Here is a 1,153,433-nt window from a genome sequence, read left to right as displayed (position 1 = left end):
AGGGAGCCTGCTTCCTCCTCTCTCTCTCTCTCTGCCTCTCTGCCTACTTGTGATCTCTCTCTGTCAAATAAATAAATAAAATCTTTTAAAAAAAAAGCATTTAAAAAAAATACTGTGTATTCTCACTTCTATGTGGAACCAAAAAAACCCCTGCAAAACTGATAGATACAGAGAAGAGACTGGTGGTTGCCTGAGATGAAAGGGGGGCCATGTAAAATGGGTGAAGGAAGGAAAAAAGTACAAATTTCTAGTTATAAATTTATATTTATTTATCTTGATACTTATCAAGAGGATGTAATGTACTATATAATGACTATAGTTAATAATACTGTATTAAACATTTGAAAGTTTCTAAGAGAGTAAATCTTAGAAGTTTTCATCGTAAGAAAGAAAGTTTTGTAACTATGTATGGTGATGAATGGATGTTAATTAGACATACTATAGCAATCATTTCATGATGTGTATGGATACCTAACATAGATATAATGCCACATGCCAATTATGCCTCAATAAAATAAGGTAAGTTGGAAAGTGTTCCTTCCTCTTCTGTTTCTGGAAGAATTTGTGTAGAATTGTATTACTTTTTTTTTCAATAAATGTTTAGTAGAATTCACCACCAAAGTCATCTGGGCTTGGAATTGTTTTTCTAGGAAGGTTTTATTATTTTTTAAAATTTTCTTTTCTAGGAAGGTTTTATTTTAATTTATTTTTAAAGACTTTATTTATTTAAGAGAGAGAGAGAGAACGAGCAGGGAAAGAGGCAGAAGGAGAGGAAGAAGCACACTCCCCACTGGGCAGGGAGCCCAATGTGGGTCTCCATCCCAGGACCCCCCAGGATCATGACCTGAGCTGAAGGCAGACACTTAACCAACAGAGCCACCCAGGCACCCCAATACATGTATATTTGTGTAGTTTATTCAACATCTGAGTATTCTGCTCACATAAGCCTTTTTAGAATATCAAGTCGGGGATGCCTGGGTGGCTCAGTGGGTTAAAGCCTCTGCCTTCAGCTCAGGTCATGATCCCAGGGTCCTGGGATCCAGCCCCACATTGGGCTCTTTGCTCAGTGGGGAGCCTGCTTCCCTCTCTTTCTCTCTCTCTGCCCGCCTAAATGCCTACTTGTGATCTCTGTCAAATAAACAAATACAATCTTAAAAAAAAAAAAGAATATGAAGTCAGGCATAATCTTTTTTTTTTTTTTTAAGATTTTATTTATTTATCAGAGAGAGAGAGGGGAGAGAGAGTGAGCACAGGCACACAGAATGGCAGGCAGAGACAGAGGGAGAAGCAGGCTCCCTGCTGAGCAAGGAGCCCGATGTGGGACTCGATCCCAGGACGCTGGGATCATGACCTGAGCCGAAGGCAGCTGCTCAACCAACTGAGCCACCCAGGCGTCCCAAGTCAGGCATAATCTTAAATGGAAGTCTCATTCTGAATTCCAAACTGTTCCTTTTATTTATTTATTTATTTATTTTTTGCCATTGCTCTGGACTCATGGTCCTAGGTCAGTCCACTGGACAAAGGCTTCATCGACACTTACACCACAGGTCTATCTCTCAACATAGGAAAGAGATTACGTATACAGCACAGTCTTTTTAAAAATTTTATTTTTATTTTTTTATTTATTTGGCAGATCACAAGTAGGCAGAGAGGCAGGCAGAGAGAGAAAGGAGGAAGCAGGTTCCCCACTGAGCAGAGAGCCTGATGCGGGGCTCAATCCCAAGAAGCTGGGATTATGAGCTGAGCCAAAGACAGAGGCTTTAACCCACTGAGCCACCCAGGTGCCCCACAGCACAGTCTTAGTAACAGATGTCTGCTCTATTCATTGTTTTTGGATGTCAGTTACATGTTCCCCGGACAGAGCATCTGACCCGCACAGCCGGGGATCAGGCTGGTAGAACACCAGTGGGATCCGTCAGGGCCCGCCTCTGAGGATTGATGCGGCCGTTTTCAGAGAAAAAGAAAGTAATTATTCGCTAAGAAGATACTTTAGAAGGTGTCTATTTTGTCTTCTCTACCTACCATAGAGCTTCAAAGAGTTAATCATTCCAAATGACATAACTGTTTTAGCCTTAGGAGTAAAAATAATGGGTATAATGGGTGCTGTTTGAATGCTGCCTGAATTCCTATTTTTTTTAAATTTAAAACAATTTATTAAAAAGATTTTATTTATTCATTTGACAGAGAGAGAGGGAAGAGAAGTAGGGGGAGTGGGAGAGGGAGAAGCAGGCTTCCCGCTGACCAGGGAGCCCTGTGTTGGGGCTCGATCTCAGGACCTCAGGATCATGACCTGAGCCGAAGGCAGATGCCTAACGACTGAGCCACCCAGGTAACCCATGAATTCCCATGTTGAATTCAACTCTGGGCCCTGATTTTGGTTTCTTTTCTCAACTCATGGTGTGGTTACCATGGGCCTTTTCACAGAGGAAAAGCTTTCATTTGATGAAGTCTCTTTCTTCCTTCCTTTTTTCCTTCCTTCATTTCTTTCTCCCTTTCTTTTTCTCCCTTTCTTCCTTTCTTTCAAGATTTTATTTATTTAATTATTTGAGAGAGAGAGAGAGAGAGAGAGCGCACCAGCAGTCGGAGAGGCAGAGGAAGAAGTAGGCTCCCTGCCAAGCAGGGAGCCTAATGTGGGCTCGATTAAGGACTCCAGGACTTCAGAATCATGACCTGAGCCAAAGCAGATGCTCAACCGACTAAATCACCCAGGCACCCTCTATGAGGTCTTTCTCTTTTAGACTGATTTTGTCTTTTATGAATTGTGTTTTTGGTATCTTATCTAAGAATTCTTCACTCAGCCTAGATCTTGGATTTTCTCATGTTTTCTTCTGAAAACAGTTTTACTTCTTGCATTTAGATCTATAATCAGGGGCCTCTGGGTGGCTCTGTCAGTTAAGCCTCTGCCTTCAGCTCATGTCATGATCCCAGGGTCCTGAGATTGAGCCCCACATCTGGCTCTCTGCTCCCCAGGAAGCCTGCTTCTCCCTCTGCCTCTGCCTCTCTCTCTCTCAATCTCTGTCTTTCATGAATAAATAAATAAAATCTTTAAAAAAATCTATGATCAGTTTTGAATTAATTTTTTTTCTGAAGCTTTTATTTTTAAATAATTTCTGTACCCAGTGTGAAGCATGGATTTACGACCCTGAGATCAAGAGTCACATACTCTGCCCACGGAGCCAGCCAGGTGCTCCCAGTTTTTAACTAATATTTCTGTAATTATATATGAGTTTCAGGTTCAGCTTAATTTTTTGGTCTATTTTTTGTTCAATTGCTCCAGCACCATCCTTCCTCCAGGAAAGAGGGACGGGTATCCTACCTGTTTTAAATTGCTTTTGCGCCTTTGTGAAAAATTGTTTGGGTGCATGTCCAAAGCTGAGAACTAAAGAGGGAAATGGGGTCCTGAGCATGTTATCTGAGTCCTAGACTGTGCTTTGGCTGAAACTGTAATTGGCCAGATTGTTCAGTTATGTGAGCCAGTACATTTCTTTTAATGGTTAAGGCAGTTTGATTTGTGGTTTCTGCCTTAACTCATGGAAGAAAGATACAGCTCATGTATTGGCAGGACTTAAATATAACCTGATGAAATACGTTATCATATTTAAAGAAAAACCAGAAGTGGAGTTAGGTCAGCCATTTAAGTATAGATAAAGATAAAGCAAGGTGCTCTTGGCAAAACCCAGGATTGCCTCTAATTTGTTATTTTGTGGTCTAACATTCAATGTCCCTTTCAATCTGGGGGTAATCCCTCACCAAGGCATGCCTCCCATTCTGGAGCTCAAGAGAAAAGATCCTCCTTCTTTCCACTTTGCCTATATCCAGGCTATTGGGTATGTGATGTGTGTGAGACATTGGATTCTCCTGCCCAGGATTTTGAATCTTGAGAGACAAATATAAAAATGCAGAAGAGTTTAGAAAGTACTCATAGCAGTACTGCTGTGTTAGTTTTCTGTTGCTGCCATAACAAATCACCACACATTTAATGGGTTAAAACAACATAGATTTATTATCTTATATGTATAATTTTAAAGGTATTCTCATCAAAGCAAGGTCCTGTCCCTGGGCAGGAAGAATTGCCCTTCTAGTTTTATATGTCAGAAGTTGGATTCAAGTTCACTGGAGTAAAATCAAGGTGTTGGCAAGACTGTGTTCCTTCCTGAGTCTGTAGGGGATAATATGTTTCCTTGAGTTTTTCCAGCTTCTAGCTGCTCCCTCCCCCTCCCCCCATCCCTGGTTTCCTTGGCTCTTCGTTCCTTTTCTCCATCTTTAAAGCCAGCAATTTTGACTCTTTCTGTCATCATATCTATCTATGACTATGGCTGAGAAAGACTGTCTGCTCTGTGATTAGATCAGGCCCACTTGCATAATCCAAGAAACTCTTCCCATCTCAAGATCCTTAACTATAGTCACATGGGCAAAGTCCCTTTCACCATGTAGGTAACATATCTACAGTTTCTGGGAACTGGGGTGTGGGATGTCTTTAGGGACCATTATTCTGCTTATCACCCTTGCTCTCATTGAGAGTACAGTAGTGGCAGGACCTTAGAGGGGGCATTGTCTCATTGGAGACAATGCTAATGATGGCATCCTGCCCTCACCTCCCATGGTAAGAGTTTGATTGTGATTTCTGCTAACTTCCTCCCTTGTACTTGACAAGTTTTTGAGCCTGACGGTCCAAACTTCTCAACAAGTCTAAGATACCTAATAGTTTGTCCAATCAGTTAACTTTCTTTTTAAATACAGATTGACTCCTGAGTTCTGTCTTCATGGGTAGCCACATCATTTCAAAGAGAAACATAACTTTAGAATTTAATGATTCTGGTTCCCTGGGCAAAGACCATCTAGGTCTACGTATATTAGTCTTTTACCCTAAATATTCAATTGCTCTGATTAGCTTTTTCTTGTTCTGATTCTATACTCACCAAGTAACCTTATTCTAAAAAATTTTTTTACATATTTGACAGAGAGAGACACAGCAAGAGAGGAAACACCAGCAGGGGAGTAGAGGGAAAGCAGGCTTCCTGCCAAGCAGGTATCCTGATGTGGGGCTCAATCCCAGGACTCTGGGATTGTGACTTGGGCTGAAGGCAGTTACTTAACGACTGAGCCACCCAGGCACTCTGCACCAAGTACCTTTTCAACAGGCTTCTTCATAGGACTATGGTCATGCGAACTATTATTATGGGAACCAGTGTGTTAACTGTTAATTTTGATCATTCCCGTCTAGGTAACAGTAACATTTCATTGTGAACTATTGGATTGGCATCCCCAATCCGGTAAGATTGCTTAGAGAGAGAAAGATCCACTCTAGGTGGGTGATAAAATCAAAACTGTACGTGTAAGCCTGAAGGTTGGATTCTGGGCTCTGGCAAATTTAACAAGGAAATGAATATCATCTCCTAGCACCATTTGGGAAATGGATTTATCTTAATCCATACTGGATACCCAGATGTAGCCACTTAGAAATGTATATTTTAAGGACACTTTATTTTAGGCTCAGTACGGGAAGTATCCAACTCTTGGTTTCTGCTCAGTTCATGATCTCAGAGCCATGAGATAGAGCCCTGCATCAGGCTCTGCACTAAGTAGGGAGTCTGCTTGAGATTTTCTCTCTCCCTCTCCCTCTGCCCCTGTCACCCTCTCTCAAATAATAAATAAATAAATCTTAAAAAAAATAAAAGAAATGTGTGTTTTAGTAGATGAAGACCAATTGTGTGTGTCTGTGTACCTTAGGGACTCCCTTTAAAGGGAAAGTTGAAGGGCACAAGCTTGCAAACCTGTCTTCTACTTGTTTTATTTTCCCGTAGTGGCTAAATATTGTTAAGATCTTTTTCTTCTTCCTCTTCTTCTTTTTTTAATATAATGTCTACCCTCAGTGTAGGACTCAAACTCACAACCTTGAGATCAAGAGTCACATGTTCCACCAAGGGAGCCAGCCAGGGGCCCTTGTTAGTATCTTTGTAATGTTATGTTGAACAGCTTAAGGAAACGATTCTATTAAGTCCAAGGCCTTGGTTTGCTTTACCTTGTAGAATTTACTTTTTTTTTTTTTTTTAAGATTTTATTTATTTTTTTGACACAGAGAGACAGAGCCAGAGAGGGAATACAAGCAGGGGGAGTGGGAGAGGGAGAAACAGACTTCCCACTGAGCAGGGGGCCCAACGTGGCGGGGCTCAATTCCAGGACCCTGGGACCATGACCTGAGCAGAAGGCAGATGCTTAATGACTGAGCCACCCAGGTGCCCCTAGAATTTACTTTTATTTTAACTTTTACTTTACTAACTTTTTTCCTAATCAAAATTTAAAAATTTTATCTTTTACGGAGAAATATAGAAATGGAAGAGTAGGAAAGACATATACATTGTCTAAAGCAAAATTATCAAGTGAGTATTAGCACAACCATCGCGGAGGTTAAGGGTTGAACACTGCCAACTGTCCAGAATCTGAACATGTGCCCTGATCATCAGTTCCTTCTCTGAGCGAACCACTAACTTGATTGTTCCTTTTTTGTTATATGACTCAGTATATGGAAAACAGTTCATCCTGCTGAAAACAACAAAAAGGTTGGTAAGATACTGAAGAGTCAACAAGAAGATATGTAATTATCAGACTAAAATCTAGGTGAAGGCAGGATTTAGAGGGTAAGTGGAGCAATGTTGTCACTTTTATCTTGGGGCATGTTCCCTGATTAGCAACTTACGCTTGGTTTTTCTAGGCCTTATGGGACTGAAGACAAAGCCCTGGGCTTGGAGGGAGTGGAAAGTCTAAAGCTGGGACCGCAAAGGGCTACAGTTTCAGTGTAACGCTAAATTCAGTGTAATTCTGTGTAATTCAGTGTAACGCTAAATTATCAACAAATAGACCATTCGGCAGACTGGAAAGAACATTGTCTTGGAAGAAAGAGGCTGGGGAGAACGGCAGAGGGGGCACTGGACCCGCAAGACAGTCCTCCCAGGGATATGTAACCCAATACACATCTCCTGGTGATTAAAAAAAATCCAGATAGTGAATATACCCTAACGTGGCCCCTTCTGGCAGAAGGAAAAGCAAATTCTCTCTGGAGAAATGAACCTTTATCCAAGGCCTCAAATAATTTTCCAAGTAAGATGTAGCTCATAGTAAAAAATATGCACATGAAGAATGAAAATGAATAAAAACAAGCAACAACAAAAACGGGTCTCATAATTTTAATTATCTATTAAATAAAAAGAAGTTTTTTAATTATTATTGACATAACTGCACTTACATAGTAAAAAACTTCAAGAGTACAAATTTGTTTTGGGGCACCTGGACGGCTCAGTCTATGGAGTGTGTGACTCTTGATCTAGGGGTTGTGGGTTCCAGTCCCACATTGGATATAGAGATTACTTAAAAATAAAATAAAAGAAAAAGTACAGGGGTGCTTGGGTGGTTCAGTTGATTGAACGACTGACTCTTGGTTTTGGCTCAGGTCACAATCTCAGAGTTTTAGGGTCATGGGATCGAGCCCTGCATCAGGTTTCATGATCAGTGTAGAAGTTGGCTAGAGGAGACTCTCTCTCTCCCTCTCCCTATGTCCCTTCTCCTTTCCCCCTGCTCTTTCTCTCTTTCTCAAAAAAATCTTTAAAAAATAAAAAAGTACAGATGAGATGCCTGGGTGGCTCAGTTAGTTAAGCATCTGCCTTTGGCTCAGGTCATGATCCTGGGGTCCCGGGATTGAGCCTCATATCGAGCTCGCTGCTCCATGGGGAGCCTGCTTCTGCCTATCCTTCTGCCCCTCTGCCTGCTTGTGCAGTCTGTCAAATAAATAAATAAAATCTTTAAAAAAGAAGTACAAATGGATTTACTTTTTTTTTTTTTTAAAGATTTTATTTATTTATTCAACAGAGAGAGAGATCACAAGTAGGCAGAGAGGCAGGCAGAGAGGAGGAAGCAGGCTCCCCGCTGTGCAGAGAGCCCGATGCGGGGCTCGATCCCAGGATTCTGAGATCATGACCTGAGCCGAAGGCAGCGGCTTAACCCACTGAGCCACCCAGGCGCCACCATGGATTTACTTTTTTAAAAGATTTTTTTATTTATATATTTAAGAGAGAGAGAGAATGAAGAAGGGAGAGAGAGAGAGCACCAGCCAGCAGGACTTGATCCCAGGACTCCATCCTAGGACTCTGGGATCATGACCTGAGCCAAAGGCAGATGCTTAACCAACTGAGCCACCCAGGCACCCCTTACAAGTGGATTTAAATAAAGTCCCTTTTCTTCCTCACCTTATATTCCTTGGAGATAATAATTTCCCATGGCTTTAGGGTGCTTATTACAACTTTAAAAATTTTATTATATTTTAGAGAGATAATGTGAGCAGGGGGAGGGGCAGAGGGAGAGGGAGAAGGGTCTCAAGTTGACTTTGTGCTGAGCACAGAGCCTTACATGGGGCTCCATCTCAAGACCCCAAGTTCATGACCTGAACTGCTCAACTGAGAGCCACCCAGGCACCCCCTCTAGGGAATTTTTAAAAGATTTTATCTTTTTTTTCTTTTTAAAGATTTTATTTATTTACTTGAGAGAGAGACAGTGAGAGAGAGCATGAATGAGGAGAAGGTCAGAGAGAGAAGCAGACTCCCCATGGAGCTGGGAGTCCGATGCGGGACTCGATCCCGGAACTCCAGGATCATGACCTGAGCCGAAGGCAGTCGTCCAACCAACTGAGCCACCCAGGCATCCCAAAGATTTTATCTTTTAATTTTTTTTTTTTAAGATTTTTTAAAGATGTGGGTCTCGATCCTAGGACCCTGAGACCATCAGCTGAGCCGAATGCAGAGGCTTAACCCACTGAGCCAGCCGGGTGCCTCCTCTAGGGAATTTTTAAGAGCCTAGCTCTAGATCTATTCTCTTGACTTACTAAAAATCCCTTCCTCCCTTTAAAAAAAAAGATTTTATGTTTACTTTTAAATATTTTATTTATTTATTTGACAGAGATACAGTGAGAGAGGGAACTTCACAAGCAGGGGGAGAGGGAGAGGGAAAAGCAGGCTTCCCACCTGAGCTGGGAGCTGGATGCAGGGCTCGATGCTGGGCCCATTGCGGGGCTCCATGCAGGGGTCAATCCCAGAACCCTGGGATCATGACCTGAGCGGAAGGCAGATGCTTAACGACTGAGCCACCCAGGTGCCCCATAAAAAGGATTTTATTTTATTTATTTATTTATTTATTTATTTATTTATTTTTAAAGGATGAATAGATTCTTTTTTTTTTTTTTTAAGATTTTATTTATTTACTTGACAGAGAGAAATCACAAGTAGATGGAGAGGCAGGCAGAGAGAGGGAGAGGGAAGCAGGCTCCCTGCTGAGCAGAGAGCCCGATGTGGGACTCGATCCCAGGACTCTGAGATCATGACCTGAGCCGAAGGCAGCAGCTTAATCCATTGAGCCATCCAGGCGCCCAAGGATTTTATTTTTAAGACGCAGCACAGGGCCCAAGCTCACAACCCTGATATCAAGATTTTTACTCTCTGCTGTCTAAGCCAGCTATGTGCCCCTAAAACTCCTCTAAAAAACTAATGGGGCACCGGGGTGGCTCAGTTGTTAAGCAGCTGCCTTCAGCTCAGGTCAGCATCCCAGGGTTCTGGGATGGAGCCCTGTGGCTGGCTCCCCGCTCAATGCGGAGTCTGTTTCTCCCTCTCCCTCTCCCACTGCCTCTTTCCCCAGCTGTGCTCTCTCTCTCAAATTAATAAATAAAATCTTAAAAAGAAAAGAAAATCTCTTTTCCTTTCCTACTTTGAAACTTTGAATTTTTTTTTTTAAAAGATTTTATTTATTTGACAGACAGAGATCACAAATAGCCAGAGAGGCAGGCAGAGAGAGAGAGGGGAAAGCAGGCTCCCCACTGATCAGAGAGCCCAATATGGGGCTTGATCCCAGGACCCTGAGATCATGCCCCCAGCCGAAGGCAGAGGCTTAACCTACTGAGCCACCCAGGCACCCCAAACTTTGACGTTTTAAAGTGCTATAGAGCTTAGTTTTGAATCATCTTAAAGTTTTGTGATAAGCATAGGAAAAAAGAATTCTGTCATTTGTTTAGTTAGCCCAACTGTAGGCGATCTGCTCAGTCTTGAAAACATAATTTTCAGTAATATAACCCTCACATGTGCTCACTCATTATTACATAGATTTGGTTTTATTATTGGTCTAGTTAAGTACTTTGAAACACAAAAGAGTCTGTGACTAAGTGAGGAGATGGATTCTTGTTCCAGCTTTGTCAATAATTTGCTGTGTGACTTGGCAAGTCCTTTAACCTTAGATTTCTCTACTGGTTAACAATTATCAAGGGCGAATCATAGAACGTTAGAATTGGCAGAGATTTCAGAATTGATAAAGTATAATTCCTTTATTTCATGGAGGGGTTGAGTGACTTCCCCAGGAGCTTTCTAGAATGAGCACTCAGTCTCTGGCATCTCACACTAGTGTTTTGTTTTTCTTTTTTTTTTTTTAATCACAGCAGGCTTTCTTTCAGTGTCGTTCCAAGAAACAAACAAACAAACAAAGCCCAAAACAAATATACGGCTTTTTAGAAAAGCCAGATAACAATGTTAACCATTAGCCTGTACTGTAACCGGCAAGCTTGTCTGAAAATGAACCCTGTCTAACTTAAAGACGATTTAAAATTCAAAAGTTCAAATACTATGTAAGAAAAGGTCGAAAAGTAAAAGGTAAGGAAAAAAAATTTGGCTTGAATACCCATAAAGGGAAAACAAAACTCCAACAGTAGTTCCATTCTTTTATCAGTTCTTTCTAGTCATTTCCTAACTTGGGCAAGGTGAAATCAGGGAAGAGGAGATGGCTCGTTTTTACACATTTTTGAAGGAATGGTGTGCAATATGGGTTCAGAAAATCGAGTTATTTGCGTCAACTATACTACACATTACATCACTCGTCTAATTTAGCGCCATTCCCTTTCCGGCCACTACCCAAAACAACGCGCTGAAACCTCCGACCACCGCAGTAATGCAAAAACTCCAAGTCCCGAAATGCTCCACCGCCTGTCTTTACCGCCTCCTCACAGGAGCAGCCCTTTTCGTCCTGGGAGTTGTAGTCACTTAGAGCCTTGACTTCCGGGATGTGGGGAGGGACCCACATCCAGGGGACTACATTTCCCAGGAAGCTGTGCGCGCCCTTCTCCGCCCTCGCCGGCGTAGGACTCCACCCCTCCCTCTCCTCTCTCCCTGGACTGCACTGCTCACGCCTTCCTGGTAGTCTGAGCTGGGAGAAGTTCACTCCGATCAGCTGATCCCAACTGACAACAGGAGAGGAGGAAGCCCGGAGGCAGAGAAGGAGGAGGGGGGGCGGAGATGGAGATGAGGATGGATCCTCCGGTGCCCTGAGGAACAGCTCCCGCCCCCGCCGGCGCCCTGCGGTCCCCCGACGCCACCTCGCCGCGGCGGAGCTGCTCGGTAGTGGGATCCCCGGGCCGCCGCGGGCGGGGAGGGAAGGGCACGGCCCAGCGCCGGGCGAGCGATAGTCCTGGAGCTCCGGCTGCCCCCGGGGGCGGGGGGGGGGGCGGGTGCGGCTGGGGTGGGGGTGGGGTGGTATAAACAATGGATTCGGCTCTGGCCTCTGCTAGCGTGGGGGTGGATTTTGGGGGTCCTTCTTTGTTTAGACTCTGCTCGTGCCCCTCGGGTTGTGGTGGTGTTGCCCGGGAGAAAGGAAGGGTGAGGAATCCCCGGCTGGAGAGACGTGTCGAGGTGGGAGCCCAAGGGGGCAGATTGTTTGCTTGGCCGGTCGGGCGGTGGGGTGTTCTTTTGGAGGTTGATTTTATATTTTTATAAATTGTGGCTAATTTCGATTTTTGTTTCTGTTGCGGGAGCTGGGTGGGCATGGCTGAGGTTAGGGGGTAAATAAGGTCTCCTAGTCACTCCCTTGCCTTCCTGTTTGTCTAAAAATAAGATTGATAGATTGATTACTAGAGGGAGGAATGAATATTTGTAAGGAGGATTTTGCATTTCGTTAGGGTATTAGAATGGAGGTCAAGGCTAAGAGGGGTGAAGAATACAATTGTGGAAGTGACAAAAGCCTCTTCCCTGCCCCAGTTATCTTTTTCCTCCGTTTATTTTCTTTTTTGAAGTTATTTTTAAGTTAGTTTTTGAGTGACAAAGAGAAAAATCATTTGTTTTAACTCATGCAGGCCTAGCTTTGCCGGGGGCCTTAGAGAAGGGAGGAATTCTGTCTCCTGTTGCCCCCCCCCCCTTTTTTTGCAGTTAGAGAAGGGACAAAAGGAAGTACAGTAATTGTCTTTTATTGTTTTTAAACATGACATGGTGGCTTTTGTTTCCAGGTTTAAGGTCCTTAATAGACATTTGTCTAGAGTTGAAACAACCTAACTAGACCTGCCAAAGACTTTGGTGAAGCTCAAGTCTACATTATTATCATTTCTTCAGGCTTTTTACAGGCCTCTTTATTCACCTAACAAGTGCATGTTGTGGGTTAGGGGAATGCAGAGGGTTGCCCTTCCAAGGACTGTTTGCTTAATGATTTTATTCTGAATTTAATAACTGGATGAAGAGAGAATTTCAGTCTGTGAAATGAATACACAGTTTCTGAGATGCCTTGGGCCTAGAGACAGTGGCAGTGTTCAAAGGGAGGAGTCTTGCCCATGATTTTGAGAAGAAATTTCTGGGATCAGAAGTAGCCTGTGTAAGTTTTACAAGCAAGAATGAGATTTCTCTCAGGAGTTCTGGCGTCTTATTTAATCACAATCTTTTTTTTTTCTTCCTTTCTTTTTAAGGTGTACTTCCGTTTTTAGATTAGTGAAATCCTTTTCCTTCCTCTATTCTAGGTATCCCCTGAAATATTGACTTGAGGTTGGATTAAATTGCAAAGCTCCTGACCACTCTCCTTCCCTACCAAAACCTTGTGGCTGAGGCCCAGCCCACGAGGTGCCCACCGGATCTCTCTCAGATAGCCACAAGAGTCCTTTTCAAGTTAATTTTGACCACAACTTTGGTTGCACTTTATGGAGGAGAAAACCGTCAAACCAAATCAACATTGCTGCTGATCCGGGAATCTTGGAGGCAGAAAATTAAAAATTTGAACATTTGTGAGCAGGTGAAGAATTCTGATAGGACCCCGAAACTTTGTTTTTGTTTTTTTGTTTTTCTGAAGGTGTCCAGAATCCTCTGAAAGTTCTCTGCGGTCCTCAGACTCAAAGCCTCTGTTTTCACCCCTGGGGCAAGCCCAGGGACCATTATATGGTGGGTGATTTCCTTGCCAACCTGAGTATGAGTGCTCAGACTTCCCCAGCAGAGAAGGGCCTGAATCCGGGGCTGATGTGCCAGGAGAGTTATGCCTGCAGCGGGACTGACGAAGCGGTCTTTGAGTGTGATGAGTGCTGCAGTTTGCAGTGTCTCCGCTGCGAGGAGGAGCTTCACCGGCAGGAGCGCCTGAGAAACCATGAGCGGATAAGACTCAAACCTGGCCACGTCCCTTACTGCGATCCCTGCAAGGGCACCAATGGGCACTCGCCGGGTGTTAGGCAGAGGGCAGCCGTGAGGTGCCAGACCTGTAAAATCAACTTGTGCCTGGAGTGCCAGAAGCGGACTCATTCCGGGGGTAACAAAAGGAGACACCCCGTTACTGTGTACCATGTCACTAAGGTCCAGGGCTTACTGGAGGAGGACGAGCTGGATGAAGAGACCAGGAGGAAGAAGATGACTGAGAAGGTTGTGAGTTTCCTCCTAGTAGATGAAAATGAAGAAATTCAGGTGAGCGAGCCTGTGGGTGAAGTGGGAGTCCTGTGGTCGAGCCGCGGAGCTCTGGTTGGAAGGGAGCTCTTGTTGGAAGGGAGCTCTCGAAAGGAAAAGTCCAAGAAGAGCTCACATTTTGATGGTTCGGGGTGAGACCAGGAAAGCTTAAGTTGCATGGAGTCAGATTTCGTCACTTACCAGTCACTTACCGGTTGTGTGTGACCTCCGGCTGAATTACTTTCTCTCCCTGCCTTAGTTTTGTCATCTGTAAATTGGAGGCAGTGCCTACTTCACCAGGCAGTTGTGAGGATGAAGTGGTACTGTGTTTCTAAAGCCTGTTGCATAACAGATGATCACAACACGGTCGCCGTTGTCATTATCGTTATTGGGGTTATTGCGAGGCAGACCTGACTTAGATGAGCTTTTGGAGTGAGCGCTTGGCGAGTGGTAGGTAAATGGGACTGACATGGGCTGTGTGTGCAGGGTGGCAGACACAGTGGGTCCCCTGGGAGTGCCAGGCAGCAAGTCAAAAACCTGCTAGCTTAAATTTAGAGACGGGGGTGGTCCTCAGAAAATGGCTTTAGAGAAGGATAGCATTCTGCCCAGATGGCCTCTTCTTTTCCTGTACAGGCTGATCAGGAAAAGCCAGGGAGGGCACCTGCCATTACAGAAGGAGAATACCTGATCCGCTTCCGAGTTGGGGGCAAGGGTAGCATGTGGTGGGAGCAAACTGGGGAGACGGCGGCATGCGACAGGGGTGACTGTGGAAGGGGTGGTGTGACGCTTATACTTTCCAGTGAAGGGAGGAGTATCATGTGCATGCTTTTGAGTGAAGACCGCTCGAATTCCACACTCACTTCCCCCCCTCCTGACTGTGTAGCCGTGGAGAGTGATGTGAGCTTCATGTGTTCATCTCACTTGTACTTCCCAGTGGTAGTTGAGAAGATTCAGAGAGAGAGAGTAAGGAATGGCAGTGGAAGGGCCCTTATCACAGGGCCTGGCACATAGTGTCCGGTACCAGCGCCTTGTTTCTGTGGGTGTCATGAGGTGTTTGTGGTAAATGGACTTGGTACTTTTCAGCTGTGATGACTCCTCAGGTCTCCAGGTTGGGGAATAACCTTTGTAAATTGCTGTTCCACAACTCTCCAGTTGCCCACTAGGAATTTTTCAGCTCTCTTTCCTCCTTGGTAAGGTTATAGAAATGCATTACATCATGATCCCATTGTCAGCTAAATATTTTGCTAACACAGACTTCTTTATTGGCTGAGTGGGACTAATGGAGTTATGGGAAGAGTGACCCAGATCCCAGTCTGCCTCTCTTGTTAGCAGTAATGTCTTCATCATGGTTATGCTCTAATTGGGTGACAATGTGGAGTGAATATTTTCTAAATGGAACACTTGAGCTTGGGTGTTTCTTGTTGGTTTTGCCATCCGTTCATAGTCTGGAGTCTTAGTTCATAGTTTGGATGGCTGTCACTTTTGTAAAGCGAGAGGGAGATTTGGGACGAACCAGTAATCTCACAGATCAGTTTTAGCACCAAAAATAATATTTTCTGATGGGAGGAGGATGTGTATTTTTTCTTTTTGTGCCACTGATACATGTTCCTTAGTAGAGAATTAGGAAAATTTATGGAAGTGTAATGAAGAAGACAAATCTACTACCCACAGATAGATAACTTGTTCATCTTTTTTCTTGCAGTGTGTAGTAATGTATGTGACTGAGTTGATTGTGAAGATTCCTCCTGCTTTGCTTTCCTTAAACACTGACCACCCTCTAGGAAGTAACTATTTCTGAAGCTTAAGCAGCACTGGTTGGGACTAATGGACTAGACATAGAATGTATTCTTCTTGGGTGGTGACTTGTTCTCCCAGAGTCACAGTGGAAAACTACTTTGCGAGAATGTCTGGTTCTGTTTTCTGATGTGAATGTCCAAGACAATTAGATGATTGTCTAATACAAACGTAGAGTATAAATTCAGCCAGCATGTGAACTCCTGGAGAGCAGGACTGGGTCTTAGGCCCTGTGTCATGTGCAGTGGTAGGCACATTGGGCATAAATACCTTTGATAGGTCGGTGATGTCACATCTCAACTTCAGCTTTTAAAAACTGGGGATCATGCACATTTCTAGTTAAAACCTAAAATAACAGCAAAGGGTATATGATAGCAAGACTTTCCCTTCTACTCCACCCCCCTAGTCTCTTTTAGAAAAGTCTCCATGAACAATGAACTACCTGCCCTTCTAGAATTTTTTGACATGTGCTTATTAACATATGTATGTATCCTTTTTATTTTTAAACAAAAATGAGATTTTTTCAGGCCCTGAGCTTTTTTTCACTAAAGGATACATCTTGTTGATGTATCAGTGCATCTTATCAGTACATTGAGGTCTACCTCATTATTTAAAGGCTGCCTACTGTTTTGTTGAATGCATTTTCTATAATTTGAGCCTGTTAGTGGATATTTGAGTAGTTACAAACAGGATATGTTGAATATCCTGTGAATCTATTTAGAAATGGAATCTCTTTGTCAAATGATACATGTATGCATTTTATTTTATATATTTTATTTTTATTTTTAAAAAGATTTTATGGATTACAGAGAGCACACATGCACTTGAGCAAGGGGGTAGACAGAGGGAGAGGGAGGGGAGAAACAGACTCCCCAGTGAGCAGGGAGCCTAATGATGATACAGGGCTTGATTCCAGGACCTGGAGATGATGACGTGAGCTAAAGGCAGATGCTTAGCTGACTGAGCTACCTCTGATGTGTGCATTTTAAATTTGGACAGGCAGGACGCCTGGGTGGCTCAGTTGGTTGAACGACTGCCTTTGGCCTGGGTCATGATCCCGGGACCAGGATCAAGTCCCACATCGGGCCCCCAGCTCCACGGGGAGTCTGATTTTCTCTCTGACCTTCTCCTCGCTCATGCTGTCTCTCACTGTCTCTCTCTCAAATAAATAAATAAAAAATCTTTAAATTTGGACAGGTATTACCAGATTTCTAAACCTCATTTTCTTACCCTCTGAAGTACTTCAGTGAATCCCCTGGGTTCTGATCTTGACTCATAATAGCTAACATTTAAAGCGCTCTTACTATGGTTGTTAGGAACTGTACTTAGCACTTTGCATGTAGAAGTTCATTTAATCCTGGTGATAACTATGTATTAGTTTCTTATTGCTGCTGTTGCAAATTCCCACACATTTAGTGGCTTAAAACAACACAAATTTATTTTCTTATAGTTTGGAGATCAGAAGTCCTAAAATGGGTCTGAGTGGCTATGTTTCTTGTGGGACTCTAGGGGAGGATTTCTTGGTCTTTTCTAGCTTCAGGAGGCTGCCTACATTCTTTGGCTCGTGGCCCCATCATCCAACTTTAAAGACAGCGATGTAACATCTTCCCATCCCTCTCTATGACTCTCTGCTTCTGTTGTCCTATCTCCTTGGCCCTCCTGCCTCCCCCCTTACAAGGACACTGTGATTCCATTGGACCAACTTGGATAATCCAACACTGTCTCCTCTCAAGGTGTTTAATGCAGTCACATCTATAAAGTTCCTTTTGCTACATAAAGTGAGATATTCACAGGTCTCAGGGATAAGGAGGTGGTGGTAGGGGGTGCAGTTTCAGCCTACCACACCCTGTGAAGTAAGTTGTAGTCAGTTTGGGCTGCTCTGTGTGATAGAATGCTGCGTATGTTGTTATCTTATATACCATTCAGTAGCATATGAACAACAGAAGTTTATTTCTTGCAGTTTTCTGGAGGCTAGGAGGCCCAGGATCAAGGTGCTGGCTGACTCAGTGTCTGGAGATGCCAACTTCCCGACTCATAGACAGCCATCTTATCTTCTCCCTGTGTCCTCAGATGGTGGAAGGGAGTTCTGGAATCTTGTTTTATAAGGGCATTAATCTTATTCATGAAGACCTCACTTCCTGACCTAATCAACCTCCCAACCCCCCCACCCCACCCCTACCATCATATTAGGGATTAGATTTGAACCTGAATTTTGGGGCGACACAAACATTTCATTTCTAACATTGTGTTTTGTAAGTGAGGACACTGAAGAACAGAGATGAAGTAACTTACCAGGGTCAAGTTACAGTAAGTGGCAGAGGATTTGAACACAAGCGTCTGGCTCTGAAATCCTTGCTGTGACCGTGACACTCCAGTTGTCTCTGACCAAGGCAGTTAAGCTTTCTGATTAAGCTTTCTATGGCCCGTAGCTTCAGCCCACCAGTTCTTCCTCAGGGCTGCTGTGCGGAGCAAATAAAGCATGGCTTTGTATAAATGCAAGACAGGGTTATTATTGTTACTAAAAATTATTTTAAATTTTAAAAATGAAAAAACATTTTTAAAATATTCAATTTATTTATTTGTCAGAGAGAGAGTGAGCAAGCGAGCGCACAAGCAGGGGAAGTGGCAGGCAGAGCAGGCAGAAGGAGAAGCAGGCTCCCTGCTGAGCAAGAAGCCTGATGTGGGGGACTTGATCCCAGGACCCTGGGATCATGACCTGAGCTGAAGGCAGACTCTTAACCGACTGAGCCACCCTGGCGTTCCGGAAGGCAGGGTTACTGAAGAACTGTTTACTACAATAGTAAAGATTCTGTGAGGTAGGCCCCATCTTTGTTTTTCCTTTTATGTTTCTAGCATTTGTGGGTTTTGACCATTTTCAGTTTTGTACATAGGAATTATTTTAGAAGCTTGTAGGCTATAACTGGTGTGTGGTTTTTTTCAAATTCTTTGGCCTAGAATCCCCTAAGATTCATTGCTTACGGTTTGAGTATTACTCGGTTTCTTCTGGAAAACCTGAAAGTTCCTTTTAGAAACAAACAAGTTCCTTTTAGAAGTGTGAATTTTATCATTACCTTGTCATTTGCATGTGCACTATAGTGCTAAATTTAAGGAGAGACTGGCTTTTGGTTTCAGAAGCAAGAATTCATTTGTGGCTCTTAAACAGACCTTTAGTCTGTTACCCACAAAAGCATTCACTGATCGATCACAATTATTGAGCTCATATTGTGTGCCGGGCTCTTTCGAGGTTCCAGGGATAGTTGGGTGGTAGGACCGGTCCATGCCATCGTAGACTTACCATCCAAGCAGGGAAAACAGAGTTCACCCATGTAAAACACATAAAAAGATGGTTCAGGTGTAGTATTATGCAGGAATGTCTTGGAAGCTACTTGTGCAGGATGTTGTTATCAGGCAAGGTTTTACTGTAGAGATGACTTTTAAGCAAAGACCTGATGGATACTACTACCTGGGGAAATAGACCTTCAGGCAGAGGGCAGTGGGAACAGATAGAAGGTGGTGGGCATGTTCGGGGTATAGGTAGAATGCCAGTGTTGCCGGAGGGAGCCGGCAAGAGTGTGGGAAGGGCAGAAGGATGGCCGTAAATGGGTTCCAGAGCAGGTGGGGCCTTGCAGGCCATAGAAAAAAATGTGGCTTTTAGGTGTAATGGGAAGCACAGACAGCATTAGGGTAGTAAGTCACGTGATCCAGTAGTTTTCAAGAAATGGCGGCAGTGTGAAGACGAGATTGTAGTGACTGGTAGGGGCGGGGCAAGAAGAAAGGCAGGGAGACCCCCTACGAGGCCATTGTAAAAGATAAGTGAGAGGTGGCTTCGATTTGGGGTTACTACCACTGACATTGGGGAGATGGAAAGACACTGATGGGCGCTTCCGGGTTGGTGAACACATGGCCGCTGGGGAGAGTGGTGTTTCTGGAGAGTGCGCGGAAGCTCCTCACCCTTTCCCCATCCCTCTCTCCCTACGCATCTCTCCATCTGGCCGTTGATTTGTATCCTTTATCATATCCTTTAATAAACTGGTAAGTATTAAAAAGAAATAAAAGAAGGACTGACGAATTTGGGCCAATATTTGGATGTAAAAGAGGAATGCTCTTACAGAGTTGGTGGTGAGGAACGAGAGAACTCGCGGTGGTGACTCCGTGGCATTTCCTTTGTGCAGATCTCACTGGCTTAATACCCCGTATTTTATTGATTTGCTAACACTAAAAGTCTTTTAAGAACCTGATTTGTACACTAAGGAGTTAAATTAATCTCATTTGGTATTATCTAACGCAGTGGTTCTCAACCAGGAGTGATTTCGCTCTCCCAGAGGGCATTTGGCAATGTTGAGAGACATCTTTGGTTGTCAGAACTGGGGGATGTGCTACTGGCTAATGGGTAGAGGCCAGGGTGTTGGTAAATATGTTACAACACATAGGGCAGCCCCCCACAAAAAGAATGATCTGGTACAAAACGTCAGTTGTGCTGTGATTGAGAAATTGATCTAACGGATGAAAGTTTGATCTAATAGGAGATCTGTAATCTGGTGACATGGCAGACATACCAGGGACAAAAATTTAACCTATACACCAGTTTTGCCTCCCTCTCTTGGTTCTGTTTGCTCCCCAGAAGTAATGTAGCTGAAATCAGTATTCTCTTTTTGGCATACTTGCAACCTCTCCAGTGAAATGCTTAGACATCTGTGTAGTTTTCATTGATTTTTCTAGGCCTCAGTGGAACTGTGCTAGGAAAATCAGAGGACTCGAGGGTCCATTGTTTAGAGTCCATAATAAGTAAATGATCCACAGTTATAAGTCATTCATATGCTCTTGAACTTAGAGACAACACCCTTAGCAAATAAGCCAAAGGTTAGAAGAATAAAATTCTGACAGTTGGTTTTCTCAGTGGAGGAAGAGGATAGTATTTTCCTATCTGTTGTGTCTTGTGGGGGATTCAGTCATGTCTTACCTGAATGTTTACTGGTCAGAGAAAAAAGTGAACAATTAAGTCTTTTTTTTATTTGTATGCATATCTTATTTTTAAAAAATATTTTATTTGTTTGAGAGAGAAAATGAGAATGAGAAGGGGTGGTGTCAGAGGGAGAAGCAGACTACCTGCTGAGCAGGGAGCCTGATGTGGGACTCGATCCTGGGTTTCCAGGATCATGACCTGAGCCAAAGACAGTCACCCAGCAGAGCCACCCAGGTGCCCTTGTATGCATATCTTTAAAACCCATGTAAGTTTTTCTCTTTTTCATAACCACCCCATTATCTTCTTTGTCCCTTTTCTACAAACTTCTGTGATTGTCTTCTTCTCCAGAAAGTAGAGCAGCAAATCGATGAGAAATTTCACCTGTTTCCCCTTCACGATCACTGACCCCTGACTCTAGGACATGAGAGCTTAGGAGCTTCTCATGCCAAGTGGAGTCCTCTCGCGCTGAGCCTGCAAGGTGATGAGAAAGCCCAGGGACCCAGGAAGAGTCCATGAGAAGCGAAGAAAGTGTCCACCGGGGCAGGCCTTCCTTGACTCAGAAATCTGCAGTCTTGACGCACTCTGGAATGGGAGGCCAGAGTGAGTCGTCTTCTTTCCCTCTGCGGCACAGTGGTGGACTTCCTCTCACGGAGACCGTTCCTTTAAGAAGACCCATCACGTTGCTTGGCTGCCTCACTTGTTTACAGTCCCAGAATAGTGTGGCTCAAAATACTGGGACTTGGCTTTTTTTTTTTTTTTTTTAAATTGGCTAAAGGAGACATTATTCTTGTGAGATTCTGGAATGGAAACCAGCAGAGCATGTTTTCATACTCTATGGGAACCCTTGACCACAAACTGGCTCTGTTGGTCTGTCCCATTTTTGTGCCCCTTGTGTCATAGACTTAATCTGCCAGTGACCCCTGTGGCCTTATCCTCTGGTTTCTGGTCTAGGGTACCTTGTTGGGGCTTGGTCTTACAGACAGCCTGGCAGAAACCCTTGAGGATTTAATTCTGGCCAGTAGGTCATGAGGCAGGGGAATCCGTCTACATTGTGGAATTTCTCCATTTTTGCCCTGCCCATGACCGAACCATTACAGTGTAAGGACTAGTTTTGGTGGTGTGGCTGGTTAGCCTTTGGCAAGTTCTGGTCAGTACGTGGATATATTTGCTGCAGTATTCTTGGGTGCCATATAAGAAAATAGAACCAGAAAACCAGATCTGTTTAGGAGCTGTCAAAATCATAAGTAATAATGGGCTGAGTAGCAGAGGCTCCCACTCATCGCTGCTTTTTACTCCTAGAAACCCAACGACAAGCCCCTTTTGCTTGGTAATAGTAGCCGGGGGAAGGCATTGAATGGAATTACTGGGAAATGCAAGGTTGAGGATGACTCAGGCAAACACAAGGAGGAAAGGGCCTCTATTATGTGCCTCCTGTTTCCGCTCAGCATCTTCTGAGCTTTCTCAGCGTTGGGCTCATTCAGTTCTAAGAGGCCCCTGGCTTTTAACTTGGGAGGCTATTTAGTTTAATACAGGGCTTTTTAAAACTTGACCCATATAAGCCATCAAAACCACTGTGAGTCAGCTTTTCAGGGAACTTGGCTTTAACTATTTCAGGTTATCTTCTGTGAGTGCGATTCTCTTTTTTTCTGGTCTGTGACTCCCTTGAAGTGATTGATTTCTTTGGAATTGGGCAAATATTTGGCTTTTCGAGCCAGGGTTAATACAACAGGCAGATTTCTTACTAAGTTGACCTTTTATGTTTTTCCTGTGGATGCATTTCCTCTCCCCGCAGCATCCTTGAGTTTATCCTGGAGATGGCGTAGCAGGATGGCAATCTGATGGCTGGTTAAACTTCCCTAGGGGGTGGGATGGTGCCTGCTTGGGGAGGAGCTCCCCAGAGACTGTTCCTGAGGTTCGAACTGCTCAATGTATTGATGTAGAAGAGAAAGAAAACAAAGGTATGGGGGGCGCCTGGGTGGCTCAGTCAGTTGAGCGCCTGACTTTGGCTCTGACCCAGGCCTGACCCAGGCTCAGGGTCCTGGGATTGAGCGCCCCCATTGGGCTCCTGGCTTAGCAGTGAGTCTGCTTGCCTCTTTCCCTCTCTCTCTGCCCCTCCCCTCACTCATGTTCTCTTTATTTTGGATAAATAAATAAAGTCTTTACAAAAAAACCAAAAAACCTCACAAGGATATAGAAAGTTCCAGGCAAGAAAGAATTGGAAGGACCTATGAGAAGGGATACAGAGGGACTTCTGGAGGCAGGAGAGCATGGATGTTTCCTGGGAGGTTGTTTTGTTCATTTCCCCATTTTTTCAGTGGCTTTTGTCGAGCAATTAAGAGACTCTCTTTGACTGGTTTGTGTGGTCAGCTTGGTAGTGACTGGAGTTCTTAGGCAGAGAAGTAGGTATACCAGCCATGCAAAAGCACCTAACCTCTGGCTTGACCTCACTGGAGGATGATTCTACTTTTCTGGTAGCTTCTGGAACTTTTTTTTCGCTTCCCAGTTTCCTTCCATTTGAGACTGAATTATTGCTCTCTTTCCCAGGGAATTTGAGTCTAGATGTTAGAATGCTAGAAAAGAACTGACCGCCTGGTTCCTGCACGTAGTCACAGACATCCTAAATTCTAAAATTAAGAACAGCATAAACCTGAGCAATCCAGCAGTCATAGAGTATTCTAGAAATTCCTCTGCTCTCTAGCCCAGTCCTTTCTGCCTGGTGAGTGTCATCCAGATGGCTAAACTTGTTTTCCGTCATCTCTCATAACCTTTTCTTTCAAAGTGCTCAGTTCATTTCATCTGTATCACTTAGCCACAGTCAAACATTTATCGAACGTCAATTATGTGCCTTATTAGTTTGAGTAATCTCTATGGAAAATGTTTCAAAATGGAAATTCAGAGGTTGAGGGAGTCTGGCGGATGAGGGGAGGAGATGGCAGAGGGCTGCATTCCCACGGAAGCTTAGCTCCCTTGTGTGCTTGTCTGTGAGTAGAGGCTGTTGGAGGATCCCGTAGTTCTTTTCGTACACCCTCTCTGGTCCTGCCTGGTGACCAGGGCTTTAGTTGCAGTCGTAGGTCTAGGTGACTGCATAGGCACTGTTGCTTTTTGCCCTCATCTCTCTCAGTCAACTCTGGTGATCAGTTCTGGACTATGATCGTTGGACAGATGGACAGGCAGACAGCCTGCTTGCCTGCCTTTCTTCTTCTGTCTTCTCTGTCTCCTTTCTCTCCTCTCCTGTCTCCTCCCTAGCTCTCCCTTCCCTCCCTCTCCCTCCCCTTTTCCTCTCCTCCCCCCTTGCCTTTCCTTCCTTCTTCCGTTCCCTCCTCATTCTCTCCCTCTCTCTTCTCCTCCTTCCCTTACTACACCCCTCCTCCCCTGCCCCCTTCATGAATTAAGAAGTTAAGTCTGCCAGTGCCAGGGGAGAAAAGTTTTCTTTCTAGAACTAAATAGAAAACGATTTTAGCTTTATGTTCTGTTTCGGATTGTTCTTGACATTCATGACATCACTTTCAGGACCACAGAAAATGGCATTTGTTACACTTTTTTTTTTTTAAAGATTTTATTTTTTTTATTTGACAGACAGAGACACAGCGAGAAAGAGGGAACACAAGCAGGGGGAGTGGGAGAAGGAGAAGCAGGCTTCCCGCTGAGCAGAGAGCCTGATGCAGGGCTCGATCCCAGGACCCTGGGATCGTGACCTGAGCCGAAGACAGATGCTTAACCACTGAGCCACCCAGGCACCCCATGCTACACTGTTTTTAAAAGAATTGACCTAAAAAGGCTTTGGCTCCATAGTGAAGCCCTCCTTGAGCACCATATTTAAAAGAGCGACCCCTTTCCTGGCCTCCTAGTTCTCATCTTCTCTCCTGATTCTCTTTTCACACCGCTTACAAGCATTGGACATACCATGTCCTTTTATTTATTTATTTTTGAGATTTACGTATTTTAGAGAGAGGCACAGTGCCCACGTGCATGGGAGTGGGAGGAGGGGCAGAGGGAGAGGGAGAGAGTGTGGAGCTGAGTGTGGAGCCCCATATGGGACTCCCATCTCATGACCCTGAGATCCTGACCCCGGCCGAAGCCTTGAGCTGCCTGCCTAGCCGACTGAGCCACCTGGGCTCCCCTGATTGTACTTTTAAAGAGCTCTGTTGTGATATAGTTCATATATGGTATATAATACGGGCATTTTAAGTGTGAGGTTCTATAGGGTTTTCTTTTTTTTTTTTAGATTTTATTTTTTTGAGAGAAAGAATGAGAGAGAGAGAGAGAGTATGAAAGGAGAGGAGTCAGTGGGCGAAGCAGACTCCCCGCCAAGCAGGGAGCCTGATGTGGGACTCCCATCTCGGGACTCCAGGATCATGACTTGGGCTGAAGGCAGTCGCTTAACCCGCTGAGCCCCGCAGGCACCTGGTTCTATGGGTTTCAGAAAGTGTAAATCCACATGTACAACCACCACCACAGTTAAGATAAAGAACATTGCCATCTTCCAGAAAGTTTCCTCAGCCGTGGCTGATCTGTTTTCTATCACTGTGGATTTGGTTTTCCCCATATAAATAGAATCATGGAATGCTGTCTTGGGTGTGGCCGCTTTCACTCACAGTCGTGTTTTGGAGCAGGGGATCCATTCATTTGCATGTCCCAGGCCACCACTTTTTACTGCTGGGTAGTATTCTGTTACATGGATCTACCAGTTTGTTCATCTGTTGTTTGATTTTTGGTGGGTGTGCTATGTAGTTTTTAATTGTTTGAATATGGTCTTTCTTCCCCATAAGAATACAGGCTCCACGAGGGCAGTTACTTATTTTTTTATTGAAGTGTAATTCACATCTCACGAAATGAACCACGGGAAAGCGAACGAGTCGGTGGCATTTAGTATATTCACAGTTTTTTGTGTGCCATCACTCTGTCTAGTTCTCAGACATTTTCATCATCCCGAGTGAAAACCTTCTGTACGTTAAGCAGTTTGTTCCAGGAAGATGACTTTTTTAAATATAACTTTTTAAATTTTCCAGTTATAAAAGTGGTAGGCTGCACAATAAAATACTGAAAATACAGAACTACAGAAAAGTATAGAATTTTACAATAAAAGAAGGTCATTGCTATCTTCTTTTTAATGTTGCATATACCTTTTTAAAAAGTAGTTCTATTAAGGGGTGCCTGGGTGGTTCATTCGGTTAGGCATCCGACTCTTGATCTCAGGGTGTCAGGGTCATGAGTTCAGATCCTGCATTGGGCTCCACGCAGGGCTTGGAACCTACTTAAAAAAACCAAAACAAAACAGTTTTTGTTTTAAGTGTATTTTTAAAAAAGAGTTAATTTAGTTATTTGACAGAGATCACAAGTAGGCAGAGAGGCAGGCAGAGAGATAGAGGGGGAAGCAGGCTCCTTGCTGAGCAGTGAGCTGGGTGCGGGGCTTGATCCCAGGACCCTGAGATCATGACCTGAGCTGAAGGCAGAGGCTTGAACCCACTGAGCCACCCAGGCGCCCCAACAAAACAGTTTCATTGATATGATTCACATATTATACGATTTACCCATTTAAAGTATATAGTTAATTGTCTTTTAGTATATTCATGGTTATGTACAACCACCACCACAGTCACTTCAGAAAATAAAAAAAAACACACATTTTCGTCAGGCAGTGATTTTTGCCTCTTCTGTTCATCAGCATTTAGAACAGTGTTTGGCACATAGTAGGTACTTGATATTTGTGGACGAATGAAAGGAACTCATGAGAATAAATCAGTTTAATCATTAATTCAGTAAACATTTAATAAGTGCCTCCTGTGTGCTAACAACTGAGGCCAGTAGAGAGTGACACTCAGATACTGAGCTTGTCTTGGGAGAGGATAGTCCATTGGTGATAGAAGACAAATATGTGGAAATAAGATGGATGATGTCAGAGTGGTAGAGAGAGGATGTTCTAGAAATTCAGAGAAGGGGGCTACTGCTGGAGGGGTTACTATTACTGACTTTGTTTTTATTTTTAATTTTTTTACATTGTATTTTGTTTTCTAATACATTGCTTCTTTTTAAATTTTTTTATTTTATCATTTTATTTTAATTTGATAGAGAGAGACATAGTGAAAGCAGGAACACAAGCAGGGGGAGTGGGAGAGGGAGAAGCAGGCTTCCTGCTGAGCAGGGGATCCCGATGTGGGGCTCGGTACCAGGACTCCGGGATCATGACCTGAGCAGAAGGCAGCCACACAGGCATGCCTAATACATTGCTTCTAGTGTGAAAAATTAACAGTTATTATTTGTATTTTGACTTTGTATCTTGTGATATTGCTAAACTTACTAAGAACTTTGAGTGATTTTTACTTTTTTAATTTAAATTCAGTTAACATAATGTATTATTATTTCAGAAGTAGAGGTCAGTGATCAGTTTTTTTTTTTTTTTAAAGACTTTATTTATTTGAGAGAGAAGAGCACAGAGGGAGACAGAGAAGCAGACTCCCCACTGATGGGGGCTCCATCCCAGGACCTGGACATCATGACCTGCCTGAGCAGAGGGCAGGCAAGACACTTAGCTGACTGAGCCACCCAGGTGCTCCCTCAGTCTTACATAACAACACCCAGTGCTGGTTCCATGACGTGCCCTCCTTAATGTCTGTCACCAAGTTACCCCATTCCCTCTGCCCCCTCCCCTCCAGCAACTCTCAGTTTGTTTCCTATAATTAAGAATTTCTTATGGTTTGTCTCCCTCTCTGATTTCATCTTGTTTTTTATTTTTTCTCTCTTCCCCTATGATCATGTTTTGTTTGTTTGGTTGTTTTTTTTGGGTGCAAAAAGTGATCTTATTAAAGCCTGGGACAGGACCCATGGGCAGAAAGAGCTGCCAGTCCTGTTTTGTTTCTTAAATTCCACATATGAGTAAAATCGTATGATGATTGTCTTTCTCTGATTGACTTATTTCACTTAGCATAATACTCTCTAGTTCCATCCACCATGTTGTAAATGGCAAGATTTCTTTTTTTTTTTTTTCCTGTAGTGTTCTACTCTATATCTATATAGATGGGCATCTGGTCTTTTTCTATAGTTCAGCTATTGTGGACATTGATATAAACATTGGGGTGCAGGTGCCCCATCGGCTCACAGACTTGTATCTTTGAGGTAAATGCCTAGTAGTGCAATTGCTGGGTCGTAGGGTGGCTCTATTTTTAATTTGAGGAACCTCCATATTGTTTTCCAGAGTGGCTGCACCAGCTTTCATTCTTACCAGTAGTGTAAGAGGGTTCTCTGTCTCTGCATTCTTGCCAACATCTGTCGTGTCCTGACTTGTTAATGTATTGCCATTTTGACTCGTGTGAAATAGTATCTCATTGTGGTTTTGATTTGTATTTCCCTGATGCTGAGTGGTGTTGAGCATTTTTTTCATGTGTCTTTTTTCATTTGTCTGTCTTCTTCAGAGATATGTTGGTTGTGTCTGTGGGTTATTTTGTCTGTCTTCTTCAGAGATATGTTGGTTGTTGTCTTGTGTTTTCTTGATTGGATTATTTGTTGTTTGGTTATAGATTTTGGAAACTAGGCCTTTATCTGATAAGACATTTGCAAGTGTCTTCGGGAGATTTTTATTTATTTATTTGACACAGGGAGAGATCACAATTAGGCAGAGAGGCAGGTAGAGAGACAGAGAGGAGTGGGGAGAGAGCCTGAGGCAGGGCTCCGGGGACCCCGAGACCAGGGCCTGAGCAGAAGGCAGAGGCTTAAGACACTGAGCCACCCAGGCACCCATAGCTTTGCCCTTCTGTCCTTTGGATTTGTCAACTGTTTCCTTTGCTGTGCAAAAGCTTTTGATCTTGATGAAGTCCCAATAGTTCATCTTTGCCCTTCCTTCCCTTGCCATGCGTCTAGCAAGAAGTTACTGTGGCTGAGGTCACAGAGGTTGCTGCCAGTGTTCTCCTTTAGGATTTCACATTGAGGTCTTTTCATCCATTTTGAGTTTACTTTTGTGAATGGTGTAAGGAAATGGTCAAGTATTGTTTTTCTGCAAGTGGCTGTCCAATTTTCCCAACATCATTTGTTGAAGAGATTGTATTTTTCCCATTGGTTAGTCTTTCCTGCTTTGTTGAAGATTAGTTCTGACCATAGGGTTGAGGGTCCATTTGTGGGTCTCTATTCTGTTCCATTGATCTCTGTTCTGTTTTTGTGCTAGTACCATACTATCTTGATGATTACAGCTTTGTAATAGAGTGTGAAGTCCAGAATTGTGATGCCATCAGCTTTGGTTTTCTTTTTTAACATTTATTTGGCTATTTGGGGTCTTTAATGTTTCCGTACAAATTTTAGGATTATTTGTTCCAGCTCTGTGAAAAATGTTGATGGTATTTTGATAGGGATTGCATTGAATGTCTAGATTACTCTAGGTGGCATAGATATTTTAACAATATTTGTTCTTCAGTTCATGAGCATGGAACATTTATCCACTTCTTTGTGTCTTCCTCAGTTTCTATAATGAGCATTCTATAGTTTTCTGAGTACAGATCTTTTTTTTTTTTTTTAAAGATTTTATTTATTTATTTGACAGAGAGAGAGATGACAAGCAGGCAGAGAGTTAGGCAGAGAGAGAACGGGGAAGCAGGCTCCTCGCTGAGCAGAGAGCCCGATGTGGGGCTCGATCCCAGGACACTGAGATCACGACCTGAACCGAAGGCAGTGGCCCAATCCACTGAGCCACCCAGGCGCCCCAAGATCCTTTTTTTTTTTATTTTTAAAGATTTTATTTATTTATTTGACCGACAGAGATCACAAATAGGCAGAGAGTCAGGCAGAGAGAGCGGGGGAAGCAGGCTCCCTGCAGAGCAGAGAGCCCAATGCGGGGCTCGAGGGTCCCAAGACCCTCGAGGTCCCAAGACCCTACGACCATGACCTGAGCCAAAGGCAGAGGCTCAACCCACTGAGCCACCCAGGTGCCCCCTGAATACAGATCCTTTGCTCTTTGGTTAGATTTATTCCTAGGTATCTTGCGGTTTTTGATACAATTGTATATGGTATCCACTCCTTAATTTCTTTTTCTTCTGTCTCATTGTTAGTGTATAGAAATGTAGCAAATTTCTGTGCATTGATTTTATATCTTGTCACTTTGCTGAATTCCTGTATGAGTTCTAGCAATTTTGTTTTTTTCTGAATAGAGTATTACGTCATCTGTGAAGAGTGGGAGTTTGACTTCTTTGCCGTTTCAGATGCCTCTTATTTATTTTTGTTGTCTGATTGCTGGGACTAGGACTTCTAGTACTATGTTAAACAACAGTGGTCAGAGTGGATGGACATCCCTGTTGTGTTCCTGACCTTAGGGGAAGAGCTGTCAGTTTTTTCCCGTTGAGAATGATATTTGGGGCACCTGGGTGGCTCAGCCATTAAGTGTCTGCCTTCAGCTCAGGTGATGGTCGAGCCCCTCACCGGGCTCCCTGCTCAGCGGGAAGCCTGCTTCTCCCTCTCCCACTCCCCTTGTCTGTGTTCCCTCTCTTGCTGTCTTTCTCTCTGTCAAGTAAATTTAAAAAAAAAAAAATGGTATTTGCTGTGGGCTTTTCATATATGGCTTTTATGGTACTGAAGTGTGTTCCCTCTATTCCTTCATTGTGAAGAAGTTTATTTTTATTTTTATTTTTTTAATTTTTTTAAAAGATTTTTATTTATTTATTTGACAGACAGAGAGAGATCACAAGTAGGCAGGGAGGCAGGCAGAGAGAGAGAGAGGGAAGCAGGTTCCCCGCTGAGCAGAGAGCCCGATGTGGGGCTCGATCCCAGGACCCTGAGATCATGACCTGAGCTGAAGGCAGAGGCTTAAACCCCTGAGCCACCCAGGCGCCCCCATTGTGAAGAGTTTTAATCAAGAAAGGATGGTGTATTTTGTCAAATGGCTTTTCCTGCATCTGTTGAGAGGATCCTATGGTTCTTGTCCTTTCTGTCATTAGTATAGTGTGTCACATGGATTGATTTGTGGATTTGAACCACGCTTGCAGCCCAGGAATAAATCCCACTTGGTCGTGGTGAATAATCGTTTTAACATACTGTTGGATCCTGTTGGCTGGTATCTTGGTGGGAGTTTTGGCACCCATGTTCATCATGGATATTGGTCTATAATTCTCCTTTTTGGGGGCCTTTGCCTGGCTTTGGGATCAAGGTAATGCTGGCCTCACTGAAAGAATTTGGAAGTTTTCCCTTCGTTTCTGATTTTTTAAACCATTTCAGAAGAATAGGTATTAATTATTCTATTATTGACTTTAACGAGTTCTAGCTTTGTTGTTAACTTACCAAGGGCTCCACTGTTGTGTTCTGTGTAGCATAGAAAACAGGCCCCGTTCAATCTCCGCCCTAGATGCCAAAGATCTTCTTGTAAGGCTGTGTCAACTGTTAAGATCTTTGAGATAAAGTATGAGAAAAGCATTTTTAGTGAATCTGTGGTAACATAATAATTCTTGGAATCACGTCACCTTCTTTGGAAGGCTGAATGCAATGCCTTCTTATGCATAATGCATGCTTTATGTGATCTCATACAGCTTTTTCTTTAATTGAAAAGGCAGATCCTTCTGAGGGAGGGAACAGTAAGTACTGAGTGAGGATCTTGTTCCAGTATCTCTCATTCTTTAATGAGAGTGCACTGGAAGCCTTCCCTGGGAAGGGTTTTTACTTGGGATAATGGAATGAAAGTCTGTGGTGGCAGTGATGACTCTGGCCTAGAGGCAAACAGTGTAACTACAGGGATGATGTCAGCCAGCTCTTCTAGCATTTACTGCCTGATGGCACTGTGCAGAGTGCTGGAGGTGCAGTGATCTCCTTTAAGCCTCAGAGCAATCCTCTGAAGTAGACCGTGCTATCCCCATTTTACAGGTGAGAAAACTGAGGCCCAGGGAAGTTAAATAACTTCTTAAAGGGTATTCTAAAAACAGCCAGTGGTTTCAAGGCAGCTTGGTTGAACCCTTCATGGTAAATCTCTATGTTCCCTTCCCCAGAGAGAATATAGCATTTAGATATTCATTCATTTATTTAACACATATATATTGAATTCCTGTTATGTCTCAGTCCTTGGGCTAGGAGTACAGTGGTGAACAACACAGAACAGACCTTGGCCAGCAAGGAATATGTTATAATTGGGAAGCTCAGAACCAGGAAGAACACGAAAATGGTTAAAAAAAAAAAAAAAAAAAGATGGTGGGTGGGGAACAGAGACTTTGAGAAGGGTTGAGTAAATTTCCCGTGGTCTCATCCAGGTAGAGGTGGACCCGAGCCTAGTTCTCTTGTCTTCTTTCTGGTGTGGTACTTTTATTGCTGAGTCCCAGAACCTTTACCAGAGTTTATGTCTGTTTTGTAGCTGGCCAAATATAGGTATGCCATGGCACTTAAGAGGGCGCTGGGTCTCCCATCTGGAAGCTCCTCAAAAGAGTCTTTAGGATGATGTGGGTCTTGAGGATGACTCGGTATTTCCAATATGCCCTCAGATTTCAGCTTTGCTTTTGGAAAGCTTTTTGTACATATACAGAAGGAGAGCTGAACAGGTTGAGTTGGGTGAGGTCAAAGAAGCCGATCATGGAGCTAAAAATGATTCTCTTCAGAGAATTCATTTTGTGGATCATTTCTCCCTACAGACACTCTCTTTCTTGCTGGAGTATGAGGGGAGCTACAGGCCGCGTCGGGAGGCTCTGTGTCGGAAGCATGGCTGGTGGTTTTAAGACAAGGGAGGAGAATTCCTGACCTCTCGAGTCATGGAACACTTTGGGGACAGTGGAGTGGAAGAAAGTGATCTTTGCCCTTACCAAATGTGCTCAATGTGTTTGTGAAGCTAATCTCATGACTTCAGTGGTCTTAAGGAAACATCTGATTGAGAAACAGTTGTGTTTTTGTATGAAATTCTGTGGACACATATGTGGATAAACACAAAGTTACACACTCCTTTTAGGATAGAACGAAAGTCGATTTTCTGGACTTGCTGGGTTGGAGAAACAGGTTTACTAGAACTTTCTGACATCAGGGTTTGCTCTTGGAATGGAACCTCCTTATCATTTGGGTTGTAAAAACAGACTGGGTCCTGATCTGTTTTGATATTGTTTTAGTAAAATCTTGTCTGAAAATTAGACCATGGATTTAAATCATTGCCTGGAGGGTACTGGTTGGCTCAGTTGGTTAAGCAACTGCCTTTGGCTCTGGTCATTATCCCAGAGTCCTGGGATGGAGTCCTGCACTGGGCTCCCTGCTCAGTGTGGAGACTGCTTCTCCCTCCCACCCTTTCCCATCTTATGCTCTCTCTCACTCTCTCTTTCACATAAATAAATAAAGTCTTTAATCAAAAAAATAAATCATTGCCTGGAGTTTTTTTCAACATGATGAACGTGGCTCTGGATTTTTTTTTTTATATTTTTAAAATCTAAAAAATTAAAAAATTAAAAATTTAAATTAAAAATTTAAAAAACAAAATTTTTTAAAATTAAATTTAAATTAAAAATTTAAATTAAATTTTAATTTATTAAATTCATCTAATAAATTTAAAATTAATTAATTTTAATTAATTTTAATTACTTTAAAATTTAATTTCTAAATTAGAGTTAGGAGAGTGAGCTCGGAAGCACACATGAGGAGGGCCAGAGAGATGGAGAAGCAGACTCCCTGCTGAGCAGGGGGCCTGACTATCCCAGGACCCCAGAGTCATGACCTGAGCTTAACCATCTGAGCCACACATGTTCCCCTGTTTTTGTTTTTGTTTTTTGTTTGTTTGTTTTTATCAGAGAGAGAGTGGGGAGGGGGCAGAGTGAGAGGGAGAAAGAAAGAATCTTAAATAGGTTCCTTTCCCAGTGCAGAGCCCTACATGAGGCTTGATCTCACTACCTTGAGATCATATAACCTGAACCGAAATCAAGACTTGGGGACTTAACGGACTGAGCCACTAAAGCGCCCCAGCTCTGATTTTTTCTAGGAAGAGTTCTCTCACCTTCCACTTCTCCTTTACCTTCCCAGGAGAAGGAAAAGTCACCTGAGTTCTTTAACTGGCCTGGTCTAACATCATCAGGTCAGTGGCAGACACTGAGTGACGCTCAGTACGTGTCTGTTGATGAGAAGCAGCAATCAAGTTCTAGCTTCCTTTTGGGATGGTGGTCCCAGTTCTGGTGAGAGAGAGAATCTGGTTTGGTATCTTTGGGTTCTGTCGCTTCCTCTGAACCCAGCTAAAAATCGAGTAAAAGTAAGATCAATCAGAGACCAACATGTTAAAGGAATTAGTAGGAACTTCCCTTTGGCAGTAACTATTGAACTAGGTAGGTTTTAGAATCTTGGTGGGGAGGTATAAAATCATCTTTGGTTCATGGCTGGGATCTGTTACAAGAATTGGGTTGTGGTGGGTTGGTAGGAGCAACCAAGCTTTTCTTAGCTCTTTCTATGACTTGAGGGAAGGAGCTGGTTTTTGCCTTCAGCCACAGGGAACATCGTTATAAAGATTTAAAGGACTGTGTGATTTTAGTTGGCACAAATTAGATCCTTTTTGTCTCTAGAGGCCAGAACTGAAAGGACCTCAGTGCTGAGCTGTTTTTCGTCTGTAGTGTTTTCGGGAGCCGTTGGGATTTCGCTTCTGTGGTCTCTCTTGCACTTTCCTCCTTCCAAGGCTCTTTACTTCAGTTCCTTCCTCATCTCAGCCTTTTCCCTTTGCAGGGAACAAAGCTGTTTTCCCTCAGAACAGAGCTTATATGATTATTCTTTCTGGAATGATTCTCTAAGGGCTAAGAAGGAATTTCTTTCTTTCTTTCTTTTCTTTCTTTTTTAAAGATTTTATTTATTTATTTGATAGATAGAGATCACAAGTAGGCAGAGAGCAGGCAGAGTGAGAAAGGGAAACAGGCTTCCTGCCGAGCACAGAGCCTGATGTGGGGCTCGATCGCAGGACCCTGAGATCATGACCTGAGCTGAAGGCAGAGGCTTTAACCCACTGAGCCACCCAGGCGCCCCAAGAAGGAATTTCTTGATGGAGATTGTCATCATTCCCATTGCTTGCTTGGGTCAGAGGTTGGTTGCTGGATGGACCCATTGCACTGCCATAAACTGCTCTGAATTCTGAGTTGGAACAATGAAGATCACAGAAGACTGTCAATATTTCATTTTAGAAACTATGCTTGGAACTCTATACGAGGGGAAAAAGCTTTGTGGGTGAGATAGAGAGGTGTACTGTTTGGTTTCTTAAAAGCTGTAGGTTTAGACGACCTTTACTAAGAGTCAACTTTAAAGCCAGTATTACCATGTTGTGATGAGAGGGAGAGGAAAGGAGATACCAGAGCTGCTCACATTTTCAGGTGGAATCAGTTTAGATCTTAGCACATGGGTGATTTAGTCCCTGCACGAGCAACTTTTGGGCCCCAGGGCGGGGCAAGCCAGGCCCACTGCTGTTTTGCCCCTGGAAGTGTTTGCAGTGGGCTGGTCTTCAGATAAGAAGGGGTACTATTTAGTGAGTGCTTACTGTGTGTCCTGCAGTGTGTTGTGCTCTTTCCCTGCTCTATCCTCCTTGGGATCAGTAGAGCTTGCGGACTCTTACTGTCTGTTTCCCTGACACCTAGGTAGTGATGTCACTTTTTCAAGGCCAGGCAGTGGTCAGCAGTGGAATTTGGGTGTTTCTGCTTGTCTCACGTCCAAGAGGTGGTCTGGTGAGCTCGGGGAGAGCAGAAGGTGGAAGGAAGCTGGGGAGGGGAGGCTTTGCTGTTGTGTAAGGGCCCAGAAGCATTTCAGACGTACGGAGCTGGGCGCAGAGTCAAGGAGCTGATTTTCCTCCAGGAATGGGGCAGAGTGGGGTCGTTGATGGCGAACGGGTAGAGCGGGAGCCTTGTTCCTTTCTGGCTCCTTCCCTCCCTTATCAAAGGGAATCTTCTTTTCTTTTACCTTCTCCTCCCCTGGCCGGAAATCAGTCTCCTTTCTAGGCTGCTCTCTCCTTTCTGGCTCAGGGAAAAGGCCCACAGATGATGATGGGTCGAGTAGTGTTAACAGGGAGCCAAATAATGTGGAAGGTGGAATTAGGAACAGTGAACGACAGTGTCCGGTTAGGAGGCCTTTTCTTTTGTTTATCTCTTTACTTGACTAGCAACCCCCACCCAGTCAGGGGTGGCAAAGGAGGGTCCGTCCTTACTTTACATGTGAACGACAACATAATCAGTGCGTGTTAAATGATGACCGGGGCTTGGGGCTTGTCGTAGATAAAGCAGGCTAGGGCTTTGAGCCCCTCCACCTAAAATTCTTCGCCTGGATTCATAGGTGGATGTCCAGCACGGGAACAGGTATGTTCCACCTACCCCAGGACACTGGGTGCTGGACCGCCCCCCCCCCCCCCATGCCGACAGGGAGTATTTTATTTTTATCCCGAATGAGTTGTTTGTTGATACATGTTACGTATATCGCCTGGTGGGTACTTCATATGGATCCTGACAGAGTTGTGTACCGAAAGGCCTCCATGGGCCCCTGTCCTTTGTGCCCGCCTTTTTTTTTTTTTTTTTTTAAGAGTTTATTTGTTTGATAGAGACACAGCAAGAGAGGGAACACAGCAGGGAGAGTGGGAGAGGGAGAACCAGGCTTCCTGCCGAGCAAAGAGCCTGATGCGGGGCTCGATTCCAGGACCCTGGGATCATGACCTGAACCGAAGGCAGATGCTTAACAACTGAGCCTCCCAGGTGCCCCAGTGGGTGCCCACTTCTGATGTAGCCCGGAGAACAGCTGTAGCTCTGTGTGCCGACAGATTCCCGGCAGAGATTTCCAGGGAAGAAGTCTCTAGGCCTGGTCTTCCCCAGGACTGTGTGAAAAGGGGCTGACTCTCGCTGCCACTCCCACCTTATCTGACTCCTTGCCAGGAGAGCTTTAATGAGCTTTTCTTTCTCTGGTGGTTAACTTAGCTGTTGGGGACCAGTGAGTGACACCTGTCATAAATGAGCTGTTGCATATAACTTCTGGTTCCTCTCAGTGGTTTGGAACAGTGAGCCCATCACCGGTTTTCTTGAATGCTGCTGTATGTGAAGCCCTGTGGAGGATACAGGATGGAGAAAGTGATTAAGGCACCTAGCAACTTGCATGACATTGATTCATTGGTTCATTTATTCATTTGGTAACTAGATACTGAACTTTTCCTGTGTTCGGGTTGTGTCCCAAATGCTAGGAACGAAAAGATAAGATAGGCAAGGTTCTGTCCTCAGCGATCTAGCAAAGGCACTGTTAGGAAATGTTGTGGGCTTTGAGTAAATTATCAGCATTGTCATTAATATTAAGGCCATTAATAATGCAACAGCAGTGATGTTATTAATAGGATCACGAGTAGTCTACTATCTTGATGAGGTTTGGGGAAATGAGGGTTTATGTTATCATACTCATGGTCTGTCTGCATTTCCCTGATTGCTCCCCATCAAACCTGCAGACTCTTGAGAAAATCAGGAAGCTCTGTTTTCTCTTGTGGCTGGAGGATACTAGGTATAAAGGTTCATCACTACTTGCTGGCGTAGTACCACTGCCTGTATATATTAGGAGCTTTGGCTCTGACGTTCTGTATTCTGAGATTAGGGGCCTTGAGCATCTTTCTGGGGGTCCAGTCTGGGATCTCACTGGTACCAGTTCTCTTCCTGCCTGGCCTGACTGTTAAAAGAATTGCAGGATTCTTTAACTGTAAATAGAGGCATTATGAATGGATGAAGTTTGATCAGTGCATTTTTTAGTTATAATCTCCATTTTATTTTTTTTCCAGAGAACAGTCTTTCTTCAGTCCTTAAGGACTTAGCTTCTTACATGGGCTTTGGTAGGAGGAAATGGGACAGCCCCCTCAATCGGGGGGGGGGGGTGTTTTGTCCTACGATGCTTCATGAGGGCGATTCCGGACCACCTTGCTGTGGATGTGTGTTTCACACGCAGCTTGGGAAGCACAAAGGCATCAAAGATACTTGCTTTGGAAATGTCCTGATGGCAGTGGCCTCTACTGTGTTCCAAATAACGAAATTCTTTTTTTTTTAAATTTTTATTTTTAAAAAATATTTTATTTATTTGAGAGAGAGACGTGAGAGAGAATGATTGAGGAGAAGGTCAGAGAGAGAAGCAGACTCCCCGTGGAGCTGGGAGCCCGATGTGGGACTCGATCCCAGGACTCCAGGATCATGACCTGAGCCGAAAGCAGTCCCTTAACCAACTGAGCCACCCAGGCGCCCCCAAATAACGAAAATTCTTAATGGCCCTGTTCTTGGGCACGCAACAGGCACAGTTGGTGCAGCAAGGAGGCTGCCTGTGGCCGTGGCCCTTTTTGGGATGACTGTTACTCCTTGGTCATCTTAGAAGTGAAGACCCAAGAGAGCCATTTTTTAAAAAAAGATTTTATTTATTCACAGAGGGAGTGCATGCAAGCCGGGGAAGGGGTTAGAGGCAGAGGGAGAGGGAGAGAGCCCAGAGCCTGATGCAGGGCTCCGTCTTAGGACCCTGAGATCATGACCTGAGCCCAGACCAAGAGTCAGACGCTTAACTGACACACGCGTTCCTCCCCCTGACCCCCATTTTTTAATAACAGTTTTATTGAGATGTAATTCATACACCATATATCTTATCCTTTAAGAGTGGATAATTCAGTGTTTTTAGTATATTCATAAAGTTGAGCAAGCCATAGCACTAATTCTAGAACATTTTTATCAACCCGGATAGAAACCATATACCCATGAGCAGTCACTCCCTGATTGGTCCTTCCCCCAGCCATTGGCAGCTCCTCATGTACTTTCTGTTGCTGTGAATCTGCCTGTCACAGATATTTCACATAAATGGAATCCTAGAATATGTCGTATTTTGTGTCTGGTTTCTTTCACTACGTGTGATGTTTTCAAGGTTCGTTCGTCTTGTAGCATCCATCCCTCAGTGCTTCATTCTTTTTTATGGTTGAATAATACTCCATTGTATGGACCCACATTTTGTTTATCTGGTCATCGGTTGAAGGACATCTGGGGGGTTTCCACCTTTGGGCTCTTAGGGATCTCCCTGCCATGAACATTTGTGTTCACTTTTGTGTGGACATTTTTTTCATTTGTCTCGGATACACACCTAGGAGGGGAATTACTGAGGTACATGGTAACTCTGTGCTTAACTTTCTGAGAAACTACCATAGTGTTTCCAGACTGGCTGTGCCGTTGTGTATATTCTCAGGAGTGTGTGATCATGGCAGTTTCTCCATACTCTGCTAACATTTGTTATTATCATTTTAAAACAGGTTTTAGTCTTTTTATTATTTATTTATTTTAAAAAATATTTTATTTTATTTTTTAGAGAGAGCCCCAGGGAGTGTGTGTGAGCACAAGCGTGGGGGAGGGTGAAGTGGGAGGGAGAAGCAGAGTCCCCACTGAGCAAGGATCGGCCACAGGCTCAGCCCCAGGGATGACCTGAGCCATAGGCAGATGCTTAACTGACTAAACTTACCCAGGGGCTCCTATTTATTTTTAATTTTTATTTTTTAAGATTCTATTTATTTGACAGAGAGATCACAAGTAGGCAGGGAGGCAAACAGAGAGAGAGGAGGAAGCAGGCTCCCCACCAAGCAGAGAGCCCGATGTGGGGCTCATCCCAGGACCCCGAGACCATGACCTGAGCCAAAGGCAGAGGCTTCACCCAGTGAGCCACCTAGGTGCTCGTATTTTTTTTATTTTTTGGAAGATTTTATTTATTTATTTATTTGGCAGACAGAGATCATAGTAGACAGGCAGGCAGAGAGAGGCCGACGTGGGGTTCGATCCCAGGACCCTGGGATCATGACCTGAGCCGAAGGCAGAGGCTTTAACCCACTGAGCCACCCAGGCGCCCCATCCTATTTATTTTTTAAAAAAGCTTATTTAAGTAATCTCTACATCCAACTCAGGGCTCCAGCCCACAACCCTGAGATCAAGAGTCGCATGCTTCACCGACTGAGCCAGCCAGGCGCCCCCTACAGCTATGTGAAGATTTTTGTTGCTGTGATCCTTTTGGCCTAGCTATTCTAGTGGGTGTGAAGTGAGACCTCATTGTGGTTTTCGTTTACATTTCCTTAATGACTGTGGTGGTGAGTGTTTTTTCTTGTGCTAATTGACCATTTGTAAATCTTTGGGAAAATGTGTATTCAAATTTTTGGCTTAATATTTAATGTTTTTTTTTTTTTTTCTTTTTCTTGTAGAGTTGAAAGAGTTCTTTACATACTCTGGAGTACTAGTCCCTTATCAGATAAATGATTTGCAGATATTTTCTCCCATTCTTTGGGCTTTCTTTTCACTGTTCTCATGGTATCTTTTGCAGGATACAGGTTTTTAATTTTGGTGAAGTCTATTAGTCTATTTCTTTTGTTGTATTGCTTTTGCTGTCATATCTGAGAAGCCATTGCCTAGTCCAAGGTCACATAGATTTGCTCTTTTATTGTTTTTTTCTTTGTTCTTTTTTTATTCTTTTTTTTTTTTTTTAAGATTTTAATTCATTTATTTGAGAGTGAGAGAGTGCACATGATGGGGGGAAGGGCCAGAGGGAGGAAGAGAAGGAGACTCCCTGCAGGGAGTCTTATTGTGGGGCTCAATCCCAGACCCTGAGATCATGACCTGAGCTGAAGGCAGATGCTTAACTGACTGAGCCGCCAAGGTGCCCCATGCCTATGTCAACTTTTTATTTTTTTATTTTTTATTTTTTTTAAAGATTTTATTTATTTATTTGACAGAGAGAAATCACAAGTGGGCCGAGAGGCAGAGAGAGAGAGAGGAGGAAGCAGGCTCCCCGCTGAGCAGAGAGCCCTATGCGGGACTCGATTCCAGGACCCCGAGATCATGACCCGAACCGAAGGCAGTGGCTTAACCCACTGAGCCACCCAGGCGCCCCCTATGTCAACTTTTTCAAAAAAGATTTGTTTATTTGAGATAGAGCAAGAATGCGAGAGAGAGAGAAAGAGAGAGAGAGAGAGAGAGAAAGAACGCGCGCGCACACAGGCATGTGCACAAGTGGTGGGGGAGGGGGGCAGCAGCAGAGGGAGAAGCAGCTTTCCTAACAAGCAGGGAGCCCAGTGTGGGGCTGGATCCCAGGGCTCTGGGATAATGACTGAGCCAAAGGCAGTTGCTTAACCAACTGAGCCACTTAGGCACCCCTCCTATGTCATATTCTAAGAGTTTTATAGTTGTAGCTCTTTCATGAGCACTAAATTGTACTGCCTAAAGCTTTGCAAGTTCCTCTTAGCTGTTTGCTGGGGATAAGGCTGGGTGGGAGCCTACATCCTGGAGCTTCTTTCCTTTGCTGCCTTGACAGTTCCGTCAAGGATCTTGACCTTGGGAAGCTTTCTTGAAAGTTTTCTAACTGTTATGCAGTTTATATTTCTTTCTTTTCTTTTCTTTTTCTTCTTCTTCCTCTTTTTTTTTTTTTTTTGAAGGTAACGAATGAAGAGGACTTTATTAGGAAATTGGACTGTAAACCTGATCAGCATTTGAAGGTGGTTTCCATTTTTGGAAATACTGGTGATGGAAAGTCTCATACTCTCAACCACACTTTCTTTTATGGCCGTGAAGTCTTTAAAACTTCGCCTGCCCAGGAGTCCTGCACCGTGGGGGTGTGGGCGGCCTATGACCCGGTCCACAAAGTAGCGGTGATAGACACAGAAGGGCTCTTGGGGGCGACAGTGAATCTCAGTCAGAGAACACGGCTGCTGCTTAAGGTCCTGGCCATCTCAGACCTCGTCATCTATCGAACTCACGCAGACCGGCTGCATAATGACCTCTTCAAGTTCCTTGGGGACGCCTCAGAAGCTTACCTGAAGCACTTCACCAAGGAGCTCAAGGCTACCACTGCCCGCTGTGGGCTGGATGTCCCCTTGTCCACCCTGGGCCCTGCTGTTATCATTTTCCATGAGACTGTGCACACTCAGCTGCTGGGCTCTGGTGAGTAGACAGGGGACTGTCACGGATTGACCTTTCTGGGTACAAGGAGGCAGCCCTTGGGCTGCAGTAGTAGCTTGGTGGAGAGGGGGATGGCCCAGCAAAGTTTCTGCCTGGGCAAGACCTGAGGGAGTGTTTGAAGAAGGGTGGGGTGAGCAACGGTGTCAAAACCCGGTCAAGATGGGGATTGAAGATTGAGGATTAATGACTGGCTTAGGCAATGTGGAGAGCCTTGGTGATCCGGAGAGGACCTGTTTCCCAGGGGTGATGGGCATGGAAGCCTGATCAGGATAGGTTCAGGAGAGAACAGGGGAAGAATGAAGGTTGTGAGTATATCCCAGTCTTTGAAAGAGTTGTGTTATAAAGGGAAGCAGACAAACGAAATGATAGCTAGAGGCTGATGAGGGATTTCAAGCCCCCCCCCTTCTTTAAATGGAAGCTGTGAGGTATTGTAGATGGTTGTGTGCTGGTGCAAAGGGAAGGGAACAGTGTGGCTAGAGGAGAGCAGAACCGTTGGGGTGAGGCCCATGTGGGTGTGTTGGCCTCAGAAGCATGGACAGTCTCTCCGGAAGCACAGGGGGGAAAGCAGTGTGTGGACACGGTTGCTGGTAATTGTCCTACTGTTTCTATTCCCTGAAAGAAGTAGGAAGCAAAATCGTGACCTAAGGGAGGATGAGGGAGCACTGCACAGTGCAGCAACAGTGATTGGACACTGGTGGGGACAGTAGTGTTAGCCCCTAACACAGTGGTCCCATTTACCTGTTCATTCAATGTAGTTTCTTCCTTTTTTTTTTTTTTTTTTTTTTAAGGATAATGGGGGGAGGACAGAGAGAGAATCTGAAGCAGGCACCACACTCAGTGTGGAGCCCCATGTGAGCCTCGATCTCACAACCCCGAGATCATGACCTGAGCTGAAATCAAGAGTTAGATGCTTAACTGACTGAGCCACCTGGGTGTCCCATCCGTTAACAAAGTTTTTTTCTTTTTTAAGATTTACCTATTTATTTGAGAGAGTGGGCAAGAGAGAGAGCATGAGCAGAGGGAGAAGCAGAGGGAGAGAGAGAAGCCGACTTCCTGCTAAGCTGGGAAGCCTGACAGGGGCCTTGATCCCGGGACTCTGGGATCATTACCTGAGCCGCTTAACAGGTCAGGCCACCCAGGTTCCCAGTCAGCCAGGTTTCTTAAGGGCACAATGCCATGTGCTGAGCTCTGGGACACAGAGCTGAGAAAAGCAGTTCTCACCCTCGGATAGTTCCCTGTCTAGTTGGGGAGACCGCATGGTTTCTCTTCTGGAGCGGATGTGGGTCCAGGAGCTGTGGGGTTGCAGAAGAGGGACTCTCCACACCTCCTGAGGGGGTTTGGGAAAGAGGAGGTGGGGTTTGAACCTAGACATGTGGCTTGATAGGGCCAGAGAGGAAGGATGCTTTGGAAGGAGCAAACCCCTGGAGGCTTGCAGGGGGCAGGTTGTGTCCAGGAACCCACAGGTGGTCCTGCCAGAGCCTCTGGAACTTGCTTCCAGCCCCTCCGTGCGAGCCCCACACAGCAGCCAGGTACTCCTTTCAGAAGCTCGCTTTATGGTTTAGATCACGCTGGATTCCTGCTTGTACGCTGTCCGTGCCTTTTCCCACAAGCTCATTACGATGTCCCCACTCTGAGTCCTGCCTGTCTCTGACCTCCTTCCCTTGTTACCTGCTTCCTCTCCTCCCGTTGCCCCGCGTGCCCCCACCTCGTACCGGCGCCCACCACCTCTGCGTACACTCCGTCCGGTAGCCGCACCAGCCTTTTCTGTATTGCCACCTTGACCTATGCTGCTCTGTCCCCCTTGGAGCCTTGGCTGATCATCCCCTGTAGAGTGGTCCTTCCTGTCCCTGAGTTTACACTCTTTCTGCATGGCTCTGTTCGTTTGCATCAGGACCGCTGTCACTGTCCGTGGTCCTCCTGTGTGTGCTTGCTGGCTTGTGTTTGTTTCTCTTCAGTTACAACCGGAACTCACGAAGGCGGGAACCTTGTCTGTCTTACTTGCTGCTGTGACTAAAGAGCCTGGATGAGTGCTTGATGCCCCGGTTTGTTGGTTCTCACTGTGTCTGAAGCACGCATTGTAAGGGAGGGAATGCTGGAGGTACTTGGGGGTCAGATTGTGGGTTGCCTTGACTCAGTTCTCACATAGGACCGAAGCCCCTGAAGCATTTTAAGCAGGGAGTTACACGAGCGGATCTGTATTTTCCAAAGATTGCATGGCAGCCTGTTGCAGGCTGAGCCACAGAGGCATGCCTGGAGGCAGGGAGAAGACCAGGTGGGACATTCACCATGGCGCTGGACGAGAAGCGATGGGAGCTGAGTTGGGCCATTGACACAGGAGGGAAGTGGACAGACAAGGGCCATATTAAAGAGTTAGAATCAGAAGGACCAGGCTCTTGTGGGAGGATGAGAAATTAAATGTTCCAGCAGAGTCTCCTTAGCAGGTGACTCTGAGGTAAGGGGAGAAGGTTGGAAGCACTGACTTGAGGATGCCTTCCGTGATCTACATTTTTTTTTTCCCAAGATTTTATTTATTTCAGAGTGAGAGAATGGGAGACGGAGAGTGCATGTGAGACCACAGACAGGAGGGGGGCAGAGGGAGAGGGAGAAGCAGATTCCCTCCGGAGCAGGGAGTCTGTTGTGGGACTCAATCCCACAAAATCCCTCAATCCTCAATCCCTGGGATCATGACTTGAGCTGAAGGCAGATGCTTAACCAACTGAGCCACCTAGGTGCTCCCTGTGATCTGCATGTTTATGCCAGCTTGGATTTTTACAACCTTGGTAAGGGGAAGGTTTAATTTCTAGTTCAGAATTTTGAAATAACGAGCCCGTCATAAATAACTTTTTTCTTTTCTTCTTCTTCTTCTTTTTTTTTTTTTTGCACTATATACCATATACTGTGATAGGTGGTTTTTAAAAAAGTAAATGCTAACTTACTGTATCCTTGTTATTCGGCCCAGTTAACAGCAGCCCCATTTTACAGATGAAGAAGGTGCACTCAGAGAGCTTGAGTTATGTAACCAGAAGTTTTCCAGATAGTTGCAAAATTGGGGCTCAAAATAAGGTTTCCTAACTCCTAAATTCAGAGCTCATTCTGGAATACTGTTGCTGCTTCTTGAAACTTGAAGATGGAACCAAGGCAGCCAGTTTATGCAGGGAAGGAGAAGAGGTGCCAGAATTGTGGGCAAGTTGATAATTTGAGTTTTCTGTTTCAGACTTTCTGATTTTATATTGTTTAAATTAATTAATTAATTAATTAAAAATTTATTTATTTATTACTTGACAGAGATCACAAGTAGGCAGAGAGGCAGGCAGAGAGAGTGGAGGAAGCAGGCTCCCTGCTGAGAAGAGATCCCGATGCGGGACTTGATCCCAGGACCCTGGGATCATGACCTGAGCCAAAGGCAGAGGCTTTAACCCACTGAGCCACCCAGGCGCTCCTGTTTAATTTTATTTTAATTTCTTTTTTGGGGGGAGAAGGAGAGTGAGTGAGCAGTGAGGAGGGGCAAAGAGAGGAAGAGAGAGAATCTTAAGCAGGCGGAGCTCCATGTGGGGTTGGATCTCATGACCCTGATGAGATCATGACCTGAGCTGAAATCATGAGTCCGACGTTCAATGGACCTAGTCATCCAGGTGTCCCGCTTTCTGATTTTATCTCATCCTGTTCTTTTTCTGGACAGAGTATTCTAGGTGGGAGTTAGTAGGCAAATGAATTCTCTGTTTTATAAATGAGGAGAACATAGAACCCATAATCACTGGGGAGCAGTGATTGTATGTCCAGAGACCAGCTGTGAGATGATGTTGGGGAGGGATGGAGGGTGGCCAAGCTCGTACCTGGGTGGTGTTGGGAGGAGTCACTTCTTGCTGATTGATCCTGGGATACCCTGGCACCTAAAGTCACTGCCACAGGAAAAGATCAGGAGGAGATGGATTTAGGGATGAACTACAGAATTTGGGGCACTGATGGCTGCACTTTCAAATTTGAGTAGGGCCATATCTTCAGTATTAATTGGAATGATTTTGTGGTTGTTGTTACAGTACTAAAGGAAATGAAAAAGCCCTTCTAACATTTCTCTCCAGGATATTTATTGAATTCATCTGTACTACCACTCCACAAATTTCTGCCTAAAGATTGGTGAAACTACCCTCAGATACATTGGGAGCTTGTATATAGCTTCACCATTGGAAGACCAGCATGTTTGAAGTGGTTGTTTATTCGAAATGTTTCTTAGTGTGGGGGGTGGGGTAGAGAAAATCTTATTTTTTTTAATGCTTTGACCTGTTTGCATTTTTTTACAATGAGCAGATTAAAAAAGACTTTCCCTTGAAGTACAGTGTACATATAGAAGAGTGCACATCATATCACAAGTGTATTAATGTGATGAATTTTATAGTCTGTGAAAGCAGTAGCAGCACATGACATGACATGCCAGCACCCACTTCCTGGGGAAGCCCTGCTCATGCTCCCTTCTAGTTAACGGTAACCTGGATTCTAACAGCATAGATTAGTGGTGCCTGTTTATGTACTTTATTATATAGAGTCAGACTATGTATTACTTTTATAATGCAAGACAGATTTTTTTTTTTAAAGAAAGGTCATTGTTCCTGTACCTGTTTCCTTGTCCAGATCACCCCTCAGAGGTGCCAGAAAAGCTCATCCAGGACCGGTTCCGGAAGCTGGGCCGCTTCCCTGAAGCCTTCAGTTCCATTCACTACAAGGGAACGAGGACTTACAACCCTCCCACCGACTTCTCTGGGCTGCGGCGGGCTTTGGAGCAGCAGCTAGAGAACAACACCACCCGTTCTCCCCGGCACCCGGGGGTCATCTTCAAAGCTCTGAAGGTCAGTGGGTCTCCTGCCCTGAGTGCTTTTCACTGGGGTACCAGTGGGTGTTCTTACCCACTGGTAAGAACCCCTTTTTGTTGGTGCTGGAGATTGGAAACTGGGGTGGAAAGCAAGGTTGTAGAGAAAGGAAGCACCAGAGGGGAGTTCACACCTAATGAGTTAGAGCTCATCCTACTACGAGCACGGGCACAAAGGGATCTTGGGCTATTGTTAAAAAGTGACAGGTCCTCGTGTTGGAGAAAAACCAGGCTTTCAGACAGTAGGAAAAACGTTCATTTCCACGTGGTGTTGCCCAGCCCTGGTGAGTTGATCTTGCATTGAGGCTCAGTTACCTGAACAGGACTCACTTTTTTTTTTTTTTTTTTTTTTTAAATCTGTATTAATTAGGTTGTTCAGGAGGACAACTTTTTGTTATCACTGTAAATGGAGAATCAGTATCACAGGTAGAAATTTCCCAAGACAGAAAATACAGACACATGATAATAGTAATTGGTGTTTATTATATACCATCAGAGGACTCTATGAATTAGTTCATTTAGTCCTTACACCAGCAGTATGTCTGGCTGGCTCAGTCGGTAGAGCATTCAACTCTTGATCTTGGAGTTGTAGGTTTAAGCCCCACGTTGGGTATAGAGATTGCTTAAAAATTTTTTAAAAGATTATTTATTTATTTATTTGACAGAGACACAGTGAGAGAGGGAACATAAGCAGGAGGAGTGGGAGAGAGAGAAGCAGGTTTCCCACCTAGTGGGGAACCTGATGCGGGCCTCGATCCCAGGACCCAGGATCATGACGTAAGCCCAAGGCAGATGCATAACCCACTGAGCCACCCAGGCGCCCCTAAAAATAAAATCTTAAAAAGAAAAAAATCCTCTCTCACCCCCTCCATGTGTTAATTGCTGTTTCCCAGCCTCATTTTGCAGATGAGGACTCGGGGGCAGGTGTCCGAGGAGGTGAAGTGATTGGTTACACACAGTTACTAAGTAGCAGCTGTGGCTGGTAAAGCCTGGCTGGTTTACTCTAGAGCTCCTTCTAACCAGCAAGAATCTTCCTCCTCGCAACAAATGTAATATACTATTTCCTCTCTAGGGACTGTTGTTCATGGAAGGTTCTGAGACTGGAGCTTGTTTTTTCTTTATTTAGAAAGGAGATGAGCAAGTGTTAGGGAGATGATAAAGATAATGCTATTACCCAGTTGGGACTTTCTCTTTAACAGAATCTGAAATTCTGAAAGTGAACTTAAACAGGAGTAATTTCTTCTGTGGAACTTGATGCTCTTCACTTGTACCACCAAAGTCACGTCCCACGCCCCTAAAATTCATGTTGTATACACTAGTGATGCTTCTTTTGGGAAGCATCTCCAAGCATCGTATCTTTGTCTTTTAAAATCAGGCGAATTGTTTTTATTGTGTATCTCAGTAGTACTGTCAATATATTGTTTTGATAATCTAGTAAAATCCTGTTAGAAAGCGTCCTGCTTTTGCACAGATTTCACTTCCCCCATCCTGGTGGTTGGTGCTGGGTTCTGTGTAACAGAGGGCCTGCTATCTGGGTGGGCTGCGAGCCTTCCAACCACAGTAGATGCTGTATAACCCATCTGGGGCCCTCAAGCGGTAAGCCATTGCCCCTTCTTTGTCTGAGGCCTCACAGGTATCTGGGGAGGTGGGATCACTGTGCTAGGGCGTATCACTTCCCTCCCATAGCAGTATGGCTTCTTTACCATTGCTGTGTCATGATAGCCATCAACAGGCAAGAAATCACTAAAACAGTAGCAGTGGGTGGGTGGCACAGAATGGATAATAGAAAAGTGTAATTTAAAAAGTATTACCGATTATTGAAAATTGCCTTTTTTTTTTAAGAAAAAATTTTTTAAAGATTTTATTTATTTATTTGACAGAGAGAGATCACAAGTAGGCAGAGAAGCAGGAAGAGAGAGAGGAAGGGAAGCAGGCTCCCTGCTGCGCAGAGAGCCTGATGTGGGGCTCGATCCCAGGACCCTGACATCATGACCTGAGCTGAAGGCAGAGGCTTTAACCCACTGAGCCACCCAGACGCCCCTGAAAATTGTGTTTTGAGAATTGACTGGGTACTCTCAGTGAAATCTTGATGTCTTCTCACAGTGCATTGGTTAAAGCATTCCCTGGTCCCATTAAAAGCTGGGAAGAGGGTTCCCAAAAGGAATGTCAAAGTTGTTGCTGTCGTTATGGGAACAGGAATTCTAAGTTTAGGGCAGGTTGTTCATTGATCCAGTTTGTCTGAATTCATATCCTCTGGCTTACGTTAGGAGTACAGGTTAAGTGTAGAAAACGTTGGCTACTACAGTAGAGTTACAGTAAATGAAAACAAGAACCAATACAGTCTTTCCACCCAGGAATAGCCATTGTTAACATTTTAGTATGTGCTCTTATAGTGCATGTTCTGAGTGTTAAAAAAACAAAACAAAACAAAACAAAACGTGTTGCTTGTCATCACATCAAAGATGTAAATTTGTAATCCTTTCCCCATGAAACTTCATAAACATTTTACTATATTGTTATTTTTGTTTTTAGTGAGTGAGTGAGCAGGCGAGCGGGGGAGGGGTAGGAGGAGAGGGAGAGGGAGAGAGGAAATCTTAATCTCCACACCCAGTGCAGCCCAGTGCAGGGCTCGAGCTCACGACCCTGAGATCATAATCTGAGCTGAAACCAAGGGTCGGATGCTTAACTGACTGAGCCACCTGGTGGCCCCAGCGTTTTACTCTATTATTATACGATTTTTATAAACCGTTTTGATAGCTGCACAATATTTCATTGTCTAAATATACCCAAATAACAGTTGTCGGACAAGAAATTATAAGTAAAATATCTCTATTAAAAATAATGCCACAAGTAAATATCATGAAAGCTCTTTCTATACCTGGAATTATTTTTCTGGTTTATATTTTCTTGAAGTAGATTGTGTCAGAGGTGTGTGTGTGTGTGCGCGCATGTGTGTGTACACACAGCGAGTATGTATCGCATTTCTGTCATTTCACTAGTTGGACATGGACTGTTTAAGTACTTTGCTTATTTGGTGTCTTTTTTTTTTCTGTTTTGCCTATATTTAGTATTTCAGGGATTTTACTTTGACACAGTCTCTGATCTTTACTATGCATGTATTTATTTTAGCTTTAAAAAAAATTTTTTTTTTTAAGATTTTATTTATTTGACAGAGAGAAATCACAAGTAGATGGAGAGGCAGGCAGAGAGAGAGAGAGAGGGAAGCAGGCTCCTTGCTGAGCAGAGAGCCCGATGTGGGGCTCGATCCCAGGACCCTGAGATCATGACCCGAGCCGAAGGCAGCAGCCTAACCCACTGAGCCACCCAGGCGCCCCTTATTTTAGCATTTAAAAAAAATTTTTTTTAAAGACTTTATTTATCCATTTGGCAGAGTGAGATCACAAGCAGGCAGAGAGGCAGGCAGAGAGAGGAGGAAGCAGGCTTCCTGCTGAGCAGAGAGCCTGACATGGGGCTCGTTCCCAGGACCCTGGGATTATGACCTGAGCTGAAGGCAGAGGCTTTAACCCACTGAGCCACCCAGGTGCCCCTATTTTAGCATTCTTTATAATGAATTCCTCAGAGGGATCCCCTCGAATTCCTTCTTGCAGTCTGCTTTGTGGACAGTGCTTTGTTAGCATGCCTGCAGGCTTAGGACAGAGGAGCAGGACAGCAGCAGGGCCTCTGGGGCAGTGCTGGGCGTGTGGGATCTGGAGACAGCCTGGGAAATGTTGGCAAGATTGGATCTAGGGATATGAGGATGCCGTGAGGCCTGGGGATAGAGACTTGGGGCGTGGAGGGCTAGGAAGGACAGCAGAGGAGAAGGGGATTTGGAATAAGACGGGGCAGGCTCTGGTGCACGCAAGAACAGAGTTTGGGTATATGCTGATTGGCTCAATCCATTGGGGTTTTAGAAGGTTTGTAGTGGGGTACCCTGTCACAGTAAGTGAATTTGGGTAAATTGCATATGAGAGTTCCTTGTACCATTCTTGCAACTCTTCTACAAGTCTGAAATTCTGTCAAAATGAAAAGTTACCCTTTAAACAGAGCTTGTGGGTTTTGCATTGTGGTTGCTTTAGGCTGGATGTTTGTGTCCTCCCAAAATTTCCTATGTTCAAACTGTAATGCCCAGTGTGATGGTATCAGTGGGCCTTGGGAGGTGATGGGTCATGAGGATGGAGACCTTTTGAGTGAGATTAACGCCCTTGGAGAGAAGCCCCAGAGCGCTCCCTTGCCCTGTCCACACAGTGAGCACACAGTGCAGAGGCACCATCTGTAAACCAGGGAGCAGTCCTTCACCAGAACCTGATCTTGTTGGCGTCTAGATCTTGGGCTTCCGGCCTCCAGATGTGTGAGAAACACATTTCTGTTTAGAAGCGATCTGGTCTGCGCTCTTTTGTTTTAGTAGCCTCAAAGGACTGAACACGGTGGTTAAAAGCTTGGGTTCTGGAGTCATGCAGACTTGTGTTGGAATCCCAGTTCCTTGGTCTTGGCAACTTCCTTCATGTGTTCATTCGTTCAACAAATAAAAGAGCACACCCATGTGCCGGGTAGAGTTTGAGGTGCGGGGAAGTACAGTGGAGAACAAGATAGACAATAACCTTTGTCTTCCTCTTAGTCCTTTTTCAAACCTTTCTCCTCATCTGGAGAATAGGAATAATAAGAGAATATTCCTAATGAAGTTGAGCTGAGGTTCAAATAGAACGGCACACTTGAAGGAACAAATATGTGGCATATAGTAAATGTTGCATAAGCATTAAATAGGGTGGAGAATATTAAGAAAAAAATTCGTGAAAAGTGATTGTATTTGAATAATTCATGAAATGCATACTTCTGATTAGATTTGAGGTGAAGGTATACTTAGATGTTCTGGCAGATGTCCTTGAAATGGCTCAAAGATAGTCACAGTAGAAGATCACACTCCGGTATGGCAGACATTGTCAAAAGAGCCCGAGGCCATCCGGTGGTTTACCAAGGGCTGGGAATCTGATTAGTATAAATTTTAACGAAGAGGCCAATGGCTGGGTTCTAGAGTTCCTTAGGTTTTCTCTAAGCTAACGCAGCTTAATGTTTAAATTAGATTGGCAGGGACACGGAGTGCTGTGGGCAGTAATTAGTGCTCAGGGATTTTACCCTCAGGGGACTTGGATGTCCTTCTCCTGGCTAGTTTGTTAGGCAATTTTGAGAAAAATAGTTACACTATGCTAATGAGGTGGTATGAGTCATGAAGTTTTCTGTAAATACACGGAGCCTGGTCAGCTGGAGTTGTGATGATTCTTGGTAACTGGTGTCCCCAGAGTTTCCCCTGGACCCTATATTTAGTTCTGTCCTCTGGGGCGGAGACTGGGGTGCGGGACCTGCTGCTTCTGTCCATGGAGTTACTCATTTCAAAACGCGTGCTTTTGGCTCTCCCCAGGGGATTTTGGGGTTCTCTAACTTACTGACATCTTTAAAAAATTTGTTTTTATCTTTTTGGTTGTCACTTGGCTTTTAATCTCTTCTTTAAATCAGAAGTTTAATTTCCCAGTTATCGTTTTAATAGAAAACTACTTGTAAGGTCTGCATTAGGCAAATTGACCCACTAGAGTTTTTGTAGCTGTTCAGATATACTAACTGAAGTTTTCATAGTTCACAGCAGTGTAGAATAGAATGGCTGTTTTTTTGTTTCAGTGATTTTTTTTTTTTTAATTTGGCTTTCCTTTGTTTTATTTATTTCTATAAGGAATCTTGAATTCTTTTTGGAACAGAAGAATTGGGATGGGCATAAACATAAATTATCAGCGACAAACTGATTTGTTTGGCTTCCTGCTTCTCCCAGTTTTTCCTTTCTCTGCTTGGTATTCTTAGCCTTTTCCAATTACTCACGAACTCACTGAGTAGAAACACTTTGTGAAGGCCAGGGCTATGTTCTAATATGATAAATGAGATTTTTTTTTTCTATATGATTGCCTTTTTTATTTTAGATAATATATACAGGAATACGGTCAGGAAAAAGTATATAAACTTTTGGGAAGACAGAGAGACAAATCACTTAAGAGGCTTGATCAAAACTGTGATGCACAAATGAAGAAATCTCACCTCTCTAGTAATCAAAGAAATGCAGATGACAGCCCCAACAGTATGAGAGCAGACGTTGATAAGTCTGGTGCTAAAATGTCAAAAAGGATGTGAAGCATTGTAAGCTCTTACAGACGGCCAGTTGAAGTTCAGATCAGTACAACCACTTTGAAATGTCATTCAGAAATATCTAGTGAAGGTGAAGATATGCATAATATGTATTCCAGCCGTATCATTTCTGGGAATTAGCCTTAGAGAAACTCTTCCACCAGAACACAGGGGGACCTTTATGAGGATGTGATGACTTTTAAAGTGGGAATTATTGGGGCTCCTGGGTGGCTCAGTGGGTTAAGCCTCTGCCTTTGGCCCAGGTCATGATCTCAGGGTCCTGGGATCAAGCCCCGCATCAGGCTCTCTGCTCCGCAAGGGGGCCTGCTTCCTGCTTCTCCCACCCTCTCTGCCTGCCTCTCTGACTACTTGTGATCTCTCTCTGTCAAATAAATAAATAAAATCTTAAAAAAAAAAAAAGTAGGGATTATTACAAAGCAGTTTTCTTTATAATGGTAAAATAATGCAAATTAAGTATGCAAAAAATGGGTAGATAAATGGTGATGTTAAGTGATTCTTTGCTACTTGCTTTATTTTTATTTTTTTTAAAAGATTTTTATATATTTATTTGACACAGCCAGCGCACAAGCAGGGGGTGTGGGAGAGGGAGAAGCAGGCTCCAGCGGGCTGATGTGGGGCTGGATCCCAGGACCCTGGGATCATGATCTGAGTCGAAGATAGATGCTTGACTGACTGAGCCACCCAGGTGCCCCTGCTGCTTATTTTGTTGTTTTCGCATTTGAGAGACCACCAAGGAGCCAAGCACCGATGCAATCACACAAGGGTTTATTTGACAAGCTTAAGCTTGGGCTCAAGTATACCAGACACAGTGGAGTAGGGATTTGGACCCCGAGGTGACATGCTTAAGCTTGGGCCCAAGTATACCCAATGCAGCGGAGTAGGGACTTGGACCCCGAGCTTAGTTAAGGCAGGGGTATTTATGGGTTCCTGTTACTAAAGCAGGGTGGGGGTCTCCGGAACCAAAGCAGGGTGGAACTTCCTGGAACTAAAGTAAAGTAAGGAAAGTTCAGCCCTTGGGCACAGGGGTCTGAATGGCCGTACTTATGCTAAGGCTAAACCTGAGGTGGGATGGCCATGATTTTTTAAAGAGAGAACTGGGGTCGTAGTGTATGTATGTGCAGTTACGTACTTCGCTTTTCTCATGGAATATTGAAGCCCAGCATTTTTTCTCACACCATTAACTATTTAATGAAAATATGTCTTTAAAGTAGTTATATGCTTTTTGTTTACAACAAATGGATGGATCGTTTTTTACATTTAGTTAATTATGCCCTCATTTTAGTAGTGGTTTTCATTTTTTCCTGCTTATATTTTCCATGTATTTAAAGGAATGGTTCACATTCTGCCTCTTTCCTTAGGATCAGTTACAACTCCTAGTACACTTTTGGACTGATGTGTATGGAGTGCTTACTGTAGGCCATGTACTATGCTCGGCTCTGCACATATCATGAATTCACGTAATCCTCGTGTCTGCTCTACGAGGTCAAGAAGGGGGGGAGAAAAAGATGTGGAGGCACAGAGGAGTTAATAAATTTGTCTACTGTAACTCAGTCAGTGGTGGAGAATTTGAACCAGCTAGTCTGGCTACCAAGTCTGTGCTTTTAACCCAGTGCTATATATTTCTTCTCAGTAGTTACTCTGCTTCTGAGAAGGCCTGAAGGCGTAGCCGTCTTTAAAGTTTCCTCATACATTTTGCCAGTTGCCTCTTGAAAGGATATTCCCATAAATTGTATTTGTTTGGTTATTTTAATGTTTAAAAAGTCATTCTTTAAAATACAGAAGCAGGGGCGCCTGGGTGGCTCAGTGGGTTAAGCCGCTGCCTTCGGCTCAGGTCATGATCTCAGAGTCCTGGGATCGAGTCCCGCATCGGGCTCTCTGCTCAGCAGAGAGCCTGCTTTCCTCTCTCCCTCTCTGCCTGCCTCTCCATCTACTTGTGATTTCTCTCTGTCAAATAAATAAATAAAATCTTTAAAAAAAAAAAAAAAAAAAAAAAAAAATAAAATACAGAAGCAGTATGTGCTCAAGATAAACAATTCAGTAGTACAGAAATGTGTAAGGTTCAAGTTAAAAGATCCTCCCTACCCCAGTCATAGCCATTGCTAATGCTTGTGTAGTAGCTACTTTGCTACATTGCTAATACTTGTGTGTGCTTCTAGGAATTTTTGGGCCTACATAAGTGCATACCTAAGTGTGTGTATGTGATGTATATATTTTTCTCCCTGAATGGGATCATATGATTCCTACAATTCTACAGCTTGCTTTTTTTCACTTAATTATGTATCTTGGTTATATGTTAATAAAAAAAAGTTTTATTCATTTTGGTCATCTTTCTATTGTACATAAAACATACCGCATTCTTGGGGCGCCTTGGTAGCTCATTCAGTTCAGTATCTGCCTTGGGCTCGGGTCATGATCTGAGGGTCCTGGGATCGAGCCCCTCATTGGGCTCCCTGCTCAGTAGGGGTCTGCTTCTCCCTCTCCCTCTACTTCTGTCCTCTCTCTCTCTCAGATAAATAAAATCTTCAGAAAAACACTACATTCTTTTTTTTTTTTTTTAAAGATTTTATTTATTTATTTGACAGACAGGGATCACAAGTAGGCAGAGACACAGGCAGAGAGGAGGAAGCAGGCCCCTGCTGAGCGGAGAGCCCGATGTGGGGCTCGATCCCAGAACCCTGAGATCATGACCTGAGCCGAAGGCAGAGGATTAACCCACTGAGCCACCCAGGCGCCCCAAAACACTACATTCTTAATGCCATTAGTATACATTAAAAAAGTTCTGAGCAGTTATCTTACTTACGAGGTTCCATCTGATTGAGAGAGCATTGTTGGATTCAGAGGGAGCCCAAGTGCTACTTTCCATGTTCATTATTGAATAGGAAATGTGATGACGAGGAGGAGGGCAGAGTTTGCAGAATGTGTGTGAGAGTTTGTTCTGCCGCCCTCTTCTCTGTGGCCTGCTCAGTTGTTTCCTGGTGGATCATGCTGACCTCCTCGTGCTTCCTGCCGGTCAGCCGTGGAATCGGCCATGTTGTGGTTCAGGCTCCAGTCTCTCTGCTAGCAGGATTATCTCCCACTTCTTGACCACTCACTGCTTTGCTTAGGTTCCCGGGGAGCAATAGCTCAGACACCTACCAGTAGAGTATACCCTCCCTGAGCAGGTAAATCTGTTTAAAGAGCTGCTCAGGTTATATATTGATATAATATATATATATATATATATCGACAGACTTATCTGTTGTCTGTATTTATAGTTCTGAATACATGAGAGGAACCATTTTATAGTTGAATTTGTATAGGTTTTATATAATACCTTTTTTAGGCTCTGATCTCTAAATGTAGAAACTCTGACTTTCCAATTCTCTCACATCAGGAAGTATCTATTTATAACGGTATTTTGTGGGGAGAGGTGGCATCAGTGATTACATAAGAGTCTCCATTTTGAATCAGAAAATTCCCTGCTAGCCCTTGGTGACTGGGACTAAACCTTACAGGTAGAAAGGGCCATACTGTTGCCAGGGCAACTGAAGTTCAAGATCATCTGGTCTCCAGGCAACCTTTTCTAGAGTTGCCTCAAATGTTCTCCCTAGCTTTCTCTGGTGGGGTGGAGGGGTGTCCCTGCCTGCCTCTAACAGCTTGGGGACCTCAGGAGGAGGAGAGCCCAAGAAAACCTGGAATGATGTGAGGTTTGGATTTTTTTTTTTCTTGAAGATTTCATTTTTAAGTGATCTCTACACCTAACATTGGCTTGAATCTCTACCCCGAGGTCAAGAGTCCATGCTCTACCTACTGAGCCAACCAGATGCCCCTGAGCTTTGGAATTTTTGAAAAACAAAGACTGTGGATTAGTTGGAAAGGAAGGAAAGGAAGGAGGATAATTTCTCTTTACCCTTGTATCTAAAACACACTAACATCAGAGTCTTTTCACTGTGAAGAGTTGTACTGTTACATTCGCATGCTCTGACTGATGTCAGTCCTCCTGAGGCCTGTTAGGGTCGGCGTCATTACCGGCCACCAGCTCTTTATTGGCTTGTGAGCGAAGTGAGATGCTATGTTCCCCAGCAGAGGAGAGGCTGGGGCGCCCGTGTCCGAGTGATGAGGCCAGTTAGCCTGGGGGTTCCTCTCTCGCTGATGTCATAAGAGGTTATGGCTGCCCTGGCCAGTGTAAGCCAGCAGCTTATGTGTCTAGGGCGGGCGACCCCGGGGGTTCTGTGGGCACGTGTGCCATGGGACTCAGCCTGCAGATTGTTCCGGGCCGAGCTTGGAAATCCTTGCTGCCGTTTTTCTGGAGAACTTTCAGAGAATTGAGTCAGGCCACTTGGAGCAGAAAGAACCTGGAGCTGTCAAGGTACCGGGGCTGTAGTCCTGTATTTGCTGGGGAGTGCCGTCGCCCCTGTCTTCAGCCCACCTGGTGACCTCCTGCCACATGGGCTGGTTTTCGAAGGGAGGCTAGTACTTAGGTTAGCCTTTCAGTTACCTGTTAAAAGAAAAAACCCTGGGGCTAAAAGTACTCTCTTTTTTTTTTGTTTTGTTTCCCTTACACCTTTTTAGTAGTTTCTACGTCCCTTAGTGATTTTTTTTCCTTTCTCTGTTCCCCCATTAGATACATAAACACCTTTTTTTTTTTTTAAAGGTTTATTTATTTATTTATTTTAAAGATTTTATTTATTTATCAGAGAGAGAGGGGGAGAGAGCGAGCACAGGCAGGCAGAATGGCAGGCAGAGGCAGAGGGAGAAGCAGGCTCCCTGCTGAGCAAGGAGCCCGATGTGGGACTCGATCCCAGGACGCTGGGATCATGACCTGAGCCAAAGGCAGCTGCTTAACCAACTGAGCCACCCAGGCGTCCCTATTTTTATTTTTTTTTAATATTTTTTTTGTTTATCAGAGAGAGTGTGTGTGCACCTGTGTGTGAAGGCTGAGTAGCAGGCAGAGGGAGGAGCAGGCTCCCTGGTGAGCAAGTAGCCCTATGTCAGGCTCGATCCCAGGACCCTGGGATCATGACCTGAGCTGAAGGCAGAGGCTTAACTGACTGAGCCACCCAGGTGTCCCAAGATTGATTTACTTTTAGAGAGTGAGCGTACTGGTGCACAGATGGGAGAGGGAGAGAGAATCTTATGCAGACTCTGCTGAGTGTGGAGTCCCACATGGGGCTTGGTCTCATGATCTTGAGATTATGACCTGAGCCAAAACCGAGAGTGGGACGCTTAACCGACTGTGCCACCCAGCCGTCCCGATAGGGGAGCATCTTTTTGCAGTCAAATAGTCAAATATTTGCCCACTGAGTTCAAGCCCCAAGGCAAAGCTTACTAAAAAAAAAAAAAAAGGTTCACCAGCAAATGTAGGAAGCTATGAAGACCAGTGAGCTATTGTGGAAAGGATGGAAAGGAGAGAGGTTCTTGATATCTTATCCCCTGTATTACATTGATTAGGTAGGAGGGTATCTAAGGAAGAAAATAAAATTACCAGGATAAAAATCCAATGAAAATGATGTTAATAATGGCAGTGAATGTTTTCTGAGCTCTTAGTTTATGCCACGTGGTCTTCATATGTAAGTTCCATTGATCTTGGCCGTGTAATCTATGAAGATGCCTCCTGAGGAAGGCACTACTAGCAGCCTCTTGGCACAGATGAGATAGAGACACAGAGGGTGCGGACTCACCAGCGACAAGCTGAAATGACTTGGGTGGGGGTCTTAGGTTTTATTTATGCAAATTGTCCATTCAGTTTTGTACTGGATCCATGTCTGCTCTATCTGTATCTGTCAAACCTAGTCCCGTCTTTCAGTGAATTGATGCATTAGGAAGATAGTTCTCTCTTTGCCCACCAGCCCATGCCAGACAGCTGTGCACCCACCTGTTTGAGAACTACAGCCTTAAGAGTTCTCAGTAATTTGGTCAGTCAGGGAGCAGCTAGCCCGATATTGGAGAGGGTCTGTGGGCATGGGGTGAAGCTTGGCACAGAGGCGAGAGCCAAGGTAAGGAGGGGAGGGCGGGGTTGGTGTGCACATGGGGGCTGGTGCTAGACCACTTATTCCAGGGGTCCTAGTTGAGAACCTTTTAGGACCTTTGCTAGGAGCAGTGGAGGATACAGAGGTAGGAAACTACTTTCACAGCATGTGTGATCCTGTCTGGGAGGTAATACCCGTACAGCTGGGCCGTGACTTCGCATCATTACCCAGTTACTCGATATGTACTTCAGGTACTGAATACAGTTGGTGTTCAGAGAAGGCCGAGTGTGGTATGTCTAGAGTGGTTGGGAAGGCTTCATGGAAGAGGTGAGGCCTAAAAACATCCTGGAAGGATTGGTCATTTAGAAGTAGGACAGGGACACCTGGGTGGCACAGTCCGTTGAAGGTTCCTACTCTTGGTTTTCGCTCAGGTCTGCTGTCAGGGTCATGCAGTCGAGCTCTGTGCCAAGTCTGCTTGAGTCTGTCTCCCCTTCCCTCTGTGCCTCCACACCCATCCTCGCAGGTGTGCCCTGGCTTTCAAATAAATCAATAAATCTTTAAAAAAAAAAAAAATAGGACAGAGGAGGGCAGTGTAGGCTAGTGAGTGATTCTGCTTTTCGTTTTTTTTTTTTTTAAAGATTTTATTTATTTACTTGACACAGAGATCACAAGTAGGCAGAGAGGCAGGGAGAGAGAGGGGAAAAGCAGGCTCCCTGCTGAGCAGAGAGCCCGATGTGGGGCTCGACCCCAGGACCCTGAGATCATGACCTGAGCCAAAGGCAGAGGCTTTAACCCACTGAGCCACCCAGGCGCCCCTTGCTTTTCATTCTTATTTATTATTAATATTCCTGTGTATATTCATGTATGTCCTCAGTGTTTTCCCTAAGCTAGTCCTCACAAAATACCCCCAAGAGGACAGGACTTACATGTATTATTTGTCAGACCTTTTTTGTTGGTCTGAGTCAAGGATTGCGACCTGCCCGGCCACGGCTGATAGATCCTGTGCGTGATCCACACAGAAGCTGAGTTGGAATGTGCCTGGGTGTCACGCACCCTCACTTTGACACACTCCTTGCCATTCCTTCTGTCTTACGCCTGAGCTCAGTCATCATTGAAACCACGTGCCTTTGTCAACACTTGAGTTTGCACCTGGGGTATTAAGATTTCATTGAGAAAAGGAAAAGGAACTTTAACAGGTTCTCGTTAAGTGAAATTCCCTTCAGAGCCTGAGAGCCTAGGTTTAAAACCTAATCTGGGGGAACCTGGATGGCTCAATCAGTTAAGCGTCTGCCTTCAGCTCAGGTCATGATCCCAGGGTCCTGGGATCGAGCCCCGATTCGGGCTCCCTGCTTCTCCCTCTCACACTCCCCTTGCTTGTGTTCCCGCTCTCACTGTCTCTCTTTCTGTCAAATAAATAAAATCTTGAAAAAAAAAAAAACAAAACCCAAAACACAAAAACCCCTAGTCTGCTCTTTTCCCAATCTCCTCTTAAATTTTCTTTTGCCTTTTTACTAAAGGAAGTAACATCTTGTCTTTCTGGTGTAGGCCACTTTACTTTCTCTTACTCCTGGCTGCCTCAGAATGGGAGACTGAAACTTGCATGCCTATGTTGATATTTAAAGCCTGAAAAGGCCATTTCCCTTTAATTTATGTAACTTTCCCCCCACTGCATATGAGTAAGGGCCTGCTGGGAAGAAATCAGCTTGAAGGACACTTTCAGTGTATAAACTAGTGAATGAAAACAGGGGTCTAGAAGTGGAAGCTTTCTTTCAACACAACAAAATTTTCAGTTTGCTTTTGCAAGTACTTTATCTTCCTTCTTGGCATTTATTTTGGCTGTTTGCTGTCTTTTAGGTTACTGTTGTTGATAAAAGACTGCCAAACACTACAATGATTCTTCCTTGTTTTATGGCTGATGACTTTTTTCTACATCAAGTCAGTTCTGTGGCCCTAGTAAACCCCCAAAGAGCGCCTGTGGTTAGAACTGGGATAGAAGCCCAGGGAACTCCCAGCTCACCATTCAGCTCTGCCTCCCTTGGACTTAACGACGAGGCTTCTTCTCCAGTCTCTGATTCTTGGTTCCAGCTTCAAAGGACGAAATGGGCATGAGTCATTATCTGTGGTGGTTTTGCATGAAAGACTGAGTGTGTGAGGTGTTTATAACCTTCGAGGTAATTAAGAGAGCACCGTAGTGTTGCTGGCTTCCCTCTGACCTCCGGGGGAATGGCCTGGTTCTTCCTGAGGTTTCCGGTGGCGAGGATGGGTGCAGGTTGAGCCAAGAAGGTCATGGGTAAGGAGCAGAAGCGTTGGGGTGCCCCTCCCAGTGGTGGAGCCTGTAGGAAAGAAGCCAGCGACGAGGGGACCTTAGGCAATTAGCGGGAGGGACGGAGCCCGGGGCGCTCTGCCAAGCACCTTCATGTGTCGCCTTCCCTCTTGGCAGGCCCTGAGTGACCGCTTCAGCGGTGAGATCCCCGATGACCAGATGGCGCACAGCTCCTTTTTCCCAGATGAATACTTCACCTGCTCCTCCTTGTGCCTCAGCTGTGGGTAAGTGAGGCCTGGCCACCTCGGGCAGAGATGGAGAATTCAGACTTCAGTGTGTGTGCAGATCCCCTAGGGTCTGGCTGAGTTACAGATTCTGAATTACGGAGGGGCTGGGGTCTGAGAAGGTGCATTTCCAGCAAGTTCCCAGGTGATGCCGGTGGTCGGGGGACCCCACTTCGAGGTTGCAAAGGATTCTGGGATACATGGCTATGAAGTGTTTTCTGAAGATCCCGACCTGGTTTAGATATGAAATCGGCTGGCTTCTGGCTTGGGCGGTGTTTACTACAGAAAACCTTAGGTTGCTTTGTTTTTCTGCGTTTCTCCTACAAAGACTTTGAATTGTAGTCATTCCGCTTGCTTAACTCAACATTTTCCAGCCTGGAGTGTACAAAGCTCTGTGGTAGGTGACAGTCCTAGGTGATTCCTTTCACTGTGAGGGTCAGCCTCTTAGAACACCTTTAGAATTCTCTCCAGGAGCTTTCAAAACTCTCAAGGCCGGGACCTCAGTTCCAGGGATGTTCACTTAACAGAGCTGGGGTCGGGCCCTTGTGTTGGTGCCCTTGAAAGGGTCCTCAGATGATTCTCGTGTGTTGAGGACATTGAGTTAGGGCCGAGCTCCTCAAGCCCTCATCTGTGTGTGCATGACCTTGGGGTTTTGGTGAAATGCAGGTTCTGCATCAGTGGGCCTGGCTGTGATTGTGTATTTTTGACAAACCTCCTGGTGACGCTGGTGCTCCATTCGATTCTCACCGTTGAGCACGTGTCAGAAAACCCTGATGAATATGTTAAAACATGGCATTGGGCCTTGCCCCCCCAGTTTCCGATTCAGTGAGTCTGATGGAGGGCCTGTGAGTTTGCGTTTCTGGTATGTTCCCGGGTAATGCTGATGTTGCTGACTGGGGCCACACTTTGAGGATCGCTGGATTCATTCGAGCTGTGGGCAGTATTAAATCACAATCTGGTGGCTTGTCTAATGGAACTCAGGGGACTTAAATGCAGCGTGTCGGTGAGATCGCAGTCTCCGGGTCCTCTAGACACTTCCCCCCACTGCAACCCTCTTCCCCATTGAATTGTCTTTACTCCAATCAGGACCACTGCCCCACATTGTCCACATGTATCCTTCTAGAGCCTTTATTGTGAATGGTCTTTCTGCATGGAACCCTATATGCAGGCTACCTACTGGGCACTGAACCACACCACCACCTTGGCTCTGGATTTCTAAAAAGGATTTGGCTTTTAGATTCCACGGTCTGGGCTGGGGAGAGCTAAGGATTATGTTGGAGAGGAAAGTGGGATATTACTTGCCAGTTTGACTTGTTACCTTCCTTTTTTGTTTACCCCACAGCCCAGCATGAGGGGCTTAGGCTTTGTTGGATCATTACTTTCCCATTCTGACAGCCTCAGCAGCGTTTCCAGAACTTTCCCTCCTATCATAGCGAAATTCTAAAGTCCTGCTCTCTGTTTTTGCATTGTCAGGATGGCAGAGCGCACTGTTTATTTGGAAGGTTTTCTTGTTCAGCTTAAGCCTCCTCTTAATACACTGCCAAATTTTGGAGGCTGGTTTTGTTTTATATCTTGGCAGCCTGTTCTGGTTAAACTTCCCATTTTGTGCTTTTTTGGATTTGGGGGTTTCCTGAGCGCCATTCAGGTTTTCTCTTCTGTCAGGGTGGTGCCTTCTTACTCCTGCATTTCTGCCGTGGGACCACGTGGTTTTTCCCAGGAAGACAGTCCTCGCTGTCTTCTCCTTTCTCCCCACACAAGGGTTAACAGTGGCCACGTCTCTGTAGTGCTGCCAGGTCTCGTAGAGGAGAGGCATGTGGATTTCTGAGCCCCACACGGCACCTGCTGTGCTCAGGATTTGGGGCCCAGTACTATAACCAAGGTCTGGTGTTGGCCCCGTGTCTGGCTCAGGGTCCCGGTCCCCTGTGTCAGTGTCAGGGATTCCTTTAGCCACCTCACTGTCAGCTTTTGGGCTTCACTCAGGGCTGGATGTAAGAACAGCATGAATCATGGGAAAGAAGGAGTCCCTCACGAAGCCAAGAGCCGCTGCCGGTACTCCCACCAGTATGACAACCGCGTTTATACCTGCAAGGTGAGTGCTCTGCTCCGGCAGCTGGCTTGCTGCCCTGCTCTGCTTTTGAGAAAGACTAGGGGTCACCCACTCCCGCTTCCCGAAGTATTTGAAGTTTAGATGGAGTGTGTCTGGGACTTCTCTCCAGCTCTAACCAGAGGAACTCCCATGCCTCCGTTGCTGGGACCCCTTGGTTCATTTGTTAATTTCCCAGCCTATTTTCCCTGTATTCTGTGGAGCCTGTATGCCAGGGGCATGTACACTGACTGTTCGTTCTTCTCCAGAGCAAGAGTGCTCTGCGGGAACCCTGTCTAATGGATTTTTGGTGGCAGGCGTAAATTACAGTTCTGTTTTGGGTCTCAGGATGGGTCCACATTCAATTCATGATCTTTTAGGGCACTGGCTTTTTTAGGGAAATGACCCTTCCTCTAATGTGAACTCAGGGTCTGCAAACCTTGGTATGGTTTGTGGGGAGGGGGCTGGCCAGGGTAATGAAGGGGTCAGGGGGTCTGGTGCACAGAGAAGAAGCTGGCAGAGTGCTCCATGTTTCAGGCCTGCTATGAGAGAGGCAAGGAGGTCAGCGTAGTGCCCAAGACATCCGCTTCCACTGACTCCCCCTGGATGGGTCTCGCAAAATATGCCTGGTCTGGGTGAGTTTCAACGGCGTCGATGTAGCTGAGGGTTGTTGGTGTGTTGGTCTGCCAGGCACCTGGCCGGGTAACATGATCTGTTTACTTTCCTTGTAGGTATGTGATCGAGTGTCCCAACTGTGGCGTGGTCTACCGTAGCCGGCAGTACTGGTTTGGGAACCAGGATCCTGTGGATACAGTGGTCCGGACGGAGATTGTGCACGTGTGGCCTGGAGTAAGAGCTGCTCCATTTTCTTCTTGTATCATTCAGTTATTTGTGTGTGTAGAGGAGTGGAGCTTGTGTAGAATTCAGGTTAACCTTGAATTTTAAAATATCTTGGTGATTTAGGGAGGCAGGATCTAGAGAGCCTTTTCTTGTTCTAGACCCTTAATTAATTCTTCTTGCCTAAATACTAGAAGCACAACTTTATTTATTTTTAATTAAAAAATTTATTTTTTAAAGATTATTTATTTATTTAACAGAGAAATCACAAGTAGGCAGAGAGGCAACCAGAGGGGGAGGGGAAGCAGGCCCCCTGCTGAGCAGAGAGCCCGATGCAGGGCTGGATCCCAGGACCCCTGAGATCATAACCTGAGCTGAAGGCAGACGCTTAACCCACTGAGCCACCCAGGCGCCCCATAGAAGCACAACTTTAAATAAAACTAAAAGTTGACCAATTGTTATACTGCCTTAGCAAATAGGATTTTTTCATATTCTCATTTCCACATGCAGATTTTTCCAGTTTCCACATTGCTTTAGTTTTTATTATCAAAATGCTATAGTGACATTCTTTATGTGAGAAATCCTCTGTTCCAGAAAATTCTCTTGCCGTATATTTAAGAAGTGGGATTTTGTCAACCCTTACAGTTTTTTAATTTGACTTTTGAATTCAAGATACTGGAAAAACAAATCTGTTTGGAGGCACAGTGTGGTGCTCTCATTCTTACTGGTAAATCCCAACACACCCCAAACCTTTTTCTCTTTGTAGAAAAAAGAGGAGTGATTTTCTTGAAGGGACTTATCATATTTGGTGCTGTTCCCCTTGCTGGGTGACTCCTAAAGGTAGCAGTCAGCCCGACTTTTCTGGGGCCACTAATTCCCATAAAACTGAAGAGTTTTGGGCACCTGGGTGGCTCAGTTGGTTGAGCAACTACCTTCTGCTCAGGTCATGATCCCAGAGTCCCGGGATCGAGTACTGCATTGGGCTCCCAGCGCCACGGGGAGTCTGTTTTTCCCTTTTCATGCTTTGTTTTTCTCTCAGCTAAAAATTAAAAAAAAAAAAAATCCAAAACTGAAGATTTCCTTATTGTTTTGTTCTTCTCTCCAGTTTCCAGTCCCACCAAAATGTGTTTCTGTGCTATAGTCTTATTCTGGAGCCCACCCTGTTGGCACAGTGGGCCAGGCCATCCTGTCCCCAGGACTTAATGTGGCCTTGACTAGTATAATTTTCTCTCTACACTTTTTCTGACTATGTCATTTGATTTTGGGTCTGTGTTCTTTCTTGTGAATGCTGTTATCTCTGTGGTTAGATACGTGTAGTCTAAGAAAGCTGTGATATCCTAGACCCCTTTTAGTCCACATTCCTTGTGGTCCTTGGGATTAGGGGATGCAGGCCCCTCCCCTTCTGTTCGTTCACTCAAGTCATTATGTCAACCCAAGTATTGGTTGATCACTATGTGCCCAGAATTGAACCTGATGCTTTAAAAATACAGGGTCAAAAAAGGTAGGTTATTATATTTAGAGAGCTTGGTCTAATAGCAAGTCGAATACATAAATAGGAACTGTCTTTACACATGGAAACAGGATTCCTGACAACGTATAGGTATTAGAGGAACCCACGAGGGAGGGCTCCTAACCCAGCCTGGGGTGGAGGGTGTCTTCCGGAAGGCGCTGCCATTTCACTCGAGTATCTCTTAGATTGTACATCTCATTTATGGGCAGGTAAGGCCTGAATTGAACAGTTGTGCACCCGGTCTTATGGTTGCCTCAAAAGGAATGAGTCAGTAATGTGTGTTTGGGTGTGATTCTGTCTAGAAGCCCAGAGGGATTCTTGGTCTGTACCCCTTCTTCTCTGCCAGGGAGTTTGTGGTTCTGAGTTGGCCATCGACGAGCGTACAACTCACTTGAGACCACCTCCCCCCACCCCTTTACTCCCTTTGCTCAGAGCATGATGGGAGCCTGCATTCTCCTTTCAGACTGATGGATTTCTGAAGGACAACAACAATGCTGCCCAGCGCCTGTTGGATGGGATGAACTTCATGGCCCAGTCGGTGTCTGAGCTTAGCCTTGGGCCCACCAAGGCCGTGACTTCCTGGCTGACAGACCAGATTGCCCCTGCGTACTGGAGGCCCAACTCCCAGATCCTGGTACGGTGCGGCAGGGTGCCGCTGCCTCCCTGGCATGGCCTGTTCTGCTGGTGCCATTTTGCTGTGTCTTCAGCTTGGTCTGTGAGGGAGGCCGGGAGTTCTCTTTCAGTCAGGTTAGCTCCCAGCACGTTAGAAAGGGTGGGGCACAAGAGGCAGCCAGTGTTCTCTTGCCCATTGATGTCTCTGTGTTACTTTGTGGTTAATCTCTTTTTGGTGGGTTATAGTTCCTTTGCCTCCGAGGCTAGTTCTTTATTGGTCAGTTGTCTGCGGTTGTAGATTCACAGAATCTGGAGGAAAAGGAGCATTTAGAGGGCATGTGTCTTGGTACGTGAATCTCTGCAGTACCTACAGCAAGGGAGCCCCCAGCTTAGGCCCACATGCTTTGTGACAGGAAGCTTGCACCTCACCAACTTCCCAAAGGCTCTTTCGAGAAGCTGTGGAAAAAAGTGAATTCTCATTGGTCTTCTGGCTAGACTTAGCGTAGTCTTTTTTGAGAACGCTGTGACTCAGCCAGATAGACTTGAGGGGGCTTTCCAGAGACTTCTCGGAAGAAATGGGTCACAGCTGGGCTTCAGCGGGTGCACTCTTCATGAGGGCAGGCCTCAGGTTCTCTCCGTGACTGCTGTTGGGGTCCTGCCGTTCTCAGTAGCATTGGCCGGGGTTGGGGGTCCTCCCCCTGGGTCTTGCTGGCTTTCTCAGTCCATAGAAATGAATTAACGTCTGCCTTTCTGTTTATTTTGGGCTTGGAACAGAGCTGCAACAAATGCGCTACATCCTTTAAAGATAACGACACCAAGCATCACTGCCGGGCCTGTGGGGAGGGCTTCTGTGACAGCTGCTCGTCCAAGACCCGGCCAGTGCCCGAGCGGGGCTGGGGCCCTGCGCCGGTGCGGGTGTGTGACAACTGCTACGAAGCCAGGAATGTTCAGTTAGGTAACGTGGGGCCCAGGAGCCTGCAGGGGTGGAGGGCGCCGGCTCTCCTTGGCCCGGGGTCCTGGGAAGTGGGACTCCCACATGCCTCACCCTGTTCCTCACCCAGTCACTCTAATGAGGGCAGCTGCTGGTCCTGGTCCTTGGCGTCCTCTAAGCTCTTCGTTAACAGAGTCCTAGGCTGTGCGAGTCGTGGGCAGGGGTTTACCCTGTCCTGTCTTAGCAGACATGGCTTAGACTGGGTCTTTTTTCTGGAGACGGTTCTTGGTCACGCTCCTAGAACCTTTCTGGCTTACCCCGAAAGGAACGTTTTTATTTATAAAACAGCTCCAGAGGGTTGAGGTCAAGGACTGACAGAGCTTACTCGGTGTCAGGGTCTGACCTTACTCCAGCCCAGACCCTTGCCGTCATTGCAGGGCAGCAGGCACCGGGTTATCCTGGGAGAAGAATCCAGAAGCACTCTGCTGTCGGCGCCTCAGTTTTCCATTTGGGAAATGACTAAGAGGTGACGGCTTTTCCTTTCGCACTGTCTACAGATGTGACTGAGGCACAGGCTGATGATGAAGGCGGGACGCTGATCGCCCGGAAGGTGGGCGAGGCCGTGCAGAGCACTCTGGGAGCCGTGGTGACAGCCATTGACATACCGCTAGGTGGGTGTAGCGTATGTGGGATGAGGGGTTTCGGAGTACCCTGGGCTGTCCTTGTGTCAGAGCCTTGCTGACCGGAAATTGATATTTGCTTGCTTTTGCTGGAAACCTTAGCGGTTTCATGTTTAATCCTGGAGGCCATCTGTTACACTATCCATTGCTGCATAAGGAGCTTCCTAAAAATGGAAAGGCTTGACACAGCGCCATTTTATCATGTCTCACAACTTCGAGTCAGGAAGGGCAATTATTCCGGCCTAGGGGGCCTTGCTGGAGTTACCGCCTGATACTCCAGTATGGCAGCCTGACCTGTCTCGAGGAGCCGAGCCAACCTCGCTTACATGCTGGGCACCCTTCCGTGTGTTCTCCAGGCCTCTCTACATGGGTTCTCCAGGGGTCGTTGGACCTGTTACATGGGGCTCAGGGCTCTTAAAAGCTAATATCCCAGGAGACAGGAAGTAGAAGCCACCAGTGTCTTGAAGATCTGGGCCTGGAAATGGCACTAATGCTATAGCCTCCTGGAGACACAAAGCCTGCATTTGGAGTAGGGGCCGGGAGTGTCAGAATCTGTGGCTGTCTTTGATCTGCCACACCAGCCACGCTGCTACTCACTGACCCTTACTCACCTCTAGATGTGAAGGGTGCTTGTAACTAGGAGGGCCCGAGGGAGGGGAGGGGAGACCCACCAGTGTGTGGAAGGCTTGGGCACTGTTGGCTGGGCCTGGGGTGTTTCTGCCTGTTACAAGGGAGCAACCAGAGGCTCCCGGGTGGCTGGTGGTGAAAATCACTCGGATCCGATTTACCATCCTGTGGCTTAAGGGTGAACAGATGATGAACTTTGGACTCAAGGGCACAGGAATAGATTTGCCCAGGCTTGCAGCACAGGTGGCATATGCTCTCGGGGGTGCCTAATTCCTGGGCTCACCAAGGGTTCACCTGCTGCGCGCTCACTTCTGTTGGGTCCCAGGTCAGTGCGTTAGACTTGTCACGCTATTTCTTGTAATCCCCATAACTGCTCTTGAACGTGAGCTGTTGAAGAGGAGGAAGCCAAGACCCAGAGAAGTTAGGTAACCTCTCTCGATCCTGTAGCCACTAATCAGCATGTACTCAGTGGAACTGTGATTTGTGTGAAGAGATGTCCTGACTCCCAGAGTCTGGACTGCTTTATCATTATTCTAGTGTTTTTTTTTTTTTTTTTTTTTTAAGATTTTGTTTATTTGAGAGAGAGAGTGTGAGCACAAGCGGGGGGAGTGGCAGAGGGAGAGGGAGAAGCATATCCTCCGTGGAGCTGGGAGCCCAGGCCCCTGGGATCTCGACCTGAGCCGCAGGCAGCTAGCTGCTTCACCGACTGAGCCAGCCAGGTGGCCCGACTCCAGTGGTATTTATGCAGCTGTGCTGCGGGATCACCTGTGAACTCGATAGACACGTAGACCTCAGCGCGTAGTCCCCGGCCCCAGATCTCCTGACCTGCATGGCGTGGGGTGCAGGCCAGGTGTATGCATGTTTTAAAAGCTCTGTAGGAGGGTTGCCTGGGTGCTGCCGGCTCCTTAAGACTTTCTCCCTCTCCCTTTGCCTCCCTCCCCCGCATGTGCTCTCGAATCTTCACAAACCAACCAGCCCTTTAGGCAGTTGTGTGTGCAGTAGGACCACGAGCCCGTGAAGAGTCTGAGGGCGTCTTTTTGGCCCGAGGAGTGGGGGTTGGGGGCTCAGGGTGCATGGCTCCCCGCGGCGTGCCCACCGGTGTTGTCTCCACCACAGGGCTGGTGAAGGACGCAGCCAGGCCAGCGTACTGGGTGCCCGACCATGAGATTCTGCACTGCCACAGCTGCCGGAAGGAGTTCAGCATCAAGCTTTCCAAGCACCACTGCCGGGCCTGCGGACAGGGCTTCTGTGACGAGTGCTCCCATGACCGCCGGGCTGTCCCTTCTCGAGGCTGGGACCATCCTGTCCGAGTCTGCTTTAACTGCAATAAAAAGCCCGGTGACCTTTAACCCCAGCTCCCTCTCCGCGTCCTTCACAATTCCTTAGGTTCTCAGGGTTAGAAACAGAAGTCTCGTTGATGTTGGCCCTCCTCTCGGGCACCTGTCACGGCGTGTGTCCTCTGCTCTTCCTGGTGTGAGGGGTGGGGCAGGTGGTGAGCAGGGGTGTGAGCCTGGCAGCCGGAGGTGTGAACCCCTCAGGGCAGGGGAACCGAGCAGCTTATAGCAAAGGGAATGAAGCTGAATCCGTTGCATTTACTTCAGTTAGAAATAATAAAGATCTAAATATATGTGTAGATACATCTGAAGGGAACGTGGAGCATATTCAGGCTGCTGCTGGCTCCGACGACTTAGCACAGTCTGTCCCTAGCACAGGGACAAGGTGGCCGTGGCCGCAGGTCTTCCCCACAGAACAGAGCCAGGAACAGAGCCACTGTATTGCTAGTCACCTTTTGCTTCTTCTCTGTGAGCCTTTGAAGCCTCTCTTTTCCTTGCCTTTTCCCAGGTACCTCTTGCTTGGAAGGGCCGGAAAGGAACCTTCGGGGGCCCCCTGGGGCAGGGTCCCTATCCTAGGCCTAGGCCGATGTCAGAGACTACCCAACTTAGCGTGCAGGTCACCAGAGTGGGTGGAGGGTGAGGGGTAGGGTCCTTGGCCCCGAGTACTGGGGAGCGCGCGGGAGGAAACCGGCCTTCCCCAGCTGGGTTTCCTATTTCTTGATGCTTCTGTGTCCACTTGGCTTTCCCGGAGGCCGCCCCCTGCCCCCAAGTAGAGCACCTGCTTCCTTCCTCTCCGCCCTTGCGAGCCCACCATCTGCTTCTGAGTGTTGCACTAGGATTTTTATTGCTTATTTTGAAGTGTCTTAATTCTTTGTTCCCTGATACGCGCCCCCTCTGGCCGTCGGAGGGGCAATATGAGAATCTTCCAGGGAAACAGCGCACCGAACGGACTGTTAGTTGTTTCAGATGCATATAAATATTTCAACGGATCATTAAGAAAAAATTCTCTCTGGTTCTTGCAAGAGAAGTCAAGTGAACTTTGGTTTCTCACCAAGAGCCGGGACATCCATCTCTCGTGACTGGAAAGAGACTGTTGTGCTGAACCTGTCATCGGGGCGGATTTTATCTTCAGTGGCCAAACACGAAGAATTCAATGTGACCTAGGTCTTGGCAGAACTGGGGGGTGGGCTGAGCTTCAGGGAGGGGCGGGGCAGTCAGTCCCGGCATGAGAGTCCGTGCGTCGGGAGCCCTGGCTGGCCTTGGTCCCTCGCAGACTGGCGTCCGTATTGCCTCCTGTGGCCCAGGGACTCAGGCCCTACTCCAGTACTGTGTATTCTCAAATTCGCCATTATAAAGGAATCTTCCTGCTGAATATGGACTGTGCTCTTTCCTTTAACTTCCCCAGTAGACCTTGCCTCTTTCTAGTCAATAGGAAAGTAGCTGATGGCTTTCAGAGCAGAAGCCAAGCGAGAGGGATGTTTCTGGGGTGGTAATATTTGACCTTTAATACCTCAGTCTGTTAGCCTAACAAGAGCTTGGAAAAAAGCAGCTGTGATGGGGTTTTCATCTCACGATGTTGGGCTGTTTCCCCCCAGCTCTTAGATTGCCTATTCCAGCTGTTTGCTAACTGGGAACTTGGAGGCTGTTCCTTTAGAGGGTACTAACAGATGCTCACAGAACTTTCTGGTGGTGAGGGCTCCATGCGTGAGCGGGACCTGGCCATGCTGTGGTCCTGCCCCTGGGCTCGTCATCAGAGCTTTCCCCAGCAGGTGTGGTCACTGGCTGTGGGGCCGGGGAGCCGTGTCAGCCTGGCCCTGAGTAGGGCTGCCTGTGTCAGACGGCCGCTGCCTGGTGACTTGGTGCTCGGGTGTCACTGGGGTAGCTGTGGTGCCTCAGTCCACGGGAAGTCCTCACAGAAGGGTTAAGTGTTGCTACTGACCTAGAGGAACCATTGGAAAAACTGTTCTCTACCTTTTTATCTGTTGGTTCCCTCTTCATTCCCTTGTTCTGCCTTCTCTGTTTGACCCCCATGATCTCTTCATTCCCTTGCTCTGCCTTCTGTTTGACCCCCTTCTCTGTTTGACCGTCCTCCATGGTCTCCTCCTCCTCGTGGGCACAGACACTAGTCTTCGTCCTTTCCCTACCTCTTGGCTCTGTTCTCCCTCTGGCTTTCCCTGTCCCGCTCCCATCCCTTTCATCTTGATCAGCTGCTCTTCGGGTGAGTGAAGCAGGGGGGTGCATGCGTGGTGGTGGCCTATGTCAGACCTGGCCGTCTGTCCCATTGTCGTGTGGCGGCACCCCCCGAGCATGAGTCGGCCGGGCCACGTAGCAATGATGCGGAACAGTCTTCTGCACGCCCTTCCTTGACCCTACACAGACCGAGAGTAAAGGAAGAGAAGCGACCCAGGGTGGAAGTAACAAAGTTCGCTTTTCTTGCCCTACACATCCAATCCCAGCCTCAACTCAAGGGCTAAAAACCAGCTAAACTCAGGATGAGAACAATGGCTTAAGCTATTGAACAGTGATAATACACATTTCCATATGATGGATCTTCTGAAATTGAACGTATAATCAACCAGTGCCCAGATGAAGAAACAGAATATGATTGCAGCCCCAGAAACTGCCCGCCCCGCAGGCCCCCACCTGGAGCGCCCTCTCTCCGGACATCTAATAGTGCAGATTAATTGCCTTCCTGATTAAGGGGGTGGCTGCGTCAAGGCTTTAATAAGTCGCCGGGCTGGCTCAGAAGAGCGTGCAACTCTTGATCTCGGGGCCACGAGTTTGAGCCCCATGTTGGGCACAGAGATTACTTAAAAAAAAAAAAAATTGCAGTTTGAAAGACTTGCACGGAGGTGGAGGAGGTCACTGGTGAAGTGCTCAGGGAGCTAGGACGGAAGGCTTCAGCTGGCTGAGAACCAAGCGGTCTCCTGAGTGATGGGACCCAGGGGGACCCTCCCGTATCTGTTGGATTTCGCTCTGCTGGATTGACTTCCAACACATGGGTGCCAGCTACAGTGCTGGGACTGAATATGTTTGGTATTCTCACAGCCACGCTGGGAGGGAGGGAGTGGTGTCCATGTTTTACAGCTGAAGACCCTGGCTCAGAGAAGTTCTGGAAGCCCAGGGCTGCCTGGCCAGTGAGACTCAAAACTGGGGTTTGACTCCAGGTGAGCCTGAAAGCCGCACTGTCCCCAGCCCAGACAGTGCAAGGTGGCACTTCTCGTAAATTTCTGTGGGTTGTGAATTCTGCATTTCTGGATACGGCACTGACCTTACCCTAAGAGAAAAAGGTACCTGCTCTGTTACCTCAGGAGGGCTTAGCTTTTATATCTGCTCCTCCTTGTAGAGTTCTACTTCCCTTTCACTAAAATGTCACAGACAGACCTGCTTGCAGATGAAGCAAGCTGATCTCCCTTGTACCACTGGAGCTCAGCTTCTGGTTGTTAAAAAACAGTGATGTTTTCCACCATGTTTGCATTTTCAGTTTCAGAACTGCCATCTCGGCGGGGGAGAAGACTGAACCCATATAGCCGCCTGTTAAATTACACCTAGTGCAACTTTTTCCTTTTTTTATACCTGGGAAACTCAGACTTAGGAGCACTGAAGCACAGATGGTGTGGGGGTACATGGGGTTCGAGAAGCTGCAGTTTAGGGATCTGCTCATATGACCAAAGCCATCTTTGAAGCTGCCATTTATAGACCATGAGCATATCTTTTTGGGTCTGGTGGACTTTGATGGAGCCCACCAGTCTGTAGTACCAGTCCTGGGGGACTTCATGCACTGCTGTGGGTTCAGCCACCCGACCTTACCCTTACCTCCAGCCTGAATCTATCTCAAGGCTCTGGCTCCTCTGTCCCTGGACATCTTGTTTCCATTTCCAAGACGCCCTGTCACCTGGGTTCAGGCAGCCCTGGGCTGTTGGCAGTGTTTATATCTGGGTGCCTTTGCTCTGCAGAGAAAGTCCTTTTTGCTATAGCTGCTTTTAATTCAAGTGAAGCCAAGAGTGCAAGTGGGTGGGTGGCAGGAACAAGCTGGAGGTGGAGCAAAGACAGGCCAACCAGTCCAGAGGTCGCTTGCAGAACACAGAGTTGGCTAGTTTTAAGAGGACAGAAGGGAGATTTAACGTCGAACTGAACCCAAGACCTTAAAGTTCAGGGTGAAGTAAGTCCCATTCCGTCAAGCACAAAAGGCCCAACAGATCTCAGAGTTGAACAGGAGAGTCTGCTGGCTTTTCCACTTACTAGCCGACCTGGGCCGGTCCCTTTCCTTTTTTCTTCTTCAGTATATTGGAGTGACCATCACATACTTCACAAGGTAGTAAGAATGAAAAGGCAATGATGCTGGCAAAGCTAAGCTTTTGGGAATGTTCTGAGACTTAATAGTGGCACTTCAAGAGATGGAAAGGAGGGGAGTCTGGCTTGCTTTGAGGCCCAGGTGAGGAAGGCTCTCGAAACATTTGTGTCCTGAGACCAGGCAGGAGGAGGAGATGGTCCAAAAGGGGCATGGCACAGATGACCCAGGCACAATCCACTGAACACAGGGACCCAGGGAGATCACTCTCATGGCAGTGGCCATGCGATGGGTAGCCTCGAGAGGCAGACAAGAATGGGCCCAGACGCATTGGCAGATACAGAAGGAGAGATGGAATTTGGCCTCCAGGTGTTTTCAGAGACGGTTGTGGGAAATTTTGACCAGGACAGATCTAGAGCTCACAGATAAGTGGGGGCTAACTTGGTCGGAGGACACTTCTGGAGGCCTTTGTAGGTCAGGCTGGCTGATTTCTAAGGTGGTTACACAGTGAGATGGTGGGAAGCGGGTGTTTATCTTGTGGGCATCTGTGATAGCCAGTGATAACCAGTGCTGCTGTCCTCTCAGCCGTTTACAAGGCTACAAGCCAGCCAACAACCAGGCCACTTAGGGAGGACTTCGTCATAGGTCAGCGCTGCTTCCCATCGCCTGCTCATTCACATTTGTGGTCACCTATGAACAGGGCGAAATGCCCTAACAGATGTGCAGGTGAAAAAGGCTTCACCCAGACTGTGTAACATACTCATCTTTGGGACACTGTGTTAAAAAGCAAACTTAGCTTCTTAGCTAAGTTTGACTTTTCTTACAACCTAGACCAGATGTTATTAGTGACTGCTAAGCAGAGATAAAAAATTTTGCTGTTTAGAGGTTTTAAAGAACCACTCTCTCCTTTTTAAAAAGCCTAGGGGAAATAAAAAATGATGGACAACTGTATCTGCCTAACAAGGAGCTTGGGTGAGGACAGGGTGTTGAGGTTAGAGGGTGTGTGGGGACAGGGCCATCACAGCGGAACTCAACACTCTTCTCCTGAGTAGTCCTTTTGCCTCCGCTCTTTGGGGAGGGATCAGAATCGCACGAGGAAGCCACTTATGGGCGCTTAGCTCCATAGAAACAATACAGAATCATGAGGGAAACTGCATTAGGTGGTCAAGACTGGCAGTTTAAAATTGCACATCCTGTAATGAACTTGTACATCGTGATCACCTAGAATGTGTGGAGACAAAAGTGAGTGGATATTAGGTTCATGGATCAGCAGTTCTGCTTGTGTCTTGAGCAGGGGCATGCCACCAGAATTGATCCAAAAGACCATGCAGTGACAGTGGCCCCCTTGCCCCTTTGAGTATATGGGCATTTCCTGAGACTTCTGCACAGGCCAGGATGCCGGGGCTGCAGAGAGAACAGGAGCCCAATCCGAAGGACTAAACGCCTACGCCTACGGATCCTGGCTAATTAGCAAGCTTCTTAGCATCACTGAGGACCAGAAAGTGCACTTACCTGGTGATTCACCACCAGGGGCTGTTAGCATTGCGCACTTAATGGCACCACCAAGCCACTTCCTGACTTCTCTATGGCACTTGATGGACTAGTGGGCACTCGCTCGGATAGTGACCAGAGGAGCAGGAGCCCCTGGGAACGTGGTCTCAGGTCTCTATGCTGAACAGGTTTATGATCTGACACAAGTCGATGTGCCCAGCCTTCCCTGTAAGGCGATGCTACTAATTTTTACATTACTCCTGCTGGGCCACCTTTGTGGGTTTTTACAAAGATCCAGTAAGATGGGGGGGGGGAGTTCTTTATAAAATGTGAGGCATTAAAAATATTTGCTAGAATGTGTAGCTCATCTATCAGATGACCAGTCTGATGGGCTCATCATTTTTTTGAATTTGGTTCTCTGTACATCAAGTCACTAGGGTTCTAGCAGGAAAACTATTAACTGCCACCCAAGGGAGTAACTCAAGTAGTTTGACAAAGTTCCTGGGCTGGCAACAGTGAGATGCAGTTACTAGGAGATCTGAAGGGACTAAAGAAGCTGCTGGAACCTAGAGAATGCATGCTGGTCCAGTGGGGGCTGTGGCCTCGGGTGGAGGAGCCAGCAGGAGGGGGGCCGTGGAGTTCACAGGTCAGCTGCTTGGGGTATGCATAGAGCACACTGGATCTGGAGGGTAAGTGAAGCTCTCTAGTAGAGCCATTAAAACTGGTCTGTCTCTGTTACCCCGCACCCAGGATCTGAGTAGACGTCACTGCAGCTGGTTTTGTTGCTGTAGCAGGCAAGGATCAAATCGTGATCTGAATCATTAACAGAAGCAATGCAACACGCATGGTTCTTTCTAGTTTATTGTGTGGTAGAAAGACAGGCTCTTGGACGCTGTATAAACATCTCACAAAGTGCTTCTGGTCGATTACAGAAAGTCAAAGCCAATTTTCTTTGAGATGGGGCCCTTAAATCTGACATTCAGGTCACCGTAATAGCAAACAGGAGCTGTTGTACATAACATTCTGGAAGGCATCTCAACAAAGGCATTCTAGGACCTGTTTAAAACCTACAGCATCTAGGAAGATCCACCTTTCCTCCCAGTGCCTTTGAATGGTGATAAAAGGAGAAAGGAAGTCTGCTACAGATGTTGACTGAGTCTGAGAAGGCCTTTTAATGACTTCAAAAACCAGTCTTCAGTCATTTATCTCTGGAGACTCAGAGAAATGACCCCAAACCCCTTCCCCGTCTCCCCAGCTGGGTTTCTCCAGTCCATGTGCATGGCTTTCTGGGACCTAGGCACTGACTGCATTAACAGCCTCGCCCAGGCTCCTCATTAGGCTTCTTTAAAAGGCTTTTCGTGGAAGCAGCAGCTTTAATTTAGTTACTGCCAATCTTCAGCCCTTAGAATAAGTATTTCTTGTTTAAAAAAAAAAAAAAAAAAAAAAAAAAAAAAAAAAAAAAAAAAAAAGGAGGGGGACCACAGACCAGTCTGAGGAGTTCAATAAGGAAATAAGTACCTTTTATGAAAAGGACTTTTGAGCTCTCTGAGCTCACAACTTAAACTGAAATAACTTTACTGAAGTGTCTCCACATAAAACAGCACCTGCTTCCTGGCAGCTGGTTGGATGGGGTCTGTGTACACAGAGCATCTGATTAAAATGCCCTCAGTGCAAATAGCAGTCGTGGCAGAAGTATGGCTGCTGTGTACTCCTTGTGTCAAATCCACATCCCTCCCGGCTGCACCCTGTGGAATTAATTAGGAGTAGGAGAAACAGTAAAGGTCCTGCTGGACAGCCATGAGCAGCCCTGGGGCTCCCCGGAAACCCCCGAGCCGAGAAGAGAAGGCCACACTGGGGATGTCAGCCTTGGAGGTAGGGTGTGGGGAGGGTATGGTTCTGAGCAGGCAGGCATCGTGGAAGCTCCAGATTCTCGTGTAGCAGTCCTGGCCCACTAAGAAAGAGGGAAAACACGTGCCAGGTTAGGACACGCAGTAGCCCTTGTGCACACGTGCGCGTGGCTTCTTATGATTCCGAAGGGAACCCACTGGAGCCAGAACACAAACTCAATGCAAATTATTTCTGCTGATAACATGTACTTCTGGAAAATCAAAGTCACAGGTCTCCCTGGTGTTCTAGAATCACAACCAGTCGCAGGTGTTCCAAGTGACAAGATGCACTGGCTGGCTGTGACATAGTGGCTGGTCACCAGGCATCCTGGCTAATGGGTGGCCACTCTGCTTCCCTTGTGTCAAGGGCTGCTCAGGGGGCAGCCCAGCACCCCCGGTCTAGAGGACATGCAGCTGATTTCTGTGAAAAGAGTAACCAGGAAGATGTCTTCCCTTCAGTACATCCTGGGACACACTAGTGACAACTCTCACCAGAGCTGGTTCTGGTTTAATGGCTTAGTTCCCAAGACCAGGTGAGTCTTCGGGACTCATAGCTGTGAGGGACGTGGCACTGGCTGCAGCAGCCTAGATGCGCTCCTGGAGCTCATTAGAGGAAAAGGAAGGGCAGACCTCAGGGTCTCACGGCCCGGCTCGCCGAGGACTGCACGAGGCCACCACCGTCTGCCGCGCAGTGGGCTCCTCGCTTTCCTGTTCCCCAGAGCACAGCAGTTCTCCTGAGATGGAGACTAGGCTTAACCAAGAAGCTAACTGCTGCTGGGGGTGGAGAGTAGTAAACAGCCTGAGGAAGTTCTCAGAGATGCTTCTGTGGCACAAAAAAAGATTTCACAGAGAACAAGTACATTCTGTAGGCACATGTGCAAATCTGAGGACATGTCAAGACCAAGAACATATTCCTGAATGTCAAGGGCTTACTATTTCATGTGTCAAACTACTGAACTTTCATGCTATCAGAATATTCTGTTGCCCTAGAAACAGCAAAATCTGTGAGGCTACAGTTTTGTAGCCCTTCTCAAGGGAGTTTAGTGGCTCAACACCCCTGCTCCTGTTCTGCAGATATGGATTCCCAAGAACCAGTTCCTTTACAGTGACCTTAAACTCTTTTTGCAGCATCCTTGGCTGGAAAGTGAGCACAAAGAAAAGGGAGGCCAAGGTTTTAAACAGGATTGGGTGAAGGTCACCCTGAATGCTGACCAGGTGAACACCCAGGTCTCTGTTTCATTGCACGTAACTTGCCTGTTACTGAGGTGATGTTCTCCCACTAACGTGAGGGCACAGGGCTGTCCCAGCTGGCGGCAGCTTTAACTGCGGCTTACCAGTAGGACTGTCCTACTCTACGTCCCACCTTGTGTCTCCTACCAACAAGTCCCACGTACGAGGTTCTGATCTGGAGTAATTTCTCGCTCTGCCATTTTATTTGATGGGACAGAAAGATCTTCCCTTCCCCAGGTACCTGCTACCACAATGCCTTCTTCCTCGTGCACATGTAGGGGCAGGTAGGCGTACTCGTTCACATGACCTTCATACTGCCTTATACACTTAGTGGTCCTCAGGTCCCACAGCTTGATCTGTGGAAAGCACAAGGGGCCGTTAGAGAGGGTCCGGCAGGTATGCTAGTGAACCCAGGCAGGACAAGGTGGTCGCCAAACACCTTTTAGGGTTAGGAAAATCTAAATTTCAAAAGCAACAAAACCAGTTTCATGTCAGTCTAGACCAGGCTGGGCTCCCAGGTGGAGAAAACAACTTGCCTGGTCTCCTTCTGCCCTTTCCCTGCTATTGTCTGGCACAAGGGTCTCTCTCAGAAGAATTTAATCTCTACACCTAACATGGGGCCCAAACATATGATCCGAAGATCAAGAGTCACACATTCATCTGAATAAGCTAGCCAGGCGCCCCAACACAAGGGTCTTTTCTGAAGAGCCCATCACCTGCCAGAGTGCTAGGCCAGTGGCACCAGTGGCCTGAGTCATCAGTGCTACCCCTACCGTTCCCGCCATGTCAGATGCCATCAGGTTTTGCTCTTCTTGGAGGATCTGCACAGAGGTCACTGCTGAGTCATGGAAAAGGCGGGTGGCCTTCCAGCCCTTGCCCTGGTTTCGACAACGCAGATCTATGGCAAAGATCTCCCCAGAACGACAGCCGTTAAATAGCAAAGGAGCCTATGGAAAGAGAGAGAGAATGGTTGTTGGCACCACCTCCTCTAAGGCTGGGAAGGGTGTTCCCTCCAGAACACAACTCTTGCCTCGCCTCCCCTTTCCCAGTCTCTGGGTTAGTGGTGGGGGTGATGGCGTGGTCAGGACTTGAGCCTCAGTGTAGCTGGAAGGGTTCCTTAGGAAAGGATAAAAGAACGGGACCCCAGGGGTCTTCCAGTGTCCCCGCGACTGGCTGCATAATTATTTGTCCTGCTGGCTAATCCAAGTACTCCAGAACTGCTAACAGCTCATTTAAATAGGAAGTTGTTGAAAGTCAGGTTAGCCAGGCCTTTGTCAATCGGCCAGCTTTCATCCAGTGCAGATAGAATCACCAAGTAACCCACTCAACCTTGCTGATGCCCTCCTTTTCTCCCCCGAAAAAGAGAGACGACCAGATGCCACACACAGGAATCCGTTTTCAGTCCAGCAAAATTTCCACCCTTGGGACACTTTACATGGCTCCCCTCCGCCAGTCCAACCAACCATGAGAGCAAACTGTTGGGCCAAGACATCACTGCTGGTCCCAAAGGACTGCCGGTGTCCCGTCACCACGTTGGTCACAAGGACCCGCCGAGACAAGCCTGAGAGACAGAAGGGGCAGAGGGACAAGCATCACTCACAGTCTGGACAGGGGGTTTGGAGCCTGTCAAAGTTTCCTCTGGGGACGTGCGGGGGCAGCTGCAGCTCACCTGTGCTGAAGCAGTTATTTGCCTGAATGTTGAGGGACCACGCACAGGACCAGGCCTCGGGGATCCGGAAACTGCAGAGCATGCCGGGCCGGTCTCCTGCGGATGGCAACAGTGAAAGGTGAAAGGTGGCTGCTGGGGGCGGGGGGGGGGGGGCCCTTCCCTCCATGCTGCCTGGTCAGTGACCACCTGATCTGGGGAACCTCCAGGAATGACTGCTCAGAGATCTGTCTCAGAGATCCTTGGCCCCATTTTGGCCTTTATGGTGACAAAAAAGAGACACTCAGCTGGGGTACCTGGCTCAAAAGGGGTTATTCTGGGAACAAGCACGTGACTCCTGCCTTCCCAGGAGGAGTGCCAGAACTACTGACTGCCGGTCAGAGAGACGGTGTGGTTCTTTATAAGACGGTTTCAATCCCACATCACACTATCTGATGTGGGATCCCAAGCAAAACTTTATTTTTTGAAAGATTTTGTGAGAGAGAGAGAGAGAGAGAGAATGCACGTGCACACACATGCAGGCAGAGTGGCAGGCAGAGGCCGAGAGAGCAGCAGGCTTCTCAGTGAGCAGGGAGCCCAATGTGGGACTTGATCCCCAAACCCTGGGATCATGACCTGAGCCAAAGGCAGCAGCTTAACCGGACTGGGCCACCCAGGTGTCCCCAAAACATTTTTAAAATAAGCCTTTTAATTCACAATACATAAAGGGCACACACCCCAAATAGAGGGCCATGAGTGATCACAAAGGGGATGTAGCCACGTGCCCACCACTCAGGTTAAGAAGCAAAACACTGCAGCAGCCCGATACCCTCCCAATTACCTCCCTGCTCTTCCCGAGAGGGAACCGCGACCCGGGTCAGTTTGTAAGGTAGGTTCTAAACCTCTCTTGGTCTCAGCTTCCTCATCTGTGGCAATGGTGGTAACACACACTCCCGCCACATGGGCCTGCTGCATGAGGACAAGTCAGGCACCGGCTGAGTGGGCGCCCCCCTCACCAACCCTGTAACCGGAAGGGGTCGGGGTTCTCTTCACAGAAGGTAAGCAACCTGTTCACGCTGGTAAGGGGCAGAGCCGGGGTTCATGCCAGAGGTTTGACCCTTGTCTGATGGATCCTAAGTCTCTGATAGACTGAAAACTTAATGCCCAGAATATGCTGCCAGGAAGCCCGACTGCTTCAGGCGCACAGACTGGAAGCATGGCCACAGCGGGCGCCAGGCTGCGGGATCTGTATGGGTGGCCCAAAGAAATATTTTGATCTTTTGTACTCCTAACTGCTCTGGCTGCTGAAATGACCCCAGAGGAGGAGTATGTAAGGCCATACATCACTTCTAGTACCAATCCTGGGTCAGGTTTCGGGAACTCTCCCGCAAGTGCTTCTGCAGGCTGACATGGGCTTGTGCAGCCTGTGGCTCCCACCCCTCCTGTCCAAGCCCTTGCCACAGAGTTGACACCATTGTGGGCTGCAGCTCCTGGAGGCACGGACTGAGACCTCCTTCGGAGCACCTCCTCCTCTGAAGGGAAAGGACCTGGTACCTGGGTGACTACTGACGAACAGGGACGCTGGGAGCAGGGTGGCGCAGCCCGGAGTCTCTGCGATGCCCATGAGGCAGAGCCTGGAGGAGCTGTTAAGGACAGTCAAGTACAAGGGTCTCCTCTGGGAAGAGAATGGGCTGTAGTACCCTTCTAGAAAATACCACCACGAGCCACATTTAACACGTTTACATATTCCATATTTAGTTACAGATTTTCTAAAAGGAAAAAAATGTCACAAACACAGCTGAAGGCCTCTCTGACCTTTCTCCAGTCCAAGTCTTCCCTCTCCCCCACCCAAAATCACACTCTAAAACTGGTCAGACTTCTGGGCCGTGCTCTGTTCTTTCCACAGAGCATCTCCTACCACTGTTCCACCTCCACTCTCTTCTAGATTGATCTGGCTTGATTTTGTAGCTCCCATCTCTTCACATTCACAGTGGAGCATACCTTTGGATGAATGTACAACTCCTCTGTCTCGTCTCTTGCTGATGGGCACTTATGTCGTTTCAGGGGTTTTTTGCTCTGCTGCTGGAAGGAGCATCCCCTTCCGTTCTCCTGTCTTATACGCCACGCGTGGGAGGCTGCTTTAAGGCAGTTTTTTTTTTTTTTTTTTTTTAAAAGATGTTGTTTCTTTGACATGGGGCCAGCAAGAGAAGGAACACAAGCAGGGGGATGGGAGAGGGAGAAGCAGGCTTCCTGGAGAACAAGGAGTCTGACTTGGGGCTCGATCCCAGGACCCTGGGATCATGACCTAAGCTGAAGGCAGACATTTAACGGCTGAGCCACCCAGGCGCCCCTAAGGCAGTGTTTTCTTAGACCCACGGTACGAGTTTAAGTTTGCTACCACTCACTACATACACACAAAGAACTGCAACAGAAGTTTCATAAAACACTTGCTCTTACTAAATAGGATACTCGTTATTTTCTAGTCTACTTCATTAAAAAAAATGCCGCTCACAAATGTACGTAACAGCCCATGGATGGCGGTCATGCTATGCAGTCCAGAAACAGCCTGATCTGTGCTCATCTGAACGCGTATAAACCGACATGTCCACATTTTAGCTTTAGTCTCCCGACTGCAGCTGGATGTGCTGCCGCATCAGACCACAGTCACTTGCGTTTCCTTTCTCTGAACCACCTCTGTCTGTGCCTTCCTTCCCACTGATCCACTTCCGCTCCCTTCACAGCCGAACTTCTCTCAGAGGAGTCTGTTTCTCCCACTCCCTTGCCGCCTTCTCACTCCTCAGCCCACTGCAACCCAGTCATCTCCCAGGCAAGTCTCCCCAAGGTCTCCAGTGGACTCCCGTTTTTCACACCAAGCGACACTTTCCAGTCTTGCCTGTGGCCACGCGGCACTGTTTCCAACGACATGCTCGGTGGTGACCTCCAGCCCACCCTCTGGGAGGCCCCCCTCAGACCTTCTGTCACCTCCATGGCCTGGCCTAGATCCTGAGCCTCTTCCACTTGTGCTTCTCCTCCACCCCTGCTTACCCACCACATCCGCTCCCCTGCGCGCAGTCTTGCAGCAACCCCCAACCCTCCCAATCTAAGGTCTCACCCTTGCCAGTCTCTCCTAAGATATGCCTCCAGGGCCACAGTCCTCCAGAATATCCTAGCACCAGGGGCCCCACCTCGCCAGAGACCTCACAGACACTAGACCCCTTACCACTGCCCCAGGAGCCAGGATCTCTCCTGCTTCTTCCTTCCCATGTGGGAGTCACCTCCAGGAAGGCCACCCGATCCCTCCATCCTGCTAGCATCCCACTGCCCCACCGACGTCACTGCAGAGACTGAGCGCCTGCGGCCCACCACTGCCCTTTCCAGCACTGCACAGGGATGAATCCGCTCAATGGACTTTGTGGAACGAACACACGCACCCTTCACTGAGAACTGTCAGCATCTGCAAAGCAATCAGGCAACGAGTCCAGTTGTCTGAACTGTGTCGTGTGCATATCACGCTGCCTCAGGCAGCAGGCCCCGTGTTACGTATTTCTGGTCAGAGAGATGCCGAAGCTGAAAATGATAACCCCGCGGCTGGGCAGCCCAAGGCCTTCCTGAAGAAACCTCTTTCGCTTCTGGCTTTAGAGGGCGAGCATGTGGGGAGGGAGTCCCTACCTAGATGCACTTTTAGTTCCTAGGATGAAGTTTACTCTTAAACTTCATGTGGTACTCATGGGGCCAGTATCAGGTCCTGTGCTTTCAGAGGCCGCAGGTATCCAAGAGCCCAGGGAGGGCAGTCTCAGTCTAACTGCTCCCCATTTTTGGGGGGGAAATGCAGAGGACCAGGCTCAACAACGTGCCGTTTTGGTAAAGGGAGAAAGTTCCATGGCCTTCAGCAGAGGCAGCAGGTACAAAGAAAAGATTACCTGAAGTGACCACCAGAGGGCAAGCGGCTAACGAAGCTACCACAGACCATGCTCTTTAAACTCAATTATACGGGCTTTTAATCTCTCCTTAGTGTAAGGAGAGAAACCTGGGAAAACGTCTTCCTGTTTTAAGATCAGAAATGAGAGCGAGGTTGTTTTCTCTCCTTTAAGATCTGGTCTCTTCCATCATCTGGTAAGAGCATCAGTGACAGGTGGTCCTATCCCCCACAGAATCCTACCAAATGAAAGCCACATAAAGTTTTCAATTTACAGAACACACAGTTTTGTGTTTATCTTACGTAAAATTTATAACCCGATCTTTTAAAAATAGAATGTCGTGGAACAAATTAAAATAACCCCAACAGGTTCCGATTCAGCCATTATGTAAGGAGGACCAAGATATGCCAAGCACTGTGCTAAGTGCCTTCACTGATGTTAACTGATGTTAGCCCTGTGATGACTCTTGAAGTATGTGTTAGGTACAGTGAGTGGTCAGGGTTTTAAGAACTCACTGGTTATAAAACTGAACCAAGGACAAGACTCATGGCTCAAACCGAATTACTCCCAGAAGCACGGGACAGACAGCTGTTCTGTCCATCATCAACAGCCCCCGGGGACACCAGAGGATGGGTCTAGCCAGCCTGACACTGTGCTCCTGTGCTCTTAGTAAAAGAGCCCTGACTGTTCCCTGAGAGGGCAGACTAGAGTGAAGAGTGCTCTAAAGGCAGCTGTCTCTGGAGGCACCAGGGGGGCCCAGTCAGTTAAGTGTCTCCCTTCAGCTCAGGTTGTGATCCTGGGGTCCTGGGATCAAGCCCTGCATTGGGCTCCCTGCTCAGCTAGGAGTCGCATCTCCTTCTGCCTTTGTCTCTCCATCCCCCGCTCATGGGCCCCCCCACACCCCAAAAATAAATACATAAAATAAAAAAAAAAAAGAAAAAAGGTGGTCTCTGGTAGGAACCCTAGGCACTGAGCCCACACACTTCCGTCCAATGCTGCAGAATTCCCCTTTCCCCTTTACTGATGCCCGCCCTCCCCTTCCCCCAACAAGAGGCCCGGCCCACCCTCAAACTGCTATAGCTCTGAGCTCGTTCTGATTCACCTCAAGAGCATGTGGGGTTCCTGTCCAAGGCTTTACTGTTCCTAACAGTGTCTGGCACACAGTGACATCAGTGTCATCCTGGGAACTCTGCTACTTGTCTGCGCTCCACGCACGGCAAGCCTTGTTCTCTACCGAGCTGCACTATTCTTTCCTAACGGGTGAGATGTGCATACAAAACAGAGTAGACCTCTGGCCACGATGATGCCACCTCACACACCCCACAGATGCCCGGCTCTACATAGCGGCATGGGTTGCCCACCAAACCTCTTCGTCTGCCAAAAGATACAGAATGTGGGAATCCAGGTGATTCAGCGAGGCCCAGCACACAGAGTTCACCTGGGGAGGAAGCACACAGCAAGGCTGGTCTGACTGCCAACTCGTGGAGACAGACAGATGCTTTCCTACTGAGTAACTACTGGGGATACCGACACGGGACTGCTTTCTTCAGGTCTCACTTCTTTTAAGGGGGCTGGAACAGTCACCAGGACAGGCAAGTCCCCTGCTCCACCATATAGGGCCTTGAGGGCAACAGGGAGGAAGTTACCCCCAGACTTTGGTCCTTGGTCATCAGCATAGACCTCACAGTGAGACCTGTGGCATACCCTGTGGTCTGGGGACGGAGTCCCTGCAATAGAAGGGAACCAACCTAACCGAGAGGCGAACTGCATCTTCCCTTCCCCCAGAGACCAGGTTCGACCTGTGTCCATGCTGTGGCTCCGGTCCCAAATGGACAGAATGTCACCGCTTCTTACACATTCACTCATCGCCCCAGTGGAATTTAAAGGTTGCTCCCTCAATGGCAAGCTGTGCTGTATTGTATTTATGTAATCTCTTTTTATTTCCATAACCTCTGTGTAGGCCACAGACTGGCTGAGTGACGGATGCACCCAAGACTGTCCACTCAGGCCCCTTCCGCCCGCAGCCCAGGAACTCCGTGCTGGGCAAGGGCTCCTTCGGGCTACTGCGATCCTCCCAGAGGGAAGGTCTGCACCACCAGTTAAAGAAGCCTTTCCAAGCCTAAAGAATTTTCACACCTTCTCCCAAGTACTGACAGTTACTTCTCTTCCAAGAAAAGAAACTCCTGAGGCCCCTTTCTTCCCCTATGGGTTCTCAAGATCTCTGACTCCCTTTTCCCTTGGGAAAATAGGTACTCAAGCCCCACCTTCTTCATAAAGTTCTCTCCTCTCCTCTGAATTGGGCCAACTAAAGCAGGGCCCTTTGATCCAAAGTGCAAAGGGAGCTGCAAGGCTAATTGATGGGAAAGGCCACGTACCTTCCGGTTGGTGAAGTACAGGTTTTCGTGCATATGCACCTTGAGTGAGGGGGTCTTCAGACCTCGCAGGCTGATGATGCCATACTTGGAGCCTCCGACTTTGACATCATTCACTGTGAAGAGCCGGTCACTGTTGGTATCCGCCTGGAGGGAAAAGAGACTACAGGTCACCTCCCTGGCTGAGCCCAGGCGAGCTGCCCAAGGCGATCTATCTGCCCCTCTTTGTAGGATCCCATGCTCTGTGCATTTTCACCTGGTGAGCGCTCCCACCCACGAGGGGGTATGGAGCATGGGGGTAACCCACCTTGTCCCTACTCAGCCCAGCCGTCCCCAGGCAAGGCGGACAGCGATGCGGTCTCACAGTCAGGAACACGGATAAGGGCAGTGAGGGGGCGGAGTCAGGGAGTCTGAGGTCCGTACAGCAGCTCCACTCAGAACTGCGTTTCGAAGAGTCCCAGTGTCCACCCAGGTAAGCTGTTTAGATGGGCCACATGGTGACACGCAGCCATCGCAAAGGCCACACACAATGTGGAAAATGCTAGTTATACCCCTGTGAAGGGGGTGAAAGGAGAATACAAAATTGGATTCCTAATACACAGGCACTTTTCTCCCCACTGAGTAAAAGAAAAAACAACAACAACAAAAAAGGAAGCAAGCCTACTGCACTGAAAAAAAATTACAATAAAAAACACTACACTGGGATGTAAGTTTTTTTCTCATATAAAAAATGTGGCTGGGTGGCTTAGTAGTTAAAGCCTCTGCCTTTGGCTCAGGTCATGATCTCAGGGTCCTGGAATCGAGCCCCACATCAGGCTCTCTGCTCAGCAGGGAGCCTGCTCCCCCTCCACCTCTGCCTACTTGTGATCTTTGCCAAATAAATAAAAAAAAATCTTAAAAAAAAAATGTGGTTGGGGCGTCTGGTGGCTCAGTTGTTAAGCATCTGCCTTCACCTCAGGTAATGATCCCAGAGTCCTGGGTTTGAGCCCGGCATCAGGATCCCTGCTCAGCAGGAAGCCTGCTTCTCCCTCTCCCACTCCCCCTGCTTGTGCTCCCTCCCTCACTGTGTCCTCTCTCTGTCAAATAAACAAATACAATTTTAAAAAATGTGGTTAATAATTACTTCAAAACAAAAACCTTATATAGTTATGTGTTTTATATATATATTTAAATATAATATACATACATAACATGGGTTTGGATGCTGGTGAAAATGTATTCACTTTGCAAGTTTACTCAGAAACCACATTTCCTGAAGAATCATTACAGTGACTAGAATCAGAATGGAAGAACTGATCTCTGGATGGCAAAGCACCCTTCCCAAAATTCTAGTCCACACAGCCAGCCAACCACCTTTAACTCCGGATGACTGGGGAGATCACGTCCGTGGGAGTCATTGTGAGCCAGAGCATGAGGACTGGGGACGGGGGCCATACTAAGCAGCACGTGCATACCCACCCAGTTTTACCGAAGAGACCCAGGGAAGCGGCTCCCGAGTATGTACCGCAAGCAAGTATTCTACTGATTCAGGTCAAATCGTACCCCTAGATCCTTGGGGGAGTAAAGCCACAGGAGAGAATGGGAGTCCTAGAATACCTCGGATGTATTCTCCTGTTGATGTCTTCTGGGGCAAGACCTCAAGGGTCAGCTCCATGATTTCAGATTCCAGTCCTGTCCAGCAGGCTGAGGCTCTCCATTTTTCCATCCTTCTTTCATTCTCCTCAGTCTTCCCCCGGCCTCCAGCAAGGACAGGGCTTGCTAGGAAGCCATGATCTCCTGTAGCCTCAAGCTTCTAGTCTAACTCCGGGGATCCCGGGGTCTTCTGCCGACATTTTTCTGAACGCTGGGTTCAGGCAGTTGGCTCTGGCTTTATTTAGCTTTGGCTAGATTAGCCCTAGTCTAACCTAATGCAGAGAAGACTCTGCTCCGTGTAAATGATGTGATAAAGGTGTGTCGGACGCGCAGGCCCAGCGGTGCCACCCGGGTAGGAGTCAACAAGCAAGGGAGCGGCGCACGGCTGCTACCGAAGGATGCTGGAGCTTCAGGGTGGCGCGATGATGCCCCAGCACAGGAAGAATTAGAAGCCCCTGGCCCACTGCATACCTTTCTGTCTGTACCCAACACACCCAAGGGAAAACTACTCTGTGATAGTTTTAGATGTGTGCTGGGCCCCGGCTGTCAGACTGAATAACAGAGCTGGAGTCAGGGCGAGCCTGGTCAGCACCTGCCAGCGGGCACACGTCAGAACAGTGACGCCAATGGGACGACCCTGCTCTCGTGGCACTGGCCGTCTCACAACTAGGCCTCATGAAAGCCAAGGTTAGGCCACTCAGGGTCAGCGGATAAAAGCTGTACCCCTGGCACCCACAGGGAGCTCCCTCCCACTCACCAGTATGAGGTTAAATCGGTCGCTTGCCAAAGCGGAGGGATCCGAGCTCTGAATCTGGACCTTTTTCCTCTGCATGCAGCTCACTCGCAGCTCATGAGCTAAACTGCAGAGGGAAAGAGGGGCGGGGAGGGCACGGCCACTGGACCCAGACACCCGTGAAGCCGACTCAGAGGCTCCGCCCTGGCACCCACCCTGGAGACCTCCCCGCACCCCGCCCCCGTCAGCCTCTCCTCCCAAGTAAGTGTCAGCCGCGGAGCTGAGCAGGATCCCAAATCATCTCAGTCACAGAACTCGGAGGAAAACTAAGGCCAAGAAATGGGTGGCTCCTCTACAGGGTCAAAGAAAGAACTAGACTAGGGCGCCCAGCTCTCTCTCTCCACATCAAGGCCGTACCCCACTTGAGAACAAAGCAGGTTTTAAGGTGAAGAGAGATCTAACTAGACCTTAACTCTTTTCCTTCTCAGGAAGGAGCTATGGGAGAGGCCTGCCCCATCTACCCTGGTGGGGCCAGCCTTCCCTGAAGGGGGCCCTGCTCCAACAGAAGTGCTGTGCCCCCCTCCGATGTTCTGTTGCTGGCCCGTGCACAGGAGGCAGCAGAACGCAGGGGCGAGGAGCTCAGGCACCGGATCAGATGGATCCCGTCCTTTCTAGCCTTACCTTGAGCCAGTCGTTCCGCTCTGAGCCTCAGTCTCTTCTGAAAATGGGCAAGTACCAACCCAGCTCACAGGGTTTTAGTCAGAATATCAAACATCATAAGTATATGAGGTTTAGTACGCATACATCCCTTTAATTGCTGTATTTTAGATGACAACTCATGGGAAGGGGAGGAGGCGGAAATCTCATGGGAATGAAGTTCTAGGAGCTTCACTGCACTGAAAATGATTTCAAGTAACACAGAAGAAACGTCTTGAGAAATTTCTGCTGAGTTTCTCTGCCTAGATCCCTCCTCTCTCCTTGGCCTCCTGCAGGAGCTTCTCCCCTTGTTCTATAGGGAAAATGATTTTCTCAGGGCTGGTTTTGGCAGAAGGCAGGCTGTGCTCCTCCCCACCCCCACTTTGCCCCCAACTGTGAGGACTCCGCAGAGTGGTTCTATCCCCATTGGCTTCTTGGACCACGGATATAACAAACAGGAAGAGGTAAAAAGCTTAATGAGGCTTTGTCTTACCGGCAGTAACTGGTGACATTGAGAAAACCCAGCTTGCTTTTCTGTAGCAATGATGATGCATTAAAACCCATCCTGGCTATTTTCTAAAAAACAAAACAAAACAAAACCAGATTCAATGAAGTTTTAGGTTATAGGATAATGGAGAATGCTTTTAGTTTCATAGGATCTAATGAAGAAGCTGGTGTACTAAGTTGGCAGAAATTATATGTACAGAGATCTGACAGACTCCTCTCCTGGGCAAGAGGAAAAGTCCGTCACAAGAAAGCACACGTTGAGCTGGAAAGCTGGCCTGGTGTCCACATCTAAGCTCTCCATCAATTTACCTGCGGAGCCAGGTGAGGACACAAGGCCCCCCCGCTAGGGAGCACAAGAATGGTCCTGCTCGCTCAGGTCTTCACCAAGCTTTCCGTTCGACCTGGTGACCCCAGGGCTCCCATAAACCACAGGAAGTTCTTGGCATCTAATCCCCAGAAGGGATGCAGGAAATCCGCGTATCCAAACCACACACCTGGGTTTTCTATTAAAGATACAGTTACTGGAACTGTGTCATGCCACTTCCCGATTCCTCCGGGGAAGGACAGGATGGGAGGCTCACGGATGGAACTTCGCAGGTAAGAAAAGGAGTAGCGGGAGATTTCCTGCCTGTTCTCACTCTCTTCATCGGATTCCTATGGGGGGAGCTTAATGCCACAAAGTGCCCCATGCTGTGTTATAGGGGCGTCTCACTGGCACCTCCCGTCAGCAGTGGAGGGGACAGGGCGGCCAGCAGGAGTGCGGAGCCCACCTTTTTCTGCTTGTCTTCTTCCTCCAGCAGCTGCAGCCTTTTGCTTTCCATCTCCTTCTGCCGGATGCCCTCCTTTGTGAGGGGGTTGCAGTTGTTATGGCCAGGGAGCAAGCGGAAATAGCGTTTCTTTTCAGGGTCAAAGTAATACCCTGGCAGATCTTAAGTCAAAAGAGAGGAAATCCACTTCAACTTAGAACACGACATGGACCCACCTACGAAAGAACCCAGAGGCCTGTCCACACCACCGCTCACAGATAGATGTCCATCTGTTCTGAGGGGCAGCAGGTAGGCTAATGCAGCCAGTCACCCTCCTGTGCCCATGCAGGGAGCCATCGGCCTCAGCTCCCTTTCTGCCCCGTTCCTGACGCAGCCAGGATGTTTAGTTAGCGTTTCAATGTGCTCCAGAATTTCCCCCGAGCCAGGAAAGGGGCTGGTGACACCCATGGAGTGTCCCCACACGCAAGCAAAGACACACAGGGCTAAGAGGGGCAGCCCAAGCAGACGTGACCAGATGATGGGGCAGGACAAGATTTCATCTTTCCCCACAGGCAGGGCCACAGCAGGTCCACTGTCCAACAGACGGCCTCACCTGGCACGGAAGAACTCCCCGCTGCGCCAGATGAGGTCGATGGGGCCTCGTCATCGCCGACGTGGCCAGAATCCTGTGAGCTTTGCTGTGCCACTAAGCTGCCCCTGTCAACACACAGTCATAGTAACTCGTAGTGAAGGGCTTGAGTCTGTCATTCTCTGACTGGGGGGTCCTGCAGGGGTCAGTTCGGGCTGTTCCATGGCCCTCACTCCAGCCCTCTGACCCTTCTGATTACCTGGAGAGCCCTCACCTCTCCCTTCTCCTTAAAGGAGTTTACCTACCACAAATACACTAAAGTTAGGACAAGCAAAGTTTTGGTTCCTCACCCTTAAGAGGATGTGTGTCACGTTAAAGTCCCTTTCCTTATCTCCTCACTTGAGCATTTTCTGAAGTCTTTCAGAAATTTCCAGATGAAAAGAGGAATAATCTTTGCCAATAAGAATATTATCAGCTGGGCTCATTTGTCAATTCAACAGCAGCTAAAAGGCCAGGTGCAGTTTATTCTTTACTGGATTTAGTAGTACAAAGGGTTCAAATTTTACTTGGCCATATCACCTTATAGATGGAGAAACTGGGGTTCAGGGCACGGAGGTGATTTGCTCAGGTAATACTCGGATACAGCCATGTTTAAGCACTTGATTTGCAAAGCTACAAGCAGTTTCTGTGGCAATTACAGGCTGAAGGATATAAAGACAGAGAAAAGCACCTAATTTTAGAATCCTGACAAAATCTGTTTAAAAATCAAGAACTTCCTCCCCATCCCCCAAAGGAGTACAAATTGAGTATCGAGGCTGAAGGGCTGAAAGAACTTTCTCTTTTGTCTGTAAATACTAACTATGCAGTTTCAGAGAAAATTATTTGTTCTCCCTTTTTTTTTAATGGCTCGGAGCTTTCTGAGGCAGCTCATGTGTGACCAGGCAGCAAGAGGAGGAAGGACTAAGCTTCCTCACGACAAATGTCTACATTTCTAGTCCAAGGACGACTCCTCCATTCTTTCCACACAGAGTCTGGAAGGCGGCTGCCCAGCGTGTTTCCACATGACTCCGCCAAGGCTGAGTTGAGACTCACTTCTTGCCCAGGTCACATTTTGCTACACGTTGTACTCTTGTGGGAAAGCCCAAAAAATATCCATGGTTCTCTTTACAAAACATACAAACACTGGGCACTGTCCTGATTGTTCTACAATATGGGTCAATATTGTGACTCTGGCTTAGAGTAAAAGATTTATCCTGCACCTAATGAGGCCCACCACGTACGAAGGGGCTACTCAGAGCCAAGCAGCCCATCAGAGGTTTTCCATTCAGTATTGCAAACCTCGTAAGTGTTACATCTCTTTTGTACAAAAGTGACTCAAAGTGACTAAGTAACTTGCCCAAATTCACACAGGAGAAGGCAGAATGTGAAATCTGGACCTCCCGATTCCTTGGCCCTGATTCTTTCCATGACATTTGGATGGTTTTTGTTACTGTTCAGGTTCATCTGTTCTAGAGAAGCATCTTGGTCTTTGTCACCATCTGACCCTGTTGCTAGAAATCTGTCGATTTTCGGAGCAGGTCTGAAGTGTGGAAAAGTTTTAAAATTGGCATGCAGGCCTCTTCTGGTGCAGAGACTTCTGCACTAAGGAAATACAATCTAGTCCCAGCACAGGACAACCCGCCCACACCAGGCGAGGACACCTCTCCACAGTTCAGGGCCAGCAGGACTTCTGGCCATAATAACAGTAAATTGAGAATGGAAAATGTTTGCACTGGGGACTTCAACTCAGCATAGACTAGGTTTTACTTTCTAAGCTGGTACTGGGTACGTGATGTTCACTGTACTATTCTGTATATATTTTTGTGTTTATTAAGCTCAATATTATATATATTTAACCTTTCTAAGGATTAGGCTGAATTAATGAAATTAGGTCTCCAGAAAGGTATTTTCATTGGCTGGGAAAAAAGGAAGAGAGAGAGAAAGTATTTCTACTCTGCAAAGTAGAAAAACAGCTCTCCAGTCCTATCTGATACTGTCTGCTTCTAAGCCTCTAGCTAACGCTCTGGCCAGAGGTCGTTGCTCTGAGAAGAAGGAAAAGTGAGGCCCTATCTCCTCACTCCTCCAAGAGCGATAGGCAGGTTGACTTGCAACAGTGCCCCCCCCACCCTCAGACCCTGCATTGCGGTGACAACCCTGGTGACTCCCAAGCATCTGAGGCCACCACAGAGCTCAAGTGGCCCCAAGCAGCAGCACTTGCCTCTCATCAGAACCCTGTTGTCTGAACCAAGGGTTCTGCTGATGACTCCTTCTCCTACGTCTTCTATTCTGCCAGCTGTTTTTATGCATTTCTACTCCTGAAAGAGAAAAACAAGCAAGTCCACATACAAACATGTCAAGTCCGCATACAAACATGTGGGCATGCACACGCGCGTGCACATGACTTCCTGTTTGCTTCTCGACAGCTCCTTCATGCTGGGAGCTAGACAAGGCAATGGCCCAACCTGGCTTCTCACCAGAGCTGCCACACCAAGCCTCGCCTGTAAGGGCTGCCTCCAGGCACAGACAGCGATGAAGAACCAAGCTTCGGGAGCCACTTCTCCAGCTGCGGTTCTTACCTCACAGCTGACACCTGGCCTGCCAATCTGCCGACCTCTGGTTCTTTTGGTCACTGTGTGAGGTGATGACAGGGTCTTGCAATTACTTTAGGTGGCGGTTGAGGCTGGCACGAGCACGCAGGTTATTCTTCTTTCTTTTCTTTACCAGATTACACCAGAGCATATAATTTTTCTTTCAATCCACACACATCCCTATTCACAGAGAACAGTTGACAGTGAACACTTTCTCCTACACAATTCCAGCACTGAGCAAGGAAACTGTGAACACGGTTAAACAAGGGCCAGTGTGTAGGACTTCTCGACATGCTTTATAAAGGTTTTAGCTTCCTGTATGCAAGCTGTCAAAGGGACGGATGTGAACATGCATATATATATTTTTTTTTTTTGAAGAAGGAATGAGGTAAAAACACTTCTTACTGATATTGCCATAAATTTCAGGAGGCTTTTTCAAGTCTTATCTTGTGGAGCCTGAATCTGTCACTTAACTGCCAAGTTTCAACATTGGGGATCACATGAAGAGTTCTGTGGTACCTGGCCCAGCTGCTGTGAGCTCCATGCCTTCCCAACACCTGATCCCCCCCACCCCCAACTCACAGGAGAGAGTTGAGGCCATTTTACTGAATGTGCTTCTATTTATTTTTTACTGAATATACTTTAAAACCACATTCAAATCCCGTAACAGAATCAGAAAAAAAAAAAAGTCTTTAAGGCTGAATGAAACCAAAGAACAGATTAGAAAACGATTTGCTTTTATTTCCCAGCTTCTCCATCTGAGTGTGGAATGCCTGCTCGCAGCAGAGCACGACAGGTCCGGACTGCTGGTCGGTGCTTACCCAAACATTCTGCGAATTCTGTAACGGAGTCCTCAGCGTGCTTGCTTCGGTCAGTCGGCCTCCCCCATGGGGCCGCTCCACAGCCCGGACTGCTGGCCCCTGATGCTCTCCAGTCCTGCGCCAGAAGGAGCCAGCGCTGCTGAAGCAGAGCGTGTAGCCGCGCTCAGGGGGGAGCCACGATAAAGGTCTCATTTTCATCCTCTGAGGTCTTAAACTACTTTAATTATTCCTAGTCTGAGTCACTCCCGACAGCTCAGGCTGTTATCTCTGCCCTAACAACCCTTCCACTTTCTTCCAGTTCTCCTTCCTTGCTAGCCTAGCTCCCGACCTCAAAGAGAACAGAGAGGCTGCCAGGTACGAACACTCCCAGCTTCTCTCCCCTCCCTTCCACAAACATCTGCCTTTAATATTTCCAAGGGGGGCTGCCCTCTTGTCTTGGAGAAACACGTGTCCTTGCCTTTTCCTGGCAAACCCAGCCGACCTCTCATTCCTTCTCAGACCCTGCAGACACTTGTTCAAGTGCGAACACTTGTTCAGACAATCGTTTAACCAATTTCCCCAGCCTTATTATTTGTATGTGTTCCAACTCTGACCCAAAAGGAGGATACCCTGCGCACGTGGTCTGTGTGCACACATCCCACAGCTTGTCTCCCAGTCACTCCTCAACCCACTGCATCACGCCTCCTTCCTTGCCTATCTGCTAAAAGCCTCGTGACATATTTAACCAATGATCCCCCTGCCTGCCAAAGTCAGTGGTCTCTCTTTAGCCCTTATTCCCAAATCACGTGATAGCACCAAGCTTCATTCTTCCTTTGGCTTCTGGAATATCTTTCTCTTGGTTTTCCTCTTACTTGTCAAACTCATCCTTTTCTGGCTTCTCTTGGGTCACCTGCCCGTTGTCTGTTTTCTACTGTTCTATCCTAGATCCTCTTCTTTTCATACTTATTCCGTCTCACCTGCCAACACAAGTTTATCTCCAACCCCTAGAATCTCTCCTGGGTATCGACTTCCACTGCCACCTCTTACTTCCACAGTGACAACAGACTTAGCACATTCAGAGCCCATTTTTCCCTAGTTCCCTGTCTGCTCTTTTACCTATCCATAATTCCCTCCTCTATAAATACCACTGCCGCCCTCACCCCTGTCCAATCGTATAGTAGCTTCATTCATTTTCCTAAGCAACCCATGTTCATAGCTCTTGGACACCACATGCATGGGTCTCCCTAAGGATCAATTACCTTAACCTTTATTTTAAAGAATAAAACTGTACTTACTAACTAGTTAAGTTACAAGCTAAGAGGCACCATGCAGAGGAAGGGAAATAGGCCCAATGTTAAGAAAACTGGTAAGAAGAAGAAGAAGCCATACTGACCTAAAGATTACCATTAGCAACTCTATCAAAAGATAAAAATTCCTCTAGATTGCACATTCTGTACATACGACTGCATTTTGCTTTAACTATGAAATAATGCAGGACTACAGTGAAGAACACATGTAACGGGAAGTCAAAGGCTTCAGGAGAGGAGGCAGGAGCATGGCACGTCTGCACCATTATCCTCCAGAGAGGCGCGCAAAATCAAGGACATAATAAACAATGAAATAAGTGGTGAGCACTGATTGTGGAACATTTCTTTTTTTTTTTTCCAAAGATTTTATTTATTTATTTGTCATAGAGAGAGAAGCGAGAGCAAGCACAGGCAGAAAGAGTGGCAGGCAGAGGCAGAAGGAGAAGGAGAAGCAGGCTCCCTGCCAAGCAAGGAGCCCAATGTGGGACTCGATCCCAGGACGCCGGGATCATGACCTGAGCCGAAGGCAGCCGCTTAACCAACTGAGCCACCCAGGCGTCCCAATTGTGGAACATTTCTAAACCACTAACTCACACAAGCACTGGGTCAGGTACTGTAGCACAAGGAGAGGCTGACAACATTAACTGATTTAATGAGCATGATCAAGCCAAAGTCATTTAAAAAAGTCATGATAAAGAGAAGTTGGCTGAACACAGAAAGGGTTACAGTGGGATGAAATGATATCTTTTCATACTTTCAAGAAGCCTATTTCAGGGGTGCGGAGAGTATCTTCCTCGAACGCAGCATAGTTCACTCTCAGTATCCACTGTATGCATTATGCTTGCCCTTATCACTCTGTACTACACTGTGTACTCCCACCTCATATTAGATGTAATGTGAATTTTCTAAGCTAAGATCTTGCCCTGTTCTTTCTGTTCCTAGCACCCGTGACCTAGTTGGTTCTCAGTAAATGTTCCCTGAACTAAACAAAAAACAAACCAAAACAACCCTGCAGCTGCTTTAAAATCCCAGGCAGGGGCACCTGGGTGGCTCAGTTGTTAAGCGTCTACCTTTGGCTCAGGTCATGATCCCGGGGTCCTGGGTTCAATCCCTGCATCAGGCTCCCTGCTCCGAGGGAAGCCTGCTTCTCCCTCTCCCACTCCCCTGCTTGTGTTCCCTCTCTCTGTCAAATAAATAAATAAAACCTTTAATAAAATAAAATAAAATAAAATCCCAAATAACCCCTTTCTGCTCTAGGCATTTTCATTTGCTATTCAACACAGATTTACAGAGGGCCCACTGGGCCCTAGGGAGCAGGCAGAGATAAATTGTTGTCCCTATTCTCAAGACACTTGCTGATCACCAGGAACACAGACGTGAATGAACCAATTCCTGCAGTGGCTCGTGAGTGAAGACCCAGGTCTCTCCAGGTGTAGCAAAAGAGGAGAGTCATTCTTTGAGTGGAGGGGCTGGAGGAGAGACAGAGTTTGAACAGCAGCTGGAAGAGTGAGGGGCCTGGCAAGCAGTTCTGTGTGGCCAGAGCCTTAAGTACAAGGCGCTGGGGGATGAAGCTGCAAAGGCCAGCCCATGAGGGCTCTGACAGGATCAGACATGCATGTTGGAAAGGGCACTTTACAGGCAGCAGAGAAATTAAGCTAGAAGGATCTCTGAAGTTAAGGAGATGAGCCTGCCCACTGTGGAAGTGAGGATCTTGAATTTAGAAAGAGTCAGGAGGTGAATTTCATGGGAGAGGTGGAGACAACAGAAGTGAAGAACCAGTACATGACTGACTGGTAGGGTCCTGACCTGAAAGACCAAGATTAAGGACGAAGAGCAATTGGGGGAGAGAAGAGAATCAGTCTCGTTTTGAACAAACCAATCTCAAGATGCCTGTAGAACACCAAGGCAGGCAACTGTAAACAAGCTCTGGGAATCCGGAGAGGAAACAGGATATAGATTTGAAAGTCATCAACACACACACACACACACACACACACACACACACACACACACAAGAAAGTCCTCAACACATGGTGACAAAGACTCAGACAAATGTAGATCCAAAGCCAAATATATAATGAGGCTTTGAATCCAGAACTGGAGGTGATTTTCCTGGATAGTAATAGGAAATCCAGTATGTGTCAGTTATTAGATGAGTGTTTCTTATTTTTTTAAAGTTTTTTTTTTAATAAAAGATTTTATTTATTTATTTGACAGACAGAGATCACAAGTAGGCAGAGAGGCAGGCAGACAGAGAGAGGGGGGAGGAAGCAGGCTCCCTGCTGAGCAGAGAGCCCAACACGGGGCTCCATCCCAGGACCCTGGGATCATGGCTAGATCAGTGTTTCTTAATGGGGACAGTTTGGCAATGTCTGGAGACATTTTTGTTTGTCATAACATGGCGGGGGGGGTGAAGCTGGTGGTGGCTGCTATTGCCATTGAGTAAGAAGCCACTGATGTTAACCATCGTACAATACACAGGATAGTCCTGTAAAACAAATTAATCCAGCCCCAAATAGTGGTGAGGTGGATAAACTCTATTCTTTTAATATTTATTTATTTTTTAACTTTTAAAAAAGATTTTATTTATTTATTTGACATACTCAGAGAGAGCATAAGCAGGGGGAGTAGCAGGCAGAGGAGAGGGAGAAGCAGGCGCCCCAAAGAGCGGGGGGAGCTTAATCCCAGGAACCCGAGATCATGACCTGAGCTGAAGGCAGTTGCTTAACCCATGGAACTACCCAGGCGCCTGAGAAACTCTATTCTTAATAGAAGTGCTAACAATTTGCTGGATGATATGCTGAATCCCAGCTCCTTTGGAGCTGCTCTGCCAGGCAGGTATTAAGGGAGGTATTAAGTAAGAGGTGCTGTGAAAGGCTGAGCTTGGCTTTGCCTTTCAGAGAACCTTTTAAGTACTTGAAGGACAAAGAAAAATAAGATACCATTATTCTGAAAAGACAATGTTAATCTCAAACAAATAAACATGATTTAACTTTTTGGAAAATGAATGGGTAGGGCTCCTGGGTGGCTCAGTGGGTTAAGCCGCTGCCTTCGGCTCAGGTCATGATCTCAGGGTCCTGGGATCGAGTCCCGCATCGGGCTCTCTGCTCAGCAGGGAGCCTGCTTCCTCCTATCTCTCTCTGCCTGCCTCTCTGCCTACTTGTAATCTCTCTCTGTCAAATAAATAAATAAAATCTTAAAAAAAAAAAAATGAATGGGTAATACTACTTATCAAGTAACTTAAAAATGTACAAGCCTTCTTTTGGGAATTGATGTTAAAAAAAATAATCCAAAAGATTATAAAAATCACTACAACTTTCCAATCACTTTACGAGGCTAGTATCACCCTGTTACCAAAAGCAAAGACATCACAAGAAAACTATTTTTCAATATACCTATGACACAAACACACAAAGTGCTAGCAAACCAAATCCAGAAGCATATAAAAGGATTATACATGAGGAGCAAGCAGGATTTATCCCAGGAATATAAGGCTGATTCAACATAGGAAGATCAATGTAATACGGCACATGAACAGAATAAATGTAGGTGAAAACCCCATGTGATTATCTCAATAGATACAGAAAAAGCACTGGGTAAAATCCAATGGCCTCTCATGATTAAAAATTAGGAATAGAAGGTAACTTTCTCAACTTGATAAAGGGCATCTACAAGAAACCCAAAGCTAACATCATACTTAATGGTGAAAAAGTATAAGTATGTCCCTCCCTCGCCTCCCCTGCACAAGGCCAGGAACAAGCCAAGGATATCTATTCTCACCACTTCTGTTCAACACTGTACAAGCCAGAGGTGATTAGTCAAGAAAAAGATATAAGAGACAAACAGAAAAAGAAAAAGTAAAACTATTTCTTTTTTTTTAAAACTACTTCTGTTTGTAGATGGCATGATCTTATATACGGAAAATCCTAAAGAATCCACAGTAAAACTATTAGAGTGATATGTGCGTTAAACAAGGTTGCAGGATATAATCTGAAAATGAAATTAAAGAAAAAAATTCTATTTACAGTAACATCAAAAATAATAAATTGCTCAGGAATACATATAATAAGGTAAGTGGGTAACTTATAGATTGAAACTATAAAAGAAATTATAAAACATATGAAAGAAATTAAAGAGGACCTAAATAAAAGAAAAACATGTTAGAAGACTTAAGATGGCCTCTAAATTGATCTACAGATTTAATGCAATCCTTACCAAAATTCTAATTCTCCTCCCCCATTCCAATTCTAACTGCTATTTTTGGAGAAATGGGCAAGGTAATCCTAAAATTCATATGGAAATGGCAAGGAGCCCAGGGGCCCAGAATAGTTAAAAAAAAAAAAAGTACTGGGAAAGAGCAAAGTTGGAGGACTCACACTTTCCAATTTCAAAACGTATTACAAAGCTACAGTAATCAAGACAACATGGTAGTGGCACAAGGACAGAAATACAGCGCACTGGAGTCGAGCTGAGAGCCCTGAAATAAACCAACAGTATCACTGGCCAACTGTTTTAAAAAATTTTACTTTAAGTGGGCTCTATACTAAATATGGGCTTGAACTCGAATCCCTGAGATTAAGAGTTACATGCTCTACTGACTAAGCCAGCCAGGTGCCCCCCAACTGATTTTTGAAAAAGGTGCCAAAACTGTTCAGTGGGGGAAAGAAGAATATTTTCAACTGCTGGAACAACTGGCTATCCACCTGCAAAAGAACGAATTTGGATCCCTACTTTACATCATACATAAAAATGAACTCTAATGGATCTAGTATCTAAAACTATAATCTTAAAAAAAAGATTTATTGCAGAGAGAAAGATCAAGAGTGAGCACAAGCAGGAGGGATAGAGGGAGAGGAAGAGAGTATCTTAGAGACTCCACACTGAGTGCAGAGCTCCACATGGGGCTCGATCCCACAACCCTGAGATCACAACCCGAGCTGAAACCAAGAGCTGGACGCTTAACTGACTGTGCCACCCAGGAGCCCCTAAAACTATAAAACTCTTAGAAGAAAGTAAAGATATAAATCATGATCACAGATTAAGTAATGGTTCCTTAGATAGGACACCTGAAGCACAAGAAAAAAATAAATTGGACTTCATCAAAATTAAAAACTTGTGTGCATCAAAAGGGCTCTAATAAAAAGGAAAAACAAACAAAAAAAAGAAAGACAACTCACAAAATCAAAGAAAATTATTCATATATGTTTTAAAGATTTATTTGAGAGAGAGACAGCATGTGTACAAGTGGGGGGAGAGGTGATGGAGAAAAAGAATCTCCAGAAGACTAATTACTGAGTGCAGAGCCCAAAAGGGTTTGATCTTATGATACCAAGATTATGACCTGAGCCGAAATTAAGAGTCAGGCTCTTCACTGACTGAGCCACCCTGGCACCCCAAGAAAATTATTTTTAAACCATGTATTTGATAAGGATTAAGTATCCAGACTACAGAAAATATTTTAACCCAGTAATAATAATAAAACTTAAAGACATTTTTTCAAAGACCTACAAGTAGCCACTTAGAATGTACAAAGATGCTCAATGCCATTAGTCACTGAGCAGCTGCAAATCAAAACCACAATAAGATACTTCATACCTACTAGGGTGGCTACAATAAAAAAAAAAAAAGGCAGGTAACAACAATATTGGAAAGGATGTGGGGAAACTTCAACTTCTTGCTGGTGAAGGGAAAATGCTAAAGCCACTTTGGAAAACAGGATTATACAAAAAGATCACATATCACAAGAGGTTAAAATGACTGAGTATGTAATATTTTTTAAAGCCTTCATTTTAGGTCAGCACAAACTTCATATTTTCCCCCTATTTTTAGTAGCATTTCATTTTGAGGTTTAACATAGCAAGCCAGTATGAAGTTTTACAGTTCAGTCCAGCAGATCCCTTGACCCACAGTTTCACTTTCCCTGGGTTCAGTTATCCTCCTCCAGGTGTATCCTCAGGAGATGAGTAACAGTCTAACGCTGTGTCATGTCTACAGGTCGTCTCATCACACAGGCATTTTATCATCTCACATTGTTGCAAAAAGGGTGAGTACAGTACAATGATTTTGAGACAGACACATTCACATAACTTTTATCACAGTATATTGTTGTAATTGCCCTATTTTATTACCAGTTACTGTTGTTCATCTCTTACTGTGCCTAACTGATAAATAAAATTTTATCACAGGTATGTCTGTATAGGAAAAAACCCAGAAAATACACGTTTCGGTACTATCTGTGATTTCAGGCATCCAATGGGGGGTTCTGGAATGTGTCCCCCTGAAAAAGGGGTACCACTGTAATCCTGGATTCTGAGTCATTTTTAAAGTCATTTTAAGATGAAAAAGGAAAAAAGTATAAGAAAATTAATTTTCTTTGTAACATCTCAGTCATCTGCTCGTTGACTCTTTTTTAGTGGACAGGTGGCTACCTGTCCTGTTGCAGATACACACTTAGCTGACAGTGATCTCTGGAAAGGAAAACTCTGAATTTGAATTTGTCCTTGTCAGTGAGCCCTCTTGCTTAACTACAGACCCCAACAGTTAAAACCAGAAATAGGAGGACTGCCTAACTCAAGCTCTAACTGAAACCTATTGTTCTTATTTCTTATCATACTTTTTTGAGACACTGATGAAGAGACTTTGCAATGACCAGAACATTGTAACTGCCAGGCCAGAAAAGCCCCAAAAGCAACAGAATGCCTAGAAAGACCACATCCCACACATTCCCTTCCTGCCCATGATCATGTGATGCGCACATATCACCCGCCCCCCAGCCTGTGATCGCACAGTCTGTTCTTTGGCACGCACCCCTCTGAACCTCTCCCTATGAAACTCCAGGTGTCCAACTTGTGGGCTGAGAGATCAGTTAAGGCTTGAGTCTGCCACCTGAAATAAATTTCTCTCTTTTCCAAAGCCTGGGTCTTTTGAGACTGGCTTCTCTTGGGACAAGTTTATCCAAGTTTGTTCAGCAACAGTGTTGGCAAACCTAACCAGGAGTTGTGTTTTGCTTCGTCCAGCTCCCTTGGTATTCCTGAGGATGGAACACTTGGCCTTACGGTGCACGAAAGCTTTCCTGTCAGTTTCCGGAGTTACTGGCTGAGATCGATCATTGGGTATCATTTTTACATTATCTAAATGAGGTGGATAATCTGGTGGATACCTAGAGCTTCTGAAAAACCTATAAATCGTCCTCATCAATCTTTGGTGCATTTTGGTAGGCAAGTGTATACCTCTAATGCTGTGCTGTGAAACAGAATTTCAATAGTGATAAAACTGAAATACAATATTGGTATCTTTTACTTTTTGCATTTCAGAACCGTCAACAGCTTTCTCCAGATAAAAGCTGTTTGGACAGCATCCACTGTAGCTGCCTGTAATTGGGTTCTGCCAGTGAAATAACATGCCCATCAGATGGGTTTGCAGACTTGCCTTTCCTAATTCAGTTTAGCTTCTCCATTCCTTGCTGTTATGGTGGCTGTGAAGTCATTCCGTTTCATTTTTACCTTGGTTGCAAGAGCTTTCAAAGGTTCACTTCCTTTGGCTCTAAGTCTGAACCTCCGCTTATGCATAATCCTGAAGTTTGGCAAATTCCCGTGTTTTTCAGGCCCTGCTTCAAATCTACAGTCTCTGTGAAGGCCCAGTTGTGGGATGTCACCTGGAAGTCGGCATGGCCTCGAAGTTGGGTAGTTGTCCCCATGGGAACAGCCATAATTTGGCACAGTTCTCCCAAAGGCTTGTGGTTAGAACATCCCACAGTTTTTTGAATAACTGGCCCTCCCTCTCCCCCAAGACGCCTCCCCTGGTACCCTAGGTCAGAGGGCTGTGGGGCAGCCTCCACCTGGGCCTCTGCTCAGCAGGTGCGCTGGGAGCCTACAGGCCCTGGGCTCTCTTCCCTTCAGCCCAGGGCTGAAATTCTGGGTGGGAGGAGGCTCCATCTCTCCCACCCAACACCTCAGGTTGGGAGGCCCTGTCAGCTGGGCCTCAATATCTGGCTTGAGCCCAACAAAGCTCCTCTGAGTGGCCTGGACCATAAGGTTTCTTTTTGGGGTAATGAAATGTTTTGGAATAAGATCGTGGTGACTGTCACATAGCCTTATGAATATATTACAAACTCTACCAAACTGTACCCTTTAAAATGGTGGATATTACGGTATGTGAATTATATCTCAAAAACAAAAAAAGATCTATAACGGCAGAACTATAATATTTAAAAGTGAGAACATGGGGCGCCTGGGTGGCCCAATGGGTTAAAGCCTCTGCCTTCAGCTCAGGTCATGGTCTCAGGGGTCCTGGAATCTAGCTGAGCCCCACACCAGACTCTCTGCTCCACGGGGAGCCAGCTCTCCCCCCCGCCCCCACTTGTGATCTTGCTCTCTGTCAAATAAATAAACAAAATCTTAAAAAAAAAAAAGTGAGGACATCCTAAAAAGCCAACAGGGTAATTCCGATTACAGAGACCAGTGGATTGTATTATGGAAAATGCCAACGCTGAATGATCTGTAAAGCCAAATACAAAATGCCTCTACACGGAGCTTCCCATACCCACCTTGAGTTGGTTTTTCTATTTTAACAAATGAGGAAACTGAGGCTTCCAGGACTAAGTATCCTACCCAGCAGGACACACAGAGTGGTGGAAAAGGAATTTCACCCCTGCTGGTCAGGCCCCATGGGGGGTGGGGGGTTGGTTACCCACAGACCACCACCTCCACTGTAATATCCATTGTTATTTAAAACCAGACTTTGGGGTTTGGAAATTTTCATTTGTTTCCTCCAGGAAGTTATCACAGTTTTCTTTCCTCCTTGCTGTTCCAGCCACAAGGCAAGGCCAGCAGACTACCCCATGCCCACTGCGGGAGGGTGGGGGGTGGTATCAGGGTTTCCGAGGTCAGCGGGGGCGGGGCGCGACGAGGCTTCCAGGACTCTCAGCGCGCGAGGCCGGAAAGGGGTTTTCTCGCTAAGGCACACCTCGGTGTGGAGGTCAACCCGAACGCCTGGGTTCAAACCGGGGCTCTGCCACGGCCCAGTTCAGCAGTTACTTGGGCAAGCGAAACCTCACCCCGCCTCCTCCGGCGTCTGACAGAGGTACTCCTCCCACCTCCCTCACGGGGCTGCTGGCGGGGGGGAACCGAGTTAAGGCTCGTAAAGCAGTGAGCACGGCGCGGGGCACTCAGCACGCGCCCAGGGTGCGTTAGCAGTTCCGGGAAACGGCCACCAAGGGTCCGCCGTCCAGCCAGAGGCAGGTGTCGGGTGCCACCTTCTGCAACAGGGCTTAAAAAAAAACACACTCTTTCGGGTCCGACACAGAGCGGCGACACTCGGGGTCCCCCCACGTTCCACCGTTTACGGCCGCACAACCGACCCGACAGGACGAGCCCGGCTGCCCACGCCCACGCAGCCGGCGCGCCCGCAGCTCGCCGGCCCAGCCCCCCACCCACGCCGCGGTCAGGCCGGCGTTCCACGTGCTCCGCCGCTCCCCGCCCCTTTTTCGGGCCTTCCCCCCACGGCCCATCCCACGCCGAGCTCTGAGCGGGGAGCGGCAGCAGTCCCCGGACCGATGCCAACGGCCACCGCCGTCACCAGACACTTACTTAGGAGAGGGTCCTCTCCGGCTCCCCTCAGGGCGGGGACTCGCAGGAGTACGAGCTGAGAGTGGAAGGACCCGGAAAGACCACGGTGTAACATCTGCCAGTTAGTTGCGTCCGTTTTTTGTGTAGTCGCCGCGGATAGGACCAGGCGTCCGCCCGTTCCTTCTCATTGGATGTGGCGTCTGACTGTCTACGCCAATAGGATGGATCTTAGGAGGAGGGCGGAGATTGAAGCGCGGCTCCGCCCAGGCCAGGAGAGGAGGCCGCGAGTCGGCTAGGGAGTCTGGGGCGGGGCCGAGCACGTTTGGGGTGGGGCTAAGAGCGTTGGGGGCGGGGCCCGGCGCATTGGAGGCGGGGCCGGGCTGGGTCGGAGGCTGAGTTCCGATCCCGGAAGCTCCAGGACGTGTGCGGGCTCCTTTGAAGAAGTGGGCACCTCACCCAGCAACGGGTCCCTTTTCAGTCGGCAGCCAACTGATCCACCCCGGTGTCGTCCTCTCGCCGCCCTGGGCTACTATCCTTTTAAACCTGAGACTTAGGAGGAGGAAAGATTGTACTCTGGGAAGGACAAAGGAGTCTCTGAGATAAGAGAGAGAAAACAGGTGGTGACGTCTTGGGCAGTGACCTCAGGTGGCCCGTCTGCTGACCCTAGGTCTGTATAGCTCCAAGGTGCAGAGGAGCGTGGCCTGAAGGGCTGTCACGGAGGGTCTTCTAGGTTTAGTTCTGTTTTCCTGCCTTGCAGTGTGACCTAGGCCGAATCTCTTCTCTCTTTTGTGCTTTCATTTCTTCTGTTGAACAATGAAGTTAATCTGATGTTCTCTCCAGTACGAAGATTGTTTGTACAACTGATATTTCCAGAATGTTCTCTTTGTGCTGTGGCTGTTCCAGATATCAGCTGACAGCTATCAGAACTTCGAGAAGCCTGTGATGGGCACTTGGCCAGAAGTGACAGTTTGGGAGAAGATCTGGGTTCAAATAGACCAGGCTTGGCCGGGGTGGGGGTGGGGTGGAGGGGAGAGGAAAGAAAGAAAGAAAAGAAAATTAAATATGCCAAGCTTGGTTGTTGCCACTAGCAGACCTGGCACACCATGTGCCTTTTGACCCGGGTCCTTGTGAGTGACTGGACCAGTTAGAAAGTAGGTCATATAGTTTATCAGTTGTATCTCGGTGGGAAAGCATTTCAATCAATAATAAGGTAGAATTTCCGCTCTCAAAGAGTTTACACACAAATGCAGGGTGTGCAGCTCGGAGAGGTGGTAAGGGGAATGAGAAGTGAGTAGAATCAGAATAAAGGACAGCTTTGTGAAGCTTGATGGCCCAGAAGAGAAGGCAGAGACAGGCATTCTAAGCTGAACAAACACTGGAAGCCTGGTGGAGGGATAGTGAGGCGTTCATTTTGGCTGCATGGGAGGGGAGTGTTGGAAGCAAAACTGGCAGGGTAGGTTGGGTCAGATGTCAGGGAAAGGAGCAGGCAGAGGGGACCTGGAAAGTTCCAGAGTTGGGGAATGCAGGACTAGAGCTCTTGAAGAGAGATCACCCAGGCGGCACAGTAGGAGAGACTGGAGAGGACAGACTGTGGAAATCTGCAATTTTTTCTTTCTTCCCTCTCCCCTCCACCCCACCCCCACCCCGGCCAAGCCTGGTCTATTTGAACCCAGATCTTCTCGCAAACTGTCACTTCTGGCCAAGTGCCTATCACAGGCTCCTCCTCAGGAGCTTATTGAAGCCACAGCCCCTGTGAAAGGTAGTGAGGGCTGAAGCGGAGTGGTGGTCGCTGGGATGGAAGAGAGGGCAGATGGGGGACACGCTTGAGAGGATGGAGGATCTGCAAGGTTTGGTGAAGCCTGTGGGAGGAGTGAAGGGGATTGCCAAGCTGGAGAGCTTGGGCCGCTGGAGGAAGTCAGGAAGGATGGCCGCCAGCCAGGCAGAGGACTCAGAGGCAGGTTTAGTGGTCTGCAGTAGGCACACCAGAGAAAAAAGATGAAAGAACATTTGCAAATCAAGGCACAAAGGCAGCTTGGTCTCAGGCGAGAGTCATTTGCTGTCTGTGAGCCTGTTTCCTCACAGATAAGATGAGGATGATGAGATGTACTGAAGAGGGTTATTGTGAGGAGTTGATGTGGCGGCTCTAGAGCCCCTCACTACTGGGTCTGCGTGCCTGTGGATTGAGCACCTGCCATTATGGGGAAGACTGGATATCTGGACAGTGTAGTTACCAACAAAAGTAAAAATAGGGTGATGCTTGGGTGGCTCAGTTGGTTAAGCAGCTGCCTTCAGCTCAGGTCATGATCCTAGGGTCCTGGGATCAAGTCCCACATTGGGCTCCCTGCTCAGAGGGGAGCCTACTTCTCCCTCTGCCTGTCACCCCCTCCCCCACTTGTGCTCTTTTTCCTTTCCCTCTGACAAATAAATAAATGAAATCTTAAAAAAAAAAAAAAAGAAAAACTAGGTGGTTCAGTTGGTGGAGGTTCTCTTGATTTCAGCTCAGGTCATGATCTCAAGGTTGTGAGATCAAGTCCCCCCTTGGCTCCACACTTAGCGTGGAGTCTGCTTCAGATTTTCTCTCTTCCTTTCCCTCTGCTCCTCTCCTCACTCATGCTCTCTCTTTAACATAAATAATTCTTTAACAAAAAAGTAATTTCCTTTAAAAAAAAATCTTCAGAATTTGAAGCCAAGGCAAATAAAAGTTTTTCTCTGAAATGGCATCTAAAATGAATAACATTAAATTTCACTACATTAAAAAGAAAAAGATATATGGTTCTTATCATGTGCCACATATTTTCTAACCTCTTTCCATATGTTCATTCTTTCAATTACAACAACTGTGTGAAGTAGGTGCTACTCCTATCACTACTTCACGGGTCAGTTGAGTCATAGGTTAAGTAACTTGTGCAGGGTCACACAGCTGGTGATTGGCAGAGCCAGGATTTAAACTCAGGCAGTCTGGTTCCAGAGTTTGTACTCTCAAGGCAAGAACAATTGAAAGTTAAGACACTCAGTTTGGTATAAAATACCCTTAACTCCTATCACAGAAATTTTCTTAATATATAAAGTACTGCAAGTAAACACAGTAGAAAAATGAAGTGTCTCAGGGCGCCTGGGTGGCTCAGTGGGTTAAGCCTCTGCCTTTGGCTCAGGTCATGATCTCAGGGTCCTGGGATCTAGCCCCCGAATCGGGCTCTCTGCTCAGCAGGGAGCCTGCTTTCCACCCCACCCCCACCCCGTCCCACCTGCCTCTCTGCCCACTTGTGATCTCTGTCTGTCAAATACATAAATAAAAATCTTTAAAAAAAAAAAAAAAGAAGTGTCTCTACCAACTAGACAGAAAAAGAAATAAACATGAAAGGATCCTCACTGTCCCTCAATATAAGGAAAATGTAGTTTAAAACTTCTCTGAGGAGTTGCCTGAGTTGCTCAGTCTTGATTCTGGCTCAGATCAGGGTCTCAGTCAAGAGAGCGAGCCCTACACTGGGCTTCATGCTCAGTGCAGAGTCTGTTTGTCCCTCTCCCTCTGCTTCTCCCCTGTTCTGTTCCTCCACTGTTATTTATTTAATAATAAGTAATAAACAATAATAAAATACGTAAGAAATAAATATATAATATGTATAACATATATACGTTATACATAAAATAACAAACAAGATTTTATTTATTGGGGGGGAGAGCACAAGATGGGGGAGGGTCAGAGGGAGAAGCAGACTCCCCACAGAGCAGGGAACCCAATGTGGGACTCAATCCTGGGATTCCAGGATCATGACCTGAGCAGAAAGTTGCATTACTGACTGAGCCACCCAGGTGCCCCCTCTCTCAAATAAATAAACAAATAAATAATAAATAGATAAAATTTTAAAAACAAAACAAAACAACTCCTCTGATGTATGCTTTTTCTTTTTTTTAAAGATTTATTTATTTGACAGAGAGAGAGAGAGAGAGATCACAAGTAGGCAGAGAGGTAGGCAGAGAGAGATGGGGAAGCAGGCTCCCTGCAGAGCAGAGAGCCCGATGAGGGGCTTAATCCCAGGACCCTGAGGTCATGACCTGAGCCAAAGGCAGAGGCTTAACCCATTGAGCCACTCAGGTGAAGCTGATGTATGCTTTTTCATAACCAGATCGGCAGACTCCAGAAATTTGTTAATGCTCAGTGAGGCTCTCATACAACCTCTACGGGAGACAGTTTGGCGGCAGAATGGTATTACCAAATAAAAAATGCCTATACCTTTGACCCAGCAATTGCACTGCTATGAATTGATCAAAGAAATATGTTTGCAAAATGACTTGGGTAAATGGAACATTGTGTAATAGTGAAGGTTTTGAAGCCATCTTAATGTCCATTAGTAGGAAACTATTAAAAAAAATGATGGTACCTTCATTCAGTGGAATACTGTGCACTAAAAAAGAAGGAAAAAGAGGGAGAACGAGGAGGCTCTTTGTATACTGATACAAAGTTAGATTCTTGCTGAAAAAAGATGAACAGTATGCAAAGTATTACATAGGGTGAAAAGTGTGTGTGTGTGTGTGTGTGTGTATGCATGCGTGTACATGTCCCTGGAACTACACAGGAAACTGATAATATCAGTTACCTCTAGGGAGGGGATCTGGATGATTAGGAGGCAGGGATGATTTTATGTCTTATTGTGCCTTTTGAATTTTGGCCATGTGAATATATTGCTTATAAAATAGAAAGTTTAAGAGTTAAAGCAAATGAACACCATGTACAGCAAGCAACAACCGAAGTTACTCATTTTAAGAGGTGACATAAATGTGTTGCTAAAGGAACTAGAATGCCTGTCAAATCCCATCATGGAGACACTAATGCAAAATATAATCGATACAAAAGAGAAACAGAAATTAACATGTCTATTAAGTGATAACAGTCTGCTCCAAACCCAGAAAAAGTATCCTTTTAATCAGAATTTATCAGTGTTTATTCAGTAGTGTCCAGTGTCTTGGTCACTGGAACTCTGCATCCAGAATAATTCTTCTTTTTTTTTTTTTAAAGATTTTATTTATTTATTTGACAGAGAGAAATCACAAGTAGATGGAGAGGCAGGCAGAGAGAGAGAGAGAAGCAGGTTCCCCGCCGAGCAGAGAGCCCTATGCGGGACTCGATCCCAGGACCCTGAGATCATGACCTGAGCCGAAGGCAGTGGCCTAACCCACTGAGCCACCCAGGCGCCCCAGAATAATTCTTCAATCCTTTTTCATATCATACAAGACTCTCTGACCCTCTTTGTATGATTACATGTTCAGCAAACTCTACTACCCAGGAAACATGAATCTAGAAAGAAGGGAGCTTTGGGTGATGGGCAAGAATATTCTAGATTCTAGGAATTTATATATTCTAGTAATAAATAATTAGTATTCTATGTACTTAGATGGACTGAAGCAGTTTCTTCCTTCCTCCCTCCCTCTCTCCCTCTCTCTTTTTTCCTTTCAAGTAGGCTCCATGCCTAGCATGGACTCCAGTCCAACACGGGTCTTGAAGTGACAACCCTGAGATCAAGACCTCAGCTGAGGTCGAGTCTGACAACCGACTGAGCCACCCAAGTACCCCTGGACTGGAGCACTTTCTAAGGATCTAGTCCAAGTAAATGATAACATTAAATGTTGGAACCCCCAAACTCAAGGACAAGACTTGGGGTACTTCTGAACCTTAGCTAGGGAGCAGCTCGACCAATTCAACAATTAATAATACATGCTTGATGCAAAAATGTATGAAACAGAAAAGCACAAAGTAAAAAAAAAAAAAATCCAAATTACCTATGATAAATCCATGCCTTGAAAAAAAAACCACTGTTCATGTTTGGATGTCTTTATTTCTAAGCACATGTTTGTTGTACTTGTTTATATAGTTCATTAATTTGTTCAGTTATTTATTGAGCAATTGGATTGCCATGCCTGTTCTAGGTGCTGGAGATTAGTTGTATATTTTTTTTAGTAATTAAAAAATTCTTTTTGAAATAATCACAAACTAATAGAAACTTTCAACTGTAATACAGAGGAATTTCCCACTGGAATACTCTGTATTTTCTACAGTATAACTGTCTGTCTATCTATCTATCTATCTATCTATCTCCACGACATAACCATCAGAATCAGGAAATCAGCATTTTTCTACAATCCAATTCTTGGCCCATCTCAAGAATCACCCATTGTCCCAATAATTTTCTTTTATGGCAAAAGAATCAGAGTCACATGCTGTGTTTAGTTATGTCTCAAATCTCCCTCACTATAAAACAATTCCTCAATCTTTTTTAAATTTTCATGACCTTAACACTTCTGAAGATTACTAGCCAGTTAATCTGTAGAATATCCCTCAGTTGGGGCCCTCGTTTTAGATTTGTCTGCCGTTTTCCAGGATTAGATTCAGACTATCTTCAACAAGGAAGTCACAGAGAAGACATTGCCTTCTTCTCATCACATCCTATTAGGCAGCACAGAATTTGGATTTGTCCCATTACAGATGATGTTAACTGTCACTTTTAAAAAAATTTAAGATTTTATTTATTTATTTATTTATTAAAAGATTTTATTTATTAATTTGACAGAGAGAAATCACAAGTAGACAGAGAGGCAGCCAGAGAGAGAGAGAGAGGGAAGCAGGCTCCCTGCTGAGCAGAGAGCCCCATGCGGGACTTGATCCCAGGACCCTGAGATCATGACCTGAACCGAAGGCAGCGGCTTAACCCACTGAGCCACTCAGGCGCCCCAAGATTTTATTTATTTATTTGACAGAGAGAGACACAGCGAGAGAGGGAACACAAGCGGGGGGGTGGGGGGTGGGAGAGGGAGAAACAGGCTTCCTGACTAGCAGGGAGCCCAATGTGGGGCTTGATCCCAGGACCCTGGGATCATGACCTGAGTTGGAGACAGACACTTAACGACTGAGCCACCCAAGCATCCCAACTTTCATTTCTTGATTAAGGTAATGGTCAGACAGCCTTCTCTAATGTAAAGTTACTCTTTTTAAAAAATTAAAATTTATTTTAAATTTTGAAATAATTGTAGACTCACAGGAAGTTGTAAAAATAATATAAAGAAGTCCCTGTACCCTTCATATTATTTCCCCCATGGTAACATCTTACATAACCATAGTACAACATTACTTTTTTTGGTAATTGGTATTTGTGAGTCTATGTAAATATCCTATTCTTTACAAGCTTTCATTTAATCAATTGATTAATATGCTCAGAGTTTCCTACCTTCTTTGGTAGGTTAAATCCAGTCTCATCATTCTTTCTTTTTATGCTAAAATGGTTCCATTTTGGCTAGTAGAAGCTTTTCAAACTGACTTCTGTGTCCTTTTGACATGTCCTCATTATTCTCTGGTCATTCTTTTCTAGCAAAAGATGTTGTAGGCTCATCTTATACTTCCCCAGTCCCAGGTGTGAATGAATTATTTCTCTAAGGAGTCCTAGTATCATTTAGTGGACAGTGGTATTTTGAAACCAAGATCTGAGTGCTAAGCATACTCATTGCTATTAGGGTGTCCCTCTTGCAAGGCCCACTCAGGGTCACAGTTGCGAATATACACCCATACAATTCCACACACAATGTATACACACATACACACATTTACATCTATATTTACTTGTACATCTAAATCTATCTTCACTTGATCTTAGCCAAAAGTCCAAGAAGCGATTTTCTATTATCTTGAAAACTATAATTTTGTACCAATACCTCTAATTCCAGTCCATCACCATAGGGCTCATTCAAGTTTTCTCTCTTTCAATATTTGTATCTTCTCTAACAGTGAATTATACTTAAAAAAAATATTTTATTTATTTATTTGAGAGAGAGAGAGAGAGACAAAGAGAGCATAGGGAGGGGGAGGAGCAGAGGGAGAGAGAGAGGCAGACTCCCCACTAAGTAGGGAGCCCAACATGGGGCTCAATCCCAGGACCCTGAGTTCACGACTTGAGCCAAAGCCAGCCGCCTAATTGACTGAGTCACCCGGCGCCCCAACAGTGAATTATCTTTAATGTATTTACTTATTTGATCACTCCTTCTGGATGTAGCCATACCTATAAGAGTTTCTGCCACCATTGTTTTGTTTAAACAATCTTTGTGAACCATTTTTTTTTTTTTTTCAGGTCAATATATATTCTTACACAATATGAATTTCAAAAACCCAGTCTGATCAGTTAAAAAAGGAAAACATTAGCCAGGTTTGTCTTTCTGGAATTGAGTGCGTAATGGATTGCCTTCTTGTCCTGGCCCTGACCTGAGGTCTGAGTGGTTTACACTGTGCTTTATTGGGGGAGTAATGCATGCTGTCTTGATTCTAGGCATTCAGTTTCTCCAGATAATTCCATTTTGGGCTTCTTTATGCTACAGACTGTAATTCCTTCATGAGGCTTCATCCTCAGCTATGCATTTCTCTACTCTCTGCCCCCTAGAGAGGGGTCTCTGTCATTAGGAGTTAATGGAGGCCTCCTTGGAAACACAGGTCATCGCAGGAGCTTACTTTTCTCACCTTTTTTTATGTTACCCTGTCTACTTGGTGCCAGGAATTGTGCTTCCATTTGGGGAATTCTTCAAATAATTTCCAAAACTTTTCTTCCCCTCTGCTAAGCATTTGCAAGACTGGGGTCTTCCCAGGGTGGCCTGGATTTGAGAATGAGAAGGAAGAGTACTTTTTCATAGCTTCAGGGAGCATCATTCACTTTCTCGGCAAGCTAGAAGAATTTAAAAGGATGTGCTTTGTTCCTGGTGACTGGTTTTATCAGTGACAACAGCCTTATAGACATAAGAAGGTATAGATTGAGAGAAGGGGGAAAAATCCTGCAAATTAAGAGCAGGGGAAAGAAAAAATTGAGGCATATAATTGTTCCAAATCTTACTGCCTCCCTGATTTCTTCTGTACTTGGTTTTGTATTTAACATTGATGGGGGAGGGGATGGTCCTTAGGGAACATGCAGAAGGGAGCAGGGAAGCACTGGCTTCAGCTTAGCCTTAAGAGACAGTGAAAGACTTCAAGCAGAACCTGCTTTATCCAGATAGCAGTGGAAGCACGTGTCTGGGGAGACTTTTAAAAAATCAGATGGGCGTGTTGTTCCTGACCTCAGGAGAGGACATAAGAGACTGGATTAATACGCTTTTCTGTTGTTTTCTGGGACCACATATGTAGAAAATCAGATAACTCAAGAAGGCTAATGTAAGGGACCTCTTTAGCTCTCATTTCTCAGATGAATCCATACTGAAAGCCAGATACTTTCACAAAATTAATTTCTTCCTTGTTCTGTCCCAAATTTCATTACCTAGACCCCACCTTTCCAAATCAGGAAAGTATTTCATTATGGACAACTGTGACGACATATTTGAAGGTGTTTTGTGTATTGGAAGGAAGACACCTAGTATTGCCTATTATTGTTGATTATCACTTGAAATACAGGCTAGAGTTAAGACTGTGTGCTCTAGAACCCATCAGACTCTGTTCCTATACAGTTTAGCTGTGGGCCCCTGGCCATGTTAATTGGCCTCTCTGAGCCTCAGTTTCCCCAATGGAAAAAAATGGGGCTACCAAGGATATCTACTTCGACATAAAGGTTAAATGTGCTTGGATTCTACAAAGCACTTAGAACAGGGCCTGACCCCCTGTGAGCACTCGAGAACTCAGGGAAACTGAATGCAAACCTCTACCCCCCACCCCCTGCCATTCCCGAACCAAAAAACAAACCCTTCTGAATAGTGGGAGCCCCATCTGCTTTGCTGGACCTCCTTGAGGAAGATCTGGGAAGGCACGGGAGAATTGCAGAGGGAGATTTTCCAGGCCTCTTTCTTCTCAATCTGAGGCATGGGTGTGATTTCCTACCTCCCCCTGGAGAGATCGCTCCTTCCTGCAAGGCTCAGTGTTGGCCACAGTGGGCTTTTGCTGCAAGGGCTTTATCTAACAGTGGAGGTTTCCGCAAAATAAGTTTCTGTGTCTATAAATGGCTTCTTCCCACCTCACCTCCATGGGCATTGTCTAATGGTGGGGTCGGCTCATTTTCTGGAGCCAAATAAACATTTGTTCCTTCTAGCCCCACGGTGATAGTGCCACTATTAATGAGCGGCAGTGTTGCCCATTTCTTCCAGAGCCATTAGGGAAGCCCTAATAGAGTTCTGTTTATTGCCAGGGGAAGTGTGCGAGGCAGTCAGAAAGCACAGCTGGGGCTCCCAGTCTCCAGCAGGTCGTGCGGCGCGGGCAGCCAGAGCGATCATTCTTAGACTTGTGAAGTCAGGACATAAATTCCAAGAGGAGTAAAAATGAGTGAGATAAGGGAACTGGGGTCTATGATTTAGAGTCATCTTTCAGGTTTCTGAAATTTTGAGTCAGTTAAGGTAATATGGTAGTGCAAGGGAAAGGACAGTGCCTAAGGGGGTAGCAGTCTGAGCTGTGCCCTATTAAGTACAAGCTCCGAGTTGGTTTCCTTGTCAGAGGCTGCACTTGCCCGTGCTCTGTAAATATGCGTGGTGGGTGATTGGCTGAGCCATCATCAGGGAGGTCTTCGGAATGAATAGGGTCCATCGCACTGCGATATGCACAGAATATATGTTGTGACAAAATCCACTGGCTCCTTCACTAAACCAGCTTCTACAAACATTGAGACTGTGCACGGCTCGTTGGTTGGCAGAGAATACGGAACTTACATGAATGAGAGATCGCGACGGAAATAGGTGCTGCTCAGAATTTGCTGAAAGCAGGCCAGACCATTCAGCACAAAGCATTTGTAGGCACTGGTTTTAGATGACGAAGCATTTGTAGGCGCTGGTTTTAGATGACGAGGTTTTTGGCTGGATGGACTGAGATTTGCACAAGAATGAATGTCCAAGACACACCTCTCCGTGCAAAGCCTCGGAATCCCAATCAGGCTAGCACAAGCCGAAGAAGAGTTTCGTGGAAGGATTCTGGGGGTATGTTGTATCTATGAGGAGGAGGCACTGGAATTAGAAACTAGAATGTCAGGAACCGAGGTGATTTTTTTTCTCCACCCCCCTGAGAGCTATGGCATCTCTTAGCTCTGCTGCTCTCTGTAATCTGATTGTTCTTGTTCTTTTTTCATCTCCTAAGATTGATTTATTTTCTTATTGAGAGAGAGAGAGAGTGTGCAGGGGGAGTAAGCGGGGAGAGCCAGGTGGAGAGAGAGAGAATCTCAAGCAGACTCCCTGCTGAGAGTGGGGCCCCATGCGGGGCTTGATCCCATGACCCCGAGATGACTCCAGCCGAAACGAAAGTTGGTCACCCAAAGCACTGAGCCACCCACACGCCCCTACAATCTCTTTGTTCTTGACACAGATCTCTGCAGCCTCATGCCCACTCTGATGAGCTGTAAGATAAAATAGAAAAGGTGAAATAACGTTTTAGAAATGAATAGATGTCATTTAAAAAAAATCCAAGGAAAAGAGCCCTTTGCCCCAAAATAGTAAATCCCAGAGTTTAAGGAAAATGAAAAAAGGTTCAGATGTCTTCAACACCAGTTGGCATCACCAGCACCTGATAGAGAGGAAACATCCGGCACCACAATGGAGGGGACCAGGACTGTCAGGACCCCGAGTGAGGTACCAGGTAGGAACCTGGGTTGAGTCAGGAGACAGAAAAGGAGAGAGGCTTTTATATAATAAAAGTATCAAACCAGATCTGTGTGCTCGAGAACTTGATTTCTACAGGTCAGTCCTGCTGACTCAGGTCTAAGCAACATGTGTAATAAATGGGACACATCCATGCACCCTCATTGGTTCTTTTAGTTGGCATCGATGCCCAGAGAAAGCTGGTCTGGAAAAGGTGAAAATATGTTAGAAGAATGAAGGTGAGAGTTAGCCCAAAACTCAGTGAGTAAGGCTAACCAAGGCAAACATCCATGCGATGACGTCTGTGGCCTGGCACCAGATGTCAAGGCCTGAGTCGAGCAAGGGGGGCGGTGGCACAGGGGAGGGAGTACATCAAGGGCTGTGGGGGTCTGTTATGGGGAGTCGGAGCAGGGGTTGGGTGAGGTGGGCAAGTACACAGGGGAGTGATGTTAGTGATGTTAGTAGCGGCAGGGTTGGAGCCTAGTGGGGTAAGGAGGGTACCCACTCAGCTAAGGGGTGGGCTGGGAGGATGTGAGGAGCCATGATGGGAGACTGGTTCCATATTGGGTGATGGACGGAGGGAGGGAAGAAGGGAGATTGATTTGTATTAGTTTACTACCACTGCTGAAACAAAATGCTATAGACAGAGTGACTTTATTTTTTTCTTTTTCCTTATTTTTATAAAGATTTTGTTTATCTATTTGACAGAGAGAGATCACAAGTAGGCAGAGAGGCAGGCAGAGAGAAGGAGGAAACAGGCTCCCAGCTGAGCAGAGAGCCCGATGCAGGGCTTGATCCCAGGATGCTGAGATCATGACCCGAGCTGAAGGCAGAGGCTTAACCCACTGAGCCACCCAGGCACCCCATATATTGTGGCTTTAAACAACAGAAATTTATTTCTCACAGTTCCAGAGTCTGGAAGTCCAAGGTCAAGTGTTGGCTAGGTTAATTTCTCCTGAGGCCTCTCTCCTTAGCTTGCAGATTGCTGCCAGCTCACTGGTGTGCTCCCAGGTCTTTCCTCTGTGTGCATGTTCCTGGAGTTTCTCCATGTGTCCAAATCTCCTCTTCTTATGGGGACCCCAGTCAGACTGGATTGGGGCCCAATCTAATGGCCTCATTTTAAATTAATCACCTCTTTAAAGACTCTCTGTCTCCAAATACAGCCACATTCTGAGCTATGGTGGTAGTGGTGGGGACGGAGGTGCTTCGGGCTTTAACATATGGATTCTGGGGAGACAGTTCAATCCATAACATGATTCAGTAAATAAATATATTGAGACTGTCAAAGAAGGGAGCTTAGCAATACAGGAAGAGAGAAAGCTAGATTGGAGGGGCGTCTGGGTGGCTCAGTGGGTTAAGCCTCTGCCTTCGGCTCAGGTCATGGTCTCAGGGTCCTAGGATTGAGACCTACATTGGGTTCTCTGTTCTGTGGGGAGCCTGCTTCCTCCTCTCTCTCTGCCTGCCTCTCTGCCCACTTGTGATCTCTCTCTCTCTGTGTCAAATAAATAAATAAATAAATAAATCTTTAAAAAAAAAAAAAGCCAGATTGGAATTGAGGTACTAAAATGAACCATGATTGGGGCGCCTGGATGGCTCAGTGGGTTAAGCCACTGTCTTCGGCTCAGGTCATGATCCCAGGGTCCTGGGATCGAGTCCCGCATCGGGCTCTCTGCTCAGCGGGGAGCCTGCTTCTCTCTCTCTCTCTGCCTGCCTCTCCATCTACTTGTGACCTTTCTCTCAATCTCTCTCTCTGTTAAATAAATAAATAAATCTTTAAAAAAAATAAAATGAACCATGATTTTCAATAGCAAGAAAACAAATACAGAAATAAATGTGTATATGTCCACCTAATTCTCTCCCTTGGGCCCCTGAGAGGGCCCGGGAGCAGCAACACTGTAATGACAATAAGCTTACCTAATGTTCAAATCTTGGATGCTAAATACTATTTTCTAGTAAAAGGAACCAAAATTTTTTTAATTTAAATTTTTTATTTTATTTTATTTTATTTTTAATTTTTTTTGAGAAATGGCTGACTCTAGGGTAGGACAGAGAAAGTTGGCCCAATCTGGGACTATCTAAGCACCTAAATGAATGACAATATTAATGAATTCTAGCCTGCCGAATAAGTAGGAGTTGTTATGTCCATACTGATGCAACAAACTAAATGAATGAGCAAATGAAGAGAGAAGAAAAGTTTTTCTTCTAGAAGAATGCCAATGAATAGAGATGATGGAGTTAGAAAGTCATGATTTGGCAACCATCACCATCATAGTTAACTCAGTAAAGAAATGCCAATGGATGATGAAACTAGGGGGCAAGTATTTGATGAGGTAAGGACATAGATGCAATTTCAAAAAACTCCTAAAAATGCTTATTAATGACAAGGAGGGAAGGAGTAATTACACAGTGGAGAGGTCTGGAAGACACCAGATTGATCAAGGGACCAAAATTAATATCACCAGTAATGATACGGATCTTGATTGGACACCATCTGATAGATGCAACGAGAAGAACCCACCATCACTTTTGTCGTATTCTTGGCAAAAACACAGAATGTGACTCTAACCATGAGGGAAATCAGGCAAACCCGTATCTCCAAAATAACTGTCCTGTAATCTTCAAAAATTTCAGGGTCATGAAAGACAAGGAAGGTCTGAGGAGCTCTTCCAGATTGAAGAAGTTTAAAGAGACATGATAATTTAATGCAACATGTTATCCGATTGGGATCTTCTAGTTTTCCAGAGGGTATTATTGGAACAATTGGCAAAACTTGAGTGGGTTTCTAGATTTGATAGTGGTAGTGTATAATGTTAATTTTCTGATTTTGATGTTTGTATTTTGGTTATGTAGGAGAATGTCCTTGTTGGTAGGGATTACACATTAAAGTGTTTAAATGTGATGGGGCATCACATTGGCTACTTATTTCCAAATGATTCAGGCAAAAAAGAGGTTATGTTTATAAATCTTTCTTTCTTTTTTTAAAATATTTTATTTATTTATTTGAGAGAGAGCCAGAGAGAGACAGAATATGAGCAGGGGGAGAGGCAGTGGGACAAGCAGACTCCTTGCTGAGTGTAGAGCCAGCTGTGGGACTTGACCCCAGGACCCTGAGATCATGACCTGAGCCAAAGTCAGAGCTCAACTAACTGAGCCACCCACCCGGGGGCCCCTAAAATTATTTCTAAGTTACAGAATTATCTAGACAAAAAATGGGGATAAAATTAAAACATATATATATATATATATATATATATATATATAATATTTGAGAGTCAAAAATGGAGAGAGTTTACTATCAGTAGACTCACTAAAGGAAATTTTAAAGCGCATTTTTTTTCCAGGCAAAATGAAAATGATCTCATATGAAAGGTTAGATATATAGGAAGGAATAAAGAAAGGGGCAAATAAATTGGTCATCTAGAAGAATAGAAACTCTAGAGTCTTACAATAAAATACATGTCTATAATGACATGTAAGTTGGGAGGGGGATATATATAATTTTCTGGGAAGACTGTAGATGTACTGATTGAATTAGATGTACTGATTAAAAAGATGCATGTTGTAATTTTTAATGTGCAACATGCTAAAAGAATAAGATAATATCACTCTAAAGAATGTAAGAAAATAAAATGATAAAAAATGCTCAGTCAATCCAGAAGAAGGCAAAAAGGAGAGAAAAAGGAGCATAAAACACATGGAACAAGAGTAAAGCATGTAACCGTTGGGGAAAGTGCAAACTGGTACAGTCATTGTGGAAATTATAGAGGTTCCTCAACAAATTAAAAATAAAATTATCCTACAATCCAGGAATTGTACTACTGGGGATTTACTAAAAATATACAAAAACACTAATTGAAAGGGATACATGCACTGCTATGTTTATTTACTTATTATTTTTTAAAAGATTTTGTTTGTTTATTGGAGAGCTAGAGTGAGTGAGAGTGAGAGAGTACACGAGTGGGGGAGGGGCAAAAGGAGAGGGAGTCTCCATCCCGGGAATCCAGACGATGACCTGAACTGAAGGCAGACGCTTAACCAACTGAGCCCCCCAGGTGCCCCCACCCCTATGTTTACTGCAGTATTATTTACAATAGCCAAATTATAGAAGGCACCCAAGTGTCCATGGATAGATGAATGGATACAGAAGATGTGGTGTATAGAAATAATGGAATATTATTCAGCCATGATAAAGAATGACCTCTTGTCATTTGCAACACCATGGATGGATCTAGGGACTATAATGCTAAGTGAAATAAGTTAGAGAAGGATACCATATGATTTCACTCATACGTGGAATGTAAGAAACAAAACAAACAAGCAAAGAAAAAAAAGAAAACCCCCAAAACAGACTTTTAATTATAGAGAACCGGTGTTAACAGAGGGGAGGTGGGTAGGGAAATGGGTGAACAGGTGTGGGGGTTAGGAGTACACATATTATGATGAGCACTGACTAAAGTATAGAATTGTTAAATCACTATATTTGACACCTAAAATTAATATAACCCTGTATGTTAATTATACTGGAGTTAAAATAAAAAAGAACAAAGCCCATAATATTAATACAATTGATTTTAATCCAAATATATCAGAATTTACATTAACTGTATCTGGATTAAATGCTTCAGTTAAAGACAATGATTATTAGACTGGATAAAAAAACAAAACAAAACCCAACTATCAGTTACTTATAAGAGACACATCTAAAAACATAAGGATATAAAAATTTTGAGGGTCAAAGGAGAGTAAAACCTCATGTGAGCTAGGAGAGACAGTTGTGTGGCTGTGTTTGTATTAAACAGCATGGATTTTAAGGCAAAACCATAACTAGAAATAAAATAGTCACTTCCTAATGATTACGTGTTCAGTTTCCTGGAGTCATGCGAAGAATCTACCTTTGCTCTTTTTGTTTAAAAGGTTTTATTTATTTATTTGAGACAGAGAGTGTGGATGTGAGCAAGGAGAAGGGCAGAGGGAAAAGGAAAGCATCTCAAGCAGATTCCTTGCTGAGCATGGAGCCCGACACAGGACTTGATCCCACAACCCTGAGATCATGACCTGAGCCGGAATCAGGAGCCGAGCACTTAACCAACTGAGCCACCCAGGCACCTCAAGGATCTACCTTTGAATCATCTGATAATGAAGGCTTACAATGTATAGAACAAAAATTGATGGAACTACAAAGAGAAATGGACAAAATCTTAATAACAAGCTAGTTTAGCCTATGTCTCTCGATGAGTGATAGGATAAGAGGACATACACTGGTAAGCACATGGAAGCTTTGAACAATGTGATGAGCAAACTTGATTTAATGGACATATTAGTAGATAAAAATATATCCAATGACTGCAGAATACGTATTCTTTTTAGGGCCAGATAATATTTGTTAAAACCTGGATATATATTTGGCTATAAAGGAATTCTTGACAAACTTCAAATGATTTGGAATAATAGGGTGTGTGCTTTGTGACCACCATGCAATTATACCAGAAATCAATAACAAATAGATAATATAAAACAAATCCCTTTGCATCTCCAAATTGTGTTAGTCAGCGTTAGTTAGGTTATCGTGCAAACAAACAACCTCCATCCCTCCTCGACTCACGGCACATTTATTTTTCTTTCATGTTCCTGTTGTCTCTTTTGCTGCTCTGCTCCAAGCAGTAGGCTAGTTTCAGGTCTCTTTTCTGTATCTTTTTATTCTGGGGTTCAGGAAGGAGGGAGCAGCCTCCATGTGGAACATGGCTTTCTCATGCCGTAGTCACTGGAGTGCAAACAGCCTAGCCAAACGACACAAGTGAATTTAAAGCTGTGCTGTAATATAGCATACAGATCTCCCTACGCTTATGGTGGGGTTATGTCCCGACAAACCCACCATAAGTTGAAAATATTGTTAAGTTGAAAACACATTTAAGGGATACCTGGGTGGCTCTAGTGGTTAGGCGTCTGCCTTCGGCTGAGGTCATGGTCCCAGGGTCCTGGGTTCAAGTTCTGCATTGGACTTCCTGCTCCTTGGAGAGCCTGCTTCTCACTCTCCCTCTGCCTGCCACTCCCCCTGCTTCTGGGCTCTCTTTCTTTCTCTCTCTCTCTCCCCCTGTATCAAATAAATAAATAAAATCTTTGGGGAAAAAAAAAGAAGACACATTTAACACGCTTAACTTACAGAACATCAGAGCTTAGCCTAGCTTGCCTTAAATGGGCTCAGAACACTTCCGTTAGCTTACTGTTGGGCAAAATCATCCAACACAAAACCAACTTTACAATTAAGTGTTGGATATCTCATGTAGCTTATTGGATGCTGTACTGAAAGTGACAAACAGGATGGTCATATGGGTGCAGAGTGGTTGTCAGCGTGTGGGTTGTTTACCCTCCTGATCTTGTTCGGAAGCTGTGGCTGGCCACCACTGCGCCACACCATGAGAGAGGATTCTACACATATCACTATCCTAGGAAAAGATAAAAATTCAAAATTCAAAGTACAGTTTCTACTGAATGTGTATGACTTTTGCACCATTGTAAAGTAAAAAAATCGTAAAACTAACCATCCTCAGTCAGGGACCATCTGATCTGCTCTATAGTCCATTGGCCTAAGAAAGCCATATGGTCAAATCTGAACTCAGTGGTCATGTAGTAGCCTACGGTAGGCGAAGAGGGAGTAAATAATTGAGAAAAAGAATATAGCTATAACTTAAATGAAGAAATATGTTTCTAGATAACCCATGAGTTGAGGGAGAAATGTTTTTTTTAAAGATTTTTTTTTAAAAGATTTTATTTATTTATTTGACAGAAATCACAAGTAGGCAGAGAGGCAGGCAGAGAGAGAGAGAGAGAGAGAGAGAGGAGGAAGCAGGCTCCCTGCTGAGCAGAGAGCCCGATGCGGGACTCGATCCCAGGACCCCGAGATCATGACCTGAGCCGAAGGCAGCGGCTTAACCACTGAGCCACCCAGGCACCCTTTTTAAAAGATTTTTATATATATTTGTCAGAACAAGAGAGAGAGCACAAGCAGGGGGAGCATCAGGCAAAGGAAGAAACAGGCTCCCTGCTATGCAAGGAGCCCAATGCGGGGCTCAATCCCAGGACCCTGGGATCTTGACTAGAGCCAAATGGGCAGATGCTTAACTGACTGAGCCACCCAGGCGTCCCAAGGAAGAAATTACAGTGAGCACTAGATTAATAATGAAAAAAAAAAAAAACCCAACACATTACAATCCTAGGATGCAGTTAAAGCAGTTTTTAGAGGAAAATTTATACTTAAATGCATATGTTAAAAATGAAGAAAGACGGACAATTAGTGGGATAAGCATTCTTCTCCAGAAGGGAGAGAAGAACCTCCCTGCACTGGTTGTGTCTCAGGAGGGTGCTGAGTGGCTGGGGGACATGAGCAGAAAGTTACTTTCCACTGTTTTTTTTTTTTTTTCCTTTTAAGTTTCATATCATATGCACTCACTTATCTTTAGGGAAATGCAGTATTGAACATGGCTTATAATGCATCCGTTTTTTTGTATACATTTGGTTTGAGGAGTTTGAAAGAAAAAAGAAAAAGAGCAAAAATAGACTGGTTTAGGAATGAGAGGGGAGACATAATCATAGAACAAAACAGAAAAAGATTAGAGGGATTTTGATAGACTGTGACATACGACTCCATGGCAGTGAATTTGAAGTGGGATCTTACCAAAATGGGTGGTATCTTACCAAAATACAAACTATCAAACTTGACCCAAGATGAAATGAAAAAGCAGAATAGGTTACTTACCAGAAAGATGATTCAAAATCTGCCATTAAAAAATCTACCATTAAAAATGAGCGTGGATGTCTCAGTGGGTTAAAGCCTCTGCCTTCCGCTCAGGTCACGATCCCAGGGTCCTGGGATTGAGCCCCACATCGGGCTCTTTGCTCAGCAGGGAGCCTGCTTCCTCCCGCCCCCACCACCTGCCTCTCTGCCTCCTTGTGATCTCTGTCTGTCAAATAAATAAATAAAATCTTTAAAAAGAAATGGGGAACAGATAGATTCAAAGCAGAGTTTTATCTAATCTTTAAAGAATGGATGATTCTGAGGTTATTTAATATATTCCAAGCTACAGGAAAAAATTAACTCCCCCAATTTATTTTACAAAGCCAGCATAATTTTATAACCCAAACTGGGTAAAGGTAGTACCAAAGAGAATTCTAGAACAATCTTACTAATGAATATATATTTGCAGAAACTGAAAATATCAGTAAATCGAATCTAGCAGAAACAGCCTAGAAGTTTATCAAACACACACACAAAACAGAACAAAACAAAACAGTAGAAGTAACCCCCACTCCTGATATATCAGGACCAGAAAGGCTTTCTTGAGATGATTCAGTATCAGAAAACTTTGAATAAAATTCATAATAAGAAAAACTATATGATCATATAATAGAAGCTAAAAGATATTTGATAAAATTCATCTCATTCCTAATAAAAACTCTAAGGAAATAGTAACAGAAAGAAACAAACATGTCAAAAGCTATTTACCAAAAACTAAAAGCAAATAATGTCCTACGTGGTGAAACATGAAAATAATTTCCATTAAAATCTATTATAATTTGAATGGCAAATTGGAAAACAACAGAAAAACTTTTTTTTCCCCTGATGATATGATTATATACCTAGAAAAACTGACAGACTCTGGTTAAAAAAAAAATATATATAAGAATTAATAAGATAATCTGGGGGAATCTGGGGGTGCCTGGGTGGCTCAGTGGGTTAAGCCTCTGCCTTTGGCTCAGGTCAGATCCTAGGGTCCTGGGATGGAGCCCTGCAACAGGCTTTCTGCTCAGCGGGGAGCCTGCTTCCTCTTCTCTCTCTGCCTACTTGTGATCGCTTTCTCTATCAAATAAATAAATAAAATCTTTAAAAAATTAAGATAATCTGGTAATGGGGTTGGAATTTATTTATTTATAAATTTTTATTTATTTATTTGACAGAGATCACAAGTAGGCAGAGAGGCAGGCAGAGAGAGAGAGGGAAAGCAGGCTCGCTGAGCAGAGAGTCTGACGTGGGGTTCGATTCCAGGACTCTGGGATCATAACCTGAGCCGAAGGCAGACGGTTAACCCACTGAGCCACTCAGGTGCCCCAGGGTCGGAATTTAAATACTTGTAAAGAGCAGGGCACCTGGCTGGCCCAGTAGATAGAGTGTGTGACTCTGGATCTCAGGGTCGTGAGTTCAAGCCCCACCTTGGGTGTAGAGTTACTTAAAAAGAAAATCTTAAAAAAAAAAAAAAGTGAAAATGGAAAAAAGTATTACATTTACAACAACAAAAACAATGACATACTTAGATACAAATCTAACAAGACACCAGACTTATAAAGAAAGCTACAGAATACGGTGATAAAAACACAAACGAAGATCTGAATGAATGCAAAGGCCTATCATGTTCTTGGATATGAAGACAATATTTAAAATGTAATTTCTCCCCAAGATAACATAGACACTTAATGCAATTCCATTTAGGACACTCATAGGTTTTTTTCTGAACCAGATAAAATAGTCTCTAACTTTATAAAATAATCTCCAAGCGATACAAAGAATCACTGATTTGTCATGGGAAAAAAGCATATCAGCTATCAGAACTGACTGGTGTAGGCATTGGTGTTGGTCTAGGAATCTTTAGAGCAGTGGAACGGTGAGAATCCAGCCCTGGCACATTAGAGATTAGTATCCACAAAGGAGGTATTTGAATTCAGCAGCTAGGGGATGAATTAGTTTTTTAAAAAAGATTTATTTATTTATTTTAGAGATAGAAAAAGAGAGAGCCCGCCATGAGTGTGAGCCTGGGAGAGGAGGCTGGGGAGAGGGAGAAGGAGAGGGAGAGAATCCGCCAGCCAACATCTCAGTGAGCATGGAGGTGATGCGGGTCTTGATCTCACGACCCTGAGATCATAACTGGAGCCTGAGATTATGACCTGAACCAAAATCAAGAGCTTAACCAACTGAGCCACTCAGGTAGCCCAGGGATTAAACCCTTTTTAAAAAATGTGGGTTCAGGGCTCCTGGCTGACTCCGTTGGTGGAACACGTGACTCTTGGTTCTGAGTTCAAACCCCACCCACACTGGGTGTAGAGCTTATTTTAAAAACCACTTAAGTAAATAAATAAATAGATAAAATCCTGTGAGTTCAGCTGGTATCCTGCTGGAAGAAGAAAGTAAACTTGGACCTCCATCTTACTTCATACGCACAAATAAATTCCAGATGGAAAAAACGATAAATGTAAAAAATGGAATAAATATTTTACAAGATAATTGAAGACATGACATGTGTTTTCTAAGGATCAAAAATGTCTTTTTAACTAAGCCAAGAAGTTATAAAAGAAAAAATAAACATATTTGATTAGAAGATTAGGGGTTACAAAAAGGGGGAAGAGGTTTAAAAAATAGATTTAAAAAATTCATATCATAAATGGTACCATAAGCAAAGGGGCAAGTGATAGCTAACATCTATATATTAGAGATGGTAGTCAAAGAATTACTTTCTATAAACTTAATCTTACAAATTGCAGTTCTTATAAATGGGCAAGAAAAATACTAAATAATTCCATAGGAAAATGGGCAACTGACTATAAAGAGAAAATTCACAGAAGAGCAAGTTCAGATATTCTGCCATATACGAAGATGGTCCAGTTTCTTGAGGTCAGGACAGGGCCATTGGCAGCACAAGGAAAAGGTCCTTCCTCTGCACTGAACACAGCCAGGATGCTTGGTTTTACAAGCCTTTTGTGGTCTGGATTTCAGCCCCTACAAACTATGCACATTGCACAATGCATGCAGTAGTGCAGATTCAGAGAAATGTAAGTTCATAACGAAACACCACTTTCTACCCGTCAAACCGGCAAAAACTAAAAAAAAAAACCCAAAACCCAAAACTGTAAAACTGTAATACCTGTTGCCAACAGGGATGTGGGGAGAAAGTGTGTTCTCGTATGTTGGAAGTTGTAAAACGTTCCAGCCTTTTTGGAAGGCAATCTGGCACTATCTATTAAAATTAAAAATACATCTTCCCCTTGACCCTAGAATCCTACTCCTAGGAATCTATTCCATAAAAATAAAAGTGCTAATTTGTAAGGACATGTGTGCAAGAATGTTTATTGCAGGATTGTTTGTAGCTGCCAAGAACTGGAAACATGGTGAATGGCTGTTAATCAGAGAATGGCTGAAAAATTAAAATATATTACTCCATAGAATATTACATGGCCATTAAATGAAATGAATTATAACCTTACCAGATGTCTGAGAGAGATTTCCATGAGATACCGGTGATTCAGAAAAGCAAGATGCAAAATGAGTGTAATATGATTCCATTATGGCAAAAAGCAAAACAAAAAAAGCCCTCCCTCTATTTGTGGGCGTGTATGAATGGGAGTGTGTGTATGTGTGTATGTGTGTGATAACAAAGGGAAATATGCATGGACACAGTCTAGTTAATGTTAGAGGGAGGGAGGAAGAGTTGCCCACAATAAAAGCAGCAGGTGTGATATAATCCCATTTGTGTAATATTGTGCGAGCATCTGCGCACAGGTGTGTGTGTGTGTGTGTGTGTGTGTGTGTGTGTGACTATGTGGGTCTCTCCTTGACTCACAACACATTTATTTGCACCCCTCCGTGTTACTGGCTGGGAGGGTGACATTTCACCCTGTGAAAATAGTCATTTTCACGACTGTTTCTGGTGTATTGTTCTGATTCTTTATAGGGGACATGTATTACTTTTATATCCAGGAAGAAGACGAACTTATTTTCATTTTGAAAATGAAACAACCACAAAAACCAAATAAACCCCGAATTCCAACTACTAATATGACTCCGTGACACACATATTCTTATTTATAGTTGGCTCAAGGGGACTCAAGTTGGAAAAGCGATGCAAAAGAATGAACAAAGCAAATGTCTGTTGCTCTGAAGTATTACCTTCATCACAAATTATGGGGCAGTTGGGAAAATGTTTTAAAGGTGCACGTATATTTTGTTACGGAACATCTTCTGGATGGTTTCGCTGTGTCAGCAGAATTATTCGCTGCCTTTTGTAAACTTTTAAAAACTTTTAGTAGATGTCTGATAGTTCGGTGTTTGGTTTTTCTTTATGGGAGGGCTTGGAGGGGGTAAGGGGGAATGCGCGGTGTAAGGCTGGCCTGTCCAGCTGTGGGGGGCGCCAGCGCAGTGTTAAAACCATCAAGGTGTATGGTTTTAGCCATTAGGAAGGAGGTTTCCGACTTACTTTTCAGAAAGGGCTAATGAAAATGGCACTATGTGGTATTACAAACCCAGCATTGCAACTTTTTAGATTTAGGAGAGAAATTCATTTTTTTGGCGTTTTGGACCTGAGAGGGTTATTTGCACTGGGGTTTAGAGAGTGGGAAACGTGTTGACCTAGTTTTAAGGCAAGGCCGCTAGTTAGTATGTATTCGCTTTTACCCAGTTACCCCTTTACAAACCGAGAAAACAAGGGAAATCTTTCCCGCCTGGTGAACGAGGATCCTGAGAGTACATACATTTAAACAGGCTAAAATGAAGACGGCGCTTTAGAACGGTGCCTGCACTTAGGAAGAGCTATGTGAGTGTTGCTCTGATTATTATTACTGTTCCTAATCGTGTCTCATTGGTTGGGTTCGACTACTTGCATAGGAAGCACTTATTTTGTTTTAGGAATGACTTACAATATAAAGCGCTGATGTAGTTTAAGATTCTGCCGTGCTGCCCGAATTACTCTGTGTGTGGTATTTTACCCAACGCTGTGAACTTGAGGGCTCTCTCTTCTATTTGACGGCAGAATCAAATCAATAGTTACTTATAGTCATCTCCTAATGACATTTAGCGATTTAATGGGACATTAAAAATACTTTTGATTTTTTAAAAAAGATTTTATTATATTTATTTAACAGAGAGAGAGAGAGATCACAGATAGGCAGAGAGGCAGGCAGAGAGAGAGGAAGGGAAGCAGGCTGCCTGCCCAGCGGAGAGCCCGATGCAGGGCTCGATCCCAGGACCCCGGGACCATGGCCCGAGCCAAAGGCAGAGGCTTTAACCCACTGAGCCATCCAGGCGCCCCATACTTTTGATTTTTTAAAAAAAATATTTATTTATTTGAGCGAGAGAGAGAGAGAGAGCACACGAACAGGCGCAGAGGGAGAGGAAGGAGAAGCAGACTTTCCTGCTGAGTGGGGGGCCCGATGCAGGGAGCCCGATGTAGGGCTCGACCCTGGGACTCTGGGATCACGACCTGAGCCAAAGGCAGGCGCTTAACCGACTGAGCCACCCAGGTGCCCCAATCTTTTGATTTTTAAAGATAAATGTGTTTTTCAATAAAATCAGCTGTTGTCCATGCTCGGTTTGGGATGGGACACAGAAAGTATAGCCTTATTGGGATATCCAGCAGAGTTCACCAAGGATATCTTTTTCCGATAATTAAAAGAAGAATCTTTGAAAACATCCTGCGATGAGGAGGAGTGAAGTTTCGCTTTTGGGTTTGGTGTTTTGTTTCATTCCGTTACAATGTCCCACCACCTCCGTGACCTCTATAGTTCTGAGTGGAGCGTCTTCGGATGCTGTACTCTTTCTACCTCCTTCACCCTCCCCGAGTTCTAGATAAGCTGTTTTGACCCACCCACTGGGAGAGCAGTCCTGGTGTGGGAAGGTCAGGAGCCCAGACAAGAAGCCTGGAGAAGGCCTCATTTCTCTGTTAGCTGTGAGCCAGAAAAAGCAACCCCCTGCAGTTTGCAAAGTACCCCGGTGCCTAATGACGGTCGTGGGAGTGTAGAAGAAATGCAGGAGGACTCTGCCCCTCTCCGACCTCATTCCTTGTAGTCCTTACTTAAAATAGTAACCAATTACATGTGGTGACCAGTGGTAGCCTGAATTTTTACTCCCAATGCTCACCTACCTGCCTTACTTTTGGGAAATGATGAGTATAAGTGCCAGCCTGTTGGGTATCCTCTCCTAAGGGATTTTACCTGGGGAACAGAGTTATACCCCCTTCCCAGTGACACCCTGTGCTCTTGATGCATTTAAGGCATCTGCTTTCCCTTTGTCCTCTTGGTCCTGAAAAGAAGATTGGGAATGATCATTGGAGTTTCCATAGTCTGCTCTCTGGGCACCTCTCATCAGAGTGTCTGAGGCACGGATCTGTCTGTGACTTCTAGGCCATGTAGTTACCGGAAGCATCACCAGTCAGTAAGTATGGCTTTTGGGGATTTTTCCAAAAGGCAGGGCAGACCTGGTCTGTAAGATAACATCTCAGGCGGTTCTGCTTGGATGTTCAATTTCAAGTAATCGACCGTTTTGGGGGACATAGATACAGGCTAGAGATACAATACGATATACAATAGGTATACTAGGCTGCCATTCACATAGGAAGGAATGGGAGGTGTTCCACATTTTATAAGCTAAGAAAGTAGCATGGTGCTTATCATCTTTTGCACTGCAATTGCATGGGGCATGTCTTTCGAAGTTCTCTCCAAGCAGGGATAATGCAGGTCCCAATATACTGCTGGCTTTTCCAGAAATCCAGGCACTCTGATCAAAGTAGATCATTGCATGTCAGGGCTTCTGTCCCCTTCCCTCAACCCCCCCAAGACTTGCGATCCTTCTTGACAAAATTGGAATAGCCAGGAAACAGTTGTTTCATATTATGTCAAATCTACTGAATCTAAATTTCGGACAACAAAAGAAACTGGAATGGCGAGCAATTTGAGGTGATGCTGTGTGGTTGATTTTTTATTCCCCCTCTCCGTGTAGTAACAGATCTGATGCCAAACAGCTTTGGCTATAGAACTGAGCATGTTTTTTCCACCTGACTCAGCATGGGTGATAAATAAATCAAGTATGTTTTACAGCTCTTAACACTATGTAGGATCATGGGTAAACTTTTCTCAGAGGCAAACCATGTTCTCCACTCCCCCCAACTTTGCAGATGGACTCGCCAGAGCTCAGAGAGGAAGAGACGGTTTGCTTTTTATGACATGCACATTTTGGTTGACCTAGTGGGGCTGTTTCCTTAATTTCAACCAGGTGACCCAGCCGTAGTTCTTACTCAAGTGTATCACTCAGGAAGTATCCTAAGGTCCAAACAGTCGAGTGTTCCATTGCTGCATCAGTTTGACAGGTGGTGTATTCCCTGCACGTCAGTGCCCTGATGTGGCATTAATTTAGGACTGTTTGCCACGGACCTAATGCCCTTCACTCATTCGCAAGTATCTTGTGAATCCTATGTTCCAGAACATGGAGAAAAAAAGGACCCAGTTGTGTCATACTGATGCCTTTTCAGGTTTTTTTTTTTTTTTTTTTTTTTTGCCTTTGAGGTCTCCCTGTGAACATTGCTGTGTTTGGCAATTTCTTCCAGAGTTGGAACCCTGCGGGGTTTCCCAATTTTAGGACTTTCGAAGGGTGCCTTCCCCACTATCTGACACTAGAGGGCGCTCAATCGCCAGTAACAAATTTGGACACTTGGATTTTGCTGACTATTTCAAGACTTTGGTTTTACTCTTTTCAGTAAAGAACTGTTGCACAACGCCGGTCTAAAGAGGGGACTACACGTTCGTTTCCATGAAGGCTTTCCCCCTTAAAATCCAGGCTTTGTAATATCCCTGTTAACAGTGGGTAACTTGCTAGGAATTGCGCGTCCTGCGCATAACATTCAATGGCATCCTACTGCCATCCACCACATCCACGTGGGGTTCCATGATACGCCAAAAGGAAATTCTTGACAGGACAGACTCCTTTACGAACTCAAAGAATTTACCGAGAGGCCAATTCGGCTCTCATTTTGCTATTTCCTCCAACGCCCTTTTCCCTTGAGCACAGGGAGTCTGGCCTCCCATTCTGGCCCGGGATTTTTCTGGCTTCAGCTGATTTAAGGGATCACATTCTGTTAACCCTGGACTCCACCTAACTCCCCCATCCCGTAGCTTCTTTTCTTTCCTTCTTTGTACCTTTCAAGCACCAGCCAGTCCTCAGTCCTCTAAGGAGAACATATTTATCGAACGCTCACTATGGGTCAGTCGCTTTTCCTTTATGTCCCTTACACTGTCACATGTGTGCCTCCCAACAGCCCTCAGAAGCGGGTTCAAAGCTCCCCATTTTACAGATGAATAAACCGAGGGCCAGGATTAAGTCACCTGCCAGACTCTGTGTACTTTGTAAGTAAGGAGTCAAGCCAGGTTCCAGTTCTATGATTTTCCGATTCGCTTTGTTCTGCACTGCCCCCCTTCCTCAGACTTTCACGCTGCTTGGCATTGTCATCAGTGGCTTCCCCTTGTATCGTTCCTTGTCATGTGCCTTGGTTTTTACCAGGTGAAAGTTGAACCAAAATTCACAACGCATGATGAAAACTAGCGAAAGACAATGTAAAAATGAAAACAGACCTCAATTTGGATGAAATTGCTGCTCCCACCCCCATGATAGTTCAGAATTAAAAAGAAGCCAGACTTGACATTGGAGTTGCTTTGGTCCTTAGGTAAAACGGGTTCTTGGTTCGGCCCTTCTGTGATGAAGATTTCACCTTAGGAGTCACGTTGGAGTGACTAATATGCAAGTTTAAAACATTTGTATTTGATTGTCTAGGAAGACTTCCTAGAAACCCGAAAGCTGTCAATGAGCTCATACGTTGGTCATAGTGATAGCTTTAATATGTTGAGTTTTTCAGGGCAAGAAGTTTCTGTGTTACTTAGTATGAAATGAGAGGCTAACATGAATATAGAATCACCAGGTTGAAAACTGAATTCCCTCCAATAGCATATGTTTTCTACACATCTAATGCGGTTCTAAAGGAAAAATGACTGTGGAAATATCTGGGTTAGTGAGTGTTTGGCATTTATTACGAGTAGAGATTTTTAAAAGATGGTTTTATTGGGATATCATTTACATACCAAACAGTTCACCCATTTAAAGTGTATGATTGAATGGGCCTTAGGATACTCACAGCTACGTACAGCTATTGCCACATTTGGTTTTGGAATATTTTCATCACCTGCAGGCGAAATCCTATATCCTGTATTGTCACCCTCCTTTTCCCTATACCAACCCCACGTGTAGCCCTAAGTAACTGCTAATTTACTTTCTGTCTGTGGATTTCCCTACTCTGGACTTTTACAGGCATAGAATCTTATAGCATGTAGCCTTTCGTATCTGGCTTCTTTCACTTAGTATACTGTTTTCAAGGTTCACTCACACTGTGGCATGGGTCAGGGCTTCCTCCCTTTTTTGTGGCTGACTAATATTCTGTTGGATGACATGTCACCATTCATGTATCCATTCATCTGTTGACGGGCATTGAGGTGTTTCCACCTTTTGGTGATTAGGAACTTTCGTGTGCACATTTTGGAGTAGACATGTGTTTTCCCTTCTTTCGGATATCCACGTGGGAGTGGAATGGCTGGATCATAGGGCAACTTAGGCTTAATTGTTTGCAGACCTACCGGATTATTTTCCAAAGCAGCTGGACAATTTTACAATCCCGCTGGTAGTGGGTGAGGGTTCTGACTTCTCTCTGTCCTTTTCAACACTTGCTGTCATTTGACTTTTTGATTCTAGCCATCCTAGTGGGTGTGAAGTAGAGTTTTTTTAAAAATAATTAATTTTTTTTTTTTTAAACAGATTCTTTTTTTTTTTTTTTAGATTTTATTTATTTATTTATTTGACAGAGAGAGATCACAAGTAGGCAGAGAGGCAGGCAGAGAGAGAGAGGAGGAAGCAGGCTCCCCGCTGAGCAGAGAGCCCGATGTGGGACTCGATCCCAGGACCCTGAGATCATGACCTGAGCTGAAGGCAGCGGCTTAACCCACTGAGCCACCCAGGCGCCCAAAAATAATTAATTTTTAAAAGAATCCCTTTAAAAATTATATTTATAAAATTGTATTATATTTTATATATATAGTATATATACTATATATTATATTTATAAAATTATATTTATAAAAATTAATAATTAATTTTTAAAATAATCCCTTTAAATAGGGCTTTATGTCCCTACATAGTTATCTGTATTTTTATTTATTCTTTCCACTACCCTTTATGAAGTGTTTGCTAGCCTTGGACCATGCTCAGGAAATTTAAAGGTGCTACAGCTGCCCTCCACATCTCCAGGGACAGGGAGACAGAAAATGGGACACATGGCAATATAAGTGTTTCTCCTTCTTTTATCTGTTTTACTCATCTCCCCAGCCCCCTCCCCTCTGGCAGCCACCAGTGTGTTCTCTGGAGTTATCAGCCTATTTCTGATTGTTCATTTGTTTTGTTTTTTAGATTCTACATATGCGTGAAATCCTATGGTATTTGTCTTTCTCTGTCTGACTTATTTCATTTAGCATAATACCCTCCAGGTCCATCTATGTGTCACAGACAGCAAGATCTCATTCTTTTTTATGGCTTAGTAATATTCCATTGTGCATGTGTATACACCATGTCTTCCTTATCTGCTCATCTCTTGATGGACACTTGGGTTACTTCCATATCTTGGCTATTGTAAATGATGCCACAATAAACAGGGATGCATATATCTTTTCAAACTAGTGTTTTCATTTTATTCGGGTAAATATCCAGTAATGGAATTACTAGATCATATGGCATTACTATTTTTAATTTTTTGAGGAACCAAGTATTTTAAATAGCTATGGATAAAACTCTGTGAAAGCCAAAAGTAGCAAGTGACTAATTTGAGATCCATTTAATCTGCATAGGTTTATAGTCAAGCTATGAAATAGAGAAAAGCATTTAATACCAGCTTTATGAAAAGCCATTCTAGAAACATGTTGGCTTTCAGAGTCATTGTCATTGAACCCACTCATGTCTAGAAAATAGCCCTGGTTTTCAGAATTGTCACTGAGTGCCAACTATTACAATATGGCAACGATACCAATTTTTGCCTGTTGAACGGGGATAAAATAAGTTGGTTGGTGAGAACAGAGGACAAGGACATATGGTGATTTTGGGAATCCAGGTACCATAATAAAATTCATTTCTTGCCTAGACCTTGATAATCCCATTCCATTGGATTGTGCTTTTCTTCTTCACCAGAACCGGTTGCTTCCTTTCTGTCTTCTCTTCCAGAAGTCCCCCTCACTCATTTCCCTGCCCGGTTCCTCCGCCATTAGTTTCTTGGGGGGTTTCAGGCCGCCAAGCCTCTGTCTGGAAGTCCAAAGCCTCATCACAGAAGCAGTCATCAGGGTGTCTGGCGGTTGGCTTAGAGGCATTTAAAACACACTGGGCCCGCTGGGCTTCAGGGATGTTTTCTGACCACCTCCCTCTCCCCTCTTGAATCGAATAAACATGGAGTTGTCCCTTTGTGGCCCTGTAGACAAGAGTCCACCGCCTAGAGCTGTCAGAGAACAGAAAGCACCTGCCGCAATTCAGGAGGGCGGGTCCCCCTCTTGGCCGGAAAGTGGGACATTTTAGGTCCCTTGGCTTATCCCTGCTTGCAGACACCTGTTTTAATAGGGTGGCAGAACAAATAGACTTCACATGTTCTCCTGTGCTTGGCTTTCAGACCTCTCCTGGATGAGCCCTCACGGCAGAGGAGAAGCCCGGGTCCCAGCAATGGTGTGAGTGCGGGAAACGGGTGCCTCAGAAGTGTCTCCATACTTAACGCAATACCCCTCAGAAAGACCATTTTGCAGATGAAAGGAAGTTTCTTTCCCTAGGAAATGGCTAAGAGAGTAAGTTTATTTCTTTATATGTGGACTCAGGCTTAAGAGAAATTGGTTTACACGTGTCTTGGTCCAAACAGGGTTCTAGTCTCTCGTCATGGTGGTAATGGTGGAGTTCTTTTTCCTTTTTCTTTTTTTCCTTTGCTCCATCCTGCCTCTCTCTGGCAGGAGGACCTTGCCAGGTGCTTTGATTTTGGATGCGGGGGCTGCCAGGCGACCAGGCAGCTACAAAGGCAGTCCTGACCTTCCTGTCTGGTCGGTGCCAGCACTTCAGATGTGCTGTCCATGGAGACAGGCCAAGAGGGGACTTGGAAAACGTGGATGGGCAGGTGGTCGGGGGGGATAAGAGAGAGGAATTAGCTCTCTTAGATAAATAGACACAGCAGAAGGTCTATAACCAGTGGCTCTACTGGGAGGAAGAAGTAAGGCCCGCTGTGGTTGTCTAGCATGAGTGCAGGACAGCAGGGCCTGGGCCAGTCCTCAGAGCAGACTGGGATTACTCTGTGTGCTGTGAGTGGAGAAAGCTCCGGTATAAAAATAACCCATTCGCTGGCTTTCCTGGTGCTCGAGATTGTAACCAAGGCGTTGCTTCTACGTGCGTGCGTGCGTGCCGTGTGTCTCATGAAGTCTCGAGCCCCTCCTTGTGAAGGAAGGTTTTGGGGCGTCCTAGAATCCCCTGATAAGATGCAACTATCCAGGAGGGAGAGTCTATTAAGCCGATTCAGAGCACGCCCTGAAAGCAAGGGTGGGGATTAGCAGGAAGGATTTGGAAGAGGCCCTTGACTCAAGGTGGAATCCATACAGCAAGGAAGAGCCGGAGGACAGGGGCGGAAGAGGATCCCAGCCCGGGTCACTGGCCTGCCAGGGGAAGAGACTGACGCTGCTTTCAGGGAGTGATGAGGGGTGGGGGCTCAGGCGTTCCTGTGAGGCAAGCCCCTCTGCCACCGCAGAGGGTCGCAGTGCTTCTATTGGCCTCCAGCCTTTAGGCCTTGGCTCTGACGTCTTGTTTCTCCAGGCAAGTGGAGCTGACTGATGTCCATTCCCAGAAGCGAGAAACCTGGCAGCATCCGGGACCTTCCCGCGTCCCGCAGGCCCACGGCCTGCCTGCCGCCATGGCCTGCAGGTTCCTTAGAAATCCCCGATTCTGCCCCCCCTCTTCTCCCTGATACCAGAGCCTTCCGGCAGGTTCCCAGGCCTTCAGCTTACCCTCTCTCCAATTCATGGTCACGCTGCTGATGGGAAGGACTTTCTGAAAAGGCAACCTCTTCATCGTCACCCCCAGCTTAAAAATCTTCCCGTGTCGACCAGTTGCCTTCCAGGTAAAACTCTTCCTCTCAGCGTTGGCACCCACTCCTAGTCTCTCCAGCTTCTTGGGTCTTGCTCAGACCTCTGCCACTCCCTGCCTACCAGAGGGATCCCAGAAGTCCCAGCACTCTCTCTCTCTCTCACTTCCTGGGGGGGTTTTTTACACGCTGCCAACTTCCGTGGGGGACATTTTTCCTTCTACCATATTCTGGGTCTATGAAGACTGACCCTATGAACCCTGACCTTCCGGTCTGGCTGTAGTGCCTCGTCCAGCCCCACAGTGCCCCCTTTCTTCTGCTGCATGGCTCTGTGTTTGTCACTGCCTGCTTTTCCCTCCCTCCGCTTTAAAAGTGGGAACTGTCTTAGGTCTCTCCACATCCCAAGACCCAGCATGAATGAGGCATGGTGGCACAGAGTAGGGAACCTACAAATATTTGTTGGATGAATGAGTTGTTCTTAGATTATAGTTTGGGTCTGGAAGGTCTGTCCTTCTTTGGCTCATTTCCGAAGTCTACCCAACCAAGGCCCAAATTAAATGTGACCATCTCCATGGGGCCTTTCCCTTCTGCCAACGTTGGAGGTACTTGCTCCCTTCCCAAAGGTTCCTGGACATATATCCCTTCAACCCTGTTGTAGACCGACTTGTGAAAATCTCAATACCATGAAACCTTGAAAACCCAAAGGAGAGAAGGCACTCCATCAACACCCAAGCGTGCATCCATTGGGATTATGGGCACCGTGCCAGGAAAAGGAGAGCCTGGCTGGGCAGGCTGCTTTTCCCTTTTAAGTCGCATCAAGTAATTACTCTGCTTGCTTGTAGGGTTGGGCCTACTATCTTTATTCTCTCTCCAGATGGACGGGAATTGCTTTTTGCGGGTTTTTTTTTTCCCTGTCTGGTTTATTTTTGTATCGCCACCTGTGCCTAGCACAATGCCTCCCTCAAAGAGAGCCTCCAGTGGATGAGTGAATGAATGAACTGAGTTAGTGGGAAGCAGCAGGCATTGGTTTCTGTTCGGCTTTCCCTTGAAATAAGAGGTTTCAGAGATCCGGCCCTAGGAGCGTTTTGCGTGCCCAAAACTTGACTTTTTTTTTTTTTTTTTTTTCTCCTTTTGTGCTCTGAGATATTATGAAAGGAGTAAGACCCTCTCCATCCACATCCCCAAGAGGAGAGAAAATCAGATTATAGTTTTGGTGCCCCCTTTTTGGCTTAGTGTCTAGAACATACCTGAGCTGGTTCTGGATCTCAGGGAACCAGCCTGGCCAATCAGCTGCCAAAGCCATGACTTACTGTTTTGCGGATGAATAGAGGGATTGAGGGTGAGGTTTTTCTTATTTTTTGAACACCTATAGGACTTAAAATTCCTTCAGCTCCCAGAGACTGTTGCATTTATTTTGGATGGCTTTTGTGGCACACTTCCTCTTTCAAATGAACTCTTTGGCTGTTGGTGATTTCTGCATCTCCTTCCGCCCTTTCTCTTATTTTGATGTGCCTCAAAAAAAGTCAGCCACAGAGGCCAACATTTGCTACAGAAATGCCATTCTTCCCTGCTTCTGCAGGGGCATCTCCTTACGGCTTTGACTCATGGTCTGCTGAAACGGCCCTCAAGCTTTTTAAAGGAAAACAGATTTGGAAGTCCCTAGTGGTTTGGGTACTTGGGTCTGTCTGTGGTCACACCCCAAATGTTCCTTTGGTTGGTGGCATTGGTCACATACTTGAGCTGGGCTGGGGAGTTTTGCTAGCTGATGTTAAAGCTGAATTTGTGAAGGGTCCACAAGATGGGTTAACATGACTGAGAAAGGCCTCACCCTCCACACACCGTCTGGAGCAATCCTGTGTAATACAAATACAATACCAGCTGCATGAGTAATTCAAAATTTCCTAGTAGTCACCTTTCAAAAGAAATAGGTGAAATGAGCTTTAATAACATTTTTTACTTAACTTAGTAAGTCCAAAATATTGTCATGTTAACATGTAATCAATATAAAAATCATGAATGAGCTACTTTACATTCTTTTTTTGGTACTAAGTCTATGAAATCTGGTGTGTACTTAATAGTTACAGCTCACCTCCATTTGGACAAGTCACATTTCAAGTGCTTAGCGGCTACATATGACTCCTGGCTCCCATGTTGGATAGCATAGCTCTAGACTTTCCGGGTGGGATGGAGAGTGGTTATTCTGGGCCCCTTCTGACCTCCAAATTAAGCTACCCAACCAGCTAAATCATGATGAGAGAGATGGGCAACTAAACTCAACAACAACAACAACAAAGGAAATTGAAAGAGATGGGGAAGAGATGGAGTATATTTAAATCTCTATCTATATATAGCTATGGAGTATCCAGAGCTTCAGAGATGGGTTTTAAAAGGCTTGATATCACAATCAGCAAGAAGACATTTTTTGGGCTTAAGTAGTTATATGGTTCCTAACTAAAGTAGTCTGATTTATTATTTTGCCCACATGAAAGTTGTTCTTTGTTCATTCTTCTTGATTTCATGAGTTTAAAAAACTAAACTTGATAGACAATTTTAATTTTTGTTGTGCCTTTTTGTTCAGATCCCCTACATTCCTTATGCCATAAGGAAAGAATTAAATATCTCAATAAAAATGAAAACCAACATGTATTGAGAGGTTGCTATGTGCCAGACACTTGATGCAAGTCCTGAAAAAGAGTCCTATGAAATAGGCTCCATCATTACTGCCATTTTTCAGATGAAGAAACTGAAACATTAAAGTTGCTAAGTAAACTTGCCCAAGATACCCCAGCTGGTAATGGTGAACTCGGGCAAGTAGATTTTGAGGTCTACACTTCTAACCATATATACCACTTCTTTGCAAAATTAATGTGAAACTTTGCAGTCTCTGAAACTGTTCAAGATTCAGTCTCCTTTAAACATGTCCACTCTAAACACCCTTGCTTTTGAGTGTCCTGGCAAAAAAAAACATATGGCCGGGGTCAGTACATCTTAAGCCCTATTTGGAAAATCTGGCCTCACTGTTGAGGGGTCAGACCATTTGCAAACTGACAGAATCTGCCTCACCATTGGAAAAAACAAAACAAAACACAAAACTTTGATCAATGGTATAAAAACCAAAGTTAAAGTAATACCTCGTATATGTCTTAGAATTGTGAAAGGTGGATTCACAACAATTCCTGTTTACTCAAAAGTCATACCACTGATAGACTTAAAATGACATTCACTAGATTCTAAAATACAAGAGTAGCCCACTTTAAAGATTATCTTTAATTCATTATTTTTTCCAGTTCAGTCATTATAAAATGCAACTTAAGTGTTTAAGTTCTGGATAAAATTTCTCAAAGTGAAGACAGATCTGATCTGCCATTTTCAAGTGTGCCAGGTAGTGAGGAATTATGCTGGTTTCTGCATCTGGGCCTTAACACATAAATGATTATACATGTTCAGAGTCTATATATCTTTTCAGTTTGTAATATAAATTTGTCTTCCTTCTCCTATTAAACTGTAAGCCTCTTTCAGGGTAGGCTCCACATTTCTTGCTTCCTTTATCAAGCTGTGTATATTAAAATATGCTGTTGTCTTCCAGTCTGAACTGCTGTGGTTTTGATATCTCAAAGAGGTTGGTGGGAGTTCTGGCTGATATTTAAAACTCATCATAGTTCTTGGGTCTGAATACAGTGCTTGCTTTTTAATATTCTCAAACCCCATCCCAGGCTAAGAACTAGCTTCTGAACCATTCCTTTGACAAATTAATAAGAAAGGGATTTTTTTTCAAACTTTCATTTTAGAAAAATGGATATTTTTTTCAAATGGCAAGATGCTGTGCAAGGGGGTGACAAAAAGTACTGGCCTATGCTATTAATTAGGCAGAAAGAAGGAGTTTAGATTTCAAGCCTTACAAACATACCCATTCAGCCTTGTTCTGTTTTTCTGTAACTCTAACAGTGTATGAACTCGAACGCTGAAAGTTCTGGAACTTTGTTGTTGTTGTTGTTGTTATTATTATTATTATTTTAATTCATTGACATGAGAGGAGCCCTGAGAAAGGAAGTGAGAGGGCACAGCTGTGAAGAACTGGCAATTTGGCATCTCCAATCTTCTTAAACCCCTCCCCCGCTATTTTAGCTATTTGACCTGATTAAACAACTTTGGGATGTTAGCCAGATTTCTGTATGCCAACGAGGCCCCTATTCATGATTTAGTGCGATTTCATCTACTGGGGAGCTTCCCCGGCTGCCCAGTGGAAGCCTGGCTTCACAGAAGTCTCCCAGTTTTGTCAGGGGTTCGCCAGTGAGGAGTTCAAGCTGACTTGGAGCCAACACAGACAACGAAAGCCTCGGGTCATAGCGGATTATTCAGTAGCAAGTTTTCCACCTTGTATCTCAATAGTGAAAAGTGACGCCAGAATCCCGTGTGCTACTCCCCGAAAGAGACTCTGGCAATACCTTCGGTCTAGTTACTCTCTTTCCTAGTAGCAGAAAGCGTTTCCAAAAGTTTTCTTAAACCTTCTCTGTCCCTAAGCCTAAAGGTCAGAGCGCCAGGTCCTACTTGGCTCCCCAGTCGGCCAGAATCTGATCGTTTCAGAAGTTTCGGCGGCGGGGGGGCGGGTGTAGATGAGAAGAGGTAGTAGTGGGGAACCGCGCAGAGTGACCACCGCGCATTACGTAACGAAAGCCCTGGCTGCAGGAGGGAGCGAGCCTGACATTGAGACATTCCAGGGGGAGGGGAGTTGCTGTCCTGGAGTCGCCAGGAACGGCGGCTGCAGTTCCAAGAAACGAGAGAGAGAGAGAGAGAGAGAGAGAGAGAGAGATGGCCGAGATAAAGAAAACACTACGGGAATGAGAATGTTAAAAAGCCTTAGGACCCAGAGCATTAGCAAACGGCTGGGCACGTGTAGTAATTTGTTAGACGAAACGGCAGCCTTCCAACTTCTACAAGGGAACAAGGGGATTTGCCCTTTGGGGGATTAGAAACGTTAACAGCAAAGCCAAAAGCTAATGAATGGGGTTCAGTGGTTTGTTGGCAATACTTAAATATTTCTATCCAGGAGCGCAAACTCTCTGCAATTACTCAGAAAGTAGGATCTCAAATCAAACTAGAATACTCTCCCGTGCGTCTCCACTTTCCCCAATCCGAAAAGGAGCTGCTCGCGCGGTACTGCCCCTTTAAGACCTGCTTGCTCTCGGGCTCTACAAAAGGGAGTGACCTCTGGGCTTTGACAGCTCCCCTAATAACTACCACCGTGCAGGCCCCGCCCATCTGGCGACCAGCAGCGCCAATTGGCCAGCAGGCCGGTATCCCGTGCTCTGATTGGCTCGCCGCTTCCCCTGAGCGAACCTTTAGAACTCTGAGACAGACAATATTCTGTTACATTGTAGCAAAATGGCGACTGTCATTCACAACCCCCTGAAAGCGTAAGTAAGACTAAAAAATGTACATATTCCGCCTGGTTTCAATATGAAAAAAAAAAGGCGCCTTCCGCGTGCCGAGCGCTGCCAAAGCACTGCGCTTGCAGGCGCCTGCAGCCGCGGCGGGGCTTCTCTTTTCTTTCAGCTCTTACTTCTTCATCTTCTTTTTTTTTCCCCCCAACGCGCAGAAATGTCAAGAGATGCAATTAACAAGAAGAAAATTGTTACATTTGTGTTCTGCTTAATTGGAGGACGCACCGAGAGGGGTTTTCGGCAGGGGAGCCAGGCGCTCGAGCGCTCTACAGGGGGGTCGTGGGCAGCTCGGGGACAGCACGGTCCCCCGAGTGCCCGGCCTCGCGGGGCGGCGAGCGCGGCGCGGGGGGCGGCCGTGCTGGGGGCGAGCGCCGGGCCGGGGCCGCCTGGGTGCACTTGGCTGAGCCCCGCGCCTCCTGAGTCCGCAGCCCCTGCCGGGCTGCTGGGTCCGCCGGGGCGAGCGGATCGTGGCACCTCCGGAGTTTGCCGGGCGCTTTACGCCTTCCGATCGCTTGCGGGGAGTTTGTGCAAACCTTCCGGAGTTGGGAGGACCGCAGGGGGAGCAGTGGGTCCCGGGAGCCCTGCGGCCCAGGTGGTTGCCCGGGGCTTTCCTGCCGGGGCAGCCCCCCGAGCGTGACGGCGCTCCGGGCGGTCACCGGTGTGTGTGTGTGTGTGTGTGTGTGGTGTGTGTGTGTGTGTGTGTGTGTGTTTATGCGTGTGTGTTTGTGGGTGAGCTGGCTGTAGTATATTAACGACTCGGGTTAACTTGGGGTTGATTTGGAGGCAGGGAACCTGCAGGTCTTATGAATGGTGTTCTCGCCTCCTCTGGGTGAAAAGCCGAAGCGGGCGGAGAGGCAGCTTGGGGCTCCCCGCCTGAGCCGGCAGCTTCTGCTCCCGGCCAGAGCGAGGGGCAGGTGCCTCTGGCCGCCGCCGGGAGACTTTGAGCGGACGCCCAGATCCCGGACGCAGGGGGGCGGGCTGGGCGAGGACATGCGGGGACCAGTTCCCGAGTCCGACAGCCAATTCCTGCCTGCCTTCCTTCCTCCTCCTTTTCATCCTGGCCTCCTTCCTTCCTTCCAGTCGGTGGAACTGTTAAGCCGCCAAGTCCGAACGCGATCGCGGAGCTTCGGAAAACTAGCGTCGCTCTACAAGGGGTGCTATTGGCAATGATGCTGGCAGAGGAGAGCTCCCCTCCGGATCGCCGCGCGATGTGGCTCCGGGGTCCGCGCCTCTGGGACCAGGACTTCCCAGCTGGGCTGGAAGCCGAGGGCGAAGGGAGGGGGAGGTGCCGGTGGGGGGCGTTTCATGCAGAATTCTCCCGGGTGTGTGACCGATGCCCGTGCAGGTTCTTTCAACTCAGCGCACCGCGTTGGCACCCCAGGCTCCTCCTGGAGTTGAAAACCAGGTTCGCACCGGGGGAGGGGGGGGCGCGGTGGTGGGGGGGCTGTTCCCAGCGCTAAGGAACGCGCGACAATAATAGCACGTGTTTGCACCAGCTTATCTCGCATCAGTAATAGGGAAAAAGGTAGTAATGCCCCCCGTATCGGAGTTTTAAATACACATATATATTAAAGCTGCCGTTAAGAGGATACTGGAAGATGCTGTTGATCATAGAGCGGCTCCCGGCTTTAGTTCTCGCTCGCAGGTTCCGATACACTGCACTTGAACGCCACAGCGTTTCACCCAAGAAAGAAAATGTTTTATGGCAGAATAAATGGGCGAACTTCGCCGCATCCTCGCTCCGGGTCGCTCGCCCAGCCACACCGCTGATGATGTGAGTTTCTACCGAACCTACAGCTGGTTTGCAGTTTCCCCATTTCCAGCCGAAATCACATAGGCGGGCCGATGCCACCTGGTAAACTCAAGTTAGAGAAATCAATTTCACATGTGCGCCAGGTTTGTTTCCTACTGGGAAAGCGGTACCATCGTTACCCTGGAGCCTGCTCACGCGCGGGCAGGCGCAGTATCTCTACGCTCCAGGGTTTCCCAGCTCGCTCCAGTTTTTTGTTTGTTTGTGTTTTGAACTGCAGAAGGGTGCGTGTTTGGCGAGGGAGTCTGAGTAGGGCGGCATTAGAGGTGGAGGAAGGGACGGAGAAGCGGGCTGGTTTAGTGGAATTAGTTTTGAATTATTATACTCGTACTCTGTATAATTAGAGACAGTTGCAATGAGATGTTTTGTAATTCTGTGTCGCCACACACACGCACACGCACACACACACCCACGCGCTAGCATATACACAACACCCCTGCCTGCTTTTTCTAGATGGGAGTTGAGTGGTCATTTTTAGTTAGCCTCTCCTTTTTGCATCCCAAACCCTTTCCCTGGAGGTAAGGGGGTGTAAACAATACTCACCTCCCTCTCCCCGCGAGCCAAGCCTCCTGCGCTCCGGATGGTTTTTAACTCCTAATGCAGGAGCACACACGTTGTTATTGGGAAACCTACACCATAAGCCTTAATTTTAGAAAACAACTTGTTTAATAAAACATCTTATACATTTCATTTGTTTTTAAAAGTTGCTGATGGGGAAACAATACACACGTAAATAAATTATGCATAGGATAAATTAGAACAAAGCGCAGAGACACATCCAGCTAAAGGGATGGATGGTGGTGTTGGCAGGAGGGGAGCAGGGAGAATGGTTTGGAGAGCTAGGTTTTTATCCTCTTGTGTCCCTCCTGACAATGAAACGGAGCTGAACGACATTAGCATTTTCTCTGTGTGCGTCGGAGTCTCTCTCTTCCTTTCCTAAAAAAAAAAAAAGCTAACAACACGGACGCCCCCTACAGAAACCATCACACAAAGGTTTCCTCTAGGATTGGGGAATAAAGTGGTGGTAGGTTAATATGCTGGGGAAAAAGTAAGCTCTGGTTTCATGCAACACCTCTGTAGGGCTCTGCCTACCCAGAGTATGGACCATTTTTCATTATAGCTTTTCCATGTGGGACATTTAATAATTTAATAGCTCGGGTGACTGGATGGTACAATTTGAATCTCATTGCTTTGGGGTCTTCCTTAGGGTCCCAAGCTCCTTGGAACCGTATCTCCTCTCTTAGCAGTATGGCTTTCTTCCTGCCTGTCTTTGATGCTCCTCAACTCCCTTTCTTATTCCTCCTCCTCGTACCCTTCACCCCCTTCCTCTCTGAAGCTGACAGTCTGGTTTCTCTCTGTTGGCGCCTTTAACATCTTATTACTGCCCAACAGGGTGTTAGAGGCAGAAACAGGAGCCGCCTGGACTGATCAGATCACAAAGAGGACACGGCGGGTGGCCCCACAACCAAGCAGTCACATCTGGACAAATAGAATTTAACAGCATTGATAGACTTGTATGATGTGTAAATGGGGATTACACATTATTTAATTTAGCAGCTACATGGTCTGAGCTTAGACTGTGAGTAACCCTCACTTCTTACATGGACAAGCAAGCGAAGGGCCATGTAATGAGGTAAAACCCATGCAGGTAACATAGATATGGGTTTGGTAAAGGTCTATGTAGAAGTAAGTCACATTACGTATTCTGGTTGATTTCTGTATACCTAGGAAACATGATGCTTTTAATATAGATTCTAATCTTACTCGATATTCTAGTTCAAGTAAACCACCCTCCCCCAAATCTGCTATCAACACTTTAAACAACTTACTCTTTTATTAAGTCATCAAAACCCTGGTTTGTATGCACTTAACTGGGAATGTCTGCCACCTTCTGCCAGACTTGATTATGCACATACGTATCTATTATTATAACTGCCTGCTTAGAAAAGAATAACTGTTATTATTATTTAATTATTCTATATAAACCAACAGGGCTTTTCCTCAAGTAACTATTTGTTTAAAAAGAATGAGACCAGCGAACTATTTCGTCATGCTTCTAACTGTGAACCTACAGATACATAATTGTACTGAAACTCTTTTGTAAGTAGTTTCCCTTGCTTGGAGGTATGTGTCTCTATCTGTTTTGTTATTAAGGACACAATTCTGGGAGAAGTAAATACACACTTACTTAGCCAAGTTCAAACAACAGGTCATGTGAGTGGATGGACTTCAAATCTTCATCTCTTTATACATCCTAGGATATGGATATACTGTATTGTAATCTAAAGTGGTTTCAGTGCCTGTGAATGTTGTGCAATTGTGGCCATTTGAGAGCCAGACCTCACTCTTGCTGTGGCACTCAGTTTAGATATCAGGGAAGAGAGGGTGGGGGGAGCTGCATTCCTGGTTCTAATCTCCTCTTAGCTCTTTCTGTCTGAGTAGGGGGGACCGTGGGTAGGTACTAAGTGGGGGATATGGCGGTTGGGACTTTGTGAACTTGTTGCCTTTTATGGGCATCATTTTAGCCCCTTATGAAAAAGGACCCTCAGGTATTTTAAGCCAACAGATGCCTAAGAGACACATTCTCCATCTACTTCTGATTGCCACTCAAAAAAACAAAACAAACAAACAAAAAAAACCAAAATCCCTGAATTCCCCAAACTTCATTAGCACACATTATTTTTCAGCAGGAAGAGTGTCTGGTTTTGATGAGATACCCATAAAGGATATTAATTTCTGCCAGAACCCAAGTAGAGGCATTGTCCCAGGGTAAATCTCTGAAAATAGCCTGCCTTGCAGACCACCTGGGAGACCTCTAGAGATGGCTAAGAGAATGGACAATGCCGAGATCCCCAAGGTGGGTTGGCATTCAGAGGACACTTAATTGGACATCTCATCTTTCTCTGTCTTTATGCAATCATGCAGGAAGCTGGAATTTGGATACATCTGAGAAAGACCATAATGTCTAAAGCTGCTTCAGAGCCCTCTGCTCAGATCAAGGCAAAAAATAAAATGCCACGGTCAGCAGGCTTTGTTTTGCACCAGAAACAGAAAGGAAACTGAGGCTGACTTCTCTGTTTTCAAAGCAGAGCCTCCACCGATGGTAGTGGTGGTGGTGGTGGTGGGGGGGGGGGGCGTGGGTCATAAAAGACACCAGAATCCAGGTCTGTTTATTATCCCAATCTCGACAAAATAAATTTTGTGGTTTTTGAACGTTCTGAAAGTCAGTAGAAGACAGAAGCGTAGCCAAATGTGGCAAGCCCAGGGTCAAAGAAAGACCACAACCTGCTGAAGAGTTTTTGGGCAGCCTCGGTTTATCCAGCAGGAGCCACTGTAAGTGTGATTCCCAGCTCGAGATAGTCTTTGACTATGTAGCTCTTTAACAAGGAAAGATAAAGTGTGGCCTGGGGCTGGGATGGGTGGCAAGTAGGTGAGTGGGTAAAACCTCTGTGTGGTCCAGAACTCTGAAAAGATGACCATTTCATGGGCAGAGAACCTGATATTATGATCTATAGCAAGTGCCAAAGTTTTCTTTAGTTGTGTCAGTGACTGGGGCGAGATGAGGTGTTGTGGTGTTTTTCTCATTTGTTTTTCTTATTGGTCCGGTTACTAGTGTTTCACAGTCTGTGAGGCCATATGGATGAATGGGGCTTAGCATCGTAAAACTGTCACCCAAGGAAGGTTTTTGAAGCCTGGGATTTGCATCAGAGTTTTAAAAGCAGTGGTTAGAAGGTGTTGGGTGGGGGTGGGTGGGAAAAGGGGACAGGGCTGTGTCGGGAATTTCTAGGCTGTGTTTGTGAAGGGTAGTGGTGTGGGGGGTGGGAAAGGGGAGAGAGAAGCCTTGAGAAGGCTAAGAGTTAGGGGCTATGTTTGGAAGCAGGGAGGGGCGAGGGGATTAGACTCAGAGTGCCTAATAATGGGGTTCAAATAGCCCACAGTGAGTCCTTCTCCACCCGGGTCTTGGATAGGAGTCTGGGAAACAATGATGACACATGCCTAATCCCCCCTTTCCCTCCTCCCTTCCCCCCACTGAATCCAGAGGCTGTGGTCATCTCAGGTTGCTGTGACTTGAGCGCAGTTGTGTCGTTATTCACTTTGAAAACCTGCTGTGTGTATTAATTGCCATTGGAAGCTCCAACAGAAAAGGTTTTGCATCTCCAGCTTCCCACCTGGCATCAGTGTGGCCCCTCTCTCGAACTGTGTCACTCTCCCATGTTCATTTCTCACCACTTGCCTGTCTCTGTAGCTGTGATGACTTCAGAGTCACGGAGGAGAAAAAGCTCTGAGAGAGAAATCCAGAGCCTTGAGCACCTGCTCCCAGTGGTGCCACGAACCCGCCATTGAATCTTGGACACAGAGCTTCTCTGAGCTGCAGACCCCTTGTCTTTAAGGTGAGGGGGATGCACCCAAATTCCCAATTGGATGCCCAGATTCGTTTCAGGTCAAAAGCTTGGTGGTAGCTCTTACTATGGTTGATTAGGAGAGGGGGGATGGTTAGGGGCCAAAGTTCAAATTCTTTCTCATTTTTAAAGCGTGTTTCTGAGGGGGATTTGTTAAGACTGGGGAGTTTTTTGTTAGTTTCATCTTCTTGGGTCCAGTCTTGCCACATCATGCTACCGGTTGGGGTTCTAACCCTGATGGCACCCCTTTCCCTTCTCAGCACCTAAGGCTGAGGACCAGGTGGTGGGACCTTTAGAACATGGGTTTTTCTTCTGATTCTCCTCCGCGAACACTTTTCTTCTCATTAGTACCCCAACCAGAGGAGGGAGAGAGGAGAGAGAAGACTTATCTGGCCTCTTTTGCTGTTTATTGGCACTCAGATAAAGTTTTTGGTGATAGAAAAGACTGGAATTATTGACAACACCTGTCTCCCCTCCCCCCACCTTCTTTTCTTTAAATGTGTGGAGGGAGAGAGGGAAGCAAGCAGAAGATTGTTCTCTTTTGGATTTCATTTATCCACAGTCTCCCTGGACATGGTCTCTCCTCCCCTATGGCACCCATTCTATTGACATGGAAATAAAAGTGCTTACTTCACTTCCATATGGGCAGCTGCAGAGCCCTGTCTGTTTAGTGAGCTGAAGTAAGTGGACCTGTACTGATGTCTCACTGTGCTTCCTTTAGTGGACCCCGTGTTGCCACTGAGGGAATGGAGGTGGCTAGCAGACTTGCAGGGGCTAGCTGTATCCTGGTGGGTATTAGCAATTATCTAAATTGGAATCCACTGCCTCTCCTCTTCCTCCTCTTGTGATATGCCTCCAGAATATTCCAGATTCCTCGGGGGGGGGGGTGGTTATTATCAGGCTTTCCTTTGGTTGAAAACTCCTTTGGTAATTTTCTACAAGCCTAAAGAGGAAGAGAGGGTTGCAAAACCCATCAGAGAATTCACAGAAGCCCAAATTGTGATTCTCAGGCAAAATAAGAGAGAAACCAAAATGGTTACCCTGACCTCCAGCAGACAGACGCAGCCCCTTAATTTTTTTCTCATTGTGGTAAAATATACATAACATGTATATTTAACATTGGTGACATATAAATGGGCCACTGGAGCCATTCTAAAGTGTACAATTCATTGGCATTAAGTACATTCATAATGTTGTGCAACCATTGATAGAATCCATCTCCAGAATATTTCTATCATCCCAAGCAGAAACTCTGTACCTATTAGACAGTAACTCCCCATCTCTGGTAACAGCCATTCTGCTTTCTGTCTTTATGAATTTGCCTTTTCTAAGCACCTAATCACACAATATTTGTCCTTTTGTGATGGTTTATTTTACTTAACATCATGTCCTCAAGGTTCACCTATGTTGTTAAATGTGCCACAATTTCCTTCCTTTTAAAAAAAAAGATGTATTTATTTATTTTAGAGAGAAAGAGTGAGAGAGAGAGAGCAAGCCTGTGAGAGTGTGACAGGAAGGAGGGGCAGAGGGAGCGGGAGAGAGAAACTTAAGCAGATTCTCCACTTAGTAGGGAGCCTGACTTGGGGTTCCATCTCACAACCCTGAGATCAGGACTGGAGCTGAAACCAGGAGTCAGATGCCTAACCGATTGTATCACCAGGGACTCCAAGAATTTCCTTCCTTTTAATGACTGAATAGTGCTCCATGGTAGGTACATACCACATTTTGTTGATCTACTCCCCTGAAGAGGGACACTTGGCTTCCTTCTGTCTCTTAGCTATTGTGAGTATTGTGGTTATGAAGATGGGTGTGTGCATAGCTGAGTTCCTGCTTTCAATTCTCTTGGGTATATGCCCTTCATTTTTAGACTCTTTAAAATTTAGGGACTACATTTCTAAATAGTAGAGGCAATGCCCACTTTGTAAACTTAGGGAAAAATACTAATACTGTTGTAAAATGCAACCTCCTTATCCCCTCTCCCCTGTAGGAATACTGTTATTTTTTTGGCCAGGTGACTCCTTGGAGAACCCAAAGACTCCCTACTTTTATCCCCAGCCATGCAGATCGCATTCTGCTTGTCTCCACTGCCTCTGGAGGGCACGGGGTGTGTCAGGGTTGGACGTGGGGAGGCTCCAGGACCTGGTGAACCTTGGAGTGAAGGTATGGTTTGTTTCCTGGGCAGGGTGGAAGTTTCGTTTGGCAACAGGGGGCAAGGGAGCACCAGGCAGCATGGGACAGCTTAAAAGGCCAGAGTTAGTAAATCAGACCTATTGCCTTCCTCAGCAAGAAGGGTTTGGGAGGTCTCCTTTCTCCTCCCTTCCCCCTGCACCCGGCCCTGCTTGGCCCCCAAGGTGTCCGAAATAATGGGTGCGAAGACATTTCCACAGGTGTAAAGTGCACATGGGACGTGTAACTAGAAGGGCGGTTTCAGGGAGCTGACTGAGGCCTTCTCAGAGTCAACCATTCCTCATATATTAAACATTATTTTTATATATTAAAACTCAAATAAATGAAATGAGTACGGCCTTACACAGCAAGCCTAATCATTGTTTCTCAGGAAATGCAAAGCCTTACTCATCCAGCTGCGTGTAAATAGCCCCAGATCTCACTGGGACTTTCCCCATTGTCTGGGTAAGAAATAGGTGAGAATATGAGCTTAGGGGAAGCCCTCATTTCTTTTCCCATTGTCAGCTCCGAACTGAGTGGGCCCCACAACATCAGAGGAAACACAAGCTCGGAGAACAGAGGGGAGAGCTTTCCGGGAGCTTGGGCTTCCGTCATCTGGCAATATCTGACTCCTTCTATCAAGTCAACTTTAAGGAAGAGAGGAGGAGAGAAGTGGCGGCGGTGGGGCTCGAGCTTCGGTCTGCTGGTCAACGAGGAAGGTGCGCTTTTAACACAGGAGATCAGGTGTCCGAGTTGATTCTTTATGTCAAAGTAGACCATGGGGCGCATGGTGGCGGAGGTCAAAATTCTAGAGAGTTCCATTTTCATCACCAGCCTTCAGAGTCCAGCTTGCTGCAACACTCCAACATTCCTTTACCTTATAAAAGCAAATTAAGTAAAAAATGTCATCTGGGCTCCCATTATCCTCAACTAACAATTCTTTACATATCTTTGTTTGCTGCCCGGTTAACTCAGGAGAACTGTCTCACCCTCTTCGGGGCTTTCTTCATCCTGTCCTGGCCAACACCGATGGCCAGCTTGCCCCTCAGAACTCGGTCAGCAGGGTAGCCTCCCTCCCTGCATCCAGAAGCTTCCCCTCCAAGGAAGGCCTCCAGTCTGTCAGTGTCTCCTTCCAGACTCTGGTTCTTTGGCAGGGCAAAGTAAGTCCTTGTAAGCCAGAAGGCGGGACTCCCCCCCCCTAGGCTTTTCCTAGGGAAACCACTTGGATTGGGGGGTGGGGAGGGGAGGCAATGTGGTGCTGGGGATGGGGGAGGGCAGGGTGGATGGGGTAGTGGGAGTGGAGAGAATATATTCTCTCCTGCTAATTATTTTCCCTGAGGACTTAGCCAATGCAGAACCATCTATTATCGTGGGAGCGCTCTATGGTGGTTCTGCCTGTGATGAATGCTAAGTGGAAACAAGCAAGAAAAATTAACAGGCGGCTGCTTCTGTCCACCTAATTAAAATGCATATCCAAATGCATAATTCCTTATGTTTCCCCATGCACACACTCCCCTTCCAATCCCAGTTCTATGGAGGAGAAAAAAACACTTTCCCCCAATCATTTCTCTTGATTATATTTCCATCAAGGAAGAGCTGGAGGGTTCCCTTAGAAGAGAGAAGGGCTGTTCTTGTGACACTTTGAAAATCGCTGTTTTGTAACTTAGATTGATTCTGAAAATTCTGAGCTGTTTTTTGTTTAAAACGAAAAACAAAAACTTTATCGGACTGCAGAAAAAAGGGGGAAGGAAAGATGTAGAGAAAGAAAGGGGGGAAAAAGGAGAGAAAGCAAGCAAGCAAGAAAAAAAGTTCCCATCATTTTTGCTGACGTTTTTGTTTTGTGCTAAAAGTCTGTGTTTTCTGTTTTTTTTTTTTTTTTTGAGTTTTTTTTTGGTTTTTGTGTTTTGGTGCTAAAAGTCAGCAATGAGAATTTTTAAGGTCTTTCTTATCTACCCTCCCTCTGTTCCCTTCCCTGACTTGGCCCTACCTCCCTCAACCACCCCCCCCCCGCCCCCCCGGACAAACATCACCCAGGGTTTTGTAGAGAGATCGGAGAAGGTGCAGCTATCTGTGATCAGATAGAGAGAGAGAAGAAAAAAAAAAAGGCGAAAGCTTCTGCATTTGGGGCAAGATCAGAGATACTGACATCACAGTTCCAAGTATGTTTTGAATCCAACAACAATACCTCTTCATCCATATCTTCTCCCCTCTTTGTTTGCTGATCATTTTCTCCCCATCGAAGAACAACTTTATTCAGTGGCCATAAAATATTTAACAGACGCGAAACTTAAGTCACGGGGTTCAATTTGACGTCACGGCTGTTTCTGCAGCAACCCCCCTCCCTGGACGGTAACCCCCCCCACCCCGAAGCCCCTTGACTGCCCTCCACAGCAGCCCCAGCTGTTGATTTATCAGGGCTGGCTGGCTCAGCAGTGCATGGAGATTGCTTTTAATTAACTCTCTTCATTTTTCCCAATCTTCAGGGAGCAGCAGCCCTTTAATGATTTTAATATTTTATCTGGATTTATATCCGCCTTATTTGTTGTTGTTTGACTTCCGCATTTGTTCTTCCTGAATCTCTTTCAGACTGATGTATTTATTGGCCCTTTCCCCCAGCCCCCAAGACCTTTCTGGAGAAGGAATGACGTGTTCTAAGAAGGCCCCGTCTACCCAACTTTTCTAGTACCTGCCCAGGGAGAGGGGCCGGTGTTGGCCTGTGTGATGGTTTGGGTGAGAGCCTTTGTGTTGAGATTCCCAGGCTCACCTGACTCAGCTGCAGGAATTTCTGAGCTTTCCATTAAAAAAAAAAAAAATCGGAATTTTAGAAAGTAAGATCTCTTTGCCTCTTTCGGGCTTGCTGCTTCTGAAAGGGAGGAAGCTGCCTGCAGAGTTGGATAGAGGCTGCTTCCTGGGTCTCCAGTTAGCTGTAGGTGGAGGTCTGGATGGAGGTGCAAGTCAGATCTTTGCCACTTGATGTGGCTTCCGAAATGGCTGGGAAGAGCCTGTGTGGAGGCGCCAGATGCCTTCTCTACTCTGGCTGCCTTCTCCCTCAACCCTCAGTTCTGTGTTCCTGTGCCTGCTTCCCAATGCGGGGGCAGGTGGGTGGGGGGAAACACACCATCACTTGCACACCTTCCCAGCTCTGCCTTCCAGCTGCAAAGTCAACCCCTTCCCCCCACCCCACCCCCGCATCCCAGAGAGACCTGGCAGGCAGACTTGCGTGGGGGGCTCTTTTTCGGCACCAGCTTGTCCACAAAACGCCTTTTTGGCATCTCGGTTTGGTGATGTGTCTTCGGGGTGACCTGTTGCTAGGCAACTGCCAGCTAAAGTTTGAGCCTGATCTGGGGATTGCAGAGAATTGCCCTGGGTGACTCGTATTCACATTTCGGGACCTGGCTTTGCAATTCTAGCTCTGGGAGTAGGAGACCGAAAAGACATATTTCCCCGGGTTTATGGAAAGAGGTATTGGTTTTTAACACCGTGCCCAGCACCTGGCACACAGTCAGTATACCTAGATGTTGGTTTTGGTAATGAGAACGGTGATTTCTTCCCCTCATCCTTTTCGCTCTGCTACTTCTGAAAACCTAGGACAGTTCAGAGACCAAACTCTATGTGGGAGGCAGAGACAGAAAACCATGGTTTCCACCCCACACTGTGGGGTTCAGGCTACTTAATGTCCTGTGGAATGTCTCTTTCTCATCTCTCCTTGGCAACTGTAGACCCTTTAGAGAATCCTATAATTGTGGTGGGTTGTCTTCTCAGAAAAAAAAAATGCATATACATGTGAACATCTACATGTGGGGTTCCTGGACCTTGAGGAGCCCATTTGTGGATGCCGTGGGGGTCCAGAGGCTCCAGGTTAAGAACCCCAGAATGCAGGGCATGGGTGAGCTTGTGATCTTAAAACGATGCTTCCGTATCCCTGCTCAGAGGGACCGTGACCCCATCCTCTCCTATAGTCTTACCAAAGCGCTGTGGCTCCTCCAGCCCCTCCCTGCCCCAGGCACATTCCGCGGGCACCTACCTGCTCAACTTCCAGGCACTTCGGAGGCCCCCCGTTTTTCCAGTGAAGTCCGTGCAGACCCCCAGGTAGAATCGGCCACGCCTGCCTTGGCGCCATCGTCCCAAGATCTTGGCCGCTGAACTACTCAACTCTGGTTAGTCAGAACAAGGCCCTGGAAGGCTGGGATGGTGGTTGCCTGTGCCTGTCCACTCCAGGCTCTAGCACAGCAGGCCTGGAAGAACTACGTGTAGAATAGCTGAGCAAATGAAATCTCAAGCAGACATACTGCCCTTCCTACTTACTTCGCTTCCAGCCCTGTAGGGCAGACACGTTTCTCACTGTCTCCCTTGACTGTAGGAGTCTGGAAAAGGCAGCAGAATTCCTCTCTCTAAATTCTTCAGTTTCAGGAGTTGGGAAACAGGCACCAGCCTGACCTTGCTTGCACGTGGCATGTTTGGCTCTGATGAACGTCGGTGTCAGTTATACCAGCCCTAAGTTTCTTCACCGTTTCATTTTTGTGGAGTTAAGACCTACTTTGGTCTTGGGAAGCCAAGACAAGCCTTCTTACTTTGCTCCTTTCAGGGACGAAGTAAGTAACCTGAGGCTTGTGAACAGCCACTGATAAACTGACCATGTTTTTCTTGAGCATCTACTATGTGCTCAGCTATGTATGTATAGGATTTCCTGTAGTGTTATTTATTTATTTATTTATTTTTAAAAAAGATTTTATTTATTTATTTGACAGACAGAGATCATAAGTAGGCAGAGAGAGAAGCGGGGGTGGGGGAAGCAGGCTCCCCGCTGACCAGAGAGCCCCATGCGGGGCTCAGTTCCAGGACCCTGGGATCATGACCTGAGCCAAAGGCAGCGGCTTTAACCCACTGAGCCACCCAGGTACTCCCTGTAGCATTCTTTATATCTGAGGATTTTTATGAGTTTTTAAGATGGAGGAGGCCAGAAGGTGAGAGTACCATAATGGTTTAGCCCAGTGTTGGGACCTGTCCCATTGAGTTTTGGAGGTAAAGATGGCCCAGTCACTGTTTTCAGATGTATATTCTTGGAGACATGCATTTTGCGTACTTTCATGGAACCAGTGCCTCCATGGATAAAGCTTTCCGAATGACTCGTTGTCCCGACTATGGTCAATGCAGATAAATTTGCTTGACAGTAAAGCAAAAAATGATGTCTTGGAGATCATGTGGGGGCCTCCGTTTTTCATATCAAGAGAGAGAAGAATATCACTGTCACTTTTGTATGTACCCTTACTGCTTTTCCATGCTCCACATCATTTCGCAGTGGGGCTCTTTGGGAGAAGGGACCACCCAGCAGAGAGGCCTGGTTCTGGGTCAGGAGTAAGGTGAAGACCAAAGGTGGTGATGGGCTCCTCGAGTCAAGTTTTATTTCAGATTCTGGTCCACCAGACATCCTGGTGCAGGAAGCCAGAGAAAATGCTGATGGCGCACCAAACTTAGGTTGTAGAAGCAGAACTGTACAAAAGTGTTTGTCAACTCAGAAAGGTCACACCACACCAGCACTTTCTCTCCAAGTGACTGTGCCTTAGTCCCAGCGTGTAGCCCTCGGTGCAGAGGGCTCGCACAGGGCTGGCCAGTTCCTGGTGCTCATTTCCTTTCTGGGCAGTCATCCCAGTATAACACATACTTATACATATTCTGTCCTCATTTTATCTAATTACACACATCTCTGGGGGATGGGAAACAGGTTTGGATCATTCGGTTTTAGGTCAGTGATGCACAAGGTGGCTGAGATGAACGCTCCTCCATAGAGTTCTGTGAAATTCGGAAAGTTCCCGTGGTTCCCCGGTCCAGAGCACACCAGGGGGCATTGTTTGCCATCCCAGGGGCTGGAGTTTCGGGTCAGCATGAGAGGAGGGATGGAGCCTGATTGGTTCGTGAGGCTGAGCCTTCTGAGACCAAGCTAGCCCTTGCTGTCCTTTGAGAGGTAGGATTCTTGTGTTAATATTTGTTGAGCTGCCAAAGTGAGAGGACCCCATAGTATAGGTCCCTCTTCCGGCAATCATTTGTTCCCACCCATGACCTGCCCGGAATGAGACTGGTTTCCTGAGAAGTACAGAACAAAAGATGCCCTGATTGATGGAACGATCTTGGTTATTGCCCCGTGGAGTTCCTGTCTCCTTTTCGACCCAAATGAACTACTTTGGACAATATGAAAGATCTGAAACGTGCCCACCCTTCTCCAAGACCCATGTTGGGCAGCCTTGGGCCACTTCCTGGCCTCTCTCCTTCAGGCTGTATTGTAGCTTTTTGAAATCCCCAGGAAAGAAAAGTTCGCTGGTTACCCTTTTATTTTTCTTTTGCTTTCTGCTTCTTATTTCATTCCTTGACTCAGGCCTAAGCCTCCCCAGCGTTCTCTGAGCCCTAGATAGAGGAATAATCCACTTAATGCCTAATATCAAGGTTTGTGTCTCCAGCCTTGGTTTCTTTCTGACCCCTTGGCCCCTTTGTCCTTGCCCTGTTGACACCTTTCTCCTTTTCCTCGTGCATCTTACCTTGATCAAAAAGCCCTGAAGGGGCACAAAAAGAAGGGAAGAGTATTTGCTTTGTCCCCAGGAGGACACACTCAATCTCGTGCCTGTGGGCGTGGGGAGACGGGAGGAGGAAAAGGTCAGAGCTTGCACACAGCAAACCAGGTGAGAAGAAACACAGTGTGTGAGGTTACTCTGCACTAAATGAGCGGACCAGCCCCTTAGGGGTCTGTGAAATCAGAAAAGAAAAAGCACGTCCTGTGGTTGGGGTGTCAGAGAAGGTTTCAGGGGGGAGGTGGCTTTGAGCTGAGTCTGGAAGGACAATGGGGTCTGGTCAGGCTTAGAGGAGCAGCGGAGGGCTGAGGGTGGGGAAGGGCAGGCATGACAGGGAAGTGAACAGAGATCTGGGAATCATTTGAGTAATTCCTTCTAGAATCCCCTTCCTTTCTGGGGGAGAAAAGGCCAGATGGGAAGGAATGTGTGGAGGGGAGCGAGTGGATCTGTTTGGCTGGATGGGAGTGGAAAGGTGGTCCATGAACAGAAGGTAAAAATGGGAAATAGCCTGGCACCTGGTTGCTCTGAGTGGAGGCCCAGTGTGGCAGCCAGTTCCTGGGAAGTACTTGAACACCTCGGAGGCCAAGAGAGGCTTCAGGGGGAGGCTGAGCAGCCAGCCTCTGTCCTCCAGCAGGGAGGAGGATTGCCTGCCTCTGAAGACTTCCTCACTAAGGTTCCATGGAATCCTCATTCTTGGTTTCCTTCATAATATGTTCTGGGTCCTTTACAGGGTTCCTCCCAGAGGTGTAGGGTGCAGGGGGCACACGGGGGGCCTATGCTGGTGTGAGCCCCCGTCCCATCCACTATAGGACAGTCCTGGCCCACACATGGGTAGATTTGCTTAATAGGGCAGGACTGTGGGGTGCCTGGATGGCTCAGTGGGTTAAAGGCTCTGCCTTCAACTCAGGTCATGATCCTAAGGTCCTGGGATCGAGTTCTTTGCTCAGCAGGGGTCCCCTGCTTCTTCCTCTCTCTCTGCCTACTTGTGGTCTCTGTCTGTCAAATATATAAATAAAATCTTAATAAATAAATAAATAAATAAATAAATAAATAAATAATAGGGAAGGACTGTGGCATAAAGCCTGTTGAAGCAGTCAAACTAAAAATCTTTCCCCCTCTCTATCATTCAGTCACCACATCTTTTCTTTCAAAATAACAGCAATAACCCATAAAGGGTATAAATAAAATATACAAATGTGGTCAAGGGAGGAAAACATAAACGCTGATCCTTGTGGCTCAATCAAAGCCTGGTTCAAATCGGGGGAGCGGGGCTGCCAGTCTCTAGGACTCTACGATGCTGTTTCCTTCTGGGACAACTCAGCTAGTTTATCCTGCAGGTCTTACTCCCTCAAAGCCACCCAGGCACATGGGCCCCCATGGCCCATTCAGCCTGTGCACCTGTGTGTTGCCCTGTCCCTCCTGCAGGAAGGCCTGGGGCGCAGGGAGTTTTCGGGGGGAGGCGGGGCATCACACCGGTGCTCAGCGTTCCTTAGAGCCCTGCGCTCTGGACGCCCCAGCACTGTCCCAGGGAACAGCAGTGTGGCGGGCAGGGTCTCTCTGGCTGGGGCCTGGAGCTCAGATGCAGGCTCTGGGGCTAGAGAGTTTGAGTTCAAATGCAAGATCCCTGACAGTGGGCAGGATTCCTAACCCCTCTGTGCCTCTGTTGCTTCATCTGTAAAATAGGAATGATAGTTTCTGCCTTCTGAGGGTTGTTGGGAGAATTAAATAAGTTAATACATGTTAAGTGCTTGGAAGAGTTGGCTCTCATGACCTTCTTACTAGATGTTCACAGGGACCCTGCTTTTCTGTCTGTAAGATGGAGAGATGAACTAGCTGATTTCCCCCCACATGGTCGTCTTAAGGAAAATGGGATCTTAAGTAAGAGAGCCTCTGATTTCATCAGAAGAAAGAAGCTCTAGAACTCTGGCATTATTATTATTAATTTATTTTTTACTCTGAAGAATGTGTGAGGGAACTTTGGGAAAGATTTCGCTGTGGGATGTTTTGTCCGGGAGTTTCGATTATTGCATGCTACTTAATCGGTGCCCACGGTGGGTCCTTCTGGGAAAGATCGAGAATGTCACCGAAGCAGAAACACAGCACTCGGAGGGGAATAGACTCGGCTGTGATTGAACTTCAGGCTCATGCTTCCATCTACTGCAGCCTCCTCCAAGGGGGAGACAAGCCCTTCCTTCCTGGAGGAGTCCTGCCCCATCACAGCTAGAAGAGGGCTTGGAAGTCCTTCTGAGCGAAGTGGGGGGCCGTGGAGAGTTGGTCCGCGCTCTCGTGCCGGGGCGGGCACCGTGCTGGTCTGTGGCCCTCCCTTCCCGGCGGGCGTGTGTAAGCATGTTCCTAGCACACGCTTGTGGTCGGCAGTGCTCTGGATTTGACAAGCTGGCATTCCACACTCCAGATCTTCCAAACACCAGACCCCTATGTTATTTTTAACCGTCCAAAGTTTTTTCCACGTGGTGTAATTGATGGGACTCAGTAGCCTAGTCAGAGGACCTAAACTTCAGCTCGCCTGGTCTCCCTTGAATGGGCATGTGTCTGATGGCCCAGCAGAAAAACCACCCTGTTTTCTGAATTGACTGGTCTAAATTTCCCCACCCACCCTACCCCCCAGTTCATCGCTGGGGGAGAAGAGCATGCAGATAACCCCAGCTCGCCTGTTTCTGTGGCTCCAGATAGGAGGGAGGAAGATCGGTGCTGTCTGTGACTTTCTCCTCCTTGTTGTCTCTGAGTCCCATTACTGAGGGACAAAGTTCCGGGTCCAGAGAGGTGACAGGAAGGGCACTGAGGAGGTTGGTCCTCAGACTGCTACCTCCTCAGTCTGCTCTGGCCTCTTTTCCAGCCCCTACTTTCCCTGAGGGCTAAGTCACATTCTCATCGCCCTCTGGGGACAGTCCTGGACAGATTTAAAAAAAAAAAATTTTTTTTTAAAGAGCCTGAGATCTTGTCTGGTGACCACTGTTCTTGTGATAATGGAGAAGGTTCTCAGTTACCCACGTTCAGGAGAAAGTGCACTGGCCTGTCATATACATCATGAATTTCTCCAGCTTGTGTCTTGTTTCTCTTTTTCATTCACAATCTCTCCAGACAAGGGTGCACTTGGCATTTATTTTATAGTAGCAGAGCAAATATAATGTACCAGTTATTATGGCAATGGAAGCAAAACCGATTTGGACCTTATCTTTATAGAGCTTACAGTCTAGTTGGGGAGACAGACACTAATCATATAAATATATAAATAAAAGTTGGATCTGTGTTATACTGGAAAAGCCAGGAGGATGTAAGAGAGTATAGCAGGGAACACTGTTCTGGTCTTGTGTGTTGAGGGAAAGTCTCCTTAAAGAGGCAACATTTTATCCCAGGCAGAGGAATGGCACAGGCAAAGGTCCTGTGGCATATTGGAAGAACCAAGGAAGGCTGTTGGGGCTGGAGTGCCATAAAAGAAGGGAAAATGGGGCTCACGGTATGGTGAGAGGTGAGGAGGGACGAGAACACACGGGCCTTGATGGGAATTTTAGAGATGTGTACTTTTCCCAAAGAGCTGGGACCAGTTGTAGAGTTTTCAAGTTAGGAATTGGCTTGATCCAATCCACATTCTAAAAATATCCCCCTGGATATATAGGGAGATTTAGCAGTAGGCCATGGGAAGGGAAGGACAAGTGAGTTCTGATGAGACTTTTCTGGGTAAAATGTAGAAAACAGAAATACGATAGGAGCATGTAAATGATGGACAGGGTATTAACTGGAAGAGGCCATGACAGTAGAGTTCTCCCTGTACTTGCTTTCCTCCTTCCTGTCGTTCTCAGGCCCATCTGGTAGTGGAAAGAAACTGACGCCCTGTCCCCAGCCTGGGAAGCTTTTGATTCTGTGGCTAGATGGATTTTCTTCCCAAGTAGAGTTTGGAGCAGTTTGCCTCCCTCTGCTGTGCTTGCGTCTTGTTCCAAACCGTTCCTTTGGGCTTCTCAAGGTTGGACTAGCTACAGGAGGTGCACCTGTGTGACTGATGGACCGGTAGGCAGCTGGGCCTTCCCTTAGACCTATCGAACCAGAATCTTGGGGGTGAGGCTGTGCAGTCTAATTCTTCTGTCTTCTAAAGCTTGAGAACCACCGTCCCCCAGCCCTGTACCTGCAGCAACAAATGTAATGAAGCTTTAACTGTGGAGTTGGGTACATGTGGACCAAGGAGGCACAGATGGTCTTCTTTGGGCCAGGCAACAGTACACCGGAGCAGACAAGGATCTGGGGACCGTAGTATCCTAGCTGACACCATTACAAAGTGACGGAGCCCATGGGAGGAGGGGGCTCAATGCTTTATGGCTATTCCCAGACACCCCACTGTGCCTTTCTTCACCCCTCTATTCTCTAGTGTGCAAGGTGAAAAAATAGTGAATCCTTACAATTTCCAGATGTAGTTCTTTAAAAAAAAAAAAAGTTCAGTACCTTTTTTTGGGGGGGGGGGCGGGTTTCAGGAGATCCATCCAGAAAGTAAGTATCTAGCACAGAAAAGGGTGGAATGAGGTGGGTTTTTCATTATTTTAACTTTTTTTAGTATGGATGATAGCAAACCCGTATGAAAGTAGACAGACTAGCATAAAGAACCTCCATAAAGCCATCACCCAGGTTCAACAGTGATAACGGGGCCAGGGGCGGGCGTCTTTTCAATGGTTCAGACTTTGCCCTGGGATGCCCTCATTTTTATGTCTGTTGAATGAAACACCTGATAGAATGAGCAGAAGGATCAGACGAGCTTTTAAAGGACCCCATACGAGCTAATGACCAGAGAGGGAGAGAGCTCTTTTGACTCAGTCTGTCCCTTAACAGGACAGCTCATAGGCATAACCAGTGACTGGAACTGCAGATCTAGGGAATATCTTCGAGACCACCGGTGGTCTCTCTTACTGTCTGGACACGGCTGCAGAGGCCTGGTGAGGTCTAGGCCGGTGCCCAGGCCTCCCGCGCCTCATAAACGCACAACACACCACGGAGGGTCTCGGCACTTTTTTTTTCTCATTTGCTTTTTTACTTTTTACTTTTTGAAGTTTAGATTTCTGTAGCATCGGACATTATATAAATTTCAGGTGCACAACATAACGATTCGGTATTTATGTATATTACAAAGTGATCACCACCATAAGTCTAATTAACATCACCAGACATATAATTTTTTTCTTGTGATGAGAAATTTTAATTTTTAAAAAATTTTTTAGAAGATTATTTATTTGAGAGAGAGTGAGTGAGAAAGAGAGAGAAGGAGTTGAGTTGGGGGACAGAAAGGGATAAGCAGACTCACCGCTGAGCAGGAAGTGGGACGCAGGGCTTGATCCCAGGACCCTGGGATCATGACCTGAGCCGAAGGCAGACGCTTAACCACCTGAGACACCCTGGCGCCTTGACAACTTTTTTAAAAATATATTTTTAGAAGTTTTTTATTTATGTAGGTAATCTTTACACCTCATGTGGGCCTGGAGCTCATGACCCCAAGATCTCTAGTCCCTTGCTCTTCCGACTGAGCCAACCAGGGGTCCCTAAAATCTACTCTCTAAGTGATTTTCAAATATACCATTATTTTTAAAAAAGATTTTATTGATTTATTTGACAGACAGAGATCACAAGCAGGCAGAGAGGCAGGCAGAGAGAGAGGAGGAAGCAGGCTCTTCGCTGAGCAGAGAGCCCGATGCGGGGCTTGATCCGAGGACCCTGGGATCATGACCTGAGCTGAAGGCAGAGGCTTTAACCCACTGAGCCACCCAGGCACTCCTCAAATATACCATTATTAACTATAGTCACTATGTTGTACCTTATATCCCCAGGACTTACTTATTTTGTAACTGGAAGTTTGTATCTTTTAAACACCTTCCGCCATTTCACTCCCCCAACCCTCCCTCTGTTCTCTCATTCCACATATAAGTGAGATCATATAGTATTTGTCTCTCTCTGTCTGACTTACTTCGCATAATGCCCTTGAGGTCTATCCATGTTGCAAATGGCAGGATTTCCTTCTTTTTTATGGACAAATAATACTCCATTGTATATATACATATGCCACATTTCTGTTTTTCATTCATCCACTGATAAACACTTAGGTGGTTCCCATGTCTTGGCTATTGTAAATAACGCTGCAATGAACATGGGAGTGCAGATATCTTTCTGAGTTAGTGTTTTCATTTGCTTTGGATAAATACCCAGAAGTGGGATTGCTGGACCATAGGGTAGTTCTATTTTTAATTTTCTGAGGCTTCCTCCATGCTATTTTCCACAGTGGCTGCACCAGTTTACATTCCCACCAGAGGTATCCAGGGGTTCCCTTTTCACCACACCCTGGCCAACACTTGTTCACTCTTGTCTTTTTGGTAATAGCCATTCTAATAGGTGGGAGGTGGTAGCCCATTGTGCTCTAGTGTTTGTTTTCATTCTGGGCTCTGATGGTTGGACTTTGTTGGCATGAAGCCACGGGAGACAGAAGCCCTATGAAAAAGCTGTCCAGGGTCCCAGTGGTTGACATCCCCTCAACCTTTGCTTCCTCCTCATGAAAAAGACCTGTGGTACAGCCTGGTGGTCCCCCGATCTGGTTAGAAAAGCATATAAAACGAGTACTGGTGAAAGCAAGGTGGACTGCATGTGTATTCTCCCTTAGTTCTGCCTGTCCTAAAAGTCTAGAAGTTCTAACGCAATACATGACAAGATATTGGGAGCCATAGACTTTCAGGGAAGAAAGCAATCAATTTCACCGGCCAGCTTCACGGAGGAGGAAGGGCTGAAGGGGGCCCTGAGGGATGGACAGAAGTTAGGGAGCAGAGGAGAGAGAAGCCTTCCCTTTAAGAGGGGGGAGCCATCTCTTAGCCAGGCACATGAGTCAGGAATTATTTAGCACTTCCTGAAGTGGAGGGCTCTGTGCTTCACACTGGCGGGAGGAGAGGGATACCAAGGAGCAGAGGATACAATTTCTGTTCTCCACGAAATTTCTGTCTGGCTGAGGGACAAGACGTATGTTGAATATTAATGTAAGTTGAAGACTTTAAGACTCTAAGCTGCAAGTTGACTTTTAAGATCAGCCCAAAGAAGAAGAGTGCACTGGAAACCAAGAGGCGCATCCCAGAGCAGAACACAGTAGCAATGTTAATGGCCGTGGACCCAGTGTCTTCTGTGTGTGTGTGTGTGTGTGTGTGTGGCCCACGTGCCAGTCGTTCCACAGCAGCCTCTTAAAGTAATGCTTGTTCTCATTCCAGTGACCATCTCTTAAACACCTACACTCTGCTCAGCGGTCCCGTGCCGCGTGCTTCACACATATTAACTCATGCCGTCGTCCTCCTGGGAAGCAGATAACAGTAACTATTTTGTAGAGGAGAGAACTCTCCAGAGTTGAAGCAACTTGCCCAAGATGCTGAGGCACAGACCAGGGTCTGTTCACGCAAACAGGGTTGGGTTCAAAAAGGAATGGCAGCCAGACTGGGTAGTTGGGAGAGGGGAGGCTGGACCAGCAATGAAGCCCCCAGTTATAAGCATCGGTGTGAAAACCTTGGTGCTGATCCTATAGGTGCTGGGGAGATCTTTAAGATGTGGCGGGGTGGACATTGAGGACAATTAATTTGTGGGATGGCTTGAGTGGGGAGGCTGTAGCAGAAACACAGACAGAAGGGACTGGACTCTGTGGGGGAGGGGTGGCGGTGGTGGGAATGTGCCTGATCAAACCAAGTAATGAAAACCCTCACAGTCCATCAAACTTGATTAAAATCAAATAAACACTCCAGCACACCCATCTCGCACCAAGTTGGGATAGAGATTCCAGATCACTCTTAGGGCATTAATGCTGGTTTCAATAAAGCTGCAGGGACATAAAGCTTCACTGATACATAATTTTTGTAAAATCTGTGTATGGTCCTCATCGATAGGCTCCCTTACATATTATGGTTTCAGCCCTCAGCTAGGTCCTCAGTGCCCAACCATAACCTCTTTCCCGAGCCTTTTTCATTTCTCCCCTGCAGCACTTGTTCCAGGATTTTCCATTGACCTGAAAACCCACTCCATCCTCTCACTCTGAGCAGATGATTTCACCAGACTTGTACAGGAAAATCAAAGGCACGAAGCGAGGAACTTCCTTGTCATTCCTGCCCTCCACCTCACTATGGCAAAAGCCACTTCTTCAGAGGGGCCTCCCCTGACCTTCACATTTGAGGCAACAGTTGCCCTGGTATATTACGTTGGTATATTTTTTTTCATAGTGCAGACAACCATTCGAAATGATGTATCTGCTCTTCACCGGTTTTTAGTCTGCCGTTCCCCTTGGAATGTAAGTTCTGTGAGAGCACAGGCCTTGCCTGTCTTGGGCACCGCAATATCCATAGCTCCTAGTACATACTAAGTGCTCGGGACATGGAAAGTGCTGAAAATAGAAATGAATAGGTAAATTCCTATGGCTTTGGCCAGTGCTCACAATTCGATCTTCTCTCCTCCTGACTATCCTATTGCCCACTCCATTTCTCCTTGGCGTTCCCCTCCAAACTTATATCCTAAATGAATTTTTCTTCTTTCATTAAAGCTGCTAATTCCCCTTGGGGCTCACTATTATTTAAGCAAAAATCTCAGGGACATCTTTGGCTCCTGTCTCTCTTCACCCCCGCATACACCTGGTCTCTGGGTTCTGTTGACTTAACCTTGGCAATGTCCCTGGACTCTGTCTCCTCCTCCGTTTACACAGGCAACACTAGGGCTCATAGGGACACTGGCAGAAGCTTCCAAACTGACTTCTCAGCTGCAGTTTCTCCCATGTCAGGCTATCCCTAGTCATAGGGAGTTTTGCATCGTTCAGTTTCTTTATACTGTCAGTGGCTCCTAATGATTATAGAATCTATCCATCTACCTATCCACCCATCTGTGCATCCATCCATCCACCCACTCACCTAGCCACCCCCCATCCACGCATCCATCCACCAACCCACCCAGCCACACCCATCCATCTATCCATCCACGCATCCACCCATCCATCCATCCACCCATCCACCCATCCATCCATCCATCCATCCATCCATCCATCATCCATCCATCCACCCACATAGCCACCCCCATCCATCCGTTTGTCCATCCATCTACCCACCCACCCATCCATCCATCCACCCAGCCACCCATCCATCCATCCACCCACCCACCCATCCATCCATCCACCCATCCATCCCTCCATCATCCGTCCACCCATCCACCCATCTATCCATCCATCCATCCATCCATCCATCCCTCCATCATCCATCCATCCACCCACCTAGCCACCCCCATCCATCCATCCATCCATCCATCCATCATCCATCCATCCACCCACCTAGCCACCCCCATCCATCCATCCATCCATCCATCCATCCATCCATGCACCCATTAGCCACATCCATCCATCCATCCATCCATCCGCTATTTACTGAGTACCAACCTGTGCAGCTCTGTGTGGGTGCTGGGATGGAGAACCGAGAGCACAATCTTTGCTTTCATATCAACTTTCAATCTTGTAGGTGGGGACTGATATAAATAGCCAAAATCATTCAAGTGTTACAGGGGCTTCAATTCATTCATCAGATATTTATTGAGCTCCCACTATGTGCCACACACTGTGGGTGTTGGGGACACAGCAGTCAATAAAACAAAGTCCTTACCTTTATGGAACTCACATTCTACCGGACAAATGCTGTGGAGGGAATGGCGAAGCAAGGGGTATACATGTGTGGATTTGCCCCCTTGCAGGCTTGTTCAGAGACGGCTTCCTGGAGAAGGTGACAGTTGAGCAGAGACCTGCAGAACTGGGGGGACTGGCACTCGCAGATGTCTGGGGTTAAGGAAAGGCATTCTAAGCAGAGGGAGCAGTCCACGCCCTGTGCTGATGCCCTGGGCTGGAAGTGGGCTTTGAGGAGGAGAGCATAGGGGGCGAGGTGGGATACAGAGGAGGGGAGGAATCTGTTCTATGTAGAGGGACTGGGGACACCCCTCACAGGAGGCTGCCACCATCCTAGCCTCACATTCACAGTTCAGCCCCTTCCCATGAGTCCGTGGACTCAGCTCAGATCATGTCGGACTATGGACTTCCCGCCTCCTGGCCTTCACTTCTCTGGCATTCTCTGCGAGGACTTCCCCTCTGACCCCCACGCCCCTGCCTGGTGATTCTCTCCAGGTTCCACTCACCCTTCAGAGTCAGAGCCTCCTTCGGCAGAGCCATTGTGCTTTGTTCCTGCTAGCAGAGCACGCAGTGTGGGCCTCTGGTGGGCTTGTCTGCGCCAGTCCCCTCTGCCTTCCCGAGCTCCTCACAAGGAGGAACCACCTCCAGGGGCACCTGGCTCAGTGGGTTAAGCCTCTGCCTTCGGCTCAGGTCACGATCCCAGGGTCCTGGGATCGAGCCCTATATCGGGCTCTCTTCTCAGCAGGGAGTCTGCTTCCCCCTCTTTCTTTCTGCCTGCTTCTCTGCCTACTTGTGATCTCTGTCTGTCAAATTAAAAAAAAAAAAAAAAAAAGAAGGAACCACCTCCAGCCCTTTGCCCTGTGTGAGGCACACAGTAGGTGGTTTAATGTACATCCCTTGCAAACTTCGTTGGAAAACAACCCATTTTATTACGAGACCATTCTGTATAGACATGTAGGCAGACATACATGCCCTTCTTCTACATATTATTTGCCTTTTTTTTTTTTTTTTTTGAGTCCTGTAGTTCCTAATGAGAGCAACAGGGTCATGAAATTAATTTGTCATTCTGGTGTCAGCTTCACTCAGCTGACTCATGGCCTGGGCTGGGATTTTTAAACATGTGTTTCTCATCTATGTGCTAATTTCTCTTTTCCTTCTTGGTCGTTTCTCTTCCCCTCAGATTTGTGGGTGGTAACTGCCTTTGCGTCTCGTGGCACCTACACCTTCTCCTGCATCTTCCAAACAGATGCTTTCCAGCTTTGGGCTGAGAAGGGGGAGGGGGACCCTGACTTGGGAAGGGTCGGGAGGAGTAAAGACGAAATGAGATTCCCTCCCCTCTTGAAATGCATTAGATCATATTTGTTGGAGAAATGCCTGATTTTTATTTTATTTATTTATTTATTTATTTATTTATTTTTTTGCTATGAACTGAATCATATGTCTTTCAGAGGATTCTGTGATCTTCCCTCCATGATGGAGAAATGAGAATATTTCCAGGTGTCCTGACATTAATTTGTTAATTTAAGTATTTATGGAGCACCCGCCACTATTTTAGGTGTTGGACATAAAGCAGTGAAAAAAATGGGTGAAATCCTTCCTTCCTGGAGCTTATGTTCTAGTGGGGCAGACAGAGGATGACCCAAGTAAATAAATAAATGAGATGGTAATAACATATGAGGAGACAGGGAGTCTCATATGAGGCAGGGAGTTGAGACAGGGAGTGTTGGGGGAGGACAGTTTAAAATAAGGTGGCCATGGATGACCTTCCTGAAAACTGTATTTGAGAGTCACCTGGGAGAAGCAGATTCAAGGCAGAGACAACAGCAAGCGCCAAGGTCCTGAGGTAGAATCATGGCTGCTGTTTTGAAGAGCAGCAAGAACGCCCATGTGTCTGGAGCAGGGTGGAAGAGAGGGAGAATAGGAGAACTTTAGGTTATCTTTGTCACTGGGAACCCACTAGAAGATTTTTTACAGGGTCTCCCTGGCTGCTGAGTTGAGAGTTTATGGAGGAAAGCTGGGGCCAAATAGGGAGACCAGGAAGGAGGCAGTGGTGGAGCAAGGTGGAAATTGTAAAGGTTGTGAGAAGTGGCTGGATTTTGAATACATTTCATACATAGGGATGGCAGCATCTGCAAAGGAATCGAAAGTGGGCTCTAACAAGAGAGGTTTCATGGGTCTCCCCAAGGTTTTTAGCTCAAACAAGCAGACGAATTGGATTGTTCAGATGATAGGACCATGGAGGCAGTGGTTGGTTGTGTGTGGGCTCAGCTTCGCCGTTAGTAGGCTTGAGATGGTGATTTGACATCTAGGTGGAAATGTCCAGTAGGCTGGGGCATTACTGGGCCTGCCTTTGTTGGAGCTCCACCCAGGGAAGAGATTAGGAAACATTCCAGTGGGTCTTACTGGGACTTGGATGGCAAACTGGTTGATCCAAAGGCACAGGGAATTATCGCTAGGCATGTGTCACTGAACTTAAAATTAAAAAAAAAAAATCAGTTAAAAAAGCATAGTGGGATTCAATTCAAGAAATATTTACTAGCATCAACTACAGGCCAGACATTGTGGAAGGTGTTGAGGATATAACACAGGAGTTCATAACACAAGGACTGAAATGAGTTTTGCCTCTTAGAGCCTATAGGCAATGGAGAAAGTTGTGCAAAGCCTGCATTTTTATTAGGACAGTGGCAAATCCACAACTAATATGAGAATAGACCCTATATCTTGATGAGTAAATTAAAACCTTTACTCATGACACTCTTATTTCCATTATTGTGATAAAGCCAGAAAATTTGAAAATGTTTGTGGTTTTCCAAATGGAACTTTTTTTGCTGAGAAATTTGATTTGGGAGTCCTTGTGACTGTGTGCAGGTAGAAGTGAGCGCTGAACAAGCCTAAACGCTTTTCCATGACCAAGCATTTACATAGGAGGCCCGTGGTGATAGAGATTAGAGAAGTCATCCCCGGGTGGGAAGTTTTGTTTTTAAAAACTGCTATAATCATGCATGCCATTAAAGTTTTATTTAGTTGAGCCTCAAAAATGGATGAGAAATTTTTGTCAAAGTGACAGCAAAGGTGATAAAAATTCTGTTAGGAATATGACACCCGTGGGTCTGGAACATTCTGGCCCAGTTGCCCTATTGTCTGCCACCATTTACTTACCCAGGGGTGGTGGTCTTCATCATTTTGGTCTTTGTGTCCCATGAACTGGGAATTGGACTAGGGTAAGGAGTTGGGTGGTATTTTCTCTCTTGGCATCAGTTCATGTCTTTCTTTATTTTGGACCCGATCCCAGCTTGGGGATGTCTTGGGGAAGAGATCCCTGACCCTAAACTAAGTCTTGGAGGGTTGGGGAGATGACATCGGGAGTAGCTCCTTGTCTAGCATGAACTATGTGAAGGTGACAATTTTGTCTTGTTCACTATGGATCCCCAGCAGGTGACTCAGTGCCTGGTGCAAAATAGGTGATTGACAAGTATTTGTTGAATGAATAAATGAGACGTGCCTCCCACCCCCCACCGGTCAAGCTGTTCTGTCTCTAGAGCAAACAGAGTCTGAGACCAGCTGACTTTGAACAGAAGTGCGTGGGAGTATTGCTCAGGCCCATACCCTCTGGTTCCTGGGCAAGGGTAAGTTCAGATAGTGTGGCCTGGGCACCAGAATATACCAACAGACATGATGGATGATTCCAGAAGGTTTGGGGGAATGGTGTGGGGTGGAAGGAAGCCACGGAGGACAAATGAAGTTAAACTGTATAGTCGAAGACAGAGTTAGCCAAAGATGGTAAAACGCTCAGGCGAAAGAGGTTGCCAGCTGGGGGACTTAGTTTAGCTTTTGGGATATACGCTCACCCTCCCATACCAGGGATTATTTTGAAATAAATCCCAGATAGCATTTATTTTATCTGTAAAAACTTTAGTATGTATCTGTAAAAATCAGGATTCTTTTCTGTTCTTTCTTTTTTTAAAATATTTTTTTAAAAGATTACTTATTTATTTATTTGACAGACAGAGATCACAAGTAGGCAGAGAGGCAGGCAGAGAGAAAGGAGGAAGCAGGCTCCTACTGAGCAGAGAGCCTGATGTGGGACTCGATCCCAGGACCCTGGGATCATAACCTGAGCTGAAGGCAGAGGCTTTAACTCACTGAGCCACCCAGGTGCTCCCAGGATTCTTTTCTTTTTTAAAAGATTTTATTTATTTGTCAGAGAGAGAGTGAGCACAAGCAGGGGGAATGGCAGGCTGAGGGAAAAGCAAGCTCCCCAGTGAGTAAGGAGCCCCATGTAGGATTCGATTCCAGAATCCCGGGATCATGACCTGAGCTGAAGGCAGATGCTTAACCGACTGAGCCACCCAGGTGTCCCAAAAGAAGGCTTCTTTTAACAAACATTGTCATCCAAGTTAATAATAATTTCTTAATATTATAAGATACCCAGTTAGTGATGAAATACTTGTCTGTGTACACACCCACTTACATATACACAAACACACAGATATATTATAGTTCTAGCAGTATTTGAAAAATGACTTCATTGCTTTTATGGAAATGTGTACTTGTTACTAAAAATTGAAGTAACACAAAAAAGTAAAAAGTTGAGAGCAAAAGTGGGAGCGAACCCGTTAGACGGACTTCATTTCAGCTATCGCTCCATGGGTATGTTCACTTAGGAGAATAAACAGAAGATGGCTATAGACACTGTCAGAAATACTTTAATATTTATTTAAAAAATGCTAAGTATTATTTTAAAGCTTTTATTTATTTGGGGGAGAAAGAGAACATGTGAGCGGGGGAGGAGCAGAGCCAGAGGGAGAAGGGGGTGGAGAATCTCAAGCAAACTCCGCATTAAGCACAGAGCCCAATGCGGGGCTCGATCTCAGGACCCTGTGTTCACGACCTGAGCTGAAACCAAGAGCCGGTTGCTCAACCCCCGCTGAGCCCCTCAGGTGACCTGCTAAGAGTTATTTTAGAGCTGAAAGGGCTCCTAAGGCTTTTGCATAAGGCAGGGCTGGACTGCAGAGCCCTGGAGGGCCGGGCTGTGCCTCACCTGTATTTAGACACCCACCTCCCCCATCATCGAGCTTGGCACCCAGTGGTCCATTCCAGTGGTTTGAATGGAAGAGGCGCTTGAGAAATCACTAGCCGTCTTGTGGAATTGGAGGGCCCACGAGGTGAAATCACCTGCTGAGATCCAACAGCTGGGGAGGCCACAGGTGGGGCGGGGAGCCCTGGGTCCTCACTCTTCCTTTGGTGTGGGATGGAGCCTTGTGGCCCTGTGGTGGTTACACACCCCTGGGCTTGATTCTCCTCTGAATCTTGCCCCATGACTTAGCAGCAATCTCTCTCTCTTTTTTTTTCCCCCCCCTAAAGATTTAATTTATTTGAGAGAATGAGAGGGGAGAAGGTCAGAGGGAGAAGCAGACTCCCTGCAGAGATGGGAGCCCGATGCGGGACTCGATCCTGGGACTCCAGGTTCATGACCTGAGCCCAAGGCATCCGCTTAACCAACTGAGCCACCCAGGCGCCCCTGGTGTGACGTCTCTTACCGGCACCTCGCTCCTACCTCAGAGGGCTGGTGCGAAGAGTTAATGAGATAATGCTTGGGAAGCTTCGGGCACGATTCCTCGCCTGTAGCAGGGGCCCCATCAACGTTGGCCATGATCGTTACCGTTCTGTGTAGGAACAGCAGCAGCGGTAGTAATAGCCCCATTCTTTTTTTAAGATTTTATTTATTTATCTGAGAGAGGGAACACAAGCAGGAGGAGTGGGACAGGGAGAAGCAGGCTTCCTGTGTAGCAAGGCTGGGATCACGATGTGAGCCCAAGGCAGATGCTTAACAACTGAGCCCCCCAGGCACCCCTCATCATACTGTTCTTATCCCACTGGAAATGTCAGCTGGAACTCAAAGGAAGTGCAACCCTCCCCCCTTCCCTTCCACCTCCACTCAGGTTCAGAGGGAACCCAGTTTATAACTTTGACTTTTGCTTTATTCCTGCCATTGGGAAGAAAAGATTGCTGCGTGTGGGAATCCTTTTCCTGGATTGCGTCAGCTTCTGGCTGGCCGTTTCCGTTTAGGGGTCAAGGTTCACGTGTCTTCTGTCTATCCGTAGTTCAGCCGTGCTACCTTAATGAGAGCTTTGCAAATAATTATTCTAAGCTCTCCAAATAGAAATCCTGGGCAAAGGGCTGGGTGCAAGACGTCTGGCCTCCGGTCTGCTGAGTTAGCAGCTCTTCCAGGGCCCTCCTCCAGGCCCTGGGTCTGTCAGGTCACTAATGGAATCTGCTGGAAGCAAATGAACTCCTGAAAAAAAAGGGCCAACAAATCACTCCGACGGCTGGTGTCTGCCCCAGGATGGCTGGCACTTCCCCGTCCACTCATAAGTCTTCACCCCACATTTCGTACCTCTCTTGGGGAGCCCCCACTTTCTCTTGCGTGGTTCCTGGGAGGCATGGAGGCTGCTCTGAAATTTCAGCCCCTGACAGCAGGGCTGTGGCCTGTGCATGTGCGAGGGCCATCTGTGTAGCCCGGCGTGCCCCCCCATGTGGGAGGCCTGCAAGTGGGTTGCATATGTTATTCACACTTCTGGGTTGGGGTTGGCTTAACCATGTGCTCTAAGTCACTGCTGGAAAAAGCGGGGCAGGCAGGTAGGGGAGAAAACAGCTATGCTTTTAAGCCTAGGCCTGGTCTCTTCTTTCCTGGCCAGATGTGTGCTCTTTTAAGAATATGATCCCCCGGGGCGTAGGATCCAGGCTTCACGTGGGTCTGTCCCAGCCCCCTGCATATCTCAAATGCAGCTTTCCTCCCTAGCCAGAGCTTGGGGGGCCTTCAGAAAACAGGCTGGAAGTGCCAGGCCACCATTGTGACCTCCTTCCTCCTCTTTCTTCAACCCTCTTGGCTCTCCTGAGGTTGCCTCATGGGTTCCTGGGTAAATTGCAGGTGTTCTGGAATGTGTGTGTGCGTGTCTGTGTGTGCGTGTGTTCTGATGGCTATAACAGGAGTGATAAGAGAAGAGGTAAAGATGCTCTCCTTTGGCCTCAGAGAGGGGGAGTCCAGTGGGGAAGGGTTTTGTGGGGCCAGAGAGCTTGGAAGAGAATCTGAGTAGTGGAATGGGGGTGTGGCGGTCACTGGTGATGTGTCGGGGTTGGAGGAAGCGTAGACATCCTCTCCCTACGCCGTAGGTGGAGAATGTTAGGAGAAGTCTTGCCATGCCTGAAGCTATCACGTCGAGACGAGCTATGTGAAGACCCAAACAGGCCAGGCCATAGAAGACACTCATGACACACTTGTTTCTGTCTTTCATTTCAACTCACGCAGCTCTTGGAGAGCAGCGGGTGATCTAGATTCTAGAACATTCCCTGCTAAGAACAGAAATTACACCTGAGTACAGGTATCACGGTTTTCCTGGTGATCACTCATGTCTTAACAACCATTATAGCCTCCTGAGGTATGAAGTCCCTGCCAACAGCACCCAGGGGCTCAGTCCTTGGTGCTCAGTCCTTGGTGCTGTCTTCTCTCTTTGGCCAGGGACTTGGGGTGGCGCATGTGTGCTCTGGACCACGTGGACATTTGGGACACTTGCCTTCCCCACCTATGCCTTGGCCAGCGGGGCTCTGAGAGTATCTTAGATCCAAGGCTCCCTGTGAGCTAAGCTGTGTAGAAGCAGGATGAGCCCGAGGAGAAGGTTCTAGGCTGATCTGGAGGAGGCCTGAGTTTTGTGTCTCCCAGCTGGCCAAGTCCTGCAGGCACCACCTAGAATCATCCTCCTACAGGTCAGTATCCCTGAAATGCATTTCAACATGTTGGACTGACCTATGCTTTTTCTACAGACCACGCTGCCTTGGTCAACTCCCCAGACTGTGCCTCAGTTGCTTTTTCTGTAAAACAGAGCTAATAATAAGGATCTGTTGTTTCACCAGGGGTGATGAGAAGATGATGTGTGGGAAATCTCTTTAGAAAGAAGGCAAGGGATGGGCTCATTTCCTACTTCCGGTATTCGTGCTGTTATTATTATTTTTGGTCATGGCAGATAAACCATTGGAAGTTCACTTCATTCATCTCACAGATAAAAAGGTGGAGAAGTAAGTATACATCGTCTTTGCTTCGTAAGTCAGAGCGACCGTCACTGGCGAGTCGGCACTGGAGCTGGCAGAAGCTGGGCCCGGGGTCTCCCAGTTTGGTGTCCCCGCCCCTCCTGCCTGTTACTTTTTCATATTCCATATCAAAGTCCCAGTCGTCCTTTCAAGTCCTCTGTAGCTTGGGCTCTGATCATCTGGAGACTGCACAACTCTTATTAATATTAAAGGGGAGGGTTTTCTTAGCCTGCTTCCCTCTTTTCTAAGCGAGTCTCCGAAAGGAGAAGGAAAAGTGGAATTGCAAGGACATCACACCCCAGAAGGAACGCATCCTGGTTTGTTGCAAATTCGGGTTCCCGCTGGTGAGTTTAAGGTTTGTGAGGAGTGGAGTGTGAATGGTATCTGATTAGCGGCAGGACTTCTGTGACCATCAGCGAGCTTTGATTTCAGGGTTGGGCTGGAATTGCCAGTTTGATCGTGCAGTCCGAGAGACCCAGAACGTGCATTTTCCTTCATTTCAAATCCCCAGTCACTGATTGGCTGATAACAGCTCTATCTAGCTTTATTCAGGCAAAAAGCAGCTGTAAGCGAACATCCTATAAATGAACTGGATTTTCCTATTGACGTCATCACACCAACACTGTTTTTGTTTTTTGTTTTTTTTTTTTTTGACTTCTTTTTAAATTACTTTGCAACTGGTAAGGGTCCTTTGAGATTAGCTCTCCATTTCTCAAGCTTCCAAAGGAAAAATTCTCTCAATAAACATGAAATCATGGAAGAGGTTGGTGTCACTTGAAAAGTCTGTTCTTTAAGAGAAGAAGATGGTCTTCAGATTTGGAGGGATTCTAGCCTATTGGCTGATTTTGTGAGTGTGTGTGTTCTGACCATTGGTGGTGATAGGGGGGCTGGAGCAGGAGGTGTGTCCCATGAACGCAGAAGGACAGAGCTATTCAGCCCGGTTTCTCAGGTTATCCTTAAGCCAGTCAGGTCAAGAAGCCTGAGTCATGGGGCACCTGGGTGGCTCAGTGGGTTAAAGTCTCTGCCTTCGGCTCAGGTCATGATTCCAGGGTCCTGGGATTGAGCCCTGAGTCGGGCTCTCTGCTCAGTGGGGAGCCTGCTTCCCTTCCTCTCTCTGCCTGCCTCTCTGCCTACTTGTGGTCTCTGTCTCTGTCAAATAAATAAATAAAATCTTAAAAAAAAAAACACAACAAAACAAAACAAAAAAGGAAGCCTGAGTCATTCCCCTGGTCTTGGAACTGTGTTTCTGACTTAATGTCCACGTGAGGCAGCTTCAGACTCCTCTGTGAGGTCGGTTTCAAGTTCTTGTCCTTAGTTTGGTGCATTCTGAATGAAATGAAAGTTTATAACTTTTTTGGGTAAAAGATAGTGAGATATTTCCAAAACCTACTGACTTATTTTGTACAGGCATCAGATCAAAATGCCACTCGGGGGAGAGCTAAAGGATCTTAGAGTGACTTTTTCATTTTATAATTTTAAACATTTAGAAAGTAACATGCTGACTGTAAAAAATGCATAGAAGAAAAGGATGTAAAACAAGACAAAAAGAACAGAAAAAAAAAAAAAAAGAAAGAGAAGGGAAGAAAAAGAAAAAGAAAAACAAAAAGAAAGACTTCTTCCCTGACTCCCCATTTTGTTCCCCACTGTTAAGGACAACTTTTTGGTGTATCTTTCCAGATATTTTCCTATGATTCTGAACACACACACACACACACACACACACACACACACGGCTATGTTAGGATAGTTGTTGGGTATTTGAATTAAAAAAAGAAAAAGTCAGTTGTAGGGTAACTTCCTTTATTTCTTTGACTTATGGTAAATTGAGAGAAAACTCATTCAGACCCTTGAAGAAAATCCTTTCGACAAATACTCAAAATCTCTAATCAGCCTATAATTTACACATTGCCTGGGCTCTCTTTAGGCAAACAGCGTGTCGTGTGTGGCCATGAAAGTTAATCTAAGTTTTTTAACGAAGTGCAGACTGACCGTAGAGATCAGTATATGAGGTAGTAACCCCGCCTGTGTGTGGAGAAGAGATCTTGGGGTGTTTTTTATAACATTTGATCAGTGGCATACAATTTCTCCAGGAATCTCAGAGGAAGATATTAAAGGTCGAATAAATGCGTAATGTGAGAATGTGTGACATTTGTTGCCAACCACAGTGACAGGGGTGCCCCATAGAGTGTGAGCTGTAGGAAGCCGTGGATGGGTTCGCTTAAGATGGAAAGACCCACCAGGCAGGGCGTTCCCTTGGTTTACACATACAAGCCCCTTCTCCCCTTCTCAAGAATGGGGGGCTGGTGGGATTACCAAAACAGGCTCTGTAGGACAAATTGGATCCAGATTTCAGCTTTTCCTTTTCCCATGGACTTAATGGTCATTAGGCTGAAAGGTTCCCATCCTGTGAACTGTGGTTCGCTTCCGGGGCTGGTGCACACATAGGTCTCCCACTGTGTTTTCACCTGGAGCCTGTTCTCGGATGGAGCAGTGGGAGCCTCGAGTAGAACCTTCCCTCCAAAGCAGCAGCATCTCTGTTGCCTCCTTTGCCCCAGTTCTGTGGGTCCATTCTTCTGCTGCAACTTGACTCTCTCCGGAGAACCGGATCTGGGGCTCGGAGCCCAGGGCTGTTTTCTCCCCTGCCCTCCCTTCCACTACCTGGCTCACCTCTTAGCTTCCCCATGCTCAAAAGGGATAATGTTCTCCTTGAAAGCGTCTTTTGAGGATTAATTGATGTTTGCTCTGTGCTTTGAAGAGAGAATCCTATCAAGTCTCTCTACTGTCCTCAAAGCTGGCGGCGGTTCCAGCTGGTGCCAGGCCCGGCCAATCGGGACGCAGCGCGAGCCTGCCTCTCATTGGCCGCCTTTCTGGGACATATCTGTCGCCTGCTCGTGGCCCACAGTAGAAGGGCGACTCTCGGAATAGGAGGCACAGACCCTCCCGTGGACGTTGTACATCGCATGGTTTTCACTTGGAGTATTTGCCTCACTCTGATCGTCCGTGGGGAAGTTAGTTTGTGGCTTTCTGTGACACTTTGCCATTTAGAAATTGTTCTTTCTTTCTCTTTGTAAAAGCTGTATAAGTGTAGTTGGACTCCGCCGTGTCTCAAAGAAGTGCCTTCGCCAGGCCATTTATATGGTAATTGTGTGTGGTTTGGGGAGGAAAAGGATGTTACCTGTTTGATGATAAGCACTTTCATATCAGTGACTTCTTTGTTAGAGTTGTTTAATCAAAGAAATGGAAGCTGCAACCTACTTATTGGGAAGATCTAGATAATAGAGTGTGAGTTAAGGACCTGAGGGTTCCAGGGAGAAGATGGTTGAGAAAAAGGAAAAAAATAAAAATAAGGTTTGTTTTAAGGACAGACCAAGCAGGGAATTAAAACAATGGAAGTCAAAGACATCTTTGTAGTTTTGTCATCAAGGAGGACAAGGCTGGGGGGCAAAGCCAGCCAAGCACACTAGGGTCCCTTTCTGTGTCCTCAGATGGGCGTCAGGACATGGCAGGGGATGGAGGGCCTGCTGCTGACTGCTCCAGTGGGGAATTTCAAGGGGAGCCTTCAGATCCTGCCATTCCTATCAGCCCCCCAGCGTCGGAGCCTCAGGAAGTGTCTCAAGCACCTGGGGGCTTGTTTTTAGCACTGGGCTTATAAATAGACATCAGTGTTTCACTTTTCTAAATGATATTCCTGGTTTCTTGCAAAATTCAGGATCTGGCAACCCCGAGGCTTCATCTCATCAAGGTGAATGTCAGCAGCAGCAGCCCTTTTTGATAGGGGCAGTGAGAAAGACACTGTCTGGTTCACTGACCAGGGCACATGCTGACTTCTCACCTGTCTGTGAGGTTAGTGAAGGGATGGGGAGCACAGACATGTACTCACACATGCACACACCTGTTGCCAGGATTCAGGCCCAGAAGGGATTACCTTATAGAAAGCTCAACTCTTTGCAGGTTTAGGGTGTGTAATCTGGACAACAGATTTGAGAAAATTGAGTCTTAGGGTGAGAGGAGGATAATCAGATGATCAAGGCACACAGGGAAAGAGATGCTGGTGTCGTGTGCATTGCAAAAAGCTAGTGTCTTTCTCTGGTACACCCAGGTGTTTGGAGCAGCAGTGTGCTTCAGTATAGGGACTGGGCAGAAGCAGGGGCAGTGGGCTGTATTTAAACCTCTGTGATGCTCTGGGTAGGGCATGGGGCACCCAGGGGGTTGATCAGTATTGGCTAATGAGAACCAGCCGTGGATTTGTGGATGAATGCAATTTGGAGAACTGGCGGAATAATTCCTCTTCTCCTGTTTGCAGTGTGCTCACCACCATAGCAGGCACTGTGAACTCCGGTGCGTGCTGTGGCCAGGCTTGGCGTGTGAGTGAGTGAAGGGATGTCTGGATGGGAAAAGCAGAATAAGGAGTGGAGAAGATGGTGGTCAGCTGGAAGTTCATGCCCATCCAGTGAGATGTCCAAGTTCAACTCCAGCTTATCACACGGGAAGGCGAGCCCAGCATTGCTCACGCCTGACTTTTCAAGAGAGGCTTGAAATCTGAATTTGTCTGCAAACTCTAACAACTTCTGATGTGATGAATTTACTTTTTGAAAAACATAGTGCAGCCAAACAAAACATACTCGGGGGCCATGTTTGATCTGTAAGTCCTAGATTTGCAAGCTCTGGGGTAAAGCTTGCTTGGTGTCTCCTTACCAGCTCTACTGGGGACCAACTCTACTTTGCTGTGCTTATGGGATGAGGAGGAAGGAACTGTTGGAGATGGAGAATGGTTATGAGGACAAAATTGGGGTGGAGGTGGGAAGGGAAACTTGGACCACACCATTACCAGGCTAGACAGGCAGATCTGGATCCGGGTGTATTGGCCTCAGCACAGTTGCAAGGCCAGGCAAGAACTGTGCAGGGAGGCAGTTGGGAGGGTAAATCCAGGGGAGGCGGGCTGAGGGAAAGGGCAGAGGCCGTGAGTGGCAGTAGTATGGGCAGCAGTGGGGCCCAGGAGAGAGCAAGAGCAAGAAGGAGCTGAGTGGACTGTGAGGCTGAGATAGTTTGCCCTCTACCCTGCTCTAGCCTGGTGGGTGTGTGCAGCTCCCCGCCAACCATGCCCAGCAGAAAAGTGTCCTGGCTACACGGGAAGCTCTGTTCATTGTGCATCTCTTCAGAAAGGCACAAAACTCGGTCCAGCCTCCCAAACTTGTAACCATAGTTGGGAATATAAGTCTGTCTTGCATGAAGAAGCAGTGTAGCCTTTTTCATTTAGTAGCCATGCAGCTGGGGCAAGTTAGCTTCTTTTTGAGCCCACTTCGCTCATGTGGGGATAATAGCAGTTCCTACCTTGTAGGGTTGTTATGAGGACTGAGTGAACACAAATGCCTTAATATTTGTGAAGTGCTTAGTACAGGACCTGGCACAAAGTAAGTGCTCCAACTGCGCTCATTGTCATTGTGAGACAAGCAATAACCTCAGCTACCTTGTGGTTAAGCACAAAATCCTTCGTCTCAGCAGAGAGTTGACAATAGATGCAGTAAAATTTGACTCCTCCCCTACTGCAAATGCTTCCCTAGACATAAACTCTTTGGCCTGAGCTCCTGTTTGCCAGAAAAGCAGGAGACATTGTACTCACCTGGATAAGGGTCACCTCCAGAGCTTAGGTAAGTCTGTTTGACCCCAGTACCACCTGGTTTATATAATAGTGTTTTCATTCATCTAACAAATATTTGCTGAGTAACAACTATGTTCCAAGCATTAAGAAAGGGTTTTGGTGATGCTGACTAGAGGAAGAGAAGCGTTGGACCTGAAGGTACTGAGTCTAACATGTAGGATAAGCTGGTATAACATAGATCTCCAAATAGAACAGCTAAATAAGACAGAAGTTTATTTCTGTCTTGTGTAAGCCCCAGGGAAGGCACACCAAGGTGGCAAAGTAGGTCCATGAACTCATTCATGGACCCAGGTTTCTTACTATTTTGCATCTCTAAGTCTGTGTTTCAGGGCGTGGGATGTAGGTGATGAAATCCAAGACAAGGAGCTAATAATTAAGAAGCATCCACTCCCATCCCAATGGTTGGAACTTGGTCATATGGCCACAGCTAGCTGCAAGGGATGTTGGGAAATGTAGTCTAGAGCAGATGGCCAGGTGCCTATGCAAAACTTGGGAGTGGAGGTTATTATAAGAAGAAAAAAGGGAGAATGAATACTGGAGGGAAGCTGGCAGTTTATGATTCAGGAAGATAGGGAAGTAAAGGAATACTCTAACAGACAAATGCTCAATAGCCCCAGCTGTAATCCTTGAGTCCAGAAATATGTTGTGGCCCTCATGGGAGCTTGGGATTTAGAGTCAGACTTTTGGGTTCAAATCCCAGTTCTATCACTTACCACAGGGTTGGTATAAGAATTAAGTAAGTCAATCCATATGGTGCTTTTAGGATATGTATGGTCTTGTCTAGAGCCAATGCTCAGTAAGTGTAAGCTATTACTGTTAGAGGGTGGGATGTGTCAAGAAAGTCAATGACTCAGGTTCTGGGGAATTGCTCATGGACTGGCCACCTCCTTTGGTTTTATAGCTTCCCATACTCCTTGTCTCTCCGGATGCAAGCACTGGGCCTTGAACCCTTGGCCCATCTCATTGCAGAGAAATGTTAATGAAAACAAGCAAGGCCATCTGATGGGGTCAGTGTTTTGGAAAAATAGAGTCAATTTATGTTTGCCTGGACTGGACCTAGGGGATGAATTTAGAGAGGATATTTCAAGGTCAGCTTTCTATTGCTTGAGTAGGAGCCAGTGAATTTAATACATGGTCTATAAGCCTCTGTGGGAAAAGTAAGAGCCCTTCTTGATTGGGTGTGTCTCTAGGTAAAGAGCTTGAGAAATTACTTTAAAAATTTCCTATGTAGCTAAGTAAAAGGGATAGTGAGGCCTCACAGGAGCTGGGGAAATCTTTGCCCTTGGGGAAGCCCCTGGTGGCCTGTCTAGGCCCCCCCCAGCAAGAGGGGAAAAGTGGAAAAGCCGCCCCTGCTGGATGCTGTACTGGCGAGAGTTGGGGTGTCCTCTTACTGGGAGCTGGTGTTCTATGATATGCAGAAGGTGTCATGTTTTCCATCTCCTGCAGATGTCATATGGAAAGAGAATCTTCCTAGCTTCAGAACAAGGGACTTAACTTTCCTTGGCAACTCACACAGTGGGTAGATCTTAGCAGAAAAATAAACAGACACTGAAAGATGATTTTCTACCAGTTTTCTGCACTGTCTTATTTTCAGAGGCTTGAGGAGGTTTTATACCCTTTTTAACCCCAGATCTGGGAATCAGGCCACACACTACGCTGGAAAAAAGTAGCATTGGATGCTGACTCACAATGGGTACCATTTTTGACACCCTAAAAACATCTAATGGCCTCCCAGGCAATGGGGTGGCCATACAGGAGGGAGCACATGTTGGAAGACTTACATGTGTTTAGGACCGCACCTGTGCCTGTTGGAGAGCCAGCAGAGGTGGGCCAGGGCTGAGAATGGGGCATCTGAAGGATTGGGTAGGAGCTAGCTCACAGGCAAGTAGGCAGGTGGTTGTATCCCTCCTGCCTTCCTCTCGTAACCTTGGCTGACCTCCTGGTCTTGACTTCTTGGTGTCATGAAGATCCTATACCTGGCTAGCCTGGTTCTGTAGGTGGTCATGGGCTTGGGTTTTCACCCACATTTTCTCCAGCTCTGTGAACCTCATATCTTCTCTCTCATCAGTTCCCAACTGGGCCTTCACTCTTCCTTACCACTGGGGTCAATTTTTTATTCTCTTTCCCTTAAGGAAATCTTATCAAGGGAGTGGGGACAATAGTGAGACCTGATTCAACGAGGGTCTCCAGTTGAAACTGGGATGCTGTCTCTGTGTGAGATGACACTTGTAGTTTCAGGAATGTCCCTCCCAGGGCATCAGATGTATACTCTGACCACACCATCCAGAGGTGCTATGATTTAATATTAAGTAGAGTAGATCCTGTAATTCTCTTGAGAACAAAATAATTTTTTAAAGAGATTTATTTATTAATTTTAGAGAGAGAGTGTGAGAGAGTGGGGTGAGGGTCAGAGGCAGACGGGGAGAGATAGAGAGAGAGAATCTCAAGCAGACTCCCCACTGAATGTGGAGCCCAAAGTGGGGCTTGACCTCACGACCCTGAGATCATGACCTGAGCCGAAAGCAACAGTCACAGGCTTAACCGACTGAGCCACCCCGGTTCCTCTTGAGAGTGTAAGAATTTTACATTGTTATTTGGGTTTGTGTGCGTGCATGTGAAAAGTGTGCATTTATTAAGTGTGAGCCTTCCAAACAGGCCATACATGCTATAATCCTGCTTTGAATTTCTTCATTTTTTAATCACCTGGGCACCTGGTTGGGGGGTGCCTCTGCTGCTCTGAGGGACTCTGTTTGCAGGCCCGCTCGAGCAGGGGTAGCAACCCTTGTTACACAAGAGGACAATCCAGGAAAAATCAACAAACATATTTACAGGTCATCTTTGCCCCTTCATCAACCCAAAGAGAGCCTTATGGAGTCTCATGGTGGGTGGGGCGTCAAGGAATGTTGATTCTTACAATTTACTCTACTGATAATAGTATCAGTGAGAAAAGGGGCACTGCTTTTTGAGTCATTGAAAACGTAATATCCGGATGTTTGGAGACAGTTTTCCAGTTTTTCATTCTGAAATTAGACGTGGGGATGCCCACGTGATCCTTGTCGCTGCAAGGATGCACCCCGGCATCCTCGGACTCGTGCTCTCAGTCCATTTCTTGCCCAGCATAGAGCCCAGTGCAGAGTAGGTGTTTAATAAATGACTACTGGGCAGCAATATGGTAGAATGGCTAAGAACACAGACTTCACCAGACCGCCTCCTTCTGTCACTTAGTAGCTGTGTGACTTCGGCAAGCTTCTTAACCTCTCTGGGCCTCTGTAGTAGTCTGTAAAGAGGGGAGGATATCAATCCCTACCTCATAGGTGGGGACTGAATGAGTTAATACATGTGGGTACTTACAACAATGCCTCGCGTATACAAACCTGTGTAAGGGTTACCTGTTGTTATAGATAATGCTGTTGAGCTGAGTGGAAACCCCATGTCTAGATAGTGCTAGAGCCTTACAGAGAATTCTTTCCAACCCTGGCTTCTGCTTAGTTACGGTTGATCAGATTTTCTCTCTAGTGTCTTGTCTGTGAAAATACATTTGATTTCCACATGAAATAACTATATTCCTCACTCCAAACTTCAAAAAAATTGTATTTATGTATTAACACAGAGAGAGAGTGAGAGAGAGAGCAAGAATACAAGCAGGGAGAGGGGTAGAAGGAGCGGGAGAAACAGGCTCCCACTGAGGAGGGAGCCTGATATGGGGCTCGAACCCAGGACCCTGAGATTATGACTTGAACTGAAGGCAGCCACTTAACTGACTAAGCCACCCAGGCACCTCTCCAAACTTTTTATTTAAGGCTAAAAAACCCCAAAAACAGCCCCAAGTATTTTTGAAGCAGACATGGGTCCATGTGTAATAGATAGCGCCTTGGATTAATAACCTGGGTGAAGGCTGCCCAACCAGATTTGGGGAAGCTGCTCTTTTCCAAAGAAAGTGCTGGGCTCTCCCCTTCCATCTCTCCTCACAGAATGCCCTGCCTGTTCCCTCAGCCACTGGATCTGGTCTTTGCATTAACAGGAGAGCTCCTGGGTGTGAAGCGTGCCAGATACAGTCTGGCTCCCGGAGCCTTGTCTACCTAATGATTTTATTCGTAACCACTTTATTTCCATTCACTGACTTTTTCTTTAAAGTTTTAAATATTAAAATACAGCATACACACAGAAAGGAGCTCACGTGTCCGGCTCAGTACATTTTGACAAGCTGAACTTATCTGTGTCCTCAACACCCAGATTCAGAAACAACAGGACAGAAACCCAGCTGTGGCTCTCCCAGTTACTACCTCACTCCTTACCGAACTCTGCCAAGGGAGATCATCCTGGCTCTAACCCCATCGGATGGAATCTTCTAGAATTTTCACTCAGTGTCTGGATTTCCTCCTTCAACACTATGAGAGTCATTTATAGGGTCGACTGTACTCGTAGGTTGTTCATACTTAGTGCTGTATAGTATGCCGTTGTGTGAGTAGACCATGATTTCTTTGCCATCCTACTCTTGATGAGCTTGTGGCAATTTCTGGTTGGAGAGTTCTAGGAATCTCACTACCGGGAACATGGTGGCATGTCTTCTGGGGCTGACGTGCACCTACCCAATGATGGGCTAGCTGGGTCTCAGGGTGGGTGTCAATTCTGTAAGTGCTTGCCAAACGCTCTTCCAGAGTAGGGGTGCCAGTCATCTGCCTGATTTTGATGAAGAAAATTATTCCATATTCAGATTTGATTTGAGTTTTAAAGCAGAATATCACTGAACTGATTCTGTTGATTTCGTCGTTCCCATTTCTCCCCTCTCATGTGCGTGAACCGTATGGTAACCAGGCGAAGTCACTCAAGTTGCTGTAACTGCCTTTTTTCGGGAGGAGGCTCTTGACTTTTAGACCTGCTACCTAAAATGGAAGGTTTAAGATTCGTCTCCCCCACTAAAATGTCTGCTTTATTTTCAAGAATAGAAAATACTGATCACATCCCCTGGGGGGCGGGGAAAATTCTCTCCCACCCTCCCCACCCTCCTTACACCTTTTACTGAATGAAATTTAGAGCTTGGGGAAGTTTTGAGGGAAAATCAAACACCAGTGAGATTATGGATTTTCCGGATCTGTTTGCTGGATCAGTCCACTCACAACTTCAGTTACAGGTGCCCTTCTCTGGTATTTGACAAAGCCGGACAAATGGAGAGTCAAAAGTCCCCTGGTCTAGTCCTGACTTTCAGTTATAGACAACCGTGGTGCAAGGTGCTTTGTGGTGCAGAGAGACAGAAAGGCTTCCTGTCCAGCCCCAGACACCTTATAAATAAGGACCTCTGAGTCCTAGAGTCCTAGAGGGACTTTAATTGAATCTGTTCATTTTGGCTTGCCCTCCCTTCCTTGACCCCCAGACGACAAGCTAGAAGCCACATCCCAGAGAATAACAGCAAAAATATTATTTCACACACTGCTTCCTCATAAAAATCACTCACAAAGCACTCAAATCCTGCAGCACCGGAAAGTTATTCTTTTATTTTATAGATGAGAAAATTAAGACCCACAGAGTTGACTTGACGCTACAGGATCCTGGAAGAATGGGTGGTTGGAAGCCAGGCGCGTGCCTGGGATTTGCCCTTCTAGGAACAGGGGAGTCTTTTCTTAAGAGGAGTTTTAAGGATGCGTGGCTATGTCAGGAGCTCATCCTGAGGTCCTTTTGATGGGTGACCTTCACCTCCCAGAGCTTGGCATTTTATCTGGTTAGAAGTGGTCTTTGGTGAGGACGTATACAAGGAACTGATCGCTGGTTTGTTTGTAGTGGCTAAGAGTGGAAACTCAGCGAGTACCTACGTCAGTAGGGAAATGGCCCCATAGCTACGCTACCTTCATACCTTGGATTGTTACAGAGCTGTTAGAAGGATTTTGGCAATGTGTGGCAGAATAAATAAGAGGGAGAAGAGCGTATATGTGATTCTATTTTTTTAAATGAACAATAACCACCCTCCTCAAAACCACAATTAGTGTGTGTGTGTGTGTGTGTGTGTGTGTGTGTCTGAAATTACATGAGTCTAGGGAAAAGTGTGGATGGACGCAAACTAACATGTTAACATGGGTTTACCTGGGGAAAGAAGGGATGAGGTTGGGAGTGCTGCTGTGGGAGAACAAGGTATAGCAAAATAGCATGCGATAAAATGTCATCTGAATAAATTATATATATGCATATATATGTATCCATATGCATAAGGAAATGCATAAAAAGTACATGCATACATTTGAAAGGCAAACGAGTTGTTCCAGAAAGAACAAGGCTGTGAACCCTATATGGGTCAGTTCGCTTGGCAAGGGCGCGAGCTCAGTTCTGTGGCTGATGGCTTTACCCCCAGGTCGTTATGTTGTAAGCGAAGGACATTGGCCGGAAGTGGAATGGGTGGGTGTCTGAGCACGGGCACACAGCTGCATTCGGCACACCAGTAATTGTAACTACCACCCTGCTGTGTCTACCGTGTCCTGGCATTTTCGTACTTTCTAGAAGTTAGACATTTTTGTCTCTGTTTCACGATGAGGAAAGCTGAGGAGTGAGCACCTCAAGGCCACGTAGTGAGTGGTCCTGAGGTTCAAGCCCAGGTCCGGAACTTCTGCATTTTAGATCTCTTCACAGCTTGGGGTTTAGTGGGGGTACTCGGGGCTGGCCAGTTTTGCTCTACACAGAGATTTCTGTGAGGTCCTCTCTCACAGGATCCTAATGTGTAGGTTTTGCTGTTAAACTGACCACACCACCATCTAGGGAACGTTTTCTGCATGTTCTCGTTGGCCTGGTTTTGGATGGCAGAGCTTCTTACCCGGGTGAGGGAGAGCAGCCTGTTCGGGCCTCTGTCCTCGAGGGAGCAGGGCTTCATAGAGAAGTAGGGCACGTGGACACCCACCTCAGGACAGGTGAAAGACAGACTAGCTTGTTAAAAAAGGAGGACAGTTTGATCACATCTGACTCTTTTGGTCCCTGGCCCATCTCAACAGCCACTTTGGGAGTAAGTGCTTGGGTTTTATGGGGCTCTCTCTCTCACCTCTCTTTGCTCCCTCCCCCCTCCCCCCTTCCCAGCCCTGCTAAACACAAAAGAACAAACAGTCATGGCTTCTTTGGTGGCCTGGGAGTGTGACTCCAATCCAAAGTGCTGAGTACTTGCGCTGTCACCAAGGTTGCCCCAAAGTGAGTATTTAAGATACAAATCTCAGATCTGCAAGTCCATGTCACCTGTGACCCCCTTCTCTCTCCTTGGCTTTGCTTTCCTCATTCACCAAATGGGGGTCGGATTTTTCTCTTGCTAATGATTAAAAGAATAGGCCATCTAGAATCCATTTTGTCAAACGATAAGAAAGAAGCGAGCCATCTGTTTAGAAAGGCAAGGCTGGTTCTGCGAGTTAGGTTGTGGCTACAGACAACAGTGCTGCCGACACCAATGGTCAGCGCCATTTTTACCGAACAAGTCTGGGTGTTTCCAGTGCGGCAGGACCACTGTTTTCTACAGGGAGCTGGGTCTCGTCCACAGCGGCACTGGTGACTTCCAGGAGCCGGGCTGTAGTGGACATGGCTGCAGAGGGTGAGGTGGCCACCAGGGTGCCCTTCCCTGGGCCCTCCTGACCTCTCTCTGAGGCTGCTGATCCCCTGGTGTGGCTGCTGGAGCCCCTGCCTACTGCCTTCATTCACTGTCAGAGAATGCACCGTGGGTCCTGGTGGCGGGGGTGGGGGGGGTTGCATGCAGAATGAGGAGAGAGCATGTGGCAGGCTGTGGTCCACACTTTCACTCCTGCCCACAGACTGCAGACTGAGCTCATTCAAAGGATTTTGCGCCACTGAAAAGAAAGAGGCCTTGAACGACCAGACAATTTGTCCTCAGCCGTGAGGCTCGGTCTGCATTCCTCTATGCATGATAAAGTGTGGGACTTGGACACCTTTTCCTCTATCCTTAATCCTCTTTGCATTTATTTTACTTAAAAAGTGATTTCCGGGATGCTGGGTGGCTCAGTGGGTTGCGTGTCCGACTCTTGATTTTGGCTCAGGTCACGATCTCAGGGTCGTGGGGTTGTGCATTGGTCTCTGTGGTGGGGAGTCTGTTTGGAATTGGGATTCTCTCTCTCCCTCTTCCCCTCCCCCACCTTATAGTTGCTTGCTCTCTCTCTCAAATAAATAAATAAATCTTAAAAAAAGAAAGATCTCTTTCTGACCAATTAAATAAAACAGATAGGACCTAATTATACATCCCTCTTCTGTTTGCAATTTTGAATGGAGAAGGTTAAATCTGTGCCCTGCTTGATTCTGCTTAAACATAGGGATAGACGGAGCAGTTCGGGAGAGCTTTCCTGTATCCTACAAACTGCTCCTAACTCTTCCCTTTTCCCATTGGGACTACAGAGTCTCCTGAGGTCCCCAGACAGAGTGGTTTACCTGGGTCTAGATAGGACGAGGGCTGGAGTTCCCAGTGGGCTTCCAGGCACTGGATCGTAGGGTATCCTTTAGAGAAAAGGGAAAAAAAAATCCACCCAAAAGGGATGATAAAGGAATGACATCACAGTAGGCATAGCAACTGCAGGGTAATCATGGTCTCTGCACGAGGTGGTCAGAACCCCAAGGGAAGGCCTAGTTTCATTGTGTTCCTTTTCCCAACGGAGTAGGCAGGAGCAAGGAGGCCTGGAGGAGGGGCTGCTTATCCCATTGCTAGACGAGGCCGGAGGTTTCTTCGCTTTCTCAACCCGCCTCCCTGCTCGGACAGTCTCTCTGGGGGTGGTGGTGTACCTCCTTGAAGTGTTTGATTCCGTTACTTTATTATTATAAATTCCGAGAGTTGCCTCCAGAATTTGGCTAGAGAGGGGGAACAAAAACAGAGGGAAGCCCATCAACGGAGAGGAAGGTCGAGGAGTGAAATTGTCATCAGGAAGTTTCGTGGAAACCTGGAGCCCGTTCCTCAAGTTCTCTTGCCCAGAGGCAAGGAGCTCCCCTGACACACGCACACACGGTCTGCCTCCCGTCCCTTACTTGCTTCTTTGGGCTTTGGCTTCTGTAGCAGATGGTGCTGAGCTGGGTGTAAACCACTGAAGCTGTGCCAATTTCAAAATCACTTGTGCCTAGAGCCCAGAGTGATTCGGAGCACCTTCATGGGGCACCTTGTAGATAAGGCAGCTGTCTGTATATGGTGAGGGCTGACACTCCGGGACAGCTTCGAATGTGGTCTCAGGAGGTCATCTCAAACACACTGCAAGGCTTGTAGGTATCGAAGAGTTGATTAAAGGACATGAACTGAGGGACTGCTATGCTGGGGCTTTGGTGATATTCCCCACCCAGAAATCATTTCTCCTTTCCTGTCATTGTGGGATGACTACAACGGGTCCTGCCTGGTTGCTGGTTCTTGGAGGTCAAATCATGGTTGTCTCTTTGTCTCCCTGGCATCCTTAGATTTTTGAAATCTTAAAAGTGGGTGCAGAGCCTGACCAACGCAGGTGTAGCTATCATGAGGCTGAACGTACCATCTCTACTCACCAGCAGGGCTGCTCACCCCCAGCCTATGGACTGGTAGTTAAAGCCTTTTGGGAAGTACGCTCTTTGACTTCTTTGGTTAGAGTATCTGGAATTTTGTCTTCTTTACGCAGAACATCTGGACAAGCTGGAGAAATCCCTTACCCAGCAGCTCTCGGCTTTGTAGAGTGAGCTAATTATTTGAATTTTTTTATTGAGATAAGATACACACAACAAAAAATTCACCATCTTAACTGTGCATGATTCCTTGGTTTTTAGGTTAAAAATGTACGATTCAATGGTTTTAGTAAATCTAAATATTGAACAACCATCACTACTATGTAATTCTGGACCTTTTTGTCACCCCAAAAGGAAATCTTGTACCCATTAAGTAGTCACTCCTTATTTCCCCCTGTCCCCAGCCCCTGGAACCCACCAGTCTGCTTTCAGTCTCTCTGGACTGCCCTACTTTGAATTTGTCATATAAATGGAATCAGACAATATTTGTGACCTTCTGTGTCCGGATTCTTCACCTTAGTATGTTTTCAGTGCCTAACATTATTGTAGCATATATATCGATACTGTCTCTTAAAAAATGGCAGAATAATATTCCATGATGTGGTATATACCACATTTTACTTATCCATTTATCAGCTGATGGACATTTGAGTTCTTTTCCACTTTTTGGCTATTACGAGGAAGCAGTGAAATACAAGTCTTTGGGTGGACATACGCTTTTAGTTTTTTTGACTGTACACCTAGGATTGAAGCTGCAGGGTCAGATGATAACTGTACATTCAATTTTTGGAGACACCGCCATCGGTTTCCGCAGTGGCTGCGCTGATTTACATTCTCACCAGCAAAGTGTGAGGGTCCCATCTCCCCACTTCCTTGCTGACACTTGTGACTATCTGCCTTTCTGATTCTAGCCATCCTAGTGGGTGTGAAGTGGTGTCTCGGGGATTTGATTTGCATTTCTCTAATGGTTAATGATGCTGAGCATCTTTTCATGTGATTTTCGACCATTTTCATACTTTCTTTGGAGAAATGTCTATTCAAATCCTTTGCCTGTGTTTTCACTGGGTCATTTGTTTTTTTGCTGTTAAGAAGTGAGTTTGTTTTAATGCATCATTGTTCCTTCCTCTACTCTGACATGGTCTGACCAGTCTGTGGAGATGGAGGGGTATAGTGGGTCACTTAAAAGCAGCCGGAGGTCTCTGCCTCTTAGGCCACTCCCTGGTGTTCTTGGGGGGAATCTCTTTGTTGCCCACACTTAACAGTTTGCTCCCCCAGAGCTTCAGTTCTTGAGCCCATTCTTATTTTGCTCTCGGTTCCTGCCCTGTTGAGCTCCTCTGCACGCATGGTGTCTACTATCATATAAATGTTGATTACTTCCAAATGCATATACCAGCTTGGAGTTCTCTCTGGAGCTCCATATTTACTCATCCACATGGAATGTCAACATGTCCCAAACCTACTACATTCCTCTGCCAAACCTTCTGGGTTCCCCGTCTGGATGACTGGCAGCATCATCTACCAGGTCAGAAAAGCTGGAAGTCATCTTTGACTCCTTTCTCTCTCTCTAGGGCACATCTATGCTCTTCCTGTCATGTAATACGCATTGGCTCTCTTTAGTAGCTCTCTTTCACTTGTCTTCAGTTCTTCACTCCATGCCGACTACCTTAGTTCAGGTCTTTGTCATTCCAACTAGATCTCCTAGTTTTGAGTTACTTCCATCTAACCATCCTCTGCCAGAATGATCCAGTTATATTCCTCCCATCTTAAAGTGGTGCTTTGTTACCTAAGATAAACTTCTTACTCTTTTGTGGAGTGTACAGGCCCTCTTGGATCTGACCTCTACCTATCTCTCCAACTCTATATTCCCCTGCTCACTCTTTCCTCAGCCCTAATTTTAGCCATAAGGAGTGCTTTCAGGTTTCTTGGATGGCTTGTGTTCCCTCAAATCTCCAGTGAGTTTTTCCTCTGTGGTCAAGGATAGATTTTTCAGGGCTGGATTACAGATCCAATATGGCCCCAGTTAAATATGACTGTGGAGAGCCAACATGGTGACTGTAGCTTGGATGTAGATTTTGATTTAGTAATTTATTTACTGAATATAAATTAAACTGAATAGAAATTAAACTTTATTTATGAGCCACCTGTACTGCAAAGGGGATGGACTTTTTGGGAAAAATTCTGACATCTGCCCCATCTATCCGTAGCCTGTTGTTACTTTACTTAACTTTCTGAATCAAAAACACCAAGATACATGATGTGACAAGTATATGCGTATTTTGGGAGCTAAGGGCACAAAATATTTGAAATCAGATTTGGATTCCTAGGTTGCCATAGCTACTGACTAGTATGAACACGAGTGTCAGTGTTTGTTTGCAGCGCTATACCTCTAACCTCTGTGGCATCTTCTTGCTTTGAAGATGTTAGTCCTTAGATAAAGAAACTCAGTGAAACTGAAAGAATGATTCCTGGTCCTTTCCAAATATTTTTATTTAAAAAAATTATTTATTAGATTTATTTATTTTAATTAATTAATTAATTATTTTTTAAATTTTGTTTTTAGATTTATTTATTTTTAGAGAGAGAGAGTGAGCAGGGGGAGAGGCAGAGGGAGAGGGAGAGAGAGAATCCCAAACAAATTCCCCCCCTGAGCACGAGCCTAACTCGAAGCCCAGGCCCAGGACCCTGAGATCATGACCTGAGCTGAAACCAAGAGTCAGATGTCCAACTGACTGAGCCAGTGTGGCAACCCTCTCCAAATATTTTTAAAAACAACTAAATTTAGTTTGGATTACTCTTTAATGCTTTCTTACTCTCCCTCAAATTTTTTACTTAGAAAAATTTCAAGTTTCTGGAAAGCTGCAGGAAGACTACAGTGAGCATCACTGTTCTCTTTGCTCAGATTTGCCATTTCCTAGTAGTTTTCCACCTCACTGTCCCCTTTTTCCTCCCCTGTGTGCACCCCCCTGTTCCACTTCGCCTAAATGGTCTTATCGCCCTCTTTGTATTTTGGTCACAGTATCACATAGTCTGAAGTGGACGGACAATGCTTGATGGGGCAGAGAAGTTAGTTGCCGGATTCCCCTGCGGATAGAACTTGATTCTCTCACAGTTTCCAAACTGAAAGAGAAACTGTGGGACTAGATCAATGACTCCTTCTGAGAATTTATTAATCCTCCCTTCATCTGAAGCTGCAGATGTGATCATCTATTTTTTCAGGAAGAGTGAGATTTAGTTCACAAAACACCATCTCTTCTGGGGATGGGTCTAAGCTCCTGGCAAAGCTGAGTGCTAGAGCTGAAGCTCTGAGCTCTTGGCTCAGCTCTGCCACCGACCGGAACACCCTTGGCCTATTCCAAGCACGTTCCTTTCTCGTGGTGAGCCTCAGTTTCCCCATCTGTAGAATGAGAGTTTGGATTCCCTGCTCTTAAAGTCCCCTTCCTGTGCTCAAGCCCTATGACACTGTGACAGCCAGAAAAATTCTGTCCTTCGGGGGAAATTGCCACAGATACTCCTCGCGCTTGTGAGGCCACCTCCAGAATTGATCGCTGGCTGGGCTTCGGCCGGGACCATTTCTACTTTTTGACAATCTCCCCTTGTAAGAACCACCAGGGCCCTTTCTGCCTGCGGAGGCAGGAGGTGGGCTTGGCAGGGACGGAGGAAGCTGCGGGAACTCTGACCCCTTGGTTGGAGCCTCCCCAGCTCCTTTCCTTTGAGGTTGTCTGCTTATTTAGTTTGTCCTTTGCCTTGCTTCCCACGCCCTTTTATAGCTACTTTTGTTCAAGGCTATTGCCATCTCCTTTTCCTGTCCCTGGCCTACCTCCAGGTTAAATATCTAGGGAGGACAGCAGCCACCTGAAGACGCGGTGAAGTGGGTGACGGTGGTCGTGGGTGGTGGTGGGTGGTGCTGCACACTCATGGGTGGGGTCGGTGTCATTTGAAGTCCAGAGAGTGGGTGGCGCATTGATACTGTGGGCATGACTGGCCTGCAAGGTTCCCACCCACAGGGCCCCCCTGCAGAGGTCCTGGACTGGCCAGTCTTCTTTTATCATTTAATCCCCATGGATTGGGTTTGAGAAGGTTCTCATAAAAGAGAAAAGGACTTAGATGTGGCAGAGTTGAAGAAAGGAGCTGGTGGGAGCTGGGTGATAGGGTTCGTGTGTTCATTCGATAAATGTTTATTGCAGACCTACTATGTTATGTGCAAGGTCCGTTACTCAAAGTCTTCAATCTGGGTAGCCGCTGTTCATGTGCTATGTGTTTAGAAGCATTGGAAATAGTACCAATAATGGTCACACTTCCTCTCCCAAGAATCATGTGCCAGGCATGTGGTTAAGTGGGTTACATCTATTCCATCGAATCCTGTCAACCCCTCTGACAAGGTAGACACTGTTCTCTTTCTCTAGGGGAGGAGAGGGAGGTTTAGAGAAGTCACTTGCTCAGGGTCAGGCAACGGGAAGGAGGAAGAAGTGGGGTTTGAGTTCAAGTCTGATTTTCTTTCCTCCTTTTTTTTTTTTTTTTTGTTTAAAGATTTTATTTACTTATTTGACAGAGAAAGAGAGATCACAAATAGGCAGAGAGGCAGGCAGAAGGAGAGGGGGAAGCAGGCAGGCAGAAGGAGAGGGGTAAGCAGGCTCCCTGCTGAGCAGAGAGCCTGATGTGGGGCTCGATCCCAGGACCCTGAGATCATGACCTGAGCTGAAGGCGGAGGCTTAACCCACTGAGCCGCCCAGCCGCCCCAAGTCTGATTTTCAATCCTACCTTCTTAGCCTCTGTGCCTTTGGTTTATGGATGGATACTAAAGTTTTCACTGGTCTACAAGCTAAGGACAACAGAGCTAGGTTTTTAATAAGGCTTTATTTAATTCAGTGGCTCTCAACTGAGATGATTTTGCCCCATGTTTGGCTATGCCTGGAGACATTTTTTGGTGGTCACAACTTAGGAGGCGCTACTGATGTGTAACGAGTAGTGGCCAGAGCTGCTGCTAGGTCCCCCTCTGTGCACAGGACAGCACCCTTGTCCCCCTTCGTTCCCATAGCAAAGACTTAGCGGCCTCAATTGTCAATAGTGCTAAGGTTGAGGAACTCTGGTTTAATTTGAAGGATTGTTCTTAATCTTATATTATTCTGACTTTCAGGATATGTACTAAATTTTTTTTTTCTTTTAAGAAAGAAAGTAGTAGCTAGATTATCCTTATTTGGCAAAATAAAAAAATTGGCAAGATTTTATTGATCCATCTAATTTTTATTGTTGTTACAAATTTCCTGGATGATAAAATCCAGACCTCTAGGAATTGATGTTTTACAAACATGAGTTTGCAATGTACAATTGTAAATTGTAAATTTATAATCAATTCCTTGATATAGGAATCATGTTTTACAAATACTGTTTGTTGAGGATTGACAAAAGAAAGTGGCTTGAGTTGCCCATAAGGACAATGCCTAGGGTGCCCTTGGGCTCTTGGGGTTTAATAACAAACGTTTGTTGACCACTTAGCGCCTCCTATGTGCCAGGCCAAATGAGATGTCCAAAGAAATTCTGCCTTGATGAGTTTATAATCTTCTAGGACAAAAAGTGTATGTGCATTAAACAAGTAGGGAATGAGGAAGGAGTGTGGCAATCGAGGGCTCAGTTTAGTCACAAGTTGATGGCAAAACCAAGGGGTTTCTACTGAAAAGAATTTTAGGTTTCTGACTTCAGCCTGCCATCCATTAATTTATGGGACCTTAGACAAGACACTTAATTTCTGCACCTCTTGCTTTCTTACTGGTTTCCTGGCTTGGATGAGGGCCCCCCAAGCCCGAGCACCGACACCTCCTTTCCTTCCTATCTCTAGTGGGGCACCCAGTCCTGTGGATTCTATTTTGGAAATGTCTCTGGAGTCTGCCCATTCTCTTCCGATTCTAGTGCATTCTCCACCCAGCAGCCGGAAGAATCTTGCTAAAACATAAATCTGATCATGTCACCTGTCTCTGCTTAAAACCCTTAGTGGTTTCCTCATTGCCCATGGGATAAAGTCCAAACTCCTTGGCAAGGCATTCTTGGCTCTGTGGTCTGGGCCCAGCCAACCTCTTCTGTCTCCTTTCTCTCCTTTGCCCTTCACCGCCACTCACCCCACGGTCTGGATGCGCCAGCCAGCTCATTCTTCTCTGAGCCCAAATCGCTGACCCATCTCCCTGGAATCTCTCTCCCCTCTTTTCCGCCTGGCAAAATCACAGTTACCTTTAAAGGTTCGTCTCCATCCTTTCCTCTGGAAGACGCTCCGGGTCCTGGAGGCGGACCACGTTTCCTCGGCTCTCTCTCACACTGGACTGCGGCCCCCGTTGAAGACAGGGCTTGCCTTTGTCTTGCGTCTAGAATACTTCATACCCAGCATGGTCATGGCAAATGGCTGCTGTCCAACCATGCTTGAGTAGAGAAAAAAGGACAAAGGAGGGAAATTGGAAGTGGAGATGAAAATGTTTTTCCTTTGTTTACCACCCAAGGTGGCTGGTGGCATGAACATAAAGTAGTGATTATTGAGGAACTGAAAAGTGAGAGGCTACACGCTTGCAGCACGTGGTCTTGTCATCGTTTCCAAAGGGAGACGATGCTAACTTTTGAACCACAGATGGAAAAAACCTTCGAATTTCCTCCATTATATCACTGTTAACATGCACGCTTATGCATATGGATGCGGTATTGCTAAGAGTAAAGGCACGTGGTTGTCAGGTACTGGGAATTGGTATATCAGATAGAAAACTCCAGATGGCCAGAATTTTTGTGCAATTCAGCAAAAATGTGCCTTGTTGGTACAGGACCACACATGCCTCAAATCATGACTCAGTGGCCTAGACCTGCCTGGAGATTGCTAGTGACAGTCTGTCCTTTGCTCTCCTGGAACTAGGGCTAAACTCAGAGCAGGGGCAGGAAGGAGGAGCTTGGGTTCCTTTTTCTTTTTGGTCCCATTTTTCTTTCTCCTTTTTCTGATTCCCCTGTTTTTTGTTTTGTTTTAAATATTATCTGCCCCAGTCACCCAGATTGGCCACGGTACATCAAAGAAAAAAGAAGCAAAGAAATGAAAAGAAAGTTCTGAACTTGCATAGTTGTTTGCAAATGACACTGTATTAACTTTTATTATCTATATCTGTGGATATGCACAGATATTTCCAACACCACCTCTCAGACTGTATACAATTCCGATGAAGGGAGGTATTTTCATCGTATACTTTTACACCTTGTTCGGGTGTCTTGCCCTGCGGTAAGAGTACATGAATGTTTGCCAAATGAATGAGTGAATGGGCTCACCAAGTAGGAAGAAATTCCCCTCTTGTGCCAGTTCCTTAGGGCAGCATGTCTGTTGTGTTTCCTATTTTCTGGAAGGCATCTTCTTCCTTTTACCCAGATCAGGTTAGAGGCAGTTTTCTTGGACACTCCTTCTGGAAGCTGTCTGTGTCTCCCACAGGTTTGACTCTCCTCGGCAAACCACCTGAGCTCTCAGAGACTTCGAGTCTCTGGGTTGGATCCGTCCACTTCCGGACCCCTGGAGGTGGCCCGATCTCAGAGCAGGGGCAGCGGGGAGTCAGCAGGCTGCGGGGAGGAAGCCCAAAGGATTAATTGGTTCAACTTTATTACAAAGGCTGGTTCTATTGTTTACAGGCCAGTAAAAACCATGATCATCTTCCCAGGCTGGGCAGACAGCAGCTAGCTGCTTTGATGCATGTCTTAGAAAGATAAGGAAAATTTATCCCTTGTTTTGACTTCAGGATTTCTCTTTGGTTTGTTATTTAACTCACTGTTCAACTTTGTCTCCAAATGTCCCTGGTCTCAGACAACTTTTTCAAGTTGTTGGCAGGGGAGGTTCAGATTAGAATTCTATAATTTAGGACTCGAAAGAGACCTGGGTTCAGTGACTGTCCCTAACCTACCCCCGTCTCTTCCCACACTCCTGGTCTCCCCCTAGAGCAGAGCAGTTCCAGGGCACACCAGCTTCTCGAGTAATCTGCACTTATCGATCCTGGCTAAAGGACAGGCTTTTCTCACAGCCTTCAGCAGATGCTCCCCCATCCAGGACTACATCTGCTCTGCTGAGACGACTTTCTAGAGCTCTCCCCCGACCCCAAGTTCCCAGCTCCTCTTCCTAGCATTCCCCAGAGTCCATAAAGGACAGTGGCTTAACTCTGAACGGGGGTGGGGGGGTGGGGGGGTGGGGGTGTGGGTTCAGGGGAACTCTGGGGAGGGAGAAGGTTTTGAAGGATTTCGATGGACAGGGAAGAGAGAAGGATGAAAGGCAGATCACGTTGGTGAACACCTGGGGCAAAAGTTGTGAGACGTGCCACAGACCAGTCCTGGCAGCCCCAATCCAAAGCCACATCTCTCATCAGCCAGGGTGGCTCCAAATCCATCTTAGACAACACCGAATAATCCCAGGAATTTTTTCCAGGCATCTGACCCTGGGGCAAGGCTTGGGGCAGACATTCCTTTCCTCCAGACTTCGGGAGGGCCCTGTGTTGCTGGATTTTGCTCTTCAGAAGGTGCAGAGGACACACTCAGAGAGGGCCTGGAGTTGGCGAGGGGCAGATCTCTCAGTTTCCTTGAGACTTTTCTTTGCCCCTCCCCCCACGTCATCCTCACTGCCAAGACAAGAGCTACACCCCTCCCGAGGCTTTACTCATGTTCTTCCCTGTCCTCCCATATCTGATGTCCAAGTGTGTCCATCCTTCTCCAGAGATCCAGCCTCCTCCTGGAAGGAAGCCCACCTTTTCTGAGCCCCCAGAGCCTAGCCCCAACCCTCGGCTGAGGGCGGGGCTGGAGATGGGCCCCTCCCAGAGAGCAGAAAGGAGCTTCCTACTCTCCTCATTTTATTGCAAACCAGTATCCAGGGTCAACGTGATTTTAACACATTAAAAACTCATACCCAAGCCCCCGATTTTTCATGTTCTCAAGCTGTTTAGTTCCATTCCAGGGAGAGAGAGGCAGCCAAGAAGGAGAATTCTTAATCTTGGGGAGAGGACTGAGTGCAGAAATGTCTTGGAAATGGAAGAGTCCCTTGGCTCCTTGCTACGGCAGCACTACAGCCCATCTATAACCGTGGCTGAGCTCCCCCTCTCCGCGTCGCTTATCTCTGCCTCACATTCACAGACTCACCAGCCTGGAGTCTCTCTGGATGTTGGCCAAGCCAGTTGGGAATGCATAATAGCTGAGATATGGGATGGGGTGAGCCCGCCATGTCCTTGCGCGCCGCTGTGAAGGTCTTCTTTCTCCCCTTCTTTCCCCTCTTCTGGCCTCTTCTCTGGCACTGGGAGCTAATCTTTGTGGTCCTCCTTCCCTTGTATTTGAAAGAAGGGAGAGCCATATTCCATGTCTGCAGGTGGCTGTGCTAGTAATTATGGACACTCCTTAGCGAGCCGGGTGGGGAGTTTGGGTGAGCAGATTTAGACCAAATGGAGTTTAGCTAGCTGCCATTTTGAAACCTCAGCTAAAGGGGCTTAGGAGCTTAAAACCTTCCCTATAACTCCTCTCCCTCCACCTCTACCCCCTGAGCTGACTTGGATTTTATGACCAAGATTTTGTCCTTCTGTTTTGCTTTTTGGCAGAAATAGGGATGAGGACAAGAAAGGCCTCTGGAGAGGAGTGTAGCCTGATGGGAGCAAGGGCTGCTGGGAACTTCGGTGAGGCCTTGGTGGGAATCCAGAGCCTGCCCTGGAGGTGCGGGGCTCTGCACCCAGGTGGCACAGAGTCCTGCTGTAAGTGCTTCTGCTCTGGGAAAGCCTCACAACAGTCGAGTGCCCCTTGAATCCCTGAGTGCCGATAGGAGGACGGTACAGTTGGGAAAACTAGAGCTTCCTTTTTGAAGAGGTCTTGGGCGCTGACAGAATGGATCATTTCCATTCCATAGACAAACTAGAGTTACCAGGGGGTCTTCTGGTATATTCTTTTCTTCCAGGGTCTTTAATTCAACACTATTCTCTGGGCCATGGTCTCTTTCCCCTAAGTGGGTGGTGCACTATTGATACACAGGACTATAATAAGGTCAGATGCCTCTGTTGTTTTACTTTTTAAAATTGTGTGTGTGTGTGAGAGAGAGAGAGAGAGAGAGAGAAAGAGAGAGAGAGAGAGAGTATGCACAAGAGAGGGAGAAAAATATTTACTCCAGAGCTGTGGGGTGGAAGTGGGGTTATTTGATGGATTAGTTACGGGAAAAGATGCTAGTGATCTTTGTTTCTAGGATGGTTGGTTTGATCTTTGTGAACCTTATCATTTTTTTTGTTTGTTTGTTTGATTTCATGTTGTTTTGTTTGATTTCATATTCATCCCTCTATTAATCTGCTCGGGTCGCTGTGGTACAGTACCACACACTGAGTGTCTTAAGCAACAAAAATTTATTGCCTCACAGTTTTGAAGGCCAGAAGTCTAAGATCAAGGTGTTGACCACTTCTGGCCGTTTGCTGGCAGGCTTTGGGGCCCCTTGGCTATTAGAGACATCACCTCCATTTCTGCCTTCATCTTCACATGGTGTTCTCTCTGTGTGCGTGCCTGTGTCCGAATTTCCTCTTTTTATAAGAACACCAGACATATTGGACTAGAGCCCATCCTAATTACCTCATCCTAACTAATTACATCTGCAGTGACCCTATTTCCAACTAAGATCACATTGTAAGACACGAGATGCTGGGGGTTGGGAAGTCATCAATGTATGCATTTTGGGGGAAACAATTCAATCCATAACACTCCCCTTCCTTTTAAAAAAACTGTGAGTGTGTTTTTTTCTTTTTTGAATAAGACCTCTATATAATAAAAAATTCAAAAATTATAGCAGAGTAAACCAGAAGAGAAAAATAAATCTAAGCCTCCCTCCCATCAGAGCCAACTATTGTTATTGTTGTGTTTTTTCCCATCTTTTTAGAAATGTCTATGAACATAAATTTTTTATCTATCCTTCTTCCCCTGCCTCCAAATAGGTGTGTTCCAAACACCCTGTTCTGCCATTTGCTTTTTAAATTTAATGATACATCTTGAGATTATTCCCTATCAACAGCCCTTTGTCTCTCTTATTTTTAACAGATGCATAGTATTTCATTGGGTGGATTTACCTTGATTTATTTTATTTTAAGATTTGTTTATTTGAGAGAAAGAGAGAGTGAGCGTGTACGGGGGGGGAGGGGCAGAAGGAAATTATCTTCAAGCGGACTCCCCCACTGAGTGCAGAGCCCTACTTGGGGGCTACGCATGCTGCTTGATCCCATGACCTTTGAGATCATGACCTGAGCCGAAACCAGGAGTAGGACATTCAACCTGACTGAGCCACCCAGGTGCCCCACCATGATTTATTGAACTTCACCTCTTTTGAGGGACAGTTAGGTGACTTCCAATCTTTGCCGAATGAAAAAAAATTTATGTGTATTTCTCTGCCCATCAGTGTAGGTCATTTGTACATCCAACTCTTTAAAGTTCTCATATAGTATATTAATTGAATACATTTGAGAAATGTTTGTTAAGGGGTGCCTGGGTGGCTCAGTGGGTTGGGCCTCTGCCTTTGGCTCAGGCCATGATCCCAGGGTCATGGGATCGGGCCTCCATATAGGGCTGTCTGCTCAGCGGGGAACCTGCTTCCCCCTTTCTCTCTCTGCCTGGCTCTCTGCCTACTTGTGATCTCTGTCAAATAAATAAATAAAATCTTAAAAAAAAAAAAAAAGAACTATCTGTTAAGTTCCCATCACCAACAAATATTTGGTATTTCATTATTTTGCTGTATGCATATTTACTTAGCCCAATGGCTTGTTCTAAGTCAGCAATGAAAATTTTTACATGTAGACTTCTAATTTTGATAACTCGTCTTTGATTATTCTTTAGCGTTGGTTTCTAAAAGTGAGTCAAATAATCTGGAAATTGCTAAGGCTCTGAATCCGTATTGCCAAATTGTGTTCCAGAAATGTATCAATTTATATTTTTGCCAGCAGAGTGCCCATCTTGCCCTACTAGCTTTATTACTAAAACAAAAAATTTTGCTAATTTGGTATGTGGAGTATGGTGTTTCATTGATTTAATTTTTTATTTGCTTGTAAGCTCTTTTGTGGCTTATTTGTGTCCTTTGGCCTCTAATCTATTAGCGTCTTAATGCTTTTTATATTTGTTTGTGTGTTCGCTTTATATATTAAGGATATTGATTTGTTATATCTTATATTGTGGCAGAAGTTTTCACCAGATTGTGGTCTTATTTTTAAAAAGCTCTTTTTTAAACCAACTTTATTGTGGCATAATTTACATATATTCATGTGCACTCATTTTTAAGTATATAGTTCTATGAGTTTTAACAGATGTATACACTCATGTAACCACAACCACAGTAGAAGATTTCTCTTGTCCTCTTAAATTTCCCAGTGTCACTCTGTAGCTCATTCTACTTCTGGTTCCAGGCAACCATTGATCTGCCTTTTGTCACTAGAGATTGGTTTTGCTGCTTCTAAAATTTCATGTAAATAGAATCATATCATATGTACTTAAAAAAAACCCCATTTATCCATGTTACCGTATACAGTAGTATTTTTTTCCTTTTTATTGCTGAGCATATGCCATCGTATGAATATACCACAATTTTTATCCATTCACCAGCTGATGGACATTTGGGTTGCTTCCAGTTTTTGGCTATTATGAATGAAACTGCCATGAGCATTTGTGTATACGTTCTTTTGTGGACATATTTTTCCCCTCATTTCTCTTGGGTAGTTGCTTAGAAATGAAACTGCTCAGTCATATGGCAAGCACATTTTGTTTTGTTTTGTTTTTTATAAGCAACTGCCATACTCTTTCCCGAAGTGGTTGGCCACTTTACATTTCCATTGACAATGTATGAACATTTTGGTTGCTACATATTTTTACCGGCATTTGATATTATTAATCTTTTCAATTTTAGCTATTTTAGTGGGTGTGAGTGGTAGATCATTGTAGGTTTTTGTGTTTTTGTTTGTTTGTTTGTTTTTCAAGATTTTATTTATTTATTTGACAGAGAGAGATCACAAGTAGGCAGGTGGAGAGAGAGGGGGAAGCAGGCTCCCTGCTGAGCGGAGAGCCTGATGCGGGGCTCTATCCCAGGACCCTGGGATCATGACCCGAGTCGAAGGCAGAGGCTTTAACCCACTGAGCCACCCAGGCGCCCCTCATTGTAGTTTTAATGTGCAATGTCCTGATGACTAATGATATTGAGCATATTTTCATGTGCTTCTTGACTACTTCTGTGTTTGTGAAAAGTCTGTTCAAATCTTTGCCCAGTTGAAAAGGGGATTGTCTTCTTATTACTGAGTTGCTAGGGTTTTTTTTTTTTTTTAATAGATTCTGGATATAGGTCTTTTGTTATATATATGTACTACTAATATTTTTGGTTGTGGCTTGCCTATTTCTGTTCTTAACAGTGTTTTTTTTTTTTTTTTTAAAGATTTTATTTCTTTATTTGACAGACAGAGATTACAAGTAGGCAGAGAAGCAGGGAGAGAGAGGGGGGGGAAGCAAGCAAGCTCCCTGCTGAACAGAGAGCCTGATGCGGGGCTCGATCCCAGAACCCCGGGTCCATGACCTGAGCTGAAGGCAGAGGCTTTAACCCATTGAGCCACCCAGGCGCCCCTGTTTTGTTTTTAAATGAGAATAAAATAGGGGCGCCTGGGTCATTCAGTTGGTTAGGCCTCTGCCTTCGGCTCAGGTCATGATCCTAGGGTCTTGGGATTGAGCCCTGAGAGGGCTCCCTGTTCAGTGGGGAGCCTGCTTCTCCTTCTCCTGCCTGCTGCTCCCCCTTGCTTGTGCTCTCTCTGTCTGTCAAATAAATAAAAAAATAAATTGTGATAAAATATATATAAAAGTTGTCATTTTAATCACGTTAAGCATACAAGTCAGTGGCATTAATTACATTCACACTGTTGCACAACTGTTAATCCTGTCTTTAGCAGTGTCTTTTGAAGAGTAGAAATTTTTAATTTTGATAAAGTCTAAATTATTTTTTTCTTTTTGTGATTCTTGCTCTTTGTATCTTCAGAGTCTTTGCCTACCCCAATCTCATGAAGACTTTCCCTTATGTTTTCTTTTGGGAGTTTTATAGTTTTAGCTTTTGCTTTAATTCTGTGATCCATTTGGAGTTTTTGCACTTGTGTGTGTGTAATAGATGAGGTCAAGTCTGAGGTTTATTGATTTATTCCTAATACTGCTGTTCAGTTAAAATAGATACAAGTAAACATAAGTAGATATTAACTATTACAGTTGACCTTTGAACAACATTGGGTTTGAACTACGTTGGTCCACTTACAAGTGGATTTTTTATAAATTTATTTTTTTATAAATATACGTATAGTATTACACATGTATTTTGTCTTTTTCTGTGAATTTTTAAAAAAGATTTATTTATTTGACAGACAGATCCCAAGTAGGCAGAGAGGCAGGCAGAGAGAGAGGAAGGGAAGCAGGCTCCTCACCGAGCTGATGCGGGGCTTGATCCCAGGATCCTGGGATCATGACCTGAGCCGAAGGCAGAGGCTTTAACCCACTGAGCCACCCAGGCACCCCTTTTTTTGTGAATTTCTTAATAACATTTTCACTAGCTTACTTTTTGTGAGAATATAGTATGTAATGCATATGACATACCAAATATGTGTTAATTAACTTTTTATGTTATTAGTAAGGCTTCCTTCAGGTCAACAGCAGGCTGATAGTCAGCAGAGCCCTGCATTGCTCAAGGATCAACTGTATTCCTTTTTGTTACCCTCTGATTTATCCCATTGTTACTTAGCTTAGAAATTTCATTCTCCTAATTCAGCTATCCTGTGGATATTCATCTGTGTAATCTGCTGGATTCTTTTTTTTTTTTTTTTCCTCTATTTTTCTCCTCAGTGTTTTGATTCACTTAGAATAGGTTTGGGTTTAAGAGTTGAAGGCCTAATTTAATTTTCTTCTCTCTCCCTTCTCCCAGCTAAGTGAATAGTGGGAAAGGGAGTTCTTAGTGGGGACGTAAGGGGAAGAGACGGTAGAACTTTTGGGAAAAGGGGGCCACTTGAACTTGGAGGGAGCCGTGGAGGAGCATTTGTGGGTGACCAGCCAGAGAGGCTGGCTGGGCCAGCCCATGGGGGACTTGGGAGTCCTGAGTCATGTTAGCATTGTATAGTTTGGTTCTGATAGGGAAGAATCGGGGCATGAGGACTGACAGTAGGTGCTGGCAATTTCTTGTTTGGGGAGGGACTAATGGTGCCAGAGAGGATGGGATAGGCTGGGGGCATGGGGGAGTGGCCAGTTCTTGACTTTACAAAGAGTGAAGCCAGAAGGAGGAATTAAAGATTAAGCTTGAGGTTGATGTTGAGAGGCTGGCTAGAACTTCTGTACTTTGCCAGGACATAAAGAAAGCAGGAGAAGAATCTGGCTTTCAGAAGGATTAAAAGAAACTTTTAGAGAAAAATTGTGACTTTCCTTGAGAGGATAATTAGAATAGTTCCTTATATTTTGTACATGTCAAAGTTTCCAAGGTGCTTTTACATACTATTTCTCCCCCCGCCCCTTATTCCTGGTGTACTAGGTAGGGCAGCTATTACCCCATTTTCCATCTTATAGATGAGGAAGGTGAGGGTCAGCTCACTTAGGAGTCTTGTCTCAGTTCTATTATCTGCATTAACAGGCCCTTGTGGTATGAGGAGGGGGAAGCCTGGAGAGGATTTTGATCTTGGTTTTGCCTCACTTGCTGTGTGAATATGCTGCGCCCACCTTCAGCACCTCAGCTTTCTTATCTGCTAAATGGGCTTGGTAATATCTGTGCCCTTAGCCTCACACAACGGGGAAGGCCAAAGAAAATAATCTAAGCGAAAGAGTGCTGACAAATAGAAAGCAGGATGTAATATCGATCTTCTTAAGGTTGGAATTTCATCAAACTGGGGTGGAATTGGCTGGTTGCAGGGTGGGCAGATGGGGAAGAGACCCGGGGTCATGCCACCTGCAGAGGCTGAGCTGCTGAGGAGGAGTATAAAGTATAGGAGTATAGAGTATAGAGTATAGACTGTCTCCGGCTGGGTGGGGGAGGGGGCGCAGGGCCTCTGAGTCGTGGGAAAGATGCCCATCCAGCCTCTAGGGCTGGAGGTCTTTAAGGTCAAGTTGGCAAAGTCTGAGGGCTCATATATAGTGGGAAGAAGTCTGTATTTAGATTCAGAATGTAGCTTTTACCATGTGCAAAACCTGGGGCGAGACCATCTCTTCGAATCTCAGTTTCCTTATCTTCGCAATGTTACATGATACACCCTGGAAATATGGAACCGCTTAGAAGTTCAAACTCACCATGCCTCTGTGCCTTTGGTCAAACGACTCCTTCAAGCAGACTTGGCTTTGAGGAAGGGACAGGAGCCAAGGAAGGCACGTGGTCTCTAGAAACTGAAAAAGATGGAAACAGGTTTTCTCCTCGAAGCCTCCAAAAGGAACCCGTCCCGCTGACACCTTGACATGAGCCTGGTGAAACTGATCTTCAACTTCTGGGTCTCCAGAACGATAAGCTAAATTTTGTGGCGCCTTAAGCCATTAAGTTTGTGGTAATTTGTTCGAGCAGCGATGGGACACGAAAACAACACACTGAAGATTCACTCCTGTTGTTGCTGTATGGGCGCGTTCCGCTGAATGGATCGATCTCAGCTTGCTTATTCTTTTACCATTTGATGGGCACTTGGGTTGTTTCCAGGTTTTGGCTGTTAAGAATAAAGCTACTCTGAACATTCATGTATACAGATCTTTGTGCGGACCTATGTTTTCATTTCTCTTGGGCAAGTGCCTAGGAGTAGGACTGCTAGGTCGTAAGTGTATGTTTAACTTTGTAAGAAACTGCCAAACGGTTTTCCAAAGTGGGTGTACCATTTTGCATTTCCAACAGCAGTGCGTGAGAGTTTCAGTTGTTCTATAATCTTGCCAGTGCTTGGCATTGTCAGTCTTTTTAATTTTGCCATCATAATAGATGTTTAGTGGTATCTCATTGTGATTTTAATTGCATTTTCCTGATGACTAATGATGTTGAACCTTTTTTCACAGGCATGTTGGCCCATCCGTATTACTTCTTTTGTGAAATGTCTGTTCAGTGCTTTTAGCCATTAAAAAAATTGGGTCATTTGTCTTATTATTGAATTTTAAGAGTTCTTTATATATTTTGACTACATGTCCTTTATCAGATGTATGTTTTGCAAATATTTTCTTCCAGTCTGTGGCTTGTGTTTTTATTTTCATATTAGTGCCTTTCCAAGAGCAGACAGTTTAAATTTTGATCAAGTCCAGTATATCCATTTTTGGTTTTATGGTTTGAGCTCTCTGTGTCCTATCTAGAAAAACTTGGCCTGACCTAAGTTCATAACGATTTTCTTTCAATTGCTCTTATAGAAGTTTTGTAGTTTCAGCTCTTCCATTTAGCTATATGATCTATTGGGAGTAAATTTTTTATAGGGTGTGAGGTAAGGGTTAAGGTTTTTAAAATTAAAAAAAAATTTCTTTTGGTGGGGGTGATGTCTTTGACTGGTTTTGGTATCAGGGTAACGCTGGCCTCACAGAATGAGCTAGCATTGTGTTAGATGCTCTGGGAATAGAAAAGGGAAGATTCAGCCACTGTTGGAATCACACACATACACACCACCCCCCTCCCAGGAGGATAAAGGCAGAGTTTGATGAGCTCCAGAACAGAAGTACAGATGAACTGCCAATGGCATTCAAAGAAAGAAGAGGCAAGGGAACCCTGGGAAAAGGCTTCCTGAAAGCGAGGACACCAAAGAAGGGCTTTAGTAGGGCTGCGGCCTCGCCCGACTCTGGAGGCACCCTTCACATGCTGGTCTGTTGAAGAGGGCTCCCTTCAGGGCACAGGGAATAGAACACAGATGGTGCCCACTTGAGTTGTACAACATAGAGACCCTGTTAAAAGAAGTCTAGCAGCTAAGAGACTATCAGCTGGTGGGGGTGGGGGACGGTGGTGGCGGAGGTGGGGGGCAGGGACCCGTGTTCTGGAGTGGAGGGGCTTCTATTAAACGCATGACTCGTTTTATAGAAACATGCCTTTGTCCCCCCATCTTTTAATTTGAGCTCCCACTGATCTACCTCCTCCTTGCAGTGAAGGTGGGGCTGGAGGGCCCAGAGAGGAAGGTGGGGAGGAAGGGGGCCAGCCCTCAGGGAGCTGCCCTTCCCCCATCCCTGTGCTCGGCACCCTGGATGCAGGATCTTAATCTTCCCCCCAGCTCTCCACCCAAAGCTTCCTTCTTGCCACTTCTGCAGATGGAAAAAGGAGACTCATAAAGGTGAAATGCCTTGCCCAGGGTCAGCCCTGGGTGGGCTGTGGGGCTGAGGGTGCCGGTGGGCCTTCTGGGGCCCCGGCCCCATTCTCCCCTCTGCTCTGGGAAAACCATAATTTCTGAGGAAAGCAGCACCTAGAAAGGAACGGGAACCAGGCAGAGGGCAGGACTAGAGATTTCGGAGTGGGTCTGTTCTGATTTAGCAAAAACACTCTCAGCACCGCGGGCTGGACTGTGGCTGGCGGGCTGCGTGGTCAGGGTTTGCAAAGCTTCCAAAGATCCTTTTGCTAGAAGGGCTTTAAAAGCTGCACGCTCTCAGCAGTTTCCATCAGCCGGGATTCTTTCCCCTCCAGAGTGAATCCTGTCAGGGTTTTGCTGGCTTATATGTTCCCACAATGACCACACCTCTCCCTCACCTGAGCAACATCCGCTTTGTCATTCACACCATTTTCTGTCACCAGATGGCTCTAGAAAGAATTCTTCCCCAGCGCTAAGTTTTGGCTCCTAACCTTCCCCTCTTCACTCTCTCAACACCCCTGGTTTCTCCATCGCGGATGAAGAAACACCAGGACCTCATTTTGATTCCAGATTTGGGGGTTTGTTTCCCTTCCTGGTTTCTCATTTTGAACCATTTTCAAAAGAGCCTCTGCAGAACAGGGGTACCATGGAGAAGCTCGTGCTGTGAGTGTGTCCGGGAAATCAGGGGTACGCTGTAGGAACGTTCTCATTGTCTCTGCCTCCAACCCCAGCCTATTGATTCCAGTCCTCTGGATCATTCCGAATGCCCTTGTCCTCAGACCCCTCTCAGGCACCCTTGCCTGCTTGCCTTTAGGTATTTGGCGTCTTGTCCTTTGTTTGGTCACCATGGGCCTGCCCCTGCCAACTCAGAGGCAAACAGAGATAGGGCCAGGCCCTGGCTGCCCAGCCTTGTGAACAGCATTATACACTGCTCTCGTCGGCAGAAAAAGTAGTCACCATAACTTGCATTCTAGAGGGCCGTGTCCCCCACTGCCCGGGAGTTCCCTTCCTCGGCCTTCAAGGCCTCTGCACCCGGCCAGCCCTGCCCACCTGGCCAGCAGCGTTCCAGGAATCCCAAAGTGCAGCTCGGGCTGGCTCTGGGTGACTTCGTGGGAAGGATTCTGGGTTGGTTCTCCTTGCCTCCACCTCCTTCGGGGACTGACTTGCCCAGGAGGATGACGCCCGCAAGCCCTTCCCTGCTACCACACCACCAGCCCTGCTTCCTGGCCCTGCCAGAAAATGCTTAGCACATTAGCAAGTTGAGCTGCCACAGTTGTAGTCATTTAGAAGGCTGCGGAGAGGCACAGACATTTCATTCTGGAAGTCTTTCCAGCTGCTGGCTATTTTGACAACACAGGGTGGCACCGTTACCAGGAACCTGGCCTGCTTGTGAGATAGCAGTGCTGAGGGGCCTGGGGGTGGGTTGGGGAGGAGGAGGCCAGGAGGCTGGTGGGGACAGCAGCAGCAGCCGTGAGAAAGGAGGGTGGAGGGCGCCAGTCTTTGTTCGCCCTGGCCGGCCTCCCTTCTTGCCTTCCCGAGCTTGCCTGGAGCAGATCTTGGATACTCGCAACTTCTTTCCAGTTGCCTCAGTGCAGGGGCTTCTGCTTGCGAGAGAGGCGAGAGGCAAGAGGCTCCAAGACGGCCAGAGAGGCAGCAAGACAGAGAAAAGCAAGCAAGCCCGCCAAACATTTTCCCAGACTCGGAAGACCTCGCCGCACATGCTTTCCTGCCGCTTAGTGGCCGAGCGCTCCAAGGCAAGTCGCCGCCTCTCCAGAACTCACCATCCTCATCCGCAGAAGGGGGATCCCAGGACTGACCCCCTCTCTCACCGCGAGGTTAGGGGCAGACGAGAGACGAGACACGTGGACGTGTTTTGTAAACTGTTAAGGGACAAGCATCAGCATACCTGTGCGCTAGACTAGACTATGTCTAGTAGATCTTTGAGTTCCTCCCGTGAGGTCTGCTTTGTTGGATAGAAAAGTAAATATAGTGACTTTCTCAAAGTTTCTGATTCTCCTCATTGATGATCCGTATGATGAAGACAAGTAGGGCTGTGAGCGTTTTGGGTTGTTAGGGTTGCCGTAACAAAGTACAGACTGTGGGGTGTTTCTTTTCTTTCTTTTTTGTTTTTTTAAAGATTTTATTTATTCATTTGACAGACAGAGATCACAAGTAGGCAGAGAGGCAGGCAGAGAGAGAGAGGAAGGGAAGCAGGCTCCGTGCTGAGCAGAGGGCCTGATGTGGGGCTCCATCCCAGGACCCTGGGATCATGACCTGAGCTGAAGGCAGAGGCTTTAACCCACGGAGCCACCCAGGTGCCCCTGTGGGGTGTTTCAATAGAGGAAATGTATTGTCTCCGTTCTGGAGGCTGGAGGTCAGGGTCAATTGTTTTTTCCCTTCTGAGTCCCTCCTGTTAAATAGAGTCACTCTGTGTGTGTTTTAGACCCCAGTGCAGTGCCCATTCTCACTCTTCAAACCCCCTTCCTTCTTATGGGCCTCTCTCTCCCTTCAAGCACTAACCCCCCACACGTGTGGCCCCCTCCTTTATAACTCTGAAGCCTGGGGACACAGCTGCCAATACAGGACACCCCTGGGACGAAGATGGCTCACCCTCTTCGTCTTCCTCCTCTGTTGCCATCCTTTTGGTCCTCTGCCACTGTCTCCTCCCAGAGCAGATCCCTGACGGGAGGACCCCCTGCCCCTCCTGCCACATGCGTCCCCCTTCGCCCTGGTTGCTCGCACATCAGCAAGCGTGTTCTGAGTTGGCGGGATCCACACCGAGCGTGTTCTTGAGCCACAGCTTGGGCGCTGGTTGTGCACGGCACCGGTTGACCTTGCGGGCCCTGCCTTCTGTAGTGGCACCGCTCATATCCTCCCTGGGATGCGCTGCAGTTCAGGAAGGGGCTGAGGTGGAAGGAGGCATTTACAAAGCCATCTCCGGAATAACAAGAAGGAACCTACTCAATTCTTACTGCTCGGCAGGCTTGAGGCCGGGCGCCTCCGCTCCCCTGGCTGTTCCTCTCGCCAGTCCGAAGAAGCAGCTACTCATTGGCATCATCCTCATTTTCTAGATGGCCAGCGGAGGTTTTGAAAGGAATAAAAGGAAAGGGCAGTGCTCGAAGTCGCTCAGCTGGCGAGGGACTTCGCACCCCTCTCTGGAACCTCAAATTCTTTGCGTTCCTCGCAGCGTGGCTCTGAGTGTGGGTGGGAGCCGCTTGCTTCAGCCTCCCTGGATGGCAGAGTGTGAAGTCAGGCTCCTGCTCTCCACCCTGATGTACGGAACCCGAAGAGGGCGGGATGGGGCTGGAAATCTACACTCCAAAGGAGCCCCTCACCCCAGGACTCTTGCACACGCCCCACTGCCCCGGTGCCTTCTCCCTGGTTCCCAAGCAGGCTCAGAACCTGCCCGTCCCCCACACGGGGTTCTGAAATGTGGGGCAGCCCAATTTCCCCTTTCCTCCCTGGCATAGTGTGGCCCCAAAGCTCTGGGAGAAGTAATGCGGCTGGGCTGCACGTGGGTTGGGAGAGAGGGCTTGGGAGGACCACGTTGAGCCGTGGCCTCTTACCTTTTCTGTGGCTCCCGTGTTGTTCCCCTGCTGCGCTCTGCCCAAGGTCCTGGTGGGAGGAACCAGGACTGTGTCCTTAGGCAGCAGCCAGGCCAGTGCTGGGCGGGCCCGAGGGCCGTCTGGTGATGGTGTTCAGTTTCCCTGTGATTGAAAGGGAGTCAGTATTTCCGAGTGAAATCTTAGCGTGAGCCCAGCGGGATATGGGGCCTCCGTGTAGTACCATACTTCCTTTCCCTGCTTTGCCTTCCTCTGCACTCATTCTGCCTACCTCACGTTCTTCAGTTTCCTGCACATTCCAGCAACTGAACATAAAAAGTCTGAAGGAAGAAGTTCTGTTGTCCTGTTTACTGATGGGCAGCAATGACTTGCTCACCCACAAGCTTTAATTCAGATCCTGTGGACCACCTGCTGGATCTCCGAGGTGTGGTCTTCACAGACTCTTAGGAGTCATACAGTAATGGGGCTAGAATGTCAGCCCCACGAAGGCAGGAACCTGCCGTAAGCCCACCGTCTAGAAGGGTGTCCAGCATGTAGTAGGTGTTCAGTGAACATTGCTCGACTGAGTAATGTTAGAGCTGAAAGGCTGTGCTAAGTTAAGCTTGTCCAGAAGGACCGGGGGAGCGAACAGAAGCTCAGAGAGGTGAAATCACTTGCTTGAGTTGTCGCAGCATGTAGGTGGTATGGCTGGGGGCTAGAACCCAGATCAACAGGATTATTCCTGCATTGCCGAGAGTATTAAAATCTAAGTCATGGCGTTTGAAATGTACATCCTATAAACCCAGAAATCTCTGGCTGGTTTTTTTTTTTTTTTGGTGGGAGAAGCTGTTCAGACCCCACTCTTTTTCTGGGTCCCAGACCTCAGGGATCTGGACAGAATCAACAAGCTGTTTTTTTTGCCCCCTCTCAGAATAGACAGCATCCCTGAAAATGCTAGTTTGGATTTTCAGGCTGACATTCTAAACACTACCTCATCCTAAAAGTAAATGGTGAACTATTTTCATACACTCTTAAAATTTTAATTTGGAAAACGCCTGTCCTTGGAATGCAAAATTCACCAGACATTTTATATGCTGCAGGCTGAACTAGTTACTAGAACCTTCTTGCCAGTCCTGCTTGTGAGTCCCACTTGTGGAAAAGGACCAGAGGATTTGATCAGAATAGTGACTTACTCTCTGAGTCAAAATGTCTTGTTGGCTTACAAATGTTCACTCAGTTCAGATTTCTTCTTTCTTTTCTTCCGTCTCTCCCCCTTTCACAAAGTGGGGCATTTTGATGCTGTGGTGGGGAGTGGGGGTGAAAAATTAAAACGATGAATGTGAGTATCAATCAGACAGTCCTAAATTTCGCCTCACTTGAGCACCCTCCAACACCGACTCCATTTCCGACCTCCTCGCTCCGAGACCCTTCATCCAACTTTGGTGTTCCCCCTTCCTGGTCTTCTCTGAGCTTATCTTTGCTCACCCCCTCCAAGGTTATGGTGGGGTGGCCTCAGGGAGGGAGGGAGAAAGATCTGTTTCTCACACTACCTCAGATTATTTATTTATTTATTTATATATAAATAAATATATATGTATATTTATATATTTATTTATATATAAATAAATATATATTTATATATTTATATTTATTTTAAAAAAGATTTTAAAAAATCTTTTTAAAAATATTCTATTTATTTATTTGACACAGAAAGAGAGATCACGAGTAGGCAGAGAGGCAGGTGGGGTGGAGGGGGGGAGCAGGCTCCCTGCTGAGCACAGAGCCCGATGTGGGGCTCCATCCCAGGATCCTGAGACCATGACCTGAGCCGAAGGCAAAGGCTTTAACCCACTGAGCCACCCAGGCACCCCTCAGATTTTTTAAAAGCTGAAAGTCTAGTGGTTTGTTTTGTTTTAAAGATTTTATTTATTTATTTGAGAGAGCGAGCATGAGAGGGGGAAGGTCATAAGGAGAAGCAGACTCCCCACCCAGCAGGGAGCCTGATGCGGGACTCGATCCCAGGACTCCAGGCTCATGACCCGAGTGAAGACAGTCGCCCAGCCAGCTGAGCCACCCAGGTGCTCTTGGTGGTTTGTTTCTGAGGCATTGTCAAAAGGCCATTGTGTCAGAACTAGCCAGTTCAGAAGGGCAGCATCCAAGTTAAGTAGGAGTCCATGTCGTGCACCCTTTCTAACCTGTCTAGAACAAAAATAATGATAAAGTTAATGACGTGTTTATCAAGACTCTGCTACGTAGTAAGCACAGCCTAGGCACTTCCCCTAGTGTGTGTTTGTCAAATCCTCCTAACAATCCCAGGAGACCTGTACTTCGATCTTTATTCTATTGATGGGAAAGCAGGGACAAATGTCTGAAAGAGCTTGCCCGAGGGCACACAGTGACTGAGGAAGGCAATCACGGAATTACTAAGTGACACAAACTCATTAAGTTTGCACCCTGAGTAGGTGAAATGCTGGCTTCAGGGTCCTGCTTGGACGTCTTAGTGTGGTGTGATGGCGGCCTTTGGAATGCCCACGGTCAGAGAAAACTCACCCCCTCAACCGTGTCGGTAGGCAAGACTTCCCACAGGCCAAGCCAGAAATGAACCCAAAGGTGCAGACCAGCCTGGGGGAATGGTGTAGAGGTGAGATTTGATGCTGAGTTTCTTCCTGCTCCTGCTGCATCTCAACAAATATTTAAGCACTGAGCAGTTATGCGGATGAAAGAGAGACCAGTCTATCCCACGCCCTCCCGGCCCTCACAGCTTAGAGACGGGCGCCGTTCCCTCTGTGGTAAGGGACACACAGCAAAGCACTCAGGGAGAGGGGCCAGGTTGCTGAGCCCTCGGGGAAGGACTGACACACAAAATCATGTCATGTTTCCAGAGTCACTTAAAGGTACTTCCATCACAGGTTCCCCACACTGCCAGAGTCGGGTCAGTTGCAAGAACAGGCTCCTTTTTTTTTTTTTTTCCCCAGGAGAAAAATTATTACAGTGTGAAATGTTTTTCCAAAGTGTGCAGGACTAGACTCTGTCATCACAACAGGTGGTGAGTTGGGCGCGCTCTGAGTCCCTTAAAACCCTTTGGCTGATGTCAGTAGTAGATGCGGAGAGATGAGCAGAAGGTGAGACCTGGCTCTTGTCGTTGCCTTATCCCACCACCCAGCACAGGATGGTGAATCAAGGTTCTGAGAGTTCCCAAGAACCCATGGCTAATACCGTTGATGTTGGTCAAGCAACATGATGACCGAGAAGTGGCTTTTGGGTTTGGCAAGAAAAGGAGGAAATTAGTTAGTATGAAATAATGGCTTCTGAGGAAGGATGGTTAATGGGTTTCCTTTTTTGTTTGTTTGTTTTTTTAAAGATTTATTTATTTTAGAGAGAGAGAGTGTGAGAGAGCACATGAGTGGGAGAAGGGTCAGAGGGAGAGGGAGAGAGAGAGAATCCTAAGCAGCCTCCATGCTCAGCATGGAGCCCAATGCAGTCCAGGGCGGGGCTTGATCTCACAACCCAGAGATCACGCCCCAAGCTGAGATCAAGAGTCAGATGCTTAACCGGTGAGCCACCCAGGTGCCCCTGGTTAATGGCTTCTACAGGGAATGGACAGATGAGAATATTATGCATTTGAGGACCGCTTGTCCATACGTGGAAGGAGTGAGGTGGGATCCTTGCTAGGAGGGTCCTCAGACAGTTCATGGCATCTCCTGCAGTCCCTAGTTAGCGTGTGAGGTGGAAGAAAGGGAGGCCTTTGAGGGAAGGAGCGCTGGCCAGGTCCAGAAGAGGCAGAGTGCACGGGGCTATGGCTCAGGAGGAGGGCTCGCTTTGAGAGAGAAGACAGACCTTTGCTTAGAAACTAGGGTTGTGTTTGAAAAAGAAAACATTGATTTTCCACACCCTAGCTTTTTACCGGGACATGCAAAGATGACCCCGTGTGCCCCTAGCAGGCGGCTTCTGCTCCTCCGCTCTGAGAGTTCTGGCTTCACCTCTGTTTTAGAAGCGGCAGGCTCTCTCCTTCCTCGGTGACAGCCTGTGGAGATGGCCTTGGTCAGTGTGGCCCACGCCAGGCAGCGTGGGGCCACCCCTCGAGTTTGGAAGTGTGCGTGTGAGCGTGCGTGAGTGTGTGTGAGTGTGTGCCCGAGTGCGCCTCCGTGCATGTGTGTCTCCAGGGCCGGTAGGTCTCTTGGTCTGCATCTAAGGAAACTGAGGCTCGGCGGGGAACGTCACTGTCTTTGTTACTTTCCTCAGTGGCTGGCTCCGTGCCTCGTGTGTGGCATGGATGGAACACACAGTTACTGACTGAACAAGGAGGAAGTGGCAGGGGGTTGGGAACTCACAGAAACGGATTGTTATTTGGTCACCATCTTTCCTGTGCATTCTACACCAACGTCCCCGGACACCGGTTCCACTAGCGTGGCGGGAAGGAATCTCGATGAATGGGACAGATTTACCGAGTGGACTCAGACCTTTGAGGGCGGCCTGCAGGTCAGAGCCTGGCCTTGGCACTGTCTCGTGTCTTCCACTTCCTTTACTCTCTGCCCCCTTATTGAAAAAAAAAAAAGATACAACTGCTCAACCCCTGCCCCCAGTACTCTCCCATTTCCAGTGAAAGAAGGCCTTGTGCTTAAATAATCATGTGAAAAGAAAAAAAAAAATCCCACCCTCATAGAAATGTGAAAGGGTACTGGCTCCGGGCAGCTTTCAGTCTTCATTTAAATTAGGGATTTTGTGGATTGTTGTTGTTTTGTTGTTGTTGTTGTTGTGGGATGGTATCCAGTATCCCAATGTTCATGTAATGCCTTGACTTCACTATCGCTTCTCCTAGGATAATTATAGGTTGGCATAATGTGCCCATTGTTCTCCTCCACAAAGAAGCACTGTTGCAGACGGTGGAGGGTTGGGAGGGGTGCAGTGTGGATCTGGAAGGAGGACCTTTGTGTTTGTGTGAGTGTGTGTGTCCTGGATGGCCACGCTGCATCTTAAATTATTTCTCGGGTTCCTTCTTTGGGTCCCTACCCACCTAGGCGCCATTCCCTTCGCCGTGTGTCCCTCTTGTTCCTCCTCACGTTCCTGGTTTGGGTTTCTCTGCACACTTGCCTCCGGCAGCGTCACCCGGGGCTGGGCACAGTCTGAGGACCTCAGTGATGGCTGCTGAGCTGAGGTGTTGAAGAAAGCATTTTACATTCTTTCAGTGAAATCCTTTTCTTGCCCGAAGAGGACAGGCCCAAGGGCTTGTGGTATGGCAGATGACCTCGGAGGTCATTCGGGCCGGCCCTTATCAACTGGACATGTTTGTGTTTCTCATTTGAGTTGTTCAGGGCCCTTTGGTCTACAAAGCTCATGATACTTTTTGGGACATAGTGGATAACGTAGACATTCATTCATGCATTCGACAGAAGCTCATGGAGGGCCCACTGGGAGGCCGGGCCGTGGACAAGATGGTGGCTGTTTGGTGATGACAGCCGTGTCAGCAGCTCTGGCCTCATGACGCTTCTGCTCCAGCTGCCCATTTCTGTGGCTCTTGTCAGACCCGCTTGACCGTTACAGAATCCAGAGCTGGGGGACGTGCTTGGCTTATCTCTTATAGCCAGAAACTAGAAGTTCATGGCCCATGTGGCAGCCATTGCCAGGTGACACTTTTTTTTGTTTTAAATTAAAAGATTTTGCTTATTTGTTCATGAGAGACAGAGAGACACAGAGGCACAAGGAGAAGCAGGCTCCCCGCTGAGCAAAGAGCCCGATGTGGGACTCGATCCCAGGACCCTGAGATCATGACCTGAGCTGAAGGCAGATGCTTAACCAACTGAGCCACCCATGCATCCCTCTTTTGTTTTTAAAGATTTTATTTATTTGAGAGAGAAAGGGAGAAGCAGCCTTCGCTGAATAGGGCGCCAGCTGTAGGACTCCATCCCAGGACCCTGAGATCATGACCTGAGCCACAGGCAGAAGGTCAACCAACTGAGCCATGCAGGTGCCCAGTTTTTTAAAAAGTGCGATCTCTCAGACGGAGGTGTCCCCCACAGACCTTTATGGCAGGACGGATCTCACATGTCCTTCCCCATGTCCCCTCTCGCCAGCCCCTTTTGTACTGGGCCTGGAAGCTCTGGGTAGAAATGTTTTATACTTTGGCCATTAGCAGTTTTTTGACCAAGCACCACTGACATGGAAACTACCTGTGTTACCGTGAGCCTTGGAAGCCGAGGCCTTCACTCACCCAGAAAGAGGCAAAGGCAGACTTCAGCGAGGCCAGGGGACACAAAGGCCCCTGGGCTAAGTTTCTGTGACCACAGGCCTAGAGGGAGAGAATTTTTCTATCCTTGGAAGGAAACTGCCTCAGTTTTGCTGCCTGGAAAGGCAAATATTACACAAAAATATATGTCTGTAAACTAACGCTCAAAATGAACTGGGATTCCTCAATTTTATCTGGTGATCTTACTGTGTGGGGTGGATGGGAAGGTGGGCGGTGGGCAGGACCCTGCACCTCCATGGGGGTGATGATGGCAGGATGTGGTTATTGGAGCCCCGAGGTCCTGAAAGATGATGTGACAGTAGCCTCTGACCAGGTATCAAACTGAGACAGGTCAGGAAATGAGAGATCTAAGATCCTGGGCATTTGTGGTATTTGGAGAAACGACCATGGAGGCATAGTCCTCACACGAGCCAAGAGAAAGGTCTGTAGCCTTGCTCCTCACCAGTTGTACCTGAAAATACATCCCGCAAAATGAACAGGTGCATTCCCTTTGTATATATTTTACAGGAATCCAAATTCATTCCTCCTGGAAAGTTAAAACAAACACCCAGGGCTAAAAATACATGTATTCAGGGACATTCGAAAGGGTGTCTCAGCCTTGGGGGGCTTGGGGCCACGTCCCTCGAGGTGCGTGCTGTCCTGAGAGGCTGAGGGCTCAGCATCTTTGCTGTCATTCCCAGGAGCAGATTCTGAACGTTCGGACTCTCCCAAGGCATTGCATCTGAACCCTGGGTGGCCCCTGGAAGATCACCTGCTCTGACAACCAGGAACTCACCCAACTTTTGAGCCATGAGGGGTCTCACTTTAACAGACGGGGAATCTGGAAGCCAGAAAACTCCATGGTGGGCTTCAAGTCCAAGGTCATGGAGCAGGATGAGAACCGGGTCTCTTGACTCCAGGTTATCCACGGTTTTCCTCTGCTCTACGCTCCTGGGTCTTGTTGCCTCTGTCAGATAGAAGCATGTTGAGGGTAGAGACAATGTGTCAGTCTTCTGTAGTGTTCAGGAGGCTGGTGACTGTCCCACATACCCAGCTGTTCCTTTTAACAACAGGCAAGGGAACACTTGCTTGTGGGTGGTACTCACATTTGTTGGTCCTTTGGTCCTTGGCGGGAGTCCCTATCCCATGACTCATCCCACACTTGTGTTTCCTCTGCTCTGGGACTGGGTCATCTGGCTAGTGGGTGCCTGGCAGGGATGCTGTCCACCATGAAGGCTGGTTTCCTGAGGAAGCTGGTACTTCTTACCTCTCAGTATCTGCCTTTTTTCTATGCCCGTGGGAGTCCGTGTGTGCAGCTCTGTTTTCTCCCACTGTTCTGTGTACTCATTTCCTGGCTGTAAAGACAGACGAGGGGCAGAGCCCTCACATTTTGTGTTTCGTTCCTCACGTTTGGGGTGACATGGCCAGCACGAACAGGCCTCGTCCTGGAGCCGCTGAGTCTAAGTGTTGCTAAGAGGGATTCTTTGACGCTGAGCTGTGTGAGGACTTCACAGACAGTGGTGGGGGAACACGCTCCACAGTGGAGTGGACGCTATGTAGCGTCTGAGGCGAGCAGTGGCCTGAGCTGTGGGCGTACACAACCACAATGAACAGCTCACAGTGCAGCTCTTTGTGAATCACCAGCTACTTCCCTGACGTCGTGCGGATGCCTCCAACCAGGTGTCCAAGGGATGGGCCTTGTCTTGGCTCTGAGCTCCATTGTCACTTTTGGTTTTTTCCTCAGTTCTCTGAGCCCCCTGGTGCCCCTCCTTGGTCACCCTGGACCCCTTAGATCCTTGTCTCAAGGCAAGAGCCTCATGGATCCATTTGTGGACATGGCCAACGATTACCCCAAGTCCAGGCACCAAAACAGTGCCTGCATTCTCTGTAGTTCCTTCTGTTTCTGTGGCTGGTGTCCGGGTCCGCGTGGGTGCTGGGACGGGTGGGAGGCTACCTCCCCAGGCCAGGGTTTCTTCTGAGGGAGCTGCCAGTGAGTGCAGGAGTGGTTTCCCCTTGTGTCAACCACCTGGGGTTGGGAGGGAGGAGAACACCTGTGGCGCATGCGCACTGCCCAGAGAGAGAGCCGAGCTGCGCAGAAGTCAGTCTGTGGCTACTTCCCCCCGTATTATCAAATGGTCCCCTGATGGCAGCAGCCCGAGGATTAATTGTTTCTGTTGTGCCTGTTTGTAGGCAGGATCAATGTACCAATCTATACCCCCCTGCCCGTCTGCCCATCTACTCCTCCGTCCACGGCTTACCCACTGATAGATCAACGGATCCATCTACCTACCCACCCTTTCCTCCATCCATGTGTAAGGGACGATACATTGACATATACTTCAAGGAACCGGATGAATAAAGTAAATGAGGAGAATGCAGCCGATGAAGACAAGAAGGAGTGGTAGGGACTCGGGACAGTTTACTGAGCTGCCGTCTACAACCTTCCCCAACTGACCGCCTCTTGATAGGTGGCCCCTGATGACCATAGTGACCCATCTTTATATGAAAGGCATTTGGGTAGCATTTGAGTAGCCCAGAGGTGTTGGGGTGGGGCCGGGCCTGGCTTCTTCAGCCTTGTGTGGGAATTTGTTGGTAAAATTAGACTCTGGAATGTGCATCAATTTGGGCTTCTTAAGGTTGCAAATGGCAGGAAACCCAACTCAGACTGCTGGGGCACAAATGTGTGTATGGGCTCAGATAACTGAAAGTTCAGGAGTGCGTACCCTTCCCTTGGGCCTGGGTCTGGGTGTTCAACAAGGTCATCCAAGTTCTCTCCACCTCCCCTTCCTGTTGGTTCTGCTTTCCTTGACACCAGCCTCTTTGCAGACGGGGCTGCTTCTTGGATGTATCCCAACAGCTTCAGGTAAACACTTTTAATCAGCTTTTCCACAGGAAGAGAAAGAAAGCCCCTCTTTCCCACAGAAGCTCGAGGGCTGACCTGAGTTTGCCTGTCTTCTACCATGTGTTCACCCTTGAACCCAATCAGTCAGGCCAGGAGAGGTGGTTTTCTCCTGGGTCATAAGCCTGTCTCTAAAGCTGCAGGTTTCAGTCACCTGGTGGTGGGGGAGAGAGGTTCCCTGGAGGAAAATGGGGGTATTGTGATGGCAGCTCCGTAGGCAGACATACCTGTGACGCCCACAGGGGGACGGGTTGGCGGAAGGACTGGACTCTTGCATTTGCCCTGTAAAGCAAGACCCAGGACGCTGAGCATGACTGGGGCTGCCCCGCTCCCCTTCCTGTCCTAGCTCCCAGCTGGACGTCTGTCCAGCTCCCGTGGTGCACAGGAGGAGGAAAGCACGGGACTAGGTGGGCCAGGTGTGGGCTTGCACTGCCTCTTACGCACGTCCCCGAGATGCTTGCCTCTGTGGAAACCAATGTTTACTCCAGAGCGGAGACTTTCAACGTGTCTGTTATTTGGGGAAAGGACAGTAACCCGAGGGGGTGCCGAAGGGCTCAGAATGCTCCGTGAACTCCCACCCAGCTTCTGCCATTGCGGGAGGAGTTGCCAGGATCCAGGGCCCCCTCTGAGTGGGGTTGACTCGGGCTGGGATTTGGCCGCACAGATTCCAGGACTTGGCCCAAGGCGAGAACTGAGGCCGTGGAAGAGCCATGCTTGCAATTTGGACCCTCTGACTTCCACCCTGGGCAGAAGCCGCTTGGAGGAGAGGGGGGCCCAGCTTCATTCTCTGCAGCTGGCAGCCCCCGGTGCGGCCCGAGTGGGGACCCGGAGTCCTCCTTTGGAACTTTGGTCCCAGAGAGTAAATCAGGCAGATCAGGTCTGACCACAGTCACGTGTAGTGGTCTTAGTGCCAGAAATACCAGCTCTCTCAGGGTTGAGCAATAGTTTTCTCGTCACCATGAAGGATGATCTTAACTGTTTCCTACCTTGGATATTTGTTACTGTTGAAAATAGTTCCCAGAGAGCAGAAAGTTAATAGGAAGATGGAGAAATGGTACATGGAGATCGTAAAAGGGTGTGTTTCTAAAAACACTAGAAGCTATCAATACATAAAACTCTGCTTCTAGGGGGAGTAGAATCACTCACCGTGAAAAGCGTCCAAGAACCTTCATACCCTATCGCACTTGCTGCGACAGCCCAGTGAGGTTGGTAGGGAAGGGCCATTTTCTTTTGGTATGTCTGTATCTCGCAGATGTGGACATGGTAATTAAGAGCATTTTTTAAAAGTTTTATTTTTTTTTTTAAATTTATTTATTTATTTGAGTGTGAGAGAGAGTAGAGTGAGAGAGATCATGAGTGGGGGAGGCAGAGGGAGAGGCAGAAGCAGACTCCCCGCCGAACAGAGAGCCCAACGCAGGGCTCTGTCCCAGGATGACCTGAGCTGAAGGAAAATGCTCAACAGACGGAGCCACCCAGGCGACCCCACGAAGGGGGTTATTTTTAAGAGGCTTAAGTTTTGCTGTCTCCTATCTATGCACCATGTGTAGACCTATCTCCTATGTGCTTTACTTCTCTTGTCACTTTAATATCTCACTTCACCCCGGTGGGGAAGATCTGCCCTCTCTCTGTTGTCCTTTTCTCCAATTCTCCTTACCTTCCAGATTCCACCTTTATAGAACCTTCTGGAATGATTCCAGACTCAACGCATCTCTCCATTCTTTTTCTCAGCAACAGTGCTTGTGGATTGCATTTATTTCACAGTCTATTTGAATTAGCAGCTGAAGACATAAGAAAAAATCCCTGCCCTTCAGAGGCCTACATTCTAGGAAAATGGCAATAATAAGACCTAAAGGAATTAATATACATAGAGTGCTTAGCATAGTGCCTGAGACCTAGTCAGTGCTCCATAGATCAACATGCCAAGGTTTTATGTGATATTTAATTCGTGCAACTGATTTTCCTGATGCTCAGATAAGTTATGCGGTTTTCTGGTAGTCACACAGCTAATTAGCAGGAGAGATGGGCTTCAAATTCTAAAACTCTCCCTTTCAGTGATGAAGGCAAATGATGCACAGTGTTGTTATAAGATAAAATCCTTGTTCCTTTGGTGCCTGCCTCAGTTTGCCCCTCTGCGAAATGGGAGGGTGGAAAGATTCCTGTTGGGAACGTTGACTGCGGCACGTAGCCCCACGTGATCACAATACAATTTAAAATAGCACCATTGTTTGCAGGAGAAAGGCACATAGGGGAATGGAGCATGGGCTTGTGGAAGATTGCTGGGGTCTCCCACTTGTCTTCTTTCTGCAGAAAGTAAACTCAGATCCAGACCATGTCTGATCTAGGAAATTCTGATCACAAATCCAGAACTTTGGGTGCCTCTGGGGGTAGGGGGCTCTGCATTGGGCTGAATAGCCCCTCTGATTCCCAGAACCTGACAGGGCTTTGGTGGTATTTGCAGACTGACAACTAGCTCATGTCAAGCTGGTTTATTTAATCACTGGGCCTGATAGAACCAAAACAATGGGCTAATAGAACTAGTGGGCAGCTCATTAGTTGCTTTTCCTGAGCACTAACTGTGTCCCTGGCATGGAGTGAAGGCTTCCAGGTGCATTTTTTCCCTTTTATTCCTCATGATACAAGGACTCTTCAAAATCAGTACTTCAGTTGGGGGAAACAGACACTCACACAGACATGTCTCTTAGGTACCACACACTTTATACTTTAGGTGGATTTTTTGCTGCAAAGTAGGATGTTTTCAGTATTCTTGAGCTCAGGGCACAACCTTATTTCCTACTACAGTCCCTCACTGTCGCTGTAACAGTTCTCAAGTGCATTTTGTAGCAGAACATACCTTTCTAGACAGAATAGAGGCCCCACAAGGAGGTCTGTGTCCGAATCCCTGGAATCTGTAAAAAGGTTCCCTTATAAGGTACAGGGGACTTTGCAGATGTGATTAAATTAAAGCTTTTGAGAGGGGGAGATTCTCCTGGATTTCGTGGGTGGGTCCAATGTCATCACAGGGGTCCCTATATGAGGGAGGCAGGTGGGGTCTGGGCCAGCGATGTGACAGTGGGAGGAAGGGAGCCACAAAGTGATGACCGCAGGCATCCTCCTGAACCTGGAAAAGGCAAGGAGACACACTCTCCTCAAGAGCTTCCAGAACCAAAGCAGCCTGCCTTGACCTTGATTTTAGCCCTTTGCAACTCATTTCTGACTTCTGACCCATAGAATTGTAAGATAACGATTTTGGGTTGTTTAAAGCCATTATGTTTGTGGGAATTTGTTACAGCGGCAATAGGACACCAACATGCCACCTTTCCACCGGTCCTGCTGGATATTCTAAAGTTGCAGCCAACTAAGCTCCTCTTCCTTTGGGTCCCAGTGCCCTTTAATCAAAGGGGATAGGTGCTCTCCACCCACCACCGGGAGGGTATATACTAGAGTTGGGTTTTTGCGGGTGGGGTTGTTTTTGTACTGAACCATTCATGCACTGTGGTTGTGCTTCTGACCACTGAACCTCCTGTCTAGACAGCTGACTGGTGGTGGGGGGCAAGACGAGCCAATGGCATGGAGCTGTTTTATTTTTTAATACATTCTGCTAATGCTCATCTGTGTGGACAGAGAAGCCAGTGGAACAGATGATACTGTCTGGGAGTTAACTCACGAGCTTTTCCTACTACTGATGATGGCGGCGAGTCGCAGGTGGGACCCCACGTCAGAGTAACAGCAGCTAATATTTACCAATCACTCCTGGTGAGTTTCTATCCTTGGTTCTCAGTGATCCGAGTGATCAGTTCCCCCTTTATAGATGAGGAAAGGGAAGATCAGGAGGTCAGGGGGTCAGACAGCCAGTAAACGAGGAGCCAGGACTCAAACCTGGCACCCTTGCCGCTCACTTGAATGGTGGGCCCCCTCTCACACGTGTGCTAGAGCACGGCCTAGGTGCTGCTTAAGCGCTTACTGGTTGAATGAATGAATGATGGCCACTTAGGCCAGGAGCATTTTTTTTGAACCCCATCCAGAGGCAGCAGGTAGACTGAGGGGCTGTTGGAAAACCCAGATGGACAGCAAGGAATTTATTCCTGCAGGTGCAAAGATAGCGCGGGCCTGGCTATCTTACTTAGCATCTCCCATCAAGACTCATGGGGAGGCCCAGCTAAATTCTTGTTGAATTTGTCGGCGTCTTCTATCCAGCGGAGCCCCAGGCGCCGAGCAGGAGGCAGGGATGGTGATCTCTGGAGATCTCCCTTCCCCCTGGGGCTTCCCACACCCCCCATCTTGGGATGCTCCAAATGGCCCAGCTGGTGATCAAGGGGGATGTTGGGTGTAGGCTTGTTAACTTCCTTTCTTCCTCACTGAATATGGATGAGAGAGATGGGGAGGGGGCAGTGGTGATGGACATAAACTTGGTATGAAGCTGCAGGGGACCCCTACGGCCTTTGCCCATCTAGAAATGACCAATGTCCCTAATATATGACAGCCTGTGTGGCTGCTTCTTCCCTTTTGCTTTCTTTTGTGTCTTGCTTTTGTGAGCGAGATGAGAATTTACCACTGATGAGCCTTGTGTTATATAATGAATAGAAGACAAGTGACCCCAGCTGTCTCCCACTCCTGTCATCCCCAGGAATGTCTTGTCAGCCTTAGTGGTCTTTGCCGGGCTAGTTCAAACGGGCTGCTGCTGCTTCGTTACATGGCCTTGTGGCTGCCGTCTGAGGCTTTTGGTTTCCTTCTTCAAATCTCTCTCAAGTTACTAGTTCATCTGCAGCAGTGGTCAGAGCAAGGAAACCCTATCGATTTTCCTTCTTTGCTCTCAGTTTCTCCATATATTAATTGGGTCTAACTGCGTTCACCGTCCTCCTACTTTAGGGAGATTCAGATTTTGGTGTCTAATGGGAGGGACAGAGCGCAGTTTTGACTGGACCCAGGCTACTCCAAGTCCGCGAGGGCACAGATTTTCAGACGGAGCTCAGTTTTGCATTTCAGTATTGTTTTGTTTTTGTCTTTGTTTTATTTAGAAGAACACTCTCTGTTTTGGATGTTTTCCAGTCTCTCCAGTGCTGTGGGAGCCATTCACCTAGAGACGTCACATCCGTGATGGGAGATTTGGGGGGGCTGGGGGAGAGGACGTTCAGGACAGCTCTGGAGATTTGGGCCCCCTCTCATGCTGGGTCACTGGAAACGGCCTCGGCTAATTGGACCTTGTCCTGTCAGGACGCATCAGACAGGGCCACGGCCCTCCACCTACTGCCCCCTCCCCCCACCCCGCCGAGCTTGTTGGGGGTGGGACCGTCTGCAGAAGCAGGTGTCACTGCTGCTGGGTCCTGGCAGGCTTTGTTCCTCTGGGGCGCGGGAGCCAGCCAGCAGTCCCGTGGCCCGAGGTTGGGAGGTTCTGCAGAGCTGGCTTCTCTGGGAGCCTGGGAGAGCCAGTGCTGAGGTCAGGGCTATGGGCGGGTCTGTGGGGCCAGAACTGGTATGTGTGCCTTCGAGAACAATCCTAACACTAGAAATGTTTTTTTTTTTTTTCCTTTGGCCATTGCCTTCTAAAAAAGACAAAACAAAACCCTTTAGTCCTTGAATTATGTTAAGGTGAACATAAATTTTGGCTGCAGGGAGGACTGGAGGAAGCACAGTTGCGCCCCAGGTCCCGGAGCAGGAAGCCTTCCTCCCTTTTTGTTGCCGCCTGGTCCCTCTGGCCTGCCCTTCAGAGTTTCCTTGTGACTGTCCCCAGTGAGGGCGGGAGGGCCCAGGGCTGCGGGCTTGTCTTGTTGACATGCTGGTGTGTGCCCAAGGACAAGCACACGGCTCCCTGCTGGCTCTGGGGGAAGGAGCTGTGGGGGCAGGTCCCAGTGCCCCTGGCTGGGCCGTGCCTGCCGTGGCCTAGTGGTGCCATGGCCCGTGGACAGAGGGACTCCACGCGGCATGGAGCATGCCACACTCTTCCCCTGAGCCCATTCCCCCCGCCACCTGCCCCCCTCTCGCTGTCACAGGTGGCCAGTGTCTCTGAACCACCTGCGTGGGTGGGAGCGTGTGGCCCTCCTGCGGAAGGACAGGGCTGGCTGTCAGGCAGCGTGGCTGTGGGAAAATACGTCTGCGGGTTTGGGCTGAGCTGTACTCTAATCCCAGCTGCTCTGTGGCTTCAGTTGAATTCCACGTCTTCTGTGAGCTTCAGTTTCCTTATCTATTAATATAATGATGAAGGAACGCCCATGGCGCTTGAGTAGAGGCCTGCCACTGAGCTGTGGCTTGACAGACTGTGCTAAGATGGTCGAAGCTGTGACGCTGGCTTTGCTTGAGCTGATGGTCCATCACCTATAAAGTCCTCCAACACCCTGCAGAGGACAAGCCTGATCCGAGCAAAGCAGACCCCACATTGGGCCTGATTACCTCTGGGTTCATGCTGGTCACAGGCAGACAGCTTGTTGGGTCCTCACGGGGCTGCCAGGCGCACCCCTCTCTCCCCGATGTTTAGTGGTTAGCAAAGAGGCTGGTGGGCCTTGGCAAAGAGCGGAGGCTGCCAGGGCAAACCTTCAAGTCAACATTTATTTATAGGTCTTGGAGGGATTCAACACCCCAGGCAGTGGAGGAGAGCCTGGCAGAGGCAGCTGCAGGGGCCAGGGGACAGGGCAGGGGGCCAGGGGCCGTGATGATGGGGACATGGCTGGAGGAGACAGAGAGGCCAGGTGGCATTTGGAGAGCCAGGGTTCCAGCAGAAAGCAGCACATTCCAACACAATAAACTGAGGTGTGTTTAATAAGATGGCTATTTATAAAAGTGTGGGCAGGGAAACGTCTGACTGAGATAGTGCAGTACCCGGAGGGCTAGGTCAAGGGGAGAGGGTAGTTATATGGAGAGGGCTGGCTGGGAGGAGCCGTGACCTTCAGCTGACCCAGCAAGGAGGTGGCGGGGGGGAGGGGCGGTAAATGCGCCATCTTGCTCTCTTTCCCTCCATCTCACCGGCTGCCGGCATCCGCCCTTGGCCCCGCTGCCAGAGGCAGAGGGAAGACGGCAGATGGCTGACCACGTAGGACATGCTCCCGGAGGCCCGGAGCAGGGAGAGGAACGGGGGAGAGAGAACCTGGAAGGGCCAGTGGAAGAGAGTTGGCACAGAGAAGCAAGGGCGTGGGCAAAAGGAAGGCCGGGGACATTTAGGGATACAAGGGTGAAGAGAGTTGAGCTCCCCAGGGGACCCGGCCAGAGGCCCTGGTGCACAACGATTAGTATCACTGACTCAGAGACGCAGACAGAATGGGGACTGGTTTCACCCTACTTCTGTGTGGAACCGCTCAAAGCCCGTCTCCTCATCCATGAAGTGAGAATAATAAAGATGGTATTTCCTCCTTCCTAGCGGGGCGTAGTGCAATACTAGAGTACCCTGCAAGAAGCCGGAGACGCTGGAACCCGGTGAAGACAGGGTTCCATGAAACCGCTTTCCACGACACAGAGCGCCCCTCCGAGCAGGCCGCAAGGATTGTGTGAGGCCCAGTGGGGATATCATTTATCCAACGCCTGCACACCACGTACCTAGTTTGAATGCTGAGGTGAACAAACTAGGCCAGGCTTTCTCCCGGGGAGCTTACGAGTCTAGTGTGGAAAGACAGATAGTAAGTAAATATGAATAAAATAATTTTTGATAATTTTTGATAGCTGGCAAAGTGCTCAAAAGACCAGAAACCAGGGTTTACCCAACCAGGTTGGGTAGAGAAAGAGTGAGTGCTGTAGAGAAGGAGTTTGGGGAAGGAGGGGAGCATGAGCACAGGGCCCAGGGCCCAGCGGCCGCTGCCCTGTGACGATGAGGGGAGTGAGTGTCCCCTTGACCTGGAGGGGACCTAGCAGGTGCCAAGGCCTGGAAGAGGGGAAGGCTGGTGTTTCCGGGACAGAGAGGTGGCTGGGGGGATGCAGCTCCCCGCTGGTCATAGCTGCGGCCCCTGGGTGGGGGGGGCGTCAGGACTAAGTGGAGAGCACCCATACGTGCTCAAGGACCTTAGCTGTTCGCTGATATTGAGATTACTTTAATAGAAATTACTGTTTTAGAGCAGGAGGGCAAAAGAAGGGCGTAGACACGGTATAAAATGCCCCAGTGGCTCAACAGACATTGACTGCCAGGCAGTGCCGAGTGTCAAAGAGTCCAGACTTGGAGATGGGAACGCCTGGTTCAACTCCTGGCTTGGCTGCTCCTTAGGTGGCCCTTGGGCCCACGACCGCAGCTGTCATAGTGTTCTCACCTGTGTCATGGGGAAGAGGAATAGAGGCTCTCGCATGGGGTTGCTGCAAAGATGAAAGCCCTTATTCTTTGTCATGCACTTAGAACATTCTGGAACCTGGCCTGCAGTAAGGGTGACCTGGTGGTATCGTCCCTGCTGAGGCTCAGGAGTGGAGCTGGTGCCAGAGTGGCGGGCCAAGGGTGCCATCGGCAAGGAGCTCATAGCGGGTTCTGAGACATGTGTTCGTGGGGATACTGGCCATGCAAGGCAGTGTACGCTGATCATTGAATGAGCAGCCCCACTGGTGGGGGGAGGGGGGGCATCATCAAAAGGCTGGAGGAGGGAAGGGAAGGCTTTCAGGGGGTTGTGGAGACAAGAAGATGAAATTACGGACCAGATATGACGGCATCAGGCAAAGCAAATATAATCAAATCAGGGCTTCTGCCCTTCTCAAAGAGCCTTTTGTAGCCAAGTGCCCTTCCCCAGGCTGGGGCTCAACTTACCTCTCCTATGGGTCAGCAAGGCAGATTCCCCACCCCCTGCCTCACCCCCAGGGGCCCCTAAATCTGATGGAAGGTGCTGAGACTCTTCTACCCTCAACTTCCCCCAGGCCAGAGAGAGCAGAGGTGAGAGGTTAGAGCATGGGAGCTGGGGAGCTGGTGGGACAAGGTGGAGGTGGGCGGCGGTGTGGATGGAATTAACCAGAACCCTGTGTGTCTGGCAACCGGCAGATTCTTGTGGTAAGATAAGTGGAACCCTCTGCAAGGTAATTATTAGAGAGCATAAATTCCCCAGATAAGCTGTCCTCAGAAGAGATATTGATGGCTGTGGGCATGTGCGGGAGGCTGCCTCCCTCCGCAAATACTGACTCCCGTCTCCCACCTCCTCTGTCCCCCTCCTCTGCCTTCTTGGTTGCCTTTCCTCTCATCAGCGGCCTGTTCCAGCCCTTCTCCCCTACAGACTTCAGCCTACAGCTCCAGGAGGCTCTTCTGGGCCCTCCTTTCTGCTTGTGTCTAGGCTTTCTTCATGATGGAGGTCCCAGAACACAGCATGCCCACCCGCACCCCTGCAGTTCAGCAGGATTGGTGGACAAGGAGCAGCCCCCTGCGGAGAAGAGTTTCAAAGAGCAGAGGAAGCCCTGAGCTTCCCCTGGGTCCAGGTCCTCCGAAATGTACTTACCGGGGGCTGTTGGGTCAAAGTCAGGATCTGATTAGGGCCAGGGCCCTACCTGGTCTCGGGGCTGAAGAGAAGGCCGAGCAGGTGCTTAGCACAGCAGCAGGCAGTGGGCTCCTGTTGGTACCTGTCCTGCTCCTAGCACTTTCGGAAGCCCCTCTTCTCTCCAAGCCGTAGGCCTCTCGGGGAACTCACACTTTGGCTCACATTCTCTAGGTATTTGTTTCACAACTATAAAAACAAGCAGAAGGCCTGATGAGGGTCAGCTGGAGGAATAGGACCGCTGGAGGCAGTCTTGCCTGTCTCATCCTGAGTTCTGTTCTGGTCCGAGACCTGTACCCCAAGTCTTGACCAAACCGGACGTGACCTCCTTAGAAGCCCATTTATAGCCACCACCGACCACGTTCAGGGCAGAGGGGCCCTTACCTCTCTCTGACCCCAAACAGCTTATCAATGGAATGACCTTATCATGAGAACTGGGACCGTACTGTGCAAGATGGGTCCTATCTGTCAAAGCTCTCTGCCTGAGATAATGCTGTTAAGTAGAAGCCTTTCCAACTTCCACGGTTCTCTGATGTTCTAATCCCGGTCAGACTGGACTCACCGCCTGGCTGGCTCGCTTCCCCTCGCCCCTGTGTTCTGACTCTGTGCGTGTTCCATTGTTTGGAGTAGGCGAGGATGATTCTCTCCACTTGACACTTGGGAGCCTGGGGCTCAGCGGCGTTGAGAGACTTGCCGAAGATCCACAAAAATCCACCAAATTCCAACTTCGACCTGGACCCAAAGTCCAACCTTGATTCCCACTTGGGCCTCTCAGGGGCCAAGCCCCATCCCTCCACTCTGGGGCATGACAGAATGTCCTCACTGCAACAGTCAAGGGCTGGGATGCCTCTGGGAGCCGAGTGCAGCCTCTGATCACATTCTGGAGAGCAGAAAGGGGATGGGGGAGGCAGGGAGGCCCCACAGGCAGGAGAAGCCTGAACATGAGCCTCTCCTGTGCCTGGTGGCTCCTAACAATGATACTGGGAAAGGGGGGCCAAGGAGGGTTTCGGCACCTTCCTGTTGGGCAGGGAGCACCCCAGGGAGGGGACAATGATCTCAATGCCCCATTTTTCACTCCACAGGAGGAGATGAGGCCTCTGCAAGTCATAGGGAGCATGCTTTGCCCATCAGCCAACAGCGCTTTCTAATGAAAAAGAGCTTTGGAGAGAGGCTAGAGAAAAAGGAATTTCCAGCGATGAGTTTTGCATCCTGTAGTTAACTATAATTAATAAATAGGTAGGGTGAGCTAGTGCTTGTTTTCCTTATTATTAGCGGTATTTATGGGTTTTTATTAAGTTGTGCCAAGCTGGGATAATTGTAAAACACTCTGCTTGAACTGTGTGACTCTCAGGCCTCCTGTGCTATTTTCTTTCATTCCAAGGGCAGAGTCTTTTCATCATTCAAGACTTAGGTTATAAACCAGGAGCTGGCAAACTTTTTCTCTAAAGGTCCAGAAGGTTTTGCAGGCCACGCAGTCCCTGTTGGAACCCCTCAGCTGCCGTCGTGGTGGACGACAGTGACTGGACCATATGTCAATGAATGTTCATGGCTGTTTTCCAATAAAACTTTATTTATAGGAAATTTTGGGGGCTCCCTTTGGCCCAGACCCCTGCTGTAAACAGTGGAGAAATCCCGGGAGGAGGAGCGTGGGCACGGAGTATCTGATCTCAGCCCTGCCCTGGTGTGACTAGAGGAAATTACTTCCCCTCTCTAGTGATCGGTTTTCCTTGCAGGACAACAAGCGCTTTGCATTAGACAATCTCTAACACCTGGGATTCTTATGGTAATCTGGCATTTTTCCTTTTTGTCCCCTCAGTCAACGTTCAGGGAGCCCCAGGGCCTCTGAAAGCCCATTACCTCTTGCTCACCTTTGGGATGGATTTAGTTTCTAAACCACATAAAATGTTTTGTATTTCTCTGATGGTATCTTTTCAGGCAGCTCCATAACCAACCTACTTCTCGAGTTGCTAAGAGGTGGCTCTGTGATATGCTCCGTGACTCACAGTATCTCTGGAACTGTTTGGCAGTTTGGGAAACTGAGGCACAAAAAGAGAAATGGCTTAGATTGCCCAGCCAATTGGTGATGCCCTTAGAGAAACCTGGCTCCTGCACATCCCCAAAAAAGAAGCGCTGTTCAGCTTATGCCAGTTTCAGAGGCTCAGCTCTCGGTGAGGGGCAATCGTGCGTCTGTGAGGGGCTGGTACTGTGAGGGGCTGGTACTGGCCAAGAACAAGGTTCTGGACTGACACTGCCTGGGCTGCTCGCTTCACAGCACCACTTGACAATCGAGGCAAATCACTGAGCACTCTGTGTGCCTCAGTTTCTAATCTGTGGAATCAGGGGAAATAATGAGATGGGGCGATGTGAGGAGGAAATGAGATAATCCAGTCGAGCACTTAGAACAGTGCCTGGTACACACAGTAAGTGCTCAGAAAATGGCGTCCAGGCCACAGTTTTTGTGAGCACCATCTTGTCACCTTTCTGTAAGTAGGCTGAGGATGTCTCTTCCTCATTTTTATATCTGACTCATCTTCAACTTTGGGATTGGAGATGTGGGCTGACCTGTCTGTCAAGTGATTCTTGATGAGGTGAAAAGACCGGAGGGAGGAAACTTGGGAAATAGGTCTACAAGAAAAGGAGGGTCAGATTTTAAATACAGTCAAGCCCCCTTATGTTATTGGGCTGTCAAGAAAAATAGACCTCCTTTCAGTGGTTTGGAGGTTCTGGTATCTTTTATTCTTAGACCACGATGTAGAGGTTCTGAAGGAAGACTTAGGTATTTCTAGGGTACACTTAACTTTTGGTTTTGGTCTTCTTAGTTTCCCGGAGTATTTCTATCTTTTCTACCAGAGAGCTTAAGTTTGGTGATATGACCAGCCTCTTGGTCAACCTGGCTTTGTTTTGTCCTTATTAAAAGGTTTACAAGCATGTGCCTCCAAAAAACAGCAGGCCTGAGGCAGTTTTCTCAGAGGGCTGCCAAGAGAAATTGGGGTGACTCTCAACCTTGTGGCAGGTTAAATGAGACTCGGTGCTTCTTTGTTTGGCTTGATGTCCCTTGGAAGGGCAGCCTGGAGATCATTTGGTCTGCAGGGCGTTTGCTTCTCCTGGATGATTTTAACCAACTCTGACAGGAGGGCAGAGGCCCCCAAGCGAGGTCAGGACCACAAATCCCATCCCAGCAGGTGCATGATGGGGAGACAGCGCCCTCCGGATGACCTTCAAGTTCCCATTGATTTCCCGTCAAGCCGTGCTTCCCCACCCCCATCCTGCTCCTGCCCCTGCCTCTACCCATAGTCTCAGTGCTCCGGAAGAGGACATGGATCAGCTCTCTGGGAAAGAACATGCAGAGGAGGTTAATTCAGAGACAGGTCCTTTCAGGAAACCGGAGTAGGCCCACTGGGGACCATCTTTCGACACTGCTAGTTTACAGTGCCAGTAGCAGGCCTGGAATGTTCTTTTTGGGCATAGAAAAGAAGAGCTGATGTCATGAAGGGCATTATTTATCCTCTTGGCCCCACTTCTTTACAGGTTTTGCAGTATGTGGGTGGCATTGTTGGGCCATGGGCCAGATTCATGTATGGACAGTGGAATGGGCTCCTAACCCACTGATGACTGTGTGGGCAAGGATGATCAGAAGGGAGAAGGCGGTGGTGTCATTCTCATTTCCTGTGCTGGGGCCTCCCCCCAGCGATGACTTCCTTGCCCTCTGGAAAGCCAGGCTCCCATACCTTTCAAGCTGTCTCTTGCAGGTAGCCTGGGTCTTTCTCTTCTTTGATCAGTGTTATCTGTTGAGAAATTTCTTCTGTGCCAAATCGTGTGATGGGTTCAGAGAGTGGTAGACAAGAGAAATAAAGACCTGGCTCTCATGGAGTTCATAATTTTATTATATAGAAACAATCAGCAGGCAAAGAAAAAAACAGAAAAAGTTTGGTAGTGGTAAGTATACTGAAAAAGCTAGAGTAGAATGGAACACAGCAAGGACTAGGGCAGGAGTGGAGTAGGGTGGGCTGCCTTAGGGTGGGTCAAAGAAGAATCTTCCAAGAAGAGCCCAGCCATGAGAAGACCTGGGGGATCTGTGTACCAAGAAGAGGGAATATAGCGCATGCAAGGGTCCTGAGGTGGGATGATTTTGGTATATTCGCAGGCCAGAGAGAAGCACGGTAAGGATGGAGTTGAGCAGGCAAGGGCGGGTGCAGGGACAAGCAGAAGTAGAAAAGGGGCGCGGCTGGACAGTGTGGGAGCCCATAGCGACGGGAAGGAGTTTCGATTTTACTTTGATTGCAGTGAAAGCTTTTGGAGGGATTTAAGGAGGAGAATGTCATGATCTGATTTCCATTTTAAAAAGATCACTTGGACTGCTGCGTTGAGAATTGACTAAAGAGGGTGTGTTCTTTGTGGCTGTGTTTTAAATGCCAGGCCAATATTCTCTGTATTGGGGAGGGTAGCCTTGAGGCCCTTGTATTCTAGCCGCAAAGATGGGGGTCTGAGGATATGTTTGTCCAGGAATTGTCTCTAATCAATCGTCCGCTTCTCCTGGAGAAGCACACCCAGGGGACAACATACTGGTGCCTGGCTCTTCTCTGGGGGTATGAGAGAGGACTCAATCTAGGAACGGGGGAAAGTAAAAATCTTCCCTCAATCAATGAAGTTTCTGTGATGGGTATGTGTTTTCTTTCTTTCTAGGTATGTGTTACCCTAAGATAAAGCAGTCTTTTTTTTTTTTTTCCCCCCACTTTTGAAAGTTGGTTGCATTCTACACATTCTTCAGGCTCCAGAAGAGAGATTTATTTTGTCACGTCTGGATGTCATTTAAAAGGCAAACCTTGGCTACCAGAAAAGCTACAGTCTTCTTCCTCCCCAGAGCACCCCCCTTTCCTGACCCCCCCCCCCATTATTTACTGGAAGGAATCATCCTTTTTCCCTCCTGCCTCCAGTCTCTTGTCCTTGGCAGCCCCTTGACTTCAACCCTGAGTTGCGTATGTCATCAGAACGCCCAGTGGCAGCTCAGAAATCACGGCCAGGTTCAACATAAATTCCGTCTTGCTTAGGCAGCTTTGCATAATAAGTCCCTGAAAAGTCTTCACCAGGGGTAGATGCTGGAAAAGGGATTTATTGGGTCTAGCAGGCCTGAACATCAGACTGCATGGCATTTAAGTCATGATGAGAGTTTTAGGTTCAGATGCTTCATCGGACTTCGCTTTTGCAAGGCGATACCCTTCTCCCCAAGGTGCCTTTCCTGTGACGTTATGAAGGTCAGAGTTACTGCCAGAGTGACTCAAAGTCACCATCTCCTCCATAAATTTGCATTCAGCCGGCCTCTTGGATGTTTTGTGAGGGGTGAGGATTTCTGTGGGACTAATCTGCTATAGGTTAGTGTTGCTTTGTCCATGCCAGCTGCCAGGAAAAAAAAAATTTCAGGAACAAACCCAGCTGAGTTAAAGTCAGTTAACTGGGCTGTCCTGCTCTGCCATGAGAACGTGGCCAAAAGAGCATCACAAGGCCCTCTTGTTCTTCCCCTTGCCTTGGAGGTTGGGGAGCCATCCTTAGGTCAGTGAGTCTCCTATGTCTCAGAATCACTGGGGGGTCTGTCAGAAACCCAGATGTCTGGATTACACGCCAGACCAGCGGAAGCAGAATGTCATAGCCTCCCCCGCCCTCACCGATCCTGACACAAACCAAAGTTGGAGAGCTACTCCCTAGACCATTCTCCTGGAGAGTGGGGGTTGGCGTTCTGGATAAGCACCGAAGGCGCATTTCCTGCATCAGCAGAGGAAGAGCTAGTCCCCCCTGCCCCAAAGTGGTCTGATGACAGCACGGTATTCAGGGAGCTTCTCAAAAAGTTCAGAGAAGGGGGAATATGCATTCTGTGTCTTGCAGAGTGCCATGAATTTTGTAGATGGAGAAATGAAAATCTTGAGAGCTGAAGGGATTTCTTTAAGATGCTAGGGAGCATTCAAGGAGGTGGGAGCTTGCAGGACATCCGTTTTCAATCAGCCAAGCTTGCACTCTGGAAAAGCTGGATGACTTCAGGGTTACGTCATCTGCATGTGGGGAGACATCATCCCAAGCATCTCGGCTGGGAAGCTTCCATTAGGATGGCCTGACGTTGCAATCACGTAATCAGTATTTATCACGTGCTTCTATATCCCAGCACTGGGGTTGGTAGGGTAACATGGAAATATAGAGCTCTTAGTTCCTGTCTTCAGGATCCCTCAGTTCTAGTTGGGTGGGGAGAGAGAAGGAGGATGGTAGAGACTGGCCAAACACAACTGAGACAATCAGGGAGCTCTGAGAGGGCAGAGAGAAAACACTTATGGGCAGGGGTAGCTGCAGAGGTGTCCGGGAAGAGGCAGGCTTTCAGCCAGCCCTTAAACAGGTTAAGATTAGCCAGGCCGGGGGCAAGAGGCAAGAGTTTCAGGTGGGAAGAAGAACCTGGATAACATATATGGTTGGGGTCCAGGGGTAGGACTGTCTGATTCATCTATGCAGGAAGGTCAGATGAAGATTCATTCATTCATTCATTCATTCATTCATTGTTCAACCCAACATGGCAAGCTCTGTGTTGGGCGTGGGGATAGAGCCTCAGACAAACCAGGGGCTGGTTCTGTATTCAGGCAGGCTTTGAACTCCTGATCATGCAACAGCTCTTCAGCTCTCCTTGATGCCTTACGCTTGACCTCAGCCACCCTGCCGCCTCAGGTCTTGGGACAGATGTTTGGGCTGACGTCCCCCGGCCTCAAAGACACTGCGTCAGTGAGTGTGGGGTGTGGGGTGTGTGTTGCGCGGAGGGGGTCAACTAGCTGAAGCAGATGGCGTGCCACAGACGGCCAGAAATGCTCCTCTCTGAGGGGAGGAGAAAGGAGCCACTGTTGATGAAAGGGATTTCCTCTGTGAGCCAGAGGTTCCTTGTCATTTAATTCTCTCACAGACCTGAAGTAGAGGTCCCGGGAAGCAGAGCTGAGGCTTGGGGAGGGTAAGTAACTGGCCCCGGGGGGGTTGTGTAACTAGTCAGCCTTGTTGCTGGGCTCAGATCTGCCTGATCCCACGTCTCTGTTCTTTCTGTTCCACCCCGATCCTTTGGCTCTCCAAGGGCGCTGTCAGCCTCCAGAGGAAATTGGGCACCAGTGGGAGCCATCTTGGCTTCCATCCTGAGGCGTGAAAGACTAAAAACTGGGCTCCAGGGAGATTTCTTTTTGTCAGGATGGGTAGAAGAGCTGTCGTGATTACAGTCAGGGGACTGCTGCAGTAACCCAGGAGCCGGGTGTTGAGAACTGAACGGGAGTGGTTGCAGGCATTTTCTCGAAAAAAAATTTTTTTTTTTTGACAAGTTGTGACTAGGCCTCCATGCAGTCTAAATCACCAATCTATAACCTATGCGTGCAACAAACTGAAGACTGTCCATGTGGAAGCACCTACTGTATGTGTAGGAGTTGTTGTTGAATGCAGTTTATCGGTGTGCTGGGCTCTGTGCTGACGGCGGGGGATAAGTCAGGAAAAAGGCCAGGCTTACAGGGTCACTGGAGCACCTGTGTGGTTTTAGTGCAAAGTCTGGTGGCTGTGTGCGGTGGCCCTGCAGATGTGGTCTCTGCCCTCAGGGTTTATAGTCTTGGAAAGAAGACCGACATTAAACATGGCATGGAATTGAAATTGACCTCAGAAAGACTGTTGCCATCTTTGTTGGAAGAAAACAGAATGAGGGAAGAAGGGGACTAGCATCGTGCTCCACCATCCTCTAGAGGCCTTTCCTCTTTTAAATATCAGAAACACCGCTTTAGCTTGGGCTGCTCTGACAGAATACCAGAGATCAAATGGCTTAAACACCAGAGATTCCTTTACTTCCCCAGATATTTATGTCTGGAGGCTGGGAAGCCCGTGATTAGGGTGCCAGCATGGTCTTGTTCTGGTGAGAAACTTCTTGGCTTGTAGATGGCTGCCTTCTTGCTGTGTGCTCACATGGGAGAGAGAGAGACAGAGATGGAGGGGGAGAGAGAGAGAGAGAGAATGAGAGGGGCTGGTCATTTTCTCATCTCTCTCTCTCTCTCTTTTTTTTTAAGATTTTATGTATTTATTCAACAGAGAGACAGCACAAGTAAGCAGAGCAGCAGGCAGAGGGAGAAGGAGAAGCAGGCTCTCCGATGAGCAGGGAACCTGATGCAGGACTCCATCCCAGGACTCCGGAATCATGACCCGAGCTGAAGGCAGATGCTTAACCAACTGAGCCACCCAGGCGCCCCTTTCTTGTCTCTTCTTATAGGGGCACCAATCCCATCATAAGGACTCTATCCTCATGAACTAATTACCTCCCAAAGGCCCATCTCCAAATACAAGAACTTTAGAGGGGGGCGTGAGGGCTTCAATGCATGAATTTCAGGTGAAACAATTCAGTCCACAGCAAATTCCCCAACTGGCTTTCTTTGAAGGGCAGCTCTAGGAACAATGTCATTGTGAGGAAAACGGAAAGCTTCTTCTGCCTGGCCAAATATTGCCCCCCACTAGCTAGGTTATCATAAAGTGCTGCATCAATGGGAGACGGCTTTCCACAGTGCAGTCAGAGTTAAATGTATTTAAATGTATACAGGAGGAAGTTAGCATATTGGGTTCGATGAGACTTAATGTGCGTTTGTGGGCGGTGGTGGAAGGGTGGGCAGCTGGGTGAGACAGCAGGAAATCCAGGTGCCCACAGCGAAGAGGAGGGGCCCATGGTGGGGAAGGAGGGGCCAGAGAGCCTGCCACAGGCTAGGGCTTCTTGTTATCTCTGCTTATCTCTGTTTATGTGCGCAAATAGCAATGATGGGCCAAGGTCCTGTTTTTACAGTCAAAGGGGACTGACTGGTGGCTATGCAGTAGGGATGGAGAGAAATCAAAGACTAAGAAATCAAAGACTCCAATGCCAGATGGGATGAAGAAAAGGGAAGGGTCAAGGACACCTTGCTGGGGAGATACGGGAGCAGTGTTCTCGTGGGTCTCCCCCGCCCCCACCCCAGCAGAAGAATGGAGACTTTGGGGAGGGAGCAGGCTTCTGGCAGGACGTGAGGAATTTGCTTCTGGACACATGTTTGGGCTATGACAGGACACCTGTTTTGGGGTCAGAACACAGGACCAGAGGGAAGGGGAAGAGGGAGGAGCCCCAGATGTCTGGGTGGGAGGGTGGGACCAGAGAACCAGCTCAGGGCCGTGGATATGGAATTGAAGAGAACAGATGAGGTGTTAAGAGAGAGAGGTAGAAGCATGAGGAAGAGAAAGGAGCAGAGGGTCTTGCAGAGCCTGGGATGGGCTCCGAAAAGCACATCGGGAGCCCAGTTGGCAGTCATTTCAGAGAAGTCTTATTTATACCCGTTCAAATCCTCTTTGGTTCCCTTTTTCCACAGATATGCTCAAGGAGGGTCCGTGGAAAACTCTAAGAACTATGGCTTTCTTACTCCAGATTTGATCGCTGAGGGATCTCACCCCTCACGGTGCCCCCAGCACAGGACAGCCAGCACTGCGCCAGGCCACAGGACGTGGGGTGGGGTGGGCTCCTGCTCTGGCAGAGAGCCCCGCAATTTCTTCCCCTGTGCCTTTTCTGCTTCTGATCGCGGCCGTGGGTAGCCTGAGCTAGGCTGTTGATGAGAACATCATTGTACTCTGCCTTGTGCCAGCTTCTTCCAGCCCAAGACATCTATCATCCCGTGGTAATCCAGCCCCGTTGGTTTGATGCAGACAGGTGATGGCTGAGGCTGGGCTGTGCCTGACCCAGCCTGGGGCATGCTGGTCTCTGCTCCACAAAACGAGTCATTCACTGCCAGCCTTTCCCCGCTCTCTCTGCCCCTTGCAACTTGAATGCAAATGTCACCTGTGGGACCCTATCATTGTGGGATTTTTTTTTTTTTTTTTTAAAGATATCCCATACGGAAAAGGACATTTGTCCTCTCTCTTGTTTAAATTGCTTTCCACAGGTTAGGAAGACCTGGCCATCGATTTTCTTCTACAGAACAGAACAAGCCCTGTGAAGATTTTGGCTAATTAACTTTTGGAGAGGTGCTGCTTGAATTTATCAAAAAGGCTGAAGTCTCTTTTCTCCTCTTGTATCTTGAAAAAGGCTTTAAACTTTTGTTTCCGAGTCGCTGCCAACGCCTGGTCTGTTTAAAAGTGACTTCCCTGGAGACAGGGGCAGGGAGGGTGTTGGATGTCACATTTTTGCAGGTTCAATCTTTAATACAGTTGTTCCAGTCTGGAGAAGGGTTTCTCTGTTTATGTAAGAGAGGTATCGTTCACACAAAGATTACGTTTAAAAATACACATTTGCCCCCCAGCACGCCTGTTACTCATAACATTGCATGTTATGGAAAGTGGAAAGTATTTAAGATGAAATTAATTTTCGCCCAGTGTACCACTTTGTTTGACTTTCTCATTCCATTTGGTGTGGGGCACCAACTTGGTCAAACTCACTTTTCATTTTCAGCAGCTTCCCTTTCTTGTTCCTCTCTTTGGGACCATTGGAAGTTAGGAGGGTCTCAGGAAAAGTCCAATTTGAGATCTCGCTGTTGTTTTCCTTGATCCCGGCTTCCAGAGTTTGTTTTGAAGATGGAAACCTTCTTTCCAGTCCCTGAGTTCTAGGATGCCATTTGCTTGGCTTATAGATTCTCCTTCAGCATAATTTCTGGGATTAGAAGAGTTAAATCTATTTTGGCCATCTGCCAAAACATCGTGGGAAACCCGATGACTGTTTCTCACATTGGGCACCTCTCTGTTATGTGTTCTTGTCAGTTCTCATCAACGTGGCGCGGCTGGTCGCTGTTTCGTGAAGGAGCTGGAGCACCCCGGATGGGGCTGTGTGTCATCTTGGCTGGGCTGAAACTGTCTGGGAAAGTTCTGTCGCGCTGAGCTATGTCGCGTTATCAGTGGAGGCATTGAAGCTGGTGGGACCCAGATGTGAATGCTTTGTAGGAAATGGTTCTTTATTTTTGATCAATCTCATGATCCTTGTTACCATCTTTGATTACATCAGCTCATGTTCCGTTTTATAGCATTTTAATGGGCTTCCATCCCCCCAATTCATTTCCAGCTGTGTGGCTATTATAATTTGATTACGGTTTGGTTTTGCAACTGCTAGGACACTTTCTGAGCACGTTATGCCTTCCTCGTGAGGCTGAAGATGTTCAGAGAGGGAAAAGGAGCAAGGGGCACTTTTTTCTCTTTTTTTAAAGAGGTATGTCAATAAGTAATTTCCAAAAGATGCCTCAGTAGCTTTCATGGTTGTATCCTCCCAGAATAAGAAATTTGTTTAAACTCTTAGGTAGACTCTGACCTGATTTTTTTTTTTAAGAGTATAGAAAAATTCCTCTCAAATTTTGCTTTCTTTAGTTCTCTAAATATTTTGTTTAAGAGATAAATTTTTTTATAAAGATTTTATTTATTTATTTGACAGTGAGAGAGATCACTAGTAGGCAGAGAGGCGGGCAGAGAGAGGGAGGGAAGCAAGCTCCCCGCTGAGCAGAGAGCCCGATGCAGAGCTGGATCCCAGGACCCTAAGATCATGACCGGAACCAAAGGCAGAGGCTTAACCCATTGAACCACCCAGGTGCCCCTAGAAATACATTATTTTTAACTTAGAGACTTTCTCACCCTGATTTTGGCTTCTTCAAATCTACATAGAACCAAAACAAAAGGACATTCATAATATCACTTCAAAATGAGCTACTTGATTCTCCTCTCTGGCCCAGCAATCCCTGTGGCTCCTCCCCTTCCTGCCTCCCCCTCCCCCCGCCCCAGCTCCCCACAAAGAAGTGCAAGTCTACTGGCAGAGGTTATGGTATTACATTTGTATTTCTTGGAGACATTTATTAACCTCCAGCATGTGCCTTTCTTTTATTTGTTAGGTATTTGATCTCCCTGATTTTTTTTCTTTACATTCAATCAGTTTTATCAATGTGATATTTTTGGTCTTTGAAAAGGAGCCTATCTTAAAATTAGTAGCATCACCACATGTCCAAGGATACCCAAGTTTCGAGAACCTAAGATTTACTGTGCTTAATCTCATCACCACTCCAACAAACCAGAAAGGTCTTTCTTTTCGTGTTTTAGACCCCAGGGATTAAATTATCTTGAATTCAAAATTCAACTATTATTACAAATGCTCCCTTTGTTTTCAATTAGAAAGTTTTTTTTTTTTGTTGTTTTTTTTTTTTTTTTTTTTTAAGCGTGTGGTTTAGTCACCTCCTTTCACCATAACAGCTCTGCTTTTATGGGATGTTTCCTCAGTCTTTCTTGTCTGTGTTTATATGGTTGTTTCTCTTCTATTGTATTGGAAAGCCATACGTCTATGCTGGTGTTTTGGGTTCATTTTAGAGTGCCTTTGCTGGCAATTACTGAGAACAAAGTGTGGCTAAGGGAGGATGTGAATGAGGGGACTCTAGAAGCCTGAGCTCCCGGTAAACCCAGGTGGAAGACTGTTCCAGAACCTTCTATTCTGGAGCGGCACTTCATACTTCCTGGAACAGGGACTTGTCCCTTGTCCGGGTGGTTTATCTAGGGGCCCTAGGCTCTTTGTTAAAGGGGATTCGAAATTCCCTGGTGGATCTGGTATGGGAAATAGAACCTGGTGGAGACCTGACACCAGCCTGGATTCTGCCCCTTGGCAAGGCTCTCGGTCTGAGTCGTGTGGGTCTTCATAACTCTCTAATGTCCCCAGGGAGGTAGGTGGGTAACATCGGTTTCCCTCTGGGTGTGTTTCCATTTTTTCCTGGCCTCAGTCCTCCTCTCTCCCTCTCCTGGGCAGGCTCGGGGACCAGTTCTACAAGGAAGCCATCGAGCACTGCCGCAGCTACAACTCGCGGCTCTGCGCAGAGCGCAGCGTGCGCCTCCCCTTCCTGGACTCGCAGACCGGGGTGGCCCAGAACAACTGCTACATCTGGATGGAGAAGAGGCACCGCGGCCCAGGTGAGCCACGCCAGCCTGGCACGGGAGCATGTTCTGGCTTCCAGTCTGGATGGAGGAAGACCCGACGTCCCCCGGGAATCGCCGCCGTGTGGCTGGGGATGGGCAGGCTGTTCCGCGGGCCTGGGGTACTCTCTGGAAACGCAGGCACTTTTCTAGCTCTTGGCACGAGGTTCAGGGATGGTGTGGGGGCAGCGAAGCCACTTGGTGGAGGAGGCAGCGGCAGAGTGAAAGAACTCAGGATTTAGCCCCCAGAAGGGAAGACCGAGGACGCGACAGCCGTCTTTGTCTTTTGCCTTTGCTTCGCTGAATGGTTACAAACCGGAAATCCGCGGTCAGATCTGGGTTTGACGATTGGCTCCTTCATCCAACCTCTCTCCTTCAGGTTCCTCACCTGGAAAATGGGAATAATAATAGTATTTATTTCAGGACTTTATCAGAATTTTTGTTTTCTTTATCAGGATTAAATGGAGATATTCCTAAAAGACACGAGTTTGTGCACAGTATGTGTTCCAAAAATGCTGGCTGGAATTGTAGATATTACTATTATTATTATGACACTAGTCTTCTAGGTGCCAGAGAACAGAATAAAGACCAGTGGGTGGAGATTAGGGAGGCAGCTAAAGGGATGCAGTTTTCTGGCTGTTTATGGGTGTATGTAAAAATTTTTTTTTATTATGAAAAATTCCAAACCCATACAAAAGTGGAGAGAATAGTAAAATGAGTGTCCATGTACTAATCTCCTGGTGTCAACAATGATCCACTCATGGCCAGTCTTCTTATACTCACCTTCCATGTCCCTCCTTGACCCTTGGTTATTTTGAGGTAATCCAAAGCAACAAATTATTTCATCTGTAAGTTTTTCAGTATGCATCCACAATAGCTACCAAAGCTCCAAGTTAACAATAAGACATTAATTGAATCAAATATTTGTTCAACATTTATTTCCCCCAGTAGCTGAAATCAGAATCCAAGTAGGATCCCTACATTGTTAAATGGCTGATGTATTTCTGAAGCCATTTTAAGTCTGTAGGTCTTTGTGTGTGTGTGTGTGTGTGTGTGTGTGTGTGTGTGTGTGTGTGTATCTGTGTATCTGTCTCTCACCCCCTTGCCTGTTATTTGTGGAAGAAACTGGGTTGTTTGCACTGTAGGGTTTCCCAGAGTCTGGGTTTTCTGATTGCATCCCTATGGTGTTATTCCTGTGAGCTGGTATTTAGGACTAGAGACCCAAGCAGATTCAAGAGCAATTTTTTTTGGGGGGGGGGCAGGAACAACTCCTAAGTGGTGGTGTTTACTTGCATCATGAGGCTCATGTTGCCTGGTTATCTCTCTGTTACTGATGTTAGCAGCCTTCGTTGATAGTTGCCTAGATCCTTTATTCAATTAAGGGCTGCAAAAAGGTAACATTCAATTCAAGGGCTGTCACTATTTTTTCATTTATTAGCTCTGTAACCTATAAAGAGAAGCATCTCCTCATTAAAATTTTGGTTATTGTGAGGTATAGTTCCCCTATGAAAGGTGGGATAAATAATTTTGCCCCTTTATTTATCAGTCTATTTTATTTTAGTGTTCATCCTGATAAGTGTACTCTTTAACCCCTATTCCCTATTTCATACCCCACCCTACCTCCCCTCTGTTAACCCTCAATTTTTTCTCTGTAGTTAAGAGTCTGTTTCTTGGTTTGTTTCTCTCTCTTTGCTTATTTGTTTCGATTATTAAATTCCACATGTTAATGAGGTCATTATTTGTCTTTCTCTGACTGCCTTATTTTAACTTAGTATTGTACTCTCTAGCTCCATCCATGTTGTTACAAATGCTAAGATATCATTCTTTTTATGGCTGAATAATATTCCATTGTGTATATATACTACTTCCTCTGTACCCATTCATCTATCCATGGACATTTGGGCTGCTTCCATAATTTGACTTTGTAAATACTGTATTTACCAGTTTTCAAAATAATGAGTTGGTTCCCTAGTATTCACCAAAAGTGATCAATAAAGTTATTATTTTGTTGAATACATGCATGGATTTACAGATTAAAGCACACCGGATACATTTTAATCCATTGTAGCTATTACTCATATTGATGCTTCTGTTGTCCCATTTTTGGCCAGTAGGGTTTGGGCCAGGGTTGGTGTTTTGAAAGAATACCAGTCGTTTCAGATAACTACCTTGCTATCCTAATATTAAGATGGAGGTTTTAGGCTCATCTCATACACTTCCTGCCCAGACCTGGAACCCGCTATTTCTCTAAAAAATCCTCTGGCCTTTTTGTAGGAAATGTTATTTAAAGACAATAATCTGGTGGTGCTTACTGTTCCTGGGTTGGTTGCTAATTTCTAGGACTTTTTAGGGAGCAGATCTAAGAAATATGATTTCTTTTCTGAAAAGAGAAAATACACCTCTATTTCCCATTCATTTCAGTTTTACACAGTTTTTACTTAAGTCTCTTAATTGTCTGTCTCCTTTCTCCCACACTGAAAAAATCCTGGCTCTTAATGATGCTAACATAATTACTTATTTGTTTTATCCCACAACATACACACCAGAGTATCAGAAGAAAATGAGACTTCCAACGATAAAATTACTGAAAATGGTTTCTCCTCCTCCTCCTCCTTTTTGTAATTCCTTTTGTCCTTAATATATTGCCCATTAAGGATGTAGAGTCCAATTACTGTGTTTTAAGGTCACTTGAAAGAGTTCCTCTGAGTGGTTGTGCCACTAACTGAATGCACAGTTGGATTTGTTTCATTTTGCTTTTACTTATTAGGTATTCCTTTTTAAAAAAATTTCTTTGTCTTTTTAAAATTAGTTTTTATTTTGAATAATTGTAGATCCACAGGATGTTGCAAACATAGTACATATGTTCTGTGTACTATGGATACATGGCAGATGGATTCCCCCATATCCTCCACCCAGTTTCCCTCAATGGATACATCTTATGTAATCATAACACAATCTGGAAACCAGAAAATTTGATATTGGTAAACGTGTGTGCATTGTTCAATGCCATTTCGTTACACGCAGAGATTTGTGGAGCCACCTTTATAATCAAGATAAAAACTATTCCATCACCGCAAAGATCTCCCTCATACTACCCCTTTATAATCATACTCACCTGCCCCTCTCATCATTTCAATAATTTTACAGTGTCTTAAACATTTCCTCTACACACACTGAAAACCTTGGCAGACAGAATTTTTGCTTTAATTATCAAACTGTTAACTTAGAATACTTAAGAAAATGTCAATTGTATTTACTCACATTTTTACTCTTTCATCATTCGTTCTTCCTTCCTGGTGTTCCAAGGTGCCTTCTCTCATAATTCCTTTCTGATTAAGTACTTTTTTTTAGCCATTCTTTTAAAGTAGATCTATTGGTAACAAGTTATCTTAAATTTTCTCTCTTCTGAGAATGACTTGATTATTTCCCTTTGTTCCAGAAGGATATTTTTGCTGGATATAAAATTCTGGGTTACTAGTCCTTTTATTTTTAGCATTTGAAAAATGTTTTGCATTTCCTTTTGGCATGCGATGAGGTTTGTGTTGAGACATTTGCTGTTATTCAAATTCTTTTGCTTTATAAGTGGGTTGTCATTTCTTTATCACTGCTTTCAAGACTTTGTCTTTAGTTCTCAAAAATTTAATTTTGATGTGTTTTGGTGTGGATTTGTTTGAGTTTACCCTTTTGGGGATTTACTCAGCCTCTGAAATCTGTAGGTTTATATCTTTTGCCAAATTTAGGAACATTTCAGCTATTATTTTTTTGAATATATGTTTAACCCCACTCTCTTTCCCTTATTCTTCTGGGACTCTACTAGCAAATTTTTTTAAATTAATATATAATGTATTATTTCCTTCAGGGGTACAGGTCTGTGAATCATCAGTCTTACACAATTCACAGCACCCACCATACATAGCACATACCCTCCCCAATGTGCATACCCCAGCCACCCTCTCCCTCTCCTCCCACCCCTCAGCAACCCTCCATTTGTTTCCAGAGATTAAGAGTCTCTTATGGTTTGTCTCCCTCCCAATCTCATATTGTTTCATTCTCCCTCCACCCCCCATGACCCCCTGCTCTGCCTCTCAAATTCCTCTTAACAGAGATTATATGATGATTGTTTTCTCTGACTGACTTATTTTGTTTAGCATAATACCCTCTAGTCCCATCCATGTCATTGCAAATGACAAGATTTTGTTTCTTTTGATGGCTGCATAATATTCCATTGTATATATATACCACATCTTCTTTATCCATTCATCTATTGATGGACATCTAGGTTCTTTCCATAGTTTGGCTATTTTGGACATTGCTACTATAAACATTGGAGTGCATGTGCTCCTTTGGATAACTACATTTGTATCTTTATGGTAAATACCCAGTAGTGCGATCGCTGGGTCATAGAATAGCTCTATTGTCAACTCTTGGAGAAACCTCCATACTGTTTTCCATAGTGGCTGTACCAGCTTGCATTCCCACCAACAGTGTAGGAGGGTTCCTCTTTTTCTGCATCCTAGCCAACATCTGTCATTTCCTGACTTGTTAGTTTTAGCCATTCTGACTGGTGTGAGGTGGTATCTCACTGTGGTGTTGATTTGTATTTCCCTGATGCCGAGTGATGTTGAACAGGTTTTCATGTGTCTGTTGGCTATTTGGATGTCTTCTTTGCAGAAATGCCTGTTCATGTCTTCTACCCATTTCTTGATTGGATTATTTGTTCTTTGGGTGTTGAGTTTGAGAAGTTCTTTATAGATTTTGGATACTAGCCCTTTATCTTATATGTAATTTACAAATATATTCTCCTATTCTGCCAGTTGCTTTTGGTTTTGTTGACTGTTTCCTTTGCTGTGCAAAAGGTTTTGATCTTGATGAAGTCCTAATAGTTCATTTTTGCCCTATTCCCTTGCCTTTGGTGATGTTTCTAGGAAGAAGTTGCTGCACCTGAGGTCAAAGAGGTTGCTGTTTGTTCTCCTCAAGGTTTTTGATAAATTCCTGTCTCACAATGAGGTCTTTCATCCATTTTGAGTCTATTTTTGTGTGTGGTGTAAGGAAATGGTCCAGTTTCATTCTTCTGCATGTGGCTGTCCAATTTTCCCAACACCACTTGGTGAAGAGACTTTTTACCATTGGATATTTTTTCCTGCTTTGTCGAAGATTAGTTGAACATACAGTCGAGGGTCCATTTCTGGGCTCTCTATTCTGTTCCATTGATCTATGTGTCTGTTTTTGTGTCAGTACCATACTGTCTTGATGATGACAGTTTTGTAATAGAGCTTGAAGTCTGGACTTGTGATGCTACCAACTTTGTCTTCCTTTTTCAACATTCCTCTGGCTATTTGGGGTCTTTTCTGGTTCCATATAAATTTTAGGATTATTTGTTCCATTTCTTTGAAAAAAAAAAAAAAAGATGGCATTTTGATAGGGGTTGCATTAAATGTGTAGATTCCTTTAGGTAGCATATACATTTTCACAATATTTGTTCTTCCAATCCATGAGCATTGAATGTTTTCCATTTCTTTGTGTCTTCCTCAATTTCTTCCATGAGTACTTTATAGTTTTCTGAGTACAGATTCTTTGTCTCTGGTTAGGTTTATTCCTAGGTATCTTATGGTTTTGGGTGCAGTTGTAAATGGGATCGACTCCTTCATTTCTCTTTCTTCTGTCTTTCTGTTGGTATATAGAAATGCAACTGATTTCTGTGCATTGATTTTATATCCTGACACTTTACTGAATTCCTGTATGAGTTCTAGCAGTTTAGGAGTGGAGTCTTTTGGGTTTTCCACATAAAGTATCATATCATTTGCAAAGCATGAACATTTGACTTCTTCTTTGCTGATTGGGATGCCTTTTATTTGTGTTTGTTGTCTGATTGCTGAGGCTAGGACATCTAATACTATGTTGAATAACAGTGGTGATTGTGGACAGCCCTGCTGTGGTCCCGACCTTAGCAGAAAAGCTTTCAGTTTTTCCCTATGGAGAATGATATGCACTGTGGGTTTTTCATAGATGTCTTTGATGATATTGACATATGTACCCTCTATCCCTACACTGTGAAGAGTTTTGATCAAGAAAAATGCTGTACTTTGTCAAATGCTTTTTCAGCATCTATTGAGAGTATCATATGGCTTTTGTTCTTTCTTTTATTAATGTGTTGTATCACATTGATTGATTTGCGGGTATTGAACCAACTGTGTAGTCCAGGAATAAATCCTACTTGGTCATGGTGAATAATCCTTTTAATGTACTGTTGGATCCTATTGGCTAGTATTTTGTAAGAATTTTTGCATCTGTGTTCATCAGGAATATTGGTCTGTAATTATCCTTTCTGATGGGGTCTTTGTCTGATATTGGGATCAAGGTCATGCTGGCCTCATAAAATGAATTTGGAAGTTTTCCTTCCATTTCTATTTTTTGGAACAGCTTCAGGATAATAGGTATTAATTCTTCTTTAAATGTTTGTTATTTAAAGCCATCTGACCCTAGACTCTTTTGGGGAGTTTTTAAAAAAAATTTTAAAGACTTTATTTATTTATTTGATAGACAGAGATCACAAGTAGGCAGAGAGGCAGGCAGAGAGAGAGGAGGAAGCAGGCTCCCCACTGAGCAGAGAGCCCGATGCAGGGCTCAATCCCAAGACCCTGGGTTAGGTTAAAGAAATTAAAGAAGAATTTTTAAAAATTTTTAACCTGGGTAGGTTAAAGCCTACTGAGCCACCCAGGCGCCGCTTGTTGGGAGATTTTTGATGACTGCTTCAATCTCCTTACTGGTTATGGGTCTGTTCAGGTTTTCTGTTTCTTCCTGTTTCAGTTTTGGTAGTTTATATGTCTCTAGGAATTCATCCATTTCTTCCAGATTGTCAAATTTGCTAGTATATAGTTGCTCATAATATGTTCTTATAATTGTTTGTATTTCTTTGGTGTTGGTTATGAGCTCTCCTCTTTCATTCATGATTTTATTAATTTGGGTCCTTTCTCTTCTTTTTGATAAATCTGGCCAGGGGTTTATCAATCTTATTAATTCTTTCAAAGAACCAGCTCCTAGTTTCATTGATTTGTTCTACTATTCTTTCGGTTTCTATTTCATTGATTTCTGCTCTGATCTTGATTATTTCTCTTCTCCTGCTGGGTTTAGGCTTTCTTTGCTGTTCTTTCTCCAGCTCCTTTAGGTGTAAGGTTAGGTTGTGTACTTGAGACTTTTCTTGTTTCTTGAGAAAGGCTTGTATTGCTATATACTTTCCTCTCGGGACTGCCTTTTCTGTGTCCCAAAGATTTTTGAACAGTTGTGTTTTCATTTTCATTTGTTTCCATGAATTTTTAAAAATTCTTCTTTAATTTCTTGGTTGACCCATTCATTCTTTAGTAGGATGCTTTTTAGCCTCCATGTATTTGAGTTCTTTCCAACTTTCCTCTTGTGGTTGAGTTCTTGTTTCAAAGCATTGTGGTCTGTAAATATGTAAAGGATGATCCTAATCTTTTGGTACCAGTTGAGACCTGATTTGTGACCCAGGATGTGATCTATTCTGGAGAATGTTCCATGTGCACTAGAGAAGAATGTGTATTTTCTGTTGCTTTGGGATGGAACGTTCTGAATATATCTCTGATGTCCTTCTGGTACAGTGTGTCATTTAAAGCCTTTATTTTCTTGTTGATCTTTTGCTTAGATGATCTATTTCAGTGATAGGGGTGTTAAAGTCCCCTACTATTACTGTATTATAGTTGATGTGTTTCTTTGATTTGTTATTAATTGGTTTGTATAATTGGCTGCTCCCATGTTAGGGCATAGATACTTAAAACTGTTAGATCTTCTTGTTGGACAGACCCTTTAAGTATGCTATAGTGTCCTTCTTCATCTCTTATTATAGTCTTTGGCTTCAAATCTAATTTATCTGATATGAGGATTGCCACACCAGCTTTCTTTTGATGTCCATTAGCATGGCACATTGTTTTCCACCCCCTCACTTTAAATCTGGAGGTGACTTTGGGTCTAAAATGAGTTTCTTGCAGACAGCATATTGATGGGTCTTTTTTTTTTTTAATCCATTCTGATAACCTGTGTCTTTTGATTGGGGGCACTTAGCCCATTTACATTCAGGGTAATTATTGAAAGATATGAATTTCAGGGGCGCCTGGGTGGCTCAGTGGGTTAAAGCCTCTGTCTTCAGCTCAGGTCATGATCCCAGGGTCCTGAGATCGAGCCCCACATTGGGCTGTCTGCTCAGCAGGAAGCCTGCTTCCTCCTCTCTCTCTGCCTGCTTCTCTGCCTACTTGTGATCTCCATCTGTCAAATAAATAAATAAAATCTTAAAAAAAAGAAAGATATGAATTTCATGCCATTGTATTGCCTATAAAGTGACTGTTACTATATAATGTCTCTATTCATTTCTGGTCTGTTATTTTTAAGATCTCTCTTTGGTTAGAGGACCCCTTTCAATATTTCCTGTAGGGCTGGTTTGGTGTTTGCAAATTCTTTTAGTTTTTGTTTGTCCTGGAAGCTTTTTATCTCTCCTTCTGTTTTCAATGACAGTCTAGCTGGACATAGTATTTTTGGCTGCATATTTTTCTCGTTTAGTGTGCTAAATATATCATACCCAGTCCTTTCTGGCCTGCCAGGTCTCTGTGAATAGGTCTGCTGCCAATCTAATATTTCTACCATTTTATGTTATAGACCTCTTGTCCCGAGCTGCTTTCAGGATTTTCTCTTTGTCACTGAGACTTGTAAGTTTTGCTATTAGATGACAGGGTGTGGACCTATTTTTATTGATTTTGAAGGGGTTTCTCTGTGCCTCCTGGATTTTGATTCTTGTTCCCTTTGCCAAATTAGGGAAATTCTCTGCTATAATTTGCTCCAGTAAACCTTCTGTCCTCCCCCCTTCTTCTTCTGGAATCCCAGTTATTCTAAAATTATTTTGTCTCTTGGTATCACTTATCTCTTGAATTCTCCCCTTGTGGTCCAGTAGTTGTCTGTCTTTTTCTCAGCTTCTTTATTCTCCCTCATTTGGTCTTCTATATCACTAATTTTCTCTTCCGCCTCATTTATCCTAGCAGTAAGAGCCTCCATTTTTGATGGCACCTCATTAATAGCTTTTTTGATTTCAGCTTGGTTAGATTTTAGCTCTTTTATTTATCCAGAAAGGGATTATCTAGCATCTTCCATGAATGAGAGAACAAAATACTAAAAGGGTAGCAACAATCCCATAAAGGTATACCCTAACCAAATCTGAAGACACCCAAAAATGGAGGGAGAAGAAAGGAGAAAAATGGGGAAGAAAGGAGAAAAAAAATAAATCTAGTATAATATTAAGAAAAAGTATTTATTGAGGACATTTTTATGTTGTTCTTGATCTTAAGGGAAAAATGTTCATTTTTCCATTATTAAATATGATGCTAGCTGTGGGCATTTTATGGTTGCCTTTTATTAGACTGAGGATGTACTTATTTCTAGTTTGAGAATTTTAAATCAGGAACTGATGTTGGATTTTATGAACTGATTTTTCTGAGTCTGTTGAGATGATCATGTGATTTTTCTTTTGTGGTTTGTTAACATGATGGGTTACATTGATTGATATTTGAATGTTTAATGTTGTACTCCTCGGATAAAGCCCACTTTGTCATGATGTATTATCTTTTTTATATATCATCAGATTTACTTTGTTAAATTTTTATTAGAGGTTTTGCATCTATGTTTATGAGAGGTATTTATCTATAGTTTACTTGTTGTAACACAACACTTGTTGTGTCTGGTTTGAGTGTCAAGAAGATGTTGGCCTTATATAATGAGTTGGGAATTTTTGTATTTTCAGTTTTCTGGAAGAGTTTATGTAGAGTTGGTATTTTTTCCTTAAAGTGTTTTGTAGCATTTACCAGTGAATTCATCTGGGCCTGGCAATTTCTTTGTAGGAATGTCTTTAAAACTACAAATTTAATTTCTTTAACAGGTATTTAGGTTATTCATTTTATACTGAGTGAGTTTTGGCAGTTTGTGACTTCAAGGAATTTGGCCATTTCATCCAAGTTGCCAAAATTAGTTGTACAATGCTGTTCATACCTTTGGTGTATTATTCTTTTAATATCTGTAGAACCTTGTGATATATTCTCTCTTATTCCTTATGTTGATAATTTGAATTCTCTTTTTGACCCAATCAGTCTAACTGGAGGTTTATCAATTTTATTGATCTTCTCAAAGAAATAGCTTTTGATGTAATAGATTTTCCCCATTTTTTTCTGTGTTCTCCTTTATGATTTCTGCTCTGATACTTATTTTTCTTTTATTCTACTTACTTTGGATTTAATTTACTCTTCGATTTCTTCCATTTTTTTCTTTAAATGGAAATTGAGGTTATTGATTTGAGACTGTTCTTCTTTTCTACTATAGGTGTTTTCTAGCGTAGTTTATCCCCAAATATAAATATTGCTTTAGTCTTATTTTACAAATGTCAGTATCGTATTTGCATTGTCATTTAATTAAAAATGTTTTCTAATTTGTCTTTCAAGTTCTTTTTACCTATGTATTATTTATAAGTGTGTTACTTAGTTTCCAAACATTTGAGGGATTTTCCAAATATATGCCTGTTACTTATTCCTCATTCCTATATGGTCAGAGAATACTTTGTATGAATTGAATCCTTTAAAATTTAATCAGACTTGTTTTATGGTTCAGAATATGGCACATATTGGATAAATTTTCTCTTTGGTCTGGAAAAAAATGTGTATTTTCTTGTTGGTGGTTGGAATGGTTTATAAATATCAATTAAATCAAGTTGGTTGATAGTATGGCTCAACTCTACATCTTTATTGATTTTTCTGTTGATTTGTTCTATGAATTATCAAGAGTCTTGAAATTTCTATATATATTTGTGACTTGGTCTATTTATCCTTACAATTTTATTAGTTTTTGCTTCATATGTTTTGAAGCTCTGTTATTAAGGGCATACACATTTAGGGTTGTTACATCCTCTTTATAAATTTGTCCATTATCATTATGTAAGAACCTTCTTTATCTCTACTAATATTCTTTATTATTCAGTCTGCTTCCTGTGATACTAATATAGCCACTCCAGCTTTCGTTTGATTAACGTTAGCATGGCATATCATTTTCCATTCATTTACTGTTAATATATTTGGCTCTTTATGTTAAAAATAGATTTTATTTTATTTTATTTTTATTTTTTATTTTTTTGGTAGGCACATTTAGTTGTGTCTTGCTTTTTAAATGCAATCTGACAGGGGCACCTTGGTGACCTAGTCAGTTAAGTGTCTGACTCTTGATTTTGGCTCAGGTCATGATCTCAGGGTTATGGGGTTGAGTCCCATTTTGGGCTCTATGCTGGGCATGGAGCCTGCTGAAGATTCTCTTCCTCTCCCTTTCCCCTCCTCGCCCTCTCATGTGCGCACGCACATGCACTCTCTGTCTAGGAAAAAAAAATGCAAGCCGATAATCTGTGTTTTTTAAATAGGGATATTTAGATTCTTTACATTTAATGTGATTATGACTATAGTTAGGTTTAGAGACATCATTTTTCTATTTGTTTCCTATTTATCAGTCTACTTGTTCCTTTTCCCCTCATTTTTTTCCTTTTTGAAAATTAATTAAGTTTTTGTGATTCCATTTTATTTCCTTTCTTGGTTTGATAACTCTTTGTTTTGTTATTTTAATGATTGCTTAATGTTTGTAATCTCCATCTTTAATTACAGTTTGCATTCAAGTGATACTTTACTATTTCATGAATAGCATAAAAACTCTACATTACTATTTCAGTAAACAGAATAATGCTATCCACAAAGATATCCACACCCGGAACTCATGGAAATGTTACCTGACATGGCAAAAGAAACTTTGCTGATATAATTAAGTTAAGGACCTTATATAGGGAGATAATTATTATTAACCAGATGTTGTCAATATAATCATAAGGGTCTTTTATGGGAGAGGCAGCAGGTCAGAGTCAGAGCAGAAAATGTGACAACAGATGCAGAGGTTGAAGGATGCCATTAAGGAAGAGGCCACAAGCCAAAGATATGGGTGACCTGTTGAGGCCAAGGAATGAAACCCTGCTGAAATCTTGGTTTTAGCTCAGTGATACTGATTTTAGACTTTTAACCTCCAGAATTGTGAGACAACAAATTCATGTGTTAAATTTGTGTTAAGGCTCTGAGTTTGTGGCACTTCATTATGGCAGAAACAGGAAATGAATACAAATGTACTTTTCTTTCTTTAAAGATTTTATTTATTTATTTATGAGAGAGAGCGTGCACGTGTGCGAGAGAGCATGAAAGGGGGAGGATCAGAGGGAGAAGCCAACTTCCTACTGAGCAGGGAACCTGATGTGGGACTCAATCCTGGGACTTCAGGATCATGACCTGAGCTGAAGGCAGTCACTTAACTAACTGAGCCACTTAGGCACCCTACAAGTGTACTTTTATCTTTCCCTTACTGACCTTTGTGCAGTTGCTGCCATATATTTTAGTTTTACATATGGTATAACCTTTTTACTACACTATCATTATCTCTGTTTAGTTACTCATCTTTTAAAGAGTTTTAAAAAAAATAAGAAAAGAAACCTTACATAATTACTCTTGTATTAAACCATTAAACCATTCCTGATGCTTTTCATTTCATTGTGTACATCTATATTTAGATCTGGTATCACTTTCCTTCTGCCTAAAGGACTTCCTTTAGTATTTCTTGTAGCGTGGGTCTGCTGATGGTTAATTTTTTCAACTTCTGTGTGTCTTAAAATATCTTTAGTTTGCTTTAGTTTTTTGAGAGATATTTTTATGGAGTATAGAATTTAGGTTGACAAGTTTTTTCCCCCCCTTTCAATACTATGATGATGTTGAACCACTGTTATCTTGCTTGCATTGTTTCTGATGAAAAATCACCCTTGTCTTTGAGCCTCTCCATATAATATGGCTCCTTTCTCTGGCTGCTTTTAATATTTTTTCCTTATCCCTTTTTTTCTTTTTTTGGTTTGGTTGCCTTTTTTTTTTTTTTTTTTGGCTGAGTGGCTGCAAATACATTATCAAATTATTTATAATGTTAACATTTAAGTATTCATGTCTATACATTAAATAGCTACATAGACTACCACTATTTTGAACAATTTTGTTTATGATGTGCTTTGTTATTGTTTTCTTCTTCTTTTTTTTTAAAGATTTTATTCACTTATTTGACAAACAGAGATCACAGGTAGGCAGAGAGACCGGGAGAGAGAGAGGAAGGGAAGCAGGCTCCCTGCTGAGCAGCAGAGAGCCCGATGTGGGGCTTGATCCCAGGACCTTGGGATCACAACCCGAACCAAAGGCAGAGGCCTCAACCCACTGAGCCACCCAGGTGCCCCTGTTTTCTTCATGTTTCTTGCACTTAATTTTATTGAATTTCTTGGATCTGCATGCTTATAGTTTGCATAAAATTTTGAAAATTTCTAGCCATTATTTCTACAAATGTTTTTTTCTTCCCTTTCTCCTCCTTGGGGACTCCAATTACACAAATATTAGGCTGTTTGAAGTTGTCCCACAGCTCACTATGCTGTTCTTTTAAAACAATTCTTTTTTTCCCACGGTTTTCATTTTGGATGGTTTCTATTGCTTTGTTTTCAAGTGCACCAATTTTTTTTTCTTCTGCAGTGTCTAATCTGACATTAATCCCATTCAGTATTTTTTATCTCACACATTGTGATTTTCATTTCTAGAAGCTAAATTTGAATCCTTTGCTCCAGCTCTTTGAAAAACGTTTGTGGACTTTAGATTGGAATAGCATTGAAAGTATAGATTGCTCTAGGCAATATAGACATTTTAATAATGTTTATTCTTCTGATCCATGACCATGGAATGGTCTTCCAAATTTTTGTGTCTTCTTCAATTTCTTTCATGAGTGTTCTGTAGTTCCTTGAGTACAGATCCTTTACCTCTTTAAAAAAAATAAAAAAATGAGGCAACTATAAAAAATTTTGAATCCTTAAAAAAATCAATTTTTTACCTACCTTTTGGACATATGGAATATAAATGATAACTTTTTTAATGTTCTTGCTGCTAATTTTACTGCCACTATCAGTTCTTGGTTGGTTTTAATAAATTCTTTCCACCCTTATTATAGGTCATATTTTTCTGTTTCTTTATATACGCCCTGTAATTTTTGATTGGATGCCAAACATCATGAATTTTACCTTGTAGGTGCTGTCTATATCATTTATTCTTGTAAATATCCTTGAGCTTTGTTTTGGGACAATTTACTTGGAAACAGTTTGATATGTAGGTGATACTAGAGCAGTGCTTATTCTAGGGCTAAATATTCCCTTTCAGAGAGATAAGCCCCTTCTCTGCCTATATCTAGTACCTTACGAATTATGAGGCCTAACAGCTGGTGGGAACAGAATGTTTCCTGTCCCTTTGCATACCAGGCACTCTTATTTCTATTCTTACTGGGTGGTTCCTTTTTCAACATTGAGTAGATTCCTCATAAGCATGCACTAACTAGTACTGAATTGAATACTCAAAGGGGACTCTCTGTGACCTCCAAAGTTCCTTCTCTGTGCACCTCGCCTCTGTTTAGTATTCTGTTTCTTGAATTATAGTCGCCTTGGTTTCCCCAGACTCTCAGCTCTTTCTTTTCACTCAGTCACAGAGAGTCTCTTGGTTTCTACCTAAGTTCCTCTTCCATGTGCTGCAATCTGGAAGTTCACTTGAGGTAGTGAGGTGGGGCAATCATAGGGCTTGTCTTGTTGATTTCCAGTGTTTCAGGCATCACTGTCCTTCATTTCCTGATGTCCAGGGTCTTGAGAACTTTTCTTTTGTATTTTTGCTCTCTTTGGTTTCATGTAGGAGGGTAAATATGATCCTGATACTCCCATCTAGCCAGAAGCAGATGTTTACCTTTTAAATTTAACTGTATAAAATATTCACCTGGTTCTAAAGTCATATCAATAAAGCATGGTGTAGTCAGAGAAAGTCTTATTCTATTTCTGTCATTTTACTCTTTCCTGTTTCTATGGACAACTTCCTCTTCACCTTGTTACTATTAATTTGCTTTTGTTCTTTCTTTAAGTAACTTTTCCCTAAGCTTTTGGTTTGAAAAAACTATGAGAACACATGACATATATATTTATGTACATATATATATATATGTATATTCCTATTTGTTAGACAAATGATAGTATGTTATACACACTATTCTCCACCTTGCTTTTTTCCCTCCATTGCAGTATATACTTCCCTCCCTCTATGTCTCAACAGCTTCATAATAGTTCATTATGTGTATATCCTATTGTTTATTCAAGCAGTTCCCTATAGATAGGTTATTTCTAGTCTCTTTCTAGTATTAAACATGATATAATGGATACATATTTTTGTATTTTTGCATCTGGATCTGTGATATAGATTCCTGGAAATGGAATTGCAGGGTCAAGGGGAAATACATATGAAGTTTTGCTAGATATGATAAATTTTCCTCCATAGGGTTGTACCACTTTGCATCTTTACCATTCTTACCATCTGATCTTTGGATCAGATTGGTAGGTATATTTCTAACAATATTTCAATAGCACAGTAGACTGCTTCATGAATGGGTGAAATGAAATGAACGAAAGGGTGAGGACTAGAATTATTGAAACAAAGGCCAGGGTGGAGACCCTTGTCAGGGATGTTCGAGAGGTGATTCTTGTATCAGGTAAGAGTCAGACCCAATAACATTTAGGCTCCCTCCTCATGTTATAATGTTATTATTCTTAAAGTTTCTTTTTCTGATGAATTTAGAAGGTATGTAGTGGTTGTTTTTCTGATTCCCCATACATTTTCTCTGCCTCTCAGCAATGCTTTTATATTATCAGGATGCATTTTTCCATGAGTTACTTTAGTTGGTGATGTGGAGGGAAAGGAAAAATAAATTCCATAAGAAGTGGCTTGATGGAGGTGGGTTGGAGGGCTGGGGGATATTTTCCTGATAGTTTTGGTGTGAGGAGCTGCTTTCCCAAGGAAAGGACTCTGGGGTTCAAGCATGCTGTGTGTGGAGCAGGAATGGGATGGCTTGGTGGGGAGTTAGGTTAGTGGAGAAGTTTTGAGCGTTGGCTGTGACCTCTGTTACCCTTTGAGTTGTATGGCCCTGTACCAGTTACTTAATCACAGTTAGCCTTACTGTCCTTGTCCTTTAAATATCTCACAGGACATAGGAAGGATGGTTGAGATACAGGTCAGTATTAACAGTGAGTGTGAGGTACTAGCCTAGGACTGTGTATGAGCTCAGAAAATGTTAGCTGTTGTTACTGTGTCAGTTTTTGAGTGTGATGGGACCAGTGAGGGGCTTAGGAAGCTCTGGGTCAGAAGGAGCAGGCAGCAGACTGGATTTGAGACCTAGCTTGCCAGTGTAGTCTTGGTACATGGGATATTAGAATTGAATGTTAGAAAGAGAAGCTTATGGAGAAGAATGGGAAGGGTGGTTGGAGGGGTTGGTTGGCGAGCCAGATAGAGAGCTGTGCTGAGGACTGAGGTGGGGTGTCTAGTGCCCAGACTTCACGCTTTTAGAGAAAAGAAAAGGCACTGTGGCCAGGGATGGTTGAGGGGGACTTCACTGAACAGGTGGTCCACATAGTCAGGACAGCTTTTAAATAAGCTGAGAGAAGAGAGGAGGGCAGAGAACCAGGAAATATTATGGGTGTAAGTGCTTGTGGAATATATCTTGCCCACACCTCAAGACCTGCCTCTCGAGTTATGGCTCATCTCTCCAGCTCTATAGAGTTGGTCCAAGTTGGTGTTTCAGCCACAAGCATTAATGGAGCACCTGTTATGTCCTGGGCCTTGAGAATATAAATATGAGTAAGAGTTGATCTAGTTGCATCCTCATATGGGAGTTTTCCAAACAACAATGGCCTTGGTTATCTCTGATGTTCTGATTTAGTAGGATTGAGCTGGAGTCCAGGCATCTGTCCTTTCTAATAACTACTTGTGCCATTCTGATGCCCAGCCTTGGTGAAGAACCCCTGGCTTGTGTCATTATCTGTTTATAAATATGGAGGCTGTTGGTGACCCAGTGTAGAGACATTCGGTAGGAGCAACATGCAGAGGAGCTTTTTAATGACAGTGATGTCTGAAGAGAAGCCTGCTGTTCCATCCCTTTCCTGTCCAATGTGGGGTGGGCAAAGGGAAGATGATGAAAGGGAAGCAGTGTTTGGATTCTTAATTTGGAACCTTGAATCCTGTTACCCCAGCTCTGAGCAGGTATGGTCACTGCCTCTCTCCTGTAACTCCCATGCCCTCTAGTTCCTCAGCCTCTCAGTAGGCTGTCCTTCAAACCCAAGTGAGTGGACGGGAAGGATGGTTGAGATACAGGTGATCCCTGTCCACCCTGTGGACAGAGAGTGGACAAATTGGTGTAAGCTACAGGAAGGTAGATTTTGATTCAAAACGAGGGTGAAGCAAAACTGTTTCTCACAATGAGAGTTGACCAGCCACAGGAAGTCTGTCCGGTGAAGCAGTGAGGTTTCCATTACCGGGAGTGTTCGGCGGCGGCCTGCTGGTCCACCTCTCTGAGATGTGGCAGGGCAGGCTTGAACTGCCACTGTGCAACTCTGGCTGGGGAAAGAGGAATTACTCCAGTTCTTCTCTTCTTTTTCAAACCCTGTTCCTGGCTCCTGTCATCCTGCCTTCTCTTTTCTATGCCACTTTTTCTTCTGATTTTTTCATAGCTTATGCTGTGTCTGTCAGAGATAGCCATGACACTGAGGATCCCCCTTGGTGATTTGGTCAATGCTGGTAGCAAGCGACTTGTCTGGAGTCTGCTGACCATCCAGGCATCAAAGCCCACCCTGCTGTTTTTTTCTTTGCAGACAGTTCTCCCTCCAGCAAGTGTGTGAGTTCCTGTGTGGGTATGTGTGTGTGTCTACGTGTGAGAGATGTCTGTGCTGGCACATGAGGATGGGTGGTGTAGCTGGACTTGCAGCTCAAAGTGACAGAAAAGCAGTTTGCTTAGTGAAGGTGGCTGTGGCCTTGGTTACCAGGAAAGACTGGTCCCCCTCTTGTGTCCGGCTGCCTTTCCTCCCTCCCCGATCCTCCCCCTAGCCCCAGGCTCACTCCTTCAGGTTAATTTCCCTGGCTGCAGCTGTGACTCCCTCCTCCTCCTCCCCCTTCCCTCCCTCCTCCATCTACCACACACACACAGGCTGTGAATTATGTGCCTCCTGTTCTAATGAGATAAACAACATAACTCTCACGGGGCTCTGCTCGTCCCTCTGTAAGTGGAACTCCAGGGCTGAATGTATTGGCCCTATAAAGGCACCCTGGTGCTTGTCAGCCTAGGGAGGAGGGCAAAGAAGAGGGGCTGGAGCCCCGAGAGAGTTCTTGGGGCCATTTGCTTGTTGAGATGAGGTGGAGTCAAGACAGACATCAAAGAGAAGCACGCGGGGCGGAGGCCTTGTCATGCCACACGGCCATGGCGTCCATACTCATCTAAGTCAGCTAACTCATGATAATTAGTAACTGACATTTGCACGAGGCTTCATGGTTTCAAAGAGCTTCTTCTTGAATTTAAGCTAATCCCCACAACAGCCCCTGTGAGGTAGGTATTATGAACGTTCTTATCTTACCGGTAAGGAGACAGGCTCAGAAATGCGTGGTGATATTTCCAAGGTTACAGGAGTGGTGGTATGAGGACTCATGTGCTCTTCCTCTGCACCGTGGGCCTTCTGTAATCCATCAGAGAAAGTTAAAGAGTGGTATAAAAATAGTCCCTCTTCTGGCCATTTAGACTACCTACTACTAAGAGAGTGAGTGAGTCTGCAGCTAGAAAGTGAGTGGCCCGAGGCTGCCTTGAGGCCGCTGGCCAACAAGTACAGTGACCAGGGTTTCAGGGAGGGCAGAGGCCATTGGGCAAGTGTTGACAATTCTGACCTCTTGTCATTTAGATCTTTTGAAAGTGCTGTCTGAACTAGTCCCTTCTTCCTCACCTGCCCTTGGTCAGGTTGGAAATGCTATGAAGCAGAGTGTGGGGCAAGAAGGAACTTAAGGCACAGAGACTGCCGTCTTGGGTTGAGTTCTGTACTCACTCCTGAGGCTACCTCTGTGGTTCCTCTTAGATGGTTTAGATGTGGGTGCATGAGTCTCCTGGAACCAGGAATAACAGGTCATTCACTTCCTGCATTTCTGAATCTGATTCAGTTCTGGTTGAATTCATTTGATAAGTACTTCTTGATATGTCTACCAGGGATTGTGCCAAGTGTTAGGGATACTAGAGATGGATATAGTTCCTGTCATCCTGGGTCTTATAAAACTGGTAGGGGAGATAGTCCAGTAAGCTGGAAATTAATGACAGCATGTTGGGGGGAAACACTGGAACCTTGAGATGATTTTGGGAAGGCCATGGAACCAGTCTTGGTACCTCAGAGAGAATATCCAGGCAAGTGACGAGATGATGCTTAGACCTCCAAGGGTTCTTGGCCAGACATTGGAAAAATCTATAAGGTTCTTTAAAAAATAGTTGGCCTACTTACTCCATCCACTTACACTCAGAGTGGGTAGTTCTGGCATGATTTTTTGGCCTTACTATTATTAAGAAGTTCTCCAGGTTCAGTCTAGATTTTTAGGTTCAGTCTGGATGAAGAATCACTAACCCAAAATGAGTGGGGGTATGTGAGGCTGGTTCTGGGTTGTAGAGTACTGGATCAGCCCTTGTACTTGACCTCTGTTGGGATCCTGGGGCATACCAGCCCCAGAGGTGGCTCAAGGGACCAGAATCAATGCAGCCATTCAGGAATTCTAGGGTCAGAGATGACATGGCCCTGGAGTGAATCACATCAGAAACATCAAACTGAGTGATCCAAAGGGGCACATGCACCTAAATGTTTATAGCAGCAATGTCTACAATGGCCAAACTATGGAAAGAACGTAGATGTCCATCAACAGATGAATGGATAAAGAAGATGTGGTATATATACACAATGGAATACTATGCATCCATCAAAAGAAATGAAATCTTGCCATTTGCGAAGACCTGGATGGAACTAGAGGGTATCATGCTTAGCGAAATAAGTCAATTGGAGAATGACAACTATCATATGATCTCCCTGATATGAGGAAGTGGAGATGCAACATGGGGGGTTAAGTGGGTAGGAGAAGAATAAATGAAACAAGGTGGGATTGGGAGGGAGACAAACCATAAGTGACTCTTAATCTCACAAAACAAACTGAGGGTTGCTGGGGGGAGGGGGATTGGGAGAAGGGGAGTGAGGTTATGGACATTGGGGAGGGTATGTGCTATGGTGAATGCTGTGAAGTGTGTAAACCTAGCGATTCACAGACCTATACCCCTGAGGATAAAAATATATGTTTATAAACAAAACAAAACAAAACAAAACAAAACATCAAACTGTTCCTGGTGATGCCTTCCTTCAAAAATAGGTCAAAACTGGGCCTTCCGTGGAAGGGAGAGCAATCTTACTTTGATTCATTTATTCTTCTCCAATCAACCACAAGCCTGCTCCTCAGAGCACAGGGAGTTCAGAACTTTGAGATCTTTCTACTATGCAGAAGCTATGAAGCTAGCAACAAAGTTAAGTATTAGGATGACTCTTGGACATGAAAAGCCATTAACGCATGACATCAGAGATTTTTCTGGAGCTTCTAGGCTCCATGACCCTAATGGTTTCTGAGAGCCCAAACGGGGAGGGGGTAGGGGTCCTCCAGCTTTTTCATTGCCTTGCAACCTGTGGGAACAGCTATGTGGTTAAAAATGAAACTTAGCACAGAAAGAGTATTTGAAAATTTTGCTTCCTATAGTGCTAGAATAGTTGTTTCTGCTTTGGATCCAAACCAATAAGTGGGTAGAGAAGACTAGTAAGAATGAAAAATGAATAAAAGGGTATATAGCAGCGAAGCTTTTGTAGATCGTCTCGGCAGAAGGTCCCCAAATGGCAGACAGCAGATGGAAACAGAGTCGTGATATTTTCTATCTCTGTGGCCCTAGGTCTAGGAAGTGGCCTTCCCACGTGGGTCTGATGGTGGTCGTCACATGCCCCATTTACCTACAGAAGACTGAGTTGTGACTGATCACAGTGAAGCGGGAATGTATTAGTTTACTCGTTCATTCAGCAAATGTTTAGTTTGATTCTTCTAGGTGTCACACAGAGGGTTCTGGGGATTCTGATGAGGATGAGACTAAGTCTCGGTCTTTACTAGGATTTTTACTCTAACAGGAGTGGATTGCTTAGCTTCCGCTTGTTTCTTTTGGGGTGCACCAGGCAAGTCTTTTCAGTCTGCACACCTCCTACCCAGTCTTAAGCCCCTCTCTTTCTCCCCTTAGCCTCCGCCCTCTGCCCCCTTTTTTTTTTGGAATAGCCGTGGTCTGGAGTGAAAAGTCCACCCACATTCCTCCAAGTCCTCTCGCTTCCACACTCAGTGCCCCAGGAGCCGTAAGAATGTTGTCTGATAGGCAAGAAGGCTCCTCCCAGGGTGGTGGTTATGAAGATGACGCTGTTGTGGAACTTTGTTGCCGAAGGCCAAATCGAAATGGGGACTCTGGAGAGACAGTTTGGTTGGTGCATCAGCCCAGCCACTGGACTCTTGCCCATTTCTTTCTGTAAGGCCCAGGCAAGGGGACAGGGATGTAGAAGGATGCTGGCTCTAGAGGCCAAGGATCCTGGTCCCCAGAGTAGGTTTCTATTCCTCTGGAGGTTCTTGGGGCTCCCGCTGACTTCAGTGAGCTGCCAGCAGCTAACAGCGGGTGGAGGAAGTCAGTAGGTAGGAGGTTTGGTTCCTTGATCTGGTTTCCTTAAGATGCTTCCCAATCCCCGCCATCTGTAGGTAGGCAGACTGACTTCTGCTGCTTTGCCTTGAAGAGAACCTTCTTAACCTACACCTGTAGAGAGGGGCAGTTGGTGGGTAGAAGCTGGAGGTCCACTGCCTTGGAAAGACCGTAGTGAGGTTGAATCTGGAAAGGTCCCTCTGATCTCCCCAAACCAGGAGGGGAGAGCTGTTTTGGTCATGGTGATGATGGTCACAGGCTTACAGAGACAGCATGGTGGAGCAGACAGGGCAAAGGTCCTAGGGTCAGATGAACTCGATACTGCCTTGCTTTACTGTTGACCAGCTGCATGACCTTGACAAGTCACATTACCTTTCTGGACTTCAGTTTCCTCTCACTGTGAGTGAGAAGCTTGGACAGAAAGGTTTCCAAGGCCCCTGCTAGCCTGAAGCCTTTAACCTTTATGCTGTCTCTGTCCACAGGCCTCGCCCCGGGCCAGCTATACACATACCCTGCCCGCTGCTGGCGTAAGAAGAGACGATTGCACCCGCCTGAGGATCCAAAGCTTCGACTGCTGGAAATAAAACCTGGTCAGTGCCCTCTGGAGCTGGTGGGAGAGGTGGGGAGGTCTGGGCTGGCCCAGGCAAGGTTGATCTGCTCTTTTGTCTATAGAGCTAAGTTCCGTGGGAGAGTGAACCTGGCCCATGGTGCCCAAAGGTGTGCCTCTGTGCCTGTTCTCTTGTGTAAACATGTCCACGTATTTTCCCAAGCATCTCTTCCCTCTGGTGTCTTGTGCCTCCCCTTTTCTCTCATCTCCCTCTTGCCACCCTGTGGAGTAAAGCAAGCAGGCAAGGGTGGGAACAGGCCCAGGAGGAATGGCTTTGCGGACAGGGCCCCAGGAGCTATAAAAAACAGAACCCATCGGGCCTGGAAATGGAAGAGTCTGAGCTCAAAATTTGCCTCTAGGTGATGCTGAGTGCTTTGTGGCCATGAGGAAGGAACCGGTTACTTTTCCAGACCACTGACCTGTTAGAACACTTCTGACTCGATGGCTACCTTCAGACCTGTGTCTGGGTTGTAGTAAGGCCAAGTGATCACCCTGCGTCTTCATCTTTCAGGGAGCCTCTGGTTTTGGGGGTGCTACTAGGGCTGGGAGGTGACTCAGGGTGGTGGGAACAGTGTTTTTAAGTGGAACAAAGGTAGAGCTGACATGTCCCCTCCCACTGTCACCAAAAAACACAGACCTGACTAAGGAAGGCTGCCTGGCAAGGTTCCCTCACACCTAGCTTTCCATATTGACTTCTTAGGCTGTGTCTTCTCTGCAAAATCTCTGTTCACAATTGTTTGGGATGCTTTCACTCATGGTTCTATGATTAACCTGTTTCAATTGTTTATTTTAACCCAGATTTCATTCGTCATAGAAGTTTTTTTGGGGGCGCCTGGGTGGCTCAGTTGGTTGGGCAACTGCCTTCGGCTCAGGTCATGATCCTGGAGTCCTGGGATCGAGTCCCACATTGGGCTCCCTCCTTGACAAGGAGTCTGCTTCTCCCACTAACATTTCTGCACTTATGCTCTTTCTCTCAAATAAATAAATAAAATTCTTAAAAAAAAAAGTTTTATTTGTTGGAGATGGGTGGGGACTAGGTTTTTCAATGAGCTCCATCCAAGTTCTCAATGGACCTGTAGAATTTTCAGACCCTTGCAAACACTTCTGGGTGGTGACTGAGATTGTTCCAAACTTTCTTCTTAAGATGGGGTTTGAGGGCGCCTGGGTGGCTCAGTGGGTTAAAGCCTCTGCCTTTGACTCGGGTCATGGTCTCAGGGTCCTGGGATTGAGCCCCGCATCAGGCTTTCTGCTCAGTGGGGAGCCTACTTCTTCCTCTCTCTCTGCCGGCCTCTCTGCCTACTTGTGATCTCTGTCAAATAAATAAATAAAATCTTAAAAAAAAAAAAAGATGGAGTTTGATGGAGGGCCAAGTCTCCCTGAGCAGCATAATCTGGTAGAGATATAATGCCAGCCACTAGTATCATTTTATACTTTCTGGTAGTCTCATTAAACAAGGGGAAAAAATCCAGGTGAAATTAATTTTAATTATAGATTCCATTGAACCCAACACAGCAGTAATATTATCATTTTAGCATGTAATCAATATAGAAATGATGAGTGAGATAGTGTACATTCTTTTTTTGTATTGTTTTTTAAATTCCAGTGTGAATTTACACTTTTAGCCCATCTCCTTATAGACTGGCCACATCGCAAACCCAAACGTGGCTAGGGGTGCCCATATCGGTGGGTGTGGTCTTGACCGCACAGGCAGCCCCAGGGAGCTTGGTGGAGATGCAGAATCTTGAACCTCACCCCAGACCTGCTAAGTCAGAGTCTGCATTTTACCATATCCCCGAGGACTGCATTCCCCACAATGCACACTGAAGTTTGGGGAAACACTAGTTTTAAAGACTCCCACGTGGCCAGATCAGAAGTCCGCGTGGCGTGTCACCCCTGTTTCTTTATTAAACATGAGCAATTATCAATAAGAACAGTTTATCTTAGAGGTGGGGACTTCCTCCTTCTTTGTTCCAGAATCATTGATCCTGTTTTTTTGGAAGAGCCATGGATGAGTGCAGAGGTAACCACTGGCTCAATCCTTACTGGGACCAGTTTCATTCTACCCCTCTGGGGCTCTGCAGGAGGGGCTGTAGTGGGAGGCTGACTCCATGCTGGGTCTTCTGTGCGGATTTTGAAGGGAGGGTATTGCTGACGTGTCTACCACTAGCTCGGTATGTCCTTGTGGCGTCGTGTGCGAACCCTCTGGGTATATTTTCCCATCTATACACAGGTGAAGTGGTACTTGGGGTTTCCTAGTTGGGTTTCCACTTAACCATGAAGATCACCTAAATCATATGTAATAGTATTTGCCCCCCACTTTTTTTTACTGCCCTTCCCCCCTTCTTACTCTTTTAATTAAAAATTTGAAAAATTTGAATAACCAACACAGTCACATGTTTTGACATTCCAAGGATAAAAAGCATATATTGTATGTGGAGTGAAAAATGAGATCTAGTCCTCAAAGAGGCAATCAGGCCCATCAGTGGCGCAGTTTTTTCAGATCCTTCAAGAGATTGTCTATGTGCACACCAAGAATTACATCCATCCATATGACCTTTTCCTTGTCTTTTGATATAGCAGGCCACCTTGTGTTTTGCCCGTTCCATTGAAAAATGTGCCTCAGGCATTGGCCCTATCAATATATAAAGAATTTCCTCATTCTTTTTTATAGTTACACAATATTCCATTGTATGAATGTACCACAACTATTTTAACCAGGTTGTTCCCAATTTTTGTCTCCAGTCTTTCCAATTTGCAGTGAATATTTTCATATTCATATATGAATTCATATTAAGTTTCATATGGGAGGACATCTCAATTGCAGCTTGTCAGTTTAAAAGATTGTAAGTACTTGATGCTGATTTAAATTGTTAATCTTTGTTCTTAACATTTATACAGAAAGTCTTTTTTTAAAAAGATTTATTTATTTATTTTAGAGAGAGAGAACAGGAGCAGAGGGACAGAGAGAGAGGGAGAGAGAATCACAAGCAAAACCCACACTGATCTCAGATGGAGCTTGCTTTCATGATCACAGGACCCTGAGATCATAATCTGAGCAGAAAGCAAGCATCAGACACTTAACTGACCATGCCATTTGGGTGCCCCTAGAAAGTCTATTTCTTCTTCTTCTTCTTTTTTTTTTTTTTTAAAAAGATTGTATTTGTTTATTTGACAGAGAGAGAGGAATCACAAGTAGACAGAGAGGCAGGCAGAGAGAGAGGGAAACAGGCTCCTTGCTGAGCAGAGAGCCCGATGTGGGGCTCGATCCCAGGACCCTGAGATTATGACTCGAGCCGAAGGCAGAGGCTTAACCCACTGAGCCACCCAGGCACCCCTAGAAAGTCTTTCTTAAGAACACTTTGTATTAGACTAATTGGATTGTCTTTTATGGAATTGAAGACATTTCATGCTGTTAAACACCTTAAACATCATTAACTCCAATTCCTTATTTTATGAGGTTCAGGCAGGTTAGGACACTTACTCAAAGTCACACAGTAATTCCTGTGGGAACAAGCAGAGAATACATGTTTTTTTCTCTGTTCAGTGCTTTTTCTGCTTCTTTGCATTGTTCATAGTTATACTAACTTAAAAAAAAACTTTAACAAAGCTTTTCTCTTAAAAACTTTATCTTTATGATTAGAAAACTAATATTTAAATGAATCAAATGCACCCAAGAGATACTTGGAATTCCTTTAGTTATAAATGTCAAACACACAATCTAACCAGCCTAAGGTAGAAAGAAGGAAAGTTGGTTCATGTAATGGTAGATCTCAGAGTTGTCCTGGTTTCAGGCATAGCTGCATCCAGGGGTTCAAACATTGTAGTGAGGGCTCTGAGCCTCTTTCCACCTCTAATTCTCTCCTCTTTGTGGGGCAGACAAGGTGGCCATCCGGAGCCCCAATCTCAGCACTCCTTGGACTCAGCAGAAAGCATCAGTCCTCTTCGATAGCTGTGGCAGAAAATTCCTGGGAAGGACTGATTAGCTGGCTTGGGTTTGCATCTGCCCTACCAATCACTGCCACCCAGGGGATGGGGAACTCTGATTGAATCATCATCGTCATCATCATAACCAGTGTCTGAACAGCACACTATAATTTACAAAGCCCTTTACAAAGCATTTTCATTTATAGCATTTCCTTTGGTCCTTACCATAGCCCTGGGAGGTAGAGCAGAAAGGAGGGATCAAAGTGGAATAAGCCCACTTTATATGTTAGGGAAATCAGGCTGCGGACAGCGCCAAGCCAAGCAAGGTTTACTGTGCTACTCACATTTCTGGGAACTGACAGTCTCACTGTTAGTGAGACTGAGGAAGAAGTTACTTTATGAGCGTCTCGCCTTCTTGTCTACAGACACATACATTGAGCACACTGGCCTCCCCGTGGCTGAACGTGGAGCAGCTGTCATCACAGCTGGCTTTGGGTTTGCCCCATCCTTGGACCTGTCATGGCCCGTGGGTGGTAGAAACTCCCCAGGGTTGGGAGTTTGCTGGAGCTAAGTGCCCACCAGCCCATCGTGCCTCTATCTGTGATCCTTTGAAAGGTGTCCTTGGTCTCTGCCCTTGAACGTGGGGCAGAGGCTGAGGTAGATGGTCCAAGTCTCAGGCTAATAAAGACCTCACCCCTGAGATGTCTAGAATTCTGAGGGCGGGCCTTTCTGGGAAAAGTGAGTGCCAGCTTGTTAAGGATGGGCTCTCAGAGGCATATCTGTGTCCCAACGTGGCAAAAGATCTTAAGTTTGAGGGTGTGTGGTTGGCTCAGTCAGCTAAGCAGCTGTCTTTGTCTTAGGTCATGAGCCCCGTGGCGGGTTCCCTGCTCAATGGGGAGCCTGCTTCTCCCTCTCCCTCTGCCTGTCTCTCTGTCTACTTGTGCTCTCTCTCTGTCAAATAAATAAAAGCTTAAAAACAAAACAAAACAAAAGATCCTAAGTTTGTTGGGCTCACCCAAGGCAGGCTTGTTCCTTCATGCCACCATCCAGGCACTGAGAAACAGGAAAAAGCCAGGCCTGAAATAAATAGCTCTTTCTCAGGTGAACTTATTTCTCCTCTTTGGGGAATCAGATCTACGGCTAAGCCTTCGGAAAACAAAAACCCCAAGCCATGAGGCAAATGCGAGTCATTTCCATGTGCGGTTCTGAGTCTGTACTGGGGACCGTGTGCTCAGGCTGCCCCTCACCCCGGCGGCCTCCGCGGAGCGTCAGGGCACATCTAGAGAACGCGAAGGAGCTCCGTCACTCTCTTCCTGGAGGTGCCTCACGTTTGACGTTGACTTTTTCACACAAGACAAAATGTCAGAAAAGGTCCTTCCTCCAGGGCCTCCGCTAGCCCGAGGGGTGCCTTTGTGTGAGAGTGGGAGGCGCCCCCTCTGGCTGCATGTTTGCAGAATGTTATCCCTACTGCTGGCTGAGCAGAGCCCAAGCCTGGCTCTCAGCCACTCTCTGTCCCCTTGGGCATGTCCCCACCTTTCAGCGGCTCTGCCCACTTTTGAGTGTGGCTCAGGGTAGAGTCATGGCAAGGGTCCCTGGAGCATTTGCTATAAACTCCTACGAGGTGGTGACAGGCAGTTGATTGAAGGAAAGCCCGCCTTCCCAGGGATAGAGGAGCAGCTGAAGGAAACGGACGGGGGGAGACACACTGCCGTGGGATTGGGTCTAACCTTTTGGAAGGTCGGCGCTTAGTACCTATCAGTATTTAAAAGACACATCACCTTTGGCCTAGAAATTCTGCTGCTAGGAATTGATCCTACGGATAAATATATACTCCAGATGTGTGCGGTCATCCATTGTGACATTGTTTGTAACAACAACAGCAAGAAGAAAGAATGGGAACACCAGAAGGTCCGTTGATGGGGGACTACTTAAATATATAGTACATTCATCGAATAGAATACTATTTTGGCTTTTAAAGAAATGAGTAGGAAAAAAAATGGAAAGATATCGAAGATATATTGTTAGGTAGAAAAAGAAAAGCAAATTGCACAACATTATGTATAATCCTTTTTGGGCAAACCTTGCTGAAAATCGATAATCAATTTGTCTAACCTGGGCTGAATCTCTTTAAATTTATGGAAACTAGAAGACTAAGTTTATGTTGAAAGAAAACCAATGAATGAACCAATCAATCCTTGGCACGCCTCCACTGCCCAGCGCCGAGGATGCCAGGCTGTCTTCTCTCTTCCCTCCCAGGCTCCCGCCGTGAGTCTCCTGAGGTCCCTTTGACAAGCTCCAGGAATGTAGTTATGTCTGTGATGCTCGGAGCCTCCCCTGGGCTTCACCCTCAGCACCCTCATTTCCTCGGGGGAGAGGGAGAGGAGTTCCCCTGATCCGTGAGAGACGGGGGCACTGGCCCAGAGCAGAATTGCCTCAAGGCATTGGTTTCCTTCCATGTCAGGCCCCTCAACGGATAATACGGAGACGCCACGAGCAAGTTATCACGCCAACACCCAGTTTGTACCTTCTGTCTTTCTTTGAGTCCCTGCCTGGGTCCTGCCAAAGTGGTAGGCAGCTTTTGGCAACAGCAGCCGTCAAGTAAGAATTGTCCTTGACCTCAGGTCTGCAGAGCTGAGGGCTCTGTCAGGAAACCAGGTCAAGGCAAGAGGAAGGGGTGTAGATTAAGGAATCTCGAGGGACCTTAGGGAAGGTCTGAGGACAGGGCTGCAGAACCGTCTACCTCTGGTTCAGCCCCCGAAAGGCACAGAGCAGGGGCGGGGAGAGGGGAGGCGGGATCACGGCTGCTGCTCAGGCATTGTTCAGGGCTAGATCACACACCGATGGATTCCCCCCCCCCCCCCCCCGCTTTCCTCGTCCCATCTCCCTCATTGTGACTAGGACATCCTGCCTGTCTTTCTGTACTACTTGCTGAACATAAAAATATGTCTGTGTGCAGGTGGGATGGGGCTGAGAGCTGGGGAGAGCTCTCTGGGTCCTGAAAACATTCAGTGTCCCCGGACCTATGTGTTTCTCACGCCTAACATCACCCCTCCAATCTGTCTTGAATAAATATCTTGCAACCTCCTACTTGCCTGGGCGTCTGAAGGACAACACATACAACATTATTTCTCTCCGCTGACTGACAATGGACTTCAGTGTTCCCTGTAGCTTGCACTTGGCTGCAGAGGGGAACGCAAGGTGTTTCAAGACGCAGCCATCACAATTCAGGCAACATGAAGACTGAGGCAGAGGCCTGGTGCCAGAGAGGGGGGCCTCCCCTGGACCATTTCCCCAAGAATGGAGCTCTGTCCTCGCGAAGGGGGAGCCGAGCTGGCAGGAGAGAAAGGTGGATAGTAAATATCCACCAGAAGGCCCTGGAGCAGGGCAGATGTTGGGCAAAAGCCAGCTGATTAAAAAAGAGGCCTTTAACTTCACTTTGTGTGTGTTTGTGTGTGTGCGTGTGTGTGTGTGTGTGTCCATGCGCACGCGCGCCCGTGTGTTTGAATGAAGAAAAGAAAAAGGCTGGGAACAAACTTTTCCTTGTGTTTCTTTGGATTAAATGCTTGGATGGTCTGCCTAGATCAGTTTAGCATCTTCCAACCCCAGACCTTTTGGTACCCCTGGTCTAGGGGAGACTTTATCTTTGTTTTAGATAAGGTTGGGGAACTGTGGCACTGAATTAGGAGGTTAATTTCCCCGGGGAGATCAGTGGTGAGGCCAAGGAGAGAACCCTCAGGGAGAGCCTGTTGGAACAGGCGCCATGTTGCTCCAGGACCCAACACACACATTCACGGTGGTGTTCCCACACCAACAGGACCTTTATAACAGATGTTCTTTCTGCTCCTGGAATGTACCTGAGGCCTTGTAAATCCCTTCTGCTCCAGGATACATGGGGAACAACCCGGCTCTTTGCCACCCTTGCCGAATTCCAAGGGTGGTGGGAGGGAAGGCAGCCAGGAATAATAGGGTTCTGGTTCTTTCTCTAGGTTTTGTTTTTTTTTTTTTTCTCTCTCTTTTTTTTCCTTTTTCTCCCCTTTGGCAGTCACTCAATGACTGGGGATGAATGACCCGGATGGTCACCACCCACCTCACGTCGTTGGGGGAACATAAGCAGAAGGGCCGGACCCCTGAGGAGACGGTAGGCCAGGGTGCCTCAAAGCGGAGGGTGCCCCAGCAGACCAGCAAGCAAGTCATGGGGACCCTCCGAAGGGTGCCCATCCCCCAAGGGGCGGTCCAGGCAGAGAGGCTTGAGTTCTCCCTGCTTGGGCAGGGGTGGAGAGGCCCGTTTCGCTGGCCTAGGGTGCTGTCCCCGCCGCACTGAACTGCCAGCACTCCACAGATGGGAGCAGGCTGTGGCCAACTTCCCCAGCTTTTGCAAATCCTGCATCTTAATTAGTTCCCTACTGCTTTTGTACATGGCCCACATTTTAATAGTCTCCAGGCTTCTTCCACCATTTGCTCTCTGATGTTCGGCGTGATTTCTCTTCTCCTCCAGACAGTCCCCTTGACTCCTCCAGCACCCTCCCAGTCCAGGAACAACTTAAGGGACGCCGATGTGCCAAGCGTGTAGCCTGAGATTGATGAGCCTGTCAGCGGGCTCCCTCTGCCCCTCGCCCTCCGCTTCCCCCCCGGGGTGCTCCTCCCGGGTTGAGCCTGCAGGGGGGTGGGGGTGTGTGTGAGAGTGGGCGAGGTGGGAGGCCAAGGGAGGGACCCATGGAGCCCCCAGCCAGGTGCGAGCCAGTGGACACCGTGACCTTCTCCCGGCCTGCGGAGGAGTCTGGCTGTGTCCTTCTGAGGGGGAAGGACACTCCAGCTCCCACCCGCATCTGTCAGGGCTTATCTGGCTCGGCGCGGGGGGCTGCCTGAGCTTGGTACAGCTGGGAGAATGGATGCCGTCAAGTGCATCAGGGGGAAATGACCAGTCATTTATCTCCTGCCCGCAGTGTCACAGCCCGCAGCCATCCATCCTGGAAGCTTGCAACAGCGGCTTCTTCAGCTCTCGTTGGCCTCAGGAGCAGGAGAGCTGGGGAGAGGTGGGCAGCCCCCCGCTTCACGCTGCGACTCTTCGTGCTCCCTTTGCTCTCCTGGCAGTCTGGGGGACCGAGCTGGGGCTGTCTCAGGCCTGCTTGCAGCCTGCGGGGCTCCGGGAGCTGGGGCTGGCGGAGGACACGGGTGGCAGCCGGGAGTGAGCGGGGCAGCGTGCCCAGCTGCTGCCGAATCTCCATGGTCACGTGGGCCGTCCCCCTACCCCCCGGTGACACCACGTTTAGGACACGGGTCATCAGCCCGTGGAGCCGCCCTGTGACTCCCTGCCCGTTCGCTGGTATCTTTTCCCCACTGGGAGGTACAGTCCACACTTTAAGGGCAGGGACCCACCTGTTTCTTCATTTGTCTCCCCAGCACCCGGCAACAGGCTTGGCACATAGCAAGGGGACAGTAAAGATTTATGAAAGGGATGGAGGAAAGGTGCCCGTGTTTGGTCTCAGCCTCGGAGAACGCAGTGTATCAGACCGCATGCCCGTTTCACAGGTGAGGGAGACTGAGCAGAGAGAAGCCCGTGGCAGCTGACCCCTTGGGCTTCCTGTCCAGTTCCGAGCCTGGGCTGTGGGGCCTGTCCCAGCTTTGCCGTCTTGCCTCTCTTCGACTTTAGGTCATAGGGGCCTTTCCTGTGCCTCACTGCTGTGCTCTGCAGGAGAAAGGGCACCAGAGGATCCCAAGGCCTGGGTTCAAGTCCAGACCCCTCCACCCAGGGGCTGTGTGATTTGGGGCAGTTACATAACAACTCTGGCCTTGGTTCTTTGTCGGTGAAAGGCGGACCCTGGCAGCTGCTTTACTCACATTGTAGGGCTGTTCTGAGAGTCCCCAGGGAGGGTAGATCTGAAGGGTTTCCACGGTGATGGTGTCCCCATACTACTGTGCTGCTGGGTGGGCTGCAGGGGTCTCTGCTAACGCTGTGTCTGTCCCCTGCACAGGGACGTGCCCGTTGCTTGAAGAATGGAATGGCACTGCATTCTGCCTTTGAGTCTTTTAAAAACCCCAAGTCTGGAACCTTCTACACTGAGGAAAAAAGACCTGGCACCTGGCTATGGGATCCGTCTCTACCAGGCCCACAGCTTAAAAAAGTCACCCCTTGTGTTCCCAGAACTCTGGCATCCATTGCCCTGGGCACAGAGGTCAACTTGGAAGGCTTCCTTCCCACTCTTACTGACACCTGTCACCCCATGGTGTGGTAGGCCAGGCCTGTCTGATTGGCATGGCAAGGCGGTGTTTGCCCATGGCCTTGGCTGGTCTCCCTTCTTCTGGAAAGCCCTTCCTCTGGGGACTTGCTCTACTGTCCCTACCTCTACCCCTCGGTGCTGGGCACCTGACCTCCGCACCTGCCCTCTGTCCTGGTTCACTGTGTGGGCATGCCTGTGCTCAGGGGCCAGGGGCCTGCTCCAGACCCCTACTGCCCTCTGGATGTTTCTGGAAGCCAGGGTGTGCGTGCCATGAAGACAGGGCTCCGGTGGGTCGTGCCCAGCCCAGTCCTAAAGCACCGGGCCCATCGGGGGTTCCCACCCACATTGCAGTAACTCCTGATCGCTCTCCCTACTCTGCCTTTCCTCCTTCATCTGTTTTCTTAGTGACCCTCTTAAAATACACTCTTTGCTCGAAACTTCCAGTGGCTTCTGATCACACTCACAGTGGCAGTCAACCTCCTCTCAGTGGCCTGCATGGCCTTTCCAAGGCCCCTGTAATAACTCTGGACTGGTCTCCAGGCAGATGGGCCCTGGCTTCAGGCCATTGCATCAATGTCTCCTTGGCCCGGCATGTCCTTTCTAAGATATCAGCATGCCCCTTCCCCTCTCCTCAGGTTTGTGTTTTCCTGGCTGCATTTCAAAATGTAACCCCCCCTCCCACTTCCCCCAATACTCCAGCATCCCCTCCTCTGCTCTGTTTTCTCCCAAAGCACTGATTATCATCTGTTGTGCTCTAGGTCTCACTCATTTGATTTTAGGTATTGTTCCCCCGCCCCCAATAACTTCCCTACTAGAATACAGTTTCTATGAGGGCAGGACTTTTCCTCTCTTGTTCAAAGCTGTGTCTTCAGCATCTAGAATAGAACCTGGTGCATAGTAGGTGTTCAGTAATGGTTTGTCCAACGAAGGAATAAGGCAAGGAAGGCATTTTCCATGCAGTTCTGCTGTGATTTCCAAATCTGCAGGACGGTGCCCACCCTGGACCTGAAGCAGGACTGACCTCTGGCCTTCGAGCTGGGTCTCGCCCGTGGCCCCCTCTGTCCCCAGTACAGCTCTGAACTCAGCCTGTTCACGGCTGCTCTCCCTGGGCCCATGCCCCAGCTGGGGGAAGCTGGGCCCCACTGGTTCCGATGGTTGAGAGGATCCGAGGGTTAAGACCTTGCTGGGAAGTGCCACAACTTTGTGGAGGCAGAAGGGAGGGCGCTCACGTGGCTTGAACTTCATACCCCTTGTGCAAACACTCTGTGTCCCTTGGCTCCGTTGGCCCCACAGCAACACTGGGAAGTGGGGTGTGATCCCTTAGTTTTACATACAGAGAGATTAAGGCCCAGTGTGTGGTGTTGGGAACTAGAGCCGAGCTTCCACTCCAGAACTCTTGCACTTTCTGGTTATCTCTACCCCTTGGACACAAGGGAGATATCACTCCTGCATGAGTGGCCACCATTCCTCCTTTCCCCCACCATCCTGCTAAGCTGCTTTGACCTGGTCTGCCAGCCAGCCCAGGGGTAGGCTTCCTTTGGCCATGTGGGTGTTTTTCTGGGTCTCCGGGGTGGGGAGATGCTTATCTGAGGTGTTCACCTGTAGGTGAGGGGGTGCACGAGGGCCCATCCTTGCATGCGGGCTGCGCTGTGAGTGGATAGGCGCACCAGGAAATGGGGGGCAGAGGCCATACGGGGAGACAGGCAGCCCTCCTGCTGTGTGGCTATGCTGGGATTCTAAAACAGGTGGTAACACGGGCCTGCAGGGTGCAGCCTGGGTGATGGGTCCTCAACGGGAGCCTCATCTATTTTGAGTCTTATGAATCACAAAATAGGGAATCAAGAAACAAGGTGCCAGGAAAACAGGGTGCCAAGAAAATGGCACCCCCTGAGGAAGGAGTAGATGGATTCCCGGGCCTACCACCATCTCAGGGAACCAGGGCTTCGGTCTGTCCCTCACCCCATCTCTTCTCCCCATTCTTTCTCCCCATGAGTCTGAGAGTCTGAAGGAGATAAATGAATTAATGACTCTTAAGCTCCTGGCTTCTTGGTGTAAGTTGATGTATAAATCCAAGGAAATAGGATGAGCTTAACTCCTTACACTAATAAGCGCTCGGAAGCGAAAACTGCACATTTGTATTTTTAAAGAAAAACTAGAGGCAGGTAAAACAACAACAACAAGGACAAAACCCAAAAAAACCAAAACAAAAAACAACCAAAAATCTGAGCACTCCTGATGTAGCAGGAGGATCGTCTGCCATTGTCTGTGGGGTCTCTCCCTCCCTTTTGCTCTGCTGCTCTGTCTCCAGGCCCCTGCGTCACGGAGAACCCGTGATGGATGGACGGATGGATGGGTCTTGTCGGGGTGTTTCACCACTATTTCCCTCGGGGCAGACTGTCTGTTGGCGGAGCACAGCCTCCCGAAAGATGGTATCTCTTGCAAACTCGACAGCTAACAGACAGCTCCTCTCTTTGTATATTTCCCCAAAGAAGAACTGTCTTAATCTGTTTTTTATATGGCATATTTTATTATAATCCATATATGACTTGCAGGTTCCCAGTCCTCCACCCTGAGCCAAAAAACGCATGAGGAGTCAGAGGCTCTGGGAGCCTGTGACATCTAGGCGTTTGCATTTTTAAATGGCCTGGGATTTAATTACTCACTATGCTCCCATGGTGCACTTTCGGGCTCATCTCGCCTGCATCCTGTTAATGAGCTCCAACAACCCAGCAGAAGCTCTGCTTTCAGTGTGTTGGGTGGCAGGCTTGGGGCACCTGTGTCAAAAGCCCGTGGCTTTGATTTCCACCCGAGAGGATGGCTGTCCTGTCCACGGCCCGAGATAGAAGCCACGGCTCTCCTCTGACAGTTTTTCTTCTTTTTGCTTCGATTTGTGCATTTCTTTCTTTCCTTCTTTCTCTTCTTCTTTCTTTTTTAAAAGGCCTTCTGTGCTTCAATCCTTGTTTGTCTAAGAGGTTTTTTCTTATTTGGAAACCGATTTGCTTCGGTTTGCACAGAAGCTGTCTCTGGTGTGATGGATCGTGCTGGAAGTCACCCAAGGAGTATCTCTGTTCCCAATTAGAAGTGGAGGTAGAGCTGCTTACAGGGGCCCAGGGAGGCGGCTGGCTTGGGTGACAGCTGCTGCCGCTCTGGAGAGAGTAACGATCCGTGGGTTTATATCCCTGTGTATAAAATCAGGCTAATTTAAAGATGAATTATGTGTGGGTTTTGGACCATTTTCTTTTAATGTTAAATGTCTGATGGCTCTTGTCAGGTGATGTGGTCCCCAAATTGGTGCGAGGGTCAAAATGAGTACACGTATAAAGAATGACTAAATCCCATGTCTAGATGGAATGTGTTAGAATAAAACAATCAATGAAATCCCTAAGGGCTCGCTAGGGAGCGTGCCTAGGATGCATGTTGTGCAAGAGCTTGGACCTGTTACCTTGTTTTTCCCTTCACTCTGGGACCTCCTGTGGTCAGGGGCCAGGGAATGTACCCTCTGCTGGTTTGCTGGGAGGGCACTGGTTAGCCTGTCATTCTGACCTTGCAAGCCTTACCCAGAATGCTTTGAAACTAGGGTTTGCCAGTGGTCAGCTAGAACGCTGTCCTGGAAGAGTGCTCCTCCGGGGATGAAGAAGGCGAAGTTAAGAACCATATCCTTCCATTTTGGGGGAAACAAAATCATAGTATCTCTTACTTTTAAGGGTAGAAACCTGCACCGATATGGTAGCCACTGGCCACATGTGGCTGTGGAACTCTGGAAGTCTAGCTAAATCCGAATTGAGAGGCGCTGTCATTATAAAAATAAACACCAGATTTTGAAGACTCCGTGCAAATCAAAGAACGCAAAATATTGAATTAATTTTTTCTTATACTCACTACATGTTGAAATGATGATGTTTTGGATAGGCTGGGTTAGAAAAAATATATTAAAATTAATTGCACCTGTTGCTCTTTTCAAACTGTGGCTGTTGGAAAGCTTAAAATTATGTAAGTGGCTTGCATGATGTTTCTATTGGACAATGCTGCTGTACCATTAAAATTAGAATTATTCTAACTTCACACTAATAAGCGGTAGCATTTATAGGGCACTCGGACCATGCCAGGCTCTTTACGTATTCAATCTAATTTCGAATTATGAGTTTTGAAGAGAAGAACCAAAACCCAAACAGAAATTGATATACTTCATTTTCCGCTGTGTTTCCATGCTTCTGTGCTGGTTTTTTTGTGGGTCATCCAGTTTCTTTATGCAGTGTATTTATTACCTTGTTTCATTTTCCCATCAATATTATGAAATATTGGGGCCATCCTCAGTTAATATGTAAGGAAACAGAGACTCGGGGGTCTGAAGAACTAGCCTTTTGGCTAATGGCCAGACTAGAGCTTGACTCCAGGGCCATCTGGAAACAGCACTTCTATGAGCCCATCAGATATTTTGGTAATGAGGCAAGGATAATGCCACGGAGTTCCTCTGTGACCCTGGGAAGGGCTCCTTATCATTCTGTGCTACACTCTCCTCCCAGAGGGGTTGGGCTCTAGATGCTCCTGGAAGTCCCTGGAAGTCCCTTCTGGCCCTTTACCTGTATTAGAATGTATTAGAATAAAACAATCTGTAGAGAGCCCATCTCGCTGTTCCTAATTTGGTTCTTTTGTCTCTCTTGGTGCTTCTACTGTGCCCATCTGGTAAATGACCAGAGGACCCAGGGAGTGGAATGCATTGTGGGAAAACAGGATGGAGGAATATGGAGGAGAGGAGGAAGATGGAGTTGGAGGAGGAGGAGGAATTTCACAGTGGATGGAGAGTTCCATGGGGGGGGGGTCAGTATTGTTGCAGAAGGGGTGAACCCCACATGGGATGTTCGTATATAACAGAGCCCAGAACCACGACACAGACCTGCCTCAGCCTCAGTAAAGGACTGTCTTTTACCTTGAAATATGAAGTCTATGGAGAGAGTTTGGGGTGCAGTGGAAAATGCACAAACATTTGGGAAAGGACTTTTTGAGGAAGAACCAAAGAGAGACAAAGCAATGTCTGTACAAGCTAGAGAGTATGTGAACGGGTTGGTGGGGCAGATTGGGGTCAAGGCTGGGCTTTGCCCCCAAACAGCTGTGTGATATTAAACAAATTTTATACCTCCCTAAGCTGCGGCGTCCTCATCTGTGAAACGGGATAGTAACTGTGCTCGCCTCTTGGCACACAGCCAGGGACAGCTACCGCATATTGAACGGTTCGAGTGTGCGGAGCCGTCCTCGTGGACACAAGCATATCAGTGCCCTCTGGGGCTCAGCCTGGGCCTGCAAACTGCTGATAAGGATGCATCAAGTGGGGCTCCCATCGACCTTAACGGCATCTAGGAAAGACCACTGGGCTGCGTTCTTGTTCTGCTGTGTGGCTTTCTGTGAATTACGCAACTTCTCTGAGCCTCGGATCTCTCTTTTATAAAATGAGGTGATTAAAGCAGATGATCTGTGAGGCTTTTTTTCAGCTCTCAAATGCTGGCGATTCTGGAAATGTGATTTATTTAGTGTTGAGAGGCAACGGGGAATACTAAGATGCGAACTTCAAATATATGTATATGTGATTACCATAAGTTAAGAGGACGGTGACCAGCTGTTCTCTTCTGACTGAGGGCAGGACATGAGGCAACATGCTTTAATTTTTTTTTTTAAGATTTTATTTATTTGACAGACAGAAATCACAAGTAGGCAGAGAGGCAGACAGAGAGAGAGAGAGGAGGAAGCAGGCTCCCTGCTGAGCAGAGAGCCCGACGCGGGACTTGATCCCAGGACCCTGAGATCATGACCTGAGCCGAAGGCAGCAGCTTAACCCACTGAGCCACCCAGGCGCCCAGCTTTAATTGTTTTATGAGAGATGTTTGGAAGCCTTTTTTTTTTTTTTTTGACTTGGGAGAAAGAGTGATGTCATCAGAGCAGGCTCTGGGGTCGCACGCTCTGAACTCGTTAAGGCAGACAGTGCACTATTTTCCCAACACTCAACTTCAGTGTAACTGACTTCAGTTACTGACTTCAGACCTATCACCTGGGTCTTCCCTGACCCCCTGATCTAGAGCAAGCCCCCCACTGTATTCTCCCTTCACATCGCACTCTGTTGTTCTCCTCCGCTGCCCGTAGGACAATTTGTCATTCCATATTAATTTTGTATGCAGTGTTTAGTATCTGTCTCTTTGGACTGTAAACCCCCTAAAGGCCAGGACTGTCTTTATCTGGCACACCTCCTGGGTGCCCAGGGGAAGCACCGCGGTTCTTTGTGGAATGAATATGTGTGTGGATGAGTTCCAGGGCTGGTTGATTTGGTGGTAGTTTTTCTTTTCTTTTCTTTTTTTAAAAAATTTTATTTATTTATCTGACAGACAGAGATCACAAGTAGGCAGACAGGCCGGCAGAGAGAGAGGAAGGGAAGCAGGCTCCCCGCTGAGCAGAGAGCCTGATGTGGGGCTCGATCCCAGGATCCTGAGACCATGATCTGAGCCAAAGGCAGAGGCTTAACCCACTGAGCCACCCAGGCACCCCTGGTGGTAGTATTTCTTGATGGAGATGGATGGAGGGGGTCCTGGGTTTGCCGAAGACCTTGTCTCTCGAGGGACTTTAGTTACTGTTTCTCCTTCCCACTGGCTTTTTCTGGGGGCCAGTAGGTATGGATTTCTTCAGTTTTAATGAGATGTCCTAGTGTCCCTTTCGTGTGGACTGGCCAGCCTGCCTCTGGTTCTGGAAAGATGGAAGGGGTAGGCAGAGTTGCATTTGAGTCGCAATGAAGCCCAGCAGAGCAGGGTCTGATTTTGCTGGTTATTTCCATTTCTGCCCTGTCCCCCTGCCCCCCACCCCACCCACTCTTCATCCTGGGGCCCTAAGCTGGGCCCCAGGAAGCTGACCTTGGTGTGCTGTGTCAATGAGGCTGCCTTGCCCCCTGGTGCTAGTTGAGGTTGGCCAATCAGAAGGCAGAGCAGGAAGACAAGGGTGGAAAGAAAGAGCTTGGGCCATGCGCCTCTTTACCTTGGTTCTCTCTTTCATGAGCTCACTGAGGCTGCAAGCCACAGATCCCTCCGGGTTCTTGCAAATGCTCTCCCTCTGTCCCCTCTGTCTCCCTCTGTCTAGGAAGAGCGGTGGTAATGGCTCCCCATTGCCAACTCCCGGGCGTGCTTCAGCTTTCCGTGTAGTTCCCTCACTCTTGTGCACAACACTGTGAATAGTCCTACACCCCACTTTCAACTCCGCCATGCACATGGACCATTCCCTTCCCTGGGCTGCTTTCTAGGGCACCCATCCCTCATATTCTTGTCTTTATCTTACCTGATAACAGGGCAGGGGCCACACATCTAATTGCGAAGGGGGTATGAGGTACAGGATCAGAGAAGAGATCAGAGGAATGTTTCTTAGCAAATCAAAACAGGATCCCCTGTACCTGAGGCTTCTGCTTTTAGTTTAACAAAAGCAAAAATAATATCCCTGGGGCGCCTGGGTGGCTCAGTCCTTAAGCATCTGACTTCGGTTCAGGTCATGATCCCTGGGTCTTGGGATCGAGCCCCACATCTGGCTCTCTGCTCTGCGGGAAGCCTGCTTCTCCCTCTCTCACTGCTCCTGCTTGTGCTCCCTCTCTTGCTGTGTCTCTTTCTGTCAAATAAATAAATGAAAGCTAAAAAAAAAAAAAAAAAAATCTCCTTTTGGGTTAAGAGCTTGGGGGGTATCTTGAGAAAGGAGTTCAGCTTCTTCCTCTGGTTTCTTTCAGACAGGGCTGACTCTGGCTACCAGAACTTAGCTGGCCCCATGACCTCAAGCCCCAGGTAGCCGACCAGACTCTGACCTTTCCAGAAAAGGTGCCCTGCTGTGCAGGCGCTGCAGCTCCCAGCCACGGAGCTGGGGGTCTGCTAGACATCTGTGCTCCCTATTCTCTTCCCTTGGCTTTGGTGGTCTTTGTATCCCTCGAGGGAAACAGCCTCTCTGAGGTCGAAATAGTTTTTCATGGAGCTACCTGGAGCCGGGCACCCAGCATGGCTGAGGGGAGGTCATGGAGTTGCCAGACGAGACCCGGGGTAGAGGGAGAGAACACTAAGATTTGAGGCTAATGTTGGTGTATTGCTGTAGAATTTTTAAAATACTTTCACGTAAGGGGCATGTTTATGCCCCACAAAATGGCCCGGTGGGGGTACTGGCCATCGTTGTCCTCACCTTGTGGATGCAGAAACGGGCTCCGGGGTCGTTGAGTGGCCTGCTCACGTCACTGTCCGCCCGGTGCCCTTCGCTCTCCTCTGCTCTGAGGCTATGGACAGGGTTGCGTTTGTCTCCGGGGCTGGAAACAGGAGACGGGGAAGCCAGCCCCAGCTCCGGGGCTCCTGTTCCACCCAGAGGTGAGGGCACAGGCTGCCTCTAGCCCTACCCAGAGCGCCAGTTCCTGCGTGCTCTCCGGGGCCACCCCCTGTCCCTCCTGGTCCTCCTGACCCCCTTGCTTCTAACCGCCTGACCCTGCTTCTCTGTCCTTACTTTGCAGAAGTGGAGCTGCCCCTGAAGAAGGATGGCTTCACTTCGGAAAGCACCACCCTGGAAGCCTTGCTGCGGGGTGAGGGTGTGGAGAAGAAGGTGGATGCCAGGGAGGAGGAAAGCATGCAGGAAATACAGGTATTTCTGCGCCCGCTGTGGGGGGGGGGTGTCTAGAGCGCGGGCGCCGGGCTTCCCGGAGGCCCGGGCCGGTGGCGGCTTCTGCTCCCAGACCACCCCGTGCACAGCTGCAGGCAGACTCACCCTGCCTTCCTCCCGTAACCCGGCCTCCTGAACAAGCCCTCACCCTTCTCTTGGTGTCTCCATGTGGCTGTTCAGCATATATCTTTCCAGCCTGCTGTATGCCAGGGGCTGGGCTAGGTCCCGGGGACACGATGGTGAGCAAAACAGACAGGAGTCCTCACCTCGTGGAGCGGGCAGTCCAGAATTCAGGCTTGAAACCTCAGGGTCGTCCACACCAGCTTGTCCCCAGGAGTCCCCGCCTTCCTGAGACCCCGTCCTCACACCCTGTCCTCAGCTCTAGTTCTCAGCACGGCCCTCTCCTCCTTCAAGGCCAGTGTAGGCGTCGCGCTCCAGGCGGGGCTGGTGGATCCTGTCCCTGCTGCTTTCCCGCCCACTCCTCCCAGTCCTGTGGAGGCTCTCACTCCCCAAGATCGCTGTGGTGCACTCTGACCAGTTCTCATTCCTTCGTCTTCAGTCTCTGTTGTCGAATTCGATGGTTGGCATGGAGTATTATAGTAATATTAGTTAATATAAATATTAAACAACAGTATTAATATAAATACAATTCAATTCTTAAAATAAAATTACATTGATATTAAATGTATATTTTATGATACTTTATATTTTGTGTGATACTTACCGCATATTACGTATTTATTAATTGCATATCCAACGTAATGTTTAGTATTTGCATATTCATTTACTGACGTTACAATTAAAGTAATAGCAGTTACACGTCTGGTTTGCCTCTTGAGTGCCACCGGTCAGTGAGTTCCAAGGACTCGGGGACCATGCGGTCGCGCTCACCGTCGTCCCCCTGGGGCCTTGCCCGCTCTCGCAGAGCCGAGTCTCAACAAAGATGCAAGGTGCAGCCGAGAACTGGCCTCCTCCTCTGCCATCCCTGGGTGCAGATGGGCCGTCCGGTCCCGTCCCTGTCACAACACGGCCTCTGTGGGTTGCCTCTGCTCCTCAGAGCTACGGCCCTCCTGAAGGTCCTTAATTGCTATGACCTCCACGTGCCTAATCACCTCGGAGTCATCTGCCGCCCCCGTTGTTCTGTCGCACCTAGCGTCTGGTGCATCAGAATCCAGCCCGCTGTGCCCGCAACCAGAGCACAGGCTCCTCTCACCGTGTGCCCCCATGACTGCCCCTGTCCCTGGTCGCTGTCATCGCCTGTCTGAACGGCTGCAACAACTTTCTAAGCGGTGCCCCTGCTGATGGCTGAGAGGGAGCCCTTTAAACTGAAGTGGGATCCTGATTTTCCTGTGCTCCAAATCAGACACAGGCTCCTGTTCTCCCCGAATAGAAGTCAAGGCCCTCTTACCTCCCTGACTCAGTTTCTGGACTTTCCTTTGCTCATTTCTGTTGCTGGCACATTGACCTCATGTTGCTCCTTCTAGAACACACCAGGCACTCGGTTGCCTCAGGGTTCTGCTCGGCCTATCTCCTCTGCCTGCAGGTTCCTCAGCCCAGGCATCAGCTGGGGCCTCACCCTCACCTTCTTCAATCTGTGTCTCTTCCTCTCTGTGATGCTGACCCTGACCCTGTGGGTACTACCGCATCCTGTGCCCTCCCTGCCCTCCAGATCTCCCGATCCCCTAACTCAGCTTTCCTTTGCTTTTTCTTTTTCCCCATAGCTTTGATCACTATCTACCATACTTTGTAATTTGCTGATTTATAATGTTATTGGGTATTTTCTGTTTTCTTCCAACGGCACGTAAACTCAATGGTGGGATGATTGTTTTGTTCACTAATATACCTGAAGTAGACAAACAGTGCCTAGTGCTTAGTAGGTGCACAGTAAGTATCTGTTGGGGGGATGTACAGGTGAGCAGATTCCTGAGAGTCGCCCCAGGGGGCAATCTGTCCCTTTGCCGACATGTCCTACTTTGCTAGCTGATCTTTCATCCTGAAAGAAAGCTCTGCTTGTGCCCATCCCTTGTATACAAAACTTAGCTGAAATGCCTGTATCTTACTGGGCAAATCCAAAATGTGAGTGTGATCTTCTTGGGCATCCTCTCTCTGCTCCTAAGCTAGTTTTCAGGCTTATGTTCTTCCACTTCTGTGCTCCCCTGTTCTGCATTCTTCCTTCTCTCCTCTGTTCCTGTGGTCATGTCGTGTCCTTTACTTGGGGAATCTTTTCTTCTACTCTATATGTATAAATATGCCCAACGGTCAGGCTCAGCCCCAATGCCACCTTTCTTGATGGTCCCACAGCCAGAGGGATTCTTCTTGTCACTGGCATTTAGGATGACTCATTTTCTTCTTTGTTTTCCCTATTCACATTTCTCCCACCTTTCCCCAGTTTTTGGACTTTTCAGGTCTTTGAAGTTAAAGCATATCACATCTGTGTTGTGTAGTTAGTATAATTTCACTGAATCAGTGGATGGGACAGAACCATTGCCCAGAAACCCCGACACTCTAGTGACAGATGGCCTCTTATGCTTTCAAGCTGGTGGGTTCAAGGTCCTCCCAGGAAGTGTTGGGCTAATCTATGGGACATAGCTATGGAATCATCACCATGGCCATCCTCCCTGATGTGATAAGATGAGGAGAGCATGGGCAGAGCATGGGCCTACCATCTACCATGCTAGAAGTGGAAATCAGGACCATAAGCCAAATGAGTTTATGTGTTATCAACTTTGGTTATAAAAATAAAGTACGTATATAGTAAATGGATTATATTTGTTCATTTGTTCATATTTTTCATTCATTCATTCAACCAAAGTTTATTGAGTGTCTCCTCTGAGAAGGTACTGTGCAAGGTTCTGTGGGGACAGAGAAACCAAGAGAGAGCAGTCCCTACTGTTCATATTTCTATTCTAGTGATGACAGACAGACAGAAGACAAGTATACAAATGAAATAATTGCATTTCACGATAAATGACCATGAAAAGAACAGATTGTGAAGATTCAGTATAAGAGGAGGAACAGATTCTAGGTAGTATCCTAAGTGAGATAAGGGATTTAACCTCATCCTAAGGGATGAGGAGGAGCGGGCAAAGCAAGAATATGGGGAGGAGATTTCTGGGTAGAGGAACAGTATGCTTGAAGGCCTTGAGATAGGTCTGAGTTTATAGTTTTGAAAGAACAGACAGAAGATGCAGAACTCATACAACTCAATAACAAAAACCCAAACAATTCATTCACAAAATGGGCAGAGGACCTGAACAGACATTTTTTTCCAAAGAAGACATGCAGATGGCCAACAGGCACATGAAAAGATGCTCAACATCACTCATCATCAAGGAGAAGCAAATCAAACCATAGTGAAATCAGCCCACACCTGTCAGGATGGCTATTATCAAAAGACAAAAGACAATAAGTGTTGGTGAGCATGTGGAGGAAAGGAAACCCTGATGCACTGGTTGTAGGAATGTAAATTGGTGTAGCAACTATGGAAAAATATGGAAAAGTACGATGGTATAGAACCACCATATGACCCACAATTCCACTTCCAGGTATGTATCTGAAGAAAATGGAAACACTAGTTCAAAAAGATGCATGCACCCTTATGTTTGCTGTAGCATTATTTACAGTAGCTAAGACATGGAAACGATCTAAACGATCTAAACGTCTGCTGATGGATGGATAAAGAAGATACGGTATGTAGACGCAACAGAATACTACTTAGCCATAAAAAAGAATGAAGTCTTACCATTTGTGACAACCTGGGTGGCCCTAAGGACATGATATTAAGTGAAATAGATCAGAGAAAGACTACCACATGACTTCACTTATTTATAGAATCTAAAAAACAAAACCAAACCCAGACTTACAGATCTAGAGAACAGATTGGTCATTGTCAGAGAGGAGGGGGATTGGGAGGGTGTGAAGTGGGTGAAGGGGATTATGCAGAATGTAGTCAGTAACATTATACTAATTTTGTAGGGTGACAGATGGCAACTAGCCTCACTGTAGTGACCATTTCGCAGTGCCTACAAATGTCAAATCACTGTATTGTTCACCTGAAACTGATGCAATATTGCATGTCTATTACACCTTGATAGATAAAAAGAAAAAGAAAAAAAGGAAAAAAAAAAAAAAAAGAAGGTTCATGTGGCCAGAGCAGAGTGCTGGGGTGCCAGGGAGAGAAGGGCCTAGGATGGAGTGGGACGGTTGGGCTGTGTCCGATGACTCTGGCCTCTCAGGACATGGAGGAGGCTCTTGATTTCATGGAAATGAAGAAGGAAGCCATTTTATTTATTTATTTATTTATTTGTTTGTTATTTAAAAAATATTTTATTTTATTATTTATTTGACAGAGAGAGAGATCACAAATAGGCAGAGAGGCAGGCAGAGAGAGAGGGGGAAGCAGGGTACCCGCTGAGTAAAGCGCCCGATGTGGGGCTTGATCCCAGGACCCTGAGATCATGATCTGAATCAAAGGCAGAGGCGTTAACCCAGTGAGCCATCCAGACACCCCTGAAGGAAGCCATTTTGACGTGGGCAGCGAAAAGAGACTGGATGCAGGGCTGTGGAAGAAGGAGGGAAATCAGTTAGGAGGCTTTTGCAGCATTCCAGGCTAGAGATAATGGAGTCTTTTAACGGCATTCCTTCATCTTTTTTAACACAACCACAAACAATTGTTATCATCACTGTAAAGACTGTTTAGAGTAACAGGGAGAAAAGTTATTTTAAAATGTGTTTATTTTCCAGATAATGTCCTTGGACAGGGAATGCAAATGTGTTAATGGGGGTTCAGCGGCATCTTAGTTGGACCTCTGCCCTTGACTCCTCTGCACAGGATGCCCCCTCTGCTTCCTGAGCCCTGAAGGCATGCTTTGTTTGTTAGGAACTCTTGGCTCCTCCCTGGTTATGTAGAGAGGCTTTTGGGTGTCAGGGCCACAGCATCGCAGGAAATGCAAACACACTGGAATGGCCTCTGTCACATCAGAGGTCTGGGGCACAGACTAGGGGTTCTCAAGATGCAGGGAGACCAACAGGAAAGGGAGGGAGAAGTCCATTTACTTCTGGACATTGAGGCCTTGTGGTGGGCAGTGCTGGAGACTAGCTAAGTCACCTTCACCAGGTTTCACTTCCAACCTGGGGTTCAGGTTGCAGGTCAAAAATATCTGCATGACAAAAAATGAGGGTGGAGTCAGATTGTACGGCATGACAGAGGCCATGACCTTTAAATTCGAGGTCCTTGGAACTCACCATGATTAAATGACTTCAAGACCCAGAAGCTGGCAAGACAGCTGTTTGAACAGCCACAACAGTCCTAACAACAACACCTCATATTTATACCACATCTTTTCACCTAAGTCTGCCGAGTGTTCGACTTGTCATCCTCTTGCCTTCCACTTGTGTTCCCACCTATGGTTCAGAAAGCCAAGATGCAGACAGCCTAGGAGGCCTGATGGGAACTTGGACCAACCTTTCCTCGCTGTGGGCCAGAGGCCGTGTCTCATAGACAGCACTACTGTTAGATGGCTGCGGTGGGCCCAGAGACCCCGCGTGCTGTCAGCTGATAGCTTCCCAAGTACGCCTAGTAGAGAAGCCAGAGGAATATTTACAAGACCTGTTTTGAGTTCTGTGTGAGTATTTGTAATCAGCAGTGCCCTGACACCTGTGACTGGGAGAGAACTCTGATGAGAAGGCCGTGGAAGAAGGTCTCTGGAAACTCACCCTTGGGCTTCCTACTTGGAGGACAGCCTGGAGGCATTGTCTGGGAGGAACAGTGCTGGAACAGTGATGATGATTCCATGTGTCAGTAAAGTGTGTGCTGCCTCTAAGCCTTTTCATAGTTTGTGTCATTGTCATGCCATCACAGGGGTGGATGCTGGTGCTGTTATCCTGTATAGTATGTTACCTGCTCTCCTTTCTAGATTCTTCTTATGCCAATCTCTCCTGAATCACTGAGCTCTGGTCACCCTCGCCTCTTTCTGCAACATGGACAAGCCATGTTCCTTTTCCTGCCTCAAGGAGCTTGCTCATGCTGTTCCTTCTGCCTGGAACACTTTTCTTTTCTCCCTGCCCTTGGTCTCCATTCCCAAGGCTAGTCTCTGCTCATCCTATATATCTTAACTCACTTAGGTCACTTCCTCAGGTAAGCCTTTCCTGACCCTCAGATTAGGTAAAATTCCCTCTAATAGCCTCGCTCAGCAGCTTGTACTGGCTTGTCATTGTGTTTATGGCAGTTGTAACTATATGTTGTGGATGTTGTTTAAATCTGTCCTCACTTCACTATACTGTAGAATCCTTTTAGGCCACCGACTATAGTTATTCTGTGGCTTGTCTAGCACAGTGCCCGCCATGTAGTCAGCACTAAACAAGGGTTTGTTGATCAAATGCATAAATGAATTCCTATTTTATAATTGGGGAAACTGAGGCATGAAGAGGCGATGACTCACCCAAGGTTGAACAGTGAGTCCATAAAGAGGTTTCTACAGCTCATGTCATGGAGTCCAGTGAGCTCCATGCCCCTTCCCCTTATCCCACTTTCAGTCTGGGGAGCTGGGTCCTCTGCCATTATTTTTCATTCTGCCCTTAAACCTAAAGACACACAGCTTACCTGCTCTCCCCTCCCTACAAAGGGAATGAAGTATTCAGGTTCCTACAGGAAGGGTCTACATAATATACCTTCAATCTTTAGGCACATGGCTGAGAAACGACCAGGAGACTCTGAGCTGATGAACCTGACTTTGCTTTGGCCATGGCTTCGCTGTATGACCTTGGGCAATTAAAACTGTTTTTAGCCTCAGTTTATTCACCTGTAAAATGGAAATTGGATTCTCTGCTGCTGTGTGAATCATAGATCTGTTGGAGAGAGATAATTAAATTCATGAACTTTAAGCTTCATTACAAGTAATGTACTGTAATGAACATCCATTTTTCATAAAAAAAAAAAACAACGATGGATGAATAAGAACAACACATTAATGTCAAATTCTGGTCAGATGAACAGGAAGTTGTTTGTTTTCATCAAATAGGGCAGGGTCCCAGAATGGCAGAGAAAGGAGGAATGTATTTTCATATTTAGGAACAAAAGGAATGTTACATTAAAAAAGTAAGTAAGCCTGGGTGGCTCAGTGGGTTAAAGCCTCTGCCTTCGGCTCAGGTCGTGATCCCAGGGTCCTGGGATCAAGCCCCGCATCGGGCTCTCTGCTCAAAATAGAGATTTTTTAAAATCTTAAAAAAAAAAAAAAAAAAAAGTAAGTTTTGAAAAACATCTTGGGTTCACGTAGAAAAGTGCCCCTACCAGAGTATACTCTTTTTAGAAAATGCTTTTTGGGTAAAAAGAGTTGAAAAAAGTCAGTGTTCTGGGAGGACCAGGCTGGAAGGGGCCCAGGGGTTTGAGACACTTGTTATGGCCAAGAGCTCGGACTCTGGGCGGCCTTTTGGAGGCCCTGCTTCCACAGCAATGGGAGCATCTTCACCTTGTTGGAGCACAGCAACAAAACAGACCTCCGGGGCGCCTGGGTGGCTCAGTGGGTTAAGCCACTGCCTTCGGCTCAGGTCATGATCTCAGGGTCCTGGGATCGAGTCCTACATCGGGCTCTCTGCTCAGCGGGGGGCCTGCTTCCCTTCCCCTCTTTCTGTGATCTCTTCCCTTCCTCTCTCCTACTGTGATCTCTCTCTGTCAAATAAATTAATAAAATCTTAAAACAAACAAACAAACAAACAAAAAACAGACCTCCTGCCCCTGCCTCAAATTACCCTCTGATGGCTTCCTCCTTTGCATGTATTTCTCAACCCCTCTGCTCATTTTCTTGTCATTTCAGAGGGTGTTGGAAAATGACGAAAATGTAGAAGAAGGAAATGAAGAAGAAGATTTAGAAGAGGATATCCCCAAGCGCAAGAACAGGACCAGAGGACGGGTAAGCTGCGGGCACCATGAGGGAGGGAAGAGTTCAGGGAGGCGGAGGCCCGGAGAACAATTTGTCCCCAGACCCAAAGTCCCAGTGCATATCCTCTCATATCCATGGTCTCCCTTGAAGAAGACACAGAGAGGAGGAACTCCAGAAGAGCTCTGACCCCAGGTGATAGCCTGTAAGAGTTTAGAGCTGGCCAGAGGGAGATAAAGAGAGAGAGGGTGTCCTGAGGGGACAGTGAGGGTCCTGGGAGGGTTGGGGTAAGGGGTCCGGGGAGGGTGGAGGAAGGGGAGAATATGACTGCTGTACCCATGACTTGGTCTTAAAAGAAGGCTGCATTTTCCTGTCCCTGGGGCTGCCCCAGAATCACCTGCTTTGGGGTGTTCTTCACTAGGTGGAGAGTAGGATCACTCTGGGAGAACGTGGCGGCCACAGCTCATGGTTTCCAAGTGGGAGGGGGATGGGCTTTTGGTGTGGGGCCCCGGATGTGGCAAGAGGAGGCCAGAAGCCTGGGGTGTGGCCCAGGGGAAATCCGTGGTGGAAGGTATACAACTTATGGGAGCGGTGCTTGAGGGGAGGGACCCACGGCTGAGCGGTGGAACTCTCAGGCTTGCGAGTTGCTCCTCCAGGGTCCTCATGTTCAAGCCCAAGGGGCTTTTGGTGGTCACCCTCAGGGGTCTGCAAGGGCATTTGACAATGAATAATAATGAGGTGGAGACAGACCTCCAGGGGTAAACTTGCTTGCTGTCTAGAGAATTAGGATTAGGCCTTCTGGCCCCTTTAGGCTGTAGGCAGGACCTCTTATCCATGGGTGCCCTGTGGGTTGGGGTCCAAGGCTAATCACGGTCTGCCTCCCAATTCTTCTGCTTCTTGGGCTTCAGTATCCATCAGAGTCACCAGGAGAGCCTATCAAAATGCAGATTCCCAGGACCCACTCCCAGAAGTACTGATTTAGGAGGTTGAGGTTAGGGTTCAGAAAGCTGTATTATAAGCAGATTCTCAGGTGGCTGGTATAAGCAGCGGTCCAGGGCTGCCCACATTGAGCTTGGCTGCTCTGGCTTATTGGCAGGGGCTGGCATTTCTCAGGCCGGGCAGGGCAGCCCTCTGATGTTGGATGCCTTCTCTAGTGGCCAAGCAGCTTCAGCCATGATCTTGTTTTATTTGTTCTTTACTCCCACTTTTTATTGGTATGTATATTCGATTTTTGGGAGAATATCTGAAAGGAAGTCCTAGACATTTTATCATTTAACCTGCACATACCTTAATGTATTTCTCTAACAAATAGTGCTATTATATCCAATAAAAACAACAACACTTCTAATATCTATGCTCTAGTCCCTGATGATTTCCCTGGATTTTCTCAAAAATGCCTTTTTACAGTTGGCTTATTTGAAACTTAAGCGTTTTTATTTGAGACATACCTCTTCCTTGCTCTACCCCCCCCGCCCCCCCCATGCACACACACATTTTTTTCTCCATGCTATTTATTTGTTGAAGAAGTTGGGTGGTTTTTCTTGCAGAATTCCCCACATTCTAGATTTGGTGGTTGGGTGGAATTTAATGTATCCTCTTCACTTTCTGGAAACTTGATTAGGCTCAGACTGTTTGAATATGGGTGTAAATTCTTTTGGGGGGGGCAGGGACCCTTCCTGTGCCTCTTACTGTATCATGTATCACATCATGAGGTATGCATTGTCCAGCTGTTCTGCTCTCAGGGCTGGGGTGGGGGTGGGGAATGGATCAGTAGATTCAGGTGTTGTCAGCCAGATCTCGCCCTAGAAGGTTCCCCATCAAGTTCTCATCTAGCTGTTTCAGCAACCAATGATAATGCCTAGACTCATGACTTCATTGTGTTGCATTGCAAAGTAGTGAATATCTAATTCCATCATTAGAGGAGGTTTTAGAATCTCTGGACCTTGTGTGAACTCCAAGAGCTGTGTGCCACCAGGCCTGCTTCCATCCCGTCCCTCACCCCAAACCACAGTTACTAGGGTAGATTGTGGACAGTGGTCCTCTTCACATCTTCTCCACTCCCATCCTAGATCTAGATGATTGATCTCAGCAGAGCATGGATGTGAACTGGGTGTCTCACCTGTAAGAACACAGCAGTAGTACTCGTGCAGCGTGCTTCCTGGCCACCAGGCCATGTGCTGGGGCTCTTTACAACAAGAGCTATATATATACATCAAGAGTGACGACTATGTACTTTGTCCCGCACTCTCGATTTCTCCCCTGTTCCTCATAGGGACATGTGGCAACTGAGCACTTAAAATATTGCCAGTTCAAGTTACAATGTGCTGTAAAGGTAAAATACACACCAGATTTCAAACACTTAGTATGAGAAGACTGCAAAGCAGCTCATTAATATTTCTTATATTGATTATATATTGAAATGATAATAGTTTGAATACATTGGGTTGAACGGATGATATTATTAACATCCATTGTACCTGTTTCTCTTTTTACTCTTTAAAAAAAAATATGGCTACTAGAAAATTTAAAATGATGTGTGTGGTTTACATTATGTCTCTATTGAACAGCACTTCTTGTTTCGTTCCCAGATTCTGGGATTATTACTCCCAGACAGATTATGGAACTTGCTCAAGGTCATCTAACCTAGTAAAGAAGAAGTCAGGATTTGAACACAGGTCTGTGCTTTTGTCATGGAGTCATGCGTGGCCCAGTGCCCATCATGGGACTAAAGACCAGCCTGTTGAATGAATGACTGAGTGTTAGGAAAGAAAGAAGAGTTCTGTTTCAACTTTCTGGGAGCAGAGAGAAGACCTGAGGACAGTGAGAGAGCTGGATGGGCTTCGCCTAGCTCAGGGCCCATCTGATGTTGGCCAAGAGCCAGCTAAATGGCTCGATGTTGGGTAGGGACACCGTGGACATGTCACCCATGGTGGGAGCCATGGGATGACCTAGAAGGGCGTGAGCAGGGCTGCCTGGGCTGGAATACAGATATGAGGCTGCTTCACCCATAGCCTCAGTTAAGCTACGCTTTTAAGTGGTATATTCAGGCAGCGGCAGGTTCCCAGAGAGCGTTTCTGTTGTCAGGACTGATAGGTGGAACCTCAATGTGTGGTCCCTGGACTTCGACCTCAGGACCACTTGGGGGTTATCAGACACACCCAAGATGGACTAAATTAGAGCCTGCACTTTGACAAGACCCCTAGGTGCTTTGTGCACTCATTGAGGAAGTTAGGGGTGAGGTAGTGATTCCAAGAACAGCCTCTGCCCTGTTTGAACCATGAGTTCAAATCCCAGCTCCACTATTTACTAGACTTTGGGTGAATTATGTAACCTCATCATCTTGATTAAATTATAGTAATACTCTGGGCCTCAGTTTTTCATCAGGAAAATGGGAGTACTAATACCCAGACAATTCTGAGTGCTTAATAAAGTCTAGACATTGCTCAGAGGGTGCAAAGGGAACAACACTTGGAGTTCTGACGATCAGATCCAACAATTAATAATTGCACCTTTGCTAACTTTAGCCCAAGGAATCCAAACTCTTTAAAATTCATGAAATCCCTGGAAGCCATCCATGTGAGCATTATCAATCAATCAATCAGTCAATCAGGAACTGTTCATTGATGTGCTGTGGTGCAGTCCCATGCTTCTCAAACTAATGTGCATGAGAAGCTCGTGGTGATGTTGTTAAAGAGCAAATTCAGACGCAGTGGGTCTGGGGGTGTGGGGGGCACTGAGAGTTTGTCTGGTTAACAAGCTCCCAGGTGATGCCTGCACTGCTGGTCTGAAGGTCACATTTTAAATAGCAAGGATAGGGGGGGCACCTGGGTGGCTCAGTCTGTTGAGTGTCTGCCTTCTGCTCAGGTCATGATCCCAGGGTCCTGGGATGAAGCCCTCCATCCAGCTCCCTGCTCGGCAGGGAATCTGTTCTCCCTCTCCTCCTCATTCATGCTTTCTCTCTCAAATAAATAAATAAAATATTTTAAAAACCCCACAAATAAATAAATAGCAAGAATAGGGAGCTATGGTTCTCTCTCTTTCTCTCTCTTTTTTTTTTTTTTTTTGTCTCAGGAATTCTTTACTTAAAAATTACTGAGAGCCCTCCTGAAAGCTATTGTCTGGTGGGTTATAACTAGTGATACTTACTGTATTAGAAATTCAAGCAGAAAAAACGTTAATCTTCAGAATACACCAGCACCCAGAGCGAGGACATCATCATGTCAGGGAGCCTCTGGAAAATGCCACACGGTGCACTTGTGAGAGAACGAGAGTGTAAAGTTTCAAGGAACATTCTCGGAATATTCAGTGCTGTGATGCAGACCCCCATGTGAGCCATTACTTGAGAACAGCTCCCGTAGAGGAACTAGCTCCCTGAGCCCGAGTCAAGGGTCTTTTAATTGCAAGAAACTCCACACTTCAGCAAAAACAGGGAGTATTTGAAAAGCGACTGGGTTATTGCCCCAAATATGTACAATTTTTGAAGCTTCAACTCTCAGGAAGGGCAAGAAAATGGCAGGGACTTAGGACAGGGAAAGAACCTAGGCCGTTTGTGGCCCCAGCTGCTTCTTTATTTTTTGGTCAGAAGATTGTGTTTCCTGCTTCTCTGTGTCCTTAACTCCGTATCTCCCGCATTGACGGGCTCCCAGTTCCTGTGCCTGTGTTCACTGCAGTCATTGCCCCAACGCCAGGTGCTTTGGAGGTGGAATCTGATTGGCCCAGCTTAGGTCATGTGATCACTTTTGAGCCAGCCAATCAACTGAGGCCAGTGGGGCCGGGCCACGTGGTACAATCAAGGCTGTCTTAATCAAGGTTTACCAGTGTCTGAATGGGAGGTGGGGTGGGGAGGAGTGGAGTGGGATGGACAATTCTCAGAGAGGGAGGACTGGTTTCTTTTGGACAGTCAGCTTCCCAAAGTTTTACAGAATAGAGTCTAGAACCTAGGCTGTGCTCCTTCTACTGATTCTGTGACTGTGGATGTGTCACAAACCTTAGGAGCTGGTCTCATCATGTGCCGATGGGAATAGTATTACTTTCTGTAACTCATGGTGTACGGTAGGAATGAACTGACCTGATACATGTAAGAGAGCTTGGGATGCTCTGTGCCCAACATCGATCTAAGTGTTGGGTGTTCGTACCAAAGTGTGAAATGCCGTCTTTGCTCCTAAGGACCTTGGGATTAAATTGAGGAGAAAATGCGAATGGCCATGATACAATTAGAAAACAGCAGGCTTCTGCCTGTGCGCTAACCAAATGCAATAAAAGTTCAGAGGAGAGAGAAGAAATCAGCTTGGACAAGAAGGGGACGTAATTTATCAAGCACTTCCTGTGGATGTGGCTCTGTCCCCTGCGGTTTCACACACTCTTAGCGCAAACCCTCTCAGCAACTCTGCACTAAAGGTGTTGCTGTGCCCATTTTACAGCTGAGAAAATGAAAACCTAGAGAAGTAACTTGTTTACAGACACATGCCTGGTGATTAAACCCATGCCTGTCTGACTTTAAAGCTGATGTTCTTTTTACTCCTTGGTCTGGCCGGAGGCAAGTTCTTGGAGGAGTGGGATGTTAGTGGGGCAAAACCGCGGAGCACTGTGGGTGGCAGAGGAGAGGCTGGTCAGTGGCAGGGATCATATATGAGCACGAGAGGAACCTGAGAAGATTGGCACTAGGTTGCTGTTGGGTGTGTCAGTGGGTGTTAGATGGCAATGAATGAATGAATGAGTGACCTGAACTGATCTGGGAGTCCCAGGGTGGACTGGGAAGGGCAGTGCAGAGGTAGAACCCCAGCTGGTGGGTTCTTTGAGCCGCTCAGGGTCAGTGGATGGGCTCCTGGATTAAAATGTGGAACAGAAGGGAAATGCAAAGTCTAAGATGGCCTTTGAAGGAAGAAACAACAGCATTTTGATATAAAGAATGAAGGAGAACCAAAGATGGCCGACTCGGGGACTGACTGACGGACCCACTGATTCAGCCCAGGCTTATTAAATGCGTCTTAAGTGGCAGGCCCCGTATCAGGTTCTGAATATAGTGCGGCCCAAGTTAGGCGTTTTCCAGCTCTTATTCGGGAGAGAGATCAACAGGTACAGCAAAAACATGTATAATATAATGTCAGACCACGCTAAGTGTCGGGACCAAACATATAGCTGGGCAGGGGAAAGAGAATGATGGAGAGGCTATGAATGGATCTAGGTTGGTCAGGGAGGGCTTCTCGGGGGACGTGACATCTGAGCAAACTAGCGGGATTCTGAGTTTCCAAGTTTGAGCGATTCCCTTGCGTGTACCCATTTTGCAGTTGAGGAAACCAAGGCTCAGGGAGAGTGTGGAAGCCACAGTGCTGGTCTGTCCTGCGGGGTGAGATCCAGCCCTGGCTCTCAGCGGAGGCCCTCCCCCTTCCGCTGGCAGCTCCCCCACGAGTGCGCGCTTCCCCTCCTCTTGGCCCAGGCGGTATTTTTAGTCTCAGAGCCCCTTCCCCGCGTCTGCTGTTGGCTCGTCATTCTGCTTGACTTGCTTTCACCTGCTGCAGGCGGCTGTGACAGGGCTGCGGGCTGCGCACGTCAAGCTGTCCCTGGCTTCACCATGGGGGCGTGGGGGGGGGCAGCTGAGTGTGACCTCCCTCCCTGTCGTCGTGGTCGTTGTCGCTGAGGCCTGTCTGTGCCCCCGGGTGACCGCAGCACCTCACAGCTCCCCCTGCCGGTCAACTCTGAGTAATGAGGGCCGGGGTTGGGGGGGCGGGCGGCTACTGGGGGCCGCGGGCTTGGGTGGGGGCTGGGGAGGCAGCGAGGCAAAGCGGTGGGAGGGAGGGAAGCGGGGAGGAGGAATTTCGTAATTTGTTTTGGAGAGAGATGCGCTGAGGAGGCGGCGGAGGTGGTAGCTTGGCAGGTGGTGTTGACTGTGAAGAGTGCGTGTTTTGTGAGAGCGTGTGAACATCGCAGGCCTGGGGTACAGGCCTTTCCGCTGTGAAATCCCCCGCAAGTGAGTGAGTGTGTGTGTGTGTGTGTGTGTGTGTGTGTGTGAGCATCACAGTCCTTTTGGCCCTGAAAGGGCCGCTTGTCCAGGCCCAGCCCCAGGGACTGCCCCGTTTCCCCTGCACCCCAGGTGGCTGCCATGCTTTATTTCTCATCTGCTGCGGCCCCTTCTCTGTCCCCAAAGCCCTCAGCAGGCCCTTTCCCTGGTTGGGAGTTTACTGCTACTCATTACCAGAGAATGACCTGGAGGCGGCCGGGGTGCTACCCACGTGACCGTGTGGGACTTACAAAGGTTTAAAAATAAACCTTGCCACGTTCTTGCAGCTGCTGTCCCGGGGCTGCCGCGCTGCCAGCACCCTCTCTGGCTGCTCTCCTCCACCCCTGGAGGTGGAATGCTTCCCACCCCCGCCCCAGGCTGGGCCGGCTCTTTCTGGAGATGCCCGCAGGGTGGTGGGATCAGGAGTCTGGCCCCAGGAGACTGTGAGGTGTCAAGGCCTTTGTTACTGGCCAGAGGCCTGAGGCAGGTCATACCGGGAGGCCTCAGCAGACGGTCACCCCCCAGGAGGAGCAGGGGAGAGGGCTGAGGAGAGCTCACCGCCATGCCCGGACTGGATTCCAGGCCTGGCTGGCCCCTGAGAGACTTGAAGAGGACTGTGTGAGCCAGGGGCGAGAGCCCGGGGTGATGACTGCAGTCACACTCCCTGCTCCAGGCCTCCATCATCCGGTCGGCTGAAGGGAGCAGGGTGGGCATCTCCGTGTGGGGCCGATGATGCTAGAAGGATAGGCAGCAGGAGGAGGAGGTCCCGGTGGCAACCATAGAGAACAAGGATGGGGAAGATGAAGGCTTTTGCAGTCAGACTGTTGTGAGTTTACGTCCTGGCTCCGCGTTTCATAGCGGAGGGACCCTGGGCGAGCTACTTAACCTGGGGTTGCCTCAGTCTCCCGATCTGTAAAATGGGGAGAAAAGTAGTACCTCTCTTGGAGTTGTGAGCATTTCATGAGATGACGTGGGTGAGTAGCTGAGTGCTCCGGAGCAAGTTCCCTGACCTCTCTGGGCCTCCGTTTCCAGGCTGTAAAATGGGGTTGGTATTGGTTCAAAGGCTGTGAGGAAGACCAGAGGAAGAGATGTGGGTGAAGCGCTTGGGGCCTCACAGAGGATGTGCTCAGGAGCCGTAGCGAGCATCTCCATAACGGGCATCCCGGTTCCTTGTCTCCCCAGGCCCGTGGCTCAGCAGGTGGCCGGAGGAGGCACGATGCCGCCTCTCAGGAAGACCATGACAAACCTTACGTCTGTGACAGTAAGTACGGCCAGGGCTGCCTTCCTGACCCTGCCCCCCGACCCCGCACCCCTTTCCCTGTGCTTCCCTGGCTGTCGCACCCCCAGCCTCAGCCTCGCTGGCTCCCCCTCTTGGGCCTGCCCCCCAGCTCGCATGCCTGCCGCCAAGGCACCATTTCTTGTTGCCTCTGGTCAAGGCTTCGCCCACTCAGGTGTTTGTGCGTGAGGGAGAAGCCAGCCAGGGGTGCCGGCCTCCTGTCTCTGGCCCCTCTCCCACCGTGGCTTTCTTCTGGTGAGCTCTCTCTCTCTCTCTCTCTCTCAGATTCATCCTCTGTTTCTTTCTCTGTTTCAGAGAGTTACAAACAAAAGCATAACTCAAACTCCTCCGACAAAGGTACTTGGCTCCTTTGGCTTTTCATGTTTCGCTTTCATTTCCTTCTCTCTCTCCTGTCCCAGGTAGGGCAAGTTACGAATCTTCCTCGGACGACGACTTAGCTTAATAAATGGCCCCCTGGAGGTCCATCTCCGGCCTTTCTTGCTTGCTTCAGAGGCACCGCTTGGGCAAGGACTGGCTGGTCCTGGTTTAGGGGGTGCAGACGGGGCTGGGGCAGGGAGCAGGGATTGACCCTGCAGCTCCGAGGGATTGCTCTCGGCTGGAACACTGTTGTCTCTCTCACCTACCGGAGCATTGGGTGGTGGGTTTAAAATCCTTGCCCTAGATATCTCTCACTGCTTGGGGCGCCATCTGCTCGTTTCACAGCAGGGACTGCCCTAGAAACCACACTCCCTGACCATCTTCCCTTCATGTCTTTTCTGCTCCAAGGACGCAGAGCTGGGCCACGGGGGAAGGGCAGCGAGGTGGCTCGGGCAGGGCTGTGGCTCGGTGGTTCCTTCCGCCGGCATCTGGCGGTGTCCGCATTCGCTGTGGAAGCAGAGGGTGAATGGGGGAGACGGGGCTCAGGGAGCACATCGGGGCTGGTGCTCCTTTCCTCCCTCTTCACTGGCCTCTTTTGATTTCAAAAAGTTGTTCTGTGCCTGGTGGGGTGACAGCTGGTTGGAGAACATTTTGCTAGAAGAACTCAAACTCCATGACCCCCATTTGGCTGCTTAATACACCGTACCGATGGCACTCACGAGACAACTCTTGCAGGTAACATCTCCGTCCCACAGCGGTTTTGTTCCAGAGCCAAGAGGAGGCAGGGCATGGGGGCTGGTGACTCTGGGCGAAGTCAAGAGGTCCCTGGTTTGGCCTGGGTCTTGCCTCCCGGAAGGGCCTCTGTTTTGTTCGGCTGCACCGAAGCCCTAGCACGTGAGCCCTCTGGGGACTGGTTGCGGGCTGAGAAGGGTCCTTCTGAACCCCGCAGAGCGGACTTTCCAGCTGTGTCTGGCTGGAGCCGCCCAGCCCCCAAGAATGCCAACAGCTGCTTTGGGACTGGGGCACTGCCATTCAATTTCTCTCTTAAATAGCTTCATTTTTGTGATCTGATTTTCTGCTCCCATAGCTAGTGGGATTACTTTTTTGCTCCATCTCTTCAGTTTTCATGAGACTTGCAGCCCATAATCCCATAAATTCCCAGACACCCCTGGCACGCCCTTCCTCACCCACCTCTCCCTTCCTCTCTTCACTCCTTTTTCTACCGTCCTCTTCCTCGCCTGTTACCTCCATGGAGCACCCTCTGTGGGTGTCTGCACCGAGTGCTTATGTCCTGTCCTTCCCCCAACCCTTGTCACTGTGATTAGGAGCTCCCAGGGCCATTCGCTCTTTTTCTGTCCCCTTCCCCGCAGTCTCTTCCTCCTTCTGTTTAGCCCGTGATGCTCCGGAGGACTATACAAAAGCCTGATGTTGGCTTTCTGGAAGTCTCAGTGGCTGATTCCTTGGCTCTGCCCATGCAGCCCTGGCCTCCCTTCTCCTCCCTCGGGGGCCACGGTCTACCATAGATTGCCCTTCTCTCTCCTGGCTCTCGTAGGGAATTGTGTGGCAGCTTGGTGATTAATAGACTTTATTTTTATCTGGTGCCCTTCAGACACATGATCCTTTGGGATAGGGATGACCTTTGGAGAGGTCATGAGGCCCACCCTCCACCCCCGAACAGAGCAAGGAATGCTTTTAATAATCTCTAATGGATCCTAAGTAGAGAGGTGTCCGGTCACCTCCTTGAGTGTCCCCAGGGATGGTGTCACCATAAACTCCCCTTTCTTTCATGATTCCAACTGTGCTCTGAATGATTGTTTTCCCTTAATAGGAGCTAAATTTTCCATTTTAGCAGATTTTGTCTTTTGCCCCCTTATCTTTTACGCATCTTTGTCCCCGAAATAGGCCCATTGAGTATTTTGTCTATTCTGGGGTTGCTTTTCACGTCCCCTTGCATTCTTGGTTTATTATCTAGGGCCACATCCCATAACCTCTGTGATGGCCTGCTCTAAATTCCCTTCCTGGTTTACATTTAAGTTCGGCACTCCCACTGGAAGTAACACCAAGGCCAAGTAGCCTGAGAGTAGCAGACACACTTCCCTGTTTTTTTTACACATCGGCTCTTAATAACAGCCGGTATGTGTAGAGAACTGAAGTACTTGCCCCCCCATTGCCCTGTGCGCTATGCCTACGACCTTCCATGCTGGGCCTGTCCTGACCCCATGCCTCGCCAGGTGCGTGCCCCTTTCTACTTCATGCATTTGATTATTCTTTCTTCCATAAATCACTCTGCATTTAGCCCTATTGAATCTCAATAAAGAGATACAATAATATGTGACTTCAATATACAAGATTCAATAAAGGCAAATTTAAAGACATTGCCCCGTAGTTGAATTTCATCCTCTGCAGATTTGCAATCCCTGCCATTGTTGTGTTGTCTATGGTTTGATTTGCATAATCCCCACTCCATCTCCAGAGTTATTTATGAAAATATTAGGCCACCTTGTACCCCGCCACCTCCTCCTGGGTTTATATGTGGAGTAGTAATAGCTATCTTTCAGGTGTGATTATGTTGAACCCTTCTTGGTTGTATTCCTAAATGTAGTTGTCCTATAATGTTCTTGGTCCAAGCACCCCTCTCAGGATGGGTGGTTGAAATATTATCTTAGCTGCTAACTTCAGGTGATAGATAGTTTGCCTGTTGCCTTTCACTCAGCCATCGAATTTATTCCATCTCAGAGAAGTACTAAATCATCTGAACATAATTTATTTTTTTACCCAGTCTGTGTGGTGTGTGTGTACGTGAATGCTTCATTTTCCAGCAAGTAACCAATCCCTGTAATTATCCTTAATGTTTACCAAGCTTTAGGAGTAAAATTCTGGTTCTTCTGTTTCAATCTCTTGTCAAAGAAAAGTGTTTCTTATCCACAGAGCAACTGATTATGACTTTGTGGGGAAGGCTGTCGGTGTTTGTCGAAATGTGGACCTGGGCCATCTGCACGGAGGGAACCAAGATGCTTATTAAAATGTGATTCCTGGGCCTCATACTGGACTTTCTGCATCAGAACCATGGGGAGCAGGCTCAGGAACCTATATTTTTTGTGAGCTCCTCAGGGGAATTCCTTCTGAATTTTCAGAGTGACTGGTCTACTTCATTCAAATTCGAAGGCTTCTAGCCTTTTTATTGTTCCCTGCTTTTGGCATCCGGAAGTTCTAGAGTCTTCAGGAATTCTCCAAGCCAATGGCCATAGGCTTGCCGCACTGTTTTAGTTGGTCTCTTTAGAAATTTTCCTTTCCCGTTTTTTTCTCAGCATTGATCTAAAACTCAGCAGTCCTATATAAAGCTCAGCAATCCAGCACTTGGCCTTAATTTACTTAATAGCTTTAAATCCTAACAGTATCATTAGCCCCCTTTTAGAGGTGGGATGATAACTGGAGACAGACATACGAGAGCAATCCTTGGGTTGGGCTACTGGGATGTTTTAAAAATCATTCTAAATGTTTATCTCTTCTCTCTCCAACGGCTCCCAGCCCTGAATTTTCTATTAGCATCACTGGGACTGACTCTGGATGAGACCTACTTTGCCATTGTCTTTGTTCAAGTAGCATCATAGGAGAGAGGATGGTGGTGGGGTGGGGGGATGATTTTCAGAGGGGAGAAAGGGAGAACACTGTGTCTCTAAGCAGCAGCCATGTAGAGTGGAGCAAAGCTCCCATTTACCCCTTTCCCTGGGCACAATGAACGTGAGTCATGGAGGTTTTTTTTTTTTTTTTTCTTCTTTCCCAGTTTTTTTCTTTTCTCTTCCTTTTTTTCTTTTTTTAAAAAGATTTTAAAAATTTGATTGAGAGAGTGAGAGAGTGCAAGCAGCGGGGAGGGGCAGAGGGAGAGGGTGAAGCAAGCTCTCCGCGGAGCAGGGCTCCATCCCCGGTCCTCAGGATCATGACCTGAGCCAAAGGCAGATACTTAACTGGCGGAGCCATCCAGCTGCCCATTCCCAGTTTTTTCTTTAAAAATAAAAAAAGAAATTAAGTTCATTTTACTGTAGAAAGAATACTTAACACCTACCTTCTTAATACATTTTTAGTGTATGATAGATATTGCTGAATACAGGCACGGTGCTGGGCAGAAGATGTGTACGGCTTATTCATCTTCCTCGACTGAAACCTTCCGCCCATTGCTTAGTGATTTCCTAACCCCCTTCTCCACCAGCCTCCAGCTACCACCACTGCCCCCTCGGATGCTATGAGGTTGGCTACTTGTGTAAGTGGAGTCATGCAGTATTGGCTTTGCTGGGACTGGCTTCTTTCACCCAGCACAACGTCCTCTTGATCCATTCATGCTGTTGCATATTGAAGGATTCCTTCTTTTTTAAAAGATGGGGAATATTCTGTTGTATGGATCTACCAAATTTTCGTCATCAGTGCATCTGTTAATGGACAATTAGGTTGTTTCCACATCTTGGCTACTGCGAATAGTGCTGCCATGAACCTGGGAGTGCTAATTCTTTGAGATCCTGATTTCCGTTCTTTTGGACAAATACCCAGAAGTGGGATTGCTGGAGCCTGTGGCAATTCTATTTTTAGTTTTTTGAGGCACCTTCGTACTATTTTCCAGAGCAGCTGCACCATTTTGCATTCTCACCAGCAGCATCCAAGTGTTCCAGTTTCTCCACAGCCTTGCCAGCGCTCGTCTTTTGTTTCCAGTTTTTTCGGATCGCGGTGATAACGCCTGCTCACAGCGCTTACAGCGTGCGGAGCGCGGTGCCGAGCCCGTTCCGTGCGTGGTCTCTGTAAGTCCTCACCATAACCTTGAGAGGCAGGGACAGTTGACCTCGCTTTAGTATGAAGAAACCAGGGTGCAGAGAGGTGAAGGGACGTGTCCACACATACTGCTGGGAAAATATGCCCTCCTACCCTGGAGTTTGGCTCTCCTGAGAGTTGAGGAAAAAACATGTTTTAAAAGTGAATTAGGGGTGCCTGGGTGGCACAGCCAGTTAAGCGTCTGACTCTTCGTTTTGGCTTCGGTTGTGATCTCAGGATTATGAGATCAAGCCCCACATTGGGCTCTGCGCTCAGCCCGAGGTCTGCTTAAGATTCTCTCTCTATCTCGCCCCCTTTGCCCCTCCCCTGCCTCAAATAAATAAATAAATAAATAAACCTTTGAAAGTGAATTAATGGAGCGCCTCAGTGGCTCAGTTGGTTGAGTGTCTGACTCTTGATTTTGGCGTAGGTCATGATCTCAGGGTCATGAGACTGGGCCCCGAGTCGGCTCTTCACTGGCCATGGAGACTGCTTAGGATTCTCTCTCCCCTCTCCCTCCCCCCCTCTGCCCACCCTGTCTCCCCATCTCTAAAGAACAACCAGAAGTGAATTAATGATCCCATACATCTCACTTATGAGATGAAGCCATGTCCACTGGTAACAGATGGCTTCTAGGCGTCAGGCTGGCAGGAATGGAATAGATTATACACTTTTAAGCCTTTTACATTTAAATCTATTAAAATCACCCTCTCCCCCAAACTGGGGCATTAGAGTGGATTAGTGACAAAAGGCAAATAGGCATGGTCAGAGTCCTCCTGGGAGCATGACTCAGCTGAGTGCTGTCTGGTACTCACACTCCAGGAGTGGGGGCACCCAACTCAGTCTCCAGATCAGTAAGAACCTTGGTCTCCACCACCTCTCCCCCTACAGGCATGTGTTTTTGATTGTGTGGCCCGTGACTGAAATCATGGCCACTTTGCGGTTTGCCTCCCTTCTAGAAATTCAGTGGGGGTTAACTATGTCCAAATGGGGCAGTTTCAGAATAGGGTTTGGGGTTCCTTCCTGCCATTCTTGGTTGTGGAATCCTGGAGGGAGAAGGGTTTGGGAGGAAAAGCAAAAAGTCTGGGGGTATGGTCCTGGTTCTATCCTTCAGGGGCGAGGACGTCACTTTCCTGATTCGTCAATGAGGGGTCTCCTTTCTTGAGTATCTCGACCTCTCCCATCAGCACCCCTTCCCCACGCCATGGGCTCCTTTCTTTCCAGGCAGTGGCTTAACGATGAGTCTCTTCTCCCTGGAGACAAGATGTCGGACCATCACATTCGCAGGCTGAGGGGGGCTGTGGGCTGGGTGGACTGGCAAATGGGCCAGACGCAGCTTGCACCCAACGTAGTCTCAGAAAATCTGCTTGACCTCAACTTCCTAAAATTACTCTGGATTCCCCCTTACCTGAGTGTACCGGGAGAATCAGATGACTATTGCAGTCTTATTAAAAAAAAAATTTTTTTTTTTTTTCCTTTTGAGGGCATTAAGGCCCCACATTCTCTAAGGCTCATGTGCTTTTAGCTTCGAGCTGCAGTGGAAAAGCCAATAACGCGGCCTTCAGGCTGGCTGCCCCTGTCACTGAAGGGAAGCTGGGCTCATCACTCAGTTGTCCGCGCTATTATCTTGCAGGTCCTTGCATGGGGTGCGGCAGGGGAGGGTGAGGAAGGCTCTGTGCCCCAGAAACTTGATTTGTGGAGCAGGGCCAGTGGCATGGGATTGATCCCTGGAGATTGAGTGCATTTGTTACGGCAAAGCTGGGTCTTTTTAAATATTTAAATGCCATCCTGTCACGGACACAGGTTGCACGGTGTCCCAGCAGGGCGGTCCCCCAGGCAGGGCTGAAGAGAAGCTGCCCGCTTTTCTCTCCGCTCCCCTCACACCTGCCTGTCTCTCCTTCCTTGCTCCTGCGGCCTGCCCTGCCCTCCCCGCCCCTGGCCCGCACCTCCGGGCTCTCAAGGACTTGGTTTGCCTTTTCTGAGCTGTAGCCCACGCCCTCTTGAATTATTTTGTCCTCCAGCCAGAGCCGATGCTCAGCTAGCCGTTCCTGAATGCAAACTTGGTGGCAAATAATTCCTACCAAGATGCAGAGGAACCAGTAACAGGATAGATATGAAAATGGGCAGCAGTTTTTTTTTTAATGATCTTTTCTATGGAAATAATACCTACTCATTGCAGAAAAATCAGAAATCACAGATATGCATAAAGGAGAAATAAAAATCACCCATAAGCTTTCTCCTGAGAGATAGCTTCCGTTTTGGTTTTGTATATCATTTGAGGATTCTATCTCCGTCTCTCTGTACACACACACACACACACACACACACACAGGCACACAGACATACACATGCACACACGTGCGTGCGCATGCGTGCACACCATGGTACAAACCGTTTTCACCCATCCCCCCACTCAACAGTACATGGGAAGCATCGCTTTAGGTCAGTAAAGGCATGTTAATGACATTGGAGGGCTATATGGTGTCCCATCACGTGGGCACGCCCCAGTTTGCTCCAGCCGTGTTCCGCTTGTTGGACATTTAGACAGTTTAAAGTTTGTTCACTATTGCCAACAATATTGAGGCTGTATCTTTGCATAATGCTTTCATGATTTCCTAGGAGTGGAATTGTGAGGTCAAAGGGCCTGGGGCACAGCTTTTGATGTGTCTCACTTCCAGTCGCAGTCGGGGGTAAGGGAAGTGGGCAGCAAGGTCAGGGCCGCCCAGGTGAGAGTGAGAGAGAGAGAGCTCTGTGAAGAGGGACGTGACCTGACTTTGGAGTGAGAAAAAGCCGAGGTCAGATGGGGGTTCTGCTGGTTGTTCGCTTGTTACCTGGGGCCTTTTGAAATAATCGTTTTGCTGCTGGGAGGCTCCAGGTCCAGGTGTGGAGTGGGGATGGTGCATGGTTGGGAAAGGCACGTGCGATGATGGATATAAAAATGTTTGCACCTGGGATATGCTTAATGAATGTTTCTTCCTCCTTCGCTGGTTCCTTCTGTCCTCCATCTCCAGTAGAGTTGGAAAGATAAGGCCGCTATCACAGAGATAACACCCGGCCAGGTATAGTTCACTGAGTAGATAGAGAGCGCTGTCGGGATTCAGGGGAGGGAGTGGTGGGCGGGGGGCAGGAGCTGCTGTGTCAGAGGCTGCTTCCCTAGGAGGCCAAGCAGGGCTTGCGTGAATGTGTGTTGAATTGAATTTATTCTCCCCGGAGGGAGGAGTATGTGTGGGAGTTGGTGGTGGCAGACCAGCGGGGTAATAGCAATAATAGCAGAAGTTCGTGGACTTATATTATGGGCCTGGAACGTTCTGTGGGTTTTATCTATATTAATTCTTGAACCCTCACAGAAGTGCCATGAGACAGATGGTCTGGTCACCTCCATCCTACAGATAAGGGGACTGGGGAGAAGAGGGGTTAATTAGCTTTCCTGAGGTCACCCAGCAAAAAAAATGGTGGAGCCAGGATTGGATCCCAGTCAGCAATGCCTCCCTCCCCCACTCTACAGTGTCTCCCCCCTCTCCTGTCACTCACCTTTTCCTGGGATCTGCCTTACCTTGTGTAGGCCACCACCTGTCACACTGGATGATGGCAGTCTGTCAGTTCTTTGGGCTGGACTGTGAGCCTCTGGAGGGCAGGAGGTATGCGACATTCACCCTGCATCCCAGCCCTAGCACAGTGGTTGCTCCCAAAATGTGCAGGAGTGTGGGATGCACACAGCAGGATGGGGAGAGACCAGCTTGGCCAGAACAGAGCACTGGGGTAGGAAGACTGGGGGGTTCAGCATGGGACAAGGGTACTGGGAATGGCAGGCTGATTTGCTTAGAGGTGGGCCTGCATCGTCACTTGTGAACATAATGATCCCAGAAAGGTGTGTTCTGGAAAGGTGTATTCAGGGCAGAGAGCCTACAGCCTGAGGGCTGAGAAGGAGATAGGAGAAGATGCGAAGTCTGGATGGTGGTGACAGCAAGGACAAAGTAGATGGGGCCAACTGGAGAGACTTTATGAGTGAAAATCCTGCAGAATGGGATGTGGGGTCCAAGCGAGAGGGAGGAGCTATCGAAGTCTTGAGCTTGGGTCATGAAGACATGAGGAGGCTTAACTAGAATATTCTAGAGGAGAAGTTAATTTTGGGGAATGAGGAAACGGACACAGGAGTATGTGGAACTAGTAGGACATCCAGGCAGCAATATTCACCACATGCTAATGGGCATTTGGTTCCCCAAAGGAAGCAAGGCACTTATGTGGATGCTGTAGGTGGATGGGAGTCTACCTCAGGGAAAGGCCAGTGGGACACACCGGGTAGGTCGGGACTCCCAAATAAAACCTCATCTGCATCTGAGGCAGAGTTGATGGCAGATGTTCCTGTGGAGAGCCTGAGGGAGAGCACCCTAGCCACATTTCCAGATCTGGGGGCTGCCATACTTTATGGTAACATGTCTAATTTTTATTTTTTTTTTAACATTTCTTTGTTTATTTTCCCCCAAAATGTTGACATTTACATTTATTATTTAGGTAATTTTAAATGCATGATTAAAAACAGAATTATATTTTGTCCTTTAAGTAGATTAAGGACGTGCCAGGGTAGGACACACCAGAATAAGGGCTGAAGATACGGTCTCTGCAAGGGGACCCCAGGAGGCCGTTCTTGAGTCAGAACTCCAGGATTTGAATCTTTGCTACATCCCTTCCTGGCTGTGACCTTGGGCAAATCCCCAAACCTCTCTGAGCTTTGCTTTCTTTTTTGTGTCAAGTGAGCACAATAAGATTAACCTTAGAGGGTTTCCCAGAGGGTTAAATGAGACTGTGTGCAGAAACAGCTCACTGTCTGGTTCATAGTTGTGCTCAATAAATATTTATTTATTTTTTTAAATGCCAAGTTAGGAAAGTAGAGCTTGGGTCCCCAGTTCTGTTCTGTGCCCTGCCTGCTGGAGGCGTCAGGGACCAGAGAAGCTAGCAAGCACGCCTTACGTTGAGTGGGCGTAAGGCCGTCACTGTGTTGAGTACTTCCCAAGGATGAGCTCTTTCAGTTCTCATAACACCCAGGTGAGATGTGAACTGTCATCAGCCCCATTTTCCAGACCAGGAAACCAAGGTTTGGAGAGATTAAGTAACTTGCCCAAGGTCGCCCAGCCAGGCAGATCCCAGAGTTCACTAGAGTTCTGCTACCCTGCTTCTCAGTGAGGCAGGGAAGAGTCCCACTAACACACTTAATGCTTTGGTTTTGGGAGTTTCTGCATTCTCTGCTGGGGATCTGAAATCGGGTTATATAGTATTTAGAAATGGAAGGCTTGTTGCTTGTCTCCATTCTTCCTGTTTTTTAAAAACCAGAGTCACATTCAGTATACAGCAAATTCCTGAAATAAGCAGAATGCCCTCCCTCATTGAAGACACAGGACTTGCGGATCACTGGCATTTGATAGATCCTGTCTCTGGGCTCATTCCTAATACATGGGTCCGTGCCAGACCCCAAGGAATGTGGCTTTGAAAAATCAGGATGTTACATCCCACCCTTATTCCATCCCCGCTGTGCTTCTATCCGGAAGAACTCCGTTTCAAAGAAGCACCAAGTGTGGCCTGGAAGAAGAAACGAAGCCACAGGAAGGCAGCTGCCGACCTGGGTTAGTTGGGGGATGGGGATAGGGATATAGGCTGCCCTGGGTGGGTCCTAAGGCCGAGAGCTGACACTGGTTTCCTCTCAGGGTCCAGGGACTAGTTGCTGAGGCATACAGGCCTCAGAGAGCCCAGAGAAAACAGAGAATCACCAAGTGCTAGAATCAAAGGACTTTGAGATCATTTGATTCAGCTGTCCTGTTTTACAGTTGGGGAAACCCAAGGCCCAGAGAAGTATGGGGTTTGTCCACAGGTGCATAGCTAGTGGGTAGGAGAGCCAGGACCAGATCCCCGGCCTCCCAGAGGCCACCCAACGTGTCTGGGCCTTGGACATCTGGACCAGGAGGAAGAGCCCCCTGGGACTTGTCCAAGGGGGGCCTCTCGATGCTCAGACACTGCAGGACCCGGGCTCCCCTCCTCATTTGGGTCCGTGGAGCCATCGTTGGCTCTTTAAGGCCTAGGCGTTAAAAATAGTCGTAGGGATTAATTCCCCACCACGAGCAAGTCTGCCCTGGTGGCTTTTTGAAGTAGCCTCCGGGTTTTATCCCACGCTGCGTCCCACAGGGCTTTCCTCACTGGGGCTTCTCCTTCCCCGGGGGACTGGTCGCGGGCGTTCCTCCATCCCCCACATGGTTCTGCGGAGAGAAGTCAGGAAGGCATGGGGAGCCCCCAGTGTCTATGACCCGGTCTGGCAGCGTATGATTCCCTTGTCAGATGGGCCTCCTTGCGTATCCGTCCTGGGCCCAGTGGGACATAGGATTCTACTCAGAAGGGCTGAAGGGACGAGCAGCGGCTGACAGGATGATGAAGGAGATGTGGGCCCGTTAGCAAGTGCCGGCAGGGAGAGGGGGAAGGTGCCAAGGGGCAGGGGGAGGACACACGGTGTGGTGCCCAGGACGAGGGAGGGTGGATGGTGCCCGTGCCAGCACGCTGCCCCAGCAGGGAGGGCAGGGCACAAATCCCCATCTTCCTCTTCTCACCTGCCATTCTTCTGTCCGTGCCTCCCGCCGGCCAAACCAGAGACAGAGGGCGAGGGGCCGTGGAGGTCAGCTCCAGGCAGTGGCAGGGGCGTCCCGATGGAAGATAGCACATTGTTCAGTCACGTGCTTCAAAGCCAGGCAGACCTGAGTTCAAATCCTGCCCTGCCCTTGAGGGAGTTGCTTCAACGCCCTCAGACTCAGTTTCCCCATCTGTAAAGTGGGGCCCGACAATCCTTATCTTGTGGGCCACTTGGAACTCCCGCGCGGGACTGTGTGCCTGCCTCGCAGTCTGTAAGTGTGACGGTCTGGAGGCCTCGGCGGCGGACAGGCACTGCTGGGTCGATTTTACAGACCGAGGAAGTGGAGCTGCAGAGAGAGGGAAGTAGCATCCTCGGGTCGTGTGAAAAGTGCCACGGGGCAGAACTGGGAATGAGATGCGGCCCGGTGACTCCCAGGGCCCAGGCTTTGTCGTTGGACGCTCATCCTGTAATTGCTTTCAGTCTCTCGGAAACCACTGGCTCAGATACCCACTGCGTGCTCCAAGTTGGGCTGATGAAAATGTGCCAGAGTCATTAAGTTATCAGTGGGGAAGGCGGCTGCTTCTCCCCTGCAGGAAGGATTCTGCTGTCTGCGGCAGCCGGCTTTGTTCGCACAAACTGCCCCTGATTCCCCGTCCTCCTCCTCCGCCACCGCCTCCTCCCTGCACCCTGCTCCCCCAGACAGGGTGCCAGCGGGGTGGGCTTGGAGCGGGGAGGGGGGCGCTGTAGGTATTCTGGGGCAACACTGAAGGTATTCATAACTCCAGGCGGGAGGTGCTACCTGGAGAATCCGGCCCCTGGATGGGGTAGTGGGCAAGCACTATTTCTGCAACTTGACAGATGGATGCGCCCCAGGGGAAGGAGAGAGAGGAAGGCAAGCTGGACCTTCCTTACTGTCACAGCCGGTCCCCTCCGAGCGCCGTGCCAGGAACACAAATCCAGGTGCACGCTTGCCAAGGTGAAAAGAAGGGCCTCAGGCTGTGCCTGGACCGGGTTTGACCGGTCCCTGGGGTGATGGCTTCAGAGGGCCAGGACACAAAGGAGCGGGCTCCGGGGAGGGGACAGAGACTGCGGTAGGAAGATGGGGCGCAGCCGTCTCTGAACGCTTCAGCAGTCCTGGGGCTCGGTGGGATTCTGCACGGCGGAGAATTCCAGAGTGAGGCTGCTGACGTGATAAAGGGAGAGCAGATGGTTCTAAGACTTTATTTTCAGTGTACTTTCCCCACCCTCTTTTTCTGGCGACTCCCTCGCCCCCATCTGCAGAGGAGAGATGGCTAGCTACCCCCTCCCCTTTTGGGTTTATTCCCTTTGCTTTGATGGCTGTGAAGCTGATAATAGCGGACAATGGCTGCCCCTCCCGACCAGCCAGGCACTGTTTCATTTTTTAAAATTTATTTTTAAAAAAGATTTATATATTTATTTGACAGAGAGATAGAGAGAAAGCACAAGTAAGCAGAGCAGTGGAGGGAGAGAAGCGGGCACCCTGCTGAGCAGGGAACCCGATGCGGGGCTCAATCCCAGAATCCTGGGATCATGACCTGAGCCGAAGGCAGCCACTTAACCAACTGAACCACCCAGACGCCCCTAGGCACTGTTCTAAATGTGTTTCTTTCACAGAGAGGCGCCTCAGACGAAGTGAGGCAGATGTGCTGTGGTGATCATCCCTGTTATCTCCAGAGGATGCGGAGGCACAGAGAGGTTTAGCAACTCAGCCCAGATCACACAGGTGGTCGGTAGCAGACGTGACAGGGCTTTGAGTCCCAGCAGCTCAGACCCAGCCTACCCCGTTACTCACCAGCCAGAAGCTGCCTCTCTGAAGGGGGGCACAGGCATGCCTGGGCCAGATTTTCAAGGTTACTGCAGACAGCGTTTTACTCCCAGCTCAGGGCTGCTTGGGGTCTGTGTTCCATGAGGCAGCACCTGCCTGTCGGTGCTGTCAGGTTCTTTGTTTTGAGTAACTTATTCCCTGATCTCTGACCCCAGCCCCAGCAGGTTTCCAAGACCAGATACACAATTTATGGAGCCCAGTGCAAAATGACGATGAGGGACCCTTTATTCAATATGTGTTCAGAATTTCAAGATGGTGACAGCAAAGCCTTATGCCAAGCGTGGGGTCCTTCTGAGCATGGACCCGGTCTGAAGGCACGGGTCTCATGCCCGTGAAGCTGGTCGGTCTGTGTTCGGTGTGGCAGGGAGGTATCGTTAAATAGCACTGGGTTTTCCTTTGCTTCCAATCCAGTCAAAGTAGGATTTCTAAGGCATTTCTTTCCATCAAAACGTAGCAGTCTGATCCAGGTACAATTCCACCAAGATAAATCTTAGAAATCTTTTGTCCCTGGGAGGAAGTCATTCAAAGGCCTGGTACTTGGGTTAGAAGCTTTATTTTGGGGTCAGACATCTTGCTGTATTATCTCCAGTTCCTCCTAGCCCTGTCTTTTAAACTCCCTCCCGCCTCCTTCCTGTTAGCCTGTGAGCCTGCTCCAGGGTGTGCCCTGTTAAAGAACGAGGCCCACTCAGCCTCCCCGACCGCCATTCCCATCCGCCACCCAGCCTCACTGGTGGCAGGAGTGGTCTGTCAGCCCTGTCACCACTTCCTCGTTCCCGGGAGCACCCTAGGCCTCTGAAGTCTTATCTTATCCTCCTGGAGGTCGTGGATTCCCTTCTCATGAAGGTGGCCTCCTGTCACCTCCACGGATCTCTTTCTAGTCTCTGTTTATCTTGACCCTTCTCAGGCATCTGGCATTCTCCTGACTCTGCCGGCTTCTCTCCTGTAAAATGGGGACTTGGGTTGCCGTGAGCAAATTGACTGGAAACAAGAGAACAGGTCTCACACTTGGTACACAGTCAATAGCTGTTCGCCATGGCCGTGACGGTTTGTGTCCTCGGTCCTGTCATCTGGAAATCCTACCTCTTTAAAAAAAATTTTTTTTTTTGAAAAATTCCAGTATAATTTACATCCCAGTATAATTTACTACCTTTAATACTAGTTTCAGGTGTACAATGTGGTGATTCAACGATTCTATATATTTTATGTGGTGCTTATCGTGTTAAGTATACTCTTGATCTCCATTCTTAAGATACTGGTGTTTTCTGAGTTCTGTCCTCTGTCCACATTTTTCCTCTCTCTCCATCATCTCCTAACTCCCCCTGCCGCCCTTTCAGCCTCCCACATCCGCGTCTCTTTCCTAAGCTCAGGGTGTGCAGGGGCAACCCCAGACTGAACTCATTCTCTTTCTTCTTTGAATCTGGTTTTCCTCCTCATCCTTAGGCCTATTGCTCTGTAGTGTTTTTGTTGTTTCCCTTAACTGACCTCGCGTGCTGGCTGTGCGCTTCCCCGTGCTGGTCACTGGGGATGCAGCAGTGTGCAAAGACACAGGGGCTGCCATGCTTGCTGCTGGTGGGAGGCACACATAGTGATCCATGATTTGTCCTAGGAAGGTAACAAACTGGGGTCCTAATTTTGATGGGAGAGACTTCCCTGGAGAAGGACATTTGAATTGACATCTGAAGAATGATGAAGTGTTAATTAGGCATACTAGGGCTGGGGACCATTGTGGGCCATGGGAAGAGCTTGTGCAAAGGCTCTGTGGTAGAAAAAAAAGATGTTTATAGAGTAGAAAGACAATGGGGCAGAAGGGCAGAGAAGGTGGTAGAATGTGGTGTCAGGCGAGGCTAGAGAGCTAAGCTGGGGCTGGATGGGGCATGGCCAGGAAGACCAAGTTACTGTCATTCTCCGTTCTTCCTCGCTGCTTGTACCCACCCCTTGCCACCAGACTCCTTCTCTTTAACCCCTCTCCCATCCTGAAATCCTCATTGTTCACACATAGAAAACTAAAATAGCCTCTTGCCACCTTCAAATCCGTCTTCTGTGCTATAGTCTTAAATAGGATTTCTAAAATGTAAATCTGAATAAGTCGGTCCTCAGGCTACAATCCTTCCCTGGCTCCTCATTTTCCGGACAAAGTCTTGCCCGGCTTCCTTGCTCCTTTGCTCCGTCACGTCATGGGGCTGGGCACATATGAGGTGTTAAATACATGTTTTCTTGAAGACCTGATGATGAAGGAATAAGATGGGACAAACAGGTGGTAAAAAAAGGCAGCTCCATCAGGAGAGCTCTGTAGTTCTATGTAGGGGGGTGATGGGTAAGAGGTCTGGTTTCCATGACCTCCCTGTACTGTCTGCTTCTGTTTCCTCTAATGACCGAGCATGAGTCTCACTGTCCCCACCGGCCACTTCCACCATCCCAAAGTGCAAGTGTACCAAGGTGAGCAGAGTCAAGCCCAAATCTATTCATTCTTCTAGCAGAGCGGTTCTTAGACTGTAGTGTGCAGGGGAATCACCTGGAGGGCTTGTTAAAACAGAGATTTCTGACCCCATCCCCGGAGCTTCCGATTCGATAGATGTGAGCAGGAGCCCAAGAACATGCATCTCTAAGCTCTTCGCAGGTGACGCTGATGGTGCTGGTCTGGGGACCACTCTTCAGGAATCTCTTTTCTAGCAAAAGGATTTGCTTTAAAAAATAATTACTCTCTATGGTGTTGGGGAAGGAGATGTGGGAAGCTTTTTGCTTGGGTTTGGTCTTGTAGGTTTAAAGACCTATTACTATGAGATTAATGTGGATAGATGGATCAGATTCTACATGCTTCCCTTTCCCCACCCCCACCATCTCCTGGCTTTCCCACTAAGTATTTCTGTGTTCATTCATCAGTTGGTCAATGGATGTGTTCTGAGGCCGTTATATGTGCATGGTAACACAAGATATGGAGTTGTTATTAAGCCGAAACTGGCACGAAACTGTCCTTAAGAGAAGTCCTCTGGTACAGATGTAACTAGGATTTAAGGACATCAAAGAAGAAATGCCTGTTTGGGTGGATCGGGATTCCCTGATCCGTGGAATTGTCCCAGGCATCGAGCATTAGTGGGAATAAAACAATGTGATGAGTGAGACCACATGACTTTTAAGACCCTGGAATTCTGTGATTAAGGAAGATGGTGGCAATTGACATGACAAAATGGCGCAAACGGAATGCTGTGGAGTTGGTAGTAGGGAGGTCTGCAGACTGGTTTCCGGAGTCAGCGGAGGCGTCCTTATGGAAATACTGAGATGACTGTCCTGATTCTTTTTTTAAAAGCAATTCTCAGCCATTTCTTTTTTTTTTTTTTTTAAGATTTTATTTATTTATTTGACAGAGAGATCACAAGTAGTCAGAGAGGCAGGCAGACAGAGAGGGGGAGAACCAGGCTCCCCGTGGAGCAGAGAGCCAGATGCGGGACTCAATCCCAGGACCCTGAGATCATGACCTGAGCTGAAGGCAGAGGCTCAATCCACTGAGTCACCCAGGTACCCTGATGATGGTCCTGATTCTTTTCTTCTTCTTTTTTTTTTTTTTTAAGATTTTATTTATTTAACAGACAGAGATCACAAGTAGGCAGAGAAGCAGGCAGAGAGAGAGGAGAAAGCAGCAGAGAGCCTGATGTGGGGCTTGATCCCAGGACCCTGAGATCATGACCTGAGCCAAAGGCAGAGGCTTTAACCCACTGAGCCACCCAGGCGCCCCGACGGTCCTGATTCTTAATCAACATTTACGCTTTGTTACTAAGTGGATTTATAGCCGAGGACCCCACGATTTGCTGTTTACTGACCTCAGATGGTTGCAGAGGTTAAATAGAAGAAGCCACAAACAGGCCCAGAGTGTGCCTTGGGGGCCTCTTTACGTCCCATTTCCCCAGTCAAATGGAATTGAGATGTGGAGTGCTGTTTTATTTTTTTGATATATTTACTAGAGAGAGAGAGAGAGGGAAAGAGGAAGAGAATGTAAGTAACCAATTGTAGGACTTGAACTTAGAGCCACTGGGTCACCAACTTGAATTTCAGACTCTGACCTTATTAAGAAAGTCCAACCAATTGTTAAATTCCACTGTTTGAGGCCAGGGTCAAAGTCCCTCTTTCAGGAGGGCCCAACACTTAGCACTTGGCACTTCAGGCTAAGCTGAAGCCCCTCACCCTGGCCCCTCGCCCCTCTTCAACATTAATCAGCATCTGTTATGTGCAGGGTACTGAGTGAGATACAAATATTATCTACAACCCTTCAAGGTAAGTAGTACTATCATCATTTCCAGATACGAAAAAAGGCACAGAGAGGCTACATAGCTTGTCCAGTTTCACACAGCAATTTGCCTCAATTCATTTTTGGAAGTCGATATAACCATAAAATCGAAATGTGGTAGAAGATAGGTCAAAAATTCTAGCTCCATCTCAGATCTGAGTATAGATCCAGAACACAAGATTGGAAAACAGAATGCAGCAGTTTATGAAGTGGATAATGTACTTTCGCGCAACAGAGAGCATTCTAGGAATATAGGAATGGCCCAGGAAGAAGAAACATTAGGAAATCAACATAATTCACCATACCAACAAACAGAAGGAGAGTCATACACTAGTAGATACTGAAAGGCTGATCAGATTTTCCTGTAATAAAACTCAACACAGGGATAAGAGGAAATACTTAAATTTGGTAAAGAATAATAATTAGCCACACATATCGTTCTAAATTGTGAAGCACTAAATCCAACTTCATTGACAGTGGGGGTGGTCTGGTCTTCAGCCGTTTAGCTGGGCTTCTGCTTCTGAGGTACTGGGCAGCCAACCAATGCAACTGCCCCTTTCTTCTTCTGTGCCGCAACAAAGCCGTATTTATGTGGGTGGGTGTCCTTGTCTCATACTGTCCACGCGAGAGGTCGTGTTCGTGAGGACACATTCCTAGATTTTTCGGTACCAGAGGCTTCCTGGGGCACCAAGGGCACAAGCTTTTGGTTGCCACATCTACCAGTGATGGCTTGGCTTCATGGTTTTCATGGTAGAAGAGGGATGTGTTTTTCTAGCACGGATCACCATGTGATACATCAAAAATATTATCTGTATCAGCTTTTGTACTTTATACAGAGTTAACCACCATGTGGTGGGGAAGGAGCAGTGCATGGGGATCCGGGAGACCTGAGTTCTAGTGACTCTGCCTCAAGTAGCTGTGTGTTCCCAGGCAAATCACTTAGGCTTGCTGGGCCTCACTTGGCTCACCTCTGCCATGGGATGTTGGACTGGATGGACTGCCAGTGCCCTTTGCCCTCAAAGTTGTAATCATCATCACCCTTACCACGTGCCACACACTGTTACAAGTGTTCTGCACAGAGATGAACTCAACCCAGCAACACTATGAGTTAAATACTATCATTATTCCCATTTTCCCTCTGCAGAAACTGAGGCCCAGAGAGGGTAAGTGACTTGCCCAGGGACAGGAAAGGAGCTCTTACAGAGTTCAACTTCCATCCTTTACTTCTCTGGTTTTTCTAATCCAGGGCCCGTGCTGGGGTGTTGGCTCTGCCCAAGAGTGGGAGACACTTCCCCGCAAGGGAAGCGCAGCTCTGGGGCAGACGGATCAGAGTCACTTCCTGGGAGATGCGGGCAGTGACTGCAGAGGTTGCTCATCTTTGCTTTTTCCCTCTTCTCTTTCCCTGTCTAGTCTGTGGCAAGCGCTACAAGAACCGGCCAGGACTTAGCTACCACTACGCTCACACTCACCTGGCCAGCGAGGAGGGGGATGAAGCTCAGGACCAGGAGACCCGGTCCCCGCCTAACCACAGAAATGAGAACCACAGACGTGAGTTTCCAGTCGTTGGGTTGGGGCAGTGATGAAGTGGGTGGGCAGCGCGAGAGAGTGTTCTTTTCACCTCTGGCATCTTTGGTGGCCCCCGTGGGTTGGTTTCAATGTCCTGTGGTGACTTGGCTCTTTTAATGTAACCCCAGCTTCCCCGTGGGTCCTCTGAGCCCCAGGCTTAGAGTGAGCTGGGCCAGATGGCGACCCCAGTTCTGTTCCCAGAGGAAGGGAGGTGAGTGTTAAGCAGAGGGGAAGCCAGTTATCTGGCTGTTGTCCAATGCCAGACCTGTTTCTCTCCTTCCCTCAGCTCTAGAAGTTCCATTCACAGGGGCTGACCTGACTTGGGCATAGCCTTTTGGCATGTCAATTCAGATGGACATTTCAAATGTTGCCTTGGCCACCAAGAGCTGTAGAATATTCTGGATCTGTCGCCTTGGCTGTTACAGGGGGTCACAGTTTTGGTTCAGGGCTCTCCTGCCCTAGAAATACGGCCCTTGAGCCTCCATGCTTTTCACTCGAACATTCCCTCAGCAAGCGTGATGAGTGCACTTGTCAAAAACTCAAAATGGGGTGGCATGATGGAGTCTAAAGAGCTTGTTTCGAGGTGTGGGTCATTTTAAGATCATTAGGTGAAGAATAACTGTGGACATGCCCTCTATTTTTTTATTTTGTTCACAAGATTTTGTGGTAGGTATTCTTCAGGCGAACGATGCGGTGTAATGAAAGCGATCAGACTCTAGGGTCTGGGGGGAGCTTCTGCGCATTTTAGTCCATCAGCTGAGTCAAAGGATGTCCATCGGCTACTCATCGGATCTTTGAAATAATTACCATACTCTGGCCAAGACCTTTCTTGGGATTAGTGTCAGTGTTGCCTAACCCCACCCTCCTTTCTCCTTGTGACGTCACCTTCTGAATTAGGGTGCTCAGGCTGCCATAACAAAATACCACAGACTGGGCGGCTTAAAGACCAGAGATTTCTTTTCTTGTTCTTCTGGAGGCTGCAAGACCCAGACCAATGTGTCATTGGGGGCGGTCCCCTCAGAGGCCTCTGTCGCGGAGTGGTAGGTGTCCGCCCTCTCTCTGCCTCTTTGCACGGTGGTCCGTCTGTGATCACACACCCCTGCTGTCTCTCTGTGTGCCCAGGTCTCCTCTTGGAAGGATACCAGTGACTTAGAAGGATACCCACCATAACCCAATCACCTCTTTAAAGGCCCTATCCCAGAAGAGTCATGTCCTGAGGCCTGCGGTTGGGGCTTCAACATACACATTTTTGGGGGGACCCAGTTCAGCCCACATACCTTCTTTAATTCCTACTCACTCACAGGGTTCAAGCCTTTCATGTGACAGACCCTGATTTCCTTGCCTGCTCTTATCATCTGGACAGAAGCTGGGAAGCAGGACAGGGGCGTCTGGCCCACCTCCCCGTGCCAGCTTCTGAGTCGTGCTGAGCTCTCTCTCTCTCTCTCTCGCTCTCTCGCTCTCTTTCTCTCCTCCCTGGGGAGAGGTTCCCGTGGTTGAGCCTTTCAGAAAGGAAGATATACGGGCAGCTGGCATTTGTGTCCCTCTGTTTCTCCTCTTATCCCTTCTCTGATCTAAGTGGCCTAGGTGTACCTATTGTCTCTTCTGGCAAAGGAGGACGAGAATGATCTCTTTTGCTTTGGGTTGCTATCTGGAAAGTATTTAATAGCCACGGTTGCTCTCTCTGAAGTATTTGTTAACCCGGTATTATTTCCCAGTCCCTCCCAGTGCTGGCTTATCTTCTTTACATCTCTTCTCAAATGTCAAGCCATTTGGTCCCTGTGTTGTGCTTTACTCATGCAGTAGGGTCTGGAATGTTTCTCTTTTGTCTGTGTCTCTTTTGTGTGTGTGTGCCCCGCGATGGCCACAGCAGAGGAAGGTTCCTCGTGGTCCCGCAGGTACGCTGCGAGCCTGAAGTGGATCAAGGAAATCTCTTCCTCAGACATCCTCGCTGGCTCCCCCACACCTGCACCCACACCCGCTGGCTCTTGACTTCTGGGGTGTGCGCTGGCCCATTTCCCTCTGTCTACCAGGATCTCCTTGGGGACGCTCGTGACTCAGCGTCTTCTGTCCCCTCATGTCTTCACCGTGAGGCCAGATGGCCTTGCTTAGTCAGGAAATGGTATGTCTTCCTCCTGGATGGAGATGCGTCCTGAGTCAGGCAGCGAGTCCTCTCCCCTCCCCTCTCACCTGCTGGTGACAAACTGAATTCTTCAAAAAGCCTCATCGGACTACCCCAGGGTTTTGAGCTGCATAAAAAGCAATAGCTGTCCCTGGGTTCATCTGGGGCCTCCTTACACGAGGAAAGTTCCAGAACCTTCACAAACATCTTTTTAACAACATCTGCTCACAAGGCCTCTGAGAACTCTGTGATTAACTCCAATTTTGCTAGCAAGGAGGGTGTGGCAGGAAGGCCCCCGGGGCCACAGAAGCCATTCCTTCCCTCTTGCCCAATTTCTCTGAACAAATCTAAGAGACAGAAGCTCTTCCCAGGTTCTCTGCACCGTGCACGCCACCCATCTGTCTGCTGCTCCGAATGTCTGCTCCGTTCCCTCCCACATTCCCCTGGTGAGCGGCCCCCCAACCATTTTCTCGTGAGCGCTAATTGCTGGCATCATTAATACCCAGTCATTAGCTGCTCCCACTGTTTGGGGTGGGGGTGGGCTCCCATCCATCCTGCCCCTAAATGCCACTGGAGCCGTGTGGTGAATGGAACGTGACAGCTCTGCAGCCTCGAAGGTCCCAGCTTTGTGATCCTTCCTTGGCAAGGCTTCTGGGCTGGGGGAGGGAGGCAGGAGAGCTTCATCCAAGAGGCTGATCTGCAGTTTCCCCCAGGAAAAGTTCTGGACGCCGACAATGTGGGAATGCTGACTTCTCCCTCTTTAGCAGAGCCGTAGGGTAGCCCAGCTGCTGGTGAGCCCACGCAGGCCGCCGGGAGAAGCAGCCCTACCGACTCAGGAGTTTTCCGCGGCTCGGGCATCTGTGCTCGCACCACCTGCAGCAGGAGAGACCTTCTGACTTTGGTCTGCCTGCCGTCCCTGGCCGCACCCCCCGACTGTGCCTCCAGCTAAGCCGAAGCTCATGCCTGTGCCTGCTGCTGCTTTCAGGCAGAGCGGACTGCAGGAGCCAGCTCTGACCTCTCTCCCCGCCCAGCGCCAGGCCGCCCCAGGCCGCCCCAGGCCGCCCCAGGCCTCGGGCTCAGCAAGCCATGGCCCCTCCCACCCATGTTCTCTCCTCGCTGCGCATTGTTTCCTGACGACACCCTTCTTGTCCCTTCTGTAGGTTTGTCCCCTTACCTTCATGCCCTTGACTCTCTGCCTCCACTCTAGGCAGCGCTGGGATGCTTGGAGCTCCGACCTTCACCTTGGCGGGGACAGTACTTTTCTGATGGGGTCTTCCCTACCTAAGCCGTCACCCTTCCCCTCTCTCCCTGTGTGAGGTCAGATTCTTCTTCCTTCTTGCAGTTCTCTGAGCACCTGTGTTTGCGTTGTGCAAATGAAATCACTCTGCGTGTGTGTGTGTGTGTGTGTGTGTGTGTGTACCAGTACACATACATAGACTACGTAGTCTACGTGTGTATGGAGGGGGGACTGGGGCAAGTTTGGACTCCGTGTGATGCCACTCAGAAGCATTCTCTCTCTCTCGCTAATGATTTATTTATTTGTAAAAGATTTTATTTATTTGAGAGAGAGAGAGCAAGCAAGCACGAATGGGGGAGGGGCAGAGGGAAGGAGAAGCAGACTCCTGGCTGATCAGGGAGCCCATGGGGCTTGATCCCGGGACCCTGGGATCCTGACTTGAGCCTAAGGCAGACACTTAACCAACTGAGCCATTCAGATGCTCCTATTTATTTATTTTAGAGAGAGAGAGAGAAAGAGAGAGTCCGTGAGTGAGCAGGGGGAGGGGCCGCAGGTGAGGGACAAGAAGAGGGAGAGAATCTCCAGCAGACTTCCCACTGAGCACAGAGCCCAGCGTGGGGCTCAATTGCGTGATCTTGAGATTAGGACCTGAGCCGAAATCAAGAGTCAGACGCTGATTAACCCACTGAGCTACCCAGGCGGCCCACTCAGAACCATCCTCTTGTGACTTCTGAAATGCCACTTTGGTATACAGTCCTGGGGGACCAGTGTAGCAGAGAGAACTGGATCAGAATTCTGAACTCTTTGACGCATGCTCACCGTGCCGCAACTCTTCTTGAACTTCCTTTTATCTTCCACACACAATGGGAATCTACTAAAGTGATAATTTCAAGGTAGTTTTCTGGGGGGTGGGGTGGGTGTGAGCACTGATGAGGTCCTGTACCAATGGAAAAGCTGTGTAAATAAATTCAGTCTAATACATGCATCCGTCTGTCCATCCATCTATCCATCCATCCATCCACTGGCTTCATATCTCTGTACTAGATACTCTCTTAATCTCTGTCTTGAGAAGGAGTGCATAATGGAGTGTGTCTAGAATAGTGAAGGGCCAAGGGCTCAAGGGCACGGTACACTTTGTACCCCTTAGGGCAGCCATGCTCCCAGTGTGACGTCAGAATCCCCGGGGAACTTGTTGGAAATGCAGATTCTTGATTCCACCAGACCTGAAACAGAGACTCTGAGGGTGGGGATGCCCAGTATTTTACTGGGCACTCTGGGGCACGCAGAAGCTTGAGAACCACTGCATTGGGGATTTGCGAAGACTTCACTCAGGAGGGGACATTCAGGTTAGCTCTGGAAGATTCAAGAGGAACTTCCCAGGAGGGAGAGGGCTTCCCAGGTAGGGACAAAGGCAGGGAGGTATGAAATAGCACAATGCCCCAGACAAGGGATTGTAGTTGGGTCTGATGGTAGCATTGGAAGAATGGTGGGAAAGTGAGCAGGAGCCACCATTGGAAGCATCTTCTATGCCAGGCTGTGTAGCTGGCATCCTGTGTGCAAAGGAGAGCCACAGTAGCAATTACTAGAAGGCAAGGACAAATGATTTATAAAGAAAGTTGTTTGATATAGTATTAATTGTCCCATGGCGTATCTCTTTTACCTGATAGTGTAAACGAGTAGAAAATGTCCTGTATAACATACTTGGAGCTCCTAAGAGGGAAGTGATTTTAAAAACATGGATCTATAAAATTTATGTCAAGCCTGTGTCTCAGGTCCCTGGAATGGAAGTTGGGTTGTCCTGGGTCCTGAGAGGTGTCTTGTCTTCTGCCCAGTGATGGTGTGCCTGGCACATAGGTAGACTTTCGGTATCCACCAAGAGAAGAGAAGGCCCCACACTAGCACGCCTTTGGAGGGCATATTGTACTCCGCAGGACTGGGAGAGGAGAGCTGAGTTGATTAAGGGTAATGTCGGCTGATTAGATAATCTGAAAATTAGTCTGATAATGTGCAAATTACCTAAAAGAAGCATATGATGTCATTGCTACACTGATGGGAAAGATCTAACAGACGTTAGTCTCCTGACATCTCTGTCCGCTAGCATATGGCCCGGGGGCAACCAAGAGAGCTTTAGGAGAGAGAGTGAAAATTGCCTTTGACACAAGCTTAAGGATTTTGGATCACTCTGAAGGTGCCTGAGAAACCATAAAGCACACACAATCCACCACTTACCAACCTTGACTCAGGAAATTCAGGCTTTGTTCCAGGGGAAAGAGAAGAAAATTCAGACACAGGGCTCTGTCTGGAGAAGCGAGCTGCTTCTCACTTCCTGAAGAATGAATTTGGAATCTAACCACAGGTGTTCTTCAGGTGAATTATTATTTAACTAAAGAGTTATAGATTATGAAGCAAGCAAAGAGCAACCTGAAGGCTCCCTCTGGCCTTGAGGATAGAGTTGGAGTTAATTTTTCAGGGCTTTTGGCTGGGAGAATGGCCATGGAATTGGCCAGGTCAGAGTCTGAATTCCATCCTTGCCACGCTGCCATCTTGTGCCTGTGTGATGGTGGGTCGGTCAGTCACTCGCACTTCTTTGCTCCTTTGTTGCGTCATCTATAAGATGGAGAGAGTAACCATACTGACCTCCTGAGGTTGTGCTGGTCTTCAGTGAGACGATGTGGGCGTTTGGCACCTTGCCTGCCCACTGCGAATGCTGATATCCCGTCTCTGTGCCGTTCGGACCAACAGAGCATGTCTATGACCACAGATGGCTAATCTGAATCAGGGCTCGGCTGTGGCTGTGTGATGCCTATGGGGGGTCTCGCTGGCATCAGGCGTAACTATCAGAGCCTGGCCCAGCTGTGGCGCATCTTTTGTGAAACCATAGATGGAGGATGGCAGTCCCACACAGGCGAAACATGGGTATTTATTGAGCACTTACTGTACCTGTGGCCACGTGTGGGAGGGACTAGGTATAATTGGGCCTTTAAAAAAACATAGCAGGGCACATGGGTGGCTCAGTGGGTTAAGCTTCTGCCTTGGGCTCAGGTCATGATCTCGGGGTCCCGGGATCGAGTCCCGCATCGGGCTCTCTGCTCGGCAGGGAGCCTGCTTCCTCCTCTCTCTCTCTCTGCCTGCCTCTCTGCCTACTTGTGATTTCTCTCTGTCAAATAAATAAATAAAATCTTTAAAAAAACAACAACAAAAAAAACCATAGCACATGGTCTTAACCCTAGGACAATTTCTGGTTTAATTGGGGAAGTAAGATGGATGCAGGAACCCCAGCAGGAGAAAGTGGGGCTGAGGCGACCCATTGAGGCATCCCCATATTTATTATCCCATTTCCCCATTCCCCTTACCTTCCCAGGATCCTCTTTGATTTCTCTCACATTTTGGCCCAATTACCTAGAAGATTCTGGACTGAAGCGTTTCACGTTCTGAGTAACGACCATGACAGTAATACTTCCTGACATTCCTTGAATGTGTCAGACAGACACTGCGCTAGGCAGACCACATTCCTCTCATTCCCTCTTCGCAGCAGCCCCATAAGGAAGGTGGGTGCTGTGTCCCCTAGAGGACACCAAGGCACACGGGCTCCAGCCGATGTGCGTATAGACGTGAAGCATGAATGTGAATTCTCCCATCATGTGTCACTTCTTGGGAAGTGTCTTTAGGCCTTTGATTCCCCCCACCCCCTGCCTTTATCAGAAATAAAATTATTTCACATAAGAGAAGAAAGAGGAGAAGAAAGGGCAGAAGCTTTACTAGGTGCCGGGCACTCTGCACATATTGTCTCGTATAAAGTTCACAGCCCATGAAGCATGTGCTGGGACTGAGGCTTGGAAAGGTGGCATTGCTTGCCCCAAGTTACATGGTTAGCAGGATGGGAAGCTGAGATGTGAATGTACTTGAGTTGGACACCATTCAGTTAAGTCAGGACATTGGAGCCTTAAGTGATGGCTCCTAATCTTAAAGATGGGATCTTTGTCCTAGTGGTATCTCTTAATTTTCACCTGTAGGCCAACTGTGGAGTGCATCATAGCACACAGTGGCTTTTCAAGAGAAACAAATGTATTAATGGACACTTCTCTTGGATTGCCTAGCAGAATACCAGAGACTAAATGCCTTAAACAATAGGAATTTATTTCTTACAATCTTGAAGACTGGAAGTCCAATATGAAAGTGCTGCTGTGTCTGTGTTCAGTGAGGGCTCTCCTCTTGGGTTGAAGATGACCACCTTCTTGCTGTGTCTTCGCATGGCTTTTCCTTGATACGGGATGATAGAGAGAAGTGAGCTCTCTGGTGTCTTTTCATATAAGGGCACTATTCCTTCCGTCCTCATGACCTCATCTAAACCTAATCACCTCCTAATACCATCACCCGGAGGGGTAGGGTTTCAACGTATGCATTTTGGGGGAGATGCAATCTAGTCCATGGTAAGCATGTTTAATCTTCAAAACTAACTTTAGCTGTTTGTGGTTTATGTGAAACGCCCCCCATTACCAATTCTGCCCAAGATTTTAATTTGTAAATGAATCTCACTCCAGAAAAAAAAAAAAACCGTACATCGCGTAGTTCAGTAATTTTTCTGCGTCTTCCATTTGTGTCTCTCACAGTCTTTCCTGTCTTCGCTCTCGTATATTTCTCTTTCTGACCTTGTTCTTTACAAACAAGAATGCTGTGCCCAAAGTGAAACCTAGGATTCATCCTTGGCTTTATTTTCCTTCACTACCTGTATCAGCTTCCCCTCCAAAATAGACTCCAAGGCCGTCTTCCTATCTTCATCTCCTGGCTTCCACCAGATCCTGCTTGGAATCCCTGCAACTTCTTTATTGGTCTTTTAGCCTGTTTTTACTCCATGGATTGGCCAAAGCGGTCTTTTTATTTATTTTTATTTAAAGGTATATTTATTTAAAGGTATATTTTTTAAGTAGGCTCCACACCCAGCCCAGAGCCCAATGTAGGGCTTGAACTCACAACCGTGAGATCGTGAGCAAGAGTCAGAAGCTCAACTGACCAAGCCCCCGCGCCCCAGGTGCCACAGGTCTTTTTTAAAACATAAAATAGATTATGCTATGCTCCACTTTCAGAACTTATAATGCATTTAAATACGATCCAAACTTTTCACCTTGCGGGTCTGTGTTATTTCTTTTCAAAGTGAGATCAGCAGCTTCAACATCCGCTGGGACCCAGATGGCCAGCTCCTCCAGGTTTGCCCAGGACATTCCCAGTTACAGACTGAAAGTCCTGTGCCCTGGGAACCCCCCAGTGCCAGGCAAACCTTCACGGTTGGCTACCCAGTGGGGGAGCTTATACGAAATGTGGAGTCTTCGGCTCTAAGCCAGACCAATGAATCCTAGTCTGAATTTTAGTGAGAAGCCTACCTGGTTTGTTTGCACAGCACTCACATTTGAGAAGCCCTGAGGCCTGCCATCCACCCTGACTTGACTTCCCTCAGGTGTGTGGCTTCTGAGGCCAGGGCAGGGTAGTAGCTAGTGGGCCTGGGAGCCAGCGTAGCTACTTGCTGACACGTGACCCAAGACTGCCTTGCTTCTTTGTGCCATGAGAGTCATCTATGTAAAATCAGAACATTGATGTGTCTATCTCACGGGGCTACGTGAAGATTCAATAAGTCAATTCATATAAAGCACAGCATGAACAGAACACGTATGGGACATGCGTGTGGTCATAGAGCAGTGATTCTTAAGCTTGAGCCCATCAGAATCACCTGTCCCTTAGCACAGAGACTGCTCGGTCCTCCTACAGGAGTTTGGACTTGGTAGGTCTGCGGAGGGACCTAGAATTTGCATTTTTAACAAGTTCCCAGGTGAACCACTGCCTTAGAGAAATCCAGTTTTTGGAGACTGATGTTCAATTTTTTTTCTTTTTTCTTGTGGATTCACCGAATTAAGATGACTGATCAGGAACAAGGTTGCACTGTGAGAACTAGGGGATAGACTTGGTTTTCACTCTTTTCCTAAAGTTCTGTCCTAGGATGGCAAATGACGTGTCTGTGGCTCTCAGCAGCGGCTTCCTGGCTTGCTTTCTGGGTGTGTCCCCCATCTGGGCCCTCATTCCTGGGCTGGGCTGCCCTTCTGCTCTGTGGTCTCTTGACTCTGTCCTAATCCTCAGACCTGACACTAGTCATATCCTTTTCATTTTCTCGAGGACTGCTTTTCAGTCCGAAGGACCTAGAAAATGCTCACCATTGTGGGGCTGCTGGGGTTGACGTGGCCGAGTCCCCTGGAGGTGGTGGTGAGGAGGGGTGGAGAGAGGCGAGGCTTGCTGAATTCTAATATCACAGTATTAATATCCTGACAACTTATACGGATGAGGCTTATCGTGCTCTAAAACGCGGAGATGTCCTGCAATTCTCTAAGGGGAATGACTCCACTTCATTCAGAGCCCGTTGACATAGTTACTCTCAGATTAAACGGCTGCTCCTTTCCCCCTAACTCATTTGGTGGCAATAACAAGTTGCTACGCCAGGGCATGAACTGACCCACATGACCTTCCACTGGAAAATTGAAATATCTTCTCGTGCTTTCCCTAATCAGCCCTGCAAAAAGTCATCAGCTCTGCTTGTTTTTTGTCCCTCTCTTCTCTGAAGCCTCGGTGACAATCCCAAAGTTGCCAGCGGGGGGGCTGGAGCACAAAGGACATGGCCGATGGGTCACGTGCCCACCTCGGCCCAGAATCGGGGATGTGCTGTCCAAACTCCCGGCAACTCGCAGCTCTAACCGAGTAGAGACATCGATGTGAGCAGACGTGTCTTCTGTTGTCACGGCACAGCGTTTAGGAGTCAGTGTTCTCAAGGTGTGTGTCTAATGGTGTGAGGTTTGGACTCCACAAAAATGGAAAAAAAGAAGTAGATACAAGGATGAGTGGGGTGGCTGGCACCACCTTTCAACTTGTCTGAAGATTCTGCAGCCCCTCAGACACATAGTAAGACAGGCTGTTCTCTCTCCAGCTCTGTGGGGTTCCTGGTGAGAGGCCCTCGGGCATGGGGTTCAAGGGGCTCCGAAGCCAACCCAGTCTGGGAATTCTTAACTCCCTCCATCCTGGTTTTCCAAGAAATGTCTCAGGGAGAGGATTCCTGAGGGAGGGAAGGCGCACTGGCTTTCTCCACCACAGCTTTCTTCCCTCCAGTGGCGACTTCTGCTGCTCCCTCTTTCTGTCCCTGTGATGAACAGGACTGACGCTGTCAGTGCCTTAGAATGGTCATGTGGTCCTCGGGGGACACTGGACACCCACTCGACTCCTAGTCTTTGACTTCCCTTTGCCTCAATGTTTGCTTTGTCCAAAGCGCCTCTGTGAAGATTGTCCAGCCTTTCCTGAAGTGTTTGCTGGCCAGCACGGCGTCGGCCCCGGTGCCGGGTGCTGGGGATTCTGCCATTAAGGACACTGCTCCTGCCCTCAGGGAGCTGGCGGCAGACAGGGAGAGAGACACGGCCACGCACGTGACACAGTGATGAGAGGCTGAGGTCCCTCTGGGTTTGGAAGACGTCACTTTTCTGATTCTTCCTTCGCCCCGTTAGAGTCATCGAATCATAGGCCAGAAAGGGACCTTACAGTGTCCCCTAGCATATTCTTCTGCCTCCGGCCAGGCAGGCACGCCACCCTGGGGCCCGAGGCCTCTTCAGAGAAGCCCGCTCCTCCTCCTGTGTCTTTGTCCGACTGGCTCGGCTCCCAGCTTTTCTGCAGGACTCTCTACCACTTCAGCCCATTCTTTCTCATGTCGTCCTGAACACCACGGACTGTGGCGAATTTAGGCCCATCCGTAAACTTGAAGCCACTGAATCAGCCCTTGGCCTTCCTTTCCGCCGGGGCGACGGACCTCAGGGCCTGGCATCACTCTGCCTTGGCAGCCCCTCTCAACCGCACCTACGTTCGCTTTGTCCCCAGCGCTAGGTGGCACAGCGGCCGGTGAGGGAGAGCGAGTTCTCTGCCGGGGAGGACTCTGGCAGCCCAGCGGGCGGGTGGGGAGTGGCCTCTGGTGTCCGTTTCCCTGCCGGGCTCCGCGGTCCCCTTGCCTTCGCGCATGGGGGGAGGTCGGCCTCGTTTGTCTTCCTTCTGGAGCCCTGGGGTGGGGCCTGAATTAGTGGCCGGGAAAGAACGGGCCTGAACGGAATCCCAACGTTTTTATTCCTTGGATCTGTAGGATTTATTTTTTCATCAGTTCTGGGGAAGCAGTGAAGAAAGGTGTCAGGCCTTGGGGATAATTTATATGAGTAAACACGTAAGGAGTAGGGTGAGCAAGAGCATGAGAATTAAGGCCATTTATCCAGGCTTTGAGGCTCTGTTTGCCCTCTGGTCCAGCCTTCCCCACAGTCTTTATCTTGCTCCTTTAACCCTCTCCTTGCCCTGCTCGGCGTGGGCCCACGCAGAGCTGTGTGCAGCTGCCCCGGCACCCGCCCGCCGCCCGCCCCTCCCACAGCCCTCATTAAAGGCTGGGTACAAGGTAGCGGGATGTGGTGGTGGCCTCCAGCTGAGGCCTGCTCGCTGATTCTGCAGGGAAGGCACGTTGGCGTCCACCCTCCCTCCTCGCCTCCCCTTCCTCTTCTGGCCGGGCCCGGCCCGTGTGCGTGTCCTGGGTGGCCAGCCTGGGGCTGCCTCTCTGCGTTCCCTCTTTCCTCGGCCCTTTTCTTTCCTCCGTTCTCTGAAGACGCGCTCTGCACAGCCAAGTGGCCCTGGCTAGGATGCTTTACACTTGAGAGATGAAGTAATAACAGGTGGCAAGACCAGAGGCTGCCGGAGCCCAGGATTCCGGTTGCCATGGAAACAGGTCAGCCCTGTGGAGGGATGGGAACTGTCAGCCAGGGAGGGTGGGGGGGAGAGCCAGTGAGGAGGGCGCGGAGAAGCAAGGCTTCTCCTGGAGGGCTCTTCTCACTGCCCCCCTGGTCCCCCAAGGGCTACACACCCCAACTCGCAGGCCCGGAAGGGAGAGCTGATGGGCGGCAGGGCTGGGTGGCAGGGCTGGGCGGTAGGCATGGAGCACGGCGGCGTGCTTGTGCGCACCAGGCCCTGGCAGGCGGTCTGAGCGTCTGCTCAGAATGTGAAGTCATGCTTTTGTGGATGGGCTGTGGGGTTGGGAGGGCGGCGCGAAACTTCTGGCTTGCTTCTGATTTCCCTAGGACCCTTGGGATGCAGCTTCTGTCTTGGCAGGACTGGATGGGGGGCTGTTGCTGGTGGCCAGGCTGTCCCGGCCACGCCTCCCATTTCTGGAGTGGCAGGCAGGCCGCCGCAGAGATGGGACCCAGAGATGGGAAAGACAACCTTGTCTGGGTGGTAGTTTTAAGGAAGATTTGGGGCCTCGTTAGCCAGAGACATGTGGCCCTATCAAAGTGGACTATAAATACCTTTCCAGAAGGACTGCTCACCCTTAACTGAGTGTGGTGGTGGGACTCTTTGGGGCTTGGCTTTTCCTTTCTCTTGGTTTGATTGGAAGGCTCCCTCCCACCTCCTACTGATTTATATATGTGTGCGTGCATGTGAGTGTTTCTTCATGAACTTTGTTCTTGATTTCCATCCCTCCCCTCTTGAGCTTTGTAGAGTTAGTTCCCCCAGGTAAATTCCTAAAGCCTCAAGGCTCACTTTATTTTCTTGGCAGCTTCCTTGTATCTCTTACATGATCTCAGCCCATGAACATTAATCAACAGAACGCCAAATCCATCATTATGGACGCTGCCATCGAGAAACCACTCGGGTCTTTGCCCTCCCGTTGTCTTATTCCATGAAGTGGGACTCAATTTCCCATAAGCAGAAGCAGAATCTCTATTTAAATCCCTCTTGCAAGGTCTGTGTGAGCTTCCTATTTATAGTAAAATCCTTTTTATAATGATCTCATACCCAGTACCAGGAAATTGCTCATGGCTGGGTCAGGCTATAGGCCAGTAGAGCTGTGGTGTAAGCCTTACTTAAAAAAAAAATTCCTTCCAGAGCCTCTGGAATTCTCTGGAGAAGTGTTTTCACAGAGAATGGGACAATAAACAGGATCGCCCTGTATGGATTACTGTGGTAGGGACATGGAATTTAAGTTCAAAGGGAATTTCTGCTTTTATGAGGCCAATCTCAATCATTTTTATCCCTTTGGGCTTCCAAAATGACGTATTGGGTGAATCAAGTTGAATCTAAAGAGATTTATGAAATGTTTTATATGCAAGGTGTGGCCAGGGAGTGTTTGCCTCTGGACTTTCCAGGAGACAGAGTCTCTGGGGACATAGACGACCCAGGGGTGAAGTCAAGACCATAATCTCTTTGGGTTTTGGTTACGTCATCTTCAAATAATACCCGCTTTACCATGTTTTTGTGAGAATCAGTGAAACAACGTACGTAAAACCTCCAGTGGAAGATCCGTCATGGTTTTATAGTGTAATAAATGTCTGCTTCTTTTTCTTCTCAAGAAACTGTTTAACAGGAGGGAGGCTACATGGGTAGGAGCAAGCTGGCGTCCCCTTCTCAAGGACAGTGAATTGTAGTCTTATGCTTTCTTACATGTTTGCGTACAAGATGGTGTTTCCCCTCCCATAGTAGGGGTGTGGGGGGTTATTATTCCAGCAACCCAGGGCCCTCAGCCACCCACTCTTGTTTGCTGTGGGAGCTAGACCTGACACTAGGCCAGAGGACTGACCAATCCATCCGGACGTGGACCAGCACTTCTCTCTGGGGACTTGGGAAATAAGCCGTGTCATGAATGATATTCGGAGTGACAGATAACTCTACCACAGGGAAAACAAACACAGTGCTCTGTCCCCACTAGGAGGATGTCCCAGGGGTGTCACTGGGCTGTCTGCTCACATCTCTGCCATCCTTTTCTAAGCCATTTGTCCTCTGCATTGTGGTTAACCATTTCCTGGGTGCAGGGCCTATAGGTGTTTCAGTGATGAGTTAGATATGGTATCTGACCTGAAAGTGGAGATCATTCAGTACAGGGAGTAGAGACAGGTGTACCCATGTAGAAAGAAGAGAAGGGTCAGAAAGTGATGTCAAGAGAATGGCCTCCCCAAGGCCTGACTGGTTTTTCTGGCTGGGGACCTGGGAGAGCTCTATGGGAAAACCCTCACCCTGAAACCAATCCTAAATACCCAAAAGTATGAGAACCAGAACCAGAAGATTTTGCTTTGTCAATCCTATGCCATTTGACCAAGATGAAACAAGGCTCTGAGCTCACTGTTACAAGAAAAGTGTAGGATTTTGCCAAAAATGAAGAATAGGTATTCACTGTCACTTTCTCTACTGGGTCACTGCTAGACTAAAATGGTACCCCTGACATGTCACAGCTCCACACAGCAGAGCCTTCAACTGGGGTCTTAGCACCTTCTGTACGCCCTTGGCCAGAGACTTTGTATGGCCAGCAACCAACACAGATATATGTGGGGATCCTGCTCTGATTCAGCCCTCTTAGAAATTTCTCTTCATTAGATGAATTAAATTCTGTTCCTTTGTTCTTTTTTACACAGGACCAATTTCTCTATCACCATCTGCTTTGCCCTATTAGATCATTTCTGAATTTCTTATTTCTTGCAGTATTGGAGCCCCTGATTCAACGAGGGTATTATGCCCATGGTCTGTTGGTGGGAAAGACTGTGAAGAATCACCCAGGTGTTCCTACTCTATTCTACTTCATCCTCATAAATCACAAGGCATATGCTGTGTCGGAGAAAACCAGATTCTTTGGTTGCTTAAAGATTTTGTGAAAGGAGAGAAAATCTGACATAATAGGAAGTCCCTAAAAGAACAGGAGAGGTAGATGGTGAGGTTGGGGCTCCTGAGATTTTTAGTGGGATGATACACATGGATGTCTTTGATCTTTGATCGCTTTTCATAGAGGAAGCTACCTGAGTTGTGACTGGCATCTCCATATTTTCTTTCTTTCTTTCTTTTTTTTTTTTTTAAAGATTTTATTTATTTATTTGACAGAGAGAGATCACAAGTAGACAGAGAGGCAGGCAGAGAGAGAGAGGGAAGCAGGCTCCCCGCTAAGCAGAGAGAGCCCAATGCGGGGCTCCATCCCAGGACCCTGAGATCATGACCCGTGCGGAAGGCAGCGGCTCAACCCACTGAGCCACCCAGGCGCCCCTCCATATTTTCTTTCTAGATCCTATCACTCATGAAAGTTAGCTCTGGCTTATACTCAGCCCTGGAATTTCATACACCCCACTTCTTCCTGTTCCCCTTTTGATTGATTTCTAGGATAGACTCCTAATGAGAAAATCCGGAGTTTATTTGCTTCATAGACATGCTTGGATTTTCTTGAGAGTTCTAGAAATGTTGAAGATGGCAAATGAGAGAGAGGGATGAAAGGAGCTTTCTTTTGGATTTGGGCAATGAAAATTTTAGAGGACAATTTTTGCAGGGGTACTGATTTGGGAGATTATTTGCAAAACCGGTTTTTAATGACCTATAGTGTCTTTGAGATGCAGTGAGTGATAAAGAAAAAATCCACACCCAAGAGGCCGTAGGGTGTGGCCAGCTCCTCTGTCTGCCCCCAACAACCAACACCTTTTTTTGCAGAGAATTGTCTGCCTCCCTGAAGATGAAAATCAATGACTTAGAAACTGATTAAACAATCCAAATAGCAACTGATAAATGGATTAACTCTCTATAATGTAATTCTGCGAGCTTTTGTCTTCTGCCTTCCCCAGGTAAGTTTTTCTATTCCTGGAGGCAAAGCAGAGGCATGGAGGAAGCGAAGGCCAGAGGGAATCATATTAAAGTGGGTGAATCCGTTTATCACTTACTGTCTGGATGGTATTTCTGCTCACATATCTGCTTCCTTTTACAGATTCGTACCCTACGGGACCCTGATTAATGTTAGCCAGTAAATAATGAAAGATAGCAGCAGACATTGGGTATAGTGAGGAGGAAGATACCCCCGTGGTTTAGGCTGATCCCATAAACAGGCAGACTTTTCTTCTTAGTTGCAAACAGGGAGTGTTCATGTGACAAATGAATCTCCACAATAGGGATCAAAAAACAGGAGAATGGAGGCATTTCTCCCCATGCAAAGAAACCTGTCCAAGCTATTTCAGCCAGCCCCTAGAACTGAGAATGATCTCAGTGCTTGAGAATGTGCCATTCTCACAAGCTTTGTTTTTAAAGATCACATCCCAACATTCTTCTTTGCCTTTGGGTAAGGACCTTGGGCAGGGTGGCTTAGGAAGGTCTTGAGCCTCAAGGCGTGCTCACCAACTCACCATTCAACTTATCTTTGGCAAGAGGCTGAGCTGAGTGCCCAGGTCTGGTTCTAGGCTCTTGAAGTTTGCTGGTTAACTCTGGGTTCTCTCCACACACGTGAGTCTGGACTTCAGGGAGATGAGGCTGAACAAGAGTGGACCTTTGTGTACCTGGCAAGATGTTCATCAGAGTCCCCAGAAGCATCTTCAGTGTCCTTCCTGGAAATGACTACCATCAGTTCTTCTTTGTTTTCATTTTCAGGGACGGAAGGAATACCTCCCAAACAAGAGCATCTTTCCCAAGGGCAAAACCTAGACATTGCCCATTCTCTCTACCACTCATCCCACCACTGTTTATGGTTGCTACCTGCTGTTTGAGGCCTGAGCCCTGAGGGCTGGTTGTTCAAAGATGAGAGAAGTTGACTTGACTAGTAGGCCTTCTGGATGCTTTGTTCATCCAGGAAATGCGATCAGAGGAGCAAGGTAGTTTCTATAAAAAAATATTGCAAATATTGCAGAAGTTAAACTAAACTCTGGATAGCTAGCAAGGGATTAAAACTATTGAGTTGAATGTGTGCCCGGGTGGCTCAGTTGGTTGAGCGACTGCCTTCAATGCAAGTCATGATCCTGGAGTCCCAGGATCAAGTCCCACATCAGGAATCCCTGCTCAGTGGGGGTTCTGCTTCTCCTTCTGACCTTCCCCCTCTCATTACCTCTTTCTCGCAAATAAATAAATAAAATCTTTAAAGAAAAGGAACTATCGAGCTGAAGAGGATCAAAAAGAAAACATAGCGCAAGGGCCAGTAGAAACGCACGTCAGCCTAAAATCAGATTTTTTTCCTTTTAATGTTTCTATAGCCCAGAAAGGACCGGATGGGACAGTCATTCCCAACAACTACTGTGACTTCTGCTTGGGGGGCTCTAACATGAACAAGAAGAGTGGACGGCCTGAAGAGCTGGTGTCCTGTGCAGACTGTGGACGCTCTGGTGAGTGTGGCCCCTTCTTGCATCTGTGCCTGTAGAGCGGGAGCTGTTTCACTTGTATCCCTCCGCCATCTTGTGTTGGGGCTGGAGGGTGGAGTGGAGAAGAGGTGGTGGTGATTCTGAGTGCAGAGGAGTTTTCAGGTCATTTTGATATTTTAATTCTTTGAGTCTTAAGAACCAAAAGTTGTGCCCTGGGATGTAGGAAGAGGGGAAAGGAGATTTTGACTCGTCTGGCCTCTCCACGAGGTGGATATTTCTTTGTGTGTATTGTCGTGGACGACAGTGAGGGAATGTCTGAGAAACACCTAGAGACACAGGCAATATGCTTCCTTGAATCAGATGGTGTATACCTAACACAGAGATGTGTGTGTCCTATGGACGTGCCTGGGGCAGACTGGAAGAGTGTGGAAACAGGAATGTAGGGAAAGCAGCTATGTCTTGAACTGTGGGAGTCTGAAACCCTGGGGCTCAAGGGCAGCTGGGTGAAGACCACCTCCATTGGCCGCGCATCCCATTTTCTCATATAAAACAGACAAAAGAGACCCTGATAGATCAAGGGGGCCAAAGGTCAGGTGTTCTCCGGGCTGATTTGGAGTCGACTTGTTATGTTTTGAAATTTTCATCTTTAAGTTCTCCAAAGACTAAAGTGACGAAAACAGATTTGGGTCTTATTCTCTCATTCTTAAACTGAGTTCAGGCCTTCAAGTTTTGCTTAAGATGTTTCATTTTGCAATTCTAACCAAACCATTATCTTTGGCTGGTTGTGGTTGGTTGGTGTGACCTACTTTTCTTATTGTTTGATGTACTAGTGAAGCCAAAAGCACAAGGTAGGGAGGAGAAATGATCTCAGGTTCATCTTTAGTCTGACCCAGCGCTGACCAGTGGGTGAGATGCTGTTCGGCTGGGGGCTGGTGTAAGCAGTGAGAAGCCACTTCTCCTTCCCTTATTTCTCCCTAAGGTCTTTTCTGCTCCAAGGCCCGGGAGATGGACCGAGGTGACCACACCTGGGTTTACTGTAACAACTCAGTTCTTCCCTTGCAAACCTGAACTTCCGTCCTTTTATATTTGATGTTGAAGTTGTTTAGGGTTCCAGATTGACTTGAGTAGCAAATCTGTAATTGGAAAAGGACTGTGATCTCTATTGCACATACCCTCAACACTGAGCTCTTAAGGACCTGACTGGGTGCCCATCATGTTCATTTGTTTTCCAAACATGATACCTCACGTTGAACTCTTTACTCTGCCGGGGCTAGCTTAGAGGAGAGGGCTCACGTGACAGTGCACTCTGGGTTTTAAATACTTAAAGTGAATAGTTTTAGAAATAATTAAAGAAAACGAAACAAGTGAAATTCAATTCAGTGTTTTTTAAAAGCAAACGATCAGACAAAGTCTCTATCGCCAGAAGCAAAGTCACCTGGCAGAGCGATATTCTAGGCAGAACGTGATGGACTGTTCTGGTTTGGGGTGCATTAGAAAGGGCAGCTTCAGAATGCTCACTGCAAGCTGCTTGAATCTTCTTTTTTTCTTCCCTACGAACAATGGGTACTTGGATCTGATCCATGGGGGACCAGAAGTGGGCAGTTGGTATTGTCTATCCAAAGCCCCTCTCCTCGCAGCCTTTATTCAGCGTTCCTCCACCCAACCCTCCACCCCCCGCCACCCCTCTCAACCCAAGATCATCTGCGATGTGACTCAGGGGCTATTTGATACCAGCCTAGGTATTCTCATTGCATTTGCCGATTTTGGTGGATGATTTAGTCAAGGTCTAACTCCGATGCTCCTGAAATAGTCAGCACCTTGGGAATAAACAGGTGGCATTAGCCCATGAGACATGCTTGTGAAGGCAGGTGGGCGAATACTTCTCTAAGGCCTCCTTGGAGTCCTTCCAAGGAAGAGTGTGAAGTTCAGAAAAACTGTCTTTCCCTTCCCATCTTCCCCGCTACTGCTGTTTCCTGGGGAGAAAATGAGATTCTTGAAATTGACACCATAAGTGAAAGAAACACTGTGACCTCATTCTGGGCTGGTCCTGGGTCCCATTTACAGTGTGAATAAGTTTAAACCTGAGTTCTCTAGATTTCAGGACACTATATTTTATTAGGCTTTTGAAACCCCTAATTCCTGCTTTTTTGGTGCTCTGAGTTAGACTGGACAACTCTGGACTTTGTGGAGTCACAAAGACCTGGGTGTGTTTAGTGGCTGGAGGGTGTGTGTGTGTGTTTGTGTGTGAGTGTGTACGTGTGCACGCGTGTGCACACAGGTGTGTATGTGCACCCGGGTGCACATACGTGAGTGCAGATCCCTGAAGTTTCCTCCAGTCGTTAAAGAAAACGAGAGACTCTTCTATTGCCTACCGCTTGTCAGACTTTGCAACTTCTCGCTTTCAGTGCAAACGAACTACATGCTCTAAGTGCAGAACTGAAAGGGTGCCGTAAGAATGGGATTAGAAACGGGTACAAATAAAAATAAAACGGATGGAGGCTTGACCATCTCGAATGGGTTATCCGACAGTAATACCTTTGTAAAGCTACTGTCAAAGCGAAGGACAAACAGTGTTCCAGGAAACACCAACTGAAAACACCAAAGAAATACCAACCAGGCTTAAAAACCACTAAGGCAACTCCTTATCTGGGGCGGGGCTGAGCGGGCATGCATGCGTATGTGTGCGGACAGAAGAGGAGGACAGACTGCGGTTGAATCTGTCACCGGCAGAGCTGTGGACACATGCATTATCGTAGAGATGGTGCCTTTCTGGGGCGGGAGGAATCCTTTTCCCCCGAAATGTTGGCTTTGTCCCGTGACCCTTGAATCCCAGTCGTCGGGTGATGCCCCCAGCTAATCCCTTTTGGTGTGAAAGGGCTTTTGGTCTTGCTATTAAGAGTAACGTAAGAATGTAATAAGAATATTAATAATGCTGTCTGTTGCTTAACCCATGTGCTGATATATTCATCATACATGTCAGCTCATTTGGGAGGAGAAGGCAGGAAGGAGGAGGCCACGGCCGCAGCACGCACCACGGAGGACTTATTCGGTTCCACGTCAGAAAGTGACACGTCAACTTTCCACGGCTTTGATGAGGACGATTTGGAAGAGCCTCGCTCCTGCCGAGGACGCCGCAGTGGTCGGGGTTCGCCCACAGCAGATAAAAAAGGCAGTTGCTAAACCCACGGGACAGACTCTCTGGGCAACTAGCCGTCGCCCTCTGACTTTGGTCACTATTTTGGGTCTGATATACATTTTTTTTTTTTTAAATGAAAGTCAACTTTAGGTTTTCCCTTCATCCTTGCTTTTTCCCTCTCTCTTTCCACACGCATCCTTCCCGCCCCCTTGCCCCTGTGTCTTGGGTAGGTACAACAGAAGCACAAACTACTGAAACAAAACAGAACAAAAGAGCAGGATAACAGTCCTTCAGAGAGATGCCATCATGACGTGCTGTTCATTTTCCGTAGAAATGGGAAGTTAGGTGGATCGTCTCTCTTTGGGGGAGGTGGGGGTGGGGTGGGGAATCTTTTTGACATGAGCAGAGTCAATTTCCTCACTTTTCCTATTTATTGGCAAAGCGAAGAGAGGAGGAACATTGGGTTTGGAAACAAAGAATGAATAACATTAAAATGATTATTTATGTGTTCTAGCTATTATTAGAAATGGACCTTTTTTTTCTTGAGAGAGAGAGAGAGAAGGGAAATCAAAGCAATGGAAGCGATATCCTGCTTGGGAGAGAGCCGCTGGGGGAGGGATTGATTCAAGGACACCTAGTCGGGAGGATTTCCTCGCTGGGAGATGGTGGCACTTCCGCACCCCACGGAGCCTGCGGCTCCCTGCAGCAGACCCCTCCCCATTTCTGCTCCCTGACCTTTCCACCTTCCTCCCTGCTTGCGAGAGAATGTCAGCAGCTCCTGGGAAGTCTGGGCCTCCGCGTGTGGCCTCCCTCCAGTGCCTGGGCCCCGCCTGCCAGCGCCTCCTGGGCTCCTCCCGGCACCGGCACCGGCATAGCCGCGGTGGTGTCGGCCCTGGGCTTCTCCTCACTTTCCTTCTGGTGAAGAGCAATTTCCAAACACAAGAACGGAATACAAACAGAAAGTCACGGACTTGGCAGTGACAAAGCAACCCGAGGCCGCGCTCACGGACGGAAGGATGATACCTCACAGTATACGTCCCTCTCCCCTGGCCCCTGTTGACAGACATAAATTCCCGTTGGACGATCAAGTCTCCCGTGTTTCTTCTTCTATTTTTTTTTTTTTATAGTGCCCTCCAGGCACTTTGTTTTATGTTTCCAATAGCACCTCCTGAAATAAACCAAAGCAACACTTGTTCAAGGTCCCTGGGGTGATGGAGAAGACCGTTCACCTTGTTGGCAGTCCCAAGAAGGAACAGCTGTGCAGTCCTAGTTCAAAGGTACGTGTCAGCTGGCCTGTCTTACAGGGAGGGCAAAACCATCATAGTTGTTTTCTGTTATTGTTGTTTTTTGTTAGCTAGTTTGTTTTTTTCTTTCCTTCTTTCCTTTTCCTCCCCTGGCTTGTCTTTTGTTTTCCTGGGCTCACACCCCCAGTGTGGGGTGTGGCCACGGGTGTAGAGTGTCTTCCCTCCGGCCCTCTGCTTCCTGTGTGTGCATGCTTCCCCATGTGAGCCTGGGCCTAGTGTGGCAACGGAGGCTTGCTTGGACTGTGGGAGGGGCCCCGTGCGGAGAATGGTGGGCTTCTGGCTTCTGGCTTCAACCATAAGAGAAAAGTGGCTGGGGAAGTGCTTGGCTCCTTCTGCCTTCCTTGGCTGCAGCTGGTGGGTGGAGCCCAGGGATCTGAGGCTGGGGCTGGCTGCTATACTTGGGCGGAATGAAAGAGTGTGGCCACCGGGGTCTGCATGTCTAGGGCGGTGTTCCTTCCTCCATGGACCGACTTAGCTGCCAAAGGGATGAGTCCACATTAAAGAGGACCTCTGATTAGGAAAACACTCAACTGCGCTGATCTGAAGATCCTAAACTTCCACTAAGTGTGGTCAGGGTCTCTGGCTTCCATGAGAGCACAGGTCCAGAGACACGGGTACTGCCATGGGGCGTGGGTTGGGAGAGCCAAGTAGCCGCCACCTAGGCAACAGGCTGCTTCTAAGTGTCTGGGAAGATCTACTTTGACAATCCAGGCTTTGGGAATCTTCATGAATGAGACCTCTCATGAAAATAAACAAACCCACTGAACAAAAGCCAAGACTAAGCAAAGAAACCCGCGAATGGACCCTTTGTGCTTCCCTGGTAGCCTGAGACAGAAAGAACTTCTACTTTTCTCCTGCTTGAAGTGTGTAAGTGCTGGCCTGGGCATTTGCTCTCATTTGTGAGAGAATGAAAGGAATACCCTCATCCATTTGTGGGATGTCCTGCCTGGTCTCTGTGTGGCCTTGCTCCTAGAGAATAGGGGATAAACCCTCCATGGTGTAATATTCCTGTCCTGCATGCTCACCTGTGTGAAAAAGCCCACATAGTTGGTTCCCGTTGACTTCTGCTAAGGGGGTACAACCCGTTCTTGCTGTCCTTCTCCTTGTCATCTGTTCTGTCGCTTTGACTTAGATGTCGGATTCATAGCGTTGCGACTTGCTCTCATTGGTGAAGTGTGAGCTTCTATGTTAATAAAAATATGTCCAACCAATCTATATGATCATTTGAAATCTGTGTAGTTGTTTGTAGTCGTAACATTTTCAATGGCAGCTTGCCTTTGAACTTGAAACTAAATAAAAACCCCAAAACTTAATTTAAATTCTAAAAAGCCACCTAATTTCAGAGTCTAGCTTGGAGTTCTAAAGGAGAACCAAAAGGAAGACCTGTCTAACAAGGCAACGTCCCATTGGAAAGATTTATCTGAGGGTGGCTCTTGCTTCTCTATTTTAATTTTACGAGCAGAGCCTGATCTTCAGTTTATCCTTTTGGGGGTAGTAGACGTTCTCATCTTTCTCAGTTGGTGCGACCAACCAAGCATGGTAAACATATCCTAGCATGGCCTGAGCCCCTTGGTCTCACCTTGCTTATGGTATCTTCCAACAGACTCAGAATTTACATCCTTTCAAAAAAAAAAAAAAAAAAAAAGAAGAAGAAACCAGAGGGGACTTTGAAGATGATCAAGTTCAAATTTTCCACTTTTCAGCTGAGAAAGATCAATCCAGAGAGGTTGAGTGAGGTTTGAGGGAGTAGAGTGAACGTGGCTTTGAAAACAAATGTCTTAAGGTGAAGGAAGGAAACCCAGAGGAGGCACAGGAGGAGGAAGCTGACTGTTGTGGGTTTCCGAACGCCTGCACGGTTGATGTTATGCCTTTGCCCCCCTTTCTCTCTATAACAACCACCGACGTTCATGTACCTACCAGGCATTGTTCTGAGTGCTTTCCCTAGGACAGTTCCTTGAGCCTCATGATTACCCCAGGAGGTAGGTGCTTATATTAGCCCCAGTTTACAGATATGGAATCTGAGGCTTAATGTTAAGGTTCAGGGATGTCCTAAGGCGTCCCAGTTAACAAGGCATCTGATTTTGATCCCTGGCAGCGTGACTCCAGGACCTGTATTCCTTTATTATTGTTCTGTGGTACCACTTTCATGGTCCTATATATGGAATATAGAAATATATGAAATAGACCCATATCTATTTTTTAATTTTTTATTTATAATTTTTAAAAGTTTAGATATCATTAGTTTATTATAAAAGAGAGACGGAAATTCTTTACATGGTGAGAGAGTTCAGAATTCAGTGGAATGGCAGCTTCCTGTGATGCCTTTTCAATAGTGACTTTTTTTTTCCAATCTACATATTTCCCAACAATGTCACGCATCGCCTCTAAATAAAAACTAATCCTTGTCATCTAGAACTATTTTCGTGCCTCTGTATCTTGGGGGAAGAACTTTATTTCCAACTTTCATGCTGACTGGTTGAATCTTTCCACCCCTTCCTTTAGAGCCTGAGCCAACAAGCTAGTACAGTTGTTGACAATACTTTTCCTTGATTTTTTCTGGAATCAGAATGCCTCCTTTGGTTATGGTTTTGGCTGCACTTCTTTCAACTAATGCTCCTTTTCCAACTACTACCTGGTCAAAAAGGGGAAGATATAGAAAGGTAGGTAAGTAGTTAGATAGGCCTTGCTTTTTCTCAGGTCCAATCAAAGAAAGGGGTGTTGTAATGAATATAGCTTTGAAAGATAACCTTATTAAAGACAATTTTAAAATGGAAGAGTAAACAATTAGATCCCCCAAAAGACAATTCCAGTTGAAATTCTGTGCAGAATATTGCAGAGAACTCATCTTCTTTCTAAACTATCAATTCTAGACATTCCCTCCTGACTGAGGTCTATTAGGAACAAAGCCTTTTTTTTTTTTTTTTTTTTTGGTGACCTCAGGATTTGTAAGAGATGTGCCAGCAGTCAACACATCTATCATTTTGTTGTTGCTCTTGTTAAATAAGTGTCACTACTCAAATTCAATATAAAAGAAATTACGATCATCAAGATGAAAAAGATCTGACTAGCATCCTTTGTCCTCAGCTCAGGAAAACACCACCGAAAGTGCTTCAGACGTGTCACCAAAGTTTCCAAGTCTTAGCCCAAAGATAGGAAAACCAAAGATACAGAACTTTCTAAATTTGTTACAACCTTCCAATCCCCTGGGGAGAACTGTTGATGTAAAAGCGATGACTGTTGTTGTCTGTCTGATGTTTTTTTCCCACCTAGAACAATCTAATCCTTTATTTCTGTTACTGAGACTGTGTTGAGAACAGGTCCTGTAACCCTGGGAATGAGAAATACACTTTTAATTTTTTAAAGGTACTTTAAAGTCAGTAAAGCAATTTGCTACTGGTATTTTAGAGAGAAGGATTTAATAAAAATATGATGTTCGCATCCATTGTACCCCTTTAAACCTTCCTGCTTACTTTGCATCTCTCTGCCCACCTAATGGGCTGCAGCCCGATATTGCCTTTAGATAGCACTTGAGGGAACACAAGATCATTACTCGGGGAGAGAACTAAAAGCTGTTTGGAGGTAGTCACTTCATGGTGGAATAAAACTAATTAATATTATCCCAATATGCCTCCTGTTACATCTGATGAATATGATCTTAAACTTGTACTTAAAGTTTGAGCAGCTTCATGTAGTAGGAATTTTTCTGCAGGAGATTTTGTTTAGCATTTGGAAGTGAAGTTAATTGTGTTGTAAATTCTTGGAGTGAGGCATTTTTGATCCCAACGGGTAGAAAACTAGAGTAGAAATAAAAAGTTCTGGGTTCTGGACCCAGTCCCTGTGTGAATTTGTTGCCATGAACCTCTGCCTCAGTTTCTCTATCCTTAGTATGTGGATGTTTCTTACCCTATCATAATATATAACCAAGATTTTCTCATGATGATTCTTAAAACCACCATGTGGGATAGGATAGATGTCATTCGTTGTCGTGTTACTGATGAGGAGACAGACTGACCACATTAGGTAACTGAAGTTCCAGCCTCGGTAAGCGGTGTTTGGATCTTCTGATAATCTTTTCTCATTCTGGACTGACTTCTCCTGTAGATTGCAGTTTTGAGATTTATTGAGTAAAATCAGTGAAGCTTTTGCAGTCTTTCATTCAAGACCTCCTCGGATTGAGAGGAGGTATTTGATGCTGTAAAAATAAAACAAGACAGAGCAGAATCACATTAGAGTCCTGCTGAGACAGAGCAACGTTGAAGTTCTTGTGAACTTCCCCAAGGAACTGAGGTTGAGCTTCTTAAACGGGCAGTGTTTTGGTGGTGACATCAGGGCAGGGGTGAGGGTGGGTGGGGTGAATGGCAGGGAGTGAACACTTCACAAGCCCAGGTGCTTCTAACACTGAAGAATTGAATTATATGATACTGTTTTGGACAATAAAAGTGATTTCTGGCCATTTTCTCAAAATAACAGTACAGGAAAAACCATTCTGCCTGATTGATTTACAGAATACCGAGAATGATGGAAGAACACTGTCAGAACTGAATTATTAGCTAAAAAGCATTGTCAGTTAGGTTTTCAAAGTATCTTCATACTGGCCTTCAACCAATGATGAAGGCCTAAAAATTGTTAATTTTGAAATAACTTCAGATTTACAAGAAACTCATGCAAAAAACACAAAGAATTCTTATGTACTCTTGGATTCTTCAAATAATCTCAATAAATGGATCATGATCAGGAAATTAATATTGATGCAATACTTCCCCATCTATAGACCTTATTCAAATTGTGTCAAGAGTCTCACTAATAATGTCCTTTTTCTGGTCCAGGATTGATGTAGGATCACATGTTGTATTTAGTTGTCATGTCGTCATAAAGTCCTTTAATCTGGAGTAGTTAGTTCCAGAGTCTGTCTTTGTCTTTCATACTGTGAAGCTAGTCAATTCCTAGGAAGCCCTTCTCTTTGGGATTGTGTACTATTTCCTAAGGGCTACAGTCGGGTTATGAATTTGGGTAAGAGTACCATAGAAATGGTGTTGCATCCTTCTCAGGCCTCGTATGAGGGGGCACATGATTGATTTATCCCATGATTGGTGACTCCGACATATGTCCTTTCAGCTCAGGTTCAGGCTGGTATATTTATATACTTTGCACAATAATATTTTCATTTATATATGCCTTTGTTTATTTGGCGACTAGCGTCTGAATAACAGTGGACTGTGTATGACTGTTCAGCTCTGTGAAGGATAGGCTGAAGTTAAACATGGGACCAATGGGTTTGGTGTCCTCCAGAGTTTTGGCAATCCAGGTGGGCAGAGCAGATAGTCACAAGTAGTTGAAAAATGTGTGAGAGCATCATGGCCTGATATGTGATTTTTTTTTTTTTTTGCTGGGGATCACAGTAGCCACGGCGATTTTCTTAGAGTGCTTATTACAACATGACTGTAGTCTTTCCCATCAAACAGATGGTGTGTTCCTTGAGGGCAAAGATGATGTCACTCATGTCCCTTGGACAGTGCCTGACGCCATTGTGCCATAATTATTTGTTGAAATAAACTGAGAACTGAGCAATGTTTCAGAGCTAATTAGTAGAAAGGTTTAGTGTCTCATTCCCTACATGGTGGATGTTCAATAAATACCGTGGACAGACAGGTTAGAGAGGACATATCTGGACACAGTATCTATTGGTCAAGTCAGAGGAGGACTGGTTCTCCAGGAGCCAGTGAGGTAGTGATGGGGGTGGGAGGGCAGGAGGGAGAATGAAGGTGTGAGGAGAGGGGTAAGGGGAATGTTGAACATGTGTGTAGAGATGGAAAGGTAGCTTCCTTGAAGGGGATTGAAAGCAGAAGACTGAGAGGCAGTGAGACATTTTCGATGGCCTGCGTTTTGCCCAGCCAGAGGAAATGAAGGAGGAAATGGATGTTAGGAGGACAAGGCTGAGAACCAACCAGCTGTTTTCTAGGTTGCTTCAGTGGGGGCAAATCAGAATGTGTGTGTGTGTGTGTGTGTGTTGAGGGGTCAAGGATGGAAATTTGAGGAAGTTGAAAGGGCATGAGGGTATGGTATGCGATAGACTCACTAAAAGAGTGGTAGATGGTTTCTGACTGGAGGGGCTGCAGGCACTGAGAGAGGCACAGAAAGACTCCTGCAAGGGAGTGAAAATTTGGGTGCCCAGTAAGGGACCACTTGGCAGGCACCTGTGGGAGGTTTGAACGCCAACTAGTTTTATCAGTGGAGTGAAGGGGCTAGAGGCAGGAGGGATAGCGAAAGGATGAGCACTAGGGCAGGGGACTACAGTCTGGGAGAGGGCACTGGGCAAGCAGACTTGAGAGGCGAGACCATGGGAGGGCATGGGTTGGGATTCAGGGGAAGGAAAGAGGAGCAGATGGAGGGGGGAGGTCTTGGTGGTGGGCAGAGGTGAGGCTCTTCTCAGCCTCCATATGAAACCATTAAGTAGACAGATAGAGTCTCCGTCTTGGAGGCATCTGTAACAGTCCTGTACCCCTGAGCCCTGAGCAATGACTTGGGTATTAGAAAGAAAGATGGATGGCGGCAGAGGGCGGGTGGTGTTCAACTGAGCAGCTCATTTGGTTTTGAACTTTGGTCCTTGGTTGCCTTGGCCATTTTCAAGTTGGGCCCCTCCTTCCTCCCCCTCCCCCAGCCTAACATGTAACATGACCTGTTTAGGGGTGCCCACCTCTGCTCTCTGCTTCTGGGGTGAAATGTGATAGTACTCGGTTGTATTCCTTTGTGTGGAATACTCCATTCCAAAGACTGAAATAACTTAGCAGATTTCATTTCAGCTAGAAGTAAAATCCACTCCTGGTGGGTACTCATCCAGGCTAATAGACCCATCAGGTCTGAACTGCCACCAGGTTCCAAGGCTGACATTTGGGATCACTGGGCTAGTTGAGAACGCGAATGAATCTTTGGGCTTGGGTCCCTTCCTGAGTGATTCTGACAGCCTGGAATCATTTGGGGTGGGGTTGAGGGTATGTGCATGAAGGCTGAGGGCCCAATGGGGGTATCTGTTGGGGCTTTTGTCACTGCCACTGGTCCTACACCCTAGAACTACACATTTCCACTTAGGTGACAGGCAGACCGATTGCACTGGAATGGTCCTTCTGGGGTCTTTTAATAGCAGAAAGATTCAGCAAACCAAGCAGAGGAGAAAGAACAATAGATTTTGCCAGCTCCCAGTTTTACCTACTCCACCACCTAGGGACTGAAAATCCCGCCGTGTTCCTCGCTGTTTCTCGTGTCCTCTGGTTGCCCCAGGCGCAGATGGCCTGCCCCATCGCTGGCTGATCTCGTGCTGCTGGTGCTCGCGGCACAGGAGACGCCAGCCTGGCTCTCCTTGCACAGAGCTGTGGGCTCCTGCGCATGGCCATAGGTAGTAACGTTCTCAACCTTCCTTCTTTTGTTTTTTCTTTTCAACTCATTTCATTGCCATCACCCCCTTAATTTGAATCTTTCCTTTTTTCGATAGTTGTCCTGTACTGTTGTTTTGTTTTATCTTTCATTGCCTTTCCCTCTGCAGTCAACTCTCTGACCTGGGGACTCCCGCATCCTCCAAGCAAGCCATTTCCGAAGAAGGTGACAAGAAGCCACGTCGATTTACGCCTCCTCCTCCTCCTCTTCCTCTTCCCTTGCCTGGCCCCCTCCTGAGCGTGTGTTTCAGCCAACACAGGAGCCTGGATTGTGGAAAAGCCTCTACTGCGACTCAGCTCAGCTCAGAGAAGTCTTGGGAATGGCCTAAGTTTGTGCAATAAGAAGATTTTTTTCCCTTTTTTTAAATTCTTCATTACATTTTCTTTGAGTGTCTGTGAGAAAGTACCCAGGTCAGACTGGAATTGCTCTACAATAGAAATAACTGAACACGAACAAACTGATGAAAAAAAAAAAAAAGAGTTAACTATTTTATTTATTTCAATATTTAAAAGAAAAAGTGCTGACGTGGCACCGTATTTTTGTTTAAAGTACCTTCTACTTCGAAAGTTAAAAGCAATTTTGTGAAGACACGAAATCAAAAGAGTACTTAATGTAAAATAAAGACTGCCTATTAACTCTAAGGAAAAATACCCCACATTTTTAATAAGAAAATAAAGATCAACTCTGCTCTCTCAGGCTTTTAAAAAAGCCATTCATGTATGTGCTTTAGGTATTTTTATTTCTGCGAGTTGGTAAGTGAGGAGTGATTGTTTTTTTTTTTTTTTTCCCCTTCTTCAAAATTCTGTTGAAAGTGTTGGTGATGTTATATGGTTATGTGTTAAGACGTGACAGAAATAAATTAGCCACAAAGGCTATCAGGAGTCTCTCCACTCCTGCCCCTCCCCCCAAAACCCCCCTCTCCCCGCCCCCTCCCCGTTAGCGATCCCCATTTATCTGGATGTCAAGAAGCAGCTCTCCTTCTGGTCGTCCTGTCTGATGAGGCCTAGTTCAGAAAGGAATTCCATCTAGTGATTAACCGTATCTCTGCGAATGCCACATTTTCAAACACAGAGAGCTTTGTTTTAAAATAATGCAGTGAAGAGAGAGAGAGAGAGAGAGAAAGGACGACAAAATATACATCAGCTGAGGTGATACTCACTTGGTCGCCCAACAGCTTCCAGAGGAGACTGGCAGAGGGAGCCTTCTGCTGATCTGGCTTTGGGGGGCCTAATGTTCTAGAGTGTCCCCAGGGGCAAGGAGGGCCAACCTGAGTGACAGAAGCCTCAAGCTCAGTTGCTCTTGGGGGTGAAGGAGAAAGGTGCTAACGTGTTCCCTTGTGGCCATGTGGGTGACAGTGAACGTGATGGCTATGAAATGTCATTCATCTCTGTGTCTGTGGCCTAGCAGAGGAGCTGGGCTGACTGGCTGGGCCGCTCCGTTCTACTGCAGGTCTTCTGTGTGCCCACGTTCTTGACCTTGTCTCACTTGCGAACAGTCATCATCATGAACGCACAGTCTAATGCCGGATACACCCTCATCAGCAAGTCCTTGAGTTTCAGTGTTACTGAAATGGGTCTGAGCTTGCGAATCTCTCTTGCCTTTGAGAGGGGAGATTGGATGGCACAGACGTCCTGCTAGCCCCTTCAGCTTTCTCATTGAAGGCCGGTCCCGAGGGGAGCTCACGGAGAGCGTCTTTGTATACTTCTGAAGCCCTTTTCGGTGACATTTTCTGATAGAAAAGGTCCCTTTTCAAAATGCTAATAATTATAATAATAACCCACTCTCCAACGAACTCCCGGAAGTTATAATGTGTAGAATTGTGATAAAGCTTTGCATAATGTAGGGTTTGTATCAAATTTGTGTAAGTTTCTGTTAAATAAAAGTCTGTTTCCAATGCTCCTATAGCATCTCTGTAAATTTTGCTTTACTGACCTCATCCTACTTGAGTTTGACTTTCATACCGTCTTGAAAGGCTTCTGCCCACTTTCACGCCCAAGGTGTGTTGAACCTTATTGTTTTATTCAGAAGTGGAGTGCAGAACGGTGGTTGCCGCTGGCTCGGCTGACAGGTGGTTGGTTTGGGAAGTGAATGGTGCCCAGAGCTGGTGCCAGTACCTGGTGTCTGTGTCCAGAGTTACTGTCATCGACCCATCGTCACCACGGCCATTGTCACTCTCTCCATGGAGAACCTCTTTACGTGTCCAGACTTGATATACCTGTCGAATGATGCTGATATATCTGGGCCAAGAATAGTTTGGCATAAGAACGCAAGATTTAGTGTGTGCTTGGAAAAATCTGGGAAGTGCTTGAGAAGTGCTCTCGGTATAGTGTCCCCATGCTGCCAATCGGTACAGCTGTCAACCAGACCCTATGACAGGTCTCTTCTTGTGTGTGGAAGTGAATACTTTTCTTGGTTGGGTGCTCTAGGTCAGGTGGAACCAGACCAGCCTTTCAGGCCATGTCTTGTCCTCTGAGCATTGTCACATTGTGACATTTATTATGGGCATATAAGTTTCCCTAGCAGTTAAAAGCTGCCCCCACCCATGTACTCTCCTTAGAGTTTTGTTTTCTTTTCATTGTCATATAATACGCATTATATAATATGTACCATTTTAATGTTCAGTAGCATTAAGTGCATTCACACTGTTGGACAACCATCACCTCTGTCCATCTCCAGAACTTTTTCATCTTCTCCAATGGGAACTCTGTGCCTGTTAAATAGAACTAACTCCTCATTCTCTCCTCTCTTGAGCCCCTGGCTACCCCTATTCTACTTTCTGTCTCTGTGAACAAGGCTGCTCTAGGTATCTCATATAAGTGAAAACATACGGTATTTGTCCTTTAGTGACGGCCTTATTTCTCTTAGCATGATGTCTTCAGGGTTATCTCTGTTGTGGCAGGTGGCAGGATGTCCTTCCTTAAGGCTGAGTGACATTCCATGGTATGCATACACCACATTTTATTTATCCACTCATCTGTTGATAGATACTCAGTGTAAATCGGTTTTTCACATTTATTATGTTATCACCCGGTTCCTATAGTGACTTAAATTTGAGACACTAGATACAATTCAGAGGTCACCAATGGGATTAAATATCTTCTTAGGACGGAAATTGCACCTGAAGCCTTCCTTCTAATTTGTGACCTAGAAAAGGGGACCTTGATTCTGGTGAGCAAACATTTTCTCTGTGTAAAGTAGATCTTACCCCGTGACATAGGCTCTCTTTGTAGGTATTGTCTTTGGGCTGCTTTTAGGGATAAGATGTCTAGCGCGCAGCTGTAGTACCAGTGCAAATAACAAGGATTAGAGGGGACCCAGTAGAGTCATTTGTCTTTAAGGGTGGACCATGAGGTTAGGGAGTGCCTTTTTCAAATGATAGTGAGTTGTTGGCAAAGGGTGCATGCATTTTATTTCTGTAGAGGGTCACTGATCAAGAGAGAGGTGGAAAGTATACACGTGAGCCAAAGAATGAGAAAGAGAAAAATCACTTTCCTCATCCATTTGGAAATATATTAGCTCCTGTCAAAGGTTAGTTCTGGGGTCAAATTCAGATGCCTACAGAGCAGGTATCTTCAGTGAGTGAAGCAGGCCAGGCATGAGAAAATTAGCAGAGCCAGGGAAAGGAGGCAGCCCTTGACACTCAACCTTAGGACATGTGGAGACCCTAGGCAGAGGGAGGGAGTATATGGAGCCAGAGAGCACCTACACTTTGAATGGGACAGCTTCTACCAGCTCAAGGGATACTACCAGCAGGTATGGGGCTTAGAGTTCTCGGGCTCCAGGTTTTTTGAGAGGGACCAAAAATTCAGAAATTTTGGTGAGATCTCCCCAAAATGTTGGTAGTAAATTGAAAACACTGAAAATCAGTTTTGTGTGGACAAAACTATGAGTGTGTATCAGACACCCTTTGATGACTTTGGGACAGCCTTCCCCAAGGGCTCCAGTCTAGGTAAGGTTGAAGTTGAGGATGGAATGCCTTGACCAAACTCCTTCGCTTCACCAATCGATGTGTCTAATGGTAACCTGACTTAGAATTGTTATGTGCTGAGCATGGGCCTCTGGGTTGGTCTCTGGATGGAGCCAGGTCATTATTGAGCACATTAGGAATTCAGAATGAAATTCTAGTAGAAGATATTACCCTATCCAGTCCCCCTCCCTCTGCATGTAAATGAAAGGGTTTCTCTTTAAAACCCTGGGTGGGACTATACAGTTTAAAGATATATATATATATATCTGTATAGTTTATATAAATATATATCATATGATATATATCATATGATATATATTATATATACATATATAAATATATACTTTTCATATCCATTTAAAGATTATATGTATATTTTTAAAGATTTTATTTATTTCAGAGAGAGAAATCTTGCACATGAAAGAACATGCAAACTTGGGGTGGGGGAAGGGGCAGAGGAAGAAGCAGAATCCTGCTGAGCAAGGAGCTCAATGCAGGGTTTGATCCCAGTACCCTGGGATCATGACCTGAGCTGAAGGTAGATGCTTAACTGACTGAGCCACCTAGGCACTTCAAAGATATGGTTTTTATTCCTTATCTTTATTTTACTTTATTCTTATAGCTGACCAGTCATCTGTTAAATCTAACAGTCATCTGTTAGTTCACATTCCTTATACCCTTCTCTTCTTTTCTGAGATTTCCAAATTACTCCATGTGACTAGAACTCAGTTATAGTTTTATTGTATCCCCAAAAGAGCAAATTTAGAACTAACTTTGATTAAAAGAAATATATATTTGAAAAGTATATTAGAAAAGTATATATATATATATAAAAGTATATAAAGTATATATATTTATATACATATCAAAAAGTATATATATATAAATGTGTGTGTGTGTATATATATATATATATATATATTTTTTTTTTTTTTTTAATTAGAGAGAGGGAACTGGGGAGAGGCAAAGGGAGAGGGAAAGAGAGAATCATAAGCAGGCTCAGTGGCCAGTGCCCAGCCTGACATGGGACTTGATCTTATGACCCTGAGATCATGACCTTAAGCCAAAATCAAGAGTCAGATATTTACCTGAATGAGCCCCTCAGGTTCCCCTAAGTAAATATATATTTTACAAAGCGTTCTCTGAAATGAGATGCATAGAAGATACAAAATACTGAAAAGAAATAAAAATTCTGGAGAAATATACATATTTACATTATATATATTATTTATACATAAATATATACATTAAAGATTTTATTTATTTGAGAGAGAGAGAGAAAGAGCATGGGGCAAGCCGAAGGGGAGGGAGAGGGACAAGCAGACCCCACACCGAGCGCAGAGCCCAACGCGGGTGCTTGACCACAGGACCCTGAGATCATGAGCTGAGCAGAAACTAAGAATTGGATGCCCAACCAATGGAGCCACCCAGGTGCCCTGGGGTTAATGTATATTTTGTATAAAAATATATATGTCACCCCAGAGTTTTTGTTACTTAAATTTTTCTTAAGTATTTCACATCTTATATGCATCTTATTTCAGAAGACACTACAACGGAGAAGATATTTCATGTGAAGTAGCATATACAAAAACCAGTCACTTGGGTCAGGGTTGTTTTCTTGCTTTATTTCCTTTGGTCCAGATGAGGAGAAGGCTATTCCGAATAAGCAGTTTGTTTTCCCTTCGCTTTATAACAGGGACTCTGTAAACTTTTCCTGTAAAGGGCCAGGTAGTAAATATTTCGGCTTTGTAGTCCCAATGTCTGTTGCCCCGATTCAGGTCTGGGGTTGTAGCATGAAAGCAGCCACGGACAATATATAAAAGAATGGGCACGGCCGTCTTCCTATAAAACTTGATTTATAGAAATAAGCTGCTCGCTGGTCCAATTTGGCCCGTGGGCCATAGTTTGCTGATCCTGACTCAGAGAGTATTATACTGTTAAATTGGGGGGTAGCAGTGGTGACATTTAAGGCCTTTTCTAAACATCAGGGCTCAGAGAAGAATTTCACATCACCAGGGGAAGGGCAAAAGGTGCATTTCATGATCAGTAGCGTAAGCTGTATTGAGGCCCATAACCAAAAATGTTTTTGAGCCAAAATATTAGATCACAAGATGTTAGAAATCCATTAAGTTTTCTAGTTTTGGTGCCGAGTCCAGACGACAATAGTACGGTGCTTACCACAACTACCTGTGAATAATCCAACCAGTTGACGTCCTCGCCATACATAATGGTGACTCTTGGAGGTGAAATGACTAACATCATTCATCTCTACCGACTTAAGTATGAAAAAGGGCTAAATTTAAAATAGCTGAATTCAGGCAAATGGCTCCTAGGAGCTAAGGTCATGATTTGGGTACAAGGTAAATGATAAAGGACATATTTAGTAGAGCCCAGCTTGGGCGGCGTGGGGTTGCTGCAGTTAAATAAATGGCCTCTTTCCGCTCCCCCAATGGCTGTGGCTCCCTGAAGTCGTTAGTGATGAGGGGTGTTGAGGTTGTCGCTGAGGTGCATGTCTACCTAAGAGCTCCGACGCTTGTGGTCACATTCAGAATCAGAACACTCCTTCCACTCAGTACCTCCCAGCCCAAAAAACTGATGAGTGATCGTCTTTCCTAAATGGTAATGAAGATTCCTGATGCCACACCTACTACAGAATCCAAACCTTCTTGCAAGTGAGTGTGGGATGGTCCTGACGGGCCGGTCATGCTGGGAAGCAGCAACCTTCCAAAATTTAACTAAGAGATGCTCTTCAGCCAGTGTGAGAGGACATTCCCTTGTTCTGAGAGAATGAGTCGCTTTTCAGAAGTCAGGGTGTGTGTTAGGGGTGCTTATTGCTAAGTTCCCTAAATTACTTCCAAGTTTTCTTAATAGGGTTCAGGTTTGCAATCAGTGTGTTGTATGTCTGCTCCATTTCCTCCAAGTTCCACCCTGTGATCATACCCAAGGTCACCCAGATGTTCGCTTTTAGGCATTGACTAGAAGGAGAAAGATTCTAGTGAGAAAACAGTATGTTTTATATTTTGAATAAATATGGCTCAAGGAGCACAACCTCTTGGTTACCTGATCTTTCCTTCCACCAGAATAGGAACTATTTTGGTGAGAGGTGGTAACAGTGGCCACCAATGGTTTAGTACACGCTTGACTGATGTGATTACGGTGACTGTGCTGTTAGGGATCACCTGGCAAGACACCGTCGTCACAGATGGACCTGGAAGTTCTAGCGGAACTGGCTGAAGGAGCAGCATGCTGTTTAGTTTTAAATTAGCGAGATGCCAGGCTGTGTTATACTGGGTACAATGTGCAAGGGCTGGCAAGTGCTTCTCCACATCTCCTTAATATTTGACACCACTGTGTTTGAATGCACTGAAAATAACTGGGAAAACCAAAAAGTACAGAAAAGAACCTTAGCATTAATTAAAGGGATGAACAATAGAGCCCTTTAAGAAAAGGCGAAAGGATTTGGGGTTAACTTGGGGAAGAGGATTGGGGCCACTTAATAACTATCATTATGTGCATCACTGAGACAAAAGACGATGATCTTTTTGGTCTCTAGAGAGGACAAGAGAAGTTGGGGCTGACAAACAGTTCCTTTGACATCAAGAATTTGTGACTATTGAGGCTGATCTGACCTCACTGATAGCCAAACACTTGTGCGTAGGAGTTAGGGGTGTGGGCTAGATGGTCTCTCAGGTCTCGCCAAGTTTGGCAGTGCTCTGAATTGTAGTTGGGGAACCTGCAAGGTTGGTGTCTGACTCACCACCCAGGACTGGGGAGGCATGGGGAGAACTGGTCTTATGAATGCATATTGTGATCATGAACCAAAATTACATTTCCAGGCTTGTTCCTATTCATACGGAAGCAATGTCACAGGGCTGTGTGGGGACTTCCATTGTTTGGGTAATGCGAGACACCAGCTGGAAAGTGAATGCAGTGGCAAGAGACGTTTTCCTCCAGAGAAATGTTAAATATGTGAAAACCGAACAGCGAGAAGCAACTGGAAAGGACAGTAAGGCCGAAAGGCCCCAGGAGAAAATAGTTTTGCTGACAACTCCATCTGAGTTCTGAGTTCCAAGCCAGTTCTCATCTCACTGGGCTCCCCCATACCCAGCATCATCATCAGGGCACAGAGTTCGTCCTTGCTCGTAGGACCCAGATATGATTCTCAACTTGATTTTGGTTGAACAACTTCACCAATATTCATGGTTGTCTGCTCCCCTCTCCCCAACTTTGTAGGTAAGGGAAGAAAGGTCTTATTAAAAGATAATTTTATAATTATATGTATGAAACAAAAACTCTGTTGGGAAAGGCTGTGGTCAGGCTTCTTTCTATATTAACTTAGAAAAGAACTTTTATTGTTTTGCTCTATGTTTGATTTGAAGATGTAGGAGGGATTGTACTGTAATTGTTGGTGTATAAAGTCAACTTTCTGAGGACCTGAAATATAAAACAGGCTGGGAATGGGGAGAGCTTGTGTAAGAATGGGTGAAGGAAGGACGTGACGAGTTTTTGGCTTTAACGCTTAGGCTGAAATTTCTCCTTGGCTGAGTGCTGGGATCAAAGAGACTGGCAGTTTCCAATCCTGAGATGTTCTTTAGTTAAAATAGATTGTTTTCCTTCCATAGACATCAACCTTTTTGTCCGTAATTGAGAAACAGATCAATACATTTTGGCCACATACTGTTACTTTGTATAATGACCCTCCAGTTATTGGTTTGCTTTATTCTCCTGATCAATTAATCAAACACTTATTGAATGTCTTCTATGTTGCAATCCCATGCTTAGTTTTGCAGGGTATGAAAGAGAAGCAAAGGGGAGTTGAAACAAACTTCTCGGGGGTACTTTCTGTGTAATAGTACACAGCCAATAGGCTTCTTATAGATGTTAGCTTGTTAAAGCCATCTATCAGTCTTTTCAGGTTCAGATTCCTATTCTTATTTCACAGATATGGAAGTTGAGGCTCAGGGAGATTGAGTTGACAATGGCAGTTGTCATAGCAGGTAATGTCTGATCTTTCCAATCGAGGATTTTCTGCCTCTGGCCCTCTCCACTGTTTAAGTCATCTTTTCTGTTCATGGAGAGAGGAGACAGGTGGCTACCATATTATTCAAGATGAGGCCATTTATAATTAAGTGCCAAGTTGGTACAAAATGTGAGTGCCATACGGGTTGAGCGAAGGGGGTGGAAGTAGCAGGACCATGAGTACAGTTGGAGTGAGCAAAGAGAAGACAGGCCATTGAACGTGGGATGTACCTGAGCTAAAGCTCAGAGGTGTAAACTGCACGGTGGCGTTGCAGGCAGAGTGAAGTGAGCCTGAGTGGAGTTGGGGAAGGTCCTGGGCTGTGGAGAGAAGTCAGAGGAATGCACAGAGCAGCCATGTCTTGGTGAGGCTGGATCCACAATGCTGGAAACAGGAACGATGAATGGGATGTTTGGGATGGCTATGTGAGGACAGCCAAGCTCCACATCTAGAAATTTGGGTTCATATACTCTTCCCTACCAGACTGTCTTTGACCCTGTTGTGACTGTGGGATCGTACCCCTTGGTGGTGGGGGGGGGGGAGAAGAAGTCAGGATTCCTTCTAAATGACCTGCGATGGAACCCCAGGGTAGCCTTTCTTTTGTGTGATGCTTGGCCAATGGAAGAAACGTTCATCTTGCTGAGTATCAAATGATTCCGTGGGCTCTTTCTACCAAGTATTATTCTGAAACCATTTTCTAGTATCTCCGGGTTTGTAACACATTTGAGGAGGAGTGTGGGCTATCCTGAGAGGTTGGTTGGCCCTAGACAGCTTTGTATCTAAGAGACTAAAATTTGGGATCAAATCGATGCATGTCCTTTTTATCACTTTGGAGTGAGTTGACTTGAAAAAGTGTCCTTTATACCTACTAGTCATTGAATGGAGTTGAGGAAAATCAAGGAGAGGGGGCTCAGATTCTGACCATTGCCCTGGTTTGGGGGAGGGGGGTGCAAGCTCGTTCTGGCCCCACTGCCTGCTTATGCTTAGCCATTTTCCATGTGGAGGAATCAAGAAGTCCCAAGATTACAGTTCCTGAGTCCTCACACCAATTTGGACCTCCTGTGCTCATGTCTCCCTGCTTCTTCTCATTGGTGGGTTCTTCACTGGCTCCCAGGGCTGAAAGAGGTATAGCCCTGCGTGGAGAAGATGCACTGTGAGTCTAAAGAGTAGGGCCATCTTCTCTGGGTGGCCAAGAACGGTTGGCATTTCCACCAGGCTCTCCAGGTTAGTTTCCTAGCAGCCTGGCTGGGTTACTATCCCACTTAGCAGGTGCATGGGCCCAAACTCAGCAGGGTTAGGTGACGCAGTCAGCATCGCAGGGGAGGGGAGAGCAGGGGCGGGCCCGTGCTAGACACTAGATCTCTCGTGCATTTGCCTTTGCTTATCATTTGCCTGAAATGTTCAGTGGCACTTGTGTTGTTGCGGGTATGTCCCAAAGTGGCAGAGCCCTGGATGGAGAGGGTCACCTGCTGGCACCGAATTGAAACCCCTGATAGAGGAATATCCATCTTCTGAGAAAAGCAATACGATGCCAGCTTCTGGATCCACCCCTGCCTCTCTCCCCCACCCCCGCGCTCTGCCCACGCAGACATTTACGCAGCACCCGGGCCTCATGTGGCACCGTCTCACCAAACCCTGTCGAATTCTGTTTCCTTCCTCTACCTTTCAACTGTACCATTGCCGCAGATCCGGTAGGGCCGGTGCTGTGCGGCGCAGTGCTAACTGCGGCGGGTGCAATGTTCTGTGTCTGTTTCATGCTGCCACCTACCTCACCTACGTACTGGCTTGCAATTTCACCGTGTGCCCTGCAGAAAACACCCCAGGCCTGCCTCTAATGGCACATTAGGTCCATCACAGGCAGCTCTCAGAGTTGATTTTGCCCTACAGAGGTTGAGAAGGTTGGCTTTAAAAAAGAAGTCCCTGCCTGGTGATTGGCGCAGAGAGAGATCTTCTGAGACAGCAAGTTGCCCTTCCTGCTCCCTCTCCATTAATTCCAGGAAACTCTGCAGCTCGCTCTCCCCTGCCCCCATCCTCTGGGCTCTGAGCTGTGCTAATCACAGCTCATTTCTGCTGCATGCCTCATTTGGGGGAAGAGCACTCCAGGGCTCCCAAAGTATGAACGGGGAAATTAAGGACGGTTGGCCAAATGAGTCACCCTACCGTCACAGGGACAGCCCTCCTCCTCCCCCAGAAGGTCCCGGTGCCTTGTTCCAGGATTTACTGGGAGAGGGTTTCTCCTGGGGCTTTTCCTCTGGACCAGATGGGGTTTTGTATTGTAAAGGAGAGAAGGGACACCAGGCTCCCTGACCAGTCACACGCCATCATGTGTTCTTCAGTCTTGTCACCTCCTCTAACAACCCTGGCATGTTGGGCCCATTTTATAGCTGAGGGAAAGAGGAGGAGGAATGACAAGCAGTGACGTGCCTGAAACTTGGTAGACGCACATGTCTCTTTGACTTCAAAAGCCGGTGCTCTTTTGTTCCTTTCTAACCATTGACCCGGGAGGGGGCCCTTCTGCATCACGCCCCGTCCACTTATTAAACCAAGAGCTCTGGGCTTCTGTACACTCTTGTTTCCTCTCCCCCAGCCTCCAATGTGAAAGTATACTTTTTTTTTTTTTTTGTAGGAACGAGAGTCTTGCTGGCTCCTGGGAGAATCCATCCTGGCCGGGAGTCCTGTTACCCCCTGGCCGGTGGGCACTGTGGGTTTAGCCAATATGCTAATGAGCCTGCATTTCCCAGCAAGGGCTGACTGGGGCATTGCAAAGCGCCAGCTGCCCTGGCCAGGCTCCCCTCTGCCAGGCAGCTCTGTGGGACCGCACTAGGTGTCTGTGCATCTGTCCGGAGGGGAGAAAGAGCTTCCTCTCAATCCCAGACAGGATACTTGTCTTCTCCTGGGGCTTCTATGCTTCTCATTACCTCATTTGAAGGCTCCAGGCATCATCTGGTTGATCTGCTTCCGAAGAAACTTCTCTGTCTTGGCAAATAACAAAATCCAACCTAGTTTATTAGTCCGATGAACTCCAAGTTCCACGATACCATTTAGGTGAGAATGTGCCATTAACCAAATGAACAAACCTACCTTTTTCTTCCATCCCCCTGTTTGCTTGCCTTTTGTCCAGAGGAATGTTTCTTAGGAGGGTCCTTTTTCTGGGAAAGCCTTTAGAGTTATCCCCGTTGGGACACTTCTCTCACCCAGGAGGCCGTGGAAAGGGAGCTGGGTGCAGAATGGACAGCACCCAGGAATATTTGGGCCCCAGGGTTTTGATGTGCATTCATCCTTCTGGAAGGCAGGGTCAGGGAGGAGTCAGCTGGCGAGGCCCCAGGGCCTGTTTTTGCTGTAGTGGCTGAACAGGAGCAGGGGCGGCCCCAGGAGCAGGACGCCACGATTCCAGACCACCTGACTTACACTCCCAGGAGCCAGTCCACGCCATAGAAAGACCTAGGAGACCCGGGTCAACCTTCCAAGGGGCCTTGCTGCTTCCTTGCCCCATGGCCCTGGGCTGGTCACCTTTGGGGGCTCTGTGTCTTCAGGTATTTGGAGAAGGGTTTGGCCCTGGGTGGTCCTAGGCTCACTGTGGTGCTGACGGTCAGAGGCTCTGAGGAGACAGAGTCAGGAACCCGTGAGGGAGTTAGCTGGTCTGACAGACTAGCTTTGCATTTTAACTGTGGCTTTTTGGACGTCAAGTTTTTAAGCCACGGGGTGGTGGTTCAGTGGTGGAAGTTCCAGGCCCTGTTCCAAGGGTTTGGGAAAGAGAGATGGCAGTTTGTACCTTACCCTGCCCCCCCCCATTACTGGTTATGCTGTGGGAGCCGAGGCCTCCCTTGTCCTCTCTGTCCCCACACCCCTGTGAAACCCCGCCTGCCCAGATCCATCCGTCTCTCCCTGCTTGGAGAGGCAGATGGAGAACTGACTGGGCTTGGTTAGACCAGGCATCTGCCATGTGGCGCCCGGGACCCCTGTGGGGGGTGCACCTGCGGAGAAGCCTTGATATGTCACCCAGCTCTGGACCTGCAGAGATCAGGCTCTGTCATCTCACAGGCTGGGCCCATTCACAGGAGGCTGCATTGGCCCCGACTGCCACTCTGTCCGAGGCTGCTGGGTGCAGAGACCAGGCCTCAGAGGAGGAAACAGACAGTCGCTGCCAAGATTTCAGAGCTTGAGGAGCATGGAGGCCTGAGGCTCTGGACTCCAACTTGAGTGCTCTCCTCTTTGGACCTCCTCCTCGAGCTATCCTCTCTATGCAGGCTCTGTACCTCCCCTTTTGGTTTTAAGGAGCTAATTAGCTTCTTTGCCTTAAAGCTCTTCCAGCTCCTCACCTTTAACTCTGTGAGGGTCAGGTTTGGAGGTGGCCTTGACCTGATTTTGCCCTGGGGTAATTCAGGAGTGCCTTTAATCCAGGACCCTGGATTAGCTGTGGGGGCTGGGATGACACGGTCTCCCAGATCCTCACCCTACTGCTGACTGCTCCGATTCCTCTCGCACTCCCCAGCCTGGAGTGTGAACAGGGGATGGGGTCGTGGAGAGGAAAGCAGGACCTTAGCACAGGAGGGCAGCCCTCTGACTGGAGAAGCCCCCGGATGCTCAGAAGGTCCAGTGCTCCCTCGAGAGTCGCCCATTGGCCCTTCAGCCTCCTCGTATGAGGTGAAGGGTCTCTCCATGGTCTGTCTCCTGTGACTCAGTGGTGTGGTAGCTGTTGGCACGGATGTTGGGATATGAGGCAGCCGTGCATTGTGCTTCCACCCACTGTTCGCTAGGACATCTTGAGTATATTCTCCCCTACTCTGAGCTTCAGCTTCTGTAAAATGGGGACAGTGACACCTGGGTCACAAGTTATTTCAAGCATTAGAGGAGGACGTGTGTTCAAAGCGTCCAGCGAGCTCTCAGGAAGCAGATTGATAAATGGGAACTGTTCGCAGTCATAGTGCTGAATACTCTTCTGGGGAAGACTCAGAGAGAGTTGAGTTTCTACATCTTTTTAAGAATTCAGCCAGAATTCTTGTTGTGTCTCCTGAAAATGTAAGAACCCAGATCTCTTTTCTGGGTTCTTATTTTCGTTCTCTTACCCGTTCCTTCCTGCTCCCTTCTTTGTCTCCCGTCTCCCTCCCCACCCCATGTCCTTCACCCTGGATCTACTCGTTCTTCCTCTTACTTCATCTCTCCTCTCTGTTCTCACGATTTCTAGAACCTGTGATCACCTCTTTACTTATTCATGGTCCCACATGCATCCTGGGAGTTCTGAAAGCTGGTGTCATCAGCTTCCCTGCTTGCTATGAGTTCTACCTCCCAGCTCCATGAAGATACTCTAGCTCCCCCGCAACTGCAGGTTCCACTCCTGTCTTTAGGGTCCCCACCCCTCTTGAGATGGAGATTTTCCCACAGTGATCCTCCGCCATCTTGGATCTTTCTTACTTTTAGTCTTGGAGTTCCCAGCCACCATGGCAGGTGGATACATGAGTGTGGAACTCAGGGCACAGGTCCTGAGAATTTGAGAATGACACGTGTATAGATGATATTTGGGGGCAAATGAGTTTGAGAATGACACGTGTGTAGATGATATTTGGGGGCAAGTGAGTTTAACTTGATAAAGATAAGGGTCTAGAGTTAGAAAGAAGAGGAGATTCCAACAAAGGAGATTGATCAGGGATAGCTGGGATGGTGGAAGGAGGACAGGAGAGTGCAGAAAGGGGGTGGAGGGTGCTGGCCCTTTCGAGGAGTCAGGTTGAAAAGAGGAACAGAAATTGGGTCCTTGGTCAAGGGGATGCTCAGTCAGGAAAGATCTCTTTGAAAGACGGGAGCTCTTCCCACGTGTTTGCATGCCAGCAGAACTGTTGACTAGAGAGAGAAATGGATGCCAGAGGAAAGAGCAGCAGGAACAGAGTTCTCAAGGAGGCATGAGAGTTTGGGATCCAGGCACCACTGGAGGATCAGCCTTGGGTAAAAACTGGGAGAGTTGGTTTCTGATAATAGGAGGGGCGCAGGTGCAAGGGGCTGCTGGGGGGAGGCGCGTGGAGAAGACAAGACCGTTCTATTTTGATGACAAGTGTATTTTTTCAATGAAATAAGGAGAGTGTGAGGAAGTGATACAAGCTCTGGGAGACTGGAGAAAATGGAAAGGTGTGGGAGAGTGGTTTGCCCAGGGAGATATGGGAGTATTGCCAAGATTTGTGGTGGCCATTTCAAAGGAGGCTGGTCAGCACCATGACTGGGATATAGGCACAGAGCGGGCAAGGCTTGGGCTTAAAGAGAGAGGGGGTCTGAAGATATGTGCACAGTTGTGACTTCAGGGACAGACGTGGAGTCTCTGGATACAGGTGTGCAAGAAGCAGCACAGGGAGGGTGGTGCGTGGTAAGGAGTAGCAGTCGGAGCTTCCAAGGAGGGAAGGAAGTTGCCAGGGCACTCAGTAATGGTGACCCAGCCTCTGATGAGCTGTGCCCTTCTGGTGTGGGCTCCCCTGTTCTTTTCTTAAGATGGTTAAATAGACGGTAAAATAGAAAATGGTGGAAAGCAATGCTTGTTCTGGGGCTAATTCATTCATTGTTGCAAGAGTGCGGTTTAGTTAGCCTGCAAGGATGCTCAATGGTTCGTAACAACACAATGGAAATGCCACCTTAACTCTCCTCCTAACACTGGGGTGGGCACTTGGGTTTGCTCTTAATTGACACAAAAGAAATTTTCTGAGCGCTTCGTTGTCTAAGGGGCCTTATCTTGGGGAGACAGTGTATGTTGCCTGTCTGCAGCCCCTGAGAGGAAGCGAGGGCCTCCTGTTTATGCACGGGACCCATGGGTCTCTGGCACACAGAACTGCTATCTGGAAGATGTAGCTTATGCCTGGACACCGGCCAGTATGAATTGATGTCTTTTGCATCCAACAATCACAGGACTGTCTGAAACACTTAAGAGTATGTCAACAGTAGGCTATGAGGTTGAGAGAAATGCAGAATTTCTGGGAATGAGAATAGAGGCTGTTGGTTGGTGCCAAAACAAAGCAGAAGAGTGGTAAAACCTTGCTTTTTCTTTTTTGTTTTTTTAAAAGTGTTTTCTGGTTTAGCAAAGCAGTAGCACATACCCTGTTGCCGTGATCCTCACAATTGAAGGATGAGGGCAGGAAAGGTTCTGGAGCCTCATTCGACCAAGGCGGACTCAGGATCAGAGTAGCTGGTGGACTTGCCTGTGGTCCCATATTCCAGCATCGTGGCATGGTTTGCTGATGTGCGGGAGCCTTGAGGAGAGTCTAGGAGGCAGGGGGTCCCCAAGTGTGGCCCCAGGACTCCCACCCCTGTCAGGATTTGCATCTTCCCTGGTGGTTCTTATGGGCTCTGAGGTGGGAAAGCTGCAGGATCACCACAGTGGCTTTGCTTTGGCGTGGGGACAGGGGGAGACCAGTGACTCTTGCCTCTCTGAAGTCCTTGTGCCCCAAAGGAAAAGAAGAACTTCCACCTCAAGGCAAGGAGCATGAGAGAGGTGGAGCTGCTTGGGAAGGGGGGGTTGGGAGATTAGGCAGTGTACACGGCAGTAGATAGGAACCAGAACAAGGGTACCAGATATGATCAGCCGGCATGGGGCCTTGGCCACAAAGCAACATTAGACTCACCATTCCTCTTCCAGCCTTGGAACTCTGCCTCTGACTGTGGCTGCAAGGGACTTCTATGGGAGATCATGGGCATCCTTCCTAACGTCACTCAGAGTGGCCTAGTGTGGGTGCCGAGAGTATGCGCTGGCTGTGGTCCGGCAATGCCCCCAGCCTCTCGGCACTTGGGTTTCCTTGTCTGCTTTGGTCTTTACAGAAGTGGGGCTGGGCTTGAAGGATGAATACAAATTCCAAAGGCAGGCAAAAGGTGAAGGTGGTTTTTCGTTGATTCTTTTTTTTCTTATACGAATTACCAGTTTCCCTCATTCAGTGAGAGTTGTTTGGGTGGAGAGCCAGGGAGAGAAGTCAGATTAGAGAGAGTGAAGACTGAGTGGGGATCCCAGAAAGAGAAGGGGTGGATTTAGGGCAGGGCATCTCAAAATTCACCGTGCACACGACTCACCTGGGGATCTTGTTAAAATGCAGATTTAGGTTCGTAGGTCAGGAGTGGGTGTTTCTAACAAGCTCCCAGGTGATGCTCAGGCTGCTGGTTCATGGACCCCACTTTATGTAGCTGGAGTGTAGACCATCTGCTTGACAGGTTTGGCTGTGAGTGGGAACTGAGGGATAGGACAGAGAGACCTTTGTGTGCAGAAGTGTGAAGTGTAAGAAGAACAGGTTTTGGGGGTGGGGTGGGGAGAGGGAGGAACTCAGCAAGTGTTTTTCTGTGTGGCTGTTGCATGCACTGCAGTGGTAGTTGGGTCAGTGGTCATGAAAGAAGATGAATCTAAAAAAGGCAGTTGTGACCAGACAGCAAAGAGGCTTGTAATGCTAAGGAGCTTAGTTCTCGCCACAGGCAATGAGACACAGAGGAATTACTTAAGGAGGGGTGGGTTGATACTGCAGGGGTGCTGGAGGAGTTTTAAAAACTATTAACCACTATTTTTTAAAAATCTCTTTAAAAAGGATCTTTCAGATCATTTTCTGTGAAAACAGAAGTATGTGGCTGTGGGAATACAGCCTCTTCATCCAACCACCAAACATGGCCACGGTCGGGTTAGTGGTCCTAGTTGTTTGGATGGGGCTCTGACTCTGAGAAAGGGAAACAGGAGTTAAATATTTGACCGGTGAACTGCTTCAGGCTTGAATCCTTAATTCTCACAGGAGGCTTTTAACCTATTAAGCTTATCAGCTTCTGGCTCAAGGGAAGCCACTCTTTTCCTTTTATATGAAAACTCAGCTTGGTAAAGGTTGCTTGGAGGGCGGGGTAAGAAGGATCCAAAGGTCTCAGCTGTGAGGCTTGGAAGAGAATGTTGAATTGATTAGTGATGTCTGCTGTGAGTATGGGATGGAAAAGTGGCATCTGTGCCACATATTTATCTCTCTCTGAAGGGAAGTTAGGTTTATGGTGACTCTCGTTCCCATCCTTCAGGTGAACCAGAGCCATATCAGAGATGCTCATTTCATTTTCCTGGTTATGGAATGGGAGTTGACCGCCCCTTATTCAGAAGGGACTTGTGAGTCTTCCAACAGTTACGAGGCTCTGGTCCACATTTACAAACTACCAGCAAATGCTCTCCTGCTGCGGTACTCTAACATCGATGGGTGTTATTATCCTGAATAAACTACTTGTCTTAAAGCATCATTTCTATTAAATCTGAAGACAGATGCTGATACCTGGAAATAGCCATTGATTTGCTTTCTCTTGTACTATCTCAACTCCCTAATTTATCCGGAGGAAAAAATAAAGCCCATGTAAAATCAACTCTTCTAGCTTTCTAAGTAAACAGCGAGATCAATCTTATTCATGAATTTGTTGGATAAATGTTTGTTTGATTATAAGGAAAGGCAGATTAATCTTGAATGAGAATTGGGCTGGTGGAAAATGATCTATGAGCTGGACCGAGTGACCAAAGACGCAGGAGGAGTGCAGAGCTGGTAGTGCCTTTGCGCTGGAGGTCGGAAGCAAATGCAGGGACCAGACTGTGCTGGGTTTTAATGGAATCCCATGGAGCCCAGGGATGTTTCTCCTTTGAGCAGTGTTGGTTCAGTGTGATTCTTGTTTCCTTCTTGCTGAGGGTGTTGAAGGGCATTGGGGACCTTGGGGGCTCAAGGGGCTTTGGTAGGAGGCATCAGGGGAGGCTAGCTGTCACCACTACCATCTTCACTTTCCATTCTCCTGACATCTCGATTTGGAGAGGGAGCTAGTGACCCAGAACAATTGGGAGGTGAAGAGGGAAGAGGGTTGGGAGCAGTTGGTGAGTCTCTTTTGGGACTTTAGGGTGGAGGATAAGGGTGATGGGTGTTGTGACTGCAACACAGTCTGGTGAATGTGAGGAGGGGAACTCTGTCTGTCTGCGATTTTGTTCTTCTCCTAAATAAAGTGAAAAAGGAACACTCCTGTCCTTTCTTGACTTGACAGTGTAACGGAGGTGTCTGGGCCTGTTATGAAATTGGCTCTGGTGTCCAGACATCTTTTTGTGCTTCTCTCAGAGGCTTTGCCAGGAGAGCCGATGAAGGGCAGTCCACTCAGGGTAGCTCTAGGGAGGACTTGGACAGCCGGCTCCATGCAGGAATAACTGGCCAGTAGGACTAAGTGGGATGGTGAGGAGGGAAGAGGGGAATGATTTCTTTCCTCTGTAGCCCCTGGCAGAGGAGCTGTAGCTAGTGAGGTCGAGGACCTCTGTTGAGATTCTTAGGAGCCAAAGCCCAGTAATCCCACCAGAGGCTGCTGGCTCACTTCTGGCAACCTCCAGGGTCCCTTTGTATGGGATGGACTGGCTTACTCCTGGGCCATTCTTCCCCAGGGATTTCCAGGATTCGTCCCTGAGAGATGGTGAGGACTTGACACCTTGTGTCATGTGAGGAAGCCCGGCTTTCTGAGAGATTTTGCTTGAGGTATGGAACACTGAAGCCAAAAAGACCTTAGGGGAGAGCTAGTTCAACTTTGGGTGGTACAAATTGAGCAGGCAGAGGTACAGAGAAATTCAGTGACCAACATCATTGTGCCTTAGCCAACTTCTTGTGAATAAAAGGGCGAAATGCTGTTATATTTAACATCTCAAAGTAAGAAGCTGAAATGATGCTGGGCAGCAGCATTTGGGTCACCTTGGATGTCATCTTGGAACATCTTGGAACACCACCATGTAGTGAGAGACCGCAGGGTGAAATAAAGGGTCCAGAGGACTAGCGGGTGAAGACATGGATGCTAACCTATCCTGTCTCCACTGCTTGCTGGCTGCCTTAACCACTCTGAGCGGCAGTTCCCTCGCCTATGAATCAGAAATATTTTTACCTGTCCTGTCTACCTTACAGGGTTGCTGTCCCTGCAACAATGAAATCAATAGTTTCATCAAATGAAACCATGACTAGAAAGCTGCTTACTTGAAAATGCTAGGAGTAATGATCATTTAGCTATGCGAGCACTGCTCCCTTTTGGCCAAAATACTGGCTATAGGTTGTTGCTCTGCTCATATAGTCTAGTGAACTTCCCGGAAGTCCCTGACTTTCTAAAATGGGGGACTCGTTCCAGGGAACCTGATCAGAAAGGTTGTTGGAGGTGAGAAGTGGGCTCAGGAAGGTGGAAGGAGGGTGGAACAGGGTGAGGGTGAGGCAAAGGAGTAGAGGACAAGATGAGAGGCCAAAGGCAGCAGCTTGTACGGTGGAGAAGGGCTCTTTGGTCCACACGTCCAGCAGGAAGCTGTGGATGTGCTCCCATTGTGTTGTGAGTTTTCACACCTACTCATTTCTTTTTGTAGTCATCCCTACATCATCCCTTAAGTTATCTTTGTTCCCGCTCTTAGCTCTTTTAAAGAAGATTTATTTAAAAAACAAGACTCTCCTTGGAGAAGAGGAAATGAGATAAAATCCCAAACCCTACTTCTGCCTTTATTATTCAGCCCTGGGCCTCACTGTGGCTGGGATCCTGCCTAGGCAGTAGTCCTATCAAATGTCTGGCTTTTCTAGAGCCTTCCCCCCTGACCCCTTACTTTTCCTCCTTTGCCAGTTTATTAGTTATCTCTTGCTGTGTAACAAATTGCTCCCAAACTTAGCAGCTTAGAGCAACAAACATTAGCTCATAGTTTCTGAGGGTCAGGAATCTGGGAGTGGCTTAGCTGCATGGTTTTGGCACATGCTCTTCCTCTTTTTTTTTTTAAATTATTTTTTAATTTTTATTTACATATAATGTATTATCAGCCCCAGGGGTACAGGTCTGTGAATCGCCAGGTTTATAGACTTCACAGCATTCACCATAGCACATACCTTCCCCAGTGTCCATAACCACACCACCCTGTCTCTCTCCCCCTCTCCCCCCAACAACCCTCAGTTTTTTTTGTGAGATTAAGAGTCTTTTATGGTTCGTCTCCCTCCCGATCCCATCTTGTTTCATTTATTCTTTTCCTAACCCCCAAGCCCCCCACATTGCCTCTCAACTTCCTCATATCAGGGAGATTATATGATAATTGTCTTTCTCTGATTGACTTATTTCACTAGCATAATACCCTCTAGTTCCATCCACGTCGCAAATGGCAAGATTTCATTTCTTTTGATGGCTGCATAGTATTCCATTGTATATATATACCACTTCTTTTTTGTCCATTCATCTGTTGATGGACATCTAGGTTTTTTCCATAGTTTGGCTATTGTGGATATTGTTGCTATAAACATTTGGGTGCACATGCCCCTTCAGATCACTACATTTGTATCTTTAGGGTAAATACCCAGTAGTGCAATTGCTGGGTCATAAGGTAGCTCTATTTTCAACTTTTTGAGGAACCTCCACACTGTTTTCCAGAGTGGTTGCACCAGCTTGCATTCCCACCAACAGTGTAGGAGGGTTCCCTTTTCCCCGCATCCTCGCCAGCATCTGTCATTCCCTGACTTGTTAATTTTATCCATTCTGACTGGTGTGAGGTCCTATCTCATTGTGGTTTTGATTTGTATTTCTCTGATGCCGAGTGATATGGAGCACTTTTTCATGTGTCTGTTGGCCATCTGGATGTCTTCTTTGCAGAAATGTCTGTTCATGTCCTCTGCCCATTTCTTGATTGGATTATTTGTTCTTGATTGGATTATATGAGTTTGAAAAGTTCTTTATAGATTTTGGATACTAGCTCTTTATCTGATATGTCATTTGCAAATATCTTCTCCCATTCTGTCAGTTGTCTTTTGGTTTTGTTTACTGTTTCCTTTGCTGTGCAAAAGCTTTTGATCTTGATGAAGTCCCATAGTTCATTTTTGCCTTGTTTCCCTTGCCTTTGGTGATGTTCCTAGGAACAAGATGTTGTGGCTGAGGTCAAAGAGGTTGTTGCCTGTGTTCTCCTCAAGGATTTTGATGGATTTCTGTCTCACATTGAGGTCCTTCATCCATTTCAAGTCTATTTTTGTGTGTGGTATAAGGAAATGGTCCCGTTTCATTTTTCTGCATGTGACTGTCCAATTTTTCAAACACCATTTGTTGAAGAGACTGTCTTTTTTCCATTGGACATTCTTTCCTGCTTTGTTGAAGGTTAGTTGACCACAGAGTTGAGGGTCTATTTCTGGGCTCTCTATTCTGTTCCATTGATCTATGAGTCTTTTTTTGGTGCCAGTACCATACTGTCTTGATGATGACAGCTTTGTAATAGAGCTTGAAGTCTGGAATTGTGATGCCAATACAATTTCAATATTTCTTTTTCAACATTCCTCTGGCTATTCGAGGTCTTTCCTGGTTCCATGTAAATTTTGGGATTATTTTTTCTATTTATTTGAAAAAAATTGATGGGATTTTGATAGACCATAGAGTTGAGGGTCTATTTCTGGGCTCTCTATTCTGTTCCATTGATCTATGTGTCTTTTTTTGTGCCAGTACCATACTGTCTTGATGATGACAGCTTTGTAATAGAGCTTGAAGTCTGGAATTGTGATGCCACCACAATTTCAAAATTTCTTTTTCAATATTCTTCTGGCTATTCAAGGTCTTTCCTGGTTCCATGTAAATTTTGGGATTATTTTTTCTATTTATTTGAAAAAAATTGATGGGATTTTGATAGGGGTTGTATTAAATGTGTAGATTGCTTTGGGTAGCATAGACATTTTCATTGGCACATGCTCTTTCCTGAGATGGTGGCTGGACGTTGGATGTTTGAGGCTTGGCTGAGGCTGAAGTCACTTCTAGGCTTGCTCACATGTTGTGGATAGGCCTTCATTCATCTGCATTAATCTCAGGCTGTTAGACTGAGGGCCTCAGTTCTCTGCTGGTTGTTGGCCAGAGGCTGCTCTCAGTTCTTTGCCATGTGGACCTTTCCATGGGGCACCTTGTAATGCAGCTTCTGACTTTATCCAGAGTAAGGTTGGGGGAGGGAAGCAGGGAGAGTTGGGCAGAGGGAGGGAGAGACCAAACAGAAACTTGAGTTGTCTTTTTTTATAACTCCAAAGTTGCATATTGTTACTTCCTCTTTTATGGTTATTTGTTAAAATAAATGAAGTCCAGCCCACATTCAGTGGTTGGGGAATGGCCTCTACCTCTTGAAAAGAGGAGGATCAAAGAATTTGCAGGCATTAAAAAAAAAAAAATACCACAGCCACCAACATTGCTGCCTGCTGATCATTTCCATCCTCCCCTCTCCTCACCATTCTGTCTGACTCACAGGGCTGTTCTCCTGCCTGTGCCACCAACTTCCCTCCTGGATCTGGGCATTTCTAGAGAATATGAAGGTGCACTTGACCAGACTCTGGGCTGTGAAAGAAGCCTCCACCAAGACCTGCCCCAGCCTTGCAGGCAGGGCTCTGAGACCAGGGACTGAAGAGCTTCAATCCAACACCAGAGAGAAAGGATTGGTTTCCAGAGACTTGATGCATCTCCTGGGACAAAGACGGAAACTGATCCTGGTAGGGCCTAGCTTTGGCCCTGGAACCTCCATCAAAAAGTGATCCATGCTATCAGTGAATGGAATCAGATATTCTTAAGACTATTTCATATGGTACTTCCAAGCTTGCAAGTGAGGGACAAAGCCTGTGGAAGGAGAAGCATGTTGTGAGAGAATCTCCTTGTGAATTCTTCCCTCTATAATGCTGAAACCATCCAGTCATCCAGAGAGGTGCCTGGGTCCACCATTCCCAGAGATCACTTTATCTAGTTTCAAAGACCGGTAGATTGCTCGGGGTAACATACTCACTTTGGTTCTTATGTTACTTTATCTCTCACTTGATGCCGTGGCCCACCCTTCCATTTTCTCTCTCTCTCTCTCTTTCTTTCTTTCTTTCCTTCTTTATTATTCTCCTTCCTTCCTTCCTTCCTTCCTTCCTTTTGACATTTTCTTTCTTTTAAGATTTTATTTATTTGTCAGAGAGAGGGAGAAAGAGAGAGAGAGAGAAAGAAAGAGTGAGTGCACAAGCAGGGGGAGAAGCAGGAAGAGGGAGAAGCAGGCTCCTGCTGAGCAAGAAGCCTGATGCAGGGAGCCTGATGCAGGGCTCGATCTCAGGATCCTGGGATCACGACTTGAGCCGAAGGCAGATGCTTAAGAGCCTGAGCCACCAGGCATTTTTTTTTTTTTTTTTTTTTTAAATGTGTTCTCCTCCCTTCCCTTTTCTTGGATGCCATTAAGGGCTCTCTCCAGGCTCTCCTGGCCCTTTTTTGACCACATTATCTATGTCTTTTTCACTGAGTTCTCTTCTTGCTGCCCTGTGATGCCTTCAGTTCCATTGGTTACCCTCCCCCTCCTCCTAAGGAGATCCTTTCGACCTTTCTCTCTGTGATCTTTCCCCAAGTATTTCACCAAGTACCAAGGCTCCACCTACCACCCACACTTGATGATTTCTAAATTGACATCTCCAGTGTGTCCTCTCTCCTGAACATAGACTCGTATTTTCTCCCTGACACCTGAACATGTTCCCAAAATGTCTCATCTGCACAACAGATGTCATGTGCTGAAAGTAACTCTGTATCACTCTCTGCAAGCCCGCCATCCCTATCTCAGCTAATGTGTGGCCCATCCACTCTGTGGCCCAATTTGGGAAACTTGGTGTCATCCTTGACTCCTCCCTTGTGCTCACACCCTTTGTCTAGCAGGCATCATGTCTTGTTGACCAGTTCTACCTCTCAAATATTTCCCACACTTATCCCCACAGTTATAAGACTGCTTCTCTACTAGTGTCCCAACTCTGAAGCCTAAAGCTCCACATTAGTAGGAGCTTTTGTCTGTGTAATTCATTGTTTAGCACTTCCCACAATGCCTGGCACATCATAAGTGCTCAATAAAAATTTGTAGAATAATTTTTACTGGATATTATAACTTGTCTTCCTTCCTGGGATTGATCCTTGCATCGGTCTCCCTGCTTGGTGGGAAGCCTGCTTCTCCCTCTCTCACTCCCCCGCTTGTATTCTCTCTCTTGCTGTCTCTCTCTCTGCCAAATAAATAAATAAAATCTTAAAAAAAGAATCTCTGAGGATTCCTCAGTGCCTACAGAAGCAAATTCAGATCTTCATGCCTGTATAAGGGAAAGACTTTGACAGTCTTTCTCCTTACAGTTTTAGCATCATCTTTTGCCACTTGCCTTTTCTTCTGCTTTCCTTGAGCCACACTGTTTTGCTTAAGTGGATCATGTACTTTAAATTTCCTGATAATTCTTCTCCCTGTAGTGCTCTTTTCTCTCTCTCTCTCTCTCTCTTTTTTCCCACTTAGAAAACTCCTCTTGGGGGCACCTGGGTGGCTCAGTGGGTTAAAGCCTCTGCTTTCTGCTCGGGTCATGATCCCGGGGTCCTGGGATCAAGCCCCGAATCTGGCTCTCTGCTCCGCGGGGAGCCTGCTTCCTACTTTCTCTCTGCCTACCTGCCATCTCTCTCTGTCAAATAAATGAATAAAATCTTAAAAAAAGAAAAAAGAAAACTCCTCTTGGGGTGCCTGGGTGGCTCAGTGGGTTAAAGCCTCTGCCTTCGGCTCAGGTCATGATCCCAAGGTCCTGGGATCGAGCCCCGAATCGGGCTCTCTGCTCAGCGGGGAGCCTGCTTCCTCCTCCTCTCTCTCTATGCCTGCTTCTCTGCCTACTTGTGATCTCTGTCTGTCAAATAAATAAATAAAATCTTTAAAAAAAAGAAAAGAAAAGAAAACTCCTCTCCATCCTCCAAGGCCCAGATCAAATATTATCTGCTCTCTGTGTCTTTCCCCAAGTCCCCCATTATTTATTCCTTTTCCATCTGTAAGCATTTTATTTGTTCTCCTGTTACAGTGCTTAGTATATTGTATTATAGTCATTTAAAAAAATATGACCTTAATAGTTATTTGTTGCTGTATAACAAATTACAGCTTACAACCTAACAGCTTAAAACAATAAACATTTATTATCTCATAGTTTCTGTGGGCAGGAATCCATATGGTTTAGCTGAGTGCCTCTGGATCAAGGCCTCCCATGAAGTGGTGGTCAGCTTGTCATTTAGGGCCATGGTCTCATCTGAAGGCTTGATGGGAGAGGATCCAATTCCAAGCTCACTCACATGGTTGTGACAGGATTCATTTCCCCCCAGGCTATTGGACTGAGGCCTCCCCTTATTTGTCGCCATATGGACTTCTCCATAGAGTATCTCACAACATAGTAGCTGGCTTCCCTTAGAGTAGTTTTTGAGAAAACATAAGAGAGGGTTCCAATGATGCAAGCCACAGTCTTTTTCATTACTCAGTGTTGGGGGGAAATCCCATCACTTCTCATATTCTGCTTGACAGAGGTGAGTCAGTAAGTCTAGCCCACACTTGAGGAGAGAATTACACAAGCTTATAAATACCAGGAGAGGGGAAATTTTGGTGGCCATCTTACAGGCCACCTATCATACTTCCTAAACCTGAGCTCCTCAAGGCAGAATCCATGTCTCATTTTACTTTGAAACTTCATCATTTAGCACAGTTCCTAGCAGTTAATAGGTGCTTAATGAATTTAGTCAAATTAAATAGAATTATCTCTCAATAAGAACTTGGTCACATCAGGTAAACTGCAGCCAGAAGAACCCTCAAAAATAGAATAAAAATGATTTAAAAAATAAAATGTAAAACAAAGTGTCACAAAGGGTCACAGGCATACTCTCAGTCTTCTGCTTCTAGATACTTCTATGATTGTCTCCCTGTTTCACATAGAAAAAGACAAAAAAGCAAGAAAGTATCTTTTTCCTTTTGGCTTAGTACAACTTTGAAATATTTTTGAAAGAAATAAATAATACCATCTCAAGGTCCTCAGAGAATTCAAGAACTTAGACTACTCATGAATCCATCTTCCAATTTATGGAAGATTGGCAGCTGGAGGATACAGGTAATCACGTGTTGATGAATCACTGTTCTTTTCCACCAACTATCCATCAGTTACATCACAAAACCCTCTGGAAGGAAGCACAGGGGTTACACAGGGATTAAACACAATCTGAGCAACAGTTTCTTCATCAGGCTCTCTTTAGCCAAGGCCCATGGCTAGATTCTCCTCTCCAGAGAGGCCCGAGATGCACAACCAATGTCAGGGATTCTTATCTGATATTGATGTTGGGCCCTGGAAAGTGATTCAGTCTGGCCTCCACATACTTGTGGAGCAAACCTCACCAGCAGATGGTTGCCTACAATCTCAATTCCAGCTAAAGGTTTGAAAGACGAGTCAACCTGAGTTGCTTCATTCCAATGATTACATTTCCCCCTCTGCCCAAAGAGGTCCTTTCTATTTTTTACTCTGGGTCTTTCCTGAATATCTCATCAAATGCCACGGCTTCATCTACCACTCACACCTGATGATTTCTGAATCTACATCTCCAGTCTGTCCTGTCTCCTGAATATATGTTGGTGACCCTCTTCTTCCACTGCTTGCCAGGCAGTACCTGTGCCCTGTCCCATGACCTGCTCAACCCAGATCTAATATTCTTCATGGATGAAAACTCTCCCAAGGCCTCTGCCTGCAGATTCATTGACAGCACATCTGATTAGTGCAACTTCTTGCATGGATGTAGGCGGTGAGGTTGATGAGAAGTGCTTTAGGTTTCTAGACTTCTTTTGCTTTCTTTCATAGTATTGAACAAGTACTGGGCTCATCCAGTGAAAAAATAGAAGTGAATTCTAGCAGTACTAACTACTTATTTTAATTTCCTTCCTAGTTTTTTTTTTTTTCTCACTTTTGAGTTTTAGCTGGTGAACTTTAGAAGACTTGTTTATCCCACCAACCAGATGGGCTATTTGGGATTAATGGTATCTCTGAAAATACTGTTCATGAGTGGGATAGGAAGGGCCACAGCTTTGTGGATAGCAGATTTTTATCCTTTCATTTAGTATATTGGAAAACTAACACTCACAGAGGCAAAATGACTTGTCCAACAGACTCAGAGGCTGCAGTAGATCTCAAATTGTGGTATTTATCCCATGAGGATAGGATTTGGTTTTTCTCATTGCTGTATTCCCAATGCCCAGAAAAGTGCCTACCACATTTATCTATTCAACAGATACTATTAAGGGAATGAGCAAATGGATAAATCATCACTGGTCCTCAGGTGTGGTGATGAATTAGGGATGCTGGTATCATTACTGTGGCTCTTGACATTCTAATAGCCCCATCCTAATGGCCCCAACCTGGGCCATCCAAGTAACTTCTATAAATCCAGGTCAAGTCTGCCTCATCCTATTATTTAACTTTGAGGGGATCAACCACATACCCTCAGGTTTATAGCTGAGACTCTATCTTGGACCATTCTTGACCATGAAACTTGGGGGGGTACTTCTAGGGCCCTTTGAGAATGGTGCCATGAGCCTTTAGCTGTTTAGCCCCATTAAATGTGTCCTTAATGCTTTTGTACAAATATGCTTTCTATTGTTATTGATAATAATGACCACTGCACCAATCTCTGTGGCTTGCCTCCCACCTGGTACTTGGGTGCCCTAGAGTTTGGCAGCTTTGTGGGAGGATAAGCAGACCTCTAAGATGAGTTGAATTTGCTGCTGCACAGTGAAGTGTTTGTTTGAACAAAATGCAGCTAGGGCTCACACCATCATTTATTTTTAATGCATTTTTGTTTGTTTGGTCTTTACCCTTTCTACTTAGCTCTTTCTCCTCTTTTCCCTTTGAAGTACACTAAAAATGGTAAGGAAGAAAGGGAGCCACGCAGGTGCCTCTGGAATGCTATTGTGATCATCGATTTGCAGATGTCTTAGCATTAGAAGTAACGTTGGGGAAGGTGAGGGTTGAATCTGCAGACCATTGCTGAAGGTTTACAAAGCAGGGCTTGGGAAAGCATCTATGTGAAGAAGCAGTGCCTGGTTAACATACTTGCCATAGCGTATGTGTGCAGAGGTTGAATTCTTGATTGTTCAGAATTGGTTCGCCCCTTTACAGATGAAGTATAATGACTCAGAGCCTCATTCCCTCCACCTGACAAGCTGGGTCTCAAAGTGAAGGGTGAGGGGGAGAAATAGAGGGAGGGAGAGGCTGAGACAGAGACAGAGAGGAGTGAGGGAGAGAGAATAAATGAGAACCAATGGCTCTGATTGAATGAGAGGCTTCCCAAAGTGAGCTACTAATACTTTTTTCTCCTCAAATTACTCTTTAGCATGAATGATTCCAATTTGACGGCATTTTGCATAATTCTTCAGTTAATTCTTCTTATATAATTTTGCAGTATGTAAATATTAGAAATTTTATGTGTGTATGAATATAGAGAAGTGTTAGAAATTTGAACCAAATTATTTTTTAATGAATGCCCATGGAGACTTGTTTTTGGTGCCATTTCAGCCTGGAATCGATCCTACGTATTTTATATAATGTAATTTCTGTAAACTAAGCATCAGACCAAGGAGCACAGTTTGAGGTTTGTACCTACTTGCCCAGGAATCATGGATACTTAGGTTTTTCTTTCCCGAGAAATTAATTTTTAAGAGATCAACATTGATAAATAAGGTAATAAAACATAATTAGATGTTTATAATTTCACAATGAATAAATAATAGACTATGCTAGTTCCACAGCATATTATTATTTGTATCTGTTTTATTTATATTTTCAGCACATACCTAGCAAGATAATGTTGTGTTTTTTTTTTTTTTTCCTGGAGCTATAATTTGATCAGCAATGTGGCCTAGCCTAGTCCAAATTAAATATTGGTGATGATGAAATAAAAGACTCTTTTAATAAGGACCATAATATAAGAGATGCATGTCACAGCCCCGTGTCCAGTTTTGCCCAGGGTTTGTTGACAATTAACTGTGTTTTTCTTGCGGTGCTGAGTATCTGTAGAGAGACATTGACTGGTTAATGACTTCTTTTAGCTTCTAAGTCACAATTGTAATGTGAGCTTAATCAACAAGGCCTGTTTAGATATTTTTGTCCCTGAAAGGTTGGAAATATCCACGTGTGTGGGCAGTAGTACGTGAGCAAATGTAGGCATAGGCAAGCTCTGAGAGTGAAATTGGTTCTCGACTGGTTATCTCTCCATGCGCCTTCTCAAATACCACGAAATCCCATTTGCTGTTCCTGGCAATTCTCCATCCAGGGGTTCTGAAAAGAAATGGGTTCTTTAGGTGGTGAGGGAGCAGTCCCTGCTTTCAGATGCTGGCCCTTCTCTCTTTCACTGAGCTCAGCAGACTCTAGTCAGCCACCGTAGCCTTGGGGATGGGTTTCTTTCTGAGAAGCTTCTTATACCCTGCTGGTTCCCTCTTTCTTCCCATCTTCTGAAATAGCACCCTGAAGACAAATTGCTATTGTCTGAAAACCTTGTTCGGAAGTTCCGTTTCCTGCCATGGTGGCCATGTGTTAACCCCCCCCCCCAACGTTTTTGGAGGTCAGTTTTGGAAGGGGTTAGCGTTGCATTAGGAAGGCCTCTTTGCACCAAGTCACTATCGGACCAATTAAGCAAGCAGGCAGATTTACTGAACCCTCCTGATAGAACGAATCTGGCGGAATGCTCAGGAAGGACTTGGTTTCTAATGATCTGGCTGGGCTGAATCATGCACACTGCACCACTTTCTAAATTCATTTTGGTAATTGGAATCTTATAAATGTCCTGTTGAATCATCTGGACCAGGGGGACCTGGGATGGGCTAGTTGAATAGCAGTACAGGTATTCCTTGTTTTAAGAAAACTGGAGATGAGAGAAAAAAAAAAAATCTACATTTCCAAGCAAATGCATTAGAGACTGATAGTTAACTTTACAAAAGAGTTAAGAATCTTTAAGTAGTGAGTGACTGTACATAAATTGTTCTACAGCAGCATGTCTCTTTTTTTCTACCCTTGAATTGGGAAGACTGTATCTACTGTCTTACTTTGAAGAGTTTTATGAAGTAGTTGTGGGCAAAAATAGGGAGTTCTAGCAGTCAAACTTAGAAGTGGGCTACTAGCATTTTCCTTAGAAACTTCTCCCTTTGTCCAACAGTGTGCATTATTTCAGTCATTTCCACGGTAGATAAGAATTTGTATTCTTACAGTTTTATCTGGTGAATGACTTTTCCAGTTAGTGGAGTTAGGCAGGAGGCAGCCCATCTGTTATGGCAACACTGAGGACTTAGCTCTGGACATAATTTTTGCACCTACTAATGGCTGCTGGGGGACTTTAGTTCTCGTGCCTTGTCCTCCCCAGCTAAGAAGTTGCATCCTTCACTTTCTTCTTGAACCTCAGTGACACCTGGGTTCTGAGCTGAAGGACCTCTCCAGCCAGCGGTGAGGCTGATCTGACTTCTGCATTTTTCTGGGGGTACTGGGGGAGCTGGGAGAAGGCAGTGTGAACTTTGTCCCCTTCCTTTGGGTTTGAAGGTCCTTACGGGAGGCTGATGACTTTCTCAAGACAGGAACACAGAAAAATCCCCAGGGATTTTTTTTTCAGAGACTTCCAACAGGAGTTTCCAAAACCCATTTGCTACTGTTCACTGGTCTAAAGCTATCCCAAAAAATGTCTTCAGAGCTCGGCACCATGGTCTAGGAGAACGTGAACATAGCATTAGCTCTTAATAAATATTTATAGAATGTTGTTGGAACAAAACACACATACCACCCTCCACCCCTACCCACAGAGGCACTCCACATGCACATTTGACTACTGAATTCCATGTCGTGCTCTGGAATGTGCTGACCTTCCTTCCGAGGGAAGATGACACTGCGCAAGTGTTATTATTAGTAGGGCAGCTTTTGCTCTGATCTGTCAACACTCCCTCACTCCGGCTCTTTATTAAGCAATGACAAACTCAAGAACCTGGGGCAGTCGACACAACTAACCACCCCCCCGCCCCCTTCTTGAAATCTCTTCTTTTGGCTGCTCTGACCCCATTCTTGCACAGTTTGTGTCTACCTCTCTGGCCGTCCTTCCCAGTTTCCTCGCTTGTTTCTTTCTTTTCATTGTTCAGTAGTTGAATCTAGGGCTCCTCTACAAGCAGTCCTAAACCTTTTTCTCTCTTTTCTTCTCTCCTCATCCTTTCTCTTCTCTTTTCCCTTTTCTTGGATAACTTCATTTGTTCTCATGGTTTTGATGACTGCCAATTTAGCAACGGCTCCTAAATTGATATGTCCAGTCTACATTTCTCTTTTGAGTTAGAAATCCATATCTTTGAGTATCCCTGTGACATTTCCACCAGCGGTCTCCCAAACTTTGCAAGTTCAATATGCCCCACACAGAGCCCCCGCCCCCCCCAACATCCCCCACCACATCTGCTTCCTCGCTGCTTGCTATACTCTTTCTTATCTGGGTAAGTTTCTCTGTAACCCACCCAGTTTCTTAGGTCAGAAACTTGAGACTCTGTCTCATTATCCCCACATGCTCAACCTTCAAAGAATGGTCGGGTCCTATCCATTATTTCTTTACCATTCTGAAATTTCCACCTTGGCTTAACGATCCTTGTCTCTCTCCCAGTAGCTGCGTCAGCCTTCTAACTGGCTTTCTGGCAGCAATTCCTACACCTCTCCTTTCCCCTGCCCCCCACAAATTCTTTTCTTAGACAGAAGCTTCTTCCTTCCTTCCTACCTTCCTTTTTGATGATTTAAATCTTTATTTGTGCTTTCCTTATTTAAAAATACCCTTCCAACTTTCTATCCTGAAAGGATGATAGCTTCGTAGAAAGTCACAAAAATATATTATAGGGAGGTCCCATGTGTCAGTTTTCCCCAATGGTCACAGCTTTCGTCACTACGGTACACTCTCAGAACCAGGCAATCGACGTCGATGAATTAGTCCTATTTTACCAGTTTTACATGCAACACAGACGTATGGTGTTTATGTGTCTGTGTGTGTATGGCTCTGTGCAGTCTGACCACATAGGTAACCACCACCACCATCAAGGTACAGACCGCTTCGTTACCCCCACCGGTATCTCATGCTAAAGAATGCTCCTTTAAAGCCCAACGGGCTCCAGTCACCGCCTTGCTTAAAACCCTTTAATGAGGGGCGCCTGGGCGGCTCAGTCGGTTAAGCGTCTGCCTTTGGCTCATGTCCCGATCTCAGGGTCCTGGGATCGAGCCCCGTGTTGGACTCCCTGCTCAGTGGGAAGCCTGCTTCTCCCTCTTCGTCTCCTGCTCCTCCTGCTTGTGCTCTCGCTCTCTCTCTTTCTCAAATAAAGAAAATATTCTTTAAAAAATGCATGAATGGTTTTCAAGCCCCAAATCCTTAAGAAAGTGCTATGGGTGCCTGTGTCTTTTGGCTCCAGCTGCCTCTCCGGCTGCCCTTCCCCTGCCCCCAACCCTCACCAGCCCTGCCAAAGTCCTCTTCATCTGCCAGGTAGCAGCTTTAAAGATCTTTCTTGGAAGGTTTCCTTGACACCTCTGACTAGGTGAGGATCTCATGTGGTTTGTTTTCATTATGATTTGCCTTTATGGAACCCCTCACATGTGTGTACGTAAATAGATAACGCATGTGGCTTATGAATTTGAGTTCTCTCTGGTTGCACTGGAAGGGCCCCGGTGTCTTGCTCACCACCTTGTCTTTTCTGCCCACTGCGATGGCTGGCCTAGCGGGTGCTCAGTGAGTGCCCGTTAAGGTCACGAACAATTATTGCAAGTCCGTTGGCTGTGGCTAAGATGTGGCCTGAGGCCATAGAACTGGACAAAAGCGACTTGTGTGTATGGGTATCTGTTCCATGGATTCATCTTCAACCTTCCCAGGGGTGCCCTATCTGAGAAATCAGACATCATGGCCCAAACCACTCGAAACCTCAAGCTGGTGTTTTCTCTCTTGCTCCCACCCCAGTATTGTCTCTGGGAGATTGGAATAGAGGGCAACCCTGGTCAGTGTTCTTCTGAGACAGATCTTTGAGATGTTTCCAAGAAGATTAGCTGGGTGGTGGTGTTGGGGGGGGGGCACCTGGATGGCTCAGTCTGTTAAATATTTGCCTTCGGCTCAGGTTATGATCCCAGGGTCCTGGGATCGAGCCCTGCATTGGGCTCCCTGCTCATCAGAGAGCCTGCTTCTCATTCTCCCTCTGCCTCCTTCTCTGCCCACTTGTACTGTCTCTCTGTCAAATAAATGAATAAAATCTTTTAAAAAAAGAATATGAGCTGGATTTTTATCTAGGCGTCTTTCTTTCTGGGTCAGTGTCACAGTGTCACTTTGAGAGGGTTATTCGTCTAGAGCTGTGGGAGCTCCTAAGTTGGATGGCACCTGGTGAGTCCTTGAAAGGCTTTTAGATCTTTCCTCTCCCGGTGCTTCCCTGGGTTCCTTGCGAAGCGTCCCCCATGCTCCCCACTGATGAGTCATTTCCATCCCCAGTCTTACTCCCTCAGAGACAAGTCTGTGGGGTTTGCATCTGTGGAGCCTCATAGTTGAAGGGTCTTTATGTTCACTGCATAGATAGTGTGTTCCCAAGTGACCGCAATGTAACCAGCAGCCTCAATACTTGGAAGGGAGGAAATGGGGACCTCTTGCTGGGATGTGGCTTTGCCGAGTGATGGTGGTGTCATGTGGGGTCCTGACCATCTTTGGAGGGTACTAGGTTGGTGGGACTAACGCTAGCTGATGTCCCCTCTCTGTGCTATCCTTCTTCGGAAGCACATTTCCTTATGTGCGAGGAGCAGCACAATGCGCTACATGGCTGGTTTGGCAGAGCTGGGAGCTCCGGAGCAGGGCGAGCCCCCAACAGTAGGCAAAGCCCTCAGTTCTTCTGTGACAGAGTCAGTTATGGGCTTCGCCCTGGGTGCTCTGAGCAGATTCCTGTAAAATCTGGGAACATCACCCAAGTTTCTCTTCCCTGCCAAATAGAAGGTCAAGTGTCTTCACGTTCTGTGGCTCCTAGCTGTCCTCTCAGTGCTGGCACTGACCCTAATGCTGCCATTTCTGCTTCTTGCAGGTCACCCAACATGCCTGCAGTTCACCCTGAACATGACCGAGGCTGTCAAGACCTACAAGTGGCAGTGCATAGAGTGCAAATCTTGCATCCTCTGCGGAACCTCGGAGAATGACGTGAGTTTGGGACTTCGCTTGCAGGAGGGAGCACTCCAAGGGGTGGAGAGGAGGGCTCTTGTCACTGGGCTCCTGGGGAAAATGTCAGTTGGAGCCTCCCCACCCCCCTTGCCTCTAGGACCTTTGGGATCCTTGCACAACAGGGACCCTGGGTACTCTTTGTGCTTGTGGGGAGAGGTGTGGGAGGTGATGGCCCGAGGGTGCCTCACTGACCACTTGCCCTCCAGGGCTCAATGAGAGACAGCGTTGCCTGCTGCTTCTGCTTGGGATATGCTCAACCGTTTGTTTACACCACATTCAAGAGTATGTGATTTCACTGGGTATAAATGTTAGCTATAATAAATGCAGAATTAGAAAAAAAACCCACTTTCATTATAGACAATTTCAGACTTATGCAAAGGAGCAGAAATAATGAAACCGATGTAGCCTTTTACCAGCTTCAGCTCTGATCAATACATGTCCAACCTTGTTTTATAAATACTCCCACCTCCTCCCACATAATTCCAGTCATGATATCACTTTACTTGTCAATATTCCATAGGTTTACAAAAAAGAGAAGGACTTACTTTTTAACAAAAATGATAAATATGTTAAGGCAGCTAAAAAAATCAATAATTTCTTGATATAATCAAACATGCAGTTAAAATCCTAATTGCTGCAATTGTTTTAAATGCTGTCTGGTCTTAAATATTTTTTTATTATAGCTTTTTTATTTGAATTGGGATCCACATAAGGCCCATACATTGTGACTAGTTGATATTTTCTTTTGGGAGGGGGGAAGGAGGGGCAGAGAGAGAATCTGGAGCAGGCTCCATGCCCAGCCTGAAGCAGAGCTCCATCTCACAACTCTGAGCTCATGACCTGAGCCCAAATCAAGAGTCAGATGCCTAACTGACTGAGCCACCCAGGCGCCCCTATTTTTATTTTCATTTTTTTTTTTTAGGTTTTATTTATTTATTTGAGAGAGAGAGAGAGAGAGAGAGAGAGAGCACGAGGTAGGGGGAGGGTCAGAGGGAGAAGCTGAGTGGGGAGCTCCAAGTAAGGCTTGATCTTGGGACTCCAGGATCATGACCTGAGCTGAAGGCAGACGCTTAACCAACTGAGCCATGCAGGTGCCCCTGGGCACCCCTATTTTTAAAGTTTCTTTTAATATGTGGGTTTTCCCTCCATTTTGCTCTTTTATCCCCTTCAAATTTTTATTGAAGAAATCAGTGAGGGGTGCTTGGGTGGCTCATATAAATATATATAATATATATTATATTATATATATAATATTATATAGGATATATAATATAAAATGATATCCTATATAATATATATTATATATCCTATACATTATATAGAATATATATTATATAATTATATATAATATATATTATATATGTACCTTGATTTGATTATACACACATATAAAAATTAATACATATAAACCTATATATATTTATATATATCAAGACTACTTCATAAATAGTGGTGTATTTTTCTTTATCAGAAAGTATGTAATACCTGGTACATCTCTCTTTTGTGAAGGTAGCAGTATCGATGATCTTCAATGAGACTGACTACTGCATTAGAGGCTGCAAAATAGTGATATTCTATATTGCTAAGAAATTTTATAATTCCTTCTTTTTTTATTAGCTGGAGTAATAAGGCAAAAACTTTTGGTTTCTGAGAGTAATTTGGTTACTCTCAGGTTTAGATTATACAGAAAGATAGGAATATACACACATACACACACACATATACACATATATATGTGTATATGTGTGTGTGTATATGTATATGAAGATACATTATATAGAAAAATAGGAAAAATGATTGATTCTTTCCTTTTATTTATCAGTTTTAACAATTATAAGGTAGTTTCAATACCTATCCATGAAAAAAAACACTCAAGAAAATAGGAATTGTGCAATACTTTCTTAATATTATAAACTTTTTATACCTTAGAACTAAAGCCATTATTTTATTTAATGAGGAAACACTAGAGGCATTTCTACTAAGATCAAGAATCAAATAAGGATGCCTGCTATTTTCATTATTATTTGTCATTAGTATAGAGATATTAGCTAATGTGATTAGAAAAGAGAAATCAACTAGAGGTATAAGAATACTAACAAAGTAGCAAAACTCTATTTCACAAACTATAATAGTATATCTGGGAAGCCCTAGAGAATCAGTGATAAAGCTAACTCAAACATTAAAAGTAGCAGGATATAGAATTATCAGACAAAAATTGATAGCCTTCATGTGCACAAATAACAACCAGTTCAAGTTTACAGTAGTAGAGAAATCCCATTCATGACAGCAACAAAAAACAAATACTCAGAAATAAGCCTAACAATAATTTGTAAAACCTATATGAAGAAAAAAAAATTTTAAAGAAAATTTTAAAGCACTGGAAAAAAACACAGAGGTAGACCTGAGCAAATGGAAAGACATTGTGTGATCTTGGATAGAGAGATTCAACATGATCAAGATGTCAGTTCTTCCTGAGTTAATTTACAAATTTAATTCAAACTCAATAAAAACAGCGAACATTTAGACAAATTGATAGTAAAGCTCATCTGGAAAAATAAACATGCAAGAATAGTTAAGAAAACACTGAAAACAACAAATTATGAGGGGAGACTAGATATTAAAACATACTATAAAGCCTCTAATTAAGACAAGATAGACAAACAGACCAATGGAATAGAAAAGAACCCATAAATTGACCCATCTACATATGGACCTTTAGTATTAGGATAAAGGCTGCCTCTAAAATTACATTTTCATGAATGGTGCTGAGATAATAGGGTACCCATTTGGGAAAAGATAAAATTAGACCCATATCTCACAAAATACATAAGAATAGTCTCCAAATGAACTGGGGATCTAAACGGAAACAATAAAACCATATTAGTGTTAGAAGGAAACATGGGTGATTTCTTCTTTAAATATAAGGAAAGAACGGGGCGCTTGGGTGGCACCGTCAGTTAAATGTCCAACTCTTAGTTTCAGCTCAGGTCGTGATTTCAGGGTCATCGGATCGAGCCCTGTGTCAGGCTCTGAACTCAGCGTAGAGTCTGCTTGAGATTCTCTCTCCCTCTCTCTCTGCCCCTCCTGTTCATGCGTGGGCTTGCTCACTCTCTCAAAATAAGTAAATAACTCTTTTAAAGTATATATAAGGAAAAATTTTCTGTGATTCAGAATTCAGAAGAAATAAAAGAAAATATTGACAAATTTGGCCACATAAAAATTTGCATAGTAAAAAACAGGTAAAATAAAAAGACAACTAGCAAACTGGGAAAAAATATTTACAGCATATACCACAGATAAAGAGCTAATATCCCTAATATATAAAGAACTCTTAAAATTTGAGGGACAAGGGATGAGAAACCTGTTAGAAAATGGGAAAAAGACATGAAAGACAATTCACAAAAGATAAAAATAGCCCTTAAACCTTTGGGAAAAAAAGAGTTTGGGGGCACCTGGGTGGTTCAGTGGGTTAAAGTCTCTGCTTTTGGCTCAGTCATGATCCGAGGGTCCTGGGATCGAGCCCACCTGGGGCTCCCTGCTCAGAAGGGAGCCTGCTTCCTCCTCTCCCTCTGCCTGCCTCTCTGCCTACTTAAGATCTCTGTCTGTCAAATAAATAAATAAAATCTTTAAAAAATAGTTTGAATACACTCATAATCAAAGATTTCAAACTAAGGCAAAACTGGGATACTATTTCTTATCCATAAAACTGGGAAAAAAGTATGAGAATACATTCTGTTGATGGCTATGGGAAAATTGACATCCTCATACACTGTCAGTGGGAATACAAAGTGGTACCAGTCTTCTGTAGGGACATTTAGCAATACTTAACACAACTACTATGCCTTTACCTCTTGACTTAGCAATCTCATCTATTAGGAATCCACTATAAAGATATAACACAACGAAAATACATGTGCATAAAGTTATTCATGGGTGCAAATGTTTATCATTATAAAATTTTAGAAATGACCTAAATGTTATACAGAAGAATGGTTGAATAATGATGGCATAGTCACACATTGGAATACTTACAGCTATAAAAAAATGAGGCAGATTCCATACATTGAGATGGAATAATTTCCAGTTTATTTCCAAATTTGCTGTTGTTAAATGAAGAAAGCTAAGTAAAGACAACATCTATATAGTATGCTGTCATTCTTGTAAGAAAAGTGTAAGAAAATATACACGTATCTGTTACTTGTGTTAAAGAAATACAGGAAGGATAACGTAAAGGAACTAAAGAGACTGATTACCTACCAGTGGGTGGGAATGGGGTAGAAAGAATGGGGAAACAGGTGTGGGATAGTAGGGAAAAGGGGAGATGGCACTTCTCGGGGGATGCCTTTTGGTACAGCTCTGACGCTTAGGACCAACGTATTGTTGCACATATCCTGTTACAGGTAAATACCCAAACCAGCTAGGATGTAGGGGGGTGGGGACTAAACTGGGATATGAATAGTAGCAAATGAACCTAACTATAATGTAAATAGAGCAACCATATTGAGGGGTGGGGAAGGAAAGAACTAACTTTTGTAAATTTAGAAAGCTGTATATGACTGTATTTTAAGGCTAAAGGCAGAAATGACTATGTAAACATTATACTTTAGTTGGTAAATGTGGTTCTTTTTTTTTAAAGATTTTATTTTTTTAAATTTATTTGACAGACAGAGGGAGATCACAAGTAGACAGAGAGGCAGGCAGAGAGAAAGGGGGAAGCTGGCTCCCTGCTGAGCAGAGAGCCCAATGCAGGACTTGATTCCAGGACCCTGAGATCATGACCTGAGCTGAGGCAGAGGATTAACCCACTGAGCCACTCAGGCGCCCCTAGTAAATGTATTTCTTACAGGCATGTAAGTTAGTCACTCTGCAACTACTTTATGTGTGTCCAGGTGTGAACTAATAATGATACATTTTACTAATGAGAGCCAGGTTTCTCAATGTCAGAGAAAGAATAACCAAACAGAGGGAAGGCTACACTGAATCCTATCATGTTGGGTGGAATAGGGGGTATCAGGGAATGTTTTGATACAACATGTTGTGTGTATATATGTGTGTGTGTATATATACACACACATATATATCTATATACATGTATGCATACATATAGATAGATACAGAAATAAATATAGATGTGGGCATGTGTCCTACGTATACATTTACTTTCTAATTCTATTGGCTGGGAGGTCCTAGAAGCAATGACAACCCAGAGGCAGTGAGAATCCATGGTACCCAGATATTGGTTTCTAAATACCATTCTCCAATAAAAGGAACTAGGAACCCTTGGATAAATGGCTGATGCTAGGGTTGGAAAATATAAGGGGAGCTTGGAATATCCTGTGGTGCTGGAAAGTAGGGAAATGCTCAAAAATTGATAAGGCACATCTAAAGGACACAGGAACTAATTTTTGAAGGAACTCCTAATGGTAAGTCTAGGACAAGTTGAACAACAAAATAAATAATGATAGTGTTGAATTGTAATTCAAAGAACAAAATTCATGCTGATATTACAAAACTTGAATAAATAAATAGGGAAGAGTTAAACTCTTCCTCAGAACAGAATTACAATTAATAAATGTAGAGGGAAGAAGGAAATCACTGGTAGGCAAGCATCGCCGTTCTGTTTGTTGTGAGCAAGATCTGGCTCACTAATGCCAAAATTAGTGAGAAAAGTATGGTCAGAAACAGAATATTTGCATAATCTCAAAGTATCTCTCTCACCAGATTACTTTTAATACATTACAAAGGGAAAAATTACAACATTATAGTGGAAAAACTGACAGACACTACTTTACACAAATCAGAGTAACATTATTAGTAACAAGACAGATTGGTATCAATGTGCCCCCATACGATACACTGAGAAGGGCACATCATCTCTTTTGTAGTATTCTTGCCAAAAGTGTATAACCTCAATCTCCTCATGAAAAAAGATCAGACAAACTCAAAGTGAGTGACATTCTACAAAATCACTGGCCTACTTTCTTCAAAAGCATCAAGGTTGTGGAAGATAAAGAAACTGAGAAACTGTCATAGATTCAAGGACACTAAGAAAACATGACAACTAAATACAATGTAAGATCCTGGATTGGATACTGTAAAAGAGGGCAGAAGTGCGAAAACTGGTGAATTTCAAATGAGGTCTGCAGCATAGTCAATAGTATAATGTTAATATTATATCTGGCTTTTCATAATTGTACTATCATAACATAAGATGGTAACATTAAGGGAAGCTGAGTAAAGTGTGTACAGAAACTCTCTGTACCATTTTGCAATGTTCTCTGAGACTAAAATTATATCAAGATAATAAATTAAAAAAATAGGATGTTTCCCTAGCATCTTCCAAAGGTGACAACCTTTTTTTTTTCCAGTAGTATCTTTATGAACTCAAGGATTTAAACATATTTGATTGATTTCAATCCATTACAGTAAAAATTGTCTTATATTTGGGCAGTGAGAATTCAATCAGTTTTGTTCTTTAGTCCTTTTGACATGACCCCAATAGTATTTGCTATCTAATATGTGAAAATATTTGCACATTTCATGCCCTGGACCTGGAACCAGCCATTTCTTCAAGACTCCTGGTTCCTTTTAGTGGCCAGTGATCTTTAGAGAACATAATAGGAGTGCTAGGGGTGCTGATTTTTACTGCTTTTGTCATTGTTTTGGGGCATTTTAAATGGACAAAACTAGACCATATGTTTTATTTGTTTTAAAGATAAAATGCTGAATTTGTATGGATATTTGAATTTATACTGATACTTCCAATTCATACGCAGAACTAACGGTAGGGTTTTTACTTAACTCAATCAATCTTACATCTGTATTTTCTTTCAAGTATGTCAAAATTCTTCTTAGTTACAACAAAATCACTCATTTGATACATACAGTTCTCAGAATATTAATTCCGCTATTACCACTAACAATGTGGTTTCTGGAAATACACACACACACACACACATTTTTGTTCTTAAGGTATATTTGACTCAGGATGTATAGTCAAGCTACGTAGTTTTAAAGTCACTTGGAATAGTTACTTTCTATGTGGTTATGCCATCAACTAATACATAATTAGATACACTTGTTTCATTTTTCTTTTTTTAAGGGACAAGAACAGTGTGAATTTTGTTTTATGACAATGAAAAATATTTACTCATTCCAGAATCAAGTCTCTTAAATAGCTTCTGTTCCTACTCTTTCAGAATATTCCCTCACTCTGCTCATAGGTGACCATTAAAAAAATTATGGCTTATCTTTTCCTTCTATTTAAATATAACATATTAAATGTATATGTGTATGAATCCATAAGAATTCATGTGTATGAATAAAAAAAAAAAAAGAACACATTTCCTTACACAATAGTAGCAGACACCCCTGTTTTCCACACCTTGCTTTTTCAGTGGATGTCCTAGATTACTCACTCCACCACAATGTATGGACATAATTTTTTTTCCTACAGCTGCATAGTTCTTCATTAGTTTATTCAACTAGTCTCTTACTGATAGACATTTGGGTTGGTTCTGGTCTTTAGCTTTACAAATAGTATCAATATGGAGAGTTTTCATTGACTTGGCAGAGCTGTAGGGGAGGATTCAAGGGGTGAGGCTGCCAGGGAAGTAGGGTTCTTTGCACATAGTCAGAGATTTACCCTGCACAGACCAGAATGGGGTTCCTGTTCTACTGGAACTGTGGCCATTCTACTGGAACTAGTTCTTGGGGACTTGAGAGTTAGGAGGCATTTAAATTATGTTTTTCATTGGGGTTAGCATGAACTGGCTGATATGGGTGGTTTTGATAGGCAGTTATCTTAAAAAGCACATGAGAAAGAAGAGAATGTGGTGCTAGACAACAATCAGCCCATGAAAAATGTATTTAAATCCACAGACGCCTGGTTTCCCTTTGGGAAAATCTGATCCAGGGTATTCTACCTTCTCATATTTCTTGTATCAGCACTATATCAGGAATTATGTGTCTTTAAGACTTTGGTAGTACTCTCTCTGACAAATCTCTCCCTATTTTCTGTTCCCATCCTAACTTATTCGTCCTTGAATTATTCCTAAATTATACTGTAATATAGCTCACTTCAGCACCAAGACAATGGTGTAAAATTTTTTGGAGTAAACCACACTGTCCTGGTTTTCATCCTACCTCTTGGAGCCTGTGTCTTAGTCTCTTTTTCGTCTGCCTATCCCTCAAGATTGGTGTTCTCAGGGTCTGATTTTGGCCTTTATCTCAATAATGTTTTTTGAGTCCTTGATTTTTCAGAAGTTTCAATGAAAGCTATGGACTTACTCTTTTCTCAGAAAAATGTACTTTTGTACCTATACATTAAGTTGTGCATATGATTTCAAGAAGGTCATGGACATCCCTCCATGACCTCAAGTTCAAGGACATCTGTGACATACTCTGGGCTTCCTCTCTTAGGACCTCCATTATCATCTAATCACCAATGATTCCCAAATCTGTATCTCATGGTCAAGCATCTTTCCTGATGTCCAGCTGCCTCTAGGGCATCTCCATTGCGTGATCTGTGAATGTGCAGAACATGTCTCTAGCTTAGGCTGCATTCTGGCTCCCATGGATCTACTCTTCTGCTCACATCTCAATGGGTAGCTGTATCATCTGGCTTGCTGACCAAGCACAACCTAGGAGACATTCTTGATTTCTTTGCCATCATCTAATCAATAACTTTCAAATGGGAACAAGACCCTTGCTTTTCCCCCATGCCACAATCCTAATTCAGGCCACCATCACCTGGTGGTAGTAGCATTCTAAGTGGTTTTCCAGCCTCTAGAACCAACCTTCCTCCACCCAGGTATCTATTTGTACACAGCAGCTGGGGAGATCTTTCTAAATTCCATGTGTGACCAGTCACTCCTCTGTTGCTAACTCTTCAAAGGCTTCCCATTGCCCTGTTGAAAAGTGTTAGTGTGATTAAAAAAAAAAAGTCTTCATGGTATCTCCTGCCTTATTGCTTGCTTGCCAGGGTTTCCAACTTCAATACCTACTTTTTCCAGGATCATTGTGCTGAGGGGAGCCAAGGTGAGATTTGATGCAAAACTTAGTTTTGCAAACGTCTTATAAGCCATTCAAGAATAGAGTGGAACTGAACCTGGATAATGGGGAGCAGATCACAAACACGTATCTACTATGTACCAGTTCTGAAGGAGATGTGGAGATGAGTTAAGACAGGGTTCTGCTCCAAAGGCCTTACAATCCATAAAGGAGTAGGTGAAGGAGGCATATTCCAAAAGAACTATTCAAGAAAACCTTCGTGCGTAGATGTCTACCACATGCCAGGCTTTGTGCCATGAAGGAAAACGCAATTAAATGTCATAAGAAAGAGGGAGGACTATGGGGATGCAAGAGGGGTGAGAGAACTTTCATTTGAGCTAGATTAGGGACATCTCTGTAGGATGGAGGAGCTGGAAGACTTGAAGGGTGGGTAGGGAATGGTCTAGAAGAGCACGGGTCAGGGCCCGGGAGAGCGTCTAGGCCCAGGGAACTTGGGGAGTGAAGGTGCAGACTGCATCCTTTGAAGTTAAACACCATGCTAGGGGGTCCTGTTCTCACCTGGGCTCCAGCCTCCAGCCCCTGAGGAGGCTCTGGGGATCTGAAGGGTGGCATCGCATTGTGTGCATTCCTCTATATTCTCGTAATGAAACCCTGAATAGGTTCTGAGGTGTTATGGATGTTACCATCAAGGATGGCCGTTGCCCTTTTCACAGACGGAAAGGGTGAGCTTAAGAAGAATTCAGCTAAAATTTGCAAACATTTGAAGTATTTTCTGTGTACTAGACAATCCTTATGGGGAAGGTAGAAGCAAAGAGATGTGGTTTTCCTCCTTTATGGAAACAGAGTTATTGGCTACAGGAGTTCTAAAGAATAAGGAATCTCTTTAAACTCGAATGTAAGGTGGTAGTCAAGGCAGGCTTCTTGGAGGAGGCCTGATTTGAGTAGAACCCTAAAGTGGGAGTATGGTTGGCATAGTTGGGGAGGCAGGGGGATTTCCAGGCCTGGGCAAAGCACCGAGCACATTCAGGGAGCAGTGAAGACCTCAGCTGGTGCCTGGAAAGGGGCACTCAGGGAGATGGGTCTGCACGGACCAGTCTGGAGGAATATTCACTCTCTCTCTCCTCCCCTCTACCTACTCTGTCTTCCACCAGGACCAGCTCCTCTTCTGCGATGACTGTGACCGTGGCTATCACATGTACTGTTTAAATCCCCCTGTGGCTGAGCCCCCAGAAGGTAACGATGATGAGGTGGACAGTAGCAGCAACAGCTACTCCTACCACTTGGGGAGCCCTCACTATGGTGCCAGCCTTGTGCTAAGGCCTTTCCGTGTCTTGTCTCATTCAATCATCACAGTTCTGTGAGGCATGTAGGACCGCTACCAGTTGACAGATGGAAACAGAGGCACGGTTCCACCCCCTGGAACTCCAGCATGGGGCTGAGGAAATGTTCGTGGATGTGTGGCTGAAGTGGTGGTGGTGGAGGGCGGCTGTGAGCTTCTAGGGGAACAGGCTCAGGTCTGGTGCTGTTGCTGGAGACCACGTCCTGGAAGGAGGTTCAGGTTCAGCTGAAGGCCTCTGGGCACCCAAGTGTTCTCTGAGCAGCCCTTACCCTCTGCCGAGTTACAATCTCCAGCCCAGGTTGAGGACCGGGCCTCGGTCTCTGAACTGGGAAAGTGGAAAGAGCAATGGGGCTTGCAGGAGTCAGGGCCAAGGGGCGGGGCCTCAGGGCTGGAGAGGGGCCGCTGGTGACCAGGGCCTCTCGTCTCTTGTAGGAAGCTGGAGCTGCCACCTGTGTTGGGAACTGCTCAAAGAGAAAGCCTCAGCCTTCGGCTGCCAAGCCTAGGGCCCCAGGTCGCAGACCGTGACCTGCTGCTGGAGAGGCGTACGCGGAGCCCACTTCAAACCGGATCAAGCCCCCACTCCCAAATATCCAGAGAGACCAACTGTAAGGAAGACCCGTGGTCACAGAGGGCTTGGACGTGCGGCACCGAGAGGGTGAGGTGTCTGCTTACCTCCTACACACAGGTTCCAGCATTTCGGCCAGCCCCTCCTCGTTTCCACCGGAAGGATGTCGCACTTTTGAAGAACACCCCTAGCCCCGGCCCTGTGGGACCCCCTCACGTTGCCCCCAGCCCTGCAGCCCTCTCACTGGTTCCCATTTTAAGGGAAGCTGTTTTGTGACCACCGATCAGTCACTCATGTGTAGTCTGGTGTTTTCTATCTATTGTGTTCCAAGAAATCTTCACACAGCCTCCCGCCTCCTGCTTCGGCTCTTTATCCTGAACTCAGCAAAGGAACAAAAGGCTGTGGAGAAGTTGTTATTTATTACAAGCCTCCCTGGAAACTTCCAGACTCGGAGTCGGAGGCCATCTTGATGATGAAACTCCCTCTTTGTTCCTTGGTCTCTGTGAAGAAGAAAAGAGGTTTTCTGCCCTCCCCCCACCCCCCTAACCCCCACCCAGATACCTTGTGATGTCTACACCCAGGGTGGTCTCTTGATGGGGCTGGAGAAGGAAGAAGTGCTGAGGGGTGGGTGGAAATGTTGGGAAGAAAATTCAGAGGTCCTGCCGCAGCCCAGTCAGTCTTTGTTATCCATCCGGGGGGGCTTTGTGGTTCCTCGACCTTCAGAGCTGGGGTGTCCTTGAGGTGAGATAAGGCACAGCCTATGGCCAGGGAAGATGCTAGGGCTCTGCCTCCCCACCAGCCTAGGTCTGGAACTTTCCCCGGCGGGACTCAAGAACCAGGAAAGTGGGTGAAGGCTGCCCAGTCCAGAATCTGAATGTTGGCACAAAGGACGCAGCTTTGCGAAACCCGTCAGTATTGATGTGGCACCACAAAGTCTTTTCCCCAAGTAATTTCTTCCTTCTACACGGTGTGTGTTGGCCACTGTCTGCTGACTGTCACCCGACTGCCACTGTCGCCCGACTCTGGGGATTTGAGGATGGGGTCGAGATGATTGTCACCTCAACAAATAACTGGGGTGGGGGGGATTCTTTATGATCACGGCGGCAGTGACGCACACTCCTCAGCCGGAGGGCTGCTCTTGCCCTCTAAGCTCCCCAGTACGTGCTGGACTCTTGTTTTCCAAAAAAAAAGAAAAAAAAAATGTTTTGAGAAGAAAGAGGTGGGAAGCTGAGCTTCTGAGACGCCTGTGTTGGAAGTCAGCCCCGAGGGCCGGAGTGGCTCGGGCTGTCTTTGAATCTCGGAGGCGATGGCCACGGCAGCAGCACACAGTAACTGACACGTTTCTGGAAAAATCATTTGCCCAAAGGGCGGGTCTCGGTGAGCGGGACCCTCGCGCATGCTCAGCTTCCTTGAAATCAGCTCCATCTCCGTGGCCCGGCTGCTCCCAACAAAGGCCAAGGTTATTTTTAGTCCTCCAGCTCCTGAGGAAGCCCCTGGAGACTGGGAGGCTCGTTGGGCCACTTCTGCCCGGCTGTGGGGTTCGCTCCATGACTTGGCAAGAGCCTCCCTCCTGGGCTCACTGCTCTCGGCCAGTGGCCTCAGGGCAGCCTGGCGTGGAGCCGAGCGGGGCTGGTCTCACCCAGGCCCTTGCAGAGTGACCTGTGGGGTCAGTCTCCTGGAGGGGCCCGTGGCCTGCGAGTGAGCTGCGTGCATACATAACAGGCTGGTTTGAAGGGCCCTGTCCAGATGGGATTTTCATCCTGCTCCTATGATACGTCCTTCCCCCTGCTGGCTGGGGAGGCTGTTTTGGATTCTGGAGGGGCAGGGAGGGTTTGGGGAGCTGCCGTGCGGTCTTGTCATCTGCTCCCCAGAAGTGTCACATCAGAGGAGCGGATGTCCTCTCCCGACTGCTCTGGCTCTTTGTCTTCCCACAAAACCCAAAGTGGGGTGTCCTCAAAGGCTGATTGCTGGTTTTGAAAATCACTTTGACTTAATTTTAGAGAAAAAGTGACCAGAATGTTCCCAAATGCCACAATAGCTTAAAGGTTAAAAAAGGAAGTCTGAAACCTCAAACTGGGGCCCTCCTACTTGACAAAACCTCTTTGGAGGGTGTACACATGCGTTCCACGAGGGGGAATTGAGTCTTGCAAGGGAGGGTGCTGTAACCCACAGTGGGGTCAGGGACGGGAGCTCCAGGCCCTAGAATGGGTGTGAAGAGGGTCCAGAGTTCCCTTCCCGGTTGCATTCCCTGTGGGATCAGTGCAGCCTCTTCCTCTTTGAGGTCTCAGTTTCCCCATCTGGAAAGTGGGGATAGCAAGGCCAGCTTATGGGACGACACTTTTGGGGTACAGCAAGCAGACAGAATCTCTAGAGTCACATTTATCCCTTTCTGTATTGAGACCAAGAAAAGGACGGTAAACTTCAGATTGGTCTTTCTCTGACCCCCAGAGAACGAGCTAGAATCATGGCGTGCACGTGGCTGATCAGGGTTTTGGTTTTGCCTTTGCTATTCAGTAACAAAGTGACCTCGGGCAAGTCACCTAGCGTCTCGGAACCTCAGTTCTCCCCACCTATAAAACAGAGATAATAACCCTTGCCCTGTCTGTTCCACAGTGACACTGGGAGACTAAAAAAGCTTAATGTTCTATAAACAACCACCGGAAAGCAGGGCTTTCCAGGGAGGGATCCCTAACGATTTCTATGTCCCCTTCTTGTGTGAATTAGCCAAGGTCATCTAACCTTGAAAAGATAACCTTGAACCTATAACCAGAATCTCCCTTTTGACCCAAATGGGTTTATGTTTTAGGGCTGGGCTGCCTGTGGTCAGAGGCAGTAAGCCAAAGCTGTGACAAGGACCCGTGCTTGGGTTTGCTGTTGGTGGGAGGTGAGGGATTTACCCTGGGGTTGGGGATTTCAGAATGAAGATACTTGGGGGTACTCCTTTCTACAAGATCATCATCACCTAGTCTGAGGAGCCAGCTTCTGGAGAGGACTATGATTCAGTTCAATGTAACATTCACTTAGAAACTTTGGTGTAAAGCCCAGCTCTGCTACATTTCTAGCTGGTTGACCTTGGGCAAATTCTGGGACTCCTTTTCCATGTCTGTGAGGCAGGGAGATGTGGCCTGTCCAGCAGGGTTGTTGCCGGGATGAGCACTAGGGCTGGTGAAGGTCTGGCCCTGGGGCCTGTCCTGATGGAGGCCCCCACACTTGGGTGTCTCTTGTGACTGGGTAGAGAGGCCACCAATGGGAGATAAAGACACTCTTGCCTGCCAGCTAGAATCCCTGGAACAGCCAAGGAGACTTTGCACCCCTATATTGTGGCTCCACCTAGCCAGAGAGGGGGCGAGGCCATGGGATCTGCGCCGGAAATGGAAAACCTTTTTTTCCCGAGACACTTCTTTTTTGCTCCTGCAGCAAATCCAGTGCTGGCAACGTTGTGAGGCTCTCCAGGCAAGGCCTCTGCTAGGAGATTGACATTCTGTTTTCCTTCTCAACCCTGCACAGACGCCTAGCACCTAGAGCAGGAGCCCCAGGGTCCCACGGCGCCCCTGCTGCTGTCAGCGCCCCAGGGCCTGGTGGGAAGTCGAGGCAGGCCACGAGGAGCAGCAGCTTCCTGGGGCTATGCTCAGATGTGAGACTCGGAACTAGGATGGTGAGCCATGGGTGGGTGCAAGGGTGGCCGGAGTCCTCCAGAACTGAAAAGTAACGGGTTGAAAGTTTCGGGTTTAGATTTCACTGTGATGGTTTCATGATACCCCAGAGAGTTCCGCTCGTGATGCATTTTAGGCTTTCTTCGTTGAACACAGAACGATTCCTTTTGGCCCTCCCCTTGAAGAGCTCAGATCATTAAGGAAGAAAAATGAGATGATTATTATTACTTTTCCTATTGGGGCACGTTTAGGAGACAGAGCCGTGTTCTTGAAGAAAGATTACTGGCAACTTCAGGCTTTAGATTCAGAGAAGAGGGGCCCCTGGGTCTGTGGTTGAGGGGAGGTCCGGGAGCCCCACGGACCACATTCCCCGTCCCTAGACTGGTTTTCAAGCTAGGCTACAAGTGGGGGGATAGAAGCCTCCCTTCCTCTCTCACTCCCTGACCATCCCCCAGGGCAGGTCCCTCCTCAGGACATGCGTGTGTCACACCCCAAGGAGATGTTGACTCCTTGGGCCAGAGCTCAGACTCCCAGCGAAGACACCCAGCCTGCCACAGCTGGCTCCTTTTTGGAGCTGTGCGTTGGTGTCACCTGTAGCGGGTTCATTATTTTGCAGGAGGGAGGGAGGAAGGGGGGCCCAGAGGAAGGAGAGGGGGAACGTCAAAGGTCTTTCGTCTTTCCTGTCAGGCAAAGCAAAATGAAGAGAAGGTGGGGAGGCCCCTTGAGGAGGGCCCGGAAGCCTGATGTGCACTTAGAAGTCCCAGAGTTAAATAACTAGAGGGTGTGTGGGGGGAGGCAGAGCGCTGCTGACTGCTCGGTGCCTTGAATGTGGGAGGATGAGCAGAACCCCCAGACAGACGCACTGAGGGCTTTCTTTGAGCAGCTCCGCAGCTGCTCCTAGGAAGGCCTGGCTGCGTGGCCCCCCTCTCCATGCTTCCAGCCCAGGCTGCTGAGAAGAGAGGCCCAAAGGAAGCACCTCCAGGAAATGGTGATGGGGAGAGGTCTGGGCCTTGCCCCGTCTTCCTCCAACTGGCTTCGTAGAATGAACAGGGGGGCTCCCTGTGTGAGGGGAAGGATCTGGAAGTGGGTGGATTCCCAGGGAATGTTCTGTCTGGGCTCTGAGTGAGGCATGGCTGTGTCTCTGCTGATGGCTGAGGCCTGGCGTGACTCCCCAGGATCTTATGCGGCTGTGGGGGATGGGCGTGGATAACAGGGGTCAGAGGGTATAGGAATGCCCCTTAGTCAGTCTCTTTGTTCCCAACTCCCTTCCTTTCTTTGCTCCAGTGCCTTGAAAGAGGGTCATTCCAGGGTTTCCCCCTCTTTGGCCCCACCAAGAGAAGGAAGCATTTGTGCTGATGGTGACATTTCGCAGGGCAGGCCAGAGGAAGGCAGGAACCGGGACTGGCGGGCAGCCAGAACCCTCCTCAACAGAGATATAAATACCAATAATGACCTCTAGCCCAGGCAGCGAGCAAAGTGGCCGTTGAGGGCAGCACCGACCCAATCTGGCACATACGTGCCCCGTGGGGGGAAGAGGGGAAGGGGAAGTGGTCCCTGCAGGACTTGGGGGAGGCCCCCAAGCCCCTGTGTTTCCCCTCCGCCTCCTCTCCAGGTCAGATTCACGCCCACTGCATCCTGTTTGCCTGCCTCTTTGCATCTCTATTATTTCAATGTTACCAATATTGATGATGAAAGTGGGGACACACACACACACACACACACACACACACAGCTTGACAAACTAAAGTGAACCCTCCGCGTTGCTCCAGGATGGGAGGGGAAATGCTTGTCCCAGGGGGGTCTTTCCCTGAGGTCCAGCCGGGCCCACCCCAGGCTCCAGCCCCTGCACACCTCCGGGACTTGTACTGGGAGCTGATCCTCGGAAGAGCCCCGACACACCCTCTCTCCTTCCCTTCTCCCTTCACTTCGGCTTCTTTGGGGGGAAGGTGTTTGGCAATTCCCGCAAACTCGGAGGCACACGTCTCAATTCTGCTGTCAAAGGGACACGCAGATTTTGTGGCTGGAATTGGGATTGTGGTTCTTATTGACTTTGCCCTGTCGCGTTTACCCCCCACCTGAGACCCTGGTTCTCCTCTTGCTTGGCCCGCCCCCTCCTTTCTTGCAGCCGCTGGTCCCTTCCCTCCTGCCACGCTAGATGCTGAAGGGCCGGGCGCGGGCGGGCACGAGAGAAAAAGGAAATATACTCCCTGCACATTTTCAACATGTAGTTGAAGAGGTCTAAATTGGGTACTTGGGAAAAAAGAAGGAAACATTGCTAGATCATATGTGAGTGAGAGAATGAAACTGTAGAAGGGTTAGCTCAGAGCAGAGGAGGTGGGAGCAGGTGGCCGGAGAGGGGGCTAGGGAGGCAGAGAGCCCTGGCTTCCAGATGCATCTGGTCCCTGGGACATTTGGGAAAGCAGGGGAGTCGCGCTGTGGTAGGAAACGGTCAGAGGCTTCGGGAGCGTTTGTGCCTTTGTTTGGGAAAATGAGAGAAATGTCCACCTGAGTTCCTCACTGTTTATCTGCCATGTTTGCCCACAGGGCATTTTTGTTCTGAAGGAAAATGAGCACATTTCTTGCCCACCATGAGCGGTTGCTGGGCAGGCTGGTACTCACTGAAACACTTGGCAGGGCACCCACTATGTGCAGAGCAACACCCTAGGTCCCCTGGGGGCTGGAAAAAGAAACCACATCCTGGCCCAGGCTTCAGCCTGCTTTTCCATTCCCAAATCACAGTCTCCCAGTGTTCTGATCTCCTGTCAGGTAAGACACCCTCCAGGAAGGCCTCCGTGTATCTAGGTCTCTCCTTTCGTGTTCGTGTGCACATGGATAGAAGAGCGGGCTCAAGTATCTGGTTGTCTCCACCCTCTGGAACTTGGGCGGGAAGAACACAGTTGACCCCAGCCCAGTTGCTTGTATCCATCGGCCCAAGCACTGGCTGCCTTTGGAAGGCGACCGTCTTTGCCACGTGTTTCAGCAATGATGAAGGCACCTGGGTTGGAGAGCGCCGAGTGGCCCAAGGAAACAGAGGCTGTGCCTCCAAATGCTGGTTTAGACTCCCGGGGTGGTGGGCAGGGCGGTGCGATTGGCAGGGCCCGACCAGAGCTGGAAAGTGACTCACCTGACAGTCTTGTCCCATCGCCACTCGGAAGAGCAGAGCGGGGAATGACGGAAAGGGGGCGTCATGCTCAGTCCGGACTCCCCGCCTGCCTCGGCGGCCTCCTGTGCGGGTCTGGCAAGGGCAGTAGGAGGTGGGCGTGGGGGGAGAGGCTTAGCATGAGGAGGGGATTCCAGGAACCTTCCCATGCCCACCTTGGGCCAGGTGCTCATGGGATCACGCCTCAGTAGACTCCCTGTTGTCCGAATTGACCGCATCAGGAATAAGCCATTTGTTCCATCTTTTCTCCGCACATGTGACGGCCAGACTGCAGCTTCTCCCTGCTCCCAGAAGCAGTCACACTGAGCTTGCTTTCAAGCGGGGTGCCTGGGCTGGGGTGGGGCAGGTATCTGCCCCGGGGTGGGTGTTAGTGCCCAGTGGGCCTAAAGCAGCCTTCAGTTTCTCTGCTCGGGAGGCTGCAGGAAAGCTCTTTAGGGTCCCTGGACAGGATGTGGCTCTAAGCAAGGCAGAATGTTGCTGATTTCTGTGAGAGACTCGGGGACATAAGGCTTTCGCGATGCTTGGCCGCAGGACTGGTTTTAAAGTGTGTGAGAACCTGAAATGCATTCTGGGCTTTGACCCCTGCCCATGTGAAAGCCTTTGGTTCTTTTGAACTGAGCCTCCTTTGAATGACCCTGATTGACCGGGTCTCTCCTGCTGGTGACAGAGGGGAGAGTCATCTGACCTGGGTCCCATCCAGGCCAGACTGGCAGCACCACTTCCCGGCAGCCGGCTTCAGACTCTGAGCCCACTGGTCCCCTCAGCTCCACGGGAAAGGGACTGGGAGCAGGACAGCTCTGAGCCCCGAGACAGTCTCCCTCCCACCTCCACCCAAATAGACTCTGGGGCTGAGAACACAGCCTGCTCAGCCCCTCCTGGCCTGATGCCGACCCACCGGACTGATGAGGAAATTGACACCAGAAGGACAGACTGGCCTGTTCACATGACACGATGCACTGGGGCACAAGCCAGACCTCAGGTAGGTCGGCTCCCCCCACCCCATGTGTTTAGGCTGAGGGCAATTTTAAAGCCCAGTTTTGAGAACATTCCCTTTTGAGAGCCAAGAAATGGAGCATCTCTGCCCAGAAGCCAAAAGAAATTCCTTTTCTCCTTCTAGTTCCCTGATGCCCCACCGTGTTTCTCCTCAGGAGGAGGCTGGTTCTGGGGGCTCTGGTGGGAGGGTGGCCAGCGCATATGAGGCCTGGGGTTGTGGGCTGGCTAGGGTAGAAAGGATGAAGGGGTCCTTTAGAAGAAACTGCCTGTCCGGGGGCCTCGTGAGGGAGCCCATGCCCGTGTAGGTTCCCAGAAGGGTGCGGCAGCCCTTGGGCTGGGCTCAGAGTTGGAGAAGTCTGGGAAGGACTTAGTCTTCCCTGCTCTGTCTCAGCGGGAGAATAGATCCTGGGGGCCGTGCAGCCTTGAGAATTTACTGCCCCCAGATGGCTTTGGCTGTCTTCAGAAAGGGCAGCCCTGGAAACGTTCCAGCCATCTCCCATTGCTCAGTCTCCATGATATCTCTAGACCCGCAGACGCGATGCCAAGTCAGGGTCACTTGCTTCCAGGTGTGGGCACAAGAGAGGGAAACCCTTCCAACAGTACAGCCCCATCTTTCCAGAGTACTCTCTCAGCCCCCCGCCCCACCCCGCCCCAGCTCTCTCTGAAACTCTCAGTTGTAACAGAATGGCTGAGAGAGCTGGCCTTGGCGATAGACATGCTTGTGACAGGGGGTCTTGCTTTTACGCCCCCTTGGACTCCCTCCCCATCGGACCTTGGGTACCAACACCACGTTACCTCCTGCTGACTGGACAACTTAGGGTTTTTGCCTTGAGCGGCTCGGGCACATTGGACGGTGTCCAGGACGGAGGCCGGCACAGCTTTCATGAGACTAGAGAGAAGGGCTCCAGGCTTACGAGTCTGTACAGAATGGTCCGAAGATGACCCCATTGCTTCCTCTCAAAAGCAACCAGCACAACAGGCAAACAAAGAGTCCCCCCAGCCCTGCCTCCAGCTCCGCCTCGCCCCCCCCCACTCTTCCGGATGTGATGTGACGCACTCTCAGCGTGTAGGGATGTGCCCCGCACTGCCTCTGTCTTCTGGGGTGCTCCTTTCTCCTGTGTCAAGTCTCCCTTCTCCCGTGGCTCCCGAAGTGGAAGGTGCCGTGATGTTTCTGCCCTCTCTGTGGGATGTATCACGAGCTCTCGTATTTCAGTATGGGAGGTGAGGCCGTGCCCCATCTCCCACTGTCTGAAGGGGCCACCCGGGTTCTGTGACTTTCCCGAGAGCTGGTGTGCTGTGCAAGTCTCCAGGAGGATCTCCAGGTTGGAAACAGCCCACATCCCAATTTTTAGGCCCACCTGGAAGCCGAGGCAATTGCTTTGTTCGGGAAGACTGCCTGGAGGGGCTGCCCAGGACCGAGGACCCCTTCCTCTCTGCCTGCCTTTGCCCCTGTCCTGACTGGGTTCTGGCAGGAGGGCCTTGGAGACGTCAAGACCAGGAGCCAACACAATGTGGGCATCAAGCAGTCTTTGTCTTGGGGAGCCCTGGAATCCCAGCCCATCTGCGGAGCCCTTGCACGCTCACAAGGACTGAGTCACAGGCCCCGTCCCTTCTTTGCTGTGGTTAGTATCTTGTTCTGTGGTTGGTTAGCCGTGTTGATGACCTATGTAGCAAATCTCTTTTGTCTGCAATTTAGAGAATGTGTAAACAAATAAAAGGCTTTAAAATGCTTGGGAACTTTGGGTTATTTTCCCCCTCTTACCCATTCCCTACCCCAGTCTTCAAAAGATCAACTGGAAACACACAGATCCTGTGACAGTAGGGCTCTTTCACGCTGGGGTATACAGTGGGACTACATGTGTGCATGCAGTGTGCGTGTGCTTGCGTGTCAGGCTCCAGAGAAACCCTGGTGCTTCCATGTATGTGAGGAGACACCCAGTTCGGGGGTCAGTTGTTGCTGGTGAGGGACTTCTTCCACCCCTCCCCAAGCTCCTGGGAAGCCTCAGTCCCTGCAGCTTTCGTGGGTACAGCAGGCACCTAGAGCTTCCCAGAGGAGGAGACCCCCATGAGAGGCCAGGGCATTCTGGAGAGAACCCCCTGGAATTCTGGGGGAGGGGAGGTGCATGACTGAGATGACTCATGGCCCGCCGAGATGGGGGACCTTGGTGGGGGAAAGAGACCTCAGGCTCAGGACCCATCTAGAAGCCCGCTGAGTCATTGCTCCTCCCCTCTCAGGTCAGAAACCACCTTCCATAAAAGGCAGTGAGATGGCTGCCTTGAGCAAGGAGCAGGAGGCTTTGCAGAAGACACATCTGCGCTTAGAGTCTCCCCAGCCTGCTTAGCAACCGCCTTAAAGGAACAGTGGGACTTCGGGACCGCGCAGCCAGGGGGGTCCTAAGGCCGAGGGCTCGGAGTCAGTCTTCCAAAAACACACTGAAGATAAGTCAGCAAATAAAGCCTCTCCCATGTATTGGGCACTGGGGGTCCAGCAGGGAAGACAAGGCCCTCCCCGTCACTCGGCTAAGGAGCCAGACAGGAAATAACACAACATATGATGACCAGGGTCAAGGGGAATGTGTGGGGGAGGGGCTAGAGCCCCAGCAGAGACTTCGGTCTCAGTCCATCAGTGGGCTTGTAGTTGGAATCTGCTTGGGCTTTCCAGGAAGAGCCGGGTGGACAAGGCAGTGAGGAAGAGCAGGTGTCCCTTAGTGCCTCCGCTGGGGGCGTGCTTAGCTGTTCTGAAGTTGGTGTGCCTTCAGCCTTTTCTTTCCAAGCCAAGTCTGGGCTCGTTTTCTCTAGCCCATGAGCCACTGCTGCTGCTGCAGACACCTGCCATCCAGCAGGTTGCCGGGGACAACTTGTGTGGGGACATCTCTACAAGGGTCGGAACGGAAAGGCAGGCCCTCCACCCAGAGTGATCTCAGGAGCCACAGATGTCGGCTGTGGGGGCGCATTAGCTCAGGACAAAGTCTGGGTACCAAGAGATGGCCCAGGTACTCACGCACAGGTCTTCTGTCTGTAAGGACGGTGGGGAGGTTCCCCCTCGGAACCCAGGGAACTCAGCTTTGCCTCCCAGGCTCATTCTACCGGTTGCTGAGAGAGGCAAGCAGTCAGCTGGGCCTGGGAAAGTTCTCCACCACAGCCCAGACGCTGATGTTGCTCTCGGGAGTCGCGGGGACAGTGGAGGGACGAGGGACCTGGAGGGACCCACCTTATGTTCAAGCAAAGCCCGAGCAGGTGGGTGGGGTAGGGGACTAAGAAGAAGGGACCAAGGGGATAGCACCCTGCGTTAGAGAGAGCCCAAGGCTGTGGACTTGGGACACAGACACAGTGGGGTTTCCCCATCTTGGAGCAGAGGGGACACTGGGACAGGAATCAGAAGCTGCAGTCCTGTTGTCTAGCTGGCTGATGTGTGACTTTTCAGACATGGGCATGAGCTTCTATCAGCTCAGCAGGTTTAGAGAAGGAGCTAAGAGGCCAGGTGGACGTAAGCACAAGCACCATATCCATCCTGCAGCCCCGACGCCCAGGCTCCCAGCCCTCCACAGTGGCTGACGCAGTCTGCCCCATGCAGCCCTGCGTGGTGGACGGGCAGGGGGGGAAGGCCAGACACAACGAAGCCAGAGGTTGAGCTGGCTCTACATCACTGCTCTTCAAGTGAATTCTGCAGAAGCCTGGGCTTCTGGAAGGGACTTTGGGGGTGCCCAGTGTCCTCGGACGGCAGGGGTGGGAAAAACGTTCCTGGGCCCCAACCTTTCACTCAAGCCACTGACCAGCACCAATGGGATGTCATCTAGTTCCTAAGCTGCTGGTTCGCTGCTTTAAAAATCCCACAGTTTGAAATCCCACATCTTTGGGTCTACATGGTGGGGGCCCTAAGGGGTGTCCCCCGAGGCTGCAGGAGGCAGTGGGATGACGGGAGGCCATTTGTCAAGTACAAACAAATTCGGTCTCTGCTCCCAGCTTTCTCCAAAAGGGGCCTGACTTCCACCAGGGGCTTCTCCCTTGGGTTCCTCTTAAGCAGAGCAGAGGAACGTGGGTGTTATGACTGGGAGGCTTCACTTCCTCCTGTCCTGGGGGTCCCTGCAGGACCCGCTGCACTCCCTCCCCCACTCCACTTCCCATGCTGCTCTGTCCTACCTGGGGTCTGCTGTCCCCTCCTGGTCCCCAGCTCCAGCCGCAGTCCCCCAGGGCTCTCCAAGGGCCAGAACAACAACGAGCTCCCAAGGTGGGTGGGTTGAGAATGTTCGGGCTAAACTTGAGGTAATTAGCATTGTTAATGCTCTTTCGGTGATACCACAGCTGTGAGCCTCATTAAAGTGCTCTCCAGGGGGAGGAAGCGGGGATTCAGGTGTCAGCTCTGCTCGTCTGCACAGCGCCCGCCTGCCATCTCCAAGCCATCTCCAAGCCTCTGTTCAGAGGCCCGATTCGCTCCCAGCCCTCCTGGGCTCCCGCTCCCTGTCTGCTGGCATCTGGGCCCCCGCCTCCCTCAGCTGGGCCTGGCTCCTCCTGCTTCCCTCCACCAGAAAGTTCTCAGGGAGCCAGAGGGCGGCTGCTGTCCACCCAGCCCCAACTCAGCTTCTAGAGAAAGGGTTCTTGCCTCCGCAGGATACCGGGTCCATCCTGGGAGCACCGGGGGCTTTTTATCCAGGGCTGTTCCCTCTTTCTCTTCCTGCCCTGCCTCTGCAGAGAAACCCCAGGGCCTGGTGCCCCCACCCCGCCTCCTGGCTGGGCACTCCGCTCGCATCTGCTGCAGAGCCCCCTTCCTCAGAAAGAAACCAGAGTCCCTCCGGTTTTAATTTCTGGGATTCCTGATGCCTGGGAAGGGAGGGAGGGGGACAGACTGTTTGCCAAACAGAGAAATATGAAACGGCTTCAACCCCCTTGAAACCTTGAGGAAAATCATGCCGGCCCCACCAGGGATTACACACAGGCTCAACCCCAAACAGAGGCAAAACACAATTCCAGAGAGGCTCCCTGGGGTCTCCCGGTGCTGAGGAGGGCCTGGTGGTCTCCTTACAGCCCTGGGTCCTCCGTGTCCACAGAGGTGCATGGAAGGGTCATCTTAGACATTGTTCATGACATAACTTGACCATCTTCTATGAGCTACAGACTCGGAGGACACAGAGCTCAGTATCAACCTGAGAGCCTCTCAGGGGGAACAGGGGGTCCACCAGGGGACGGACACGTACAAAAGTGACTTGAATTCAGGATGAGATGACAGAGGTATGGTCCTGAAGGGAAACGGGGGGCAGAGGAGAACGTACTCCAAAGGGCTAGGCACCTTGGAGCCGTGGGACTTCCACAGCCGTGGAATTTGGGAGTGGGCTTTCCAAGTGAAGACAGAAATGAGGGCTTTGCTCTCATTTATCTGGGGGCAATGGGCTAGCCTGGCACCTGTGCCTTAGGCCCCAGGACCCAGGCTGCCTCCCCGATCCGGGGGAAACTCTTCCACCGGCCCTAGTTGCCAACAGCGCTGCACAGAGAGCCTCTTCTGAAGCTAAGAGCTGGTGTTGGAGGCTCTCCAAGCCCTGAACCTGTGCGAGGTAAGCAACTCTACTGCCATTTTGTCTGATGTGTGGGCTTGGATCCTTGCAACCCTTACTCCTTCTCCCCGCCCTCCGAACATCCTCCCCAAGGGTAGGTCCTTAAGCTCGTCTTAGTTCTTGAACCTTCATCTGGATCCTTTTTAGGTAGATCTTTCACAATCCTCCTTTCCCACAACTACTCAGAACTTCTCCAACATTCCATTTGGTCTTTTGTCAATGTGTCCGAGTTGCGAACAAGTCAGAAGAAATGGGGTGGGGCCTGGAGATACACGTCTTTTCCCCTCTGGGGCAAGGTCCTGGCAGAACCAGCAACGGGTCCTGCACCACGGGCCCTGGCTCCTGTGGGGAACGTGGATCTGCTGAGTGGGAAGGCCCAGGGTGGCCGGGCCTTTACCCAACACTCTCTGTTGGGTTACTATGGCCCACTTAGAACATGAACCCTTCAAGTCCCGCTGCATTATTTACAAGATTTACATTAAGTGGACCAGCCTGTGTTGTTCTTAAAGGAAATCCACTCTGCACTTAAAAAAATAATAAATTATGAAAATAATTTCTATGCCTCTCTGAGGCAAAAAGACCAGTGTTTTCCTTAAAGAGCTCAGAAAGGACCCTGAAAAAAGACATTATTAGATTAATTCCAAATAGCCAACTAGAGGCTAAAGCCATTTGTGAAGAGCACCTAAAAGCACGGGGCTTAAAACCGGTGGTTTATAACTATCTTTTGGTTTTAAAGGGCTATGTAAGATCATGACCCATCTTCCTCCAACCAGGCTCAAACAAGGGAGGCGGTGAAATGCAGCTCTTGTAGTGGTCTTTTGTTGTGCCATAAAGTCATTAGCCTTCCTCTGGTTACACCATTCCAAGGATATGCACTGCACCCCTGTATGCTTTTAATTATGTCTTGAGCCCGAAATAATTGCCCCCAGGAATACAGTTCCAATCAGGGAAGGTAAAAAAAAAATTTTTTTTTTCAATTACTAAAGTCACTGGGCTCTCATACTTGGGGACGAATTTGCAGACTGGAAGGAGGCAGCCAGAGAGCTCATCCCTGCCTCAAGGCACACTGAGAAGCTGCTGGTCTGGGGGTGCTTCGGGGCCTGAGAAGTCTGGGAGGGAAGGCCAGCGCTGCTCCTCGAGGTCACTGCCGGTGAGCATTTTACCCGCCCTCCAGGAGCCTCAGCTGCCTCATCTGTAACACGGGGGTAAGGATACCCATTTGTACCCATTTCGTAGAGTAGCAGTGAAGGCGGAGGAAGACAGTCACACATGTATAGTGCCTGGTGCATATCGTTTTCCCTCGCTCTTCTCCACGCATCCTCCCTCCCCCCATTTTTTTAAAAGATTATATTTATTTACTTGACAGAGATCACAAGTGGGCAGAGAGGCAGGCAGAGAGAGAGAGGGAAGCAGGCTCCCTGCTGAGCAGGGAGCCCAACATGGGACTCGATCCCAGGACCCTGGGATCATGATCTGAGCCGAAGGCAGAGGCTTAACCCACCGAGCCACACAGGCGCCCCTCTCCCACCACTTAATCTCGGGTGTGGCAATAGCTTCGATCTAGAAGAAAAGTGGGTAAGATCCTATCCTCAAGATAGGAGGAGTTCCCTCAAGAAATTCAGGCACAAAAGGCAGAGGAAAGTCCATGAGTTGGGAACCAGAGAGAGGTGGCTTTGGCCCTTTGTCTCTGACCAGAGATAATCTCGTCAGCCTTACGTCTTGCATTTGTACGAAGAGGAAATGGGACAACTCAGGTAAAGAGCTCTTGACCCCATACCTGGCACACTAGACATGTCCACTAAGTAATTTTACGGTCTTAGACTGTGGAGTTTATCCTCAGAAATGAGGGGAACATGTCCAAGGTCACAGTAGCTGTCAGATAATGAGAGTCTCATCAGGAGAGGACTTCTAACTAGAGAGAAAGCTAGGAAGGCTTCAGAGAGGAGGTGCCATTTTAGGTAATTTGGACATTAGGTGATGGAAGGAGCAGCGAGAGGGAGACAGAGAACTTGCGGCATGTGTGTGGACATAGTTCAGACAGGTCAGTGTGGACAGAGTGTCAGGAGCTGAGGCAGGAATGCCTAGGGCTGGGGTGTGACCTGGAAAGCCTTCAGCGGGGGAATGGAGTTGGGAGCTTCCGATGGGGACGTCCTGCTGGATGGGAGGAGCAGGGCCTTGTCCCATAGAGCTTGCTGCTCACCACAGGAGAACACACAGGCAGGGCCAAGGTCAGATGCCAAGTGGGATCAGGTGCGCTGTGGACTGTAGTTCCCAGGCCAGGGTTCTGGGGTCTGAGAAGGAGGGACCAGAGGCTGTGCCCCCTCTGCTCTCTGCCCTGTCTGCTGAGTGGCCCACTCGCCTCTCCACCTGTTTCCCAGGGGTCTGGAGGAGTGTTGAAGCGGCAGGGGCAAGCTGTGCAGGGGGCCCTACCCCCCTGTGAGTCCCTCTGGCATTTCCAGACCAGGGCACCAGGAGGTTCAGCCAGCATGGTGTGGAGGGGCTGGGCCCAGGGTCCGAGACTCAGAACTCGAGCACGGACAAGACCCCTGGATAGTCTCCCTCTAGTTCGTGGATGGACTTCCAACCTGTCTGTAAAATTTTATGCGGGGTGTATGTGTATGTGATGTGTATGGATGCATGGTTTTCTTCAGATTCTCAAAGGGATCTGTGACATCCCCCACGTTGAAGCACGCCTTGTCAGCGTGATGCCTATTTCTCTCTAAACTAAGGCCTAGAGAGGGAGACTGACTCCGGATGGCTAGGGAACCGCCATCGGCAAACTATGTCTGTCAGGAGAGTAGGGGTGTCGGGAGCTGGACCAGGAGTGGAAACAGAGGGGAGAGAGGGGCTGGGGTCGGGGGAGGAAAGGAACGCCCAGAACTGCCCAGGGATTAACCATCTGTGTGTTTTGTAGGGGCCAGTCCCCCCCCCCGGGATACCTGATCCCCTTCTCCAGCTATTGTTCAAATGCTTTCCCAGGGATGGACTGGGCCGGGCTGGCAGGTGGGGGGGGGCGGGGGAGGGGAGAGATCGAAGGCCGAGGCAAGCTGGGGGTGGAAAGAGAGAGAGAGAGAGAGGAAGTGAGCGCGCATGCTTGAGGACTTACAAGGTCGGCAAGCCCTCCTCAGCTGCCCTCAGAGGGGAGTTCCCTAGCCTCAGGCCATCCAGGGCCAGGATGGATGTGGAGAGAGAGGCTGAGAGCCTCCCGCAGGATTTTCCGGAAGGCAGTTCCGCAAATCCAAACTTCAGGGCTGAGTGTGTTTCACAGGTTTGCTGGCTGCACTTGAGTCTTGCCATCAGTTTAAAATCCTTTTTCAGGGGCGCCTGGGTGGCTCAGTGGGTTGGGCCTCTGCCTTCGGCTCAGGTCGTGGTCTTGAGGTTCTGGGATGGAGCCCCGCGTCGGGAATCTCTGCTCAGTGGGGAGTCTGCTTCCCCCAACCCCCTGCCTGCCTCTCTGCCTACTTGTGATCTCTGTCTGTCAAATAAATAAATCAAATCTTAAAAAAAAAATTCTTTTTCATTCCCCCTTAGCCTCACTTACCCACTTCTCAGGCTGCCATTACTGGCCTTGAAACCACAGACTCTGGCAGCAGGAAGCGATCTTAGGGACCAGCGAGCCCAGTGGTTTTCACACTGTGCTCTGATGGGCCTCAGGGGCCCCATGAGGTCAGCAGGTGGGGGAGAGCCTGACTGATCTTTTCCTCCCAGAGCTGTGGCAACCAGGCAGCACAGCTCTATGGAATCAGAGGTCCCTCTAAGATTTCATTGGGGGAAGGAGTTCCTTGGCTAAAAACACGATTCTAAGCTCCCTGCCCCACCCTCAAATTTAGAGAAGGGGAAACTGAGGCTGAGACTTGTTAGGGGTGATAGGGAATCTAGGGGCTGAGCTGGGTTTCAGGTCAGGCCTCTCCTTTCCCAGGCCAATTGCCTGGTCTCTTTTTTCTCCCAGGGCTCAGCAAGGGAGGGGAAGGCCTTGCAGAGAGGGACGGGCCTGGGTGGTGTTGAGGCCAGGGAAAGGGGATGTGGGAACCCCAGAAAAGTGCAGCTCTTCTTATGCTAAGGCATGGGGAAATCCTCCCCCCAGCGCCTTGGCTAGAATCCTGGACCTTGGACCTGACCTTCTGTTCCTGCCCAGCAGGGGAAGAGGAGCAGAGTGGGGGTGAGGAGTGGGCCGTGGGACGGCGAGAGAGACCCTAATTTCATACTCCAGAGATTTAAGCTCTTTACGCCTCCAGTGCAGGGGTGTTGGGATGACTCTGTGTCCCTGTCAGCTTGGTGGGAGGCTCTGGCAAGCGCCTCTCTCTCTTTCTTCCAAGGCTCAGTAGACAGATGAAAGCAGGCCCCAGCCGCTGAGCGCTGAGCGGGGGTGCTCCAGCAGAGGTGGCTTCTGGACAGCTGTGGAAGGCCTCGTTTGCATATATGCAAATGAGTGCCTGGTTCCTTTCTTTCCCAGCATCATCTAGGCAGACCCAGGTGCTGTTGGAAGAGTCCCAGATCCTGCATCAAAATTAGCCTCTTGAATGGGCTTTTGGTCTGCCAATGTGAGATTTCCTTTGAACTCCTTCCCAAACTCTGGGAACCTTCCCAGTCCCCAGCTCTGCCTCCCTTCCAGTCACGGTAGCTCCTCAAACCCTAAGAATGAGAGCTGAATGAAGAAAACGATTTGGAGACAGCCAGGGGCAGAGGGCAGGGCAATCAAGAGGTTCTAGACGCTGGTCCTGGCTCTGCCACGGGTTCCGTGTTGCCTGGGGTCAACCGCCTAACCTCTTGGCACCGCAGTGTCCCCAGTGGGTAAACAGAGAGAGGGGCTGGAGGTCCCTTCCAGCTCCAAGAGTCTGCAAATGTTAGTGAACACCTGTGCCTTAGAGCTCCGTGGGGGTCACCAAACTGAAGCAGAGGGAGGGGGACACAAGGCTGTCTCAAGAGGGGCAACACGGCTGGTTCACAGAAGGGAGAGCTGTCCGGCCCTGCCTCTCTTCCCTCAGTTCTTTCTTGGCAACTACTTTAATCCCCTTTCTCTCTCTCTCTCTCTTTCTCTCTCCCTTTTTAGAGAGAGAGAGAGGACAGCAGAGGGGCAGTGGGAGAGGGAGAGAGAGAATGCTAAGCAGGCTTCACGCCAGCACAGAGCCCCACGGGGCCTCAGTCTCACAACCCTGAGATCATGACCTGAGCTGAAATCAAGGGTCCACACCCAACCAACTGAGCCACCAGGCGCGCCTACCCCCCTTCCGCTCTTAAGACCGACCTTTCTCTCTTCTTCAGTGCATGTGGTGAAAAATGAATGCCCTCCAAAGCCAGGTCCAGGGAAAGTGACCCCCAGAGACGGAGTCAGGTGTCTGGCGGGGGTCTGATTCCAGATTCCCTGTAGAGAACGCCTGTTGGCTTGGCTCAGGGGAGCACCAGGGGACCCATCAGCCGGGGCCAGGAGGTCAGGGACAACAGAGGAGAAACAGGACCGCCTGAGGCCCAGAGCCAGATGCTGGGAGAAGGTATCTGGGTGCTGAGCAGACACCGAAGGACTGTCTACTACATCCTGTGTGGTGTGAGGTCCCGAGACTTACGATGAGACAGACATTGGGTTAACTGTATTTCATACAAGATTGAACAGACCAGTGAATGAGATGCTACTCTTATCATATTTAATCCTCACACCTTATCGCTATCCCTTGAGGTGGGTCACTCTACCCACTTTACGGATGGGGAATCTGAGTCTTTCACAGCACCAGATTTCTCTTCTCTAAAATACTAACTTCTATTTAGTAGGACTCTTGTAAGGAATAAGTGATGGGAAGTCGGGCAAGTGGTTAGTAGAGTGCTTGGCACATAGGAACCGCTTCTTTAGGATGAAGTGGCCCTTTGGCCTTTACCTGAAGCCCTGTAGGAATGGGGAATTTGATGGAAGGCAGTTCTACTTCCAGGCACCTCTGACTATTGAAAAGATCTTTGTTTCCTGAACTTTTAGACTGGACTGAAAACAGACACTCAGTAACTTCTATCTGCTGATCTTAACCATCCCAGTTAGGGGCTGCGGCAGACAAAAGCGTGGCCCCTCAAAGATGTCCACGTCCTTGTCCTCAGAATATGTTCCGTTGCACGACAAGGGGGCATTAAGGTTGCAGATGGAATCAAGGTTGTTCATCAGCTGATCTTAAAATAGGGAGAGTCATCTGGATTACACAGATGGGTCCAACATAAAAGGGTCTTTAATTTTATGTATATATATATATATATATATATATATATATATATATATATTTAAAGATTGTATTTATTTATTTGACAGAGAGAGATCACAAATAGGCAGAGAGACAGGACGCAGAGAGAGAGAGGAGGAAGCAGGCTCCCTGCTGAGTAGAGAGCCCGATGCGGGGCTCTATCCCAGGATCCTGGGATTATGACCTGAGCCGAAGGCAAAGGCTTCAAACCCCTGAGCCACCCAGGTGTCCCTAAAAGGGTCTTTAAACATAGAGGAAGGAGACAGAAGAGTCCCCTTCAGGTCAGGTGATGTGAGGATTAGAGCCGCCACTGCTGGCTTCCAGGACAGAGGAAGGGGCCTTGAGTCAAGGCATGTGGGCGGCCTCTAGAAACTGGAAAAGGTGAGACAGCGGATCCTCCCCTAGGGCATCCAGAAAGAATCCAGCCTTGCTGGCACCTTGATTTTAGGACCTCTGAACCAAAAGATAATGAATTTGTGTTATTTTAAGGCACTGGCTTCTGATAGCAATGATAAAACAAAGACAAAAACAAAAAATAAAACCAATAGAGGGGCATTCCAAGCAAACCAGATCCTTGAAACCAGTATCTTCTTCATCTGAGTGTCTTCTCCAGGCTGTAAACCCTGGTCCTTCGAGTGCTCCTCACATGCATATTTCAAAGAGGGCGAACCATGTCAGAACCAAATGGAGAGACATACGGTTAGCAATTACCGGGTTGCTGGTGACTTTCCATGGAGGCGAGCCCCCGGGCGGCATAGACTGGGCAGAGTGTAGACCGCCTGGGTTCACGGTGATGGCCTTGGTGATGGAGAAGAGTAAATGCAGGCATAATTTATCATGTCTCGGCCCCTCTCAACCCCCTGCTAAATATCAGAGTAACCTTTAAAGAAGGCAGAGACCATCAATTAAATAAACAGATGCCTTGATGGAGAATAGAAGTGTAAACACAGGCACCCTTTCATAATTTACTGATGGTAAATCAGCCTTGTTCTCTCAGTGGGCTGTTCTCCATCTGCACGAAAGAAAAAGGAGGCAATCCATCAGGACAGGGCGAGGACCTTCGTGAGACCCGCTAACCAACAGAACAGATTACCGAGAAAGCTTTGATATCTTCCTGGGGTTGAGATTTTTTTTTTTTTTTTAAACAAGACTTTGCATATGAGTTTGTTTGGCATGATTGAGGAGGTGTCTTTGGCAGTGTGGGAGGGTGGTTGAGATGACTTTTGGATGGTTCATACCGCCTTTTAATTCTAGTATCCAAAGGTTGGGATTTGCTCTTGTACGTTCACGCTCATGATTAAACCACATACACAGGTTGCTTAATACCGCTAGAAAAACGCACCGAACCATCGTTCTGGTGGCTTGAGGATGCGTATGACATATTCAGCAAAACTGGGCCAGGAATTAATATTGCTAAGGTCAGTGTGGTCATTTGGGGCACACGAGGGGAAATCTTTCATGAGGGTTCACCACTCCTCGGTATCTTAGTTCATCTGTAATGGACTGGCAGAGAGAGATGGTTATTAGAAAATCAAATGCACTTAGAGTCCCCCCATGAATCATTTATGGAAGATACCATGTTTCCAGAGACCATGAAAACATGGCTGTTAAGGGCAACTCAGTCACTATTTCTGGATGGCTTTCAAGCATGACTGCAGACTTGAGAAATGGGCCCGCAAGAAACTGGGAAGATCTAAACTTTCAGGTGGAAGAACAGAAGCATAGACAGAGGGGAGCTCAGGGGGGCAGCCTTCACCAGCCACCACTTGGTGATACCCATCCTGGGAGGGGTCCCTCGCAGGAGAAAGTGCCCGTGGCCTTCCTCTCCTTCCCGCTCCCACTATAGTCCAGAGGAAGAGAGGTCAGCTGAAGCGGCAATTAATTCAACAGAACCGAGGTTTGGGCAATTAACTTCTAAACATGCAAGCAGTCCAGGAGGGGGAGGAAGTGGTTTCCTCCTAGCACGGCTGGTGAAAGATGGTGCGATGTTATCAAGACTCTTGGGTAACCAGCAGAAGTGTTTTAATCCCCACTCTGCCCACACTCAGAATATCGGAGCCACGAAAGCCGAATGATGGGGGCCTCAGGAGCCGAAGAAGGAAACAATGGGCGCTCTGTGGGTCAACTATAAATAGAGCTTAAGATCTTTCTAGAAGGCTGGGGGAAGCAATCAGCTAACCAAAGAACTGTGCAGGAGTTTGCCCAAGGGTGCTGTTTGACCTAGGCTTTTTGTTTCCTTTACAGTCGGTAGGTGAGCGGAAATGTCTTTGCTTCTTGCAGGTGTGTCTGATCACAGCGGACCTCCTGCTGGAGAGGGAGTGGAGGCTGCACCTTTCTTTGAATACTGGCTCCACCGTGTTTGAGTTGTGGGATCCTCAATAAGTCACTGAACCTGCTCTGGGTCCCCCTGTAAAGCAGGGGTCAGAATACTCATAAAATCTCACCCTGTTATGAGGATTAACAGATGGTTAATAAACATGCACTACTTTCTAGGGCTAGAGGGAGGCAAACTACTGGCCCAGGCGGTTAGATTTTGGTTCTTCTAACTTCCACCACCTGCCCACTCCCTTATCATAGAACAGGGGGGCACACCGGGTGCCTCCACAGTCTCTGGGTGACTCAGCTGCCCCGGCCCCTCTCCTGGAGGTTCTGGTTCAGAAGAGGTAGGTTGGGCCTAGGAATTTGTTTCTTAGCCCTGGAGATGTTTGAGAAACCTGGATGGGATTATTTTCTTCTTCGAACATCTCAGATGGTCAGGGTTATAGCGTACAGAGAAAGCTGCAGAATTCCAGCACCTCTAGCAAGGAGGGCTAGAAAGTTGCATTTTAATTTTTTTAAACATTTCATTTGTTTGTTTGTTTTAGGGAGATTGAGAGAGAAAGAGCGTGCAAGAGTGAGCTCGAGGAGGGGAGGAGGAGCAGAGCGGGAGGGAGGGGAGAAGAACCTCTGGGAGACTCCCTGTGGAGCTTGGAGCCGGACATGGGGCTCGATCTCCTGACCCAAAGATCATGACCAGAGCTGAAACCCAGAGTCAGACACCCAACGGACTGAGCTACACAGGCACCCCTGGAAAGTTGTATTTCTTTTTTTTTAAGATTTATTTTCTTATTTTAGAGAGAGAGAATGCATGAGTTGGGGCAGAAGGAGAGAGAGAATCCCAAAGCCGACTTTGCATTAAGCATGGAGCCCAATGCAGGGCTCGATTCCAGGACCCTAAGATCATGACCTGAGCAGAAACTAAGAGCTGGCCCCTTAACTGACTGCGCTGCCCAGGCACCCCAGAAAGTTACATTTTTAGCCAGCATATCAGGTGACTCATGCGAACAGGAATATTTGGCAAAGCTAATCGAAATGATCTTTAGGGTAGACGTCTATGGTCAGCTAAGGCGCATGGGTCTGGCCATATCGTGTGTCAAAACAGGAGCTCTTCCTTCCAGTTGGTAAGTGGCTGCTGGCCCCATTTCTCTGTAGTGTCTGGACGTAGGACCCTCTTCTCTGAGAACCTTCTTCCACCTCTGCACAACCCAGTCACTAAAGGGTAAACACCGACATGGCGTGGACCAGCATCTCTTCTGACGGATGGGTACCTGGGCTACAACACTGTTAACCATCTCAGCATCACTCCTGCTTACCCTCCTTAAAGCAGTCATCAATCCCGGGCTGATAAACATTTTGGGAGGAGGCAGAAACCAAGAACAACTCATGGATTTCCTAACTTTTCCCAGCTTTGATAAAGCTTTTGTAGCTAACTCTTTTTCTTTCTTTCTTTTTTCTTTTTCTTTTTTTTTTTTTTTTTTTTTTTGATGCTGGTGCCTCTTCTCCCTTCCAGGAAGGTCTATGCTAGACTCTTGATTGCAAGGAGCGGCCCTCCTCAGCTCATCTCAACATGGCAAAAGATTACTTACTGGCATTGATGTTCCTACCAGTGATCACAGCCTCTGAGAAGTCCCCAGGACTGTTGAGTGCCCTCGGTTCAGCTCTGCCCACATCTTGGGGACTGGAGTGTCAGCAAGTCACCCACTGCGGTCACAGCCAGGAGGTCCAGCCCATCGCATGCATGCCACCCCATTGCAAACGCTTCTTGGATGTTATTTTGGGTAAAAATGTGAACAAAAATCCTTTAGGACTACCTTAAAAAAAAAAAATGTCTCGGGCATACAAATGCTTGTGCTCTAACCAGGTGTCGATGGTGAAGGGACATGGAGTACATGGTGGTGGGATGACCGCAGAGCTTCGGAAGTTAAAAACAGACTCCAAAGTCAGGCTGCTGGGTTTGAATTCTCCTTTAGCACTCATGACCTGGAGCAAATTGTTCCTTATCCTTTCTAAGCATCTGTTTCCTCATCTGTAAAATTTGAGTAATGAGAGGACTGGATTCATCTCACAGGGGCTTTGTGAGGGCTAAGTGAGATCTTGCAAGCAAAGCATTAAGAACAGTGTCTGGCATACAGAAGGAGCTCAATAATAAATGTTACCTGAAGGCAATCTTGTCTTGTAAAGAACCAGACAATAAATATTCCAGGCTTTATGAGTTATAAGGCCTCTGTCTGACTATTCAGCATTCTCTCTGTGATATGAAAGCAGCCCTAGATAATATTGTAAGGAATGGGCATGGCTGGGTTGCAATAAAGCTTTATTTACAATAACAAATGGCAGGCCAGATGGACCCACGGGCCATACTTTGTTGATGCCTGTGTTAAAGGAAGGTGGGTATACTACAGGAAGGCTAGAACCACTAAATCACCAGACCACCTGGATATTAGAACAGAGCTTGGGTACAGGGAGGCTCTCCAGTTCCCGTGAGTCCCTCCATAATTGTGTGAGCCAATTTCTTAAGTAAATCTCTCCCTCTCTCCATACGTACATATAAAATCTCCTGCTGGTTCTTTCTGTGGGAACTCTGACTGAGACAAAATGCCTTCCTGAATCTGTGGTCATAGGCTGGAGGCCTTGGGTCAGTCAGCACAGTGGGTGGGGATGAGGTGCGGGGTGTTGAGGATCTGCTTCTCTTAGCGAAGGGCCATGGGAGGGGAGTCCCCTTGGAAGGGCCTGGATTCTGGGGCGTGGCCCACCTAGCACACTGGCTTCCTGTACTGGTTTTGTGCTGTCACTCACAGAGCTGTCCACAAGCCTCCCATAGCTCTTGGTATTACATTGCCCCTTCGAGTCCCAATCTAAGTATGTGTCGTGTAGAGAGGCAGCCTGGTACAGTGGAAGGTGGATGGGCTCTACAGACAACGACTAAAAGCAATTCACTTAACTTCTGTAAGTCCTCATGTCCCCTCTGCAAAATGGGGATAATGATGTGTCCTTGCAGGACAGTCACAAAAATTAAATGAGATGACCTGTGTAAAAGTGAAGAGTGTGTCACTTCTATCCTTCTCCTCCCCATACCTCTGCCCCGAGTCATAATTCTATGACTATATCCATGGTTATTTCCTTTTGGTGCTGCTGGTAGAGCTAGTAGAACCTTCTAGACTTCCTACCTTGATACAGCAGAATATCCAGGTCTGGAGAACAGTAATGGTGGTTTGAGCAGCCTTACCCCTTCCTTTGCAGGGTTTCCTGCATTCACGATGCTCCTCACTTTCCTTAGGATCGCCTCTCCCATCCTTTTGAACATTTTCATGAGCCAAGCTATAGTTCCATCTGAAGGACTGGAACTGAGTTCAGCTGTGCGGAGAGAGCACTCTTTGGTTGCGGACTGCAGTGGATTCCACAGCAGAGGGAATGATATGGACTTTGAACAATCAGAACCCTTGAGAGGTAAGTATAAAGCAATGTTATTTTCTTTCTTTCTTTTTTAAAGATTTATTTATTTATTTTAGAGAGAGAGAGAGAGACAGAGAGAAAGAGAAAGAGCATGCACACGTGAGTAGTGGGGAGATGCAGAGGAAGAGAATCTTTAAGCAGACTCCGCTTGGTGCCTTCAGGCCACTGTGGGGCTCATCTCATGATCCATGAGATCATGAGCTGAGCCAAAACCAAGACTGAGCCACCCAGGTGTCCTAGTAATGCTATTTTCATTTCTACTGTGGTTGGTGAAGGGGCGGGGACAGTTCCACCTCCTGAGCAGTCATTATCCTCTAGCTCATCACAACACTTCCCACACTCAAAGGAACTGGAGACCATTTCAGCTTCTCCTTACAGGAGTGTTAACCCCTCAAGAAGGCCCTTCTTGAACAGTGCCCAGCCTGACCACATCTGCTCTCTCTTGCATCATTGGCTTTCATCCCATTCAGGGGAAACACCCAGTTATCCCTGCCTGGGCATACATCAGGATTTATAGGTCCTTCTTCTAAGCTGCAGAAATAGCTCCTTCCATCCATGTTGGGGGAAGCCAACCAGCCCATCTCTTCCTGCTTTTTAGATGTCCAGCCTGGAATCCATCATGGGTCCACTGTGTCCCTCCAGTCCCATGACACATGTACCAAGCTTTCTGAAGTCCCTTTCATGAGATTTGAGATGGGATATAGGCACCTTCCACTCTCCCTCTTGGAAGGGTTGAAGCTTACAGCACATCAATATGTTTTTTCCCAAAGAAATCTCTACAGATCTCTACAGACCCTCTCCCTTAATCTCTAAAAGCCAGACCATTTCAGGCCCTCAGTGTGAGTGTCAATGAGAAGCTTGAGTTTGGTAACAAATTTTTGGATCTTACCTTGAAAATGTGCATCTTCTCTAGCACCACGTTAGAATGTTACGGCTATCATGATGCCTTAGACAAAACTTAACATCTTGCTATATTTACTTTGGTCTTGATGCAGTTGCAGGTGAAGATGGTGTAGCCAAGGGAGTTCTGATGCTTGAAACAGAGATCACTGCACATCCATGCTCATGCCACGCGTTTCTTGTTGTCTTGTTGTTGACAGTCTCTTGGGAATCAGCAAATTTGGCAGAGAGTCTTGTGGATGCCCTTGGCCAGGAAACACACTGGGTACTTCTTAGCCTTCCCTTGGAGAGCATTTTTAGAGAGAGTTCAGTGAACTTTAGAGAGAGTTCAGTGAATTTTTGCTTCTTTTAGACTTCTTTGCTTCTCCATACGAAGACTGATTAAGCCTAGCTCCCCTGGAGTCAAGTGTGGTTGGGTGGTAAAGAATCCCAGGTGTTTGTTGCTTTCCATTCTTGTCTCAGACATTTGGAGGACTCTTGCCTCTGGGGCTGGGGAAGAGGAGGGAAAGGGAGTCCCAGAGCCTCTCTTGGTTTTAGGTGGCAGAAGGGGAAGTGGGCATTGGGAGGAGAAGAAGGAGGGGAGAGGAGAGCCTGCCTTTGAGGATTCTACCACCAAGGATTTCCAACTGGGGACTGGCCTAGAAAGGATACCCACCCCTTCAGCCTAGATGTACCCATTCACTGTAGCTACGGGCAAATTTTGCATCTGCTTTACATGTGGGTGTTTCTTCTCTTCTGCAGACTAGTCTGCTCCTTGGCAAGATGAGAGTTGGCTGGCATCTCCGGCCAGCACCCACACAGCCTCTCCTGCAGGTCATTGGACACAGTAGGCACCAGGTAAATGCGGAGGTGCTGAGGCCCACTGGCTGAGATAGAAGTAGAAACCAGAGAACCTCCTTTCCACTTAGTTCCCTTAATGCCACAAGTGCTCATTCAGGGCCATCTAGGTGTCAGCACCACACAGAGGCATTGCATAATTGTTTTGGTCTGAAGCCAACGGAAAGATGAAATTTACTTGTCCAGCCAAACCTGGCTTAATATGCTTATTATGAAAAATATATATTGGGGAAAAAAAGGAACGTTAGGATGACAAATTTTACCCATAACGCTACCACCATGATAATTACAGTCAATATTTTCTTAAATCTTTCTATTTCGTGCCTATTGTTTTAAATAACTGAATTCACTTTTATATTCAATTTTGTTTCCTTCATTTCCAGTATCATGTAAAACTGGTTTCTAAACGTTGTTTTGATTTTTCATGTAACTTTTTTTCTCTTTCGAAAAATAATGGATGCTCATTGTACAAAATTTGGGAAAATGGAAAAGTAGGGAGAAGAAGCTAAATAGCATAACACAACTTAGCCCAGATATAGCTACTATATTTCCTCCAAGTCTTTTTTTCTATGAATTTATTTGTGCATATTGTGGAATAGAATATAAAACTGTATGCTGTTTATGGTTCTTTTAAGTGTTTTTTAAAAATCAGTGACGTAATATGTACACATGTAAGAGTGGCAAGTGTAGGAGAGTTTAGGCTGAAGAGCAGTTCTGCTTTTGACCTCCTCCATCCTCAGTCCTGATCCTCAGAGGCAGCTGCTTTGAGCCCTTCTGGTATTTCTGTCTGGTGGTTATGTCAGCCTGTGTCTCCAGTTGACACGGGTCTACCACGATTTCCTGCTTATCAGTGTTAGACATTATCCCCTAGACTTCCTGCTCTCATGATGTGGCTTCACCGGCCCCGTCTCCTCGACGGTGATAATTCCCCCACTACAAGCAACAAACTCACATCTTCTTAACCTTGTTCTGTCAACTCTACAGTTATTTTGACTCTCCGTGTTCTACAGGGAGGATAGCAACTCTCCCCAGGTGCCTGCCCTTTCTCAGGTCCCTTTCCCAGATTCCATGGACCAACCGCACAGTGGGCAATAGGTTAGTTTTTCCATAGTGTTCCACATGCCACCATTAAGTTTTCCGTCTTTCCTAAAGGTTCTTCTGGAAAGCTGAGAATCGGTAAACAATGTTTATGACATGGTGGCTGTGTCATCATGGTTCCTGCAGAGCCGAGCAGTAACCCAACCCTGCCTTTGCCCTTTCAACGGCTCTGGTTTTGCCTAGGTTTTTCTTGTCTATTTACTTTCTCTTCAACAAATTTTCTCTCTTACCCCAACTTTTTCATCCATCCAGGTATGTATGTTACTTTCCAGAGGCTCTTCTCATGGCTTTTCTGACTTGCTCTGACCTATACTGACTGTAGATAATTATCTTCTAGGTTTCTGTTCAGTTACAGTCCATTAAGTAACTTCCAGAAATGTGGTGTGAAGAAGGTAAATTTTTGGAGTCCTCAAATATTCCCTAGAACACCTGATTTGTGCTTTTGTCAGGTGTGGAATTCTAAATTCTAAATTGCTCTCAGAACATCGAAATCATCACCCCCTCACCACTTATGAGAAACCTAAGGCCAGCCTAATTCTGATTCCCTTGCAGATGACTTCTTTTTTACGCCCTGGAAACTTTCAATATTTTAACTTCATCCCTAGGATTCTTAAATTTTCAACCATGTACCAAGGACACGTAGTTTTCCAGTCATTGTGTTAGGCATTTGAGAGTCCCTTTTATTCCGGAGACTCACGTCCTTCAGTTCTGGAAAGTTTTGTTGTATTATTATTATTTTTTATAATTTCTTCTTTGTATTTTCTCTATTGTCCCTTGGAGCCCTGCTATTAGAATACGGAGTTTTTGGATTGAGTCTTGGTTTCCTTATCTTTTCTGTCCTCTATAATTTTGATTTACTTCCTTGAAGGGTTCCTATAATCTGGGACTTCTATATCGATACATCTGTGTGTATATGTGTGTGCGTGTGTGGGTACGTGTTTAAGAGTAGAACACACTGATGTCTTATTGCAGATGAGGTGGGGGGGGGGCACTTGACTGCACCGTGTGCCCAGCACAGCAGAGTACGGGGACAGACCGTCCCATCTACAGATATTCAATGAGTCCTTCTGCAGTCACTCCGTGGTCTCACTCCTGCCCTGATTCACACTAACATTTCTGAGGGCCCAGCCTTCTTCCTTTGGCCGAATCACCCAGAAATGTGTTCTAGCCTGAGGGACTCATCACCCCACTGGGTCAGTTAACCCTCTGTCCATCCAATTTCCAACCTGGTCACATCTTTTGAAGTTGAGTCCCTCTACTTGCTCTTTTTCCCCTTCACTGTCATTTAGTGGGGTCTCAAAGACAGATGCGTGCAGTTAACCTGCTTTTTTTTTTTTTTAAACTGGAAATCTCTGTAACATATTTTTTAACAAAAAAACTTCATTGAGAGAAAATAAAATAAAATGCACCCCTTTTAGGTGTATAATTCGTGGAGTTTGAACAAGCACATTGCAGTCAAGATGTAGTACATTTCCATCTCCAAGACATTCCTTTGTTCCCCTCCTGTCAATTCTTCCATCTCCTTCCTCACCCAGCCCCAAGGAACTACTGGTTTTGCCTGCCCTAGGATTTTACCTACATGGAACATACAGTATGTCCACTTTGTGTCTCGCTTCTTTTTCCTGGAATAATGTTTTTGAGATTCTTCTAGAACGTTGTATAAATCACCAGTTTGTTCTTTTTATGGCCAAGTAATATTCTGTTATTTATAGGACCCACAGTTTGCTTATTCATTCATTCACCTGTTGGTGAGCATTTGGGTTGCTGCCCATTTTGATGAAAGTGATGATGAGTTTTCATACCCAAATATTTTTTGTGGACACACACTTTTGTTTTTCTTGGTTAAATACCTAGGAGTAGGCCTGCTGGATTGTATGGTGACAGTATGTTTAACTTTATGAGAACCTGCCAAACCATTCTCTAAAGTTGTTGAACTATTTTCAACCCTCACCAGCAGTTCCATTTGCTCTGAATCTTTGCAATACTTAGTCTTTATTTCCCCTTTCTGACTGTAGACATTCTGGTAAGTGTGTAGTGCTAGCTAATTGGTTTCCTTCGGATTTCTCTGATGGCTACTGATGTGGACCATCTTTTCATGGGGTTTGGTGACTTGCATGCTACTTTGGGTGAAGTGTCTTTAAATCTTTAGCTCACTTTTTTTTTTTTTTAAAGATTTTTTTTTATTTATTTATTTGACAGAGAGAAATCACAAGTAGGCAGAGAGGCAGGCAGAGAGAGAGAGGAGGAAGCAGGCTCCCTGCCGAGCAGAGAGCCCGACGCGGGACTCGATCCCAGGACCCTGAGATCATGACCTGAGCCGAAGGCAGCGGCTTAACCACTGAGCCACCCAGGCGCCCTTTAGCTCACTTTTTAACCCCTGGTTATCATCTTATTTTGTTGGAGAGTTGTTTTACATTTTAGAGTCAGGTCTTTTGGTCAAATAGTCCCTATGTGTCTTTAAGCCTTGTGCTTCCCCCACTATTACTGTATTATAAGAAGTGCTTCATGTAATTACTTTATTTGAAAACAAGATATTTAACAATTCTTAATATCCTGCCATACGCATGTGCCATTATTTATTTACTAGGTTTTGCCGTTGAACACTTATGTTTCCACTTTTGTTTTGTGGTTGCTCTAATAACAGTACAGTGCACATCCTCTTGCAGAAATCTCATTTGTTCCTTCAGGTAGATTCCTAGAAGCAGAGTAACAAAGTCAAAGGGTAGAACATATGAAGGGCTTTTTGATATGTGCCACCAGATGGCTTCGCAAAAAGTGTGAACCAATTTAAAGCATCACCAGTAGAAGATAACCTCCCCACCCCACCTTTATACACTGTTGCCAGCTTTGGGTACCATTATTTGAAAATTTCTTTTTGCTAATTTAATGGGTGGACATGGTAGCTGGTTTTAAGCAGCATTACTTAAATTATTAGTGTGGTTGGACGCCTTTCCAAGTGTTCAGTCATCATTTGCTTTTCTTCCTCTGTGAACGGTTTATTCATATCTTTTGTTCTCAGATGACTTTCTGAGGCACGTTTCCCAACTCTGCAAAGAAGTTTCAGTGGGCGGAAGTGTTCGGCGTTTGAGGTAGGGGAGTGAAGAATTGGGCTGGCAGCTGACTAGGAAGCAGGGGGCTGGCTTGAAGAGGCACCCCAGGCATTCGGGCACCCTGCACACTCCTTTCTCCTGTTCCTTTCTGTGACTAGCAAGAGGGTAACACGGAGGGGGTCCTGAAGAAGGAGGGGCGAAACTTGCCTTCGGGGAATTGAATGTTAACTTTCTTGCCTCCTGGAGTAGTTGATAAGCAAGGTCACCAGACAGGGGCAAAATGGCTCCCAGGCCTGCAAGTTTTGGTAGTGACCTCGACAAAAGAATTGTCAGACCTAAATAATCAGTTTGTCTCTCAGGAGTGGGAAAGGTTGCAATGCTCAGTAACCAAAATGAATGTGAAGTTGCCCCCAGGCCTGTGGGGAAAAGAAGGTCACATGAGTTGTAATCCTTAAATTTCCCTGGATTTTGACTCAATCTGGTCATGCAGAATGCTCCTGGAATATTTTGAGCCCAGGAGTGCCTCATTCACTCTTCCAGTAAGTGCTCCAGGATAGAGGTGAGAGATATTCATCAACCATGTGTCTCTCAGATATTCATCAACCACGGTCTTTGCCTGGTCCTTCTAGGAGTCCTAAGGACATGTCTCCCATGTGTTCTTGATAGCATTTATGGGGATGCCTGAGAAACACTACACATAAGCCCACCAACAAGTCTTCCCCACATATCTCTGGGAACTCCCAGGGGCTCCCAGATGAGGGTTCCCCCAGTATTGCTGGGGTCCCCAAATAGTGTCTCACACCTGTACTTCCACATGCTCCCCTGCCCAGATATCCTGGGAGAACCCAGGGAGAGATCACAAACAAGACCTCCCCTTTCTAGTGTAACCAGTGTTCCAGCTGGGGGCTCCCCAGGTTCTAGTGCCTCCCACTGGTCATCTAAACAGGCACTGCTAGCTCTTGGGGGTGATGATGTCTTCCTCTCATGGAAGCCTTTGGGATGCCATAGCTGCGGAATAATTTGAAGCCAAGTGGGACAGAATCTATCTTTTTACTCTGTTGGAGAGGGAGTGGCCAAGCAGGGGTGGCCATGACTCAATGTTTTACATAGTGTTAGTTGACAGGTCTTTCTATTTTTACTGACAGTTCTCCTGTTCTTAATGGGATTCTGATTGGAGCCTCTGTGGGCTGGGCCAGGAGATGCATGTGAATGACAGAATTATCCTTCTGATGATGACAGAGGCTCTGCTGCTGGGTTAAGTTCACCACAGATGGCTGCTTGTTCCCCCCAGAACATACCCTTTCCAATCCATAGGCCTTCTTATAAATGGGCATACTGTTCAAATTCTAGTTTAAGGATGAGATAAAGGGATTTATTATAAGATGTTGGGTTGATGTGACCAAAGGTCAGGAGACCAGCCAGGAGATACGCCTGACTGTTGGAGCAGAAGCTCACTGCTGGACCCACCTGCATCTATGTCATGATTTCTGAGGCAAGGCCTGAGCAGTAGAATTTCTACCACAATTCCTACCAAGAACCAAACACCTCTGTCCCCAATTCTGATCTGGTGGCACATGGCTGCCAACTCACATTACTCATTTCCACTTTCTATCTGATGGGTGTGTCTGCTTGGTAGAAAGTAGGTCACAGGAGGTCTGGAAATGGATGTGGTTTTCTGTTCTCTGTCTCTATAGGGCAGGGAGGCCTGTGACAAGGGGTTTAGCATGAATATCAGGTGAGTCATGGTGGGCTTCTTGTGGACACGTTTACCAGCTTACCAGAAATACACCGACATGGCGGACCCTCAGCTTACGTTAGAACCATGATCGGGGATACAGTGTTGTCATGGCTGCACAGTCCTTACATTCTGTGGAGGCTGTTGCTCTGGTATGAGGATTCACTCTCTCCATTCCTTGTGGCTATTGCTCCCTATTGGGTAAATGAGCTACTTAGAGTACCTCATTTTGGTATTAAATAGTCAGACATGGGTGCCTGAGTGGCTTAGCTGGATAAGCATCTGCCTTTGGCTCAGGTCATGATCCCAGGGTCCTGGGATGGAGTCCCATGTTGGGCTCAGTGGGAAGCCTGCTTTTCCCTCTCTTCCCTGCTTATGCTCTCTCTCACTATGTCTGTCTCTGTCTCTGTCTCTCTCAATTAAATAAATAAATAAAATCTTTTAAAAAAACAATGTTACTAACTTCTCTTATTCTCATTGGTTGACTAAATTGATTAATTCATCAAATATTTACTGAGTGCCTATTATGTGTCATGCACTGTGATAGCATTTGGGATATTATAAAGAATATGATATAGTCTCTTTTTTTAGGGATCTTGCTGAATCACAGGCAAGAGGGACAAGGCACCAGGTTATTATGAGAGAACTGTGAATGCTGGGATAGAGGCAAGGCCAAGATGACATGGTGGGGCTGGGGTAGTGGGATGGATGTTTATATTGTTTTAGGATTGAACACTGCCGTAAGTCCCAAAAGTCAGAGAGGATGGAGATTGGAAAGGCTTTCCTGGCCAAAGAGCCACATGTGCAAAGGAGAACTTAGGGAACACAGGACTCACGCAGGAGGCCAAAGCACAGAGTCTGGGGTGGGAGTAGGGACAGACAAGGACAAAGGCATTGACAGGGTCAGGTCATGAAGGATCTGAAATTCTGGGATCTGAAATTTAGATTTCATCCTGAAGAGAATTCAGATTTTATTCTGGAGATAGCTTCCAAAGAGTTTTAAGGAGTAGAGCAGTGGACTTAGATTTATGTCTTAGAAAAATAAGACAGCTATGTGGCAACCATGTGGAGTATGGACTGGAGGGGCCCAGGGAGAGCAGGTTGAAGAGCTAGTACGATGAGCAGTGTTGAGACTTGAACTAGTGCAGGGTGGAAGGGGAGGTCAGGAGAGGTGGAAGATATGTATAAGAGTTAGACTCCCCGCCACCCCAAAACCCAGGACAGGTCTCATCTCCATAGGATGGTGGGAATGAAGCAAAGGGACAAGTAGATGTTTTCAGAAGTAGATGTTTGAGGTGTTACTTGGAATCCCTCAAGACTAAAGGACTTAAACCTCCAGCCCCAGGGAGAATTGTCCTCAGCTAACGACTGTTATCGTGTCCAAGGCCACACCACCCTCATGGATAGCTTACATTCAGTGTTGGGTTGACATCAGGGTACAAAATCTACATCTCAGGCCCCCTGTCCTGCCTTGATACAACTCTGAGTTTGCTTGGGGTGGCTGAAGCCTTGGTTGGCTCTTCACTGCAGCTCAACATCTTCTTTTTCCAATCCTGCTTTCCTCCTTTTCTTTCCACAGGTGGGCATCCCAAGAACCTTTTCTAGCACCTTACGCTACACTTCATCTAAAAGGCTGCTTCATGGGAAATCCAAACCTGGGTGACGTCCAACCTCTTGGTTTGTGAGCAGCATGGATAGTGACATCATTCACAGATCCGTAGACTACAGAAAGAGGAGGTGGCTTGGGAGGGACACCAGGAGTTCACCTGTGGAAAAGTTGAGCTTGAACTTCCTGAGACTTCAGGGATGAGACTACATTTCAAGGTCAGTGTGTAGGCTGCAGGTAGTTCTGAGCATCAGTCTGTCTCACCTCGGGCTTTTGCATTTGTTATTCCCTTGATGCCTGTGTGGTTAGTTGGTTCTTCCTTGTCATTCAGACTGTAGCTTCAGATGTCAGCTTTTCCAGAAGGACCTCTTAGTCACCCAATCTAAAGTGCCACCCACTTCTTTGTTATGTCACTCTACCTTTCTGCATAGCACTTTGTGCTATCTGATGTATTCTTATTTGTATCTCTGTCCTCCCCCAAATGGAATGTAAGTCTCTAAAACAGAGGGTCCTTATGGAAATTGCTCACCCTTCTGCCCCTAGCTAGCATCCAGAAGAGTGCTGGCTCATGATAGGTGTGCAATAAACATTGAACAATCCACTGAATGAATCAGTTCTTTGTCTGCTGTGGGCACTTATTAGATGGTTTGTTAGACTGAGCACCCCCTACATAATACATCAACTGAAATTACATATGAGGTCCCCAAACCCTTTGTCTCCAAGTTTCTGGCATTCTCTGAAACAAAGCCTTCCTGAAATATAGCCATTTATGCTATGCGAGCCCAGACCATCCCTTCCTTGATCACCAGTCATTTCACCTCTTGGGCGATGATTCTTTCTCATTTTGTTTCCTCCTGCACCACTGGCTTGATTGGTGGTGATTAGCAGAGGGTAGTCCATTTATGTGAAACACCTGCTTCCCACCTGTGTCCTCATGAGCAGTCAGCTTTGGACCTAGTGCAGGAAGCTGGTGGGTGTCCTTCATAGCTGAGTGGGCTTCCAGAATTTTCTCCAGGAGTCAGATCCAAACTGGCACCATATGGGTAACCATCTGTATGTCATTGTGCCAGCATTGCATCAAACACATCTGCCGGCTTGTGAAAGAGACCAGGGGAGGGCTGGGGCACCAAGGAGGATTGACAGAAAACCTGGCCCAAGAAGAAGGCTGAGCCAGACAGAGCAGTTTCCACTTTGTGAATCGGGATGTCATTCAATTAGACCCCCTTCACTTGTTCATGAAACCAGCAAACATCGGCCCAGAAGGGTGTGTTCTTTCATTGCTCTTATCAACCCACTCTGAAGAGAGCAGATAAGTGTGTCAAAAGTTACTTTATCTAACCCAGGATGAAAAAGCACCTCCTGGGGCATCAGGGTTCGCAGGGTAGGGGAACTAGACAAGATGGTGGCTGTGCTTATGCCTAGTCCCTGCATTATAGCCCAGTCATTCGTCCAGCATCTAGACAGGCTACGCGATGGGCCAATTACAAACGTTGTTCCTTGGGTCACTGATAAGACGTACAGAACCAAAAGTCAGCACATCTGATTGGATGGGACTGGGCGGATCACACCAGTCCAAAGTGCAGGGAAATCTCTGAGGGGAAGCTGAGGGTACTCTGCTTGAAAACACTCTGTAGCTCTGCGTGTGTGATTTGCACACATGGTTCTGCTATCTCCACCAGTCACTCAACAAGCTATTGTCCCGTGGGGTCATTGGGTGCCTTGTGACCTCCTCCCTTATGTTATTTGTTCTTTCGTGAATCCAACCATGTGATCCTTTTGAAGCTCTTTTTGAACTGTTCTGTGCTGTAGTAGGCACAGGGGATCCAGGGTTGACTGCAACAGCATCCCTGCCTAGAAGGAGCCCAGATGGCCAGAGAAGATAGATGTGCAGATAATATACCATACCAAGCCCCGAAGAAGGGCATCCTTACCCCAGACTTGGGGGAAAGAGGGATCAGAGGAGGCTTCTGGAGAGAGGGAGGACTTGAGCCAAGCTCCGAAGGAGGAATGGGGTTCAGTGAGGAGGGAGGAGAAGGGGAAGCATTGCAGGCAGAGGCAGCCGCCTGTGTGAAGCCGCCGGTGAGAGAAAGCAGAGCTCCCAGACGCCGTGAGCCGGCTCAGTCTGGCCGCGACGCTGGCGCCAAGAAGCCGAGGGGCAGATGTGGCGTTGGGTCACCGCCCGAAGCGCAAGGAAAGCTCTGAAAGGATGGATGGGAGGCGGCGGACGGTCAGACTTGAACTCTGTGGGCCGTGATTCCTGCTGACTTGCACACGGAGGGCCCTGCTAGGCTGTGGCTGTGGGAAACCGGAATGGAGTGGGAGGGAGGAGGGTGGCCCAAGAGATCCGAAGGCAGAATTTGTCACCGATTGGTCGTGGAGGGGCTGAAGGAAAGGGCAAGGGTCCTGCTTTAGGCTTGAGGAAATGGATGGCCGAGGGGGTGCCACGAACAAGGATGAGGCACCTCAGGGAGGAGCAGGTGGGAACACCCTTTCCTCTTCTTCAGCCTCGGAAGGAGGCGTGGGTCCGCTCCATGGCTAAGAAGGAGCTGGGCAAGAGACTTCATCTACAGGGACTCCGAGGGCCCTTCTGTCAGCAAGAAGCTGCTCTTAGAAACAAGACTGCTGTTGTATCCCCTTGGGAAGCCCGAAGGGGCGGGGATGGCCACACGGAGCACTGGCCAGTAGACACTGCCCGCACTGGGGCGCAGAAGGAGGCCACTGCCTGTGAACTAAAGGAAGTATTTATGCTCTGGACGCGGACTGGGAATGTGAGAAGGGGGCGCACGGCCCACACCTGCTCACACGGCGGGGCAGGTGGAGCAGGTAGAGGGCAGGGCTCTGGCTGGCATGCTCTGGAACACCCTGATCCCTTTGGAGGCCAAAGGGGTGGCCAGTTCTGACCGTGGTTAGCCGGAGACCCGAGTCCTAGCTCCTGGGTCATGTAGGCAGCGGAAGAGCCACTTGAAAGAGATCACGTGCATAGATTATACCAACACGGACCCCGCTTTCTCTGGAAAGCAATTTCAAAACCACTTCATCTCCACCTGCATTTGGCTAATGGCCTGATTATAGCCACACTAATAACCTTCCAACACTCTCAGGAGCGGCTTTGGCTCTGAAAGTTCCGCCTCCCTTCCTCCTTGCCCTATTTCATGCTTCTCTAGGACTGCAGTGACAACAGCTGTTTATTTCTCCCAGGGCCCGAGTTCCTCGGAGGAGAGGCAGATGGCTGTGCGCTAATTCCTGAAGTATCCTTCTGGGGACCATTCGCCCCCGCTCCCCGGCCGACATCCCACACAGGACCACAGGTCAGAACGCGAATGGTTGCCATGAATATGCATGCCGTGGATGGAGACTGATTGCTTCTGTCCTGTAGGGCAAAACTGTCGCCCTGGGTGGGGATGACATTTTTGCTGAGATACAGGGTCTGGCTGGGGGAGGAGTGTTGTCTCCTGAGTCCCAGGGCAAAATGTTTTAAGATTTAGGAGACCGGCCTCTCCGAGAAAGGTGTTACAGTTCGGAGAGGGAACGCGGAGGGGGATCGTGTCTGCCGGACCGTCTTTCCATTCGGTTCTTTTCTCTTACCTTGACAGCACCCAACTGGTGACGAGCCTGGATGGTTGGGGCTGCAGGAGGGTTTTTAGGACGGGTGAGAGTCTGGGTGGGTGAGCAGCAAGTTGGTGTTTTCTGGTGATAAGGACCCAGGTGTCCTGGTTCCAGGAGTTGGCAGACAGTGCTCCCTCAGCTCGATCCTTGCCCCCTCTCTTAGAGTCCGGATCCCACCCAAGCTCCATGGTTCAGCTCATGCCCTACCTGTCTGCTCTTTGGATCCATCTCAGATGAGTTCAGTCCCCATGGAGCTGACTTTTACTCTCTGCTCCTGACCATGGCTGGCCACGTCATTGCAGGCTGCTTGCTGGCTCTGCATGGGTCTCACCTGGGCCCTGAGACCGTGAGCACTGTGTGGTCAGAGACAGTGGCCTTGACTGTAGTTGGTCTCAGGTCGCCCTCGGTTAGTGCTGAGCAACCAGCATTCTAAGGGACGAGTCTCTAGGACCTCAGTGGGGCTGGTCACTATCACTGGATATTGTTATCCTGGGGCTGTCAGACAGCTTCCCCAAGAGAGACGCCACTGAAGACGAATCCATCTGCTTCCCTGGGCAGTGTCTCTGGGCATGGGGGCTGGGCATTTCCTCCTCCTCCTGCCCTTCTGTAGCTGCTTAGTGGGTCTGTAGGATGCATTCTGAATTGGGTTTGTTACTAGGATGACTGACTTCCCACCTGGTGCGGCAGCCAGCCAGAGTGCTGCCCTCTGGCCTAATTTCGATGGTCTGCTAGAGATGGTGCATGTAGCACATGACAGTGATGGCCGGGGACAGTGATTACCTGTTCAAGGGCCCTGTCCACTCAGAGACCTCTATAGTCCTGTGCTTTTGCCCATGTCATTCCTTTCCTGAAAGATCCCTCCAGCATCTCTTTCATTAGTGTCCCCCTTGACAAATGCCTACGTACCCCGTAAGCCTCCCTCCAAATATCACCAATCCTCTGTAGTTTCTCCCAACCTCTGGCCTCCAGAATTCCAAAATAGTTTATACTTCCTTTCACTTTAGCGCTTTTCACATGAAGCCATATTCATCCATGCGCCTATGCCCCCCGGCAGACTCCTGGGAACTATTCAAGGGCACAGACCGCACCTTGGACGCCTTTCCATCCTCGACACTAGCCTGATATATCATGAGTGCGTAATACACACCGTGCGATGGGCCGGAGTGAATTCTGATGCAGCAGGGAGACCCTGGGATGTTTTAAGCAGGAAATGAGTGTATGTTGATAGCGCTTTTTGACCGAAGACAGGGGTGTTACTGCAAAAACAGCCAAGGTCAAGGTCTTATCTCAGCTAAGGCAGAGGCAGTACAGATGGAGTGAAGCAGAACTGACAGGATTCGATGTGCAGTGGGACTGGAGGCTGAAGGAGAGGCAGTCAAGGTCGGCTGCAGGCTGGTGGACAGTGGGGCTGTGGAGTATCACCAAGGGAGGCAGTCATTTGGGAAGATGAAGAGAAGGACATGGCTGTGTCCCAGAAGCTCATGAAGGACTTCCCAAACCAAAGAAAAACTCGGAGCATTTTTTTTTTCCCCCAAACAAGTAAAACGAGGATCTCTCCAATGAGCAGAATCAAGTTGTAATGGTCAGCGCAGGTAGATTGGCTATTTGTGTCCTGGGTGGAAGGGAGAAGTATGCAAACCCCAAGTCTGTGTCCAGGCACAAGTTGTAGCTAATTTCAACTGCTCGGTGTGAGGGCCAAGGCAGTGAGGAGGGCAAGAGCTCCAGCCCCTGGAGGGACAGGACAGGTGTACATAAAGCCTCTGTGTGCACCTTGAAGGTGACACACTCGAACTTCTTCCTCTATAGAAAGTGAAATGTGATTTGGGTTTTGAAAGCAATGTCTATCTGTTACCAGGGATGATGGCCTGGGTTAGATAGCCAATCTGAGCTGTTTGCTTGTCCCTCAGATCTGGAAATAGCAGCTGAGTGACACGAGGAAGCAGCTTTCTGTGGTGGGGGCTGTGCTGGGCTTCTTCCAAGGACACTGGGAAACGTAAGTCACCTTTCAGACTTGAGTGGGAGGTGGTATTTCAAGTTGGTATGTATACCCGGGACTCTAGCATCACGGTTCAGACAGGTGTGTGGCATGGAAACGCATCTCCTTGGGTATGTTTTTATTACATTCATGGCCAAATGAACCCAGTTTTCTTCAAAGTGTAATGTTTCCTGGTAACATTTCAATAATTGCTTTGACATGAGGAGAAACGGGGCTGTGCTAAATGTGTGTGCTTTTCAGAGGCAGGATTGAAAAGGGTCCACGATGGAGGTAAGAGAAGTGAGAGAGAGAGGCGAGAGGTGAGTGCTGAGAGCTGGTGAATGCTACAGGAATGTAGAACCCGGGCCATGTTTCCTCATAGGGAACTCTGTTTCTTCTCTAGGAGATTGTGCTCAGATGCCCAGCATCTAGGCACCCTGGACCTCCCTTAACAGATGACGTTGTAAATTTTCAATGAATTTGTTCTGTTCATAGAGGGATGAATTTCATATGGATATGAATTTAGAATTCTGGGCAAGAAAAATTTCTTCATCGCTTAGGTACCACCCCTGAGTTAGAGACAGTGTAGGGGTCTGTCGTTGGTATCAGTAATATCCTTGTCTGTTACAGCCCCCCTTTGGGAACATCAGTGCAGGTATGCCTGACGGTAACTTTAATAAACAAAATGAGGGGTTCAGCCTTGTGAGCTTGGGGACCCTCTGCCAGCAGCCTGACTCTTCTGATGGCACCAACAGTTCCAGAAAGAAGAGGGAAATGATCTCTGCAACAGAGGTCAATACTGTCACAAAGCCCTTGTATTTATTTCACCTGGAAGACCTGCAGAAGGCACCTCAGTCTTGGGCTCTCAAACTGGACCTCAGATGTAGAATTTGGTATAAATTAATATTACTAATGAAACCCGCATGATTTTAGAGCTCCTTTGAAGATCATTTATCCTTCCCAAGGGATAGTGGAGCAGGTTAGGAGCACTGAGGACCTGGAAGAGGGCAGCCTTGGGTCCATCATGCTGAGAACCCCCAACTGACAGATTCCTACATGCCAAGGCTGCACGTGTCTTGGGACCACCGCATGGCTTTCGCGACCTCCCTGTATCACATATCACAAAGCTGTGTCATTAAGAATACTCGTGTTGATGACATTTCTGCAAATAATTCCGTTGCACCTGTTTAAAACCAACAAAAGCATTCAAGGTGCAGGAAACATTCTATGAAATTATGGATCGGTCCTAACCCGTCTGCTTCTTTAATGGTACACTAAAGGAATGACCTTACTGTATTGGGGACCTGGGTCTGTCTGCTATAAATCGTCATCTTTTATTTTATTTCTATTGTAGATTCCAGGATGATCCTGTTTGATGAAGGCTCAGTATGCACTTTTTGGGGAAGAGAACAACAGGATCTCTCTTTGTTCTTGGGAACTCCATAGGTGGCAGGCCAGTGTGTATAGGTGCCCACCGTTCTGCGGCCAAACGGGGACTATCTAAATGGGTTTTATGGGACTTGGAGGATATGTCCTAAATAGAAAAACAGGGAGAATAAAATCTGTATTGCTTTTGTGAAAAGGAAAGCAAAAAGGTGACAGGAGAGCCACAGACAAAGGCAAGCTGTCCTTAGCTGTGTTCAATGGAGACTGGAATTTGGTAAGAGCCCCGTTCACCTTGAGCCCCACAGAGGGGCGTCTGATGACTAAAAAATTAAAGGCATATGTGCACAGACTGCTTCCCAGTGAGGCGGTCCCACCAGATGGCCCTTGAAGACCAGGCGGGGGTGCTTCCAGCCATCTTGGACCCCTTCCCACCGTGGAACAGGGCAGATGAGAAGGAGATGTGAGCAGAAGTCATCCAGCCTAGGGTTCAGGTCTGTGCAGAGCACCACACACACGTCGGCTTTCAAATGGGACTGGCTTTTATTTCTAGAGGTGGTGGAGGTGGTGGAGGATGTTTCATTCCAGCCGTACTTCTGAGGACAATCTGGATGAAGCTGGAGACTGGCATGCCCACTCCCTCTCACTGTTGTCTTTAGGCCACTGAAGAGTGAACTCTGCTCAGGAGCCCTTCTCCATCCCGAGGAATGTTGGCTGGTGGTCTGTCCTCTCCTCATCCTCAGTCCCTCATCTGTGGACCTCCAGGTCACCTCTCCAGAGTCCCCTGGGATAAGGACTTTAGTCCCCACCTCCTATGCTCTTCCTCCATTCTGCCCCCCCCCCCCCAGTCATCCTAAGTGGCCTCAATATCCACTGGGACGACCCTTCCCTCCTCCACTCTGGCCTGCCTCCTCCTCTCCAGTTCCACTACTCCCATGGCCAGATCCCAAACTGCTCCACCTCTGAAATAATAGTCTGAAATGCCCTCTCAAACATCACCTCCTATCGTTCCCCCTCCCACTGCCTTTATTCTCAGGAAGCCTGCTCCTCGCCTGCCAGCTCTGTTCTCATGCCCCTTGGACCAGGTCTTAGGTGTTCTGACCCCACAGCCTTCTTCGATCCTGATTTGATCCCTCTGAAACATCCTTATCTCTTCTCTCCCTGTCCAACCCTCATGTTCGTTGAGTTACAGTGGAGCTTTATCATCTCCCCCAGCATGTTGTGAGTCTGTCCCGTCTCTCGCTCTTTACTGCCAGGCCCTGCCCTGGTTTGAGACATCATGATACCTCTTTGGTCTGTAGCTCTGACCTTTCTTCTTCCTTCACCCTCATTGCAGGCCTCCATATACGGCATGCTCCAGTCCGGGGTCCACTCACGGCTTCCTAAATAGGCCAGAAAATTTCATGCCACCCTCTTCCTCTCTTTTTCCTACATTGAATGAGTTGCATTTTATGTGTAGCTGTGCCCCTCTGCCCTGTGTCCCAGTTGGTTGGTTACATGTCTATATCTTCTACTGGAAGGTGTGGTCTTTGAAGACAAGGACCATTTTTACTCAACTGGATAAGCTTAGCAGCTAGCTCAATGCCTGTCACATGGCCAATGTCAATAAATATTTATAGACTTAAATGTCCCAGGATGTGCCTTCCATTAGAACTGCCCCCTGGGTTATTTATCAGGTCAGCTACCAAATCCTGCCTCATTCCCATCTATCTTCTTTGGGAGGGGGGAATGCTCTCCTGCTGTCTGCCAATTCCTCCTTCCTCTGTGGGGCCAATTGCTGGGTGGTCCTTCCCATTCTGCCATAACATGAGGCTGGGTTGTGGACAGGGTGGGAGGGGCAGCAGGGAACAGGGAACACTGCGTGAGTGAACTGGCAGAAGTTCTGTGGGCTTTGCCAGATGGTACCATGTGGGAGAGCCCAAAGGAAAGTTGGTTTTCTCCAGCCCAAGGCTCAGACTCCTGAGTGCAGTCACAAGCCTTAGTGCTACAGGCTTAGGAGGGAGAAGTATCAAGGTCCCCTCTGCCTTATGCCTGACCAGGAAGGGGCCTGGTGGATGTTGTGTGTGTTCATATATGTGGATATTGCCAACCACTGAGCATGTCCAAAGAGCTCATGACATGATCTACAGTGGGACAAGAGGAGCAGCCATTGATTCAATTTGTAATTTATTGTTTGGTTTGATCTCAGTGTTTTCCCTTTGTTTCTGACCTGATGGATTTGTCTGCGGGCTCGGTGGGTTCAAGCTGGCAACGTTTTGCATACACAGCATTTAATTACTCAATAGATTGGCCCATGGTCATGCGCATGATTGTTTGCAGGCATACATGGAGTCTCCTCGACCCCCAGGTGAGGGGTGACAAGCAGAGAACAGTAGAGGGGGATGGAATTGGTTTAAAGAAATTCTGGGTGTAGCCAGGCTGCAACACATAGGCCTTTACCCTCCATCTTTGGTTGGAGAAGGAGACAGGAATTACATGTCTTTTCTGAACTTCAGTCAAACCCTCTTCCCATACAGTTCTCAGGATGAAAGACCCATAGGAAGCATCCAGTCCAATGGCTCACATCTGAGTGTGTTATCAGGATCATCTAAGATTACATTTTCTCCAGTTTTACTGAGATTTAATTAACATATCACATTGTATTATCTTTAGGTGTTCAACACAATGATTTGATATATGTATATATTGTGAAGTGACTATCACAATAAGTATAGTTCTTTCTTAGCAAATTCCAAATATATAGTATAGTATTGTTAACTGTAGTAGATTCCCCAAAATTTATTTTTCTTATAACTGGAACTTTGTACCTTTTGATCACCTTCATCCATTTCTCCCATCTCCCATTCCTGCCTCTGGCAATCACCCATCTGTTCTCTGTTTTTGTGAGTTTCTTTGTTTTTTTGTTTGTTTGTTTGTTTGTTTTAGATTCCACATATAAGTGAGATAATATAGTCTTTGTCCTTTCTGTTGAATTATTCTACTTAGCATAATATCCTCAAGGTCTATCCGTGTTGTCTCATATGGCAGATTTTCTTCTTTTTTATGCCCTAATAATATTTTATATGTGTTTTCTTTTTATATTATTACTTGCTATATATATTTCCTTTCTTTTCACATTTTCTTTATCTGTTCATCCACTTAATGGCCACATAGGTTGTTTCCTTGTCCTGGGTATTGTCAATAATGCTGTAATGAACATGGTAGTGCAGATGGCTCTTCCAGACAATGATTTCATTTCTTTTGGATATATACTCTGAAGTGGGTATATGTTGCTGGATCATATAGGAGTTCTGTTTTCAATTTCTTGAGGTAGATCTATCCTGTTTTCATAGTGACTGCACCAGTTTACATTCCCACCAACAGTGCTCAAGGGTTCCTTTTTCTCCACACCCTCACTAACTTCCGTTATCTCTTATCTTTTTGATAATAGCAATCCCCTGCTGTGAGTAGCGATCTTGAGCCGTTTTTCATGTGTTTGTTGCCCATTTGTACATCTTCTTTGGAAAAATGCCTATTGAGTTTCTCTGTTCATTTTTAAATTGGATTTTGTTGTTGTTGTTTATTAAGTTGTTTGAGTTCTTTATATATTTTGGATACTAACCACTTATGGTTGGCAAATATTTTCTCCCATTCACTACGTTGCCTTTTCATTTTGTTGATGATTTCCTTTGCAGTGCAGATAGGATACTCACTAAAAATGGAAATTCCTGGGGTTTTGCTCAAACCTCCTGATTTGGAACCTCTGGAGGTGGGGCTTGGCATTCTTTATTTTCAACATTTGCCTCAGGTGGCCTGAGGTACCATGAGCTGCCTAAGGCCACACAGCTATTGGTGGCAAGATCCAAGACCAGAACCAGAGTCTTGTGACTCCATCAAGGGCATTTCTCTTACAGTTTGAATGTCCCTAGGGCTTAATGCTTTGGGAAACAAGGCTTATATTGGATGCAGGAGAGTGGGTTGAGTGGATTTCTTATCCAACAGACTAGTAATCCACCTAATTTAATTAGTTCCTTACAAGGCAGAGCTCAAGGGCTTGAATTATTGACACAGACATAGACCACTTGCTCTGACATAGTTGACGTAGACCACTTGCTCTGGGATGACCTGTTACCTGCTGACCCTGTCTTTGCAACTACGTAGGATTTCAAAGTCCTCTGTGCCTACCTCCACCCACGCTCTCTGGGGACCAGCCCTGCTCTCTTGGTGACTTAGAAAAGCAGGCTTGGATTTCTTTCTGATCTAGAGCTGTCTCATCTCCCAGCCTTCCTTCCTCCCTCCTCTCCCCTCCTCCTCTCCCATTCTCTTTCTCTCTCTTCTTTACTGGAATGTGATCCAGATATCATACAGTTTACTCATTTATTTTATTATTTTTTAAAGATTTTATTTATTTATTTGACAGAGAGAAAGATCATAAGTTGGCAGAGAGACAGGCAGAGAGAGGAGGGGAAGCAGGCTCCCCGCTGAGTGGAGAGCCCGATGCAGGTCTCGATCCCAGGACCCTGAGACCAGGGCCTGAGAAATTTACTCATTTAAAGTGTACAAGTCAATGTTTTTTAATATATTCATAGAGTGGTGCAACATCACCACAATCAATTTTAAAATATTTTCATCACCCCTGAAAGAAATCTCGTAGCTATTAGCAATGACTTTTCTGCCCCCTTTTCTGGCCTACCCTACCTAGCTCTAGGCAATCACTAATCCACTTCCTGTGTCTATAGATTGGTTTCTTTTGCACATTGCAAATAAATGGAATCATATAATATATGGTCCTTTGTGACTAGCTTCTTTCACTTAGTATGTTTTCAAGGCTCATCTATGTTATACTATGGATCAGTACTTCATTCCTCTTTATGGCCAAATAATATTCCATTACATGGATATATCACATTTTGCTTATGCATTTATTAGTTGACAGACATTTGGATATTTCCATTTTTGGTTATTATGAATAATGCTATAAATATTAGTGTCTAATTTTTGTATGGTCAGATGTTTTCATTTTTTCTGGGTGTATACTGAGGAGTGGAATAGCTGGGTCATACAGCAATTCCATGTTTAGCCTTTTGAAGAAATGCCAAAATGTTTTCCCAAGGGGCTGCATGACTTTACATCCCCACCAGCAGTGTATGAGAACTCCAGTTTCTCCACGTCCTCACCAACACTTGTTATTATCTGTCTCTTTCATTATAGCCTACCCAGTGGGTGTGAAGTGGTATCATACTGTGTTTTTGATTTCCATTTCCCTGACGATTTATGGTGTTGAACATCTTTTCATGGGTTTGTTGAACATATTTTCTTTGAAGAACATCTATATCAATCCTTTGCCCATCTTTTAATTGTGCTGTCTTTTTATTACTGAATTTTAAGAGCTATATACTATAGATATAAGCATCTGTCAGTTGTATAATTCTCAAATATTTTCTCCCAATCTAGGGATTGTCTTTTCTCTTACTTGATGGCATCCTTTGAAGCACAAATGTTTTTAATTTTGATGAAGCTCAATTTCCTAATTGTTGTTGTTATTTGCATTTCTGGTGTTACATAAGAAACGATTGCTTATTCCAAGGTCATGAAGATTTGTCTCCATATTTTCTTCTAAGAATTTTACAGTATTAATGTCTTTGATTGATGTTGAATTCATTTTTATATGGTGTGACGCACGGGTCCAACTTCATTCTTCAACTTTATTTAGTTGTTCCAGCACCAGTTTTTGAAAAGTTCTTTCCCCCACTGAATTGTTTTGGTACTCCATATATGGACCTATTTTTAGACTCTTGACTCTATCCCATTGACCTACATGTCTGTCTTTACACCAGTACCACACTGTATTGATTACTGTAGCTTTATAGTTAAGTTTTGAAATTGGGTACATTGACTTTCTGCATCTACTTTTCAGCGCACACAGTAAAGGTTGGGATGTGGTCCAAGTGGAAGGGCCTGAGTAGGTCAGTTGAGGGTGTGTAAGGAGAGGTAGGTCTCTGGGAAGCAGAAGGGATTGAGATTCTGGAGGCCTAGTTTTTTAATCCATAGGTCTGTGTAACCTTATATAAGTTGGTTCATATTTCTGGGCCTCTGTTTCCTGTTCTGTAGAATGAAGACTCCAGGCTAGTTGATTGTTAAGGGAATTTTTAATTCTAATAGTCAGGAGGCACAGGAGACTCAGTTTCCATAGGCAAAGTCTACCACAAGACCCCCTGATGTTATGGCCAAGCATTTGTTAGACATTCACTCACATGGAACTTAGGTATGAGACAGGAATTGTACAAGATGATTCTGGGTTATTTTGCCATATCATATAGTAACAAAGCTATCAAAGACCTTCCAGGTTATATGTAAAGGACTCAGGAGCCAACATGAAGAGGCTCTTACCCCGTATGGGACACTTTGGATATCGATATTAATATCAATAAAGAAAATAAATGAGATTGAAATAATCAAATATATTTAAATTCATGAATTCATAATGATATTTATAAACCTTCAATTATTTGGAACTTTTGGATTTTGAGGTCTCTAACCAAGAGAACCCCAGGTCATCTCTTCCTCGTGGCTTGGGTTTCACGGCTGTACCGTTCTACCCTAGATCCCTATGTCCCTGGGGTCTGTCCCACACTTTGCTTCAGGTATAGTTTATCACTTCATTATTCTGTGTTAATCTATTTGCAAAAAGACTGGGAAAGCTCCAGAGGTATTGGTAGTGGTCTACAAAGCACTACTTGTTAACTGAATAAATAAAGATTCACTCTGATATGCACCATTGCTTCCCTTGGCTTCCGAGTGAGTAGCTTCTGGTAGATGAATAATCGTGCATTCTCTTCAGTGTACATGTTTTCTCATCATGTGCTCTCTCAGACGAGCCCGGGGATTTGGGGGGCTTAAGAATGACTGTTTACTGAAGAAGTTGTGGCCAACAAGCCTGTGGCCGGGCTGGGAATAGGGACCTGGACTCTAGGCCCTTTTCCTCAACCTCCTCTCTGCCTTCTGCCTCAGGACCCGTTTCTTGATGCTTAAAAACAAAACATCAGGAACGTCCTACTGATATATGCAACAGTGTGCTTTGTGCTAAGTGAGGGAAGCTGGACTCAGAAGGGCACGTACTGTATGATTCCCATTCTGTGACTCTCAGAAAAAGGCACAGCTTTGGGGTCAGAAAACAGATACATAGTTGTCAGAAGCAGGTGAATGAAGAGAGGGGATGAGTTACAAAGAATCATAGGGAACTTTTGGGGGTGAGAGAATTACTCCTTATCTTGGTTTTTGATGGTGGTTACATCACTGTGTCAGTTCGCCAAAATTTATAATGCTGTATCTAAAAAGAGTGAATTTTACTGTATGTAAATTATACTTTAATAAACACAAAAATGCAGGGCACCTGGGTGGCTCAGTCAGTTAAACGCCTGCTTTTGGCTCAGGTCTTGATCCCAGAGTCTGGGGATCAAGCCTGAGTGGGGAGCCTGCTTCTCCTTCTCCCTCAGTCTCTTTCCTGTTCCCCACATGCACTCTCTCATGCATACTCTCTTTCTCTCTCAAATAAATCATCTTAAAAAAAAAAAAAAACCCATAGGGGCGCTTGGGTGGCTCAGTGGGTTCAGCCTCTGCCTTCGGCTCAGGTCATGATCTCAGGGTCCTGGGATCGAGCCCCACATCGGGCTTTCTGCTCAGCAGGGAGCTTGCTTCCCCCTCTCTCTCTGCCTGCCTCTCTGCCTACTTGTGATCTCTCTCTCTGTCAAATAAATAAATAAAATATTTTTAAAAAATTCGTGAAAATGTAAGCCATGTGCACACACACCTTCACTATGTAATTTGAAAATCTCTAAGGTCCTCCTCAGGGTCAGGATTCACTGGTTCTCCACTGAAGGTCCACTCACGGACAGGGCCACAGGAAGAGATGCCCAGGCCTCATCTCATTTTAAAACTTCCTTCTTCCCCAACTCAAAAAGATCTTCCTGAGATGTAATGGGCAAAGGAGGAAAAACAGGCTTCTTTCATTCGGTTGGACATTTTAGGAACAAGGCCAGTCCCTCCACGGACATACATGCTGACCGTTCTCAGAGGACAGGCCTCACCCCGCCGTGCGTCCTAGACCTGAGCTCTGAATCACTGGCCTGAAATGGCATATTTCTGAGCAAGAGCTCAGAATCCCCAAACCCTAATGAAACAGCCATGGAGCCCTGTCGGGTGGGTAAGGATCTAGATGGAGAAAGAGGGCTTCTGCTTCCATTTTCCATCCAGGGTCTGAGGGAGGAGCTCCCAGAAGTCTGGGATCACTGAGGCCATCCAAGCGACACATGGCAAGGGAACCCGGTTCTGGCAGGAAAAGGAGAGCCAGGGGCTGGACCCCGGCAGGGTTACACTGCTACCTGCACAGGCTGAGAAACCACAGGCACCCTGCCGGCAAGAAGAGCCAACTGTCTGTCTGTCCGGGGCCTGTCTTCAGGGAAAGCAGCCTCGGAGGGATCTACAAATGTGTCCCCCGCCTCTCAGTGCCTTTCTCAGATGCAGCGATAGCTAACGCCAGCTTCTGTTTCATGGGCACCTACTACGTGCAGGGCACATCTCATTCACGACAGTCATAAGATTTTAAAATTCCCCCTTTTTTTTTTAAGATTTTATTTATGCATTTGTCAGAGGGAGAGCGCATCAGCATAAGCAGGGAGAGTGGCAGGTAGAGGGAGAAGCAGGCTCCCTGCTGAGCAGGGCATCTGATCTGGGCTCGATCCTGGGACCCTGGGATCATGGCCTAAGCTAAAGGCAGATGCTTAACTGATGGAGCCACCCAGTCGTCCCAGGACTTTAAAGTTCTTATCCCTGTTTTACAAATGAGGGAACGGACCCTCAAGCCGAGGATGTGTGGCTCAGCCTTGGCAATCAGGGGCTGTCTCTCTCTTTCGTCTGTTGAAATAATCCAGACCTGACCAGGCTAGCTCAAGGGCCCTGGGGGGATAGAAGCCACGCTTGAAGGGAGCAGGAGCGTAACAGAGAGCTCTGGTCCTGATGGAGCTCATGTCAAGCTACATCCCCCACTCTGAGCCCCTTTAGAACAAGTCACCCCCTGTAGCTTCTCCTTGGCCAGGGAGCCCTGCCCCTCGGTGTATGGGGTCAGGGACAGGCCCGGTAACCCCATGGTGGGTGTCGAAGGGCTGGGTACAGTGATAGGGGTCCAGCTTCATGCACAGGAAGTCCAAGTATGGGAAGCCAGGAGATCAGGTCACGTGGACGCTTCTGCTCAGGAAGGCAGACTGAGGGAAAGCACGCCACGAGAACTCTGAGGCCCAGTGGCAGACATGCCCCTCAGAGGGCCTCCTGGTTGCTTCTCTAAGCCACAGAGTTTGGAGGCTGCCACATCCCAGAAAAGGTCCTAAGAGATGGGTGTTGACCCCCTGGAAGCTGGGACCAATGAGCAAGTGGAGGCTGGCACCAAGGGAAGGGATAGCCTCATGGCCTTTGCATCCGGGTCCCCAAGAGGGAGTGGGGGCGAGAGGATTGCAGGGTGGAGCACAGACATCGCTGGTGGGCACAGCTTTTCGTGTTCTAACTGGCAGCCCCAATCTCCCCGCTGCCCTGTCCCTGAGCAGACAGACCTCTGTTCTTGGTGGCCCGAAGGATACCTAGACGGTGGTCGCTTGTTAAAGGAAGGTTCTGTAAATAAGCCAGATTGCTTTGCTGGGGAGGAGGAGTTCTGGGTTCCCTGGAGGTGGTAGCCTTGATCCAGGAGGACAGGGAAGCAAGGTTTTCTTGTGGTGGGCCAAGACCTGACAGCGGGATACCCTATAGACGACGATGCAGGCGCTGTGGCTGGGTGGACGTGGTCTTGACAGTGTGAGGCAGGAAGTCCCACTCTGGGAGGTGGCCCAGGGGTTTGGAGACGAGTTGGTTCCCTTGCAGGTGTGACTGAGGACCCATTCCTATGCCTTCAGAAGCAAGGTTTCTGCCACTGAAGCAAGCTGCTAGGTACCAGCCTTGTTGTTAATGGAGAGACTGCAGGCGTGTGTGGCTCCTTCTCCCCCTCACTCTCGTCCTCTTGTCAACCTGACTTCCAGGCTCTCAGAACCCTGCTGCTTCAATATCAGGGGGAGAAGGGATTGTCTGTCGCTTAGGAAACCAAGGCTCCCTGTAAGCAGCGCCATCTGTATGCAATCTTGGGACTTTATTTGAGGGCATCAGAGTGTTCGTCAGGCCACTGAGTTTTGTGGCTGAGTACAAACCAGGGGGCACAGAGGCCATGCAGCCAAGGAGAACTTGGCAGAGTGGGAGGCCCCAGCCTCCCGGGGACACCATTGTCCCAACCTGCCAGGACGAGTCCCATACCCCAGAGATCTGGCTTTCCTGAGCTTTCTGCTAGGGAGTGAGGTGGCGGGGGTTGGGGGGGGGGTGGGACAGATGGTGCGTGTGTGTGTGTGTGTGTGTGTGTGTGTGTGTGTGTGTGTGTGTGATTAATGGGGCTGGGTGGGGAGTGGGGAAGGAAGAGAGGTTGTACATTTTTGTTTTCCTAGCAGCAAATCCTGACCAATAAACCTCACACCAAGGAGCCACACAGACTTAGCTGGATTAGAGTGGGTTCAAGTCATTTATTTTTAGACTGTACCAGCATGTTGGGTTCTGGGGTCCAATCCCCAAATTCCAGAAAAATAAACTAATGAGAACCACATGCACTATGAGAAGGCCATTCCAACGTGTCCGTGATCATGCTGTGAGTGGGCATAGTATACAGACCAGGAGCCCTCCCTAGACAGCTGACAGCAGCTGGCTCTGAGCCCTCCTTGGGACTGGGGAGAGGGCCAAGACCGGATCATTTGAACCCTGTCCCTTTAAGGCCCCGAGCCCCTTATTGCTACATTTGCTACTTTGCTACTTGATGGCCCCTGGGTCGTGCCCAGGGGAGGCCTTATCACTGGGTGGTACTAATGAGGAGGCTGCTGGCCTTTGTCCTTGCCATTGTGACCACAGCATAGAACTCTTTTCCGAGGGTCCTGGGCTGAGTGGTTATGGGGGATTCATTTGACTACTATTTAACTGTGCCACCTAGGGTCTTTGCTACATACTCAGCTTGGCCATCCCTGCTGGAGGCCAGTGGCCCATTATCTACCCCCAACGCCAGGGCTTTTCAGCCCAGCAGCCCCGCAGCCCAACGAGGAATACCTCCCTCCAACATATTCTGCAAGGTCCAAACACCAACAGCCTGCTATTCTTTCCAGCGTGGGGCAAGGCTTCTTAGTGGTGGCTTTTGAAGCCCATGCATTTGGAGCACAAGGGCAAGGGTACATTTTAGGAGAAACATCAACTTCCACCCAGAGCCAAAAGGCCGGCTGGGTGGCAGGCTCCTGGTTCAGTGTCCTGTTGGTGAGGTAGTTTGAACACACCAGCCATCCTGCCAGGAAGAGCACGCCTCGAGCATGTCCCCATACGTTCACCGGTCTCAGCAACAACTCGGAGTGGTGAGCGGGGCCCCGGGGGGCTGGCCTGGACCTGACTCCTCGGCCCTCGTGGGCCAGGGGCACCACCCAGATGACTGCCCTGGTGGGCTGGGCCCCACCGTGCTCCTGGGAGATAGCCACACCTGACAGCAGAACGAAGCATCACTTTTTGAAAGAGAAGGAGCCCTCTCCCCAGCGAGAGCATTCCTGCTGCTTGGGCCTGAGCCCTCTGGCTGCTGCTGGGAACTTTGCATATGCCATCCTCCAAGTTTTCTTCTTTCCACGAGGCAAAGGTGATTTCAGTCCGATGTCCGGTGCCTGGCATCCTTACGTCTGACTTGCTGGCTGGGTGGTCGCTTCTGCGGCTGCCCTGTGGGGCTGCTAACATGATTTGTATCCTGGGAGCTGTCAATGGGAAGAGTCCCAGGTCCAGAGACAGTGCCCAGTCGGGGGGGGCTAAGGAAGCTTCCGGAGGCAGGGGAACCTACTTTGCTCTGGAACTGCCTTCAAAAGTCTACTCTGGTTTGACGTTTTGGCTGTGTAGACCAGGCCAATGGGAAACTGGCCAAGAACATATTTTTTGAAGTGTGTTTGCATTCTAAGGTCTGCACAGTAGACGGACCTTGGACTGGCCAACTGGGCAGAGCAATGGCACCCCCACCCCCTGCATTGCTTGGCTTGATCTACTGGGGAGAACGTGGTGGTCACAGGACTGAGCATGCCTGGTTGGGAGACGAGGTGACGATGGGGTTTATTGCTCTGGATCTGAATGCGTCTGGAGCACCCTTACTTCTATTGAGCCTACAGGCCCGTCCTTTCCTCCGGATGTCCCCAGGGGTGTTTGGAAACCTTCAGATTTCGCCATCTCAGAGGTACAGTCCACCTGGCTCTGGGTGGGCCCTCTGGGGGCCTCCAGGGCTGGTCAAGTCAGCCAGCGCTGCTCAGGAGTAGAGGCCAGGAGGATTGGGGAAGCCAACCCTGTCCTGTCCACAGCCCGTGGGGAAGGACAGGAGGCAGCAAGGAATTTGCCCTGGTAACTGAGGGCACAGAGGCACTGGCTGTTCTAGAACTTGCTCTGTCCACACACCCTGTGCCTCGATGTCAACACAGCTCGGGGACCCTTAACAGGGAGGGGCTTCTTTGGGGCAATGTTGGGTGCAGAAAAGCTTAGGTGGCATTTTGGTTCTGAGAAAGAAGCCCTGTGTGAAAAGCAAGGAGATAAAAATGGGTGGAGCCAGGAGAGGAGGTCCAAAGACCCCATTACAACAGGGCTTTCTTTCACTCACTTACCATTCAAGTAGTTACTAAGGATCTACAAGGGCCAGGACCCATGCTGAGGTGGTGTGGAACCAGGGTGTGGGAGTGCCTGACTGGAATCTACGTCTGTACTGCCACCACTGGAGACAACCTCAGGACCCAACCCATGTCATCTCTCTACTGTCTACTGGCAGAGACAGCAACTACAGCCAGAGGGGAAAACTGAGGCATGGTGGTCAAGAACTCACAAGGGCACAACTGTAGCCAAGACTCCTAATGCCCATAGTAGTCCTGCTGTGAGGGATGGAAGCCCTGGGGACAGGGCCCTGCGAACAGGGCCCCATGGAATCAGACATAGGATGGCACGGACTTGGGGGCTACAAAGATGGTCACGGAAGCACTCAGGAGGCAAGGTCTGCAAACAAGCTTATGAACCTTTGGTCACCAGCTGGTGAATTTGCCTACATGAGTAAAGAAATACCAGTGATCACTTTTTTTTTTTTTTTTTTTTTGCTTCTGTGTTTGCCGTTTTTATACTCCCCAGGGAAAATTTTCACCTATGGCCAAAAATAGATTGAGGGAGGCTAGTTCAAGCAGGTGGAGTGAGTGTCTGAATTAAAAAGCATGTTGCTTAATAGCGCTCCATCTGAGGGCTTGCGGGTGTCACAATGGTGACAGTGAAAACGAAGACAGTAATAGCTACCGTTTGCTGAGCACCTACTTTGTGCCAAGCACCTGACTCAGTGCTTTCCATATATTGCCTCCCAGCCCATTGGCAGATAGTCATCTTGACACATACGAAGGGAGTACAAGTGGGTTTTTTGCAGGTTTCTGCAGGTCTGCTTTGTGTCAGCTTTTTCCCTTGAGGACCTACTCTGTTTAGCAGGTGACCCTGCTGGCTGTCAGAGGAGTGTCTGGCCCTGGCCTAGGCCCTCCGTCACAGGCTCAGCCCCAGCTTCAGCCCCAGCTGAGACCTGGCCCAGCAGGGGCCCAGCCATGCCCATTAGGATGCCACAGTGTCGGGCCTGCCAGCTGTGTGACCCAGCCACCTCCCCCCTACCCGGGGCCGGGAACACTCCCAGCTTCCACAGGGGCTGCCGGAGGGGAGGACCCCAGTGGCCCCTGAGTTCACGGCCATGTTTATTTTGAGTCAAACAGGAGGGAACAAGCCAAGGAGAAGGGGCAACACCAGAATAAGTTAGGAAATAATAAATGTTTTAAAAGATGGTCAGAACCTCCACAGCTGTCAAACCACGAGCTCTTTTGTGGACACCGGTGCTTCCTCTGGTGAGGGACCCTTGAGGCGTGTGACAGGACCCGAGGGCAGCCCCACGCCCGTGGGGGCCTCTTGCAGAGCGGGCCTGGGGGGCCGAAAGAACTGGTGGTGGGGCAAGCCGTGAGTTTGCTCACCATTGTAGCCACGGCGGGGACGTGTCGCGCTGGGGAGCCTTACACAGACATGGGGTGAGGCAGGGGGCCATCAGGACACAGTGGCTGTCACTACAGGGGGTGCGGGGCGTAATACTGGATGTGCTCAGGGCCAGCCGGTCCCCCTTGCAGGTGCCGGAAGGCGCGCTCCCCCAGACAGAGGGAAGAGTGACGGTAATAAGATTATAATCTCAAGTGATATGTCATGGCAGGAGCCCCACGAGGTGACGCGCCCCGAACGAGTTAGGGCCCGGGACCTCCTCGAGAACGGGGCGTCGGCGCACAACTGTACAAGGAAGAGAGGGTTGTAAACGGGGGTCTCTGCAGGGCCGAGCCCAGGCTCTGTGGACTCGTTCTCTACGGTGTCCCCAGTCACCCACCGAGTCTCCCCTCTGCTGCCCGTCCTCGCCCTCACTCCTTCTCTTTCACAGTGACCAGGTCCCCTCGGAGGGAGACTCTGTCCGCGGAGGTGGAGCGCCGCCGCCTGCCCGCGGGGTCGTCGGGCCCGGGCCCCGCGGTGGGCACCGTCAGGAGGACTGCATCAGGCCGGTGAGCCGCTTGCCCGCCAGCGACTTTCCCTGCAGAGACAGGCGACAGAGTTGGCACGCACAGGCGCGTAGGTGCACACACACACACACACACACAGACGGGGACAGAGACAGAGAACCAGACAGGTGAATTAATTGCTGCAAGAGCCACAGAGGCCAAAGGACTTCGCTACCTGACCCTGTTGATCTCTGGGTTCAGAGACTGCAGACAGCCCGAACCACAGGCCTCTGGGAGGCAGGTAATGCGTGAAGGTGTGTTGCTGGTACTCTTTTTGGGGTGTGGGAATTTTACGTACCCCAAGAGAAGGCACTTTCACTCATAAGTAGAGTGTTTCCTACTGCTTGTGGGCTGACCCTGCCCTTAATTTGATTCAAGGGAGGAAGGAGCGTGGACTGGGCAGTGAGCTCGGGGAGGGTGGGTTGACCCACACAGGGGATGGTTGGGTTTGGGTGACTAGAAGCTATGAGAGACCCAGTCTTAAGGATGCAGCAGATGTGTGAATGCAGAAGAATACAGACAACCTGGGACCCTGTCTGAAAGGCAGGATGGAGACCTTTTTGGGAGAGACACACAGGCTTGCCCCCTCTTAACGACCGGTTCTGGGACTGAGGAAATACAGGGGCCTGCGCCAAGGCTGGGAGTCGGGGCTGGGGGTCGGGGGTTCCCACAGGCCCCAGGGCAACACACTCCTGCTGTGGCCTGTGTTCCTGGCTCCCTGTGCGGGGAAGGAGTTTGATGACTTCCCACAGGGACCTCTACCAGCCCTTCACTTGCCACCCGCACAGAAGGTCTTGAAAAGGAAAAAAACTAAATGGGACCATAACCTGGCGCCTGAGGCACTGAGATCCTGGCAGGGGCCAGTGACTTGTGTGCCTGGGAGAAAGTGGCCGAGGAGCCTCTGAAGTGGGATTGGGCACCACAAGGATGGATGAGGAGGATGAGCGAGTCTCCATCGTTCTGCTTGTTCCCTTTGACGCGGCCTGTGCCGGTTCCCTGCTCACCCTCTAAAGGAAGCCAGAACATCGGTCAGGGGTCTAGAGGAGAGCCTGGCTGGATCCGAGCAGACGGATCACTGTGTCTGAGAAAATACTCAAAACCCATGCTGTTACTGACAGCCGGTCGGCGACACTGTCGCCATCTGTGAAGGGGAGCACGTGTCCTCATCGGCATGGGCTGCGGTGTTTGGTACTGAGAGGCCGCAAGGGCCAGCGGTCCCTCGTGTTCATTTCCAAGTGGGGTGTGAGGGCTCATCTTGTTTACTGGGCTTGGCTGCGTGCAAGCTGGATGTAATTAAAAGAAATTGATCAGGTTTGAGAAGCCTGGTAGAGTACTCAATAAACTGGCTGATTGATGAATTGATGGATAATGGGTAGATCTAGTAAATGAACAAGGGTTGTGAGTTTGCTGGATGCAAGACAACGTGTCATCTGGCTTAGCTCTCCACAGAGGGACACGCCAGCTTGACTTTGAGAATTCCAGTGGCATGCACGGGAGCTTGTCCAGAAATGGAACTGCCCCCGGGAGCTGTCGGAAGGTCTGTGTCGACGTCCCCTTGCTCTATTTCCTCTAGTATTTCACTCTTCATTTTCACAAATAAGACCAAACTTCCTTTTTTCTCCCCTATTTTAAACACACACACACACACACACACACACACACCACACACACATCTCCCCAATAGCAACCTTATCTGCATCTTCAAATACACTAAACTTAGCCAGCAGCAGTGTACATGTATATCAGGCTAAGGATTTTTTAATCAGATTTTTTTAATCCTAGAGGGTTACAGTGCCAGTCTTTGCAAGTCACTAAAAGCTAGGTGGCTATTCCTCTGTGGAGAGTGGGTTAGATAGGACAAGAGCTTGCAGCTGGCAGAGGCTGACCTTCAAGGACTTTGTCCAGCCCTGGATTCTAAGGCACAGACATGGCTGGTGCTCTCCTTGACTGCCCTTTCTTAGATGGAGCTCGAGGCATTTGTCATCCTGTTGGTTCACCTGCCTCCTTGGTGCAGCCCTGAAGGCAGGAAGCGCCGGGATGTGTGTGTGAGGTCCTCTTGGGGGAAATGTGGAGCTGATGAGTCTAGGGGCCTCCTGGTCCAAGAGTTCTAACAAACCTCCCCTGACCCCCTTCACCCATGTCCATCCCTGCTCATGTGAAAGGCACTGCGGGATTCCGCTCGCCTCTCGGTGCCCCGTATTTCTGCAGTTACCGCGCACCAAATACTGGCTCCTCCCTTTCTCCTTCTGTCTGTTTTCCATCAGGGCAACAAGTGACATCTTGTGTCACTAAATGTATATCTTTTGGCTTGACCACCCATGGTATTCGGGTCTGACTGAGCTGGAGGATGTGGAAAAAAAAAAAAATCACTCCAGCCCCCAGATAGCAGTCTATTGTGAGTGTGTATGTGAAGAGCCCAGAAACAAAGCAGGTGACGTTTACCAGGCATCCAAACCCTCATTGCGGCTTCTTCCTCATTAGTGAGATCATTTTGGCTGGAGAGGGGGCTGTAGGGTAAGCAAGGCTGCAGTTTCTATATCTGGATTATTATGGGACTGCCTATCTGTTTTAGTGCCTTTGGTCCTGAGGTGCCCCACCTTCCACCCCTCCCTGTTCTGTAGAAGGGGCTGTGTTGGGCTTGGGGGCGCTAATTAATGTCCTCCCGCTTGAGTCCTGGAGCTCAGCCTCCCAGCTCTGCAGCTGCTGTCAATGCCTTCCCCTCCCCTCCCCCCCAGCTGCTTCCATCTCTCAGGACTTCAGAGGCCAGCCTAGATCACTTGCCCTGAGATTGTTCCCAGCCTCTCAGCAATCCAGGTGGTGTTCCTTGGCATTTCTGTCTCCCTCCCCCCACCCCTGCACACACACATTTTTCAAATGCCAGTTCTGCTGCTAAAGGAGGTCGTGAGGTTTCAGGTCCGCTCAGGGGGCAGCTCAGTCCAACTGCAATCTGTCTGCTACTCAGTGACCTCCCGCGTGGGGCTGGAAGGTGGTTATTCATGCAGGACGCAGGCATGGCTAGATGCCTGGCCTCGGGCTTTGGGGAAGAAATCCTGCAATCACACTGGCTCAGCAGCTGCCTCTCTTCTGAAGAGCTGAGGCTCCTGGAATTTTCAGGGATCAAAGAGAAATCTGACAGCAGAGGCTACCTGTGTTCGGAGATGAGCTACCCCAGGGTCTGTGCTGCTAGGTCTTGCTGGGAGCCCCTGAGCTCCCTGCTCTGTCCAGAGAGGAGAGCTCCTGCCCTGCACCCTCTTGGGCTCTTTCCTCCCTCTCCTTAACCCCCTCCCCTGCCTCATTGGATGATCCTGTAGGAAACAGGAAGGGCAGGGGAAATTCTACTTCCACCCGGCATCTTGCACAGTTACAGGGGAAGCCATTGTCTCAGGGTCTGAATGTGTGATGTTCCCTAGTGCCAGTCAGTTGGGAACAGATCATGGTACCAGGGAGCTGCAGCCAGCTCCGCCTGAGGCCTTGGCGTAGCTGAGTGAGGCGGCTGAAGGTGGCTGAAAATGCTATTAGCAGGCAGCCTTTGTCCCAGTGAAAAAATACACAGTGATTAAGAACTGAACTGCAGAAGGTACATTCCAGAGACACCAAAGCTTTGCATACAGACAAAGTGCTTTTCACCTTTGAGACGTTTGGGAAAGTTAATCCAAGAGAATCAGGATCCTTCAATTTCATGGCCTGGGTTCACACACACCCACCCTCCACCCTGACTAATCACTTCAGCTCTGTGGCCATCTTGATGGCTGGAAGCCTGGAAAGAAGGTGGTCATGGAATCCTTTGTTTCTAAAAGGAAATGCACAAAAGGAATGGCTCCCTTTTGTGCAGTGCTTTAAGAGAAATCGACATGCTGCTTGACATGCTGTGGCTCTGTGCGTCGCACTTCCAGATATTAATCAACAAAGCATGCACGACCCGGGGTACCAAGAGCTTTCGCCACTTACTTACCTGGGTCACTGATGCTACACTCTTTGGCTGGGAGGAGGGCTGTGGCTCAGAGAGTAACCTTGGGGGTTAGGTGGCATTTTGGGGGCAGCAGAGCCAAGCGCTAGGGACTCAGGCAGGACTCTTTCCAATTCTAAGGGAGTAAAGATATCTGAGCTGCTGATGGGACTCTCAGGCTGATGTGCCCAGGTGATCTAAGACCAAAGGTACAGATCTCAGGTCCACCCAGTCTAAGTCCAAGTTACTATGGGGATAGAGATCAACTGTGGTTGCCTCTGGAGGAGAAGGAGGGAACTGATCAGAAAGCGGCACGAGGCTACTTTCCAGAGTCATGGGGATTAGGTGACACTGGTGCATAGATTTGTTAAATTCACTGAACCACACACTTCAGATCTGTTCCTTCTGCTATCTGGAATTACCATCAAAAGAAAAAGAAAAGATTAGGGGAAAAAAATCCATCATATCTCTCCTTTGAAGTTTCCCACTCCTTACTCTCTGTCAGTGGCCGGTCCCATGAATTTGCCTTTTGGCTCAATCCGATGCTTCCTCCTCCAGCGTAGGGGAAACCCGACTCCCCTGCGAGAGGAACTGGAACTTGCAGTAGGACCAGTTTGGAACCCTGTGCCTAGTGCGTTGATCCAAACGGATCACCTTGTCGTGATACGGGCATTTTTCATCCTTATTAATGAAAATCGGGTTTTGCTGAATGGGGCTCACCAAATGACCTCAGTGGGCAAGAAGTGGAGGCTCCAGAGATGAGCCTTCCTCTCAAGGAGACGGAAGCACACCCATGAGGAGATGATGCTCGGGTTCATAAATGATGGGTGAGCTTGTGACCGCAAGCCCGGGTGACCTCGCTGAGGAGAGCCGCCAGGAGCCTAAGAGCCAGGGGGGAAGGTAAGGGTCCTGGCTTGGGAAAAGTCAAGAACCTGAGTTCATCGGGGGACTTCTCTGGAGGTTGTTGACCCCTGGCGTCCCCTTCTCCACAGAGCAAAACAAAAGGAATGATTTCAAAAGGGCCTATAAGGAATTCTGTGACACCCTCTTTCTCAATGGTGTTTTAAGCTGGGGAGAGGGTGCCTACTTGCTTGGGGTGTAGAGCTTTTCAAAGTTGGCAGAGGATTGGCAGGAAAATCCATCCTGAATACAGAAGAGTTTCAAAAATCTTCTCAACTCTCCATCTCTCATCCACTCGCCCTCTGTTGAGCTTCAGGCAAGGTGGGGCCGATGAAAGGGGGAAAACCTGGTCTTGGGACTAGCCACAGCTCACACACTGCTGATCCACAGCAGAGCTAGGCCAGAGCTGCACAGGGAGGAGGGGAGGGTGCTTCTGGCTTCCTCACTCCTCAGTAGTGGGAGGGCTGGGGCCGGTAGTAAAATCCATTCCTGGGGTCTGTATGACTCCTGGGTCCTTGCAAAGCTTTCTGATCTCTCTCAGGAGCTGAAGGGCATTTTATCTGGCTTTAAAATATTCTATTTGACTTTCAAAAATAAGATGCCACAAACATAAAACAAACACTCAAATAAAAAAAGTCAAGGAACAGGTGAAAATTGAATAATAATAAAAAAAAATCCACTGGCTGAAGAATTAATATTCGTCCCTGTACATGTAAACCTGTTAAAAAATAATGAATATCATCATAATAAAAATAACGGATTCTTTTCACACAGGTTTGCTACCTTAGGTCCAGTGGTATAAACCACTGAATTTTGCCAAGGAAACGGCGGGCCTATGGAATCTACCAGTAGTCGTATCTTCTGAAAACAATTGCCATAAACGGTCACTGGGACTGTTAGCAGAAAACTTACTCTAGCCTATATTGGCAGCTACCAGTGATTTTAATTTTTCCTTAAAAAATGTTTATTTTTTAATTTAGAAATGTGAGTTTCTAGCACTCCTAACTATACTAAATGTGAAAGGACCAACCTATCCTATATCTATCTCCTAGGGACCTTCTCTGTGAATTTCTTATCCCTGCTTGGTGGGCTGGCGTCAGGATCCCAGGTGCACTCCTTTCTCTTCAATTAGCGCAGACCTTGATGGTGACAGGGTAGGGATAGGCCCATTATCAGGGGTGCAGGTTAGCTACTGAGGACTGTTATTAACAGCCACCTGTTGACTGAACATTGAACAACTATTGGATCAAACACACTAGGCATTGCCTAGACACTTGTGTTAATGTCCCCACTCTTCTTGCCAATCTAAAGTCTTGAGACACCTTAGGTTAAAGTCTTAGGATATATTACGTCAGGACAGATGAAGAAACAGGCTCAAACAGAGTTTGAGTCCCTTGCCTGAGAGCATACAGCTAGCCAGTGGCAGAGCGTAGTGGGTCGGCCTTCATGAGCCACACACTTTCTACTTTGTATGCGGCCCTCACTCTCAAGGAAGGAGGCACATGGAAACGCTCAGAGACTAGCGACTCCTCCATGCCCATCTCCACTAGGCAATCTCTTTGGGCAGCCCAGGGAGATTTTCTCAACCTCACTGAGAAAGAAGCTTCCACCCCAGGGCATGCCTGAGACCATCTCAAGCATTTCTGCTCTGCCTGACTTTCTTCCCTTCCTCACATTTGGGACTCCTGAGAGAGAAGGCGCCACCTTCTGGCCGGCAAGCCTGGCAAAGCGAGCCTGGCTGCTGCACCGAGCTGGGGCACCCATCACCACTGCCTGGGGCGCGTGGCTTTAAGGTGCACCTGCTGGACAGGCCAAGTGATGCTACCACTTCTCTTTGTGCTCTCATGTTATTGGTGCTGCTGCCTCTAGGGTCTCCATAGCAACTGTCCCACGGAGGAGAGAAGCAGGTGTAATGTTTACCTTTCTAAGGAGGGGCAGCCAGAGCTGCCTTTCTCCATTTAGAACCAATTCCATTAGAACCAAGTGCCTAAATCAGGGGGCTGGAGAAGTCCTCTGTGGGTGGTGTTCCTAGCCCTCTGACTCCTGCCCTCCATCCGGCTCATCACTTCTGGGGCTCTTTGCAATGGCCAACCTCTGCCTGTTAGTTTTGGTGGGTGGTGGGACAGCTTCCTCCACGTCCCCCAGCTATGCAGGGACAAATCTAGAACCAGGCAGGCATGCCAGAAATGACAAGGGAAGAGCAGCTGTGCCCTATGCTGGTGGCCCACTGCCCAGGTCATGGTCCCCCAGCTTCCTTCCCAAGCCGTGCATTTCCACCGTGCCTGTGTTCTTCCTGTGCTGGGGGAATGCCTCCCACTTTTCATATCAGACCTCCATCCGTCCTTCCTCTGGTTCTGACTGAAAACCACGGTGCTCTCTGTATACTCAGCCTGCAGGGAAGCTTTTTTGGGGGTTCACTCTCCACTTTTTGGAGTGGAGGTGGGCATTTCACATGTGAGATCCCTCAGTAGTATGTCTCCCTTTAGCCCATGCAATGCCTTCCTCTTCCCTGTTCCTCCATCTCCTTCCGGATGCACTTTAGGATCTTAGTTCTGGTTCACTCCAAATTAGGCAATGGTCAAAAGACTGGAGGAAACAGGGACATGGCTGTGTTGCTACTAGCAACGACATGATGCTTTTTTCCAAGTAGGACATTCAAGTGACCCTTGGCCATGGCTCCAGGGGAGAGTGCCACTGAAGTTTAGTGGAAGAGACAGCAGGAAGAATCATTTGCTTGGCAGCATGTGACTCTCCTGCAGAACCATGGACTCTAACTCCACTTCCCAAGGGCACCTCTTCTCTCCTACACACACAGTTACCCAAAACTCATCCATAGGTTGGGGTCCATGGTTAAGCCAGCTGCCAAAGCAGAGCCTAGAAGGCACAGAGAGTCAACTTGATGACCGCCTCCCTCCACCCCAAAGCATAATCTTTCCATGAATGTCCATGTCCATTTGGACACAAAGGCAGGGGAGAACTACTTAGTTCTTTTTCTTCCCTACCACCAGGAACACGCCACAACAGGCATTTATCACACATGTATTTCTGACCTGAAAAAGTGCATCAGGGGATTGGTAAAGCAGCATTTTCAGAGATCTCTTGATAGAAACTTGGATCAATGGATGGGAACCTTCTTCCCTAAGGACCCTTTTTATCTGTTGTTGTAAAACTTTTTGCACCCGTGGAACAGAGGATAGGTGCTCGCCCAGCTTCCTTCTCCCCTGATGGTCTAGTATGTAGAAATGTGAGATTTGCAAGTTTCCTGCAGGACTTGGCCCTGGGCCACAGAGGAAGGGTTATGGGACCACAGAGGAAGGGTTATGGGAACCGTAAGCCTAAGGATGCTGCTGTTGGATTTAAAAGCATCGTGGAAGGTAGTGAGCATTTCTCTCCCATTTTGCTAGGGGCCCAGGAGAAGCGATCAGTACCTAAAGACATTATTTGCACATTGCCTCTGGGACAAGGGGCTTAACATCTTAGCATCATTTTGGAACCCCTGGCTCCTTGCCTCTTATGAAGAAAAAACTATGGATGCAAAAAAAAAAAAAAAAAAAAAAAAAAAAGGCAGAAAATATGGGGACACCAAAAACTAGGTGCTGCTGACTGTTCGTGGAACGAGGGTATGGGAACGGGAGTGATGGGCAGAGACAAGGCCACGGACAAACAGATCATCTCTTCCGGATTTTGGAGCACCTTCTGTGCAGAAGGATCCCCAAAAAGGTTAGAGAGTGCGGACGCCGGGATCACTCACCCACTGCTGGAAGGAAGCCACCTCGGGGGTGAAATGCAGCGGCCATTCTGACTCTGCGCCAGCAGCACTAGGCAATTGTGTTTTTAGGAAGGGAAGTGAAGAATAACTTATCCAGCTGAAACCATGAATACCTGCGGCTTTCGGGGTGGCCCCTGCCCAGACATGCGCACGGCTGCAGCGGGCATGCAACGCATGCGCAGAGGCACATGCAAGGCGGCAGCGTATGTTACTCACGTCCCATACACTGAATGCAGAGGCCCGGGCCAGGCAGGCCGCGCAGGCACCTGTGCGGACAGCGGGGGGCAGGCTCGTGTGCGTGTTTGCGGCACAGGCGCTCACAGAAGCATCTCGTGCAAGCTGCATAAGCAACCATGTGATTGGCTGCAGAGCTTTCTATCAGGCTCCTAAAATGCCAATCTTTGACAAACACTGCAAACTTCGAGCAGTTACTTAAAGATACATATGTAAAACCCGGATTCTCCCCCGAAAGAAGCCATTCGTGTCCGTGGAAATGGCCTCGCTTCGGTGTCTGTCGATACTACAAGCAGGAGAAGCATATACCCCGGGGATCTGGTTTAGGAGGGATTTCAAAGCATCCCCTGCCACTTGCTTCTGACTCCTCCGACAACCCCACTTTGTAGTGTGTGGCTGAAAAAAATCCAAGCCTTTGTTTATCTGGCAGACGGAGCGGCCAGACTCGGTGAGGTTGGGCCGCTCAGGGCGGCTGCAGACGGGCAGACAGCAGAGAGGTGAGGGTTTCTGGGAACGAGGCTTCTGTTGAGTGGAATGCTACATCTGGAGGGCTGCATTTCACGCTCTTATGGGAGGAACCACTCCTGATCTGTGTCTGGAAGCAGGAGGTGTCTCAGGGGTTGTACGCTTCGGTGGGGGGGGGGGGGTGGTAAATGCCAGGTCCTGACAATGGATACAACAATTTCTAGGTTGTACCCCGAACCACACAGCTCCCATGGCCTCCTGGGAAGTGCTGAGGGGGCCCCCAAGAAACTGACTACAGGGCAGAAGCTGGTTTGCCAGTCACCTCGGTCCCTCTGTTCTCAGGGAAAGCAGAGAAACTGGCTCTGGACTTTAAAAACAAGCCAATAATAAGAGCTACCAAATATCAAGTCATTCTATGAGCTGGTCACTGTGGCAACTGGATGCATCCAGCATACACTGTCATATATGAGATACATACGTAGCCGATATGAGATACATACGTAGCCGCCCTTGACTATAAAAGAAATAGAACGATACCTACTCAGAGAATACTCTGGGAAATTAAGTAAAGTAGTAGGAGCTAAGCAGGGGGTGGGGACAAACAAAAATGTAACAATGAAAATAGTAATGGGAAGAGCTCCACTTGAGCACATATGCTGCCAACACTCTGCTAAGCACCAGTGTATTTTTCCCCCACTTAATTATTTACTCTTATCTCCCCTCTACAGATGAGGAAACCGAGCCTTAGAGAAGCTGCCAAGCAGTAGAGCTGACATAGAACCAAAGTCCTTGCTGGCCAAGCTCAGCATGGTGCAGATACCCACAGTAGAGCCCTGTGAGCCCCCGAGAAATGGCAGGGACTACTCTTACGCCCTCATTCAGTGCCAGCATCCACTGTGTGCAGTAGGCTGGGGCTGTGTTACACCCGCCGGCCAAGTGAGCGGCTTCCCTGGGGTCTTATGCCAATCTCAGGCGGACAGACAGGAGTCAGCCAGGACTGTCCATCTCTAACCCAGCCTGCCTTTCTGCATTCCGAGCGGCACCGAAGGGACATTGTTCTCGGGGCAAGGTGAACAGGTGGTCGCAGTTGGAAATGTTGCTGCCAAGTTTTAACAGCATTTGGCTCTGGATGGCTGGCACTGCTCAGGCACAGCCCAGATGTGACTATCTGCTATAGCCAGGGTCAGGAGTGGTCTGGACAGCTCTGGGCAGTAGCCATGAGGAGCCTCTCAGAGCAGGCAGGGACAAGGGACACCTTGCTGTGCTTCCTCATACGGTCCTGGGGAAGGTGGAGAGGAAGAGGACCCTGACACGAAACCTGAGCAAAGCTGCCAAAGGGCAGGCTGGGAGTTCCAGTGGCCACCGACCCACCTGCACTTCTTCCTGGTGATCCTTCCCATAACGTCCTACAAATCTAGAAACAATTTGGGAAAAGCTACCTTTGAGAGCTACCAAATGACGGGCTCTGGAGCTGTGTCATTATCAAGGAAACCACCATCAAGTATAGGATCCCTGCGTGGCTATCACTCACAAATGCCAATGGTTGACTCCTCTACATATTTAGAAAAATGGATGCCCCAGAACCTTCCAGTATCATCCAGGAGAGAAAACCCATCAGGACTTCCTCTCTACTTTTGCTGCAGATGACAAGTTTGGGTTGGGTTTTGTACTGATTGCTCTAGCTCTATGTTCCAACTTAATCTGTTATGATCTAAAGGCCAGGCCTTCTACCCTTGTTTGACGGTCCCATTGGGCATGAGGGTTCAGTTGCATCCTGCTCTTGGTGCAAATGAGAAAGGCCAGGGGCGTGGCATGGAATGTTCTCCAACCCCATGAAAAAGCATGGGTACCTTCCGGATCCCCCTACCTTTCCCTCTCCACCTCTTCTATTTGGGTCCCAATGGTGTCTGACAGAGTTTTAAAGGACTGTCTGAGGGAACATAGTACCAATCAACCCTAAGTGGGTTTTCTTTAGCTTTAAAAGATGTCTTATTAAAACTTTGCTGACTTTACGGGGATCGCCATGTTTAATGAGAGACCTCAAAGAATCTGAAAGCGAGAGATGAAGAGAGGAAAAAAGCCATAAGCTGTAATCACCATAATTATACAATCCCATGATGAGTTGAAAGCAGCCCCGATAAAGCCTGGGAGAAGAGGGAGTGTCATCTGCAATCGTGCTGGTCTTTAGGACAGCTGGAAAGAATGTGACATGAGAGCCCTTCCTTCCCCGGAGTTGGGCTGAAGAGAAGTCCTCCAGGCAGAGCCCAGGAGGAGGGGCCCCAGAAGGGGAGTTTCTCCCTGGTCTGAGGCCTTGGGGAGCGCATTCTGCTCACGGCCACGTGGAGAGGGGGCTGGAACCAGCTCGCCCACCTGAAATCTACTATTAGCATTGGGTGAAAGGTACCTGGCTTTCTCATCTTTGCTGTTTTCAGAAAAGCACCCTTTCTGGGTGGGAAGGAGGACAGGCCAAGCTCTCTCCAACTCAGAGCCAGGCTCCCTCATGCGCAAGCCCACCCCGGCTGTGCTCGGCCTGACTGTACCATTGTCGCTTAGCTGCCCTGGGCCAGCAGGTGCCTGTGTCCTCTGCTCGCTGACCTCCTTTTAGGCATTTAGGGAGAGAGCCCTCTTGCCAGAGCTCAGCTGCAGCAGCCTTGATTGACTTAAAAAAACAAAACAAAACAAAACAAAAACACCCAACAAAACAAAAGGCAAGGATGACGTGTGAAAGGCAGTAATTCCACTCCTTGACAGTTTCCCTTGCTTGGCCTGGGCCATCATCTGGCTTTTTCTCCCTCAAGGCCTCCAGAGGCGAATCTGACTCTTGGATCCTTCTCCTCCAATCTCAGCAAACTCCCTCCATATGATCCACTTTCCTTTTCTAAGGCTTATTTAGAAACTATAGAATAATAGTAGTAGGATCCTTTTAACAAATACTCAAGGCACCAGAGGATTCCAGCTAAAATAGAGGCTCAAGGGGCACCTGGGTGGCTCGGTCAGCTGAGAAGCCGACTCTTGATTTCTGCTTAGGTCTTGATCTCGGGGTTGTGAGCTCTAGCCCAGCACCGGGCTTTGACACTCTGGGCATGGAGGCTGCATAAGATTCTCTCCTTCCAGGCACCTGGGTGGCTCAGTGGGTTAAACCGCTGCCTTCGGCTCAGGTCATGATCTTGGGGTCCCGGGATTGAGTCCCGCATCGGGCTCTCTGCTTGGCAGGGAGCCTGCTTCTTCCTCCTCTCTCTCTCTGCCTGCCTCTCTGCCTACTTGTGATTTCTCTCTGTCAAATAAATAAATAAAATCTTTAAAAAAAAAAAAAAAACCTCACAACCCTCTTCATAGGGAGCTAGCTCACTACTTAAAAAAAAAAAAAATTCTCTCCTTCCCTCTCCTTCTGCTCCTCCCCCACATTTCTTGAAGAAGCCCGCTTTACGATACCTTTGGCTTCTCCATTTTTCCAGGGAGCTTGGTGATCCTCCTGGTGACATACCCCTCTGCTGGGAAGTTGCTACTCTTCTTCTCCAGCAGGGTGGCCCTCCCTGTATCTTCTACTCATTTCTCCTAGCTTTGCCTGAAACTGCCCAGAAAGGCCCACTTACCGTGGAAGACAGACACAAATAGATCTCCTGTTGGGCAGCTAGTCTCCTGAGGGGCTAGGCATCTCTATCCCACCTGACATGGCTTCCCCGGCTACTCTCTTCCCAATTTTCCCTGGATTGTCCAAGTTCCTTGGGGGAGGGGAGCTTAGAACCAAGATTCAACACAGTCCAGAACAACACAAAAGCAGTGCGACACTTTTCTCTTTTGGTCATGCCACTTTGGTTATTATAACTTAAAGCAGCAGCAGCTGCTTCTTCTTCTTCTTCTTTTAAGGCAATTGCGTCTTGCTTTTGCTTCTATGAAACTCGTAGGCAACTATAACCCCAGAATTTCTTTTACTTGAATTACAGCAAAGGCTATGAATGCTATAGTTATGAGGCTGACTTTTTTTAAACATAAATTTTATCTTATGAAATTTTATGTGGTTGTTTTGGACCCACCATCCCACCTGAAGGAGATACTCTTCCAATAGAATTCCACTGTCTACCGAATGAACAACACCTTGCAGGTGCAGATCTGTGAACAGGACCGATATGTTTTCTCTTCATCTGAGTCCTCCAAAGTGATGTTGATAGGGTAGGGCTACGTGACCTACCACCAGAAACTGCCTTTCTGGTTGACACAGATCTATGAATTCACCCTCTTACTTGCTTTACTCAATTCTGGGCAAACACAGAGAGTAGAGGTGGGGGCGGGGAGGGACAGGAATGGCTATTGGTTTCAACCTTAGGGCAGCTCCCGAATAAATATTCTCGACAGCAGGGGGCTGTAGTGATGACTACTATCCTTCCACCATCCTCCACGCTGACAAGGGGGTTGTGGAAAGTTCCTGCCAAATAGAATCCCAATAAGAACCCTTCCTGTTGGGACTGAGGTGCTCAGGTCGAAAGGATTCAGCAGTGATAAGGGAGAGTGGAAGGATCCCTCATTTCAGGGCCCTGCCACTGCTGGGGAGGGTCTCCGCTCCCAGCCCTGCCTCACCTTCCTATCTGCTGGTGAGCCACCGAAGGGTCCTTCTCTCATGGGCCTTCAGGTAACATCAAACTGACAACCCCTCCTTTCAGGGGTTGAGCCTTTCTCAACCCCCTCCCCCGCAGCAGTGTCCAGTGAGAATTTGGCTCCATGGCCACATTTCACAGATTGTTCCTATGGAAGATTTTATATCCTGCTCTCCTTCCAGAATGCTGAGATTCCCAAACTGGACTCGAACCGAAGACATTCACTTGCTGCTGTACAAAAGGGGAGACCCCTGAGTCATTTTTCACTGGGAGCTCATTTGGGGGGAACTCCAAGGTGGTTTTACTTCTTAGCCTTTAAGGTCCTTAGACCTTGAACTCTCTGACTTTTAACTTTCCCGTCTGGACACAGGCAGACTTGGGTCTCTTCTCCTTGACTCTGCCATTGGCAGCTTTGTCCCCTTCTTAGGTTCCTGCTATTCCAAAGCCTGACTAACCCCTCGGGGTTTCTCTCTCCAGCCCCTTTGTCCTCGGCGCAGGATAGAACTGGATTCCCTCCTTTGCAGAAGTGGGTATCCTGCCCTACTGAGCCATCTGTATTTCCTGCTCTGCCTCCCACTGAGGGCCCCACGGTCACCTTCACCCTCTACCTTCTCACTGGACAGATGGGAGCCCGCGGCTGTTCCAATGTGGCTGCCTGGGGACAGGTGCCAAGCGTCTGACTATGTAAGTGACAAGGAACAGGATGAAATCCCACAACCCCACCAGCCGCTATTAAAGTGAGAGCTCCTTCTAGAAGGACGTCTTTCCTGAGTTGGGGGGGTGAGGAAGGCTCTGATGTGGCAAAGGGCTGCAGGTCACTTCCCAAAATAGACTCCTGCCTGGCACATACAGACACAGTTTGCCCCCAGCCTGCCTTGCGGGAGACTGGCAGGGTCTGCGATTTGGATCTGAATCAGTGGCTGTAAACACACAGCTGTGCCTTTCTGCCTCAGAGGAGTTCCATTTGCACTTGACTGCTCCTCACACTGGGGTCTAGGGAAGGCGAAAGAGGGCCTGGGTGGTGGGGAGGGAGGGCTGGCGAGAGGAAGCGGGGGCGGCTTTGCAGAGCCTGGCTCCGTGTGCCCCACATGCCCCCTGTGTGGGGACACCGAGTCACCGCTAGGTTTTCTCTCCGGTGGGTGGGGGTGGGGGGACTCGGTGCGGGAGAGGGGGTTTGGCTGCTTTGGGTTGACAGGTTGAATCCTCAGCTGCAACAGCTGGGGGTTCCTCCTTCTGAAAGGAGCAGCAGGACGTAGGGCTGAGCTTCTCCAAACTGACAACATCTGACCCTTTGTGATACACAAAAATCACACTCTTGCCCAAAGTTTCGGAAGACCCATGCCCGTCCCCTGCCATCAGGAATCCCCGGACCATGTTTGCTTTTCTGCCTCCCAGTAGCCCCGCTGATTTGGTTGTCCGACACGATATAGCGTGTGCATAAAAAATAGACTTTTACATTTGCCTTTTCCAGCTACAACCCTCTACTATTAAGTAAGCTTTGGGGAGCTTTACTTGGAGCCAAGATGGAGAGAGAAGGAGAGAGGAGGCTTCGCTGACCACCAGCTATGACCAGGATAGCACACACTTGGGTAACCTCCTTTTGCCCATCTCTGAGAGAGGACAGTGGCCAGCTGGCCCAGAGTTCTCCAGGGACCCAGAAAGTGTGGGAGCAGGTGAGCCACAGAGTGATGCTGAGGTCCCCAGATGCTCACCTTGTGTTCCTTCCCAAGCCCTACAAGGCACGGGGTGGGTGGGGTGCCGTGGCACCCACTCTGGAGCCTGCCCTTCTGCCCAGTGGACCTCACCCCTTACCCCCCTACACACCCAGCTGGGGGTCCCTCTGGAAGGGCGGGGACTGCAGAACTGGCAGGCATGTTGCTGACTGCGTTTCTGGGGACCTCTCCTCCCTGCCCTTCAAGGGTCACGGGGTGTGTGAGCCTGGGGATCTGAGCAGGCCTATGGCTTAGGGAGCCCGTGGCCCTCTTAGTTCTGTTGCTGCTTTATCCTTACAGCCTTGCCCAGGGCTTTTAAATACAGATCCAACTCAGTGCTATCCATGGTTTCAGTCCTGCCATCCAAGGCTGGCAGCTGCCTTCCTGATGGGAAGGCAGCTAGCTCTTTGTTCATTCTGAGAGATGATTCACACATTTCAGGAATCTTAGCCTAGAAAGAAGCCCAGACCTATGGGCACTCCCAGCTGGAAAAGTCTGTAGAGATTATTTAGTCCAAGCCATTGTATTTAGGAAGAAACCAGGGCTCAGAGAGGGCTAGCGGTTTGCCTGAGGTTGCCCACCTAGCAAGCTGCGGCTAGAAGCAGGAGCCATTCTGCGTGGTCCCAGAAGTCCTCACTGCTTGAGAGAGGCAGGAGTCTACGCTTCCCCTCCCGGATACTACCACGGAAGTCCTCCTCCATCCCTAGGCCACCACAGTTTCACTACTGCTGGGCCTCCGGGCTCTGACGCTCTGACGTGGGAGAGCCTAGAATGACAGTCCGACCCAGTGGCTCCAGAGGGGACCAAAAATTGTCTGCAATCAAGACCAACCCTATATAAAGATTTTTAGCCAAGAGTTCTTTGCTGGAGGCCCAAAAGGATTTTTTTTTTTTTTTTTTTTTTTGGCTGAGGTCAAAGCCCTTTGGGGGCTCTGCTGAGTCTAGGTATTTGAGAACTCATTCCATCCGAGTGGGTGGCTGTCTGCCAGGATGCTGCGGGGGAGGGGAAACAGCCTCCTGGGGGAAGGAGCTGTTCCTGCTGGGCTGGTGGGCCGCCCTGCCTGTCTGCCCGCTGCCCCCCACCTGCCTGCAGCCTCAGACTTCTTCCTGTTCAGCGTCTGGGCCTGGAGCTGGGGTTTCTTCCTGCAGAGCTGCCTGGAAAAAAGGGGAGGTGAGCTGCTGACTTTTCCTCTCTCATTAGCTTCCCTTTTGGCCGGGGGAGGGGAGGAGGGTAGAGAGAGGAGCGAGGGCGGGCGGGTGACAGCTGGCTCCCAGAGCTTCCTGGTCTCTGCCTGGCTTTCCCTCCGCATTCCTTGGCTGGCAGGATGGAAACGCCTGTGGTGGAGAAGCTCCTGGGAACAGGCCAGGCCCCCTCAGCTTCCGGGCCTGTGGTTTCAGTTCCAAGGAGCACCTGGACGAAGCTCCATTGCCGAGTTCTCTCAGGTGGGTGAACCTGGTCCTCAACTCAGCTCCCCTCTGGGGGCCTCTTGTGCTTGCTCAGGCACCTCAGTCCCATTTCCCATCTTTGGAGCCTGAGGCTCTGGCTGATGAAGCTCTCAAGGGGGCCGCTGGGGCTTTAGCCAAACCCCTAGGCCCAGGTGTCAAGGGAGGCTGCTGCCCACTGCCACCTGCCTCAAGAGCATCACCCCCAAGGCTGCTTCCACAGAACGGTTCGCAAGGAGAAGAGGACGTTCCCTGCTTCTCCTCCCTAGGGAGCTTCAGCCACTGCTCGGAAAGGGACAGCCAAATGGCCGCTGCTGAGCCTTGGCAGCAGGAGCTTTGCTTCCTGTCTCCTCCTCCTATGCCTCCTGGGTCCTCTGTGTCAGAGTCAGCCCATGGCGAGTGGGTGGTGGCTCGCAGGAGACCCTGAGGGAAGGAGCATGCATAAGAGAAGGCAAGGTGGCCACAAGCCTTTCTGCTCTGGCCACCCTCACACCTGCCTCGTCGCCAGGAGGGTGGCAGAGAACGAACAGCAGACTGCTGGGCGCTGATGAGCAGGGAGCAGTCTGGCGTTTGAGAAGTCCCCTGCTCCACCAGGTGGTCACAACAGGACCCCCACCAAGCAGTCGGAGGAGGGGGACAGGGAGGCAAAGATGAGCCACAGTGGTGGCCCTCACACTCCCCGCGGTGGCTCTCCCGTTTCACAGCCATGGTGGGAGGAAGCCTCCCAGTGCACAGGACTCAGGGGGGATAGGCTGGGTTCTTATAATCCGAAACCACGTGGGGGTCCATCCTCCCCCTTGTGAGGCTGCTGTAGATTAGAGTTCTTGGACTGGGCCTCCTTGGAGCAGACCCCCACCATGTGCAGTGGTGTGGGTCATTCACTGCCCAAGGGCAGCTGAAGGTCAAGTAGGGGCTGAAATCCAGCCTGCACCATGCTTGGTCAACTGGCCCTCTCTGGGACTTGGGCCCATCGGGGGTGTCCTGTCTCCTGTTCTGAATGAAGGTTGCACCTTCATTCAAGGTGCATGGTTGAACCATGCCATAGACTTTCAGTTACCTTTGGTCTTAGACATAAGCCTTCCTACCAAATTAGCAGGGCTTTGTGCATCCCCTGGGGCTTGAGCGCCCCGCAACTGCAGTTGTTTGGCATAGCATATCCCCCTAAAAAATGCATTGTATACTCAAGTTCTGGGTGACTCAGAATGAAGTTTCCACTGGAAGGAGAATTTCACAGAGCTGCCTCTACTGGGCATTGCAAGGCTTGTTCTGCACCCAAACTACCATGGCCCCAGTAGCTTCCATGAAGCACATGGAATGACTCCTTAGCATCTCCTAGGAAAGAGGCCATCGCTGGTCTTTAACAGATAAGCCCTCCATGTCATGAGACCTCTTAAGACTTGGAAACAACAATTTGCTACCTCCAAAGTTTTCTCTTTTACCAAGAAAAGAAAGGACACTGGCATAGGAGGACAGCTGAGGGAGCTCTCCGACCACCTGGAGCCAGGCCTCTTGCCATCATTTAGTCCTAGCTGGCAGCTGGCCACATCGACGGTGCACAAACTTTGTAGCTTCACTCCTTCGTTTTTTCATTGTTAGTCCATGACATGGGTGGTCTTCGTATCCACCTTTCCCAGTGACATGGGAATGCTATTCAACTAGTCTCCATTGAGTTTTATAGTTTGCAGGAGAGAGCAGATGACTTAGTCATACAGATCTCCCTTTAGAGAGATCTAGCACGTTATGGACAGTATATCCGGAAAATGGCTACCAGATTGCAAAGCATATTGGTTGGTGGGTTAATTCCATTTGGTTAGAACACTGGGATGTTTTGGACCAAGTTCTGGGGTCCCAGCCTCAAATCCTCTGAGAGTTGCCACTGTCCTACAGTCACAGACCATTTCCTCAGACACAGCCACATCTTGTGGGGATGTGGTATTGACCCAGGGCACAGGAAGTGTGGCGGCATCAATGCAAATCCATTTCCACCACTGGAACTGTAAACTTGGAATGCACCGCCCATCAGGGTCATCACAAAAAGAACAGCAGGGAATTTATAACCTTTTTTTTTTTTTTTTTGCAGTTTGGACCTTTTATCATATAGATGCCAAAATTCTCAGAAGCTTGGAAGATTTTTCTCCTCCAGCTAGCCCTGAAAACATCTCTGTAATTTGTCCCACATGCACACTTGAGACGCCTGGAAGGTGTCTGCTATTTTCTCGTTCCAAATGCTTTGTTAACGGACTTCACAAAACCACTGACCCAACACTACTTCTGGGAGGAAGGGACATGATTAAAAGCTCTTCACAGAGCTTCACCGAGATCCTTCTTGCCTTTCCTGATACCCACTTCTTGTGAAAAGCAGCCTGGAGATGTTTGAACCTCTTGTCTGGGGACCAGCCTTTCTCTCTCACACCCTCAGCCTACATGGTCAAGCTGAAGGGTTTCCACGGGGCTCTGGGAGCTCTCCTCTCTTGAAGTTTGCACCCACTGGTCCAGCTGGGCCTCACAGGACAGTCTAGGTTTGTCGACAGTATCCTTAAACTTCCTCTACACACAGCGTGCACCTCAAAAGCAAGAGGGAAGCCTGGGTTCCCACCACTCTGCATAGGGCCGCAGGGGTGGGGAAACTCCATAGGCCTTGCCTCTGACAGCCTCTTGCAGCTTCTATGTGTGGGAAGCCACACAGCCATGGCAAACCAGCCACGAAGACACACCAGGGACCGCAGGCCTTCTATTCGGCAAATTCTGATTTCTCATGAGGAAAGGCCACAGAGAGAGAGAGAGAGAGGACCAAAGAAGCCAAGGGGTAAACACTCATATCTTAAATCGTCTCCTACCACAGCTATTGTGATGTTTACATCTATAACAAATTCAAAATCATGTTTAAATTCCGTAAAAATGCATCTAGCTATGTTAAAAAGATGAACGAGATATACGGATCACACAAGGGTCAGGTTTATAAGGACTCTCCCCTTCAACAGAGGGGGAAGAAAAGGGCAAGTCAGCATCAGTGGGTTGCTGTCTTTTGGGAAGGGAAATGGGACATGGGCGTCCCGTTCTCTGGCTGCCATTTTGCTTCCCCCTAGTCTGACATTAACAGTGCTGGTTGGGCTCCATGGACTCAGCAGCTTGTTTTTGATGAGTGAGGGGCTCGGTGAGCCCAAATCTTTCCTAAACACTGAGGCCTATGCTCGAATCTTGGAGAGAATGTCACAAAGAGGAGAGATGGGTCTGTGATGTTCTACAGGCCCCAGGACAGAAGAACCTGCACCGTGTGCCATGGGGAAGGTCCACGAATTCAGAGGTCTCGCCTCTTAACCATGGGGTCTCCTATCTGCCACCGTGTTGCTCTCCAGCCCCCTCGAAGCTGGATGTGCATGAGAAACAGGCCACTTCCCTACAAGAAGAGTCAACCCGGAGCCCACCTTCACTCCCTTGGTCACAGTCAAGGCCCCAGGGAACTTGATCAGGTCTTGACCCTGGGAGCACAGGGGAGAGCACAGGGACTTCCTCCGCTTCATGCCTGCTGCCCCTCCTCTCCCTGTCCCGCTACGTGGATGAGGCTGACAGGGACTGTAAGGGACGTCCGAACTCATGCAGAGGCCACTAACACACACGGCAGCTAGACGGCATCGCCAGGACCCATGCAGCACGGCACCTTCTGCCCCCGCAAAAGCCGCTACATGGCAGCATCAGCTCGCGACCTGCACCTGTGTGATGGCTAGAGCTCACGGATGGAAATTTGGATTTTTTTTTTTTTTTTTAGATGAGCTATGGTTCTGAGCCAATCTATTTCATGGTACAGTTCGATGGCCTTCTCCCTGGGCTGCCGCAGAAGATGCATTCGCCGTGCAGCCCCAAGGGCAGCAGGATCCTTCCAATTCAAAGCCCTGAATAGAAGATCAAACGCGTGGCCCGAGGCTGGGCGGCGGTGTGCACCTTCTGCAGAGGGAGGTGCTCAGGGTCTGCACCCCCACCCCTAGAAGAGCAGCGGCAGACGCTCGCAAAAGAAAAAGGGTGTATCGAGTCGGGGAAGCCTTGGACTCCCTCCCGCCCCAAAGGAAACGACAACCAACAACAAAAAAATTGAAGAAACAAAGAAAAACCAGAAGAAACGTTGAGGGAAGAAAACCAGCTGAACTTACCACACTGCGAGTGAACTTTTCTAAGGAAGTTCTACGACCTTGCTCACTTTCTGGCTTTAGGGGGGGAAAAAAAAAAGGTAGGGAGAAAAATACAGAAAAAAAAAACTCTTCAGCTTACATGTGGTTTCCAAACAGCAGCAGCGGCAGCTAATGAACAAAAACAACAGCAAAACAGGGGGGGGAAACGGGAGAAGAGAAGCAGCCAGCGCCGTAGGTGAGAGGCAGCGGGAGAGACAGCAAACAGAAGCCTGCCGGAGATGGTGCTGCCTCATTAGGAAAGGGGGTGTTTGCTTCTAAGGGCACCGCCCGTGGCGCTGTGGGGCTCGGAGTCCAAGCCTCTGTGCCTTTGCACGAGACTCCGCCTGCTCCCTGCGTCCCACGGGCTGTGCTCCCGGGCTGGCGCCCCCCATTTGTCCCCATTTGTAGGCAGATGCCTGGGGGCCTCACATGGGGACCCAGAACAGACTACCCCTGAAGGCTGGGGATCCTGATGGGACGTCAGGACGTGGCTGTAGGCAAGGTGAGGTCACCAACGCCTCTGGAAGTCGGGCTTAGGACTCTGGGATTTTTTTTTCCCCACCCAGACGCAGCCAGAAATTTCACTCACTTCAGGGACTTCCTACTGGTCCCCTGTTGAATTTCATTCTGTGTCTTTAGAGCAAGGAGGGTCTGCCCACGCCTACTCTGTTGACAAAATGTTTTGGGCCTCAGAAAAAGTGTTTTGAACAGAAAGTGCCCTCTTGGTATGTAGACAGGTGACCCCTTCTGAGGTTTACGCGGGGCAGGTGACAGGAGGCTCAGGGACCTCTGTGGAGAACTCTTAGCTAAGGAGCCCCTGCCAGGGGCACGAAGAGGCAAAGCCCTTGACACCTCCTCCCAGGCCTAGTCACTCACTACCACACAGTACCACAGGAAGAGAGGAGGGTGTGGCACGCTCCTGGCCCTCTCCCTAAGTTTCCTGCTTTCCAAGAGGTTTGGGAGAGAATGACATGAATTATATTCCAAATACTGGCTAGTTGATCCTAGAGCCGTCCTAGAGCCCTGTTCTAGGCTCTTGAGCCCAAGACTGGGAAATCTGGAGAGTATAGTCACTCGCATGGAAACACACACACACTCTCTCTCTCAGCAAAAATGGAAAGTGGAGAGCTGAAGGAGCAGCCAGGTGCCCGTGGGTCTGCAGGGTGCCGGAAGCAGGGGGTGGGGTGCGTGTGGGGGGCAAGGGCAGCCACCTGACTGTGCGGTCAAGGTCAGAGGGCTTCTTTGGTGGTGGTCATGCCCCTATCCCCTCTGCTGGCTGCCAGGAGACAGGACGTCGCAGAAGGAAAACAACACAACACACACATACACACACGACACACCATGGCAGAGCCAGGCTGGTCCTTTTTCTCCCACAAGAAGCCAAAGGTTACCGTACCAAGTCTTGGCTCTGGGGACGGCAGAACTCAGCTTCCATCCTGTGCGCGGCATAGGCGGCACACACTCGGCTGGGGTCAGGCTGGTCCTGGGCCCTGCAGCTAGCACGATGTGCCTGTCATTCTTGTCCTCTGGCTACTGTGTTGCTGCTCACAGATGGGCACCATTGTCTGACTCATTCGGGTTCCTGCCTTGCGTATCCTGGAGGAGCCCTAGAAACCCAGCTCACCTGCTCCTTGAGAACCTGCTTTGCTAGAGCAGCTAACCTTATCTTTGACAATATTGGGAAACAGGATGACCTAGGGAGGAAGGCTTGGGAGGCTGTGGCTCCAGACTCCATCACAAGATGGAAAGGCAATAAAGTGAGGTCGGATGAGATTCCCTCTTGCAGCTGGAGCGTGGGACCTCTCACGTACCTTTACGACCTGGACATTGATATCACACGGCAAGCCCATCTCTGACATCAGGGTACTTCTAGGCCTACCTGAAAATGCCGAGTTACAACTCCAATCCATACCTGGAAACTCTCAGGGAGAAATGGAAGAAAAAGTAGGTTTTGTCACTGTTTTTGGAAACGATTAACCCCTGGATACTGCAAGGGCATTGGCATCTGCAAGAGCTTTTCTGCCAGAGAACATCCCTTCATTTGGGGGCTGGGACGATAACTCTAATCAGTTTCATATGTAACATTTCACAGGCAAGCTGTGGCGGGTCCCTTCCTCACGTGAGGGATCTCCTCTGAGAAGTTCTCCTCTTACGGGAGGACCTGTGGGCACAGGTGTATCGGTTCCACCTCCTGAGCTGGAGTGTGTTACCCCTTTGTGTTCAGACCTCTAAGAGGACTGCATGGACTCTGGCTTCTCCTGGGTAGGTGGCTGGGCCCAGATGAGCCAGACGGCTAGAAACTCAGAATTTCTCCAAACTGGGATCAGTTCAGGGTCTTGAGACAGGAGAAACTGGAACATTCATTTTGGCCTTCCCCCATGAGATCTGGGCTGGAGATACCAGAAGTGTCCGTAGCTTTTCTTGAGAAAATGGGCATCTGGTGTTCCCCTCTACCTCCACCCTCCTGCAAGGCCAACAGCTTCCCGTTTTCCATTGAAGAGTGACACTTGTTGGAAGGGGTGCAGGCAACCAATAAAGCTGGGTTCCTGACAGCTTGGGCATTCCAGAATTCCCTTTCCCTTCCTCAGACTATCAGGAATGTTTTCAGGGCTCCCTAATGTCAGAAGAACGGGAAACAAAGACTGTTCTAGACCCTGGAGTTCAATGGTACCAACCAGATACGCAGACAGGATCCCGGCACACGAGGGAGACAGACAGTACACAGAGAGGAGGACTGTGTGGCCGGGAGAGGCAGCCTGCCAGAGGGCGCATGGGTGGACAGCCGTAAGCTCAGGGACTGGGGTTGGCTACGAGGGGAGCCGAGGGGATACCATGGTCCTGAGTGGCGTGGCACGGAAGCTGTGGATTTGGGTGCAAGGAGAGCCACACGTAACCACACGTGGGCCTCGGAGCAGAGCTGCAAAGCGCAGAGGGTTTGCAGGCATACCGGAGTCCCCAACCATCTCTCCTGCCTCCCCTTTTCCAGACCCCAGGCCCCTCCCGGCTCTGCCTGCCTTCCTCCCAGAAACCCAGCCGAGTTCTTCCTGTTTCAGCTGCCCCTTGTCCCCTACATGCTGTGGGTCCCTGGGCCCCCCCTCCCAGTCCAGATGCCAAGGGCTACAGGGAACCATGACTTGATTCCAAGGAGAGGAGAATTACGAAGCTAGCGAGCAGTTATTTCGTGGCTGAAAGAAAAGGCAAGCACTGTGGGGCATCGGCGAAGGGACAATTCCAGGAGTTACTTCTGGGGCCAGAGTGGTGTCTGGGGGGAGGACTTGAAATCTGTAAGGTTTCCTACTCAGTGAGGGCGTCGCCCCGATCCTTGCCTCGTCCTCATCACTGAGCAGGTCAGATTTTACCTAAAGTCTGTGGTAAGGGGGTCGGACGTTGCAGTGGAGGGGCTCTTTCCGGTTTCCTAAGGGATTTGCGGATGTCACCGCCAGTCCTGAAATCTTATGTTGAGCCACCGTGGCCTTGATATTTAGTCACCTGCTGTGGGCAGAATGCCCAAGGCCAAGGTAATGGGGCCATGGAGACAGGATGCTATACCCTGGACCTGGGGGGTGGGCTGAGGTGGTGACTGTTCTACTTGTCTTCCCTTAGAGGGGGAGCGGATAGAGAGGGGAAAGAGGAAAAGAGAAAATAAATAAAACCCAAGGGATGATACTCTCTTTTGACGCCAGCAGCAAGCAGCAGGCAAGGGTTAACAGTGCTAAGAAAGGCAGGCCTGCCCTTCCCAAAGATACCTTCTTCTTGGCCAGCAGCAAGTCCTGGTAAGCGTTCGACCGGAGGAAGCGGGCATAGCTGTCACTCTTCATCAGCTTGTAGATGTGTTCCTGGGAAGGAAGGAGGAGGGAAAACACAAGAGAGAGCTGTCAACCACTGCTAAGGAAAGGGGACCATTTGGGTTCCTGTTTGAAGAAAGAGACCAACCGGGGTACGCTGTGCGCATCTAGAAACACTTGCGGTATGTTTGTTTTGTTCTTTTCCCACCCAGAAACACCAAACAACACAAATCTTCTCCCTTAGAATGATATCTCCTTGAGGATCAGGTCCCAAAGGCTTTGTAATTGGGCCTTGGTGCCACGTGGAGATGCAATATTGCTTAATGATTAAAACCACAAGCACAGCCATGAGCAGGAACCAACTAGTGGTACACCCAGCCACTTGGATGAATCTCCAGGGATTTATGGAGGGAAAGAGCCAATCCCCAGAAGGTTACACACTGTATGATTCCATTTGTGTAACATTCTCAAAATGACAAATTACAGACACGGACAACAGATGAGTGGTAGCCAAGGGGTAAGGATGCGAGGGGGTAGGGAAGGGTGTGGTTATAAAAGACAGTATGAAGGATTCTCGGGGTGACGGAGTTGTACAGAACCACACACACACACACACACACACACACACACACACACACACACACACACCAGTACAGGTAAAATTGGGAAACTGGATACACTTGGTGGACATAGCAATGTCAACATCATGGTTGTGATATCATTCTACGGTTTACAGATTTACGATTTCCCATTATGGGAAACTGGTCACTGGTACATTTCTGTATTAGGTCTTGCAGCTGCATGTGAACTGAGAAGTATCTCAAATTAAAAAAAAAAAAAGAAAAAAAAAAAACCAGGGTGCCTGGGTGGCTCAGTGGGTTAAGCCTCTGCCTTCAGCTCAGGTCATGATCTCAGGGTCCTGGAATCGAGTTCTGTATCGGGCTCTCTGCTCAGCAGGGAGCCTGCTTCCTCCTCTTTCTCTCTCTCTGCCTGCCTCTCTGCCTACTTGTGATGTCTCTCTGTCAAATAAGTAGATAAAATCTTAAAACCCCAAAAAACCCAATTCCATAGGCAACAGTGCAACTAGGTCAGTTGTGCCTGTTAGAGCCACTCTCCGGTCCTGGAAGGGTGCCCTTGGAAACCATCTACGGGGCATGTGAGCAAATATGCCAGGCCTAAGGCTTACATCCAGGAGGGGCAGATGCTGTGGCGTGGTGCCCTCTCCTCGCTCGGGCTTCTAGAGGCATTTGCATTCTGGCCTTGTTGCTGAATTTCACCCTTGACTTCCAGCTAATTCCTATAGTCTGTGGGCCCTTCCTCACAGATCTGTCCTCACCAAGGGCAGGGTAAGCTGGGAGTCTTAAAAGAGGGCATTTGTTGATTGGAAAAAGATTATTTATCAGTTGTGATGGAATAGATGTGGCTCAGCTGTCCAGGAAAACCTGGCTGTCCCAAGAGAGGACCTGTTAAGAGGAGTGGTGGGCTTTCCCTAGGGAGGATGGGCTTGCTGGCAGAGGCTGGCCTGGTAGAGGAAGCATCTTCTCTTACATACACGCACTGTTCATCCCATGAATGTGGACGAGGGCTTCGGGGCTCGGGGCAGTGAAGAGCCCGTCCGTGAGGAGATGGTGCTCAGCTGAGAGGAGGGATTGGTCATGAAGGACCTTCTCCCTTGGGACTTGCCTTCCAGGGGAGGGTAGAGGAAGGGAAGTCTCCCCTCAGCAGGGGGGGCACATTTTAGAGATGCTTGGCCAGGAGCCAAGCAAAATTCATGGAGGCAAGCAAAAATTCAACGGTGGCTTGGATCTGAACCGACTTTGATAATCCAGATGTGGTGCATTTCATAAACTCAGTGAGAACACGCTTCCCCTAGTGTTTTCCTGCAATTTTCAGACAGAAATCCAGCCCACTTTAGTGTAAGTTCCGTAAAGGTAGAAACAATATGTCTTTATCTCTTACATGTACAACGTGAAGCACAGGATTCAGTGTTAGTGACATTGTTTCCAGGTTCACGGCTGGGCTGGCCTGAGTAACATTCTGTGAGTTTATAGGCGCCATACTTGTGATTTCTGCTCCCCTCAGCTCCTGCCTTCTGCTTGGAAGGGGAGTGGGGCTCACACGCAGCTTGAGGGAATCCCATGTGTGAACATCTTGGGTCATCTCTAATGGCCTCAGAGCCTAGGCTGAGGCGCTCTATGTGTGGTCTCTTTAAATTGTTCTACCATTTAAATCATAGGTCATGTTAATGACTCACTGTCTCTTTCTTCCTGTCTCCGGCATTGCTTGTGTCTGGCTGACAGAGCCAGGTGGCTCCTGATTTCATCTGGAGAGACCTTCCATTCATACCTGGACCCTCTCCAAACCTTCTCCAAGGTAACAGGCTCCTGCTTCTCATCCCGGCTTCTCGGAGGAATCCAAATCCCAGGTCTAGCTCAAACCCCCCACCCCGCGCCGTACTGCCCCAAGAGAAGTAAGGAGATCCCTCCTAGTCCAGCACTTCCGGCCGTGGCAACAAACTTCGCCCCCGATCTAGCTAATTCCTCCAGCCTCAGTGTAGGACGGAAAAGCCTGGTCCATTAGAAGGATGAACTTGTCAGTTAAAAAAGAACAGGATAAAGCACATGTCTAAACATTTCGTCACAGAAACAGTCAGCAAATATTTAATGAGCATCTACTACGGACGAGCACCCTGTCAAGCACCGAGGTGACAAAGTCCCTGCTGTCATAAAGCTTAGAGACTATGAAGCACGATCGAAACACAAAGTCATAGACTACAACTCCCAGAGCAGTTTCAGGTCCCAGCCACTCGTGAATTTTACGTGGCCCCTTGTGGTGGGCTCACTCCCGTCAGCAACTTCTGTAGACCTTGGGGCATATTGGAGCTAAGGGCTCCAAGGTAGCCATGTAAGCACAGGGTGTTGAGAATGGGTGTGTATGGGATGACCCACTCTGTCAGAGTAGGGTACGGCCTCTCCCCCTCCGGGCCTGTACACAGTGCAGTGTACACAGTGCAGTGGTCCATGGCTGCCCCCTACTCTCCTCTGCTCCCCCAAGCCAAGAAATGGGGCCTTTGATAGACCCAGTTACAGAACTCTGTTCTTTCCTCCTTGCCAGCTTTGTCTAAGAGCACAAAGACAGTAAACAGGAGGTGGGTGAACGGAGCGCCGAGGTTTTTCTGGGAATGAGAATTAAGATGGGACTCAGGGTCTTTGGCCAATTCCCAAATGCAATGAGTTGATCACTGGCAGGGACAGCAAGTGTACAAAGCTCTTGGCAGTGACCTCTACTGATTTATGGGAGGTTCTGGTTTGTTTCCCCTGCTCTGAAGACAACCAGTCTTAAGGGAAATGTACATCCAGAATCTGCAAAGAGCCACTGGCAAAACCAGGAAGCCTCACTGACAGAGTTCCTCCGGGGCAAGAGAAAAAGTAGTTTGGTCTTCTCTTTTCTCCTTCTTCATTTCTTTCCTCCCTTCCTCCCTCTCTTTCTCTCTTCCTCCTCCTCCTTATTCCTTCGCCCCCTCAAGAAGAGATAGCTGAGTTGACTATGAACAAGTAGAACGAGCAGGGTCCCTCTCTGTCTTCCTGACCCATGGGGGAGTGAGGGCGGTCCTCCAGAGCCTGAGCAACGGGCTCTCTAGGGCCCTAAATCCTCCCGAACATCTTCGCCGCAGTGGTCAGCGTGGGGAGGGCATCACACCCCTGTGGGAGCTGACAGCCATAGCACAGGGATGTCACCCGGACGAGACACTCCACCTGCCTGTCCCTCTTTGGGCCCGGGCCTTGGATGGGAGGTTCTGCTCGCCTGGGATGCTAAGGTGAAAGCAACGACGGGAACCCGGAGGACGCGCGATCCATGCGGGCGCTGGAAGGAGCAGGAAGTGCAAGCTGTCTCACAACCACACCTGCTTCAAATCAATGCTTTGCCATGATGGTCCTCATTTGGGAATCTCCTGTATTTTTAGGCAAAACACAGGGATCCTCACAAGCCCTGGGGAGGGTCATCAGACAAATACCTGGAGCCTGGGGCCCCAAGCAGGCTGGAGCAGCTGACTTGCTTAAGAGCACCCTCCTGGTCTCCTCTTTGCGGTGGGTCCCGAAGACAGCGACCATCTCATTTCCCAGCGTTCGCACATCCTCCTGGAGTGGGACACCACTCAGCTGGAGCATTGCGCAGCTGCCGAGAGCCCTTCTTGTGAGTTTTGAGTGCACTGTTTTTCTTTTCGCAGAGACATGGGCCTCATCGCTACTCTCCACCAGACTTTGGGGACTGCTGGGTCCATCGTAAAAGGTGAGGCTGTAGGGTAGAAGGGGGTGTTGCTGAGCAGAGAGGTGGAAGCGAGCCGGGGCTGGGCGCCAAAGGCTTGGATTCAGGTCCTGACTCTTGCCCCTCTCCGGCCCTGCCTATCACACAATTCAATGAGGACACTGAAGTGGGGGCACGATAGAAACTATATACATGTAATGTAGTAATAACAATCAGCCTTCATGCTGTGGCCGTCCTTGCTAGGGAGGGCGTGGGGGTGAGCCCAAAGATGGCAGGATCCCTGGGGGGGGAGGTAGGTCGAAGCAGAGCCATAATTTAGTTGCTGTTGTGTGCTCTGAATCAGTGCTTCAAGTTAAACAACCCCATTTTATAGATGAGGATTCTGAAACTCTGAAAGGTTAAGGGATTGGTCCACATACAGAGCTAGATTTGAACCCAGAACTGTGTGACCCTCCTCCCAAAGCTTGTACTCTTCCCTAGCATGTTGGTTTTCACCGACCTTGAACTGGAGTTTTGGGGGGAGTCAGTGTTGAGTGACTGGGACAAGAGGTTCTCAGTGTGTCCTTGGCAGAAACATTAGGGGTTTCTGCTTGAGTCCTGAACCGAGTCATCCTGGTGGTAGATGAGCTGCCTTTTGGGAACCATTTACTACCTCTGCCATCGGTGATGGGGATGCCTGGGTCACTCAGGGCAACAGGTGCAGGCTTCTTACCTCACAGACTGTGTACAACTTGCCTCCCATGCCAGAAGAGAGGTCCTGACCTGGCAAAACTCTGGGGTCTGACTGGACCCTTGGGAAGCCGTAAGCAGCTGGTCTGTATCAAAGCAAGTCACCCAGGAGATCCCTTTCAAGAGACTCTCAAATATCGTAAACCAGAGGTCTTTAGACCCTAGGCACGGTTAGCTGAGGGTTAGGGGAAATTAGCACTTGTTTCAACCTGGGTCCTGCAGGAGGACGCAAGATGGGACTGCACAGTGTTGAGAACATGATGTGAGGCCTAAATCAGCACCTGCTGAGTAGACGTAGGCGAGGCAACAGAAGCGATGTCATGGCAGTGTGGACACCCACTTGTTGTCCTCGTGGAGCAGCTTTGGATGACCTCCTAGGATCATGCGGATCTTAAATGAGAAGCCCCCATTTGGATTTCTTCGTCCTTCCAAGCAGAGCTCGGGGACCCTTGTTTCTGTGTCATGCAGCATTCCAATCATAAGAGAGCGTAAGAATATGTCCTCAGATGCCTTTACCCTGCAAAGCCTCTGTATCAACACGTTCAATGTAACTGACCAAAGGGTGCAGTCCCTTGAGGCTCTTCAATCCCTATTCTGTGCACAAGAGTAGCTTTCAAGACAGCTCTGTGTATTACCTTTTACCTACCCAAATGCCATGGGCATTAACTCGGACTGGTGTTTTCCTTTTCCTCTTCAAGGTCATGGGGTTTCGTGCAGGCAAGATATTCTCTGAAGCATCAACAAAGAAATTTTGGAATTTAGCTCTCTGGCGCCTTCTCTCTAGGAACTACTAGTCTGCGTGGTAATAAACAGAACCAGATCACAAACAACAGGTCTGTTCTTTTGGAGAACGCATCCCTCCCTCTGCTGTTCATCTCCCTAAAATAAAACCACCCACAGAATAAAATGAGTAACTCCTGGAGCTAGCAATGCTATGGCATTCTTTATTACACTATGTTGGGCATGGGAAGTCTACCAGGAAACGCCCTCCAATAGAGGATTAATATCAGGAAACTTGGGGGCAGTCTTGTGATAAAGACACACAATGCCAGCATGGCCACCACCAGAGCAAAGGTGACCAGCCTTCAGCAGGCTGTGAAGGCTTCTACTTCTGAGTAATCTGGGACAAACATAGATGTGTACTCCATATAAAAGCTTTGCCTTTTAAACAAAGCACATGTTTGACGCCTTGCGTTCCTGAATCAAGTTGCTTTTAAACATCTTAGTTGAGATAATAATAGAAATCCTTGACTAGAGGCTTCTTGTGTATTTAAAGGAGGTGGAGACTTGCTGATATCTTTCTCATCTCTTTCATCACCCATCCCCACTTTGTTGAACTTTGATCATGCCATGCATGGACCATGGCCAAGTAGAGTTTCAGGAACTTAAATGGAGGTCTACTCCTATATATCTGTATATTCCCAGAGTCTAGAACACCTGGCTGTTAGTGGGTATTCCAAGTTTTGCTGAATTGGTATGTTGTAGAAATTTAATCTAACTGGCATTTATTGATCACCTACTATATGTGTTCCCCAAGGTTGCTTGGCAAGATTTTTCAAAGTGGAAAGCCAAGGGACAGATTGTCCTATTTTCTAATGACAGGTGCAGCTGGGAGTGTTAGTGATTTCGGACTGAGTTGTCAAAGAAATTTTTCAAAAAATTTGAACCACAGGCAGAGCATTACTTTAGTGTTGTGGGGACTTATGGAAGGTAAAGAAGACCAAATTCTCATCAAAGAACTTTTAAGTCCAGAGGTGCTAAAAGGCCCAAAGGAGTCTCAATGGGGCATTTTAGCAGCTCAGGTAGGAAAGGAGCCAGGTGTTGGGGGGGCATGGGGGGTTGGGACTCAGACTGCTGGGAAGCCAACATAAGATCCTACAGGAACTGGAGCCAAAGGCTGGGTTGGTCTGCCTAGTTCAAGTGTCAGTCCATTTGATGGACATATTTCCAATCCAATCCAATCCCAATGAAGTGTTTTCTCAGGCCTGCTTTGTTTTGTTTGTGAAGAAGGGTATGCTCTTAGACAAGCTCTGCCTGATGGCCAGGAGTCACGGAGGCCTCCCACTTCCTTTGCAATTTCCCGCACTATAGAATGTCACAGCTCACAGGTCAAGGTCTCCCAACTGGAATGGGAGAACGAGCGTCCATGAAATGGATGGATGGGGAGGTGGCTGAATGACTGAATGGGCCCAGCGATACAATCCTGGCAACACCCGGGACTTTTCAAATTGAAGCCAGGCAGCCACTGTGCATCCAGCTGACTTCCATCTCCCTCCCGCAGACTGCAGAGGCTCTGGGAAGAGGGGACAGTCCTAAGAGGAAGCCTTAGGTTCTCAATAATTCCTGTGGTTTCATTCTCTGCTCCAAAAACCACCAGCAAAGCTTTAGATTACATGCTCTGAGATGCAGATCTCTCTTGCTCCAGCTCACCCTGCCCACCACCCTCTGATACCCTCTCTTAGCTCAAAGCCTTCCATGCCTTGTTACCATCTTCACAGTGAGAAAGTTTGAATTCCTCAGGATGACATGTGAGGCTCCCAGCATTTGGCTCCTACATACTTTTCCTGCATTTTTCTCCTAAGAAAACTCCTTAGAGGAGCAGACAATTGGGAGAATTATTTTTTGGTCTAGCTTGGAATTATAAGACCTTGGGAATACTAGAGCCATTCACTTTTGTGAATTCACACACATAAATATGTAGCACTTTTTACTCAAAAAAACTGTCAGGCCATTAGCTCATCTGGTTTCTCAAAAACCCTTAGAGGGCTCTATGGAAGCCATCACCCTCATTTTCTAGATAAGAAAACCAAGGCATGAAAGGTCAAGGTGCTTTCCCGGGACCACATAACAGGTGAGTGGCAATGCAGGTCGTCCGATGCCCCATGGTTGAGAAATAGAGAATTTAATCCATAGCATAAAGAACTGAGTCCTTAAAACAACAACAACAACAAAATTCATGGCCCATTTTCTTTTTTTCTCCCCTTACAAAGCTAAATCTGTGAAATTGGAACAACACAGCAAACAGCTGAGGGCTATGGTCACAGCCCACAGACCTTTATGGAAGATTTGGTCTTGGCCCAAATTTTCAAAAAAGCCAAATGGATCAGCAAAACACAAGTTGCAAATGCAGGGTCCGTGCTGACGGGGTGTCTCGTGAAATATTTCCACAGGAAGCAAACACTGGTAATTAACTTTGTAACAATGCATGCGGTCAGATAAAAAACAAAATGCTGGGAGAGAGCGGCCACCGCACCCCAGTCCTCATTTCAAAGGAACCCATAAATCTAGCTGACCTTTCTGGCTACTGACCCTAATAGTAGGGCACACAGTCACGGGTCTATGGCACTCTGAGCCCCCCAGTGGGGGCTTCTGAGAAACACTTATGACCATCTGAAGAAGCCACTCACACCTCCTGATCCCATAAAGGAGGATTTCCAAGGGTTTGGGAGTTGTTATTCCCACTTTGCAGATGGGCAGAATGAGGAAAGCAAACTTAAGGCTTAAATGTGCTATCCTAGACAGAGCAGGTAGCAGAAGCAGTTTCAGAGCCTGCTTCCTGGCTGGACCCTTCTGTAGAGAAGGGAGGTTCCCCAGCTCTCAGCACAAAAACCCAGCCCTCAACAGCTAGCTATCCAGGGACAGTGTGATCTGAGGAGCTGACCCTTGGCCCAGGGTCAGGAGATATCAGTGCAAGTCTAGACTGGTCTTGGGCTGCTAAGGAATTGAAGCAGTTTTCCTTACCCGGAAGCTTTGGAATCACACCTGTGTGTCTGGGGCGGGCGACTGTGTGGACCAGAAAGGGAAAGTAGTGGGAGCATTGTGGCACCAGCTGACTTTCTCAGTCTGTTCTGTGAACTCCAGTCCTTACTCAGACTGATTCGCTACCACACCAAGAGAGAGCCCCTCTGACCTTCTCTCCCAAAGAAATGGAAGATTAACCCCTCCCAACCTGCTAACTTCTACCTTTCTGGGTATCTTGAAGCATTTCAGTGATTTTTATGGTTTAGCACAACGGTCTCAAGCAACAGGCCTCAAACTCACATCTGGCCCCTTATTTCTTTATGGGTTGTAAGCTAAGAATGGTTTTTACATTTTTAAATGGCTGAAAAAAATTAAAAAAAAGAATATTTCATGAAAAAGCATATGAAATTGAGCTTTCAGTAACTATAAATAAAGATTTTTTTGGAACACAGCCATATCCCCTCCTTTATGCTGTTTATATTGTAATGTTGTTACAGTGTAGCTGTTTTTACATCACAGAACTGAGTAGTGGTGACACAGACCATACGACCCACAAAGCCTAAAATTTATACTGTCTTGCCCTTTATAGAAAAAGTTTCGTTTTTAAAAATTGAACCCTGGCTTGGTGTAAAAGGCAGGCTACAGAATCACCCTATTTGCATGATCACCCCGTACACATAAATTGAGGAGGAAAATACACTAAAATGGGCATTGTCTCTGGGTGCTAACATTACATGAAATTATTTGAATTTTTTCACCAAACATGTTAAACATAAAGGTATAAAAATATTAATCACATTAGGAAAATACAATAGTAAGCATTTATTCTATTTTAGTATAGGCCCAATCATTTTAGTTGTTGATGTGCTTCATTTCACCTGGTCCCCTTTCCATCCCCATGTGTGGGGACCCTGGTACCTTTGTTACACAAATGAGGAAAGGAAGACCCAGGGAATTCAAGTAACTTGTCCAAGGTTACACTGCTAGTTAGAAACACATTGTATGTGGGCCTTCTTTTCACTACATATGTATCGTGCACCCCAATGTTCATAGCAGCAATGTCCATGATAGCCATATTGTGGGAGGAGCTGAGATGCCCTTCCACAGATGAATGGATAAAGAAGATGTGGTCCATATATACAATGGAGTATTATGCAGCCATCAGAAAGGATGAATACCCAACATTTGCATCAACATGGATGGAACTGGAGGAGATTATGCTAAGTGAAATAAGTCAAGCAGAGAAAGATAATTATCAGATGGTTTCACTTATTTGTGGAACATAAGGAATAGCATAGAGGACATTAAGAGAAGGAAGGGAAAAATGAAGGGATGGGGAAATCAGAGGGGGAGATGAACCATGAGAGACCATGGACTCCAGGAAACAATCCGAGGGTTTTAGAGGGGAGAGGGATGGGGGATGGGTTAGTCTGATGATGGGTATTAAGGAGGGCACGCATTGCATGGAGCACTGGTTGTTATACACAAACAATGAATAATAGAACACTACCTCAAAAACTAATGATGTGGGGCACCTGGGTGGCTCAGTCAGTTAAGAGTCTGCCTTGGGCTCAGGACATGATCCCAGGATCTTGGGATCAAGCCCTGCATTGGACTCTTTGCTCAGTGGGGAGTCTGCTTCTCCCTCTCCCTCTGCCACTCCTCCTTCTTGTGCTCTCTCTTGCTCTCGCTCAAATAAATAAATAAAATCTTTTTTAAAAAAACAAAATAAAACAGAAAAATCCCCAAAACACCAATGATGTACCATATGGTGACTGACATAACATAATAGTAATAAAAAAAGAAGCACATTGTATGTTTACAGTGGAAACACACTTAAGAACAAAAGGGAACAGGTTGAAACAAGTTTGCTTAGAAAGTGTTTTATTTGAAATCCAGGATATTGACCCTAACATAATGAGGAACTTAGAGAGGCTCTGAGTAGCCTCTCTGAGTCTATTCTGCCTCAACAATGAGGTATCCTTTTTGTGGAAGTACCTGAAAAACCACAGAGCACTGTACTAATGTTTATTTAGAAACTTGTCAAGGCACAATCTGCTGACTTCCTAAGATTTCCTATCCCACCTTTCTCAAATGAAAAACAATATAAATGTCAAGAAGCGAGGACTGGTTTACTAAACCATGGCACTTCCACACAATGGATACTATGCAACAATTAAAGAACCAGGCGACAATCATCTTGTTACTGCTAGTGTGGGTGCTGTAGCTCCGAAGCTGCTCTGTGATCAGGCAGGAGAAAGTGAATGAGTAATGACGTGAGGTACTAGGGCCATCATCTGTGGCATCCTTGAGAACCGAGATTCTCAGTATAGAGAAAGGGGGTACAATATAGAAAGAAGAGGTTAAATAAAATCCCCTGTAATTTTCAATTTGAATAGAAAGTATAAGTAAGAACTTATGACATATTTTTAATCACCACCAAAACCCACTAATTTCCTAACTCTGTCCATTGAAAAGGTCTAGAGAGGATGACCAACCCAGGAACAATGAGCACCTCCAAGTGCCTAGATTATTGTCTCTAAGAACCATTTCCCACAAAGAGAAACTAGGGATCCTAGGAGAAATGGCTGATTCCAGGTTTGGGACAAGGTCTGGAAGATCTTAGCTTCCTTGTTATGTGGATGACATCAAAGGTTACCAGGACCATGTAAAAAAGAGCCAATGACTGAGATGGCACAATCCAAGCACCAATAAAAATAATAAGCAAAATGGACTAAAACACACCAAATGTGTTTAAACCTATGAGTTTACAAAGATACTAAAAACAGAACAGGAAACCCTGATTGGTCATTGGAAGATGATAGTAAACTACTCATTATTTTGAAAACTAAAAAATAAAGGGAAAAAGCCAAACACTTATCCTATCTTTCCTATATAAATTGTATTATTGGATGCTCTAATAGGAGCTATATTTGATTATTTGTATTTTGGCTATTAAATGAAGTAATTAACTAATGGATCTAAGCAATAAACATCAACAGCTGCTAAAATCACTAAAAGAGAAAACTATACCTTATGTGCCTTCTGACAAGAGAGTACAACATGGTTTATGAAGCAGTTTTGCCCACAGACATCAAATGTAAATCCAACTAAATATCTAAATCAAACTAATTTGTAGGAAATACGGAGGATAGAAGGACATGTTAAACAGCACCACAGGGCTGCCATAAAAGAAATAAAAATCCAGGCTGTGGGACTCTCTACAGGGACTCTCTTGTTATGAGAGAGAAAGAGAGAGAGAGACCGACCAAACAAGCAGGGCAAGTGGCAGGCAGAGGGAGAAGCAGACTCTTGTTGAGCAGGGAACCCAACATAGAGCTCAACCCCAGGACCCTGGGATCATGACCTGAGCTAAACGCCTACACTTAACTGACTGAGCCACCCAGGCACCCCTGGATTCTGATTTTAAATTAAAGGTTAGGGGCACCTGGGTGGCTCAGTGGGTTAAGCCGCTGCCTTCAGCTCAGGTCATGATCTCAGGGTCCTGGGATCGAGTCCCGCATCGGGCTCTCTGCTCAGCAGGGAGCCTGCTTCCCTCTCTCTCTCTCTGCCTGCCTCTCCGACTACTTGTGATTTCTCTCTGTCAAATAAATAAATAAAATCTTTAAAAAAAATAAATTAAAGGTTAAAAAATGGCATTTATACCACTGCCATAAATTTGAACATTTGCATATAACATATATATGTTATAAAGAAAATGTTGCTAATTTTTAAGGTGTGACGGTGGTGTTAGTAATGCTACATACTAGGTATTCACAGGGAAATGATGTAATGTCACAGAGTTGCTTTAAAATAACCTAATGGAAGCTGAAAAAGTAGGTGGGGATACAGATAAAATGAGATTGGTCCTATACTGGTGATTGCTCAGGTTGGATATTGTTCTGCTCTTTCTACTTTATCACATGTTTACAGGTTCCCATACTAAAAGATTCAAATAAATCCTTCCTTCCAACATCTGGCTCGTCGGCTGGTTCTGACGAGTATCTCAGGTCTTGTATTTCATGAACGATGAAGAACTGAGCTGTGTGTTCCGATCATTCATCTGAGGGGCCTCTCTATGACCCAGGGAGCTCCTACATCACTTTCCTCTCCAGAATACATCAGTATGCGCTTGGGAGCACATACACAGACACATACAAAAAAAGATCTCTCATGATTTAAATATTTTGCTTTGAAGCTGCAAAGAGTTATGAGAGGGTTGAGTTTTCATCAAGTAACAACATGGAACTCTGTAGAACCAAATTTGCCTGGCACCAGCATTCAGTGGAGCTCACGGCCAGAGGAAAGGAAAGACAGTTATAGGGTTGAGCTTGGGCGGTGCTTCCGTTTAGAAGTTCTGAGAAAATAACCAGGCAGATCCGGATGACAAGGGACATTGGTTCTGTTCCCATGCTATTATTTGCATCAGTGCCACTGAGTTTCCTAAATTGGATAATAATGTCTGTAGGAAAGCGATGGAGGCCAATTCTCTATTTGGGGACCCCACAGGTGAGAGAAATGAAGAGGGTTGAAGAGACAAGCCTGAAGCTTGAAGCCCCATCACCCCAGGTGTAGGATGGGTGAGAGGGAATCCCAGTTAGGGCCTGGAAAGTGGACAACAGACTGGATGGTTATCTTTAGAAATGTACCTCTCAGCCCTCAAGGTAAAGCATGTTTAGAGTGGCTTATGTGGCTTCTGCTTCTTTTGCCAGCCTCCCCAGCATCTGCACCCAGTTGTAGCATCCAGGCTTAGGAGTTCCTCCCGTGGCCTTTCTTAAACCTTAAACCTTAAACCTGAGACTGACCCCAGCTCTCCAACTGGTAAAATTCCCCGTTCTTTTGTCTTTCTGCCCAACGAGCCCATAACCTCCTTGAGGGCAGGGGTTCCGTCCTTCTTAGTGGTATCTCATCACATAGCACAAGGCCTGGGATAGAGAGGTGCCCCCCAAAGAGTAACTGCAGAGTTGAACGTCACGATGGAAGTAGAGTAAGGAGTGGTTATGAGCTGGGCTTCACGGTGAGGTGAGACTCACGGCCCTGCCCGCTCCCTATACCCACTCTGCTGATGTGGTGTTAGGGTTTCTGGATTCTACTACTGACTTATTACAGGACCTCAGATTTTGTAAAACACTTTGAGATTCTCCTGGAAAGGATAACACCTATAACTAAATGTCTATCTCTCTGCAACAATGTAACTGATCCAGGAAGACAATACTAGGAAGAATTTCACTTTCCACTTACCTGGAATGGTTTCCCCTGATGGCTTTACAATAATAAAACCTGAAATTCTAGCGACACACAATGACTTGGACCTATATGAAAGGGTGAGGTGGTGAAGTGGACAAATGAACACTAATTGAGTAGATAAGAACTAATCGAGTAGATAAGCAAACCTGGGCATCTTCGAATGTGTATCTCCCTCCATCTTTGACGTTTTGACTGGTTATCTCGTAGCTGTGAGAATCCAGGTTGATTGCGCTTGGGGCCCCTGGAGCCAGGAACTCTTGCCAGATTTCTTCTACCCTCTTGGCCACATCCTGGAGGGGTTGTTTCTTGAGGTCTTGGACCGCCAACCAGAACCTGGGAAGCATAAAGAAAGTCATTTCCACGGCGCTCAGCCTCTGGACTCTGCTGGATGTGGTCCCAGAACACACGGCCCATCAAACTCGTTCTGCTGCATCTCCAGACTCCCCTGCTGCCGCGACCTAAGAGCAAAGATGGTCGGGACTGCTGGAAATTCACAGGGTGCTACAGTATTGTGGAGAATTGAAAGGAAGCGCCCATTAGAGAAATCATTGTACTTCTGGTTACCAAGAGGTTTCTTTCCTTTACATCAAGGTTTCTCAAGCTCTGCACTATTTCCATGTTGGGCTCAACGATTCTCTTTTGTGAGGCTGCCCTGTGCATTGTAAGATGTTGAACAGCATGCCTGGCCTCTACCCACCAGATGCCAGTGGGGACCCCTCCCCAAGTTGTGATAACCAAAAATGTTTCTAGGTACTACTGAATGACCCCTAGGAGGTGAAATCCCCTCTTGGTTGAGAGCCAGTGCTCTCCACAGGGGCCCTGACACAGAGAGTATGAATTCGTTTGTCATATCTGGTTGGGATCAGTTTGCAGCATCAAAATGAAGGAAATCACAGAGGCGGAGAGAAGCTTGGAATCGTAATGAATATCTGAGCTGGAAGGACCCAGCTATTCATGTTGCTGATGGAAAAGCAGTCAATTTGCAAGGTCGGTGTCCAGCATGATGCTTAGCATATAGTAGGTGCTCAATAAATGGCTGTTGGCTTGAAGATGGGCTCCTGAGGAATAAAGCTAGAGAGGCACTCATGGGCAACCTCTATGCCAAAAGATTCTCCAGAGAGCACTGGAGAGAAAACCTCTAGCTCACATCCATATGTGCTTTTCATGAATTCCTCAGCATCAGCATGGCAGCGGCTGTTGGAAGAGCTGGGTGTGAGCTCTTTTCTGCTGAGGGCAGCAGCAAACAGGGCTAAGCTTGGACAACAGTTCCCTGGTCGTGAGGATGATTCCTGAGGCAGCCCTGGGGAGGGCTTGCAGCAAGACCCAGATCTGGGTAGCACACTTTGTGCCTTGTGAACAAGACAGGCCAGTGTCCCCATCAATGAGACATGAGGACAGGCCCCAGGCTATGTGGTTGGCACAGCCATAGCATTCACACGTACGCCAGTCAATGAAAGGGCAGGGACAAGAGAAGCTGGACCACAACACGGTGGAAAGTGTGTTCAATCTGTCATCGAATTGCACCCAAAGTAAGACGTACTTGTTTTTCCCTTTTCCTTTTCCTTTTCTTTCTTTCTTTCTTTCTTTTTTTTTTTTTTTTTTAAAGGTTAAGCATGTTTTTCTGTTGCTGTTCTTAGAACTGTCTTTGGAGCCAAGTGCATGGCCCAAAGGCGCCACTCAGTGGCCAACTGTGGTAATACAGCTCCATTTCCACCAGGAGAGAGGTGTGTGTGCCGGGGCTTCTGGAATCCCAACTCTTGTCATGCTTTGCCATTTGGGATTCTAATAATCCCTTTAAAGAAAATCCTCATGGTTCCCTTGTTGGTCCTGAACAGCCAGAGTCCAGGAAGGAGATTTAATGACCTCACTTGACCAGAAGACCAGGAAACACAGTTCAGTCCTCATCTTGACTATGCTGCTGTCTTGGAATTGTACCTTTCTGGGCATTCCTTCCCCCATCTGTAAAATGGGTATGAAGTGGGTGGCGGGATATGTGACGTGGGTCTCCAGAAGTTCCCATCCAGGTGTAACAGAAATGCTTTCAGTTCCCGGGGGTGAGAGCTGTGGGGAGGTCAAAGGGGACGGCCACATGGTCAGTACCGGGCTTCCTCCTTGGGTGGCTGGGCGTTCTCTCTGTGGGGAGTGGGGTTCTTCCACCTCCCAACCCCATGTCTCAGGGTCCTCAGGCCTCTCCGTCCCACCCTCGACGTCTGCTGTGGAATGAAGGAGGTGACCAGGACACAAAGATGAACATGGTCATCTGGTGATGTCTTTGTCAGAAAGGCAGGGTGTGATGGGCAGGTGAGAATTAGGAAACCCAGCTCTGAAGAAGCAAGCTGCTGTGGGTTTTTCAAAGGACCGGAAGGAGTGCTCGTGGGCAACTCACCAAAGATGGAGTCAGTGAGTCTTTGGCAGCCACGTGCTGGGGCTGACGTGAGAAGGGCCCTCCCTCAGGGAGTTGTCTCTGGGGTGAGTCCCCTGGGGCTGGAAGCAGCGCCTCTGGGCCAGCATCCTTCCCGAGCCTACCCAACCCTGCAGTTTCTCACACACAGGGATGGTTCCTGGGCAATTTCCTGCTCCCTCAATCAATGTCATATGGGGGTCACCTTCTGTCACTTTCTGTCCCTTGTTTCGGGCTGCTCTGAGGAGAAGCTCTCAAGCTCCGGGAAGGCCCAGCAGCTTCTGAGCTCTGCAGACTCCTGCGGTTCCCAAGGCCTCAGAGTCCCTTTGGCAGAATGTCTGGGAGCCGCAGTCATGCCCATCACCTCAGCGGGGTATAAAGAAGGTCTGAAGTGGATGTCCACGGAGATTCCAGAATCCCATGTAACAAACTTGTACATAAAAATTAAAAGGTTCCTTTTGCCACAAACCAAGAATTTTTCAAAATAAAAGTACAAGAAGAAACCACGGGCCTGTTCGAAGACGAGGAGGAGACGACATTCCTCAGACAGCCATCTTTCCTCCCTGCCCTCACAGGGACCCTCTCAGCCTTCTGTCAGCCTTGCAGATGACCTGCCTTATCCTTCTCAGGTGACAGCAAAAATGCTGTCACAACAGCATCCTGACATCCTGTATGTGTTTACCGTCCCCGGCTTCGGTGAACCTCTGTGTCAATTTGAAATTCAGAGCAGGCTCCAGTCTGCCTTTGCCATCTGTGAGCCCACTGGCCTGAGGCAGGAGCGCGGCGCTCGGAGCCCCTGGGCCCCAGTGGCCCAGCCACTCGCCCCTCTCTGGGGCCACGGAGCTCCCCGCCACACACCCCGGGCGGGCTTGAGGCCCGTGGAGGCTGGGGCAGCTTCTGCCTTCTTGAAGCCTGCAGGTACAGGTACCGCTCCTCCCTGAGGACGCCAGCCAGAGCAGGGGGACGATGCCAGCAGCGGCATCAAACCCGCCCGTCCTGCACTAAGCCTCTGTGGCTTGCAGCAGAAGGGCTGTCATGACGGGCAGCCCACAAGGACTCGCTGGTATCAGGGAGACCATCTGTCCCGCTCCGCTGGAGTCGTCAGAGCGTGGGGAGGCAGCCCGCGCCGGCATGGGGTGTGCGGCGATGGCTCAGGAATGCAGGCCTGGCTCCGGCCTGGGTAGGGAGCCCATGGGGGCTCTAGCGCCCCCGGGCCCAGCAGCAGCCGTAGTGGGAGGGCGGTTCCAGGGGTGGGTGGTCCCCGGACTGCCCCGGGTAGCCCCCTCTGTCCCCAGGACCTCAGTGCTGGCAGGGAGTGGGATTTTCTCCTCGAGGCTGGCTGGAAGCAGGAACAGCAACGCAGCCACTGTCCCTCTCTTGCCAGGGCTTCTGGGCAGCCCCTCAGTTCTTATTTCCCCTATTTTTTTTTTTTTCTTCACAAACTAGGATTTTCACGGCTTGGAAAAATCTAGCTTTTCGTTCATTCCCAAAGAAAAAGCAAACTCGATGCTGAAGGAAGGCTTTCTGTGCCCTCTGCTGGTCAGCAGAGACTCAGGAAGGACAGAGGCAACTTGACGGGGTCCCTGGTGGGGCGGGAATCCTCCAGGGGGGCTACTGCAGCCGCCAGCCCCAGCCCCGCGGCCGCTGAGTTCTGTGTCTTCCAGCGGCAGTGGCTGAGCTACCACAGATTGTCACGGCAGCGCGTGAGCCACCTCTGCTCCGATGAATCATGTGTTTGGTTAGTGGTGAGTCCTGCTGGGCCTCATGAACCTTCGCAGGTCCTCCCAGGACCCGGGGCAACTCTCGGAGCCGGGAGCTTTCCAAGCAAACCCGGCAGCTCCCCCGTGCTCTCTTTAATTGCTTCTCCCTTCAGCTGACACTGTGTGGAACTGGGATAATCAATCTGCAGGTTAGAAGAACAACCACGTTCTCTCAGGAGACGTTACAGCTCATAAAAAATGTACGGGCAACGCTCTTTGCTGTGGGTTTTGAGTTTTAACTCGTGCCCTGCCGTGCAGAAGGGGGTGTCGCGCCAGGGAGGGAGCAAGATGGGCATAGGGGTGATGGGGAGGGGACAAAGGTGGACAAGGGACTCCTGTCACCATTCTGGGAAAGCGCACAGGGAAGGGAGGACGAAGTCAGATAATGCACTCGACGTCCCTGCGAGAATTCTCGCCTTCTGGGTGACAGCCCGTGGGCATTGTACAGGCCCCCAGCAAACGGTTACCTTGGGGCCCCAGGCCATCAGAATGGAGCCCTGGGCTCAGATCGGGGTGCCACCGAGAGCGCGGGTTCTCACGCCCTGCAAGGCGCTGGGCCCCCAAAGATGAGGCCCCTCCCTTCTCAGCTCACCATGAAGGGGGACTTGAACTTATGTCTTATTATCACAGACACCTTCCCTTAAAGGATCCAGGGTGATGCTTTGCTGTTGTGAGAGTGACTTCTACGTCTCTTTGGGGCTCCTCTGGGCTGCCCTCTCAAGCTCTGGTACACGTTCAACCACGTGGCTACTTCACCAGGGCCGTGCAAAAATGTTACCATCTAAGTACCCCTTTTGCTCTTCGAGTGATGCAAAGGCATCTGGGGGACGAGATGGAGATGCCCTTTGCAATGGATGAGGCTGAGTTCTGGTTGTTTTTTTTTTCCATCCCCGAATGCCAGTTGCCTGGGCTGCTGATCCGTCCTGGGGAGAAGGGAAAACTCCCAGCGTGCCCAAAGCCAACACGAGCAGGACCCCTGGGTTATGCCACGTTCTTCAGCTCCAGGGGGCACCATTCACAGGGAGCTTGCTGAAGGCCCATCTGCGGGGCGCCCATGGCCGCCCTGCTCAGGGGAGTCCTTGGGCCCTGGGTCACGGTGGCTGCTAAGCCACTCTCTGTGGCTGGAGGACTGACTGCAAAGGGGAGGAGAGGAACCACCTGGTTAGGGATGACCGAAGAGTCCTAAGTAGTTGTGTGATTTCAAACCGAACTTTCCCCCACGTATCCAATTATGCTGAATATCATAAAAGTGGAACTTGGGTCCCCAGAGAGGATTTTATAAGCTCGTGGGCTGTACTTTTCAATCTCTGGCTGTTCTATTGTCTTTATCCTCTCTCCTGTCATAGATCAGAGGGGTCCCTCTCTAAGTGTGGATCTATGCATTCACGCTGGGGGTATAGATGAGTCACTGACACACTCCCGAGTGCCCCTCCCCCACGCCTCTTCCACTCAAGATTGAGTGTAGCCTCCTGCCACAGGAGGAAGGAGCTGGTGGAGGCATGGGGGGCTGGGGGGTGGGTGGCGAGCAGGGGATGGCAGGATGAGGTGCCCAACACCTGCCAGGGACAGACTCCTCCCTGCCCTCCTAACCTTACAAGTAATGCATTTTCGCCGAACACGTGTGGCTCTGGCTGCACTCAGACTGGGCGCGGAGAAGGGGCTGAGCCCGCAGATGTTCCGGCTCAGAATGACCCTCAAAATGACCAGGATCTGGTCTCTGTAATGGTGCAGGAGGCAGGAGGGTCATAAGGCCACGCATAGTCTGAGAAATAACCAGGTGAAGTCGCTTCTAGACGGCTCTCTTAGACCGCTTTCTTTGGGGGGGGGGGTCCCGCAGGGAACAGAGATAAAAAGGAGAATTTGGAAAGACTCCTCATGGGGGTCTTTGGGCTCCGTGTGGGTCCCAGGGCTGAGCCTGTGCACAGAGAGGCCCCGGAATGCAGCACTTGGGACCAGGAGGGCGTGGCTTCCGAAACTCCACCCACCTCCTCTAAGAGCAGCCTGGGGAAGGAGGCTGGTCTGAACACCACCCTGAGGGAGAGTCTGAGAGCCCAGGCCTTCGGTTACAAATGCCTGCCTAGGAATTGAAGCAGAGCTCTCAGGTGTGTTCAGGACAGTGCCGCTGCGTCAGGAAAGAACTCCTGTGTCCCGACTGGGCCTCAGGTGTGCAGCCTTATCTGCTGTACCGTAGCCTCCGGGTTGCCTAGAAAGGCATCGGGTGCATAGGGTTAACCGGGACCCACACATCCTGCTGGAGCCGTGTGATGTGGGAGAGCCCGCGGCCACGCTGTGGCTGGTAGGGTCTTCTCGCTGAGAACATTCTCCCTCCTTCCAGTTTGTCTATCGGTATCCTGTGTATTCTTGCAGGTCCGGCTTAGGACTGGCTACTCCGGCTCACATTCATCCCTCCCTTTTATTAAACGTTTCCAAAACAGTTCCTAAGTTTATACTCATTGATAGTCATTTAACGATGTAATTGTTTCTTGTGTTTTTTTCCTCAAGCGCCTACAAGATCACTGGAGACAAGGATCATGCAGTTTGCCTTTCTTGCATCCCTCAGCCGACTTCTGCGAAACTTGATGCAGCATATGTGTGGGGAAAAACGGCACCTGACCGATGAATGGGACCGATGTGGTTCCTGCTGCCAAAGAAACAACACGGTCTTTGCACGGTAACATCGGAGCGGACAGTCCTTTGCCCACAGTATATGCTCTGACTTTTTAAAGTTAAAAAACGTTTTAAAAAATGGAATAAAACCACCCTTTCTGAGAAAGACACCACTGGATGATGGGAATTAACTTTGCATGCAAAAAAAAAAAGAACCTGATGCCAAGAAAAAGGTCCTGAGCTTTCCATCTGAGAAGTCACCAGTTAGCTTGGATCACTCGGGAGCTCAGACCCATAGGTCTCTGTTGATTCGAATACAATGGAAACCTGAATAAACCACAAGTTCCCTAGCCTTTCCTGACAAAGACCCCTCCCTCTGAATGCTTTCCTTTTCCTCGCTCTCTCTCAATGGGCCTCCTGTTTTGAAGGTTTTGTTTTTTTCTTCAACTGAACAGTGATTATTAATACATCAATGCATTTCCCCCATCTTGATTAGCTGGAGACCAAGAGCGATGATCGGGTGTTCTCATTGGCAGCAGGTGACCAGAGCAACTGTGACACGGTGTTGATTGAATCCCCCCCCAAAAAGGAAAAGCACGTTTTTGTTAGCTTTTACGGCTATGTCTCCAGACATTGGACCATATCTACTCTGGCTTTTTGAAATTCTGAAATGAGTTCCGGGATCCCTCTTTTTTCTAGCGAGCTTGTCAAGTGTTGGGGACCCCTGCCCGAGACGTTTTGAAGGAGAGGGTCTCTGAGCTACCTTCCCACTCCACAGCTCCCTGGTTCTCGGTCATCAGACCCACTGGATCATTTGCTTATCACCGGAGACATGTTCCCAACAACTTGAACAACTGTCATCTGGACTTACGGGACAGAAAATGCGGGTCTGGGGAAGTGGTGATGCGGGGATACTGGAACTGGGCATCAAGTTCATCCTCCACTTCTGTCTTGGCCAGATTAGCGGGGGTGTGAGTTTTATTGAGAAAGGGAGGCGGAAGGGGAGACTGAAGGTGCACATCTCCTCATACACACTCTGCACACGGAGGCAGCCTTGGAGAAGGTTACCTGAGGTTTTCTGAGCTGAACTCGGACTCCAGGAATCTCCGGAACTGGTCCTGCCCCACCTGGTCCTTTAATACCTCGTCGAAAGAGAAGCCCCACCTCTTGACTCGCTGCTGGCTGGGCTCTTTGCTTTTGGGGAGAACAAAGGTTATAAAAAATGATCAGTGCTAAGCAAAAAACACTGTGTCTTATTCCCTCTGCCAACTCGAATCTATTTTGCTGCCGCATGCCGAAGGGCAAGGTCTCAGATCTAAGTGATGGATTCGATAAAACCTGCACAAACTCCAGTTGCCGACTCGGCACAACCTCAGCCAATGGTAAAGTGTCTCTTTAGACAAGGCATTTCGAAGGGTCCACATTTAGGCGAGAGTTCCCCCGGAGACCTGCCAAGTGGCTGCTGTCTACAGGGAGGGAAACAGCCCTGTTCACTTGGCTTCGCTGGACCCTGCCTGTCCACTACCGCCCAACTCTCGACTCTACAGCTTCTCATCTTGCTTAGATCCAAGTGGCATCTGAGCAGTCAGAAACGCATCAGCTCCTCCAGGATGAACCCTACCAATTGCGTAGAGGCAGACTGTTGTGTCCATGGAACAACCGTCTGGTCAGCCTCTCTGATGTTCTGGGTGTTGTTCTGAGCATCTTATTTCTGCTAACTCACTGGGTCCTCACAACTGCTCTGTAAAACAATGTACTAGTATTGGCCTCATTTTACAGATAGGGAAGCTGAGGGCTGTGATCGCCTGCCCAGAGACACACTGGGAAGTGTGGAGTCAAGACGAGTCCAGACAAATGTGGCTCCAGAGTGCAGCCGTTAGCCTGATAGTGCTGTCCCACACCCATGTGACCCTCCTCAGACCAAAGCAGGGGTCGGTCTTATTCTTTCGCTCTGGGAGGATGAGACTAGTTCCTTCAGCTCTGCCTTTCCGTTTGCAGTTCACTCATGTACTTAATCCCCTGACCCTTCAGGTAGCTTTGGGTCTAGGTCACAAGCCGCACTCTATAACCGCCATATGCAAAGAGTGGTCTGGGGACCAGCAGTGGACTCTTAAGCTCAGTCTCAGACATGGGGAATCAGAATTCACAGCCATTGAGATCCCTGGGTGAGTTAAATGCTCACTAAACTTTGAGGAGCATGGGTCTGGCAATACTTATTTTCCTTCTTTTTAAAAAACTGACACATAGTTCTTATTATCTCTAACAGGCATTAAGTGAATAAAATCATGGAGTTGATATATTCTCGTGTTTGTCTTAGACAATGACAGTGAGGAGGGGGAAGAGGGCATAGGTGTTCAAAGGTTTGGAAAAACAAATAGGCTCAGCCAAGTGTGGCCCAATGGAAATTTCTGCTACGATAAGAGTATTCTGTATCTCTTCCCTCTGTCTGGAAGCCCCTAGACCCATGTGGCTCTTGAGCACTTGAAATATGGCTAGTGTGACCGAGGAACTGATTTTTATTCTTATATTTATTTATTTATTATGTTATGTTAGTCACCATACAGTACATCATTAGTTTTTGATGTAGTGTTCCATGATTAATTGTTTGGGTATAACACCCAGTGCTCTGTGCAATCCACGCCCTCCTTAATACCCATCACTGGACTAACCTATCTTCACTTCCCTCCCCTCTGAAACCCTCAGTTTGTTTCTCCAAGTCATAGTCTCTCAAGTTTCCCCCCCCCCCGATTCCCCCCTTCATTTTCCCTTCCTTCTCCCAATGTCCTCCGTGTTATTCCTTGTGCTCCACAAGTAAGTGAAACCATATAGTAATTGGCTCTCTCTGCTTGACTTATTTCACTTAGTATAATCTCCTCCAGTCCCATCCATGTTGATGGAAAAGCTGGGTATTCATCCTTTCTGATGGCTGAGTAATATCCCATTGTATATATGGACCATATCTTCTTTATCCATTCGTCTGTTGAAGGACATCTTGGCTCCTTCCACAGTCTGGTTATCATGGACATTCACTTACACCATACATGATGATTTTTAAATTTTATTTCATTTTAAATTATGAAAGTTTGTCCGTTTGTTTGTCTGACAAACCAAACCCTCACTGCCAGAACTTCTGATTTAATCATCCTAGGGAGGGGACTGGGAATTGTTTTTCTTGTTGTTTGTTTTTTATTTTTTATTTTATTTTTTAAAGATTTTATTTATTTATTTGACAGATGGAGATCACAAGTAGGCAGAGAAGTGGGCAGAGAGAGAGGAGGAAGAAGGCTCCTCGCTGAGCAGAGAATCCTATATAGGGCTCAATCCCAGGACTCTGGGATCGTGACCTGAGCCGAAGGCAGAGGCTTGAACCCACTGAGCCACCCAGGTGCCCCTGTTGTTTGTTTTTTAATAAACTCTCCAGGTGCTACTAATGTATGGCCAGAGTTGTTGGCCAAGAACTTCACTTATGAAAACCAACAGTCCTTCAAATTGCTGGGTATATGAGAAGATGGACGTATCTGCTCTGAACGGTGATTAGTCACAGTGACAGATTATGTGATAAATGGCCCCCAATGAAACCCACTATGTCAGAAATAGAGGGGAAGTACGAAACCCAAACCAAACCAAACCTGTATCACACCCTCAGAGGAATTTGAGAGGGTAAATATCAAAAGAACAGGGCAGGCTGCTAAGAAGAAGGGGTCCAAGAAATATTAAGAATTCCTGGAAGTGAAAAGCATGACTGTCACCCAGCCCTCCCAAAACTCAGTAGGAAAAAGAAAAACTCATAAAGTATAAAATCACAGAATGGACATTACTGAACACCAAGCTGAAGGCTCTGAAGAGGAAGTCAAGGAATTCTATCCTTGAATATAGAATAAAAAGACCAAGAGATGGGAATTATAAAAGAGAAAAGATAAAGAGAGATGGCTGTTCGATCCCAGAGGCTCAGAGTTTCTACAAAAGGATTTCCTGAAAAGAGAGGATAAAACAGAAAAAAGAATATTACTGATTAAAAAAAGGGGTGGGGGGAGAGAGCAAGAGAGAGAAAATCCTTGAGTTAAGGAAAGATTTAAATTCTTGGATCAGATTAGAAGGGATGACATAGGGCCCATCTAAACTATTAGAAAGCACTGGGTGTGATGCATAAACAATGAATCTTGGAACACTAAAAAAATAAAATAAAGTTAAAAAAAAGAAAAAAAGAACTCCTAGAAATAAGATACTCTTCTACCAACTATTTTTCTTTTAACGTTGATGGAGAAGCGTAAGTCCCAAAATGTTGGTTTAAAATGTATCAGTCTTGGGGTGCCTGGGTGGCTAAAAGGGTTAAGCCTCTGCCTTCAGCTCAGGTCATGACCTCAGTGTCCTGGGATCGAGCCCTGCATCAGGCTTTCTGCTCAGCAGGGAACCCGCTCCCCCTACCCCTCCCCGCCCCGCGCGCCTCCCTCTCTGCCTATTTGCGATCGCTCTGTCAAAGCGATAGGTATGATATCAGGCTAACATACCTATCAAGAAGAATGGGACTTGGAGGAAGCAAAGGGAAATTCCTATTTTTTATTTTACATACTTTATTATTATTTGTATGGTTGATGCCATTAATTAAAAATGAAAACATTTATAGCAAATATAAATAGAATAGAAACTAGAGTAAGGAAAGCTAATACAAAACTTGATAAATAAAGCAAAAATCAGGGAAGAGGAAAAGAAACAAAAAGAATGAGATTTGGAAACCATGAAATATCAGGAAAAAGATAAAATACATAATCCAAGTAACTATAACTTTTTTATCTCAATGTCTAAAGCAAAACACGCCGCTAGAAAAGTGGGTGAAGAACACAAAACAGTCTAGTTCACGAGAGAAAAATGAATATCAACCATGAGAAAAGATTCTCAAGTCTTTTAGCAAAGTGAAAAACATGAGATTTTTATTTTAACTTATCACATATGTGAAAATGACAAAGACTGATAATGCTTGAAGATAATACTTGAGTCGGTGAGGAATGTGGAGAAATGGACACTTTTAAACTGTGGGCAGGAAATAAAATGATATTATTTCGCTTAAGAGAATCTAGTCATATGAGCTAAAATAAAAATAAACATGTCAGTCTTAGCAATTCCACTCTTGGAAGTTTATCCTAAAGTAGTAATTGGACTTGTGTACAAGGATGTTCTTTGCATCATTGTTTACACTAGCAAAAAGAAGAAGAAAGAGGAGGAGGAGGGGGAGGAGGAGGAGGAGGAAGAAGATACAACTTTAATATTTATGACCTGCAGACTGGTTAAACACATTATACTATACTCTTGCAAGGGGACACTATGTGTTATTGAAAAAGTTAAGGCAGATTTATATGTGTTTACAGAGAGAGATTCCCATGATAAATTAATTAAAAAATTACGGGACAATGTATATATAATGAATCCCTTTATGCAAAGGGTATGATACTGCATATACATGAGAATCTAAAAGGAGAGACTCTGAATCAAAGTTTCCCAAACTTCCTGAGTTCATGGCACCCTTAGAGTCTCAGTTACTTTTTCATGGGACCCCTGGGCAAAAAACCCCACGTAATAGCTTTGTTTTTTTCAATAGGTCCAAAGGACTTAATATGTATTTATGTCCTAAAACTTAGTAGCTATAAAGTATATATAAATGGAAAGAAAAAACAATGTTTACTTCATTCTTAAATAAGCACAACGTGTCCCTGCTGAGCACTGTACCTCTTCTCAAACTTTGGAATCAGGCTCGACCCCAACATGCTCGTTTTCTGTTCCATTTTGACTTTTGTACAATACTTGCCTTTTATCAGCAACTGCGCTGAAAACCCAGATTTGCAAAAAAGGAATGTCATGTGAAATGCTGAAAATGGTGAAGTACTTCAAGCTAGTAGTTTACACTGTATCAGATGCACGGCAGCCATCACCATGCTTCCCTAGAGGATACAGAATATGCCGGGGTGACCCTGTGAATTCCCTGCAGGGGCCCAGGGTGCACCGGCTCCGTTTGGGAACCATGACATTAGACTGTAAGCAAAGATTCTTTCTGGAAAGTGAGATTAGATGGGAGGGAGAGAAACTTTTCTCTATTATGCACATCTGAATAGTTTGAACTTTTATTATAATAAGCAAAATATAAAAATAATAAAAGACTTTCATTACTTTCTTAAAAGATTTTTAATTGTTTTTAAGACTCAATTTATTTATTTGAAGGAGAGAGAGAAAGCACGCAAAGAAACGAGTAGGGGAGAGGAGCAGAGGAGAGGGAGAAGCAGGCTCCCCAACGAGCAGGGAGCCCAATGTGGGGCTCAACCCCAGGGTCCTGGGATCATGACCTGAGCCAAAGGCAGACGGTTAACTGAGCCATGTAGATGCCCCAGACTTTTATTACTTTTTACAAGTTTTTTTTTTTTTTCATTTCCAGAAAAGAAACCAGAAAAAGAGCAAGAGTGAAGGGGAATGAGGGAGATACAGAGAAATGAAAAATGAAATAAAAAGGCTTCTAGCCGAGGGGCAGAGGGTGCCAAGGCACACCACACCAGGTGTGTCTGTGCACTTCCCTTGGTGACTGTGAGTCTGGTCCCAGTCCCTCTGGGCTTTGGCTCCTGGGCTGGTAAATGAACGCCCTACCTTCCCTCACAGGCGAAGAGCTACTTTTAGTCACTCCCCAAGAGCGGAGTGATGAAAACCACAGCTCTGGAACCTGTTGTCTGGGTTCCGACCCTAACTCTGCTACCCACTCGCTGAGGGACCTCAAGCAAGCTCATTAACTCCTCTGTACCTCAGTTTTCCCATCTGTTCAGTGATGAGAACTCTGTTTACCTATTGTAAACACTCTTATTGTTGCTGCTGATGCTATATACAAGCAAATTGGTCGACAGATTTTTTTTTTGTCCCTCCAGCAATCAGAGCTAGGATGTGTTGGGGGGTGCCTGGGTGGCTGTCAGTTGAGAGCCCGACTCTTGGTTCCAGCTGGGGTTCTGACCTCAGGGTCATGGGATCGAGCCCTGCCTCTGTCGAGCTCTGCGCTCAGCAGGAAATCTGATTCTCTCTCTCTGCCTCTGCCCACCGTCCACTCTCTCTCTCTCTTCTCAAAATAAATAAAATATTAGAAAAAAAAATTTAAGACTATCCCTGTTCTCACGATATCCAATGGTCAGAGAGAGGTCAGAGGAAGGCACTGGGGATCCATGTACACACCAAAGCTACAGAGAGGTAGAACCCTATGTGAGCAGAACTTACTTAGGAGGTAACTAGAGGGGTTTCTGTTCTAGTGATAAAAACAGTCAAACTGAGATAGGAAATAATGTAATCTCACTATCATGTGATTTTTTCCCCACATCTCTTTCCTTCTCAAACATTAAAACTTTTTTTTTTTTTTTTTTTTTTTTTTTTTACCTCATCTCTATGTCCCATAAAGTGATATCATCACTGATCCAGGGATTGGATGGCTCGGCCGGCGTGATCAAAGGATCATATTCCACATACTGTTCTGTGTAAGCAATTAAGCTGCAGGAAGAAAGCAAAGAATGCTGCTGAGTTCCTGTAAAAATGTTTTCTTTTTTACACAAACATTCTAATGGTCTTTATAGAATTCTAAGTTAAAGGGAATCACCTTTACTCCCACTTCTGATGAATCCAATTGTTTCCACTTGTGCTTATTCCCTTTTCATGACGAATGTATCATTTTTGCATTATGCAGTCATAGTACCTGTAGGCATTTTTTATCTTTTTCCCACTTTACTCTGGACCTGGACCCTGGCTGCACTAGCCTGACTGATACACAGGTCCAAACCTGCTTGCGTATCACCTCTCGCAGAGACCACGGCTCTCAGGGCATCTGGGTCATAACGAGGACACTAGAGTCCCTCCAGGCTGTCAGGCAAGTGTTCCCAGCTGGGAGATTTCCTTATTACAAAGACTAAAATCCTGATAGACCAAAAGGAGGTAATGCATTATAAGCATTATTCCACAAAACAACTTAGTTTTTCCAGTTATAATTCAAGCAGCTGCATTATCTTTCTAAAACAATAAAATAGTACTAAATGATTTCACACACACACACACACACACACACACACACACACACACACACACACACAAATAGCAATTTTAGCAAAAAAAAAAAAGGGATTTTTTTCTCCTATCCCTTTACACAGACTTATACTTTCTACCCTTCTGTTTCCTTTAGCAGTTAGCTGTGTATTTCTAAATTTGGTTGTTATAGTTGTTCTTGATTATCAATTTTAGATGAGGATTTAACTTTCCCTTCAGGAGTCCCCAACTCCCCCACCACCTCCCCCCACGATCCTCCTAAGAGACATATAATACTTTGGTAAATCAATATTTATTATTGTCCACATTATTAAACTAGATACAAATTGTATTTTGCTACACTGAGACTCTTCAAGGGTTCTAACAAATCTGTAAAACATCTCTAGCAATAGTTTTTCCATATCTTAAACACATCACAGGATCGTGGTTAGTTCTGTCTCCCCCGCCTCCTAGAGGATTTCTCTTCGAAGTCTCGAGTCCTTTCTCTCCAGTCTGGACCGTTGGCTCTACACGCCTGATGCAAAGTCACCGTCCTGGGAAGTCCTTCATTTTCTCATGGAGCCCTTGCTTTTCCAGACTTCACGTCTGTTTACTGGCTTTCCTTCCTGTTGTGTTGAAATCCTCCTCGAGTAGTTTCCTAAGAAAGGATGCACAAAGGCTAACTATTTCAAGTCCTTGCGGGTCTAAACATATTTTTGTTTTATCTTTATACTTGGCGGATGGTCCTGGGCGCAGAACCCCAGGTTAAAAATCATCTTCCTTCAGGGTTCTGAGGGCGGGCTCTACTGTGCTTTCTGGCGTCCAGTGCTACTGCTGAGAAGTCTGGATCCAGCTGCTTTTGCTACCGTCTTTCTTCGCTGGAAACAGAGCCTTCTCTTCTTGTTGCACTGCCCTGAGATTTCACCCCGGCCCTTGCTGGTTGTTTTTATTTACTGTGCTGGGTATAAGGTACAAGAGATTTAAAAAAAATTTCCCAGAAGTAATATTTCTTGACTAATTTCATTCCATTCATTTCCTTGGTCTTCTCTTGCTGCAATTCTTTCTAGGAGAACATTGGACCTTCTGGATTGGTAATCTAATTTTCTTAAATTTGCCTTACCGTTTTTCATCTTTTTGTCTTTTTTGCTTGAGAGTCCTTTCCATCTTGTTATTTATTTATTTGCTTTGAATCTGGGCTATCACTTTAACTTTCCAGAGTTCACTCTTGTTTATCATAGATCTAGTTCTTGATGTATGGATGAAATATCTTCTGATATCTGATATTAATATTTCTTCTTTTTTTAAAAAAAATATCTGTTTATTTTAGAGACAGAGAGAAAGTGTGAGTGGAGGCGGAGGGGCAGAAGGAGAGGGAGAGAGAGAATTTCAAGCAGACTCCTTGTTGAACACAGAGCCCGTGGTAGGGCTCAATCCCACAACCCTGAGATCATGACCTGAGTCGAAATCAAGAGTTGGACCCTCAACCGACTGAGCCACCCAGGTGCCCCGATATTAATATTTCTGAGGATATGAATTCTATATTTTTATTTTCTGGGTTTTTAAAAATAGTTTTTGGTCCCTCCAAGTCCCATTTGCTCTTTGTTTTTATCATACACTATCACACTGGGGTTTCCCTTGAGTGTCGGGAAAATCTCTGGACATCCACTTGTGTGTAAGAGTAAGATACAAAAACCTGCTTGGAGATTCAGTGTGTATGGTGTGTATGTGGACAAGGGTTTATTGTCAGATCATGGGTAACTCACTAGACTTTTCACTAGAGCTCCAATGAGGGATGTGGGGACTTTCCCTGGAGGACATTGATTTTTCTCTAGAGCAAGTATAAGCAAACATTGTCAGCAAGACTCCGTAAATATTTCAGATTTTACAGGCCAGATGGTGTCTGTTGCAACTACTCAGCTCTTCTATTGCAGCAAAACCCAGTCATAGATAATTCATGAATCAATGTGCGTGACTGGGTTCCAATAAAACTTTATTTGCAGAAACAGTAGGGTGGAGAAGACTTGGCCCATGGTTTGTAGTTTCTTAGTCTCTTGCCTGTGGGCATATACATTGAGTTCCTGGAGGGCTAAGAGCCAGGCAGAGACAGGAGGGAGGGTCCCACTGTTCACTAAGTTGATCCTCAATTAATTTTCTGTTTTCACCTGGCTATTTATGATGTGAGGCGCCTGAATTCTGAACTGATGTTGACTCAATTTCTCTGGAGAATAAACTGTTCATCTTCTATGATGGTAGAAACTAGGGAGAGATAGTTTCCTAGTGGGGCAGTTACCTAGGGATCCAAAGATCCAGAGACAGACTTTGCCCATTCCTCTGGGTTAGCCCCAGGTTTTATTCTTGCTCTCCATGGTACCTTCAAAAGCCAAGACCAAATTTTGTTGGGCAATCTGGCTCACTTTGTTACAATACTGACACTTAACACACAGGTTATAATGTTCTTCGCTCTGTCCTCAACCATCTTGTTTTCCTTTTTTTTTTTAAATTAAATTTTGAAATATTTCAGGAATACAGAAAGGCGTAAGAATTGTAAGGACATCATCCTTGTTCTCGCCACCCTATTAAAAAAATAATACAATAGAGACAGGGGCCCATGGTTATGCCCTAATTCCATAGACTCTCAAACTTGGAAAAATTTGTTGAACTGGTTAATCCATTAATTTGTGGACCATGTCACTCGTATCATTTTTATTCCTTTACTGACACACTGCTTTTGAGGAGGGAGAGAAGAGAAACATAAGTCCACAATATTGTCTTGAGTGAACTTGTTATAATTAATATGATCATTTCCTTTATAGCAGACACAGATTAAAAAAAAATTTTTTTTTTTAGTATACATAATACTGTAGTAGAACACCATTGTTCACATAGGTTTTTCCATCTTCTGGGTTATTTATTTAGAATTAATACCCACAGGTGCAATTATTGGGCCAAAAGGTATGAATATTTTTATGGTTATTGATCCACCATAAAACTTTTCTCCAAGCACTGCCAACTTGAGTGTCATCAATCTCTCCTGAAATGATAAATTCAGAACCACAGTTCTTACTACTGAATTGCAGAGGGTAAGCATGGTCAATTACTGCAGAAAGTGTGAAGAAATTAGCCAACAGCTGTAACTCACTGCCAATCAGAAAGTGTGGTCCACAAACCAGCAGCATAGTGATCACCTGAGAGCTTGTAAGAAATGGAGAATCTCAAGTCCTACCCCAGACCTACAGAGTCAGAAACTGCATTTAAACCAGATTCCCCAGGTGATTCATATGCACAGCAAAGGCTGAGAAGCACCACATCTTATTTGATATTCTGAGGGGTTCCGGTCATTTTATTCATCCAATCAAAATGGAGGAGCCTGGGATACTTTCAGTTTTAAACAGGGCTCCAGATTTTCCCATCATCTCACAGCCTCCTCACTTTTCCAGGTGTGGTCTGTTGCCCAGCAGGGGTGTAGGAGGAGCATTGGTCCAAGCTGGAAAACCTTGGTTCTCATTCTCGGGTGAACCATTTGAGTGATCTTTGTCAAGTTCGCCATGTTACATAATGGCCTTGTGGAGCACTCAGGACCATTTGAGGAAAAAAATGGAAAAGTATTTCAAAAGAATCTTCCAAATCTTCTATACACGTAAAATATGTGATTGCAACCACCATGTGCAGTGGAGGCATGCTGTCCTCATAGGAGCATAAGGTAGGCAGTGTGCCCAGATGAAACTTCATCCCTAAGAACTCTGTGGCCTCTCAAGGCTCTGGGGCAGCACTGTGGCAGGAAGGGTGCTGTGACATCTCCATAGGGAGCCATCCCTTTGCCACTTGGGAGAATTCCATTCTTTTTGAAAGAAATGGATTGTACATTAAGGTACATAATAGTTTCCTAGGGCTGCTCTAACAAATGACCACTTACTTGGTGGCTTAAAATGACAGAAATCTACTCTCTCTTACTTCTGGAGGCTAGAATTTCTGAAATCAAGGTGTCAGGAGGCCTGGGCTCCCTCTGGGACTTGAGGGGAAGAATCTGTCCATCCTCGCCTCTTCCAGCTTCTAGTGGCTCCAGGAAGTCCTTGGCTTGTGGATGTGTAACTCCAATCTCTGCCTTTGTCTTCACATGACTTCTCCTCTGGGCCTTGTCTTCTTCCCTTCTCTCTCTTACTTGTTATTGGATTTGGGGTGCCCCAGAATAATCCAGGATGATTTCATCTCAACATCCCTAATTCACATTCACAGAGAGTCTTCCCAGATAAGGTCACATTCATAGGTCCCAGGGATTAGGACTTGCACATACCCTTTTGGGGGCCACTATTCCACCCATTGTAGGGAACATGAAAGAATCCAGGCATGAAGCTGGAGAGGACGCACTTGACCACCTGACTCCTTCCCTCAGATCGGCACAAAAACTAACCAGCAGATGGGAACCTCAACCCTTTTCCAGGGACAATGGGTCATGTGAGATGTGTCTGAGTCATGATGAGGTGTTGGGGCTTTCCTGATTATTATGTACTTGGGCATCCACAGAATTCTCAGAATTTGAGATAGTGGGTGTAGTCCATGGGGCTCTCCTTAGCCGTGACACTTTTGTCACTCAGAATGTCTGCCCCTAGCCATTCCAATGACCTCAGCCTCCAGTGGCCCCAATCTCCAATCAAAGATGTCTACCCGAGCAGCCCAAGACAAATGGTGTGTGCGCGCGCGTGTGCGCATGTGTGTGTGTGTTATGGTTTTGTTTTTTTTTAAAAACCAGAAATGTATATCCCTCAAGTAATACATAGGGATGGAAAGACACAATTTCCTCCCCTGCCGTCCTTACCTCTCCTCAGATTTCCATGAGACGGGCTGGAGTTTGTACCAGCTGCCTCTCCAGGTTGTTGCATGAGCTCTTCCACGTGGCCACACCTGCACCCAGTGAAGGCAGGTCTGACCGGCCATGCCAAACCTAGGTTCCTGGATGGAACCCAGCAGGAGTGCTTGGGATGAGAAGGGGCAGGGGAGGCTCAGGAGAGGCTGGGTAAGAATACTGAGTACTTGGGTACTTGGGGGACCCTGCCTGTTTGTGGCCTGGTTGCTTGCCAGTGAAGATAGCTGTTGTGTTGACCAGCCCAAGGCACCTGAAACTTAGAGGGCCAAAGAGCAGTGAGGAGAATGTAAGCTGTAATGAAACATGGGCTTACAGCCAGGTCTCCTTTAGAGAAATCTGGGGATACCTCCAAAGGGTAGAGGAGAGGTGGTGAGATGAATGGGGATGTTGGTTCAAGAGAAGTAGTTGAGAACCTAAGGAGGATTTTGTAACCACTGAAGTTAAGGGTGCAGGATTGGACTATGTAACCTGCTTTAAGTGTGACTGAAGCTGCTCCTATGGCCTCACCCCACATCGTGCCTTCTGAGACTGGGGTTTAGATGGGATCCTAGATATGCAGGGAAGAACATGTGAAGAGAGGGGTAAGAACTTCCCACAGAAATGCCCAGCAAGCTATACCAAAGCAACAGAGCTCCAATTAGGATGATCACTATCTGTCCCCCAAAGCCAATGATGGGCAGCATTGGTCAGCAGGGAAGTTTGTTGTATTGGAAGAGGTACAGCTATTTTATTAGAGTTTAGGTACATGAATAAAGTTGGTTAGAGGCTTTGTAAAGGAAACAGTAAAAATTTTATGGACAGGTGCACTTTGAATGTAATATTTTATTGATAGGAGTGGGATGTACTGACTAATCACTGAATTAGACTGAGCTATACCAGGACCTTCTAAGCAAGCAAGAGACTTGAATTTTTTTTTTTTTAAGACAGGAAGGGAGGGGGGATGGGCAGAAGGGAGGGGAGAGAGAGAATCACAAGCAGACTCCCCGCTGAGCCAAGAGTCCAGTGTAGGGCTTGAGCTCATGACCCTGAGCTCATGACCTGAGCTGAAATCAAGAGTTGGATGCTTAGCCAACTGAGCCACCCGGGTGCCCTGAGATCTGGAAATTTTTAAAGGTATTTTAGAAAGGAAGATCTTGAGATTCTAAGAGGATGAGAGAGATTGGATGGTATATTAGTCTCTTACAGCTGCTATACTTAGTGACTTAAAAACACAAATGTATTATCTTATAGTTCTAAGGGTCAAAAGTCTGAAATGAACACTGTGGGACTAAAATCAAGGTATCAGCAGGACTGAGTTCCTTCGGGAGGCTCAAGGGGAGAATCCATTTCATTGCCTTTTCTCCCTGATAGTGGTGTCCTACATTCCTTGGGTCCTGACCCCCTTCCCTCTTCAAATCCAGCAATGCCTGCCCAAGGCTGGATCACATTGTGTCATTCTGACATTGACCCTTCTGCCTCCCTTATCTACAACAAGAACTCTCCTGGTTACACAGGGCCCACCTGGATAATCCAGGTAAACCCCTATGTTAGACTAACTGACTAGTAATCTTAATTCCATCTGCAAATGTAATTCCCCTTTGCCATGTAACCTAACATATTTTACAGATTCTGGGGATTAGGTCCTGGGCATTGCTGAGGGACAATTATTCTGTCTTCCACAGGTGTCATTTGAGAGGCATTTGTGCAGAAGGTAGAGAATGAAGTCACTTAACAGAGGGTGTGGTGGTAGGCAAAAGGTGTACACCAGGCCTGCAGGGACTTTTTGGGAATGGCACCAACATGTTTTATTTCATTGTCGTGGTTACGACCTATGCAAATAAACTCAGCGTTCATGAATCTATGCCCACCCGTGTCCTGTTTGCCATCACTGCATGCGAAACACAGGAGACAGCAAAGTGCCTTCTCTTGGAGGTTCCTGTGAGTGGCTTTGGCTGTCTGGAGTCTGTTGTCTTAACCCCTCTCCTAGCTTTTGCGGGGTTGGTTCTTAGAGAGAGGGGCCGAGAAGGTTAACTCCATAGTCAAGGTGGCAGAGGGCTGAGAGAAGGTGAAAGAATGCCCCACCCCAGAAAGAGATGGAGGAGGATCTCCTCTTCCCTCATCTTCTCAACTCCATGAGACTGGCCAGGAACAGCACAAAGGGTGGAGTGCAAGCAAGCACTGCTCGCCTTGTCCCCGCTCATCTGGGCCGGAGGTGTCTTACTTACGAGCTAACACTTTCAAAGTGGGTTACGGAGGCAAGGAACAAAGGGTTGGTTGCCTAGGATAAGACCTAAGCTTCATGCAGAGAGAGTACAAGGCTTTCGTGTCTGCATTTGGGCTGTGCAATGCCATTTCTTAGGTGTCAAAAGAGGTACAAATGGAGACAGAAATGTCATCTAGGGATATAGTGAGTGTACTTGGTTGGGTTGACCCTTGTGCTGCGTCTCTTGGGGTCCAAGTGAAGCAGTTAGGGATCCTGGGAAGTGAGAAGCCCTCCAGAATGGGTAAACAAGGCAAGAAAATGGGGGTTCCTGCTCAGTCTTCACCATCTCCTGGGAATTGCACCCAACATGTACCTAGGGCTACTTTAGGTGCTGCCAAGTGTTTATAAGCCCTGCTCCCAGCCACAGTAGATCTGTCCAGGAATGGATACCTTACTGACCCAAGCAGGGTTGCTACCCTCTTTCTCTAGCTTCAGGTATAGAAACTGAAGTTACAATGTTCAAGGGTTGGAGGCAGTCCTGTTTCCTAACACCTGTCTGTGATTAAAGAGACTGAGGCCAACAAGGAAAGTGGAGCAGGACAAGAGGTGAAGAAGGAGCCTTGGGAGTGTTTGGGGCCCTGGCTCCAGATTTTTTTTTTTCTTTTAAAGTGTGGAGCCCAGCATGGGGCTCAAACTCATGACCCTGAGATCAAGACCCAAAGCTGAGATCAAGAGTCGCCCACTCAACCAATGGAGCCACCCAGGCATCCCCTGGCTCCAGCTATACCAATACTTAGGGGTGTGGCTGGCCTTCCCCAAGCTCAACTCTGCAACTCCTCCTTGTAGGGTATGGCCAGCACATGCTCCTTTCATTGGAACTGGGTTCAACCTGGGGTTCTATTTCCTGGCAACAAAGCAATAGTATTGAAAGAAGGATGAAGGTGATGGGAATGTGATGGCAAGTTCATGGAGTCACCCTTTGTAGCCAGAGAGGCTTCCTTTCCCCAAGAACATGCACTTCCTTGCAGTGCACAGACAAGTTATCAGAGTCTCCTGGAGACACACTAAGACAATGAAACGGGCCAGCAGGCAATGTGGGAGGCAGCAGCACTGTTGGAGTCCAGAGTCAACATCAATGGCTGCAGGAAGACTTGAGAAAGGACAGGAAAAACAGAGAGAGAGAACAGAGAGGCATGGAAAGAGCTTTGCAGACAGCAGGCACATAACAGCATACAAACAAAAATGTCCACAGACCATTCGGGTGGCACCAAAGCAGAATTGAGAGGTGTTACAGACTGAATTGTGTCCCCCCAAATTTCATATGTTAAAGCTCTAACCCTGCAATGTGACTGTTCTTGAAGATAGGGCCTTTAAGGAGGTCACTAAGGTTAAGTGAGGTATGGGTTGGGGCTCAGATTTGATAAGACTTTGGTCATAAAGAGAGGAAGAGACACCAGATCTCTCTCTCTCTCTCTCTCTCTCTGTACAGAGGAAAGGACATGTGATGACACAGAAGCAGGAGGTCATCTGCAAGCCAGGAAGAGAGGTCCCACCAGAAACCAGCCTGGCAGGCACCTCAATTGTAGAGGTCCTCAACCTTCGGAATATTTGTTGTTTATGTCTCCCAGTCTTGGTATTTTGCTATGGCCACCTGAGCTGACTATTATAGGAGGAAATTGAAAAGATAGACTAAATACAGGAAATCCAGAGGAGGTACATTAAGAGCACGATTTCTCATTGAGAAGTTTTAACATCCTTGTCTCCTTATCTCTGCCTCCTTCTGATTAGTATATGGCGTTGTTATTATCAAAGGTGAAATTCTCACATCATTAGAAGGTGCTGACACAGCAACCATCCACCAAATGTGCCGCCAGCATCAGGGGTTTGAACTGGTTCTTGGGTGAGTCTGCAGCCGGCTGAATTATCCCCATAGTCCCTTCCATTTCATTGTAGAAAGGGGTAGAAGCTCATCTCCTGGCTGCCAGGGGTAGGGCCCATGGTCAGTCATTCAGTCAACATTATTCAGTACCTACTAGTGCCATGAAATAATGAACAGCCTTCTGGACCGCAGGGTGATGCTCATACCGAGCTAATAGCAAGGTCATGGCTTCTAACAACTTTGACAGTAGTCATGGGTTATTACACACACACACACACACACACACACTTTATATGTGGGGCCTCATATATGACATATATAGGTTATATATATTATAGTTGACCCTTGAACAACATGAACAACATGGGGATGGAGCACTGAATCCCAGTGCAGTCAGAAATCCATACAACTTCACTGCCCCAAACTTCACTGCCAATAGCCTGCTGTTGATCAAAGTCTTACTGATAATATGCACAATGCATATTTTGTATGTCGTATATATGATGTGTTGTATTCTTACAATAAAGTAGACAGAGAAAAGAAAATGTTATTAAGAAAATCATGATTATGATTAAGAAATTAAGAAATTATGATTAAGAAAATCATAAGAGAAAATACATTTATAGTACTGTACTATTTTATTGAAAAAAATCTGTGTATAAGTGGCATTCATTATATATATATATATATAATGGGGGGGTCTATATATGTATATATACATATGTACTATGTATATATACATATTAATGGATTATATATACATAGTACATATGTATATATACATGTATATATAATCCATTAATATGGATTGTTAAATCTAATGAGGAGAGAAATAACAAAAGTGAATTTAGAAAACTTTTAGGCCAATCACTTAAAAAATTCTGAGAGAAAAGTTTTAGAATTCATCCTCTTTCCCTTAACAAAAAATTGAGACACAGTTTTATTACAAATTGTAGAGAATATGACAAGAAACGTAAAACAGGTGAGTTGGAGGAAGAAGCGATGGGTTGAGGGGTGTCTGGAGGGACCCCTAGAGCTTTGCACGCATAAGGAGTGTGGTCCACAGAGCAGGTGTGGGTGAAGATGGAGACACAGAGTCCGGGGAGATGGACAGTGAGGAATGGTTCACAGCCGTGGGATGTGGGACGACGAGGCATGGAGTGCAAAGTATTATGGGACAGTGACGATCATTTCTACTTTAGAAATGAAACACAAATACGCTACAGCACTCATTAGAAATCAGGGCCTCTAAACGGGGAGGAAACCTGGGAACTCTATGTGGGAAAGGTGAGTAGGAGAGTGTGTTTGCAGTCCCTTGCACTGTATGTGTGGTTTTCTAGACCTGATGCACTAAAGAGAAACAAGACATGAGGAGGTTCTGGCTAGAGAGGGAAAGGACTACAGTACTACAAAGAGGGAAGAGGAACTTCTGGTTCCCATTCATTCATTCATTCATTCATCCAGCTTTTTCATGTTGGGGAAAGGTGAGGAAAAGAGAGACTATAGTCTCTTATAAAGAACTCCTGAATTGTGGGTCACCAAGAGAAAATACCTTCCACGGAGACATGTGAGATGAGCGAAGGGACATGAGGGTGAATTTAGCCTCTCAGAAGGAGGACTACATGCCAGGCCAGGTATCTCAGCTCTTCCAGGTTTTGGTTTGGACACAGTGGCCCTGGCTATCACGTTACCTCTGAGCTTTCCTTCCCTGTCACCTGAGGTGGGCTGGGAAAAAGAAGACACAAAGATCCCACGGTGTCTGGAATCACATAAAAGCAACGTTGTAATGACCTCTTCGGCCCCATTTCTTCCTTCCCCCAAACTTTCATTAAACATTAAGTTCATGGACTTCCATCACCCTAGCTGGTTTTTTAATAACCCTCAGGGTATTCAGGCCCTTGCTGTCTTATCTCATTTCGTTAATTACATTTCAGGATCATGGAGGGTTGGGAGGCAGAGAAGGAACCAGCATCCAATTTCAGAGAGCAGCGCGATCCCGAGATGGGCAAGCAAGATGATGTAAAAAATCAATTCAGCAGTCGGCTGTGATGCACAAATGGCTCCCAGGGATAGGGTAAGGACAGCCAAGTGCACAGGCGGATAGGGAATGAGACAACTCGATCTCTCTGTGCGGGGCAGTGTGATGTGACTTCTGTAGGGGCGAGGCATGGCTCAGTGCCTAGTGAGTGGGGAGAGATCTCTGCAGATACCCTGCAAAATGCAGGGGCTTTTCGGACCCCTTGGAACTGAAATGTATACTGTTTTGCATTCCCAGATTGGTTTGTTAAGTGCTGTAGGGCTTGGGTGAATAAAAACGGGGCTCCGATGAGGACCCTGGCAAAGGACGGTAAGACCTCCATTGTTTGGCGATCTCACACAGGTGAGCTATACAACCGAAACGGCCTCTGAGCAGAGTCTACAATGACAAAAACCCTAGGCCTCAAGGCTCATCGCCTGAATTCAGAAGAACACGCCCCTCGGAAAAGACTCTTTACTCTTGCTTCAGGACCAAGGCTAAGGGACTTGGTCGTTTGATTTCCTGGTATGGTAGATTGATTTAAAAATGAGTCTATTTCTCCAGCCCTTGAATCTGGTCTGGGCTTGTGACATGCGTTGACCGATAAAAGACAACAGAAGTGCCAGAGTGTCAGTTCCAAGCCTCAAGAGGCTTTGCCTGCTTGTACCCTCTCTCCTGGAATTCTACTATTCCCACGTGAGCAAGGTCAAACTTGCCGGAGGATGAGAGACTATGTGAGGGAGAGCCCAGCATCCCAGCTTAGGTCACGCTAAACCACCTGGAGCCAAGCACATGAGAGAGCCCAGCCAAGAGCACAGAGCTGTCCGTGGCTGCACATGGATACCAGCCCGAGTCCCTGGGAGCCAGCTGGCACATAATCACGCGAACCGTAGCAAATGCCTACTGTTGGAAGCCACTAGGGTTTGAGGTCGCTTATTACTCAGCGATATCTAACAGAAACACCTGGTCTGCCTGCAGACTGTTGACCAGGAATAAGAAAACAAACCAACAATCAAACAGCTAAAAAGCAGAAACACAGACTCGAAGGTTGTAATGGTCTGAGGCTCTTTAGGGAAAGGGAAGAAGTTTGTGGCACTTCGTAAGACGCTGATCATTGGCAGTTGCAAAGCACAGTATAAAAGTCACCAGGGAAATTAACTGAAATATAGTCTCCTTTCTTTAAGAAGGCAAGTGCATAAACCATGCCTAAGAAAGATTTTCGTTTGGGGGCACCTGGGTGGTGCAGTCAGTTGGCCATGCAACCCTTGGTTTGTTTGGTTCAGGTAGTGATCTCAGGGTGGTGAGATGGAGGCCTGTGTCGGGCTCCATGCTCAGCGCAGAGTCTGCTTGGAGCTTCTGTCTCCCTTCCTCTCTGCCCCTCCCCCTTTCTCTCTCTCTCTCTACTAAATAAATCAATCTCAAAAAAAAAAAAAAAAAAGAAAGTAAAGGAAAATATTTTCATTTAAAATACTTAAGGGGCGCCTGGGTGGCTCAGTGGGTTAGGCCTCTGCCTTCGGCTCAGGTCGTGGTCCCAGGGTCCTGGGATCGAGCCCCACATCGGGCTCTCTGCTGAGCGGTAGCCTGCTTCCCCCTCTCTCTCTGCCTGCCTCTCCGCCTACTTGTGATCTCTGTCTGTTAAATAAATAAATAATTAAAAAAAAAAAACAAAAACTTAAGATAACAGGCTTAAGGTGTTAAACACTGTTTATCTGGGAGATTCATTTATGTGTGCAGGGACCATACTACCTGAAGCAAAAATCGGGGGTGCCTGGGTGGCTCAGTTGGTTAGGTGAATGCCTTCGGCTGAGGTCATGATCCCAGAGTCCCAGGATTGAGTCCTGCATTGGGCTCCCTGCTCAGCAGGAAATCTGCTTCTGCCTCTGACCCTCCCCCCACCATGCTCTCTCTTTCTCTCTCAAATAAATAAATAAATAAATAAAATCTTAAAAAAAAATCAGGTAGCATCTTAGATAGAACTTTTTGTTGCTTCCAGGTGCAAAAGGCAGCGTATGCTGGGAAGTGGAGTTTGGTTGTCATGATGTTGGCCCTTAGCCACTCATGGTGACAATGGGACAGTGCGGTTGAAACCAAGATGACCCCAGAAGATCTGCACAGAAGAACCAAGCTCTTCCCATATGGCCTTTCCTTCCTCACAGGTGCCAGAAGAGCGGTGCCATAGGAGACTGCCGGGGCAGAAAAACAGATGTGGGCTGCAGGGCCAGCCTTCCTGGGCAGCCTGTGGGCAGCAGATGGGAAAGAGACAGGGAGGAAGAACTGCATTTGCAGAAAGCTGCTGTCTGCAAGACCAGCTTCACTTCGTGGCTTGCCCTTTATGGCTTCCTCTGAACACCAAACACCCAGTTCTTTCTGTTCCACGTACCTGAAGTCTGCTCCTTTCCAAGACACCATTCAGCACCATAGGGTGCTTAATGATAAATAAATCATTAAAAATGATAAAAATAATGGTTCATATTTATTGCCTGTGTAATACATGCCAAGGACTGGATGAACTCATTAACCCTGTAAGTTAGTGCTACTGTTCTCTCTCCTTTAAAGAAACAGAACGGAGGCACAGAAAGATAAAGCAGCCTACGTAAGGTTGCACAGTTAGAAAATGGGCAGAGGCAGGACCCCAGCCCTGACGCCTGGCTCCATACCCATCCCCTGATTCGTCCTGCTGGGCTCCTTCAGTAGGCAAGTGTCCCTATTCCCTTCCCGGCTGGGTGTGCTCACAACATTTGACCACAGCCCTGACCCAACCCATCACCAGCCCTGGAGCCTCTCCCCAGCATCAGTTCCCAGGGAACTGCATGGCATGCACCTGATCTCTGGGGGACGAGGTCCTTTGCTTGTAGGCTGATTACCACCCATCACCTGCCGGAGGCCCAGGGAGAGCAGCGCCGGCTCGGGGATGTGTGCGCCCACCTGAGACAGCTCAGCTTTCAGCTTCGGTGAGCAGAGCAGTCGCACCCAGGGCCAGCTGCCAGCGCCTCCTCCCCGTCCCCGCCCCCCCCCCCCCCCCCCCCCCCCCCCCCCCCCCCCCCGCCGCTGCAGACAGCCCGAGGCTCCGGACTGCTTTATCTCCTGCTCACACCCGTCTCCTCTCCCTCCTCCTCTCTATCTGGGAGTTTCCTCATGGTTCTAATGAAAAACCCCTGTGTCACATTGAAAAGTTGCCAGTTATTGCTGCTGGGAATAAAATCTGGTCTCTGCTGGGCGGAGACTCCGGAAGCTTCGAGCTGGGAATGAAGACAGGCTGGTTGGAATCATCTCTCCGGTGCCAGTCGAGCAGCCTCAAGCATAATGAGATGCTGCCAGGTGGGGCCCTCCCTGACAGCGCTAAACAAACACACACCAGGCCCTGCCAGGCTCCCGGCCCCACCCAGACCGTCTCCGGGCCCGCCTCAGCCCCACACACCTGCCAGGAGTCAGTGGGCTTCCCTCAGGCTGACTGGTTCAGGCTCTTTCCCCACATCCCCCAGAAATCAAAGCAGGGTGCCCCTTCTTCTGTGAGCTCTCAGGTCACACAGCTCCAGGCTGAGCACAGAGCCTCAGGGCTACACAGTGGCTTCCCCAAGGAGACCTGGTCAGTGCACCTGCAGATTATTCAAAATGCAGGCTCCTCTGGATCTACCTGGAGTCACTGAATCCAAATCCCCACAGCTAGGGTTTGGGAAACCCCATTCTGAACCCCTCCCTGCCTGGACAGTCCTGCTCAAAACCACTGGACCCAAATGAACTGACCCAAGGGAAGATGCTTCACCCCATCCCCCGAAACCGCCGCCACACACACATGCTCTCCTAGGACTGCAAAGTCTCATGTGCCCTTTAAAGGCCAGGTGTGACTCGCGCTGATCCTCGCAGCACATGGGGATAGTCATTCCTGCCCCTCTTTCACAGAGCTGGAAGCCCAGAGCCCCTTACAGGCTACGGCACCAATGCACGCAATGTCACCCCACCACCTCCCTCATGGCCACTCTCTGGGACAAAGGCAACCACAGTGAGATCAGAAAGCAATTTTAGAAGCTGGTACTTGGGGAGACCCCCAACATGACAGCTGGGGGTGGGCAGTGGTTCTGTGGCTAGCAGAGGCAGCAGCAGACCTGACTCCACAGAAATCCACGTCCAAGTGCAAGCTGAGCTCCAGCCTCCGGCCACCTTGCGGAACGCTTTCTTTGGAGAAAACGGGAATCTCAGTGATTCTCACAAGGGGCGATTCTGCCTCCCTCCTGGCTCTGCCCTGGGAACGTTGGATGATGCCTGAAGAGATTTTTGGTTCTCATGATTGTGAGGTGGGTTTTGGCATCTTGTAAGTAGGCAGAAGTCGGGAAGGCTGCTAATTATCCTAAAATGCAGAGGACCGCCCAGGATGTCAATAGCGACATGATCAGTGAGTCCCGGGATAGATGGAGATGCCGGCTCCAAGCCAGGGATGTTCTTGGTCCCCTGAACACAGGGTGCTCACTTAGCGTTTTGGATTTGGGAGAGGAATTTTTCTTAGCCTCAATTTCTTGTTTTTCATCTAGAAAGAGGAGGGAGATCAACCTGGGGGCCAGCAGAGACAGGCTCACAGGTTGAACACACAGCCAGCCCTCTGTGTGAGCTGGATTTAAAGGATCCACTTTACGCCAATATCCAGTAAATGCTAAGACCCAGCTTAAAACCTTGTTCCCTCAGATACTGGTCATCGCTTAAACAGTAGCATATGGAGGGACAATCGTTCGGTGTGAGACTGTCTGATCAGATTTATTCCATCACGGATTCCCCAGGGGGTCTCTCCTCTTCACCGAGGATTCGAAAAACAGACCATTTAGTTGACAAAATTGAGTTTCCCCTGCGTTAACAGAGTGGGAGTGGAACCAGCTCCGGGTGCAGACTGTAGCAAGAACGTTCCTGAGGAAGCCGGGCTGGAGGTGCCAAATATTTTCTTTACGGTTGATTTGATGCGGTTCTGGGATTGATGGTGTGTGGAGGTGGAACGCCTCCTGATGGCTTGGCCCCCTCCGACGAGCGCGGCCAACACCTCAAAGGGCACACATCATTTTCCTCCCCCGTAAAGGAATCTGGGCATTTTATAGCTGAAAAGGGACCAATTCTATTTGAATTAATCAAGAGGCTGAAGGTTAAAGTGCATTACGTAGTTTTTAAGGACATTCTTCCTGGATTGACAATGTCCCGTGGCCACCCCCTGGAAAGCTTCAACAATGGAATTTTTCTTGACATCACTCAAGGGAGGTCTGCTGTCTTAGCGGTACTTGTGTGGGGTCTGTGTTTTTTCACTCATCAGTTTAAGAGATGACTACAGTCTGCCTCTTGGTGTGGTCCATACTTGTTAGCTGTGACCCCGTAACATTTTTCTTTTGTTAAATTAGAGGAAAACAGTAATATTATTGAGGGGGAAACATACCTTTCAGCCACTTTGGACATTTTTAAACAATGTCTGTCAATCTGTGCATTCAAAAATGTTATCTGGGGAAAGATAGAACAAAGGTATTAAGATCAAACTTGATTTTTTCCCCCTTCTCCCTATGAACCCAAACCTTGTATTTCCATCCATAACCAAACAGCTCTTCTGGCCAGCCTTTGCCAATGCACCAGCTTTGCATTCCAACAATCATTGGCCCATCTGGAAGTTCCCACCATACTCGGGAATCACACTCCACAATTTAGCCTATGCTAATATTCTGTACTGTGTTGTAGCCTAAGTCTTGACTCCCAAAAGTGATTGCAAGCTTAAAGGCAGTGGTAGACATCCTAGGAAGCTTAGCAGCACTTAGACGCACTGTAAATATCTGGTTGGACTGATTTCCAGTGATTTCCCTCTGTACACCTTTCACAACTACATTACACCCACCATATGCTTGGTGTACTTGACTAGATCATCAAATAGCGACTTCACATATGTTTCCTCTTGCCCACCCCAAATAAACTTGTCAGGGGTGGGCACCTTTGGGTTTCCCCCTCAGAAGCTAGTAAAACATAACATAAAGATCTTGAAGTCACTTCATTGTCAGTGAACCCTAGAAAGGAGTCATGTAATTAGCCATTGTCTGCTGTCCCTGGTTGACCAGTTAGCTTCTCATCATGAAGGAAGGCAACATTGAACCAAATAAAGCTGAAGTGGCACAGAGAGTGGGGCTTTCTTTATTTGTAAACTTGCCTTTTGAATCACAGCAATAAAGTCTGGTGGTTCTGAGCTGCCTTACTCTGCAAGTTCATTACAATCTTAAGGACTCTGTGACATCTGTCCCCCCCACCCCCATCAGTCTCCACGGCATTCTGTGGGAACCCCAAGAGACTGGGATCACTCCTCTACATCTGTCTCTAATAACTGCTGGGGGAACTCGGTAGAGATTTTGTCCTCTCGAGCTTCGGTGGGTTGTTCGCACACAGCACTCAGAGGTTCAGGTCATCCACAGCTGGGTTCCACTGTGGTTTCCAGGAACTCAAAGCTCACTCAGCCTTCAGAGGTGAACATTCAAAGGGTTTTCAACCTGGCCACGTCTCCTCCTGGGAGTGCAGTAGTCAATTCATTCACCTGTTTCCGGATGTCCTCTTTTGTAGTTTTCCTGATTGGCTGACTGGGTATGTGTACGGGGCTTTGCGACTGGGACTCTTCTGTCACGCCATACACTGACTAGAGAAGAAGCAAGAAGATAGAATCATGCATCCTCAGAGGGGCAGGGCGCCTTAGGGGTGGGCACTGCAAGAGCTCTTTTGATGCTTCCAATCCCCTCTGTAATGTCCTGACAATAAGTGACCAGCCCCTGCCAATTTCTACAGTGAGGGGACCTCTTCCTCTTCAGGCAGCTTGTCCCATCTTTGGGCTACCACTGTTAGATGATCTTTCCTTTCACTAAGCAGCAACCATCTCTTGACTATCAGCGTGTCTCCAAATATGGCCCTAGACCATCTGCAAAGAATCATCTGGGGGTTCTTGGTAAAGGTGCACATTGCTGAGCCCCAACCCCAGACCTACTGAGTCTTTGTGGGCAGGGTGTGGGAGCCTACACTTTTATCAAATGGCCCAGGTGATTTTGAGGCACAAGAAAGTTCAAGAACAACTGTTGAAAGTTATGCATGGAGGAGCTTCTCTAGACTTTCTGTTCCCCGGTAGATGACATGCTCCTCTGGTAGAAACTGGAGAGGGTCGGGTTTCAGACTCTTTCCTTTTCAGCCAAACAGCTTATGGCCTCAGTTTCTCCCTATGCTATGGCTGCTTATTAAGCAGTTTCCTTGTGCTGGAGACAGAGGAAAGATAATCTTTGCTCTGGGTATGAAATGAAACCCCAAAGGCTATGCAATGTATAGCTGAAATTTATAAAATCAAGAAGGGGTCAGATAGAGAGGATGTGAGGTCCGTAAAATTCTGGAAGATTAAAATTAGGGGGCCCTTAACGATTAAATGAGGATGTTTTAAGACTAATATCATAAGGTCTAAAACCTACAAGGGCATAACTCATCTCAGTAAAGAATAAAACATGTAAGTGGATTCAAGAAGTTGAAATATATGTCATGTCTTATGTGTGTGTGTGTGTGTGTGTGTGTGTCTGAGAAAATGAGAGGATTGGCCATTACAAGAAACAGCAATGCCTTGGGGTACAACTCTAGCTTCTTGAAATTAACATCATGGGGGACAGATATGTCCTCCAACAATACGGCCCTTGGTGCCATGGTGAAGTTGGGGTATACCAGTTGTGGGGCAGGTTGAGGGGGGCAGCCTCGAGTATGTCATGGCCACTGCCACTTCCAGGAGAGTGAAACGCGGATAAACGATGGTTGGCCCATTCACAGCTGGGCACGATGGTGATTTGAATTTGGACGATCTAGCTACATAAAAGACTTTCAAAGTACTAAGCTCACCTTCACCTGTGGGACTTGGATAATTTTTGTTCCTTTAGTTTCTTTTCCTTCCCAGAGCCAATTGCTACTCACCTTCCACACCTCAGCACACTTGAGCCTACTTTGGAAGCCCTCAGGGAGCCCCGGGTCTGGTGTCCCCTCCCGGCTCCCTGGCACCATCCAGCATGTCCCTGCCACAGCTCTCTGGACTGCCTGGGGGTTCACCCCCTGCCCCCACACCCTCTCTCCCAGGCTGTGGGTTTTGTGACAACTTGTGTCACCGTATTTCAGCAGCAAGAAGGGCGCCAAGTACACACCAGCCACTCCACAAATATTTGTAGAATGAATGAATGAATGAAATGGTTTCAAAGGACAAAATGGGGTAGAATTAACAAATAGCAAACGACTGTTTGAACAGTACTAGAAACAGAAGGGCTATTTGCATCAAGAATTTTTAATTTAGCTAAACTAGCGAACCTTTTTAACCTTTTGTGGGTTCTTCAGACGTCGGCATTTCCTGATATCCATTTCTGTTGTGTTCACACAGCCTGGCTGAGAAAAAAAAAATCATATAAATTACCAAGTGAAAATCACACCTTCCATTATGACCCTAGCAACACCATGAGACCCAGACTCTGTCTTTCCCATTACAGGTATTACATGATTAACTCCAATTGGCTGTTCACCGTTCCTTTTACAAAGACATTTCGTCTTCAGCATGTGTTCCTGCACAGAGCCCCCATATGAAATATCAAAGCCTACCCCTCACTATCTAGGGGTAACAGTGAAGAGTTTATAAGCATAAAAGTCCTTTTTTTAAAAAGATTTTTATTTTTTTTGCCAGAGAGAGAGAGAGTGAGAGAGGGAGCGCAAGTCGGGGGAAGAGGAGAAAGAGAAGCAGGCTCCCCGATGAGCAAAGAGCCCGATGCAGGACTTGATCCCAGGACTCTGGGATCATGACCTGAGCTGAAGGCAGATGCTTAACCCACTGAGTCACTCAGGTGTCCCCAGAGTAAACTTCTTATTCAGAGTGGCCAGATCGTTTCAACCACAGCCTTTGTTACTAAACATTATCTGACTATCTACAACAATCCAATATCATGATGGGGAAATAGTTTGTGTTTTGCTTTTAGACATAGTTTGAGGACATAGTTTCCTCATTCCAGTTCCATTTCATGAGGAAAATGCAAGATTTGTCTTAATCATAGGAAATTAGAAATACAATCGCACCTCATTATGCATGTCTTTGTGAATTCACCTACGAGCTAAACTTTATTCATAACCCCCGAGTCCCTCTTTGTGCTGCTTCATGATCACTTGTGGACACAGACAGAGCAGCAAAGGCTGTGCGGAGCCCAATGTGTGTGTTCCCGGTGAGGCAAAGGTGAGGTTCTGCTTTTCTGTTTCATCTCTTACTGTGAACAAATGTTCTTTTGACGATCTATTTAGGACCACCTTTTCCACATTTCTGTGCTTTTTGTTGGTGATTTTGCTGTTTAACACAGCCCCGGAGCACAGTGTGATGTGACCTCTTGTGTTCCTACTCGTAAGAGGGCCGTGGGGTGTGTGACAGGGAACACAGGTGTGTCAGTTAGAGAACACTGGTGGTCCCGAATTCACTATTCATGAATCAACAACATACATTAAATAAGACGTCTTTAAACAGAAGCAGGCTGTGGACATGGTTACCTACCGATCAACTGAAGAAAAGATTGGGACCAGAGGAACCGAGCCCTGCATGTCTCCCGGGATAGTGGCTCAGCCCTGACTAATTCAGCGTGCACAGTTACTTTGCAGAATGTAACTACCATGAATACTGACAATGGACCGCATTTGAGGAAGATTATTCTAAGATATAGAGTTGAATGACAGCAGAAATGGAAACTGCTTGTTCAAAGCGAGGGGAGGGAGAAACATCTATCATGCAAATGGATGTCAAAAGAAAGCTGGAGCTAGCTGTGCTTATATCAGACTTAAAAACCAAAGACAAACGAGAGGAGAAGGGCACTGTATCATAATAAGGGGACAATCCAACAAGAAGTTCTAACAACTGTAACTACTGATGCACCCAAATTGGGAGCACCCAAATATACTAAAAAAAAAACCTCCAAAAACAAAAAAACCAAAAAACTCAGAAACTGCTTATTTTGGGGCTGTAAACTTCTGGGGCCCAGAGGTCCCAGGGGAACCCCTACAGTTCTCCTGTTCCAAGTCTGTATTTCATGGATGAATAACTCTTAAAAGCTGAAACTGTCAGACATTCCAGACAACCCACCCACATTATATTGACGGAATGGCAAAACCAGTTTCACAAAGTTCAGCAATGCTCTTTAATTTTAAGAATGAGACACGTGGTGGCTAAAGAGAGTCTTTTCTTTTGAGTGAAGGAAGAGGGAGACAAAACAAAAACACAGAGAAGCAAGGAGAGCTTTCTCACCACTGGCCGGTGCACATCCCAAAAGGCCCGTTCTTGACTATCCAAAATTTTCCTTTCCGTCTTGTCCTTTTTCCGATCTATCCTGGAAGAGCAAAGGAAGGAAATCAGAGGCTCCTGTTTCTAGGGGCTTAGTGCACACGGGGCTCTTGGCATCTGTGCGGTCCCTGCTCTCTGCAGGGCTGTGACATAGGGGCGGACCCTTCCCTCAAAGGAACCTACAGAAGTCCACACGTGGGATGAGTATTTGTCTTAGGCTGGACTGCAAGTCATCACAGATGTGGACTGAATGTGGTGGGCCTAAGGAGAGAACCAGAATCCAACTGTCCAAGTGAATGATTAAGATTGAGATTATTCAGTATTGAATTATTCCCTGGACACACCCCCACCCCCCATCAAAGTGGATACTGCGTATTCAAATTATAGGAAAGAATGTAACAATAGGCCTGCCGTGTTTCATCCTCAAGTTTGAGAATTTGCTTTAGATTCAGAGTCAATAGAAATGTCTTCAAAATACTGCAATTGCATGTTTTAAAAGTCACTTAAAGCCTCTAGCTTTCTAAAAGCAGAGTAATAGCCCTAGCATGTGACAAGAACCAGAAGGCAAATATGGCTAGCTTCAGCTGGGGGAGGCACAAATTGGAGAAGGGAAATTACAGGTGACAAAGACAGATTCATTATGTTCTGATCAGTAAATAGATAAGAGGTTTTTTTTTTTTTCTTTTAAGCCTGTATTACATCATATTACCTCTCTAAGTAAAAAGTAACAGATTAATTGTGTAACTTCTGGTTCTTGGCTCTCTTGGGAGCACTTTAGTTTACAGCCCTGAAATAAACCATAATCACCCTGAGATTTCTGTGATAATTACTGTGTACTTCAACGGCCCACAATTATAATATAATCACAGACTTAATCAAAAAAGTTAATTGAGAAATACTGTATATGTACAAAGTAACAATTTCCCCGCCTTTTTCAACATACGATGCTGGGTGATCCTTAATGTGAAAATTAGCTCTCCTCTTTGCTTCGCAGTGGCTTCTGAGTACACAGGTTGGATTCTGCCTCCCCCTCCCCTCTCAACCCTGCTCCCACTTTCTCTTTCCTCGGGGCCCACAGCTCCTCCAGCTCAGCTCAGCTTCCAGTGCCCACCTCACTCCTGGCTACTGGCAACACCAGGTAGGCTCTGCATGTGGAATTGTGGGCTGAGGGGAAAGTAGAGACTGCAGAGGGAGGAGAGGCCATTGTACTACATCAGCCACTGGACCCGAAGTCCTTGGGTCATTTCCATCAATGACCACACACCTGTGAGAGATGCCCAACCGTATGGCCTGAGACCCAGCCCTGGGTGACGGGCTGCAAAGCTGCTCAAAGAGTGCAAAGGGGCCCTGCTCAGGGACAAGTGGCATCCAGAGAAAAGATGCTTGCCTTTGCCTAGCTCAGCGTCCTTTTCTGACCCCCTCCTCTGCCCCATTTCTTCTGTGAACACTTCTGGTTAAATCAGAGATCGTTGCTGGGGAGGGCGAAAGAGACCCCAACCCGAGCTAGTTCTTTTCCTAGAACTGAAAGGACCTGGTTGACAACTGTGCTTGTGGACAGGGGGCCACAAGCCCCCTGTCCACAGGGAGGTAGGAATTTCCAGTATACCCCCCTGGGGAGGGAAAATTCTGGGGGAAACATTCCAGCTAGTCTTTTATATCTTAGACTCCGGGGGAGAAAAAGGGCCTTTACTTTGTTGGTGGCTCTGAAAGAAGGAATTGAGAAAGCTCAGGTCCATCCTTTCTGGGTCCCGTGCATGGGCCAGCCTATTCCTCTACATGCAGTGAACTTACAGGGCTCACATCTGCCCTGGGCTATGAGCTTCTCAGATATTTAGGTCTGCTCAGCATGGGCAAGTTGAATTCCAGGGTAAAGATCTGTGGTCACAGATCCAAAGTAATGCCCTAGAACCTGGATTTTTTCAGCAATAATCATAACACACTGGACTCCAACGTCCGACTTCTGTGCCTTATTTCTGATGTTCTCAGCCCCTCCTCTGGGGGCAAAGGGAGAGGGACTGGCCTCCCTAAAGCTCCAGCATGTTTTTCTATGCAGAGAGAATCTCCAGAAAAGTGGGTCTGATGTTTTTTTCAGCCCCTGAGCCCAGAAGAATACTTGGAAATCTCTTTAGGAAATAGAAACTTCTTCTAACCAGATTTCTACGTTGGGGAGCAAGCCCATTGCCTGCTAAGACACATGCTTTTGAAGTTATTTCAGAGTGCCATTGATTACAAAGATGAAACTTCTCCATCTTGACCTTGATTTCTACTCTGCTGCTCTCGTGCAAGACGACAGCATTTGACCAGCCGTGGCCGGCCGGCCGTGGAAGGAAACCACTCTCACACCACCTCCACTTTCCCGACAGTCTTTCTCTCTTTTCCAGGGTCTCTGTCAAGTTCACCTACTTCACTTGAGCTTCTGCTTGCATAAAGATGAATTCCCACTTCCTTGCAAAGGCCCTCTGGAGTCTTGCTAAGTTTTCCTAATGAGAAATCAAAATCAACGAGAAGGCATTAATCCTTGTAAGTCTGCACATTGACACCTATGCTTATTACAAGGCGGTCATCTATTTTGGTTACTCCCAGCGGAATAGCGGCGCCCCACTTTAAGTCCACTGGATATGAACCCAGTGTGATTCGGCCCCAGACCCTGCTGTACAGAGCAGAACTATTAATATTCATTTACACGCCCATTAAATCTGAAATCTCTGTGGTTCACCTGATTCCTCTTTTCTCGTGTGTTTTACACGAATGCAACTCACATGGCACTTTTCATCACTACCACGCAAAAAAGGAAGAAGGGTTTGTGGCTATTCATGTGGGATTTGGGGAAGGGACGGGGGCTGGGGCGCTTTTTGCCGCCTATTGGACATCCCCGAGAGCAAAGGCAAGAAGGGATTTCTCAAGATGCATCTTCCAGCAAGCTGGGGCCCGGGAGGGCGGCAGGAAAGAGAAACACAGATGACCTGGCATTCGTGCCTTTGAAAGTTTGGATTCAAAAGCAGGAGAAAAGGGAAAGTCTATATTTGTGATGTTCATGAAAGGAAAACCCAAAAACAGAAAGAAAGAAAGGGCATCCAGGGTTGCCTTTAGAGAAAGAGGTTGCCTTTAGCTTTTCTCTAAGTCTGTAGTCTTACCTGATGGCGCAAGGGGACAGCGAAGGGGGTGTTTGACAGGTCCCCTAATGATCCACCTAATTCTGATGGAATGCAAGGACAGAGCCCACATTATGCTATGTATTTTCATAGAGCTCATGCCAGCACTAATTGATTACCCTCATTAGGGGATTATTAATATAAAAGGAGCTTCAGTTGAAGATCAACCCACATAAACTCAGTTATTATCAAGGCTCAGTGTATGAGTACCTCAAAAAAAAACAAACAAACAAAACCTATTCCTTTCATTCTTCTACTGTTCATGGGAAGCAGAGTTGGTGATGCTTACGTATCAGTCAATTAGGGAGCAGTTACATAAATTATGAACAGACATGCCATGGAATACTAGGCAGCCATCAAAACCAATAATGTGGATTATTATTACTGACATGGAAAGATTCTCAATATGCTTACAGCATATGATCAGGGAAAGAAGCAGCTTACAAAGTAATGTTCAGGCTATGATTCAAGGTTTTTTTGTTTTGTTTTGTTTTGTTTTTATAAAGGAAAAAAATGTATGTACAGAAGAAATGTTAAGGGAGAAGGACTGCAGGCTTTCTCCTTTCTTTGCTGTTTGAATTTTAAAAAATTTATTTTTATTTTTTTATAAACATATAATGTATTATTAGCCCCAGGGGTACAGGTCTGTCAATTGCCAGGTTGAATTTTTTTTTTTTTTTAACAAAGAGATTATGTCATCAGAAAAAAATTAATAAAATCACTGAATTTTGAAAACAAAATACTTTTTAAATTTTCTAACCTACTTTTAGGCAGAGGTCAACTTCAAAGAACATCTTGAAGCCGTATTCTTTACAAATACCAAAGCAGAACAGTATAGGGCAAGAGAGAAGAAAATGGAATAAAATCTATCTGGAGTTGATGCTATCTTTTCTAAAAGACAGGACCTTTTCTAAAACATGGAAAATGTGGGGAAGAGAGACACAGTGGGGACAGGCCACCTGCTTCTGCAGGCTGGGTCTTTCGGATGGGTCACACTAGGGGAGGGATGCAGCACCTTGTACGGGGTACACAGAGGTAGGAGAATGGATTCTGAATGAGGGGCGACGGCTGGTAAGTGAGGGCTGATGGGGACAGGAACTAGGTGTCCAGATACTCAAATTCACAGAACAGCCATGCTAGGGTTTGCTTGGGAAGATCATAGTATTCCAATATATCTATGTGTAATAAGCACACTTTGGCCAGGTCCTGAGGCCCTGGGTCAAAGGTACCATGTCCTCCAGAACTGTTTCTCCACTGGCTTGCGCACAGGTTCCCAAGAGCAAAGAAGTCTGATGCAATGGGCCTCACACTTATTGTGGGAAACTGGGGCAGCATGAGAGGGAGATTTGGAAGGAAGGAGCCGGAAGTCCTATTAATGTTGTTGGTTGACCGGGGAAGGACTCCTCGCTGCCCCCAGGGCTGCCCCTCCCCCTCGCTGCCAGCCTTTCAGTCGTTTCTTGGCTCAGCAGCTTCTGTGCCTTCTGGAGGGTATGTGACAATTTGGTCAGTTTCCCAGATTCTCTTTGACCCATATAAAGTTTGGTTTAGGGGAAAGAATCTGCAACCATAAATCTGAAATATTTCAAAAATTATCTGAGCTTCAAGTCCTCTGTGCCATGGCTCTGTTAAACGGGAATGGGTCTGAGTGTGGTGGGACCTCCGAGTTTTGCAGGAACCCCCTTTTTGAAAGAAGGTGGTGCAGGGGGAGAAGTGGGCATGTCTGTTCATCGGACACATATCTTCTGGATTGAATTTGGTCCTTAGATTCGACTGCCAAGAATGGAGGAGTTGGGTTAAAAAATGCAATTAAAAACTATCATAGAATAAATTTAAAAAATTCTCATATTGTCTCCGTTTTCTCCTTTTGGTGCAGCCATATGCACTGAGACACAGGTATCAATTAGATTCCTGGAATGACCACCACAATCAGGATACAGAATAGTTCCATCATTCCCAAAAAACTCCCTGTGCTGTCTCTTTACAGCCAAATCATGCTCCGACCTGTAACTCCCAGCAGCCAGTGATCTGTTCTCCCTCATGACGGTTTTGTATTTACGAGAGTGTCATGTAAATGGAATCACACAGCGTGTCATCTTTGGAGACTGGCTTCTTTCATTTCATGTAACCTCTGGAGTACTCATCTAAGTGCTTGTGTGGAACAACAGTTTACTCCTTCTCAACCACAGAGGAGAGTTTATTTCCCTGAATGGACATACCAATGTTTATTTCACCCTTCACCTCCTAAAGCACATCAGGGTCGTTTCAGCTTTTGCTTATCACAAGCAGAGCTGTTATACTCAGGTTTTTGTGTGAACAGGAGTTCTGATTTCTTGGGGGTGTGTACACAGGAGCAGGACTGCTCAGTTAGATGGGAAGTATATGCTTAACTTTGTAAGAAACTGCCCGTCCATTTTCCAGAGTGGTTCTGCCATTTCGCATTCCCACTAGGCATTCCCAGGACTCTTTACTTTGGCCACTCTGATAGGTCTGCGGTGGCATCTCACCCTGGATTTAATCTTAATTTCCCTAACGGCTGCTGTTGTTGAACATCTCTTAATGGGTTTATTTGTCATCCGTAATGTCCTCTCCGGTGAAGAGTCTGTTCAAGTCCTTTGCCCATTTTTGAGCGGTTTTTTTTACTGCTGAGTTTGGAGCGCTCTTGTATAAAGATGCAATTTTATTGGGTGTTAAGAAGACTTGAGAACAAAGGAGCCCAGATAAAAGGGACTAGGGAGAGAAAAAAGGAAAAACCGAAGCAGAACCAGAGCCAAAGATACGGTTTTACTCTCCTCCCACACTTAAGCCGAGAAATAACCGCACTTACCGCTTCATAATCTGCCAGTTCCAGTCTTGCTTTGTTCTGCATTGTCCTCTTACAGAGATAGATGGCTGAGGGAAGAAGAGGAATTACATGTGCAAAACCGGCCGTGCGGTGGTGTCACAAATCTGTCCACCCGTCTGTCCGTCTGCTCAATCCAGCCAGCCCTCCCTGTGTCCAGGGCTGCCCGGTGCAGAAGATGCTTCCGCGATTCCTAACCTCCAGGAATCGTCCTGATGCTCAGGATCAGAAGAGGACTCCATTGCCCACGTCTTGACTGCTCCCTTTAGTTCTCTTCACTCTGTTTCACCACAAGCATCCCCAGCCAGGATCATCTTTGACATACATGATCATGTTCCCTTCCTGCCTCCACTCCCTGCCCTGCTTCCTCAGTAACCTCAGAGCACAGTGGGGCTCCTTAGGGTGGCATGCTTGGTTCTTTAAGACCCAGTCTGCTTAGCTTGTCAACCTCTTCCTTCCCTGCCTCACTGGCATGAGAGGTTCCCAAACCCCTTTCAGTTCCACGCTTCTGCCTATGTGTCTCTGCACAGGTCTTTCCACTTCCCTCTTCTTTTCCTCTCTCTGGCAACCTCCTCCTAACCTTGAAAGACCCAGCTCTGTGTTCCAGATAGCATCTCCCTACCCTCACCCATGAAACTTGATTCCAGTGCACCATAATTATGGGTTTATTAGACTGTCCCCAGCTCTAGGCTGAGGGCTCTTCAGGGGCAGAAGTTGCGTCCTACAAATCTTGAATCCCTACACCTAGCACCAGCACCGGCCACCGGTGGAGTGGATGAACAGTGGAAAGGATGGACAGCTTGGGTCTCTCTTCCCAGGCTAAGGAAGGGTTACTGGCCCTCAGTTCCAGAGGATTCTTTCCAAAGCCTGCTTTTATCACTTCTTCTCCCTGCCTCTGCTTCTTCAGTATCTCCCTCCTTCTCCAGGGCCAAGTCAAATGATCCAAGGATGATAGATGAGCGGTACAAATGACCTATAGGATGAACAGGAGAGAAGGTCGGAGAGGACCTGTGGCTGACCTGTGGTTTGGCAACTTAGTTAAACTAGGAGATCTAGTCAGCTCCTTGCTGGATCAACCAACCTCCTCCATGCGATCTGAGAAACGTGCTCATGGCAGCTTACGATACGCTGGGAGATCGTGACTGGCAGCCTACTCTGGTGTGCTCATGCCCGTTGAGCTGTATGTGAGAGTGAGTCAGTTGCGTGTGCTCTCAGATCTGTTGATGTCAGGCATACCTGTTATTTTCATAATGCAAGTTCCCTCAATATGACATTTCACTGATGAAATTAATGTGAAAAGAGAGAGTTGTGGTTTCCAGGAAGACCCAGGTGAATGGTTCAGGACAACTTGGGGAAGAAGAGTTGGCCGACACAATTGTTCATGAGTTTGGTAGAAGTGAAATAACTGAGAAAATGGGGAGAAACAATAAAAATCTGAGAGAAGTCAACATGCAGGTTGTTTCAAAAGTGTGTTTGAATTCTTGATGCACTTTAAAGATGCCCACACTAGATGGTTTATCGTCAGTGTTTAGTTAAGAAAGAAACTCCAATGATTGGGGCTTTTAATCTAAGAGAGTCTTTGGTCCTATCTCAAAATGCTGTCAAATGATTGTTCCTTTGTATAGCTTATGTTGGTACAAAGTGATTATGGTACGAATGTATCTCTTCTGCATAATCCTCCACTTACCAGCTTTTCCAGAGAACCAGGTAGCCATAGCTCTCCATAATGTATGCCAAAGAGGCATCTGCTCTATTACAAGGTACCTTCTTCACTCTTTTGGACCACCATTTAGGCAGCCTATGGAATTGGGGGCCACTAAAGAGAAGCCTGTCACCAGCTCTGCTATGCTGTTCTCATTGACCCAGGGGCAGAGCTGCTCAGTGGAGGTGGAAGCTACTTGGCCAATGCTGTCCCAAGCAGTACTTTGTACTGGATAAATGGAAAATGCAGGAAAGTCCAACCCAAGTTGGGCTCTGGACTTTACTTAAGCAGAATCATCCTGAGAAATTTTTAACCCATCTGGGTCAGAATGGGCTAGCTGGGTTAGAAAGTAAAATATCATGTCCAGAATGCAAAGTGGGCACCATTCCTGGTGGCCATGAGCTACTTGGTCACGTGCTTTCAGCTTGCTTTCCCTGTGACTAATGTCACATGTGAGGGAGCCTGCTCACTACAACCAGCGAGGTAGGGTGTGGCTGTTGAATCGACCTTTTCTTGATATAGATTTTGGGGCTTGTCTCTGCCACTGTAGTACTTTCAATGGTGGTTGCTCTAATACCTAACCAATCAAATGGCCATTGGCAATGGCAGCCAGCCCTATTACAAGGCATCTGGGGGATGTGCTATAAGCTCAGAGGTTGGTTTTTCTTCGATATTTAAGTTCCTATTGTTAAATCTTTGTCTCCTTGCCCTCACACCTGCCCTCTTACCTCCTGGCATCTCACTGGGATGACTTACTACCATCTCAAGCTTACCACATCTCACCACGATAAAATAAGAAAACATTAAAAACCTTATGAAGTGAACTGACTCATATGCTACACGTGCGATTAAAAGATAAGAAACTATTGACCTCGTCCTATTTCGATATACTTGAAGAACAGATTCCCTTCCCCAACTTTGTCTTCATGAGTGACATATTTACCTCAATCTCTTAAATCAGGAACCCTGTATAACATGTATTTCTCTGTGTTCCTCATACCCTCAGATCACTTTGTAGTACAATGGGCTTTTAGCATTGGAAGTAACCTTGGTGACCATCAAACACAGGCCCCTCGTTGCCAGATGGGAAAACCAAAGGCCCAGAGAGGTGACGGGATTTACCCACAAGTCAATTGGTGCTGGAGGGGGAATTAGAACTGATGGCTGCTTCGGAGTTTTTTTCATAATGACATTCGCCGCTCATTCATTTATTCATTCATCCACCCATTTAAATATTTAGCAAGTGCCTCTTGTGTGCCAAGCACTGTTGTTATGGTCTTGAGGCATCACCATAATAACCTCTACCGCCTGTATGAAGCTCACTGATATCAGATGCTGTTCTAGAGACTTTCCAAATGTTCACTTATGTCCCCATAATAGCCTATGAGGTGGGTTCTCTGATTATCTTCATTTTACAGCCGAGGGATGTTTTTCAGGTCATTCCCCATTGTTGACAGTCACTAGAGCTGCTACCTCCATTCTAAATGTCTCTCCTTGACGCTGATGGCTTTTTGATAAACGTGCCCCTCCCAAATGATTTGACCTTCTCAGTCATTCTTCATGGACATGAAACCTCTGAATACTCAGGTTGGCCTCCTCACCACCCTCTTCCTCCCCATCAGGCTGCCTCCCCCAGCCTGGAATGTTTGGATGGTAAGGCTGTGATTTATTCAAATCTGTGCCCTAGCAACTGACACAGAGTAGGTGATCAGTAAAGGTTTGTTGAATGAGCGAAAGTTTTTGGGTTCTTCATCAGTCCGAATCACACCTATTCTGATTTCTCACTTTGCTTTCACCTCCTCTCTGCAAGAGGGCCACCAAGGGACGCACATTGTCGAACACGACCTTAGTCATAAGAATACTGACAACCACCAGGGTTTCCACTGAATCCTTGCTATAGGTCACACACCAAACCTTACAAGCATTGCATTTCATCATAACAAAACAACACTAGAAAACAAGGGCAATTATTATTATTCTGATCTGCACATGAAGTTTTTGAGGCACAGAGAAGTTAAGTAACTTGCCAAGATCACACAGCCAGTGGAGTCAGTTGATCTTGGAGTCACTGCCCTAACTTCTCTTTTGGTAAATACTTTGATTTTTGGACTGAACTGCTTTGGAAGTGCTGGTGAGTACTTTGGATCTGTACCTTGACTTCTCCACCTTATTTGCCCAAGTCAAGGCATAGGAAGTCAAAATAATTTTGTTTTAATGAGAGCCTGATATAAATTGTTATTTCTAGCCTTGTTCATGCTGTGCATAAAATCATGTTGTGGAGAAGCTCTGTAGGGACAGGGGACTAATGGCCTGGTGTATGCAGTACCCAACAGCTGAAGCTTGTGGGTCCATATTTAGGTGGGTATTCTCATCTCACTAGGGTCTAGTTATCTGGTCCTGCCATGTTCTCCCCCGCCCCTTCACTGCCTGTAAGGATATTGGTTTTTAGATTCACCAGGGCACACGGCTGCTGCATGAATCTGAGCTACAATGACTCAAATTTCCAATTGGGCTTTCACGAGCAGTATTCCAGCCCCGGAAGGACTTGTTTTTTGATGAGCCAAATGTAGCTCTGATTTTCAGTTGGAAGCCTTGCCTCTCCACTTATCACATCACTTAGAGCACAGCCCAGTTCCAGAGGGACCCAGAGTGGTGCCTGCAGACAGCTGTGAGGTCCATCAGAAGGCCTCCCCCACCGCCCCACGTAAGGACCATCCTTCAGACCTGAAAACAAAAGAACTGTGCGATTGGTGGGCAATGACGTGTCCGCACCCCACCCTCAAATTTGCTCCCACCTGCTGGCTGGGGCTGGGAGGGAGCCAGTCTAGTGCACTGCCAGGTCTCCTGGACAGGCTTCCCTGAACACCGCCCAGCTGCACAGCTCCCCCTAGTCTCTGCAGCTGCCTCTGCCTTCCCGAGCAAGCCATCCTGCAAAGAACCTAGAGAGAAGCTTTGGGTCTCACCAAGTACTCCAGTCCCAAGGAGAGTCACTGTGGACTGCAGCCAAGTCAGTGACAAGGACGCTGTGTAAAGGGACAGACCATGAAAGAAGCATTGGCCTGGAAGGCTCTCGGATCTGAGTTCCAATTTTGATACTTGTACTGAGTGTCTGTTAATCACCTTTAATAAAGAATCAGGACTATCTGCAACTATTTACTGAGTTCCAACCATGCCTCAACCCTGCACGGGGCACTGGGGAACATGAGAGTGAACAGGTAGGATCAGTCCTTGAGCTTATGACTGAGCATCTAGATAAAGAGAATGCAAGGTGAAAAGTGTGAGGGTGTGGCCTCTCTGAGGCTCAGGTTTTTCATCTGGAGTATGGGGACAATATAGCTTCTTCAGAGGGAGTCTCATAGAGAGGATATGGCCAGAGTCTAACAGATCCCTGCCTACTCCCTTCTTGCCAAGCTCCCAACTTCATCCACTCTTATTTTCCTCGACCAGGGTACCTTCAGTACATTCCTCCCTGGTCTGTCTCCCTTTCCAACTAACGTCTAACTATCAAAACCACCAATGAATTATTAATAAGTCTTGACAAGATGGTGAGAATGGAAAGCACTAGGAGGAGGTGGTCCCTGGAACCAGCCCTCCCTGAAACCCTGCTCCAGAAAGGACTGTTTCCTGCTCCCTCCCTGAAACCCTGCTCCAGAAAGCTGTTGTCTTGGCTCTCCATGACTCCACAGCTTGATAGAACTTTTCTTCCCTTCCCTCATTCTCTTCCAAAGGCTGCACCTTCCAGTGTGCTCTGCCTTTCTTCATTATGTGGAACAGGGAGCTTATTACATGTCAATGGTATGAAAAAGATTAAGCAGGAAAACGACCCCTCCTCCCTGCATGGCTCTCACCCAGACACCAGGCATTTGTCTTCCACACTCCCAAGAGTGACACTTCTTTACTGCTCACCGTAGTCGGTGTTTTCAGGCTCCCAGCAGTTGGAAGGCCAAAAGTACGGGGCCTGCAAAAGAGCACAGGTGTCAGGACTCAGAGGAATGCTGGCACCTGCTCTCCTCTGCCCGGAGGCAGGGTCCACCTTCTCTAGCACCCAGTGACGACCCTCCCGGGGACATGCTCTGCCCTGTCTCTTTTGTGCCGATACCACATCCCCAACTTTCTCCTGTTCTTAATTCAGTTGAGGCTGTCAACATTTTAACCCAGGTATTGAGAAATGAAAGCCAAGGTGAGCAAAATAAATGCAAAAATGAGAAACTTAGTTTAGAGGACAAACATATCTTCTCCCAAGACAAGAGAAGTCAGACCGGCACAGTTTACTGGGCACACAAGCTCCAAGTTCCTTTTATCCCTTTGAATTGTGTGCCCCTAAAACTGGTATGTGGAAGCCCTAGCCTGGAGGGTGGCTGTATTTGGAGTAAGGAAGTAATTAAAGTTAAAAGAGGTCACAAGGGTGGGGCCCTGATCCCATAGGATTAGTGTCCTTATTGGAGGAACTGCCAGGGAGCTTGCTTTCTCTCTGTCTCTGCTATATGAGGAGGATAGTGAGAAGCGGCTGTCGGAAAGCCTGAATGACAGCTCTCACCACAGACTTCACCTGCTGGAAATTTGACCCTGGGCATCTGGCCTGCAGAACGGCGGGAAATAAATTTCTGTTGTTTAAGCCCCCCAGTCTGTGCTATTTTGCTATAGTAGCCAGAGCAGACTGAGATACCCTTTGACTCTGAAAAACTCCACTCCAAACCCCTTGGGGTTGACCTTGAAACAGCCCCTTATCATCTGCCCCGTTTCCCTCTAGGACAGGATCTGAGAAAAGGAGAGGAAAATGGATGGGAGGGGTTAGGCTGTGGATAGAAACTTCACACCAGGAAGGCAGCATGACAGAGCAGAAAGATCAAGGACTTTGCCCTGAGGCTGACCCACGCTCAAATCAAGGCCACCTCCCAGATCTACTAAACCTCAGAGCGCCTCAGTATTCTCATCTGTCAAATGAGTAGTATTTACCTCCCCAAGTTTGTTCTTCAGAATGAATGGGGAAATATGTGGAAACCCCACTCCCTCAACAACAAATGGCCCAAATAAAAGCTTGTTTGGCCTTCCCAGTGCTAGGGGGAGGTCAGGGTTACTCCCTTAAATGACCTTGGTTTTGCAGGTCATTCTAAAGTGAGATCCGATGATAGGAGACAGTTCTTCAGAGCAAGGGGCTGGCAGGCCTACCTGGAAACGGTAAAAGGTGCCATCATCCTTCATGGTGAGAACGTGGTCTGAGATCGGAAAGACGTAGCCCTGGGCAGCTATAAGGCTTCCCAAGTGTATTGCTTCAACTGCTTGGACAGGACGGGAGAGAGAGAGAGAGAGAGAGGAGTATTTAGCAAGCCGTCAGAGTGCAGGGCTCCTTACGTGGAATGTAAGTCAGGAGGGTAGAAGGGCAACTGGAAGTCAACTGTCCTCACCCTCAGATAACTGCATGATTCATTGATTGATAACTTTTGATATCAATGCACTGGTCTGGATGGGGTGGGTGTCAGGGTTGGAAAAGGCCAACATGGGTCTGGGTCTCATCTGGATGCCAGCTCTGAGACACTGACATTGCTTGACTTCCCCCAAGACCTCCAGAAGAAAGTAGCTTCGTGGTGAAGAGCAGGGCTCCGGCACATAGACACCTGTCCTCCATCAAGGGGGATGTTTCAGGTAAGTGCTTAGCAGGGCCTGGAGCTCAGTAGGTGCGGGGAGCCCAGATTCATGCTGCTACTTTCATCATTTTTATCATCCCCAGCAGTGAGCATGCAGCCTCACTGCCCAGAGAGACTCTGGACTCCCGTGGCATTCCCCGATATGACAGTCCCACTGGAGAATAGGAGAGCATTTCCGTTCTCTTGTGGACGCAGAGTAAAACCTCACTTTCTTAAGGGCACTGCAGTGGGGAGTGGCAAAGGGAGGCCGACCTGACAGAAATATGCCCATTTTTGCCACAATCAACCCATTGTTTTGTGACTTAGTGCCAGCCCTAAGTAGATCCACGTAGTTAAGAATTTATATTTATTCTGAGGAGAGCTAAGGAAAAAAATAACAAATCTAAATGGTTCTACCATGCATGATAATCTTCCACAAATATAAAAGCACGCTTACTGGTAGAAACTTAATTTTCGGATGTGGAAATTACGGCTATGCCTAAGGACACTAAGGAATTATTAATTTTGTAAGCGCTGAATTTTTTAAAGCAACTTGTTTTGTCTTTACTCACAAACTTCTCAAGAGGTTGGATATAATCCAAGTGTTTTGCTTATTTAGAATCAACTATCCTTTGGAAATAACTGGTGGAGTCAGAACAAAGTTGTATCTTATTTGCTTAGTGATGCTTAGTGTGCTTTTTAAAGTCTGCATGCTTCAAGAATCATGGGTCCAGCAAAAAAGAAGGATTTCGTCCCTGGCAGCTGCTCCTTCCCCAGGGAAGAGAGAACAACATCCAGTAAGAAGGTGATTTCCATGTTGCCAATGTAGGAGCAAGAACTCACCATCCTCTGCGGTTTTGCTTAGATATATGGCCGATGGGGAGTAAGACGGAGGGAGGGGCAGATATTGGATGAACCTGGCTTCCCAGGGCCTTGATTTGCCTCATTTCCACTCTTCTATTCCCAGCTGGTGAATTATTAACTCCTCCTTATCCGTTTCTCAGAAGCCCAAACAGTTCCCAATACCTTGACGTCCTCCCAAGGCCATTCAAATATAAGAGACCTTCACAGATATGAGCCTTATTATTCACGACCTTTCAGGGAAGCTTCTCAGAAGAGGGCAGGAGGCCTCCTGAAGCCTATTCCCCTGCCCCTAGCTGGCTCCAGGCTCTCGCAATACTGCCACTGATACTAATAATCATAATAAAGTATGTGTCAGAAATACAAGGGTTATTGTGGAAAGGGAAAAGAGACTTGCTGGAAGAGAAGCACCGTGAAGAAAGGTGGTCCTTGGGCTTAGCATTATAAATGCTAAATGCAAAGAAACATTGACTTTAAATACATGGAACTAAACCGGTAGAAATGTATTGCATCCAGTGGACAATGGCAAAGCCAGGCTGCATGAGGGAAACATGGGTCATAGTTAATTTGAGTTCTTTCCTGAAAAGGATTTGAATACAGTTTCCCCCTATGGATTAAGAGCTTGACTAGAATTAAGAATTTTCACTAGTCATGGAAGTGGCCATTAATCCTGATGGTGAAAAAGGCTAGTGTCACTTCCTCAGTGATCTGCTTTTGTGGCATTCAGATTTCTGGCAACTATATTTCATTGAACTCCATGTAAATTGTATTGTTTCATAACCAATAGTATATTAAGGGTATCAGATTAAAATAGAGGAATTCCGAAGGTAACACAGTGACTGCCGGCAAGGAATCACAGACATCTAGAAAGGGCATTAAAAAAAAAATCTTTAGAAAGCTTAGCCATTGGAAGCCATTTAATTTGGGACAGAGAGGTCTAATCCCCAAGAACACAAGAATACATTAATGGATATTTATAAATATGACCTTTGGGCATTGAGGATACTCAGTTAAAACAGGAAGTAGATAATAAATTCTGAAAAGTATTAACTGACACATGGATAGTAAGTTTCACTTATCTGCAATTTTCATTTTTCTGAAACTCCTCATTTTCTAATTATGCTGTGAAAATAAATTTTGCTACTTATTTTCTGGTGGGAGGACAGATTTGGAAACTGTTTTATTGGCCAGAGTTTTGTTGTTGTTTTTCTGGTAAGATTTTCTTAACTGAAATGCACAATTAAGGTTGAAAAAAAGAATCATTCTTTCACTTCTTGAGGAAGCAGAAAACAGAAGGAGTCTCAGCAAATAATTAAACATCTTAATTGTGGATCAGGCAATCTAATTTTAAGAGCTGGTTCTAGAAGGCTGTTTCATGATAGCTCTACAACTTATCTTTAATTGCTGTGGCTAACGAGAATTCATCTCATTTCACACGTTATTGTATTGGGCTCTTTGGCACTCTAAATAATTGCTCATTTCCTCAAAGGGTGATTTAGATTTAAAGATAGATATTCAGTTGAGAAAAGAAATTAATTTTATTTGCAAATAGAGTGATTCCAACTTGGGATTCACATTTATAAACCCAGTTCTCTGGAGGCTAGCAAATCTGGTCTGGAACTTGTTGATGAGATGTTTCTCAGTGCCATGGAGGATAAAGTCAGGGTCAAGTACCTGGGTCCTCGATGGAAAGGTTCTTCATAAGCCACTGTACAATGTCAGTACCTGAAACGATAAAGAAATTTGAACTGAAGACATCATGGATGCTTGCCCTGTGGTGGAGAAACATGTTTATCTAAGGAAGTCCTAATTCCAACTAGCACACACCCAGAGAGCTGGGTAATATTGACAATTTTCCATCCTAACTAAACACTTCTATCCATTAAAACACTTGCATAGTCATAGTCCTATTTGTTTCCAAAAAAAAAAAAAAAATCCTCTTCCAATGACTCAGGATGATCTTGCGTCCACACTTCTGGGGAATATCTACAGGAGACTTCCTGCAAATACAGATATTGATGACTTCCCCGAGACAGGCTTGGTGAAGTTTTACCACACCTGGCTCCCAGGACATTTCCTGAAGGAGGAGGCCTCTTCAGCTCCCTACCCTAACAAGGCCTGACCAACACAGCTGCCCTTACATGCTCCTAAAACAACAACAACAACAACAACAAACAAAACTCTTTTTTTTTTTTTTTCCCCTGGCATGGACCCATTTTAAAAGAAAATGCCCCTGTTTCTGGGGGAGAAACTTCTTTGTGTTCACCAAAACCTATTTCCCCTATTTTTTGGATCACTAGATTCCATTTCGAGACTCGTCTGCCATTGGGTATAGATTGAGTTCTTACAATGGAATATGGCTAGAAGGGATGTATACCACTTCGAGGCTTGGACCATAAAAACTCCCATGTGACTCTACACAGCCTTCATTCCCTATCTGCTGGCTGAATGGAGAGAACCCCAAGAACCCAGAGGAGGGCAGAGCTGCAAGGCGGAAGGAGCCTGGGATCCTGAACAACCAGGAAAATTGATGCCCATTTGGGGCTCTGATTTGATTGAAAAATAAACTCTGTCGTGTTACGCCCCAGAAGTTGGGATTTATCTGTTTTGATATTGAGTACTACCTTAACTAATATAAAATTATAAGAGTTGGAAAGGACTTTTAAAGCTTATCTACTCCAACCCTAGCCCATACTGGAACCACATCTCTAATCCCTGGACAGGAAGTACCATAATCCTACTGGGAAAAACCCTACTACTTGGGAATCACAGATTCTCCCCTAGGCAGCGTGGCCTAGGTAAATCATCTTTGATTTCTCTGAACAGAAATTTGACCCTTTCTGAATTCCTCTCTTTGGACTAAGTTTTGCCCTCTGATGACAGAAAAACAAATCCAGACCTTCCTGCTCTGGAGAAAGTCCATCCTATTACTATCAACATTCTTCCTGAGTTTTCCTCCCTTGAGATGAAACACGCCTGGGTTCCTCAGCTATTTCCTCCCATGACATGACTTAGAGCCCCTCCCATTTTGGTCATAGGTCTCTGAATATGTTTCCTTTTGTTTGCCTCCCTTTGAAGATGTCACACCTGGAGTCAATGGGGGAGTAGAGGAGTTCAAACTTCTGGAAAGTTCTGTACTTCCGGTTAATTCACCTTTGTCTCTCAACAATTGCACTTGGAACGAGTGCAGATCTTCAAATGTGGCTTTGTCACCTCAGGATGGAATGTCTGATGGAAAGCAGCCTGAAAAGGGCAACCTTTCTAGATGTCTGAATCCTGTCATGTGTGGGTCTGAGGGTTGGTATGAGAGACAAGGTCTCCCCATAGCTTTCCCAGAACAGAGTCCTAGCTGAAACCTTTAGTGAGCTTGCCCTTTTTCCCAGAAATAAAGTTTCCCAGACACTTGAATGGTTTCCAGAGGTGAGAGCAGCACAGGCCTGTTTCTCTCCAGCTCTCTGGAGGGGGAATGAGCTTTGTGCAGTAGACAACCAGGGCCCCATCCTGTGTGACCAGCCGCCATTGACACAGCCCTGCAAGATCCCCCCATTTCAACCTCTGAAGCAGAACCTGTAAGCTTTTCCCCACTCTTGCTCCCAGATACCATCTATGAGCTAAACTTTGGATCAAAACCCCTCCTAGTCATTCACATTCTTTGAGCGAAAGGAGAGTATGTCTGTGTGTGCTGGTGTGTGTGTGTGTGTGTGTGTGTGTGTCCATCTCCTCCGAATTATACAAGTTCAACATTTGTCCTAGGAAATGAAGAACAAAGCAGAAATCAAATAAGAACTGTAATCCCAAGTTGGGGGTGGGGGAGAGACTCTAACCTGTTTTTTCCTCAAAAGAAAAATAGTTCTTTTTTGTGGGTTGCCTGGAAACGGATAGGTTTCCAGCATCAGCAACAGCTCTCCCCCGGGCAGGCGGATTATCTTTCTGCTGAGCTTGCTGAACCATTATTTATCACCTGCCAAGATTGATTACTCACCCTGGGACAATGACAGCCCTTCCTTTCCCCTGTTAATTACTGTCATCATTAATATCCATGTCACTAATTAGTATTCATTCACATTGAAACTCCTTCCTTGCTATCATATCCGTTCCCCCTCCACTCCACCCGAGACTTCAGCACCATTGTCTAGATTTCTACCCCCTTTTGGTTTTTTGCACTCCGTGTTTGGCCTAATTGCTCTCCCCAGTCCACTAGGCCCTGGTTTGCATTCACAGAGCTGAAGCATCACATTTAAGACCTCCTCCTGCTACCTCTTTTTTTTTTTTTTGGTCAAGAAGGGAAAGTCACAAAAGCCTCTTGCCTTTTTCCCTAGTGACGTGGGGACCACAGACCTGGATTTCTTGTCCCTGATGCGACCACTGCAACACTCAGGGTTTTTGTCTGGGGACAGGTGCGAGTGCCCTCGAGCCCCAGTGAGGGCCGAGCCAGATGCCCTGGCCGTCCTGGGTCACGGCCCTCCGTCTGCAGCCGTCACCACCTCCCCGCTGTTCCTCACCCACCGTGGGCCTGCAGGGTGGATGTCAGCAAACACAGCAACGCCTCTTGTGGCGGACATTCTTGTTCTCCTGGGTGTGGGCTATTTCAGGCTTAACCCAGGAGCGGCCAGCCTCCAGCCTCGTGGCAGGAAGTCAGTGTTGCATGTTCAACCCCGGGAACAAGTAAGGGAGGGAAATCTGTCATAATATTATGTCCTTTAAAAGACCTACAATTATTACTGCCAAATCAGGAGAGAATAGTGCAACCGATGGCCAGCAGAAAGCATTTTTCTTCTTTTTTCTCTTTCCTTTCTTCCTTTTTCCCCCCTCTGGCCCCCAATCATTCCTTCCCTCCTATTCTAAAAAGAATTTGAAGCAGATTATTTTTCTGTTCTCTCTCAAATGAACTGTTGCCCTTTGTTACCCCTGTTGGATTCCGTTCTTATCTGAGTCAAGCTGCCCTGCTCAGGACTTAAAATCAGTATAGAAGCATTGGGGGCATTATGGACATTGCGGAGAATATGTGCTATGGTGAGCACTGTGAATTGTGCAAAACTGACGATTCACAGACCTGTACCCATATCATATAATATGATACATTATACGTTACTAAAAAATGAAAAGAAAAGAAAAGAAAGAAACACTAGGGACAAATGCAGAATAGCTACCCTTTATCCCCAGAGGTTCTAAAGACACTTGGCTGAAAGTTTTCTTTTTGAGGCTAACACATCCACATATACTCCAGGGATATCCATGAACTATACCAGAGGGCGCCTGAAACTCCTCCCAAGAACACATGGTTTGTTATACATTAAAGGTGCACTTTCTGTTTCCGTATGTGTTGTAAGTACGTATTCCCATTGTGTCTCTTACATGTAAGTGTGTCTCTGGGCAGGTTGTTCAGACACAACTCAGAAGTTCTCAAGTAGGGGACTGAATAATTAATTATGGCTCATCGATACAATATGTGTAAATATTTAAATAAATATATACATATATATAATGCCTACTGTATTAAATGAAAAAGTAGATCAAGCACAGCGTGTATTGTAAAATGACATTTAAAAAATTTTAAGTGACCTTTTTACAGTAGGAAACACGTATTTACTTTTGTATCACATTAAATATGTATGTGTAGGGATGTACAGGTACTGGGAAGAAAAGTTTTGGAAGAATATTTAAACTGTTGAAGTGATCTTGGAGAGGTAGGAGGGTCAAAATATGGGAAGTTTCTATTCTTTCCATGCCCTTATTATTTGGAGCTCAAGAACATTAATAGGTTGTTCTTGAGAACACCTGCTGTATTTGAGAAAAGCACTTTTCACTTTTAAGAACAGAGAGGGGTGCCCAGGCCTCTGAGACTGCTGCGGACGGGCTGTGGGGAGCCGGGTTGCGGACACACAGTGGAGAGAGCGAGAGGAACCCTTGGCTGCTGGTCCGAGGCCCTGGGCGTGTCCCGCTCCCCAGGGAAAGAGCAGAGAAGAATGAAGGCATGACTCCCAAAGCTGCCTTTTCCCTGAGGAGTAAAGAGTGGGAGACTCACTCCTAAGCCTCAAGTTGTCACTCTCTCTGGCCATTGGGCCAGCTCCAGAGCCTTGTGTAGACATTAACGGGGCTGCTCACCGTAGGCCTGGACTAAGGGTGACTATCTGCATCCCTTGGTATAAACTGGATTTGAGTAAGCTGGTAAGATCTTCTCATACTTTAGGGAGTTCTCTTTCTGGTTTGGGGGAGACCCTTACTATCTTGTCCTCGGGTGTTTTAAGTACCCCCCCCTCAAAGATTAAGGGATACCTGGAACTTCCAGGTACAAATAAGTTACAACCTAAGGGCCTCCTCCCCTGAAATACTTTCCCCATTGTCTCCAAAGTATTATATCAACCTGAGCCAAAATCTGATTATGTAAACTTGAGAAAAAACCGGTTGGAGGCCCCTATAAATTTCAAGTCATGTGCAACTTGGTAGCTTATAAATCAGAGTTCTGGTAATTGAAGCAATGGAGAATTTACTTGTCAATCCTCACCACTGGGGAAAGACACCTTCACTTGAGTGAACTCTTTCTGGAGCCCAACAAAACTCAAGATTGTTCCTGCCATGCGTGACTTTCTGGTACTCCTCAGTCAAGGTTATGATCCAGGCCACCCTGGGCTTCTCACATATCTGCCAAGGTCTCTGCTATACCTGTGGGTGAAGAGGGCAGCTCTGTGCCACTTATCGCATGGGTGCCTGTGCAGGCCAGTACTCGTGAAGGAGGGAGTCATTCCCACATGCCCACTCGGTACTAGGCCAGAGTCAGGCACCTGACACCGAAATCGCATATCGTCTCGACAATAATTGTGCGAAATATAATAACTAGCATAGTCATTTTACAGATGGTGCCCAGAAAGGCCTGAGGCCACATACCTGTAAGAGCCAAGTCTGGAATCCAGGAAAAACTCATACCAGATACCATGTCCACTACATGTTTTACCTCCCTTATTCTCAGTAACTTCCAAACAGTACTCAGAACAATAATTAGAAAAGGGATGCTCTGTACTCATTTTCTTTCCTGAAGCAGAGACATTCATTTAGTGGTAATAATAATTACTACTAATATTAGCTATTGAGCTAATGATTCATTAAGCACTTTCTGTATTCCGGGCTTTGAAATGACCCTACTATAGTAATCCCATGATGTAAATACATTATTACCATCTCCACTTTGCAGGTGAAGGGAAGGACATGTTAGAATTTTAAACCTTTACTTTTGTGCCTTAGTTAAAGCACACACACACACACACACACACACAGAGGTGCCTGGGTGGCTCAGTCAGTTAAGTGTCCAACTCTTGATTTCAGCTCAGGTCATGATCTCAGAGTCCTGAAATCGAGCCCTGTGTCAGGTTTCATGCTCAGGTTTCATGTCAGGTCTGCTTGAGGTTCTCTCTTTCCCTCTCCTTCTGTCCCTCCCCCTTCAAATAAATAAATAAATACATAAATAAATACGTAAATCTTTAAAACACACACACATACACACAACGCAACAGCCAGCCAGCAGGGAAAGCTGAACTTACATCAGAGATGTTAAACTGTAGGACTGCGGGCATGGTGTATGGCCGGCACAAAGACAGGAGAGTCACGAGGCAGAACCCTGTGCCATGACAAGTCTAGTGGCATTCTGAAGAGTAGCGTTTGGTCAAGGCGCTTGAGTTTCTCCAAGGGAAAGCGTGATAAACGTCACAGACATGCTTGTTTCCCGAGCATATGAAGCAATAAAGCACGGTATTTATAAAGTCAGACTTGAGTTCAATGCATGCTGCGTCGCTTACGGACTGTGAGACTCTGGGCTGGTCCCTGAACCACGTGCCACCCCAACCTCCATTTCTTCATGGGTTGATGGGGGGGGGGGTTCTGCCTCCTTCAAGGGCACAGTGAGATCATGAATTCAAGGAAGTGCTGTATGGGCCATGCGGGGTAAGCATTAGTACACATCGGCTATGGACAGGGTCTGTGTCTTCGGGACCTTGTCTTGGAGCCAAGTGTCCAATCAAGTCATCGCATGCCCCTGGGAAAGCAGCAGCCGCTGGGAACTTCAGAGGGTGAAGGCAGAGCGCGTGCCCTTACCCCATGGCAATTCAGTCCAAAATAATGAACTGAGCTCATTCTTGTTCTGGGTGCACTGGTCCCGCACACATCCCCCCACTGGCACCCTCTGCCTTCTAGCCTCTTCTGCCGCACCGACCACCTTTCCATTCCCAGAATGCGCCATGACCTGCGGCAGGGCCTTTGCCTCAGTGGTTCCCTGGGCCGGTCACGTGCTCCCCTTTCTCCACTTCTGCCCTTAGCTGACTCCTGCCCTGACTGGCTCAGGAAGCCTTCACCGCTCTTCACACCAGGCCAAGCCCTTAGGCTTTCACTTGCAGACAATGGGATTCCTTCTCCATCTGGAAGTAGACATCCGCACTGTGATTACGTGATCCACACCTGCCTTCCCCTCCCCATGAGCTTTCTGGGGCTTCTGTAAGACAGTACCAGCAACCAAGCGGCCCAAACAGCAGAAATGGCTTGGTTTACCGTTCTGGAGGCCAGACCCTGCTATCGGGGTGTTGACTAGGTTGGCTCCTCTGAGGGTGGAGAGGGAGAATCTGCTCTGTTCCAGGCCTTTCTCCTTGCTTCTCTGTGTTTGCTGGCACTCCTGGTGTCGGCTGGCTGGCCCGCACATCACCCTGATCTCTGTCTTCCTCTTCTCATGGGCCTCTCCCTGCGGTGTGCCTCGGGTCCAACTTTTCCTTTTAGGGGGGCATCAGTCGCAAGGGACCAGGGCCCACCCTCACTAGCTCATGTTAACTCATTTCATCTGAAATAACCCTCTGGCCAAATGAGGTCACGCTCTGAGATAATGGAGGTTAGGACTTCAGGTGAACTTTTGGGACGACACCATTCAACTCCAGCCCTCGCTGAAACTCTCACTCTGAGACAGCAGGACTCGGTCATACTGTCCTCTCTTTGGCGTGGAGCTGGGGTTTCCTCTATGCTCACTGAGCAACAGTTATCTTCCAATAGACATCACATAACCTGTGTTCATTACAAATCAATGCACATATTCATTACATTTGAAAAATTTCTCTCAATTTCCATGACCCCTGAAAACCTCCTCCCAAACCAGCACCAACTGCGGATTGGTGTTTTGTGACCGCTGCTTTCAAGGACAGTTTCGGGGGATTTCCTGTTAAAATTCACCTCTTTCCTCGTATAAAGAAAGCTTCACAAATGAACGCTTGAAAAAATACGAAGCAGCAAGCCCAAGCCTCCTTCTTTTCTTTGTGCAACCCTGGCTGTCACCTGAAGAGGACGGTGAGCACAGGAAAGGCGGTCTTCGACTCTCTCCTTTGGGGCTGACAGCCACCGTCGCCCTCCTGCCTCTTCGCCTGTCCCTCTGCTCACTCCACCGGCTTCTAGACTGCAGAGTTCAAACTGCCTTTGACTGGCTTTGATCCACTGTGTGATTTTCCCTTCTTCACAGGCTTCCGCAGAGTCTGACTTGGTTTTGAACAGGTTGGAGGACTGAAATCCAGACACGCCAAATATAATTTTGAACCCAGTGGGACCCATGCATCACCACGGCATCCACTCCTAAACCGGGGCCTGGCAGGGCCGCTTCCCTGGGGTTTTCTTCCAGGCCCGGAAAACGGGCTTGCCGGCCTTCATGGGCATGTGGCCACTGCGCCCCTCAGCGACCCAGGGCCCACACCCCGGGAAGGAGGGCCGGCTGCCAGGGACCCCCTCGTGGGCCTCTCCCCAAGTCCAGCCTCCCCGGCTCAGATCCTGCGTTTCCCCATTCTCTGAAATTTAAAGCTTCCCTGTGCATTATGAAAAATAATAGGGGGCAGGAGACCAGGCGAGGTTATTACCAACTCATAAATCAACCAGGAGGCTCTGAGGGTTGCAGCGAGGTGTCTGAGACGGGCCCCCCGGTTTGTTATCTCACCCAAGCCCCCACGATTGATTCATAACCTCATAACCCTCCTGCGTCCCAATCCCAGGCCTTCTATCTAATTGTCAGCAACCGAGTACATGATTTGCAAGAGGATGGGGTGGCGGCAGGCGTGGGGGCGGAGCAGAGATTAGTTTTGTCAATCATTAGCTTCTGGGGAGGCTGGGGAGCACTCAGGATTTAGCTTCGCAATCAGCTTATTAGAGAAGGCTGAGCACCGTTATGCTGATTGGGCCTTGGTGCAGGGGGACGGGACCCCCAGGGGGCGTGGCCTCTGTTCCCAGAGGGTGGTGGCCACGGAGGCCCGCCTTCGGCTCAATCGAAAGGCAGGAATGATGGGCTAGCAGACTGGGGGCTCCTGGGGAGAAGGCAGCTAATGCCAGGTCTCCAGCAGCACCCATCAGAGAGCATTAATAATGTTCTGAGGGCGGCTAAGCGATCTGGGGAGGTTCCGGGGAGGCCCGGAGGGGACTCTGTCAGGGGCGGGCATCAGGGCTACATTGCCTCCCAGTATTGTCTAATGGCCATCTCCTTTGTGAAAATTCTGCATCTGAAACGTGGTTCATGAGCACAGGCATGTACACTGAAGTTAATCTGTCGGGCTAAGGCTAAGGCTTTCTTGAGGGGAGCAGGAGGGAAGAGCCTTTATGATGCCCACGTCTGTGGGCTGCGGTCCCTTCTCTGGAACGTGACCCATCCGTCTGCACTAGCACGCGGTTATACTCATCCAGTTCCACCGCACGCTTTAATGCTTCAAGACTGCCAAGTGCGCCGGACCTCTGCCACCAGCATGGGATGGGCGAGGCTTGCTCAGCAGGACGTGTGAGCAAGCCAGGGTTCAAGCAGAGTCTGGCACACCCAGGTTCGTGAGCAAAGATTTGATCGGTTTTGCACTGATTCCAGCTCCAGTCCCCGGGAGCCTGCCTCTGGGCTTTGTCAGGAACAGCTCCAGCGTGATGCCGCGAATGTTGGCCATGAGACGGACCAGGGTTCAAGGCCTGGCTCTGCTCCTTGCCAGAGCATCCCCTTGGATGAGTTCCTCCGCCACACAGAGCCCCAGCTGACCTACCTGCGAAGTGGGGTCCATCACAGAAGCCCCCTCGCATTCTGTGATGATTGCTAGAAATGAGGTGAGAGACATGACCTAAGTCTACTTTCCACCTACACCCCGTGTGGACCCCTGCATCTGTCCGAACTGGAATCTGGAGCTGCTCTCCCCAGGGAAAGGCCCCCCACCTGGAATCCAGCTTCTCTCTCCACTCCTGTCCAGGCCCATGCCACAGGCCCTCCGGGGAGCTCACTGCCATTCTGATGCGGCTCTTCCCAGATTCTCTGTTTCCTTCTGTTCCGATGGATAAGCTCATCATTTTTTTTTAAAAGAGTATTTATTTATTTATAAATAGATATATTGGCAACTTCATAAATGTCTGCATGGTCATCGGACACTGTGTCAGTGAAGTCCTGGAGGGGAGCAGGGAGCCCCCCATAAACACCACAGTTGGGGACCACAGACAGAGCTGTGGTCTGGTTAAGGGATGATGAAGCCATCTAGAGCTGGAGCATCAGCGAGAGACGTTTCTAGCACTAGGTCCAACAGGATCAGATGCTGTGACCTCTCCTTTACACTGACGTCCTGCTGGTGTCATTCGGGCCTGGATCTGCTACAAGTAGCCAGGGAGCGAGGGGACCTGTTAGGGCAGCCCACAGTGGGAACCTCTGAGCATGCAGAGCGGGGTGGGAATGATGGAGGGGGCTCTGGAGGGACACAGGGAGAGGATCCAGCTCAGAAGGGGAGGGGAGAAAGCATTTATTATAAGGCCTATCCTTAAATCGTGGTTCAGGCGTGCTAATTCTGTAGCACGCTTTACTTCAGCAGAACGCAGGGCTGGAGGATTTTGCTCTGATGTCCTGGTTCTCTTGAGAAAGAAACTTTACAGTTCTAAGGGATTGTAGGGCTTAAAGGGGCTGCACACATGCCCTAAGTCATCGTCCTAATAACCCTGAGCCTTTACCAGGTGCTCCCACTTTACAGCTGGGGAAACGGAGGCTCAGAGCCTAATGGCGTCTTCATTCGTTCATTTGGTTGAGCTCCTGCTCTGCCCCCTGCTGTTCCTCATCTGGAGGTGTGATGGCCTCTCCAAGCTCATGACTTCATGGACAAGTCTGGCAATTAGGGAGCAAGCCACACAAAGACAACAACAGCAGCCAGCCAGCGCAACATTGAGAATGGGGTGACAGGAGAGAGGGAGACTGCGGACTGCAGAGGCTGGGAGGTGAGCGGATGGCATTTCCCCGCGGGCCTGAGCAGTAGGAAGGACGGGTTGTGTGATATTTGGAGGAAGAGCAGGGGATGCAAAGATCCCCAGTGGGACTGGGGATGCAGGCCAGGCTGGCTGAGACTGAAGAGGGAGGGGCCACAGCACCCAGGGAAGCGTCTGGAGGGCTCTGAGAAGGGGAGGGGTCTGGGGTGGGCTTTCATTCCTTTTATGGATTTATTTTAAAGTTTTTATCTGAGTGTAGTTGATACACAATGCAAGGTTAGTTTCAGGCATACAACACAGTGATTGCACAAGTCCATATGTGACACTGGGCTCATCCCAAGTGTAGCCATTACTGCCACCATCCAATACCATCGACTGTATTCCTTACACTGTGCCTTACGACCCTGTGTCCTCTTCCTTCCATCACTGTAAGCTGGACCTCCCACAAACCGTATAGCGCTTCCTCAAAAAATTACAAATAGAAATACCCTGTGATCCGATAATTCTACTGTTGGGTACTTACCCAATGAAAATGAAAACGCTAATTTGGAAAGATACACACATGCCATATGTTTATCGCAGTGTTATTTACAACAGCCAAGACATGGGAGTGTCTGTCCATAAACAGATAAGGAAGCTGTAGCATGTACACAAAATGGACTCTTATGCAGTTGAAAAAAGGAATGAGCTCTTGCCATGGGCCATGTTTTTCAAAGATGGCTTTGGCTACTGGGAAAACGGATTGTAAAAGAATGGGAGCAGAAGACGGGAGACCATGCAGCTGTCATTTTCAGTGGGTTGGGGGAATCTGATGCTGATTGAGGTCCATGGTGGCGGTAGATTGAGAGAAGCAAGTGGGGTCCAGGCTACCTAGGAGTCAGGGCTCCTGGTCCTGTCTAATGGATGCAACATGGAGTCTCAGAACAAGAGGAGTCAGGATTAACTCCCAGGTTTCTAGCTTAACTAATCACATGCCTGGGGGAACTTCAACTAACTGAGCAACAGAAGCAGGTTGGAGGGGAAGCCTGGGTTCCTTTCTTGGCCACGCCTTCTCTGAGATTTATACATAGTAGTCATCAGAGTGGAGGTGTCAAGTTGGCCATTGGACAAATGAGTATGGGGTTTTTGGGGGAGAGCAGGTTGGCGATGCTATTTGGGAGTGACTAATGTGTAGGAATGAACACAAGCAGGGGCACTGGTTGAGGTCAACCATGGAGAAAATGTAGATGAGAAGACAACCGTTATGGAAGGAAGGTTTGGCATGGGGACACAAGGTTGTCCTTCCTCAGTCTGAAATGCCTTCCATTATTCTGAATGCCTGGGCTTCTCTCTTCTGTGATTTCTCCCGTGATCATGGTAATCCAGCATGAGAAATGAAGCTTCCACACTGGATCTTGTCTGCCAGACTCCACCAGAACCAGACGTTAGAGCTGTTAGAGCTCTTGCTCCGGTCTCCACTTGGGGAGAAATCCATATTACCACCATTTATGGCCCCTGACAGCGCCGCCCAGTGACCCAGCCAAAGAGACAGTTAGGATTTTGGTGTTTTCTTCTGATTTATGATAAGTTAAAACATGTTTGCTGGCCTTCCTAACGCTAAAAGATAGCCGTGAAAGCATCTTGTGCGACTCTGGAGCCGTCCTGTCACCCGGCACGGCTGTGTGAACGCTGGACACTGTCACGCAGCCTGGGAGGTGACTTCAAGCTCCAGATCCCACCCGTGTTAGAAGACTTTGGGGTGGAAAGGTGTCAGGAGACAGGCATCTTTCTGATGTGCGAGCCTCATTTCATACCAATCAAGACAGAGAGAAGCTGGCTTTTGTCTAGGGAAGATGCTGAGAATATTCTCAAATGAAGAAACCTTGGATAACTAGGAAAGAGTAAGTATAAAACCCAACATGAGTTTATTCTTTCTGGCTTCATTGTCTCATCACCACTCCTGTCCCAAGTGCTAGATACTTCCAAAATGGAATAGGGTTATGGTGGTGAATAATTAAGGATATTGTTAGAATTAATAAAGAGAATACAATAGGATCCAAATGACAGATGAGAAGAGCTATGTGAGGAACCCCAAGTCAAGGCGAGCTGCTATAAGTGATCACATAATTTAGTTTAAGATCCATGGAAATAATAAAATAATAAAGTCAATTGCACTCATTTCTTGGTCTGTCTTCTCCACTGGGTCCCTAAGGGGAGTGACCCCCACCTTCCAAGCTCTACCTCCCTGACTCATTGCACAGAGAGCATCACGGATTTTCAATAAACATCTGATGAATATATTACAGAGTGTGGGCCAAAATCAATGATTTGCATTTTGGAGTAGCTAATAACTATGCCGTCTTTTTCTTCCAGATGCTGGTTTCGATAGGATTGGTTACTCCTTAGGGCCACTACTGAATCTCGATAGAAAGACAGCCCAGGTCTTTGGTATGGAAAGTTACCTTGCTATTAGCCAATGCAGTTTATTTGTGTGTATGTTAAAGGGTGGGGGGCAGCCCAAGGTCTTATTTTAAGTTATTTAGGACTAGCCCATGCTTGCCCACCCTGATTCTCCTGGTGCTATTATAGTAAAATATGGTTGAAGCTCTGAAAGAATTGTTAAAGCCAAAATTAATTTTGAGGTTGCACAGCTCAGCCTACAGGCAGAACTAAAGGCTGGTGTCTGATCAATACGTGATTAAAAACCCTGCCCATTTTTCTAAAGCTTTTTCTCAGTAGTCGTCAGACCCATGCTGGTAGAGGGCAGTGGATCAAGAGAGCCAGGCTTGGAGTTTATTAAGTAGGGACTTGTGTATCATTTTGAGGGATTGAGGTGAGGTTCCGCTGAGACCTTCCACAAAAACAAAACAAACCAAAACACACTAACAAAAACCAACAAAAAACCCAAACGAAATGACAGTGACTTAACCAAGACAGAACTATATTTGGTAAAGGAAGTCTAGAGGTGGTGGTTCCATAGGTCCTCAGGAATCCATGCCTTGATGTTTCTCTTCCACCCTCCTGGTGCTTGGCTTCTACCCCCAAGGTCACTTGTTGGCTCAAAAAGTCTGCCAAAGCATCAGGCACCACCTCCCAGCTTCAGGGAGGAGGAAGAAGGAAAAGCACAAGAGCTAAATGCCTTTCCCCGTTGACATACTTTCCTTCAGATACATGTTCCTGGAGTTCCTGACTCCATTTACACATCGTGAAACACAGAATAATGCTTCCCCAAAGATGCCCATGTTCTAATTCCTGGAACTGTGATGTCTACCCTACATGGCAAGAAGGATTTTGTAGATACGATTAAGGCATTGAAGATGGAGAGATTCCTGGACTATCCAGGTGGATCCAATGTAATGGCAAGGACCTTTATAAGAGAGGTAAGGTGTGTCAGAGAGAAGAGATATGATGACAGAGCAGAAGAGTGTGTGTGGGTGAGAGAGAAAGAGAGAGAAGGAGAGAACGAGAGGGCATAAGAGTAAGTGAGGAGAGAGATGAGGGAGGGAAGGAGAGGCAGAGAGAGAGGGAGCAATGGAAGCTAGCTGCCGACTTTGAGGACAGAGGAAGCTTATGGACAAAGGAATGCAGGCAGCCCCTGGAAACTGGGAAAGACAAGGAAACACACTTTCCCTCAGAGCTTCCAGAAGGGATGCAGTTTTGCCAATAGCTGGGTTTTAGCTCTTGAAGACCCATGTCAGACTCCTACCCTCCAGAACGGTAAGATAACACATCTGTGTTGTATTAAACCACTGAATTTGCAGTGATTTGTTACAGCTGCAATAGGAATCCATACATGTCTTTGGCCAGAACTCAGTCACTGACCACATCTCCCTGCAAGGCAAGCCGGAAAATAGTCTTCTACCATGGGCAACACTGTGCTCAGCCAAAAATGAGGCTTTCTTACTAAAGAGGGAAGGAGAAAGAGGTGCTGGGGTCAGTCCCATCAGACTTCCAGGTGGGGCTTTCACGCAAACAAAAAGGTTTCTATATTTATGAGGGAAGAAAAGCACTTTTCTCGAAATAGAACTGTCAGCACTTTGAATCTACATTGAGGATTGAATCTACATTGAATCTACATTGCTACCTAAGAAGGCAACATAAAAACTTGAGAAGTATTGTGGCAACTGATTAAAAAAGGGGGTTTGGGGAGGGTATGTGCTTTGGTGAGTGCTGTGAAGTGTGTAAACCTGGTGATTCACAGACCTGTACCCCTGGGGATAAAAATATATGTTTATAAAAAATAAAAAATTAAAAAAGGGGGGGGGTTGAGTAGTTCTTTTGGCAGAATATTTTCTATTATGCCTGTTTATTTTTATTTTTTTACTTTACTTTACTTTTATTTTATTTTTTCAGTGTTCCAAGATTCATTGTTTATGTACAACACACAGTGCTCCATGCAATACATGCCCTCCTTAATACCCACCCCCAGGCTCACCCATCCACCACCCTCCACCGCCCTCCCCTCCAAAACCCTCAGTTTGTTTCTCGGGGTCCACAGTCTCTCAAGCTTTGTCTCCCCCTCCAATTTACCCCAATTCACTTTTCCTTTCCTTCTGCTAATGTCCTCCATTTTATTCCTTATGCTTCACAGGTAAGTTAAACCATATGATCATTGACTTGCTCTGCCTGACTTATTTCACTCAGCATAATCTCCTCCAGTCCCATCCATGTTGATACAAAAGTTGGATATTCACCCTTTCTGATGACTGTGTAATATTCCATTGTATATATGGACCATATCTTTCTTATCCATTCACCTGTTGAAGGGCATCTTGGTTCTTTCCATAGTTTGGCAATTGTGGCCATTGCTGCTATGAACATTATGGTACAGATGGACCTTCCTTTCACTACATCTGTATCTCTGGGGTAAATACCCAGTAGTGCAATTGCAGGGTCATAGAGAAGTTCTATTTTTAATTTCTTAAGGAATCTCCACACTGTTTTCCAAAGTTGCTGCACCAACTTGCATTCCCATCAACAATGCAAGAGGGTTCCCCTTTCTCCACATCCTTTCTAACACTTGTTTCTTGTCTTGTTAATTTTGGCCATTCTAACTGGTGTAAGGTGGTGTCTCAGTGTGGTTTTGATTTGAATCACCCTGATGGCTAGTGATGATGAACATTTTTTCATGTGTCTGCTAGCCATTTGTATGTTTTCTTTGGAGAAGTGTCTGTTCATGTCTTCTGCCCTTTTTTGACATGATTATCTGTTTTGGGGGTATTGAGTTTGAGGAGTTCTTTATAGATCTTGGATATCAGCCCTTTGTCTGTAGTGTCATTGGTGAATATCTTCTCACATTCCTTGGGTTGCCTCTCTGTTCCATTGAGTGTTTTAGCTGAAATAATCCAATACACTGTGTCCTGCAGCCTTGTCTGAGCCCAGCTGGGAAGTCTGGAGCTTACAACAGGGCTTTGAATTTGAGAGAAATAACTCACTCACTCTGTAAGACTTCTGGTCTCCAAAATTTCTCTTTTTAAAGTCAGGCTATGAGTAACTATAGCTCAAAATCTACTTCCTCTCTTGTCCCAGCTAGCTGCAAGGGCTGACACAGAAATTATAGGTAGATCATCCAAAAGTACATGGAAAATATAGTTGGTACATCACAGATGCTCAGTAATTTCTTCTTTGAATAGATGAAGGAGTAAGTGAGCAGGTGAACAAACGTATTAACTTAATAGATTTCAGGATGGTTTCATCCTCTCCATCAACAGGAGAATCTCTTATGTCTTAGGATTGCATTAACTGCTGTGTTCAAAGTCTGCTGAGATGCTGTTCCTATGCTCAAGGGGTCACAATCCCAGAGCGATGATGGGCAAGTAAACAAATGATGTTCTTCAACACATTGAGTGCAGTGACAGCTATATTTGCAGGATGCTAAGAACACAAAAAGGACATTTACAGCAGCCCTGGATACCAGGAGTACTTTGCTGGAGGAGGTGATGCTTGAGTTGAATCTTAAAGAATGAATTGGAATTAACTAATAGGGGGATGACATCCCAGCACGAGAAAGCAACATGTGCAAAGCCACAGAATCAGCAAACATTGATAAAGTGCTCACCATATGTCAGGCCCTGTTCCAAACACTTCACACAAATTAACTCATTTACATGCACAGAAACCCAATGAAGCAGGTACTGTCATTATCCCCATTTTACAGGTGGAGAAAGAGAGGGAGAGCAAGGTTAGGTACCTTGCCTGAGGTCACATGGTCTGTGAAGCTGGGATTTGAACCTAGGCATGTTGGCTCCAGGATCCAGGCTCGGAGTCATTCATTTTCATGGCTCCAGGGAAGGGTGGAAGGGTACTGGAGGGTGTGAGTAAGCAAAGCCAGAGCTCAGAAAGCTGTAGACACCATTAAGGATGAGTTCCTTCTAAATCCTACCGCAGAAGCAGGGGTCCTTTAACTGGGGTGAGATCAATTATTCTGTTCTGTCCAGGTGGAGAAGTGGGGGGAAGGGGCAGGAGCAAGGACCAGGTGGGATCCTCAGGGATGTGTGCTAAAGCTATGGTACTGAGGGAGGAATAGTGATTTCTGATATAGACTGAAGAATATAAGTAGATTTGGTTAAGACAATGATGCCAGGTCTCTCCCAGGACCTTTATTCTTGGATGTCTTATCTTCTCCATGAACTTTTCTCTTATGTGTTGCAGTCAGGAAGCTAGCTCACGGGGCCCATTGCTTGTGACATGTCTTTACCCCCCAAAGGGGAGAGACAAAGGCAGAGGCTTCCCCTCTCTCTTTAAACAACACCTCTCACTCCCTCGGACCATATAGTTGCCAGAAGAGAACCTGCCATTGATGAACTAGGAAACCAAACTTGAGACAGGGACAGTGGATAATGTCTACCAGGATTACTAAGGCCAAGTTCAAAGGCAAACCCGAGGCAGGCAGAAGAGATAATCCCAAACCACAGATGATCCACGGTCCACTCTGAGGATTCTGGCTGCTGAAAACTCAGGCACCTTCTCTACGTAAAAGATCCTTGTTTCCACGCTTTCCAACTAGACTGCAAAATCTTAACACATATGGACTTTCCCCTCTAATTCCTATCTATAGTACCCTGGTAGCAATGTATCACATGAGTACTTAAAAATGTTGGCCACATGCATGATCCAGCACTTGCATATACATCATTCAGACTGTCATAGAGCTTCTGAACCCCTTGCCTCTGATCAGATGAAAGAGGACAACCAGCAGGGCAAGAATTAAGTGGAGCAGAACAAAGGAATGTGTCTCTTGATTAACTACTATCTTCTGGGACCTGCAGACCACCGACAGTAGGTGTTGTAGGGGTTTAAAGCCATGGTTCCAACACTCAGAAGGCATAACCATGAGGAACCAGCATGTGAGAGACAAAACAAAGGACGTAGAAGACCACAAAGGAACTTACTGTATATGACATGCCAAACTGTACACTGAGCCCTGGTCAGGGGAGAAGAAGATTCTAGCCTTCAGAGTAATTTGAGAAATTACTCTATAATTTGAGAAATAGTGAGGGAGGTTTTGGAGGTGCCAGATGCAGGCTGGGGCTCTTGGAGGGGACCAGGTGGTTCAGAGAAGATGGCAGTAAGGTTGAAAGCATCTCAGCTGGAGACCTGGTTTGGGGGGGAAAAGCCAAGATCTGTGCAGAAAACCTTTCCCAAACTTCTGCCTCGCCTGCTTGCCCAAAACGATTCTAGTTTGACCCCTCTGTCTCCCTGCCCAACCCCACCCTCTGCCTTGATCCTCAAAGGAGGGTCCTTGTAAACCACTACATTCCTGGGTTTTAGCCACTACGCGGGGGAAGGAAGTGGGAGGGAGACACAAGGAGGCCAAGTTCAGTAATACTGGAAGGCTTTCCTGTTTGGCTCTGTTTAGGGTGGAGGTGATGGAGAAGAAACAGCATGGAAAGGCTCCAGTGGGTGAGAGAAACAGAAAGGAGAAAAGAGAGGGCTCTTTGAAAGAGATGTTATCTGGGTCCATGGAGCCCCTTCCTAAAGTTTGGGAATGACACATACTTTGCATTTCCTTTAGGTTATGTGGACGATTGTCTTTTAACACTGCCCTAATCTGTTTTATTTCGTATTATGTGCTGTGTTATCTGAATATGACAGGCCCTCCCCAGGCTACCTCGGCCTTGTGTTGCAGTGCAAGCCTGGAGGTCTGGAGCCCACTGTCCTACCTTCCCTAAAAACACGTATCCAAGTGCTGCATGATAGGTGATGTTTCCCCTCTGAGTCCCATGCCTCCCCATCCCCAATTTCTCTCTTTCAGGGCCAGCTTCAGCCTGTCTTTCTTTCTTTCTTTGACAGACAGAGATCACAAGGAGGCAGAGAAGCAGACAGAGAGAGAGGAGGAAGCAGGTTCCCTGCTGAGCAGAGAGCCTGATGGGGGGCTTGATCCCAGGACCCTGGGATCATGACCTGAGCCGAAGGCAGAGGCCTCAACCCACTGAGCCACCCAGGTGCCCCTCAGCCTGTCATTCTGTCTTTCTAGTACTCTCCTTCACAGACTTCTCCAAATCCCCCAGCTGGCAATTGGCACCACTCTCAAAAGCCAGACAGCAACCTCAACAGAAGGCAGGAATTGGTTAACCCATCACTGCCTCCCTTTTATTTCTCAAGGACACACCTGGTGCCTTCCACATCTACTTACCTGTCCCACTCAGTGTCATCCTGCACATGTAAGAATCCCCACCTTCAACTAACCATGCAGGACGGTGTTTCTCAACGTGTGGTCCCAGCATGAGTCTCACCTGGGAGCTTGTTAGAAATGCACATTCTCGGGACCATGGCTATCTTCTGGAATCATAATCTCCAGCTATTGGTGTTTAAATAAGCCCTCATCAAGCTGACAACCCCTGATCCTGGAAAAAGTTGGACAAGAGTGGACTCCTTTTTACAAATACCTTTACTATCCTATTTCTAAAGGGTTGAAAGTGGTAGATGTCATGCCCACTGGGTTTTCTGCTTCTGAGTCAGAGACGAGGTCTTGCTGCAGCAAGAGGGGGGCCCTTCAATGGTCACATGCTGTTTAATGAGAGGGTCCAGGACCCATCACAGGTGGGCAATGAGAGGTACCTGGCCAGAGAGAGAGAGAAGATGTGTAGGCCTCAGTAAGAGACTGGTCCTGAGAGAGCCAAGAATGCTCAGGGGACCTCCCCTTCACCATCCATTGCTTCCAATATGAGGGGAGGGCTGGGAGCTAACGAATCCTGCCAGGGTTCTCTCAGAAAGAGCATCATTTCAAGTGAGGCTGACTCTTCCAGAGAGAAATAAAACTTCCTATCTGTCTGTCTGTCTGTCCATCCATCCATCGCAACCACCCACCCATCCATCTACCTATCAATTCATCCATCCATTCATCCATCCATCTATCCATCCATCCACCCATTTACCCTTTTATCCAGATAACCCACAAATATGTATATGATGAGACCTTAACTTGAGCTAGAAATGTTGGGAGCAGGTACTTCTCCTCCATCCTTAGTGAATAAAACCCAAATGCCTCTGATTCCCCATTACTTCTGTCCCATTTTTTGTTGCTTTGAGCTTCTTCCCTTAGTCAGCCTCTTTGCCCTTCGCCATGCACACATCTGGAACCTCTGTTCTCCAGCTCCATTGGTGTAAAAGCCCTCAGCTAAGCACAGAAGGACCCCCAACCTCCTGGTCTTCACTGCTCACTCCCCTAGAGTTGTTTCCAGGGCCTTTTTTGTTTGTTTGTTTGTTTGTTTGTTTTTTAGAGGGAGGGAGGGAGAAGGAGAGAGAGGACAATGGGGAGGCACAGGGAGAGAAGGAGAGACTCTTAAGCGGATTCCTGGATGAGCTCAGAGCCTGATGTGGGTCTTGATCTCACCACCCTGAGATCATGACTTGAGCCAAAACCAGGAGTCAGAGGCTTACTTCTTCACTGACTGAGCCCCTAGGCACCCCTCCCCGACCCCACCACCTCAAATGGGGTGAGGAGGGGAAAGTAGGCATCTTCCTTGCCCTCTGATGCCCTTCAGGACATTTCTTTTTTTTCTTGTGTAAAAATTCCTGAGGACTTGAGGCTTCTGTCAACTCCTCCTGTGGCCTCTCATCTCTACTTTTTTTCATCCTTCCTCATACGTGAAAGACTTGACACGATTTTATTCTCCACCCCAAATCCTGCTGTTGTGCTTGGTGATCACGTTGTCCATGTCGAGGACCCATTGAATACGTTGGCTTGACAGTTCTCTGCTCTTCACTCCAGGGACCGTCAACGGCAAACCGTATCCCTCTTCCTGACTGTAGATCCCATGGAGATTCTGGATTCGGAAGGGAGTAAGAGTGACCAGGGTTCTGGTCCAGGGCACCAGAATTTAGAAAGCACCACAGAATGATTTTCAAAGGTTATGCAAACACTTAAACATTCTGGTTCCCAAACACACTGCAGCTCTCCAGCCGTGTCCTGTTTTGAATGGTAAAGTTCAGGCTTCTCAGCAGGCTGTTGAAAGTAGAAAGGCAGGTTGTAGAAAGCCCATCCCCCAGCCTCTCCCTGCTTACTCCCTGGGTCTTTTGTATGTGCTATTCCTTCGCTCATCACACCTGGCCTATCACCAAGTCTCCTTCAGGGGCCCTTTCCCGTCTCCAGACTCCACGTGCTCCCACAGCCCACACCCCTGCATCTCCATCCAGCTGCTGACTGGACGCCATCTCCTCCTGGGTCCCTCACTGCTCTCCCTGCGGTCACCTTTCCTTCCTGGGGCTGCGTCCCCACGTGGCAGAAAGAGCCGCCACACGTGCCTGTCAGGTCAGATCTGCTCAGAACCCTGAAGTGGCCAACGTCCTTACAAGGCCCCATGAGACTCTCCGTCCTCGGAGCACACTCCCCACTCAGCTCCTTCCCCAGAACCCACGGGCCAAACCCTCCGTCACCCTCTCACCGAGGCTTCTCTGACCACACGAGGAGCGCAGTGTACGTCCCCATGCTGTGCTCCCGACTCCTTCCCCGTTCTACTTGTTCACCTTTTAGAAGCATTTATCCTCTTTCACCTACTAGATGCCTTTTTTTTTTTTTTAAGATTATTTATTTGTCAGAAAGAGAGAGAGAGAGAGAGAGAGTTCGCACAAGCAGGGGGAGCGAGTGGCAGGCAGAAGGAGAGGGTGAAGCAGGCTCCCCACTAAGCAGGGGCTGATGAGCGATGCGGGGCACCATCCCAAGACCCTGGGATCATGACGTGAGCTGAAGGCAGACACTTAACTGACTGAGCCACCCGGGCTTCCCAACTAGATGGTTTACTTACTACCTAGCATCTGTGCCCCTGGCTGAACTACAAGCTTCTTCACGGCAAGGACCTTATCGAATCTGTTTGCAGACACATCCCAAGCCCCTGGGAACATGTCTGGCCCCATAGTAGGTACTTAGCCAAATGAATATGATTTTCATGCAGACTTATTTTTAAAAGAATGATGAGATTCCCAGATGTGTCAGCTACAGTTGCTGCAGAAACAAAACAAAACAAAACAAGAAGCCCCCCAGCTCCACCCCCCAGAAAAAAACCTGCCCCCAAACAACTTTGTTTATCTTGCTCAGCAATCTGCCATCCAGGCAGAGCCAGATGGGCTCACCTCACTTGGACCTGTACAGTCTCAGCTGAGGTGGGTCCCCTGGGGACAGGAGGCTCTCCTTTCCAGATGCTCCCCAGGGCTCGCAAGTTAGCTATGGCTGGTGGTCGGGAGCTCAGCTGGGGTAGGGGCCAGGGCCTCTCTGTGGGCTGCCTGGGCTTCAGCAGGGCTTGGAGGTGGGATTCCGAGAGCAAGCATCCCAAGAGAGCAAGGCAGAAGGGCACGGAATTTTTATGACTTCGCCTCGGCTACCATGAAGTAAACTAAGTTATAAAGCCTTCCTTGGGCAGTACTGCATTGGCACCACCTCTGGGGCGGGAAGAGTGACAGACTTCTAGAAGAGCACGCAGGACAGGAGATAGCATTCCACATGTCTCCTGAAATACAATTTGCCATGCAGGGTTAGCGCCCAAGTCTTGTGAACGGGGTCAGCCATGTCGAAAGGGCACTTAGGACGGACTTCTGCAAATGATAAACCTCTGACAGGGAAAATTAGGAGGTATTGATCAAGTGACTATCATGTCATACTGAAGTAGACCAAGCAGGGAATTCGGACTAAAGGTGTGTTTAAACAAACCCCAATTTTACTTACTGTGCAACCTTGAAAAAGTCACTTAAGGTCTCTGAGCCTTAGCGTCCCTGCTTATAAAATGGGAATAACAAATTTATCTTGACTGCTTGACCCTAATAATCTAATAGGACCCTGCCTGGATAAGTGTTCCCCAAACCATGGAACAGTTTGCTCTGTACCCTTGCAGGCCAATCATGGTCTAACGGTCGTCTGGATTTTTATTCTGAAGCCACAGGCCACAGGGAAAGGAACACCTACTGAGCTGTGGGGCTGATGCCCCCAGACTTTACGACCAGGCTTGCTACTGATTAACTGTGAGATGCTGAACATGTCATCACCTTTCCTGAGCTTCAGTTTTTGTCACAACGTGGAGGGATAATGCCACCTCCCTGCTTAACTCAGAATTACGGTAAGGACTTGATATAGATGAACTCAGGGGCATATAGTAAAGACTTAAGACTATGGGAGAGGCCACTTAGTAATAATTATCTTATTAAGCACCCATGATTTTCTATTCCTGAAGAACGAATTTTTCGTCAATACCAAAGTAAAAGATTTTATTTTAATAAAAATAAAATAAAATTCAGAAAAATACATGAAGCAAAAAGGAGACATTAAAAATCACACCTGGTGCAGCCACTCTGGAAAATACTATGGAAGTTCCTCAAGAAGCTAAAAAGGGAACTATCCTATGACCCAGCAATTGCACTACTAGGTATTTGTCCAAAGGTTATAAAAATAGTGATCTAAAGGGCACGTGCACTCCGATGTTTACTGTCCAGCAATGTCCACAATAGCCAAACTATGGAAGAGGCCCAAACCTTCATCAACAGATGCATGGATAAAGAAGACGTGGTGTGTATATGTATGTATGTACATACACGTATATATATACTTACACGTACCCACATACATGATGCGACAGTACTCAGCCATCAAAGGAACGAAATCTCGCCATTTTCAACGCCATGGATGGAACTAAAGGGTATTATGCTTTCCGTCAAAGAAAGCCAAATATCATATGATTTCACTCATATGTGGAACTTAAGAAACAAAACAGAGGAACATAAGGGAAGGAAAAATAAAATAAGATGAAAACAGAGGGAGGCAAACTATAAGAGATTCTTAAGTCCAGGAAAGAAACCGAGGGTTGCTGGAAGGAAGGTGGGTGGGGGATGGGGTAACCGGTGATGGGCAGTAAGGACAGTCCTTGATCTTATGAGCACTGGGTGTGACATGCGACAGATGAATCACTGACCTCTACCTCTGAAACTAATGATACACTATATGTTAACTAATTTGAATTTAGATTTTTTTTTAAAATCACATAATTTCCCCCCTGAGATTCTCCCTCTTTCTCCTCTTTTTATGAAAACAAATACTTATATTTTTATATGTAGCTCCCTGCAGTCAAAAAACAGTTTTCCACTTTGTTTTTGCAGCGATACTACAGCAATCAACAGGTTTTTTTTTTTTTTTTCCTACCTTCTATAATTTCCTTCAGATAAAACTCTGTCAGTGCGATTTCTGGCTTACTTCCAAGGCTTCTGAACCTGCTACACCGACTTCTCCTTCATTCGCTCATGCTTGTCTCCTCGTGTCTGACACAGCACTAGAAATCGGCATTCTTGGTTATCATTGTCAATCTGACGGGGAGAAAATGGTCCCCCATTTCAGAAAATAACTCTGTTTTTATTTATCTATCTATCTATTTATTTATTTATTTATTTTTAAAGATTTTATTTATTTATCAGAGGGAGAGAGGTGGAGAGAGCAAGCACAGGCAGACAGAGTGGCAGGCAGAGGCCGAGGGAGAAGCAGGCTCCCTGCTGAGCAAGGAGCCCGATGTGGGACTCGATCCCAGGACGCTGGGATCACGACCTGAGCCGAAGGCAGCTGCTTAACCAACTGAGCCACCCAGGCATCCCTAACTCTGCTTTTATCAGTGAGATGCCAGTATTTCTGATACACTTCTTGGCTATTTGTATTTCTACTACTGGGGTACCTATCTTTGTATATTGATTAATAGGGACTAATGAAGTATTAAGGGTAAAGTACTTTATCTGAAATTTGTGCTAATGGCCCCCTTCAATTTGTTATTTATAAGATGCCTTTGGATATAGGGTTTTTAAATATTTTATGTTCCAATCCATCAACTCTTTCTTCTATGGTTTCCGCCTTTGTTGCTGGGCCTACGATATTGTCAAGGCTTTTTAAGGGACAAGCCCCTATGAGTTTTTGTTGAATTCATGTATTCATTCATTCAACAAATACTTCCTGCATGCCTGGTCCTATTCTTAGCACCGGAGTATTATCTAAAGCACAGAACTGAGCTCAGAATGAGAACGTTTATTCCCGAAGGGTTTAGAAACTGAACTGAGCACAGACCCCAAGCACATTCCAGTCTGTTGAAGGACCAGCGGCACAGAAGACTTCAGCCCCTGGCGGGCATTCTAGCGATGCCGTTCAGAACTCAGATTCTGGGATCTTGGGGCATTTGACAATGACTCAGATCTATACGGGCATGACAATACTCCAGAAGGGGCAACAGGAACCACGATGAACGGGAAGGCCTGAAATGTTGCTGAAGAAAGTAGTTAATATTCATTCCATGTTAGCCCAAAGGGAGTCGTCATCAATGACATAATGTTTCATTTCGCTAGTCAGTTAAATGCAGATATTATCTATCCCTCACGACTCCTTCTAGAATCCTTCTGAATCACAGAATTTCAGCAAGGGAAGAACGACCTCTCCTTTAAGGGTTTTACACTGAGAAAAGCCAATGTGCGAGGAAAGAGCGTCTTGGGGTTATTGTCCCTTGGCTGGACCTCATCGACTCGAGGGAAATTGCAGTGTCTTCTGGTTTCCAACCCCAACCTAGACAAACCTCTGCTTATTTCTCTGTTATACTTTTTAATCCCACATTTTTCTTTTGAAGTGAAACAATAAATCCCCAGAAAACTCCCCCGCAAATGAAGTGTTCCACGAGAGGCACAAAAGCCCAGCCCATAACACAGAGGACATTCTAGCAAAGACTGGAACAGGGCAGGATATGTGGCCTGCTCTCCTTACCTTGGAAGAGGAGACACGGGTCCATGCGGAGCACCAGGCCTTACCAAGAAAAGCCCCAAGCAGGTGGCTGCCCCAGGAAACCCTCCCTTCTCCGTTTACTGGAACCAACTTGAGCCTGAAATACCACCTGTATGACTTCACCACCTGAGTAAATGTCCCCAGGAGACTGGAAGCCACACGAGGAGGGGAATACATCTGTTTTTGTTGATCACAACCGTAGCCTAGCACTGAAGGCATGCGTGGGACGGTGGGCGGGCTCCCTGACTTAGGACTTGTATGTGATACATGAGTTTATGATGGGTACCTTGCTAGTAGTTAGTTCCATCTCATCTTACATCTTAGAATTAGATGCCTGCTGTTTGATTTTTGAGGGGAGAAAGCCAGCCTGAGGCTGTCCAGGGTGTGAAGGAGGGACAGATAGAGATACATGGAGGAAATACGGGTGGAGAAAAAAAAAAAAAGGCCCCATCCGTGGGACCCATTTCTGATTATTTCATGATCTTGACTACAGCCAGCTCTGACACAGATGGTTCCTAAATGAATCTGTCCAAAGTTGTGTTCCTGATTCAACACCTTATTAATGGACCATCTTCTGAAGGCCAGAAGTTCAAAATCAACATGTCAGCAGAGCTGGTCAGCAAAGCTGAGGCTCTGAGAAGCTGCCTGGTGCCTCTCTCCTGGCTTCTGGTGACTCCTGCCTCTCCTTGGCTGGGAGACCCATCATTCCAATATTCCAATATCCACCTATTGAATGTTAATTTCCTCCACATGGGACACAACCTTATTTGTCCCTTACTCCTCAAATTTGACCCTGCCCTGCCCTAGATGGGCACCTACTTCCTATCTCTTGGCCCAGCTCATTGAAACTGGATCTGAGTTGTCCTGAAAAAAGGTTCATTTCTCTCTCTGACTCAGCTCTAGCCAGGGTCACCTCTCCATCTCAGACTTCCCATTTCTCTTGGTTTGGTTTCCGCAAGGACGTAGACACTAATAAGAAGGACTAAGCTACCTCAGCCCTTTATTATAATAAATAAGGATGCTGTGCATACCCACGTAGATGATTCTATATTGATTTATGTTCTCTTGCAGAGATAAAGCTGCATGTTATAGTCACGGTGATTCAAGAATTCCATCCGCACATCCAGTGTAACCCCCAGACAAGTCCGTGAGGTCGGCAGGTGGCATTACTGCCACTGGTCAGATGAGGACCCTGGCGTCCCTGCCGCATGCCGCAGGTCAAGGGTGCAGCGGCCGCCAGGAAAGGAGGTGGTGGGAGCTGCAGGCGGGGTGGGGGCACCAGGGGTGTGCCGTCCATAGAGAACTGAAAAACCACCAAAGGCATCGGTGATGAAAACACTCCCCCACTCAACACCCCACGGACAGAGGTCAGGGCCTGGTGGTTCCCAAGGCTCCTGGAGGGGGCGCATCCCAGACACTGAGCTCACAGTTAGGAGAAACTAGATCCTTCTTTCTCAAGAGAGCATGGAGGGTCAGGGAGGCAGCCACTGAAGGCATGATGTCATAGCTAGGAATTCTGAATTTGGGTGATACCAATTTACATCTCTGTTCCGTGTGCAAGACACGTCTATGCAGCATTTGGTTTTGTTGAAAATACAAGCTATTCCATTTCCCATCATTTTTATTTTTATTTTTTTAAAAACATTTAATTTATTTATTTGACCGGGAGAGACAGACAGAGAGGGAACACAAACAGGGGGAGTGGGAGAGGGAGAAGCAGGCTTCCTGCCGAGCAGGGAGCCCGATGTGGGGCTCGATCCCAGGACCCCGGGATCATGACTTGAGCTGAAGGCAGACGCTTAGCAACTGAGCCACCCAGGCACCGCCCCGCCCCGCATCATTTTTATTAACTGACAAATCTTAGCCTACCTCCCTCGACTCCCTGGCTCCCAGCCCTTCCGGCCACTCTTCCTCCCTCCTGATCTTCACTCCGTCTCTCCAGTCCCACGCTTTCCCTTTTCCCTCCGCACACTTTCAAACCCTGGAAATGATTCAACTAACCCATGCTGCTGGCTCTCCTTTTCCTTGTTTCACAGAGAACAAGAGATCCTTGGTAAATTTTAGGACAGAAACCAGTACAATAAAACCGAACTGTGCTCATCTTTTTGGCAGAAACAGCCTGTTAGTTTCAAGCGGAAATTATTTTGGGGTGAATGAATGGATGTCCCAGCCTGAGGCCGGGATTCCTTCCAGGCTGGAGTTTCCAAGCTCTCCTGGAGGGCAATGCACAGGATCACCACACGGGAGCGCTGTTGCACCTGAAAGCCGCAACGCTTTCCGCGAGCAGCATCTCCAGTTAGGAAAAGAATGCCAGGATGCAGGATTGTGATATCGATTGATTTCTTCTAAATGTATAAGCATGGGTACTCTGAAATGATTGCTTAGTTTCTTAGTTCTAGAGGTGGTATCTGAAGTCTGTCTGATGCCACAGCATTTTCCAGAGACAGATAATAAAGGCTAAGGGAACGGTGCTTCCTGCTGAAGTTACTTATGAAAGTTGTTCCCGAGTTTAATAAAAGTGTTCTGGGCTCCCAGATTATACGGATCAGATGAACGTGTGAACTGCAGCGGTCCAGGAGATAGAAAGGGAGCAAATGAGTAGGCGGTCAAGAAGAGGTTTAGATTTCTCTAAGGATGGTCGAGGGGAGGCAGAGCGGGGCCGAGTTAGCCTTGTAAATTGCACAGTGGCGTTCGCTGCTTGTGGCTGCTTGTGACACGACTGTCCTTAAGACCTGCGTCCAGAATTTAGGAGACTATGGATTGGAGCCCTCGCTTCTCCCAGGTGTCTGCAGCCACCTTGGTTCCTCAAATCCCGAGTTTCTCCTGGCTTAGAGAGCGTGCTGAGCCTTGCCTACAGACAGGGGCAGTCTTGAGCTGATGCTCACTCCAAAGGAGGCTCTGTATTTGGAGAACCTCACAGAGAACAGGGGATTAAAAAGTGAACGTTTTCTGGCACTGTGAACCCTTGACACGCACCCGTTTGCACCTGGGGAGGAGTAGAAAGGAAGCTGGGACAAGCCCTAGGTCTGAGACATGGTTCTGTCATGAATTAACGATTGCACGGTGCCGGCTCCTTAATCCAAAGATCTTGGGTCTGTAATCTGTAAAGTGAGGGGCTTGGCCAAGCTGCCTTGTAAGTAAGTCCTTGTGTCCTTGTAAGACACAGACTTTTCCTCCCCCTACCCTGCTCCCTGGTAACAGCTTTCCTGGTCCTTCAGAACATCTCACTCTCTCGCACCCTCTGGCAAATTGAATTATTTACCGCACCCTAAACCAACCTCCCTTTCCTATTTGTCCTTCCTACCTTCCGCTCCATTCTCACGTTTTACTCCTATTTCAAGCCCTAGCACAAAGGCCGTCTCCTCTGAGAAGCCTTCCATGACTCCACAGGTGCAGAGAGTCTCCCTGTCCTTTATGAATTTGCTATGCTTTGTCTATACTTCCCTTCTAGCATCTACCATTTTCCTCTTGTGTTATAGTGATTTTTGGAAACTTTTTGTACCCACTGGGTCTTGAGGGCCAGAGTTTGCATCGGATTCGTTGACCCCACAGGATCCAGCCCAGGGTCTGGCACACACAAGGACCTGGTAGTTGGCCAACGGAATTACTAATCACGTGCCCCCACACACTGTACTTTGTGTAATGGACCCGAGTTTGGCTTAAATACTCTGATGTTCACTGGACAGGATGTGGCCGCTGGTGCCCTCACACCATCTCTCTCCTGCAGCATAGGCAGGCCTGCCGGTGGTCAGGGCTGGGACCCTGGGGCCAGGCTGCCCAAGTTCCTAACCCAACTCTGCCACTGGCAAGATGGGTGAATGCAGGCAAGCTATAAGGTTTCTCTGGGCATCTGTTGCCCCACCTATATGGTGAAGGTCACGAGAGTAGCCACTTCCCACGGGGGCTAGGAGGATAAAAATGCCTTGTGACTTAAACTCAGGTCAGGGAAAATCCACGGCACCACTTCTGGCTTCTAATGCGAGAAGGCATTTCCCTGTGGGAGCCTCATTTCCAGCTTCCCAAACCCACCAGATAACGGAGCCCCTAGTAAGCTCTCATGGGCTGCCCTTCATAACATAACACTGTAATGACTCCCAGCCCTGGCCTCCTGCCCTATCCCTCCCCCAGTAACCCAAACTGATGGATCCCCTGATCCCCACCTGGGTCACCCAACTTCTTGTGTTGATCTCTATGCCTGTTCACGTCTCTGGTTAGTTTCCCTGGCATCCTTTGCGGCGAGCTGGGAAAAGCCACCTAAGACAGCCTGCTCCCTGGGTGGGTTCCAGCCTTGCATCTTCACAGTGCAGCAAAACAGAGTAACTGGCTCTCACCCCAGCCTGCCACTGGCCACTTGCTAAATTGCACAATTTGATAATGGTGAGCATCCCGTGTCCCCCTCCTAGGCCCGCCCAGGCGCCAGTCTCGCTTCTTATCTCCGGGGTGTTATGGCTGTAATTCACCTGACCACTCGGGACTTGCAGCCTCTCAGCGTATTTGAGCTTTTATCTGCTGGGCTTCGAGGGGAGAGGAAGACAGGACAGGGGAGAAAGAGAGCTGAGAAATGACAGTGCAGCAGAATAAATGTGCTTCGAGTCACCTTCGTGAGGGGAGGTCGGGAACATTTTCTTGGGCCTAGAGCTCAGCCCTGGGTGTGCCTCCCTATCCGCAGGTCCACTCTGTCGGCTGCACCATAATTTCAAAAAAAGACAAAAGCAAAATGCAAAAACCAAAAACCCTACAAAAAACAAAAACCCAAACACCTTTTCCTATCTTCATGATCCTGTTCTAATTTTTTTCTACCTACTTCCAATTCCATCGCCTGGCATGGAATTGCCATGGTTATTTGGGACATAGACCCCGGCAATCGATGAGGAGGTCTGGTTGCCATTTTGACTTCTCACACACTGCCTGGATTCAGTGACCTGGCGCCGTGGCTCCTGCGTGGACGGGCAGGCTGTGGTGGGGTGTGGAGGCAGGGAGGAAGAGTAGTGGAAACAGGCATAACCTAACCTGTGCTCCTGCCTCCAAGGTCCCGCACATCCCCTGAGCTACACTATAAACCACTGCCCCGTGAAGCCAAAAGCACAGCCTTGGACCTGCCCATCAAAACCCCGAGTACGGAAGGATGTGATGTCACACGGTCCAATTTCTTCTCGTCTCAGATGCAGAAACTACAGCCCAAAGAGGCAGGCAGCAAGGTTGACCATCCACATAGACCTGAGAAGGTGCCGGGTGCTGTTCCAAGTGTCTTACTTCTGTGCTGTTCTGTTTTATGTCTATTTCTTGTCTGTTTTGTGGGTGAGCCAACGAGACACAGATCTGCTAAGTAATTTATCTGAGATCATCCAGCCAGGGGATGGCAGCAGCAGGATCACCCCCAGAACCAGCCCCGGCGTCTGTGTTGTATCTCCCCTGCACGATCACTGTTATTTATAGCCGCACTGTTAATCTCAAGTGCCACAGGGTCTAGAAGTGCTTCTTGTCTCCAAACACAGGTTCCCCGTTGTCTGGGGCAAACACACACACAGACACACACCCAAGATCTTAAGCCTGGGTTTCTCCCTCTTGCCAGCTTACTGCCAAAACACCTTTTCCACTTAGCGGCCACCTTTTCCCCAATGCACTGGCTCCTGTCAACTGCTGGCCACAGGAAGGCATAGATGCGCGAGAAGACATGAAGCACCGAACCCTCCCCGGATGGCATCACCAATGTCTCAGTAGATCTTTCCAGGTCTTCCCGGGCCTGGTGCTCATCACGCCACTTCACTGGCGGGGAGCATTCCTGAGACCAGAACCCTGGCTGCCCACAATCCACATCTTGTCTGTATGCAGATGTCACGGTCAGGGCGCCACACTGAAGGATCAGGTCCCTGGGCCTTCCCTGGAGGCAGCAGTAGTAACAACAGTATCTGCAGAAGAAAGAACGCTGGCGGCTTGCATTTCTTGGATGCCTAGCAAGGGCCAGGCACGGTTCTGGGCATTTCCTATGTCCCCTTTAAGCTGTCTGACCCTCACACCACCACCACGCGGGTCCTTACACTAGTATCAGACCCATTTTGTGGTGGAAGGACTGAGAAATTAAACATCCACATAGCTGATGTCAGGGGCGGGATTTGAACCTAGGCGGTCTGCTATCGAAGTTCCTACTTACCAGCACACTCTTGCTGGCTCAGAAAGCTCAACGAGAGAAATGCTTGCTTCCTCCTGAGCCTGGGTCTGGAGGATCAGCTTCCTGTGAGCGGCAGGGAGCTACTGACTTGGGTTATGCTGGTGTGGAGCCGAAGGTCAGGTGTCAAATGCTACCTACTTCCAGCATGCACGGAGCTCCACCAAAAGGCCTGAACAGAATGACTCCGCTTGAATTTCTTTTTTGGGGGGAGGGATGGGAGTGTCCCTTTATATATTAGGACTAACTTGAGCTGGAAACACTTTGGGGAATTTAAGTTAAGAGAACTCAGTTACAAATCTTTATGAGTTTAAGGCTTAATATGCAGTTCGGGAATATTTGCAAAATATTCCCATTCAGAGCTGAGAGCAGGTAATCAGAAGAGATGAAAACCAGCCTGCATGTCTGTGGCCAGGGTTTGGGGTTTGTCAGGGATAGGGACATTTAGACCAACATTTCTTGAAAGTGAGGAATGATACAGACCTCTGCTAAAAAACATGTTTTCGTAGTGTTCCAGTATTTACATTCTTTCTGTTTCAATGTTATAAACATAAAGTGAGGAATAAACTCTTCATGCTTTTAGTTCTTACATAAGTCATACAGCCAATGAATGTACAATAAATACAGAGATACAGTAGAGTAAGACTCAAATTCAGAAGCATTAATCCTTGTGATGGGTGTCGCTTTGCTGACCCAGAATTGCCACTCTTCAGTCAAACAATACGCACTCACCATTTTTGTAGGTCAGGAATACCAGTGGCAAAAAAAAAAAAAAAAAAAAAATTTACATGTTGCGTTTTTTGTTAACTTCAGTCTTTGGATGATGAAGAAGGCGGACCCCCTCACTGGAGTCTCTGTTTTTATTCTTGTCATCATTACTATTTTAAAAATAATGTACTTTCTTTTACAGAATCAGCCCAAGAGTACCCTGAGATACATGACTTAAAAACTTGAAAAAAACCCCAAAACTTAGTTCCATCGAAATAAGAGTTATTTTGTATTTTCCACTGAGTTGTTTGAACCAAGAAGGGAACCAAGGAAAAGTCTGCGACCACAGTAAACCAGGGACGATGCGACAGGGCAGGACCCCGTGATGACTCTATTCTACCATCATTTTTTATCTTTCCAAATTACTGTAAAACCTCTATTTGTACAGACTGCCACAACTTTATTTAGCAGAAATCTATCAATTACCTAATATGCCCTCTTCTGTTCTTTATCATTAGACTGTGACACTTCAAGTAATGTGTGACTCTGATGTACTATGCCACTTCTGTGATGCCAAATCGATTTATTAACGACCCCAAGAAACTAAAATCCCGGTCTAGAAAAATGTCATTCCGCTGTGAACCCTCATGACAAAAGAGAAGTTTTGCTTTTGGATCTGATGATAGATTTCAACACAGCACAAAATGAGTACAAGACAGACATTGTCGACCAAATGACAGCCCGTTATGCCTTGCAAACATTTAAAAATTAAATGATGGTATTTACAGGTACTGGTAACAGGCACTGCTATCTCGAGGCAGTTGTCAGTCAAAAGGTGATCGTTTAACATGATATATACGTATAACTATCATCAGCATTGAAAAGGTGACCATAAACATTGAAAGCAGTGCTCATTTAAAAAATCAAATGACAAAATTAGAAACAGTGGGATAATCTGCAAATTCTCAGGTCATCTGAGAACCATTAGTAGTCTACAGATCTTGGTGCAAAGCCAGTCTTGTGTTGGCACAAAGAAAAGGACCCTCAGCCTTTCCTTTAAGGAGTAAGAGTTATTCATGCAGTAATAAACATGAGTCCGCTTGTTACAACTTGATTGAAATCCAGCTTTTTGGGGAGCATGTCTTCTGCAGAAAGCAAGAGCAAAGTATTCCAATACTCTGCTTGGCGTGGAGTAGAGAGGAAGACTGCCTGAGAGCAGAAGGCAAGGCAAACCCTGAGGCTTAATCTCTGGCTGGGCTTTCGAGAGGGTAGGGCTCCTTCTCTTATTACACTGGTCACTTTCCCCATGCCATGCAGATCACAACAAACATGATAAAAGTAGAGCACAGGGGCACCTGGGTGGCTCAGTCGGTGAAGCACCCGACTCTTGGTTTCGGCTCAGGTCCTGCTCTCAGGGTCCTGGGACCCAGCCCTCTCTCATGCTTCTGTGCTCAGTGGGGAGTCCACCTAAGATTCCCCCTCTCCCTCTATCCCTCTCCCTACTTGCTCACTTGTTCACTCTCTAAATAAATAAATGAAATCTTTACACACACACAAAAAAAGAATAAAGGACGACTTAAGAAAACAAGATGGTCATGGTGTTCTTGATCAGTTAGGAGGCCAAGAGATGTTCCCTCCATCGCAGCAATGAGCCATTTCCCCAGAGCCTCGACAACAGGACGACGGCGGGATTTTACTATCATTGCATCAGAAAGGTCATGGGATCTGGGTTTCACCCAAGGTCAGATTCTAAAAGGAAGAAATGTTTCCTGAACAAAGGGGCTGTAAAAAGGGGCTGTTCCCAGCTCACTGCCTGGGCTAGCACTGACCTTGCTGGGGTGAAAGTGGCAGCGAAGGAAGACAGCATGTATCTGAGGGACAGGGAACAGCAGTACCAGAGAGTCCTGGAGGGAAGCAATGCTTTCTGTAGAATCAGCCAATACAGACTCAATACTGCAAGATGGGGCTCTGAACAAGTACACAAGCAAAGGCTCAGGGTTTTGGAGGGGAAAAAACATTGGCACCCTAACACAGGCATCTTGGGGTGATGCTGCATGGGATGTATAGGAGAGAACCCAGAGCCTTCTGGAATGATCTAGGCTCTGCCACAGGAGTTATAGGTGGTTACGGTTTTGTTTTTGATTTTTTTTTTAAGATTTTATTTTTAAATAATCTTTACACCCAAGGTGGGGCTTGAACTCACAATCCAGAGATTGAAAGTCACATGCTCTACCAACTGAGTCAGCCAGGTGCCCCATGAGGGTTATCAGTTTTCAAGAGAGGAGGACCTTGGGGCTTGGCATTAGATTGCACAATAAAATATCACATGATACAGGGATGCCTGGGTGGCTTAGTCAGTTAAGTGGCTGCCTTTGCTCGAGTCATTATCCTAGGGTCCTGGGTTTGAGCCCCGCAAGGGGATCCTTGCCCAGCAGGAAGTCTGCTTCTCCCTCTCCCTCTGCCACTGCCTGTTTGTGCTCTCTCTCTGACAAATAAATAAAATCTTTTAAAAAAATGACATGATACAATACAAATCAATATAATTAATTATGAACAGTAGGTAAAATGTCAAGGTAACTAAAGAAAATTGTGCTGTTGGACCTTGAACAACATAGGTTTGTACTTCTCTGGTCCACTTATATGTAGATTCCTTTCAATAAATACAATTCTGTACTGTAAATATATATTCTCAACATTTTCTTTTCTCTAGCTTACTTTATTCTAAAATACAGTACGTAATACATATGATGTACAAAATAGGCATTGACTCTTAAGATTCTTATTTATTTATTTGTGTGTGTGTGAGAGAGAGAGCACGTAAGCACAAGCGGGGGGAGCAGCAGGGAGAAGGAGAAAACAGCTTCCTCCTGAGCAAGAAGCCTGATGTGGGACTTGATCCCAAGACCCTGGGATCATGACCTGAGCTGAAGGCAGAGGCTTAAACATCTGAGCCACTCAGGCGTCTGTAGGTATTGACTCTATATTCTCAGTGAGGCTTCCAGTCAACAGTAGGCTATTAAGTTTTGGGGGATTCAAGGGTATATGCAGATTTTCAACTGTGCAGGGATGAAGGGTAGGGGGGTTGGTGCCCCCACCCCTGCATGGTTCAAGGGTCAAGTATATGTCATTTTCATCACCAAATGTGGCCTTAGGCATTCTCATGAGTTACATTCATAAAGTCTGAGTTAACGCTACATGCAATACTTTAACAGCGTGTACCAACTCAACTATAAAATCAAGCCTGGATGCCCACAGTGAGCAAAACCAAAAGCCCACAGCAGGCTGAGGCCCTCCCTCCACCCTTCTTACCAAACACAGCCTTCAGGAGGCCGGGTTCCCTGAGTCTATTACCTGTAACCATCCTTGATGGAATGGTTGCCTCATCAGTCTGGGCTCTGAACTCCCCAGGCGGACACACCTGCCTAGGTGCACCGTAACTGCAGACATTGCCAAGCACAAAGACGATACCAGACCAGAGCTTGTCACTACGGATGGGCTTCTCTCATCTCTGGGATAAGTCTGAGAGCCCGTGATGGAAATTAGCACTCCCTTCCGCCGCCCAGCCTGTACTCCCCTCCCGCACACTTGACAGGCTCTGTGACATCCCCTGGGCCGTCACCTCTACCCGCACACGGCTGCCTCTACCTTCCATTCACAGCATTCCTCATGCAGACGGCACGAGTGCTTGGGGGATGTTTTGCTAAGTAGCATTTTCCTTTATAGTTGAGAACCACCTGGCCAGGCTCTTGGGTGACATTTAAACACCCTCTTACATTCCCTCCCATTTATTGTCTACAGTAACTTCAACGTCTGGATTCGGACATCCCCAGCAGCCCGAGGACGCCTTGCAAAGGAGAGGGCCACGTTCCATACAGAAAACAGCAGCCCCGAGAAGCTGAAGCGGCATTCTGATTTTCCAAAGAAGGCAGGGACCACAGTTGCTGATTACAGTTCAGGAAGCGGAAGATGACATCCCGGTCACCAGAGGAAGTCCCCAGCAGTGGCTCCTTCAGCTGAGAGGGGGCAAGCCCAGGGGTGACCCACGGAGACCCAGTCCTAGACTCTGACTTCCGGGCGCCACATGACAGATGTGGTGATAGGAGGCTGCGGGGGTGACAGGTGGCAGCCGCTCGCACACATACACACATTTGTGCGCGTGCCAGTATAAACACCATCTACGCCATCACGTCTAAGCTTCCCACAAGAAGCTTGGGTGGGCAGCAGAGCTTTACTGGGAAGGTAGCTGAGGCTCAGGGGACTCCTCACCTTCTTGCTTGAGGGTCCCCGTCTCAAAATGTGGCCGATTCCGTTTGAAACACCTCTGACTGTCAAGGAATTTCCCCCCAGTTACACCGATCTTTAAATCAGTTTCCTGCAACTTCCTCTCACCCAGTTCTGCCTTCTGTAACTTCTTTGGCATCCCTTTGAGTTTTTTCTCTTCTCCGGGGTCCCTACTCCCTTGCACGGTCCTTGCTGCTGATGAATTTTCCAGCCTCATCCCCCTGTGGGTCACCGTCCGAGTGAGAAACTGAGATTTGTCATCGCTCCCTTAAAATGGGCGCTGCCCCATGGAGCTGGCACTTCTGGGGTTGTCGTGCTATGCCACGCCTCTTAATGCAGACACTCTAATTCCACCGGTGGCAGCAACGGCAGTAGTGGGCCCGTCACTCAGCCTTTGTTTTGGCCCGTCTTCAGTATATGACAAATCCCATTAGAGAACATTTCATTTCATTTGGTCCATCAGTTGAGATCCTTTAAAATACTGTCCTTCAGCCTATTCGTCACGCTGGCTCTGTGGGGTCACACACAAGGCACGCAGATTCTCTGCGTTCCTGGGGACAGCTCACACAGCGTGCTGGTTGGCCGTGGAAGGGCTGGTGACAGGAATTCCCCTGAGGGGCGAGGGAGAAGAGAAAGACAGTGGGGTCAGCTCACCCCTGCGTGATTCCCTGGGTTGGCTGGCGGCGTCCAGGGCTGGGGGCCTTCTGTCCTGTGAGCCTTCCCGAAGCATCACTCTCTTCGTGTCCTGACTGGCTTCATCTCTTGTTACTTTCTGTTCTCTTCCCCCACGTGTCAAAGTCTTATTAGAATATCCGCAAATGCTATCGGAGAGTCATCGGCTTCCTCTGAGACCTTCCCTCATCCTACTTGTGACTCCGAACCTCTCTTTCTGTTGTTGTGGTGGACCTCTGAAAGTTTCACAAGACTGCAACCTTTCTCAGTGTTAGCCTATTTGAATAGGATTCGTTCAGCTTGGGATAATTTATGTTTTTCTCCTCCGCTTTCTTGCTTTGGTACACGTATCCTTTTATAACCTAAGCCCTACAGAAAGCCTCCTATGTTGCTTTTAAAATTTTATTTAGATCCTTCCTTTTCCTCACTCATTCAGAGTCACTGGGAAATCCCAAACTGCCACAGAATTGCAAAGTGGGAAGGGACCCCGGAGGTCCCGCCGTCCGAGCCTCCCCATCGAGCATCCCTCACTTGAGCAACATCTCACAGATCTGAAACCATTTGTGAATTCTGCTCTTTATTTCTAGTAACAAAGCAGTTGTGATGCCTCACAAGTCATGGAATGTGTTGCAACAGTGAATCTTGTGAGCCCAGCCAATTGTCGGAGATTCTCCCATCTGCTTTGAAGCCCTTCAGGGGAATAAGCCAGGGCTGGGAAGGCTTAAAAGAGACAGAGTAGAAATTATTCTTTAGGAACTGATCCAACCTGAGGAGGCAGACGAGGATAATCCAGTTAACATACCTCTCTACCCCTATTCCAGGAAACACATGGTGGTTTGATTTCCTATCAGGGATTCGTGTTCATAATGGTACTTTCAAGTAAAGAAGATGAGATGGCAAAGTCTGATCGTGACCTTTTTCTAACTTAGGGATGCTCAATAAAACGAACGATTATAGCATCGAAATAGTGAAAAACAAATAAAAATGTTATCAGCGGCGACCAAAAAAGGGAAAGAGACCTAATAACCTAACACCACTCACAAGCAAAAACTGTAGTCAAGAAAATTCTGGAGGGAATCAGGGGAGGAAGGCTCAGCGTGTCACTGCCGCTCTTCCCTGGGCCCAGGCTCCCCAAAATCAAACCCAGGAGGAAGCAGAATGGGGAGACTTTGCCTGGGAATCTGGCCAGGAGAGAACTCTTCCTTCTCTTAAAGAGGCGGAGTGGTGAGGGATGTGGGGACAAAATGAAGGGAAGAAGGTAAGTCGAGGCTGGGCTGACTTTCAGTGATGGAGGGCAAGCTCAAACATCCTCCCGTTTTGAATAAGTGTGTCTGGCTCTCTCTCTAGTCTGCCAGACCTCTACTTAGACGTATGCATGGAACAAATTCCATTAAAGAAACAACACTGAAGAGTGGTGAGGCTTAGTCAACAGAACCAGCACAATGGTTATTTATTTATTTATTTATGTATTTATATATTTATTTTTCTGTTAAAATGTGAGAACCCTGACAGGTGAGAATTTCATATGTTCTGCCTACAGCCTTGTAGCATTGGGCCCAGCGTGTTGGAAGTGCCTTGCACAAACTTGACCTTCGGTTAACATTTGTTGAGTGAAAGAAGCAGAATGAACTGCTAAAATGGGGAGGTGGAGGAAAGAGAAATGGGAAGAAGTTTTAATATATATTTTTCACAGCAGGGAGTGGATTGATCTAAAACTGAACCATGTGGTCGATACAAATATTATGACTCCAATCCCTTTTATAGCCTTCTTTTTTTCAGACATCTTTAAGGAAACAATATAGATGCATAATAAACATTTACATGGGGTTCAGAATTCCTCTAGTGTTTCTTCAGTATCTTTTACTTCTGTATATAAGTAAAATTCACTGAAATATATGTTTTTTAGTAAAAAAAAAAAAAAGCCTAGGGTATGATCTTCATTTTACAGTTTATCTAGCCAGACTTTGAAAGAATCTAAAGTGATGTCTACCTGATACTCAACATTGTTATTTTAGGATGGTGCAATCTGGAAGATTATTTTACTTTTTTCCCTTGTATTTGCCCACAACTCTTCAATTCTTTGAAATGAGAGTGTATGATTTTCATAGAAACAATATTGCAATTTTTCCTTCAAGATTTTATAAAAATAGTCACCATCTGTCACCATGCAACATATCGTGGTGAGCACTGAATAACGTATAGACTTGTCAAATCACTGTGTTTTTACACCTGAAACTGATGAAATGATGGCGTGTCAATTATACTTGCACTGAAAAAGAAACTGCAGATGTTTACATCATACATGTGAATGGCATAAATATTCCCCACCACTGGATATTCGGCTATAACATTAACATGTAATTGATATTTAAAATTTTTTAAATAATGTAAGAAGATAGTAACAGTAGATATTGGTATATTACGTGATCGCCACAGATTGAAAATGTCTGATCATTCGATTTTGTTTCTATTAAGAAATAATTCATGATATGGTTTGTCTCCCTGGGGGGAGGGGGGTTGGGAGAAGGGGGTGGGATTATGGACATTGGGGAGGGTATGTGCTTTGGTGAGTGCTGTGAAGTGTGTAAACCTGGTGATTCACAGACCTGTACCCCTGGGGATAAAAATATATGTTTATAAAAAATAAAAAATAAAAAAAAAAGAAATAATTCATGATAATTATGAGTAGAGACTGTAGGTTGGTGTTGCCTTGCTCATTTACAAAAGTCTTCTTAATCCAGCTCACCAGTTCCTTCTCTCTATTGTTTTTCTTTATAAAGCCGACTATCCCAGGGGCTCCTGGCTCTATGACTGAGCATATGACCATAAGCTAGTTAAGAAGGTTCCATTTGTAGGAAGCCTAATTATTGCCTATTAAGCTCTCCAGTCATTTCTAGAATCATTCTAAAGTGCCTTCCATGGAACGATACATTCTTAGACTCACCTACTTTCTTTTCTCTTTCTCGTGCTATGGACAAGATAACCCAAGGCAGACTGCTGGGAAGCATGGAAACTGCAGGGTGGCATGTGTTTGTCTACATGCTTCAGGAGTTTGAGTGAATGACTGAGTTGTCAGCCATGAGGCTGTCTTCTATAAATAACATTTTTCTACTCAGAACACATGAGCTCTAATTCATGTTTCTTCATTTCAGCAGGAGATGTTGTAGGATACACAATGGGAAGTGCCCCAGTTTAAGAGTGAGGACACTGGGATCCCATTCCTTGTAGGCACTGCTGGTCAACACAGTAGTGTTGCTTCATTATGGCTTTGCTTCATCCCCTAGAAACAAGAGGGTTAGACTGGATTTCTGGTTCTCAACCATGGTTCCACATCAGAGTTAATCTTGGGACCTTTATGAACTAGTGATGTCTTATCCTCACCCCAAGCTGTGGGGGGACTTGGAGTTGGACAGACTATAAAGCTCTGCAGGTGATTCTAAGGTATAGCCAATTTGAAGGACCACTGAGCTACTTGATCACCCAACTACCCTTTTTCTCAAATCCTATCTTACATCACAGACTGTCTCATGACAGGCATGGTTCTGGTCCCCCAGCACTGAGAAAAGTGGTGGTCAAACTGTGTCGGACCCTGTTGTGTAAGGCTCAGAGATCCTCAGGTAGGAGGAGACAGAAAAGCACCTTATCTATCTAAGCAGACATACCAAAGATGTGATGACCTCAGACTCTTTGTTCCACGGACATGTCATGCTGGGTTCAGCATTATCTTCAAAAGCTTGCCACTCTTTATTTCATTTGGCCATTAAGAGAGCTTCTTTTTCCTCCAATTGTCTGACTCGTGATGGTGGACATTTGTATCACTGCCAAATGGACTTATAATGTTATTAGCTGCTGCTTCTCTACCTTTGTCTGTTGGTAGCTCATCTGGGAATTCCAAATCTTTCCCCAGTACAACTTCTTGTTCAGTGGAGTGACTATGTCCTTGAAAGGGCACATTGACCCAGGAGACTAATGTGGGAGCATCCAGAGAGGCATATGTACACCCATTGTGTCCAGACTGCCTGGGTATCTTTGTAATGCACCAGGCTAGGCTGAACCACCTTCTCCAGGTTCCCTTTCCCCAGTGTTTCCAGTTACGGTGGGCCACGAGAGACATTCCTGTGGGAGTGGAGAGCAGAAGTGAACACAACTCACACCCTGTCCCTTATCAGGTGGGCTCACCTCCTTGGGGCGGGACAGCACCAGCCTTGCAACTGCCCCACCTTCCCCTGAATTTTCCTTTAGCTTCCTTTAGCATGTGCTGCAGGACAATGACATCATCAAGGGAGGCAATGAGAACTGACATAGCTTTCAGTCAGTCTTTAGGGGTTCCAATGTGAGCCCCAGCTTGTCCTTGTGCTCCCTGCTTTACATCCATCTTCCCTGGCTGACTGCCTGTCCTCTGGACTCTGAGCTCCAACATCAGAGGACCCAAGGTGAAGATAGCAGCCTTACAGAGACTGTACAACAACCACAACTGCATAACATCCAATCCCTGTAACAAATACATACACTCATATCTATACTTGTAATGACATTCAACGCTACCTCTCAGTGGTTCTGCTTCTCTGACTGGACTGAACGACCTTTTCAATCTTCATATCCAGTGCTACCTCTATTTGATAGCTTTAGAGGCTCCCACTCCTCTGGAGACCAAAGTCCCTGTCTGCCCTTCCAGCCTCACAACACTCCATGCTCCTCAGCCTTCTCTCTGCTCCTGCCACCATGATCATTTTCCTGTACTTGATGTGCTCTGACCCATGACAGGGATTTTGCACATGGCTGTTCCCTCTGCCCACTTGTCTCTTTTTAGCCATCTCTACCTGGCTCCCACCAACCTGTCTGTCATACTTGATGTCAGCCTACTCAGATTCTGTGTTCATTTCCTACATCACGCTGTACCTCTCCTCTGAGTGTTCTCACTCACGCTTGTTCATTTATTTGTGGCATGTCTTGCTTAACATTTAAGTCCCCCCTTGAATTCTAAGCCCTGGGAGGGCAAAGAGGACTGTCTATTTTTGCTTTCCATTGTATTTTCTCTATATACCTAGTACCTTGCTTGGCACACAATGAACTTTTCTTCCTGGCACAAAAAATATCAGTGGAATAAATGAATAAATAAAAGATGCTGGACAAGTGAAGGAGACGGAGGAGGAGCAGCATGAAAACACCAAGGGGATGAGGTGTGGGGGCAGCCATGGCTTGGAGCCCCGCCAGGCTTGGGGGTCCGTCGGGACCAGCCACTGGGGCGTGGTGGGGGATGCTGATTCTGGCGGCACACAGTTAGGTGTTGTGTTTCTCTCCAACAAGAGATTAGGAATTACTTAATTGCATAAGATGAATGCTTGTTGCGAACTAGACAGATTTCCCTTTTCCATGGCCAATTTTTGCTAACAATTCTTCAAAGTCATGACAGCTGATATTCTTATCTATTGAAGCAATCACAATACAGTGTTCAACTTTTTTTTTCCCCTTGAAGTTTGAATTTCTTTAAAGTAAAAGTACAATTTGGAAAAGTATCATTCCCTTCAGAATAAATTAGTGAGTGTCTGCAGAAGAAAGAAAACAATTAATACATTCATGGATTATGGGTAAGTTTTTACCGTTCTTTCCAACAGTAATTTATAGAAAAAAGCTTTCTGCCCTGATTTTCATTGATTTATCCCTGTGCTTTCATTTGCCAATGAGTGTGAATTTCATAATTTCTGCTTCCAGCCTAGCACAACACCCTCCTTAACTCTGGACACAACGTTGGAACATGAAGTCTGAATGGAAGGTTCTAGAAGATCAGTACTTATCTGTGGCCCAAAAGAGGAAGTAGCCAGGAACCTGGATGGTCATGTCTCTAGATTTCAGACCCTGAATAAGAGCTAGGAAACGTGATTTTCATTTTGGATTCCACCACTAACTAGCTATGAGAGAGCTCACTTAACCAGCATCTCTCTCTACCTCCTTGCCTGTAAAATGAGTCAGTTGGACCAGCAAATCACAAAGGACCTTTAAACTCTGGAATATTAGGATTCTAAGGTTTACCCTTTCTGACAGAAATTGTGGTAAATGGCTCTTATGAGACAGATACCATGATACAATAACTTTTGGGGAGATTGCATAATTGCAAAATTTATAAAATAGCTTAATTGTGAGCTTTGTTCTGTTTTCCCCTTAAAACATTTTACCTCTGAACGTTTCTCACATAAACATTTAAAATCTAAGTACAGCGTATTTTTGCATGAAACGTACCCCATTATTTTATTTCACGTGAAAATATTGGTTTATGATTAAAATTTTTCACAACTGTCCCAATGTTTTCCTGTTTCTTCCTCTATTAGACCTTCTCTAGCATTAGTTAGGAATTTTCCAGGCTACCACAATAGCTGATGTGAAAGGTTTCACTTTTAACTAAAACTATGGCTCTTTAACACTCTTCTCTTTTATTTGGCTTTCAGCTATTTTAAGGACCCATTTATTTTTTTGAAGATTTTTTTTTTTGCAGTTTTCCTACATTTTGCTGTTCCTACCATCTGTTGTTGAGTCTTTAACTACACGAGTCTGTTTATTTAGCATGTGCTCTCCTTGGACTTTAACTTTAAATTCTAGTTTGACTTTTATTGTTAACTTGAGGATGTGCAATGGAATCAGAAAAATCTATGAAAATTAATTCAATAGTCTCATTTAATTAGTGTGATCCCAAAACTTTTATTCACATGGGATAGACTTCAACTTTACTAATTTACACTAAGTATTCAAACTTGAATATAAGCTATCCAAACAGTTTTATTGTGGGATTCTTTTTCTTCCTCTGAGTCTTCAAAAACAGCTTGTGTCTGAATGATGCGAAAACAAACTAACCAGCCATAGTTATTGGTGGCTCTTGGGAAGTAAACAATTATACCACTGGGGATGTTCTTGCTTATGACAAATTAGTTTCCAAATATTTCCCAGGCCATGCATCAGGCCCTGGGGACTGTGATGGGACAGGTGGGTGACACAGTCTCATTCTCAGATGTTGGAGGGGCCTTTCTAAAGTTTCTCTGGCATTGTTGGGGGATACTTCGGTAAGTTAATTTAAGTGATTTCCCTCCACCACACTTCCATCACCCACTTGTGTCCTGTTTTTGGCCCCAGGCAGCAACCAGGGGGAACTCCCTGTCTTGGGAGGGAGTGATCAGGCAGACCAGGAGTTAGTCCTCTGCACGTGAGTCCAAAAAGCCCATTTAAGCTTTTAGGGCCTTCCAGGAAAAGCAGTGTATGGGATGAATAGTGTTAAAGGAGAAGAGGAAAGGAAGCTGAGGGTCCAGGCACCCCTGAGAGGCATGGGTACTCGGCTGCACAGTTGATACAGCAAAGATTTGGGCATCTGGGATACAGATGATCTGCACCCCTCCACGTCCCAGGGGAAACTGAGGGAGTCTGCAAGGTCCTACACCTTTGCACTTCAGCCCCACAACTGGTATCTGATATTCCCAGCATGATGCAGGAGCAGAAATAATGGGTCTAGCAGGTGGGCCTGAGATGCCCAGCAGAATTTCCCACAGCTAAGAGGGGTAAATTGAGTATTTTATGTGTTTCCCAAAAAAGCACTGATGAAGCACATAAAAGACAAGGACACTACAACTAATACTACTGCTAAGAAACATACCAGCCCTTTCTCTGTAATGTCCTTTGCAAATATCTTCTCCCATTCTGCGGGTTGCCTCTTAGTTTTGTGGACTGTTTCTTTTGCTGTGCAGAAGCTTTTTTTTCTTGATGAAGTCCCAAAAGTTCATTTTTGCTTTTGTTTCCCTTGTCTTTGGAGACGTGTCTTGAAATAAGTTGCTGTGGCCAATATCAAAGAGGTTACTGCCTTTCTTCTAGGTTACTGCCTTTCTTCTAGGATTTTGATGATTCCTGTCTCACATTTAGGTCTTTCATACATTTTGAATTTATTTTTGTGTATGGTGTAAGAGAATGGTTCAGTTTCATTCTTCTGCATGTAGCTGTCCACTATTCCCAGAACCATTTACTCAAGAGATTGTCTCTTTTCCATTGGGTATTTTTTCCTGATTTGTTGAAGATTGGTTGACCATACAGTTGAGGGTCCATTTCTGGGATCTCTATTCTGTTCCATTGATCTATGTGTCTGTTTTGTGCCAGTACCATGCTGTCTTAATTATCACAGCTTTGTAATAGAGCTTGAAATCAGGCAATGTGATGCTCCTAGCTTTGGTTTTCTTTTTTGACATTCCAATCGTGATTCAAGGTCTTTCTGGTTCCATACAGATTTACGATTGTTTGTTCCAGCTCTGTGAAAAATGCCAGTGGTATTTGGGTAGGGATAGCATTGAAAATGTAGATTGTTCTGGGCAGCATAGAGATTTTAACAATGTTTATTCTTCCAGTCTATGAGCATGGAATATTTTTCCATCTCTTTGTGTCTTCCTCAATTTTTTTCATAAGAGTTCTGTAGTTTTTAGAGTATAGATCCTTTACCTCTTTTATTTGGTTTATTACCAAGTACCTTATGGTCTTTGGTGCTATTATAAATGGGATTGACTCTTTAATATCTCTTTCTTCAGTTACATTGTTAGTGTACAGAAATATAGCAGATTACTGTGCATTGGTTTTGTATCCTGCCACATTGCTGAATTGCTGTATGAGTTCTCATAATTTGGGGGTGGAGTCTTTTGGACTTTTGGATCAGTGTTTCACTTCATTGTTTGGAGTATTAAATAAGAAAACATGTATGAAGTACTTGATTAACCAGGAGCAAACAAACTTACAAAAGCACAGCTCCTTACTATGTGACTTAAGGAATGCATCCCCAATTGCCTGAACCTTTCCTTTTAAGAATTCTGAGGAAGCAACACAGGACTCTTGCTGCTGCCTGCTGACCCCCCCCCCCCCCCCTGTGCACCCTGCCTGCTAATACTATTGCACAGCGTAGTCTTCAGACACTTTTCTTCTTCATGTTATCCCCAAAAGAATACTGAAAACCTAGGAACCCTCTTACATATTTTAACATAACATCTAAACATTTAAGAGGATGTTAAAATGGCTGCAAGGATGTAATTTCAAGTGCAATGTCTATGATACCCATGCTTTAAATATATTTTTTACAAAACCTCAGAGACTCGAATCATACAGTTTATGAAAAAGGACTGCCACAGTACCAAAATGGCAGGCAAGGCCTGTTCTCCAACAGACCAAGTTTATGGAAATATGTGGAAGTCGTCCAAAGCATGTCCTCTCCAGTTAAAAGACTCCTTTTCTGCTTGCCCTTAGCTCAGGATTTCCCACTGACCCCCTGGAGGAACTGACAGGAAAAGAGGATTCCAGGGTGTACCTATGTATCTGACACCTGGGACACCCTCTCCTTACTGACAATAACCAACAAGTGAACTTGAATAAAACAGAAATATCTGCAAAAAGCACAATTTAGGTAACTACTAAATCATACTGCTGAGTAACATATCACTTTCTTGATTTTTTCTTACTTTTAAATTCCCAAAATGACCAAAAGAATAAATTTCACTTTTAAAGCAATTTATAAAATTCAGTCAATATTTCATGCTCAGACCAAAACTTATGCTTACCACACAAAAATATTACCCCTTGCATTTTCACTGCTTTCAATTTCAAATACAAAATTTAAATTCAAGTATAAACTCCAAGTGGTTACATAGAATGACAGAATTGAAATAGCTTATGTTTCATTGTGCTATCAATGTTTATTTTAATCTATTGAGACTATTTAAATAGTGCCATAGAGATTTGAGACATGAACTGTACCTAATTCAAACTGTTATGCACTTGGTCTCAAAATGAGTGCATGTCCTGTTAATTGTATTGGGAGTCCTTGGTAACTATTGGTTCTCTGAGTTAGCTTCCATGTAGAACAGGAGATTATTAAGGCTAGGTAATTACAATGTGCTAAGTTGAAACATACATATATAACATTATATCTCAATAGTAACTGTAGCAATTAAGAACCCTTAGGCCAACAAAATAATTTTAGGGGGAGGAATAATTTTTAAAAAGATTTCATTCATTCATTCATTAATATATTCATTCATTTTAGAGATAGAGTGCAAGTGGGGGAGGGGAAGCAGAGAGAGAGGGAGAATCTGAAGCAGACTCCACACTCAATGCAGAGCCCGACATGAGGCTTGATCTCACAACCCTGAGATCACCACCTGAGCAGAAACCAAGAGTTAGATGCTCAACCAACTGAGCTACCCAGGCACCCCAGGGAGTGGAATATGTTAATACCGATATTATTTAGACTTGTATGGTGGTAACATGAAGAATGGCTTTCATTTCCTTTTATTATTATGCTAAAATTTTCTATAGATAAAGTCTCCCCTTAAGGTCTGCATTTGGAGTGGAGGCTCCCATAGCCTTGCTCTGGGGTCTCCCCTGGAGGACAGGTGAGCATCTTCAGGAAAGAGTAAACAGAAGGAATTAGGGTAGAGAACACTGCGCTGAAGATGAAGTTCTCTGCTTTTTCCCTTCACAATTTTGAAAAGAACTGGGCATGTGATCCATCAAGGGAGGGTGTCAGCTCCATGTAGGAATATCGCCTGCTTGGGGCTGTTACTAAGCAGAATGGTGATAACTGGATAATAACCGGGGAGCAGTCGGATGGATCATGTTGCAGATTTGTTTATAGAAACTTGACAGTGTGGGTTAAACACACAACACCCAAAGTAAAACAGCCTGTTTGAAAATACCCAAGCTGAATTGTTTTCAATGGTCTTCTGTCTGCTAAAAGCCTGAAGTCAATTTATGAGGCTGGGTATAATCCAAAAGCACAGCAATGTCAAGTTCATCTTCTAAAAGTAAATGTGTTTGTTTATTTCCACCCTATGATATTGTTTTATTCTATGTTCCTTTAAAATCTCAGCCTCAATCTTTCTTACCCATCCACACATACCAGTATATATGTAGATATGATTTTTGCATGGTGTAATTGTAGTGTATATACATACACAGTTGTAAACTCCTAAAAAGTACATCAACAATATATACATAAAATAAACATCAACTGATGGATGAATGAATAAAGATATGGTAGATATACACAATGGAATATTATTTGGCCATAAAAAAGGAGGAAATAATTTCATTTGCAACAACATGAGTGGACCTAGAGGACATTATATTAAGTCAAATAAGTAAAACAGAGAATGACGAATACCATATGATCTCTCTTACAGGTGGATTCTGAAAAGCAAGAAAGTAAGCAAACAAACAAAATTGAACTCATAGATACAGACAACAGATTGGTAGTTGCCAGAGGTGGTGGGTAGGGGGTTGGTAGGGGGTCAAAAGGTATAAATTTCCAGTTATATATATGTAAGTCATGGGGTATCATGTACAGCAAGGTGACTCTAATTATAATATTGTATTATATATTTGAAAAGTTGTTGAGAGAGTAGATCTTCAAAGTTCTCATCACAAGAAAAAAAGGTTGATAATTTTGTGTGGTAATCGACATTAACTAGACTTATTGTGGTCATCATCATTTCACAATATGTGAAAATTTCACAATATATGAAAATCATTATGTTGTCTCTGAAACTAATATAATGTAAATAATTACATCTCAAAAATACACACACACACACACACACACACACACACACACGGTATAAAGTATAGATAGAGTTATAGATTTTACCCTTCTGGAGAAGATATTCACAAATGACATTACAGACAAAAGGCTGATATACAAGATCTATAAAGAACTCCTCAAACTCAACACCCCCAAAATAGATAATCATATCAAAAAATGGGCAGAAGACATGAACAAGATATTTTTCCAAAGAAGACATACAAATGGCTAACAGACACATGAAAAAATATTCATCATCAATAGCCATCAGGGAGATTCAAATCAAAACCACATGGTGATACCACCTTAGACCAGTTAGAATGGCCAAAATTAACAAGACAAGAAACAAGTGTTGGAAAGGATGTGGAGAAAGGGGAACCCTCTTGCACTGTTGGTGGAAATGCAAATTTGTGCAGCCACTTTGGAAAACAGTGTGGAGATTCCTTAAGAAATTAAAAATAGATCTTACCTATGACCCTATAGTTGCACTACTGGGTATTTACCCCAAAGATAAGATGTAGTGAAAAGAAGGGCCATCTGTACCACAATGTTCATAGCAGCAATGGCCACAATTGCCAAACTGTGGAAAGAGCTGAGATGCTCTTCAACTGACGAATGGATGAAGAAGATATGGTCCATATATACAATGGAATATTACATAGTCATCAGAAAGGATGAATACCCAACTTTTGTATTAACATGGATGGGACTGGAGGAGATTCTGTTGAGTGAATTAAGTCAAGCAGAGAAAGTCAATGATCATATGGTTTAACTTACCTGTGAAGCATAAGGAATAACATGGAGGACATTAGCAGAAGGAAAGGAAAAGTGAATTGGGATAAATTGGAGGGGGTGATGAAGCATGAGAGACTGTGGACTTCGAGTAACGAACTGAGAGTTTTGGAGGGGTGGGGAGTGGGGGGGGGTGAGCCTGGTGGTACGTATTAAGGAGAGCATGTATTGCATGGAGCACTGGGTGTTATACGTAAACAATGACTCTTGGAACACTGAAAAAATAAAATATAAATAAATGTAAGTAAGTAAGTAAGTAAATAAATAAATATTTTAGAAATGCATAATGGGGGGGAAGTATTGAAATGGAGAAACTTTATATTTTTTGCCTGGCGTTTGTTGGTCACATGGAGTTTGGTGAAACCCACTAGCAAAAGGAGACTTAGAACCTGGAATTAAGAATTATCTAGGAAGATATTTTTCTCCTTTTTTTCACTCTAACAATAACCCAGGCTAAAATGATTATTCTCATCATGTCCCTTTCTGAGGCTCTTTTTCCCTTCAAGAATCTGTGAAGAACTTGTCTCCCTATTCAATTTTGCTCCTTGACATCTACATGCATAGCTCTTAAAATCCAGATTCTGGACTACCCAGTATTAACAGATGTCTTCTCAAATAAAAAAAAAAAAAAGGCTAACTAAAAACTCATTAACTTGTCTGGATTCCCACTTTCCAGTTTATGTACTCTAAAGATCTCCTTTACATTCTTATCAGTTCTGTGTTCTGCACCAAAGAGTATTCTTCTGACATAGGTTGAGTGTATGACCAGAGACAGAAGTTTTAGCTTCCTTCTGTTACTCAGTATTACATACAGTTTATTGAACAATATGAACTAAATGAGGTACAAACATCAAATGATTTTGCTTTTCCCTGATTACTGTCCTGAAATATGAAAAGTCAGATTTCCCCTTCTTTTGTTCAATAACTTCTTTGTCAGAGTCTTTAGCTTTCTGGTTACTACAATCAATTCTATTTAAAATTTAAATCCCAATTGACTCTCTTCTTTCTTTTCTATGAGCCTTGTCTGGAGGATCTTCTGGAACAGGGTAAGTTCTGCTTCCCTGTTTCTTCTTTGTTATCTCTTCTTCAGTCGCCATGGAGAGCCTTCCTTGAGTCTCCAAGGGTCACAGGAATCCTGAGGGTGAGAATTCCATATTTTTCTCCTTGGCCACCATACCACATTATGATTCCTCTTTGCTTATTGGTGTGATGGGCTGACCCATACAGTGTCCCATATAGCTTCTTAGCTTCAAGAAGCAGATATTCTTGGTTCACATATAGCCACAAACTCAACAAGGTACCTGCCATGCTTCCCATGAACTTTTTCATATTTTTCTTCTTGGTGGCAGAAGCAGGAAAGAACTAGGGGTTCAACAGCTCAGGAAGAATCTAGCCAGAGAGGGAATCCAATGTGTCCCTTCTTGTGGCACCCCTTATCACCACCAGTGATTTTCTTCCTGCCCTCCTCCCTTGGTTTAGAGGAAGGAAATACTTGGATTTAGGAAGTGTTTTTTAGGAATATCTATAAACAGTGACTCTGTAGAGTCCCCTCTTGGAACTTCCCAACTCATCCTCCACCCCAGCAGTTTGCTCATATGTATCAGGATAAAGGTGGGAGTATTTTAGACAATACTGATAGTCAACAATGTTAGTTAGCTATGGTGAGCTCAATAAATGTTGCGGTCATTATTAATTCCCAGGAAAATAATGCTCTAGCAGCATATTACCTGAAGAATATATAAGGTAGAACTCTGTAGAAGATCCTGAGCGAATGATATTTTTCTTAGATCTAGAAAATAATGTCTTAGAACCATAAATTAGGTAAAGTATTATAATCTAATTTTATGTAAAAACAACTTCAAATTTCCTTTGGCTGCCACTTAGGGAAGAATTAGGCTTTATTTGTGCAGAACATATTAAATGACCATTAAAAAACATTAAAAAACATATTATAATGTTTATATAAAATTATATAAAATTTTCTATAAAATTTATATAATATAATTTATATAAAAATATATAAAATATATTAAAATATATATATAAAATATATATAAAATATATAAAAAACATATTAAATGATCATTAAATTAATGGTCTCCATGTTCACCATCTTTGCATAGACTTCTTACAAGTAACATGATTTTGCTACTCTTCCTACCATCAACACATATGGACATCTCAGTGTCTAGAATTCTGTGCTATGACAGTCGATTCAATGAAATCAACAGTCACTGTTGCTAACCCAACACCCTTCACTACACGACACAGTGTCCATGATTCTTTCTTTGGAAAAGAAACTAGTGACCCTGGATCAGTTACAATAAATCTGGACTTATTCTTTTTTTAAGTTCTATCTCACTCTGATATAGAATTTTTAATATAAGTGTTTAAAACAATTTTTTTAGTGAACAAATTAAAGGGTTGTGTGGTATAGTTTCACTTTTAATAAATGAGCTGTCTTTTTCTGCTTTCATTTCACTTAGCATTTCTTCTCAAAGGAAAAAAAATCAAACAAGGAAAAATGTGAAAAAGATGAATTAATGTGACATTTAGAGTAAGATTTTAATGGCACAAAAGCCAAGAATACCAGAGTTATGCCTTTTGCTTTCACAATTATAACTTGACAGGATTTCAGGATGTTGTTACTAAAATGAACTTCATCAGAAGAAAGTTAAAATGCATGCATTTAAAGAAAATGTGTTAGTAGAGTTATATTTGTTAAGGCAAACACAGTATAGTCAATATTTAATTAAGCATTGTCCTTTTCCGAGTTGGCCTCTCAGAGGCTACCCTCTTATTTCAATCAGTGTTGGCTGCGCTACAGATGTTTTTTGAAATCCTCTTTGGGAAAAACCTCATGAACAAATTTGTAAGGACAACAAGAAAACCAGCTTCATTTATTCAGAGTCATACCTTATTTAAACCAAAATTACATTGGTAATTAGCATTTCCCAGACCTTCCTCACCAAAGTGACTCCAAATTACTTTTTATAATAAAAAAAGGAAAAAAGAAACTATTTTGTATTGTGAAACACTACGCACACAAAACAGTTTACATTTAAAGAAAATGTTTATGTTAACATAACTGAGGCTTAAAAAATTTTTTTAACACTCCAGATGTATTGTCTCAATCACAATACATTTCCTGCCCCTTAGAGGTAAATGGTGGTCACTTCCATACTTTTCTTGTCACTTTTACTACCTATTTTATATCCCTCAATACTATCATTCGATAGTTTGTTTCTTTACATTTTATTTAAGTAAAATTGTATAGCATATATCCTTTGGCATCTGCCATCTTTTGTTCAGTATCTTGCTCATGAGATAAAACTAAGGAAAGCATAGGCAAACTATAGCCTGACATCTATTTTTGTAAACGTAGTTACATAGGAATACAGGCATGCCTACTCATTTGCATATTATCTATGGCTGCTTTTGCATTACAATGGCAGAATGGAATAATTTCAACAGACTGTAGCTCACTAAGCCTAAAGTATTTGCCACCTGCTGTTTACAGAAAAAGTTTGCCAACCCTGACTTAGATATTTTGCTTGATTTAAATTTGCTAAGGGGCGCCTGGGTGGCTCAGTGGGTTAAGCCACTGCCTTCGGCTCAGGTCATGATCTCAGGGTCCTGGGATCGAGGCCCGCATCGGGCTCTCTGCTCAGCAGGGAGCCTGCTTCCTCCTCTCTCTCTGCCTGCCTCTCTGCCTGCTTGTGATCTCAGGGTCCTGGGATCGAGGCCCGCATCGGGCTCTCTGCTCAGCAGGGAGCCTGCTTCCTCCTCTCTCTCTGCCTGCCTCTCTGCCTGCTTGTGATCTCTCTCTGTCAAATAAATAAATAAAAAATCTTAAAAAAAAATAGTTCATAAAAAAAAAATAAATAAAAAAAAATAAATTTGCTAATATTTTGTTTTAAGATCTTGCATTTATTTTCATGAGAAACAATGGACTGTAGTTTTCTTGTAATGTTGTGGTCTATTTTTGGTACCAGAGTAATCTTGGCTTCAGAAAATGATCTGGGAGGTGTTCTCATCTTCTCAATGTAGAACTAGCATACCTTCCTTTAAATCTTTAATTCAATTTCTCTAGGAAGTCAAGCGGCCTGAAGTATTACTTGTGGGACATTTTTAACTATGAATTCAATTCTTTCAAACAGGTAATGGCTGTATAATTTTAAGATTCTCCATTTGTCAGTTTTGGTAATTTGTTTGTTAAGGAATTTTTACCTTTTATCTAAGCTGTTAAATTTGTTGGCATAAGGGTAATTTTGCTATATACAGCATTTTATATTGACAATTATTTGCTTTCAGTTTATTGTTTTCCAGCATCAACTATTTCTCAAGAAAAACTAGCTGTTGTTCTAATTATTGTTTTTGAAGTTTTTTCTTCTTGCGTCTTCAGTTTGTATCGTTGTCTTTGGTTTTCTGTAAAATTTTCCTTAATTTATCTAGGTGTATTTTTTTTTTTTTAATGGTTTATTTGGCTTTCTGAATTTGTGGGCTGGTTTTGATTTTTTTTTTTTTTTTTTTTGCAGTTTTGGAAAGATTCTCAATTTCTCTTCAAATATTGCTTCTGCCTCATTCTCTCTTCTATATATGAGACTCCATTAAACATGTTTCATTTTCTCACATATTGTATACCTTTTACTCTTTCCTCTCAATTTCTTTTTTAAAGATTTTATTTATTTATTTGAAAGAAGGCAGAGAGGCAGCAGAGAGGAGGAAGCAGTCTCCCCCCTGAGCAGAGAGCCCAATGCCTGGCTGCATCCCAGGACCCTGAGATCATGACCTAAGCTGAAGGCAGAGGCTTTCACCCACTGAGCTACCCAGGTGCCCCTTCCTCTCAATTTTTAATCCTGTTCATTTTCTGTCATCATCCTCTTCTTCTTCCTGAACGACTTTCTAGTCCAATGATTCTCTTTACAGCCATATTTAATAGGCTATTAAACCCACACAACATTCTTAATCCTCGTTATGAAGTTTATCTAGTTCTAGAATTACCATTAACAATGTACTATGAATTTTTTTGCTTGTTTCTCATGGTTTGCAGTTTTTTGCTAAAATTTCCCTTTTTGCTCTCCGTCTCCTTGAACACAGTCATGACAATTATTTTAAAGTTAGTGTCTGATAATTTCAGTCTGGAGCTCCTTTGAGTTTATTTCTGTCATCTGCTGTTTCTACTAGCTCTCATTCATGTTAACTTGCCTCCTTATGTGCCTGGTTATCTTTGATTGCATACCAACTTTATATTTGGAAAGTCATTGGTAGAAATAATTGGAGGACTAGAATAAAGTTATCTGCTTCTTCCAAGTGCCAAGGGCCACAACCTGGAACCACTTTTCATCAAGAAGTTTAGATTTTTGTGGTCTGTGTCAATTACTGAGAGCTGGCCTTCAGTCCGTGTGGAGACGGCATATTTTTACTTCACTTTTAACCTTTCAGAGTTTCGATTCAAAGCGATGAATTTACCAGGATGCCCATCTTCCGTGGTCTTTTGACTCCAATTTTAGTTATCTTCATCCCATTATTCTCTTAAAAGCACTATGCAGCTTTGCCATTGCCTCTTTGGATTGTCAAATTTCCCCATGAAAAAAATAGTCCCCCAAGACAGGATTCCATCTATAGATTTTCATATTATCTTGAATCTTGGCTCAGTAATTCTTCATTCTCTCGTTAACTCTCCAGTAACATCAAGTTTATTTTTTTCCCTCAGATTTTAGAGTTGCTCTCAGACAGTTGGTCTGAATAGACCAGTTCCCTATTCCCCAAAGCAGAAAAATGAAACTCTATTTTGAAAATATATATGTACATGTCTTCATATGTATATGGATATGGATTTATGGCTTTGCTTCTGTTGAGGATATTTCAACAAATTCTAGAAGTTTTAAAACCTCTTATAAGAAAGAAATTCTGGAAATAATGCAATGACAGCATTCTTAAAATAAATATGCCACTTCTCAAGGTGACTATATGAAGGAAATAATACATGTATACATATAAATTCTAGCATGCTAATTGAAAATAAGTTATATGTATATACCATTCACTGATTTAATATAATTAATCACAAATGCAGGAATAATAGGACTATTTAGGATATGTAAAAGTTATTTACATTGAGACTTGGACAAACAAAATTTGTATTATAGCACTATGAAGTATTTAAGCTAACTACACGTTGAGTAATCATACAATATAGGTTTATGTCAGTGCAATTTGCTTTCAGGATTAATATTATAATGTGTATTTTCCAATACACTTTGAAAGAAAATTATTTATAAACTTGTGACCTTTTTTCCAATTAATAATATCTCTGTCTTCTAAGACATCCTTACTCTGTCATTTTCTTCATGCTACAATGTGTTTAGTGCAATTTTGGCACTGTGTTAGTTCTTTATGGCTGCTATAGCAAACCACCACAAACTTTGCAGACTAAAACAACAGAGATTTATTCTATTATATATGGAGGCCAAAGGTGTGAAACCAGTTTCACTGGGCCAAAACCAAGGGAGTCACACCACCTCTGGAGGTTCTAGGGAACTTTTGGTGGCTGGCCCAAAAAAGTTTTCACTTTTGGTCACATCACTCCAACCTCTGATTCTGTGGTCATGTGGTCTCCTCTTTTGTCTGTGTCAAATCTTTCTCTGTCTCTCTTCTACAAGGATACCTGTGAATGCATTCAGGGCTCAGCCAAATAAGTGGAGATAATCTCCCCATCTCAAGACCCTTAACTTAATCACTTACTAAGACCCTTTATCATCATAAGATAAAATTTATAGGATTCAATAATTAGGGCCTGATATTCTTCTTCCTCTCAGTGATATAGGAACAGAAGGAGAGTAAAAAGATCAAGAATGTTGATGAATTTGGGAGGAACTCTCAGTTTTCCTAATCATATTCTCTTACTTTCTCATCTGGAAGTATCACGGTCTAAGAGAAAACTGGAGGTCTAGATTAACCCAGGGGTAGATTCAGTCAGAACATCAAAAGCACTAAGTGGAAAGCAGTAACTTCAGACAGACCTTCATACACATCCAGTGAAGAATCCCAGAAGGGTAGAGCCAACATGGACCACAGATGTTGTTTAATCCAAGCTTATCAATTAACAGGTGAGGAAAATGAGGTCCAAGGAGGGTCAAAGTTCATACATTTAGCAGCTCAAGTCACTGAAGCAGTTTATAGCCCTGGACTCTTACAGCTTCCATGCAAACTGTATCACCAAGAAGTCATCAGGAAAACATTTTAAAATGTTTATGTCAACATAAAGCCGTTAAAAATAAATTTGTGGACTACAAAAAGAGACAGAAATGTATACATGAAGAAATGTGTTGAGATAAGCAGAATAAAATTACGTGTATATACCTAGCATATAATCTGAAAATTATTTATAATAAAAATTCATAAGGAAGAGCTAGCATTCCTCCATTCTTTGATTGTGATAAAGAGGTAAAAATTGGGACTAATGGATTAAAGCTATAGGGAGGTAAGTTTCCATCCATTATAAGGAAGAAGTTTCTAAAGGTTGAAGTTGTCCAAAGATGGAATGAGAGATGATGACATTCATCATTGACAGTTATTAAGGCAGAGACTGGAGAGCATTGGGTAGGAGTGTGGTGGTTGTACTGATTCCCAAATCCAGACAGGTTGTATTAGATAATCTGGGAAGATGATAAAAACAGACCCCAGGCCCCTGGGGACCCTGAGATCTGCATTTTTAATAAGTTACCAAAGTGATTCTCATATTCGGGGAGAATGCATCAGTCATCTAACTATTCCAATTCAAGAGTCTATAATTTTTTTGCAGGAAGTAATGGAAACAATATTGCAATGGTAACATGAAATCCCGGTCCTATCTTGGTTCAGTCCCTAACAAGCTGTGTTATTTCTGGGCACATTATATCATGTTTCTGGGACTAAATTTTCCTATCTGCAAGAATAAGTGAGACTAGATGAATCTTACGGCTCTTACATGCTAGGAAATTGTGTTTCTGAGGGTGGACTAGAAGAAACTAACAAAGTCCCTGGAAAATTCCTCATGACATTTAGGTGACAGAGAATTATCCTGGAATGACTGCCTAACGACAGCTGGGGAAGGCCGTGCAATCTGGCTGGTTTCCTGGAGTTGGCTGGCATTCGGCTCAGGATGTGTCTGTCACATGCAGGGCAAGTGAGGAGTAGATAGGACTGGCAGGCTGGAAGTTGGAAACTCAGAAGCCTTACCATATTCGCTCCAACCAGCTTTATTACCTACTTATTATTCAAAAAGGACCCAAGGAGGAGGATCTGCTGTCCTGAAAAGGAAGTGTTTAAGCTCACCATGAGGTGCCCCTTCTGTGTGCACCTTGCTCAGAAATACCAAGCCTCTGGAAGGTGAGATGGGTTGGCATTTATTTTCATTTCTTATGAATAAACCTAGCCCCCCCCCCCCCAAACCAAGAGCCTTGGCTTTTGATCTTGGGTTCTCTTTTCTCCTTTCTTCAATATTTTTCTTTCCTATTCTCTATCTGTGTTCCCTGAGGGTCATTTATTTCTAAGCTTCATCTCTTACAGCTCTTAATTTTTCACTTCTTAGTGGGAGGGGATTGTATTCTAATAGCTATACCCTATGTTTACTATTTTTCTTCTAAACATATTCATTTCTTTTCTCAGGACATTTACCCTCTGGGTTGATCTTCCCAAACTGAAGATTTCTAACCCACAGAGGGGCCTGGTGACTCAGTTGGCTAGGTGTCCAACTTCTGATTTTGGCTCAGGTCATGATCTTGGGGTTGTGAAATCAAACCCTACGTTGGGCATTGTGCACTAAGCATGGAACCTGCTTAAGATTCTCTCTCTCCCTCTGCCCTTCCATTCTCATGCTCTCTTTCTCTTAAAAAAAAAAAAAAAAAAAGATGTATAACCCACAGGTGAACCAATGGTCATCCCTTCACTCTCTTCATCCTAGTAACATCTATGAATGTGCCCATGAGTTTTTATCTGAAAGGTAAAGATAATTTTCTCACATCAGCAGGAAAGTTTCAAACTCAAAATCATAGAATATGATGGTGTGTTATCTCAGGCTAGAGAGGAGATAGACCGATCTATAGCTTATACAAATTTTAGGACCTCATCATGTCCCTGAAATCCCCTGTCACTTAGGATCTGATGATTCTTAAATCCATATCTCTTATAGAAAACATTCCCCAGAACTTTATTTCCTCATTTCCAACTGTCTCCTGGATAACACCACCTAAATATTTTTTCAAAACTTCTAACACAACATGACTAAGACTGATCCTGTGTCTTCTCTTTCAAACCTGAAACTTCCTCAAGTCTTTATACTGGGTAAAGTCTAATAGGGTTAGATCAATAAAAGTCTTTTATTTTTGTTAAGTCTATTTATTTTAGAAAGAGAACATCTCAATGTAATAAAGGTCATAAATGGAAAACCCACAGCTAACATCATACCCAACAGTGAAAAAATGAGATATTTTCCCCTAAGAACAGGAACAAAACAAGGATGTCCACTCTCAATATTTTTATTCAACATAGTACTGGAAGTCCTGGCTACACCAAATGGGCAAGAAAAAGTCATAATAGGCATCCAAATTGATAAGGAAGAAGTAAAGGTTCCACTATTTGCAGATGACATGATACTACAAATAGAGAACTCCACTGAAGAAGTCCAAAGACTCCACTGAAGAACTATTAGAACTGATAAATGAACTTCTATATATTAATAATGAAGCCACAGAAAGAGAACTCAAAAAAAAAATACCACCTACAATTGCACCAAACATAATAAAATACCTAGAAATAAAGTTAATCAAGGAGTTGAAATACCTGTACTCTGAAAACTATAAAACATTGATGAAAGAAGTGAGAACAACACAAACAAATGGAAAGACATTCCATGCCCGTGGATTGGAAGAACAAGTATTGTCAAAATGTCCACACTACCCAAAGCAATTTACAGATTTAATGCAATCCCTATCAAAATACCAATAACATGTTTCATAGAACTAGGACAAACAATCTTAAAAAGGGTATGGAAACACAAGAGACCCCAAAAAGTCAACGCAATCTTGAAAAAGAAAAGGCTGGAGGTAGAACAATTCCAGATTTCAAGTTATACTACAAAGCTGTAGTAATCAAAACAGTAGGGTACTAGCCTAACAATAGGCACATAGATAAATAGAACAGAAGAGAGAACCCAGAAATAAATCCACAATTAGATGGTCAATTTTTGACAAAGGAGGCAGGAATATACAATGGGAAAAAGGCAGTCCCTTCAACAAATGGCGTTGGAAAAACTGTGGACAGCTACATGCAAAAGAATGAAACTGGACCAATTTTTTTTTTAAAGATTTTATTTATTTATTTGACAGAGAGAGATCACAAGTAGACAGAGAGGCAGGCAGAGAGAGAGAGAGGGAAGCAGGCTCCCTGCTGAGCAGAGAGCCCGATGCAGGACTCGATCCCAGGACCCTGAGATCATGACCTGAGCTGAAGGCAGTGGCTTAACCCACTGAGCCACGCAGGCGCCCCTGGACCAATTTTTTTACATCATGCATAAAAATAAACTCAAAATGGATTAAGGATCTAAATGTGAACACAAAACCACAAAAATCCTAGAAGAGAGCACAGGCAGTATTGTCTCTGACATCAGCCATAGCAACATTTTTCTAGGTAGGTCTCCTGAGGTGAGGGAAACAAAAGCAAAAATAAATTATTGGGACTACATCAAAATAAAAATTTCTTCACAGAAGAAAACCCAACAAAACCAAAAGACAACCTACTGAATGGTAGAAGATATTTGCCAATGACATATCCAATAAAGGGTTAATATCAAAAAATATATAAAGAACGGATACAACAAATAATCTAATTAAAACTAGGCAGAGGGGCACCTGGGTGGCTCAGTGGGTTAAAGTCTGTGCCTTCGGCTCTGGCCATGATCCCAGGGTCCTGGGATCGAGCCCCACATCAGGCTCTCTGCTTGGCAGGGAGCCTGCTTCCCCCTTTCTCTCTGCCTGCCTCTCTGCTTTCTTGTGATCTCTGTCTGTCAAATAAATAAATTAAAAAATTCTTAAAAAAAAAATGTAGGCAGAAAACATGAACAGACATTACTCCAAAGAAGACATGACACATGAAAAGATGCTCAACATCATGAATCATCACCGAGATGCAAATTAAAACCACAATGAGATAGAACATCACTCTTGTCAGAATGGTTAAAATAATAAACACAGGAAACAACAAGTGTTGCAAGGATATAGAGAAAAAAGAACCCTCTTGCACTCTTGATGGGAATGAAAACTAGTGCAGTCACTGTGGAAAACAGTCTGGAGGTTGCTCAAAAAATTAAGAATAGAATTAAGATATGATTCAGTAATCACACTCCTGGGTATTTACCCAAAGAATAAAAAAAACACTATTTTTTAAATTATGTTCAATTGTCCAGCATATAGTACATCGTAAGTTTTTGTTGTAGTGCTCAATGACTCAATAGTTGCATATAGCACCCAATGCTCATCACAACATGGGCCCTCCTTGATACCCATTCCTAGTCCCTCCATCCTGCCTTTCTGTAACCCTCAGTTTGTTTCCCAGAATCCAGAGTCTCTCATGATTTGTTTCCTCTGATTTCTTCCCATTCAGTTTTCCCTTCCTTCCCCTATGGTCCTCCACTCTATTCCTTATGTCCTATATATGAATGAAACCATGACAGTTGTGCTTCTCTGACTTATTTCACTTAGCGTAACCTCCTCCAGTTCCACCATGTAGATGCAAATAGTGAGTATTCATCCTTTCTGATGACTATGTAGTATTCCATTGTATATATATATACACCACATCTTCTTTACCCATTCATCTGTTGAGGGGCATCTAGATTCCCTCCACAGCAAAAACACTAATTTAAAAGGATATATGCACTCCCATGTTTATTGCAGCATTATTTACAGTAGCCAAATTGAGGAAGTAGCTCATTGATAGATAAATGAATAAAGAAGATGTGATACACACACACACACACACACACACACATATGAGAATATTACTCAGCCATAAGAAGAGAATGAAATCTTACCACTGGCAAAGATGTGGATGGAAATCTAGAGAGTATAATGTTAAGCAAAATAAGTCAGAGTAAGACAAATACCATATGATTTCACTCATATGTGGAGTTTAAGAAACAATACAAAAGAACAACTTAAAAAAAGAGATAGACAAACCCCTAAACAGACTCTTAACTATACAGAACAAATAGATGATAACCGGGGGAGGAGGGAGAGGTGAGTCAAATAGGTGAACGGGATTAAAATTACACTTATCTTAATGCATAGAGTTGCTGAATTACTATATTGTACACCTGAAATTAATATAATACTTCATGTTAGTGGTATTGGAATTAAAATTTTATTATTATTATATTTATTTTTATTAAATAATTATTATTAATAAAGATTTGACCAATAAAGTTAGATCAGCTATTTAAAGGACTGATATTTTAAGGAAAAAGGACAGTGTAACATGATAGGAAAGGTTTTATTTTCAGCATGAATGATCCAAATGGTACTTTCTGTTGAGGTTCTCTATGGGTCCTGCATGAATCACAAGAGAATTTTAATTTGTAGAATGAGAGGTCAAGAAATGTCTACCACCTCTTGTGTCACTAATTCCAACTGACAGGCACCAAATATGTAAAGTTGTAAACAAATGCACCATAAAGCCTGCTTCAAAGGGACTCATCTGAAAGAAATAATATCCACCCAACTCTGATCTTTTTGTGTCACTGGGCATCATGGATCCTGTTAGTGTCATCTGTGAATTCTAGAAAGCTTTCTTTATTTCAGTGTTTAGCTCTTATATCTTCCTATCAACTATACTCTCATTTCCCACAAATTCTTTTTTTCAGTCTATTTACGAGGTCTGTGAATAAATTCTTTCTATGGGACCTTTTCCTCATACCGTAGAACTTTCAGTTTGGAGTCTCTCACCCAGACTCACTCATCTGATCTATTATAGACACACACATCTGCATATTCCCACGTATTACTTTATTTATTTGGTGTAGGTCACTAACAGTTGTTTCTTCTTTATCTTTGGGGTGATTTGGATAAGTTGGTAAGATTCGCAACTCATGGCCATTGCTCAGGGATAGCACAGAGATGGGCCTTCCAGCAGGGATACATTCAGATTAATGTTATTCCCATCTCTGGATTTTACTCGGCTTCTGAGGAAGTGGTGGTAGCTTTCTAGAGCTTCTCTTAGTGATGGTGTCTTGAATGCTCTGGGATACACCTTCCATGTCCCTCATCAATACAGTTTTTGGGAGGAATCTCATACTTCTCAGCTTTCGCCTCAGGACAGTCATTGTGGTCTTTGTCTCCATTGTCTTGCCTTCTCCATGGAAGTCACTTTCTGTGTTATTCAGGTGGTCGGTCACATGTAGGTATGGGCAGTTTTTTGTCCACCAATAGAAGCAACAGAAACATTGTGTTGGTTACACCAGCCTGGTTTCATCCATAACTTTAAATCTTTACCTTTCAACCTTTACTGAGGAGATGGGGTCCTGATACAGAAGAGAGAAAGCTACTCCTGGCTGTTACCCATAGTGGGGAAACTCCAATGTCGGTGACAAAACTCCCAAAACGTATGAGAGGGTATCTGCTGGTTTGCAATGGGTGGTTGGCTATTTCCCTAAAGGTTAGAAGGATGGATGGAAGTGCTGAGTGGGAGAAAAGGCTGCAATGTGGACTGATTGCCATTTTGTCCACACAGTCTCCACTGGCGCAGTAACAGAACGGCTGTAGATTCATGGATTTCCACCTTGGGTTTAGTACCTGAAGGTCTTTATCCAGATTTTCCCTAGATGTAGCTCTCTAGTCTGGTACCAGCAACTTGAGGACATTGAAGAGGTGTAATGTTTTCCTAAAATATCATCCCAGATTTTTCTCTAGAGGAGGTTGGTGGAGGTAAAAGCTTGGGCTTGCTGTGGTGGTGCTAGCACTCTGGCTATGGGTTTAAACATAATGCTCATGGGATTGGCTACAACTGTGACTCCATCCATCCAACAACTTTACAGCTAGATTCTGTTTCAGTCTGTGGCTGCTGAGTACCCACGGGTGCAGACTTAAGTTCTTCTGTGCTTGTTGGCATTGCCAGATGAGGTTCCTGTATTCCAACTGCTAACTGTTCCCTGTGTCACAGTAGGTGATGGCTGAATGTCATGGTTGCTACCGTGAACAGGTTGAACACGAGATTTATCTTTTGTCCTGGAGTTTGAGAGGTATTAGAGGCAATTTCAACTCCAGCCTGAGCTATGCTGCTGTGCAGGATCTGCTAGCGCTCAACAGTAGACACTGATTTAGTGACCAGCTCAGGCAATGGTGGTTAAGCAGAAGGTGAGTATGTTAGCAAAATGCATTCTAACAAGATAGAGTATCTGAGCCTTTTGAGGACTCTATCATATAAATAGAGTTGTTTTTTTAGCTTTCTGCACTGACTAGTGATGGTTACGTTGTCTCAGAGCTGTACCAGTTACCATGAATCCATTTGCTTTTTAGACCCCTAAGTTTTGTTGTTGCTGTCTGCTGTGTTGTGACATGTGTTAGGACATATTTCTTCATGAGTATCTCACATACCTGCACATCTTTTTTTTTTTTTAATTTTATTTATTCATTTGACACACACAGAGAGAAATCACCAGTAGGCAGAGAGGCAGGCAGAGAGAGAGAGGGGGAAGCAGGCCCTGCTGAGCAGACAGCCCAGTACAGGACTCGATCATGACCTAAGCTGAAGGCAGAGGCTTAACCCACTGAGCCACCCAGGCACCCCACATACCTGCACATCTTGAGAGTGAGGCATTGGTTGTTTTTTGTATGGACTACCTTTAAAGGATATTTCATCCAAGGCTGTTTACTTATCACATTGTATTTTTACATAATGGCATCCAACTCTGGGATTACATCTTTAAAGAATCCTTTATTATCATTTTTGTGGGGTGTCAAAAGAGAAAAAGATGAATGTATCCAATCCATCCTGTTAACTGGGATCCCATTTTGAATGAGTACCCCTTCGCACACTATCTAGTCACCAAGTCCTATCAATCTTTTATTCCATCCTTCCCTCAGAATCTTATAGTCACTATTCTTTCACAGGGGGCACTGGAAGAGGGGGTGGTCCTGGGATTAATAAGCTGTGTGACCTTGGAAAAGTAACTTATGCTCTTGAACTAGTGGGTCCCTCACCTGTACAATGGAGATAACACTTCTTACAGGACTTTTGTGAAGATTAAATGAGGAGCAGCTCTAAAGCTGTGATTCCAGTTGATACTCTGGCCCCTGATTTCCTGCTTAGATTCCCTCATCTAAAAAGACTCACTAACTAGTTTTCATGTTTCCTGTCTCTTCCTGCTTCTTTAAAAAATTTTTTTAAATTCAATTAGCCAACATATGGTACATCGTAAGATTCAGAGGTAGTGTTCAACAATTCATCATTTGTGTATAATACCCAGTGCTCATCATGTCACGTGCCCTCCTTAATGCCCATTGCCAAGTTGTCCCATTCCCCATCCACCTCCCCTTCCACAACCCTCAGCTTGTTTTCCAGAGTCAGGTTTGTCTCCTTTTCTGATTTCTTCCCATTCAGTTTTCCCTCCCTTCTCCTATGATCCTCTGCACTATTTCTTATATTCTACATGTGAGTGAAACCATAGGACAACTCTCTTTCTCTGACTTACTTCACTTAGCATAATACCCTACAGTTCCATCCATATCAATGTAAATAGTAGGTATTCATCCTTTCTGATGGCTGAGTAATATTCCACTGCATATTATTCATTCATCTGCTGAAGGATATCTCAGCTTCTTCCACAAGTTTGGCTATTGCAGACAGTGTTGCTATGAACATTGGGATGCTTCTAACACAAGGATGTGATGTCCTTCCTATTTAAAACCATTACCTTTGGGATAAAGTCGATAAGTCAACTTCCTTTACTTTATCTGTTATCTTTTTAAAGATTTTATTTATTTTATTTTTTTGACAGAGAGAAAGAGAGAGAGAGCACAAGCAGAGGGAGTGGCAAAAGGTGAGGGAGAAGTGGGCTCCCCACTGAGCAGGGAGCCTGATCAGGGCCTTGATCCAAGGACGCTAAGATCATGACCTGAGGCAAAGGCAGACACTTAACCAACTGAGCCACTCAGCCCCCCCACCCCATAGTCTGTTATTAAGGTTACTCTTCTGGATGTTCTGTCAATGTGCTCCTCTCTTCAAATACAGACACACACACATGTTTTAAAATATAACCACATAAATGTGAATGATAGGCTGAAGTCTGCATCAGTAGCATTTTGATTCTTGATGTAAAAATATAACTGGGCTTCTTGAAAAAAAATAAAATAAACGAGCTCATTTCTGCTGCAAACTGTCATACTTTTCATGCATTTGAGTCCATGAAAATTCTATTTTCTCTGCCTGGAATGACCTTCCCCGGTTTTAAACTGAGTTTAAGACCCAGTTCTAAAATTATTTCAGGTGGTAGATCATTATAATAATGGCCTCTAAAGAATCATGTCTCCCTAGGTCAGCATGACATTCTATTCCTATACCAGAAGGTAGAGTTGGTTTCTCTATCCTCTTCAATCTAGGCTGGTTTTGTGATTAGCTTTGAAGAATAGATTGCATGCACTTAACATTGCATGAGTTCTGGAACTTAGGCCTTAAGAAAACTTGTAGTTTTTCCCTTTCCCCCTTAGAACTCTGAGAGAATCAGGCTGTGAAGAAGCCCAGTCTAACTTGCTGGGTGACACAAGGTGACACAGAGGAGAACTGAAACCATCTGAGAGTAAGCACCACTGCTAAACAAATGAGTAAGGCCATCATAGATCTCTAGTCTCCACTGAACCATCAGATGACAAGGGCCTCAGGGGTAAGACCATCAGAAGAACTACCAGGATCACTAATTCGTGGAATCACGATCACGAGAACTAAAAAAACCATTATGATTTGTGGTGGCTGGTTATGCAGTCCAAATAGAAGACAGATATACAACCTCAGAGAACTGTTCTAGAGCTCCTCAAGAAAAACTCATGATTCTTTCTTTTGAGCTTTGTTCATTTTTTCTACCACAACACATAGCTCATATAATTTTTGGTCTACCTGGGTCTGTTTCTTTCATTAGATTAACAGCTTTCGAAAAGCAGAGACTAGGTTTTTACTTGCCTTTTCATCCCTGTGACTACTCTAGTGCCTGGTATATAGCAACCGTGGACATTTATTACCCAGGTTATATGTATACCATTTCCTCAATGGCTTTCACTTGCCTTCTGAAACTCATGGTCAGTCATACATAAAATTGTTCATATCCTCATCATTTTCAGTTAATATTCCCTTCATCTTCTTGTTCTTCCTCAACGGCTCTGGTTTCCTGCAGCCCTCTAAGGTGGTGGCTATTTTCCCTCCCATGCCTTACACATCATAGGTTTGAAGGCAGGTAAGTGACACCCTAGCTTCTCATGTCTTCTTTTAGAATGTATTCATTCCCTGTCTCTTCTCCCAAAAACAATAGGTTTGACTCTCATGACATCAGATTAAACCACCCATACCTCTTGTTGTGAAAGTCACCTACCGATGCCTAGGCCTCTGTCTCTCATTCCACAGAGATTTTATCTTTATTTATTTATTTTATAAGATTTTATTTATTTATCTGACAGACAAAGATACAGCAAGAGAGGGAACAGAAGCAGAAGGAGTGGGAGAGGGAAAAGCAGGCTCCCCACTGAGCAGGAAGCCTGATATGGGACCCTGGAATCATGATCTGAGCCAAAAGCAGATGCTTAACAACTGAGCCACCCTGGCACCCTTCCATGAAGATTTTAACCACAGACTCACAATCACCCTCTTTAACTAACCCCCGATAGTGATTTCAATATCCACATAGCTCAGTCTTCCCAAATCATGGCCTCTTAGTTCCTGGACCTCCTCTCTTCTACCTCCATCCTATCTCAGTCACTTATTTTTTTTTTTTTTTAGCCTATCTCAGTCATTTATTTTTTTGTTTTTATTTTTTAGCTTCAAAGTATTTCTCCATGAAATATTTATTAATTACAAATTAGTTACAAAGTCAGGAAGATAGAGGCCCCCAAGGGCTGGAGGAGGCCAAGCATGCCCACCAAACCCTCATTGTCCAAACTGGCGTGTAGGAAGGTGGAGGCTGGAAGCTAGAGCTGGGGTGGGAACACGGAGATTCTGCCCAAGTTTTACTCCCCAGTAAACTGTCACTCTACTTATTTCACTCTAACCTATTTATCAATAAAAGCTTTTTATCTCAGTCATTTATTGCCATGTTCATACCTCATATCTGTGACCACCAATACATTGCAATTCCTCCATAATTCCAATTTCAAATATTCCACTATCCAATCACCAGTCCCTACATTTCTAGCTCTTACTTTGGCCTCCAATTCCAAAACTCCCTTTTCACCAGACTACAAAGTTTATGGTCATCACTATGCCTCACTGTTCCTCGCCCATCTCATGTTTCACTTCCATCCTACTCAGTTAAAATTTAATGGTCAATCATTTCAGTTATTCTCTTGCCTCTCTCTTGATTTATTATACTCTCATACTTGCTATAGCCTTAATTAAGTCTAGCTTTCTACCTGATACATGTCCAAATCCAGAGGGCTAAATGTGCCTGGAGAAAGAATTGCTCCTCTTTAAATTCATAAATATTAATAATCTCAAGAGGGTCCTTAATGCTACCTCACAGTCAAACTCTTTTTCCTTAGACCAGACAATCTCTTTACATCCCTAGATGACTATTCCCCAGCTTCTAATCTCTTCTCAAACCTAACATTTCCACCTTCTCTCCTTTCCATATTACTAAGAAAATAGAAACAATTAGAAGGAGACTCCTACAAGCTCCTACCACTCCAACTTGGTTATTTGCAACTCTGTGCATCTACTGTGCCTCTACTCCTCTTTCTATGAATAAATTGTACATATTTCTAACTAGAACCACCCAACTAACAAGCACGAGATTCAATCTCTGACCTACTCAATGAGATCACTTCTTAAATTTTTCCTGTTATCTCCTGCAGCATTTCCCCCTCTTTAGTGAGTCATTGCCATCATCATACAAGCATGTCACCTTCATATTACTTAAAAGTCTACATGTCCTGACTCCATTTACCCCTCTAGATTCTACTGCATTTCTTCCTTTTAAGGAAAACTTCAAAGATTAATTAGTCTCACTACCTCCCATTCTGGCTTGAAACCACTCCAGTCAGGCTTTTTGTGGTCCCTTTCCCCAGACGCTTCGTGGAATGTGCATTTATCAAGGTCAGTAGTTGAATTCAATTGTTGCTAAGTTCAAGGTTGATTCTCAGCGCTTCTTTTACTTGATTATCAGAAGCTTTTTACACAGTGGATCACTCCATTCTTCCTTGAAACACTTTCTGGAGTGTCTGGGTTCCAAGAAACCATGTCCTCCTGATTTTCCTCTCTGTCACCAGCTGCTCCTTCTGTTTCTTTTGTGGATTTTTATACGCCAGAACATGCCTGCCTTGGAGACTGAGCACTTGCTTTCTGGAATGCGCTCTCCCTCAATATCCACATGATTCAATCTTTCATCTCCCTTCCATCTTTACTCAAATATTACCTCTTCAGAGAACTTTTTGCCTCCCGTTCCAAAGTTGCAACACTACTATCTCCCTTTCACATTTTATTTTTCTCTTTGGCTTTTATCTCTACCTCAAGTTCTAAAAATCTTTCTTATTTATTTTGTTGTGTCCTCCATTAGAATCTAAAATTTCATGAACAGAAATTTTGATTTTTTTTCATTTATTTCCAAATCCCCACTGCCCAGCAATATTTAGAAAATAGTAAGCACCCAATAAATATGTGTTGAATGAATGACCAAGTATACTGGGGGAAAAAAAACAGATGAAACTTCTAAAGATAAAAAAAAAACAATTGAAATGAAACACCTAAAATCTAGACTAAAGAGAAAAACATTTTTCAGAGAACAACATATTATCAACAAAAGTAATACTCCATGGTTCATCTTAGGAGTCTAGCAAAAATTTGATACCCAAACCAGCAAGAAGAGTAATAAGAACAACAAACTAATCTTCCAAGGGAAATAGATTTAAAGATCCTAAACAACATTTTATCAAACAAAATCCAGAAATGTATGAAAAAATATATCATAGCCAATATTAAAATTCCATTTAAATAAATTTCAAGATTAGAGCAAACTAACAATACAATTACCCTTCATTATCCAGACCTATTTGGTACCTACCTGAGTTCAAACAGTGACAGTCTGAATAATGAGTTAGGATATTTATAGGTACCTCAGTTGAATTTACTTATTTTTTAAGGTGACATATAATATTGATTCTTTTTTTTTTTTTTGTCTGCTGTTCTATGAATTTTAACCTACGTGTAAATTAATGTCACCATCACCACCACAATCAGGATACAGAATAGTTTCACTGTAACCTTATAAAATTCCTTCATGTAATCCCTTTATAGTCATATGCTCCCTCAGCTCTCAATCTTTGGCAACCACTGATCTGTCTCCCTCACTAGAGTTTTGGGCTTGTTTAGAATGTCACAAAATGGAATCATATAGAATACAATCTTTTGAGACTGGCTTCTTTCACTCAGAAAAATAACTTTGAGGTTCATATAAGTTGGTGTCTGTATCAACAGTTGACTCCTTTTTATTGATGAATATGGGTCTACCACAGTTTTTTTATTCATTCACACATTGAAGGGAATTTAGGTTGTGTCCAGGCTTTGGAGATTATAAATAATGTTGTTCTAAAGACTCATGAGTTTTTGTCTACATGCACATTTTCATTTCTCTCAGATAAATACCATGGAATGGGATTTCTTGGTCATATGGTAAGCATTTGTCTAACATTTTCCAGAGTAGCTGCATTTTTACCTGCTACCAGCAGTGTGTGAGAGTTTCAGTTGCTCCATAACCTCAGTAGCACTTGATATTTTCAGTATTTTTTATTTTAATTATTCTATAATTTGGAAAGCAAATAACTATATTTTGATAATGAGGGAAGTACCTAAAATTTTATCTTAACTTATTTGGTTATTTGTTTAGGTATAAGGGATGCATGCCTATGTGGTTAAAATTATGAAGATAAGCAACAAACTGATAAGGATAAGAGTAGATAGTGGTACTTGTGGTAGAAAGGGAGGCAGATGTCTCCATTAGGCTCACAAGGGGGCTCTAAGGTACTGATGAAACATTAGTTAGGAGGCAGGGTGGTGGACATGAGTGGCCTGTTTTAGTATTATATCTGAAACTATATCCATGCATTTGATATACTTCATAATTAATTAAAAAATGTCTGAGCATACAAAACACACAAAATCCTCAAAATAATGCAGAAAAATATACTAAAACCATTTCTTTTCAGAGTTCAAGTACAGTGAGTTAGAAACCTAAAAGCATTTTGTAGAATTTGAACGTAAGACTTTCTTAAGGCTTGTTTATAACTAAAATACTTTCTTTAATATATCTATGCTTGTGTACATCTCATAGGTCAAATTGCTGATGGGCTATCCAGTTCATTAATGAGCTTGTTTCTTTCCAGAAGCCTCAACCTGTACACAAAAGGGCTGGGCATGGCAAAGAGTAGCTTCTGAAAACCATGACCAGAACTTGACTTTGTTTAAGAAGCACATTGAATGTATCATCTTTACTAGTCACAAATTCTTAGACATACCTCAGGGCACAATAAAGACTATACAACCCTTCATCAGACTTTTCCTATTGCCACCAACATTTGTAAGGAGAATGTTTACCTGTGACAACACTGGGAATTTTGGAGAGAAAGCTCTTGACTGTTCTGATGGGCACACCACCTGTTTTGTCATCTTGCATCTTTGTAATGATGTCTTCGATCTGAAAGAGGATAAAGAAGTGTCATTTCCTCCCATAAAGTAATAGTTTATTAATAGCCAAATGAACATGTATGAACAATAGCGATAAAAAAAGGCCTCCACCTAGACAGACAATAAACAGAGTAGCAGGATCTGTAATAAACCAAGCACTGGGGGTGGGAGGGAGGCCATGAGGTTATATATAACAGCATAAAGCGCAGTCTCTAAAAGAACAGACACCTAGATAAAGAAGGTAAGGAGGGAGAAATATTAGGATTCCTAATGAAATCCAACTTGTAATTCAATATGTAATGAAACTCCTCCTTTTCCTAGATTTGGTTTATATATAGGCTGAAAAGTATGAAGCACCTGGCCTGTGGGACCACTGCAGGATCCAGGCAGAGTCACACAGGAGAAAAAGAAATACTATAAATTAAGACATGAAAAGTTCTAATCCAGAGAAATTAGAGGACAGGTTACAGTGGCTGATTGTGGTAGTGTGAGGGTGATCACTTTACACCAAGATTAAAGTGGAACAAGGACAGAATCTTCCCCTTTTGGACTAAAGAAGACCACCACAGCCATGGTGGGCTGTGGCTTCAACCCAGTGAGATTTTGCTAATAAAACAAGATATTATGTATGTATGTTGAACACAGAACTGAGAGAAAAGATAGACTACTAAGGATGTAGGTGCATAAATTGGGAAACCAATTTGTAGTGAAGAATTTATAAGCCAGATGTAATTTCCTGTGCAGAAAGATTTAGAATAGGACACAGAACAATTTATGACAAGAACATAGATCTTATTGTTTGGGGAGTTGGGGGGTAGGGGGTATCGGGAAAGGGGCAAAGATGATGCTTGATTTTACCACAGATCTCACTCCCCTAAGCAACAGAATATCTGTGAAACACAAGGGTGATCCTCTGAGCACTGCCATAAAAGTTGCACATAACTTTAAGTCCAGAAAGCTAAAACTCTAGCCCATCTAGTCTAATAACATACTTGTATTGCAATTTGAGGTTGAATTTCTCGCAACTTGTTTGATAGATATGAATGAGTCATTAGAGACTAGGTTAGGATATAGAATAACTTAATAATAAGATATAATAGCTAAAATATATTAAGAATTTACTGTGTGCTAGGTGTTATTCTAAGTACATGCACATATTATCCTATTTAATCTTCATGATTACTTCACAAGCTAGATTCCACTGTTATACTCATTTTTCAGATATCAAACCAGGGTGGATCGGGTCAAGTTCTTCTAAAAAATAACCTTCAAGGGGCACCTGGGTGGCTCAGTGGATTAAAGCCTCTGCCTTCGGCTCAGGTCATGATCCCAGGATCCTGGGATCGAGCCCCGCATCGAGCCCTGCATCGGGCTCTCTGCTCAGCGGGGAGCCTGCTTCCTCCTTTCTCTGCTTCTCTGCCTGCTTGTGATCTCTGTCTGTCAAATAAAAACAAAACAAAACAAAAAACAAAAAAAAAACCCACAAAAAAACCCTTCAAAATCACAATGGCTGAGTATAACCAATTTCTTTCTTTTTATTTTAATTTTTTATTTTTTATAAACATATATTTTTATCCCCAGGGGTACAGGTCTGTGAATCACCAGGTTTACACACTTCACAGCACTCACCAAAGCACGTACCCTCCCCAATGTCCATAATCCCACCTCCTTCTCCCAAACCCCCTCCCCCCAGCAACCCTCAGTTTGTTTTGTGAGATTAAGAGTCACTTATGGTTTGTCTCCCTCCCAATCCCATCTTGTTTCATTTATTCTTCTCCTACCCATTTAAGCCCCCATGTTGCATCACCACTTCCTCATATCAGGGAGATCATATGGTAGTTGTCTTTCTCTGCTTGACTTATTTCGCTAAGCATGATACGCTCTAGTTCCATCCATGTTGTCGCAAATGGCAAGATTTCATTTCTTTTGATGGCTGCATAGTATTCCATTGTGTATATATACCACATCTTCTTGATCCATTCATCTGTTGATGGACATCTAGGTTCTTTCCATAGTTTGGTAACCAATTTATTTCTTTCTCTTGCTTCAAGTCTATCACAGGTCACCAGGGGGACTCTGCTCATTGTAATTACTCTGGGACCCAGGCTGATGGAACAGCCACCATCTTGAATGCTGCTCATCATTGTTCTAGAGGGACAAGAGATAATTCTGGAGAATCTTGCATTGATTATTAAATGTTATAGCCAAGAAGTTAGATATAACACCTTTGCTCACAATTCTTTAACGAGAACTAGTTACATGGCACCACCCAACCACAAAGGAGCCAGGGGGTCCAGTTTTCTGGGTGCTGGGAGGAAAGGGGAACTAACAATCTGTGAGTAGCACCAATGACCACCACAGAAGTTAAACGACCTTCTTAAAGTCACACAGCTACCCAGCTGAGTTTAAACACAGCCACAGACCTCAGAGCTCAGGTTTCTAACCCCTGGGATGGGCTGCCACTCAGTAAGATTCCCAGAAAACCAGCCAAGCAGAAAGACTGCTTTCCTCTGGTTATTTCTAGGTTTTCCTGAGAAAGCACTGATAATGAGAAATAATCTTAAGCTCCTGGCCCTTTAAGGGGTGGATGGATATATCAGGCTGAGAAGAAAGGTTATTCTCTAAAGACCTGCATTCTGTTAAAGGACAGGATAAGAAGACTTTTCATCCACATTCATGTTAATCGTCTCAGCTTGTGCCCCTACCTTACTGCCCCTAACCTTAACCCAATGATTTAGAGTAGTCTGAGTATTCCTTACTGATAGTCAAGGAGAATTATTCCTAGAAAAAAAAAATGGTCATATTTTCAAAGTAATCTATGCTTTTGATCTGGTGGGCTATCTGAAACCACATATATCAGTTACATTGATGCTTTTTATAGAATGGACTCAAAATCATTGGGAATTGGAGGGAAGCCAATATTTCAATTCACTTAGACTCCTGACTTGCCATTCGATGATAATAATTTTGAGTCTCTGCTGATATGGGCTGGATCTAAGGACTGGCTGTGCAGAGGAATGTTCCACAATTCTTTTCTTCCATGCTCTGTGTAGTCATTTCATTACACCACCGAATCTTAAAAGGGACTATTTATTAAAGAAGATCTATCTTCTCATGGGGGCTCACAATGTGTCAAGAGGTATATTATTTATCAGAGGTTACAGTCAGATCAAAAGGACAACCCCCTTAAGTGACCAGAAAGGCAATTACATTGTAGCAATAGTTTACAACACCAGAGGTGTTGAAGAATGTTCATTGGTCCCAAATTTTTGACTCTTCCATAGTATTAATATTTACCCAATTCCATGCCCTGGCCTCAGAGTGGGCAGAAAGTCTGCCCTTGGACTTTTGGGCTAGGCCACGTGACTTGCCTGGCTAACGGGAAGACACTGAACATGATATGAGCAGAGGCTTTCAGTGTGCCTGCATGGTCACGCACACCTTCTTCTCTTGCCTTCCTGTCTCAGACAGTTGTTCCAAGGTTGGGGGGTGGGTGGTGAGAGACATCTGGAGCAGAAGGGACCCTACCTGCAGCTAGGTAGGTCAAGCCTCAGTTGACCTGCCCACTCAGGAGCTTATGGCTATATACCCCTGAGTTTGGGTGGTTCGCTAGAAAAAATGTGTCTCTAGTTTGCTGATGCAATGGAGCTTTAAAATAAAGGCACCTATCAAAAATTGCTGAAGCCACACAAACCCTTAGCAGTAAGAATCAATGAGTCCTAGAGGTGGGGCATGCTAAAATCCAATGCTATTTAAGGATGCAGAAATTCCAATTATACCATCCACCATTTACTTAAAAATTCTCAGGGCCTCTACTCTTCTGTAGTCCATTCTGTTGTTGTGTTAGGAAAATTTGTGATAGCTGAGTTTGATTCTGGAACATGGTCTTGTGCAACATCAGTTCATAATACTACCTCTGAATTATTATTATTATTATTGGTCCTGGTTTCTGATGAAATGCCAAGAGTACAGACCTACCTACCAAAAAACCCAAAGTGGTCTCCAAGGGGATTATATAAATTACAATGGCAAACATTTCAGAACATGTACATATGATCAACGCTGCCCTTGGTATTGTTTTAAATAAATGATCTAATTTATTTCTCAGTCTTAAAAGTTACTTAGTAAAGATGTTGAAATTAGGCTGAGAAAGGTTAGATTTCTCCATGAACAAAATGGCTAGTAAGTGGCAAAGCCCAAACTCTTGTCCAAGTCTTCCTGACTCTAAGCCCCAAGCTCCAGCAACTCCAAGATTCATCTTATTTTCAACCAGTGTCTGCTGACATGCTCTTCAGATACAAGGAACTTAATACTGTTTGCACTGAAGGGGAAGTTCAGCTCAGTCATAAGGGGGTGGAGAAGGAAACAGAGAAATCAATCCAGATAATCAGATTATCAACCATCTCAGGATTTATTTTGGTCCAACAACGGCTGATGCCTAGCAGCTCTGTGTTTTTCCCTTTTCCTGGAGACTTAATGAGATTTATCTTCTACTGGTAGATCACAGCTCCTGGGACCAGGGAGATGGGAAGGTATCTACTTATATTTTCTTGGCTACTCAGTCGCATCTAACTTTTGACACCTTTTGTTTCTGGAGAAGAACAACAGTAATTCCTGACACCCTTTAATACAGAGCTGTGTGTCATGAGGGAGAATGTTGGACCTAAGTTTCCCTGGGCCAGTCAATATGAGGTGGCCCTGATTTAGCAGCGAGCGATGCAGAAAACCTCGTTGGCCAGCTCATCAGGTTCTGCCAGGATGAGTCCCAAGAACCAGGACAACCTCCTAAAAAGGAGCTCAAAACTCAGCACTGACAGGCAGATAGAACTTTCTTCCAAACAGCAGGACAGATGGAAACCATTGCACCACAGAGTGGGTTTCCTTGGAACTGAGGAATGTCATGAGACAGTAGACGGAATTCTCTGATGGAGCTGTGGAGTATAAGAGAGGGGTGAGGAGCAGCGACCACCTCTCCACAAAGTGAGGCCACAGTAGGGGCGAGGAAGAACACTGGTCGGAGGCCCAGGAGAAATGATAGCCTTAGCTTCACCGATTTTCTGGAGAAGTAAACTCTCTGGTCTTTACTGCCTCATCTCTACAGTGAGGAGCTTGGTCACTAAAATGAGATCTCTAGTTCTAAGACATGAGAGGCTTCTCTGGCTTGACAAATGCAAAGCTGTCTGCGAGGAAAGGAAAGGACAGGACAGGCAGTCGGGCCCCTGGGTCCCCATTCTCCACGCTGCTCACCTGACAGGTGGTTCCGTGCAGAACCCTCTCTTGGGCTGAGGCACAAGGTGGTGTGCTGAGCAGGACTAGGGAGTTTTGATGCTTTCAGAAATCATTTTGGACAAATGACATTAGAAGCCAGACAGAGACATGATCCAAAGAGGCCCTGACACTGCTCTTTATTGATCGGTCCGCACTCGCTCATCTCTGCTGATACAGATGGCCCTCCTAACAGAAATGACTAAGGGCCAATATTAGTTTTGTGTGTGTAAATTAATTATCTGGTGAACTGATTTATTTAGCTTGTCCAATTTTTCCTCAGTGGAAGATTAAAAAACTAAGAATAGCGAAACTATATTGCCATTATTAAACCATAAGAGACTCTTAATCTCACAAAACAAACTAAGGGTTTCTGGCGGGGGAGGTGGGTAGGGAGAAGGTGGTTGGGTTATGGACACTGGGGAGGGTATGTGCTATGATGAGTGTGCTGTGAAGTGTGTAAGCCTGATGATTCACAGACCTGTATCCCTGGGGCTAATAATACATTATATGTTAATAAAAAAAATAAAATAAAAAATAAATTAAAAAAATAAAGATGCAGGAACACTTAAAAATATATATAAATATTATATATGTATGTGTATATATGTGTGTATATATAAATTTAAAAATATATATAAAATACAAAATTAAAAATATATAAATATTATATATATGTATGTGTATGTATTGTATGTGTATATATATATCTATACTATATGTATAGACATCTATATGTATATATACATAGATATACATAGATATAGATATATATGTATCTATAGGTATATGTATATATCTATAAGTATATATAGGTATCTATATACACATATATATATATATATATATATCCACTACAACATTAGCAAAAAAAGTATGCCTTAGGCATGAAGGTCTTTTTTATTGAAGCATTTCATTTTGACTTTGCAATCAATTGCCTATTTCTCACCACTAATGCCTGTCACTCCAGCTCCTGCATTTCATTCAAGACCCTCTCTGTTTTGGTGTCTGTGAATGAGTGAAAAGGACTCCTTGGACACGTCTTTTCAGCCCAGAGGCAGGACTCAGAGTTGGCAGATGATAGTCATATTTCTTAACCCGGAATGTGTATGCTTCACTGAACATGCTCTGTCCCATATGTGCTCCATGAGATCGGGCTATTTTTCATTTCTATTTTCAAAAACATAGCACACGGCTACTCTCACCTTATAAATGTAGTCAGCTTCCCTTACTGGGTTAGTGGACATTTACTGAGTGCCTACAAAGTGGCAGGCAGAGTTTCAGTTTCTCCTGTTACAGAAGTGAGTAGGACAGTCTGTTCCCTTTCACCATGGACTAATACATTTCAGAAAGATTCAGGGCTTGAGGCTCAAAGTTCTCAAAGTTAAGGATGTGGCAGCAGAGCCAAGTATGGGCTCCAAAGATGCTTGACAGTGAAACACAAAGTAGTAAGAAATAGCACTCTCAGAAGTCATCACAAGGGGAACCCCCTCCCTTTTTCATCATCCTGTTCAAAAGACGATGATTTCAAAGGCAGGAGGGGAATTCTGAGAGTCCTTGTGGTGGCCATGACAGTTATTGAAATACTTGTTAATTTGTTTTCCCTTAAACATGCTTTTGAATCATTGTTTCAGTTTGAAATGCTTTTGATAGAAAGTAAAGAAAGAAAGAAAAAGAAAGAAAGAAAGAAAGAAAAAAGAAAAAGAAAAGAAAAAACAAAAAGAAAAGAAATTCAACCTCTAAACATGGGGGATAATTTTTCGTACGTCACAAGCAGTGTGTATGAGAGCATTACTGTAGTTACACGAGTCTACGGTGGCCTTCCCCTCATGCTTCCTGGACAGCTGTCCTAGCTCTAGGCATCACATCCATTTAACAATAAGAAGAAAGACGGGAAGAAGGGTGGAGGGTTGGTACAGCCATACTGTTCCTTTTATCCAGAAAGCATATACCCTCCCAGAAAATGCCAACAGATCTGTGCTCTAGTCTCATTGGCCAGAGCAGGGTCACATGGCAAAAGGAGCTGAGCAAAGGTTATTCAGGTTATCCAGCCTTCACACCACATGGAAGCAGGGGAAGAGGGAAATGGAAATGGGGTTTATTTGGTTAATCAAATAATATTGTCTGGCAAAGATCCTGTGTGAAAGAACATTCAGAAAGGATGGTTGGACGGGCCTGATATCTCTCTACTCTGCAACCTGTGTGATACCCTTGAAGGAAAAAATTCATCATTCAACTCTCCTGCTGAAAAATCTGTCCGTGGTTCTCAGTGCTTATTCTGTTATAAGCTCTAATACGACCCTCTATCTTTTCTCTATATCAATTACCACTCTAACTTGTACTTGCATTTCCCATTAGACTGTTTTTCTCATCATTTAATTCTAATAGTAGGTGACCAGTAAGTATTTATTGAAGAGTAATTGAATGAATGAGTGCTATATTCTTTTTCAATTGAAGGATAACCCACACACAATATTACACTAGTTTCAGGTGTACAACATAGTGATTCAATATTTATGTACATTACAAAATGGTCACCACGGCAAGCCTAGTGGTTATATTCCCTGTGCTGTACACTATATCCTCTTGTTTTATTTATTTTATAACTGGAAGATTGTACCTCTTAATTCCCTTTACCTATTTTGCCCACGCCCCTCCCTCCTCCCCTCTGGTAACCACCAGTTTGTTCTCTGTATCAATGAGCTTGTTCCTCTTTGTCTTGTTCATTCATTTGCTTTGTTTTCCACATATAAGTGAAGTCATGTGTCTTTCTCTATCTTATCTCACTTAGCATGATAGCCTCAAGGTCCATCCATGTTGTTGCGGATGGTAAAATTTTTGGTTTTTATGGGTGAGTAATATTCCACTCTGATGTATATATAGATATATCTCATCTTTATCCATTCCTCTATTGATGGACATTGAAACTGCTTCCACATCAGGAGTGCTGTCTTTTTTTGAGAGAGAGAAAGAGGTGGGGGAGAGGCAGGAGGAGAGGGAGAGATAGAATCTTAAGCAGGCTTCATTGCCCATGCAGAGCCCAGCATGGGGCTTGATCTCAGGACCCTGAGATTATGACTTGAGCTGAAATCAAGAGTTGGGTGTTTAACAACTGAGCGACCCAGGTGCCCCCATGAGGGTTTTATCCTTAAAGGACTTTATCTTGGATTCCAGCATTAAATGAGATGCTTAATATATTAGGGTCTTCGGGATGGTAATATCTGCGCTTTGAAGTGAACTTGGTATTTGCATTTTTAAAGATCATTCTGCTTTGGAAATGGATTATATAAACAGAAATCTCAAGATTCCATGAATCTCAGCAGCAATGTTCAAAGGATTGCTCCACAGGCACTCAAGGATCAGTTGAGTTTAGCAGCTGCCCAGTGTACCCTGACATTATGCAGGGGCAACGTCAGGGTAGAAGGATAAAGGAGTGTTACTTGTTTTGTCTCCTGGAGACTTATGTTTATGGCTTTAATATTACTATATGTAGTGCTACATAAATTGCTTTTATGGAAAATATTTTCCCCCATTAATTGAAGAGAAAAACAGACAAGAATGACGCTCTAGGTCAGTGAAAAATGGCTTGTTGATGATATTGTAAGGCAAATGACTTTCTCTTCCGCATGGCTGGAACAGCAAAGCTTTAGAAGGCAGAGTGTCTCCTATATAAGAATCTATTTTTTCCTTGGAAATATGAGTGGAGCAGGTCCTTTGGGTGAGCCATCGAATAAGGAATCTCTGACTGCAGAAGGCCAGCTACAATGCAAATGAGGAAAATGGACACTGATCCATAAAACATTCTAGCAATGTGGGAGGATCTAAAATCTCTATTATAATCTTCTCAAATTGCCCTAATTCGCATGCCATCTGCTTCTTATTCTCCTCCCTTTATAGAGAAACACACTGATACTTAGGGCAAGCAAATTGTCCAAGGCCAAATGAAGCTGTTGAATAATGGGAATACTGGTAGGAAACCTAGGCAGTCTTGCCCCAGAGCTGGCTCTCTGGACCCCTATACCAGCCGCCAGGACCGTCCCAAGCAGACCTCGTTCACCTAAGTCTTTAGCAGAATGGAAGAAAAGGCAGAAGATGGGGTCACATTCTGTGCTTAAAAGTTTAGTACACAATGTGGAAGGCAGAAGAAATGATCCCCTTAAAAGTTGTCCACATCCTACTTGCTGGCGCCTGTGAAGTAGGTTACCTTTACCTTATGGCAAAAGAGACTTTGCAAGGTGTGATTCAGGTTAAGATCCTTGAGGTGGGTGCATGATTACCCTGGGTTATGCAAGGTGGGCTCAGTCTAATCACATGTGTCTTTGAAAGATGAAGACTCTTCCCAGCTATAGTCACTTGAAGAGAGATGTGATCATAGAAAAAAATGTCAGAGAGATGAGCCCCTGTAGGCTTTAAAGATGAAGGGAGGGACTACAAGGTAAGGAAAATGACCTCTAGAAGCTGGAAAAAGCCAGGAAACAGATTGTCCCTAGAGCCTTCAAAAGATATACCGTCTGGCCCAAATCTTGATTTCAGCCCAAGGACAACTGCTTCAGACTTGTGACAACCAGTATGTGCAATAGTAAATTTATCTTGTGTTAAACCATTAAACTTGAGGCAATTTGTTACAGTAGTAATAGAAAATTAATACATACAGTGACCCCTACTCATGAATAAATGTTTGGAATATCAGTATTCTACGTTAGAATGTTGTCCTCCTGGAGAGGAAGTAGGTGGCTTTCCCCACATTCCACTGCCCTCTGCTCCTTCTGAACGGCTTAATAGCCAAACCAAGGAACTGTAGTAGTCTGCTTGGGGGAAGGTGTCAGGGTTGAAGACAGTGAAAACATCTGTCTATAACCTGAAGTAATTGCTTCCGTGACATTTTAAATGCTTCAGTTTCTGGTCTACCTGGGACCAATTAGATGGGTGGCTCAGAGGTTACTTCCAAGGACTCCTTAAGTGGGTCACAGTAGCCCATTAATTAATGCCAACACCACATTCTATATGTGGAAAAACAAATATCCTTTTTTAATTCCATCTCACATTTTATCTTGCCACATTCTTCAACCTGGCCCATGAAGGGAGATCTGGCCCACAGGGAACACCACAAGACAACACAGCCCAAATGATTAGGGAAGCAGGATAAAATGCTCCAAACTTGAATATCATCTTTTCAAACTAAGTTTCTATAGAAAGATTCTAGTTTTAACATGTATATCACCTATCCCTTACTGCTGGAGAGAGCCTATCGATAGCTTTGTTTCCAAAGACAAACCGGTCCACACCCAGTGTCCTGGAATATGACTACCATTGTTTGCCTCCCAGAGAGGAGCAAGGAATGTAAAACCCATCCCTCTGACCCGTCCCTCTGAAATCACCCATTCTTTCTGGCTCACTTGCTTTCTGACTCTACCTCGCCACCTTGCCCTACTCCGAACTCAACAGTTGAAATGGCAGCTGGAGCGAATTTTAGGTCTTGAAATAATTTACGTAAATTATCCCCTCCTCAAAAACCTGCTGTGATTCCCTCTTGCTGCAGAATAAACCGCCCGGTTTCCTACCAGGGAAATGAGGGTCCCCTATGATTTGATGCCGAATGACCTTTCCAGCATCAGCTCCCAGAATGCGTTGCGTCTGTGGACACACCCATCTGCCCACAACTCCCAGCACTCTCTCCGGGCTCACGCTGTGCTTCACCTACCCACGGTCAGCCCACCTGGGTTTTAGTCATGCTTCCAGGGCCTGCTCTAGGAAATGGCCCTTGATATCGCAGTCCATGCGCACATATGCATTATAAATTGTCTATATTTTTCCAGTCCTAGGATCTGAGGCAAGAACCAGAGCTAACTGCTTGGCTCAGAATTGCCTGTTGCTCATGCTCGGAAGAACCCAAAGTGGTGCCATTTCTTGTGCTAAACATCTCATTGAAGTTGGCCATTGCACCACCACCATTGCCCACCTCGGGGGCCCCTCCTGCCCACCTCTCCTCAGCTCAGTGACTGTGATTTTGTATAGTGTTGTTTCATCTGACCCTCTCCCTGGTCCGTCCCGAGGGGCCCACTCTGTTTTCTCAGATCCCAGCCTCATTGCCCCCAATTGTGTCATTTTGTCTTTCCTGGGCATTTTCTTTGATTGTACCATTCTTCATGTCTGATGCCCTGAACTGCTCCAGTGAACACGAGAGTCACTCCTGAGGGAGCAGACGAAGACAAATCACAGTGTGGGGGCCCTCCCTTCCATAGGGGCAAAATCAGGCAAAGAAGAAGGGGAATCATCCCTTATTCCAAATATATTTGAACACTCACGATGTGCCAGACGCAGGAAACCAGACAGGCACGTCCTTCCTTTGGTGCTCACCTTCTAGGGTGGAGGCCCCTCTGGGATGTTTCACGAGCCTAAGGAAGAAGGGGTACACTCCCGCAGTGGGCTGTGCAGTGACACCACTGACTTCAGGCGACTCTGGCTTCTTCTCCTGAGGAAACCCCTGAGCCACTGTGCATTGCATCCTGGAGTCTTGCTGGACCCCGTGGGGCAGGGCCCTGGACAAGCCTGACTAGAGCTGCCGGTGGGACCCTGGCAAGCCTGCCATCTGGCGTTTCACATCTCAAGCCTCTCTTGATGCTAATGAATGCTCGTTCTGAACATGCAGCCCCGGAGGCTGTTTTCTGAAACACATGCCTAAGCGATGCCGGCCTCCCCTTCCTGGGCTGTAGCTCACCGTGCAGTGGTTGTTGTCCGCCCCCAGCAGGGTGTGGGTCCTTCCCCTCACCATGTTCCCATGCTTCTTCTCACTCCTCACATGAAGGCAGAATGTGGCAGCCCCTGGTCTTTGTGAGCTGGCTGGTCTCTCCCTTTCATTCCAGCCACCAAAGGATTAAACAGACTAGTTGAAGGAACGATGGGTCATTTTATCCCCTTCTTAGGCTGGATAGTTCCCCAGATTTCTTTAAAGGAATTACTTTATTTCAAGGAGCAACAATTTCTTTCTAAAATGTAATGAGTATGGAAGCAACAGCTCTGTGCCCAGCCGATAGATAGCTGCTTCCAAGAAATGTTTATCTCTCCTCCTTCCTAATAGATTTTCCTTTCTTCTTCCATCTGAGGCAAGGGAGTAACCACAGAAGAGCTTGCTGTTCCCTTTGGAGGGCAAGGGATGGGCTCTTCTTTCGTGGTGTTGCCTCTGAGGCCAGCAGCTGCGACCAGGAAGCCATGCTCCCCAAACAAGCGTCTCTGAAGTCACTTCTCGTTGGGTGGGACCCACTGTGCCTCAGTTTCCATCTGCAGAGAAAATGATGATTTCATCACCCAACTCTCCATTAGCCCAAACTCCCCAGAGCAGGGCTTATTTTGGCCTTGGATCCCAAGTCCCACCACAAGGCAGGGTAAGCAGCAGGACATGCCGAAGGGAGGCCCAAGCCTGCCTAAAGGAAGGGCAAGCATTGCCGACCGAAGAGAAGGTGTGCTTTTTAATTTCCAATCCCTTTGCCTATTGCTCCTGAAAGCACAGACTGAATGAAAAACTTTTTCCAACTCCAATAAAATGAGATTGAAGGCAGTATGTATCTCTCCGATTTCATTCTGATTTTACTCTCAGGAGCCAGAGCAACTCTGGGAAGCAGCTGGTGGACCATCAGCTGCCCATTGAAAACCTGGGGATAAATACTGGTAACTGAAAATAAACTGGGCAAGAGAAAGGAGAAAGGCAGGGTCATTTGCCAGTGATTTCTGTTTATCACCCAGATGGTGATTTCTGTTCATCACCCAGATGGGGTGTCTTTTGCAGTTACATTTTTGTTTTGTTTTGTAGTCTCCCTGCATCCCTTCTGCAACAGGAGGGCACGTACGTGTCGGGTCGAGGCCGCGGGCAGAGCAGTGGGTCGGGCCTTGGGAGCGGTGGGTGCCCAGCCTCCACCTATGAGGGAGACAGGTGGGCTGGGGTACCCGTGGCCCTGCTGCCCGCCAGTCATGAAGTCACCCCGTCTTCCCCTCACAGTCATCAGGAGGGATCATAGGTAAAACTACCTGGTGACTCTTCTCCAAAGAAAAGGTACTTCTTCTCTACTCAGTTTACAGAGTCATGGGGATCCAGGAGACAGAGAGGAGGGACACCTATCAAGAAGCTACTGGAGGGGCGCCTGGGTGGCTCAGTGGGTTAAGCCGCTGCCTTCAGCTCGGGTCATGATCTCAGGGTCCTGGGATCAAGTCCCGCATGGGACTCTCTGCTCAGCGGGGAGTCTGCTTCCCTCTCTCTCTGCCTGCCTCTCTATCTACTTGTGATCTCTCTCTCTCTGTCAAATAAATAAATAAATAAATAAAATCTTTAAAAAAAAAAAAAAAAAGAAGCTACTGGATTTGACACACTGACCACAACAATTTGGGGGGGGCAGTGTGTTTTATTCCTCCTCCCCCAGGAGGAGCGCTTTCATGGGGACTAAAACACCTGCGGAGGGGCATCGACAAGATAATGTCAGCGCTGACAGCAGAAAGACCAAGTCGGGGGTGTAATTTCCACAGGATGGCTCTTACTTCTCAGGAGCCTCCTGCTGCGTCCGCGATATTCCTAGTATGCCTCGTTGTGAATCCCCTGGTTATAGCTGAGTGGTGTCTGCCCCAAATTCATAGAGTCTCCCAGGGCCTCAGAAGGGAACCTTGGTTGGAGAAAGGGTCTTTGTAGAGCTAATCACATTAGAATGAGGACATTTAGCTGGGTCCTAATGCAATACGACTTCTAAAAAGGGATATTTGGACCCAGAGGTGTACAAAGGCAAGGTGTGAAGACCCAGTGAGAGGACAGCATCCGCAAGCCTAGGAGACAGGCCTGGGACACATCTGTCCCTCACAGCCCTTGGAAGGAACCAGCCCTATCGGGATACCTTATTCCCCAACTTGAAGACTCCAGAATTTTGAGACAAAACCTTTATGTAGCTTAGGCCACTCGCTCTGTAATATTTAGCTACAGCGGTAAACTGATACACTCTCCTAACTACAGACCACAGACCTTAGTTTTTTCCAGCTATTTCTGTTCAGTGTGCAATGAAAAAGATTTCTGACATGTTCTCTTCCTCTCCCCTCCCAGGTCCTTCTCCCCAAATGGCTCTCCACGCGCACGCGCGCGCGTGCACACACACACACACACACATTCTCCCAGGAGATGATGACTAATTATTTTCAGATTAGACAGTGCTCTATGTGTGAAATGAACTAATTTGATATCTTGTGTATTGTCTGGTCCTCAGGAAGCCACACCGCATACTACTTTGAAGCTCTGGTTTTCTAAAAGCCAAGATTATGTCTAACATTAGGGTTGGGAATGAATGCCAGATTGAGAGACCAGATTCACAACTTGGAGGGTCAAGAAAACACTATTTCCCAGAATCAGGAGTGAGGAATATCATGAGTAGAGTTGGCATTTTATTTGTTCTAAAACGATCCATCATAAGGTATCTATAGGAACTCGTACACTTAGGGCACAGATACATAGATAAAACACCACACACAGTCTGAGAGATAAATGACTTAGCAGCCAAATGTAAGATATTCTGCTAGTGAATCAACTGAAAACTTAAAATAAAATTTGGCAGCAAACAAACAAACAAAAGCTAAAGGTTGATTGGATCTTAGGATGGATGTATTAACAGAAACATACTGCCCTTAATGAAGGAGGTAATAAGATCCTCATCTGCACTGAAGAGTCTGCACTTAAAAACGCCAGGTTCTCTTCTGGCACCAGACTTAAGAGGACAGCCATGAACCGTAGTGAACATAAAAGCCAGTGACCTAGATATTACTGAAAACATCAAATGGCAGGAGTAGAAGTTGGCAGGGCAGTGATTGCTCCCTTATTTCAAGTATCTATCAACTTGAATCCACTGTCCAAGTAAAAAAGCATGCTTGCTCTCAAATGCAGCTTCCACGCAAGAACTAAAGCCCTTTCTACGATCCTTTCTATGTAAATATCCTGGAGCTGCCCCTGCCCAGCTCATGAAACATTTCCCAAGCCAAGGCATGGCCCCTAGGAGTCACTTTTGCAACTTAAAATGCACCTAGTCAGCTCGGAAGAGAAACCTGGTAGCCCATTAGCTTAGTCCTCCCCAGGGTGAGTCATTACATCCAGGGAACTCAGAGAAGAGGACCACATAGAGGACTGGGAACAGCGGGAGGTAGGGAGGCAGGAGGAGGGGGGAGTCTGAGACTAGAATTCTAAGAACAGAAGGCCCAGGTGAGGGGCTGCAGGCAGAAGGGGTGTGGGTGGAGGTGGGACCTGATGGGTGGGGGAGGGGAGGGCAGAGTGTCCTGGAGGGAGGGGAGAATGGGGTGAAGTGTCATCTCCATAAACCCTCAGAATGGCTTTTCTGCCTGTGGGTCTCACCCTTTGTCAACAGGGAATCTCTTCCCCTCTGAGGGTCTCCGTCTGCTCAGGAATGAACCGGACTGGCGGCAACATGGAACACATTTTTGTAGAAAATGTTTAAGACCGGTAAGTCCCTTCGTTTCCCTGAAACCCCAGTGCCGCTGTGGGTGCTCTTTGGGCGTCCGTGTTTCCAGGCCCGTCCAGATCCGCCGGCACCATCCCTCCTGCCGTCATGACGGCTCCACGGGGAGGGGCGGAGAAGTGGGAAAGCAGCAGCTCTCCCTGACTTGTCTTCTCTGTGGCCTCTGAGCCACCTGCTCTGCTTCTTCCCCAGGTCAATGTAGGGTTCAGTGAGATACACATGGAAACTCTTCCAAGAGCTGTGGGAGGGGGCACACTCAGCCCACCCCCAGGTCCCACTGTCCCCAGAGAGAGGTAGGGCTTGGCCATCAGCCTCTGGGGGTGGGTCCTGGCATGGTGGGGGGCTTTCCAGCACTGAGCCCCAGGGGGCCCAGCACCATCCAAAATACAAGGGGGTTCCCTCAAAACGTCCTTTTCGTGTCGAAGGGACCTCCTTTCGAACCACGGACTTGCTGGTTCAGACATTCTCCTTGGTGTCCAGGAGCCTGGGGTGGAGTTGGGAGGCAAAGGTTCAGGAGGGGGACTGGTGAGTTGGAGGGAAGCGGTGCAACTTGCATTTGCCGTAATGGGTGTGTCATGGAGAGAAGAAACTTCCATTGGATAATAACTTCTGACGGATATAAAGCCTTTCCCAACATGTAGGTCATTTTGGGATGCAGATGAGATTTGATGGGAAGTGAAATTTGATGTGTGTGCGTGTGTGTGCGCGTGTGTGTGTGTATCCATGTGTGCGTGCACGTGAGTGTGTGTGTGTGAACTTGGGACCTTGCCATGCTGGAAATAAAACTCAGCCAGTAGGCATCTAGGTTTCAGGGGCTCGGCAGGCAGTGAGGGAAGGAGAGCCCTTGGGGAGTGCAGCGGACATCACTGCAAGCTTTAGAAAGGGCCCTTTCCCAGGATTGGTGCTCCACTGGGGCCCGGGCCAAAGCACTTGGGGTTTGAGCCCCAAACACCAGCTGAGGGAAATACAGCACAAATTTAGCCCCCCAGGGAGTTGCTGGGAGAAGCAGGATTTTGACAGTATAAATGGTTGATGGGGTAAAATACAGCAGTGGGGACTGTGTTCAAAGGACAGAAAGAAGCCAAGGAGTTTTCTAGAGTTCTGAGCCTTTGCAGAAGCAGGCGTTCACTGTGACTGCCGTCTGACTGGGAGGCAACAGCCTTCTCCCAGGGACATACCAGTTAGGACCCCTCTTCTCCCTTGTTGCTCGCCAAGCTGGCTGGACTGCCCTATGGCTGCCCCATGGCTCAGGCAGGAGCCGACCGCATTCCCAAGTGCGCGCTCAGAGTTGACAAAGCTTAGACAAAGCATCAACAAAGAACTTGACTTGACCTGATTTCATAATAGTAGTTTTTTGTCTGAATTACCATTTGCTGCAAATAGCAGCTAGATTACTGTGCATCCTCTAAGCTTGTCCCATTCCCAGGGGAACAGAGGAGGTGGGGGTGGGGCTGCGGCCTGAGACCCCCAGTGGGAGGTGCCCTCCATGGACCAAGAGGCACACAGAACTCAGCCTTGCCTCTAACAAGCCACGTTTCTATGGGTGATTCTCCAACCTCTGTGCCTCAGTTTCCTTTTGCAAATGAAAGGGTTTCAATGGTCCCTAAAATCTGTGCCAGCTCTTCCGAGTTCTATGATTTTGTCCGCCAGAGATACAACTCCTCGTAGCTGCTCAGGACAGGCAGGAAATGCTGCTTTCCCTGAGGAAGGCCCCCAACCCTCTCTCCCTACCCTAACCAACGCCCCCCACCCCTCGCCGCCCCTCTCCCATGTCTCTTGCAGCAGCTTCTCCACTTCCTCCACAGGAGAGACTGGTTTCCAGCACTGGGCAAGGAATCATGCCCCATTCCGGGGTCCCAAATCAGGACATCCCCCCACATTCTCTGTTAAGTCAATCAGTAATAAAGGTGACATTTTGATCTTCTTATGCCTCATTCTTTCCACACTCTCATTGCATCCGAACTCCGATGGGGACAGGACTCCGATGGGGGCGGGGGCTGTTATTAAATGGACTCTCTAAACCCCAGCAATAACCCCCAGGTCCACAGTGTGAGGGCAAACCTACAGCCTGGGTGCAAACACTGCCAACTCTCTCTTTTTTGGCAAAGCTTTTAAGGGTTCTGCAAAACTCTGCTCTAGTTTGGGAGCCATCTGGAGCCTGTAGGAGCTAAGTTCAAGTTGTTCTCAAGGAGACCTGGTGTTGGCAACGGCCCACAGTGTCTGGCAGACGGTTTCCGCAGCCAAGGGGAAGCTCGGGGGCTGCAAACAGCACCTCCAAAGTAACTCGGGGCTGAACCGTGTCTACCCGGACACAGAGCTAAGAGTCCTTTTGGTTAAATAATTCACGAGCCGCCCCTGGGTCTGTAAACACAGCCCTGTCTAATGTGGGCCGACAGGTGATTTCATGCATCATTTAACTCTTTGCTTTGCAGAGGAATGCAACAGATTAGATCATCGGAATAATTTTCACCTTCGTAAACAGCTTTTTTCTCCAAGGGACAGAATAATGCAAACATGAACCATAGAAGAAGAGCCCATGGGGAAAAGTAAAATTGAGTATTTGTTACAAAAATAAATTGGTCAAACCCCTTTCCTCTGTAGGGAGTGGTCTTAATGAGAGGTGTTCAAAGGCAGAGGGAGATACTGCTTGTGCTTGGCTCCAAAGAAATTTCAGTGAAAGAAAAGAGAATGGAAAAGAGAGAAGGAGAGGGTGGGGGAGGGAGGAGGAGAGAGACAGAGAGACAGAGAAAGAATGGAAACAAAAGAAAAAGGCAGTACACCCTTGACCTTGGAGCATCAGTCTGAAAGGAACATTGAAGCCCCAGGACAGGCAGCCCTTGCCTGACACCAAGAGGAAATGCAGCTCTGTAAGCTGTCCTCCCTGGACCATCATCTAGAGCAATATTCCATCCTAGGCAACCCTCTATAATGACAAGTTAACCGGGCAGCCCCATCTTGCAGAGCAGAGGGCGTGAACAAACCCGGCAGGAACACACAGCCTCCTATCGATGTCCAGATTGCAAACGAAGCCTGAATGCCCGGCCCCTTCTCTGACAAACTGCTACCCTTGGGCAGGAAAGTTTTCAGACTCCGTGGGCAAACAGCTCCATCTTCCTGAACAACAGGGCAGGTTTAGGTGTGGGAGTGCTTTACTGCAGCAAGCCAGTGCCGGTGCAATGCCAAAAGCTTCCGGAATCTTGCTGACCACAGCTTCCAGCCCAGGAGCCTCCTGTGCCTCGCGCAATCCCAGGCCTGTCACTTGCCTCAGTCACGTCCCTCTGCAGACCGACCCCTCCAGATGGGCTCTGTTGAAAGCCCTTGCTCGCCTGGGCTGGCAGCCCTGTCTGCATCTTCTCAGATAAATGGATTAATTGGGGGCAGAGGAAGCTGTACTCTGAGGCACCCTGCAGACCGCTGGGCTTTGGAAAGAGGGCGGACTGACAGAAACTCACATCTTGTCTGGGAAGATGGGACACACCAAAAAGTTTTCAGATGTCACCTCCATCTGGCCAGGAGTCCCTGGGTCCCATGCAAGGCTGCTGTGAGAGGGTTTGGAATTCGTTCTGACGAGCGTGCGATATTCAGCTTAGATGTGGGCCCAGTGGATCGGAAAGGAAATAAACATACACTAGCACAGACTTTAAAATCCTGCTTAGGGATGCCTGGGTGGCTCCGCTGGTTAAGTGTCTGCCTTCAGCTCAGGTTATGATCTTGGGGTTCTGGGATCGAGTCCCTCCTCTGGCTCTTTGCTCAGCGGGAAGCCAGCCTCTCCCTCTGCCTGCCGCTCCCCCTGCTTATATGCTCGCTCACTCTCTCTCTGCTAAACAAATAAAATCTTAAAAGTCCTGCTTAGTGGAGATATAGGAGACATTAATGCCCTTGCAGACAGATCAAATTCAGGGAGAGAAGCGGCAAAAGCCTTGATTTTTCAACCTGCCGACGGGCACCCTGGCATGGGTGGGGGAGAACAGGCTCCCCGAGTGCCCTGATTCGCCCATCCGTGGGTGCTCAGGGTGCTGCTGCCCTGCGGCCCTCACGCAGGTTCTTGAGCACTTCTCCCTTGTTTACCGTCTACCCTTCAGAGTGGAGGGGTGCAGCGGGGAGCACCGGATCTCAGACACACCAATGAAAGACAGCAAGAGCTTGCAAAATGCCCTCTGCAGAAGCACTGCTCCTTCCCCGGGGCCTCCCTAACACCCACTGGCTGTGCGTCTCACACACACACAGGGCGGGCGTTCAGTACATGCACTTAACGTATTCGTTGTCATGGACAAAGCCCTCTAAGTGGGGGGAGAAGTGGACTGGGAAGTTTAAAGCCACCATCCTGGGCTGAAGTCCCAATGATCCTAACAGGGCTCCCGATGTCAAGGAAGCATTTTTACCTACAATGTCAGTCCCTCCCTGACATTGTGCATCTGCTGTGTCTGGCACGGTGGAGAACAAAAAAATGTGCATGTTCCCTCAAGGGGTTCATAGCTCATCACGTGGGAGGCTTTTTTTTTTTAATTTTATTTATTTATTTATTTGAGAGAGAGAGAGAGAGGAAAAAAAAAAGAATGAGCGGGGGAGGGGCAGAGGGAGAAGGAGATTTTCTCCTGAGACTCCTGGGGAGCCGGGCGGACTTGGGGCTGGATACCAGGAGCCTGAGCGGAAGGCGGTCGCTTAACGGACTGAGCCACCCAGGCGCCCCTATGTGGGAGTCTTTACTCCACTTAGAAGTTTGATGTGGTGGCATCTGCCCTCAAAATTTGAGGGTTTCTGAGGGGGAGGCGGTGGGGAGATGGGGTAACGGGGTGATGGGTATTAATGAGCCTGGGTGTTAAACGCAATTAAAGAACCACTGAACCCTACATCCCAAACTAACGATATACTATGTGTTGGCTAACTGAACATAATAAAAGAAATAAAATGATAAAATAAAATAAAATAAAATAAAATAGAATAAGATATTCTACCCAGTTAAAAGAAATTCATTACAAGGACAAGGGCAGCCAGTTGTGGTCGGAAGTGGTGAGGAGAATGGCTGCCCCGGGATGTCCTCCCCCAAACAGGCCTTAAGAGTGCATTTTGAGAACAGCCCTGCATGCCCCTTCCTTCTCAGTCTGGCAAGTTCCCTCCTCCTTTGTACTACAGGTGCCCCTCCCCCCCGATGGTGGCCCCTACCTGCCCCACAAGATTCCTCATTTAGATGCCCTACTTGGCCTCCATTTCCCTAAAAAGCACTCGCCACACCCCAGATCTCCCAAACTGCTAGTGACATTTAAGCGAACCCATTCTGGCTCCCTAATTCCAGGACCTCAAATGGAAAAAATTGCGTGTCATTGATTAATTGATACTTGCCTTCTTTATAAGAGGATTCCGACATGGGTTTTGTGGACACGTAACACTCGTGGAAGCCTCGTCAGGGGGGCATCTGCTTGGGGGTTGCTTCTGTGTGTCCACAAACCCTTCCTCAGAGCAGGCAGTGCTGTGTCCCCAGGCATGTGGCCTTGAGTATTTGCAGCCCCGTGGGCTCAAGACACAGGGTGAGGGGGAGGGGCTGGAGGGCCCTTTAGCACTTCTCACCAAATCACCATGAGGGGTAGGAAGCACCTTGGAGCGTGTGTGTGTGTGTGTGTGGGTGTACAGGTGCACACACAACTGTAAGTGTGCATGCATGCCTGTGCCTGTGTGTGTGCATGTAAGAGAGTGGGTGAGAGAATTTCACTGAAGCTTTCCAACACCTAAAATGACAAAGACGTGTTTGTGTGTGAGGGGAGTGCATAGCTCACATTTCCCTCAGTCGAGTCAGATTTTCATGCGTTGTGTGCAAGTCGAAAAGTTTCAAGTGTCTCTGCTTCTTGTGACTTCTCACGTCTCACCCATGTTCTTGTTCCCAGCAGCCTTGTGACCCTCCTGAACACTCTCCTGCCTTGAAGTGTGGAGGACTGGCCCTCCCGAGGCTGCTGCTTCTTGTCCTTGGTACTCCATCTACCATTAGTCAGCATGGCTACCTGTTCACTGGTGATTAGTCTGCAGTAGTCACGCTTAGCTTCCTCTCTTCCCTTTCTGCCATGAAGTGGCTTTTGCTCGAATTACCAGAGTCATTATTTCATCTTCCAGTCTGCAAGGACTTTGAAGGTAGAAACCATCTCTTGCTCCCTGCACGAGTAAATGTTGAATACTCTTCCAGACATACTTGTCGAGTGCCTCTCATGGATTGCATGCTCGTCTAGACTGACTCCATTTCACCCAGACAGCAGCCCTGCAGGGTGTTCTATTTTAAAGCGAAGCTCTGGAAGGGCAGAGAAGTACAACAGAGGACGGCCCCGTGGCAGTCAGGAAGGATGGAGGCCGGGTTTGAACACAGGTATCTGAGATCCAAGGCCAGTACCTAACAGCCCTTTGGCAGCTTTAGTCCTTTTGGTCTTAATCTAGTTGCACCAAGGACTAGTTAACACCTAGGCTTGGCTCTTGAAAGAAAAAGTGTTATTTTCTACCTAGAAAGGAGGTATGCCTGACTGGTGATGTCTACTCTTTCCCCTCTTGCTTAATTATGCCTAAGGAAGCCAGATGTTTAAGTCATTCGTGTATTACAAAGAAAATTAAAAACACAGCAAAGTACAATTATGCATCTTACTAAGTGGTGATAGTTGGATAAAACTTACTTTAATTCTTGGCTAAAAGAGGTGGATGGCATTCACCAAGCAATTACATGCCACTGCTGGGCGCTGGGCAGGGTGATTTTTCACGATTGGCTCATCTAGCCCTAATGCCAGCCTGCAAGGGGCCCTAAGGACTTCCCTGCGTCACAGGGAGGGGGACTGGGGTGCAGTTTGCTCCAGGTCACCAAGATGGAAAGAGCAGATGTAGGATTTGAACAGGGATCTAAATTAATGTAAGACTGATTAATTTTTTGCTTAGGTAACACATACACGTGATAGAAAATTTAACAGATGGTAAAAGGGCTCATTAAAAAGTAAGTCTACTCTCAGTGCCCATCCCAGACTCTTGAGTCCCCACTCAAGACTCATCCACTGTTAAGAGTTCATGAGTATCCTGTCAGTGATATTCTGTTCATAGAAAACATGCCCTTTATATGTAATAGCCATGATTACTATCAGCATTATTTTATAGTGATGAGGGAGCAGGAGGCTGGCTGAGGACAAAGCAAGAGCTGGCGCCTTGCACCCCCCCCTTCATCCGCTCCCCTCCATAGGTGTAGCATTCCTCAGGCACCCCTGACTGCCATAAAATGATAAATAGTTAACTTGCTGAGATCGCAATCCTGCAAAACAGGAGTCTCCCTTGGTTTGCAAAGGTCCTTGAGATTACAACAAAGAAGTTACCTTATCAATAGCCCAATTTCCAAAGACACAGAACTCAGTTCCTCAAGCCTAATGTTACCCTCCCCTCCATAAAAACCGAAGGAGGTGGAAGTAGAAGGAAAAGTAAATAAAGTTAAATTTCTTCTAAACCTAAATCTCATTAACAAGGATGCTTGATAGCAGGAATGTAACATTCCACCAGACTTCCAATTGTCTTTACTTGATAGCAACTAAGCCTTCAATATCCTGATAGTATTCTTTGCCCCAATAGCCCTTCTGAACACCCCTTTGTCCTCACCTACCCAACTCCTGCGTATATAACCAACCACCCCTCACAACCCGGGGCAGCCGCATCTCTGCCTGCCCACGGGTCCTGTCCCCGTGCTTTAATAAATCACCATTTTGCACCAAAGATGTCTTAAGAATTCTTTCTTTAGTCGTCAGCTCCGAACCTCACCCCACCGAACCTGACTTAGGTTCTGGGACTTCATCAATAGTACTCTCAGTGCTCTGTTTTAGTAGGCGTCATATACTTAAAGGACACAGTACTCCTTCAGAAAAATTGACCAGGTCTTTGCAATGATGAGTCTATATGGACCACCATTCAGTTTGTGACCTTTTGTTCTTACAAACGATGTAGCAGTAAATATTCCTGTGCCTACATTATTTCATACAATTGCACATACCCACACTTGCACCAAAATATAATGTAGCATAAATTTCTACAGTATCTCTGAGTCCGAAGACTCAGCAAATTATATTTGGATAAATATTGGCAATTTGTTCTGAATAGATATTGTAATAATGCATAGTCCCACTCAAAATTGATGAGAATACTTGATTTCTCTACAGTGTTGCCAACAGTAAGTCACTAAACATTTTGATCCTCATCCACATGAAGTCTGGGAACTTAGTAACTCTCAGTAGTCTTAGTACAATTCTCATTTTGAGTGAGAATAGGTCTTTTATTTTCATTGTGTGCATCAAGATTATTTCTTTCAGGAACAGCCTACTTATATTCATTGTCTTTAAATTTCCATTATTTTCATTTATTTATTTATTTATTTTTAAAGATTTTATTTATTTATTTGACAGACAGAGATCACAAGTAGGCAGAGAGGCAGGCAGAGAGAGAGGAGGGAAAGCAGGCTCCCTGCTGAGCAGAGAGCCCCCAATGTGGGGCTCGATCCCAGGACCGTGGGATCATGACAGGGGTCGAAGGCAGAGGCTTTAACCCACTGAACCAGCCAGGTGTCCCTCCATTATTTTTAAAAAGCAGTTTTATTGAGGTATAACTGACATACAAAAAGCTAGACATATTTCATGTATATAGTCTGGCGGATTTGGAGATAGGCATATATCTGTGAAATCATCCTCATTATCGTAATCAAGGTAAAACACATTCCAAACTTTCCTCCTGCTCCATTTTGTCTTTCAAGTGTGCGTGGTAAGAACACTTTCATGTGAGATCTCATTTAAAAAAAAATATTTATCTATTTAAGTAATCTCTGCACCCAGTGTGCGGCTCAAACTCGTAAGCCAGAGATCCAGAGTGAAATGCTCTGAGGACTGAGCCATCAGGAGCCCCTAATGTGGGGTCTCCACCCAAGTGTTTAAGTGTTTAACACTGAGCCGTTAACTATCATTTTCAGTATGTTAAGAAGTCCTTTGTCTGCAAATTATTTTAATCAGCATGTTATTTTTCTTTTTACTGTGTTTATGGTGCTTTTTGCAATGCAAATGTGTTATTTATAGTAAATAGGATTTATTAATATTTTAATTTATAGTTTTTGCATTTTGAGTCAAAAATAGAAAGGTCTTCCTCACATCTGACTGGTAAAAAATTTCCATCCCTCCCACCCCCAGTGCCATTGTAGTTTTATTTTTTGCATTTAAATCTTTGAATCATCTGGCAAATTAATTTTGGTGTAAGTTTTGAGGATGAAATACAGGGTTCTTTGGAGTATGGAATCCTTTTTCTCCCCAAAGAGGTGTCCAATTATTTTAATAGCATTTTGAATAGACTTTTTTTCCATTGATATAGAACACTGGATTTATCGTATGTAGTCTAGTCTACTTCTAAACACTTTTCCATTGAACTTCTTGGCTATTCAGTTATGGTACTGTGTATCTCTTTATCTATCTATCAATCTGTTATTTGCATATCTATGTCTGTATATCTATCTATTCCCATTGAATTTGTATTTTACAAAGTGTATTAATATAATCTGCATATCACAAGTTAAACTGATTACTGGTTCTAATATCTGTGCTTATTTCTTTTTCTTTTCTACTTGGGCTGGTTAGGATCTCTGGAGTAATGTTAACATATACGGTTGATTAAGGTGTACTTTCTTGTAGCTGACATTAATGGAATTGTTTCTACTCTTTCTCCAGTAAGTATATCAATAGCTCTGGGGAACAGATGTAATTAAGTATGTGTATGAGTCTGTGTGTGTGTGTGTGTGTGTGTGTGTAGTATTTTATTATGACTTTTTCATCAAGAATGAACCATAAATTTTATCAAATGCCTCTTCAGTTACTGTAGAGATGATAAAAAATGATTCCTAATTTTGACACATTATATGAATTAAATTAACATGGTTCTGGATTTTGAAACATTCTTACACTTTAAAAAAATAAATCCAATTGGTTGTAGTGAATTCTGTCTTTGTGAGTGCTTGGATTTTCTTGGTAATATTTTAATTAGGATTTATTGCATTCATATTAATAAGCAATATTGGTTTTTATTTTGCTTTTTTGTACTCTTTTAATCAGAATGTGGCTGATGTATGCTAGCTTTAGAAAAAGGAATTTGGAAGTCTTCTTTTTAATATGTGTTCCAAAAGAGTTTTAATTTTGGGCCTACTTTTTCCTTAGAGGTTTGGTAGAAGTAATCTGTGAAACATTGTGGGTTTCTTTGGAGAGCTTTTTTGTTTTGTTTTATTTTGTTTTGGTCTGTTTGGTCTGGTTTTTTTCTGTGTTAATTACTTTCTTTCTTTTTTTTTTCCCTGTTGGGGCCATGGTTGGTATTTACATTTTCCTAGTAGATGATTTACTTGCATCCATCTTGGTCAGTTTCAAATGATTTTTTTTCCCCCCACTAAAGAACCCATTTATTTGTTGGTTAATAAACCAACCAGTTTATTCTTTTTTTTTTTTTTTTTACTATGTTACTGTTTTCTGACTTTATTAACATTACTATCTTTCTTATATTCTTCTTAGTTTAATTTTTTATTTTTAGCTTCATGGATGTAAGACAATGCATTCATTTCCCATCCTTTTGTTCCTTAATTTAAGTACTTCTGTCTATAAATTTTTTTTTACGGAGCTGCTTTAGCTAATCCCAGAGGATATGCAATGCGGTTATAACCACTATCTAGTCCTTTTTCTTCAAATAGAGTATGGCTGACACACAATATTACATTAATTTCAGGTATACAGCATTGTGATTTTTTAAAAAAGATTTTATTTATTCATCAGAGAGCGATAGAGAGGGCATGCAGGCAGGGGCAGCTGTAGGCAGAGGGAGAAGCAGGCTCCCCGCTGAGCAAGGGGCCCCCTGTGGGACTCGATGGCAGGTTCCTGGGATCATGACCTGAGTGGAAGGCAGACACTTAACTGACTGAGCCACCCGGGCATCCCCAGCATTGGGATTTGACAAGCCTATCCACTATGCTATGCTTGCTAGAATTGTAGCTACCATCTGTCACCCTACAACGCTATTACAATACCACTATGTTCCCTGTGTTGTAACTTTCATCCATGTGAACTATTCATTCCATAACTGGGAGCCTGTACCTCCCACTCACCATTACTTATTTTATGCATCCCCCCACCCTCTCATCAGTTTGTTCTTTGTATTTATGAGTCTGTTCCTGCTTTTTTTTTTTTAAGTTTTTTTTCCTTTGTTTTGTTTTTTTAGATTTCACATATAAGTACATTCATATGGTATATTTCTTTCTTTTTGACTTATTTCACATAACATAGTCCATCCATCATCCATGCTGTTGCACATAGCAAAAATCTCATTCTTTTTTAATGGCTGAGTAATATTCCACTGAAGCTATATACCATATCTTTACACGTTCATCTATCAATAGACACTTAGGCTGCTTTCATACCGTGGCTACTATAAATAATGTTGCTGTAAATATAGGGCTACATATATATTTTCAAATTAGTGTTTTTATTGTCTTTGGGTAAATACACAATCTACTATTAGTCATTTTAAATATTACGTAATTTCAGAGAGCAGGGGAGGTAGGCTCCCTACTGAGCAGAGAGCCCAATGTGGGGCTTGATTCCAGGACCCTGAATCATGACCTGAGTCAAAGGCAGAAGCTTAACCCACTGAGTCAACCAGTTGCCCCTAAATATCATGTAATTTCAGATTGATTCTTTTTGACTCATAGTGATTAAAGGATAATATCTGTGCCACTTTTTTTTTTTTTAAAGATTTCATTTATTTATTTGACAGAGAGAGAGAGAGAGATCACAAGCAGGCAGAGAGGCAGGCAGACAGAGAGGTAGAAGCAGGCTTCCCGCCGAACAGAGAGCCGGACATGGGGCTCGATCCCAGGACCCAGAGACCAAGACCCTAGCTGAAGGCAGGTGCCCAACCCACTGAGCCACTCGGGTGCCCCTCTGTACCACTTCTTATTTGAAAAGCTTATTTAGGTTTTCTGTGTGGTCCAAAGTACAGTCAGTTTTGGAAATGTGTTAGGGACACCTAAAAAAAAAAAAAAAAAAAAAAAGATCTACTCTTGGTTTTTAGGGAAAGAGTCTGATATATATAACTTCACTAACTATGTTATTTAGGCCATCTATATCATTATATTCTCTGATCCACTTTATCTGTTAATTCTCCTATAACTAAAGTGTTTCTATTTTTCCTTGTATTTTCTGTAGTTCTTACTTAATGGCTTTTCATACTATATTAGTTTGTATAGTACAGAAACACCTATAACTGTTAGATCAGTATCAGGGATCCTGGGTGGCTCAGATGGTTAAGCATCTGCCTTCAGCTCAAGTCATGCTCTCCAGGTCCTGGGATGGAGCCCATGTTGGACTCCCTGCTCAGCAGGGAGGCTGTTTCTCCTCCTGCTCTGCCTTTTTTCCTCTTATGCGCTCTCTCTCAAATGAATAAATAAAATATTAAAAAAAATCTATTAGATCATTGTGGAAGCCATCCTTCATCATACAAAGAATCTTTATTTTCCTTGCTTAATGCTTTTTGCTCTAAATTTGATCTTGTTTTATACTTAAGATAATGGCCTCTGCTTTTCTTTTTGTTGGCATTTGATATTCCTTTGTTAATCCTTCTATTTTCAAGTTTCTGAGTCACTTGGCTTTAGATATATATCTGGCATATAGCATATGGTTAAGTTTTACTTTATTACTCAATTTTAGAATCATTTCCTTCTAATATGTGAGTTTAGAGCACTTATATTTATTGCTATGACAGACATATTCTTAATTCACAATATTTTGTCATGTTTTAAGTTTCTATTGCTTTATTTTTTTAAAATATAATACTCTACAATCTATATTTTCTTTATTTGTTTTTGTGAGTATTCCTCATACTGTTTGGGTAGGTTTGGATTATGAGTAATTCTTTCACTGATCTTTTATTACTAAACTTTAATTATTTAAATCCTCTATTTCTTGAAACACTGACAGCATTCACTATGAAAAATAAAAATTGTTCTGCATTTTCTGTCCTTTCCATCACCTGAATTTCATTTAAACTATATATGTAATACATGAGTAATTATATATACACACCTATATATACATACACACATATATATACAATTATATATACATATAAAACTAACATACACATATACTCTTACAATTTTTACTTTTGTATATTTAACCAATAAATCAAGTCCTTGCTTTATCACATTTAAGTGAGAGCCTTTGATCTTCAGCTAAAAGTGATGAAAAAATAAATATATACCATCTTCTGCTCTCTCTACTCTTAATATTATATTAGTTCTAATATTTATATATATTCAGAGCTTATATTTTTTTCTGTAAATAAAATTTCCATATTTATTTTAGATTGAGTCTAAATGTTAAATGGGCTCAGTGTTCACCAGTTCTTTTGCCAGGAATTTTCCATTCATCTTTTAGTTAAAGTCTTTCCTTTAAGAGTTTCCTTTTCAGAGTTTTTTAAGGGATGACTCAATGGGAGCTATCTACACTGGGTTCTTAAATGTTGAACAAGTTTTATCTATTGCCTTTATTTTTATTATTTATTTACTTGTTTATTTAAAGTTTTTACTTACTTATTTGACAGACAGAGATCACAAGTAGGCAGAGAGGCAGGAAAAGAGAAAGGGGGAAGCAGGCTCCTTGCTGAGCAGAGAGCCCAATGTGGGACTCAATCCCAGGATCCCTGTATCATGACCTGAGCCGAAGGCAGAGGCTTCCCACTGAGCCACCCAGGCACCCTAATTGCCTTTATTTTTAATGACAGTTTGGCTGTACATAAAATTCTTATTAGGCCACACACTATTTTTCCCCTTTCATTGAGGGCTTCAGAGGCATTATCTCTGTTATCTTTTGATGTTTCTGTAAGTAACTCTTGGACTAAACATACTTTTAAAAATCTGTGATTTTATATAGGCTACTTGATATTTCTGCTGGGTTGACTAAATGATTATTTCTTATCTCTAAAGTTTTTAAATACTCCTAAATCTAAAATATAGCAGTGCAGATGGCTCTTTAGCAAATTTCTCTGGAACATGGTAGATCCTTTCAATTTACAAATTCAAGTCATCTTTTATTTTTTGAAAGATGTGTCATATTATAATCTTTAGCTGTTTGTGTTCTATTTGTTTCATTCTTTTCCTCAGAGATATTTCACTATGTATCTATGGAGGCTTCTGTGTCACCCAAATCTACCATTTCATCTCGAATCCCCTTTTAATCTGTTATTTCCATTTTCTTTCTTTCTTTCTTTCTTTCAAAATCCCATCCTTCAGATCCCCTATCCTATTTTCAGCAGTGTCTATTTTACTTTCTGTTGCTTTAAATCCATCTTCACTTCTTGGGTGAGCTGAAGCATTTATGTTTCTTTTCCTCTCATTTCACTGTATCATCCTGGACCACTTCATCTCTGTTTTGAGCTCTTTGGTGGTTTCTTTAAATTTTTATGGTTACCTTATTTTTTCATCTAGCTGTTAGAATCACTACAGAGTGTTCTGTTTCTATTATTTGTTTTCCCCTTCTTTTTCTCTTTTTCTACTGCAGTGTCTTTGTATTAGCATGTAGGGTGTTACAGCATCTTGTGTTGGCTTATTTTTTTATTGTCACTTTTCATTGAATGTAGAGAATTCTTTTTGATCCATATATTTGGAAAAAGTATATGTGGGCTAGGAGGCAGGATGTTGTGAGTTCGTAAAAATTTGCCTTGGTTCACTATTAAATCTTATTACAGATGCTTGTGTTGTTTATGAGTTATTTTTGTCATTGCTTCTTCTTAGCCAACAGGGTGCAGCAATGCCTTACCAACAGGCAGTTTGCTCTATACAGAGCATAACTGTGCATTTCCCTTTTCAGCATCATTGGCTACCACATGGTGTCAGGTAGAGTCCAAAAATGTTTGTGCTTCCAGGTTTGTTAATACTCTTGCCATTTGCCACAGAGTTGCTCATTTTAATTATTTAGGGTATGTCTACTTTGAACTGCCAATTTTGGGGATGTATTTTCTGCTCAGTTTGTCAAAAGCCACAACCTGGTCTCACTCATCTCTTAGCTTTTCCTGAATTTCTGTTCCACTGCATTTGGCCAGCCCTATGTCATATATTGTGTTTCATGGATACAGAACCTCCCAGTTTTTTTGAAAAGCAATTTAAGCTTTTCACTTTTGTCTGTCTTCTTTTTATCTTTTTTTCTTTCAAAGATTTTATTTATTTAAGAGGGAGACACAGAGAGAGAGAGAGAGAGAGAGAGAGAGAGAACATAAATCAGGTGGAGGGGCTGAGGGAGAGGGAGAAGCAGACTCCTTGCTGAGTAGGGAGCCCTTATGGGATTTGATTCCAGGACCCTGAGACATGACCTAAGCTAAAGGCAGATGCTTAATCAACTGAGCCAGCCACCCAGGTGCCCCATCTTGTTTTTCTGTTTTATGATTTTGAATAAGAATATGGGAAGAGCTTTCTTTCTAATAACATCTTAAAATTTAAAGTATTACTACGCTGTTTTGTTACTGCAAAGTTTACAGTAGAAGCATATAGGTCTTCTTTCCAGGTTAGCATTTAGAATAGTTGTTTTACAAATCAACACAGCACCTGTCACTGGAGTCAAAAGAAACCAAATCAAGTATTGAACCTTAAGGCTCTAGATCTGTTGGAAAGCAGTTGGCTGGGATAATTAGGTAAAGTAGCTATGGCCTTTGACAATGGGAATAGAGAGAAGGGGCAAGCATACACATTATCACCATTTGGAAGGTCTCAAAGAAGCTTCTCTAGGATGAGAAATCATTGACCTTTTAGAAATAATTGATTTAATTCTGGAAGGATGGAAGTAATGTTAGATTAATTTAAAAAGGAACCATAACATGAATCTGGATAGAGAGATGGAGAGAATTAGAACAGTTTTACTTTCTTTTTTTTTTTTTTAAACAAATGTTCCCTCAATCTGCAAGACTTGAGTAACTGTAGTAGTACTAAAATAGTAGTAGTAGTAGTTACAGTAATACCACCTACTGTGTGCTTAATTATGTGCCTAACCCAGTGTCAAATGTCCCCCATATCTCTATGAGGTAGAGCTATTATTAGCCCCAATCATTCATGAGGCAACTGAAATGGAGCAAGCCCAACTAACTAGCTCAAGATCACACAATCAATAAGTGCTTTTACATCTTTTGCTCTAATCAACATCAGTCATCAGTCATCTAACTAATACTATCATTTTAATGGGATTGCATTCTAATTCTTCGAGCAACGTTTTGTGTGTGTGTGTGTGTTCTCAATTATCAAGGCCTAGGAAACAACTTGCCTATGCAGAGCTACCAAGTGGCCACTTGGAGGAAGCCAGGTGTACTGATCTTGCCGTGGGGATGAAGGGGGACAGAACACCAATAAATGGCCTCTCGAATACAGTAAGAGATTATTCTTTTTCTTAGCAAGGAACCTTGCATCAGGCAGCGTAGGACTAGTGCAGCTGCTCAATATCATCAAGGAACTGGACGTCCTGCTACATCAACCTTAACTGTGCAACTTTCCTTCTCATAGTCAGGAGTGGCTGAAAGAATCTTTACCTATTCAGGAGAAGAACTGCTTTCTCCCAGGGCACTCTGCTTAGATGGTGTTGGAATTATGTCTACTGCTACCCCCAGCCAAGCCACAGAAAGGCTGAGAGTTTGAGGCTTCTGATCTTGGTAGCAGAAGCAGACAGGAGAGAAGGAGTTGTGCATAAACAATGAATCTTGGAACACTGAAAAAATAAAATTGAATTAAAAAAAAAAAGATAGAAGGAGTTGTAACAAAGGTTAAATGAGCTAATTTTTTTTTTTTTAATAGAAAACTACTACCCATAGTGTCTTCATTTTAAATGAGCCTATCTGTTGGGTCTGCCATACTACCTGGGAAAAACTTACTTTTGTGAATAAGTAGTGGAAGCACTTGACTCCTTCCTAGCTGCTGTCTTGGATTGCAAACATGGCCTCTCAGAGTCTTCATTGTTCATCTGGAAAAACGTGGCTAAGAACTGTACAGGGCTGGGTGAGAATGTAATGATCTAATGCTTGTAAAACTACCTGACCTGGTACCTAGCACATAGATGGTAGTCCTTAAACATTACCCCTAGGTTTAAAACATTCCAATCTGTCAAAACTCTTAATTAACTTAGGAGTTATCAAACATTCTTGCTAAAAGAAAAAGATTCTCTGGAAAATGCAAGGTGATTTATTTCGTCAACATTGAATTACAGTTCTCTCTAGGGCAGCTATTACTCAGTTCACCCTACACAGATTTCATGATTTATTCAATGCTTCAACTACAGCTAAACATTTAGCAGGTGCTGTATTTCCAATTTACTGCTGGGAGCATTTAAAGAAAACACAACAAAAATCCCTCAAACAACATTCTCCAGCTAAAAGGGAAGAAGCTAATGATAATGCTATTCCAAATATCTCCAACAGAAACATATTTACATCTCCAGATTCTGTTATTTCTCTACCTTGGACTGAATCACTCAGCTCAGCTTTTCTGCTGTGGGAACTGCATGTGGTGATGTCAGTGGAGAAATTCCATCTTGGCTCTTGTTTCTCATCTTTCAAGCTGATATTTATGTTTATGACTCTGGTCTTGTTTAGGAAAGTGAGTTTAACAATTTACTAAGGGCATCTAAATATCATCTTCATATGTAAATAGTTCCTACCAAAAAACAAGTTAGTTGTGATTTTAAGCATGGTGAGAGGAAGGGCAGCTGAAGCCTGGAAATTCCAGGGCATAGAGCCTAAAGTAATGTTTCGCACAATTTCTGTTATGTCTTCCAAATATACTACAACTAGTTTTCATGAAACTTCGAATGCTCAGAATTTCTCACGTAAGGAAAAAATTCTCTATACAACATCTATCTCTCACTTTTACATAATTTGGAAGAGGTTCTCTGAGGAGCCCTAAGGCAAGGCATAGTAAATGTATTCCTTGTTTCCAATTTCCATAATGTGGAGGGAGTGACTTCTGTCTGCTTATCTCAGCAGGAAGTGGCCAAGCTGGATGGTGCTGAATACATTTTCAAAGGAAGAGCAATGTGGCAGTGGTAAAATCACAAAACTCAGGAATGGAGGATTTGAGTTCAGTCCCTGTTGGTGACACTTGTTATCTGTGTCACTATGGCCTACGCTGTTGTGTGCTTCACCCAAGAGGTGTCTCAACACCCTTCTCTCTCACCATCAGTGTAAAGGCTGGAAAAGCTAAACACTCTCTCAGTCTTTTTATGTAGCCAAGACTTCCACGGGACATGGTTCTGGCCAATGAGAGGTGAGCAAAGTCTGCAAGCCAGGGGATGCCCAAGAAAGTTTAATGTTTCATGAGAAAAGACACCAGTATGGCTGATATTGCTCCTTCTCACATTTCTTCCTTTGACCATGTCTGTGTCGTGACGCCAGGTGCCAAAGCAGCCATCTTGTGACCTTGAAGGAAAGGTCAAGAGAATAGCAGAGAGGAACCATGATGTCTGTGTGCTGCCCAACACTTGAGTCAATGGTTTGCCTCCCCGCCTCTTTTTAGGAGGACCTCTCCTCCCCAGATACACCATCATTTTTCTGTTCTTTTTTCCTTGCCTTAGTTTCCCTTCTCCATCATTCCTCCCTTCCCCCATCCCAGATACATATAGTTTAGCTCCTTCTTTGTTTCTTGTTGTTGTCATCTGTTTCATTTTTATTTGAACTTTAGTTAACATACAGTGCAATGTATGTTATAGGGCTTGTCACAACAAGAGCGCCCCCCACTTAGTGCCCATCACCCATCTAGCTCCTCCCCCACCCACTGCCCCTCCAGCAACCCACAGTGTGTTCTCTAGAGTTAAGAGCCCCATGTTCTGCATCATGATGCTGTTAGTTCCTCGCTTGCTTGGACTGTCTTTGAAGGAGCTGGGGAAATACAGATACAGAGATGGGAGGGTTCTAGAAATAAACTCTCCTCTCTTGATCTTACCACCTGGCTCCCTGATTTCAGGGCAAAAGGGAAGAAGCAGTTTAATTGTCAGAGGGAAAACTCCTAAGAGACTTGTAAGGGAAACTGCAGTAGATATAAACTAGGGATAGAGGGATATAAACTAAACTATAAAGGAAAGAAGAGAGAAAAAGAAAGAGTTAAAGCAAGAAAAGCAACCAGTCTTTACTGAGTACCTACAAGGTGGCAGGCTGCCACTGTGCCAGGAGCTGTGGTCACCGCTGGCTTCATGGTGTGCCCTGCACATTGGCCCAAGACCTTGACCTTGGAAGGGGCTCATGCTGGTTTTAAGGCTCTGCTGTTGCCATCTTGACATTCTTAATAATGTTTGAATAAGGAACACTGCATTTTCATTTTGTACTTCACCCTGCAAGAAAAGTGGTTTCTCTTGACTGGGACGTCGTGCCATTTTAACATGTAACTTCCCTGGGAGGGAGACAGTATAATGCCATCCCCCAGATTAAGAAAGAGAAGCACAAATCACACCCAGCAAGCCAGAAGCATAGGTAGAATTCTAACTCAAGTTGCTGCAGCTCCAAGGTCATTCCGGCTCCGAGATCATTCCTTGTTGATGCCTCATCCCCTTCCAAAGAGCAGCTAAACTCTGCAAGTGCCTGGGAAGCAGGAATGTGAGCCTCCAGAAGAGCAGAGTCTCCAAAGCCAGAAAACAGTAGCACAGAAGAGACCTCTGAGGCTAGTTAGGTTCCTTTGCTTCATATGGGAGAAGGGTTATCAAAGTGATATGGGGGTAACACCCCCGCCGCTTGGTCCTCTAGCTGTCATCTATAGGGTGCTATTTATGTGCCATGGTCTCTGCTAAGCCCTTGACATTCGATCCTAACTGCCTTTTTGCAGCAGAGGTGTAATTCATTACTCCCTTGACATATGAGGAAACACTATCTAAACATTTTAGAATTTTGCAAACACTTTCCCATCTGCGATTTCACTTTACTCTAACTGCCATAGGATGGCTGAGGCAAGTATTATTAGCAACATTTGACAAATAAAGAAACCAATTCCTGGGAAGACTCAGACCTTTGCATGAAAAAACACATTGTTGGTGGACAGAGGGAATACTGGAACCTGCCCCTCTCATCTCCGATGGATTCTTTTCCCACTAAAACACAGTAAGATGAAAAGGCAGGAATAAAAGATGTCAAACAAAACCCACAAAAACTTCACTGGCCTCTTCGTAGCTTTCTTCCCTAATGGTTCTTGGCAAAATGATAAGTGATAGCAGAACCATATAGAAACTTATTCCCGAGTTTTCGATGGGTGCCTTGCATCTCAAAGCTATCGAACAATTTGCCAGGGAAAATTGAGGTTGGGTAGCAAAACAAACAAATAAACAACAACAACAAAAAAACCCAAAGCCCCCACCAGGCAACTAAACAACTCTACAAGCTTATGCAGAAGCTTAATAATGAACACTAGTGTGGACAACCTCTTCAGAAACTCCTCAGTGGCCATCCTTGAACAGCACAAGTTAACTGAACCCGAAACTTCAGACTACCCCCCCTCCCCTTTGTGGGCATCACTCGGTATCCAAGAACCGTTCCTTCTTTTTTCAATTACCAGAAATCCTAGGGCTGGAGATTTCTGCTGGGGCCTCTTCAGAATACTGCCTAAAGAAAATGAAGAAATTGATCTTGACCCTTATAATCTTTTGATTTAGCAAGGGAACTGGGAGCACAACTCTTTGCAATTTCCTACTGCATTGCTGAAGGTCATTCTTACTTTTCTATCAGAAGTGAAACTTCTATGACAATGGCTCTGAAACCAAACCACAATTCTGTATGCAAATGGGCTGTGTGTATCAATGATTATTATAAAACCCAACAGTGGTCTTTTGGAGGGACAATGACAGAGCACTTGGAAGAACTGGTATATCCCAGAGATGCTTTTTATCATCATCATTAGAAATGAAGAGGAAGAGGAAAGAGACAGACCACATGAACCATACAAGGGGAATTGCCAGATCACCAGGAAATGTCTATGCCAGGTTTGGCTGTAATAAGTTGATGCTAGATTCATTTGGGTGGAAGAAAAAAAAAAAAAACATCTACAATGTTTTCTCTCCTATTTATTTTTTTTAAAAAAGCTTTCTTGACCTTCAGTAGCAGGATTATCCCACTTTGATGTGAGTACATTAAACATTAATGATCTTACCATACTAGTCTTCCAGACCAAATCTTATTAGCATTTAGTTCTGACACTGGTTCTTGGTGGTGAATTATTTAAAAATTGTAAGAGTCTGAGGTTGTGTGATAAAAATCACATAGCCACATAATGGAGATTATTAAAGGCATTTGAAGATGTGAACTAGGCAGGACCAGTAGTACATGAGGCTCTTAATCTCTGTTTGGCTTTCATTAAAATATTTTGTGGAGCAAAGGACCATTCGTTTTGTGACACAATTCTGAGCAAGGCTCAAAAAGCTTTATTTAGGTGCCTTGTCCCTTGTAGGAGTTTAGGACTCAAAAGATGATCTCCCCTTCTCTCCTCACGCCTTAGCTAGAGTGATCACATGAATCACTCCCTTACTTTCTAGAATAATTCTAAGACAGGGTTGCCCAGTGCCTAGGGCATAGCAGAATCCCCCCCCCCCTTTTTTTTCCTTAACTCTCTCAAGAAGAATACTTGGTTTAACTTTCTGGAACTGGCAAATAGACATCTGATTGTCCTTGACATTCCCCTGGTCCCTGTGAATTCTGAAGGCTCAAATACGAAATCTGACCATCATGGAAGAAGGCAAAGTCATATGAGTCCCCAGAAAGGCCTGGCTTGCTAATATTCTCTGAAGCAGTACAGCCTGTGTCATGGGAAGCCTCAGGAGAGGCTGGCTATGGGTGTGTGGATGGATGCAATGTGTGTAAATTATGCATACAAATATGAAGACAGAGAGGTCCCCGTGGGGTGGCTCCAGGCTCCCCTGCAGAAGCCTCAGGCAGAGTATCTTCAGAAAGGGCACTCTGTGGAAATTAGTTACCCAGGTGTATCTTGTCAAATCTTGGTTGAATAAGATGGAGGGGGTTGGGCATGACAGAGAGAATGTTTCCTTTCCTGCAGCGCTTGTCCCTGATAACTAAGCTAATGACCCACACTAGCCTCCTCATTCCTGACCAAATGGGAAGCAAAAGGAAACCACTGTACGGAAGAGGCAGTTGATGTGTTGGAGTAAAGGTCAAGATCCTAGGAATCAGCCCATTCCAGAAGGACAAAGGTCAGTACTTTAAACCCAGGGGGTCTTTTAAAATGAAAGGCTTAACCTTTTACTTCCTTGAGAACAGGGGAGAGAAACAAACCCTCCCTGATACTGGCCGGATCCTGGCCTCTGTCCTACCTTGGGTGCCAAGGCTCCGCTCCGGCGGCCAGGAAGAGAAAGGAGCCCCAGCAGCCTTGGGAGCAGCCGTCCTGGCCCCCCATAAGGCCTTGCACCTGTCTCCACTCAGCGGTGCACAAGGGCTTTGGGGACACTGGGGTGGAGAAGGGGCCAAAGGTCATCAATAATGCATGGAAGAGCCGCGCCAGGAAGGGCTGGCGGAGGGGGAAGGGTGGGAGGCAGAGGCAGGAGAGAAGCTGTCTGCTGGAAGAGCCCACACAGGCAGCGTGCACCCATACAACTCAGTCCCTACCAATGGTGGGAGGGGGAGACAGAACTGATGATAGTCCTTAGAAGAAAGGTTGGGACCAACTACTGGTCACAGGACCCAGAATATGTCTCCAATCACAGAGCCATTCTTTGAATGAAATCCCGGTAATACAGTTTGGTCAGTTGCAGTAGCGATGATGCAGTGGCCCGGAGCTGCGGGCGCTCTCCTCCACAGCCTGTGACTGGAGACTTGGCAGACCAGGCATGTTGTCTCTATGACCCGTGCTTTTCCCAGAGCTTGAAAGAAATAGCCTCTTCAACAGAGTACAGAGCTTCAGAGGATTTGCTGCTGCTTTCCAGGCATGTGTTCTTTCAAATGCATGAATTAATCATAAAATTGCCTTTATCAAGTAAGCAATCTAAGCTTCACAATACCGCATGAGGACCAGTATACAGGAACTTCTCTAAACCAAGTACGAACATACCCGCTGCCGGCTTCAACCATATGAAGAATCGGAAAAGCGTCTAGTGAGTGTCAGTCCACCATCTAACTCCTCATTCACGGAACAGTCATTCACAGTCATTTACGGAACAGACATCGATGAACTAGATGTGTGCCAGCTGTAGATGTGGTTTTAGGGCCTACTCCCAGGTTCTTAGACAAGATACACTTCCTTCCTCTTATGGGTTATAACCTGAAAAGTCAGGAAATTTGGGCTCCCACAGACATTTCCCTGGGCTCACCCTCACTCAGGCCTCTGAGGACGTGGGTAGGGAGGTGCCAGGGGTTGGTGACAGGTCCCCCCAAAACAGCTTCAGCTCTGCATTAAAGGTTTTTATGTAGACTTTCAAAGGGTGTGTGGGCAAATCACTGGTGTGAGGGAAATAGAGACATGAACACAATATATGGAGAAACTAAAAATAGGAATTTAAAATCCAGAGAACGTTCCATACCAGATAAAACCAACTGCACACAGAGTAACCAAGCACTGATGCCACGGTCACTCACTCTGTTATCCTATCGAGAGAGGCCTGTAGAGGAACAGATTCTGAGGATATAAACCTAAAAAACATGAAGTGACTTGGTGATTTGTACCATTCTTTTTAGATTTAAAACTGACCCACATCCAAATGTTCCAAGAGCTCTGGCTGCAAGTGGCTAGCTCCCTTCTGTTCTGTTCCCTCTGTAACAATTGCAAGGGAAATGTTGTACCCCCTGTAGCTTGTGCTGAATATGAAGGTGTGTATGTGTATGTCAGCTGGATGTATATGTCTGACTCATGGTTAAGTGCTCTGGATGAGAATCCCGCATTTGAGCAGATGTCTACCTAAAGTGTATTGGATTAGATCTTCGTACTAATTAGTAACAGCAATGTCCACAATAGCCGAACTATTGAAAGAGCCTAGATGTCCATCAACAGATGAAAGGATAAAGAAGATGTGATATATATATGTATATGTACATATATATACACACACATACTTATATACACACACAATGGAATATTACGTAGCCATCAAAAATCCTGGGATCTTGCCATTTGCAATGACATGGATGGAACTAGAGGCTGTTATGCTAAGTGAAATAAGTTTATCAGAGAAAGAGAATTATCATTTGATGTCACTGATATAAGGAATTTGAGAAACAAGACAGAGGATCATAGGGGTAGGGAGGAAAGAATTAAACGAGAGGAAACCAGAGAGGGAGACAAACCATAAGAGACTCTTAATCTCAGGAAACAAACTAAGGGTTGCTGGAGTGGAGGGGGGGTGGAGGGATGGGGCGGCTGGGTGATGGACATTGGGCAGGGTATATGCTATGGTGAGTGTTGTGAAGTGTGTTAAGACTGATGAATCACAGACCTGTACTCCTGAAACAAATAATATATTATATGTAATTAAAATTTAAAAAAAAAGAACTAAGCAGCACAGTATTGAGCATCTACTGTTTGCAAGACAGAATTCTAAGCATGACTCAATGATTCGTCAAAGACCCTGCCTTCCCTGAGTGTATGGAATTTTAGGGGACTAAAATAACAAAGACAAGTAAGTCTAAAGTAGGATAAAAAGTAGGAATGGACATAGGGGAGGAAAACAGGAAGTTTAGAGGAGACAAAGATAATTTCTGCTTGAGTTGATTAAAAAGGGCTTTGGAAGAAGGTGGATTTGAGTTGAGTCTTGAATGACAGCTAGATTTCCTACATCCTGGTGTTGGAATATAGAGGATGCTTGGTTAATATTTGGTGTGGGAAGATGGCAGAATTTAAAGATAAAAATAGGATAAAGACACCCTTAGCTTTTATGCAGGGTTGTTCTGAAGGCCAAACCAAAACAGATGGGAAAAAGAAATAAGAACTATAAAAATAGCATTAAGAACTAAAATCATTATTATTTAGAGATATGACTATATATCTGGAAAACTATTATAAATATTAAAAAATTCAATTAGACGGCTGGGGGAGGCTCATGTCTAGAAGTCAGTGGCTTTAATATTTATAAATTATAACTAGTTAGAAATTTTCAAAGGAAGTAAAGACTACTTTACAAATACTTAGAAATAAATGTACGAGAAATGTGCAAGATCTGTATAAATTAAACTTTTAAAACACTGTTCAGGGATGTGCAGACCACTAAGGAAATAAAAGGCATACCCCATCTTTTGGCTGGAAAACTCAACATCTTAAAGATTCAATTCTCTTTAATTTAGTATAAAAATTTTTTCAAATAACCCCAACAAAAATAACAACAGAATTTTTCTATGGAGTCATACAAAAGATGATTCTAAAGTTCGTATGGAAAACAGAATTAAGAATAAGAAAAAGAAGGAAAATGCAAATTATAACAGACATTAAAACATATTTTAGATATATAAACACTCTTGTTTTATTATAGGAAGAAATAGAGCCATGGAACAGATCACATACCAAAAGCAATCTCTTATTATCTAATAAAGGTGACATTGCATGTTAGTAGAGAAAAGAAGTTATTCTCAAATACGTAGTCAACTAAAAGAAGACAAGTTTTGGATCTTTATCTTATGCCTTACATCAGTATAGATTCTAGATGAATCAAAGATTTATTTCATTTTTTTAAAGATTTTATGTATTTGACAGAAAGATCACAAGTAGGCAGAGAGGCAGGCAGAGAGATAGGGGGAAGCAGACTCCCTGCTGAGCAAAAAGCCTGATGGGGGGCTCAATCCCAGGACCCTGAGATCATGACCCAAGCCGAAGGCAGAGGCGTTAACCCACTGAGTCACCCCGGCACCCCTGAATCAAAGATTTAAATGTAACCACTAAACCATTACAATCCAGACAAAAATACCCAGAGAATTTCCTTATACAACTACAGAGTCAGAAGAGTTTTATGTGTGTGACCCCAAAACCAGAATCCACAAAAGAAGATAATTTTGACAATGTAAAATGAAATAAAAATCTGGATAGCAAAACCTACTGTAAATTAAGTCAAATGATAAATGACAAGTTTTCACTCCTATTTACTTAAATAGGAAAACTTCCTCAAGACAATAAGAAAAAGACCAGAAATACAAATGATTCTTTAATACATGAAAAGACCCCCTCACTTCTAATATGGAGAAAGTAACTAAAGCACAGAGACTTGACATTTTTCACCCATGATCTTGGTCAAGATCAGCAAGTTTAACCTCCTCAGTTGACAAAGTTGTGTGGACTAGATTCTCAGACATGGCCTATGGGAGTCTAAATCAGTAATATTCTATAGACAGCAGTTTGGCAATGTTTATCAGAAATTTAGATTTCTGCTAAATCGAATAGTCTTTGATCCATACTTCAACTTCTTAGAATTTACTCCTTTAGATGTGAGATGACCTTTGGTCAAGAAAATTCACTATAGTATTGCTGTGAGACCAGAGTGGAAACTTAAGGTCCACCCGTAGAGAACAGCATCAGTAAATTGGTTTTTATCTGTACTGTGAAATTCTTTGCAGCTATCTAAAAGAATAAGTTATTGCTATGCATGCTAATGTAAAACTGTTGTGGGAAACTGTCCTATTCAGCCAGTCAGTGAGGGAGGGATCCCCTGCCCTAAATGGTAGAAGGGCTGAAAGATACAATGCCTGACACCAGACAAATGAGATAGGTGACAATTTATTAGTCATATATACTCACGGCCTGGGGGAGGAGGACACTGCATGTCATGCTGGGCCATGTAAGGGGTTACATTCCAAAGTGGAGTGAACCAGTAGGGGCTATAGGACACAGACTATACAGTAACAAAAGGATGAGGTATCCCCTTCTTTCTAGGGGAAACATGTGATTGGCTTGATGTGATTGGCTTGATAAACTTATTCTAAAATTTATATAGAAAAGGACCCAGAATAGACAAAACATTCTAGAAATGGAGGACTTACTACTTACTACACTTGATTCCAAAATTTACTATGAAAAGTACAGAAATCAAGGGTATGAAACTGGTGTAAGGAGGGACACCTGCGTGGCTCAGCAGGGTAAGTGCCTGCCTTCTGCTCAGGTCATGATCCCGGGATCCTGGGATCGAGTCCCACTTTAGGCTCCCTGATCGGCAGGGACTCTGTTCCTCTCTCTCCCTCTGCCCCTCCCCCCACTTGTGCACACACATGCATGCTCTCTCCGCTCTCTTTCTAACAAAGAAATAAAATCTTAAGAAAAAAGAAAAAGAAACAGGTGGAAGGAAAGCAAAATAGAACAAGAGAATAAAATTGAAAAGCCCAAATATATACCCACACATATTGGTCAAAGCAATTTCAACAAAGGCAACAAAGATTTTTCAATGGAAAAAAGAAAGTCCTTTTTAACAGGTGGTGCTGGAATGACTGGATATCCAAATGGAAAAAGACTTATACCTCATATCATACATAAAAATTAATTCGAGTTGGATTATAGACATAAATGTATAAGTTAAAATGACAAATCTTCTAGAAGAAAATATAAGAGAGAATATCTTTGTGAGTTTGGGAGAGGCAAGATTTCTTAAAACCCAGAAATCAATGACCATAAAAGCAAAAAAAAAAAAATTGTAAACTGAACTTAATAATTTTAAATTGCTCATCAAAAGACACCCTCAATAAAAGAGCACACCACAGATTGGGAGAAAATACTTGCAGATACTTATCTGACAAAGAACTTGTATCCAGGATCCCCACAGTTTAACAATAAAAAGACAACACAATTTTTTTAAAGACCAAGAAATTGGACAGGAATTTCACAAAAGACAGATACATGGCCAATAAATAAACTTGAAAAGGCAATCGACAGCCTTAAGTTACAGGGAAATATAAATTAAAACTATAATGAGCTACTACTCTACTCATTAAAATGGCTAAAATTGAAAAGGCTGATAGTATCAAACATTGACAAGGACATGCAGCAACCCAAGAACCCACACATTGCCACTGAGTGTGTAACACAGACCTCCATTTCAGAAAACTTTTAGGGTTTTATTTTTATTTTTTAACTAATTTTTTGAGTATGGTTGATGCATTAGTTGATGCATTATTAGTTTCAGGGGTAACGCACAGCAATTCAAATTCTCCACACATTTGCTCTGCTCACCACAAGCAGAGCTACCATCTTCTTGGACAGTTTTTTAAAAAAAGAGAACATATATTTCTTTTGTGACTCAGCAATTCTACTCCTAGGTATTATCCAACAGAAATGAAAACATATGCCTGCAAAAGGCCATGAACGAGAAGTTTTACAGTAGCTTTTTCAGACTAACCAAATACCAGAAACATTCCAGGTGTCCATCAACAGAATGGATAAACTCTCGTAGAGTCAACCACAAGCTGGAACACTACTCAGACATAAAAAGGAATGAATATTGACATACTCTGCAACATGGATGACTCTCAAAAATGTTTTCTTTTTGTTTTGTTTTTTTAAGATTTTATCTGTAAATAATCTCTACGCCCAGTGTGGGGCTTGAACTCATGACCCCGAGATCAAGAGTCGTCTGCTCTATTGACTGAGCCAGCCAGGTACCCCAGATCTCAAAACTGTTATGCTAAGAGAAAGCTGCCAGACACAAAAGGGGATGTACAGTGTGATTGCATTTATATGAAGTTCTGGAGTAGAAAAGTGGATTACGGTGATAAGAATCACATTTGTGGTTGCTTCAAAGGTGGAGGGGGGATTTGGAGAGGGGGGAAACCCACGAGAGAACTCTCTTGGGTGATAGACATCTTGTAGCTTTTTTTTTTTTTTTAAAGATTTTAACATCTTGTAGCTTTTGACAGAGCCGTGGGTTACCCAAGTACATGCCTTTGTCAGCACAGATTGAACCGTGCACTTAAGAGCTATGCATTTCACTATATGTAAATATACCTCAATACAAATAACTGAAAAAAGTTCTCTCCCGATGTTTGTAGGCACATCTGATGCACGGTTCCATTCACATGTGAACTAACACTAACAGCAGTTTCTTTCACGTGATTATTTTTACTAATTCCGTCCTCAGTGCCCGCTAAGATCCAACAGTGTGTCAAGTGCCAATATTAAGCCTTACAATGATATATTAATCTCCATAAAATATTCTAAATATATTTTATTATATATTTATATAGAAGTTTATATATAGAAGTATAAATGTATATACTTCTATATACTTCTATATCTATATATTTATTCACATATATATTATATATTTATATATATTATATATATTTACATATATTATATATATTTATATACATATGTATGTATTTATATATATAGAAGTATGTATTTATATAAAAGTAAAAAGAAGTTTACAGAGGGGGAGTTTGAAAGGAAAAGGAGCTTACTACAACTAGAAGCTGGGAGAACATGTTACTGACCCAAATTATTTCATTTCTTTGCGCAGAGTGACATCAGCAGCTTCCACACTGGTTTCCTGGAGGAGGGTTAGCAGCTGCTCTGGGGTGGACAAGAGGCCGGGGAGGGAAATGAACAGAGAGGGGCTGTTAGTCTTCCTTTTCCGATTGTATCAGAGCTCTCGCTCTCTCCCTTCTCAGTTGCGTGTACTGGAGTTCTGTACGAGATAGCTTATTTGAGAAAAGAATTCTGGCATTAAAATTAAAAAAATCCTGCCTTCTTTTCTCCTACTTTAAAAATCTACGATTCTAAGGTAGAGATTGGTGGCCTGGAACACAATTTTTGAATGAGAACAAACTTTTTAGGTGGACTCTGGTTTTGGCAACACCCCCAAATGAGATCCCTGTCTCAGTCTGTTCAGGCTGCTATAACAAAATACCACAAACTGGGCAGCTTATAAACAACAGACATTTCTTTTGCACAATTCTGGAAGCTGGGAAGTCCAGGATTGAGGTGCTGGAAGATTTGGTGTCAGGTAAGAGCTCAGTTCCTGGTTCACTGGTGGCCATCTTTTCACTATGACTTGATGTGGCAGAAGGGGCAAGAGAGCTAGGCTAGTCCTATTGATGAGGGATCCACTCTCCTGACCTAATCATCTCCCAAAGGTCCAACTTCATATGGAGTCAACATATGAATTTGGGGAGCGGGGGGAGAGACAAATATTCAGATCATAGCACTCCCTAACCAAATGAATCACCTTCTTCAGAGTTCCCCTTGTCTGGGGTACCTGCCCAGTCTCCAGCTCCTCCATCATCTCCTTCCGGGCCCGAAGTGGGGGCCACGGAAGCCATGTTTGAGCCATGTGACTCTGTTCATTTCAGTAAGTCCACTGGATCAAAGGTTGACCCTAATCCCAATCCAGGAGAATGAGGTCCCTCTCTCTCCAATCTGGAGTTGGGACAATAGGCAGTAGATCAGTTGGATGGTTGGAGGTGAGATGCAAATGCCTAAAATGAAAGGAACCATGGAGCCAGGGCTGGGGCACAGAAATGGGCGAGAAGAGGCACCTGGGTGGCTCAGTCGGTTAAGCGTCTGCCTTTGGTTCAGGCCATGATCTTAGGATCCAGGGATGGAACCTCCAATCGTGCTCCCTGTGCTCAGCGAGGGGCCTACTTCTTCCTCTGACCCTCTGCCCTGGTCGTTCTGTTTCCCTCACTCTGTTCTCTTTCAAATAAACGGATTAAAAGAAAGAAAGAAAGAAAGAAAGAAAGAAAGAAAGAAAGAAAGAAAGAAATGGGTGAGAAAAGGAAGGAATAGAGAGAGGCAAGGAAAGGGGGACCATGTGTGGTTCTACGAGAGGGACTAATCCCTTCCTCCAATGTGCAGAGCCTGCTGTGCAGAATCTTCTGTTGCTCCATTCTCTGAACACCTTCCATCAAGGTGAGGGAATGAATGGGTTTCCACTCTTTGCAGTCAAATGATTCTAAAAATGGCACCTACTCATTTACTGTTTGGCCAGTATTTGTGTCTAAGAAGAGCGATAGGGATACTAAAACAGATGTAGTAAGCTCCTACTTTTGAAAATAAAGCCACTGAAGAATGCAAAGTACTCAGCACCACGGTTAGCACCTTTGGCATCTTTTTTGCTAATTAGGTATGAGGGTTAATTTTATGGGTCAACTTGACTAGGCCATGAAGGGCCTAGAAATGTGGGGAAACATTATTCTGCGAGGGCTTGGGAGGGTGTTTCTGGTTGAGATTAACACTTGACTCAGTAAACTGAGCAAAGCAGCTTGCCTTCCCCAAGGTAGGTGGGCCTTACCCAATCAGCTGAAGGCCTGATAAACAGAAAGACTGACACCCCTGTGAGCCAGAGGGAATTTTTCCTCCATTCAAACGCAAAACAAAATATTGGCTCCTCCTAGGTCTCAGGCCTTTAGACTGGAATGGAAACATCAGCTTTCCTGGCTTTTGTACTTGAATGGGAACTATACACCAGCCATCCTGGTGCACATCCTGCCCTCACATTGCAGATCCTGGGATTTGCCCACCTCTATAATCGTGTGGGCCAATTCCTTCTAATACATCTCTTTCTGCTTATAGACATTCTATCAGTTCTGTTTCTCCGTAGAGTCCTAGCTAACACATGTGGGAAGGTACTCCTCTGGACGCAGCCTAGAAGCAGATGGTTCCATTGTGTGAATTACAAGTTCCCCTTGTGGAAAGGGGAGGTGGAGAGAAGCAAAGCCTGGGCTGGATTTCAGGTCCTACTGGTTCCCTTGGGCAACGTCCTGAGGAAGCCCAGCCTGCCTATCTGCCAGTGGTGGCCCTGCTGAACAGGAGGTTGGCAAACGAGGGCTTCTGGGTCAAATCCAGGCCACCACCTGTTTTCATCAGGAAGTTTACTGGTGCACAGCCAGGCCCATGTGTTCCCTATTGCCTGTAGCTGCAGCAGAGACTGTGGATGGCTCATAAGCTGGAAGTAGTTCCTTACCTGGCCCTTTACAGAAGAAGTTCACAGACCCTTGGCTAATTAGCCCATGTCTGACCTTCATTTTCTTTAGGTCTGCACTCCTAAATAATGAAATGTACCCCTGGGTACAGAATATACATCTCAACTGTTGGAACCGAATGGTGACTTGGGCCACTTGGCTGACATTGACTTAAACACGCAGTGCAATGCGGGATTCCAGAGGAGTTCATTTACACCCGGTAGGGTGAGCAGAGTGTGCTCTGGCAGGGTAGATCAGGTCTGTTGGTTTTAAGAATCTGTGTGATTCTGTTTCCATGTAAGGGGTGGAGGAAGAGAACAAAAGCCAGACTCTAGCCCATCAGAAGAAACGTACAAAGCCTTCCCCCCAATCCCAATGTGAGGAACGCGTGCACCAGTTCCAGAGTTTCTGTAAATAGGCCTCATCTGTCGCTTGACTGCTTTTCTATGCTGCCTCAGGAATCTTCAACGTGCAGAGGGGTCGGGAATCACAAGAGGCGGTAAAAATCCAATTTTCTCAAACTTGTTTTATGATCGTGGCTTAAAATAAACCAAAATAGGTGAATGGGAGGATGGGGGTTCTGATGAAAATATCGAGTAAGGAAACACCTGTTTAGTGTAACTATATGCAGGTTTTTGTTTAGGGTCTCTTTAAGAGGAATAAAAGAAACTCACACAAGCCCAGAAGATTTTTTTTTTTTTTTTTGCAAAAGATGAGTTTAAATGGGATGAAATTTTGACAGATGCAGAATAACCACAATAAAAATATCTCCAGAGAAAAACCAGTATGCTCTAAGGATACGAGGGAGCATTTCATAGAAGACTGAAAGCTGTCAGCAGAGTAATGTGTTCAGAAAATGCTACACTGTTCTCAGTTCAACAGCCCATGTTCCTGGATCATGTCTTCTAGGACAGGGCTGGGCCTCTCTTCCCAGGTCAGGGTTTGAAGTGAGATCTTTACAAAGATATCTCCTAAGGGGGACAGTCTCTTTGTCCAGTGCAACAAGAGGGTTTACTTATAAGCTTTTAAGAAGGTACAAATCCGTAATATATTGCTTATGGTCAAGAAAGCTTTGTCTCCTGCCCATCCTGTGGAAGAAAGCCTGAACAAGAAGGCAGGCCAGCAGGGCACTGTAGTTTTAAAGATAGCCTGTAGAGGGCACTGTTAAAACGGTCTAATGGGAAAGTGTAAGTAAACCCAACATAGACAGGAAAAGAAAGGTTTGTTTCATGACAGGACCAGATCCTTCCCGTCTGGTCCATAGTTATGGATAACTCTAAGTATATAGGATTCCTCAGTCATTTTTATTCCACTGTCCTACTTGCCCTGAGTCAGCCTTCATTCTGTGGGCCCAGAATCTCAATGTCCCCCCTTTCCCTGGCCACGAAAGATGTGGCTGTCACTCCTCTTCTGTGCCAGTGGTCAGGTAAAATGAGGTGTTGTGACATCTCAGAAGCAGCTTGCAGCCACTGTGCCAGAAGAGGGATAAGCAGAACTGATGACAGTCGGAGGCGGCTGTCCAGAGGTCAAATCTGTGCTTCTGACTCGAATGCAGATTTATTAACTACAATGCTCGAGGCCCTGGTAAGGATTAACTTCATCCCACACAGTCAGGGAAAATCAATAAACTGGGGAAAGCAGGCTCCACATCTGGTGGGAGGATCTCCACCCATAGCTTCTTTTGCCCAAGACAGTCTGACCCCTGCTGCTCAGAAGCGGTGAGTTTAAGCAAGTTCCTGTGCTCACGTCTCGTAGACCCAGCATCTTCTGGAATGTGCTACTTAACACTGGATTTAAAAAAAACACTTTGGCCTATATATACATATATATGTATACATACATATATATATACATATAACACATACACACATGCATATAGGCACATGTACCAACGTGCATGTGTGGGTGTTACACAGCTGGACATTCACAGCAACTAGTTCAGACTTAACAATAGAAGGCCCTTTGGGGCCTTAGATGAAAATCATTGAACAACGACCAGCTCCTAGAGTAAAAACAAAACACAAATATCTACTCTGCAGCTTTCTTTCGTGTGTGTGGTCGGCCCCGAACACGTGGGTACTCCTCAGTACTGCTGACGAACTCAGCAATGACGCCCCTCGGCCCCAAACCTGCCACGGTGAAGGAATGAGTCCCCAAAGGGAATCTTGCTTACAGCAAGGTTTGTGTGTCTCGCCCTTCCCATCTGTGGGCCAGCTGCTCTGCTCCACCTTTCTAGCTCTTTCTAGCTCATCGGGAAGGTTGCTTGGCTGTTCTCGATTCAACAAACGCTTTCCTTGGTGTATACCGGGAACTCTGTCAGTACCGTGAGGTTCCAGAGATGAAGTAAGACACGAAGCAGATCTTAAGAACTTTAAATTGGGCGGGAAGAGAAGCCAGACAGACCACTGTCACACAAAGGCGACCAAATACATGTGTGCTGGTGTTTGAGGAGTGCTGCGGCAGCGTTAGAAGGAACAATGAACTCTTACCCAGGAGTGTTGGAGGTGGATGTGGGCCATGAAGAATTCACGGGAGGAAGGGAGAAGGAAGAGACAGGCTGGACATGACAGGACATCTCCGGCCTGTCAACAGAGTACGTGAGAGACAAGCATCTGGCTGTGGTGGCTTGCCTACCAGCCTTGAGGAAGGACACAGGGCAGAGAGCGACACGGATGGGTCATGAGAGCGCTGTGCAAAGGGCGTGGATTTAGGAACGCAGGGAATGAGGAGTTGAAAATTGGAGCCTGGGAGATCAATGAGAAGGATCTGGCCACAGCCTGGCCCAGGCAGACCAGGACAGGGAGAGTGAGAGTTGGGGCACCCACAGGAGAGCAGAAGGCTAGAGCCAACAGGCAGGGTGGGGGTCATATGGAAAGAGGCACAAATAGGGAGCACAATGCACCCCAACTGCTTTTCTGTGTCTTCTGCTTGGAGGATGCCTGCTCCCCAGAGTCTGCAAATATGAAAGAAACTTCTGCATTTGAAAGAACCCAGATTTATACATTCCTCCCCTTTGCCAGCTGCCAACAGTTCGACCCAGCCCTGAAGGTTTCACTGGTGGGACTAGCTGCTTTCATTAACTAGTGGGAGGATCTGCTGAGATAGGGGCAAACGGAACATTCCCCTGAGACCCCTAGGAGGACCGTTTCTAATAGGCGAATTTTCTCCCATGACCCACCCAGCGTCCCCCTCACCCTCTGCAGCTACGGAAGCGACACTGATGTAGCAATCAGCAAGTCAACCCCCCCCACCCCCAAGCTGCCAGTTAGAAGTGGGGAGCCTGGATCCTGTCAGAACAAGAAGGGTTTGAAGTCTGAGATTCGATAAAGGATCAGTTTAAAGGGGCTTCCCAAACACCTTCCACGGAAGCTGTAGAAAGGAACGGAGCTGGGCAGAGCCAGTCCTTGGAGGGTGGGAAGGAAGCCTGACCACCAGCCACCCTGGCAGGGAAGGAAGGCGCCGGGAGGCACTGGAAGGCGGCCTGAGAGTGGCCTGAACAGCTTGTGGGTGCAGCGGGAGGGGGTGTGGGGATGTCTTTGTGAGAACGAACTCAAAAGCGGACCAGGGTCCCGGAGGTATACTGGGTAGAACTCTCAACTCCAAGGTCGGTCCAAGCAGCCTTCACACAGTGGCCGAATTCTTAGCCAGGAGTCACTGCTCCTTTGTCCTTTTGTTTTACGAGACATTGACCTTTCCCACATTTTCCTATCCCCACTTTCTTATCTGTGGTTCCCACAACAAAATGAAGAGTTCATTCTTTTTTGAATGAAAAGTTCTATCGGGCTGAATGGTGGCGGATGAGCACACTTTAAACGCCAATTTTCTTCATGCTTATTTTTCTCATTTTGTCTCCAAACTGAGGAGTGACAGGCAAAACAACAGTCTGACAAGGAGTAACCAAAAACTTTCAGCAGCTCCATTAATGAGGGTCATGTTTACACTTCTTGTCATCGACTAAACATCTGCCTAAATAGGTTTGCTTAGTATAAAAAGTCGTAACCATCTGTCCGCACCCGATGATGCACTCTCCTTCAGTTGTGTACGTCTGTGACAACTGCAGGCTTAGCTTTTCTGTCAGAAGGGGGCCCTGGCTCTATAAAGGGTGCTGGACGTGAAGTGGGACCACCTGGGCTGAGTCTCACTTTTGACCATTGGTGACCTCTGCTTCAGCAAGTGACCTCTGCTTCAGCATTAGTAGAAGGGAAGCACTAAGTACTTCCCAAGGAGCAAGGAAGGGTATCACTTCTATGATATTGGGCACTGAGCGATTAAACCATAATGTCCTGTGGAGTTTTTGCTATGGGGTGGGCCGTAGGGGTGGGGACTGCTACTTAGCTGAGCTGTCCAGGAAGGAGCACAACATTCATGCTTCTGTGAAAATGGCAGTTCGTCGACAGGCTGGGTCCTAGGCAGGAAAGCACTCCTCCTGACAACAGGCTTTCAATACCGCGGAGACACAAGAGAAAATACTAAGGCCACAGGGAGGACATGGGAGCCAAAGCAAATACAGAGGGAGAGCATATAAGTGAAGAGATCTGGAATCAGGCATCACTTTCCAGATCAAGCTGGTGGAAAGCAATCACCAGACAGGGAAGGAGGTACAAACGTGGACATTCACACTTGACTAAAAGCGATTCCCAGAGCTGCTGATTGAGGGTTAACATCAATTCGCTGGTAGGGAGAGTTTAAAGACTTTTATCAGAAAACTCTGTATAACCCTTCCTAATTTGTTATGTATACATTGGTTATAATCCTCGTGTCAAAATGTGGGTTTAGTGGCTCATCCGAGCCCTTTGCCATCTTCATAGTAATTGCCATTTCAAGGGCTCCCCTAGATACTGGCATTTATAAATACCTAGGCCAAGTGGATCTTGGCTTAGTCTTACAATCAAGACTCAGGTGCCCAGAGTAAGAAAAAACAGGGAAACTGTCTCCATTTAAAATGCTGACTTTACCAGACATTGTTGTCAGAGTAAGACATCAATGACAGAAACACACTGACGTAGCCCCTTGAAGGAGCTGTCCTCCTGCCAAGCCCTCTTGTCCACATTTCTTCAACCCCCAGGGTTCTAGAGTGCCTGGTCTTCTTTCCCCCAAGCCTCACTCCATTCTCGAAATCTCCTTGGCCAGCAACCCTACCGCCATCCACCATTAAATACTAGATTTGTGCCTTCAGCTCAGCACACAAGCCAGTTTCCCTGGATTATGACCCTGGCATCTCCCACCCCACCCACCAGGCTGCAATTCCCTCTTTGTGCGTTGACTTGGCAACTCTGGCGGGTCCCTGGGGTGATTCCACTTCCATGCCAACCAGACCACTATGACCTTCTTCCCTGCTTATCACCCCCAGGGGGCAGCCCCCTCGCCAACCTCTCACTGCTACTCCTGGGTGAATATAAAGTCTATTTTTAGCAGTGGGTTCATTTCATAGTATCATAGAATGATTCTCAGCATTATGACATTATTTAAGAAGCCAGGACATGAGAACAATGGAAGAGTATTACAAGAATAGAGTTTTCTAGTGTCTTCGGAAGGACAGTTTTTGACTTATGAAATTATACATATATAATATATCTGTTATCCTACAACCTAATGGAGAATTTTGGCTCATGTCTTCAACCGAGGGGAGCAGAGGCACATGCAGAGCAAGGGGCCTTCATGGCCCATGTTTATCGTCCTGTCTTCCAGCTCTTCTCCTAGAAACAAGCTACAGACTTAGAAATCTGACATATTAAGGGCTTTTTGAAAATTTGGGCATTTCCAATGGTTTAAAGAACCCTGTTACCTGAAAAGGGTAACACATTGACTATCTGTCACAGTGACCTGAAAAGTAATCAGTGCTAATCTACTGGTACCACATCATCAAGCCATGGAAAAGGTCATATGAAGGTCAAATACAGTTGGCAGAGAGAAGTGACAATCAGGGCACTGTACTGTCCTTATAAACTCCTCTGTGGATGGCGCAACTCAAAGGTCTACCGCATAGCCAGGATCCTAGAAGTTTTTTACTCTTACTGATGTTCCCTTCCTTGTCCATCTCAAGTCTGGAATTACATGAATGAACGAGAGCACGATAATCTTTGAAAAGAGTTCAAGGTCTAGAAGTGCCCTTAAGTCACGATACCTTTGTAGCAGTCACAGTGATTAAAAACAACAACTAACAACAACAACAACAACAAAACCCCACACAAGCAAGATCATTTCAGTCCTGCTAAAAATTTTCCAATGGTCTCCCCCACACTATGTATAAAATTCAAATCCTTCAGTGTGGGCTATGAGGCCCTGCAGGATGAGGCTCTTCCCTACCTTTCTAGATGCATAGGTTACCATGTCCCACTTGCTCATCAACCTCCCCGCATTCTTCATCCTGTTCCTCATGTCCTGCCTCAGGGCCTTTGCCCCTGCCCCTTGCATTCTCTGTCTTACAATGGGCTTCCTCCAGATTTTTGCATATCGACCTCTTCACAGAAGCTCTGCCTGACTGACCTGTATGAAGAGGCCTCCTCCCCCAGTCACTGGATCCTACCTCTCCCTCTTCTTTATTGCATTGATCACTCTAGCAGTGGAAACTCAATCTCTTCCGGAATTCATAAAATAAATGTGACTAGGTCCCAGTGGTTTCTCTTGTCCTAAGAATCCTGTTTAATTTCTCACTTTGAGCTAGCTATGTATGACTTGCTCTCTGCATTAATACACCACTAAACATCTTTGTACTAATAGTAACCAATAACTTCCAGCAAATCCACTAAGGTCATGGTCAAACTTATTGTCATCAACTAAACATCTGCCTAAGTAGATATTCTTAGTGTATAAAGCCATAACCATGTGTCCACATGAGGTAAGGTACCCTGCTTTTGTTTCACAAGTATGTTGAGAACTGCAGGCTTAGGTTTTCTGTTAGAGGAGAGATTTGATTATAGGAGGAGCCCGGGACGTGGCGGCAGAATACCTGGGCTGAGTCTCGCCTTTATTAGCTGGTCCTAGGGAGGTCTCAGGCAAGTGACTTCTGTTAACATCTGTAAGAGGAAAGTAGGAACTACTTCCCAGGATGCAAGTGAATGTTTAACCTGATAATGGGCATTGAGTGATTAAATCAATTATTATTGATTTGCTTTCATCTCTCTCTTGTCACTATGCTGTGAGCTCCATGAGCACAAGGCCAAGGTCTCTCTCTTCATTACTATGTCTGCAGTGTGGGGAATGGTACTTGACCTAAACCTGGAGCTGGCTACATCTGTTGGGTAACTACATTAGCAGCTGGCTTTCACAATGGTCCTGGGAGATAAATACATCATCTTCCCTTCACATGTGGGAAACCTGAGGTTATAAATGGCTGGCCTATATGGCAAAGCTAAGACTTGAATCCCATGTGAGCATTCTTTGAACCATAACATGACAGTTCATTTTATGGATCAAGTTGACACAGGGTACCCAGATGTTTGGTCAAACATTACTTGGATATTTCTGTGAGGGTATTTTTGGGTGAGATTAATATTAAAATTGACAGATCTAGTAGAGCCCTTCACTCTCTCTAATGTGGGTGGGCCTTGTTTAACCAGTTGAAGGCCTGGATAGAACAAAAACACTGACGGTCTCCTAAATAAGAAGTAGTTCCTCCTGCCTGACTGCCTTTGAGATAGGACATTGTTTTTTGTTTCTTTTCTTTTTTCCTTTCTTTCTTTCTTTCTTTCTTTCTTTCTTTCTTTCTTTCTTTCTTTCTTTCTTTCTTTCTTTCTTTCTTTCTTTCTTTCTTTTTTTTCCTGCCTTCAGACTTGAACTGAAACATTGGTTCTTCCTATGTCCTGAGCTTGGCAGTCATTGACCTGGAACGATACCATTGGCTCTCCTGAGTCTTCTGCTTGCTGACTCATACTGCAGATACAGAGACTTGTCAGATTCCAAAACTGCATATGAGCCAATCCCTTATAACCTCTCTCTCTGTCTCTGTCTCTCATTCTCACTCACTCTCTCTCTCTCTCTCTACACACACACACACACACACACACACACACACACACGAGATCTTCATGTGTGGAATTTAGAGGGAAGAATTGAAGCAGGACTTCACGAATATATTCTATATATCCCTCAATGGCAGTAAAATTCCTCCCCATGCTTCAAGGCTGATAAGGCTGATTTCCTCTTTTGCTATTTGCCAGAGAAAACTTTCCACCTTTAAAGGCTCCATGTGCTTAGATCAGGCCCACCAAAGTGACCTCCTGGTCATAAAGTCATGCCATAGTACATACTTAATCAAAGAAGTAAAATCCGTCATATTCATCAACCCAGAGATTATGCAGGGCAGTGCAGGCATACCCTTGGGGGGCCTCTTAGGATTCTGCCTACCACAGCACCCTTATTAAACTCATAAGAGTCTGGACATCTACAGGCTACACTCATTCTTGTGCATTGGGCCTGGTCTCTGAGGTAATTGACTGTTCTCACTTACAGGATTGATCCCCCATCCCTCTTCTACCTTCTGTTTGTGCAAATGACACTGACATTCTCATTCGTGATGAGGTAATGGAGATGAAGGCACTCTAGAAATGATGGATTTCTCTTTTCCTTTAGCATTTTTTAAAATTATTTTTAAAAAATTTTTTAATAAACATATAATGTATTCTTAGCCCCAGGGGTACAGGTCTGTGAATCGCAAGGTTTACAGACTTCTCCTTTAGCATTTCTTAATAACTACATCATTTAATCAGAAAATTAATGTATGTTCACTAAAGATACACTTAGAAAATTAGTATAGGGGGCACCTGGGTGGTTCAGTGAGTTAGGCCTCTGCCTTCGGCTCGGGTCGTGATCCCAAGGTCCTGGGATCGAGCCCCGCGTCGGGCTCTCTGCTCAGCAGGGAGCCTGCTTCCCTTCCTCTCTCTCTGCCTGTCTCTCTGCCTACTTGTGATCTCTGTCTGTCGAATGAATGAATGAAATTTTAAAAAGAAAGAAAGAAAGAAAGAAAGAAAGAAAGAAAATTAGTATAGCAGTAGTAATCTGACTTTCCAAACTTAACCATCACACAAGAGAAACATTTTGTTAATTGTAATAGAAAGCAAAATCCTAGAGCAGACAAGCTAACTGGTCTATGTGCTACAGTTCCCTGTTTGCTGGAACCTGGTGGTGGGTGAGGGTAAGTCTTCTGCTGAAGGAAGTGAATGTGCACCCCTAATTAACCCATAAGATGGTTAATTTGGAGGCAGAGAACAAGGCAAACTGCAGTTCCCTCTTGCTGCCATAACAAACCATTACAAACTCAGTGGCTTCAAGTTACTTAGGTTTATTCTCCTACAGGACTGGAGGTCAGAAGTCTAGCATGGGTGGCAAGGCTGTGTCCATTCTGGAGGTTCTAGACAAAAGTTCATTTCCTTCCTTCTCTCAGCTTTTAAAGGCTTTCTGCATTCCTTGGCTTGCAACTCCTTACTTTTTTCTTCAAAGCTAGCGGTAGCATCACTCTGACCTCTGACCCCCTGTCATCCCCTTATTTTTGACGTGAGGCCCAGACAGATAATCTGGGGTAATTTTCCTAATGAAATAGCTTAACTTACATATGTAAGAGCCTTTTTGCCATGTAAGGCAATACACACACAGGTTCTGGGCATTCAGACATGGACATGGTTGAAGACCATTACTCTGCCTGTCATGTAAGCCTTGGGTCTGAAGAGACCAGATGCTTGTCAGTCCTGAAGGCAGTGGAAGGTCTGGAGTGGTTCCAGCGGTGGGGGCTGAGCTGTCTTAATCACACATGGTCACCAGTGCAGGGAGAAGAACCCCCAAGCTTTGGATGCAGCTCTGAGGAGATCTTGGTTTGAGGGTTCACAGACACGCACCTGAAATCCTTTTAAGGTTCTCCTTAAGCTGAATCAGTGGTAGCTTTCCCAAATAGATGCAGCTCCATGCCCTTGTCCTACGTCATGTTGTCAGGTCTGTCTGCAGCCACCCAAAGCTGCTCAAAGATGGAGCAACCACAAAGGTGACACCCTAGGTATTCTTTAGGGCAGGTCTCGGGGATAAAGTTCACCACGAGGGATTACTTGAAGCCAGTAAGTGAAGCAGACACCCTTGTAAGGCAGGAATGTGGATCCATTGCTGGTAACCATACTTCCTCTCATCTCTTACTACTTTAAAGCCTAATAGGGCCCTCGCACTCTCCGACAGCTTCTCCGTGCTGGCTGTGCAGTGTCCTTGCCTCCCGGTGTCCCCACCCCTCGCTGTCCCTGCTGTCTCTCCTCATGCTGTGTTAGCTGTTGGCCTAATTTAATGCCAGGCTGGAAACTTTCCTCTCTGTTGTGATTAAAGGAAAAAAAAGGAGAGAAGAAGAGGTGATCTGATTACTTGCATATGTATGGTTCTTTGATTAAAGAAGAAAGGTAGCAGGGAGGAGGCTGTCCGAGGGAGGAGGCTATCTAATGACCCACATACATATTATTTCTTCAGGCTCAGGTTTCTTGCCCATAATACAAGCTTTGAAAGGCTGACTCAACCTTCTCAAGTCACTCTAGAATGCTCACTTTCAATTATAGGTGACCTCATACATCTCCGAGTCGATTTTCTTAATGCCGTGTCTCCATTGGAGAGCCATGATTTTATCTCTAATTCACCTAATTTGCTGGCATTGCTCTTTTGGCATAATTTCCAGTTTAGGGAAAAAAGACTGTGGATGGCTACCATGCATTCCAAGTCATCAGGGGCAGGAGGATGGGGCTGGGCCCAGGAGGGATACAGACCCCGAGTTCTATATAGACAACCTTGGCACATGTTCCAGCATTTTGATGCTGGCATGAAGGCAGTGCATTCCCAGCAGGCCAGCCTTTCTCGTGTTCAGTACCTTTCCTAGGGAAGAGCCATGGAGAGTGAGAAACTGAAGGAGGACTTGAGACTATCTGATCTATGACCTTCATTTCATAGAGGACAAAATGGAAGCCCAGAGAAGTCCAGTATCTTGCCTACAGTAAGTAGGCAGTTTGTCTTCAGAAGAGAAACCAAGGTCCAAGTCTTTTGACGATAAGGCAACAACTGCTCCCTTCTAACATGCTGTTCATCCTTTTCGCCTTGAGGAATAACCTCGGATGTATTGGCTATGGTGAGGCCACTCTTGGCAAATGCCAAGTAACTTTCCTCTCTCCTGAGCCAGAGCATATGCCTAGCTTTTATCCCATTGACCACGATTGTTGGTTCTGGAAACTGGATGAGTTTTTTTGTTTTATGTTGGACAGAACAATGCCCCGCCCCTGCCAAACAGGTCCACATCCTAATCTCTAGAACCTGTGGATATGTTAACTCCCATAGCAAAAGGGAATAAAGGTTGTAGATGGAATTAAGATCGCTAACCAGCTGTCTTTAAAAGTTGTTTTTTTTTTAAAGATTTTATCTATTTATTTGACAGGGATCACAAGTAGGCAGAGAGGCAGGCAGAGAGAGACAGAGGGTAAAGCAGGCTCCCTGCTGAGCAGAGAGCCTGATGTGGGGCTCTCAATCCCAGGACCCTAGGATCATGACCTGAGCTGACGGAAGAGGCTTTAGTCCACTGAGCCACCCAGGTGCCCCAAATCAGCTGCTTTTAAATTAGGAAGACAATCCTGGATTATCCAGGTGAGCCCAGGGCAATTACAAGAGTATTTAAAGAGGAAAAAAAAAAAAGTCAGAGTGATACCATGTGATGAGAACTCAACTCACTGCTCCTGGCTTTGAAGAGAGAAGGGGGACATGAACCAAGAAATGTGGGAAGCCTCTAGAATCTGGAAAATGCAAGAAAACAGATTCCCCTCTAAAGCCTCCAGAAAGAACAAACTTTGTCAACAACACCTGGCTCTTAACCCAGTGAGGCCCAGGCCAGACTTCTGACCTACAGAGCCGTAAGATAATACACCTGTGTTGTGTTAAGCCACAAAGCTTGTGGCAACTGGTTATAGCTTCTCTAAAAACCCAGCACAAAGTTGGAAGGACCGCACACAAATCTGTCACCTGTTAAAATGCTGTGCTCTTATGTGGAAGGTGTGACATGTGTCTCCAACCAGCTCCTTGATGTGACCAGGTGTGAACCTGGTGGCGTCTACAACGGAAACAAGGGCACAGGCACACTAGTTTCTCACTCTCAAAAGCACCACCCCTTCGTTCCCTGACCTTCTGAACGCATCGCTGATGCTCCTTCTCCTGTACCCTTAACAACCCAAATGAAAGTCACAGGCTTCCTGGTCACAACTTTTTCATCCTTCTGTTGGCATAATGTGCGGCATACAGGAGAGGGTCTGTAAACTCTTGTAGGGCTGAAATATACACCTAATGGGGATGCCCTGTGTCTTTTTGCCGTTCTCAAAAAAAAAAAAAAAATATATATATATATATATATATACACACACACACACACACACACGCACAGAGCACATGAATAAAAGGATTCTACTTCACCTTAGGTATCCTAATAGTTTCTTGTGGCTAATGAGGGCTGGGGGTCAGGTATGCCTGCAGGCAAGGTGAGCATCATGGCCTTGGCTGTACCCTAAAGTTCTTGAATGTCTCATCTTCCCCAACCACCTGGCAACAAATGAAGATGTATTTTGAGGCCTGGGTGACAGGCAGTGTTGGAAGTCCAAACTATTGTCGCTGCAGTGGAACAGCTTGTCACAGCCGCCTAATTTATTCTCTTTCTCTGAAATCCTGGCACAAGATCTGCCACTGAAACTGCTTTTGTTTAAGACTCAACGGTTGCCGCCAACCCAGCCAAAATGTGTAGTCACTGTGCGCGTCTGGTTGCATGCTAATTGTGGCGGTGTCCTCTGGGGACATCTGAAAGGCTGGCCGGTTGACAACGAGCACCGCGTCATCGTCTTTGCCAGTTGTCCTCTCCCACCCTTTCCCATTGGCAGTTCCTGGGATTTTGCTATTTCATTTCCTCTCTCTGTTTTTGCTTCCTGCCCGAAAGGATTCCATTTGTTCTGGCTGTCACCCAGTCTCATTCTTTTCCACGGACCAACATTGTGGGCACGAACCTGGTTACAGCTGATGGCTGAGTGCAGAAAAGTTGCGCATGAGCTGACAGCTGGCACATATGTGCATTTTGGAGGCAAAGATGAGCATGTAGCAGAAGGGGACCTGATTGATCTAAACCCTCTGTGTTCTCAGTTTCCCCCTTCAAGTCCCCCCTCCAGGAAATCTCTCCCAAATGTTCCCCTTACACAGCACCTCCCTTGCAACACTTTTGGCGTGTGTATCATGCTGCTATAAGTTCTAGCTTTTTGTTTTCTCCTTCCTCCAAAATGTAAACTTCCCGAGGGGAGGACATATATATGTTTTACTTTCTGCCCTCTGGTATCCCTACAGAACTGTTTACTCAGTAGAGACTAAGCCCATATTGATGCATAAAATGAAAGGTATGTAGCACTTCACAGAGATAAAATATTGGAGGAGGTGTGGAGAGAGAAAGAGAAAGTTGGCGCTTGAGCAGGAGCTCTTCTCAATAGTCTATCATATAATGCCATCTATAAAATCACATTAATATAACATACATTGATTTCACATCTCATACGTAAAGGCTGATCAACCAATTCTTACTAAAATGGGCCGACTGTGACATTAAAACACACCTGAGTTTCTTATCATTAAAAATCTTAAGCAGCACAATCACAGTCATCAGAGGTCCATCAGGATTTAAAACACTTTTCAGCATTTCAAATACTTTAATCTCTCTGAGGCTGCAGAACCAAGACCCTGAGAACTGCTTCCTTTCCCATACACACTTTCCTCTGATCTTCTACAATAAACAGTAGCCCACCAATGTTGATCAAGCCATGCTGGTATCTCAGTTGTCACCCCTTCACTTCAGGGGGCTTTTGAACTTAGAACCTCACACAACCCACAGATCCTAAGATTTCTGGCATGAAGATTCCCAGTAGATTTCTGATATTTCTTGATGGCCTGTAATGTTGATCTCCATGTGAAATCAACTCCAAACAGGAGTGTCTATCGGTTATGGTGACTGTGGATGCAGCCATATGTGCACAGGATAGTGACCTCCATTATTGGCAGCAGGGACTAAGCTCTTAGAACTGATTTATTGAACAGAATTAGCTTAGCACTCAATGCAATTTTGTCTTCAGTTGTGTCAATAAAGGATACTGAATGCAACTGAGTACAGAGCACGACATCTAGGAATGTGAGGAAATAAAAAATCGAGAGAAAGAAAATTTAGTTCTGGTTACCAGAGAGCTTGAGCCTTTGGTACACAATCAGAAACAGGCAACACAAACTAAGCACTGGGTTGTTTTATTTAACTCAACAGATCAAAGGATATCGCTTTTGATGTGAAAGAAGAATAATGATTGTCTGTCCAGCTTGCACATTTTGTGGACAGAAAAGCTGAGGACCAAAGAGATGACATCCATAGCCCAGGGACACCCATGTCTGGGAAACCCATCTTCTAGAACTCAGATAAGATTTTGTATCATAAGATCAGCCTTTGTAATCCTAGAATATCCAAATCTAAAAGTATTTCCAAAATCAGGGCCAATTTCCTCTCCTGTACATGCATTCTTCAGCTATTCCCTGAAATGAGGTGTTTTCTATAAACATAATCATATACGAATTAACCAGCAGCATGGTAGACTTCTAGACATGCTTAAATTTCAAGTCCCAAGACTGAATAATCCCTTTATTCACTCACTGAGGCTTATTGAGCATCTACTATGTGGCAGGCAATGGGAAAGGTACTAGGGATCCAGTAGTGAATGACACAGACAGAACTCATACCCTCATGCAGTTTACCTTCTAGTAGGAGACAGACAATAAACAAATTCAAAAGTAAAACATGCAGTATGTCAGATTATGAATAGTGCTACGAAGAAAACTCAAGCAGGTGCCAGAAACCAGGCATCCTGTGTGGAGAGGGCATAGGAAAAGTTTTCACATGGGGTAGGCTTTGAAATGGTATCGTTTCAGCAAGGACATAAAGGTTAGAGAGTCAATCATGCAGTTACCTTGGATAAGAGTGTCCCAGGCAGAGGGCATAGGAAGCGCAAAGACCCTGACCATTCAAGAGACAGCAAGGAAACCAGTGTAACGGCAGCAGAGTGAGCAAGTGGGAGCAACAATGGCAGATAAGGCCAGAGGGACAGTGGAGGCTAGGAGTCGGCTTGTGCATACTTCCGCTTTTATTAGGAATGCAATGGGATTTCCAGGCAAGAGTTCAGTCTGGTTCATCTGCCTCTGTGTTGGGAACTGACTGTAGGGGAGCATGGGCAGATGTGGGGAGACCTGGTAGAAGGGTAGTGCATTGGTCTTGGTGGCTTAGAAGAGGGCAGGACTGGCAGAGATGGTAAGTGCAGGGTCCACGGGGACTCAGTACTATACTAAAGAAGGATGCAAGAGAAACACAGCGAGGTGTTTAACATGAGCAGCTGGAAAGACAGCGCTGCCATTTGCCGAAACAGCCTCGTTTGGCAGGAAGACCAGTCTCCTTACCTGCTGAATATGGCTGGGCAAGTCACTTAACCTCTCTGACCCTCAGTTTCCCTCGCTGTATTCGGTAATGTCCACTTACTTTACAGAAATGGAGAGTCCACCAAGAAACATGCAAAGCGCCATCTTTCTTGGCATAAAGCATGTAACGCCAAAGGTGGTTCCAGTCTGTGGGGAGGGATTTTGCCATAGCTGTTCTGCCTACCTGTCTTCCTTCTCCCTACCAGCCTTCCTCACCCTAAATCTTTCTCTTTCTCAGCCAACGGTACATGAATAAGTGCTGCAAAGTCTATTAGAAGTTGCAAGCAACTTAAAGGAACTGGTGAATGAAATCCTATTTCAGGTGAGGATGACTGAAAAATCATATGTTCCAGAGCCCGTGCTAATAAGCACACGAATGCAGCCTCATTCTCCCTGATTTGTAATGGAGAGTGGGAGGAGGTGAGAACAATATCACGGGGGATGCTATCCTATTTCCCTCAGGTGGAAACCACCCATGAAAGAAAGTTCATTGCCTATCAAGCTGGGGGGGAGGTTGTTAAAAATTGCTATGGAATTTAAAAGAAATAAAATAGCATGTAAGAGGAAAGAGAAGCACAGAAAACTCCCCATTCCATACCTTTGGGAAAAAACCTCACTTTCAGGTACCAGCTTGTCATTCTTAGGTTAGCAAGAGAAGGCCTCCAGAGGGACTGGTAGGGTTCCAGAAAGGTGAGCTCGCCAGGAACTGGGGGTGGGCAATTTCGACTGAGTGTCTCCTGTGATGTCTTGGGTGCAACAATAGCAGTCTACAAGGCAGGCCTAAATGCTAGCAGATCTCAGTATATAAAACGTAAATGGTTTAATAACCATTTGTAAAATAATTAGGGGGAAATTATCACTCTTGTAAGTTAAGTCAGATCCTTCTGATAAATGGTTGCATGTGTGTATGTGAGTGTGTGGATACGTATGTCACTGAGTCATCAGTAGTTCTGGAAACTAACATAATGACAGAAATAATCATATTCTATGCTTCAGGGTAGAAATTAATTGGCTATGGGGAGAAAAACATTTTTTTTTTTTTTTTTGCTTATATTAAGAATCACTAATTTAAGTGGACTGAAAGAAGAGATTCAAGTGTTAGGAATAGTCTAACAACAGAAAGAAGGCTTTCATTCTTCTCCCAGTCCAGATAATTAGTTTCTTCTCTGACTTTCAGTTTGTCATTTGTACCAGGGAGTTAGAATGACAAAAAATAAATTTGTCACCATGGTTTGCATCTTTCTCCCTTGCCACATCATCACCCAGTCAGCTCATGGGTGAGCTATTTCTATTCCTAAAAATAGGAAGCACACTAGATCTGGCCTGTGGGCCAGAGTTTGCTGGCCTCTGATCTAAAGTACTCTGACGAGGGGAGATGGAGGTCATGGTGAAGGTGCTGGTAAATGAGCCTTCATGAGCCAGACAGTGAGAGCTGCTCTCTGGCTCAGCCTGGATGTGGTTAAGTCTTGGGTAGAAAGAGAGATGCCTCCTATCCCCAGTGCACTATACCTGGGAAGAAATCCAGAAATGACTGTCCTCAGCTTTGTTCTGAGCCCTAAGCTTTGAGATTAAAAGAAGTATCCCCAGTTGCCTCCCAAAGCCCTGACATCTCCTTGTGAAAGTGGTTAGAGGCAGAAGTTTTCTCTCCTCTAACTCTTTTCGTTTCAATTAATATTTCTTGAATCCTGCCCTACATACCAAAAAGCTTATGAGTAAATCTGATTTGGAGAAAGCAGCACAGTACTGAAGAAGGTTGGATAATATGGAAGGCAAGTGTGGTAGATTAAAGATGGTGGCCAATTCTGCTATACCACCCAATAAGAGGTGGTTCTAGGTTTTCTTCTCTGAAAAATGGGAGGACATTGTAACTGCTTGACCCTTAGAATATGGCAGTAGCGAATCTGGGCCCAGGTTTAGGAGATGTGTAGCGTCCACTTCCTTTCTCTTGAAATGGTAACTCTTGGGAAAGCCAGTTGCCATGCAAATAGTCAGAGACAATCGAGGGTAGGTGTAGTTGTTCAAATGGATACTCCCCCTGAGCACACCTTCCAGCCATCCCCACCAAGACACCAGGCGTGTGCGTGAAGTTGTTTAGAATCCTTCAGATCACCCATCTGCCAACTGAAACCACTGACTGATCTCAATTGTTGTCACAAGGTATAAAACAATCTCCTAAAGGGGCTCTGCAAGAATTCCTGATCCTCAAGACCATAAGATATGATACGATGAAATGGAAGCTGTTTTAAGCCACTGAATTTGGAGCTAGTTTGTTGCATAGCAGAGAAAAGCAGAAGGGTAAGTATGACGAGATGTACTCCTCCTAGCCACCCCACCCCCCAAAAAAGACTAAAAATTCAGATAAGCAAAAAGGTCAATGTGGGCTTGACTCATTAAGGAAAGCTATAGGAAGGAAAGAGACCGGAGGCTGGATCAAACAGAGGGGAGGGAGACTTTGTATAGGCAGGTAATTCCTAAGAGGTCTTCTCTGCCCACTAGTACCTGACCAACAGCCAGCTGGCAATGCTCCATTTGAGCCATCTGGCCTGTGGCTGAACCAGGGGGCATATTCCCTATTAAGTGGGGACAGACACAGGGTCAGGGTGCTTGGACCAGAGAAACTGCTCTGCTGAGAGTTCCTTGGCTTGCCAGGTTTCTGATGATGCTTTCATATATGCAAAGATGCCAATTCTTATGCCGCCATCCTAACCAAGCAACACCACCAATTTTACCAGTCCCAGTGTTTTCCAGATGAGGATATCTCACATGCGTTTGGCCAGCCGCGAAGTCCTCACATAGAATATTTGAAAAGTAAATCCCCACAATTCTGCTAAGACAGCTACCCCTAATTCCAACCTCCCACATTGACGGCGGCATGTATGTGATCATTACGCGGGTTTATGAGAAGATTCTCTAAGCCCTTCCTCCAGCTCCCTCCTGGCAGGCATTGGGGAGAGGTGTGTCAAATCCATCCATGACAGTTGCCAAGAACCAGAATGCAGTGTTGAGAAGTTCTTAAAAACATGATATGTTGAAATACATCAAAGCCTCTTTGAGCGGACAGATGGGACAACTGAGATACCGTGATGGTAAATGGTTGACACAAGCTGGCAGGAACACCAGTAAAAGTGGAATTGAATCTGCCCTTTGCATCTCCCTGGTAAAGACCAAAGGTTGTAAACTTGAAAATTCTCTTGAACTTCATGGTTCCAAGTGGTAAACTCATTTATTTTGGGATGCTTGAATTGCTTTCACTCCTGATAAGAGGGCTTTCTAATTTCTCTGCTCAAAAACAAAAGGTTTGGAAAATCTTTTTGTGAAAACCCCAGAAGGGTTGAAATAGAGAGTCGGGAACTCATTTCCTGTTGACCGCATTTCACTTGGTAATAACATTTTTGGTGAGAGTGCTTTCCTTTTCCCTGGACAGTAGGATGAACTTTAAAGAAATGAATAAGTAAAAACCTTTAATTTCAGGTTTTGTGGCTTTCTAAAGCTTTGCCCACCAGCAACCTCTCAAAGTGAAGATATTGGCATAAAGTCAGTCCTTCTTTATAGTTATCTACCCACGCGGATAAACTTACATACATTAAACATTGGAAAATGCTGCCTTGAGTGCTTTAAGATAAAATGTTTCATAAGTTTTAAATTTCACAGATACCAGTCGGAGTGAGTGAGACTCCAACAAAGCTTCATGAGCACCTACTATGTACAAGCAAATGTAGACCCAGGATCCCTTGTTTACAAATCTGAAATACAAAGATCCCTGAAAACAAGTCTCTCATAACTTCTTTGGTGGCCACGCCTGACCTGAACTTCTTGATGGAAGGCTACGATAGCCTTCCTCTATTTTCACTTACTGTAAACATTCCCGTATTGCCCTACAGAAGTGTTAATGAGATGGGTTTCTGCTGTTGCCCCAGACCCTACTAGAAGTGTCAGTATACAGTACATGTACAGTGTGACCTTTCTAAAATTAGAAATATATCTCAGCCCAAGAATTTTGGGCAAGGCGTCAGACACCTGAACCCACATGAGACAGGTTACTGGGTGTGAGGAAGGGAGCAGAGGCAGGAAAGGTTAGGGAGCAGGCCAGAGATGAAGGCCATCTGCAGACAGCCCACAGGTAGCAGAGAAGCCACAGCCAAATCTGTCAGCGCTGACGAAGCTAGGCAGCCTGAAGGGTCCGCAGAGAGCGACACGTGCAAAGGTCAACGTGATGCCAATTGGCTTTCCAAAAGAGTCTAGTGACCTTAAAATGGAATCTCTTAGAGTATGATCAGGATGAACGTGAACCTTCTCTGAACTATTAATTATGAAATTACAGAAGTTACAATGTACAAATAAATCTCAGGAACTTAGAAGGGTAAGATTTTAGCATAGCTTACAGTTTAATCTGCCCAGAAGCTTCTCAGGTGAGAGCTGGTCCTCTCCCACCTGCTGAGTCTGGCCAGCTCATAGCTGCAGGGGGCCAGGCTGCCGGCAAGTATCCCCAGCCCATGCAGGGGCAATGAGAGTTGACCCTTGGGAAAAAAGTGTTAAGACTTGTAAGTCTTTACAAGTCCTGTTAAGACTTGTAAACACTAAGGACTGGGCCATCCCAGAGCCGCATGTCATCAATGCCACCAAGGGAGAGGACCCCCCTGAGGAAGCCAGCACTGTGGAAAATAGGGATGGGGGAGCGGATAGAGACCTGATGATGTGAACCCCTGGATCCAGCTGTGGCTAACATATTTGACCCTCTGCCATCTGCTCTGTGAGCCAAAAAATGTCCAGCTTTGCTTCGGCTCATTTGAGCTGGGTTTCAGTCACTTGTGAAGAAAATTCCACAAGCAATTGGCTCCAAAAGTCTTCCAAATTTGGAGATTAAATGTGTTTTTTTTTTTTTTCCCCGAAATGTCAAGTTTAAGAAAACTTTAAAAGAATTTCTTCCTTCCTCCCTGTTAGGGACTGAATTATGTCTTCCCCCAAATTCATATGTTGAAGTCCTAATCCTCAATGTGACTGTATTTGGTAACAGGTCCTTTAGGGAGGTATTGAAGGTTAATTGAGATCATGGGGCAGAGTCTTGATCCAGTGGTACTGGTGTCCTTATAAGAAGAGGAACCCTGGAAGACCAGGGTTCTCGTGCATTCTTACCCTCCTTTCTCCTTGCACAGACAAGAGGTCATGAGGACACAGTGAGAAGGTGGCCATATACAAGCCAAGAAGTGATACTTCACTAGACACCAACCCTAATGGCACCTTGATCTTGGACCTGCAGCCTGCAGAACTGAAGGGAAACAAATGTCTGTTGGTTAAGCCATCTGGTCTGTGGTATTTTGTTATGGCTGCCAGAGTAGGCTCCCTACTTCACATTCTCTGTGAAGTTCCTGAGGGAGGCAACTGACAGCTTCTCCCACTGTGAGGGTCACCCTCCATCCTGCATTCTCCAACACTAACACCCCTCTAAAGGAAAAGCCATGATGAGAATAAGCAGGAAACTAGAGCCTGCCTTCCAAAATTTGGAAATACTAGAAGGTACTAGTGACTCTAACATAATAGAGGAAGAAATCCAAGAGGCTTTAGGTTAATATTTTCATATGTTCTTCAAAAGTCACAGTAATTTAATAACCTCACTTGAAATCACCATGACTGGAGATCAAAATCAAAATATTGTTTTACATTTATTATGTATCATGACTCAAAAAAATCTCTGGAATAAATTCACCTTTGACACTAATTAATAAAGACAATTTGCTCTAATTCAACTATTTTCAAGTAAAGATTATTTTCAAGTGAAGCTGAGAAGAGGATGGTTTTGATTTTTGGGCTAGAAAACTTCAGTTTTAGACAAGAAAACTCCCAAAAGAACTTGTTACAGGATACATAAGATGGTAAAAGAAGAAGTCTCCTTATTTGGAAAGATTCATATTAGAATCTCATCAAGTTTTCTATAGGGTATTCTCGTCAGGATTCCAGGGGGTTGGTAACCGGTTTACTGAATGGTAGGGAGTTAGGGATATGGTTTCGTTTTTCTCTCGTCACTTTCTGTGGCTAATTTTCTTGAATCTCCCTTCCCCATGGCCAGGCATATCTCAGAAACATGTCACAGATTTTCAATCACTTTGACTTGTAAGAAGAGTCTTATTTGTGGAAACTAAGATTCTTTCATTTTCTTAAAGGTCTAGTGGTCTCATATCCAAACTTCAATCTGAGCCAACTCAAAGCTTCTCCTTCCCACCCCATCTTCTGTGACCTGGCAGTGACCTTTCCTTTTGCTCACTGCTCCCCATCATCACCTGACTGCTTGTAGCTCCTCTAGGGTCAACCCAAGGAGAGAATCATCAGTGGAGTAGGGTCTGACTGTCTTGGTGCATCATCAGTTTGTGCTGTTGGAGTAGGCTCTTGGCTCTCAAAGTCAGCTGTGTGAAGCAAGTGGTCACATGTTGGAACTTTCCTGGGAAAGTTTCATTTGTAGGTTCTTCAGGGCCCCATATGGAACTGCCTGTGCCTAGTTCCTTCTTGTGGTTGAGCAACCATTTAACTGGTCTTTTATGACCCACCTCCCCCATCCCTGTTTGTGCACAAGCATACGTGCCCTCGAGTGCATGCGTGCAAACACACATACAAACACACACAATCTCCTGCCTCAGCATGCACATCACAGTTCGGGTCCACTGCCTGGGTTCACTCACCCCAAAAGTTCTACCTCCCAGGCAGGGAACTAGCAGTAATTGCTCGAACTCCCTACCTTTCCAGTGTTGTACATTTTTCTGTGCCAAATAGCAGAAGCGGAGTTTGCCAATATGAACACCTGCCTCTTTATTTTTAAGCCCCCCATGTCCTCACTGTGCTCCACTCTGATGGCTGGAGGCACCTCAGCAGGCAGCTGCTTGGGGAGCAGAGGGATTGTTGTCCTAGTGTTCAGATTAGAGAACTTCCCCTAAGCACTCCACATTTCTCTCCATGGCGTGTGGAAGGAAATGTCCCAGCCCTCTTTATGAAGCCCACGGCTCCTTACAGAGATGACTATCCAATATCCTTAGGAGTCATTAGTCATCTATGATGCAGGCTAGAGGTGTGATGGGCTGGTAGTCACTAGACTGGTTTTGACATCTTTTATTCAACACTCTACAGCCATGTCTAGCACCCTACTTTAGAACATTCGATAATTATCATTCATTTTCAACTTTGTGGTATTAATTCCTTCTGATAATAAACTATGTCCCATTCAACATCCTCACTTGAAATTATGTTGCTGGAAAATTAGCAACTCAGTCCTGAAAACATCTTACCAAACTTAGTGAGCCAGAAGTGCACCTTGACTGAAACATCAGCCTTCCAGGGATTCTGCTTTAATAGTGATGACCATTATGATGATATAATAGAGCACAGTAATTATACTTTATACAGGTAGAGGCCCACATAAAACATGCCTTTGCCATAATACTGTTTTCTGATTAAAATATACAGCTATGTAAATATTTAAATGAAATATTCTTAAATTTTTATTTGTTTGAAAACAAATGGAGCAGATGCCCTGGGTAAGCTATTTGCTATTTGCCCAAAGTACTTTGGGGGATTTATGACTTTGTTGAAGTTCTTTTAACTAGGTATTTCAAATTCTTGTTCATTAAGTGTTTTTCTTTAACCTTCAGTGACCTGATTTCAGAGGACTAATGATGATATTGCACACTTCTATTGTAGTTAGTGTTAGTGTCAGTGTTATATGGTATGCTGACGTCTTCCCATATCTTTTCTTAATCTCAATTTCTTAACTCTCTGAGATAAAACATATTGCTGGGCCTTTAATAAGTTTGTTATAAAATAAGAGTACTAAATCAGATCTAGGTCACCAAACAGGTAATACAAAGCAGAAAGCAGGAGTATGGAAGAGCGGAGAGTGTGACAAACTTGAAATCATATGCTACATAAAAAGAAATAGCTTCCAGGGGCATTTGGGTGCTCAGTTGACTAAGCATCTAATTCTTGATTTCGGCTCAGGTCATGATCTCAGGTTGTGAGATCAAGCCCCACAGAGGGCTCCATGCTCAGTGTGGAGTCTTTTTGAGATTCTGTCTCTCGCTCTGCCTCTGCATCTCACGCTGCTCAATCTCTCTCTCAAAACAAACAAGCAAGCAAGCAAGCAAACAAAATTTTTATAAAAAGAAGTAGCTGCTATTCAGAGCCAGCTAACTTGGATGCAGAGTTCAGATGGTATCTGATTGTTTGATTTTTTTTTTTTTTTTTTAAGAAAATTGAAGGGGCACCTGGGTGGCTCTGTTGTTAATCGTCTGCCTTTGGCTCAGTTCGTGATCCTGGGTTCCTGGGATCTAGCCCCACAAGGGACTCCCTGCTTGGTAGGAAGCACGTTTCTCCCTCTGCCTGCCTCTCCCCCTGCTTGTGTACCCTCTCTCTCTGTCAAATAAATAAATAGAATCTTTAAAAAACAATAAAGAAAATCGACAATTTTGGCTGGGAAAACTACTGATATTTTAAATTTTATTTTATATTTTCAGTGTTCCAAGATTCATTGTTTATGTACCACACCCAGTGCTCCATGCCGTATGTGTCCTCCTTAATAGCCATCCCCCTCCCCTCCAAAGCCCTCAGTTTGTCCCTCAGAGTCCATAGTCGCTCATGACTCATCTCCCCCTCCAATTTCCTCCAATTCACTTCTCCTTTCCTCAAAAAATAAAAAATAGAGCTACCCTATGACTCTGCAGTTGCACTACTGGATATTTATCCCAAAGATACAGATGTAGTGACAAGAAGGGGCACATGCACCCCAATGTTCATAACAGCAATGTCCACAATAGCCAAACTGTAGAAAGATTGAGATGCCCTTCAACAGATGAATGGGTAAAGAAGATATGGCCCATATATACAATGGAATATTACTCAGCCATCAGAAAGGATGAATACCCAACTTTTTGAAATCTACTGATATCTTATTGAATCAAATTGATACTGAATCAAAACTTTTAAACATCAAGCCAAAACAAAATCCCACAAATGTGGACATTTGCAGGCTGCTAGTTTGTGACCTCTCTTTGCAGCCAATATTGTTGGTTCCAGTAAAGAGGATCTTCTCAATGCAGACCCTTTGGAGCAGTCTCCTTCAATTAAGGTATTTGGAGGGGGAATATTTTTTCTAAGTTCCTAGTTTGTTGTTGAACTTGTGGACCCTGTGATGAAAGAAAATGACTAAGCTTCTACGTTCTCCTTGACGCCCAGAGAGCACAGAAGCAAATTTGTGCCCCAATCCTACCAAGCATATAGATCTGGACAGAAGGTCCAACCTTTGGCCCTATTTTACACATTTTCCTCCCCTTTTCTTTCTCATTTACTTTTAATTAGTCATCTGGCTGTATTTCATAAAAAACGCATAGGTCCATTTTAAATTATTCTTGGAACAAAGCAGGGTATAAGTGAACTTCACAACATTAAAAGAGACATTCAATGAAATAGATGTTATTTGTGTGACATAGACATTATGGGTCCTATCGGACAAGTGAAAAAACTGAGCCGGCCCAAGGGTAACTGACTTGATGATCACTGACGCTTGAGTCAGGAAGTGGGAAGTGTGAAAAGTGTGAAGACCCAAACCCATCCATTCTGGCTCCATGCCAAATGACTATTCAAAACAATGCAGTCCCATGGCAGAAGCCACAGACTCAGACGTAACCCACACTTGGATTCTGTGGGATCTGGAGAAGGCCTCACCTGAGCCACTACACGTGAAGGGGAACAGTTCCCTAGAAATACAATGTGATCACAATAAAATGGCGCCCTCTGAAGTTGTTCAGTGTATGGAGCATGCCCCTATGAAAGGCATTAAAATCCACTGTGCTAACAACCACATCCAATTAATGAGCTGATCAGGAACCCCAGTTTGAGAACCAGGCTACAGAATCTGGCCAACTACAATATGTAGCTACCTCATACAATATGAGGTAGCTACATATTGTATGAGGTAGCTACATATTGTACCTATGTGAGCCTGTGGACATAAACTGGCCTGTCCACCAAGAGCCCTCAGGGCAAGGCAGCTTCTAAAATTGGGGCCCTGGGGCAGCTTGACCAGTGAGAGCACTGCAAAGAAGTCCTTTGCACTTCTCTGTAACTGAATCCCCAGAGTGTGTTCCAAAATGAATCAGCTGTGTACCAAACTCTGTTCTTTGCCTAGAATTGAATTATAGTGTGGTTCCAATGTATTTCGATTAAATTATAACTGTATAAGAGCACAGGATGTTCCCAGGTCTTAAGACATTTGTTGTTCAAATTCAGTATTGTTCTTGCTCTTGTTTCTTTCCTCATAAACAATGCTGAAGCGGTGGCTTTTAAACCTTTTAAGCAGCAAACCTCTTTTTCCCAAATAACGCAAGCTCCTCCCGTACTTCGTGGCTGTGTGATTACTGGGAGCGAGTCTTGTGGGCTGGCCCTGGGTGGGCTGCCCTTTATGGACCAGAGCTGCTGTAAAGACAGCCTGACCCCTCCGGTCCCTCCTCCAGGGTGGCCCGCCCTCAGGGCTCCTCAGCTATTGTCTTACTAACGAGACTGCTTTAATGTGATCCAGATGCTTAGAGGAACCTCTCAAGTAATTTCAAAGAATCCTAGGGCTCTGCAGAACATAGTTCGGAAACTACCCCTTTTCAGGACAGGCTGTCGATCTAGCAATTGCCTGGATGATAACTCATGAGGGGCATGACGACATCACCAGAACCAATCCAAAATATAGTGCCAGCTAATTCTGGTTTCCACAGCAACTTCTGACAACACTGGCAAAACTCCCACTGAAGTAGAAAGAATCACGTGAATATTTTTTAAAAAGTCCTCCTCGTCGCTGGTGTCAACTCATCTCTATGACATGTTTTTGGGGGTCCGTGTTTCTATTACAGGGTAGTATTAGAGTCCTTGCCCCAATCCCAGGGCCAGTAAGTTGGCAGCTGCCTGGAGTTGTTAGGGATGTTCAAATGAAATTCTAAACCTGAACAAAATGTAGTACAACATTGTTTACAAAGAACAAGCGGTTTACTATTTAAATTTAAGAATATTTAATATGGGGCGCCTGGGTGGCTCAGTGGTTAAGCCGCTGCCTTCGGCTCAGGTCATGATCTCAGGGTCCTGGGATCGAGTCCCACATCGGGCTCTCTGCTCAGCAGGGAGCCTGCTTCCTCCTCTCTCTCTCTCTGCCTGCCTCTCTGCCTACTTGTGATTTCTCTCTGTCAAATAAATAAATAAAATCTTTAAAAAAAAAAAAAAGAATATTTAATATGGATTAAAAGATGCATGTTTTCGAAATCACAAAGAAATGCTACCCAAAGGGGGGGAAGTATTTTACTGACATAAAAAACAGGAAGAAATATACATGTTTGAGTCAGATGTTCCTTGTAAAGGATTACTTATGTCTATCCCTAGTAAATGGGAGAAACTAATTCTACTTAGTAAGGAATGGTAGAAAATGTGAAATGGGAATGAAAGTTTTACAAATAAGCAAAGATTCTCTTTTATATACAGCAGATATGGTAAATAGTTATTTTGGACATAAAGAAAGAAGAACGGAATTTTTAGTGATAGAGTATCAGCTTCTCCAAGGCTTCCCAAAAACCTGTCAGCTGGCTAAAGAACGTGAGTGCGCCCTTCCTCGCCTAAGGTATCCACATGTCTCGGTCCTTCTCTGGCAACCAGTGAGGAAATAAATTCAGAACCCCCATTTAAACACAGACTTTAGTCAAATAGCCACGAAGGGCACTCCTACTAGACACAACAAAACACAGTTTATGCAGTAACTGTGGCAGGTCCCAGGACCCCAGCATGACGATGTCTCTCCTACTTTTTTATAGTTTTTGTGGGTACTGTCTTGACCCAGTTTTGAGGCCCCAGCTAACAACCAGTCAGTCAAAGACCACTGGCTTTTTGAGCAGCCAATGAAATCCATGTCCCCAGTCACCTCTTGTATGGGGCGTTCACACCGTGGGCCATTGTGCGCCCACCCTAATCACCCTGGACCAGGTACCAGACAACCAGGATTAGCCTCTTTGCCCCAGAGTCTGCTGAAATTATTTAACTGGCGTATCTTAAACCTGTTTGCTCTGCTTCATCCTTTCCTTCCTGTGGCAACAACAACAAACACATTTGCCCACTCTTCCCCACCCCACTCTGCTTGGCAATAGACGCCCAGAGTTTCCCCCGAGTGGCCCTGTGTGGCATGCTGTGTTCTGCCCAGGGAGATAACAAAACTGTCAATCTCCACTTTCTCTCTGTTGATCTGCACCTGGCCTCACCATACCTCAGCCAAGGTAACGTGATGGAAACACTATTACCCTTCATGAAAAACTCTGAGGCTAATGGTAGGTAATGCTATCAGGAATGTCTAAAAAGCATGAGCCGCTTCGTGGTACCCACAAGCCCACACCCACTGTGAGTGATTGCTGTACAGGGACTGAGTGTTCTCTGGGCAACAAAGGGAGTCTACCTTTCATTCTATTCCTCCATCCAGGGCTTGTAGTTTGAGACACAGAGAGATTGGCTGCTTCTGTCTGATGTGTTCTCCCTTGGGCATAATGAAGGGCAGTAAAGAGCCCTTTGTGAATTGGGAATTTTCCAGAAATAACCCTGGAGATCACAGAGTAGGCGCAAAGGGGTTTCTGGCAAGCTCAAATTGGATAGCAATTTAAGGCTGCTAGTTGACACGTTGCACAGAGAAGCAATGAACCAGACCTGGGAGTGGGGCGAGGACTGTGGAAAGGACAGTTCTCCTCTATGCATGGCCAAGTTAGCAGACACAGCTCTACATGGGAAGGCATAACACAGAAGTAGTCCAGGTCTGAGCAGACCATCACACAACTGGCCCAGACTTGACAGTGTTGAAGGAAGGTGCTTCTGGTTATATAATGTGATGACTTCTGCGAAATCACGTTTTTGTCACCAAGCACCAAGTTTGATAATTAACCTTTTCACACCAGAAAGAATATGGCTAATAGGACAGTCTCTACTTTGTGCTTTTCCAAAGACCAGCCTTGTGAATCAAACTGCTAGCAGAATTTATCTACACCAAATTTGACCTAAAAATTATTTCAGATGAATTCATACTTTAAAAAAAAAATTCAAGAGTTCATTAAGGCCACTGGATTATTTGTAAAACATTTGTGGTTGTGTTGGTTCAATAGAACAATCCTTCCCATATAGTGCTACCATGATCAAAATATCATCTAAGTAAATTCTGTCATTAGGATCAACAACCCAAATACTATAAATGTCAGTAATGCAGAGCATCACATAGGATCCACTGGGATGGTATGAGCAGAGAGTCTCTAAAACACAATGTCAGATAGACCTTTATCTATAAATATAGGCTATGTTATGCTGTAGTAACAAACAGCCCGCAAATTTTAGTGGTTTAAAACAATGAGGCTTGTTTCTTAGTCATGCTACAAATCTATCATGGGTTGGCTGGCACTCAGCTTTCTAATATTCTTTCTCAAGATTCAGCTTGACAGGGAAGCTACCACTTGCACTAGTTCTTAAAATGGCTTATATTCTGCTAACCAAAGCAAATGTTACACCCAACTTCACTGGTCATATTCAACTTCAAGGAGGTAGGGAAATTATAGCCTCCCATGTTTGTAAATAAAGTTTTATTAGAACACAGCCACACCCATTTGTTTACATATGTCTGTGGCTACTTTTGCCATAGAGTTGAGTAGCTGTGACAGAAACCATATGTGGTCCACAGCCTAGAACAGTTATTATCTGGTCTTTAAAGAAGAAAGTTGTGGATCTGTAGTCTACTATAGTAGTTGGCTTTCACTAGGTGATGTTAGAGTAACAAATAACCTCCCAATCACAGGGGCTTACCAAAACAAAGATTTATCTGTCGTTCACGTTACATGGCAGTTAAGGGCAGGCTGGGGCTCTGATTTGAGTCTTCCTCACAGGCTGGTAGAGTATTCCCCTTTACAATGTCATTTTCATGCAGAGATAAAATAGCATGGCTTAATCCCACGATCGCTCTCAAAGCTTAAGCACAGATGTGCTTAGTTCTATCAGTCTGGTTCATATTTTATTGGCTAAAGAAAGTCACATGGCACAGCGTGACGTCACTGGATGGAGAAATGTACTCCTCACCACAAGGAGGCACTGTCAGTTACCTGACTTCTTACAGGGGTATGTAACACTCCTACAATGATACAATATATAGGAGTACTAACACAATTGACCATCCCTACATGAGCAAGTTTGGGGAGAAAGCAGCAATGGCTGTCACAAGACAGTAAGAAGTCACCCATGTGTGCTACAGTCTTGGTACTGTGGAAAACCCAGGACCAAGAGTTAATCTGCTGTTTATCTAGAATAAGTCATTGTCTTTTTCTGAACCTCAGAGTCCTCCTTTGTAAAAGGAGGTGATTGGAGGGCATTGGTGTTTTCAAACATTTTCATGTCAATGCATTTTGAGGATCAACCCTGTGTGTGACCCCTCCCCATACCCTGCGTAACTATTGCTCTACTTTGAGTAACTACAGACTGAGAAAATGAATTTGGCCAAAACCATCCTCGTCATCAATTGCAAACCATTCTTACTATATCTAAAGGTGATGTTGAGACAATTGTGAATGACAGCACTTCTCTCCTGGCATGGCAAATTCCACTTGAGCAGATTTCTACAGGCTAACAGGGAGAGGAGAGCAAACATGCTAGCTTTAAAGGCAATTATTCTAGAATTACAGATAGAATCTAGAATGCAGACAGAATCTAGAATATTCTAGCATTACAGACACTTAAATTTATGCCACAGAGAGATACAGTGATACTGGTACTCAGTTCACTAGATGACACTGTGGGTCTCTGTGGCTTGGGCTATCTTATTCAATACTCAGGAGTTAGTACATAGTTGTACTCATTAAATATTTTTTAACTAATTGATAAAAAGAATCATGTGATGCCTATGCTTTTCTAATAATTTTTATCCTTTCTGTCACTCAAGCCCAAGAAGACATTTGTAAAAGAATTCTGATGTATGTGTGAATGAATCATATGCATGTTTGCTTTAGAGATAATGCTTGACATTTATGTAGGTTTGCACGGCTTGCAACACTTCCTTAGCCTTCCAGGGATCTTTGTCCCATGAGTTGGGATCCTTGGACCAAAGAAACAGGTAAATTCATCTTGTAGTATAAAAACTAGCCTCACATCTTCCTTATATTGTAATTCAGAGTCTTCATTCCAATGACACTGCTTATCCAGAAGGTAAACTACAACTGAGTGATTGAGTAAAATTCTCTCTACCTTCAACAAGTTTCCCATTGGTGCTAACAGATGGCCTATGTGGTCGGAGAATACTTATCTGTTAAAAAGGACTTCAGTTCAAATTTCCAGGCATGTTTTAGCCCTGAATAAAAGCTAAACGGGTAAATGATTAAATCCATACACTTGAAAATTATGATCTTTGTTTGGCATCTGCTCACATATTGGGCTGTGTTATTAGTTTTTAAAATTTTTTAAAAAGATTTTATTTATTTTACAGAGAGAGAGATCACAAGCAGGCAGAGAGAGAGAGAGGGAAGCAGGCTCCCCACGGAGCAGGAAGCCTGATACGGGGCCCGATCCCAGGACCCTGAGGTCATGACCTGAGTCGAAGGCAGAGGCTTAACCCACTGAGTCAACCAGGTGCCCCTGTGTTATTAGTTTTTAATCCTCATTATATATCAGAAACACCTCATCAAAATTTTAAAAAATATAGGAGAGGTACAAGACCCCTATGAGATTCTTTTTTTTTTTTAATTTTATTTATTTATTTGACAGAGAGAGATCACAAGTCACAAGACACGTCAGTCCCTCATCGGATTTCATTAGGAGCTAAGTTTTATCAGGATACAATTTCCAAGTTAGAGCTGAAAACCCGGCTAAGGAGGGAAAGAAAAAGAGAGATGATTAGCATGATGGGTAGAAGGTAGAGGAAGGGCCTTCCAAGTTCAGGAAGGCATAGTGGAGCAGAGCTGGCCTAAGACAGCAATTCTCAAACTTTTTGGTCTTCATATTCTTATTGAGGACCCCAAAGAGCTTTTGTTTGTGTGGGTTACCTTTAGTGCTACTTGCTAGATTTAATTCAAAGAATTACAAGTATATGTACTTAAAAGTATACTTAAAAATTAACAACAAACTATTACATGTTAACAAATGGAATACTTTCATGAATAATATTTCCCCCCCCAAAATAGTGAGGAGGTTAACATTGTTTTATATTCTTTGTAAATCTCTTTACTATCTGCCTAAATGGACCACACTAGATTTTCATATCTGCTTCCCCACTGAACCTACTGCATGTCATGTGGCATCCAGAAAACTCCAGTATGTACTTGTGAGCAGGGAATGAAAGAAGCAAATGATGTTCAGGTGATGTTCTGTAAAGCATTTGGCCTCGTGGAAACCCTGAAAAGGTATCTGGGACTCCTGGGGATCCCTGGGTCATACTTTGAGAACTGCTGGCCCAAGACAGGGGAAGCAAATAAGATGGTTTTCATTGATTGACCTAGCTGAGAGTTTGCTAGGATTTCTTCAATCAGTCCTTCTTCAGTGCTGTAAAAGTACCTGATGGGGGTGGGGGGGATAAAGCCAGAAATTAACCCCCACTATTGATTCTCTTTTTTTCACTGTACATGCCTTTAGAATGAATGTCTGAAGGAAGCTCTGTTTCCTTGAAGATAAGCAATTGCATTTGGTCACCCAGATCAAAGTTTCAGAAAAAGATAGCAGATGATGATGATATGAAGTTGTAAGAGCTCTTACAATGATATTCTCAAGGGTGGGAGAGTTACCCTGGAAGGATCTGTTGGGGCTACAGAGCCTATAGCTCCATCAATCAGATACTTCTTGTTAGTGTGCTTGGGGCTCACAAAAGGGTAGACCTGAGGCATAACCCAGGTTTTCAGGCAGCTCACATTCTATTTCAGAAAAGAAAAATTTAGAAAGAAATCTAAGCTAGCATACAGCCACATGTGACATCTTATGGAATACTATAACATGTTAGAGAAATTCAGAGAAGAAAGAAATTAGGTAGACGAATCAGGACAAGTTCTAATGGTAGTTAAGTACTTTTAGGCGTTTACAGAGGCATGGGAATGGGGGAACAAAGAGTGGGGAGGGCGAGGGGTAGGACTGTACCCAGAGCGGGTCATTGAAGACCTCCCTCCTCTGTACTACGAAATTGTCTTCAGAAATGATTCTAAATAAAACAAATAATAATAAAGGCCAGAAAAGAAAATATAAAAAATTGTCTTCTATTAAATTTTGTGTATCTATAATTAAGCCAGTAATTAATGACTATAATACCAAAAAAGAAAAAAACAATAGACTAATAATTTTTAATTATAATGAAGTATTTTTTAAAGGCACATAAAAGAAGCACTTCCAAAGGAGTCTGCTCCATCAGGTTCAGAGAAAGATCTATATGTAACACTGCAGTCAGCCAATCTTCCTTTTTTTATCCTTACAATTCTTGTGCTGTCATTGTTTACTTTGAATTTACTTTTAAATGCAAGAATATGTAGCATCCCAGGGCTTAGAGACACAAAGTATGTTGGAAGCAACTTCAAATAATTCCAGTCCTTATGAATTTATACTATGTATCATTCAGGGTTCTCCAGAGAAACAGAGCCAACTGGAGACATGATAGATGGATGGATGATGGACGGTAGACAGATAGATGGATAATGAGAAATTACAGAGGTGAAGAAGTCCTATGATCTTCCCTCTATAAGCTGGAGGCCCAGAAAAACCAGCGATGTAATTCAGTCCAAGTCTGAAGGCCTGAGAAACAGGAGAGCTAGTGACATAAATGCCAGTCGGAGGGCACGGGATGAGATGAGATGTCCCAGCTAGGGCAGCAAGGCAGGAAGAAAGAGGGAGTTCCTTCTTCCTCTGTCTCTTTTTCTACTCGGTCAATAGATTGGATGATGCCTACCCACATTTTAGAATGGTGAACTCCTTCATTGAGTCTACTGATTCAGATGCTAATCTGATCTGGCAATATACACAGGCATACTCAGAAATAATACTTATTTTATTTTTTTGCAAATAGTGTTTAAACTGGTCAGCCCATGGCCAGTCAAGTTGACTCATAAAGTTAACCACCACATATTCGATTGTATATAACTAAGTCCATGTGTATAGAAATCAAAATGTACATCTGAGAGTTCTCCAAATTAACTTCCAAAAGGAATACAATATTTCTTAAAGAATAAGTCATTAAGATGCTATTTGATTATTTTTTTTCTTTTAACCTTTTATTTAAATTCTAGTTAGTTAGTATATAGTGATACATTATTGTTAAGACTAAATAATCATTGTACCAATTGTTTAGACCTTAGACCCACAAAAGAATTTTCTGGGGAAAATTCTATATCACTGACATAATTTAGAATTGCTAGAACCTAATAATAATAAAAAGCAGATCTACTTTTAGTCCAATTTATTATTGTTTCAGCATTTTCCACAACAATGCATTCCTTATTGCCTGCACCTGGGGCTGATGGCACTCATGGCTTCACGCTGGTTCACCCTGGACATGAGAGGGCAGTTTATCAGTGTGGGATGAAGATATGGGGGGAGGTTGCTTTAAACCCCACACTAACTCTCCCTCCATCTGATAGAGGACTTTATCTACCTCCATATTGACCTCAGCCTGTTCTTCCATACTGATTAAGTTCTTCCCAACTTACCTTTTTTACTAAGGCAAAATATCTTGTGGGCAAAGTATCCTATGATGGGAATCAAAACTACTCCCTCGAGCTATAAGGACTGCCCTGACGCCAGCAAGATCCTGCATACCTGACCCCAATGCAATAACTGACCTGATCGTTACTGCCCATCTGCACTTACCCATCACTCTTTGTCCCCCATTTTCCTTATATGAACCCGGAAGAATTTCCAGCTATTTGGGGACCGTCTTTGAGAAGCTAGTCCACTGACTTCCTTGTGTTGACCTCACTGGAAAAAATCCCTGTCTCGTTTCACCACCAATCATCTCTCTGCCTTTGGATTTTGTCAAGGGCAAGTGGCCAATCCTGGTGTGTTAGGGACCTCAGAGCCATGTCCTCTGGCACCCATGAGCCCAGGGTAGACATCATTTTTTCCCTTCAGAAAGAGTCAATGGCTGGTGGAGGGAGTTTGACTGTTCTTGGAGCAACTTCCTAGTGGAGGTCCAAGGGACGATACTATGAGATCACGAAGAGGCAGTCGGCTTCTCCTTGAGAGAAAGGGAAAAGTGGGAGCACAGGCTAGGGAATAGATAGGATCACCGAGCAATGGGAGCTTTTATCCCCCTGGTAGCAGTTTTCTCAGTGAAGTAGTAGGTGTGGCTTGTTTGCTTGGAAAGAGGTAGGTAGGATTGACACTTGAGGACAGTAAGGAAAGTCTAAAAAGAGAAAATCTCCAAAACTAAGAAAAAAGAAATTAGACAAATAGTAAACAGAAGCATGGAATGAGGACTGAGAATTCTCCTGCAGGTCTTATTGATGACCTTCCCTGCCCAGCATTCTAGCTCTGCTATGCTCCCTGGGCTGTGGCTGTTAATTCAATATCTCTTAGGAAATACACAGGGTCTTCAGAGTCTCAGGTTGGCTCCATATGTTTCACTGCTCCTAGGGTAGGCTGCAGGGATTTTTCCAACTTGCTAAATATATCTGCTATTTCTATCTTCTATATATAATTAGAGTCCCTGATTCAGGCCAACAAAAATATTGAGGAATAAAATTCAAAGTAAAGCTCTAACAAACCTTTGGAGAGCAACATTTCTAGTCCCTGAGCTCCCAGCCTGTTATTTCTCTAACAGAGTGAATTGCATTCCCTTTATAGCTTCCTCATAGCTCTAGAAACTTAAAAGTCTCTTTGTCCCAGACTGGAGAGCTGAATCAGTCACACCAGATGCCAGGGTTATGAAGGTAAAGAGAAAAATGTACATATCCTAGAAGAAATGTTTGAATGTGCCCTCCCCAGATAAAACCAAAGGAAGCAAGGTGGTTCACTGCAAACAACACATTTAACTTTCATATTAAATCTAAAAGAAGGGGAAGGGGGCCTGTCTAGTTGGAATAGAAACATTCTCCAACTCATGTGATTTATGCCTTGTAGGATGTGCCAAAGGATCTGGGAAGAATCGGAAGGCAATGAATATATATGGCAAATATGCAATGGAGAACCCAAAATGAATCACATTATCATGTGTAATGAGCCTTTGTTTTGATGTATATGACCCATTTTGTGACTTGTCATGCCATTCAATTTTGTCCCTCACACCGTATTACCCACAAAGCTACTAGGGGATATTCAAGTCAAGGGTGGCTGCAGAAGTCAAGATTCAAAGAACTGAGATTTGCTTGAATAATATCTGTAGAACCAACTATTTCCTAGGGGTGAGCAACACAAGGAGAAATTACTCTAGTTTTCCATCTCTGATATTTGTGACTATCCCAAAGAGTATAGCTCCGAAGTTTTAAACATATCCCATGCCTATAACCTAAAATAAATGAACTCCAGGTAATACCATATCAAAGGGCATGTTAAAAATTCTTTGAAAGCCACGACTAGTATCTCTTCCCCTCTCCCAACACATGAGAGTCAATTTCTGCCTAATTTTCTTCTGAAAGTAATGGTCAGTTCTAAGCAAATATCATCATATCTGTGATAAAAATTATCCTTAGAACTTGTTTCTCTCTCTCTCTCTCTCTTTAGATTTTATTTATTTATTTGAGAGAGAGAACATGAGAAGACAGAAGGTCAGAGGGAGAAGCAGACCCCAGCAGAGGGTCAAGCTGGAAGCCTGATACAGGACTTGATCCCAGGACACTAGGATCATGACCTTAGCCAAAGGCAGTAGCTCAACCAACTGAGCCACCCAGGGGGCCTTGGAACTTGTTTCTTTTCCACTTTTATTCTCCTGTATCACCCCTCAAGGGCAATTTTTACCAGTTAAAAATGGCAGAAAACACCATTACCTCTAATTCTAAGCATAATTCATGATAGAAAATGTACTTATCACTCAGCACATTTATTTATAATACTGGGGGGAAAAAAGGAAGTGTAGGGACTCACTCAGATGCCTAGTGCTGGTCTAAAGATTATTTGGAAGTGAAAATGATACAGAAAGAAATCTTATCTGAACTTACCTTTATCTAACTAAAGCAGAGCCTCCCAAACATATAACTGCCCTTGACCTTCCTCCAAGGTTTGCTGCAAATTCAACTCTCACAGAGACGGACTGCCCACTGCCATTAGCATCAAAACACCAATAGAGTCTTTCATATTTTCCCACTGAAGCCCTCACACTCCCCTCCCCTGCCTTTTGTTAAATTGATATATGCAACTTTACCTCTGGCTAAGGTAACTAATTACTGAGCAATTCTCACATGCTTGTGGAAACAACCTTTGTGTTTTCTCCTGTCAATCTGTGTATTGTTAATTTGCCGGAGGCCAAGGATTGGATCCAATTTGAAAATGGAGAGATTTTCTCTTTTCCCAACAAAAACAAGATGAAGCTTTGAAAAAAAAAAATAAGTCATTATTTGATATTCCAGCATATTTCCTCCATCAAGTTTCTAAAATAAAAAATTATTAAATATAGCAAGTGAATATTATTATTAGTTTTTTAGATAGAGTAAGTGGTATAGCTACAGAGGGCCAGGCACTCTGAGATGCTTCGAGTGGGCTTGAAATTGGTAGAGTTCCTTGGAAAGGAATTTTTAAATATGTATCATTAGGGGTGCCTGGGTGGCTCAGTTGGTTAAGCGTCTGCCTTCAGCTTAGGTCATGATCCTGGAGTCCCAGGATCAAGCCCTATGTCTGCATCAGGCTCCCTGCTCAGCAGGGAGGTGGCTTCCTTTCGCTCTCTTTCACTCACTCACTCTGTTTCTCAAAAAAATAAATAAAACCTTAAAAAAACATATGTATCATTAATGCTCCTATCTTTAGAAAAAAATTTCATTTCTAGGCATTGAAGGAGATAATTAGAGATTCTCTCATATAGCTATTTAAAGGGCTGCTCAATCTAATATATATATTTATTTTCATAAGAACAAAAATTAGAGGGGTGCCTGAGTGGCTCAGTGGGTTAAGCCTCTGCCTTCAGCTCAGGTCATGATCTCAGGTTCCTGGGATCAAGCCCCACATCGGGCTCTCTGCTCGGCAGGGGCCTGCTTCCCCCCTCCCCCTCTGCCTGCCTCTCTGCTTACTTCTGATCTCTCTCTGCCTCTGTCAAATAAATAAATAAAATCTTAAAAAAAAAAAGAATAAAAATTAGAAACAACTTAAATGCACAGTTAAATAAACTGAACAGTTAAATTAAAAAGAACAGTTAAATAAAAAAGGGGTAAGATAAAGTCATAGAACTGTATGATCTGAATGTATATGCTGAGAAAGGGTATCTTAGAAGGAAATACATCAAAATGCCAATAGTTTTCTACAATCTGGAGAATAACGGGTGATTTTTTTTCTTGAGATAAGGGTCGAAAACAAAAACCCAAACCAAGCTGTAGGTAGAAGAACCAATGTGTACCATGATTACCAAGGGGCCTTGTTAGCAAACATCATCTGGAGAGTTGGATCAAGGAATAGGGATGGATTTAAAGCTTTAAAAAATAAAACAAGAAAGCACACAGTACTGTTAACTAAAGGGAGGAGGGTGGTCCTTGTTAACATATACACAGACTTGTTTCCATCTGCATGTGTCCAACCTGATTTGAATTCCTACAGTCCACAAAATCCCCTGCTAGACCTTTCCTTTTCCTTCCCTTATAAAGGCATGATTTTAATTGTTGGAATTAGCTATGAGTTATCACTGAATGGGTGAACACTGAAATACTAAACCACACAGTTAAATGTTGTAGAAATATCTGTTACAAACCACAAAGATAACATTCATAACAACAAGCCATCCCCCAATCTCTCAAATGTAGAAAGTTCTGGAAATAACAATCCCCACACTCTTAGTATCTTGATAAGGAAATGTACATATTCATTTTTAATTTTAACATACAACTGAAATCCCCTGAGGAAATGCCTTCCACTATAAATTGAGAGTGACATAATTAATAACAATAGCAGAGGCAGCAACTAATAATGAGGCTGTAAACTTAAGTAACAGCAATAGTTACCAAATGTGGGGACTGTAACAGTCTGAAGAGTGACTTGAAAGCAGAACACTGCTGCTCGGTTTCTGTGCTATTTGCCCTGCGTGGAACAGCTCTCTATCCAACTGAAAGTCACTTCTGATAGCCAAGAGCCTTCATCAGAGCTGCATTTAAACATTAGACTTGCATCAAAAAATCCCCCAGGAATGAATTTCAGTAAATCCTTAACTCACATGGGTTTGCCGTCAAGGAGGTGGGAGGTAAGGAGGGAGACAGCATCAGGGCTGGAGCTCTAAAATCATAATAAAGCTAGAGGCAGAACCTCATGCTAATATAAAGGATTCCCTCTGTTTACAAAGAGACAACAGGGCCTAAATGGAGTCACTGGTGCTAAGCCCGTGTCCCCGAATCTGAGACTTACTACCTAACCTAATTGCAGCTTCAGCCTCGTCCAGGGATGTAATCTTAACTAGTCAGTCTGGAATCACCTGGTCAGCACTAGTAAGGTTATTTGCCTGGTAGACCCCCTGCCTTCCCCTTGTCTGAACAATCCACTGTTTACTAATAACTTCCTTGCCCTGTTTCCTTCTGTCCATAAATATCTTCCGTTTTGTATAGCTCCTTGCTATCTGCTAGAGAGAGTGCTGTCCAATTCATGAATCACTGAATAAAGCCAGGAAGATTTTTTTTGAATTGACACAGTTGAATTTTACTTTTCAACACCTCAAATGGAAAAAAAAGATCAAGATCTTACAGAAATGCCAGTATCACAGGGACACTCTGGTGGGGTTGGAGAGAGGGAGGCTGAGGTTTGGGGGCTAGGCATGGACTCTTGTATCTGCCAGCATGATTTGTATTTTACATTGAAATACTTTAACATCAATGTTGAGTTTTGCGTATGTGCATTCATGTGTAAGCCACCCCTGAGAGTAATTAGTTAACATGTGAAGTATCCTAAGAAATATAGAGACAGTGGTGGTAACAAGTGTTGGAAAGATCCCAGTTGGAGTTCATGCTCCTCGAGGTAGCTTTCACAAAAGCTTCAAACACCCCTTTGAATCTGCACCAGAAAGTTCATTGATTGGCATAAAGGGATATTAGAAATCATTTTCCAGTTGTGAAAGGAGAGATATGAGTGATGTGTGAACTGGCTAGAAACGCCAAGTTTTGCCCGAAGCTGGTGTCAAGCCCGGCTTCTCACCACATCCCACTTTCAGAGAAGGGCCAACTAGAACATCTGGTTCTCTGCCTGAATAAGTGATCTTCAGTCAGACCACTGCCTGAGAGAGGTGCTCACAGGGGTGCCTAAAAGGACAGATGGAGGAATCCTTGATGTTACAGAACAGGTTGTATGAGTGCTTTTGAAATTTTCTTGTTAATAAATATTTGTGTGTTTTGTTGAATCAGGTCTGAGGCTGGTTTTCATTTTCACGGACTCATTGGTTGAGAGATGGTAGGGAGAGACTTTGGGTGTTCATGATTGAATTCTCTCACTGGTTGTAACTGACAGCCCCCAGCAAGATCTACCAGATTGGCTTAGGTCACTTCTCCACACCCCTCTCCACAGCAGCCCCCCACCCTCCTCACACAATGAAGGCCTTGCAGTGGGTAAACAAGATGGTGAAGAAGAGAAAAAAGTCCCTAAATTCTGGTAAGCTAGAGCTTACATGACGACAGCCATTAGTTTTCTGTTTTGTCAAAGTATAAACCAGAACTATTTAAGACCATAACCATGGAGCAGCAAGTGCTTCTGAGAAGGAAGGGTAAGATGTGAGGTTTGGTCCCATGATAGTCATCAAAAGAGCACTGGATTAGGAGTCAGGAAATCTTGGTTCTAGGTTATTATGACAGTTAGCAAGTACCTTAACTTCCCAGCTGCCTTTTTGTGGACCTCCTTTCCCTCTTTACCAGGTAGTTGTGAAGCTTATATAAGAACAGAGGAGGAAGAAAGTTTTGGCTACACTGTAAAACCCAATACATCAGGTAAGTTTTGTGCCAGGTCAAAAAATATTAATTAACTATCAACTGTGTATAGACTCTGTGCCACGTTGACATAGTCCAAGGTTTCAGAAGTAAACAAAAGCTTATACTTAACAAAAAGACTTGGATGAGAATGTTCATAGCAACTTTATTCATAATAACTCCCAAACTAGAAACAACCTAGGGGAACCTCAATCTGGAAATGGGTAAACAAATTGTGGCACGTCCATGCGAAGAAATAGCAGTCAGCACTCAACAAGGCACTAATTACTAACATATTGGAAAAAAAAGATGAATTTCGAAAATGCCACATGAAAGGCTCATGCAAAATAGTATAGACCGTATCTATTTACCCCAAACAGTATATATACTATGGAATTCTAGGACTGTATGGAGTTATAGAAGAGGCTAACCTCATTTAGAGGAGAAATACCAAAACAGTGGTTACCTCTGGTGCAGCAGGCATCACATAGGTATATGCACTTGCCAAAACTCATTGAATAGAAATTTAAACTTTGTGAATGTCACCAAATAAATTTTAGAAATTTATGAAATAAAATCTTTAAAAGTTTATCTTTTTAAAAATTTTTTAATTTGTTTGATTATGTTATGTTAGTCACTATACAGTACGTCATTAGGTTTTGGTGTAGTGTTCCATGATTTATTGTTTGGATATAATACCTAGTGTTCCATGCAGTATGTGTCCTCCTTAATACCTATCAGCAGGCCCACCCATCCTCCCATCCCCCTCCCCTCTAAAACTCTTCGTTTCTCAGAGTCCACAGTCTCTCACGGTTCGTCTCCCACTCCGATTTCCCCTCCTTCATTTTTCCCTTTCTTCTCCTAATGTCTTCCATGTTATTCCTTATGTTCCACAAATAAGTGAAACCATATGATAATTGACTTTCTCTGACTTATTTCCCTCAGCATAATCTCCTCCAGTCCTGTCCATGTTGATGCAAAAGTTGTGTATTCATCCTTTCTGATGGCTGAGTAATATTCCATTGTATATATGGACCATATCTTCTTTATCCATTTGTCTCTTGAAGGCCATCCCAGCTTTTCCCACAGTTTGGTTACTGTGGACATTGCTGCTATAAACATTGGGTTGCATGTGGCCCTTCTTTTCACTACAAATGTATCTTTAGGGTAAATACCCAGTTGCACAATTGCTGGGTCATAGGGTAGCTCTGATTTTAACTTTTTGAGGAACCTCCACACTGTTTTCCAAAGTGGTTGCATCAGCTTGCATTCCCACCAACAGTGTAAAAGGGTTCCCCTTTCTCCACAACCTCTCCAATGTTTGTTGATTCTTGCCTTGTTAATTTTTGCCATTCTAACTGGTATAAGGTAATATCTCAATGTGGTTTTGATTTGAATTTTCCTAATGGCTAATGAATACCATTCTCAATGGGGAAAAACTGGGAGCCTTTCCCTTAAGATCAGGAACACGATGAGGATGCCCACTCGCCACTATTGTTCAACTAGCAACAGCAAAAACAACTCAAGACAACAAAAAGAAATAAAAGGCATTCAAGTTGTCAAAGAAGAAGTCAAATTTTCTCTTAGCAGATGGCAAGATACTTTATGTGGAAAATCCAAAAGACTCCACCCCTAAATTACTAGAACTCATACAGCAGTTCAGTAATGTGGCAGTATACAAAATCAATGCAAAGAAATCAGTTCCTTTCCTACACACTAACAATGTAACTGTAGAAAGAGAAATTAGGGAATCGATTCCATTTACAATAGCACCAAAACCCATAAGATAACTTGGAATAAACCTAACCGAAGAGGTGAAAGATCTATACTCTAGAAACTACAGAACACTTATGAAAAAAATGGAAGAAGACACAAAAAAATGGAAAAACATTCCATGCTCATGGATTGGAAGAATAAGTATTGTTAAAATGTCTATGGTGCCCAGAGCAACTTATACTTTCAAAGCCGTCCCCATCAAAATACCAATGGTATTTTTCAAAGTGCTGGAACAAACAATCCTAAAATTTGTATAGAACCAGAAAAGAGCCCAAATCACCAAGGAAATGCTGAAAAAGAAAACCAAAGCTGGGGGCATCACCTTGTCTGATTTCAAGTTATATTACAAAACTGTGCTCACCAAGACAGCATGGTACTGGCACAAAAACAGACACACAGAGCAATGAAACAGAATGGAGAGCCCAGATATGAATCCTCAACTCTATGGTCAACTAACCTTTGACAAAGCAGGAAAAATGATCCAATGGAAAAAAGATAGTCTCTTCAATAAATGGTGCTGGGAAAAGTGGACAGCTATATACTGAAGAATGAAACTCAACCATTCTCTTATACCATACACAAAGATAAACTCTAAATGGATGAAAAACCTCAATATGAGATAGGAATCCACCAAAATCCTAGAGGAAAACACAGGCAGTAACCTCTTCGACATTGGTCACAGCAACTTCTTTCAAGACACCTTTCCAAAGGCAAGGGCAACAAAAGTGAAAATGAACTTTTGGGACTTCGTGAAGATAAAAAGCTTCTGCACAGCAAAGGAAACAGTCAACAAAACAAAGAGTCGATCCACGGAATGGGAGGAGATATTTGCAAATGACACTACAGACAAAGGACTAGTATCCAAGATCTATAAAGAACTTCTCAAACTTGACACCCAAAAAACAAATAATCAAGTTAGAAGATGGGAAGAAGGCATGAACAGACACTTCTCCAAACAAGACACACAAATGGCTAACAGACACATGAAACAATGTTCAGCATCATTAGCCACCAGGGAAATTCAAATTAAAAAATTTTATCTTGAAAAACCCATATGCAGTATTGTATTTAGTATTTAGTGGCATTTATTATTTAGTGGTAAAGTGTACTGATTTCTGCAACTTACTTTTAAAAGCATCAAAAATAGGGGCCCTAGGTTAAGTGTCTGACTCATGGTTTCGTCTCAGGTCACGATCTCAGGAGTGTGCGATCGAGCCCTGCCTCAGGCTCCGCGCTCAGTGTGGAGTTTGCTGGAGATTCTTTCCCCTTACTCTCTACTCTCTCTGCTCCCCCCCCTTGCTTGCACTCTCTCTAAAAAATAAATAAATAACTTCCTTGTTAAAAAAAAAAGGCATCAAAAGTAAGATGGAGAGAGGGATAGACATATAGACGGTCATAAAGTAAATCAGCAAAATGCTAATTGTAAGATACAGGTGGCAGGTTTATGGGGACTCCCTGTATAATTCCTTCAGATTTTCTATTTGTTTGAAAATTATACTAATCAAATGTTAGAAAGGCCTCTGGCCACTCTCCCCTCCCTTTCATTTTGCCATGTAATTTGAAGATATTAAGAAAATGAAAGTGTGTGATAAACACAGTTGTTGTGAGAACACATTTTTCAAAGCATCAGGTAAATTCCATTGTCTATAAATCATGCTTGCTTTCTTGAATTATTGAAGAAGGTACAGAACTCTCTCACAGTAAGTAGCTCCATTTGATTTGGAACAAGATATTTTTTTAATGGCCTTTCAGAAGACTCCAAGAAAATAACTCCACTTTCTCACACAATAAATATAGGATAATTTCTAGAATTCATGTGTCTCTGTACCAAAAGTGCATCTGATATGCAATACCAGACACAGAAATTAAAATTTGTTGGTTATTCACAGATTAAAATACGCCAAATAATATGCATGTCCACCAACCATCTATTAACAACAAGTAAATTAGCAGAAGAGAGTGGGGCCATGTAACCACATTTTGGGTTTGGGATTGCAAAAAGGCAACCCTGAGCCAGTTCATTTGGTCTTAGATATTAATGTCTGACAGGTGGGGGGCTGCTACCAGGTAAATGGTGTCTCCTTTGGCTGTGACACTCTAGATAAAAATATGTGAAATAAAACTGATAAAGGAAAGATTATAAATGATCCTTCTGGATCCAGATATCATTTACAAAAATATTTAAAGCAAGATAAATTGCTTCCTTCTTTTTTTTAATTATTATGTTCAGTTAGCCAGCATATAGGACATCATTAGTTTCTGATGTAGGGTTCAATGATTCATTAGTTGTGTATAACACCCCGTGCTCCACACAACACGTGCCCTCCTTAATACCCATCAAAGGTTATTTCAATTGTCTGGAGAAAGGCCTTCAACATTCTTGTATCACTATGTCACCAGCTCTGGGCCCCGCAAGGCCAGGCTAGTTCTTTAAGAAGGGGGAGGGACACGAGTCCAACCCAAAACATGCCCTGAATCTTCACCTGATTTTCCTTTGGGCTCAGGTAGTGTTAGATTTCTCTTCCTTTGTTTGCTTCACCAAACCGAGTCTGGGGTCTTTAGAGCCAGACAGACCTACAGTCTGATCACGCATCCATCCAACCTATATATCTTCTGCCTACCTGCACCCACATTATGCCAAGTACTGTTCCAGGGACTGGGGATATGGTAGTGAGTAGAGACCCTGCTCTCCCAAAGCTGACATCCTAATGAGAGAAGTCAACAATAAACAAACATTTAAGTGAATACTATGTTGGATGGCAATGGGAGCTGGGAAAAATCAAACAAAACAAAACAACAAAAAACAGCAGTGTAAACTTGTCTATCAACTATAAAATGGGGACAGTAATATCATCTCTCAGTGGGAGATGGGGTTGACAATACAGTGTCTCCCCACTTTTCCCACCTTTTCTTACCCTTCTCCCCAAATTTGGAAATGGAATGATAAGATTTCCCTGAAGAACTTACAGAAATAATGGATTATATTATTATTATGCACAATAATATTAATTATTTATAATAGTTATAATATTTATAAATGTAATATTTTAACATTACTATTATAATATAAATAATATAATATAATATATAATATAATTATAATAATATAAGATAATATATAATATTATAAGATAATTATCATGCTATAAGATATAATATAATTATCATAATATAATAATGTAATATAATATAGTATAATAATAGTATAATAATATAACAATTAATAATATAATTATAATATATGTTATATGTAATATGTATTATACAGAAATATTATATATTATATATTATATATTATACTACAAAGAGGAACTTACTCTCAAAGTAAGTCTACAACTTGACCGAAGGCCTAGCATTAAAATATCTAAAGAAGTAACACAGAGAACACTGGGAGATGGGGAGGAGAGTGAGTTGGGGGAAATCGGAGGAGGAGACAAACCATGAGAGACTGTGAACTCTGGGAAACAAACTGAGGGTTTTGGAGGGAGGCAGGGGGCGTTACGTGAGCCTGGTGGTGGGTATTAAGGAGGGCACGTATTGTGTGGAGCACTGGGTATGGTGCATAAACAATGAATTTTGGAACACAGACAAAAAATTTAATTTAATTTAATTTAATTTAAAAAAAAGGGGGGGGGAACATACCAGCCCAGTCAGAAGACAGTCACTACAAGCAGAGATGGAGAAAGACTGGGACTGATGGTGTCTCTCTGTCCCTGCGGCATCCAGCCTCACAGCAGACAGGAAAATTGGAGCTTAGACGAGCCTGTGACCCGGCCAGTAAGATCTGCTACCACATCCAGCCTGCTCTGTTTCAATGCCTAAGCGACCTGATGACCCTAAATTATGTACTCATATGAACATGCCCTCAAAGAGAGTGCCCTGATCAAAGAACACACGGATCTGGTACACAGGATAGTAACTGCATAATCACGGGCTAGCATTCCTGTTTTTATATGTCAGTTCCTTCTGAGTCAGGATAGGTATGTCTCCTAAGCACACATTCATCCTGATTATACAAATCAGAATGTGAACCTACACGGGGGAGCTCCAGATCTTGGAAAATGGTTACCCCTCTGAGATCCAGTCATTGTGTGGGGTCTTGCCATGGATTAGCCTGTCTTAACTGCTTGCCTTCCTTTAATTGGTAGGACTATAATGGAATGACTGAAAAAATTAAAGGCAATGGGTGCTAATATGGAGCCTAGCAGGTACTCACTCACTCAAAGACATAAGCCCTATAGCGTTATAAGGATTCAGCCCCACCCCTTGGATATATATGCCCTTAGCTTTTGGTCCATCTCAAGCAAGCCTTCTACCTTGTCCCTTCAGCTAACTGAAACCACAGAGGTAGGCATCACGCTGGTCCTCCACTCCCACTGAAGGTTTACATATAACCAGCTCTTCCAAACACACACTGGAAAAAAAAAAGCAACTTACTGAAAATGGTGTTATAAGCATTGTGTTAATTGCAAGTGCACACGAATCAACCGGGATCCTTTGATGTGGATTTAGATTTAAGTGATGTGTCACAGGCAGAAGTTGTGAAAGTTGCCGATCTCAGTTTATTTTAAATAGTTTCCACATTTATAAACAGGTTTTAAAGGCCTACAAGCCCTGTACTCCATAAACAATGTACCCACCTGTGAAATGATTCTACTCTATCCCACTGGAAGAAAATACCAAGGTGGCATTTGAGAGCCAGAAAATCCCATATGCTCAAGGTCAAATGGAAAATGAAGGTTATCCAGCTAAATCCCCAGGAAAGGCTGGAACCTCCATTCTTTACATTTCTTCTGAGTAGTTGTCCAATGCTTAGACATCATCAATGAGAGGGAATGCAACACCTCTAAAAAACCAGGGCAAAGATGCCTAGATTGAAAACAGAGCAGTCTGGCTCCTAAAGAGTGACAGTCTGAAGAATTTGACTGTTGTGAACAGAGATCTCTTTGAGACGATCTCTCTGTCAGTTCTACCTGGTTTGGATTCAGACATTCACACCCTTCCAGGCTACAGCCCATCTGAGAATTAAGCATCCTGTGAGCTACCCAGTTCTTCCTCACACCACCACAGACAATACCCACTCGTGCCTCGTAGACACCTACACTCTGTTCGGTGCCCCAGGAAGTGTCTGACTTTAGGCTTGTCAGGACCTCTAACTTCAACTACCACTGTCTGGTCTCCTCAGCTCTCATTCCAGCACTTGTTCCTTCCAGGTCTCTGAGTACTCCCTCCCCATTGGGTTCTTTGCTCCTCTACTAACCTCCCTCAGACATGATTAATCCCACTGTTGGTGGAACTGGGTTCATGGTCAGTCAAGTCCCTGGCATTCTTACCCATACACAGGATAGTCCCTCCACCTTCAGGGTTCAGCCCAGACCTGCCTCCTTCCTGTGGACACAACTTCCATGTCAGACCTGTCAGGTGGAGCTGCCCATTCTCTCGCATTCTGGGTGATGTAGGGGTAGAGGCAGGAGAGTTATCTTAGTTCTTACTCTCCTACTTCCTGACCAGCAGTCTTCTGTCTATTTAGACTGAAACATGAATGGTGAAAGGAAGAGAATGTTCCTTTCCCAGAGAAAGAATAGCAGTGAGTACTAAGGACCTGAGGAAGGAGACTGACCTCAATCTAAATCCTTTTTATGCCCTTTAACAGCTGTCTCCTACCACCTTCTTAGTCATGCCCCCTCACTCATGAGGGACATCAGAGCCTAGGTCACTGTGCATCTTTCTATCCCTAACCCTACTTATCCTGCCCCATATTGAATCATTTCTATGTCAATGTAGACGATGCCTTCAGAAATACTGTTCTAAGGTCCTGGACCACCAAAAACATCTCAAACAATGCCTGGCTCATAAATGGTTCATCCAACAATTGTTGGAGGAGTAAATAAATAAACTGTAATATACCACATCATACTCTTATTTCCACTAAACCCACTCTTTGACTTTATGGACAGTGTCCATTCCTTGGCTGTTAAATGAAACCCCAACAATGGTAACAAGTGAAAATTAATGTGGTGCTTAGTTCAGTGCCCAAGATAGGTCTTCTTCATGCATTATTTGTTTTAACCTATATGGCTGATATTCTCATTACTTCCACCATACAGTTTGGGAACTAGCTTCTAGTCCAGCCTCCATCCAAGGGACACTTACTCATTCTTTTTTTTTTTTTTTCAAGATTTATTTATTTACTTGTGAGAGAGTACATATGGGAGAGAAAGTGAGGGGACTGGATGGACAGGGAGAGAGAGTCTTTAGGCAGACTCTGAACACAGAACCTGATGTGGGGCTCAATCCCACTACCTTGAGATCACGACCTGAGCCCAAACCAAGAGTCCAATGTTCAACCAACTACACCACCCAGGTGCCCCTACACTTACCTATTCTTTAGCAACAACTTCCTATCGTCTCCCCTCAGCCTCCATTGTCCCCACCCTGAAAATCCCCTCAATCTTTTATCAGTTTAATAGCTCATTTCTCTACTCCTACTGGTTCAAGGCTTAGCTCTGCTGAACTGAAGAGGGAAAAAAAATGCAGATTGGTTCCCAGCATTTATGGTCTCTGTGTGACACAAAATTTTACATGTCAGCTTGGTTAGGCTACAGGTACCTAGGTATATAATTGAATACTAACCTAGGTGTGGCTGTAAAGGTATTTTGCAGATGTGACTAATATCTGTAATCAGTTGACTTTAAGTAAAGATGGTTTTTATCAGTAATGTTGGTAAGTTTCATTCAATCAGTGGGAATGCTTTAAAAGCAAAGCTGAGGTTTCCCTGAAGAAGAAGAAATTCTGCCTCAGGATAACATCTATTCCTGTCTGAGAGTTTTCCTTCTATAGGCATGCCCTACAGATTTCAGACGTGCCAATTTCCACAGCTGCATAAATCAACTCATTGAAATAAATCCGTATGTGTACACACACACATCCATGTCTATCCTACTGGTTCTGGTTCTCTGGAGAACCCTGACAGAGTTTCCAGCCTCAGTTGGGCCTCCAATATCTTTTAACAGTTCTTTTTATCATCCCTGGTCACCTATGCCTCTCATTCCTCAAACCCTCAATTAATTAATTCTTTAAGCTCCTCACTCCGCCCTACTCTCTTTCAGCAGGCCACTTTATTTTTTTACTTCATGAAGACAATGAAGGCTGATAGGTCTGAACTTCAAATTCCAACCTCACACGTATAAAAGTGTCTCTGCTTGCAGTCACCCTGGCCCTTTTCTCTCAGCACTGACCGTAATTCCCAGAAGGGACATCCACAGGTACTGTGTGACATTATTTCTCTCCTCACCACAAGAGGGGATGCCCAATCCTTGTGAAACTAAACTAGACATTAGTTATTTTTCCCAGCACAGTGTTTTTCCCTCCTTTGGAAGAATCATTTCTCCCTTTCCATTTGGATCAGTCAAGGTTGCTACCTTGCTACCTCAATCCCAGGACCATAAGATGAAAAGTAGCTCAGGTTGAGTCCTTCATCATACACTGCATGTCCCTTAACAAGTGACTGGTCTACAAGATTGGCATAGGATGCAAACTGGGCCAAACAGGGCCATTTTCAGTAGTGTTTTTATACTGAACGATGGACGGGAAGTCTTATTCCTCAGGCCCCACTCTGAGCTGTAAGGATGTGAGTTTAGATCTACCAGTGGCCCTATAAACCATACCATGATGAACATAAGTTTAACAGATGGGCAAAGGGGAGGAAGGAAAGAGATTCTTGATCATATTGTTTGAGTCTCGGAAATCCCTTTGGGGAGCTCTATCCTTGGACTTCCCAGTTCAGTGAGCCAATACACATGATTCCTAATTTAATCTGTGCATCTGTCACTTGCATACCAAAGTCTTGAATACTATAGGAATAGATTTTCAAGAAATTTGGAACAAGAACTCTAAAAGACTCTACCAGTCATCTGGGGAGACCTGGGGCCAGAATCAATGACATGTCACATGTTTTAACAATATGGTAAAGAGCACTGCTGAGTCTGCAGTCCCCACAAGCAGACACCAGAGCCTAGCTCTGTAGGACCACCAGCCTGCAGTAAACAACTCTAGTCCTGAGGGGGTCAGATGGACACCAGGCATCTACTAACCACCAGGGCTGTGATTTTCCACACCAAAGTCAAGACCTGTTCTACCAGAGGTGAAAGGGAACAGGGGGATAGGGATGGGAGCGATGGATTGGGGAATTAATTATTTAAAAATCAGCCTTTTGGGGTACCTGGACAGCTCAGTCAGTTAAGCATCTCACTCTTGATTTTAGCTCAGGTCATGATCTCAGGGTAATGGGATCGAGCCCCGAGTCAGGCTCTGTGCTCAGTGTGGAGTCTACTTGAGCCTGTCTCTCTCCTCCCTCTCCCTCTGCCCTTTCCCCAATTCATGTGGGCACGTGTGTGCGAGCACTCTCGAAATAAATAAAATCTTTTCAAAAATAAAAAATAAAAGCCAGCATTAAAACTTGTGGATATTTTAACTCAAAAATTTTCATAGATCATAAAATTGTTATTTTTTTTTTTAAGATTTACTTATTTATTTGAGAGAGAGAGAGACCGACCAGTGAGATCAGGACCTGAGCTGAAATGAAAAATCAGATGCCTAATGGAATGAGTCACCCAGGTGCCCCCAGATCATAACACTTTTAGAAGAGCTTGTTTTACTATAGTTTTCTAAGATGTTACCACAGGGGGAAATCAGATTAGGGGTATAGGGATCTCTGTATTATTTCCTACGAATGTATCTACAACAATCTCCCATAGAAGGGGACATACAAACAAGAACCAGTTGTAATAGAACAAAAGTGGAAAAAGCAGGAAAACATCTTGTATTTCTATTTCATTTAATGGCACCAACTGCTATCACATGAGCCTACTTAGAATCTTCAGTCTGTCTTGTGCTCTTACTCTCCCTATCCTCTTTGCTCTGTCCCTAACCCTGTCAATTTCACTTCTAACATCTCTCTGAGCTGTCCTCCCACTACTATTGCCATACTCACTCCCTTCCTTCAAGCTCATCTTCTACCGCTCACACGGTTGTGACAATGCATTTGTGGATCCCTCCTCCCCCACCTACCCTCTCTTTCCTCTAAATACCAGAATTATCTTTCCCAAACACAATCTTATCAGGTCACACTGATTAAAGTCCCCCAGCAGCTCCCTACTGCCAAGATCACAAACACAGTTACTAATGTGTCCATCTATCTTTGTATATTTATCTACATTCTTACCGGTATTTGATGTGTTCTTTCCTCCTGGGAAAGATTATCCAGCAAGATCCAGTTCGAATGCCCATTCTACTGTTAAGCCTTCCTGGCACCCTCAGGCAAAATTAGATGCTGTCTCTAATCTCTGGACAGTTATGTTTTTATGATTATTGGTGCAGAGATTGCTTTTCCTCCATTCCCAGTGAAGTGCCTGGAACACAGTAGGTGCCATGAATAGTTTGTTGAATGGCTGGTGTCAGGAAGAAGCTCTAAAACATTTAAGAACACCATTGACCAAAATACCAAGGGTTTGCTGAGTACCCTCACTTGCTCTCTCTTGTTCGTTCGCTCTCTCTCTTTTTTTTTTTTTTTTTCATTATAATATTACACACTGGGGTAATATTCTAATCGGCAGGCATCTTACTTCATTACGAAAAAAATGAGAAGTGTCACTCTTTGTAAATTTTCCTTTACGTCAATTTGATTGAACACGTGCATTTTAACATTAAGGCACATGCAACAACTTCGTATTTTAAGTTCCTTTACAAACACTACTGTAAGAATCAATTCCTTTAAAAGAAATACTGCTTATCCTGTGGGGAGCCATAGAGGGAGGGTGTGTATATATTTGGTTGGCCTGATTTATTGGGTGTTTTGTCTAGCAGTGCTTCTCAAACTAATTAAACTGTATACAAATTAACTGGGGAATCTTGCTAATAGGATGATGTTGATTCAGGAGATGTGGGGTGATTTCATGGTTCTACTCATCTAACAAGCTCCTAGGTGAGGCTGACACCAGGGGCCCCTGGGCCATGCTGTGAGTAGCGAGGCTCTACAGGGCCTCCATGATAGAAGTGGCAGCTCCAGGGCCCCCAAACATGAAAGCAAGGCATAGCTAGTAGGACAGTTTCTCTTTTCATCCAGAGACTCACACAGATATCTCCAGTTACATGCCATCATTTAGCTAGTTAGAAGACAGAAGAAATCATATTCTTAGCCTGGTACACTTTGATATGATCTAAATTCTAAAATTTTACCATCTGATATAAAATGCTACACAAGAATATGCCAATTAAAATGGCCCTTTCTTTAAAAATACTGGTGCTGAAGGCCAACTTATAACTTGCTTTAGGAACTGCTAAATGCCTAATTAACAATGATTTAAGTGGCATTTTCAGCTGTTTCCCTTTGAAATTTCAGAGACTGAGGTTGATTGCTTTCTTGAGGTGGGTGGGCATCGGTTATAGATTTGGATTTTTATTTATTCTTAGTTTTCCAGAATGAAGTGAAAATTACATCGAAACACCCTTGGCTCTGAGGAAATTTTCTTTTAAGCTAGAAAACTGAACACTACAAAGCCCATGTTTTTTCAGAGACTTCAAATTAGTCTTAACAGGAACAGGAGTCCCAAATGTTAACAGCTGTAAGCACAGAAAGATAATAGAAATCAAACTTACAGAATGAGCTGAAGTATCCATTCATGACACTTAGTTCAATAAAATACACACATACCAGACACCAGTAAATACGGCAACGTAGATGTATTTACTGGTATAGATATTTAAGTTGTATTAAGTGAAGAAATCAGATTTGATTACATTTAGTATGATCCTATTTCTGGGAAAAAGTATAAAATGTATGCTAGAGTAACACTCTAACTTATGAACATTAGGATTTTTGGTAATGGTATTATAGAATAGGTTATACTGTATATTACATATATAATAGAATAGGTTATATTATATAATATATATTATAAAATAGGTTATATTATGTATTGTGTATCTATCTATCTATATAATAGAATAGGTTTCTTTTTTCCAAAGTCAGCATTTTTAAAAATCTTATCTATAATGGGCCTCAGTTCACATATCCCTAGACTAAACAAGAATGCAAAGTTCAAATGCTAGAAAACAGCATCTTTGTTTATTGTAGAAAAATATAAATATAGGAATATATATATATGTATATCTTTGCATTCTTTGAACTTTGCATATACAAATACATAGAGAGAGAGAGAGAGAGAGAACATGAGAGGACAAGATAGATTGACTATAAATATAAATATAGGTCCTAAAGCTGACCAGGGGTTTAATGTATTAGTGGAGAGTAGTAAATGCTCAATGTATTAGTGGAGAGTAGTAAATGCTCAACACCACTTGACATCAGGGAAATACAAATCAGAACCACAATGAAATAACACTTCACACTGGTCAGAATGGCTGAAATTAACAAGTCAGGAAACTGCAGGCATTGGCAAATGTGTGGAGAAAGGGGAGCCCTCTTGCACTGTACAAAGCTGCTACAGCCACTCTGGAAAACAGTATGGGGTTTCCTCAAAAAATTAAAAATACAAACCACTCTACAACCTAGTGACTACACTATTAATCATTTACCCAAAGGATACAAAACTACAAAAGGATACAAATCACAAAAGTGATTCAGAGGGGCACTTCACCCCAATGTTTATAGCAGCAATGTCCCCAACAGCCCAAATAAGGAAAGAGCCCCAAATGTCTGTTAACAAATGATGAATGGATCATGAAAATGTACATATCTACACATCTATATGTGTACATATAGATGTGTAGATATGTACAGTGAAATATTACTCGGTGATCAAAAAATATACCATTTGCAACAACGTGATGGAACTAGAACGTATTATACTAAGTGAAATAAGTCAATCAGAGAAAGACATCATATTATCTCACTCATATGTGGAATTTAAGAAACAAAACAGAGGATCATAGGGGAAGGGAGGGAAAAAGAAAATAAGATGATATCAGGGAGGGAGACAAACCATAAGAGACTATTAATATAGGAATCAAACTGAGGGTTGCCGGAGGGGAGGTGATGGGGGAATGATAACTGGGTGATGGGCATTAAGGAGGGCATGTGATGTAATGAGCTCTGGGCGTTATATACAACTGATGATTCACTGAAATCTACCTCTGAAATTAAGAATACGCTGTATGTTAATTAATGGAATTTTAATAAAAATTTTAAAAGATTTTATTTATTGGGTGGGGCAGGGCAGAGGGAGTGGGAGAGAGAGAATCCTCAAGCAGACTCCCCAGTGAGCAGGGAGCCAGATGCGGGGCTCAATCCCAGGACCCTGAAATCATGACCTGAGCTGAAATCAAGAGTTGGCTGCTTAACCGACTGAACCACCCAGGAACCCAACATTGAACCTGTCTTTCCTTATGATCCCTGTCAGGTCCTAATGAACAAATAGAAGTTCTGAGACTTGCCACCCAAACTAGGTAAATTTCTAATGTTACAGAAAAGTAAATACTTTTGTGGCAATTCTGACAGATTTGAAGCTCTGGATCAAGGCCTTGAGGGATGTTGAATTCCTCAGGCTTTCTATCATCCATTTGTTCCACACAAACTATGGTCTTTCCCTCCTTACTTGAGTTGTGTGTTAGGTGTGGCAACTGGAGTTCATAGAGGAGCTGGTGGGTGATTTACAGGCCAGAGGCTCTTAATCTGGGCTCCATGGATCAGGTGCAGAGGAGAGGTCTATGAATTGCACCAGAAATTAAATGTAAAATACTATACATCTATGTATACTTATGATTTGTAGAAATCAGAATCCACGTTCTTCATCAGATTCCTGAAGTATAAAGTGCCTTAAAAAGTATCACGAATCACTGATGTGCCACTTTTCACAAGCAGGAAAAAATTTCAGCATATCTATGTTTCTTATTTGTATAATAAGAAATATAAAATTATTTTATGTAGCCAAGTCAAACACACAAAACTAAACAAGACCTCACAGAATAGGAAAGGTAAAATCAAAACCTCTAAAGGACAAAAAATCCATTCTCTTGTTACTTGTTGCAAATCGGACCCCTGCCTTCTCAGTAACTTGCCTTAGTTGTCTAGGGGAAAAAAAATCTCAATAATAAATATAAGTCGAATGGCTCCCCCAAATTTTGTTACAAAGTGCTCTGATGTATTTGCCACATCTAATTTTCTTTTCTCTCTTTTCTTGCAGGCATCTTCTGGGGTGTTTCTCAAACTTCAAGCTTGCCCGGAATAATCCACAAGGCATATTAACCACACAGATTCCTGGGTCCTACCCCCAGAGGTCTGGAGTGTGTCCCAATGAGTGACATTTTTTTTTTTTTTACAAGCTTCCTAAATGATTCTGAGGCAGGTGGTCTTCCCACTATATGTGGCATAGAACAGGGTTAATATAAACCTTGCTTCCATTGCAAAAAGTCCCTTCTGGATGGACTGCAATTACCTTTCCCTCAAGTATAAGCCACCTTCCCTTCTGACTCTGGGAGGTCTGGTCTTCTAAACTGTCCTTTTCCATTACTAGATTGGGTAGTGTCACCTGTCCCAGCCAGTCCAAGCTTCCCAGGCTGTGTCTGCATGAATGGCCTTTACATGGGCTACACCAAAGTGAACCAGAAACAATATGCATCCTCATCAGAGACAGTACTTAACACATTGATTAGACATTGAACATAGACTTCTTCTTACCAGGGACAGGGACTAATGACTCTAATGAATGAGCACTTTAATTCAGTCTAATAAAGGTGACAATCAGAGGTGTGATCAAGTCCCAACTAATGAGTCTTCTAATTGAGCATCACGGCTACATTTGGTTTGGTTTTAAATCATTACCCAGAATCTTCTTAAGAGAGTAAGTTATGTGCAGATGCTAAAACCAGAAGCCCAGGTTTCTATGTTATTCTATTACTGCCTTCCCTAGTAAAAACTGGGAAGAATAGCCCAGAATTTTTCTTTCTATGGTTGATAGTCCGATCATTTGTTTCCCAAGCTCACAGTGAAGACTAATGAGAAAATTTCACCAACAAATTTGAACTCTTGAAGGGAAAGTCTGTATAGAATTCTAAGGAGTTTTAATTAGCATGCAGTTAAACCTCATTAATTTGGATTCCACAAACATAAAATTTGTTATAATTTGTTCAAAAAAAAAAAGACCCGCAGTAAAGTTGGTCTTTGTGGTACAAAGAGAGGCCTTTTTAAGTAAATTAATGAGATAAATAAAACTACTCAGGAAACATTTAATCATCATCATTACTGTTTTGGAGCTGAAAAGAAGCTTGGAGATCATTCAGCTGAGGTGACTGATTCTCAGTTGCATGCACAGTAAACAAAACCAGCCCTTAAGTCTAATCTCTTCCAGTCCAACTCTCTCATTATCCTAGTGATTATGATTGATAATATTTCTATTAGATGTATATCTTATTATACACCATAAATATTAGCTAGCTACCAAGAACCCAGATTTTCTTCTGGAGTACTTAGTGGCATAAGGGTTACCGAATCCATTTGAGTTTTCTTTTTGCAAATTCAGCCTCCCTTTCTATAATACAGGTAATAACCCTGGTTATACTAGTCACATAACCCTTAAACTTAACTGCAGCTCATCAAAGCGGTTCCATTTTATAGTAGGGAAGGTTCTTGAATCATGTTGACTCTATGAAGGTATGAACTATATGTGTTTCACCCTGCATGGTATCTTAGGTTCTTCTGGAGATATGGAAAACATTACTGTTGAAATCTTTCATAAGGAAAATATAACACTCTTGGCACTCATGGCATAACACCCATGGCACTCACAACAGTTTCAAGGGTTCAAGTAGATGCTAAGAAGTGTAGAAGAGGGCATTCCCCAGAAGGCAAGTGGCCTGGATACCAGGATGGCCCATAAGGTGCATTGGTCTGGAGTATTCCCTGGTCTGAGATGTGGTCCTCAGCCTTCCAGACTCAAAACCCGGGTTATTACAGGCAGACCAGATCCCTATCTTGAAGGTGGGGATAAAGAACTCCCATCAGCTAAGTTCAGAGATGCTGAGTCATGAAATCTTGTATGTAAATATATTAACTAAAATGGCAATCAGACTCCAAGGCTCATACCGGTAGAGCCTATCATTCTATTCTAAATTATATGGGAGTCAAAACTAACCAGCAGATTGCTCAGTGATATGAAACCAGAGTAAGAGTAATTCGTAATACATTTCAATGGCATGTCCACAACAGAGATGGAGTGGATATATTACCCGCCTACTTCACATCCAACCTCTCCTCCTCCTTCTTGTCAGCACTTCTACCCTGTGGAGCTGCAAACAAATATGTTTAATGGAATTCACCCCAGTTAAAAGGCAGGGTTCTTACTGGCTTAAGCCAATTAGCACACAGCACTCCTCTTGCTCACATAATTGGACATGAGGTTGGTATGGAATCAAAACTTGCCCAATCTGTGAATCTCAAGAATTTTTACTTTTTTATGGAGAAAATAAATGCTTTCCGTCTACCACATCACCTGTTCATGATGGTGTGTGGCTGAACATAAAAGTAAATTCAACTATACAATAAATTAGGTGTCTTCCTCCTATCTTTGCCCCTCCAATAAGTAATAAAAAGAAAAGTCGTTGTAGGTAACCACTGTCCTTTGTTCAGTCTTAAAAAAGTCAGAACTAACGTTTTATCAGTTGTCCTGGCCTTTCCCTCATGAGCATAAAATGACTTCTACAGATTCAGAAATGATGACCATTCTCAGACAGTAGGATGGAAGAAGGTAAAAGGAAGAAGGGCACTTGGAAAGCCAGAAAACCTTTAAAGAAAGTATCAGTAGACTTACACTTGTGTCTCATTGGCTATGTCACATAGTCATCCCTAGATGCTAGGAAGTTTAGAAAATGTAGTATTTTAGCTGAGTCATTGCAAGAACAGATGTTCATGTTAGTTAGGAAGTAAATTAAAGTGTGTGATGGATAACATCATGTAGATCTTTGTGAATAAAGATTGAGAAATGTTGTAAATTCTTTTGACATGTAAATAATTACAATAGCAACAATAATAGAAGAAACATTTTTCTTCCAAGATATGATGTTGTGATTAGCTTTGTGTGATCTACTGGGCTCTGATTTCAGATAGAAGAATGGAAGCAGTGTGTGTGTGTGGGGGGGGGGTCATAGGAGTGGGTAATGAAGAATCAGCATCCTCTTATAAGGTCTTCAGGTATGAGTGAGCTATGAGTCATCTGAATCTTCCCAAGTGTCTCCATTTCAATTCTCAGGGATCCATTTTCCCTTCACCATGCCCTAGCTTTCACTTAAAGGACTTAGCAAGTCTGTGAATTCAGCCTATATTGTAATTCAATAAGGCATAGTACCAGAACACATGTTTGATGCCCAGTTTCATCAACTCTGTGTCCTGATACTATCTATGGCTTGGGGTGACATTCTTTTAGGACAGCATAGAAAATTCCCTTGTCAGGCACCTGGGTGGCTCAGAGGATTAAGTCTGCCTTTGGCTCAGGACATGATCCCAGGGTCGTGGGATCGAGCCTCTGCATCGGGTTCCCTGCTGAGAGGGGAGTCTGCTGCTCCTTCTTTCTCTGCCCCTCCCCTCTATTCGTGTACATTCTCTCTCTCCAATAAATATATAAAATCTTTTTTAAAAAAAGAAAAAAAGAAAAAAAGAAAGAAAATTCCCCTGTCTTCTGAACCAAGAATTGAAATCCTTGAGCCTATTTTCTTTTTATTTAAGTTCTCTAGCATGAGTTCACATAGCCAGTGCCACCACATTTCTTTGAAATATTATATAGCAGCAGCCACTTGAGCCCACCAGTTAACCATAGCCAATATTTAAGAAAATATTTCACTGCATATTTAAATCCAACTAGATTAAATAACTAATCCCAGATTCCTATTTTCTTGACAGTCTGTTATATGAAAACATTTCAGGCACCAATTATAGACTTAGTTGCAAAAACAGAATCTACTTTAACCAGGCTAAGTAGAAAGAAATTAACAAAAGATATTAGGTAGCTCACAGAATTGCTAGAGGGCCTGGAAACCAGCGTGGATGCTGCAGATCCAGAAACGTCTCAGCTAGGAAAAAAACACTCAACCACATCACACACTGACAATGATCCTCATTACATGACACTAACAATACTTGGTTCTAGATCCTAGAAACTCTGTCAACCACCTCAGAAGAACCACACCCATGTAGAAATATTTCTACCATGTAGAAACATGCATGTGAAAGAACATAGAGCCTCCAATATTGCTGTTGGTAAATACCTTATGAACAAACAGAAAGAAACTGAGTCTTTGAAATAACAGTGAGCTAGTAGATCAAAGCCACTGGAAAACCCATTCTACCTTAGATTTTCCAGGGAGGTGAGTGAATGGATTTGTTATTAGTTATGTCATTTTACATTGGCTGTTTAACATGGGGTCCTAATCCATTTAAGAGAAACACTTACCATGCAAACACAAAGATCATGTCTTTGAGCTAGGGCACTCTTTTCCCTGCATAGTGCTTGAATGGACACTTCTAACTTGTAGCTTACCAGGTTTCTATCTTCTCTTCCATAGGCGGGCTGATCTCAATGATAGATACAATGTTAAATATGAAATGAAAATTTGAAGTCTAGATAATCTTGAAAATATGAGAAGATAAAAGACCTTAAGTCACAAAAGGGACATACTTGGTTATTAAAAAATATGACAAAGAGGGGCACCTGGGTGGCTCAGTGGGTTAAAGCCTCTGCCTTCGGCTCAGGTCATGATCTCGGGGTCCTGGGATCAAGCCCCGAATTGGGCTCCCTGCTCAGCGGGGTGCCTGCTTCTGCCTGCCTCTCTGCCTGCCTCTCTGCCTGCCTGCCTCTCTGCCTGCCTCTCTGCCTACTTGTGATCTCTGTCAGTCAAATAAATAAATAAAATCTTTAAAAAAAAAAAAAGAATATGACAAAGATACTCAAACCAAAAATGAAACAAACAATAGTGAAAAACTATCTGCATAACATACGACAAAGGGTTGACATCCCTAAGATGCAATGTTTCTACAAGTTAATTAAAATAAAATAAATGAATAAATAACCTACTTAATAGTAAAAAAGGCAAAGCACATGAACAGGTAAGCAAAGACTGCACTCAAATGTACATTAAATGTCAGAGAACACTCCCAAACTCACTAGTAGTTAGCAACAAGAAGTCAGTTCTCACCAAAATTTCACGATATTTAAAAAATGAGCACATTCGGGGAAGATGAACAATCATGAACATGACCAACACATTACCGGTAGGAACACAGTCAGTCCTTTTGATTTGTGGATTTTTGTATTTACAAATTCACCTACTCCCTGAAATTTATTTGTAACCTCAAAAATCAATACTTGCAGTGATTTTTTTCAGTCACTTGTGGTCATTCATGGATATGTGCAGAATGGTGAAAAATTTGAGTCATTCACTGGGCACATTTCCAGCTGAGGTTAAATAAGGAAATCTTCCTCTTTCTCATTTCAGCCCTCACACCATAAACAAGTGTCCTTTCTGCCATCTATTTAGTGCGTGTTTTCTGCATTTTTTTAAATTGATTTTGTTGTTTTAAATGGCCTCCAAGCATGGTGCTGAAGTGCCGTCCAATGTTGCTTAGCACAAGAAGGATGTGATGTGCTTTTTTGCTAGATCAGCTTCAACGACGCTTGAATTATAGTGCTGTTGGTTGTGAGTTGAACGTTAATGAATCAATAACATAGAAAAAATATGCTGTCTTTAAACAGAAACACACATAAAACAAGCCTATGCCTTGATTGGTTGATGAAAATGTTGGAACCAGAGGCTCACAGGAACCTAACCTTGCATTTCCTCTAATGATTTAGCATTCACTACTGCAGTGTTCACGATGACTTTATAGGATATAATTAAGTGGAAAGCTAATCAACTCTAATTTGCCTCAAGCTTTTAAGAAATTAATGTTATAATACTCATAATAGTAACAGTGAATATAGTTTTGGACCCAAAAATACCGATTCCACAAATCTATTACCCCAAAATAAAGACAATGTTTAAAATGGCAATAAAACACGTAACAACATTAGGAAGTTCCCTGAATATTCACTGATGGAGAAATGCTTGAATATCTGAACATATCCATACCATGAGAAATTATACAAGTCTAAGGAAAAAATAAAATTTTAAAAATATCTATCAATCTGTGTCTATATCTATCTTCAGAGGGTTTTTTTCAACTTTCCCTTATGGTATTGATTAACTATGATTAGGTGGAGTTTATCATCCCTTGACCTGGATTTCTAAGCAAACTGACACATACGTATTTGTGTGTGTGTGTGTGTGTGTGTGTGTGTGTGTGTGTACTTTTTTTAAACCTGGAGAGTTTTCTATTATGACTTGAGAAATATAAATTTCAAAACAATATGTGTAATAGGACACAGCTGATAAAAATAAACAACAGAAGCAAAAATAAAAACCCTCCAATGACTGTATATACCTTTGAACGGGTAATGCAGAGAATGAAGTGGAAGGGAGCTCACCCAGCTACTAACATTGTTACCTCAGGGTAGAAGAAACAGAAGAGTCAGGTAAGATTTGCTTTTTTCAATCATATATGCATTCTCAGTTACAATGAACACATTTTTTAAAAATATTTATTTATTTACCTGAGAGAGAGAGAGAGAGAGAGCACACATGTGTGTGAGTTGGGGCAGGGGAGGGAAGAGGGGGAGAGAGAATTTCCAAGCAGACTCCCCACTGAGTGCAGAACCTGATGTGAGACTTGATCCCATGACCCTGAGATCATGACCTGAGCTGAAACCAAGAGTCGGATGCTTAACTGAATGAGCCACCCAGGTGTCCCACACATTTTTTTTTTTTAATTTAAGGAGAAAATATAAAAAAAGAATATTCATTGGATGTGACTAAACAATATGCCATTTCTTTGACCCTTCCCCCAAATTTCCAGTGTTTGTGTGATATAGCTCCAGAATCTGTGTTTTCACAGGCACTTCAGGAGATTTCTAGAGGGGCTGGTGATCTTCTCACCACACCGAGAAACCCAGCTCTGGGCTAAATTTGCTCTCCTGTCCAGTATTGCCCAGGAAAGACCACTGATGAGGCTGTTTCAACTAAATGCGACCATCACCCAGTCCCATGAGGTAGTTCCCACACCACCTCACCTTGATGGGAGCTTTGGTTGCTCTCATAGTCTTCAGCCACGCATTGCTGGAAACTCTGTTTCTTTCCCGCCACAGATAGCTAAAGGCATCTGTTGTGTGTCCACTTCCCTCATTTAACCCTCCGAGAGCACCTTGATTTTCCTATCTTCAAGATGTTAGAGGGAGGGGCCTGCTACCAGCCCTTGAACCAGTAACTTTTTCATTTTTTTCACAAGATCCATAGTAGGAGAAGCCATTGCTATACAATGAAACCCGTGTCTCCTAGGTGCCCATTTTCCTATGCTGAAGGAAGGACTTGGCCATCTTTACCACAAAATCAAAATTCTTTCTTTCTTTTCTACATTTGCAAACTGCACATTTCTTCCCTCCAAAAACAAATATATTCTCATTTTTTATAATTACTGAAGGGAATTGTGACCTTGTTGCCCACTGTAAAAATTCAGTGTTTCATGAAAGGCACAGAAAGAGGGAAGCAAAAAGAGGAACGCATGAGATGAGGCATAACCAGAGAGGGAGAGAGAGGTGGGGGCCATGGGGGGCGTTGAAGCCTGATCAGCTCTTCAATATTATTTTTACAAATTCACTATTTCAATTCAACTGTTGCCAGTCAGCAAGTATCATGTTGAACTTACTTTAATTACTGTTTCCTTAGTATAGAATTGTGAGACCTGCAATTTAATGTGTACTTTCCTTTATGTGTTAGTGAAATGATCTTTAAATATCTTATTACATTTCATAGTTAAAGAGCCTGCAAAGAAATTTACCCTATATGGAAGAATTCTGCTCTCCCCCACAATGACCAGATTGATAACTCCTTGCGTTGGAGCCAGGTCTTACATTTGTTTTCTTGTCCCAGCAGTTGCTATTAGGAGGACTTAGAATAAATGGCAGAGCCTGCTTGCTTTGAATACATCTGTGTTCTCTTCGTAATATACATGATATCTTTGCATTTATAGAGAGCATGATCTGACAACCAAAATATTGGACAGGACCCAGTGAGGTTAGCTCAACTAAAGGCTGGCTCTACTCTGTTCGGAGTCAGGTATGTGCCTTACCTAGTGAGGCTCTGAGGTTATCACTCCATCTCTCTGAAATGAAAATGCCACCTCCATGGAACAAACTAGAATTGTAGTTCATGTGATTCTCTAAAGAGAATTTGGCTACAATGCACAAGGTAAAATGTATGCTCATCTGCACTGTTTGTCCTGAGATCTTTTGATGGTAGAATGGACATTGAGGGGAATACAGTACTATTACAATACTGAAGATGCTTTCTGTCCTTCAGAAGCTAAGGAAGATCTGGGAAGTTGACAGAGGATCACAGCATTCCCTTTCTATCTTAAGAAGTCTGCCTAGAGAAGGAAGAAATGATTAGCCACCTCTGATGCTGAAAGCAGCAATGGCGGCGACAAGTTGCAGAGTCTGACAGTGAAATGAGTAACAAAGATTAAAACTGGAACTTCCCCTGGTCATTGTAATCCGGAACTCATTTGAGGGAGGGCTTCATGGTGTACTGGTGAGAGCCCTAAGCTAGATGATAGAATAACTCTGCTCAGTTGGGTCTCTACCTCTTGTAAGTCACGTGACGCCATGCAAATCATTTCTCAAATCTCATTTTTTCTATCTATAAAATGGGAATAATTTTGATATATGCTCTTCATGCCTCAAGGCAGGATGGTTTTCTTCTACCCTTAACTGTTTCCTTCCCTACCTGCTTTCTGAAAAAGGACTGTACCTACATGTTCTTCTGGATACTATAGGTATAATTAAATTATTACACTATCAGTTGCTACTTAATTTCTTATTTTCTGCTAACATTTGCAAGTGTCAGAGGTAATAACAAGATGGCAGCCAGATGCTTGTGTTATTTCTCAGTAACCTTTCAGAAAGTTAGCTCACGGGGCTCCTGGGTGTCTCAGTGGGTTAAAGCCTCTACCTTTGGCTCAGGTCATGATCCCAGGGTCCTCCTGCTTCCTCCTCTCTCTCTGCCTGCTTCTCTGCCTACTTGTGATCTCCATCTGTCAAATAAATAAATAAAATCTTAAAAAAAAAAAGAAAGCTCACATATGATTCTTATGGCTAACTTCTAAATATAATAGTTATATTATGTATGTATATAACTATTATATTATGTATATAACTATTATATATTATATATAATATAATATTAAATATATAAATATATATTAAATATAAATATAAATATAAAATATATGTAATAATATATTTATACATAAATATTTATATATTCCTAAAATATATTTATATATTACTATTTATATATATTTTGATACTAATATGTATAAAATATATATTTCATACACATGTATAAAATATATTTTATATATAAATATAATATATATCTATAATATATAAATATATAATATATATTTATTTATATGTGTGTATGTATAAAATACAAACATATTTAGGAAGTAGCCACAAGATACATAGATATAAATGTATGTATATGTGAACTTTTAAACAGTGTTTTGTTTTGTTTCCAGCTAAGTGAAAGTCTCCATCATACCTTACCCAAAGGAACTCGATGTTAACTCAAAAATACATGAAAGAAAAGTAGCTGCTCCATTCCCCTAAATAAACCAGCTCCAGTGGTAGTGCCAGATGAGCCAATATCCCCCCCAGAATTAGCTTTACCTTTAAGAACCACCTCCTGAGCACCATGACTTACAGTCTCAAGGAGGAAGTCAGGTCACCAGAAAAAAGTCATACATAATATACTCAGTGCTAAATAATAAAATAGTGTCAAATTAAAACAAAGCCACACTTAGACAAGGAAAGACTATTTATTTATTTTTTATAGTTTGTTTCCATTTTTATTTTGATCTGTCTTATCCCTCTTGAGACTCTTGATGCAACAAAAAGATTAAATTAAAAGATGACAGCACTTTGATCTTCTCCCTTTGAAAGCTTAACTGTACTTGGTAGTTTAATATACAGATATGTTAGGGTAGAGTTTTATAGATGCATTGTTGGAGGTATTTTCTGCCTCCCATAACTGCATTTCCATGTGTGCCTAGCTGTGTTTTGGGTGTGTCTTTTGAATAATGAAGAAAGTTGTGGAGGTAGTGCCTACAGTGCACAGTGCAAAGCCAGCCCAACTCCTGGGCAGAAGCCCCCTGCAGAGCCCAGAGCCCCTGTGGTCAGGAAGGCGCCTCTCCCCGCCCCCACCGTAATACTGCTCCAGGGGCCGGTGACCAGGATCCCCACCCAGGTGGCACCTGCCCAGTGTTCTGCCCAAGATGAGTCCCGCTGCTGCCTGGGGGAGACTGTGCCATTGTGACAAGGGTTAGGCATGTGGTTCCCTCACTGCTGGCTGTGAGTCCAGAAGGACTTCCCGGTTGGCCAAGCTCGATCTTGCTTCTCCAGGGTCTTCCCAGCACTCAGCTAGCTTCTGAACCAGAGGCAGCAGCTGTGATGCAACATTGCTCACACGCCCACTCAGTAAGTCATTCCAGTCTGAGACTTTATTTTAAAAGAGTTCAGAAGGGGAGGGGCATTAGTGCAATAGGGGCAATGCTCAGACCGTAAGATCTCTAAGCCTCTGCCTCATCAAAAGTCAGGTAGAAAAGGCTTCCCTTTTAATCGGGAGGAATAAACAGGGCTGGGAGGAGTGGGCGTAGGGAGGTAAGCAGGTGGCATGATCTGACAGTTGGACAGGAAAGGTTTTCTTGGCAGCCAGCAGATTCTCAGGAAACATCATTAAGGAGGGATTATTCCTTATTCCAAAATTTGCAGACCTCAGGGGTGAGCAGAGGCCTCTGGGCTTAACTAAAGTTTGGTCAAGTCAAATTAGCAGGCATTTTATCCAGGCTGATCAGTGGGGCACCTTCACTAATCATTTATGAGACAAAGAATGGGAGTTTGGAGTGTCTGCATCTGGCCTTGTCACAGGTAAACACATAGGTCATTTATGAGTCTTACATGAGTCACATGGGGGAGGTGAGTCTGCAGTAAGCTGTTTCCTAGTACACAAACGGATGGAGGACATTTCTTAATCATCAGGATGAGTATATTTCTTAATCATCACTGCTTTCCAAAAGCATAGGGCTCAGGTGAAATTCAACATTGTCAATAGTCAAAGAGAAATTTCCATTTAACTCCCTACTTGCTGATGTTTATGAATAAGCCCTCACCTACCTGGAACCATTTGCCCTCTATATTCAAGACAATGGCAGCTGCCAATGTATTATGGTTTCGATATTAATCTCAGAGTCTGTCCTCACACACCATTACTCAAGATGTTGTGACAATTTGATGATGATGCAAATGTCTTTGGGAAGAAGAGCCTACTTTCCCATTAGATAGTGTTGTTTCCTGGGGTGTCTCACAGGACTCTCTGGCCAGCTTGGGTGGACAACATAACAGAGTGCAATCTGAGATGGGAAAGAGAAGTGTATGTGACTCAACCTTTAAGGGCACCTTTCTTGACCCACTCCAGAAGCTCCTGGGAGTAACATCAAAGATGGACTCATATGAAGTCTTGAGTAGCCATCCTGCCTATTTCATAGCTTCCAAGGGAACATCTACAGGAATAGTGGTAAGAATCGGGAAAGCAGCCCAAAGATGCTAAGACTATTTCTCTCCCAGGAAGAAGCCTACTTAACTACAGAGCTCACAAGTAAGCCCTTAGGGTTAACTCAAGAAATTAGAGAATAATCCAGGGGAATGCTGGTTTCACTAGCTCTGGCTTCCTGTCCACTCCTACCCACTTCAGTCCTTCATCCAGGTAATGGAGTATAATGAGGCTTTACACCTGATAGTAGGGGATTTAAAAAGGAATATATGGTCAAGTACCTATGCACAAGTACTTTTGCACAAGACAAAAAAGGGGTTATATTGTGGGTTTGTGTCTGAGAAAAGGACTAGAGAATCACTCCTAGATGCCCTGTCCTAATTTGGAGGTCTTCTTGTATTTTCCAAAATTAAGAACAGCGACAAACCCATACTGAGAAATAAACATTGATAAAGCATAGAGGGAGAGATATCACAGAAAGGAAGAACACAGAACTGTAATAATTTATTAAATCTCTGATGTTTCCCTGGAGAATTTCCAAATGTAACATGCCTGCCAATTTTTTAAAAAATCTCCACCGCATAGAGCTACCCACAGCATCTATTCACAGCTCCCACTGACAAAAACACTACCTTCATGGCTCCATATAAATCACAACACAATCTGCTTCCAGTTTCCCCCTTTCCCTCCTCCCTGATGAAATTGTTGGCAGCCAACACAGGCAATCAGTGAGGTCAGCTTGGCTGAACTGAGTCTTTGATTAAGTTATTGATATGAATATAAGACCAGACAGCTAATCATGGGTACTCAGCATAATTACCATCATCATCTCCCCAAAGCAATTGCCCAGTGATTCATGTCTTAGGAGTCTTGGTGGAGAGCCCTCAAAATGGACATAAAAGGAGTGGTGTGCAGTTGAATTGTCTGGGGGTTGCTGTTCATTGGTCCCAGCTACTTTTATTTTATTTTTAAAATTCTGGCCTTTTCCAGGCACAGCAAGATTTATGGCTCTAGGTACTCTTCCCCAGCTAATGTGTTGGTTCCACATTAATTTCTTTGGAGACAGCTTCCAGTATTTCCCAGTCCAACTTGAGGTCAAACCTAGCTGTCTGACCACTCATCCCTCTCAACTTATGGCAAAGCTAGCTAGATTCATCTTTAACAAATTTAATGGCCAGGTCTAGTTTTTCATTTTAATATTAGACATCCTTACCACCTGCCCCTTTCCTTATTTTTCAAGGCTTGATGAAACGTTTACTATAACTTTGAATTCCTCATAGTCAAGAAGAAGCAAATGGAAACTCACCCCTCCCTTCCCTTCCTTCCAAACTTCAGGCTAATTTGGTGAACCTTGGGTTTACTAAATCCAGATGCTGTCTTTAAATAGGGTCTTTTCCAGGTGAACCTGGCATATCAGGTCTATTCCAAGATGATTCTTGGGCTTGGGGTCCTTGTGGATCTCAGGAACTTAACACCATCTATTATATATTATATACTATGAATCATCTCTCTTGGCTATTCAGGCTCTCCCTTCTAGCTGAATTCTTCCCATCAGCTTTTATTCTTTCAAAGAGCTCCCTTCTAAAATAAATACTTTCTCGTTCTCAAAGCCCCATATTCCTCTAGCTACTGTTTTATTACACCCTTCACACAGCTCCTTTGAAGGATGTGTCTATAGTTACATCTCAATTTCCTTCCCCCTCCACTCACCTCTCCACCTTCTGATTTGACCTCAAGACCCAGAACTCCTCTAAAACAATGCTTATAAAGGTCACTGATAACTTTCAGGTCTCTAAATCCGAACTATACTTTTCAGTCCTTTTTATTCTTGGTATTTTAGTAGCACTTGACACTTTTGACCACTTCTTCCTCCTTGAAACACTATCCTTAGCTTCTGTGACACCTCAATCCCAGGGTTTCCTCTTATCTTTCTGGCCCCTGAAAACTTGCAAAATTTGTCTCTTGACATCCTATCCGAATAACTCCAGGCTGTGGCCAAGATTAGCATCAGCGGCCTCCTTGGTTCATGTATATTGGTTTTAATTTCTTGGCTGTGTTAGGCCTTTTCTTAGGAATCTAGGCTCTCCCATGTTCAAAGCCAAAAAATAGAAGAGAGAGCTCTGATCTTGAGCAGGGATGAAAAATGTGACTTTGGTCTTTTTTAATTGGTATTTTGTTATTAAGTATATGGATTGGTAATATAAATACATACACATAAATGTTTATTATTCTTTATCCTTATCACTCACTTAAAGACTTGTTTGGAAGCTATCCCTTTATAAGATGGTGAAAATTATAAAACAAACTGACAAGGAAAGAAAAGTAGGAAAGGAAAGTCAATAGCTTTAGGAGAGTTCTAAGATGGGATACTTGGAGAGGATTCAAGATAGGATGGGGAAAGGAAAAAGACCAAGTAGATCAATCCTAAACATCAGTTGCATTTTCTACACTATAGGATGCAGTGACTTGAAGGTACATTTCCCCTCAAGATCAATCTCACTGAGGAAGAGTTTAAATAATATTAAATCAATATCAAATATTGGCAAGGACTCAAAACTCAAATTCTTCTTTTTTTCTTAATGACATAAAAATTATTTTCCTCAAAGATTTTCCACCTCAAAGTACACATAATATGGTCTAATGTTCTTCTGTGATAAGGCAAAAATAGGTATTAAACTTAGGACAAATTTGAGAATAAAATGAAGATTTGTGAGATCTAAAACTATGCAAGAAAGGTACAGCAACCTGATTCTAGAAACTCACCTTTCTGACAATGAGCAAAAAGGAAGTAGGTACAGTTTGTCTTTTCCCATTCTTTTCTGAATAACTTGCTTCTTTTGGTCTAAGAACAGTGTGCTTGGTCTGACCATGGTTCTCACTAATATAGAAATCTTTTAACTCACATGCAGGCCAACCACATTCTTCAACACTTTCTTAGATGAATTTCTCCATCGACAAAATTCCCATCACAAAGGAAATGAAGCGATTCAAGGACGACTCAGCCTGATTATCAGCTCCTTGTAGATAAGAGACCCACCGTATCCTAGGTATCTTTGTATTCTATGGAATCTGGTCCACAGAAGGATGCTCTGTTTGGTCATTTGCTGAATAAATACAGCAATAATCAGTTTGAATAATTCTTAAGTAGCATTTTGCAGATAACCAGATGATTAATAACTGTATTAACTTCATCAATATACTTCTACAGATTGCTTTATAAAGAGTAATTACACAAGAAAGAGCTGGACCACACTACAGTCTTCATTCTTATACTCTGAAAAATTAACCCAAAACAATATGTAATGTACATCCCAAGGAATAGTTAATAATGTTGTAATAACTTGGATATAACTAGATTTATCATGGGGATCATTTCATAATGTATAAAAATATCGAATCACTGTGAGGTACACCTGAAACCAATAGCATATTTTATACCAACACACACCCGTGGCCTAGAGATGGAGGATGCCATTATGATTTATGTGTTCTTAATACTGCATGCTCCTTGAGCAGAAGACATCAGGGAGAAAGTCAACACAAAAAAGCTTCTGGAGTAAATGCTGTTCAGTATTTCTCTCCTGGTCACCTGTCCCCAAACTGAATGCCATCAAGTAGGAGACAAAAACTAGAAGCCTGGAGAGGGAAGAGGGTTTCCTGTGACTTGCAAATTAGTCACCTGTACATAGGCAACCACATCATGTCCCTCAGCTAATTAAGGAGTTGAGTACAAGCCCCTCATTTTCTGTATCTTTTTAAATTTTATTTTTTTAATTTATTTTTAATTAACATATAATATATTATTTGTTTTAGGGGGATGAATCTGTGATTCATCAGTCTTACACAATTCACAGCACTCACCATAGCACATACTCTCCCCAATGTCCATCACCCAGCTACCCCATCCCTCCTAACGCCCTCCCCTCCAGCAACCCTCAGTTTGTTTCCTGAGATTAAGAGTTATGGTTTGACTCCCTCTCTGGTTTCATCTTGTTTCATTTTCCCCTCCCTTCCCCTATGATCCTCTGTCATTTTCTGCATCTTAAGGGAATTCTGAATTCAAATGTTTCATAATTGAAATAGCATACTTTAATGAAATTACTCCTTTCAAAAACAATGGTAATCATTTACAAAACCTAGGATCTTGAACTCAAAAGACTCAAATGATTGCTTCCTTTTAAAGTACCGAACTTGGGTATTTTTTTAATCTGCTTTTCATTTTTCTTATTAGATGCCTGAAGATAGCTCATATTTTGTTCTTAGAGCATCATTCACTTGCATAGTGATTATTTCATTATTTCATATTATTTCATTGATAGATAAAATTACTCTCCTTTCATGGGAGAGCAGGTAGGGAAGAAAAGCAATTGGGCTCCCTGATTAAGTGATATAATGTAATATAAAGTATTATACAGTATTCTCCCCTTACGTCCAGTTCGACTTGCTGTGGTATCAGTGGTCAATCTGTGATAATCCAGGACCAGTTACCTGTGGTCAGCTGTGATCCAGGAGCAGACGATCCTCCTTTTGATGTATTGTCAGAAGGGACAAGTAGCCTAACGCTGTGTCACGAGGCCTATGTCATCCCCTCACTTCACCTCAGCATGTAGTTACTTTACCTTCTCTCATCATCACAAGAAGAGGAAAGGTACATAAAGTACAGTAAGATATTTTGAGAGAGAGAGAGAGACTATTTCATGTAAGTTGTATTACAGCATATTGTTACAAATCTTCTATTTTATTAGTTATTGTTGCTAATATCTTACTGTGTCTGATTTATACATTAAACTTTATTGTAGGGGGACGCCTGGGTGGCTCAGTTGGTTAAGCAGCTGCCTTCGGCTCAGGTCATGATCCCAGCGTCCTGGGATCGAGTCCCACATCGGGCTCTTTGCTCAGCAGGGAGCCTGCTTCTCCCTCTGCCTCTGCCTGCCATTCTGTCTGCCTGTGATCGCTCTCTCCCCCTCTCTCTCTCTGATATATTTATATTTTATATTTATAAAATCTTTAAAAAAAAACTTTATTGTAAGTATGTATGTATAAGAAAAATCATAGTCTGTGTAGGGTTCAAGGATGTCTGTGGTTTCAGCATCTACTAAGGGTCTTAGAATGTATCCCCCATGGATAAGAGGGCGCCATTTACCTAGCTCCTAACGGCATTCAACAGGGTCAATTCCTTCCCCCATCCTATTATGGGTTCCTAATGAATCAGTGGAATTTTAGGCTTTAGATAAGTCAGCAGCACTGACCAGGCTATGTGGAAACACTCAAATGATATGTTGAAACAGCCTCTGGTGTATTTTATTCACTCAGGAAATAGCATCTAATATGCTCCAGTACTGTCTCGGGAACTGGAAGTACAAAGGTAAATAAACCCAATGAGGAGGAAAGGCCAACAGACAGAGTATTGCACTAAGGGACAGGGTTGGTTAGACATGGGATAAATGTCTTAAAACTCTGGGTCACAGATAATAGAAAACCCAACCCTAAGTGATCTAGCCAAAAAAGGAACATTCTGGCCCAAATGAATGGAGAGTGGAGGGAAGAGCTGGTCAAGCATGGCTTCATGAAAGGGCCCCACACAGGGTCACCAGGACATTCTTTCCTTCTCCTTGGTCTGCTCCATCTTCCTCTGTGTTGGCTCCAAACTCTGAGGCCTCCTGCCTGTAACCTCTTGGCTGTAGCAGCAGTGAGCCTGGCATACATCATGCTCAATCAAGCCTAGAGAAAGAAGAGAGGTTCTCGCCCATGAAATTTAAAGTTCTCATTGTGACTCTCAAACGGGCTCAAGTTGGCTTGCACGTCCTTTCCTGGACCAATCACACAATGTAAAAGGAGATTAATTTATCACTTCCGCTAATCCATAATCTATCTCTAGAGCAGAAGGCAAAATCAATCTCAACCAAACCAAATGAGTAAATTAGCACCGGCAGCCACAAACACAGAGAACACTTAACCCTGCACCAGGCACTTCAAAGCCACTGAGATGCATTCATTCACTTGGTCCAATTAGCAATCTTCCAAGGTAGATACTAGTATTATCCTATTCATAGAGGAGCTTGAAGTAGACACTGCTTAATAACCTTACTCTGGGTGAGGCAGAGGGCCTGATGAGTGTGGAAAACAAGAGCGGCCCAGGACTCCGGATAAGCTCAGGACACAATGGGAATCAGAGAAGTGGTTGAATCTGAAATGGAGGAATGGAAGCAGAAGCATGAAGGAGGAGTGAGAGGGAGCCAGGGTGAGGTGGGCGCTGGACAGGAACTGGATGTAAATGTGCTGACCAAAGACATGCTGGAGGATAAACGTGAGCCAGAAGATGATAGACCTTGTAATCCATATGAGGAACATAGAATTTGACCTTGAGGGTGGTCGGTGGCCATGGAGGACTTTAGTTAAGACACTGACAGAGCTTACATTGGATAATGTGGACGTAGGGATGGACCAGACTGAAGGCAAGGAACCAGGTAACAGGTTTTTACAATAAAAGTTTACCTTGACCCATTTCTAATTCCTAGTTTCCAGCAATCTCATGTACCTAAAAACCACAGTATTATAACCATTAGACATAACTGAATACCTACTGTATTTTTATGTAACTCTTTAGGGAGTAATTATATTTATCATATTTTACATCACATATTTTTAAACTAAAAATAAGTAGCTTAAAAATAGTCTATATGAAATAATTACATTTTTAAAACAAGGCACATGTAGAAAAAGTTACATATAATTAATTAATGGTAATTACATATGAGTGAAGGATTGTAGGGTTTTTTTGCTTTCATTGCTTAAAAGTAAACAGACATTACTTCCATAGTAAGTTTAAAAAGCACTGCATGCAATTATAAAAAATTCAAATGATATGCAAGTATCATACAGTAAAGTGGAAAGCAGCACTCCCATCCCTGAGAAAATTCTATTCTTTTCCCAAGAAGAAGAGTAACCACTATTAACAGTTTGGTGTTATTCTTCCAAATATATCTATGTGAGTGTACACATAATATTATACATATATATATAATATATATGAGATATATATGATTAATATTATATAGATTTCATGTAAATTATATTTTTGTATAAAATGTCTTACAGAAGGGGTCATACTGAAATAATATTCAATAACTTGCCTTCATCCAGGTAACAAAATACCATGTCCATCTTTCCATATCTATCTTTCCATCTTTCATATCAAAGATGGATATGTTATGTTATGCTTCACTATCTTAACTGATTCATGGTGACCCAAAACAGAGGCACACTGTGACTGATTTACGTAGTCTATTATTGACGAATACCTGATTTGTTTCTAATGTTTTCTTACTACAAACAATACTGCTGTGAAACTCCTAGTGCATGTACCTTCTTGTAGGTGAGCAAGGATGATTTAAGTTAATTTCTAAAAGTAGAATTTCTGGGTCTCAGAGTACATATATTTTAATTTCTGATAGAAACTACAAATTGCCTCCCCAGAGATGAATCCAATTTATACCCCCAGCAGCGAACAGTCAATGACAGTCTCACCATATTCTCATCAACCCTAGAGATGATCTATTTCATTTTGGTCAGTGGGCAAACAAATAGCATTTCATTCCACAGAAACACTTTGGGAAACACTGTTCAGTAATTACTTTTGGTTTTTGAGCATTAGCCAGGAAACTGTTTTTATTTCAAATGTCTTCAATAACCTCTCCAAAATACTCATCACTGAAACCGTTGTACAGAATATTAATTCACTTCTTTGACTTAAAATATGAATTAATTTTCAGCTAATTTCAGTTATGGAACAAAATTGATAGTCTCATAAAAGACTATGGAAGGAGAAGTATAACAATATGGCTAGAATCAATGGAGACCCTAGAACACATCTGTATGCTTGGGTTCAGAAAGCAACCCTGACCTGGGTAGCACTGACCTATGAAATGGGACAAGAACAGACACATATATTGTCACTTCGGAAATTTTCAAAGAACAGTTTTAAAAGCAACCTGCTTGTTTATTACATAATCCCATATGCAGAGCTCCAGGGGAACTGCTTCTTATTCACTCCATAGGATAGCTCATCAGGGCAGAGAGGAGATGCATTAAAGAGACATTTGGATATTTACAAGGAAGAACGAGAGTAAGCTATTGTGGAACAAGGATGGCATCTTGGTGGTGAATATGAGCAACTGAGGGAGGGGGTGGACCAATCCTTAGAGGTGGTAATGATGAGACCACAGGAGCTAAGCATCATCTAATATGGGCTTCTTCATTGGGGGAAGCTCTGCTTCCTATAAAGATTACACCGTGACTATTTAGGGATTGTATTCTGGACCTGCATGATTCTGCCTCTTCTTGTGTCCTCTCTGTTCATGCTCTCAGGGAGTCCAGAGATGGGACAGTTACTAAACCATCATGTAGAATCCAAGAGGCTATGCAGGAAGATATGGCCTGGGGTCCAAGGTGCCTGAATCTCACTGCTCAGGGCCACGGACTTTATCTCATGCTGGTGAGCAGAAAGTTGGGTGGTGCTCCCTTTGGATATTAGCATAGCTCTACAGGCAGATACTATCCCTGTTTTACAAAGGGTATAATTGAGGCTCAGTGAGGCAAGTCACCCACCTGAGATCATCTAGCTTCTGCGGTAGTCCACTTCTAGGATTGCCCCAAGGATGCCCACCCTCCTGGTAATCTCACCCTGCGCAATCCTCTTCCCATGAGTGTAGGCTGGATTTAGTGCCTTGCTGCCAAGAAACAGAACAGAATTACCAGAGTGTCACTTTAGAGATTAGGTTGTAAAACCACTGCAGCTTCAAGTTCCGCTTGCGGTGACAAAAAAAGGTTTGGAACCAGTGGTGGTGACAACACAGCACTGTGAATGTACTAAATGCTGCTGAATTGTATGCTTAAAATGACTAAAATAGGAAATTTTATGTCATACATATGTGTATATGTGTGTGTAGCCATAATAAACAATTAAAACAAAACAAAACAGCAAGAGGTAGCTTCTGTCTCGGGACTCCCTCTGAGATTCCTCTCTCTGGGGGGAACTGGCTGCCATGTTGTGAGTAGCCCTTTGGAGAGGCCCAGGTGGTAAGGAAGGCCAGGTCTCTGGTCAACAACCACTAAGGATCTGAGGCCGACAGTCATGTAATTCAAGTTGGTCCTCCTTTGGTCAAGCCTTGAGATGACTGTGGCCTTGGGAACGACTCTGAAGCAGAGGGACCCAGAGAAGCCATAATCAGCTTGCTTGTCCACAGAAACTGAGGGAGGAGCTGAAGCTGCTCAGTTTGAGGTCATTTGTTATGTGGCCACAGAGAACCAATAGCTATGAACTGACAAAGCTGCATTTCCACCCATTTCCACCTGCTTCAGCAGTCTGAGGTCTCAATTAATTCATTAATGTATGCCTTCACTCCCATGTGTTTTTGTGCCTGTGTACCTGGTATCTACCATGCTAGAGACAACACCTGGAGGGAGGTACTAAGAGTCTACTTTTTCTAAACAAACAGGATCCATTCTACATGAGCTCTGACTTTACATCATGGGACCAACTTGCCAGTTAAGTAGAGCTGGGCATTGCAACCATGAGTGCTTCCATCTACCTCCCCTGTTACCTCATGTCAGTTCCCCTTCCTTCCCCCTGTCCTTCCTTCCCTCCTTCCCTCCCTCCCTCCCAGAGTCAGCTTCTACAGTTCCTGTGGAGAAAGGGAATCTCCAGTCCATAATAAAACTAGAGGCAAATTCACTGCACAGGGCCACCTGGGCACTGGTCTTGCTTCAGCTCCCAGGGCAGGAACCTTGATCATCCAGAGTTTGGCTACAGAATCAGAAGAGTCAGTTGTTTTAAAATGTTCTGTGATTTTGGACACTATCCCTTTATCTGATATGTCATTTGCAAACATCTTCTCCCTTTCTGTCAGTTGTCTTTTGGTTTTATTAACTGTTTTCTTTGCTGTGCAAAAGCTTTGGATCTTGATAAAGTCCCAATAGTTCATTTTTGTCCTTGCTTCCCACGTTCCTAGGAAGAAGTTGCTGTGGCTGAGGTCAAAGATGTTGCTGTCTGTGTTCTTCTCAAGGATTTGATGGATTTGATGGATTCCTTTCTCACAATGAGGTCCTTCATCCATTTTGACTCTATTTTCATGTGTGGTGTAAGGAAATGGTCCAATTTCATTTTTCTGAATGTGGCTGTCCAATTTTCCCAATACCATTTGTTGAAGAGGCTGTCTTTGTTCCATTGAACATTCTTTCCTGCTTTGTTGAAGATTAGTTGACCATAGAGTTGAGGGTCTATTCCATATAAATTTTAGGATTATTTCTTCCATTTCTTTGAAAAAAAAAATGGATGGAATTTTGATAGGGATTGCATTAAATGTGTAGATTGCTTTAGGTAGCATAGACATTTTAACAATATTTGTTTATCTAATCCATGAGCATGGAACATTTTTCCATTTCTTTGTGTCTTCCTCAATTTCTTTCATGAGTACTTTATAGTTTTCTGAGTACAGATCCTTTGCCTCTTTGGTTAGGTTTATTCCTAGGTATCTTATGGTTTGGGGTGCAACTGTAAATGGGATGGACTCCTTAATTTCTCTTTCTTCTGTCTTGTTGTTGGTGTAGAGAAATGCAACTGATATCTGTGCATTGATTTTATATTCTGACACTTTACTGAATTCCTGCACAAGTTCTGCAGACTTGGAGTGGAGTCTTTTGGGTTTTCCACATATAGTATCATATCATCTGCGAAGAGTGATAGTTTGACTTCTTCTTTGCCAATTTGGATGCCTTTAATTTCCTTTTGTTGTCTGATTGCTGAGGCTAGGACTTCTAATGCTATGTTGAATAGCAGTGGTGATAATGGACATCCCTGCAGTGTTCATTTCCACTGACCTTAGCAGAAAAGCTCTCAGTTTTTCTCCATTGAGAACGATATTTGTGGTAGGTTTTTCATAGATGGCTTTGATAATATTGAGGTATGTGCCCTCTATCCCTATACTTTGGAGAGTTTTGATCAGGAAGGGATGCTGTACTTTGTCAAATGCTTTTTCAGCATCTATTGAGAGTATCATATGGTTCTTGTTCTTTCTTTTATTAATGTATTGTATCACATTGATTGATTTGCGGATGTTGAACCAAACTTGCAGCCTAGGAATAAATCCCACTTTGTCATGGCAAACTCAACACCCAAAGAACAAATATTCCAATCAAGAAATGGGCAGAGGACATGAACAGACATTTCTGCAAAGAAGGCATCCAGATGGCCAATAGACACATGAAAAAGTGCTCCACATCACTCGGCATCAGGGAAATATAAATCAAAACCACAATGAGATACCACCTCACACCAGTCAGAATGGCTAAAATTAACAAGTCAGGAAATGACAGATGCTGGAGAGGATGTGGAGAAAGGGGAACCCTTCTACACTGTTGGTGGGAATGCAAGCTGGTGCAACCACTCTGGAAAACATCATGGAGTTTCCTCAAAAAGTTGAAAATAGATCTACCTTAATGACTCAGCAATTGCACTACTGGGTATTTACCCAAAAGATACAAACGTAGTGATCCGAAGGGGCACATGCACCCGAATGTTTATAGCAGCAATGTCTACAATAGCCAAACTATGGAAAGATCCTAGATGTCCATCAACAGATGAATGGACAAAGAAGAAGTGGTATATATATACAATGGAATACTATGCAGCCATTAAAAAAAGGAAATCTTGCCATTTCCAACAATGTGGATGGAACTAGAGGGTATTATGCTTAGTGAAATAAGTCAATCAGAGAAAGACAACTATCATATGATCTCCTTGATATGAGGAAGTGGAGATGCAACCTGGGGGGTTTGGGGGGTAGGAAAAGAATAAATGAAACAAGATGGGATCAGGAGGGAGACAAACCATAAGAGACTCTTAATGTCACAAAACAAACAGGGTGGTGGTGGGGAGGGGGTTAGGGAGAGGGTGGTGGGGTTATGGACATTGGGGAGGGTATGTGATATGGTTAGTGCTGTGAAGTGTGTAAACCTGGTGATTCACAGACCTGTACCCCTGGGGTTAATGATACATTATATGTTTATTTAAAAAAATTAAAAAATTAATTTAAAAAATGTTCTGTGAAACACAGGCACAGACTGATTGTGTGAGTTCTTCCAAAAGTCCTTGAGATAAAGGCCCATAGAATGGGTAAGAACTGAACTTCTCTGACCCAGAGAGAGGGCGTTTTGCAGGATGGACTATGTGCAGGCCTGCTGGAAAATCTGAAGGGCAAGGGAAATGTTACTGAAAAATACCACATGGGCTCTTACTCTGTTTAGACACCTCTTTCCCAAAGAGATTTTATACCCACAACTGAGTGATTTGGCTTTTCCTTTAATTGTGTCATGGGGGTGCAGCCTGGTCTCTCTCCTCCCCACCTCAGCACTAGATTTGGTTATTATCCTTCTCCTGCTGGTGAAGATGGCTTGTTTCATAAAGTAGAGAGTAGGCTCTAATTTGTTAAAAGAGACATGCACATGAAAACAACAGAGACCTGAAGTGAGTGTGTGCTGAACAGTCCTTGGAGTTATACATGCTATTGCTTGCCATAGAAGAGGTAGATGCTTGATTTTGATTTAAACCCAAATCTACCTAAATTTGCAACCAATGTTAAAATATTCCATTGTACCAGTTCCTAAGATGTTTACCAGTTAGGGGTGCTCACTAGAGTTCATCTAACACTCAGAAGACAAGCAAAGCCGGTGTGATGGGGAACGACCCAATTTGGTTACGATATCTCTGGTGTCTTACATCACTTTGGTTACTCCCACAAAAATTAAATTTTTTCAGCAATGTAAACTTAACAGTAAGTATCTCCTTTTAGGAACCATCCCTATCTCGCACCATACTCCCCTAATCCTTCGATGATTTCCCTAGCCGTGTCCAAGTGGGATGTCATCCCCAGCCAAGCGTCCCAAACAGCATTCGAGGCTTCTGTTTTTTGTGTTAGCCTTAGGTGGTTCTATATAAAAGCCAACCTCACTGAGAGAATTCTTTTTGAGTCTGCTATCCTCCTGAAGATCTGGGGCTTTTGAGCTAAGAGAGGCACAGACTGTGATCTTCACAGCAAACTCTGGACTAGGTGCACTGAAACATATGGCCACGGAGGGGGACGTATGCTACTTCCAGGGACATCCCTGTCCCGCTCTTTCTCCTTGGGCCACTCCCATCCTGCCAATCTCCCCCAACACCTCTAAGTTGGTCAAATCATTAGGGGAGGCCAATGCTGCTTACTCCCCTGTAGGGGTAAAAGTTTCAGGTGCAAATACCCTGAGGGGACATCAGAGGTGGCCAAAATGAATTTGAATGGAGACGAATTTGGATGGGGTACATGAATGAATTTGAATGAGGCAGCAGAGACTTCAGCGATGTGGCTGAAAGACAAGAAGGGGTGAGAGCCCTGTGTCCCAGAGGTAGTGAGAGTCAGGGTACAGGGGGGAGAGTCAGGGTACAGGGGGGAGAGTCAGGGTACAGGGGGGAGAGTCAGGGTCCAGCCGAGGGATGAAAACACGAGCATCTCCTCCCAGCTCAGCTGAGGTCAGCTCTACCAGGTAAGGGTCAAGGATTACAGCAGCATCATGCCAGCCTCCAACTTCCTATTTTAAGATGACAGACCAGATTCACTCATACAGAAATCAAAGAATATTACACAAAGCAATAATCATCTAGAATTTCCTAATTGCAAAAACATAACAGATTAGATCACTTTAGAGAATCAAATAACTGAAATGTCCCTAATTGGAAAGCACTGTGCCAAAATGACTATTTAGAATGCATACGCCTGGGGTCTCCCAGATAGAAAAGATTTTAGAACTTGGGGGCCACGAATCTCTACCGCAGCTAATCGACTATGCTATTATAGTGGGAAAGCAGCCACAGGCAATCTGTTAACAAATGGCTGTGGCTAGGTTTCAATAAAACTTTATTGACAGAAATAGTCTGTGAGCCAAATTTCATCCACAGACTGTACTGTATGCTGACCTCATGTTAAATTCATTATATCATGTTAAATGGAAGATACACCTTTCCACCACTCATACCTTGTACATCATAACATCTTACAATGGATTAGGTTCTAAAACTAGCAAGACAATAGACAGAATTATCTCGTGGATTGTAGAATTGCCAACGGGAACAGCTACCTACTGAGGGAAGAGTGCATCGTGGCTCGCATACCGAGTTCCTTCTCGGTAATTCACTCTGACAGCAGAAGAGTTCATGCCACTGGAATTATCACTCATGCCAACGGTTTCTCCTGACTTAAATGCAAATGTGACAGGAAATCAGTGTATGCAACAACCTTGAATAATGTATAGGCTCCGTTTAAAGGAAAGGTAGAAACTCCTGCACCTTGAGCATTGTTTTATACTACTTTTAGTGTACCCTTGCTTAAATATGTATAAAACTAAGCCAACCCGATGCAAAAGTGCTTTTGCTTATTGTTCTCATGTAATTCTGAAATGAAAACACATACAAAAATTAAATACAAAGTTAGTAATGGTCAATCGTGTGAAAATAATGTAACGGATGAGGGTGTCCTGCAGCTGTGAAATCTTTGCTTGTAGAACGAAGTGTCCCCCAACTGCCACCACCCTGAACCACAGTGAAGCAGCACCACGCCATCGCTGGGCCTTCACTTCACGCAGGACAGTATTTGCAAATCCGTTTCCCTTCTTTCTGCCCCGCCACGGCCAGGACGGTGTCATACCCTCCTGGAGAAACAAAGTCCCGAAGTTCAGCAGGTGATCCAAAAATACACATACACACTGTTTCCCAAGGGGACCCCAAGTGCCCCAGGAATGCACCTGAACACCCCAGTTTGGAGCCGATGCCATGGACGCTGGATAACTGACGCCTCGTTATGTGTCTGAAGGGAGCTCCACCCTCCTATAAACCTCTCTAGTGTTTCCTATTTTCACCATTTAGGAGACACTAGGCATTTACGATGTTTTTCCTTCTGTATCAGTGATGGGCTGCTTCAGACGACAGCCCAGGCCGGTGGACTGTTCCTTGGAGGCTCAGGTTCTAACCCACCCGAGTTATGACTGCATGACTTCAAGAAAGCCACTTCATCTTCCACATGCCTCAGTTTCCCATCTGTGGAGTAGGGGGCTACCCCCAGTGGTCTTCTCCATCCCTCACTTCCTCTACTGCTAAAAGAGCTAAAAGGAGGGAACTAAGTCCAAGAAGAGCATCTGACTAAGGTGTACGTAGAGACAAACAACATTTTCCTTGTGGAAGGAATCTCAGGAATGCCTATGCTTTGGAAGAAAAACATCACAATTAGGGAATATTACAACTAAGATAGACCATAGAATGGAAACTGGGGACCTGATGTGCTATATCTTCTGATTTTTTTTAAGAGAAACAGGATTATTTGGATTTGTTAAATAAAAAATTACCAATTTTAAAAATTTGGCACTTTAGGACACGTGGGTGGCTCAGTCAGTTGGCTTGGGTCACAATCCTGGGACCTTGGGATGGAGCCCCACGTGGGGCTCCCTGCTCAGCGAGAAGCCTGTTTCTCCCTCTCCCACGCCCCCTGCTTGTGTTCCCTCTCTCACTGTGTCTCTGTCAAATAAATAAATAGAATCTTAAAAAAAAAATGGCACTTAATTTTAAAAAATATTATTAAAGAAAGCACTCACCCAGCCCTTCCATTGTCCCCTTATAGTTTCTGCTCTTTGCCCACCATTCTGCTGGGTTCTTTTTGTATTTGAAGTGCTCTGCACATGTGTCCACTGCAGGACGGGGCACCTTGGAGAGGCAGGACTCTTGCCTGGGTTCCGTATCTTTAATGAGGTCGGAGGTAGGCACTCTAGCCTGGGCTTGCATTCAGTAATCCCAAAATGTTTGGAATTTAGGGGACTAGAGAGCGGCATCTGGAACATTCCTTCCAACTCAACCACCCTTTCCTTGGTTCTCACGTGGCTCCCACAGGAGGTCAGGAGGCACTTAACTTCATAAATTAAAGCAATTTATGGCTCTGGGGGAATTTATGAATTTCAAAAGTATTTACTGAATTCAGCCTCAGGTTTCTCCCCAATACTCAGTGTTGAGCTGCTGCATCAGCCTTAGGGGATTTTCATTTTGTATGAGAATAGGCAGTTTTGAGGAGGACACCATCCAGGGCAAGGGAAGAGCGACCCAGGTGGTAGTACCAAAGTGGAAAAATCAACTTTGATGTGCACTTGACAAAGGCATGAAGGTCAGACCCCAACTATTTGGAAAGGAAAGTTGCTGTGGTGTTTTTGTGAAACATTGCTACTGAGGACAATAATTTTGTGGCATATATATTGTCCCTTTCCCTGTTTTTTCCCCCCTCATTAGGCAAAGAACAACTGAAGAATTATGCGGAGACAGAATCTGACGTCCAGGATGCCCCTTCAGAGCTGGGTTTCCGGGAAAAGAGGAAGAACTGTCATGCAATGGCAGAGACTCTGGGTCCTCCTCCTTCCAGCACCACAGCAGCTCTGGGGGTGGCTCAGAGCCTCTCCTCCTACCCCACAGGGGGGCAGGCGATAGCATTAATCAGCCACTGTCTAATTACCAGCTAACTAATTTATTAGGAGGGGAGCTCCCAGGTCCCTGCTGTGTCTTAATAATTAATCCATAACCTGGGTAATCTGGCAGCCCTTGATCTCCTGATAGAAATCCACAGTGGGCCCTATCCCTGAGTCACAGGAGAGAGAAACCCAAGAGAAGCCAAGAGTTGTCTTTAGTCTTCCCTCTCTCAATACCCATCTTCATCACCTACCAAATGCTGTCAAATCTGCCTTCTCGATGTCTCTTGCCTCTCCGCCACTGCATTCTCTCTGCTTCTCCTCTGGCACAGGACCTCCCATCTCTTGCCTCCACCACTGAAAACAAGTCTCCCTGCCTATCCCCCACCTCTCCCCACTCCACCCCATCCTCCTTTCCGTTCCCAGAAAGGTCCATATGACACAGGTTAAGACACGTCACTTCCCTACCTATAAACCTTACCTAAATTCCCCCACTGCCTATAAAATTAAGTCCATGATCTTGTGCGTGGCATTCAGTCTCCCATGATCTGAACCAGGGGCACTGCCTTGGAGAACAAGCACTTATTCTTAAGTCAACCACATTGACGCTGGCTGACATGAAGGGCTCAGCCCTCGTGGGCGCACAGGGAGAGCACACCCTTCTGTGACTCTGCACACTGCAATAAAATGGTGACCCCGGGGTAACACGATGACTCGCCCTCCAAGAAGGAGCCTGTAAGAAGTATCTTGTTCATTTCCCCAGCCCATCACCATCTTACTGGATGCTTTGGACGCAGTTGATTGCTCTCTCCCTCTTTAATCCAGCTTCCACTTCTCTTCTTGCAGGCTCCTTATCTTTCCCCTGCTTTTCCGACTGCTCCTTCTGGGTTTCCTTTCCTAATTCCTCTTTTCCTTCCTCCTATTGGAGGATCCAGGAGCCCTTGGACCTCTTTTCAGTTTTTATATTCATGCTCTTGGAGATCTTATCTGGTACTGTGGCTTTTTCTTCCTTTTAAAGATTTATTTATTTCAGAGAGAGAGAGAGAGAGAATGAGGACACGGGGGTGGGGTGCGGTGAGGTTAGGGGGAGAGAGAACTTCAAGCAGAGTTTGCATTGAGTATGGAGACGAATGCAGGGCTTGATTTCACAACCCTGAGGTCATGACCTGAGCTGAAACCCAGTCAGATGCTCAACCAAGTCAGATGTGCCACCCAGGCACCCCTGGTGATGTAGCCCTTTAAAAGAACTTCTAGACTCTGATGACCAAAACTCTGTAGTTCTGAATTCTCCTTAAGCCCAGACTTGAATATCCAATGACCTACTTGATATCATCACTAGGAGGAAGCTCAAGGTCACTATTGAAAGTAATAAGTTTATTCACTACCCTTTCAATCTGTTCCTTCCTCCAGTTTTATCTTATTCTTTCTAGACATCTCATTAAATAGCAACATTATCCATTTAACTACTCAGACCAAAAATTTGGGTGACTTCTTAAGCAGATCTGCTCAGACCACCCTAACTAAAACTCTAACTGTCTTTCTCCCAAGGGTCCCTCCTCTGCTCTATTTTCTTTCTGTCTGCCACAACACGTACCATCTTCTGAATATGCTCTACAGTTGACTGTTTTTTACTTGTTTACTGTTTCTGGCTTTGCCCTGCTAGAACATAAGCTCTACAAGGGCAGGAATCTTTGACCATTTTGCTCACAGGTATATCCAAACACACGGAACAATGGCTGGTCCATAATAAGTGTTCAATAAATATTCATAAATGAACTCTGATGTTTGACTCATCTCTTTCCTTCATAGCTCACATATGACCCAACATCAATGGTGAATGAGCACCTTCAAAACACACAAGCATCTGACTTCTTCTCACCACCTCCACTAATACTCCATTCCAAGTCCCTTTCTTCTTTTACTTGGAATGTTCCAGTAGGCTCTCACTGTATTTCTCTGCTCAACTAGAATCCATTCTTTAGTGTCCAAAGCATCCAGAATGTCTTTTTAAAGCCTAAATTAGATATGTGCCTTCCATTACAGATAGTGGTCTACATAAAGTTCCTCCTACTTTGGCCCTGCCCATATCTCTGGTCTCACTTCCTGCCACGCTGCTCCTCGCTCCACACTTTCCAGCTGCAGTGGCGTCTTGCTCATTGTTGGATAATCAACCTTACTCTGAACTCAGCTTTCCATGTGCTCTGTGCCTCACCTGGTAAACATCTCCCAGACCTTCATGGGGCTCCTTCTTCTGATGACTCAGGCTTCTGCTCAAATGTCCCCTCTGTGGGGAGGCCTTTCTTGACCACCCCATATGCTACCTTCCACCATCATCAAACATTATCCCTAATCAAAATTTCTCCATAGCACTTGTACAGGAAATAAGACTTATTTGGTTACTTGTCTATTGACTGTTTCCTTCATGAGAATGTAAACTTTAAGGGGACAGGGGCTTTATGTTGTTCATTGCATATACCCAGAGTCTAGAAATGCCTCACACATAGTGGATGCTCAGTAAATATTTGCTGAATATATGAATAGAAAACCACTGAGGTAGCACCCAGTCCTCTCCAGAGCGTGTACTCTTTATGCGGGAGAGGTCTCACATTAGAGGAGGCAATTCTACTGGTGGAGTATTTCCCAGGCCTGACCTTGCACCTCACTGGGGTTCAGGCCAAAGTGCAAACAGCAGGCAAGGGCTTCCACCATGACCACAAGGGCCATTCAGAACTAGTGTTCTGTCCTTACACTGATGAACAGTTCAGTCTGTGCTTGGCTTCTGTGAAGGTCTGTCAAGGGAGCAAGTCTAATAGGAGACAGCATCTCTCTGGAAGCCAGTTTAACCTGAGGGCTAATAAGAGAGACAGATCTAATTAAGTCCTTGGAGGTGGAGAGGATAAAGCCAACCTGAGAGAGTGGAAAAGAGAAAGAAAATTATCTACTACCAACCAGGAAATGCCTTTCATTACTTTTTATTTATTTGTCTTGTTGCCTTTTATTTACTGTGGAGCTTACACCAAACGCTCAGCCTCTAGGCACAGAGATGTGCAAATTAGATGTTTTAAGGGATTAACAGGAAAAGGAAGTCTAGAAGTTGCTAAAGCAATGACGCTAAGAAAAGGTTCCTAATCTCCTTTGTCCTTTTGCTGGAAAGTGAAAGGAGATTCTCCTTCAGTACCTCCTCTTGACAGAGCCAGCAGAGGACAAGGACGTGCACTCAGAGGCGTTACAGTAAGGTGTGAATTCTTGCCTGGGCTACAGACTCTGGGCAACTCACTTTCGTTCTCTGAGATTTCCCTCTCCTCACATGTAGAGTGATGGTTTCATTTTTCTTCTTACCATTGTACTCCCTTCTCTTGAGGATCTGTCTGAGACAGAGATAAGCAGAGATAATGGTGCAGCCTAACCTACTTGCCATCTGCTGTCAAGATGAGAAAGAACTCCACAGATGGTGGCCAACGTGTGCTGTTACTCCCACCATCAAGAAAACAACCCTTTGAAGTCCCCAGATCCAATATCATGGGGGTATGCCAGATGCACGTTAGACAAACACCCATTCATTGATTATTAATTGTCAGGTGGGAGCTGCTGTGCTAAGAGAGGTCCTCTACATTCAGGGAACTTCTGGTCAGCAGGAGGAGTTAGATGTCAATAAGCAAAATGCCCCAGTGCATGTCTACCTGCTCAACGATCTCAAGGAAGGCCATTCATCTCCTTGAAGACACACAGTAGAGGCTCCTGACCCTGAAAAGGGACACTGAGTGAGTTCTAATGGGTGAGCAGAGGCTTCCCAGGCAGCGATACAGAAAGGGAACAACCCATGCAAGGGCTTAGAGGGGACGAACCATCGTGGGTTGCAGAAAGGAAAGTGACCACAGAGGTCAGTGTGGATGGAGTTGGACACAAGAGGTAGAGAGGTGCGATGAGGCCTCTGGTGGCCTCCTGGAGACAGGGAGAGCATGCGTCAAGACCTCATTCATAAATACAGATGTGAGCCACAGTTTGCTTATTAGGTTTTTAGGAAATAGTGCATTGAACATTTTTTATCTTGATTACTGACTTTTGGCACTGCCTTTTGTTTGCATCCTATCTCCATCCCTTAACCCTAGCATCCTTGGAGAGCCATGATAGGTTTTAAGAAAAGGAGTCAGATGATCAGTTTCCCCTCTTTAAAAGATAATGCAGAATTCACTTAGAATAATAACAATGAGATAATTTCTTAAATAGAGTAGAAGGGGCACCTGCGTGGCTCAGTTGGCTAAGCACTGGGGTAATGGTTTCGGTTCAGGTCATGATCTCAGGGTTGTGGGACTGAGCCTGTGTTGGGCTCCATGCTCAGCAGGGAGTCTGCTCGAGGATTCTCTCCTTCTCTCTCTCTGTCCCTCCCTCTACTGTCATGTTCACGCACATGCACTCTCTCTGTCCAATAAATAAATCTTTTAAAAAAATAAAAAATATAATATAATAAAATAAAGTAGCCAGGGTGTGCCTGGGTAGCGCAGTTGGTTAGGTGTCCAACTTGGTCTCATCTCAGTCTTGATCTCAGGGTCATGAGTTCAAACCCTGTTTAGGCTCCTGGGTGGGTGTGGAGCCTATTAAAAAGAAAAAAAAAAAGTAGAGTAGCAAGGAAGCATTCCCATGGAAAATGAACTAAGGTTATCAAACCCATTATGAAAATAAACATATTGCTAAGGAGGAGAGAGAAATCTCTTTCTTCCTGATACCTAGTAGTGGTTTGGCAAGTTCATTCAATGAGACAACCTACACTTCTTTTTTTTTTTTTTTTTAAAGATTTTATTTATTTATTTGACAGATAGATCATAGGTAGGCAGAGAGGCAGGCAGAGAGAGAGCGGGGGAAACAGGCTCCCTGCTGAGCAGAGAGCCCGATGTGGGGCTCAATCCCAGGACCCTGGGATCATGACCTGAGCTGAAGGCAGAGGTTTTAACCCACTGAGCCACCCAGGCACCCCACAACCTACACTTCTAATCTCAAGGATTTACAGAGATTTCAAAAGGACTAAGGTAAAGATTGAATGGCTAAAAAAGAGGCACCATCAGGAATTTCTGCTCATTAACAATGCCGTCCAGGCTTTGAAATGCTGCATAGCTTGGTGGAAAGCTGGGATCCCATTAACAGTAATAAACTATAACAAAAACTTTAAGGAGTAAAACTATATAACTCAAATTCTCAGCTGACCACACTTCATCCCCTAGAATCTGCTCCTCATACTTCTAGAAGTCTCTGGGCTTTTCCCATGTATGTGCTCCAACACTTCTCATCCCAGGAAGCTCCTTTTGGGTGCCCACCCTGCCCCAGTGCAACCAATGGAGAACTGGGGTGTGGAGCATGAACCCCATGACTCTCCACTGGCCCTGAGGGATGAGTTGCTGGGAAGCTGTCAGGAAGCTGCTCTGGGGACCTCCTCCCCTGCCACTGTCACCCTGGGTAAAACCACAAGTGGCCATCACACGCAAGCAACAGCTGTCTCCAACTCCCTACCACGCATATGAGATCCAAGATGTCTCTCTCCTTATTCCCCACGTGCTTCACAGAATCCAACGATGGAAAGATAGTCCTTTCCTATACAGAAATAAGAGTGACTGAACACTGAAATTGCCAGTAGGGAGTAATGAAGTCGACAATTTTATTTACCAGAGTGAGAAAATAGCTGCTGCTCTTCCCAGAGAGTTCTGTGTACTGTTCTCCCCTGGGAAAGATAATCACGGAGGAGGCACAAGGCTGCTAGGCTCAGGCAGCCTCGATAGACTCCAGGTGATTGGGGGGGGGGGGCATGGCCAGGTGCAGGTGCAGGGACCCAGGCGTGTCCCTCCACCAGGGAAAGGAGACACAGGTTGGTTGGGTAAGGGGGACAGAGATTTGACTTAACAGAAAGTTGCCCAAGGCTAAAGGTAATCTGGAATTTGTGCATTTCTCAACCATACACTATTTGTTTCTTCCTAAATAAAACAATACACGCCCTCATACACACACATGATACTAAGGGGGTGGTCAACACTAATAAATCCAGCCCCAGGTCAGCCAATGAGGAGCTGGCAAGTAAAACCATAAGAAAAAAAGGATGTTATATAAAATAGGAAAAAAAAAAAATCCGAGTTTTAGCATAAGAATTCAGATGGCATGGTTGTTATAACCATGGGTGATCGTTAAGGGGTCATCTGAGGGCTCATTAGTTCAAGGCAGAAAGTTCCTATTTTGCCGTGGTTCAGTGACCAGCTGCACACTGCAAACTGACGGAGAGCTAGTGTCTCCTTCCCGCAAGAGCCTGCTCCTAACATTAGGTAATGAAAATCACTTATTCCACAAGGATCAAGGCCCTACCTTTTCAGTGAGCTTCTAGAGGCAGCTCAAAGTGTAGCTCCCCTTAACTTCATGCCTGAATCTCTTATAGAGTGTCTTGCTGCCCATAGCCTCTCCTTCACGGCAATTATCAGCCTAGGTAATTAAACATGAATTTGTATGATTATTCATTAAGGTCTCTCTCTTCCCCTCTAGACTGCAAACTTCACAAGACACGGAAAATCACGTCTCGTTACTCTGGCTGGTGTTCCTGGCAGCCAGCGCAACCCCTGACACACACTGGAAGTGCAGGGAACAGAGGAACAGAAAGCACTACCCACTTAGGCCTTCAGATGTACGGTTCCACCTTAATTGTAAACGAAGTTTTATTGGAATGTAGCGACACTGTTCTTTAGGTATCATCCACAGCTATGATGTGGAGTTGACTCGTTTTGACGGAGACCATATGGCCCACAACACCTATCTGGCCATTTATAGAAAAAGTCTGCCAATCCCTGTATTAGACCACGGCTTTCACTAAGCTTAGAATGACTCCTCCTTCATCCTCCCAGCACCTTTTTCCTACTGAATACTGCCCCAGGCCCTCGAGCTTAAGAAAACTTTTCACTAGAGATAAAAATATCCCTTGGTTGGGACGCCTGGATGGCTCAGACTGTTAAACATCCAACTCCTGGTGTCACTCAGGTCATGATCTCAGGGTTGTGGGATTGAGTCCCTCATTGGGCTCCATGCTTGGTGGGGAGTCTGCTGAAGAGTGTCTCCCTCTGCCCCTCCCCCTACGTCTGCTTGTTCTCGCTCTCTAAAATAAATAAATAAATAAATAAATAAATAATCTTTAAAAACAAGATTGCCTAGTAAATTTCTCTGCTCAATATGAGTCTTCTCTCTATTACTGAATTCTTTTCTTTCTTTCTTTCTTATTTTTTTTTTTTACAACTAATTACAATTAATTTTAAGGCTTGTTGGGATTATGAGGGATTAATCAGGCTCAAACTAGAAAAAGACTGCTCTGGGCTCATCCCAGGCACCACATTTCCAGCAAGACCAGGGAAATCAAGGCTGTGTCATGATACAGGAAGAAGCACATGACAGGACAGTAAGTTCAAAGAATTACTTGAAATTGTGTGCATTGTAACAAGTGGTGTAAAAATGGGAATACAGAGAAACAAAGACTGAAAGGAAGATTCAAAATGAAGCCAATTGTTGGGATAAAATAGTGGAATTATCATTAATTTTTTTTTCTCTTCCCATGTGTTAACCTCCACGGACCATGACGCCAATGGTGGCCGTGCAGGTACCCTGCAACAGACAGGCCTTGCACCATGTGTTCCTCATGGCAAGCCCAGAGCAAGGCACAGTCTACTCTGTTCCTTGTGATAATTATGTTCTACAAAGCATCGGTTCATACTGAACCACTGCTCCTAGAAGAAACACAAGGTTGGGTTCCTGGGAGCCTTTGCTCACATTTTTATCAATGGATCAACACTAAAAGTTGGCTTGCGTGTTTCTATTTCAGGACACCTTATTTAATATATTTTGATTCGCTAACATCGAATTCATAGGCAGAAGCCCTATAACTCATGCCTTGACAAAGTTTACCAACCACACACGTCTTTTCCCTGAGTCATGTCACAGCCTCCTTGCACTTAGGAACACAAGAGAGAGCACAGCAGCTCTGCTGATGGGGAGCCAACTTGAACAGGGACATCACTGACAAAAAGCACAAAGAATGCAAAAAATGCGGCAACAATAGAAGGAAAAGAGGACACTTGTATGTAGCCTAAGGGGTAAAGCAAGGAGTCTGAGGATTTGGTTCAAATGTATTATTATTTTTCCCATTTTACTGATGGAAAATCTCAGAAGAAAAGATTGCAGGAGGAGATGGTGGGGGAGAGGAGCAAAGGACAAGCTTCTAAGATCCCCATTTTTTTTAAGGGAACATTAATGGGCATTTAAAATCAGGAAGGCCGGGCGCCTGGGTGGCTCAGTGGGTTAAGCCGCTGCCTTCGGCTCAGGTCATGATCTCAGGGTCCTGGGATCGAGGCCCGAGTCGGGCTCTCTGCTCAGCAGGGAGCCTGCTTCCTCCTCTCTCTCTGCCTGCCTCTCTGCCTGCTTGTGATCTCTCTCTCTCTCTGTCAAATAAATAAATAAAATCTTAAAAAAAAAAAAAAAAAAAACCAGGAAGGCCTTCCTAATGTCGAACTTATCTTTGAAATTTCAAAACTTGTTCTTTGTTTTGCCTACTGCCAAGACAGCAAAAGGCTGCCAATCTGCATATACAGGCACACGAGTCCATTGCCAAGTTGGAAAGGGTCTGATCTAAGGAACCAAGCTAGATTTTTACGGCAGAATTAATAATCAACTGGTACTAACAGACCACCCACGTGCCCTAAGCTTTTTAAGGTGGCAGACTCAGCACAACACTCTTGTAGCCACGATGACACTGACATCTCTGAAAAATGTCATCATTCTGTCAACCAAGTTTTGTGTTTTTAGGGGTGTACTGCGGTGGGGTTTCCCAAAGTATTCAAGACAAGTTCAGCAGTATTCTGCCAGGCAAAGTTCATTTATTTAGGACCAAGTTTCTTAATGTCAATCACATAGTTAAAAAAAAAAATTCAATACACATATTTGAATAAGGCAGGACATTTGCTTAGATGCATTAACACCATCAACCAATCATGATGGCTTTACATTTCCCAGGCCTTTTTAGAGCTTTTTGAGGGCTTTTCTATTCATTCTCTTTTTTTTATTTGAAGCATTTGCTATGTTTACGAAGCAGAAAATCCACACGGCCATTTCTTGACATTTTCCATTCAGGTAGAAACTGACCCTTCCACCTGAATGTGTTTGATCATTACATCAGCTTTTCTGCATCTGAACACAGTCCTCTCAAGGGCTCCAAAGGAGTTCTGTTGCCCTAGAGACAAACATTATTCCCATGCATTTATGCAATCAGATCCCACAACTGCTTCTACTGACTCACTGAAGCTGGGACACATGTATTCAGCGTCTATTTAAATATCACTTATTGCCATAGTAGCTAGGCACTTGGATAAGTCTGCTATTTTTGCAAGAAAATAGAAAAACAGTAGAGAAAAATAAAAAGATGTTGGCACTAAGGCCTAGCTGCAATCATTTGCCTTGGCAAATAAAGCAAGAAGGTGAGAATCAGGTCAACCTGTCCCCAATAAAAGGCATCGGTCATCTGGAATGTTTTTGTTATCCTGGACAGAAATAGGTCACCTTAGCACACGCAAAGTTGCCCAACTGAAGTTCTTGGGAAGTTAGAAATAAAGGGAGTAGACGTTTAGCAGAAGACTTGTCCCCCTCCCAAAGGAGGCCGAAGTGCTGAAGAAGATGAACAAGTCAACACCTGTTCCAGGAAATCTACCTCCTTCTACCCAGGTGACTTGCAGTCTCCCGTTAGGATGCTGGTGACATGCCGCATGGTAGTCACGCAAACTCTGGTTGTGTTTCATCAGCACTGGTGCCCAATGAAATGCACTCTGGAGGAACGCGGGGCAGGATGGAGGACAGATTTTGTCTACTTTCAGGATTCTTGGGTTTCATGTGGCTCAGCGAGTTAGAAATGGGATCAGACAGTGGCATCTGCTTTGGTCCATGAAAGAGCAAGGCCAGTGGGCTTGGCCACCGCCTCCAGCCACAGGCTCTGAAGGCAAAAGCACCAGACCCAGACCACCAGACGAGGCCCCACCCAATGAGCTGCCTAAAGGCCAATCCCTTCTTAGAGACTCATTTTTTGCCATCGAAAGAAGAGATTAACAACGACACTGACAGGATTGTTTTGAAGATCAACCACGTAATATTTGGAGAGTAGTCAATACATCAGAACACTGGGAACAGATGCTAATTTTCACAACTTTTAATTACTACAATCTCTTTCATATAGAGCATTTATATCGAGTCGATAATCCCATCCAAATAATTCACCCTGTATGCCAGTTAGCTACACCCCGTTCCTCATATGAAGTATTGTCATCTTGTGGTGTCAAATACTGACTGAAATAAATGTGTGATGGAGAGGACTTGGGTGTAATCATGATGGTTATGAAGAGTTTTCTCTGAGGGGATTTGAATAAGATTGGACCCGGCACAAAATGAAACATGTCATTTACAGAAACGCTCAGAAAGGAATAGATAAGTACATACATTTAACAAAATATATATTTGTGCAAATAATACTTTGTGCCAGTAGGAGAAAAGTATGTATCTTCTTGTGCTTAGGCAAATGATAAGCTTTGCCAAATGACAGAAAAACAAATTTGACATTTTCATGTTGACTCCAAGATGAACCGCGTAAAGGAATGTATGCAAGTTCTCCTCTCCTGCCTGTTGTTTCAAACTAAGCATTTCTGGGCCTGGAGTTTGTGTGAATAGCCATGGAAATGGCCATAGTTTATTTGCAGCTATTACATAATGTGTACAAAATATATTCAGGGAAAGCATAACTGAACTATGACCTCAGTAACTAACAACAATATCATTTTTTTATTATAAAGCATTTTCTTTTCTTTTAAATTTAATTTTTCCAGTGTTTCAGGATTCATTGTTTATGCACCACACCCAGTGCTCCACACAATACGTGCCCTTCTTAATACCCATCACCAGGCTCACCCAACCCCCACCCCGCTCCCCTCCAAAACCCTCAGTTTGTTTCCCAGAGTCCACAGTCTCTCATGGTTCATCTCCCACTCCGATTTCCCCCAACTCAGTTCTCTTCTCCTCCCAGTGTCCTCCGTGTTATTCCTTAGGCTCCACAAGTAAGTGAAATCATTCTAATGGTTTCCCTTAAGAGGTTGATTGGATTGGGTTTTTTAATTTGTATGTATATAAAATAACTTTGTTGTACGAACAGGTCATGGCTAAATGCCCGTATTTTTTATTGTTTTTATTAAGTATCTTAAAGAAGTTGTTTATAGGCCTCACAGACTCTTTCTGTAAATTATATAATTTATTTAGTCAGTAAATACTTGTGGAGAGCATTGTAAAAAAAAAAAAAATCAATGAGGTCCAATTCCTGCCCACAAGAAACTTTTTTTCTTTTTTTTTTTTAATTTATTTTCAGCATAACAGTATTCATTGTTTTTGCACCACACCCAGTGCTCCATGCAATCCGTGCCCTCTCTAATACCCACCACTTGGTTCCCCCAACCTCCCACCCCCCTGCCACTTCAAACCCCTCAGATTGTTTTTCAGAGTCCATAGTCTCTCATTGTTCACCTCCCCTTCCAATTTCCCTCAACTCCCTTCTCCTCTCTAACTCCCCTTGTCCTCCATGCTATTTGTTATGCTCCACAAATAAGTGAAACCATATGATAATTGACTCTCTCTGCTTGACTTATTTCACTCAGCATAATCTCTTCCAGTCCCATCCATGTTGCTACAAAAGTTGGGTATTCGTCCTTTCTCATGGAGGCATAATACTCCATAGTGATATGGACCACATCTTCTTATCCATTCGTCTGTTGAAGGGCATCTTGGTTCTTTCCACAGTTTGGCGACCGTGGCCATTGCTGCTATAAACATTGGGCCATACAGATGGCCCTTCTTTTCACTACATCTGTATCTTTGGGGTAAATACCCAGTAGTGCAATTGCAGGGTCATAGGGAAGCTCTATTTTTAATTTCTTGAGGAATCTCCACACTGTTCTCCAAAAAGGCTGCACCAACTTGCATTCCCACCAACAGTATAAGAGGGTTCCTTTTTCTCCACATCCCCTCCAACACAGAAGAAACTTTCTGAGAGAGAAACAACGTCTGACCAGTGACTCAAAGAATGTGTGAGTTGGGGATACATAGGGACAACAAAGTTCCTTCTAATTAGAAAATTCCTATCAAAAGCAAACCTCTGACTCAAATGTTACAGAAATGGCAGAGGCTATCAACTGGCAGGAAATTCTTTAACTGTGTAGACTGCTAGAGAACAATGCCCTAAATGGCACATTATTGGGTTTGATATATTGATCATCTAGAATATTTACCCTGAGTTGAGCCAACACAAGTAAATAGACCTTCCAAGACAAAGAGATTTGACTCCCAGCACGCACCAGACCCCTCGATCCCCGAGGCAGACCCAGTCACACAGAGGCAGCTCAGATCCACAGAGGAAGGAAAAAGCATTCTCCACATTTAATTTGAAGTGTGAGCACATCTGCTGTGGTGTTTCTTTTCTTCTTTGTTTTCAAACTCCTTTGCAATCTCTTTTCCCACTTGCTGCAGGACCTCTCCCTGTTTCCAGGTTTAGTGTGTTATTTATGTCCTTTAAACTATGTTGTTCCCCCAACCCTTACCCTACTGTAAATTGCTGTACTATTTACGTACCAAATTGGAACTGTGTGTCTGGCCTTAGGGGTTGAAGGTTAATAATTGTTCTTAGTGAATGAATGGTAAAACCACTGTAGAACCAGGCAGATACAAAAATGTACCTGCAATTATGCCTATATTGTTATGGTAATTTATAGACCTAGAATATAAGGAATTGGCTGGACCCAATGTCCATTAATCACACAAATTATACCAGAGGCTACACTGGATTTTGGGTGCACACACAGCAGAGATGTATTATTACGAATGTGAAAGGTACAGAGACCTTTGTGGGTACAAGAAGCCATTCAGCTGGGTTTGAACATTACAGCACAATTACCTAAGCTGGGCTTGCTTTGTCCCAGCAGAAATGGAGCACTGCCATTGAATACTTGATATCCTGTAGTACTTAGCTTCTCATTTTAAAGTGACACAAAGTAAGGCTATCATCAGATTGAATAGAAGAGGACTTTTAAACCTGCAATTAATAGCCCATCTGAAGGGTAGGAAGAATGCGTGTTCAAAACCACAGCCACAGAAGCATCCACCTTTGCCCTCCGTGGTCTCCATCAAACGTTGCAGGGACTCTACTGTGTGGTCCAAAAAAGTACTAGCTTAGGGTGGGCCACAGGAAGTGAACTGACCTGACATTGTTCTTTCTTCTCACATGTATATCATGTATAAGAGACGGTATGAAAAGCAAGTCATCAATGACAACCACACTAGATGTCTTTCTAAGAGCTTCAGAATGCATTTTGTTAAGTACTGCTAAACTTTGTCCATTCCAACATTTAACAAAAAATAGTCATTGGCAGATTTCCCAGGATGGATGGTCCTTCTTCCACACCACAGAATTGCTGCTGACCTTATCTAAAATAGTGTATGCACTCCTGCAATTTATTCTCTGCTTCTTTGAAAACATCATCCATATTTTAATTTGCTCTCATCTGGACCAGGTTTCCACTCGACTTTCAATGTGGATGGATGTTCCCGTCAGCATTTTTCCAGAATAGCCCACCCACCGTCTCTTGCTCGCTGAATTAAAAAGCCCACAGTGTTGCTGGTTTGCACCCCCAGCATCGACCTTGCATTTTAAAACTTGGGGAGTTTTCTTTTGGAGTTAATAAGCTGTACATGTTCAAAAGAAAAAAAATTAGGAAAAAACTCAACCCTGATATCATTATGGAAAGAACAATTTTCATTTCTGAATTGTTGCAAAAATCCAAACTGAACCATAATGCAAAACAAGAAGCAGAAAGCAACAAATCTCAGTAATTTTCCTTCCCCTTTCTGTAGTAAATTGGTCACTTAGTAATCCCCGAGTATACACACATTCATCACTAACAATCACTCCTATTGCTGCCACTGTATATTTGCATAATAAAGACAAATTGTTGGTAACTCAAATTAATTGTAATGTGAGCTACCCTTACACCTTGTATTAGGCACGTAAAAGGCACTCAAATGCTGTTTAGAACAAAAGAGCCTCATGCTGTTGGTGGGAATCAGCTCTCTTGCATTCAAAGTTAGCAAGAACCTGATGATTTTATCACATTGTTGAGCTATTTCCAAGAAAATACCTATCTTCCAGATCTGGTTGAAGAGTTCTCCATTCTACACAATGCAGACTGTAGACAGTATATCATGCTGAAGGAATCTGCTCGGTCCTGGTCCTGCTAAGCCCTGTTCTATGGCATACAGAGGTTTTCTGAATCTTTACACCTGGAGGCTCAAATCCCAGTGATGTCAATTCAGCTTTTCATTCTTCAAAGGCAGACACATTTAAGTAACAAGCAATTGGCTCTCTTGCAAAGCTTTGAATGATGGCAAAAATGAGTGTCCTGTCAGCGCCTGTGGTCAGAAAAGACATGGCTTTGAACACTGACTGCACAGCAGTTACAAGGGCCCAGATCAAAACATCCGGTAACATCTGGTACTGATCCAGATGGCATAGTAACTACCCAGCAAAGCAAGTTATTTCATCTGCTACACAGCTAGTCACAAAGATCAAGGATGGGAAATCCCTTTCCCAATTTTCTGAACTAACAATGACTTTCTAATATGTGAATTATTATTAAATGGAGACAAATAAAGAGGGGTATTTTTAATATCAACACTGTAGAGACACCAATGACATGCATTACAATGTCAAGTTCCCATTCTCTGACCAGGATTTTCTAGGACTAAGAGAGCACCTGAACACAGATATAGGTAGAGAATTATAGGACAGGAGGTTCTTACACTCCGGCTGTCAAGACGTGTGGGGTGAATTTTCAATTCTTAACACTGCTGATGAACCTAAATATGCCTCAGAAGAATAGGCTTTGGGGCATTTCTGAGACAGTCTCCCATGATAGCCAACTGAGTCCCTAATGACCTAAGGTTGAGGCTGTCTTTTTTTTTTTTTTTTTTAAAGATTTTATTTATTTATTTGACAGACAGAGATCACAAGTAAGCACAGAAGCAGGCAGAGAGAGAGGAGGAAGCAGGCTCCCTGCTGAGCAGAGAGCCCGATGTGGGGCTCCAACCCATAACCCTGGGATCATTTCCTGAGCTGAAGGCAGAGGCTTTAACCCACTGAGCCAGCCAGGTGCCCCAAGGTTGAGACTGTCTTAAGAGAAGAAAGGTTGTGTATCATATAGACCAAGATCAAGTTGCTACTGTCTTTTATGAAGGTTGGAGAAAGCCATTCAACAACTGCATCCACTCTGTGTAATTAAACATTCAGCATCTTTCATATTCCATGGTAAGAACAGCTACTATATGGGAAGTCCCTTTGTCTAGGCCAACTCAAGAGTTTTGGTGCTAAGATGCTGGGGACACCTGTGTCACTTAAGTGCTACAACAAAGATGGCAGCTCAAATATAAGCACAGGTGTAATGCACTGAGGTTTCAATAGACTCTAGCAGTTCTTGCCACTATAAGTTATCACATAAATAATGGAGAAGAAATGAACTTGCTTTATAATTCTCCCACCAGTAAAAGCTCAAACTTCCTTCTCAACCTCCCATTCATTTCCCACCTTTGAAAATCCAAGTAATTATCAAGAGATGATCTGCTATACCAACATAGAGAACACCTGACCCATCAGAACAAACAGGTAAAAAGTTGTGTTCTTCTGACCATGATGTTGGATTGGTATCAACCCTTAGATAGCAGTGGTTCATGAACTTTAATGATGGTGGGCCTCTTAAAACACTGATTGCTGCCTCCCTCTACTTTTGATTCAGTAGGTCGGGGGTGGGGCCTGAGATTTTGCATTTCTAACAAATTCCCAGGTGATGTTGTCCTCCAGGCTCAGGAACCAAACTTTGAGAATCACTCTTATACCAGAGGATTCCATTCACCAAAAAAAAAACCTAAAAGAGCAGCCTCTTCAGGTATGCAGTTAACAGAACAGTGCAGGAAGGGGACACCTAGGTCATGCAGAATTGGTGCTGGCAGAAGCCAGTGCAAATAACTTGGCTGAATTATCCCTGCTCCTTCTATGACCAGAGACATACTTTGTGTACAGCAGGGGCTAACACAAAGGCTTGCCCTTCCTTACCAGGGGGCTATGTTACAGTAATCATCAGTGCTGTTGCCTATACTTGTAGGGAATATCTGTTCTATCAACACGGGACCCACCACATGCCGGGCACTATTATAAACCGGGCAGGGCTTGCTAGCTCAGGGCGGCTGCGCAGAAGTTGTTGAAACATGAAAAGCTATCCTGATAGCCGTCCTTAACCATGTCAGATGGATTTGAGGGATCCCTGCAAGCCTTTCACACCTGGGGCCAACACTCAGATGCTGGTTAAGCATACATTTTAGCCTTTGGAGAATTGCAAACAGATAACTTGCATAGCAGGAGAAAAAGATTTTTGCTTGCAATTTTTGGAAAATTCTGTTTGTTTGTTTTTTTCATTTCTCAAAGCAGTACCTTATTTTTCCAAGAAAGGGTCTTGGGCCAGATTTCTATTTTATAATTTTCTGATGATTTTTATGACTGAGCTTCTCTTAGTTTTCATTGGAACTCTGTGCTAGATTCCACAGGACAAAATGGGGAATATGAATGTTTAGAGACTACGCTTACTGATACTTACACTTAAGGGAGGGGCATTTGCCCAGATCAGATGATAACAATTCTTTCTTGATCTATCAGAGCACTGTTATAAATGCAGGACTATTCTAAGTCTTAAATGCTGAACTCTTGATACTAATTATGAAGACCTTTCCCCTTTAAAATATTCTGTGGTATTACCTGAGATGTTCACTATCAATATCCTGTCTTGTTGTGTATTCCTACAATTTATGTACTATGTCACCGGGTAGCAGTAATATATCAGCACTTCTCAGCCTTGAGTAGGGCTCTTGCCAAAACTTTATTCATTATGAAGAGTTTGTATATACTGGACATCAAACTAGGAACCAACAATAGGAAAGATGGATTTGTAGGGCCATTACATTACTAAAAATATAATAATGTTTTAAAAAGATAGTTAAACTTCAAGAAACAATAAACACGAATTATAAAGATATTTTGATGCAGCTCTTAACAGAAAGAAGAAACTAGAACTGGGAGAGGTCTAGAACTTCTCAGGCAGGAGGGGAATGAATTGTATCTGGTGATACGTCCATTCCAAGGACCAGGGTAGTTTAGGAGAAAAGGGGTTTCCCACCTCAGGAGGTTAGGCTCTTTGGATGGAAGCCTCCTGAGATAGCATAAGTGTGGGCTCCATCCAGTAGGCTGGGAATTAGCAGCCCCCAAGAGCCCCATCTTATTTCTTCAGGGCCCCCTCCCGTCTTGGTGGAAGGGTCACTTCACAGCCCCTGACAAACACCAGAAAGGCTGGGGCTGAACTGTTTTTTCCAGTCTCTGAGCTGAAAGGCTGTGGAGAAGCAATAGAAATCAGGAGTGTCCTCTGGGGACTGCTGATTTGGGGGGGGGGGGTTGGTCCAAGTCACAAAAGGAGATTGAGGTCCAGGCCATGCCTGCGGGGAGGCCAGGGCTGGGCAGCCACAGCCACAGACAAACAGCAAGAAAGGTGTCAGAGCTCGGTGTGGCTCAGAAGCGGCTGCAGTGGCCCTAAGTGGAGTTACGTTGTGAATGACAAATGAGGGAAAAGAAAATGGTCTGGCGACCTGTCCACCCTCACACGCGGTTTTCAGTGCGTGCATCAGAACAGCCAGCAGGCCAGCCAGGAGCAGTGGCTGAATCTGTGAGACATGGGGAGGAAATGGACTGGCCCCGTGGTACAGAGCTCCCTGGTGAGATGCAAGGCAGGGAGTTGGGGTGGGGGGCCGGGGGGTGCGGCCCATAAAGGACCAAGGGCACATAGCCAGACTGACCTAACCCTAGGAAGGACAGATTCTCATGCTCTTTTAACATCCAGTGGTGGATGTTAAGACAACAGAAGGATGTGGCTTCAGGCTTTTCTTAGTAATCTCCAGGTGATTTTTCTCCTATAGTTGAGTGGATAATTTGTAACAAAGCTGCTATTCATAGAATGAGATGATGAGGGGCACTTACGTGGTTCACTCGGTTAAACGGTTAAACGTCTACCTTAGGCTCAGGTCATGATCTCGGGGTCCTGGGATCAATCCCCGCATCAGGCTCCTTGCTCAGCAGAGAGCATGGTTCTCCCTCTCCTCTGCACACTCTCTCCCATTTCTCTCTCAAATAAGTAAATAAATTCTTTTAAAAAATAATGAGATGAGGAGACCTCAAAGATCATTTAGGAATCACCCTGAACAGACTTTTGATTTTATAAATAAGAAAGTAGAGCCGAAAGCTCCTGCGATGGGCCCCAGCTCAATTACTTTATGTTGTGCTCGTAGACAAAACCAGAAAGACTAAAAATCTTCCAGTTTCTTAAATCTACCCCTCTGGCCCTTTACTCAGATTTCCCGGAACCCAGACGTAGTAAAAAGTGATTCCTAATGAATCTTCCTGAGTCTAAGGGCTGGACTGGCCTCAGTCTTCCTTTGAGGTCTTCCCAGTACCTGCTCCCCTGCCTGCATAAGTCATCTGCGTACCCTGCTCCCAAGAACCTTTTCACTCTCCCGTTCAGACACCCTCTTTGCTACCTTGGTCCTGGGCAGGAGAATTGAACAAACAGGTGTAAAGCTAAACCTGGACCTACCCGGCAACACATAATTCCAATCTTAAACATGTATCTAAGGGAAATGAGAGCTTTGTCCACCAAAAGGCGTGCACACAGGGAGGTTCAAGGCAGTTTCATTCAAAAGTATCCCAAATTTAGAAACAACTCAAATTTTCATCAACAGGTGTATGAATAAACAAACTGTGGTTTGTTTATACTATGGAATGATACACAGGATTTAAAAATGAGGGGAAAAAAACTTACTGGTAGGTACAACATAGAAAAATCAGGGCACCTGGCTCTGCACTGGGCAGTCTAGCCATCCTGCATAGGGCGGCCTCCAACAGGGGCATGTGGGGCTGAAGATGTCCCCGGGGAGAAGCCACCATGCAGGCCTCTCTCCTGCATAACCAAGGTGGGAAAGGCACCTGCGGGTCTGCTCCACCCAGAGCCAGAGACTGTGGTCCTAGAAATCTGGAATTGTATTTCCTTGCACAGGTGGCCCGAGCATCCTCTTAAACTACTTTGTGGGTGAGGAATCCCAGCAGCTTTGGGCCACTTATCAAGAGGACACAAAAGGCAGCAGTCTGACATGTTTTTGCAAAGGGGACGGCTCTCTTATCTTCCCTTGGAGCCTCAGCCATAGCAAAGCGGAGGTTTCTGTGTAACTTTTCTATGGAGGGGAAGGGGCAGGAGCGGGCCATTTGGTTGTTTTAATCCCAAGAATCTGGGGGCATGGAGTATTTCTAAATAAAATCCATGAGACAGACCCACAGCCCAGATGGCCAGCTCCTGTTGGAACCTCCAGCACCCGGTCAAGGTGGGAGGTTTCTGGAGAAGAGAGAAAGGCGTCACGTCACGATGGTTCTCTTCTGCATGCGCATGTGCTGGGTGAGACTCTTGGCATGCGTCAGCATGAAGGCAGCATCCTGGTACCAATCTCTCTGGGGCTCCACAGAAATCAATTCTGTCCCGAGAGGGGTTATGGGTAGGCTCTCCTGGGCTAGGAAAAGGGATCCCAGACAAAAGGAGTTCAGCTTTCCATGTCCACTTCAGGAAAACGACTGGACCCCTGAGCATGGCTCTTGAGCAAGATTTCTCGGCTTTGGCACTACTGACATCCTGAGGTCAATAACTCTTCATTGGGGCAGGGGTTGTCCCACCCATCGTAGGACCTCCACCTGCTAGACATCAGCTGCACTGCCTCCCCCAGATGTGACAACGGAAATTACCAAATGCCCCTTGGAAGCCTTTCATTGCCTCTGGTTTGGAGCCACTGGCTGAGAGCAAGAAAAGCCTCAGATGAGGTGAGGTCTGGGAAAAGCTGGGGAAGTAGCCCTCTGCTGAAATGTCACTGTGGTTTAACTGGCTTCATCGTTCTTCAGAAGCACTTCCTGCCCCTGACAGAGGACCGGTTTATTTTCTCTCTGGCTCCCGCTACGAGATGGCCAGGTCCTCAGGTGGACTGACCCTGTGTGAGTCACCGCTGTCATGCTCAGGCCTCACCCGCAGCTGGCCCTTGTCAATGTCCACCAAGCACTTGGAAGGCATCCTGGGACATGGTGCTGGATCAAATGCCAAACCCGTAACTTCTCATGTACTTAAAAAAACTCGTGTTTTATAGTCACAGTCGGTGGTCATTGCAAAATATCAGAAGGGGGTTGGCAGGGCACTGCCGGAATTATGTCCATAAATGCTGCCGAGTCCTGTTTTTCGGAGTGTAGGTTAGACCCCACTTGTAGGTAATACAGTCAGCTTGTGGGTTACAAGCAGCATTCTTAGTGGAGAAGAAAGGAACAGAAGGCAACACATCAGGACATATCACATATACTCAAAGTGTTTCATGAAACATTTATATCTATGTGTTTATAATATATAATATACGATACATGATATACAATATTATATACACAGCATATACATAGAAGTGTATGAGTTCTCAGTTGTATGAAAATAAACTTTAAAAACCACAACCTAATTTTTGTAGTCCCCTGAGCAGTAACTAATACCACTCTCTGAGCCTCAGGGGTGCTGTAAGGATAAGATAACATTCATGAAATACATTGGCTTCCTCCCCTGGAAGGCAATACTAGCTTACACAGGAGAACTATGACATCATCTCAAAAGGACTGCTGAGTGAGGTTCTATGGAAATCTGAAAGAGTTCAAACACGTCTTAAATCATCACAGTTCTTGATTTTTGCAAACTAGCAGAGCCCATCAAGAAGGGAATGAAATGGGTTTCCTTGGAAGCCCCACCCTGCCCATGAGCCATTTTCACATCCCTGAGCAAATCTGAATCTTTGTGAAACTCCCAGATTTAAGTGAGTTAGCCAGAGTCACGAAGTCTCAGGGAAGGACCATGAGGTATGGGCAAGCATGTCAACTCAGCAGAGGAAGGTTAATTAAGAGGCCAGCTCCCAGAGCCAGATGACCTGAGTTGAAATCCTAGGAAACACTGGGCAGGTAACTTAACTCCCTTGTTTCTGTTTCCTCCTCTGCAGCAGATACAATAGTAGTACCCAGCTCATAGGGTTGTTGTAAGGATTAAATGAAAAAAAGGACCCAAAGCACTTGTTGATAATTCAGATTTCAGTATGAAAGGTCAGGCTAATTGAGCTGCCTTTTTGTGATACTGTTTTCCTCTCCTTCTGCCAATCAGGACAGTAACAATCGGGCTATGAAGAATAGTAACGATCAGGCTGCGAGGTTTTACAATATAAACCAGAGGACATGCGTGTGTCTCCTCTCCTGCTTCAGAAAAACAAAAACAAAAGCAAAAGCAAAAAACCCAGCTTCTTCTTTTAAAAGAAGAGTGGCGGGGTGGAGTAGGGGGCCACCTGGGTGGTTTGGTCCCTTGGGCAGCCGACACTTGATTTGGGCTCAGCTCATGATCTCAGGGTCCTGGGATCAGTCCCCGTGTCTGGCTCGGGGCTCAGTGGGGGACTCTGAGATTCTCTCTTCCTCCCCCTTGCCCTTCCCCCTGCTCACACTCTCTTTCTCTGTGTCTTAAATAAATAAATAAATCTTTAAGGAAAACAAAACCAAAACCACCTCAGCCCATGTAACCCCCATGATACTTTAGGTAAGAAGTGATGGAAAACGAAGATTTGGTAAAACCTCTCATCATCCGGCACCTCATCTCTCCGACCCCTTTGATGGATCCCTGTGTTGGGAAACATTTGTCCGTTGCTAGTAGAGCCCGGCTGCAAAAAGCTTCAAGGAATCTCCTTTTCTCTACCACTAGGCTGGTGGTTCTTGTGTATGACATGTTCCTGCGTGAATTTCTGCAATAAATGGAAGTTGTCATTCCTCCCTACAATGACGGGCTGGAAGAGAAAGGAGACGTTGAAGGGATTTGTGCACACACGTGAGCACATGCATGCTTGTGCCTATATGCCTACGTGTGTGCACACATCCTTTCAGCTTCTCTTTTTTCTTTCCTTTTTAGTGTGTGTGTGTGTGTGTGTGTGTGTGTGCAAGAGAGTGTATACACGCATACATGCATCTACAGGTTTAAGGAAAATGGTGAGATTTAGACATGCTGGTGCTTTCATGATTTGGTTGTATGTATAACATAAGCCAAGAAGGAAAAATTACCTGGGGCTCTTAATTTAAAATGCATAAATATAGGGAATTCTCATAAAGGTTTTAACATGTTGTTTCTGCGTAATCCAACACAGACAGCTCCTTGGATATACTCAGAAACACACACGCACATCGAATAAATGAATCCATCTTGTGCATCCCTTGCATCTCCAAATCGATGGGGGTGGGGAATTGGTAAACCTCTTATTAACACCCTTGAGGCTGATTTTTGAGGGCTGCCCTATACCTGTCAGAGGTATAACAGATGATTTTTGATTGGATTATTCTCTATACCTAGAATGAATGAATAGATGAACATACAAATAATTGTGTCCCTTGTGATAATAAAGATTGAACTTACTTCAACTTGTATAATTAAGGTATAGAAATCAATGTGGTCTAAGGAAATTAAAGACAGTCAACTGAAAATAAGAGAGATGAGAATTTTTTGCTTTTTTTTTTTTTTTTTTAGACCTGGCGCTAAAGGTGATTTTTTTTTTTTTTAAGATTTTATTTATTCATTTGACAGACAGAGACCACAAGTAGGCAGAGAGGCAGGCAGAGAGAAAGAAAGGGAAGCAGGCTCCCCGCTGAGCAGAGAGTCCGATGTGGGGCTCGATCCCAGGACCCCGGGACTATGACCTGAGCCGAAGGCAGAGGCTTTAATCCACTGAGCCACCCAGGCGCCCCGAGATGAGAATTTATATGCTTGCCTTTCCCTTTTCCTATACTTCAGCTTCCATGGGGATTTCATAAATGAGTGATCTCCTTACCTACCATGGAAGCAAAGACAATTTTCACCCCTTTGGTGCTACTGGGAAGTAAAGGAGGCAGCTGAAAAAATAAAAGGATGGAAAGATGAGGGAGAGAGGGAAATTTATGAAATATATATAGGATAAATGCAGATTTTCCAATGTTTGGTGATTTTGGTGGTTCCGAAAAATTATCTACCGGGCTTCACAAATATCACTTATAAGACCTACTTTAGTCTTTATGAAATAATTTAGATAATGAAGGTATAGAATAAGATCATCTTGGTGGGCAGGGCATATTAGTAAGAAGGGAATACATTACAGGTACACCATTCTTCAAATACGTTGTGACTATATTAGCCAGGGAAGGCTAACTGTTGTAACAAACTAGCTTCAAATCTCAGTGACTGTGAGTAAACTTTGATTTCCACGTGGAGGGGCAGCTCTCCTGGGTGGCTCTCTTCTGCCCCAAGGAAGGGACCCAGGCTCCCTCCATGTAGGTGCTTCTGCTATCTCCTAGCCAGTGTTTTTCAAATGTTCGTGTGTGTAGGTACTGGCCTGGAACTCGTTAAAAGGCAGATTCTGGATCTCTCCCCTTGGTACTCTGCATCTGCCAGGCAGAGGAAGAAAAGGATAAAGAGTAAGTGACAATGTAGGCAGGAACCCATCACCGGAGCCAACATCTCAGAGCAGGTCTCAGCCATATGGCCACACCTCATTGCAAGGGAGGCTGGGTAATGTACTCTAGCTATGTGTTCAGGAGGAAAAAACAGTTTAATTAAGAGTTAGTCACCCTATGCCACAATAAGAAAAGAAGCAATGAACTAAAGAGATTTCGAACATCTAAATTATTAATCCTTCCTCCTTGTAAACTTGAATCGGATTTATTCAGGAGCAGAAGGCACAACCCTCCTAACTAAGCCATTGTTTCTGCTAAAACCCTAAAGCCGTAGTCTAGAGCATTCATTGAAATTCTTAAAGCTGTCATAAAGCAATATACCATAAACATGAATTTCTTAAGCAAGTCCTAAGGGACTAGCTACAGTTTTCTCTAGAGATTAAATAAGTAAATTTTCTTCTTAGACAGTGTCTGTATTGAAATTCAACAGTGTATGTTAACCCCTAAGATACAGTAAAATGTTTGTCTCTTGAGTCCAAAAAGATATTCCTGATCCTTATGTCATCAATCTACTAGAAGAGTCAATTCAGAATGATCAATGTGTTCTCCAGACGAAAGAGAGGGAGGGAGGGAGGAGGCTCTGCGCCTGCAGAGAACTTGTTCAGGGATTGGATTTGGTGTTATCCAAATAACAAAATGACGGCTTCTCAAACGATCTTTGTCAAAACACAATTTGATTTCCAGTGCCTGGTACATATTGATTCAGGAGTAGTTGTGGTGAGGTGGAGGGGATGTGAAGGTGATCTTTTTGCCTCAGGTAGAACCACCTGTGAGCAAAGGGGAACAAGATTTGGAGGTCATTTGGCTAGGAGAGGGTGGAAAAGAGAATTAATTTTCAGCATCACCTTAAAGCAAAGCCACAAGAGACCCCAAACTTTAGAGGTCTCTCCTGCGGCTCTTTCTCCTCACAAGGCAAGAAGTCCAAGGTTCCAAGGAGATGTACACTAGCAGACCTCTGTTGCCTCCTCCTAGACCAGCAAAGCCCAATAGAAATGTTAGGGGAGCCACAAATGCAAGCTCTATACATAATTGTTAAAACGTTAGTAGTCCCGTTAAAGAGTAAAAAAGATATCAGTGAAAAAAATTTAATACTGTATTTTATTGAACCCATCATATCCAAAATATTACTATTTCAATATGTAATCATTAATATAAAATATTTGCTTCCCTTTTCAATTAAGTCTTCAAAATCCAGTGCATGCTTTACATCTACAGTGCATCTCAACCAGTGTACGGTGGCCACAAAGTGGCTGCTGTGTCTCAGAGCACAGGTCTAGATAATGCTCTGTGTTCCTGATCCAGGAATGTCCTGCCAGCAGGACCCTGAGTACACTCCCAGGGCCTGTGAAAGCCTCTGCTGAGCCCCAGGCTCCAAGGTATGAGGGGAACCCAAGAGCAGGGGTTTGAGGGGCGTATGGGTGGAACCTCACCAGCCCGGCTGGTGTGCACCTGCATGTGCACCAGGCCCCACACAATGAAGGACGTAGCAGGGATGGACAATGGAAGGAAGCAGGACGCAGGCCAGAAGCTGGCTGTCTCCCGAGCCCACCCCCAGGGGCATAGGCCCTGAAAGTGTCTAATCCCTAATTCAAACCTGGCCTGTGGATCCATATAAAAGCACATTTGTCAAGATTGTCAGATGGAAAACATTTATTTTGTTGACTTGATTTATGTCTTTTAAATATTTAGTCATTTGGGAATTGCTCATCTCTTTGTATTTTGGTCCAGCCTCCTAACATTACGGGAGCAGGAGTTGCTTTAAAAATTTGATTAAACTCAAGGCACCTGGGTGGCTCAGTTGGTTAAGCATCTGCCTTTGGCTCAGGTCATGATCCCGGGTGCTGGGACACAGCACCACATTGGGCTCCCTGCTCAGAGCGGAGTCTGCTTCTCCTTCCCGCTAACGCTCTATCTCCGTCTGTCTCTCCCTCTCTCAAATAAATAAATAAAATCTTTTTAAAAATCTGATAAAACCGTAGTAGTAGCAGCCTGGATTACTAACAAAATCGGCAGTTACCCAGGACAGAGGAAAAGAGCCTCATACTTTCATTTCAGAACACGGTGGGTATAACCTGAGAGCGAGCCCCTGTATGATGATGGACAGCTCCCCGCTGACCTGCTCTTCCCTGGGTCAGAGCCGGGCTTCCGGGCTTTAGCGTCTGTAACATGTCCCAATGGGTAAATGCCAGGAGGTTTCAGATGAGTCTGTGTCCTCAAAAGTTTAGGGCTAAAGATATTGCTGGACATATTTATACTACGGAAGTAAAGCACTGCAGTTCAAACTAAGCCTCTGTTCCCTTGTTTTGTTTGCTCCTATATCCCCAGAAACTCAAACAGGACCTGGCACGTAGCAGGTGCTCAGTAACCTTTTTTTTGAATACATTGTCCTTTCTACTTTGGCTCTTTATACAAAAAGCTAGAAATCAAATCTCATGGACTGCTAGTCCCTCTGATAGAGCTTGGACCAGTGGCACGGGCAATATCGGCGGCATTCTTTTTCTGTGTATTATGAATACTCTCTATTAGCTATTAGTAAGAGCTGATAGTCAGACAGTATTGCTGGCAGGTGTATTGTTATTAAAATATGTCTCTAATGGTTAGTAAATATAATTACCCTGAGTGCCCCCAAATTCCTCTATCTCTTCCACTCAGACTCCTTCCCCAGAATGCCCACCAGATATCTTCCCATTCTTCAGCAACTGATAGCTTAATACCAGGCACAGCCAGGTCTTCCAGGCAGGGCTGCAACAGGGCCAGGGTCATCGATCAACACCCTCCCCGTGCAGGCTGTTCATTACTCTACCACCACTAGCTGGTTCATATCAGCTACTGTGTTTTAGATGTTCTGACCCATTACTCCCAGTGATAATGTGTTAGTTTACCTACAATACACAAATGGCCCTGTCTCATGTTGGTTATTAATGGACTTTCTAGAACAAGGATTCTGTCTTACCACCAATATGCCCTAAAGTTCCATTAGTTATAATCACGGATGGGGTAAGGAATTAAAGCAAGAAGATCAAAGTTATTATCTGGCCTACAGCGGCTTTTCCCCTGGAGAGTACCGTGATGCAGCGGTACAAACGATATTAATATTCAGTGTTCAAATAGTGTGACAGACAGATGTAGCAGACAGACACTAGGATGGCCCCCAGTGATCCCCACATCTTAATATTCATGTGCTTGTGTGATTCCCTCCCCTGGGGTGTAGGTAGGACCTGTGATTTGCTTCTAACCAATGGAATATGGCCCACGTGATGGGAATGTCACTCCATGATTACGCTCTGCAGAACTGTAACTTCCACCTTGCTGGCAGACTCTCTTCCTTGCTGACTTTAACAAAGTGAGCTGCCAGGATGGGGAGACCCATTTAGCAAGGAACTGAGGGGTTTTCTGGCCCGCAGCCAGTTAGAACCTGAGGGACCTCAGTCCTACAGCCCTACGGGAACTGATTCTTGCTATCAACTACATACACGAGTTTCAATATAAACCCTTCCTTAGCTGAACTTGCAGATAGGACGCAGGCCAGCACAGACCTCATGAGAGCCCCTGAAGCTGCAGATTTAGTGAAGCTGGGCCCAGATTCCTGACCTACAGACACTATCAGATAAATAATAAGCATTGCGGTAAGCCTCTACGTTTGTGGTAATTTACTACACAGAAGTAGAGAGCTAACACAGTTGGCCAGTGCTTGGGTTGAAATGTACAAATACGCATGTAGGCACATACACATATGTATAAATTTGTGTATAAATAAACGCTTACCAGATATGATCTGCTCAACTACACTCAGATTCAGCTACACTCAGCTACACTCAATTCAGGGGAGAGAAGGAAGATTTTACTTTGCTTGTATCACCTTTTGTATTACCTTACTTTGGTCGCTCTCTTCACATTTTTATAAATTGAAAAAAAAAATCTAGCTTAAGTGTACAATAGATTTGAAACCCTTTTGTTTCAAATAGTAGAATCTATCCAAGAAAATATATTTATTTTTAGAACTTCAATCTTGTATTTCTACCTAGAATAAGATTATGAAGCCAATAAAACACGAGTACACTAGTTCTGATGCACTAGTTTGCAAGAAAGGGACCTTCGAAGGGCTTGCCTTGCTGACCTCACGGGTGGGACCTCAGGCATGCAAGGCAGGGGTGTACCTTACAGAAGATCTCAAACTGTGTTGGGGAGGGGGTGCTGTGGTTCACCTCTTGCTTTTTCAGGGTGATGCTTTTAAACCCACTGTGACCCCTCGTTTTGAACTTCTACTTTAAGAGCAAGGAGCAGAAACTGGGGGTCCACAGATCAAGGCTTAGGCCACGAGGCAGCTCCCACAGGGCATTTGTTACCAGCCCACTGGGCTGGATGTGGAAAGCTGAGGACTGGGAACTCAGGGTGGGGCAGGTGGGTCCCTTTGCTCTCCTTTCCTTTAGGCCACTATACCCAATAAGCAAACATTTTCCTTTTAAAAAATAAAAAGGGCGTGGGAGGCACGTGGCTGACTCAGCCTGTACAGCACGCGACTCTTGATCTTGAGTTCAAGGCCCACATTGGGCATAGATAGAGCTCACCAAAAACAAAACAAACAAACAAAAAAACAACAAACCTCTCTCAAAAATATTCTCCCTTTAAAAGTGATTTATTCATGTGAAATGTGTTAGCGAATTGGGAAGGAACTGAAATAAATTACTGCATCTAAAGCAGCGCCCAGCAGTTAAAACAGAATCTAGCAACAACACACGCAAAATGATCCGGTGAACAAATGAATGAGCAAGGATTAAATGAGTCCAGCCGCCAGCCCTCAAAACTCTTCACCAAACACCAGGAAAGAAAACATTCAGGATAAAGTGAGAACGTCTGAGAAGGAAGAAAACAGAAGAGTGGAGTCTGGAGCCGCCCCCCCCCACCCCCTGCTGTGTTCTGTCTGCCGAAATCAAGGGGTCCAAAGAGAAGCGCATTCTTTCCTTACAGCTTCTCCAGTCATGAGACGGAACCCCTCTTTTTTTTTTTTTTTAAAGATTTTATTTATTTGTCAGAGAGAGCAAGCGAGAGCGAGCACAGGCAGACAGAGTGGAAGGCAGAGTCAGGCGGAGAAGCAGGCTCCCTGCGGAGTAAGGAGCCCGATATGGGACTCGATCCCAGGACGCTGGGATCACGACCCGAGCCGAAGGCAGCTGCCTAACCAACTGAGCCACCCAGGCGTCCCGAGACGGAACCCCTCTTACTGAACATTTTTTTACCTCGAGGCTTAAGAATGGCTCCCACGCTTCTTTTCTTCGGCTTTTCAAACTTCCCTCCATCTTTGGTCTGTTTCTGAGACCTATCACAGGCTCCAAAGAGACATGTGGCTAGCTGAGTGTGTGAAGCAGCTTAACCCCCTGTTCCCTCTTGCACTAAAAATCTGCTGGTCTGTATTCAGGATTACCAGTGGGAAAATAAGTACACAGAGAAAGAAGTTTGCATATACAAGGAGTGCCCTTGGATTTCTACTTTCCTGCATGTCTTTGAAAGTAAGAAACATGGCAAAAGAAACACAGAATGACAGCAGAAGGGCTGAGCTCGAGGGCAGGAAGATCATGGAAGTGGCAGAGAAGAGGAACTTTCCTAACCAATCAGTTAAAAACCAGTAAGGTATGGTGGGGTCTGTCCCTGTCTATCTGCCTCTGTCTGTCCCGCTCTGTCTCCAAAATGGGGATAGAAGGAGGGGCGGTTTGAAGGAACTTGCAGAGGGAAGGCAAATTTTCAAACATTCAGATTAGTTGCTGCAAAGCCACTCTAGGATCTCTTAGCATATGTTCCCTGTGGAGTTTCGATACACCCAGTAATACAGGGAGTTTATAGAAAGGGGTTTTCTAGAATGTGTGACAAATTTACGTCAGTGCATTATTACACGAAGCATAGCAGGGATTTCCTGAGAGGGTTCTGCCTTCCAAAATAACAGCATGTCCACGGAGAACAGGCCCTTTTGGATCGGAGCTGGGGAACCACACGAGGCACGGGCACCGTGAAGACCGAGTGTGAGCACAGCCTTCGCCAGGCGGAGCCCGGACTGGCGGCTGGCTGCCTGGTCTCCTCACGCTCACGGCACATCCCAACACAGTTGCTCTTTTCAGCGGTATTTTCAGAAAACGGAGGGCTGGCATTGGTAAACATGTTGCTTGGGTGGAAAGATGCCCATGCGTAAAGCAAGCTGTAAAAATCCGTGCGGCACATTTTGCCAGACCACAACAAATAAAAGCAGGGCCCCCAAGGAAGCCCAGCAATACTCTAGAGCTCTCAGATGTGCAGCCACGTACCTGCAGCTGCGGGGCGGGGGGAGGGGTCCACAGTGCTCGTGCTAGGTAAGGCGGGATCAACCCACTGCGGCCTCCCGCCACCTTTCCTCCTGTGATGCAACCCCTGGACGGTTTAGGCCTCCTTCTCAGGCTGTTTCCTACGAGTGAGTCCACTTGCGGGGTGCATGTCCCCCAGAAAGTCTTCCTTGCCTCGCCAGGCTGACGCACATGCACGCTGTGTTTCCTGGCCTGGATCTGACTCATGTTCTAGGCTTGGCGAACATCCCAAGGGGAGCCCTGGCTTCTTGGCTTTTCTCTCCCTGGCACAGCTCCTTACTGGAACTCACAGAGAAGTAGTCAAGCGGCCGCCAAAGCAGTCCCCTTAGTCAGAAGACACGGACCTATGATGCAGCCCCACGTCCCGGTCCCACCCCAGCCCTGGGTGGTTGCTGGAGCCACGTCCTCTTTAGACGTTTGCAAAACTGACTCTGAACTTCGAAGCAGAAAATAAATGACAGCAGTCATAGTCAAACACCACCTTGTCAGGCCTGTTGAAAAACAGCCTGAAACATGTTACCTTTGCTAAAATGGTAGAATAAAATACGGTTACAAATTTAAGTGTCAGGGAGAGCCTGGGTGGTTCAATCGTGAAGCAGCAGCCTTTGGCTTGGGTCATGATCCCAGGGTCCTGGGCTCCCTGCTCAGCGGGAGTCCCACATCGGGCTCCCTGCTCAGTGGGGAGTCCGTTTCTCCCACTCCCTCTGCCTGCTGTTCCCCCTGCTTGTGTTGTCTTATGCACTCTCTCTCTCTCTCTCTCAAATAAATAAATAAAATCTTTAAAAAAATTTAATTGTGGGAGACAAACCATAAGTGACTCTTAATCTCACAAAACAAACTGAGGGTTGCTGGGGGGAGGGAGGTTGGGAGAAGGGGGTGGAATTATGGACATTGGGGAGGAGGGTATGTGCTTTGGTGAGTGCTGTGAAGTATGTAAACCCAGTGATTCACAGACCTGTACCCCTGGGGATTAAAATGTATGTTTATAAAAAATTAAAAAATTAAAAAAAATTTAATTGTCATTATTTATTCAGAATGTACCTATACTCCTCAAGCGTGATCACCCTGAGTGTCAAGACAGACAAAAAGGAAGGAATGAAGGGAGGGGAGGGCGGGAGGGGCGGAAGGGAGCAGGAAGGGAGGGCTCCGCCACGAAATGTCCCACCTCTGACAGAAGGATGCTTGGCATGTCATTGCCCTAAACCATGCCCCTGCATAGCTATGAGCTACTTGCTCAGGCTTTCTGAGGCTCAGTCTCCTCGTCTCTACAAGGGAAAATCATCCCTGTATCAGGCTTGTGTTGAGGACTGGGTAAGACGATCCACTTGGGGTAGCCTGCACAGAGATGGTCTCCAACCCTGCGCTCTGGGTCCCCCCCACCCCCCACAGCAGGTCAGGCAGGGGATGCAGTGCCCTCACTGAGCGGCCGGACAAAAGAGTCCCTCTGACTTCACTGGACACAGAGAGCAAAACTAACCACGTGCCGATCCAACCAGGTTTCTCTTTACTTCTGCAGAACAACATAGCTCCAAGACCCTGTGCCCAGAAGACAGATCACCGGATACCGCATTTCCCCTGCCCCACTCCTGGGCTGTTTTACTCTCCTTAGAAAATCTGCTTAAAGAAGTATAAAACATTACAAACTAAAAGACAGGCTTAGACAGGGAGGACAGGTGGACCCTGGAAGAGTAGGAGTCCAACAATCAACATGCTGCCTAGAATAGGTCATTATTTTCTTTCCTAAAACCTTCTTAGGTGAGGAACCATCACCATATGGGACGTTCCCATCTGATTTGCCTCCCCTGTTACCCACCTTCCTCCTGCCACCCCCCTTGGGAAAGGTGAAGAGTCCCTCTTTCAATGGCATTTGAACAGGAACATTCTCTCTCTCCTCAGATAGAGATCACAAAGCTTCCACAACTGCAGAAACCAAGCTTTTGGAGCCTGGCTTTCTCCCAAGATCCCAGCTTTCTAGGTATCAATATGAAGGTACTTAGTTATAATGGCTCAAAGCAAACCCTCACTAACTGCATTCTTGTGGGAGCCCAGTGCCCTCCTCGAAATTCCTGTGTACTCCTGGAGGGCTTCCAGTCTCTTTGTCACCTGTTGACTTTGATCGGCTGGTCCCAATGAGTGTCATTTACCTTTTACCTCCTGTGGTGACGCTCTTTTGCCCCTCATACTAACTCTAATAAGGAAACCATGAGAGTCTTCATCTCCCAGAGATGAATCTCTAGTCACATGGCAGTCTTTTGTGAAGATTTTGGGGAGTGCAGGGGGCAGAGATCACACCCTTGCCAAGTCCCACAGTCCCTCTGTTGCCGCCCCCACCTTGACGAACATCTCCCAGCTGGGAGGGTCTCCTCAGTAAACCCCGCTCCACACCCTCATTCCCATCACACTTCACCTCTCCTCTCTCCACTCCCCACAACTCAGAAAATTCTCCTGATTCCACCTTGCAGAGTAATTCTGCATCATCTCTATTGAGAAGTGTTCCCTCCAAACAATTCGGTGGGAAACAGAGGCAGGGTGGGCTCCACTGCTCTCCCAGTCTGAAAAGACCATCAAAGGTATTTTCCTCCATAAAGAGTTGAGGATAAATCCAACCCTTCCCTTGAATGGGAAACAAAAGAGCAATCATTTATTTTTTTCCATGTAGCGGTTTCCCCCTTTTTCTACTACACCCATTATGCATTTAGTGCTAGTTAATGTAAATTAACAATGTCAAGTATGTGCCAGTGCCAAGTATGGACTATATCACAAATTTTGATTCTTGAAATCTTAATAAAGAATTCACATCACTCAAATTTTCATAGCAGCATTCTGCTCTGCTATTCATCTTGCCCTTGAGTATATTATAAAAACACAGCGGGACAGATGAGAGGAAGAACAAAGGAGATGAAGGGATTTGAAGTCCAACAACCCAGCTACGTCTCTCCCTTCCCATGGGTTTCCCACAGAACTGAAAGAACAGGAGGAAAGCAAAGACACAGAAGCACCGTCATACAGTGTAAGGAAGGATTCACATTTTGCTTTTCTTATTTATTATCCAATACTTGAGTTGGTAGATAAAGTCAAATAGTTTAATTCAAGCAAGGCTGGCCATAAACAAGATTCCACATCAAAGGCATCATTACTGGGCACTCCTATAGTTCTGCTAATTGCTGAGGTTGAAGGAGAAGGATCCAGAATGATGCTCAGAAACATTATGGACATGGACTATTTCACTAATGACTTCACCACAGTGTCCGTGTTGAGCCCCCTAAGTCATGGCACTTGTGTGGAAGATCCCACTTGGTCTCCTGCAAGACTGGCTCTGGCATCAGAATTGAGAGACACAAGCAAATGTGGGCACACAGCACAATACCAGGGATCTGTGTGCACAAAGGTAAGGCCACATGAGGACACAGGGAGAAGGGAGCCCTGTGGAAGCCAAGGAGAGAGGCTGTAACACTCATGGATTCTTTCATAGTCCACTGTGATACAATTCCATGAAACAAGAAAAGGTGTGTGTCCATTCACAATACCTCCCTTTTTATTTTTGACATTCTCTAATCTTTGGATCCTTCAGATGCTGAAAAGGATGTTAATATGGTCCTATTAGTTAACTACAGCTGCTATGACAAAAGACCACAGACTGGCTGGCTTAAACAATAAACATTTATTTCCCACAGTTCTGGAGGCTGGATATCCAAGACCAAATCATTGGCAGGTTTGGTTTCCTTGGAAGCTAAGGCCTCTCCTTGGCTTAAAGATGACTCCCTTCTCCCTGTGTCTTCACACAGCCTCACCTTTGTGGGCACACACCTTCTGTGTCATTCCATGTGCCTAAATCTCTTCTTAGAGAGATACCAGTCAGATTGGATTAGGGCCCAACCTAATTTAATCACTTCTCTAAGGGCCCTATCTCCAAATACTGGCACATTCTAAGGTACTGGGAGGGGAGAGGTTTACGGTTTCAACATATGAATTTGGAAGGGGAACACGAATCACCTGGTAGCAGTCATCCAGGTAAATCATTTATCAATGGAACTGAGTCTCTCTCTATTAACACCACCTTTGTCCATTTCCTGCCACAGGCAACCCAACAAGAGGAATCATTTGTAAACCAGATAGTAGTTCACTTCTGTGGCATTTGATCACTCTTTAGTATGTTTATTAGCTTCCAATTTTATATGCTGCTTTGGTGGTGAGGGGAAAAATTCTGCCTCTATCCAAGCACAGTGGGTTTGTTAAAATGACTTATACTTTTGCACCTGAATTCAGTGCACGTCAATGCACAATATAGGCATTGTCCATTGCCTAGGGAGGTGGTTTAGATTCTATCTAAGCTTTGGACAACACTTACCATTTACTGAACACCTACTATTTCCCAGGCATTCCTGAGCTCTCTGGTACAAAGTTCATTAGTTCCTAGAGCTTACCCATGAGTTGGCTCATCACCTAAAGGGTAAAAGATGTATGGACAAAGAGCTACAGTGTGATAAAAAATACTTCCATAGAACAATTTATATTAATTGAAACTTTAAAATTAGCCAGATTGGTCAACTTTGCAAATATCTGCAAAGTTCCAAGTTGGCCATACCCAGGCATGTTAATGGTGTCCTCCTCAAACCCTGCCTCATCCCTGAGAAAATAGTGACTCCCCATTAATTTCTGGTGCCCATGCCTGAGGATGCAAGGTTCCCTGGTGAGGACCACACTTGAGAGAAGAGGGAGGAGCTTGTTTCGGCTCAGTACACTGAGTATACCACTGGGATTCCTGAGGGGGAAAAGGTCATAGGCTGTATGGCTAAGCACAGGAAGCATCATAAAACTCACATAGGGTAGTTGCCTAGCAGAGTAAGCGCAGGACGAGGAAATCTGAGGCAACTGAATCCAACAAATCTGATAATGGACACCATCACATCCAAAGATTGCTTTTAGCATCAAACAGCCAAGAAGGGTTCAAAGTACAACCACCTGGACAGCGTCACAGATGGTGATGCTCAGACCAAGAGGCGAGGTTCTTGGGGAATGAGTTCTTTCTCATTTGCCATTTGCTCCTTCCATCACTTTTCTCCAGATGACTCTTCCCAAGGAGCATGCTCCCTTGCTCTGCTCCAGGGCTGTCCTGCAGGAGCCCACACTCTGGCCTCACCTTCCTGGGAAAAAGCTTATCATTTCGGAGTTCTATTTCCTTTCCAAAAGGCATCATGAATGGTGAGACAGGATTTGGGAACACTGTCATATGCCCTGGGATGGCTCACTTGATGACCTACAGCCGCAGTCTTTTCACCTGTAAAGTGGGACTATTTAATTACTCTTACACCACAGAGTTGTTTCATGAGCAAAGAAAACAGAGGGCTGTGCTTCATAATTTATCGAACATCATAACATCAACAATCATACTAGCAGCTAACTTGAACAGAGAGCTGACTAGAGACAAGGCACTTTATACATATTAGTTCATTTGTCTTCTAAACAACCCTACAAGGCTGTTGCTACTATTATGCCCATTGTTCAGATGAAGACAAAAATCACAGAGAAAATCATTGGCTGAAGGTCGCACAGAGAAAAGGACAGAGATGGGATTCAAACTCAGCATCCAGAGTCCGTGCTATGTCCCACAATGCTACAGGGATAAACTACATATTCTAGACTGTGGGCTCTTAGGCTTCCTAACTAGCATTTGTTCATTAGTTATTGTTAGCATTAGCTTATAGCATTAGCATTTGTTCATAATTTGGTAAACAAATTCATCCAGTAAATTGGCTGCTGTTATTACTCTCATACAAAAGGAGTGTATCAGTACTGAAATTACCTTAGCAAATGTCTTTATTCAACCAAGTAATTCTAGCGATGGGCTACAAAGCACCAAGAAATGAACACAATTTTGGGCAGATGGTAGGTTGAGGAGGGGAGTTGTTGGGTCTTTAAATACCCCTTAAAATAGCCTATAATCACCTAAGTATAAGGCCCTAAAAGAGAAAGCCTCCAAGGAGACCGGCTGTTATAGACTGAATTGTGTACCTCCAAAATAAATATGTTGAAGTCGTATCCTCCAGAGCCTCGAGATGTGACCATATTTGGAGATAAGGGCTTTATCGAAGCAATTAAATTAAAATGAGGTCAGTAGGGTGGACCTTAGTCCAATAGGACTGATATCCTTATAGGAAGAAGAAATTTGGACACAGAAACACACCGAGGGAAGGCAACGAAAAGATGGGCCGTCGGCATGCTAAGGAGAAAGACCCAAAATAGATCCTGCCCTCATGGCCCTTAGAAGAAACCAACACTGCCACCAGCTCCTTGATCTTGGGCTTCTAGCCTCCAGAACCGTGAGAAGATAAATTCCTGTTGTTGAAGACATCCCGTCCCTAATGCACCCGTCAAGAAAAACATTGTGTCCTTGGGGGCATGAGGCATCTGAGGAAGCACCAGAATGGACGAAAGCATGGTGGGCCTCCCTCTTCCCATTCACTTAATGTTTCATTTACTCTTCTCGACAAGCCAGCCGGTAAATAGCCTTATCCACCTTCATACAACAGCCAATTGTACCTTCCTAAAGCTTTTTCAGCATGTTTGCCACCTGTCCACACACATCCAGTAGCCCCCCACTGTCTCAAGGGGAAAGTTCCAAGCCTTCCCCAGCAGTCCTAGAAATATCTTTCCTGTATAGCCACAGGATAGAAAATATAGCCTTGCAGAAGCTCGCATCCACAGCACAGTGGTTAAAAAACAAAACAAAAACAAAAACAATGGGAAAAAAAAAATGAAACGAAATACACTGGGACTCTCCTCCCAGCATGAGGAAGACACTCTGCACCTACACATACCACCTGGGCTGTGAAGGGACGAGAAGCCAGATTTCCTACAGTGAGTAACAGACATATGCACCTGGGAATCCAAACATTCTCCAACTCCTAGGGCTGCCAATCCTGGGCTGCATCCCTATTTCTAGTGGCCAGCTTTCCCACATCAACTTCTTCCCTCCAGCTGCTCAGAGCCCACTTGGAGGTGAACCCTGAATGTCCTAGAGCCATGCTTAGCCCACCTGTCGCTTCTGCCCTACCTGTGCATGGTGTTCAAATGATCTTTTATCTTAAGGAACCCAGAGAGATCTTTAGCGCCAGGTGTTATCTGCATGGTTTGGGAGATGAAGTTACTTTCATAAAAAGACACAGCAAAGAGGATCTTTACCCTTCTGGTCAGTCCTAATGACTGCCCTGATAATCACAACAGACTTAGAGCAGCGATCTACACAGACCTCCTGTTCCAATTCCATCAGTTCCTGGCTGCCAACGTCTTGGTTGACTTAAGAACCCCAGCTTTTGTCTTCCTGCAGGCTCCTCTTTGAGCCTGGAGATAAATGAGGAGCCCCATCACCCAGGCAGCAGGACAGCAGGCTCTGGAGTCAGCCTGCTGTCCTGCTGTCCCGCTGTCCTGCTGTCCCTGCGAGTCACAAGCCCAGTGTGAGCATAACAATGGGGCTGCTGCCTTTTCTTTGAACCACAGCTTAGGGACAGAGCCCAGACCAGTGGCCCTTTGTCCAATTCCTTATGTGACTTCCTCCTGCTAGAACTATAGATCCCATCTGATTTCTAGGGAACTGTCGACCTGCGTGGTCCTTGCCACCTGTCTCATTCATGCAGCCACATTCTGTCCCTGCACACTCATCGACCTAATGAATAAGCATTCCCGCTACTGTCAAGTTCAATCTTGACAATTAAGGCACCATCACGCATCACAGCTCCATTTCTAAGCCCTCGTGGCTGCCACCATTTGGATGGCCCTTCTTGATGCTCTGTCCTTCCAGTCACTGGTTCACAAACCCTGCCTGCATCCTGGGATTAATCGTGGGGATTATAAAACTCCTGACACCAGGGTACATCCTAGACCAATTCCATCAGAACTTCCAGGAGTGGGATCCAAGCGTCAGAATTTTTTTTTAAAGGTCCCAGGTGATTCTTATGTGCAGTCAAGTCTGAGAACAACTACCCTCAGCCCTTCCCTGGTTGAACCTCACTTCCTCACTGGCGCAGAGCTGAGGTCCCTACACAGCACGGGGCTGAACCTAGATAGGTAACAGCAGTCTCACACTATAATGCCAAACTGAGAAAGTGAAGATAAAGGAGTCCCCAGCCAGCTCAGTAGGTGGGATGATATCAGAAGGGGACATGGCCAATTGTTCGACTTGCTACTGGGCTATAGAAACTGGGTCAGAGCTTTATGTTACAATAAAAAAAAATGGCATGTAGTGAATCATAATTGGTAAGCAAAGAGCGTCAGGGGCACCTGGGTGGCTCTGCCAGTTAAGCATCTGCCTTTGGCTCAGGTCATGATCTTAGGATCCTAAGATCAAGCCCCTGCTCAGCAGGAAGCCTGCTTCTCCCCCTCCCTCTGCCTCTTCCCCTGCTCTCTCTGTCACTCATTTTCACTCTCAAATAAATAAACAAAATCTTTAAAAAAATACATTTAAGGATACCAAACCACTAATAATTCAGGTTGGTAAGCAGAGCCCAGCTCACTGCCATGGGTTTCTTGTGGATGGGCCCTTTCTCCTGAAATGACACAACCGCACTGAGTAACCACACAGAATATTATTAATCAGCACCATGGGTGGTTTGTTCTGGAAGGCATATCCCGGGTGGGAGGCTGAATTAGCTGACCTTTAAGATCTTCTTTAGCATTGGCAGGTCTTTGATTCCAGGTGACAAGCCCTGAGGGTTCTAGAGAAGGGTAGGGAGGAAGTGACCTGTTGCTTGCCGGGACTGAGGATCTGCACCGCAGAGCTAACCCAAGCCAGGAGGAAAAGAATGTCCTGCTGTTCAGACAATGTCAGAGGTTGGGTTTGTCACTGCTGCAAGACCTGAGCGAAAGAAAAGACAATCCTTCCAGTTCCAGAAAGCAGGGGGGTGTGACTCAACGTGACAGGCAGGACGACTGCGTGAGTAAGAGCGGCCCTGCACCCTGGAGGGAGTGATCCATTTCTCTGCCTTGTTGACTGGCTTCCCAGAAAGCCAGGAATGAAACCTGCAGCGTGAAGCGTGTAGCCCTAGAGATATTTACATCGATCCAGATCACGTTCATGGATGGGGCCAAGTTCTCAGAGGTTTTGTTCCTTCCCTCTCCCTTGCAGTGCATTGCTCCTCCTAGGCTTACAGAGACGCAATAAGTGCTTTTCTTTGCATGCTGTTTTGTGACATGGTCCTGCCCTTGTAACTCATCAAGGTGTCCTGTGACAGCCAGCCTCCCTGGGGAACAGCCACAAAGAAGCCGATGAGGGATCTTCCCACTCACTAGGAAATCAGAACAAACAACCTAACAGTTGGAGAGGGGCACTTACAAATAAATACATAAATAGACAGACAGACAGACAGAGTAGTCAGAAAGAACAGTTAGTCTCATTTCTCTATTTAGAAAAGGAAAGTCTGGAAACTTGAATTAGCTGGGACTAACAATAAATTAAATAAAAATCACTTTTGTGTCAGTTGGCTGGAGCCTGATGCCAAGGCCAAAGTCAGACATCTCACCCCATACAGCCCGGTTAGCACCATGCACGGGGATCAAACTCAACGTAAACTATCCCCATCCCTCCATCAAGAGGTCCTTCAAAGTCCCATTAATAGCCACAGGGATAGACCAGGAAAACGGTGAACTGTGCTTCTCAAAGGTGAGTCAGCATTCAGCCCAATGTGACCCCCTTGAAAACAAGGTAAACCTCCTCCCCTCACACCACTGTCTTTAGGCTCTGCTTTCTGCAACTGGCTCAGTCCACCTACCTCCTGAGGCTCTGCTTTGAACTCATGGTCACCAGAGAGTGCCAGGAGAGAAGGCTTAGCACCCCCATACCTGAGGTTTCCAAACTAGGCTACAAAAAGAACCCTCAGGGGCTGACTCAGGGGAACCACCTGAGTTCAACAAGATGCAAGGTTTCTCAACAGAGCACTCTTGGCAGTAGGGTGGGACAATTTCTCACTATCTGGGACTGTCCTGATCATGTCAGCACACTTTACAGCTCTAACCTCCTCCCCTAACTTCCTCCCCAATTAGAGTAGAAAGACCTAACTATGCCCCATTCTTTTATGAAAGGCCTGGGGAAGGGGTGACGACAAGTCCTTCATAGAGAACCCCGAAAAGGACATCCCTGCTCTTATAGGTCTTATTTGTATATGCTTCTGCTAAAGCTTCCTTCAAACAAGTGTTGGTGGTTTATAAAATGACTGTATGCTGGCCATCGCTCCACAGGAAGCCAGAAAGCCCACCAGAGAGCTGACTCTGGGTGGTGGTCTCCAGCCGCTGCTCCAATATGGCAGCCGCCATCGTTGTTCCGGTGATGGGGAATGTACTGCCCTCAGGAATGAGCCGAGGTCATCCCTGGATCATTCATAAGAAAGTTCCACTTAGTATTGCATTGAAATTCATCTCCCTGTGACTTCTGACTGCTGGACCTGAGTCTGACCTCGAAGGGCCACAAAATGTGAATTTTCTACCTCTCCCCCACAGCTGCCCTTTAAATATTTGAAGAAAGCTGCCTTATCTCTCCCGATTTAGCAGGCAGCCCCATTTGACTCTTCTTATACTGTTTTATCATTTTTAGATCGCTTACTGTGTCTCAGTCCCTTTCCTGATGTGATCCTTGATCATCACAAAACCCCATCAGGTAAGCTTATTATCTCAATGTGATGGAAGCCGCTGAGCGATGGGCTTGAGTCCACACAACAGTAAAAGGCAGAGCCCATATTGACTTGTTTTCAAGGCCACACTCCTTTTACTACCAGCCTGTACTTCCCACGCCTGACCCCTAGAGCACCCTGGGAAGGCTTTTTTTTTTAAATAGAAGCACACATTCTAAAAGATATAATGAACCAGAACTAGATGATTCTGATAGAATGAATTCAGAGATCGGCATTTAAAAACTGCTGCCTTGCGTAATATTTAACCTCCTTAACTTTTGGTTTCCCTTTTTGGGGGAAGAAACTTGCTTTTTTACAAATCAACTTGTAATTACAATATGTTATCCAAAATATATCCACTGCCTTTCTTACTCTGGGCTGCTGTGCCCAACAATAAAAATGGAGTTCAAATCTGTCACCCATGAGAATGGAAATCGCCCCCTGCAACACGCACCCCCCACCATCCTGCCAATGATGGAGATTCAACATGGCCACTCACCTCTGATTTTGTCCCTGTGGCTTCTTTTCCCCATGTTAGTCTCTGTAGAGTGCACCTCTTGAAGGCAATTAAAATTACACAGTGCCCTGATTTCAATCCTCCTGTAACCATGCTGAATATTTTCCACTTAAAAAAAAATTAAATTTTAATTAAGTTTTTTTCATCAAAACACCAGTCCTGCTGATAATGTCAGGAAGGTCTGAGAAAGTAATTACGTGCACAATCTGTTTTTGACACACTTCATTCTCCAATGGGACATTTCTTCTGTCTCCTTTACTTCATTAAAAATCCCCTGTTGCCATAGGAAGGCTTCCTTTCTTCCCTATTTACCATAATAGAGATTAAGAGGGGGAGGGCTCCTTTGGTACACAGCAGGAACACCTCCAGCATTGAATGAGCCTTGTTAGCCATCAGGTTACACAAGGGAGTGTTCATTCTCCATTCCCACCCCGCTACCCCCCCACCCCCGCCCTTGAGAATCCCATGCCAGCCCAGAGTTATAGGAGCACACTTTGGTGGAGCCCATTACTTACTCCTCTTACCCCTTTCCCAGTCTGAAAGATTTACCCATTACATTAAGAAATATGCTAGACTGTCTGATTTCCTGAGGAGGGACATGATAAAAATAATCCCCAATTATCAACAACCTCAAAATTGTTTCTGTTGGGCATCTAGCAAACCAGCACCTATATTTTCTATGCCTGGCTCAATCTCAATACCAATCTTGTATTGGTATCCTAGCGCTGCCATTACAAATTGCCACAAACTGGGTGGCTGAAGAAAAAGAGAAAGTAAAATGAAAATGTAAAAAACAAAAAACCCCAAACAAACAACCCCCCACCCCACACACACAAGCTCCACCAAAAAAAAAAAAAAAGGAATTGATTCTCTCAGTTCTGGAGGTCAGAAGTCTGAAATTAAGATGGTCATAGGCCCGAGGGGAGAATCCTTCCTTGTCTCTTCAAGTTTCTAGTGGCTCCTGGCAACATTTGGTTAACAGAAGCCTTGGCCACCTTGGCCTCTCTGTCTCCCCTTGGCCTTCTTCCCTCTGCCTCTGTGTTCTCTTTTTCATACCTGGACAGCAGTCACTGGATTTAGGGCCCACTTTAAACCTATGATAATTCCACATTGAGATCCTTAACTAATTACAATCCACAAAGATCCTATTTCCAAATAAAAGGTAACATCCCTAGGTTCTGTGTGGAAATGAATTTGGGGGGACATTATTCAACCTATTATACTCATCCTGACCCAGGCCTTATGGGGTTATCCAATAGTGATATGGAAAAATTTGAAGCCACAACCAAGAACAGAAAGACCAAGATTCCTGAAGTGAATCCACTGAGGGATAAAGGAGAAAATGCCTACTAAAGGAACCCCCAGGCATGCTTTTGTTTGACTCACATTTCCAGCTGACAGAAGGCAAACCACAAGGCCCAAATAAAAAGATTTGAAGATGTAAGCAGTTTAAATTTGGAGACAAGGGCTCCAAAATTTGTAGACCAGAACTAATTGGCATGAATCATTTTATCAAGTATAATTATTCCTAACCTATGCCAGTCAGCCATGGAACTGTTACCTCTACTTTTGATCTTTATTTAATAAACGTGAACTTGTATTCTTCTCTGACAATTTGTTCCAGGGTTCAACACAACGGAGTTCCAGAAATTGAGGCTCTCCTGTAATTTGGTCCCAAACTTTCTTTTAACCCGTATTTCCCACTATTTGCGACTTTCCATGTACTCTCTAAGTCAGTCAGCAGCACTTTCACTGAATACAATCTCTACTTTTTGCTTCAACCTCTTCCCTCCTTCTGGAATGTTCCTGGCTTTCTTTTCTCAACTTCTAACCCCATGGGGTGGTTTTAAAATGTGTTTGCAAATTCTTTAATACTCCTCCCATCAAAAGGTAGACTAAATCCTCTTCTCTGGAGTATGGTCTGGTCTAGTGAGACACCTCTAATGAACAGAATGCAGTGGAAAGTGGAAATGATACAGCATGACTTCTGAGGCTAGGTCATGGAAGATGATGGAACCTCTGCCTGGCTCTCTACCCATGTGACAATCATCTTAGAACCCAGATAACCAACCTCAGCCAAGAAGCCCAACAGCCACATGGAAAGGTCATGTGTAAGTGTTCTGGCCCCAGCCCCAGCTAAGGCTCTAGCCAATAGCCAATGTCAACTGCCATAAACAGAAGTGAGCCAGCTCTCTGATGGTTCCAGTCTCCTGCATTCAGTCTACCCCAGTCGACACCAAGTGGAGCAGGGACCAGCTATTTACACCAAGACCCACCAAAATTGCAGATTCATGAGCAAAGTAAAAGTTGTTTTAAGCCATAACTGTTGGGTGTTTGCTATGCAGTATTAAATAATGGAACATTCTACCTCTAGCCATCTTGAATTTTTAAAAATCCATTCATGGGGTGCCTGTGTGGCTCAGGCAGTTAAGGGTTCAACTCTTGGTTTGGGTTCAAGTCATGTTCTCAGGGCTGTGAGACCAAGCCCCCCATAGAGTCCCCAGGTCAGGCTCTATGCAGGTTATGGAGCCTGCTTAAGATTCTCTCTCTCTCCCTCTTCCTCTGACCGTCCCCCACCTCTAAAAAATCCATTTTTTTAGACAATGTGACAAGAACTTACTTTACAACACCATATAGCAGTTCAAACTCCACGTATCCAAAGTAAAACTCAGCTTGTCCTTCAAATCTTCTTTTATCCTAGTTTTCTACCTAAGTTAATGTTACCATCATTCATCCTACTAAGCAAGCTAGAAACATAGGGATCATGACAACACCCCTCCCCCAGACCATATTCAATAACTACCAAGCTCTATTGCTTCTGCCTCTTTCACATCTCTAGAATCTATTCATGGCTTCCTTCTCCATTATGTCCACCTGAGTTACCTTCCCCTTTCACTTGGACCCAATAGTACTCTCACGGTTCTTGCTACAAGTCCACTCTAATGGCACCAGAGTGATCTTAGCAAACCACAAATATGTTCCCTCCATTTTTCATGTTTAAAACCCTTCAATAATTTCTCACTGTTTTTAGGATAAAACCCCCAATTCTTATGGCTATCAGGTTCTGCATGATCTGGCCCCCACCTCCCACTCCAGACTCATCTCACTCTGAGTTCTCCCTTGTTCTTTGGGTTTCACTGCCATGATGCTTACACACTCTTTCAGCTGTGCTGTGCTCTCCCTCATCGCCGACCCTCAGCAGTGGCTGCTGCCTCAACCTGCAATATGATTCTGCATCCCGCCACTTGCTAATTTAATCTTGCCCTGTCCTTCAGTCTTCTCTTAAAAAGTACTTCTTCACAGAAGCCCTTTGTTCCCAGATGATGTGATTCTTCCATTTTATATTTCATATTACACACTGTCTTGTATATGTATACACATGTGTGATTTTTGATTTACAGGTGTCTCCTCTACTAAACTCAACTCCAAAAGGGCAGGAACAATGTCTTCTTCTGTTCTCCACTGCTCCTGGTTCTTACTCACATAGTGCGTATACAACAGTTATTTGCTGAGTGAGGAGCCATTTCTTCTCTATCTTTAAATCTAGCACAATATCTTGCTCCAAATAGATTTTCAATAAATTATGAATGAATGAAGAGTGCTATTTCAAGTCATTGCAAAGGGTTCTTGAATCATAAAAGCCTTAGAAGAGCTTCGAGGCTCAAAAATACAACCATCTTTTGACTGTTCCTCTGTGAGTTCAAGAAAGAGAATGTTCCATGGGTATGACAAAGTCCATTGGAAGAAAGGGGATTAAAAAGAGAAGATGGGACTCTGTGAACGTTTCCTTAACGGCCTAATAGCTTTAGTTTTTTGTCAGTTATGACTCCCAAGCTTTGTTGAGAGGGCAGTAATTGAAAATAACACTATAGAGAAGAAATGGGAAGAAAGTAGTCTCATGATCCATGTAATTGAGACCAATTTTTTTATAGTTGTAACTTTTCTCTCATTATTTTTATTTGAGTGTAGATGACACACAATGTTACATTAGTTTTAGGTTTATGACATAGTGATTGGACAAGTTTATATACTATGCTTTGTTCCTGCAAGTATAGTTACCATCTGTCACCATACAGCACTATTACAATATTACAATATCACTGACTATATTCCTTATGCTGTGGCTTTTAAATTTTTTTTAATTTTTTTTAAAGATTTTTATTTATTTATTTGACAGAGAGAGATCACAGGAGACAGAGAGGCAGGCAGAGAGAGAGAGAGGGAAGCAGGTCCCTGCTGAGCAGAGAGCCTGATGCGGAACTCTATCCCAGGACCCCGAGATCATGACCTGAGCCGAAGGCAGAGGCTTAACCCACTGAGCCACCCAGGCGCCCTGCTGTGGCTTTTATATTAATGACTTCTTCATTCCATAACTGAAAGCTTAAATCTCACCCTCCCCTTCATCCATTTTGCTTAACCACACGCCCCCCACCCCAAACTGGGAATCATCAGTAATTTTTCTCTAACTTTTGTGGGTAAGGGTTTTCTAAACTAAATACACCAAGAAGATTGATGGCTTTCTAAACACATAATGGCCAAGTGATCTGGTCATGGGGCATCACTGGCTCAAGATTCAGAAACAATTTCTCAGTTTTTGGCAGTGTCTTACTGATGATTTTGAGAGTCTTCAAAGATGACTGTTTCTTCCATTTCTTTTGTCTTCTCTACCTCACATCCCTAAAAGTCCTGCAATTAAGGGGCACTCTGGGTGGCTCAGTTGGTTAAGTGCTCAACTCTTGATTTTAGTTCACGTCTTGATCTCAGGGTTGTGAGTTCAAGTCCCACATGGGGCTCCAAAAGTCCTGGGACTTATACGCCATTTATTAATCTGAAATTTACTGGGTTCTAATCTTATGGCAATAAATGTTACTGACATTATACAAATATTTTATTAAGCATTATCTTTCCTGTGTTACTTTTTGTTATATATATACTATTGAGAGAAAAAGTGTGACTTAACAATCTAAATAAACCATCAAAATAAATAAGTTAGATATTTGAGATACAAAGCCAAAAATATCAGACATTGGACCTTAAAGACACGTTTTGACAGGAGAAAAGTCTATGAAAAGCTGAATTATCTCTTAGCTCAGAAACCACTTCCATTTTACTGTAGGGTTCATTGCTTTCACCTTATCATTAATTGCTCCCCCAAAGTCATTAATTGTTGGCAAATGGGTCATTTCAGAACTGATGACCTGCAATGCTCATAACCTTTCATTTCCAACTTGAACAGCAAAAGGCCAGTAGTCTCTTATGCACAATTCTGCAATAGACATGAATGTTATTTAATCAACAATCAACCAAAATAAAAGGCAAATGGAGGGCAGGGAGGAATAAACAGACCCAGAAGAAAGTTATCTTCTTTATCCAGGCTTCTCCCTCTTTTACTTCCTGTACCTCATTATGGTCTTTAAGAGCTGTTTCCCTACTACCTGCTTCTTGCCCAATGGCCACTGATGACAAGAGGAGCTTTGCTCTGAGAGGTGGGAAAGAAGGATTCCTGCAAATGCTATTAATATATATTGATTAGTATCCATCTGAGATTGTGTTTGGCTTTTATTTTAGAGTGACCATCTTCAAGGTTCCTCAATTTATGAGCCTCTCTTACTCATAAGTTAAAGGACCCCTTGGATCATTTGACCCAGCCCCTGCTCTCAACTACCACTACTAAATAAAGCCTCCCCTGTTTGAAAAAAGGGAATGGAACCATCCTTGAACATTAATGGAAATTGATTCTTGAGGGAACAAAATGTGGACCAGGTTATATTATGAGACTATACCTACAAAGACTAGTCTATGAAGAGCTGGACCATAGGGCCCTACCTGGCCATCAGCAACTGGCAGATAATGGCCCTGGAAGGAAGAGCATCTCTCCTCAAACTACCCAAAATGCCATTGTCCCTAATTCCCTCTGATTTACATCAGAGAAATGCATGAAACAGATGGAGGTGATCTCAGAGACCCTTGGGACTTCCTCTGAGTGATTTTCACACCAGCCTCGTGAAGCAATGACGCAGAAAAGGGGACTACATCAGTATATTTATTTTAATCACTGGAAAGGTTTCATTTATAATTCATAGGTATTCAGCCTGCTTGGGATGCCTTATTAAAAAGGATGTCTTTTTTTTTTTTTTTTTTTTTACCTCTTTGTGACCACAGGAAACAGAAACCTCTCAAGTGTGTTTTAAGAATAAATTGTTACCAAAATAGAAGCTGGTGCCCACTAATTACAGTGCTATCCAACCGGCATTTATAAAATCATCATCATCACCATATGAAGAGAAGAACATGCAATTTAGGTTTAAGCTAGTACAATTAACAGGTTCTTAAAAACTCAACACCATAACAGTAACTCTTTGATGACTGCTAAATATACCAATTCTTCTCTCTCAGAAAGCCCTGGCTGAGTGGTTCCTCAAAGGTGGGAAACTAATAGTAGGGATCATGAGAGGAACACTGGAGGAGAAAAAGTTATTTCAACATATACTTAATGGAGGCCACACTGCTAATAAGCATTTATTTAAGATCCAGTGTGGTCCTGAATACTTGCAGGGGGGGAGTCTTTTGGTGTAAAAAACATAATCTAAGAGTGCAATTTGATAAGGAATCATATGGAACATGGTACTGGAACTTATTTCTGGAACTAAAGTTTACCCTGAGCCCCAAGGTCCTATGCAGGGCATGCAAAGATGTGTTCAGGGTTGGACCCACATGCTGGAGGAACCCAAGTGAGGACATAGCCCAGAAAAAATGATGGGTTTCTAGAAGTACACCTTTAGGGCATCTTTGGAGAGTACGGGATGTCACCCAGAGTTGAGAACTTTGGCCTGTGCAGTGGAGGACTGTCCTCTCTGTCCAGTGGAGGACGAGCTGGAGGAGACTCACGAGGACGACAACTGAGGCTCAGCAGAGGTGCAGCCTTTGAGAGTCAACCCCTGCAAAGAGGGGTGGGGACCCAGACTTGTCCCTACAGACCCACTGGGGCGCTGTGACTGACCACTCAGAGAGAGGGTGGAGAACCATCAGAGGCCGGTGGACACGGCAGTTCCAGGGCTGCAGGATGAAGACAGAGATAACCTTGGGAGGCTGAGGCACCATATTCTTAAAACTGGTCCTCAGGGTGATGGAATCTTCATGAAGACTGGAGTTCCTGGATCATATATGAGTCATCAAAATGGGGATCAGAGCACCAATGACCTGTGTTAACGTTCTTTAGCTAGGTGTCGTTCCCTTCCTCTGCCATATCATGGTCTACTGAGTGCGTGAATGGCTACAGAAACTCCAGGTGAGGGCTGTGATCAATCATACAGACTCAGAGTTCACCGGGTGCTTGCTTATGACGAGGATGGAGAAGGATGGGTTTTTACCTCACAGTTCTTACCATCTGCACATGACAGTAGATGGTAAAGCAATGTTCAAATAGAGTTTGTTGTCTTGACAGGAACAGCTGCACATTTTATACAATGAGAGTTAGAATGGTCAAATAACCTCTCTCAAATCAAAGGAAAGGCAGCTGGGGTTGAGTCCATGCCTATGAATGAAAGATTAAGGTGGGTCTGCCAGCAGTCCACTGCAAAGAGCCTCAAAAATCCCATGCCTGGCTCACCCCTCTCCCCAGGCTCAAGGTCCAGCCTGCTCAGAAGCCCAGCTGAAAACTCCCAGGTGAAGACAAGAAGCCGGTACAAACAGCCATTCTGGAAAGGGTCAAATCCCACTGTGATCTCAGATGCTGGTGATATGCTGGTTAATGTATCAAGGATGGTTTACTGCAGGAGTGGGTTTTGAGAAATGCTGCTTTAATTCTGAAACAGATTTCTGTTGACATTTCCAATGATGCTTCTGGAAATCATGTCTGCCCTTTTTACTAATAACAATCCCATAGTCATGAGTTTCTTCCCTCCCCCTCCTTAAACCTCTCAAAATGGAGGAAACAGCCTGGCTTACCAGGCTATAGAAGAAACCCTCTGCCATCACTCTGATGCTATAACCAGCTCACTACCAATTAGCATGTGGTGTCAATTCCATGTCATTAACTATACTTTTCTTGGGAAAAGGTGCTAGTCACATCACACCCAGAGCTTTGGTGAGAAAGCACTAATTAAAATGATTATAAAGCCTTTTCAACTATAAAGATTTGCCGTAGAAAAGCTGGAATGGTAATAGGGGTATAGTTCCCTTTCTGTGTACAGAAGATCTTACCCAGCACTCAAGCTAAATGTGAATCTGATTTGCTTTTCAAGAAGCTGTTATGGCTGTTGGTACCCATGAAGTGTCCCTCGGTCTTGTGCAAAGGCCATGCCTATTCCAGGGGGAGCAGCTTAGCATGGAGGTCAGATGGTCACTGGTAAATGATCACATGAGTCAAATCCATCGAAAAATGTCAGGACTTTTTTAACTAGCAATCAATGAGAGAATTTCTAATCTTCCCTTTGGAATGTCTTGGTTGCATTTACAACTCTAATTGGTTTCCTTAACAAGTCTCATCCAAGTGAAATAACTGAGAGTCAAATGGGGGGAAAAGTCTGTCCTTTTTTTTTTGGTATGTTTTTTATTATTTAAATATGCATGTATAAGCACAGAATATCAAGTGGAGGGAAAAAAATCTGCCCAAGAAATGTGAAATACTCTCATAATGAGTGTTAAAGATGTGTTTGGGTTTCTGATACTTTATTCAATATTTTTATCTTCTATGATGCTTTATTTTTTTTCCTTGCCATGAATTTTCCTACTTCCTTTTGTTGAATGGATAGGCAGAAAACTTAATAAATCTTTGGAGTTTTGCTAAAACTCTACCTATAAAGAGCTTTATTTCCTTGTATTTTAATACTCAGAGCTAAACCAGTATTTCTTTTTCTTTGTTTTCTGCTTATTAAACTCAAATCAAAATAATCATGCTTTCCCACATGAAACCAGCTTTCACCATAAAAGTTAAATTAACAGTGATTCATATGAACCATGGATGTCTCTAACCTGGGTGTGCAGAAGGTTGTTAATGCCAGGTGACTAAGTGAAATCACAGTGTATTATGTGACTAAATTACACAGGGTCACTGGTTGTAAGCAGCAGCAGTTCTGTCCAGCTACGTGAAGCAGAAAAGTAATGGACTGTGGGATGCTTCTCTCACTGCCTGTCAGCACTGCTGCCTTCAAGTGTTTCCCAAAGATCCTTTGATCTCTACTACATGCCCCCCAACGCCAAAGTTCAGAAGAAGAGTACCAATGGGCCAGACCTAAGTCACTCCATACCCCTGCTCTAGCTGGCCAGGAGCAGGGGGATGGAACATATGGCCCTTCCAGGACATGAAATATAAGGACTCTTCCTTAGAAACAGAAACACAGGTAAAGACCCACTGCAGTGAAATATGTTTCCATCAGGGAGAATGTAAATGTAATTCTGCCACAGGAAGAGTGATGAGGACGCTATCCCTTCCCCTCAGTGTACTCCTGAGGTCCATTTTTGTGATGCTGCTGGAAAGGCATCGAAGTTCTCCACCCCCATGGAGGTCCTTACCCATTTTGCACTTACATCCTGGTCCTCCATAACAGGTGACAGAACTCAGCTTCTCATTCAGAGCATCTATCAGGCCCCTGAATCTGAGGATTCCCTATATGTGCCTTTTTTAAAAAAGATCTCATTCATTTATTTATGGGGGGTAGAGAGAGGCAGTGAGCAAGCAGGGGGAGGGGCAGAGGGAGAGAATCTCAAGCAGACTCCACACCGTGCATGGAGCCCGACACGGGCCTCCATCTCACAACCCTGAGACCATGACGTGAGCCAAACACTTAAATGGACTGGTCAACCAGGTGCCCCCATATCTGGGTCTTCTGTTCTTAGAGTATAAATTTCGCAAAAGTGTTAATACCTACCATATTGGTTTCGCTCATATGTGGAACATAAGGAATAGCATGGAGGACCACAGGGGAAGGGGGAGAAAACTTAGTGGGAAGAAATCAGGGAGGGAGACAAGCCATGAAAGACTCTAGACTCTGGTAACCAAACTGAGGGTTTCAGAAGGCAGGGGGAGGGTGGGCGGATGGGCTAAGTGGGTGATGAGGATTAAGGAGCGCATGTGTGGTGATGGGTACTGGGTGTTATACACAGCTAATGCATCGTTGAACACCACGTCAAAAACCAGTGATGTCCTATATGTTGGCTAGTGGAACATAATAATAATAATAAAAAAAAAGAAAACAGTAACAACAAAAAACCTACCATGTAGGGCTGTAGAAAGGATTAAACAAAACAAATACGTAAGGTCCCTGGCACGGATGGGCATAAAACCACCGAGGACATCAGCTTGACACCCAGGGGTTGCAACCTAGTTTGTAGTACTTGAGAATCTGGGGGTCCTCTCAAGTTTCAGACTGCCCCTCATGAATGCCCACGAGCTCTGGCAATCCAAAGGATTCAATTTTATTGAAGAGCATTCAGGGGGTGGATATAAAAAGGGCAGTAGTGCGAGTTGGAACATAAAAATGAGAAAAGTAAACAGCCTGAGGCATCCTCTTTCTATTTCCCTTAGAAACTGCATGGGATAATATCTTTCAAGGAACTCGGTTCTCAAGGCAGCATATAAGGAAAGCAATTACATTACTGTAACTGAATGTTGGTATGATAATCCACTAAAATGAGAACTTCATGGACAGCCTCTTCCAATGAACCGAGCAAAAAACAAAAACAAAAACAAAAACAAAAACAAAAAACTGTTCAAAGGCTGTTATCCTAAAGAAGCCTGGCAGATCTCTTTACTTCTCAGTTCTCTTAGAGTTAATAAATATTTTATTGAACACCTGACATAAACCATATGCTTGCTTTAATTTGCGAATACAAGGTCGTTCAGTTCCTTCTTTGTAGTTAACAATACAGAGACTGCCTCTCCTTTTGGAGATAGTGGGTGCGTGAATTACATCTGCCCAGAGTACAATATAATTCCTCAGGAGAAAGACTTTGTCAATCCACCGCAGCTGTGATATGGGCAGACAGGCCGCTCGGGCAGGGAAGGAGACAGCACCAGCAAAGCAGGATTTAGAGAAGGGGTATACATGCCAGAAAAACGGTGCAATGAATTTCCTAGCCTTCAATCTCAAACACACACCACTGTCCAAATTAAGACACTAGGGAAGAATAAGAAAGTTGAGATCATGCAAAAATGTTCTAGCTAGGTGTTTCCTTGATTCCTCCTCCTCCTCTTTCTATTTCAACAGTAGGGTGAAGCCTAAACACTTAAGACATCCTACTATTCAGGAAAGTAGATGTGTTATTTTAATAACCCTCCTAAAATGGCACCATATAACCATCTGTTATGAACCCCTGCAGTCCTGCATTCTCCACTCTTCTCTGAATATCAATATCGCAAAAGCCACCCACCCGTCCACCCACCCCCCAAAAAAAATATCGGGGGAAGAGGAAGAAAGAGAAGTTTGGCAGGAAAAAAAAAAGTATTAGGCTGCTCAGAATGCATTTATGTTAACTCTTTCCCACCTCCTTCTCATGTCATAAACAGCTATGAAAGTGGGGACAAATTTATTATATTAAATACAAAGACATTTCAGAAAGTGGTAGCTGCAGGTCAAGGGAAAAGGAGGACTCAGATAAGTTTAGAGCTAGAAGGGAGCTTGCTGATAATCCCATCCTCATACTTCACAGCTGAGAAAACTGAGGCCCACGTCCTTAGGTGAACCTCACAGTAGCGTCAAATGGGAGTCTGTGCCAGGTCTAGAACCAAGCGAATTTCCTGCCCCACAGGCCAGGAAGCTCTTCAAAACACCAAAACCCCATGAAGTTTACCATAAGAAGAAATACTGAAGGCCAAAGTTTTTGTGACATTGTGCAAATGCCATAAAGAGAATTACAAGACATTGATCCCAACCTGGAGGTTGGCGAAGTCAAGGGACAAGATAGTAACTCAACTCCTGCACATGTACAAGAAACACAGGCAAGAAATTTAGACTATTTTAAAAACATCTGGAAAGCATATTAAGCGGCACATTCCTGCTTCAGTTTCTGGCCCCAGAGATCTAATTAATGACTAAGTTTATGCACACAGAACCAGGGAAAATTGAAATGTCTCTGTTGGGTTAACTCTGAGGCTTCAACACTGAAGTATTAGCATATCATTCCAGGCAATCCCAGAACAACTATGTGGGGCTTTATGGAAAGGCAGTAATACCATTCCAAATGGATGGGGCATTGGCCATCACCTATGAAGAGACTTATGGACTAAATAGAGACAAAAACCTGAGTGGGTATGGGAGGGAGGGTCTAGAGACAGGTGATACCTATCCCTTTAGAGATGGCCAACACATTCAGAGATAACTGGGTGCAACAGGAAATCACCAGAGAGCTTCATTAAATAAGCAATCTGGGGCATCTGGATGGCTCAGCCCATTAAGCATCTGCCTTTGGCTCAGGTCATGATCTCAGGGTCCTGAGTTCAAGCCCCACATTGGGCTCTCTGCTCAGTGGGGAGTCTGCTTCTCCCTCTCATTCTCCCTCTGTGATTTCTCTTTCTCTCTCTAATAAATAAATAGAATCTTTGAAAAAATAAGTAATCTAGTCAAAGCTGATAATGGAAGAAAAAGTACAGCAGCAGTATATATAAGGGGGTTGATGCAAGTTGTTAGGAAACCAGTGTAGAAGAATATCTAGGCAAGAGAAGACTAGAACCCCAAATGGGTTTCATTTTGAATTACAACTCCAATCAATTGAAAGCGATTGCTTAGAATTCCATTAAGAAATTGCTAAAGTCTCTGCCAAGAAAGAGCATTATGATCTGCCATGGGGAAACCCACTTCCATGAAGTCTATACCATAGCTTACTGGTAAGTATAGGAAGAAAGACTGAATATAAATGATGGTCTCTATAAAGCAGAAAATGATGTGTCCAACAATCATGTAAGAGTATGTCCTTTGCTTTAAGAGATGAGTAGACTGCTTACCATAATAGGCAAGCTTGGGTCATGGCAGAAGGTGATCAGTAGGTGATCAGAAGGTGAAAGTAGAGGAGCCACACAAATTTAGGTATTTACCTGGTGGAAGAACAAGCAATAACAGTTATGTCTATCAATTCACACACTGGGGAACCCTCGTATATAGTATTTTCCCATTCTCTGATTGGAGGAAACATTGGAAAAGGAACATGTATAAGGCATGGGATTTTAAAGAGTAAGGGTTATTGCAAGCCTGGGAGAGGGAAAGCCTAGAAAATTCTCTGAAGGAGAGAAGCAGGAAGTATTAACAGACTTCATTGTTCAGCCTGGTCAGCATTTTCTGATCTTCCTGCTGAATTCTTAGGGTCCCATTTCCACACATACAGCAGAGGGTACCTAGTGGGAAATTCTGGACTCCCTCAGCAATTCAGTTCTAGGACTGGAGCTGAGTAGAGTACAACCTATAAATCCATAAAAGGTAAAACAGCAGATGAGAGAGGACAAAAATTGCAAGTATTGGAAGTACTGAAAGGCTAAGGTAAGTAAAGCCTATGGAGGTGAAACACCATGAGAGATCTTGAAATTCAGATGAAAGAAATGCAGCCAGTGTTGGAGCCATAAAGGGATTTTCAAGGTGATGTAGGAACAGATAAATGCGTGCAATCATGATTCTATAAGAAAAGAACACCTTGTTTCTCCTTATGCCATATATCCTTGGTCTTCCAGGTTCCTTCTAAGAAGAAGCCATCCTGGTGCATTGAAAGTCAGTCTCATTTTAAATAAAACATGGCTTTAAAAATAAAACACAGGTATAAAAATGCCGAGTAGAGCACCTTTCCTTTAGTTCGATGCCAAACACCTTTTGACTGAATATGAGCAAAACATTGCCAAAGATACCAAGATCAGTGAAGCCAAGTCCCCGACCTAAAAGAGTCTATCAGAAGCTGATGATACATATTACATCTGGCAGAGGAAAGACTACAAACAAAATATGTCCAGCTTCTACACCTCTGACTGCTGATGTGTTAACTAAGCCTAGAGAACATTTAACCACAGTCATTGTCAAATAATTCTTCACAATGGCTGAATTTAATTGTCCATAGGAAAAGTGTGTGTGAAGCATTTCTGATGCTTCATGCTTGCATGATGTACATAATAAACATACAGAATATACACAAAATGAGGACTGTCTTCATTCTCTGAAACACCAGGACCAAATAATGTGACTAATACATATCCAATGCCTAATTAAAATAACTGAATAAACAGGGTTGCCAGAGTGGCTCAGTCAGTTGTCTGCCTTTGGCTCAGGTCATGATCCCCAGGGTCCTAAGATTGAGTCCTGCATTGGGCTCCCCACTGAGCCTGCTTCTCCCTCTTTCACTCCCCCTGCTTGTGCGCGCACGCATGCTCTCTCTCTGTTAATAAAGAAATAATAATCTTTAAAAAAAATAACTGATAAACAAATGAAGCCAACAGTTCCCACCACCCAGTTGCTCCACTATGGAGATGGAACTGTACAAATGGTTGTAAGACAGTATCTGGAGAGCTCTAATATAGCTCTGTAGAGAGTTATATGGGGTATGGGTGAAGGAGTGACCAAACCAAAGAAGAGTTTGGTCAGACTTCCGGAAGATGGTAGCCTCTGGGATGGATCTTGTAGGCCACCCAGGATTTTATTGCACAATTTTAAAACTCGCTTTATAATCACAACTCAAACTTCCACGGAGTCCCACCCAATGGTGAGCCCATAGTAAGCCCCCAAATTAATTAATGTTATCAAATCTATAAAACAGGTTTACTTTCTTTAATGCTCATTAAAAAAGTAGAGAGGTAAGAGCTGAAACAATGAAAAAGGGGATGCGTCAACCCTTGACACCCAAAATGCTCTTCTCTATTTTGCTCACTGAAACTGCCCCTTAAATTATTCAATCTGTCCTAATTAACTCCCCAGAGAATTATCTTCAAGGCACTGCTTGTTGCCTGAGGCCAAACTCCAAGCTAGCTCTGGGATGTGGGAGGGATACAAAAGTTTCTTTGCACTTGAGGATTTCAGTTACACAGCAAGAGAGAAGGGGATAAAATTATCTCATAAAGATTATAGTTGAACCCAAAGGGGCATATGGAACTTCATCTTATAGGCTGTCATTGGCAGCTTACCAGAAAATGTCCTTTACAAAATAAACTCTAGATGTGGAACATAAAGATTTTTAAATATCTGAATGGAGAAAGTAAAGTTCTCCTCAGGACAAAGTGATGGTTTCTTTATGTTTCTTATGTAGACGAGGAAACCCTGAAAAGAAAAGACTCTAAGCAAGAGATCCCATTAGAACCTTCAAACTAGACCCAGTGAGTTAATGATGCCCAAAAGCCAGAGTCAAACCCTAAAATAGCTTTTAGCAAGACAGGCTTGTAAAAAACATTTGAGGAGCCAGAATAAGATGACTGGGGGGGGGGGGGTGCGGCAGAAGGACGACTCTGGCCCAAGAGAATAGCTTGGGAGCAAAAGCAAACAAACAGACAAAAACGAAGTCTGAGTTAGGCTTGGGAGAAAGGAACACAAGGGTGAGAAGGGAAATAAATGATGGAGACAGTCCCGTTTAGGGGAACCAGCAGAGTCTGAGCTCTCCTCAAGTCAGAGCCTGCCAGGCATGAGAGCTGAGGGGTTTGGGAGTACCCCGGAAGCCATGACTGAGGACCAGAGTCCAACACGGAGGCCTGCTGGCGGGGATCTCCCACCACCGTCCTCTTCCCCGACACGTATCAATTCAGTAGCTCTTTCTGATACGTCCATGGACGTGTCCGGCATGCGCCATAAGGCGTGGCATCCGCTGTCCGGGAGCTTGCTCTAGTGGCAATGGGGATAAGACACTGGGTTGTTTTCCAAGCTGTGAAAAAGAAAACCACAGACCCAAAATGGTGTCACATAGTCCAAGTCACCAGACTGAGACTCAATACTCAACCTAACTACAGCTCCAGCCTACCCTAGAAATGTAATCTTAACTGACCAGTCAGGAATTTTCTCATCAGCATTAGGGATGCTGGTCGCAAGGGTCCTCGCCACCCCCACCCCCCAACTGAAGATAAGGTAATCCACTTAGTAAGACATCTGCCTGTTCTAAGGGAAGGAGAAAAATCCTTTCTTTTCTTTGCAAACAACTTACCCTCCCCCCCTCCTTCCTATAAAAACCTTCCTTGGAGCTCCCCTCTACTTGCTGGATGGGATGCTGCCTGCTTCATGAACTGATTCATAAAGCCAATTAGATCTCTAAAATATGCTTAATTGAATTTTTATTATTTAACAGATTTGGTGGCAGTGCTGGGATCTAAAGTGAACATTCAGTGACATCTGGGAAACGAGAAACACAATCGTGATTCCCCATGAACTCTGCATCTCCTGTCTCTTCTGCACTTTCTGAGGGCTGAGTGAGCCCCTTTCAGCTCTGAGCTCTGCCGGTTTTGTGTTCAAGGCCTCCATCAAATTGGCTTTCCTCTACAGGGCAAGTCAGCTTGAACCAGCAGACAGTTGTGCTTGGAGCCCAACTCAGCTGGCAGAAGGATCTTCCAGAGCTCAAGCCTCTAGCCTTTCAGATCACAATTCCCCAGGGTGAAAACCCCAGCCCTTGGTTCTATCCCTGGAGTCCACACTGGGAACTGTTGGTGACTGCTAGAGTTCTCTAATTTGTTTGGAACGAGTCCTCAGTCCCCGTTCCTGGGGATTTGCTGCTTTAATCCCTTCCCCAGTGCAAGGTTCCACAGGACTTGGTGGGGGTACACACAGGGCCTTCTTGTGGCCCGCCCTCAGGAACATCTCCTGACTACTGTTGATACATTAAGGTGCACATGTTTGTCTGCCCTGTTTTTGAAGATAAAAGTTATCACTGGGACTCCTGGGGTGGGGTGGTTAAGCAATGGGCTCTTGGTTTCTACTCAGGTCATGATCTCAGAGCTGTGAAGTGGAGCCCGGCCTTGGGCTCTATGCTCAGCAGGAAGACTGCTTGAGATTCTCTCTCTCCTTCTCCCTCTGTCCTTCTGTCCCTCCCCCGCTGTTCCCTCTCTCCTCTCTCTCTCTAATAAATAACTAAATCTTTTTTTAAGTTAAAAAAAAAAATAAAAGTTATTGCTAAGGGACTCTCAGAAGCCGGGAAAGCTGCAAATATTGCTGGGCACAAGCCGAGTGTTTATAGGCTGTTAGTGCACGAAGCACCTCAAAAAGATTCTCGTGATGGGATAAATGGGTCATGGAACTTGTTAGATTGATCCTACGTCATTCACCAACCTCAAGAAAGCTTCCATGCGATGAGGTACACTGCGGAACCTGAACAATTCCCAACCCAGCAGCACATCCCCTCCAGGTATGTTTGGCTCAGAGAAATCTGAAGCGTAGCTACTGGGATCCTTAAATTCTAAAGAGTCAAGTGTATGACCTTCAGTCACACCTGCTTATTTTATGTCTGAGAAGTTAGAACTGGAAAAAAAAAAAAAATCTTAGAAAGCTTGTTTTGTGTCCTGAAGAATCTGGCTTGGTAACTGTCAGATGGGGGGCCCCAAAATAAGGGTAGACAGAAAAGTCAGTTGCACCCCGATGGCTGGAAAGAAATACGGTTTAATTCCATTTGCAGCTAGGGTCCTAGCAAACTGCTGCCAGCCCTCAGGGGAATTTCAACTCAGAAGGACTCAGAAGGACAATGGCCAGTATGGGGAATGTTCCAAATAGACAAGATTGTTCATTTAGGAAGCACACTTAAAAGTGAGGGTCCCCAAATTAAACAGTTTTAATGGGCAAGCAGCAGCCTCCAAGAGGTTTCAAAATTCCAAAGTAGTTTCATTGAAAGATTCAAGGCTGATGAAACATGAAAGATGTGAGAGTTACCTAGAATGCCAGACTGTAAGAGTGATGTAACTCCCACTGTTCCCCTCTATCCTCCTCTGAGACCCCACTCTAGGTTGGATCGGTTTTTCCACTCTGAAAAGACAACATAACCAAAAAGAAAAAAAAAAAAAGGTTTGCTGAATTAATGGCCTTACAGATACCCCTACACCTACCTTGAGAGGAGGGGCCCCTTCTGGACCCCTCCAAGAGTTGACAAAATTAAGGAAGGTTCTGGTAAACTGCTAGGCTAGTCCTTTCAACAGCCCAGGGGGAACCCAGAGCCTATAGAGAAGGTCCTAGAAAAACTAGCAGAAGCCACTGAAGGAGAAGATTTCGTTCTCCTATATCTCTGTCTGTCGAGCCCAGTCAAGAAAGGAAAATGAAATCTCACGTTGCTCCTTTCTTTCCAAATCTAGGCCCATAGGTCACTGATCCTCTCTCTCCCAGGGATACCCGTGGGCTTCTTGCCTGTCTCAATGTGCATAACTAGGCTTGGCTTTCTGTCTGTCTGGGACAAGTGTGTTGTTGGTTCTTTCTTTTGGCTATCTTCAGGAATGACTCTGGGTCTTGGGAAAGGAGTATCATTCATAACCCCTTTAGGATCTCTGTTACACCCAAGGCAGGCTGTTCAATACTGTCAGAAATATTTAAAATTAGAACTATGTACTCAGAGGGAAAGAAACAAATTGAGGATAATAATGTAGTTGGATGGGTGGACCAACATATGATATCATTTAAGTTACAACTCAATTCTTTGAGGAATTAAAATAACTGTTCTTATCTTACAAATCTTTGCAAAACTAGAAATGGGGCTCTAGAGGCAATTCAAAATTCACCTACTCCTTTACCAAACCCAAAACTTCTTATCTCAAACAAATTATAAACTATTGGCTCTGGGAAACCAAAGTCCTTTTTGGGCAGAACTTGCATTCTTTCTTTGCCCTTAGAGTTATAAATCTTATCTCTTTGAAATGTTGTAGGCATAGCCCAGAATCACTTGAGACTAAAGGAGAAAGAAAGAAAAAAAAAGGAGATCTTTTTAAAATACAAACTGCTAGGGGCTCCTGGCTGATTCAGTCAGTGGGGTGTGTAGTTCTTGATCTCAAGGTTGTGAATCTGAGCCTTACGTTGGCTATGGATATCACTTAAAAATAAAAAATCTTACAAACAAAATAAAATACAAACTTCTAGAAGAGCTCAGCCTCCTTAAGATTAATTCCAGGGACAAATACAAATCTTAAAAATCTTCTCTGCAAACATTGTTAACTACAGGGTCTTTGCATCTGTCTCTGTATATGTGCCCATATATATATATATGTAGTAGGAGTGAGATATTTTTCTACCTCTGGATGGTACTGCTAAAATTAATTTGCAAAAAAAGCTCTATCTAGTTAGTTTGAAGGCAAGTACTTGTAAAGCACTAGGCACTCTAGAACTCTCAGAAAGATAGAACCTAACACAATGTTTTTTTTAAGTTCTTGTGATCTGGAAAAACATTCGGTTGTTGGCTTAATTAAAATAGACATGTCTTTAGAGTTATCAGCATTAAAATTGAAACTTTTATCCTGCCTGGGTTTATTTAAGGTCAAATACATTGATGTTATCCATTACAAAATGTTTTTTAAAAATAGCTTGGGATAATGACTGACTTTGATGTCTCATTAAGTTTTTATGGGCAATTCAGGCATAATTTTTAAGAACAAGCAAACTAAATAGATGTAAACAAAACTAAAAATTTGAGGCAGACTTTTAAATAATCTCCCAAATCTTTCTGGTAACCTAAAACCTTAAGGTTTTGCCAACTTAGGTGAAATGATAAATTAAATTCATTTAATACCCAAATCAGTTCCAAATAAGATAAAATACTAAAACATTAGTTACCGAACATAGGTTTATTTACTTTGGGCTTCTTATTAGAGAGAAAGTAAAAGCTATTTGGATGTGTTTGTGCTACACTGGAAAAATTAAAAAGGAATATGCCTCTAAAAATTTTGAAATGTATTCATAAATTTGCAAATTGACAGAATGCTGGTATAACAGCTCACAATTGCTTACTCTTGGTTTTCACTAGAAAGTTAATATTTCTAAGGGTTTTTAAAAATTCTAATGCATGTAATTAAAGCCTCTAAGGATGGTGGAAAAGGAATCTCCGGGGGGGCGGGGAACAATGTGATATGTGATTAGCTGACTGATGCAAAGGGCAGCAGCAACAGAATCTGTAAAGGTCAAGGCACTTATGGATGAAGTTCATTCTGCTTCTACAAAAATGACCTCTTTTTAAATTTTTGTTCTTAAATTTATCTACTTGATAGAGAGATAAGAGAGAGCCCAAGTAGCAGAGTGGCAGGCAGAGGGAGAGCGAGAGCAGGCCTCCCACGGAGCAGGGATCCTGACGCCCAGCTTTCCCAGGATCATGATCCGAGCGGAAGGCAGATGCTTAACCTACTGAGCCACCCAGGTGCCCCTACAAGAATGACCTCTTCTTGCCAGACTTCTGCTATCCCGATATCCTTCCAACATGGCAATAGTCTGCTCTCAGATTAGAAGAATCAAGATGGGTGGATAATGGTGATAAATTCAGTGAACACTCATAGTTACAGGAAACCCAAGAAGGCCCCTTGGTTCTTCCCATCTCCCCAGCCAACAAATCCCGTGTTTTGGTTTTTACATTCCTTCACCCACCACGTGGCATTTGAGAGGACTCAAATTATGAACAGACATGGGTGGAGAGATTTGTATAAAATTGCAGAAATAGTCTACTATTGCAGTGTCCGATTGGTCAAGTCCATAATCCCGGAAAAATTACTTTTGTCCCCAGAGGCCTCCAACCTTCTCCCCCTGGAGCCTTGGCATACCTGCAATTGACTGCATTCAGCTATTACTTAGGATGTGTTATCACTGTATTCTCGTTATCAGTATTATGTTTTCTGGAAGGTCTGAGACCTTCCACTGTCACAAAGCCAATGCCTCTTAGTGGCAAAGACACCATCAGAGAATGTGTTTCCCACTGGGAACCTTCCACAATTTCCAGTCACTGAGGAAACCACCTCACTGAACAAGTCATATAAGCCTTAATGAAAACCTTGCAAACTTCTTGGGATTATCACCGCCCTTATCACTTAAATCATCAGACAAGGTTGAGAGAATAAATAGGATCCTTCAACGTGAAACTTCTAAGTGTGTTGGGACTACCAGACTTCCCTGGGCTAAGGTCATAACGGCCTTTGGTCTTGCTGATTGTTCGTAGTTCCTGCTTTGAGCAACAAACTCAGTCTCTATGAGATAGTAACCAGCAGACTAATGCCGATTAGTTATACAACCTTCTGCTTGTCCTTTGTTATCTCCCGCTACTATGTCCAGCTACTTTAAGTCTTTAAGGTCTTCTACTCAAGCCTGTTATCAACAGGTTAAAGAAGGCTTTCTAGATCCTAATTCAGAAGTTTCTATTGGTCATAATCTAGAGCCTGATGGCTGGGTATATGGGAAATATTACTAGAGGAAGACAGTGTTTGAGGCCTGTTGGAAGGACCTTATCAAGTGTTCCTAACCACTGACACTGCTGTAAAACAAGCAGACACCAGACCTTTGAATCCAATTGATGAGGAAGGGAAGAAGCTGACAGCAGGTTGATTGCTTCTCCCCAAGAAGACAGGTAAAAACTTCTAACTGAATATGAAACCCTTTCTCCTTCTTTTCCTTTCCTTCATCCTGGCATTAGCCTGGAAAGACAACACCCTCAATTGTATCCCCCACACCACTGCTAAGGAGTTGGTGGGTAAACTCTGGAATTTAGAACAACTTTTTATTTTATGCTAGAAGAAAACCTAATTGTGACCTAACTTTTCACAAGGAAAACAAGACATCGCATTGGTCGACTCCCCTGAATTTACATTGTTGTATTAGAAAACACCTACCAGGAGGCTTTCACGATTCAGGATTCACTCCTTTTGGTACAACTCTATCCCTTTGTTTAGGGATAAATGTAAATGAAGTATGATTAGGAACCTCTCCGTAATTCTCAAAATTGCTGCAGAAACCACTGCTAAAGCAAAAGCAGCTCAACAAAGATCCTTAAACTCTCCAACCAAAATTGTTCTTGATAAGAGAATAGCCATTTGTGTATCTTTTAGCCGATGAAGGGGGGTGTCTATACTGTGGTTACCACTACCTGCTGTACCGGGATCAACACATGAGGGCAAGATAAGACTCAGTTAAAATCATGGAGGAAGCCATGTATTGTAAGGGTGTCTCCTTCAACAGGGTCTTTCTTTGGTTTGGGTCATATATCCAAAGTGTACTCCAAACACTGGGAATTATCCTGTTTATAAGAATCTTAATCATCTCCCTGGGGCACTGTATTCTCTCAAAAGCTTTCAGTGCATCTTTGTAGCCACTAACCACCAAGCAAATGATCTCCCTAAGATCAGAATGCCAAGAAAGGAACAAGGAAAATGACCAACTTAATGTGAACCCAAAGTCATGACCTATGAAGACTCCAGAGGTTAAGCAAAAATATCATGACCTTTGGATACCAAAGAAAGAAAAAAACTATGAGAGCTTCAGAGCAGCAACCAAGAGTGGCCCTAATGCCTTAAATTCTGATCACATCTCTCAACTAAGCTGAGAGTCTGATCAAAAAGAAGGAAAACCAGGGCCCTAAGTGGCGCCATTTAGGCCAGTTCACTGAACTAGGACTCAATATCTAACCCTAACTGCAGCCCAAGCTCCCTCAGAAATGTAGTCTTAACTGGTCAGTCAGGAATTTTCTAATCAGCACCAGTGAGGAATCTGTCACGTGGGCCCTCTCCATCCCCTCCCCACCCAATAAGACTCCTGCCCTTCCCCCCTAAGAGAAGGTGACTCTGCCTATAACAATCTTTCTTCTTTTGTTAATAACTTCTCATCCCACCCTTGTCCTTAGAAATTTTGTACAACTCCTTGATAGATGGGATGCTGCCCAATTGGCGAATCATGCTTAATAAAGTGACTTAGATCTTTAAAATATATGGGTTGAATTTTTGTTATTTAACAAAGTAAATGATAGGGAAATAGTCACTCTTAAAATGCCTTTTGTTTTGTGTAAGGGAACAGGCCAGCTTGAATGTGTGGAGGACCATTATGGTCCTGCTTGTCCTTTGTTATCTCCCGCTACTATGTCCAGCTACTTTAAGTCTTTAAGGTCTTCTACTCAAGCCTGTTATCAACAGGTTAAAGAAGGCTTTCTAGATCCTAATTCAGAAGTTTCTATTGGTCATAATCTAGAGCCTGATGGCTGGGTATATGGGAAATATTACTAGAGGAAGACAGTGTTTGAGGCCTGTTGGAAGGACCTTATCAAGTGTAGCCACAAATTCTTTGTCATTATCCCTTTCATATAACAAAAAATACATTATACCTTTGTCCACATTTCTAGTTCCTGCCACAGAGCTTCCGAGACTCTTGAAATTTCCTGAGCAATAGGAGTGACTTTTGTTATTCAGAATGAACCCCTTGGACTATATCTGAGTTTATACTATCATGATCACTGAAGGTAGGCAATTAGATAGTTTAAAGAGAGGCTGACCACACATGGGATTACAGGATTAGAACTTTCAACCCCATTCCCCTACCGCTGGGGAGGGGAGAGGGAATGGAGATGGAGTTCAACCACCAATGACCAAATGACTTAATCAATCATTCCTAGTCAACAAAACCTCCATAAACACTCTTGAACCATGAGGTTTGCAGAGCTTCCTGATCAGTGACTATATGGACGTACCAGGAGGGTGGGACACACTGACTCCAAGGGGACAGAGGCTCCTACACTCAGGATCCTTCTGGCCCTCTCCATGCCCCTCTTCATCCAGCTGTTTGTTTATAATCTTTATACTAGACTGTAATCCTAAATAGAGCACTTTCCTGAGTTCTTTGAGTCATCCTAGTGACTTACTAAACCCAAGGTGGGGTTGGGAGAACCCCTTAGGTACAGTTGACTGGGCAGAAATGTGGACATCTTGGGAATACCCTCAGTTCTGGCTGGGACTGAAGTGGAGGGCACTTTCGTGGAACTGAACCCTGAACCTATGGGGTCTGTGCGAACTCTGGGTAGTTAGTGTCAGAACTGAATGGAATTATAAAATACCCAGTCAGTGTAGGGAATTGTTGGAAAACCACACTGGAGCCCCACCGAAAGGTGGGATTTCTTACCCCTCTCTTTAAATCTGAGCTGCCCCCATGACCACTTAACTAAAAGAAGGTAGAGGAAATAGCATACTGACCATTTCAGGCCTGACACTTTGAAAAACTTGGAAGCTTCCACCTTGTTTTTTATTGGTTTGTTCATTTATTTGTTTGTTTTAAGATTTTATTTATTTATTTGACAGAGAGAAAGGGAGAGGGAGAGAGGGAGCACAAGCAGGGAGAGCAACAGAAGGAGAGGGAGAAGCAAGCTCCGTGCTGAGCAAGAAGCTTGATGAGGGACTCGATCCCAGGACCCTGGGATCATGACCTGAGCAGAAGACAGATGCTTAACCGACTGAGCCACCCAGGCATTCCAAAAGCTTCCACCTTGAGAGCCCTAAGTCATCAAGTTAAAGTTCAGCTACTTTGCTGGAAAGGCCATATGAAGAGGAAAGTCTCTGAGACCACCTGGAGAGAAAGGAGGCCTAAAATCCCCATAGTCAAATGGAGGTTCCAGAAATTCCATCCCCGCTGCTATCCAATTGCAAGAGATGTGTCAAGGACAACCAGAAGAACTGTCCAGAAGCACCCAGTGAACCTCCAGAAATGAACTAAACAAATATTTCTTGAACATGTCCATTGGGTAAGACTCGAACTAGGCACGGGGAGCACAGGTGAAAGAGGATCCGCCTTCAGGGAGTGTCCTGCCTAATCGTCTCATTCCCTTTTGTCTTTCTTTAACAAAGCTGTCAACGTGTATCCTCCCTCTTTAGACTCCCCATTTTCTAGGGTGATCTAGGGTTAGAGTCAACTCATTTCCTTATCTCCATAAAGTTTTCCCAGACCAATCCCGTCTTTATATTTCAGTGTCTCTAAGTAAAATAAGGCCCCAAATGGGCCTAACAACATTTCCAAAAGATTGTTAGGAGATCAAAGCAGAACTCGTTTTAAAAACCTTAAGCCTTTTAGGAAAAACTTACTAGGCAGATGACATTTTATTGTTAGTGCTATCATGTTTTGCCTAGAGAAATTCTGCGAATTACGTTAGAAGCAACATCAACCAATGATCATTGCACCTGCCAGACAGGTAAGATGTCAGTTACTGTGTTTCTCCGCTTTGCCAGGGCTGACATGGAGCAGGAACAGATGCATGTGTACGCTTTGTGGGATCCAAGGGGGAAGGAGACAGGCTCTTTCTACATCCTACCAATATAACCACATGTTTCTGAGTGTCACTCAACTGACAGCCTACTGTCTGTCAATAAGCTGGACACTGCAGACCGTGCCTGTGCTGGCGCTTCTGCTCATAATGGAATGTTTATTTAACTAAGGCTCTTCATCAGAGACCTCCAAGTGCATAAGAGTACTCAATGTTTTTTAAACATCCAAAAGTTGGGGTTGGCAGCCAAAAAGAAACACAATCATGGGCTATCACGGTGCCAGAAGCACAATGAGACATACTTGCAACAATTAATAAACGCCAATTGTTCATAGCATATGTGGAACCACCCCTCAGGTCGAAAACATGGCACAGCACAACTATTTGTAAATCCTATTGATGGACGTGCCAAGGGTAAACTTAGGTTTGACGGAACATCAGAAATAAACTAGATTAATGAAACCAAGCAACTCTGAGCTAGACTGTCATAGTTTATAACATTTGTTTTAGTCCTACAGGACTCTCAGTCCAATAAATCTGACTCTCAGTCCAATAAATCCTCTGTAATAAGACGGAGTTGTAAGCATCTCCATAACTATGTCTTTAAAAAGTTGTCCTTGCTTTTTTATAATAGGCAAAAAGCTGGAAATAGCCCAGAAGTCCTTCAGGGGATGAATGGTTCATCCGCCCCATGGAATACTGCTCAGCAGTAAACAAGGAATGGATTATCGATCCATACAACTTGGATGAATCGTGAGGCCGTTGTGCTCAGGGAAAAAAGAGGACCTTACAAGGTGATACACTGTATGATTCCATTCTTGAAATGACCACTTCTAGAAACAGAAAACAGATTAGTCATTGCCAGAGGTCAGGAGAAAGGAGTGTAGCTATGTGATACAGTGATTTATAAGAAATATATATTTAGTCAGTCAGATGACTATTTAGTCTGAATGACTAAAATATATATATGGTCTTTGCCCACAGTGGCTGAAAATATTCAGGGCCATAAAGGTGGAATGATGTCCTGTTATTTATGAAGGTGACTTTTGGACCTCACCCAAGGGCAGGGGCTGCTTGCCAGGAAAGCCAACCATGTGATTCAAGGGCTAGAACTTCCAGTCCCAGCCCCACCTCCAGGGAGGGGAAACCGTCTATAAGTTGAATCAGCCAATGATCAGTGATTTAGTTAATCAAGACTCTCTCGAGAAGTCTCCAAAAAAACCCAAGAGGAAGACTTTCCAGCTTCTTCTAGAGAGGTTCCATACTTGGGGACCCAGAATACTTCCCTGTGCCACAGAACCTGGCTTCAGGCTCCTTGAGGACAGAAGCTCCTTTGTTCAGGAGCTCACCCTTTGTATCCCTTATTGTATCCTTTAATAAACTGGTGAAGGCAAATTAAGTGTTTCCCTGAGTTCTGTGAGCCACCCTAGCAAATTAATCGAACCTGAGGAGGTCACTAGAGCCTCCAGTCTGTGGCCGGACGATCAGAAGCACAAGAAACAGCCTGGGGCTTCTGAGGTGGAGGGTAGGAAACAGTCTTGTGGAATTAAACTCTTAACCGGTGCAATCTGATGCTGTTTCCAGGTAGATGGTGCCCGAACTGAGTTTTAGCACAGGGATCTGGTGTCACAGAGAATTGCCCAGTGTAGGGGGAACTTCCACAATATTTGGTGACCAAAAGTGTCGGAAGTGAAGTATTCTGTGGGAGTGGTGATGAAGACTCACAGGTTACAAACAGACAGTAGGGGAGAACTAGATTTTTCCCAACACACATAGAGAACTGAAGTCTTCCCTATTTAAGCTACAAAAGAGGGGCTCATAGGAGCCTCGGGTTAATGAAACTGTACTGTATCTTGGCTGTGTCAATGTCAATAACCTGGCTGTGGTATTGTGGAAGATGTTACTGGGGGTTGGGGGAGAATAGGGTAAAAGGAAATGTAGGATCACGTTGTATTATTTCTTACAAGTGCGTGAGAATCTACCATGACCTCAAATTTCAAAAGTTGTTCAGAAATTCTGGCTAATTATGTCCTGCGCTAAAACGCTGCTAAAACTTTCAGGTGGATGCTATGTTTTTCATTACCTTACATTTTAAAACCATTAATGTGTTCTACTAGAAAGCGTTGTTTCCCTAAGTAATGAAACCCAGCTTAAAAATTCATTTGTTGGGGCACCTGAGTGGTTCAGTCGGTTAAATGTCTGCCTTCGGCTCAGGTCATGATCCTGGGGTTTTGGGATCAAGTCCTATGTTGACTCTCTGTTCAGTGGGGAGTCTGCTTCTCCTTCTCCCTCTGCTGTCTCACCTGCTGTGCCCTCTCTCTTTCTCACCCTCTCAAATAAATAGATAAAATCTTTTTTAAAAATTATGACTTGTTTTTAAATCATAGTTTAAGAAAAAAATTAACAATTAAATATTAAAATGTATTCAGGCTATACTTAGATGTGATAAATCTCATAATTCTAAAAACTGAAGAAGTGTTAGGGTAATAAACAAAATGTCCTTTATATACTGATTTCAAAGTGAAGGTAACAATTCTAAACTTTTTTTTAGCAGTACTATTATTTTCACCCACCATTCTTAAGGTGGCTTAATAGGTTGACTATATATCCAAAGTAATTTTTTTTTCAGTTTTTATAATCACTTAATCTTTAATCACATTCTCAAGACCCTCACCTAGAAGGCCCCAAAGTTCATGCATGGCAGTCTACTTAAGTAGGAAAATGCAAAAGCATGGGACGTTCTGATAAGACAGCTGTTTAACACTGATCTTTTGACTTGGAACCTTTTTAATCACCTCCCCCTCCCAAAAAAAAGAAAAATGAAGCATCAGCTTTTTCTCTCCTGAGTAATGCATAATCCATATATGTATCACCACTTCATGCCTCCCCTCTACCCACTGCGGGGGGTTGGACTGAAGCTGAGAGACAAGATGAGGAGAAATGGGGTGTGGAGTCAGGGGTGGGGGCTTAAATGGGGTGATGGGTGAAATCAACACGTGCATTACTCAGTCATTCAAAAGACAAACAGGCAGAAACTGAGTTTTCCTTACCCATTCAGCCCCCTCAGCCCCGCCAAGTCAAATGTCCTCCTGACCCAAACAGCCTCATGGAATTGACTCCCCAGAGTCAGCCCCTTCCAACAACCCTGATTAAAAGATCTCCACGTGCAAAACAGAGAATTCGGGTGTTTCTGTTTTCTGTAAGAATCACCTAAAAAACACCCACCCAAAAGGCCTGGAGGGATTCAGAGTTGTCTGCTGACCAAACACACAATGGGATAAAAAAGCTGCCCAGGCCCAAGCACTACCCAGCAGGACGCACAGCCGTCCTCATGCCTCCTTTGTAGAAACTGAGTACCACCCCTTTATCTAAGACACTGTGTGAGGAGGGCACTGCTGAAGAAAGCACGGGATGGCTCTGACTGGACACAGCACATCTGCAAGGATTTTGCAAGGATTGCAAACTTTCCGCACCCTGGAGACAGGAGCTGTCCTGTGTCGACCAGCCACACACCCTCTCAGGGGCCTTCTCCCTCACTTGACCAGCTGCCGGAGAGTGACCCCTTCACTGCACAGTGGTCCTCGCTAGGTCAGCCAACCCCACCAGGTAGCCCTTCTGTGGCACACCTGCCAGGAATCTGTACTAACCGTAGATGAATGAACATGCTAGAAAAATGAGTCCTTCCTCTCTGAAGGGGCAACTGAAAGAGAGATTCTCACCCCAAACTTCCCAGAGAAGTTGATAAGAAGTAACTGTATCCTGTTTACTGTACTTTACTGGGCAAAAGTTTACCTTGAAAGGAGGGTGAAGGGGACCCAAGGAGCTGGGAGAGGGGAGGAGGCCACTCGCCAGCACAGCCTCCGCACATCTCCATGCCTTTCAGCAAACCCCAACCTCATACATGATACTGGTGAGTTAGCATTTTTACAGCTCAACTGAGGAGTCGTGAGGTGCCCAATTATGGCCCTGTGGTCTGGAAGAGCTCCGTTCAGCCCTGGGTGGGTGATACCATCCCCTTTGATGCCTCCCTTTGAAACCAGGCAGCACTGGCCTTCCACGGGAGTGACGAGTGACTCAGCATCAGGCTGCCAGCAAGGACTGTCCCCGCCGGCTATCTGGAAGGAAATGCTGGAACACTTTCTAACTCTGTTACAAGCTTTTGGAAATCTGAAGGAAGTTGACATATTTTGTATTTGTTGACTAATAAAAGAGAACCATGGAGAATGATTAACATTAAAAATCTTTGCAAAATGTCAACAGCCTCGTTCTCGTTTCCAAGGCTCTCACCTTCCCTTGTCACATCATTTTGTCTGACTTTTGGCCTTTACATTAATTAGTATTGGATAAAAGCATTGGGGGAAAGGGTTGGGGATAAAAAGCTTCAGTCGAATTCAGTCCTTCATTTCCAACATCTGTGTCACTGAACCGTTCCAGACACTTTTATATAAACTGAACAAAAAAAAGAGCTCTTTCTATAGTGAAAGTTATTAAGGAAAGATAAACAATATATAATTCAAAAAAATTACACAAAAGAAAATCATCTTTGGATTTCTGTAGCTATAATAATGCCCAGTTACTGCAAATGCTTTTCTATTTTTATTCTAAAGAATCCAGATTTGTTTTTTTTTTCACCAGCAATGAACTGCTCAGAACCTAGGGTAAGCTGTTTATAGATTAACTTCTATTCAAATGCCGAGGACAACACTTGCTATGTGGAGGCGCCCTATGGTGATTTTTTTCTTGTACATGGAAGAATCCGATTGCAAAGCTCTTAATTTAAATATAGATTTTCATATAATAAGTCTTTACCTACAATCACAGGCTCATTTGTTGCTGTGATTTTTCTGTGGGCCACGTTCATTATGAAGAAGAAACTTTGATTAAGCCTATCCTTGCCTGTAGTGCTTTGCTGCGAACCTTACAAAGCAGGTTGAATTGATGAGATCCCTGGGAGTTGATAAGACGAAAAATGCAGCTGCAGACACAGAGACATTTTTATCACTCGTTCTGAGAGCTCACGTGGAATAAACAACATAATAAAGCAAAGGCGACTGTATCAGCAGAGACCTTAGATGTTTGTTTGATTACGATTCAGTGGAAGGTAAAAGAACCCAGTTCTGAGCTCAGGCTCGAGGACACCACAAAGCATGTGTCACTTAACTTCCACATCCTGCCCTCATTAGTGCCTCAGCCAGCATGCAAGGAAGTTTAAAGGGTTCGCTCCATTACTGTGACTCTGTAGATTCGACTTATTGATATTTTGGGGTCATTTCAGTCATTACCCAGAATAGTCAGGCTCTGGCCAGCGGGGGATGAAGTCAGTCCTTGAGGGGGGCTTCTGTTACAGGGTCAAGAAGAGGGCATTTCCATGTTTTTCGTCTGCCACAGGCTGCAAATGTTTTTTCAAAGTTTAGAGGAATATTTATTTCTCAGTAAAGACATACCGTTCTTGCTTTACAAAGGATTTTGTGTGAAAGGTTTGGGGCAGGTCAAATTTTTGAAAATCGCATTGCTAAAAATTCAAATTTGGGTCTGTGACTTTAAGGAACCCTCTTATTAGTTTTCCAGCATTATGAATACCTTTTCATCACAGGGACAAAAGGTGGCTCCTAATTTACCTGATTCTAAGTTTGATTTGGGCCACAGGTTTCCAAAAGACTGGTCAAACCTTGCATTAGGATCATGTCATGTAGAACTATACTCTGTGTTTAGTCCACTCATTAAAGCCTGTGGAAACTGAGGCAGAGACTACCTGAGATATGGAGTCCTCTTTGAGAAATAAGAAAGAGCTTCCCAAATGAATTCACAATTTCTACCAATTACACCAAACCTTGCCTCTTCTATGTTAGAAGAGCTCTTTCTTGGGGCACCTGGGTGGCTCAGCTGTTAAGCGTCTGCCTTTGGCTCAGGTTATAATATCAGGGTCCTGGGATCGAGCCCTGCATTGGGCTTCCTTCTCAGCAGGAAGCCTGTTTCTCCCTCTCCTACTCCCCCTGTTTGTGTTCCCTCTCTTGCTGTGTCTCTCCCTGTCAAATAAATAAAATCTTAAAAAAAAAAAAAAAGAACAGTTCTTTCTCAATCCCTACATGTTAAACTGTTGAATACTGCATATTTAAACTAAGAAAAAATGGATATATTATAATAAAAAAGAACCCTAACCCTATGATCATAAATTTTGAGATTTAGAATGAAGTCTTATTTGTCATAAGATGAGAAGCTTACAAGTTGCTTGCCCTCAGTCACATAGTGAATAGTAACCTAACTAGAAAATGTTTAATCTTCCATTCCATTCCATTTTTTTTTCTACATGTCAATTTCTACCATAAACAAAAGAAAGATTCTTATGAACTATACAAGTTGAACAAAAAGGTAAAATAGAACCCAGAATACTGGCCTGCTTCAACTTGGGGACAGAGAAAGTGAAACTATGGTTCATAATAAACACAGTGATATCTCTGTACTGACTGCAGAGCCTCAGCCCTAGACCGAGTTTCCTAGAGAACTGGTACCAAGGGGAAAATCAAGTTCACCAGGGGAAGGTGGGTACATTTATTGAAACCCAAGAAAGCTAGAAAGGACGCATCCTGGATTTGAATGTGGCTCCAAAAGATACTTGCCATGTACTCTTGGACAAGTAAATTAAATCTGAGCTCATTTCCCACCACCCCCACAGACCTCTTCCAAGCAGAGCAGGCAGATCTCCATGATCTGTGCCAAGGGCCCCTGTTGTTTTGGCTACGGATTAAGGGATGAGACATCTAAAGCTAAATTAAGGCAACATTGACTAAAAGATGGACTGGTTCAAACTCTGTCAAAGGTTATTCCCATTTGGCTAGGGACAGCCTGACTCAGTCAGATGCCTACCCTGAGCACTCAAGCAGCTCAACCTTAATGCCTAGAGAATCAGGAGGCTAACAGAATAAGCTGAGAGACCCATCATAATATTGGAAAGCACTGGTCCCAGCCCTGAGCAAGCAATGATTTTGTGATGCTGTTGATGACCACTTATCTTCCATACAATGAAATATATTCTAGATTAGGGTTTCTCAGTCTTGGCACTATTGATATTTTGGGCTGGGTAATTTTTTTTTTTTTTAATTGTGGAGGGTTACCCTGTGCATTAGAAGATAATTAGCAGCATCCTTGGCTTCTACCCACTAAATGACAGTAACACGCTGACCCCAGGTTTTGACATTGAAAAACAGGTCCGGACATTGCAAAATGTCTGCTCGGGCAGTGGGGGCAAAAATAGCCCCCAGTTAAGATCCATCTTCCCAGAGGAAGGCACTGTTGTGGGTACTGGGAACACAAAGAGAAAGATACAGTCTCAGTCCTTGGAAAGCTCCGGTAGTGTGGGAATTACATGTGACCCTACGAAGGGCAATGCCCCCAGGGCACTCCAGGCAGAAAGATGGCGAGCAGAGCCTCAGGAGGATAAAAGAGCTCGGTTCTGCCGAAGATCAGTCAGCGACTCAAGGGGCTGCCCTGCTGCCCAATGCTTCCATGAGTAAGAAGGTAGTAATAAACTCCTACCACTTCCCACCTTCTCCCAGAATGATACTCTTAAAGGGGCGGTGTGTGGCACGCTACAGGTGACCACTATGAACTGCACATCCATGTAGGTGAGGCTCTAGGCTATCCAACAATGGGTGTGCCTTGAAAGCTGACATTCTACCAGGGTGGACATGTTTATAATGGAAGCCACCAGAGCCTTCTCCTCCGCCCTCCTTCTGCCTAGCATTAAAGTGCCCAAGTAACCCAAGCCCCCCACGGCTACGGAGTGGAGCACCACGTATCAGTTGGTTGGCAATGCAAACAGGTGAAGCATGGTATGTGAAACGTGTCTGCAGGTTTGGTCTCACTGCAGGGAAATTTACAAAGCTGAGTCAGAGTCTCTACCATGCTGTCATCAACTGCGACTGAAGTTTCTGAGCTAGTGAGGGGGGAAAGCTGGGGGTGGTGGTGAGTCAGCGCTGATGTTCTGTTGGTCCAGAGCATACATGGGTCTGGGGGAGGGGAATATGGTGAAACATAGTGGACCAGGGATTCACGACACCCAACCTCCAGACCCTAGTCCTTCTCATAACTGGCTACGGGGACTGGGCAACTTGCCCTCTAAGGACTTCGGTAACTCAACGCCTGTCAGCGAAGCTATAATATATGCAGCAAAAAGCAGCCATATTTGGTGTTCTGTTTGACGAGCTTTCACAGCCGAACACACACCATCACACAAAACAAGCTGCAGAACTTTTCCAACCCCCGCCCCCCCACCAAAAGTTCCCCTGTGCTCCTTGTGACTCCACCCTCTTCCCTGCCACCCAGGTAAACATTTCCTAATTTCTTTTTCCACAGGTTAGTTTTACAAGGTCTTGGATGGCACATAAACAGAATTAGAGGATGTGTATTCTTTGATGTCACGGTTCTTTTATTTAATATTTTGAAAATTCATGCATGTTGTCTTGTGTATCCGGAGATGACTCCTTTCACTGTTGCGTTGCATTCCCCCTTGCAAGAGGATGCCACCATTCAGCCAGCTGTTATTCTCCTGTTGATAGACATCTGGGCTGGGTCCAGTTTTCAGCTATTAAAAATCAGGCTGCTAGTAACACTGTCATTCATGTCTTTTCATAGACATGTTTCCATTTCTTTCACGTAACTTTGCCTTTAAAACAGCAGGTTGTCCCACAAGAGTAGGATGGATTTCCCTGCAGGCACCTGGGGAATTGCTACAAGGGTAAAGGGAGGAGAACAGAGCAAATGCAAGACTCTTCCCATCGTGTTTCCACCAGAATTGCTCTTCCATCAAAGATGAGAAGGCATTTCTCAAGATGTCATGCGAAGGGAGGGGTTCACACATAACCTTAAAGCCATCTCAGTAGGTCCTTGCTAATATCCCTTCTCGCTCTAAGAATCTATGATTCTTTAGTGGTTGCAAGGAAAATATTTCACAGCTTATACTTAAATTATGTCCTCTAAATTTTTCGTGACTATCTACTATTCAGATTCCTGCAGCGGACCTTGCACTGCATGGAAAATACAATACAAATTCACCAGCGAGTCCTTTATCATCCCTCTCCCAGTCAGTCTGGATATTTTTCAAGGATTATGTCCAATGCTTCACTTCCCTCCTGCTCCAATCACAGAACCCTGCTGTCCTCACAAAACAGAGTGGGTAACACCAGCTGTACCTTCATCCTAGCTATTTCTGCGACCAGAATATTCTTCTCACCTGCCTCACCTGCCAAGGTCCCAACCAGATTGAAATCTACACCCTTCTACAAACTTGGGATATTTTTCTGCATCCGTGAGAACACATATGTTATGTGTGCCTATAGTGTCATAGTGACGTGTGCACGTACCCAGATCCTCGCTTCTAAATCCAAGAGCCAGGGAGCGTCTCCTTCCCTCCCTCTCTCCTTTGATTCATGTATAACACCAAGAATAGTCCTTTCTCATCCAAGGCTAAAATCAATACTGGTTGAATGTGACTTGTGAGTATGTATGACTGTTATTTTCCGAAAGCTTTAAGCCTAGTGAAAATGCAGGCTGTTCACAGAAAGAGCAAAACCTAAAGGACATCCATGGGACCTTCACTTGCAAGCTTACCTTGCTCAGTGACCTTTCAAATGCATGACCAATTTTGTAAATCTTGCCTCCCACAAAAATACTACTGACACAAATGGCCCATTGAAAACTACTGCTGATTTTCTTTCAGGACAACTGGGGTGTGATTTCCTGTCAAAGCCCAGTAATATCTCAAAAATAAAAAAATAAAATAAAAAATGTTTCCCAAGCGCTTACGGTGCTCATTTCTGCCCCATGGTCTAAGGCAATGGCTATTTGGCACCGTGTTAAAAAGCTCACTTCACTCCTATTCACTCATCCTTCACCTCAAATATTTCCTCCTTAGCTTCAGATGCTGTTCCTTCGCTTCCTTTTTACATTGACTCAGGAAAACTGAAAGAAAGGCATTTGTATTCCTTAAACTATGCCGGAAAATCAATCTCATTACTCTTTGGAATTAGTTTGCATCAACCGTAAATCCTCCAACTTTTATGTGTCCTGGAAACCTTACAACATAACAGAAAAATAGATAATATCCATCAAGAAAACATGCATCAAAGCAAAAGAATGGATTAATGTCTTTTGGAAGATTCCACCAAACCCTATGCCAAATAATAAAATTTGGAAAAAGACGAAGCTGTAGAGAAGCATTTTGGAGATCGATTTTTTCCCCCCCAAGTAACCCTTTAAGCACCAAAACCACTCCATTTTTTCCTCTATCCTTTTAAATTAAAAAGTAATAAAAAGTATAACCATTTCCTGCATTCTAAGTAGGCTGTGTTAAAAAGAAATTCATTTTATCTCGAGGTCTCGTGATCGTCATCAGGCAATCCACTGACCTGCCGGCGGGTCCCGGGAAGAACGGCTGAGGAGGACTTGGGTAGGGCAGGGTCTGGAGCTGTTAACGCTCTGTTGACCACAGGCAGGTGTTTGGGAATCCTGGCTCGGCCGTCCTGACCGCGGGCTGGCAGACGCCACCTCTCACCACGGCCAGTAGCCGGGCTCCTCTTGCTCTCTACTTTCCTGCTTGCACTCAGACAACCAGGTGTATTCAAAGGGTGTCCAAAAGGAAAGTAAATCATTTTTCCAGGAAAAACAGGATATCTCTTTGATGAGTAAGGAGCATGAATATTCATGCTTGTGTAATTCAAATATAAATGGAGGCATAAAACCTGTGAAGAGCATACATGGGTCGTGAGGGTATGCGGTGTGTGGGGGGTGGAAGGGAGTGAAGGGGAGGACTGACCCAGAGAGTAATGGCTTTCTGATCAAAATGAAACAATCATTGGCAGCCATCAAGCTGGAGTCTTTCCTATTTCACCCAAACTTGTAATCTACGGAGGTCCCTCCGCTATAGCCTTAGTCAGAAGCTGATGTTCACCAAAAGCTGCAGAAAGCATGTTTTTATTTTATTTTTTATTATGTTATAGGGGTTACCACACAGTAGTACTTCATTAGTCTTTGATGTAGGCATGTTTTTAAAAGGGGCATGAGGATGGGGCCTGGGACTTGTAGCAAGGACCAGAAACAGAAGTAACCACCACTGAAGAAATGCTGACGATCAAAGTGGCCATTTTCAAGTCCCTTTTCCATCGCTGGCAGGCACAGAGACTCAAAACTCTCTATCGGCAGCTGACCAGTCTGTTGGATGGAAACAGCCAGCTGTGGAGGTTATCACAGGTCCCTACAGGTCACTGGGCAGAGAAAGCAGGGTGCCCAGCCCTGCAGGACAACAGATATCTGTCCACCCACCATACAGCCACCAGCATGGTCCTTCTAAGGAATAATTCTTACCTCTCCCCTGATCAAATCTCTTCCACAACTTCCCAGCATAACCAGAGTTAAATGCAGACTCTGCACCACGACCCCTATAACAAAGCTCCCCCACCCCAGGTCAAGGCCCCATGTACTCCAAGTCCAGTGACATTTCTGCTCTCGGTCATCCCAAGACTGCCCTCACCCATGGCCTAGGTGCTGGTTCTTCCTCCTGCTACAAGTGTTTTGACCCCAGATCTCTGAAGCATTATCTGCATTTCAAACCTCAATCCTCCATAAGGCTTTTCTTAACGACCCTGAACATGGCCATGTAATACTCTCAGTGACACCCGTTAGCGCCTGAAAGGATCTCAGTGGGACTTATTTTCTGTCTTTTGCTCTAAAACGGTAGTTCTCAACTGGGGGTATTTTGCCCTCCAGAGGGCATTTGGCAATGTCTAAAGACATTTTGGGTTATCTCCCCTGCGAGAGGAGGAAGGAAAGATTCCTGGCATCTAGGGGGTAGAGGCCAGCAATGCTGTCAGACCTTTTACGATGCATAGAACAATCCCACAGCCAAGAAGTGTCCAGCCAGGAACATCAACGGTGCTGTGGCTGAGTGACCCTGGAAGGGAACAGAAGCTCCTTGGGGCTGATACCAAGGACAGTCCCCTGTGACTTTAATATTACCTGACACACAGTAGGTGCTCAATCAACATTTGTAAGCCTACTAAGCTATTCTTGTTTCTGGGGTTCCCTGATAAGGACTGCGTGTGTCATTGCCAGACTATACGATATCAATAGCTGTGTTACTTGTAGCACATATATGTGTGTAGTATTCATATCCATTTATGTTTACACATCTCCGCGGCAGCTAAGCACAGCACGCTACGCTCTGCTACGGTTATTCTCAAATCATCTTTTTGATGTCATTAAAAATTTGAGAGTTGAAAGATTTCTATCAGGCGAACATCCCAACAGGAAGTGCAGACCTGATGTTTGCATCTGAGCACCTAGCACCAAAACCGGGCAAACAAGGTAAAGAGTGGCCCCTATAAAATGGCGAGCCAACAAGGATTATTGGCTTGGGCCATGGATTATGGGGTGGGCTATGTGTGAAAAATGGGCTTCATCGGTGAGAATGAACGAGATCAGTGAGATCAACGGTGGTAGGTCTACGTCGTGTTAACGCAGCTAGGCAGGAACTGTTTACCGTACTTGCCTCCCCTGTGATGCTCTGGGTTAGCAGGGACCCCGGGAGGTGTTCTGGGTGAGACAGGAAGAAGAGCCACACAGCTGTTGTTCTTCTGCATTGGGTAGGTCAGGGCTGGTGCCACGGGCCACGGCAGCACTGTTTGTCATTGTCTAAGGCTGGCCACCTCATGGTCAAGAGTCAACAAATGGGCCTGCCCACCCTCTCTGCAATGCCTCCTTCACCTGTTCTGACTCCTGGCCAGGTGCATGCTCAGTTCTGTGATGAAGGTCAGGCAGTTGCTCCTGGAGGTCAGCCCCATCATGGACATTGCTTGACGGCAGCAAGAGACCAACGTGGTTCTAGTCCACACATGTGGATGCCAGCTCACCCTCATGGGTTCTGCTTCATCTTTGCCTCCTCTAGTTCACATCCAGCATCCCTCCCCACTGCCTGTGCACCAACTGCAGACCCCAGGATCAGTCACAGAGGCAACAACCCTCCACTGACTGTTTAACTGGATCCCACAACTGCATAGGGAAATCCAGACAATAATCCCAGCAGCTCTGCTTTTCTGATCAAATCCTGACTGAGACACTTGAGATGATGCTTTGGTGGCCTTTCCACATCTTCCGAATTCTGAGCCATGCTCCATGTCAGCAAGGTTGCGACATAGTTGGGGCCAGGTCGATGGGATCTTATTAGAGGGATGGATTTTAGCATGTGGATACACTCAGCTTTGACGCCAGATAATTAGAAAAGACTTAATAAATCAGATAAAGTGGTCATGCTGATGCCTATGGTTAGGGTTCTCTCCATCTTTTTAAATATCATTGGAATTGATTTTGATGAAACAAACCTGATGCATGGCTTTTTGGAGCATCTGATGATTTCGTCTCCCTTTATCAAAATCCCTTGTGCCACATCATCGCCCTCCCACTCGGTGTTGGGTGAGGAGACCTCGGCTCAACGGGCACAGATGGCTTGCAATGTTTAATGACCGTCCCCTGAGTGATTAAACTCACTGGGAACAGGAGCGGGGGGTAAGGTGGAGGCTCTGTGTGCCCCGATCCTCCACAACCGATCTTTATTCTGTGCCTGTAACTCTGTGCATTTAAATCTTTTGCCTTTGTCTTGATGACCTGCTCATGGAGTCCATTTTAATAAACATTTTGCTCAGTAACTCCTGCACCATTTTCCTGCTGATAAAATAGAACATGGCTGGCACGCTGTGTTCCAGGGCAGATCGCTCATCATTTGGCCTCTTATCCATTTTTCTTGAACTGCATTACAAAGATGACAGAATTAAATGACCTTAGCAGAATCTGACAGTTTATGAAGGCAAATTAGCCAGCATAGGGTCAGAAAGGACAAACCACCTAGGAATGGCTTTCAGCAGGTAAAGGCTTAGAGCTCAGACAAGTGGCTGACCCTGGCAGCCCAGGACTGGTGGCAGACGAGAGCCAGATCTAGAGACCAGTCTAATACAAATGCTGGGGACAGCAGGGGTCGGCAGGTGGGCAGGGAGAAGGACAGAAGAAAACTTTCAGCTACAAGAAGATGGAAACCGATGATGCTTGTAGGCAGGGGCACGTCTCTATCTTGTAGCTCTCTTACACACACACCCTCATGTACACACACTTCAACACCAGCCTACCTGAGCAAGCAATGAAAAGATGAGGACATCAGTCACCTGCCAAACTGGCCACTGCTCATAAGCAAAACTCCTTGGGCCTGATTCTCTCTGTGAACCAAGCTCCCATCTTTTACTGTCCTGCCACATCTACAGGGCTTAGGGGTACCTGGGGCTTGAAGAACTTTAATAGCCTCCCAATTCAGATGGTGCAGTGATATTACACCTTTTAAAAGTATCTGGGACAGACTTTATTACTGGCCCCAATTTTTCCCACCTCTGCTTCCGAGCCTGGCCCCAGCCCCATAAATGAACAGGGAACCGCCCCAGCCCAAGACTCTGAGCTTGGCTCTGGGACTGGCTCTGGAAGTGACAGCACGTCAGTTCTGAGTCGAAGCCTAGGAGATGTGAAGAGCTTGCCCTGGCTGGTCCATGGGTCTAAGGAGGAGGAGAGGCCAATGGAAGAGAGCCGCACCCCACCCCCCACCCGCTGAACCACACACCTGCGATGAGACACAGAGGGCCAGCTGCTGCCACCGGAAGTACGGCAGCCTGGTACCTCCACCAACCTGCCCCCGCACAGTAATAACCAAGTCAGGGGGTGGTCACACAGGGAGAGCAAACTGTTGGGACACCAAAACCCTTTTACGAACAAAACCTACAAATCAGTCAGGTAGAGTGGATCTGTTCTATCTGAGGCAGGACGTAGGTCCTTGAGCCCCCTTGTCCCCTCTCATTATGACAGCTTCTGAGGCACCTCCACAAATCACAGTCCGAAAGCAGTTACCGTAACGGAATGTGCCCTGGATTGGGAAATAGAAGTCCTGAGTTTGAAGCCACTCTGTGTCAACTCAACCCCCTTTGAGATTCAGTTCCTACCTGCGTGAGGAAAGAGGGAACAATGATGTTTGACACTAGTCAACCGGTCTCTGAGGTTGATTAGATAAGGATAAGCGCACACATCCAGGTACACGGATAGAAAGTATCATGGTCATCATCACCACCCCTTCCCACCGTAATCACCCACGTGGTGGGGAGACTTGCCAGAGCCATGCCTTCACCATGACTGAAGCAAGAAGTACATGTGTTTGGGGGTTGACAGAGGACAGGGCTAGTAGCTTTCAATAGTCCCTCCCAAGACCCCCAATGAACTTCAGATGAAAAGTGGGAAAACACATAATTTTTTTCTACAATTTGTTTTAAGTGTATGACAAATTACAGATACGGTGTTCTTATTGCTTTGTGTGTTTTCTTATGCTCAAGGCAACAAGAAAGATCTATAGGGTTTAGGCTTTGGTAGAGCAAGAGAGGCACACACAGATGAGGGACTCTCGGGAGTTGTTCTCTGATGTCAAGGGCCCATTTGTGGCAACAGGCACTGTAGCATAACACATGAGACCAGGGCTTGGGAAACACACCAGTCTGGGTGAGGCCTGGAGCTACTCACTAGCTGTACATCCCGGCTGGCAAGTCTTTTAATTTCTGTTCACCTCAGTTTCCTTATCTGAAACTGGTGGTTATATTACCTATGCATTGGATTATTGGAAGGATTAACTGACATTATATCTATAAGATGATTAGTGCAGTTTCTAAGAATCCAACACACAATTACCGTTGTAATTATCAATGGCTGAGGGACTGTTTTATGCCCATTATTCTGCCCTCAGAGGACCATTATGATTTCGGTGACATGACAGGCGTTCTAATTAAGAGCCTGGGCTTTGGCGATTGATGAATATATCTTAGCATCCTGCCTTGCTGCCACTCAGCTGCTTGGTCACCTGGCACATAGTGCAGAACCTCTTAGCCCCTGGAGTAGAAGCCAGGTCTTTGCCCTGGAGGACTTGACAGCCGGCCTTGCAGGGGGGATGCAGATGACCAAAACCACCACTAATGGGCAACATGAAAGCAATGCAAGCACAAGAGCTCCAGGAACAAAAAAGAGGGGGCAGCTAACGAGCAGCCAGGACATGTGTTGGAGAGGGTGGACGTGAGACCGATGGACCGGCCTCCTGGCCCTTCTGTTGCCGGGAGCACAAACAGTCCTCGCCAATCAACATGGGAAATGCCACCATTTGCCCAGCGTGACAAACACCATCAGAATAAACCTCATGCATTTTACAGCCATATTTCTCCAAGGCCCAGAGCCCTGCCAGTGGACTCTGGCCCCTCCAGAGTGATTAGACCAAAGAGACCAACAGCATCATAGCTAAGGAGGAGGGCCACACAGAGCAATAGCCCATAGGCAGGGACCCATCCTGTTCTTTTGATGTTTGTAGTTAAGAAACATCCTGGACATGAATTAAAATCTACCAAATCATCAGCCAGAATCTGCCAGTGTTTATGGGCACACAGTGATTTAGGCAAGTGGTCTGTCTGCTCCTTTGAGGCTCCCCTTTTGAGTCTACGCTGCATGGCTATTTGAAGCTCCCTTGCGCTCTACACCCCCCCTGGACGCTGCCGGCCGCACACATACAAGGGGTCCTCCTCAGGCCTCTTGATCTGCGGAGGCAGTACCCTCTGGCAGGAAAAGGCATTTTATCAAGACCCTGTTGGGGGTGCCATGCATAATACATAATAGCGATGCTCTAGAAATTTTAAAATGTTCATGTGGCTGTTACTCAAGCTCTATTTTAAAGAGATAAATGTGGACAGAGTAGATGACCCAGGCTGTCTTCCCAATTGAGATTCTATTTGATTTGTAATGTGTAAGTGGAAAATTACATAGAAACACTGTGAATTCTACTGGGAGGTCTACTAATTTAGCATTAATTACCACTTCCCTTCCACATGGCATGGCCATTCACCAGTTAAATTTGTTTCCGGTCATCCTGGAAGGATAACCACAAGAATATCTCTCTACATCCGAGATGGTATCGGTCAGCACTTCTGCACCTTTTTGCCACATAAGGAAAGTTGGATGTAATTTACTTTAGCTAAAAAGGATTGATTTCTTTTTACAGTAACTGTGGAAAATAAAATGTTATTCAGTAAAAGCAAAGGGGGAGGCAGGATGGAAGGAAGACAAGAGTCACCAACCATGACAAACCGAGGCCCTCCTCGCAAAGAGTTTAGTGAGGCAAGAGTAGAGTGTCTTCAAAGTCAGGCATGAGTTTGGGCGTGATGTGGGGAGCTATGACAAGCACCAGTGGTGCCAGGTAAGAACGTGACCTAGTGAAAGAAGATTCTTCGGGCCTGGGTTGGTTAGTGTGTTCAATAGATTTGAGAAAGACAAAGGAGACAAGTGAGGAAGCTAGTGGACCTGATGAGATCCTGAAAGGATGAAGGCCTGGCAAAGAGTGGCTCTGCCTCCTGTCCCAGCAGCCTCACACAGTCCTTGCGGCGATGATCTGAGCCGACGGAGAGAAAGAATCAGGGAAAAGCTCTTTTGCCTTCAGCCTTTCTGGTTTTACTTACTGCTTATTCTACAATAGATATCCAATGCAACACGTTATGAAGAATTCAGGTAGAAATTTTACATAGAAAATGGCACAAGAATGTATAGGTTGGCGTGAGTGAGGAAGATGTGCTGGGTCTACACTCTGGTCGCCAATGAGCTGACGGCGGAGGAGGGTGGGAGATGGAAATGGGAGAGGCAGGAAAACACGCGGTGGCTCCAACAAGGCCGATTAGACAGGACAGACTCGCTCTCAAAACAGTCTGTCAGGAGACCCTCTCACTTCCTGTTTGCGTGCATCTGCATGCAATGGGTCAGAGAGGGGAGGGCACTGGGACACGCAGACCATGGTGGTCACCGTGACAGAAGAGAAGGTGTTCTCTGCTGCCCAGAGTACCAAGAAGAAGAGAGGGTCTCTTCCCACAGATCCACACTTTATTAGCAGGGTAATTTGGGGCAACATACTCTTAGTTATTTTAAGGTTTCTCATGTGTGAACTAGGGATGATGATAATACTTGGCCAAGTAGTGAGCATTAAATAAGAACATACTTGCCGGGCAGCCAACAAGGTCTGCAATATAGCAAGGCAGGTGAGTGTGTGAGCCTGAACAAAAGAATGCCACAGGGATAGCTGTAGCACTGACTTTTAAGGAAGGAGGATTCACGGTCTTCTTCAAAAAACAACACACATTCCACATCAGCAAGTCTTATTTTTGGCTAACAAATCCATCTTCTTACTCGTTGGTGACCAGGTAAAATGTGGTGGCAGAAGGAATCTCGGGTTGGAGTCAAGCAAACACAGGCTTGTAATCACTCATCTGCTCAATTCCACATTATACACACACGATTCTTAATACTGTCACCAATTATGATCACTAAAAGGACTTTAAAAATTTTTGTGCACACGTTAGTTCAATTTTCCCTATACTTTATGGTTATGTCAAATCTGTATTATCAGCTAATAGTTATTTCCATGCTACATGCTATACGTTCTCTCATTTACCCCTCATTTAATGTGAACTCTTAGTTTTATATATTTAAAGTCTATCACCATCACTGTCAGTGGTTCTTGAGTCTCTTGGTTGCCTGAAACTCATTCTCTAGTAGATTCTCTAGGAAGAAAGGAGATATGGATGCTATAGGGAAGAAGTAAAACTCTGTAGTCCTGAATTGTAGACATTAGGTTAAATTTGTGAAGTATTTTAACATAATTTATATTTATATTTAAATACATATTTAATTATAATGTATGTAAAGTCACTATATATGTAGGTGTAGAAAAAGACATGTAGATAGAAATATTTCCTAGCTCCACCATGGAAAAGATGCAGGAAAAAAGGGAGGCTTCTTGGAGAAATGGCTGCTTACTGGTCGAGAATAAGCAATGTATGAGATGAACATGGAACAAAGAAGGAAGAAGTCAGAGAACTAGAGTGAGAGCCAGAAGAATCAGGAAACAAGCCAAGGAGGCTCCTATTGGCCAAAGGATAGGACAGTTTGAGCTTTAATAAGGGTAAGGTTTGCAAATGTTCGCTAGCCTTCCGGTATGTTTCAGTCTAGTAGCATATAAGGACATTTAAAAAAATAATAATAATTGGTCATTTTCTGAACATGACAAGAAAATAATTCACTGTCTTGAAAACTAGGTAAATAAAAGGAAAGCTGAGTATTTGAGTTGCTTTTCAAGTATGACTCTCACTGGGGAACTATAGGCTGACAGTCATTTACTCTACATAAACTATTCCAGTTAATAGTAAAAGCAAAGATGAAATGACAGAACATTGCCAATATATGCCTCCCAACAGGTCCAGTATTGAATAACTGTACTTGAGAACATCAAAAAACTGTAAGACTAGATATCCTATTCCCCCTAATGAAAGAACCCAATACCACCTATAATCTTGGCAAAAGGATCAAACTTGGGTTTGGTAAAGCCTGTATATCCGGCTGCCAATAAGCAGGAACAGCACCATGAGTAGACAATTGCAAAATCTACACTCTGGGAAGGTAAGTCAAGCAATCTAGGTTCTTTAACAGATACATGGCATGACAAAGAAAGCAACAGCAAAGAGGGGTCTGTAGAGGGAGAGACAGAAAATTACCAACAGGAAAGACTAAACTATTATATCTGGGGTTGTGTGATTCAGTAATAAAACTATAAAGAGACAATGAAGGGATTACTGTGAAACTCAAGATAGTGGCATCTGCAGAAGGAGGAAGGAACTCTGGTTGGGATGAGGGACACAGGTAGGGTTTCTGACTTGATTGTCAAAGTTCAAGCTCTTGACCTAGGTGGTAAGTTACAAAAATGTCCACCTTCCCATAGTTCACTAAGCTGAGTTCTTAAACTCTAGCATGCCTGGGAATCCTTTGAAGTGTCTATTAAAACAGAGGCCCCACCTCCACAGTTTATGATTTAAAAGTCTACACAGAAGGGGTGCCTGGGTGGCTCAGTGGGTTAAGCCTCTGCCTTCAGCTCAGGTCATGATCTCAGGATCCTGGGATCGAGCCCCACGTCCGGCTCTCTGCTCAGCGGGGAGCCTGCTTCCTCCTCTCTCTCTGCCTGCCTCTCTGCCTACTTGTGATCTGTGATCTGTCTGTCAAATAACTAAAACAAAATCTTAAAAAAAAAAAAAAAAAGTCTACACAGAAGCTCAAACATGTGTATCTTTAGCAAGTTCTAAGACAATGCTAGTGTTACTAATCTGGAGACCACACTTCAGGAATCTTTGCAGTAAGCTAACCTTGTTTTGTCTATTTCGGTTTTTGTTTTTGTTTTTGTTTTTAGCCTGTGTCTTATTTTTCAATAAAAAGGTGAAATGAATGGATAGACGGACAGATGGACAGGCAGGTGGGCTCCGGGAGTGGGTGGAAAGAGAGGCAGACTGACAAACAGAACTAGGAAAAAAAAAAATCATGCCCCGCCATGGGAAGATTGCCTTACCACTCATATGTTATACACCTGGTCCCTCTTTGCTCAATGATGTGCTATCCAGCGAAGTCATAGGTTTGCTAGGTATCCCTCTGTAACCTCAGAAGCTTTCCTCTCCCAGTCATTATCTGAGAGTTTCTCGATCCAAAAGAGACACCAGAATATAGTTGGAGCCCAGGTCAAAGACAACTTATAATGGTTTATTGATAAGGTTGGGCACTGTTTTGTTTTTTCCCCTAGGAAAGATATTTTATGCACAAGGCTATCACCTCAGTATCTCTCTACAATCTGGAACTTTCTTATTAAAGACAAATTCGTTCTACTGGATCTTCTTCGAGAATTCCCTTCAGAAGACTGCTGTGGGACTATTTAGAAAAGATTAAACTTGGTTGCACAAATTACCAACTAAATATCTATAAGCTATTTCTTATCTTCTCAACACTTACCCTCAGACCAAAACAAAAACCAAAGTGCACTTCAGAACCAAGAACAAAAATGTGGTATGTGTTCAAATTTCAGAGGCTGAGCTTCAGACATTTAAGTTGGGGGAATGTTTCCTAGAAAGAAACAAAGTAAAAGCAGAAGTAGTAAATAAAGTAATAAGTGTCTTGAAATATAAAAGAGAGTGAAATTCCTAGAATTTTAAGAAAATCAAACCATAGTTATGCAAATAGCAAAGGGCATTCACAGGAGTTATCTAGCCAATAAATTCAATTCCGCAAGTGTTTATGTGCCTGCTGCATGAAAGTACAAACATGAATAGAACATAATCCTTGTCCTCAGGACATTAAAATTGAAAAAGGAAGCTCTATCACATTTTTAACTCTAAGGTCGGGAAAAATGTGAGTGGTGATATGAGATACAAGAAGGTTTTGCTTGGGTAAAAAGAGAGAGATTTGATTTATTAGAGGCAAAACCACAGCTGGCCTGCCCCACTGATAAAAGAGTCATCTATGAGTTCTATCCAGAATGTCCAGAGAAGGCTTCCTACAATTCACGTTCCTCATAGACTGCTGACTCACACTCAATGCATGTAGCTTCATACCTAGTGTCGCGAAGTGATTCCTACAGGGCCCATACACACTCTAATAACCTAGCTGCCTTCTAGGGTTTAGCACAGCCCTTCTTAGACTGGGGACCATGCACATATCCATAGACATGTGAATTTTCTACCGAACCACTGTTTATGTATTTCGTTTAAATAGTAATATAAAAGATATTCCTGGAGGCATAATCAGACCCTTGTACTCACAGTGGTCCCTGGGCCAACAGCGTGAGTATCAACCCGAAATTTGTTGGAAATGCCAAATCTTTGGCCCCACCCCAGTCCGTGTTTTACCAAGATCCTCAGGTGATTCATCTGCACATTAAAATGTAGAAGGCACTAAGTTATATAACCATCGTAGAACTGAGCAATGCCAGGGGCTTCCGTGTTCCTGTTTGTGTTTATAATTAAGTCAACACCATGTAGTGCCACGTTAATTACTGTTGGCTGCAGAGAGGTGGCCAGAGGTGGAACTGATGTCTAAACGGTGCTTTCATACCAAACAAAGGATGAATAATGTCTCAGCACACTGTGAAATGGAAGGGTTCGTCGTCATCGTAACAGAGAGAACTGTGGGAAAATGAAGGCGTCAAAGGCCACGGCGGTTTTGAGTCAGGATGTCATTTCAGTAAAAATAACATCATCTGTCATGTCAGGTTCATGCTGTTACTTGGAAATTCTGAAGTTTTTCTTGCCTTTAATTTTTAAGTCTGTTCAGTTAAAACTTCATTTTCAAATTTTCGCTTTCTAGATGCATTTAGGCTATAAGCAAGTATATAATCAGTTTATACATGGCTTTATGGTTGCACATAGTTAAGTAACATTATAATAAAAATGGAACAGCACACCTACATTCACAAGACTGTTTTCCTTTAAAGGGAAATAGCTCTCATATTTAGTAAACATTGTAATGGTAAAAATAAATGATAGGCAACAGTTTTGACAGAAGAAAGGAAAAAGCATGAAAACACAGGATACCTGGGAATCGCCAACAGCACCATCTAGAGAAGACTCTGAGAGGCCAAAGAAACATCTCTCCCATCTCACATATCTTTGTTTTGGATGGCGGAGGACATCGGCCTAGAAATAGCATTTTCAGGGCCCAAGAAGTCAACGCCGTTCCTCCCACATCATTTTAAAACACTAAACAAATGTAAGATTAAAGGACATTCAATAGCTCCTAGAGAAACATCTAGATATAATAACAACAACAAAAAGAGCAACTGCTACTAGGCATTCTTCTGAGCATTTTACTTATATTAACTCATCTATCTCTATTAATAATCTATGACAAAGTCATTCCTTTGGTAGATTATAAAAAATACCAGACTTTTCATTCATAGACTCTGTTTCTACACTTTTGAACTGACTGGTGTTAATGACTTGCTTTCACCAACGGAAGGTGGTAGAAGTGGTGATGTGCCATTTCTGAGTCCAGGCTTCATGTGGCCTTGGATGCTTCCAGCACGTTCTTAACTCTGTGTCTGCTATGCAAATAAATCCAGGCCTACTCATTCAATCTAAGAAAAAAAATAAATGCACAATTTGATTTTCTTTCCTAGATGGGCACAGTGCAATTATGATCTTCTGTAATTTTTTTCTTAAGGGAAAAGTTGTTTGCTACTATGATAACTTTCCCTAAATTGTTGTAAATATAGAAATATATAAATTTGAGAAAGCAAGAAGGAGCTAGAAGTTAGCTTAATGACAGCTGCTGCTGGGAAAAAAGGAGATACGATGAAAAGGGATTGTTTTCCTCCTGTGCTTTCAAGAACTTGACTAAAATTGCATAAAAGGTATTTAGTTGCATAGATAAGCCAGGAAAACCATCAGTTTAAAAATCATGTCAAAGTGTTAAGGTTTTTGCTTTCCTTCCCAAGTCCTACTTAAATACAGCGCATGCCACATTTGACACTCACATATCCTCATACTGCAATCAGGAGATGTATTTAAAGATGATTCCTAGAGGTCAAGGACAGCGCTGGGACAGCTGGGACGCAGCTATGAGGGAGCCTCACTTATGGAGACACGAGTAGGACCACACAGGTGCCAAGAATGAACTATTTTCTAGGTCTTAAATAGTGGCACTATCAAATTCTAAAGATATTTTGTACATAGTGTGCCACCCTGAACAGCAAGCCAAATCTGTGGTTCTTCTTCTGAAACTTACAGCAATCTTGTAGTCTGGATTTTCTAGAACATGTCCAATGTCTAGAAACTAGACTTTTCTGTTCCACTGTCAAATCTCCACTGCAATTTTGGCTGAGGGCTTCCTAGACTTTGTGACTTCATGAACAAGTAAACTTTTAGGGGAAGAAAATAGTGACTGAGGGACTGACACGAGATTGCCAACTTTCAGCCAATAAAGTTACTTTTAAAACAATAAAAAAGTTTTTAAAAGTTCACGGTATTTCTGCCACTGACATGGCTGCATCATCTTGAGTAAATTATTTAACCTCTCTAAGCCTCCATGCATTCAATTGTAAAATGGGGAGAGTAATAAATGTCTCCTCCTCCAGCTCGAGAGTATTTACACTAACATCTGACACTCTATGTGCTCAACAAAGATATCCAGGACTATTACAGTGATTATCACTGCCATCATTTTGAGAAAAAGTAATGGGGCCAATGACAATTCATGCTAGCCAGAGTCAAAGGCAAGAGAGCGTCCTCCCAAGACCAGTGGCAGAGCTGTCTTAATACATCTGGCCCAGTCTTTTACTAGGGCATCCACAGCTCCCAAGGAGAGCAACCCCAAACCTATTAAACCTTAGCCAACTGAAAGAAAGGGCCTCCAAAGGAAGAAAAAAATCAGTATTTCCCTCAGCACCCCAGATGTGATAGGGTGGGATCCGGATGGGCAGGTCAAATAACCAAGTCCAAGCCCAACTCCCAACCCAGTGGGGCCATCACTCTCTGTCCTTTGCCCATGTCTGCAGCCTTTTTGTGTCCACCTCCTGGGCCCTTGGTCCAAGTTGCGTACCTCACTGACTCAACTATGACATTATATTCCAGATAAAACCTCCATTAACTCTGCTCACATAAACCGCTGAAGCTCCTGTGTCTGCGTCCATCATGCACTCAACCATGGCGCTATTGTTAAATGTTTGAATTTATGCCATTTTCTTAGTTAAGGAGATTACGAATCCATCATACAAGCAGGCTGAGCATCATAACCGTCGTTTGGAGTCCACACCCTCACATCCAACACACCACAAACAGTCAGCTGGATTTCCTGCCCATCTTTTTTTCTCCCCTAGGCATGTTTACATAGTTTTGGTTCATGAAAAAAACTTGGTTTCAAATGTGCCATTGTTGCTGCCCTTTTCAATTACCTGAGCGTTTTTCAAGTTACTTCACAGTCTTCAAAGATCATCATTGAATTGCTGTGTAACACTCTACCAAGGAAATGTTTTTAATTTACTTAAACATGCCTCTCCTAAGGGACATGCCAAGCTTCCCCATTTTTGGCTATTATAAATAGAACTAAAATGAATAGCTTCCATGCATATGGATTTTTCCATATTCTGAAATATTTCCTAAAATGAGATGCCCGGAAATTACATTACTGGCTCAAAAGAAATGGGCCCTGAGATGGCTTTAGAGATATACTGTCAGATTGGTTTTGACAAAAATATGGATGATTCTTGTGCCAAAGTACCTATTTGCATCTTAGCCATTTCCCAAGCAACTCATTCTGTCCACTCTTGCTTACACATCTCTTCACTCCCTCTTCCCTCTCTTCAACTCCCTGCTGTCTACACCACCTCCGCCTGTGGACAGTCTATCCTGGACATCTATCCTTGACAACCCTGATTGTCCACAGAGACCCTGAACATCTTGCCTTGGTCCAGGGCTCTCTGAGTCATTCCTAACGTGTTCCTTGGGGGTCCCTTTTGCTCTTTAGGGAACTTTCCATGGATGGGATATTAAAATATGCCTAGAACTCAACAGACCAATGTGTTTTAAGTGCAAACATATTTGAAGTTCACAGCAATTTGATCTGTCCACCAGATAATGTGACAATCATATGCTTCCTTAATGCTAAAATCTTTTTTAAGACTAATAACGTACAAGAGGACCCATTTCATTACAGTTCTGATCTCATTAAGAATCATTTGTTCTGTGTGTATTTTGGAACATATGATTGACGAATATTGATGTAGTCTGTAATGTGAAGTTTTTCTTAAAAAGTGATTTTTTTTAACATGCCTCCACTAAACTTAGTCTTCTGAGAGAAGAAACTACCATATTTTTCTCTGTAGGATTCACGCTCAAAGATCTTGATAGAGATACAAAAGGGAAAAGATACAAAAGGGAAAAAGAAAAGAAGAGGGAGGAGGAGAAGGACACGAGGAAGAAGCAAGGGAAGTAGGCGAAGCTGCAGGAGGACAATCAAGAACTAGGGTTGTGAGCCTTTGGGAACTCTGCACTATCAGTAGGTGACTTCAGAGACCAGATTCAAGGTCATGATCAGGACTAAAGATATAACTCTGCTCTTCTGCATGTATTTCACCATGAACTCTTCCTTTATAGTCATGCAAGAGAGAGAGAGAGAAAATGGCTTCTGAGAGCCAATTATACTGAATACTTTATCAGGACCTCCCCCTCACAGCCCCCTACTAGGGGAACTTTCTTCTGAGCAGACTATTGTTAACAAGACAGCAGAAGCATCTACATGTTCTTCTACTGATGTCGTGAACTAGCCCGGCAGATAGGCAACAGGAACAATCCTTCCCCAAAACCCGGTATCTATATCTGAGAGCGCATTTAATTGTCTACAAACCAGCCATGTAAAGAAGGCGCTATTACTGTCCTGGAAATAAGTCTTAACAGTGTGTGACTCCCTTCGCCCATGCCTAAGTTGAAAGCCTGGCGATAAAGGCCACCTCCTTGCTGTGTGACCCTGGTCCTTGAGCTTTCAGCTTCTCGTCTGAAAAACAGGAGGTTGGCAAGAAGATCTGTGAGATGGGGATAATAACAGCCCTGATCTCATAGGCAGGGTTGCTGTGGGCTTAATGAGTTAATACATGCTCAAAACAATCACTAGTATATACTAAGTGCTCAGTAAACAGGGAAGAGTTATGGTCATTGTTACTAAGCCAACTGATGAAAAAAACGTGCCATTCTGAGGGATGCACAGAGGTCCTGTATCTTCTTAAGTGTGTACACTGAGAAAGAAGTCCACATACACACTGCTCGGATATGAGGTTTCTTTGGCAGCCCCGCGAGTACCAGGGCTCTATGCATTATAGAAGTATGATAGCACAGGAAATAGGCATTTTCTGGAATAATTTACCTAAGAAGCAAGAAGGTAACACAAATGAAAGGAGAGTGTGGGGGTGCGATTTTATAGGGGACAAGGAAAGGGAAGCTCATCTTCTGTCTGAACGGCACAGTCACCAGTTAGTTCAAAGCAAATTACTGCTAATTAGGAATCGAGGCCCAATTTTACCGAATCTTCCAAATTTTCAAGATGAACTATAGAACTCTGTATTCTTAAGTAGTTTCTGGATCATTAAATGTTGCGAACTATTTCAGTTGTTTCTAAAAACTCTGTGCAGGTCAATCAAAATGTATTTGTGAGACAAATCTGGCCTGAACTGTGACAGTGTGTCTTCTTTAAGCTTGGAGAAAAACCACGTCCTTCAGCCAGTGTCCCCAGCCCCATAGCGTCCCAAGAATCAGTTCCCACTACGTTCCCGCCACATGGAGGTGTGAAGAGCGTCAGCGCTCTGCAAATCCCCACACACTGCCCTGGTGCGAGGCAGTCAACAGCAACTCCAGCAAGGGCCTGTTGTATACACGACTGTTTACCTATCCTCAGGGGACAGAGAAGAAGTAGGAGCGGGAGCTTCCGTCTCAGTCAAGAGGATAGACACGTGCAGGTGAAGCGACAGCCAGCGTTACGTCCTACATAACTGTTCAGTTGCGTGATGCCCATTTGAGGCACCAGAGGGCTTTGGGACAGGACAAGGGTCCTGAACCAGACCATGAGGCTAGAGGAGCCTGCAGAGAAGACTGAGGGGGATGTTCCAGGTAAAGAGTTGAAATGAGCGGCAGCCCAGCTGTCTCAGATAAATGCTGGAGAAGTTGATATGTTCTGGTTCGTTTTTAGAGTATGTTTTGTTTTGATTTGGTCAAGGAAGCGTATAAGCCACCCCAACACACTACTGCTGAGGGTCATAACAAACAATTGTGTTGGGGTCATTGACTGTAACCCCAAACATTCCTGAGCCTCTGAACATGATGTGCTGCTTGGCTGGTGGCACCGGGCCACCAGCCCATAAGAAGCCACCATCCGGTGAGGGAGGAGGCTGTACGGAGACACGGGGGCAGGCTTGGGGGTCACGGCCATGGAGGGCTGTGTCCAGGGAGAGGAGGTGCCTTCGTGCAGAAGCTGCCAGCTGGGCTGCATCTGGGGTGAGTAGGAGTCTGCCAGGCAGACGAGGGGGAGAAGGCGTGTTCCAGGTAGCAGCAGCAACACATGCCAAGGCGGAGAATGGTGAAAGCTAGTAGTTTATAGCAACGAAGACGCCCGCCCTCATTTCCACCTCTTCATTCTTGGTCTGTTTCCTAATTACGGCCTTCCTGTGTCTCGGCAAGACAGGAATCTCTGAAGATCCTTAAAAATTCTTAAAACTTGCCCTAGTGTGCTGTTCATTCACATGAAAAAGCAGCGAGGATGGAAACCCACCAAAGACCAACGTAAAGAGCATGTCTGACGGTGCCCGTGTCCTGTGCTGATATATTGAACTGTGTCTGTGCAGTCTGGGCAAAAAGATAGGGCTGTCAATAAAATCAGCTCTGACCTTACTTATTTGGGAATAGGGTATTCCCTGCTTGGCCTTCCAATACGTGGGGATAGGTTCATATATCAAGAATAGAAATTGAACAACAAAGCTCAGAGTTGGTTTTGATATGAGCTCAAGGTCATTGTATGGTTTTTTTTGTTTACATCTCTAAGTGTTAAAAAGAATTTTTTTTTAAAGTTAGTACTTATTTTTGCTCAGAAAGGGAAAGTTATACTGGATATTTACCTTAAAGATATAGATGTAGTGAAAAGAAGGGCCATCTGTACCCCAGTGTTCATTGCAGCAATGGCCATGGTCGCCGAACTATAGAAAGAGCCAAGATGTCCTTCAATAGATGAATAGATACAGAAGATTAGTCCATATATACAATGGAATATTACTCAGACATCAGAAAGGATGAATACCCAATTTTTGTATCAACAAGGATGGGACTGAAGATTATGCTGAGTGAAATAAGTCAAGCAGAGAAAGTCAATTATCATATGGTTTCGTTTACTTGTGGAGCACAAGGAATAACACAGAGGACATTGGGAGAAGGAGAGGAGAAGGGATTTGGGGAAAAGTGGAGGGAGATATGAACCATGAGAGACTGTGGACTCTGAGAAACAAAACTGAGCATTTTGGAGGGGAGGAAGGTGATGGGATGGGTGAGTTTCATGTTGGATATTAAGGAGGGCACATATTGCATGGAGCACTGGGTGTGATGCATAAAAAATGAATCATGGAAAACTGAAAAAATAAAATAAAGTTTAAATATCAAAAAAAAAAAAAAAGAAAGAAAGAAAGGGAAAATTAAAAAGGTATAAAGCTAAAGAGTTCAGCTTAGGATCACCATTGTCATGTTGCAAAAGGCCACGGCAAGGATATTCTAAGGGGACTAGGGGAGTAATTTTTAACATCCTGGCTCCATTACCCACTGCATGGAGCAGTATTTTCACCCTTTCCTTCTCTTTCTGACTGGCTTCTGATGGCCCTCGAATCCCCAAGGGGAGAAAAGGAAGGAGACTGTAACAGCTTGCTCCAAAGATGGTCCCCAGTGGACCATGCCTCCTGCCCCACTTTGTCTGGGTTCTCCTGCATAACCAGTGGAAGGTTAATGCTGCAGTACTTCTAAGGCTAAATCAGAAGAACGTTTGTAGTGTCTTCCTTGATCTCCTGAGACTTTCAGCTTCAGAACCCAACCACCAGACCAGGAGAAGAAGCCCATGCCACCTGAGAGGACACATGCCAGCCCAGTGATGAGCCATCGTGGACATGTTCAGCTCAGTGAGTGTTTAGATGGCTCCAGCCCTAGTTTCCACTTGAGAGCAAGAACATGAGACATCCCCCCACCCCAGCAAGGACAACTGAGTTAAATGCAGCCAACCCCTGTAAGAGCAACTTAATACACAGCAAGATAGAACCAGAAGACAGATATTAACAGAAGAGGAAGGAAAATCTGAAATTAAACCAGACTTTTCTACCTGTAGCAACATGGCAAATAAGACTGAAATTTGTGGCCCAATTGAGCTTTTTAAATTTGAGTTTAGTTATTTATTATTCCTCCCCCGCCCTCCCTAGTGATCACTTAAGGAAAATCAAAGCATATGAGTGTGCATTTTCTGGGAAGAGATACAGAATTAACAAGCCTCATTTCATATGTCTATGTATTTTTCTTAATTGTCTTCAAAGTTTACTTTTTAGCCTAGAAAAACAAAAGCAAAATCTCTAGAAACAAAGCAAGATTAGTCTCCCCCAACATCCTTCATGTATTAAAGTCAACAATCAAATACATTGATAGAGGCAGGGTACCAGCCTTTCCTATCTTTCCATTTTTAACTCTGAAATGGGCATGACATTGAAAATATAACAGTTTTTCCATTTTCATGGCGATGGCATTTGTTTTTACATTAGATCCTTAGTAGCAAACTCTGGTGTGCCTTCTATGATAGGCTGGTGATTGGCAATTACCTGCCCCATCAGCACCCATTCCCTATGTGTTCCTTGTTAGTGCCCTCCACTTTGTTTGAAACCTTACAGATCAGCTAAATACAGAGTGTTATCCTTGAAACTGAACACTAGTCTAGCCATTTAGAATTAAGAGCAAGACTGCAGGGGAGTTCTCACAAAACTTCTGCTGTCCTGATAAAGGGAGAGAGCTATGGCCAACACCACCGCTTCACATCTCCCTTCTAAAGTATAAGGGCACCTGGGGGGTTCAGCGTGTTAAGATTTGACTCTTGATTTCGGCTCAGGTCATGATTTCAGGGTCATGTGATCAAGCCCTACATGGAGTTCCACGCTCAATGGAGAGTCTGCTAGAGATTCTGTCTTTTCCTCTCCCTCTGCCTCTTGCCCTGCTCATGCCCTCTCTCTTCCTCTCTCTAATAAATAAATAAATAAATCATTAGAATGTGGACGTGATGGCGGCGGTCACAGAAACAGCCATTTTGCAACCATGAGGCAAAAAGTGTAAGGATGAAGGCTAACATAGTAGGAAGAGCAAGGAAGAAGACACAAAAAAATCAGGATTGCTGGTAGAACTGCCAAAGAGCTGAACAAAGCCTAACACTGCCTATCTGTAGATTTGTCACATGAGAAAAAAAAAATACCCCAGTTATTAAAACCACCAGTGAGTGCTTGTATTACCTGCTACCAAATGCATTTCTGCTTGATAGAGCTAGATTACTCATTAAAACCTGACAAGTAAGATTGAGTTCAATTATACCTGCCCAAATATAATCTTTCTTCAGACTCTACTGTGGTCCCAACGGTCAATGAGGTACATTTTGCCCACTTCATGAACACTCATTTAGATAAATGACATTTCAGCACTGAGGACTTGTCCTTTATGAAGAGCCTGCCATGAAGAGCCAACGACTCAGACTGACGATCAAAATAACATCAGATAAAAGAGCATTAGACTTTCAAAGGCACAATGTAATGAGTGGAGTGACTTGTGGGAGGCCTTTTCTTTTCTTTTTTTTTTTTCTTTTTTTTTCTTTTTTTTTTGGTGTGATTGTTGTGTAATAGCAATAATATTCCTGCCTTTGGAAAATACTTGCAGAAACAACTGTTGTGGTTATCAAACATCTCAGCTTTGCTTTAGCATTTAATCACCCACAAAACCCTATTTATTGTCTCTCTACTCCTCCATGGTTATCAGAATCCCATAATTAAGACATAATGAAAGTAAACAGTGTCACAGAAAACTAGATGTCTTCAAAAGGAGAGTAGTTAAGACAAGACAAATGTTCCTAAAGATAGCATCTGAGCCAAGGAGAATTGCTAAGACTCTGTTTGTGTGTGTGTTGGTGGCAATTAAAAAGAACCATCATCCAAGTGAAGTATTTAGGGAACAAATTGCCTCTTGATGGATAATAAATTAATCTGAGGAATTCATATTGAAATCAAATAAGCATGTCGGCACAGCAAGACCCCTACACCAACACACAAACCCCAGGAAAAGGAAGGCCGCTCATCGCTGAAAAGCTCAACCGAAGATGACTAATGGCTTATTAAGAGCTTGTCTTGTCTCCATGATTTATACCTAAGTTATTTCTGAAGTGCTTTGGTGTGCAAAAGATGGCAAGTAAAAATAGATGAAAGTCCATTCATAAAGCTGGAATGTAAATCCAGTACATGTATCGGGGAGGAACCAGACCCTGCAGCACTCACACTTAGATGTGAGATTCCTGGTAGCTAAGGCAAAAAGAGAAAGTGTTTGTTTTCTGTTGCTTCCATAGATAAAAGGAAGCATAGCTATTCAATTGGAGAGAAGCTTTGTCCTGGTCGGGAATTCAGTTGGTAATTTAGGGTACAAGAAATATTAAGGTTCATCACATCTCAATCACCTTTATCTTTCTTCATGACACACAATTCATTGTTCCATAGGTTTAGAATACAACTGTGTAGCACATACACACCTTTAGTGACTTCTTTGACATCTGTCATCCCAAATAGACTGTAAACCCCGTGAGGAGGGAGGGATTTTTTGATTTCTTCCAGAGCCTGGCTCTGTCTCTGACCCATTTTTGATTTTTCAATCAATACTTATTGAATAAATGAATAAACGGTTTTGTCAAAGACAAAATTTGAAACCCGGAAATCCCCTTTCCCCAACCGCCACGTACAACACTTGTACCCGTGCATCAGGTGACACGTAAAGCCTGTCGCCTCAGCACTGTCTGCAGTGACCTCGGCAACAGTCAGAATGAGCCAGCCTAAATGTCCACCCGCAAGACAGCGGATTCATGTAATAGAATCTGATTTTAAAATTTAAATAAATAAACTGGAGCAATGTAGATGAAAAGAGGTTATGTGTAAAATAGGCTTACAGAGAATAAGGCTTAAAGAGGAACATGCACATGGGGCGCCCGAGTGGCTCAGTGGGTTGAGGCCTCTGCCTTCAGCTTGGGTCATGATGCCAGGGTCCTGGGATCCAGCCCCACATCGGGCTCTCTGCTGAGCAGGGAGCCTGCTTCCCCCCTCTCTCTGCCTGTCTCTCTGTCTACTTGTGATCTCTGTCAAATAAATAAATAAATAAAATCTTAAAAAAAAAAAAAAAGTAACCTGCACATCACTTTAAAATAGGCAACAGAATACTATGTATAGTTGTTCTGAAGTAGACATGGGACAAATACACCAGATTTAAGAGGTTGGTTGGTTTCTAGAAAGAGAAGGAGAATGGGACCAAGAAGGATACACACTGGGCGTCGGTCACACCTCTGCCGTTCTGCTTCTGAGGCTGACTGGTGCTTACACGGCTCTTCCCTCCCTCTCGACCCACCCATGCATGTGTACACACATGTGCCGTGCATGTGTACACGTGCTCACACAGACATGCACACACATACGGACACTTTCTTGCATGCCTGGAGTATTTTAAAATAAAAAACAAGAGCATTCTGAGAAGCTGTCACAGACAAGAGGACTCCAAGGAGACTGGGAGTCATGCCGGCTAAGTGTGACGTGGTCATCTGGGTGGGGTCCTGGGATAGGAAAAGGATGTTAGGTAAAAACTGACCAACTATGAAAAAGGTCCAGACTTCAGTTGATACTAATACATCAATATGGATTCATTAACTGTAACAAATTCTTTATCCGAATGTAAGATATTAATAAGAGGAAAAACTAGATACGCCAGTATTATGAGACCTCTCTGAACTACCTTCACCATTTTTCTGTAAATCTAAAGCTGTTTCAAAATAAGTTCATTTTTTTAAAAAGTAAACACCACAAAAATATTCTTCAGGTGGACCTTTCTCATAGCAATCCTTCAAAAAAAAAAGAAAAAAAAAAAAAAAAAACATGGGCTAGAACAAACCACTCTGCTTAGGAATGGCCTTCCCTTAGTCCCAGGGCATTGGGTTTTGGTCACCAGACTTGAAGAAGAGAATGCAGAGAACAGGAGGTAATACATTCCCTGTTATTTCCCTCAAAGATGAGAAGGCTCAAGTCTGCCTTTTGTAAGAGCCGGCTGACCGTCAGACGCGTACTTGCTCCCGGGAAGCGGGTCCATCTGAGAACAGGGGCCCCGGGGAAACAGCCTCCTGCCTGGTGCGGCCACTTTCCACTCTCAACGCCTCTCCCGGCAGCATCTCTGTCCTGCTTGTGAAGGCCATTCTCATAGTCAAGTGAAGCCAAGCTATTTATATCCTCTTTAGAGGAAAAAGGAGTAAAAACGATTGCATGGTGGATACGGTCATGCCATCTGGATTCTAATACATTTTAAAAGGAAATGCATTATCAAAGCCAGGTTCAGATGAGATGAAAACCACGGAAGTGTAGACCCACAAAGAAGCTTGGAGCTTAGCTCCTGGAGCCTCTTGGTTTAAGGACGAGTTAAGCAGGGTCTTGGGAGTTGAAGTGAGTTGGTCAACGGCCCCTCGCTCTGCTGGGTCCCTTCAGAAGCTAAGTGCATCTAATGCTGTCCTCCTGTGAGCAAGGGAAAATGGGACCTCGACAGTGACCAGGGCTTCTCTCAGGGAGGCAATGGGCTAAGCTCCTCCACTTGCAGTAGAGAACAGGCTAGGGGAAGACCAGTACACCAGGGGAGAGAGGCCCACGGGCTCTGAGTGAGAGCAGGCAGGGAGAACAGGACGGCGGCCCGAGAGACAGTAAGGGCAGGTGGAGATGGTCTCTGGGGAGCGGCCGTGCAAAGTTCCCTTCTTGTGCAGAGAGGCTGGAGAGCCCGTTCACACTGCTCATGAGGCCTCTGCCCTATTACATGTAAACTCTGACGTCACTCCTCTCCCGTGAACTCAGGGAAGGACACCACACTCACAAATGCTCATTTAGAGAGGTCTGCTTCGTGGAAATCACTGAAGCAGGACTTCATGATGAGGAGGAAGTAAGGCCCCTGGAAATGAGAGGTACTGGGAAGGATGGAGGACTCTCATGGAGTGTGGCAGCAGAGATGTGAGCCAATCCTACATAGATTTCAAGGGCATGGACTTCAGCAAGGCCAAGCTGGGTCTGCCCAATGCTCCATTCCAAGTACACGACCCTGGAAGTCTCCAAAAAGAGAACTTCATGGAAACTGCCCTACCTTCCCGCTAACCTTCTCCAGGCAAGTCTTCACTGGTCCGTGTGTAGATTTGATTATTGAAAGGAGAGCTGCCTATAAAAATCATTTAACTTTGCCAACAAGGGAACTGTGGAGGCACCATAAATCTAAAGGGATTCAGGTTTTATGTCAAGCCACTACTGAAAGCATTTTTTAAAGATTTTATTTATTTGAGAGAGAGAGCCCAAGCAGGGGAGATGGGGAGGCGGGTAGATGGAGAGGAAAAAACAGGCTCCCTGCTGAGCAGGGACTCCCCCACGCCCCCCACCCAAGCAGGGCTCGATCCCAGGATCATAGTTTGAGCCAAAGGAAGACGCATAACAGACTGAGCCACTCTGGTGCCTTATTACTGAAGGCTTTTAAATAATTCTTATTGTGTGGTGGTAATGTAAGCAAAGGAGGACTCAAGACAGAACCAAGAGCAGTTGGAGGAAAAAAAGGCTATAAAGGAGACTAAGTGAAACTTTTAGGTTTTTAAGGGGAGAATCACGAGACATTAGTATCAGTTTCACTGAGGAAAGGAGGTTGGTCCTAGAAGGGAATTCTTAACCATTTTGAATGTCACTAAGAACTTAAGATGAAGAATGGTAAGCGTCTATTAGATTTTTTCCAGTACGAAGGCATTGACGACCTTGCCAAAGCAGTGTTCCCTGGCCAAATATAGTTGCACAAGTTGTTGACTGAACAAGAATATCAGCCTGCCTTGTACTCATCCCCTCCTGGAAAGGGATGCATTCTTCCCTAATTGGGGGCACAGATACCTCATGTGCTTATAAAATAACTGGCATTTCAGCAGAGTGGAGGAGGCAAAACCCTAACATAATGAGTTGAAGACTGAACAGAATAAGAGAAAGAGGGTACATTTTAGGGTCAAAGCTCAGTCCTCCTCTTGGACAGCTTCAACCCAACAGAAAGAAGGATTGTCACTAGGCAGGAAAGAGATGGATTCAAGGAGACGGGTTAGAAGACCAAAGGGAAAGAGTAGAAGGGGAAAAAGGAACTATGGTGCAATATGGGTTCCGGCTTCAATTGCTAATGAAGCTTAGCTATTTATTCTGTTAATTCTTGTAGAGCTCCACATAGTTTTCACAGGGCTGTTTTTACATAGCATTGGCCTCTTAAATCACCTTGGGAGATAGGTAATGCAGGCTTCTTATTTCCCTTCCACACATGAGAAAGCTGATATCCCAGATGTTCCATTTTAAGTGGCGGAGCCAGGAGTGATGCTGTAATGGACCAAGGAGGGGTCTTGCCTGCAAATTCAGGTGCCGGCCCCAGCACAGTCACGTAGGGGATGAGTTACATCAAACAACAGAGCCTCTGTTTGCACAACTGTTCAATGGAACATGTGAGATCTGTCTCACACAGACATGGGAATGGACTGAGATGCACAAACACCGCCCAGAGAGCCTGATAGGTGAACTCTCTTTCCTTCTCTTCTCCACCTGGAACTCATTTTCAGATGATCGGACCCCAGGTCAATAGTTAGAAACGAGAACACTGTTACAGGCATTACTCAGTCACTTATTTCTAAATCTATGCCCGGTCTGGTTTAATGGGAATCCAAGAGTTATGGTGTAGAAATTAAATTCCTTGAAGTATTTTTGCTGTTAATACCATTTGATGTGTTCCCTTTACCTAACATCTTACAGCATGCCTCCCAAAAGTACCAGTTAGCTCTAAGGCTATTTCCATTCTCATCAGCCCCTCTAGGGATTCGGAGCTCAGCTGTGTGAGGGGAGATGGAAGGACAGTCCCATGCGTACCCAAGGGAGTTCACATCACACTGAACTGTGAGTTGGTTAAAAAAAAAAAAAAAGTGGTTCCTGACCTGACCAGGATGGAGGCTGGGAGAAAAGATGAGAATCACCCTCTTCACTGCTGCCGTATGCCTTGGAGTATTCCTTAAAGATTGAAGATGCATTAACATAAAAAAAAAAAAAGACTTGAAATGATTTGGTTCTAGTAAATATTTTTTTCCCCACTAGAACATTTCTATCAAAAGATTAGGAAGGGGCACCTGGGTGGGTGGCTCAGTGGGTTAAAGCCTCTGCCTTCGGCTCAGGTCTTAATCCTGGGGTCCTGAGATGGAGCTCCACATCAGGCTCTCTGCTCAGCAGGGAGCCTGCTTCCTTCTCTCTCTCTCTGCCTACTTGTGATCTCTGCCTGTCAAATAAATAAATGAAATCTTAAAAAAAAAAAAGTAGAAGAATAAATGAAACAAGATGGGATTGGGAGGGAGACAAACCATAAGTGACTCTCAATCTCACAAAAAAAACTGAGAGTTGCTGGGGGGAGGGGGTTTGGGAGAAGGGGGTGGGATTATGGACATTGGGGGGGTATGTGCTTTGGTGAGTGCTGTGAAGTGTGTAAACCTGGTGATTCACAGACCTGTACCCCTGGGGATAAAAATATGTTTATAAAAAATAAAAAATTTAAAAAAAAAAGAGGCCAATATGCCATCGTATGTAAAAAAAAAAAAAAAAAAAAAAAAAAAGATTAGGAAACAGGGCAGGGAAGTTGCTTTTCAAATCCAATAGTGATTCCTCTTCCTAGAAAACCAAATTGGATAGAGCAGATAATCTTCATATCCCTAACAGGAAAGACACAGCGTAGACTCATTAACCCAGTTTTGATCATCAGGAAACTAATGCACGATGTGTAGAATATAAACTCGGGTCATGTGATCCTGGCCTAATTCTTTTGGCAATAGTTAAATGTCTGTCGGCGGGTCACAGCATTATTTCGTGTCGTTCCAGCTGTGTGAACTTATTTTCCATCATTTGTAGTATTATTCCAGAGAAACAGGAAGGCTTCTCTCAAGCTCACATTGGGAGCAATCTGATTTGGTTCCCTATGTGGTAGACACACAGGGCAGTGGGGAAGTCTCCATTTTCAGTCCTGCTTTCATTTCCTGAATGCTTTCCATGCCCCAGGTCGTGCTCGAGGCTACAGGAACCTGTCAAAATTCCAGTTCTCCTCGTGGAAATTCATTCTCCCTGGGGCCCACAGGAGCAGAGTGAGACCAGAGAGCAATGAATGAAAGGAAGAGAACCTAAAGTCACAAAGAGATGGTATCCTTCCGGGTGGGGCTGGGGCTGCTTCAAGCCGGGTGGCCGGGGAAGGCCCACCTAGAAATGATGAGAATCTCAGAGTTGCGCAAAGATCTAGAGCAGGAACATTTCAGCAGAGGGAACGGCATGTGCGAAGGCCCCGAGCAGAGAGGGAGCTGGGGGCAACTGCAGAGCGAAAGGGAGAGCAGGGCGTCGAGAACACAGAACAAGGGGAAAGCGGCAGCAGATGAGGTGAGGGACACAGGCAGTCGCTCGCTGACTGCAGTGAGTGCAAAGGCATGAGATGAAAACGCAGATGTTATTCTAAGGAAAATGTGAAGCCGCTGGAGAGGTTTTTTTTTTTTTTTTAAAGCAAGAAAATGACCTGGTCTAATCTAAGTCTTCCACAGCTCACTCAGGAGGAAGACAGAATGGGCTAGGAAGGCACAGGGACGCAGGGTGGGAGCGGTGGGGGGGGGGGGGGCAGTGCCTGAAGAGAGCAGAGACACAGAGACCCACCGGTTGTCCAGACAAAAGACAATGGTGACAGTGTCAGTAAATGTACGTGAAATTATTTTAATGAATCCTTTCAAATGAAATTCCACTTGTTTCACCAAAGAGAGCAGAAGGCTTAATGGGCATGTGGGGTTGGGTAAGGAATGCGGGGCTGACATCTGCCAGCCTCGGGAGCAGGCCAAGGAGCCTGTCCCCCAGTAACACGCTTCTGTGATAACGGGCAGCAGGAATGCGTCACAGCTGACGGCTGCCTCCCTAATTCAGGTGACTGGCACCCACACTGTGAACACATTGTGTCCCAGAGATCACCAATGAGCAGGGGAGGCCACAGATCAAAACCCCGTCACCAGCACCTGGCAACACAGAGGCATGGGGCAAGCGCCTTTATTTTTAAAAACAAGGTTTTATCTTCAATGCACAGAAAGAGATTTTTAAAAATATTTATTTATTTATTTATTTGACCGAGATTGAGAACACAAGCAGGGGGAGCTACAAGCAGAGGAGAGGGGGAAGTGGAGGAGAAGCTGGTTCTCTGCTAGGCAGGGAGCCTGATGCGGGGCTCAATGCCAGGATCGCGGGATTGTGAACTGAGCCAAAGGCAGATGCTTAACTGAATGAGGCACCCAGGTGCCCAAGAAAGCGATGTTTCAAAAAGACTCTGGAGTTCTCTTTGCTTAGCCCCCAGCACAGACTCTTGCTTGCCGGTCTTTATCTCATGGATTGCCCATTCCCACCTGGCCACCTGGTTCTAAGATTTCTCTGACCTTTATTTCTGCCACTAGTAGCTAGAGGCCTGCTGGTTCGGACAAAGACTCTCTCCCCACCAAACCTTAGTCAGATTCCTCTGAGTCCTCTTTCAGACCTGGCTTTGCCCTTGGCCTGTGTCCTTGGCCTGCTTATTCCAATCTTAGCAAGAATCTCGCTGAGACCATTTAGGGAAAATCCCCAGCCTGGCATCTGATCACCCCTGATATCTGACCCAATTCTTCATCTCCCACCTTCAAGATCCTACCAGCCAGCCTTCAGCAAGCACCCTCCTTACCCCCTGATGTTTCCCCTTACTCATTTTGTGTCCACTGACCCTCACGCTGCTCTTTGGCGCTAAGTCCCCACGTGGCCTTGTCGTGTTCAGAGCTGGGCCTGGTCTCTCTCCCCTATAGCAGAATGACCCTGTAGCAGCCCCGTGAATGAAGTTCTCCTTACCATCTTTAACAAGTGACTCAGTAATCCTTTCTTTAACAGCTCCCTGAGGACTAAAGTCATAAATATAAATACGGAAGAGAAGAAGCTTTAAAAATCCGAAATCTCAAAGGGATGAGTTCGTCCACGTGACTTGCTTGGAAAGATCTTTCATGATCAGAACTGGTTGTTTATAATCAGGAGAAAGGATTCCCCTTGGCCCACATGGAGCCTTCAAAAGAAGTTAGTTTTAATAACTTAATGAAGAGCCATGAACCTATAATGTTATCCCAAACCTAGAACAAACCCAGAGTTACTCCTGCGTTCCCCCAATCCCTGCTGTACCCACTTTCCTGACCTGTGCGTTTCTGTTCTTCTTTAAAAAGGGGAGGAGGGTTATTATTGAAGTTCTCCTATTTCAGAATTTTATGGAAAAGTTATCGCACACATCGTGTTCTTCTGGAATGTCCTTTTCCACCCAGTCATAACTAAGATTTACCTGCGTGGGGTGTACTTATACTTGATTTGAGTTTTACTACATAATATTCTGTTGAGTTCCATTTTTTTTTTTTTTTAAGATTTATTTATTTGACAGAGAGAAATCACAAGTAGACAGAGAGGCAGCCAGAGAGAGAGAGAGAGGGAAGCAAGCTCCCTGCTGAGCAGAGAACTCGATGCGGGACCCGATCCCAGGACCCCTGAGATCATGACCTGAGCCGAAGGCAGCGGCTTAATCCACTGAGCCACCCAGGCGCCCGAGTTCCATTTTTTTAAAAATGCATTTCATCTGAACTGTTGAAGAAGACAAACATACAGTAAAATATTCCATGTCTTCCTAATTCGGTATTTTATAAGCACGGTCGCAAGAGCCATAGGTATTTCCCGGTCAGGACCACTACCTGTTTGGGGGGCCTTGCTCATCAGCTGCACATTTCCAGGCACTACTGAGCTGACTGATTAGAAACTGAATCAAGAGGAAAACTTTTATTTTTAACTTCCAGTTACTAAACTTATATTTATTGTTGCATGCTTTTAGGGAGCAGTTTTTTAAGAGTTTATTCTGTCATTTAACTGCAGAGGAACAGGTCGACTTCATATACGTCAGAGCATGCCTGAAACAAGCCCCATAACTCTTCTGGTCAGTGTTCAGGTATGCATTTTTTTGAAAAGAAGAAGAATGAAATGTGTTAATCCTGATAAAGTGCAGTAGGGTGAAGATAGAAGTTGTAGGAGAACCGAAGAAAGGGAGAAGCCCTTAAGAGAAAGCAGAATAGGGGCGCCTGTGTGGCTCAGAGGGCTCAGGTCATGATCTCAAGGTCTTGGGATCGAGCCCCACATCAGGCTCTCTGCTCAGCAGGGAGCCTGCTTTCCTCTCTCTCTGCCTGACTCTGCCTACTTGTGATCTCCGTCTCTCTGTCAAATAAATAAATAAGATCTTTAAAAAAAAAAAAAAGCAAGCAGAATATTGCTGTCAGAGATGCTAAGGGGACATATGCAGTCTCAAGTAAAGTGTCCGTCCAGCTTCCTTTGGAGGTGAGGAGTTAGGCATGAATGCAAAGAGAACACCACCAACTAGCTTGTCATCAAGTAGACATAAGAGACCCAAACACTGGGAGAGAAATACTCTGATGCCTTGAGGCCAAAGGAGGGCCCAGGTATCCACCTGCAAGCATCTCTGAGGTCTGGAGCATTCTGGGAAAACTGCTTCCTCCTCCACAGTATCCTAGCCATACAGCACGGGAGGCAGAAACTGGTCGGCTCTGCTTCTCTTCTGGAGGGGCACACAGCTTACTCAATTGGAGTCTTTTCTAAGAGAGTAATCATTTATTATGTTTTACTTCAGAGATTTTTAAAAAATGACTTTAGTATGCCTCTAAGAGGAAAGAACAGAAATCAACACCACAGTCTTGTCATTCTACGCAAGAAAAGGAGAGACAAACACAACTATAAGAGAGCCCAAGGGAGATAAACTTCTCTCATTTATTGTGCCATGAAGCAAGGATAACAACAGGCTTCGAGTCAGGAAAGTTCCTTCTCACAAGGATCATTTGAACCCTTCTGCTGCTTGTTCTCTTCCTAGTAAGCATAGCCCCAGTGTCCACACTCTTGGAAATAACCTGTTTGCTCAAATAAGGATGGATCAGAAGAGCCCTGGGCAGGATTCCTATCTCACAGGTGGGCCCGGTGCTCAGGGCTTCCAAACAGAGACCAAGTTGTTCGAACCAAACAGCCCTGGGTTGGAATAGCTGCTTTACCAACTAATCCTGGAGCTGCTGGGCCAGTTACTCCACCTCTCTGGGCAACAATTTCCTCACACACAAGTTAAGGCAATGCTAATGACCTCATGGGCTTAAAATAAGATAGCATTAACTCCTTTCCCTTCTGCCTTCTTGATTCCCGCCCCTCACGCCCTACTCTTGGAACAGGAATTACTCTTATGTCTTTCTACATATCTGGAGTCTCTACCATGATCTGTGAGGAAGAAGGTTACTCCCAATAAGGCACATTACAGGTAATTAGCACAGCTCCATGCTGACAGTGAAGTTAGTGCTGCCCATGGCGTGGGGAGGGGGGGGGGGATGGGCTCCTTGCATGTCAAATTAGGCCTGGAAACAGATCAGGGCTGTGACCAGGGAATCTGAAGTTAAACATCATGTGCACACATGTATGACCCCTCTGGAAAGGTTGTCCACCTGATCAAATATTTAAGTATTTTTCCATTCTGCTTATTATTTGAGAACAACTTGGACTTCAGGGAGTCGAGCAGCCACAATATCATACGCTGAGCTGGGGAAAATTAACATTGGTCTCTGTATTTTATATACGTGCAAATTATAGCAGAAAAATCAATAAATGAGGGGCGCCTGGGTGGCTCAGTGGGTTGAAGCCTCTGCCTTTGGCTCAGTTCATGATCCCAGGGCCCTGGAATCAAGCCCCACATTGGGCTCTCTGCTCAGTGGGGAGCCTGCCTCCTCTTCTCTCTGCCTGCCTCTCTGCTTACTTGTGATCTCTGTCTGTGAAATAAATAAATAAATTCTTTAAAAAAAAATCAATAAATGAGCTTTGATCAGGTCTATGCAGGCTTGAGAGGTTTCAGCTGACACACTTCTCACTGACTGCTACAGACAAGAGAAGCCCAAGCAGATGCTCACCGCGGCTTCCATCACAATCGCACATTCTCTCGAATTGAGAAAAGGATCTTTTTTTTTTAAATTTTTTATTTTTATTTATTTATTTTTATCTGAGGCAAGGGGAATTATAGGATCTGTGTGTTTTTATAATTCAACCTTTTAACTTTACCGATGAGGGACCCACAGCTGAAAGCAGCCAAAGAACTTCTCAAAGTGGTCAAGCTAGGACTTGCAGAAGAGCCTTCACTGCTTAATCCGGAAAGTCCTGATATGTCCCCAACTCCAAAACCACTGTTTTGGGAAGGAACGAAACCACAAAGGCCCCTGCCTCATGAGACTTCGTCACATGACTATGGCTACTTTTGGCAATGAGAATTTCTGCTAATTCCCCACCCCAAGGCTTCGAGGTACAGCTACAAGCGAAAGTCTCTGCTCCCTGGGGTGACGACTTCCCCTCCGTCTCCAAGACTACCTCAGCCCCTGAGGAGACTTCCTCACTCTGAAATAAGGGATGCAAAAGGCAGATGGCGTTTCTCATTCTTGAGGACACTGTACCGTCTGGAGCTGAGGACCCAGACGTGAGCCCACCTGGAATTGTTCCCTCGATGTGACCGCATGACGGCCTGGTCTGGGGACAGCTGAGCGGGCCTTGAATCCACTTGTCATTCTGAGCACTGAGTAATGCAAGGAACTGTCGAATCACTACAGTATACCCTTGAAACTAAAATAACACTGTAGGGGCACCTGCGTGGCTCAGACAGTTAAGCACCTGAGTCGATTTCAGCTCAGGTCATGATCTTAGGGCCATGAGATCAAGCCCCACATTGATCTGGAATAATATATATATATATATACATATGCACTGTGTGTTAGATATACATAACAAAAAATATAATATATATAATAATATATATGTTATATACATTTATATATATAAAATATAATATAACACATACACACTGTATGTTAGCTAAACATATACAAAAAAAAAAAAAAGCTAAGGAACCTTCTTATTGGAGTGGAACTATTTCAATTCTCTTTACGCCAACTGGAGTTGGGGTTCTCTGTAAGCTGCAGCCCAAGCTCCTGATGCAATATCCCTATTGTGTTGTGTACTAGAAGTATTGAGAAAACAATACTGAGATCCAGGACTCATTCCGCTGTAACCGTAAAATATGCTCCCCCCCCCCACAAGACTTCTTTCTGCTGTTTCTGGCATTCCTTCTATCTCATCTCCTCCCATTCATGGGCAACAGTCTAAGTACTATGAATAGATGATTGAATAACTCCAACTCTAGTCTCCTAGATAGTATTCTAATATATACTGTACTCTAAAAAATACTTTTAAAAATATTTGAAACACATATGACAAAAGGCAAGCAGTTAACTCTTGCCTGGGCTAAATAAAAACTTACCACATTATTCTCTGTACTGTTGTCGGTTGATTTGGTGGTTGGGGGGGGGGATTGTTTTTTGTTGTTGCTTTGGAAAAACATGTAAATAAATATAAGGGAAAAAAGCAGTCATGGTAGTAAGTTTTTAAATTAGAAGAAAGTTTCCCTGATTTTATTTTTTTTAAAGCTATTTGTTTTTTAGGTTTTATTTATTTGAGAGAGAGAGAGAGACCACGAGGAGTGAAGGAGGGACAGAGGTAGAAGCAATCTCCCCACTGAGCAGGGAGCCCAAAGTTGGGCTGGATCCCAGGACCCTGGGATCATGATCTGAGCTGAAGGCAGATGCTTAACCAACTGAGCCACCCAGGCACTCCTAAAAGCTTCCCTGATTTTAAAACTTCACCTTTCAGATTGAAAAATTTTACTGAGTCAAAGAGAGACTTGTTTTATCAGAATAATAATAATAATAGGCTTAGAAATCCTAGTAAGGCTTAATAAAAAAGGTATCGGGACATATTCCAGAGAAATTTCTTCAGAGGTAGAGGAGAAGATTCTGCAGTCTTCCTGACGACAGAGCAAGTAACTTGAAAAAGAAGATAATTCATCAAACATCAGACTTCTCGTCTCAGCAACACCAACTGGCAGACAGCAATGAAGCAGTGTTCACATCCTATGGAGGAAAAGGGCAATCCAGGACCACACAGCAGAGGGGGAAAAAGATACTTTTAGAAACAAACGCAAAAAAGTATACCAAAGGTGGGCTTTAAGAAAGCACCCCAATCAAATAAAAATTACACGGAAGCAAAGATCTCAAGATTTAGATAGAGAAGAACAAGTGCAAAAACAGGTTAAATACATGATAATGTAGGTAAGTAGAGAATATAAATGTGTGATGTGTTTTAAAAGCTTTGATACTTTAAACAACAAGGACATGCTGTAAAACTTAGAAGTTAACAGTATCTTTTTGTTTTTCCCCCTCCAGGTAGGCTCCACACAAAATGGGGGGCTTAAACTCACAGCCCCTAGATCAAGAGTCACACACTCCACTGACTGAGCCAGCCAGGTGCCCCAAAAGTTAACAGTATCTTAAAACTAAAATTCTAGATTAATTCAATTAGCCTCAGAATTTTCAAGGAAGAAGAAAGGAGGAAAAATAAGGACACAGAAGTCTTCTAAACGCTCTACTTCAATGGCAGAAGAATGTGTGGGCTTGGAGCACAGTTATAAACACTTGAGTTGAGGGAGGACATCTAAGGGGCTCTTTCAGTTTCATATATTGGTGGAGAAATGCAGTTCAATATCCGGCTGTCAAAAACAGAAAGAGGAGAGCATTGACAAAAGAGATCCATTGAGTTAATAAATTATTAGGGGCAAAGGAGGTTTACAAATTCTGATAAATACAGTAAAAGTATAAAAGGAGAAGAGAGAAAACAGAATTTAAAATAAGAAGTAGAAGATGGAAGAAATAAAATCTAAGACATAAGCTACAACCATGATGGTGGGCAGATGAAATTGACAGTGTGGATCTAGTAGCCTGGGCACTGGGGGCCGGGGGGCCATCATTCCTTCTGGGGGAAAGGAATCCCAGTGTAGAGGGATTTGCTAATTTTGATACCATTACTGAAAATGTGAAAAAGCTTAAAGAGATAAAGACAGAAAATGCCTACGTGCTGGCTTGGATATGCTGGGAGACAGTACTACCAAGATACATGAATTAGCTAAAATTTTGATATAACCTAAACACAAGCACCAAGGGAATCCTTCTTGGAACATTACAAAATGTTTAACACTCATTTAAGAGAATACATGCTCAAGAATAGACTAGAAAAAAATTTGAAGAAGAGTAACAGGTGTGTTTGCTTTATATAGAGTGATATGGCTTTCTATGTAGATATAAATATGGATTCTGCTGTAACCACAATAGCTAGGAACAGATAGAGGAACAGATGAGCAGATAAAGCAAGGATTAAAGAGCTTCCAGGTAGACCAAATTATGCAGGAGCACTTAGTAAATATTAAACATGGCATTTCAACATCATTTCCCAATAGTCTGATAACTTTGGGGTGGGAGGGGGCTTTCTGTGCAAGCCATCAAAGCCAGAAACCATAAAGGAAAAGACTGAAAGATACGATTACATAAGATTTAACATTTCAGAAGGAAGAAAAAGACTCAACTAAGGTTAAACAACTAATAGGCAACTGGGGAAACTATTTGTACTACATTAATAGGTAAAGACTAGGATTCTTACTCTATGCAGAGCCATTACATATCAATAAGAAAAACAATCCGACAGAAAAGTAAGCAAAAATATAAAGAGGAAACTCATATACAAAAGTCTAAGAACGATATGGAAAGATCCTCAATTTTACCAGTCAATAATTATAAATCGATATATTTTTATCTTAATTACAAAGCTTAAAAGGATTGTGAATAACCAGTGTTGGCAAGGCTCTGGATAATTGTAATGCCTTGTTTGCAAGAATGTAAATTAGTACGATTCTTCTGTAGGATAATTTGGATACATCTATGAATACACACATACACACACACACACACAAAACACACACACACACACACACAGAGGTATCTGTTACATTAGACATCTTTTAATCGAGCAATCCCGCACCTAGAAACAAGTCCCAAGTAAAAAGATGTTCATTATAGTGTTAATCAGAATATTAAAAACAGTGAAAACAACTCCAATGCCACACGGTTGATTATATAAGAAATGGGATGTCCATACAATGGAATGTTATGTAACTACTAAAAACTATTTTGATGTAGCTACAATGATGTAGGGGAAAAAAAGATGTCCATTAAGGGAGAAAAGGTAAACAGACCAAATCATCAAGTATAACTTGTCCCATGGTTGAGTGGTCAGTACCGATCAGTGGAAAAATTCAGACTAAAACTATACTGAAGAGGAGAAATGAAAAGAACTTAAATTACAAAATGGAAGGAAAAACTAGCAATAAGGCTGGAGTGAGGACAGTAAAACAAGAACACAAGAAAAGTATGGCTAGAGAATATTTCATCCTTTTTACCCTGTGGACTGAGGAACCGAACGGGAAGAGAGCCATGCAGGGTTAGGATGCCCCTGGTTGGTTGCACAGTGAACCGTCACCCCCACCCCCAAAGCTTGCTCAGGCACTGGCCATTCTCCTTCTAGTAATGGCATTGCAAAAGGAAGGAGCAAAATGCAAATGCTGGGAAGAGAGAAGTAAATTCACAAGTGATCTGGCCAAATCTCTTGAAGAGAAGGTCTAGGTTGGAGTCTGGGAGAGTGTTTTTCTTCAAAAGGGAAAAAGTCTTACAATTTGAAGAATGCACAAAATTAACCTGAGCCCTGTGTTGAGAAGAACTCTTGAGTATTCCTGACTTCTGTTCCTTCCATTGACTTTGGTTGGACCGATAAAGTCAGTTGATGAGGATTCAGCCTACATGCTCTGCTATCGGGGACGGACATCAACTGGTGTGGGATTGTAACAATTGTAGCCACCTAGGAATGCACAGAGTAAATGCCCGGTAAGAAGAAAGTTCAGCCTGTGAATACACAGAAAAATTTATAAGCGTAAATAACAAAATGTTAACAATAGCTATTACTTCTAGGTGGGGGGGAGGGATCACAGGTAATTTTCTCTTTCTTTTAAACACCTTTCTCTCTCATTATGTTTCTAATAAAAAGCAATCTATTCTACTTTGTGGGAAAGAAACAACCAACTAGACCATGGGAGAAACAAAATGTAAAAGAGCTTTATTTGGATTCCATCTTCGTCCTGTGTCTGTTCATAACTTCAGACATAGTATGTGTGCATATATATATATATATTTTTTTTTTCCTAGACTATAAAATCCTTAAGTGCAAGATCGTATCATTATTCTGTTGGGCACACAAATAATGAACAAATACATGAATTTATGAATTAGTGAAAATGACTCTTTACAATGAGAACAAAGAAATTAAATAATATTTCATAAATGCTCTGACTAGTATGATGTCCCAAGTCCCGGTCTGCTTTTAAATTTGGTAGGAAAAGCAGCTGATTTTCTTTAATGATAAGGATGCCTAATTGGAGAGGTCAGACAGTGATAAATAATCAGAAATTATATTTGCACGTGCCTTTACCCCAAAAAATAAATGAAAGAGATAAAGACTTAAAGGAACATGGCAGGTTTTCCCAGAAAACCCTGAACAAAACATGATTTACATGACAAAAGATCCTTTACTAAAATATTTCTTTAAAAAGGTAGTTCACGGGGAGCCTGGGTGGCTCAGTGGGTTAAGCCGCTGCCTTCGGCTCGGGTCATGATCTCAGGGTCCTGGGATCAGGTCCCGCATCGGGCTCTCTGCTCGGCAGGGAGCCTGCTTCCCTATCTCTCTCTCTATCTGGCTGCCTCTCCATCTACTTGTGATTTCTCTCTGTCAAATTAATAAATAAAATCTTTAAAAAAAAAAAAAAAAAAAGGTAGTTCACTTAAAAGTTTGTTTCCAGGAGTACCTGGGTGGGGAGTCAGTTGTGGGCTCAGGTCTGATCTCAGGGTCCTGAGATCAAGCACCTGGCTCTGTGTTCAGTGTGGCATCTGTCTGAGATTCTCTCTCTCCCTCTGCCCCTTCCCTTGCATGTGTCCTTCCCCCTACCTCCCACTCAGATAAATAAATCTTTAAAAAATGTTTGTTTCGACATTAGTTAAGAAGAGAAGCTAACTTAAAGGACCTGAAAATAGGGACATTGCCAGTTGAAAACAGGAATAAAGTTTCTCAGAAATTATCCAGTAATTTAATGGGAAAATAATACGACTTATAAATGCAGTATCTGCTGATGACTGTCTTACTATTCACTTGAGGGAGAGTAAAAATCTAAAACCTAGAACGCCAAACATTTAAACCACCTTCTATATGACAGAGATTCCACGGAAATGACACTGGAAAATAAGAAAAGGCATAGGGTATGTAGATCCTCAGGAAAACAGGCTTACACCAGTGCAACTTCAGAAAAATCAGATATTTATGTTAAGCTTTCCTCTAAAATTCTTGTATTTTTTCACCAATAATGGCATATGTTAAATCATTGTGAAGGCAAAAATCTCCAGTTTGAGGAAAAGCTCCCTACTGTACATTCTTCTCTGTTAAAGAGGGAAGGCCCTTTCTTTAGGCTACCAACAAGCTGCCCATCTTTTCTCTGCAAGTACCTTGATTTAATTTTTGCAGACTTTTGGGGAAAAACATCTTAAATGATTTCCAGCAGATACTGCCTAAATTTAGAGGGTGATTACGACTAACTTTTAAATAAAACTATGGAATAGAAAATTAAGCAAAACCTGTTAGGTTGGTACTATTCAAAAGTTAGGTTGGTACTATTCAAAACAAGATTTGAATTTTAACACCCCAAAATGCTTTTGAGACAGAAATGTCCAATTACAGTGATAATTTTGTATCAATAATATCTATAAAGTAGCAAGAATAACTGTTTACTTTGTGGCAGCCCCTAGTCCATACGTTTTGCACGTATGGACTAGTTTTATCTACAACAACATTTTGAGACATAGGTCCTACAATCATCATCTCCATTTTATAGATGAAGAAATTGAGCCACATTATGAAATTTGCCTAAGGTCATACACCTATCAGTGGCAGGGCCAGGATTTGAACTCAGTCAGTCTGAATGTGGCACCAGCGTAAATTAACTACTACCAAGTAATCCTCCACCTCATCTACACAGGAGAAGCACTTGGGGAGTTGTTAGAACTCTTGATGCCCCAGACTGCATCCGGACCAGAGGCATCAGTTTCTGGGGGTGACTTCCAGGCTGCTTCGTTTGTAAATTTCCCCAGGTGGGGCTGATGTACAGCCTGATAAGACCTGAGGTCCGCAGCAGGACGATCGCCTGGTTACAAGGCTAACTTTACCTCTAAGGGGATGCTGCTTCATCTCTTTGACGTGAAAGTTAACATCCATTAACCTCATCAGTAAAACCCAGATTAAGTTGTTAATTGAGTGGAGGACTAGTTACTACCTAAAAGGTCTACAAACCACTGCTTTCTCAGACACAGGAAGTTTCTGCCTCCTCATTTAAAACACATCAAGCTATGGTGAGCACTGTGAGTTGTGTAAGACTGATGAATCACAGACCTGTATCTCTGAAACAAATATTACACTATATGTTAACAAAAATGAAATAATAAAATAAGATAAATAAAACACATCCAGTTTCCACCTACGTTTACCACCTCCCCCTACCCCGAAAAGGGGGCTAGGGATTAAAGGAGCAGATGTGTGAGTATGGGCTAACGGGTTACAACCGCACTGGAAGGAGCCAGTTAGACTGCCCAACACCCTGACACCATGATCTCTTTAAAATGCTTTTTACATCTGTTCTTTACATATATGTACCTATATATGTAAACATGTGCACACATGGTTCCATATATACCTACATACACATGTAGTCTCACATATAAACCTATAGGCACATATAGTCAGATATAGAGGTCAGACTGAATGTGATTCCTATAAAGTAAGCCAACCCCTGAAGCTGACTTTTGCCTCTTGATCACTTGTTTAACTCAAGTACCTGTGCTCTGGTTTTAAGGCCCTATAGGAATGACCACAGCAAACAGGGAAATAAATAGGCTGCCCAAGTTCAGCCTGTGTGCTCTTTACAAGCAGTGGGACTACACACAGAGGAGATCCTGCCCCTCAGAACCACCCCAAACAACCTATTAAACTGTCTTCCTGGAGGACTACAAGGAAAGTTGCCTGTCCCTAATCTTGGATGGGGGGGAGGGGTATCGACCCTAAGGATTCATTGCAACCAACCAAAAGTCATGCAAGTTTGCAGCACAATCCACACAACAAGCAGGGTCCCCAAACACCCTGAAACAGAACATGTCATGTTAAGGGTCATAGCTGGTAATACCTCAGGCACATAGCTAAATTCATCTGCAACCTAGACTTGGAAAAATCCTCCCCAAGTTATGAGAAAAATGAGCAGCTCACACTTGAAAATTAATCAACTAATTGGTTAATTAATTCACCACACACACACAGGTATACGAAGCTAGGAAACAAGACACAATCAGTATCAGCCAACAGAATCAGACTCAAAGATTTCAAATACTGGAATTATGCAATTGAGAACAAAGTACTCTTTCATACAGTTAAGCAGTAAGAAAGGAAATTTGAAAATATGGTCAGAAAAAATACTATTATAAAAAAATAGAACAAATATTAAGAAGTAAACATGAAATAGTTTCTAGAAATAGAAACATTAAAATCAAAATAAGAAACTAGATACATTTAACAACAGATCAGACTAAGGGCAAAATAAAGACATTTTCAAGCAAAAATAGAGAGCTTGTCACCAAGAGATCCTCATTGGAAGAAAGCCCACAGAATTCAGGTGGAAAAAGTGATCCCAGTTAGAAGATCTAAAATGCCAAAAAAAAGTTGGCAAAGAATGTGGTAAATACGTGGGTAAATGTAAATAAACATCTTCCTTTAAAAAGTAACAAACTCTTATGTGATTAATAATGTTTCAAACAGACTAAATACACAATACTGATAGCATGCAGCACAAGACTAATAGGAACTAAATGTTCTAAGGTATTATCTGGGAGGAGGAAAGAGACTGGCTAAATTTAGGCTTTTTATAGTCTATATTTATACTTAGTTTATAGTTAGACTTTTATAAATTTTATAGCTTATAGTTAGACTTTTATCAGTACATATGTCAAATTCCTAGGGTTACTGTTACAATATACAAATGTAATATGTAACACCCTAGGAATTGAGATGAGAAAAAAAAAAATTATCAATCCAGAAAAAGACAAGGAAGAGGAAACAAGGCAGAGCAAAGAGAAAGTACAAAATGTGAGAAATAAATTCCAATGCATCAAGAATTACAATAAATGTAAGTAGATGAACCAGATGATCCCGTTAAAAGTCAAATGTTGTCCGGCTGATCAAAAAATAATAATAAAAGACAGAGGAAATAGTGAGTAGAGAAGCCGGTCCTGTTAGAGTCATTCGGAAGGGGATGCCGTGGGACAGGGAAGGGAGACAGAGAAAACTTTAATTGTCCAAGGGTTTGAAAAGCTGAACTATTCCCACATGAGACTTTGGCCTGCCAAACTGAACTCTAAATTAAATCAATACAATACCAGATCAGTGCTCCTTGATCTCTAATGTACACACAAGTCACCCGAGGGCGTATTAAAATGCAGCTTCTGATGCAGCTGTGCTGGGGTGAGGCCTGCATCTCTGCATTTCCAGCAAGCTCCTCTTGGTCATGTGGAAGCTGCTGGCTCTGGACCCCACTTCGAGTAGCAAAATATTCGAGTATATGGTAAACACGGGCTTCATTTCTTTATAAATCAACTACTATAAGGTAGATATCATGCAGAGGAAAGCAAGAATAGGCCCACAATCAAACTACAAGACCAAATCTCAAAAGTTTGAAAACCAAAGTTTTGTTTGTTTCTTCGGCTGGCTGGGTTTTACTGATGGCCGAGACTCCACAGGAGGAAAACCTGAGCGGAGGTTAGTCTCTATTCCACTGCGTGTGAATATCCACATTCGGCTGGGGAAGTCCCCAGTGTGTTTGATTAATGAGTGACACATTGGACCCTGTTTAAAATCCAAAAAAAAAAAAAAAAAAAAAAAAAACCTTGAATTCCAAAATACATCTGTCTTGGAGGTTCTGGATAAGCCACTGTGGGTCCACAGTGCATTTCTCTCATTCTTAAGCTAACTAGAGATTTTACAGTCTTTTAAAAAACATTTGTCTCTAAAGTCTAAGAACACTGGGAGAGAAAAAGGATATAATTATTCAGCAAAATGATAATTACTCAGTCTCCAAAACTGTTTTTTTTTTTTCCAGGAAGTTCAGTACTTTAGTAAAATCCCAAGCCAATACTCACATGGAGTTTTATTTTTGCTACCTGAAGACGAAATAACACTGACCTAATTTCAGCTCTCAGTGGATAGCCTCTGAGTATTTCAGAGGCAGAGCTATCTCCTTGGATATGTCACTCTGTGAGATAGAGGCCAAATTAGCTTAAAGCCAGAAAAAAATCTATTGATGAGACTAAATAAAAAATATCTCTCTAAAATGTGATTCCTATGAAAGTGTTCTTATCTTGTAAAACACAATCTCAATGAAATCCAACCTGCCAAGTTAATAGCTTGGAAGTAGTAACATATGGGTCTATCTATAGACCGAGAAACCTTTGAGAACAGGATTTTGCCCAACTGTTATCGACCTTTGATTCTCAAAGCACGAAAGCTGGAAAGGCAGCAAAGGTAAAACCTCCAGTGTCTTGTTCCCTCCTACAGTCAAGCCACACACCTTTGGAGGTTAAAAGTACTTCGAAGGCAGTAATGATAAAGTAGTCACATCAGGCATGGCTGCATTTGTGCCTTTTGAGATCCTTCTGCATGTTATGGAGGACTTTTCAACTTCACCGGCACAGAAAGAGCATACTCCCAATCATTTACCGTAGCTGCTGACCTCAGTCCACAAAGTAACCAGCTACCATATCCATCAACAGGCAGGGGCAGGATTTAATGACAGGGCTATTTTCTTTTCCTTTCTTTCTTTCTTTCTTTTTTTTTTTTTTAAGATTTTATTTATTTTTTTGACAGAGAGATCACAAAGAGGCAGAGAGGCAGGCAGAGAGAGGGGGGGGGGGGGAAGCAGGCTCCCCGCTGAGCAAGGAGCCCGATGATATGGGGCTTGATCCCAGGACCCTGAGATCATGACCTGAGCTGAAGGCAGAGGCTTTAACCCACTGAACTACCGAGGCGCCCGGGGCTATTTTCAAAGCACAAGTGCCTTGCACTCTCTGCTCTTTTTCAAAGAGTCATTTGCTAACCTCAGTGTATTAGAGAGGCTCTGTCAAAGGTTTGAAAATAAACGTCCTGATGATCCCAGTGGCCTTTGATGGTTTGTTGTCTTAGGGACAAGGAGAATATGACCATAAGAAGATCACTTTCAAAGGGAAAACCTGTATTGGGAAGTCAAGGATGGGTAAATAATGAGTGAGCTCACCTGAGCTCTCCCGAATTTACCAACACTCCCATGAAGACTTCAGACCTTGGGCATCATCAGTTCACCCCAAACACATATTACCATAAATATCAATCTAAAATGACTTCAAAAAATAGTCATTTCCAGGGCACCTGGGTGGCTCAGTCAATAAGTGTCTGCCTTTAGCTCAGGTCATGATCCCAAGGTCCTGGGATCGAGCCCCGCAGGGAAAAAATAAAAGCTGTGACTCTAACCACGCCCCGCAAAAGAAGAATAAAATAAATAGGAAGTCAGAAGCCAAAATAAAACCAATGCTAGATGCTGAGATAACATTTTCAAAGTGTTCCAGCTGGATATTTAATAAAAGTGGCAATTATCCTATTTCAGTTTCAATTCAGAAGGCTCTCCTTCTAGACAACATATGTTAAGCTCTGGTAAAACTTCTCCTTAAAACACAATGTATGTGAGAATGCTTACAGTAGATTTTTGGTAAATATAAAATAATTCTGACTATTGCAATATTGCAGCCGATAATGCCCAAGATATGGTAAAAAGACATGACAAGATTCACCTATGGAATTTAGTGTATTTACAGAGATAATATACTTTACAATTGCCATATCGTTGATGGGGACATTATTATATTTCCAGAGCAAGTTTTTTATTCTCTGATGCTTCACAAGATAAGTACACATGGCAAATCTATAGAAGGGAGATCTCTTTGTGTGCTATTCTTTGACAACTAAATACAGTATCCCAATGATCTCTCATTTGTGATGCACCGAAGCTTCCACTGTTGTGCCATCAAGACATTATCTTCTAGTTCTATCTCCTTAGGTGAGGCTCAGTAGCCCAACTGAACTGACATTTCTGCAATTCTAGCCTGTCAGTTAAACTGCAACAAAGCAGTGAAATCCCGTGGAACCGAACAATCACGAAGTATTCAGTTCTGCTTTCACACTCATCTCCTTTTATGGCTGAAGACACAGAAATAGTTGCCTAATTTTAATGATTTGCCCAAGAATATCAGGGTGAACATCCTGGTACAGTTGAAGGCATATTTGAAAAATACTCCCCCCCCCCCAGCCATGCAGCAATGTAAGTAATTTTTTTAACTGTCTCTTTTTGAGATTAACCTTGAGGAAAGCTGCCAACTCTTATTTTCAGAGGTATTTCCAGTTCATTCTCTCCAGTGCCCCAACGTCGACCATCTGACATCTGTGGCATGTGAATCCATGGAGAGGACCACCTCTTCATGGTCAACAACCCGCCTCATCGTCCACCATCCTGGTCACCCAGCCTGACCCACTGAGCTCCGCAGTAATCACTCCTTTGCATTTGTCCCCAGGCCATCTCTGTCTCTCTCTGTTCCATATTATTCAGTTGGCAAAGCTATCACCCTGGTTAAATACAATTGTCCTTGGATTCTCTCCCTACGCCAGAGAAACTGACCCAATCTAGAGAAAATAAACAACTGTCCTGGCTGGCTTTGCTTTAAAAATAGAACTCTAATCTGAAAGGCTTTCAGCTCTGCTCAACAATCTTACCACACACTTCCCTGGCCAACTTATATTAAGACTGCTAGATAACTATTTTATACTTCTTCACACTCATCTGATGATCTTGATTGTTATTTATTCTTAGAAAATAGGAGCAGGCAAAAGACGACAGAGCCCCTTCCAATAATATGTATAGTCACCTACACATGTCCATAACTATCTAGAACCTGCACTGCCTTAACTCCAGATAAAGTGGCCAAGTCACCACTTGATACTCTAGATCTCACACCCTCTTACCTATGTACAGAGACTCTCTGTCCATTCTCATATCTCTAATAAGTTCCATCACTTCTCAAACATATTATAATCATTCCCACTTAAAAAAAAATAAGGTAAATATTTCTGACCTCACATCATATATTGTTCTTCTCCCTCACACTCCCCCATAGCAAAAATATCTCAAGAACTATGTATCTATCTCCATTCTCTCATTACCCAATCTCACCTGAACCAATTCCAATCCAACACTGCTTCCATCCAACTAGTGACACTGATATTGGCAATAGCAACAAGAGCTCATGCTGCTACATCCAACATTCACATCCATGCATAAGGTCTTCAATCTGTCAACAGCATTCCCATGGTTCTTCATTCCTCCTTCGTTCTTGGCACTCTCTTCTTGAAACTCTGAAACACTTCACTTACCTGAGTGTCCTTCTACCCTCAATGGCTATTACTTCTTGGTCTCCTTTACAGGTCCTCAATCTCTAAACATTGAGAGAATCCCAGGATTCAGTCCTCAGGCAACTTCTCTTGGCCCGCTATACTAACTCCCTTAGGGATCTTATCCAGTCTTATAAAACTAAGCCCACCTGCCAACTGAACACCCAATCTCACCCTCCAAGCATAACCTCTCTCCAAACTCCAGGCTCATACATGCAATGGCCCACCTGCTCTTGAATAGCCTTTCAAATGTTTTTCTCATCTAAAAAAAAAATGGTATCATCATTCAATCAGATGGCCAGGCCAAAGTCCACATCCAATTAACAAATTCTAGAAACAATACTTTCAAAATATATTCCGAATCCAATCACTTCTCAAAATCATCACTTACCAAATACATACAAACTCCATCATCTCTCACCTGGACTCGTGCATAAAACTCCTAGCCCATCTTCTTGTCTGTTCTTGGACCCTCTACAGACAACTCTGAGGTCATCATCCATTTAAAACAAAGCAGATCATGGCTCTCCCACATTCAAAACCCTGATGGCTTCCCATCAGAAGGCTCTGTGGTCTGACTTTCTCTCCTCCCAGTTTCTCCTGTGCTCACTCCTCTCCAGCAACACCAGCTTCCTACTTATTCTCCAAACACCCTACGATGTTCCCGCCTTGGGGCCTTCACAATTGCTATTCCTGTTGCCTGAAGTATTCTTCTCCAGGGTATTCACATGGGTTTATTTTCTCTCACTTCCTTTAATTTCTTGTTCAAATGTGCCCTTCTCAGAAAGACTTTTATCAACCACCCTATCTAAAGCCACGCACCTTGTCATTTTCTACACCCCATCTCCCTGCTTTGTCCTCAGAGCACTCATTCACGATGTCACGTTGCATCTTTGATTACTTGCTTATTACCCAACTCCCTCACTAAAATGTAAGATTCGTGAAGTTAGAGACTCTGTCTCGTTCTTCATTGCACCCACAGCATCTAGAGCTGAACCTGGTTTATACCAGATGCCCAATAAATGTTTGCTGAGTGAATTATCAATTTAAGCAATGAATGAATTACCAATTTAACCAATATTAGCTAGGAGTATGTGTAGTCAGGCAGGCTGTCCCCACATACCAAAAAGATAAAGTAAAATTTTGATTAATATATACCATCGAAGCAAATCTGTATTGTTTTAAAGAATTTCATTCCATTCCCTAAGTAGATAATAAGGTAGAAAGAATAATGGAGAGTTAACTCACAATTGGTCTTCTTACCCCCGGTTTCAAGTTAAAGATATCATGGATCCATTGGGTAATTAACGACAAATTTTAATCCCCTGCATAGGTGTTTTGATCAATTGTGACCTGAAAGTCTCACGAAAAGAAAAAAAAAAGTCATTTTCCCAGCTGAAATTAGGATCTCAGAAATATGCTCAAAGGCTCAATCTTATATTATAATCAGCCTCTCTATTGTTCATTAATTAATATGGCTACATAAGGGATACAGTCAAGTGCCCAGTTCTTTCTTCATTATGCAAATGCATGTTCTCTGCCCAATTAGATCCCAAGCTCCCTGAGTATAAGGAATTTCCTGTAATAACCAGAATACGTTAGATCACATCAGGTAATCCAAATCATGTTTCATTATCTTCCCCAAAAATAGCAATAAAAGAATATTGCTTAAGATACATATCTAATACCAGTTGGCCACAATTCAGTTTATCATAGATGATTAAGGATCCAGAAAGACAGAGTCTCTATCTCAGTGCTTGCTTTTATAACCCCTAGGATCATAACCAATGGGATAGAATGTGGTGGGTCATGTACCAGTTCATAAAGCCTCCAACACTTTATTCACATTTCAGTGGCCAAAGCAAGTCACATGACTCCTCCCTATCTTCAGAGGAAGAGAGGAGGTGAGATCCTATAATTCTGCCAGAATCTTTGCAGCCTTCTTGACTGCCACATAGCCCCTACAAAGCCCTGAGTAACGACTTCTATAATGGCAGGTAAAAACATTCCTGTTGACCTCATACATTCTCCCCAGTCACATGTGTGAGCACACAAAAATGGCCATTAATGGACAGCCCCAACCCCTGGTGGCAAAACCCCTGGAAAAAAGAAAGGAAGGAAAAAACTCATGTTTCCAAAATAAAAAAGCAAAATTAAACAATACTGAACACTGTGTAATTAAATTAAATTAAATTAACTTTAAACAAAAGCAAAATTAAATACTTCCTAGGCATTTCACAATAGCAACCAAAAGTTTCCATCACCAACGCATAAACTGTATTTGAGAATAAGACACCAGTAAACAAAACTCTGCTGATGCTTCCCTGGTGATGTTTCTAATTTTGTAGGCACTTGATGGAAGATCTTTCTTGGCTATAATCCAGGTTTAGCTGCACCCTATCTTTTTGGATAAAAATGAGCTCTGACCTCAGATGATTTCAAATTCAGCTCTTAAAGATGATCCAGAAGCCAAAGAAACAGGATAAGATTAATGAATAGCCAAAAAGCATAGGTGTCTATGCTGACATTTGTATTGACAGGCTATATATGCTTTGTAAGACAATGACAGATATGCCAGATGGATGAAAGGGAAGACATCGTTTTCTATAGTTCACATTACATCAAAGCATATACCATAGTGAAAAGGTTGGGTGGGGGGAGGCATCAATGCTAAATATAAAGATGATAAGCAATTAAGGAAATAAAGAGTAAATGAATGAATGCTCGTGGGGAAATTATTTATATACCAAAAAACTATTACAAAGCTTTCATACTCTACACAGATCTAATGACATTAATACCTGCCCAACTTCATGATTCACAGAAGAGGACCTTCTAAATCATCAAAAACCTAGTGAAAAGGGGTTTGCTGCCTGATGCCCCTTTGTGTGACTGGCCCAGTACTATCTCACAACATAGGATGTTGGTGGACAGAGAAAAGAAAATTCTAAATTCTCAATGCATCTGAACCCCTTGCCTCTTCCGTCACAGAGACCTGCTCAAAGCATGTAATTTAAGCAAACAAGGAAATATGCAGCTAAACGAGACACCCTCCAGCAGAGGTATCTTAATCTGCTTTGGCTGCCATAACAAAATCCCACAGACCGGGCGACGTAACAACAGGAATTTATTTCCTAGCAGTTCTGGAGGTTGGAAAGATCAAGGTCTGACATGGTTCAGTTTCTGGGGAGAGCCTTCTTCCTGGCTTGCAGATGGCTCCCCTCTTGCTGAGTCCTCACATGGCCTTTCCTCTGGACTCAAGCTGAGCTCAATCTCTCTCTCTTCTTTTATTGAGGCCACTACTTCCACCAGTAGGGCTCTACCCTCATGACCTGATTTAACCCTAATCACTTCCCAAAGACCTTATTCCCAAATATCATCACACTGAGGATTAGAGTTGCAATATATCAACTGGGGTGGGGGTGCCCGCAAATATTTGGGCCATCACAAGAAGTAACACACGCTATGACTGGTTGATCACAGAACATGGGTTCTTTTTTTTTTTTTTAAAGATTTTATTTATTTGACAGAGAGATCACAAGCAGGCAGAGAGGCAGGCAGAGAGAAGGGGAAGCAGGCTCCCCGCTGAACAGAGAGCCCGATGTGGGGCTCGATTCCAGGACCCTGAGATCATGACCTGAGCCGAAGGCAGCGGCTTAACCCACTGAGCCACCCAGGCACCCCAGAACATGGGTTCTTTCCAGAAGGATGGGTTCAAAACACAGTTCCAGGTACCAAACGATATGGCACTTTTAAGTTAAATGAGAAAGCACAAGTAAGAGAAAAAGACTTCATTCAGTTTTTAGTGAACATACGATGTGTTCTGTCAGACCCTCCCAAACCACATTACTGCTCTTCTTCTAGGATAAGCCCTTCTAATTGCATTACAAGAATTTGAAATGATGGAACAGATGCATACATATAAAACTTCCAAACAAAATCATTATAAAAGTTGAAAAATCACCATCCTGCTCTGGCTCTCACAGTCCCTGAGAAAAGAATACTGAAAATAAATCCAGTGGCAAACTGCTGACATAATTAACTGCTTACTTGATGCTAGACCCTGGGTTAAGTGCTTTTTGAGAGGCAGTCTAATGTAATAGGGGCAATTACCCATTTTACAGATAAAGAAACTAACGCCCCAAAATGTTAGATAACTGGTAAAACATCACCCAGTCAAAATCATGAAAATCAAGTCTTAAACAATGTGCTTTCATCCATGAAATCATCTTTGGACTGAGAAATAATTTGTTGGACCACTAACTAGTTACGGGACCACAAACAAGTGACTTAACCTCTTTGGAATTCGTTTTTTCCATCTGTCAAGTCAAGGAGACTATGTGATCACTAATTAGGTTTTCCTTTCTCAGATGTTATGTTTATTTTTCAGTAACACTTGACTAAAAACAACAACAAAAAAAGTTTTTACAAAAACCTGCCTCACAGAGGTTGTTAAAACGAATGAGTTGCTGGATTTAAAAAAATTGCTTTTGATAATAACCCTGTTGTAATTTTAGAGTTTCTTCATCACTGTTTCATGACCAAATAAGCACTCCCCAATTCTAACCAGCCCTCTTGAGAGATTTTAACACCAACAACACTGGAAAGAGAATGAGGATGTGCATATGCTCCCGTGGAAAGAAAACTGCCACAAAATGTAGGCTCTGCTGGCAGCTGTGTCATTGCAACAACTTCAGAGGAAATTTTCTGATGACGGGTATTCTAACATGAGTGTTTGAGACCCTTGTTGAAGCCTCAGCACATCTCAGAAAACTGGATTGATTACAGCCACGCCTTCGGCAAGTCAATGTCTGCGCTCTGGAAATACTCCCATGGAAGATCACAAGCAAAAATACAAGTCATAAACTGACAATATGATAACCAGCAGCATATCCCAGGATAAACAAACACATTCTTCATGGCGGATTTAATCGCAGATACTCATCAACGCCATTCTCGCCTTACGGCATCCAGAGAATTCAATGAAGAGGTCAGCAGACCCTTCAAGAGACTTGGTGAGAGTGTGCCTTCAGGGCCGATCCAGATGGAAATTCTGTAAGGAATAAAATTCAAATGCTCTGAACATCCTGAGAACCTGGAGAGATCATGGGGGACAGGGCTCATTTGTGAATAGTGGACCTTGGACCTTCTATGAGCATTAAGGAGAAGTACAAGATGACCCTCAAAAGGTCCTTGAAAGGAAGCATTTGGAAGTCATTCAAGAAGTCACTTCAATACAAGTTTGCTAGTTTGATAATGAGTTAAAAATGAGAACACAAAAGGGAGGAGGGGATGATAGTGAAGCAGAACTTCCTAAAGTAGCTCAGCAGTAACTACTGTGACAGGCAACGACGTGGACAGACCAACTCACTTGGCACATTGCCAAAAGATCCAGTGGCTCTTCAAATGCACTGGGAGCAAATGCGCTGGGAGATATCCAGATAGTGAGAAACTAGCAAGAACATCACCACAGACGCTCCACACCCTTCTTGGAGCAGCTGTGGCTGCAAACTGCAGTGCATCTTGGACCTGTCGCACGGTGCAGACAGAAACGAGTCTATGGCAGCAGACGGTCTTAAGAGGACCGTCTTCCTATACGGAAGAGATCTATCACGACACCAGCATGCATGCTGGCACTGCGTTCATTGCAGGTAACATGAGAAGGATATGTAATTCTTGAGAGTGACGATGAGGTTTTCATACCAAAATACGAACACCAGCATCCTCACGATGTTTCCTTGACGAGCTACCATCTGCTCACAAATGGGAGAGAAACTTAAAAGCATATTGTGTTTCCTGCAGACATACACAGATGTATTATAGATGGTTGCAGATGTAGTACAATACAAATGTAATTTTAAAATACACAGGCCAGAGGCCCAGATTTCATGGTAAAAGTCTTAATGGGGGGGGGGTGTGAATACATTTTTAAAATGCATGCAGAAATAGTTCCATCCATTCGTACATGAGTTTAGAAATAATTCTAGAAGTTGTATAGAAGTCCTCAACAAAAACCATTGTTTTAAGGCCAATTAAGAACAAAAATATAGCATATTTGATTTATTTGCAAGGTCGGTTTTTAGTAAAGAAAAAAATTCTCTATGGAGAGTTTTCTCAGAAAAAGTAATCATCTCAATATCAAGAGTTCTGAGTCGATGGCAGGCGAGTAAACATCTTAATCTCATCTTTGGTTATCTGTGGGGATGGCTGTACTAGAGAAAGTTATTTATACACCAATAAAGCTCAACACTTTTACTATACAAAGAGTCAAATATATAAAATTAGACACAGACACACCAAATTAGATATGGATTGTTTTGACTGCCCAGCAACCGCCTTGCCCTTTATCTGGAACACATTCCCTCCTTCTTCTTTTTTTTTTTTTTTAAGATTTTATTTATTTATTTGACAGAGAGAGAGGTCACAAGTAGGCAGAGGGGCAGGCAGAGAGAGAGAGGGAAGTTGGCTCCCTGCTGAGCAGAGAGCCCAAAGTGGGGCTCGATCCCAGGACCCTGAGATCGTGACCTGAGCTGAAGGCAGACGCTTTAACCCACTGAGCCACCCAGGTGCCCCCACATTCCCTCCTTCTACAGGAAAACTTCTCCCTTCTCCCTTCCCACCACCCATCATTTCTGCCACCTTCTATGTACAGATAACTGATCTCGGTCTGGTATGTAACCAAAACCCAGCCAGAGCCTTCCCAGGGTGTACATTCTGGAGCACTCCCTTCCGAGGGTATCTGTGAAGCACAAGGCAGAACTCTTACCCAAATCCACAGCTGCCGCTAAGTGGGAGAAGCTGGGCACAGAAAGAGACCATCACAGGGAGGGTTAGGGGCTCGGGATCCTGAGTGCCAAGAGGTCCCTGCACCTGCCCTGCTCTTTGTTACATAAGTTGCTCGGCTTGGTATTCTCCTCACTGGAACTCAAAGTGTCCCAGGTAATCAACACCAGGAGCCAATAAAACATACACGTGCAAGTCTAATGGAAAACGTCTGTTCTTGGTTATAAACCTCTGGAGTGAGTCACACAGGGCAGCCCAGGACCATGTACCGAATGCAGCACCCCCTGCCCCTCGAAGGTCCACAGGAATGAGGCGGATTTGGGTGGGGCATTAATGGTTTTTGTGCTGTGTTTGTTGTTTTGGTGGAGAGAGCCATCCCCAGGTGAGGAAAGAACAGAAAGGTGGAGAACACAGCACGCATTCCAGACTCCGGCAGACTTCCCCCGCATTCCGAGGGCTTTGCTGGAAGCTCACCACGCAGAGGGTTTAGAAGACAGAGCAAAGGCTCGACCACTAGGTAGCTGGGTGACCTGAGTTTTCTTAACTTCTCTGAGCTTCACACTCCCTTGGGTGTTGAAGGAGAATACCATCTCTGCTGCAGGCCTCCGAGGAGGCGGCTTCTCTCCAAGTATGTCCCTTGACCCACCTGCTTCCTGATCGCCTGACATGCCTGGTTAGAATATCGACTCCTGGACTTTTGAATCAAAGTCTGCATTGTCAAATAAATAAATAATAAATAAAACCATTCCCAGGTGATTATTATGTACACTAAACTGAGATCCACAGTTGTAGGCATAAAATAAGGGCCAAGTTTCATGTGAACCCATAACAATGTTCACTGGATGCCTCCTATTTACTTCTACCAACCACACACACACACATAGACACACAGATGCACACACACGATCCCTCAAAGGCTAATTAGAGGCAGGAAAATTCTGCAAAACATCACAAAATCTATACTTTATAAAAGAGAAAAAAAGTAATTAACAGTATCAGGCTGCCCCAAGCGAGTACTTGCTTATCAAGATCTCTGGGAGGTGAAGCAGTGAGTCTCAACCTTGATTGCACAGTAGAATCACCTGGGAAGCTTTCAAAAACTCCCCACGTTCAAAGCTGTACCCCAGACGAATCAATCAGTCTCTGGAGGTGAGGGTCTAGGCATTAGCAATTTTAAAAATTTCCCAAGTGATTTCATTGTACAAGCAAGGTTTTAGTATTTTTAGCAAGTATGGAGAAGAATGTCAATGGCATACAGTGAGATAATGGGGAGAAAAACTTGGGTGCTGTTAAATGAAGCAGGCATAATAATTTAATTGTTTTCTCTCTGATATACATGAAGCGAGCCAAATCTCACTCCCCATCCTTTTTTTGTAAAGTGATAGACAAAATACTTAAAAGTGTATCAGTAAATGTATACCCACGAATTGGCAAAAACAAGTGAGTCTGAAAATACAAAGGGTTCGTGAAGCTGTAGATTAACAGATTATTTCCCGGCACTGCTGGTGGGAGTATATGCTGATACAACCACTTTGGAAAGCACGCTCACATTATTTTGTCAAGCTGAATAGTCTCACAGCCTGCAAGCTAGCAGTGGCCAGTGCTCTACCTATAAACACACACACAAGAGAAACCTTGGCACAAGTTACCAGGGAGCAGCGCTGGTGATAGAAGCCATAACTGGAGACATCTTAAATGACCCATGACAGAAGCATGGGTAAATCACATATAAATAAATATAAATTAAATACAAATATTATACTATAAATATATATACTATATTATAAATATAAAAAATTATACTATAACTTACAGAGGAATTGCATTATAATCATAAAACAAAATATTACACAGCGGTTATAGCGTGGCTGAATCTCAGTAACACAAGGTTGAGTGAAAGAGCAAGGTGTAGGAGATTGTATAAACCAGGAAGGATGCCTCTTCCAAAGTTCAAAGACAGGCAAAATGAAACAATGTATCACTTATACATGTGGCTAAATATGGCTACAGCAAGAGAAGGACAGATAATGTTCAGAATAGTTGTTACCTATGGTGGCAGCGAGATGGAAAGGCTAAGGCATAAAGGAATTAGAGACTGATGTAACAAAGAAATCATGTTTGGATTCTTGGGTTAGGCAATGTATTCACAGGTCTTCACTTTAAAAAATAAGTAAAATAGGGGTGCCTGGGTGGCTCAGTCTGCTAAACGTCTGTCTGCCTTGGGCGCAGGTCATGATCTCAGGGTCCTGGGATGGAGTCCCACATCGGGCTCCCTGCTCAATGGGGCACCTGCTTCTCCTTCTTCCGTGCCCCCCCACCCTGCTATGCTCTCTCCCTAATAAATAAGTAAAATCTTAAAAAAAAATTAAAAATAAGTAAAAGAGAAGAAGGCCATGCACAGACAGTTGGTGGTATGTCATGAACGAATAATTATTATTCTGATTCTGAGCACTAGAGTTCCAAAGAATAGAAGGAAAAGAAAAAATCTATAAGACAATAGAACTCAGTACCAGTAAGAGGGAAATTCAAGGGATTTAGGATGGTTTTAATTAAAGTCAAGTATTAATAAGCTAGAATCATCCCATCTCCTGGGGTCTGTCTCCTTTTAGAAGCGAAACTCTCAAAGTTGTCCAGCCGAAGTATGGAATTGTCATCTCAGAGCAAAGGAGCCCCTGCACGTGGCCAGCCAGACGCAGCTCTGATGAAGCTAACTGAAAACTGTTAGGAATCACGACAAAGGAAAAAAGTCTCCCAAGTAGCAAAAAAAGAAAAAAATGAAAAACAAAAATCCAATTTCTAACGTAATAATTCACAGTTTTTTAAGGGTTATAGTCCTCATAATTCAATATGAAGTTAGTTATAATTTTATCTCTGACACAGGAATCATTAGAGGTGATGTCTAATATCTATTATTTATCATTATTCAGGGAGGGAGGAGTTAGTTATTTCATGATACCCTTACCCAAAAGATAAATGACCACGGCTACGAAAATTTTTGTTCTTTTCTTCCCCCACTCTTGTATTGTAAAATCTATCTGAACCATTTGTCTTATCTCAATTTCTCCTTTTATTTATTTTTTTAAAAGATTTTATGGGCACCTGGGTGGCTCAGTTGGTTGAGCAGCTGCCTTCGGCTCAGGTCATGATCCTGGACCTCCAGGATCGAGTCCCGCATCGGGCTCCCAGCTCCTTGGGGAGTCTGCTTCTCCCTCTGACCTCCTCCTTTATCATGCTCTCTTTCACTCATTCTCCCTCAAATAAATAAATAAAATCCTAAATAAATAAATAGAATATTTATTTATTATATTTATATTTATTATATTTATATATTATATTTATTATATATATTATTTATTTATTATAAATAAATACTTATTTATTTAACAGAGAGAGAGATCACAAGTAGGCAGAGAGGCAGGCAGAGAGAAAGGGGGAAGCAGGCTCCCCACTGAGCAGAGAGCCCCATACAGGGCTTGATCCCAGGACCTTGAGATCATGACCTGAGCTGAAGGCAGAGGCTTAACCCACTGAGGAGTCCCTCAATTTCTCCTTTTAAAACCAAATGACAGGCTCAGTTCTTTTCCATTAGAAACTACAGAAAACATGTTTTAACTTTCAGCACGCACTTGAATACGTAAGCGTAAGGTCAGCAATTCTGACAGGCGACAGTCGGAGACAGGACAGATTGGCTCAGCACTTGAGTCAGTAGGTCTTAAGATCAATTTCATAGAGGAATTTTGCAGAGGATATTTCTCCTACACCACAAGAGTCTTATTAATCTGAAGACAGTGTTCCCATTTTGCCAAAAATAAATTCTTAAACTCCTACTTTGTATGACATAAAATGAAAACAGAAAACTTAAGTCTGTTTGCAGAATCGTTAACGGCCCTTAGCCGTGGTTCTCAAGTTTGGGTATGTCTACAGAATTCCTGGAGTTTGTGGTAAAAGCAGGTTCCTAAACATTCTCCCAGAGCTACTGAATCAGAAACTGAGGGATAAGACCAGGAAGTCACATTATTTTTTTTTTAAGATTATATTTATTTACTTGACAGAAATCACAAGTAGGCAGAGAGAAAGGGGGAAGCAGGCTCCCCGCTGAGCAGAGAGCCCAACGTAGGGCTCGATCCCAGGACCCTGAGACCATGACCTGAGCCAAGGCAGAGGCCTTAACCCACTGAGCCACCCAGGCGCCCTGGAACCGGCATTCTTAACAAGCCCTCTAGGTGTTCTGATGCAAGAGACCACTGGATCACACTTTGTAGAAAATGCTGTTTTATAACGATAATAAAAATCTGAGCAAGCACCTGCTCTGTCCTGGACGTCAGGCACACTGCAAGAACCTCTGGCATCTGAAACTATCCATTCAACTTTCATAGTAAGTTTTAAAAGATACGCTGTTGCCTTCGAGAAATTTTTTTTAAAGATTTTACTTATTTGAGAGAGAAAGAGAGAGCATGTGGCAGAGGGAGAGGGTGAAGTAGGCTCCCTGCTCAGACCCCGGGATCATGACCCAAGCCGAAGGCAGACACTTAACCGACTGAGCCACCTGGGCACCCTGTGGGCTTTGAGAATTAATGTACTTTCAAAAAAACTCTCCCATCTCTTACCTATAAAGCCAGATAAGTGGCTTTAATCACTTGAAAATGCTACTTTCCTTGGCTTCCTGAGGTGTTCATTCAAATAAATAATTGCCAAATAATGGCATGAAAAGCTCTGTAAGAAAAATTCCTCATGTGAGGGACTCTAACTCCGAGAGAACCAAGTAGATGAAGACTGCTCAGAACGCCGATATGCCGTGTATACCCTCTGACACCCAGTCCGTCCAGAAGGAGCCTCCTCATCACCATGGACAGACATTGGGGAGTAGTCATTCACTAAATTAATTCATCTGTATAGATTTCACCAGCATTTCAATTTAATACCTTATGAAAGGGGTAGGGATTGAAGGTAAGGAAATGTTACTATCTATGTTCATTCTGGTCATCCACTAATAAATCCCTTTAAAGATTTTTGAGGGGCACCTGGGTGGCTCGGTTGTTAAGCATCTGCTTCGACTCAGGTCCTGATCTCAGGGTCCTAGGATCGAGCCGTGCATCAGGCTCCCTCCTCAGAGGGAAGCCTGCCTCTCCCTCTCCCTCTCCCACTCTCCCTGCCTGTATTCCCTTCCTTGCTGTCTCTCGCTCTGTCAAATAAATAAACAAAATCTTTTAAAAAAGATTTTTTGATAAAATAGCACATGAACATGTTCCATGTTAAGCACCAAATGTACTAAAAATATCCGTTGTCCAAATATTATAATAAGATTACAATGCTGTTTGATTAAAAGGTATACACCAGGAAGCTTTTTTTTTTTTTTTTTTTAAACAAAATGTGCTCTTCTGACCTAGAGGTAGATTTCTTTTCCAAGTCTCTGATGCTAGAAAAGCTCTTCCTGATGCTCAAAGGACATCTTTCTCGGTCCCCTGGCTGTCCCCTCCTTTCCCTCCCCCTGACATTTGCACAGGTATCTAGAAGACCTCCTTCTGCTTTCAACCTTAGCTTCCACATGAGAGGAAACAAGCCATGCCACTAAAATTTCTGTATCGACTAGAATCTATATAAGCAGGAAGGTCATTAGGGTTAGACGCAGAAGAATGGAGGTCAATAGAATCGTTTTTGATCTGGTCACTGTTTTACTGAGTTGGGAAAATCAGCAGTCTTCTCAGTGACTTAGTGATAAGGACAGAATTTACAGCTCACATACTAAAAATCATGACCATATCTCCTGATAATACCTTTATCTCTAGGTTTTCAATTTTATGAAATTTTACCATGAGGAAATGTCACAAAAATAAAACTTTTCATTCCTTCTACTAGAAAGTTCCTGAAACCTATGATCAGAATAAACTGTCTGTGCCTTTCTCCAAGAGGCCCGCCTTTCAAGACTTCTTTGGAAATGCAAACTTTTTCTTTAGTATATTCTGTTTTTGTGTATTAAATTAAGCCATTTAAGTGTTATTCTAATTTCCTATGTGCTAACATTCTCTTACCTTTTTTTTTTTCTTAAAAAAATTAATTATTTATTTGAGAGAGAGAGTGGCAGGAGGAGAGGGAGACGCAGGCTCCCTGTTAAGCAAGGATCCTGATGCGGGACTCTATCCTAGGACCTTGGGATCATGACCTGATCCGAAGGTAGACGGTTAACCAACTGAGCCATCGAGGTGCCCCTTACCTCATTCTTTAATTCTTTTCTCTCTTAATAGTTTCTGCTTTACCACTTGTGGTGCTGGTTTTCCATGTGTAAAGAGTCACGACAGTCATTTAATGGTGGGCTGTAACTTTCACCATTACAAAATATCCCCTCTCGTCCACTTAATGCTTTGTCCTCGAAACTGTTGCAGGTTTTATTACCAGCTGTGCTTTCTTTTTGCTTGCACTTGCCTAGAATCAATCAGTGCCTGTCTATTCATTGTCAAACCCAGTGCCATTCTGTTCAGGTACTTCTCTTGTAAACAACGTGGAGGCAAACTGTGCTTTTTTGTTGCATTTGAGACTCTGTCTTCTAGGAGAGAAATATAAGGAAGTTTTGCAGCGTAATGATTTATCACAATTTCTTATAGATCATGTGTTCACCTTTTTTAATTTCTAAAGATACACATGGGTATGTCAAAAAAAAAAAAACCCACAGAAATTAAACAAAGACACAAAGTAAAAAGTATGAGCTTGCCTTGTTCCCATATGCCTCTAAAACTTTAAGCAGTTTATATTGATTCTCGATTTTGAGAGAGAGAGATTTTAGGATACACTGTCTCCTTTCCTTTTTGTCTCCTTCTATAAAAACTTTGATTGCTTAATCACATAATTATATACCGAAATCTCTGTTTCTCTTTTTATCAGAACTAAAGAGTACTATTCAACCACCATCGTGAAGTAGGATAAAATGGATGCCTTACTTCTCCACTCCACCTTCCCGCCCCTTCTAATTTGTTACTTTTTCACCCATTTCATTTGACGATGTCAAGCTTTATAGCATTTCTGTTTTGTTCAGTAAATGTAACTTACCTTTTATGCATTCCCTAAGGTTAATTCTGAAAACTGAAAACTAAAAAAAATAGTTCTAATATTATGATGAAATATTTTTATTCAGTGCAGATTCAGATAGTGAGACCAGAGCAGTTAAAGGAGATGTCATCTTTTGTCACGACCTCAGTTCCAAGTATCAAGTTCAAATGTATTCTTTATTCTTGTACATCAATTATTCAGAATTCTGTCACATTCCAGTTGATGTGATAGTTGAATTACATGTAGTTTAGCAAATTTTTGATTTTCTAAGAATTTCTAATCTTTCTTTCCTCTTGTTGACAGAATAAACCTGCCTTTACTCCAAGTCAGTTGACAGTCAGTCTTACACAGGTCTACTGTTCAGGTTTTACTCTCTCAACATCTCTCTCTTTGTGTGTGTGTGTGTGTGTGTGTGTGTGTGTGTGACTCTTCTGTGTGCTTATTTTTGATTATTCCATTTCTTAAATTGTTTTTTTAATTGCTAATTTGATACAGAAAATATTCATAAAATAATTGGAGAGATGACATGGCAGATAAAATCGGTGGCCCTTTCCCATCTGAACAGTAGGGATGGGTCAACAGAAGGTTTCCCTCTCAAGGTTTCAAGAACAGGAACCCATCCGCAAATGGGGCAGGTGACTGCAAGAGGACAAAGCTAAGAGGCAAAGCTCCAATTAGGTTTAGGTTGATCACCAAGGGGATCCTAAGGGCCGGTGCCGCAGCCAGTCTCTCTGTGTGAGCTACGGGGGTGTGGAGTCCAATCCCATCTGTTTGCTTCTGGCTCACTGCTCCTGACTCATCCACTCCTTTGCTTCCTACTGGTGGAATCTTAGGGCATTTTTCAAAAGATTAGCTCTGTTTTTACTGTTATAGAGAAGCTGTAAGCACCTCTGAGCTTCCCCCAATATCCTTTGCCCACTTAGCTGAGCTTTCCCCATATCCTGACCTGTGGCTAGAAGTCCCGCCTTCATTTTGAACCTAATGCCCTTATTAAGGAAGAGTAAAGCAGGGCCAATGTCACAGGCAACTCTTCTGGGTTCCAAAAAGTGGCAGTTTCCAAAGTGAAATCCTTCCCCTTGCTGTGTCCCATTTCCACATTCTTTCTGCTTATTCTGCTGCCTCTTTCCTTGGGGGTTTCCAAGGTTTTGCTGGGATCTGACTTATTTCTAAGAATGAATCAGGAAGGCAGGAGTTAAAACATTTTCTCTGTCTTGAAATTAGAATCACCGCCACCAAAAACACACTGAGAAAAACATTTCTCACTCTTAATCTCTCTCTCTCTCTCTCTCTTTTTTTTTTTAACTCTCTACTTCCCAGCTGAGAAAATAAAATCCTGGCTTTCTATTATGGCCCATAATTTCAAATCTCTAGAATTAACTCTGGGCAACTATTTACAAATCACCATCATAATAAAAGTAATATTAGTCTCTCAGTATTCAATGAATCAGCAACATAGAACACAGTCATTGCATAGAACTTGTGAGGCCGAGGGTGTTGGACCTTATCTCTGGCTGGTGGGATTATAGGTTTTTAATTGGGTTTGGTTTGGTTTGGTTTGGTTTGGTTTGGTTTTGCTCTTCTCTGTTTTTCTTTTAAAAATTCTACAATTCCCATGTATGATTGGTGAAATTAAAAAGATTAAGAAAATAGGAATGTTGATGGTTTTGTCTGTTACTTTAGAGATGGCATAAACAATTTTATAGCTCCACTTTTCTCTTTCGGTGGCAAAAACAAAGTCTGCTAAAAGGAAGAGTGTAACAAAGGGCGGTCTATATTAAGAGCAGGCTGACCTAGCCCTACCTGTGAGAGCCACTCAGAAGAGCACTGATTGCCTAAAAACTTGCAAATACTTGATGAAGAGTGGTATGTCCATAAATCTCCATTCTGATTCAAAAGGAAAATCCGCCCCGAAAAGGCCCCCATTTTCTCCTGCTGTGTGATTTTTCTGGCTGTTGCACTGTAAAGGAAGACAGGCCTCAGGCTGCCCAATCCATTAAAATGGAAGGAGAAGAAGTCCTGTGCCTTCACCTTTGGCAACACTGTGACACTTGACGCAGTGGATAAGGGCCTCACTGATAGATAAAATCCTAGGATGGACTAAAAAAAATTCTGTAGTTCTGAAGCCTGATGGAAAATCAGGATTAAAGTGGCCTTTGGCAACTCTGTTAAAGTGAAAACATGTAAAGATAGGTACTGTTAATTTAGCTGTTATTCACCCTAGGACACAGGTACGATCTGTTCCCAGAATCCCGAGTCAACAGTCTCTTCGGCTCAGTTTGCTTTGTCTGGAGGAGAGCCTCATGCAGGCGCCGTGCGTCAGCCTGACTCAACAGCGGGCTTCCTCTCTGGGAGCGACTGCGCCTATCTGAAGTCTGCAGACTCGGGCTGTGATGGAGAGGCAAAGGAGAGCAACATTGTTGCTGCCACACGTATTTGGCAGGATCTCCAATAACCCCTGACTCACACCCTATAGCGAGTCAATCTTTCTCAGCTCTGAGCCTCCGTCAGGGCCGACCTCTCCTCTGCCTGGTTCCCACAGCAGTCACGTGCCCGGCTAGCTGACCTGTTGAAGTATGTCTGTGTGATGCAGTCAACAGATGCTCGTGGCCAGAACAGGACTTCTCCCCAGCTCCACTTGTTAACTGCCTGAACTTCAGTGACTTCCTGGGCCAAAGGGGGATAATACCTCCTAAGTTTGTTGTATTAAACAAAATAAGGTACATAAAGCCCCTGGCCCAGGGCCTGACCTGCAGTAAATACTCCCTACGCAATAACCATTTCTGTTGATTCCGTGACTCCTTCCAGAAACAACACAGTTTCATCGTGGACTTCCATGGCTTAACAATCAAAAGCGGCCAGATAGAAATCCTCGATACCACATTTGCCAGAGCAGCGTATTATCCGGAGCAGCCGCAGCTCTTGGTGTACATTGTATTGTGCACGTGTGAACCACTACCTACTCGGATTACTGCTGGAGATGGCATTTTGTGTGGAAAGCATCTGCTGGAAAGAAAATGGGGATTGACTATTTGAGCATTAGTCCTTGTGCATATTCAGCCTCTGGATCATCTAACAAAACCAGAGGACCATAAGACAGGCAAATATAGGTGTTATTATGTAAAGTTTTTAAAAAATTATTTGTTAATATTAGAAGACCAGAAGTTGCTCAGTATGGCTGAAGATGAGTATGACTTCAACTGAGGGAGATAAATTTTTTTGCCATGTCCAAACTCAAAGAGCTCTTTCTTATGTGGTATTTGTCCCACATGTCCCTATAATCGGCCAGCAAATTCTGAAATGATGATAATAGCTGACAAGTATAGTAAGGGATATTTCTAATGGCGTCATAACTCCTTTGAGTTGGGGATGAGATGAGAAAAAGAGGTTGGGAGAAGAGAGGGATGAAGGAGAAAGGAGTAACTATTTACACACACACACACACACACACACACACACTGGAGCCTTTCAATCTCCTCTTCTACATTGATGAAAATAAGTTAGTTACTCTTTAAAATGAAACACTAAGCATTAGAACCCGGACTACCTAATTGATATCCTCATCACAAGTCACTTAAATGCTATATAATTACATAACTATTTTTAGAAGTAAATGTTTCAGATTGCCAAATATAAGGTTAAAAATAGGTATTAAACATGGGAATTTTAAACGCAATTAAAATAAAATAAAATGAGAGATGTGGATATGTGCCATGTCCAAAATCCGAAACCAAAATTTCAACATTACAGCCATGCTCAGATATGAAAAACAAAATTCAAGGAGTGAATCTGTTCCCAACACTAGTCTGGCAATTTGAAAAGGAAAAATAAAAAAATATATATATACCCGGGGAAAAATACTGACTGTAACTTTCTGACCTCTCTAATCAAGAATGGATAATCTTGATGAGACTCCAGAGCACAAAAGGAAAGATCTCCAAGAGCTTCATGACTACCAAATTCTTTGAGGAAGAGTTTGAATTCCCCAATACTCCTCTAACACACAAATAGACACACACACATCACATGTTCTAGGATATGCCCTAGAACCACAGTCACCATAGATTAAGACTGTAGCATATGCTGTAGTTCTTAGAGCAGCAAGACCTTTGAGAACACATCAACGTACTACTCAATTCTGATGTGACCTTCCTCTGCCAACATGCCTCTAACTTGGTTTCTACTCATCTACTCAACTCAAGCTATATGACCCTGATAAAATATAAATATGGATGATGCCAAGAAACTATGGCTATATACTAGCCCTCAGCCCGGTGATAGTGCAAAGCTATCAACAGTCAACCAAAAATAGTAGAGAAGAAACGATTAAATAGTGGAAGAGGAAGGCAAAGATCCCCAAAATAAGCACAACATAAAACATAAAATAAGAGGAAAAAAGGATCTAAAGCAGGGAGGGGTTCTGTATTTGAGAGACGAATTAATAGAAGTGAATCACAACTACCATGAGTAGTGCCCCTTAGAGTTAGGCAAGATGGCAGCCTTAAATGGAATCTATAAGAGTGACAGAAGAACAGAATCTCAGTTTAAGAGAAAATCGAGAGGCTAAAATATACACATTCAGGTGGATAATATCTGATGAGACCAAATTTCCTAGAATCAGATGACAGATTATACCATCTTGGTTGTGCATACCAATTCCATTCTGAGAAACTTAATCTCTGGTCTTCCTGCTCATTCCCTTGTTCCCTTGACTTGCAGTTTCCCACAGGTAGTGCCACACTTTCTTATCTTTGTGCAGGTAGCACTCCCCATCTAGACTGAATTTTCTTCCCTGAGATCTTGGATTTCTTTCCATTCAGTCACTAAGTTTTCTCCTATAGTAAGACCATCCTTATCTTTTTCACCCATACCAAACTAATATGCCATTCTTTAGGTGCCTATGCTATACACTTTCACTACAGGATCTACTGCACATGTCTGTCTGTCTCTCTACACAAAATCATGAACTATCTGACCATCTAATTCATCTCTATGTCCCATGGGCCCAGTACAATGGATATCAAATAATAGGCATTTGACAACTTACTGAAAGCTACAGTGTTGTGGCACTATTCTAGACTCTAGAGAGGCAGTGTGAATAAGACAAAATTCATGCATTTTCAGACAATAAACACACCCATAAAACAGCATCAAGTAGTGACAAACAGCAAAATAAAGCCAGGTAAGGAGACTGACAGTGATGGGGCAAAGGTGGTTAATGGGGAGGAAGACAGATTTTGGATAGGATGATCAGAAAAGCTCTCTCTTAGGAGATGATATTTGAGCAGTCACTCAAGAAATAGGAGAGACAAATTTAAAAAAAATATGGAGAAAAGTGTTAATCACAGGATTTCTTTTTTAGGGACATTTGATCTACTTGTTGAAAAGAAATGTCTTGGTAGGCCAGTTTGAAGTAGCAGATGGGGCTTCCAAAGAACTGACTCAGATGGAAAGGAACTGATTTGCTTCGGAAGCATGGGGGGAAGAGCAGAGACAAGGGGAAAGGAGGGAAACCCAGCAGCAGGGATTACGGCCCTCTGGGTTCCCTTCACTGCCAGCTTCTGCTGAAGTCTCGGAACCCATGAAACACTTGGTAGACACATGAAGAATCTCAAACAGCCCACATGGTTGTAAGAGCCCCAGAGTAAGGCAGCCCCTACCTGAGACTCAGTGCCAGCTGGTGGGCTGTAGGCTGGAGAAAGCAGGCAGATATAACACTGACCATCCAGAAGCAGGTCTAGAGACTAAATGGAAGACCACAAAGGAGCAGTGGAAGCTGGGTGGAAGCTGGGAGGACAGTTCATGGAAAGCCACCATCGCCTAGCAGCTTCTTCAGGATAATTCCTAAATTTAACCCAAATCGCTCGATCTGCTTAACAGTCTATAAGAGTGTGTAACTCTGAGTTAGTCTTCATTATAATTCAACTGTCCAGTTTGTACCAGAGACTTCTCATGGTGTAAATTAACAAATAATAAATCACAAAAAAAATGACAAATAATAAGCCACACCCATTGAGCACCTCCAAGGTACTTTATATCTATCACTTCCAATCCACATAAGATTCCCACAAGGCTCTAACAAAGATGAGGTTGTGAGAAGTTAAGCAAGATAGCACAGAATTAAAATTCAGAAATTTCTGATTCCAGAACCATAATCTTTCTTCAACACTGAGCCACTTCCCAAAGCAAGCCTTCTGGTTCAGGACTGAAGTAAAAATCAAGGCCCAAAATTCCCCCAGTGAACCTGTAGGTTCATTGTTATTCAAAGTCATTATAATCAGGGTTTGGGGGAGAGAGGCAAAATCTAGAGAGAATTAAGGTGGACAGAATCCCAGGTATGCTTTCCCATGATATATAGCTCTACCCATTTCCTAGTCCAAAGATGACAATGAGCCCATACTGACATAAATAAGTGATTAGGTAAATAAATAAATAAATAAATAAATGGAGGAGAAGAGACAGATCTTCTACGCAGAAGAATTCCAATTAACTTATGTAGCTACTTTGCCCTCAAGGAAAGGAAAGAAAACTCCCCACTTAAGTGTGGGCTGCACATAGTGACTTCTGTCCAAACAAAATCGCATGGAAAAGATGGATAAAGAGTAACTTTGTAGCTGAGAACACAGTGAGTACTCCCTCAGCCTGGTCATCAAGGTCAACATCAACAGTGCTAACTCATGTTAGGTGAATGTACATTTGATATCACACGATGAAAATGACATTCAGCCTCTGTGGTCTTCTTTCCAAAAACCCACAGCCCATTCTACTCATGAAAAAAACGTCAGACATCATCATCCCCAAGTGAAGGACATTCCACAAAGTATCTGAGAGTATTCCTCAGAGACCAACTCTGAGAAGATGTTATGGCCAAGAGGAGCCTAAGGAGATGTAACTTACTAAATACAACGTGTTATCCTGGATGGGATCCTAGAACTTAAAAAGGCATTATGTAAAAACTAAGAAAATCTGAATAAAGTGTGAACCTCGGTTAATAACAATATTTATTGATATTGGTTCATTAGTTGGGACAAATGTACCATACTAATGTATCAATTAATAATAAAGAAAATTGGGTGTTGGGTATGTAAAAATTCTTTGTACTATCTTTAATATCTTTCTGTAGATCTAAAAATGTTCCAAAATAAAGTTTATTTTTAAAAAACGCATTAAGGATTTTTATAAATTGACGTGTTAGTGTCATGATAGTTTTTCCTGTACTAATTTGTAGGCTTAGTTAGTAGAGCTCTGACCAAAATCCCACTGGGATTGTTCTGGGTAGGGATGGGTTTAGGGAGATGACAAAAATAACCACATTTACCCGGACTAATATTTAGTGGAGAATGGAAGATTTAAAAGAAAGTTAACAAAAGAATTTGCCTTGTGACATAATAAAATGTATCATAAAGAATAAAGAATTAAAATAGTATGGCTTGATTAAAAATAAAAAAGCTACACTACACAAGTTGGATAGTACTGAAAACGTCCTCAAGCAAGTGGAGGAAAATGTATGTGTATTTAACATAATAAAGAAAGCATCATAAATCACTGAGAAAGAGATGGGTTACTTAATTGGTAATTTGTGGGAAAACTGAAAGTACTCTTTACTTCACATACCAACTATTTATAAAATTCAAAGGAAAAAATTAAAACTCTAAAATACAAAGACTTTCAGTTTCTTCTCTGATATATAAGGATCCTGGAAGTCGTCACTCAACCTTTACAACAATAAGTGTTGGACGACACTTTGGCCTGCCAAAGAACTGAGTCTGCGGGGCGAACTGCCAACCCCCAATCTAGAGAGACAAGCGAATTCGGCGCATCACATCCAAGATGAGCTCACCTGAAGCAGAAGCTGAGAGAGTCATAAACTGGTAAGAGTGCTTAAATGGTAGTTCTCGAAAGTTGCTGGAAGCTGAATGTGGACAAATGTGGCAATGAGAAATTCCTAAAAACTGCAGTACTGAGGGGTCCCCCACACTTTCATGGTTTTTAACCTACCTGTAAGAACTCCAAAGATACCCTCAGGGCTCTAGCAGAGAAAGAAGAGGAACTGTATTATAGCCTGGGTGGCTTAAACAACCAAAATTTATTTTCTCACAGTTCTGGAGGCTGGAATTCCAAGATCAGATGCTAGCATGGCCAGGTCCTAATAAGGCCCTCTTCCTGGCTTGTAGATGACTGCCATCTTACTGTCTGTTTACATGGACGTCCTCGGTATGTACACATGGAAAGAGAGACAGACAGAGAAACAGAGAGGGAATTAACTCCCTGGTGTCTGTTCCTGGAAGGGCACTAATCCTATCCAAGCAGAGCCCAGTCTCATAACCTTATATACATTAATCATGTTCCTAAGGCCCCAGCTCCAAACATGACACAGGGGTTTAGGGCTTCAACACATGAATTTTTAAATTTTAATTCCACTGTAGGGTTTTTTTTTTTTTTAAAGATTTTATTTATTTATTTGAAAGAGAGATCAAAAGAGGCAGAGAGGCAGACAGAGTTGAGGGGTGGGGGGCGAAGCAGGCTCCCCGCTGAGCAGAGAACTCAATGCAGGGCTCCATCCCAGGACCCTGAGATCATGACCTGAGCCAAAGGCAGAGGCTTAACTCATTGAGGCACCCCCAGGATTTTTTTTGTTTTTGTTTTTGTTTTTGTTTTGCATTTATTCTGTGCAGAATTTACTCCTGGGCCATAAGTTTTTGTTTTCTTCAGTTTCTTGTGAGATACCTTTTTCTTCTGTGCAACCTTCTCTTCTGGTTTAGGGACAATTTGCTCTTTTTCAGGAAGGATCACCTCAATGTGGCAGGGAGAGCTCATGCATGGGTTCATCTGACCAGGAGCCCTATAAGTTCTGTGCTGCGTCTTGGGGGCTTTGCTCACCTGGCTGGGCTCAAAGACAGAGAATCGACATCTAAACCCTTACGTGCAGCATTACTCCCTGCACTGTTAAGCATGTTTAGTAAAAATGCACCACTCTTCTTGGGCCACCGACCATGTACCCAGCCCCACTCTGTAGCCTGAACATACCTACCAGCTCCACCCCGGTAGCGACAGAATGGTACATGTAGCTTCGACAAAGTGACATCTTTGGGATACTTGGAGGCTTTTCAGATATGCATACACTTGATGACCTGGGTGATTTCGCATGTGTTCTTAAAGTAAACATGGAGATTTGAACATCCTGATTTGCAGGATTTTGTAGGGTTTTCTGTGTCAAGTGAATAGAGAACCATTTTCAGAGATCACCTCAGGCCGCTTGGTTGAAGAGTAATTCCACTGTAGTTAACATACAGTGTCACAATGCTAAGCCAAGTAAGCCAGTCAGAGAAAGACAAATACCATGTGATTTCACTCGTATTTGGAATTTAAGAAACAAATAACCAAAGGGGGGAGGGAGAGACAAACCAAAAAACATGAATTTTGAGAGACACAAATGCAGTAACCATTGAGAAATAAGTCCAAAGCATTCTCAATAACAAAGGCGTATTCTCCAAGGGAAAAGACGATATCAGAGCCTTATTCTACCTGGGGAAAGGACATTTCTCCTACTCCAGCACCTTTTAGCCTTCTTGTCTCAGCTAATGAAGTTTAAAAAAAAAAAAGAAGAAAGCTAAGACATACTTGAGAAGGTCACAGAATGCTTCCCTTTCCCCACAAACTTCAAGTTAGTACCAAACTTTACCAGTATAGTAACAGTAGATTATGGCTGAAAAGGCTGCCAAATACAGACTCTATCTAAGGCCTTTTTATTGAATCCTAAAGACAAAAGGAGAGACAAGAACAAGGACCGTAGAAGAATTTAAAGCCCCAGTTCCTACAACTATAGCAAACATTAAACACAGTCCAACTCCTAATGAGATTAACATAAAACATCACACTAAAGGCTTATTACCACTCAATGCATTATGTTCAGTTTTCAATAAAAATTTCAAGGCAGCTAAAAAGCAAGGAAAAAAACAGTCTGAAAAAAAAATGAAGCAATCATCAGAACCAGACTGAGATATAACACAGATGTTGCAATATTCAGAAAGGGGAATTTAAAAATAACTATGATTAACTTGCTAAGGGCACTAATGGGAACAGTAGACAATATATGAGGACAAGCAGGTAATATCAGTGGAGAGATGGAAACTAAGAAAGAATCAAAAGGAAACAAGAAAATCAAACACACTACAACAGAAATGAAGAATGCCATTGATGGGCTTGTAAGGAGACTAGCCACAGCTGAGGAAGAAATCAGAGAGTTTCAAAATAGGTCAATAGCTATTTCCCAAAGGGAAATGCAGAGATGGAAAGAGAGAGAAAAAGGGATGAAGAAGATGGGAAGAACAGAGGAGAAGAAAGAAGAGGAAACCATACAAGAGCTGTGGAGAAATTTCGAAGGTATAATACATGTTTAACTGGAAAACCAGAAAGGGAAGAAAGAGAGGATAAAGAAATACTTGAAATATTATTGACTGAGAATTTCCCAAAATTAATCACAGACATTAAAAGCATTTATCTAGGAAGCTTAGGAAACACTGACCAGGATAAATACCATAAAAATCTATATCTAGGCTATCATTTTCAAACTATCAAAAACCAAAATTAAACAGAAAATCTTGAAAGAAACCATGGTTGGGGGAAGGAACCCCCTACCTATAGAAAAACAAGAGGAAGAGTTATAATGGACTTCTTATCAGAAACCATGCAAGAAGTGAGTGGAGTAAAATATTTAAAGTGTTGGGGGAGGGGAAAAAAAACAAACCCTACCAGCTTAGAATTCATTATCCAACAAAATTTTCCTTCAAATTGAAGGAAAAATAAAGACTTTCTCAAAAAGAAATTAAGGGAACTCATTCTTAGCAGACCTGACCTGCAAAAAATGTCAAAAGAAGTTCTTCAAAAAGAAGATCAGAAACATATTTACATACTTAAAAATTAAAAGAAAATCTACTTGGAGATTTATCTAATATCTGGTTGGGACATACTGCCGGCACAATCACAAAGGAAGAAAACCACTAAAGAAAGGTTGTATAGGGTGTCTGGGTGGCTCAGTTGTTAAGCATCTGCCTTCGGCTCGGGTCATGATCCCAGAGTCCTAGAATCAAGCACCATGTCAGGCTCCCTGCTCAGAGGGAAACCTGCTTCTCCCTCTCCCACTCCCCCTGCCTGTGTTCCCTCTCCTGCTGTGTCTCTCTTTGTCAAATAAATAAATAAGACCTTTTAAAAAAATGTTGTATAAATTTGACTAAATAAAAGGATCAACATGCCAGAACATGAGATAAAATTAAAAGCTATATATATGCCAAAAATCAAGGAAAAAATTTACCAAAAAGCTAAGAAAATATTAATGCCCTAATATATAAAGAGCAAAAGCTAATTGAAAGAAAAATTTCTAATATTTCAATTTAAAAAACAGGGGCAAAAGGGGCTAAGAAATAAATCAGTCACAAAAGCATAACAATTAAGAAATAATCAAAGCTTGGTAATAATCAAAGAATATAAATAAAATGCAATATAAGTTCATTATCAAATTAGCCTAATAACGTTTAAATACTCATGAGGAAAAAGAGCAATATAACAGATACTGCTTACTTGTTAAACAAAAGTTGGCAAATGGTGTAAAACCACTCATGTCTACAACCTTCCTTGACCTAGGAATCTTATTTCTAACAACTGAAGGAAATAACATATTTTAAAAAAACATTCACTCAGATGTCCATCAATAGAGGAATGGATAAAGAAGATATGGTACATGTACGCACACACAGGAATACTACTTAGCCATCAAAAATGAAATCTTACCATTTGTGGTGATGTGGATGGAACTAGAGAGCATTATGCTAAGTGGACATAAGTCAATCAGAGAAAGACAAGTATCATGATTTGATTCATTACATGGAATTTAGGAAACAAAAAAGAGAAGGGGAAAGGGAGGGGAAAATAAAATAAGATGAAATCAGAGAGGGAGACAAACCATAAGAGACTCTTAATTACAGGAAACAAGCAGCATTGCTGGAGGGGAGGTGGGTGGAAAGATGGGGTAACTTGGTGATGGGCCTTGAGGAGCATGTGTGATGCAATGAGCACTGGGTATTATATACAACGGATGAATCACTGACCTCTACCTCTGAAACTAATAATACATTACATGTTAATTGAATTTAAATAAAATAAAATTTAAAAAATAACAGCATATAAAATATTTCTACAAGGATGTTCATATTTATAATAAACTCCCAAAACAGATATGAGATATCATTATATGGTTAAATAAGGTACAATACAGCCATATTTTAGAATATGCAGATAGTGAAAAATCACCAAAGGCTTAACATGGAAAAAAAGGTCATTAAATAAAGCCTGGTGATCAGACAGTGAACAAAACTGTGTATGGAAACCATTTAAATATATGTAATTTTGAATACATTATGCAGGTACATACAAAATATAAAAGAAATGTCCCAAAATGTTAACAGCCATTACTCAAGTTGAATGTGTTACAGATGATTTTAAGACTATTTTTAAAATTATGAACTCGGGTGCCTGGGTGGCTCAGTGGGTTAAGCCACTGCCTTCAGCTCAGGTCATGATCTCAGAGTCCTGGGATCGAGTCCCGAATCGGGCTCTCTGCTCAGCGGGGAGCCTGCTTCCCTCTCTCTCTCTCTCTCTGTCTGCCTCTCCATCTACTTGTGATTTCTCTGTCAAATAAATAAATAAAATCTTTAAAAAAAAATAAAAAAATAAAATTATGAACTTAATGAATGCTTATACTGATATTATATTACATTAATGAATGCACATATATGCAAACATTCATTAGGTTTATAATTTTTAAAATACCAAATTTACCAAAGGAAAATTCTTCACTACTGAAACTCTGAGAGGAAATAAGTAATAAATAAGTAAGGAAGTAAGTAATGAAGTCAGGAAATAAGTAATAAAGTCCTTCAGATTTTATAGTTTCAACAATATACTGTTATAATCTCTATTATAGCACCACTTAATTTTTCATAAGATAGCAGTAGTTCTACTATTAGTTACAGAAACAGACATGGAACCTTATCTCCTGACTCCCGATACAATGGTTGTTTCACTCCCCTACAATGATAGGTATAAAATTTGACCTTCCTGAGAGATGACATCAGCAAGACAACAGAATAAGAAGTCCAGATATTGTTTCCCTTCAGAGACACTGACTTATCAATGATCCAAAAAGCCTTTATAATAACCTCCCAGAAATCAGTTAAGAAGTCAGTTAAGAAGTCACTGTATCCCAGGCAAGCACAAAGCAAAGAATAATCTCATTGAAACTGATAAGACAAAGCCATTGCATTTCACCCTTTATAGGCTTTCCTTGGCGCAGCTTAGTGTCATCAGGGAAAAAAAAAACACCCAACTTGCAGCTTCCCCTTTAGGAAGGATAGAAAAGAGTGAAATGTCTGTCCAACATTCTGACTTTTCAGGGACCTGCCTGACACAGAGGGCTTGAGTAAGGGCACTGGTGGGGGACTGGCCTAATTGCGATGTCTGAGGGCCACTGAGAATAATAGAGAGTTTGGGGGCTTGTTGTTGCATCAAAGAACCTACAGTATGCAGAGATAGCAGACAGAGAAAATGATAATGAAAAAGAAATCAGCAAACTTCTGTTTGGGAAATTATACACACAAGTCCAGAGAAGATGATCTGGAGAGGTCTCCAGATTCTCTCATGGGGCTAACCAGTGGTCTTCCTTTATATGAAGCCGGTCCATAAAGACTAAGAGAGGTGGCTCTTTTCTTAATTGGACAAATTCCAGCAAAAATAACAAGCATAAAAAGAAAAAGGAAAACCTGGCCCAATCAAAGGAACAAAATATATCTCTAGAACTGAACTTAAAAAAAGGGAAATCTATTAATCACCTGGAAAGAATTCAAAATTATCTTATTGAAGGTGTTCAATAAGCTAAAGGAACACAGATAGCCAGAGAAAATAAAGAAAATTGATGAGTGAACATATTGAGAATATCAACAAAGAGACAAAAACTATACAAAAGAACCAAATTCTGGAGCTGAACAATAAAACTGAATTGAAAATTTCATGAGAAAAGTTCAACAACAGACTTGATAAAGCATTAAAAAGTCAGTGAACTTGAAGACAGGTCATTTGTAACTATCCAGTCAGGCCAGTAAAAAGAACAAAATGAAGAAAAGCAAAGAGAGCTTAAGAGACTTATGAAACACCGACAGAGAAACAAGATACAGCATTACAGGAGTCTCAGAAGGAGATGAGAAAATAACTTATTTGAAGAAATAATGGCCATTAACTTCCTCTACTGGAAAGAAAGCAGACAACCAAATTCAAGAAGCTCAAAGAACGCCAACTAAGATGGGTCTAAAAAATCCATGCTGAAATACTAGAGTCAAAGAGAGAATCTTGAAAATCGTGAGAGTAACTTATCACATACACAGAAACTCCTAGGAGATTGTCAGTGAGTTTCTCAGCAGAAACATTAAGGACAGAAGAGAGTATGATTATCAAAGTGATGAGAAAAGAAATAAAATGCCAACCAATAACAGTGTATATGGTTGAACTGTTGTTCAAAAATGGAGAAATAGGGGCAACTGGGTGGCTCAGTTGGTTGGGCAGCCAACTCTTAATTTCAGCTCAGGCTATGATCTCAGGGTCCTGGGAACAAGACCCATATCAGACTCCACACTCTGCAGGGAGTCTGCTTGAGGGTTCTTTCTCTCCCTCTCTCCCTACCTCTCCCCACCAAAAAATAAATAAATAAATCTTTTTTTTTTTTTAATGAAGGAGAAATAAAGACTTTTCCCAGATAACAAAAGCTGAAGAATTTCATCATCACCAGACCTGCCTTACAAGAAATGCTAAAGGAAGTCCTTTAGCATTTCTTTAGCAACTCCTAAAAGGAGTTCCTAATGTGGTTTAATGGATTAGAAAACAAGATCCAGCTATATGCTCTCTATAAGAGATTCACCATTTCTAGAAACATAAAGCTTGCCAAGACTGAATCATGAAGAAATAAAAATATGAACAAACCTATGTAACTAGTAAGGAGGTTGAATCTGTAATCAAAAATCTCCCAACAAAGAAAAGCCCAAGTCCAGATGGTTTCGCTTACAGAGTCTACCAAAAGCTTAAAGAATTTATGCCAATCCTTCCCAAATTCCTCCAAAAACTTGAAGAGGGAAGACTCTTAAACTCATTTTATGAGGCCCATTATCCTAAACCAGATAAGGATACTACAAGAAAAAAGAATTATAGACCAATATCTCTGATGAATACTGATGAAAAATCCTCAACAAAATACTAGCAAATGGAATTCAACAGCATGTTAAAAGGATTATACACCCTGACAGTGTATATTCCTAGAAGGTAAGGATGGTTCAACATTTAAAAATCAGTCAATGTGATATACTACATTAACAGAATAAAAGATAAAAACCACATAATAACATAATAATCTCAGCTGATGCAGAGAAAGCTTTTGACAAAATTCAAGACTTTCAAGGTAAATACACATAACAAACTAGTAATAGATGGAAACTACCTCAACATAATAAAGTCATATATTAAAAGCTCACAGTAAACATCATCAGTTGTGAAAAAGTAAAAGCTTTTCCCTTAAGTACAAGAACAAGTCAAAGATGTCTACTCTCACAACTTCTATTTAACACATTATTGGAGGTCTTAGGCAGAGCAATTAGGCAAGAAAAAGAAATAAATGACACCAAATTGTAAGGAAAAAGTAAAATGATCTCTCTTTACAGATGTTATAATACAGAAAACTAAAAATTCCATGGGGGAAAAAAAAAAAACCTGTTCCAATTAACAAATTAAGAAAAGTTGCAGAATGCAAACTACCATGCAAAAATTAGCTGTGTTTCTATATACAAACAATCTGAAAACAAAATTAAGAAAACAATCCCATTTACGATAGCATACAAAACAATAAAATCCTTAGGAATAAACTTAACAAAGGAGACAGAAAACTTATACATTGAAATCTATAAAGCATTGCTGAAACAAATTAAAGACAATGTAAATTAGAAGACATCTCATGTTCATGGGTTGGAAGACTTAATATTACTGAAATGTCTATATTACCCAAAGTGATCTATAGATTCATGGGGATCCTTATCAAAATCCCAATGGCAATGTTTGAAGATAAAAAAAATTTTAATTCATATGGAATTGCAAAGGAGCTGAAATAGCCAAAAAATCTTGAGAAAGAACTGCACAAAGCTAGAGGCCTCACACATCCTGATTTCAAAACATATTACAAAGCTACAACAATCAAAATAAATGGTACTGCAAAAGACAGACATATAGACCAATACAACAGAATTGAGAGGCCAAAAACAAAGCCTAGGGTATGTGGTCAAATGATTTTAAATGAGGGCTCCATGACTACACAAAGCAGAAAGAATTGCTCTTCAACACATGGTACTGGGAAAAACTGTATATCCACATACAGAAGAATGAAGATGGACCCTTATCTTACACTATAAATGATAGTTAACTCAGAGTGGATTAAAGGTCTAAATGTAAAGCCTAAAATGATAAAAATCCAAAAAGAAAATATAGGGGAAAGCGGCATGGAATTGGATTTGGCAATGCTTTTTTGGATATAACCCCAAACTTACATCAAACTTATAAGTGTATAGCAAAGAAAACAATCAATGGAGTCAAAAGGCAACCTACCAAATGGGAGAAAATACTAGCAAACTATGTATCTGATAATAGGTTAATATCCACAATACATAAAGAACTCCTAAAACTCAACAATAAAGAAACAAATAAACTTAATTAGAAATGGGCAAGGAACTTGAACAGACATTTCTCCGAAGAAAATATACAAATGGTCAACAAACATGCAAAGACCCTTAGCATCACTATTATCAGGGAAATGCAAATCAAAATCACAATGAGATATTATCTCATGCCCCCTAGGATGGCAGCTATCAGAGAGAGAGAGAGAGAGAGAGGAAAGAAGGAAGAGAGAGAAAAAAATATAGAGGGAGACAGAAGAACGGAAGAAGAAGCATTGGCAAAGATATTGAGAAATGTAAACCCTCGTTCACTGTTAGTGGGAATGTAAAATGGTGAGCTGCTTTGGAAAAGAGTATGAAGTTTCCTCACAAACTTAAAAATAGAATTACCATATGATCTAGCAATCATATTTCCATATATTTTGGATATATATCCAAAAGAATTGAAAACAGGCTCTTGATGATAATCTACACACCCATATTCATTACAAATCATTCACAATAGATGAGAGGTAAAAGCAAAAAAAAAAAAAATGTCTATCAGTGGATAAGAGAAATAAAATGTGATCTGCATAGGCAATAGAATAGAATTCAGCCTTAAGGAAGAAAAAACTGGGTGCCTGGGTGGCTCAGTGGGTTAAGCCTCTGCCTTCAGCTCAGGTCATGGTCTCAGGGTCCTGGGATTGAGCCCTCCATCGGGCTCTCTGCGCAACAGGGAGCCTGCTTCCCCCTCTCTCTGCCTGCCTCTCTGCCTACTTGTGATATCTCTCTCTCTCTTTCTCTCTCTCTGTGTCAAATAAATAAATAAAATCTTAAAAAATAAAAGGAAGAAAAAACTTTTCTATGCTACAATATAGATAAGCCTCTAGGACATTATGCTAAGTGAAATACGCCAGTCACAAAAAGATGAATAATTCTACTTTTATGAGGTATCAAAAGTGGTCAAACTCTTAGAAACAAAATAGAATGGGAGTTTTCAGGGGCTTGGGGGAGTGGAATAAGGGCTCAATGAGTACAGAGTTCCAATTTTTTGAAATGAAAAAGTTCTATAGATCTGTTACATAATAGTGCACATATAGTTAACCCCTCTATACGGTATCTGTATAGGGGCAGGGTGGGGGCATGGTGATTATAACCAAAATGTTCATTTCAGCATTATTAATAAAGTATTAGAATTGGAAACACAAACAGAAGAGCTAACTCTGTAAGCTAGAGCCTAGACATTCATTGGGAAATCATCCCAACTGTCTTAAAAAATATATTCCATGGCCACCTGGGGTGGTCATTAGAACTCTTCCGAAATATTCCAATTTTCTTCCTTCTGTACACATAGTAGGACTGCACTTGCCTACCTTCTCTGAAGTTAGCTTGGCCATGTGATTTGCTTTGATCGAAGAAATGTAAGCAAATGATGTTTCCCTTCTAGGAAGACTTTAAAAGCCAGTGCAGTGTGGTCGTATTTTCTTCTGCTTCGATGACTGTGAATGTTTTTGTGTAAATGGAGCCTCCATCAGTGTCAGCATGGATCCCTGAATTAGAATGAGCAGCTTCTCTGTCAATCTACATTAGACATGTAACATGAGCAAAAGAATAAACCTTTGTTGTGTGAAGTCGCTAAGATTTGAGGAGTTATGTTAACAGAGTATCTAGACTGATATAGTGTCTACTCCATGGGAAAAATGCTAATTACATTAAATAGTATAAAGAAATACTATAAAAATTGTATACTCTATGAGTGTACCTCTAGACATCCTATTTTATAGACATCCTCTTCCTAGAAAAATACTAAAAGTACACATACCCAAATATTGATAATGACTATCTTTTGAGGGATATGTGGGGGAATTTTTCCTACCTCTTTATCACATACATTCATATATTATCTTTAATGGGTAAAATAACAATTCTTATCAAACATAGAGGTCAAAATAAAAAAGCTCAGAAGGGAACTCTATCATTTAATATTCACAAACTAAAAGTTTTCCAGAAAGAAGGGATTATTCTTTCATATAAACATGCTCCCCTCAAAAATGGGAGCTATGCGGCCAATGTGGATTTATATATTTATGATTATCCACAAACTTGCGACCTAACATAGTGTGTCTGATATGCAGTATTAAATAAACTCAAACACTAGAAAGTTTTTTATTGCTTAAGTTCTAATTTCTTCTCCTTTCCAGATTCTCAGTTCAATACCTCATTCTATTCAGGCCTCAGAATCCATATCAGGTACAAATCAATCCAATTAAATATTGCTTTATTTAAAGAACACCATTGACCTGTTTTACTCAGAAATAAGTTAAGTCACTGATCAGGAAAAAAATGACTTCACTTTTAGCTGTAGAGCGTATTCCCCAGGGAACTTGATTTCTACCACAATCCCTCTACCATTTTTACCATGAAGATAATGATATTGCTAACAAAAGATATTTTTAATTAACTTACAATGATTTAAACAAAGTATTTATGGTCCACTTATCTTACATAATGATATATAGTAGTTTATATCATGATTCAAAGTCCTCTTCAGATGCAACAAAAAGTCTACATTTTTATAGAAAGAAAGAGAGAGAGAGAGAAAGGAAGGAAGGAAGGAATCAGCTACAATTATGAAATATTTTCTAGTAATCATAAAACTTGAAGACTTTTTCCTAACTATAAGAAACACTGATTATGAAAACATGTGGCACAAAGTACAAACCTATACTATAGTCAACCACATCCTTGAGGTGGTCAACAATATCAAGTGACACCTGCTTTTCTTTGATATTTCCATGACATATTTCACCATCTTTTATTTTTTAAACTTTTGTTTCCTTATCTGTTGAATATGTGCCCTGAAAGTTTTAAAAATCCATCTGATAGTCTTTGTTTTCTCATTTCAGCATTTAGTCCATTTATATATAATGTAATGACTGAAGTATTTGTATTTACATCTACCATTATATACAGTACTTTTGTCCCAATGTTCAAGTTTCCCTCTTCTTTCATTGGCATTGGCTTATTTTTGATTATTCTATTTTTAACCTGGTAGCATGAAAATTATACACTCTTTTACTATTCTTTTAGGGATCATTCTAGCAGTTATAACATGTGTCATTAGCTTATCAGAGACTAATACTGACTGATACTTCTACTTTGTCCCAGAAAATGCAAAGACCTAAGGACTTCGTATCTTTCAACCTCCCTTAGAATAATGAGGAAGCAACAGACGGGATGAAGAATTAAAGAAAGAGAAAAGGCTGAATATGTTGCCTGGCACTCAGACTCCCATTTAACCTTTGAGAGCAGGTTGCTGGCCCCCTCAAGGGGAAAAAAAAATCCATCACTACTTTGACTTCAACACAAGCCCCTAGTTTAAATATGATACCCAGCATTCACTTTGAGTTCTATAGTGAGCTGGTTCTCATCACAGAATAAAACAGATGACCTGAGACCCAAGAATGTTCTTTCTCATGCAATGGCCCTCCCTCTACCTAAGGGAAGGGAGAGAAATGCTTGTTATGATGTAAAGTTAGGGGACACTTCCATGAGGCATTGCACTGGAGCTTATCACATCATACCACAAGACAGCAGGAACCAGGAAACACAGTTCCCACCACATCTGCTGTTGGGTTCAGTTCCTGCTCCTGCAGCAAATATAAGAGCACTTCTGGGTGCTAGATGCAGACTGTGCCAGTGAAGAGACTCTTCGTAAGGATATAACATTAGAACCCAGAATAAGCATTGGGAACTTTCACAGTAGCCCTTATCAGTGAGCATCAGTGGTCAATACCTCCATGACCAAGAAACCCAGGACTTGAAACACATTCCGAGGATGCACAGCCTGAACATTAAAATACAGCGATGGTTCTGATTTTCTTACATGGCCAAGGGCCAAGATAAATGTATGTCAGGAATCAACAAGGCTACTGTTAGACAACTTCCAGCAAGACCTGCAGTCTTTGGCTGTCAGGGATTATGCAGTGGCTGCTGCATTTGAGGCCAGAGGCCCCCACAACAGAGACCCAAGAGTGGTCACTGCAAGGGGGATTACAAGATACCGCATCCTGCTTCAGGTAGCACTGTGACTTACAGTCAACGTCCACATCCAGTACATGTTACCCATCCACTGTCGACTATCCCCAATGATCAGATTCTTAATAAAATATAATCCTGCCTAACTCATTGATGGAACCCAAATAATGAGAGTCCATATTATGCTAGAAATCAGCTAATGGGTCACAGGGATTCTGTGTTTCAGGATTCCAACCATTTAGGTCATATTTCAATTACAACTGAACCTATAGATGAGGAACAGTCAGAAAGACGTCAAGAAGACTCCACAGTTCTTTGACTCACTGGACAACCAAAGGCAACAAAGAGTCAGGCCATGCTTATTTTTCAACTTTATCTTCTGTGGATTTTACCGGAGCCACAAAACCAAGCAAGCCCTAAGCCTTCTCTTGATACGTCAGCTACCTGCATGAATCCCCTAAGACTTCTGTAGCCATTACAGACACATTGCAATGGAGCACAGACACAACCTCAGAATGGGATCTCTCTGTGCTAATTAAAACAGTAACAGGAGTGCCTGGGTGGCTCAATGGGTTAAAGCCTCTGCCTTGGGCTCAGGTCATGATTCCAGGGTGCTGGGCTCGAGCCCCCAACAGGCTCTCTGCTCAGCAGGGAGCCTGCTTCTCTTCCTCTCTCTCTCTCTGCCTGCCTCTCTGCCTATTTGTGATCTCTGTCTGTGAAATAAATAAATAAAATCTTTTAAAAAGAAAACAACAATACTACATTAGCAACATGTAACAGAAGGATACATGTCCTTTAGAACTAGATTACAAAGATATTTCTTTAGAGATTTATTCATTGCCTTTGGAAGGGAAGCAATAGCAGTGATATTTTTATGACAAACATAAAAGTCACTATCCACACAGTTTAATGTGTTTAAAGAAATTCTCCTTTCAGAAATAGCAAGCTATATTAGCTAAGAAGGGGGAATGACACAGGGCTACCCTCTGAGCATCTACTAGTTCCTCACTTGTCTTTTTATTTCCTGCGACTCAGTGTCATCGGGACTCAAGAATTCAGCAAACAGCTGCCAATCTGAGGAGGGAGTATCTACAAACAAGGTTGCAATGCAAACATGAACAAGCCAAACACATACTCAAGTGTCCAAGGTAGTCTGGGGGTGTGGCTGAAGGCCTGGGTTCAGCAGTTGTGACTGATGAAAAGAACGATTTCCAGCCAAATCTGAGCTAATGCTTTTGGAAGAGCAAAAGAGCCGGGAGTCAGAGAATAGCCTACCTGCCCACACAAAGCTGCGAGGCCGGCCTTGTCACTGCGCCGTGTATACCCAATGCAGTGTCAGCGAGGGCCAGCAGCACAAACAGGCAGTCGCCCAGCGTGCTTCAGTTCCTGAACTACAACAACCACCACCTATGGGATTCAGATCCTAAAGCAGTTTCAATCATGTTTCGTGAATTAGCCAACAAACACGTTCCCAGCAGAAGATGGTCAGATGAACCTGCTGGAGAAACAACTGTGTAAAAAGAATAAAACTGGAGCCTGTTTCAGGCTTTGATTGGCCTCTATCCCCTTTATAAGAACAATGATCAGGATAAATCATTACGGCAAAACACAGACTTGAGCGTCACATGCAATGACTAAGGAAAACAATGGGCTAACCTATTTTGGAGTGGATCAACCCCAATTCCTGGGCAGGTTTCACGGTATTTTGGAACCCTAGGTCACCCCAGTATCTGACACTATACAGCAGCTTTATAATGAAGTAAACAACCTCTCAGATCCATAATTTTTAACATCACTGATTGCCTGTCACTGGGCGACAACTGTGGTGGTAAAAGCACCCTGTTCATGGGACTCCCGACTGGAGAGAGCCAGCAGGTTCAGCGGCGTGTTGTGGAGGGCATTCACACTCACATGATCAGCGGCATAATAAACACTGCTATAGACCAAAAGGATCTTTGGACCTGACCTCAAAATGTGTTTGCCCATATGCTTGTGTACACACACACCCATATAAGGCATGTGCACATCATTTTCAAAGCAGAGAACATGGTCCATTCCTGGGTAGTTTCCGGCCTTCTCAGTACACGTCACCCAAACCCCCCACCTCCCCCTTGGCCTGAAGAATCAGCTGCCACCCATTTTCTCTCCGGCCTCGTCTTCTCCTCCTTCCCCACACGCACAGGCATTCTCTCCTACCCTGATGCCTCTTCCCACTTTCTGGAAGCTCTGGGTCTAGATCTGAGCATGTCTCGACACTTCTCCAGTCATTCCAGTCTCTCTACAAATATTCTGCCACCAAACAGGCTCTTCCGAGTTCCCATCTCAAACAGCCCCCTCCCTGTCATGCTACAACCCCTTGAATGTGCTGTTTTCTCTGTAGCAGACACTACCTGATGTGGGGCTCTTGTTTGTTTTATCAAAGGACCATAAGAACACCTCTCAGTATCTGAAATCAAACCACTAGATGGAATTTATTGTTCAATATAATACAGATAAGCAATGCTGGCCAAAAGGTCCCTCCAAGCAAAGCAGATGGCTGATCTCATGGAAGGTTCTGGAAAGCGTGGAATTCTGTGATTGGCAGATGTTCCGAGGCAAATGCCGGCCAACATCAGTTGAGTGCTCAGGTAAGGCTACTGTGGACTGGCTCGCGCTCAGAGGCAGGTTTTCTGGAGAGGATCCATCCCCGTTTGGGTGACTTTCAGATGGGAGGAGCTTGACACTGGTTGGTTTTAAAACCAGCTCTCACCAGAATAAGTTGGTATTGACCCAATGAACAGATTTAAAATGGGTCTTGATGGTTACCTGTCACCATAGCTACAGAACAATCAGGCTTCTCCTCAGTCTGTGGGAAATCCTGTTTTATTATTCTATGAGGTAAATACCCTCCACACAATCAGGTTTGTGGGCATGACCCATCCTATAGCCCCAGTACCTACTACAGCACCTGCCACATTCACCACTGAATGAATAAATTAATGGTTTTTGGCAAAATGACTGATACTTTACTTTTAAGGTTTGCCTCTTTATTTCCAGAGCATATTACATAAGTGAAGACAATGGCTTTGTAATCATACAGTCCTGGCTTTGAACTTGGAATGCAATTGGCCTTATGGCCATATAGTCCTTGCTTTGAACTTTGACTGCTGTTGGCCTATCTTATGGTCTTCCTGAATCTCCATATCATTATTTGAAAGAAGGTTGGGAAGAAAGAACACCTGTATCTACCCCCTAAGGTCTCTGAGGATTATGGAAATAATACCCAGTTTTTTAGCATGTTCAGTTTTCAAAAATATGAATCAGGTATATTACTACTTGGAAGGTCTCTGAAATGTTCAAAGAAAACATTTCAGATCATAAAACCTAGGACACTCTGGCCTGGCCCTGTGGAAAGGGACAAAGCCAGGTTTGAAATAAACACTCCAAGAGGTCCTCCTGACCCCAAATCCTCTCATCTCCTCTCCCCCAACCCCAACAACTACAGTCCCCATCACCCCCTGGAGTTGCACCTGCCTTTGTGCTCCCCACACAGGCCAACACTCCTGGTGTTCCCAGCATTACATCTCCCAAGCCTGCACATACGTTAACGGAGTTAAATCATTTTCTCCAAAAACAAAGCGAAACAAAACAAACAAACAAAAAAACACTTTGTTTTAGCAAGTGCACTATGTTGATCTACTTATCTGACAACCCTGTCTAACTCATTGCAGCTTGTCATATAGCAGAAACCCGACACAGCAAGACAAACGATACGTTTTAAAGGGACGCTCAGACACTGAACTGGACCTGTTGGGGCAGAGGACTCTACAGGCCTTGAAGTCAAGGTGAAGTCAATCTATGCTGTTGCTTTGCCCAAGTCCAGTCCCAGAAAAAATGATAGTTTTCTACGTCTTCATAAGATTTAACATTCTCTCTCTCTCTCTCTCTCTCTCTCTCTCACACACACACACACACACACACACACACATAGCGTTTCACTCAGCAGTATTGTCCCCAGCTCTTACTAGTCAGTATCTCTAATACTTTTAATTAGGTTTATGGGCACAAAGGAGCCTCAGGCTGAGTATTTATTCCTTTGTAACTGTCTGAAAACTGACAAGAGCCAACTGTACCTGCTCACACTGATAGTGAACTCTACTTCCTCTACAAGACATTGTTTCACATTATCTGAATTTTATTATGGCATTATTGTCCCTGGATCTCATTAATACAGATACATTAAACCATGCTCTGTGTGAAATGTAATAAAGACCACCGTAAGGCCTGTGGGGAGATGGCCCTGGGTTTGAATCTTCTCTCTCCCGCTTACTAGCTGTGTCTCTCTGGGAAAGCCGCCAAAGCCTGCTGAGCTGATTTACCCCCATCTTATGAAACTGTTCTGAGAATTTCAACATATAAGCCATAGGCACAGAGCAGGTACTTATCAGGTGGCAGCTTAAAATATGCAGGGGTGCCTAACACTTCAATCCGTTGGGTATAAGGCTATCGGTGACTTTGGCAAAGGGTTTCAAAGAAAATACAGGATCGATAGGAGTGTGTGCTCTCTTGGAGAACAGGGGACAATCAGAAACAATAGGAACCCACTTGACTCAGTACAGGCCTGGGGTAGAACTGGTTTCACAACCCAAAGTTGAGCCACAAATTAAAACCTTTCCAAGAATTCCTATGAGTCACCCCTGAAATTGACCCGAATAAAGAAAGCCAGTGTTAGCCACATATCTGAATTCTGTATGCACATTCAACCTCAGGAATAAGAAAGTGTGGTGAGTTGCTAGAGGGCATGCATTCCATTGAGGGTTCTGAGAAAGACCACGTCTTCTCTCAGGTTATCCACAGAAAGTCGCCTTCACTTACCCCTGCTCTTAGGAAGGCACCACCTAGTGGCTGCTACCAGAAGTAACAGTGCAAAATTCGCCTCTGGAGCTCTTGGAGTGATCTATTCATTTTCTTATAAAAATTTACTCATTCAGAAAATATTTACTGAGTCCTTATTATACACCAGACAAGTGCTAAGTGCTGGATGTACAAAGCAGAATAAGATTCAGTGTCGGCTTTCCGGGCTTCAAGCTCTATTACAAAGCTGTCATCATCAAGACAGTATGGCACTGGCACAAACACAGACACATAGATCAGGGGAACAGAATAGAAAGCCCAGAAATGGATTCTTGACTCCATGGTCACTAATCTTTGACGAAGCATAAAGAATATCTATTGGAAAAAAGATAGTCTCTTCAATAAATGGTGTTGGGAAAATTAGACAGCCACGTGCAGGAGAATGAAACTGGACCATTTCCTTACACCACACATGAAAATAGACTCAAAATGGATGAAATACCTCAATGTGAGGTAGGAATCCATCAAAATCCTAGAAGAAAACACAGTCAACAACTCTGTGACCTCAGACGCAGCAACTTCTTGAGAGACTTGTTTCCAAAGACAATGGAAACAAAGGCAAAAATAAACTATAGAGACATCATCAAGATAAAAAGCTTCTGCACAGCAAAGGAAATAGTGAACAAAATGAAAAGGCAACCCACGGAATGGGAGAAGATATTTGCAAATGACATATCAGGTAAAAGGCTAGTATCCAAGATCTATAAAGAACTTACCAAACTCAACCCCCCAAAAGAAATAATCCATTCAAGAAATGGGCAAAAGACAAGAACAGACACCCAAAGAATACATGCAAATGGCCAACAGACACATGGGAAAATGCTCAACATTACTAGGCATCAGGGAAATACAAATCAAAACCGCAGTGAGATACCACCTCACACCAGTCAGAATGACTAAAATTAACAAGGCAGGTAACAACAAATGTTGGTGAGGATGCAGAGAAAGAGGGACCCTCTTTTACTGTTGGTGGGAATGCAAGCTGGTGCAGCCACTCTGGAAAACAGTATGGAGGTTCCTCAAGAAGTTAAAAATAAGCTACCCTACAACCCAGCAACTTCACTACTGGCTATTTACTCCAAAGCTATAAATGTAGTGATCTGAAGGGGCACCTGCACCCCAATGTTCATACCAGCAATGTCCACAATAGCCAAACTGTGGGAAGAGCTGAGATTTCCATTGACAGATAAATGGATAAAGATGGGGCGTATATACATATACAATGGAATATTACTCAGTCATCAGAAAGAATGAATACGTATATTTACATCAGCATGAATGGACTTGAAAGGTATTATGCTGAGCAAAATAAGTCAATCAGAGAAAGACTATTGTCATATGGTTTCACTCATATGTGGAATATAAGAAACAGTACAGAGAATCATGGGGGGGGATCTTAATGGGAAGTAATCAGAAAGGGAGAATAACCACGAAAGACTCTTAATTATAGGAAACAAACTGAGGTTTGCTGGAGGGGTGGTGGGTGGGAGAATGGGGTAACTGGGTGAAGGGCATTAAGAAGGGCATGTGATGGGGGCGCCTGGGTGGCTCAGTTGGTTAAGCCGCTGCTTTTGGCTCAGATCATGATCCCAGAGTCCTGGGATCGAGTCCCGTATCAGGCTCCTTGCTCAGCAAGGAGACTGCTTCTCTCTTTGCCTCTGCCTGCCACTCTGCCTGCTTGTGCATGTGCTCTCTCTCTCTCTCTCTCTGACAAATAAATAAATAAATAAAACCTTCAAAAAAAAAAAAAAGAAGAAGAAGAGCACATGATGTGATGAGCCCTGGATGTTACAAGCAACTGACAAACTGTTGAATCCTACATCTGAAATTAATGATGTATTATATATGTCTAATTAAATTTGAATTTTAAAAAAAAGCTTCCGTGGCAGCTTTCAATGAGCACATGATCAAGACCTCTGTTGGGTAATGCAGCTACATGTAGCCAGAGCAGTAGAGATCACAATCCTGCTCTAACTTGGACCAAGCTCTTACCCTTCTCCTCCCCGATCTCCCTCACCTCAAAAGAATTATTTGCAAATAGATGGCTCTCCTTTGCTTGAGTGCACCAAGGCCTTTCCACCTCATCCCTTCTGCCTCCATTAACCATCCTTTCAACTGCACCAGGGACAGTCTCATTCCATGCTCAAAATGAAATTTCTTGCCCAGTCCTCCCCTGAGGAAGGCTTGGATTTGGGGGGGAATGTTGTTCATTTTCTTTTTTGTACAGTTTAACTGCTTCCCATGACTCAACCTGCCTGGGAATGTTTCCCTTTTCATCCCCACGCTTCCCTTTCTCCCTCTCCTTCTGCTAAGAAACAGACAAGTGAAAGACAATGGATTGAGAAATAAAAAGAACATTCTAGTCCTGCCTTTCTCCTAGTTTCATTCCCTGACATTTTAAGCATACATTTTCAGAACTCTTATTTCAGAATTTCCTGTGGCACGTTCTAGTGAATATCTAGTTTTAATTCCTTGAGGGTAAATTTGATTTAGGGAAATAGTCAAATTTCAAATGGAGTCCCTACTGATGACTCAGATAGGTGACTGAACTGGGTTCATGTCATCATGAGTCCAAAAATGAGTCGTAGCTATTAAAGAAGGAAATTGACTTTCTTGGGTAGCTAGAAGGCAATTTAGAAAGGGAGCTCCTCCAAATGTATTTTGAGCTCTGAGAAGCTTCAGCGAAATAAGTATATATCTCCCGAGGCCCTTACTTAGAAAAGTTATACTCATTTTGGATGCACAAGTTTTCTCAGTATTTTAGGATCACATATGAAAAAGTACTAAGAAAATCAGTGGGGATGGCAGGTTGGTGATCAGGACTGGGAGAGTTACAGGTGCTCAGGGAATGGCCCAGACCATTTTCTGAAGCTGTGATTGGCCTAGAACAGGCAGGACATCCCTTCGAACTGAGTGAAGGCTGGAGGTAAAGATGGATACAGGTTCAGAGGAGGTAAGTCTGAGCTGGGGCATGAAGAGAGAGTGAGTTTACACAGAGGGAATGAAAAAGTGCCCACCTTGTGAGCCCAGATATATTTACCTAAGTGACACATTTATGTATGCCCAGCAAAGGTCATTATTGAAGGAAAATCAGACATAAAACTGGAAGACAGGTGGAGTACAGCCCAGTTAGGAAAGTCAGTGAATACTACTCTGAAACCTTTGGACATTTTGCCATGGATGCTGGGAAGCATGAAAGAATTCTGAGCAAAGGACGTAAGAGATCAAAGTGGGGTCTTGATCACACGTAAGGACAGGGCAGAGGCAGTCGGGCTCAAAATTGGGAAAGGCCTGTGGATTTAGTCAGATGGAAGTTCAAATTCTAGTTTTACCACTTACTGGATCAGTGAGCAATTATGAGAAAGTCAGTTTCCTCATCTGCAGAATGGGAATAATGGCAGCAGCATCAAGTCCTTGTGAAGGTCCCACATCTGGCACCAAGTCAGCACTCAAACAATGACCTCTATATTCCAGCACATTAGTGGTTGTAGATCAGAAGACAGAGCCAACCAGCCAAGAGGGATCACTTAGGAGGACACTGTTACCATAATTCTGAAATGGCATGGTAACATGTTCAACCAAGCAACGGTGTCCTTCCCCCAAGGCAGTGGAAATGAAGGGTTTGTGGCCACACATATATCAAAGAAAGTCAAAGAAGCTTGGTGATTTAGATAAGGAAACAGGAGGGAAGGGTCAGGTTCAGGCTTAGAGCCTAGGTTCTGGGAGAAAATGGTGCCACCAGGAGAGTCAGGGAGGGGAGAGTGGGGCTCCACATGGGACAGGACCTACGTCGGCAAGACGTGGGAAGGAAGAGGTCTGAACAAACTGGGTTTGCTCCTTCAGTCCCTTGGAAACTTTGCTCTTCCCAAATACCCTGTAATCCTAGAAGCTTTCCCTAACCAGCCCCTATACACATTGTCAGTGTCCATCCCCAGTTCTTCAGAACAGACGGAACTACCTGATATGGTATGTGTTTGTTTACTGGTGGGTTTTATGGTCTGGCTGTCGGCCCAAGAAAACATATGCTCCACGGGACACCGCCTTTGTTTCCTTTTGCTCCGTATCCCCGTGGCTAAAGCAGTGCCTGAGACACAGTAGGTGCTCAATATAGATTAGTTGTTGTAATTAATATGTTTTCAAGAGTGCCTGCCATATAAAACACATTCAATAAATTAGCATGTCTTGGTGAATATCTCAAAAAAATTATAAAAAGAGAAAGACAGATGGGAAGTACTATACCTTGAAGAAGTCACACTTACTCACCAGGAAGAGGAAGAAGAATTAATGAGCTGCTGGGGTTATAGATTAGCAAAGCTGGGCCTTTTTTAGAGTAGGAAAGAGTGATGAGATGTGCCCCAGGGAGGCCACACCACAGACCACGGAGCCAGAGGCTCTTCCACATGCTACTGCTGAAAATAGAAAAGGGAGGCAAGACTAGTCTTCCTTGGGACAGCGTAACGGCTATGAAGGGGAAAGAAAGGGTATATCTTGGCAACAAAGAAGCAAAGAGTTTGGGCTGAACAAATTTCTGACGATACGAAACTGACCTGCGATGGCCTCTTTGGCCCAATCTTTCCCTTTTCTCTTGTCAAATCATTTGGAAATCCAGATTCTGGCAGAGCTCACTTAGCTGGGAGACCAAACATCAGGCTAATTAGCAGATTCATAATTGACTGCCCCAGATAGACAGGACTGCAACATCAGCTCACCCAGTAAATATGCCTATTATGCATTGAGAACATTTTTGGCAAAGTCATTAACACAACTTCACAGCTAAACAGGTCTACACTGTGGGTGGAAGAGAAGTTCCACCACTTCTCAAGCTTTCCTTGGGCTCAGAGAGGCCACAACCGCTCAAGACCTCCTCTCAGGAAGCACCCGGTAACATGCAATATTCCAGAAGGCTCTTACAGGCACTAAGCAAAAATTTCCAAGGCCATCTTTCGATTCAAGTTAAGATGCTGCTAAATTTGACAGCAAACAAGGGTGAGTGGCGGCAGAGTGCTCTGGAGTCCATCCTCAAGCCATTGAGTGAGATGACAGTGTTAGCCGTCTGCAGTCCCCTAATCACAAAATACAACGGCCACAGTCTCCATCTGTATCAAGGCCTTGATTTCAGAATGTGAATAAACAAACCAAGAGGGTACATAAAAACCCAACTCTCTGTGGCCTTCCAGAAACCCCAGGCATGACAACACATCCTTAAAACATGTCTTAGCAGACCTGGGAGAAAGACACATTCCTCGAAAATCTTATCAACACGGGAAACAAAGGGTCCCCATTAATTCCCTGAGGCTCTGTCATGCTGAAAAGGAATGTACCCACGTTCCTTCCTCAACTGTTGAAGACCTCTAAAAAAAAAAAAAACCCTGCTTTTCAGATTAATTTAAATCTACCAAAATTCCAAAATCTCACAAATGCAATCATGATTCTGTTCTAGAATTACCAGGTGAGACAACTGTGTCAATATATTAGGAACATTAGATAGAAAAGAGTGCTGGCCTTCGCGGTAGAAGGGGCACACTTAATACCCAGTGCTCCCACTGTTCAGGCCATTTAAGAGGAAAGAATGCCTGGCAAATCTGAGTTCCTTGCTTTACTCTGTCTCTGACCAACTGCTGGGCCAGTTACTTAACTTTTCTATTTAAAAGGAGTTATGAGGATTTTGTAAGAATTTTATGAGCTGATAGCAAAGGACTTTGCATGCTGTCTAGCTCACAGTTAGTTCCTTTAGGGATCCAATTTCTGAGTTTTGGGTTTTTTTGGTTTTTTTTTTTTTTTTTTTGGATTTTGCTTTGCTTTTGTTATTTGAATGCTGTGGTTGCATTTAGAGGGCAGCCTCTCATTTCAGCAAGATGGTAAGCTAAGGTGACACATTCACATATTCTAGCCACAAGCACCTGGAAATACCAGTTTCTTCTTAAATGCATAATTGAGCCTGCAGTAATGAAGGAGAAATTAGCCAGGGCCAGAAATGAAGCAGCAACGGAAAAGCAGAACTAAGCAAAGGAATCAACTGGGCAGCTTCCCCCAGAGGTAAGGGAGGTCATGGGGAAGAGGATGGAATAGAACAAGTGTCGATCCAGGAAAAATAATGGTTTAGATGTCAACTAGCACAGAGGGACCAGAAGCAAAGCCCAAAGGGCCTACCCAAGGTGGAATTTTGGCTACCACAGAGAAAATGGGTTGAAAAGCATTCTCCCCCCAACTCAGATGCCTTATAGACCTCTGTTTGACTTCAAGAAGGAAAGACAAAAGGTCCCTGAAAAATTTAAACCCCAGACTTCTGCTTCTGGGGTACAATTTTAGGCTACCTGCATGGTCCAGAAATACCCAACCTGAGAAATTAACATATAACCATTGGTTGTGGGCCAAAAGAGGCTGAAAATCTAGAGCAAAAACTCCCATGACCCATGCCCCAGACAATTACCACAGAAAAATCAGCCCCACTAAGCTCATACGTTACAACAGCACATTAAACAAGAGAATTCCAGCTCCAAGAACTAGAAATAGAAAAATCTAAAAGAGAATATAACTAAGTATGTTGAAGAGGAGAGAAAAGCAAATCTTCTCAGATGCTAAAAGCACATTTGATAAAATTCAACATTCATTCATGATTTTTTAAAATAACAAAACAAGCAAGAAAACACTTCTTAACAAATCTAAGACCAGCGGGACATTTTCTTAACCCAATAAAAAGTACCCATCAAGCAATCTACAGGAACATCATTCTGGCACAGCATTACGAGCTCTCATTTTAAAGTCACGAACGAGTAAGACAAGAAGGTTCTAGCTCTCCTCAGAAAATGTTATGTAAAGGGTCTGATAGCAAATACTTTAGGCCTTGCAAACTAGAAATCTGCTGCCCAAACTAGTGGATTCCGCTATGTCATGCAAAATGAGCTATAGACAATATGAGTGTGGCTGTGTCTCAGTAAAACTATTTATAAAGGCAGTATATTAAAAATCCAAGCCAGCACCTTAATACAAGAAAAATAAGTGAAAGTCACTGTGATATTGTGATGTAATAAAAAATTTATATTTGACTTCGCTTTTGGTTCCTGGCACAGAGCTCCTAAAATCCTTGGAATTTATAAGAAGAGTACTTTTTGTTATTCATAACCAGCCCCTTTGAACCATATCTAAGTTTATGCTAATGAAATGACTCCAGAGGAATGATCCTGGTTACCACTGGGGAGGGGAGAGGAGCTGGAGATTGAGTTCAATCAGCAATTGCCAATGATTTAACCAATCATGCCTATGCAATGGAACTCCCAAAAAAAAACCCCAAATGATGGAGTTTGGGTTGGCGAATACATGGAGGTGCCAGGAGAGTGGTGCTTCTAGACAGGACATGGAAGCTCCATTTACCCCCACTCCCGTACCATGCTCTATGCATCTCTTCCATTTGGCTGTTCCTGAGTTGTATCTTTATAATAAGCCAGTAGTAGCAAGTAAAGCACTTCCCTGAGTTCTGTGAGCCATTCTAGCAAGTTACCAAACCTGAGGAAGGCAAATGAAGTCATGTGGCAAAGAAAGGCAAAAGAAAAAAATTAAATTTCCTTAGTACTTACAGCCCATTAACAAGTCCTTGAAACAGGCAGAGTGACATTCCTCTAGAAACACAGCTGTCTCAATGTTAATACTTTGCTAAGGGCAAAAGGCAATTTTAGCCTGACCCTCAGGATCCTGTGGCCTACTTTAACATATAAAAATTCCTTTGGAAACTTCCTTTTATCTCCACTTCCCAAGATATATGTTGGCAATCATCCCCCAAGGATATGGCCCACTGATATACATCGGAAGGGTCTCATGACTAAGGGTTTACTAGACAGCAATAAATGACCTTTTCCTAACAACATCTAGCCCCCTCAAGCTCCTGGAAACCTTGCTTCCAAAATTCCTTAGAGACTTACACTCTCCCTAACCACCCATCCCCCACTTGAAAGTATATAATCAGCCACTCCTCACAACCCCAGTGCAGCATTTTCTGGCCACTGGTCCTGTTCCTGTCCTTTAAGAAAACCATGTTTTTGCACCAAAGATGTCTCAGGAATTCTTTCTTGGACATCAGCTCCAAACCCCAACGTCTTTCCTCCATCAGTAGGTGCTCCATTTTTTGGCCAAGTCATCTAAAAGCACGGGAGACCCAAAGTTGTGATTGGTGGCTGATGTGGGGAGTTGTCTTGTGGGACTGAGTTCTTTAATGTGTGGCAATATTAATGCCAGAATTGAACTAAATTGTAGGACACCCAATTTGTGTCTGCAAAAAAAATTAGAGAATGTAATGTGGGGAAAACCCACACATTTGGTGTCAGAAATGTTCCAAGTAGAGAGATAGTTTTCCTTTACTCATGCAACTTGGGTGAGGGGAAGGTCTGTCATTATCAAAAGATAGTCAAGATATCAAAATAAACCCTTAGTCATGAGACCCTTCCGATGTATATCAGTGGGCTATATCCTTGGGGGATGATTGCCAACATATATCTTGGGGAGTAGAGATAAAGGAAGTTTCCAAAGGAATTTTTATATGTTAAAGTAGGCCACAGGATCCTGAGGGTCAGGCTAAAATTGCCTTTTGCCCTTAGCAAAGTGTTATAGTATTAGGAAATGTATATCTACACACACACATATATATACATATATCTATATATATATCATATATATCTACATAGGAAATGTAAGAGTGTCTACGGTAAAACATGAAAATTCAGGAGAATTCAGCAAGGTATACAAAAACAAATAATGTTCCTATGCACCAGTAACAACAGGAAGGGATAAAAAGCAATGCCATGAACAAAAGCATTACAGACTATGGGATACTTAAGAATACATTAACAAAGATACGTAAGAAGTATGGTAACAATTATGAAATGTTACTGAAAGACATTAAAAAAAGAACTAAATAAGTTGGTCCATATTTGTGGATGAGAAGGCTCACAAGAGGATAAATTCTCATCATATATCTGTAAAACAACTGAGTAATTCTAAAAAAAAGCAAAATGAGTCCTCTACAATCCCAAGATACAAAGAGTCTGGTGTAGTCAAGAGCGATTCCGAAGGTGGAACTGAAGTCCAAAAGACGTAGAAGAGCGGCTGGGGCACAGTGAGCAAACACACGCTTCACCAAGAACACAGAGCCACAGAGCACATCCACGTACATACAGGAATGTGGTATCTGACAGCCCCGAAAAGATTCAGTATATGGAAATGAGGCAACTGGTCACCCATACGGAAAAAGAGTAGCGTCCGTTGTCATATAAATACATAAAAATTAATTCTAAGTCACTATTACACACTGCATTTCAAAACTTTAAAAAGCAGGTATTAGAAATATTTTTATAAGATTAGGGAAGAGGAGGATTTCATAAAGAAGACACAAAAAAGCATACACCATAACGAAGAAATTAATACACTCTATTAACATTTAGCACTGCTGTTGAATAAAGGACATCATTGAAAAGCAAAAACGTAAACCACAGACTAGGCAAAGACATTTGTCGCCCATCAAACTGACAAAGAATTAATATCTAGAATATAAATGATCCCTGTAAATCATTAATAAAAAGGCCAAAGGCAGTACGAATGGGCAATTCACCAAAGAAGAAACTTGGGGGAGCCACCAAACAGATGACAAGAGGCTCTCCACCACACTAGTGAGCAGAGAAATGAAAGCTAAAATGAGGAGATACAGTTGCATGACAATCAAACAGGCAAAATTTGAAATGTGATCCATCCAGAGAATGCATGGAAACAGTACCTGCTAGTGGGAACATAATTACAATTGCCTTGAAGTGAAGGGAAGACATGCATATTCTAGAACGAGGGATTCCTCCTCCAGGGTTTTGCTTTAGACAATCCCTAGCGCACACGCCTAGGCAGACAAGCACACATGTTCGCTGCAGCACGTTGTGCAACAGCAAATAGGTGGCATCATCTAACCCTCTCTCGGGTAAGCGGACAAATACACGGATTGATTCGTATAAAGCAATTAAAACAAATTGGCATGGATAACTCTCAAAAATGATGTCAGAGGGAGACACCCGGTAAGATAGAATTCGTGTGAATTTTAAAGTGCTCCCCGCAAAAGGCATAAGCCTACATGGGAATGAAGCGCCGCGACTCGGGCGGAGGGCTGGCTGCAGCGGCAAGGAGTGTGGGCACCGGGCGTGGGGAAGGACAACGCTTCAGGGGTGTCTGCAGTGTCTCCTGTCAAAGGAAGAACCGGGGACGAGAGAAAGACAAAGGAACAGGGCCCAACAAACATGGCAATGCGTCAACCTCTGTTGAACATCAGGACTGGCCTGCCACCCTGCCAAAAAGCGTCCTGTCATACAGTTCCTGCCATCTAGTGTCCCCGAGTGCTCCCCAGGCTTGACGCGTTTTATAATTTGAAGTATTATTTTACAAAAGAAGTCATGTTCGGAACACACCTGAGTCTCCGGACATCATTACGAGACGTCTACACCCCCGCTTTGCCTTAGCAAAGCCCTCAGCACTCACTTCTGAAGCTGGACCTGATGCTACTGGCGCTTTCCTTCCTCAAAAAAAAATATATATATATATATAAGATAAAATAAAAAATAAAATCAAAGCTTCCTACAAAGCATGAATATTTGTCAAACTCAGAAATATTCACAAGAACGTGAATATTTCATATTCATAGCTCTGAAGACAACTTGAAAAGGATTCCAGAAATGTTTGCAGCAATAGCAACATGAATGGAAGCATTAAAGGATTACACCTGTCCCAAGGTCACTACTTTGAAGAGAGTAAAATCCATTTGTACTGTAAGTCTGATTTTTTCTTTTTTAATTCAGCAGGAACTAAGTCATTCCTCCGATGACTGTCGTTCTCCTGAGTGGGAGTCCACACACTGCACCAAGAATGCCCTCTGAGGGTTACAAATGACACCACATCCTTACAAAGAGCCCACGAATCGACCCAAGGCTCGCACAGGGGTTGCGAAGGACTGCAGGACCTCACCTCCTCCCAGAGGGATTTCCCTAGGTATTTGGCTCAGAAAATGGGAAACACACTAGTCAAACATGGAACACCATGGGTCAGCAGAAACCAAACGGTGTTTGCACGGTGAGATCAGATCCAGCAGCTGCGGAAAGGACAGAGCACCCACGCGGGGACAGCGGCGCAATCAGAGAACCTGACCCGCACAGCGTGAGGCACTCCCCAGCCACGACAGCCGCCGGCATCATTTCTGAATCTGCTCACTCTCGAATCCTAGAACATCATTACGAGAAATGCCTGCAAGCCTGCAGCCCACTCTGCAGCCAGGGGTTCTGTCCGTGCATCACACAGAGCCTTCATCATGTTGACAACATATGTGGCAATACGTTCAGTGAAGCATAGACATGTTTATTTATAAGTATTATTTATTTCACAAATATTTATTAAGTGCCTACTATGGCCAAATGCTGGAGTACCATACAAATACTGAAAAAAGCCACATCCCTGTGCTCATCAAGTGTCTAGAAATGAAGCACATTGTTCCCCCTAAAAATGACAAATTTCTTCTAACAAGATTTTAATTTCCCCTTCATTTGTCTCCATATAAATCTACCTTCAGAAGGGCTCCTATTAAGCTTTCAAATCTACAAGATTACACTCTGTCCCTACAAACTACGACACATTAAGATTGCTATGTTCACGGTCCCTACTTAGTAGAACAGATAAAATGAAGTCATTAAATATGTAATTCATCTTACAGAGGAACAGAACCATGTTTTATTTTACAGGAGCTACTGGATGATTAACTTGGCTTACTTGACGAGGGACATGCACTAGAAAAAACTGCCAAAATTTATTGTTTGCTTACTGTATGCCAAGCAATGTTAAATACTTCCCACTTATTAACTCATTTAACCCTTATTGCATCCTGGAAACACAGTATTCCTTTTATCCCCAATTTATAGATGAGAAAAAACGAGGCCTCCAAAGACAACTTGCCCAGTCTCACAGCTGGTAAGTGGTTGAGGTACAATTAAAATTCTCATCCAAGCTCTTCACCACCGCACAAAACTGCCTCAGACACAGACAGAAAAGATGGCAATAAAACCTCACTCCTAAAGAAACATGTAAAGAAACCATCGCAGAGAAAGCAGGAAAGCCTTCTTGGAAAAACTTGCAAGTCTGAGATGAAGCTTAAAGGTGAAGATAACTTCAACAGGCAAAAATGACATTCATGTACATGACATATACATGTACATGACATGTATATGTAAAGAAATGTCACAGGTATTTAAGTCATGGCTAATAGCATCTGCTTTACAGAAACTGTTTAAATAGCAAAAAGAGGAGTAAAAAAACAGCAGAGCCTAAAAATCCAACAGCACAGGCATTAAAGTATTTAAATCAATTACTTTTATACTTTCATAAGATAAACCATTAAAATAAATGGGAAAAGAATGTTCAGTATCAAAAAAAACAGTCATGACAATCTTCGAAATACAACAGGCAATGTACAAAATTTACAAAAATATAGAACCTGACCCTTCCTTTTTTTTTTTAGATTTTATTTATTTATTTGACAGAGAGATAAATCGCAAGTAAGCAGAGAGGCAGGCAGAGAGAGAGGGAGAAACAGGCTGCCCGCTGAATAGAGAGCCCAATGCGGGGCTCAATCCTAGGACCCTGAGATCATGACCTGAGCCGAAGGCAGAGGCTTAACCCACTGAGCCACCCAGGCAACCCCTGACCCTTCCTTTTTAAAAGAAAATCGTATCTGTATGCATAGAAAACTAGCTAAAAGGAATATACGATCGGATTTTAATAGTTATAGGAGTGGTCTTATTATAGGTGATTTTAATTTATTAACTTTTGCTTTTCTGTTTAAAATTTTTTCTCTACAAAGCAGAAACCCATCTAATAATTAAATGACAGGTGTCAGTAACTTACAGCCCAGATTAATATCAAAGAGTATTTATAAAATGCCTAGTGGCACATAATTGTTATTGACCTCTAAATCTTTTGTGCTCCCCAGTCACTTAAAAAATGGAACACGTACTTCCAGTACATCAACATTTCTTCATTATAAAAATACATAAAAACAGAAATCTTAAAAGGTAGTATTTAATGGGTAATAGCTTCAGTCAGAGAAGATGAAAAAGTTCTGGAGATGGATGGTGGCGACAGTCACACAGCATTGGGAATAGGGATGTAATGCTACAAAACTGTAGCATTTAAAGACAGCTAAAGTGGTAAATTTTATGTGTATTTTACCACAAACAAAAAATCAGTAGTAAAAATTTAAAAATAAATAGGAATTCTACTATCATTTTTTTCATGTTCTAATGAATTATCTTTCATAAACCCTGAGCGCCAACAGAGCATAAACACTCTGTGGCATTGGAGGAATGGACATACAGCACAACATCAGCACAAGAAGGTGGGAACCATCGCAGAGAAAGCAGGAAAGCCTTCTTGGAAAAAATTGCAAGTCTGAGATGAAGCTTAAAGGTGAAGATAACTTCAACAGGCAAAAATGACATTCATGTACATGACATATACATGTACATGACATTCCTTGTTTCTTAACAAATGGACACTTCCTCCAAACTCCTGGTTTTTCATCTGATCTTCAAAACTGCTTGTCAAGCTAGATTCTACTCACATAACCTAACTCAAGGGAAAGTCATGGGCAAAACAGAAGCAGGAAAGCCAGGGTGGCTATGAGGGTACAGTGAGCATAGGGGAAGAAGAGAAGAGAGGCATTTACCCTTTATTTGTCAAAAACAGATGCTTTCCAGATGGTGCCATGATGGAGAGAGGATTTCACTTTCAAAAGAGCCATCAGTCCCAAGTATGTGGCTGTCTCCTTTGCCTGGAGAGAAAGGCAGGAGCTAGGAGACAGCCATAGCAGGACTAGGACTAGAAAGACAGCCAACAGAGGAAATAGTATATAAGTAGTTCTGATAGGACTTGAGGATTGTTAGGACACAAGGGTCAAAGAGAAGGATAAAACGTGACTCCTATCACAGAATCAGATAAAAATAGAGAGGTTGTAAGGAGCTATTTGGAGAGGAAGAAAAAATGAAAACTTCAGTTTCAGTTAGAATTTGATGAGCTCATGGTACAGTTAAGTTAATATGTTCACCTTCTGGTTGAAATACGAGGCTTGAAATGTAGAATTTTGGAGTCATCTCCAAATGGAATAAACAAGACTGCCAAAAACAGTACCTAGATGGCACATTCAGATGTAACAGTCTTACGTGAGCAACTGAAGCCCTGGAAATTAAAAATTCTGGGGAAGGAACAGGACTTTTGCAAATGGACTATTTGCTCCAGATACCAGTTTCTTCCAGCTTGGATAAGTCTTGATTGATTGGTCCATTAGTCAATAATCAGAAATATACCTATAAAAGATAGGATGAGAAGCAAGGCAAAAATGCCATACATCAAATAAAGAAGAAAAAGTAGTTTCAAAGAAGGTCACAACAGCAGAAATAAATGCTTCAGTAAGGTAAACAGTCAGCTTGCAGGATGTGGGGGGCAGAGGGTTAATAGACACAGTCATAAAAATACCTTGGAGGGGAACTGCAGAATGGAAAGGGTAACACAGTGGGTTTTAAGTGTTAAGCAGTGAGTGAATGATGAGGAAGTGAGGTAGCCAGCAGAAATGACTAATCTTGAGAAGCTTGGCAACAAAGTAAAGGAAGTACATAGAATTACAGTTCCAAGAGAAAGCAAGGCAAAGAAAAGGGTGGTGGTTCTATTTAGAGTTAAAGAAACCTGAGCATCCTTATTGAAATTGGTAAGAAGATGAAAGAAGAAAATGCAAAAATACAAGGCAAAATCAGAGACAAAATAATGCTTAAGAAGAGGGAGGGAGGACTAGAGAGAACCCTTTAAAGAAGGATAGATTTTTTTTGATAAAAGAGGGAAAATATTTTTTTAATTAAGGAAAAGGAGATCAAATCAGAGAACGCCTATTAGATCACCTTGAGATTACCAGGAAAACTGGAATCACGGTCATCTGCTATGACTGGAATACACTTGAAGGGAGGGAAAATACTCAGTTAACTACCAAAAAGTAGGTGCTAGAAGTCAACTAGGGATGAGTATGTGTGTGTGTGGGTGAGTCTGTGTGCTCATGCACACATCTATACACAAACACAGACACACACCTTTTGATTAAAATACTTCTTTCAGAAACTGTGGATAAATCTGGAAGTCTACTTCTAGTTTATATTTTGGGTTTTTCTCCCACTTTAAAGTTATCTTAGCCTGAATGGTTGCTATCTTTGTATATAAGTCTATTTCAAGACAGTGTGCGGAGGAGGGGACAATGTAAAACAAAAACGTTCATTTGTCAAGGCAATCATATGACAGAAAAAGAGGCAAGATTCAAGAAAGAAATATTAATATCTTATAAGGCCCTGAAACATTCAGGAATTAATTTTTCAGCAGGAAGGTTTTATTCCAATGTAAGAATAGCAGTCATCACCAAGGCATAGAGGAGAAAAACAAACAAACAAACAAACAAGGAAACTAAGAAGTAACAGAGAAGCATGGCCATACACTAATTCCTATACACATGAACCTCATCCAAAAAATAAGATGGCAGAATCTGATAATGCCAATGGGACTGGTTCTTCCAGACAAAAGAAAGGGAAGGTAAGCCATTTTTGTAACATTAGGCAAGGATTTAGATTTCTCCTGCAAAGGCACCAGATGGACTGTAAAATTCTTCAAAGGCAGAAATGTCATTTCACTCAACAAATATTTAACACCTATGTTCTAGACACGAAGCTAAATGCTGGGGCGAGAGAAGTAATTGGCTTCATGTATTAGTTATCTGTTGCTCTAAAACTCAGTGCCTTAAAAAAATAAACAATTATTATCTCAGTTTGTGAGTAGGTGGCTCTTGCTCTGGGTCTTTGTGTTGAGCATCCCCAAGAACCCCTCCAGGTTCAACGATCACTAGGAGGGTTCACATACATATGGTATTACTCGTGGCTTTGATGACAACGAAAATATATAAATCAAAAACCAACAAAGGGAAAAGGTGCATGCAGTCAAGTCCATAGGAACCAGGCACAAGCTTCCAAGAGTCCCTTTCCCACGGAATCCCACAGGACAAACATAATTCCTCTAGCATCATATTGTGACAAGAATTTGTAAAATGTTATCTACCAGGGAAGCTCATTAGAGACTCCATGTCCAAGGGTTCTATTGGGGGCTGCTCATCCATGCACCCTCTGCCTAGCACATACCAAAATTCCAGACTCACAGATAAAAGCAGGTGTTCACCATAAGTAATATTGTTTGCACACTTTGGGTAATGTCAACCACTCATCATTAGGGAATGGTGGGAGCCTTCCCTAAATCCAAGTCCCCAGATGCTAGCCAAGAGCTGGTCTTACAAGTAGGCCTTTCTAAGGATAGCAATCTTGGGTCTGCTATGTTAATTCCTTTCCACACAGTGTCTCATGAAGTTGCAGTCGAGCTGTTGGCTGGGTCTCCAACATTGGAAGCCCTGACTAGATAGAGCCTTGACTATGCTTAAAAGAAAGTTCACTTACATGGCTATAGGCTGGAAGATCTTCACCAGGTTATTCTCTCCACAAGGATGCCTGAATGTCCTCAACATACAGTGTATCCCACAGTGAGCAATCCAAGAGCATCCCCCAAATGGAAGCTACCGTCTCAAAACTTATCTCAAAGTGACATACCATAGCTTCTGCTATTGGTCACAAAGACCAACCCTAGCACAATATGGGTTTGGGAGGGAACTAATGATGCTGAATGCTGAGAGTTATGGATTAATTGGGGCTATCTTAGAGGCTGGCTACCATAGTCACCTTCAGAACCAATGATTCCCATCTATCCTACATGCAATATACACTAACCTCTCCCACAGTACCTAAAAGTCTTATCGCACCCCAGCATCAGGCCCCAGTCCAGATTCTTATCTAGATCTAGTCTAGATCAGGTCTAGGCATGGATGGGATTCATTGGGAGTAGTCCCTGACATGGAGCTCACTGACTACAGCTCCTCTCAATGTCTAAGATATGTGCAACCAAAGCAACTGGCTATCTGTCCCCAAACACTCAACACACAACAGTGGGACAAGAAGAGAATAGCCAGTAAAAACACTCCTGCCCACAAACAGGGAAATGGGAAGCATGTAGGACTAGCAATTCTGAAATCCTACCAAGCACATGGGAGTCCTTTGCTGAGGTCTGAGAATAATTTTCTATGGCTCTTAACACCACCCCCTGGACTCCTGGTTTGGGCTTCCTGGTGGTCCTTCCATTTCATGGAAGTTAGCAAGTGTTTGCAGCTGAGTAGTTTTCTCTGCCTGCTTCCTACTTGTGATACTGGGGGTCCAAAACCCACTTTTCATTTTGTACTATGTCCCTTTCTTTTCAAGTGTAACTCTTAAAAACATTGAAGATCGTTTGTGATTCCTCTCAGGCTTCATTCCATTAGACAGAAGCCCTACCCACAAATCATTTTGCAATGGATCCTTCCTCACCTTGGGCTTTTGCGGAGGCACAATGTCCTTGAGCTTCCAAGAAGCCCTATCATTGACCAAGAAGGTCAAGGAGGCAAACCCTTATCTCCTGAAGGGCTTCTTGGCTGACTGCTCAGTTCTCTGAGACACCATCTTTGATTTTTGAGATTTTGAAAAGATTTTCCAGTCACACTCTTGGCATCATGTGTGTTTTCCTAAAAGTGCCCCCAAATTTGATCTTTGCTCAAAAGCCATTGCTTAATTTTAGTATCATGTGCCATCTGGAGAGGCTGTGAATCTTCAAAAACAGCAAGTCCTGGCTCTTTTTGTTTATTGGTTCTGCCTTCAGTTTCTCTGTCCTTGCAGTTTTACTATAACCAACAGGGAAAAAATGGAAGACACAACACTGTTTCCAAATCTCCTTAACCGCATCACCCAGCTCATTAGGTATGTTTTCTACTTTCCACATTACTGCAGATGACGGTATTGCTAAGTTTTTGCCACTACATAGTAAAGACTCTGCTCTTCCAGTTTCCAATATGATTCTCCTCATTTTCCTTTAAACCTTCCCTGGTAGCTTCCTCAGAGTCCAAACTTCTGTGAACAGTGTAATCATGGCACTTTAAGCTTTTGCTAACTTGTTCCTCAAAATCATTACAGCTTTTCTACCACACACTGCTTAGTTTCAAACCCCTACCATACTTTTATTGCTTGTCCTATTTCTAGCATTAAATTCTTACTAGTTATCTACTGCTTCATAAGTTATCTCAAAGTTAGCACTTAAAACAATATGTATTATCTCACATATTTTCTGAGGGTTAGAAATTGGGAGGCATTTAGATGGTTTTGGTGCAGGTTCTCTCGTGAGGTTGCAATCGAGCTGACAGTAGGGCACGCAGCATCTGAAGACTCAACAAGGGGAAGATGTGCTTCTAAGCTCAATCACACGGTTGTTGGCCAGCCTGTTTCCTACTAACTGTGCTACATGAGCTTCTCCCCACACAGTGCCTATCTTTACAATATGGTGGCTGGTTTTTCATAGAGTAAGAGAAAGAACCCAAGGCAGAAATCTCAGTCCTTTCTATTTTTTTAAAGATTTATTTTATTTATTTGTGAGAGAGAGAGTCCGAGAGCATTAGTGGGGAGAGGAGCAAGGGAGAGAGAGAGAACCAAACTCCGAGCTGGGGAGGGAGCCCACCAAGGGGCTTTATCTCCTGCCTCTGAGATTATGACCTGAGCTGAAATCAAGAGTCAGGCACTTAACTGACTGAGCCACCCAGGCATCCCAAAACCTCAGTCTTTTATAATTCAATCTGGGAAATGACATTTCATCACTTCCATTATAATTTATTTGCCAAGGACATGAGTACCAAGAGGTAAGGATCACTGGGGACCATCTTGGTGGGTGGCTACCACATTTCCTTCTGGAGGTCTTAATGGGATGACAGCCATCAACAACTACTTACAGCAAAATTTAATGAGGGTCATAAAAAACATATGGAGAAGTCAGCACCAGTTTACCCTGGGGGAGCCAAGAAAATAGGACAGGGGAGGTGATGTTTAATTTAGAGCGTAGAGGGATGAATGAGATTTGTCAGACACATGGTGGAGCCCTGGCCTGCTGAACGCTTTCCTTGCATTTCTCTTTTTGCATATCCTACCTGCCTGGTAAATTTGATAACCTCAAAGCTCTTCCTAAGAGCAAACACGGAATGACTTAATTTAATATCAATATTTTTAGAGGACACATTACCATTTAACAGATGAAGCAGAAGTATCATGGTAGGTGATGGATGCTAGGTTTGGAAATGCCTCCTCTAAAGGTCAAATTTACTTTAGGGGAAAAAAAAAAAAAAAAGAACTGATGAATAGAGTGAAAACGTACTGCTTGATAACAAATGGGCAGGTCAGAATAAATGTTCCTAATTTTGTAAGGCACACAACTATGCAACACATAATAGTGATTATTTAAATAAGAAGACAGGGAGAAAGAAATGTGAACCAAAGGACCCTTCACAAGAGCTAGATGTAAGCACTATCTAAAGGGGGGGGGGGGGTAAAAGTAGGCCAGGCAAGCACGCTGAAATATTAAAACCTCCCTCTTTTAATTTCTCATTAAAGGAGTGTTACAATCATATAAAAATTTGTGAAATATACATAAGTGTAAGGAAGAAAACAAAAATCACACATTTCTAGGGATCGCTACTAATTAGGTTATAGACTGTTCCTTTCAGACCACTGGGGAGAAGGGGAGGATGGACACACAGACACAAGCATGGAAGAATGGAGGTATGTGCACATATTTTTGGAACCATGGCATTTTTAGAAATGGCTCTGTTTTTCCTGAATACAAAATTAATACCAAAATTAATATATGGGTAATGATTTCTTTTAAGTCTGAAGCATTATGGAGAGATACAGGAAAACCACTGTTTACTCTTAACATCTGGTATTTTTCTTACAGGCATTTTCAATGCAAATGGGATTTTAGTTCAAAAATAGGCTTGTGCTGTTTTGTTTAGCCCTTCTCTCATTTAAAAATACATGGTGGTTATCTCTCTCTGTTAATACATGCACACATTATTTTTTTCAATGACTGCATACTTCCAGAAGAGCTCTCTACCAGAAGTTATTTAACCAATACCCTACTAGGGGCACCTGGGTGGCTCAGTCAGTTAAATACCTTCCTTCCACTCAGGTCATGACCCCAGGGTCCTGGGGTGGAGCCTTGTATGGACCTCCTGCTCAGCAGGGAGCCTGCTTTTCCCTCTCCCCCTACTTGTGTGCTCTCTCTGTCAAGTAAATAAATAAAATCTAAAAAAAGAAAAAAGAAAAAAGAACCCATTGATGGGCATTTGTCCTGTTCCCAATTTCCCACCATTGCCAGCAAGGCTCCGTAATTACACCTTTATGCACACATCCTGACACACTGATGCATTATTTCCACAAGATAAACTTCTGGAATCAGATGTGATTCCCCTTTTTAGAATGTGTATGCATATTCCACCACAAATGCTACACCAGTGCACACATACCAAGCGTGTAAAAATGTCTCCAGTTGCCACCTTCATCATTACTAAGTGCTATAAGCAAATTGTTTTAACTTTCATTTCTTCAGACATGAAAGGCAATTAATACATTAAGACAATATATCTTCAGATGTTTAAGTTATTTGAACTTCACTGTAAATTATGCATTGATTTTTGCCAAATTTTCTTGAAAGTGTTTGCTGGTTTTGGATTGATTTGTAAGTCCTCTCCCAACCACCCAAATACACCTCCATTCGTAATTTTGCAAGCCCTGCAGGACGTAAATGAGAACTCACAGAGCTAGTCCACGGCTGAGCCACATGCAGATCGTCCTGACTCTGAAACACAGGCTCTTCTCACCAACCTGCCGCCTCTTCAGCATGGAAAGCAGGTGCTCCCAAACTGTTGCCCTTTAGAGTCACCTGGAAAGCTCTTAAAACTCCTGCCACCCGCTTCTCACCCCATATCAATTAAGCCAGCCAGAGTATTTTTGAGGCAGCCCAGGTGATTCCAAAGGGCAGCCACGTTTGGGAAGCACTAGCTGAAGATTTCATCCCCCAGCTGCCAAGCATGTTGCTGGCTCGTGGCCCTCAGCTGTCAACCCATTCCCCAGTTGCCCCTAGTTGAAGGAGTAACTTACGTAGCCGGGACTCACGTATCCCCCCAGGGCCTGCTGGCGTCTGATGCCCAGAAGAAGAAAGATATGCAGACCCATCCTCGTTGCCCAGCTTCAGAGTCCTGAGCCCCAGTGGGTAGGCGGGGACCTTCTGACTGCAGAGCGGCACACCTTTTTCTTCTGCTAAGCCTGCCCCCTTATCTTCCCCGCCACCACTCCCTGCCCACCCCCCACCCCCCACCGAGTGTGGACCCTGAGCGACACTCCCATAATATCCTGCATACTCATCTCTAAGGCTGCTGACCTGAGGGCACCCGACCTATGTCATGTACCATATGGAGCTTCCCCTAAAAGAATAAACAAAATCTTCCTCGATGGCCTTCCTTACACCCTAAGGTAACAATCAAAGCACACTCAAAAATCCTCTCAGGGGGACATATCGTTAAATGAGTACAGGGTTTCCACTTGAGGTGATTAAAAAAAAAAAAAAACAAAAAAACTTTGTGGGAATAGTCATGATGGTCGCATAAAACTATGAGCATAGCTAATGATACTGAATCGTATGCTAAATGTGGTTAAAACAGCAACTTTTATGTTTTAGGTCTTTGACCATGACTAAAAAGTTAATAATGTAACATACCAAAAACCACTGAATGGTATACCTTAAATGTGTGAATCGTTGGTTTGTGAATTATATTTCAAAAAGCTACTAGAAACATCCTTTCATTGCAGTGTAATGACACAGCGGTCAACGAATGAGTAAATTAATCGTCTCGGCTCTGTTAATCCATAGAACAATGACAATAATTTGAAGCCTTCGTCAAAGGGTTTTCTCTCACTCAACGTCTCATTCCCTAAAACACAGAAACAAAATGCTTATTGATTTGTACTTTACGTATCTTTGGTCAGCAGTAATTCAGGATTTATATGCTGAGTGGTATGGGGAAGAGAATAAGCAATTTCTTGGGCCAGCTCCCAGAGCTGAGAATATTTAAAGACTACTTGAGGGCTAAGATATTGGCAACATCACCAAATTCAGTTTCGCAGCAGTACAAATGTTCCATTTTACTGGAGCCACCAGCTCACACGTCCAGAAAGCCACCAAGAGGCTAGATAACAGACCCGTTTCTAAAGAGAAGGAAAAGCAGGCGTGTTTACAAAAACAAGAATATCCCAAAGGCAGCCGTGTCCAGAAGATAACAAATGCAAATACCCATCTCCCCAGAAACGCCGTCTACGGCCACTCCTCCAGGATTTATAAAGTACTGCCCATCTGCAAACTCCTCCATAATCACTATCATTAGCTATCCCCAAGAAGCCCAGAAATTTCCATCTTTTGAGAGATTGGCAGGCCTCTTCTCTCAATGCATAGCTTTCCTTAACAAGAGCCCTCCATTCAATAAAGGCCAAACCTACGATAAGGGGAACCGTCACTTATAGTCTGTGGCTTCTGCTCCTGGCCCTTCACAATCAATGTACTCCCGGGAACCAGCCTGATGGGGTACGAAGCTTATTTACTGAAGTGTTTAAGAATGAAAGAAAAAAAAAGAAGAAGAAGAAGAATGAAAGAAAACATTCATGTCAAAAATGCTGCCCAGAGCAGACTAGGGGAAAAAATGAGATCTGTTTGGAGCTGGGGACTTGAGCTTCAGCCTTGAATCTGGGGCTGGCATCCTCTGTGACCCTGACCTAATTAATGAACCACTCTGAATCTCAGTTCCTTTATCTGTCAAATGGGCTTAATGATCATACCGCCTATCTGACAGATTATTGTGTGGTCCAATGAAATTAATGGATGTCTAAATATTCCAAAAACTGAAGTTCTATACAAATGTGAAGGAGTCCTAGAACACTTCCACTTCCTAAATAGCTCCAGGGCAACTCAGCTGAGGGCCTTGGAGAATAACACAGCAGCTTAAACGGGAGGGTACGGGAAAAGATAGGAACCCAGGTTACCTCTTCATGCATCCATTTCATAACCCACTTGAGACCCAGCTGGTTATGTGGTAGAAGCTCCTGGCCAAGGTATGAAAGAAAATAAGGCTTAGAATAAACCAAGAGCCTTAATTTAGACTGATAGAATCATTTCCATTGGAGACTCCAAAGTTTGTGTGCTTTATTGTTGTTATTGTTGGGTATGTTTCGCTTTTCTTTATTACCGTTGAAGCACTGGTTTAAGATACTCCATTCCTTCTGGAACTTGGGCATTCCTACTTTCTTTCTAGAAAAGACCCTGCAGAGAATGAAATTTTCACAGCATTCTTCACTGCACAGCCAATTCTCTAGTGGATTTTAAAGGAATCCTGTGAGGTAAGACCAAAACCGTCAGTGCACTGATTTTATATTCTGCAAATGTACAACCTCTGAAATTTCAAAGTCAGGGACTTATTTCTTCGCCGCTGAATGAAGACTTAGATTGGGACTCATGTGCATTCCAAATTTAGCAGAGCCTCCGTGGCTGGGAGCAGTTGCTTAACAACGGCACACATTTGTGTATTACCTCACAGGTTGCCAGGAGAGGCCACCGGCAGAGCCAAAAAGCAAAGTCAAGTCAGTCACAAACAACTGACCAAGAAAATGGATCCTGAAATCAAGAGAGAATCAATGATGCTCTTCCTTCAACCACATTTTCTTTAGGAAGTCCTGGCAGGGGAGGTGGAGACATCAGGATGGTTCTGACTAGTGAAGTCACTAATGGTCTTTGGGCACTGAGGAAGTAATCAACTCGTAAACAAATTTCCATCTCCCATCTTCTCTCCTCTTTCCCTTCCATATCAAATTGGTCAAGTGAACAGTACACAACTTCTGCCTCCATTTCCTCTCCACACACTAAAGGGCTCTCTCAGGGTTCACCCGCCCTGGCTGTCTCATCACCAAGTCATGAATACGTACTGTCCCATGAATACTTACTGTCCTCCTGGTGGCATGTAACACTACTGGCCATTCCTTTTTCTGGAAATAGCTCTTCCCCGACTCCTCTGATAACACTCACCCTGGCCCTGTACCCTCCCTACACCATTTTCCCAACCGTGTGCCTCTCCTGGTTCTTGATGACCTAAGTCCCCTGGCTTCTACTTTAGGAATCCTCTACTACTCACAACCATCAGAGACACGAGCTTTTCTGTGGCTCTGTCCAGCCACAGAACAACTCCCAGCATCTCTCTCTCTCTTGAAAATCAAACTCGTATTTCCAATGGCCTGCCGCGTATGTCCACTTCTCCCACCCACCATCTTTCCTACAAAAACAACCTCCTGTTTGTGGCTTTGCAAGTTATGTTATTCTCATTTCTCACTATTGAAAGGAAAGCATCCTTCTATCCCACCTGTCTTAATAAGTTTTCAAGTGCCACGAATGGCTCAAGACATCCTTCATATCCATGGCTTCCTTTGCATGAAAAGATGTTGCAAACACTTCCTGTGTGAATTCTTGTTGACTGTAGCTTCTGAGTCAAAAAATTTTGTACCACAATACTAGATAATTCTCCCTGTGGCAACAGGTATATCACAGCCTGGTTCAAAAATTGCCAGGGCTTATGCTTTTTAAATCCAGATTTTGCATCATAACATCCAAGGTTCTCCATAATCCAGCTATCCTCTTGCAAAACCTTAGAAGGTCACAATGCTCAGATGAGTCTGGATTCCTAGCCATTTCTGTAAACTTGCTTTGAACTTTCCCACTTGAAATGCTCTTTTGTGCCCTACCTACTCCCCTACCATCTCAACCTATTAAAGTTATACCTTTCTCTAACACCTAGCTTAAACAACTTCCATAGTGAAAGTTATTCTGATTACTTCTGTCAAACATGCCTTGTATACAAAAGCACTTTGCACCATTCATGGGGCTTTTATCAGGGTCTGTAATAGTGAGGGGCACATTTTCTTTCCTCTGAAGATCACAAGTTTCTCGAAGGGATGGACTCAGGATCAAGGTTTATTGAAAAGAGCACGAACTTTGAAACCAAAATAATGACAGTATGTTTTCCACTTACACTGGCTAAATGGTCCTAAATCTCTCTGGTTTAATTCCCTCATCCCTAAAATGAACCCATTATAATGATTGTGAATTGACTTTCTTACCCCAGGGGTGAATTGCCCACAGGCCAAATCCAGCCCACTGTCCATTTTTTTTAAAATTTCTTTTCAGCATAACAGAATTCATTATTTATGCACCACACCCAGTACTCCATGCAATATGTGCTCTCCATAATACCCACCACCTGGCTCCACCAACCTCTCACCCCCTACCCCTTCAAAACCCTCAGATTGTTTATCAGAGTCTATAGTCTCTCGTGGTTCATCTCCCCTTCCAATTTCCCTCAACTCCCTTCTCCTCTCCATCTCCCTATGTCCTCCATGTTACTTGTTATGCTCCAGAAATAAGTGGAACCATGTGATAATTGGCCCTCTCTGCTTGACTTATTTCACTCAGCATAATCTCTTCCAGTTCCATCCATGTTGATATAAAAGTTGGGTATTCATCTTTTCTGATGGAGGCATACTACTCCATAGTGTATATGGACCACATCTTCCTTAACCATTCATCCATTGAAGGGCATCTTGGTTCTTTCCACAGTTTGGCAACCGTGGCCATTGCTGCTATAAACATTGGGGTACAGATGGCCCTTCTTTTCACTACATCTGTATCTTTGGGGTAAATACCCAGTAGTACAAATGCAGGGCCATAGGGAAGCTCTATTTTTAATTTCTTAAGGAATCTCCACACTGTTCTCCAAAGTGGCTGCACCAACTTGCATTCCCACCAACAGTGCAAGAGAGTTCCCCTTTCTCCACATCCTCTCCAACACACATTGTTTCCTGTCTTGCTAATTTTGGCCATTCTAACTGGTGTAAGGTGGTATCTCAATGTGGTTTTAATTTGAATCTTTGATGGCTAGTGATGATGAACATTTTTTCATGTGTCTGATAGCCACTTGTATGCCTTCATTAGAGAAGTGTCTGTTCATGTCTTCTGCCTATTTTTTGACATGATTATCTATTTTGTGTGTGTTGAGTTTGAGAAGTTCTTTATATATATATATATATGGACCACTGTCCATTTTTATAGATAAAGTTTTATTAGAACACAACCATGCTCATTCTTTTATGTACTTTCTGTGGCAGCTTTTGCACCACAATAGTAAAGCTGAGTAGGTATGCTAGAGACTACATGGCCCACTAAGTCTAAAATATTTGCTCTCTGCTCCCTTGCATGGGGAGACCTCCTTTTACCTTCATTTCACTCTCTTTTAGGTGGAGAGGTAGAATAAAGTTATTTTCCAGCCTTCCTGAATCTAGAGGTGTAGGGGTTAATTAGATGCATTCATGCAAGGAGTTGTAGAAGGTAGGTAAGATGGTGGCCATTTTCTGGGTCCCTGACTGTTCACAGCAGTCAAGGGATGTCATGGAAACATCAGACTTTTGAACCCCAGCAATATCCCAGTGCCCTTCTCCAGCTTTCTGAGGGTCGAGAAGCAACTGCAGCAATGACAGCAACCACAGAGATTTCTGATTCCAGAGTCTCAATGCCCAAAAGGCAACTGCAGTGGTGCATTTTGACCTTGGCTCCACATTGTTCTGGAAATCTTGTCCCACAGGCTCACCTGTCCAGTGATTTTCGTAAGCACCCAATTCTCTGTATTAAATCTCTTCTTGTTTAAAATTTATAGCCAAGTTTCTGTGTCTTATAGTGAATTCTGACACAAAGCCAAATGATAAACATCTAGCCTAGTTACTGAGACATGAAATGACAGTGTCTGTGAAAGAACTTTATAAACAGTAAAGCTAATGTTTTCTGTAAATCCTCATCTCATCCCCCATAGACTGACCCCCACCGCTAATTTAGCACAGTGCCCTCGTCCCTAGAATGCTGATGCTCCCACAGCTCTCTTCCTCTTCCCTCTACTTGAGCAATGCCATCTCTCCTTCTCCAGCAGGCCCAAGGATCAATGGTTAACTTATTTTGAAAGGTTGACACAAAGCCAACTCTCCAGAACAATGCACATACATTAACATGTCAATGTAATTTCAGAGGTCCACGGGCCTTCTGAATTTTATCTATGGATCTCTAGGTTATAAAACCTGGATCTTCTATGCAAATGAGCATCTAAACCTGTATATTGAGAACCTGATTGTTCTTCTGAGGGAAAGCCTGATGTATGCACCTGCCCACTGAACCTCCAATAGGCAACTCAAGCTCAGTATGTCCACATGTGCTTTTATCTCCTCACTGCCTTTCTTCTGTTGTTTATCAAGTAAGTGAATGACACTAGCATCCCTTACAAGATGTGGTGCCATTCTTCCCTTCCTTTTCTAGAGACAGTTGCCAGGTCTTAGTCAGTCTACTTCCTTAGCTGCTTTTGAATCTATCCACATCTCCATCTCCTCTGTCAGTAATTTGCCCAGCCATCCCCATCTCTAATCAAGATTGCTACTGAAGCCCTCAGATTGACCTCTCTGCTTCCCCTTAGTCCTCTCCAATCTAATCCTTTTCCTATACTTTAAACATGCATGTCAAATCCAATCAGCCTTTCTTGTTTAAAATCTTTAATAATTCCATGTTATTCTCACCATTGGCCTTCACCATGCCTCCTAAATTGCCTCCATACCACCCTACTGTATAAACAGTTTCCAGAACCAGTCTTTGTCCTTCCCAAGGAGTACATGCCACTCCTTCCCTGTGATGTCCTTCCTCACCGTTTTATATCCTGCTGCCACCCCCTCCAAACACATACTTTCCTCCTTACTGACACCCATCCTTCCGTTCACAGCTTACCATTTAATTCCTTACTGACCAAATGTTTGTTGAGCCTCTACCATATGCCAACTGCTGAGATAGCGCGGGAGATAGAACAATAAAAGGACAGTCACAATCCTTATCCTGTCCAAAGTCAATCTCATAGAGGCATTAAATCAAAAATGACAAGTACGATGGTTCCCTAGTTGCCCTCAGGCTGGGTCAGGATTCCCCACTCTGGGACACCATCACCCACATCTGTAATGCCCCAACCCCAGCACCACTATTGGCTCATCAGTCTGTCCCAACAACCGGACGATAAACTAGTTACAGCCAGGACTGTGTCTAGCTTATTATTTCATTTACCATTAATACCTAGTACTATATCTGGCACTCAGGAATTGTTTAATAAATCCCTATTGATCATGAAAGTTCAGTCATAAATACCAGCTGAATGAATCTGCTCAGCTTAGGAATGGCCCTACAAAGGGAATATGATACAAACAACTGGCTTTGGGGGTCCTCGTTTTTTGTTTGTCTGGTCGTGACCAATGCTTCAGACCATTGGTAACATGCTTCTAACTAACACCGGACTTGCTGCCTGCATTTCACGCTAAGCAGCTATTCCCAGCAGCCCTTCTTGCCTCCAGGATAAAGAGCTGCATGCTCAACAGTGTACCTAATTAGACGCACCCCCTGGCGACTCTGGAGGCCTCGGAAGGCCATTCACCAAGCTGTGCCCTTGGCCACTGGAACCTAAGCAACATCGTAGACCGGTAAGCACAGGGGATTCGGCAGCCAGGAGAGGCCCAGGAGCTGGGCTAAGTTAGATCTCAGAAGCTTTGCTCCAAGTTCCTTGCTAAGCCAGCTCTGAATCTGTGTGTATAAACTAGCACTGCATTTCTTAATGTGTAAGAAACCGGTGGGGGAACAGGGAAGGCAAAGAAAAGGATTAACTATGTCCTTCTTTATGAAAAATAATAAGGTTATTTGAATAAATGTCAATGAGGTTTTCTTGCATATATAACAATACAACTGAACATTAATGAAGCACCTGCCACGTGCCACATTCTCCCCTCTTGAGGTGCATTGAATCATTTCAATCTCTCAATGCCCCTATGATGTGAGCTCCATCATTATCTCATTTACAGATTAGTAAACAGAGGCCCAGAGGGATTAAGGAGTCTCTCCAAGGCTGCTCCCCAGCCAGTAAGTGACACAGCAGGATGCAAACCTTCAGCATGACTCAGCCCAGGATCAGAAAGTCTACACTTACATCCCTATGTGGGAGGGGCAGTATTCTCCCCTCATCCTGCCAGAGTCCCAGGCTCCAGTGCCAGCAAAGCATGTGCATCAGGTAGGACTGAGAACACATCCTCTGTGTTAGGGGCCTGCTTTTTCCTTTTTTTTTTTTTTTTTTTTTTTTAAAGAGAGAGCTTACATTTATGCCAGAGGCAGGGAGGTATAGGAAGAAGGAGAAGGAGGGAGAGAATCCTAAACAGGCTCCATGTCCAGCATGAAGCCTGACCTGGAGCTCAATCTCATGACCCTAAGATCATGACCTGAGCCAAAACCAAGAATCAGATGTTTAACTGACTGAGCCACCCAGGTGCCCCCAAATCTAGATTTTTTCCTAAAATTTGGGATAAGAAAAGGACTACAGAAGGTTTTAACCAGAAGGACATGTGGTAATACTAACTGAGAGAGGCTTATGAGGGAGGAAGAGGGTTAAAGTTAAAACGTCCAGTTCTGACATGTTGAGCTCCCAGTGCTAAGGATGCTCTGAGGGCCATAAGAACTGGGACTAGAGCAGAGGATGAGAGATACAAATAATAGAGAAGGTTCTGGCTACTTTGTTATCAGGATATCCTACCTCAGTCCTCAGTTCTACCAAGAAAAGGATCATTTTAAATACCCCATTTTTGTTTTTCGGGGGATGGTGAAATTATAGGCTGGTATGAGTTTCCTGGGGCTGCTGTAACAGAGCATCACAAACTGAGTGACATAAAACAACAGAAATATGGTGTCTCAGAGTTCTGGAAGCTAGAAGTGTGAGGTGAAGGTGCCAGCAGGAAGCTCCTCTCTCTTAATGCTCCAGGAAAAAAGTCTATTGCAGTCTATCCTATCTAGTTTTTGATAGATCCTTGGTTTGTGGCTACAGAACTCCATCCAGTCTTCACATGGTGTTCTGTGTGTGTGTGTGTGTGTGTGTGTGTGTGTGTGTGTGTGTCTGTGTGTCTGTGTGTCTATGTGTCCAAATTTCCCTTTTTATAAGAAATCAGTCATACTGGATTAGGGGTCTACCTTACTCCAGTATGACCTCATCTTAACTAATTACATCTGCAATGACTCAATTTCCAAACTAGGTCACAATTTGAGGTAAAGGCAATTAGGACTTCAAGACAGTTGGGGCGGAGGCCACAATTCAATCTATATCAAAGCTCTAAATGGAGGTTTCCTTTCTTACGGAATCAGGATCCATAAGAACAGTTCTCTTAGAAAATCACTATGAGGGGTGCCTAGTTGGCTCAGTGGGTTAAAGCCTCTGCCTTCAGCTCAGGTCATGATCCCAGGGTCCTGGGATTGAGCCCCTCATCGGGCTGTCTGCTCCGTGGGGAGCCTGCTTCCTCCTCTCTCTCTGCCTGCCTCTCTGCCTACTTGTGATCTCTGTCTGTCAAATAAATTAAATAAAATAAATAAATAAAATCTTAAAAAAGAAAATCACTGTGTTCAAGGAATCATGCAAGTCCTAGAGGGAAAACAAAAGATGAATTAGATCCTAATTCTCAAAGGCCTTCCAATGAAGCTAGAGGGAGAAGACATACACAAAAGCTATCTTACAAATAAGTAGGTTATAGCTGAATTGAAAGTACACTTGAAAGGATACCTATTGCTGAAAGTGAAGACATGGAAAAAGATATCCCACACCAGTGGAAACCAAAGGGGAGCAAGGATAGTTGCATTTATATCAGACAAAATAGATTTTAAGTAAAAAACTATAATAAGAGAAAGTTATTGTATAATAATAAAGGGACCAATTCATCAAAAGAACATTAACAATTGTAAATACATATGCACCCAACATTGAGCAAATGAATATATTAAGCAAATACTAACAGATCTGAAGTGAGTAACAGACAACAATACCAAAATAGCAAGGGACTTCATACTCCATTTTGAACAATAGATAGCTTACCCAAACAGAAAATCAATAAGGAAATATTGAACTTAAACTACGCTTGAGACCAAACAGACCTAACAGATGCACAGGACATTTCATTGAAGAGCAGTAGAATACACACTTTTCTGAAGTGTACACAGAACTTTTTCTAGGACAGATCATATTGTGAACCTACAAACAAGTCTTTTAAAAATGTAATAAGATTAGATCATATCAACTGTCTATTCCAACCACAATGGTATGAAACTAGAAATCAATAACAGTAGGAAAGCTGGAAAATTCATAAATGTAAAATTAACAACACACTCCTGAGTGGTCAATGGATCACTAAACAAATAATAGGAAAACCAAAAATTATCTTGAAACACACAAAAATGGAAACACCACATATAAAAACCTAAGGGATACAGCAAAAGCAGTTCTAAGAGGAAAGTTTTAGCAGTAAAAACCTACATTAAAAGAAACAAGAAAAATTTCAAACAACATAAATTTACACCTCAAGGAAATAGGAAAAGAAGAAATAAGCCCAAAATGGGAAGATGGAAGGAAAGAAAGGTTAGGGTGGAGATGAAGGAAACAGAGATGAAAAAAAATAATAGAAAACAAATAAAATTAAAAGTTGATTTATTGAAAGACAAACAAAATTGACAAAGCTTTAGCCAAAAAGCTTTAGCTTTTCAACAAAGCTAAGAAAAAAAGAGAGAACTCAAGCAAGTAATGTAGGAAATGAAAGAGGTGACAGAGCAACTGATATCACAGAAATAAAAAGATCATAAAAGATTACTATGAACAATTATACATCAACAAGCTGGATAACCTAGAAGCAATGGATAAATTCACATACACATACAACCGACCAAGACTAAATCATAAAGAAACAGAAAATCTGAACAGACCAACAATGAGTCAAGAAATCAAATCAGTAATCAAAAAGGCTCAAAACAAAGAAAATCACAGGACCATATGGTTTCACTGCTGAATTCAACCAAACATTTAAAGAATTAACACCAATTCTTCTAAAACTTTTTCAAAAGATTGAAGAAGAGGGGGGACTCCCAAACTCATTTTAGAGGCCAGCATTATCCTGATATCAAGGTAGACAAAGATACTGTAAGAAAAGAAACATCACAAGCCAATAACCCTGTTGAATAGAGATGTAAAAATCCTTAGCAAAATACTAGTAAACCAAATTTAACAGCACATTATAAGTATCATATGCCATGATGAAAAGCAATTTATCCCTGGGAAACAAGGAGGTTCAACATATGCAAATCAATAAATATGCTATAACATATTAACAAAGTGAAGGATAAAAATCATATGATCATTTCTATGGCAGAAAAAAAAAACAAAATTCATCATCTTTTCATGATAAAAACTCACAACAATTTAAATATAAAAGGAATGTATCTCAATATAAGAAAAGCTATATATGACAAGCCCACAGCTAACATACTCAACAGTGAAAAGCTGAAAGCATTTCTTCTAAGATTAGGAACAAGACAAGAATTGCCACTCTTACCACTTCTATTCAACACAATACTGGTGGTCCTCGCCAGAACAATTAGGCAAGAAAAAGAAACAAAGGCATTAATATTAGAAAGAAAGAAATAAAATTGTCTCCATTTGCAAATAATATGATCCTAATATATAGAAAACTCTAGACTCCACCAAAAAAAAAGAAAAACTTAAGATGGACTCAATAAAGTTGCAGAATACAAAATCAACATACAAAAAGCAGTTGCATTTCTATACACTATAAATGAACTATTTGAAAGAGAAATTAAGAAAAAAACCCACTTACAATAGAATGAAAAACATAAAATACTTGGGAATAAATTTAACCAAGGACATGAAAGACCTATACACTGAATATTATAAGACACTGATGAAAGAAACTGAAGAAGACACAAATAAATGAAAAAATATCCCATGTTCATGGATTGGGAGAATTAATATTATTAAAATATCCATACTATACAAAAAATATACAGATTCAATTCAATCCCTATCAAAAGTCCAATGGCATTTTTCATAGAAATAGGTAAAACAATCCTACAATCATATGGAACCACAAAAGATATAGAATATTGAAAGTAATTTGTGAGAAAGAAGAATAAAGGTTGGGCAACAGAACTCCTGATTTCAAACTATATTATATATCTATAGTAATCAAAACATTATGGCACTGTCCTAAAAACAGATACAGAGACCAATAGAACAGAATAGAGAGCCTAGAAATAAACCCACACATATATGGTTAAGTAATCTTTGAGAAGGGAAACAAGAACACACAATGGAGAAAGGATAATCTCTTCAGTAAGCAGCATTAGAAAAACTGTAATTTATATCCAAAGAATGAGACTGGACCCCTATCTTACACATCTCACAGAAATTAACTGGAAATGGATTGAAGACTTAAATATAAAACATGAAGCTGTAAAACCCCTAAAAGAAAACATAGGGAAAAAGTTCTTCGACATTGGTCTGGACAGTGGTTTTTTGACGTGACACCAAAAGCACAGTCAACAACAACAACAAAAAAACCAAAGGGGACTACAACAAGCCAAAAACTTGCACAGCAAAGGAAACAATCAACAAAATGGAAAGGCAACTTACAGAATAGGAGAACTCATTCATAAACTATATCTCATAAGGAGTTATATCTAAAATATATAAGGGGGAGTGCCTGGGTGGCTCAGTGGGTTGAAGCCTCTGCCTTCGGCTCAGGTCATGATCCTGGGGTCCTGGGATCGAGCCCCACATCAGGCTCTCTGCTCAGTGGGGAGCCTGTTTCCTCCTCTCTCTCTGCCTGCCTCTCCGCCTACTTGTGCGCTCTCTCTCTCTCTCTGTAAAATAAATAAATAAAATCTTTTAAAAAAAAGTTCTTTAAAATATATAAGGAACTTATACAACTCAATAGCGAAGATAATAATCCAACCTAAAAATAGGCAATGGACCTAAGTAAACATTTTTCCCAAGAAGACATCCAAATGGCCAACTGGTACATAAAAAGATTCTCAACATCACTGATCATCAGGGAAATACAAATCAAAACCACAATGAGATGTCACCTCATACCTGTTAGAATGGCTATTACAAAAGATAAAAAATAACAAGGGTTGGGGAGGATGTGGAAAAAAAAGAACACTTGTATACTGTTAGTGAGAATGTAAATTTATATAGCCTTTATAGAAAACATTACGGAGGTTCCTCGAAAAAATTAAAATAGAACTACCATATGATTCAGCAATCCCACTTCTGGGAATATATCTGAAGGAAATGAAATCAGTATCTTGAAGAGAGATTTGCACTTCAATGTTCACTACAACACTATTCACAATAGCCAAGAATGGAAACAACCTAACTGTCCATCAATGGAAGAAGGGATAAAGAAAATGTGATACACACACACACACACACACACACACCCCTGAATATTATTCAGCCATAAAAAGAAAAAAATCCTGCCATTAGTGACAACATGAATGAATCTATAGGACATTATGTTACATGAAATAAGCCAGAGAAAGATAAATACAGTATAATATCCCTAACACGTGAATTTTTTTTTAAGTTGAACTCAGAACCAAAGTGGTTGCCAGGGTTTGAGAAGTGGGGAAAATGAGGAGATATTGGTTAAAAGGTATAAACATTCGGTTAAAAGATGAGTAAGTTCTGGGGATCTACTGTATAGCATGATGACTATAGTTAATGATACTGTGTTTTTGTATATAAAAGCTGCTAAAAGAGTGATCTTAAACATTCTTATCACACACAAAAAAAGTAACTATGTGAGGTGACAGATGGGTTCATTAACTTCATCATGGCTAATATTTCATAATATATGCATTCTCAAATGATTAGGTCCCTATGTGTATGTACACACACACACACACACACACACACACACACACACACACACACACACTTTTGTCAATAAAGCTGGAAGGAAAAAAAAAAAAAAAGGGTTCTTCTGTCGTACTGCCTAGGATTTCTTATAACTCTACCTTTCCCTATCAGATATCCTCTTCCAATTTGATGGTCCTCAAGAGAAACCCAAGATAGAATATATTGGGTCAGCTACCTTTGGGATCTTTGAATCTCATAACTCTGATCTTTGTAAGAGCATGGGTTCTGAATCCTGGGCCAGATTCATGGCCCATTGATCCTACCATTATTAGAGTCTAGTAATGCTGACTCCACATTTGACCATCAAGACATCTGTTATGCATGTACATACAAGCAAGCATATACTCTAACAGCTATCTGTAAATGAACCTATTAGTCTCAGACAGTAAAGCATCAGGGTCAAAGCCAAGCTCCACTCCTACTTAGAAGGTGTAGAGTCTAGACAAGTCACCTAGGTTTTTGGTCTATTTCTTCATGTATAAAACAGGGATAATAATAATATCTATGACCTAGAATTAAAAGAAGATAAAATTAAATAATATAAAGCATTTAGCATTGTGTCTGGAATGTGGTAAGTGATCAGTAGATAGTAACTGTTAATTTCACTATTTTTATTACTGTTATTATTATACAATTATTGGTCTACCACCCTTTAATTCATCTAGACTCTCCATGAATACACTGGATAATGAATTTCATCTAAAACCCACTCACTAAAAAATATTTTGTCAAGGTGTATGCGGTTCATGGCAGCTATGATATGTTGCCATGGCCACAGCCAAGCAGTAGTTCCAATTAAAGAACCCAATCCTAAAAAAAAAAAAAAAAGAAAAGAAAAGAAAAATTAAAATAAAATAAAATAAAAATAAAAAAGAACCCAATCCTAGTGACTTAAGAGATGAGTACTAAAGGGACAAGTTCCCTTTAGCAGTAATTTCTCTCTTACCTTACAAGGTTTTTGTTTGTTTGTTTGTTTGTTTAATTCCAGAAGTCTAATTAGTGCTATTATGCTAAAACCAAACACTTTTTCTGTTTAATTCTCTTTAACTATAAAGACAATAGCTTTTTAAAGTAAACACACCCTTTTCAAAACAAGCCATGTAACATCAACTAAAACACCAAAGGAGTTCTGTATACAAGGCTCCAAAAAATCAGTAGAAAAGACACTGCTTTTATAAAATAATGAGGACCTTTCCTTCACAAATGAGAAATTCACCTAAGAAGAAACAGAGATGAGAAATACACCTAAAATAAATATTCATTTACATTTACATTTTCGCATTTATAATTTTTAATGTGATTTAAAATGATGAAGTATTACTGCTAAGGTTTATACCACCCAAGACATAGGATTTGGCCACACATATCAACCTGTAAAACACAGATCAAAAGCTGTAAGATGCACTTTGTTACTCTAATTCTAGGGATTTAGCCCAAGGAAATAACTATTAAGGTGCACAAAAATCTAATGAGTAGTTAAAAATGTGGCTCCTAGATATAAAACAAATTAAATTTTGTCTTCTCTCCTTATTAATAGCCAAGTAGGCAAATTGCCTACTTGTTCTTTATCTAAATTTCCTCATCTGTTCAACAGAAAGAATGATACCTATATTTCACAGAGTTATAGGCAAAAAGAGTGAAAAAGGAACTAAAACAAACCCTTCAAAACACAAAACACAGTGTAAGGCCTCAAAGAACATTAGCTATTATTTGGATTGGTTGGGTAAATCATGATAGACTGATCAAATGCAATACTGTTCAGCCATTAAAAATGGTATACTAGAATAAACATAAGCAAACCATGGCCCAACCATGAGCCAAACTTGGTCAACTGCCTATTTTTGAAAATAAAGTTTTATTGGAACATAGCCACACTCATTCATTTACATATCTCACTACAAGAGCAGAGTTAAGTAGCTGAAACAGAAACTGGATGTTCCACATAGCCTCAAATATTTACTATGTGACCCTTTACAGAGAAAGTTTGTTGACATCAGATCTAGAGGAGTATTTGCTATTGTGGGAACATGTTCTCAACCTATTAAGTGACAGGAAGTTTTCCAATGGCAAGTATGATACATTTACATTTTTTTAAAGATTTTATTTATTTATTTGATGGACAGAGATCACAAGCAGGCAGAGAGGCAGGCAGAGAGAGAGAGAGGTGGGGAAGCGGGCTCCCCACTGAGCAGAGAGCCCGATGCGGGGCTCTATTCAGGGATCCTGAGATCATGACCTGAGCTGAAGGCAGAGGCTTAACCCACTGAGCCACCCAAGTGCCCCAATACATTTATATTTTTGCTGAAATGTGTATAGGAAAGAAAAAGTGTGAAGTAGGTATTATATTAAAAATTGACTATAGTTCTCTGAGCAAGGGGTCTATACATTTTATTTCCTTCTTTGTGTTTACCTATAATTTGTAATTTTGTATAGTAAACATGAATCATTTCTGCAATAAAAAATGTTAAAGACACTAAGAAGGAAAGAAGCTATTTTAATTGTGACATAGAAGGAGAACAAGGAACTCATTTAATAGTAAAGCAAGATGGAAAGATATTTTTAATTAGTGAGAGAAATATGGGTTTGTAATCTTCATTTCTTCTCCTTCTCTCTCACAGATAGGAATGTGAAAAGTGGAGAGAGAGCAAAGAAAGAAAGCAAGGAGGGAAAAGTGACAGCAGAGTTGTTACACGATGTGGACAGCCGCCAAGCTCAATAATTCCTAAGATAAATAAGTTTGCAAAGCTCGGAGAGATGCTACCCATCTTTGCAGCAAAGACTGAGTTACACAATCCAGCCAGTACAAGAAGAAGTCATGTGGTAGCAAATCTCATCTGGGAAAGATAAGAGGATGTTTCAGGAATGCTTATCAACAGGCCTGCCCACTGAACATTTATTTATTGCCTACCTGATGGCCAGCATTTACAATATCATAGGGTGGCAAACATAAAAGGCGACACATACAAAAATAAACATATTTATGTGGAAAGGAGGGTGAGTGTTGTGTCCTGTCGAGAAGAATCATGTTCCGGTTTTTACTCAGACACTAACTGGATGAAGGACGGAACACCAACCGCCGCGTTCCAGAGGGAGAACACTCTGTGAGGTTCTACCTGTTGAATCTGCAGTAAGTAAGGAGGGTTCAAACCGAGATGTCCTTTGGCAGCTGGACACAGGCATTTGGAGTTTGGAAAGGAGATAGTATTTTGAGGAATCTATAAATCAGTGTATGCAGAGCACGACGTTGCCCCTGGACTGCGTGCAGAAGAGAAGGGGGCCAAGGACTCACGGGGTGGGCAGAGATGGAGACTGAGAAAGAATGTGTAGGGACTGGAGCAAAACCAGGACAGAGTGCTTGTTAAATGCACGCAAGAACCATCTCCACTATTTAAAACTTGCTGGAAAATGAGCTCTTTTAATAACTTGTGCAGCTGTAGCAGCAGTTGTGATTAATGCTATATTCCTAAGTCCCAAAAAACACAAACCTTCTCTGAAAGTGTGTTTTCCCACAATTTTTCAGCCTTTTTCTGAGCAGAATACATGCATTATACCTTTCTTCATGTGGCGCCATGTGGTAAGAGGAACATGAACGGCCATCCATTACTGGTTTGCTTTGGTTTGGTTTGGGGCTGATATGGTGATGAGGAAGAGGAAGAGATTGAGCACTACACTGTACCCAGCAGAGTCCTAATTTTAGGGTAATAACCCAAAATACCTAGGATGTAAAATTTGTCTTTTAAGATCAGTTGGTGACCACCAAGAGGATGAACCCAAGTACCATATGCCTAGACTGTAGCACTGCCCTCTGCTAAAATTGATTTGAGTGGCATGGCTCTATGGCTGAAGGCCTGGGAAATACTATTTCCCAGGACACCAGACCACAGGGTCAGAAGGTCTGGCTCTGCCACTAAAGGGTGGGTGACCCACACAAGCCTCAGTTTCCTCATTTACAAAGTTTAGATAAATAGCATCTCAGGACTTCCACATACATTATATGAAGGGTATAGAGAGCTGGAAGAAACTATAAAATGGAAGGTAACATTTTTTTCCAAATTTATTGAGGTATAGCTGACAAATAAAACTGTACATACATAAAATACCTAAAAATCATGATTTGATATACATTTTGAAATATTTGCCACAACAAAGTTAATTAACATGTACATTTATCACCTCACATAGCTACCTCTGTGTGTGTGTGTGTGTGGTGAGAATCTTAAGATGTACTCTACTAGCAAATTTCAAGTACACAATATAGTATTATTAACTATAGTCACCATGTTGTACCCTTGATCCTCAGAACTTACTCAACTTATAACAGAAAGTTTGTACCCTTTGACCCATATCTCCCCTACCCCTAGTTCCTGGAAACCACATTTTCTCTCTGGTTCTAGGAGCTCATTTTTACTTTTTTTGGATTCCATGTGTAAATGAAATCATACAGTACTCGTCTTTCTCTGTCAGGCTAATTTCACTCAAAATAATGTCCTCTACGTTCTTCGGTGTCATTCCTAAAATGACAAGAGATTTCATCTTTTTTATGCCTGAGTCAAATTCTACTGTATATACATCCCAATTTTCTTCATCTATTCATCTACGGACAAACATGTGGGCTGTTTCCATATCTTGGCTACTGTGAATGTAAATCAAGACCACAGTGAGATGTCACATCATACCTGTCAGAATGGCCTCTATCAAAAAGACAAGACATAACAAGTGTTGGTGAGGATGAGAAGAAAAGGGAATCCTTATTCACAGCTGGTGGCAATGTAGGTTGGGGCAGCCCCTGTCAAAATAGCATGGAGGTTCAGAAAATGAAAACAGAATTAGCATATGATCCAGCAATCCCAATTCTGGGTGTCTAGCCGAAAGCAACAAAGTCAGTATCCCTAAAGGATCTGTGTGCCATGTTGTGCACTATTCCCAGGAGTCAAGATCCCACAACGACCAAAGTGATGGAAGTTACTATTATCACTGAGTACCATAACTCAGTGATTCAAACATTTTGTCCCTGAGATTGTGATACTCCTGCTCTCACAGAGAAAAGACCAGAACGAAGCAGCTTCCCGAGTGGCTGGCCTGCTCCTTGAAGGCTTGAGAAGAGAGCACGGGCAGTAAAGAAGTGGCCTCACACTTAGAGCGGCACCGCAGGCACAGGCTTTCCCACCGCTAGCCCCTTTCCACCCAGGCAGAGTGGGAATAGCACCCGGGCTCCCGCAGAGGTGCTGTCAGTGTGAGCCACCATGTGCCAAAGCACTGGCCCGATGCCTGGACAAAGTGGGTCCTGGAGAAGCGAGAGCCATTTGGACACTGCATCTGAAACGTAGGTAGCTGGCACTTATCCTACTGGGATATTTCAGAACACACAGCCCAACACTTCCAGCAGCTCAATATGCTCTTCTTCATTTAAAAAAAAAAAAAAGAAAGAAAGAAACAACAAACAATCAACCAAATAAATCTCTTCATAAAGTACTGGAATAAACTCTGTGACCTCTCGGTAAAGGAGACACACTATTCAAGGAGTGGATGGCAGGATCTGTGTAATATTTATAGCATCCTGTGAATATAACTGCTTTCCAGGTTAACTTATATATATACCCATTCTCCAGCTAGACTCCTGTGGGTTCCTAGAAATGAGTTCCCACTGGGCAGAATCACTGGGTCTTGGTTCCTATGGAAATATTATTCCAACAAGGAAATTTGCGGAGGCTTTTTCATTCTCCCCCCACCCCACAAGTCCGCATGAGCTGAGGCTACAAAATTCTCTGTAAGAGGCCAGTTAGTAAATATTTCAGGCTTGGTCAGTCACATGGTCAACGTCTGCCACAACCACTCAACTCCTCCGTGGTCGCCACGGACAACTAATACACGAGCGGTGTGGTTGTGTTTCTGTAAATCGTGATTTATGAACACTGAAATTTGAATTTTACGTAATTTTCACACATCATGGATAGTGCTTCTTTTTTTAATTTGTTCCAACCATTTCAAAATGTGAAAACCACCCTTGGCTCGAGCACTATACAAGAACTGATATGGGGATGTGTTAGGTCCAAGGGCAAGTAGTTGGCTGAACTCTGCCCTAAAATCTTAACATGTCATCGGCTACAGTAGATTTTGTTTTCAACTACTGACCTCTCCTTCCCCAGAAGGCAGTGAAGGTAGTCATATTAACCAATCCTTTCAGAAAGAAAAAGCTCACTCCCAACCCTTGCTAACAATTAGGCTTTATCGTCTGTTTCCTTGACTAGCTCTTTGGAGGGGTTCATCTGCCTTGAGTCATTTTAACACCAGGCTCCTGTGGCTTTGTGCCTATATAGCCAACACCATCACCTGTGCACCTTTGGTCTGCCCTTATGTGTTGTGACTTACCAGAACGTGAAAAATGGTGAAAAGAGAGGCCTCAGGAGAGCTGACAAGCAGACTGGCACATTCCTAAGCTAAGAAGACTGAATTTTCCCATGCTCTCTTATTGCTTAAAAAAGAACATAAGATCATGGTATTCTATCATACTCTCTGGCCAGCCATGAGGGAAGTGTTTACTCACTGTATTGTTCAGTACCACAGTTTGTATATATTCTAAAATATAAAATAACTAGAGATGAACATTCCCATGGGAAAGCCACCATTAGGAGTCTAGAATAAAGGAGCTTTCCCTTCATTTATTTAGAATGCCTCTGTTGGGAGGCACCTGGGTGACTCAGTCCGTTGAGTATCTGACTCGTGATCTCAGCTCCAGTCTTGATCTCACAATCATGAGTTCAAGCTCCATGCTGGGTGTGAAGCCTACTTAAAAAAAAAAAAAAAAATGCATCTGCTTGGTCACTTCCCCTCAATGCCCTATGAAGAGCCTAAGATAAGCACCCAGTAAGGAAGCAAGGAAGGTCTTTAACTAAGACACCCACCCCTGTCCTTGCTGCCAGTCACTGAAAGGCTTTTCTTTCCTGTCTTCATAGGGATATTAGCAAGTACAAACGGATATCCTAGACTTAATTTGGGTTGCCATACATCTACCACCCCAAACACTGAAAGAAAAAACCAAGCCTTCAGCACACCCTCTCTGTAGCTATGAAAAACAGATAAAATTCCAGAAATTATTTTTCCTTCCCTTTTCTAAGATAGCATAGTAGCCGGAATAAAGCCCTCCTCCCTGTCAAGATGTCCACATCCTAACTCCCCAAACCTGTGAATATGCTGCCTCACACAGCAAAAAGGACTTTGCAAGTGTGAGTAAGTTAAGGATTTCGAGATGCGGAGGTTACCCTGGACTTTCTGGGAGGGCTCCATGGGATCACAGGTTCCTATAAGAGGGATGTAAAATGGGCAGAGTCAGAGAAGAAGACACGATAGCCGAAGGAGGTCAGAGAGACGCAGGGTCATGAGTTGAAAAATGTAGGCAGCTTCTAGAAAAACAAAGGAAATAGGCTTTCCCCTGGAGCCTCCAGAAGGAATACAGCCCTGCCAAATCATTGGAGAATTCTGACCTCCGGGACCGTAAGAGAATAAATCTGTTTTGTTTTAAACCCCTAATTTTATGGTACTTTGTTACAGCAGCCATAGGAAACTAATACAAGCAGCTGCTAAAAATGTCCCAGACAAAATGTAGTTCCTTACAAGCCAGCCACTTTCTCTCACTCCACTTAACCCTGAAGAATGACAAGAAACTTCTACCCCACATTCACGCAGGGTCCCTAAACTCCAGAACTACCGAATGCTTAGATAAGACGCGATATTAAAGGGAGGGTTGAAAGGGTGAGTGGGCAGCAAGAGAACACCGCAGTCATATACAAAAAGCATTATCCGGGAGGGCTGCAAAGGATGAGATAGAAATGGAATGTGCCTTATTTATAGCAAAGCCTGCCTCCCCTCGCAAGTGTGTGACAGAAGAGCTGTTTTAAAGTTTTATTCTTCAAACTTGGCTGTGGAACTTGGCTGCATCTCAGAACTGTGCTTTTGTATTTAGCTTTAAAATATAAGAAGCAACCCCATGGCTAAACTGGAGGCAGAGGTGGTGCGGGCAGGAAAAATGCAGGGGGTGGGGAGTGGAGAGAGGTTGAAACATTATTCTTATTGAGTTAGTCGCTTAAGAAAAACAAATAGAGAATAAAATAGCAAGCGGCTTGGAAAAATGCCAAGTTGGAAATTTCTCAATACCCAGGCGTTGAGGCTCTCCAGAGAAGGGTGGGGCTGCAAAGCCAGTCGGACATTAGGGTAGGGATCTGGTTTCGAGGTAGAGAGCAGAGAATACTCTAGCCCTAATTATTAGAGATCCCCTGCCTGGCTTGCTTGCTGGCTTGCTTGCTTTTTTAATTTATGTTTTAGAGAGAGAGAGAGACAGAGCATGAGTTGGGGGGAAGGGCTGAGGGAGAGAAAGAAGCCAGCTCTGCACTGAGCAGGGAGCCTGATGCGGGACTAGATCCCAGGACTCCGGGATTGTGACCTGAGGTGAAGGTAGATGCTTAACTGACTGAGCCATCCAGGTGCCCCTCTCACCCTCTTTCTTTCTTTCTTTCTTTTTCTTTCTTTCTTTCTTTCTTTCTTTCTTTCTTTCTTTCTTTCTTTCTTTCTTTCTTTCTTTCCTTAAATTCCTTTTCAGCGTAACAGTATTCATTGTTTTTGCACCACACCCAGTGCTCCATGCAATCCATGCCCTCCCTAATACCCACCACCGGTTCCCCCAACCTCCCACCCCCTGCCCCTTCAAGACCCTCAGGTTGTTTTTCAGAGTCCATAGTCTCTCATGGTTCACCTCCCCTTCCAATTTCCCTCAACTCCCTTCTCCTCTCCATCTCCCCATGTCCTCCATGCTATTTGTTATGCTCCACAAATAAGTGAAATCATATGATAATTGACTCTCTCTGCTTGACTTATTTCACTCAGCATAATCTCTCTCAGTCCCATCCATGTTGCTACAAAAGTTGGGTATTTATCCTTTCTGATGGAGGCATAATACTCCATAGTGTATATGGACCACATCTTCCTTATCCATTTCTTTCTTTTTTTTTAATTTTTTTTTTTATTTGACAGACAGAGATCACAAATAGGCAGAGAAGCTGGCAGAGAGAGAGGAGGAAGCAGGCTCCCTGCTGAGCAGAGAGCCGGATGTGGGGCTCGATCCCAGGACCCTGGGATCATGACCTGAGCCGAAGGCAGAGGCTTAACCCACTGAGCCATCCAAGCACCCCTCGCATCCCCTTTCTTAAGTTCAATGAACACTGACAGCAATCCGGGGAAGGCCAGCCTATATTTCCTCCTGGAAAACAAGATATCAGGAGTCATGATGCAGGTCATGCCCTCTGACCTAGAAATTCTAAATTTTGCTATTAATAACAAGGAACTGAATAAATTACAGTATGTTATCTACTTGTAATACAATATAATCTTTAAAACTTAAGATTATGATGACATATTGTGGCACAGATTAATGCTTAGGATATGGTAGAAACACATAAAATAGTATATATGCCATGATTACCGACTAGGCTAATAATATATGTTAATTTTTAAGTTTTTAATTGAAATATAATTAACCTGTATCACATTACTTTCAGACGTACAATATAGCTATTCAGCAGTTCTAGACATTGCTCAATAAGGTAAGTGTACTTTTATTTTTTTTAAAGATTTTATTTATTTATTTGACAGAGAGAGATCACAAGTAGACAGAGAGGCAGGCAGAGAGAGAGAGAGGGAAGCAGGCTCCCTGCTGAGCAGAGAGTCCAATGCGGGACTCGATCCCACGACTCCAAGATCTTGACCCAAGCCGAAGGCAGTGGCTTAACCCACTGAGCCACCCAGGCGCCCAAGGTAAGTGTACTTTTAGTCCCCTCTATCTATTTTATCCATTTACTTGCCTCCCCTCTGGTAAATACCAGTTTGTTCTCTATATTAGAGTCCATTTTGTCTGTCTCTCTTTTACTTTAAATATTTTATTTATTTATTTGATGGAGAGATAGAAAGCACAATTAGGCAGAGAAGCAGGCAGAGGGAAAGGGAGAAGCAGACTCCCTGCTGAGCAGGGAGCCCAACGTGGGGCTCGATCCCAGGACCCTGGGATCATGACCTGAGCTGAAGACAGACGCATAACTGACAAAGCCCCCAAGGCGCCCTGTCTCTTTTCTGTTTACAAGTTTTGTTTCTTAAATTCCACATATGAGTGAAATCATATATTTGTCTGACTTATTTCCTTAGCATTATACTCTGTAGGTCCATCCATATTGTTGCAAATAGCAAGATTTTATTCTATTTTATGGCTTAGTAATATTCTGTCATATTCCTATATATATAAATACTGCATCTTCTTTAGCCAACCATGGATGGACATTTGGGTTGCTTCCATATCTTGGCTATTGCAATAATGCTGCAATAAACATGGGGGTGCACCTATCTTTTCAAACTAGTGTTCTCCTTTTCTTTGGGTAAATACCCAGTAGAGGAATTACTAGATCATATAGTAATTCTATTTTTAATTTTCTGAGGAACCTCCATACCTTTTTCCACTGTGGCTGTACTAGTTTGTATTCCTATCAGGAGCACACAGGGTTCCTTTTTTTTCCACATCCTTGTCGACACTTGTTACTTCTTGGTTATGAGTCTAGCTATTCTGTTAGGTGTAAAGTGATAGCTCATTGTGGTTTTAATTTGTATTTTCCTGATGATGAGTGACATTAATCATCTTTTCATGTGTCTGTTGGCCATCTGTATGTCTTTGGAAAATGTCTATTCAGGCCCTCTGCCCATAAAGGATTTTTGTTATGTTGTATGACTTCTACATACATTTTGGATAACAATCCCTTATCAAATATATCATTTGTAAATATCTTCTTCCATTCAGTCAGCTGTCTTTTTTGTTTTGTTGATGGTTTCCTTCATTGTGCGGAAACTCTTTATTTGGGTATAGTCCCAATAGTTTAATTTTACTTTTGTTTCCCTTGCCTAAGAAGACATATCTAGAAAAATGTTTCTAGAACTCTCAATGAAACTATTGCCTATATTTTCTTCCAGGAGTTGTATGGTTTCAGTTCTCACGCTTAAGTCTTCAATCCACTTTGAGTTTAATTTTTAATATGGTGGAAGAAAATGGTCCAGTTTCATCCTTTTGCATGCAGCTGTCCATTTTCCCAGCATCATTTACTGAAGAGACCAACTTTCCCATTGTACATTCTTGCCTCTTTTGTCATAGATTAATTAGCCACATCATTGTGGGTTTATTTCTGGTTTCTGTATTCTGTTCTATCGATCTATGTGTTTGTTTTTGTGCCAGTACCATACTGTTTTGATTACTACAGCTTTATAATACCCTGAAGTTTGGGACTTTGATACCTCCAGCTTTATTCTTCTTTTTCAAGATTGCTTTGGCTATTCAGGGTAGCCCTGAATATTATATATTATATATGTGTTAATATATACTTATATAAAATAAAAGCCTGGAAGGAAATAGACCAAAATGTTAGCTGTAGCCATATTTGCATGGTAGGAATATGTGAGGTTTTTTTTCTATAGTTCATATGTTCTTTTGAAAATGAATTATTACTTTTAAAATGGAAAACAATGAATTTTTAAAAGGAAAGAAAGAAAATCAGTCAGCAGAAAGCTCATTACCAATATTTTACCAGGTGAGCTTCAGAACTAAAAATGCTTAGTATTTTCTTATTTCAGGTTCTCCATATGAAGAATAAGGCTATTATTACTCCAGGCACAGCTCCTAGATTTAGTGTAATAAAATACATTGCCTCCTACGTACATCTATGTTTTCTTATCACCAACCTTTGCTTTCAACAACTCCCATCACCTAGAATCATTTCTTGGCTTTTCCTCCAGAACAAAATCCTCCCCTTTCTTAAAGATGCAATTCAAGTCATTTCTCTTGAAATTCCTTCCTCCTCTGTAAGCTCACCAAACTTCCTATAATCAATTGCAAACAATTTTGAGATCTCCTTTGTTTTTTTCTACATAATTTAATTTCTTTAAAAAAAATTACAAACTTTAGGATAATGTAAACCCAGATTCAAATCTCAATACCAGTCATTTACTCCTTCTGATCCTGTTTCCTTGCATGTAATATAGGAGGACCACTGCTTGCCTAACAAGCCATTTTGGTGGTTACATGATTCAGTGTGTGTGCAGTACTCAGCACAGTAGCCAGTATACAGTGGATAGTCAATAAATCCCTACTATCTTCCTTAATCTTACATCAGCAGATCTACACTAAAGAAAATACGGAAGGTAATTCTCCAGACAAAAAAAATAATAATAATCCCAGAGCTAAGCACAGAGATGTAGAAAATAATAAAGCAGAGAAAACAATAATTTTTTAGTAAATTTACACAACCATTATATTTAGCAAAGAAAAAAAAATTTTACAAAAGTGGCCAAGTCCAGTAGGGTTTTTAAAGTAAGGAATATTCAATCAGACCATATTCCAGGATGTCAAGAAGCATCTTCTTTTCAAGGCAATTAACAGGGACCCAGTAACCTAACTGGGGGGTTCATTCCAAATATAAGTCCTATTTCTTATGATTATTTAATTCATTTTCAACAAATATTTGATTGATTGATATCTTTTGATGTTATTTACCACAGAGGTAAGAATATTCTTTTGGTGTGAATGTGTGTCTTTATCTATATGTCTACCTCATATATTTTTTTCCATTCCCTTACTGTAATACATTTTTAGAAGTAAGAATGCAGTTCAAAAGACTTGTCCATTTTCAGTTTTGATTTCTATTGGCAATAATGTTTTTTAAAAATAATGATCCTATCCCACAATGGCTGAAACACTTATTTTCCCTTCACAGATATCTGTAGACTTGTAGTTTTTCTTGCTCAAAATCCTGAGAATGAGGACTTCACTCTATGGCCATTCAAGTTCTCCATAGTGTAGGAATACCAAAAAGGAGTGTCAATAGTGAGAATAATAAATTGCCAAAATGTAAAATCTTAGACTCTTTGAAATGAAATGAGGGGGGAATAATGGGGAAAAAATGAAATGAAGCCTTGAGCACACCAAAGGCTTTCCAAATTAGAAAGCTATACTCATGGAAACACATCATATTAACCCACACTGAGCTATTCTCGACACTAAAAATACCCTCCCTTTCATCTGCAGACACTGATAGCACTGGTCGGGGACTTGCCCACACTCCCGTCTCTTGCCAACCAAGATAATGTGATGGGGAGCTTTTCCTCTGACAATTCTAATCCTAGGGGAAAAGAAAAACAGAACAGTTTTTCCTAAGGCAATAAAAAACCTTCAAAATACTTAATGAAAGGAATCTTAAAATTCGGATTGAATGGTTAAATTAGTTACCCAGAATACTCTCTGAAGTTAGTCCTTGGGAAAAGAGAAAGGAAGCCCTAAATGTTCAAGACTAAAAAAGCATTTTGTTTGAAACACACTGACTTGTCTGACTTTCCAAAGTTTTACTTGGGTTAACTTTTTAAAGAAAATTTAAAAGAAAACAGAGAAGGCTATTAAAAGAATATATAGGTAAGGAAATGTGGATGTCTTTATTTTAGATTATGAAAGCCCTGGCATGTTGGAGCTGAAAATACTTTCAAAGTCCCCCAGCCTATAGAACCCCTCACTTTGCAAATGGCAGAACTAGACTTGAAACCGAAACGACTTGTGTGCAGCCCGAAGTCAGCTAGTGGTGCAACCAGAATCGATCCAGGGACACCCTGGCCCAGTTACACACTCCTTCCATGACACTTGACTTCTCTGCACACAAGGAGGAGAAGGGCAGGCAACTCAGCTCTACAGTTACTTGGTTCAAAATTTTGTTGCTTCAAGGAGATCTTCTGATATTTCCCAGGTGTAACCTGGTGAAAAGATACCTCCTTATTCCCCTCAGATTAGCCCTACATCTCACTGGTCACCCAACCCAATTGGTTGTACCTCCAAAACATCTCTCAAGCCCATCCCTTCATCTACATTACCACTGCCATTGACAGGGATGTCATTTTGTCCTCACCCAAATTCCAGTAAAATCACCAAACTATTCTTCCCACTAATCTTACCATCTCTCTCATATGCTCTCTGTACAAGTGTGTTCTCCATACTGATCGCATGACTTCCTGGCTTCAAGTTCTCTCATGCTCACTTTCTTTATGAAGAAAAACAAGGTTTTAGTGGCTTTCCTTTGCTTTAGGGTTAATACCTGCATGAGTCAGAGACTCATCAGGAAACAGAGGGCACACATAAGACAATCCAAGAAAGGTTTATTTCCAAAAGGACCAAGTATAAGGAAGTGGCAGAGAATGGGAGAACCACAAGGGAACACTCAGAAGCCTCTGACTTGTGTGTAAACCCGTCACTTTGCAGTTGACCTCGTCACCTGCTCCTAACAGAAAGGATATAGAAAGTTATGTCCAAGATTGGGTTTTAAAAGATTGAAACTCCCACTACCACCCCCTCCCTTCCGCCTCTTCTTCCTTGCTCACTCTGATGAAACAAGCTGCCTTGTTGTAAGCTACCCTGTGGAGAAACACATGTGCTAAGAAGCCAAGAGTGGCTCTAATCAACAGTTAGTGAGGAACTGAGGCCATCACTCCCACAACATTTGGGGAAGTGAATCCAGCCAACAACCACATGAGTAAGGTTGGAGTGGGCCTTTCCTCAGGTGAGCCTTCAGAGAAAAGTGCAATTCTAGCCAACAGCTTGATTGTGGGCCTTGTGAGAGGCACTGCCCCAGAGGACCCACCTAAGATTAATGACCCATGGAAACTATGACATAATAAAGGTTGTGCTTAAGCCAATTAACCCCATTACATATTTGGGGTATTGATTATACAGCAATAGAGGACTATACAAATGGCAGTCACCCAGATCCCCAAAAAAGATGAGGAGAAGAAAAGGGTACTTGAACCCAGAGGAGAACAGTCTGACCTGGGAGAAACCATGACTTTCAGTCAAGGGGCACAGGCAGTGCAAGACTCTACAGAGAGGGAGCCATGGGAAGGAACACCCTGGCTTTGCTCTTTTCCCTCTCTCCCATCTCTCCCCAGGCTTCTACTGACCAAACTTCATTCAAAGCCAGAGATTCCAAGAGCCCTGCAGATGAGTCTACCTCCTGGGGGAGGGAACAACATGGAAGGTGGGGGTCGCGAGAGGATGTGCAGGTGCAAAAGGAAGATACCTGCATAATGTCCTAAATCTTTGGAAATATATGTAAGGTCTTTTGTGATCCAGCCGTAATCTCCCCAGGCAACTTTATTTCTAACCTCCATCACATATACGTAGCTCCAAGAAAACAGCCACTTGAAGTTCCCAGAACTCAGTTTATAACATCGCAGCTTTGTGCCTTTCCATGTGGTAGTAGTCTTTCTGCCTCCCACGCTGCTTTTTCCCCTTCTCTGCCAGGTTAATTCCTATTCATCTTTCACAGATTAAGGCAGGTGCCAAATCCTCTGGATGTCTGCTATGACCTCATCATTCTCTCTCGATGTGGACTTCGTGACTCTTCTGCCTCCTTCTACATTCCTCAGCTCACCTCTACCAAGGGCCTCTTGTAATTGCCTAGTTACCCATCACTGACCCGTTAGCCTACGGGTTTTGTCAGGGCACAGACTTCATCTTGCATTCCTAGCATCTGGCATGCAAATGACACTCAATGCATATTTGCTGATTAAATTATTGCTAATCCCCCACTATGCCTTGGTCATCAGGATCTAGAGGTTCCCTGTCTCTCAGTTGTGCTGGCCACTACCACTGCCTTCTGTGAATCCCAAAACAATGTCCTAGTCTCGGCTTGCTCATCAGACCTGCTTCTTCCAGGGTAGATTCCCCCCCCCCCCCCCGGCCTTCTTGCTGCATACCACTGCCTGTGTAACTAAAATAGTACTACATTTACTTTTTGGAAATATGCCTAAAGCAACTTTTGCCCAGGACTGCAAGGGCCCTAGAACATTAGGGAAAGTGACCTTGGAGTATCAGGGCAACACAAAGGCAAGACCCAAATTCCAGCAGAGAAGGAATAAATAACTGGAAACTAACAAGGGAAGAAAGCCAGCAATGACACACAAGAACACTGGACTTGTCTTCTTTCTCTAAGACGTCCAATTCATCCTTAACACTCTGTGTTACTGACAGCATCCAGTGCTACTATTTAAACACTGTTCCTGCTATCTGTCTAATGCACAATCAGTACCACCAAGTAGACATGTACGAACGTCTTAAATGTTACTCATGAGCCAAAGAAACAGGTCACCACCAAGAAAATACTTTAACTGTTGAATGTTAAATTATTACAAGCACATTTTTTCTTTTGATGCCTAACTACATTAGGTCTTATCTCAATCCAGCGTAAGTTATGCAAGACTGTTTAAAATATTTCCAGAAAAGTTCAAAGACCCTTAAAGCACATCGGCAGGCTCACAACATTGTTTTGACATCCGGGAAGTTTATTAACTTCTAATGATGGAAAACTTACAGAATGACACTTGTAAATCATTGCAGAAATGCGTGTTTACAGTATTCAGTCCAGTTGCCTCATTTAACAGAAAAAGAAATGAAGCCAAAGTAATATTTTATTTATTACGTTGATGGGTTGCTGGGTACACAGGGTTCACTTTATCATGCTTATTTCTACTTTATGTGGACACTGAATATATTCTTTTTGTGTCAGAAGTATTTTGTGTAGGGAAGGAAAGAGGAAAAGAAAGGAGAGAGGGGGAAGTCAAAACAAGAAACAGAGCTAGGAAAATGAAGTTGCCCATCCAGAGTACCAAAGCAGTGAGTGTGGGGGCTGGGGCCAGACATCCAGAGCTCTCTGCTCCCTGTCTGGCATATTCCATCACACTGTACTGCCTCCTGACCCAAGTCTAGGTCAAGTTAAGCTACAATTTTCTCCGTCCAACTACCATCTAATTGCCCAGAGTTCTACGAAATCAAATTACCAGTCCAGTTGGCAATTTCTCAAGAGACATTATTAACACCACTCAGAGAACTAAACAAAATCAGAATGCAACCTACTTGTACTCAAAAGAATTCTGAGTTTATTAAAGAAAGTAAACATTTTAGAAAATTTTTACCCAAAATACAAGAGTACCAGCAAGCAGAAGGATGCTTTAGCATTACAAATGTTCAAAGTTCACCCAAGTCAAGTCTCTGAGAATAAGGGTGAGAAAAGCAAAGATCTGCTGAATAGTATTTTCATTTATTTAATTCATCCCATGTCTGTTGAGCCCCAACTATGTGGCAGTGGTAATCTGCTGTTGATATCGTGGTGGTGGAAAGGACAGTAATGGGGTAGTCAGGCTACCTGGACACAATCATGGCTTCACTGGGAAACTGCTGAGTAACCTTATGCAAGTTACACACTCTCTCCATCCTTCAGTTTGCTCATCTGAATGAGGGTGTTACAAGTAAATCCTTCACTTGTAAGTTTATGTGACAGGAGACTGGTTCTTCTACATTTGAGAGATCTATAAATAATTATAAGCTCAAAACCCCACTTCAAAACACCAACTTTCCCATTACTTTGCCATGCATACGCTACCTGAATATTGTAAAATATATCAATAAGTGTGTTTCAAACTCAGATTCTCCTGAGAAGTGTTTAAAACTAGATTCCCAGGGTGTGTCTGAACGGCTGAGTTGGTTAAGTGTCTGCCTTTGGCTCAGGTCCTGCTCTCAGGGTCCTGGGATTGGCCAGTGTCAAGTTCTGTGGGCTGTCTTCTCCCTCTCCCTCTGCCCTGCCCCCCTCCCTGCTCATTCATTCTCTCTTTCTTTCTCTCTCTCTCTCAAATAAATAAAATCTTTTTAAAAATTAAAAAATAAAAAATAAAATAAGACTCAGATTCCCAGGACCTAGTTCAGTCCTATGAAACAAATATATCTTGGTTATATTTGGGGATCCTTTGGGGATCAATATTTTTATAAAACACCCCTAAATGATCTGATATTCAGCCAAGTTCAAATATCATCCCTACATTGGACAATTCAATGACCCAGGATCTTTTGGATGTGAGAATATAAAAAAGGTTATCAGGGTCTGGGTGACTTAATGAATAATTAAATTTTTCTCTTAAATAGATTTTTAATGTGACCAATACATTTTTCATACATACCTCCAACCCCAGATGTGAATGTGAAGGATGAAAAACTAAATTAGAAAGTCTGTTCAACTCAATAAATAAATCATGCCTTGGGAAAGTACAACTTCTCACAGCTAATGACACAGAAAACATGAAAAGAAAATGAAGAAGATCCTGAGAGTGTAGGCTTAAGAAACCCACCCATCATTACTCATATGTCAGAAGGTTACCATCCTAAATGGCATTTAAAAGTCACAACAACATCATGGACACAATCATCCCACTTATTACTCGGAAGTTTACCCGAAAGCTCCTTTTCTCTAGATTTAGCTTTTTAAATGTCAGTGTTTGAATCAACACAACACAGTCCAAGCAAAAACTTCACACTAAAAACATCTGACATGAGTAAGAAACAACAAACAAGAGAATGAAAACAACAAGAGCAACACTATTTGCACAATTTTTAATGCAAGTTTCTGTTGTAGACCTCTAAAAAAGTTTGGTTTTAAGAGTTTACAACCTTGAAAAAACCATTACAGAAGAGGACTTCCACAACATTTGTTTTGGATTCACCCTGATTTCAAGGTTTAATCTTTACTGACATCTTGAAGATAGTGTCCTGCGATATTGGTTGTATTGGTTGTAGCCAATGGCTGGTCTACAGCACTGCTTTGAGTAGAGAACTAGGCAAATAACCCACAGTTGAAACAGAACCGTAATTTAGTGGAATTAACTAGGTTTAAATTACTCCAGGCCCTAGACCCATACTAAACAATGCCTCTTTCTCATAGATCAAACAGATGCAATATTCCTTTTACAGCAATTAACTAACATAGCAAATAACATGAACACAAGCATACCACACACATGTTTGTCGTAAGTAAGCTAGATCTATTTCCAATATAGAAAGCAAATGGCCAGTAGTCATATCTCTGAAGAACTACAGCAATCGACAACTTTGTATCTAAATTAAACCAAAAAAGAGTCCCCCTCCTACCATCCAAAAATTAAAAATCAAGTTCCCACAAACGAGAAGGAAGTTTTCCTTTCAATATAATATCAAACATTTATAATACCCAAAAGGTGTTTGGTGGCCCACCGTGACCTTGACCTTTCCTACCAACCTTTAACAACCCATTGGTTTACAATCTCCTGAATAATATAAAAATTACTGGATTTAAATTAAAAAAATTATATTGCTCTCCTGTGTCTTCAAAAAGCAATACACAATGGAATACTATGCAGCCATCAAAAGAAATGAAATCTTGCCATTTGCGACAACATGGATGGAACTAGAGCGTATCATGCTTAGCGAAATAAGTCAAGCAGAGAAAGACAACTATCATATGATCTCCCTGATATGAGGAAGTGGCGATGCAACATGGGGGCTTAAGTGGGTAGGAGAAGAATCAATGAAACAAGATGGGATTGGGAGGGAGACAAACCATAAGTGACTCTTAATCTCACAAAACAAACTGAGGGTTGCTGGGGGGAGGGGGTTTGGGAGAAGGGGGTGCGATTATGGACATTGGGGAGGGTATGTGCTTTGGTGAGTGCTGTGAAGTGTGTAAACCTGGTGATTCACAGACCTGTACCCCCGGGGATAAAAATAAATGTTTATAAAAAATAAAATAAAAGCAATTCACGGGGTGCCTGGGTGGCTCAGTGGGTTAAAGGCTCTGCCTTCAGCTCAGGTCATGATCCCAGGTTCCTGGGATCGGGCCCCGCATCGGCTTCTCTGCTCAGCAGGGATCCTGCTTCCCTTCCTCTCTCTGCCTGCCTCTCTGCCTACAAGTGATCTCTGTCTGTCAAATAAATAAATGATATCTTAAAAATAAAAAACAATTCACTGTATAAACATACTTTAATCAACTTATTAATAGTATCAACATGTATACATTTTATAATTTAGTTCCTCTCCAAATGACACTGTCTTTATAAGACCTCAAGATAAAAGAAAAGCATTCATTATGGGCTACCTCCATGCAAAGTAAGATGTGAAATACCTCATTTACTTATTTACTCTTCATAATGACCTTACGAGGTAGTATCCTTCCTCCCACCTTTTATTTTTCTTTTTAAAAATGAAGAAACTAAAGCTCACAGAAGTTAAATAACATAAGGTCACACCACTAGGAAGTAGTAGGGTTGCAATAATTTTAACCTAGGTCTGATTCCAAAGCTCATATTTCTATGAACTTGGCATAGGGTTTCCCAGCATGGGTGGGTTAAGAAAGTAATGATGAATAAACATCTTTCTATTCTGTATGCTTCACTAATTGGTTAGCCCTGTTAATCTCTTTTTTCTTTACTACAACTTAACAGGCATCTCTGTTAGAGAAGGGTTATCTAAACCTTCTCTTACAAAGCAAAGGATTAAGGAATTTGAGACTCAAAGCAAGATTAGTTTGAGTTCTATCTTTATAAGGAAAGAGAAAAACTCACCATATTGATCATCCAGAAATATCTAGTTCAATCTTGCCCATGTGATTAACAGAGATCAAACATACAGTCTTAGAGAATACACGGAACCCAGCAGACAACTCAAATATTTAGTGAAATGAATGAACATTAACTCATTTTTCTTATTAATATGTAACACAGTTAGGTTACATTTTCACACATATGCAAGCCTTAAAAAGATGTGCTAATAGGAAGCAGTCATTCCCTCAGATTCAACATGTGCACACTTCCTGTGTCATAGTTCCTTCCTTTAAGACGTTCTTCCAAATATCCCTATTTGAATTAATAGCATCAATGTCTTTCTATAACCCAAGGTCAAAGCACAGTCTTCTTTTCTGTTCCCCTCTTAATTCTATATTCATTCAGTTTCCAAGTCATTTTTAAATTCAGACTCTTTAATCCTTTTGCTCATTCTCAATCAATTCTGAGGGGTATTTTCCCTGCTAGATTAATGTCCTCTTTACCAATCTCACAGGGACAGAAATACCAATACCCTACCTCCAGAGCCTCAAATCTGCCATCATAATAATGCATCTGGCACACTAGGGCAAGACTCATAATCCCAAAGAGATATTAATTTTACAACTCCTAGCACAAAAGTTTTTCATGATTAAAATGTTTATGATTCACCATTCTCGGATCTGGCTCCATCCAGACTCTTCCCAAAACCTTACCTCCATTACTCCATGGAAGTCACCTCTGCCCCCAAACTCACTGGTTCTGGTTCCTGCTCACTTCCCTCAGCAACTTCCCTTTGATGAATGCATCTCACTACCTGGAATGTTGTTCTTCCTTTCTGCTTTCCACATAAAGCGGTCTTACCCATCCTTTACAATGGAGTTCAGAGGCCACTCCTCTGCCAGTACACACCTGGCCTCTAAGCCTGGAAGTGATCACCTTTCCTCTGCTTTCATATAACACTCTATTTGCACTTCTCGTTTGGAAATTAACAGTTAGATTATTACATTTATTTGCATACATCTTCTGTCTTCTACCAATGGCAAACAGCGAATACATGCATACCTCTGTATCTCCCACACAGCATCTAGACCAGATCTTATACGTACTATGGGCTCAAAAACAATCAACTGATAAATGTTACACAAAGGCTTTTACCTCAAAGGTGAATATATTTCCTCTGCATTGCTTAGGCAGTCTTTGCATTTAAAAAAAACCAAATCAGGGGCACCTGGCTGGCTCAGTCTGTAGAGAATGCCATTCTTGATCTCCAGGTTGCAAGTTCAAGTCCCACATTGGGTGTAGAGTTTACTTAAAAATAAAATCTTTAAAGAATACCAAATCATATGTTTCAAGTATGACAAACCTAAGTTCCTTAAATTTTAGAATTGGAAAATCAGAGGATGTGAGAAGAAAACTATATTCATTTATCAGTCAAGGCAGTTTAGGCAGAAAACATTTGTCAAGCTGTCAACCGTCACTCAACCCTACACGCACACACACACAGAGACATCCCAAGCATGTCGCGAGAGGCCTTACTTTGCGGTAGACTATCATATTTGGAGAACTCTCCTCTGGGTCAGCAATTCCCACTGCTTTTTGATCCGCAGATCCCTGAGCCATCATGGATGTCTTCACTCACGCTGCAAAAGTAAACAAATAGACCATCAGGACATGACAAAATCATATAAAGAAAGCTCTACAATGCAAAGAAGTAAGTATCTTTTGGCACGTGATACAAAAATTAATTATGATGAGTTTATTTTTCCTCATTAATTTAAGCAGTATTTTAAAAAAATGTTCAAGGGATATTTGGGGTCTTGTTATCCAATATTCAATATATTATTTGTTTTTTTTTTTTAAAGATTTATTTATTTATTTGACAGAGAGAAATCACAAGTAGACGGAGAGGCAGGCAGAGAGAGAGAGAGAGGGAAGCAGGCTCCCTGCTGAGCAGAGAGCCCCATGCAGGACTCGATCCCAGGACCCTGAGATCATGACCTGAGCCAAAGGCAGCGGCTTAACCCACTGAGCCACCCAGGCGCCCCCCAATATATTATTCTACTCCCAAAGCAACATGTTCTCTATTTTCAGCCCAGAATCATGCACCCTAGGGGAAGGCTTATGCCAGTCCCACATAATCTCCTGAAGATAGATGAAGCCAACCATTTTGATGTTGATTTTGTCTTACCAAACCTCACTTTCTGATTAATTCTATACAATAAAATCTGAATATTTTATCAGCTAAATGTAAATCAAAACCACAAGGAAATACCACTTTATATCCCCTAGGATGGCAAAAAGAGTAAAAAAGACAAACCTCAAATAACAAGTGTTGACAATGATTTGGAGAAATATGAACACTGTACCTTGCTCGTAAGAATGTAAAATGGTCCAGTCTCTATGAAAAATAGTTTAGTGATGCCTCAAAAGTTGACACATAGAATTACCATATAACCTGAAAATGCAACGGTACCCCCAAAGAACTGAAAACAAGCATTCAAACAAATACTCAAGCACAAACATTCACGGTAGCGCTATTCGCAATCAACAAGACATGGAAACTCAATGTCCATCAACTGACCAATAGATAAACCAAATATGGCCTGTCCCTACAACGGAATAAAATTCAGCCATGATACCCAATAGTGCAATTGCTGGGTCATAGGGCAGTTCTATTTTCAACATTCTGAGGAACCTCCATGCTGAAAGAACCTAGATGTCCATCCACAGATGAATGGATCAAGAAGATGTGGTATATATACACAATGGAATACTATGCAGCCATCAAAAGAAATGAAATCTTGCCATTTGCGACAACATGGATGGAACTAGAGCGTATCATGCTTAGCGAAATAAGTCAAGCCGAGAAAGACAACTATCATATGATCTCCCTGATATGAGGAAGTGGTGATGCAACATGGAGGCTTAAGTGGGTACGAGAAGAATCAATGAAACAAGATGGGATTGGGAGGGAGACAAACCATAAGTGACTCTTAATCTCACAAAACAAACTGAGGGTTGCTGGGGGGAGGGGGTTTGGGAGAAGGGGGTGGGATTATGGACATTGGGGAGGGTATGTGCTTTGGTGAGTGCTGTGAAGTGTGTAAACCTGGTGATTCACAGACCTGTACCCCTGGGGATAAAAATATATGTTTATAAAAAATAAAAAGTTAAAAAAAAAATTCAGCCATGAAAAATCATAAAGTATTGATACACCCTACAACATAGATTTATCTTGAAAACATTATGCTTTATTAAAGAAGCCAGACACAAAGATCACTGCAATGGACTGAATGTTTATATCCCCACCAAAATTCCCATGTTGAAATTCTAATCCCCTAGTGTGATGGTGTCAGGAGGTACAGACTTTGGGAAGTGATTAGTGCCCTTATAAAAGAGACCTCGGGGAGCTCCCATGTGAGAACACAGTGAGAATACAGACATCCAAGAACCAGACACCACATCTGCTCGAGCCTTGATCTTGGACTTCCCAGTCTCCAGAAATATGAGAAATTTCTGTTGTTTATAACCCAGCCAATCTATGATATTCTGTTATAGCAGTCCGAACAGACTCGGATAGTCACATATTGTATGATTTCATTTACATGAAATATCTAGAAGAGGTAAAGCTAGAGAGATGGGAAGCAGCTGGGCCGAGGGCAGAATGGGGTTATTGCTTAATGGATATGGGGTCTCCTCTGGGATAACGAAAACATGTTTGAACTAGATAGGGGCGATGGATGCAGAACGTTCTAGATGTGTTGAATGTCACTGAAATGTATACTTTCAAGTAATTAATTTCACATTATGTGAATTTTACCTGATTAAGTAAAATGAATATTTTTAATTTGACCTTTTTAAAAAGCCTGAAAAGATATCAGTGAAATAATGACAGCATATGGAATTTTTGAGAAAAGAAGTTCAGTTCTTGGTCTCACACTATATTTGCTGTGCTACTTCACACAAGTTAAACAACCTATTGGGTTCTCTTTGTTAACTTCCTTTTAAAACAAAACGTACCTGCTGGGTACCCAGAACCATGCTAAGGCACCTCCCTCTACATTGTTCTCATCAGTTAAATGTGAATTCCATGAAGTACTTACAAGTAAGAGTCCAATAAACTGAGTGTAAATGTATCATATAAAGCCATAAAAGTCCTATACAAATGTTATCACTAAGCTAAGAGCCTGCCTGGGTTATTTGCACAAAATTCATAGGCTTTTCATTAAAAAAAAAAAAAAAACTTTTATAAATACCACACTTGACAGAAAAGGCCATTTCAATTCAAAAGAAAAACTCAGGAAATATTTTATTGTAAAATAAGTTGGTACCAAAGGTCATTACATAAAACAAATTTGGGTGGAAGATGGACAAGAGACAGGAATTTGTCATTTGTGCTAAGAATTTAAATGCCCTTAGTAAGTATCCCATTTGAATGTTGCTTGCTTTCTTTATCATTTGTGAATTAAGAAGCATTATAAAAGTTAGATTACATAAAGAGATAACGTCATTCTCTTATCTCCACGCATTGTAATGTCAGTGTTTCCATGAATATAGTACTACATGGAAATGCTGATTATTAATTCCAATCAGCGGCTTTTAAATAAAAGAACACTGTGCTAGTATATTTTTAAACAGCTACTTATTTGCCTATTCCTTTGCCTGAATACAGAATATGACAGAGCATGAAAAACAAAAAATTGAGTCCATTTATGTCTGCTCATTTATCTATGTAATAGAGCCATTTTGGGTTTCTGGCTTTGTTTGTAAATGAACACTCAGACTTTAATGAGCATATTATCTCCCACCTGGAAAACTGTGCTGTAACAGCAAGGTTGGGAATGACCTAGAAACAATCCTGTCAGCCCTGCCTTTGCCTTTCCCTGGCTGCCCCCCCCCCCGCCCCCTACAGAAACATTTCTGGTGTTACAACAGGGCTGAGGTTCCAGGATGGGGACTTGAGACCACCAACTGATGGCAGACCGTCTCCATGGCAGGAATTTCAGTGAGTCTCGTATGTAGTAGAAAAGTTTCTATTTTTGGTTCCTCTAGCAGCTCATTTTGAAACTCAATGTCATTTAACTTTTCTGTGTCTAGAAAGAATCATTTCTAAAATAGTGATCTAACCACTTTCCAGTGTCAACAGATGTTAGAGAAATGGGATGTAAAACCCGTACAGGTAAGGAGGTTATAATTATATTCATTGACTATGAAGATAGGGTTCATGACAGTAAAGGGCTAGATTCTCATTCTTTCCAATACAGGATGAAATCTTTATTTTTTAAGTTAAGTATGACAGAAATGAAACAGGAATATTTTAAATTTTACGATAGTGAAAACCCAAAAACTTTTTCACGATATCTCTACGTACTTCATGTGTTTGCACACAGTAAGTAATTCAGGGCCTTTTATTTTAATATTTGAAAAACATTCAATGTTTTTCTGAAAACACACAACTACACTTCAACAGAAAGAACATGTTAATGATATTCTTTTCCTATCATTAGATTACAGCTAACAAAGGGGAGAACTGAAAACGTATTAAGAGCCTGAGTTTTAAAGTCCCCAAGAAGAGACAGGTAGCTCAGTGTTTACAAGCTGCTGTGTGTCATCATCATACATCCAGATTTTGGCTCCCCCACTTATAAGCAGTGTGATCTGGGGCAGTTTACTTCACCTCTCTGTGCCTTTGCTTCCCTATCTGTCACCAGTGTCCCAGTACAGTGGAAAGCCTTGTGAACTGGGTGGTCTCGTTCCCCGACCTGATCTGTAATTAAGTAGCTGTCACAACCAGGTCAAGTCACAGCCTCTCTGGACCCCAGCTGGACAACAGCTGTAAAAGCCTGCATCTTCACTATTCCTTCCAGTTCTGCCCTAGAGCCTCAGAACTTCTCATTTCTAACTCCCCTACGAACGCTCCTCAGAATGTTCCATACCACCTCACTTCAATCATCACAGCCTATATCCTAGCCCATGTCCTCCGGCCATGGCAGGGCTCATGCTGGACTTGTCCGAGAATCACAGAACTGCTGGAGCGAAGCATCCCCTCGCAGACTCCGCATCCCTCCCCTTAAAGCAATTTCTGTAATGCCACCCCCCCCCCCAGCTGCAGTGGGACTCTGCATTTCTTGGAGCAAACACATTGAGCATCCGTGCACAAGGCTGCATGCTAGGCCCTGGAGATCCAAAGATAAATCAGACACAGATGCTCTCATTAAAGTGTTCAGAGTCCAGGAGGAGGGGGACAGACACGTCCACAGAAGCAGGACATTGAGCCGTGTGGGTGTTTAGTTATGCTGGCACAGGGCAGAACCTGCTAACTGAGATCAGAAGGATCAATAGGAGTCTGGGGGAGGCAGAAGAGGCCATGCCAGCCAAGGGGAAAATACAAGCATGGCCCTCTGGAGCTCCCAGAAGCAGGAGGCACCCAAAAGAAAAAAAAAAAAGACCATCTGATCTCAAAATTGAGCAGAACAGTCAAATGTGGGGTGAGAAATAACAGAGCTTTGCACCTCTCTTTGTTTACTCATTTATCATGGATGTCTACTCAAGACAGTTCTGCTTGGGTGGTCTTTGTTGGTGGGGTTCGCCCCTCTCTCCCCAGCACCTTGGACAGGACATGGCATATTGTAGACACTCAAATATTTTTGAGTGAATGATGAAACTGATGAGATTCTACCAAGATGCAGTGTACTCCTTCTGGAACATTCATCTGGACAACAAGCCTTTAAAACTGCCCCCACAAAGCAGGCTTTTTATTTTCAAAGAGCTATGTGCAAAATCACACTTGCCCACAGGGTTTATTGGTCTGGGTCAGCCCTGAACTCAGGAATCCACGAGGTATTATTTACTTATTTATTGGAGAGAGAGAGAGAGCACACAGGCACAAGCAGGGGGTGGGGAGGGGCAGGGGGAGAGAGAATTTTAAGCAGGCTGCACACACAGCATAGAGCTTGACATGGAGCTGGATCTCACGACCCTGAGATCATGACCCGAGCCGAAATCGAGAGCTGGACCCTTAGCTGACTGAGCCACCCAGGCACTCCATCCATGAACAATTTAGGTAAGAAGGAACATGTGGGAGGATGGAAAGTACAGTGAGGAGAGACCCTGTGAATAACAGAACAATGGAGTGTCTATGACTCAAACTCTGATTAGTAAATCTTCTGCAAATCAGGACTGCAATTTACTCCAAACTTCTGTTGTGTTTGTAGCTTGCACTTACAACCAATGCCAGCTGTTTTCCTTTGTAATGCCAGCCTCTCCAGAGCAAGCGAAGCCTAGGGTCCAGCAGATAACAACACTGAGCCTAGCAGGGAGAAGGACCTCCAGAATGTAGAAAAGGAAGAGGCTCTGAAGTCAGATCAGAAATAGCATCTCGGCTCTGCTACACCAAGACTGCTGGGTAGTCTTTGGCAATTGACTACCTCCCCACACCCCCAACTTCCAGCTCTTCACCTGAAAGATGCGAGCCCCCTACTTTGCAGAGTTGCTTTTGAAGAGGAAATAAAATAAGGCATGCAAATTCCCCAGTGCAGAATGAATGTAGCCACTGACCAGCAGTCTGGTTTCATGAAATCTTAGGCCACCAGTGTCAAAACTGTTGGAGAAACACTTCACCCACCTCGGGGATTCAGAGATGAAGCCATCAGCTGTTTAACAAGCTTCTCTGGTGATCCTGACTCACAACTGAGAGACGGACCACTCAGTGACCCTCCAATGCCACTGAGATCATTGTCACATGCAGCTAAAAGCCTTACATGTCATGCCTGCCCCTCTTTGTGTCTAGCTCTCAAAATCCCATTCAGGGAAATATCTTGCAGGAGAGGTAATCAAAGCCTGACTGTAATGTAGTCTGAATATTTGTGCTGCCAAATAAGAATTTCTGTTGATGTTATTTCCTTTCCTCCATATTGTATCAACTTCACATTGTTTGCCTCAGCCCATTAAGACCCAATGGATTTTTTTTTTCTGACATCAGCAATGTTAAGCACTTCAGGAAAAAAGATTTACAAGATGTGTGCTAGCTCAGTAGTACAAGCTTGTTTATATAGCTCTAATCTGACTGAGTGGGCAGGAACCTCCAGGGGAAGAAGACAGAACAACAGCTCTGAAGAACAAATAACTCTTTCTGGTTAGAGGTCTGCCAGTGTGACATTTCCTACATAGATGAACTCAAAGTCCAGATGCTCAGTGGAAGAGGAAGAATCAGCTTCAGGTCCTACACCAAAAATCCTAAAGCAAGGTGCTGGAGCTCAGGTCCTAGGGGCCAATTTTGGTGGCCATGCCAACCACCCAGGATTCTACTGGGATATAATCACTTGGTCATTTCAGGACATCAGTTAGCATTCGGTGGGACCCAAAAGCTGGTCCAGGACTTGAACCAGACTAGTAGCCACAGAATCACCTGGGCTTGACACTAAAGATACATGCCCCTGGGTCCCCTGATCCAGAAATTCCAATCTGGTAGGCCTAGAGTTGCCTCTGGGGATTTATAAGTTGAACAGTCCCCAGGTGATGTGGAAGCCCAGTCGGGTCTGGGAACCACTGATCTAGATTCCACAAGGCTGCCTTCCCTTCACCTAACCCCTCCACCCCAGCCATGCCGCCTACTGTCTGGGAAACCATGCGGGGTGAAGCTCCCTCAGCTTCCCTTGTATTTGGGCAAAGACTCTCTGTGCTGAAAAAAGCAAGGGTCCTGGAGTCAAAGAACAAGCTCTCAATCCTGGCCACACCATGTGATCATGAACAACTTAGCGCTATACTTACTTAGTCTCTCTGAACCTTGGTTTCCTCATCTATAAAATGGAACAAATACCAATCACCAGTATCAGGCATTCGGAGCCTTGTCTGCTTCTCAGAATTGCCCAGGGAAGGTATCACAGCAACTTCAACAGGAGGCTGTTACTATTTCCAGTCTACCGATGAAAAAACTGAGGCCCAAGAACATAGGCAACTTGCCAAATTAAAGTAGCTTGTCAACCAAGAAACTAAAATCCAAACCCAGGACTAACTCCAATACCTGTATACTTTCCAACTTCTCAGTCTTGGTCTCCAGTGACATCCCCTATATAAAGTATTCAAAACAAAACAAAACAAAATTTTGGAAATATATAATATATATATATATATATATATAAAATATACAAAATTTAAATATATATACACATACAAAATATAAAATTCAAGTATATACTTAAATATAAAGTAGTTATCACCTCTATACTACATATAAAGTACTTAGCAGTAGGTACTTTTGGTACATTGTACGACTGGCACATAGTAGGTCCTCAACAGATGTGTGGTTCCTGCCTTCCATTTCCTAGCAGATCGGTGAAGTTGACTTCCCCATGCCAACTCCACCTTAAGACATACATAAATACAAGACTCTTCAAGTTGCCACAGCTGCCTTACAGCCTAACCAAACTAATTTTATTAAATTTTGCTTACAAAGATAAACACTTTTGCATTCTTCATATTAAACAAAAGTCCTAAAGAAATTAAACTGGGAGAAACAGGATGTTTTTCACATAACGGGATGGGTTGGCCATATGATGTGGCTCACTGTTCTATTACTGCTGAAAGTTCAGGTCCTCCCAGGCATCCTTTCTCACCAGTGTTCTTAGCCCCACACTGCTCTGGACACCCCCAGACCCTGCCACCTCCCCATCTATTCTCCCTGCCTTTTGAACTCTTCTTCTATTAACAGTTTGTTTCCTATGGCCTTACAGTTTTTCTCCGAATTTTAACCTTCAGTAACCTTCATGGAAACCTGGCTTCCCCCCAAAATACTCCCCTCTCTGGGAGCCCAGCTGTTCTCACCCCACATATCTCAAACCAGAAAGTAAGATGAGCATCCTCCTGGTTCCCCATTGCTGCTTCAAACAATTTCTCTCCCGTCTTCCTACACAAATTCCTGCTCCTGCGATGCTCAGATTATCTAGCTATGCCACTTTCCATCCATCCTCACTACTGTTTCCTGCCTCTCTTCCATGAAGCCTTTCCATTTCCTGAGGACTCCCACTTTCAGTTCTTTGAGGTTTCCTTCATCCTTCACTGCTTCATCAACCTCAATGACTTGAACATCAAAGACCTCTCTTGAAGGCTGGTTCTTTCATCCTTTTATTTTCCCACCCAAACCCTTTTCCTCCACCCCACTGCCTCACCACTGACTCACATGGCCACATACTGAACCCCATCATCAAAGGTGGCCATGCCACCTCAGATACCAGTTCACTTACCAGTTATTTCCAGTTCACTTACTATACATACACTGCACGCATTTTTCAAATTTATTTAGACATTTCAGTCCATGAAACTCACGAATTTTTACCCTCTATTACTACTCCTCCTCACTCTGCCTTTACATCCTTCCCTCAGTAAGCCCATCATCTTAACCACTCAATCATTCCCTTGCAAATATCCTAAACTGCCTCAATATGTCCTTTCCACAGCAGATTTCCAGGCAAAACTCTGACACCAATGGAACCAGAACACCCACCACACAATATCTACATAATATCTCAATATCCAAGCTCACACCCAAGCAGGTGTACTCTTCGTGGTGGGAATGAGGAAGAAATCACATAACCAGACTGACCTGGCTCGTTTTAAACGCATAAGCCCAAACCTTAAATTAGTCAACACTGCCTGCCAAATCTAAGATGTTTTCCCACCAAAGTTGCTGTCTCCTTATCTGATTGGCTATCTCATATCTTCTTTTTGTTCCATCTTCACAAACAATCTCAGTGTGTGAGAGGCTCACTCCAAAATTCACTGAAGAAACAGAAGTCAGCAAAAGGCAAATCTCTCATCTTGAGGCACCCTCACCTAAACCACCATGTTCTTTAACTTTCCTCCTCTTACAGTAGAGGAAGTATTGTCATACTAAAGGGAAGTCACTCTTGCTCTTCATCGTAACATGATAGAATTTCCTGGGGCTTCATTATGATGATAGTGGATTATAGATCAAACATCGGTAAGACACAAACTCTCTGAGGACTTCTCAGAGAAACCTAAAGTCAATAGAGGAGACACAAACAAGAACACAAGTGGAATTTGAAGTTTCTAGCACCTACAACTAAAGGAAACATTAAACACAGCTCAACTCTTGGTTGGTCAAGATAAATAAAACCTCACACTAAATGTCGTTACCTGAGATCTCATTACTGGATACACCATGTTTGGCTTTTGACAAAAAATTACAAGGCATATATAAGACAAGAAAAAACACAGTCTGAAAGGACAAGCAATCATCAAAACCAGACTCAGGACAGAGATGCTGAAATTAGACAAGAAATTTTAAATAACTATGATTATTATGTAATAGGCTCTAATAGAAAAAGTAGACAGTAAAGAAAGTGGAGGAATAGAAACTCTTAAAAACCCTCAAAAAAGTAAATGTTAAAACTCAAAAACATGTTAACAAATGAAGAATGCCTTCCAAGAGCTCACTGATAGATGCAAAATGGTCAAGGAGTGAATCAGTGAGCCTGAAGGTCAACAGAACCTTCTCAACCTGAAAAAAAAAGAGAGAAAAAGAAATTTCTAAGAACAGAGACAGAATATCCAAGAATTATGGCACAATCCAAAGGTATAACATAGGTGTAATTGGAATACCAGGATTAGAAAGAGAAAGGAGTAGAAATATCTGAGGGAATAATAACTGAAAATATTCCAAAGTTAATGATATACACCAAACCACAAATCAAGAAAAATCAGATAACACCAATCACTATAAATTTTTTTTCATTTATTTATTTTCAGCATAACAGTATCATTATTTTTTCACCACACCCAGTGCTCCATGCAATCCGTGCCCTCTATAATACCCACCACCTGGTACCCCGACCTCCCACCCCCTCGCCACTTCAAGCCCCTCAGATTGTTTTTCAGAGTCCATAGTCTCTCATGATTCACCTCCCCTTCCAATTTACCCCAACCCCCTTCTCTCTAACTCCCCTCTTTCAAGATATGTCTCCAAAGGCAAAAGAAACAAAAGCAAAGATGAACTTTAGGGACTTCATCAAAATCAAAAGCTTCTGCACAGCAAAGGAAACAGTCAAGAAAACAAAGAGGCAACCCACGGAATGGGAGAAGATATCTGCAAATGACAGTACAGACAAAAGGTTGATATCCAGGATCTATAATGAACTCCTCAAACTCAACACAAACAAAACAGACAATCATATCAAAAAATGGGCAGAAGATATGGACAGACACTTCTCCAATAAAGACATACAAATGGCTATCAGACACATGAAAAAATGTTCATCATCACTAGCCATCGGGGAGATTCAAATTAAAACTACATTGAAATATCACCTTACACCAGTTAGAATGGCCAAAATTAGCAAGACAGGAAACAACATGTGTTGGAGAGGATGTGGAGAAAGGGGAACCCTCTTCCACTGTTGGTGGGAATGCAAGTTGGTGCAGCCTCTTTGGAGAACAGTGTGGAAATTCCTCAAGAAATTAAAAATAGAACTTCCCTATGACCCTGCCATTGCACTCCTGGGTATTTACCCCAAAGATACAGATGTAGTGAAAAGAAGGGCCATCTGTATCCCAGTGTTTATAGCAGCAATGGCCACGGTCGCCAAACTGTGGAAAGAACCAAGATGCCCTTCAACGGATGAATGGGTAAAGAAGATGTGGTCCATATACACTATGGAGTATTATGCCTCCATCAGAAAGGACGAATACCCAACTTTTGTAGCAACATGGACGGGACTGGAGGAGATTATGCTGAGTGAAATAAGTCAGAGAGAATCAATTATCATTATAAATTTTTTAAAAATACAACCCGCAAAACATTATATATATATATATATATATATATATATATATACACACACACACACACACACAAAATGTAATATTACTAAACCATAAAAAATAAAAATTTGCCATTTTGCAACAACATGGATAGATCTAAAAAGTCTAATGCCAAGTGAAATAAAAGACAAATACCATAGGATTTCACTCATATGTGGAATTTATCAAACAAACTTAAAATAAGACAAAAAAAAAAAAACCTCTTAAATATTGGAAACAAACTGGTGGTTGCTGGGGGGGGGGGGGTTGGGGGGAGGATGGGTAAAATAGATGAAGGGAATGAAAAGTACACTTATGGTGAGCACAGTGTAATGTATAGAATTGTTGAATCATTATACTATATACCTGAAACTAATATAACACTATGTATTAAAAAATTAAAAAGTAGCAGACCTTAGGCCCAGCTAAAAAAATAAAAATTTAAAAATTTTTTTAAAAGCCTAGGTGTATCATATTTCAATTGCAGAAAATCAAAGACAGAGAGAAGATCTTGAAAGACACCACAAGGCAAAACCCTTACCTTAAAAGAGAGAAGCATAAGAATCACAGGTGGCTTCTGATCAGAAACTATGCAATAGCAAGACAGTGGAGTGAAATAGTTAAATAGTGAAAGAAAAAAACACCAAATTAAAATTCTGCATCTAGTGAGATTCTTCTTCAAAATGAAGGAAAAGATAAATCTTCTCAGACAAATAAATAATGACTAAGTTTATCTCTAGTAGATCTACCCTTCAGGAAATGCTAGAAGTTCTTCAGGTGGAGGGAATTACATAGGTCAGAAACTTGGGTCTACACAAATAAAGAGCAAGCATCAGAGAAGAAATAAAGGGAAAATAAAATCCTTTAATTTTTAATTGACTTAAGAGAAAGGAATAGACTCTCTTGAACAATATTCATGGGACAGAAAAAAATTTTTTTTTAAAGATCAGCATATCAGGAGTGACTGAGTAGTACAGTCAGTGTCTGGCTCTTGATTTTGGCTCCAAGTCATGATCTCAGGGTGGTAAGATCAAGCCCCTCCTCGTTCAGCAGTAAGTCTGCTTAAGTTTCTCTCTCCCTCTGCCCCTCCTCCCACCTCTTTCTCAAAATAAATTAAAAATCTTTAAAAAAGAGAGATTAGCATATCCAGGCATAACACAGATCTCTGGAATAGCTCTTTGTAACCAACTAGTTCAAAGGTTGGCAAACTGAGTCTGAGAGAACAAATCTAGCTTGCTGCCTATTTTTGTACGGTCTGTGGGCTAAGGCTAATTTTTACATTTTTAGAAGGTTGCAAAAACTTACAAGAAGAATACTTTGTGACACATGAAAATTATACAAAAATCAAATTCCTGTGTCCATAAATAAAGTTTTATAAATAAACACTTGTGTTTACTTATCGTCTGTGCTGCTTTTGCACTACAACAGCAGAGTCAAGGCACTGCAAGAGAGACCATATGGCCCACAAAGCTCAAAGTATTTACTATCTGATCCTTTTCATAAAAAATCTTCTATTCCCTGAACAAGCCCAACCATCTAATTTTTCAGAGGATGAACCCAAAGTCTGAGAGATCAAATTATATTCTAATGTCATCTGGCTGGTTAGTAATAGAGCCAGCATGAAAATGTAGGTCTCCGGGTTCCAAATGTCTTTCCTCCCACATGAAAGGACTTATATTTTATTAGTATGAGATCTAAAATCATAGCGTCTAATACTACTGACTGTAGGGACTGCAGAAGCAACTCTTGTTATTCTCTGATTTCACATGATAACGATTGTATCCCTGCCAGGGAAGAAGTAGGAGTGACAGAGAAGCTTTGCCAATTTTTATACACAAGAAGGGGATGACTAAGAAATAAAGAGGAGGGTGTGCTCCCAGAGGACCTAAGAAGAAAGGCACTCCTATTGGCTTTTTTTTTTTTTTTAAGAATGTCAGTTATATTCCTTGAGATTTTGTTCGTTTTTCTTCTTCTTCTTCTTCTTCTTCTTCTTCTTCTTCTTCTTCTTCTTCTTCCTCTTCCTCTTCTTCCTTTTTAGAACTGGTAAAGTCATTACCTTTTACCCTCAAACTAGGCATTTAAATATCTTTTTTTTTAAGATTTATTTATTTGACAGAGACAGAGATCACAAGTCGGCAGAGAGGCAGGCAGAGAGGTGGGGGAAGTAGGCTCCCCACTGAGCAGAGAGCCTGATTCAGGGCTCAATCCCAGGACCCTGAGATCATAACCCCAGCTGAAGGCAGAGGTTTAACACACTGAGCCACCCAGGTGCCCTAAATATCTCTTTTAATCCACATAGAAAGTACTTCTTTTCTATGACTCCCTACTATGCCTGCGTTTGGAGCAGCAGTAACAAGCTTTTCATCTTCTGGAGATAGCAAGATTTAACAAATAAACAACAAAATCTATTCAGGAAGCTCATCAGGCAGAAGCAAAATAGGTCAAAAAAAAAAAAACAATTGAATAGGTTTCTGAAGGTTTCTTATACTTTTACTTGTATTTGATGAAAAACAAAACAAAAAAAGGTTCGATTAGTGTATACTAGTTCCTACAAGGAGAGTCTACTTTATTATAGAATGACCCTCAAGAACTAGGAAAGCCAGATAAAATATGAAAAGGGAAAGCTCCCGAGGCAATGAGGACATGTAAGACCACGATCAAAAAAAAAAAAAAAGAGGGGAAGTGGGGGAGTGTCGAGATGGGCCAGACATTCCACGCAACTATTCTATAAGCATCTAGTCAAATTCAGCATCTATTCAGGAAAATACTCTTAGCCAATTTTGAACATCAAGGAACTGGCTTAACCTAATAAAGGGTATTTATGAAACATAGCAACCATAATATTTAATAACCACACTTTGAAAACTTTCCCACTGAGATTAGGAATGAGACAAGGCTGCCTGCTATGACTACTTCTATTCTCTGTTATAGTAGAAGTCTAAGCCAGCACGACAGGCAAGAGAAAGAAATGAAAGGAAGCAAAGGAAGATTGCAAATGAAGAAGTTAGTTTGATTGTGCACATGGAAATTCCATAGTAATCTACACAGAACTCTTTGAATTAATAAGGGAATAAGGAAAGTCACTGGATTCAATGTCAATAAATAAAAATCAACTGTATTTTTGTATACCCATAGACTAATAATCAGAAAACACATTGAAAAATGCTATCATTTATAATATCATCAACTGATGTCAAATACTAGGAATATATCTGAAGAAAGATGTGCCATACCTTTACCACATGGAAAGAAACAAAACAATAACAGAAATGAAAGATTTAAATAAATGAAGGGATAAATAAGGGATAAATAAATGAAATGGATTGAAAGAGTCAACATTTTAAGGACATTAGTTTACTCCTAAATTAGGCTAGAGATTTAATGTTGTCCCAATCAAAATATCATCAAAGGAGGATTTTTAAATTTATACTGTAATGCAAAGGTGTAAGAATAACCAAGCTGTTCTTAAATAAGAGCAAAACTGGACATATGCTATCAGATATAGACCTCTTATTAAGCTATATTAAGACAGTGTGGTATCAGAATAAGAATGCCAAATAGAACAGAAGGGGCTAGAAAGTAGATAGAGACCTACGTATAAATGATCACCTGATTTATACTGAAAGTGACATGTCAGAGCTGTGGAAGAGACTTTTCAATAAGTAGCATAGGAAGCTAACTAAATATACATATGGAAAACAAAATAAATATGGGTCTCTTTTTCATGTCATAGGCAAAAAATCAACCTCAGGTAGATCTTTTACCTACAGATAAAAGTCAAAACAACAGGGTTTCTACAAATCAAAATGGGAAAATAACTTCATGGTCTGACGGTAGGCAAACATTTCTTCAGCAGTCACAAAAACAACCATAAAGGAAGAGATTAACAACTTGGATTACACTTAAAGCAAGATCTCTTATTCATCAAATAGAGTTACATGGCAAGCCACAGAATAGTAAATGGTATTTTGAATACATGTAAGTGGGGAAAATATTTGGATTCAGATTTGTTTTAAGAAAAAGACAAAGCAGGAAAGAATGTCCAATGGAAAAAAGACAGCCTCTTCAATAAATGGTGCTGGGAAAATTGGACAGCCACATGCAGAAAAATGAAATTGGACCATTTCCTTACACCACACACAAAAATAGACTCAAAATGGATGAAGGACCTCAATGTGCGAAAGGAATCCATCAAAATCCTTGAGGAGAACACGGGCAGCAACCTCTTCGACCTCTGCCGCAGCAACATCTTCCTAGGAACAACGCAAAAGGCAAGGGAAGCAAGGGAAAAAATGAACTATTGGGATTTCATCAAGATCAAAAGCTTTTGCACAGCAAAGGAAACAGTTAACAAAATCAAAAGACAACTGACAGAATGGGAGAAGATATTTGCAAACGACATATCAGATAAAGGACTAGTGTCCAGAATCTATAAAGAACTTAGCAAACTCAACACCCAAAGAACAAATAATCCAATCAAGAAATGGGCAGAGGACATGAACAGACATTTCTGCAAAGAAGACATCCAGATGGCCAACAGACACATGAAAAAGTGCTCCATATCACTCGGCATCAGGGAAATACAAATCAAAACCACAATGCGATATCACCTCACACCAGTCAGAATGGCTAAAATCAACAAGTCAGGAAATGACAGATGCTGGCGAGGATGCGGAGAAAGGGGAACCCTCCTACACTCTTGGTGGGAATGCAAGCTGGTGCAGCCACTCTGGAAAACAGCATGGAGGTTCCTCAAAATGTTGAAAATAGAACTGCCCTATGACCCAGCAATTGCACTATTGGGTATTTACCCTAAAGATACAAATGTAGTGATCCAAAGGGGCACATGCACCCGAATGTTTATAGCAGCAATGTCTACAATAGCCAAACTATGGAAAGAACCTAGATGTCCATCAACAGATGAATGGATCAAGAAGATGTGGTATATATACACAATGGAATACTATGCAGCCATCAAAAGAAATGAAATCTTGCCATTTGCGACAACATGGATGGAACTAGAGCGTATCATGCTTAGCGAAATAAGTCAAGCAGAGAAAGACAACTATCATATGATCTCCCTGATATGAGGAAGTGGTGATGCAACATGGAGGCTTAAGTGGGTAGGAGAAGATTAAATGAAACAAGATGGGATTGGGAGGGAGACAAACCATAAGTGACTCTTAATCTCACAAACTGAGGGTTGCTGGGGGGAGGGGGTTTGGGAGAAGGGGGTAGGATTATGGACATTGGGGAGGGTATGTGCTTTGGTGAGTGCTGTGAAGTGTGTAAACCTGGTGATTCACAGACCTGTACCCCTGGGGATAAAAATATATGTTTATAAAAAATAAAAAATTTAAAAAAAAAAAAGAAAAAAAAAAGAAAAAGACAAACCAGTTTTAAAATAGGCAATAAACTAGAACAGAAACTACAAAGATTAAAAAAAAAAGAGTGACCCCCAAAATATTAGAAAGACACAACACCATTAGTCACCAGAGAAAACTGAAACCACAATAAGTAAGACCCCACAATGCACCCACCATAATGTCTAAAATTAAAAAGTCTGACAATTGCAAGTGTTGACAAGTATGTAGAGAAACTGAAACACTCATAAACCGATGGCAAGAATAGAAGCTGGTAAAACCACCTAGGAAAACTCCTTGTAAGAACTTACTAAGTTGGATGTATGTACCCCACATCCCAGCAATGCAGTCTTAGGTATATACCAAAAAGAAATGCTTTCATATGTACACCAAACACACACACAAAACAGTTAAGAGCAGCATTATTCATCATTCATTATTCAGTAGCCCCAAACTGGAAATGTCCCAAATGCCCATCAACAAACAGCAGATAAACAATCTATAAAATATCACAAAGTGGGTTTTGCTATATAGCAACAAAAACTAGTTCCGCTAGTAACATGGAGGACCCTCTCAAACAATATTGTGCACAAGAAGCCACAAAAAGGGAGGGGGATATACATATATTATAATTCCATATACATCTGGAATACTCCCAATAAGTTGGAACACCATGGTATTAGAAATGAGGTTAATAGTTACCACTAAGGAAGGAGAGGGTGTAGTTACTAGGAGGGAGCATCGTGGGGCATCTTCCAAGGGAATGGTAATATTCTCTCTCTTGATCCAGGAGTGATAATATGGATATATTTACTGTTTGAAAATTTATTAAGCAATGATTTATGTACTTTTCTTGATGTCTTATTCTCTAAAATTGTATGTTTAAAAAAGAATAGTGCAAATATTCTGAGAGAAGAAGAATATAGCATCTCTTGTTCTCAAGGTGACACCTGAGTTGTCTCGGAGTTAGCAGTGCAAAAAGTGAGAGAACTGTAGGGTTGTAGGGATGATGGGAGCCAGAGGTCGTGTCTGTCACCACTATATCCACTCTCTCTGGCATTTGTGCGTGGCAGCTGTAGATCAGAAGCAGTAATCCTTGGATAAGAAAGATGGTACAGAAGTGAAGCGAGATTAGAAATGCACAATTGAGGGAATGTTTCACATTATCCGAAAGCTTTATTTTGGATAATGACATTTTCTGACTCTTATATAAAGGGTCTCAGGATTCTCAAACAGTGCCTGAAACACTCTGTATTCATTCCACTGTTCAGCACATAAAACCGGAAGTCCTTCAGCCAGGTGAGAAGACTGGGGCAGTTACTGTTTCTCACTGCCCAGTGTATTTTTTGTTCTCATATTTGCTTGTTCAGATAGGGAAGGGTGGGCCCGGGGAACTATCCTGGCCAGAGTATGCTGTATCACTGGACATACTGATTGGATCAAATTAGATCAATCAGGGTCCTTCCCTGAGACTGAGATAAGGACACTGGAAGAAAGAAGACCCCTTCTGTGTGAGGGACAGTGTGAAAAGAATATAAGGACAGGGATATTAGTGATCATCTTCTTTTTCTCTAGTGTCACCAAAGAAAGAAATCAAGATAATGGGGTATCAAGTTAAGAATGCTGATAGTACCTCTAAAGTTCCTGGATCCAGCCATGCCTGAATTCCCAAATGTATGAGTCACATAAATACCTTTCCTTGAGTTGGTTTAAATTTTGCTTTAATTCAGTTCTTTTAGTTTTTTTTTTTTCTCTATGCCAGAAAACCCTGAATATCCGTTATCACCCTGACCACTAGGTATATATGTGACATTCAAGTCCCAATAGACTCGACCCAATTTGAATTTCTAGTCTTGTCAATCACTGTCCATCTTCCTATGACCAACAACATATCTAATCTCAGCCCCAGGGAAATTTACCCCAACCAAGAATTTCCAATAAGCAAAGTTCTACTTCCAAATACACATTTGAGAGCCAACAGGTCATTCCTGGTACAGATAATTAGAGAATACAAGAAACTGGGGCTTAGACACAGATTTTGTAAAGTGGGGGAGGGAAGTTGTAAGGCAGATGGCAGGCAGGGGAAGCGGTTTTCGCAGAGAAGCTTTTGAAAGCTACAGGAAGCCAAAGAAATGAAAACCTGGAATTGACAACATATGCTTTGGCAAGAAGCTGAATACGCTAAACGTTGGGGTGAGACATCTGAGAACTTCCTAATCAGTTCTGCCACGCAAGTTAAGTAAGGTTTATCCCAGATTCATCCACTTTACCCTTGAGCCACAGGAAGATCCGGGAGTCAGCGGTCAAGCTCGCAGTCAAAACGTCAGAACGGCATTGAACCTTTGGACAGACAGCCTGACACCGGGCAAGGAAATACCCATTTATTTGTAGGGGAATTGTGCATTGACTCTAAGAAGCAAAACCACTTATGAGCATTTCAGCAGAGGCGTGATCTCCTAGAATATAGCAAGAACTAGAAGTTCACTGTGGCACACCCTCTATTACCAACAGAAGGTGGGGAAAATGTCACTCACAATGCCCTGTTTTCTCTTTTCACTTTTGATAAGCATAAATATTCATTAAACAGTTTGCTTACCACCTAGATTTCCCCTGTCCCTGTCTCACCTTAAATTTTCAGCTCATCAACATGGACTTCTCCTGCCTGATAGGTTTTTAAGGACCTGATTCTCAAGAGGGGGATGTTCTTTGCACACTTTGTCACCTCTATCCTTTTACCTACGTTGAAATGCCTCAAGTACACCCTTGCCAACTCTGTCCTCTGCCCCCATCTCTCCAGGCCCCAAAACCATTGGTTATCAAACGTCCAATTCATCCACCAATGTCTTCAATGAAATCTCCCAATAATCCCTCCCCCATCCTTATATGTGCCTGTCTTACCACATTCTGTTTCTCTTTTCTCCCCCCACAGCATTTTAAACTTCTTGAAAGCAGGAGCCATCATACCTGATTAATCATGATCTAGAAAAGGGTGTAGGGCAGTAGGACCTACTGCCAAAGAGGACAAACCGGGTAAAAAGCAGGGAATAGCAGCAGAGACCATAGAAATGCCCTGGGGTAAGAACCCCACCCACCCCAACTAAGAGCTGCCTAACCATAGATTTCCAGGAACAATCTCTCTTTCATTAATGCCCTCAGAGCTCTCACAATTTCTCAACCCTATTCTGTATTCGGGGAGAATGTGGATCAATAGTGTTGAGCTACTTTGTCCAATGTCACAGACCCCGGGGTTCTAGTGGAAGCCAGCCAGCAGCCAAGCCCCTAAACTATCTGCCATTCTAAAAGGCAAAGTGCCTTCCCCTAAAAAAGAAAAAAAATTCTAAAATATAATCAATAAATTTATTCTTTGTGAAGGCATCCTTTCTATTTTGACCAGCTGCTGAATCAGTCTTTGTTTTAGGAAGTATGGTCAGCAAAATGATATAATGGCATCTTCCTGCTTGGTTTGGAATCTGAACACAGTAGCACTTACACAGCAGCTTAAGGGAAAAATACTTTGGACATATTTTCGAGTTGTTGTCTTTCTTCCAGAGAGGCCACAAACATGAAAAACAAAGCCAGCTCAAACATGTGTTCAGGTTGGACCGGGCAATGTACATCTATACAATATTTTTCCAGTTGAAATTAGTTGCTAATGATTAAAAATGTATGGCAATACGAGCTTTCTGAGCAGCACATACCCTTTGCTTTAACACAGTCCTCACCTGATCCTAATGCCTTCCGAACCCGGGAGTTCAGTGTCACACACCATTCCTCATCACACATGGGTGGGTTGTTTTGCTTTTAGAAAAAAAAGGAAAGTGTTGTTTGGTACCCATGTTTCTATCAAAAATGAGTCAGAGGTCCCCAGGTTTCCCAAGAAATGGGCTCTTAACTCTGAAAGCAAACAATAATTGCTTTACTCACCAATTATCAACTCCTCCACCTGCAAAGCTTGCTGTTATCCTTCTCTTCACCTATGAAATTTCTACCTCGTTCCCAAAGCCTGTCTCTACCAGCTCCGATTATACGGTATTGTCTCTCTGCACTGAAATGCTTACTGTTTTTGTAATCTATTTGCTACCGAATCTGTTTATGAAATCCCATGCATTTTCCCCTAAACTGCCCTTTATCATCCTTCACTGTTAATTTTCTATTTATCTCTATTATTTTTCCAAGATAACTGATGTGATCTCAAGGGTAGGGACTCAGTCTACCCTTTGTTTGTGATACATCAGAGAGACCTGGAACTTTGTGGTCAGATGAGATTGGAGTTTAAATCTCTCAGTTTCTCTCTAGTCAATACCTCTCTGACATAGGGCATGTGGCCGAACCTCTTTTTCAGCCTCAGTCTTCTTACTCATAAAATGGGAGTAATAACACCTAATTCTTGTTAAGAGGCTGTGATCTACAAAAAGCTTTACAAGTGCTGAGTATTATCAGTCTATTTCTTTGTTATAGATCCATAGCTTTGTAGGCCTGGCAACTTTTTATTTAGGAAACCAACAAGCGCCTTCCCAAGCACTGACTACGTGTGTGGCCCTGTGCTGGGTGCAGGAAAAAATCATGGTTTAAAAAAAAAAAAAAAGCAGACCACAGACAGGGGGAGAGACAAATGTTAGTGTATAATTGCAAATTACAAACCAGGATGAGAGCCTCAGTGTATCATCAACCCCAGGTTATCTAGCCAGGCAAAATCAAGGAAACAATAGGAACGGAATAATAACCACGTGCACCCTGCACCTACACCTGCTCCAGCCCATGCCCCCATACCCTGGCCAGTCCATGCATCTCTACCCAGACTCGTTCATCCTCCCTCCCACATTCACCCACCCAGAGCTGCCACCCTACAATAACTCTGCAAACGTTCACCAAACTCCTACCGTACTGAACACTGTAAGAGACACTAAGGACAGAGAGAAAAAATACCACACAGCCTTGCCTCGAGGGTGGCTCACATTCTGACACAAGAGACAGCCGGGCAGCAGCAGTCCCTCATTTTCACATCTCTTCCTGCTGGGGATTAATGGTCTTCAGGCTCAAGGAAACAGACATATCCTTGGCTACTGCAAAGGCAGATCTTTCCCATTCCACCCTCTCCACCTAGTGTCTGGCCTGCTTGTTTCCTACGAACCTTCTCAAATCTATGGAGCAGGGTTCTCCAAGGGACTTGGGAGTGCCTCAGATGTTAGGCTGATATAAGCAAGTCCTCAGGAACAGCAGAAGGGGCAACCATTATACCGAAATATTTACCTCCCAAAAGACTCACTTTGGAAGAGGTCATCAAGAGGACATGACCACCTGGTGACTCAGGAGCTGGACCTGGGCCCTCAGAGGCACCTCAGCCCCTCTCCTGCCCTCGGAATGTTTGCGGGACCACCGTTCCCATGGTGGGAGCCATCTGCAAGGACACAGCCCTTGGAGAAGAAGGGGTTGTTGAGCTCCCTCTGGACTGAATACATATGTGAACCCCTTCAAGGCTGCTATAAAAACCTAAAGATTCTGGCAGGCAACACATTATGAAGATCTATTTAGCTTGCAGCTGCTGGAGACAAAGCTCATATGTAAATTTCCTTGCCAATTAAACCTGCAACTACCAATCCGGTGTGACCTGTTTTCCCAGACTCCTTGCCCTCCTGTACCCAGATAGGTTTCCAATTAATCTCAGGAAACTCCAAGGGCTGCAGACCAACAATAAGTAATCAAAATTATTACAAAATAGGCAATCGGTGTGACAGGGTCCAGCCCCTGGCGTCACGGTGCCTCCTTCATGAAGCACGCTATGTGAGTTCTCTTTTCCTCCTAACCACGCACACTCCAGGAGCACTTTGTTATCTCTGTTCTACAGATGAGGAAACTGAGGTTCAGAAACCCAATCAACAGGGTTCTTAATTTCCTGTTCTATTAGTTCAAGAGCCACCAGTGTCAGGTCTCTGTCTGGGCTCAGAGCTGGCCAGGTGTCGGGGAGCACAGTACAGGGGCCCTGGGTCCTCCAGAGGGCAGCCACGCTAATTCCCCTTCATGCAGGTTCAAGCAGCCATCATCGGAGAGGGCTCTGCTTGTGGTGCGAAGCCCTCCTGGCAAGAAAATATCTTCCTGGGTAGAGCAGACACTAGGGAATAATAAGGGGATAAGGGAACTTACTCCCTAAAAACTTAAAGGTGGCTTTTTCCTTTTACGGTTTTCCTAAGCATTTACAGAGACCAAGACAGCGGATCTCCACAACTTATTTGGATAGGCTGGTTATGTGAACATCAACTTTGTTCCTATTCAAATATTTACATATTTTTTAAGTCTCCATCCATAAAAAGGGGGTTGTCTGCACCCTCTGTTTCTAACACCTAGGTAGAAGGATTAATTGTCTAATCACAAGGCAGCTATGCAAGGATGATCAAACATTGTAACTGGGGTATTTTGGCCAACTGGACTCTCCTGGCCTTCAGATGCATTCATTCAGTGTCCGTAGAGGGAAGTAATGAAGAACAGCCTTGGGTGTCGGGCAGAACTCAGGCCTGGGTCTGATTTCTGGCGTGGCCACTGATCGGTTTCATGGACTGACGCAGGTGAATGTTTTCTCCAAGTCTTAGGTCCGCATTTTGTGATGTTCTAATGATTATTGTTCTACCTTCTGGATGCAGTTGGGGAGAGGAGTCTAGGCCACTGCTTCTCTGACCTTCTGCTTTTGTAGTTAAGATAATTAATAGTGAATTTACACACATACACCCTTTTGGAAATGTACATGTGATAGAAAATGAATTGCTTCTTTCAGATGTCAGGAAGGCAGCAGTGAAGCATACATAAGCTTTGCAGTTTGTAACATTCCAAGCAGGTACTCTGAGTTATTTAAGATAACTCATTAAATGTTCATTTTAATGGCCTACTCGTAAGCACTTTTGCTTTCCTTGCTGTCTGAAGAACTGGGTTTCATGACTGAATATTACTCTTACTATAGACTTAACGGTTCCAAATTTTGGATGGTTACCTTTTTTATCTTGACCAAATTTAAGAAAGTTTTTACCCACAGATAAAACTAATATTGATTCAACTGATGCTTACTGAGGTCCTACTGGCAAGTGCATTGCCAGGCACTAGGCAGATAGATGCCAAGAAAAGTGTAAAAGGGGGGGGGCGCCTGGGTGGCTCAGTGGGTTAAGCTGCTGCTCAGGTTATGATCTCAGGGTCCTGGGATCCAGTCCCGCATAAGGCTCTCTGCTCAGCAGGGGGCCTGCTTCCTCCTCTCTCTCTCTCTGCCTGCCTCTCTGCCTACTTGTAATCTCTCTCTGTCAAATAAATAAATAAAATCTTTAAAAAAAAAAAAAGTGAAAAAGGGCTTCTTCCCCCAAAGAGCTCGTCATCTAGTTCTGGATATCATTCCCAGACCATCAGAGTCAGCATCATCTGGGGACTTGCCAGAAATGTAAATTCTCAGGTGTCACCCCAGACCCAATTACATCAGAGACTCTGGGGTTGACCCCCAACCATCTGTGTTTGAAAAAGTACCCTTTGAACAACTAGCATCATCGTCAAATATCGTAACAACAAATAGGTTAGTTTATTAACTAAATCTCAAAATTTCATTTATCTTTTGAGGAAACAGGCAGGGGGCAAAGGCCACATGAGGTGGAGAAATTAAAACCAGAATTCAGGTATCCCCCCTCCAAACACACACTCAAACCTACACATGGCCAAGGTTCTTTTTCTTTTCTGACACTTTAATCCCTAAATCTGATGGGGAGCCCTAAGTATTTCCAACCCAAAGTGAAAGCCTTCATTTTTCAAAGAAAACAGAAAAACAGAGAAACTCCTCTCTTGGAAAATAAGGACCACCAACAAAATTCAAATCTGATCTATCAAAACCATACAGTAAACTAGCAGTAATTTCCCAAACCTTTAACAGTCCAAGTTCCATTTTCAACATTTGAAAACTAGGAAGGCTGGGGGAGAGAAGTATAAAAATACAATGAATAACGTGATCAGAATAAAATCTGGGAAAATTTACAATATGCAGAAATATCAACTGTGGTTCACCTCCCATGGGAGAATTACAATCCCTTTTCTTTGTATTTTTCCGAATTTTTCCCAATGGTTACATATTACTTTGGTAATTGAAAAAAAAAGTAAAACTGTTTTTTGAAATGTTACCTCCAAATCACTCGACATGAAGGTTTATTTTGTAATTCCATTTCTCTCCATACAGCAGGATACTGTGTGTGTGTAGTAATTATTTATATCATGCCATATGTTACAATGAAGATGAAATTCAGTAAATATATTCCTTCCAGCTGGCACTAACATGAAGAGGTTAAATGCTTTCCTGGGTTCAAAGCACTATGAATTAAGATAAGCTAACTGCGAAGTAAAGGAAACATTTATTGAAATCTCTGAGAGCATCCCTTTGGAAAAACGTTGATGTGACACATAGCTCCTTACTCATACCGCCCTGATGTTTAACCTCTGGCACAAAACAGAATGTTCAGCAATTCCTGGCAAAATCTTAGGAGTTCAGGGGATAAAATGCATGGGGGATATTAGAGAAATAAGAAACAGAATGATCCTACTTTCACATAAAATTCTGTCCCTGTGGATAAAAAGACGTCCAAAATTACTGGCAAATTTCATTGTCCTCAATACCCTTTAGAAAATGTTTTTTCTTTATCAAGAAATGTTTGCTCATTAAAAAATATCTATATCAGTTACTTCATTCGAGAAGTCATAAATAAACAAATAAATAAGGACCGTCTCATTTAAAGAGACATTTCTGCCGTAAAAACACTGCTGTAATATTTCACTTTATAAGACAAATTCATCACATGAAGAAAAACTAGCATTGCTTTACTGAAACTCTGAGCAAAAGAAATGCAGTGAGTGTTAATTCAAGTCTCTTAAATGAAGCAGAGAAGTAAAGTTAACCAAGGTGACGACTACAGAAAAGGAAATCCTAGTGGCTACCTGTTTTACCAAAATATCTCACAACAGTTGATATTTCTAGAATTTACAGACGCTTTCAGAAAAGAATGAGTTATGAGGTGTATATATTACACCCCAACATTTATAGTATCTAAGATCACCAGACTTATGCAACAATTTGGCTTGACAGTAGTATCAGAGAACTCAGAAAGAACTTATTATCTCAGGTTTGGCTGTTTAGCACGCAAGCTTTCACTTCCAGAGGGGCATTGCCAAAAAGCCTCAAATTTCCCTCAGTTCTCTGCTTACTTTCTTTCACAGAGCAGTCTCACCCATTGCAAAATTAATAAATAATAAATAATATGAATGTACAACTTACAGAAAGTTTCTCCAACGCCTAGCTCCCATTCCATATAATTACCCATCTGCCTATGGAAGTTGGTCTATAGAAGCCTTGCTGTGAATGTAGCAAGCTAAAACCTACAAGAGTCCCCTTTCAACCACTTTTTGACAGAACCCACACAAACTTGTGGCTCAGTCTGTAACTCCCTCCAGACCCTTAGAAGCCTGGTTCGCATTCTTCCATCTCTCAACCCCCTCTGGTGAGAAAAGGGTCCAATGTTGGGTTTTGCCTAATAAACACTACCTGTTTCTGCCGTTTTACTTTGGGGCTGCTCAAAGGTATTGATTAGAAATTACAAATCCAGCTTCTAACCATTGATAAATGCTGAGGAAACAATCCCAAACCAACGAGCCCCAAATATCTTCAACCTGTAACACAGAAATATCACTCTTCTCAAGAAATAATGTTCCTACTCCATCAAACTTAAAAAATAATAATAATAATAATAATAAGATAAGATAGAACAGCTTTCATTCTGAACAACATTAAATTTTCTGGGTCACTTTTTTCTGTCTCATCGGGCCACGTTTACAACCTGACAGGGACGGCAGAGACGGTCTCTTCACGCTGCCAGGTCGGTTGTCGCCGTCTGAGAGCGAACACCTTCCCGTCCCCTTCCCTGCAGCCGTTCCCCAAGAACAGACCTCCCACCCGCCCTGCCCTCCACACCTCACCACTCGCTCTTCTTTTCCTCCAAGCTCCCAAAGGGCGAGCTTCTTCAGAAAAAAAAGTTAATGAACCTCTGCTTCTGGGATAAAGGTGCCCCACCTGCGATCACAAAATCGGAAGACTGGAAATTCCTCAGAGCGCGTCCCCTCTGCGCGCTGGACCCACTCAGTGAGCGCTTCACACCCAGAAACCCGGGAACATGATTTATATGCAGACCTGCACCCATCCCACACAAGTCCGCACGCCAGCTTGCCTAACCACTTATGTAAGCTCGTGCCTCTACAGTCCCAAACTGCACACACACACACACACACACACACACGCACTCACCGACACCTGTCACGCATCTGAAATGGACAGCATCCACACCCAGGAGATGAAATGAAATCAACACATATGAATGGGGGGGAGGGGTCTACCGTTTTAAAACATCTTTTCCCCCCATTTGTTTCTTGCCCGTTTTTGTCACAACTACAATTACCTTAGCAACCAAAGAATTGCACTGACTCCCCCTCCGGCTTCTGAATTTCTCCTAAAGCCAAGCTTGCGCCAGGTTCATGGAAAAGCTAGAGAAGCCCAGAGAACGAGGGACCCGCAGCCTCTGTGGGGCGGAGGGGACGTCCGAGGCGGTGTCCCCCGCTGCTCTCCAGAGACCCGCCTCGTCTTTGCGACTTGCCGCGGTGGCCAGCGCGGGGCTCAGCGAGCGGAGAGCGAAGCCCGGGGCCGGCGAGGAGGCGCGGCGGGTCGCATGGTGCCTGGGGCGCGGGGCGCTCGGGGTCTCCGGCGCTCGGCCCTCGCCCACCTCGGCCGCCCCAGGACGCCGGGGTCCGCGGAGATCGGTCCGCCCCCTCGGCGCCCGCGGGTTTCCGCAGCTGGGGGAAGCCGGAGCCGGGAGGAGCTCTCGCCGCGAGCAGGGCCGGGCGCAGGAGCTGCCCCAACTCTCGAAGTCGCTCGGCTCCGCCGCTCGCGAACCGCCGCAGCGGCGCCCGCTGTCGGGTGTCTAGCAGAGCTGCAACCCCGCGCCGCGCGCACCTGGGCGCCGGCACCTGGGCCCCGAGTCGCACGGCGCGGGGCGGGGCCGGGGCGGGGTCGGGGTGGGGTCTGGGTGAGGGCCGGGGCGGGGGCCAGCAGGGGCCGAGGCACCTGCGCGCGTCCGCCGGGCTCACCTGCTCCCAGCGCCGCGGATGCTGCCGACTGTGATTGTGATGTGCCCGAGCCAGGGAAAGCCTAGAAATTCCTGCACTTTAGCTGCGTCCGAGAAAACTGGCAGACTGGCTCAGCGACGCGGAGTCTCCTTTGGTCAGTCCCGAGAGCTGGCCGCGTCTGGAAACTTCAGTGGCGTCAAGGTTGTCTAAGGGATTCCAGGTCCGAAGTGATCTTGCCCGGTAGCTTGGAATCGCCGACGTGTGCTTGGCGCCCCCTAAATTAAAATGGGCCACCGCGATCGTCAGGGATATTGTTACTAACCTCGTTATTTTTATCGATTCAACATTGACACAACGTGCTGCATTTGGAATATTTTATGATCATTCGTATCTGGAACACCACAAAAGAATTTTTAAGAAAAATTAACTCTGCAAATATTCTTAGGGAAAAAAGAAAAAAGTTGAAGACAGAAAATGAAGAAGGGTAATTTGAACAGAAGACATCTTTAATGTGGGATCTTTGACACCGGATATTTACCTAAAACCTCAGGAAGATGCATGTGAAAACAATAAGATTGTGGGTGCTGGATGGTAACCATGGGAATGGTATGCAATATCGATGTAACCAATATCAAGAGTAAATTGAAGATTTATTCTTGAATTGTATTGTGTTACCAGGAAAACAAAAACTTGAAATAAAAGGTTTCTAAGGACGGACGACCTGGGCTGTCCATCCACGTGGGTCCAGAGGTTGAAATTTAAAGTCTCCTTCCCAATATAACAGCTCCCTTCCCACGGTCCTAAACTGAGTAATGGATATATTCACTCTTTAATCCAGTAAGCAGCAATTAGCATCTGCCCTGTGTCAGACCCTCTGCTAAGCACTAGAAATTGATGAAATAAGTCTCTGGCCTCAGACCCTTTTGCCTAATGGGGACAGTGACACAAGCAGATATATGTATTACCTTGGGCTAAGTCACGAAAGTGGTGCCACCAAAACCTGGAAGAAAACCTGCAACCTAAGGAAACCACACTTAAACTTAATGAGTAAAATATAATTTCAATTGATGTCCCAGTTATTTGGTTTATTAAAATTGAAATATAAAATGTTTCCTTCCCCAGGTTTAGCATTTGGCTTAAGCATCTTTGTGGAGCTGGCTACAGTTGTGTAACACTTGGAGAACAGGCTGCTTACCAACAGATGGTTGGTGATTGGGGCTCTTCCTCCTCGTGGAGCTCTGCATTTCTGAGACCAGCAGAGGGTCAGTCATGAGGGAACATCTGAAGAAAGACCTCACTGTATTTCCCTTGATACAGTAGCATCGAAAATAAAATACTTCTAAATAAACCAAGGAGACGAAAGATTCACATACTGACAATTGCAAGGCACTGGTGAAAGAAATTGAAGAAGACACAAATGAATGGAAAGATGTCCCATGTTCATGGATTGAAAGAGTTAATATTATAAAAAATATTCATACTACCCAAAGCCATTTACAGATTCAGCATAATTTCTGTCAAAATTCCAATACCATTTTACACTAAAGAAAAGAATCCTAAAATGTATATGGTATCATAAAAGACCCCAAATAGCCAAAGCAGTAAAGAGCAAGAAGAGTAAAGCTAAAGGCATCACACTACCTGGTTTCACAAAGCTATAGTAATCAAAACAGCATGGTATTAGCGTAAAAACAGAGAGTAGACCAATGTAGAGCCCAGACATAAGCCCACTCATATACAGTCAATGAATGTTTGACGAGGGAGCCAAGAATATTCAGTGGGGAAAAGATAGTCTCTTCAATAATGTATATTAGGAAAGCTGAATAGTCACTTGCAGAAGAATGAAAAGGGACCCCTATCTTATACAACTCACAAAAATCAACTCCAACTGGATTTAAGACTTAAATGTAAGATACAAAATGGAAAAACTACTAGAAGAAAACAGAGGAAAATCTCTTTACTGTTGGTATTGGCAATAATTTTTTGGATATGACTCCAGAAAACACAAGTAACAAAAGTAAAAATAAACAAGTGCGACTACATCAAACTAAATAGCTTCTATATGGCAAAGGAAACAGCAAATGAAAAGGCAACTTATAGAATGGAGAGAAAATATTTTCAAATCATCTAGCTGATAAGGAGTTAATATCCAAAATGTATAAGAACTCAAATAACTCAATAGAAACCAGTTTAGAAAATGGGCAAAGGACTTAACAGACATTTTTCCAAAGAAGACATACAGATGGCCAACAGGTACATGAAAAAATCTTCAACGTCACTAATCACTAATTTTAAGGAAATGCAAATTAAAACCACAATAAGATATCACTTCACACCTGTTAGGATGGTATTTTCAAAAAGACAAATGACAAGTATTATCGAGGAAGTAGAAAAAGGGGAACACTTGAACACTGTTGATGAGAATGTGAATTGGTGTAGCCCCTATGGAAAACAGTACAGAGTTTCCTCAAAAAATTAAAAATAGAACTACCACATGATCCAGCAATTTCACTTCTGGATATATATCAAAAAAAAAAAAAAAAGATACGTGCAACCCCATGTTCATTGCATCATTACCTATAATAGCCAAGACATGAAAATAACCTGAGTGTCCATGGACACATGAATGGGTCACACACACACACACACACACACACACACTTACTGTTATTATCAAAATTATTATGAAATTCCAATGGAATTTTTCACAGAAATAACCAGTATTAGCTATACCAAAAAGAAGGAAATCATGTTACTTGCAACAATATGGATGGACCTTGAGGGAACTAAACTAAGTGAGATAAATCAGAGAAACACATATACTGTATGAATTCACTGTGGAATCTAAAAAAGTGGAACTTCACAGGAATACATAGTAGAATGGCAGTTGCCAGGGGATGGGAGAAATGAGAAGGCATTGATCAAAGGGTACAAACCTAGTTATTAGACACATAAGTTCTAGGGATCTAATGCACAGCATGATGACCACAATTAACAATACTGTATTATACTTAAAAGTTGTTAACAGAGTAAATTTTCATTGTTATGCACACAGAAAGTGGTAATTCTGTGAGGGGATGGAAGTGTTAACTAACCTTATTATGGTACTCATTTTGTAATATATACATGAATCAAATAATCACAGAGTACACCTTGAACTTCATGTTATATATATCAGTAATATCTCAATAAAGCTAGGGACAAATATTTATATAAAATCATATATAATATATGTACTTATATTGATATATTTTATGTATTATATGGGCTTTCTAATACATGATATATAATTTCTTATATAAATATGGAAAATATTTTATTTCATTGTGTTCAATTTCATATGAAATATTTAATTACACACATATACATATACTTATATCTATAACACGCACATAGACATATATACTATATAATTTTATAATGTATATAATTTATATATAATTTAATATAACACATTTATACTATAAATATAATTTTTATATATGTATATAATAAAAATAACTAACTTCATAGAGACAGGCCATATTTTTTGCTGCATGTTCAGCACATTGGTTTACATACCAAGAATTGAGCAAACAAATATATATATTAAGGATATAGGAGGCAGTTTTCTCAGTGTTGAAGAAGGGAATTATAGGTATAAAAAGAAGGAAGATTAAAGGAAACCCAGTGATGTGACTTGAAATTAGAGGAAATGGTACGAAATTATTTTTAATTTACATAGATAAAGAGATAGAAAAATATATGTAGAGGTATATGTGTGTATATATGTTGATATGTTTCCTAGTTCTGTCCACTGAGAAAGTCTGAATCCAACAGTACCCCAGTAGCTATGAAAACACCTAACACTCAGACTCTGATTTTTTTAATTTAATTTTATTTTTTCAATGTTCCAAGATTCATTATGTACCACACCCAGTGCTCCATGCAATACGTGCCCTCCTTAATACCCTCCACCAGGCTCACCCTACCCACCACCCTCCTACACTCTAAAACCCTCAGTTTGTTTCTCAGAGTCCACAGTCTCTCACGGTTCCTCTCCCCTCCAATTTCCCCCCACTCACTTCTCCTCTCCTTCACCCAATGTCCACTGTGTTACTCCTTATGCTCCACAAGTAAGTGAAACCATATGATAATTGACTTTTTCTGTGTGACTTATTTCACTCAGCATAATCTCCTCCATTCCCATCCATGTTGATACAAAAGTTGGGTATTCATCCTTTCTGATGGAGGTATAATACTCCATTGTATATATGGACCACAGCTTCTTTACCCATTCATCTGTTGAAGGGCATTTTGGCTCTTTCCACATTTTGGTGACTATGGCCATTGCTACTATGAACATTGGAGTATATATAGCCCTTCTGTCAGACTCTGATTTTTAAATACCATTCTCCACCAAAAGGAATCATAGCTCCATGACATAGTGGGTGAAACTGGAATAATTTGTTGTGCAAGAAAATAAGAAGGTACTTAAAGAATTATGGAGCTATGTCAAAAGAATGTAGGAGCCTGAAGAGGTCTCCACTGGCCAAATCTAGGACAATTTAAGCATCAAAATAAATAATGACAGTGACAAGTTATAACTTTCGAGTAAAATAGAAATCAATGAGTCCATTCTGGTAGAAAGAAAAAAAAAAAGGAGAAAGGAAAGCTTTACTGGTAGAATACCACTAATAGGTGAAGAAAGAAGGAATTAGAAAATCACCATTTTGCTGCTACTGTTATAAATGATTCAAGCCAGAATCATGAATGGATGTTAAAATTTGTGAGTAAAATTTGATAAGGAACAAGATATTTACAGAGTCTCAATGTATGCCCCCCAAAATACTCACTAATTCTCATCAATATATCATTAATTATTAATTAATAAGCACTGCATATTTACCAGTTAACATGACCGCTATAATACTTGGGAGATAGCATCTTAATCAACCAGCAAAAGCTCACATAAATAAAAACTGGTAGTGGAAAAAACCAACCTCATGTTGTCTCCTGATATAATACTGTGAGAACACAGCAGTACTTCTACATAAATATATAAGTCATGATGAAGCATCAGACAAATGCAAACTGAGAGAAATTCAAGTGACTGGCATGGACTCTTCAAAAAAATGCCAAGGCTATGAAGGTAAAGATTGTTCCAGATTAAAAGTCACTAAATGCAACAGGTGATCTTTAATGGGATCCAAGACAATATTGACAAAAATGACAATAATAGCATAACTGGTAAAATTTTAGTGGACTTAATTAGATTAAATTGGGTCAAGTTATTTTCCTGTTGTAAGATTATACTGTGGTTATTTAGGAGTTTGTTTTTGTTTTGTTTTTAGAAGATACACACTGACGTACAATGGGGTAAAGTAGTGAACAAGGGAGCAAGCAAGCAGAGTGGGGGGTGGGGGTTGAGTTGTAACTTACGCTCAGTTGATTCAGAAATGTTAACAACTCCAGAGTATGAGGGAGGTCTTTGAACTATTTTTTGCAAAAAAAAAAAAGTTTATAAAATATTTTATAATATTTTATGACTTACATAATATTTTATGTATTTATGTAAAATATAATATTTTATGACTTACTTTATAATATTTTATGACTTACATAAAATATTTTATAATTTAAAATGATTTCAAAATAAAAGTTAAAAAAATCAAGGTGTAATTATCCTCTTTACAACAAAAACAAAGAAACAAAATGACAACAAAAACCGCCTTTGCTTTCAAAAGTGTTTGCCATGGGTTTTCTTTAAGAATCAGGTCACTGTTAGCTGTACTGCAAATATGATCTGATCTACTATTCTGTGAATATACAAAATAATGTGATTCAGCCTAACATGTCATTCATTCACTCAGAAATTATTTAATAAGGAAGGGTATGCTGTGTACGGGATCTTTCCCAAAACTCCTCCATAGTATAAAATGAAATACATTTATAGGTAAACTCCTAAACCTTTTGATCACTTCATTACCAAGTGAGAAGTTGCAGGGACGTATGTAATAGAACTGATCATGGTGTAGCTCTCAAACGGGGTGACAAATTGAACAGAATGAAAACAAGTTGGCAATTTAGTTGCAATGACTGAATTGGCAGGCAAAGGTGGGAAAATATGGTTAGTGTCAGTGCATTTGGTGTATGTGTGCATGGCAATGAATTTGGAGAGCATAAGGGCTTTGGCACTATGTGGTCTATTTCCCAGGACGGTGAATTTGTGACAGTTGACAGCTGATGCTGCTTTTCTTAAGACCCCCACATTGTCTTTCCCTCACTCTGTAGTGTAGTCTTTTTCTTTTCCTCGGAGTTAAGGGCTATTTTCTTTACACTCTGACAACAAAAGGAAAAAAGATTCTAAGTAAATGTTCCCTCCTGTTTAGTCCTGAGAGGAAACACATTTCCTGGTTAGGTACTTTAGAAAAGGGTCTTCCTCAAGGGATGGCTTGAAGGCCAGAGCATCCATATCACCTGAGTCATTTATGAAACTTAGCAATAAAGATTCTAGAAGGCCATGGGACCAAGGAATCTGCTTTTGATCAACAATTTGCATTAGTCTGCAAACTGGCTTCTGTAAATGGAGGGCAAGGAGACTGAGAAAAGGGGCAGGACACTCCAGATTGATAGGTAAGAATTTTAATAAGCAAGGGAACTTACATATGAGTCTTGTCTTGAGCAGCCACAAGATAAGTAAATCTCTGCATCCACCTGCCAGAATCTTAAAGTTTCTGTAGAGACCTCAGCAGGGTCCAGCCCACATATCCAGTCCAGATGGTCTCAACAACACATTATTCTCACAAGGCTGCATCCTTGAAATGGCCCCAAGTGTAGGAAAAGAGGACAAAACATACATTCTGAGGATGGGGAGGGGGTGAGAAGCCTCTAGTTGCCTACATCCAGCTTGAGGGTGAACCAGTGGTCATGTCTTCTTGATTACCTCCCTCTGACAGTCTGTGAGTGACCCACAATCTGTGGGATGCTTCCTTCTTAGAATGCCCAGCATTTCTGTTACTCCTAATTGCATAATCTCTTTCTCAGGAGAGGACTGTGGCAAGCAAGCTCATTACAGCATGAGGCGGATTTCACGATGATAGCTGAGCACTGAATCTGCGGTTTTGAAAGTCATGTGTCAGGAGATGGATGTGTTTATGTCATGGTGCTGGAATGGTAATGTCTGCAACTCAGGAGGAGTGTTAGATCAGGACAGAATTCATATTTACAAAGGCCCAGTGCTTCATAATCGAGATGCAGGGATCTGTCCATATATAACCAATACACATAGGAGAAAGTTTACATCAACAACATTTTTAAAAACCTACATCATGGGGTGCCTTGGTGGCTCAGTCATTAGTTAAGCATCTGCTTTCAGCTCAGGTCATGATCCCAGGGTCCTGGGTGGAGTCCCACATCGAGCTCCCTGTTCAGTGGGAAGCCTGCTTCTCCTTCTCCCACACCCCCTGCTTGTGTTCCCTCCCTCCCTCTCTCTCTCTCTCATTATGTCAACTAAATAAATAAATAAATAAATAATCTGAAAAAAAGAAAAAAAGGAAAGAAACCTACCTCAGGCCCAAAATAACCATGAAACCAGTCGTTTGGGCCAAACGTCTTCATCAGATCATCTCAGAGACTCTCTTTCTGTCGGATACCACCATCCAGATGTTGTGGTCAGAACTGTCACAGACTAGGCGGCTGCTTGTGTGATGTGACTTGAAATGTTTGACAGGTCCCCTCAACCAAAAATATCTTTTCTTCACCCTTCCCTCAACACCCTCCTGCGGGGTGCTGGGATTCCCAGTTTATCAAATTCAGTTATAAACATGTTTGTTTGGGACCACGGTAAAACGGTCAGGGAGGTCGTTCAAGAAGAAAGATCCTTCGTTGAGGCAAAAATCTGTCAGTTACAAGCTCCATCAAAAGCCGCCTAAGACCGCAGGTAGCACCCCACAATAAGAACACTGAAGTTGGACATGTAACATTCTCTGTAAAACACAGCAAAGCTTTCTTCTTAAGGAGAACCATATTTTAAACCAGAAGAGGCCATTTGCAGGTGTTGGAGAACCAGAGCTCCGCTCCCTGGGTATTCTCGACCTTCTTCAGAATCTTATGTTTGCCAGCTCCTCATCGATATTCTGAAAAGCATAGAAATGAAACCTGTGCTATTTGCCCAGACCAAAGCCTAGGTGGATAACCCTGTTTCTCGGGACAATAGAACTGTATGCTCTGCTCAAAACAAACTTTCCTGTAGTGTCTTTTGTCCCTTTTCACACCATCACCCAAGACCCAGTAGCAGTTTTCTCTTTAGTCTGTAGCAGTTTTCTCTTTAGTCTGTAGAACATTTTATGAACCAGAAAAGTTCCTTCTTTCTCCTTTGTATCCAGCCACCTCCCTCCAGCCCCACTAGGCAGCCACGAATCTGTTTTCTGTCCCTATGGCTTTGCCTTCCCCATAATGTCATACAAAAAAATTGTACAGTGCACAGTTGTTTGTGTTATGCTTCTTGGCATAATGCCTTTGAGGTCCATCCGCGATGGCGCATGCCGCCTCAGTCCATTCACTTTTACTGCCGACTAGTGTGTTCATTATACGGGTATACCACCATTTGTTTATCCATACTGGCTGCCTTTTGATTGATAAGTATCATGCTTCTGGTGTGTTCTTCTCCCAGGAGGCCGTCACCCATTTGAAATTTACTGATCTATAGAACATGCAAATAAACTCTGCAATCAGACACTGTTTATTGTCTACTAAACCCATTCCCCCTATTGTCCCCATCCTTGGACCTTGAGTACTCACTCCTTCTTTACTGGTTTCCTCCACTTCTGGCAGCCATAACTAAGAGGACCTATTCCCACTTCCGCCAGAGTAGATCTTCATTAAGACTAAACTACTCATGGTAGATCCATTTCTGTGGCCATGTTGTAGTTACGACCAATGAGACTTGATGGAAAATCTGGGGGCGGGGGGTACGTCTGCAATAATCTAAGGAATCAGTACTAGAGATGTGAAACAGGTGGAAGTTAAAGCCATGGAACTTAGAAAATTTTCTGTAGCAGTGACAGTGTCTGCAGACAGCAAAACAGGTTCAAAATCGGGAGACTCCTTCAACCACATAATTTGTGTTAATTATACATACTCAAACACACACACATATCCTGCTACAAGCCCATGGACCTTCCCCTCCCACTGAAAATCACTATTCTAGTCCTTCTTATGAGGCTTCCAGCTGGAACCTCAGGAACTAATGGATTTTAACCTGCATCTCAGCAAGATATAAGTGTGTCCATTAGACTTAATGTACACACAAGTAAGTAGTTGACATCTAAAATACTCTGACCAGAAGAAATGCTATTTTAAGGGGGGAAGGAGTGGTACCCCAAGTTGATCTTCTCTCCATTCGCAAGAAAGAATTATATGAGAGATCTTTGAGTTCTTTTCCAGTAACTCAGAGTGTCTTCTTACTCCTCTTTTTCTCCATTCTGACCTCCTTTCCTGAGGAAGTGGTTATTTCCTCTCTCGTTCTCCACAGTAGACCTCCGCTCCATCGTGCACACTCAGCCGTCAGCCCTCCTCACCAGCGCCCCCTCTCGGTGCTTCAGTGTGGGGCTTTTCCTTCCATCTCCTTCCCTACGTGGTTGACATCACAACTCTCATCATTTGTAAGGAACATGATTATTCTACAGCAAACTGGGAACATTACAGCAACCAAAGGTAATTCCTAAATCTTATGGTCTGGGTAATCATACTGCTCAGCTGTCTTGTGTATGTTAACCACTGAGAAGCAACAATTAGTACTCAGTCTCCTCTTCTCTTCAGCAACAGATGGCAAAGACCTGGGTCTGAATTAACAGGTGTTATGGGTTTTCCTAAACCTAATGTAATTAGTTTACCTTGCTCATGTGAGGGTGGGCTGCCTGTGTAATATTTCTAGCCTTTCTACATATTTTGAGTTCCGCTAATTTCTCCAATGAAAAATATTTCTAATGTACATTGTGCTAATTAACAAATCCTCTGGTGTTGATGGGATATAAAGATAATTCAGCTGTGTTTATTAAGCCCACCCGCTCACACACACAAACCTGGGGTTCATGTGAGAGTCTCTAGGAAATCTCTAACTACTCCTGGAATAGGCACTCCTAACTAGGATATTTCAAATATTAAGTAACTGCCTGCTTCTCTGTTCGTTAAACTTCTCTAACACATGGACATCTTGTTGACACTCAGGTTAAAAACACAGGTGCCTCATCCCCAAAAATCTATTAAATCAGAAACTTATAATAAGGACTAAAGAAATCATTGAGGTACCATGCTCTCAAGGTAATTCAAGTGGGTCAAATACAGCTTAGAGTTTGAGGACTCCCACTGTAGAGAGGAAGAGGAGGGGGCCCTGTTCTGGTCCTTGCACGCACTCACTCTGGAAAAATCTAAACAAGTCAAGGGATGAACCAGCCCCCATGCTCCTTCTTTCTGAGGCTCAGACTATCATAGAAGCCGCGCGGAAGTTGGAAGCAACTCTGGAGGATTTATGAGCCAGAAATGACAGAATCCACTCCTGTCCTTATCTGGAGTTCCCCAAGTTTCTCTTGGTACATGACCACAAAGGAAATGGGCCCTTGTCTCTTTCCTATTTGCCTCAGCACTGCAGCAGGTCATAGTTTGGTTTCGAACATCCTTTTTTGGAAAAAAGAAAAATTCTTCTCTAACCAAGAAGAGGAGAAGAATTTGAATACATGTAACTGCTCAGAATCCATACTGTCTTCTACCTCAGGTGGGGTTCAAACAAGCCTTTATCATAGTAACTCAAGCCCCTTCAGACTTATTATATTTGCCTTTCATTTAAATATACATGTTAAAATGCAGTAAAATTGTATTATCCCTAAGAAATAGAACAATTGACTAAAATGAAGATTAAAAACTAATCCCCAGGGGAAATTATTAGAATGCTTAGTTTTGAAATGATAGGTTGTTTAATAGAATTGCATACCAGGAATGAAAACTATTTCACGTAATGGAAAAAGATCGAGGTTTAAGAAAATATACACACATAAATATTTATACTGAGAGAGTATTTTTAAGTAGGAGATTTTTTTTCTAACTACTATATCAACCCAAATGGGAACACAAAATTATTCTAGGGTAAACCAGCTCTCTGTTTGCATCTTTTTCCTCACAATTAAAAAGTAAAAGATTTCAGCAATAAAATCCCATCCCAATAAACTATGCATTTTCTTTCTCTTGGGAGGCCTCTAAAATTGGGCAAAATTAAGAGAAGAAACCTATTAACTCATCCTTTCATGGGATCAGGGTTCAGCATGTGATTTAGTGCAGCAAGGGGAAAAAGCCCATCGATGGTGAGTAGTCTCATCTTTTAATTGCCCTGTGTTGGTAAACATAAGTGTCCTCCAAATGGGATAAACCCAAGCTGAAAAATCTAAGAACCACAGTATAAAATGTCCAATTAAAGCATTTTTTCCAAATTGGCCTAAGAGGAGAGAAACTGGAATTGACAAGAAAGCACCTGACATTGGATGTCCTACGTGAGAGCATTTGCAGTGAGCCGGAAGAATGTATTTTGCCAATGACGAAATAGGCCCATAGAGAACCATGAAATGCTAAAGGATTACAGCTGGAACAGACTCCACTCTCTAATTCCTGCCCTGCTTTCTCCCTAATGGTGCCGTTCAAAGGTTTTGCTGTTGTTTGTGTTGCTTTTTTAGCGGAATAACACTCAGGACTCACATAATAGAAGGAACAGCTGGGCCCTATGGCAGGGGTGGAGGGCTGCTGCCCAGGTCATGACTTCTACTGACCTTGAGGGCTCCCAGAGTCACCAATTGAAGGCACTGTGCTTCCCATCTCTTCCAACTCCCTGTTGCTTGACCTTGGAGAAGTCTAATAATTCAGTACTTCTGCCCGTGTTTGTAAACAGTGGTGGTAAAAATCTTTTGCCTGCCAAGCTGCTATGATGTATACTTTTTAAAAAGCAGTGGCAAGAGAAGGGGGTGTGTGACAGCAGCCTGGAACCCTCTCTGTGATGAGGTCTGTCACTGGGACTATGAGACCCCAACATAGGCAAGGGGCGCTCTGCCAACATGAGGGCCTATTTCCCATCACCTCACATCTCCACACATCAAAGCTGGCAGGAAAATCCTGTAAGTTAAGTGTCTAAGGCCATTGGCTACACTGAAGATAGTTTCAATACCAGAAGCTTTGGTAATTAGCTCTGCACTCCTTGCAGATTGACCTTGGCTCAGGATGTTAAGCCTGACCCAGGGGTGTGTCACCCAAAATGATGACCTATGGCATCCTATTTCTGCATCTGCTGGAAACTGACCCGGGCTTTCTTGCCACCTGTTTTCACCATTCTCCTGCCTGGAGGGGAAGGCTGAACTGAGTTTCCTCACCTTAATCTTCTGGATGCTCTTAAGGCATGGGTTCTCAAATGGAACCCCCCCTCCCAAATAAGCTGGGATGCTCCTTGAAATGCCTGTCCCCAGGCTGTGCACCAGGAGGTTCTGATTCTGTGACTTTTGTGGGTGTCCCAGGAATGTGGATTTTAACAAAAAACATGTCCATGGATCACTGGCCCTCCATTCTTCACACTGCAAGCTGACCCAAGACGCAAATCTGCCAGGCTTACCCCAGCCTCTGATGGCTTCATTTTCCAGTTCCTTCAGGTGCCTGCTCTGCCAGGTCCCTCAGAGACCCACACCACAGAGCACTGCATCTGAATGCATGTGGGCTTTTTATCAGAGAACCGGTTCCAAACTCAGGTTTGGCTGCCCGCCGCTCAAAAATCAATACTCGAGACAAGTGATGGTGCGAAAAGAAAGTTTGCTTTATTCGGGAAGCTGGGAAAATGGTGGACTGCTGTCTCAAGGGCCTTCTTCCTTGTCCGGAGGAAAGCCAGAGGGTTTTAAAGAAAAAGAAATGGGTGGAGGGAGGGGGCTGAGTGCAGGAATCCCAGGCGTCCAGGTGGATAGTCATACCTCGGCATGACCCTCAACAGAAGCGCTGGCATCGGTGGCCGCTGTTTTTGAATGGAGTCCGGCCTTATCTTCTGGGACAGCTGCGTCCTTTATGCCTGAAGACCAGGGGTCTGCAAATCTCAAAGAAAGTAAGTTAGCTCTGCTACAGATCAGGGACTCTGTCAGTACGGAAGGAGTGCATAAGCTTAAAGCAAGTTCCCCTTAAGCCCTGCTGGATCCTAAAACATCATCATCTCCCAGGCTAATTTTCTTCCCAGTTACTCAAAACCCAGAGGATTCCTGCCCCTACCCCCACCCCTTTCTCTAGCAAGACAACTTATTTGCTTTGAGGAGCCTAGACTTACAAAACACACGGGCCTATTTACTCACCTTCCTTGAGGACAGCTTCTTCCCCGGCCATTCCATCCGCAGGGCTCTTTAGGCAGCTGCAGATGGGAAACCTCAGTCAACAAGAAAGAGACATTTTGGGGCGCCTGGGTGGCTCAGTGGGTTAAGCCTCTGCCTTCGGCTCAGGTCATGATCTCAGGGTCCTGGGATCGAGCCCCACATCGGGCTCTCTGCTCAGCGGGGAGCCTGCTTCCTCCTCTCTCTCTGCCTGCCTCTCTGCCTATTTGTGATCTCTGTCTGTCAAATAAATAAATAAATAAAATATTTAAAAAAAAGAAAGAAAGAAAGAAAGAGACATCTTGACCCAGGCCACTGGAAGCTCCAGAGCCACGTCAAGCCTGAAGCGTAGCTTGATTCTCTTTCTTTCCATCTGCTTTTGTTTTGTTTTTGGTGCTACTTGAACTTCCATACTGGAAACGTCCCCCATCTCACGCCCGTGCAGCACACGGAGGGCGAGAGCACGTGTCCGCTGTTGCAGTCAACCAAATCTTAGGAGTCATCCTGATTGGACTATGCCCATCACGTGGCTGCCTCTCAACCAATGATAGCAGACGTGCGGACTGACCCATCCCTCCCTGACGTGGAGGGGCGTGGCCTCAGATTCTCCCAATAGCGTAGGCTCTTCCGGGGAGGAGGTGGGGAAGGGGGGACGCTGGCTCCTTCTAGGGTGGAGGAGGGGATTCGCAGGCATCTCTCCGACTGGGAGCTGCAGAAACCAGGTACGGAATAAGCGCGGCGGTGAATCCGCTACACGTGAATACAGGTGAAGGCGCGATGCGGGGGAATAGAAGGGCAGGGCTTCCATCGCATGAGAAGGGTTTACCTGACACACACATTTCTCTTCTCCACTGGCTCCTCCAAGTTGAATCTCCAGGTTTTCCCCCAGAAAAAAGTCGCTTCACATTTAATGGCTCTTATTCCTTAAGTAACTTTGTATTGATTTAGAAATCTGACAGGTATCTACTCTTAAAGGCCTGGTGCCTATTTGTGAGCATAAAAATATGCTCCAGCAGAAGAACTAATGAGAGTGAAACATTTCTAACCATGAGAACAGTAGCACATATGTCTAAATTCTTTTTTTTTTTTTTTTCCCATGAGGACATTGGTAGCACATTGTTTTTTGGGGTTTTGTTGTTTGTTGTTGTTTTTTTTAAGAACATCTGTTTTATGATTAGGGCATTTAGGACCCAGAGACAGAAAGTATTGATTCTTTTAAGAAAAACCAACTAGCAAAATGAAAGAAGCACTTGTAAGCTAGGAGGAATCTGACTGAAGGTGCAAAGCCAAGATATATATATATATATAATCAGTGAGGGTTCCCGCGTGGAAAACAACTCACCAGAGTCCACCAAAGATCTCCAAGAAGGGACAAGAAAAGTGACACCTGGAGTTGGTCCTTGGTGTAGGTTTCCCTAAATCCATCCCACCCCAGCCCAGGTAGGAGGTAGCCAGTGAGGACTGCCCTACCCTTGCTCCCAAGGTAATCTGGGGACTGACTTAGAAAAGGATGCATATGGACTAGCTGACAAAGAACCTCTCCTCACCTATCTGAAGAGACAGGGTAATGGACAATTCCTCTTCTTCCACTGGGCGTTGTCTCTTTGGGATGTGGTGCCTAGAACTTGGCAGTCACCTGGCCTGAGGACCAAACCCACCTACCAGGGAAAGCGGGATGGAAGAGTCTCAGAGAAGCAAACAGGGCATGAGTGCCCCCAAAGCCTGCCCTGACTCTGTTCTTCCTCTTACACAATGTAATAAACTTCCCTATATTGAGCCAGCAGGAGTCAGGACTTTGAATTACTTGCAGCAGAAAGCTTTCTTGCACAGTGGGGTTTTGGTGACCATAAGTTCTAAGAGTTAAATTCAAGCAGGTAAACTTGAAAGTTCATTTGATTGATGGGTCAAGGATGTTTGGGGCTGCAAATGTCAGAATGCACGACGAACAGGCTTTACCCAATGAGGATATTTCTTGATCTTACCTAACAAGAAGTACCTAGGTACTTCCAGGCTATCCACCTAATTAGACTCCAGATCTGTCATCCTCAGAGAGCAGTGTCAAAAAGCAACTAGGGAGACATGGAATTATTTTTTTCATGCCTCTGCTTCATTCAACAAAGAAAACTTCTGAAGCCCATTCGGACTCTTTCTCTTAAGTCCCATTGACCAGAACTGGGTGGGTTACATGGCCACCCTCCCTTTACCTCCTCCCTGGTGGTAGCTTCCAGCATCTCTCTCATGGAGATGGCTCTGCCAGACAGGAGCATATGGGAGAATGATGTAGGGGCACCCTGTCTACTTAGCTGAGTCCCACCGCCCAACTTCCTCCAACCCAAGTTCTCTGAAAGGAGAATTTCATACTCTCTAGCAGAAAATGTATAATAAAGTATCAGTTTGGTTCCAAATATTATATACTTAATGAATAGCTGGATGTCAAATTCTTAGAAACACCTGCAAGCTGTGCATTGTGTGATATGTCAACAGCAGAGAGAGCAGGCGAGGAAGAAGCTCTCCCTTTGCCAGTGAATCATTACAGAGCTCTCTTTCTGGGCAGAAAGTTAGTGAAGGTAGCGTGGGTCCCCCATAGGAGAATCATGTGTGTTCAAGTCCTTGGCTTGTTAAAAGTGTCATTAGACAACAATTTGATCCTTGAAGTATTTAAAACTATGCCTGGATTTTACTGTGTCTTTACAGTTTCCTACTTTGTTCTTTTTTTCCTGCCCCAACACTAAGACCTTTGTCTGGGATCTGGTCCAAGACATTTTCTACCGATATATATTTTATAGAAACAGTAAAGAGGGAAAGGAAAGTAATATGATTTCAGGATCTAATGTATGCTGGACACAGTATGTGGACTTGCCTGTTTTGATTCCATTCAAGACCGTCTAGTAAAATGAATACAGGCTAGCTGGGTGTCCACACACAAATCCCTTCCCCTCACCAAAATCCTAAAATAGGGATAATAATAGTGACTACCTCAGAGCATTGCTACAAGAACTAAAAAAAGATCACCCAGGCATAGGGCTTAGCAGGTTGTAAGTGCTCCAAGTACAGTCAACAACCCTCTGAGCTTGGTATCACTGCCTCCGGTGATGAGCTGTATCCGGGGGCTTATGAGAACTGATTTTTAGATTTGCAGAAATTTTGCAAGGAGCTGTAAAACAGTTGTTAACTTGAATGTGAATATTTACACCACAGAAATCAGCAAGTGCTGCAAAGCAGAGCTTTTCTTCTTCCAGGAGAGCCAGTTGTAAACATGTATGCCACTGATCAGCTCCATTTGATAAACGAGATTCAGAGAGGTTAAGTAACTTGGCCAAGATTACACAGCAAGTAAAGGGCAGAAATGGAATGCGACCTTAGTTCTCTATCATTTCAAACCCAGCCTCTTTCTCCTCTTTTGCAAATATCATTGTAAAATATTGTGTAATTTTCCCAGCCCATCATTCTTTCGTTCAGGAATTCTTTACTGAGCACATACCTATGTGAGGACTCTGTTCTAGGAACTGCATACACTACCCTCAGAGTGTCCTCATCATCACATTACAAATAAACCTTCAGATCATTTTCATACAGTCCCATTCAGACCACTGCACTAGGTAAGGGTTACTACCCAAGGACTGTCTCCACTGGAGAGTTGGATGGAATTGTGAGCTTGTGATGAGTCATGGGGCGGGCTTCTCCTCACCCCCGCTGCAGCCCCACTGCAGGGGGACTTTCCTTCCAGACAGGTCCAGATTGGAGTGTAGACAGATCATTTAAAAACCTGCTTACCATATGTTTAGATACGACCCTGTCCTTGGATTTTTTCTGCTTTCAAAGAGCAATCTTCATGAGAAAAAAAAGCCTGTTTCATCATCTTTCCTCCATTCACAAGAAAGAATTATAAGAAAGGTCTTTGAGTTCTTTTCCACTAACTCAGAATATCTCCTTATTCCTATTTCTCTCTATTCTGACCTCCTTTCCTAAGGAAGTCATTATTTCCTCCCTTGTTCTCTGCGTTAGACCTTGGCTCCGTGATGCACACTCAGCCATCAGCCCTCCTCACCAGCGCCCTCTCTCGTACGTCCGTATGGGGCTTTCCTTCCATCTTCACCTTCCCTATGTTGTTGACATCACAACTCTCATCATTAGTAAGGAACATGATTATTCTACAGCAAACTGGGAACATAACAGCAACCAAAGGTAATTCCTAATGGTCTGGATAACAATGCTGTTGAGCTACCTTGGGTATGTCTTGATATTTCTTGGGTACCTGAGTCCCCCCTCCTCCACAGCACTAGGGCTAACAGATTGTAAAGACCTGGTCTGAATTAACAGATATTATATGCTTCTTTTTTTTTTAATTTAGTTTTTATTTTCAGCATAACAGTATTCATTACTTTTGCACCACACCCAGTGCTCCATGCAATCCGTGCCCTCTATAATACCCACCACCTGGTATCCCGACCTCCCACCCCCAGCCCCTTCAAAACCCTCAGATTGTTTTTCAGAGTCCACTTCTTTACCCAATTAGTTTATCCTGTCCATGAAAGGATGGGCCACTTGTGTGTTGGGAACATCATCAAAAAAAAAAAAAAACAAGACAACCAATTGACTCATGAGCTAGACCCAGACCCTAGGAGGCCTCTCCCTCCTTCCCCTGTCCTGAGAATATGCATTTTGCTTGCCTTTCCCACTCCCAGAGGCTACTTCAAGGACATAAACTTGAGGTAGTAATACGGTGTTGAGAACACCTGTACAGTATATGTGATTGAACCCAGTGATGGCCTCTTTATAAACTTTTAAGCTTTGGCATTCAACTTGCTGCCACCCAAGACAAGCCTCATAGGTGAGTTCCCTTTGCTATTATTAAAATTGCCACCCCCAACCTGGAGTGGCCCTCCTCTGTCTTTGTCTCTCCCTGCCTTCTGGGTACAGAGGTCAGTTTCAGATTATACCAGGAAAGCTCCTGAGAGGGTTGCAAGCCAACACTGTGTAATAGTTCTAGCCTACATACATGTCTCACGTCTCACTCATATTACCAGTGAAAAACGGGATTTTTACATAATCCAAAAGGAATCTTAATTTTGGCTGAAGACGGATGTTTTGCCCATTTGGGCAAGTGGGAATAGAAAAGGGATTTTATAAGATTTAGAAAAAATACAGAGACATAAGGTCTGGTGAACTGGTGTGTTGTCTCCTAGAAATGAAGCCATCTTAGCTAAAGGACAAGCAATGATATTGGCAATTCTGTGAAGAAATGTCTGCTCTGCACTCTGCCTCAGTGCGAAGGAGCAGCATTCTCTGCCTATTTACTAGCTAAATGTGCTGATGACTCTGCTTTTTTGCACCTTGCACTTCCCTGAAGGCGTAAATATTTACATTTGTGAAGACATTTACAAAGTGCTTTCACATATTTCTTTTCCTCAAGACTTCAAATCAAGCCAGAGCAGGCAATTTTTCTTAGGGGCAAAGAGCTCAGAAATGATGGGAAGTCAAACAAGGTCATAGCAACAGAGTTAGTAAAAGAACTCGGGTGTCATTGCTCCATAGCCTGTCACTTTGCCAGTCAGGCCCCAAGGGATACAATTCCAAAGGAAATCCATGTTTCCCCACATTGCCTCTTCCGCCTGGGTTCCCACTCTGAAAAGGGCACCACTGCCCAGTCACCAAGCTGGTGATTGACATCTTCCTAGACATCCTCACTCTCATCAGCCCATCCTTCATACTAATTCTCAAAGCTGTTCCCTCCTCTCTTTTCACCGCTGCCCTCACCACCTTTCTTCTGGACCCTTGGAATAGTGTTTTAATAGGTCTCTGTCTGTGGTTTGGGAACTCTTCCTTACCCAATTGTCTACCACCCAGCTGCTGAGGTGAGCTTTCAGTATGAGCTCTGCACATATCACTCACCTGCATAAAGTCTTTAACAGTTCCTCCTTGAACAGAGAAATCCAGCCCCTAGAGTCTAACCCTCTGTGTCTGTCTTTCTCTTCCTCTCTTTCTTAGACACAGAGAGGAAACTATATGCTCCACCCCTATTGAATAGTATTCAGCTTTCTGAATATGCTGTTTATTGTCCCTGGGCAGGCATTCCATCCGTAACTGCCTATTCACCTGGCTTATGAGTTAAGACATAGCTTATATATTAAGTTACATCCCCTAAGAAGTTTACCTGATCCAATAGAAATGACACTGCCCATCTTGTGGCACATTATATGCTGGACATACTTTAAGGGTCTGTAGTGCCTTATCATGCTTACCTATTTAACTCTCTGTCTCCTGCAAAACCTGAGCTCCTAGAGGGTAGAGAAATATCTTAATGATCTTTGTGTGTCCAGTGCCTAGCATGGAAGAAACACATCATGCATTATAAATAAATGAATTAACAGATTTCTATATCAAATAATGATTACTCCCAAGTGTTTGAATCAGGACTTCTTTTCTCTACTAGAAAAGTTTGAAGAAGTCCAGGGGATACTCAAAACTTTGTCTAGTAAATTTGTCCTATGAATGGATTACTCTCTTTTTCAAGGAAAAGAAATAGTCCATAAATGACCAATCCCTCAAGTCTTTACACTTGACCTTGACCCAGCAACTGCCACCCTAAGGATTTTCTTGGCCTTCTATTGACCCAGTCATGTACTTTTCCAATTTGTTCTTTTTAACTTGGGTCATAGTTTCTCTTTCCTTTGTAGATTATTGATTTTAGATGAAGGGACTAGCTTGTACATACTGTTTGTAAGGAATAACATGGACACTGAATTGGCCAGACCTGAGGTTTTATTTTAGGAAGCTATGGGAAATCAGTCTGGGTGATAGGGGCAGATATGAATGATGGTACGTTGGTACTGCTAGAGTCGGCATGTCCAGAGTTTCTTAGAGTGGGGTCTATGTATCGTCGTGGTGGAGTGTAGTTTGATTTTATACAGATATATGCAAAAAAAAGTATACGTTTATTTATGTGCACTAGAAGGAAGGTCATTATTACTTTAGTTCCACAGTTTCACATATGTCATTGCCAAGAATTTTTTTTAAGGACTTAAGTAAACAAATGAATCAATTTAGAGAATAAAATGTTAAAAAGTAAGTGAAAAGTCAACATGGCGAGTATTACAAAGGTGATACCCAAATGACTGAAGCTGGAGAAATGCTGAGTCAGTCTAACCCCTCTTCATGTCTCAGGTGGGGACATCTAGACGCAAAGAAGATAAATGACATGTGTCAGTCAAGCAGGTGGAAGGCCTGAAATGCTAACATAAACAGCTCAGCAATAATTCAGACACTGACTATACAGCTTGAACTTATTGAGTAAAAAATGTTTTTTGTTCTTATCAAATGAAAATATTAAAAAAAAAAAAAAAAAAAAAAAACTTAACTCCGGGAATGCTTGAGGGCAGGGAGGATGAGTTGAAAGAGGAGTAAAGCCTACCTTCATTATCATGGTATCTCCCCAGAGTTGCCATTGCCTACCACTCCTAAACCATGGAAAATGCCAACACTGGAAACCTGCTAGAAGATACGCTGAAATGATCAGTCACTCCGTGCTGTCTTCTCTGTTCCACTTCATCCCACTTGAAGTTCTGCCGGCCGGAAGTTTTGCTGTCTTGGCAAACGTGATGATGGTGTCAAACCTAATGTTTGTTAAATTTTTGCAGACATGCTGAGGAGACTTCTGTGGGGGCCTATTGTCAATTATCTGGAAAAAGAGAAGTTTGCAGACATTAGAAACAAGAACTGTGTGGGGTTAGGCTCTGGGTTTTAATGAGAGGAATTCAAATGAGAGTGTTGGCTCTTTCCTATAGCTTGCTCAAAATAACCTGGGTGCCTGCTTCCTTCCCTTGCACTTCATTTTCTGTGCCTGCTCACACTGAAGATGCAGTAGGAATGAAAAATGCTCCTTGGGCTCTTGCGGCAATGCTGTTTGTTCAGAGAAACATAATTTAGCTTTGACCTGCCCTCTTATACAGCATTGGGCATGCTATCTTCAGGCTCCCATCAGATTTACACTTGAGGAAGCTTGAAGGTGATAATAGGAACATACACACCATGCACTGTTGATTTTACCTCTTGGATGTCTCTTTCCATCACTGCCACCAACTTTGCCCAAGCTACCATCATTCCTTGCTTGGGCTGCTACAAGACCATCCTGTCTGCTCTTTCTACTTGAATCTACCCTATCCTCACCCAGTCACACTATAACCAGAAAAATCTTTTCAAACACAAGGCTGAATATATCCCCCGCTACTTCCATGACCACCACCACCAGTTAAAATCATTCAGTCGCTTCCCATTGCTTGTATGATAAAGACTGGAATCCTTGATATGGTCCACAAGCACGGTCCTCCCTGATCTGTGCCCTAAAAACTCCAGGCTCACTCCCTCTCCCCTTTGCTCTCTCTGCTCCAATACACAGTCCTCACTCCAATGCCTTCTGCCCACCAGGTCCCCACAGGGCCCCAGCTCATGCCCTGTCCTTTCTTCTTTATCTGCCTAATTTTTGCTCATCATTCAGATCCCAATCCAGTCGTCACTTTTTTTTTTTTAATTAAGGAAAGCATTTCCCGACCCTTTAGCCCCCTTTCTCATATTGCCTCTGTGAGCCCAATAGAGACCTCTCCTTCTCAGCAGTCATCACTGCTTCATTTGCACATTTACTTAATGATTAATTGATTACTAGTGTTACCCCTCCTGATGGTAGATCCTTGAAGGGAGGGATCACATCTGTTTGCTCATCCTTGTATCCTCTGTATCTAATACTGTTCCTAGCACACAAAAGAGACTCCACGCTTCTTGAAGGATGTAAACATTAATCCCCTGGAGGACCCAACCCTCTCTTTCTCGCAGAAATCCTTCCCAAGGGAAAGGAAAGTATTACCACATTCATCTATAGCCCTTTCTCTTCCTCAGTTTGGACCCATAAACTTTCTTGTTTTCCATCCTTACCTTAACGCTCCTGATGGGATACCCTCTGTAGACAATAGGTCGGTTGAGGTGAGGGGTATCCCTGAATTTTCCTGAAGTGCTAGGATTATATTAATACTATGCTTTTCATCATAACCCATCTGGTTTCAGCCTGGATCTTCTGAAGGAATGGCCCCTGAATAAATCACAGTGCCTCTCTCAATTCTTGATTCAAAGGGAAGATCTCAGATATCATTTTACCCATTAAGTTAAAAATACATATTTTCTAACCTCTCAGTGCAGAGGAGTCTTAGGTGCTCACTTGTATTGTGGAGCAGGTTTAGGGAAGGAGGGAAGAGAGGAAAAAATAATGGTGTCAAGAAAGGTGACTCAAAGCTTTCCACATGAAGCTTTAAAGAATCAGTCTTCCTGGGGAAAGGGGGTGACAGAGACGGCAAGACAAGCAGCAGGACCTTCAAGGCAAAATAAGGTTAAGAAAAGCTAATGTAATGGTGAGATTTCCTTTCTTGTCCACTCTGCCCCACCCACATCTCTGTGCTTTGCAGTGGACCAGTCCCATGCTCTGCAGTAAGGTGAGGCGGGGGGGTGGTGGTGCAGGTGAGATCAGTGCCCCCTGTAGGGTCCCCATGGTCACCCTGCTCATGTCTTGCCTGGTGCTTTGGAAATCTAGTTCAGCGTGTGAAGAGGGAGCTGTTATTGGCACATTCTTGAATTTTATCAGTGTGTTTAAACAGTGATTACTATGAGGACAGGCAGAAGACCAAGAAAAGGCTATAAGCGCTGGGAAATTAATCTGCTTGTTCTGTGACAACTGGGCCAGCTTCCACATGCCAAATGTTTGGGGCAGGGTCAGATCAAGGCTGCAGATGGTCACTGGTAGAGAGCTACTATTTTGGGGGCACAGGTCATGGGAAAGGCTTACAGTTCAAAGTTGGCTTCTATGTCTGTCCCATGACTTTTCCTTCAGCCTCATGTATCACAATCATCAACAATCCATCAAATTTGAGGAAATATTTGGATATTTTGCTTAAAGGCCTTGATATTATGCTACCATAGAAGCTCAGAGGATAAATGGATTCACTGGACTGAAGGGGAAAGAAAAAGGAAAACATTTAAATTTTGTGTTATGTTCTATCTAAGTATGTATTTTTCAATCTCTGATTTGAGCTGAGTTTGGGGAATTCTGCTTTCCTTTCAAAAACTACAGCTGTAGGGGTACCTGAGTGGCTTAGTCGGTTAAGTTCCCAGCTCTTGGTTCCAGCTCAGTTTGTGATCTCACGGTTGTGAGATCAAGACCTGTGTCCGGTTCTGTGCTCAGCAGGGAGTCTGCTTGAGACTCTCTCCCTCTCCCTCGGTTCCTCCCCCGACTCTCTCTCTCGCTCTCTCAAAAAAAAAAAAAAGATAAAATCTTAAGAAAAAAAACTAAAACTACATCTGCAAAGAATATAGAAGACTATATCAATTTATCTTTTTTAAAAAATAAATATTTATTTTTTAAATTTCTTTTCATTGTACCAGAATTCATTGTTTATGCTTCAGCCTCCATGCTGAATGTGCTCCATGCAAAATGTGCCCATCATAATACTCACCACTGGGCTCACCCAATATCCACCCCCTTCAAAACCCTCACATTGTTTTTCAGAGTCCATAGTCTCTCGTGGTTCATCTCCCCCTCCAATTTCCCTCAACTCCCTTCTCCTCTCCATGCCCTCTTGTCCTCCATGTTATTTCTTATGCTCCACAAATAAGTGAAACCATATGATATTGACTCTCTCTGCTTGACTTATTTCACTCAGTATAATCTCTTCCAGTTCCGTCCATGTTGATACAAAAGGTATTCATCCTATTTGGGTATTCATCCTTTCTGATGCAGGCATAATACTCCATAGTGTATATGGACCACATCTTCCTTATCCATTCATCCGTTGAAGGACATCTTGGTTCTTTCCACAGTTTGGCAACCGTGGTCCTTGCTGCTATGAATATTGGGGTACAGATGGCTCTTCTTTTCACTACATCTGTATCTTCGGGATAAATATCCAGTAGTACAATTGCAGGATCATAGGGAAGCTCTATTTTTAATTTCTTAAGTAATCTCCACACTGTTCTCCAAAGTGGCTGCACCAACTTGCATTCCCACCAACAGTGCAAGAAGGTTCCCCTTTCTCCACATCCTCTCCAACACACGTTGTTTCCTGTCTTGTTAATTTTGGCCATTCTAACTGGTCTAAGGTGGTATCTCAATGTGGTTTTGATTCGAATTTCCCTGATGGCTAGTGATGATAAACATTTTTTCATGTATCTGATAGCCATTTGTATGCCTTCATTGGAGAAGTGTCTGTTCATGTTTTCTGCCCATTTTTTGACATGATTATCTGTTGTGTGTGTGTTGAGTTTGAGAAGTTCTTTATAGATCCTGGATATCAGCCTTTTGTCTGTACTGTCATTTGCAAATATCTTCTCCCATTCCGTGGGTTGCCTCTTTGATTTGTTGACTGTTTCCTTTGCTGTGCAGAAGCTTTTGATCTTGATGAAGTCCCAAAAATTCATTTTTGCTCTTGTTTCCTTTGCCCTTGGAGTCGTACCTTGAAAGAAGTTGCTGTCGCTGATATTAAAGAGGTTACTGCCTATGTTCTCCCCTATGATCCTGATGGATTCCTGTCTAACATTGAGGTCTTTTATCCATTTCGAGTTTATCTTTGTGTACGGTGTAAGAGAATGGTCGTTTTTCATTCTTCTACACATAGCTGTCCAATTTTCCCAGCACCATTTATTGAAGAGACTGTCTTTTTTCCACTGTATATTTTTTCCTGCTTTGTCGAAGATTATTTGACCGTAGAGTTGAGGGTCCATATCTGGGCTCTCTACTCTGTACCACTGGTCTATGTGTCTGTTTTTATTGCCAGTATCATGCTGTCTTGGTGATCACAGCTTTGTAGTAAAGCTTGAAATCAGGCAACATGATGCTGCCAGTTTTTTCTTTAACAATGTTTCCTTAACAATTCGGGGTCTTTTCTGATTCCATACAAATTTTAGGATTGTTTGCTCCAGCTCCTTGAAAAATACTGGTGGAACTTTGATCGGAATGGCATTAAAAGTATAGATTTGCTCTAGTCAATACAGACATCTTAGCACCATTTATTCTTCGATCCATGAGCATGGAATGGTCTTCTGTCTTTTTGTGTATTCTTCTATTTTATTCATGAGTGTTCTGTAGTTCCTCAAGTACAGATTCTTTACCTCTTTTGTTAGGTTTATTCCCAGGTATCTTAGGGTTCTTGGTGCTATAGTAAATGGAAGTGATTCTCTAATTTCCCTTTCTGTGTTTTCATTGTTAGTGTATAAGAAAGCAACTGATTCCTGTACATTGACTTTGTATCCTGCCACATTACTGAATTGCTATATGGGGGTGAAGTCTTTTGGGTTTTCCATATAAAGTATCATGTCATCTGCAAAGAGAGAGAGTTTCACTTCTTCATTGCCAATTTGGATACCTTTTATTTCTCTTTGTTGTCTGATTGCTGTTGCTAGGACTTCTAAAACTATGTTGAACTAGAGTGGTGAGAGTGGGCATCCTTATTGTGTCCCTGATCTCAACGGGAAGGCTGTGAACTTTTTCTCATTGAGGATGATATTTGCTGTGGGTTTTTTATAGATAGATTTTATGAAGTTCAGGAATGTTCCCTCTATCCCTATACTTTGAAGTGTTTTAATCAGGAACGGATGCTGGATTTTGCCAAGTGATTTTTCTGCATCAATTGAGAGGACCATGTGGTTCTTCTCTCTTCTCTTATTGATTTGTTCTATCACATTGATTGATTTGCTGGGGTAGAGATTCTCATATCAGATAAATTAGATTTTAAACTAAAGACTATAGTCAGAGATACAGAAGGACACTACATGATTCTTAAAGGGACTATCCACCAAGAAGATCTAACAATTATAAATATTTATGCCCCCAATATGGGAGCAGCCAATTACATAAGAAAACTGTTAATCAAGATAAAGAGTCATATTGATATGATTACACTAATCATGCTTAGCGAAATAAGTCAAGCAGAGAAAGACAACTATCATATGATCTCCCTGATATGAGGAAGTGGTGATGCAACATGGGGGCTTAAGTGGGTAGGAGAAGACTAAATGAAACAAGATGGAATTGGGAGGGAGACAAACCATAAGTGACTCTTAATCTCACAAAACAAACTGAGGGTTGCTGGGGGGAGGGGGGTTGGGAGAAGGGGGTGGGATTATGGACATTGGGGAGGGTATGTGCTTTGGTGAGTGCTGTGAAGTGTGTAAACCTGGTGATTCACAGACCTGTACCCCTGGGGATAAAAATATATGTTTATAAAAAATAAAAAAATTAAAAATAATAATAATAATAATAAAAGCCCAGCCTTTCAAAATGTAGTTTGGAGACCTCAACAGTCAGCCAACTAGGATTTATCAAACGCCTACTCTGCCAGGAAGAGTTCGATAAAGGGATTCATAAGGGAAAGGGCTTTCCCTCAAGGAGGTCAGCTAGTTAGGAAAAGAAGTCATGTAATTATAAAGGTGGCTGACATGTAGAGAGGGGAAGATGGCTATAGCATGTGCTTTCTTCAAAAGGCATCATTTTCCTAATGCAGTTTTAAAGGGAGTATTGCTTTTTACAGGACAAAGACTTCCTGCATCCCAGATTCTTGGAGTTCTTTTCACTATAGGGTTGGAACCCTGCCATGCCTAGACCAATGTTAGTATGTCTTTTGTAGTTAGAAACAAAGGAGACTAGATACATACCTGGCTGATCCAGTGAGTCAGGAAATCAGCCTGTCAACAAAATCCAAGGAGTAAAGACTAGACTCTCAGACTAGGAATCAGGCACATCACCTTTCAGGGCTCATTTCAGTAAGGTAAACAAGCTGGCTGCATAATCTGTCAGTTTACAATGGTTGCAGGCAATATCGCCAATGCCCAATTTTATGTTTCATTAAGATTTCAATTAATCTCTTCCTCATTTAGCCTGGGAGAGGGATTGATCTGCCTTTAAATAAATACCACACAATTTTTTACTTTCCAAAGGCAAATAAGCTTATATATTTGATTTATGTCCTTTGTCATGTCCAGAAACAGCATCTATTCGATTTCTCTAACTATAACGACTTTGCCAGAAGTTGCATTTGTAAGAGTTTTCCTCTCTACCCCTAAGAAGAGATTTTTTCTGTACCTGAATCTTATATTTCCCAACGTTCCACACCTCCCTGTGAGCATACAGACTTTTAAAAACTGTACTAAATAAAATGCGCCAAAGATACCCAAAGTTCCCTTGGAGGTACCCAAGTCTCCACATCTAACATGAACAAAAGGTTTTGATTTTCTTTACGCCAGTAAGATATGATATCACTCAAGTGGCTATTAAAAGAGTGAGTTACCAAAAGAACCTTTGGTAGTATTTTTTGTCTACAAAATGAGTGGGGCAATTCATGTTTTTCCAAGCCTGCTTCTCTCTGAATAAAAAAAACAATATCTAAGAGGAGAAAATAGGTCGTTCATGTCCCATAGTTGAACCATTTAGATGTTTTTTTCTGAAGCAAGTAACAAAAAACTCCACTCTCAATGGCTTAAACAATAAAAGGCTTTAATCCGTCATGCAACAAGAAGTCCCGAAGCACTTTAGTTTTCCATTGTTCAACAATGTCTTTAAGAACCAGCATATTCTCTCCTCAGAATGTGGATTCTGGTCTCAAGCTTGACCCATTATGATAGAAAGATGGCTGCAGCGACCTCAAGCATCACTTCCTCGCATATCAACATCGGAAGACAGAATGTTCCATTTCTGTTTACCTTTTAAGATAAAGTATTTTTGGGACACCTGTGTGGCTCAGTGGGTTAAAGCCTCTGCCTTTGGCTCAGGTCATGATCCCAGAGGGATCGAGCCCCGAGTTGGGCTCTCTGCTCAGTGGGGAGCCTGCCTCCCTCTCTCTCTCTGCTTGCCTCTCTGCCTACTTGTGATCTCTGTCAAATAAAATCTTAAAAAAAAAAAAAAAGATAAAGTTTTCCTTTCCAGAAGCCCTGTGAAAAGGCTTTCCTCACATTTCATTGACTAAAATTGTATCACACATTCATTTTTTTTAAAGATTTTATTTATTTATGTGACAGAAAGAGAAACAGCGGGAGAGAGAACACAAGCAGGGGGAGCGTGAGAGGGAGAAGCAGGCTTCCCGCGGAGCTGGGAGCCAGATGCAGGGCTTGATTCCAGGACCCTGGAATCATGACCTGAGCCAAAGATAGAAGCTTGATGATTGAGTCGCCCAGGCACTCCCCCATTCATTTCTAAACCAATCACTGACCTTATCAAGATTTAATCCCCAAGTCAGCCGTATGACCAGTTATGTACAGATTAGCTTTGTATCAGCAAGAAGGAATGACTGTTAGGTAGGCAATCAGCAACTTCCTTGCACAAGATCAACTGAAAAAACCAAGGAGATGGAGATGGGATGAGGATTGACCCAAGCAGCTTTGAAGAAGTCATACAAACTCTCACTTTAGGATTGGCCTGAGCTTTCAACCACTGGCCATTCCATTAGCATCTGAACTGAGTATATTGTCTCTAAGACATCTTTGTTAAAATGTATACGAATTAATTGTCAAGAAGAAAGACCAATAGGTAACCCATTCCTACTGGCATGTAGACAAGAATTTATCAATCAGATTAACTGTAAGATAGGAAATATATTAATAATTGGTTACACCTTATCATCCTTACCACGTGCTTGCAATGTATGCGGTGCTTTACAAGGTTTATAGGTTATACAGATAAAAACTGAAGCCAAGAGAAACCAAGTAATTGCCAAAATTCATGCAAATGGTTTGAGGTAGTCTGGACTTGAAATCAAGGCAGTCTGATTCTAAAGTCCATATTCTTGATATAGTTGGTTAATTCTTGAATTGCTTGGGGGGAAGCCATGAATTTAGAAATGTATGGACTGCAGGATCTAAGTTGCTTGTACCAATCACATCAGCAAAGGAAAATGAGATTACCTAGATTGGCTCAAACCACATAGTGCCCACCCCTAAAACTGAGGGGTTGGGCCAATTCCACCTAAACAACATAGTTGTTACTTACTGGGGAGGAGTTAAGTCAGTGTTGGAGGAATAATCACAAGTTCTTAACAGCGGGAAAGCAGGGGACATCTGAGAAAGGGACGCAGTTTACAAAAATACTTACTCAAATTGGTGAAACCCTACTGATACTCCAGGGAGGAAAAAAAAGTAACTCTGACGGAGAATTTTCTTACTAAAGCCTATTAAAAAAAAGCTAAATACAAACTCACATTTGAAAAGTTTGATTCTGGGTCAGTTTCACATTTTTTAATTGTTTTTGCTCATCAGTATTTCTTACTTTTTCTATAGGCAACTTGCATGATTTAAAAAAATTTAAAAGCCACTTAAAAAAAAAACAAAAACCAAAAAAACGGAAAGCATGCTTTACGGACACATACTTGGAAAGGCAGCCCAGAGGACTTCACCAGCATATGGGTTTTCCCCACATCAACACCACTTAAAGGAAATTGGATTTAAAACAATAATATTGGGGTCATTCTTCGCTTAAGAGGAAAATTCATTCTTCGCTTAAGAGGAAAATTCATCATTGGATGAATGCTCCTAATGCTTTTAAAATGTGTTATAATCAATAAAAGTGTTCCTGCTTATTTTAGGAACATTTCTATTGCATATACCATGCCAATTTTATAGAATATCCTATTTCACAGATGTTATAGGCTTCAGACTCAGCTGAGTATATTTCTACTAGATTGTACCAAACACTGGTGACCAGTGATCCTTTAAAGGAGAAGTTTCTATAAGCTTCAAAAAGATGAAGCCTTTATTTTAATGCCATGCCCTTGGTTATTCCTTTGAGAAAATTATTTTTTTAATGATCATTGCTCTTTGGAAAGGCATCCTCCCTTATTGTAAACATGCTTTTATGAAAACTAACAATGGTGATGGGAACAGCAGCAGGTGTCCCTCTAATTCCTGACTGCCTTCTTTCGTGTTCCCAGCCCTACTAGACAACAGTCTGTCTGATTCAAACGTAAGTGAGTAAATTTAGGTGGGCAAATTTTATAACCACCATATTAGAGAGGATGAAATTGCAGCTTTGAGAGATTAAGTTTTGCTAAGTCTTCTCAACCCCTAATTATAGCCGAGATTCAACACCTAATTCTTCCTTACTCTAGCGCCCATACTCTCCCCACTTCACTAAGCTGCCTTATGGACAGTCATTCCTTCATTCAGTAAATAATAATTACTGAGCATCGATGATGTGCCTAGCACCATGGTAGGCAGTGTGTAGAGAGATTAAACTCTTGGTCTTCATGGATTGTGGTCACTGAATGGAATGACAGGCAAACACATCAACAAACTAATGAATAACTAATTGTGAATGGCAACAAGTAGGATGAGGGAAAAAAAACCCAGAATGTTTTCTGTCTGAAGATGGGCAAAGTTTACCTAATCCAATCTAAGTATGAGGTATTAAGAAGAAAATCTCTTCCTCCTAGCCACCTCTCCTTATAGGTAGATGAAGCAGTAAGCCTCCTACCGGGTGGTGAGTTATAATAAAAGCCAGGTCAGACCAATTTCTGCTGCACACACTGAGAAAGAAAATTGTCCCTGAACTGAAGCCGAACTTTGTGGTCTGAAGTGATTAGTTGCTCCTTTGGAGAGGTAATTACTTGCTCCTGATAAATCACACAAGCTATTTTCTGATAGACTTCAATGAGCTCCAGAGTCCTTTCTAGAACATTTACTGTGCTCGATCTTCTGTTTGCTCCTCCATCTGTACTCCATACCTTTGCCCAGCCTCCTGGGTCCTGGAAGCTAGCCTGCATGGACTGCATTTTGTGCTTCCTGGCATTCCAGTTTGGGTTGATTCTGGCTCAGTGAGGAGCGCCAGCAGGAGACTGGAAGGTGAAAGACAGTAGAATGGGGTTGGGGTCTCCACACGCGGGTTCTCTCCCTGCAGAGATGCCATGGGTGGGCTGTCCCCTCGACTGAAGGCCCTTGCTCCTGGCAAACAGCAACTTCTGTGTAGCTCCCATCTTCGAGTTTACCCTTTCGTTGCCGCATCAGGCCCAGGAGTAGAAGTGGCTACCACTGTTGCTAGGCCTGAGGACCACACCATCCCTTGTTGGTATCCGCAAACTCTACACACACTGTAACAGTCTCCCTTCCAGTGTCTTCACATTACCCATTTTGAGTGAGCCATTTGCTTCCTACCAGGACTTCAACTAACATGTCCACTGTCAACTTTAGCAACTGTTCAGCTACCTATGACCAATCTCCCAGGTGTCTCGTGAGCTTTATGGAGATATTCTTTAAAAAAATAAAAAAAACCCAGAAACATTGGGGAGGGTATGTGCTATAGTGAGCACTATGAATTGTGTAAGACTGATGAACCACAGATCGGTATCCCTGAAACAAATAATACATTGTATGTTAATAAAAAATAATTATAAAATGATAATAATACAAAAGTGATTATCTAAGCCAAATTTTTTTCCTACAAAATATGTATCAAGTAAGAAATACTTAAGTTAATGTGCTCATAGGACTCCTCCCTGGCAGCAAGTTTGAAAAATACCTTTGCTATATATGCTTGCAATTTATTTGTCTGAGATGTTACTGTAATAATATAAGCCCAAAGACAGTCACACATCCTATTCCGGACACTAGATAAAGTTCCGAATTTCTGCCCTTTTGGGTACTGAGATGGCATCTTTCATGAAAAGTTTATTGAAATTACATGTGAATATTCTAGCAGCAGACTCAGCTGCCAAGCCAAAACAGGATCACAGAAATTTGCCCCTCAGTATCTTAGCACAAGACAAGTTTGGAATCAGAATCCTAGAGCGAGGTATTGGCCCTGTTACCTACACTCTATACTCTATTTAAAGGTGGAACTACCCAAACAACACTTATAGCAAGGCCACACATTTGAAGACCACTCATTTCAATGATGACAAAATTCTGACATCCACTCAATTAATCAAAGCCTTTAGTGCAGATCAGACATAAGGAATGTTTAAGTCCCTCTCCTACCAGCTGTCTCTAGAGTATAGACTTTATTTAGAACCTTCAGATGCCAATTAACTATCCCTTTGGTGGATAATTTGTGATTAGAGTACTTCATATATTAACTAACTGCTTCTGAAGTACAGATAAAAACCAACCAACACAGATTTTTCAGTGTAGAAATGTTTTAAAGGAAATTACAAACAATATAGCAAATAAATAGCGCTGGGCAGAGCACGGCCTCCTAGGACACTGGCTCAGGTCACCTCTTCATCTGCACGTGGAGCACATTATATTGTCCTGCTACACTATTTCTGTAAGACCAACCTGCATACAAAACAAAACATTAATTCAAAATCATCATAAACCATAAAATGCCATCGTATCATAGAAACCATATTATATTTGTAGATCTCTGATTACCCATTGTCTTATAAAACCTACATTTAATTTCTAAGAAAGCATCCAGTTTATCGAATAACCCTATTGGCAGCTCAGCGACATGCTATTCTTTCTAAATTTACCATTTCCTTTTGCTTCCGAGAGCAGTTTAAAGGGTTGGCAAATCGAAGTCCAAGCCCTTGGAAGCACTCAGTGCAAAGCACTCTGTGTCATTATACTGTGACATTTGCTCTTCCCTGACACCGTCCACCTTCAGAACGTCTTTCTGTAGGAAGAGAAACCTTTCTACAGGAAGAGAAACCACTCTCACACCCTTACTCAAGAAGGGATCCAGCCTGTCAATCTCAGTCCATTCATTATGAGGCAATGAATGCGAACATGACTTTCAGGCTGCCCTGGGAAGACTTGAGAAGGAAAATCTAGGGTGACTATAGGAAGGCTGTACCCATCTGGCTGAAAATTATTGGCAATTATCCAGTTTTTAAAGCGGGGAAGAATCTATTTTTATGAGGCTTATTGGTGGCTAATTGCTTGAAATGTTTGACAGAACACAATTTCTCAGGCATTCAATCAGCTCTCAGTATCTTTCCTTTTCTAATGTGGGCACAACCCATTACAATTGTTTCCAAAGGACTGTCCATAATATTTTATCGGGAAGGAATTTCATTGTATTGTTTGAAATAGAAGGGCAATTAGATGCCGTTAAGATGAAAAACATAGGCACTTCACTGAAATGATTATTTCAGTGTATTATAATAAGATTCATGTGTAATGCAGTCATTTGAAAGATCGTTTAAAAACTAAGCTCTTCTATTAAAATCTCTGCTTTGTAATAAATACAAAAATAAAATTTTATGACTGACATCTTACACTTAAGTTAGGAATCCATTAACTGATTAAATCAGCTAGAAAGTGCTTAAAAAAAAAAAAAAGATGAGATACTTCAAGTGATTTATCCAAGTAGAAAGAAATGGAAAAACATGACAAGGAGGTTCTGGGAAGAAGCTGGAGAAGACAACCTAAGACTAACCAAGTTAGACAGAAGCTAGCTAGAATTCCTGGAACAGTGCTCAGAGAGACTGAAAGCTGTCTGTATAGGACTACAGCAGTTTGCTGGGGTTTGCTTTTGCTTAAACGCCTGCAACTGATCTGATACTCCTCTCATCAAGAGGAGTGTCTCTGCCTCCTCTCCTTGGGTGCAGGTGGGCCTGACTGCTTCAACCAATACCCGCACTAGGTGACTTCTGAGGTGGGCTGGAAACAGCCGGATAGCTTCCATCTGGTTTTGTTGGGATGTTTGCTCTGAGGGAAGCCAACTCCCTATAAAGAACTCTGATGACTCTGGGACTGTCCCACTGGAGAGGCCATGTGTAGACGCTCTTGTCAGCCAATAGGGAGCATTAGTGGCCAGCCATGTGACAAGCCATCTTGGACATCTTGTCCACTTGAACTTGCAAACAACTGTGACTCCAGTAGACATCTGACCAATTACCTGAGAAATGCCAAATGAGATCCATCCAGCCAAGCACTCAGAATTTCTGTCCCTAGGATAATTTGTCTTACAGCAAAGTTAACAAGAACAATGATGATTCATGGACCTACAAGAGATCTGGGTACAAATATTATAAACTAGAATATTCTGTGAGCTGCGTTAGGCAAACTTAAAAAAAAAAAAAAAAAAGTGGACTTGCCTGGTCCACTCCTGGCAAACTCCTCTAACAACCGTAGAACCTTCTTTTCTTTCCCAATCCAGAAAAGTGTTTCTGTCCTCCAGACATCAAATAAAACTGAAGCAAATTACCCCTTAATTCTGGAATCATTTTTTTCACATTTCATTTTACTAAAAGTCTCTCTGAGGACTAACATATTTTCTCAAAACATAGAGATTTGAGATGGGAAGAAAATTTTTATTTGAAAGGAATTTACTGTTTTCAAGCCCAAACTGAATCGAATCCTCCTCAGTTCTTCCTGAACTAAACCTTTTTCGCTAATAACAGCTTTATTCTTAAAGGTTTCACTAGCTCTGAATCAGGTTCTATTGTGACTCATGTGGTGCGTGGGCAGGAACTAAAGACTTTCTAGAAGGGTAAGTTACTACAGGAAAAACATCCCAAATGCTTTTGAAAAGGAAGTTGTAACAGTTATAAAACATCCATGGCACAATCTGCAGGCAGGCCTAGGAGTAATGTATGAAGGATTAGCAGCAGGTACATGATTAAAAAAGGAATAAACTGGAAAATAACATTTCATAAAGGCATTTGAACAAAGATCTTAGGCTCACCAAAAAACATCTGACAGTTGGCCTAAGAGGAAGACAGGTGCCATAGAATTGCCAGGCGTTGAAAGGAAAGCTGAAGTACAGAGCCATAAATGAGTGAAATAAGTCAAGCAGAGAGAGTCAATTATCATATGGTTTCACTTATTTGTGGAGCATAACAAATAGCATGGAGGACATGGGGAGTTAGAGAGGAGAAGGGAGTTGGGGGAAATTGGAAGGGGAGGTGAACCATGAGAGACTATGGACTCTGAAAAACAATCTGAGGGTTTTGAAGGGGTGGGGGGTGGGAGGTTGGGGTACTAGGTGGTGGGTATTATAAAGGGCACGAAATGCATGGAGCACTGGGTGTGGTGAAAAATAATGAATACTGTTATGCTGAAAATAAAAAATAAATTAAAAAAAAAAATATGTGAAAAGAAAAAAAAAAAAAAAATCAGACTAATACTGCGTCCTATAGTGCTTTAAGGCAGTCCTCTCCTGTGTGATTATGCTGCCCACAGAGCATTAGAAGGACTCCAGATGAATCAGGCTGACCAAGCCTTTGGTCTGTGCAGAGCAGAAATGTGGCAAAATGGCAACAATGAAAAATTATCTTTGTTGTCTTCCCTGCTTTTCCTTTCTGCAATTGACCACCCCACCCCGCCGAAATACACGACCCCATGGGCCCATTCTACTTAACCATCCCCTCTGACCAAGTGGGTATGACCTATTTGGTTAAGAGTCCTTTTTAAGGGATGATTTCCATAATGGAATTTCTTTCCAACTCTGCCCCGTCCCCACTAATCAGAAGCTGTTCTCCAATATCCCCTTCTCTGACTGCTAAAATCCCTTTGCAACTCTGTTAGGGAAGCGATCCAAACTCTTTATCTAAGAATATCCCTAACTTAACCCATCTTACAGCTGCTTCTCAACCTTTCCTTTAGACAAAGCAGATATTCTTTGTTTCTTCTGCTGTCGTTCACCGTGTTTTTGTCTGTGCCTTGCCCCCAACATGAAATGCCCCCTTCTACTCCACATATACCTAAGTCCACCTTTCTCTCAAGGCCCACATCAAATATGACCACCTCCATGAAGCATTCTCCTCTCCTGGCAAACGGTAGTGGTTGTGTCCTCCTCTGAATTCTAGATCGCTCACCTAGCACTTAGCCTGTACTGTGTTTTAATGTTATTTCCGTATTTATATTTTTCTTTCTCCATACGAGCCAGTGACAATAGTATTCATCTCCGACATCTCTGATGCACCATGCTTTGTACTTAACCTCTATCAAACAACAGTAATGCTTCAATCAAGAGATCGCCCATACCAAAAGTTCGTAGGTACTCTTCCTAGGGAGGTAATACATTTAAGTCCTATTGTTCTTACTGCTTTCAACAATACAGTAACTCTTAGGGGTGTGTCTAAGGAGGTTGGTTTGTTTGTTTTTTTTAGCCCCTTAGCAGCCAAATGGAGAAGATAAATTGGTGCCGCTCAACTGACCCTTTAGACCAGAGTACATCTTCTTGAACAATTTATGGTCGCATCATGGCCTGTATGTCCTCATGATTAGGACAGAAACCTGTGCATTTTTGAAAATCCCCTTGACCACCTCCTCCTTTTTCTCATTTGATTGGCATCCTACCTATATCAGGTCACCCTTCCACTTATGGACTTAAGAACATTGTAGTGCAGAGTATGAAATCTGGCCAATTTGAGTGGCTGTTGGGGGGCGGGGAGCAGATGCTTCCTGTAGAGTGAACCTTGATCAATGAGAAATAGATCTGAATGGGATGAAGACAGATAAATTCTCCCTCCTCTTTTTTGCCTCTTAGCTACTCCAAGGTGTGATTTCTCTTTATAACTCTCCCAAGAGAAGTCCTGGATGCTGAATGGGCACACCTGCTAACAGCCAGCTTTGTCCCTTGTCTCTTTGTCTTTCAGTAAAGTGGTGACTGGTGTGGTGATACATTGTATCACTTCCTGTCATCCTTGCTTATTTCTTTTTACTCTTCCTGCTTTGGGTTTGCATCTCCCTTAAAAAAGGGTTAGCACTTTAATCCTTGTCTCAGGCTCTGTTTTCTGGAGCACCCAGGCTAAGATAGTTCCTTTTATTAATCATCACTTTTTACTATTGAGACTTGGAGTTTCACTTCACAGAATGGGGTAAAAATAAAAGCCTTCCTATACTATCCAGTAGTTAAATATTTATCCAGCAGTTTATTATTTATCCACTAGTTCAATACTTGAGCTCCCATCTGCCCATTTAATTAAAAGTCGGCCTTTTTTTCTGGACTCTTCATTATCTTATGGACTCCAGATCTTGCTAGTGCACAGAGAGCCAGACCTGGACATTCCTGAATCACTAATGGAATCAGGATAATCCCTTGAAGCTAGGAGACCTCATAAGTGTGAGAGGTTGTTGTCTGCTAAGATCCATTCTCCTCTTCTTACTTAGTTATGTAGTTTTAGGGGAGTACATAACTGTCTTAAGACTGCCTTTCCCAGGAGCACCCAGGTGGCTCAGTTGGTTAAGCATCTGCCTTTGGCTCAATCATGATCCCAGAATCCCGGGATCAGCCCATATTGGGCTTCCTGCTCAGTGGGGAGTCTGCTTCTCCCTCTGCTCCTCTCCCTGCTCTTGCTCTCTCACTCGCTCATTTACTGTCTCTCTCTCTCAAATAAAGGAATAAATTCCTTTTTTTCCCCAAAAGACTACATTTCCCAGCATCTCTTGCATCTGGGATCTGGATAATCACATGACTGTTCTAGCCAATGGGATATGAGCAGAAGTAATGTGTGTGCCATTTCCAGCCCTTGCTTTTGAAACTTTTTTTTTTTAAGATTTTTTATTTATTTATTTGAGAGAGAGACAGTGAGAGAGAGCATGAGCGAGGAGAAGGTCAGAGGGAGAAGCAGACTCCCCGTGGAGCTGGGAGCCTGATGTGGAACTCGATCCCGGGACTCCAGGATCATGACCTGAGCTGAAGGCAGTTGTCCAACCAACTGAGCCACCCATCCAGCCCTTGCTTTTAAAACAATTGCCATATATATCTCCGGCCATTTTCTCTTCCTTTCTGGCCAAGACATAAAGAAAATTGGAGTAGCTTTCTTGTCCTGAGATGGCAGCCATATGTTGAGAATGACAGCTGTTCAAATAGCCCTGGATAGCTTACCTGTGGAATGTTACATATGAGGGAAATAAATTTCCACCTTGCTCAAGATACTGTATTTTGGGGTCTCTCTTATGACAGCAGTCTAACCTATCCCCTGTTTAATATAATACACACCAGATCCTGGTTGCTGCTATCACCAAACTTAGAGGTGCATTTTTGTGCCATGTTCCTGCGCTTGTTGCTGGTATTTTAGTCTGTTTTCAGCATCTGCTGAAACCCAGCATCCTGAAGATGTGTTCCCCTGTGCGACTCACTAAGTTCTTGTTTCTGGTCCCGCAACCACAGTCAGGCCAGCTCAGTCCTTTTAAACAAGCTTGAGAAGAAATGAGTCCTCTGTGGAAGACTCTGCTGATGGCTAGTTGTTGACCCATTACGTATTCTCTCCCTTTCCCTTAGAAATAGAAGCCATTTTGTAATGGAGTGGAATTTGCCATTCCCCCTCAACCCAACACAGATTTTGCCCAAAGTAAAGAAGCTCCTTGCACCTGAGGATGAGCATCTGATACAGTTTTGGAAGAAGTCTTTGGAGACTTCAAGGAGATTTTAATTTCCCAATATAGGCACCTCCTTTCCACCTTGTCACTTCCTTTTTCTTCTTGGAATGGAAACCGAATATGAGGCCTGAGCTGGAGGAATCAAGTCTGATGCTTGGGATGGCAGAGCAGGAGGATAGAAAGATCCTGAAACACTAATGGCATCAGGAAGCCACTTCACCAGTCTTAGACTGTCTGGCCAGCCTGTTTCCATATGAGGAAAAGTAAATCCCAATTTCGTTCTGCTTCCAGAGTCAGGATTCCATTATATGCAAGAAGAAGCAACCTCTAATGGGTAATGGCCTGCCAGAAGCCCCGGGTTTCTTTCAAGGATTTGTCAAGTGTACCCAGCAGCCTTCGACTTATACTGCAATTATTTTCCCCAGAACAAAACAGGAAAACAAAGTTCTACCTTATGAAAAATGCAGTACACTGAAATTACTTGTTTAATGCTTGTATTTCCTCCCAGACTCTAAATCCCATGAGGCAGGAACCATGTTGGTCTTGTTCACTGCCTTATCCTCAGTGCCTAGCACTCTGCCTGGCATATGCCCCCAGTGATATTTTAGATGGAACAAGGACTAAATGAAAGAATTTCAACACACTAAATGTATTAAATTCACATTTGGAGTTCATGAAGGACTGAATGAAAGAATTTCAACACACTAAATGAAAGAATTTACTTTCTTTCACTATTACTGACTTACTTAAATTACTCATTATTGAAAGGCAACTCATTCATACACTTATTCATTCATTCATTTATCCAGCATTAATTGATGTGATATGCACAGTGGTATAGGCACCATACTGTTGAGGGCAAAGTCACTGCCCCCAATGAGCTTAACTTCTGAAAAAAGAAGAGTTTCAGAGAGTGATAAGGAGAGTAGGCAGTGGAACGACTGCTAGTAGTAGTAGTAGTGATACTACTACTTCCTGGAATATTCCAGGAAGGCCATATTTCAGCACAATTCATGGTCCTCCACATGGCTTATACCTTGGTCCATTCAACCTCAGCAGTTCAAGTCCTGAGAGTGAGTTGTTTTCTAAGGGATGAAGTGGTCCGTTTTCCTCCTGAAATTTAGGATCATATGCATTTCTGAAGAAAGTAAAAGGCAGAGAAGGAGAAAGAGAGGAGAGAGAGGGAGGGAAGAAGGAAGGAAGGAGAGGAGTGTGGGAGGGAAAGGAGGAGCTCCGTCCTCCTGGTAAGCACACCCCCTTCTCTGTAGCCACAGAGAGATGCTCTAGGGGTGAGAAACAAGGCCAAAGGGGAGGGTCTTTGAAAGGAGCTGGTACTGAAAACAATAGCTAATACCCCACAAGAACAGCTTTTGAACTCTCCCCTGTTCTAAAGAAGGTACTACATTATGAATGCTGCAGCCCCTGTTTATTTTTCAAACCTTTCAAAAGCCTCACTCCTCGTTCCTCCTCAAATCCGCTCGGAGCCCTGCTGACCCCCCAGGGGAGCCTTCAAATGAAATATGAGGAGAACCACCAAGATTTTCTCCATGGGCTCTGCCCTCTTTCCACCACTTGATCTCCCCAAACGGTAAGCTGCCTCCCTTAGAACTAGCTCTTGCAAGAACTGCAGGGAAGAATATTTTTAATTTCTAACCTCCAGAGATGGCTGTCCTATGGCCTTGCTCAGGCTTTCTAGAAATCAATGTCATGTGTCTTTAGTATATACCAAGTTAGTTCAGCAAATTTATGAAGGAAAGAAAAATGGACTTGGTCATGTTAGTGAAGTAGAAATATTTGTTTTCTTTGGTGTTGGCGAAACCATGATTTGTTTACGATGTCAGTAGCATTTCTTCCCATGGGTGAGTTAGAATGGCCAGGGTTAAGGGGAATGGATGAAACTGTCCGAGCTCAGCTGAGGGTCATACAGGGGGAGGGAGATGGCCCTGGAGAGAAAGTTGCGACTGGCCATGTGCCCACTTCCACAGGTCCTTACTCTAGCAGGACCAGAGTAAGGCAAGTGAGGCAGCTAGGACATGCCGAGGAAGGAGGCATCTCACTCCTAGGCGCTGGCCCTGCTCTTGTACACCCTGGCACGGTGTGTCCAGGCACCCCTGCCTCTAGCTCCTAGTTCTGGCTCCAGGGAATTGAGTTCTGTCGGGGCTACAGGAGAGTGAGGAGAGCCAGACACAGATTGTCTTAGTCCTGACAAATGGGTATGAAGAGGTGGAAAACAGGGTTGGTGAACAGTTGCTCAACACTTTACTATGAAAACAGAATAGACCTCATTCTCTGGCTGAGAAGAACAAAGTACGTCTTGGCTTCGAAGGGACAGGCCCACTTTCCTGAGAGAAGAGGAGGGCTGGTTATAAAAACGCAGCCTTTCAGTTTGGCGCCATCCCTCTCACTCGTGGTCTTCTCTCTTTTCCACACCGCGCCTATCACCAGAATAAAATCATACGAAAACTTAAGTCATAAAATGAAGTAGGGGAAGGAGATATGTCTGAGCTGTTGAGAGAGGGAGCAGATTCTCCATAAGAGATTAAGACTCCATGGGTGCCCAGGTGGCTCAGCCCTTGGGCATCTGCCTTCAGCTCAGGTCACGATCCCAGGATCCTGGGATTGAACCCTGCATCAAGCTCCCTGCTCAGTGAGGAGTCTGCTTTTCCCTCTCTTGCTGCCTCTCCCCCTGCTTGTTCATGTTCTTTCTCTCTGTCAAATAAATAAATAATCAAAAAAGGGGGGGTGATTGAAGAATCCAATCAAGAATCAGGATTCTTAACCAAAAAACCTCCAATCCCCAACCAACCACCCTCAGGTGGAGTGCTCACACCCTCTTGAGAACCCCGCCCTCATGCTCTTGACCTTGAAGACGCTATGTTTTCTTCTTTACCTCTTCATGTAAGGATTTGTGTTTCTCCTGCTAGATTGCAAACTCCTGCAGGGTGGAGACCATCTCCCCTCCACCCACATTCCCTTGAGATACAGCAGAGACCCTGACACAGTGTGTGCTGTGGGACTTACTTTCAATGGTGGGACGCAGCACAGTGACACGAGGGACAAGAGAAAGCAGACCTCTGTGTTACAGGCTGGCCATATAGAGGCTTGTACCCAGTGACAGGGGACAGGGTAACATGGAGCTGGAGCTATAAGGGGCGCTTATATATGATAAGTGGGATAGGCTTAGCTAGGTTTCTTGGGCTCCCTGTGGATTGGTCAACTTGAGTAATTTCATGGGCTCTGGGGCACAGCAGCTGTCCTTAGCTGCCTGGTACTTGTCCCTAGGGCAATGAGGTCAATACCCAGCACCATGGAGTCTGAGGGCCCCTAAGGGAAGTGGTTGACAGAGTGGATTTAATGAGCTGCTCAGAAGGGGGAACTGACAGCCTCTAGCTAGAGCCCCAATACAATTTGAAGACAGCATTCAGAATAAAATAAAAATTATATTACAGGTACTTAATATTACTTTAATATCTGCTGAAATCTTGCATTGATTTATAAAGCCTGAAATCCCTTTTTCTGAGCTATGTCTGAGCTGACGTAGGACACAGTTCAGAAGCTTAAATCATAAATGCCCCTGAAAGAAAGAAACTGTGTCGAACTCAGCCCATCAGAAAAGCAAAAGCTCAGACAAGGGCCTGCACAGGAAGAAACTTCAAATGTATCTTCTACACACAGACAAGGGCTTCTTCACTGTTTTGCCCAAGACCAAGGCCGGCCTAAAGAAGGACAATTTAGGGGCAGCATCTGGTAAAATGAAGGGACAAGCAAATCCACCAAACACTGCTGGGGACTCTTTGGGAAGAAGAACAAGAGAGACCAAGGAGCAAAAAACATCCTTATTCAAATTATACAGATTTTCTATTTCCTTCACTGCTTCCATTAAACCTGCCAAAAGATCCTACCAGGCATTAACTATAACCTTTGGGTTAACTTTTTTTTTCTCCTGGGCAGAAAGCATTTGCACTGCAACAGCGTGAAATTCATTTGTAATGCTCCTGGTTTTCTACACCACAGCCTCTACCTTAATAGAGTTGTAAAATCACGGAATCAATCAAAATAGGAAAATCAAACAAAGGCCAACATCCCTAGCAAATCGGATCATCCTGACACAGGATAGACTTGTTCAGCCACACCCAGCACAGCATGGAAAGTGCATCCAGTAATCCCATTTGCCAATTTCTAAATTTGGAAAAATTTTTCATGACAAACTACGTCTTTTAAAAGTGCTGCTCAGAAAGCAGAAACTCAAATAGACATTTGTTCACCATTGTTTGTAGCAGCCTTATTCATCATGGCTAAAAGGAGGAAACAACCCAATGCCCGTCAGTAAATGAATGGATAAACAAAATATGATACATTCACACAATGGAACATTATTCAGCTATAAAAAGGAAGGACACAGGCTACGCATGGATGAACCTCGGGGACATCACGCTCAGTGAAATAAGCCAGACACAAAAGGACAAATACTGCACGATCCCCCTTATATGAGGCACCTAGAATAGTCAAGTTCATAGAGACAGAAAGTGGAATCATGGTTACCGGATGCTAGGCAGAGGAAGGAATGCGGAATTAATGTTTAATGCGACAGCGTTTGAGGTGCTGAAAATGTTCTGGAGACGGGCCGTAGTGATGGTTGTGCGACCACGTGAATGTATTTAATGCCCCTGAATTCTACACTTAAAAATGGTTAAAACGGTAAATTTTGTGTTGTGAATATTTTACCATACTAAGAAGGAAGGAGGAATGAAAGAACGCAGGACGGATGACGAGAAGGAAGGGAGAGAAGGTGGAAGGAAAGGAAGGAAGGAAGGAGAGGGAAAGCTGCTGTCCGGCTGCGGCTGCGCGGCTCACGCTCAGTGTCGGGAGATGGTTACTTGGTTGGCTACTGTGTGTCGGGTTGCGGGCCAAACACCTGTCATTTTACCTTCACAGCGCTGTGAGGACTTGCTCTGCTTGTTTTCTGGATGAGAACACAGCGATCAGAGAGGTTAAGTCCGTTCCCTTTCCCCACACAGCGGAGGTGGCTTTGTCTCCATTCAAAGCCTCTGCTCTTCCCGGGTCCGCTTTCCTGCCCCCTGCTCCTCTTTTCAGTCAGATCGTTCACTTCTGAATAAGGCAGATTTCCAAATTAGCTATTGTATTTCCGAGTTCTTTCATTCTGTGCTTTCCCAGAGGGAGAATGAAAATAACTTTCTCCCCTGAATCCACAGTGAGTTTTTCCCCCATGAGGTCTTCCAGCCTCGAGGCTCTAGTCTTGGTTTTTTTTCTCCCTTTTCATAAGTTTCAGGCTCAGCATCCTTCCTAGTTGAGAACCAAGACAAGGGGTGTGTGGAGGGCGGGAAAGAGAATGAATCAAGAAGTCGATGACACCCAGAAAAACCGATATTCCAAGTATGTCTGGTAAAAAGATATAGCACCAGACACAGAAGCAGAATTTTGGTGGGACTCTAAAAAATAGAAGTTTAAGTCAACAGCCCCAAAGAAAGGAAGTTATGGCAAGGATAAAACTGCTGAATATAAAAAAGAAGAAGAAGAAGAAAGAAAGAAAAAAAAAAAAGAAAGAAAGAAAAGGGAAAAAAAACCTCATTTCTGTAAGGCTTTGGAATAGATTTCATCCATTTATGCATAATACCAGTTCAATTTTGCTAGATTCTGCCCAATTGTACTATTTGATTGAAAAACTCCCTCTAAGATCTAGAACGCCCTGGGGATTTCAGAAAAAGGAAATGAATGGTTTGAGACCCCTCACACCAGGTGAGCCCCCCACCTCCGGGGAGATAAAACATTTGATTGAGCTGGAGGGAAAAGGCATGGCTCCCCAGTTCGTCCTGATTCGAGAATCACGCCCAGCGGCTGCCACCGGGATCAGGCAGGCGCAATCCCGGGAAACTGGGTGCCCCTCAGGCGGGAGGGTGGGATTGTCCGTGGGAGAAGGAAGCCTTGAGTCACCGAATCGATTCTTCTTTTATCCGATCCCGTGGGAGGAAGTGTGGAAAACTGCTCATTTTTCAGCTCCTCTTAGTGAGAGTAACAGGAGCTAGTGGCTAAGGAGAGGGGGCGGCATTGTGTTCACTTGTAATTAGAACCAAAGAAACCTCCGTGTAAACCAGAGCCAGAGAGCCCTGCTGGGCGGCTGCCCACGGCTGCTCCCAGCACAGCTGTCAAGGAGGGACGCCTGCCCTGTCGCTCCGCTCTCCCCCCCACCTCCTGTGCCACCCCCTGCGTCCCCACGCAGGTCGGGCTCAACTATGGTGCATCCGGAAAGAGTTGTTTGAGGTTCAGCTGTAAGTGGGTGGCAGCACATGATGAAAGATGCCCAAGGACGCTTCATCCAAGGATGAGAAGTAGAGTGAGCAGGAGACCGGAGGCTGCCGGCGAGGTCCCCTGGCACCCGGCGAGGTCCCCTGGCACAGTAATTCAGGTCAGGAGGACAGGCAAGGGAACAGCAAAAAAAGGGAAGGGACGAAGGCGATCACCCAACCTGATGGCCCTTGAATGCGTGGGAGGAATGAGACATACCCCGGTTTGGAGTTTGTGGGTGGACACCTGGGTCACAGGAGCGTTCACATGTACAGGTTCACAGGGAGGCAGGAGTAAAAATGGATTTTGAAAGGTGTCCAAAGAGGTGATATTTGGGGAGTGGGCTTCTTGAGAATTAGCTCTCAGAAGAGAAAACAATTCAAAATGAAGAGCTATAAAGACCAAACCTTGGGATCCCCAGGGCATGGTCGGAAGGGAGAAGAGTCCCTGAACTCACCAAATAGCTCCTCACCCCTAAAAAGCACAGACACTGAGAACAGTGTCTTGGTGGAGAAGGATTTATACCCAGGCTGCTGCTCTGCCCTGATAGGACCAGCAGGAAGCCCTGGGTGGGGAAGGCCTCAGCAGAGCTGGGAAGCCCCTGAATCGTCTTCTCCTGCGCTCCTGCCTCCTCCCAGGGGGACTCCTCCCAGGAGGCAGTGCAGCCCTTAGCTGGGCTCTCTCAGTGGCTGCCTGAGCACCCCCGGCAGTGGGCTGGACCCCGGCCGCTGCTCCTCGAATCGCTGCTTGTAAGGTCTCTCCCTCCAGATTTTTTATGCCAGGGCTCCAGGGGGCCTGCAGGCCCTGGACAGTGACAGCAGCCAAGACCTGCAGCCTCCAAATCCTTTCCTCTGGGGACTCTTGGCACTTTTGATGTGCTTCCTGGATCCGGAGCAGGTATCACGTGTGAAGGCGCAAACCCAGCATGCTGGCTCTGGTGAATCTCAGACCCTCCAGACTTATTAGCAACAACTCCTTAAGCTCTTGCGTTGGTTACCCCGGTAGTGCTCAGGGGCCATCTGCAAACATCACCCCCTACCCTTGCCTCTGAAGAGCCTAGGGTACCTCCCAGGGAGGTGACAATGTCAGTTCGTTTTATTAACACTGAAGACTCTTCCATTTGGTTTTTCTCCCACACTGGAGGTGAATGAGACACATGTCATTATTATCCTGACTCTACTCAGCTTTCTTCAGCCTTCTTGCAAAGGGACTAAGAATTGAATGGGAAGAAGAAGAAGGAAAAAAGCTAAAGATTAGTAGAGATGGTTTTGCCTTCTGTTGTATGGGATCGGGCACTGTGTCCTTGTAAAAGAAATCAACTGTATGGGCTCAAAGACATGGGTGTGGGCTTTATTCTTTGGTAAACTGTACTGCGTTAAGTTTCGATATGCTAAAATGGTTTGAGGGGCTTTATCTAAGGGTTTTGCCCAGTTTATTAGCAGGCATTCTATAACTCTCTTTCAAAATGGATATTTTACTTTTTTTTTTTTTTAAGATTTTATTTATTTGTCAGAGAGAGCGAGCGAGAGCGAGCACAGGCAGACAGAGTGAAAGGCAGAGTCAGACGGAGAAACAGGCTCCCTGTGGAGCAAGGAGCCTGATATGGGACTCGATCCCAGGACGCTGGGATCATGACCTGAGTCGAAGGCAGCTGCTTAACCAACTGAGCCACCCAGGCGTCCCCAAAATGGATATTTTACTTTTAACTTAGTACATTGTGTCATTTTCCTTTTGTTGGGAAAGCTGGTCAGGTTGGGTTTTGGTCTCAGCAGTGACTCTAGCAACAATGTCAAAGGCATCCTCTGCGCTACTTCTCACAACACCAAGCTGATTTTCAAGGCTGATCTGGCACAGGAGCCCAGGAAACAATACTTCGAAAATCAAGGCAGGTTTGCACACCTGTCCCAGCCTGAGTTCCCTAGAAATGCAGCCCAAGGCAAAAAGCTTCTGTGCTGCTCCTTAGTAAAGACTACAATCCCAGGGAAGTCAGAGTGAGGAAGATAAGGGAGAGCAGGAAAGGAGGAAGTGCTGGAGTCAGGCACCACCAACTGCTGGGTCTCAAACACTTGCCTTCTGAGGGGTGCAGGAAACCGCAGCTCAAGGCAGCCTGTCCCTGGAGGGAAGGAGGGTATATCCACAGATCCCATCTCCTGTGGGTCGGAGGGCTGTCCCACGGACATGAATCCCCATGGTTTTTTGGTCTTGGCATCCCAGGAGATCTCACAGCAGAGCTCCTGCTCCCACTAACCAGGATGCTGCAGGGCAGGAGTTAGAAGGAGCACAGTAGAGCAGAAGGCTAAGGGACTGTGGAATTATGCCCTCCTGAAAGGAACTGGTGTCCTTGAGATGTTTGCTGGAGCTGTCGGGCCGTCAAAGGTCTCACGGACAGGAGAGATCAAGAGGACCAGAAATGATTCATGAAATGTATCTAACATAACATACCACAAGGTGCCTTTCTAGAACATTCTTCCATACCTGCATTGTGTGATCACTTCTTTACAAGGTCGAGATTTCAGGATGGCATTCCGTCTGGTTTAAAACAGTACAGTCAGGGGGCGCCTGGGTGGCTCAGTGGGTTAAGCCGCTGCCTTCAGCTCAGGTCATGATCTCGGGGTCCTGGGATCGAGTCCCGCATCGGGCTCTCTGCTCAGCAGGGAGCCTGCTTCCTCCTCTCTCTCTCTCTGCCTCTCTGCCCACTTGTGATTTCTCTCTGTCAAATAAATAAATAAAATCTTAAAAAAAAAAATAAATAAAAAAAAAAAAAACAGTACAGTCAGCTGCATAATTTTTCTGAAAAGGATTACAACTGGTTTAATAAGGGGGAATCCCACATTGGAGTGTAAAAACAAAATGAACCTGCTTTCCCGCTCCTACGAGGCTCTAGGGAATACCCCTTCCCATGGAAGAGTGAGCTGCTTTCATGTTATTTCAACTTAGCCCATACCTCTTCAATATTTTCCAGTTATCAAAGTCATCTTATTCTAGTCCTTTAGTTCAGTCCTGTGTATTTGAGTCTTTCCATTTCAAATTCAGTTCAAAGCCCTCCATCCATGCACCCCACCTCCACCAAACCCAGGTTGGATAAGAGTGTGATGGGGTCATTGTAGACTCTCCTGGACACCTCAGCTCCTTTCCTGTGCTCCTCCCCAACCCCTCCAGTGTCAGGGTGGGAGGAGAAAAGAGCAGGGAAATGGCATTGTCTCCATGAAGGCCTAGTAGACATATGACCCTTCCCATGATTTGTTACAATTAGTGTTCTAGTGTTGTTTTCTGTGTTCTGAATGGGGATGGTTGATGATCTCAACAGGCTTCATTGATGTGAGACACAGTTTCCCAAGGTGTGGGGGGTCCCTTAAGAGGAGTGAGCCCATCTTCAGGATGACCTCCCAGGAGCAGTCCAAGCTATACTTCTGGGAGGCCTGGGCTCTTTGCTTCTTGCTATGATGGACCCCAGTGAGCCCTTTGCCCACTTCATCAATTTGAGAAGGCCCATACTCCTGGAGTCTGCCACCATACGTGGAATCTATTTCCTGTACCTCCAGCAATGGAAAATTTAAAAGACAGTCCTTGTTCCTGCTTTGCTTAGTCTTCTGTCTTCCTCATCTCATCCATGGTGCTTTCTCTGGTCCCAGCCAGAAAATGAGATGTTGGCCCACCCTTCTTGAAGATACTCACAAATTGTTCAAATGAGCTTCAGGTCTGGGTTCTTCTCCTTGTCTTGGAACTTACTTCCCATCCTCATGAGGGGTGAAAGAAAGGTGAGACATGGCTGCTCTTCATCATGTCCTACTAAGAAGATCATTTCTCTCCTTTAAAGTCCTCTATTAGGAGATGGTAGGGAAGTTTAGGATGGGGTTGGAGGGACCATGGGAGGTTGGAGTTCGTGGTGGTATGGGATCTGCTGTAAGCGTTGCCTCTCAGCAAATCATTTTGGAGCACTGCCATCCCCAACAGCTGGCCATTCTCTGCACTTACAATGTGGGGAAACTTGAGATTTTTGTTTCCAGCAGTAAAGTTACTTATCAGTTCCAGCCAATATGAGAAAAAACTCCCACTTGTTACCTATCTTCACCTTGTTACATAAATATCCCCAGTAGCTAAATTTTTTTAATAATAGCAATTCTAGTGCCTTTTGGGGTGATGTTACAACCTCTATAAATTCATATCTGTTTTTCTAAATATCTTCATGTTCTGGCCAGGGAGGTTTGCTGCTTTTTCCTCTATTATTTAGTTCATTTTCAGTCAATTATTTCTGGTCTTAACTTTTGGAATATCAGCCATCACATCCCAGCTTTGGCAGCAGGACAGAAGAAGGGAAGGCCAAGGGCCTGTCCACCCCGTTCCAGAAGACATTCTGGAAGGATAAAATAGTCCTTTGGCTAAGTTCAGAACTCAGTCCCGTGATCTATACAGTCACAGAAAAAAGGCAGCCTTCTGGCTAAGTCCCTTACTGCCTCCGATGCCACAATGGTGACATAAGGCAGTGGTCTCTACCACATCCTCAAAGCAAGAAAATTACAGATCATTCTCTTTCATAGTTTATTTTATTAAGAACATTCTTGGGGCATGTGGGTGGCTCAGTCAGGTAAGCATCTGACTCTTAGTGTCAGCTCAGGTCATGATCTAAGGTCATGGTATCAAGTCCCACATTGGGCTCTGCATCAGCATGGAATCTTGTTTGAAAGACTCTCTCTCCCTTTCCCCATTCGCCCAAATAAATAAACAAATAAATACTTTTTCTTCAAAAAACACTTCTCAAATTATTTTTTTTAAAGATTTTATTTATTTATTTGACAGAGATCACAAGCAGGCAGAGAGAGAGAGAGAGAGAGGAGGAAGCAGGCCCCCCGCTGAGCAGAGAGCCTGATGCGGGGCTCGATCCCAGGACTCTGAGATCATGACCTGAGCCGAAGGCAGAGGCTTAACCCACTGAGCCACCCAGGCGCCCCCACTTCTCAAATTATTTTATTTAAAAAGTAATCAGTGTTTATTTTTTATTTATTTATTTTTTAAAGATTTTATTTATGTACTTGACAGACAGAGATCACAAGTAGGCAGAGAGGCAAGCAGAGAGAGAGAGGAGAAAGCAGGCTCCCCGCTGAGCAGAGAGCCCAATGCGGGGCTCGATCCCAGGACCCTGAGATCATGACCTGAGCCGAAGACAGAGGCTCAACCCACTGAGCCACCCAGGTGCCCCACAATGAGTGTTTATTAAAAAGAAAAAAAAATAGGTTACACGTCTATAGATCTTGGTAAATAGGGTATCAAGACTAAATCTTAATCAATAGCTAATTTGGGAGGAATAGCTGAGGATTTTCATATTTCTTTGAAATACAGAACAATTTATTTGAGCAGCCACCTGTTGTTGGACAGGGAGGTTATTTCAACTAAAATTCTTTTGCTGCACATTTAGGAGGTTTTCAACTTTTTAATATCATACACAGTGGAAAGCTGGAATAACTGTTTGAAAATTAATTCCAAATTTTAAATATCCAAAGAATAAGGGGGGATCTCCCTATATTTGAAAAGGAAGGGGAAGGGCACCTGGGTGGTTCGGTTGGTTGGGTGGCTGCCTTCTGCTCAGGTCATGATCCCGGAGTTCTGAGATCGGGTCTCGAATCAGGCTCCCAGCTCCATGGGGACTCTGCTTCTCCTTCGACCTTCTGCCCTGTCATGCTCTCTTTTACACTCTCTCTCTCTCAGGTAAATAAATAAAATCTTAAAAAAAAAAGGGGGGGGAAGGGGTGGAGAGACCCCCCAAATGCTTAAAAAATGTATTATGAGTTTCAAAACCTTCTTCACAATCTGCCAGAATGACTAATACATGAAAAATCAATGACTGAGAAGAATTCATTTTAACCAAAATTATCATATCAGCCAGCTTATGTTTGACCAAATTGCTTTGCTTAAACTGCTTTCAGCTAAATCACCTGGAGCTGAGTTAAATAATTAAACTCTCTCGGAAAGGATTAAGGGTGACCCACTTAACCTACATGCTCTTCTTTATAGCAAGTGCAGGTAAAGTTGCTAGAATACACTAGTGCCCTTTCAGGCAGAAAAAGAGAAGCAGACTTTTAAGATCCAACTTTTTATTTCCCCATCCCTGGAGTTTTGCTCAAACAAAATTCCAAAAAGTTTAGAGCACTCTTCAGAATATTTAATTAGAGATGTTCTGACATTCATCAGACATAAAAGAGAGGCTGCCCAGACGCCCCACCCAGCCCTGATTTATTAGAAACAAGGAGGCCTTTCGCGTCCACTTCTTTTGATTCCTGTGCCAGAGAGAGAACAGGAATCATTCCCTTCCTTCAACTTTTCTTAGGATTTCCCTGAAGCGAAGTTGAATGTACGTCACAAGCTTGTGTACATGGACTCCTCTCTCCAAGGGGCTCTTCCCCCTTGAGGCACTAAAATAATGTCTTATGGCAATGAAGGACTGGTTCCTTTGTCCTTTTCTGACTTTAACCCATTAACTCCAGCAACAGGACCCTCCGTAAGGATAACCAGAGGTCAGTGTCGGGAAGCAAATGGGCAGCTCTGAGACCATCACAGTCCGCCTATCCAGGATCCCTTAAAAAATGGGCTCTGCAGGAGGCCCATTGCTTGGGTCACCTGGGCGGCTCAGTGGGTTAAGCCTCTGCCTTTGGCTCACTCAGGTCATGGTCTCAGGGTCCTGGGATGGAGCCCTGCATCGGGCTCTCCGCTCAGCAGGGAGCCTGCTTCCCCCTCTTCCTCTCCTCCTCCTTTTGATTTCTCTCTCTCTCTCTGTCAAATAAATAAATAAAATCCTTAAAAAAAAAAAAAAAAAGGAAACTCATTTCCATGAACATCCAAATCCGAGAGGGCACCCTTTTAAGTGTCAACATCTTTGTTTCTGTTTTAGTCATTTGCAACAGCAGTCTTCTCCAAAATACATTTTATAGTTTCTGGCTTTTGAAGCAGAATATGTAGAATATAATTAAGCCTTTTCTTGATGGGGTCACGTTATGGTGCCATCATTTAAAACTTTTATTGGGAGCCAATTTCTGTTCTAGGCGCTATGCCAAAAGGATACAAACATAAATGAGACACAAGCCCCACAGCAAAGACTCCACAGCCTCATGGGAGAGACAGAGGACTAATCAACTCCTTACAAAACTTCCTGATAATTAAACAGATTGTGAGAAGGGTGGTTTGAGAACACAGAACTTAACATCTAACTCTCCCTGACTGTTAGAAAGGGAAATGTTTAGAGAGAAATTGATGTCAAAGATTAAGTAAAGAATGCTTCTGTTCCCAAATGGTCACAAATGATAGAACAACATTCCAGGCAAAAAGAAGCACGTGCAAAAACCCAGAGTCTGAGGACATGTCTAGGGAAACTTCTCTTAGTTTGGGAAGGCAGTGTGCATTGCCGAAAGGCAGGAATGTGGACCAAGCCTCAGAGAGGCCAGTGTTTAACAGTGAAGGATCAAAACAGGACTCTGGAATGCCCTTTACCGAGTTCTGCTAGGCTTGTGACATTCTTTTTTTTTTTTTTTTTTTAAGATTTTATTTATTTATTTGACAGAGATCACAAGTAGTCAGAGAGGCAGGCAGAGAGAAAGGAAGGGAAGCAGACTCCCTGCTGAGCAGAGAGCCTGGTGTGGGGCTCAAACCCAGAACCCCAGGATCATGATCTGAGCAGAAGGCAGAGGCTTTAACACCACTGAGCCACCCAGGTGCCCCAGGCTTGTGACATTGTTGGAGGGTTTTTAAAATCTAAGGTCATTGATATGTTGTATATGCTAAAGAAATATTTTTGAGTTAAAAAACATTTTCAGATTAGCATATTACAGATTAGAAGGTCCACTTTTTTTTAAAGATTTTATTTATTTATTTGACAGAGAGAGAAACAGCGGGTGAGGGAACACAAGCAGGGGGAGTGGGAGAGGGAGAAGCAGGCTTTCCACCGAGCAGGGAGCCCGATGGGGGCTCATTCCCAGAACCCCGGGTTCATGACCTGAGCCGAAGGCAGACACCTAATGACTAAGCCACCCAGGTGCCCCTACAAGTTTCACTTTTTAATAAGTCTTTGTAACATTTTTTTAAAAAGAGATACTTCTTGTTCCATTAATAAGCAACACATGCTCCTTTATTTACCTTATTAATTATGCATGGAAGGCATGGTCTCTTGATGAATACATTTAATATGAACATCTTGCCTTGTGTGTTTTGAGATTGAACACACCTAATATAGAATGATTTTGAGGACATTTTCCAGTAGCAAAAATAGACAAAAACTCCTTTCATGACCTAATGTTGGAATGCTTGCCTTTGGTAGGAAAAAAAAAAAAAAATGCCAGTGGGTTTATTTTTAAAACATTCATGTTTGTTTCTGAATGATGGAATTAGAAAAGGCCTTCAGGCTGCTCTTGTCCACCCTTCCTAGCAAGGAACATTTGACAGATATTGGCTACTGGACACTCAACTGTGTATAAGAGTCATGAGGATGAGTAATATCTTGATACACTATATAAGACGTTTTATTATATAACTGCAATCTCTAGATCTGGTGAAGTCATCTTGAAAAGACTTAGAACATTTCTTTCTCATGTTTTCTCTTCGTTTATTGCATTTCACAGAAGTACCTACATGTATCCCATCTTTCACCTTTAATCCATTATGGGCATACTTTTTAAAACGTAGGACCTAAAATACAAATAACTTAGAATAGAATAATAGCTTAGAGCCCCACCATACACCCCAGTGGTCACTGGATATCCCAGCTGAGTAACTGTTTTGAGAGAGCTTCCTTTCTTCCCAGCTTCTAACCACCGTGCACACCCACACTGAAGGGACCAAATGCTTCATCTGTAACAGGTGGGAATAATTATGTCATTCTAAAATTTGTATTTCATATTCAGAAAACTAGAAACTGAAGCAGGAAATTTAAAAAAAAATATTTTAGAGGCATAAACCCCTTAGGACATCTGAGACATTCCCTGGTTGAGAACTCCTGAAGGGTTTGAAGCATAACTTAGTTGGCACTTTTTTTTTAAGACTTAATTTATTTGACAGAGAGAGACACAGTGAGTGAGGGAACACAAGCAGGGGGAGTGGGAGAAGGAGAAGCAGGCTTCCAGCCAAGCAGAGAGCCCAATGCGGGGCTGGGTCCCAGGACCCTGGGATCATGACCTGAGCTGAAAGCATAGGCTTACCGGCTGAGTTACCCAGGCGCCGCTAGTTCACATTTTTAAATGATTTTTCTGGCAACACCGTTGGGGATGAGTTAAGGAGCGGTGAGGCTGAGCCAGAGAGAGCAGCTAAGTGGCTGTTACAATAGTCCAAGCAAGAAATAAGAAGTTTCTGGGCACCTGGGCAACAGCAGTGGGCAGTGGATTACTATTACAGGTGAAGAGCAAGGAGTTAGAAGTTAAAACCATTTTATCTGTAATTCTGTGAACACTGACCTATCAGGGCCGCACTTGAACTGTGTAGAGCTGCTTGTCCTGAACTAAATGGGTGGCCACCAAGTGCTGTGACTACCAATAATCATTTTCTTTTCTTAAAGATTTTATTTATTTATTTGACAGAGAGAGATCACATGTAGGCAGAGAGAGAGGGGGAAGCAGGCTCCCCACTGAGCAGAGAGCCTGATGTGGGGCTCGATCCCAGGACCCTGAAACCATGACCTGAGCTGAAGGTAGAGGCTTTAACCCACTGAGCCACCCAGGTGCACCATGACTGCTCATTTTCAATCACATTTTTGCCCTTCCCTTGTATTCATCTTTTGGTTCTTTCTATGCCTTCTGGACCATAAAACTCCTCCCTTCTAATTGTTGTTGTTGTTTTTTACTTCTAATCTGTTCTGAGTTTATAAAGAGATATCTAAGATTCTAGAATTGATATGCAGTAATGATAGCTAAGTTATTAGTGTGAGACTCAGCGGGGGTCCCTCAAAAAAGAAAAATGCACAAAATTAGTGACGTCTCTTTTGTCTGCTTCTATGTGCTATTTGTCACAGTACTCTCGCAGGGACCTGTCTTAGTTTGGGTTCCCTCAGAAGGAGACCCTAAGGCAAGGTCTCTAGGGCAAGCCATTTCTGGGAGAAGTGAAGGCAACACCCGGGGGAGCTAAGGGTATGTTATTGAGGTAACGGGCACGTGGACGCTTGTTGCTTATCCTCGCTGGGAGGACTCCGGCAGACCACACGAAGTGTGTGCTTCTGAGTTAGCCCACACGAGAGAGCATTTACACACCAATTTACATAAGCTGTTGGTTGAGGGCTGCTTCTGGGGAGCATTTACTCCCTGGTATTCTGGCCTGCTATGTAAGCAGCAAAGCGGGCTCCAGTAGAAAGAGAAGGTTCTCAGGCAGAGAAATGCAGTGCAACCAATGAGAAACCTGGTGGGTGGAGGGGCCACAAGGGCCAGAAATTGGCAATGTCTGCCCCAGGGTCTAGGGGGTTACCTTTAGAGAGTGCTGGAAGTCTGTATGTTTCCTTATTGTCATTGTCATTGCCACCACATTTGACCACTTAGAGCTCCCCAAATTCACTCAGAGCTCTGTGGCTTCTCAGTGTCTTCCGTGGCTGTGCTCAGATACCAAATAAACGAAGGTCGTGATGGCCAATTGTATATATCAACTTGACCGGCTCAGAGATGCCCAGAGAGCTGGAAAAACCTTTCTGTGTGGGTCTCCGAGGGGGGTTCTGGAACCAATTAGCGTTTGAATTGGTAGGCTGGGCAAAGGAGAGTCTTCACTCAAGCAGGTGGACATGATCAAGTCAACTGAGGGCGGAACAGAAGAAAACAGGGGTGAGGGGTGAACTTGCCCCTGCCTGAGCCAGGACGATGGCTCAAACCAGTTCCTGACTGAAACACAAATGTGTTCTAATTAGGTTAGAATGATTCTTCCTCTATTCCCACCTATCTTCTTGCTTCACACATTAACAAAAATGACTATTTCTGTGATAAATAAAATACCTACTTTTAAAAGTCTCTGTTTTTCTGTAATTAAAGATTGAGTATTTAATCTTTAGTATTCAAAATTGAGTTTTGACTCGGAACTATGGTATTGGAAATAATTAAATTAAATAAAGGTGAATCTCTCCCTTGGACTTTTCCAAAAGAACTGCTCTATAAAAATCAGAGCTAGAAGAATCTTGATGGGCCATTTAGTTGAACTCCTGATTCTTAGAGGTTTGCAGAACTTATTTCAGAAAACGAAATGTCTGTTATTATTAAAACTCAAATGTTATTTTTTAAGTTAACATATGATGTAAAGTTCTGTGACTTTTGACACATGTATTGATTTCTGTAACTACCACCACAGTCAGGAAACAATACAGTTCCATCATCCAAAAGAGTGTCCCAGGGAAATCTCACTTTCACACTGCCCCAATCTCTTGTCTTTTATTATACATCAGTCTTTTCAAGAATGTCATATAAGTGGAATAATACCGTGTATCACGCTTTAGCATAATGCTTTGAAGAATATTCAGACTGTTGCGTGCATGAGTGGTTCAGTCTTTCTTACTGCTGCATACAGTATACAATTACTGTATACAATTTCATTGCATACATGTACCAAGTTTGTTACTTATTCCCTTTTTAAATATTTTATTTTTATTTATTTATTTATTAGGGAGGAGGAGGGGCAGAGAGAGAAGTAGAGAGAGAAGCTTAAGCAGGCTCCACTCCTGGTGCAGAGCTGAACGCAGGGCTCCATCTCATGACCTGAGATCATGAGCTGAGCTGAAATCAAGACTCAAGCACCTAACTGACTGAGGCACCCAGGTGCCCCTACTCATTCCCTTTTGAGAGACATTAAGGTTGTTTCAGGTTTGGGTAGATTTTTGATAGAGCTGCATGGACCAGTTTTCATTTTCCTAAGGTAAATCGAGAGGACTAGGATGGGTGATCAATTCTGCTCTTCCTGTTACATTTTGAGAGCTAAGCTTTTTATATACTCTGCATGCAAGAACTTTGTGTGATTTATAAACATTTCCCACTAGTATGCCATATGTATTTTTATTCTCTTAACAATATTTTTATCAGAGCAAAAATTTTTTTATTTTGTTGGAATCTAATTTAGCAATATTTTCTATTGTGGGTCATGCTTTTGGTTTCCTGTTTAAGAATTCTTTGCCTAATCCTGATCATGAAGATTTTCTCTTCCATTTTCCTGTAAAAGTTTTATAGTTCTGTGTCTTATGTCTATATCTATGATCTGTTTATGTTCATTTTTGTATCACTGTGAAGCTTAGGTTTTCTTTTTTTTTTTTTTTAACATATGAATGTCTACTTGTTCCAACAGTGTTTGTTGAAAAGATAACCCTTTTTTCACTGGGCTGCCTTTGAACCGCTGTCAAAAATCAATTGGCCATATTTATGCAGGTCAATTTCTGGTGTCTCTATCTGCTCATTTTTCTATTGTTGGTCCCATCACCAATACCACGCTGTCTTGATTTCTGTAGCTTTTTATAGGAAGTCTTAAAATTGTATAGTGAGATTCCTTAAACTTTTTTTTTATTTTTTTGCAAAGTTGTTTTGGTTATTCTAGTTCCTTTGCCATTCCAAATAAGTTTTAAAGTAAACTTATCCACATCGGCAAAAAGTTCTTTTGGAATTTGTATTAGAATTATGTTAAATGTGTAGATAGGTTTAGGAAGAACTGATGTTTTTACTATGTTGAGACTTCCAACTCATGAACAAGATGTATATCTGCATTTTTTTGTTGGAGATGTCTCTAGCTTCTTTCATGACTTTGTAGTTTTCAGCTTGCAGAACCTATGCATGTTTGGTCGGATTTAGACCTCAGTATTTTTTTTCTTTTTTTCTTCTTTTCTGTTGGGGAGGGGGGTGACTTTTGTATTTGTATTAAGTTGGGGGCTCCAATTTCTCATTGCTAGTATATAAAAATAAAACTGATTTGGGAATTGACCTAGGACCTGTCACTGAGCTCACTTATTAGTTCTAGGAGGGGTCTTGTCTTTGCTTTTTGTAGATTCCTTGGGATTTTCTTAATCATTTAATCTATGAATAGAGACAGTTTCATTTCTTTCTTTCCAATATGTATACTTTTTCCCCCTGCCCTATTTCACTAGCTGGGACTCAGTACTGTGTTGAAGAGGAGCAAAGAGAGTGGACATCCCAATCTTACTTCTGACCTTAGAAGAAAAACATTGCACCATTAGGTATGATGTTAGATGTAGATTTTTTTATAAATGCTTTTTATCAGGTTGAGACTGTTACCATCTATTTCTAGTCCACCAAAAGTTTTTATCATGATTGAATGTTGTATTTTGCCAAAAGGTTTTTTTTTTTCTTTACCAATTAGTATGAGTAAACGGTTTCTCTTCTTTAGATTGTTAATATGATATAACATTTGTTGTTGTTTAAAAATTGATCCAGTCTCTTGCATTCCCAGGATAAAACCCACTTGGTCATGGTGAGATAGATATATAGGTATGTAAGTAGGTAGGTAGGTGGATGGATGGATGGACGGACGGACGGACGGACAGGATGTGCTGGATTTAACTTGCTAATGTATCTTTGGGAATTTTGGTGCCTTTGTTCATGAGGGATATTGGTCTGTGGCTTTCTTTCCTTGTAATCTCTTTCCTGGTTTTGCTATCAGAGTAATTAAGTAATCATCTGAGTTGGGAAGTGTTCCTTCCTATTTGATTTGCTGGAAGAGATTGCATAGGGTTGGTGCTATTTCTTCCTCAAATGATTGGTAGAATTTATTAGTGATGTCATCTAGGACTGGAAATTTCTGTCACAGAAGGTTGTTAACTATGAGTTAAATTTCTTTAGTACTTATAAGGCTATTCAGGTTGTTTGTTTTATATGGGTGAGTTTCACATTGGGTGAGTTTTGGTAACTTAAGGCTTTCAAGGAACTAGTTCATTTCATCTGCTTTAGTTGAGTTTATATATGTAATATTGTTTTTAGTATTTCCTTCTTATCCTTTGCAGGGTCTATAGTGAAATTTCCTTTTTCATACCTGGTTAATTTGTTGTAGGGTGACCAGCCATCCCAGATAGCTCAGGACCAGGGCATTTCCTAGGATGCGATACTTAAAGTGCTAAAACTGGAACATCTCAGGCAAATCAGGATGAGGTGGTTACTCTTACTTCCTTTTTAGCAGTCCTTCTAGAAGTGTATCGATATTATTGGTCTTTTCCAAGAATCAAGTTTTTGTTTTAGTGATTTTTCTCTATTACATTTTTCCTGTTTTCAATTCCATGAATTTCTCCTTTTATCTTTATTTCCTTCTTTATGCTTGCTTTGGATTTATTTTCTTTTTCTTTTTTGGTTCCTTAAAGTGGAAGTTGGGATTATTAATTTGAAACAAGTATTTAATGCTACAAATTTCCCTCTAACTACTGCTTTAGTGGCATTCTAAAATCTTAACATATTATATTTGCATTTAAATTTAATTCACAATATTTATACTTTTTTGAGACTTATTCTTTGGTGCATGGATATTTAGACATGTGTTGTTTGATTTTTCAAGTGTTTGGTAGTTTTCCTATTATCTTTTTTCTTGATGGATTGTAGTTTAACTCTATAATAATTATAAAACATACTTATATGGTTTCAATTCTGTTTAATATCTTGAGGTTTCTTTTATAACCCCAGATATGACCTATCCTGGCAAATAGTCCAAGTGCACTTAAAAATATATGTAAGCTCCAGCACCTGCCTACCACTGACCTAGCAGTGGGACATCTGGTAAATCACCCCATCTCACATGGCCCTCTGTTCCCATGTCTATAAAATTAGAATGAATTAGATAATCTCTAGAGGTTCCCCCTCTGTCTTTAATATACACCCCTCTTCCATGAGTAAAGAGGAATGAGACAGCTTCCTTCTTGTCCATCCACCGACAATAATAAACCAATTTTATCTTCTCCTGATGACTGTACATGGGAGATACAATCTGTATCCAAAGACTTGTCTTCAGTTGCCCAGAAACCACAAGGAATTTGAAGAACTATATACAACAATTTCATTCTTAAAAGATATTTTCTTAATAATATTAAGAAAGGAGGATGTGACTGTTCATTTTTTCTGAGCTTGCAAAGATATTGCAAGTTCTTTGGTCTCTTGCCAGTAAGCCTAGTGATAAGATTTCTATTTAGATCTGGGGTCAGAGAAGTGACTCCCTAACCTCTTTGGTGAAGAGAGCTGCACACGCAGTCCCTTCTTTTTTCCTGGTCCATCTCAAATGTTTCACAAGTATCACACCCATAAAATCTAAGATCAAATAAAAACAGGAAAGATGGGTTTTCAGAAACCTATCCCAGAACACGTCCTCAAGTAGAGAACTGAAGAAATCAAAGGAATAAGAATAAAAAGGAAGGCATCAGCTCCAGGGAGAACTTTCTGAATCTTCATCCTCACAACATGAACAGGGCTTAATGTCTCTTATATTTCCACACGGGCCATTTTTGAGGGGCCATGGTACTTTATAAAAAGCAGACATTAAGAATTTTGAAATAGAAGAGATATTCACTTATTAAATATCACCTAAAATCAAGAGACCGCTCTGTCCCTGAACACCTTCAGTAGAGAGAGCTTACAACCAGGACTCTCTGACATGATTGGAAGGACAACATGGCAGGTGCCAGCGGGGGGCAGCAGCTTGGCAGGAACATGGAGGCAGGCCCTGGGTATATGGAGAGGCCCGTGAAACTCTACCAACAGGAAACCAATGTGTTCTGCTCTTGGAAGAAGTTGATTATGAGCTGGTGCATCATATGATACTCAAGATGGGAAATATTTTGAAGTCTGAAAAACTTTTAACTTTTTATTATGAAAAAAAAAATTTTAAGCTTTTATTTATTTGAGAGAGAGTGTGTGTGTGCTAGAACACAAGCAGGGGGTGGGACAGAGAAAGAGAGGGACATGGAGACTCCCTGCTGAGCAGAGAGCCTGAAGCAGGGCTTGATCTTAGGACCTGGAGATTACCACCTGAACCAAATCAGACACTTGCTTAATCAACTGAGCCACTGAGGCACCCCAATTATAAAAATTTACATAGACATGTGCACATGTGTGTGCACAAACACACAGACATGCGTGTGTGGACACACACACACCCAGAAGTAGAAAAATAGTGTAAACCCATATATACAGTCTTTAAATCATCATTTATCAGTGTTCTGCAATACTTTCTTAAGTACAACATCCATTTTCTTTCTTATTTTAGAGATACTTGGAGTTTTAAAATCTAGAATGTATGTTCTTCAAAGGTGAGGTTCAGTGAGTAGTCTGACCCTAGTACAGTCCAACACTACCATTAAGGACCTAAGGTTCCTTCACTCTTTTTGCCTTGATACCCTTAGGTTACAGTTTAATTGGCACAATGGCAAGATGGCTACTCTACCTCCACCATCACATCAACATTGCAGATGGGAAGAAGATCCAGGTTAAGAGGCACATGCTAGAGATCACATTTTGCATTGGAAATGAGGACGGGGTCCCAGGGAGAGCAATGAAATTTGAGAGCCAAAAACAAGCTTTCCAAGCCTCCTAAGAAATAGGGGAGAGTACTAGGAAGTCCACCTGAGGAAAAAAATGTAACATTATTGATCACTTTTTACAATGATCACACTGTATTGATACACTTTTTGCAATGAGACCCAGTTTTTAGACAAATTATCTCATTAAATCTTCATAGTCACCCAACCGAGCAGGTGAAATCATTTTGCAGGTGATGAAATGAAGTCTTAAGAGACCTAGTAGCTTTCTCAAGGCTACAGAGCTGATAAATGGTAGCTCCAGAGCCATCCCCTTTACTCTGTCCTCATCTTTCTTTTATTGATCCTCCCAGAGATGTGGTAAATGTCCCTATAGACTGAAAAAATCCATAATCCCCCTCATCAAAAGCCACTATTGTATATACATTATTTCAAACTCCGTAACATAAAAATGCAAATTCTTCTCATGTCCAGTATGCAACGCTGCCCACCCAGCTGCAAGCCTGGCTGTGCCTGCCCCACAGGGGGCCCTCTGGGTGCTGGTCTGTGCTGCCTCGGACAGAGGCCCCCCAGCTCTAGGCCCAGATGCATCTGCTTAAAGAAATGGAGCAAAACCTCCACAAAGTCATGTTTTTCTTTTTCCAATAAAAGAAAATGCACGTAGATGCACTGGGCTCAAAGTGACCTTCTGTCAAGGGCTTCTGAATTGTCTTCAAAGAAAGAAAATATCATTTTGTGCCGAGCTCTTGGGACAGATTAATCATGAATGAAACTTCGCATAAAAGCAAAGAGAAGAGATTTGATGAAGTCCAAAATTTTTTTTAATTTTTTATTATGAAAGTTGTCAGAAGTACACAAGAGAGGGGAGAACAATATAATGAACCTCATGTGCTCATCCCCGTGATTGAACAGGCACTCACTTTTGGCTCTATTATCTTCTTTCCTTTTTATCTGCCTTCATCCCCAACCCCCCACGGATTTTTTTTAAGCCAGTTCCTGTCATCAGGTCATGTTGCCCCTAACTCTTTTCGTACATATCTCTAACAAATACAGACTTTTTTCTATGTAACCCTAGAGCCATCATCACAGCCAATGGTATTAACATCTACTCTGTATTCAAATGTTCAAAAACAAGTTTCTTCAAACCAGGATCTAAACAAAATCAAGTCACTGCGTGTTTGACTATGACCTTCGTTAACTCTCTTTTACCCTGGGTTAATATGTTACCAGTGTTGGTGAGGTCCTCAATTCCTTCAGGTCCTCAAGCACACTCTCTCCTACCTCCAGGCCTTTGTACTTGCTGTTCTTTCTGTGTGAGACATGTCCTCGGGTCCAGACACATCACCTCAAAGCAACCTACTTGTCCTTCAGCTTTCAGATCAGATGTTCCTCCTTCTCTGAAGTGTGTCCCACCAGACCTTCTGTTACTCAATGCAGACTCTGATTCAATAGTTCTGGGTAGGGTGTGAGATTCTACATTTCTAACAGGATCCATGATGATGAGTGTGCTGCTGGTCCACAGATTGGACTTTGAGTAGCAAGGAATTCAATTATTCCACACTTGATCATAGCACTTATCATATTATATTGTCATGGGCTCCTTGAATCTCTGTCTGGCCCCAGACCAGGTGGTGGCAAACTCCTGGAGCTTTTACAACCCAGCTAGATCCTTTCTTTTGTCTTGTACATGGCTATATTTGGGCTATAGAAGCAAAGTTGAATAACTGTGAGACTGTATACCCCACAAAACCTAAAATATTCACCCTCTGATCCTCATGGAAAAAGACTACTGGTTTTGCTCTAGGTTGTAGTGCAAAGATGATAGCTTTTTCACCAGCATGTCTCAGAACCCAGTGCAGGACTTTGTATGTAGTAGTTACCCAATAAGTACTTCTGAGATGATGAATGATTACAGTAGTTGGCAATAACTGAGAGCTTACTATATGTCAGGCACTGGAGTAAACACTTTATGTTTACTCAGCATCTCTAATTCCCGCATTAACCATCTGTGGAAAGTAGATTGTCCTGTTTCAGATGAAGAAACAGAAGCTTAGAGGTGCTGTCTAAGTTTAGCGTACCACAAGCCCCTGTAATCTAACTCCACTACACTTTCAAGAATGAAACGTTAGCTATGGAAAGCCAGGCAGAAGCTGAGTTTTCTGGGTCCACTTAGGGTAGCCTGAGCCATTGTCTCTGTGAGCATGGCTACCAATGGGACCCGGGCAAAAATTCAAAACATTTTTAATGTTTATATCCAGGTAAGCTAGGTCGGTTGAACATATATACAAACATACAAATGCACCTTTTTATATTGGATAATTCTATCCATTTATAATGGGTCGCAGCATCTCTTCTGAGACCAGAGAAAGAGTTGCATCTAAGAGAACAGCACTTCAAGACCATATACTACCTGGGAGCTCCTTTCCCTACAATTGCCCTCTCTTACTATCCTGAGAGTTTCCAAGCTGTGGTGTGGGGAGGGGAAACACACACAGAGCCCAGGAGACTCCTGATTTGAAGAGATAGAACAGAGCCTGGTGGAGACCAAAGCAGAGCTGGCAGGACAGAGTACAAATAGAAGAGCACTGTACAGAGTGAGAATCCTAGAGATGAGCAGGGGGGTCTGCTTTGAGTACTTAGCAACGTAGTGACCATCACAGTCATGTGAGGAAATTACTCAAGGCCAGGGAAAGAACTCCTCTAAAAGATGAGATAGACGAGTGTAAAACCTCAGAATTGGCAAGGAAATGGATTGACTACTCAGAAGAGTCTCTATGTCTTACCACTTAGAGAATCTTAAAAGCAAAGCTGTAAGGACCAAACTATTTCCAAGTAGTTTAATTGTATCTCAAAACTAAATTTAGGAATATATTTTAGGATGATGAAATATCCCACACTCAGTGTAAAATTCACAATTTGTAGCATCCAATCAAAAATGACCAGCTATCTAGGGGAAGCTGAGTGGCTCAGTCAATTAAATGTCTGACTCTTGATCTCAGATCAGGTCTTAGTCTTACAGTCATGAGTTTGAGCCCCACACTGGGCTCCACAATATAGAGCCTACTTAAAAAAAATTACCACGTATCTAGAGAAGTAGGAAAATACAGCCCATAATAATAAGGATAATCAATTTTTTTAAAACTGACACAGATGTAAGACTTAGCCAACAAAAGCATTAAAAACAGTCACTATAACTACATTCTCTATGTTAAAACAGGTAGACATGGAGGAAATAAAATGACCCATATTGACCTATATATAAAAACTATAATATCTGAGGTTTAAAAAAAAAGAAGGAGAAAAGGAAATTGGATGGAATTAATGGCAGATTACTCATTTTAGAAGAAAAGATCAGTGAACTTGAAGATGTGACAGTAGAAACTACCAAATGAAATAGAGAAAAAATAACTCTTTTTTTAAATGAGCTGAGACAACTTTAAGTGTCCTAATAAAAATTTAAAGTTGGGGGCACCTGAGTGGCTCAGTCAGTTAAGTGTCTGCCTTCAGCTTAGGTCATGATCCCAGGGTCTTGGGATCCAGTTCCACATCAGGGTCCCTGCTCAGCAGGGAGTCTGCTTCTCCCTCTCCCCTTGCCCTCCCCCAATTCGTGTGCTCTCTCTCTTTCTTTCTCCCTCACTCTCTCCTAGAAGTAAATAAAAATCTTCAAAAAAATTAAAATCAAAAGATAAAGATTGTCAGATTGATGGGGAGAAATAAGATGTATCTAACTATATGTTCTATATAGTGAATGCTCATTCACTATAAAGACATAAATTAGACACAAGTCTGTAAGATGATCAATAAAACTGATAAATTTCTAGCCAGACTGAGCAGGAAAAGAAAAAAAAGCCACACACAAATTTCCAAAATCGAGAATGAGAATGGCTATCCATTCTAAGATATTAAACAATAAGAAGAAATGGTGAACACCTTTATAATAATTTGATAATTTAGATGAAATGGATCAAATCTCAAAATAAAAGAGACAAATTGAATAACTTTATATCAAAAAGAGTAGTTAAAACCATTCGCACAAAGAAAACCCAAGGCCCGGATGGCTTCATTGATGATTTCTACTGAATAGTTAAGGAAGAAATAATGTTAATTCTACATAAATTCTTACATAAAATTGAAGGGGAAGGAATACTTCCCAACTCATTCTATGGGGTCAGCTTTACTCTGATACCAAAATCCAGACAGATTATAATAAAAGAAAACTAAAGATCAAAATCCCCAAAGATCAAAATGCAAACTTTTTTTAAAGAGGGAGAGAGAGACTCTTAAGCAGGCTTCATGCCCAGTGCAGAACCTAATGTGGGACTTAATCTCACAACCCTAAGATCATGACCTGAGCTGGAATCAGGATTCAGATGTTTAACTGACTGAGTCACCCAGGCACCCCATATATACAAATCTTCTAAATAAAATTTTGTCGAACTGGATCAAACAATATACAAAAAGCACAATATATCATGACCAAATATAATTCATCCCATGAATGCAGTATTGTTTTGATGCTGGAATATCAATGAGATTCACCTGTTAACACACTTTTTTTAAAAGTTCTTTAAAAAGAAAGGTCATATCATCATTTCAATAGATGTAGAAAATGCATTGATAAAGTCCAACTTCCATTCCTGTCAAAAGAAAAATAAACTCTCTGAAAACTGAGAACAGAGGGAACTTTTTTTTTTTTAAGATTTTATTTGTTTATTTGACAGACAGAGATCACAAGTAGGCAGAGAGGCAGGCAGAGAGAGAGAGAGGAGGAAGCAGGCTCTCTGCTGAGCAGAGAGCCCGATGCGGGGCTTGATCCCAGGACCCTGGGATCATGACCTGAGCCGAAGGCAGAGGCTTTAACCCACTGAGCCACCCAGGCACCCCCCAGAGGGAACTTTTTCAACTAGATATTAGTAACTTAGAAAAACTTAACCACTACCATAATACTTAGGGGGAAAACATTCAGTCTTTCACCATTAATAACCCAAATAAGACAAAGATGTCCACTCTCCCCAGTTCTACTCAACATTGTACTGGAGATTCTAGTCAGTACAGCAAGAGAAAACTAAGAAATAAAAGCACCCAGATTGGAAAGAAATAAAGTTGTTTTTATTTGTAGCCAATATTTGGTGTGGTTATTAAGAAAATCTGTTGGAATCTATTTTTTTAAGATTTTATTTATTTATTTGACAGAGAGAGAGATCACAAATAGGCAGAGAGACAGACAGAGAGAGAGATGAGGAGAAGCAGGCTCCCTGCTGAGCAGAGAGCCCTATGTGGGACACGATCCCAGGACCCTGGGATCATGACCTGAGCCAAGGGCAGAGGCTTAATCCACTGAGCCACCCAGGCGCCCCTGGAATCTATTTTTTAAAGCTACTAGAATTAAATGAATTTGGCAGTTTTATAGTATATAAAATCAATATTAAAAAACAGTACTATTTCTATTTACTAGCAATCAAAAATTGAAATTTTAAAAAAATTATCACTTATAATAGTGTGAAATACATAGGAATAAATCTGACAAAGAATGTTTAAACCATGGGAATTGAAAGCTGCAAAAGTAGCTAAGGGAAATTAAAGAACTCTTGAATGAATAGAGATATATGCTTTGTTCATCAATGAAAGACTTAAAATTGTTAAGATGTCAGATTTCCTCTAAACTGCTCTATAGATTCAGTGCGATCTCTGTCCAAATTCCAGCAGGTTTTTTTTTTTTTGTAGAAATTCACAAGCTGATTTTAAACTTGGTAAATGTAAACGATCTAGGATAACCAAAAATAACTTGGAGAAAGTCACATTTGGAAGGCTAACGCTATCTGATTTAGAGCCATGTTATAAAACTACAATAATCAAGACAATATGGCATTGACATAAAGATTAAATAAATGAGTGGCACAGAACAGAGTCCAGAAATAGGCCCACACGTATATGGACAACTGTGTTTTGACAAAGTTGCAAAGACAACTTGGTGGGGAATGGACAGTCTTTTCAACAAATGAGGCAGGAGCACTTGGAAATCCATAGATAAAATTTAGAACTTTTATACAGTCCTCCAGCACGTGTAAAAATTAACTCAGAATGGATCACAGACCCAACGACAAGAACTAAAATTATAAAATTTCTAGGAGAAAATGCAGAAGAAAAATCTTTGTGACCTTGGGTTACACGGTTTCTTAGACGTGATGCCAAAAGCATAGTCCATACAAGCAAAAATTGGTAAATTGTACTTCACCAAAATTAAAAACTTCTCTCTGAAAACATTGATAAGAACAGAACAAACCGGGGCACCTGTGTGGCTCAGTGGGTTAAGCCTCTGCCTTTGGCTCAGGTCATTGATCTCAGGGTCCTAGGATCGAGCCCCAAATCGGGCTCTCTACTGGGCTGGGACCCTGCTTCCGCCACTCTCTCTGCCTGCCTCTCTGCCTATTTGTGATATTTCTCTCTGTCAAATAAATAAATAAAATCTTAAAAAAAAAAAAAAAAAAAAAAGAACAGAACAAACCAAACCAAACCAAAAAACAAACAACTGGAAGAGTGAGGAAAGTATTTGCAAAGCATATATGTGGTAAAAACCTTATATCCAGGAAGTATAAAGAACTTCCAAAACTCGAAAATTTGAAAACAATGCAATTCTTTTTTTAATGGGCAAAGGATTGGAAGAGACATGTCACCAAAGAAGGGATGTAGATGGCAAATAAACATATGAAAAGATGCTCAACATCATCAGCCATGAGGGAAATACAAATTAAAACTACAAGGAAATAGCACTCCACCCTTATTAGAACGGCTAAAATTAAAAGGTGTGGCCATGCCAAATGCTGGCAAGGATACCAGAAAACAAGCAGTCTCACAGCCTGCTGGTGGGAATGCAGAATGGTACGGTCATTTCAGAAAGCAGTTCAGCAGTTTCCTAAAAAGTTGAAATACTCCTGCCACGCGACCCAGCCATTCCAGTCCGTGGTATTTACCCAAAAGTACTAAAGGCGCATGTCCACACACAGAGACACACACAGACTTACACCTGAAGGTTTGTAGCAGCTTTGTTGGTAATAGCCCAAAGCTGGAGACAATCCAAATGGGCAACAGGCAAATGAGTAAGCAAATTGTGAAATATCTGTGCAATGGAGTGAAAAAGTAACAAACTATTCATACAGTCAATATGGACGAATCTCAAAATAATTACGCCAAATGAAAGAGATACATACAACTTATATATATATATACAAATGATTCCATTTGTATAACATTCAAGAAAATGCAAAGTAATCTATAGTAATAGATCAGTAGTTGCCTAAGAGAGGGTGGCAAGGGGGAGGAGGAAGAACTTACAGAAGGGACAGAGGGACTTGTGAGGCTGGGGGATGTGTTCATCATCTAGTTTGTGGTAAGAGTTCACAGGTGTATTCGTGTAACAAATTGTGTAATTGTCTGCATGAAATATGCGCAGGGTATTGTATGCCCGTTATCCTTCGGTAAAACTGTCTTTTAAAAAAGATCCCTTCTTTCAGACTAATAGGGATAGGATAGCGGTCATTAAGCAAAGCTGAATGAAAAAAGAAACACTTGACCCTTGAAATGTTGTGAGCAAATGCAGCTTCTTTATGAAGCTTCCCTTCATGGGAAGGTCCCTACATGGGACCCGTGTCCTCCCTTCCTGGCATTCTATGGAACTCCTGCAGAGCGGGCGTCCAGGGTTTGCTTCCAAGAAGGATCACCCTAGCAGCCACTCCTTCCCTTGCTTTCTCTCTCCCTTTTCTTCTTCATGGAACTTATTTTCAACTTCCCTGTCAGTTGGGGAAGGAGACGACTTACTAATTCACACAAAATTGCAGGGGAAAGAAGGAAAGAGGCAAACATGAAAAGCAGCTCATTCTGCTACCTCCTTTAGCTCTGCACCTCAACCCCTGGTGATATTTGCATTGTTTTAAACGATATTTATTTATTTGCTTATTTATTTAAGAGACAGAGAGGGAGAGAGAGCACACATGCACGCAAGCGGGAGGTGGAGGACAGGAAGACTCCCCGCTGAGCAGGGGTGGGTGCGGCTCCATCCCAAGACCCTGAGATCCTGACCTGAGCCAAAGGCAGCTGCTTAACTGACTGAGCCACTCAGGTGCCCCAATATTTGCATCTTAAAAGAGGCAGTAGAGGGGCACCTGGTAGGCTCAGTAGGGTAAGGGATCAACTCTTGGTTTTGGCTCAGCTCTTGATCTCCAGGAGTCATGAGATGAAGCCCCACCTGAAGTCTGCTGCACATTCTTTCATCCTGCCTCCCCCTCTGCCCTGTTCACACTCTTGTGTGCATTCTCTCTCTTTCTCAAATAAATAAATAAATAAAATCTTTTTTTTTTTTTTTAAAGAAGGGCAGTTGCTTTTATCCAAAATAAACAAGTGTTGCAAGAACTAAAGGCAGCATCAGGGAAATACTTTGGGATATGGGGGATTTGCTGACATCTATTTCATATGTTAATTCAATCCCTCTATACACAAATTCCCTATGCCCTCCATTTATTGGTTATAACAAATTTATCTGACATCTGAAAAACATGAATTATTTCACAGCTGTATCCATGTGCTTCCTCATAAGTATACATAACTTTGCATTCGTAGTTTCCAAATGGGACTGGAATGTATGAGGTTAAAATACCAGAAGAAATGCTTCTCGAAAGGAAGCATTTTGTAAGGCAAAATTCCCAAACATCTCATTTCCTGAGGGTTAGTCCCAGGAGAATACTAAACTGATTTTCAGATAATGAATTATGTCCTGGATATAAGCCCTATAAAGTGCCTGAAATGTTTATAAGATACACGAATTCTCAGAGACCGTGAGCCCAGAAAGAGGACATTTTTTTTTTTTTTTAAGAGATGTCAGTTTTACTTTGGGACTTAAAAAATATTTACTGTAGAGCTCTTCTATGTCAAGCCCTTTGTTAAGCAATAGGGACCCAATCATGAATAAGAGAGTTACCCTCCCTGGCTTTATTGAGTTTAAAGCCTGGAAGAGAGGACATATACCCAACAAGCAGTTCCACGCATGATGAGTGTTGGAGATTGCTGTGAGCATGCAAAGCTGGAGAATCTAACCAAGGAGGGAAAGGCTTCCTGGAAGAGATAATATTTGCAACTTAGAGGATGATGAGACAAAGATAGAGGGAAAGAGAATTTCAAGCCAGGGGTCCAGTATATGTCAGACTCTTAGAGGAGAAAGCATATTATACTGGAAAATCTTAGAGGTGATTTGATTAAGTGGTATGAGTGAAGTAGACCAAGGGAGAAAGTAACTCAAAATGAAGCTAGGGAGGTGGACAGGAGATAAGTCTTCCTTGAACAGGTAAAGAATCTTAGTCTTCAGCCTAAGAACCATGATAAGCCATTAAAAGGATTTAAGCAGTCAAGCATCCTGATCACTTGAGCATATCAAATTCAGAATCTAACAGTTTCTCTGATATCATTCTATCACTGTATGTCCATAGTGGTTGAGTTGGGTCCCTAAGCATCACTGCCTGGGCTCACATTCTGCCTCTGCCCTGTTCTAGCTCTACAAGGAATCTAGGTGCTCTGAGCTTCCATTTCCCATTTATAAAAAAGAATATTTTACAAAGTTGGGGAGAAGGGCACCTGGCTGGCTTAGTTAGTAGGGCAACCAGTTCTTAATCTCAGGATCATAATTTCAAGCCCCACATTAGCTATAATGAAAGAAAAGAAAAAGAGAATAATAATGTTATTGTCAGAGAGCTGTTACAAATATTAAATCTTGGGGTGCCTGGGTGACTCAGTTGGTTAAGCAACTGCCTTCAGCTCAGATCATGATCCTGGAGTCCCAGGATCAAGTCTCATATTGGGCTCCCTGCTCAGCAAGGGGTCTGCATCTCCCTCTGACCCTCCCTCCTCTCATGCTTTCTCTTTCAAATAAATAAATGGAAATCTAAAAAAAAAATTAACTCCATTAATACATGTAAAGTATTTGGAATTGTACTTATCATATAGAGAAGGCTCAAGAAATTTTTTCCACTTATATTTGTATAGCCCTTAGGAATCTCCACTATAATATGTCTGCAAATTTTGGTTTATCTCCCTAGATGTTACTTCTCTTTTAGCTTTCTCCATCCCCCCCCCCAAAAAAATGGCATCCACTATTTATAGAACCCCAAACAACTACTTCATTAGTATAAGGGTAGCCATGTCTGCCCACACACAATCATGAGACTATAAGGAAAATTAATTGTCTTGAACCTTGGTACTAAGTAGAGGGAGGAAAAAATCATAAGGACTGTAACTAGAGATAAAGAAGAATATTTTATAAAGATAAAAAGGATAAAGGATAAAAGTTCATCAGGAAGACATAATGATTTTAAATCATTATGTATTTCTTTTTTTTAATTAATTACTTTTTATTTTTTATAAACATATAATATATTTTTATCCCCGGGGTTATAGGTCTGTGAATCACCAGGTTTATACACTTCACAGCACTCACCCAAGCACATACCCTCCCCAATGTCCATAACCCCACTCCCTCTCCCAACCCCCCTCCCCCCAGCAACCCTCAGTTTGTTTTGTGAGATTAAGAGTTACTTATGGTTTGTCTCCCTCCCAATCCCATCTTGTTTCATTTATTCTTCTCCTACCCCCCAAACCCTCCATGTTGCATCTCCACTTCCTTATATCAGGGAGATCATAGGACAGTTGTCTTTCTCTGACTGACTTATTCCGCTAAGCATAATACCCTCTAGTTCCATCCACGTCGTCACAAATGGCAAGATTTCATTTCTTTTGATGGCTGCATAGTATTCCATTGTGTATATATACCACATCTTTATCCATTCATCTGTTGATGGACATCTAAGTTCTTTCCATAGTTTGGCTATTGTAGACATTGCTGCTATAAACATTCGGGTGCACGTGCCCCTTCGGATCACTCTGTTTGTATCTTTAGGGTCATTATGTATTTCTTTTTTTTTTAATTTATTATTTATTTTCAGCATAACAGTATTCATTATTTTTGCACCACACCCAGTGCTCCATGCAATCTGTGCCCTCTGTAATACCCACCACCTGGTACCCCAACCTCCCACCCCCCTGCCACTTCACACCTCTCTGATTGGTTTTTTTTTTTTTTAAGATTTTATTTATTTATTTGACAGAGTACACAAGTAGGCAGAGAGGCAGGCAGGGAGAGAGAGAGAGAGAGAAGCAGGCTCTGCACTGAGCAGAGAGCCCAATGCGGGGCTCGATCCCAGGGTCCTGGGATCATGACCTGGGCCGAAGGCAGAGGCTTTAACCCTCTGAGCCACCCAGGCGCCCCTCTCAGATTGTTTTTCAGAGTCCATAGTCTCTCATGGTTCACCTCCCCTTTTAATTTCCCCCAATTCTCTTCTCCTCTCTAACTCCCCTTGTCCTCCATGCTATTTGTTATGCTCCACAAATAAGTGAAACCATATGATAATTGACTCTCTCTGCTTGATTTATTTCACTCAGCATAATCTCTTCCAGTATTTCTTATTAGAGTTTCAAATGCAGGAAATAAACTTGCTAGAACTAAAAGGAGAAATAGACTAATTTGGAAATTTTGACACTTCTCTTTTAATGATAGATAGACCAAGTAGATATTTTTTTAATCAGTAAGAATACAGAAAAAATGAACAGTATTGTGGCTCAACCTAATTGACATTTCTAGGACACAATGACCAAAAATGGTAGAATATACTCATTAAATGCACATTAAACATCCTCCACAATAGACCACCTGCTGGGCCATAACACAATCTCAAAAATATGCAAAATATTGAAGTCATTCAGGGTATATGTCCTGAGCACAATAAAGATAAATTAGAAATCATAACTAAGATATTTATAAAAGCTCCACATTTTAAAAATTATACGACATACTTCTTAATGACCCATATGTCAAAGAAGAAGTCATAAAAGAAAATATAAAATACTTTAAATTGAAAAATTTTGAGAATACAACAAATGTATGAGATGCAAAACTGCTTGGAGGAAAATTTGTAATCATAAATGCTGCTTAATAAAAAGGAAGGCTTAAAACAATGATCTGAACATTGTTTTAATGTCTAGATGTTAGTTAGATATGTCCCTAGATGTTGTGCTAGACGAAGAATAATAAACCCAAAATAAGTTAACAGGAAGGAAAGGATAATAGTAAGAACAGTAATTTTAAAAAGGAAAATAGAAAAACAGCAATAAAGTGTTTAAAAGTCAAAATTGCTTCTTTGAAAGATCAATAAAATTGGCAAACATTGACAAGACTGAATTTTTAAAGAGGGAGAAAAAACTCTAAATACTAGTATCAGAAGGTAACTACAATATTACATACAGTAAAAGGATAAGTGAATACTACAGGCATCTTTATGCCAATAATACAAGTTACCAAAGACACAAGAAGAGATAGAATATCTGTTGAACTGAATTTGTAATTAACCTTTCCACAAAGAAAACTTCAGACCTAGATGGATTTAGGGATGAACACTTAAGGAAAGAAACAGCAAGAATTTAAGGAAGAAATAATTCTACTCTCACAAAAATTTTTAAATAATAGAAGAAACATTTCCCAATTTGTTTTTATGAGACCAGCTTAGCTAAAGCAAAACTGCAAAGATATTAAAAGAAAGAGAAATTACAGAGCCATCCTACTCATGAACATAAACTTTAAAATCCTTAACAAAGTGTAAAATGAATCCATCGATATATTAAAATAGTATTCCACCATGAGCAAGTAGGTTTTAATCCAAAATATTTTGACAGAATATTCTAAAAACAAAGTCTAATATGATTTATGAAATTAGCAGTATAAAAGAAAAAAACATAATTATCTCACTCAGAGTAAAAACATTTGACAAAATTTAATACACATTTATGACAACTTTTTGCAAACCAGGAAAAATGGAAACTGCCTTGGTCTTAGGGCAGCTACAAAAAAATCTATAGCAATGATGGTTACACAACAATATGAATGTACTTAATGCTAAGGAACTGTATGCTTAAAAATTGGTAAAATGGTAAAGTTTGCATCAGAATCCCTGTCTCTGTTCTGTTCTTAGGGACCCCTAAGACTTAGAACAAACTACCATATCACAGTAATGGACTTTAAGACAAAAATGTTTAGTAGAGATAAAGAGGGTCACTTTGTAATTGATAAAAGACAAAAAAAAAAAAAAAGGATTCAATTTACCAGGAAGCTCTAAAAACATTAAATTTGTATGCATCCAAGTAATTAAGGAAAAAATGGACAGAACTCTAAGAAATACATCAATCTATTATCTCAATAATTGATAAACAGAACAAAGAAATCAGCAAAGGTATAGAAAATCTGAACACATTTAAGTTGGTTAGTAAGATTCTAAGCCTTTGCTTTTTGCTTTGTCTTAAAAGAGGCTTAAATCCCACAAAGTGTGTTTCCAGATTCCTTTGTCAGTTGGTTTCAGTTTATAGTCTATCCATGGGAGGTACTGGTCAGAAATCAGAAGGCAGAGGGAACGGGAAACCCTTTTTTTTTTCTGTTTTTGGTGGCAACTCCACCAGCAGCGATCCATGTAACTGCTGGTTACTGGGGTCCTACATCATCTGTCCCTGTGCAGGCTCCTATTTGCACAAAGCAACAGTGATGGTTCTAATGGCAAGAGTGGGTGCTCAAGCATCCTCCAATGTGCAGGGACACTAGGCTCTTGGATAAAGCCATGTTAACTTTTTCTCCTGGGTGAATGAAGAATGCTAATGGCTTTCTACAGTTGCTAAGCATTCCCCACCTCCTCCTTTCTTTTTTTTTTTTTTCTTTTTTAGCTCTATAACAAATTTGTAACCAAATTCCTGTATTAAATTCTCTTTGAAATACCTGGAATGGTTTATACTTCGTTTGGAGGAGACTGACTGATACACCAATACAGCATAACATTGCACCCAACACTGCAGATTACATTGTCTTTTCAAACACATGTGAAATATTTCCAGCTATTTGTTTTGTTTTGTTGTTTGTTGTTTGTTTTGTTTTGTTTTGAGACCAAGAGAGAAGAGTGAGTGAGTGAAAGGAAGAAGGGCAGAGGGAAGGGAAGAGAAAAAGTTAAGCTGGTTCCACGCCAGTACAGAGCCTGACACTGGGCTCAATCTTGTGACCCTGAGATCATGACCTGAGCCCAACTCAAGAGTCTAGTGCTTAACCAACTGAGCCACCCAGGTGCCCAGAATATTTCTAGCACTTTGATGATTCACTGGATCACCAGCAACTGAAATCATACAGAAAATATTCTCTGATTACAATGTATTGAATCTAGAAATAAATTGTAAAATACAACTAGAAAAAATGTTTGGAAATTAAAGAATGACAATAAGTGAATCAAAGAAGAAATAACAGCTACTGCATAACAGCGAACATGTAGCTTGCTCTTACTGGGTGCCAGACTCCATTTAATCTGTACAGAAATCCACGCAAAGTAAACATCATTATTATTTTCTCCCATTTCCGCAAACAAAGGAGTCAATTGCCCCAAGGAGTGATTTACCAGAGTGCACACAGCTGGCAGTGCTACATTCAGTCAGTAAAGCCCTAGATTCCACAGTTGTAATCAAAATGCTGGACTGTCTCTCATCTTAAAAGAATTTGGAATTATTTCAACATAAATGATCATTAAAATAACACTACCTATTACAACTTAAGAGATAAGATAAAACAGAACTGACATGGATATTTATAACCTTACATGCTTATGTGTACATATGAAAAGATAAAAGGGTAGAAATTATTGAGCTATAGTTAGAAAATGAGATGAAGATTTAGAAAAAGGCTAGCAAGATAATTTCAAAGGCAATGGGAGGAAGAAAATAATAAAGATAAATACAGAAAATGATGAAATAGCAAATGGAGAAAAATCAAAACCCAAAGATGATTGGCAAATTCACTTTAGATGGTGCAGTCATTAAAAAAATGAGATCTACAACTTTGTGCGTATACATTTGGAAATTTAGATGAGATGAGTAAACACTTGGAAAAATTTAACTTACCAGAACTGGCTCAAGATAAATTAGAAAATTCGAATGCCTGGAAACCCTAAAGGAAATTCAATTGACTTTTTAAAATCCCACAAAGAAAATTTGAACCATAGATGGCTTCCTAACTCGTTCTACCAAAAAAATTTACATACAAGTAAAATAGTCTTATGCAAGCTATTACCAAGTATAGAAAAAGAGAGGCCTCCCCCCATTTGTATTAAAAGTCAACATAATCTTGAACCCCAAATCTGACAAAACGTAAGAAAGGAAAATTATAAGGCAATCTTTCTCATGAGCAAAGATGGAGAAAAAATTAAGCAAAATATTAGCAAACCAAATCAGTGAAGTTATAAACATAGTCCCTTGAATTATTTCCCACTGTAAGCAATATGTGGCTTTTCCTCTCACTGCTTTTAAGATTTTTTTTTTCACTTGTCTTTAGTGTTCAGCTGTTTCATTATGATGTGGCTAGATGTAGATTTCTTTGGTTTATCTTGTTTGAGGTTTGCTGATCTTCTTGAATTTGTAGATTTATGTCTTCAGAGAAATTGGGTAAGCTTTAAGCCCTATTTCTTCAGATATTTTTTTTCTGTAACATATTCTTTCTCTTCATGTTTTAGGATTCTGTTAGACCTTTTGATGTTGTCCCATAAGTCCCTGAGGCTCTTAATTCTTTTCTCCCAATCTTTTTCTCTCTGCAATTCACATTGGATAACTTCTATTGCTCTATCTGCAAGCTCACTAACTCCTACCTTTTTCATGTCCATTTTGCTGTTGAATCCATCCAGTGAAATTTTTATTTCCCTTACTGTATTCTTAGTTCTGAAATTTCTTTTTTTTTCCCTCATATCTTCTGTTTCTTTGCTGAGTCTTTCTATCTTTCCATTCATTAGAAAAAAAAAATTCTCTCTTATTTTTTACAACAGTTTGTAACTGCTACTTTAAAGTCCTTGTCCAATAATCTCAACATCTATGTCATTTGAGGAATAGGGCCTGTTGATTTTTGGTTTCCATAGAAATTGAGACTTTTCTGGTTGTTAATATACCAAATAATTTCATCTCATATACTGGACATTTTGAATATTATGGCTTTAGATCTTCTTGGGTTCAGGCATTAAGTTCTGACCAGTCTTCTGTGGAATGTAATGCCAGAGTCAAATCTGTTTTTAATGTCTTTTCTGTGCTATTCATGTATGTCAGTCCTGTGTGCCTCTCTATGGCCAGTCTGCGACTTAGGCAGTGGCCTAACCAGGAGCTCATTCCCCATGTCTGGGGTGTGCTATTAGGGTCAGGTCCGACTACACACAATTCGAGAATGAACCCAGGAGCTTTGGGGGATTTTTTTCCCCCAATTTCCCCCATTTCTGTCATATTTCTAGTACTTTCTGATTTCCTGGGGCTCCTCTTTGTGGTCCAATGGCCAAAAAAGTAGGCTTTTTTTTTTTTTTTTTTTTTTTTTTTTTTTTTTTTGCTTTGCTGTATATTTCCCACAACTGCACGTATTAACAGAAGCCAAGTGGCAGAAAGTCAGAGGGACAAAACATAATAGAAGCTTAGACTTGTGGGACCATAGCCCCTTTGATCAGAGAGGAAACTTTCCCTGTTTCAGCTTCAGGTGCTTGCAGGTTCTACTCCAGCTACTGTCTCTCCGCTCATAACACTGTCACAGGATTGCCTCAGGGTTAAGGTGCAAGAGAATGAAGAAAGCAAAGAGGATATCTCAATATGTTAAGAATCCCCTTTCCTACTCGTGAAGCCAGAACTAAACCCTTCTTCTCACATCCATGTCTTGGCGCCTCCGTTCTGGTATCAGGATGCTTTGAATCCTGGCTGGGGGATTGCAGAAGAAAAAAGGAGGGGGGGATGAATAACTGATTTGGTGATTCTTGGAATTCTGGTCTTCTTCCCCAATCTTCCTACTATCACTTATTTTTTAGAGTCCTCACATATCAGTTCCAAGTATTCCATCCAAGCTTTATAGCTATGGTCAGTGGGAACGACAAGGTGCAATGTCTACTCCACCTTACCAGCAACTAGAACTCTGGCTCCTTCTATCTTACTCTTCGTCATCCCCAATGGTCCAAGACAGCTGGCAACATTCCAGCTTTTATGTCTTCATTCCAGTCAGTTAGAAGGAGGAAGATACAAAGAATGCATCTCTCCCTGTAAGAGAATCTCACATAACCTTGTCTTATTTTCAGAACTTTTAACACATTGCCAAGTGGGGTTTATTCTAGATAATCTTTTGCCTAGTTATGAAATGGTAGCTGTATTCATAAGAAAGAAGACAATTAAGATGTGGGGGATAAGTAGCAGCCTGCCACAAGGACTTCATTTTAGTTCTTTCCAAGTTCTTGTTCTAATCCTTATCTCTTAAAAATACCTGAAATGTGTACATCACTGAAATCAGTCCTAATGTATTATAGAATATGGAGTTATTGTAGAACAATCCAGGCTGCTCTGCATTTTCCACTAGTCTCCCTGCAGTACCCTGGGAGGGGCATGTGGACAGCTGAGATGTGTGAGTCAGAGCAGAGGACGATGTTTGCCCCCTCTCCCACCTTACCCCCTATAGGCTTCACTTTAGCTGGTCTTTTTGAATTTTACCCGATTGTGATTGGAAGAAGAAGTAAGAATGGGCTGACCTTTTAAGAGCTCTCTTCCTTTCATTTCCTTGCAAGCTCTAGCCCTGGTTTCCTACCCTCCCGGGAGCCTCATCCTGGGCTAATTGGCCAGCCTCTTGGCTGTCTGCTGGATCTCAGGAGGCTTGGAAAGAACATGGAGTTATTCTGATTCTTTTCAATAAGAATGAGTAAGATGTATTTATTACAAGATCAAAGAAAGGAATTGATAGGAAGACATAGTATAAAGAATAACTGAAAAACCAAAGGGGAAAAAAATAAGAAACTATGGATTTAGGCAGACATTCTTCCTAAAAGATCTGTATTTCACCCTCTGGCGTGTGTGTGTGTGTGTGTGTGTGTGTGTGTGTGTGTGTGTGTGTGTGTTTTAACATGTCTTATTCATTAGAGGCATAACCTCTTTAAGTTTGTCCCTGGGCTACTTCTGGTCTCCTTCAAAAAGATCTCTGATGGTATACTATTGCCAACCTGTACATACCTAGTTGCCTGTGACAAATCAGTCTTCACACTTTCTTCCTCTTCCCATATCTGGAGCTTAGATTTGTAAGCCCTGCATTATCCATCATATTTTATTTAGACCAAGCTTCCTTCCCTGCCTTAGCTGGGATCTTTCTGACAGCTGGGAGCTTGCATGTCATTGCTTGAGACAGGCTGGCTGCATTTCAGAGGGGAAAGCTGCTCTGTAGTCACCTGAGCCAGGGAGGGGGTCCACATCTTCTGGGAAGCTAGTCCTGGCCCAATGGCCCAACCTAAACTTTCTAGAATTCGATTTTGGAAACTTCTGTGGCACTAATTCCCAGCCTGAGGCTGATATAATTGTTAAGTCAGAAACTGGTACATGGAAACTTGGTGAATGGAATCCAAGTATGAGCCATTTTCCTGCAGCTTTAGTGAAGACTGATCGACAAATAAAAATGATATATTTAAGGTGTCTGAGATGTTTTGTTATACGTATCCATTGTGACATGGTTATCACAAAAGTTAAATAACACATCCGTCCCCTCACATAGATAAATTTTGTTTTCCTTTTACTGGGAACACTTGAGAGCTACTCTCAATCAAGTATATAATACATTAACTGTAGCCATTAGGCTGCACATTAGGTATCCCGAATTTAACCCACCTTACAACTGCAAGTTTGTACTCTCTGCCAAGTAGCTCCCCTTTCCCCCATCCCTCAGCCCCTGGTCATAGCATTCTACTCTCCATTACTATGAGTTTGACTTATTCTTTAGATTCAACATGTAAGTGGAATAATGCAGTATTTGTCTTTCTCTGTTTGGCTTATTTGACTTAGCAAAATGTCCTCCTAGTTCATCCATTTTGTTGTACACGGCAGAATTTCCTCTTTTCTAGGACTAAATAATATTCCACTGTACGTAGATAGATAGACACAGATCACATTTTCCTTATCCATTTGTCCGTTAAGAAACACTTAGCTTGCTTCCATATTACCATGGCTACTGTGAATTTAATGCTGCAACCCACAGGGGAGTTTAGATATGTCTTTGAGATAGTGACTTTATCTCCTCTGGATATATACCCAGAAGTGGGATTGTTGGATCATATGGTTGTTCTATTTTTAATTTTTTGAGGACCCTTCATACCGTTTTCTCTCGTGGCTGTACCGATTTATATCTCCACCAACAGTGGGCAAGGGCTCCCTTTTCTCCACATCCTCACTAACACTTGTATTTGACTTTTCGTAATAGCCATCCTACCAAGTGTGAGGTGATACCTCTTTGTGGTTTTGATTTGCATTCTCCCTGATGATTATTGATGCTGAGCATGTTTCCATGTACCTGCCCTCCGTCTTTTTTTGGAAAAACATCTATTCAGCTCCTTAATGCAAATTTTAATTGAGTTATTTAGAGTTTTTTATTTGTTTGTTTGGTTTTTGCTACTGAGTTATAGGAGTTCCTTATACATTATAGGCTTTTTAAGGTTGTTTTGTTATTTTATTTTATTTTTATCATGTTTTGTTAGTCACCATACAGTACTTCATTAGTTTCTGATGTCGTGTTCCATAACTCATTGTCTGCGTATAACACCCAGGGCTCCTGCAGTCCGTGTCTCTCATGGTTCCTCTCCCACTCAGGTCCCCCCCCCACTTTATTTTTCCTTCCTTCCCCTAATGTCCTCCATGCTATTCCTTATATATTTTGGATATTATATCCTCATCAAATATATGACTTGTGAATGTTTTCTCCCATTCCATAAGTTGCCTTTTCATTTTGTTGGTTGTTTCCTTTACCAGCAGGCTTTCTTCATTCTTTTTCATTCTTTGGTCTTTTTGTTCCTCTAACTGGGTAATTTCAAATGACTTCTTAGTTTTCAGATTCTTTTTTTGGTGCCATCAGGTCTGCTACTGATGCCCTCTATTGTACTCTTTATTTCATTCATTGTACCCATCAGATCTAGAATCTCTTGTTCTTTTTTATGAATTCTATTTCTTTGTTGAACTTACCATTTGTTTATATTCATTCATTGTACCCATCAGATCTAGAATCTCTTGTTCTTTTTTATGAATTCTATTTCTTTGTTGAAATTACCATTTGTTTATATTATCATTTTCCTGATTTCACTGAGTCGCCTGTCTATGTTATAGCTCGTTGAGTTTTCTTTTGCATCATTTGTTTCATTTTGCATCATTTGTCAAGCAATTTATTTCTTCGTGGTCAGTTCCTAGGAAATTATTGTGTTCCTTTGGCAGTATCATGTTTCCTTGATTTTTCACATTTCTGTAGCTTGTGTGGGCGTCTATGAATTTGATGTTGCAGTCGTGTCTTCCAGACTTTATGGACTGGTTTTAGTGGGGAAAGATATTTACCTATGGGTGTAAGGGCATTGGCCGGGTGGAGTGTGGCAGTTCCTGCTCCAACAAGGGCACAGTGGTGTAGTCTGGTGCTTTTGCATCAGCCAAGACCAATGTTTGCAAGGATTGCAGGGGTCCTCAGCCGCCAACACCACAGGTGACCACAGAAAGAATGAGAGCTGTTGGATCTTTAGTGGCAAAGGTTCTGGGCTCTTCCTGATCTCCTTTTCTCCCACAAGGGAAGCTGTGGCCAAGGGACTCACTCTGGTACTAGTTCTGGCTTTTGAGTGTGCTCCCAGTGGTGATGGCACCAGTGTCTGATATACAGGCACCCAGAGGGCCATGGAGCCAGTGATCTAGAGCACAGACCTGCGCAGAGTTATAATTGGTTCAGATCCTACTACAGATGGCTCCAGTGCCCTTGGATGGGCACTTCCAGAGTAGCTGCAGAGTCATGTCCTGAGCACAGGTGTGTGCATGGTAACCATGGCTCTGGGGATCAGGATGTAGATGTGCCCATTGAGGTGGTGGCCCAGTGCCCTTGACACAGGTCCTCACAGAATGTCTGTGGAGCCAGGGTCCTTGAGCTGGAGTATGAGCAGAGGGACTGTGGCTCCAGGGTTCAAGGGATAGGCACACCTGCTGCAGTGGTGGTTCTAGGTTCCCCAGTGTGGGCACTCACAGAGGAGCCACAGAGCTAGGGTCCAGCTAACTCAAGGCACAGGCTTGCTCATAGTGACAGTGGGTCTGGTAACTAAGGACAGGTGCACACAGAGAATCCATGGCCCTTGGGTCCAGTGCCAATGTGGGACTGGGGGAGGGGTGTCAGGCCTAAGCCCAGGATAACACAACAGCAGTTCATTCTTGGGGCCAGGCCACAGTAGCATCTCCCTCTCCAAGGGGTCTACAGCAGTGATAATTGTTGGCTAGCTAGTAATATGTAGGTGTCCTCTTGAGAGCAGGCCCCTGGGATCCATGCCAACAAACACTATGGGGTCCTCAGCTCTGACAGCTGCAGGGAGTCTGTGGCTGTTGAGGTCCTCAGTCATGAATACCTTCAGGGTCCATCATGAGCAGGCCACTAGGAAATGCAATAGCACCCTTTGATGCTGATGGCCCGATTCTATTCTTCTATGTTCTAGCCATCTCCAGACATTTCAGCTACGTACCCTCCCAGCAACCCTTCTCTGTAGTTATGCTCCATTTTTTGTTATTCTTGATACTCGACTGTATTGCTACAGGTTCATTGTTGTACTCAAGTCCTCCAAGGGCTACTTTGGCTTATGGCTCACTGTCTAATTGTTTTTTACTGGAAACAAAGGGTGGAAAATCTGGTACTAATGTTTAATAAGCAGCTCTCCAAAAGAAAAAAAATCTGTATGCATATACCTACATAAGTGTATTACAAGTGTTAGTAACATAAAGGACATGTAGTACACAATTTATATATAAAAATAAAACACAGTACCCTCTGTTGTAAATTTCATTTAGCCAATTAAATCTCACAGAACGCTTCCGTTGACTCTCAGCGAACTCTTGCATTTCTGGTTGGCACACAGTTGCAGTTGACAAAGGAATGTACTTCAGATATGAATGTTGGTATTTTTATTTATGTTGATAAGGAAAATGAAAATGAACCATGTAAAAAATATGTCAGAAATTGACTTGTCAATAGCTTGAGTAACTTAGTTTAATCAGATAACATTGAAAGCTGAAAGAGTATTTCCTCAACTTCTTGTGTTATTGTGTGATGGTTACAAACGGACATACTTTTAACTTGAGATTTTTCTTGCTTCTTGAAGTGGGCCAGTAATGCTATAAAATTCCCTATTAGGACTGCTTTTGCTGCATTCCAAAAGTTTTGGACTGCTATGTTATCATTTTCATTGGTTTCCATGTATTTTTCTGTTTCTTTTTTTTTAAGAGTTTATTTATTTATTTGACAGACAGAGATCACAAGTAGGCAGAGAGGCAAGTGGAGAGAGAGGGGGAAGCAGGCTTCCTGCTGAGCAGAGAGCCCCATGCGGGGCTCGATTCCAGGACCCTGAGATCATGACCAGAGCCGAAGGCAGAGGCTTAACCCACTGAGCCACCCAGGTGCCCATTTTTGTTTCTTTTTTGACATGCTGGTTGACCCATTCATTGTTTAGTAGCATGTGGTTTAATCTCCAAGTATTTTTGCTCTTTCAAATTTTTTCTTGTGGTTGACGTCTAGTATCAGCTTTGTGGTCAGGAAAGATATAAGGTGTGATCTCAAGTTTTGGTATTTGTTGAGGCCTGTTTTGTGGCCCACAAGGTGATTATTCTGGAGAATGTTCCATGTGCACTGGAAAAGAATGTATATTCTGCTGTTTTAGGATGGAACATTCTGAATATATCTGTTAAGTCCATCTGGTCTATGCGTCCTTCAAGGCCATTGTTTCCTTGTTCATTTTCTTTTTAGATGATGTGTCCATTGATGTCAGTGAGGTGTTGAAGTACCCTACTATGATTGTATTATTATCAATTAGCTCCTTTGTGCTTTATGTATTTGGGTACTCCCAGGTTGAGTGCATAAATATTTACAATTGTTTTATCTTCTAGCTGGATTTTCCCCTTTATGATTATATAATGCCCTTCTTCATCTCTTTTTACAGTCTTTGCTTTAAAGTCTTGTCCCATATAAGTATTGGTACTCTGGTGTTCTTTTGACATCCATTTGTGTGATAAATGTGTCCCCACCCTGCCACTTTCAATCTGTGGGTGTCTTTAGGTTTAAAATGAGTCTCTTGTAGGCAGTATATAGATGGGTCTTGTTTTTTTATCCATTGCATCACCGAATATCTTTTGATTAGAACATTTAGTTCATACATAGTCAAGGTAATTATTGATAGATATGTATCTATTGCCATTTTGTTCCTTGTTTTAGGACATACTTTTAAGTTTAATCTGCATTATTGACATGTCTTCTGTCATTTTCTTAACTCTAGATAATCAATAGATCAAGCCCTAATTATAGTATTTGTCAGCTACAATGGTGTAAATACTCCCATCATGGTCAATTTTTTCTTTAAGATTTTATTTATTTGACAGAGAGAGATCTCAAGCAGGCAGAACAGCAGGGAGAGGGAGAAGCAGACTCCCCACTGGGCAGGGAGCCTGATACAGGACTCAATCCCAGGACTCTGGGATCATGACCTGAGCTGAAGGCAGACACTTAACCAACTGAGCCACCCAGGGGCCCCATCATGGTCAACTTTTAGCCAGCAATGTGCCGTCACGGAGCAAGGAACTGGGAAGAGATGAACAGGAGCATTACGTTACATAGTATTTCCATGCAAATACAACACATGAAAATAACCTCGAGAGTACAGAGAAGAGTAAAATAATTAAGGAGTGATAAATATTGTTAATATAATTTAGCTAATTATACCTTTATATAATTACTTTTTAATAATAGGTTTATTCCACCACTCCTTCCCAAACTTTCTGAAAATTTCCAACCCGGTTTTTATGAGCTAGTATGCACCATCTCCAAGACATACTTCCCCTAGATGGGTCCAGTGAGTAGTCAGGATTGGAAACCCTACTATAGAGGAAAAGCAGACCTAATTCTGTTGCCATAGAGTGGTCAGAGTGCTTCCTCAGTGGCAGGGTTGGTTCACATCAGAGGGTATGTATCAAAAAGAATTGCCTTTAATTTTGGACAGTACCAGCGGTGAAAGTGTCCAGAACTGTGTGTTCCCCTGCATGTGAGAGGAGGGCATGTGCTACCAGGCACTGGAGAAACCACCTTGCCAGCAGAACAAGCTGTGACTCCATCCCAAACAACCCTCTCCAGATCAACTTAAAAAATGACTCCTTGATCTTGTCCCTTTTGCCAGAGGAAGGTGTCACCCCCACCACAGGTGTCTATTTTTCTAAATACCTAGTATCACAAAGCACACGGGGGACGGGTCCACGAAGCTGTGTTCTGGGCCACAGTCCTTTCTCCCCATTAGATTGGATAGCTCAACCTCCCAGCATCCCTGGTTCCTTGTCCATCTACGGAGTAGGACAACACCTGCTCTGTCTGCTTCTCTGTGCTGATGAAAGACCCAAAATAAGGCCGATTTGCAAGTGATCTTGAAATAGTACAAAACTCAACATCTCTCCCTACAGTGTACCATGACTAGAGTCTCCTTACTGCTATTGAGAAACAGAATCCCCTAGTGGTCCCCATAGTGTAGGTTTTGTAAATGGTTGTTTGTTTGGGTTTTTTCCCCCCCATTTTGTGTTTTACCATGATTTCTTTACTAAGTCTCCAACTGAAGTCATTGGGGTTGCTTCTCTGGCCTTTTGTTAGAACAAAAAACACTGAAGTGTCTTCAGGTATCTCTTTGCTTGTATGTGTATATATACATATATACTTATATATTTGATATATTTTATATACATGTATATGCAAATGTACAAAATCCTAGAGTGGGATTTCTGGGCCAATGTGAATTTATTTTAAGATTTATTTATTTTGGAGTGGGAGAGAAGGAGAGGAAGAGAATCCTCAGGCAGACTCCTTGCTGAGCAGGGAACCTGATGTGGGGCTCAATCCAGGACCCTGAGATCATGATGTGAGCCAAAATCAGGAGTCAGATACTTAACTGACTAAGCCACCCAGGTGCCCCAAAAGGAATGTGCATTTGAAATCTTCCATGGATACTACCTGCCAACTTGCCCTCCAAAGAAGTTACACTAATTTACATATTCTCCAACAAATATGCCATTGTGTATTCCCTGCTTTCCTTTTATTGTGATGTCCTTAAATTTTTATACCCCACTCATGCCCTTTAAACTCACTTGTATTAACTTTTTTGGAAGCCTGTTTATTCATATCTTCCGCCAATTTTTCTTTTGGATTCTTGGAATTTCTCTTACAGGTTTGTGATAGCATTTTCTTTATTGTTATAATGGATTTTAAAAAAAAAGAAGAAGAAGTGTGGGCTCTGGAGTGAGATATGAGTTCAAATGTGGCCTCTCTTTCACTTACTAGTCCCTAGAAAATACTCGATAGGCTTTTGTTCAGGGAATAGCGATGTTCCTTTGGGCAATATAAGTATCCTTTCAGAACCTTAGTCTCCTTGTTGGGAAATGGGGTAATACAGTCCGTCACTCAGGGCTTTTATGAGAATGGAATCATGGGTAATATTTGTGACTTAGTACATGTTAATGGTGATGATGCTGAGCCCTGCCTTTGTGAGGTTTCCTCAGGCCAATCTAGGATGAGTTTCTAGAACCAGCCTTTGTTTCTGCTGCAGCCTCATGATCCAGAAACAAACCAGACCTTTTGTGTTTGACTCGTGGCCCCTGGAAGTCAGAATGGCCATAGCCTTTTCTTCCTCTTGGGACTGCCTGGGGAATTACCCGCCACAGAGAAACAATTTCTGGCAAGTTCCTCGTCCTGTGGCTCTGTAGTTCATTTCCTCACGTTTCCTCATAATTTTCTATTTGCAAATGCAGAACAGTTGTGCAAGTTCATTGCTGAGATCCTTGCACTTTAAGATAGTCTAGTTACTAAATGGGATGGCAGCTTACTTCATCACGCTTGTCATTTGTCCTGGGACTCTGCCTGTGCAGAAAGTACCAGGTGTCCTGTGCTCTTCCAGGCCTCTGAGGGCTCCGTTACACCCCCAGTAGTGCTTCCAGCCCGCTTTGGTTTTGTGTCTGTGGTTTTCTTCCTTATTCTTGTTTGTTACTATCTTGTCTCCTGTCTCTCCCCACTGGCACCATCACAGCAAGCCCCAAGCATTTAAAACTGCATTTCCTTGAATCCAAGATTTCAGCCTCATTACCAGGGCTCTCATTCACTCCCTGCCCTGGAGGTTGACAGACTCTATGGGCACCCCTCCAGGGAGGTGGCCTCAGCCACTCTGGTGCCCTTCTAGCCTGAAACAGCTTCCCTTTGTCCAAAGTTGTCTTTCTAGGACTTCAATCCATGCAGTCCACTTTCTCCCATGGTAACAACACTGTCTCTTACAAGACAGCATTCTCGATACTTTCTGATAGAAAGGACTAGCTGGGGTTAAAAAGCCAAACACACAAACCAGCAAACAAATCCCAATTCTCTAGTCCTACTCCATACCCAGTGAATCAAAGATCATGGTACAGCCTGGATTCCATATTTTTAAACAGCCCTCCAGCTGATTCTGAGGATAAAAACCACTTTTCTGAAAGATTAAACTTCCTGTATTTGAAGGTTATTAATTTCTATTTCCAAACTTCTCTTTTTTCCAAAATGAAATATCCCTTATTCCTGTAACCATCTCTTCTAAGAAACGGTCTCCAAACCACCATCCAACTTGCTTGTTCTCTAACACAAACAACAGACCCCATCAATTTCCCTACTGAAATACGACATTCACATGTGAAAACAATCTTCATGTTTTAATGTATTTATTCTTTTAACAAATGACTACCAAGCACACATTGATGACAGACATTGTTAGGAGCTGAAGATAAACAGAGAACAAGATAATCATCATTCTTTCACTGTCCTCCTAAAGCTTAGAGAAAGAAAGGGAGGGAAGGATGGAAGCAGAGAAATATGGAAAAGAAAAGAGGGAAGAAAGGAAGGAGAAAGAGACGGGAAAGAGACAAATAATCACAAAATGTATGAAATACCATGAAAGAAGCAAGTGTGGAGAGGAACTAATTTCCCTTTGCTGATGTCCTAGCTGAGACCCCTACAATAAAAGATCAATAAGAGAAAAACGAACAGAAGCTTATTAACATGTATACCATACATACACATGGGAGATACTAGGAAAACTGAGTGACTCCCCAAGACCCTTAGAATTCAGGATTACATGCCATCCTAATAGGGAAAGGGGAGTGGGAGGTAGGCCTCTTAGGGGAGAGTAAATGGTTTTTAGGAAAGATGAGTGGGCCCTTAGGAGAACAGGTGGGAGGTATGATGGTTTGTGGTGAAGTTTGGCTGGGTGTGGTACCGCCTTCTGGTCTCCTCTCCTGTGATGGGTCCACCTTTCCTGGTTAATGAAACTCCAGGGAAGGAGATGTATGACAAGTGAGTTCCTCTTGGAGGATCTATCTTTAGGCATATAAGGGAGTTCAGAGAAAGCCTCTCCTTGCATTTGCTGGTTCTCAGGTTCCTACAGTGCAGAAAAATCAATATGCCAAACACATATTTTGAGGTGCTGTTTTCTGCTGTCATCACAAGCAAGGGGCTGGAATGGAATGGTCAGAGAAGGCACTGCTCTAAATGGGTTGTTTAAGCTGAGACCTGTAAAACGAGAAGGAGCTAATGTAAAGAATGCAGAGACCAAAGGAGGGGGGAAAAGATGAGTTTAATGGACAAAGACCCTTAGTGAGCAAGAACCTGGTATGTTCGAAGGGCCCCACGATAATCCACGTGCCTGGAGCATGATGTGTGTGAGGGAGGTTTAAGGTCAAGTTGGACAGGTGAACAGAGGCTAGGCCACCACACCGGACGGATTAGTACAACAGAATTTGGATTTTATTCTAGGCAAAGTGTGAAGCCACAGAGAACTTCAAGGTGGGAATAACAGGATTTGGCTTTTCTTTCAAGAAGGTTATTTTTCAGAACTTCTGATATAAACAAAGTACCCAAATCAGTATCTTTTCCCTTCTCCTGGAAATTATACAGAAGCAATAAAAAAGAAATGAAAAGGCGAAAAATTTATGCGATCTGAAGAGAAACCAGAGTAAAAAAAAAAAAAAAGAAATGAAAAGGAAAAACCCACAAATTCAATTTCAGCAATACTAGGAGACTATTATAATTCATAGCCTTCAAAATATGCTAAAAGATGCCCAAAGCAGCTAAAATAGGGTAAAATGTAAAGGCAAGAAACCGAGAGAATTGCAAGAAGGTTCAGTGGTCTGATATCTACAAAGGTGCCATAAAATACTCTTGCTGCAAGTGACGAGGCTCACCCAAAGTGCAAATGTCTCTTATTTACATCGCAAGTATGGGAACTGAAATGAGCAGGACTGGTGACCTCCTGGGTCTGGTTGGCATCAGAGAAACAGTGGGAACTAACTGCTCAAAGACTCACCAGATGAGCCGTATATGCAGAAGGCAGCCTCTGCAGCCGCAGATAGTAGAGAGCCTTCGAATTACGAAGCCTTAAAAGTTACTGGCTGCCCTACTCCAAGAAAATTCGTGCATATAGCTTCCACAAAAATATAGCTCACTCAAAGTTGAGTAATCGTAAGGAGACTGACACAATGTAGATACAAAGATATCATAAGGGAAAAAAAGGTGGAGAAGAACAATGAAACTTACCAACAGATCAAATTGCTATCAGAAAACTGTTCCAATGAAATGGATAGAAATGGCTGGCAGATACTTAGCTAAGAATTAAAATGAACCTAATGAAATACTTGGCTTCTGCAAAGGAAAATCCACAAAGCACAAATGTAAGAAATCAAGGAGGAGATATCAGCCTTCAAGAGGAGATAAAACCTGAGTTACTATAACTCGGAAAAGTGTCAAAGGAAAGAAAAAGCAAAATTTGGAAAGAGCACAGGGAGCACAGGTATTATAGAAAAAGGTACTAAGGGACACAGAGGACAGAAATAAAAGCAAAGACTAAAATGAAATGCAAGCAGAGGAATAATTAAAAAGGGTTAGAGAAAACAGTTGGAGAACAGATAAATTAAACTGGATATGCCTTTATTTTGTTAAGATTCTATATATTAGTATAGTGAGAGAGAGAGAGAGTGCAAGTACAAGCTAAGGTGGGGCAGGGGAGTGACAGAAGGAGCAGCAGACTCCCCACTGAGCAGGGAGCCCCATGCAGGGCCTGATCCCAGGACCCTGGGATCATGACCGCAGCCAAAGGCAGATGCTCAACTGACTGAGCCCCTCAGGTGCCCCAAGATGTGCCTTCAACTGAAAGAAAGAAGAAAGTCAAGACAATCAAAGAGAAGAACATGTAAAGGTAAAATTCACGAGCTCTTTCCTCAGTCTTAAATTTGTGTCTTGAAATGGCACATCCCATGTCAGGGAAACTTATTCTTGACAATGTAAAAATTATACAATAAAAAGTGGGAGAGAGGGAAGAGAAGCTTGTTAGGGATAGTAGAGTAAGTTCACAGATGACCTCATCTGTAAAAATGGGAGCCAAAGATCATTTAAAATTTAACAAGTAGTTAAGGGCATGTGGGTGGGTCAGTCATTCAGCGCTTGACTCTGGGTTTCTGCTCAGGTCATGATCTCAGGGTTGGGAGATCGAGCATCGGGCCCCATACTCAGTGAATTTGCTTGAGATCTCTCTTCCTCTACCTCTCTGTCCATCCCAACTCCCTCTGCGTGCGTGCTCTCTCTCTTAAAGAAAAAAAAAATTAAAATTTAACAAGTAATCAAAGTCAAAGTTCATGTAACAGTTCCAAAGAAATGCTAAGAAAGAGAACATTGACAAGAATCAGGTGAAGGAGGAAAAAAAATGGGGAGTGTAAGTTAAAAGACATAGTAACTTTATAACGTCTCTTAGTATGGAATGAATCGATATTTTCTAAAGAAACAGAGAACTAAGGGCATTAAACACAATTGCATTACAAGTTATTGTTTGTTAAAAAAACAAAAATAGATCCCTTTCTAAATAGCAAAGGACTGCCCAGAGACCTATTGCAAAGAAAAAAAAAACCCACATGGTTAAAACACAAAACGAAAAAACAAAAGGGGCGCCTAGATGGCTCAGTCAGTTGAACATCCAACACTTGATTTTGGCTCAGGTCATGATCTCAGGGTCGTGAGATCAAGTCCTGTGTGGGGTTCTGCACTCAGCAGAGTCTGCTTGAGATTTTCTCCCTCCCTTAGCCCCTACCACCCTTACTCTCTCTCACAGATAAATAAATAAAATCTTTCTAAAAAACCCACAAAATAAGAACTCCTCTACATTCAGAAAACAAATCAAAATGATAGAACTGAAACCAAATATATCTGTCACATCAATTAATATAAATGGCTTAACTACTTATTAAAATAAAAAGATTTTCCAGGGGGTGCCTGGCTGGTTTAGTCAACAGAGCACATGACTCTCACTGTTAGGGTCATGAGTTTGAGCCTCAGGCATGGAGGCTACTTTAAAAAAAATTATAAAAAAGTAAAAGGATTATCAGATTGGATTGCAAAACAGAAATTACCTCTATGCAACATATAAAATATACATCTGAAAAAAAATTAGTGTATACAGCAAGGTTGGAAACAGAAATCTGTGCTAAGACATAGTAGACCAAAGCAAGCAAACAAACAAAAAGCAGAGGTCACAGTCTTAAATATAATCTAAGCTAGAATTTAGGCCAAAAAGCATTTAGTGGAACAAAGAACAAATAAGATATAGAATACCTAAATAATTAATAAGGTCTGTCTAAATTGATAAACATCAAACTGTGTATCCTAAAAATTAAAAATACATTCTCTTCAAGTGCCTGTGGGACTTTTGTAAAAACTGACCACATATTAAATCTGCAAAGAAAACCTCAGTAAATTTCAAGGAGTAGGAATAGCACAGACAACATATTCTAATGAAAGGCAATAAAATTAGAAATTAATAACAACCAGAAAACAAAGTTTCTTCCATCAGCAAATTTTGAACACTCTTAAACAACTTTGAGGGCCAAAGGAAATACAAACAGAAATTTTTAACTTAATAGAAAGAAGAAGAAAGACTTTTTGGATATATCAGAACCTACAGAATACAGCTAGTCACACTCAGAAGAAATGGTGGAACCTTAAAAAAATATTTATAAAAATAAACATGGAAGAAAACCAAACATGTGAATAAGGCATTTGACTCAAAAAGTCAGGAAATAAACAAGAAAAGAAATGAAAAGATAGGAGATATCAAGACAGATAAAAGCAAAACTGATATGTTAGGGGAAAAACAGCAGATAAATAACAATAATAACAATAAATAATAATAATAAATAAAAATATATATATATAACATATATATAAAACATAATATAACATAATATATAAAATAACAAAATAACAAAATAAATAACAATAATAATAACAATGAAACAATAATAACAACAATAAATAAGTTAAAAAGTACAATCTTCAAGAAGTAAAACATCGATAACCCATGTAGGGCACACGGAGATGGGCCACCCCACTTCTCTCTCCTTGAAAGACTTGTGGCCTCAGCCTTCAGTAGCTCTGGGGATTGCCTCAGCTGAAAAGAGAGAGCCACCTCACTCAGGTGGACACATTTTCTGGAGTCACTCAGATCCACTATTTGTTGGGGGCAGAAACAGAGAGGCCTGGCTTCCCAGCCCACTAGGGAATAGCTCTGAAGGAATGTTCAGGCTCCAGAGCTGCCCAAGAAGTTGCCAGAAGTTGTCGGTGGCTCTGCCTCACTTCTCCTCTGCCGCTACTACCCTGCCCCACACCATCCACAGGTCTTGATTCTACTTGCATTCCCTGATAAACATCTGTGCCCTCAACTCTTCTCGTAGTTCTCTACCCTGGGTATCCATCTCCCAACAAGCCACTAGCTCTGGTCAGCAGAGGGAGGCTGAAAGCACACAGACACGGAATGCGAAATGGTAAGAGGATGATAACCATAGATACAGAGGAAATTAGAGACTTACAACATGTCCATAGGAATGAAATGGACAATATTCTAGGAAAATAGAACTTAATAAACCAACTAGAAGGAAGAGAAAATCACAACAGGTCTATTCCATAGGAAAAGGAGAGAACGTTGTCAAAGAATTGACTCCCAGGAGGGCATCAGGAAATTCCATAGAGGAATTCTGCCAAACCCTCAGAGACTAGGTCATTCTAACGCACACCATCTCAGAGCATGGAAAAAGTAGGAAAATGCTCAAATTCCTTTTATGAGGTCAGCATAATAATGATAAAATCTGTCCAAGCTTGTACAAAACAAACCGACTATAGGACAATCTCAGGTATGGATAACATTTGTGAATTTAACAGCTCATCTAAAATTAATACCTCATGACCAAGTGGGGTTTATTCCTGGAATTCCCGTAGGACTCAAAATTAAAGAAACAATATTCAAGAAATATTAATATAATTTATCAGATTAATGACTCTAAGAGAAAATCATGTAATCATGTGCATAGACCTGAAGCAACGTCGGACAAAATGAGTAAACCACCTTGATCAAAATGTACAATACAGAAGGAATGTATGGATACATCTCAGCATGATTTATCTCCTTCATGCTTGATATCAGGTGAATCAGGAGCTAGGAGAGGCCGTCTCACTAAAGTCAACAAGTCATATGCTCTCTTTCATCACTGTTATTAACATTGTCCTGGAGGTACTAGCCAACACAGGCAGGAAAGAATAGGAAATTAAACATATAAAAAATTTAAAAGGAGAGGTTAAAATTCTCATTATTTGAAGATATTACTCTTTACCTGTACAACCCAAGAAAACCAGCTGAAAATTCACTGCTAATAGTAAGAGTTCAGTGTCGTAGTGGGATACAAAGTAAATATACGAAATCAGTAGTTTCCAAAGACATATAAATGGCAACTCTTCAGTAAAGTGGGAATTTTTTTTTGAAATTTAAGGAACAATCCAAAAACATAAAATACCTAGGAAGAAGCTTAACAAAATATGTACAAAGATATCTGAAGGAAAATATTGAAACACTGAGAAGACCCACCCAGGTGATATGCTCAAAGCAGTACCAAGAACCGTGAGGCCTTCTCTTCCTGTACTTGGAACTTCTGCAGTCACACTTTGTCTAGTAAACTCATGGGGGATGGACTGTTTGGAGTGCTTCAGAGGTCAAACAGAGAAGTGGGGTTCACCTAATGTAGGCCAGGCTCTGACTGAGGACCCCACGACAGAGGGTTGAGCTGGTGGTCCATCCGTCCTCCAGGACTATAAGGAGAATAAGCAGGCCCTGAGCACTACACAGAAAGCCTATCACCTTCGCCAGGGTTCAGCCAGGAAGGTGAAGGGAGCTAGGGTGAGCAGCAGGTCCAAGGAAGGGGGACCTCATGGCGACCAGCAGGACAGAGGGCAGGTCAGCCTGTTGGCCACATGTTCTGTACCCTCTCTGTGCCTCAGTGTGCTGTCTGTGAAATGGGGATAATAAGAGAGCCTTCCACATGGTATTGTGAGGGTTAATGGGGTGATACATTCAGGTGCTTGGAACCATGCCTGACTCCTGCAAGCATTACAAAGTATTTACTGGTGTTCTTACACCACAGATGTAGGAAGGAGGAGTGGAGGTAAAGAAGTGATCTAGCACCTTGTCGGTTGATAAAACCTCTTCCAGCTGGCCATTGGGCTCCCTCTTCCATGTCCTCCGTCTGGAAAATTTCTTCTGTGGAAATATGAGGAGCTCAGAGGGGTGAGGTTGCCCATCAGGAGGGCACACCACAGAAACCACGTATGCCTCCCCCATGTCCCTACATGGTGAGGCCAGTCAATGCCAAGTCAGGTGGGGCAGTTCAGAGGCAGGGAGCACCTGACTTTCCCCTGGGCTCTGGACCATGCATCCTCGACCACCCTGACGTGGTGCTTATAAGTGCAAGTCGTGAAAACAAAAGTCCTTTCCCAGCCTGCTACCCACCAGGGCTGCCTGCACAGGAAGCAGCATTTCCATTTTGCCAGCTGCCCACCCCCCAACTGGGAGCCATCTTTCACTTTCTCCCTCCTTCACCCCCCACGGCGCATCTGTAGGCAGTCCCTTTGGTTGTGACTTCAGATGCATCCTGACCTCAGCCTTTGAACCCTAGCACCTTGATCATTCAGGCTGCCGTAACTTCTCATGCAGACCCCTGCAAAATCCCTCTACCTAGCCTACCTTCCTCTGCTCTTGACCTCTGGCAGCCTGAGTAATCCTTTGATTTTATTTTGGTGTGTTTTTTTTTTTAAGATTTTATGTATTTACTTGAGAGAGAGAGCACACAAGAGCAGGGGGAGGGGCAGAGGGAGGCGGACAAGCAGACTCCCCACTGAGTGTGGAGCCCAACTTGGGCAGGGCTTGATCTCACAACCCTGAGATCATGACCTGAGCTGAAGTCAAGAGTTGGATGCCTAACTGACTGAGCTACCCAGGCGCCCCAAAGTGATCTTTCTAAAACATACACAAGAATAATCCACAAACCCCTGCGTAAACCTTTCAGTGGCTCCTGTCACCCTTAGACTACAATCCAAGGGCACAGGGGACTTACTGCTCTTGGTTCAATTTAGAACCATGTTACCTACCACAGTGTCTGGTAGACATTGGTAGAACTTAATAAATATATTTGTTGAATGAACCAGTGAGGGAAAGAATGAACACATGAATGAATTGGAGTCATTCATGAGCTCAATTTCTATGTTGCACCAATGTGGTTAACAGGAAACCAATAGGGTTCCAATGGGAACATAGTTGAGTTCATACAGGGCTGGTAAATCTTTTGCATCCTGGACAGAAAGAGCCTCTCAATGTCATTTAACTTATTGCAAACTATTCAAAATTCAGTATAAATTTTCAGATCATCGATCTCTCATTTATGACCACATTTGTTCAGCCATATTATGGCTATGCCGTTAGAGGCAAGGTAGGGATATTACCTTTCCAGCATGGGCCAGGAACTGCAAAACAATTAGATTGCACGCAGTTGAGTCTAATAACACACGGTGGCAAGGGAGGCAGGGACACTATCATGAAAGAACGTGGCCGTTGCCACCAGGCCTGCCTGGCTGTGAAACCTGCCTAGAGCAGCTAGTAGCAGGATGTCCAAGTGCATCACTGCTGAAGCCCTGGATGGAGTGTCATTTCCTAGATGTGAGACCTTGGGCAGGTCACTTGGCCTCTCTGACCCTCAGCTCCTTACCTTTAAAATGGTGGGAACGCTATATTCTACCCCATCTGGGAATCGAATGAGATAGTACGCATCACTTAGCAAAAGCTGGGTCTTTCCTGAGGTCATAAATGCTCCGTAAATACTGCCTCTTTATTATAATAATCTTGGGCATAACCATTTGTGAGAATTAAATAAAAATTACACGTAAAATCTATACTGTTTAGAATGAATGTTCCCTCCTTTCAACACCAACTGTACCTCTCCCCCGCTGCCCACAGGGAGACAGAAAACCAAGGATAGCCACTCAATGCTAGAAAAGGGAAATTTGACACCATGTGGACACTCATGAGGGGGGAAGATGGAGAGGAAGAGTTACAAGACACGATTTTTTAAAAACCAGGCAAACAAACCCACAGGAAGGCTAGACACTATTTAAAGGGCCTCTTATTGGAAACCCAGGAAGAGTGTGCCAAAGACCAAAAATACCAGGCACTTGAAACCAGTGAAGTCAAAGAGAATACCACAATGAAAAGAACACTTCAAAAACTGTGACGGGAGCCCACGTACCCCGGATGGGAAAGCCCAGAAAACACAGCAGCTGAACACCGCTCAGCTGCACACGTTTATGAAGTACCTACCCCATAGCCTGGGAACTGGGCCAGAAGAGCACTTTGCAAAAAACTCCTGGGTCTATAAGAGCTCTTTTCACTACATCACAGGGAGGAAGTGATCATGGCTTCCCCAAGTCTGACAAAGAGGAAGCCACAGGGGAATGGAGCTGAGTCCTGACTACCACAGCTACCTCAGTGCGATAGAGGACTAGGGTGTGTAAGGGGACGCATGGCACTTCCACCACTGAGGCAATGTCTCTTCTCTGTCTTGGCCATAATATTTATAGACCCAGATATACATAAACATAAAGGCTACACCTTTTTTTATATAGCTTAAAAGATGTCACAGTAACTACTGAGCAGAGATGCCAGAAGTATACCTAAGAGGTCTGTAGCACCACCAGGTTTTCAGGCTACTAATCCTCAGTTCATGCAAAGTCAACAAATGTGTATTTGGCTTTTAGGGTTTTTTAAAAATATTTATATATTTATTTTAGAGAGAGCACGCACAGTGGGAGGTGGGAGCACAGAGGGAGAAGAGAGAGAGAATCTCAAACAGATGCCCTGATGAGTGCGGGGCTCAACGTGGAGCTCCTTCTCATGACCCATGAGATCATGACCCTGACACTATGACCTGAGTGAAAATTAAGACTTGGACACAACCAACCAAGCCACTCAGGTGCCCCAATAAATGCATATTTGTTAAGAGGTCGAGTTGCTCATGTCACACGATGTCTTGAAGGAGCCCCTGTCTGGCCCTTTAACTCTCTCAGGAAATATTCATTCAATGGCTTTTTCCACGATAAAAGATGACTACCGATGTTGTTCTTTATTTTACCAATTTGGGATACAGGTAGAGTCTGGAATGACTCATTGTCCTCACAATCCACCGCCTTCACCAAGCTCTCAAACTTCAGTCGAGGGCAATTAAAAATGTTATGTTTGCCTTTGTGTTGAATGAGAATGCTCAATCTTGAAAGGAATATCTGTGGGGAAAAGGCAACTTTGTGAATCACTTTTTATCATCAAGGTCAACAATAAAACCATATTCCCCTTCATGTATTTACCTTTGCCACAAGTTCTAACGTTTTCTCCACAAAGACAAACAACAGTTTAATTCTTTGCTTGAAAATTTTAATGAGGACTTTGTCCCAGCTGAGAGAGCATACACATAGATACTGGCACAAGCTGTCAACATTCTCAAAAAAAGCCAGTGTTCAAATCACTGGTCTTTACATGGTTTATATACTATTTTTAAGAGTGAACAAAGTGAGAACACTGATACCCACTGAGAAGGTTAAGACTCAGACCCTAAGATGGTTAACTGTATATGTCAACTTATCTGGGATAAGGGATGCTGAGGTAGCTGACAAAACATGATTTTCGGGTGGGTCTATGAGGATATTTCCAGAAGACACTAGCATTTCGATCAGTAGACTGAGTAAAGAAAACTTCCTCACCCCCCAACCCCATGCAGGTGGATGTCATTCAGTCCATAGAGGACCTGAACAGCACAGAAAAGCATCGGAAAGATGAATTTGCTCATCTTGGATATTGGTGCTGTTGGCTCTCAGGCCTTTGGACTCAGGCTAGGCTATCTGTTCCCCCACATTCTCAAGCCTTTAGGTTGGGACTGGACCCATACCATAGGCTTTCCTAGACCTTCAGCTGGCAGAGAGGAGGTTGTGGGACTTCTCAGCCTTCATGATCACCTGAACCAGTTACAAATAATAAATCTTCCCATATAACTATCTATAACCTATTGGTTCTACCCTGAATGATACAGACCCTTTGAGGTAAGGTGATCTGAATAAGTGTGGCGTGACTGTTGGTACCTGGCCATGGCTTTGGTGTGGGCTGCTTTCTCCTGAGCATTGCCCATATGTCTACATGAGCCGTCTTCCTATGAATACATGCTCATTACTTTTTACACGCCATCATATACAAAAGATGGTGGTATTTCCAAAACCATGACAAGTAATCTGTGGGCAATTTTAAAGTATGTCTAAAGTCCAAAGACCTATATGAACTCTGACTGAGAGACTAAAGTCAACCCCATTTTTATTTCTGATTTAGAATGTACATAGATTTTTATTTTCAACTTGGGCTTTGTGATTGTGGTGATGCAAATAAACTTAAACTCTGATATGACAAAACTTTGTGTGATAAAACCGATCAATAAAGAACCATTAATGCAGTGACATTTTGAAAGTCAATCATGCAATTTTGAATGAGTTCCAGAAGTTCTGTGGCTTGACAAGAAAGATGTCAGGGCTAGAAATAATACAATTGAAATCAAATAAAAATTGCTTAAAGCTTCTTTCAAAATTTCAGAATCACTTTATATGATACAACTTGGTCAAGATCTATCTTACAGATCTGACTGAATGTGTTTCAGCTCAAGAAGAGACAGCCAAGAGGAATGCCTGGGTGGTGCAGTCTGTTAAGCATCTAACTCTTGATTTCAGCTCAGGTCATGATCTCAGGGTGATGAGATGAAGCCCATGCTCCATGCAGGATGTGGTGTCTGCTTGGTATTCTCTCTCTGCCCCTCCCCTGCTCGTTCGAGCATGCTCTCTTTCTCTCCTTTGCTAGGATTAAAAAAGAAAGAAAGAAAGAAAGAAGAAGAAGAAAAGAAAAAGAAGAGACAGCCAAGCTGAGATGATGCATTTTTACATGTTCCAAAGACATATCTGATCTCTGACTGAGAGACTAAAGTCAACCCCATTTTAATTTCTGATTGGACTAAAATTATTAATGAATTTGACACTTCACTGGGCTTGGTTTGCTCCATTTTAGATGATGTGCGTGTGAAAATGTGTTCTTTTGGTCAAGTTAAAGAAGTTTTCAGTGAGATAGGTGATGGATTTCAGTAGTGCTGTCTCTGCTATTCATTAAGGAGATTTATGACGAAGCCTCAAGACCACATCGAATCTGCTGAGTTATCATTTACTTCAGTTTGTTCTGAACATCCTTCATTACCATATGGACAGTAAAGCTTATACTCTAAATGATGTTTAACCATCTATCCATGCTCCCAGTTAAAATTTTTTAAATTAAGTTCTAAAATGATCCTGCTGAGGGGCGCCTGGGTGGCTCAGTGGTTAAAATGATCCCACTGAAAAAGAGAATGGTATTAAGATCCCTCTTCCTCCAGCCCCACCAGACACACACACACATACACTTTTCCATACTTTTGTCTAGAAACACAAGGTGTATTTTCATGTAAGTTAATTTAGGAGAAAACTCAACCCATCTTGGGCAGGTGGCTCACCTCACCTCACCTCTTCTGGATTAGAAAACCATACTGTAACCCACAATGAGATCTTCCTTCCGTAACCAGGCTGTCCCTCTGCGGCTCCTACCTACCGCACACTAAAGTCAGCAAAGGAAACCCTCCACTACTGTCCTGTTGAAACCCAAGTGGCTGGAGTTTGCCGGACACAGAATACAGAGTCAGGGCTTCTTGACTACGTAGAAAGGAATGAGTATCTCTAGGAGGGTTGGAAGACTACCAGGGAGGGAAGGTTGGAACATCTCAGTGGTGTGTGTGTGTGTGTGTGTGTGTGTGTAAAGGCAAGAGAAAGACTCAAGGGGATAAAGGTCAATGAAGCTGGCAGGGTAAGGCACTCTGGAAGCCTAAAGAACAAGACCATCAGATAGGAGAAGAAAATGAGTTACTAAAACAGATGACAGCCGCTAGTCTGTGACCCTGGGGCTCTTTGGCTTGCTTATTTGAATGCTTCAGAGAAAGAAAGCTTAACCATCCGGCTAAGTTCAGCACCATTCTAGCTAGGAGGGAGAGGTGCGCTGACCCTTAGCAGGTGACTACGGTCCTTCTCAGAGCCTCTGTGGCAAGCTAGCCCTTTCTTTGGAGCATCCCCAGGTCCTCAAGTATCTCACCTGCCTGAGTCCTCAAGGCTGGTTCCAGTTCCCCTGACCGCCCTCTGGCAACTGCCTGTGGGGCCCCTGCCTCACTGGTTACAAATCTGTCTCCGCAGGAAGGGACACATGTGGTAAGAATGGGGTACATGTCCCCAAAGCCCTCGCCATCCTCAAATACAGCCCCTCCCAGCAATGCCTGCTCTGCGTAGAATGCGTCAATTGTTTCCAAGGAGCATGGCCACTTTGCGACAAAAGCCCATGGGAGTTGGGGTTTTCAGAGCACTTTAACGCATCTTTTCTTGGTCGTCACAATAGTCACGTGAGGCAGGAACCAGCCTGTGACTCCCACTCCAGGGCCCCTCTCACCTCCACTGTACGTCATCCCTGAGCCACGTCCGACTCGAGGCCATCTCTGGACTAAACCATGGCCAGACCCATCTCAGACATCTCTGCTCTTTCCCCTTACGCACCTGCTATAAAGTGTTTTCAGCAGAAAAGATATTTCAGTGGGTTTTGATGTCGGGTTTTTTTTTTTTTTAGTACTGTTTGTTGTTGGGGTCCAGAGCCAACGGCCAAGAAAGAATTCTTAAGACGTCTTTGGTGGGGAAAAGGTGGTTTTATTAAGGCATGAGGACAGGACCCATGGGCAGAAAGTGCCCCAGGATTGTGAGCGACAACTGATTATATACTTTGGGGCTGGGGAGAGCAGACTCCCAAGATAAGGAACATTCTAGAAGGGTTTTCCTATGGTAAGAAGATTCACAGGATACGGAGGCCTTGCTGTTGTCAAACCAAGGTTGTTTCTCCCTCCAGCAAGGCACTACCTTTAAGACGGTTCAGCGGCTTCCTGGAGGAACACTCTGCTCTGCCTGCTGCAAGTATTCATCAGTGGGCCACAGGGTAGGAGGACAGTGAGTCATACCTACGTTTCCTTCTGCCTTTGTTTCCCTCGTCAGGTCTCAGGAGGTACAACACAAATGGAAAGTTCAGAGCTTTTGCCAAACAAGGCTTTTGCAGCCTAGTCCTATTTGAGCCCTTCCCCGACCTTTTGCGTGTTGGAAAAGAACTGGAGTGTGCTGTTGACCCGCTGAATCACAACACAGCTCTTTGCTGTTTTTTTTTTCTTTTTTTGTTTTTTACCATTGCTTCCAGAATTAGGCATCGCCCTGTGATGAGGATGCAAAGGGGCACAAATGGACTCTCTTTGCTCCCACTTTATTGTTAACTATCTTTGGTAGCTGAAAAGGCCCTGATGAAACCATCGTTGGGGCATGCCCTAGAGAACTAGGTTTCTTTTGTTGGGCTTTCAGAGGCCTTCCCTCCCTAATTAAAGATTTTATTTATTTATTTGACAGAGAGAGATCACAGGTAGGTAGAGAGGCAGGCAGAGGTGGGGAGGGAAGCAGGCTCCCCGCTGGGGGGGCTCGATCTCAGGACCCTGAGACCATGACCTGAGCCGAAGGCAGAGGCTTAACCCACGGAGCCACCCAGGCGTCCCTTCCCTCCCTAATTAAAACAGCCATCCTACCCTCCTGTTACATAGATGTATGGGAAGTCGCATGTCTTTTCCAGTTCCGTCCCGGTTTAAAAGTTAAGGGAGATTTGGGATTTTCAGGAGACATAAGGAAGAATAGCATGGGCAGTGGTGAGGGGAGGAAAAAAGAACAGAAAGAAGGGGAAGACCAGACGAGTACTCTTTGTTCCTCATGGGGTCCTTTTATAAGGGTCAAGGAGCTAAACCCAGACAGGAAATCTAACAGACGTTTAGAGCTGGAAGGGCATCTAGAAGTCATGTCCTCAGTCCCTTTCCTTCTCACTTTTTAGATAAGGACAGGGAGTGTCAGGTGAATGGAAGCGGCTTGCAGGAGGCCACACAGACAGTTATGGAGGAGCTGGGGCTGACGGGTTAGTATCCCAGCCCTGGGAAGCCTCAAATCTTCCCCAGTAGAGAGCTGTCCCCAGGAGATGCCGGCTTCCCCAGGAGTCAGTCCTGGGAGGTCAGCCTTCCCAGAGCCAAAGGTCAACTTCAGTTTATTTCAGAGCCAAGAAATGAGGATGTGGGCCTGAATGATGCTATTTCAAATAAGTTACTTCGTTGGTTTTGTGCCAACAAGAATTTTCAAACTACCCTGAAGTCACTGTGACTCCCCAAGAACTTCCCCCTTGGTTGTTGTCTGAGCTCCCTTCTGGGGGATGAGCCAGACTCAACTGTCGCAAATATTTACTATTTCCGTGCTCCCTCCCCTCCCTCTGTACTTCACATCTAAACACATGCACTTGTCTAAGTTAACCAGATAATTCAGGAGAGATCGGTCTGTTCACTCTGCTCACCTCACAACTGCAGCTCTGAAACTGGCCCCAGGATAGACCTAAACTAAACTAAAAGCAGCCACGGCGAGCATTAGAAGTTGTGCTTCCTGTTCTGGCAATCCCCAACTGCGGGACGCCTCCTGCCTTGGAACTTTGCTTTCTATCACAGAACTGTGAAGTTTAAGTGCAAATCTATTGTGATTTCATAATAAAGGAGTTTGTTGGAGAGGAGCCAGAGAATCTTGTTGTGAGTGTCCTGAGATGCTAAAATGGCACTCAGTCTTAAGTTTTGGCTCAGCCCCACGGTGTAACTGGCAAACAGTGGCTCTAAAGGACTCGCTCAGGAATTGGTTAAAAACCCGTTTTGTACTTACGGAATGCAGCTAAGTGGTGCTTCAGAGGAATTTCATAGCTATAAACAGCTACCTTGAAAAAGAAGGAAGAATAAAATAAATGTACATGAGACCTACTGATACAAATAAGTTATTGAATACATTAATAAATGACAAATGTCCTACAGAGAAAAATTACAAATAACTTGTATGGACACCCCACTCTAAAAGGGGGAGGGTGTATGGAGAGACGTCTGTGGGTTAAGCCTCCATCTCTTGGTTTCCTAAGGTCATGGTTTGCTTGAGATCATGATCTCAGGGTTGTGAGATTGAGCCCCATGTGGAGCTCTGAGCCCAGTAGTGATTCTGTCTCCTTCTTTGCCCCTCCTCCCTCTTGCACATGCTCTCTCTCTCTCTCTCTCTCTCTCAAATAAATAAAATCTTTTAAAAAAATAAAAAAGAGGGAAACATGGAAATCAGTATGGGAACAATATGGAGTGTCCTCAAAAAGTTAAAAAATAGAACTACCCTATGATCCAACAATTGCACTACAAAGTATTTACCCAAAGGATACAAAAAATACTAATTTGAAGGGATACATGCATCTGAATGTTTATAGCAGTATTGTCAACAATAGCCAAATTATGGAAAGACCCCAGATATCCATTGACTGATGAACAAATAAAGAAGTGGTGTTGGTATGTATGTATATGTGTGTGTGTGTATGTATGTGTATATATATTAGAATATTCCTCAGCCATAGAAAAGAATGACATCTTGCCACTTGCCACAAGGTGGATAGAGCTAGATAGTATTATGCTAAGTGAAATAAGTCAGTCAGAGAAAGACCAATACCATACGATAGCACTTCTATGTGGAATTTAAGAAACAAAACAAATGAACCTGGGCAGGGGGGTTGGGGAGGAGATGCAAACCAAGAAACAAATTCTTAAGTGTAGAGCACAAACTGATGGTTACTGGAGAGGAGGCAGCCAGGGGATAGGTTAAATAGGTGGTGGGGATTAAAGAGGACATTTGTCAATCAGGGAGACAAAGCACGAGAAACTCCGGAATCCAGGAAACAAACTGAGGGTTGCAGAACAGAGTGGGGTGGGGACATGTGGCAACCAGGTGACGGATATTAAGGAGGGCACGTGTTGTGATGAGTGGTATGGAACAAATGAGTCACCGAATGCTACAAAAAGACACTTCTGATGAACATGGTGATGAATCACTAAATTCTACACTTGAAACTAATATTACATGGTATGTTAACTAACTGGAATGTAAATAAAAACTTGGAGAAAATAAATAAATGAAAGAGGGGGAGCATCATTCCCATTCTTGAAATGTGAGCGGCCTTCCAAAGAGTATGGAAAGGAGTTGAACAAGTGTAACTTCATAGAGGAGAGATCTAAAAACACGCCTCATCTAGGTGACCAGCATCAACATCTGAAGGGCTATGTACCATATGATTCCAACTATCCACCATTCTGGAAAAGGCAGAACTATGAAGACAGTAAAAAGTTTGGTGGTTTCTGGGGTTAGGAATGGGGTAGGAAGGATGAACAGGCAGAACACGGGATTTTTAGAATAGTGCAGTTATTCTGTATGATACCATAATGATGGATATGTGTCGTTATACATTTGTCTAAAACCATGTAATGTACAACACAACATTGGACCCTAATGTAAACAACAGAAGTCAGATGATTATGTTGTATTGCAGGTTTGTCAGTTGTGACAAAGGTACCACTCTAGGGGAGGATGCCAGTAATGCAGGAGTCTATCCATGTGTGTGGGGGAGGAGGTATATAGGAAATGTCTATATTTTCCTCTTAATTTTGCTGTGAAACCAAAACTGCTCTAAAAAATTAAGACTTCTTTATAAAATTTTAAATAAAAATAAATTTAAATTCTAAAAGGACATTAAGTTAAAACTAAGAAAATATAAACAAAGGACATTAGTTATTTTTTTTAAGATTTTATTGACTTATTTGACACACACAGAGAGAGAGAAAGCATGCACAAGCAGGGGTAGTGGCAGGCAGAGAGAGAGGGAAAGCAAACTCTCCGCTGAGCAGGGATCCCCAGGTGGGACTTGATCCCAGGACCCTGGGATCATGATCTGAGCCTAAGGCAGATGCTTAACCAACTGAGCCACCCAGGCGCCCCAGGACATTAGTTATTAATAATGTATCAGTACTGGGTGATTGTCCTAAATATCCTTTACTCATGTAAGATGTTAATAATAAGGAAAACTAGGGTGGGGATATTTTAGAAACTTCTGTACTATCTGCTCAGTTTTTCTGTAAATATAAAACAGTTTTACAAATAAGCTTTATTTTATAACAAAGAAAAGTCTCAAATCAATAACCTAGCTTTCCTCCTTAAGACAATGGAAAAAGAAGAGCAGCTAAAAGCAAGCAGAAGGAAGAATATAATAAAGATCAGAGAAGAAATAAGAGAGAGAATAGGAAAACAATAGGGAACGCTCGGGTCTTTGAAACAGATCAACACAAATTACCAAAACCGACTCAAGAAGAAATAAAATATGAATAGACTTGTAACAAGAGATTGAATTGGGGGTGGGGGGGGAAACCCTACCCACAAAGAAATCTCAGGCCCAAATGGCTTCACTGGTGAATTTTACCAAACATTTAAGAAAAAATTAATACCAATTCTTCTCAAACTCTTCCAAAATATAGAAAAGGAGAAACTACTTCCAAATTCACACTTTGAAGCCAGTATTACCCAATGTCAAAAGCAGATAAACACATCACAAGAAATGACAGACTAATATCTGTTATAAATATGGGCACAAAAACCCTCGAGAAAATATTACCAAACCAATCCAGCAACATAGAAGAGATTATATACATCATGATCAACTGTGATTTATCCTAGGAATGCAAGGTTGGTTTAATATCCAAAAATCAGTTTATATACTACAACATATCAAAAAAATAAGGATAAATACTACATGATCATCTCAATATAAGCAGAATAAAAAATTTGGATAAATTGAAAAATCTTTCATGATAAACACACTTAACAAAGTAGTACTAGAAGGGAACTTCCTTCATCTTAAATTTGGTATATATGAAAAAACAATTGCTCACATCTTACTAAAGGCTTTTCTCCTAAAATAAGGAACAAAACAAAGATGATGTCTTATTTTGTCACTTCTATTCAACATATTTTTCAAATTAGATATCTGATAAGGCACTTTTATCCAGATTATAGAATGAATGTTTACAATAGTAAATAAATAACTTATTATGGGCAAAGAATATGAATAGATACCTCTCTGTACCAGAGGTTCTAGCCAAAGCAATTATTCAAGGAAAATAAATAAAATGTATCCATTTGGAAAGAAAGAGGTAAAACTATCTCTGTATGCAGATGACATGGTTTTATAAATAAAAAACCTTGAAGAATCCACTAAAAAACTATTAGAATTAATAAATGAGTTCAGCAAATTTTCAGGCCATAAGACCAATATATAAAAAGCAATTATATTTCTATATATTTGCCTTCAACAATTCAAAAATAAAATTAAGGACATAATTCCATTTATAGTAGCATCAAAAAGAATTAAAATACCTAGGAATAAATTTCATAAAAAGGCTGCAAAATTTATAATCTCAAAACTATAAAATATTGTTGAAAGAAATTCAAAGAGACCTAAATAAATGGAAATACCATGTTCAAGGTTCAGAAGTTTTAATATCATTCAGATGACAATACTCCCCAGATTGATCTACAAACTCAATGTAATCCCTATCAAAATCCCAGCTGGCATCTTTGCATAAATTGGCAAGCTGATCCTAAAATTGGTGTGGAAATTTGAGAGACCCAGAATAGCCAAGACAATCTTGGAAAAGAAGAATAAAGATGGAAGTTTCCTGATTTGGAAAATTTACTATGAAGCTATAGTAAGCAAGACAGTCAAGTACTGGCATGAAATAGACATGTAAGTCAACAGAACAGAAATGAAAAATAAACTAAAGCATTCTCAGTCAATGGATTTTAAACAAAGGTACCAAGACAATTCACTGAGTAAAGAGCACTCTTTTCCATAAGTGGTACTGGGACAGCTGGGTATTCACATACAAAATAAATAACTTAAAACCCTACCCTCACACCATTTACAAAAATTAACTCCAAATTCAACAAAGACCTCAACCAGATAGCTAAAACTATAAAATTCTTAGAAGAAAACATGGGTATAAATCTTAATGACCTTTTATTAGGCAATGACTTCTTAGCTACAACACCAAAAGCACAGGTAACAAAAGGAAAAAATAAATATGCTGGACATCATCAAAATTCAAAACTTCTTTGCACCAAAGGACACTTTCAAGAAGTGAAAAAATAATCCACAGAATGGGAGAATCCTTTTTTCAAATAAGATACCTGATAAGACACTTTTATCCAGATTATAGAATGAACACTTACAATGGCAAATAAATAACTTAATATGGGCAAAGAATATGAATAGATACCTCTCTGTGCAATGGGATATTATTTGGCAATAAAAAGGAACTAAATACTGATTCATATGACAACATAGATGAACCTTAAAAACATTATGCTAATTATACACAGTCAGTCACAAAAGACCTCACATCGCATGAGTCCATGTATATGAAAAGTCCAGAATAGGCAAATCCATAGAAAGAGAAGTAGATTCGTATGGATCAAGAGCTAGGGGTGGGTTTTATGGGGAGGTATGGGGAGTGAGTGCTGATGGGGATAGAAAGTCTTGTGGGGCTGATAAAAATCCCCTAAATTTGATTATGGCGATGGTTACCCAACTCTATAAATACATTAAAAATTAATAAATTTTATACTTCAAATGGGTGAAGTATATTGTATACAAATTAAATTTCAATAAAGCTGTTCTAAAAAAAAAAAAGTTTTTCAAGCCTAAGCTGACAATGGTCTTCCAGTCCAAGAATTTGTAGAGGTAGAGACAGTGATTGGAGACTGAAGAGAAGATCAGAGGAATTTTCCCCATGATGGGTAAAGAAGAACTACTTTTCCTTCATTTTATGATGAGTGAGAGGGACATCAAGGTGACCACATTAGAAACTTGATCGGACTCCCCGGGGCATGCAGTGACGTACACATGAAAAATCTAAAAGGTAGGAGGTGGCAGTAGCAACAGAGGGCTATAGTTGGGATATAACTATGCTCCACCAACAGAAGGCCTAAGGCATCTGCTTTTTGGGAAAGGTATGGGCATTTGACAGTCACTTATGTGTGCTTAGTGATCATGGCCAAGAGCTACAAGGATGGCTGGAAGTGTCCTGTAAGATGTCCAAAGCCTGAGGGAGAAATCATGAGTCTATAGAGACCAAGTATATCCACCTCCAACAAGGGAGTCACCCCGGTGAAAGTCATCTTTAAATACTTTTTTAGTCTACATTCAAACACAGTGTCACCCAGGGCTGGAATTCGAATAAGGGAACTGAGGAATTTCAGGTGGGCACAAAATTTAAGGGGACACCAAAAAACTCAGTAATCAAGATGAATAATATTCTGATTTTTTTTGAAAAATTAAAATTAAGGTTAAAACATCCATGATGAACGAAGAAATAGAATTTTTTAAAAAGGAGTGATTAGTAACAGTGCCACGCCAAGTCATATCGGAGCCTGAGGTGAAAGGAAACATGTATGTGCTCTATATACACTTTTTTTAAAAAAAAGATTTTATTTATTTGCTTAAGAGAGAGCATGAAAGGGGAGAAGGTCAGAGGGAGAAGCAGACTCCCCACCGAGCAGGGAGCCCAACACCAGACTTGATCCCGGGACTCCAAGACCATGTCCCAAGCCTAAGGCATTTGCCCAACCAACAGAGCCATGCAGGCGCCCTCTCTATGTACAGTTTTAATGTTTCTTTTTCATGGTAACTTTTTTCCAGAACATTAACATAGTTGAAAAAACATTGAAAAGTTGAAGTGTATTGAAACCACCTTACTTTACATTTACATATTTTATTTATATCCCAAATACATTTACTATCATTTTAATTTCCTGGCATTTATGGACATAAACTTAGTATTTTCAAAATCATTATATTTGCTTATGTCATTTTCAAATGAGAGAATTGCTGTGTTTGGCAATTTCTCTTGTCTAAGTGACTATTTGAAATCATTTTTAAATTAATTTCAACTTATCCTGGCTTTATTTAAAATTTTGACTTTTTTTAAAATTTTTTATTTTTTATAAACATATATTTTTATCCCCAGGGGTACAGGTCTGTGAATCACCAGGTTTACACACTTCACAGCACTCACCAAAGCACATACCCTCCCCAATGTCCATAATCCCACCCCCTTCTCCCAAACCCCCTCCCCCCAGCAACCCTCAGTTTGTTTTGTGAGATTAAGAGTCACTTATGGTTTGTCTCCCTCCCAATCCCATCTTGTTTCATTTATTCTTCTTCTACCCACTTAAGCCTCCATGTTGCATCACCACTTCCTCATATCAGGGAGATCATATGATAGTTGTCTTTCTCTGCTTGACTTATTTCGCTAAGCATGATACGCTCTAGTTCCATCCATGTTGATGCAAATGGCAAGATTTCATTTCTTTTGATGGCTGCATAGTATTCCATTGTGTATATATACCACATCTTCTTGATCCATTCATCTGTTGATGGACATCTAGGTTCTTTCCATAGTTTGGCTATTGTAGACATTGCTGCTATAAACATTCGGGTGCATGTGCCCCTTTGGATCACTACATTTGTATCTTTAGGGTAAATACCCAATAGTGCAATTGCTGGGTCATAGGGCAGTTCTATTTTCAACATTTTGAGGAACCTCCATGCTGTTTTCCAGAGTGGCTGCACCAGCTTGCATTCCCACCAACAGTGGAGGAGGGTTCCCCTTTCTCCGCATCCTCGCCAGCATCTGTCATTTCCTGACTTGTTGATTTTAGCCATTCTGACTGGCGTGAGGTGATATCTCATTGTGGTTTTGATTTGTATTTCCCTGATGCCGAGTGATGTGGAGCACTTTTTCATGTGTCTGTTGGCCATCTGGATGTCTTCTTTGCAGAAATGTCTGTTCATGTCCTCTGCCCATTTCTTGATTGGATTATTTGTTCTTTGGGTGTTGAGTTTGCTAAGTTCTTTATAGATTCTGGACACTAGTCCTTTATCTGATATGTCATTTGCAAATATCTTTTCCCATTCTGTCAGTTGTCTTTTGATTTTGTTAACTGTTTCCTTTGCTGTGCAAAAGCTTTTGATCTTGATGAAATCCCAATAGTTCATTTTTTCCCTTGCTTCCCTTGCCTTTTGCGTTGTTCCTAGGAAGATGTTGCTGCGGCAGAGGTCGAAGAGGTTGCTGCCCGTGTTCTCCTCAAGGATTTTGATGGATTCCTTTCGTACATTGAGGTCCTTCATCAATTTTGAGTCTATTTTTGTGTGTGGTGTAAGGAAATGGTCCAATTTCATTTTTCTGCATGTGGCTGTCCAATTTTCCCAGCACCATTTATTGAAGAGGCTGTCTTTTTTCCATTGGACATTCTTTCCTGCTTTGTCGAAGATTAGTTGACCATAGATTTGAGGGTCTATTTCTGGGCTCTCTATTCTGTTCCATTGATCTATGTGTCTGGTTTTTGTGCCAGTACCATGCTGTCTTGATGATGACAGCTTTGTAATAGAGCTTGAAGTCCGGAATTGTGATGCCACCAACGTTGGCTTTCTTTTTCAATATCCCTTTGGCTATTCGAGGTCTTTTCTGGTTCCATATAAATTTTAGCATTATTTGTTCCATTTCTTTGAAAAAGATGGATGGTACTTTGATAGGAATTGCATTAAATGTGTAGATTGCTTTAGGTAGCATAGACATTTTCACAATATTTATTCTTCCAATCCAGGAGCATGGAACATTTTTCCATTTCTTTGTGTCTTCCTCAATTTCTTTCATGAGTACTTTATAGTTTTCTGAGTATAGATTGTGTCTCTTTGGTTAGGTTTATTCCTAGGTATCTTATGGTTTTGGATGCAATTGTAAATGGGATTGACTCCTTAATATCTCTTTCTTCTGTCTTGCTGTTGGTGTAGAGAAATGCAACTGATTTCTGTGCATTGATTTTATATCCTGACACTTTACTGAATTCCTGTATAAGTTCTAGCAGTTTTGGAGTGGAGTCTTTTGGGTTTTGAACATATAGTATCATATAATCTGCGAAGAGTGCTAATTTGACTTCTTCTTTGCCGATTTGGATGCCTTTAATTTCCTTTTGTTGTCTGATTGCTGAGGCTAGGACCTCTAGTACTATGTTGAATAGCAGTGGTGATAATGGACATCCCTGCCGTGTTCCTGACCTTAGCGGAAAAGCTTTCAGTTTTTCTCCATTGAGAATGATATTTGTGGTGGGTTTTTCATAGATGGCTTTGACGATATTGAAGTATGTGCCCTCTATCCCTACACTTTGAAGAGTTTTGATCAGGAAGGGATGCTGTACTTTGTCAAATGCTTTTTCAGCATCTATTGAGTGTATCATATGGTTCTTGTTCTTTCTTTTATTGATGTGTTGTATCACATTGACTGATTTGCGGATGTTGAACCAACCTTGCAGCCCTGGAATAAATCCCGTGGTGAATAATCTTTTTAATGTACTGTTGAATCCTATTGGCTAGTATTTTGTTGAGTATTTTCGCATCTGTGTTCATCAAGGATATCGGTCTATAGCTCTCTTTTTTGGTGGGATCCTTGTCTGGTTTTGGGATCAAGGTGATGCTGGCCTCATAAAATGAGTTTGGAAGTTTTCCTTCCATTTCTATTTTTTGGAACAGTTTCAGGAGAATAGGAATTAGTTCTTCTTTAAATGTTTGGTAGAATTCCCCCGGGAAGCCGTCTGGCCCTGGGCTTTTGTTTGTTTGGAGATTTTTAATGACTGTTTCAATCTCCTTACTTGTTATGGGTCTGTTCAGGCTTTCTATTTCTTCCTGGTTCAGTTGTGGTAGTTTATATGTTTCTAGGAATGCATCCATTTCTTCCAGATTGTCAAATTTATTGCCGTAGAGTTGCTCATAGTATGTTCTTATAATAGTTTGTATTTCTTTGGTGTTAGTTGTGATCTCTCCTCTTTCATTCATGATTTTATTTATTTGGGTCCTTTCTCTTTTCTTTTTGATAAGTCGGGCCAGGGGTTTATCAATTTTATTAATTCTTTCAAAGAACCAGCTCCTAGTTTCATTGATTTGTTCTATTGTTTTTTTGGTTTCTATTTCATTGATTTCTGCTCTGATCTTTATGATTTCTCTTCTCCTGCTGGGCTTAGGGTTTCTTTCTTGTTCTTTCTCCAGCTCCTTTAGGTGTAGGGTTAGGTTGTGTACCTGAGACCTTTCTTGTTTCTTGAGAAAGGCTTGTACCGCTATATATTTTCCTCTCAGGACTGCCTTTGTTGTGTCCCACAGATTTTGAACCATTGTATTTTCATTATCATTTGTTTCCATGATTTTTTTCAATTCTTCTTTAATTTCCTGGTTGACCCATTCATTCTTTAGAAGGATACTGTTTAGTCTCCATGTATTTGGGTTCTTTCCAAACTTCCTTTTGTGGTTGAGTTCTAGCTTTAGAGCATTTTGGTCTGAAAATATGCAGGGAATGATCCCAATCTTTTGATACCGGTTGAGTCCTGATTTAGGACCGAGGATGTGATCTATTCTGGAGAATGTTCCATGTGCACTAGAGAAGAATGTGTATTCTGTTGCTTTGGGATGAAATATTCTGAATATATCTGTGATGTCCATCTGGTCCAGTGTGTCGTTTAAGGCCTTTATTTCCTTGCTGATCTTTTGTTTGGATGACCTGTCCATTTCAGTGAGGGGAGTGTTAAAGTCCCCTACTATTATTGTATTATTGTTGATGTGTTTCTTTGATTTTGTTATTAATTGGTTTATATAGTTGGCTGCTCCCACATTGGGGGCATAGATATTTAAAATTGTTAAATCTTCTTGTTGGACAGACCCTTTGAGTATGATATAGTGTCCTTCCTCATCTCTTATTATAGTCTTTGGCTTAAAATCTAATTGATCTGATATAAGGATTGCCACTCCTGCTTTCTTCTGATGTCCATTAGCATGGTAGATTCTTTTCCACCCCCTCACTTTAAATCTGGAGGTGTCTTCGGGCTTAAAATGTGTTTCTTGGAGGCAATATATAGATGGGTTTTGTTTTTTTATCCATTCTGATACCCTGTGACTTTTGACAGGGGCATTTAGCCCATTCACATTCAGGGTAACTATTGAGAGATATGAATTTAGTGCCATTGTATTGCCTGTAAGGTGACTGTTACTGTATATGGTCTCTGTTCCTTTCTGATCTACCACTTGTAGGCTCTCTCTTTGCTTAGAGGACCCCTTTCAATATTTCCTGTAGAGCTGGTTTGGTATTTGCAAATTCTTTCAGTTTTTGTTTGTCCTGGAAGCTTTTAATCTCTCCTTCTATTTTCAATGATAGCCTAGCTGGATATAGTATTCTTGGCTGCATGTTTTTCTCGTTTAGTGCTCTGAAAATATCATGCCAGCTCTTTCTGGCCTGCCAGGTCTCTGTGGATAAGTCAGCTGCCAATCTAATATTTTTACCATCGTATGTTACAGACTTCTTTTCCCGGGCTGCTTTCAGGATTTTCTCTTTGTCACTGAGACTTGTAAATTTTACTATTAGGTGACGGGGTGTGGGCCTATTCTTATTGATTTTGAGGGGCGTTCTCTGAACCTCCTGAATTTTGATGCTCGTTCCCTTTGCCATATTGGGGAAATTCTCCCCAATAATTCTCTCCAGTATACCTTCTGCTCCCCTCTCTCTTTCTTCTTCTTCTGGAATCCCAATTATTCTAATGTTGTTTTGTCTTATGGTGTCACTTATCTCTAGAATTCTCCCCTCGTGGTCCAGTAGCTGTTTGTCCCTCTTTTGCTCAGCTTCTTTATTCTCTGTCATTTGGTCTTCTATATCACTAATTCTTTCTTCTGCCTCATTTATCCTAGCAGTTAGAGCCTCCATTTTTGATTGCACCTCATTAATAGCTTTTTTGATTTCAACTTGGTTAGATTTTAGTTCTTTTATTTCTCCAGAAAGGGCTTTTATATCTCTCGAGAGGGTTTCTCTAATATCTTCCATGCCTTTTTCGAGCCCGGCTAGAACCTTGAGAATTGTCATTCTGAACTCTAGATCTGACATATTACCGATGTCTGTATTGATTAGGTCCCTAGCCTTCGGTACTGCCTCTTGTTCTTTTTTTTGCGTTGAATTTTTACGTCTTGTCATTTTGGCCAGATAAGAGTAAATGAAGGGGCAAGTAAAATACTAAAAGGGTGGCAACAACCCCAGGAAAATATGCTTTAACCAAATTAGAAGAGATCCAAAATCGTGAGTGGGGAGAAAGGAGATAAAAAGAGGTTCAAAAAGGAAGAAAGAAAAAAAAAAGCAAAAAGAAAAGAAAAAAAAAAGAAAAGAATTTTTAAAAAAAGAAAACACCTAAGAAAAATGTAAAAAAGTAAAAATATATATATATTAGATAAACTAGTAAAAAATCGTTAAAAAAGAAAAAGGTAACAGTTAAAAAAAAAAAAAAGTTTTACCCGAAGGCGAGAAAAAAAAAAAAAAGAAAAGAAAAAAAAATGAAAAAGAAAAAATTAAATTAACTGCAAGACTAAAAATATCACAGGAAAAACGCCATGAGTTCCGTGCTTGGCTTTCTCCTCCTCTGGAATTCTGCTGCTCTCCTTGGTATTGAAACCGCACTCCTTGGTAGGTGAACTTGGTCTCAGCTGGATTTCTTGTTGATCTTCTGGGGGAGGGGCCTGTTGTAGTGATTCTCAAGTGTCTTTGCCCCAGGCGGAATTACACCGCCCTTACCCGGGGCCGGGGTGAGTAATCCGCTCGGGTTTGCTTTCAGGAGCTTTTGTTCCCTGAGCGCTTTCCGTAGAGTTCCAGAGGACGGGAACACAAATGGCGGCCTCCTGGTTTCCGGCCCGGAGGAGCCGAGAGCCCAGGGCCCCACTCCTCAGTGCGCCCTCCGAGAACAGCGCCCAGTTACTCCCGTCTGCCTGACCTCCGGCCGCGCTCCGAGCTCACCGAGCCTGCGGCCAGTTCAAGGTAACCCCGAGCTGCGAGCTTCCAGTCGGCTCTGTCTCTGTAGCCGGCTTTCCCGTTCCAATACCCGCAAGCTCTGCGACACTCAGACACCCCCAATCCTTCTGTGACCCTGCGGGACCTGAGGCCACGCTGACCCCGCGTGGGCTTCGCCCCGGTTTAGCCTCTGGAGTGATGTCCCTCAGCAGAACAGACTTTTAAAAGTCCTGATTTTGTGCGCGGTTGCTCCGCTGCTTGCCGGGAGCCGGCCCCCCCCCCCCCCCCCCCGGGGTCTATCTTCCCGTCGCTTTGGATTCACTTCTCCGCCGGTCCTACCTTTCAGAAAGTGGTTGTTTTTCTGTTTCCAGAATTGCTGTTCTTCTTCTCTTCGATCTGCCGATGGATTTTCAGGTGTTTGCAATCTTTAGATAAGCTATCTAGTTGATCTCCCGCTAGCTGAAGCAGTCTCAGCTTGCTACTTCTCCGCCATCCTGACTCCTCCCCTAAAATTTTGACATTTGATTCATCAGATTTTTGTATTAGTTCTTTAGAATTGTACCTTAAAATATTATTTTTTAAATATTTTATTTGTCAGAGAGAGAGGGAGAAAGAGCGAGCACAGGCAGACAGAATGGCAGGCAGAGGCAGAGGGTGAAGCAGGTTCCCTGCCAAGCAAGGAGCCTAAAGTGGGACTCGACCCCAGGATGCTGGGATCATGACCTGAGCTGAAGGCAGCTGCTTAACCAACTGAGCCACCCAGGCGTCCCATACTTTAAAATATTATTTATATTGTTTAGCTATTTGGGGGGCCCTTAAACTTTATGTCTTAATCTCAGCCCTGATGACAGTCACATCCATCTCTGACAGGGAAAACTATTCCTGACATCTCCCCTCTTTTCCCTCCTCCTCCATTGCTCTTGAATGATCAGAAATGGTGGTTAGCAAACTGAGGAAGGAGGGCGGAGAGAGTGGGAAATCTTGAAGAATTCAGTCAGGCCCCCTTTACACAGGGCAAAGCTGAGTTAAATGAAGAAAGACCTGCAATTCTTTTTTTTTTTTTTCTTTTCAGTGTAACAGTATTCATTGTTTTTGCACCACACCCAGTGCTCCATGCAATCCGTGCCCTCCATAATACCCACCACCTGGTACGCCAACCTCCCACCCCCCCACCCCTTCAAAACCCTCAGATTGTTTTTCAGGTCCATAGTCTCTCATGATTCACCTCCCCTTCCAATTTCCCTCAACTCCCTTCTCCTCTCCATCTCCCCATATCCTCCATGCTATTTGTTATGCTCCACAAATAAGTGAAACCATATGATAATTGACTCTCTCTGCTTGACTTATTTCACTCAGCATAATCTCTTCCAGTCCCATCCATGTTGCTACAAAAGTTGGGTATTCATCCTTTCTGATGGAGGCATAATACTCCATAGTGTATATGGACCACATCTTCCTTATCCATTCGCCAGTTGAAGGGCATCTTGGTTCTTTCCACAGTTTGGCAACTGTGGCCATTGCTACTATAAACATTGGGGTACAGATGGCCCTTCTGTTCACTACATCTGTATCTTTGGGGTAAATACCCTGTAGTGCAATGGCAGGGTCATAGGGAAGTTCTATTTTTAATTTCTTGAGGAATCTCCGCACTGTTCTCCAAAGAGGCTGCACCAACTTGCATTCCCACCAACAGTGGAAGAGGGTTCCCCTTTCTCCACATCCCCTCCAACACATGTTGTTTCCTGTCTTGCTAATTTTGGCCATTCTAACTGGTATAAGGTGATATCTCAATGTGGTTTTAATTTGAATCTCCCTGATGGCTAGTGATGATGAACATTTTTTCATGTGTCTGATAGCCATTTGTATGTCTTCATTGGAGAAGTGTCTGTTCATATCTTCTGCCCATTTTTTGATATGATTGTCTGTTTTGTGTGTGTTGAGTTTGAGGAGTTTTTTATAGATCCTGGATATCAGCCTTTTGTCTGTACTGTCATTTGCAAATATTTTCTCCCATTCCGTGGGTTGCCTCTTTGTTTTCTTGACTGTTTCCTTTGCTGTGCAGAAGCTTTTGATTTTGATGAAGTCCCAAAAGTTTATTTTTGCTTTTGTTTCCTTTGCCTTTGGAGACATATCTTGAAAGAAGTTGCTGTGGCTGATATCAAAGAGATTACTGCCTATGTTCTCCTCTAGGATTCTGATGGATTCCTGCCTCACGTTGAGGTCTTTTATCCATTTTGAGTTTATCTTTGTGTGTGGTGTAAGAGAATGGTTGAGTTTCATTCTTCTACATATAGCTGCCCAGTTTTCCCAGCACCATTTGTTGAAGAGACTGTCTTTTTTCCACTGTATATTTTTTCCTGTTTTGTCGAAGATTATTTACCCATAGAGTTGAGGGTCCATATCTGGGCTCTCTACTCTGTTCCACTGGTCTGTGCGTCTGTTTTTATGCCAGTACCATGCTGTCTTAGTGATCACAGCTTTGTAGTAAAGCTTGAAATCAGGTAGCATGATGTCCCCAGTTTTATTTTTGTTTTTCAACATTTCCTTAGCGATTCAGGGTCTCTTCTGATTCTGTACAAATTTTTGGATTATTTGCTCCAGCTCTTTGAAGAATACCAGTGGAATTTTGATCAGAATGACATTAAAAGTATCGATTGCTCCAGGCAGTATAGACATTTTAACAATGTTTATTCTTCCAATCCAAGAGCATGGAATGGTCTTCCATCTTTTGTGTCTTCTTCAATTTCTTTCATGAGTGTTCTGTAGTTCTTGAGTACAGATCCATTACCTCTTTGGTTAGGTTTATTCCCAGTTATCTTATGGTTCTTGGTGCTATAGTAAATGGAATCGATTCTCTAATTTCCCTTTCTGTATTTTCATTGTTAGTGTATAAGAAAGCCACTGATTTCTGTACATTGACTTTGTATCCTGCCATGTTGCTGAATTGCTGTATGAATTCTAATAGTTTGAGGGTGGAGTCTTTTGGGTTTTCTATATAAAGAATCATAAGACCTGCAATTCTAAATGTAGTTGAAGTTGAGATGATTTTGTGGAACCAAATATTTTAATTACTGAGATGAGACTGATTTTGTGACTTGAGGGGATCGGAAGATTTTTTTCCTCTCTGCAAGTGACTGAGATAATCTGGAACCTGCCTTAGATCTCAGAAGAATCAGGAAAAGGAGCTCTACAGAGCAAATCTGAGCCAGGATCGGGGGTAGAAGTACCAGTAAGGTTGTTCGAGCCAGTACCTGAACACTCAGTCCTTTCTGTTCATTGCATTGGTTGTGGTTTTCCATAAAAGTCTCATACAGAAAAGAGAGGACCTGATCACAGTGACTCCTTAGCGCTTCAGTGTTTCCATGTTTCTCCAGACCCTGAATTTAAGTAGATCAGATTCATTGTCTGAAAGATATGCCTCTTCTTCAGCACTATTCCCAAACTGCAAGAAAACATTTTCTTTTCTTTCCCCTTTGAAATGAGTGATTCACAAGTCTACTCTGCCCAGATGGAAGTTTGAAATATTTATTTCTTCTTCCAGTTTTTTAATCAAAGCTAAGACTAGGGCCTATTCTAAACCACAAATTTCCTTTTAATAGAATGATTTTTTTTTTCTTTTTGAGAGGGAGAGAGAGAGAATAGGAGGAGGGGTAGAGGAAGAAAAACTCAAGCAAGCTTCACGCCTAACATGGAGCATGCTTGGGGGCTTGATCTCACAACCCTGAGATCATGACCTGAGCCAAAATCAAGAGTGAGACACTCAACCTGCTATGCCACCCAGGAACCCCAATAGAATGAATTTTAAAATCAAGAAATCCCTCTAACAACTTTCTTTTCCTCCTCTCAATTACAGTGTTTCCTTTTCAATCTCACTCAACATTGTCTTGGTTTTAATATCTTCCCTTTTCAACTCTCTTCCACTATAATTTCCTAAGGGAGTATGAGTCTTCTGTGTTACATAGTTCTATTCGCTTCTATCAGCCAGAACCCTTCTACTGCAATAACCCCGTTATTTCAAGGGAGATTGGAAAAGCAAAGGTACCAGTGAAGGCAATTTTGTTTGTGTAAATTAGAGTTAGTGCAACTGGCTTGGAGTTTCATGAGATAAGTGGGCTCATTCTGAGATTTTAGGGAGCGTAAGAAGTAGAAACTATGCCCTTCCATGCCATGAGTGAGGTTCACCGCCCCTTCCATGCCATGAGTGTGTCAGAAGGTTACACTGTGCTAACACTCATTAGTGTCCGGAAGCTGAGTATAAGCACTTATTCCCAAACACAGTCTACCCAGGGCGGTGCATGTTCAAATGCCTACAAGAAAACCCAAGTCAATGCATAATGCTGGGTCCAGGCAAACTTTGCATCTTAAAAAACAGGTCTAGTTTTTATTTCTGCACAAAAATATACTCTTTAATGCCTTGAAACACACGACTCCCTTTGTCTTACCTTTTTCATTTTGGATAGGATTATGCTGCTGGTTCTTCACACTACTATAAGAGAAAGAACAGGGTGAGAGTGATGACAGACAGCAACTGGCATGCATGTCAGGTAGACATGGGGACCGATGGGGACTGTGAAGGACCGGAGAGTACAAGCCCCATCTAGTAGGGACAGCACAGTCACCCTGGGGGAACACTGGATGTATGGCCAGGTGTTCCTACTGTTAAGAAGTTCAAACATTTATGTGCTACCTTCTTACTCTTAAATGTTGGGTTTTTCTTTTTTTCTTCTAATACCCTAAGACCCAATGCCGAGGGACTGAACTACGCCATCTACAGGCTGGGCTTTACCAAAGGAGCAGAGACTTAAGGACATCTGCTACACACGTTCAGGAATTTTGTCAAGCTCAGCTAAACACTTCTGTAAATAAACTAGCTAAAGGAACTTCTGTTTCCTTTCTTAATTTGGAAGAGTATACATATATGGGAACACACAATCACTGAGCCTTTTTTAACCATTCATGCCCAGCTGCCCTGTACCTAGGAATATGCTCATGAAAGGAGCAGCCCAATTGCAAATCAACACCTGTAATTCAGGGTGAGTTTTGATTAGGAACTTATATCTGAAACCATTGCTTGTTTTCTCTGCTTACAGCATCTTAATACATGGGATAGATTACTCTTGACTAAAAGCCATTGGGACTCCCCATTATATCTGAGCTTCTATTTCTCTAAAATGTAATTCCTAAAGCCATTTGGACTCCCCATTATATCTGGGCTTCTATTTCTCTGAAGTATAATTCCCAATCACTTTGGAGCTCCCAGGACTCTTCTAAGTATAATTAGGGCACACCACATAACTATTTTATTTTGTTTTATTTTACTACCTAAACATACCCTCCAAATTTTGTATTCATACAGTGTTAAGAGACACCAGAAACCTCATTATCTTAAAAAGCTTTTTATTGAAATGTCTCCCATGTAAGAACACTGCTTTCATAAAAGAAGAAAGAAAGAAAGAGAGAGAGAGAGAGAGAGAGAGAGAAAGAACACTGCATAATAAAGCTGTTGTATGTACCTGGGGAACTAGTTCCCTGGGGAATATTGGGCCCTGGCTCAGTTCCATAAGGCAATCGGGTCTTAAGAGTATTTTTTTCTGGGAGAGAGGAAGGAGAGGGCTGCAGTCACCAGACACTGTGCAGAGACTGACCAGCATGTTAACAGAGAAAGATGTGTGAAAGACCTCTGGGGTGTCATTGGATTATGTGACCCCAGAAATGGACAAAACTCTGAAATATCCAAACAGAATCCAGGTAGATGTCATTTAAATATCGTAAGAGTTGTGGTCTGGGCAACAGGAACAAGGGAAAATCTCAGAACACACCCAGGCAGTAGAGAGATTATTTGAATCCAATCAAGTTGCAAATCACACTTAGGAGTGGGAAGGGAATGGACAAGTAAATCAAAAGAAACAATGTGTCAGGGCACCTGCTGGCTTAGTTGGTTAATTTCTGACTCTTGATTTTAGCTCAGGTCATGATCTCAGGGTCATGACATTGAACCTCCCACCACCCTTCAGGTAGTGCAGGGTGTGGAGCCTACTGAAGATTCTCTCTCTCCCTTTCCCTCTCCCTCTGTCCCTCCCTGCCACCTGCAAGCAGGCACATTCTCTGTCTCCTCCCCGACCACAAAAAAAAACAAAAAAAAAAAACAAAAAAAAACATTCATTTCAAAACAGAGGAACTGGGCTAGAAGACAGTGTCATCAAAGTAACAATTTTTAAATAGTTCAAGATGTAGTGGGCCTCCTGGGATGACTCCCCTTCTTGCAAAAGCTTTTGACCTCTCCTTGGCAGTGGAGTTCTTCGTGGCTCCGTCAGCAACTTCAGTTCCTGAGGTGACAGCCTCAGCCCGGTGATGGAGTAAGGGCTGCTTTTTCCTCAGATGAAGATTTACACTCAAAATGATTGATACTTTCAATTGATACTTTCTTATTAAAGAACAGATTTTGTGAACATTGGGACAATCTGTGTATATTTGATGCTTAAGATGTCTAAAATGGTTTTGTTTTTTTTTGACAGAGATCACAAGTAGATGGAGAGGCAGGCAGAGAGAGAGAGAGAGAGAGAGAGAGAGAGAAGCAGGCTCCCTGCCGAGCAGAGAGCCCCATGCGGGACTCGATCCCGGGACCCTGAGATCACGACCTGAGCCGAAGTCAGCGGCTTAACCCACTGAGCCACCCAGGCGCCCAAGATGTCTAAAATGTTTAAAGGAATTTGGTGTATTACAGAATAAAACATTGCCTTGTGATTACAATTTAAAAAGTAAGATCGACTTCAGCTTGTGATTTTTAGTTCGTCGTGTTAGGAGAATCTTACAACTTTACAGAAGCGGTTAAGATTGATGGTCACTAAAATTTCTACTAGATTTATTCGATCTGTTAGGGTTAGGTACTTGGGAAAGTTGTTTATTAGTTCAGACATTTAAAACCTTTAAAAACAAAAATGGAATATAAGACCTTTATAAATAATGTTTAAGGGATTTTAAAAGAATTTTATTAACTGGGCTCAATAAAGCTGCTTGATAAATAAAATATAAGATACAAGTGAAGGGTTAAAGTTTAGAGAAAAACTATGTTTTTGAATTTATAACATTAATAAATTAACTATTTATTTTAGAACCCCCAAACAGCCCCCCAGGTAGCCCTCAAGGACAGCAGAGATGTGCTCTGGCCCAGTGTAAGAACTTCTTGGATCTTAGGGTCGATTGTGCCACCTTGTCCATGTCAAGAGACCTGGCCAAGAGAGTCAATTCTGTCCTCAGATCAGTCATATCAAAGATATTGAACAAATCCAACAATTTAACAAGATTCTATCTCATGCTTGCGTGTAGGACCGGTTATGAGCTGAACAAACCCGTCCCAATGAATGGGATTGGCCACAAACAAAATTAGGATATTGAAGAGGTTGCTTCCATATGATAATGGCATTTCCCACATCCTTTGGTGGGGGGTGGGGGGGTCTCTCTCAAATCCCTCCTTGGCATTCTCTTTCCTCTCCACCTTCCCCTATGTTCCAATCTCATTGCATCGGCTCTGGGTCATTTCTCAGCATGATCCTGTGTTAACTCTGTGAAGGACTAGATTGTGTATCCCCTAACTCCATGGTCTGTAATGTCACTGCCTCTTGAGATAGACAGTGACCCCTGTGAAACCTTGGATGAATTATCGACTTCTCTGAGCTCCAGTTTCTCCTTTTGGCACAAGGGGCAATAATGCCTACTTCATACGATAGCTTTGAAGGTATAATGGAATATTTGTAAATTATGTAGCATGGGCCTAGAGCAATGTAAGCACTCAGAAAATGGTATCTCTTTTTAATAATCATTATTAATAAATTTTGGAGCAGCTGGGTGGCTCAGTCGGTTAAGCATCTGATTCTTGATTTCTGCTCAGGTCATGATCTCAGAGTTCTGGGATCAAACCTTGTATCCAGCTTCCCACTCAGCAGGGAGTCTTCCTGTCTCTCTCCCCCCACCACTTTTTTTTAAAAGATTTTTATTTATTCATTTGAGAGAGAAAATGAGAGAGCATGGGAGAGGGGAGGGTCAGAGGGAGAAGCAGACTCCCCACCGAGCAGGGACTGTGATGCGGGACTGGATCCTGGGACTCCAGGATCATGACCTGAGCCAAAGGCAGCCGCTCAACCAACTGAGCCACCCAGGCACCCTTTTCTCTCTCTCTCTCTCTCTCTCTGTCCTTTCTCTTGCTCGGGCTCGCTCTCTCTCTCTCTCAAATAAATAAATCTTTAAAAAATTGTATAATTAATAACTCTTGAATTGGAAAGACATCAAACACATATGTGGAATTTCTGTAAGAAAAAGAGTTGCTAGGGCGCCTGGGTGGCTCAGTGGGTTAAGCCGATGCCTTCGGCTCAGGTCATGATCTCAGGGTCCTGGGATCGAGTCCCACATCGGGCTCTCTGTCAAATTAAAAAAAAAAAAAAAAATCTTTAAAAAAAAAATAAAAAGAAAAAGAGTTGCTACCTTCCACCAAGTCCCTTCCTAAAACAACATTGTGTCAGCTGGAGCTGAGTCATGAGAACCTAGTTAGACACAGGTTGATAGATGGGGACCCATAGTGCCTCTCTGGAGGGTGGAGGTAGCATCATTTTTGATGCAGCCTGGCTGGTCCACTGGACCAGCTGAGAGTATCCTTGGCTTCACACGGGTTAGAAATCAAATGTGAGTGGGCAGGAAATAAGAGCAGAGTTTATTGAAGACATAGAGCACCGATGCAGACAGAGTGTCTGGGAGACTGAGAAAGGAAAGAAGAATAAGTCTCATCCCTGCTTGGGGTCCAGAGTTTTTACTGACGACGGTAGTCTGGTGTCCGAGTCCTCTCTGGCATCCAGGGACTGGTCAAAACAACGGTGAGGCTCAGGTGTCCTCCATAAGTCTCTCATGTCCTGGAGCCAGGGGTCTTGGCATTAGGAGTCAGTGGTGTCTTGAGTCTGTGATCTTGAAAAAGCGAACATAACCACCCCATCTAGTCACTTCTCAGATGTTATCGATTGTGCTGGGAGACTCCAAAGAAATCATTAATTCCTTGACCTTCACAAGGAAGACAGGCATTGTTTGTACTGTCAGCCATGATGCAGGGTGGAGTGCAGGTCCTAGTGAGAAGAAAAGCAGGAAAAGGAGCAAAAAAAACCCCACACACACGGGTTTTCATGGGATCCCTTTAGTTTTCTTATCTCAGTTTGATCTTGATTACCTACAGCTTTCTTAACCCTAAAATAGAAATAATTACAATATTGGCTTTGTACAGTTGGCCTAAAGATTAAATGAGGTAATTACATAAAATGTCCCCCACAGAGCCTAATACATAGAAAGCTGGAAGTGCTTAGAATGTCCGCTCCAGGAGTTCCGTCTTATTTGCAAATGCGTGCTTGATGTCCGGCTCAGTGCCTCGTTCCATGGAGGAACCCAATAAACACGTAATGAATTAATGAATATTATCAGTATTGGCATTGTTTCCTTTGGAAAATTAAACAAGAAAAATCAATTCCTGGGGTGCCTGGGTGGCTCAGATGATTAAGCGTCTGCCTTCAGCTCAGGTCATGACCCCCAGGTCCTGGGATCAAGCCCCCATGTTGGACTCCCAGCTCAGTGGGGAGTCTGCTTCTCCCTCTCCCTCTGCCTCTCCCCCTCCCTGTGCTCTCTCTGTCTGTCTCTCTCTTTCTCTCTCAAATGAATAAATAAAATCTTAAAAAATTTCAGAAAAATCAACTCTTAATGGATAAGCATATGTATCCACATGGACAGAGTACTCCTGAATCCTTGGGTAAAAGCAGAAGATTGGTAAAGTCCAACTTGGGAGTGAGAATGCAGTTCCAGAAGATGTAGATAAAGATGGAGCCTTAATTAGCAAACACCAAACACAGCACTGTAAATGAAGAGAGTGTTGTTAGCCTGGGTGGGGGTTGGGGGGAGTGGTCTTCCTGAGACCTGTAAAGTTGAGGCAAATTGACTATGTATCTGGACTAGAGAAGATTTCCACACTTCCTGGCAGATGCATGCGGGCAGGATGGAATCAGACACATCAACTTTGACAGTTTGATGACCCTAACCATTGAGGTCAATCCACTAACGCCTTTATCCTAAAACTGGCTCTCAAGGCAGCATTCTGGTTATAATGTAGTTAGTGGTTACAAATGAGAAGTGTGTGGGCATGTTTGGCTTGCACAGTGATTTTTAACATTAGTTGTTAATATTTATACATCAGGAAGTTTCTCATATAAATCTAGATCTTTAGCTTCTGAAAAATCAGAAACTCTGGACACACCAAGCTCTGAACAGCAAAAACTGGGTAGAGATCACTTTGGCTGTGTATTTTACAAGGGGACTAGGGTTCCCTGTTGGGCACAATCTCCATGATTCCCCTTCACCTTACCTTTGGTCAGTTCATTTCTTTATCTGCTTGGCCTGATCAGCACTTAGATTTGCCATCCCTCTGGGGAGCCAACATGCTCACCAGCTGACACAGTATGCTACTATTAACTTTTTTTGCTGCAAATTAATGAGTTGTCACTTGGGTTCTTTCCTCTGCCTCCTATGAGTTTGGCTAGTGTGAGTCAGTTCCTCGGGTACTGACTTGCAACACCTAAACCAAAATCAAATGTATGGACTTGCTCAGGGTGAGGCTCAGTTTCCCCCAAGAGGTTCTGCCTCAGCCGATATCAACTATGCTCTGAACATAACTCCAGCTTACTACTTATCTTCGTGAATTCCTCAATGCCCAGAGAACACCTGCCACATGACGTCTGAAGGGCAGAGGCATCATTCACCAGCTGAGTTGCAAATGAGGCACTGACCCAGTTAATTTGTGAACCTACTGCAAATGCTGGAGAAAGCTTTGTTTATGACTGCCCTTGAAGGACTTGGCCTTGAATGTCGCCTAATTGTCTTGTGCATAACAAAAGTCAATGGAAAATTGCTCTTGGCAGACTCATTCCTCCTTGGTTTCCCTGCCATCTCTTTGTGGCTTCCTTCATTAGTTCCTTTCCTCTCAGAGAAAGCCCATGACCTTGGAGGCGGTTGTGCTTCCTTTCTGAATCTGCATCACCCCTATAATGGAATGAAGGTGTCTTCCTGCTACCCTGGGGTCTACAGGCAAGCAGAGACCACAGATGCCCTCTCAGCTTGCAGCCTATCCTTCTCAGCTTCATCGCAGCAGGAAAGGGGTCTTTGCAATCCACACTCTTTTTTTTTTTTTTCCTTTCTCACATCAGAGCAAAAGCAAACAATAATTTAAATAGCATCTTTTTATAATAAGAAAAACCTTCAGCTTTCAACACAACCAGAAAGGAAGCCATTTGTCGCCTGGAATAAGCTGTCAGCATGCATTTGGCGTTACTTCCCCACTGGGGTGACGGATATGCACTGAGCCATCTGTACTTCTCCAGCAGTTTTCATGACCAGTGCTGGGCATTTGCAAGTCACATTAGGAAGGTAGTTGTGGTCAGACATTGAAGCTAACGAGTTTGAGGATGGGCTAAACCCTTAGCCTCACTACTGTTGCTCTAATTCCTACACTGATCAGCCTACATAGCCACACACTTTAACATGCGACAAAGCCTCAGTCACTTCTCTTGTTCTTTACAGAAAGGAAATAGGTGCTGAAAAATACATAGTCCCCTTTGTGAGTGCGTAGAAAACAACCTTGTATTGAATTCTGTACACAGGAGGCAGGAAGTCCTCAGTGTCTACCGCTATGTGAATGGATTCTTCTGGAAATGTTGAAATTGATCATCCACTCTATGTGTGGTCCATAAACCCACTTACCACCCTTCCTTCCCCTAGGAAAACCCAAGAATAAAAGAAGCTTGAGGAGGGGTGCCTGGGTGGTTCAGTGAGTTAAAGCCTCTGCCTTTGGCTCAGGTCATGATCCCAGGGTCCTGGGATCAAGCCCCGCATCAGACTCTCTGCTCAGCGGGGAGCCTGCTTCCTCCTCTCTCTCTGCCTGCCTCTCTGCCTTCTTGTGATCTCTGCCTGTCAAGTAAATAAATAAAATCTTAAAAAAAAGAAGAAGAAGAAGCTTGAGGAAAGCCACCCTTTACTGCCTCCAGGAGCCATTACACTTTTGTTCCTAAGTCACATAAATTTCTACGGCTCACTTACTGAGTTTCCAATGTTTGTGAAGTCTATTCCTCAGAAATGTTTGGAACATTGCCACTGCCTTATTTGCTCAAGAAGAAAAATAATAAGTCAAGGGGCCGGAACTTAAAGGGAGGCTGAAACTTCTCTCCAAGCCCTCTGATCTTGACATCCACAAAGAAGTTATATGTTCACCATCCTGAAGAGGAAGAGCTTAAATGCCTCTGATTTCTGAAAATTAAGTATTCTCTCATATCTTTTCATAAGGGCAGTAATTGCTGAGCTGCGGAATGGTTAGCACTCTACAGAGAGTTCATATGTGTTTCCTCGCTCTGCAAAATGACCACACACTGTTTGATGGCTTAGAATGTCTAAAAGCTTTACCTTTCCAGCTGAAAGTGACTACAATCACAGAACCCAGAACAATGAAAGTCTGGGCAGAGCAACTCCTTTCTAAGCACCACTCCCCAGGATGGAACATGGAACCATTCCTTAGAGCTTGAAAGAGCTGGTTTGGTAGGTCCTTTAAGATTTAAACTCTAGAAATAGAGTAGGTGCTGAAAACAATGGAAACAAATGATCAAAATAATAGCCAAGCAGACTCACAATCAAAACAGATGAACTTGTGGAATTCCTGATCCCAGGAGGGAGAGGTGGGCTGAAAGCTGTAAATCCCAATAAGGTTTTCATTCTTATCCAACCCCACTCAGACTCTTGCACAGACTAATAATCTTGGGCATCTTACCATCCCCACTTCTCTTGCTAGCTGTGAGTCTACCCTCTTCCAGTGCTCTTGACCCTTGATCAAGTTTAGGGCAGGACAGCTGGTTATGACAACATTGCCTCCCTTTCCAGGCCTATCGTATATGGCGCACACTATGGCTTTGGTATTCAACATGTGGGGTTTTGCCCAGTTAGCGATGTAAATGTCCATTGGAAAGCCAAGGCCAAACAATGGTTGGGGTTTACTTTGTCTGTAGCATTTCACTCTGATAACTCCCCCCTGAGAACACAGTCTGATGAATGCTCATGGAAGGGTAGGGTCCCAGGGGTTTGTGGAAATGAAGACTATCACCCCATTGTGCTGGCTTGTCCCAGAAGCCTCTGGAGATCCAAGAATACAACTACACTACCCATATAAAAGGCTTCTCTCCCCACTACTTCATTACAACTAGAATGTTTCTCCCTGATGCTAGCATTCACTCTGCCTCCTTTTTGTACCCATGTGCAAACACCCCATCAAGGGCATCTTCAGTGTGCTCTCTGGGCTTAGGCTGCTGTGTTCAAAGCTGGACCCACACACATTGTCTTTCCTGCCTCAGCTGCTGTTCCAAGGCACGTGCTAGACCCCTCACGTGTCCTGCTTCTCCACCTCTGCACCTGAGCCACAGGCCTGCAGTAAGTCTCCAGACAGATGGCGAGCTGTTGACATAGCCACCTTGCCTTCGTCCCAGCCGTGTGAACGCCTTTGATTTTCCCTCTTCCATCTTCCCTACTCACCATAGAACCTCCTCCCTGGCAGCTCACTTTGGATGACCTTCACACTCCAACTTCCTTTCAGTAGGAATATATGAATTTCCTTTTGCTTCCCAGGATAAGGATAAGTCAGGAGACTTAGGACATGAAGAGGAAGAAACTCAAAGATGTTGCATTTGGCTGCTATGTGGTCCCGTTTTCCCTGATGGAGAGAGAGAGAGAGAGAGAGAGAGAGCATGCCTTCAGCCTGGGCTTGGCCCTTGTATCTCCACCATCTGTGTGTCAGATTTAGCTGAAAGAGGTGATTGTGAAAAGGGAGAGGTATCATGTCTGTTGTTGGTTTGTAAAGAATCCTTTATGGTCTGATTACATTGTGATTATTTGCATGTACATTCTTTTGCCCTAAAATAAGTTAAGAACACACAAGGTGAAAGCGGATAAACATGGGTAATGCTATAACCACATGTCCAGCTTAGTGGGCTCAAGACATTGCATAATATTACTTGAAATGAAAGCTATTATTTTCAGTGTCAAATAAACACATGGGTTGAAGGAACTCCTTTTATCCATATCTTTAATGTTATGACACTTTTTTCATCTGCATGAAATTTAAAGGATGCTGGCCTATTCAGACAGAAATTTTCCTACTCAGGGGGACACCTAAAATAGGGGTTACTTAGCAAGATAATCACTGCCTCTCAAAATTTCCTTAAAGAGATTTTAATTAGAGTTCTCCAGGGCCTCAGGTTATGAGTTGTTGAGGTTTGGTTTGGCTTGGCTCTTGTGTCTGGATGGTATTGAACTACTCCCTCCTGTCACCCAGGAGAATCGTTCCCGATGGGCAAAAGTGAAGTCAGCTCCAAGGGCGGATCTGGGCTTTCCCAGATTCATTACTGCTGTGATGAATAACCCACTGATTCTGCGGGGTAAAATACATGTATCTGTGTTTAGGCGCAGGTAAGAACAAACCCATATAAATAGGAAGGCTGTGTGTGACTGTAAGGTGTATATGTGGATGGGGGTGGTTTCCTGCAAGTGCAGACCGCCAATAAGTAAGAAGCTTACGGGGGGTGACTAAACCATACAGGAAAGTTTGAGTGCTTGGAGTGCTTGGTGGGCAGAGCAGATGCAACCCAAGGCAGACATCTGGGGACAGGGTTGGGCCCAGGGCCAGATTCTTCCTTGCGACTGTCCACGACAGCAATGGTTAATTATGAGGCAGAAGGCATTTGGAATTAAACCAAAGGTGGATCTGGCCTCAGCTTAGGAACCCAAGGGAAAGACAATTTAAGAGAGTCTAGATTGGTAAAGAAGCAGCTGAGAGAGAAATCAGTTCCAGGGGTGAGGAGTTTAGGGAAGTTTCCAAATTGAATTCAAAGAGGAAGGAAAACCAGAAAGAACTTTGTTTTTGTCTGGAGGGGGGTCATTAAGAAGGAAGTGAAGCTGGTGAAGCCTCAGAAGTGAAATGAAAGACCTCAGATGAGAAGTCAAGCTTTTCTCTGAAGTTATCCCTGCGTGAAAATCTGCACAGTGCCTGCCTGTGAGCCATGTTCAACCCTCACGGTGCAGAATAAAGGATTTAGCCTCTGGCAAGAGGGGTTGGATGGGCTGGAACGCGTTCAGATGGAGGACAGAAGGACATTGTGGCATTGTGGCCTAGGAGACAGAGAGCAATAAACTGACAGGACCTCATCCCAGTCCTACCAGCTAGGTCCTAGCTGAGGGCCTAGACACGTGCTTCAAAGGCCAGACCTCGGTTTCCTCATCTGGAGCAGAATCAGGCAGGCGACCTATATAATTGAGTCGATACCCCAGGAGATGCCCACCTGCATTTTGCCACCTAGGGGGCAACTAGGTAATCTCTAAATGCCCTTCCAGCTCTAAAATTTAACATGCCGTGGAGGGGAAAAAGGTCAGGCTTAGGATTCATTGCAGCAGAACAAACCCAGTTTGATTCTCAGGGCTGACCATGACTAATTGTAAGCTTGAAAGAGTTCTTAACCTCCCTAAAGATGAGGGAGGTCTCTAAAATAGGCACGATGGTAAGCCTCCTATCAGTCCTTAGAAGAAATACATCAGGCAATGGGTTCCCTTCCATAGTCACAGTGTGGCTGCTGGGAGGCCGCCATGTTCCCAGCCCCACTCCCTCCAACAGCCAGGTCTGGGCCCATGTCTCGGTCTCACGGATTGAATGAAGAACAGGCCAGGCTTCACCAGAACATTTGTTTGGTTTTTGCTTTCTTCCATTTTCACTGGGGACCTGGGATGGAGATGGCCTGGCTCTGTGACCCATTTATTTCTCCATATGAACTTCATCACTAGCTTGCCCAATTCTCATAACATGCAGTTAATATTCCTTTTTAAATCAGGATCATGACATAAACCATCTTGGGTAAAATTGACATCCCTAATATTTGAGTTTTTTTATTAAAAATATCTTAGCTTTCCATTTATTTCAAATCTTACATATCCCCCTGCAAGGGAATTTTTAAGTTTTTTAAGTTTATTTGCATGCATTCTGTCCTTGTCTACTTGGACAGTTAAAACAAAATCCCATCAACTGGGTGGCTTAAATGACAGACATTTAGAAATTTTTCACAGCTGGAGAGGCGGCCAGTGGCTTAAACACCTAAGTGGTTTTTTGTTTTGTTTTGTTTTCTCGTATAAGAAGTCTAGATACATGGTTGCCAGTGTGAGTTGAGAGGGTTTGGATAGTAAAACTAATGTCTCCTCCATACTGGGTCTTTGCCTTTGGGCTCAATGTGGTGCATCAGCCCTAACTATCACCTCCACGTTCTAGGCAGGGAGAAGGAGGGAAAATGGCGGAAAGCACTTCTCTCTAGGGAGCGAAGGGTTTCCCAGATACTGAGAAAGATGATGGTTTATGCCTTATAGTAGCTCCAAAGTGGGTCCCACTGCTCCACTTCACATAAAGGGAATATTTAAAAAAAGGGGGGGGGCAAAAAACCCACATTCTTCCAAAATTGCACCCCCCCCCATAATGGGGATTCTGCTGGAAATGGAGATAGAGGGAATACGTGTTGATTGAGTAAGCCACAACATGATTCTGCTCCAATGGTAAAACCAAATGCATCATCCATCTCCATGATTAATTTGAAATTCTGAAAACCTCACATCTGGAGACGTGTGGCAAAGCATGGGTCTCATTGCCCATTATCCCCTCCTCCTTAGAATCAGAACCTGGATTCACGACCACCATGTACTTCACAGTCTCCTTTGTGCCTAGAGTGGCCATGTGGCTAAGCTCTGGCCTCTGAGATGCAAGCTGGAATGCTGTGCTGGGCTTCAGAAGGGCTCCTTCAAACACAGAGGGTATATATACCTGTTGGTCCGTTCCGCCTTACTTTGCCCACTGCCTGGGTATATGAGTGCATGGATCTCATAGAGCCGTACAATGTGCGAGTTGCACCTCCAGTTGTATGAACAATGACAGTGACCACCATTTGTGGAGGGCATCCTACACACCCAGCCCTGTGTCTAGAATTACCATGTTGTCTCCTTTAATACTGATAATGTCCCATGAGGGAGGTATTAACATCAGCATCTCCTTTTTAAGGATGAGGAAGAAGGGCATACGTAGAGAGTTTAAGTAACTTGCAGTGGACCGAGTGGTAGAGTCAGGACTTGAACACAAGTCATCTGACTCCATAGTTCACTTTCTTTCACACCACACCACATCACTCATGGTCCCAGCCTTTTTGAGAACTAGCAGAGGGGAGGTGGGAAAGCAGTGCAGGTATGCAGTCCGTAGTCTGAGAGGCAGTCCTTCCATGTCTGTGGCTTCTCCTGAACACCTACATCCTCTCTCTGGCTGCGTTACCCTGGACTAGTTACTTAACTTCTCTGAGCCTCTGTTTTCTCATCTGTAAAGCAGAGGTAATCTACCTGATGGAGTCCTCGAGAGGATCTATGAGTCAATATGCACCAAGTCTTCACCGGAGAGTACTCAGCCTGGATTGGCTATTACTGTGGCTGCCACTGTTGTCACTTCCCAGGGAAACAAAACCCACTTTCTCCAGTGTGAACCAGGACTTGTCCATCATGAAGATCATTCTGGCTATGACATGTGCCCTGGGAACAGGAGGAGAAAAAAGCAAGAAAAAAGAAGAAGCCCCTAGATGACCCCTAGACCCAAGACTGCATCTCCCAGAAACACTGCCTGCCACGTGTCTGAGTGGGATGTCTACCAACCACCTCCTCCACCCCTACAACTGTTCCTGTGGCCTCTGTCTTCTCTGTCCCGCAGGGCAGAGCCCAAGATTGGCCAGGAGAAGGCTCTAGACCAGAGAGTCACTTGTTCAAGGGTCAGTACTGAGACTGATACAGCCCCTCAGGACCCTCCTAGGCCCCTGACCAAGGAAGGAAGGGGAATTCCAGAGCCCGCAGAAGCCCAGATTTCAGAATCTGCTTTTTTTTTCCCCCCACACATTAGCATTGGGTAGCCCATCATTCTGCTTCCTCAGTAACAAGCCCTTTGAACAACAGCCCGATTGTCTTGCATGAGTTTGACCCTTAGGTCTTCTCTCTCTTTGCTCATCCCCACTTCTACCCCTTTCTTTCCATTGCAGTCAGACATGTGGACCCCTATTTGGCCCCGTATTTCCATCTTCTCCCTTGAGGCATGGTATACATCAGCTAAAATCACTATCCTACATCTTATAATATTTCCCCACCCCACCCCACATCTTCACTCATGGAACAAGGTTAGGCATGTCTTCTATTCGGAAGTCTCTGCCTGTGTTCAATCATCCGGCCAACTGGGAGTCAGAGGTATATGGTTGAGAGCTCCTTACAATGCCACAAGCTATCTCAAATGGCTGTGATGACATCAGTAGAATCCCATGTTACATTCAAGGTCTCAGAGCCATCTCATATGTTATGTGGACCCGAATCCCCAGGCACCCAGTGCTAAGTTGGACAGGTTCTATACTACAGAGCAGTAATCATTAAAACAGTATGGTACTGGCACAAAAACAGACACATAGATAAGTGGGACAGAATAGAAAACCCAGAAATAAACCCACAATTATATGGCCGATTAATCTCTCCTCAAAAGAGGAATGACTATCCAATGAGGAAAAGATAGTTTCTTCAACCAATGGTGTTGGGAAATCTGGACAGCTACATGCAAAAGATTGAAACTGGACCACTTTCTTACACCATACCAAAAAAATGAACTCAAAGTGGGTTAAAGACCGAAATGTGAGACCTGAAATCATCAAAATCCTTGAGGAGAGCATAGGCAATAATCTCTCTGACATTGGCCATAGCAACATTTTTCTAGATAGATATCCTGAGACAAGGGAAATAAAAGCAAAAATAAACTATTGGGACTTTATCAAAATAAAAAGCTTCTGCCCAGCAAAGGAAACAATCGACAAAATGAAAAGGCAACTGGGAGAAGATGCAAATGGGAAAAGATACCGGAGAACAATGTATCGAATGTGGCTCTTTCCTAGAAAAGTGTATCGTATGTGGCTCTTTCATGGCCTTTAAGTGAACACACGTCCCAGGGGTCCTCTGGCCAGTGGAGGCAATGATGGAGAGAGCCTGATTCACACTTCTGTTGTGGATTCTCCACAAAATGACCCTGTTTCCTGCATATTAATGCATTTCAGATTTAACTGGTTAGGATGACCCAGCCATTCTGTTGGTAGCCTAGGAAAGGGCTCTTTTGTTTCTTCTTGTCCTTAAAGCTCAAAATATTTTCCAGAAAGGCAAAGTAATGGGTAGGCTTGTCTCCCATTATATAGCTCTCTTTAAAATCTGAACCAGTACTCTATGGTTCCTATAGTCCATGGGCATCAATCTCAGACCCCATGGTCACTGACAGTCTGGCTCAGCTAGTGGCCTGCCATTGTCCCTTGGAGCCATGTCTCACATACCAAGGATGATCTAACTGACTCCTTCAACTTTTTTTAGAAGGACTATAAACAGAACAAGCTGTATATGCTCCGCATGGAAACTTTCTTCTATCGCTCCGCATTTTTACAGGACAACCAGAGAGCGGCCTCGCAAAAGGCATAAACTCAAGCTGTCCGGGGGATTGCAGACCAAGGCTGATAACACATGGAGACCCTGTGGAAAGTCAAAACTGTGTGCAGTCCCTTGTACTGGAGGAGGGGAAGCCACTGATCCCAGAGAGTTTGTTGCCAAGCAACCTGCCGAGAGCAGGTGGGGTCATCCAGTGGACAATCTGGTTTGCCCACCTGAGGAGATGCTGAGCATGGGCAACATTTTGTTTTGGGGAACACAGACGTGTGAGGGTTATGATACATATTTTCAAAATGTATTTCTTTAAATGGTAGTTGAGTAAATACCTCAAATGCTGTTGGACTTTATTAGTTAGAGATGTGTACAATTAATTTCAATGTGCAATTTTTTTCTGAATAGTCTTACCATTAAGTAGACTTTTCCTGTCCCATGGATTTTTGGTTATAATTTTCTTAGAATACTATTGGTTTATTCTTTAACTTTGTATCATGAAAATTTTAAAATATATACAAAAATAGAAGGAATAGTATAATGGACCCTCCTTGCAAATCATGAAGCTTCAAAAGTGTTTGACTTACTGCCATTTTTTAAAAGATTTTGTTTATTTATTTATTTATTTATTTATTTACTTTAAGGGAGGGGGAGAGAGATAGTGAGCAGTGGGAGGGGCAGAGGGAGAGAGAGAATTTCAAACAGACTTGCACTGAGCAGGAGCCCCATGTGGAGCTTGATTCCATGACCTGAGATCATGACCTGAGCCAAAATCAAGAGTCAGCTGCTTAACTGAGCCACCCAGGCACCCCAGCACATTGCCAATCTTGGTTTATCCATACCACCATTCCTCCTAACTCTTACTGGTTATTTTTTTTAACAGTTTTTCTGAAGTATAATTTTCAAATATAAAATTCACCCATTGTAAGTCAATGCTATTAATTTGTAACCTGTAACCATTATTAATTTGTAATCTATGGAACCATCACAAAACCCAATTTTAAAATGTCTCCAACACCACAAAACTTCACTCGTTCCTCTTATAGTCAGTACCTGCTCCCATCTGCAACCAGGCCATCCCAGATGTTCCCTGTCTCTACACATTTGCCGTACAAGTCTTTGTGTAATACCCTGCTTTCAATTCTCTTGAGTAAATACCTAGGGATAAAATTGAAGGACTATATCGAGAATTTATTTAACTTTTTAAGAAATTGCCAAAATGGGGCGCCTGGGTGGCTCAGTGGGTTAAGCCGCCGCCTTCGGCTCAGGTCATGATCGCAGGGTTCTGGAATCGAGTCCCACATTGGGCTCCCTGCTCGGCGGGGAGCCTGCTTCCCTCTCTCTCTCTGCCTGCCTCTCTGTCTACTGTGATCTCTGTCTGTCAAACAAAATCTTAAAAAAAAAAAAAAGAAAGAAAGAAAGAAAGAAAGAAAAGAAAAGAAATTGCCAAAATGCTCCTCTAAATGGCAATACCATTTTAAATTCTCGCTAGCTGTGTAACAAGGTTCCAATATCTCCACATTCTCACCAGTACTTGTAATTGACTATTTCATTGTGGTTTTGCTTTGCATTGCTCTAATGACCAATCACATGAAGCATCTTTTCATGTGCTTACTGGCCATTTGTATACTTTCTTTGGAGAAACATTCAGATCCTTTGCCCATTTTCTAAATGGGTTATTATTGAATTATAAGGGTTCTTTCCATATCTATCTTTCCATATATTTATTCTGTATCTTTCTATATATCCATATTCTGGATACCACTCCCTTAATAGACATACAATTTCCAAAAGTTTTCTCTCATTCTGTGGGTTCTCTTTTGACTTCCTTAATGGTGTCCTTTGATACACAGAAGTTTTTACTCTTGGTGATGGCCAGTATTTTTTTCTTTTCTTTTCTTGTGCCTCTGGTGTCATATCTAAGAAGGCATTGCCTAATGGGAGGTGATGAAGGTTTATGCCTATGTTTTTGTCTAAAAATATTATAGTTTTGATGCTTTTCCATTTGGAGTTAACTTTTGCATATGTGTAGAGTCCAAAGTACATATTTACATGTAGATATTCAGTTGTCCCAATACCATTTATTCTTTACTCATTGAATTGTTTTGGCATCCTCGTTAAAAATCATTTGATTAAAAATGTGACGGTTTATCTCTAATTTTCATTCTGTTGACACCTAAGTCTGTGTTTATCAGTACTTCACTGTCTTGATTACTATCGTTTTTAGTAAGTTCTGAAATCGGGAACTGCGAAACTTTGTTCTTTTTCAGGATTGTTTGATGATTCTGGGTCCCTTGAATTTCCACACAAATTTTAGAATCAGCTTGTGAGTTTCTACAGAGAAGCCAGCTGTGATTTCGATAGGGACTGCATTGAAATTGCAGATCAGTTTGGGGAGTATTGCCTTCTAAATAGAAAATCTGCCAATCCGTGAACATGGAATGGCTTTCCATGTCTTAGATCTTCTTTTAATTCCTTTTAACAATGTTTTATAGTTTTCAAATTGGATGTTTTGCACCCCTTTTTGAAATGTATTCTTAAAGGTTTCTTTTTGGTTTTTTTTTTTTTTTTTTTAGATTTTATTTATTCCAGAGAGAGTGAGTGAGACAGAGAGAGAGAATGAGTGGGGCAGGGAGAGGGCCGAGGGAGAAGCAGACTCTCTGTGGACCAGGGAGCCTGACACAGAACTCCATCCCAGGACCCCAGGATCATGCCCTGAGGCGAAGGCTGAGCCCCCCAGGCGCCCCTATATTCCTAAGTTTCTTATTCTTTTTGATGCTATTATAAATGGAACTGTATTATTAATTTTATTTTTTAACTGATCAGTTCAAGTTGAAAGAAATATAACTGACTTTTGTGTATTGATTTTGTAGCCTTCAACTTTGCTGAACTCATTAATTCTAGTATTATTTTAAGTGAATTATCTTGGGTTTTCTCTAGATAAGACCATGTCATCTGCAAGTAGAGATAGTTTTACTTCTTTCTTACAATCTAGATACCTTTTACTTATTTTTCTTGACTAACTCCTCTGGCGAAAACTCTGTCAGAATGTTGGATAGATGTGGCAAGATAGGACATAATTGTTTTGTTCCTCATCTTAGGGGAAAAGCTTTTAGTCTTTTACCACTGAGTAAGATTGGTTGGATTTGCCAAACTCCTCACTCTACCTTGCCAAAAGTCTCATGTAGCTATTCCTTCTTTAAAAAAAAAAAAAAAGTATTTATTTATTTGAGAGAGAGAAAGAGGAGGTGGGGGAGAGGGATAGAGGGAAGAGAGAATCTCAAGCAGACTCCCTACGGAGCACCAAGCCCAACTCGGGACTGGATCCCATGACCCCAAGACCATGACCTCAGCAGAAGTCAGATGCTCAACCAATTGAACCACCTAGGCACCCCTCCCCTTGTAGCTATTCTGTGTCCTTTGTATTATTGAATGAATTTTAAGATCAGCTTGTCAACACCCACAGAAAAAGTAGCTTGGATTTTAATAAAGGTTATGCTGAATCTGTCTATCCATTAGGGGAGTATTGTCATCTTAACAACATTCAGTTTCCCGATCCATTAACATGGTACGTGTTCTAAGGTGGACATCTGTCTACTCTCTCAAGAATTGATTTCCAGGGGCGCCTGGGTGGCTCAGTGGGTTAAAGCCTCTGCCTTCGGCTCAGGTCATGATCCCAGGGTCCCAGGGTCGTGATCCCCACGACCGGCTCTCTGCTCAGCGGGAGCCTGCTTCCCCCCCTCTCTGCCTGCCTCTCTGTCTACTTGTGATCTCTGTCTGTCAAATAAATAAATAAAATCTTTAAAAAAAAAACTGATTTCCAGAGAACCTCCAACTCTTAGCACCATAAATAATGATCTAATGAACATCCTTATAAATAAACATGTCTTTTTATGAGCCTTTGTGAGAATATTTTGGGGAAAATGTAACCAGGAGTAGAATGCCTATACATCTGGTAGGAATATATTTAAATTTATCAAATAGGGACTGCTCAGAAAAATGGCCATGCCTGTCTACCCTCCCACCAGCAGTGCATGAGTGCTTCCATATTCCCCGAATCTGTGCCAATAATTGGCATTTTCAATCTTCCTACTTTTGACACCCTGATATATGTAAAATAATATCTTGCTATTGTTTGAATTTGCAATTATCTGATAATTTTTGTATTAGAGACTCTTCATATGTATGATCACCTTTGGGGTTTTCTATCTACAAATCATGTGCTCATGACTTCTGCCCATTTTCCTATTGGGATTTCTCCTATTTGGGGAGTTTGTTATGTCCTCTAGATCCTTACTTTTCAAAAGCATTGGCATCAGCCGGAAGCCTGTTAGAAATGCGGAATTCAGAGCCCCACCCCAGACCTACCGGATCAGAAACTGAAGTTTAACAAGGTCTCTGAGGAATTAGTATCCCTAGGAAAGTTTCAGAAGCAGCCTTCTAGATATTAATATAATTTCCAGTTTTAGACATTACAAACATCTTCTTTCATTCTATCAACAGAGAGCCATGGTTTACTTTTTTGAAAAGCAAGACTTAATTTTTATTTAAACAAATGTAATTTTGTCAGGTTTTATACGGTTCGTTCAGAACAACATTGTTGACATTTTTCCTATGAACCAAATAGTTTAATCTTCTATATTTAGCTCTTTTATCCATCTTGAGTCCCTCTTTTTACAAGGTGTGAGGTAGGCATGCATTGTGTCTTTCACCATACAGTGGCTACTGTCCCAGTACCAATGGTCAGACAAGCCAACCAGTCCCCATCAATTTATGCATCATGTTTATCTTAAGTTCTGATATAAATTTCTACCTCTCCTAATGAGCTTTCTCCTCTGTTCCAACAGACTATTTGACTGTTCTTGTGCTGGTAGCACACTGTTCGGGGCTTGGTGTGGTTTTTATTATAACTCTCCCATATGTTTAATATATGATAGAGCAAGTGCCCTTCTTTCTTTTTTAAAGATGGTATTTATTTATTATTTATTTATTTATTTTTAGCTTAAACAACATAAATTTATTTCTTCATAATTCTAAAGTTATTTATTTGAGATAGAGTGAGAGAGAGCACTAGCAGTGGGAGGTGCAGGGGGACGGAGGGAGACGGACAAGCAGACTCCCCATTAAGCAAGGAGCCTGACTGGGGGCTTGATTCCAGGCCCCTGAGATCATGACCTGAGCTGAAGTCAGACGATTAACTAAATCTTTTTGCTTCTTTGTTAACGTTAAAATTATCTTACTTATTTGTAGACTGACTTTTTTCCATCTAGATTTTGGCATAAGCTTAGAAAAGTCTCAAACAGTTAAAAATGAATCTTCATTTTGATAATAGTAAATTTTTAAATTTTAGATAACTGCAGGAGGAGATTGACATGTTTATATTGGTATGAGGTCTCATGGTAAAACACGGAATATCTTCCCATTTGTCAGATCTTCTTCTATATACTTTATCGGGAACTCAGATTTCTTAGTTAATTCTTAAATCCATTTTATCTGATACTGTGGTAAATGGTGTGTTTTGTTTTCGTTACATTAACTAGTTAATTATTGCTGGTATAAAGAAATAGCATTGATTTTTTTTCAATATTTCTTTATTTTAGAGAGAGAGTGTGTGCATGCGAGCAGAGGGAGGGGTCGAGAGGGAGAATCTCAGGCAGACTCACCGCTGAGTGCAAAGCTTGATGCAGGGCTCAGTCCCGTGACCCTGATATCATGACCAGAGCTGAGACCAGGAATTGGACACTCAACCCACTGAGCCACTCAGGTGCCCCAGAAATGGTATTGGTTTTTTTTTTTTTTTAATATTTTATTTATTTATTTGACAGACAGAGATCACAAGCAGGCAGAGAGAGAGAGAGAGAGAGGGAAGCAGGCTCCCTGCCGAGCAGAGAGCCCGATGCGGGACTCGATCCCAGGACCCTGAGATCATGACCTGAGCCAAAGGCAGCGGCTTAACCCACTGAGCCACCCAGGCGCCCTGGTATTGGTTTTTAACTGATCTTTAACCCAGCAGTATTTCTGCGGTGATTTAAAAATATGTCCACATATTATTTGATTCTCCTTCCTTCAAGAGGTGGATCCTATTCCTATCCCCTGAGTATAGGTTTGGTGACGGGTGTTAACAAATGGAATGTGGGGAACGTGATGATGTGTGGCTTCTGAGGTGAGGTCATAAAAATGCTTCACTGAAGGTCATTTGCTCTAGGAGGAGCCACATTGTGAGGACACTGAAGCAGCCTCATGGAGAGGTCCATATCATGGGAACTGAAGTCTTCTGTCTATGTAGGCTCCAGCCAACATCTTGACTCCAACTTCATAAGAGAGACTTATCCACACCACCCATCTAACTCACCAATGGCTGCGTGTTCTAGGAAATATACCAGCTGTGGCAAGTCTATAGTGACAGAAAGTCGATTAGTGATTGCTTGGATTTGGATACTAGGAGGAGAATGGGATAATAGCTAAAGAGTATGGGGTTTCTTTTTGAGGTGATAAAAATGTTCTAAAGTGGACTATGGTGATGGTATTAACCCATGAGTTAATACTAAAATTCATTGAACTGTACACTTTAGATGGTTGAATGTAGGATGTTTTGGGCTGAATGTGTCTCCCCAAAATTCAGATGTCTAAGCCCTAATCCCCATCATAATAGTATTTAAAGGTGGGGTTTGGGGGCACCTGGGTGGCTCAGTGAGTTAAAGCTTCTGCCTTTGGCTCAGGTCATGATCTCAGGATCCTGGGATCAAGCCCCGCATTGGGCTCTCTGCTCAGCGGGGAGTCTGCTTCCTCCTCTCTCTCTCTCTCCCTTTCTGCCTGCCTCTCTGTCTACTTGTGATCTCTCTCTCTCTCTGTCAAATAAATAAAATCTTTTTTTTTTTTAAGTGAGGTTTGGGGGAGATAATTAGGCTTAGATTAGGTCATGAGGGTGGACCCTCAGGATGGGATTCATGCCCTTATAAGGAAGACAGGAAGTTTCTCTCTCCAGGTGCATGCATCAAGGAAAGGTTCTGTGAACACACAGCAAGAAGGTGCTGTGTACAGGCCAAGAGGAGGCCCTCACTAAGAACAGGACCTGCCAGCACCTCGATTCTGGACTTCCCAGCCTCAAGAACTGGGAGAAAGAAGCATCTGTTGTTTAAACCCCCAGTCTATTTAGTTACAGGCCCCAGGAAGACTGAGACATGGCATGCATGTGAGTCATATCTCACTAAAACTATTGAAAGAAAGAAAGGAAAAGAAAAAAGAGAAGAAAAGAAAGAAGGCCACCACAGAGATCTTTGCACCAATTCATGCCCTCCTTGGACATCAGTTCTGCATACCATGGGATAAGGTAGCTTTTTCCAGGAAGCTCAAAAAACTCTAGAACCTTTTCATCCCTAATTCTAGACTAATGGGGCCAACTCTCTTTGTATTTACGTAACTAAGAGGAATTCACGAGAGACCTTTTATAGGACACAGACAATTTCTCTCATTTCAATAAAAACGCATGGGGTGCCTAGGTGGCTCAGGTGAGCAATTACGCAGCTGCCTTTGGCTCAGGTCATGATCCCAGGGTCCTGGGATCGAACCCCACGTCGAGCTCTCTGCTCAGCAGAGAGCCTGTTTCTCCCTCGCCCTCTGCCTGCCTCTCTGCCTACTTGTGTTCCATCTGTCTGTCAAACAAATAAATAAATACACACAAAACTACACTTGTTCATAAATTGTGGGGGAAAAATAGCCAAAGGAAACTATAGTAAATTTTATATGAAACAAAAAATGTGTTTGTTTGTTTGTTTGTTTGTTAAAGATTTTATTTATTTATTTGACAGACAGAGATCACAAGTAGGCAGAGAGGCAGGCAGAGAGAGAGAGAGAGAGAGGAGGAAGCAGGTTCCCCGCTGAGCAGAAAGCCCGATGCGGGGCTCAATCCCAGAACCCTGGGATCATGACCTGAGCTGAAGGCAGAGGCTTTAACCCACTGAGCCACCCAGGCATCCCGAAACAAAAAGTGTTTTTAATATGAATACGAGGGAGAAATAAAGTCTTATACATCAGTTCCTTGCTTTTCTTGCTTTGTGTATAACACTGTTGACAAGAACCACCGGCACAGGCCTTTCCCAAAATATATACAATTTGGGAGTGCAGGCAGCATCTGGATATATTTGATGTTGGCTAAAACTTCCTAAGTGATTCCAAAGCTGATATTTCAGTTACCTAGTAATTAGTAAGATGTGCCATTAGAAATTGTTTTGCTCTACAAAATAAACTAAATTCCTTCTGTGTTAAATTCCCTAGAGAACTCTTTTCACTCCTAAGCCAGCTCAGTCTGGGAAGGCTGATTGCTCAGCTCATGGAGCCAAACTATATTGTTGTGCTGCATTTAACATGTTTAAAGTAAATTAATTCAGAGTCACTGCTAAGTGTGAGCTCATCAATAAATGAAGCACAACAAATCCAATCTTTCTCCCGTAAGTGGCTCCAACAGCTGTCTTTTCGCCCTCCCTGCTCCCCTCCCCACGCTTGTTATCTCTTAAAGAACCGGGGTCTCCTTAGAGCTGGGATTTTCACTTTCCATGTATCCCTTACCCCCACACCCACATTTTTCCCAGCACCTGATCCAAGAATGGAGGTGACGGATACAGAAATGGCCCAGCAGGGTAGACCATCGCTTTGGCTCTTGTGACATTCATGCACTAAATCAGGCTCTTGACCGTTTAAAAGAACGTCTCAGAATCTTTCCCTCTTTTTGAATATGTAGTTAAGACAGTCCTCCTCATCTGGTTTCCTAACCACCACCAGATTGGAAATGGCTAACTGGTTATTAGAGCTAAGCCCCTGTCAGAGGCGACAAGTGTCAGTTAACAGACAAAGGGAAGATAGAAAGTCCTGAACTTGAAAAATCATTTCAGTCGCTTGACATGAAGACAGAGAAACTTAGATCTCCATAACCTTTTGGGGGCTCTGGTCCTGAGACTTTGGAAGACTGTGCTATGCTCAAGATAGTCTATCTCAGAGAGCAGAAAAAATATATAATAAAGTGATATGTTTACAAATGTATGGAAACCTTTTATTTTTCAAAAAGGTTAAAAAAATTTAGACTTGATGCTTAAAGAAGAAATTTTTGTCATCTAAGAATTAACCTTTTTAAATAGCCCATTCCTGGTTATGAGGTAGGCAGGACAGGTCCAGGACCCAGAGGGATTCTCACAGGACCAGCCAAGAGGATCCTTGGCTTCAAGGAGAAGAGAAATCAAACGTGAGCAGGAAGGAAGTGAGAGCAGGAGTTCTCAAAGACAGAGAGTGCAGATACAGACACCGCATCTAGGAAAGGAAAGGAGAGAGTCTGGTCTTTGCTCGGGGTCCAGAGTTTTTAATGTTCTTTTGTATGAGTCGTCTCAGGCTTCCAGGAACTGGTCAAAACGAGGATGGGGGCGGGGGGGGGGCCTGGGTGGCTCAGTGGGTTAAAGCCTCTACCTTCGGCTCAGGTCGTGATCTCAGGGTCCTGGGATCGAGTCCCACATCGGGCTCCCTGCTCAGCGGGAAGCCTGCTTCCTCCTCACTCTCTCTCTCTCTCTCTGCCTGCCTGCTTGTGATCTCTGTCAAATAAATACATAAAAACAAAACAAAACAAAACAAAAAAACAAGGATGAGTGCTCAGGTGTCGTCCATAAGTCACTCATGCCCGGGAGTCAGGGGTCTTGGCTGGAGTCGTGTCTGGAGCCCGCGATCTTGAAAAATGAACATAACCACCCCACTCGGTCACTCCTTAGACCCTCTCTGTTGTGCTGAGGGACACCAAAGAAATCAACTCCTTGACCTTTGCAAGTGGAATGTGCATACTTTGTAATATAAGGCTCGTGTGGGGTGGGGGTGCAGGTGCTTACAAGAACAAAAGCAGGAAAGGAGCCAAAAAAACCAGCTCTTCATGGGATCCCTTCAGTTTCCCTGTCTCAAGGACTCTGAACCTGACATTGGAAACCACTGCAGAGCCAAGAACTGGGTGCTAGTGTTAGTGATGCTCGTGTAGCGATACTTGGTGAATTCCAGAGTCCCTTCCTTAAATAATTCCTGAACATGTAGAATGTGCCGGGAACCATCGGATGACATGAGGAAACAAAGACCAATCGGACCTGGTGCCGGCCCCCAAGAACCTGCCTGGCCCTAGTGCAGAAGACTTGTAGATTAAGAAGTAATTCCCACCCAGTATGTTGCCGTAATAGAGGGCTTCAGAGCCAGAAAGGGAGAAGTTCATTCTGCTTTGAAGGGATAAGAAAGGCTTTAGAGGATGGAACTTTTGAGGTGTGTTTTATTGGGGTTTTAAGGGTTATAACAAAGCTCTCTCTATCCCCTTGGAGTTTGAACCAATTAAGAAATATAATAGGGAGTAAAATATTGCATATAAAACTGGATTACACAATGAGGTTTGGACCCACAGGCAAAAAAGAAAAAAAAAATCATCCTTACCTTTCTCTCAAAGTCTAGACCTGATTCTAGTCTAGTCTAGACTAGAACAAAGTCTGAGACTGAGTTCAGGAGGAAACTGGGCGAGGGGGGTGGACTCGGCCAGCAGGCAGGGTTGTGGACTGCCACATGCAGGCTGAACGCAGAAGAGAGGAACACCCTGTGTGGGAGACATTTTTAACACATCAGCCTCACTATGTAGAGAAATAGGTGGCAGACAACTGTCAGACCCCTCCGACTCTCCAGTCCAAAAATTTGTGCCTCCTTCCCTAAAGAGATACAGCCAAGCAGAAGAGAGAGAATGGACATCTTTGTGCAGCCTCTTCCTTCCTGGTGAATACAGCAGAGGTGCCCTCCTCTCTACTCAGACGTGAGGAGCAGTGGGAAGCATCCATGCCAAGAGGTCTGGAGTTTGGATAAAGGATATTTGGCAATAGAGTCTCCTCAAGGAAAAGCAAGAGCAAAGCAGGGAGACTTTTCAGTGTATACAGTGCTTTGAGAAATGGGGCAAAATCACAGTTCCTCGGAATATGTGAGTTTTCTAACCAAAGTGTTAGATGCTCGAGTAAATTCTTGTATTACTCTAAGTCAGCCTTTTTAAAAAAAGATTTTATTTATTTATTTGACAGAGATCACAAGTAGGCAGAGAGGCAGGCGGGGGGGCGGGGGGGGGAAGCAGACTCCCTGCTGAGCAGAGAGCCTGATGAGGGGCCTGATCCCAGGACCCTGAGATTATGACCCAAGCCCAAGGCAGCAGCCTGACCCACTGAGCCACCCAGGTGCCCCCAAAGCCCTTATTTTTAATGATGGAAACCCTCCATCCAGGATCTAAAAACAGCATGGAAGGGCTCCACAGTCCTTCCGCCATGGAAGGGCTCCACAGCATGGGGTTCACTGAGCCTTCTGAATCTGTGGGATAATGTCTTTCATCAGTTTGAGAAAATTTCCAGTTATAATTCCCTAAATATGGCTTCCATCACCTCCCCCTGCTCCTTCCGAGACTCAAACTCTCCCACCTGTCACGCTATTCAGCTTCCTTTCCCCATATCTGTCCTCTGTACCCTGAATATTTTCTGATGACCTATCTTCTGATGAGGTAGTAAACCATGTTCACAATCTGCCCTTACATCCAGTCATTGAGTTCTCCTTGTTAGATACTGTGGTTTTCATTTCTAAAACGTCCATTTGATTCTTTTTAAAGGTTCTATCTCAAAGGCCTGGTGACATTTTCTGTCATTGCTTGCATCCATCTTCTCTGCTCTCTCAGATGTAGTAATCCTGGCTATTTGCAAGTTCTTAACCGCTGCTGTCTGGACCACCTGTCATTTCTTTCTATTGCCTGATTTTTTTTTTTAAACTTAGTTATCTGTGACCTGACCTTTGCTCCTTGGTAGATTTTTACTGTATGCCAGACATTTTCATAAAGACCTGTAAGGCTCCAGGTCCCCATCAGACATCAGGGAGAAGACTGTTCATCAAAGACTGAGCTGGATCGAGACATAGATACGGTATAGGTAAGAGTTATGGGAAAACCCCATTCACCCTCAGCTTACCCCCTTTCCTAGGGTGTGACTCCCCAGAGATTTCAATTAGAGCCTGGCCAGCCTCTGTCCCTGTAGGACTGTAGGAGATTCAGCCCTACCTTTCGGAGGGTTTGTGCTTACTTTTTTAGCATCTCATCTTACACAAATTCCGAATTCGGAGTATATCAAGAGGGAGCCCAGCCATCTGCTTGAGGTCTCTCTGATCTTCTGTTGGGTCATCTCTGTCTCTCATAACTGTCATAAACTCTTTGTCCTTCTGCAGCTGGCTTAGGGGCAAGCCTAGATTCCTAGGCTCTAGCAGCTTCCAGAATCTTCAGGTGAAAGGGGCCCGTGGGGCCTCAAGACAGTACCCCCACTCCCTACAGCCTCCATCTGTCACCTCTTTGCATTCAGTTCAGCTACCCCTACCCCACAGCCATTTTCCTTTCTTCAGCACCTCCAAAACGTAGACTATTTCACTCTGCCATTTACAACTTCTTACCTAACTCTTTGGTCACCCATCCAGCCTCAGATTCAGAAAATGTTATGGGATAGGGGCTGGGAGGCTGGGTGGGGGGGGGGGGGGTGCACCAGCCACATGTTTGAGGCTCCTCAAACCCCTGCTTTGGGCAGCCCAGCCCCACAGGACCACTGGGAGAGTTGCCACATTCTCTGCCCTCCCCTGTGGGCAGCCTCAGTCCAGACCACAATCAGACAATGACCCGGGGAAGTGAAAGGCAACCAAAGATCCACCACCTTCAACAGTTCTCCTCTTTCTGAAATACTAATCCATTGGCTCTTGCAGCTTCCTCAACTCTCAGATGCCATTAAAAGTAGCACTGTGTCACCTGGGTGGTTCAGTTGGTTAAGCATCTGCCTTCCGCTCAGGTCAGCATCCCAGGTCCTTGGACTGAGCCCCGCATCTGGTGAGTCTGCTTCTCCCTCTCCCTCTGTCCTTCTTCCCCACTTGTGCACTTTCTCGTGTGTGCTCTCTCTCAAATAAAATCTTCTTTAAAAATTAAACAAAAGGGATGCCTGGGTGGCTCAGTGGGTTAAGCCACTGCCTTCGGCTCGGGTCATGATCCCAGAGTCCTGGGATCGAGTCCCACATGGGCTCCTTGCTCGGCAGGGAGCCTGCTTCTCTCTCTGCCTCTGCCAGCCTCTCTGCCTGCTTGTGTGCTCTCTCTCTCTCCCTCTCTCTGACAAATAAATAAATGAAATATTTAAAAAAATTAAACAAAAAAATAAGACTTTCATAAGTTAGCAAGCTTTTTCCTTGCTTTTGCCAGTAGGTGAGTTGGTCTGCCATGGTCTAGGTAACCCACCCACAAGTAGAACTTGGCTTCACAGGTCTTCCCTTCGCTAAACTGCTGCCCACCCTGCACCCGCCCCCCAAAATATACACTCTCCATTCCCTTACTCTGAGGTATTTTTACTCATTGGCCTTTTCACTCCTATAATGGCAAGGAGTGGTCATCACTGATGGCAAGACCTGGTCATCACGTTTCTGACTCCCCAACGACCAGGGTCTCCCCTGTCTGCTAAGGATCTGTACCAATGGGGAACAGGGATAGGAGACCCTCAACCCCCTGTGTCTGGGGGACAGGGCTCACAGGCTGAGCTGTGGGCCTGGAAAGTCTCTGATGCTTCTCTACACTCCCGGATCATCACCCTGCTCGAAGGGGAGAGGCATGGCTTTTAGAAATGGGATGGAGAAGATTTTTTAACAGCAAGGACCGCTTAGAAAAAGATTTAAGCAGAGGGATGTTCTTCAAATGGTGGCCCTTATAGGTCTCAAGTGAATGGAAAAAGTTCGAGGGAAACATTTTTTTTTTTAAATATTTTGTTTATTTGACAGAGATCACAGGCAGGCAGAGAGAGAGGGGTGGAGAAGCAGGCTCCCTGCTGAGCAGAGAGCCCGATGCAGGGCTCGATCCCAGGACCCTGAGACCATGACCCGAGCCGAAGGCAGAGGCTTAACCCACTGAGCCACCCAGGTGTCCCAGAGGAAAACATTTTTAAATTGGGAGATTTTAGTGTATACTCACACACAGACAAATCTAGATTCCTGTTGTTTCTTTAAAACTAAGTGATCTGAAAACAAAACAAAACAAAAAACAAAGATCTGGTAAGTGAGCTCAGAGTCTCAGCGCAAATGCTGTCTTGAGGCGAGACGTGGCCCCTTCAGCAGGTGACCTGGGTGAGACCCCCTGCCAGTGGGGTCTGAAGTGAGGTAAGTGGGTTGCTTCATGTGAGCAGGATTCCCTCTCAGCGTCCGGCTGGAAGAGACCTTGCCTCGGTCTGAGAGTGAGAGCCAAGTCCTCCTCACCAGGCCCTGCCCCCCCCACCCCGCCCAGTGCCTCCCCTCAGTCAGGCAGCCCCACGGCCCCCTGTGGGCCCCTCCATCAGCCCTCGCCTCGCACACCTGCCTCTCTTGTCACCGCAGCGGGCACGGCCACTCAGGAAAGCTCACTCTGAAAATTCTTCTTCTTTCCTTCACTGTGGCTTAAATGGAGTGTTTATATTAATCACAAACAACTTCGTCATCCAGTGGGAAAGCAAATCCGTGCCCCTTCCCCGCGTCCTGGGTCCCCGCACAGTTCAACGGTGCCTCAGACAGGAAGCCAGTTGCTAGGAGACCAGCAGGCAAACTTCAAGAGATTTTCTACCTTTTCTCTCTGAAATTCTGGGTCTAACCCCAGCCCAGGGTAGCCTGTCAGGACATTGAGAAAAAAGAAAACAGAAAACGCCCTCTCTTCCTCCCTTCCTCCCCCACACTCCTCCCTTTTCATAACTTCAAAGGAGACTTTGCATGTATTATCAGAAAAATAACAAAACTGTTTACAAACACACAGTAAAATATAGTCTCAACTTCTTAGGTTTCACGTTTAACTCTGGGGTCTGCTTTCCTTAGGATGGTGACATGATATGCTGGTATCGAAACCCCTCTGAACTTGTGAGGGCTTTTATTTTTTTCTTTTCATGTTCCCTCTTCTATGAAGGTGATGGGTTGGACCCCAGCAAGAAACCTAAAACATATAAAAGAATTGAGGAACTTCTTCTGCATTGAGTTTTCAATATCAAGACTCAACTTGCTTGGTCAAATAGTGTGGTTCCCTTAGAAGGTGCTGGAATCCCATTAAAGGAGAAAGTCCTAAACATTCACAAAGAACGTATGCGGCATTGGTAGGACATTGTTAAACATGCTGTGCCACAGGCATGCCTAATTTTATTCTTCCAGTGGCAGACGATAAACAGGATGTTGAAAAATGGAGATTGGGGTCTCTAACTGTACCAGCCCCTTCGTGCGGGCACATTTGTAAACAGGAACCCGGCCAAGCATCCGGAGCTGGGGATCCGATGCTGGTTTGCAGCATTTCCTAGACCGTTCCAGCTGGGATAGGCTGACCCCAGTACTATTCCAGAACCTATCCTTCGTGCCTGAAAGATCTATAGGAATTGGCTGTGCAGTCAGCTTACAAAGACCAAAATGTTTACAATTTAGCCCCTTTACATGGAAAGTTTTTAGACCTCCCCTTTAGATCGATGCTTAAAATTTTAATTTTTTTAGTCCTTCCCTTAGAACAAGAATATTATCTTTCATAATATTTGTTAAACCAACTCAAATATTGAATTCAGCTTCCTTGTTTTCTTCTTTAGTTCAGTGCATAATGAATGGTAGCTGCGCAACATGACTTTTGTCTCTCCCTAGGGCCATCTCGTTCAATTGGCTATAGAATGTGGATGATTTCTTTTCTCACTTTATTACTCATACATTAATCATCTCATTTGGAATTTTCTATCCTAGAGAGGGGTTACTTCTGTAGTTTTTATCCAAACGGCGCCTTTCAACCATTCCAGCATCCGGTCTCAAAATCATTTCTATTAAAGTTAAAAATAATCCATTATTTTCTGTAAATATCGCACTGCTACCTGTCATTAAAAGCATCACTCTATTTGGCTAAATATTGATATATAATATTATTTCAGGCTTTGACACTTGTTTTTTTGTTGTTGAATACCTTGACTCATGGCTATTTATTCAGGTTTCTTCTGTCGTTTTAATAAGTGCATTTGATATGGAAACCTGCTCACATTTAGGGTTTTCAGGTTTTAAAAACTTCAGCGTTCATTTCTCAGAAGATTTTTTTTTTCCTCTTCAGCCTTTTTACTTTACTGAGCTCTGCTGTCTTATTTTCTGTTTTTATCATTATCTTGACTTATTCTCATACTTTCAAGGATCTGGAAAAATAGACTTGTATCTATTTATCAAAAAAAAGTCAATGACCATAAATGTAAGAATAAAAACCAATTGGCATCGCCATTTCAGACACGCTACCTCTAGACCTTCACAAACATACATTTAAGAGCCATTTGAATTGTTTAATGTTACAGAATGTTCCTATGTGCCACCATAGGCACCTGTTGTGAATACCACAGAATTGCAACCGTGAATCAGAACACAAAGAGAAGCAAGAAAACGGACACCTGGCACCGTAAGAAGCAACCCTTTGCTGTGCCAAAACTATTTCTTTGATGCTAAGAGGAAGTATTTGACAAGTTAATCTGTCTTTTTTCCACCCGAGGCACTGCCAGGGCACAAATCCGTCCTACATTACACGGCAGCATCCGGTTCCCATAAAACTTGGGGCGGTCTGCCATGGCCCTCCCCCACGCCTTTTGTTTTAAAGCCCCAGAGCAAGAGACAAAGACAGGCATTTCTCTGATTCCTGATGGTGTCAGGGGAGGGTTTTGGGTGACAAGTGACCCTGTACTAGTGCGGGGGGCCGCATCGTGAGTGACCAGGTGTTCTCTTGCACATTGTGTATGCTGCGTGGGTGCATGGTTTGTGGGTCCTGTATAGCATGGCACCCCTCTTCCTTAGGTTTAAGCGTGGTGCTGCCACTGAGGGGCCATTCTCTTTGGGATCCACCTGCCTCAGGCTTCACTGGGCGCAGAAAATCAGGAAGTCTAGGATGACATCTTGAGAGCATCCCCCAAGCCCAGGAAGGGGGAAGGAATCCCTGGCTTCTGAGCACAGTGTCCCCGGGATGTGAGGGGACCTCAGAGGAACATCTGCTAGAGGCAGGGACCCCGGTTTGGGCAGTGACCTCCAGGCTGCAGCTCAACAGGTGCAGAACAAAGAGGATATTAAAGAGAGATGTGGTGACCAGAAAACAGGAGCCCTCTCTGCTAGGAGCCCCAGGACATTTATATGAGCCCTGAAGGGCAGGTGAAAGCCTCAGTAGTTACCAAACTAGAAAGCCCGGTGAACAGAGCCAGATCAGAAACGATTAGCCAGATCTAGAGTGGGAAGAAAGAAATGTGACATTTCTTACACACCATTTTGTTCCACAAAATCAGTCTACCACATAAATACGTTTGGGGAAGCCTGACACTCTTCTCTTCCTTTCTCTGCCCCACAGTGCTGAAGGAAGCGGGGAGCTCACGGTCTGGAGAAGAGTGGGTGTTGGGGCCTTCGTCCCAGACAGCCCATGGTGTTTCTGGAACTTACTGTAGCGGGGAAACGGTCTGTGTTTCTGCGTCTGGACGCTTGCAGACCATGCTGTGGAGAATCATGCTGGTCAGAGGAGCCAGAGCCTGGCAGCCCTCTCCGAGTTCAAGCACTTCATCCCCATCCCTGCTCGCTGATTCTTCCCACGCTGGCTCAGGTTCTAGAGGAGGGAGGTTATCGGTATCAGCCCGAGGAGGGGAAAATGGAGCCATCAATGCGACGTCTTCTTTCCTCTGAAGGCCTTCTGGGTTGAGGAATACCGTCTTTATCATTTGCGCAGTGCCCCGAGGACACCTTTGCTTTCAGGGGCCTCCCTCTGCTCCCCTGTTTCAAGAAACGTCCTTGAGAGTAACGCTCGGGGGCTCACCTGGCCCATGAGGGGGTCACTCCCGCTGTTAGCTCAGACACGGACAGGACTGTGGGTCCAGCCTAGGGGATCTCCGGGTCGAGCTCCTGTCCTGAGCCTCGTCGTCTTGCCTTCAGATGGTCTCCTGGCACAGCATCCTTCGCTGGAAGGCAAAGCTCAGAAGCAGACAGCAGAGGGCGCCAGCGGCCTGCCGTTGGCGCTCAGAGGGGGCCTGGCGGTCGCGGTTCTGAGGGCGTGCGGGCTCATCCCCCAAGGCACTGGGGCGCACAGAACCTACACAGTCGCTTAGGTGAATGCCTCCCAAGGGCCCACTGTGGCTTCCGTCCAAAATCAGGACCCGCGTCCCTCCGCAGGTAAACCCGGCCTTCCACGGCAGCCCTGCTCCTAGTAAGCAGCCGCAAGGACAGTTCGGTTCTGTTAAACCCCTTTTTGCCCAGAGACTTGCAGGGGGGATGCACCTTCATTGCCAGCTCCTCTGCAGGAGACAATCCTTCGCCTCTCCTGGATCTGACCTGTCTGCCCCTTCCCTCTGTCCCTCTTCACACGATTAGTCTGTGGACACCTGGGAAGGCAGTAGAGGGACTCCTGGATTCTGGGGGCCTTGAATGAACGCATCATCTACAAGAAGCACCTTTTGGCCATGAAACCAATCCACTCGGCCAGCTCTGCGGTGCCTGGTTTTTGAGGCGGCGTTCTTAAAGTGAGACCCCTGCCCTTGGTGCTGTAGGGGTCTCCTTTCCAAAGAGGGGCTGAGCCCGTCACAGCACACCTGGGGCTTAACCCCTGTTGAGCAAGATGCGAAGAGAAAAAGGAGCAGAGGCAACGCCTGCCCATTCCCCACGTCCATGGGCTCGGCCAGGCCAGGGCTGCTTCCTTCCTTCCCTCAGCTAAGGCCTCGAGCGCTCCCCGGGGCCGCGGGCTGCGCGCAGGTTCCTGGGGCAGGTGCCGGAGGGTTATTTCCCTCAGCCCCGACTGACTGCTTTTAACAGCCCTCCCACCCTCACGCTCCGGGAGGGTGTCTTCCTCGTCCTACTCCCTGCCCACCACTGAGCTCCCTGGCTGCTTCCCAAGGTCCTCCTCCTGTCCCCTGCACCCTGATCCCCCCACAGCACCACCGAGGCCTCAGCCACCCAACTGCCAGCTTTGTCCACAGACACCGACCACGCTTCCCCACCGAAGGAGGCACAGTCAGCCTCCATCTGCGCGACACAACAAGCCCAGAGCCTGACGGGCCAGGAGAAGGCAGTGGGGACCAGGAGTGAGCCTAGAAGGGTGAGTAGGGGTTTGGATTAAGTGGAGGGTTCATAAAGGGCTCCCCAGTGCTTCCCGAAAAATCTTGTTTAAAAGCAAGGGGTCCCAGTCTGGAGGCTGGTGGGTGGTGGCCACCGGCCATGTCCTCGGCCATTCAGCACCGTCCTCAAGGACAGCCATTGCATGAGGCGTGTGACTCACACTTACTGTGATCCGCTTGGAGGGACAGCTGCTGTCCTCCGTGACAGGGCCAGCATCGTTCAATGTATTCAACAGACTGAAATAGTCAGATTGAACAGGATGAAATTTAACTGAGATAAACGTGAAGTTTTGAAGGCAGAAGGGAGAATTCCAAATACCGCATGTGAGAACGTCTCAGGTGTTGGAGTTGCTTTGGAGGGCACGGCCGGGAAAACATGCCCGGGACTCAGAGGCGGCGGCGTGAGGGATATTGAATCCAGAACTGGAGAGGTGGTTACCAGCGCTGGGACGCTGTGTCCGTTCCTGCCCATCACCCTTAGACGGGACCCCAGGCACGCGGTGACCAGGATGGGGAGGGGACTGAGGCCAAAGCCAGGGAGTGGCAATGAGAAGCCCAAGGACGCTTGGTCCAGGACAAAAGACAGGGATATGGAAAGGCCTTGGGAAAGGGGGGCCACGCTTTGGGGTTTCAGGGGACAGAACCAGGCCCAGAAGTCTAGGGGAAGCATTGGCCAGGCATTAGGATCTCACAGACCCGTGTCCAAACCCAGCTGAGTGACTCAGTGAGCTCCCTAGCCCTCTGGGTCTTGGCTTTCTCGGCTGTAATGCAAGGGTCCCAGTACCACTGAGCTCCAGAACCCTCCTCAGGACAGGACAACAGCCACGAAGTGACTAAGAGAGGGCCAGAAACAGGGTACATTCTTGATCGCGTGGACCTCTGGTTACTGCTACGCAGCAGTTAGAGGGAGGCAATTTTTGGTTTAAGTGTGAAAAGACTCTTCTAGGCCTTGGAGCTCGCCCGGCACAGAAGGCAGCTTCGGCAGGTACGGGCACCCAGGTGGTGATCATACAGGAGGCGGCACGCTTTCTCGGGCCTCGAGAGACTGATTCCAAGTGTTTCCTCTCACCTCGGGAGAATTTCGTGATCAGGCTCTTCCTGCCTTTGCGATAAGAGCTGTGCTCGGTGGGCGCTTGGGTGGCTCCGTGGGTTAAAGCCTCTGCCTTCGGCTCAGGTCATGATCCCAGGGTCCTGGGATCGAGCCCCACATCAGGCTCTCTGCCTGGTGGGGAGCCTGCTTCCTCCTCTCTCTGCCTGCCTCTCTGCCTACGTGTGATCTCTGTCAAATAAATAAATAAATAAAATATTTTTAAAAAAAGAAAAAAAAGCTGTGCTCGGCTTCTCTCTGACTACCCCACGCAGGCTCCCTTCCACCTGTCGAAGGGGAGGTGAGGAGAGGTTCCCCCGCTAGACCTGGCGAAGCTGTCCCTAACCAGGGGCGGTGGTCCCCATCCCGGCCATGAAGCCGGGCGTGGAGGCTGTGAAGGCAGAGACGGGCTGGAGGCAGCTGGGACGTGAAGAGGCCTGTGGGTGTCGGGGGAGGGGGTGTCCCTGCCCCATCTGACAGCATCTTTCTTAAAGGGTCGTGGTGATACCTGGAGATGCTCCCTGCACCCCAGGCAGGGGCATTCTTTGATTCCTGTCCTCCCCTCCCGCTGCCTCCACTGCTCTGTGTGGCCATTGGTCTGGCAAGCTCAGGCTGTGGGCCAGCTCGCTGGACACGCGGCTGAGCACAAGGTTCACAGAAGGAAGAGGTTCAGGGGCTTAAGCGGACAGATCTGGCATATTAAGCTCCCCCAGCCTCGAGGCTCAGAAGGCAGGGCTGCCGCGCTGCCTCCCATACCTCTGGACGGCAGGCAGGGGGTGTCATGGCCCCACGAAATGCAGCTCTGGGCACCTCGTTTCCCTGGCAGCGGAAGCTCTGTCCCTGGGGCTCCCCAAGCAGCTGGGAAATGTTCCTAGACTTCGGCCACCGGACCTGCTGCCGGCTAGGGCTCCCCTTACCACTACCTTCCGACTGCCCTGCTTACCCTGTCCTTCTGGGGGCAGGAAGGCTGCCCCAGATAGCAAACCCCATATTCTCTGGAAGGCGGGGAAGGCCCAGAAAGATTGCTCTTTCCCAGCCCTGAAGGTGTGGGGGCCCTTTCAGGACCCGCAACCACGGTCAACCTTCACCAGGGTTTTAGGGCAGAGTTCTTGGTCTTCGTGGGAAGGGGCCGGGGTGAAAACTGATACCTTCTCCCTCTGCCGGCCTGTTCTGATGGCAAACCAGGGCCCTCAGACCCAGCTGGTGATAAAGTGCACTTTCCTGGTAATTGAGGATGCCGATCGTGAGTTTATTGGTCTTTCAGATAACCTCGGTTGCGAAATGCCTTTTCAGATCTTTGCTCATTTTGTCTGTATGGTGGTCTGTCTTACTGATGTTTAGGAGTTCTGTATTCTGGATTGGATTGTCGGGTGTACGTTTTACGTATGTTCTCCTCTCCGTCTTTGAGGACTAGAAGTCCTTACTTTCAGCGGGGTTCGATCCTTTCCTTGAGGATCCTATGAAAGAAACCTCTGCCTCTGTCGCAAAGATGTTCTTCGCAGTGTGGTCCAGAATCTGTAGATCCACACTTAGCTATGCAGCCAGTGGGAATGGATTTTTAGGTGAGGTTGCAGTGGGGGCTCAACACTGACTTTCATCTGTGCGTGTTCCCTCGGCACCACTGAGATTGGGTGGTTTTGATTTTTTGTTGTTGTTGTTCATGCCCTTAGTTTTTTTTTTTTTAATAAAAAATGTTTTTATTTTAGACTAGTTTCTGATTGGCAGAAACATTACAAAGACGGTGCAGAGAGTTCCCGTGTACCCTCCCACCCATGGTCTGGGGTACACATGTCGTAGCTAATGCGTCATTATGAAGTCCGGGCTTTATTCAGATCAGGATCATTGGTTTCTGACAAAGCGCTGCTGGCAGATGCTGTGAGACCACGTCCTCGTGACTAAACCTTCCATGACAAGTGTGCTGTGGTAGGAGCCCACGTCCCTGGTCTCCGCTGACACTGGAGAACTCAGCAGGGCTTGCAGGGTGTGGACACAGGTCCTGGGAGACCCTGGGGAGGGACGTGTGGAAATTCTGCCATCGAAGAGCCTCCAGCATTGTAGACCCCCTGAACTCTCAGGCCCGGCCTTAGAAATCCTGAGTTTTAGTATGTGATGAGTAGCCTTCTCCTGAAGTCCTGTAGACTTTAGTTTTGTTAATCTTGAACCAAAGTTTAAAATATACATATGATGACTTGTTTTCTGTTTTTTATTTAGTCAACATGCTGTACATCACATCCCCAGGACTCCCACATGGACATTTGTACCTTTTGACCCTCTTCCCTCAGTTTCCCACATCCTCTTACCCCCACCTGTGGCCATCACCAGTCTGTTGTCTATAAGTTTGGAGTTTGGGGGTGTGGGGGGGGTGGTTAGCTTTTGAGTTTTTTTAGATTCCACATATAATGGATATTATGCAGTGTTTGTCTTTAACATTTTACTAGGCATAATGTCTTCAGTGTCCATCCATGTTATCACGAATGGCAAAATTTCCTCCTTTGTTATGGCTGCATAATATTCCTCCATGCTTCTGTGTGTGTGTGTGCGCACACACACGTGTATACACCTTATTTTCCTGACCCTTTTGTTCATTGATGGACACTTGAGTTGCCTCCATGTCTTATCTGTTGTAAGTCTTGCTACAGTGAATGTGGAGGTATAGTTACATTTTGAATTACTGTTTTCATTGCTCTCAGATAAAAACCCAGATGTAGAATTTCTGGATCATATGGTAGTTCTAGTCTTACTTTTTGAGGACTTCTATCCTATTTTCGTGGCATCAACTTCTATTCCCACCAATAGTGTCCCAAATGTTCCCTTTTCTCTGCATCTTCACCAACACTATTACTTCCTGCCTTTTCCGTAATAGCCGTTCTAACAGGTGCAAGACGGTATCTCTGCGTTTGATTTGCATTTCCCTGGTGATGGGTGATGCTGAGCATCTTTTTTTGTATCTATTGGCCATCTGAATGTTGTCTTTGAAAAAATGTCTATTCAGACCCTCTGCCCATTTTTTAATCAGATTGGGGATTTGTTGTTATTTTTGTTTTTTGCTATTGAGTTGTATGAGTTCTATATATTTTTGGGATATTAGCCCTTTATCAGATATGGTTTCCAAATATTTTCTCCAATTTGGTGAGTTGTCTTTTTATGTTGCTGATGGTTGTTCAGCTGTCCAGAAGCTTTTTAGTTGGATGTAGTCCCATTTGTTTACTTTTGCTCCTGTTACCTTTGCTTTTGGTGTCAAATCTGAAAAATCATTGCCACAACCAATGTGAAGGGGCTTAATGCCTATGTTTTCTTCCAGGAGTTTATCAAGTTTTTACATTTTGGTCTTTAATCCATTTTGAGTTGATTTCTATGTACGGTACACAAGAGGGAGTCCTGTTTCATTTTTACATATGGCTCTCCAGTTTTGCCAGCATCATTTATTGAAGATACTGTTCCTCTCCCATTGTATATTCTTGGCTCCTTTATCATCAATTAACTGACCATATATGTATGTATTTCTGGGCTTTCTATTCTGTTCCATTTCTTTATGAGTCTGTCTTTATGCCAATACTATACTGTTTTGATTAATATAGCTTTGCAATATAGTTTGAAAGAGGGAGTGTGATGCCTCCAGCTTTGTTCTTTCTCAAGATTCCTTTAACTAGGGGTGCCTGGGTAGCTCGGTCATTAAGCATCTGCCTTCAGCTCAGGTCATGATCCCAGGGTCCTGGGATCAAGCCCCACATCAGGCTCCCCACTCAGCGGGAAGCCTGCTTCTCCTTCTCCCACTCCCCTTCTTGTGTTCCCTTTTTCGCTGTGTCTCTCTCTGTCAAATAAATCTTAAAAAAAAAATAGCTAAACAAAAAATTGCTTTGGCTATTTAGTTTTTTGTGGTTCTATACAAATGTTAGGATTGTTCTATTTCTCTGAAAAGTCCCATTGGAATTTTGATAGATTGTTTGAGTCTGTAGATTGCTTTAGGTGTTATGGATATTTTAACAATATTCAGCAACCATATTTGATAAAATTTTATTAATAATTATTTTATAATTTTAACAATTGTCTTCCATTCCTTGAGGATGGTATACTTTTCTATTTATTTGTGTCTTAAATCTTTTTCATTAATATCTTACAGTTTTCGGTGTACAA

At 44.4% G+C, this 1,153,433-nt stretch overlaps 4 protein-coding genes, 1 long non-coding RNA gene and 1 pseudogene across 30 annotated transcripts; 3 read left to right on the top strand and 3 right to left on the bottom strand.

The window, feature by feature from the left end:
* The first annotated feature begins 11,135 nt into the window (after window positions 1-11,135).
* Window positions 11,136-70,855, top strand: ZFYVE1 (zinc finger FYVE-type containing 1). Of its 5 annotated transcripts, XM_082733402.1 has the most exons (13): window positions 11,170-11,420; window positions 11,627-11,711; window positions 12,803-13,727; window positions 40,808-41,312; window positions 45,957-46,171; window positions 60,763-60,869; window positions 62,850-62,958; window positions 63,490-63,587; window positions 63,684-63,801; window positions 65,763-65,933; window positions 66,686-66,866; window positions 67,400-67,513; window positions 69,266-70,855. In XM_082733402.1, exons 3-13 carry the CDS (start codon window positions 13,215-13,217, stop codon window positions 69,496-69,498), a joined length of 2,364 nt encoding a protein of 787 aa, XP_082589528.1. In that variant the 5' UTR covers window positions 11,170-11,420; window positions 11,627-11,711; window positions 12,803-13,214; the 3' UTR covers window positions 69,499-70,855. The 5 variants fall into 5 exon arrangements, with proteins under 5 accessions (XP_082589530.1, XP_082589528.1, XP_082589529.1 ...); XM_082733404.1 differs by lacking the exon at window positions 11,627-11,711 and having other exon boundaries at window positions 11,136-11,420; XM_082733403.1 differs by lacking the exon at window positions 11,627-11,711 and having other exon boundaries at window positions 13,129-13,727.
* Window positions 70,856-76,108: 5,253 nt separating this feature from the next.
* Window positions 76,109-105,671, bottom strand: DCAF4 (DDB1 and CUL4 associated factor 4). 5 transcript variants are annotated; one of them, XM_082733468.1, is made up of 17 exons: window positions 105,540-105,669; window positions 104,988-105,219; window positions 94,667-94,781; window positions 93,834-94,025; window positions 93,476-93,572; window positions 91,243-91,346; window positions 90,654-90,811; window positions 89,870-89,952; window positions 88,705-88,807; window positions 86,319-86,462; window positions 85,332-85,381; window positions 81,581-81,660; window positions 80,051-80,146; window positions 79,845-79,942; window positions 79,155-79,328; window positions 78,623-78,737; window positions 76,109-77,216 (listed from the first exon to the last, which is right to left on the bottom strand). In XM_082733468.1, the coding sequence occupies exons 5-17, from the start codon at window positions 93,562-93,564 to the stop codon at window positions 77,023-77,025; spliced, it is 1,488 nt and encodes a 495-aa protein (XP_082589594.1). In that variant the 5' UTR covers window positions 93,565-93,572; window positions 93,834-94,025; window positions 94,667-94,781; window positions 104,988-105,219; window positions 105,540-105,669; the 3' UTR covers window positions 76,109-77,022. The 5 variants fall into 5 exon arrangements, with proteins under 5 accessions (XP_082589594.1, XP_082589593.1, XP_082589595.1 ...); XM_082733467.1 differs by lacking the exon at window positions 104,988-105,219 and having other exon boundaries at window positions 105,540-105,671; XM_082733469.1 differs by lacking the exons at window positions 94,667-94,781; window positions 104,988-105,219.
* Window positions 105,672-143,385: 37,714 nt separating this feature from the next.
* Window positions 143,386-406,047, top strand: DPF3 (double PHD fingers 3). Of its 8 annotated transcripts, none has more exons than XM_082733505.1 (11): window positions 143,386-143,439; window positions 244,394-244,554; window positions 266,760-266,867; window positions 285,530-285,657; window positions 293,487-293,582; window positions 301,729-301,807; window positions 321,143-321,280; window positions 338,682-338,810; window positions 385,461-385,573; window positions 395,758-395,839; window positions 396,378-406,047. In XM_082733505.1, exons 1-11 carry the CDS (start codon window positions 143,408-143,410, stop codon window positions 396,446-396,448), a joined length of 1,137 nt encoding a protein of 378 aa, XP_082589631.1. In that variant the 5' UTR covers window positions 143,386-143,407; the 3' UTR covers window positions 396,449-406,047. The 8 variants fall into 8 exon arrangements, 5 of the variants coding, with proteins under 5 accessions (XP_082589631.1, XP_082589628.1, XP_082589629.1 ...); XM_082733502.1 differs by lacking the exon at window positions 143,386-143,439 and adding an exon at window positions 144,317-144,871; XM_082733506.1 differs by lacking the exon at window positions 143,386-143,439 and adding an exon at window positions 242,404-242,558.
* A 28,236-nt stretch (window positions 406,048-434,283) lies between these two features.
* On the top strand, window positions 434,284-472,064 carry LOC309866132. 4 transcript variants are annotated; one of them, XR_014312428.1, is made up of 5 exons: window positions 450,194-450,325; window positions 452,570-452,925; window positions 467,068-467,274; window positions 468,062-469,744; window positions 471,825-472,064. It is a non-coding gene; the product is annotated as an uncharacterized lncRNA (long non-coding RNA). The 4 variants fall into 4 exon arrangements; XR_014312427.1 differs by lacking the exon at window positions 450,194-450,325 and adding an exon at window positions 434,284-434,383 and having other exon boundaries at window positions 467,068-469,744; XR_014312429.1 differs by having other exon boundaries at window positions 467,068-469,744.
* RGS6 (regulator of G protein signaling 6) lies at window positions 448,588-993,464 on the bottom strand. 7 transcript variants are annotated; one of them, XM_082733460.1, is made up of 19 exons: window positions 992,957-993,462; window positions 965,857-965,960; window positions 615,362-615,461; window positions 543,581-543,631; window positions 540,591-540,697; window positions 539,328-539,379; window positions 533,705-533,769; window positions 530,132-530,208; window positions 527,693-527,774; window positions 525,733-525,807; window positions 523,952-524,050; window positions 522,821-522,882; window positions 505,839-505,949; window positions 499,512-499,637; window positions 491,822-492,008; window positions 477,654-477,743; window positions 473,890-473,943; window positions 461,282-461,348; window positions 448,588-452,716 (listed from the first exon to the last, which is right to left on the bottom strand). In XM_082733460.1, the coding sequence occupies exons 2-19, from the start codon at window positions 965,941-965,943 to the stop codon at window positions 452,550-452,552; spliced, it is 1,659 nt and encodes a 552-aa protein (XP_082589586.1). In that variant the 5' UTR covers window positions 965,944-965,960; window positions 992,957-993,462; the 3' UTR covers window positions 448,588-452,549. The 7 variants fall into 7 exon arrangements, with proteins under 7 accessions (XP_082589586.1, XP_082589588.1, XP_082589590.1 ...); XM_082733461.1 differs by lacking the exon at window positions 448,588-452,716 and adding an exon at window positions 453,124-456,766 and having other exon boundaries at window positions 992,957-993,464; XM_082733462.1 differs by lacking the exon at window positions 473,890-473,943 and having other exon boundaries at window positions 992,957-993,464.
* Window positions 891,930-892,484, bottom strand: LOC309868073 (large ribosomal subunit protein uL22 pseudogene; annotated as a pseudogene). Its single transcript has one exon. The product of its transcript is annotated as a large ribosomal subunit protein uL22 pseudogene (transcript).
* Window positions 993,465-1,153,433: the final 159,969 nt, after the last annotated feature.

Source organism: Mustela nivalis (assembly GCF_964662115.1).
Source record: "Mustela nivalis genome assembly, chromosome: 6".
Lineage (NCBI taxonomy): Eukaryota > Metazoa > Chordata > Mammalia > Carnivora > Mustelidae > Mustela > Mustela nivalis.
This window is presented reverse-complemented; position numbering and strand designations above follow the sequence as displayed.

What these genes read in the sequence shown, in the direction of transcription:
- ZFYVE1 (XM_082733404.1), top strand. Translation starts at nt 13,215, where the DNA reads ATGGTGGGTGATTTCCTTGCCAACCTGAGTATGAGTGCTCAGACTTCC. An exon ending in ATGAAAATGAAGAAATTCAG is followed by an intron (nt 13,728 to 40,807) that starts GTGAGCGAGCCT and finishes TTTTTTTTGAAG; the next exon opens with GTAACGAATGAAGAGGACTT. An exon ending in CACTCAGCTGCTGGGCTCTG is followed by an intron (nt 41,313 to 45,956) that starts GTGAGTAGACAG and finishes TTCCTTGTCCAG; the next exon opens with ATCACCCCTCAGAGGTGCCA.
- DCAF4 (XM_082733467.1), bottom strand. Translation starts at nt 93,564, where the DNA reads ATGCATAAAAACAGCTGGCAGAATAGAAGACGTAGGAGAAGGAGTCAT. An exon ending in AAATAACTGCTTCAGCACAG is followed by an intron (nt 79,943 to 80,050) that starts GTGAGCTGCAGC and finishes TCTGTCTCTCAG; the next exon opens with GCTTGTCTCGGCGGGTCCTT. An exon ending in CCCAACAGTTTGCTCTCATG is followed by an intron (nt 79,329 to 79,844) that starts GTTGGTTGGACT and finishes CTCTTTCCATAG; the next exon opens with GCTCCTTTGCTATTTAACGG.
- DPF3 (XM_082733502.1), top strand. Translation starts at nt 144,633, where the DNA reads ATGATGCTGGCAGAGGAGAGCTCCCCTCCGGATCGCCGCGCGATGTGG. An exon ending in GAAGAGGCACCGCGGCCCAG is followed by an intron (nt 244,555 to 266,759) that starts GTGAGCCACGCC and finishes CTCTGTCCACAG; the next exon opens with GCCTCGCCCCGGGCCAGCTA. An exon ending in CAAACCTTACGTCTGTGACA is followed by an intron (nt 301,808 to 321,142) that starts GTAAGTACGGCC and finishes TTCCCTGTCTAG; the next exon opens with TCTGTGGCAAGCGCTACAAG.
- RGS6 (XM_082733459.1), bottom strand. Translation starts at nt 965,943, where the DNA reads ATGATGGCTCAGGGATCTGCGGATCAAAAAGCAGTGGGAATTGCTGAC. An exon ending in CAAGCAGAAGCTCAAGTGAA is followed by an intron (nt 527,775 to 530,131) that starts GTAGGTGAACTT and finishes TTGCTCTTCCAG; the next exon opens with GATAGATCGGAAAAAGGACA. An exon ending in TTCAGCTCAGAAAACCTCAG is followed by an intron (nt 492,009 to 499,511) that starts GTAACCTTCTCC and finishes TATGCTTCCCAG; the next exon opens with GTTCTGGTTGGCGGTCCAAG.